General features: G+C 37.9%; 6 protein-coding genes, 1 long non-coding RNA gene and 1 pseudogene across 70 annotated transcripts in view; 2 read left to right on the top strand and 6 right to left on the bottom strand.

Annotated features, from left to right (window-relative positions):
* The first annotated feature begins 3,933 nt into the window (after nt 1-3,933).
* On the top strand, nt 3,934-6,747 carry INSL5 (insulin like 5). The gene is given in 2 exon segments (XM_025983264.2): nt 3,934-4,110; nt 6,565-6,747. Coding segments are annotated over 2 exon segments (360 nt in total).
* Nucleotides 6,748-16,290: 9,543 nt separating this feature from the next.
* On the bottom strand, nt 16,291-42,652 carry DYNLT5 (dynein light chain Tctex-type family member 5). 4 transcript variants are annotated; one of them, XM_072730619.1, is made up of 5 exons: nt 42,309-42,652; nt 40,163-40,284; nt 29,329-29,420; nt 22,911-23,035; nt 16,291-22,071 (listed from the first exon to the last, which is right to left on the bottom strand). In XM_072730619.1, exons 2-5 carry the CDS (start codon nt 40,276-40,278, stop codon nt 21,868-21,870), a joined length of 537 nt encoding a protein of 178 aa, XP_072586720.1. In that variant the 5' UTR covers nt 40,279-40,284; nt 42,309-42,652; the 3' UTR covers nt 16,291-21,867. The 4 variants fall into 4 exon arrangements, with proteins under 4 accessions (XP_072586720.1, XP_072586719.1, XP_072586718.1 ...); XM_072730618.1 differs by having other exon boundaries at nt 40,163-40,320; nt 42,309-42,594; XM_072730617.1 differs by having other exon boundaries at nt 40,163-40,294; nt 42,309-42,592.
* A 6,974-nt stretch (nt 42,653-49,626) lies between these two features.
* SGIP1 (SH3GL interacting endocytic adaptor 1) lies at nt 49,627-247,095 on the bottom strand. Of its 34 annotated transcripts, XM_072730620.1 has the most exons (27): nt 246,601-247,095; nt 246,170-246,295; nt 163,172-163,235; nt 158,487-158,511; nt 157,405-157,488; nt 155,451-155,522; nt 151,778-151,834; nt 147,394-147,448; nt 146,489-146,664; nt 123,726-123,737; nt 120,578-120,602; nt 119,513-119,564; nt 118,112-118,197; nt 114,319-114,411; nt 111,487-111,561; nt 108,849-109,349; nt 103,024-103,151; nt 101,840-101,966; nt 96,729-96,794; nt 95,749-95,808; nt 70,525-70,636; nt 63,184-63,339; nt 57,787-57,919; nt 54,838-55,040; nt 53,604-53,668; nt 52,858-53,022; nt 49,627-51,654 (listed from the first exon to the last, which is right to left on the bottom strand). In XM_072730620.1, the coding sequence occupies exons 2-27, from the start codon at nt 246,177-246,179 to the stop codon at nt 51,632-51,634; spliced, it is 2,625 nt and encodes an 874-aa protein (XP_072586721.1). In that variant the 5' UTR covers nt 246,180-246,295; nt 246,601-247,095; the 3' UTR covers nt 49,627-51,631. The 34 variants fall into 34 exon arrangements, with proteins under 34 accessions (XP_072586721.1, XP_072586727.1, XP_072586734.1 ...); XM_072730626.1 differs by lacking the exon at nt 157,405-157,488; XM_072730633.1 differs by lacking the exons at nt 155,451-155,522; nt 157,405-157,488.
* A 122,011-nt stretch (nt 247,096-369,106) lies between these two features.
* On the bottom strand, nt 369,107-899,504 carry PDE4B (phosphodiesterase 4B). Of its 11 annotated transcripts, none has more exons than XM_072730657.1 (17): nt 899,309-899,504; nt 800,373-800,484; nt 792,514-792,752; nt 491,865-492,059; nt 482,109-482,145; nt 481,917-481,987; nt 472,327-472,379; nt 409,122-409,234; nt 387,440-387,533; nt 381,332-381,510; nt 379,983-380,081; nt 379,677-379,841; nt 377,511-377,610; nt 375,442-375,596; nt 375,208-375,330; nt 374,326-374,508; nt 369,107-371,420 (listed from the first exon to the last, which is right to left on the bottom strand). In XM_072730657.1, the coding sequence occupies exons 2-17, from the start codon at nt 800,412-800,414 to the stop codon at nt 371,055-371,057; spliced, it is 2,214 nt and encodes a 737-aa protein (XP_072586758.1). In that variant the 5' UTR covers nt 800,415-800,484; nt 899,309-899,504; the 3' UTR covers nt 369,107-371,054. The 11 variants fall into 11 exon arrangements, with proteins under 11 accessions (XP_072586758.1, XP_072586759.1, XP_072586757.1 ...); XM_072730658.1 differs by lacking the exon at nt 899,309-899,504 and adding an exon at nt 898,783-899,090; XM_072730656.1 differs by lacking the exon at nt 899,309-899,504 and adding an exon at nt 898,233-898,388.
* Nucleotides 417,331-424,849, top strand: LOC112907880 (uncharacterized). Its single transcript, XR_003232830.2, has 3 exons — nt 417,331-417,468; nt 418,718-418,821; nt 424,708-424,849. It is a non-coding gene; the product is annotated as an uncharacterized lncRNA (long non-coding RNA).
* LOC112907879 (ADP/ATP translocase 2 pseudogene) lies at nt 613,033-614,532 on the bottom strand (annotated as a pseudogene).
* A 74,384-nt stretch (nt 899,505-973,888) lies between the features above and the next one.
* Nucleotides 973,889-1,113,639, bottom strand: LEPR (leptin receptor). Of its 15 annotated transcripts, XM_072730670.1 has the most exons (22): nt 1,113,582-1,113,639; nt 1,111,306-1,111,381; nt 1,086,850-1,087,033; nt 1,066,499-1,066,586; nt 1,040,678-1,040,737; nt 1,036,756-1,037,085; nt 1,034,407-1,034,530; nt 1,020,274-1,020,482; nt 1,015,562-1,015,707; nt 1,013,020-1,013,164; nt 1,007,521-1,007,811; nt 1,007,246-1,007,363; nt 1,004,825-1,005,024; nt 1,002,285-1,002,433; nt 1,001,094-1,001,253; nt 1,000,894-1,000,976; nt 999,476-999,692; nt 998,717-998,899; nt 996,744-996,839; nt 994,756-994,861; nt 993,530-993,605; nt 973,889-980,380 (listed from the first exon to the last, which is right to left on the bottom strand). In XM_072730670.1, the coding sequence occupies exons 5-22, from the start codon at nt 1,040,715-1,040,717 to the stop codon at nt 979,553-979,555; spliced, it is 3,501 nt and encodes a 1,166-aa protein (XP_072586771.1). In that variant the 5' UTR covers nt 1,040,718-1,040,737; nt 1,066,499-1,066,586; nt 1,086,850-1,087,033; nt 1,111,306-1,111,381; nt 1,113,582-1,113,639; the 3' UTR covers nt 973,889-979,552. The 15 variants fall into 15 exon arrangements, with proteins under 15 accessions (XP_072586771.1, XP_072586768.1, XP_072586769.1 ...); XM_072730667.1 differs by lacking the exons at nt 1,066,499-1,066,586; nt 1,086,850-1,087,033; nt 1,111,306-1,111,381; nt 1,113,582-1,113,639 and adding exons at nt 1,063,024-1,063,091; nt 1,063,345-1,063,389; nt 1,063,699-1,063,823; XM_072730668.1 differs by lacking the exons at nt 1,066,499-1,066,586; nt 1,086,850-1,087,033; nt 1,111,306-1,111,381; nt 1,113,582-1,113,639 and adding exons at nt 1,063,024-1,063,205; nt 1,063,345-1,063,389; nt 1,063,699-1,063,823.
* Nucleotides 1,113,640-1,140,050: 26,411 nt separating this feature from the next.
* The window catches only part of LEPROT (leptin receptor overlapping transcript), a 16,849-nt gene continuing 3,466 nt past the window's right edge, over nt 1,140,051-1,153,433 (bottom strand). For all 4 annotated transcript variants that reach the window (XM_025983203.2, XM_072730682.1, XM_025983201.2 and 1 more), the window contains 3 exons: nt 1,151,800-1,151,875; nt 1,145,943-1,146,129; nt 1,140,051-1,143,864 (listed from right to left, as the gene is read on the bottom strand). In XM_025983203.2, the coding sequence (XP_025838988.1) occupies nt 1,143,748-1,143,864; nt 1,145,943-1,146,129; nt 1,151,800-1,151,875 (380 nt within the window). In that variant the 3' untranslated portion in view covers nt 1,140,051-1,143,747. The remainder of the gene's footprint in view (nt 1,143,865-1,145,942; nt 1,146,130-1,151,799; nt 1,151,876-1,153,433) is intronic.

Here is a 1,153,433-nt window from a genome sequence, read left to right on the forward strand (position 1 = left end):
GTCCGTTAATTTGGAACATATAAAACATGGTTATGAATCTTATCAAAATAAGCACTGCTTTTTCTAAGTTGATGACACATTTGTGTAGCATCTAGAACAACTCATGAAAAATGTGCTTTCACCATGTCTGTATTTCTTTGAATAACTATTAAAAGATTTGGTGCTATTCAACTAGGAAGAAAAAAGTATCCCAGGATATTTTTAGGGATCTTACACATCATAAATCACTGATAATACTTTTATTGAATTTTTAAATTATTGTATATTTCAATTACTTATTGAGCTTTTTCAATTTATTTATTAAAAACTTTTAAATTTCTAAAAAACCCAAAATAATGACAAGAACATAAAAAGAAAGTAGCTTCCTTGTCCATACAAAATTAAACTCTAAATATAAAATATTATTTTTTAATATTATTAAAAACATTTTTAGCTGTTCACTTAAATTCTTACTGATAGAACAGTTTAAAAAAATTACTGAAGTGTGAACTAAGAAAGTTTTATTCATAAAGTTATGCAGAAAGTTGTCTAAATAAGTGATATTTCAATACCCATTCTACAGGTATTTATGGAGTAGAAGTTAACTAGTTTTAAAGAGGGTAGGAAAAGAGGTTTCAGGTGAAGAAAACAGCAGGGGCAAAAGCCTGCTGAGAGAGAGAGAGAGAGAGAAACACAAAGTTTCCACAATGGTGAGTTTCATAGAGCTAGACCACTGAGAGTTTGAGGGTCTGTACAAGTAGACACAGGCATATCATGAAAGGTCTTGTAGGCCATGATAAGGAAATTTGGACTTTTTCTTGAGGAAAATGGAAAGCCACTGAAGAGTTTTCAAAGTGGGCAATAAAAAATATAAGCGTATGTTTAGAAAGATCATTTCAGCAGCAGTGTGGACAATGGCTTGATGGAGGAGATAGAGCCAGTTGAGAGACTGTTGCAGTCTCTAAATGAGAGTTGAAGATCATGGCAGAGAGGATAAAGAAGAATGAATAAGTGGATCACAGAGAAAGTTAGAGGTAGACTTGGTGGTTTAATGGATGTGTGTGCAAGAAGGAGGTTTTAGTCAGGGAAGAGAGAGGGAGAACGAGGAGTTGTCAATGATTCCCAGAAATAGCTAGATGAATAGGGGTGCCCTATGATGAAAACACCCTCTAGAAGCAATCAGTATGAATACATATAAGTTTGGGCAGCCCGGGTGGCTCAGGAGTTTAGAGCTGCCTGCAGCCTAAGGCCTGATCCTGGAGACCCGGGATCGAGTCCCGCGTCAGACTCCCTGCATGGAACCTGCTTCTCCCTCTGCCTGTGTCTCTGCCTCTCTCTCTGTGTGTCTCTCATGAATAAATAAATAAAATCTTAAAAAAAAATAAGTTTGATAACAAATTTATGGAGTGATCTTATAATCATCCTTATCATAAAATAACTATATGTGGTATATTTTATTTTATTTTTTAAATAAATTTATTTTTTATTGGTGTTCAATTTGCCAACATATAGAATATCACCCAGTGCTTATCCCGTCAAGTGCCCACCTCAGTGCCCGTCACCCAGTCACCCCCACCCCCCACCCTATGTGGTATATTTTAAAATTTATCTGTGCTATAATTAACATCGCTTCATTTGATCCTGTGATATTTCTCCAGATTACAAATTAGAAAATCAAATTACAGTTTAAATGGCTCTCTCAAGCTCTCCTAGCTGGAAACTGTAGGACTAGTATTAAAACTCTAGCATTCTAACACCAAGGCCACTGTGACACAATGTAATATTTGGTAGAATTATAATCCTTACTATTACCATGAATGATCAATCTATTGAAAGCTTCCTTTGTGCTAGAGACTCTGATAGTACTCTGCATAATTTAATCCTGATGACCACCCTAAAGAAATCAGTATCATCATCTCTATTTTACGAATGAAGAAACTGAGATTCAGAGACACCAAGTATTTCCTAAGGACACATAGATATTTAATGGTAAAATGGAGATCTGATTTCCCAAATCTGAGTGTGACAGATGTACTTATAACTCATGCCATCGTGCTCTAACACCATGTATTAAATATTCTTGTGGCCACAGTTCCTTGATAACAATTTATAGATGAAATACACGTTTACTCCATCCATTGTTCAGTTGTTAATTTGAAATTTTGATTCCTATTAATTGTGGATCTTCATATTATCAATCATATTGAGCACATTGCAATTGATTCCAACTGTTAAGTTCAAATAACTGATCTTACTTTGATCTAAAAACTTGGATCATTGTAAACATTGTCTACATCTATAAGATGTAAATAACTTTAAGATAATCATACTAGTCTGGATAAGTCCAATTATGTTGCCACAACCAATAATCACCAAATCTTAGTGGTTTTAAATGCTAAGAATTTACTTCTCATTTACATTATATATTCATTACAGGTGAGCAGGTGGCCGTCCCCTATATTGTTCTGACTCAGAGACCAGATTCTATCAAGAATGCTATTGGTCATTGAGGTGAGAGAGAGGGAGAATCGGGGAATCAGGCACCAATTTTTAAATGCCAGGTACAAGTGACAGATGTTATTTCCAGTCATCTTTTATTTGCTAAAATGTGTCACATGACCACATCCAGCTTTAAAGAACAGGAGAATAGAATCCTACCATGTGCCTGAAAAGAAGAAAACTGAAAATACATCTTCTTTAGAAATTCATGACTTCGCCAGATATTAGTCAATTTCATAGTGAAAGATTTTCTTGGGTCAAATAAGTTTGGGAAACTTTGAATTAAACATATATTTTTTAAGATTTTATTCATTCATGAGAGACACAGAGAGAGAGAGGCAGAAACACAGGCAGAGGGAGAAGCAGGCTCCATGCAGGGAGCCCGACATGGGACTCGATGTGGGACTCGATCCTGGGTCTCCAGGACCATGCCCTGGGCCAAAGGCAGGCGCCAAACCACCTAGCCACCTGGGCTGCCCTGAATTAAACATATTAAAGAAGATTCCTAATTATAAGTCTTCTCTGAGCCGTTAAATAAAATATGCATTATTAATCCCCCAAGAAAGGGACTATTACCATAGGATTTTTTTTTCAAAGACCATCTTCAAAGACTCATGTCCTAGAGAAAACAGTTTCAGAAATAGTACTCAATGGTTCTGCCTTTTAGAACTTATTTGTGGAAGGAGGAAAGGAACAAAGAAAGGAAAGGAAAGGAAAGAATGAAGGAAGGAAAGAAAAAGATCAGGGCAGTGCAAATTTATGGATAGTTATGAGATCAAGAGTTATACATAAAAGCCTTCCATAGTAGCTATTTGCAACCAAAAATCACATTTATCATCCCTTGAGTATCACATTGTCAATTTACTCAGTGTTTATTAAACATCTTATATGATGCTATGTGTTTTACTTATGTTAACTCCTGTCTTCACAACAACATAAGTGCAAATTATTTCCTCACAAATGAGGAAACTAGACTCAGAGAAGACAGTTACATGTTCCAAGCCACACGGATAGTAAAATGAGTTGCAGACTAGATGAGAAGGAAAAGTTATGTCAATCTCCAAATAAAGAGGATTAAGTGCTCTAGTTACAGATACAATCAACAAACTTTTGCTGGCCAAATGTGGAAAGATTTATTGAGAGTCATACGTGGCTACTTTCAAAGCCTGTATTTTTCTAGATGTTTCTAAGAGAGCGTTCTGTTTATTGTTTCATGGATGCAGTTAATGGTAAGTGATGGTGTTCAGAAGTGACTGAATAACTAGCAATAATCATAAAGGCACATTATCAAAACTTCACGATGTAACCTTTGTGCTTTGTAAATATTGTTAAAATGAGGCTCTGACCAATAAAATGTTGGGAAAGATAGTATAAATTGGACAAGAGTGTGACAGTAACTTCAAAACTTAATTTGGCAATGTTCACCACATCAGATTCTTATTCAATCCTTGCAAAATGAAGGGCACCTTTTTGGCTTTATTTCTATTCTCTGTCCTACTTGCCATCTCAGAAGCGAGGAGTGAGGAGTCTATGAAGCTCCTCTGGGGGCTAGAGTACATAAAAGCAGTTGTTTATTTCTGTGCTAGCTCCAGGTGGCGAAGGCACCCAAAGGGATCCCTCAAAGTCAGCAAGGTAACATGAACTCATGTGACTCCTTCATTTATTATTTGTTTTTCCAGGCTTGTTTTAGAACTTGTTTCTCTAGACTTCTAAGCCACTTCTGTATCAGTTTAAGGGGTTAATTATTAAAATAAATTGAATTTGGCTTGGGAAAGAAGTGAGCTTGGTACCTTTCAGAAAATAAGGACCTCCAGCTTGAGGTCATTTGATTGCATAACTACTTTGATGAGCTCAATGTCTATGGCGGGTGCTATGGGGACTAGAGAGAAACCCATGATTTGAAGGGACATGTCGAAGTGGCAGGGATGATTTCACATGTGGATAATTGTAGAATATAATAAGGTGGAATTTAGGCAGATGCTAAATGAGGATGGAAGGAAGGAAAATGTTATTGAGCACTTATTAAGTGCCAGGTGGTTTCATGTGCAATATCTCATTCAGTTTGCTGATAAGCATCCTGTGAAGTAAGCAATATTACCTCCATTTACCATTTTACTGGGGACAAAATTGTTCACCCAGCTGCTATGTAGCATGGCTAGGAAGCAAACTAAGTCCATTTGGCTTCAAGAGCTGAGGTCTTTGTTTGTTCTATACTGGATCTCAGGTGGGAAAGAGAAGATGGTGAACTGCTGTCATAAATGATAGCATCGGAGAGGCAGGGGTATTTGAGAGCAGGAGTATTTGTTAGAGGGCCTAAAGGACATGTTGGATTTGGGGAGTTACAAAGAGTGAGGTGAAGTGGAATTCTGATGGGAATTCTAGTAGGGATTGTTCGATCAAGATGTAGAAGGTAGGAATAAGTCTAATGTGTTTCAGAAATACCGAGGGGACTGACTTCACTGCATTTCTTCACTTTTCAATTCAAGAAGTTTGACTGGAATTTTTGGCTAATCCTATGTTAAAGTGTGAAATAGAATTTGTTTAAGATTCTATGTTCATCATTGAGAGTTATAGTTTTATAATAAAAAGTTAAAAAAGGAAAATGTGACTACATAATGTTGCAAGCACATATATAATTGTAAAGCTTTCAATGTGCGTTCAAACAACTTTGGTAGGGCAGCCCTGGTGGCCCAGTGGTTTAGCGCTGCCTTCAGGCCAGGGCATGATCCTGGAGACCGGGGATCGAGTCCCATATCAGGCTCCTGCATGGAGCCTGCTTCTCCCTCTGTGTGTGTGTGTCTGTCATGAATAAATAAATAAAATCTTAAAAAAAAAACAAATGACTTTGGTAAACAAAAATATTTTTAGAAAATGACCCACAGTTTTCATATTTTGGTGGGCTAATTTCTTGAAAAATTATGAACTTACTACTCCCACATTGAGAGGTTCATAGTTACTAGATGTTAACAGATATAATAAGAGTTTTTTAAATCTCAAGACAGTAAGCATAATTTAGTAGGCTTATCATTATTTATCCACCTCTGGATTAGCAAGCCAAAATGCAGTAGAAAGAATATATTTGGGAGCAGCCCGGTGGCTCGGTGGTTTAGTGCCGCCTTCAGCCCAGAGTGTGATCTTGGAGACCCAGGATCGAGTCCCACATCAAGCTCCCTGTATGGAGCCTGCTTCTCCCTCTGCCTGTGTCTCTGCCTTTCTCTCTCTCTCTCTCTCTCTCTCTCTCTGTGTGTGTGTGTGTGTCTCATGAGTAAATAAATAAAATCTTAAAAACAAAAGAAAGATAGAAAGAATATATTTGAAATAACCATGAAACACATAGGGCAGTGGAATGGATGTCCATGCAAGGCTTTCTTTTTAACACCAACTGACATCATAATAGTTTATCTTTCACAGAGTATTTTCTCATGTATTATCTATTCCACCCATTAGTGGTTGCCTAATCGGCATTCATTCATGTAGGTTTTCTTGGTACTTGCCAGTATGCTAAGGTACTGATAAATGAGTTTGAACAAGATTAAATTGAGGGAGCACTTTGGGAACAACACTCTGGTTATAGTGGGAACTACTTTTTGTTTTCAGACATAGAGGTTTATATCTCCACTTCCTGACTTACTGATGAGCTTACATGGCATACTCAGGGTTATTTTTTGTTGGTGTGTGTGTGTGTGTGTGTGTGTGTGTGTGTGTTAATAGCATGTGACTAATATCATGGAGGCTGCTGGTCAACAAGCAGAGGTAACCAGTACAACAGAAGGCCAACCCTGACTTGGCTATTCACTGGCCTCAACACTGGCTGTGTCATTTCTCCTCTGTAAAATGAGGTGGGTGGAGATGACCGAGTTCTTCCCAGAATGTCTAATCTTTCTGAAGCCAGACATTTAAAGAAAATAATGGGAAGGATTCAATTTCCTTTAAAAATCCAATGCATTTTCCCAAGCGTAGAACTTGGCTGCTACCTTCCTTCTTTGTCAGGTCCCTCTGAGGAAGTATTCTTTTTTTCTCTTCCATACCACTGAGTGAGGAAACCACCTCCAGCTCCCAAATTATGTTTATGATTATGTTTCTGAGGAAAGCACAGCGCAAAACCCCCGAAGGTGGGTTCCTCAGGGGGGGGAAAGTCTTCAGGATGGACAGCTGCCTACTGGAGGGTTTGGGGTCTCAGAGAAGCACTGGGTGATGTTAAAACAAGACTTATGAAGTGTGTGTTGCACTGCCTGCTGTTCCATAACTGATTTGCTTGCTTTTTGTTAAGACAAGAGCCAATACTCAAAGATGGTAGAGCTTTAGCACATGTTAACATGTTTTACTGCTCAGTACAATGCTTATATTGTGTTATTAAAATAATGGCTTTTGACTAGACAATCTTTCTTTCCTCAAAGTTGTGGGTGAGTGGTTAAAACCACAGTGAAGTCTATTTCCTCCTTTTGCCAAGGTGAGTGCACTGTTCTTTTAAAATTTTAACTTATCCTTTGAAATTTTAAATGCTGTGCAAAATTGCAGTAAAAATGCCATAAACCAAACTCACTGTGATTTTCTCCTTTTAAAAAAAATTAAAATAACTTTAACACAGTAAATAGATTATGCTGATGGTAAGAAAATGTAAAACAAAACCAAAAACAAACAAACATAAAAAGAAAATAAAAATCAACTTTTACCTCATCATCCAGAAATAACTATCCACTCTTAAATTTTGGGTTGCTGTATACTATTACTGAGAATTTAAACATTGATTCATGGTCAACGTATAAGAATCTAAACAAAGTGCTTTTCTCAAAACATCTTAAAGTGCTTGATAAGTGTTCCCTAATATGCAGCCCTTGTACTTTTTTTATAATAAATTTATTTTTTATTGGTGTTCATTTTATCAACATACAGAATAACACCCAGTGCTCATCCTGTCAAGTGCCCCCCTCAGTGCCCGTCACCCATTCACCCCCACCCCCCTTCTTCCTCCCCTTCCACCACCCCTAGTTCGTTTCCCAGAGTTAGGAGTCTTTATGTTCTGTCTCCCTTTCTGATGTTTCCCACACATTTCTTCTCCCTTCCCTTATATTCCCTTTCACTATTATTTATATTCCCCAAATGATTGAGAACTTCACTGTTTGTCCTTCTCCAATTGACTTATTTCACTCAGCATAATACTCTCCAGTTCCATCCACGTTGAAGCAAATGGTGGGTATTTGTCGTTTCTAATTGCTGAGTAATATTCCATTGTATACATAAACCACATCTTCTTTATCCATTCATCTTTCAATGGACACTGAGGCTCCTTCCACAGTTTGGCTATTGTGGACATTGCTGCTCGAAACATCGGGGTGCAGGTGTCCCGGCGTTTCATTGCATCTGAATCTTTGGGGTGAATCCCCAACAGTGCAATTGCTGGGTCATAGGGCAGCCCTTGTACTTGAAGATAACTGGAGGCATATGTGTGTTGGTTAGGTCCCCAAACAGCTAAAACCCAGAAAGTGTTAGAATAATAAGCTCTTTCCTATAGTCTGGGCTGCTTTGGGTTTTACTTTCTCAAAGGTAGAAGGACATTGTGTTCTCATTCTAGAAGTTAAAAAAACTGACAACCCAGATAGTTGAGTCTTGTGACACAATTGGAGGTCTTCACAGATAGAAAGACAAAGTAAGGAAATCACAAAACTATGTTTTCATTTCTAAATCTGACAGTCAACTCTCCAGTAGGTTATAACAATAGATTTCTTGTTATCTGAGGTGCTGCTTTTATTAACACTGCAGTCTGTAGTTGAAATCCATTTACTACATATTGGGCTCTTAAACTATGTCATGGCGTTGGGCATGGCATTTAAACATTTTATTTCATTCATTTGTTGCAAAAAAATCTATGAGAGTGGATAGTACTTTATCACTGTTTTGCAGATAGAGGAACTAAAGCTCAGTAGAATCAGGTAAATATGCCCTAGTCACACACAGCTAAGGAGGTGGTGTTACTGGATTCAAATTTAGGCTGCTTAGCATGAATCAAGGCTGTCACATCAAACTACAATGACAGTCAATGCATTTTTCATCACCCATAACTCCCTGGTTTTTGTTTTTGTTTTTGTTTTGTTTTGTTTTGGCTTTTTGTCTGTTGTTTGTTTTATTTGGTGTCATTGAAAGAATGTCCATTGATGAGGCGGTAAAAATTAATTATATTAAATCTCAGTCCTTGAGTACATGCCTTGTCAAAATGGTGGGTGGTGAAATGGGAAGGCTGCATGAAGAGCTTTTGGAACATACTGGGATATGATGGTTGTCTCATGGTAATAATGTACTTACATGATTGAGTTGTGAGCTTAAAACTAGCTGCTTTTTCCAGGAAGTACTTTTCTTTTCTTTTCTTTTCTTTTCTTTTTTTTAATGAAAGACTGAAAAACTGTAGTTATTCAGACTCAGGTATTTGAACTTAAATGAAAAAAAAAAATGAAGATGAACAAAGACTGTCACTTCAAGGAAAACAGTTGACACTATTGTTGCTGATGATAAAATTCAAGCTTATAAGCAATTTTGGAAAACTTTTATCCATCACCATCACCATATCATCAGTGATGATATTCATGAATTTTATTTTTTGATAATTCATTGCATAATGAAGTGTGTCAATACTTGGGAGATCAGCATAGCTCAGTGAACCAATATTTTCCAGATGATCAATGCATGATATTAAAAATCATGAATAAGAGATCTATTCAAAGTGCAAAATAAAGATTTTAATCTAACAGTACAAAAGTTCATTGATATGGTTTCAGATTCTACATTGCAACTAACCTTTAATAAACAGCCACTTGTGGAGTTTTGGTATAATATTTAAAAAGTATCAAGAGTATGTGAAAAGAGACAGAGAAAGCACAAGCAGGGGGAGCAGTAGCCAGAGGAGAGGGAGAAGCAGGCTCCCCACAGAGCAAGGAACCTGACACGGGTCTCAATCCCAGGATTTTGGGATCATGACCTGAGCCAAAGGCAGATGCTTAACTGACAGAGCTACCCATGTGCCTGAAAACAATGCCATTCTTTTACTGTGTGTTTTGTTTTGTGAAAATAGACATTTTTCATAAAATATGTCATTGCATTAACATATGGTACATTTATTATTTTTATTTTTTTAATTTTTTTAGTTCTTTTTTTAAATAATAAATATTTTTTATTGGTGTTCAATTTGCCAACATACAGAATAACACCCAGTGCTCATCCCCTCAAGTGCCCACCTCAGTACCCGCCACCCAGTCACCCCCACCCCCGCCTTCCTCCCCTTCCACCACCCCTAGTTCGTTTCCCAGAGTTAGGAGTCTTCCATGTTCTGTCTCCCTTTCTGATATTTCCCACTGATTTTTTTCTCCTTTCCTCTTTATTCCCTTTCACTACTATTTATATTCCCCAAATGAATGAGACCATATAATGTTTGTCCTTCTCCGATTGACTTATTTCACTCAGCATAATACCCTCAAGTTCCATCCACGTCGAAGCAAATGGTGGGTTTATTATTTTTAAATGAGATTATAAATATTTTAAAATTTCTGTTATGATAAATATGGATAAATTTAATTCATATAGAACTCTCTTTGGAGTTCTTAATAACTTTTTAAGAGTGTAAAGAGTACTGAAACCAAAAAGTTTGAGAGCTACAATTCTATAATTTGTACTTTTTGAAATTTCATCAATAGGTATTCAAATTGTTTGCAGTATTTGCCATTACAAATAAAGATGCACTAAATAGCCTTGTTTTTGTATCCTTATATTGACACTTTCATTTCAGTGGGCTAGCTTATCAAGTTGCTAGGAGAAAAGGTATGTTTATTTTTTCAGTATATTTGTTTTAGTACTATTTATTTGACATATACTTATTAGCCACTTAAAATGTATCTATATATTTTAAGTACACAGAGAAAAGAGAAACAAAGAGGAAGAATGGGATGTACTGTTGTCACTTGAATAAATCCTATAGCTACTTTTTTGGAGGGTGGGAAATATATGTATCGAGTTAAGAAAGGCAAACAGTCCAGAGAAATATAAAATAAAACAAAAGCTTCCTCCTCTTCCATTTGGTTCTAAGTTATAATATAACCCTTATGGAGAGTTTCTTATCATTTCTGCCAGGAATAAAAATCACATTTATACTGAATTTATGTAGTATAACTAAAAATACAGGTAGATAGCTTCCTCCATATCTATGTGTCTATCTACCTACCTATCTCCCTATTCATTATCTATAGCGGGGACTTTGGGCTGTCCATCAAAATTTCTCCTCTTCCTCTTGGGCACACACAGCTAGATGACATTTCTGTTTCCTTTGTGGTCAAGTGACTAATTGTGGCCAGTTGGAATTGTCCAAGACTAGCCCTTAATATCTTTTATACTATCCCACAACTTAGTAACAATAACCTTTGAGTTGTTTTATGTTTGGTTTTATAGTTTGTAGTAGTTGACCTACTCTAATACAATACCTACTGAGTCCATCATACTAGTTTACAGAAAAAGGGATTATACACACTATCTTACATCTTGTTGTGGTTGTATGTAGTATATCTTGGAGATATTTCAGTAATATCCTGGTATGTGTAGTTTAAATTTAAAAACACACACAAAAAATAAATAAATTAAAAAACACATACTGAGATATTACCATCTAAAAAGTTTATATTAATTCACATTCTCACTAGAAATTTGTGAAAGTACCCATTTCTCTATGTCCTCACTTGTCCATACTGTTATTATGCTTGCAGAAATTTGCAATTCTTAAAGGTGAAATATTGAATACCATTTTGGTTTTATTGGCATTATCATGACTATGATCGCCTTTCGTATTTATTAGAAATTTGTATTTTCTTTTCTGTAAATTTGTCTATTTGCCCATTTTTTAACGTATTTATACTTGTCTTAGCAATTTTCAAAGCTTTTTTTATATTAAAGATACTAACTTTTTTGATTGTCGTCTGAATAAAATATTTCCCTCCATGCTTTGGTATATCTTGACTTCAGTTAGGATGTCTTTTGCTAATGTCTGTCTTTTTCTTTATAGTTTCTGTATTTTCTGTTTTGCTTAGGAACATCTCCCTCAGTGCAAGGTTGTGCAAGAATTCTACTAAATACTTTTTTAAAGATTTATTTATTTATTCATGAGAGACAGAGAGAGACAGAGGCAGAGACACAGACAGAAGGAGAAGCAGGCTCCATACAAGGATCCCGATGTGGGACTTGATCCCGGGACTCTGGGATCAAGTCCTGAGCCAAAGGCAGACGCTCAATCACTGAGCCACCCAGGCACCCCAATTCTACTAAATTTTATTCTGATAATTTTGTTTTATATGCTTTGCATTTAAATGTAATCCGTATTACATTTATTTTTGTTTAATGTGAGATGTTTAATTTTCATCTTCTTCCAAATGGACAGAAAATGTTTCCTGCATTATTTATTAAATGAACCATCTTTTGCCCAAGGAAATTTCATGTCATTTTAGTCATACGTTGTTTTCATTATATTTGGAACTTTTGGCCTTTATTCTGTTCACTGTTTTATTTATTCTGAATTAGCCACATACTATTTCAATTGCAGTAACTTTATGATAAATTGTAATATCTTTTAAGGAAGGCTGTCCATCATTATAGATTAGATTTGGGGGGATTTTTTATGGCTCTTATGAGTCATTGATTCTTCCATATGGATTTCATAATTGTGTTATTTTGTTCCCCCAAATTTCATTGAAATTATAATTTGAATTGCATTATATTTGCACTAGTACAAGAAACACCATATTCTATGATATTCAGAATTCCTATCCAAATATGTTACTATAATAACATAATATTTTATTCCTTTTAGTAACTTTTTGTAATGCTAATTATGTAGGTCTTGTACTTAAAATATATATATATTTTTTTAATTTAAACTCAATTTAGTTAACATATAGTGTATTATTAGTTTCAGGGGTAGAATTTAGTGATTCATCAGTTACATACAACACCCAGTGCTCATAACACCAAGTGCCCCTCATTCGCCTTTCCTCCAGCAACCCTCAGTTTGTTCCCTATAGTTGAGAGTCTCTTATCGTTTGCCTCTCTCACTGCTTTTATCTTATTATTTTTTTTCCCTTCCCGTGTTCATCTATTTTGTTTCTTAAATTCCACATATGAGTGAAATCATATGGTATTTGTCTTTCTCTGACTGACTTATTTTGCTTAGCATAATACCCTCTAGTTCCACCCATGTTGTTGCAAATGGCAAGATTTCATTCTTTTTGATGCCTGAGTAATATTCCATTGTATATTTGTACCACATCTTCTTTATCCATTCACCTGTTGAAGGACATCTGGGCTTTTCCCATAGTTTGGTTATTGTGGACATTGCCGCATAAACATTGGTGTGCATGTGCCCCTTTGAATCACTATTTTTGTATCCTTTGGATAAATGCCTAAGTAGTCTATTAGGACTAGGTCAATTGCTGAGTCACAGGATAGTTCTATTTTTAACTTTTTGAGGAAGCACTATACAGGTTTCCAGAGTGGCTGCACCAGCTTTCATTCTAACAACAGTGTAATAGGGTTCCCCTTTTTCCACATCCTTGCCAATATCCGTTGTCTCCTGAGTTGTAAATTTTAGCCATTCTGACTGGTGTGAGGGGGTATCTTACCGTGGTTTTGGTTTGTATTTCCCTGATGTTGAGTGATGTTGAGCATTTTTTTATCTGTGTGTTGGCCACATGGTCTTCTTTGGAGAAATGTCTGTTTGTGTCTTCTGTCCATCTCCTGATTGGATTTTTTTGTGTTTTGTGTTTGGAATTTGAGAAGTTCTTTATAGATCATGGGTGCTAGCCCTTTATTTGATGTACCATTTGCAAATATCTTCTCCCATTCTGTAAGTAGCCTTTTAGTTTTGTTATTTCCTTAGCTGTGCAGAAGGAAATCTTGATGAAGCCCCAATAGTTCATTTTTGCTTTTGTTTCCTTTGCCTCTGGAGATGTGTCTAGCAAGAAGCTGCTGCAGGTGAGGTCAAAAAGGTTGCTGCCTGTGTTGTACTCTAGGATTTTGATGGATTCCTGTCCCACATTTAGGTCTTTCATCCTTTTTGAGTCTATTTTTGTCTATAGTGTGAAGAAATGGTCCAGTTTCATTCTTCTGCATGTGGCTGTCCAGTTCTCCCAACACCATTTGTTGAAGAGACTTTTTTCCATTGGATATTCTTTTCTATTTTGTCAAAGATCAGTTGACCATGGAGTTGAGGGTCCACTTCTGGGTTCTCTATTCTGTTCCATTGATCTATATGTCTGTTTTTGTGCTTGTACCATACTGTCTTAATGATTACAGCTTTGTAATAAAGCTTGAAGTCTGGAATTGTGATGCCTCCAGCTTTGGCTTTCTTTTTCAATATTACTTTGGTTATTCAGGGTCTTTTCTGGTTCCATATAAATTTTAGAATTGTTTGTTCTAGCTCTGTGAAAAATGTTGGTGGTATTTTGATAAGGAGTCTTGTGTACCTTTTTATTTACCACCTTTATTTGCCACTGTGAATGAGAAATTTCTCCCATGTTTATTTCTAAATGCTTGTTATAGTACAAAGAAAAATCTTGCTCTTGTATATTCATCTTATCTCCAGCAACCTTGTCCAGTTATTTTATTAAATTTAATGGCTGCTTTACTAGTCTATCTTGGGTTTTCTAGGTATACACTATTGCTATCTACTAATAAAAAGGCAATTTTGTTTCTTCCAGAATTTAAGTTGATTGCTTCACATTCTTATAACATGACTTATAATGCAACGATTAGTTATTGAGATTAACGCCAGGCATTGTGGATGCTAAGGGTACAACTGTGAATGAAACAGATGAATAAAATGTATATTATAATGGAAGGCAAACATAAACATGTGAAATATTAAATAATGACTGAGGAGAAAAGAAAGTATGGAAGGGGGATAGGAAGGCTTGGTGGGGGACTGGATTTTAGACAGCATGGCTAGGGAAGTCCTCACTGGGAATGTAACCAGAAGAATTCTTAATAATGGTAATGACTGTAGGCATTTCTTTCATGTTCCTAATTTTAATGGAAGCAGTTTTAACATTTCAGTAGTCAGTATGATGTTTGCTGGTTCAAGTATTTGAAAAAATAAATAGTAAATTAATAAAGTGGTCTTTACATTATATTTGTGTATATAATACTGGTCATCTTAAGAGTGTTATATTTTGCTTAAGAACTTATTTTGTTTCTAAATAGCTTTTCAATTTTATCAAATACCTATTAGACTTCATCATATATTTTTCTGATTTTTTAAGATGAAGAATTACTTTGATAGCCTTCCTTATGTTGAAATTTCTCTGCATTTTCAGAATAAATCCACTAAAGTATAATATTCTTTAATTTGATGTTTTGTATATCAGAAGAACTGAATGTGTTTTTTATTTATGGCTTTTCTTAATTCAATCTGATAGGAAAATGAAGCAAATTCATATTTAATGAGTGACATGACATACTTGATTATATTCTATATAATCTAGTATTTAATTTTTTTGTTTGCAAGGCTAACCCCCCTTTCTCACTTATTAATTTAGAGATGCTATTGTCATTTTCTATGTCATTGCTGCTTACTTTCCACTTTAAGCTAGAAATATTAAAATTTCAACTTCTTTATTATGTTTCCAATTTTTCCTCCTCTAAGATGAACTCTTTAGAAGCCAGGTAGCCAAACTGTGGCCCATGGGCCAGATATGCCCTAACCATTTGATTTTGTATGGCTCACATTCTAAAAGGGTTTTTACTTTTTAAGTAGTTGAATAAAGTCAGAAGAAGAATAACTTCAGGAGTGCCTGAGTGGCTCAGTTGGTCAAGTACCTGCCTTCAGCTCAGGTCATGATTCCAGGGTCCCCAGGGATCAAGCCCTCCATTGGGCTCCCTGCCCAGTGGGGCACCTGCTTCTCCCTCTCCCTCTGCTGCTCCCCCCATTCATGCTCTCTCTCTCTCTCTCTCTCTCTCTCTCTCTCTCTGCTTCTCTTTCTCAAATAAATAAAATATTAAGAAAAGAACTTCATGATACATGAAGAATATGTAAAATTAATCTTTCAGTTACACAAAGATAGTTGTATTGAAATCCAGAGACACTTACTTGGTTACTTATTAACCATGGCTGCTATTGTGCTTTAACAGGCAGAGTTAAATAGTTATGCTGAAGGCCACATAGTCTACAAAGCTGAAAATATTTACTGTCTGGCCCCTTACCCTTTGCTGGCCTATGCTTAAGGGCATTTCCTAATTGTATAATTTTTGTCACATTGACCCAGATCTCTAGAATGGGTACTTAGAAGGTCCTTACTTGTGCTTATGAACTGGGGTGGAAATAAGCAACTTAGCTGTGGTTTTAATTTTTTAGCTCTCCTACCAAAGTAAAGTTCTTGATATAGAATAAATTTCTTAAAGAAAAATACAATGTATTTTTATAATTAACTAACAACATGTAATTTATTTTTCCTTACTCTCTCCAAGCTTACTATTTCTCATACAAATTTTTTAAATGATTTCCCAGCACCTCCCACACAAATCAGGCTGTGTATTCTGTCCTTTTGGTAGTTAGATGATCCATCCTCCTTGTTGTCTGTGGGAAACAACAATTTTCCTTTTTTGATTACAGATGGAAAGTGAAGCTTAATGCTTCCCATACTGGTTATACTGGTTTCATCCTTGCAAAGTAGGGAAATAACCTAGTGGGTGGGTGGAGAACCACAAGTTTCAAGTTTTGTCTTGTATGGAGGGTAGGGGAGGGTGGGAGTTGTGTACCATAGTTAAACTAGTGATGAAAGAAACTGAGGAGAAATTACAGGAAACTTTAATCAGATACTTAACATATTTAAGCTTCAATAAACCTTAAAGTACTATTCTAGTATGTGCTCATGCATGTGAAGAAGGGATGAGAACATATAAGTTCAAATAGACTCTAAGGAAAAAATAAGTAGCAATAAGTAAAAACATTAAACGAAAGTAAGAAAGTAGAAGTATATCTGACTGAAAGCATAAAAACAGGCAGAGATTAGCAAAAAGAAGCTAAATTTGGGGAAAAATAGGATTTTATAATAAATGTGGACTTGAGAAGTTATCTGACACTTAAAGATGGCAGTGGCAGATGATTAAGACTTTGAACAGAAAGGAACCAAGCAATCTAGGGTATTACATTATGGTGGGAGCAGAAATTGCTAAAACATATACTCAATTCTTTAGGAAAACAGGATTTGCAGGAAGAAATTGGATGCCCAGAGTGAAGGTCTATGATAGGCCAGACATTTTACATGTATACTGTCTTCAGCGGAAGAACATGAATGGTGGTCATTGATGACTGATCAATAACAAGTAGTGATCATCATTATAATCATTTTTACCTTTGAAAAAACTGAGGCTCAGGACATTGGCTACTTTACCCAAAGTTGCACAGCTACTAAAAGTTGAAAGCTAAAATGAGTATTTGTCTTCAAATCTGTGCTTAAAACAAAACAGGGACGCCTGGCTGGCTCAGTCAGTTAAGTGTGTGCCTTCAGCTCTGGTCATGACCCCAGGGTCCTGAGATTGAGCCCCACATCAGGCTCCCTGCTCAGCAAGCCAACGCTTCTCTCTCTCTGCTGCTCCCTCTGCTTGTGCTCTGTCAAAGAAATAAATAAAATCTTTAAAACAAAACAAAAAAGAAAAAAAAACTTCAAACAAAAAACAACGACATCACATTGCTGCTCAAAAGAAATGAATTCAGAAGAGAGCTGAGGTGGAATGGGACTGAAGAAATATGTGGCAGATTTGGCCTGGACCACCACTTCCACTGTTTGTGAAAGCATCATTGGTGGGGGATGTGAACAGATTGCAGGAGGGTAAGGTGGGAGTAGCAGAGGTGGTGAGTGCAGGCCACTACCTTAAGAATTCCGAGAATACAAAAGCATAGTAAATTATCAGTAACTATCTAATACTGACTTTTCTTGATGCATTTTTTAATAATATCTAGAAAGACAGGTCAAGTAATGGTCCCAACAAGGCAAGGGTTCATTCTGTAAAATGCTAGATTTAAAAGTCCTCATTTCTCAACTGTTGTTTTTTAAATCACTCCCTAGGCTGGATAATTCTCAACAGTTTTAAAAAAATCAATGAGTTGAAGTAGCGCTTAATTTCCCAGCACATAATCCATTGGAATCCTATTACATTTTCTTTAAAGTTGTTCTATTAACAATGACAACAGACAACAACATTGTTACTTCCACTCAAGATGCTAATGTATTTTTGAGAGGATCTTTTCTTTCTTATGACGTCTGGCAACAGAAATGGTCATACAGAAATTTTTAACAGCAAAAATATAAAGAAATAAAAGCATCATTTAATTTGGGTTTTGAGGGAAATTTTTTGTATTGATTCTGGGGAAGGGTTTCCTGCTGACATTTCCCAACTTAACTGAATTTTCAGTAATTTGCTATTAGTACTCACTATACTTGCTGCTGCTGCTGCCGCTAATGAATATTTTATACAGCAGGAGGAAGATGTTAGGTTTCAATTTGGATGACTGCCAAGTCGAAATCTCTCACCTTGATGTAGCTCAGCTCCAGCCCCACTTTTTCAGCTGCCTCGGGCTATTTCCATTTAAACGTCCCATTATTAATTTAAATTCAACAAGTGAAAAAGTGAGTTTAGTATTTTCATCCTCAAATTATTCCTTGCTGACTTCTTTATTTTTGCTACCAGGACCATTGATCTAGTTGTCCAGACTCAAACTTTCAACTATAATCAGGGGAACTACTATTGATTGAGGGTTTCCCATCTGTTAAATGCTTAGCAAACATGTATTTTTTTTTTTTTTTTTGTCTTTTAGCAAGCAAGGCTGCACCTCCAAGCCCCTCCTGGGCCTCCCTTAGAGTCAGCATTGGGCTCCAGCCTGCCACCGTCTGCCAATCTAAAACTCTGTGATACCAGCATTATCACTACTCTGCTTTAAGATGAGGAAGCTTCAGCCCAAGTGAGTTTTGTCATTTATTTAAGATCACTTAACTAACTAGTGACTAGGACAGCAGGACTTAGACCTGAGACTGCAAACATCCCCAGAGCCACTTTGTCCTATTGCCTGAGTCACCTCCAACTCCTCCTTCCCCTCTGCCTGGTCATGAAGGCTATCCCTAAAATGTTCCATACAACTGTCCTCTCCTTTCCATCACTCAGTTCAGCCTCTCATTACCTCTCCCTTCTCCTGGGGTCTTCCCATTCTTTATTGACAGATTCATTTTCTTAAATAGTTATTTCACAATGAACTGAATGAAAAGCCTTCAATGATTATGCATGATCTGAATGTGGCTTTCTTGCCATCAATGCTTTCTGGGGAAGAAAGCATTCAGTTTACCATCCATGGACCCTTCCAGTCTTAGTTCTAACTACTGATCTTCATGAACACAGTCTAGACTTCTTCCTGTACTCTGAACTCCTCTGTCTGTTGAAATCCTACTTTGCAACTTCATAGTCTAGGTAAATGCTACTTCCTTCATGAAGCCTTCTCTGATTCCCTTAAGCACATTAAGATATTCTGGACTTTTCTTATGAAAACATATTCTAGCCTGTACTGTGGTTACTTGTGTACTTATCATCCCTATAGGATCCCAGTTCCTCTAGAGTTAAACTGTGTGTTACTATTATCTCTGTTGTTGGAGGTTAGATAGCAGAGTGCAATCGATGCATGTGATTTTGCTTGAAAAGTTAAAATGTGTTCAATTTTATTGTTAGGTACTATCAGGATATGTGGTCCACAGACTCAAGGTGTTTTGAGTCTAGTAGGGAAAACAAAATTGTCATTCACAAATTACCTAGAGAACAAACAGGAGACTGACTGATTAGAGATTAAAGTAAAGAGATAACAGGAGGGAAGAAATGGACGGAGAAGGATTTAGGGAAAAGGCAAGACCAGAGTTTAATGCTGAAAAGTGAAGAAAGTCACTAAAAGTGGAAGGGAGTTTATGTAGGGAAAAGCATGACTGAGGGGTCCGTGGTGAGGGCTGGCATGGCAAGTCTGGCAAGAAGGAGGTCACTTTAGGAACACCTATTGGGAAGGCAAAATACTAGGTAAGTTCAGGGTGTCTCAAAGTAAAACAATTCCCTCAAATTTACTGAGTCATTTCTTTTTTTAAAAAAAAATTATTTTTAAAACTGAGGTATAATTGATATAACATCCTGTAAGTTTAAGGTATACAATGTGTCGACCTGCTACATTTGTATTTTATGTTATGATTACTTCCATGGTGTTAGCTAATGCATCCATCAAAATTACCTATCATAAGGCTTTTTGTGATAACCAGCATCCTTCCAAGTTAGCTGCAATTAGTGAGACTTTACTGTATGGTCTTATGCTGCTCTTTAATTGCTGGAATTCATCATTGACTGTCTGAATTACAGTACATGGCAATATGCTGTTTAACTGCTTCCTTTTTTTGCTTTTTAACTACCATCATTTTTTAAGGTTTTGATTCCTAACACAGCCTAGGACAGATGGTAAGAAATTATCTCATGGATGAGACTTTAAGACTAAAAAAATAAAGCCATTTTTATAATGGACTTTCCACGTACTAAGGAATTTTCTCCATTCTGATTTACTTGTGCAAAATTGCAATACGATTTCTCTTGCTATTGCTCCAAGAGGGGTGATGTTTGCAAATGTGTAATGAAAATATGCAGCTCATTTACTTACTGTACTTATGACCTAATCCAGATTCAGAACTGGCCTATGGAGATTGACAAATACTGGTTGCGATGAATTATTACACAGACACATTCCCACGAAAGCACTAATAGAAAACATAATGAAAATTCACTAATTCATGTTGAAAAACTACCTTAAGGGCCACAACAAACAGAAGGCAAGGGATTTTAAAAGTATACATTTTTCAATTTTTTTTTAGTATAAGTTTTGGGGTAAAATAAGACATCAATACATTTTAAAACTATAGAGCATTGACTGCTTTCTCATTTGCAAAATTCTTTTTTGATATGAATTACACATAATTTTTTTCCTTAGGACTATAGCATTGCTAATTTTCTCCACATGTGTACAATTTGTCTTTGACCTTTAACAAATGTCCTCTGGGCAGTTCACTTACCAGCCAGAAACAACACCTCAGCATCATTTTATATGCACACAAAGGGTTGAAAGCTCCGTAAAAATAAATGATCCATGGTACAAGCTACATTAACCAGCAGAATAATAAGCAATTTCAGCCCTGTAAATTTCAGTGCCATCCATTCAAAACTGCACTGGGTCACTTTAGCATTCAATTCATAGGAACAGAATAATAAATACACATGTTTTATTTGTTAAGATGCCAGCTATATATTTTGTGTAAAAGTTTGTTAGCCAAGGAAAGCCTATTTAAAGGCACATCAGGCAGTGTATATTTAAAAGCAGTGTCTCTCTCCAATACATGATATTAAGCGTTACAGATACATTTACTATTAAACATCATGTATATTTAATACGACAATGTCTACTGCAGTGCCCTAAAAGCCTTTGTTCACTTTATAGTTTCCATTACTGGAGAGCCAACATTCAGTTCTCCCACAATTTTGTAAAGTGCAGGCAACCCACAAGAGCTGCTAGTTTTAGCTAGCAGCCCTGTGGGACTACAATAATTGTTATGAAATCATTAATTCTACCTCAGCAGTTTCAACTGTCAGGTACATGTAACAATAATTGCAGTTAATGAATGCTGCTCAATTTATTAAGTACAAAATGAAAACCAGTATTCTTTTATATGCAGCACTGAGACACATTAACATTTATCATTTGTGTATACCGTGTTGAATATTCTTCTGTCCTTTATTGGCCAGGGTACATAGTCACTTTTTTTTAAAACTTTTCTTCATTAAAAAAAAAAACCCACACACACCGGAAATTTTCACTCTCTATATAAAGAGTAATTAAAATAATTAGTACCAACAGTAATATTAAATTAGAACTCATGTCTTTGAAAAACAATCCAGCAGAACCAATACTTAGTTCTTCCTTTGGATAAACAAGAGTCTTTCTTGTGCCACCTTTCCCTCCCTCAGTTCTTTGAAGAGCATTAAAAAGTTCAAAAATTCCAGTTGTTTGAAATATTAATGTTGTTTTCTTCTCTCTCTCTCTCTCTTTTTTAAAGATCTGTTTATTCATGATAGACATAGAGAGAGAGGCAGAGACACAGGCAGAGGGAGAAGCAGGCTCCATGGTGGGAGCCCGACACGGGACTTGACCCTGGGAATCCAGGATCACGCCCTGGGCCAAAGGCAGGCACCAAACCGCTAAACCACCCAGGGATCCCCTGTTGTTTCCTTCTCAAACTTTTGGGCAGTAAAGCTTTTGTGTACATAGATACAGCCTATTTCTTGATTTAAGAAAGCAAGAACTCACTCAAAGTAAACTGCATAGACACTTGCAAGAGCAAAGAGAGAAGAATTTCTGAAAACATAAGATGAAAAGGTATCACTTTTAGGATCCCAGAGGCATCTGCTTCCAATAAGAATGCTCTGACTATTCAGTTGTCCAATGTGAACAATCACAATTAGCTTATACCGTGGAATCATCAGGTCCTTCACCTGGGTTTTAATAACCTAGAAATGAAAAGAAAAAACAACAAAAAGGTCCTCACTTAGCCACATGGAAACTTAGGAGTCTATCTTTGTCATTAATATGGTGGATTTAAGAAAATCACATGATGTGTTGTAGATATTTTCAGTAATTATAGAAACTTAACTATGATTTCCTTTAAGCACTGTTCTCATGAGATAGGATATTTAAGGAGAAAATTATAGCACCAGCAATAAATCTACATTTCCTAAGACACATGGAAAAAGTATAATCCAGAGAACAGGACTTAAAGGATTTATCACATTCTTTGAAAATCTATGTTAAGATGGCTTCCCTTCAAAGAATGTTGGCATGAGAGTTATGCCACGTTGTTTATGTCTAATTAAGGGATCACACGTCTGGTCTCCTGTAATATGACTAATCATGAATGTTTATTAAAGAATTTGTTATAGAGAATTAAGTAAAGAAAAGCTAATGGAGTGTCAGCACTTTAGTTGATAAAAATAGAAATGTATTTAAAGGCCACAATATCTATATTTGATGCACTCCAAGAAATTACCTTGAAGAAGAGAAAATGATCATTAAAATATATCTTTGACAGTAAGTTTTTAATAAATGGAGCAGTTATAAACATTTTTTAAACAAAATGCCTGCAAAATGATACACATAATGGTTGTTTTAGACAAAGGCTTTTTATACACACACACATACACAGAATATGACCTAATAAATATTTTCATAAAATATAAATTAACATTTTTTCTACTACTGAAAATTAATTGCCTTCATCAAAAAAGTAGGGGGTTGTCCTTTTAGCAATATTCTAGTTTTAGTGAACACTTCAGTCAAATCATGCATATACCTCAGAAATCGTTTTAGTCATCTGTCTGCAGACCTCTGGTTCATATTGTTCTTCTTGTAGATAGTTAGTTAAGACATCTTTCAGGATATGATTGACAATGACCACAGGAAAATGTTTGGTAGGACCTGAAAATACAGATGAAATTTCTAAGTAATTTCAAATGACATCACCCACCCATAGGCTAATCAAAGGAGAACTGAATCATGAAGAGACATTTAATCTTCTGGGTGGTCCTATTTAAGGGAAAAAAATAGTCCTAATTAGGTTTCCAGTCAGGTTCTCTGGCAGAGGACCAGAAGACAACATGCTCATCCATTTACTAGGCTACCTAAAGAGTGTATTCAGTACCATTGAGGTTTGATATTGAAAGTATTAATGACTTACTGTAAAATGTTAACATTTTTCTAACTGACTCCCAGCTCTTTATCTCCCCCTTCAATCTTATGTATATCACACTACAACTGGAAGGGTCCCTCTAAAACCCAGATCTGGCCATGATATTTCCCTTAGCAAAGTCTAAGGTTCAGTACCTCTAGCCCTTTCGCCGCCTACCATAGCTCTCCATGTAGATGCTGCTCCATCTACATAGAGAGTTGTCTTTTAAGGGATGTTCGTGTCCATCTGAGAAATATCCACTCATGTTTCACGGCCAGCTCTAATATCTTCTTCTCCAGGAAGCCTTTCTCCTCTCTTCAGGTTAAAAAAAAATCATTCCTTTCTTTTTGTTACTCCCAGTACCCTGGGTCCCCATTGTTCCCAATCTCCCAGATCATAGTCAAAGCATTTCTGCTTTTCTCCCTAGTGAAATGGTAAGCTAGGTCATATTTTATCTATCTCAGAGTCTAATATACAATGCTAAAAGCATAGGAAATATTTAATGTATGATTTTTAAATTTCAAATAGAAGTAAACATTTTAGAGTTAATGATCATAGTACAGATAACAACTACTTTTACTGAGCTTTTTCTACATGTCATGTACTGTGATCATTATATATTTATTACCTTACAGAATCTTCCAATAAATCTTTGGGGTGAATTTTACTATTCTCTCCATTTCATACATGGGAAAGCAGAGGTTTAAATACATTCAGTGACTTGCTCAGAATCACACAGTGGCACAGTGGGATGTACTTCTTGTTTTATCTGACTTGAGAGCTTATATCCTTAACCACATTTAGTGTTCAGGACATAAAGTTTCAGATGGATCTTCCTTATCCAACATCCCAGGAATCTTCCCTGTACTTCCAGGGAATATTAACCTCATCATCATTCTGTCATTGTACAGCATGTACATGTACCCAGAGCCTGGCATATAGCGACTCAATCATTTGCTGAGTTGATATGGATAAAGGAATGAGATCAAGAATTACATCCGATTCTATTTTAACAGTCATCAGTATCTTGTAAGTGTTTATTTTTAATCACTGTATCAGAGTCTAAAGAAATACATGGCACACTAAAAGCAGGGCAATTCCAGGAGGATTTAATAAAGAGACTCCTTAGGAAGTTTTGAGCAGGATGTAGGACCAAAGGATGGTGCAGTATCCCTTGGCTAGTGAATTGAGGGTGTTACCTCCCACTCCAGGCTTGATGGACCTGAAAAGGGAACTCTTACTAGATCCAGAAGAAGCACGTGGAAAGGGCTCCTTTGAAAGAAGCTACACCCTGTAGGTGAGTTAGGTCAGCCTCCTGGGGCTCAATAAATAGTATTTGTATTCTGATGATTATATAAGAATTGTTCAATTAAATCAGCCTGGGGAATGAATCTGGATAGGTAAGGGAGAGACACCTGATCTGATGGGTATGATGATTAACCCCAATATTTAGTTAGCAAGAAATCTACATTCTATAGGACAGACAAGCAGTTATAAAAATAGTAGGGCTGTAGGTTTATAACTCCAGCTTGGTCCTGATGGCTTCTCTTTCATGGGGTCAATGTATGTACCTACAAGCTTCTGTGGCTCTTTTACATTTCCATTTGCGTAAGGCTAAATTTGAGGGTGATTTCCCCTTTCTATTCAAGAAATTTAAAGATGATACAATTGACTTGAACTAAATTAAGTAGATTACATATGTTCTAACTATATTTTTCTGGTTTTCACTCCTTCCTGCCAAGCAAGCATATTGCATATACCTTGGCCTACATCACTCACATGGAACTTAATTTGGCCACATAGCTTGTATGCATTGTTCCCTTCAGCAAATAGTGAATTCCCTCAATATTTATCTGTTTAGTACTCCTCTCTGTCATTTGCGAACAGCAACTTGCCTCCTAAGAAGATGAGTTTTCCATCTCTAACCAGATGGTCCTTTAGGATCTACCATCACCTCCTTGAGCCCAAGTCCAGGTTATTGTAGATTGGCCCAGGAGTGGCACTTGCCCACAAGCCAGTCCACTTAGAATCCTTTCTCAGAATTTTGATTTTAAACCGAAACTAGGAATAAAAAGTCAACCTCTTTATGTTGATAAAAGTTATGACATGTGATGCTGAGGAACTGCAGAAGGCCATGATTCTCACCATGGAGAGGACGCCAGGCCACAATGAGAGAAGGAGGCCCACACCCAGTTTAGTGCTGGAAACACAGAATCTTGGTTGCACTTGAGTCTCTGTTTCCAGTAGCCCCTACTATTTAGCTGTACCAATGTCCTTTCTGCACTTGACTGTGTATATGTTTTTTAAAATTTCATTTACCAGATCCTATTTTGAAGATATTTTGAAATATCATCATGGACTTTTTTTTTTTTCATTTGTTTTGTGACTTCTCCTCTGTGCAGCCAGAATCATCCCTTGCCTTGCTCATGCTGGGATGCTGAGATGCAAAGACAGAGAAAGAATGAATGTTCAGCTTTTGACTTCCCAAATGAGATCCCTAATCTACTATCAAAGTCAACTAATGGGAATGGCAGAACTTTTTTCTATTTCTTTTTTTTTTCTTTTTGAGTGGATTTTTTTTCTTTAGGAGGAAAAGACATTTTTAGAAATCAAAAAGCAAAGATCTGAAGAAATGTTGGGATAAAAAAAGAAAGGAGAGGAAAAGAAAAATAGGAAAAAGAAAGGAAAGAAAAAAAAGACTTGTCACAAAAATAGATTTAAGGTACAATAAATAAATATTTGGTTATTTAATTTGTCTGTGTGTCAGCTTCCTCAAATTGGGGTAATAATAAGAATTATCGCATATTGTTTTTTGTTAGGATTAAATGAGGCAAAATATTCAAAATGTTTAGAATAGTGCTGCCATGCACAACTTCCCCGCCCCTCAAGACACACACTCATTAGGTATTTATTATTATTAGTGTTGTTGTTATGGTTGGCCACCTCATTTTGAGGGAGGAGATGGGCATTGTTCTTGCTGAGAAGGCAGCAAGGTTGGGTGAGGGTATAAGTAGGAAGACAGTTAGACCTCCGCAGTCAGGAAGGACCTCAGGGGGTGGAGTGAGGTCAGGGTGGAGAGCTTGGCAGTTTCTGTCCTTAAGAGCATCTGATGAGGGGATCTCTGGGTGGCGCAGCGGTTTGGCGCCTGCCTTTGGCCCAGGGTGCGATCCTGGAGACCGGGGATCAAATCCCACGTCAGGCTCCCGGTGCATGGATCCTGCTTCTCCCTCTGTCTGTGTCTCTGCCTCTCTCTCTCTCTCTCTGTGACTATCATAAAAAATAAATTAAAAAAAAATTAAAAAAAAAAGAGCATCTGATGACAGTGCCTAATCATCCTATGGAAGCTGAGCTCAAATGATGTCTCTCTCTCTTTCTTCTCTCCAATTTCCAGTTCTACTTTTGTTATGTTGTCTACATTCTCAGACAGGCTGTCTCACTGTGGCAGCAAAAATAGCCACCAATATAGGTCTTATCTGACTTCCTGCTAACTGTCAGTGTTTTTAAAGAATCAGATACTTCTTTAACCATTGCTCCAGAAAAAGTCCTGTGGAGAACTCATTCCGTAATTCATAGGAAATTATACTGGATGTCACAAAAGGCCTTTTTTTCTTAGTGATTTAAAGTGAAATCCTAGATTCAGTCACATTGAGAAACTACCATAATGAATGAGGAAGTAATTTAAATGCATTCCTTCATTTAGTTCTCACAAAATCCCTATGATGTATGGACTATTATCCATTCTTACAGATAAAGAAACTGAGAGTCAAGGGTGCTGATACCTTGCTCAAACATTATTTACTTAGGAATTGGCAAGACTAGTACTCAAATTCAGACATCCTGGATCTTACATCTTGTATTTTTCTCTATACTCATGTTTTAATAATTAATTAATGAGAAAATATAAATGGTGTTTTATTATAAGAAATATACTTTGATTTTTCCATTCCCTGTTCTTTTTTATTAATTATACTCATGTTTCATCTCATTCTGGCTATAATTACCCAGATACAGGGAGGACAAACATACTAAACATTTAAAATGCTTTTATATGATGCAAATATTATTGGATAGAATTGGAAAAAATAAACACAATAATGCTGATTGACAGGTTGCCCCCACAGTCGTTTGGGAAGTACTGCATTGTGTAGATGTGAGAAAATCTTTACCAAAGGTCTACAGAGTACCTTTCAGATGCAAAATAATCTCAGAAACAAGTAGAAGTGGAAATACATTTTTGTTTGAGTATCAAAAGATGGCTAGTTGAATGCTTAAGAAATGGATTGTCAAGCATAAAAGACTTTAATCATAAAGGAATAATTCACATGACTTTTTGTAAGAAAATATGGGAAATACTTTATACTAAGCTATTTCTAACATTGCTTTTCTAACTTGGTTCAACACTCAGTACTTCTTAAATTGATAAGATGATTTAGTTTATTTAAGGAAATAAGTTATGAAAGTACATGCTTATGAAGAAGAAACACAGGACTTCATATTTCAACTCCTTTATCTTGTCAAAATCTGTTTCAAACCCTTTCAGCATGCAGAGCCCAATGTCATAGGTATTAAATGGTTAAAATCTTTTAGTTCTAAGTGGAGGAAAACCTGACCCAAACCTACCTTGTCTAATGAAAAGTCTAAGAGCAGATAGCTGAATTTAGGATTCAAATAATTACATTAGGATTTGGTTCTCTCTTGGTCTCAAGCTTCATATACTGGAGCAAGATGGCAAAGGGTGCTATACCGCTACTTCTTTCAGGTTTCAGAGACTAATAAGCTTCTTCAACAGCTCAAACAACATTTTCTAAGTTGAATCTCAAACGTTTTGATTAGCTTGATGTATCAAACAGTCATATGCTATCCCAGAATTGATCACTGTTATATCTCTGAAACTAGTGTCAGCTTTAGCAGGATATTAATGGATCAAAAGTGGTAATGATGGCAGTAGCAGGCTTCCCCAAAGAAAACTGGGTAAGGTTACCAGAAGGAGTAGAAGATTACACTGGAGGGCAGGAATATTAGTTGTCTACCCCAGCCACTGTGAAAATACCAGTAGACTGACTAATTATGGAGCCTTGAAATCCATGTAGTCTTGGGAATTACTGTAGAAAACTGGCTACAAGGCCTAATGGGATGCACTGATGGTTGTAATTTTCTTAAATTTTACTGGCTACAGATGGAACCACTCTGGCCCATAGAGTCCTTCCTTTGGTCATTGGTAAGTCTCTGTGGGATTTCTATGTAGCAATAATTATATATAGTGGGCAGATAATAGTGGGCAGGTACACATTTAGAGAAAACAAGTCATTCTATGAAAAGACAGGAATGGGAAAAGGTATTCACTGTGGACTCCATCTGGGAGCATAGGGACAGGTGCAAAGATCTTTGTTTTCAAAGACCCAAAGCCTCAGCGGAAAGGGATAAACACTCTGTCAACAAGGGACCAGAAATCATTTGCTTTTGCTTTGAAGGCTTTTTTCTCCACCTATCAACAACATTAGTTGGGTTTGCAGTATAAAACTTAAATGCATATCTCTTCATTTAATTGAACATAGATAAAATTACTCTACAGGATGACCCAGAAATATCCAGAAATAAACTTCTTAGTTCAGTAATACACAATACACATCAGTGCTGCCAATGAATTGCTTGATATTTAGGAAATGCTGATAAAGAAAAGTAAGCAATTTGGTCCCATCTTGCAGAGGAAGAAATTAAAACCACATCAAATCACTTAATTAAGATCTATTATATTGTGCTAATATTGAAGATAATGCCATGTTATCAGATATTATTTTAAGTTAATAATGAGATCAGAAGTTTAAAATAAGGGGCTATCTGGGTGGCTCAGTTGGTTGAGTGGCCAACTAATGATCATGCTCAGGTCATGAGACTGAGCCCCACGGTGAGCTTCATGTGCTCAGTTTGGAGTCTGCTTGAGATCCTCTCTCCCGCTTCCTCTGCCCCTCCCCCACACTCTAAATAAATAAATAAAACCTTTAAAAAAAAGTTTAAAATAGAAATGAGTGATAAAATAACACACCCAACTGATAGGTGTTTTCCATCTGAACTGTAAGGCAAGAGGCATCATCCCGCTGGCTAGGTTCATCCGTATAAGAGACAGTACTGGTGGAGCTAAAAGGAAGGAAGAAAACAAATTTCAATAGTTATAATAAAAATAACAAAATATTGCTGCTTTCAGCAAAAATGTTACAAAGGCAAAGTTTCTCTAATATTTCAAGCAAATTTCAGGTAAATAGGCCAGTGTCCTAAGTCTAAAACATTTTAGAGATGCAACCATCAGGATACCTGGGTGGCTCAGCAGTTGAGTGTCTGCCTTCGGCTCTAGGCATGATCCCGGGGTCTGGGATTGAGTCTTGTATTGGACTCCTTGCCTGCTTCTCCCTCTGCCTCTGTCTCTGCCTCTCTCTATCTCTCATGAATAAATAGATAAAAATCTTTAAAAAAAAAAAAAAAGAGAGAACAATGGAACCATCAGGGCCTAGAGAAATTACATGGAGTAGGTCTCAATATAGTGGTTGAAGCCCAGGAAGTCCAAGGCATCTGATGATTCAGAAAGTGTCCATGGGCTGGTCTGTCTTTGTGGTAACAGAATACATGCTTCAAAGGCCATTGCCAATGGCATGTCTACCACAATGCAAAGGTTCTCTCCTCAAAACCAACAAAAGGGACTAGGGAATATAGGAGGAAGCTTAACATGTTGGGAAATATATATATATATATACACATACATATATGTATATGTATATATATATGGCATATTATGCTTTATAAAAGTTCACTCTTATACATACCACACAAAATCCCCTTAACAGAAAAAAGAAAAACAAGAAACTCAACTACATGGTGAGAGAAACCACAATTCACCCAAATTATCATAAATCACTCGTATCCATCACCCTTTTCAATACTAAGAAAGGGTTTTGGCTTGGTTACCAAGGCAATATAAGCTTATCCAGGTGCTGAACCAGAGACCCAAACAAGGAGGAACCCCCAGTGTACCTCCAGCACCACTTAATTCAGCTTAGTTCAGAGGAAATTCAACTGTCACTAATGAGTCTCAGCTCTAACCCCACCTGTGAAAATGGAAGTTAAGACAGATGTCATTTCAAAGGAGATACTACAATAGTGTGTGTGTTTGTGTGTGTGTGTGTGTGTGTGTGTGTGTGGTTATGCGTGTTTCTGAGTGACCACTTTTCTAAGCAGGCTATGTTTTTGCTTTCATTAAATGACAGATATGTTCTTAATCTTTGGCATTTTTTTTTCTCTGCAAGATTAAAATACTTAGTTTTCAGCTGTTTGGGATTAGTAAACTTTTTGCAAATGATATTTTAAGAAAATCACAGATAATCTGTTTTAAAAATCCTTTTTTTTTTTTTTTTTAAAAAAAATCCTTAATACAACTTGTATAATAAATTAAGGTTTACCCACCCATCCCAAGAAATTGATGCAAGTAATTATGGCTGCATTTTCACGATAGATTTCTGGATTAGTGATTTAGTTTGCATTCTTGTAACACCTGCTTTTCTCAGTTTTCTGCTGCCCTTTGAAGTAGCAACCAACCTGTTGGGCTACATTGGCTGCAGGTGTTGTGGGCAGCACCCACAGAAGATGATTGCTTCTGCTCAGAAAACTCCATGTTGCAAAAGCCCCCTGATTTGAAGATAAACCAATCTTTCCTGATTTTATATGGGCTACTTTTCACTTTGCAAAAACGCTTTTCATCAAATATCTCATTTTACCTTCACAAGACTCTCTTAAGTACACAAGTTATTATTCTACCCATTTCAGAGATAAAAAGGAACGAAGCAAAGGGCTTAATGCCGTACGTGTAGGAAAGGCACACTTGGATTTCAAATATCCTATTTACTTTCCAGTAACAAAGTCTCACATACAGTCATTTCTGACAGAACAAAAACAGGGATGATGACTATTTGAAATAATTAATGACTGCATTTGAAACTCACAGCAAGTGTTAATAAAAACCCAATTTCTTTCTTACTGAACACCATATTAAAAACTCAGAGAAGTAGTATTTGTACAAAACTCAACATAGCATAAGTTGGAGGTCTCAGACAAAAAAGCAAATGAGGCTTTTTTACAAATAGTCCTCACTATTGCTTTGTTCCATGTTACTGAGAAATTGATCATCAGTGCAGTACTGTTTATCAGTATGAAACTGGAAAGTGTGATAAGGGCAGTTTTAAAAACCCACTGGTTAAAGATAGGTTTGCAAACAGAAGGTGCTGCAAACTAATTTTTAAGGGCAGCCTGGGTGGCTCAGCGGTTTAGTCCCCACCTTCAGTCCAGGGCCTGATCCTGGAGACCCGGGATCAAGTCCCACGTCGGGCTCCCTACATGGAGCCTGCTTCTCCCTCTGCCTGTGTCTCTGCCTCTCTCTCTCTCTCTCTCTGTCTATCATGAGTAAATAAATAAGATCTTTAAAAAAATAAAAACTTACTGAAGGCAATTTCATTCAGTGCTTTTTCTTTTCCACAGTAATCGTGTAAACAGTACATGTTCATTGTAAAAAGTTTGAAACATAAAAAAGTATAAAGACTAAAGTAAAACTACACAAAAAAATTACTAACCCCAGTGGTTACCTAACCACTGGTAACATTACAAAAATCTAAAAATCTTTTTAGACAGGATTTTGCACATGGGAGCGTAAGATAGATTGTGGCTCTTTTTTTTCTTTACTCAAGAAAGTATCATGGATGACTTCCTATGTTGTTAAATAGTAATCTACATTAATATTTTAAATATCAAGACAGTATTTAATATATTAACATATTATGTTTTATTTACAGACTTGTTCTCCTGGTCATTCTAGGCTGTTTCCAAAATGCTACTGTTGTGGAGAAAGCTGTAATAAACATCATGGCAGGAAGTACCTGTCATTCTCTCCATCTTCCTTGGTAACAGAACTCTAAATTTGTGGGGATATTTCTCTCTACACTAAAGACAAATTCTTGGATTTCTTTGGTGCTATTGTGGCCATGTGGCTTGTAAGCCAATGAGACGTTAAGTGGAAATTTTGGTTGAGATACCGAGAGAGTTTCCTCAAAAGAATGAATTAATCAAAAGGATCCTGTTTATATCCTTGAGGACTGGAATGTGGATATGATGGCAAAGGTTCAGCAGCTATCTTGGGTTTTGAGATGACCTTATACATTATACATCAGGAAGAGAGAAGAAGGCTAGGTCTCTGAATTGCTTCCCTCCAAACTTCTTCTACATAAGAGAAAAATACATTTCTATTTTGTTTAAGTCACTACTTAAAAAATATTATTATAAGAAGCATTATATAATACTGATACAAATTCTAACGGATACAGAGTTTGCTACTTGGAAGTGGGATGTTGCAAGTACTGGAGAACAAAACGTGGAGTTAGTTTTGGGGAGAAGATAGGGCTTTGGAGAGTGATATTTCAGATATTTTGCTGTAACCTGGCCTCCTTTCTCATGCAGAAGGAAAATATTCGGTTTGCCTATTGCCTTCTGTACCATGTATCTACTAAAACTATAACTTTGTGAAAAATTACAGAAAATTTTTACTTGTTAGTTTAAAAAAGATTCTGTTTATGGTATTTTTTTGAAACTAAGATTTATTTGCTCCCACATTAAAGGAGAAAGTTTGGAAAAAGGAAGAGAGAAAAGACTGGGCTGAACAGAAAAAATAAAATATTTTTTTCCTTGAAAAAAACATGGAAGGAAGAGATAAAATATTAAAAATGCTTGCAATCTGGGTAGCTAACATTAAACCAGAATATGGGTTTGTAAATTTTTAGAAATAGGAGAAATTCTATATTTGAAAATGGGGAATGACCAACGGCAGTTCAGAATACTTTTGGAAAATAAGTAGAACATATTTTCTATTGATAAATAGCTTTACTCAAGCCTTTTGAAACATTTTTGGATAAAAAAAGCAATTTTATAATTTTAGTTATCAGTGCTGTACACAGCAGAAAACATTTATTAGGTATATGTCACAACATTACAAGTGGCTACATTTCAGTAGAATTATGACCAGATTTTCCAGTTTATAATAATCCTTCTAGAGAGATACACGATCTCATCACAAAGGGAATGTTGTAGTTGATCTTATTTCTTATTTACTGATTTTATTGATCTTATTTCTTAAAGGTGAAAAATGCTCTTTGTATTTTGTCTATGTGTTTCATCAGTTATCGGAAGCTAGAAAGGAAAAAGATTCAATTAGCAAAATGTATCCAAGAGAGTTGTCAAGTTTTAGGAAGGAATGGAGATGAAAAGTGAACACAGGAAAGCCGAAGGTCTGGCAGAAATTATTGATGAAAACAAGGAACAAATCAACCAATGCTATCCTGGGAGAAGAGTAACTATTTGTCACCCAATGCAAGTTTCAGTAATACTTGCAATCATGTGTACTGCTGTGGAGGACACACATGGCATTAACCTGGATGCAGAAATAGCTGAACGACAGTGGTCCACAAAAACAAAAGGAACCCTTCTATATTGTACCTGATTGACATTGGAAGCATCCATGCCAACCCAACAGTCTGTGCTCTGATCATGCAGGAAAGAGGAAAAAGAAAATTAGCGATGGAGTTGGAATACGTTTACTCTTCCATGATATTCAGTTCTCCTGAAAACCTCTTACAAAGGTACTTGCTGGTCATCCCTTTAATTACACAGAATAAACAAAGGATTGTCTTATTTTTATGACTGTTAGAGACAGTCGTAATTTCAATTAAGTCTCACCAGCCTCAATACCATGTAGTTATTATTGAGAATTTATTTTCAGTCATTTTCACAGACATTATTACTGAGATGTTTTGAAGCTGCAGTAAGAAATAATATTTGAATGCATAACTGCCTTTGAACCATTAATTTAGTAGATTAAGAAAGTCAAAATATCATCTCTTTCTTCTATTTATAACCATGAAATACCTGGAACTACCATATTTTGAATGGTATCATTTAAGCAGTTTTCACTCCTAAATCTACTAAAGTTATATGCTGCCTCCCAGTGGAGATATTTCAAGGCACACAGTGTAAAAAGATTGTATAGATCAGGGTGTATAGGTTTGGACTTTTGTTCTTTTGTTTTTCCCTCATTCTTTCAACAAATAATTATTGCTCACAATGGGCAAGCTGGTGATATGAAGAAAAATTAGATTCCTTTGCTCAAGAAACAAGGTATTGAAAACAACATGAAATACGCATAAAGGCTCACTTATTTGAGAACTTTCTGCCTCAAAACATCCAAAGGATATTTTTATGAATGTTATGTTTAAGAGCAAAACCATACTAACTTTTCCCCTGTCAGCAGAAGGTGGCAGTTGCCTAGTAAGGTAATTTAGTTTTGTGGCCATCTAGTTTATAGTATTTTTTCTGGATTTTTATGTAGCTTTGAGATATTTTATTCACATCATTGGCCCCATTGTACCAGTAAGAGAAAGGTTATAATAGAAAGAAAGGTCAACATACATCCTCATAAATGAAAGAGAGAAAAATGACATGGCATGTGTTCTTCTAGGATATATTTTTCAAGAGCATGAATGATTCTGAAAGACAAAGGATAAATCCTACAACCTGTAAAAATCTAGTTCTGATGTGATTGAAGATAAGCCATGGAAGGTGACTGATAAAATAGAATAATTTTGAGTATGTGGATAGAAAATCAGAGCATCTGAAGCCACTGAACTAATGTTCACTCAAGAGAAGGTGAGGTCAAAGCCAAAGGCAGCTGATGAAAATTCTGTTGCAGCTCCTGGATGAATGGAAAGATTCATATATGATGTTTCCATGTATTCGTGGGTCTATTTCTGAAGTTCCTATGTGTTCCATTGGTCTGTTTCTCTATTCATGCACCTATGTGTTCCTGCATTTATTATCATTTTTACTTACTACAACTTTGTAGTATATCTTAATACTTGATTGCATTCCCAAGACAGTTTTTACAAAGATGCCAATGAAGGACTATGTATGAAAATGTTCCACATGGCATGTGAAAGCCAATCTCGATGTTCATCCCTAGGGGAATGGATACAAACATATGTGATGATATATATTAAGAACTACTATGCCACAGCAAGAAGCAAAGAGCTAATCCATAGTTACACAAGTAAATTAAAAAAATAAAAACGCTGAACAAGATATATGAAATTGAGAAAATAAAATGAGATTTATAGCACAACACCATTTGTGTAAGTCAAAATCCTTGGTAAGTACTTGTTCCGTATTCTTTTATTAGATGGTCAGTCAGTTGTGGCACAAAAGGACACAGAGGAGAAAAAATAAAATAAAATAAAAAATAAAAAAAGAATTTAAAAAAAGGACACAGAGGAGGAGCCCAGGAAAACACAGCTGACTGTACTCACAGATCCTAGAGATAAGATACATGCCATGCCATGCAAGGCTACGTGGAAAGACACCAGAGTGTTATGACACAGAGGACAGCAGCCAGGGAGAGATAAGGCTAGAGCCTTTATTGGGGTTTCTGAGGAAAAGGCACAACTGGGCACGAGAAGCCATTCAAGACTAGCTAGTCTGAGTAATTTCAGTGGGCCTGGTACTTGGCTCTGGGCCAGTTAAGGCAGAGGAATATTGCATGCTGGTGTGTTGGGGGGCACATAGAGGGAAGCTGGCTCTGAGTTGGATAGTTTGCATGTATATCTAAGGCATGTTTCCTGATGAGACATTGGCTAGCTTCAAGAATTGGCTAGACCTGGGAGGGGCATCTCTCCCCAGCCAGAAAGTTTTTTTTAAATGTCAAAACAGCATAATACACAGAAAATTACAGTACTTAAATATGTGTATTCTTGTAGCAAGTGTAATGCTGTGTATATGAGAGTGGGTGCCTTTTGAGAGTTGGGAGTGAAGTGTGGAAGGGGAAGAAAAGGAACAATCAGGTGGACACCAGGGGCCTCACCCACATTGGTGATGACACTGTGCTATGAAATGAGGAAAATTTTTAACTCTGTTCCCGAGAGAAATAAGATAATAAATGAGATAACTGAAGATCATAAAAGTATCTTCTCTACTTAACCCACAGGATTTTTATGAGAATCATATGGGTATTGTATGTGAAACAGTCTCATAACCTATCAAATACAACATAATATGAGTTTTTACTGTGGTTTAATTTCAGACGATGGTAATTTCAGTTTTCTCAAGTTTCTCTCTCTTTGAAGGGGGGAAGCTGTATCTCATCTAGGTCTTTCAGGGGCTTTACTTTTATTTAGATGGCAAAGGAACTTATCAAAATCAGGAAACAGATCAGGAAACATCATTTTGCGGTTCACCCCCCAGCATAATGCCTGGAATATACTCATTGGTCAATAAATATTTATCTCAAATGAAGTCATGAATTCAGGATTTTCCTTTTTGCAGAAAAAAAAAATTACCAGGTGGCTTTCAGTTTACTTGAAAAATGACCTTCTACAGAGTAAAACTCTACAGTTAGTTACCTTTACATGCCTAACATGTGACACAACAATTGGCACAAAGTAGTTCAGTAAACCTTGAATAAATGAGTAAGTGAAAGAATATAGTATGGCCTAATGAGTGTGTTAGATACCACCAGTGTGGTTTAAATAGAGAGCTGTGGGATCCGTACTCTAAGTTCTTGTTATACAACATTGCTGTAATTTTGGTTTGAGACAAAAGAGAGACTCTTTATTCTCCAACCTTAGGCTTGACCTACTAGTTGAATTACTGTTATTTTCTACTTACAGAGAAAATAAACCTGGCTAGCATGTCACATTATCCTGGGAAAGTAACTTAACCTCAGGCTTCTGTTTCCATTTTAAGAACATGAGAGAAGCACATCTGTTCAAATACTGTTTGAAGGCTGCCAAAGGCTGAGCTTCCAAAAGAAAGATGTCACTGTCAATACCTGCTCTTACTCACAGATGGGAAACAAAAGGTTCAGGTGAATGAATAGAAGAGCTTCATTAACATAGGTTACACATAGATAGCCAATTTTCAAAGAATGAGAATACCTGTCTATACACAAAAGCCCATTTTGCCACTTGCTAATTCTGTGGCTTTGGAACATCAACCTTTCTAGGCTTCTGTTTCTTCATTTGTAAAATGGGGACGACAACAGCATCTATTTTAGAGAGCAGGATCAGCCAACATTTCTGTAAAATGCTAGAGCAAATATTTTGGCTTAGTGGGTCCTATGGTTTCTATTGCAACCCTTCTACTCTATAGTGAAGCAGCCAGAGACAATACACACATGAATAGGTGTGGCTGTGTTCCAATAAAAGTTAATTGACGGATACTGAGATTTGCATTTTTATTAATACTCACATGACAAAAGTATTATTAAATTTTTTTCAACCATGTAAAAACCATACTTAGCTAGGGGACCATACAAAAATAGGGGGTAGTTTGGACCTGGCCCTTGATCCATAGTTTGTCACCCACTACTACAGAGCTTCTGTGAGACTTAAATAAGGTCATGGTGAGGGCTCAATAAATATGAGCTACTTTCAGCCTTATTTTTATCAATTATTTAAGTGAAAAAGCAAATAAAATTCAAACTTGTAGACTAAGTATGATGACAACTAGAAAGGTATGAAAAGAAATATGCTGACATGCTAACAGTTATGATCCTGGGAGAGTAAGATCCAGCTTAAGACATTTCATCTTTTAAACATAAAACATAAAAATTATATTATAATGAAAACATAATTTAAATAAAAAAGATCCAGCCTTAAAAACAGTTAATAGTAATTATACCGACTATAAATTCAATCTTCCATTCATAATTCAGATGTCATTTTAGATATCCATTATGCCCAGGGATCAATCTTAAGAATTAGTTACTACTGTAAAGCAATGTAGACATAGAAACCAAGACTGGAGGGCTAAATCTATGCCAATGAGAAGTGCTCATCTCATCGATGAGAAGCCCCAGAAGTGACTTTCCAAGTATGTCTATCTCCTAGTCTTCTTTGCCTTCCTTATCAGTGTGTTTACTGCTGTAAAGGCAAATAAGTTCACAATCTAACAAGAAAAGACAGATAAGAAAACAACCTAGTATAGTAGTATGTAGAAGAGAAGAGCAGCAGGAACAGAAAAGAACATCTAACCTTGCCCAGAAGTGGAAGTGGTTGTAGTTGAGTAGTTTAGAGAGAGCTTCCTAGAAAGGTGGAGCTGGACCTAATCCTGGAGGAGGAGAAGGAGGAGAAGGAAGCCAAAGTATAAGAAGAACATTCCAGAAAAGGGTACCCCATGGGAAAGAAACATGGCAGCTTGGCTGGAGACAAGGCAAAGCACTGAGGATTATAAATCTGCAAGCGGAGTATGGCCAGAGAGTAGGATGGAAGTAGGCTAATGGAGAACACAGCGCTGGAGAAGTAGGCAGATATCCCTGGGCCCTATATGCTTTACTCATGATTTAGGACCATCCTAGTCACTAAATTATTCCTTGACCTCTAAGCCTCAGTTATTTCATGGTAAAATGGTGAGGATGTGGTCTTCCTAGTAGGATTAATGCCGGGGATATTAAATGACAGAATGTATTTGGTCCTCAGTAAATTTCAGGATAGGTTTTATAAAAGTGACACTGATCTACTAAAAAAAAAAAAAAAGAAAGAAACTGATCTACTAAAAAAATATTTTAAATACTTTTCAAGAGAAAGGTATATGCTTTCCCATAAAACTCTGAAATTTCAAAACAATGCCACTGATTGATAACCACTGAGCTTTCAGAATTATTCTGCTAGCTCATTTCATGAAGGAGAACCATTTGCACAGTCCAGTCCCAGACAGTGCTAAAGACCTTGAAAGTAAGTAGGAGCTAGCTTGAGGAGAGAGCCTCCTAAATGGCCTCTGTACTGAAGGGTACTTGGAAGCCGGTCGTTTGCTTTCTAAGAAAAAAAAATTCAGGTAGATGATCCATTCTGAATGTTTTGATAGTCCGAATTTCTAACTGTGAAATACATCAATGAAATTATCACTTAAATGTATCTGTTAGTGAAAAATCTATCCTCATGTGTTGGCGATACAATTTCTGTATTTTTGTTACTTTTAATTTGTATTTATTATATTTCAACAATTAAAAAAGAAAGCTAATTATTCAAATTTAGCTGTGGTGTTCTGATTCTATATGACTTTCTCATGCTTTAGAAGGGAAGATGTAAAATGAAAATGAGGCAAATAAGAATGACAGTTTAGTCTTCAGATGAGAGCAGGTTTTTTTTTTTATATAACCACAGGAACATGATTTATGTCAGACTATTGTTATAAATATTTTCTTGGAAAAAGTTGAATTTAAGCTAATAATTATTATTGAATAATTTAAAAAGGAACTTTATCTTTTTTTTGTTTGTTTGTTTTGAACTTTACCTTTAAATACTGGAAATAGTAGCCAAAATGGCTTAGGGTCAGAAGTAAAAGTTGCAGAGGTTAATTTTTCTCCCAGTTTTACTTCTGACATTAGCTGGGATTGCTACTCCTTTACATTTTCTATCTGTAAAAGAGAGAGATTGTATTTATAATCCACAAATGATCAGATTATGAAACAAAATCTATGTATTTATATGATCCTGAGGAGAAGCATTTATATGATACTAAGGAGACACAAAAGAAGTAGGTAGTCTGCACTCCCCATGGCATTTCTTTGGGGTAGATGATTTTTGGGGGATGCTATTTGAAATAGTAAAAAATGTTGCTGGAATCAATATACCACTTAGATTTTCTCACTCTCCTTTTTTTTTTTTCATTTTTAAAATATAGCCCCAAAAGATGACTCAAAATATTCCACTTGCCCATTTTCTCCCTTTTTATATTCCAAAGGAACACTATGCACTGGTTCATTCAATAGCTGAATTTAGGTTATTAGATATTCAGTTACTCACTTTTTGGTATAACCATGAAGTTCCTTCTGCCGGAATTCACGACCACTCAGAGAAGACACACTCCTCCTTTTCCTTACTGAATGAGCCATCCTGTCTTTAGCAATGTCTGACATCATCCTCACCTATGGAAAACTTTTGTAAAACAGCAGACAAAAGATCTGAAAGCATTTTAGTTAACGTTAACACCAAGACTCATTCTAGATTAAAAAACATAATTCTTCTATCATTTTTGAATGGGAAAGTGCAGTTTCCTTAATAGTGATTTTTAGTGTATGTTGTCATTCTGGACAGTATAATTGGAAACACGAAAGCTGATAACTTTTGTCTGTGCAATAGTATATTAGTATAGTATAATTCACATAATCAGATATTAAGCTGCAGCAAAAATGCTTAATAGCAGAAGAGGTTTAGTCACTGAAAAAAGCTTTGTGTAGAAGAAAGATGTTACTTCACACCCGAAAGCAGTATTTTCTATTGCCCTTCCCTCCAAATTAATCTTGATAAAAGTTTGCTAATTAATATTTGTTGTTGATGCTTTATTTTAAAAATTAAAATCGTCTTCCCCAAAGGGTAGTTTTTTCAAGCAACAGTGATTTTCTTTGTAGAAAGCACACAAAATTTAACCTGTAACAACGTATTTTATTAGAAAGACCACTTCCTTCTAGCCAACGTTTGTCAAAAAGGTGGTAGTAGGAACGGACTTCCCAGAATCTAGACTGTAGGTCTACTGCCCTATTGCCTATATACAAATTTAGACATTCATTTAAATTATTTTATAATCTGTAAATCTGAGAGCCCTAACAAGGAAACACTGTGCTAGACAGTAACACAGAACTAAGACAGAGTCCCTGCCTTCAAGGAGCGGGAGTGGAGTTGGCAGGGCACACAAGGACACGATCTAAAGTGTGGGGATCCCTGGGTGGCTCAGCAGTTTAGCGCCCCCTTCAGCCCAGGGCCTGATCCTGGAGACCAGGGATCTAGTCCCACCTCAGGCTCCCTGCATGGAGCCTGCTTCTCCCTCTGCCTGTGTCTCTCCCTCTCTCTCCCTCTCTGTGTGTATCTCATGAATAAATAAATTAAAAATCTTAAAAAAATAAAAATAAAACCTCTGTGTGATAAGTGTCAGGTAGAGAAGAGCAAAGGGCACATGGAGGGCACATGGAATGGCAGAGGTACCGTGTGTTGGAACGGAGGCACTGAGGGTGTGTGTGTGATTCTGTGCCTGTGTGTGATTGTGGCTCTCTGTGTGTGTGTGTTTGTGTGTCTGTGGGTGAATGCCTGGGTAGGCACAAGTGTGTCCCCATGAGTGTGTGGGGCTGCATGTTTGAGCGTCTGTGTGCATGGATGTGTGTGCCCGGGGAACCTGTGTGGGCACCTGTGTGTATATGAATGATTATCTGTGCACCTAAATGGGTGTGTGCCTGTGTGTGTGTGTGTGTGTGTGTCTGTGCATGAGCCTTTGTGTGCCATGGGTCTGTGTACTGAATGTATGTGTGCACTTCGGTGTGTGTGCTTGGAGTATATTAGAGTCTATGAATGTGAGTGTCTGTGTATCTGTGAATGCGTGTGTGTATGTGTATGTACAACGAGTGTGAGTGTCTATGTGAGTGTGTCTGTGTGTAGCAGGCACACTGTGCCTGATTAAGTGGGTCATCCAGGTTCTGATCCAAAGGAACCTAGGTAGACCTCAGTCTGCTCCCGGGTTCCCACAGGCCAGAGCTGGAACCTAGGGGTCCCGGGGGTGTGGCCGCCAGGGCAGTCGGGCCTCAGGGACACTGCTGCTCCCCCAGCACACCGGCTGGCCAGCTCTGCACAGGCCCTCACCCTAAAGCTCAGACACGCAGGAAGTCGGTGGTGGGGTGATGGGGGTGGCGTGTGGGGAGGGGGTGTGGGGGCTTGGGGGTGTGCGGTGGGGCGGGGCTGGCTGGGGGTGCAGTGAGCGGGCCGGGCACCAAAGGACAGGATTCACTTGCAGTTCCCAAATTTGGGGCCACTGTTTCTTATTTGTTGCGGGGGGGGGGGGGGGTTGGAGCGGGGTTGGGAGAGGTCGAGGCCCAGTAGACGCGCCATTCCTTACCCCAGGGCCGTCCCCCCTCGAACCCGCTGTGTCTCCCAGCCCGCGGCGCCGCGGGGAGCGCGCACTTACCTGCAGCTGCGCGGGGCGGGCGGCGGGGCCTCGGGGGCCTCGGGGGTCTCGGGGGTCTCGGGGCCGCGGCTCGCCCGCTGCAGGAGCCCGCGGCGCTGGCGAGGCCCCCTCCCGCGTCTCCTCCGCCCGCGGCCGCCGCGCCCTCCGCGGGGCCGTGCGCCCGGTCTCCAGGGCGACCTCCCCGAGCGCTGCCCCCCCCCCCCCCCGGGCCTCCGCCGGGGCCGCGCGGTGCTCGGAGCTGCCCGAGGGTCGTGAGGGTCTCGCTGTCCCTGCCCGGAGGCCGCCGTCCCGAGCCCGCCGGTGCCCGGGGGCGGGGGGTGGGGTGGGGGGCTGGTTTATCCTGCGGCCAGGAGGTCATCTGGGACTCAGGGTGCAGCAGCCTGAACCCTCGTCCAGGTTTTCCCCTAAGTGCCGGGGCGGGGGGGCCAGTTGTGGGAAGTAGTGGGGTCTCCTGGGACAGGAAATCCGAGGCGCAAAGAGAAAGGAGAACTCCCTTTCCCTTTCCCAGACCTCGGACACCACTTCCCACCACCCTGTTTCAAGGTCCAGAAGCTTGATCACAGGGATCCTTTATTGAGAGCTCACATCTGCCAGCTACTGGCAGTTGGCTTTAGATTAGGTTGTCCCAACAACTGTTAAGGAAAGGTGGTTCTCCCTTTACAGACACAGAACACTGAGATTCTGAATCCTTAAATAATAGGATAGGGGCACTGAGCCGCGTACAGGCTTATCTCCTGAGTTGCCAAGGAGGCTCCTTCACTTTTCCTAAATAGGTTTCTTCCCAGCCTCTTAAAGTTTAAGAAGCTTTGAAATGGAGGCTGTTTGGCCTTGAGGACCTATCTGGCCTCTCTAAAAGGCCCTTCCCTCCTTAATAATTAACCAAGAGACCCCTCCCCCAACCCAAAGCAAACAAATCCAAACCTTTGAAAGGACCCTTCTGTAGTGGGCAATCACTGGAGTTAGAAATAAAACAATACCTCTAAGCTTTGGCACCTGTCCTCTTATGAGTGGTCAGTGCAGTTAGCAGAAGCTGACAAAAGCAATGCACCGGGATGACAGTAGAGCCCTAAGAGTTAGGACAGCGCGGGGGGAGAGCGTTAGAGTGTTCTGGGCCCATCCCAATCGCTATTCACAGAAGAGGGAAGGGGTTGTTTATTGAATATCCACAACGTAGTAGGTAGGAACTATTAGGGGACTGGTAAAGATTATCTCTTTTAATCTGTTCATTGACCCTATGATAAGGGGAGAGTAGCTCCATTTTCTTAAAGATAGGGATGAAGAATCGAGTAATGTGCTCCAGTCTATCATTAAATCACGGGACTGGGATGTGTCCTACTCTAAAGCCCTTGCACTGTGTCAAAACGTTTTGTCCGCTTTGCCACCCCAAACACGCAGTGAAATTTTCCAGAAATGCGGGTAAAATTTTAAGAGGCTGGTGATAAAAGAGGTTCACAACTGAATTTAGTTTTACATTTTTTCATTTATTTTCCAGAAAAAAATTACATTTAAATAACAATTTACTTTAGATATTTCATCTTGATCTCATGTATAATTAAAGTTTGTTCGGAAATGGGAACCCTAGTTGCAGTGATGTGTCATGATAAATAATTGCATATTTAGGATTTTGTGAAATGGGTGATTGGTATGAAGGAAAAAACATTTGTAAAAATCATTATTTACAAAAAAAAAATGATGTCCACACCTTTTCTAACTTATAAGGCAAGTAATGTTAAAATGTTCTCATGATTATCTTCAATAAATCAATACTACACATTCATATCACCTTTGCTCACCAGCGAGCTTTGCTACAGTGAACTCTTGCTTCTTTTGCTGGTTTTTTTCTTGAGCACAGTACAGAAGCAGTAAAGCTTTCATCATAGACAAAGCAGTAACGGCCATGAGAATAAAAGTACTCTCGGTTGAATTACACATGTAGGAAAAAGAGCCAGGCATTAATATTTTAATTGGATTTAAAAAATATACTTGAGTATTTTAACCCACAATTTCTTTTATAAATATTTTATGCTCAAGGAATTCTGTGAAATTAAATACTTCATACTAGGTCATAAAGAAATTCAGTTTACCGTTGCTATAAAGATCACGGGGAGTTCCAAAGAAAGGCTACCACCAACTCAAAGTACACACTAACAGCATTTTTCTTAAGAAAGACAATTGACTGAATTTTATTACCTTTGGAAACACAGCAAAATTTCTCTGAGATTCTTTTCCTAGTTTCTCTTATTATCAAAGAAAAAAAAAAGAATGCCACTTAGTAGGTGTGAAAATTAAAATTTGATCCTTTATAGATTTTTTTCCTACATGAAGTGAAAAATTAAAAGTATTTGTATATTGAACCCAGTAATATTCAAACAGTTAAAAAAGCCAGCTCTGTAAATGACTGCTTGGCCTGTAGTGAAGCTCTGCTCATATATAAGATTAGCATATCATCATACATATCCCAACACTTGGCTTTTTCAAGAAAAAATATTCAGGAGCAATTTTCCAATTCTCTTAGATTGAGAGAGAAACAGAGAGATTAGACAGGGGCCAGTCTCTTTCATGCACATCCATTTAAAAAACAAGAATTCAATACTGACCTGCAAAATTAACACAGCTCGTAAGAATTTTCATCCTATCATCTCACAAGGAAAAGAAAACTATCTGACTTTGGACCCTGGGATAGTGATCCCAGTGGTAGACATTTGGTGTATTATTTAAAATAGTTTAAAGTAATGATGCATGTATGAATAACACTAGGCATCTGCTTGGCCAGAGAGAAGAGGGAGAGAAAATCTCAGTGAAGTAATATACAGCTGAACAAATGAGATGGAATTAACATTTGCGTGACATATTCAATGGTATATTTAAAAATGATAAATGGCTTATCGTCTATCAAGCTGATTCACAAACTCTGAGTGAATTAAAAATTGAGCTATATTTAGAGAAATGTAAAGTGATTCAGCTTTATTCTGAATCAGTTCATCCAAGAATTTTTTAAAAAGGAATTTTGCTGCTTTTGTGTATGAACGATTGATTTGAAAAATAAAGCATTGCAAAAAAGAACTGTGAAATGCTCATCAGTAGAGTGTAGGGTTCTGCAAAATCTTTGCTAAGTAATGTATCCCTCTAATTTTAAAGTGTTTTTTGTATAGTTTCTAACGAGACTATGTAAAACTGTGTTCAGCGTTCATCTATCATGATCCAATTTCTTAAAGCCACTCAATACGATATTACCAAAGATTGTTCGCTAGCATTAATTCTACTCTGTAAAGAATTTGTTTTCAACAGTTGGTACTCTGATGTGCTTGGTCATAGGTGCAGACCTGAAAAATAATACTTAAAAAATTAAAGTATTACATGAATATTTTAGGTGATAAAGTTAAATTCACTAAGATATACTAAGGAAAATTTAAAATAGATACTAGCTCATTTGAAGTGGCAAGAATTTTTCTTCAAGTTAAACAAAAACCCAGAAGCATTCTTTCAAAACATTCCTGGTTGTATTATTTGTGATTCTTGAAGGATATGTAAGCTGGTGTTAAAGGAAAACTTTTCTAATGTTTCTTCAAGGTGTGTTTAGGGGAAAAAAAAGTGTTTTGTGATTTAATAACTTTCTTAAGCTTCATTAAAACACTAACCTTTATTATCAGTGTCCAAGGAGTGGGGAATATGGTATAGGATCATATATTCTCAGGCCACAATGAATATTTCCCAGAACCAGTCGGCCTGGACACAATTTGGAAAATACTGGAATATAGGTGAATGCTGAAGTATCCTTTACTTATTTTCTTTTAGGCATTAAGAGACACATAAAAATATATATTTGCTTCTCATTGAAACATCTTTTCTTATAAGGTTAAAGGTGTATTTAGAATAAGCAACGTACTACCTTAGGGATAGAAGAAGACAATCAAAAATACTATAAGTCAAAGGAAAAATAACTTGAGAAGTTATACCTAGAAAATAATTATACTTATAGTGGATGTCAATAAGGAGGTGCTTTTCTCTCACAAGAATACTCATTTAGGATAGAAATCAAGTGTTAAACATGAGGGAGAATCAAGAGATCTGATAGTCAACTCAATAGACTCTAAAATTTGACTTTCCTCCAAGAAGAATATTTCAATTTGAATTAGATATTAAAATTACAACTCTAGCCTACAGAAGATGATAGAACGTCAAAGCAATGACACAGAAATGCTAGTGGGTTTTCTTTTTTTTAATATTTGGAAATTTAAATATTTGACTTCTATCTCCTTTTCCTCCATACATTCCATGTACAAAAAATAATGTAATGGTAGACGTGTTTAATTCACAAGTGAGGGAATGGCATTTAGATGCTATTTGCCAAATGAAACAAACAAACAAACAAACAAACACAAAAGAAGCAGGAAAATCCAATAAAGTTTCATGACAGAAGTGCACACAGTAAAAGATGGTGTGGCAGGTCATCAGAACACCTTCTTTAATCAGTTAACGTAGATTGATTTGTTCATTCATATCAGCAACTTAATTTGATTTATTTAAAGGAAACATCATTTTTACTTATATTAACTAATTTTTAAAATGATATTTAGAGATCATCCTTCTTTTAATATCATAAAAAAATTTCCTTCCATTAAATAAATTGCTGGTCAGAAAACCATGCAGCAGAAAGTACGTTTAGCCTGAATGGGATCTTGCTGAAATGAATAATCTGTAAGGAAAAAGAAAGCTTAAAAAAAAAGGCAAAACTCAACAAACTCATCTTCTTAGTAGATATCTAAATATTTTACTATGCCATTCAAATTTAATTGACAACTGTGATTATTCTGAAAAAAAAAAGGAAAAATAAAATTATTGAGTTAACTCCTTTAGAATGACACTGGTCCATGGTTATAAATCATCCAATTCAAAGGCCTACAAAATAAATAGGGTCAGCTCAAAAGTTACACATCCATCTGAGTGTCTCTTGCAAGGAGGGAGACATTTATCAGGACTTTTTTTGTGCAGTGAGTGATAGCTTGCAATCTGCCTACAGCTTCTCTTAGTCTTTTGAGCCATTGATGGAAAAGGAGAAATATGAAAACGAGAAAATACATTTCAGGCCACTTTGAGACTATATAGCGAGAACTCTAAGGAAAAGATAAGGATTTTCCCAGAAAAGCCTTGAGTCTTTTTTTTTTTTTTTCCATTTTTCTTTAACTGGAGAAAGTTAAATGGACTGAGTGAAAAAATAAACTCACCAGAAAAATGATATTCATTCAACTTACAATTTAATGTTTAAAATTTGATAGAATGTCATAACTAAGAAGGACCTCAGAGATGTATTAGGGCAGTGATTCTCAGGTTTTGGGTGCTTGTCAAAATACATATTCCTAAACTGCATCCCTAGATATTTATTCTTTTAATTTAAACTTGTTGATGCTATCTGCTAGGCTCTGGGACTGAGCCAAAATCATCACCCTTTTAAATGAATGTTAATACAAGTGGTCCACAGTCATTCTTTGAGAAACATACTCTTCCAACAATTTTGCTATTGGAATTATCCTTATTTTGATACTAATTTTTCACGGCACCTTTAACCTTGGGATTCAAATGATATGTATATAGGAAAATAAAACAAGAGTTTATTTCCCAGAATGAGTAAGCAAAACTGGTCAGAGAGGCTCCCTCTGCAGTCAAGATAACTGGGTTACTTCCAGCTGCTGTGTCACTTCGGGCAAATTAATTAATCTAAGCCTGGATGTCATCATTTGTAAAATAGGAATTAAGAAGAGTACTTACAACTTCTGGATTGCTACAAGTATTAAACAAGCTAGTATCTATCGTGACTGGTATATGGTAAGCACTCAAGTAAATATAATTTTTTATTACACGTCAGTCAATTACTGTGATTGTCCAAGTTTTCTTATGAAGCCCCCACAGGAAATCTATCTGATCTAGTAGAACCATGGAACTTCAGAGGTGGGAGAAATTTTATAGATCATTGACATGTTATGATAGTGTTTAAATAGTGCTGGGGTCAGGGTGGGAGTGGGGGTAGGGGCGCCCAAATCTAAACTGCTTGAAGGAACTTCGTCATTGCTTTGAGCTGTTTTGCATAACAGGATTTCATATGCAATTTTGGTAGCAGAAAATGCTGCTGTTAAGAAAAACTTGAAAACCACTGGCAATCCCAATCCCAATCCTAATCCCTCATACTAAAGAGAACAAACCGAGAAAGGCAGTGATTGTCCAATGTCACACAGCAGTAGTTAGTGGTAGAGTTAGTGTAGTTACCTCTGAAAAGAAGATTTTGAAATGAAAATATGTGTCATTATTGCATCAAACACTTTGCAGATGGAAATGGATAAAAATACATAAAAACAAAAATAAAAAACATCTCTATTCACTCAAAACCATTTGAAATGTGGACCTTCTTTCTTTATAGGTGAAATATATTCCCAAATACCATACAATGAATTTTCATTTTGTCTGTAGATGTAGAGAAGAGAGCTTTAAAAATAATTAAAAATTTAACTCTTAGGAATTATAAATTCCAACTATGGTAAAATTCAGACTAATTCTTAACAAGAATTTATTTTTAAAAATATCAAGAAAATATGAAATTTATTTAGAAAAAAACATACTTTCCATGTTGTCAAAATAAAGCAATATCATTTATACTTTCTATCTTGTTAAAACAGAAACTTTTAAAATCATAAATCTCAAGAAATAGTGTTCTGGTTAATGAGAACTCTTTCTTTTTATTTTAACCCCTAGTATTGAAAATATTAATATGTACTTGCCTGTTTTCTTCTGTTTTAGGAATTGATAATGGACCTGACTTAATGTTTGTTTGTTAGTTTTTATAGCAGAGACTCTTGCATTGTCTAGGATCTTTTTTCCTAATATGAATTCTTATTGTACAGTACAGTGGATACAGGTTTAACAGGAGATTGTAAACTATAAAATTAGAAAAAAAAACCCACTACCAAAATCTAAAGCCCTGATATGAGTTTATTGTGTTATTATTTGACCTATTTTTCTGAAAGGAGAAGGGATATCTTCTCTATCGAGATTCTGGTTATTGAAAGTTTAATAATTATCAAGCCAATAACCTCCATTCTGTTTCACAAAGACCAATTAAGGGATCACAAGAGATCTTTATAGTTTCAAATTTAGTTCCTGGAAACGTTTGAATAACATTAAAGATTTTTGTAATCTATGTTTTAAATTATATTTTTACAATATCAACAAAATTATTCCTTGAAAAAAACCCTTGTGTTTAATTACTAAGTCACTCTAGAACTATATAAAATAAAATAAAATATAAAGAGCAAGACATAAGAACCAGTAATATTTACACATTTTTAATATGCTTTGTGTTAATATTCAATACGTTTTCCTTATGAATTGATTACTTAAAAATGCATCTTTAAATTCATATGCTGTATAATTCTCAATTTTCTGCTCCTTACTCTCCATTGGTTTCAGTGTTTGATGTTTTGCAGGATTAAAAGTTTGCATTTTCTATTTTGGTTTCAAAATCAAATTGAATATCTTTACTTAAAATGAGTACATTAATAATTTGTCCAAAAAAACTTCAACTCCAGACTGTCTGGGGAGCCAACTGAGAGTATTTGAATAATAGAAATTCTTCTGAGGTAAAACAGATCATTTTGAACATTTTCTTTGTAGTAAGCACTGACGCAGCAGTACAAATGGTAATTTAAAAAGTTCCACTATAAACAATTGCCAATCACAATCTCATTTTAAAAGTAAGACTTACAAAATTTAATTTGATTCTAAAATCTAAAGAGACTAATGATTCTTTGTCAAGTATCAGTGAACGTAAAAAAATTTAGCAACTAATGATAAATACAACGGCTTACTAATTCCAGGTATGTAATAGTATAACTTAGGATAAGAATTGGTTCATGTTTAAAATAAGTTCTATGACTTAAAGGAAATTTCATGTTTGCAGATAGTGGAGGAGGAAGATTTGACAACTGGGACTAACCCTGAAGAAGTGCTTCTCCATTCTGAATCCTCCTCACATTGTGAGGCCAGACTGAGTAATTACAGTTTTAATCGTACCTTGCAATGATGAAATCATGACATTAATTTTTGATAACTCTCTTTCTGATTCCCCGAGAATGGCAAAGATTTATAGTCACATATGATGAATCTTATCCAAAATGAAATTTATTGCACAATAATGTGGATTGAATTTCATTTATAAAGCTTTTTTTTTTTCTCCTTCCCCAATGATATAAATGATAATGATTAAAATTTGCCTTCTGGACTTAAAAGGGGTGGGAGGGACTGATTTTTTTTTTTTTTTCGAGTTTTAGCCTTAATGGTCTGATTCCTGCAGGTAAAGAGAAAGATACATGGTACCATTCTCAATGCTATACGGGAGAGACTCTGTTCAGACTAATTAAGCAAAAGTTGTTAACCAGTCCAACTATGGAAAGTCTTGAAATTTTAAAGTCACAATTTTGGCTTTAGTCTGATATTATTCAGCAATCTCCACATTTGCTAAACTGTAGAGTGAGGGGGAAATAGTTAAGACTTCAACATCTTCTTTACTCTTGATTATAACTTCATCTACTTAAACTTTAAATATGAATTGCTTTCCCTTTTTACACAAGTTATAAAAATAAGAGGCCCTGTTTACACAGTTTGCATTTTTATGAAATTTGCAGTTTGAAAAAAAAGCTTTTTAAAAAGTGGTAATTAATGCTCTTCTTGAATATGCTGTAACTTTAGAATTTTTTTTCTGAAATAGTTTCTGAATTTAACCCACTAAATATTTGAAGATAGAATTTTTATTTAGCACTAGAGTAAAACATACTAAGGATTGAAGAAAATGAAGGTTTTTTTTTTCCTCTGGTTCCACTTAATTTTCTTTGTATGTGGCACCCCCTTTATGACAGCTATCAATATTATATTTAAATTTTATATATTGACAAAATGCAATCTACCTCTGTAAGCATTGTGCCATTCAACAGTACTACTATTAAATTTACATACCACAGTTTAAATTACATCCATTTCAGGAATGGTAAAATGCTAAAACTCAGGTGTCTAATCGCCTTACTGGAATGAGTACAATTTACAAATACAATAATTACATTTTAAAACCATTAACAATATTACACCTAGAAGTAAATACTGCGAGACTGGTCATCATGGTATTGTGTGAGGGAAATCATTGCTGAAAGTCACAGACATTTCCAGCAGATATATCCCAAGTGCAGATTTTGGTTTGTTTCCATCAAACCAAAATTAAAACCTGTTTCTCATACAACAGTTCTCCATTATATGAATCATCCAAATCCTTGCATAAGATTTTATTAGTTATCTGCCAAATATTTTCCTGCAAAACAAAACAACATATCAACAGGTTATCTGCTAGTTCCATAATGTGATTATGATACGGGCAACATTTTTATCCTTCCTGCCTACCCCGAGGAGCCTAATACTGCATTTTGAGAGGTGTGGTATTAGTATAAAATACATACAATTTTTTAAGTTTTCAATTTCCCAGACCAGGTAGTTGCCTTTTCACATGTCCGTGTATGAACACTTTGCAGAGGTTTAGGTTTTAGGATGGGCTGGGAGATTTGTTTCTGTATGTGGGAATCCAACTTGTTTTGGGAAGAGTAATCATGTAACCTGGGTCATTTTTGAGAGTGGAAGGGTTAAAACTAGTAATTACATGAGACCAGCAGGCATAAAAACCAGGAGTTATCCTGACAAGTCATTGATAAGTATAATCACCCTAGTATTGGGGACTTCTTCACCAAAAAACTATCATGTGTGCCAAAAACATGTCTTATGGCCATATTCAGCTCATGGGCAACCGTTTCTGATACCTGGCTTAGATTCTTGAAGGTTGCTTATACTGAAGTGAAAGATGGATCCTCTCAGATTTCAGCTATGCCTGACAAGTCTAAAATCTATGAAGTCTTGTTGGAGAAAAAATGTCTTTAGGTAAGAGGTAAATTCAGAGGCAAATAGCATTTACTTTGTTTATCAATATAAAAACAGTAGGATTGGGCAGCCCAGGTGGCCTGGCGGTTTAGCGCCGCCTTCGGCCTGGGGCGTGATCCTGGAGTCCTGGGATCCAGTCCCATGTCGGGCTCCCTGCATGGAGCCTGCTTCTCCCTCTGCCTGTGTCTCTGCCTCTCTCTCTCTCTCTCTTTCTCTCTCTCCCTCTCTCCATGTCTCTCATGAATAAATAAATAAAATCTTAAAAAAAACAGTAGGATTTATTCCACTGGCCTTAGTGTATACCTGTGTATATAATGTATATAATAGGAATGACTGGTGATCCCCACATAAGAAACAGAGCCAGAGCCATGATCGGTAGGCAAGGCCTTCCTGATTCTGATTTCTAGTTTATTATCCAATTTTTCATTCTACAATCTGTTTGCTTTCTAACTGGGATGAGAAATGGGGATTGGGAATGGGGAAGAGGAAAAGAAAGAAGATGAGCAAATCAGACACTTTTCCTTCTCAAGAGAGTAGCCAAGGCAACACTATTTTTGCAAAGGGAGCTCACAGGATGCCCACTTACCTGCAGCAAACCTTTTCTTAATGAGTGAAAACCGATACCCTGCTCCAACAAGTTCAATATCACAACCAGAAAGGGTGCTTCCTTCACTTGTGAACTGCACAACCAATGGGGAAGGTTTGCTTGGGCCTTCGGATAGCTGAAATCTCGCCAATAAAGAACCCACCCCTATAAAAAAATTTAAAAAAGAGTATCATTGCACAACACACTGGATATAGTTTTGCAAATTATATTCAAAAGTTAACACACAAAATCTAACTTAATATAAATATACAAAATAAAACATACAAAATAATGTATGTTTCAGTGACAAAATGGTGATGAATAAATTTTTTCATGAAATATTATGAGGAACTTTTCTTGTACACTAATGAAAGTGTAATTCAACCACATGATATTTCAAAATTTGGGAGCATGTTACTTGGAAGGCAATGTATTTTCCCAGTCAGAGGAAAGTGAAAAATATGTAAACTATCAGGAAGTGGAGATTTGACATAAAATGAAAACATGTCTCATTAAAACTCTTCTCTGGTTGAAGTATGGTCTGTCTGATGTGGGGTTGGGCAGAAAAGGGGAAGTAGAGGATCCACTGAGAAATTATTTGCTTTTATTGGTTGAGATAAGTATACACCAAAGTAAAGTGAAATATTCTGCTTGCTTCTAATGCTAAGTGTATTTTGATTGATAGTTTTCTAATACCTGAAAGTTATTTCGGCTTTATGTATTAAATAAGCCTATAATTACAGTACCTCCATTTTCTGACTTCTGAGAAATATCAGGAATCTTCCACAATATTCTTTGTTGTTCAGCATTCCTAAAAATAAATAAAATAGGTAAAAGGCTTTTGTGTATGTAAAGGTTTTTGTTTAATGGATGCCATATTTTTTCTAGATAGTGTTCATTTTAAAAAATGAATCTCGACAATGTCAATTATGATTTACCCATTATCTACCTATCTATCTATCTATCTATCTATCTATCTATCTATCTATCTATCTATCTATCTATCATCTATCCAACCATCCATACATCCGTCTACACATAAATGTTCTTTTTTCTGTTCCTTATTATAACCAGCTACAACTCTGTCAGATAGGAAAACATATAGAGGACAATGCAGTTAATTTTTTCTGACACCTCTAATGAATAATGAATTCAGGTAACTTAAGTTGGAGCTGTCATATGGCTGACTTTTTTTTTAATGTTCTATTTTTTGCTTCTGACAATCACATGGAAAAACTAGAATATTTTCTCTAAGAGAACAAGTCCTTTTTAACTTGGTTTCTCTTCAGCGTCTGTTCCTGTACCTTCTCCAGTGGTGATTTTTTATGGTCCAGAGGCTATAGAACAAAACCCTACATTTCTTAGATGCCCCTGCAGTTAGGGTCTTAGATACGGCTTAGGGTCCACATGACGTGCACTGCTTGAGATTTGGAGGACAGAAGGGAGCAGAGGCCATTTTCCTGCTGTGTTCGTAGCTCTTTTCTGTTGGCCAGCAGTCTAACTGAGATGTGGGGGTCTTCCCACAAAGTGCTGTATACAGTCCAGTCTCCCAGTTCCAGGAGTGGTGAGAAGCAGTTAAGGCAGTGTCGGTAGGAACTTTCTTATCCTTGGATCAACATGGCTCTGGTGAGTTCTTGAAATTAGTGGCTCCACGGGCAGCTTTCTCATTTTTCTGCTTCTTGGTTGTAGTAGAGCTAGCAGCTTCCCTGGTAAGCCAGTTCTGCAGTGTCCTGGGGAAACATTCTTGGAGATCCAGTCTAAAGCTTAGTCCTCTAGCACTTCTACTATTGTGTGAGCATCTAAATCCCTCTGCTAAATCTTTTCTTCTTAGAATAATAGGACAGTGTTTCCTGCCCTGCACCCTGACATACAGGCCTGCTGTATGGCCTCCTGTAGGAAATGCAAATGCTAAGAAGTTTATGATCCCTTTGCCCAGAAACAGCCGTTTGGTAAAGAGGAAGGGAACTAGTGGCTCCTTACCAGACTGCTGGTGGGAGCACAGCCTGGAGCTTGGTTACTCCTCCATCTATGGGGACCAGGAACTGCACATTGTTGAGGGCCACAGCAGTTGTCATTGCATCGGTGTTGTATTTGTAATCGATGCGCAGGTCAGTGCTTGCTGGCTCACACCGCCAGTTCACTGCCAGGTTCAGAGGTGTGGATTGAAGGCCCTGGGCAGACACCTTGCCAAATGACAGAAAAGAGAATGTTTAAGGCTCAACTGTTAGTCTGAAACAAAGCCAGAAGCTATGGTTATCTCCCATGGAATATTCTTAGATATAAAATGTCATCATGTTGTTGGTGCTGCTTACAAATGAGCTTGCAGTAAATATCATTGGGAACAGTGCCCTGTGAAAGGGAGCTGCGTGCTACAGGTAAACTGTTACAGATGAAAAGTAAAATCAGCTACTAAAATCTCTACAACACTTTAGAGTTTATAACGCACTTGTGTCACTTAGGGAGGTAGTAGCACGCTGCTTAGGAGCTGAGGACAAGGAGTTAGTCTTGGATGTGAGTTCTGACTGTCACAAGCTGAGTAATCTTGAGTCAGTCACTAGTCCTCTCTGAGTCTCAGTTATTTCTTCATCTGCCAAATGAGAATTATAACAATAATATCTACCCTTAGAGCTGTCGGGGAGATGGAAGATAGTTTATGTGAAATAGTCAGCATAGTGCCTAGCACTTAGTAAAGCATTAATGTTTTCATACATTAATACTCTTAAAAAATTTTTTTAAATTTATTCATGAGAGACACACAGAGAGAGGCAGAGACATAGGCAGAGGGAGAAGCAGAGGGAGAAGCAGACTCCCTGTGGGGAGCCTGATGTGGGACTTGATCCTGGGACTCCAGGATCACGTCCTGAGCCAAAGGCAGACACTCAACCACTGAGCCACCCAGGCGTCCCCATACATTAATACTCTTATCATACTTTCTCTTCACAACACACCAGTGAGTTAAATGAAACAGGTTATCATTACTCCTTTGAATTTGCCAAAGTGAGTACTTGAACCCAAGTCCTCTAACTGGAAGGGGTACATTCTACTGTCTCCCGTCAATTCTAGTTAGAATCAACTGTGAGTTTGACCAAGGAAAAGCCATGTTTGCAGAATTAACGATATTATCTTAATCTAAAGACAATAATACCAACTTGATTTCTGGATCTACAACGAAAAAATTTTAACGTTATTATTTCTTGATTGTTCACTGTGATGATGAAGAGCTCTAAGAGATTCTTCTTTTACCAGCACACATACACTACAGGGGCCATGTGGGTGATGTCTACACCCTTTTGGTTTTATTCATGGAGTATGAGTTTTGCTGATTTTAAAGACTATAAGTAGCTCTATTGGCCTAGCAATGCCTCCACAGACAGATACCATGGGGAAGGGGCCTGAGGGCAAGTTGAGCTCCTAAGGCAGCAGGAGTTGCTATAGAAACAAGCCCAGATATGAATTCTTTTATAAAATGCCATAGCTTTTGATGGCAATTTTTGTTAGATAACAATTACAGGTTTTTAAAAATTTAAATATTTTTAGCAGCACAGTTCTCTGCAAATGAACTTTGCTTTGGAAATGTGTTATTTAAGGTAAATCAAAAGAAGAGCAGACTGACCCCTCCGGGCTGGATTCTGTGCTTTGTCTCAGTGGTGGTTCTTGACTCCCCAGTGGCTCCTCTACCTAGGGACAGTGCGTTTTGGATTTGTGCGGGTGTGTTTTTGATCGACCCAGTTACTGGAGGATGCTATGCTCATAGCGGCCAAAAACTAAACATGCTGAGATTTGAGGGCAATCCCAAAGAATGCTTATTGTGCCTCCCACCCAATTCCTTGCATGTTGGAAAACACCACCACTGCAACTAAACAACAGCAGAAGGGATTCCTCAGAGCTCACTTTAAAACAAACCAGCAGCCCTAAGGCTACTTATATTTAACAAATACTTTGAAATATATTAGGTCATTAGCTCCTTACAACAGCCTGTAACATATCTAGGTAGGAATCACAATGATCCTTATTTGCAGATGAGGAAACAGAGCTTCAGGAAGATTCAGTGCCTAAAGTCAGAGGCCAGTAGGAAGCTGATTTAATTCCAGAATAAGTTTCTTGCCTCCAATGTAATACTTTACAATAGCCTCATGTTGCAATAGGTGAATTCTCTCTTCTTCCTAGATTCCCTGAATGACACTGTGGAGACTTAAAAAAAAAAAATCTGACAGCATTTAAGAATTTAGAAAAATGTTTTTAATCTGAAGTGACAATGTAGAGGTGGTGTTTGTAATGAATGGTTGTGAAAGAAAACAAGTGAAGTTTTATATTTCCCCCTTTGGGCATAAGAACCATGCATGTGCTTCTAAATTTAACTTCTCATTCAGGGAAATATTTCATTGGAGTTTGCTTTTCTTGCTCCTTTTCCTTTCTCTCAGAAGCTTAAAGCAGTCACTAAATGTGTTTTAAACGTTTGGGGGGAAGAAAGTTAAATAAAAATGTATTTTAAATCATATCTTAATTATACAAGTGATGAATTTCTGTGGCATCATGTTTGTTCAGTATTATTGATAACATCCAAAGCTTAGGTGGTATTATTTTTACAGGACAAACAATACAATCATTTGCATTTTTGTAAAATGTACCATCATATAGATACTTTACTTTTAGTGGTTTCCTTACAACAATGTAAATAAGTGTTTTCCAAACTGTAGGGTATATTACCACCACAATAACTAGTTTACCAATATTTATAATCTCAATTATTGAAAGTTTCTGCAACTTCATTTTTGTAGTCTTCAAGAAGCCTTTTATTTTCTTAAAAATGATAGGTTTTAAGTTATATTAAAAGAAATGCTATTTTGTTTACTTTTACTTAATGTTAGACATGTTAGAATATACATTTATAATGTGAAAGGGACACCTTGATCAAATGAATAGGCTTACCTGATATTTGAGCATGTCCACATTATAATATGTAGCCTGGGGTTTTTGTTCTGACACTTTCTTTAGGTGCATCATCAAATTTGGCATATTTACCCAGAATTCCTTGGTATTGGCATCATTTTGAGTATTATCACTATTCAGTTGGGAAGAAAAAATTATTGAGTAATATCTTGTGACAAATATCCACACAAAAAAGCATCTTAGCCACTTGTCATCTGATTTTTATATCCATCTTTGACAATTTGTAGAGATCATGTTATTAGCAGTAGTATATTTTATTTTACTTAATTTTTTTAGCAGTAGCATATTTTAGTAGTTACAGTTCTGAATGGCATTATTATGTTAATAGATTAATGCCCATAGAGCCATGATTGTGTCACGATGAATCTCAGTGAGTACCCAGTAATATTAACCAATCCTGATGATGATTGGTTGCTTTAAAGAGTGAATTAACTTTTAAACCCAAACTTAATAGCCTTCTTTCTACATCACCAGTTTCTTCTGAATTAGTCAGCTAATGTAATCAAAGAGCTGAGTACATTGATTTTGTTTGTTTTAATTGACTTGAACAGTTTTCTCAGAAATTACGGAGTTAAATATTTGGCCAAATGTAAACACAGTCTTTATTTCCAACTGAGGGGAACAGTGCAATACTAAAACCACCTTCATTAAAGAGCGTCTAAATCATAAAACAGTGACTGGGCTTACAAGATGATCCTGGAATTTGAATAATAATCATGGTGGTTACAATAGAGAAGTGAAGTTTTAATGAATTCAGGAGTTAGTATTCTTAGGGATTTGTTAGTTTTGCTCAGATGTCTGTCCACACATCATTCACCCGATGTATCTTGACAATGCTTGTCTCGGTGACAAAAGGAATCAGGCAATAGTGTGAAAAGCCTCTGTTCACTTCCCACATAATGAAGAAATTGAGGGCCCAAGTAATTCAGTAATCTGACATACAAATTACTAACTGAATGAAAGATAGAGGTCAAGAAGACTGAAGGATGATAATAATAATGATGATGGCAGGGGTGCCTGAGTAGCTCAGTTCGGTAATCTACCGACTCTTGATTTTGGCTCAGGTCATAATCTCAGGGTTGTAAGATTGAGACCCACACTGGGCTGTGTGCTGAATGTGGAGCCTGCTTAAGGTTCTCTCTTGGGGCGCCTGGGTGGCTCAGTTGGTTAAGCCTCCAAATTTTCATTTTGGCTCAAGTCATACTATCCCAGGGTTGTGGAATCGAGCCCTGTGTCTGCTCTGTGCTCAGTGGGGAGTCTGCTTGAGATTTTCTCCATCTTCCTCTGACCCTCCCCCACTTACGCTTGCTTTCTTTAATACAAAAAAAAATCCATTTTTTTAAAAAAAGATTCTGGGCAGCCTGGGTAGCTCAGCAGTTTAGCGCCTGCCTTCAGCCCAGGGCCTGATCCTGGAGTCCCACATCGGGCTCCCTGCATGGAGCCTGCTTCTCCTTCTGCCTGTGTCTCTGCCTCTCTCTCTCTCTCTCTCTCTCTCTGTGTGTGTCTCATGAATAAATAAATGAAATCTTAAAAAAAAAAAAGAAAAAAGAAAAAAAGATTCTCTCTCTCCCTCTCTTTCTGGCCTCCCTCCCATAAATTGATGAGGATAGGTCAAAGGTAAGTTGCCATAATTCAGTCTCCAAAGGTCAAACAAATTAAGAGAGTGAGTCCAAAAACATCAGGGCTTTCTTTAAAACTCTATTGATCTGTTGGGAGGGGCTAGGTTTGTGGCCCAAGTCTCAGCATGACCATGTTTCTGCTGTGCCCTGGTATATAGGTTGTTGAGAACAAAGCAAAGATCTATAACTCCCAGAATATAGGAAGTGGATGGAAAAGACTACTGGCCCCTGAGATCTTGTTCCTGGTCAAGCTAAGTTAAGGATGCTGATGAGGACTATTTAAACTTTTATTACCTAAAAGCATCCAAGTTACCCAGAGGCAGGAGTTAAGAGTGATAGAAAGTCAGTGATATTAAGTAATTTGCTTAGAGGTAACAGCAAATAAGTAACAGTCAGGATTTCAGCCCAGGTCAGTATACCACAGGTCATACTTCCCCACTGTACCAAAAAGAGGTGCAGAATTAATATCCAGCAATGCATCATTAATTTGTACTAAGTAGATCTGAATAGCTGGGAAAATTTCAACGACACTACTTTTTAAGGAAATGTATTTTCTAAATTTAATAACAAATTAAGCTAAATCATATATCTATACAATAATTCCTCAGAGAACTTGCTTTAATAAATATTCAAGAAAGCTTCACCAGTCAGAGTTGCCAATAAGATAGAGATGCAATTCTTGAATGCTCAGGAAGTCTGGAAAATTCTTGAGTCTTATGATTGGTTTAACAATTGTTCCTGAATTCTTTACAAGCAAACTCCTTTTGTTTGGAAGAAGTAGAAGTAAACTTCAATTTGGCTTCTTTTGAGGGATTGTAAAGGCAAATGTCTTCTCAGGTGCCAAGCTCTTGACCCAAATGAAGCCTTTCAGAACACATGACCGAGATAATTGGCTGGGTCTAAGGTGATAAATGTAAAAGGTTTGTACTACAATTGAGAATAATAGTTGATTATGTTGCCTTTTAAAAACTGGTGACGGGAGCAGTGATGGTGAAACAATCCTTCATGACAAACCCACATAGGCTACATGACTGTGAGTTACCAGTCACAGCCCTGACATTAATCAAATAAGTTTATAAGGTCCAAATTAGTGACGATTTTTTTGTTTTAGCAAATAATAATGTAATGTCTATATAAGGTTTTGTCAGACAAAAACATATTCAGAGTGTTATTTAATTCAATTCATAAGACTGATTTATTAATATAAGTATAAAACTCTTCCAAAGATGCCTAAAATCTTGGCCACATAACTACCTAAAAATGCAACAAAACCCATAACATTAGGTTTATTAACAAACAAACCACTGGTTTGTTTGTTAATAAACCAGTGAGATAGTGGCACATATTCCCTAATTTCAGGTGGAGTAACTTTAAAAAATAAATTCAACTGGCTCAACTGTATGTAAGTGATGAATTACTAAATTCTACACCTGAAGTTAATATTACACTATATGTTAACTAACTGGAATTTAAATAAAAACTTGAAAAAAATTAACGGGCTCTATGTGCACATCAAAAGCAGGGAGAGAAACTGAATAAGAAGTTGTTGATTTCTTTTTTTTTAAGATTTTATTTATTTATTCATGAGAGACAGAGAGAGAGAGAGAGAGAGGCAGAGGGAGGAGGCTCCCTGCAAGGAGGCCGATGCAGGACTCACCGAAGGCAGATACTCAACAGCTGAGCCACCCAGGCATCCTAGAAGTTGTTGATTTCTAATTTTGATTGTTTTACATTTATCTTTCATTTAATGGGTGACCATTTCTTTCCATACTTTTAAACCTTGAGTCATGTTTGCTAGTTAAACCATGGCAAGGGCCAAAGAGGGGGAGATGATCTTGGTAATCACTTGAAAGACCTGTGACTGTTTTGCCACCACTGGAATGAAAATGTCTCACTCAGTGAGGTAAGTGAAGTAAGTGACTACATTGTTCCTTAAATTCTAAATGCCAACAACCTTTAGTCATTTTTTTTTCTTTTCCTTTTTTTTTTTTTCCTTTGCAGGGGGAGCGGCACTTGTGAGCTTGGGGGAGGCATTCAGGGGGAGGAGAGGCAGAGGGAGAGAGAGAATCTTAAGCAGGCTCCACGCCCAGTGCAGAGCCCTCTACCACAGGGCTCCATTTCACAACCCTGGTATCATGACCTGACTCGAAACCAAGAGTCAGTGTCTTAACCATCTGAGCCACCCAGGTCCCCCAACCTTTAGTTTTTCCTACATAAATATCCAGCTTGACTAAATTCTTTAAATTATAGTTGAGTTCATTCATTCAACAAATGTTAGTTTAGTTTTTACTGGACACAGGGACAGTGGAAGATACTGAAGGTGTGATGGTGAACTAGGACATGTGTTCCATTCCCTCATGGATTTTCCAGTCTAGTGGGGGAGATGGATGTATGAAGAAACAGAAATAGATATACAATTAATAATTCTAGTAAGTGCAACAAAGCGCAAGAATAGAGTACCTTGAGAAAGAACAACAAACAAGCGGACATATTTAGTTTGAGGATGGGGGTTGGGGTAGAGAGGGGAGTGGAGTGGTCAGGGAAGGCCAAGCAGGGCTGAAATCTGAAGGGTGAGTCAGGGTCAGGTGCAGAGGGGCAGGAATGGTAGTGGAGGCAGACGAAGCAAGCACACAAATCCCTGATGTGGGAAAGGGCTCCGCCTGTTTTTAAGACCAGTAGGTCTCGCTGGAGCTCCAAGGATTCTGAGGCAGATGACGGGAGCTGATAACAGAGAAGCAGGTGAGGGTAGATGAGTCAGGGCTTCAAAGGCAATGGGAACAAATTCACATTCCGTACAGACGCAATGTGAAGCCACCTGAGAATTAAGCATGGTGATGACCTGATTTACCTCAGGAAAAGTCATTCAACTGTTATGTAAAAAATGTAGGAATGGGGCAAGATTGAGAGCAGGAAGGGAAAGAGAAAAGCAATTTCAGTGGTCTGAGAAAATGACAGTGGTCACTTGGACAGGAAGATCCTAGGAAAGAGAAAAAATGGCCACTTTAGAGAGAGATCTTTAAGTAAAATATCAGGACTTGATGGAGAGGCAGCTGTCAAGAATGACATCTTTGGTCTCTTTCATTGCCAATAACTAACCTGTATTATACGCTGATCAATTTTAATAGCCTTATACATGTGTATGTTTGTGTGAATCTGTGGGTGTGATAAAGACATCGTGTTCAGATTTAATAGCTAAAAAATGTGAAAAAGTGCATTTATACAAAGAAATTTACACAAGCTTCTTTGAATATAGTAAATATAGTAAATATTGTTTTGATAGTAAAGTTCCATCAAAACAATCACCATTACTGTGAAATTATATATTTCACAAAAAAGTCTTTCAAGCTCATGCGAAGAATAATAGCTCACAGTTCAAATATCATTTGACCTTAAAAGATGCTAATACAACAAGTGGATTTTCTTGCTTTTATTAGGCTGATTTCCCACCATCCTCATCCATTGTCACCAATGGTAAGTAAAATAGGCACTGGATAAACTGTCACTAATACAGATTTTATTGCTCTAAATATCTCTTTAGCCACTTGAGACAGTTGGCCATTAGAATTCATATAAGCTTGCACACAGGAGCATCCACTAAACACTCTGACAGATGGCAAAAGTTCTGTGTTGAATCTACAAACATATCTGAATAACAGTTATTGCTCTACCATGCTATATTCTTGCTAAGGTATATCGTTCATGTAAGTATTCACTGCTAAGCTACACACGTCTAAAAATTTGTGCAAAATATATTTACCAGCAGAGAAGTTGGGGATTTGGCAGGACATGTTCTAACCTGCTGAAATTTATCACCCGAAAAGTCAGAGCAGCAGGTGACGGGTTGTTGGCAAAATGTCTGGTGATGCCGGCAGGGAAGGACAGCACCATTTCTCCAGTAATCTTCACGATACATCTGGCATATCAAAACACAAGAGAGGAAAGAGAGGAAACCCAGGTCAATATGCTGTGAATCAAAAGAGTTGTGAAAAAGAAATGACTTATGCAACAATATTACAAAGCAGAAGAGACAAAAGGTAAGCTCTTATAATTCCACTATCAACAACTAAATCATTTCCTTAGAGTGGAAGAGACCAGACAAAAAAAAAAAAAAAAAAAAGATTCACATACTTTATGATTCTGTTTACATGAATGTGCAAATTAACATGTAGTGTCAGAAAGCATATTAGCAATTGCTAATTTTTTTTGTTTGGCCTCTTCCACTCTGTAATTATTTTGAGATTCATCCATGTAGCACGTGTATCTATAGTTCATGACTTTATTGCTGTGTAGCATATGGTTATACCACAGTCATTTTTCTTTTTAATCCATTCATTTGTTGAAGAACATTTGGATTTTTCAAGTTTTTGAGTATTCAAATAAAGCTGTGATGAATATGTTTCTACAAGTCTTTGTATGGACATATGCTCTCATTTTTCTTGGTAAATTAAATAGGAGTGGAATCACTGAATCACACTGAAATCAAGTAGTGATAATCCACAAACTTTGTTCTTTTTCAAAATTGTTTTGGCTATTGTAAGTCCTTTGCACTTCCATATCAAATAATCACTGCATCAGTTTCTACATAAAATCAATGTAGTTCCAATTCACCCTTTATTGCCTGCACATAGCAAATTATTATTGGGCCCTTTATATATACTTTTTCTTCGCCAACAGGCACTATGTTAAATTTTCAATAGAGGGCGCTGAAAAGACATCGCAGGAAGAGGCGATTTTTCCTTCCTCATTCCAGAGTGCTTGCTAGGCAGGCTCCGGTGGTTCTTAGGGCATCTAGTGCCAGGCTTTTGTAGTGCAGGAGGCCTCTGTGTGACCTCCGCAGTGCAGGTAGCATCCCCAGGGTGTGGGTATTGCAGCCTATGTGGCTTTGTTGGTGCCCAGTGGCAGAGGCAGCTTCCCTAGCATCTGATTCTTGTAGGGCATGTGTCTGGGCTGTCCCAAGGCCCAGATCCTGCAATGCAAGTGGATTCTCCAGCCCCAGGCTCCTGGCATGTGGACACCTTCTCCACAACCAGCTTCTGTGGTGCATGGTGGCCTGAAGTACCCACCGTGTGGCCATTAGCTTTCTCTGTCAACCCCCTCAGCTGGTTTTGTAGTGGAGTGTGCCTCAGGGAGACACCTCTTTGTGAACAGCTGGGAGTCCTCCAGGCTTCCCCTATGTCATGCCAAAAACTCTTAAGGAAGTAAGCTGGGGCCATCACAATGCACACCTCACCTCTCAGGGATCACTGTCTTTTCGCCTCAGGTCCAGTGTCTTGTAAATCATTGTTTCATATGTTTTGTCCATTTTTGGGGTGTTTTCAGGTAGAAAGATAAATTGATCTCTACACCTTGGTCAGAAGCAGAAATCTCAAAGGATTATTCTTCTTTGGGAAACAGTAAATATTTCAAATGAGTGAACTTCTTTATGACTTCCTTCTACATTTGGATAATTTACTCTCATACCAATTCTACGACTTTAAGTTCAGGAGTGTACGTTCTAGGGGAATTGGGGCTACAAGATGGAAACTTTGCTCCCATTTGAGTATAAGGAACTCCATTTGCCCCATAGTCACCTTGTATGGCTGTGTGCCTGTGATTAACGGGACACATGGGGCTCAGGGGAAATGGCCCTTGGTACATTTAAAATAGCTTATGTGAAGAAGTGCTACAGCCTTGTATGTGTAAGGCTGCCTTTGAGGTAGAGGTGGAGGGCAGGGGAACTTTCTAAAGTTGCCATGTCCCCTTCTGAGCCCTCATTCAGATGTTATCATCCATAACTCTGCACTAATCTGGATGAAAATTCTGGCTTCTGGAAGTTTGCACTTCCATCTCTTGTGGAGAATACTACTCTTCTCCCAGTTTGCCTGCCAACTCTGCTGTCTTCCTTCTCTTTTAGATACATAAACCTCACTTTATTTACTGGTGCTGAGCTCAGAATTCCCCTGCAGCTGAGTCTACTCTTGATGTTTTTCAATACATGGGCATGCAGAATATGATTTCACAACTCTAGAAGACAACAATTAGAGCATTTGTTAAAATAGACTTCGGCATCTACCCTCACTCAGTATGTTGTTGTCAGCAGCATGACTCAAATGTTTTTAATGGGTAGGGAATCAGCTTAGTTGCTTTACTAGGTTGCTCAAAATGAGATCTAAATGGTCTCTTGGTGGGGGATAAAGTTTCTCTTTTGAAAACTAGTCAGTGAAGGCAGGGAGTAGCATTTTTTAAGTCAATAAAAATTTATTGACTCTTAATTCTGTAATTTTTGTTATTTATTTTGAATGGGGAGGTCATTTAAAAATGAGCAAAACAGCTCCCATCTTCAAAGGGCTTATGGTGCTGGGTGGCTGATAAAAGAAGTAGTCAATATAAACTAATATAAGAAGCACTGAGTTTCTTCATTTTTATTACTTTTTGGGATTGTGTCTCCACTGTCACAGGTGGAACTTTGCTGATTTATTAATTCATCCAGTATCTATTTATAGATCTGAAATTTCCTATACAAAAGTATTTTCAATCCACACTCACTAAAGGAAAATATTTAACTCTCATGATTGTTCCTAACAGTACACAATGTGGCTACATTTCATGTGAGTTTGAATTACAGAAATCTGAATTACAGAGATATGGAAATATTAACAAACTCAAGTTATGAATAAAATTTGAAATCATGTGAATCCCAACAAATGAAACACTTATCAAGAATGGCAGAATTTCAAAGTCATCTGGCTATAAACTGGGCTCTCCCCATTGCCACAGGCAGCACCACATTAGCCAATCAACAGAAATGCTGGCCAATTTTGGTCGGAAACGTGTGAATTTGATATATGTGAGGTCATCAGAAATACATGTCTGACATAAATGTGACTTCTGTATACTGTTTGATAACTAAGCCCACGGTCTTCTTTTCAAGTATACATACTGCTGTGCATATACTTATAATTCCCTTTCATTGGCTTAGGTACTAGGCAAACTCCTTTTTAGGTTTCAAGGCTTAGTTCAAAGGCAGGCCTTTCCGAAACCTTCCTTACTATTCTCTTTATTCAGCCCTCCTTACTTTTTCCTCTCTCCAGGTTCCTTGGACAGATGTACAGATTAAAAAAAAAAACTATTTCATAGCTTCTTGCACGTATCTTACCCATTCTTCTGAAGACAAGTGCTGTGTCTTGGGTTCTAGAAAGGCAAACATGCATTACACAGAACCTAGTGCAGACTAGGAACTCGATAAAGTGTTAAAATAAATTCATACATTTAATAATTATATGTAGAGTGACTATACAACGTACCAGGTATTATGTGATGCCCTAGAAAGGACAGTGACAAACAGGACAAATGTGGTCTTTGCCCAAACTTCTGATTTAATTGGGGAGACAGACACTTGAATAAAAAATTTGAGAAATGATGAGAAGAGAAGGATAGAATATAGGTGAGAAACATAATTTTTCCAGAGAAGTAAAGAATTAATCCCTAGCACCAGGGTTGTTCAAATAGGAGTGAATAATGGTAGATATGTTTCTCCAGCCAGCTTCAAAAGTTAAGTAGTTCTCTGCCAATGCGCAATCCAGAAAGACTCACGTGTCAAAATGCCTACTACAGGTGTTCTCAATACTCAAAGAATCTATTATTAAAAAAAAAACAAATAAAAAAACAAAAACAGGTATCCCTGGGTGGCTCAGCGGTTTAGCGTCTGCCTTCAGCCTGGGGCCTGATCCTGGAGACCCAGGATCGAGTCCCACGTCAGGCTCCCTGCATGGAGTCTGCTTCTCCCTCTGCCTGTGTCTCTGCCTCTGTGTCTCTCATGAATAAATAAATAAAATATTAAAAAAAAAAACAAAAAGAAAACAAAGAAAGGGTATAACTATACTCGAATGGATTGTATATCACAGTATATAATAATTAAAGTAGTAGATTGTTTCCAATGTATGGTCTGAAAGCAAATGTGGAAGGCTTTGGGTGCAGGATGAGAAGAAACCACAGGCAAAAGCAAGTCAACATGGCTTTTCTATATCATTTCTCTATGTGGCACTGTGTTTGACTTTATCCTCCTCCTCTGCTCACCCTATGATAGAATTTTTGAACTTGAGATGTTTCCTTAAAAGTGAATAACAAAGGAACAGCAATTAAAATGATTCACTGCCTGGAGCTGAAATTAAATTTAGAAGACTGTCACCTCATGATCTGTTCATAAATTTCAGATCCCATAATTCCAATGAAATTTACTGAATCTCCCATCTACCAGTATGCAATATGTACTGCAACTACTTATGGCAATATATTTGAAAACAAACTCAGTATATGCAGTCATCTCAAGTCAAAGACTCAGTTCATTTAGAAGGGCATAAGAAAACACTAATATTAATTTGGCTCAAATGCCACATGGCTGGAATGCCAAGATCAGGGTTCTTCTAGTTGGGGAAGAGACAGACAGTGGACACTGAAAACATGCAACATGCTAATTAGAGAGAAGGGCAATGGGGAGGGAGAAAGTGATGACAGAGGGTGGGGAGGAGTGTTGCTATTTGCATGGGATGGACAGAGAAGGTCTCTGATACATCTGCTGAAGAATCCTGAAAGAGGTAAGGGGGCAAGTCACTCAGATAGCTGGAGAAGATTTCACCCAGGCTGAAAGAGCAACAAATTCTAAGGCCCTGAGATGCAGATAGGGTCTACATAGCAGAGGAACAGCCTAATGACAGAGGAATAGCCATGAAGCCAGTGTGACCAGGGTGGAACAAACAAGGACACCACCAGTGATGGAGACAAGATCAGAGAGGTGGGAGCTGAAATGGGAGAAAAGTCTCAACAGTCTCTAGAGCCTCATGGACTATTGCAAAGCATTGGATTTTACTTTGAACAAGAAAGGAGGATACTGAGAAGAGTGATATATTGAAAATAGATTTTAGGGGCAGAAGTGGAAGCACTCCTACTACCTATTATGTCTCTCTGAATAAATGAATGAATGACAACCAATTAATAAGCAGACATGAAAAGGACTAATTCTTGTGTGATTCCCAGTGCTTTTCAAGCTGGTATAGACATCTTTCCACACTCCTGACCACTCTTATTCTTATTTTCTTTTTTTGAGAGAGAGAGACTGAGACTGAGAGAGAGAGAGAGAGAGAGAGAGTTTGTGGGGAGGGGCAGAGGAAGAGGGAAAGAGAATCTTTTTTTTTTTTTTTTTTTAGGGAGAGAGAATCTTAAGCAGGCTCCATGCTCAGCACAGAACCCAACAGAGGGTTCAATCTCAAGACCATGAGATCATGACCTGAGCCAAAATCAAGAGTCAGATGCTTAGCCAACTCAACCACCCAGGTGCCCGCTGACTACTCTTATTCTTTTATTTTTTTAAAAGATTTTATTTATTTATTCATGATAGACATAGAGAGAGAGAAAGACAGAGACACAGGCAGAGGGAGAAGCAGGCTCCATGCAGGCAGCCCAACGCGGGGCTTGATCCCGGGACTCCAGGATCACACCCTGGGCCAAAAGCAGGCGCTAAATCGCAGAGCCACCCAGGGATCCCCTACTCTTATTCTTCTAAAGTTGTGTTTCTACCTGCCTTTCTCAATTCTGGTCAGCCTGAGCTTTCTAAAGTATAGGCAGGTCCGTTGATAATAAGTAATCCTTAGAACTGGTATTATAAAAAGTTATGTAAATTCTTCGTTTAAAGAAGAGTTTACAGAACCAACATGTATATGTGTATATGAAGTATATATACAACTTAAGCACATGGCACTTACGCTAACAGTTCAAATGCATACTCTTTGTGAAGTAGCTTTTAATTCCTATTGATATGTGCATGTGACAAATTACCTTCCTGGTTTGAAGATTGAAAAGAAAAGATATGGGAGAAACCAGAGTGAATGTTTGTGTCCTTCCAAAACATGTATGCTGAAATCTAATTTCCAATACGATAGTGTTTGAAGGGGGGTTGTTGAGAGGTGATGAGGTCATGAGGGTAGTACCCTCATAAAGGAGATCAGCACCTTTATAAAAGTGACCTTAAAGAACTCCCTAGGACCCTCCCTCCTCCCATTTACGGTTACTGTGACCCAGGACGCTGGCTCTGGTCTGATACTAAATCTGCCAGAGCCTTGATCTTGGACTATTCAACCTCAAAAACCATGAGAAATAAATTTCTGTGGTTTAGAAGCCACTCAGTCTACACTATTCTGTTATAGTATCCCAAATAGACTAAAACATCAGAGTCCATAGTGTTGGTTTCTCTACAATAGTCTGGGCACAGAATAAAATCTAAATGTTATTAAAAAGGACATGACATTTAGGGAGGTTGATAGACTCTATGTCTGGAGTTACTAATCATGTTTCCCAGCATAATATTGTTAGATTTAGGCTTACAAAAACTAGTGTTCCTGAAGTGTAAAGAGGATTCACAGTTAGTCATATAAATTCCCACTTAAAATATATGTGGAGATCCAAATCCTAATTATACTTAATTATCACTCTTTAAAAAGTTTTCATAAAATAGTTCAGTGTTCAATGTGAATGTTTTCTTTTTCTAATTCTTATTTCCATGGATACTAAGGTCTTTTCAGCCCTAGCCCTTGTAAGTGAAAAATAAAGAGCAATTCTTTCCTCATTTAGGTTTGCCCTTTGTTTATCCATCACATTCAACCCTGGAATTGTATTAATGACACACTTGAAAGCCAGTTTGACTTCGGAGTTTTGTTTTTAGTGTAGACTAATAATCACTTTTAATTTTTGTTTTTTTGGATCATAAACCTTTTTGTGAAATTGATGGATGCTGTAGACCCTCTCAATGACAAATGCACATATGTACACACACATAAGATATGCAGTATAATTTCAAGGAATCCATAACTTCCTGAACTCTATCCGTGGAATAAGACACTAGATTATTGGTCCTTTGGCATATTTTTTTTTAAAAAGCAGTGAATTAATATATCTAATTAAATTTTCTCCTCCATTCAAGGTATGCCACCTGTTATTATTAATCAAATTTTTGTTTGTTTTAGTTTTAAGATAAGGAATGAAATAGTTATGTTTAGGGTGTCCCCCCCACCCATCCACTGGATAGGATAGAGTTTGAAAAACATGGTGGACCAAGTCCCAGGCTTACTTGCTGGGATCTGCTCCTTTGAAGTAGGCATTGACCGTTTCTGTAAATGCTGCTGCAACAGGGAGGGTGTCCTGGGCTCCCATGGTTAGGGGGCTGGGGCCCCTGGAAGAACCTGCACGAAATGAAAAACTTTCATTTATTATGGACATAGGAGACATGTTAGTATATGTGGAACTAAAAGCCCATTAAAAAAGGATTAAAGGATGAAATCTATTATTGAAAAAAAGTAATGTGCTAAGAACCATGTGTGTATATTCAACATAGAGCTCAAGTATTTAAAAAGAAATATTTGGCTGATTTACAAACAAACACACTTGAAATTAATTCAATAACTAATTTTTCTACAGAAAAAAAATCCAAGCAGACGAATAAAGTCATCAGGGGGTTTCAATTTCAATGTTTTACATAAAGCATAAGGCAGTATTTGAATGACAGTTTGTACAGCAGGTAGTTAATAAAGACAATTATTAGCTTCCTATTTGAGCATTCAACCTACACTCAAAACTTTTTGTTTCTTTATTTCAAAGACACAAATGGCCATGGGGTACCATGTTATGCATTGTTCCTTTTTGGATTATTTGTTTCGAAAAGCCCAATTACCTTCAGATCAAATAAGCTCAAGTTTACATGTCCAAAAACATGTACATACATAATGTACATACATGACTTAACACAGACACACAAGTACATCAATTCATACTATAAACAATAACAGTAGCTCTCATGTTTATTGAACACCTGCTACTTGCCAGGCTGTACACCACATATCTTACAAGAATTACCTCATTCATACCCCACATCAGCCCTTTAGGATAACCATTATAGTTTCCATGCTACAGAAGAGAAAACTAAAGCTCAAAGAGATAAGGGACTCAACCCAAGATAACAGGTAAGTGCAAAACTGAAATTCAAAGCTAGATTTGCTGCTCTATAAAGCTTGTATTCTCCCTATTATACCATACAGTTTGTCTAAATGAAACATTTTCTTTTATGGTTTTGATATAACCTGAGGTTTCTGAAAGAAGCAAAACTTAGGATTGTTGTCTTTGCTCTTCATCTCTAGGTATGGTTCTAGACAGCAAAGTTTTAGTAATGACAAGGTATTTAATCATGTTGTTGCTCACTGCTTTTCCTTCCTATCAAACAAAGCACATTTACTCTTCCCAACCCTGGAGCAGACTACGTATTATCCTTTTTTTTCTTTTACTTTTGGTAACTTCTGTACTCTTCCTTTGCTATTAAAAAAGAAAAATCTACCCTTTGAGTATCTCACTTCTCAATAAAGTTTTCTTTGGTAATTCTCACTCATGCTGGTCTCTCCATTTACTGTTTTCCACTGGCTTTCAATATCTTGGACTTGGGGTAATTGATCATTAACAAACACACGCTTACTATCTATTATGTATAAGGCACTATGGTAAGGTTCTGGGGATTCAAAGTTGAAACATAATCCCTGTCCTCAAGGACTTACAGTTCGGTGTGCTCATATCATCATCTTCAATATTCATGAGCATTACCTCCATCACCACTATTTGTTGCATACTTAGTATGTGTTTTACATTTATTATCTATGTAATGTATGAAGTAAGTGGAGAGATCGGGGAAGATTTCATCGAGAAAGTACTGTTGGAACTGAGGTTTGAAAATGAATACAGTCTCACAAGAGGGAGAAGGAAGAAGGCTCAGCATGTACTTATGTGTGGAACTGAGCAAACATGGTATTTTGAGAAACCACAGGAAGTTTGGCACTATTTGCAAATGTGTGCAAATGTGGTGGTTATTGAAAGATGAGACATGGAAGTAGATGAGGTTGGGGGCCACTAGAAATTAGGTCTTGAAAAGTTTTGTATAAATAACTTAGTAAAAATTGTTTATTTTATAGGTGACTTATTGGCATTAAGATCATAGTTACTTTTTTGATAATCTAATACAAATCTATGGATGCTTTTCAAAGTGGAGTGCACATGTAGACAGCATTCATGTAATTTGAAATAGGGCTTGGAGGTCCTAAAACTGAGGTTAAGAACACCATCTCTAGAAGATGAGAGGCCTCTGAAATATCTGAAATAGGGGAGTTATGATGGGCCTGAGTTTAGATTGCTCTAGTGATAGTGGGGCAGATAATTTAGGGGCCTAGAGACTATTTTCGAACATCTGGAAGAACATTACCAGACAGTGACACAAGGGACCATGGCCATGAATCTGCAAATTAATAGCTTTGTGACCTTGGGCAAGTCAATTTACTTTTGGCTTTCTCAATCATAAAATAGAGGCAATAAATAGATCATATAATCTCTGTTTTAGGATTCTATGATTTTTAAGTTGTTGATACACATTTAGCTTTTTCTGAACTGTAGAAATAATGTTCTAACACAGAATCAGGCTGCTTTGAAAACAGTTTCTCTTCAATGAGGATTTGAGTGGATCTGTCAAACATTTACTGAGCCTCTACTATGTGCAAGATAGTGGTGGGAACATCAATATGTAAACTTCCAGAAAATAAGACATAAACGTATGGAAACATCTAATAGCAGTAACATATGCAAGCCAGAGTTTAATAGTTCAGGGTTCCTGGGTGGCTCAGTTGGTTAAGCATCTGCATTTGGCTTGGGCCATGATCCCAGAATTCTGGGATTGAGCCCCACATCATCAGGCTCCCTGCTCACTGGGGAGCCTGTTTCTCTACCACTTGTGCTCTCTTTCTCTCTCTTGCTATCTCTGTTTCTCTCTCTCTCAAATAAATAAATAAAACCTTTAGAAAAAAAGAGCTTAATAGTTCAAGTGATAGTGCTACAAGATTATTTCACTGCAAATTAATTGCCAAATGAATAGTATAGGGTGGGCTGTTCTGTGATTTAACAAAAAGAAATTTCAGCTCTTGAGTCATACAGACTTGGATGTATGGTTTTTTGCAGATCACATAGGTGGCCATTGTATCTGTTAAAGTTGCTTGATATAATGCTTGGACCCGTAGGACATAAAAATTGGCTGAATATGTACTTTCTTTGGATTCATTTAAATATGAATTCCTGTAATAATTAAGCATTGTGCTAAGTGCTGACTGATATGCCAACCCCCCTTCATGGAGCTTATGGTCTGGAAGGGGACTACAATATTAGACACAAATGAAAGATAAAACACTATATGAAGTTAGAAAATAGCTTAATATTATAATTATTACATTACTGTTAATGATATTTTTAAAGAATTCAAAGTAGAAACAGTATTTATTATGTGTATCCTTTAACATAATAAAATATCAAACACTAAGATGGCTTTATGTTCACATACATTGAAAGGATGAACAGGTTCAGTATGATTATCTCTATTTTACTTGCCAAAGGTCACTCTGCTAGAAAGCAGTACAGCTAAAATTCAGTTCCAGGTCCTGACTAACAAAAACAGTAGTAGCAACAACAAAAACATCTACTTCTTATTGCATACCCAGAACTATTCAAGGAGCTTTCCTGATGTTAGCTTTAAATCCAGCTATGATTCCAATAAGGCAACCACCATTATTGTTCTTCTTTTAGGGATGGGAAAACAGATCCTGAGCCTTGCCCACAGTCACCCATACTAACGTAAGCAGTATGAACAGAATTGGGATGCATTGCCTGACTCTGGATCCCACACTCTTACCTATTCTGCTCTAATAGCACAGAAGTCAGAACAAATTATGTTAGGCATATGATGGCGCATTTGCAGTACCCCTAGAAGGACAGGTTGCGCCACTAGCTTGTGGAGTCTGACAAAATAGCAATTCCAAGCAAACTCAGGTACAGAAATTGAGTAAGAGTACAAGAAGGTTAACTCTGCAAATAAATAAATAAATGTTTGCATGTCAGGTTAACAGAGCCCCTGGCCTCACACCACTGCTGGTTGGGCATTGGCGTGGAGGTGAAGCATGTCACGAAGGTGTGCACGAAGGTGTGCCCGAAGCAAACCTGTGGCAAGGTCTCACCTCCCCTTTATGTATCCTCTTCTTCATTTTGTGTATAATTTTTTCCACTTCGCAGTACTGGACGTTAGAACTGTTTTCACATCAAGACCAGCTCATGGAAAGGACTTATTTTTTAGTTGTTTTAAATTTAATATGAATTTATGTCAAAATCATGCCTCCCTCCAGGGTGTTTGTACCATTTGTTTCTATCTGTTCTAAATGGTAATAACTATTGTTCACTTTTCCCCAACTTTGTGCCAAACTCTTGTAATGCTTCTCTTATACCAACTCCTTTGATTCACACAACCGGTTCACTGAGTAGGTGTTATTGTTAACATCCCTTTCTTACAGATGATGAAGTGTTGAGAGCTTAAGTAACTAGCTCATATTCAGAGAGCAAGCAACCTACACTTGTAGTTACTAAGCTTTGCTTCTATAGTAAAGAGTCTAGGGCTGTGTCAGAGGCTGTGAACTTCACTCTTCACTGTGCTGCTTAGTTCACATCTGACCTTGAGCAGGTCAGTTATTCCAGCCACGTGCCCATGAAATTGGGACACTGATACAGTGCTAGCAACCTTATCTAATTAGAGAGGAGAGGGTGTGCACTTGTAAAAGCCCAGATGCCATAAGAGCAACAAGCTTTACCTTCTGTTCATCTGGGGTTGGAAACAGTCCCTTTGAAAGCCCGACTGGAAGCATGAGCAACAGGAGAGGCAGTTTACCAACCCTGGTAACTGCCCACTCCATCAGGCTTGCTGGAGGTGGGAGACAAATGACCCTATGTCCAGGAGTAAGAGTGCTGGAGATGGAACCAATAGATGGAAGCAACAGAAAGTCTCCGTATGCATAGAGGAAGAGAGAAGAAACTCTAAGAGTTGTATGAAGTAGTGGACAGTGGGAATTGGGTTAGCTTTTTCCAGAAAAAGTGGATTGTATTAGTTAGAATTAATAAAAAGATAATTATATTCAATTCTATATGATACTTTATAGATGATATTCTGTACAATGCAGTGAGAGAGACAAAAAATGTTGGAATCAAATTGAATTACATTTGCATCCTGACTTTATCACTTACTGTGTGGCCTTGAGCAGATTACTTAACCTCTCTGAGGCCCAGCATCATCCTTTCATGAAACGGAGATGGTACCTTCTACAGGTGTTACGAGAATTACATATGATAACATAGGATGCCCTTGTTATCTGAGGACAGTCAGTATCAGAAAAAAATCACTTCAAAATGAATATATTTAAATTTCATAGTATGTAGTGGTAAAAGGCTTGATTGGGACTCAAAACTGTCATATATTCAATTTGTGAAAAAATATTTTAACACACTACGATTAAATAATCAGTGAGTTCTTAGGGTGAGGGAAAATGACTTGTGTTGATATTTTGAGAAAAGGTTCACTTTTCTGACAAAATTGTATTATAGCTTTACACATTAATCTAGATTCAGATTTGGCTTCGATTCATGATCATAAAGTGAACCATTACTGCAGAGTTAATTGAGAGTTTTATAAATTTCCTAAAGGCCTCCCAATTTCTTGATTTTCTTTTGAAGTGTGTATAGTGTAAGCTTCCTTTCCTTCTCTAGTTATTAATAATTTTTTTTGTTGCTAAACCCTCAGCTGACAAGGGCTATGAGTGTAACCTAAAGATCTTTACACCATTGCTTTCACTGACTTTATAGAATCCTGTATCCATTTTATGATTGGCAGTTTCACTTTTCAACAAATGTGCACTGTATTTGCATTGTATGTCCATTGTTCTTTTTTTAAATTTATTTATTTATTTATGATAGTCACACACACACACACACACACACACACACAGAGGCAGAGACACAGGCAGAGGGAGAAGCAGGCTCCATGCACCAGGAGCCCGACGTGGGATTTGATCCCGGGTCTCCAGGATGGCGCCCTGGGCCAAAGGCAGGCGCTAAACCGCTGCGCCACCCAGGGATCCCTGTCCATTGTTCTTAAGATCGGACATTTACAGAGAAGCTGACTGACTGCATTTATGCAATCAGTAAGGATACATACTATAGACACTAGTGTTAATTTGGGACTAATGTTATAAGTAAATGCTTTCATTTCATGTTGGTCTTTACCTACAAAATCTAATAACTGCAAAGATGCCAGTAATGACACTTGGATAGAGTTTCACTGGGTACCTTCCTGCACATAGTAAATGCTAATAAATGATAGCCATCACCATGCACAACAAAGAAAAATCTGCCTGGCAGTCCCAATATGTAACGTATTGCTTCAGGCCCCCTCAACACCTGATGCATTTAGCACACCAGAGAAGATGCAATGAAGATTAGAACTTTTTACATTAGAAAGAATTATATCGGGGATCCCTGGGTGGCGCAGCAGTTTGGCGCCTGCCTTTGGCCCAGGGCGCGATCCTGGAGACCCGGGATCGAATCCCACATCGGGCTCCCGGTGCATGGAGCCTGCTTCTCCCTCTGCCTGTGTCTCTGCCTCTCTCTCTCTCTCTCTCTGTGTGTGACTATCATAAATAAATAAAAATTAAAAAAAAAAAAAAAAAAAAGAAAGAATTATATCCAGAGAGCTTACTTGAGAAGGTGAGTTGTGCTCTTGAGACCTTGTGAATCTTAGCTGAAGTGATGATTAGTAAAGCTATGGCATGTTTTAAGAATAACAGCTGCTTCATTAAAAAAAAAAATTTAGGATACATTTTTAAGAAGAGGAGTTAAGAGACAGTTACTACATAAAAATCTTCTGGTTTTTTCTTTTTCTCTACATCTTTGAATGTTATGATTTTACATAAGCTAGCTGGTTTAAATTATATGAAATACATATGTATATGTTGCATATATATGTGTGTTTATGTGTATGCTGCATATGAAGCTCTATCCACAAATTATTTTGTCTATTTTTAGTATATTTGTATATTTTTGTCTATTTAAGAATTTCTGGTAGCCTAATAAATGCTATAGCATAATCTAATAATGCTATGATGAGAGCTAAATTAAGCATATACTTTTTGTATTCTAGGGGCTTTGCTACATGTTTCATATGCATTACCTTATTGAATCCTCACATTTTAAGAAAAAAACATATTATTATCACTGTTTTGTAGATGACCAAACCAGAAGCATATAAAAGTTAAGAAGTACCCCCAATTGCTACTTTGACTTCTCACATCATAAGTAGCATCAACTAACATGCTAAGTATCGATAAAAAGGAAAAAGGGCAAACCTCATAAAAGAAGGCATCAGTATTACTGAGAACCTGTTATGAGTTAAACACTGTCTTTTATGCTTCACACATAGTACATAATTATCACCATAATCCTGTGCCCAATAGACATGACTACATATTACAGATCAAGAAAGCAAGTCTGAAAGAGTCATTTGCCTACATTTTCACAGACAGTAGGTGGTGGAGTCAGGATGTAAGTGTAGGTCCACTTAACTTTCTGCTCTTTCTATAGAAGGAGCCCGATAGGTCTTATCTTAACTCAGTAGCACTGTGCAAATTATATGTTACATGCTTTTCAGTGTGCAAGGCATTTGCCTCTATGAAAAACGAGGAAGGCACACTTAAAAAAATCAGTTTGCACAAAATAGAATTAAGGATACTGAATTTCTGGGTAAGCAAATGGGATTAGAGTTATTTTCAGTTTTCTTCTTCATAAATCCCTGCGTACTTGCATATGGTACATATATAGTATATATTTGATAAGCATATATTTTTGCTTTTCAAATATCACTCAATCCAGAAACATGATTAGCTAACATTTTTGTCATGTTTTATAGAGAATTTTCTTCAAACTAGGTCTTTGCTTACAGTTCCCAAACCATCATCCAACATTAATGCCATATTTAATTAACTTCCTAAAAATATTTTTTAAAGATTCTTTAAAATTTATTTACTCATGAGGGACAGAGAGAGACACACACACACAGAGAGAGAGAGAGAGAGAGAGAGAGAGGCAGAGACACAAGCAGAAGGAGAAGCAGGCTCCATGCAGGGAGCCCAATGTGGGACTCAATCCCTGGTCTCCAGAATCAAGTCCTGGGCTGAAGGCAGCGCTAAACTTCTGAGCCACCTGGGCTGCCCCCTAAAAAATATTTTTGACTAGGAAAAAAATTATACTTGTTTTCATCATCAAAATCTTTGGGATATAGTAAAAGCAGTCCTGAGGGGGAAATACATCGCAATACAAGCAACAATCCAAAAACTGGAAAGAACTCAAATACAAAAGCTTACCTTACACCTAAAGGGGCTAGAGAAAAAACAGCAAATAGATCCTACACCCAGCAGAAGAAGAGAGTTAATAAAGATTCGAGTGGAACTCAACGAAATCGAGACCAGAAGAACTGTGGAACAGATCAACAAAACCAGGAGTTGGTTCTTTGAAAGAATTAATAAGATAGATAAACCATTAGCCAGCCTTATTAAAAAGAGGAGAGAGAAGACTCAAATTAATAAAATCATGAATGAGAAAGGAGAGATCACTACCAACACCAAGGAAATACAAACGATTTTAAAAACATATTATGAACAGCTATACGCCAATAAATTAGGCAATCTAGAAGAAATGGATGCATTTCTGGAAAGCCACAAATTACCAAAACTGGAACAGGAAGAAATAGAAAACCTGAACAGGCCAATAACTAGGGAGGAAATTGAAGCAGTCATCAAAAACCTCCCAAGACACAAAAGTCATCATCAAAATCACATCAAATATATTCAACACAAGGACTCTTGTTAAAAATAGACACAAGGTGGGAGACAAAGCCATAATGAAAATGTTCTCATTATGAGAACTCACTTGACCAAATCCTAGATAATTTTGTATAGACAGTACTAACTGTTTGATCCAGAATCTAAGGCTGAGCCAGCAGTAGCATGGTATACAAAGAATATGAATAATGATATCAAGAGCTAATTTACGTAGAGCACTGATGTGTGATGGTCACTGTGTTGGATACTTTATGTGCATTTTGTCTTATACTGTCAAAACATCTTTCTGAGGTACATTCCATTAATATGTACAGTTTACCATTGAAGGAATTGAATCTTTATAAAATTACATAATTTGCTCAGGTGCTGGGACTGAAAAGCGGATCAAAATTTAATGGCATTCTTAAACCCTACCCTATATTAGCAATGTTTGCTCATTCATATTAGTGAGCTTTGCTCTGAGATTTGCCTGGGTGCACAGTGTGTATCCTCTGTAGGGTAATATCACCCCAAAGGGTGTGGAAATTGGTTCTTGGGGGAACATGAAAGAAATCTTAATTTTTTATGTATAAAGCACACAGATATACAGCACACAACCAGATGTATAGTACATTTGTGATATTAAAATTCTAGTAGGGAGTGATTAGGAGAAAACAAAGGTCTAAAAAGACTCCCTAGGTAAGAAGGGGGATAATGAAAAAAAGTTTGAGTTGTACTGGTTTCTAGTTTTAAAAGAGCTATGAACATGGATGTCCTTGGATACCTCAGCAGCTCTTTTGGGAAAAACTTCAAGCAACTGGTTTTGCTAGAGGATAATAGTTTCTTTAAACTTACACTGAGGGGGGAATCCCTGGGTGGCTTAGCGCTTTAACACCTGCCTTCAGCCCAGGGCATGATCCTGGAGACCCGGGATCAAGTCCCACATCAGGCTCCCTGCATAGAGCCTGCTTCTTCCTCTGCCTATGTCTCTGCCTCTGTCTCTCTCCTCTGTGTCCTTCATGAATAAATAAATAAAATCTTAAAAAAAACCAAATTACACTGAGTGAGTAATATCTGTCGTGCCATAATTATGGGTGATCTAATCGAGATTCTTGGAAAAATATCTAATAAGGACCATACAAAGGAACAGAGCACAGGAAAGAAAGGCTGGAGAGCTTGGTCACATCAGGAAAGGTGTTTTCCCATGAGTAATCCCTGAGCTGAGGCAGGGAGGAAGTGAAAATAGTCGGGGGATTTTATTTAATCAGAGAAACTAGAGAGAGCCTGGGTCAGGTTCCAAACCAACCGGGAGCAATGACACAGGTCCAAGAATACCAAAAGAACAAGCAAGGAGGGGATCCCTGGGTGGCTTAGCAGTTCATCGCCTGCCTGTGTGTGTTACATTTACTTGATTCCAAAAGGCTGTTCATTAGGATATGCTCCACTGGCTTAATGACAATTTTTGGGTGCAAAGGAAACTTCATTAAATGTAGAAAGCATTTTTTCTAACAGTAATAGACCAAATGCAAGTGACCATCTTCAGTATAACAGAAATTTAGACTAAACCTATTTCATATTAGGAATAAAGATGGTTCTATCTCAATTCTGGCCATCAGCAGTTAGGTTTTTATGCTGCATGTTCAGAACCATGACCTCTTTCTTCTCTTTGACATTGATAGTTTAAGTGGGGGGCACATCAAAAATTCCAGGCTTTTATCTGTCCTGAGTTTTTTTATAAATTGCCAAAGGTAAATAGTTTTTCTCAAAGTCATCTAGAAGTTTTTGAGAGATAGTTTTATTATATATTCTATTATGATGCATAATTCAGTCATAACCTACTTGTCCCATCTTTCAGAACTCTGTGGTTTAGTTTACAAAGGATGTGGCAGTTTCTCCTGCCTGCAGGTGCATAGCCTGGTATGTGACAGTTTATCTCTTTTTCACTTTATTACTGCATCAGATGGAATCTCTTTTTAAAAAGCATTTTAAGGGCAGCCCCGGTGGCTCAGAGGTTTAGTGCCACCTTCAGCCCAGGGTTTTATCCTGAAGACCCGGGATTGAGTCCCACGTCGGGCTCCCTGCATGGAGCCTGCTTCTCCCTCTGTCTGTGTCTCTGCCTCTCTCTCTCTCTGTGTCTCTCATGAATAAATAAATAAAATCTTTAAAAAATGCATTAAGGAAAAAATAAGGGTCCAAATGCAAGTTAAAATGTAGTGGTGAGAGGCTACCAATTCAAGTAACTCAGCTCAACTGAGGAGACCGTAAGGTGAACTGATAACTTCTACTTGTGGCTATGTCTGGCAAGTACAAAGACAATGGTGGAACATGCTCTATTAGGAGCTGTTTCTTTTGACATTGGTTCCAAGATACATCTCAACTTTGGATCTTAACAGACTCCTTGTTTGTTAAAATTGTTTTCAAAAGTATATTTCTTAAGATCAAGGAAATATATTACAAATAATTTTATACAAATAGAATATATAATCTACCCTGTAATCTTCAGTCAGCAGTAGGCATTTTTTTAAGATATATTTATTTTTTGAGAGAGAGAGAGAGAATGCACATGTGAGATGGGAGAAGGGCAAAGAGAGAGGGAGAATCTCCAGCAGATCCTGTGCTGATGCAGGGCTTGATCTCACAACCCTGACATCAGGACCCTGAGATTAGGACCTGAGTGGAAACCAAGAGTCGGACACTCAAAGGACTGAGCTACCCAAGCATCCCAATAGTAGTCATTTCAACTTACCATATGCAGTGTGTGTGTCTGTGTATACATGTATGTGTATATATACTCATTCATCTGATAACCATGTTAATGGTTCCATAGTATTATATGGATGTATCTATCTTCTATTAGGGGATATTTAGGTTTTTACCCTTTTTATTGCTATTATGTAAAATGGTGCAATGAGCAGTCTTAAATCTATATCTTAATGTATTTGTCTTAATTTGTCTAAAAATAAGTCACTAAAAATGGAGTTGCTATATTAAAGGGTATGCACATTTTAGACATTACACTACATTACTGTCAAACGTCTCTCCAAAAAGTTCATACCAACATTATGATTAACAATTTTTCCATGCCCACATCAACAGTTATATCAATATTGTTCACTTTTCCCAATCTAATTGAGAAAATGTAATATGTAATTGCTTTTAGCTCTATTTTTAATTACTGAAAACTTTTTAACATCTGCCTAGCATTTCACTGTCATGAATCATGATTTATTTCACATCAATTATTAGGCATTTAAATTGCTTCAAGTTTTCCTACATGCAGTGAACATCTTTGCATATAATCCTTTGGCCTGAAGATATTTTCTTAGAATAGATTTTTAAAATTGGAATTATGGGCTAAAACTGTGAAGCTTTTAAAAGTTCATGATACACATTGCCCAACAATTTTCCAGAAAGATTATACCAATTTTTACTTCCATTAATATTTTCTTATAGTGCCTATTTCATGAAGTTTTTTTTTTTTTTAGACCTTTTCTAATCTGAAAGGTAAAAATTTCTCTCATCTTGTTGCATTGCTTTGGTAACTAGTTAAGGCTGAACTTTTCATAGTATTTTAGCCATTTATGGCTTTTCAGTGAATACCTTGTTCCTTTTTAAAAAGTCTTCATGTTGCCCACTTGTATTGCCCACTGGGCTATGTTACATATAGAGAGAGGCTTTTCTTTAATATTTTTCACCAAAGGTTAAAAATGTCATCTTGACTAGTCTCTCAATAGTATGATCAGGGTTGTATTTATTTATTTATTTATTTGTAGTTTAGGGTCTTTTTTCCCCTTCAGCTTTATTGAAGTATAATTGAGAAAGAAAATTGTATGACATTTAAAGTGCACATCATAATGATTTGATATGAGTATACATTGTGAAAGGATTCCTCTTACCTAGTTAATTAACACATTCATCACCATATATATGTATATATTTTTGTATATATGCATATATTTTTTGGTGAGAACATTTAAGTTCTACTCTCTTAACAAATTCCGATTGCACAATACAGTACCATCAACTATAGTCACCATCTTATACAGTAGACCCCAAACCTTATTCATTGTATAATTGACACTTTGTACCCTTTTATCAACTTCTCCCTGTTTCTCCTACCTGCCAGCCCCTGGCAACCACTTTTCTATTCTTTGTCTCTATAAGTTTGACTTGATTTTGTTTTTGTTTTAGATTCCACATATAAGTGATGTCATGCAGTATTTGTCTTTCTCTGTCTGGCTTATTTAGCAAATGTCCCCCAGATCCATTCATGTGGCTGCAAATAGGATTTCTTTCTTTCTCCATATTTACTTTCATATATACTTTCCATATTGTTTGAATTTTTAAAAATATGCTTAAATCAATGTCATGATCAGAGTGAAGCAAACTATGAGCTATTTTAAAATACATTTGAATGGTATGGTGGACATTATATGTTAAAATAAAAGGATGCATAATTATAAGAATATACACTACACATGCATACACACACACAGTGATATCACATGAAAAATGTTAGAAATGAAATAGACCAGTGATAGCAGTCCTTATTAATGGTTATTAGACTATAGGTTATTTCATTTTTTTTATATTTTTCTGTTTTTCTAAATTTTCTATAATGAGCACACATTGCTTTGATATTGTGGCAAAAAATATAAATAGAAATTGGGATTTAGATCTTAAATAACACTGAGATTTCTACATTTCTCCCTTATTTTTTCAATGTTCTTCTTATAGCAAAAAAGTAAATGCTGGTGATTTTGATCACTACTAAAAGTTATTCCCCTAGGGAGCTAATATTTATGAATGGAGAAGCATGAAGAATGCTATTGTAGTCTGACTGTCTGAAAGCCTGGGATTTGAGCTGCCAGTTTCCTGAGGAATTTTTGCCCAAAAAAGGCAAAATCTAAGGAAAGGAGTGATCAATATTAAATAACTCATGCTTCCCCTTCCTGGCCTCATGCTTAACAATGACGACTGCAACTCTGAAGAGTCACCAAAACATCCTTGAAAAATTAACATCACCCTTGTTCCTTTGTGACGCTTCTCCAGAATGACCTTTCGTGCTTTCTCAGAGGCATATTTCAAGGATCTAAATCAGATCTTAGAAGGAGGCATGCTGTAATTATTCTGAATATAAGATCAAGAAACACAATGGTAAATAACACATACTGTCTGTATGGAGGTGTGCCAGCAGGAAAGAATTCCAAGGCCATATTTACTCATGTCCTGGTGACTTAATACAAAATAGCCAGCAGAAGTGGAACAAGTCCAGGAAGACTCCTGCCTGCTAAAAGTCCATGCTCTAGCAGAAATTATTGCCACATGCATGTTGCAAAATAGCTGAAGATACAAAAGGGTAAAAATCTTAAGGGCAATGGCTTCTTTTAATGCTTCGTCTTAAATTCCGTATCTTAATGAGCCCAAATCAATCTCTGACTTAATAAATGAAGCAATGAATGCAAATTCTTAGCACATGTTAAATATTCATTAATGGCAATTATTATTTGAGGAAACGATTACATGCATATAGTACTGTATAGTTTACAAAGGCCTTTCACAAATAACTGAATAAAATATCTTAAAGGTATTTATGGTGTTGATTAAATATATTCATTCCACATACATGAAATGCTTAGAAATGGGAGATTCTCTTGAGTCTTGACACTACCTCTTTGAATCACTTCTTCATTCATTATGTCAGCTTTCGTCTCTGAAGGGGCCAGAGGGAGGGTCTTCTCTGTCTGGGGTGCCAGAGTCCAGAGTACAATGGATGGGCAGCCTTAATTTATAGATAGCTCTCCTTAGAGGACACATAATAATAATGAAAAAAAAAAAAGCTATTGCATGATGAAGGCTTGCAACTCTGCAAAGGTAAAGCGGTATCCCCCCTGGTGATTCTCAGCTTCTCCTTTCTTTTTCTCAGGAAGTTTGAAATTACTTGTCAAATCTGCTGAAATGCCATGATTTACAAACCCTCTAATAAGAGAGATGGTAACAGATTTTCTTCTAGCATCTCCCATCAGCATTAACACAGCACCCTAAGGAGTGTATCACCAGCCAGATCATTAGTCTCAACAAGTCAGCTTTAAAGATAGGCTCTGGTGGAGGCAGGGGGTGTACAGCAGGGAAGATGCATCCTGCTTCCAAATCATTCTCTTCCTCCATAAGCAGTGGGGAAAAGACTTCTCCTTGTCCCTGCTGACAAGGGGGGAGGCCATGTAGCAACTCACGGCTGATCAAGTTACCACGTTTTATGTGGAAGAAGGTTACAGTGCTACAACCCAACCTTCTCCAAAGCAGGCAAAAACTCCGCAAAACACAGCCATGTTACAAGCAAGGGAAGTGTGAAGTTGGAAAATAGTGCTAATAGGTAATGGCTATCGTGTGCTTTGCATGCACTGACCTCAGTACTTGACCATTTTTTAAAAAGATTTTATTATTTATTTATTATTTATTTATTCATTTATTCATGAGAGACACACAGAGAGAGAGAGAGAGAGCTAGAGAAACGCAGGCAGAGGGAGAAGCAGGCTCCATGCAGGGGGCCTGAAGTGGGACTCTATCCTAGATCTCCAGGATCACACCCTGGGCTGAAGGCGGCAGTAAACCACTGGGCCACTGGGGCTGCCCAGTACTTGACCATTTAATCGTGACTTTACCCTATGCACTAGGTGCCATTGCTATTCCAATTTCCATAAGAGGAAATCAAGACTTAGAAAGGTTAGATAACTTACTTAAAGTCGCTCAGGTGCTGAGGTTATATTTCAGACCTGGAAGGCTAATTCCAGAGCCAATGTGAGGACACACACATGTGCACACACTTTTTCTCTCTTTCCACATAAACAGGAATGTACATTCTCTCTATATATAACATATATTTTTCTGTGTGTATGTGTGCGCATGTGTATGTGCTGAAAATAAACTGATATAAATTAATTGAAGACTCTTTTTCTATTTTTAATACCTAGGATAATACCCAATATATCTGTAGGTTAACATTTTTATATTACATAAGATTTTATATCAGAACTCTAACTCAGGGACATTTTATATTTCTTCAAAGCAGAAGCTGTGTACACTTAAATATCACTCCCATCTTTTCCTTTGGAAGCTCTCTCTAACCGGGGAGGCCAGGTGAGGTCTCCCTGCTGGTTGCCTCCAAAATACTTATTTCTTGAATATAGCAATCTCTGCACATTATTGTAACTACTTGTTTAATGTCTGACTTCTCTGCTCCATAAAAAGAGAAGCATGTCTTCCTTGTTCACTACTGTAAACCTAATGCATGAAATACCTTTCACCATGCACATAGTAGGGACTCAAAAAAACACTGATTGAATGAATACAGCCATAACACTATCTGTCCCTATAGCGATATTATCAAGGCCTTATTCCACAGTTTGTTATTGTTTTCCCTATCAGATACTTAATGACTGCAGAATTAGTAAATATAGAAAACTATTCATTTTGTTATGCACCCATCATAATCAATTTCATATATATATATATATATATATATATATATATATATATATATATAAACATATGAAGACAGCCTTGATTCCAGCTGAAGCATAGTGACTATGAGCACATCGAGGCATATACATATTGGAGTTGCCCATGAGGAATATTTCAAGTCAAACTGTATAATATAATAGACAACAGGGGATCCCTGGGTGGCGCAGCGGTTTGGCGCCTGCCTTTGGCCCAGGGCGCGATCCTGGAGACCTGGGATCGAATCCCACGTCGGGCTCCCGGTGCATGGAGCCTGCTTCTCCCTCTGCCTGTGTCTCTGCCTCTCTCTCTCTCTCTGTGACTATCATAAATAAATATATATAAAAAAATCGTTTATAATAGACAACAAATTCCTTCTTTTGAACATGACAGATATGGCTATAAGTTTATCATGGGGATAGGTAGGGAACATTACAGTATTTTGCAGAGCTCTTGCTTCATGGAAAAAGAAAAATGAAGAATCCTATAAAAAAGAATTTTCTTTCTATTCATGAACAAAGAAATACAAAATTTATTATCCAATTATTTTTAAGGTTTTACAAGTCATTACATTTTTATTTGATGTACACAACAAATACTAAAACTATCCTTAGTCTCATATTATGTTCAATTTTGAGTGTTCATATCTGTGTGTCAGAAGGAAGAAAAAGGAAGTAGAGATAGAAGATTATAAGGCACTTGAGAAAGACATACACACAAAGAGGACAAAGGCTTTGATGGGGAAGCAGTTTGGGAAAGGAGGCAGTGCATCATTTCTAAGTTGACTTGCATTTGCAATAACAGCCATATAAAAGCTGGTATTTTCTTTCTAGGCTTGATGTCTGCAATCTTCCTATCTGGTACTTAGATTAACAGTCATAATGAGTGCAACTGGGTCAGCCAGTTAGGCATTCCCTAGAACAAGAATAACTGAGAGACAAAAGATCAGCAAAAGAACTAGGCATGGAATACATTTCACAAAAGCATATCCACTGAAATTATGCATTAAAAATTAATCACTAATATTTGTGTGACTATTTAAAGCAAGAATACTATGGAGAAAGTTCCAAGTTACAATGCATTCTTTTTCCAACCTGGGTCCTGAATGTAGGCATGCCCCAAGATTAAACCCTTATCTCCATGGATTCAGTCCTTATCTCTAAGCAAATGACTCCCAAATTTGCATCGTCTGTTTACTCCGGGACTCATCTACGGATCTTAAAGTTGAGAGGTCTTAAAAGTAACTCATTTTTTCCCTAACCAAATCTAGCACTCTTGGAGACCTCTTTCTCTTGGTTTGACATCAGCACCCTTCTCCCTGTGTCTCAGGATGGAAGCTTTCACTCCCTTCTACATCCTAGTAGATTTTAAATGATTCTACCTCAATAGTGCTTCTCAAATCTCCAGAAGAAAACAATACTGTCTGTGCCTGACTACTTCTCTTGAACTGCTTCAGTAAATCCCCAAATTTCATCAGCTAGCTCAGGTCTCTGGGCCTCCACAAGTTATTCTAGATTCCTCTCAGTTAAAGTCTATCCATTAGTCATACATTTCCAGCACTTTGTTACATTCTATTATGACTTTTGGTATAGTATGTCTTTTGTAGGAAGTGCCTATCTTCTCCATTTCTTGTGAATTCCTAGAAAGCAAAAGCATTGTTTTACCTCCATCACTCCTGCACAGGGGTTTAGAGCTCTGAAAACATCATGGAATGCCTGTTAACCATTGAATGAAGGAACTAGTTCTCTTTTTAGTAACTCCAGTCAGATGGGAAATACCATTATACAATCTACTTCTGTACCCAAGCATGTGTAATTCAAACTCAGGGTTTATCTCCTTTGCTAGGGAGTAAAAGTCTTCAATCTTGAGCAAAGCAAGGCTATATATATATATATATATATATATATATATATATATATATACACACACACACACACACTAAGATTGAGAGAGAGAGAGAAAGAGAGAGAGGAGTGTGGGAAGGGCAGAGGGAGAGAGGATCTTAATCAGGTTCCATGCCCCACATGGCACCCAACAGGGAGCTCGATCTCAGAACCCTAAGATTGTGCTCTGAACTGAAATCAAGAGTTGGACACTTAACCCATCCAGTTGCCCCTAACATTTATATATTTTAAAGTTATTGAATTACTCATTTTCTATTGAGTGAGGGACACATTCAGAAACAATTGTATATTTAAGACTGTTATGGCCATAAGGGAGTCTGATGGAGATACAAGAGAAAACTCTCCAGCTTAGTCACTACCAGAGACTCAAGAGATGACTTTGGAAACCAGGAAAATAGCAGACATAAGAAACAAACTCATCTTGGGTAGAGAACCTTTGTGGGCTCTTCCTTTAATTCTCCTTATTCAGTTTGAATGAAAGTTCAAAGTATGAATAATAAAATCCTTTCAGAGCTATTGAGCCATAAAAACATATAGAGGAACTTAAATACATCCTACTACATGAAAGAAGCCTATCTGAAAAAGCTACATATCATACGATTCCAAATATATAATACTCTGGAAAAGGAAAAACTATAGAACCAGTAAAAGATCAGTGGTTGCCAGGGGTTGAGGGCCAGAAGAGGGATGAACAAAGGATTTTTAGGGTAGTGAAAATATTCTTTATTGTGCTATAATGGTAGATACACATCATACATTTGTCCAAATCCACAAGATATAAAATACCAAGAGTGAACCCTAATGTAAACTATAGTCTTGAGTGATTATGATATATGAATGTAGGTTCATCAATTGTAATAAATATGTCATTCTGGTGGGGGATGTTGTGCATGTATGGGGCCAGGGTATATGTGGAAAATTTCTATACTTCCTCTCAATTTTACTGTGAACCTAAAACTGCTCTAAAAACATAAAGTCCCAATAAAAACAAAATAAAACCAAAAAAATCTTTCATGTTACATTACATGTACATTAATAAAAAAAAATCTATCTTATTTGACTTTCCCAATTGTCTTGCAAAGTACTTATGACATTATAAAACAGAGGCTCAGAGATATTCTCAAGGTTACATGGTTATTGACTGGCACAGTCAAGATTTGAATATTATAGTAGTTAGGAACATTGGTTTTATAACTCCATACTTAACTCCTCCAGAACCAATTCACTCGCTGACTAGCTGTGTTATCTTAGGAAAGTGACCTAAAATCTCAGAGTCTCTGTTTAGTCATCTATAAAATGTAAATAACAATAGTGCCCACCTGGGACACCTGGGTGGTTCAGTGGTTGAGTGTCTGACTTTGGCTCGGGTTGTGATCCCAGGCTCTTGGGGTCAAGTCTTACATCAGACTCCCCGCAGGGAGCTTGCTTCTCCCTCTGCCTGTGTCTCTGCCTCTCTCTGTGTGTGTCTCCCATGAATAATAAATAAAATATTAAAAAAAAAACCCAAAACAAAGCAATACTGCCCACCTCATACAGTTGCTTTGTGGATTTACATGAATTTGTGGATATGGAGTAATTAGCACAAAATGTGGCCCATGGTCAATTTCCAGCACACCAGCCATATAGTAGACATGAGTGAAACAGGGCAACTGCCTCAAAGGGCAAGAACCCAAGTGAAATATCAGCATATTAGTCAATCCTAGAGATTTTCAGAACTGGGTAACTACTTCTTTTATGAAGCAGCGACATGAATTTGGAAATCCTCAGCAACTCTGCCGGGTAGAACATTTTGCAGGTTCAGCATCACTTGGATCTTAACACGTTTAGGCTATTTACAAAAGCTCTCTGTGACTTTCAGTTATTAATAGAAAGGATTTTACATTTTATATATACCATATAATTTACATATAGACATTCAGAAGAGTTAGGGAGTATGATTTTAATGTTTTCACTGTCTTGTGTCACTGCTTTTTATGTTTCTATATATTTTTTCTTAGCCTAGTTGTACTTAATGCAACTTTACCAGGTTGTTGACTGTAAAGGGCCTACCTACAGTAGGGTGGGGACAATTAGTGGACACTTCTCACTTAAAGAATATTGTGAATTTAGCAAAACACTTGCTTTCTAGAAAACTGGTCATACCTTCCAATTTTCCTTTTCCTAATGACTCTCAGATGAATTAATTAATGTCCTCTGGCCCCATGTGAAAAATCTAACCTGTTTGCTTCTTACAGGATGTTATTACTATGTCAGGGTAAGGAAAGTTGACTGGTCCATGGCTATGCTTCTACCTTACCGACTACCCAGTAAGGATATTTAAAACCTTGCTGAAGGAGGTCAGAAGTTCAAAATGTCACGAGTTAATTCTTTTCACATAGACAATGTAATTCCAAGAAGGAAAATGTAGCTGCTGTTGTAAGAAATAATTAAAGTCATTATCATTACAGAAACATATTTTTCCTCTAGGGGAAAGAACTCCCTAGAAAAGAACTTGAATGTAGGTTAGTGCTAGGGCAGCGAGAATAGGATGGACCTGAGACCAGAGGTCTCAGTGAGGTCAGAGACAAGGTATAGTTAGGGCAATGGAGAGCTGAAAGGTCAGGAAGGAGATTGGGGGAAAACCCACCAGAAACCCTGACCTGAACAGGTATTGCAAAGACTGAATGAGGTCATGTATGTAAAGCATCATTGATAGGCCACCTGGGTTTAAATTCCTACTGTGCCCTCTCTTGGCTGAGTGATCTTTTGAAAGTTACTTACATTCTCTGAATCTTAATTTCCTCATTGGTGAGTGGTTCAGATGAAATGACATAATAGTGGAATGTACTTTGCACATAGATAAGCACTCAGATAATATTTATTATTATCCATTACTTTTATTACTCCTGGCTCCCCTATTTAAAATTGCAATCTCCAATATGCTCCATTGGGAGTGTATTTCTCTATTTTATTTTTCTCTGTAGAACTTACTAACATCTCCATGACTTATTTATCTTCTTATTTTTGATTCTTCACATTAGAATGTAAGCTCCATGGTGACAGGGATATTTTTTCTTTTTTGCTTCCTACTGGGGAGTGCTTACACAGTACTAGCACAAAGTTCTCCTCAATACATATTTGTTAAATGAAAAAAATCACTGCCTAATGCAGTCCTTGGTGTACAGAAAGGATGACAAAATTCTTGGTTATGAAATAGCAAAATGACACTTGCCAGTGGGGACCATTTCCAAGATGTGGTCAGAGGTGTGGATGACTGAGTAGTGTAGAGAGAAAGTGTGTTGGAGCTGAAGAAGTCAAAGAGGCCCTAAAACCAGGGTGTTGGATGGGTGATCCACATCAATCTCCATCACAGGATAAGCTAGGAAGCAAGGTGAAGAAGAGGGTCAAAGGGGCTCCCAGAATCTCTAAGCCTGAAGTTAAATGCAGAGGAATGCTCTGTAGGTCAGTAATGTACAGCAATCAGGAGTGACAGGAGGTGGAATTATCAGGTGACAGCACAAAGGCTCACCAGGACGTGGTCTGGAAGCAGCAACAGGCAATTGGGGGAATTCAAACAGTGCCTTGTAGTCCCATGACATATGGCCCACAGAAGACTGAAGAACTTTTCAGGCTGAGTGCTATAGAAGTGATGGTCCCTGAAGAGAGCTGGGATTCAGTTAAAGAAACAGGTGGGCGAGGTTGGCAGAGAGCCTGAGAATGTAGAGGAGGTGTTGCTAAAGATGTGACATTTCCGAAGGCGTGATAGGAGTAAAAGCAATAGCAAGAGCACAGAACAGTCTAGAAATAAGTGTGCAAGAGGCTGTATGCACAGAGGATGGAGACGATATTCAGACACAAGGACACTTAAGAATGGTTGTAGGGCTTTTTGTTTGTTCATTTTTCATTACCAAATACAAGATGATTTTGTAGTTGAATAAGCTAATCAAAGAGAGGGACAGTAGTGGACATTTCTGGAAACATGTTCATGTTAAATGAACATATGTCAAATGTCTAATGGTCTCATCTTCTACTTGTCATGGAAATATCTTTCCTTTCCTTCCATCTCAGAAGAATACTTGATAGCTTCAATAGGATACTCTTGGATGAATTAATTTATTACATTTCGCAACCTTTACTTTGTAAAAAAAAAAAACAACTTAAATAGGTTAAGATATTACTGAAATTATTTAAATTATTTACCAAAGTGAAACACTAAGAAGAGCTTTGGACTCTTGTGGGCTAGAACCATTGTTTAACACTTTTCTATCTTTCTTGCTAAATCAAATTTGAAAGTATGAAGCTTATCACATTTATCTCCAAATAAATTCATAAGCCAATGTTCATTAGTTAGTTGTTGGTTGTTCAGTGGCTCAAACACTTACTGAATAACTATAATGCCTAGAATGCTGTAAGAACAAAGCAAGAATAAGACCCACTAGGTTTTGAACACTATAACACTATTTAGATGTTAATAAATAATAACTTAAAAGCTGGTTAGAACAGGTGAACAATTTGACTGGGAATCTTTTTCTCTATTCCCTGAATGAAGAATTGAAGAAAATGATAATATGAATGGTTTTACCCACATTTGGGTAAAACTGGAGTGCCGTAGAAGAATATACTAGAAGGGCTATTTGATAGAACATGTTGAATGATGGTCCTTTTGGAGTTTAAAATTTGGATAGAAAAAAAAATTTGGATAGGGGCACATTCTCAAGACAATTTCCATGTCATTTATCATTACAGCAGAAACAAAAAAAAATCCTTCCAGCTTGCACTAGCTAAAAATACCTGAGGCTAATGTACAAGGAGCAATGGGGGAGAGAGCATGGAGCCAATGCAGGGGTGGATCTCATAACCCTAAGATCATGACCTGAGCTGAAACCAAGAGTCAGCTGCTTAACCAGGTAGCCCAATGTGGGACTTGATCTTATGACCCTGAGATCATGACCTAAGCCAAAACCAGAGTTGGGCACTTAATCAATTGAGTTATCCAGGAACCCCACCCTTCTCTAAAAACAGCCATTCATGCTCAGATGGCAACGTGTCATGTTTAATTTCTTCTAAACAAAAGTTCTAAAGTCCTAAAGTTCATCCTAATGTACTTTTACCTACACAAGCATTTCTTAATGAGACAACTAGGGGCATATATTTATGATATGGCTGCTCCCACAGTCCCTCAGGAAGCCCTTTCTATACTTCCTTGATTTGAGCTAAGTCCAAGATGAAGGTAAAACAGTACTAGAGATTCTGATTTATTTCTATTAAAGCACTTTCTTGCATGACTTTCTTGTTCCAAATCAAGATGCTTATGAAATTCAGATCTTACTAATTAGAATGGCTGTGTTATCAACTTTAAATACCTCATATTATGTTGTATATTATATATTATAATTGTATTTTTCTAAAATGAAAAAACTGTAGTTTACAGTATGTTATTCCACACAGTTATTAAAACTTATATTTGATTGATAATATATATTTTAAAAACAAACAAATCAACAATCTAAAATTGTCTTGAGACAGGTATCTTTTTAAAAAGTCTCTCTCTCTAATTTAAAGAAACCCAAGCTCAAACACAAGCAAAGGAGCCAATAGCTACTCTAAAACCGAAACAAAAGGAAACAACAAAAACCATCCAAGTTGCTTTTTTATGAAGTCCCAATTACTTGAGGATTAGCAGTAGCATATTGTTCAATTTCCTGATGGAAACAAGGTAAACTATTCTGCTGTGGTCAGACTGAACCAGAGATAGAGCCTTTACATATGCAGGTATTGGCTGTACTTGGGGATTACCAACCTATTCAACCATAGCTTCTCCTTTTGAGATGTGCTGATCAGTAAAAAGACACCTGGGCACTTTTTAATTCCATCTGATTCAAAGAAAACGTTTAGAAGATCATGTTTGTGGACTTTGCTTCTTGGTTATTACAAAAGTAATGACCTGAGGTGATGAAGGCTTCTGACATCATGTGGGAAACATGCATTCTTGCCTGAAGACTACCTATTCAGCTGTCCTCCACCTGAGCCAGGACTGGGCATCAGGTATTTGGAAAACCTTGAATCAGGTCATTCTTTTCTGCTGCTATCCAAGCTACTCCAAGCTAAGGACTTCCAGCTCCAGGACCATCTTGCAGGGAAAATTCATCCCAGAGAGAAAAAAGCCACCACCTCACAAGCTACTTAAAAATATGTATCAGTCATTCTGATTTTTAGAATTGCTATAAAACACACACTCAAGTTAGGAAAGTTCTTTTTGTTGTCATGGAACAGAAAGACAAGATGAATGTTCAGATTTGACTCTAGAGCAGAACATATTTTGGACAACTTTTGATCGTAGGAGAAATTTAGCTATTTAAAATGGTAGAAAGTGGGGGCTTAAGTGATAAATACTTATGGGTAAGAGGGCCCACAGTTAAATTACTTAAATTTTCCTCACAATTAGCCTACATTAAACTTTTAATCAAATGCCTGATCTGTTAAAATGGCTAAGAATTTAAATATAAAACAGATAAATGTTAATCCTTAATTCAGAATATAACAAACTATCCAACATTGAGGTTAAATATCTGACATTATATCTATGTATATTCTCCTTAGTTTTCTAAAATAGCAAGTCCAGTAATAGTTGTCCATTTTACTATAGCCATGTCAGTTGCAATTTCAGTAGATAGAATTTACTAAAATACTCCTTTTCACTGTTTTCCTCATTTTTAAATTTCCTATGCAGCATTCCTTGTCATAAGAGTATGTGTACATATTTATGTTTTACAATGATGGATGTCGTATTTGCAATATTAATTATCCAAAACAAAATTGAATGCCAATTCCAACTAAAAACATCCTTACATTTGTTGTATTGCATTTGCAAAAGAGTCAAGAAAGAGCCCTGGTTGACAGAGTTAAGTTCCTTGGCCAAAAAAGGTGTTTTTTTGTTTTTTGTTTTTCCCAATTTAACACAGTTAATTAAGTAACCAATATTGACTGCAAATTGGCTTGATTTTTTTAATATGAAAAATTGAAAATGCATACAAACCAAATTCATGTCATATTTTCTTTAGTATTTAATATTTTCTAAGTAGCCATAGCATTTGTACATAGAAGGTGAGACCAGGTCTTTTGAAGAGAACTGGGATTTGGAAATGCGGAGGGGAAAAAAAGGATGCGGGGTATAAATTAGAATCTGGTATGCTATGTACTACTTACCTTCAAAAGTCAAATAAAACTTTCCTCTGTCAAACCAAACGAGGGAAGGCTGTTCATTCTCTGTATGGCCAGGAGTTGAAGCGGGATGGGAAAGGTTAAGGAGAGGGAGAGAGAAGGACACAGTATGAGTTACAGGTCATTAATCTCACTATGGGGGAGGGCGGAGGCACTGCATGCCATTAGCGTGCAGGAAAAAGGGAAGGCTGGCAATCTATGATTTAGTTTTTGTTTTTAGTTCGGGAAACAGAAAGCAAAAGCAAAGCTATGGAGGCCTAAAGGGATGGGCACATGTTGTTGGTAGCTTGATACTCGGTGCTTGCGCGCATGGAGCGGAAGTCTTCCTGGCCATGCAGGGGCGTCAGCATATTTTAACTGCACTAGTTAGGGCAAACGGTCATTCAGCAATTGCTGTATCCATTTCATCTTCAATGTCATCCCCTTCTATAGTTTCAAAAAGATAAACTCGGAGTTATGGATTATATCAAACTTAGCTTAGGTTTTAAATGACAACAGCATTGCATATCAATTTAAAGTTCATGGAAGATGTCACATATCTTCCGTCCCCTCCCCTGGAATCACCTTAGGCATCCAGACACAAAACACCCTTTACCTATGTACCAAAGAGAAAACAAGATTACTGACGGTGTTCTATTATATTTTAAATTAAAAAGCAGTCACTGGACATGTAATTCTGAGCAGTTAAATTATTCCTTCCTTTGTAAATTCACAAAGCAATAGCATCTCACCTTTTTCAAACCTTTTGAGAAACTGTCATGCAACCTGCTGCTTTTTAATATGTTCACTTAAAAAATTGGTGATATGAGTTCCACGATGAATAATAAATAGACAGGGTGCATCTGAGAGGCATCAGACACTCATGAGGTGACTAGCATGTCCATTAAGTTTACAGCATTCAGATGGCATAATGGCTTGGATTTTTAAAGTCTGGATATCTAGAGATCACTCGGCTAGCACCATACCTGCCAGCGTTTCACAGCGCCTTTCAAACGAGGGCAGTTTGTCATAAAAAACATCATCTTCTGACACTACGAACCAAAGAAATATAAAGGAATGGAAAACAAAAACACAAATACAAATCCCAAATGAAATCAAGCAGTACACTTCATAAATTGAAACACAGGAATGATATTAATGGAAAAAGGAAACAAAACCTAACACACCAGGATCATGATGATAGGGTATAAAAAAAAGGGGATGTGCTTATTTTATGATGGTTCTATGAGGAAAAAAATTAAAGATTTTTAAATGTCAGGTTTTAGCATCTGTGAATTTGGTTGAAGTCAGTGCCATGGAAGAAATCACACCTCCACCTTTTCAGGGAATTGTTAAACGCACTCCCATTAGTAATTGACTTGTGTAAGTGCATTCTACTCAGACATAGTTCTCAGGTGGCCAGACATATGTCCATCAATAGAACCTCTTGGTACACAGGATCACTCAGAATACACCTTCCCCCTGCCCCAGTGGGAAAGAGTAAGCTTTCAACAGACCATAAAAAAGCAACAGTATAAATCTGAGGTAGCTGAATGAAGTATCCCCTTTCAAACTCATCAGTATCCAAATTCAGTTTGCCTTGCATGCATCTTTAGTAGTTGTGGCTTGTTAATTTTGGGCAATATGACTGTAATTCCATCTTTGGCTATGGTATCCAACTATGGACAAATATCTTTGTAAATTGATCACAACAGTTGTTCTGGACCCCAACTGTTCCAGATCTTTGCACGTGGTCTCCTTTCTCACCTATTAAAAAATACAGGTAGTTGGAGTTCTATTCTATATGATCAACTAAAGACGTGCTCAGTTCCACAGGTCTAAAGAATATTATTACAACTTAAATTAAAAACTGAATCAAATCTGTACAAAGACCCATAAGGGAGAATCCCCCCCACAATATAGAGAAGATAAGGAAATGGATGAGGGTAGTAAAATTATTCTATAACCAATGTTTCTTGGAAAAAATATTCTACTGCCTTGCCTTCTAGATTTAAGTAAAGCAGGAAAACTGCTTCTTAACAATTTTTCAGGTTCTAGGATAGCACCTGTCAATCAGGTTTTATTATACAAGTGGCTTCCTTGGTGCCTGGAACAAGTTGATGCAATGCCTGCAATATCAGTAGGAGAGGACAAGACAAATGGAACTGGCAACAAGAAGGACACTCCATAATCTGTCCAGAAAATAGGAAGCCAAACAGTTACTGGCAGTATCTGAATGTTACAATACCCTTTCATACCAGTTAATGGAGAATGATGGAGGATATTTCTTTCCTTTGAAGACCTAACTTCATATTTACAATTTCCTTAAAATGAGGAGCCTCCATCATGATAGGCACTGAGTAATATATAGAATTGTTGGATCACTATTGTGTACACCTGAAACTAATATAACACTGTATGTTAACTATACTAGGATTAAAATTTTTTAAAAAAATTGAAAAATAAAGAGAAGGCAAGAATTCACATACAAAAAAAAAAAAAAAAAAAGGAGCCTCCAATACTGCCATTTGTTTTTTGAGTTGAAGTTCCAAAAGAATAGTTCATAGGGCTGAATAACATGCTGACAATTTTTTTTTTGTGGTGGTTGTGGATTTGAGGGCTTAGAATACAGCATCATAACTAAATTGGGAAACAAAAGATGAATTTTTGGATAGCTCTGTGCTTGCTTTAAGTAAGGGCAACACTCAAATTAAGTACAGAAGAAAAAATTTCCTTAGGAACTAACCGTGGAAATTGCCTCAAACTGATCTGAGATGGGGAAGCCAATAATAGAGACAGGTTTAAAAAAAATAGTAGAAAAAAAGACTAAAATTAAATGTGGGAATTTTACATTGAGATTGGGAATATCCATCTCCAAAGATCTTTCTGTGTAAAGTAATTGGCATTAATACAAGTATTTTTAAAAGAATGTTTATCCAATTCAGAATTGCCACCCAACCTGGAGAGACAAAGACTTGGAGAAAATATTGTAAGATTTAGATGCTATGGCTAATATTCCAGTACTGAATATAAATCACTTTTGCTTAGAGTTCTACACCAAAGGAAACATCAAAATCTACCTACTTCTTCCTCTGGTGTCCATAAGTGGTTACTTTTCATTAATTCAGATTTCTGAGAGGATGTTAAAGATGCAGTTGTAAATGCATAATTAACAGGGAAGGAATATAATTAACAATATATTTTATAATATAATATATAAATATATATATTATAATATATATTTATTTTCATTTAACAATGAAAAAGTTGTCTTTATGGTATTCTTATTGCATTGGGGTACCAAAGATTTTGCAAACATCTAAAAAAACCCCATTACTATTATCCATAGAAATAAGAAAAAAAAAGTAAGAAAAATGGATATTTAAATTAGAAGCAACTCTGTTTATCTCTAAATGGCTAAGAGTTTGTTTCTTAGAATAATTTTAAACATTTTCTCTATCCCCATAATATTAATAGGATTTCCCCCCCAAATCAGTGAAGATCCTTTAAGTTTTTCTCATGGAAAAGGAGTGTATTGTATTTTATTAATTCTGATATGTGCACTTTTTTACATTTTTGACATCTTTGAAATTGGGATGGGCCTTAAAATTAATGTGATAAGAAAGTATTGTATCTTAGCTCCCTTGGCAGCTTTCCCCTTCCTTTCTTAGTCATATATAAAATAATAGTGTATTTTCTGATGGGAGGTGTCTTAAATTCAGTGATATACAGTTGCAGAGGGGTTCTTCATTATTTGAGTGTGGCAATGCAGAGAAAGTCCTATTTTTAGGTGTGGCTTCAGATTTATTACTTTATATCAGAGCTTTCATGGAAGATTTTATGTCCCAAGTCTTCAGGGGGCATAGTCTTACTTAAAAAGTTTGTCCTTGAATTACAGTAAACTTTGCAATAAGCAAGTGCAAATAAATATGTACGAAGTTTCCACCACATTTGCCCCAGTTTTGGCTCAGATGTCATAGGAAATGTCGAAAAAATTTTGTGTGGTAGGAGGAAAGTTTCCTGCTAAAATTCTCCATCCTCTGCAAGCCATTTGACTACATAAAGTTGACATTCCACGTCAGTCATGAATAGTCGACCCCTTGGTGCTGAACTGCTAAAGCACATCTTCTCCAGAAAGAGATAAACAGCAATACACAGGAGCTGCTGGGCAGCCATTTAACAAGGCAGTTACTTCGGAGAGAAGTGGCTGTTGGGTGACTCACAGACGCAGGAAGTAAAGGACAAGAGCGTGAGGAAGAGGAAAACTAAAACAAAACAAAAAACCAGAACCAAACAAATTAAGTCGGAATGCTCCTCAGCAATGAAGCAGTGTGAGTATCTTCTCAGGTGGCTTTATTGTTTTTCAACCCCTCTGTCATTCATTTTGAAAGAATGCGTACTGGTTGTGCTAAGAATCAAAATCACTGGCCAGGATTTGAGATTTCTGAGGCAGGGAGTATAAAAACCCATTGTATAAAACATGGACACAGTTCAAATTCTCTGTGTGTGTCATTTTCTCTACGAATCTCAATGAGTTTAAAGAATATGTTAGTCGGTCATCTGAGGTCAGTCGAGGTCTGCTTTGTGAGAGTTTATGCTTCTTATTTTCCTCTTTGACCAACCAGGAAAATCACACAGAGTGGGTGGAACAAATAATCTTGAGAAAAAAATAAAACAAAACAACCCTCCCCCCCAAAACAAAAACAAACAAACAAAAAAACAGAGCAAGAGTGAGAGAAATGGCAGTTGCAATCAGAAGTATTAAAGTGTCCAAAAAAAAAAAAATGTTGGGACATTACAGAAAAAAATGAACAACAACAACAAAAAAACCCAGACAGAACTGACCTCATAGGCATCTTAAAACAGGAAGCCCCAAATTATCTCCATGGATGATGCAGAGAAAGAATAGTCTTATCTATATAAATAATGTCAAATATCTGTCTGTTAATGAATCCTACAAAATTGGATAGCTGGCTATATTTTCACCCAATTTGAAGGATTGTTTTGGGTTTGTCTGATTAAAACTATAGAACACATGATATAGTTGAAATTCTCTTTAGGGCCCCTATGAGGCACACCTTCATTTATATCCCTGGGAAAATAAGTAGTTTTCCAGAAGAGCTTCAGGCTTTGATCAAACTATTTCTCCCATGGGCAACTCTGTAGCATGCTCTTCTTTGGTAAATAATAGCAGGGATTTATTTAGCTTTGGGTTAATGATTCTCCCAAGCAATGCAGGATGGGCCAGCTGTTTACAATATGGGAGACTTGGAAGAGAGTTCAGACAATGAAGGAAGACAATGGGAAAAAATGTAAGGGCAGAGCCCCAGGTCAGAGATACCATGCAAACATGAGAGAGGCAGCAGCTTGTGGAAGATGGGTAAAGAGGTATGTAGAGAGATCAGCCTTGGGAAGAGGAAAAATGCTCCAGGCAAAATGAGGCATTTAAACCTGGGAAAACCTGAGCAGCCATTCTCAACTCTTGACTTTCATCATACCATATGGAAAGAGGCACAAAGGCATTTGCTGAAAATGCCAGCAATGACTTATTTCTCAGGGAAAATTGACCACACATCATTGCAAAGCACTAGAAAAGAATGTGAAAAAGTTTGCCCAAGTCCCACTTACACCAACACTTATACCATCTGTCAACATAAGAACAACCAAAAGGAATGAAGAAATGAAAGCTTGAAGAAAACAAAAGATTTAAATTTTGTGATTTCTGATGTGGTACACGATTGGAACTTAAACATTCTTCTTCAAAGGAGACTAGTTTTATTATAAGAAATAATATGTAAATAACAGGACCTTTTTGATGATTTCTTCTTTACTTTTATGAGTAGCTCTGTATGGAATAGCATAAGAGAATTCCTGCAAAATACAGGTGTTAATGTTCTTTTATTTGTTTATTTGCTTAGTCAAAGCATTTTGCCTCCTTTGCTGAGAAGCTGCTTTTAAAAAAGAAGAGTCAGCTGATAGTAGCAGAACAGAGAGCAAAACAATTTCAACCAGAAATACAGGGCCTTGAGGTATTCAGATCATAAAAAATAGCCAGTCAAAACAACAAACAGATTAAAAGAGAGGAGATAATTTTTACCAACTGTGGGAGTGGTGGCTGCACTCAAGGAATTGGTGGACGATATTGAAGAAGTACTCTCAGCTCGTGCAAGGGGTGCTATTGGAGGAGGGCTGGAAGAGTGTATGGGAGGGCTAAAAGGTCTGGGCTGCAGGCAGAAGAAAAGAGATAAAAAATTAGATATGCAGGTTGTAGTATTTTTGTTCCATATTTTTGACATCTTCCAGCCCTGGATATGACAACTCAGGTTCTTAAAAGAGTATAGGTGACACCATTTTTATCTTGAAATTGCTTATATCTATACAAGGAGCTTGTGGATGGAGCTAGAGGAATTACAAACCATGGTATGCTACACTTAGCAGGTACATCAGGCTTAGAGAAACTGAGATCTGTGATGTTTCAAGACTGTGAACCTACCTGCCCCCAGGGACTAAGCAAATAACTTCAGGTGTGAGCTTATACCCATTTAAAGATATTTAAATAGGGACATCTGGGTGGCTTAGAGGTTAAGCAGTTAAGCATCTGCCTTTGGCTCAGTGGCTCAGGGCGTGATCCCGGGGTCTCGGGATTGAGTCCCACATCAGGCTCCCTACATGGAGCCTGTTTCTACCTCTGCCTGCGTCTTTGCCTCTTCTCATGAATTAATAAAAATCTTTTTTTAAAAAAAGATATTTAAATACAGTATACTAAACTGTGCTTGCTAAACCAGATGGTATGGGCATCACAAAGTTTGTGACTCCTGTGTGTTGATATCAAAGTGCGTTGATATCAAAGAAACTGACCTCTTTCAGAGGTCTCTTAGTCACACAGAATGTTTTCCACCTTTTCAGCCCAAACATGATGCAAGAAACTTCTGGAACAAATTTAGCAGGCTACCACCCTCCTATAAATCCACACGGTGTGCCAGTAAGATCTCTTAGTCTGAGGATGGAGACCAAGACTTACCTTCTCTTGGAGTCTTCCCAAACCAGATACATAGGGTGAAAGGAAATACCTCTCTTTCTAAAGAACTCCCTATTTTAGACCTCGACTTGAAAGATACATAAATCAGTATCATCTTTCAAATGTGATATTTAAGATGACATCTGTTGGGCCATTTGAGCCAGCGATCTGAGGCCATTGAGGTGGCCCGTGTTACGGCATTTTGGCTTGTTTGTCATTCTCACCATGAGTCTCTGAGCAAGGCAGGGCAGAAGGGAACATACCACATCTCCAACTCCAGGTTTTCCCGGAGGTAGCTTTGGCCGAGATGGAGGCCGGGGAGGAGGTGGTGGAGGGGTGGTGCTGCTGCAGGGAACCAAGGGAGTGGCTGGTCGAGCAGGGGATGATGCACCTGAAAAACAAGCTGGTGTTAACAATGGCTGGAACCACATGTGGCCAAGAGCTGTCATCAAGGAATCCTCCTTCCCCACCCCCACAGTACAGTGCCAGTCCCAGGTACTTTTCTTCACGGAGCAGTTAGTACACTCAACACTCTAGCATCTAGTGTGTATGTGTTTTTTTTTTTTTAATAAAGAAAAAAAATCACTCAGTTGAACTATAGTTGATGGCAGAAGCTGAAGCTTATTGCCTTTTGTTGTCATGTGACACCCAGTGAAAGGTAAATCCTTTTATTATTCTCTGTGATGGAAAATACGCTTTAAGACCCTTTTAGCCTGGTAGTGAGGACCTTTCATTTGACCAAACACACACCAAACTTATAATAAATTATCTTGTTTTGCATATTCAGAATTTATGTCCAAGATGAAAATGAAAGTTAGACCTTGAAGGAAGGTGAATGATTTTTCCACATTATTTATTTATACATATATATATATATATATATATATATATATATATATATATAAAATCATGTATAAGGGATTTATCTTTTTTAATGTGCTTCAAAATATGAGTGCTAACTTTAATAAATGTAAGTAAGCACTTGATAGTAAGCAAAGGACAGAATATAAGACAGTAAATTAGATGTTGCACGAATAGTTTGCATTTAGCATCTTAATAACAGAATCACATTGAATTTAGAGGACTGTATTTTTTGAAGGAGGCTGCTTAGGAATCTATGTCGAGTTGGCCCATGATGATTTTTGTGGTGATTTTGAAAAGAGTCTTGGATTTACTTTTCTGGCTGTCAATGACAAACATGGTACACACAGAAGACACACAGAGGCCGGCATGCACACTAATCAGCACACCAGTAGGGTCTCGAGACTCAAAGGTCTGCCTATCTTTAGCCAGATGTCTGGGGTACATGGATCAACTACTTGACTCCAAACCTGAAGAAATTCAGATCACTTTTCCAGAACGTGCGTGTTCAGAAAAGTTCCAACTACTCCAGAGGTTTTGTCACTTTGGTTAGAAGCACAGGTATCGGATCATTCCAAGAAAATTCTAAGAAATCCTGCCTCAGGAAAATAACCGCCCACTCCTATCTTCCCATCCAACATGCCACAAAACCGTGCTTTCTGGAGAATCCTAGATTGGCAAGATGCTGGTCCCCATCTCCAGATCTTCAGATTCCCAAAGAGCTTTGAAGTTGAACAGCAAAATCCATCATCTTGGAATCTGCTCTCATCTTAAGAGAGTCTGGGTGTAAACCTTGCTCCTCTTATCTAAATGCAACCTGAAAAATTGAGTGTGTTGTGTTTCTCTGTGCTGTTTATTCTAAGTGTAATTTCATTAGTGTGAAACTACTAAAATTACCGCCACATCCATCCCTATCTCTATTACCTCTACACCTCTACCACTTTTCTAACTGTATTCGTATTTTTTATTGTATTGGGCCAAGATTGATGCTAGACACTTTACATACACTATCTTATTTTATCACCACACTAAATTTTGCAGGAAAGTACTGTGGTTATCTCAATTGGAGCTAAAGCTCAGAGATATTGAGTAACTTGTTCAAGATCACAGAGCTCAGATGGTTGATTTAATTCCAAGGCCCAAGATCTTAAATGCAGTGTCTTGTAGCTTTAGGTGGACTGTGAAGTCCCATATTTTGCATTAAGTCTGCTCTGAGTTTTGCAGCAGCAGCTTGCACACATCTCTCTCTACGTAAATATTTTTAGTCTTTGGCAAATCTTTTCTTGAATAAAAAAATAAGATATGTTTTGACAGGTCCCACTACAAAGTTTTCTTTTGACTTAATAGATTGACACCCAGGATGTTTCCAGGAAACAGAAGTGACAGCTGAGAGACGGAGAATAACCCTTTAAACAACAGAGTCTTTGTCAGGAAGTTTCATGAGGCTTTTTCTAGGTTCTGTTTCACTGGAAAACCATGCCATAGGAATGGTTCAAAATATCTATCCAAGAAATAGTCTTTTGAATCAAGCTCAGGAGAAGGTCATGCTGCTTATCCTCATTCTACATGTTCTAAAAGGGAAAGTTTTGAAAACCACTGTCAATAATGCTTGGGATAGTTAATATGGGGGTTGTTATCAAAGCAGTGTGAAATAATGAAAAAAAAAAAAAAAGAAAATTAATGAAAAGGCAGATGATCTGACTCCTGGCCCGGCCTGCCACTTATCAGCTGGGGGATCTTAACCTCTCCGAATTTCAGCTTCCTATTTTAAAAAAATGAGACATTTCTAACATACAAGGTAGTTGTAACAATCGAAATGGAAATGCTTATAAAGTGTTTAGTAAACTACAAAATGCCACACAAATAAAAGGGAATAGATGTTGACGATGATAGTAAAGACTGTCTTTTCATACAGACACAACTGAAAGCAAAGAAAAAAGTGGCTAGTTAACTGTTTCCCTTGCTCTTTCACTTTTTCCTAACTGAATTGACTTAATTGATTTGTTGCGCAGTTAGAAAGACACTGAGCGTCTTTAAGAAGCAAAAGAAGTGTTTAGGAAGCAAAACAATCTTGATAGAACCCTGAGGTTCAGCAGAGAATAGTCAGGGCCTGAGGCTTATTTTATAACTGAACTGAGGCTTCCCATGCTTTTGTGAGATCGCACAATTGTTTCGTATGCTAAGAGTGTAGAAGACTGTACATCTCTATCCTCATTCTTTGATCTGGAATTATGCTTTCATTTCTTCTCCAAGCAGTGTTTACTCCCATGAGCAGTTCTGGAAAAATTAACTGGACATCGCTGAGTAAGGTTTAACTTTAAAAATCACATGTATGTTATTTGAGTTTTGTGAGTTCAAAAAAGTTGACAACCATTGACATACTTTCAGTTCATTTGCTGCTTCAACTTGAAATTCTAGCATAGTTTCTTTGGTAGCCCCTTGAAAACCACACAATTATTGCTTCAACTTTCATTTCTCTTTGTTGAAGAGTGCCTTCCCCATTTGGACTCTGCCACTCTAAAAAGACTTGTAGTTAGGAAATATATGTGTCTAGTTCAACCCCAGTTAGCTCATTTTCATTTGTTTATAAATGTGTGTGTATGTGTATAATATCTTTTATATTGGCTTAGTCTCTCAAGTTGGAAAGTGTTGCACATCCTATCTTTACTAACCTCTTTTTCTCTGGTCTCTATAGGCCAATAAAACTCTTTCCCCCTCCCATTCTCTGGCACACCACCCACAAGGAAGAAGAAATGGCCTTTGCAAAGAGAATTATTGTCTGCATTCCAATAAAGCAAAGTTTTGGCCAAACTAGGTATTTATAACTTTTCCATAAGGAAATCAAAATTCTTGGAGCAAATTCTTAACTTCCAACTGTTTTTCAACATCAGGTAACTCAACTAATTCACAAGGCTGTGAATACTGTCTAAATTTGGTCAGTGACCAAGTGAATGAAATTTTAAAAGTGAGTAATGGTATCCAGTTAAATACAGTTTGAGATGTATAGGAAAAGTTAGTCTCATCAGGCTAAGTTTTATAAAAAGGAGGTCTTGAGAAGCATTGCTAATCTTTAAAACATGAGGCCATCTCTCATTGTTTTAATCGTAAATGTACATTTCTGCTAGTCTGTGTATATTATATCAATAAAACATTAAATGGAAAATAAACTGGGGCTTAATTAAGGACATAATTGTGCAGTTTTATTTATTCATGAGCTTCATTGACTCAGTTCAATCTTCCGCTTAGAAATTCAATCTTTTACCAGCAAAGTAGAGGGTTTTTTCCAACTCAGTTATTAAGAATCAATAGCCTTTACTGGTAACACCTAAAAATAATTTCAAACATTTATGCTAAACAAAGATGACAACAAAATTCTCAAAGATTTCAGAAAGAAGGCAAAGACCCCATTCTTCACTCATTAGATCTGTGGTCAATTCAATTAAACTTCTTCCAGAGTCTTGTGGTAGGTGATGGAAGAAACAGATGAGCAACAAATCTGCCCTGTCCTCCTTCTCCCCAACTAAACATGTTCATTTTGAGGAAAGTAAAGTGGCCTGCCACTGGAACAAAGGGGTTATTCCTCTATGTCTTTCAGAAGAGCCTGGAAAGAAAGGATACCCTGGAGATATTCCCCACTTTGACAATAGACAGCCAGCTTCTTTGGGTTTGAAGTCTGAACCAAAGGCTTCACCTACGGTCCTTTTATTACTTTGACAGATAAGTAAAGAGGCTTATATTCCCAAAATGATCTAAAAAAGCAACCGAGGATGAAGGTGGGTGCTCTAATCCTCTAAACTTAGGGAGAGAAGCACAGAGAAGTGGATTTTGAGAGAAAACTGTTGATCTTGTTGGGCAGTATAAGTGGGTGTCAGTGGTCAAAAAGTTTGGGCTATTTTGTAACTAAACCTTAAAAGAGTGCTTAGAGAGGGGTGAAGAACACAGCCTGAAAATTAGACCTGAGTATGACTGAGTATCCCAAGTATATCACCTGTAGCTGTGTAAACTTTGGAAAGTTACTTGACATCTCTGAGCCTCTGTTTCCCCAAGTTTACACAGCTGTAAAATAGGAGCAATAAGAGAGCATTTATCACATGGGGTTGTTGTAAGGATGAAATGGTGTGCACAAAGCATTAATAATACCCAGGAGAAGAAACTGTAGCCATATTATTGACAAAGGCTCTCAGAGGTCCTATGGTAAAGAAACCTGCCGATTTTAACACAATGTTCCCCAAATTTGATAATTGAGTAGCTCTTCTTTTTTGGTAGAAGAAGGCACATGGGACATGTGTAGTGATATAAAGGTGAATCTCCAGCCCTCTCCTTGATCAGATTGGATGCTTGAAGCACAGGAATTTTCAAACACATGCACTCTGTGCACTGTTTGCCTATTGAAAGAGGCAACAGTGATAAATGACTGTTACAAAAGAGACAAATGCCTTTCCTTCCTATCTCTTACTAGATCTAAATTATCATAAACTTGGTTGCTTCTTCCAAAGCAACAAACAAACAAACAAACAAACAAAAAAAACACATGGCACTCAGAAGGTGCCTAAATCGAACCCACGGGCATAAGAGGGAAGGCACTGTAGGGTCTTGCCAGGTAAGTCTGAGCACCAGTAGAATAAAAAATTATTGAAGAAGATACCTTAAAAATTTTTTTATCTTTCTTAGGTTTGTGTGGCAGATATTGCCATCCTTTTATAGGATGGGAACACAATATGAAGCTCCAAGGAAGGAAAACCAAAACATCAGATTCAATATCAACATTTGCATAGAGAGGCCCAAATTCCATTTCTGATTGACTTTTCCATCTCCTGTCACCATACTTAGAGTTGACTTCATGTGCTGACAGGGAAATTAGACACTGAACATGAAATTCACTGGCTAGGAAATCTGTCTTTCTAGAACTTTCCTAAATTCCAAACAGTGACAAAGCAGCTTCCTTTAAAAAACTATGCACTTCCTAACAGCAGGGTGGAAGGCAGAGCACTCCCAAGGAGTGCTAGGAGTGCTAGGAGTGCGGGGAAGAACACATCCACAGACTTGCACTATGACAGTTAGCATTCGATGCACTAGGACATGCCATGGGGCCACAGAACACCCAGACCAAAGGAGGAACGGCGGAAGCTCTAAAGCCAACTGCCAGGCAGGAGGAGGGTGTTGTTCACACTGCAGCAGCCACGGCCATTCCCGGTCACACGAAGCACACTCAAACAGTAAGACGTACCACTGGTGGTCCCCGTACCACTGCCCGAGCCAGGTCCAGGGGATGAAACCACAGTCCTGTAGGTGGGTGGTGGTGGGGGAGGTGGGGTTGCTCTCTGTCCCAACCCAAAATCTTTGGGAGATGAGATTGTTTCTAAGTAATCATCTTTAATGAAGGTCTGCTCAGCGATTTTCTTCTGGACTTCTTCTAAATTGAGCGGCGATGGTACATTGCGCGGAGGGCCAGGGGGTCCTGGGGGCCCTGGGGGGCCTGTAGGTCCCGGGGGGCCCGGAGGTGGGGAGTCAGATGGGTTGTCTGATGCAGCTGGTGGGGACACCACCTTTTCCCTTGGAGTCAACTCTGGCGTAACATGTTCCGGGGATGTATCAGAAAAATGGACCCACTTTTCTTCAGCATTAGCAGCAACAGACTTGGGGGATGACACTGGACCAAAAATGCTGTCCAAGTCATTGATGGATGGTAGCTTTTCAATTTTGACCTCTGTGGCTGACTGGTCACTTCCTGTGGTTAAAGTAGTTGATTTTTAACTTTAATTGACTTTGTGAATATTATTTTCATGGGGCGGGAGTGGGAGGGGGTGAGGCAAAGAATAGTAAACAGATTGCCTCCTGAGGTGTAAAAATAACTGGATCAGAACTGAAGGGGAGGAGAGACAGTTCCCTGCCTCCAGAATGTGAGCATCACCTTTTTATGTTGTTATTTTACCCTTTCTATTGAGTGACCCCAGGTAGCTGTTTTTACCACCATTGAAAGCGCTGAGTGTGCTACTACTCTCAAAGGCTGCTCACAAGAGTGCAGAGGGTGATCACTCTGAAAACGTTGCACTTTGAAAACGTTCACAGAATACAGGCTCTGGAACTGCACTTCCAAAAGGGAGGTCCCTTCTGAAAGTCTGGCCTACCAAATTACAGACAACACAGTAGAAAGATAATTGATAGCTGAAAATCACCCTCATATTTGATAAATACTGTCTGTTCTAGCACATTAAAATGTTTGGTGAAACTAATAATTATCTGTTAGTTTAAAAAAGTTATTGTATCATAACAAGCTGTACATCCTCCACCTTAAATACACCAGAAACACAGTACAGAGATTATTTAGAGGAATATCCCCCACATATATTCACAAACACACACATATACACCCCACATACAACACACACAGGTTATTGAGAAGACATTTACTACTTATTAGAACTGTTATGAATATACTTGCTTAAGAGGGAGGAAAACTCAAAATATTTTTGTAATTTCTTTTCTCATCAAGTCTAACCTGTTAGCATCGTAGATGGAACTGTGCTATACATCGATCTGGAGTCATGAAACACAAAAGTCTCTATTTTGCTTAATCATTAGCAGCAGCTCTTCTTTTTAATTTAACTTATCAGTAATACGAGAGAAAATTAAAACTATCTTCTACAGCTTGGCAGGAAATGCTTGATAACAAGTGCAATGTGAGGAGTGCACTTTTTATTTAAACACTACAGTTATTGAAATTCGAAACTGTCCCTGAATAATTGCAAGGCATGAGCAGAAGCAACTTTACCTTTAAATAACCCATTGACTCTAAGAACTGGCTCAGCACTTCCATATTTCACATTAGAAAAGAATTAACCTTCAAGACTCCAAGGCCACAGATAAACAGGGTAGCAGATTGCATGTCCCACAATATTTATAATTCTGTCACTAGTAGATTTATTTCTATCTAACATATTTATGAGAATACAAGGATCCAAAATGATTTGAACTTGCAGATACCTTTACCTTTGATGCTCTGGATGACTCTTCGTTGGGTTTTAATCAATATAAATTTCAAAAATGACTATGGCTTGCACTTGGTCTTGTTGATAAATACCTACTCTGCAGCTATCAAACTCACCAGGCTACATAAATAGCAAAGGACAAAGCAGCAATAGAATTCCAAAGGTGATAAAGAACCATATTCTAAGGGCCCAGACACATAACATAGCAATTACTGCTTTTGACTTGCTAGCCCAATAGAACAGGGTAGATTATAAATTGCATGAATATGTAGTATTGATTTCAATAGAAGGTAAAGATGTGCCTTAGAAATTATCTGTCTAAAGGCATGTGGCACTTCCTTGACATATGCCATGATCCTCACACATCTCTTTGCCACTGGATAATAGGGATTCCTGGGGAAAAAATTCCCCATCTCCCAAGCTTACCCACAGGCTGCACATCCTGGGAACCATTCTATGTCTTTGTAGACTAGGCAGTTTTAATTCTAGAAAAAATAATGATCGGTTCTTGGGAAAATATGAATTGTGCCTTGAGATTTTTAATTTGTAAATCATTAAAATGAGTTCCAAAGAAGTAAAATGCCAATTAAACAGGGACTTTCGATGTCGACATTTTTTTTTCTTTCATTTCCTAGTAAATGTGGCCCTCATTCAATAAGATGGTACACAGGAAAAATTAATTGAGAAAGAATATTTTGTGAAACCTGAGAGTGATACTCTAAAATAAATCTGTAGAGTAAGTTGTAATGGAAGGAAAACCAAACGCAAACGTTTTCATGCTAAGTCTCTACAGCTTCAGACACATCGGGGCGTGTTGGGGTCCAGGGCCATTGCTGATTGCTGTATCATCCCAGCACAGAAAAAACTGAAGCTTACCTGGTGCAACTGTTAGTGGGGAGCCTGTTCGGGGTGGGGTGGCTGGTACATTTTTGGGAGGCAGTGGTGGAGGTGCTGAAAAGACATGAGAAACCAAGCTTTATTGATTACTTTCTCCTTAACTGACACAATATTTTGTAGATAAGCAGGATTTAGGCTTTCATCCATATTGCTGCTATTGGTAATGTCATAACCATTAATAGTCTAAATTTTTTTAAGTTCAGAGCTAAGAAAGTGAAGCAGGACTCATTCAGATTCTTCCACTTTATGATAATAAGAATTTGTCAAAAGAATGTCAGATGATGTGGGACACCTGGGTGGCTCAGCAGTTGGGTGCCACCTTCGGCTCAGGTCGTGATCCCGGGATCTGGGATTGAGTTCTGTATTGGGCTCCCTTCCAGGAGCCTGCTTCTCCCTCTGCCTATGTCTCTGCCTCTCTATCTCTCTGTCTCTCTGTGTCTCTCATGAATAAATAAATAAACCTTAAAAAAAGAATGTCAGGTGATAATTATAATGTCATCTTTTTATTCATGCATCCCTTTATTTGACAAACTTCAAGCACTAGCAAAGTTTTACAGCATACTAGGAACTAGGGACTTGGGTTGAATAAAAGAATCTTCTGTCCTCAGGGAGTTATGGTTGAATGAATGAATATCACATTAACAGATGATTATAATCTAGGGTGTGGTGAAGGAAATGAAAATATCTTGGGGTAGACTCAGGTGAAGGGTTTTTAATATAGTCAGGATTGTATTGCTTAGAGTGAATCTGGAAAGATGTCTCAAAGTTATATATTTTAACTTTTAGTATTTTTTTAAAGTCTGAAGCAATATAATTGGGGGCAAGGAAAAATATCCCGATTCCCCTGGTAAAAATTACAGCAAAGCAAAACCCCTGAGATAGAAAAAGTATTGTATTATGGCCTGAACCCAGAGATTCAGCCCCCTGAACTAGACTTGTCATTTTGCAGGCAAGGTTAGGGATCACTGTTTCAACACGTACATCTTTTTTCTTCTTTTTTCCTTACATGTATGTTTTCCTGTCACTGGCTCCATTTGGTAGACTCAAGGAGTTCACACTAATTTCATAAACCAGATTCCAGTTCATTTGTGAATCTCAAATGTTGTTCAATCTTTCAGGACCTAAAAGCAGAGTGGGTCAGCTGGTTGGAGAGTGCTTGGCAGCACGAGAAAGAGTACCTTTCTGTCACTCCAACTCCACCTGACTTCATTTAATTTTAGAGAGCATCCTGTCTTTCTACACAACAGGCATGACTAATAGTTATCATCCTAAAGCCCAGTGCTTCCTAGTCTTTGTTGTGAGCTTCTGAAAACTACACCTCAATTGGATCATGTTTTTCCATAGAAGTTAAAAGTCAATCAGGGGCTCTGTTTCTGATGAAGGTTCACTGCAAAACTTGAGGTCATAATCAACAAAAACACATAAAATACAGCAAAAGCATAATAATTTAAAATAGCTGATTTATGCTGCAATCACAAAATGAGCAAAATTATACCATACACACCAATTATACAACAACCTCTGCCATGCTAAGTGCAGTTGCTGCACATGAAACTCAGAAAACTCTAAAATGCCAATAATTGGCCTTAAAATCAATACATTACCTACATAAACATTTCATTTATGTAGTTTCTTGGCATCTAGGAAAGGTTTTCTAGGAAGAATCTGGATGGCTCAGGTTTCTAAAGAAAGCTTTTCAAGGAAGTTAGAGCTTTTGCACTGGCTTTGTTTCCCAGTAGCACAGAGACACATTCAAAATCACATCACTGGGGTTCAAATTTTCTCAAAGCACATCTCTAAAAGTTTAGGTGTTAAAATAGTTATTGGTGATGCTGTTTTTCCTCTCCTGTTTTATGAAGGAAATATCTTTGAAAAGACTGGATTGCATGGTTTTATAGCAATATCTCTTGGAAACAAACTCTTGGGCCTTTGATTAGGTATCCCTCTGGTTAATTCTGATGATTATTTTTAGGCCCCATAAAGCAGAACCCCGGGAATACTGAACTGGAAAAGTATTGATTAGTGTGTATGTAAGCCTCACAAAGTGAAGATACCCATTGCATCTCACTACTGCCCCAAATGCCTCTCCCTGAGACTCAGTCTTCCTTCCAAAGGCATTTTAAGGAGTGCTTTCCACAAGTGTGGATGCTCGGAGAAGTCTACTGAAATGAGAACTCAAGAGATCCATCAAGGAGGTGGCTTGACCAAATAAGTAATCCACTCAGGCCAAATAGTCCAACCCCCTATTACCTGACTCTCAGCATCTTCAGGAGGAAGGGGGGTGAGTGCTGGAATAGTAGTTCTCACAGCCCCTGGTTTGAGACAAGTTTGCCCAGGCCTCCTGTCTCAGCTTCCTACCAAATAGCATCATTTCTCTTGCTTTCCAATTATCCCTCTTTCATCTCAATGTGTCCTTTCTGTACCTTGCATCTTCCTTGTCTTGTAGGACTAGCAGAGACTATCTGACTCCACTTCTGTGTTGAGTGGTAGCCCAGTATCTGGAGCAGGGTAGGTTTCTTTAGCTTATTTGCTTCTTCCTCTTATATATGCATATTCAATTAATGAAGGAACAGGCATATAGGATGTCAGAAGAGGCTATGATTCAAAGTTAATAACTTTATTGTATTACTTTTGCCTTGACAAACTGCCCTAGGCCCCTAAAACTCTAAAGCCCTACTAGAGTAACCTCTTCTAATATTATACAGTCAAAATGTTGCTTACGTACTTTCTACAAGTTGCTTAATTTCACTATGCAGACAGACAGTAAAATGAGTCACTTATTTTTCCAGACAGAATAAACACATAACTTACTTCCAGTGGGAAAAGGCCTTGTTAACTTTGGCGACTCGATGCTTGGATTAATTGGTTGGCCTGAACCCCATATCTCAGGCTGATCTAAAAGAACTGGAACCATAAAAAGAAAATTTCCCAAAGTGAGTTCAAAAAAGAAATACTCCTGGATTTCAGCACCTAAAATTTCAATTCAAAATTCAGCTTCACAAAATTATCTCTCTCTTGCCTCAGTTCTGGCAAAGTAATTTAGAAGTGTGCTGCTCCTCATTCTTTTCAAGCACAGAATGCAAATGACAGTGGTGTGTGTGTGTGTGTGTGTGTGTGTGTGTGGTGTGTGTGTGGTGATGGTAGGGGTGTGTGTGTGTGTGTGTACACATAGCTAAATAAAAACTTTTGAAATACAGCATCTGTATTTTCTTCCTGGTTGGTCATTTAAGGACATTCTGAATGTCAGTATATGTACTAGCTCTATTTCTGGCACCCATTTGAAGATCTAGGCATTAATCTCATGGACAGTCATTTCAAGTTGGCTTATTTAAAGTTTGGTATGAATATGGTTCAAAAATGAAAATGTCTGGGTTTTACAGTGACTTGTATCTTTAAAGGATCATATAGGGTCTTTAAGTAAACTTTTTACAGTATCATAAAGAGAAATGAAATTATTCTAAAGATATTTGGTAAATATCTTAAGAGAATGAGAAAAATAAATAAGGGCTTCGACACTTAAAGGAAATCAGAGAAATTAAGTATTAGGTCTAATGACACTGAATATAACATTGTTTCTATTTCTTCCGTCTCTGTGTTTTGATTTTTTTATTGCTATGATAATAATGTAAACAATTAGGTCTTTTCTGCACATATCATGTACCAGAGTCTATGCAAGTACTGCTTTTAATTCATTATGTTGTAAAACACAATCTGGGAAGTTAATGGGATATGAATTTAAATCCAGCCTCTAGGGACACCTGGGTGGCTCAGTGGTTGAGCATCTGCCTTCGGCTCAGGACCGGATCCCAGGATCTGGGACTCCCTGCGAGGAGCCTGCTTCTCCCTCTGCCTGTGTCTCTGCCTCTCTCTCTCTGTGTCTCTCATGAATAAATAAGTAAATCTTTAATGTAAATAAATAAATAAATCCAGCCTCTAAACTTAGACTGTAGGACCTTGGGCCAGTCATTTCACCTCTAAGTTTCCTTTCCTTCAGAGTAGAGGTAATAAAGAGCAATCTGAGAATTATTAAAAAGATCAAGGATCATGGGAGATAATGCATATAAATACAATGTTTACAAACTGCATATAACACACTTATCACAAGGCCAGTAGCTATTATTAGATATTATAGTCCTCACAACATCACCTGGTGGTTGATATTAGTACAATTTTAAGTAGAGGAAGCAAAGATTAAAGTGATTAAATAACATGCCTAAGAGCTACCTGATGAAGTAGAGAAGCTAAGATTTGATCCCAGGCATGCATACCTGACTCCAAAATACATATTTTCCCTCCAGGCATTTTAATTTAGTGATGGAAGAATCAGTGAAAAGAAGTGAGAGTGAGTAGATCTGAAAGGTAAGTGCGGGTACTGTAAGACCTAGTGTGCTTGGTGCAAATGTTGAAATTGAATAGAATCTTGGGGGATGAAACCATCTCAAGAGAAAGCAAACTAGGCTCATGGGCAAGTTCAGGTGTGTATTTCCTCTCCATCATAAACCCAAAGATGGTTTTAGTTCTGTTTTGTTTTAACATGAAAGCAAACATTCTCCAAAGCTGTGAAGCAGTGTTTTTTGTTTTTGTTTTTGTTTTTGTTTTTTGTTTTTTTTTTCATGGATTTGATGTGGGACACCTCCTTGATTTTTTAAGAACTATTTTCTATTTTGTAAATCAAGTTTCTATACAGTTATGGGATTCTTTTAATAGGTAGATGGAGAAGTAACAAATAAAGTTCTACCATTAGTCACTACACAATAATGTCATTAAAAGCAAAATTGAGGGGTATCTGGGTGGCTCAGTCAAATAAGTGTCTGCTTTCAGCTCAGGTAATGATCCCAGAGTCCTGGGATTGAGCTTCATGTCAGGCTCCATGCTCAGCGGGGAGTTTGCTTCTTCCCCTCCCACGGCTCCTCTTCCTGTTCATGCTCTCTCTCACTCTGTCTCTCTCTCAAATAAATACATAAAATCTTTTAAAAATTTAAAAGCAAAATTGATCATAGTTAACAAGACAACTGGTAGTAGCCTCATTACAAGGCCACGTCTACTTGGATTCTGAGTTGTAGACATTTAAATCTCTGAAGGAGTATTTAGGGGTGTTCCTTATATATTTCCTAACCAAATCATTGAAAAACATTTTGATGTGGTTGACTCCTAGCTCTCCTCCAGTATCCATTTTCCATTTCTTTTACAATTAAAAAGTTCTAGCTGGCCCTATGGCACTAAATTCTCTCTGATTGGCTCTGGTTAAGGTGATGTATGTGTCTTCCAGATTTTGCTCTCACGGGAATTGGCAGTGAGTACACTGGTCCTCCCTTTGCTCCCACCCCCTCCCCACATTATTCTGTTTGGGAAGTGATGAGAGCTGGACCAGCTCCTTTGGACCCAGAGACGAAGGCCACATGTTGAGAATAGCAGAACCACCCTACCAGTCCTATATTGTTTACTTTGAGATTGTAAACACAAGACAAAGATAAAATTCTGTATTGTTTAAGTCCCTATACTTTAGAATGTCTTTGTTACTATAACTTAGTCTACTAATTATGTTTTCAAGTTCTATTGTCCTTAATAGTTCAATTTGATTTCTTTGCTCAACAGTATAAAAAAATAACATAATATTATATGTATACCATAGTGTGTGTGTGTTTGTTTGTTTATTTATTTATAAAGATTTTATTTATTTATTCATGAAAGACAGAGAAAGAGGGAGAGACAGAGACATAGGCAGAGGGAGAAGCAGGCTCCATGCAGGAAGCCCAATGTGGGACTCGACCCCGGAACTCCAGGATCACACCCTGAGCCAAAGGCAGATGCTTAACCACTGAGCCACCCAGGTGTCCCTACCATAGTGTTTTTAGATCAAATGACTTTTTAAAAATAAAAACATTCCATATTACCCAGCACATCTACCAGAGATACATGCACTAGACCTAAATACATTTCAAGAAGAGTTTGGATGCCTTTTATAGAGTTTTATTTATGTTAGCAAGGTATATACTATTTATAGCCACAAAAATGGTTAATTTTAAAAACTTAAATATTTAATTATAGGAATAAATATTTAATAGGTAAACTCAATAATAATGGCTGCATTGATATTTTTCCCACAACATTTTATTTTTAAGTTGGTCAATGATTCAAGGTCATTCTTGGGTCTTGAGCCCACAAACAAGTCTGTTGTGAGCAACCCACTGACATCTCCACTGAAGAGGTGGAGAAGAGAGTAAATGTAGTCAGAGAGGCTAGATCACAGGGACAGTGACTATGCCAGGAAGTCTGAAGTTCTATCTCCACAATGATGACTTACTTGGCTCACAGAGCACTATTCCCTGACTTATTCCCTGTAATTTGTATATATTTGCAGTAATTTTTACCCACCACTTTTGAGGAATGAACTTGTTTTTGATGTTTCCAGAAGTAAAGTTTCAAATCCTAAAATACTAGAGGTTTGCAAATGAAATTCTTGTTCCAACAGCATACCTAGATTGGAACTTTGCTTTCACATGAGGATCTGATGGTGCATGGCTAAAAACATATACCTTTATTCTAGGTAAGTTATACTTTAATGAAAAGAAAAAAGATCTATAGAGATACATGTTTCTCCTACCTTCTGTCTTCTGTTCATCAAAAGCTGATTCTAATGGTGGGCCAAAGAGGGGAGCCAGGGCCATAGTGTCATCTGTAGGCTTTTTGCTAAATCACACAGATTAAAACAAAACATAAAAGAAAAGGAATATTAATGCTAAAAAGATATACAAGCTTTCAAATTTTTTCATGGTAAGGCACATATATGTGTAATTGTATACATACGTGTACATGTATACAAACTCCCATGGAACTGGAAAGTATATGTATGAATGTCAATGTGTCATAGACAAGAGAATCAGTAGGAGATAAGATCCCTGGTTTTCACTGGGAGACCAAGGTGATGGTTCAATAGAAATAAGTTGGAAAAGAGGAACTCTTTCAAATCATCATGATTCTTTATACCTAGAAGAGATGATACTAGAGATAACAGTTTATTGCAAAGCACCTTCATCTCTTCAGATCTCAAAAACCATTTATATTTCTCTTCATCATCTTTCTATATTGTAGTTAATATGGTGATTAGTAAGAGTCAGGTAGAGAGAAGTTAAGTGACAAGCCACCCAGGAAGTTTGTGTTTGAGTAAGAAACTAGGTCTACTAGTTTCTCATTTCCATCCTGTCTCCCCAATCAATACACACAATAGACTAGTTATAACCTCTGAACACCTTAAATACAGCACATCTCAGAAAAAGAACATGAAGAAATCAAGGGGAAAGGATGGAATAAGTTAAAATCATACCCTTTCTCCTAATTATTACTTAAAGGCTATTAACAATAGGCTGCATAATCTTCATTTCTTCCCTTCATTGATACTGATGAATTCTGTGTCTATATGTGTGTGGTGGGAGTAAGGGGTGAAGGGGGAGGGGAGCTGGAGAAGGAAGGAAAATGAAAAGGATCCAGCTTTTAAATAGAAATAGTAGCCCTTTTGGAAAACAATGTCCATTTGTACAATACTTAACCTAAAAAATACACAGTGCAAAATACGATGTTTTGCCAAAGTGAAAAAAAAATAGTAAATTCTTTTTTGGTGTATGACATGTGGAATGTATCACGAAACTGAATCCAACTGAACAGGTTATTCTTCATAGGACAATATAATTATATATCAGATCCAACACCAAGAGACATCTTCCAAACACCAAAAGACATCTTCATACAGTCTTTAACCCTTCCATTAGTGTGGGGCCTGCATATTCTGATAGACAGTACTTTAGATGACCATACAGTACTTCCCCCTAAGGATCTCTCTCAGGCTACACTTCTGAGAAATGATAGCATGCTTGAACCATGCTATGGACTTACATGCAAACAGGACCTTTATTAATAGAAGTTGAAGTTCAGGCTAAAGGAGATTTGCTGAATTGTTAACAATATGTGATGCCGTCTGTAAAACTCAACTAATGTCTTCCATGCTCACCTTATAAGTTCTGGAGTTGGTGTGGAACGCCTGGGTCTCACCACTTCCTCACCTGATGTACAGGACAAAGAAACCTTTTAGGCATACTTTTACTATTCCTTTCTTATATGTCTTATGAGCTATGTTTGGAAACACTTAGAGATTTAAGTCCCATCCATAAGCAACTCAATATGAAAATTTTGTAAAACAAACCCTCTACCCCGGCAATGCAACAGCCACATATCAGACATATGTAGTAGCATCTTATCTGGCATTTGTAAAACCTAATTAACCAAGGAATTACCATGATAAGCTGTCAAACAGAAGAGTTGTATATTGCAGTTTAGTGGAGTAGTCTGCCATTCTTCGAATGTCTGCCGCCTTGAGCAGTTCTACTTTCCAATTACCATAAGAGAATACTAAGCCAGGCCATATGTACATAGTACAGGAATCCAGCATTCTTTGCCTGTTCTTTTCTTGAAATGCCAAGAAAATGTTATATCTTTAACTAGCATCCATGAATTTAGAATTTGCTATATGTAGCAGAGGAAAATTGTGCCCTACATAAATTATAACCTGTATCATATCACTGTGGTTGACTAAAATTTTTATATCAGATGACATTATGAATGGGTTAGTTGCATCTCCCTTCAGTTCTTTCCGCCTTTCTCTTCTCCCGACCCCCATCAACAAACACTTCATTAGATTCATTTCTAAAGTCAAATGATACAGCAAGAGTTCACAAATATAAGAAGAAAATAGCAATGTTTTTCCAAAAACATATTCATTTTCATAATTTGAATATTACTCATTCAGAACCCACGAGGCCCCTTTGTCATTATAAGATTTCTTTGCTATAAAACATTCATGAGCCTTAAAAATCAAGCCCAAGAATGTATAATGCAAATGTATATATATATAATATATATATACTTATATATACTTATATAATGTATATATATAATATATATACTTATATATATTATATATACTTATATATATTATATATATATAATTCTCGAAGATCCAAGGAACTGTTTCTTCTTTTAAATTTTACTCTATTTCTGGTAGCTAGGATATACTTACTGGATAAGTTCCTTTTAATTGCACCCTAGAATTAGAAATAGACACTATAAGGTTTAAGACCACATATATGTTATGTACAATATGTATATTTCTGTCATTTCAATTCAACTGAACTCAGAAATGCAGATGGGGAAAAATGAAATTTTTCTCAGAATTGTTTTCAAGTTGGAAATTGTAGACACACACATATAAATCAGTTTTTCATTTAACTCAAGGATTATAGGGAGAAAAGGAGGGTAAATCATAAGTCTTCTGAACCAGAGAAATCCCTACCTGGGCAGATTTGGTAAATTAAGCAAATATTGAATAGCCTATTAAACAACAACAACCACCACCTTGAAGTCTATCAGACAAATAAAACCAAGCTTAACAAATGTTTTATATTTGAAAATTATAGAATGTATTAGGAGTATGGTCTGCTTTTATCAGGGTAGGGGCAGTCCATGAATTGTTAGTAAAAACAGTCATTATTTTACTAATGTAATTTGTAAAGATACAAGCAGCAAATGTTAAAGGGAAGGAAAACTTGGAGGCATTAATCCTGGATGGGTATTGTAACCAGGGGGCCAGGGAATTTCATTCTCCTCAGCTGCCCTCCCCACCCCAGTTTCTTCCATTTGCCTACACAGGCCCACCTATTTGCCAATTGAAAGTCATTCCTTTTGTTCAAGGCATTGTGATAGTACAGGAATGCAAACAGCCATGGCAGGAAATATTCGAAGTCATGCATAGTTTTTATAATACCCTAGCAGAAATTTACTTCCATAACAGAAAGGCTGATTAGATAAAAAGTTCTGATTCAAAACTACTATGAAAGGGTCTTAGCATGGGATGCTATCAGGAAAGCAGAGCACTGGAAGGGTGGCATCACGGAGTGGGAGGTAGCCTGGAAGGGCCTGCCTTAGGAGAACAGTAGGGCCATAGCTGGGTCAGGGGAGGGTACAATTATAAGTATTCCAGAGGGTATGACCATGTGCTTGGTGGGGTGTGGTGTCACAGGTATGTTTTCTTCTCTCATATGATAACATTAACAGCTCAGGATAAGATGTAGTGCCTCTATAATAGACCTAGAAGTAACTTCTCACCTTCTTTCCTAGGATTTATCAGAATTTTCTCTCATTTTGAACTCATTTACAATAGAGCAGTAGTTTCAATCTAAGCAAGAATTCACTAGGTGTTTTCTAGTGAATGGCTCAATCTTTCAAACTCTATTCTCTGGCTTGTCTTGCCTAATAATACAATCTGTGTGTATGTGCCATTATAGAGAATTATTCTATTACTAGTAAAGATTTTTAAAATAGATTATTTTATTTACTTTAATGAATAAACATTTTAAATTAATATATTAGACTAAGTTAATATGTTTATTTAGATTAATAAACATTTAAATTCAATATGGTCATTTAAATCAGCTATAGTCATTATGAGAGTTTGGATACAGGTTGGCTTTTGGATAATAAGGCTCCACAGAAAAAAATAAGAGAACAAATTGTCAAAATGGAATTAAAATGTTTTTTCTAGGTTTGGAAGCCTCAGATGGTCAGATTCTTAGGGGTGTGATGGAAAGATACCAGGGTTCTAACTTCCAAGTAGTCAATCACAAGGTTGGCAATGAGGGAACAGGACCCACCTAGAATTGTGAGAGCTGAAACCCAAGAGATAGGAGACCCCAGAGGCTGTATTGAAGATCTTTTGGCTCTCTATCTTATCCCTTTTATTAAAAATGTAATACTTATGAAACCAAGAAGCTACAATAGATGTTTATTGTTGAAAGGCACTGTTTAGTGCCAAGAAGCCCCTGTACATTCTTATTAAATATGCCTCATAAATGAACAATCACCAGTTAAGTGCAATCAAGGTATGGCAGAAATAGGCAAGAAAACTCTGTGGTTTAGAATTTAGGAAAAATAAAATAATATCAATTTAGAAAGGAACAGTTAACTTGGATGATCAGCAAGTCAGCAGCAACAGAAAAGAAAGTCGCCATTGTCAGCTGGATCCAGCACACAGCTCTGATGGCCTGGAGTTGCAGCATGGCAAATCTAGAACGAGGTTAAGTTTTTGTTGACACAAACCACATTCAGCCCACTGAATCAAAAAATCTTCTTCTTTCCAAAGGACCACATTTTTCTCTTTTCAATGATTGTCCTTACATGTATATTGTGAATAAACTACCTTCATTTTGAATTAGTTAATTCCCCTTTTCCTTTAAAATAAAAAAAGTACTTGTCATAATCTGAAATGTCGCCTAACTGGTGGGTAGGAATCATCCACACCTGAATAGCAGTCCCTGGAGGTGTTGTCTTTGATCATTGGCTGTATAGTACAAACAGCTTGTCAACTGGGGGCAGAGTAGTGGCCTCAAATAATGATTAATCAAATGGCATATGCCCCTGGAGGGCATTTCAGAGAGCATTGTTTTCAGTTCCATTTCCTCTTTCAAGGCAGATGGGGGTCATTTCAAACAGAGCAAAGACCCTTCTTTTTGTTGCTTGAATTCATCATACTCTTCAACCTGAGAAAAATGACTGAGATTTCACTTTGAGCAATGCAAATTAATACTTATTGATCTTCAGTGGTGAAATAATGGAATAATGTGACAGCCTAGAGGTATTGCCTGAAAATATGTCTCTTTCTCCTAATACATAAATTATGATTATATTATTATGTATCAGTATATACTGATCAATGTAAATTATGGTCCAGGAATTTATATTAAATTCAGGCTTAAAAACAATGTGGCTTAAAAATCGTTTCCTTACAATTCTTATTCTTTATCATCATTTTGCTCTAAACTTCTATGGTGCTTTCTGGTCAATCTCCAGGGCTTGCATACACACACACACACACACACACACCCCTCCCCCGCCCAACACACACACACACACACACACACACATATTTTTCAAATTTAGCACTAGGTTTGGAATACCTATCTATTAATTTAGTTTGTTATAGAAAACTGCTCTGATAATCCTAAAATACGCTCTTGATGCTTATAGAACCAAAGGCTTCCAACCAGTAAACCTAATTTATCTGCTTCATTCATACTGGGCTTTAAGTTTAATGGGAAGCCAAAAGTGGCTACCTTGCCTTGGCAATTATTTTCTCTATAGATGTTTAAGGTAAAAATGTTGAGAGTTCTTACCGGGCTGCGCCTCTGTGATCAGCAAAAAGGAAGAGAGAACAGATACCTAGTCAGAGAATGATGGATCAGTCAACAGGCTTGGGTAATAGAGGACTTCATCAACAGCCAACCAAACATACACTCCAAGTAACTAGGCCAAAGGAAGACAGGCAGTCATCACGCCTTCAGCTTCTTTAAAAACCATAAGGAAGTTTTGGGAGAACCTAAAAAGAAGCTATCTGTGGTAAAATATAGCTTTGCTAATTGGGTGTACTATCTCAGTGACATGTATTCAAGAACAAGACAAACATACAGGAGAACATGACTGATGGCTTTTAATGTTTTGTTATAAGAAGTTTCTCTCCAGATTATTTGGGGAGGAGGTTCTAGAGACTAGATACTATGGAGAAAAGTGTTTTCCACACACAACAGGTGTTAGCAAATGCCACAGACACCATAATTTGGACTAAATTAGATTCTTCCCAAATCAGAGAGCAGGATTTGAAAGATCTCTTCTTTGCCTGGCTCTTCTTTTTGGTGTACTATTGCATGAATGCTGATGAGAACTTTTTTCTTAAGTATCTGTTCTTGGGCTGGTGATTTGGGCAGCCTCTAGCAATGAGTAGGAATGTAATGGGGAAGACGAGGAGCCCCTGACAAGCATAGATGGCAATAATGCAAACTGTCCAACATCAGTAGAACAACGGTGGACCAGATGATGTCTGGAATAATACAATGAGCAGACATGATTCCTCTCTTTCACTTCTCAAACCTGGATTATAGCTGCTATCAATTTATTCCAACAATCTCTGATTACTCTCCCTCTTCTCCCCCTTCAGGATTTTTCTGTAGTAACAAGAATGACTATCATGTGAGTGGGGAGAGAGATGTTGCTTAGAGTTTTGCTTTCAAAATATGGGCTACCTCAAGAAGTCACTAGAGGCTACCTGGGAACCAGTATTACTTAAATCCCCAAATCCAGGCCAGGGGCACAAACACCTAAGTATCTTGAATGTTGCTCAAAGGAAAAGGATCGTTCTTCTCTAGAACAGACAGGAAATGAGCCTCTAGTGTTTTATCCCTGGGAGGCCTCTATGGGTATCTGGTCCAATGGCCTATATGATAAAGAGGGGGAAAATGAGTCTCTGAGACCAACAGCTAGTGAATGGGTAGAACCAGACACAGACTTTAGAGCTCTGGTCACATTCTTACATTACATTGTGGGAGGACTCCTAAAGCAGAGAACCATGAATGGTTATTTCTTGATTTGAATGTTTTGTAACAAAACTCATCATTTTAGACATATTTACTCTAATCAATTCTACTTATAATATTTTAGACTTTCTCATTTGCCTTATTTTCCAGATTCTGCTCTATATTGTTCCCACCTTTTTTGTACATTTGTTGATATGCATGGATGTAATTTATGTAAAATCAGAAAAAAGCCCAGAAAATACGTATTTCTGGGCTTGGATCATTTTACTGACTAATTCATACTGTGTTTTGAGAGGAATTCACTATTTTATATGAAAATTTAGGCTTTATAATTCTTTTAATGACCAGACTAAAGTTCTTCTCTAAGAAGAAAATGTAGGGGCTTATAATTTTAGCTTCAATTTCGTGGCTGACCATTCACTTTTAAAAGTTGCATAAACTACAGCAAAGGGGATTAAAAGCAACACAAATCTCTCTAAAATGAAATTATGAAAAGTAATGCATCTAAAATGTGGATTGCACCCATACAGAGGCAGAACCTTAAATTCAAAGAAACCATATTAATTTAAGATTATAGAGAACACTTTTCAAAATAATTAGGTATATTAATATATCCAATTTAAGCCATATTTTAATTCCAATGAGTTAAAAACCTATATTTTTTAATCAACCGTTCCTGTTTGTATTGTTTTTCTAGTGAAAGATAATAACATAAAATAACATTTTGGCTTGTTGTTGGGAGGTAGGTGAGGGGGATGGGCTAAATGTGTCATGGACATTAAGGAGGGCGCTTGTGGGATAACACTGGGTGTCATATGTAAGTGATGAATCACTAAATTTTACTCTTGAAACCAATACTACACTATATGTTAACTAACTTGAATTAAAAAAGAAAAAAAGCATTCTGGAAACTCCACTTGCAAAATGCCTTCATCTGGGGCAAAACTGTTCAAATTCATGCAGTCACAAGCTTATTATCCAGAATCCAGAAGGCCCAGCTAGCAGCTGTGGGGAGGTCAGACCCAGAAAACCTCAAAGTCCATAATTAAGAGCTATTTGAGAGGTGCCTAGGTGGTTCAGTTGGTTAAGCATCTGCCTTCAGCTCAGGTCATGATCCCATGGTCCTGGGATCGGGCCCTGTGTCTGGCTCCCTGCTCAGGGGAGAGTCTGCTTCTTCCTCTGCTTCTGTCCCTACTCATGCTCTCTTGGTCTCTCTGTCAAATAAATCTTTTTTTAAAAAAAGAGCTATTTGAAACCTTCAAAAGAAAAAGAATTCTACACCTCAGAACGAAGGACTTCATATATGTTATTTATCACCATTAAAGTGTATAAAGCAGCTGTAGGCTCTGCTGAACAACAATTTTGACAGCAAAGTCTGTATGAGCCAGGAGAGGAGTGTCTTTGCTAATTAAAAGTTTTATTTTACTCCTTCTCCTCTCATTTCCCAAGAACTTTGAAAGCTTTAGTGTTCTATCTTTGCTCTAGCAATATATAGAATTTGCTTCAAAAATGGAAGGAAAGTCATTTGTATCCGGTCTTGGTATATTTTAGTTTAGATTCTTTTTTTTTTTTTTTTTAAGAGCGAAAGTATGAGAGCATGAACTAGGGGAGTAGGGAGGGCAGAGGGAGAGAGAGAATCTCAAGCAGGCTCTACACCCAGGATGGAGCCTGAAGTACTGATCCATCTCATAACTCTGAGCTCACGACCTGAGCCGAAATCAAGAGTCAGACGCTTAACTGTCTGAGCCACCCAGGCGGCCCTGGTCTTGATATATTATATAAGCTGAACACTATGCATTGAGTGACTAACTTAGATGCGTACAGGGCAAGGAGAGGGGTGCTGTTGGTAAGGGCATGTTCAGAAAGCTTTGGTGAATTCACCACTACTCGGGTGCATCTGTGCCTGCCCTGCAAATATTTGGGCCTAGGGTTGCAAGATCTTCACAGTTGTCAAGAGAAGAAGCACATCCTGTTGTTTTTTGTTGATTTTTTTTTTTTTTAATTTCAAACATTCTGGCTTTTAAATGCGGGCTAAAGCCGTTTTTAATGGCATAAGCAAACAAAACACTTACTCAGTTGTTTAGACTGCAGGTGGCCAATTTGTCTCTGATTGCAAGCATCTGTACTACATATAATAAGCTCTCAGTAAATTTTATCTACTGTTCTTATTACTTCACCTGATTACTCAAACAGGGACTTTGCTACTAGTCTATTCCTTTTCTGAACAAACGTCCTGTGTTCCTATTTAAATATTAATCCCTCAATTCCTAGGTTTCTCTCAATCTTCTGATACATTCTGAAAAAGGTTTTGGAAAGATTTTATTATTCCCTCTATTTTTATTTTGGTGTTCAAAGAAGAGATAACTCTTTCTTTGTATCTCAAGGCTATTTTCTAAGTGTGTGTACAATAATTTATGAAGATCTTTGTTTAGAACATGTTGTATTTCTAGAAGGTATATCATTTGCAATATGAATATGCCTCCCTAAAATAATATTTCAGCCTATGTCCTCACAGTCTCCACAGTGTCCTTATTCCATACCAGATTTGCTTTATTATTTTTTGCACAAAAGGATTAATTTAAATCCAGCCTACTAGGATACCTTAGTTTTAGCCATTGCGGGTAAGTGTTTTAAGATATTTATAAAAAGAAGTAACCAAACACAATCTGTCTTGCTCATCAAAATCACTAAATCAGCCTCAAGTTTTGAAGCTTTACAACATCCTCATTTGCTAAATTTAGTATGGGGAATCAGGGGGAAATGCATAAAAAGCTACAAAGCACTACAAAGCACCAAACAAATATTTTTATACAGGCTAGTCATAGCAAATTCAGTGATTCATGTTACAGAATTTTCTAGGAATGAATTAGAATATGTGACCATTATGCTTATCATTTTGATTCCAGCCCATTTTCTGACTTGCTTTTAAATGCTGATGGGGAAGGCCAACTATCTGACAAGAACTTATCTCACACCCTTGCCCCTTGCAGATATTTGTCTAAAGTTTTTTTTAAAGATTTTTCTTTATTTATTCATGAGACAGAGAGAGAGGCAGAGACACAAGCAAAGGGACAAACATGCTCCCCGCGGGGAACCTGACGTGGGACTCGATTGCAGGATCGACCTGGGATCACGACCTGAGCTGAAGGCAGACGCTCAACTACTGAGCCACCCAGGTGTCCCCGTTTGTCTAAATTTGTTCCTGTATCCATTACAAGTCAGACTACAGTAAATACCTATCATGTCCATCCAATGGGACTTGGTTGAGATGATCTCCTGAAACTCCATTTGGGAAGAGAAACAAAGAGCCTGCTATTAACCAAGATACCTTAAAACTCAACCAGATTGAGCAATCAGCAAGATGGACATTTCCAAAGGAAAATGAAGTCAGGGAGTAGGAAGAGGACTCATCCTTAAAAACACACAGCTTAAAATGACAAGGACTACTTGTAGTTAAAATTGCTATGAGGACAACAGGAGGAAACCAATGAGGAATGGAGCCTTCTTGAGGCACTGCAGATAAACTTCAGGTCTTGCAGTTGAGTCAATTTTTGAAGTAGCCAAATTTGGAAAATTTGGAGAAAGATTCAGAGTCAAGAATAAGTGCAGTTGGAAAAATATAAGAAAAGCTACTAAGGCACATCAGCAAAATTGAATGCCACACAATATAGGATAGGTAGCTGACTCTCAATTACTCAGAAGTGGGCCATTCAGTTTAGTAGTAGCTATAGTGATAATAGTAATGTGTTTATTTTTTGAAACCAAAAGACTTTGGATTTATATGTTGATGAATTGTAGTATTTTGTTCCCATTTTTGTTCTTCTCATTATTCCACTTTTCCTATCATGTGAACTTCCTGCAAATGTGATATCCTGCAGGTTGTATGGAGACTGCCAGGCTGGGGGCAATGGATGGGATGACATGTTATAGCACTTATTATAGCATCCACTTTGGTGAGTTAAGTACAACCAATCACTAGTCATTTCTTGGTGCTCATTAAGGTGGAAACACCATTTTTCCATATCTTCCAGTGGAGAGGTTACCTGTATCAGCCATGCACTGGCATCCTAGGAACATTTTCCCAATATACCAGGCAATTGAGAAGAGAACATTGAATTTTTTCTTTTCTTACTTTCTTTTTTTTTTTCCAGTGGACCTATTTCATTGTTGTCCTAAAATAAAAAAAGATGTAGGTACATCATAGCAGATTTGTGCTGCCACTGAAAATCACCCACTGGTGCTAAAAAGGACTGTGGAAGAGTTGCATTGCACTTTATAAAGATCCTCTTTTTCTGTATCTTTGACAATTCCAGAAGGGGATATTTTTCTGATTAGCTGAAAAATAAAATAAAAAAGACAACTTCCCTCTTCTAGGCCAGCTTCACAAGCCTTCCTTCATGGATGCCATCCTATTGTGCATTAAACAAAAAGTTAACTTAAAAGAACGCTTGCCTACCTCAAGGTATGTATACATAGCTTGACTAATCCACGTGGAAGCTGCAATAAATAAAACTTAATACCTAAAATATTTAATCATATGACTGTGATTGAGGCAGAGGTGAATCTTCACAAAATTACACTGTGGCCCTTCTTAACAGACTTGTAAAATCACTTAGCAACTTTCTTCCTTTTTTCCCCATGGGGTATAATTAGACCTTGTCCTGGTTCAGGAAGGTTTGTTTTTAAAATTCTTGTTTAGGTGTGAAACACAGTCGATGATTATGATGATGAAAATGAACATAAGTCATGTTTGGCCAAAATGTGGAAAGGACTTATTTCTTACCGGACTTTTCCTCTAGAAAGCGTAGGCATGAGGAAGAAAAAGAAAGAGAAAATGAGAGAGGTGAAATGTATTTTCAGAGAAACAGCTCAAGCCTCAGGATAACAACTTTCCTTAAAGCAGCTCTCTAGGCATTGCTCTTCTAATGGCTTTCTCCGGGCCACTGACATTGTCATTCCCAGGCCACCAGCTTTAGCTTGAAGGGTGACAGAGTAGTCCCAAAATATGCTATTTTGCTATATTGATTGTTTTGAACTGCAAGCATTTGAAAACAGCCAAGGCAAGGAGACACTTTCTCTGAACAATCCTCACCTGCCTAAAGATAAATCCTCCAAAAGAATTGTCATAAATCCCCTTCCCAGGAGTGTTATCGATCAGGGAGGAAGGACTATTAGCACAGGGCAGGAGACCAGAAGTTGATACTGCCCTGACAAGCCTGGTCATGCACTGTTCTTCCTATTTATTCTTCCTAAAGATCAGATGTTCTGCTTCAGAGGTCTACATCCTCTCCCCTTTACCTACTCAGTGATATTTAAACTCAGGATTTTACAGCCACCTCTTTGAGTTACTTATTTTCCTAGGTGTCCCCCACTTATACATGAAATGTACCTGTTAATATACTTCAGACAGATGAATTGCCCTCTGTTTTCTCTTGTTAACCTGACTTTTTGTTAGAGTCCCAGCTGAACACCCAAGTGGGTAGAGATCAAGTTTTGCCTCCCCTTTAAGTTCAAGCTATAGAGGGCATTGGTGGGGCCCCTTGGAGCAGATGCTAAGCTCTCTTTTGAATGGTTTGCTTTTATCAAATAGATTTGTGCCTTGAAAATAGAAAAGTATGGTTTGTAATATTGAAAGGATTTGGAAGATGTCATAAATGCAATCCAGTTGAGCATGGTCATAAAACTAAACCATGAGCTTTTCCAGTACTGGTTTTGTCAGGGAACTGGGTAACTGTCAGCTTCTTACAAGATACCCCGGCTACAATCACCAATTCTTTCATCCCATCTTTCATTTCTCCCTACTCCCCCACAAACAATAGCAAATCATTGTCCTGGTGAGTGGTTGCTGGCCCCCTTGGACAACTCTTTTATTTACTGGGCAACTGTCTTGATGAGGGCCTCATCCCTGGATGATAGTAGTGCTCCATGAACCTTCTGCACCCACACTTCCGAGCTGATGGTCCTACTTCCAGTTTTCACCCCCTAAAGTCATCCTCTGCACTACCTCCAGAATTATTTTTCACAATAGTGACATGAATATATTACTCTTCTCTTCAAAAACCTCCCAATTATTCAGAAAATAGAACACATGCTCCATTCTACATCCGTTCTGCCTCCACGATTGGTCCCCAGTCACTCTCATGCCTTCACCTTCGGCTGCTGCCTGTATGAAGCCCAGGGTTAACTGCAGAGGATCCTGGCCCACAGGCTGAATGTTCCATTCCCTCAACCACTTCTCTGCCTTCTATTCAGGCTGCTTCAGTAGCCCTCAGTTACAATTTTACCCATTCTTTGAGACCAGGACCATGTCTTCCATGAGGACTGCCCCAAGCTTCCCCATCAGAATAAGTTGTTTCCCTTCTTTTGTTTGATCACAGTACATTCCTTTTGTTCAAAATAACAACCTCATATTGAAGGTCTTTCTGTTTGCCTGGCATTTATTAGCCTCAGGGAAAGTAAAGGTCCACATTGCAAGCATATTTTTTGCAGTTTTTATTTTGTCTTGTATTATTTAGGTGTCTCCACCCGATTATTGGTTCACAGTAGTGGTCACGGGTGGACTCTCTCTGGTCCCAAACATAGTGCTAGGCACACAGGAGGCATTCAAAGCATGTTTAGGAATTCCCTTTTTGGGGGACACTAAAACACTGTAAGATGTTCGAAGCACAATGTATTTTAAAATACAGACAGATGAATTACCGTCTAAAATAAAGCTGAATTGTATATACCCAAGGGATGTGGCCCCAGTGGTAATGTTCCTTCACCAGCTCCTATAAATATTTCACTTAGCTCCCACTTAACTGTTGATCTCTCTGCCATTAGTGACCCCAGGGGCGAATATATGTTACAAAGGCTCCATGGAAGTAGCACAGCTTTGTATAAACATTAGTATGGGGCTACATGATCAGATCTCCAGGGTAGAATGTTCTCTTATAGCAAAAAACTAATGCTTCAGAGTAACTGAGGGTCAAAGTAGGGGTTGACAATCCTAGTGCTGCTCTCAGCCCCAGACCCTTGGTAAGTAGCACAGAGAAGTGAAAATTATTAAGGCCCATGTTCTCAACCTACAGAGAAAAATAAAAAATCAAATAGCTTCATCAGAGGAGTTGTCCCAGAAGGAGGAGCGGGAGCTTTTCTATATTTAAATTAGTCTCATACCTTATTTTCTGGATGCCTTTGAGTTGTCCTGTGCCTAGATTCGATAATTTCCAAGGCAGGGATGTAGATTTATTGTGGAATTATAGAATTGTTGTAGGAATGTTGTGAAGATTAAAAGGAGTGGGTGATATTGATAGCTAATGTTTACAGAGAACTGACTTACTGTTTTTGTTTTACTTTATGCAGTTGGTGTCCCTGTTATTTCTAATTTACCAGTGAGGAAAAGGAGGTTCAGATGAATTCCAAGGCCATGCTGTTACAAAGGAGCAGAGTTGGGACTGGTTCCCAGCTTATCTACCTCCCCAGAGCCTGGTCAGGGTGGGCCTATAGCACAGACCAAGTCTTCGAAAGTGATTAACCCACTTTCAGGGCCTTAATTAGCATCGGGATCTAGAAACAACACAGATAAAAGCTCACAGACCGCACACCTGGAAAATAACCTTGGATCTTCCAAAGGAAAGAGTTAAATACATCACATCTATCTATCATAGCAGGTCTCAGGGAATGAGCTTTTCAGAATGTGAGCTTGTGTTTCTAGGCATGGTTGGACCTTGGAACTAAACTCTAATTAGGAGGTAAATTTCTCAGCCTTCTCTTAGAATTAAATGCATTAAGTTGAATTAGAATCAGAAGAAAAAACACGAGCACACAAATGCTAAGGGCCCTCTCTCCTCCCCACATCTTCTTTCCATTCCAGGCTTCATGATAATTAAACCATTTTTATTCAATATATTGTTTTGCTTTCATTGTTAGCAGCTGTTGACACCAAGGCTATGGCCTCTTGGCTTAGGATTTCTTCAGAATATTAAACAAATAAATAAAGAAAAAAATCTATAAGACAGTTTTCCTTTGGGGAAAAACAAAGATATTTCTTGATTTAAACTGAATTCATAGCATCAGAGTTGATTTTTAATTATGGAAAAGATACTAAGAAAATTGGAAAAGAGATTTATACCCCCAAGTGCACTTGTACAGATAAACAGAGTGAGTGAATTTTGGGGCTAGACAAAACATATACCTAAAATATAATCAATGAATCATTTCTAGTGCAAGGATTTTCCTGTGCGATAGCCTGAGAAAGTGTAATTCTTTAGGTTGCAAGCTTTGCTGAAAGGCAGCTCATCCTTATCCTAAATCACTTTCTAGTGCCAGGAGTCATTCAAGTCAGGTCTTGTCCAAGCCTACATTTCTGCATAAGGGGCTCAAAAGCAGCAACATTTACAGTAGAATTTAGTTTAAGGTCCAGAGCCAAAGCTAAGAGAGGTGAATGAAGAAAGTATACACCAGAGTTTAGTGATCCTTACACAGAGGTTTTATGCTCTAGATACATCCCTGCATTCTTAACAAGGAACCAGCTGCCATGGGATTTTTTTGGTATCAAGCTTCTAAGAGTGGAACCAAGACACACACAAAAAAGCAAGTCTCATATAAAGCTTCTTAAAAGTTTGCAACTGTTTAACCTTAAAAATAAGATGGCTATATTTTGGAATTTAATATTTAATGAGTGAGATTTTATCATAAATATAACCACTTCTTTCAGTTATGTATGACAAAAGAAGCAAAAGGAAAATTTATTCATTTATTAAACCATTAACAACTATGTGCTGGGTACCTAATAAAGACCAGACATGACTCTAGAGATATTGGTGAACAAAACAACAAGAACAATAGGCTCCTATGCGCTTAATTTGGGGGCCAGAGGAAGGAGATAGATAATAAGTAAGAAACATAATAAATAAAACAAAGTATTTTGTATTTTAGAAGATGATAAATGCCATTTTTAAAAGCAGAGCAAATAAAGAGGTTTGAGAATGCCAGGGTAGAGAGCTCTCTGATTTTCAATGAGGTGGTCAGAGTAAGCCAGTGAGAACATGACTTGAACAAGTACCTGAGGTAGAGAGGGGGAAGGGGGCACAGCCAGGGAGCCAGGGAAGAGTGGCGAGTGCTAGCCTGCAGGCTGGGAGCGTCCCCACCATGAAGGTCTTGGAGGCCACTGCAAAGACTCTGGCTTTGCAGACTCTGTTCCAATACAGCTTATGGCTATCACTTCTCAGGAGTTCTCCAGTGTGGGGGTTTAGTCACTGCTGGCTGCTGAGAAGAGGCATAGAGGAAGCAATCTCAGAGAATGCCTGGATGCCCCAGATCCTGTCATATTTCATCACTCTTTGGAAGCTGACTTTGATTCCACAAGAATCAAGTTAAAACATAAGATAGAGATGGGTTTCACATAGGTTAGAAAGTGGAAAGGGAGTTTCTACTCTGCAAAACAGAGTGAGGCCAGTCTCTCCTGTCTTCCCTGTCTGCTGGCCACTTTAGGACAAGTGGTTCAGACAGGCTCTCCAGCCCTGAACCCATGCTGTGCTGGTAGCCAATTGAACTCATGCGTCCTAAGGTCCATAGGCAGTTAGTGGCTGTGTTTTAGACAGAAAGAAATCTCACTTCATTCTGTTCATTCTGAAAATGTCCCCAGTCTCCAAAGAGATATTTTCCGACATAATGGAATGTGAGTGATTCACACTCTAAGAGCTCTTTTTCTTCCTAAAACAATAACAAAATACATCCATTGCTTTAGATTATTTCTGGCCCTAAAAATTTTTTTTTCTTTCAAAGGACAAAAGGATAGATACATTTTTCTTATGCTATTATACTTATTTATAATTTATACTATTACTCATATACTTATCAAAACTCCTTGGTACAAAAATAAATACAATAGTATATAAAAGATAATACAGTATGTACCACTAAAGGACAGAACCCTGGGGCTTTAGATAGGAGAAGAGACATCTCCCTGGATATGCGGGATCAGGGGAAGAGGATTATGACAAAATACTAGTACTCCCAGAAAATAAGAGTGCATTAATAAACTTAAAAAAAGAACTTTGCAAACAGTAAGAGAAGAAACAGTTATTGTTCGTATTATTCATCCACCCAATAATGCAGAAAAATGAGTGAATTGAAAGGGGAAAAGACCAAAGAATGGAGAGCTATAAACCTACTCTCTAAAACGTGAGGTATGTAAGTGGCATTTTGTCACAGTGAAACACCAAGCTCCATATAAATTCCCACAGTGAAGTGCATCCATCCAACCAACCAACATGTATTTTCTAAGTACCTACTATGTGTCATTCAGTTGTAGGCTCTCAAGGCCCCATTCAGTAGGTAAGAATCTGCAGCATCTGGGTGCAGGATGACTTGTCAGAAACCCAACATTTCCTGAATTGTTCACAAATGTGCTTCTGTTACAAATTTATTTTCCAAATTGATTACTTCATTATAGAGCCCATTCCACCTTGATTATGGCCATTAAGTAATAAAAATGGTTTTAAATTCTAAACTCTACATCAGTAGGACCAACACAAAGCAAGGCAGAAGAATTTAACAATATAAAATTAGCTTTTTTGATGATGATTAGCATTGTAATTAAAAGCGTGTAATCCAAGAATTTCCTGTCTCTGGTCAAGGACACCTTAACATTTTCATGTGTCAAAACTGTGGGTATATTGTCTCAATTAGATATTAAGTTGGTAACAGAAATTGGGGGTTTTAGGTCTCTATACCTGGTGGTCATGTTTCTGACCCTCCTCCCAACCACATCAGATCAAGTTGTCTGAGACAGTAAGACAAGATAGAAGAATAAGGAGTGGGGATTCCTGGGTGGCTCAGTGGTTTAGCACCTGCTTTTGGCCCAGGGTGTGATCCTGGAATCCTGGGATCAAGTCCCACATCAGGCTCCCTGCGTGGAGCCTGCTTCTCCCTCTGCCTCTCTCTCTCTGTGTCTTTCATGAGTAAATAAATAAAATCTTAAAAAAAAAAGAATATGGAGTTATGCAAGGAAATTCTAATTCTAAAACAAAAGACCATGTGCTCAAAAGGTACAACCAACATTAAATGGAGAAATAATGACAAAGGCAATCCAGAGAGAATTCATATTCTGCCCATTTTCAAGAAGATCAAACCACACAACACAGAGTTTTCTTCTGACCAGCACAGGATGGGCATGAAAGGTATGGAATAACGATATTTTTATTTTAAAGGTCAGGAAATGGAAGCAACAGAGAATTCTTTAGGAAAAAAATAATTGGTAATGAGGAAAAGAACAAACACATCTCAGGTATGAAACTAATTCTTCTGCAGAGAGCCCATGGCTTATTAGAATGTAAGAAAGAGAACAATATATTTTGAAAAAGGAAGGTCCTACCCGTTTCTCCATCTATCCTTCTCAGTAAGGCCTGAAAAAAAAAAAAGCTACCTCTTATGTGCCAACTGGATGATTCTGGTCAGGCTGCTTGCAGCTCTGTCTGGAGGGGGCTTCTCAGACTACATCAGGGATATGGAATCTGGTCATTGTGTTTGCAGAGTTTTTGGAAGGAGGGAACAGCATCTCAGATGCCCCATGTTTAATATCCCTGGTCTAGACCCAACCCAGACCACGTTTGCCCTGCGAAGATCTCCTTGAAGAGTAGAACCCAAGCTGAGCCTCTTGCCCCCAACTAGCTGCACTTGAGCACTGGGCTGAGCACTTAGCATCAGAATGCACACAATCATTAGCCTCCCGTTGCACCATGCAGTAATCCTACCCAGAGCGAATGTAGGAAGGAGACAGAGCTTTCCTCCCCCACAGATGACTCTTTGTTTTTACTGAACTCAATGGGGTGCTGAACCTTCTGCCAAAGTGAGGACAAGAAAGGGGGTGGTGTTACCAAGCAGCAGCAAATTCATGGATTTTACTCACTGGCAGGCTAATTTGGGGGTGGCAGGGTGGGTGGGCCACCTAGAACAGGCAAACAGCACCAGACTGTCTCCAGTTCAGAGCTATCTCCCTCTTCCCATATTTTTTGATTAAATAACTCCATTCTGGATTGCAAATCACCAGGAACAAGCTTAAACTAATGGCTCCTTCAGAATAGCACTGAATTTCACAGGGGACGGGGAGGAGGCACCAGCATACATGCCAGGATAGGTCAACACCTACTCCCATATTTCTTCCTTTTTTTTTTTTAAAGTAGGCTCAGCACCCAGCATAGAGTCTTTTTTTTTTTTTTCCAGCATGGAGTCTAATGCAGGCTTGAACTCATGATCGTGAGATCAAGATGTGAGCCAAGATCAAGAGTTGGACACTTAACCAACTGAACCACCCAGACACCGCTCCCACATCCTTTCTATCAGCCTTCTTCTCCTTGATTTTGCTCAAGTCCTCCTTTACTATTTTTATTTTCTTTCCCACTCCCACAAGTCTCCAAACTTACAGAGAAGCAGAGATGAAAGGGAACTAATACTTTAGAGCCCCTCCAGGGAGACAGGCATCTAACTGGGCATTTTTTTAAAAATTAAAAAAAAAATTTTTAACTGGGCATTCTGCAACATAATCTCATGTCCTCTTTACATTAGTCCCGAGAGGATGGATATTCCTGTTTCCATCTTCCAAACTTAGGATCTGAAGCTCCATATTCAGGAACTTGCCCATGGACACAGATAATAAGATACAGACTCAAAAGTCTGTGTTCTTCCAACTGAACCAATGTGCTTCAAGAAAATGTTCTTTCTTGGTCCCCTTACTATATTCCCAACCTACCACTAAAACAGCTTCCCACAAAGGCTCTTGAGTCAGAATACACAGCATAGTATTCACATTGAGAGGGATTTAAAGATGATAGAATCACAGACCCTTACTCTGTAGATGAAAAAAAACCTACTGTGTTTTCAACTTGGTAGAAAGGAGGCAGATGTTGGAGTTCAAGTCCTGGTCCTCAAACCTTCAGCAGCCATTCAATCTTTCTGGGTTGATTGCTTCTGTAAAATGGAGTGATCACCACCTCTCTGCCTGCTTAGTAGAGTGGCTGTTCATTCCATCTTTCTGATTATAACAGCACATATAAAATATAAACCCTTATTATAATGAAACTTCAACATAAAAAATACTTGCTTGATTGTTTAGGGGAACTGAAATATGAGTCATATAAAAATGAGACATCATTCCTTAACATTTAAAACAAAGTGTATGAGGTCTTAATATAAAATGAGAAACTTCTGGGCGGCCTGGGTGGCTCAGTGGTTTAGCGCCTACCTTTGGCCCAGGGCGTGATCCCGAAGACCCAGGATCGAGTCCCACGTCAGGCTCCCTGCATGGAGCCTGCTTCTCCCTCTGTCTGTGTCTCTGCCTCTCTCTGTCTCTGTCTCTCTGTCTCTCATGAATAAATAAATAAAATCTTTAAAAAAAATGAGAAACTTTTAATAAAGTAGAAATCACACATGACATGGCAGCACTTAAGGCTGACTGACTTTTCAGCTCAGCCTTCCTCTCTTGTCACATAGAATGGCATAGGAGGTATCATAGAAGGTATGTCTGTAGATTGAAGGGGGAAGAAAGCCTGGGTGGTGGGCTTCTGAGCTGGGACCAAGAGCCCCTTAGGGACCATCAAAGTGACAGCCTTCAAAGGGTTTATGAGTACTCAGAAGTTGTATGTAAAATGTTTTAGAAGAGCTAACGAACTTTTAATTTTTCCCCTGGAAAGAGAACCAATAGTTTCTATCAGAAGTAGGATAATGTAATGGGTATTAGTTCTGAATTAGAAATTAAACCTTCTGGCTTTAAATCCCAGGAACGTAGCTTATTAGCTATGACATCTTGGGTGAGTTTAATTAATCTTACCATGCCTCAAATTTCTCACCTGTAAAATGAGGTAATAATAGTAACTTTCTCATAGAGTTGCTATGTGTGAAGCATCTGACATACGGTCACACTCAAATTTTCATAGCTGCTACCACCTATACCATCATTATCACCATTGTGATTTCTCAAAGGGTCCATAACCTTAAAGGATGTTGACAAGTATTCACCATGAATACTTTATTATTATGATTAGTAATAGCCATCATTTACTAAGCATCTCCATTGGACCTTATATACATAAATATACTTACAAAGTACTAAGCACTTTACATGTATCACTTCCTTAATCCTTACACAGACCCTATGAGGTGAGCAGTAGTATTAACCTCATTTTACACTCGATTAAGCCTTGACTGAGGCTTAAAGGTTTAAGTAACTTGTCCAGGGCACATGAGTAATGAGCACAGAGCCAGGATGCAAACTTTGTTCTGACTTCCTCCAGAGCAAAAATTCTTAGTGAGTACAGAACTAAACACTTGTAGTTCAAGACAACTTCTCCAGGTAAGCCTGCAGTGATTTGTGGCTTACCAAAACACATAAATAAAGGCATCAGGGGGTAGCACATGAGAAAAAAAAAAGATGCTGGTGCAGCAAAAATTAAACCATAGCGTTTGTCTTCTCATTTTCATGAAAGCTGCGAGAGCCACAAGTTTCAAAGGATCTAGTGAGTGAAACACACAGCTGAAGATTTGTCAGAGATAGTGCTCCTTGTGGGTTCTGGGAGAAGAGGAGGTGTCCATATCTGAGACCCAGGAAGCAGTGAGGAAACCAGGAGACTCTGCAGTAGAGGCCAGAGGGGAAGTTGAAAGACTCTAACTTCAGTCAGGAAACTGTAGTGAATGCGGGCAGGGGTTTGGACCACGAGAGGAAGATCAGCTTCTGTGTGCTGCTAGTGACATAGGTTAGACATTGTTTTTAGATAGATTTGTATGTAGGCAGATGGTTAGCTAGGTGGTTGGATAAAGTTTGCCCATTATTTGTGATATTAGCTCTCAGTGCCCAATACATGGAAGGTGCTTACCAAATATTTGGTGAACTGATTTGAAGGGGAAGTGGTAAATGATGTCAATTCTCCATGAAATAATTTAGTGGGGAATAGACAGTACAGGATCCCATTGTGAACATTAGCCTTCAACACAGTCTTCTGAAGAAGCACCATACTTGTTCAGGTGATTTTGATGTTATTCAAAACAATTTAGGAATGCTTCAGGAATTTTCTCCAAAGCCAGTTGATAGGCATGACACACACAAAAAAAAGTTATTTTATTAATTTTCCCAGTGTTATGCACAGGGTTATTACTGGTCTTGGCTCTAAATGACTTTTGATCATTTGGGTTTCCTAACTTATCACTATTAATGATGTTCCTTAAACTGTGCTCCAGGCTTTGCAGATCATCCTGACAATGAGGGAATAATCTCTACATGTAGTATGTGTAATGATACTTTATATGTATTAACTCATTCACCCTTCACGATACCTTATGAAGTTGGTTCATGAATTAACTTCATTCATAGATGAAGAATCCAAGACATAGGTTTTAAAACTTGCTCAGGGCAACTCATTTAAGAGGTAGAGACCAGGTATTTGAATCACTGTGACATTACTGAAATAAGTGTCCATTTCCATTTCCCTCAAATGATCTAAAATGGAATTGTATTCAGTTGGATGTTGAATTCTCATTTTGTTGCTTTATAAAGGCATATTTTCTTATGGTTCAATCTTGTACCCATTATTTTCTTTAGCCACTTTCAGGAGATAATTTTACAAAGCCACTGAAAGATGTAATGAAGGTGTGCTTCTATTCTGAATGTAGGGGGTGTGGTACAAAGGTACACAAATAGCAGAAACACTCACCTCATGTCCCTGTTTCTATCTCCTTCATTAGGATCTGTGTGTTGTACTAATAGAAACGGATGGTCATCCCCAAAACCACCTTGTAAGGTAGGTGTATGTTATTCTTATTTTAGACATGAAGAAACTGAAATGGGAATAGTTTTAAGAAACCTGCCTAAGCAGTTCTGTTAACCAGGGGTTCAGATCTTTCAGATTTCAATGTCTGTCCCACTATATACTTATATGTCTTGATCCTTCGGGGTTTCCATTTTTGTGTAATGAAATATCAATCACAAATGTCCAGTATGAAAAAACCTGTCTTAAAAGTAGTTCCTTTAAAAGGTGGATCAGGTTTGGTTCAGAATTAAAGTCTAAGATATGCAAGACGTCCTCAAACCCCTTTAACTGAATTGAAGCCTTGAGATACAGATATATTATAATCCAAAACATGTAAACACAGAATTTTTTAGGGCAGGAGACTGATAATGGAAAAGCAAAGCCATGACTGTCAATTAAAGGAGAAAAATATTTTTAAAAAAATTCATATATGTTCACATAGGCTAGTGTGGTGATTAATTTTATGTGTCGACTTGCCTGGTCATAGGATGCCCAGAATAAATATTATTCCCGGGTATGTCTGTAAGGTTGTTTCTGGATGAGATTAGCATTTGAATTTATGGATTCAGTAAAATAAGCCCCCTCCTCTATGTGGGTGGGCATTAAGCAATCTATTGAGTACCTGAATAGAACAAAAGGCAGAGGAAGAAGGAATTCACCCTCTTTTTCTGCCTGACACCTATATGAGCTGGAACATCTCATCTCATCTTCTTCTGCCCTGGGATCTGGACTGACACATTACTTCCTGTTCTCAGGCCCTTGGACTTAGAGTGAATTACACCACCAGCTTTCCTGGGTCTCCACTTGGCATATGACATATAGTGATACTCCTTACCCTCCATAATCATGTGAACCAATTTCTCATAACAAATTTCTTCACATACACACACACACACACACACACACACACACACACCTGTTGGTTATGCTCCTCTGGAGAACCCTGACTAATACAGCTAATATTAAAGAGCCAAGAATTGCAACATACTAATTATGCATCAGGTACTGTGACTAGGATCTTCTGCATGCTTTGCTTTGTTCATAAGTCATTTACTAAATAACTATCTGAGTGCCTAATGTGGGCCATGCTCTGTGCTAAGCACAAGGTACAAAAAGTCAAAGAAGATTGACCTGCCAGAGACCTACAATAATCTGCACAAAAAGTCTATTAAGGACTATTATTAACCTCACTTTCCAGAAGAGGAAATAGAGGCTCAGAACAATGATGGAGCTTATCTAAGGTCACACAAGTAGAACACTGTAGACCACACAGCTGCCTCCTACAAACCCAAAATTCTAGAAAAAATTATGTAAATGGGCAGACACAAAGCACTGGGAAAAGAAGGTGATAACCTTAGGTGCCAGCACGAAGAAATACTTATGGCAAATTAAACCCACCATTATCTCCAATAGTTTTTCTGCTCTGGCAGATTTAGGCAAAGCTGCAGACATCCTGGGTTTCTCAAATTCATTGTGTTCAATGAGCTTCTATCACCGGTTTGAATGAAATGGAAATACGTGACCAGGATGAGAGCACAGTTAGGTAAACTTTGGGGTAGACCCCAAAGGTACCATGCAGATTTCTCTTCCAAAGATTTCTTGTACCAGCTGCGAGGTGTGCTATTCACACAGCACCTCAGGATCTGCTTCCGCTGCCCAGAGCCACTTGCTCTAAGGCCAATCCTCTTCTTAGCTTGCCCATATCAGAGCAGTGACTGATGTGGCAGGAAAAAGGTTATTCATCTCCGTCAAACTCAGGACAATTCTGAAGGGGCATCCTAGCTCTAGAGTTCCCTGTATGGTCAGCTCAGGCTGTTGCTGAGCATGAGAACTGCTTAACTTCTCCTTCTGCCCACCCTACCCCACACGAGGTAAGCCCAAGGTCACTCCTTAATAAATATCCTGTACTATAAACCTGGAGGTAGAAACGGAGGCGTTTTGTTCTTTGTTAATCTTCTAAACAGCACAGCTACAATCAAGGACAAAAGTTGCACAGAGATAGCATTTGGTTTTAATAATTTCTTTCAACAATGAAACAGCCTGCCTCAAAAAGCAGGGCACTTTGCAAGACAGAGGAAGCACTGTTACTATTGGAAGGGTCAGTATCATCCAAACAGGTTGTATTTTAATGAAATTTGTTTCTGTTCATCTGCTGCTGGCTAGTATATTTAGAATTTAGTGATTAGAAATTTTTAAAAGGAAACCTCCTGGGTTCAATAGGTTCTGCGAATAGTTTGCAGGTAAATGGGGGAAAAAAACATTTCCTAAGGAACTTCCAGAAGGAATCTGAGATTAGCTAAGACCCAGTGGCGGAAACTGTCAATGCCCACCACTATTCATTCACTCCTTTGTCTTTTTATAACAGAACTGAATTTTAGCTGGTTACATGTCAATCCAGCCAAATGTAAACAGCCAATGCCTATTTACATTTTCCCAGACTCCCTTTTAGCTAATGTGTCCATGACTCAATTATGGCTCATGGTAGTGATGTTTGCAAACTCCTAGTGAAATTTTTAAAGAAAACCACTTGCCTTTTATTTTCTCTTTCCTCCATCCTAAGGCTGGAACACGGAGGTTATTGATGGTGGTAAGAGAGGCACAGTCTCAGAAAGGTAGAGCAATAATAGAGAAAGTTTCTGGGTTCTTGAATAAAGCCTAGAGTAAGGCTCTATTACCCATCTGGAGTGCTTGCCAGTCTTGACTTTTACATGGGAGAAAAGAAAACCCCACTTGTTTTGTTAAAGTCATCACTATTTTGGTCTCTGTTAAAGCAGCTCTTCCAATGTTCTAATTTGTACAGATACCAAATCAACAACTCAAACCTGAGTGCTATTCATTTCTTGCCCAATCAGCACAGTATCTTTTCAGGAGACTACAACATGAAAAGAATAGAAATTAACATCCTTTCCTGTGAGTTAACCCTTGCATTATCCCCTCTTCTTTTGTAGTCCTCTATCTTGTTCCAGCCCATATTATACTTCTGTAAAAAATCAAGGGCCAAGGCAAGTTCTGGACTGAAATTACATTCATTTGTCTATACAGTAGGACTTTTGCCAACTATCAAAACCCTAATTTTCTTTGCTGCTTATGTTTTGTTTCTGAGAGGAGTAATTTTCAGATAGGTTTATATTATATATACACATAGCTATCTCTATATGATACAGCATGCATGCATGCATCCATCCATTCACTCATTTCATTCATTATTGGGTAATTTGGCCATGTAGTGTGTATAGGGAGCCATTCAAATAAAATAAGAACCTGTTTATGATAAGAGATATAAAATGGGTTATAATTCATTGATACATATTCACAGATGGATGAACAGAACAAGTGAAACACAACCTAATCTTTAAATTCCTTAAAAGAAATAGAGATTAGAAATCCAGCATAAGCCATTGTTATGAATAGTTTACCATTTGAAGTTTCCTCTATTTCTATTAGTACGATGATTGACGCTTTTGTAGCATAAGAATCATAGCCTACATGAAATATACTGATATATTATTAGCTAGTATAGACTCTATTTCTCTTTTTTGCACCGGAACTCAGTGTAGACATATAAATGTCTGATTGTCTGACTGGAAACATCTAAAGTTGCACAAAGGATTTGCCATTTTTATCATGACACTAACTGGATTTCAGTGTTTTTTTTCTACTTATCTGGTTCTGGAGATAACATACTATTCATGTCATTTGTGAAATGTAGGTACACATGGGTTATCTAGAAGAGAGTAAGGATCCTAAAACCAAGAATATGTTCTCCATTACAATCTCTCTTTTTACTTATGTATATCCAGAAACACTACCTTTCCCTAAAGTAGCAATAACAGCCCATTCCCCTATACTAAATATCAAACATCATAAATGTTTGGGAATCATACTAATGGCAGAGCCAGGTTCTCACATTAGAGGGAGCAGGCAGGGGATGCAGGGGTGGTGGTGGTAAGTGGATCCGAGGGTCCCTTGGTTTGTGGTGTTGTTGGTGTGAAGAAATAGCCTAACTCTGTAGCTGATTTCCCTGGGTGTCCCCACTACTCCTCACATTGCTTTCCCTAAATCTTTTCATCAGTCTTAACCACATCATATCAAGATATTACCTTGAAAATAGGCGTTGAGAAGAGTTCAGAGTAAACCACCACTCTTCTTGCTGCACCTTCAGCAACATATCTGGTTGGAGGAATATCTGCCGGGTGACTTGGGCATACATATTGTTTGTGATACAGGGGATTTCTTCCTTCCTAGATGCAACTAGCTCTCAGTAAATATATACTGTGTATCTGAAACTGTTCCAGTAAATTTTCTTTCACGTAAATTTGTTCATTTAATCCCATGATCTTATCTTCTGACACATACTCCCAGGTAGCTTCCAAATGCCCACTAAGTGTATTAGACCCTACAGAAAAGTGAATATAAATGGATTTCAGGCATTTAGATAAAATTTTATAATCAATTTTAAAAACAAATTCAGCGAGTGAAAAATGATTTGAAAGATGTCAACTTGAAAAGTGAAAATGTATGCATTGAAAATGCCCCTCTTACTTGAAATAACTAGTATTACAGACCAACGTATGAGTTTAAAATTTGTACTTCCAAAAAAAAATAAATAAAATAAAATTTGTACTTCTATTGCAGAATGGACAGAAAATGAATAGATTTCATGTCTCTTTTCTCAGGGAGACATCTTGAAATACCAAGTGAGTTAAAAATTACCTGAAATATCATTTCTGGTGGTTGATTACTATTAACAATCATTTTATTCATCACTAAGTAGTGATAAAGGCCATTATAAGCACTAAGTTCCAAAGAAAGCATCAGTATAGATTTTATTCATCCCAGGTAGGTAAATATTTATTCTCAAAGGATAGATGATTGTAACTTCTTTAGAAAGTTTAGTTGAGATATTTTTAAAAAGCATCTCAAAAATGGTTCAGCATTTATTAACCACCTCTTTCAGGGGCTGCTGTAGGAAGATCACATCTTTCTGAAGAATATGCCAAGAACATATTAGCTGCTAGTTTGAGAACCTTCATCTACTCTTTACAGCTATCTTTAGAAGACAGTTGTAGCATTTATCAACCACCACCAAGAAAATAGCGTATGTGTTGGAACTTAGAAATCAGCAACTACAGAAATCTGGCAGATGGGAATGGGGTGGGGATGAAGAGCAAATTGTAGAGAAATACCAATTTGAATAATATAAATAAGGCTACCTAAACCTTAGGTGCCTAAAAAATGAGAGCACTTAAAACAATTTGCTAATAAAATGTGAGGATTATGAGTTAATATCTTTTTAGACTATGATCTATATTAGGTTAATATTTCTTTTGGGAGCATAGCAATGAAAAGGTTGGTTTCTTGTTTGTTTGTTTGTTTTTAAGAAAATAATTTCTTTGTTTCTAGGTGTTACGTCATAAAAAAGGACACTATGTTTTTAAATTATCATCTTTAGGAAACATGTAAACTTCATATTGGTTTTAATTGTCCCAGAAGTAACTCTGGATAATCTTTTTGTTATTTTTTCCTTCTTTTTCAAATGCTTGCAGGAGAGTAAGTCAAAAAGAAATGTGGTCCCATACATTTTTACCATTTTGAAAAGTACAAGTATTACAGTATAAAATGAGGATAGCTTTCTAAAATAGAACGAGCTGTTTAAGGTTGACAAAGTTCACAAAACGGTGACCATATGCAGCCTCCAGCTTAAGGAGTTTCCGATCTATTTAACATGTATGGGCAGAACACAGCTGTCTGTCCAGACTCATCAAAGATCTACATAAAACCACTCACCACCGGTGATGGGGAAAGTGCAATGTTGCCTATGGACGCCTTCAGCTCGTCTACGGTTGCAGCATTCTTAAGAATGTCTTTAGATTGCAATGGCTTAATCTTGATGTTAAATTTCTTGTGTGATTCTTCTTCCTCTTCCGATTCGCTTGAAGAATAAAAGTGCTTTCCTTTGGTAGGTAGAACACAGTTAAAGATACATAACTTAAAGATACTCTTTTCCTTAATGGGAAGCAATGAGTATAACACAAGAGTGATTGCAAATAGAGGCAGCAAAAGTACCCTTAGATGGCAGAAAATCAAAGCAAAATACACAGATGACTAAAGAGCAAATCAGGAAAGGGTTTGAATTTATTCACCTTTTCTTGGAACACGATTAAGGATAGTGAATTTTCAGGAGCAATAGTTCAATGTCCTACATTTTTGCTTCGAGTGACCATTTGTGATGTCCCAGTAGCACAAACACTGACAGGCCCACATGAGCTTCCCTGTCTACCAAAAGAGGAAAGCCACTCTCTGGATGATTCGTGAGGAGTTTTCCATCCTTCAGAGATGCTTGCCCAAGGATGGTTTGTGGAGAGGGCACAGGTGAGAGCTCTTTTCCAGTCACGAAAAGTGACATGGTCATGTCAGGTATTAACAGACAACCCCAGTACCCGCAATTTACACAATTGTTTCTCAGTACATTTTTCTCTTTCTCCTCTCTCTCTCTTTTTTTAATGAATAGATCAAGGCAAAATGCCTGCTTGTTAGTGATGAGGCTGTTCCCTGCTGTTTATTCATTTCTAGTATTAGGAACAACGGGACTTGGGAAGCTTGGGTTATTTCAACATCTTTTCAAAATCTGAGTTTATCATTCAGTTTCTTAGAGAAAATAAAGATTAAAATAAAAAAAAAAAAAAGGATATAGCCGGGTTCCTCAGGTCTGATGCTGTAGCCTTCTTCATCTAGCTCAGGGGAGTTCTACAAAATATAAGAGTAGATTAAGCATTTATTATTCTGACAATAATCAAGGAATTGTTCATTTTTTCCTAGAGACTTCTATTTCAAGATACAGATATGACTCTTATTTTAGAAGGTGAGGATTTTAACCTTTGGAAGTGAATGCTGAGCAATATATGTGTAGATATTTACTGAAGGATACTTGGAGAGTCTTCCTATCAGAAAAATAATCTAGGAATCCACTGTCAATGAAAGAAAACATTCAAAGAGCATTTATAAAGGTTTTATTGTAAGCCAAGGACTATACTAAGCAACATAGAGGAAGACAAAAGGCAAATTATTTTTCCTCTGGAAAATGGCAAAGTATTTTGATAGGCAAAACAGGTTAAGAAGTAAAATATAGGGCTACTTGGGTGGCTCAGTGATTGAGCATCTGCCTTTGGCTCAAGTCATGATCCCGGGGTCCTGGGATTGAGTCCTGCATCAGGCTCCCCACGGGAAGCCTGCTTCTATTTCTGCATATGTCTCTGCTTCTCTTTCTGTGTCCCTCATGAATAGATAAATAAAATCTTTTTTTAAAAAAAGAAGTGAAATATAAAACACCAATCATCAGTGATAGGAGTTTGAAGGAAGAGGAAATTAGTGAAACTTGAAAGAATCCAAGGGGTCTGCATGTGCCTTTCAGGACAGATGGAGAGGGCAGAGGGGAGTTGGTAGTAAGGAAGAGACTGTAAGAATGGACAGCATGGTTCAGATGGGGAAGGGAGAGGCAACAAAGAAGACAACTGGCTAGAAAGGAAGCCGCAAAGGGGGAGAACATTGGAATTGAGACCACAGATGGCCAACATGCTGGAGGAAGAATTCAAACCTAATGTAGCTACTGCTGCTTCTCAGGGTAGAAAGCAGCTTCCAAAGGTGTTTTGGAAGTATGCTTCAGGACAGACTGTGGGCAGAAGAAACTGGAGAAAGGAAATCTCATTCAAAATACTTGTATCAATTCAAAGAAGATGTGCTAAGAATATGAACCATGTTGGTGGTGGTGGGAAGTGATGAAAATCAAAGAATTTCATAAGGATAAGTGCTTAGTGTTTTGTAACATCTGTCATAGGAAAAAAAGGAGAGGGAAGGGTCAAAAAAGACTCCAAGATTTCTACTCTCAGTTTGTGGGACACTGCTGGTATTCCCTAATGAGCTAATTATAACAGCACACAACTAACATTTTTAAAAGGAGGAAAGATACAGGAGAGTTTGCATAATTGGAATTAGTATTATCATCTTTAAGTTCCTATTATATGGTAAGTACTATAACCTACGCTTTATTGCATGGAACCTTCATGACAATCCCACGTGGAAAGAATTATTTGCTAGGGAGAAAAATAAGAAAAATGAGATGCCATTTCCCAAGGACACACACACAGCAAATGGTAGACCTGTGTGCTGTGACTCCAGACATTTGAGACTTATACCCTGTGCCCTAGAAGGGATGCAGGTGAATCCATTCAAAGGTGGCCCTTTCAAAGGGGAGATTATAGGCCTTGGAAGTGAGAAAGGACAGAACCGGAGAGAGAGATTTTGGAGTCCCCAAAGTGATAAAAGTGCTATGACTATGGAGAGAAAGAAGGCCTGAATGCTATGGAAAAGCCATCATTTCCTAAGCATTTATTGTCTACCTCTTGTTCTTTAGTATTCAAGTTTACTTTTTTAAAAATACAAGTGTATTGAGGTCACTTCCCTGCTAAAAACTTGTCCCTGGCCTCTTACTGCACTTCTAATGAAAGCCCAGGAATGCCTGGGTAGCTCATTGGTTGAGTGTCTGCCTTTGGCTCAGGTCGTGATCCTGGGGTCCTGGGATTGAGTCTCATATCAGGCTCCCTCTGCCTCTGTCTCTCTCTCTGCGTCTCTCATGAATAAATAATTAAAATCTCAAAAAAAAAAAAAAAAAAAAAGGAAAAAGAAAGGAAGTCCAATGCCTCTGTGCAGCCCAGGGCCCTCGTGACCTGGCTCAGGTCTGAGCTTCCCTTCCCTGAAGCCTCTCAGCTACACGGCCTTCTTTCCATTGTTGACTTATACTGTCTGAATACACAAGCTCTTTCCCATTTCAGCGTCCTTATAAATGCCATTCTCTCTGCCTGGAATTGTCTCCCCTCAAATGTTCAGCCAGTTAATCCCTACTATACTTAAGGGCTCTGCTTAAGGTCACATCTTCTCTGGGGTCTCCTGTACTCTCACCTCTCCCTGCCAAAAGCAAGATGACATAATCTTTTAAGAATAAAACCTTTCTTATGACTTAAAGAAGGTAGTGTCTAGTGTAGAATTGCAACAGCAATTCCTACATGATCTAATTAGTTTTCAAGACTAAATAAATATGAGGAAAATTATACTTCATTTAAGCATTCACTTGTTGACCAAGGATAGCACTAGAGTGTAGGGTTTAGATGGAGTAGTATGTGATTTGATAAGTGATTTGGTATTTTTACTGTCATACTTCTTGTTTGCTTAGAGTATGCCATTTTTTTGTGTGTATTAAAGAATCTTACAAAATACAAAAGTCCTTACAAAGTCCTTCTAGGTAATGAAGGACTAACTAACTCTGGGAAAACAAATCACACTTTCTTAATATTTAGTAGTTCCCCTTACTTGTGAACAATTTGGATTTAGGGTAATGTATTTGTGAAAAATTTGGATTTAGTGTAACATAGGGGTTGGGATAGATTTTAGGGAGCTGAACTGCTAAAAATACCTAAAAGATCCCGATCCTGGGAAACAGATAGAGAGGACCAGGTGATGAGGTTGGCAGACTGACCTGTTTTAGACTGAAGGAATGGGAAGCATCAAGAATTTAACCTCGCTGAGGTTCAGTTTTCTTTTATGTGAAATGCAAATAATGTGTTTGCTTTTTAGGGTGGTAAGGACCCATAGCATTTGATATTATGACTGACAGAGTCAATAAATGGTGGTATTATTTATTGTAAAAATAAAATATTGGGGCTCCTGAGTGGCTCAGTTGGTTAAGTGGCTGCCTTTGCCTCAGGTCATGATTCCAAGGTTTTGGGATCAAGCCCTTCCTCAGGCTCCCTGCTCAGCAGAGAGTCTGCTTCTCCCTCTACTCTTCCTGCTTGTGCACTGTCTCTTCTGTCAAATAAGTAAATAAAATAAAGTAAAAATAAAATTATTGTTAAGAAATATGGAAAAGCTTTAATATCAAGATTAACTTTTATAATAGGGGAGGCTGGGTCAAGATATTCATCTAATGGATATACATGCAAAAGCTTTTTGTAGGGATTGTGAATTTGGGCACCTGCTATACAATAGAAATGATCTTTGATATGAATATGATCTACATGTTTTACATGATTGGAAATCCAAGAATGATTGTGGCTATCCTATTGTGGTTGGCAAAGTAGGTGTTGATGATGTGAATCCATTTCCAGGGGAATCCGGTGGAGAATTTAGGTCTCAGCTGAGAGTATGCTCACTCCTTGAAAACAACGAATGATTGTCACTTGACCTGGGAATAGTCTATACCATGAAGTTCTAATAATTGTTTTGTGCTATGGTTTGGATGTTTGTGTTCCTGCCAAATTCATATGTTGAAACCTTAACCCCAAAGTGATGGTGTTAGGAAGTAGGGCCTTTGGGAGGTAGGGCATAAGAGAGGAGCCATCATAGTTGGGCTGAGTGCCCTTACAAAAACTTCCCAGTGAGGTTGCAGCTAGAAGGTGCATCCACAAACCAGAATGTGGGCCCACAACCAGTCACACCAAACACCAAATCTGCTGGCACCATAACAACAGACTTCTCAGCCTACACAACTGTTAGAAATAAATTTTTGTTATTTATAAGCCACTAAGTTATGGTATTTTTGTTATAGCAGAAAGAATGGACTAAGACACTATGAAACCAAGCCCCAGAGGTTAACTGACTTGACTTGATTCTCAAAGATGCTTAGAAAAAGACCAGGACTGTAAAATCTGGAGCTAATATTTTAAAAAGCATATTTCTGGAACACATATGACAGGCTAGGCAGGTACTGATATAATCTGCAAATCATTAGCTCATTGAACCCTCTCAGTGTTATAAAGTAACTACTGACTTCATTTCTGCTGGTTAGCAAACAACTATCCCAAAGCCAGACACAGCTGATATATGGAAGGGCTGGGTCTTGAATCCAGTGTTAGAGACTCTAGTGCCCTTAACCTCTATATCACCCTAAGCATGCCAGGCACTGCCTAATGGAATGGAATGGAGAATGGTCACTTATTTCTTTGCCTTTTATAAACATAAGGATGCCTCGACTCATTTTCAAACTGTGAAACACTTAATAAAGAAAAACAATCTTCTGATACTCACGTATCTTTCCCAATCAATTTCCGCATAAAATCCATTTGGTGCCCCATTGCTTTTCTTCTGCAATAAATTTGAAAATAAATTTAGAATAGAAACATTTGAATTAAAAAAAAGGAACAAAGAACACTTAACTCTTATCTCTATTTAGCAAGAGCTATCAAAATCCAGCACTGGAAAGACAAATTAGAGCAGCCTATTAAGCAACCACAATGGTGTAACTGAACGGTAAATTGAGCTGCTGTGACACTGCATAAAAGAGCTTACATACTTATTTCACAAAAGACTGTAGGATACCTAAGCATAGGTATGGTAACAGCTAGCTGTTCAAAGTTTATTCAGTTACTGAAAAATTAGAAGTATCTACATTATAATTTAATCCTCCATACCTTAAGGGGATATAATCATTGACTTTCATGTTGCTCTTATATACAATTAGTTCCAACATGTCTAAAGAGTATTCATGTCATTAACTAACCTTCCTTTAGCTTTTCTAACACTGACTCAACTTTTCCCTAACCACCTCCTTGATAGAATGTAAAGGAAATCAATCTGAATTAATTCAGCTCCTAGGTATTAAAAATAGTGTTGGTATTCTTTTCAAGTATAGGATTCAAGGATTGACTGTGGATTTCTGTCATCTGTGTGTTCTATGACTCCATGAGCATACATCATTGAAAGATGACTAGATATCAGCGTTACTCTCTCTGGATTCTATTCAAGTTCTATTTTAACAACTAGAACAATCACGATAATGGCCACAAGCACTTGAGCAAGGATGTGGCAACACACAAATAGAGATTTCTAGGATTTCCTACTTTTTTGTGAGCAAAGGACAAAAACACAAATCAGGTTGGTAATGGAGAGTCCATTTAACAACATTCCTATATTTAGCACATACAGCAATGGTATGTCACCAAGCACTAGCAGATCTCAGAACAGCACATATCAAAAATGGTGAAGCATGAAGGGTGAGGACAGGACTTAAAATTTTACAATCACAGGTAAAGTCCACTGGAACTACAATGTGAACAGCCAACACCAAATTAGGTATTAGACAAATAGGTAGGAGAAGTAAGCTTTTCATGTATGTGTAGCACTAGAAAAGCAAATTAGAGGCAACCTAGTAATGGTCATTGGCTAAGACTTATTGGATGTTGGCCTAGGCATTCTAAGAACTAGCAGTTCAGTTAGGGTGAAGAGTGGGGGAGGCATGGATATTGCGTCCACGTCCTCTCTCTCCTTATCCACCAGCACTGCGCTAGTGTACAAATACAAGAACTCAGACATGCCTCCAGCATCCAGCAACATAGGCTCTGTAACCCTCTTCTATTTTGTTTCGCTCCTGACAAAGATCATATACTTTGTCAGACTACAACATTTTAACCTTCTCACAGAATTGCCTTTATTGAATTAGTGTTTTGATGATATTCTCCCTAATTTGAACAAAGGGCATTTTTAAAACCTGCCAAGTCAACCTTGTACCTCTAAAAGCTACAGAGTTAAGGACATGGTCCATTACATAATGGGCTATCCAATAATAAAAAATCTCTCCCATGGAGAATGGGCATGGTTCCTATCTTCTTTTTGTCATATTTGCTCTCTTGCTTTCTTTTTTAATTCCTACTTTACCAATTGGTTACCATATGACTTCTTTGCAAAGTTCTTCAAAGCTTTCTTAACAAGTATATTTATAAATTCAATATACAAATTTAATTTATGATAATGGGAAATCAAACTAACAAAGTTGATTCCAAAGAACTAAACTCACAAATTTTGTGATCACTATAGTACTACTATTAATATACTAAACATTTTTTCAATACAAAGGATAGTTATCTAAAAACCAAACAGATTAGGTAAATTACTGAGATCAAAACTCTAGTTTGCTTCCATAATAGTCTCATCTCCATAACCAAAGCCCTTTACAACCAAGATAGTTTATATGTTCAGCTAAATAAATAAATAAACGTGTGTGTGTGTGTGTGTGTGTGTGTGTGTGTGTATCGTTCCTGAGAATACATATTCAACATTATGAATAAAAGTTACTGAATTTTCTAGATCTGGGCTGAGTGAAAAATTCCCAGTTTCCATGGAAACTAATATAGAAGATTGAGATGAAGAGAAAGCAAAATCTAAAAAAAGAAATTTCCTTTTAAACTAGAAACATTTTTAACAGAAATACCAGACACAAACAACAAATCATAAACAATACATTTTTGGGCAGATAGTCAGCATACAAGCACACCACACAAATACACACACACATATACGGCTTTACCAGAGGAACTGACAATTTGGCCTCATTTGTGCTAGCAGATAATATAGATATATTTCGTTTCACAAGTGGAAATTGTCAAGTTAAAGCTTGGCTAGAGCCTGGCTGAAATTCTTCTAGTTAAACCCCAAGAAAAAAAGCAATTCTCCTGGTTAAACCACTGATGCAAGGTATAGCTCATAGCAATAATAGGCAAGGTGATGGCTCTTTCAATTTTCAATTGGAAACATTGAGGAAGCAAGAAGCAATATGAATAGGAAAATATCAATTAAAGACTAGGCTTCATTGTAAAAACAATATTGGATATTCACTAATACATGAACACTGATTTTTTTCTCTTGGAGTTGAAGTTACATATTCTTTTTTTCTTTTCTGTATTTTCTAAAATTCTACGTTAGCATAAGTAACTTTTCTAATTTGACTATATGACTTATTTAAAGATAATTGAGGCTCGATCAACGTTAGTCATGCTAAAATAGGTATTTTACTTTGGTCAGGCTTATGATCTGATTTCAGATAATGTGATGGGCTAAATCAATATATGTAGTAACAACAGTGTTCAATTATACATTCATCAAAGTTCTCAATTTCCACTGTGAATGCTCCTCTTTTCCAAGGTCAGCTCATGGCCACATAGTGTTCCTTGGACATGAAATATTAAAGATACATGATATACTACATAAATATTATCTTTTTGCCACTGAGGCAAGACTTGACTCACTTTGTAAATAATCCTATGGAACAGCACTGTTCAATAGAACTGTCTGTGAATGTGAACATATTCTGTATGTGCACTTTCCAATATGATAGACACCAGCCACAAGTAGCTTCATATGAAGTACTTGAAATGCAGCAGGTGCAACTGAGGAACTGAATTTTAAATAGGCATATGTGGTTACCACATTGGAAAACACAGCCATAGTTGCTGATAATCTGGGCCTGGGTCAGCATCCTTGACTCACCAACCTTTGGTCAATACATTGGTTCCCACAAGCCAAGGTCCTGTCAAATTCTTGATGTTACTGAGATAGTGCTTATCCTCATAAATGACTACTCATTTTGTATGGTGATGTTTATATTATAGCCAAAGCTTTCTCATAGATAACAGATTATTTTAAAAATCTGGATCTCTGTCCTTTGTCTAAGACAAAGGAAACACATATCTTTTTATACCAGATCACTCGTTGGTAGTATTTTCAAATGTCAATAAGGTCTATATGGCTGATTTAAAAATTGGTCCTGGATATTCAAGAGTAAAATTTGGAAATACCTAAGAAAACCTTCTCAAATTGATTAAATAAATGCTACTGTTTTTTTTTTTTTTTCCAAATTTCAAATTGGGATTTTACTCACTGTTTCTACCACCCCTTGCAAATTTTAAACTAAAATCTGTTTCCTTACCGAAACTTTTTTTCCTCCTTCACGAGCACACTCTGCTTTGTTATTGTAGGGTGGTTCATGTGGGCTGGGCTGCTGGAATTGATTGTTTTCATGTAGAAAAAAGTTGTTAAAGGATCTGTTTGTTCTTCAAGACACATATAAAGAATCACATGGAGTCAGCAAACATACCATAGAAGAAACAATTTCTAGACCAAATCGGAGGGCCTACCAATCTTGGCAGGGTTCCTTAAGCAAAGATGGACTTTGGGGCCCATAATGAGGCTCTATTCAGCAGGCCAGTTTGGCTAGGCCAGGAGAAGAAGGAAGAAGAAGGAAGATGCATCCCAGGCACTAGATTTTATGTGGAATTAGTCCTTATTCAGCCAGCACTCAGTTTACAGGTAGAGAACAGACACCAGGACACAGCTAAGAGACTAAATAAAAATGCTTACACTTCCAATAGAAGTCTGAAAAATCTAGCTCTACCATATTTTCCTTTTATCAAAGCCTTCCTGGGGGTTGGCAAATACATACAGCATGAACAGCTGACAGCTCCAAATCTGGGCCTTTTTCCTGTGCACGTGTTCAGGAGGAGCAGAGATCTCTCACAGCAATGGCTGGGACTCCCTGAGCCCCACAGGCTGTGTGGATGGAAATCTGAAAACATGTGAGTGTATCCTGTGCAAATTAGAGTTTGTCTCTGAGTTAGAATGCATTGTCACACGCAGCTGCCTGAAGTCTCAGATGTCATGACAGAGAGCTCTGCTGGGGAAACATTCACCAGTGGGGATCAAGACAAGCCCACCTTTGTACATGCAGCCCTGCCATGAAGCCTCTGTAGACTAACCTTCAAAAGCATTGTCACCAGAGATAGGCTTCCTTAAGTTTTGAGGAACAAATTAAATAAGCATCAGGAGATCAAACTTATTGCACAGCCATTTATAAGCATTAAGTGTGTGCACCACCACCTGTAGTTTGCAAATCACATTAGTGAAACCATACATTTCAACCTCAGATACTTTTCAAAAGACAATGATTTGGAAGCTAAATCAGCCAGGTAAAAAGAGGTAAAAGAAAGTCTGTCTGGATTCACAGAGGATATTAAAGAAATCAGTCTGAGTTTGAAAGAAAATCAGATTGAGATCTCTGAGGACTGAATGCAAACAGGAACTTGCTCTCCTGGGCTGGAGCGCTATCATATCATAGCAGTGATACGATAAGGGAGTTCTCAAAATTTGGTGACCTAGGAGTATTTGGGGGAGTTTTTCCAAATGGTAAAACTAACAGCTGGTTAATAATTTCCAGTTACCTAGGAATCTGTTCACCCTGCTTCTGAGAACATTGCATTTATTTTGAATGTAGCCTTTTTTTTTTTCCAAACAGGTCTGCTTTATTTCCTGAGAAATCAAAATTGAATGATTCCTCTTTCCTAAAATCGTGACCAGTGGTATTTACGGCATTTCCAATTAGGGAACGAGAAGGGTACAATGGTTGATAGATAACTTTATATGACTTGGAATGGTGGCAGAGAAAGAGAACTCAGGGAACTCGGGTAGGAAGCCCCGACTTCAGGTGCACAAGTCCCCAGAATCCCGGCCGCGTACTCATAACCGCCCGCTGCCTGCCAGGGCTGGACCTACATGCCAGAGCTGCGTGTTCCACCAGGGAATTAAACTGATGGCCCTAGAAGAGCAGAGAACACTGAGGTAGCAATGGGGCCTCAGAGACAATGGAGGGCTAGGGGATGAGGAGGTGTGTGGGGGGGGCACAAGGGGGAAGGGGTTCAGAGAAAAATAGGACAAGGGTGAGGGTGGCAGAGCGAGAGAAGCAGGAGATAGCGGCCCAGCCTGGGAGCAGCAGGGACAGAAGCAGAGAAGAGCTAACAGAGCCTTGCCGAGGTCAGAATGAGGGGGACAAGAGAACCCAGGGAGGGGCCAGGACAGAAGCAGAGAGAAGACACAGAAGCAGAGAGTACCTGAGACAGAGTTAACGAGAGGGCTCTGAGCCAGAAGCAAGAGGTGAGGAGAAGCTGAGTCTTCTGGGTCTTTTTTTTCCCCTGCTGAATAGAGCCTTGATTATAGCGTTACCCAATGTCTGATCAATTTCAGTCTACTTTCTTAACATTTCATGGCGAGAACTACATGAATGCAAAGGGACCCCACAGCTAAGAACCTTGAGTCAAGTGTGGAAGAAAAACTTCAGCTATGGCTGCAATTAACACCTCAGTTTGGGTATAATATTATAAAGGGTGATTTTTAAAAAATATATATATTTTTAACCACCAGATTTATTTTAGTTCCCACTCCAGCCCAATGAGCCTAATGTGAGTCGCTCTTCTTATTCAGTAACAGCTGTTCTTTTGAACCTTCTGAATAGGCATCTGATTTAGATTCGGAGGAAGTCATTTTACAAGTTGGTACAGACTCCCATAAGCTCAACTCAGATAAATCCAAGGCCATGTGCCACAGACTTCTTAAAGAAGCAAGAAATCTGGTGGCCAGCAAGGAGTCAGAGTCACCGTTAAGCCTAAACCCTGCGGACACATTTTCCTCCTTCAGGCTCTAAATTCAGGCATAAGTGGTTTCAAGACCATTCCCTACTTAGGAATTTAATATAGAAAATGTATCTACAACTCAACTAAAGGGGAAAAGCTTCTTTCAATTTTATTGGATCTCAGCTCCATTATGACTTTGTGGCCTCTGTTGGAGAAAAACATTCTCACTTAATGAGCTTTTATATCATTAAATTGGAAATGAAATAACAGTTAATGGTAGCAGCCCCTGCAGGAACTGTCTGGCTTTTGACCCACAATATTGATGAGGTTTGCTTGCCTACTCTGGGGCAGGATTTTAGGTGAATGCAATAAATAAGTTTAACTTGACCAAGACTGCATTTGTATGTCCCATGCAATTACTACAGAAAATTATAGCAGTGAGAGGTCTGAAAAGTCATTTAGGCTATTTTTTCCCTACAAGAAAAAAAATGGGGCTTTAAGAAATTTAAACATAGTGTATATTGAAGTGCAAACCTACTGAAAATGGTCATTTAAATACTTACAATTCCATCTCTATCTGGTGAACCTCTGTAACAAAAAGAAATTGGTAGCTATTAGGAAAGGAATCATTCTTGCTACATAGACTAACGCACAACGATTAAGATTCACAAACCACATCTCTCCCCCTTTCCTGCATTCCCACCCCAGTGAACCTGGCTAATGCAAACTCAATCAAAATGAATTGGTTGAATGATATTTGACTGTGGGATGTGTGTCTGTCTGTCAGGGGTGGGGGAGTGAGGGTGGGTGGGAAGGCAGATTCTCATTAAAAGCTGGTGTCCAAAAGGCACAGGTTGCTAGTGCAGTGCCTTGGTCCACTTTTGAGAGGGGAGTTTATTAAGAGTCTATCTTACTCAGCGGGCTCCATTAAACTATCACAAGGAATGTGAACTGACTTGTCCTCTCTCATCTTCTCCCCTGTGAGTGGTCTTGAATTTTCCCCTCTAGAAAGGAGTGCCTATGGTGTTTTTCTATTTACTTTGAGAATCTGTATTTTCTTCCCTATTTCTATACTTACTGTACCTTTGATTAGAGGAGAGCAGGAAATGGAGGACAATGTTTGCTAAATGGCTCGCTCTGCTGATTGAAGTCTAGGATAATTAATTCCTGGTGACACTGTGCTGTAGTGCCAAAAAGTAAGGGTTCTAGTGTAGGATAAATCTGGGTGTTCAGCCTCCACCACTTATTAGTTCTGTGACCTTGAATGCAGTACTTAATCTCTCTGAGATTGTTTAAATAAGAGAAGGTATAAAGAATTTACAATTAGTTCCTGACACATAGTATTTTAGAATGTTCATTTGTTATCATTTTTTCCCCCTCGTTCATTATGTCTCCTCACTAAGAACACAAAACTGACCACTTGCAGTCGTTTTAGACTTCACAGCAAGTAATATCACTGTTTCTCTGGAAAACTGAAATGAAGGAGCTAGAGTAAGGGAGAAGCGAGAGGCTAGTCACTGTAACTTTAGAACTTCCGATTTTAGTTCACTCTGTAAGGAGCTAGAAAAAATGTCATTCTATTAACGTGGGGACCAGAATTATGCTTAGATGAAGACTTGCATTGTTTAGAAGAAAAACTTAATAGGTGCTTGGACTATGAAGTTTTGTGGAGTTTGCTGTGGTTGGAACTGTTCTTTAGAAGGTGGGACCATTCTTTAGAAGAATGTAACATTTCTTACTGATTCATAGAGTGGGGCAGAGGAGAGAGAGGGAGAAAAAGGGGAAGAGAGAGATGCAGAGAGTTGGTGGCACATCTTCTGGGCTCCAAGATGTGACTCCCCTTTCCCACTAACATGCCTTTCAAATTTAGCAAGATATTCCATTTGGATTACAAAATGCTTGGTAGGAGTACATCATTTTTCACAACCAGTTCTGTGTCCATGTAGATGGATGCAGAGGTGAATCAGTGATACATGGGCTAGAAGCAGATAGGACCCAGATATTAAAAGACCCATAGGAGTTGACAGAAATCTTAGGGTCTTTGAACCTGGCTATGGGAATGAGCTGGTTCAAAGAAATTTCACCTAAAATAGAAGGGTAGGAACATAAAAGTTGATAAAAGTTAGAATTCATTGAACAAACATTGAGTGCTTCTGATGGGCCAGATACTAGGCTAGAATCAGGGGATAGAAGTAATGAAGATATGCTCCTCATAAAAAGAATGAGACAGGCAAGTAAATCCAGTGGGTCATTATGGCCATAATAAGCCCAGATTGGACAGAAAGTACAGAGAAAAGGCATTGATCCACACTCATCAAAAACAACTTGCCCTTTTCAGATCTCTACACCACACACAAAACAAGGAGCATTTCTTACTAGGATAGTAAACTTGTTTGAAAGAAATTGAGAGAGGTCATTGTATCAACTTTGGGGTAGGATATATTCAAAGGCACTTATCCTTGTGGATATGTCTTTGCGGGCAGCAAGTCATAGATGTAGAAAAGACAGGCTCTGGAGAAAGGCCTGGCTGTGGTGTTGCCCACTATTGGTCCAAGTACAAGAGTATATCAATAGGGGATCTAAATGAGAGGCTACTTGACTTTATGCATTTTTCAGCTATAGGGATGGCATTTCAAAATTTTAATCAGAAGCACTGTAATTATACACCACAGCATTGCGTTTTATTCTGCCTTTGTCTTAACCATTGATGGAATGAGGCTGGTGCTTCCTAGTATGGCAGCAGTAAGCATGGCAGTGAAGATCACCAGCTGTAGTACCAGACTGCCTGGATTCAATCAACCTGGATTCCTAACTGCATCACCTTGGGCGAGTTGTTTTGCCCCAGTGTCTCAGTTTCCTCATTTACTCATTTACTTCCTTAGTCATGAAATTGGCATATACCCCATAGGTCTATTAAAGGATTCAATGAATTAATAGAAGAATATAGTAAATATTCATGAAATGTAATCTAGAATAAAATCATTATACAGTCTGATCTAGGACGGGGAGTAGAATGATATTAACAGTCTCAGACTCTTGAATGTATCTTCAATTCATTTCCTAACCCCCTCTTATGAAGTTTTATATATTTTTAAAAATAAATCTTTTTTTTTTCTTTTTAACAGCAGACCATCATATTTACTGACCTCTCTTAAAGCTAGTCATCTACCATGGACACTTTGTCTATTTTAAGAAGTGTCAGTAACCTATTGCAACCACTGCCCCTTCCTTCCTCTGATTATGGTCTTGATTATAATTTTGCCCATCTAGTCTTTTTCTTCTGGATGATAAAGAATGGGCATTTGATTCTGGACTACAATCCTGGCTCTAAGTCTTATTTTCCAGATAGCCTTCAGCGAGTTACTTAATCCCTTTTGGCACTGATTTCTCATCTCTAAAATTGAGATATTATTTCTGACCTTATTGAATCACCATGAGGATTAAAAAGGATATCAGTACATAGAAAATACCCTGTCCAGGGCCTGCCACTTAGCACCAGCTCTCTCTTTTCCTCTATCGGCCACTGGAATGATGATCAAATCAGGAAGCTCTGGTCCTAAGCCCCCTCTCTATTTAAGGAGGTACAATCAGTTATAGTTGGAGCTGGCTGGCTAACTGTAGCAGGTTGCCTGGCAACCCTCACAGATTTGCGACAGTCCTGAAAACAGTTTGCATCAACAAACTTTCAGTGATTGCAGCCGAACAGAAGCATTACCTAAAGCTGAAGGGACAGCAAATTGCTGGAACATCTTCCCAGCCTTTTGCAAGAATGATGTATGACCCGATTAGAGAGCAAGGGTTCATGAAAAGCCAAGGTTTACAATAAACAGCCTGTTCTTTGACCGTCATTGCTAGTAGAACTAGTCAATGGCTAATTTGCTAACATGTACTTAATCTGGGGTGCTCAAATGATAAGAAGTTAAGAAGCGATGGTTAAGACACTACAGTAGTGTCCCACACAAGATGTGGCATGCTGTAGGTGACAACAGATGTCACTGACAGATGAACTGGTACAGTGTGTGGCCCTTTACAGGAATCAGATTCCATCTAGTATAAACTGAGGCCCAGGAAAGTAAAATTTATTCCGAAGGCCGAGGAGCTATTGGCTGTGCTGGAACAAAGTCCCAGTCTTCTGACTCTGGTGAATGAATGTACCATCACCTATTCTGGCTGGTTCATTTTTAGACAATGGCAATTTCTTAAGAACTAATGGAGATTACATAAATCTCAGAAATGCATTCTTAATTCAATCATTTTGAAAAATTTGCAAGACTAGAGTAAATGTGATTTCCATGAAATAATGATCTACCAAAAGAAAAGTATAAAGAAAAGATAAGAACAGATTTTTAACATGTGAGATCCAGACAAAAAATAGCTTCTTCCCCTTGCAAAACTCCTTACCCTGTCTGGTTTAAAAGCCTTCAAGGCTTCAAGATTGCCCAGTGCCTTAGAAAAGAAGACCAGACACCTCAACCTGGCCCTTAAAGCCTTTCTATCTGGCCCTAATGTCCTTTCTAGCTTTGCCCACCATTACCACCTTTACCTGTAGCCATCAGGTAGACAAACTGCCCTAGTTATCTTGTCCTGAATACCTACTTGACTTTTCTACCTCTCTGCTTTGGCTTTGTTGGTCCTTTTGCATGAGATGCATGTCTTCATTTTCTCCAAGTCCAAACTCAAGGCTCCTCCCTCTCTGAGATTTCACTGATCATCTGCCCAAACATGAGTTTAACCATCCTCAATTTTCCATAAAATTTCATTTTTAATTGCTTATAAGGAACTCACCACATATTAATTTGTCTTAGTAATAAGACTAGCATCCACTTGCCATTTACTGAGCATTTACTAAGTAGAAGGTACCATACAAGGCATTTCAACTGTTATCTCATTTTGTTATATGAAGGATATTTCTTTGGTATGGTAGATATTTTATCCCATGATTTATAAGTTCTTGGAGGACAAGGACACAGAGCAGTGTTTGGGTCTTGTACAAAAATTTGTGCATGATAAAAGGGTACAGAATGAAAAGTTAAAGGTGAGAAATAAAGGTAGCTCTCTGATTTCACCTGTGTCCACAGAACTGTGAATTTTCCCATTTTCTAACTTTCTTTCAGGGATTCTAGCCAAATAGAGTTTAATAGGCTCTTTATTCTGAAGTGCAGCTGACCACACCAGATCTGCATTTCCACATGGCCACATGTGGTCCCTCCGCTGCAGCTGAGCAGTTGGGCCCTCCCAAAGTACGTACGTCGAATCAGTGTCCTTTTCTTTCTTCCGTATTCCAAAGGCCTTCCTTGTACGTTTTTTCAATCCTGTGGGAAAACAACAAAGGGTCAAGGAAATCTATTTTCTATTTGAATATCCCTAGCAACATTCAAAGGAATGATATTTTTAGTTGCAAAACACCAGTTAAATTTGAACATTCAAAAAGCAATGAAAATTTCTTCATTTGTATGTATGTGTCTGTGTGTGCACGTGCATATGACTTATTAGTATTTTCGACAGATGTTTATCAAAGACTCAGCACTGTAAGTTCTTAGCACTCTGTGCCACCTAAGAATATAAAGAATGGAAAGGAGATCAGGGCCAGATATAGAAGAGATCACAATCTTGTCTTAGATTATTGTTATTCATCACCAAATTGGTCCTTTGCCAAGAAACCAAATCACAGGTGTACATGAATAGCACTTTTTTGGGTGAGATATATTCCTGACAGGACTAGGACAATTCCAAGACACGGGTCATGTATACCATAACAAGACAGCTACATTGATCGGGCATATCTCTGTGTCCCATATTCCCAACTCATCTTTTTCTACTTCCTCAATTCTGTGACGAGACTGATCATTAGCCATTCTCTGAACATTCCTCAACATCTATACTCCCGTATCTCTTTCTTCCATATGTGGTTCTTACCTTTGATTGGAGTGCTTTTCCTATTTGGATATTTAGGACTTTAATTCATCCTCCAAGGCCCAGCCAAATGCCACTTCCTCTATGAGGGCCTTGTAGTCCTAGTAGTGCAAGAAACTCAGTGTTTTGTGCTCACCCTCTAAAATATTGCTCTCAGATGTATCATAATGTATCAAACTATTCCAGTAGTTCTTATGTCAGTTTCCCCTCTGTGAGCTATTTTAGGATAGAGGCCAGGATCCCTTCTATATGTTTCCTACACCTACCTTGGGTATCAGATAATATTTGTGGATTTAAAATGCCTTCCAGGAAGCATCATTTAATAGCATTGGAGTGAAAAGGCTCCTTTCTTCTATCTTGGACAAACCAAGCTCAGTCTTGATTCTTCCATTCCTATTCTGTGAAGGCTCAGTCTGGGATTCCTATCTCCTCCATGTTCCATAGTTACATACATGGCTAGTGTTTCTTAGTATTATTCAGATATACTAAATGCTTCTATATTTCAAGACCTTAGACTTGTTGGAGCACGTGGGTGGCTCAATTGGGTAAGTGTCCAACTCTAGATTTAGGCTCAGGTCATGATCTCAGGATTGTGAGACTGAGCCCTGCATTGAGCCCTGCATTGGGCTCCATGCTCACCAGAGAGTCTGCTTGAGATTCTCTCTCTTCCTCTGCCCCTTCCCTGCTTGTGCAATCTCTCTCTCAAATAAATAAATAAGTCTTAAAACAAAACAAAACCTTAGACTTGTTATTGGTAGTTTGGAAAGTCTTTCTGGCAAACTGAAGCTGAAAAAGTCCCTGAATTTCAGGATTTGTTTGGCACTAACAGGTGGAACAAAGGGAAAAACATGACAATATCAGGGATTTGATGACACCTTCTTCCAAAACATGTGAGTCAGCCCAAACCACTCAGGTTGCGTGAGTCATTCATTATCTAACACTTAGGATGCTACTCATATATAATCCCCAAAATGCCTCCGTTCAGTCTAATTTTGCATTTTAATGGTCATTCCATTTAAGATGCCTAGGTCCTTATAATGTCAATGTTTGTTTTTAAAAAACATTTCTTCCCACATTAAGCTCTTCTTCATTATTCTTTACATTTCCTTATAGGTAAATTAATTGACATTTACAACAACCCACTCATAATATCTAGGAACACCTTACCCCTATTCATTTTCAATTTTAATTGTTAAAAACTTTCTTCCTTCTTCCTTCTTCCTTCTAATTGCCTTAATCCCTTATAGGGACAAAATATCATAGTGACAATCATTTTCTTCTTATAATGTTCTTTGAGTTCAGGTCTCTTAATTGGCTTCTCCGTGCTTTTAATTCAGGTTTGAGGTCACAAGGAATGCTGTATTTCACCAATCGCTACTGATTCTTATAAGACTATAAAATAAATGCTATTATTATCTTAAGTTTCCAAATAATTTCATTTTCTGTAATTTGACTATGAGATAATAGATTGTATGCTTTACCTAATAGATCAGAAAATACACATAAATTCCAGTAATTCTTGTATTAAATTAGTAACAGAACAGGCAATAGTAGTTTTCCATAAGCTCTGTCCTGTATTTGATCAACAGCTAATATGAACTGGCTCAAGAACATCATGAATTGTCCATTTCTAGTATCATTTGTAAAAAAGATTTTATTTATTTGTTTTAGATACAGAAAGAGAAAGAACAAGAGAGGGAGAGAGAGCACATGGGAGTGTGGGACGAAGGCCTGAGGGAGAGGGACAAGCAGACTCCACACTCTATGGAGGGCTTGATCTCACTTGAGATCATTACCTGAGCTGAAATCAAGAGTCAGACGCTTAATCTACTGCACCACCCAGGTTACCCCCAGCAACATTTTTAAGTATGTAGCTTAATACAAGTTATATCTCTTTGTGCTTCAATCTCTCAGTCTATAACAAACCAGTCAATAATAAGTGATGAAAAAAATGCTATGCCAATCTGTAATTTTAGTTTCACAGAAAGTTATATTTCCTGTACCTAGAATACATTCCTATATATGGAATATATATATATAGTAATATACCAAGGATGTGACATTCCAGAAAAACAGAACTAATCAAATTGTGGAATAAAATAAAATATTGGAAACATTTTCCCCCCTTGAAATGTCAAAAGATATCAGAAATTTAAGAAGTTATGAAGATAACTTTGAAAGACTAAAGCAAAGTTATGAAATGTAGATTTTTTTTTCTTTTTTCCAGTCTCTTCAATAAATGGTGCTGGGAAAATTGGACATCCACAAACAGAAGAATGAAACTAGACCACTCTCTTGCACCATACACAAAGATAAACTCAAAATGGATGAAAGATCTTAATGTGAGACAAGATTCCATCAAAATCCTAGAAGAGAACACAGGCAACACCCTTTTGGAACTTGGCCACAATAACTTCTTGCAAGATTCATCCATGAAGGCAAGTGAAACAAAAGCAAAAATGAACCATTGGGACTTCATCAAGATAAGAAGATTTGCAAAGCAAAAGATACCGTCAACAAAACTCAAAGACAACCTACAGAATGGGAGAAGATATTTGCAAATGACGTATCAGATAAAAGGCTAGTTTCCAAGACCTATAAAGAACTTCTTAAATTCAACAGCAAAGAAACAAACAATCCAATCATGAAATGGGCAAAAGACATGAACAGAAATCTCACAGAGGAAGACATAGACATGGCTAACAAGCACATGAGGAAATTCTCTGCATCACTTGCCATCAGGGAAATACAAATCAAAACCACAATGAGATACCACCTCACACCAGTGAGAATGGGGAAAATTAACAAAGCAGGAAACCACAAATGTTGGAGAAGATGTGGAGAAAGGGGAACCCTCTTGCACTGTTGGTGGGAATGTGAACTGGTGCAGCCACTCTGGAAAACTATGTGGAGGTTCCTCAAAGAGTTAAAAATAGATCTGCCCTACGACTCAGCAACTGCACTGCTGGGGATTTACCCCAAAGATTCAGATGCAATGAAACGCCGGGACACTGCACCCCGATGTTTCTAGCAGCAATGTCCACAATAGCCAAACTGTGGAAGGAGCCTCGGTGTCCATCGACAGATGAATGGATAAAGAAGCTGTGGTCTATGTATACAATGGAATATTACTCAGCCATTAGAAACGACAAATACCCACCATTTGCTTTGTCGTGGATGGAACCGGAGGGTATTATGCTGAGTGAAATAAGTCAATCGGAGAAGGACAAACATTATATGGTCTCATTCATTTGGGGAATATAAAAAATAGTGAAAGGGAATAAAGGGGAAAGGAGAAAAAATGAGTGGGAAATACCAGAAAGGGAGATCGAACATGAAAGACTCCTAACTCTGGGACACGAACTAGAGGTGGTGGAAGGGGAGGTGGGCAGGGGGTGGAAGTGACTGGGTGACGGGCACTGTGGTGGGCACTTGACGGGATGAGCACTGGGTGTTATGCTATATGTAGGCAAATTGAACACCAATAAAAAATAAATTTATAAAAAAAAAGAAATGTAGATGTTATTCATATCTTAACAGATCCTTCCGAAGATCCAGGAAGAAACAGTCTTACCAACTGTGTTAAAAGTGAATGTACAGGTGTGGTCATGACTTCTGAGAGTTCATTAAAAAATATTTGAAGAAATTTTTTTAAAGAGTAATAATAGTCAAAGATCATATAGGAATAACAAGTTAAAGACAGTATGTCTGGTAATCTAACAAGCTTTAAAAACACTATAGCCAATGATTTTTCACTTCTGACTCCAGAACTTCATAAGAATTTTATTTTTTATTTTTTATTTTTTTTTAAGATTTTATTTATTTATTCATGATAGTCACACAGAGAGAGAGAGAGAGAGGCAGAGACACAGGCAGAGGGAGAAGTAGGCTCCATGCACCGGGAGCCCGACGTGGGATTCGATCCCGGGTCTCCAGGATCGCGCCCTGGGCCAAAGGCAGGCGCTAAACCACTGCGCCACCCAGGGATCCCCAGAACTTCATAAGAATTTTAAAGTTAATCGCTATAGTATAGTTTTTAAGCTGGATCCTGAATATCTGTCAACTATTCTTTACCCAAAAATGAGAGGGAAAAGAAATCACTTATTTTTGAGAAATGAAGTAACTATTCTTTTGTCAATATCAAAAACATAGAGATATTAAAGGAAAGAATTTTGTTGTCTTGATGATCTTGGGCTAGAAAGGTTCTCTTCCAAGTTCTGGAAGTGAGGACATCCTCCCGTACGCATCCAGAACTACAGCCTTGGGTCAGCCACACAAGAAGTCTGGCTTGTACTTCTAGCATCTTTCCACCTAATTCAGATTTCTTTTAGTTTCCTTTGGTATTATGAGAATATCTAGTCAAGTCTGGGAACAACAACAACAAAAAAATAAAAATAGACTGATATTTTAAGAGAGTGGGAAAGATCATTTATTTCAAAATAGGCAGTCCTGGATATGATATTACAAGATAATAAAATAAAGCAATGGGCACAGAAATTGACAATGGTGATACCACACACACAAAATGTAGAATAAGAAGTTTCATCATTGCAATATTATTAGTTACTATTACTGAGATCCTACATATAGACCAAGCACCTGTTGCTTTGCATCTGTTGTCTCATTTATGTGAAAAAGTAGGAGGTGTTTTTTTCTCAAATTATTTTGAGCCTGAGGTTTGCCTAGGTTAGGTGCTATTATCACCACCATCAGGGAGGAAATTGGAGGCTCCTTTACCTCTCTATTGCTCCCCAAATGTTGAAATTCTCCAGGACTTTATTCTAGGTTCCTCTGCATCCTCTCCCTGGGGCAATTTCATGTACTCACATGGTTTCACTTGCCATGTGTATGTAGATGAACCCTGAATCTATAGGTCAGGCCGAGTACCATCTCATGAGCTTCTGAATATATAGCACTTCTTCTCACACTCAGACTTCTATGAATAAATGTCAGATTTCTTCAAAAGTCTTTAGGCTCCACTTATTATACATATGCAATTAAACCTATAAAAGTATGCCCGATCACTTAGTTTACAATCATTTCTGAATAAAATTCCCCTTAAAATGAAATAGTTCTCATGGTGACAGATGGTAACTACACTTACTGTGGTAAACACTGCATAATATATGGAGTTGTCAAATCACTAAGTTGCACACCTAAAACTAACATAAAATTGTATGTTAACTGTACTTCAAAAATTAAAAATAAATTAATGAAATCATTCTCCAGGAAGAGATAAATGGATAAATAAAATGTATACCCATAAGTAAAATATATTTCTTTAAAAAAGTTTTCATTTGTAAAATATATCTCTTATGACAGGTCCAGAAAGTTTGAGTCTTTTTTTTTAAACTTAAAAAAATCTTTTAAATTTAAAACATAAATTGTGTTTACTAGTGTTTTTCTCTGAAATTTTCCCAAGATAACCCAAAAAAAAAAATCAAGATACCTTAGAACTTCCTGGCTTTAAGAGTATACAATTCTGCAGATAAAGAAGAAACAGTACAGCTGAAAAAATTATCATTATCAATTTTATTTTCTCCTGAGTAAAACTGTTCTACAGGAATTCAATTAACAAATACTAAATTCTGAATTTGAGCCTTTAAGTGTTACACTGAAAGCAGAATTGTTCAGAGGGGTCTTCTAAAAAGAAAAATTTGGACTCTATATTATATTAGGTCAACATCAAAATCTGATACTCAAAAGAACCTGCAGGGTTTTTTTTTGCTTGGTTGGTTTTATGTATTCTGTTTTATTTTTTTAAAATCCTACTTGAAATATTTTTCTCCCAAAAATGAAGACTGATTCTATGGATGAACAAGTTGAGGTAACAGTCCTTGAACTGAGTTTAGAAAAGGAGAAATCAAGATATGAAAATCCTCTAGACAGGAGCTAAGGACCAGCCACACAGGAGACACTGTTGGTCTTAACCACAGATGTTGCCCTGCCACGTAGGAGTATAAGAGGAGAGTCTTGCCAATGATCCTCTTTTCTGTCCTTGTCCAGAATTCCTGCCACTCCACTGCTAGCTGGTAGTACAACAAAGAGAGACCAAACATAGAATGGTCATTGTCCTTTGACATGTTGACAGCTACTGGTTTTCCACCTGAGCTAATGTAAAGGGCTGAGCTGGGGAGACATCTGGGCTGGGTACAATAGAGAGGAGCCAAGGACAAAGCCAGGTTCCAACACTGGGGGATAGTGCACCTGCCAGGGTGAGGGAGGCATGTTCTGTGTATTTGATTGTTAATCTGTGAATCTGAAGGCATGACTTTTTGATTACGTTCTTTACTCATTTCCCAATCTTGCTTACTTTCCATTCATGGATAGCTTTTCATTGTGTTCAAATCCTCATATAAACACAACACCTACGAAATTGTTGAAAAGGCACTACTTTTGGAGATCATCTTCCTAGGAGATACTTGATTCTTCTACTTCCCACCTCTCCTGAAACAATACTTTTGAGCAGAGCTTGGACATGGCAAGGCCTGGGCACAAAGCTGGCTGTAGGTTGACCTAGTGGTCTGGAAGAAAAAGGAGCATGAGGAGAAGTGGCAGTGACAGCTGTTTTGAGTTAGTATGTAAAACACAGGTCATAGAGGAACACAAATCATTCCTTCAGGTATCTCCCCAGAAGCCTGAAGACACTGCCTCCCAGAAACACAAGGGAAACATAGTGGAAAGGATCAGAATGCATGGAATTTGGAATCCATAGATTTGGGATCAAACCCTAATTTGATCTGTTAGTGGCTGTCACTTGCAGCAAAACTTAGGGAATCTAAAAGGTGCTGTGTTATTTTTAATGTAAGATTTATGTCCTCACAGGGCATGAGATTTGGAGGGATAATCCCAGTTTCCCCCCTCTGTAATCACTAAGAGTGAGGGGAAAGTCACTCTGGTTCACTGAGTACCTTGTATGTACCAACACTATGCTTAGCACTTGACACAGACTAACCCTTTCAACAAACCTCAAAGGCGTTACCAACCCCCTATTTTATGGATTAAGAAACAGACTCAAGGTGCTTAAATTCCTCTTCTAGCATCACTAAACAAACAAGTGATATAAGATGAATATTTGAGCCAGGTGTGTTTGACTCCAAAGCCAAGCAACTTCTAAAAGGGTGGTCATGAGGATTCTTGTACTACCTAGAGCAATGCCTGGGATTTGGTGAACACACCATCAATATTTGTTTAACAATTTTTTTAAAGGCCACTCAAAATTTGAATAATAATTAAAACAGAAACTAATGACTTTTTTCTGATGTTTGCAATATATATTCCATTGATACTTAGTTTTCTGGTATTCATTTGCATATATAGACATGTTAAGGAAGCTCCAAACTGCACAGGATGGACTTACCTGAATGCATAGTCATTAGGCCAGGGAATAGAGACTTGGGGTGAAGGGCGTATTGCGAATTCACCACATTTTTAGGTGAAGAATGAATATAATGGCACATCAAAAGGCTCAATTTAGCCCAAAATGCATATCATAAATAAAAATGAATAGATGTAATTTATTAAGTACTTACAATGGTTTAGGAAATATGTCAGGAAGTTCTTTATCCTAGCCCAGTACAACCTTATAAGGTGAGAGCTATGACTGTATTGATTCTATACCATGGGGCATGAGGAGAAACTGGTGCCAGAGCACATAGGTAGTACCTGTCAGACCACATTTCAGAGTTCCTTCTGCCCTGACTCCAGGATCCATGCTCTTCATGTCTTTGGAATAACTTGTTGCCAGTCATCACAATTCATTTTATTTTCTTATAAAAAAACAAACAGACAAAAAGCAACTGTATATTTTTTTAAATTGAAAGACATTTTTAGGAAAATTAAGAGGTACATTTCTTCAACATGAAGACTGTATTTTGCATGTTTAAATCTTCATATGCTGAACATAAGGAGACCCAATAGATGTTGCTAAATGGATTATTTCTGTAATAAGTGTAAATTTTCAGTTTGAGCCTTCATCAGCATGGTGGGTTACTCAAAGGTGAATCACATGTAATGAAATTATTTATTTTCTGCAGGAACCCAGGCCAAGCATTTGGTCTCAGTAATACAAAACAGGCAAATTTAATTGCCCTGGGCATAATGCCCCATATTGACAGCAACTCTAGACTGGCAATATCTATTCATTATGATGGTCACTGTATTTCTGTCAGGAAAGATTAAGATGCTTTGCACATCAGTTCTTCCTCTAAGTTTTAAATATAGGTACTCTAATCTAATTCAGAGTCTTTGTCATAGGGTCTTACAGCACAATGTGAGACCAGTTAAAATGGAGGTCAGCTCTTTCCATGATTTTTTATGATGCTTATGATTTTCAGTACCTAGACTACTGCCTAAGATATGGGAACTGCTTTATAAAAACGAGTACCAGGAAATATAAAAAGCCGAGTTCAGTGTATTGCAGTACTTGGCACATGATAGTCACTCAGCAAATGTTTGCTGGTTGCTCTACATATTTGCAATTTTAACCAAAATTGTTCCAATTTGATGGGCATGTGCCTTTGGTCTGAATGCTCTACCTTCATTTTTATTTGAGTCAAAGGAAATCCCGGTGTTCTTTGTACTTAGTAAGCACAAAGATGGTACCCCACCATTCTGAGCTGAGGCTACGGGGAGAAATGCACATCCTGATAATATACTTCATTTGCATTGGATTGCAAAAGGGCCTGAGATGGATGGCACCTTGAAATTCAGATGTGATATGTGAGAGTTCATGTTAATGCACTAAAATGGAGATTGCTAGAAGGCAATTAAGAACTTAAAGGAGCTAAAAACAGTGATGACTTTTTTTAAAAAAGAAATGTTTGACCTTTTGGTGACATGGATGAAAATGTTAAAGAGAAGATGGCCATGGAACAGATTTGCCATAAAAAGATTTAGTGTTTGCTATGCTATTACTAATGGAATAAAGGAGCTGAGTAGAATTAGGAAGAATTTTAAGCATGTGAACAACTTCTGTTAAGATTTAAGTAGCAAGATCCATGGGTAGCATATGTTGTTATAGTGAAAATGAGGAGGTTTGAGCTCTAAGAGACTTGAATTCAAGTAACTTCTCTACCTCCTAGGGCAAGTATCTTTGAGTTTCACTCTTCTCAGCTATTTACCATAAAAGCTTTTTGTAAAGTTTAAAATGGGAGTAAAAGTCCTGCATAACACCTAACATATATTGTGCACCACTTTATGCAGATTCTTCTTGCCTTTCTTAGTTTTGATAGTTACAAAGCAATTGGAAATCAGCCATTTTAACTGATTACATAAGGACAACTAAATGCCTGATTTGTAGATCTATTCCTTTAGAAATAAAAAATACATAGAAATAAAAAATAATCAAATTTTCAAAATATGGAGCTTTCTTTGGTTACTTAAAAAGATTTATTTATTTATTTATTTACTGATAGCTCATGCGCACCAGTAATGATAGGGGCAGAGGAAGAGGGAAAGAATCCTCAAGCAGGCTCCCCAATAAGCGTGCGAAGCCCAACTTTGCAGGGCTTAATCCCAGGATCCTGAAATGATGGCCTGAGTGGAAATCAAGGGTCAGATGCCCTTAACCAATTGAGCCACCCAGGCACCCCTGGTTACATTTTTAATAAAAAACTGAACTTGGTCTCAAAAAATGTAAATTTACTAATATCTATCACAAAAAGTAAGTGGAGATTAAGAGATTCAGCCTTTTAAAGAAGCACAATCATCTCCTATAGCAGAAAAATACAGCATTGATGAAGACTTTGCTAAATGCAAGTCTATTACAAACTTAATCAGCTGGTCTTCTCAGTGTGATTTGAAAAGAAGCCAATGTTACTTCTACTTGGATCAGTGGTATATCGAATTTGAAGTTTCTTGCCCCCACCCTGAGGAGGAGAAACACACATTCTACTGGAAAAATAACACTGCAAACACTAGTGAAATTAATTTGACCTGTTCCTTAAGAACCTTGTTCTGTAAAATGGTTCCCCTCTTATTCACTATTCCTCTCCTTCCTCACATTCACGGATTCTCTTCTCTCCCCTCTGTCTCCAATCCCTCCCCTGCCTGACATTGCCATGTAGACTAAATTGAAGTTAATGATCCTGTTTAGATGGACTCTGGTTTTCAGGCATAAACAGAAAAATTCAATTGAGTCATAATGCACCAAATATCATTTCCCAAACAAACTTCTATTTTAAACAAGAAAATAATTTTAAGAAAAGAAAACTGGACAATAACAGAAATCCTTTTCATGTCCTTTTTTTCTTTTTATATTTCATCCAGAGAGGAAGGAACAAGTACTTTCGTAAAACCTTTAAGTTGTTACTACATAACAACTAAATGTACCATTTAGTGCTCTGAATTAAATTCTTAAATTCTTCAAAGGTGAATTAAAAAAGAAAACTGGAACACAGCCTACTAGAATTCTTGTGGTTTAATTCTAACCTACAAGGTGGAGGCAAAGAGATGGGCAAGGAGAAAGGAGATTTATATGGCACAGCCGAATTCAACACATCATAGGCTCTTAGCCAACTTTACTTAGTAAGAATCCATGAAGTCTACTTCCAAAATGGAATAGTAATAGTTTAAAAAGTTAAAATATGTAAATATAGAGATATTGTCAAAAAAAGATCAGTTATTGAATAAACAAGTACAAAAAAAGGTACAAAAGGGAGCTAAATACAGAATTTAGCTCTAAGTTTTTTTGAGAGCTCTTAGAGGCCTGCATCTAAGATGCATGTGGATTGACCCCATTTACTAAATTTATAAGGATAACGACTATCCATGTATTTATTCACCTGTCCTCCATCCATCCATCCTTTCATCCTCACACACATCCATTCTTTGGCTATAAATCTCAATAGATTACAAAGTTCATTGTCATGAAATTATTCCTGTGGGATAACACGAATCTATTAAGTTGCAATGAAAACCTGGTTCCCTTTTGCCTATTCTCATTAAGAGGCAGAAAATATCAAGTTAACCCTCTTGAGAAATTAATCCCTGGTAGGCTTTCAGATTTATCAAGCAATCCCCTCAGCATAGCTAAATGGCCATATTATTATTCCCTTCCTTTATATACAAGTCTTATACTCCAAACGTTTATATTGATACTTGTTACTCTAACGAGTCTCTGGCTCTAGGTCTTCATACTTACCTAGCAAGCTCAGAATGGCTTCCATATTTTCCATATTGGTCAGTATTCTCTTCACTAATACCCCAGTATTGACCAAGGATATAACTTTAGTCTTTTATTCAGTGCCTAGCATCATGCAAGCTCCAGAGTATTTGTGATCACTGTCAGAAGATCTCCTCATCTTCTCATTCAGTGGTTGACAGAATAGGAACCTGTCAAACATCTATCACGTGCCAGGGACTCTTCTAGGCTAGGGATACAGTATCTAATAGAACCCTTGAATTATGTAAGATCACAGATCAGTTATTAAAACCCTAAAACACCCACCTTTAGTTAAGTAGCTGTTACCCATTTTAGCTCTTTCTTATCTGTTCATTAGTGTGACATATATGCATAATTGTGTGGTATTTGAGGTGAAGAGTGACATAAGATGAGGAAGTCAGGGGCCAGATCATGCAAGTTCTTGAAAGTTAAGGATTTTAGATTTTAAGGGCAAGGGGCACTCATGAAAAGCCTTTGAGCAGAAAAGAACATCATCTATTATCTAGTCCCAGAATGTTCCATCATCTATTATCTAATTTAATGTCACTATGACATGCTAAATAAATGAAATGACTGTTTTCTAGATCATCAAAATTACTCAATTACATTGAGTATTCTTTGGTGTTAAAAGTATTATGCTATAGTGGTTATTGAAAACTAATATATTTTTAAAAGATGTTATTTATTTATTTATTTATTTGACAGAGAGAGAGAGAGAAAGCAAGCCCACGAGGGAGAGGGAGAAGCAGGGTCCCAGCTGAGCAAAGAGCTCAATGGAGGGCTCGACTCCAGGAGTCTGGGTTCATGAACTGAGCCACCCAGGTGCCCTGAAAACTAATATTTGAGTATGGTTTTTTTTTTTTTTAATTAATTTTTATTGGTGTTCAATTTACCAACATACAGAAAAACACCCAGTGCTCATCCCGTCAAGTGTCCACCTCAGTGCCCGTCACCCATTCCCCTCCAACACCCGCCCTCCTCCCCTTCCACCACCCCCAGTTCGTTTCCCCGAGTTAGGAGTCTTTATGTTCTGTCTCCCTTCCTGATATTTCCCAACATTTCTTTTCCCTTCCTTTATATTCCCTTTCACTATTATTCATATTCCCCAAATGAATGAGAACATACACTGTTTGTCCTTCTCCGATTGACTTATTTCACTCAGCATAACACCCTCCAGTTCCATCCACGTTGAAGCAAATGGTGGGTATTTGTCGTTTCTAATTGCTGAGTAATATTCCATTGTATACATAAACCACATCTTCTTTATCCATTCATCTTTCGATGGACACCGAGGCTCCTTCCACAGTTTGGCTATTGTGGCCATTGCTGATAGAAACATTGGGGTGCAAGTGTCCCGACGTTTCATTGCATCTGAATCTTTGGGGTAAATCCCCAACAGTGCAATTGCTGGGTCGTAGGGCAGGTCTATTTTTAACTCTTTGAGGAACCTCCACACAGTTTTCCAGAGTGGCTACACCAGTTCACATTCCCACCAACAGTGTAAGAGGGTTCCCTTTTCTCCACATCCTCTCCAACATTTGTTGTTTCCTGCCTTGTTAATTTTCCCCATTCTCACTGGTGTGAGGTGGTATCTCATTGTGGTTTTGATTTAGAAATTCAAACCAAAGTAATTTGCCAGAACAGCTGAAATCTTACACTTTTTACCTCTTAAGAGTTTACCATTTGTGACAGTATGAAAATATATCACTTTTGATAATCCTAATTGAGATTCAAACTAATTAAGAGCCTTCTGTTTAGATCTCCATAACTCCTGAATTCAAACCCCTCACAGTTTTGTCACATTTGCAATCAGCTTCAAAATCAAATTTTAGATTTACCACTAACCAGCTGTGTTTCCTGAATTGTAAAATACCTGTTTCCCATGATGTTGTAATAAATGAGAAAATAATTCAAATACGTAAATTAAATGCTACCTAAGCAGAAAGTAATATCATTACTTATTAGTGTGATTATTATTATCATTTTAATTGAGAGTTGAAAGACAGTAAACTGTGGTAGTGTATACCATCTAAAAGTAAAGTATTCAATCCAGTGAAAATAGTAAGCTCTCTCTCTTTCCTTGTTAACACAGAAGGGGAAGGAAAATCCATTTCTCCTCACAAACCATTTGGTATATTTTCTGGCTTCTGTTGGATATGTTAACTTGAAGATTCTATAAAATCTTGTCTACTTCTCAGCAATCTAACAAGATAATGACACATGTTCACATGAAGCATGAAGAATTGAAAGCAGAACTTCCTCCCAAGCCAGTTCCTCCCTTCTCTCCAATGGTACCATCATTCCCCAAGATGTTTCATCTAGAAATCCAAGAGGCATCTTTGACTCCTCCCTACCTTTCCTTTCTACAGCCAATCCATCAGGGAATGCTGTTAGCTCTCTTTCTTTTCTATTTCTTTTTTTTTTAAAGACTTTATTTATTTATTCATGAGAGACACACACAGAGAGAGGCAGAGACATAGGCAGAGGGAGAGGTAGGCTTCCTGTGGAAACCTGATGGGGAACTCGATCCTGGGACTACAGGACAATGACCTAAGCCAAAGGCAAAAGCTCAACCACTGAGCTACCCAGGTACACCAGCTCTAGTTCTTATATAGATCCAACCCATTTCCCCTAGGCTCCTTCCTTCTCATAAGGTTCTCACCTTTAAGACATGGCTTCTAAAATTGCCTTGGAAGAGGAAGAAAGCATAAGAAAGGCAATCCAGAAATGGTTACCACCTCGGCCCGGAAAGAGTTCTCTACCATTAAGTAAAGAGTATGGCTTATATAGCCAATGGTCTCACCTAGATGTAAAAGATGCTGAAAAACAAAATTCCTGCCTGCCAAGCCAGTCCCTAGCAACACTTTGCACTGTGGTAAGGGAACTCAGCTCTTTGGAAGTCAGCTGGCTGTCTCTTTCAATCCCTGCTTGGATGGAAGACACTATCACTTCTCTGTAGCCATGAGCTCTAGTTCCACATAGTTAACTGGTTCTGCCACTTGCTACTTGTGTTAATTTGAATAAATATATACCTCTCTTAGCCTCAGTATTCTCATCTAAAGGATTGCTATGAAAACTAAATAAATCACGCATATAATGTGCTTAACAAAATCAATGGCTTGATCCCAGGATAATTTATCCTGATCCCAGGATAAATTCTTAAAATGTTTGGGTTAATAAAAAATCTATGCTATGGTTTATTGAATTACCTTTATCCCCCTAAGGGTAATGTTGAAGAAGGCTTTGAGGTTTTTAACCATCCCCTCAACCATAATTTAAGGCAAAAGATTTTGTTCTTGGAAGGGGGTTTTAATCAGCTTCTGTTAAAGGACAAGAAAGAGGAAATAACACAGCACACCTGACAGGTAATTGAGTCACAGAATAGCAGGGTGGAGGTCAACATCTGGTTTGGTACTAGACTGGCAAAACTAAAGCCCTGAGAAATTAAAGCAGTAGGCCCACAGCCACATAGATAATTCCAGAGGGTGCTGGATTACAACCTTCATGCTTTACTTCAGTCCAGCATACTTTACCTGTTGATCTGCTCAATATGGGTGAGCATATACATGCGTGTGTATGATAAATATGTATTAATATAAAATATAAATATGTATATGTGTTTGTATGTGTGTGTATATCTATCTATCATCTATCTATCTATAGAGAGCACATAAGCTACATACCTATCTTCTCTAGTACTCTAAAACACCATGTAGTTTCAGGTTTGAGTATACTTTTACTTTCTCCTTCTATGTTAAATATATCTCATTACTTTCTAAATGTCGAGAGTAGTGTTGTAAACACCTATTTGGCTGAATCTCATTGCCCTGGCAATCTGAATCACATTTCCAGTGGCACTAATACCTTTTTAGCTGGAATTTGGCTTAGCATTTTGATTAAGGTTTCTGTTAAGTACTCTAAAAAGACTTTTCCATTCATGAGACTATAACCTCAAAGACAGTAGGGGAGTAAAAGGTTGACTTTAATAATAGAAAACAAAACAAAACAGAAAAAAAGTCATTAAGGACAGTGTCTGTAGAAACGCCAAGATCCAAATGCTGAATATGAATTAAGCTAATTATGTGGTACTCTCCACAAGTGTGTTTTTTCTTCCTGGAATAGTCACATTTACAAGAGAAATTGTATTCTTGATTCAAAAATTTGCCAGCATGCTAGTTGAGCTGCCCCAGATATTTCTCCTTTGAATCTCCCTTGAAAACCGAGGCTAGCTCTAGTTTTGTTTTGTTTTGTTTTGTTTCATGGCCACCTAAACCCATGTACATGCCTTCTTCATCTCTGCCACTAGGTTTAAGTGCACCCTACCTCAGTGATTTCAGTGGGATTCAATTTGCTCTGAAGTTACCAGAAGGTAGAACTCCTTACTTAGTGTGGCATTTACGACCTGTTCTGTTTTATCTACACCATTACTCTTTGAACACCCTGCTCTGCAACCAAAGGAAAATTCTCCTCATTCCCTAAACAAGCACATTCATGACCTATCTGTTAGCTTCTGTTTGGAGGACTATCTCTTTGAACAACCTTCTCTTCAAACTAGAAACTCACCCACCCTCAGGAATGCCTGACTATATCTGTAGGAAGTGTTCCTTTAGAAGTGTTTTTCTTTTCTGCTTGGGTTCTTCCAAACTTCACTTAAGATTTCCTTATAGAATTTAATAGCTTTTTCTGCCTCATTTTTTGCCTGCTCCAGTTTATGTTATCTTTGTTCTTTTAGATATTAAGCTGCTTTATTTTTATTTTATTTTATTTTTTTTAATTTAATTTAATTTAATTTAATTTAATTTAATTTTATTTTATTTTTTAAACTGCTTTAGAATAGGACCCACACATGTCATTCATTTTGTGCCCCAATCGGTGAACCTAATTCAGTGCCCTGTACACAGCAGATGGTCACTGAACATTCACTAATTGAGAAAAAGCTTTCAAGCCAAGCAGAGACTCAAGTGGTAAAAAATCACTTTCTCCATTATTATTTGATATAAGCCACCAAACAAGGAGTTTTTTAGTTAAGACTTTTTTCCATCACTGGGAAAAGAAACTCCACTAAATGCTTGGAAAGTTTTACTTATCTAAGAGCATGTATCATAAATACAGCCAAAATCCAAAAAAAAAAAAAAAAAAAAAGAAAAAAAAGACCAACACCCCCTCCCTAGAAAAACAAAAAAACACAGCAAAGTATATGAATATGTAGAAGGAAAGGTAAAAGAAGTTGTCACACTTGGGTATGTAAGTATGTAAACATGAATGAGCTTACACGTATGTAAGTATGTAACACTTGTGTACGCAACACAGAAAGGACTCTCAGATTCTTCCTTAGTACCTACTCCCTCTTGTTTTAAGGACAAAAATAACAACATTAGTGATCTCCTTTTCCAGACCAGATGGGCAGCAGCTAAATGGAATGAGTCAAAGCGGCAAAGTTAAACATTGGTCATTATGGCAGCTGCCAGAGAGAAGGATCCATCATACTCTTTAGATAATGAAAGAGCTTTTATCTTGGGGTTACCAGCCCAATACATAACAACAGTGCCTGTTGCTTTCTTATTGGTTGAATTAGAGCATAGGGCATTCTAAACAATGATACATATAAAAAACATTTTTATTTTTTTATGGTTTTATTTATTTATTTGACAGAGAGAGAGAACACAAGCAGGGGGAGTGGCAGGCAGAGGGAAAAGCAGGCTCCCCACTGAGCAGGGAGTCTGACCCCATGTTCTATCCCAGGACCCTGGGATCATGACCTGAGCTGATCCCTAAGCCAAAGGCAGATGCTTAACCAACTGAGCCACCCAGGTGCCCCTAAAAAGCACTTTTAAAGTTGTCTTAAGTAGTTAGGAAAATGTTACTTTCACCATCAAAAAATAGATTAAATTACGTTTGATGATCTTTGCATAGGAAACATAAGCAATATGAGCATAATATATTTAAGAATGTATATCACATATATATTAAAGACATGAAATCTACACTAATATATATCCATAATATGTATTAACATAATACATCAAAACCTAATTTTTTATATTTCTAAACTGTAATATATATTATATTTACATATATTATATGTAAAAATATTATATTCTTTTTTTTTAGAAAATTTAATTCTGTGGAATAAAACTAGCTAGCATTTATTAAATGCCATCATGTAATTTTTATGCATTATCTCATTAAAACTCACAGCTACACACTGTGATGTGGCTATAGTCATCCTTGCTTTGCAGATGAGGAACACTTCTCAGAGAAGTGCCACAAGTTTCTAACATAGCACAGATAATAAACGATGGGTCAAGGGTCACATTCAGGCTTGTCAAAACCCAAGGCCCATGTCCCTAACCCCCTACCCATTTATGCATGTCTGCTGGGTGGCTGAGCAGAGAGTGAGCAGTGCACACAGGGCCCTGACCATGCACTTGCTAAACTAGCTCACAAGTGAGATCCAGTGATCTCCTCAAGCACCCCTAGTCTCCTCTCACAGCACTCCTGGGAATATCTGCTCTTTATGGTCTGCTCCATTCTGTTGCTATCATTATTATAGAAAAATGTTTGTCATCAAGAAGGCTTTTTGAAATGGCCTGACCTCTGAAGAAACTGAAGAGATTGATTAGGCATCTTTGTGACAGGGTGTCCCCTGGTGGAGGTAGGGAGATGGGGGAGGGTGGGAACTTCACTCAAAGCCTTTCAGGACGCCCCACTGATAGAATAGGGTCATTCACACAATTAGAAGGCCGGAGGAAAGAATGTACCATTTCTATCTCTGAATTACTAATTTTTATTTTAGCCCTGGAGATAGTGACTTCAGCTTCTTTGCTTCAAATACCCTTAGTCATCAATCACCAGCTAACTCTTCTCCCCAACACTACTATGGTGCATCCTCTGTCACTCAGCTATGTCCAATGGTAGGCCATGCCCAAAACAGCTCTCTGCTTCACATCTGCCTCTGGGTGCTCTCGAGTAGAGAGCAGGTTTTATTTATAAGTCATGCATTGAGGTTGCTGGGCTAGCTGGCCATTGTGTGTAATAGAACTCCAAGCCTTGGAAGGAACTCGTTTGAGATGACCAGTTGATATTTTGTTTTTTTGAAATATGAGGGGATGATGAGGAAAGTTCATGGTTAGGAGAAGAGTGTTAGAAACCCAGTCATGTTTCATCAGCAATTAAAATGGACCTGGGAATGTGTTTGAATTCTGTTGAGAAATCAAAGTAGTAAAAACCACATTACAAGATAGTCTAGTTCACAAAAACAATACACAACTCCAATCTTGCTTTCGTCAGGCCGAATGTTGTAGGATTCCAGGAAAAACATAATTGTGAAAATGGTCTCTCTGTAACAAATAATGTCTGTTAGTATGTAGTAGCTGTTCTTAACTTCTTTTTGGTCACAGACTTCATTGAGAATCTAATAAAAGCTATGGATTCTCTCCCCATAAAATATTGTCATGCACATATATCTACCAACCTGTGTGTACTATTCTTGGGAATTTATAGACTTCCTAAATGTATCACAGGCCGAGTTAATTTAAGTCCCTTTCTCTGTAGGAACTCAATTATTTTTTGCATTAATGTGTAACAATGGTATATAATAAATGATATTGGCTGAGACAACCCAGTTATGCCAAGCATTGTAGTGAAGCTTGGTCAGATATTAAATGAGTTATTCAACACTTTAGAAAGAATCAGAGTCTGAGTCAGGCTTAGAATTCAGTGTTTGTCCTTGGACCCAGAATGATGGATGTCCTAAATTACAGTCAATCAGCCGAGTCCTCTGTTATGTCTCTGTGATGAAGCCTCTCTATTTTTCCTCTGGCTCTTCTAGTCATCCATCTGTTTCTGTTACAAACAGCTACAGTGCTCTTGCTAGGCCCACGGCTTTTAAAAATGAGGAGAGGGGGGACAAAAGCACATATATTTTAGAAGTAGAAATAGAAACTAAAGAGCTTGATCATTAGCAATGATAATAAAAGAAAAAACAGAGTTCCTACTGGCTGCTAATTATAATGGTAGGCCCTCTCATGCATCTTATCTCACAGAAGCCATAAATCCATCCTGCTGAGTAGGTATCATCCATTCACTATTTTATGTATGGGTGGCCAGAAGCTCTAAGAGATTATGTGACTTGTGTAAGACCCCCTGGTTAATAAACTGCACTCCTACATATATTTGTGTCTGACTCCAAGTCTAGTATTTTTTCCCATTATATATGCTTTTAAAGACTTATTTTATTTTTTAAAGATTTTATTTATTTATTCATGAGAGACAGAGACCGAGAGGCAGAGACACAGGCAGAGGGAGAAGCAGGGTCCATGCAGGGAGCCGGATGTGGGACATGATCCCAAGACTACAGGATCACACCCTGGGCCAAAGGCAGGCGCTAAACCGCTGAGCATCCCATAAAGTACTTATTTTAAAAATGAAATCTAGGGACACCTGAATGGCTCAGTGGTTGAGCGTTTGCCTTTGACTCAGGTCATGATCCTGGGGTTCTGGGATCGAGCTCCACATCAAGCTCCTCGCAGGGTGCCTGTTTCTCTCTCTGCCTATGTCTTTGCCTCTCTCTCTATGTGTCTCTCTTAAATAAAATCTTTGAAAAAAAAAGTTAAAAAAAATGAGATCTAGTTCCACACTTCCAGTATCTTAACATTCCCTATGTCTGAGAGATTTTAAAACTTCCCCAGATGAAAAGATATGCATGGAGGAGAAAAGGTGACCTACACCTAGAATACTCAGGTGGATTCCAACACTAAGGTTACATGGTCTTGGCTAAGCCACAGAGCAATTGAAACCTTACTTGGAGAACTGGGCTTCCATCCATGAGCATTCAGATTCATGCTGCCTTTTCTTCCAAGATGTGGCTAATTGAACTACAGAGACAATCAGTGGTATCAGGCAGTAATGAGGAAACTTCATATCCTGTTTCCATTCACCCTCAGACACCAAACTAACTTTCACCCATATTTCCTCCTAGATGGAAATTGAAAGCCCTTATGAACTGTCATGGCAAGAATATCAGCTTGTGTTGGCCTGTAAAGGGGTCGTGAGTCATTGTGTGGCTGTATTTGTTATGACCTCTGAGACTCACCAGGTAACAAAATAGTCTTATGTTAACTAAAATCATGGCCTCCCTGCCACATCCCATTACAACATGGTCCATTATAATGACCTGGTGCCAGTCTCCTTAGATTAATTTTAAGTGTCCAGGTTGAAAACAAAGCCACGTTACAGTGCTGTGGGGGAAATGTTTTAGCAGTGCCACATCTCAGTCTTCTCAGACTTCGATTTTGCTTCTTGGACTTCCCAGCTTCCAATTCCTGTGCCTTCTTTCATTTCTCTACCTCTTGGCAAGGTAACTGGGATGAGGTAAGCAGCCAGTCTGTGGACTTGTGTATCCAGAGAACCCTGCCCTGGGGAGGGGGCTCCACCTGGAAAGTTGCAGCCATACGGCAATTGTCTGATCAGGTAAGAAAGCCTTTAATGCCTGCCCACATAATGCCTTCCAAAGTCATGCTCAGAACTGACCCTGATTTCTCCCTTGGTAACTGCCTCCAGCAACATACCTAAAAATGTTTGGCAAATGCTTATTGATCATTTGCTATATGCTGGAAATTATTCTATGTATTGGGGTACAGAATTAATAAGATAGAGCTTCTGCCTTTGAGGAGCACTGCTAAATTGGTGAGAGAGATTCATAAAAATATGATTTCAGCATGATATTAGGGTACATTTGTGTGCAGTCATTAGAGCCCATGACAACACAGAGGAAAAGCACCCACCCCAACCTAGGGACTCAGAGAAGAGTCCCATCTGACATGCATAATCTGAGTCCTGAAAGATGAGGAAGAGTCTGGTGGGAACAAAAAAGTGAGATGAACATTCCAGATCAAACATGGTGACAGAAGGATGACGTGGATAATCTATATAGGAGAAATAGAAGCAATTTGCTATTTGTTAGTAACACTAAGTAAGAAAGAGACAGTGATAGGAGATGGGGCTAAAAATGTAGGTCAGGATAGGTCATAGGGTGCCTTGCATGCCACACTAAGTGACATGGACTTTGTCCTATAAGTTATCAGGAAGCAAATGTAGGTTTTTGGCAAAGCATTACATGGTTAGATTTGTATGTAGTGGGGAAGATGGATTAAATGGTAAAGACTAGAAGCAAGAGACCAGTTTGGAGGCCATCATAACAATTTAGCAAAGAGATATAATGGAGGCCTAAAATTGATAATGGAGACAAAGAATGGATTAAAAAATATTTAGAACATAGAGCAGGGAAAACTTAGTGAATGATAGATGTTGGAATGAGGATGGAAAGAACCCAAGATGACTCACAGTTAGAAGTAAGGGGCTACAGGTTGACCAGGGAAGACTTGACTGTCGCAGATTATACAAACCAGATAACCCTTTGCTAATCCAATGTGATAACCCACATTTATAGTTACAGTTATGAGTTAGGTCTTCATCACAATACTTATTTTGCCAACTGTCCTATGAGGAAAATATTTTGTCACAGTTGAGGAGATGGGTTCAGGGAAAGTTAAATGGACTTGGGCAAGGTGACATAAAAAACCAGTGGTAGAGGGAGGCCTCAGGCTCAGGTTTACACCAAAAATCTAGAAAGTGATCTTTCTTTTTAAGTTATACTGTGTAAAATTGTCCATCTTTTACAATTTTGGCTATTTTGGAAATTTCACATGGTTCTGCAGTAGAGGAATCTCATTGCCCGAGACCCCCATGGAAGAAATGCAGGCTGCTTCTTCATTCATCATGTCAGAATCTTTATATTTCTGTATTCTAGTGGTTTTCTTACACAGACCAGTATGCTGTATTATGAGACAAAATCCAGATCCCAATAGTAAATTCAAGGGGTAAGTTTTATAGTCTCAGAAACTTTGATGTATGGGAAACTAACTTCCTTTTATCTAGGACTTTTTCTTTTCAGACATTTCATCGTACTTAGCTCACCTAAGAGATATTTTTATGAGGGAGAGATGCTATTTCTCTAGGTTCCTGTGAAGGTCAAATAAGATAATACACGCAAAGGGGACTCATAAACTTTAGAGCATTGTCCAACACATATTAATGTGTTGTTATTTTCTGGTCAGTAATGCAATACAAGGGAGGTGGTGGAAAACTTTAATTTCCTTCAGACTCCTTTCTGACTCAGTATATTCCCCGCATCAGCACATTCCAAGGTTCATCTGCAGTTGAAGGAGCTAGGTGTTGATTATATCTAGCTACAGAAAAAATGTAAAAAATACTCCAGAACCACTTTTTAGGTAGTAAGGGATAGTTGGGAAGCAATTGCTCAGATATAGGTCTATTGGTGATAATCTCAGCCATCCTTCATATTGTTCTCTATTTCTATTTCATTTTCCCTTCCTTCCTAGATCATACCTTAAATGTTTTGCCTAAAAAAAGATTAGGTTTTCCTATCCAAAAAATTTATATCAAGCTTTTTAAAAAGGGTCTCTCAGTGTTTTACAGCTCCAGTGGTGTGGTCTGTGTGATTGGTTCTTCTTATTTTTTCAAGCATAGCTTTATACTTTAGATGCCCTATCAGAAGCTATAAAAGCAAATATTTTAATTCCAGTTCTTTAGTTTCAGTTCCAAAATTTTCATTATTTTTTCTTAAACCACTGAGAAAGCCTTATGGCTTTCATTATTATATCTTAAACCACTGAGAAAGCCTTTATCGTTCATTTTTAAAATGGAAATTAAACTCTTCTGGGCTTCTAACCAAGACAGTCTCTGAATTCACTCAACCACAAAATATGGTATTTATTTATTTTTTTATTTTTTAAAATATGGTATTTAATACATAAATCCTATTGTATATTCTATATTGGTAAATAAAAAGCTATACTTGAGAAATGCCATGAAAGAATTGAAATAAAGTTGTTTTGTTTTAAAAGATTTTATTTTTTTATCCATGAGAGACACAGAAAGAGAGGCAGAGACATAGGCAGAGGGAGAAGCAGGCTCCTCTCAGGATGCCTAATGCGGAACTCGATTCCAGGATCCCGGGATCACACCCTGAGCCAAAGGCAGACACTCAACCACTGAGTCACTCGGTGTCCCTAAAGTGTTTTTTTTTTTTAATCTTTAATATCTTCTCAGAGATTGAACACTTCTAGTCCCTTCTCTTTTCCCAAGTCTAACCATTGTCAAATAGCATTAGCTTGACATTTATCACGTACTTTAGGATTGACTCCTTTAGACTTCACCTTACTTATAAAATATAAGGTGAAATTTTTCATATCTTCTGATGGCATTTGTAAAAGGAGAGGAAACAAGTACACACACAAAGAAATCTTATCATATTCCACATATGATAACTATAGCTCATCATGTCATTTTGTTTGGGAAAGGCCAGTTTCAAGGACTTAATTTTGTAACATTCTTAAAAATTTATGTGAAACTTTTTTTGGAAGTTCTAGGAAATGTCTAGTGTTCTCACACAAGCAAAATATTTAACTTACTTCAAAAAAAGAATCTCTCTTCTTTACCCTCAGTGATTATGAGTTATTTTCAAGGTAAGCAAAGACAGAGCATGCACATTAGGATATCACCTACTTTCTATTCTACACTTGGCAATTTGAGTATATCCATTATTCCCAGCCTACATTGCAACTGATTCTGGAACTTCAAAGTTTAGAAAAACATTGTTCATTTGCCCAGATTGGTAGAAGGCCTTCATCTTGTCGCCTTGCACCTGTAAGGCTTTGACTTTTCTGAGGGCTTTTACACACACTATTTCATTTGTTCCCCATAGCAACCATTGCAGAAAGGCAGACCACGTGACTGTTCTCTGGAAGAAGAACCCGGGTTTGCATAAAGCCCAAATCAGAGGTTTCCTGTCATGGTCACACATGCAGATCATGCAAGGAGCTTTTAAAATGTTCACATTCCCAGACCTCACTCATTGCAATGCTCATAACTCTGGCATTGAGGCCCAGGAATTGTACTTTAAAATGTTTCCCACATGATCCTGATGCAGCCAGTCTATGATTCAGTCACTGAGAAGCTCAGGTCACATGAACAAATCTGGGGACACTCAAATCTGATGGCAAGTTTCTTTCTACTACCCCAGTTTTTTTTAAATCACTACCCACCACTACCCCAATTTTAAACCCTTCTGATCTATTTGGACTTATAAATCTCTCTAGTAGAATATCCATGCCATTTGGGATGCTGAAAGTCTGGCTTATCCAGACCATGAGTTCTTAGTTCAATTGTCTCCTCTCTGTTGCCCTGACACCAGGAGTTCCTTTGTGCGTAAAGCAACTACACAGAGGCACTTAGGACATTGTCTCAGAAAAGTGGGGTCTACAGAGAAAGGGTCCGTGCATTGATTAGATATACTGCTTTATTATCTGACTACTATAAAGAAAGGATTTCTACTTCAGAATGGAAGTTGAACTAGATCAGGAATTTTCAAACTGCATGCAATTACTCATTAGGGGGTCAGGAAAACAGTTTACTAAGTTTTGACAAGCATTTTAAAAATGAAATGGAGGCATGCCTGGGTGGCTTAGCCTTTGAGCATCTGCCTTCGGCTCAGGGCGTGATCCTGGAGTCCCGGGATCGAGTCCCACATTGGGCTCCTTGCATGGAGCCTACTTCTCCCTCTACCTGTGTTTCTGCTTCTCTCTGTGTGTCTCTCATGAATAAATAAATAAATAAAATCTTTTAGAAAAATTTAAAAAATAAAAATGAAATGGAATAGAAAATAAAGTGCTGCTCCTATAGGAAGAATAGGTTATTATTTTTCTTTTGCAAAATACTTTACTTTCAATCTGCATATGTATGTGTCTATGTCTGGGTCCAATGTAACATTTTTTATTATTATGGAGGTCAGCATAAACATTTTTTGGAAAATACTGGGTTGGATCATTTAGTTTCTTTCCAGGTACAGATTTTAGAATTCTATTTTCATACATGCATACATGATTATACATGATCAAAAAATATCCCCCCAAAAGAAAACTCTGACAAAAGCAAGGGAAAGGAAAATATGTTTGAGTTTTATTAAAGAAGTATAAAGTTGCTCTTAGCAGAATCTTTTTGCTTCTTTTGAGCAGCAACATTTGTATTCTTGAAAGTCAAGCATTCCCTTTGTGTTCATACTGAGGAGATATCTATTCAAATCAAAGAAAGATTAAATCTTAGACACAAGTTTTTGTCTAATTGTGAGTCATAATCTTTAGATGATGACTCTTTTTAAACAATTAAATTTCTATAGGTTTATTGAAATGAATCCAAGGGTACAAAGACTGTCTAACATGCTGTTCCTAAGGCTGCCTGTTAAATGCCACTGAACAAAAGCAAAGCAAAAGCTCACCAACATTCTGGAAAGCTGTGTTTTAAAATACCCATTACAATAGAGGCCAACATGTGAAATCTTATAAAGGTTCTATCAGCATTCATTGGACCTTGGGTTTTAGTATTGCTGCCCCTCTGGATTCACGAGATAGTATCAGGGATTGTTTCTGTGAGGGCTGATGGGAAAAATCCAGACTCTCTTCAGTGTTAAATTAGAGCTCACTGGGTTGAAAATAGATCCCAAGTGTCCAATTTCCTGAAACACAGGATCAGCCATTTAGCTACAGGAAACGTGAGAAGAGGACAATGTTCCCTGAAAGGACTCAAGGTCTCCCTGGTTACAGCAACTGAAAATAGTGTTTTAGCATTTATTCATACCAAACAAAAATCCTCACGCCATAATATCTTATACATTTTCCTCACCTGCTCAAAAAGTAAGAGGAGCAGCAGTTAAATCAGTACCAATCTTACTGTAGTTAAGGAGGATACTTAGAATGGAAGCCCATCTCTTTATATTGTAAATTCAAACTTGGAAGGAAGTAGACAAGTGAGGATTTGCAGAGATAAAGCATGGCTTTGTAAAAAGTGTCCCAGGAGGAGAATCAGGACACCAGGATTTTGTTTCAGGGTCCTGCCTCTGATTTGCTATGAATTTTCAGGCAGGTTGTTGAGACCCTGCACCCTCGATTACTTACCAGCAGCTTAGATTTGGACACGTCACCAAAACTGGATGTTCTCAATTTCTTTTGGCATAAAATTTGATTATACCTACCTTATGGGATTTTTCATGAGGAATAAATGAAGTAACATGGATGGAACATGGTCCTCAGTGCCCTGAAGCAGAGGTTCCCAAACTCACTTGGTGTCTAAGTCATATTTTCCCAGAATAGAAATACCTAATAGCTCCATTCATTGGGTAGTTAGGTGCAAATAGCTTAATGAGTATTTTTGTCCTTAAGAATTTAGTAATTTTATGAACAAAATACATAAATTGAAAGAAAAAAATAACAATTTTATTCTGTTCGGGAATAAACACAATTACTCACTAATGAGATGCATATGTGTGTCAGGGCCTGCACCAGACACTGCCTCCTTCATTTCCTGTTCCACACTGATTTTCATGCTCTACTTGCTTATTATCATGGTTACTGTCTAACACACAGGTTTGCAAAGATAATCATCTAAGGAATATAGCATGGTTTAAGGTTGAAGGTGTGAGGTACACTAAGCTCCTTCAACATCTGACATATATTACTATCTTTCCTTTGAAAATCTAGTGTCTCTGCTTCACTAGGGTATCTTGGCACACAGTGTGGAAACTATGGCTCTAGCACATAGTAGGTCCTCAGGAGGGATGTGAACTACATAAATGATCTCTCTTTCAGGTAAATTGTTCTATAATTTGTTAGGTTTTTTTGTGACTTTTCTTATATTAGTCTGGACATAATGTATAGGAAATAGATTTAAATCACCTGTTTTCTCCTTTCTTCTGGATTAAAAGCACCTTTATTGTCAAAAGTCACTGGTGTCAGCATCTAGACACTGATAATCTCTGACACTGAAGGTTGCCAGTATGTATTAATTATTGCAAAAAAAGGGGCAATCATCTTTAAAAATATGCACATGCCCAAGAGAACTTACTTTCCCCTACACTGGCCAGTTGTGATTTTTCTCTGCTTGAACTATAAAGGAATTAAAATCTGTTCAAAATTTACCAGCTGCATATGGCACTACTTTTTAAGGAATGTTGTATTTCATACAAAAACACTCAATTTAGGGAATTTTTATTTATGAAAGATAAAAGGCATTTCAGCAAAGTATCTGAAACACATTTAGAGCAGGGTAAGCTGGGGGAAGGAAAGAAAATGTTAATGCATATTTTTTTCCCCTAATTTGGCATGGACAGGGAATAGAGTATGCTAGAAAAAAAAATCCCATATTCTGGGAAGAATTTGGACATAAATGCTGACTCTGGGGCTCCATCTTGTGTCAATGGCAACTTACTGTTAGTGGCTCTCTGTGTTATGTTGAGAAGTGTTATGTTATGTTAAGAAGATTATGTTTGTTAAGTGTTATGTTAAGACGGATTCTGAGGAAAAATCCAAACTCTTTGAAAAATCAAGTGCCATGATCCACTAGTGATGTCTGTCATAGACTTAGGATCAAAGGCTGCCAGCATCCATGTTGCATGCTGACTAAAATACATACAACATCAGAACACTTTCCCTCTCCCATTTTTAAGGGAAAAAAGCCAGATCACATTTTTGCTTATTTACTGTTTTATACTAAAAATAGAAAATAAAAGAAACAAATATAAACTAATATCCTCTCAAGTTCTAATAAAGTTCTCAGGCTAATAGAATGTTAAATCAGCAACTTTCTGCTACAGTATCAATGACTCAGGTCAAATAAGGGAGCAAACACGTCTTTGACAACAGTCCTGAAAGTAGCAATATTAGGAAATAGTGTGAACACAGCCACTTAGGTGGTTGAAACACCTGAGCACTATTCTCTCCTATTCTAAAGAAACAATTCTCTTTATTTGATACTTAATTCTTACAAGATTCCCTAAATCTCATTGCAGATTTCTAAAAAATCTTTTGAGATAAGTTTAGATTCACATGTAGTTGTAAGAAATAATAAAGAACCATGTACCCTTCCTCCCATTTCCCATTCCAATGGCAAATCTTGTAGGACTGTAGTACAATTTCACAACCAGGAAACTGACGTTGATTCAATTCATCCAACTATTCAGATTTCACCAGACTTACAGGCGTCTGTGCGTGTGTGCATGTGTGTGTGCTGTGTGTACGTATTTTTTAATACAGTTATACAACATATGTACCTTCTTGTGACTGCCACACCAATTAAATTACAGAACAATTTTGTTACAAGAACTCCTTGTACTACTTTTCTTTTTTTTTTGGCTTAAACAACAGAAATGTATTTTCTCACAGTTCTGGAAGCTAGAAGTCTAAGATTAAGGCGTAGGCAGGTTTGGTTTCTTCTGAAACCTCTCTCCTTGTATCCCTCTAGCAGACACAGCTACCTCTCTCTCTTCCCTCTTCCTAACCTCTGGTAACCACTGATGTCTCTTCCATCTCTATAACTTTGTCACTTCAAGAATGTTATATAAATGTAATCATACAGTGTATAACCTTTTGAGATTGCCTTTTTCAATATGACTTAATTACCCTGAGGCCAGTCCAGTTTGTTGTGTGTATGTTACTAGTTCATTCTTTTTTTTTAAACTAGTTCATTCTTTGAGTCATATTGTATAATATGGATTCCATGGGATGGTTTAACCATTCATCCTTATTGTAAATATCATGAATAGGTTAAGAAATCCAGTGACTAGAAATGCCAAAGTACGAACTTTTACATGCATAATACCTGACAGTGGAACTCAGTAGTTCACCAATATAACTTTAATCTTTATCCTGCCATATTTTGTGACGTTATGGAAAGTAACTGGGGGGTGCCTTACAATGCCTTACCAAGGTGAAAATCTGATTAATGGAAACAGCACACAATGATGTGAGATAATGTGTTTTAAGCTAAAAGTACAGACAAGTGACTTCACTGTGGCCTATTCCCAAGATGGAAAATACATTTCACTTTCAGTAAAAATGATGAGCTATTGGAAGTGGCTGTCTGGAGGTCCGTGAACGAGAATTCAGAGGGCAAGTCTGGGCTTGGCAGGAGCAGAACCCAGCTGGTTCCTGATGTCTGCCCTAGGCATTGGGGGAGATACTGCCACAACTGTTCCAGTTGTTTGTCAGCAGTGGTGTCCGAGCTTAAAGAACGTTTCCATCAACAGAAAGGTCAATAACCCAGATAGGTATATAAAAACAGTATTTAGAAAACCAAACCTGATAAGTATGTCTGTCATTGTTCAGGGAAAGAGCTCTCAGCCAGGAGGGCATCACTGGAAAATATATCTCTATAGTAGGAAAGGATGGCTCAGGCCAGGAATGCCCTTCATTACAATCTACTGACTCCTTTTTATTTCAACTCTATGCAGATCAATAAAACAGTTCATTCTGATAGAGAAAACAGTGGCCAAAGTAGCTGAAATGTTTTCCGTTTCCCTACTCTTGAGTGTTTAGTAAGTGACAAGTAGGGTGCTAATACATTTTATATACATTATCTCATTAATTCTCACACAATCTCGTGGAGTTGGGTCCTATTATTATCCCCATTCACAGATAAGAACTGAGGCTTAAAGTTTGGTAATTCACTCAGGCTGGAAAAGGAAGCCCTTGGTATCTGCCTCCACTGCCTTTCCTTCACCTCAGACTTTCTCATTATAAGTTAACAAATTGGAGTTATGCCTAACATACAAATCTCTGAGTCTGGGCTGCATGATCATTTCCACCTTCCTGGAGCCTGCTCATTTGAGGGCACTGGCAAAATCAAGTGCCTGAATCCCCAAAGGTTAAAGACCTGACCCAGGAAGTGGAGACTCACATGTTTTATGAAGCCACTTTGCTTAGTCTTGAGCCAGCCTTCCTAAGCCACACCCTTCCTTATCACACTAACAAATCACAACACAGATCTCATCATAAATGATTGAACTTCTGAAAAAAAAATTGCTATGATTATATTTTAACACTTACAGGGTGAGAAACTATGCTAGCAGGTCTAATAGATTGAAATGAATTTCCCAAAGAGATCTACAAGGAAGTAGAAAGAAATTATTTTGAGAACTAAATATGTATTAGGAATTCAGTGGGTAAAAAACCTTTACATTCAAATAAACAAAGTTTCTATTTTTTTCTTCCACATATGTTGTTTATTCCCATTAGATCATCCCACGAATATGCTTCATTCTCACTTCTACATTTGGTAGATATAGTAGTATTTTTAAATTCCTAAATTTAAACTCGCATTGCACTTTACAATGTTGCGAAGAAGAAAAACACATTTTTGTTATTAGGTAATCATGGATAAATTCTTTTATGTTACCTCTCATGACATTATTCATTAAGAAATTCATAAAGCTTAATCAAAATATTTGTTCTAGTCTCTGATTTAAGATTATAATAAAAAAATTATAATTACATAAATATTCTTTAAAATATGTGGGTATCAGGGCACCTAGGTGGTTTGGTCAGTTAGGCAGTCAACTCTTGGTTTCAGCTCAGGGCATGATCTCCAGGGTCATGGGATCAAGCTCTGCATCGGGTTCCATGCTCAGCACAGAGTCTGCTTGAGATACTCCCTCCTCTCCTTCGGCCCCTCCTGCTTGTGTTCTCTCTAAAATAAATAAATAAATCTTAAAAAAATAAAATAGAATATGTGTATATCTCTTAACTTTATTTAGAAGAAGAGGAAGCCAAAGCATATAAAAATTGGCAGATTGTAGGGCAAATGAGGAGCAGAACCAGGTCTTAGCTGGGTCTGTGAATTCATTGTGCCTTATAGCTCACACCAGTATTCTGTTTTCCTAAATGACTAGAAGACACTCTTATAAGGGAACCATAGACCTAATCAGCCACATAGAGTAGTAAGTGCTATGAGCCAAGTGACTCCTCCAGCCCCTGTGAAAAAATGATCAGAACTGTGGAATAAGAGCAACTCTCAGTCAGTGCTGGTAGCAATGCAAAAAGGTATAGCCAGTTCAGCAATTTCCTACAAACATACTCTTACCTAGCAATTCAGCTCCTTGGTACTTGCCCAAAGGAGTTGGAAACTTATGTCCCCACAAAAACCTGTACATAGATGTCTATAGCCGCTTTATTCATGATTGCCAAAACCAGGAAGCAACCAGACATCTTCAGTAGGTGAGAAGATGAGTAAACCAGAGTGCTTCCAGGAAATAGAATATTATTCATTGCTAAAAAGAAATGAGCAACCCAGCTGTGAAGACATGGAGGAAACTTAAATACATAGTACTAAGTGAAAGAGGTCAAAAGGCAACATACTGTATGATGCTAAATATACAACATTTTGGAAAGGGCGAAACTATGGAGACAGTAAAAAGATTGCCAGAGTTTAGTGGGGAGGGAGGGATAAATAGGTGGAAGCAAAAGATTTTTAGGGCAATGGAACTATTCTGTATGATACCATGATGGTAGATACATGTCATTATATAATTGTCCAAATCCATAGAACGCAAAACACAAAAATGAATTATAGTGTAAACATTTGGAATTCAGCTGATAATGCTGTGTCAATGTAGGTTCATCAATTGCAACTGATATACTATGATAATGGGGGATGTTGATAGTGGGGGACACTGTGTGTGGAGGAAGAGAGGTTACAAAATTCTCTGTGCTTTCCACTCAATTTTGAGGCAAACCTAAACTTCTCTAAAACATGGCCTATTAAAGGAAAATAAAAAGTGAACAGAACTGGCAAAAGATCAAAATAGGGGTCAAACAGAATGTGTCCATCACCTAGACATGATTATTCTCACAGGCTTATGTTGAGCTTAAGAATCATATTCTTGGCCTAAATGAGGTACAATTATCTGAGGAAATTGTATTGTTTAGCAATTGAATGAAGATTCCTGGTAAGGAGGAATCTGGCACTGTTTGGAAATGGTTTGGTAAGATGCATCAAGACTTTGGTACCAAATCCAGAATGTAGAGAGAGACTGTAGGATAGATAGAAATGTCAGAAACCTCTTTCCCCTACCCCGTAGGTGGTACAATCAATGCTCAACTTATGGAGAAAAATCAATGAACACAGAAGATTTCAAGTTAATTGTGAGTACATGATATTAAAATATCTCCATCACCCCTAAAAAATGTTTAGCAAATTTTACATCACTCATTAATACGGAAGCATTGACAAGAGTGGACTTTTTGTTAGGGCAGATCAAAAAGGAGGACAAATGGGCCACTGAAAGAAACAGAATGTCTTTCTTATTTTAAAAAAAATCAGATATACAGAAAACATACTTAAAACCAATAATTCAGATAAAAATTATTTTCTAATGTGTCTTCCAATTTTATAGAGATTTATTATAGGGCTCTCTTAATCAAACTAACAGATGTTGACAAAATCCAATTATTCCCTGGAACACACAAAGAGGATAATACTTGTTTTTATCTTCAGACAGATCAGGATTACTAAAAGAACATCTATGGATTTGCTTAGGAGACCAAAATGAGGGGAAAAAAAAAAAAACCTTAAAGAATGACACTTCCCAAAACAAGCATAGAAATTTTTGAAATTTGCTAGAGTTTCTTATCCTTATTTAACTTAATAATGTCATTTTTATGTTGAATTAGATGTGGTGGTGGAGGGCGATGCCAAAATCTTTTAGTACCTAGGGTCTCTTGATGTCTTAATCTAATTTCTGTCCTCAAGAAATTAAATAATTTGAAGGGGAGGTAAAAACACAGAGATAATAAGAGAGAATACACAGCATTGTATCATCATGTGGCAAACTGTGTGCTTTTGTCTATAAACACAGTCCAAAATCTATGAGACGTAAGACAATAATTTTATAGAAGAGACAAGACTTCAGTGAGGCTAGTAGTACTGGGTGGGAACTTGATATTCATTCAAAAGGAGGTATGAAGTTTAATAGCCATGGAAAGTTTAAACAGCTAACCATTTCCATGATTTCTGAAGGTAATTCCTTTAAAAAGTCTTTACTTAAAGATAATGTTTTAGGAACATGTTATCAAACACCTCACTGGTTGAGGCTTCAGAGCTTAGGGTCATTAGAAACACAGGAAAGGAGCATCAGGAAAGTGTTTTGGGTTTTCACTGGTACTTTTTGGAAGCTAGATGGTGGGGAGGCTCAAGGTCCCATTACAAGCTCTGAGGTCCTGGGAAAACCGTCCTTGTGGAATTCATGGACTAGAAAGGCCTACAGTTTGAATTTGCTTTAAGGACTCTTGACCTTCTAGTCCAGTGTTTAGGAAATTTGTTTTGTTTTGTTTTAAAAAAAGAAGAGAAATTGGCGTTGATGACAGAGGAAAGTTTTGTGCTCAGAAGATTTAGGGAAACAAACCCCAAAATAGGCAGGTCTTAGCCTCTTCAGCAAACATTAAATTAATGCATTCTATTTCCTTCCACTCATGAGAAATCCCTGAGCCCTTCCTCTTCTTTTTACTCTCACTCCCATCCAAAAAAAAAAAAAAAAGAAAGAAAGAAAAAGAAAAAGAAAAAAAAGTAACTATGTACTTATTAGGAATTTAAGTGAAGAAAATTAATGATGACATCTTTTTAGCTTATCTTAGGCACTGATAACTCTATTGCCTCCTATGTCTTTGGCTAGAAAGAGTTAACTGCTTTTCCACCAACATATGTTCCAACAGAACATACATGTGATTTCATAAAGCAGGCCTATGTTTGTGTTTTTTTAAGATTTTATTTATTTATTCATGAGAGACACAGAGAGAGAGGCAGAAAGATAGGCAGAGGGAGAAACAGGCTCCTTCTGGGGAGAAGCAGGCTCCCTCTGGGGAGCCTGATGCAGGACTCATTCCAAGACCCAGGGATCACGACCTGAGACAAAGGCAGATGCTCAACCACTGAGCCACTCAGGTCCCCTAAAGCAGGTCTATGTTTAATTGTTGAGGGAAAAATTAAGAAGGTAAAGGTACTGCTACTGGTTCTTCTGTTACAAGGATTTTTCTTTTCTTATCAAATTCCTAACAAATTTTACTCTTTTAAGTGCCCAGAACCAAGTAAGTAGTATATTCCTTTTATTTTAAAAACTCAAAGTACAGTTAATAATAATGGTGTTTTGGTTACTTCTAAGAATATATTCAACTGAGAATCTATTGCTAATAGTCTACAAAGACTAAAACAAAAATTAAATGTGAAATCAAAAGGGAGATAAGAATAAAGAATAAGAATAGGACTTTGTGAATGCTAACTGCACTGTTAACTCCAGAGCTTTCTGGAATGCAAATGAAATGCAAAATGCAGGAAGGAAGATCTGTTAGAAACAGTGAAAAGTTAACCATCCTCAATGAGTTCTTATTTCTTTTCTTTATTGTAAAAACCAAATTACCATGTATTATTAGACCAAGTATATCTCTGCCTTGCATCACTTGCCTCAGATATTGAAAAATCCTGCATATTAATAAATCTGTGCTTCACAGTACATTGAAACACCATCACCCTACTTCCTCTTCAACAGATTGGTTGGTGAAGCAGGGAAGGTTCTAATATTTTCATATTTTGCAGTTGAAGACATTGAAGGAGAGGGAGGGCAGGTACCTTCTAAGAGATTGACAGTCAGGGCAACTTGGAGTATAAGCGACAATCCTTGCCTATTATTTTAATATTGCTCTCTAATGCTTCAAGGGGACAAATATATAAATATATATGCAGTGATATAAGACACCACTAATCTCTGCTTGATGGGAAATAAAAGGCCTTAGCCAAGGGTGTAAAAACAAAACGCAGCTGAGTCATACAAGGGTGCTCCAGATAAACGGGTATTTGGGCTCAGAGAATTATGCTTGTATGTATTTAATCACAACTGAGGAACTTGGATTTTATTCATTAAAATAAAAGGTAACATCATCAATTTTTAAAGATTTTTAAAAGATTTTTTATTTATTCAATTGAGAGAGAGAGAGCACAGGTAGGGAGGAGGTCCAGAGGGAAAGGGAGAACCAGACTCTCCAATGAGCAGGGAGTGTGAGCCTGGTGATCCCAGGACCCAGGGACCATGACCTGAGCTGAAGGCAGATGCTTGACTGACTGAGCCACGCAGGCTCCCCTAGCATCATCAATTTTTGCAAAGGTGAAACTCAGGATCTAGGCGAACAGTCTTTTTTTTTTTTTTTTTAAGATTTTTTATTTATTCATGAGAGACACAGAGAAAGAGAGAGAGACAGAGACACAGGCAGAGAGAGAAACAGGCTCCATGCAGGAGGCCTGACGAGGGACTCAATCCGGGGTCCCTAGATCACATCCTGGGCCGAAGGCAGCGCTAAACTGCTGAGCCATCTGGGCTGCCGTAACAGTCAGGCTTAAGGGTTGACAAACTTTAGGATGCATTAGAGCAAACTAAGGAACTCATTCAGTACAGTTACTGGGGCCCACTCCCTGACATGTAGCAGAATGGGGCTAATTGGAATTTATAACATGCACTTCAGGGGATTCCAGTGCAAGTAATTCAAGGACCAAACTTTGATAATACTCCCAACTCTCCTACTATTTTCTGGAGCTGATGGCTCATTTCCGGTACAAATCCAGCTTCATCAGAACCACTTAGATTTTTCTGGCATACCATTATAGCTGGATGTCTTATTTGAGAAATCATATATAATTTGAGGCATATCTCACTGTCAATCTCTTAGAAGGTACCTGCCCTCCCTCTCCTTCAATGTCTTCAACTGCAATGCCTAGAGGCCTATCTGTGTCATCTTCTTGATACATAATTTTTAGGCAAGATGTTTTTACATCTTTACAGCCATGTGTAATTCAGATATTTATGAATCAATTGATGTGAAACATACAAGAGACTTGGTGTATTAAAGAATTTTATACATATTTATAAGATAAAAATCATTCCCTAATGTATCTTTTTTCACAAATCTGAATTTAAATTTCATTTGTCTTAAAGTAACATGTACCCATAGGTTAATACTCTTTTTTTCTAGCATAGAACAACGGATTGTCACTCTGTTAAAGTAAACTCTTGAGGATTTAAGAGTTAGATGTGGGGGTTAGCCTATTTTGACACAATCTTGAATTGTTCAAGGTGGGTCATCTTTTTAGCTTATCTTCCTATGTCTTTGGCTAGAAAGAGTTAACTGCTTTTCCACCAACATAAATTGGCGAAGTCTTTTCTAAAAAAAAAAAAATATGTTCAGTCTGTGAAGTGTGTTTTCCCCTCATTTAATCAAAAACAGAGGTAAATGCCCTTCCCCAGATCTCCCAGAGAACAATGACTCTCCATTCATATTTGTAGTCATGGGACCTGACCCGTTTTCATACAGAGTATCCCTGGAAGGGATGTTGAACAGTAAAGTCCTTCTATCTTCACTTGCCAGTTCATTTGGCCACTTCCCCTGAGAAAAAATACCTCAGAGCAAAGCCATTCATTTTCAAAGGCAACATCACACAATAAGTGATGTTTTATTTTATCCATCCTGTTACTATTCTAGTCCATTTATTCTCATTCAGAATTTATGAGCCCTTTTAAAATCAAAATGACTTTCCCCCATATTTCTAGATGCCCCACAACCTCTTTTATGAGCTCCGTTGAGCAGGAAGTAGAAGGAGCACTGAGCAGATGTGGAGAGACACAGATTCCAGTCCTGTCACCACTACAACAAGGCAGGCTGTCTCCTTTCTGGGAGGTGAGTCAGAAGTCATGATTTTCCTCCTCTCTGAGCTATAATTCAATGTTTCTCTTTTTTATTTTGTGTAATTCTGATGCTAAAGTAGTTGGCAACCTAGCCTTGTTTTCAAGTAAGATACCCATCAGTGGAAATTAGTGGAGATGCTGTCTCTCCAAGGTACACATAGGTCATCCGGTCCCACGTCATCAGTTGCGAGCATGCCACACACAGAATGTGTGCTCATTTGTCATGAGTGCATGTGGCCCCTCAGGTGGTGTGTGGGCAGCTGATACTCTGGGAGGCAAATTAGATTATAATACAGAATGATTAACCAAATTATAAATATTAAAACCGAATTTTTAACAGTAAATTATTAAAGTTATTTTTTAGAGTAAATTATTAAAACCATAATTTTTTAATTATGTCAGGACCATACTTACATTTGATGACATGTATTACTAAAACAATGGTTCTTTAGTTTTCAGCAAGGAGCATGAAACACCACTAATTTGGAGTTTTCTAGTGAAGAATGTATAATGACTTGGTTTAGGCAGAGGTGAAGATATACCAGGCAAAGCATTTTAAACAGAAAAGAATGCATGGACCCTACTACATGCATTGCTTTTATATCAATGGATGTTAATTACAGTTTTTATCTATTGAGTCAAGAATGGCAGGGCCTACTAGAAAATATCTTGTTGAAAGTTATTATGTGCAAAAAAGTAATACAAACTAAATTTTATAATAATAACAATGGCTAAGATTAAGCTCTTACTATTTGCAAGGCACTATTTTAAGGATTTCAGGATATATATATGGTTAGATCCTCTTGTTGACATGAGGAGGTAATATATTATCATCCTCATTTATATCCAAGAAACAGAGATGTTAAGAACTTTTCCAAGGACACACAACTAGTAACTATTCAAACTAGAACTGGAAAATACACAGCCTGACTCTAGAGCCCTGATCACTATACTACACTGCCTTAAGAGGACAAATTAAGCATTTAAACAGAATGGGCTTTATTAGTCTAAAGTAGTGAGATTTCATCATTTGCTCTCATATCTCAGAGTATTTCAGTACAATATGAGAAGGAGTCAAGTTTTGTCACTGGTAAAACAAGTAACTGTAGCAAGAAAAAATGTACAGAAAAAAATTCCTCCATTTTTTCATACATTTTTTTAAGCTTTTGGTATCTATGACAGCTTTTCTATACGTCAGACCTGACACATCACAAAAAATGTACCAAGCACTATACTGAACATTGAGGACACGGTAACAAAATTCGTGCTGAGTATGGAGAGATAGATGATGACCAAATAAATAATACATCTTGTGTCTAGTGGAGAGAAGTACATGGATAGGAAAAAGCAGATTCAGGTGGTAGGTATTTGAGGTAGTGTTTACTATTTTATGGGGTATGCTCAAGGGAAGCCTCTCTGGTTACGTGCTTTCTGAGCAGAGACCTAAAGGAAGTAAGGGAATATATCATGGGGCTATCAGGGAAAGGGTTCCAGACAGGAGGAAGAGCATGTGCAAAGCTCTGAGGGCAGCAAAAGGCTTGAGGGTGTGGGAAACAGTAAGGATCCTATTGGGGTAGAGAAGGGCAGAAGAGGAAGTCGGAGAGACAGTGGGCTCTAGGTTACTGGTAGGGGCTCCGGAGTCTGGTTCTTTTGTTGAGTGAGATGGAAAGCCATTCAAGTATACTAAAGAACCGTGACAAGACCTGCTTTACATTTTAAAGGCATTGCCCTCACTGTCATGTAGAGAATAGATAGAAAATGGGGGTAAGATGAAAACAGAGAAGATAATTAGGAAGCTATTAAAATAAGCCATCTGAAAGTAGACTGGGGCTTACACCAGGGTGAAAGCTTTGAAGATGCTGAGAAGGGATTGTATTGGGGATATACTCTGACAGGAGAAATAAGAGAATAGTTGGTTGATTGAATATGGTTTATGAGAAAGAGAGAAGAACCAGGATGACTCAAAATTTTTGGTCAGTAACAACTGCAGTAACAAGGTTGGCACTTATTCACTAAGATGAGGAAGAGGAGAGAGTGGTGGGTTGTATTTTGGTGAGGCTGTTGCCAAAAAAAAAAAAAAAAAACCTACAGGAAAATATAACACTTGAGCAGAGTCTCGAATAGATATCAAGTTAGGGAAGATCCTCCAGGGTGCATGAACAAGGATGACTCTTATTTTCATCAGAATAGATAGCATGAGCCAAGACAAAGGCAGACAAGAAAGTAAGAATGTTGTGAGAATCACAAGTGGTCTGTTTGGACTGAAACAGAGAGCATAAGATTGGCCCAAATAATGAAGAACCTTCCACATGTGCACTTTATTCTGCAGGTACTTTGCCACACGTGCAGAATCAGGAACCACAGTCTTAAGCATATAGCCTTAAAGTTCTTCTCATGTGAAGTCAGCCTTCTTCCATAACCCCATATAGAACTCATTTTCTAATCCTATAGAGCTGCCCTAATCCCATATAGGTCTCCTTCTCTGTGCTATAAAATGTCTCTGTCTGTCCCTACCATTTTGTAAAATCTTACAGAAACTTCTGATATCGGGCATCCCTGTGTCCACCATTTTATACCTATTATCTTATGCCTCCTGGGTGTCCTCAGAGACACTAACATAAAGGGCCAGGCTAGTGAAGAGTGTGGATAAAGCTGAACACAACTTGCCTTGAGATATAGCATGTTGGGTACTGGTGAGAAGACAGGGCAGAAATGGCTTCTCCTCACTGTAGCTTCTTGAAAGAGAATAAAAACAAATGACAAAAAAAAAATGACAACAATGAAACATGGTTAATCCTGATGGTAAACATGTACATGACTTAAAAAACCCCAAGATGGACAAAAGCAAAAGCACACTTAACCATATATATATATATATATATATCCACGAAATCCTTAAAATAGTGCCTTGCAAATAGTAAGAGCTTAATCTTAACCATTGTTAGTATTATAAAATTTAGTTTGTATTACTTTTTTGCACATAATAACTTTCAAAAAGATATTTTCTAGTAGGCCCTGCCATTCTTAAGCATACTTAAACATGAAGAGAAAAAATTCTGCTCTTTTTCTTTCAGCAGGTTTTCATCCAGACAACCTGGAGAATACATGGTTACAGACATGTCTTTGGATCATCAGTGTCATTTTACCTATAGATGGCCTTCAGGTTCTCCCTGCTTGCTGTCCTAGATATTTGTTTCACCATGACCAAAGTCCTTGGACCACTGAGTAAGTTTGTTGAGTAAAGAGCATGAGGTATTTGAATCTGGGCCTGGTCAGGATTTCAGGTTTCTAGACAATTCAATTAATGCCTTTGTCTTAATACTCATTAAAAAATTGAATAAAAATAATTGCTTTACCTACTTCATAGAAAGAATGAGGAGTATAAGCACTTTATAAAATGCTTTACCAGAACATGTAAGTTATATGTTTCATAACACAGAGTTTGTGAGTTATTTTTCTTATGTCTAATCTTTCTAAGCAGCTTATAAACTCATAATGAGTAGGACCCAATCTTTTCACTCCAGTGGTTCCCATGTCAGTTGCTCATTAGTCCTGTTTGGGAAGCTTTTGAAAGATATACATTCTTAGCACCAGACCCATCCCAGATATCCTGACTCTGGGATATGGGCTCATGCATAAGAGGTACCATCTGATTTGGGCAAGGCCAGATTGGGGAACCATTTGTACATAGTAATGGAAATTCTCCACCTCCAGCAATGCCCAGTATCAGGACACAGTAGGAACTTCTATTTGATAATGGACAAAGATTAAAATAAAATGTCTCTGCAAGAGGTAAGGTTTTGAAAATGTCACACTCATTTATAAATAACAATGTGATATGTTGATTAGAACAGGTGTTAATAGAAGAATGAGTCTAAGAGGCCAATTTTGAAGCTAAAACTGATCATCTGGTCTTGAATCCTGACTTCACTAAGAAGGAAAAATCCAAAAGAAATAAAGAATATCGAAATGTAACCTCAGATTGAGCCTGCCATCATGGTGTTCTTCCCATTCCTCTGTTTCTCTCTAGGTATACAACACACACACACACACACACACACAGGACTGGATTAGTACCACTTTTCTAGATTGCCAAGGAAATTAGCTCATCAGATTCAAATGATTAATCATTTGAGCAGTTGCTATGTTTGAAGGCTCATTTTACGTAGATAAACAAGTCTCTGGAATCTTGCTCTTGGAAGACAGAAATAAGACAAATACAGCTATCACTGTAATACAAATAAATGAAGGTAACACCACTAGTTAAGATAGGCCTATGACTTGTCTCTGTGTGTGTCACTTGTGACCATCCTCTCATGTGGTCGGAATCAGAAGCCAGAGGGGTTAAGCTAATTAGTCAATTTAAGCATCAGAGTTAAAATGGATTAAAGTAGATGGGCAGCCTGGGTGGCTCAGCGGCTTAGCGCTGCCTTCGGCCCAGGGTGTGATCCTGGAGACCCGGGATCGAGTCCCATGTCAGGCTCCCTACATGGAGCCTGCTTCTCCCTCTGCCTGTCTCTGCCTCTCCCCCGCCCTCTGTCTCATGAATGAATAAATAAAATCTTAAAAAAAAAAGTAGAGCATGGTTTTCAAACCAAAATACAAGTATATCAAAAGAAATTGTTCAGGATCAGTCTATGAATGACAAATGTTCTCCAAGGGGTTCCTTATTTTTTATGATTTTATTTATTTATTCATGAGAGAGAAACACACACACAGAGAGAGAGAGAGAGAGAAAGAGAGAAGCAGAGACATAGGCAGAGAGAGAAGCAGGCTCCATGCAGGGAGCCCAATGTGGGACTTGATCCTGGAACCCCAGGATCATGACCTGAGCCAAAGGTATATGCTCAACCACTGAGGCAGTCAGGTGCCCCCAGGGGTTCCTTTGCATGAAGAGGCCCTTCGGGACTTCACCAGATTAACCAAGGAGACTAACAGGTATGAGCGTGTGCTATAAGCATATGCAATGAACTGAGAGGAGAAAAAAGTCCAGCAGAGAGACCTAAAAAGGCCTTCATGGAGGAATTCATATTTGGAACACACTTCAAAAAATGGGGAAAACATTTCACAAGCAGAGATGGGAGGAGGGCGGTAGTGGTGGTGGTGCCAGTGGCAGCTTGAGCTTTACGTGGGAGAAAACCCACCCTGCCGGAGTACAGCAGTCCGGGAGTTACTCAATACCCTCGAGTGTGACCCCCCAACTGGCAGTTCGTGGCCCTTCCCAAGAACTAAAATGGAGCCTTCTCTGCTCTGACTGCAGCTGACTCCGAGCACCAGGTACGACCCTCCTGATGCTGCTGCCTGAGCCGGCAGTAGCTCTGCCCTGGGAGGAGGTGGCAATTACTCTTTCTGTCAAGTTTGGAATCTCTGAAGAATAGTTCCCAGATCCGGAACTTCAGATGACACATGGCTAAGGCGAAGGCATATTGTTTCAAGAAGAGTTTGGCATATGGCCAGTACCCATTTCTACCTACTCTGAGAAGAGGATGGGAAGAAAGGAAAGGTCAGAAAGAGAAGAAAAGAGGACCACACATAGTTTCAAAAGTTTTACATAGATGGATTTTGCGAGCAAAACTGGTGGAGATAGGAGAGGCTGGCCTTAGGATGTGTATTAAAGTTTGGCGTAGTAATAAAAATATCGATTAATTACTTGAGTGCTTCCCATGTGCACTGGATTCACTCTCTCTTTAAAAACTTACCACGACCTATACTCTCATCTCCACCTCGTACACGAGGACACAGACTTGTGAAAGTACCTAACTTGCATGGGTTCATAAAGCTTGTAAATGGCTGAACCTAAAAGGATGGAACCTCAGTTATGGAGAGAGAGAGATGATGAGCTACAGATATCCAGGCTCCAGGCTCCTAACCCCACACTGTAATGGGATTAACCACCCAGGTTCAGCAATGGGAAGCTACTTGGTCACAGTTATTTCAATTTGCCTCACGTAGACAGGTTTTCTCATTCTTCCTCATCGTTAATAATTCCAAAGTGATACATACTTCATTAGCACCTCCTTTTCAAGAAGAAAACCGCTAATGCTTATCCAGCGTCTCTTTCCTTTTAACCACAAGTTAAAAATGTGTTTATCTTTATGACTCCAGAAGGACTCAGTCCCAGGGCCTATCTCCATCTTGTTACTACCAAGTCTCCTATTATTTATTTATTTCCCATATCATTGATGTGCAGTGTTATATTAGTTGCAAGAAGACTGTCAGTTCTCATTTTTCAACCTCTTGCTGCAGTATATAAATAAATATTGGTCCACTTTGCATCTCTGCACCTTCATTTCTGGCTCCATTGCCCATATGTTCCTAGGAAGAAAAGTCCTAGAAACAAAATAAGTTGCACACTGCTCCTGGTGTGATGCTAAAACTGTCACTGGCAGGGGAAGCCGGGATCTGTTTGGAGCATGAGTAACTGGTAATAAAGGCAAACTCTGTCTCTAGCTGTCTTTCCAAGATGCCCAGATGATGGGTGGTTTCTATTTAAGCTTTAAATATACAACACCTATTTTATTTACTTTGAAGTTGATCTGAATCTAACCATGGATAGAAAGTAAAGCCCTTGATGTGATTTTACCATGGAGTACATATACACTGGACATGAATAATTCCATTTATACAGTGTTAGAAACAAAGAGACACTGGCCCTCTCTTCTATTTTTAATTGTTGACAACTGAGGCCCAAAGGGCTGGCATGATGTGCATAATGACCCACACTGAGCCATGTGCAAGATGTTAACACACATGGGTTTGATAGAATGAACATTTACTAAATTTGTGCTATGGCTATGTGGAACCAGTTTTAAGGCTTTTGACTATTATTTTTAAGTGGCTCTATTCTAAAACAACAGCAAGTAGAAAAAAATTGGGGTGTGTCTACAAATAAGTGTAAAGCCAACTCAAATATAAGAATGAGAAAGTTGGCCAAATGAAATAGGATGTTTTATTTTTTTTATTGTTTTTAAAATAGGCTTTATGTTATGTTATTTTATTCTTTTAAGTAGGCTCCATGCCCGATGTGGGGCTTGAACTCATGACCCTGAGATCAAGAGCCATTATTCTCTACCAAATGAGCCAGCCAGGCACCTGATATAGGACATTTTAAATGCACATTTTGGGCTTGAAGGGGTTTAGAATATGCCACACCAAAATATTCTCTTTGGTGTATTGATTATTTTGAGCTGAAGGCATCTGAGAAACAGTAGATGCAGAAAGGAGTCTCTGAACTCTCCCTTTCTGCCTAAAGGCTAGTCACAAAATTTCACATGAGAGAGGCACCTGGGTGGCTCAGCGGTTGAGCCTCTTGCCTTTGGCTCAGGTCATGATCCTGGGGTCCTGGGATCGAGGCTCACATCCCCTCTGGGGAGCCTGATTCTCCCTCTGCCTCTGTCTTTGCCTCTCTCTGTATCTCTCATGAATAAATTAGTAAAGTCTTTTTAAAAAAAAATTCCCATGAGAAAGGTGCCCTCCCTGTACTAGGAAGAAAAGAATGTTCTTATCACCAGGGAATGAAAGTCAATGCCGAAATGGACCTGTGCAAACAAACCTACTCAGATGACCCTGATCTTCCATTAGTTTCCCCCATATGTTTCCTAATCACTGCCCCATAATTTACTGCCCCAGCACAAGCTGCTTTGTCTTGTCACATGCCCACAATTTATTCAGCTTTTTGTGTAAAAAGACATATAAGATTTTGGGCCTAACAGCTTCTTCAGGTCTTCATTTTCCCTCTGAAGACTTCTTGTGTACATGTAAAAAAATATTAAATAAATTTGCTTGCTGTTTTCTGATTAATATGTCTGATGTCAGTTTAGTTCTTAGGCCTGCCACAGAATCTAGGGGGTAGAAGCTCTCCTGAGAGCTTTTCCTGTATAATATAACTCTATCTCTCTACACACCCTCCTTTGTCCGTGAGATTCATTCTTCTACTCCCTGAGACAAGAACCTAACTGTCTCACTTCAACACCAATTTATATTAGGTGATGGGTAAAAAGTGGCAAACAAGTGGAGACAAGCACAAATAAATTGAGGAGGAAGGAAAAAGGAGATAGGATGCATAGGACTGGGAAGGGTGGGGAAACCACAGCAGAGACTGGATAGCCATTTACCAAACCAGTTTCCTCTTCTTCCTGGACATATAACTATGGTACATTTCCAAGAGTCCCTTGCAATTAGGTGTGCCATTTGACACAATGGAACTTGAGTGGGTGATACTGGGCACTCACAAGCTGGCAGAGCAAAAAAAATCAATGTAGTTTTTTCCACTCACTTTCCCCATTGCCAGCTGAATGAAGAGGACTGGGAGGCCTACCAACGAGCAGAGACAGAAGATGGAAAGAACCTGGATCTCTGAGGGAATGCATGGGAGGTTCCTTACCTGTTAGGAATACCTGCCATGGACTGTTATATTATGTAAATGAGAAAACAAACAAATTCACTGGTGTGAAACCACTATAATGCTTGAGTTTGCTTATTATATCAGCCACGGGTTGTTACCCTAAATATACGGCATCCAACTCATGCCTAAACTTTAAAGAAAAATAATAGCTTTATTGAGATACAATTTATAGACCCTACATTTACAATTTAATGTTTAGTATGTTCACTGAATTGCAACCATCACTGGCATTGAGTTCTGGAACATTTTAGAAATGTTTCACACTAAGAAACCCACCCCTAGCCATAGACAACCACTAATCCCTTTTTCGGTCTTTATAGATTTGCCTATTCTGGATCTTTCCTATAAATGGAATAATATAATATATGGTCTTCTGTGACTAGCTTCTTTCACTTGGCACATTTTCAAGGTTCATTCATATGGCCTGTACTTCATTCCTTTTTATTGCTGAATACCAATCCATTATATGGATATGCCATATTGTATTTGTCAATGACTCATGCCCAATCTTTTATTGTCTCTGCTGTAGACTTTGTAAAATACTCTATCACCGTAATAATGAGGAGATTTATATATCTACTGAATACGCAAACACATTCAAAATCTTGTAGGTAGATTAACAACTATCCATAACTATCCATATTTTATCCCCCCCAAAATGGTTATTTGATTTATTTATTTTTTAAAGATTTTATTTATTTATCAATGAGAGAGAGAGAGAGAGAGAGAGAGAGAGAGGCAGACACACAGGCAGAGGGAAAAGCAGGCTCCATGCAGGGAGCCCGACGTGGGACTCGATCCTGGGTCTCCTGGGCTGAAGGCGGCGCTAAACCGCTGAGCCACCCAGGCTGCCCATGGTTATTTGATTTAAAATCACTCAGAAATTTTGAAACTCCTTTCAGAGTAATAATATACAAAGATGCCAAGAGTGGAAAAACAAACAAACAAACAAGAGGAAGAAAGCATGGTTTCATACCACTGAACTCAAGAATATTAAGGAAAAAATAATGCATTGTAACCAAATAGTCTGACAGCAGCCTCCCTAAGGATGTATCTTGAGGAGGAACCTAAGGAACTAAACCTAATGTCAACACAAAGTAATTAAATAGAAATTAGGTATTGCTGGGTCAGGGAAAAAAGTTCATTAAAAGAATCAAGTCTCAGTGTTTTTCTAAAGATAAATCCCAACTAGTCAAAAAATCATTAAATCTTAATGACAGAATCAATTTGTTGGTGGTGTTTACAAATGAAATATTAACATATTTCTGTAGCCTGGAAATTTAGAACTGTGATTGCCTTTTCATATTAGAGAAGTTAAATTTCTGAGAAGATTTACAAGACAAGAGTAGAACACTGTAAGAAAGGAAAAGTGCTCTTTCTTTATTTGCCCTCTTTAGGTCATCAGAAAGGACTGACTCTGCACACATTGGACTTGTTTGATAGACACTTATCAAGCACCCCTTATTTCCTGGACACAGTAGTGGAGCCAAGAATATAAATATATAGAGACATTGGTTTGGTTATATAGTAAGACCTGTAAGAAAGTCATGGGCAAAAGGGAAGCTTGGAGAAAATGCTTAATTCTTTTTTTTTTTAAGATTTTATTTATTTATTCATGAGAGACACACACACAGAGAGAAAGAGAGGCAGAGACACAGGCAGAGGGAGAAGCAGGCTCCACGCAGGGAGCCGGACGTGGGACTCGATCCAGGACCCCAGGATCACGCCCTGGGCCGAAGGCAGGCGTTCAACTGCTGAGCCACCCAGGGATCCCAAAAATGCCTACTTCTAACTGAGCTCCTTGTCTTAATGGAAAATATATTGTGTTGAGTCTTTAAGGATGAGTACATTTGCTCATGTACATGTGAAAAGGAAAGCAAGGAAATTCTGGACAGTGATAATGGGATGCACAAAGCTTTGGAAGGGCATGAAAGGGCATGGTAGGTTTAGGAAAAAGGAAGTTATGCAAGAAGGAATTATGGAGAATGGAAAAGTAGGTTGAAAACTAGTTTGGGATCTATAAAGAGACGTGTGTGGTAAGCTCATGTGTTTAGATTTTGTTCTTTAGCCAGCAGAGAATTAGCAGATTTTTTTAAGGAGAAAGAGGTACATGGTTGGACTATTTAAAAAATTTTGCTGTAAAAACAAAAGAAAAAAATAAAAATTACCACATCTATATCACCCACTCAGCAATTACCAAAATTTTACACTTTTTCTCATTTTATTTAAAAGAAGAATTTTATTTTTTATTTTTATTTTTTAAAAGATTTTATTTATTTTTTGAGAGAGACAGAGAGAGTGAGAGAGAGCACAAGCAGGAGGAAAGGCAGAGGGTGAGAGTGAAGCAGACTCCCCACTAAGTGGGGAGCCCAATGTGGGCTCAGTCCCAGGATCATGGGATCATGACCTGAGCCAAAGGCAGACACTTAACTGAGCCACTCAGACACTCCTAAATGAAAAATTTTAAGGCAAACCTCTCACCTGATTTCTTTTCACCCAACTGTACATATGGATATGTTTCTGTTTTAAAGATTTTATTTATTTATTTATTTATTTATTTATTTATTTATTTATTTATTTGAGAGAGAGAGAGAGCGCGCACACAAGAATGAGGAGCAGCTGCACCAAAGGAAGAAGCAGGCTCCCTACTGAAGAGGGAGCCTAAGGTGGGCCTCGATCCCAGGATCCCTGGGATCTTTCAGAACCTTCTTTCTAGACCTGAGCCATAGGCAGATGCTTAACCAACTGAGCTACCTAGGTGCCCCTATGAATATGTTCTTATCTAAGCATGATACATTTTCACATCTAACTAAATTAATAGTATTGCGTTGACCTCAATTAACCACTTGCGGACTGAAATGTCCTCAATTATCTCATAAATAACTTTTTCACAATAGGTTTGCTCAAATGAGGATTCAACTAACTTCCCATGTTTCATTAAGTGGTAATGATTCTTAAAAATCTTAACTTAGAGTTCTTCCTATTCATTGCTCCCTCTTTTATCCCATACTATTGACTTCCTAAACAAACTTGGTATGATATCCTGGCATCTAGATATCCCACCTATAGCATTTATTGTTAGCTTCTTTGTTGATATAATTCAACTTTTCTTATATTTTTCCTGTTTCCTACAAATGATAATTTACTCTAAAAGGCCTAAAGTTTCAACTTCAATTTTTTAAGACAATAATGCTTCATAGGATGATAATAGATAAAGAGAGAGAATGTCACATTCAAGAAAAAATTCTAGAGTGGAATTATTGGAATATTGGAAATATACTACAAGTTTAAATGGGAAATAAGAGTTGGAGCAGGTGAGCAAGTGGTAAGGACAAAAGAAGATAAGCTCCATGACAGCAGATAACTGCTTAATGCTTAGCACCATGTTTGACATACAGTAGTACTCAATAAATATTTGTTAAATGCATGTATGAATTGATGGGTGGATAGATGGGTGGAAAGGTGGTATATAAGCCTAACTAGAAGACTAATTACATGTTCACATTTTTCCTAATAGCTGGAGAAAGAATTTGAAACATCCATCAAATTTGACTTTCCTTCAGAATATTTCTGTATTGACCATTAGTACCTCAAGAAAATGCTTAATATTGTTTAAGTATACTTCAAATTACTAACCCAGGGATGTAAAAGAAATATCTAAATAAATCTAAATGTATTCCTTGGAATATATATCTGGATTATAGGAACGTAGGGATGAACTTTTGATTTTTGTTTTAGCCTCAACAAGTTTCAGAAATTTCCTAGGAGAGTGATAACATGAGAATTCAGGCATATTCACTGAGTAACATTTCATATGGTAAAATCAAGAGCATTAAAACTAGTTACAAATCTTCAAAGCCACAAAAATAAGCCTTTAGCCAGGCTAAGAAAAAAGGAGAGAGAATACAAAATTACAAATATAAAAAAAGAGGGATCCCTGGGAGGCGCAGCGGTTTAGCGCCTGCCTTTGGCCCAGGGCGTGATCCTGGAGACCCGGGATCGAATCCCACGTCGGGCTCCCGGTGCATGGAGCCTGCTTCTCCCTCTGCCTATGTCTCTGCCTCTCTCTCTCTCCCTCTCTCTGTGGGACTACCATAAATAAATAAAAATTAAAGAAAAAACAAATATAAAAAAAGAAAGAAGAGCATTGCCACAGATCCCATCAATATTAAAGGATACTAAAGAAATATTGGGCCCACAAATTTGATAGTCTATATGAATTTGCCAATTTTTTGAAAGGCATAATCTATCAAAATTGCACAAAAATATATAGAAAATCTGAAAAGGCCTGTAACTATTAAAGAACTTGAATACATGATTAATAGTCTTTCAAAACAGCACTGAGCTTAGATGTGTTTGCTGGTGAATTCTCCTAAACGTTAAAGGAAGAAATTATACCAATTCTGTACAGTTTCTTTCAGAAGAAAGAAGTAAGGGGAATACTTCCTAACTCAGTCTACAAAGCCAGCATTACCCTACTGCCCAAACCAAACAAAGAAATTACATAAAAAGAAAACTAAAGACCAATCTCTGTCATGAACACAGATGCAACAATCCTTAACAATATATTAACAAGTTGAATCCCACAATATATACAAAGAATTAAACACCACAACTAAATGGGATTTATCTCAGGCACACAAGGTTGGTTCAGCATTAAAAAAATCAATTAATGTAATCACAGTAACAGGGAAAGAAGAAAAATCACATGATCATGTAAGTAGATGAAGAGAAATATTTGACAGAAGCCAACAGCCATTGATGATAAAACTCTCAGCAAACTAAAACTAGGAAAGGGGAAATTCCTCAACTTGATGAAGAAAACCTACACAAAAATCCTAGAGCTAACATCAGACTTACTGACGAGAAACTCAAAACTTTCGCACTAAGATCAGGAACAAGACAAGCATGTCCTCTGTCATTACTGGTTTTTCATTCTGATTCTGTTGGGATAATTTGCCTCTCCCTGATCCAATCACTGTACTTATTTTATTTTTTGATTGGCTAGTTCTATGCCATATGCACTCTGCCACATAGAGGAATGGCTAGATCCCAAAGGAAATTTTGGATATTGCTACTATAAAAAGAATGAATGCATTCTAGGAAGGTAAAAACGAAACAATCTCTGGTTTGTACTTGAGCCTTCGCAGTTATCCTGTTGTCATTACCATTGCAGTGGTGTGCTTAGGACGAAAACTCAGTTCTCCCCTTTCTCAGCCTGGTGTTATTCCACTGGACTACATTGCTCTGCATACTAGGAAGTCCATTATTCCAAAAACGAATAAAAGAACTCTCTCCCAGAAAAGGTGTATTTTGTTGCTGTTGTTGGCTCAAATAAAATATTTTGGAGTAAAATATAAAAGTTCCTCTTTCCAAATTATCAGTTGTTATTCCAAATGTTTCTGAGTTGAACCTAACTGAAACCATAACAACCTAGAATAATTTACTTGAATAAAATTTTCTTTTTAATAAAATGGGCTGGCAAATGGGAAGGAGATGAATATTTAAAATTCAGACTAGACTATTCTATTTTGGTACCTCTTGCTCTTTGCTCCCTCTTAGAAGCACAGCATAATAGAATTAATAAAGTTTTACTTGACAAACTAGATTTTAAATTCCACAGGAGCAAAGACCATTCCTATTGTACTCACTGCCTGGCATCCACACAGAGACTAGCATAGAGGAAGTAAATAAAGAGTGTTGAATAAATGAGTAATGATTTATGTAACTTTCTTAGAGGGATGAGAGTCTTCCAGCTTCTGGATTCCACCGTGACACTCTGTTTTCTAGAACTCTAAGCCCAAATTTCGGAAAGTCCTTCCTACTATAACCTCAATTTTAGAAATCTCTCCCTCTCTTCAGAACTGTCTTGTATTTTCTGCTCATACCCTCTCACTTGGAATTTATGTACTGCTTGTAATTTTCAAGTATATATTTTATTTACCTCAATTAAAATGCAAGTTTCTTAATGTTAGAAGGTTTATCCTCACTATACCCCTCCCTACAGCCTAATTCAGTCCTCAAATTCTTTTTTTTTAACATTTTATTTATTCATTCATGAAAGACACACAGAGAGAAAAGCAGAGACACAGGCATAGGGAGAAGGAGGCTCTGTGCAGGAAGTCTGATGTGGGACTTGATCCGGGACCCCAGGATCCCTCCCTGAGCGGAAGGCAGATGCTCAACCACTGAGCCACCCAGGCATCCCTGAGCCTTCAAATTCTTAAGTTTGAATTTCCACTTGTTTCTGATAACCTAGACAGTTTTTGGAAAGATACACTCAAAGGAAATATACTATAATGTTTAAACACAAAATAAATAAAAACCAGCCCACAGAAAGTAAGAGTAATGGAAGAATACTTGGGCAAAAATTTGGTTCCAAGTTATCTAGAACAAAGAGAAAAAGGGAGACACCCTAATTACATGTCAATGGCTATGCAATGGCAGAAATCCCCCCCCCCCCCCCCCCCCCCCGCCCAAAATTAAGCCCGGATAGAAATTTATCAGAGGCCATTGCAGAAGAAAACAAATAGAGTCAGGTCATCCTGGTTTCATATCTCATTTTCTTCCCTTTCCTAATTGTGTGACTTGGGGCAAGGCATTTAACTTCTCCGGATCTCAGGTTCTTCATTTTTGAAAATGAGGACTTTGGTAACTACAAACCCCACGGAATTATTTTAAGGAGTGTTACTGTTAAACCAGTTTCTTCTCCTCCTCCTCCCCTGACTTCTCCTTCTTCTCCTTCCTGTTCTCCTCCTTCCTCCTTTTCTTCCTCTCCTTCCTCTCTTCCTCCTCCTTCTTCTTCTTCTTCTTCATCAGAATTGTGGTAGCAGTAGTAGTAGTAGTCAATACTATTACATGCTTACTCTACAAGGCCTTAGGTCAAGGGCTCCATGTGTTATATCTCATTTCCTCCCCTCATCCTCTCCCTCTGAAAGAGGTGCCTAAAGTAGTGGGATCAAGTAACTGGCCTAAGGTCCCACAACTAGCAGACTGTGTGACTCTCCACGGGCACTCAATCAAAGTTAATTCCTTTTTCTTTGCATGGTCTGGTGAATATCGCCCACTACCACATTTTTACAAAAACAATAACCAGTGGCCTGATTTCCTATGTGGGTCATTTCCTCAGGACTAAAGCGCATCTTTGGACCACATTTGGACCAAAGTAAAGAGCAAATGGCAGATGACACAGAAATTTCAAACCTCTCAAGAATTCTACTAAATAATCTTCTGTGTGCCTTCTTTGCATGTTTGTATGCATTAGTTTACACCTGTCAAGTCAAACCACAACTTCCTCTGACTCTGCCTCACTTTATTTTCCCCAGTTGCTGGACACAGTGACATATTGCCCATCCAGCCTCATCCCTTCACTCTCTGACAGAAGTTAAGAGCGTTTACCATGTAAGTGAGATACAGGAAGTCAAAGAACTGAGATTGAAGAAGCCTGATTTCAAGTTCAGACATGCCACACATTAGCCACAGAACCTTGGGAAGGTCATTCTGAAACCTGACTGTCACTATTGATAGAGTGAATAAACAGGACAAGCTTAGTTGTTGTCTAATTGCTTCTTTAGGGACCTGTCTGAGGGACTGAGACTCCAGGGGAAGGAGGAGATTAAGATGTTCTCAGCCTCTAACTTAAATCTAGGTGGCTCCAGTTTTAGTGATTTTTATTTACTGGATGTTGGCTTTAATTTTATTTTTTTTAAATAGAGCTCTGACCCATTGGAGTAGATGATTTTCGTCTTGAAGTAGATGATTGTTAATGGTCCTGGTTTAACAATCTCTGAATGCACATCCATCCCAGGATGTACTGACTGCTTTACGTGGGAGGTTGGTGTTACAATTTACTACTAGCCATAGGCTAGTTAAGAGGTTATGGGAGAGACTTTCTTCCTTCTCTTGGCTATCTTCTGAAAGGAAGTCAAATATTTCAAACGGTATTCCTTCTCTGAAACAAGCAAATAGATGGCCACAGGAAGGCGGTTGAAGTGAGACCAGATGAACTGGGAAATTATTTACTGTTTCCAGCAAATTAGCTGGAGGAAAAAAAGAACCCTTTCTCCCCTTTAGCACTGTGGGGAGGAAGTAAACAAAACATTCCATCCGATGTGATTCAGAATTTCCCAGATGCTAAGCCAGTCGGCCCACTGGAGAGCTCTAAATCACTAGGACTTTCCCAAAGCATCCTCACAGCACAGAATCATCTTGTGTGAAAGAGACAGGACAGAGTGAACTGCCCTCTGGGCTTGCAGTCAGAGGATCTGGTTGTGGTCTTTTCTATGCCTCTCCTTGTTTGGAATTGAGGAAGTCACTTTCCTCGCTGGTCTTGGTTTCCAAATCTCTTAAAGGAAGATCCTGGACTAGATAATGTATTATTAAAGCCCCTTCTTGTTACTACATGTATCCTCCAAATAACCTAGGAGTCAGCCAAATGAACAGCCCTGAGTCCTCTAACCTGTGTAACACCTCTCAGGATTAAAGAGAAATGCTTCAAACCCCAACCCTGTCGGCCGTGATACACCCACTGACCCTCCCCACGTAACTCCAAGGTTTACTGGGAGGGTTACATCCTTAGGCATAGCTTGTTCAGATGGTCTATTTACACGGAATTCTTGATGCTGTGTTTTTCATTTCTTGGCTGATTTTTATATTTCTGTGTACTTTATGCTGATGTTTCAGGACAATGCCCTCCCCCCCCTCTTTTTCATGAAAATTGCCCCTAAATATCACATATTAAAGAAGACTGGGTAATAGAGTTCAATAACAATGAATAGGAGGTTCAAAGAAAGGGTTATATTACAGAAAAGTAGGTCACTTAAAACTGAATTTTAAGTGTTTCTATTCTTAAAAGTCACATGTCATGATTGTCACAAAGAACCTTCCACCTGCCAAATCTCTTTATCTCCATCAGCCCTTCACTCCTGGCTCGCTCCTGTCCTTTCCAGGTCCCGCCCCCCGCCCCGGGAGATTCGTAGATACTTTATATTTGTCTAAGTTCATTTTGTAGAGCAATTCAGCTCTCTCTCTTTCTAATGATGCTCCTTTGCCATGTCCTGGGGCTAAGTGTTCCACATCTAAAAAAGATCAACATATTCTTTTCTAATTGATCTCTGTGCTTCAGTTTCCTCATCTGGAAAATGAGAAAATCTTACCTCTGTGGGTTATTGTCAGGCTTCAATGAGATGATGACTACTTGGTACCCCAAATAGTGCCTGGTACATGGTAGGTCCTCAATTAATGTTAGCTATTATTAGACATTGGTATTTCCAATACGACATAATCTTGTTTTGAAGTTTAGAGGCAAAGTGTGTAATACAGGGCTTGTCTCATGGAAGGCATATAAAAACATGTAAATGTGTTAATACTTACAGAAAGCTTACTCTATGCCAAACACACTTCTATTTATATGCACATTTAATATTCATGACAACCAAGAGAGAGAACTGCTTTTCTTATCCTCATTTCCCAAAAGAGGAATCTGAAGCATAAAGAGGTTAAGTAACTTGCCTCGGGTCACACAGCTACTTTAGTGATGTAACTAAGGCTTAAACTCAAGCAATTGGGTTTCGGAAGCTATGTTTTTACCCACCATGTTGCTCTGCCTTTTTTTCTTATTAATAGCATTCATTAATAAATGAGGACAAAAGGTTCACTCAATGCATTTTCTAACTATAGCAATTTATATCAAGAAACAAATTCTCCTGGGACACCCGGGTGGCTCAGTGGTTGAGCCTTCAGCTCAGGAAATGATCCAGTCCCGGGATCGAGTCATGCATCAGGGTCCCTGCAGGGAGCCTGTTTCTCCCTCTGTCTGTGTCTCTGCCTCTGTCTCTGTGTCTCTCATGAATAAATAAATAAAATTAAAAAAAAAAAAAGAAACAAATTCTCCTGACATACTTTTAAAAAAATTCTTATTTAAATTCCAGTTAGTTAACATACAGTATAATATTGGTTTCAGGAGGAGAATTCAGTGATTCATCACTTACATACAACATCCGGTGCTAACCATCACAAGTGCCCTTCTTAATGCCCATCACCCATCTAATCCATCCCCCACCTATGCCCCTCCTCTCTATCAACCCTCAGTTTGTTCTCTATCACTAAGTCTCTTATGGCTTGTTTCCCTCTCTCCTTTCTTCCTTTTTTCCCCTTTTCTTATGTTCATGTTTTCTGTCTTAAATTCTACATAAGAATGAGATCATATAGTATTTGTCTTTCTCTGACTTATTTCACTTAGCCTCATACACTCTAGCTCCAACGATGTCATTGCAAATGGCAAGATCTCATTTTTTTGATGGCTGAGTAATATTCATTGTACATATATACTACCTCTTCTTTATTACTCATCCCTCAATGGACATTTGGGCTTTCTCCATAATTTGGCTATTGTATATAATGCTGCTATAAACATCAGGGTGCACATACCCCTTCAAATCTGTATTTTTGTATCCTTTGGAAAAATACCTAGTGAAATTACTGAATTGTAGAGTAGTTCTATTTTTAACTTTTTGAGGAACCTCCAAACTGTTCTCCAGAGTGGATGCACCAGTTTGCATTCCCACCAACAGTGCACCAGGGTTCCCCTTTATCTGCAAACATGTCAATACCTGTTGTTTATTTTGTCGTTAATTATAACCATTCAGACAGTCCTAAGATAACTTTTTAAGTAGTTTTTGATAGTTCACTAGGTCTTCCAGGAATGTTTTCAAGAAGTGTGGTTGCAGAGTGCCTGGGTGGCTCAGTCAGTTAAGTGTCTGCCTTTGGCTCAGGTCATGATCCCAGAGTCCCAGGATTGACCCCCACATTGGGCTCCCTGCTCAGCAGGAAGTCTGCTTCTCCCTCGCCCTCTGCTCCCCTGCCCCTCGTTTGTGCTTTTTCTCTCTCTCAAATAAATAAAGAAAATATTTTTTAAAAAGTGTAGTTGTTTTTTAATTGATTTTTGTAAAATTCATCTAATGTCTAAACAGAGAAGCTATGCTGGAAAGTGCTGTTAAAACCATGAGATCTCAACACCTATATCAAGAAAGTATCGAACTTCAGAGTTTCCTCTATTTGTTTAGATGTATGAGACAGAGATGACCTTATTAATGGAACTAGTGAAACTCATGAATATGAGGGTGGACCTGAAAAATGTTTAGTATTTCAACCAAGTACAGTCAACAACAAAACCAATCTGGTACTTCTTTCTAGTCACACAATTGTTCCTGTTCTGCACTATAATTAAGCACTGGGGGTCAGCTACCCACTAAAATGCTGCAGTTAAAATTACTTTTCTAAAATAAAACCAAACTTTTTATGTGTCAGTTTTGAGGACAAGGACTCCAGTTAAGGAAAAGAGAGAGTTTGAGGCTCCAGATGGGGGGGGGTGCAGATCTGTCTATTGGGTGAGATTGTCTATTGCCCTTTTTAAAATGAAAGTCTTTTATTGGGGTGTGTAAGAGAGTAGACTAGATTGATTGTGAACCCAACCTTCCCTCTCTCCCTAATTACAATGCATTTCTACTTCCTAGAATAACCTAGACTTTTTGCAGATATCGACTTCTCCATATATCCATGTGATTCAAAGGACACTAACCCCTTCCTCCCTGGCTCCAGCAAGTGGACCCTGATTATCCTGATTAAGTTAAGCCAATCATTCCTTTGGCTAAATCACTGAACCCAAAATAGACTCATATAGGTACAGACCCGTGATACAAAATATGAGACATTTGCTTGGAGCTTCTGCGAAATGTATCCAGGTTCTAAAATGAAACACCTCAGAGACAGCCCTTTTCTGCCTCTGGACATTATCTTATCTGAAGGTAATGCCTGTAATAGATAGAGCCATTTTGTATGCTGTGGATGGCATAAAAGGGAGAAGAAAGCCTGGATCTTTGATGATACTCTAAAGTCATGGACTCTACTGCTCGTAGTACCTGTTTTTGGTTCCCTCTGCTTTTCTAATTGTGTGAGATAATACATCTCCTCATTGAGTTAGGTTTTCTCTTGTTTGAAGCTCTATGCACTCTAAGTCATAACATACATGCATGCACTTGTGCAGCCTGTGCCACTACATGTATAGGGAATATAGGGTAAGCCAGATTATTTTTACGGAAAGATGGTAGCTCCCCTAAGGTAAGACAAAACAGAAATTCAGGGTTTTCCCAACACCTGAAAAATGCAAACCTGTCAGCTTGCTACCCAGCATGGACCAGCGGCATCAGCCTTACCTATGAGGTTATTTGAAATACAGAATCTGAAGCCCCAGCCCTGACTACTTCATCAGAACATGCATTTTAACAAGATTGGTAGGTGTTTCCTATACACATTCAAGTTAGAAAAGCATTATCCTAGGATACTTGAGTCCTGGAAGAGAAGTAGGAGGAAAGGGCCCAGAAACATGGTTCCCCAGGTATTTCTTGAAGAACTTTTCAAGGCTTCCAGTCTTCCTTCTTTCTCTTGTTTCTAGCTGGAGGGAAGGGCCTGAAAGTCATTCACAAATGCCAGCCTTTCTCCTGGTCCCCTTCTCTAAAGATTTTTCTCTTTGACTCTTTGAAACCAAAATCACAATGCCTACATGGAGGATTCTGGGACTATTCGTCTGAAGCCTAGGTAACATGGGATGTTTCTCACTGATATTGATGCCTTCTGTAGAGGTCTTTTTAGTAAACAACTGGAGCCACACTTCACAAGCACAGCCATTACTTGTGAATTCAACTTGGGGCAAGAAAAGCTGAATTGGGAGGATAGCCAGCCCACAGCTGCCAGTATAGCACACTGTGTATTAGGTACTTAGGCAGAATCTGGTACGTAATTTGTGGGGTTTGGTGAAAAATGAAAATGCAGAGTCCCTAATTCAAGGATTATTAAGGATTTTAAGAAAGTAATAGTAGAGCACTACACCAAGGGCAGGGCTCTTCTAAGCTTTATGCAACTATTCACATGAAGCCAGCCCTGCCCTCAGGATAAAAAATGAGTGAAGAGAAATGGATGCAGTTGTCCCTACTTTCAGAAAACTTTTTACAATGAAGAAAAATTGTCATTGGAACGGGTCCAAGATTGGTTCAGGGGGAATAAGATTGTGAGAAAACCATTCATACTAAATATCATTTATTCATTTCTTAATTCAAACCTACCACAATGCAAGGTACACTGCTAGTTTCTTGGATACAAATTTTAAAAAGAAAAGACATTTCCCTTCCTAATGGAGTTCACACTTTGGTGGGCAAACTAAAATGACAATAGGCCTATGATCTGAGGCAACAAATCATTATAATAGAATAATCCAAAAAAGTATTAAGTATCTGAAACTGAATCACAAACCCAGAAAATCTAAGTGTCTTCTATAATAGGGTTAGTAAAGTTCCTCTCTTAACAAAAGCGTGTGATAAGCTTTTTAAAAAAGGCCAAGAAGCATGTTGTTCTAGGTTACCATAAGTTGAGTTTCTGGTTGAAGGATGAGGCAAATCACTTTACCTACATGGAAATTTTGTCAATAATATACCTACCTATTTTCCTCATGCAAGGCCCTATTCCTTTTTTTTTTTTTTTTTACTATATCCTCCCAAAACATTTATTCCAATTCCATTGCCAGAGGTGGGCAGATCAAATGAAATGACCCATTTTCCTGATGTGTTTGAAGAATACTTGGCAGTGTCTAACAGACCCAAACTTGTGTAGCAGAGAATGGAGAAATCTGTATTTAAAGTCAGGCTCAAATTAAAAAGAGAAAAAAAGAGGCAACTTATTTTAGACCTTTCAAATCCCAGTAAGTGAGCAATTTTCACATCTTTGAATACCATATCCAATTAACCTTTTGTAGAGGATTTTGATACAGACTGCATTTGGCCAGGGCAGTTGATTGACTAGCAATGTTGGCCATGAGTCTGGAGTGAGAAAATTCCAAAAGCCTTATGTCACAATCATTTTTACAAAAATCTAAAGCTATATCACTGATTCAGATGTCGAGTTTACTCTTGACACTTGGAAGAGAAGCCCCAAATTATAATCCCTACCCAAAAGAATAACAAAGCACACTGAGTTGCAGATGTTGGACCCACAACTAGGTCTACTCTCTAACTGACCCCCACCTAAATCCCTGCATCCCTTAGTGGGTGATTCATATTCACACCTTAGGAAACCTATAATTTACTCCTTATTGTCAACCTAAAATGCTATATATGAATAATGGAAATAAATAATGAACATTAAACTTGTAAATATCAAGATACTCCTATAATATTTTGTTAAGCATGGACTCAGAAAACATAATTTAACCAGGTTGACATCTCTTAAATAATTGGAATTCACATGCTCAAGATGAGGCTTTTCTGAGAAAAAGCTTTCAAGTACCACGAGAATATTAAGCTTGAAAAACCAATGGGGAACAGTTTGAGACATCTTGTGTTACATATCATCTTATCCATGATGGATGCACTCATCCTTTAAAAACACTTTCTGATCTGCACGCTTATTTGAACAGGGTCCAGTTGGCATGAGAAGTAGGGCATCTTGTACAAATCATCCCATGACTTCTGGGTGGGAGCAAGGGAGTTCTGGAGCCTTGGTTTTAAAGGGTACCATTGACATATCCAAAGTTATGCTTTGCAAGGAAGCCAGAAACACAGCCTGCCTACCTCCATCTCCATTGCAAGCCTGGAAGCAAGCCTGTCTATGCTTTTGTGAATCTGAACCTCCATCAGGTTGAGCCAACTCAATCAATGGGGAAATACAAATGCCCACTTCATTTTTATTCAGCTGATTAGAGCCTTGCAGGGCAGAGCTTCCTAGGATAGCATGCCAGAGAAGCTCCAGGAAGTAGAGCTTCCTTAAAAGAAGGCACATCCTGTCATTAGCCACGTGGCATTTCAGAGGGCCAGAGAAGACCCTTCAAAGGAAAAAGAGAAGCTCCAGCTAGGGCAACTTTGTTATCATTTAATGTCAAAACGCAAGAGTATATCTGTTTATAAACATTGAGGAAAGCATCTGACTAGGGATTCTGAATAAGTGAGAGGGTAATTTATCTAAATAAATTTATTTATTAGATAACTATAAATATAAAGGGCTATCCACTCCTAGTAAGATGATATTGTGTTCCACTGACTATAAAGTCTGACTTAAGAGGTTTTGTTTTGTTTTTCATTCTTGGGGTTAGTCTCATAATATAGTCAATATTTTCCTATGATATGCAATGGTGTGAGAAGTAGCATGGTATAATGCTGACAATTGTGTACTCTGTAGCCAGAATCCCTGAATTTGAATCCTGATTTAACCATATTCTAGCTTTATCTTGGGGAAGTTAACTTCTCTGGACCTCAGTTTTCCCATCAGTAAAATGGAGATAATGTAGCACCTACCTTACAATGTCATTGTAATGGTTCAATAAGTAAAACATTGATAGAACACTCAGAACAGGGTCTGACACATAGGAAGAATTTCCTCTCCTCCAATCTTTAAGAGAAATGGCTAGGGCCAGAAGTTGGCCAATTCAAAATCTTCTTAGATTTCATTCATTTTGTTCTTCCTTTAGTATGAAAACAAAGCAACTCTCTGACACTATTAGACTATGGAGATGCTAAATTGGTATCATTCACTGTGTTTTAAAAAAATCCTGCCATAAATGTAGGATGAAAGGAGTCATACTCTCATTCAACAAATATCTACTAATGCTCATTATGCACCTGGCATCACACTTATGTTCAAAATAGTCTATTTGTTTTTAAGATTAATTAATTTATTTGAGAGAGAGAGAGCACTCACAAGGGCTGGTGGGAGGAGCAGAGGGAGAGAATCTCAAGCAGATTCCCCACTGAGTGTGAAGCCCCAAGTGGGACTCAACCCCAGGACCCTGAGTTCATGACATGAGTCGAAATCAGAAGTCTGATGCTTAACTGACTGAGGCACTCAGGTGCCCCTCAGAATATATTCTTCATGAATAAGAGGGAGGGGGCTCTTTTTTGTACTCAGGCTGGACCCTGAAGGCCTTGGAAGAATTCAATGAAGAGAGTTACAGGAAACAGCCTTGGCAAAGGTTCAGAGCTAAATAAATATGGTGGACATGGAAGAAGAGAAAGTTGATTTGGGGCAGGTTCTGCTTATGAAAGCCTGAAGAACTTGATATTACAAGCAATAGATAAGGACCAATTGAGGTTTTGAATAAGAGTAAGAAGTGAGCAAACATGTATACATAAGGAGGGCAGACATGAAGGACTGGGAGGGAAATTGAGTAGAGAGCTTGGGAATATGGGCAGCTTGAAATCTATTCAGGATTCCAAGAGTGAAATGAGGTCCAGATTTACCACAGTGGGTATATAAAGAGGAAAGAGGAATACAAAGAGTCATTTTAAAATCAGAACTGAGGGCACCTGGATGGCTCAAAGGTTGAGCACCTGCCTTTGGCTCACATCATGATCCTGGAGTCCTGGGATCAAGTCCTGCAATGGGCTCCCTGCAGGAAGCCTGCTTCTCCCTCTGCCTATGTCTCTGCCTCTCTCTGTCTCTCATGAATAAATAAATAAAATCTTTAAAATAAAATAAAATAAATCAGAACTGATAGTACTTGGTGACTGACCCTAGGAGATAAAGCACAAAAAAGAATAAAAGGTGATCCTATGTCCTCCAAGCAGCTGAGATGACTAAAGCATTAACATGGCTCAAGGTATAGAGTCCCTAAGAGTTAAAGACAGTTTAAAGACAATCAATTTTATAGACTGATTTGATCAATGAAGGGCATCTTTTTTTTTTAATAAATTAATTTTTTATTGGTGTTCAATTTACCAACATACAGAATAACACCCAGTGTTCATCCCGTCAAGTGTCCCCCTCAGTGCCCGTCACCCATTCACCCCCACCCCCCGCCCTCCTCCCCTTCCACCACCCCTAGTTCGTTTCCCAGAGTTAGGAGTCTTTATGTTCTGTCTAATGAAGGGCATCTTAATCAAAACAGCACATTAAATATTAGTAGCAAAATGGAATGAAATGTCTAATCTAATGCTTCTTTCTACTATACACCAAGGGAAAGGTCACAGTATCATATAAAAAATACAGGCAGACCCAACTTTGAATTTGTTGTACAAGCTATAAGGTCTTATCCTGTCTGAGCCCTGGAGAAAGTATCAAATCTCACAAGATGGTATAAAGCAAAGCAAAAGATATTCAACTTAGTGGAGCTCATAGCTGTTGGGCTCCCTGTCTTCTACACTCAACTCCAACCTGTCTTGATTCTGCAGAGCATCTTCTGAAATTGTATAAACATGTGGACCATGTTTATACAACACATATTCAACAACTATTGGGAGAGAATTTTTGTTGTTGTTGTTTAAAGATTTTATTTATTTATTCATGAGAGACACAGAGAGAGGCAGAGACAGGGGAAGCAGGCTTCATGCAAGGAGCCCGATATGGGACTCGATCCCGGGACTCTGGGATCACGCCCTGAGCCGAAGGCAGATGCCCAACCACTGAGCCACCCAGGCTTCCCTCGGGAGAGAATTCTTGAAGCTCTATTGGATTCTGTAGAGGATTTGCTCAGGAGCAATGGAACAAAGCGTGTTTGGTACAAGAGACACGGTAATGGGAGCTGGAATGTGATTAAGAGATAGGGTTACAGACAGTTGCAGCCTAAACCAAGCAGCAGTGAGCAAATGAGGCCAGTTCATACACATCTGGTCAGATGCTAAGAGAGTGACCACTGGTGACAGTGGTTGATCCAGAGTACCAGAATGTCAGAACTGGAAGGGAACTCCAAAGCATTGTGCCAAATCCTATCATTTTTTTTTAAGATTTTATTTATTTACTCATGAGAGACAGAGACAGAGACAGAGACAGAGAGAGAGAGAGAGAGAGAGAGACAGAGACAGAGACACAGGCAGAGGGAGAAGCAGGCTCCATGCAGGAAGCCCGACGCGGGACTCGATTCTGGGTCTCCAGGATCACACCCCGGGCTGAAGGGAGTGCTAAACTGCCAAGCAACTGGGGCTGCCCAAATCCTATCATTTTACAGATGAGGACACCAACAGAAAAGAAGGTGTAGTGCAAAGTGATGGGAGTAGGACGGTGAGTAGTGGAGACCTCATACGCTGGAATCAGGTAGATCTCAGTTAAATTACCTAACTTCTCTTGGCCTGAGTGTTGTTGACCTTATTTTTAAAATGTCAAAAAAAAATATATCATATGTAGGAGGAGATGGAATTATCAAATGAAATGCCTTATGAAAACTACTAGGCACAGCTGGCTCTGAAGGTCATTCTAGATTCATCTTTACATGCACTCCTCCCCACCCACATTCAAAGTCATCACGTGTACTCTGGTGCATATCTGTTGTGGGGCAAGTGATCAGAAAGCCATGATTCTCCCAGCTTTCTGCCCAGCCCCTAAGTCCACAAGGCCCAGGTCAACAGCCACCCAAATGTGGAGCTACTGCCAACACACTCCCACATTGTAGATACAGGTAGCAGGGAGCTGGAGAGACAGGACTTGCAAGAGTTAAGAGTAAAACAAAACTTGGCTGATGTTTTTGGTCTCTGAGGCCCCAGTGGCAGTCAGCCAACTTGTGTTGTGGCCAAAGGGATCTTGACAACGAAGGAATGGGAAGTGTCTTAAAGGGAGAACTCACTTTGTTTTCTTCCTGGGGGAAGGGTTTTCCTTGTATGATTGAAGTCATTTCTATCTCCAACAAATGATAGGATTTCCTGACATTAAATACCTGCCATCATTAAATGTAAAAACAAAACAAACATGGTTAGATGAGCAATTATTATGGGCCAGGCACTAGACTAACTGCTCTATATGTGTCATATAGCTCATTCATCCCTCGTCATAACTCTGAGATGAGTATTAGTATTTTAATATCGATTTTTAAAACTGAGAAAACAGAAAACAGAAGCACAGAGAAGTAAATGAGCTAAGACTGCATAGCTAATAAGAGTTGGGGGGGTGGGGGGTGGAATCAGGATTTGAGCCAAGTTGCCTAGCTCAAAAGACTGCCTGCTGCCTCGTTGATGCTGTTCTACTGCTACCCAATCGGATTGAGTGGGGGGAGCATGAAGAGCAAAGACCACAGAATGGGAACACAGAAAGCAGCAAACCACACAAGGAGAAATGAGAAAAGAAGAGAGAAGAGGGAGCAGGGTAACAGTGCAAAATCACCCACTCTGCAGAAAAGGACACAGCAGAGGAACCCAGAGCAGCCTGGCCCCGGAAGCTTTGTGGGTAAATGAGTTCTCCAAAGTCAGTAAAGGCTCTTAACAATACATAGCCAATATAAAAGACACACTCGAGAGCACAGGCAGGATGATGAGTGGTGATGAAGAGGTCTCATGTGAAGTCTTTGGCTGCTCTTGACAATGGACAAAAGCCTCACCAACCTAGCTGCCCCAGACTGGAACAGGATAATGGGTGGCAGTCACTAAACAGTGGCTCAGAGATGACAGGATCAGGGACTCGGTGGTTCCATCCTACTATGCCATGTCCTAGTTGTGCACATAGCATTGAGCCTCATTTTCCTCATTTATCAAATGGGAAGAAGAATGACCTTCCTAGGGTTACAGTGAGAGAGAGGTGATATGCTGTTTATATGGCCTCTCACTCAGAGCCCAGCACACTTGTGCATTATGCACAGTAAGAATAATGACTGTCATTACTATCCCCTCAGGTGACTGGTCCACTTTCCTATGAGCCAACTTTGCCCTTGGAGAATCTAGACTCTTGGACTTTGCACACTTTGGATATATGTGCCTTAGACATGGGGTTCATCTCTGCTGTTGCTTTTCCTGCTTTGACTGAAGAACTTGTGAGGAGACCAAGAAAGAGAGTTCAGGTAAAACGGTGATACAAAGAGCTGTGCTTGTATTTATGCTGCAAAACAGCATAAATCCTCTGTTTCAAATTCATAAATGAACTTGGAGAGGATTTGCATATTTTTACACGTTCCTAAAATATGCATTTTGTTATAGTTATTGAGAACTGAGCATCTGTTAGAAATATTATAATCAAAGGCAGGGTTAAGCCTTAACTACAATGGAGCTATTACTATGGAATTGGGAACTATAACCTTTTCCAAACCACACTGTAAAATGACTTTATTTCTCATATTAAACAAAGGTCAACTGTTGATTGAATTGCCTCTGAAATTCTATAAAATAAAATTTAAAAATCTATGGTAACAGAAACTAGATGCGCTCAATAGATTGTTAAGCAAGAAGAGAAAACAGATTTCTCACCCGAGAACGGGAGAAGTGCATTAAGCACCGAAGAAAGCTTTGGAAATTTCTCTGAAACATCCAATGTAGTTTATCAAAGTTTGCTTTAACATACAGCACCAAAGAAGCCTATAAAGTAAAATGTGAGAAACTATAAGCCAATTGGATTAAAAATAATCAGAACAAAGATATTCTGAATAATAGTTTTGTTACTTCTGTAATTATCTCCTCATTTTTTATTAGCCAGAAATTTATATGAGAGCTATTACAGATATTTAGTATGATGGGAACTGGACAAGAATTTCCTCAAATTTAATTTTTGTATGGTGAGAAGAAAGAGGTAAGCATGCTATTACTTATTGTAAACCTCTCTCTCTCTCTCTCTCACTGTCTCTCTTTTTTAAAGATTTCATTTATTTATTCATGAGACACAGGGAGAGAGGCAGAGACACAGGCAGAGGGAGAAGCAGGCTCTCTGCGAGAAGCCCGATGCAGAACTTGATCCCAGGACCCCAGGATCACGACTTGAGCCAAAGGCAGTCACTTAACCGCTGAGCCACCCAGGTGCCCCTATTGTAAGAAGATAATTCTTTATTTTTTTAAATTTTTTAAAAAGATTTTATTTATTTATTCATGAGAGACAGAGAGAGAGAGGAGCAGAGACACAGGCAGAGGGAGAAGAAGGCTCCATGCAGGGAGCCCAACGTAGGACTGGATCCCGGGACTCCAGGATCAAGCCCTGGGCGCTAAACCGCTGAGCCACCCAGGGATTCCCCTGGTGCCCCTATTGTAAACTTCCAATTGTTCTGATGTTACTGTTTTGCCCTTACTTGGGAATACATTAAATATAATTTCTCAAAGGTAAAATTTGAAAAATGATATTATTCAGTGGTTCATAACATAAGTTTGGGAATCAGAAACATCAGTGTACAAGTTCTAAATATTTGGGCAACTCATAAACTCCCTGATTCTCAGTTTTGTCATTTATGTAATGGAGATAATTATTATAACAGTAATCCCACAGAGATTAGATAGAGACAAATGCCTATAGAAAATTTAGGAACAGAGACACCTGGGAGACTCAGTGGTTGAATATTTGCCTTTGGCTCAGGTTGTGATCTTGGGATCCTGGGATCGAGTCCTGCATCAGGTTCCCCTTGGGAAGTCTGTTTCTCCCTCTGCCTCTCTCTCTGTGTCTCTCATGAATATGTAAATAAAGTATTTAAAAAAACATTTAAGAACAGTTTCTGGCACATGGCAGGAGCTCAAGAAATGATAGCTATTTTTATATTAATAAATCTGAGCTCTACTTAAATATTTCCTACTCCTGGGGAAGGCAGTAGTTATAGCTGTACCTACTTGTTACAAGAAATTACAGAGCATTTCCGAGAAAATATTATTCTTATTATTTTCTACTATGCAATATTCATAGATCAAAGGTTGCTCCGAGCAGCCATCTTTTGGTAAGTTATAGGGCAGCTACCTATTAGCAGACCTTACTACTCAAGTAGACCTTGAGAACAGAAAGAAAAAGAAGAACTTAAATCAGGGATGAGCAACTGCAGTAAAGAGGTGATTTGGAGATAATGACCATAAAGAGCTATTCCACTCACTAATCGCTGGGAAAATCAAGAGTTGACCACATACAGACATATGTATCACATATGCACTGACAATATCAAAATTTAAAAAACATATTTTCATAGGCTTTGGTATGGAGGAATGGAAAACTCTGACTCTAGGTCAGAGGTGAATAAAAAACAAAGGACTGTCTGATAAGCTAACAAGACGAAATACATAATTAAATACATAAGGTTCGTAATTCAGCTAGAACAAGTGCTCATATTGCAGAGTGGGTGTAGCAATGGGCTCTTTAAAGGGCTTCAAGAGAGAGGGAGACGCTCTCTTTTCTTTCAGGAAATTTTCTAAAAGCTTCACTTGTTCAGAAGTCTAGCATAGCACAGCAACACAGCAGTTGTCATGTTGGGATTTGGTTGACATTCATTTAGGAGATCGAACAGTAAGATCAAGAGCTTTCTAAGGGATCTGGGAGAGCCAAGGTATGGATGGCACCCAAAATATGAGTGGCTAGCCCCAGAAACTACTCAGATACCAGGTCAGAAATGAAGTACCCTGTGCAGGAGTCAGGGAGCACAGATGCAAAGCAGTTCTAGGCAAGTAACCAAGAACATAGTCAATCGACATTTTTGGAGCAACCACATAACAAGTTCTGGGAAAGCTCACTGAATCCCATATATACAGGTGCAGGGTGAGTATAATATTAACAGTGACAACAGTAATGATAATAATAACAATAACAATAACTATGATTGATTGAAGGCAAAGGTCATACAGTAGTCCCCTCTTCTCCATTGGGGATACCTTCCTAAATCCCCAGTGGATGCCTGAAACTACAGATAGTACCAAACCCTATAAATACTGTTTTTTTTTATATATACATGCATACATATGATAAACTTTAATTTATAAAATAGGTACAATAAGAAATTAGCAACAGTAATAGTACAATAGAACAATTATAAGAATACACTGTAATAAAAGCTATGTGAATGCAGTCTCTCTCTCTCTCACAATATCTTATTGTAAAATACTCTTCTTGTGATGATGTGAGATGATAAAATGCCTACATGATGAGATGAAGTGAGATGAATGACATAGGCAGTGGGACTTCGTGTTAGGCTACTATTGACCTTCTGAAGTCAGACGGAGGATCATCTATTGACTGGTTGACCATGGGTAACTGAAACTGCCAAAAGTGAACCCACAGATAAAGGGGGACTACTATATGATAAAAGCAACGCTTTTGTGATGCTTCTAACAACTCTGACTCACCCTCATCATACCAGGTTAGGTCACACATTTAAAAAGCTCTTTGAGAATTCAGTATTTCCCTTATAGCACTTTGCTCATTTATAATCACTTAGTTACCCTTATTAATTTAATGTCTTTGTCACTATATTGTAAGCTTCACAAGGTGTGTGTTCATGTTACTTATCATATGTACCTAGGACATAGAATGATGTTTGGAGCTTTAATAAATACTTGCTGAAAACCTTGTAAATTGTGATAGATTAAAAAGCAAAGAAAGAAAGAAAGAAAAAGAAAAGGAGGGAGGGAGGGAGGGACGGAGGAAGGAAGGACGGAAGGAAGGAAGGAAGGAAGGAAGGAAGGAAGGAAGGGAGATGACTTGCAGCTCAGGCTTGCCCAAAAGCACACAGCCAGTAAATTGCAGAGGCAGGATTTGAACCCAGGTTTGTTTTGACTTCTAGGTCTATGTACTTACCTGCTATATCATATAAATCATTAGAAAAGGAAAACAAAGCTCTTAGTATAAAGAAGATTGGAACAGGAACAAGCCCCACCTACAGGAAGCTTCCTGTGTTTTCCTCTGGGTTACAGATACATTTCAGAGCACAGTTTCAGCCCCCGAAGGAGGAGAGGAGCTAGAGTCAGAGGCGTGCACAAGTGAGTCTAGTTAAGGGAGACAGTAAGGATCTACATCAATGAAATTGAGCGAGGACACAAGAGGTTTTAATGGAAATGTGTGGAGAAAAATGGAACACGGAGAGGTCAACCTCTGTTAACAAAAAGATCTCTTAAGTACTTCTATTTTTCTGATCTGGCTTAGAGGGGAAAGAGCTTCAGTGATGAAAGCCAGCCTAATAAACTATCTGATTCAGTATCAAAATGACTATCAAATAATTGAAGTGCTTCAAAGCCATTAAAAACAAGTACATGAAAAAAAAAAACATGATATACTAAGATCTTCATCTTTTTTACCTGTCAACATGACTCTGAAAAAAATCTACTATCAGAACCATTTGGGTTATAAAAAGAGTTTTTCCAATAGCTGAATTAAACCATCACCTGAGCCCTGAGGCCTCAGCAGTGACAGTGCTGAATGGCATTGGGGAAGGGCACCACAGTCCCTTCCAATCTCTCTTAGCTTTCCTGAAAATAAACATAACATTTAAATAAAGTCAGAGTATTTATTACTCAAACACAGACTCAAGACGATCTCCTCTCAAAACAATAACAACAACAACAGAAAAAAAAAAAAGAACAAACCCAGAGGGCCATCTGTAGCTACTTCAGTCCATCCAACATCCAAAATAATTGCTTAAAGATGCAAATGGAAATGTGACCTTCTCCTAAAACCCCTTCAGTGGCTTTCCACTGCCTCCCAATCAATTCCAGATCCATCTCCATTGCTCACATAGCCCTGCCTGATTTGAATCTTGCCTTCCTTCTCTGCTGTTTCCTTTCCCTGCTTTCACTAGTCTCCAGCCACACTGGCTTTTCTTTTGTTCTTTGAGCTTAAACAAGATCCAGGCAGTCATTTGCCCCTGCAGTTCTCATTCCCTGAAATACTCTACTCTCAGATCTTTACATGTCACAGTGTGATGAAGTCTCAGCTTAAATGCTTCCTTTACCACCTAAAGCAGCTTTGACCACCACTTTCCACTCTTTTCCAAATGATTCTTCGTTTTTCACTGATTTTATCACCATCTGAAATTCTCTTGTTTATTCATTTGGTTTGTGAGTCTTGTCTCCTCATAGTTGAATGCAAGTTCCAGCAGAGCAAGGACTCTATGTGTTTTGCTTACTTGTATCCCACACTTAGAACCATGGCTAGCTCACAGAATTCCACTGCCACTAAAAAAAACCTTCCTCCGTATCTTAGTCAAAATTCATCAGGGGAGCAAAACTCTATGCCTCAATCTGCCGGTGTAAGGTGGGTTGCCACAAAGATAGAAGATGGTGGAAAACTCAAAAGAAGAAATCCAGATTAAATAATTTGATCTAATAATAAGATTGCATGGATTAGATCTCGCTGAGATTACATACAGAACAATATTTGGTTCTGTAACTAGGCCAAGGTAGATGTTATTTGAGCACACTTTGAAATGCGTTTTAATCGTTCCACTACGTGTTCATTATTAGAAACAATATTTTTACTCAGTTTCGCAAAATTACATGTAGCATTTTCTTTTTTTTCATGTAACATTTTCTATTCAAATAAATATTTCATCAAATGAGGGAAGGTGTTCTTCTCCTAGTATCCAGGAATGAAGAAAATCATTTGTATATGTGAAAGGTGGAAAGTATGAGGAGAGGAGTTAACTGTAATAGGGATACAACCTGAAACCCTTGTCATAGAGGATAGAATTTTAAAACTAGTTAGTACCTTCAAAATTATTTAACCTAACCTTTACTTGAAAATAGTTTCCAAGATACTAAATATAACAACAACCCTAGTACTACGTTATATTTATATATTAATTTACTGCTTTTAGAAATATTTTCACATATATTTTGTGCTTTGGTATTCACAACCAAGTGAGAAAGGCAGGAGAGCTCATTTCCTACTCCACAGATGGGAAAATGGAAGAGATGGTGACTTGCTCAAAATAAACAGCCAGGATCTTTAAAGAGGATACAAGAAAATCAATTCTTACCCACCTGGCAAATTTTTGACCTCATCCTCATTGCTAACAAAGAATGGTGCCAGGAGATATGAGAATTTTTTGAATTAAAATCAATTATTCTTTCTACTGCTTTGCTTTCTCTTCCCAATGTTAAATAGTTTGTCCAAAGTCACTCAGCTGGCAGGGAGCGATGTCAGAACTAGAACCTAACACAGAACTCCTTCCGCCTCACCAAGCTACCTTATTAAATGAAAATGAAGAATTCATGACACATCATGTCACTCATTAATATGAGCCATTCTAGCTCAATATACAAATCAAGCTCCAGCTAACAGTCTAAATGTCTGACAACAGGGGAATAGGTACATAAATGACAATGCAATGGAATATTCTATAACCAGTATAAATAACGTTTGTGGAGACTGTTTCATAAGGATGATAATGATGGCTAACACCTCTTGACTGAGTGTTTACTGTGTACCAAATACTGTTTTTATGTATATTATATGTCTCATGTATGTAATTATATATTATAAAAATAATACTAATCATATATAACATGTTCTATCATTTAATCCTTATAATAGCCTTTTCTGATATGGATTATGCCATACAAAGAAGAAACTGAAGCACAAAAGGGTTAAATAATTTGCCTAAATGTTATATAGTTGGCAAGTGTAGAGGGGACAAGGTTTGCATCTGGGAAGTTTGTCCCAGATCCTATACTCTTAACTAATATACACACTGCGTAGGACAGTGGTTAACATCTAATGTCAAGCGAAAAATTTGTGTGTGTCTGAGTGAGTATATACACACATGTATGTATACATATAGATAGATCAAATTGAGTTCTTTGACATAAATATTTATTTTGCCTATAAAGCCATTAAGAGCTGGCATTCATTGAGTGCTTACTTAACATCTCAGGTTAAGTGCTAACTGAAATCCATACATTATCTTAATTAATTCCCCCACAATCTTATGTGGAAGGTGTCATTTCACTCTCTTTACTGGTAATATTGCTGAGACTTAAAGAGCTTCAGATTGTCCCCGAAGTCCATGTTCTACACTCAACAAATTGTAGTAGTGGTTAGTTATTTCATAATAACGAGATAATTGGTGATTTCAATTTCTCCTTTGTATCTTCCTATTTTCTGAGTTTTCTACAATGAAACCTGATCTCTCTTAAAATGAGAGCAAAACAATTAAAGTAGTCAAGCAGACTGTGTGAAATACTAGGTTAACTGCATGCTTCTGAACCAAAGTGTGGCTCTCAGCCAGACTGATCCTACGCAGCAGATGGGAGCTCTGGGGAGAAGAGAGGGCTTATGATCCTGGGTACTGCCTGGCATCCAGGAGCCATACTGGAGCCTTCAATGTTCCCAGCAGAGTAACATTTAATATACCTTTGCTATGGACCAAATACTTTTCTCAATATTTTACATATGTTAACTTATATAAGCCTCATGATAACCGTACACTGGGTGGCTTGCATATTTCCCAAAAAGTTGTGATCCCTCAACAGCATTCATTCATTCACTGAATTTTTGTTGAGTACTTACCCGTGCCACACATTGGGAATAAAAAATTGAGTGAGACATGGTCTCTGCTTTGGCAGAGTCCTTGGTTCTTGGTGGAAGAGCAAACAAAGTAGGTATATAAACAGAAAATAGCAGCTAAATAGTATTGAGAGCTTAACACTTTACCTCAAGACTGTAGCCTCAATCCCTACCCACCAGCCTGCTCTATGGCTTCTAGACTTGCCATCCCAACAATCAAGTGAACCAGTTCCTTAAAAATATCTCTTTCTCTCCCTCTCTTTCCCTTTCCCTCACCCTCTTTCTTCCCCTCTCCCTGACCCTCAACCTCTCCCTCTCTCTTTCTCTCTCTCTCTGTCTCCTTCATAACTTATTGGTTCTGTAATCTCTGGAGAACACACTGCTACAAGTGCACTTTCTGATTTAATCCTTACAACAGCACATGATTAAATTAACAATGAGAAAGTTACTGTTATTATCATTTCCATCTTCTAGATGAGGAAGCAGGTTCACTAGCTTCCCAAGGTCACGTACATGACATTAAATCTAGACCAGCCTGACTCCAAAGCCAGTGCTCTTAAACCTTCTGATATGTGGCCTTAGGAGGGCAAGAACTGATTGTCAAGTGAGCTCAGGGAGCACCTCACTTTCAACCTGGGGAATGTGGAGAGGCTTCATTGAAGAGGGGCACTTCTGTTCAACCTTGAATGATCAGAACAGACTGTGACTGTGTGGATAAGGGTAGGAATAGCACATACAAAGGAAAGAGGACATGGAGCTCCTGGCTGGCTGGCATAGTGGGATATGAGCAGATAAAGAGCCTGTGTGTGAAAGTGTTACACAGCAACTAAAGCATTTGTACTTCATCTTAGAAGCATGGGAACAATCAAAGGCAGATGGGGAAAGTGATGCCTTTGATGGCTGTGAGAAGCATGGATTGGAAGCAGCAAAATCTGATCAGGTGTGGTAGCAGAAGATGAAAGGGAGAGGACAAAGCCAAGATCTTTTAGGAAGGATAATCTATAACTCTAAAGAACCTACCGCTATGAGGCAAGCAGGAAGGAGAAATGAAAAATGAATCCAATCACTGACTGTGGCTTGGCTATCTGGTAGACACAGGTCTTTGAATTGGAGGCACAAGGAGGCTAAGGAAAACTTGGTGGTTAAAGTCTATAGTACAGCGGTAGGGTCCTACCTGTTGTGAGGCTTGCATTTCCTACTACTGCTACCATACCTAGTGCTGTGAGCAATTTTTCACATGCCATCTTTCGGTGATACACTAAGGGCATTTGTAAAGGTTGGATGTACAGTGAGACCACCTACATCCCAGGTTTACTCATTGTTTTTCAACTTTGGGAAGCTGCCTATGGTAGGGAAAGCAACATGATATCATCTCATGTGCCAGTCCCAAACAACTAGCAGAAGTGGCCTGGAATATGATGTTAAGATAGATGCTGAGGCCAGAGAGAAAGACAGTTAAGATTGATTAGTGATGCCTTCCAAGGTCAAGAAATGGATAGTGTAACCCATGGACATTGGGAATCAAGGATGGTGGAACATGCTAGTAATTAACAGTACGGCGAGGAGAAAAGAAATCTGTAGATCTATCTGCAGAAGAGGTCCAGCAATAATCTACTTGACCAGTCAAATAGTGAGCTGTAATGCTTAGCCACTGAATGCTAAGGAACCCACATATAACAATAGGACTAAGAAAGAGAGTGATCTGAGAAAATAACTGGCATTTGCACCACTCTTTTTCAGATGTTCTCATATTTATTATCTCATTCTACCTTCCCTATGATTCTGTGAGATAGAGAGCCAGCATTATTCCTACCTTATAAATGGGGATGCTGAGGCCAAAGCAGTGCCAGAACTCATTCAAGGTCATAGAGCTAGTCAGGAGATCCAGCCCCTTCAAGTCACACTCAACTCTAACTCTAGGATTGGAACCACGAACTAAGGTAAGAGCATGATATTTATCTATTTACTTAAATACATGGAAAGATGAGTCCAAGAGGCACCACAGAACCAGTATCAAAATGCCAGGCTTTTGAATGCCCACCTGTCACTAGACACATGGATAACATAGGCTCATGCCAACTGACCAACACAAAAGGAAGCTGGCTTTCCTATCTCTGAAGATTCACAGATGTGTGCTTATGTGTTACCTTGGAGTCCCTCTCTTGAACATCCCCCTGTGCTTTTGTCCAGAAGCACTGACGTCCTTGCTGTTCTGCCCATGTTCTGAGCATTTGTACATGCTCTTTCTCCCACTTCTTTGGACTCATCCCCTGAATAATTACATGGCTGCTCACCCTCTCCACTCCTTCAAGTCTTTGCTCATATGTCTTCTCAGTGAGGCTACCCATTACCACCTTATTTACAATTGCAATCCCATCTACCCTACTCCTTCCTCTCTCCCACAATTTCCTCTATCTCCTTTCTCCACTTGATTCTTCTCCAAAGTTCTTATCCCCATCAAATGTACTCTGTGTTTCATTTTATTTTCCCATCTCTCTTGCATCAAACAGGAAGGTCCATGTAGGCAGGAATTTGTATTTGGACCTCCAGCACAGAGTCGAACACCTAGTATGCATTCATACAATTCATGCAATTTCTGATGAATAACACAGACAGTTCTATGCTAGGGACTAGAGATAAGGGTTGTGTAACTGCACCTTTCTCTTCCAATACTGAAAAGGGGCAAAATTAACCAATGGCATCCATACAAAAGAACAGCAGAGGAGGAGTAGCCAATGAAAGGCAGATAGTAATACATTTGGACTATTCTTGTATTAAGACAAGCATATTTTGAGATGGGAGGAAAAAGACTCAATAATTCAATTTAAACCTTGGAGGGAGTAAGTATGGGGAATCCAAACCATTCAGTGAATGCCAGAGACTCTTAAAACTAGAAGTTCTAGAGATAGGCAGATCAATTCTCTCATTTTGTTTGCAATGAAACAGAACCCCAGGAAGGTAAAGTAACCTTCTCAAGGCACACAGCCAAGCAGTCACAACATTTAGACTCAAACCTAAGTCTGCCTCTGGGTCCATGCTCTTTCTACCAAAAACATCCAAACTACACAAATTCAGTAAACAAACTGAGCTTCTAAGACTAATGAATTCTCTGATCAGGAATAATTTGGCTTTTGAAAAACCTCATTTACCATCATCACACTGCCACAAATACATTGTACAACATTATGCTCATCTGTATTCATTTACTTACTTAAAAATACTTGCCAGATTCCAAGTCAAACTCCAGCTCTAGAAGCCAGTGTTTCCAGATCTGGTCATAAACCAGAGAAAAGGAAAGATAGTCCAGGGAGAGAAAGATGAGGTAGAAGGATGAGGGAAGTAGATATAGGGAGGGCAGAAATAAAGGAAAGCAGAAGGGAGAGAAAAAATGAAAAATATGTATAGGCACATTGACAGCACTGCTCCTGGGATTTTCTCGGGATTTGTTTGAATGGCTGTGCTATCACTTGTCTTTCCCACTATAAAATAATTTCTTCAGAGCTAATCATCAAAATGATTCAAACTCAAGCACATATTTTCAAATGGACCATTTCTTTTTCTTTTGCTTCCCAAAATATATTATCTGTATCTCACAATATCCCATTCCATAATACTTCATTCTTTTTCTTAATCACTTCATGTTTATTCTCCAGCGAGAACACAAATTTGAGCATTTATTTTTTCCTACATCAACTATAATGCCCCAAATAATACCTTACAGTGTTACCACATGAAGCCATCAGGGTCATTTATATCTGGTTTTCCTCACTTCTCCAATGGATAAACACACTAAGCATCCACTGTGTATCAAGATCTAAGAATGAGGAGGTGAACCTGATAGACCAGAGTCCTGTCCTTGTGGAGCTTAGCTCTGAGTGAGAAATTCAGCCCATACACCGTTAAACGACCATGAATCATAAATACATCTCTGAGGAGAGAGAGTGGACTGGAAGGTACTCAGGGGCCCAGGCCTGTGTGTTTGAGAGCTTGGGATGACTAGAGGATAGGGAAGTCCTCCAAGGAGGTGGTAGTTTTGCTGGGACCACAAGAAAACAGTCTGGGAATTGGCAAAATCATGCTCTAGGTAGAGCAAAAGCCCTGAGGCAGAAAAGTTGTTTGTTCCAAACACTCTGACACTGGCAGTAAGGCATTCCACGAGCTTGGACAGGCCTGGCAGGTCTGAGTATGCAGCCTTCCATCTGCAATGGATTTTAACAGAAATGAGAAGATACAGAAGCTTTTTAAACAAGCGACATGACATAAGATATTTAAATAGAGATTCTAAATATCTCCCTGAAATTCTGTGGATGTAGTTAGAGGGCAAACATGTGCCAAGAATGCAGACTGACCCCTCCTCAGTGGACACTGACCTCCACCCACCGTAGCTCTCTCCCTGGTAAGCAAACCATCCAGTGCTCACAGAAATATTTGGTAGTCAACATAGGAACCAGTTAGGCCCAACACTCCTGCCACACACACCCCTTTGTCCTGGAGGATATCTTGCCCTTCTCAGGCCCCTCAGTCCCCTTCCATCTCTGATCTTCTCCTTACTCAGTTCATTACTCCTCAGAGATTTTTTTTAGACAGGAGCCCAAAACCATCATGATCCCTTAAGCATTTTCTTCTTCCAACCCCTGTACCATCATCTCAGTAAATTCTCTCTCCCTTTATTAATTCCATTCTCAAGTTTACATAACGAAAGTAATGACAGTTTAACAGTAGTATATATGATAAAATTGAACTGAGAAAAGTAAACCGTGAGTATGGAAGTAAAATTGAACATAATTGAAAATTTAGTGTCATAAGTCTCTACAACTTCTGAAAATATACCTTAAAACTCCCTTCATATTTTTTCTCCATATCCTTGTTGTCCTCTAATGAAACCTTCCTTTTCACAAATAGCATCATTTACAATTGAAAACATATTTAATTCCATTGTTCCTTTCTGGCTACTTACTGTGGTAACCATACTGTTCTTCACACATTTCGTTGCAAATATTTAGTATTTCAACTAGATAATGGGTTAATAGCCTTTGAACGAGTGTGAGAATCTAATCAACATATATGTCATTATTCCTATGGGAATACTTGTTTCAAATGAGCAATTCATAAACAAACTTTCAGGAACATAAGAACTGTGAGTTGGTGACTTCCTGCAATTTGTTTATTTGAAACATGGATAATGTATGTGGCAAGTCCAACAGAAAGAATTATCCAGAGTCTTCTAGAATGGTTTGTCTAAGATAATTTTTTGAAGACTGCATATTCTTCTTAGAAATTTAAAATTTTGACCTCTGGAATTGTTTGGGAACTTATATATATAAGAAGGCTCCTTCTGACACAGAGCCTTGGGGAAGAAGAGAAATGACATACATGATGACCCATATATTAGAATCTCATATGCATGCTTAAGATTTTCCAAAATAACTTCACTCTTTCTGGGAAGTATTTATTCTCTTTAAAATTTCTTTGCTAACTAGAAAATGAACAGGTCCAGCTCCAAAATGCTTTGTTTCTTTTTGATCAGATCAAAGAATTTTCCAAATAAATAAAACTCTATTTCTAGATAGGAAAAAACAATCTTTACTATTATGAGGTTCATTGCAACAACAAAAGCTCAGTTAATCTAGAATCGTTCAAAATTGTCTAAGAAGTTTGAGATAAAGAGCATTAACGAGGAGTTGAGGGTATGGTTCTGTGCGTATTCATATTTAAAAGAGAGACAGAATGTGTCCACCCAAGAAACCAAGTTCTAGTTTTCAATTAGGTTAAGATGCCCATCTTGATACAAATTTTAAAAAGGTTCCTATTATAAAATATTATGATGGGCCAAATGTATGAGCTTTGTTGCTAAGTGAACTTGAGTCCAGAAAATTCTCATCTCCATTTATCAGAATTCAAGAAAACCATGTAATTAGGTCTTCTGAGGTAAATACGTTAATGTAAAACATCCAGGTGACTATGATGGTTCATTGTTTTTCCTCTAAAATTGAAGGAAGCAATAAATATATGACGTTATAAAGGACTCCAGTTTATACTATTTATAAGAACTTGAATTGACCAAACAAACAAACCATGAACTTGGGTTCACATTCCATTTTGCCATTTTTCTGCCTCAAAATATTATTTTTTATTTTTGCAAGTTTGAAAAAGTATTGCATGCAGAATACACTTACAGATCATCGTGAATGGTAAATATAATAAAATGTATTAAATCATCCTATACATTGTAATTATATACAATAAACCCTTAATAATGTGCTTATTAATTTAAAAAAGTTGTTATATAGGATGAAACCACTGGCACCCAAAACCTTACCCTTCTAGGACAGCACCTAAGAGCCTGACTATGGAACTAAAAGCACAATAACTTGCAGTGCAGTTCTGCAAGATGAGGGAAAACTTCCTAGGCTGCCCTACAAATAAACAGATGTCCTAAGAAACCCTGACTTTGTTCCATTTATCTTTGAAGGGATATCCAAAATGGCATTTTCAAACTTTAACGATAGTATGCGATAACAACAGAATCCTTCAAGAGTTGCCCTAATCACACAGACTGCATAGAAAGCTTAACCAGTACACGTGCCTGTTAGCAAATGACTACCTTTGCTCACCCTCTTTCCCTTCACAGTCACACCACACAGGGCTCCCTATCATGTGGCATTCCTTAGGAAAAACACAACTCGATACCAACCACTGCCAAATAATAAAGACTGCAGTAATCGGTGAGTCAAATATCAAATTAAAATATATGTTTTTAAATCAAAAGATTTGAAAGGAATCATGGAGGGACAAACTACTGGTAAGATGTTTGAGGTCGGGCAGCCCAGGTGGCTCAGCGGTTTGATGCTGCCTTTGGCCCAGGGGTGATCCTGGGGACCCGGGATCAAGTCCCAGGTCGGGATCGCTACGTGGAGCCTCCTTCTCCCTCTGCCTGTGTCTCTGCCTCTCTCTGTGTGTCTCTCATGAATATATAAATAAATAAAATCTTAAAAAAAAAAGATGTTTGAGGTCCCTGCAGTATTATTTCACTACCTTCTATGAAGTTAGCATCACTGGGGAGGTAGTAACCTTCCTCATCTATGACCAAGATTTCCAATAGGCATTGAATGAATGGAGCCCATATCTTGTTCCATCAAAACAAGAACACAAAACTAAACTATGAGCCATTCTGAAGAATCTTTGTTTACTCCTGTTTTACACAAAGTAGAGAAGTAGCTTTGAAAAGTTGCCATGGCCATGCTTTTTCTGAACAGCAGACTAAAACACTTTGGTGAATATAGAAATATATACAGTGTAAATGTGGGCTCTCTCCCTTCCTTAATAATATATATATGCGTCGACTACTACATGTGTGTGTAACTGTGTGTGTGTGTGTGTGTGTGCGTGTGTGTATGTGTATGCACGCACCGATGCATATATGAAATGTACTGTTGAGGAGAGACATCATTTAACCATCTTAATGTCGGGTGACACATTCTCAGAGCCCACTAATGTTTCAGCAGAGGGCTTCCATGACAGGATTTTAGGGTGACTTTTTAGGGGGTTCCTTATCTTTCCAAGGTTATTGTGATGGATGGAACGAACAGCCTAGTTGCCTCTAGGGATGAGTTAAGTGAAAAATAATAACTGCTCTGTCACATATTTGGAATAAGAGCAATTCAGAGGTGAATTCTGGGATGCAATATCAGAAACATATATATATTGCCAAAAAGACTAGCAACTAAGTTAAAAGGTTTTTGATAGGCAAATTGATTTCTAGTTAAGGTTCCTACCTGCCTTAAAAGGTCACTGAACCATTAAGATAATAAGTCTTGAAAAGCATTTAAGTATGAACTATGAGTAGATAAAAATGATTAGTTTCATATAAATTTCGAAGCCAATGGGAACAGCTGTCCATTTTCTTTTTCAGGGATTTGACGGAAGGCAACTGCATCCATAGTGTCACCTCTAATTCAAAACAGTACTAGCATAGCATCCTTCATTAGATGAATTTGGCAGACTCAGAGCAATGGTGCTAATTCAGCTCCAACACACGTCTTTGTTACAGTTCTCCTTTCAGTTTAGGCAGCTCAGATAGGCTTATCATAGGGCTTTGAACTGCCTGACATTCTCGGATGGCACAATAGACAATATTCCCAGGAAAGTCATTAATGAGCGTCAATAAATATTACTTCCTTCAAAAAAGACACTTTAACTCCATAGTTTGCAAGGCAAGAAGTAAAAATGAAAGATCTTCTACTTGCCTGTGTAAGATTCAAACCTAATTAGGATGTATGCAGATTTCTCATTAGGAAATGCTACAAATGAAATTTAGCTGGAGAAACATAGTAAGTTCCTCTATAGACAAAATTATTTTTCTTTCTTTCTTCCTTTCTTTCTTTTCTTTCTTTCTTCTTTCTTTTTTTTCTGAAGAGAGTAATCTACATGAGTTTAAATTGAAAAGTGTTACAGTAATACTCTTTCTGTTTGTCTTGCCTTGTTATTCAAAGATTAAATTCATTTTCTATTGATGAAAATGATTACATCTTAGGCCGTTAGTAATCTCAGTTTATTTAGACCTGTATTTTAAAGAACTAGCTTGAGAGCCCTTTGCAGACAAGACCCAGGCTCCATGACAAAATGATACCCAATTTCTCTTTTAAGGCTATTTTCTAAAATCTGTGGGCCATGACTGTAGAATTCTTCACTCCCTCAAATTACATTAACAATGTTTGACATCATGACAGAGAGAGCAAAAAGAATTCATTTCTCCCGAAATAAGTGGGCTATACCACTGCTTTTTGAAACCATCCTTCTCTGATTCCATTTTGGTAAATTTCTAATGAATGTTTAAAATCTGTAGGACAGACCTTGGCTTAAGAGGTGGCCTCTCTGCCATTTTCATGGCTGATTTGAGACCCATTATGCACTCGATTCTGCATTGTGAAATCCAGGCTAGGGACAAATTTCTGCCTGTCATCTCAGGAAAGGCCAGGAGTTTTGCACCATCCTTCAGTGTGAAAACAAAATCAAAGCCAGGGTAAGGCTGCCTGCTTCTTTCTTAATCAGCTTGATGCTTTTTTGAGGCAATCCCGGCTGTCAGTATCTCAGGCTTGGAAGGGTAATTCAGTAGAATAAAATATAGTTTAAACAACATCTCCCCAGGGAAAGTTCCTTCTTACACTTAATATTGAATGCAAAAAGGTAATCAGTAAATAATCATTTGGTGCTTGGTTAGGAATCATTGCACAGGAATGCATTTAAGAAGAACAAAATTCTTTTTTTAACCCGGTAAGACCCTGAATCCGGGGCTAAGAGGCCCAGATATTTTCCTCATATTGCTCATTCCGTTGCAATGGCATCCTCCTATAACTATATCTTATGGGCCAAATTTGCTGCACCTGTCACCCCAACAATAAGAAGTAAATTGCAGAGATAAAAATAAAAGAATTTTTTTAAAAATGTTAAGCAGTTCACTGAAAATGACAGCACGGATAACTCTGTCAATGACCTCTCCTCGCTAATGTCAATTTCAGAAAACAAGTTTCCATTGTAAATGTTTAATCAGTGTAGTCCCAGGAACCCAGAGCAGAAAACCTTATCTTCTCTCCCAACTTATTTGCTCTGCAAGCTCTTTCTTAGCTCTATCTCTGCTCCCTGGAAGCACTTTATGGTTTTGTGGTTTGTTGTTGTTCTCTCTCTCTCTCTCTCTCTCTCTCTCTCCTCTCTCTCTCTCTCTCAAGAGCTGGGAGCTCTGTAGGTTCTGAGCTAAACAGAAGCCTTGTGGTTTGATTCCATTAGTCTGAGCCCTGGTCCGCGGCAAGCAAACTGCAGCATTGCTGCTTGCAAATCCTGGCAACCAGGTTCTAGACCAGAGCCACAAACCCTGGCTGCACACATTCTTCAAGGCCGTTCTGCCCAAACCTTGCCTGAAGCCAGTCAACCACAGCAGAAAGCATCCTACCTTCCATCATGGTGGCGGAATTGCATTCCTTAATTTCCCAAGGAGTCTGAAAAAATACAGGAGGATAGGATTCCAGGTCCCAGCTAGGTCCTCGCAACGCTGCCGCCGAGGGGTCTGCTCTGTCCACTGCCGAAGCCAAACGAGACGAGTGTTAACCCCCAAGACAGGCCATGGATGCTGCTGGTGCCGCTTCACCTACGGGCTCCCGGGAAGATGCTGCGAGAGAAAGGGAGAGGAGCGGCAGCCCGGCCGAGCTGCACCGCCTGCGCCGCCCCGGCCAATCCCTTCGGCGCTGGACCGCGTCACATGGCAGCCAGCCTGCGTCTCCTGACACAATACCCCGGGAGAGCGCACAGAACCTATTTTCCGTCCCTATTCCCCTCCGCTCCCACCCCTCCCGCTGGTCACCAAATGCACGGCCCCTTCCCCACCTGGTGACGTACTTCCCCGCCCCTCCTCGTCGTCTTCTGGAGCCCCCTTGCAGCGGCTGGGTCCCCGCGGTTGATGTCAGAGCTGCCAGCTGGACGGGGGGCTCGGGCACGCGAGGAGCACCTACGTGGCTCGCTGCGGAGGGCATCGGTTTGTTTTGCTTTGTTTTAAGAAAAACTGGCCAGTAATTGCATGCACTCTGAAGTCTTAGCCGCACACTTCTAAGCTCCCATTCCCGTCGTCTTTGGCCCTGAAGGAACTCCAGACGTTAAGGTCTGTGGCCTCCGCACACGCGTGAGTCAGTCTCTCTCTCCCTCTCTCTCCCATCTCTCTCTCCCTCCCTCTTTCTTTCTCCCTCCCTCCCTCTCTCTTTCAAGAGAGAAAGAAAAAAAAAAATATCAATCCGGCTGACGTCACATCAGAAGCAATTATCCCCAAAAGGATGATGCAGAAGAAATTTCATCCCAGCTGCCTTCAACAGAGCCAGGGAATTAATCGCGCGTGACATGCCCGAGGGCTGGGAAGTGTCATTAAAACAAAGAAACAAAAGAACCCACCCGAGTGGGGGCTCTGGAATCAACCTGGCAACGCTCGAGGTCATTCCTGGGGCGGGAGGCGGGAGGCGGGAGGCGGGGGCGAGGACCGCAGGCCGGGCGCCCGGAGCACCTGGACGCGCCCCGCTCCCCGCTCCCCGCTCCCCGCTCCCCGCTCCCCGCTCCCCGCTCCCCGCTCCGGGCCCCGCACGCGGCAGCCGCCGCCGGCCCCGGGTGCAGGGGCTGCGCCGCCAACCGCAGGCCCTGGAGGAAACCAACTCTCCTCCAGAGCACACGATTTTTTCGCAGCGCGCCGTCGGCATCTGTGCGGGTCGCGCAGCCCATTCGTTCACCCCAGCGGAAATCCGGAGGGAGGCGTTGGTGCGGGGTTCTGGCCCGGGGGCGGGGGTGGAGCTCAGGGGTCTGCAGCTTGCAGGGAGGGGATGTGGGTGCCGGGCTGCTGCCTCCGCGGGAAGGGTGGTGGCACCCGGGCTGCTGGGGCCGAGAATCTGCCCCCTGACCGGTCCCCAGAAGCCCCGGGAGCCTTCCGAGGGGCCTCAGGCCCCGGGGGCCCGCGAGCTGCGGTTCCTCGCTGGCAGGCTCCTGCAGCTAAGGAAGAAGCAGGCAGCGGCCTGTGCGAGGGAGGGGAGGGGGAAGGGGAGGGAGATCCGAAGAAAGGGAAGGTCCTCTGGAGAACTCCGGGGACGGGCGCAGAAGTGGGCATTTCTCCCTCTGCAGTCCAGCGGCAGCACTGGGAGAAAAAGCCACAACAGCCCAGACCAACTGTGAGCATCAAATGAAAAGAAGTTAAGATGCATTGCGTGGTCAGTGTTGAGTCTCTAAGGCCATTATGAATCTTTTATGTTATAAATATATCCGCAAACTTTTAATGTTGCTTAGTCCTTGACATCGTGTAGTTCTCTCTACCAGAGCAAATATGAGCTATTGCCGGCTAAGGACTAGGAAAGAAAATAGAACTCAAAAAGCTGACCGAAGAGCAAACTAATAGTTAAACAAACAAACAAACAAAACACCAAAAACTCAGTTCCTTAGCAACTTAGACTTTTTTTTTTTTTTTAAACTCCTTATTCTCCCTAAGGATACATATTTCAGTAGCCTCAAAATTTCCCAATGACACTCTCCAGGGAGGTACAAATGCTTGTGCCTTTTTCCTTATATCTATGAGGCAGTTGAATTTTAAAAGAGAAAGGAATTTCAGAGCAAAAGCTATGTTGAGTACAACTCATACTGGTCTGAAAACCACAGGAACAAGATTCATGCGTGTGTGTGTGTGTGTGTGTGTGTGTGTGTGCGCGCGCGCGCATTTAGCCAAATTTTCAGTAGTGGTTAAGAAAATGGATAAATACTGGCATCAAACAGACTGGGATCAATTCTGTCCTTGCCACTTAATGAGGTCTGTGACCCTGTACAAGTTATGTAATTCTCTGTGCCTCACAGTTTCCTTATCTGTGAAGTGAAGATAAAAATAGTTCCACATTCATAGGGCTATAAATAGTAGCAATAACAAACCTTTATTAATGACTTATTATGTGCCAAGCAGTGTTCTAAATACTTTGCCAGTAAATTACTTAGCATTGTGTCTGCAGCATAATACACCCCCCGAACCCCCGACCGTTAGCTTTTTAATATCAGTGTTATCCCCAAGGGGCTGCCAAAGGCATCAGAGAAATTTGTAGCTGAGAATTATACCACATACACAAAGAACAGCTCAGTGAAAGACCAAGGGATGCATCGAGAAGTGGAAGAAATTGGAGCCTTCTGAGGTTCCAGGGCGCAGGTGAGTAGAAGAGAGATTTGAAACAAAGGAAGTTCAGGAAGGTCCACTTTCAGAGATGGAATTTTAAAGTCCAAGGGAGAAAAAAATGGAATGGGCTTGGAGTGGCAGTTCTAAATCAAATAAGGAATCCAAAATAAGGAAAATGGCTCAGAAAAAATCCTGAGGCAAGTGCAAGCACCAAGGTGTGGGGATAAAAATTGTCAGAGATATAACGGAGCAAAAGAACCAGAGAAAGCCAGGCTGCCTGCCTTCCCTCACCCATTATACATTCTACAGAGTATTAGGGCTAACTTCTCAGATAGATTTAGTATGGACACACATCAGTTTTGTCTTAGACATGCAGCAAGGCAGCTAGTTAGAAACAAAGACAATTCAAAGATTCTTTTCATTAGTGGGGTGTTTATAGGAAAAAGAAGTATCTGGATATGATTGTCAGAGAAGGACCAAGAAAGGGATGTGGAGTTAAAGGTGGTAAGGCTAGTCTGGAGACTGGTTAAACTTTGTGCAACTTTCTTACCAATTATAATTACCAATTGCTAATTATCCACTGTGAGAACACCTGATGAACAAAGTTCTGCTTCAAGTAAAAAAATTGCTCAAGTATGTTATGGAACAGTTAATTTTGTCTTCTCATAGGTTTTGGGGGGAAAATGTTTTTCTCAAGAACAAGGATAACACATTATATTGTGGCTCAAATTTCATTATTTCTTAGTACAGTTTTTGCTTACCAACAAGTACAAAGGAGAATTTTTAGCTGCTGAAATAATGGAATATTTTTTGCAAATTTTAAATGGAAGTCAAAGGATCTGTGAAAAAGATTGGTTAAATTACTAACTTGCATCAAAGTGCCAGGACTGCCTTAAGGGATTTAGTCCAGGATGGTGAGTGTGCACCCAGATCATACTAGGCTCTCAGGTCCTACAACTAGTCCAAGACTAAAAACCTAATTGCTGAAGTTACTAGACATTGAATTTTTTTTTCTGAAATAATATTTGTATGGTGGTGATGCCCTGTTACACATGTCTTTTGGAATCAAATCCTACTGTATTCTTACCATAAAAGTTGAATTTCTTCACAATTTCCCAATTTTAGTGTTTGGGGAAAAATCTGTTCATAGTTCACAAAGAGAAAGAAAATCATGAGAACCGAGTCACAAAAGAAGGAGGAAAGAAAATTAACATGGGGTGACATTTAATAAATGGATATATATAGAGATACATATCTATTTAGAGAGAGAGATACATATATATCTCCAAGATTATAATGTTAGCATGACATTTGATTCTGTCCCACTTTCAGTCCCTGCTAAGGAAATTCACAGAATGTAGAAGAGAAAATATTGTCCAAGTCCTGGAAATCAGCAAGGTCCCACCGGAAGAGTTAGACTTCTGTGGGATGAAATAGGTGAAATATATATTTTTAAATATGAGAGAGATTTGTATACTTATATATATTTATAAGAGACAGATTTATATATAAATATATGTATATATATTATATATATGTATATAAAGCCCAAGCTCACTATATTATGGTTAGAATGAAGAATGCCAATTAGAATTGACATGGCCAAAGGGGACTTTATTTATGTAGCTCACAGAGTTATATGAAGGACTGAATAGCTGAGAGAAAGCAAGAATTAGGATGCTCCAGGAGACTTTGTTACCAGAACCAAGTACTCGTGACTCTGTTTCTCTCAGCATGTCAGCTGGTTTTCTCTTACTAATTTTTTTCCCTGGGGTCTGATAGCTGGCCATTTAAATTCTTTAAGCTCACATCTTCAGAGCTTGACCATTCAAGATCTACTTCAAAAACCTTCTGGAGAAGGGCTCTGATCGAACTGGCTTGGCTCATTGTTCACCCTTTGGACCAGACAATGGGACCAGGTTGATGTGGTATCATACTGGACTTATTATTATTATTATTTTTTTACTGGACTTATTTAAACCAAAACTTACATAGAACTTGGTCACATGCTTACCACTGTGACTAAACATGGAGAGGAGATAGGCAAATTTTGGTGACAAACAACCCTCAATAGTATGAACCCCCTATATATTTGGAGGGGTAGAAAAGGCATTGTTAAAGAAAGAAGGAGCACTATTCCTGGAATAAGAGAGAAACTATGAAACAAAAGCTGTCTGCCATAGACATTACTCAGTTCACCTAAGATAAAACTGATAAAAGGATTCATGATCCAGAAGGACTGAGACTCTTACCCTAACCCCATCCAGCATACTTGAGAAGTTATTCATATTTTCGCACTCGCTACATCCTGAGAAAAACTGCAGACCCCATCCTCCTCTTCACTGTGGGGAAGCAGACCACACTTCTTGTTTCCCTTATCCCAAATACAAGATATGCCCTGGTATGCTCTCCACCCACTGCTCTGTCCCTGCCCAGACCTACCTGAGTACTGAAGGAATGTATATCAGCTGGGAGTACTGCTTAATCTAGAGGTACATGGATAAAGCTAAGCAATAAAGACTGAGCACATCAGGAGAGTCAGCAGCTTCAAAAGAGGAAGGAAACAAACAATTACACTTCACCAAAGCATAGGAAACACTCTCACTGAAAACAGAGGAAATGAAGAAAACTGGAAAGGCATTGAAAAAAATCTTTTTTTTTACTTTTGATAAAATTTTAAGGATATGACAACAACAGATAAGATCAGAGTGCTATGACAAAAGAGTAGGGGGCAGCTGTGTGGCTCCATCAGTTAAGGGTCTGACTCTTGATTTAGGCTCAGGTCATGATCTCAGGATCATGAGATCGAGCCCCATGTGGGGCTCCATGCTGAGCATGGAGCCTGCTTTAGATTCTGTCTTTCTGGGAACCCTGGGTGGCACAGCGGTTTAGCGCCTTCCTTTGGCCCAGGGCACGATCCTGGAGACCTGGAATTGAATTCCACGTCGGGCTCCCGGTGCATGGAGCCTGCTTCTCCCTCTGCCTGTGTCTCTGCCTCTCTCTCTCTCTCTCTCTGTGACTATCATAAATAAATAAAAATTAGAAAAAAAAAGATTCTGTCTTTCTCCCTCTGTCTCTCCCCACCTTCCCCTACCCATCTCCCTTCCAGCCCCCCTTCCCCCACCCCCACTCAGGCACCTGCTCTCTCTCTCTTTCTCAAAAAAAAAAAAAAAAAAAAGCAGACTGAAGGCCAGGAAGAGTGCATGATAATAGTAAAAATATTCTCATTAGAAATGTTTAAATGTTAGGGGCATCTAGGTGGCTCAGTCAGTTAAGTATCAGATTCTTGGTTTCAGCTCAGATCATGATCTTCTCATGGGTGGTGGGATTAAGCCCTGCAATGGGCTCTGCACTCAATAGGGAGTCTACTTGAAAGATTCTCACCCTCTGCCCATTCCCCCCTAAAATAAATAAATCTTTAAAAACTGTTTGCATGTTATAGCTGTAATCAATGATATAGAGAATACTGCCAATAGGAAACATTGAAAGGCCTAGTGCAATATGCCGGAAGCACAGACCCACAGCAACAATGACTGGCCCAAGCATAGTGGAATTCTTTTTCTCTGAGGAATCAGTTAACACAGATGCAGCTTTAACAGTTCAAGAAACTAGAGAAACAGAAAAACTTCCAAAATTAATTATGAATTACAAAACCTGGTAAAAAATAATTTTTAAAAAGAGACTATAGTTCAGTCTTATTCTTGAATATCATACAAAATTTTTAAATAAAATAACAGCAAGCAAAATCCAGCTTTTCAAAAATATTATACATGTATATACATATACATATCATAAGTAGACTATTCTAGGAGTAAGAAAAATAGTTCAACATTTAAAAAAATCTATGAGCATAATTCACAACATTAAGCTACTAAAAAGAAAATTATATTGTCTCCACCATTGCTGAAAAGATATCTGATAAATTCCAACTTATATCACTCATTAAACAAAACCCTTATTCACAAAAAAAGAGATAAAAACTTCCTTAGGATGATAAAATACACAAATCTCTTCCCCAAATCTATCCTCTTGTTAAATGGAGACACAATGAAAAAAAGCCTTTATTAAAATTAGGAATAAGACTTAAATGCTTTTTGTCATCATTGTCATATAGTATTTAATACTTTTCTATGGATGCTGGCCAAAAAACTGGGAAAGAAAAAAAAAGATATGAAATTGTGTTGGAAACAGTTATAATGTGTTTCTCACACCATTTTCTCTATCTGAATACCCAGGAAGACTGTATTTGTTGGCCTTTCTTGCATCTGGGTGAAGTTATATGACTAAATTAAGGCACTGGAATTTTCCAACACTGGCCTTTGCAAACATCCTACACATACTCCTTGCCTCTTTATCCCTCCCAAATGGTAGAGAGCTACTTGATCTACATTAGACTTGAAATGCACGAGAAATAAAACTTCATTGTGTTAATCTCTATACAATTTATATGTAGTGTGTATATAGTGTGTAATGTTTACATATGTTTCCACGTTAGATGTGTATATAGTCTTTTATGGATGATATAATAAAAATATATATTTTTTAGAAGAGTTAGAGGAAGAGAAATATAAACAGAAGAAAATGTAGAGACCATCAAAAGGGAAAGAACTAGGTATGTTCTAGAATCACAATATCTAGTCACTAGCTACAAGCGTCTATTTAGCACTTACAATATGTTTGTTCTAAACTGAGATGATATAAGTGTTGAAATGCACACCGGACTTCAACAAGAGTACAGAACAAAGAGAATCTAAAATATCCTGTTAATTGTTTCTAGATTGATTATATGTTGAAATGATATTATTCTATACATTTGATTAAATAAAATGTGTACTTGAAAAGTTCAAATTATACCTGTGGTTCATAATTGTGGTCACATTGTATTTCTGTTGGATAGTGCTGTTCTAGAGACTGACAGAACCCCAACCCAATAAACACTGTGGACGAGGGGGATGAGTTACATGTGAGGGTTATGTGTTAATGGTCCATATCACCACCACTCCACATACATTCATTTTTTTCATATGACAAAAATATGTTAAGAATTGTCAATGCTCCGGAACTTTCAGGGTTTGGGATACTGAGATGAAAAAGTCATAAACCTTTCAAGAGGCATATTGCACTGCAGAGGAGGCAGATGAGCAAACTGATAATTAAACACAGTTTTATAAATGTTCTTAGCTAAGGCAACACAAAGGCGGAGCAGCTAGGGCAGAGAGGAGGCCTAGGAAAGTTGCATATATCCACTGTACTGGAGGCCATCTCCCTTTCCCCATCCCACCCTCATCCCCTACTCACTAGGTGAAGAGCAGTGATTGGCATTTTCTTATTTCTCTATTTCAGCCTCTGTGTCAATCATTTGCTGCCATTACCAAAATATCTTTTAGGATCCATCCCTCTTACTCTCCCCCATTTTAGTTGTTTGTTTGTTTGTTTGTTTGTTTGTTTGTTTCTTTCTTTCTTTCTTTCTTTCTTTCTTTCTTTCTTTCTTTCTTTTTTTTTTTACCAACCCCAGACCAACTCCTGGTTAAACTTTTCTCTATGACTTTAGCAACTGTATCATAATCCTCTTTATCTCACCACCTGTCCTCATTATTCATGACTTCAGCATCCCTTCCATGATCAGCCATACCTATTTCACAGTTGCTTGACTTTCTCAATCCCAATGGCCTTCATTTCCCTTGAGTCTTAGACACTAAAAGTATATTCACCTTTTGGACCTCATCTTTGTTTCCTCCACTATTTCCCACTGTAGATTTCCCTGTACTCTGAACTATTTATCTGCCCTTCATCACCCTCCACATATCATACATATATGCCTTAACACATCCGGAATCTACATTTGCTTCTTACTGTGATTCCTAGGGCTGCTGACCTTCCTTATTCACTTCTCATAGCCTTGGGAGTGAAAGCTGTGTTTATGTATGGTAAAGTGGGAGGAAGGATCTTTGAGAGCAATCTCTCCTTCAAAACACAACACTACTTGCTCCATTTTGCTCTGGCCATTCTCTCCTTGTACTCACCTAATCTGAAATGCCTACTTTTATCTCTATAAATGCCATGCTTTTTTTTCAAGGTCAAACTCAAATCCTCTCGGAAACTGAGATCCAACTGAAAAGGATCTTTCACTCTCTTAACTCCTACTGCATGTACCACATCTGCTTCTGATAATATAGCTTGTCATCTCCTAATTATTTTGTGTCTATTAGTTGTTACCTCAATAGAAGTCTAGAAAAAAGGGACCATACCTTCTATTTCTTTGACATTTCCTACTAGAGATAACACAATGCTGGATGCATATCTGGAGTCCAAAATTATTATTCTTTAAAAGATTTTTATTTATTTATTCATGAGAGACACAGGGAGAGAGAGAGAGAGAGAGGCAGAGACACAGGCAGAGGGAGTAGCAGGCTCCATGCAGGGAGCCGGACACAGGACTCTATCCCTGGTCTCCAGGATCACACCCTGGGCTGAAGGTGGTGCTAAACCACTAAGCCACCTGGGCTGCCACAAAAATTATTTGATAAATATATTATTTTTTTATTAGAGAGGTCTGGGAAGATCATAGTAGGAATATAAACCCAGAAAATTACCTCTCAGATTGGATCCAAAAGCCAAACCTGTTTAGTGAGGTTGTTATTAGAGCAACCAGAAATAAAAAAAACATAGGGCATCGAGATAATAGCTGAGTTTTTTAGGCATTTCATAGCATCTTACATTTTATTAAGCATTCTATAGGCAGTCCTGCTAAGTAATTTGTGAGCATTACTACAAGTAATTCCCCCAAACCTATGATATAAGTATTCTAGTCCCATTTTACAAATGAGAAAATAGAGGCTCAGAAGTAGAAAATAATTTGTCCAAGAAAACATAGTATTAGAGCTGAGATTTGAACTCACATTTGTCTGACTCTAAAGCCCATGATTTAACCTTGAAATTACAGGATTGTAAGTCTGTCTTGAGAATATTAATTATTATTTTGGGATTCAATATTTCTCCTTTGCTCTGTTAACACCATTCCCCTTTTTGGGGGGAGAAGTTCCCTTTTTCTTCCCACTACATTCCATCATGAAGAAGAAATGGTTTCTGTCACCTCCCAACATGGCTATACCTCTTTATCCCCAGTGTTGGGTCAAGGGAGAGATACCTGGCCCAAGATGAACCAATAATACCTTATTCCCCATGTTGTAGGTCAAGCCAGCCCAATTAGAAATCTTCCCTGAGGTTTAAGAAACTAAACCTGTGAGTGAGGAGCCTTTTCCTGTTAGGTACTCGAGCTGTATGAATGTAAACCTGGAGCCACAGCAGCAGCCACAGCAGCCATGTCCTTCCCCTGGACAAAGCCTGTGTGTAGGGAATGCAACTGAGAAGGAGAAAGAGGGAGACAGAGCCAGTCCTACTGGCTTGTAAGCACCTCTACCTTTTTTGTTTTTTAACTCCTGTTGCTTCTGATCTTCCTACAGTTAGAAGAATGAATAACATCCCCATTTTGCTCAGACAAGTTCAGGTTGGCTATTTGTCCCTTGCAAAGGAGTTCTAAATGAAGCTCTTTTCTTTTCAAAGATTATTAGTCAAAATAAGAATCAGTAGGTCAACTTAGTTCAAAGACATGGATGGAGTAAGACCAATAAATCTTTTAAGAATCAAGCCTAGATGAAATCATCTCCATCTTAAAATGGTTTTTTTTCCACCGGTATTCACCACCTCTTTTTTAATGACCACTACAAACTAAATAAATCATGTGCTAGACCAAAGGAAAGAGTCAAAAGGAAATAAAGACATTTGAATATGTAACATGTCATATTAGCCAAGGAATTAAAGTGATACAGAATTGATTCACAGAAGAAAAAGAGCCTTGGTTCTTGGTAGACTTAATTTCACCAGGATGATGTTTTGATGTTTAGATTAGGCCACAATCAATCTTTGGCAGTAAATGACTCTCTAAATGGAGTCATACTCACCACTAATTATTTGACTATAAAAAGGAAGCTTTCTCACTCTGTATTTTCCCTTTTGAAAATATAATTGCACAAGCTTAATTGCCTAACTGGGTTTAACTGGGAATCCGAGTCAAGCAGCAAGCTCTAAAATGTAAACGATTCATTAGTTCACATTGTGATTTCCATAGCCATGAAGGACTTTAGCTCCCTGACCTCTGGGAGACAGGGTTGAAGGCTTGGACTGAAGCTTTATTTAGCAAATCCTTTTCACTCAAAACCCATAAGCTCCTTGTCCCTGTCAGCAGGTGTCTAGAAGGTGCCTTGTCAACAGACCGCAAAGGAGGGGAGCATGGCTGCAAGCTGACAGAAGTGGGAGGAGCCTTGGGAGCTTCTGCTGCAATTAGGCCTGTCTCTCGAAGTAAATTGAAAGTTGCTCTGATTTACCAGCTGAAAGTAAATAAGATGTGTATGGCTTGCTTTCTGTTTCGTGATGTGCATGTGTAGATGTATAATATATGAGGTGTGTACATGTGCATGCACACATGCAAGTGTATTTATCAATTGAAATTGGGCAGTGTTTCCACAAAGTCCATAGTTCAATAAAAAGTGTTGCATCTCCAGGTGCTTCTTGTGGGTTCTGTGATTATGGTCCAATCCAACTCATTGCAGAATCTACCATCAGTACAATCAAGGAGTATGACCAAAAATGTCTGAAGGCTGCTAATTTACATGGATCTGTGCCCAAGCTGTAATATTAACCATTCAGTTTTCTCTGAAAGATTTAAAGTTTGGGAGTGGCTTAGGAGTTACATAGAAAAAAACCCAGAATTGCTTATGCAAATTTCTTTTTTCCTTTGAGAAAACAATTGTTCTCTTCTTTTAGTCACATCACTGGAAATAGGCCATGATGTAATGTTTCTACCATGAGAAAGACAAATTAACTAAGTTCTCTAAATTGTATCACTTTTACAGGTGACAATTTAACCAAATTATTATGCCCATAAAATAGAATAAGAGAAGGGCCTTGCCGAATAAATCATTTCAATTTTGGAGTTGCTTGATAAATAGTAATAGGAATGTAAATTCTATTAAATGAGAAACTCTGCACTATAAATTAGATAAATGGGTGGACCTGAGAAATGGATTTGAGATGAGAAATATATTTGCTTTGTGAAAAACAAGTAATGTAGTGGTTGTTAATTTCATTAAGGTATTATCTGGTTTATAATTCAGCATGTTAATTTAATATTGTGGATGATAAACTTTGCCCTAGTTTTAGTATCTATAATAATCCTATGTATATATTTTTCCCCATTTCAGACCATGCCTGTTTTAGTCCTTTTGAAATAGCATCATTGATACCTTTCATCTGTGGCTTGAACTGCACTTCTTGTGAATCTTCTCTGACAAAAGCTGGAAAAAATATTAGTAATTGCACTCATTCCTACCAGTAGGTGAAACTTATAATTATTTATGTTTTCAAGTGTGTTATCAGGGTGCTTTGGGTGAACTCTGGATGCCTGAATGCTCTCTTATACCATTTTATACTGGTCCATATACATCATTTTCCCTTAGTTTTCCAGCTTGTTTCCCCATAGAACCTGCTTATCAGAGACTCTGACATTTTTCCAGTTTTATCAACAGAATTGGTATCCATTTTCCACTTGCAGTTTTACATCACTGAACATCACTGTTGCAGAGGCCACAAGCTGAATATAAAATAGTAATAGATGATCACTTCCAGCATCAATCTGAGTTTGTACAAGATAGTTGAGATACTACAAGGATTAATGGTTATCATTGAGTTTAATAATGAAGACAGGGCTTACACAAATGTGGAAAGAGCCAAGGAAATATCAGTATTGATGGTCAGGGCTGGAGAATCAAGAAACAGTCACAAATGTCAGACCAAAGTAAAGGAGCAGAAAGGGTAGTTTTCAAACCTCTGTGATTGCTAGCTGAGGAAGACATCTGGAAATCCACCATGTGGAATTGTGATGACTTTCCAAAAATTCATTTGCTTCATGTCTATCTTCTAAATTTCAATTAAGTTATTCTCATTGGAAAATTCTGTCCAGAACCATATAGGAAGGAGATTTGGGGACACATATTTTCCAAGTTCAAAAGGTGGGACTATCAAGATGCTACTAAATTGACAACAATCTAGTGGCCTCAATTCCTTTGTAAATTTCTTTTTACCACATTTAAACCCCAAATACAGAATTAAACAACCTCATTCTTTTTAAATATTTTAAAAAGATTTTTATTTATTTACTCAAGAGAGACACAGAGAGAGGCAAAAGCATAGACAGAGGGAGAAGCAGGCTCCCAGCCAGCAGCCTAATGCAGGACTTGATCCCAGGACTCTGGGATCATGTCCTGAACCAAAGGCAGACATAACCACTGAGCCACCCAGGCATCCCAACATCATGCTTTTATTTTATAATCATGCTTTTAATAAAATAAAAGCAAAATTATTTTATTATTTTTTCATGCTTTTAATTAGCACAATTCAACCATCTTTTAACAACCGAAGACCAACAAGCAATATTCCCAAAGAGGAGCCTTAAGTCCCATATGTCATATTGACTATCCCTAGGTTATGTCTAACCCTCTTAAGCTGAGTTACATTTACCCATTTGAAATCATGTAATTTAATATTGAAATAGATAACCATTATTAAAATAACTAATATTAGTTAATATGACAAGAAAAAAGGAAAAAGAAATAATTCATTAATTTATATAAATATAAATAAATAAGGCATTAAAGAAAAATTAGTATAATTACAATTATTGTTTCTATAAGTAATAATTTGGCCATGGTTGGTATTTACATGTTTCTTATTCTACTAAACTTCTCTTAGTCTCCTTGTCTTTTGGAAATGGCTCAGTTGTTTGTGGTTCTCTGCCCAGTAGAGTTACCTAAATTCTCCTAGAAGATGTCTGTCATTAAAAGTCCTGTCTGTATCAGATTTCTATAGATTCCTGTTATCTTTTGCCACAGAACATAAGAGTACTAAGAAATACCCTGCAGTACATTCTGGGTTCTAGTCATACCCAATTTACTTCCATTTTGTAGTAGCAACCTACTTTCTTCTTTATAAATGGAATGAATTACCCCAACCATCATAGCAACACCCTACTTTGTTGTTGGTTCAGTGGCATGAGGTGTCCATAATGGCCAGATGGTAGTTACAGTTTCTAGTTCATAAAAATTATTGTATGTCTCCTGATTCTAGGAATTCAGATCTTAAAAGCAGCAAGCCCAAGTGGTAATAATGGAAATGGTTAATTATGCTTGTGCATCATTAGAGGTATAATGAAAGGAGCCAGTTCCTTTGTGTGGTTCCTAAATCCATGCATTCCGGCTATGGGTGAAATAACATACACTAGTTGCTCTTTCAGAGCATAAAGTATCCTGAGGACATTTTCCCAGCCTTGCAGAGTTTGGCAAGCACTTACAGACCTATATCTTAGAATATCTATATTCAGAATAAATGTTTGTTTCAGTAAGAACAAATCACTGCCACTAGGCAGCTGGCTGGCCCTCCTAGGGAATGGCAACATATAGAGGGATTCAGTATTTTTAAAAAAGATTTATTTAGTTATTTATTTATGATAGACAGAGAGACAGAGAGAGAGAGAGAGAGAGAGAGAGAGGCAGAGACACAGGAAGAGGGACAAGCAGGCTCCATGCCGGGAGCCTGATGTGGGACTCGATCCCGGGACTCCAGGATCGTGCCCTGGGCCAAAGGCAGGCGCTAAACCGCTGAGCCACCCAGGGATCCCCGAGGGAATCAGTATTGATCTTTGCTTTGGCAGATTGGTCACTCAGTGGAGGCTATAGTCAACAGCGTTGATGAGTGTGCAGTCTTCGCCCCATTTTGATCATAAGCACATTGGGTAAGAAAAGATGCGGCTGGAGAGAGACTGATGAAGATCCAGACATGGGATTATATCGTCCCTCCAGTTATTGAAAGTCCCCTCTCCTGTGGTAGCCCTTTGGTGAGCATTTACATGGGACACAAGTATCTTATATACTATGCCAATTTGGAGAATCCCATCCACTTATCTCTTCTCCAGACTTCCTTGTAAATAATTTTGCAATTCTGTGTCTTTCAATTCTATGACTGTCTAACTAAACTGTTAGCCACTGCCCGGAATACAGTAAAGATGCAAATCTCTGCCCACAGTTCTGTCCAAGAAAAATGAATAATAAGTATATTGCTCAACATTCTTTGTACTGGGAAGATTTCCCTTCACCAGCATTCTTTAGGGTCGCTCCTGAGTGATGCTGCAGTGTTGCAGCTGCCTGCTTATAGCCACTAGGATATAATGTAGATCATCTGTGAACAGGCTTTGTTTTTGTCAATGAGCTCACCATGAAACTAGAGGTGCTGACTGAAGGGAAGTCTGTCAATAAGAGTAAGAACCATAGGAGTCTTAGTAATTTCCTATGCAAATTGCTTGTGCTTCTAGTACCAGCTTAAGCCCTATCTTGTATATACTCCTTCTACTTGATGATGAAGCAATGTTGAACTCACCCAAGTTTATAACTTGGTGAACCAGACAATACACATTTTGTGAGAAAAGCTTCTCCCAAGGTGTATTTTCTTCGATGGCACATCTCTTCCCCAACTCCCCTAACTGGATGAAATGTACAAATATCTGAATTAAGCAGAAGGATGTATCTTATTAAGGAAGGACCTGGGATCCCTGGGTGGCTCAGCGGTTTGGCACCTGCCTTCGGCTCAGGGCATGATCCTGGAGTCCCAGGATCGGTCCCACATCAGGCTCCCTGCGTGGAGCCTATTTCTCCCTCTGCCTGTGTCTCTGCCTCTCTCTCTGTCTCTCATGAATGGGTGGGTAAAATCTTTAAAAAAAAAAAAAGAAAAGAAAGAAAGAAAGGACCTGCAATTGTCCAATACATAGATGCTGCTGATCATTGCGTTGTGTGAGTTCCCCACCTGGCCTGCCCCTGCTGACCTGGCACAGGTCCTTCTAGAGGAGGCAAGTAGGAGTGCCAGACACATGTCCCTCCTTCAGCAATATCCCCAGGGCCTCGTCCTACCTTCAGACTTCTCAGACAGCCACTCCTGAAAGGTGGGGCTCTATAGGGATGGGGATCTGCAGACTCTGAATCCAGAGCCAGTGGATCCAGTCTAGTTTTCCAGGGGGAAAAAAAAGTCTCTTCCAGGACCTGGGAGCAAGCCAAAAGCTGTTTTTCAAAAGGAAAATAGTGATTTCAGAAGACAACATAGTTGACGACCTCTTGCGTCCTTACTTTAACTATGGGGCCACAGTGGCATATGGGTCTACAGGTATGAGCATCATTTCAGAGTTAGTTTCTACTAATCCCTGGAAAGTGTGGCTATTTCCATTTCTTCAGTATGGTAAGGACACAAGTCCCTTTGGGAAAGGTTCAGAGGCAGACTTACAGACAATTTTCATAAGTATAGCAGATTCTTTACTTAAAATGACTTAGTGTATTGACTTAAAATAACCCATGTCTGTCATAATAAATTACCAAAATTCAAAAGGTATGCACTGTTATTTATCTATAACGACCTCCCAAAGACTCTATATATCATTCATATCTGTGGCTGATGCTTCACCACCATTGAATATGCATGGTTATATGGCTCAAGTGGCGGGGCAGTTTGAACAGGAAGTACCATGGACCTGTCACATAGCACTTGCTCCGTGTCCTACTGAAAACTGTAGTAATAACACATTAATACTCAGTAATGGATAGATCAAAGCAGAATTCCTAAATGACTTTTTGAGGATTGCCTCAAAATCCAAGGAAGTATCCTACATGTTATACCTTTTTCTTAGTGGTTGGAACCACTCATGATTCACTGTGCAGGTATTATTGCAATATATCCTACACAATAGAATTCCTAGAAATTTCACTGAGTGCAATCTCTGAATTTTATGGGCCTATCACCTGACATGTGTAGGTTTTATTAAGGTATTCAAGGATATTAGCTACTTCCTGCTTAGCAGTTCCAGTGAGCCTGACATCATCAAAGCAGTAGACAAGAAAAATGTTCTGTGGAATTGCTAAACCATCAAGGTCCTTGAGGACTGAAGTATTACAGATGTGTGAGGTTAAGGTAACCTAGTGAAGGTGTACTGCAACTCCCTCTACATGAAAGAAAACTTCTTCTGTTGTGTTTACTAACAAGTGTAGAAAAAAAATTCATTAGATCAATAGCTGTCTACCAGATTATCACGAGCTGCATCAATTTGCTTCAGTAAAAATCCACATGTGATCAATAGTTTCAACTAAACTCACCATGTGATAAGTTTATGGTAATCCACTGTAATTTCCAAGATTTATCTTTCCTCTGCACCAGTCAAGTAGATAGGTCACATGAGTGAAGTGGTAAGAACCAATATCCCTCCATATTTCAAATTTTTGATGCAGCATTACTTTTGGTTTACTATTTAGAAGAGAGAGGACTTTCTTACCACAATTTGTCACTCCACAGATCAAGAAACTAATATGAGAAGTCTGAATATGTCTATTTGAGCTATGCATTCAGAACTAGGTAAACAGTGAGAGTGCTGGAGACCTAATGGTGTTATAGGCAGGCATGAGCCGATACTTCATTAACTAACCACCTGACGACCTCTTGCGTCCTTACTTTAACTATTGGGCCACAGTGGCATATGGGTCTACAGGTATGAGCATCATTTTAGAGTTAGTTTCTACTAACTCCAGTAGTTTCTACTGGAAAGTGTGGCTATTTCCATTTCTTCAGTATGGTAAGGACACAAGTCCCTTTGGGAAAGGTTCAGAGGCAGACTTACAGACAATTTTCATAAGTATAGCAGATTCTTTACTTAAAATGACTTAGTGTATTGACTTAAAATAACCCATGTCTGTCATAATAAATTACCAAAAATGTAATGGCTCAAAACAATACAAATACAAACTTATTAACTCGAAGTTTTGGAGGTTAGAAATCCAAAAGTGGGTCTCATTGGCCTGAAGTTAGTTATTTTTTTTTGGAGGGCTATATTCCTTTCTAGAGGCTGTAGGGAACAATCTACCTTCTTGGCTGTTCCAAAGGCTACTTGCATTGGCTCAATACCCATCCTATATTCAATACCAGCAGTGATTGGTAGACTTTCACCCAATGCCATCTCTTCAGTTCTGACTCTTCTGCTTCCATCTGCCATCTTTTAAGGACCTTGTGATTACACTGGGTTCCCTCAGATAATCCAGGATAATCTCTTTATTTTAAAGTCAGCTGAGTAGAAACCTTAATTCTATATGCAACTTTGGTTTCTCCTTTGCTGTGTAATATGACATATCCACAGGTTCTGGAGTTTAGTATGTGGACATCCTTGGGGAGACCTTACTCCCCTGACCATACCTAAACCCTCCTTTTTTTAAAAAAAAATTGTTTTAAGATTTTATTTATTTTATTCATGAGAGACACAGAGAGAGAGAGACAGAGACATGGACAGAGGGAGAAGCAGGCTCCCTGTGAGCAGCCTTATTCAGGACTCAATTCCAGGACCCCGGGATCACACCCCAAGCCAAAGACAGACACTCAGTCAATGAGCCACTCAGGCATCCCTAATCCATCCCTTTTAAAAGGGGCTGTAGGTCTGTGATTTGGCTCAAGTCCAGGAACTTGTTGAAGAAATGTGTCCAGCTATTGTATTGATCTATATTAGGTCTCTGTCATCCAATCAAGTTTTGTTTTTGTTTCTTTTGCTTTTATGAATGAAGTGGGTTGTTTATTGTGGTCCCAGGGTCCGCATGATAAATTAGCCACGACCAAAGATTTCTGTAGGCCAAATCATTCTGATTACTTCTTGGATCCTATAACTCAGGGATTTCATCATTCATTGAATTCAGAGCCTATGTCTATGGCAGCATCTCTTACTTTATTTGCAAGCAACTGCCACTACAGAGTCTTTCAAGAATACTGATAGTGTCTTAACTGATTTATTTCTCAAAGCCTTGTGGAAGGTACTCATTTCCCCAGGTGGCATAAGTAGCAGATGGGTAAGCAGGCCATTCCTAATAAATAAACTCCAGCATTCATATCTCTATAAGCCTTTGGATACCTTTCTTTATAGCAATGGTTCTCAACTGGAGCCAATTTTGCTCCCTCAGGGTACATTTGACAATATCTAGAGACATTTTTGATTGACTTAAACTAAAGGAGATGCTACTGGGGCCTAATTGGTAATAGCTAGGGATACGGCTAAGCATTCTACATTCTGTCCCCAAACTCTAACAAAGAATGATTTAACTCCAAATATCAATAGTGCCCAAATTGAAAAATCCTGCTCAATAGTATACTAAGGAGGTTTTGATATCTTAAGTTCATTAATTATGGACCACTAAATTTCAGTCAACCCATCTAGAAAGTCTTACAGTCATTCTCAGCCGGTTGAGCTAGTACCTTGAATTCAGAATCTCTTGTTGATGCATCCATTTTAATAAATTCAGGCTGATTCAGGCTATTATATTTCTCCCACCCTGGTCTAATGTCCTTAAAATCCCTTCTTTAAACAATAATTGTTGTATTCTTTTACCAACTTCTTCCAATTTCCTCCACATCCTAGTCCCTAGAAACCATTTTATATTCTGAGTTTCTATGGGTTTGACTTAAAAATAATTAGATTCCACATTTAAGTGATACAGTTTGGTTATTTGTCTTTTTCTGCCTGGCTTAATTCACTTAGCATAATTACCTCAAGATCTATCCACACTGTAGCAAATGGGATGATTTTTAATTTTCTCGTGGCTTAATAATATTCCATTTTATATGTACACCAACTTTCTTTATCCATTCATCTCTTGGTGGACACTTACGTTATACTCATTTCTTGGCTATTGTGAATAATGTTGTGATAAGATGAATGTACATATATATTTTTGATATCCTATTTTCATTTCCTTTGGATATATATCTAGAAGTGGGAATCCTGGATTGTATGATAATTTTATTTTTAATTTTTTGAGGAAACTCCATACTGTTTTCCATAGTTGCTGCACCAGTTTACCTTCCCACCAATAGTACACAAGGGCTTTCTTTTTTTCACATCCCCAACAACACTTGCTATTTCTTGTCTTTTTGATAATAGCTATTCTAACAGGTGTGAGATGATATCTCATTTTGACTATGCACTTCCCTGATGATTAGTGATATTGAGCACTTTTTCACATACCTGTTGGCCATCATTTTTATGTCTTTTTTTTTAAATGTCCATTGACTTCCTTTGCTTATTTTTAAATTGGATTGTTTTTGTTTTTGTTTTCTGCCCTTAAGTTGTATGAGTTCTTTATATTTCTGGATATTAACCTTTTATCAGGTATATGGTTTGGAAATATTTTCTCCCTTTCCATAGCTTGCATTTTCATTTTGTTGGTAATTTCATTTGCTGTGTAAAAACTTTTTAGTTTGATGTGGTCCCACTTGTTTATTTTTGCTTTTGTTGCCTTTCTTAAGATCTCTTCTCATCCATATTTCTCAAATTTCTGCTGGTATAATTGGTAAGACCTTATATTCAATGCCTGTTCATCTGGATTATCCTGGGTATTGAGTCGTATTAAAGGTGCAGCATCGATAGTGGTGATGGGGATTAGTCTTAAGGATCAGCATTTACCTAAAAGGAAACTGTCTCTGGAATGGTCATTACTGGTTCTGCAGGCAAGAAGAGTCTAACCCTTTTACACAGGGAAAGAAAGGCTATTTCCACTGGCAAGAGAGGCTCAGGGGAATTTGAAATTCCAGGTCCTCAGCTTAATTAAAATCTGTCAGATATTCTTACCCCAATTTTTAAGGTCTTGCTCTTTCCCAATCAGTGCCCTAAATTTAACATGAGAGAAAAAATAACTTTGGATTTGGTTGTCAGAAACTTCAACCCTGAGGCTCTAGGAGATAGGGGTTCTTTCAGGGCAGTCATAGAAGTTTTCTGATTATTTATCTAGCCTTAAGCAGGAACTTCAGAGTCCTAAGTATACCTCCCCATCCTAAATTCTCCATTACATATAGAAGCAACCAACCTATCCAACAGTTACTATGCGCTTATTTCCATTACACTGTTCTATTACAGAAGCTTCCAGCCTCGATTTCTATAAGGGTACTTGACTCCAGGTAACTACAGTGATAATATAAGTAACTTGTTTTCCTACTGTCTGCCATATACTACCATTGACTCACTACCACTAAAAATGAAGGTTATTAATACTTTAAAATCTAATCAGGTCAGAGAACCAATGCAACACTCCCATCCACAAGTTTCTGTACCCCTAAGACTACTTTTAACCCAAAGGTTTTATTAGTTTTGGTTTGGTCAGGGAAACGGGGTGATGACAAGTACAATGGAAATAATTACTTTAATTTAGAAATTAGAGCTTACAAATTAGAAGGATCTGAGGGATCTGGGATATCTGCTATTCCAAGGCTGGATGATGGGAGAAAGTTTCGTGGTATCAACAAAAGCCATGGAACAGAGAACGAAAACTGCCACTTTTGGAGAAATCTGCAACTACGGCAACTTAAAAGTAGAAACTTTGGAAGAAGTTTTGAAGCCTGCCACGTATGACTGCCATGATATTGCAAACATAATAGCTTTTTTAAAAAAATTTATTTATTAATGAGAGACAGAGAGAGAGAGAGAGAAGCAGGCTCCATGCAGGGAACCCGACGTGGGACTTGATCCCAGGTCTCCAGGATCACACCCCAGGTGAAAGCAACGCTAAACCGCTGAGCCACCGGGGCTGCCCACAAACATAATAGCTTCTGCTTCATTTCTGCCTTTCAAATATCATGCAAGTTCTTCCATTGGCAAATTTGAACTCAGAAACTTACAGATGAGGAATTCTGGGTAATGTAGTTTGTAGCCTCAAAAGGGACTGGTGGTGATACTATCAAGTCAACCACAAAATGCAGCATTCTTGCCAATTTTACAACTACTGATGAATTTCCATTGTCCAACTTTGCCACCTATATTAACCTTGGTGTTTCAATTCTTGTTTGTTAGACCTCAATCTGCTTTTGAATGCCCTCCCTAGCATTAATGAATAAGCTTCCAAAAGTAAATGCTCAGTGTTTTGATTCAAAGATTTTAACTTTTTTTTTTTTTCAGAACTTTCTACTGGCTTGAGGAAACCATGTTTCTGGACTGAACCAGATGGTTCATGTGTTTGAACTTGATTTTAGTTTTATTAATCCTTTGGGCTTTTGGAAACCAAGTCTCCATAGCAGCTCTAGGTAGAAGCCATTCTGAGTTTCTAAGGTCTGTGATCCTATCACTCTAATTTTAGTTCAAACATTACATCCTTAGAGAAATTTAGACTGACTTCCATATCTAACCTACCCCGTCAGATCAGTTGACTACATTCTCATAGTAGCACTTTGCACTTTTTAATAGCTCTTATCACAGTGTGCTTACACATTTGTACAATTATTTAATAAATAATTCTGCCTCCCCCTGCACTGTAATTCCCAGGAGGACAGAGACTATGACTGTTTCATTTACCACTACATCCTTTTGTTTATCTTTATATCACAGTGCCTGATACATAATAGGTGCTCAATAAATATTTGATGAATGTGTCATTTGATAGCACCATGCCATCCCTTGCAAAGGCAACAACACGATATAAAGAAAGAAGTGCTAATAGACCATCAAGAGAGCTCTGTTCTAGTTCCTCCTCACTTGCTACCTTGTCAGATGACCTTGGGCAGGTGACTTAAACTTCTTGAGTTTCAGTTTATTATCCAAGAAGTGAAGCAGTTGAACTGGAGGGAAGGTCCATTTCAGTTCTGAGTCTACAAATTATTTGTACCTTGTGCATAGAATCCTATTCAAATTGGGTGTACTATCAAATACCTACATTGAATATAGGGGATATGGAAAATGGAGGATACTGAAATGACTCCCAAATTTTTAACTTGGGTGATTGGTATTATTTATATAAACAATAGAAATCATAGTCCATAGCAGGGATCTTTCTTTGCATTCAGGATTAACAGTATTTCCCTTATTTTTACTCATTTTCATTAATTTTGGTCATCCTTTTTTTATCACATTATTCCATCAGTTCACAATCAATTATACTAGTTGAATCAACATTCCTAAATTATAATTCATTTCAAATCATGTTCTATGTATAATTTTTGTTTTATAAGAGTAAAAATGAATAGCCCCAAAGTTGCTTTAAAGATTATAGATTCAACCTTCTTAATTCATAAAAAGAGAATGGAAGCAGAGGGAGTTAAAATAACATGTTCAAGGTTTTATGAAACCATATCACATGACATAACTGGAATTTAAATTATTATTGTCTTAACTCCCCAAAACTCAATTTAAAGATTATCATTTTTTTTGGTTTGGGTACTTTGGAAATACTTTTAAAGTAAAATATGGCAAATACAGAAGCTTACAGAGTTTAATATATTAGTATATGTGTACTTATTACCCAGATAAATTGAAATTTAACTGTCTTTATATTTGGCAATGAAATATAGAGTTATAGCTCTTCCCCAACATTCTCCAAAATTTTCGTCACTTCCCTCCTTCCTCAGAGATAACCGTTATGACAAACTTGGTCTTTTTCATTTAGGACTTCCTTCAAACGTAATTACATTTATCGAGTGTTTTTATTCTTATTAAGTTGTGTGAACCTACAATGCTAAAAGGAGAATGCAAATAGAGTTGCTTTATACACCAAAATCACCCTATGAAGGGAAACAGAGCTCTCCCAAGTACATCTCTCACGGGAGTCCCAAATTGAAACTCAAGGTCATACATAAGAAATTCTTTGGTTTCAATAACAAGAAACAAATCTTCTTTCTCCAAGAATAAAAACCCAGAGAGATGCTTCTAGGCAGGACCAGCTTCATGGACAGGCGGCCTGTGCAATCACGCAGAGCCCCCATTGCTTAAAGGGTCTCAGACTTGATTTAATGCTATACTATTGTTGTCTTGAAATTCAGCAAGAATTGGTTAATTTTAAACAAGGGGCCCCACTTTTTCATTCTGCACTAAGCCCTGCCAATTAAGTAGCTGGTTCTAGTCCCAAGGGAATAGGCCTCTGAACTGAACTTTCCATCCCCAGCTCTACCATTGAGAATGAAGTTAGTTGGCTTCAAAGGACTGGAGCTGACCAGGACTGTCAAATTCACTTCGAGCTCAGGAGGGCGCTGTTCCACCTTTAATACTCAGCCCTAGTCTTAAATGTTGACTTCTTGCCTTCTTTCCCCAAAGCACACCTAAATATAAAGCCTGGAATGTTCAAGTAGGATTTTAAAGGATGGGCTACCTCAGAAGAGGTATGGACATGGAAATACAAAGATAAGAATTACAGCCATTTGTTGAGCTTACCTTGTGCCAAATGCTATGCTAAGCACAGGAAATGCAGTTTTTCTTTTATCTGTACGCTATGATATAGATGCTATTATCTCCACTTCACAGGTAACAAAACTGAAGACCAAAGAGTTTAAATGCCTTCCCAAGGGCAAATAGCTAGTAAGAAGAAGAATTAGAATCTGAACCCCATTCAGTCTGCCTCCAGAGACCATGAATGGAAGGCTCTTGCTTGTTTTAATCGAGGAGTAAAAATTCCAGAAACAGACAAACAAACCCCAAGTAACAGTTGTTTTTAAAGGATTTTTTTAAAGGGGTCTCAATGCTTTAAATCATCCCATTCTAATAACACAGGAATGATTGCCATAGTGCATGATGTACTTTCTGACCTCATCCTACTAATCAGATGCAAAGCTCTGTATTATTGTCTGGATCCAATAATTAAGCATTTCAAATTTTACAGAATGCTATCCTCTGAACGTTTGTGTCTCCTCTCATTCATATGTTAAAATATAACCCACAAATTGATTGTATTAGGCGATGGGATCTTTGAGAAGCTCCACCCTCATGAATGAGATTAGCAAGTACCCTCATAAAGGTGTGCTGGAAAGCTCGCTTGCATCTTTTGTAATGGGAGGACACTGTGAGAAGATGGCCTCAGTGAGGAAGCCGGCTCTCATCACACATGGAAGCATACTAGTACTCTGATCTTGGATGTCCCAGCCTCCAGAACTGTGAGAGAGAAGTTTGCTGTTTATAAGGCTTCCAGTTTCAGGTATTTTTGTTAGAGAAGTCTGAAAGGCATAAGATGAAGAAGAGTCCGGATTTCAAATATGTTGTCCCATTTTCTTCTGAAGTTTTTTTGTGTCCAAGGCAATAAGTTTTGATTTGGGGCTCTGGAAACATAGTCATGAAATTGAGACATAACCATAAGCTGCTACCTTTTAACCAAAACCATTATCAACTTTATAAACATAGCTTTGGGGTACATCAAGCCATATATTTCTCTAGGCTATAAATTACCTGTAGGGTGGGAAAGTTAACTATTTAGGATAATTTTTAAAATGTAGCTCAATACGCCTAACACCTTTACAGAAGACATATACATTTCCTAGTAGGGGTTTATATTTTTAATAATTTAAGCTGGCCCTTATAAAATGCCACATTAAAAAGATATTTTCTCATAAAATAGAGAGATAATGTATATCAGATGAAGGAAATTTCCTTTGTTTCCTTGTTTTCTAATAATTATTATTATGAATGGGTGTCGAATTTTATTGAATGTACTTTCCATGTCTATTGAGATTTTCATACCTTTTTTCTTTCTTTTATAAAGAACATAATGTGTCCATTTATATTCATTGGTTTTCTAACATTTTAAACTGAATAGCTGGGCTAAATTCAACATAGGCATTGCATATTCATTTGGTTATTTATTACTAGATGTGGTTTGGTGAATCTCTCCATTGTATCCCTGTTATTTATTTAATGTTTCTGCTGTTATTTTATAAGCTCTTTCATTCTACTTTCTCTGGGCTTATTCTCCCCAGTTAATTCTGATTTCTTAGGTTCAAGGCTTGGCTGGCATATTTTAAGGCTTCCTTTTTCTTTTTCTTTTCTTTTCACTTTCTTTTCTTTTCTTTTTTCTTTTCTTTTTTTTAGAGAGAGAGCACATGAGCATACAAGTGGTTGGTGAGGATGCAGAAGAAGAGGGAGAGAGAGAGAGAATCAGAAGCAGGCTCCATGCCCAGTGCCTGAGCCCAATGCAGGGCTCCATCTCACAACCCTGAGATCATGACCTGAGCAGAAATCAAGAGTCTGATTCTTAACTGACTGAGCCACCCAGGTGCCCCTTTATTTTCTAATATTACCATTTATGGAATAAAATTTCTTCAAGTACTGCTTTAGTTGAATGTTGCAATTTTTGATATGTTTTATTATTTATATTCATTTTTAAATATTTTCCATTTTCCATGATAAGTTTTCTTTTGATTCTTGAGTCATTTACAAGTGAATGTTCAAAAATCAATAACAAAAAATGGCTAAAAATGAAATAATATTCTGTAATGCAATCTATGAAATTTTATTAGCTCCTAAGTCTCTAACTATCTTTAGCTCTGTCTTAATCTTCTATTCAACCTATCCATTGAGTTTTCATTTCAGTTATTATGTTTTTCACTTCTAAAAGTTTTGTTTTCTTTTCCACATCTTCCTGGTCATACTTTGATACTCTTACTGGTTCTTTAAGCATATTAAACATGCTTTTAAAATATCTATTTGTTAACTTTTATATATAAAAATACTTACTGGATCTAATTCTACTGGTTGTTTCTGTTGCATTTTGCTTCACACATTGTTGTTATCTGACTGTGAGCTCACATGACTGAAAACTTAATCCATATCTTTTCTTGTTTCAAGACTGAATTTAATGTGATTTCCCCTAAAAAAGGATCTACTTATGCTCTGTCGGGCACCTGTCAGACACTACCAATATAGGATTATTTTCAACTCAATTATTTTTATTTCAAGTTCTTAGACCACAAATAAGCGTGAATTCTTGCCTGGGGTTATGTGACTCTGGGATTCTGTTGAGATTTCTCAGGGAAGATTTTCTTTTCTTTCTTTCTTTTTATTTTTTTTTTTTTAACCTTTTCACTCACAGTCAATGCTAAGAATGCAAGTATTACCACAGTTTTCCTCTACAGGGTATTCCATCCTCCTCACCTAAACATCCCTGGAGGACATCATCTTCCAGGTTCTTGCTTGAAAAAGGGGTTCAGGACCACCTTCCCATTTATTCAGGTGCCAGGAATGGTCTTTGGTGCCCCACTTGAATGCCCAAACTCTTGGCCACTAGAATCAGAATCACTTTCAAGACACTACCACTCCTGAGCTACCTGCCCTTGCTGGTTTCCCTCTTCCTTATCTTTTCTGGCCTGCATTTTTAAAGCCTGTTTTGCTCTACCTCAATGGTACATCTATCAAGCACTTTTTTTGGTGTTATAAATCATAAAATTTTCTCCAGACCGCTTAACAACTTGTCAGAAATGGAAATCCAGGAATCAGCTTTAATAAAGAGGAAACTATGACATAGACACAAACTACTTCATTCAGGTACTTTTGTGTGTTAATAAAGAAACCTCAGTTTAGGGATGCCTGGGTGGCTCAGCAGTTAAGTTCTGCCTTTGGTTCAGGGAATGATCCTGGAGTCCCGTGTTCAAGTCCCACTTCGGGATCCCTGCATGGAGCCTGCTTCTACCTCTGCCTGTGTCTCTACTTCTCTCTCTCTCTCTCATAAATAAATAAAATCTTTAAAAAAAAAGAAACCTCAGTTTAATAGCTGATAAAAGAAACAAAGAGCAGTGGCCAGTAAAATGATCAACTGGGGATAGATCATCTGTGACAGTCTTCTTTATTCTTCATGTTATAGGTTTATTATTTCTCCATTTATTTTAATTTAATATTTATCCATGTCACTGTCAAAAGTGTCCCATTTGGATGATGAATTGTGGTCATCCTTACTAAGGAAAAGTTTCCTTTGGTCTCTCATGTGAGAGATTTATCTATTGTATTTTCTTGTCATTCAGTTTAAAGAGATAAGGACACTTGTTAGGTCAAATTTTTCTACAACAGTCAACCTTTACCTATTTGAAATGTAAGCACTATATTTTTATGATAGTCATCCTTTGAGACAGAATAAAAGTGATATGGGAAATGATAAAGTATAGCGAGAGGAGATAATTATTGTCAATAAAGTTATTAATAATTTGTAACAGAACTTACAATGAAATTACTGTTTTTACTTAATGTATTATAAAGTATTTAAGATATATAGATAGTATAAACTTAAGATATATAGAAGGTGTAAATCTAGTATGAAAAGCTTGATTTTATGTCATTATTATTTATTAATACCCCAAGTGATGGTACTTCTGTGTTATCTCTCCCCCAAGCCATACCACCCCACTCAGAAATACTGTTCCAAATCTCACCTGATAATTCTGATTTCTTTTTTCAAAATACATTTTTTACTTCACATGTATGTTCCCATTACCAATAGTTTTCATTTTAATTTAATTTTAGTGACATCTCATCATATATATTTTTTTTGCAATCTAATTTTTAAATCTAATTATCACAGTTGTGAGAAGTATCATGTTTATTTGTGATGCTCTTAAACATTTATTTTAATTGGCAAATAGACTCCACTGTGTTCATGTAACCATATTTCTGGAGGTGGATATTTAGGCTTCATGCATTTATCTATTATTACAAAAAGTGCTTCTCTGAGCATTCTTCTACATGTGTCTGTGTGCTCATTAAAATGTACTCAATATATACATGTCAAAGAGTTGGAATACTGGATTATAGGGTATGCTTATTTTCAATTTTACTCTAATAACCTCAATTTTAATTTAGTTACTTCTTTAAAAGCCCTATCTCCAAACATAGTCACAATCTGAGGTACTGGGGGTTAGGGCTTCTATATACGAATTCTGGGGAGACATGAGCCCATATCACCAAATTACATGGAAAACATTTTAGGATTTTATATTTATTTCTTTAAATGTATACAATTCAGGGGAGAACTGGACTCTTATAAGTGTCCCAATTCATGAGCATTTATTTCAGTCTTTAGAGTCTTTCAATAAAATTTTATAAGTCTCCCCATGAAAATTTTACACATATCTGTTAGATTCACTTCTAGTGTTCTCATATTTTTAGTAGCTATTTCTAGATATACCTTTTAAAAATGTATATTTCCTGTGTTTAATGGTCTTAAAATTGTGTGTGTGTGTGTGTGTGTGTATGTTTAAATTCTTTCCCCATCTAGATTTAAACTCCCTTCTTCTGTGAAATTATAAAAATCTCAGTGACTTCTTTTTTTTAAGACTTTATTTATTCATGAGAGACACAGAGAGAGAGCTCGAGAGAGGCAAAGATACAGGCAGAGGGAGAAGCAGGCTCCCTGTGGGGAGCCTGATGTGGAATTCTATCCAGGATCCCAGGATCACACCCTGAGCCAAAGGCAGATGCTCAACCATTGAGACACCCAGGTGCCCCTCAGTGACTTCTGGTATTTGGAAGAGCAGCTCAACTGGTCATCTCCCCTCTGCAGTGGTTTGTTTAAATGTAAAGTGCCTCTGCCAATTTGTTGAACCAAAGGTACGACTTTCTGGACTCAGTGTACTGGGCACACTTTTCTATGCCATATATCCCTGAACAAAACACTTCCTGTTTGTACTTCAAAAATATCTGAAGTGAAAACAACATCAGATTATGAGGCACATGATATGTGAGGTAGCCTCACTCAATCAACAGCATTCTAAGCTTAGCGAATCGTTTCTCCAGCTTTCACTCAAAGGAACGCTCTGGTATAATTTCTCAGTTCCCCACATAAGAGGCCTTGAGGCTGCTCACAAATGATCTAAGTCGTGAGTAATTTGTGAGTGCTAAGGCACTATTTTGATGGTAAATGCTGACATTTGATGAATGTTTAATATACTCTAGATATTGTTTTATGTATTTGAATGAAGTCTTTTTTAAAGATTTATTTATTTTAGAGAGAGCAAGAGAAAGAGAGCATAAGTGGGAGAGCATAGGGGGAAGGAGAGAATCCCAATCAGACTCCATGCTGAGTATAGAGCTGACGTGGGGCTCCATCTTATGATCCTGACATGATGGAAGACCTGAGTGGAAACCAAAAGTTGGAGGCTTAACCAACTTCACCACCCAGCTGCCCTTGCACACATGATTTCTAATCCCCATAAACAGTCCTATGCAAGAGCTACAAATACTATTATCCCCACTTTGCAGATGAAGAAACTAAAGCCTACCTATTCTCCTGAAACCTGGGGAATAATTATTCCATTTGTGTGAAACTCTATTCTTATACAGAATAAACTTAACTCTATTCTTCTTACGTAGTTCTGTTCAGAATTTTATCTCAATGACTTTTATTCATAAAAACATTTCACTGATCATTTCACATTTCCCTAAAAGAAAAATAATTTAACACTTATAAAATGTTCTGGAACATTTTATAACACTTATAAAATGTTCTGTTACATTTTTTTTCTTGATTGAATTAGTATTATAATTATTAGCATAAGAACAATACCTTAGGAGCACCCAAGTGGCTCAGTGGTTAAACATCTGCCTTTGGCTCAGGTGGTGACCCCAGAGTCCTGGGATTGAGTCCTACATCAGGCTCCCTCTGGGGAGCCTGCTTCTCCCTCTGTCTATGACTCTACCTTTCTCTGTGTGTCTCTCATGAATAAATAAATAAAATGTTTTTTTTTAAGGAACAATACCTTAATCCCTTACCCCAAATCCTGAAATTCAAAAATTAATCTGAAACTTTAAAAATTGAAAACATTTTTTTTAAATTAGCAACAAATATATCTGGCTAGTAAAACTGTCCAAAATTGATATAGTACATGTATAGTCTCTCAAACATCAAACATATATTATACATTTTTATACATATTAAGAAAACATTAGACCTTCATTGGCACTGAATTTCTTAGTAAAAAAGGATAGTAACTTCTTAAAAAGTCAGTTTAAAAATCCATGAATAAATATTATTCTTTGCTAGAATGGGTCAAGGGTAAGCATCAGCTCTATTGCTTTTGTTGTTGCTTTTAAACATTTAGGTTCTGAGAAGTCTTTATATAAGTAAGTAGATGAAAGTGGAAGAAGTTTTGTCATAGAAATGTTACCAAGTTCTTGGTATTTTTATGTGCCTAAAGATTATATAATGATTCATTATCAAACTATGTTTAATCCTCAGCTTACAATTTATGTCTTTTTCAATTTCTTCTTCTAAAAAATTTTTTTTTCTTCTTCTATCTTTGCAAACAAAGAATATGGAACCCATCAAATTTACAATAGAGTTTTTATACCACTTGTGAGTGATATTCACATTCTCCATAGCTATACTAATATTTCAAATTTTTCCCTTTGTGGTACCTTAAAGTTGTTTATAAGCTAGGGATTTTGTGGTACCTTAAAGTTGTTTATAACCTAAGAAATTTCCCAAAGCAATCTAGTATAAGTTTGAAGTTTGGCCATTTTTTTGTTTGTTGGGTTTTTTTTGGAAAGTAGAGAAAGGGATTCTCTAGCCATAGGTGTCTTTGCAGGCACATCAACTTTAGCAAAGAGTATGAATGGAAATTAGGTATCTGGAAATCAATTCCTTAAAAACTATACTTGACATGTTTTGATTATCCACAGGAGTATATAAACCCTGCAGAACTTTGCTACAACCAATGAAAAACCACTGATGACACTAATCAAGATAGTGTTAGGTTCATATTTGAGTTTTAGAAAGATCTATCTGGCTTTGGAGAGGAGAGATCAATAAGTAGATGATGAAATGCAGAGATTGGCACCACTGGCCAAAGGAGTAAAACTGAGGCCACTCAGATCATGTTGGCCAAAAGGAACTGGAAGTTAGGGAAGGTGTTCAAAAATTCTGCAAGTAGTGGCTCAAAACTACCTAATGGTACTATTAACTCATGATTTCCTTGATCTGTTATATTTATTTACACCATGGGAACTATGTAGGAAGAACCCCAGGGAACAATGGAATGAATTTCATGAATATATGAAATTATCTTGAGAATTTGGTTTTTATCAAGTACAGTTTTCAGTATTCTCAATTCAAAAATGATGATTCAAAAATGATGAATAATTTCCTAGAATATGTTTTAGAAACTAGTAAACTAAATCAGCTTCTGCTCCCATAAAGAATTTATTTTGGGTAAACTGGACTGGGCAGTATAATGTGAACTCATCCTACCTAAATACTATGCATTCATTAAAGACCATCTCATATCTGATTTCTAAAAATTTCTCAAATGGAGCCAAAGATTGGCTAAAGTCAATGATTACTTTAGGAATCTCAATTTTGTACTAAATTGTTTACAATTAATTTCTATTACCCTATATTCATCCATTTTTTCCCATATTGCCTTGAGACTTCTCTTTGGGGGTTATAATAGATTGTTGTTAATTATAGACACTTAGCATTCCATTTTACTAAGTTTGTATCTTGTATGAGCCATGAGATTTTAAGTTAGAAGTATCCTGATCTTCTGGAGTTGGGACCTGAGTCTAAAGCTTCTCTGAGGCTTGCAGTGTCCAGTGTCACGTCACGCAGAGCAGATTCAATAAATATTTGTCAACTGATGAAATTAAACCTCCTAGATACTATCCTTGTCTTTGTGAGACTAGAGAGGGTATCCTCTTTTTCCAAGTTTTAAAAAAATCATTGGTTTCCATGTTTCAATAAAAATAGTTGAGTGATCAAGTAAACAAGAATAGAAATGAGGGTGACAGCCAGGTCTTCTTTATTATAAGGCTCACTTTTTAGGCACTTCTCTTCCATACCATTAAAAACAGAGTTTCTTCACCACCCCAAACTTTACTCTTTGGTTGTAAGACTAATCTAGAACTTAAATATTCAGGGATGGAAAGAGATACAGGAAGCAAACATGTATTGAACTCCTACAGTGCAAGAGATGACTCGGGTGTGCTATCTTACCACATCAGCAATTTCTTGGGGAAGGTCAGAGTGGTAAAGTGCTAAGGATTAAGTATCTGCTCTCAGCAATCCTTGAAGGTTCTTCCTAATCCAAATTTCAAATTCCAGATATCTTTAAGAGACCCCGACCCTGGACAGTCATCCGAGCTTTCATATGAAGATGTTTTATAAAAACCTCCAGAATTAGATCAAGGTAGTGAACAACTTGCCCCACTTTAGGTCACTTAAACTACCAAATTCTTTGCAGTAGCAGACAGAAGGAAACAACAAGAACAGGAACTCTGAAAACAGCTGGCTGATGTCTTCAGTGTAGTCGAGATCTCAGGCCTGCTTCATAGAACAAAACTACAGTAGCTTTCCAGTCTCTGGGGCCACGGAAAATGGCTTCCCAAAAAGGTAGACTCCAATAATGAATTGCAAAGTAAGTGGGCCTGTAGCTAGAGAAAGGTTGTATGAGGCTGAAGCAACCTAACTTTGGGAACTGATGATCTCTGTGTGCCAACTTGAGTCTTGGCTTCTTAAAATCTAGCTGAGGGTAGTCTTACACCAAGATCTATATTGGTAGAGAAGCATGGGAAGCATGGGCAGTGGGAAAGAATACTGCTAAACAGTTTTAGGAAGGTTGAATTCGATTCTTGATTTTGTGACATTGACATTGAGTTAGGCCCTTAAGCTCTCTGAACCTAAACATCCTTTTATGTAAAAAAAAAAAAAAAAAAAAAAGTAATAATGATACCTACCTTGCCTATACCACAGTACCATCATGAAGATCATTCCAACAATTTTAAGCAAAATATTTATCACATACTTTCTATGTGTCAGGCACTGTGCTACATGCTGGGGATAAACTGGTGAGCACAGATGTGTTTCTTGGTCTTATGTAGCTTTAATCCACACAGAGTTCCTCAACCTCAACACTATTGATCTTTTGTTTTGACTAACGCTTTGTCTTTGTCGTGGGAGGCTATCCTGTGCATATCCTGTAACAACATCTCTACCCACTAGATGCTAATAATGTCTCTGCCTCCTGTCATGGCAACAAAAATGTCTCCAGACATTTCCAAATTTCCCTGGGGAGGCATAATTATCTTCAGTTGAGAACCACTGGACTGATGGAAAGCAGGTGGCTTCCAAGAAAGGGAAAGCAGTTCTTTTTTTCTCTCTTTCTCTTACTAATATTAATTGGGAAGCATCTCCTGGTGGCAGCCATCTTATGACCGAAAAGAAGTTATAGGTGGCAGAATGGAAAGATGGAAATAACTTGGCACCCTGTTAACACAGTAGAAACTTAATTCTCGCCCTCTGGATTAGCTGTTCAGTAAGATAGTGCATTTTCATATCATTTAAGCAAGAGTTCCCATTGCTTGGAGTTAAAAGATTCCTATCTCATATGACCTAACTTCAGTTCTTGTTTCTCATCTATACAATGAGTATCACAATACATTCTTTCTTTTGTAATAAGGATAAAATGTTTGTAGAACATCTTGCCCATTGTTGGGCATACTGAGTGTGTTTAATCAAGTAAGCATTACTATAATTCCCATTACTGGCCTTTTAAAACACTCACCATCATTTGTGTATATTTCTGTTTCATGCTGATCCTTAATATGTGCTTCAGACACTAATTTTGATCAGAGATTTCCTTGGAGAATGTTCCTTAAAACATAGTTTGCAACTTGCTAATCACTATTATTTGTTAACCCAATAACCATACATCTGTATATTAAACCTATAGCACTCTTGGTGACCTCACTGTTCTCACCTCTCTCCATGTCTCACTTTTCTTCAGATTGCTTATCTTCCTTATAGTGAAAAGGTGAATTATTACACTCCTCTTCCTTTGATGCAAATTGTCACTTCCTAAGAGAGGCATGAGATTAATTCTGGATCTTCAGTTAGGAAGGAACAAGAACATTATTACCCTCCCAGTGATGCAACATTAGATGTCCTTCTTATCTATGCTGTCAGGAGGTTTGAGGTCTCTACACAAACTAACTGGTGCTAACCTTACCCAGCTTTCCTTTCCTTCCTCAGCCCAAAGGAAAAATGCCCTGGGTCCTTACCTTCAGATAGAGCCATGTGACCAATTTTCAACAATAGTCTGAACAAAAGTGACACGGGTTAACCCTGCAGAGCAACATTTGAGAGTGGGCATGAGCTCTGCAGGTTCTTTCTTTTGTAACTTAGAAAGCTGTTTTTTATCCAGATGATGTAGCCACAAAATGGAAAGAGTCTGGATCCCTGCTTGGAAGAGAACAGCCTTAGAGAGCTGTCTGACCTAAGCAGATTTTGTGAGTGAGAAATAAACTGGTGTGGGTAAGACCACTAAGGTTTCTGGGCTGATTTGTTACCCAAACATAGCAAATCATATCCAGATAAGGGGTATTCCTAATTGTCTGTTTCATGTCACATATCCTGTGGCTATACTTAGTCATTTTTTATTCAGATAAAAATCCTTTTTATCTGGAATCATCTGGGAAGGAGATGTTCCACATTACTGAATTTTCCAAATACCCAAGTGGAACCAGCATGTTGAACAAACACTACTTGTGATCATCTCTCCCCCATGCCTGATTGAAAATTGGGCAGGTCTCATAAATTTTCTGTTCAATCTTAGAGAAAAAAAACAGTCTTAGGGTTATTTTAAGTTGTAAACACAGTTTCAATTCAGTATTTGGAATGCTCTATGTAAGATTTTAATCAAAACTCTGAAACCACATTTTGTTCCTTCCCCAAGTTGGGTCTGCTTTGGACTGGAGGTCACAGCAGGAAGGGGACATTTGGGTTTCTCCTTCTCCTGTCCCTGCTCATCTGGTCTTCATATGCCACCTTTGCATATGGCAAAGTGTGGGGAGGTGCAATAAGGAGATGGGAAATTTTTACTTGGCTGTGTATCTTTATGTCCTATAGCCCTGGAAGATGATTAAATTGGCAGCTCTGGATGGGCCCAGAAGATAATTAAGTTTGACTTCCTCTTGATATGCTTTTGTGAGCTCTATAAAAGTGCTATGCTAATTCTACTCTCTTCCATTTCTCTTGACTTAGGCAGATGCATCTCTATTCTCAATGGCAAGACATATGATTACTTTCTCAGCTCCCAGATATCTTCTTCTCCTCTGGGTCACCCTATTAAGTAAGAACCAAGAAGACTCCATATTAATACGGTCTGTGTGGCCCACAGACAGTCCACAGGAAACATGCCTATATTGCCTTGTCAGACTCCAGAATTAAAGGCAAATCTCACCATGACAGCAACCCTGGCTCTGAGTCCCTAAACTAATCAATCTTTCTCTTCCTCACTCTCTATGTAATCCACAGTCTCCTTGTGCTTTCTTAAACACCAGTTTTCACCTTGGTACCTCCCAACTGCAGTGGCCACATAGAATCTCTCCAAGTGGTCCTCTTGAAGATCACTTCACTAGGATTTAGAAGATAGTAATTCCACTTTTCCAAAACAGCCAAGTAGAGACTTACAGCCAGGTAAACTCATTCCTCTTTGAATGCATCTCCTTTCCACATTTTTTTTAATCTGGCCCCATTTTTATTTTTGATCTGACTGAGGAGTTTAAGAGCCTTGGACTATTTTCTCAGGATCATTTTCTTTATAAATCTGCATTTGGAAGAATAGGGGTAAATGGAGAAGTTGTATCTCAGGCTCATTTGGGGATCCTGATATGTATAGAATGCCTTATTTGATACTAAGATAGGGCAAACAAGTCCCACTGTAATATCTCGTTACATGAAACTTAACTTTTCAAAAAGTAGAGTCCTTTTTATTTTAATAATTTTCAGTGACATTTGGACTGTGTTACATACTTTGCCTGTAAGCTTAAATAATTAGTAGATAGTTGAGGAGATTTATTTACACATTAGTTATTATTTTCATGCCTAAAAATTTAATGCCTTTGGGGTATACTGATGTATGTAAATGTGCTTATTTCTATATAAAATGGCCCTCAAATGATGTTACTGTTAATGTCAAATGAAGAAATTAAAGAAATTGGAGGTATTTAGATTGAAGACAATAAAACATATGAGAGACATAAAATCATTCTGTAGATATTTGAAGGGTTATCTTATGGAAGAGGGATTAGAATAATTTTATACTGTCTTGGGGCAGAATTAGAACCAATCTATGAAAAAAAAAAAGAACCAATCTATGTGGAATTTTGGCTCAACATTAGAACGAAATTTCTGATGGATAAAACTGTAGCATTGAGTGGCTAGTCATTTAGGAAAACCTGTTTCTCCTTGTCCTGGGCACAAAATTAGACTTATTTCCCAGCCTTGTTTGCAGTTAGGTATGTCCATGTGATCCAGTTCTGACCAATGGAATGTGACATTTGCTGCTTTCAGGCCTGCTCTAGAAATAACTCCTTTGCACAATCCTCCATGCTCTTTCTCCTTCCACTAGCCGCATGTGGATGATACTGGAAGCCTTAGAAGCTACATGCCAGAAATGAAAGGAGACTGTGCTCTGACTCAGTACCTGGGGTGAAGCCTGCTATCCATTAGGTAACCTATTTTGGACTTGACTAGATTTATTTGACTAGATTACTTGTTACAGATATGAGCCCTGTCCTAACTAGCATACAAACCATTCTGGAAATGGAAAGGGCTTCATTGGGAAGTACTACATTCTTTGTCACTAAGATATTCATTCCACAATGATGCCGTAGAAGTAATTAAACATTTGCACAATAGTTGAATTGCATGATCTCTGAGTTCCTCTCTAATCCTGAGCTTTTTAATATTTTATTCACTCAAAGACTTTTCTTTTTTTTTTTTTTTTTTCAAAGACTTTTCTAATTTACTACACTCCCAGACACTCATTCAAGAGTTGACAGCATATTTTCCTTTAACGGTCCCTAAGTCTCTCTTATAATTTGCTGCTTCTAATACTCTGTGAATATTTTAGACAACCAAACTTGTTAGCTCTGGGCTTAAAATAATGATCAGTATGAAAAAGGCAGGGTATGAATTATATAGAGAGAATGATTTTCATTTTTCAATCTATTTATATTCATATGCAAAGAAAAACAAGATTAGAATGAAATACACAAATAGTAAAACGGTTATTTTTGTGCACTGGCATTACTGTGAATGTTTAATTTTTTTTTCTTTAAACTTGTATTTTTTTTAACCAAAAAAATAGAAAAAAAAAAGAAAGAAAAAGAATTTTCCCTTGAATAATAAAAAAAAAAAATTAAGGGGTTACTTAATTTATTAAATTATTATTAAGTTTACCTTAAAAATTAAAAATAAATGCATCTTAAACTAAGACCTCTGAGGTTATGTATAACATAAAACTGTGACTTTGATTTGTATATTTTGTCATATTCATTATCTCCAGACAATCAGACTTTACCATCAACATCTCAGGTGACCAACCACATGCCCTCCAGCTAAGTGATGCTACTTCACTGTGCACATGTTGAATTTTATTTATATCTGTCACTCAGCCTCCATTTCTCATTGCTGTATACAAAGGAAAGGCAAGAGAGAAGCTGCATTTATAGTTAATATTAGAGGTGTTTATCTCATTCTTTATGACTCATTTCATTAACTGATTGCTTGTATAGTTTATATACCACCATTGTTACTCTATGGAAATCTTTGATTGGAATAATTATTCACAACTGCAGCCTTAAATGAATGCCTTTTGTAATAGAGAACTTGATGGGGTATTATTTCATATTCTCCACAGAATTATAATTGGATAACTCTCATTATAGCTGTCCTTTGTTTTATTACCCCTTGAGTCCCAGTTTACCTTTCAATTACTTTTGGATTTGTTTTCCCCCTAAAATCTGAGCTATCATCTCACATAGTTGTAAGAGAAACAGGTTTCCCTGGTAAATTTTATTTCTGTCAAAAAAAAAATTTATTTCTGTCCTTAAAATGGCTCACCAGCTACCTTGTTTTGTTGTAACTGGAATTGACTGCTGTGAGATAATAGAAAACAGATATATATTGGTCTCTGCCCCCAGTTCCTGCACAGGATTCCTAAAACCCATTCATAAGTGGTAAGAGCACCAGGAGCATCTTTTGTTCTAATGAGGCAGCTCTGGGTGGACTTCTGGATGGGAACTGATCACCAAAAGGACCAATCCAGGATTAGAAGCTTAGAATTTCCAGCCTCATCTCTCATCCTCCAGAGAGGCGCGAGGGGCTGGGAATGGAAATAATAATTGATCATGCCTTTGTAATGAAACCTCGATGAAATCAACATAGTATGGGGTTCTGAGAGCTTCTAGGCTGGTGGACATATCCACATTCTTCAGACTTTCATTTCAGACACTATATTAGCCATTTTTATTTACCTCTTATCAGAAGTTACTTTTATTTACCTCTTATCAGAAGCTACTTATCTTCGCCTCCTTTAATTTGTTTATTGTTTTCTGTCTTCCTACTCTACCCTCTGAGTAAATAACTTTAAAAAAACTTACTTGTGGTCAGCCCGGGTGGCTCAGTGGTTTAGCGCTGCCTTCAGCCCAGGGTGTGATCCTGGAGACCCAGGATCGAGTCCCACGTCAGGCTCCCTGCATGGAGCCTGCTTCTCCCTCTGCCTGTGTCTCTGCCTCTCTCTGTGTCTGTGTCTCTCATGAATAAATAAATAAAAAAAATTTTAAAAACTTACTTATTTCCACTTTAAAATAATTTTACATAGCATTTCTCTTATTCATATTTTTAAAAATTATAAATGCTTCCTTATTTGGTCGTCATATTTTCTCCAAATGTAATTATTCTCATCAAATGAGAGGACTGACAGAGAATTTGAGTAACTTGATTATGGTCACAAAGTTAATAAGTGGCAGACTAGGGTGATGACAAGGTCTGAGGGATCCCAGAACCTGCTCTCCATTCTACTACTGCTTTAATTGAAAGGGGGATCCAAGAAGAAACAGGGTTCAGGGAAAAATATTCATGCAAGAAAGATACTGTTTTCTCATTCTTTCCAAAAATTTTATAAATGCCAAATTTGGGGTGGAGAGAGACAGGGAGATGAAATGTAATCATGAATCAGCCCTAGCTTCTGCCTTCAAGGGACTATTCATAGCCTAGTTGAAAGACCATCTATTTTAATAGTTGTGTTTTATAAGGAAGGAGAATGTAATAATGCCCATCTTCTCCGAGGAAGTGATATCTGATCTGTGTCATGAAAAACAAGTAGAAGTGGTAATGGGACAGTTGGGGAGAGGGAGCCATCAGCCCCAAAGGCAGAGTCCTGGGAAGGCTAGATCCAATAGAAAAAGAGCCATCCAAGGAGAGAATGGGGTTGTGAAGGCAGTGAATCAGAGCCAGTTTATGAAGGGTCCTGGATAGAAGGGGCAGGGAGTTTGGGTTTTACCCCAGAGACAATCAGAAGTCCTTGGAAGTTTTAAAGCTGTTGCCTTTGAGTGACTAGCTGAGCTCTGCATATCTGGGAAAAGTCGCAGCCGGACTGGAATTAACACACTCTGCTAAGAAACAATTATGATTGGTGTGTTTTTACTTGCACATGTTTTTTGGTTATTCTCTTCTGGTTAGTCAGCTTGTTCATGTAGTTATCAATCCTGGCAGGTGCTTGCTTTTTTTTTTTTAATAAAGATTTTATTTATTCATTTGTGAGGGATGGGGGTTGGGCAGAGGCACAGGCAGAAGGAGAAGCAGGCTCCCTGTAGGGGACCCGATGTGGGACTCAAGCCCAGGACCCTGGGATCACATCCCAGGCCAAAGGCAGACGCTCAACTGCTGAGCCACCTAGGTGTCCCCTGGCAGGTGCTTCAAGTTGATTCATCCATCTTATAGCTGCTGTTGCCCCCAGAGTAGCTCTAACTTTTCTGAGTTCTGGATCCTTCTCAGATTTTGGCCACTTAGAAATTTGGGCATCCTCATCTCTGACCTTGAGCCCTTCTGAGTCAGCTGGCTTCTAACCATGGCAGGGGAATTGGAGAAAGAAGCTGAACAACAATGTCTGCAAATGTCACCTGAACTAAAGTAGGCCAGTGAGTGAATCCTGGCCTCAGCTCCATTCATGTGGTTGTGAGGGTATCCATGTTTGGAAATCGCAAAGAATTTAAGAAGTGATTTTTTTATTACAAATATTACCTCATTTAGTCTTCATATTAATGTGTTTTTTTTTTTGGAATGTTGGTTAAGTCCAGAGCCAATGGTCAAGGAAAAATTCTTGAGATGTCTTTGGTGCAAAAAAGTGGTTTTATTAAAGCAGGACAGGACCTGTGGGCAGAAAGAGCTGCTGCACTGGGGTTGTAAGGCTGATTATATACTTGGGGGTTGAGGGAGGTAAAGCAAAAGGAAGGTGTCCATAAGGACTTTGATATGCAAAGAAGACTTGCTATTTTCAAGCTAAGATTGTTTTTACCTCTAGTAAAGCATTAACATTAAGACAGTTGAGAGTGCGCACCTGGATGGTTCAGTGATTGAGCATCTGCCTTCAGCTCAGGTTGTGATCCCAGGGTCCTGGAATTGAGTCCTACTTTGGGCTCCCTCTGGGGAGGCTTCCTTTCCCTCTGCCTATGTCTCTGCTCTCTCTCCGTGTGTCTCATGAATAAATAAATAAAATCTTAAAAAAAAAAGGACAGTTGGGAGTTTCCTGGAGGAATGATATACTCTTCTATTATAAGTCCTTGTCAAGAGTCTGCAGCTCATAAAGAAATTTAACTTTGTTTACATTCCCTTCAGCCTCTGTTTCCCGCATTGTGGAGGGAACTCATACATGGCAAACTAGGCTCTCTTAGCTTGTTTTTTTTGTGCCTGCTCCAAAGTCCTGAGAATCCCAAAGAACAAACATAATGTGAATTACATTTCACTGATTTGGTCTTTCTCTTCCCTTTCTCATAATAGTGTAGTAGTTAATGGGATTCTCGCCAAAAGGTAGTGGGAGGAAAGGAAGGAATTAAAATGGGATCCAATGCCTATGCATTAACTATAGTATCCTGAGAGCAGAACAGAGGGTGTATCAAAAATCTTAGACAAGTTTGATTCTTGTGGGAATTTTGATATCACCAAAAATATTACTGATCCATCACTGAAATATTACAAAAGAGAACAGAAATACCCCTTGCGACTACCAAGTTTGAGATACACTCATCTTGACTTGCCCATGGTCAAGTATTTCATAAGCATGATCTTAGTCAAACAGCACAATTTTATTCACTCCACCTTGAAGAGGGAAAAAAAAACCCTGAAACTCCAAATGGCTGAAATTTGGGTCAAGTTCATATTAGAGCAAGATTAAGGTGGAGCAGACATAACTTAGTTAAATTTCAGGTCACCTGGGCCAAAGCCAAAGGGCTTAGGCTTCCCGTGTTCTGCTTCATCTTCCCACCCATCCTTCCTAACTCCCTGCAGCATAAAACTCTGTAAACCTCTATGTCTAGGAATAAATAACATGCAGTTTAGCCAGGTATTCCATGTTGTGCCCCTAATTTAGCTTTTCAACTCTTCTGGAATCCTCACTTTTATTCCACCAGTCAAACTGTTTACTTTCTAAGCCTTGAGCAGCAGGTGCATTTTGAGGACTCCATATCTTCTTAAATAATCCTCCTTCCCCCTTGAAGCTTTTTCCAGGTTTCTCCAGTTTCCACAGGTCCTTTGCTTCACAACTCATCTCAATGAACTCATCTGAAAAGCTTTCCCAATCTCCACTTCTCCCACCTTATAGCTTTCTTTTTTTCTGTTTTAGGTCCCTTGCCACCATTGTGGGGGCTACTACCTTTTGTTTTGTCTGTCCAGGATCCCTATCCTGAGATATAGCTGCACCCACTTCTTGGTTCCTTCTCCAGCACCTACTCTATTTTCTTCGGTGGCGATTCCTACGTTCCTGGTCATGGTAGGATGGTTTAGATGAAGCTCCTGTTTCCAGTGGGAAGTTTAGCTGGAGTCTTTCCTAAGATTTTTATAAGTAGACCTGAAAAAAAGGAGGACAAAGCTCCCTCTCCAAGAAGCCAAAGTTATCAGGCATCAGTGTTGGTGGTGTATGGCATATGTTCATGAAGAATGGGACTGCCTGAGTTGATGTGCAGTGACAAGCACAAGTTAGAGAAGAGGAAATCCAGGCAGCATCCAGGTCCTATTTCCTGTGGTTTCTGAGTTAAAGCTGCCTTGCATTCTGCGAGCCAATTTGCCAATTATTTACCTGTTGTCTCTCAGCTGCCTCCTCCTGCCTTTTTATGTTCTGCAAACTGCATTTTCTAGAACCCTCTGCTAGCTGGCTTCTTGTTTACTTACAGGATGCCCAAGAGGGAGAGAAGGAGGCCCAAAGAGAAGAGCCGGGACTCCTTTTCTGTTTTCTGGCTGCTACCATCAGTGTCTGCCCAGCAGTGCCAGTTGGCTCTCAGTTGCTGACTCATCACAGCCCCTTGGAGAAACCAACAGTAGCCAGGTGGCAAGCCACCCCTTCCTCAAAAAATCTGAGAATTAGGTCCACAGAGATATTTATCTGAGATCCATGGTTCTGGAAGCTTACCCTTCTGTTTTGTGCTCCAGCTGGTGGAGGTAGCTTCTTTCTGCACCTATCATCCCTGTGGTAGCTTAGGATTCCCTTTTCATCCTCTCAGCCTCCAACATGCATGAAACTATTTCCTATATGTGATCCTCTTTGATAACCAATTATGATCTCTGATACATAAAAAACTCCCCTTTTGTTTGAGGTAGTTTAAAGTGGGGTTCTGTTTCTTGCTATCAGATTACTCCTGACCAATGCAGGCATGCTTTATGGTTATCAATTAGAAGTAGCAACACAGTGCGTTGCATATATCTCACTGTCTTATCTCCTTCAGAATATGACCAAAACATGATTTCATTTCTTTTCTACTCTTCACTGCTGCCCTCAATTTATTGGGCAGTGCCTTGCCAATAACCAGAGACTCTAAGAATGAATATTGAATATCTTTATAAAAACACAAACAAACAAACCCCACCATCTGTAAACTTCATCTTCTTTCTATTTGTTCCAAGGGCTTTGAGGAAGGCCAAAGAATCTGCTGGGCAGTCCCATCTTTGAGACTTCCAGCCCACCACATTCAAAACAGTCCTTCTTTTTTTCTGTTTATTTATTTTTTTTAAATCTTTTTTTTTTTATTTTTATTTATTTATGATAGTCACAGAGAGAGAGAGAGAGACGCAGAGACACAGGCAGAGGGAGAAGCAGGCTCCATGCACCGGGAGCCTGATGTGGGATTCGATCCCGGGTCTCCAGGATTGTGCCCTGGGCCAAAGGCAGGCGCCAAACCGCTGCGCCACCCAGGGATCCCTTTTTCTGTTTAATACTACATAATCTATTTTACATAAGATCAAATCTGAGAAAAGGGTTTCTGCTGTCAAAGCAACTTTGAAAAATTCCTGATACCGAATACTTTTCAAACTACCCAAACTAGTTCTTTCATATGTTTTTATCTCCTTTTACCCAGCCTCATAAGAAACAGTACCTAAACAGTACCTTTAGTACCTAAAAAGCTGAGCTGCTAAATCCATGATGGTAGGCCATTAGTATTAAAATACTGATGGCAGTGGAAAGTGATGAAAACTGGTGGCAACAAAGGTGGTATAGTACATGGCAGATATTTGTGTTCTTGCTGCATATCTTTAGAGGAAATAGGAGTCATGTCCTCAAGTCTCAGTGGCATTGCTGTCAAGGAAGAAGCCTCTGTGATTGGTGGCACAAGGGTTGATGGAATTTCACAGAGGACGCTGTGGGACCTGGCTTCTACTAGATTCACTTCCTCATTTCATTCACTAGGCCCCTCCATAGAGAGCCCGCCCCTGACCTGCTGTCTCTACAAGTGTCTTCTCCCATCCATCTGCCAGCCCTTATTCTGTTACATTTTTCCCGAATTCCTTTTATCTCTACCTGAATTGTAGTATATGTGTGTGTTCATTTCTGTATTTATTGTCTGTCTCCCTGCACTAGAACGTAAGCTCCATGAGGGCAGACACTTCATCTTTTGTACTCACTTCAATCTTCCCAGTGCTATAGGCAATTCAATGCCTTTGTTGAATAGATGGATAAATAAATTCCATATCTTGGATTTCTCTTGGGTAGAGTTAAAGGTCTACAACTCTATGCATATTAGAAAGGAATTGGGACAGACCTCTGACCTATGGGTTTTTTCTTTCTTACTAAATTAAGCTAATAATGACTTTTCTTCCCAGGATTATTATGTTTACACTGTATTTCCATGTCCACAACTGATGGGGAGATAGGAGTTGTTAGTAACTGTGAAGTTCACTTTAACTTACATTTGTAAATATCTTCAGGAAATCCTGTGATATTCTCAGACACAGTAAAGTCTCATTTATTCAAATCCCACAGATTTGTGATGATATGGGCAGACATTGGACTGAAGTGTATTTTCTCCATTATCTGAAGTAAGGTTTTGCTATGTCCATTGATAGTCCGAACAAGGTCATAGGGCAACTGCGTAACTACTTAACAAAATAAATTCTTATCCAAGTGTTTTTTAGAATATTCTGCAGTACAAATAGACTAATATATTCCAATGGTTTAAATGACTTATCTATATGGATTAAGGCATATGCAGTAGAGCCTTGAATTGAAATGTTAACTTTGAACTTTGGTTCTTTTTTTTTTTTTTAAGATTTTATTTACTTATTCATGAGAGACAGAGAGAGAGAGGCAGAGACACAGGCAGAGGGAGAAGCAGATAGCAGGGAGCCTGACGTGGGACTCGATCCTGGGACTCCAGCATCCAGCAGATGCAGGGAGCCTGACGTGGGACTCGATCCTGGGACTCCAGGGTCAGGCCCTGGGCTGAAGGCTGGTGCTAAACCACTGAGCCACCCGAGCTGACTTTTGTTTGGTTCTTAAAACAATAAAACTTCACAGAGACTAGGACATGAAATCTCTGTACTCTATTTTTGGCTACAAAATTTAAAAAAGAATTAACTAAATAGATTCCATCAAAGGTGGCCACCATGACGGTTGAGACCCAGTGTGTACCTCTAAATTCCTGTTTCCTTGGCTTGCTTATATAGATCTCATGCCACCACTGTTAGGCAAGTTCACCTAGTTCCTGTTAGTCCTGATCAGGACCATGGGCATATTAGCAATTTTTGCTCTCATCAGTGAAAAATAATTAAAATAATATATTGACCATTTGCTGAACACTGACTACATTGCCATGTACTAAACTATGAACTAAAATAGTATTTCCTTTAATTTTCTTGATAAGGCCCTTTAGTTAGGCATTATCTCATTGCATAAATGGAGAAAGTGAGGTTCAAATAGGTTAATTAATTTATGCCCCAGGTCCCTGTAGCTGGTAAGCTGCAAAGCCAGGATTTAGAATCAATGCTTTTAATCTCCAAATCACTCTCTTATCTAGTGCACCAGAGGTAAATGGCCTTTGGTGCCACAAACTAAGCCTTGGTGCACTGAATAAACCCTGAATTCTCTGGTACCTCCCAAGTATTTCCCTTCAACACTCCAGTCTGTAGAACCGCACAGTGCTTTGCCTTGGTTTTCTGCCTAGCTGTCTAGTTATGTCCATAACAGCCTACTGGCTAGGTCTAATATATAACTCAGATTTGACGTGTTCCTCTTTCTTATGATAACTCCCAGGACATACTCTACCCCACTGATAAGAACTCTTTGATCCTCATGCTTGTCAAAATCACATTCAAACTTGTTCAGTCCTTTAACATTGCACGCTATAGCCTTCTCCAGCCTCTGTAGATGACTTAATTTTCCCTCATCCTGTCCTAATGACCATGCCTGCCCTCTTTTCTATGAAGGTTTCATCGTGTTATGTAGTCTAATCCCCTTGAGAAATGATAACATCTTTCCATAGTTTAGCCCAAAGGATGCTTTGGCAGAAATTTTCTGCACGCATCATTATTTTCATTTCTCTCTTCTAGTGTTATGATTGAACGTGCTCATTAGCAGTTGTTCATCCAAGAACTTAGCAAAGCAGTCATTGCAGATTACAGTGCACCTGGAGATAGAGCCTGATGATATGATACCCAATTCTTTATCTCTATCTCTTCTGCCCATTCTCCTTGCTCCTCCCAGGCAAATTTACTCAACATCCCTTTTGTGTCATCACTTTAATCCATCCTTGAATGCCTCTTCCATCACACCCTTGGCCCAGAACAATTCAGTCTATTCATTTCTTATGTAACCATCTCCTGAACGTGATTGTCTCGTGAATTATCCAAAAATTCCATTTGACAAATTGAAAGAGAGGTTGCAATGATCTCTGAACTCTTAATCTTTTTCTAAACAAGCAACTACCCTTTCTTCTCCTGTCTTACTACCTTACAAACAATTCATCAGTTAACAGCAGCTATCAAGATTTCTTTAATGCATTGGGTTACATCTCCAGTTACAAAATAATAAGTTAAAAAGGAAAAGTGTATTTTAAATAAAAGTATCACAAGTAGAATTAATTTGATTTATAATCTATTTTAGATTTCCATGATTAGGGCCCATGGAAACCTTAAGAGACAGGCAATTGGTGATTAGCATTAAGCTGGGTGGCCAAAGAACTGGATTGGATATCAAGAGGACTGAATTTCAGTTCTATCTCTTCCACTATACTGTGTGATGGTGGACAATTCTTTTCATATTTTTGGATTCCCTGAAAATATAGAAAATTGGACCACATGGTATACTAGGTTCTGGAATATTTCATAGCGATAGCACTTACAAGCCCAATTTAATGTTTTATTAAGAAACAAAAGTTAACTTATTTAGGTTTCTTTTATCTCATTATAATCTACCAGATAGGGCAGCACAGGTGGCTCAGCGGTTTAGCGCCGCCTGCAGCCCAGGGCGTGATCCTGGAGACCCAGGATTGAGTCCTATGTCGGACTCGCTGCATGGAGCCTACTTCTCCCTCTGCCTGTGTCTTTGCCCCTCTCTCTCTTTCTCTCTCTCTGTGACTCTCATGAATAAATAAATGAAATCTTTTTTTAAAAATCTACCAGATAATTTATTTCTACACCACTCAAAATTTCAAAAAAACAAAACAAAACAAAACAAAACTCTTTAAACTGGACTTTTGAAGCCCCTGCAACTCTGTGTTTTTTTTTTCTATTATCTATGAGTTTGTAATAAAATTTTATTTGGATGTTCTAGTTTTGCCTCATCTGGAACAAGAAATATTAAGAGAGAGGTCCAGTGTCCCTGCTTGGACAAGAGTATAAAGAGGATGTAGACTAGCATGGAGATGTCAGGGACAATGAGTGACAGACTCGGAAGGGAGAGATGAATCACTGGGACAGACATGGGCTGATTCACGAACCACCCCTCACCCCTGAAAGGTTCTTCTCCTGGTTCCAACCTAGAGACCCTATGGGTTTTATTTTTACTGAGAAAGAAAGCTTTTCCTTTTCATTTATGTATTTAATAGAGAAATTACTACATGCTAGTCATCAGGCTAGGAACAGAGATGCAAGAGGGAGCAGAGGAGCTCAGTGTGTAGAAACAAGCATTAGCCAAATAGTCAAATAATAAATACAATTACACAAAGTAAGTGCTATCATAGCTCTGGTGAAACAGGTTCCCTCACCCATCCTTTCTCCCTGGTGATGTTCCTTACTCTGCTATATGGTAGAGGGTGTGTGTATGTGTGTGTGTGTGTGGGGGGGGGGTGCGTGTAATCTACACTTGAGAACAAGGTCCCAGTTTTTTATCTTAGCTAATGTCTTTGCCTGGATATCAAAGGATTTTCTTAGCCCAGGTTTTGATATCTTACAAATGGAAAGATAGGAGTTCTCATTCTGTGAGCAAGAAAGATTGTGCATTCTCTGTTTTCAAATGACTCTCTATATCAACAAGATCTGATTGCATCACAAATTACCTAAGAGCAAGCACTCTTTGCCAAAATAAATATTATTTTCTTCTAAGATAACTTATATCCCTTATGAATTATGAAGATAACACATTTGTCCTATTGACATAACTTTTTACTTTACTCCTTGCAAAATAATAATCCTGTCAGGATACTGTTAAAAACATCTGACCTCTTCCTAAACCCATTCATAAGATAAGGCCTATTCTATTAGCTTGGGAAATCTGTGTCTGGATCAGATGGACCTGTTATAAAATATTCTTTTTGATCATATCATTTCTCCCAAGATAGAAGAATAAAACCATCTGTGTGGAGAAGTTCAGTTCACTCATTCCTCCAACTAAATCATGAAAGAACATAAAACTAAGGAATCTGATTTTGTCTAGGGACACTGGTTATGGGTCTTAGTAATGAACAATGACATCAAAAATCTGAAGGCCATCTCACTGAAAGAGGATCTAAAGACCCCACCAAAGAAATACTCAAACCTAATAATTCAAGTCAGTGTCAACCATTTGTAGGTTTGATTCTATTGGTTCATTCAGTTACTCATGCAAATGTACACAGCATTATCTGCCATGTGTGCAATATGATGCTAAAGACAGAAATGCTCTTGCTGGTTACAATCTAGCTGAGCCTTTTATCTATTGCAAACATACAAAGATTATTTATTAGCTGTGACATCTAAAAGATACATTTTTCTTCTTATATCACATTGCTTCTGCACTAACACTGTAAAAGATGTGTGTTATTCAGTGTTGATTGAAAATTTATTTGATTATCCATTTCCTTTCTTACTGAGGAAAAAGAAAAATGATTTTCTAGGTTGTTACTGATTCTCTCTTGTCTTGGAAAGAAGGGTGCATCAGGTGACCTTGCAGCTCGTTAAAGTAAAAAGCATTCTTGAAATGTGCAGTCAAGGAATAAACTAAATTTCTTTCTTCTCTTTAGTCTGGAATTTGTGGTTCTATTATTTCTATGACCTAGTTTCAATAACCAGAGTGTTCATGGAAATGGCATCAGATGAAGGCCAATGCACATCTCAGCACAGATGCTGGCAAAAGTTCTACCAAGTATAACTCAGCTCTATGACTAATTGAACAAAAGTAACATAAGGCTGAGTAGCTTGTAATTTCCTGTAAAAGTCTTTAATGTTGGGACTTGAGATCCAATTCAGCTGTATTTGACTGCATGTTAATAGTGTTTCCTTTTAATGGGAAAAATCTTAAGTGCTGTTGGCTTAGCTTTTGAGAGTTTCTTGAGTGTTCTCAAGCCTTGTAGAAGGGTGCTCGGAAAATCTGTCCTTAGTGTGCTGGGATCCTGATGAAGAGCTAATAAACTTTGACTGCATTCATTGAAACTTAATACCCTCTATAACAAGTTGGAAACAGACAAGTGGGAAATTGCGTCCTGTTCTGGGTTCGGCACTTCAACAATGACACTGGCAATTATAAAATATAAGGTGTAATAAATGCCACCTGGGAAGTAGCTCACTAGGAAAGTTCTACAGAAAATAGTTAAAAGAACTCAGGATATTTTCTCTGAAGAAATGAAGATTCAGGAGTGGAGAAAATAACAGGAGTTGGGGAAAAGCAGAGTTACAAAGAATTAGCTTCTTTAGATTTATTCCAAAAAGCTGCATAAAGACTCAGTGGAAGTTTCTGGTAGGCAAATTTTGGGGTCAGAAATTAGAGAATACCTTAGAGCTATTTAAATATAGAAAGAGCTGCCTCTCAAAACAGAATCCATTCCAGACTATGTTGTTCCAGATGAAGATGGGGCCCCTACTCCCTGTGATCTGTGAAAAAGAATGCTGTAATTGGAGGAAGTAAATCTGATTTAGGTACAAAAGGTTAAGGTCTTGGATCTGAGCACACCTGTGTTTGTAGATTAGCTCTATAACTTTTTGGCTTTAAATTTGAGTGAAGAATGTACCTTATCCGAATCCAAGTTCTGCCATCTTACAAACAGAGGTTAACACTTTCCTCAACATTTTTTTTGTTTTGTTTTGTAATGAATAAATAAGACTTTGTATGTCAATGGTCTGTTGAAATGCTTGACACATAGGAAGCACTTCTCTGAGTAACTTGTAGGGTCTCTTCCAGTCTTAAGAATCCCAAATTCTAAGAATGGTACAGGGAGTATGTAACCCCATTTCTTCTGACACATATTGTGATCCTGCCTTTTTTGGGTTGAGTACCCTGTGCACAAACCTGTGATCAGAGGTTCTGAAATCAATATGCAACTCAGTAATTTTGTCATAGAATCATGAGTGAGTTCATTTAAGATAGTATGTTTGGGTTTGCCTTTAGTACTGGGGGAGGTTGGAAAAACCCTCCACACCTTCCTGTCTATTGGGATATCAGGGGTTTTGTTCTGGCTTTTCTATAAAGTAGCTCTATAAATTTGGAGAAGTAATTGCACCTCTAAATACCTCAGATTCCTAATCATCGAAACAAGGATGTTGACTAGATAATCTTTAAAGAACCTTCCTATCTATAAAAGTAACAGGATTTCACCTTAGAGGCAGCTCTTTCAATATTTTCCTAGAATGGAAGGTGTGGATAACACCTCAGAGAATGCAATTTGAATTCCAAATAACTTTATTATGGCAGAGAAGTAGGAAGAAAGCAGTGGGAAAATGTTCATTGTAAACTAATACAGAGGAAAGTAAATGGTACTATGTCAAGGTAAGAAAAACACCAGATTTAGATCACACAAGAAGCCTCAAGTACACGAGTCAGGGAGTAAATAAAGATTAATGAAAAGAGGTACACAAGGTACGCTGAAAGACCCAAATCTTGTAAGAGGCAGTCAAGATAGCCTTCAAGATCTCTTCTTAATAGAAGAGAGGGAATTTGCCAGAAAGACCAGGAGAGAAGGCACTAGGTCTCAAGCCCAAGTGAGTGTGAGAGGACATGTGGTAACTTCAGGGATAGCAAATGGGTCCAGTATACCAAGAGTTCCAAGTGTGTATAAAGGAGTAGCAAAACCTGAAATGAAAGAGGTAGGAAGGGGGTCAGAACATGAAAATGAGTGTTTCTGAGCTATAGTGTTATGAAGAAGTGTAATAGGAGCTTGAGCATACCACTTTTATCACCCTCATTTTCCTCAAAAAAAAAAAAGATGTGTGTGGGTGTGTGATTATATAGGGGGTATAGTACCACACAAAGAGAACTAACCCACTCACTTTTTTCTTTCTTATCTGACTTCCATAAACATTTACTGTGCATCTCCATTAGGGCAGCCCCATGTGACATGCAGCCGACATTTAAGTCCTCACTCTAGACTGCAGAACGTCTCTTGTCTACACAACTCCATGTTTTAGGAAACCTGGCCTTTGTGCCACTTACCCATTCCACCAGGCCTCCCAAAAGGTACTCCATCCTGCTCCAGCTCCCAGATTCAGCACGCAGCCCAGGTTAGGCCAATAGCCTTTCTTGGTGACATCCACGGGGGATTTCAGGTATCTGCAAGGCACGATGCTTCACTCTGGTCCCTTTCTCAGTCCAGCTATGTTCCAGTTCTCTATTCCTCTGTTCATGGTGATAAAGAGGTTAATAAATTGCCAGCCATGCAGATTTCTAACTGGGGAATAAATTCAGGTCTCCTCTCATTGCGGGAACCCCAAATCTTTAAGAACTAGTCAACCAGTCTAACAGAGACCCTGAGCTCTGAAGCAACTGGCTACCCCTCCTCCACAAGTGATGGCGAGGAAGGAAACCTCCACTCTGCAAACTCTACTTTCCAGAAGGTTCACTACCTTTTTCCCTTCTTGGTTCTTCTTGTAATGACTAGGGTTTGGGCAGTTTGGGTGCTTCCCACTGAGTCCTTCAGGTAAACTTCTGAAGACTCATTCTTCTTAAAATGTGTCATACTTTGTAGTATCTTTTGTAGTAAATTTTGGGCCTTACCCGCCCTCTTGACTTCTTATATTTTTAAAAAATAACATCATGGGATGCCTGGGTAGCTCAGCAGTTGAGCATCTGCCTTCAGCTCAGGACTTGATCCTTGAGTCCTGGAATAAAATCCCACATCGGGCTCCCTGCATGGAGTCTGCTTCTTCCTCTGCCAATGCCTCTGCCTCTCTTTCTGTGTCTCTCATGAATAAATAAATAAATAAAATCTTAAAAAAAATGACATGGTGCTCAGAACTGCAGTTTACCTTTTAGACATCGAAGTTTAAAAAATTAATACAATTTAGAGGATTTCTATCTAAACCTTTGATTGTTCAATGGGAGAGCTAAGTCCCAAAATTGTGAGGGGGCTTGTCCAAGGTCACATATTTGCTTCTAATACTAAAACTGTATGAATTAAGATGCTCCTGTTTAGGGGCACCTGGGTGGTTTAGTTAGTTAAGTGTCCAACTTTTGATTTTGGTTCAGGTCATGATCTCACAGTTGTAAGACAGAGACCTGTGTCAGGCTTACACACTGGGCATGGAGCCTGCTTAAGATTCTTTTTCACTCTGACCCCCGTTCCCTCTCCTTCTCAAAAAAAAAAAAAAAAAAAAAGACATTCCTGGTTATAAGAAACTCTGATTCTAAACTGTGTTAAATAACATGATACATTATATAAATAAATAAATAAATAAATAAATAAATAAATAAATAAATGCATTACATTATATAATAAAAAGTCCAGAAGTGGGACAATCTGCAAGCAAGGCATAATCAAGCACTCTGACTCTATGACTATACTCTTCTCTCTGCTGTGCCTTTCTCCCAGGTGGCAGCTTTGGGTTGAGCTTGCATCCCATGTGCTCTCAACCTGTTTGCTCACTGTAATTGTGGCAAAAAATTCTTTGATTCTTGTCCAACCAGTAAAAGAGATTCTTTCCGCCAAACATGGAATGGAAATTCTTCTTTGTAACCTGACTGAGCCAAACTGATCATATGCTCAATCCTGTACCAATACAGTCACAGGAAAATGCCTGTGCACTGATTCCTTTAAACCTGGGTCCCTGAATAAATCACTCACTACAGGGTAGAATTATTATACTTGGTTTAGTTACTAGGATCTATCTCTGGGCTGCAGATAAGTTATGCTATTCTAAAGTCACAAATAGGACTTTCAGGGAGTGGTGAGGGGTGGTTACCTAAACAAAATTAGGAAGGAAGAAGAAAGGAATGGATGCTGTGTCAGCAACAAAGAGTATTAACTGCAGAAACCCAGGGACCCCCTAATGTTCCAGTCCTGCTTTAATTGACTGACATGAGGAAGAAAGATGAAGGACTCTAAAACAATCTAATACTTAAAAGAATACCACATTCAAAATAGACATTGTGTGATCCTTCCTATGAATAGTGATGCTGAGACAGTCCAAACAAAAACAAAATTGCTATGGAGAGAGCAACCATTTCGTTCTGCTGCCAAGGCAAGGCCATCTGCTGTGACATCACAGGTAGACACAGGAGCACATTTTATCTTGTGAAGTTACCAAGGCAACATAGTCTGGTCTGCCCGGACAGCAGGTTAAGGTGGCAGCACAGAAACTGATGTTTTTCTTTAAGATTTATTTTTTTATTGTGAAAAATAATTTAGATGAAAACACAACCTATTGTTACAGAATATTTTAGATTCTCAGAGGTAGGTTAGCCAGAGGAAAGGTAATTAATTACTGTAGATCAATATACTTTGGAAGTTCTTTGATGATTTAAAATGGTCAATAAGTCCCTGTGGTTGGAGTCTTAGAAGGTTCATAAATGATGAGTCTCAGTTGCTTTGTTTAACTTTTTCTTTGTCTAATTCTTTTTGAATTTTTAAATTTCTTATCAATTAGGCATATGTCTGTAAAGATCTGGCTTTTATTTTTTTCCTCTTGATTTATTTATCAACTTGTCCAATTCTGTTGTAGCTATTTGATGAAGCTCTTTCCAATATTCTTTTGCACTGCACTCCAGAATGCCTATCATAAAGCTAGCCAAATAGAAGCTATTTAATTATACTTTTTGGTGAAATACTCTTTCCTCATGCTTCCTTTAAATTTTCATTCCATCACTAATTTTCTAAGTTAATTTCCCTTATTTGCTTCTTTTTTATTTGAATTTGTCCAAAACAAATAATGGAAGGAAATAAAGTTTACAAAGCAGCATGAATCTCAATTAAAGAAACACAACTACACTATCTGTTTACCAGCCTGATATATAATTTTAATTTTATCTCTACAGTTGATGACTGAAACTCTCATATACCCTTATAAGCAGCAGAAAGTCCAGTGTCTCCTTGAGGCTTTAAAACTGTGCAAGAAACATGGGACTTTCTCAGTCATTAATGTATTCATAAAACAATTATGAGTGACCATTATATGGCAGTCAGTGTTCCAGGGGCTAGCGCTACAACAGGGGAAGAGTTCTACTTTCAGATACATTCAGACAGAGAGAATTAGGGAATTTATGTCAACAAGCACTGATGCTTTGATCATTTCCATATGGTTCACTATTAACACTCAGTTTGTACCATTAGATTGAAACCTGCCCACCATAAGGTGATACTTTTTTGAATTCCAGATTCTTACCCAGTGTTGCCTTAGCACCTTACCCTGAGGTCCAGAGTTACTATACCTTAGTTCAAATTTATAGCCATTTTCTCCAAAGCTTATAATTGAGCCAAGAAAAATAAATCTTGATGGAGCTGTATTTGTGTGAAATTATTTCTAATTAACCTAGTTTTTTTTTAGTGACTGAAGCTTTTTATAGTGATTGTGTGTTAAATTTGTAAGCAAACAAACAAAAGAAGAATTAAAAAATTGTATATCTGGAGACTTACTAGTTTCCATCTGGGATGTAGATAAGCTGAAGAAAATGTTGCTTTTATCCTACAATAGAAGACTCCAGAAAAATCCAACAAAACCCTAACTTTTTTTGAGAGCCTAGACAGGGGAGAAGGTACTGCCATGGAAAAAGCCCCAAATCCTGTCCAGGCCCTTCTCTAAGGAACAAATATTTAAGCTGTCAGTGGAAGGGCAGCAAACCCTCTTGCTCCTAGGCTGTAGGTGAAGATCCATTTCAGCGGGGGTTCGGGGAGGGGAAAAAGAAAAACTATGACTAGAGGAGAGTTAGAAAGCTGTACAGGGCCTATTTGAGATCATCTACTTTGAGGGAAGGGCAAGATCACCAAGAAAGCTCCAACTCTAAGACCCTCAAATATAGGGCCTGCCTAAGAATGAGGCAGAAGCAGGGCAACAGAGTATCCCTCATGCTCCATTACCAATACCATGCCAGCAACCACCAAGTAACAAGCAAGAACAGTCTATTGCTGCTGAGTGAAAGGCAAGTCTATTGGAGAGACAACTTCTCTGCTATATAGGTACACAAGGAAGGCCTAAAGAGGAGGATAGGGCAGCAACATTGATAAAACCAGCTGGCAACCCAGCCTCCACCTTAAGTATAAGGTAAGAAGGATTAAACTGGTTAGGCTAAGAAGCAAGAACAAAATTGGAACCAGCTGAGTTTCTGACCATATTGACTCAAACACCAGCAGAAGCTGACGTATTCCTATTTGCAGGCATAAATAACATTGGCCTTACTCTCTACTGTTCTACATACCACATCCTGGGTGCAAAAAGATAGATCCACTGTCAAGAGAAAAAGCAATTAATAGAACCAGATCCAGAAGGTAGTTAATAGAATCAAACCAGAGATTCCCCAGGTATTGAAATGATCATGTTTCAATTTAAATTAACAATGATTAATGTATGAAAGACTCTAGGAGAAAAGATGGACAACATACATGAACAGATGGGGAATATCATCAACCCAGAGAATTGAAACTGAAAGAGGGTGCCATATAGAAATTCTTGAAAAACAGTAGTTGCAGAGATGAAAAACAATTTTAATGGACCCATTGAGAGAATCAATACAACTGAGGAAAGAATTAGTAGGAAACAAAAGTCAAGAGAATTCTTTTTAGCAGACTCGAACTTTAAGAAATCCTAAAGGCAACTCTTTAGGCAAAAGGAAGATGCTATCAGAGAGAAACTTTGATGTACACAAGAATGAAGATCTCTGGGAATGGTGAAAATAAAAATAGAAAGTTTTCTTTTTATTTATAATCACTTTAAAAAATAATTGACTATCCAAAGTAAAATCAATAGTGATGCATCATGGCACATGTCAAAGAAAAATGTATGATAGCAACAGTATCAAATATGGGAGGGAGGAATTGGGAGCAAGTGCTATAAGGTTCTTAAATAATACTTGAAGTAGTATGATATTATTTTAAGGAAACATGCTTTGTTAATGATAAATATTGTAAATCTTGGAACAATCACTAAAAATAAAATTGTTTAAAAAGATTTGTGAATAATAGACCAAAAGTGGAGGTAATATTGAAACTTAAACATACTCAATCCAAAACAAGGGGAAAAACAGGAGCAAAGAAAGGCACCTGACTGGCTCAGTGGTTGAGCATCTGCCTTTGGCTTAGATAATGATCCTGGGGTCCTGGGATCCAGTCTTACCCTCAGGCTCCCTGCAGGAGAGGGGAGCCTATGTCTCTGCCTCTCTCTGTGTCTCTCATGAATACATAAATAAAATTTTCCAAAAAAAAGAAAAAAAAGGAGCAAAGAATGCATAGAACAAGTAGAAAGCAACAAAGAAAATGGTAGGTTTTACCTAAACATGTATCAGTAGTTACCTTAAACATAAATATTCTAAACATATCAACATATCAAAAAGAGTTTATCAGATTGGGTAAGTGAGCAACTCAACTATATGCTATCTATAAAAACTAATTTTAAACGCAGGCTAAAAGTAAAAAAGAAATGAAAAATAGATTTACTATGAAGCACTAATCCAAAGAAAGCTGGAGAAGATAAATATTAGACAAAGTAGACTTGAGAACAAGAAATATTACCAGGGATAATGACAGACATTATTACATAATGATAAGTCAATTTATCAAGAAGACATAACAATGCTAAATGTAGATGAACCTAACAATGGGACTTTTAAAATTCCTGAAGCAAAAATTGACAAAATAAAGAAGAAATTGATGAAACCACAATTACAGCTGGTAACTTCAATACTTCCATCTCAGAAATTGATAAAACAAATAGATTTAAAATACCAATAAGGATAGAGAAGATACAAACAGCATGACACTATCAACAAACCTGAACTAATTGACATTAACAGGACACTCCTTTCAAGAAGAATAGAGTAGACATATGTTCACGTGCAGGTGGAAATACATCCTAATAGACCATTTTCTTAAAGTTGTCTATTCATAAAGCAAACTCGAATTTTATTTTTTCTAAAGATTTTACTTATTTATTTGAGAGAGAGAGTGAGCGAGAGAGAGCACAAGCATGAGCAGGGAGGAGGGGCAGAGGGAGAGGGAGAAGCAGACTCTCCACTGAACAGGGAACCCTGACCTAATGGGGGTGGGAGGGCAGCCTCTGGAATCATGATGTGAGCCAAAGGCAACTGCTTAACCAACTGAGTCACCAAGGCACTGCACAAACTTGAATTTTAATGAATTTAAGAATACTTGAAATCACACAAAACATGTTATCATTCAGAAATTGAACTAGTGGGGGATCCCTGGGTGGCGCAGCAGTTTGGCGCCTGCCTTTGGCCCAGGGCGCGATCCTGGAGACCCGGGATCGAATCCCACATCAGGCTCCTGGTGCATGGAGCCTGCTTCTCCCTCTGCCTGTGTCTCTGCCTCTCTCTCTCTCTGTCTCTCATGAATGAATAAATAAAATCTTAAAAAAAAAGAAAAGAAAAGAAATTGAACTAGTAACAAACAGAAAAATACCTAGAAGATCATGAAAAAGTTGGCAATTGAGTAACATAGTTCTAAGTAAACCATGCCTCAAAAGGCAAGACTCAGTAGAAATTAGAAAATATTTTTAAATGAATGAAAATAAAACACAATGTCTAAACTGTATGTAACATAGCTAAAACAGTCCTTGAAATTGCTAGAAATAAATGTTTAGTAGACAAGATGAAGAATCTCTAATCAACAAGCTAAGCTTCTCCTTGAAGAAATTAGAAAAAGAACATATTAAACCAAAAAGGGAAGAAGGAAATAATCAAGATCTGTACAGAAATCAATGAAATATAAAATAGGATAACAGGAGAGAAAATCAATAAAATCAAATGCTGATTGCTTGAAATTAGTAAAACAGTAAATCTGATCAGAAACAGGAAGTCACAAGTTACCAGTAATGGGAATGAGAACAGTGACATCACTATACATTCTACAGATATTAAAAGATATTAAGGGAATATATGAATAATTTTATGTCAATAAAGTAATTGCCGTGGGCTGAGTGTTTTGGGGGAGAGTATGTTTGACTGTGTCAAGGACCTGACCATGCAAGTGGCAGGATAAAGAAATTCTTGTGGCTGATGGAACTGTTCTACACCTCGGTTGCTATGGTTGCACAACTGGATGTGTTTGTCAAAACTCACAGGACTGTGCATTACAAGAGGTGAATTTTACTCAGTGTAGAACCATCAGTTTCTTTAGGCTACTTCATCATCATTTTTTTCTCAATCATTCTCAACATATGTAACAGCCAGATCTAATTTCTGGGCTTTTTATCCTCTTGTTTTTAATTTACATAGGTTAGGAAACTTAGAAGATTAAAAATTCAGGGTTGCCTGGTTGGCTCAGTCAGTCAAGGGTCTGCCTTCAGCTGATGTCATGATCACGGTGTCCTGGGACCCAGCCGTGATTCCAGCTCCAGCTCCTGCTCAGGGAGGAGTCTGCTTCTCCTTTCCCCTCTGCCTCTGCCCTCTGCTCATGTTTGTGAGCACGCTCTCTCTCTCTCCCTCCCTCCTTCCCTCCCTCTCTCTTACTCAAATAAACAAAATCTTTAGAAATTTTTTCAGTTAATAAAAGTTCTTGTCATGGAGACTGGAGAGGACTACCGAGATGAATGTAATGATCCTGAATTGGATCCGGAACAGAAAAGGACATTACTTGGGAAAACTGGTAAACACTAGAAAATAGAAAAATAGTCTCACACATAGGACTTTTAACTTAAATATGTTTCTTAAACTAACAAATGTATGTGATCCAAATGAGAACAAGATTAGAAATTAAAAAAAAATAAATAAAAGGCTTCTTTTTGTTGGTGCAGCTAAAGAAAGTTCCAGCAACACCCACCATTGGCCATCCCCCAAGTGAACTTGTTTACGGAAGCAAAGAACCTAAGGCAAGAACGATGTGCTGCTCATGAATATTTGCAGCTGCCCTTGTCACTCCTAGCCCTTGATTCTGGGACATGTGAAATTCATCCGATAAGAGGGGAAGCTCAGAACCTCTCCAGGCAAGGACAGAAGATGAGAGGCCCACACCTCACCTAAGCCTTGTTATAGACACCTTAATGAAGCCTGTGTGTGCCAATCACAAAGAATCCAAAATTAAGAAATCCACAATGTATAACATTTTTTCTTTTAAGTTTTGCTTATGACAACTCTTTATTGTGAATGACACGTTTTTCATGACCTAACCATCCGTGACTTCTTGGGCAGGTCCAGACTTGCTCATGAATTTCAAGGATTAACTCCCACCTCCATTTGCAATCCTCTTGTGTTCTTCACACAACTTGGCATTCAACTCCCTTTTTCCCAACAACATTTGAGCCTTTTCTTTCTGCAGATTATCCCACAAAGTTTTCTCAAATCTATTTATCTCTGTGTCCTTGGTGTTCCTCAATCTTCTGCTAGAATTTCTATATATTTGGGAGGAGTTCATCCTTTTTTTTTTTATTTAAGGGAAACAAGCTTTCCCTAAATATTTTTTTAGTATGTCAATAAATCCATGGTAGAAAAAAGTGGCTGATATCCCCCAACGTCCCAATAAACACAATAAAAAGTATGTGCATCACTGAATTACAAAAATTTAATCTAGAATTCTACCTTTGGATGTAAGGCGAACATTCCAAAGAACCTAATATTGTTCTTTTATGATTTTGAGAAACGCTTTGTCTGTATTCCTCTAAGAAAGTGACTACAAAATAAGGGAAATTCCTTCGTAGTTGAACAAAAATGTCTTCCCATTATGAGTTTAAAGGACACTATTCCCCACTTATAATTTCTCCAAATTAATGGTTTTTCTAAGTATATATGTATCAGCAGTTAAGAATTTCCAAGCTGGGGCATCTGGGTGGCTCAGTTAAGTGTCTGCCTTTGACTCCCATTGTGATCCTGGGGTCCTGGGATCGAGCCCCACATCAGGCTCCCTGCTTAGTGAGGAGTCTGCTTCTCCCTCTGCCCCTTCCCTCTGCATGTGTTCTCTCTCTTTCTCTCTCAAATACATACATAAATAAAAATCTTTAAGAAAAAAAAATTTCCAAGCCATATCCTTAGAACTACATATGGTTTTTTCCTTAAGCCCCTATTCCAGCAAAAACAAGACACAATGTTGCCAATTTAGAGTAAGTGTTGACATCTTAGGGGTTTTTTTTAGGGGAAGTGTTATCCCTTGACACTTTCTCCTCAGGCTTTTTCTCTCTGTGGCACCTACATCCTGGGGGTCCTCAGAGCCCGCTGATCATACAGAATGGGGCAATTGCCCTGGGTCCCAGGCATCCTTAGCTCCTCTGTCTTTTAGTGTCATGTCCACAGTCCTCTCGGCTCTCAGAAACATTCTGTCATTCTCAGTGCTCCATTGGTGAGCGAAGGAGCTGAGTTCACCTCTGGCCCATCAGCCGGTGTACCTCACCCAGCATCTCCACTCTACTCCTATGACCATGATGCCATAAGAACTCCGCAGCTGCTCGCCACCTCCCAAGGCAGATGAGAAACAGAGCACCGGCCTCCACTAGCCCAAACCTTCCAGTTTCTCTGAGTGCACTATCATACCCTCTATCCACCACCTCCTTGAAGTTGAAGAGAAGAAGGGTATCATTGCCACTTTTCAAATCTCCTTACCACTTTCATGAATTCCTTGGAATACTCTCTTCTCTATCTGCTCGGAGCCTGTGCTTATTTACATATTTTGTGTGTGTGATGGGTGATGGGTAACACAATAAGGCAGAAAAAAATGACTAGATGAATATTCTTAGAAATCTGTAGTTTATTCCAGATTTTTAAAAAACAAGTTTTATTTTTTAGAACAATTTTAGATTCAGAGCAAAATTAAGCAGAAAGGACACAGATTATCCATACACAACTTGGGTAAGCCTTCCCATGATCAACATCCTCCACCGAAAGCTACATGTATTATGATTGATGAACCTGCATTGACTATAACTATTCAAATAAATTGAACCTTACATTAGGGTTCACTCTTGGTGTACTTACTGTGGGCTTGTACCCAGCATTCTAGTGCCATACAGAGTTTCACTGCCCTAAGAGTCCTCTGTGCTTCACCTATCCATCCCTTTTTCCCAACCCCTGGCAACCAATGATCTTTTTAATGTCTCCATTGTCTCATCTTTTCCCTAATGCTATGTAGTGGGAATCATACAGTATATAGCCTTTTATGACTAGCTTCTTTTACTTAGTAGTAGGCACTATTCTAAAAGATATACCTACATTTCACTGATGCTAGGGTGCATTGTTTATCAAATACATTATTATATTACGAGCCACTATGAAAAAATATGCTAATTAAATATGAACAACTTTCTTGCACTTTGAATTTTCATTTTATGTTTATCAAAGATGGCATTTATTTTAATGTATTTTTTTAAAAAATCAGAGATCGCAAGTGTTTACACCTAAAAAGGAAAATATAAGTGAAATAAGTTATTTAGTGCATTTCTAAAACATATTTACATTTGGAGACTGTCTATTCTTAGTAAGTATGAGAGTGCTTCACTTGAGGATTCCAGTTCCAAGCCACTGATACCCACTGTTAAGTTTTGATACTGAAGTTTCTGGGAATCTTACTATAGGGTGTCACATAGCATGTTTTCCAACAATTGGGATTCAGTTTGCATTCTACAGTAGTCCTTAATGGCTTGTGGCCTGAAACAGGAGCAATTGCAAGTATCTGGTCGTATCACTGGAATAGCAACAGTCTTAACTGATGATCTTATCAGGTCTTATCAGGACATCAGCAGGGGTAAGCCCCATCCATTGTAAGAACATCTTGATTCTGAGAGATCAGAACAGGAAAGACAAACAAGATCTTAGAATTAAGACCATTTCATCCTTACAACACACTGAGGCAACTACTGTTAGTATCTCTGGTTCACAGATAAAGGAAACTGTCTCAGTCAGTTCAGGATACTATGACAAATTAGCAAAAACTGGGTAGCTTCTGAAGAAGAAATCGATTTCTTACAGTTCTGGAGGCTGGAAATCTGACGTTGGGGGCCAGCATGGTCAGGTTCTGGTGAGAGCCTTCCTCCAACTTGCAGGCTGTCGACATTTTCTTGTGTCAGTCACATCTTTGGAAAGAAAGCTGGAAAGCTGCCTGTGGTCTCCTTTATAGGAATGTTAATCCATGAACAATGCCTTCATCCTCATGACCTAATTACCTCTCAAAGGTCTCACCTCATGATACCACCACATTGGGGATAAGGATTCCAACTTGTAAATTTTGGATGGATACAAACATTCAGTCCATAAGAGAATTGAAGATACAGAAAATTCTGGAAACTTTCCCAACGCCACACAGAACCAAGTAGTCTGGCTCTGGAGCTCCTCACTACATAGTTTCTTCTCTCACTTCCTCATGTCTGTGCTCATGGGTGTCCTCCTCAGAGTTCTTTCCTGATCATCTGAACTAAAGTAGCCTTCCTCATCACCATGTGTTCTCACACTCTACTTTCTCCACAGCACATACCATGTTACCAGTTTGTTTACTGTTGACCTTCCTCTCTAGATTATAAATTTTATATGAGCAGGAAACCTCATTGTTGTATCCCAAGTATTTATAACAGTACCTGACACATAGAAAACATTCAGTAATTACGTGTTGAATAAAAAAAATTATGTGTTGAATAAATTGAAAAAAAAATAGATTCAGAAATCTCAATGACACATCTTTCTTTTCTACAAGATACAGTGGGTTTTTTAAATGTTGGAATATGTGTCATGGTAAACAGAAATATGTTTGGTGCTAAGTGGTGTCCCCTCTGATGACTGACCACATAGAGATAGTATCATGTAGTGATGAAGACCAAGGATTGTAACAGTCTGCTGGACTTGAATCCTGGCTCTAATACTTACGAGCTATGTGATCCTGGGCAAGTTACTGAATGTCTCTATCCTTCAATTTCATAGCCTTTGAATTGTCGATAATAATAGTATTTACCTCATAAGGTTGTATAAGGATTAATTGAGTTAACAGTTTTAAAGTGCTTTTAACAAAAAAATTTTTTTAAAAATTTAAAAACAAAATAAAACACGTTCAACAGTATCTAGTATATTTTAAGTGTGATATAGATGTCACTTATTATTACTATCACCACTTTCTTGGGCCCCGCTGTGCTCTTATAAGAGAATATTACACTAGGTTTTTAGAGTTATTCTAAAATATTTTAATGTTGGGGGCAGCTGGGTGGCTCAGTCAGTTCAGTGTCTGCCTTGAGCTCAGGTCATGATCCCAGGGTTGAGTTCCACATTGGGCTTCCAGCTCAGTGGGGAGCCTACTTCTCTCGCTATTCCCCAATCCCCCCACCCCATGGCCCCTCCCCTTCGTGGTGCTCTCTGTCTCTGAAATAAATAAAAATAAAATCTTAAAAAATATATTTTAATGTTGGTAATTATTTTATTTTAATATACTTACTTGTGAGCAATGTGTCCCCTGGGAGCCATAGTACTCTTTTGTCTATTTCTATAGATCTTAAAGGAAGGGCAGGACCGGTAACAGTGCATATATGAACTCAGGTGACATCACACAGGGATTTACTGTCATTTGTTGTGATCATTATGCTAATGATTCAGTTTGCAAAACAAAAAGAAAAATAAGAAAGCTGTTCTAGGGAATCAGGCTGTTCAAAATGCACTTAATCATACAATGGATTTGGAAAGGGTTTCGTGGGTATGACGCCATAAGCACAGGCAAAAAAAGAAAAAAAAAAGGTAAATTGCACATCATCAAAATGAAAAATTATTGTGTGTCAAGAGATATTATTAATAGTGAAAGCAACATACAGAATGTGAGGAAACACTTCTAAGTCATATAGTTGATTAAAAGTTAGCATTTAGAGTATATAAGGAACTCCTACTACTTAACAACAACAAAAAAAAGCCCAATTCAAAAATGGCAAAAGACTTGAATAGACATTTCTCCAAAGAAGATCTGCAAAAAGTCAATAGACACATAAAAAGATGCTCAACATCCTTAATCACTGGGGAAACAAATTGTAACTGCAATGGGATATCACTTCATACCCACTAGGATGGCTATTATGAAAACAAAAGACAAAAATAGAAAATAACCAAGGTTAGAAAGAATGTGGAGAAATTTAATTGAAACCCTCATACATTGCTGGTGGGGATTTAAAATGGTACAGCTGCTGCAGAAGACAGTATGGTGGTTCCTCAAAAAGTTAAACCTAGGATCATAATATGATCCAGCAATTCCACTTCTAGGTATATATTCAAAAGAACCAAAAGCAGGTACTCAAGTAGATACTTGTACAACAATGTTCAGAGAAGCATTATTCACAATAGCAAAAGGTAGAAATAACCTTTACTTTCAAAACTTCTGATACCAGATGGTGGCGGTGATATTGGGGGGGGGGGGGAGGGGGCACAGATTTTCCCACATCAGGGACTTTTCCAATACTCAGAAGACAACAACTGGGTGTCCTACAAATGAAACTTAGTTCTGACACTATCTACCTGAAGACAGCATCAAATCCCACAATTAAGTCTACCCCTCCTTCAGACATTAATCACAAGCCTAGGTTGTCATCTGGGTGTCTGACTTACCAGCTCTATATTGAGATTCCACAACCCCCTCCTTGGGTTCAATAATTTGGTAGAATGCAGAACTTCGGGAAACATTTATTTAAGTTTACTGACTTTTTATAAAGGCATACATCGCAGGAACAGCCAGATGGAAGAGATGCATAAGACAAGTACAGAGGGAGGCCCTCTCTGAGCTCACTGCTCCCACACACCCAGTGCCTTGATGTGTTCACTAACCTAGCAATTCTTCAAATCTCAGTGTTCAAGAGTTTGTATGTATATATGTATGTATGTATGTATGTATGTATGTATGTATGTATGTATTTATTTATTGAGATTGAAAGAGAGCGCACACACAGCAGGGAAAGGGCAGAGAAAGAGGGAGAAGCAGGCTCTCCATCAAGCAGGGAGCCTGACTCCAGGCTCCATCCCTGGACCCTGGGATCATGACCAGAGCTGAAGGCAGATGCTTAACCAACTGCACCACCCAGGTTGCCCAGTATTAGGAGTTTTTATAGTTTTAACCTCCATATCCCTTTACCGGTGGTGGATGGGTGGGGTTGAAAATTTCAAACTTCTCATCATCTGTTTTTCTGGTCACCAGGCCCATCCTGATGTTAATCTAGAGTTCCCATCTGAAATCATTTTATTAGCATAAATTTAGGTATACCCAACAGAGGCTCTTTATGAATAACAAAAGACAGCCCTATCACTCAGGACATCCCAAGGGATTTAGAAGCCCTGTGCCAGGAATACCACAAACCCAAACGTCCATTGATGGATGAATGGATAAGTAAAATTTTATACACATATACAATAGAATATTACTCCACCTTATAAAGGAATGAAATTCTGATATATACTACAAATTGATGAACCTTAAAAAGTTATGTTAAGGGGGATGCCTGGGTGGCTCAGCAGTTAAGCATCTGCCTTCGGCCCAGGGAGTGATCCTGGAGTCCCGGGATGGAGTCCCATGTCGGAGTCCCATGTCGGGGTCCCTGCAGGGAGCCTGCTTCTCCCTCTGCAGGTGTCTCTGCCTCTCTCTCTCTCTCTCTGTGTGTGTCTCTCATGAATAAATAAATAAAATCTTTTTTAAAAAAGTTATGTTAGGTAAGCCAGGCACAAAAGGACAAATTTAATATGATTCCACTTATTTGACACACCCAGAATCCAACTAAATTTATAGAGACAAATAGTAGAACAGTGATTATGGGTGCTGGAAGTGGGGAGGGAGGAATGGAGAAGTATTGTTTAATGATTATAAAGTTTCAGTTTGGGCTAACGAAAAATTTCTGGAGATGGATGGTGGTGATGGTGTACAACAGTGTTAATGTACTTAATGCCACTGAATTATACATTCAAAAATGATTAAAATGATAAATTTTATGTTATCCCAATTTTAAAAAAGCATATACATGTATGCACACACACACACACACACACACACAGTGACATGCAAATGTACTCATATCTACTTCTCTCTAACGGTTGATCATCTCCTTAAATGTAAGGACCTGTAGTTCTTTTCTGAGTGGCTCGTGTGTCCCTTCTGACAAGAACAAAGTAGATGTTTGGATAAGCTTCATCTTGTGGTCAGGCCCAAACGGTTTTACCCAGCTAAGTTATTCATTTTAGATTTACTGTGTAATCTACTGTGGGCTGAACTGTATCCAACCAAAATTCATATATTGAAGTCCTAACTTCTGGTATCTGAATGTGATTGTATTTGGAAATAGTGTGTTTAAAGAGCTAATTAAGGTAAAATGAGATCACTAGGGTGGGTCCTAAATCAATATGTCTGGTATACCTATAAGAGGAAGTTGAGACACATACTACACCAGAGGGATGGCCAGGTGCAGGCAGAAAACCAGTCATCTACAAGTATCTGAGGCCATGGGGAGAGGTCTCCTAAGTACAGGTCTCCTATACTTCAAGTTCCAGAATTATAAGAAAATAAATTTCTGTTGTTGAAGTCACTCTGTGGTATTTGTTACAACATCCCTAAGAACTTACTATACAATCTTTGAAGGAAACCTCTATTTGCTAACAGATTGAAGCAAAGAACTTCTTGGATAGGGATGCCTGGGTGGCTCAATGGTTGAGCACCTGCCTCAGCTCAGGGTATGATCCCGGAGTTCTAGGATCAAGTCCTGCATCGGGTTCCCTGCATGGGGCCTGTTTCTCTCTCTGCCTGTGTCTCTACCCCTCTCTCGAATAAATAAATAATATATATATTTTTAAAAGAACTTCTTGGATGAAAACTGTTATTTGACTAAGCATTTCGCCCCAAAGATTAAGCTAGCTCTTACCCATATAATTTGTCTTCCAGATAAAAACATAACACATTGTATGCTATATTTTTTATTTTTATTTTAATAAGAGTAAAAGACTATGTGAGCTCCTATTCATGGAGATCTATTTTGTCTCTTAGACTATAGCAGATGCTGCCATTTTTTATGCACTGCTATAATGCTATAACTTTCATTACTAAATGTCAGTTTGTTATTTTTATACTTTTATATTTTGTTTTATTTGTTATAGATTCAGCAGGAAATGATTAGCTTGATCTTGGTCATGAGTTCAAAAGGGAGCCCTCCAGTCATTGTAACCAACTATTCCAAAAGAAAGCTTATAACGAGGTTCTGAAGAACAAATAAAAGTTACCACATATTCGCATCTTTAGCTGAAAAAAAGTGAATAACCGGGCAGGATTTTTTAAAACATTTTTGTGTAGGGGACACCTGTGTGGTTCAGTGGTTGAGCGTCTGCCTTCAGTTCAGGGCATGATCCCAGAGTCCTGGGATCAAGTCCCACATCGGGCTCTCTGCAGGGAGCCTGCTTCTCCCTCTGCCTATGTCTTTGCCTGTCTTTCTGTGTGTGTCTCTCATGAATAAATAAATTAAATCTTAAAAAAAAATCTTGTGTAGAGCAATATTCTAGGTATCATACATATAATAATTAATTTAAGGCTCACAACACTCTAAGTGCTTTTCTTATCCCTACCTACAGTCATGAAGAGCTTACCTTACTTGCTCTACATCATGAAGCTAGGGAAGGGCAGAAATGGATTATGGGTTCAGGTAGTGAGGTCCAGGGCCCACCCTCTTTATCAATACCCTTCAAGGCCTCCATCCACTCATGCACCAATATTTACTTCTGTACTCCAGTTAGTTGTGTTAGAATTTGCTTTCCCCGATCTGTGTCTCTTGATCTTCTATTTGTGTTATCGTCTCTTTCTCTCCGGACCTCATTACAAGTAATTCCTTCAAATTACATTTCCCAACTCATTGTCTCTTCAGGTCTGTTCCACTCAACCATGGGAATCTATCTGTGTGTGTACTTGAAATCTACAAGGTTTTTAATTTGTTTTTTAAAGATTTTACTTATTTATTCATGAGAGACACACAGAGAGAGGCAGAAATATAGGCAGAGAGAGATGCAGGCTCCCCACTGGGAGCCCTATGTGGAACTCAGTCCTGGGACTCTGGGATCATGCCTTGAGCCGAAGGCAGATGCTCAACTGCTGAGCCACCCAGGCGTCCCGAAATCTATAAGTTTTATTTAGTTCTTTCTATAACCTGCCTTATCATTATAGATAGATAGATAGATAGATAGATAGATAGATAGATAGATATATCTCCTAGGTTTCCTTTCCTGTTTTTATTTCTCTTTTTAGTTCCTTGACCCTTTCACATGGATTATTGTACATTTTCTTCAGCTCATGCCAATATCTGAAGTCTTTGGGGAAGAGATCTAAGTCTTTCATTTATTGTTTCTGTTGTCTCTCACCTATTCCTTGTGCCTTTCATGGACTTTTTAAAATTGTGAACTATATTTCATTGAATGAAATCTGGGAGAATCCCAAGAGCCTAAGACAGACATGTTGACTGCAACAATGTGAACATTTACTTCCAGGCAATATGATCTTATAGCTCCTTCTTCTGTTTACTTATGTCCTACTCCCTGCTCAGGCTTTAGTTCACTGCTACTGTTACGTTTGTTTAATTCTTAGATCCTCAGAAAATTCTCTTCACTCTAGTAAGTGCTAAAGGCATTAAAATTGTTGTGTTTACTGTGTTTGCCTAATCCACTGTCTAATTAAATATTATATGGAAGGCCATTTAAAAGCAGCTAGTTGGCTATATTGGCAGGAATTGAAATCCAAGTCTTCCTTTGTTAAATTTTCAGGTCAAATGGAGAGTTTGGGTTGTTGGAAGCTCTAAAGTATTTTTCATACGTTCTCCAGGAAGATAACAAACCCACTTATCCATGTCCAATTATTCCAGACTTTATTTTTCTAATGAAAGAAATGAAGGTCAGAGGGAGCAAATGACTTGTCCAAGCTACTTCTGCAACTGAAAAACAAAACAAAACACAAAAGGATCAATACTGATCAGAACCAAAGGTCTTTTCAGGTTTATCCAATGGTCTGTGGATTAGATTCATAAAAAAAATGAAAAAAAAATGACAAAGTAAGATCTCAGCTAGCCACAGACTGCTTGGCCTATATAAGTCATCCTTGATGTCCAGCAAAGACACCTCCACTCACTGGGCAAACCATAGTTCTTTCCAACTTGAGTCTGATCAGCACTCACAAGGTGAAGTCATGAGAAACTGGAAGGAAGAAAAATTTGCCAGTTGACCAGATACTTTTTGAGTTCTGGACACATTATAGGTTGCCTCTTTTCAAAATTCCATGGGAATAACCCAAATCTACATACCTTACTCTCTAAGACTCAAGAAAGTATATACATCTGCATTCCCAGACTAATAACAACTGGGTAGTAGTACTCTAAGAGAGATTTTGCAAAAGTCTTGCTTCCCTAGAAATGCCCACACCAGGAGCTTGAGGTTTAAAATATCTATATTTTCTAGGCCCTAAAAAGACTGACATCACTTTGGGCCATAGATTAAAGAGTGAGGAAGCTCTGTCTTAGACACCTGCCTGAGAGGTCTGGCTCATCTTTTAGCAGTGAAGATAACAAATTAGTGATGCCTATAAGAACAACTTGTACAGATCTTTCTGAAACCAGTGTATATAGATTTTTGTAAACAACACTTGCTATGTTCCCAGTGTCTAGTGTAAAGCTCGACATATCAGAGGCTTTCAAATTAAAACTTGTTGATTGATTTTTTTTTTAATGACTGAACCCTGTTTTTGAACTTTAGTGACAGTTTTGTTTTGTGCCACTGGGTGGTGCTATTAAACCACTCTCACATGCACACACTCAAAGCAGATTTTGATACTTTCCAGCCTTCCAAGCATAAGCTATCTCTCACTTCTTAGCTTTTCAAATCATCTCAATCTAGACATCATGCAGCCCCTTTATTTTCCCTGAAAAAAGCTGAAAACATTTCCGATTCATTCTTTTTTTTAAGACTTTATTTTTTAGAGCAATTTTAGCTTTACAGCAAAATTAAGATACAGATTTCCCATATAATCTCTACCCCCTCATATACTTACCCCCACCCCATTATCACCATCACCCATCAGAGTAGTACGTTTGTTATAATGTTATCTGCATGTCATCATTTCCCAATGTCCATAGTTTACACTGTATACAGACATATCTGTGGAACATTTTGTTGTTGTGTTTTTTTTTTTTTTTTTGTCAGGAGTGGCAGTATCAAGTAGTTAATGGAAAGAAAGGAAACCAAGAATTTGAGCACCCATTGTACTCTTACTCCTCAGTGACCTACAGATTCTTCAGAATCTGCTTCCAATTGTGAAGGGTGTGTGTATGTGCACATTTGGTTGCTGCAGTATGTGCAAAGGAGGAATGAGAGCAGGACTGTCTCTTCCAACATTATTAACCAGAATAGCTCCATTTTGGGGATGGGGGTAGGAGATATATGCTTCTGTTTTATTTTTTGTTTTGTTTTGTTTTTAAGAATATTACCCTCTATTAAGAGAAAATATGAACAAACCACAAGGCTCAATTATCTCATTGGTTCTTCTGGTCCTAACATGCTGTGTTCTAAGTTCTTCAGTTTTTTTGGTTGAATAGTTCACTTTGGTCTGCCTGCATGAAGACCAAGAGGATGTGAGGCTCTGGATTAGCCTGAAACAGTGGCATGCAGGTCTGAACTCATTCCCAGAGGCCTCCTGTGACTGCTGTCTCCCTACTGTCACCCTGGCTGCCTGGCTCAACAAGTCACCACTCAGAAGGAGATATCTGGGAAAGGTTTGGAGAGACACAGTGTTAATCAACTTCTTATAGTGGGCTGAGGAAGTACATTGGTAGAAACTGAATGCCAAGGTTCTCAAACAAGAATGCATCAACCCAAAGCAGACTGTTCAAGAGGTGGAAACAAAGTATGCTGGGAGTAGAGGGTCACAGGGATGGGCAGGTGAGAAGACAGTGTAAACCAGTTCAACAAGTGTGTTTTGAGCTTCTACACTGTGCTGGGCTCTAAGGATACAGAAATGAATGTAAGGAGATGTCAGAAGATTGGAGGTGAATACATAAGTGTAGAGCTATCAAGCCATATTTAAGTGTTTGGGGAGTGGTTGGAACAGAGCACTAAGGCAATTCAGAGAAAGTCACCAAACCTAGAGGAGGTGATGCCCAAACTGATTCTCCATTGCTCCAAACACTCATCATTACAATTATTCTTGACTAAAAGGTTTATTGAAAGTTTTTTTTTTAAATAGGACTTCTGTATATCTTTGATGGTTGCTTTCATAGAACTATATAGTATTAATAGCTACTCTTCATTAAGTTCAAAACATAGGGCTGAGCACTTCACATATAATTTCACATTTAATCCTCACAACAATCCTGTGAGATAGTCAGGCATTAAGATCCTTACGCTGGGAAATTTTTGTGGAAAATTTCAAGCCCATAGAAAGTTTTGTTCTGAAGTACAATTAGCTCCATTGTAGCCATCATCCTGTATGAACAGTTATCACTTGTGGCCAGAGGTGTTTCATCTATACCCCACACATTTTCTGATGTCAGGAGTACACTGAGGCAAATTTCAGGTATCATGTCATTTCTGAACATAGCTCAGTATGTTAATCTAAAAGATAAGGATATTTCAAAAAAAAAGGTAACCACAAGTTTGCTTTTAGCTAAGATGAGGTAACAGACTAGATTTACCCACCTGCCTGGCTTAACAGAAAGGAAGAAAGAAAGAAAGAAAGAAAGAAAGAAAGAAAGAAAGAAAGAAAAATAAAGAAAGAAGAAAGTAAGAAAGAAAGAAAAAGAAGTAAGAAGTGGGGAAAGGATGGAAAAGGGAAGAAGGAGGGAGGGAGGAGGAAGAAAAAAAAGGATAGAGAGAGAGGAAGAAAAAGACAAAATGTGTGAAAGTATGTTTTTCAAGACACTGAACATCAGGCAGTGAAGGACAGTGACACCTTAGATGGGAAAATCAGATGAGTTGCCCCCTTCTCTCACCCTAGATTATTGCCTTGAGAGGTGCAGCACAGGGAAGCCAGATGGACAACCTGAGCAGGCTCTATGTAGATGTGATAATTTGACTGTGAAGTTCAAATGGAAATGCAAATGATTTAGAACAGCCAAAACAACTCTGAAAAAGAAGAACTAGGATGAAGGAGTAATACCATGTGATTTTTATACTTATGACAAAGTTACAGTAATGAAAACAGTATCATTGGAATTAAAATAGGCAAATAGATCATTGATCAGAATTCAGCGTCCAGAAAGAGACCATATATATATGACAACAGATTTTTGTAAAAAAGAAATCAGTAGAGGACAGTCTTTTCAAAAATTGCATTGGAACAATTAAATATCTCTGAAAAAAAAAATGAAGTTTGATATCTACCTTGTACAATATATAAAAAACAACTCTAAAATATAGGGAACTTCTGTAACCTTGAATTAGGCAAAATTTTATTAGATATGATGTCAAAAACAAAATCCACAAAATTAAAAATTGACAATTTGGACTTGATCAAATTTTGAAACATGTACTCTTAAAATTTCTGTTAAGAGAGTGAAAACATAGGCTATAGCTTAACAGAATATGCTTGCAGATCATGTATCTGGTGAAGAACATGATTTTCTTTATATATCATGATTGACTGATTTTATATGAATATACATATATATCCAAGACACTTGATTTTATGTATGTGTATATACATACAGAAAGTAAGAACCATGAGGGAAATGCAAATTAAAGCCACAATGTGAAGGCTTTTCTAATCTATTATACTGGCTAAAACCAGAAAGGCTGGACAACACCAGCTGTTGGTGAGGATATAGAGCCTTAACTAGTATGGAACCGGGAGGCAGTTCTCTAAACACATTTCCAATTGCCTTGCTTTGCCAACACTATCTGAGCATTTTGCCTAAACACCCACATACCTAATTAGGGAAACAAAATCTGGGGTGAATGTAGTAAAATGAGGCCTAAAAATGTGGTCATCTGCCTTCCAAGTGGGGGACATTGAACACTTAGAGACTCTAAAAGATTTGAGAGCCTTGGGAGTTGTGACACACACTGAAGTCCAGTGGACTCCAAACTTGAACCAGAAATCAGGGGTTTACTAATTAAACTGCCTAGAGGCTTGTGAAGGATGGTAGAAAGCCTGGCCGTTAAACTGTAATGTGCATTAGCAGGACACACTTACTTTGCTGGACTGTCAGTGTCCTCAGTTCAAATACCCATCATGAACTGAAGTTTGATGTTGCAACTCAGCTATCTGCTAAGAATAGGGGAAAAACTAAAGCAAGGGTGGTGATTATCACATTGTGGTGAAATACATTGTCCATCTGGTGAGTGTGACCTAGTGGTGTGAGGATAAAGCTCAAGTAGTTTTTCTAAACAAGCAGGATGGTAAGTGAAGTCTTACCAAAATAAATAAATAAGTAAATAAATAAATAAATAAATAAATAACATTAACTTATGCTCCTGCTTCTGATCAATAACATGCCACAACACATTAGGGCAGTAGATAATGAGTATTCAACCTAAGCGGTTGCACTTTAGGTCAGAGAAGCAAACATTCAGGATTCAAATTATGGAACTGAGAATGGGGACTTTTTAATCATTTTGGATGTAACCCCTGTGCCCTGCTGCCCTTCCCCTTCCTCCTTGTTCAAAACTGTGGGGTTGTCTTGAACCGTCTCTTTAGCCATCGGGTCCCTAATTTTCTCATCTGCAAAATAGAGAAAAATATTATTGTACTCAAAGAGAATAATAGGGGCCTAATATATATTCCTTAAGAGAATTAAAAGATTAGTTTCTTCAACACTTAATTGCTATCACGGGTAACATCAGTGACCATAGTTTTCCAAGGACTCTAAGCCTTACAGAGGATGTAAACTATTTCCTGACTCCAACTGTAAAAACCAACTTCCTCATTTCAGTAGAAATGACACGATGAGCAATGAGTCAATACCATAAAGTGTGTGTGTCCTAATACTGATACATTTTTCCAAATTTCAGTGCTTTTTCTTTTTTTTTAAGTTGGAAGGAATCTGAGCAACCTTCTAGCTGCTATAGATCTTTTACATAGGAGCCAAGTGAAGCTCCCAATAACTGAATGTCTTGCTTGTATTTCCCTAGCAAAGACCCTTGGCCTATTGATCTTTCTTCCATCCAAGAAACAAGTCTTACTAGAATTGCCTACCTTCAGTTAAATCCCAGGATTAATAGGAGAATCTAATGCTCCATTAAACCTGCTCTTGGTACTAGGTTGCAGATGTGAATAGGTCATACAAATTGACTTGAAGGGGTAGTAGGAGCCATACTGGTCAAGGAGTATCACTCTCCTGATAGGTTCAATCCTTCATCATTTGAATCATCCTAAAGTAATGGAAACTCCATGGGGAGGGTGCCTCAAAGAGGGAGGATATGGAAGTTTGGTTTAGTCCTGGAGGCAGGGCATTAATACCAAGACACAGGATGGCTTCAACTTCCAAAGATATTGCAAGTGGGAGCAGAAGGGATCGGGGTGGCTTGAAAAACTGGTCAGTGCAAGTCTCTGCCTATCAGAGACCCATCTCAGCCAAGCTAGTGAAGCCTGAAGTATGGAGGGCAGAGTTGCTGACAAATAAGATAGTTCATAGTCCGATGGACTAATTCCAGAAATATGGAACTTGAAAACAAGTAAAGGGGCAGGAAAGGAAGATGCTCACCTAGGGGTGCTGAGGCTGTGTGTCCACAGAAGTTACACACCAACCACTTGGAAATGTATAGCATCTCAGGAACATATCCATAGTTTGATTTCCAGCAAGTGTACAGGAAGCCCTGTGCTGTGTTTTACCTGCTTACAGGGCCTACTCTTGTAAATGCACTGGGGAGGTTAGAGCTGGCCATTCCTAGCCAAATCCATTACTACCAATTATACTATCTGCTGAATAACAAGAAAAATCATAACTCAGAATTATAGAACTTTAGAGTGAGAGGGACCCTAGAACAGTGTGTTTATCTATTGACATTTGACATTTTGGGTCCAATAACTCTGATTAAGGGTGACCATCCTATGCACTGCTGGATGTTTAGCAGCATCACTGGCATTTCACTAGATGCCAGTAAGCAGCTCCATAGCAGTGACAACCAAAAATGTCTCCAAACATTGTCAGATGTCCTCTGGGTGGAAAAATCACCCTCAGTTGAAAACTACTACCCTAGACAACTGTATCCAATCTTTTTCACAGCTCACACCCTTAAAAAATAAAAATATTTGAATAGGATGAGGAGTAAGTGAGATGGGATCTGGAAATAGCTATATAAAGCTTGGTGAAAAAAAATTATTGTGCTTTATATATTTATAGCAAAAATAAGATACAAAATATTTAGGAAAATATTACATATTAAACTTATATACAAATTCTAAATAAAATTATTTCAAAAATTTAAATGAGAAATTTGAACTTACTTTCACTGGCATATCTTTTACCAACAGATTATGTTCAACATGAAACTCTGATCAAAACTTTTGAATGAGCATCACTTCAAATCCTTAGCGATCTCTATCAATAAAAAACTTCATTTGTATGAGTAGATGATAAAGATTTTAAAACCATTATTTACAGACACTTGAAGATTGGCAACTTTTGAAATTAAAAAAAAACAATAAAAAAAGAAATTAAAAAAAGTTACTAGTTTATTCTTTTCTTATATTGACAAACCAGTATTTAAGTTCCTTATGAAAAAACAAAAATATTTCAAATTCAAATTTTACATATCTTGTATTTTAAAATAATAATGGAAGGCTAATTAAATACATTGCATATGCATTAGTTTTTTTTTTTTTTTTTGCATATGCATTGTAAAAACAGTCATCCTGAAGCTTAGTTTGGAAAACCCTAACTGGGTTTCTTGTCCCTCAGCTGTAGATGGATAGGAGAATCTGACACATATAAAGACAAGAGATTCTGGGCTACTGTTTATTGCTGGGTAGACCAGAAAATCCCACCATTTTCCCCCACTGGTTCATCCCCAAGTGGCTGCATCTTGGGCTGAGCTCCTGCGCACTTGGCAACAATCTCCCTACTACTGATCCAGAGTCTTTGTCTAGGATGGTTGGTATGCTCTGAAGCTGGCTGCTGAGATTTCCAGGCCATCAAGCACCTGAATGGGTGCACTCAGGGCATTAGAGTAGAAGAATGCATGGTAAACATGGCTCATTGTGTCTTTTCAGGGAACTATGAGGATGGCCCTTGGACTCCTCAGATCATTACCCCAAAGAACCTGTGATGAGACTTCTTTTGTTTAGAAACACTCAGCCCCAGAGCCTTGGCCACTCCAAATCCCACAGGGTCTTCTGAGTGTTGACAGCCTCAGTCATTCAGAGCATATTTAGAATCCATTTGTGGCACACTCTTGTGATACAGCACATAGATTGGGAGGCTGTGCCTTGGAGAATTCTTTCTGGTCCTGGTTGAGTACCCTGTGGCCCAGAAAAGAGGTGTGACTCACCCCAGGTCCCATACTAAGTTAATGACAGAGCAAGGACCAGAACTTCATCCTACTGGCTCCTAGCACCACAATCATGCAGATCCTTCATTTCTTGTCCTTATTTTTTCTCCCCTTCTCTTCCTTCCTCCCACTGACTCATTCACCACAAATTCCTCATGTGCTTAGCCTACTAGTCATAAACATTGGCTTGTACCGCAGGGATGGCAGTGTTTCTTAATCTTTGATGTGCTTAAGAATAAAATGTTAAGAATAAGTGTGTTTTACTTTTATATCTTTGTGAAAAAAGTTGAAGCAAGAAGAATGAAGATTCACAGTAGGAAGGTACAAGGTAGCATTTCCATTATACTCTACCTAAGTTCTTTTTTTTAAGATTATTTATTTATTCATGAGAGAGAGAGAGAGAGAGAGAGAGAGAGAGAGGCAGAGACACAAGCAGTGGGAGAAGCAGACTCCATGCAGGGAGCCAGACACGGGACTTGATCCCGGGTCTCCAGGATCAGGCCCTGGGCTGAAGGTGGCACTAAACCACTGAGCCACCCGGACTGCCCTCCACCTAAGTTCTTTGGTTGAGTCTTAAGCTAAACACTAGATCTTGGTGACCTCTGAGGAGACATAGTGACCCAAAGTCTACAAATATGTAAGAGTTAAAAATAACAGATTTGTTTCTTTCATGAAAGTCCAAATTATCTGCTAAGGCTTCCCTTGTCTTGGACAACCTGATTAGACACACTTGGGCTACACTTCTACTCTCTATCCCCAGAAAAGGTGAGGTGGATAGATATAATGTGCTAGTGGCTGCCTTTCTTAAAGTAGGGTGTGGAAGGCTTGGAGTACCTCTCACCAGTTAGGGCTGAACTGTTGCCCTAGGAAACCACATGATAGAGTCCATAATGTTAGCCCAGAAATGGGCTCATAAACACATTTCCACTCTAAGTTAACTAACCCTTCATCCTTTTCTTGTCTAAACTCTTTTATATAAGTCTTATGTGTGTATTTGTGTGTCATATTATATTGTTACACGTTTTATGTGTGTGTGTGAATCATTGCTACCATTTTATCAATGTGAGAAGAAAAAATTAAGAGTCCCTGGTATCCACATCAAATACTGTGATGTATTTATATATATACATATATATTTGAGAAAATATACATATATATTTTCTTGTTTGATCCTCACAAAAGCTTTATGAGGAAGGTAGAGTTGAATTCTTAAAAAAATATTTATTTATTTATTTATTTATTTATTTATTTATTTATTTATTTATTATTTGAGTATAGTTGAGACACAACATTACATTAGTTTTAGTTGTACAACTTAGTGATTTAACAAGTTTATACATTATGCTATTTTCATCACAAGTGTAGCTACCAGCTACGTTGATATATCACTATTACTTGATACATCACAAAAATACACATCAATATCATTGACTATATTCCTATGCTGTGCCTTTTATTCCCATGGCTTCTTCATTCCATAACTGGAAGTCTGTATCTCCCACTCCCCTTCACTTTTGCCCATCCCCTTATCCCACATCCCCTCTGGAAGCCATTGGTTTGTTCTCTGTATTTATAGGTCCAATCCTACTTTTTGTTTATTTATTCATTTTTTATCCACTTATGAATGAAATCAAATGGTATTTGTCTTTTTCAGTCTTACTTATTTCACATAGCATAATATTCTTTAGTTCATCCATGTTGTCTCAAATGGCAGGAGTTCATCTTTTTATGACTGCTTAATATTCCATTGTGTGTGTGTGTGTGTGTATGCACATACACATCATCCTTATCCATTCATTTATTGATGGACATTTTGAGGAAATGCAGATTTAGAGAGTGAATATGTTGTGTAACTTTGAATAAGTTATTTTTCTCTTCTGAGTTTCTGGTTTTGTTTTGTTTTTTAACCTATAAAAGAGGGGGATTGGCATAGTCAATCTCACGGTAACAATATATCATAACCAGCCCAAATTACACAGCTAGAAAAGGACTTTAACTCAAATCTTCTTTCTCTAAATTCAGTATAAGTCTTCTAAGTAACATAGCTTATCAAAGAGGATGATACTCAGAGGAGTTAATCGAAGTCCTACAAATCTTGTTCTATCTAGGGTAATAATAAGTCAAGAAATACTCCTACACTGCTGACACTGTGAGAGCTAGGATTGACTGTGTGGGCCCATTTCCCCTCCATTAGGTTTTAGTTCCAGTTTTTCTGCCTCACTACTTTGAAAGTGAGCCTTCCTTGCCACGCCCAACTGTCAGATATCAATCTTGCATGGCACAGCAGAACAAGTCAAGTGGGTTAGAAGTCCTCGACCTAGTTCAAGATAGCTGTGTGACCTTGGGAAAGTTATGTGACCTCTTTGAACCTGGGTTTCCCATCTTGAAAACAAATACAATTGGTCAAATAATCTCTAAGGCCTTCTTAGAGAAAAAGAAATTCTCAAAGTTGTAAGAGGCCTTAAGAACCACTTGAGGATTGACTTACTTCACTCAGCATATTGCCCTCCAGTTCCCTCCACTTCGAAGCAAATGGTGGGTATTTGTCATTTCTAATGGCTGAGTAATATTCCATTGTATACACAGACCACATCTCCTTTATCCATTCGTCTTTCAATGGATACTGAGGCTCCTTCCACAGTTTGGCTATTGTGGACATTGCTGCTATAAACATCGGGGTGCAGGTGTCCTGCCATTTCGCACTGCATCAGTATATTTGGGGTAAATCCTCAGCAGTGCAATTGCAGGGTCGTAGGGTAGTTCTTTTTTTTTTTTTTTTAACTCTTTGAGGAACGTCCACACAGTTTTCCAGAGTTGCTGTACCAGTTCACATTCCCACCAATAGTGCAAGAGGGTTCCCCTTTCTCCACATCCTCTCCAGCTCCTCTAAAAAAAAAATATATATATATATATATGTGTGTGTGTGTGTATATATATATATATATATATATATATATATATAAGCAAACAAACAAACAAAAAAGAATCACTTGGGGAGCTTATTAAAATGCATACCTATAGGGCTCCTGGTCCCAGTGATTCTTATTTAGTAGGCAGAAATAGGACACAGTAATCGGAATTTTTAACAAGTACCTTAAGTGCTTCTGCTAGAGGTAGTCTGTCGAAACACTTTCAGAAATACTGCAGGGCTGAGGGCCCCTCTAGCTCTTTCTGTGTGGATTATTCATCTCCCATCATAATCAGCTAATCAGTAAGTGCTGGTGATTATTCAGGAAAAATATCTGCTTCATTTGCCCCTTCCTTTCAGTCCCACAGCAAAGCCAATTTTACATCAGGATGCTGACAATGACTTCTGATTTGAATTCCTGCCTCTGTTATTCTACCCTTCATGTTCTTCCATTACAGTCTGCTTATATTCCTAAAATCTTCTCATCAAAAACATGCAGTGGCTGTTAGTTGTCTGTAGGATGAAGTCCAAATTCCTTGATCTGGCAATTGTCTCTAAATCCTTATCTTCTTTACCCCTATCATAAGAACTTTCTGCATGCAGAGTTTGACTGTTTGAGGTCTCCCTAATGAGCATGTATCCTTACCACCATGCCCTTTGTTGGTAGCTTGTCTGCTTTCCCATACTCTTCCCTTGACCCTCCTATACCCACTGTCAAAGTTCTATTCATTTTTTGAAACCCAGCTTTAAGTTTCCCTCCTTTATGATGTCTTCTCAGCCCAGCCCTCTTGACTGTGAGCTCTTCCTGTAACTCTAGCCCAATACCACAAAATGATCACTCTAAGTTTTCTGCCTACACTGTGTGTTTGTTTATCTCAGTAGCTTCACCTCGAGCACAGTGGTGTGTCAGTGGTTACCCATTTCTGTTTTCTGAAAGCCTCTGCACAGAAGAGGTATCCAATCGGATTTCTTGCAGTCTTCTCTCACAGAAAGCCTTGACTAGTTAAGCAACAAAATGAATACACACCTGAGTGAGTTAATTCACTTTTGACATTTTTCTCTGTTTGCAAAACGGAAGAACCAAAGCAGGATACTCCTCATCCCAGGATGTTATAATAAACCATTTTAAAAAATGAGAAATTGTTGACTAAGAAACAGAATGAATGGGTGCACCTGCCTGCTCAGATTAAGAATGCTTCCTTTCAGTAATAAGCCTTTTTCCCTCCGTGAAGGATTTCCTGACATCCAAGCATATCTGAACATGCTTGTTATTGTTTATAATAATGGAGTATATTGAGCATTTCAAAGAATCAGACACTCTTTACTACTTCATATATGTGATTTTATGTAATGTTCACAACCACCCTATTAGTAATTATTAACTTTATTTTATAGGTAAGGAAATGGAAGTGTAAGAGATGAAATAATTTAGCAAAAATCACCAGCTAGTGTCAGAACGGGAACTTGCACCTAAGTCAGTCTGATCCCAAAACTTAGGCATGTAGTCATTACATTATCCTGCTAACCTAACATCCTGCTGACCTAATATCACAGAGCCTCTCAGTTGTTGCTTGCAGGCTAGTCATCTGGAGAGACTGTAAACTCTTTGGAAGTGAGCTGTGCCTTTAATGTCTGACACATAATAGGTGCCCAGGTAAGCTGAATGAATGCAGACTGGAAGGGAAGATAAGAATGAGACATAGAAAAAAAAAAGAATGAGACATAGCCTACAATATGTCCCAGGCCAGGTGATCATGACAAGTGTTCATAAGCAGCATCAAAACGTGCGAGGCAGAGGAGGGAGGGAGCGCCTCCAGCTGCTACCAGGAAAGGCTATGTGGAGAGGTTGCCGTTGAGATAGTAATGATCCCTTATCCTAGGGTCCCCTCCTTGATACCTTTGACCTAAAGAAGCCCTTGATCAATAATCAATATGGTATGCACAGCACAAAGTCCGAAACCACTTAATAATTCAGATGATCTGTATGTCACTTGGGTTCTTAGATGCAGATTAGCTCCCCCTAACTAATTTAAGCAGATGAGGAATTTATTAAGGATCTTGGGGAACTCACAGAATCTCCAAGAAGAGCCAGAGAATCAGGAATTAGGGGCTATTCAACTTGAAACAACAGCCCAAGCCCCACGTTGAGGATGCCAGGCTGAGAATGTCTGAATCTCAGCTGATGCTATACCTCAAAGCTGGGGACTCCAGCCACCCATTTTATTCAAAGATGGGGATAATTGGGTGCCTGCATCAACACATTGCTCTATACCTAATCAAAAAGCATGAAGTTGCTGGGGGAAGCACAGCTTTAGGTACTGACATCTGGGCTTCACAAAAGGCTAAGAAAGAGACATCTGGGCTTCTAACTCAGCAGAGCCAAATTCAAAATGTAAACTATTCTCCTAAATGTAGGAAGATAGTTCAAAAGATGTTGAGGGGTTCCATGAAGCAGAACAGACGTTAATATAACAGCAAGAGTAGCTGAAACTTACTGAGCATTTACTACGTGCCAGGCTTTGTACATATATCCCCTTTCTTCCTTGCAAAAGCTACACAACTAATAACGCTAAAACTGAGAATACCTTGGCACACAGGTGGATACTAGGCCCTAGAGAGGTTAGCTTTTAAGGCCATACATTGAAGGTGTTAAATTCTATACCAAATCATATTAGAGGTCTCTGCTACTTCCCTAACCTTTCTCTATCATATTACTCTTCTAATTTTATTCTTCTTAAATACTTAATGACTGCCTTTTTGGCTAAGTGCCATGAGCATACAGACCTGCCTGTCTTGTGTCTCCAGCACCTGTTATATTTATTCATTCAGTTAACACACAGTCAAGGTCCACTATGTGTCTGGCACATTCAAGCATTCTCTCAAGAACAATGCTTTGAATTTGTTTAAGGTGCCAAGCACGGTCATTAGGTGCTGAGGGTACCATGGGAACAAAGCAGGTGAGACAGCCTCAGGGAATTTACATTCTGCCTGAGGGAGACAATCAACAAATAAACAAGTGTATAAAGTAACTCAACCCAATAAGTGCTATGAGGAAAAAGCAAGCAAAGGAGGCAATAGGGAGTAATGGAGTGGGGTGATGAGAAAGGCCTCTTTGAAGAGATGACATTTGAAACACCCAAATGAAGGAGAGGGTGACACTTATGAGGAGTTGGGGAACCATGCTCAAGTGGTGGGAATAGCAAGTGCAAAGCCCCTAGGTGGGAATGAATTTGGCCTATTCTGGGAACAATGAGGCTGGTAAGGCTAGAGCACAATGAATGAAGGGGAAAGTGCTTAATGATGAATTCAGAGTCAGGGTCAGGTCATATACAGCCTTGAAGTCACTCCCTGGTAGGAAATTTAGGTTTTATTTAAGACAAGGGCAGTGTTGGAGGGTATTGAGCAAGGAAGTGCCATGATATGGTTTAGTTTTAACTAGACTGTGTGGAGATCAGCCTGGGAGGGAGGTTAGATTCAAAACAGGGAGATTGTGTAGGTTATTTCAGCAGTAGAATAAGAAAGAGAGAACTTGCACTGGGCTGATGGTATAGGGGATGGAAAGAAGTGGCTGGGTGTGGGGGTTTCTTTCCAAGCTAGAACAGAAAGGTTTCCTAATGTGTTCAATTAGGGCAGGGAAAGAAAACTCTTTTGAGTTGCTGGGTAAATGGAGGTCCATTTCCTGTGATGCAGTAGATTTGGACAGAAGAGGCTTTGGAAGAAAAACCTAGACTTCATGGTATTTTGGACATGGACACTTTGAGAGGCTTATCAGACATTTGAATGGGGATAGATATTCAGAGGCATTGGATATACAAGTTGGGATTCCAGGGGAGATCTCGGTCAGGACCAGATGTGTGAACTTGGGAGGTTTGAGTATACAGGTGATGTTTCAAGTTTTGAGACTAGATGGGATCACCTAAGTTAGAGCTCAAGAAACACTTGCTAAGTATTGAATGGATGTTTAGGGATAGAGACCACACTGAAACAAAGGTCTGGTTCAAAGCCCTTGGACAATGCTTTTTCTGAGCTTCAGGATAAGTAGAGGAAACAACTTTATTGAAGGAGAGAAAGAGAAGTTGACAGAGGTATAGAGCCACTGAGAAAAAAAAAGAGTAGAAAGAGGAGTGCCAGATAGAGCAAAACACAGACAAGAAGAGAGGCCACCAGGGGAGTCGGGGAAAAGAGAGTAAGAGCCTACAGGTCTGACGGGGACACCTTTCATCTTCCATTTCTGTACTTTTAAATTAATCACCCTCTGCCATTGAATGCTTTCTTTGGTTTTGTGGACTGCATTTTCTAAAATTATTCATGGAACTAACTTTATACATCCTCTTGGGAGCAATTTATTTTTATTTGGTATCAAAAATAGCTATCTTTTCTTTAGAAATTTAAAGCAAATCCTGAGAAATCTAGGAATCCCATACTAATCGGGCTTCTTTTTATGCGTCAATACTGGGAAACTTAGAACCTCGTGAGTGGTATTTTTGTATGACCCTAATTCCAACTCTATTTTATGACTCAGTCATGTTTGTCTTTTTTATTTATATGTGCTTCTTGTTTAAGTTTCTTTGCTCCCTTTACATATCCCTGACAGTTATATTAACTGCTATATGGAACAAGGCAGGAAATGACCAAGAAATTCAGCATCTTAAAGAAACTTCATTTCAAATCATCTGTTCCATTTCTCTTATAAACTCACTTGTCAGATATATGTCTCAACTTCTGGTAAAGAAATTACGCCACTCAGATCCATTAAGGGACTGTGCCCCAAGTTTCTGCTTTTTCTTCCTTTTCCCAGAGGAGGGAGAAATGAGTTCAGTTCTCCTCCCTCTAGGCACCTGATGAATGAAGAGTAGGATTAGCTTAACTATACCTGAAATAAAAGAAAACCAAATGTTGTCGGCACATTTATCATTATCTCTTACGTAAAATCGAGGCTAATTCTATTTTATTTGGGGAAAAAAAGCCAATGCAGTTGCTTGCTTTAGCTTTGTAGCAGGAATCTCAGCTTGATAGTTTAAAGTTGTACTTGTCCTAGGACATAGTTCCAAACGCATAAGGAGAACAGGTGGATTGGGCCTCAAAATGGCATGTCCACATGAAGGAATACTACCTGAGCCAGAGTGAGCTCACATGTGGAATGGAGAGGTCATTATGCTCCAGAAGAAAGGCATGTCATGGAGTCTTTGGCATTGGCCATGACAGAAGACATCACTGCTACTAGGCTTAAAGAGAAAAAAAAATGACCAAAGCCAAGACGGCTACCGAAGATGGCCACTTTTGGGGACTTCCAGAATGAACAAGGGAGGAGTTTGAGGTGGCCAGAATTACTGCAATAGCAGGTGGGAGAAGAGCCCAAGAAATGCTGTTTTGATACGGAGTTGTTGAGACGTGAGTTGATTTAGCCTGGAGAAATTATAGTCATAGGCTATTTTTAGAATGGTTTGAACTATTAATGGTTCAGAGAATGTTTATCTAAACCTACTTCTGTTAGCTTCCAGGAACACTCGGGTAAATTTCCTTATAATGCAAAGAAGCCCTTATGAACTCACTGTTGGGAATGATTAGGTGTATACAGGAGAAGGGAGATGCTATTTCCAGTCATTGATCAGCCATTTGTAAACATTTATTAAGAACTGATTACAAGCTTCCACTGTGCTTGGGGCAGATCTACTTATAGAGAAAAAGGCAGTTGTCATGGAAATTGCAGGTGGTTACTAACAGTCCCCTTTGGCCCGAATGAAGAGTTAAAGCCCTCTGACCAAATTATTGTCCCTAGCCAAAAAGCCTAGAGGCTTCAGGACTATTCTAATACTAGACTTCTGGTTTTGTGCATGACTCTCCTACTCTAGTTCTGAAGTGTGCTGTGAAATCAGGCTCTTCTGGTAAAGAGGAAGATAATGACTCAGCATGTGACACGCTCTTCAAAGTCTGTACTGCCTTTTTTGGAGCAATGTAAATCCACTCTTGCCTTTGCATTTACCTTAACCTGGGATCTATAACAGAGAGAGCAAAAGTAGAAGGGTAGAGGGTACCTGATACATCAGATGGACTAGGGTGAGCTGATTGTCTAATACCTCTCTGTCTGGTTTGCACTAGTAATTTAAGCAGGTCCAGGATCTCAAAGATGTGTGGCACAGACTAAGGACAATGGACTTCCTTGCCTTTCCCTTAAAGTTCCTGTCCTTTCAAATTCCAGCACCACTACTTGGTGTTTCTTTGACGTTAGGCAAATCCCTCAAGCCTTTAGAACCTCAGATACCTCCTATGTTCAATGGGGATATTTGTTATTAGATGACAGAGTTATTTGAAGTACAAATGGGAAATTGCATGTGAAAACCTTTTGGTTTTTTTTTTTCTTTCAAATACTATGAATTAATGGCACCTTTATTTAGTTTCATGGAAAGAGGTTAGTATCCAGTTCAAGACTGTGTTGCATTTGTAGAGATACCTATGCTCAGATTCTGGCATAGCGCCTGGTTTACTGTAGGGGCTTAGTAAATATTTGTTGTTGAAGAAATGAAAAAAGATGGCAATTACTTTGCCTAGAATCTCTTTGATATTTGATTCCAGGATTTGGAAGGAAAAGCTTGAGGTCATCTGGTCCAATGCCTCTTCAGTTTGATATAGAATGAAAGTTGTTCCAAGGATATAGGTGTCTGTGTGCCTTACAGCTGCTTATAGCAAAGCTTGGGGTAGAAGCTCCACTAGGACACAAAAAAGAGCAGATATTGCCCACCTGTAGAGAAAGCAGACTGTCTTAGACTATGCAGGCACCATAATGTCCATCTCCTCTAAAATAATTCCACTATCCTTATCTTAATTTTGGGTTTGGAGCAATATCTCTAGGAGCAAATACAAGTATGTTTTCAAAGAATGATAGCTTACAAGGTCATCGACAAATTCCTAAACCAGCAGATAGTAGGGACTACTGAACAGTAGGCTTTCATGGGTGGGAGGGAGAGGGATTGAGGGTAGAGTAGATTTGAGGTTATTTCTCTAGGAGCATGAATAAGCTAACATGCTCTGGTGAGTCCCAGACAAACTGGAGACAACACAAAAGCACTGAGGAGAGGAGGACTCAGAAAGTGTGGGATGGGGCATGAGCAAAATAAAGGGGATTAAAAGATCCAAATTTCTGGTTATAAAATTAGTAAGTCATGGAGATGAAAAGTATAGCATAAGAAATATAGTCAATAATATTGGAATAATGCTGTATGGTAACAGATGTTGACTACACTTATCACGGTGAGCACCAAATAATATGTAGAATTGTTGAGTCAATATGTTGTAAACCTGAAATTAATGTCATATTATATATTAATTATACTTCAATTAAAAAAAGAGAATCAAAGAATGTGTGTGATGGGCATCTAAGGCATAGGGGGAAAATATTGCCATTTGACTGATTTTTAAGGTTATTAAAGGTTTCAAAGCACAGCTACCTTAATTTTCTCATGTAGCTCTCATGACAACTGAGGTTATCAGAGAGGATTATGGTGATCACATCATTTTCAAGAGAGGAAAATGAGGCCCGGAGCAGTCAACTGATCTCTTGAACATCACTCAGATCTTATGCACCAAGAGTGATGCTAGAATTTAATTCTTTTGACTCCTAATTGGGTACTCCATTCATTAGATTCTGCTGGCTCTCAGACTAGGACAACATGCCAAATAACAATGACAATAAACTAAAGATCATGCTGGCAGTCTTCTTTAATGATGCCCTCCCTGTGCAGTAAGAGCACTGTTACTAAGGAACACAGTGGCATTATGCTAAATAACAGAAACTTTTGCCCTTTAGTATCAATTGTATCTTGTAAATTTGAGAAAGAGGTGGTGGAGGTGGAGGGGCTAAGTAGTGGGCCCACACTCCTGCAGAGACGGAAGGAACATGGACTCCAGTCCTGATCCATCTGCTGTCAGTCTGGGCATGCTTGGAACTCTTGCACTAAAGATTCTCTGGGTTGGAAGAATCATAAAGGTAGTTTGGTATAACCATACATTTAATCCTTCTCTCATGTCCCCCCAAATGGCTCTCTATGTGTTTGACTTACAAAAAGAAATCAATGTCCCCATTTCCACAGGCAACCTGCTTCATTTTAGGGCAGTTCTCATGGTTATATCACCAAAGGGAGAGATTTTTATTCTTTCAGTGGCAGATATAAGAAACATTTGAACAGGAAAACACTTTGAGAGCCTGACTTGAGGCTGATCTAACCCTTTCAAGTTCTGGGAGTTGGCTGGTGCCACTTTAGCGAGAAGGACCAGGGAATTACATAAGAGGGGATGAGTTATTACTCTCCGCCAGGAGAGAGTATTAAAAAGGAGGGAAAGGAAAGAGGGAGGATGAGTAAAATCGTGGTATGCTGTGTGCTTCTTCACATATCTCCTCTTTATCTACCTCTCCCTCTCCCCAGTTTTGCAAAGTATCTAAAACCCTAAAACATGTGTTTGGATTTTTATGGAAATCTTGGAAAAGGTTGGCCTGGGCATACTTCCAAAGAAATAGAGACAGTTCTTGTACTCAAAGGAGCTGTCCATATGAGTGTAATGCCCAGAAAACTGACAAATGACTCTAGCAATGAGGTCCTCCTAGATGATCGAATGGGAGGTTGTGCAAGCTCTAGCTAGATCTCAAAATCCAGGGAGACATCAGCTGATGCCTGTGTCACAGTTAGAAGACTTCAGATCATGGCGCTCATGATTTTTCTTTCAGCTGGTTTGTTCCAAGTAAAGAAGAGGCAGGTTAGTTCAGTGGATGCCTGACAGGCAAAGGAGATACTTTCTGAGACTTTCTCAAGTCCTCGTCTTCAGGAATATTATCATAGCTCATGACTTCTTATATAATGATCTGGAAGGTGAACATAATATCTACCCAACAGGGCTCTTTGCGAGGATTATGTGAAACCATGTATTAAGTGGAGATGAAACTCCATAGAGAATCTGATAACTTGCTTTTCATAGTGTTATCCAAATTTGTGCCTCGGCAAAATTTTAAAATGATGGCATAATACAGTCTTTGGAAGGTAGCATGGCAATAATTGAAACGTCACATGAACATTTCCAGTGCCAAGATTCACCTATGTCAAGCAACTTATTCCAGGTATCTTCCATATTCCCCGGGGTTTAAACCCTCAGGTCTTGGCATGTCAGCCATAAGTTCCACACTAAAAATGACGAATGACCCAGAATAATGGTGCCATTTTTTTTCTTGCCAGCTTTTTCTTCCAGCGAGTAATGACCTCATCTCTGGAGTTGAAATCCCCTCCTAATAACCATGATTACGTCCCCACTCCTTGCTTTTGTTGTCTCTGCAGAGTTAGAAAGGGATGTCTAAGTGTAGCAGCAATCTTGTTGGGGACCAAGGGGGAAGCCTGGGATAAGAGATCAAAGCTTGGCTGGATGCCAGGTTTATGAACAAAGATCATCTTGTTTTTGTCTCCTGGGAGATTTGTGAGAGGTAAGAACTTCTCTTGTCTGATCAGAGAACATGAGTATTAACAGTAGAGAGAATGAGTGAGATTGGCATCACAAATAATTTGGGGGACTGACAGGGTGGTCACAACCACATTGTAATCATCTGTGGGTTAGCCAGAACTCCGGGTCTGCAAGTTTATACCATCTACATGAGCCCCTGACCTTCCAGCATGGGATGATTGACTCTCCTTGGAAAGTGACCAGCTCAGGTTCCCTAGCCCTCTGAAGATAAGACAGGGGAAGTGATGACAAGAGGGGAAAGGCTGAGAAATTGCATTCCCAGGATGACCAGAGAGGTTTAGCTGAATGGGAATGTTATTTCTTGCAGGAAAGACGTGGCATTATCCCTGAACCATCTGGTAGCAGCGGGAACAAGAAGGGGGAAGGAGGCTCTGAGCAGTCGTCACGTAGCCATGTCTTACTGTTTGCAGATGCCCAGGATCAAGCTATTTCCTGACAGAAGTGGGTCAGCTAATAGCATCGGCTCAGGAAAGAATAGAGCTTTAAGCAATAAGAGAGTGGCTCTGCAGAGGCTGTAGGGTTCCTCTAGCAAGAAAGCTTAGAGACACTACCTGAAGCTTCCTATAGCGTGGGCTAGGTCTCCAGACCTAAGGACAGTGTAGGGTGCCCTTGACCTTGCAGGGTGAGATTGATTCGACTCAGGTGGGCTGATTCCCTGGGAACCTAAGTGTAAGATGGCATTTGTGGTTTCAATCTGGTCTGCTTTTGTCTTTTGTTTGACCCACAGTAATCACCACTGAATAGTTGGATTAGTTCCCAATATTCAAATATCAAGGCATTTCATATAAGATGCAGATTTCTAGCTGCTCTTGGAGAACAGGAAATCTGGCAGCCGTGGGCCCATGTTTTCACATGGCAACATTTGGCTAGAGTTGTGTAGCCACTGGCCACAGAAGCCAGGGAGTAACCCTCCACTCCCACATATTCCCCCTCATTCGCTTCACTTCAAGCCCCTGTAGGAGTTTGTATTTGTGACTTCCGCTCTAGAATGCAACATCAGTGAAGGCAAGGAATGAGAGTATTTGTCTCTAGTAAGGCTTTGTCCCCAGCACACATCCGCACAGTGCTGGGCAATGCACAGGAATTTTGTACGTATTTATTTAATAACAGACAGTGAATGATACAACCCTGTTGAAACAAAGCAGATTTGCATTTAAATCCAGGCTGTGTGGTCTTAGGTGAGTGATTGAACTTTCTGAGCCTCTGTTTTCCTCATTTATAAATTAGGGATAAAAACACTGACCACATTGGGCAGTCCGACAGAAAATGTGAAATGCTTAGCATGATGCCAGCTCATGGTAAGCACTCACTAAATATTTGCTAAATGGCTGAAATAACATTTAGTCACAAGGTTTGATCCATGGGCCTCTTTTGTTGGATAAAGTAGAAATTCATTTCATTAAGCATGCATGGGAATTGCAAAGGGCAAAAATCTCAAATAATGACCAAAATAGCAGTTCCCATGGGGTGAGGGGTTGCTGTGCAGGAAAGATAATTTGTTCCTCAATTTCACTGTTGACGGTCAGAGAAGCAAAGTGATTTGCAGTCATAGGGAGGAAGGTGCTGGGTGAATTATAGGGATGGAGGTGGGGGTTGTTAAGTATAGGCTTTGGAAACCAACAGGTGTGTCTGATGTGCCAGGCGCTTGGCTAAGCTACTACATGTGTTTGAGACCTTGGTTTACTCCATTAGAAAATGAAGGTAAAAATACACACTCTATGGGGTTTGATCTGGTTAGTGTAAGACTCCATATAACAGGCTTAACACATTGGCTGGCACACAGGAGATGCTCATCAAATGATATATTTATTGGTATGAAAGGGAGAACCCTTTGAGACTTATAGTCCCGAGCGCTGTATTTATTCCATCGCTTTATTGTGCAACCCAGGGATCTAACTTTCCTTCCCTGGGGCTCTCTTTCCTGTGATGTGAGAGAGTTAGCTTGTGTAGTAGATACTGTGGGGTACCACACGAAGCTCCCTTCAGAAGAGAGGCTCTCAGTTACCTCCAGTGGCTGGGAGTGCTGGCCTTGGAGAGCTCATGACTGACTTTCTCTTGGAGAATGGCTCTCAGCCAAAGGTAACTGCATCATCTGAGCTTACACCCTCCTTCCCAGGGGTGGGGGGCAGAGCCATGCAGAGGTACAAACTACAGAGAGGCTAATGTAGGACCTCTCTGAAAGACCAGCCCGGCTTCTCACGCAGGATCAGTGGAAATCCTCTGGTTCACTGTAATTCTGCTTCTGGCTCTGCTCAGTTCCATTTCCCTCATTCCCTTGTAGATGTTGTTCCAAAAGCGCTCTCCAACAGATCTGTCTCACAGAGGCTGCTTCTAGGTGACCTGACCAATGGCAGTTTGGGTGATGATCTCAGTTTTTCTGAGCTCAACATTTTTTGGCTTACTGCATTTGGGTTAGATGACAAGAAACTGGGATCTATTACAGAAGAAGATCAGAATTACCTTCCTATGAAATCTTTAATCCAGAATCTAGAGAATTCTCTATGAGGATCTTAATTCTATATCAGGATCCTAAAAATAATGTGGTAGCAAGGCAAATATTTTCTAGAAGGATGTGAGGATTCAGGTAAGTGGCCGACTTCATCTCAGTGCAGCTGATGTGGGATTTCGGAACTTGAGGCACACATAGTACAGATATGTCTCTGTCAGATATGCCTCTCATAGGTCTCTGTAGAAACGTGGAAGAAAATTCCTGCCTTAAGCCTAGAGGAGGTTTCTTCCCCCAAATGCTATGTGTAGGCTCTGCTAAGACTGTACCATCTTGCCAGCTGTCAGTATAGGCTCTGGCAGGTGCTGCCTCCATTCCAGAGAGAGGAGATTGGGAAACTCACGTGGGATGGGGGAGCCAGGGCGGTCCAGCAGCACTACTACTTACTGTCGGTTTTCTCCCAAACATCAGGCATTTCCACGCCAGGAATGGTGAGGGGAGCCTGTTTTTTGTTGTTGTTTTGTTTTGTTTTGTTTTTTTGCAGAGGAGTAGGCATCTTGATCAATGCAGGATAACCTCCAGATGTCATTTCAGTACCCAAAGGTGGGGGGAGTTCGCTCAGCCCCTCCAAGAACAGTGTGTGCAAAAGGAGCCACAGCTGCATCTGGTATTTGCACATACTGTCCCTAGGGACCCAGAGCTCAGAGTCCTATGAGTTGTCTGTGTGCTTCAGAGGCAAAGGTGTGAAGCCAGGAAAATAAATTCGTCCTTCACAAAGACTCTCAGGAGAAGGAAAACACCCTGACTCATGTCCTGGGAGGCCAGGGGATGGGGTTGGTTTTAGGGTCAGAGCAAATGAGCAGAGGAGGAGCCCTTCCTGCAGTATCTGCCAGAGATTCTTGGGGGGGTTGAAAGGAGTTAAGGACATGTCTTGGAATCAGAAAACTGTCTTTTCCTTGGGCATGCTCTTTAACTCCTTTGAATTGCTTATTTCCCTTTCTGTAAAATAGGGATGATAAGAGTTTGGACTTCACAGGTTGCTGTGCAGCCTAAGTGATATCACCTATCTAGAGGATTTAGCTCAGGCTCTGAGTCTCAGCATGCACCCTCTAAGCAACTGCAGTCTTTACCCCCATTCTCCAAGGTGGCTGGAGCTGAGAGGTCAGGTGGAGAAGTCTGGGCTCTTGGTGTTTTTAGGTCAAGTGTCCACCAGGACTCAGCTAAGGAGCCCTGTAACATGCAGAGACTCAGGCCTGGGATTGCTATCACATCCCGATTGGGTCATCCCCCTGCATTTAATGTCTAAATTAGCATCATCAATAGAAAAGGACTATCTTTCCCTTTCAATATTCCAAACTAGCTCCTACAGGTCTCTCTTGATTCCTGTGGGTGTCTGGGTTAAGTCGGCAGAAGGAACCAGACTTACTTTTCTCCAATGTTGATGCTATTATTACAACAAACTCTGATTTGCCGAGTGCCTACTATGTATCATCTCATTTATTGTGTCTTTTTTTTTAAGAGCTCATTGTGGGGCTTGAACTCAGGACCCCAAGATCAAGAGTCACATGCTCTACTGACTGAGCCAGCCAGGTGCCCCTCACCTCATTTTTTAAATACAATCTTGATATATTCCTAAAATGTTATTACAGATACTAAGTTATCACAAAGCACTCATTTTATGGGTAAGAAGTAAAGGGGGGAGAAAAGAAGCAACACTACCAACTCTTAACCCATTACCGTGTGTCAGGCATTGTATCATCTCATTTCATCACCACACTTACTTCCTTTCTCATGTGGAATGAAAGTCCCATGGAAAGGGGATGCTGGAACAGAAGAAGCAAGTTGGGACACAAGCAATGTGGTGGCAAATAAAACTTGTTCATGAGTACATGTGGGATTCCCAATTACTGGAGCACATTCTCCAGGACTTAGAGGTCCTTCATGAGCAAGTGGAGGCAAGAGCCAGCCATGGTCTATATTGGAGGGTCCTTCTGAACTATCTCCTTGTCAAAGATTTCGTGTTTTCTTACAAAACACCTTTGATGGCCTTCTCCATATCGTCCAGCTAGGATTTTCCCATGCCAATGAAAACAAATTCCAACTCCTGCCACTTGACATTCTCCTTGATGTGGAAGCTCACCTCTATAACTAAACCTTTCGATCCAGGTCCAGGGCTGTGAAGAGAAGGAAATCTGCCCCTTAAGGTGGTCTCAGGATGACCACGAAAAATCTAGCTTTGCCTGTGGGAATCCAGAAGGACCTCTTTGTGAGCCTTTCTTAGGCAAGTCCTTGGGGGTTTCCAGAGCCAGAACTCCCTAATAATGCATTCATTTCTGTGGGATAAGCCAGGATCTTCTCATATTTCTCTTGCTCTGGAGACAACTCTAAATAACTGAAATTACCTGCCTGTCTTCCTTCCTTCACTTACTTCATTACTTTTTTTTTTCTTTCTCTTTCCTCCCCCTCCTTCTTTGTTTCTTCTTCTTCAAACACACTTACCTCCAAGTCCTGGCTTTACCACTTTCTATGTGCCCTCGGGCAAGATAACTTCTCTGAATCTCCGTTTCCCTCTCTAAAATGTTTAAGCCCTAAAATCAAATTTAACACTATTGAGAGCTTGGGCGTGACAGTTAGTAGGACTGGATTTGAATCTCATTTGCCATTGACTTCATGACCCTGGGCTGGAAAGGTGCGCTTCCCTTGGGCCTCAGTTTTTCCAACATGGAGGTAGTATCGACCACATAGTACAAGAGGATTGGAGGTGATAGCTGCCCCGAGCACAAGGACCATGTGCCCCATTCTGCTGTAAGCTCTGTACATATGTTAACTCATTGGATTCCCATAGTATCATTTTATTTTCTTACTGTCTTTTACTCATTTTTCTAACTTACTGAAGATTTTTATTTGCTTATTTTAAACTTAATTATATCATTTATTTTTGACTTATCAACAGCTACAACACAGGTGGCCTCTCTGTCTTCATTCAAAACATTCCTTAGAAATATATTGTAAAAGCTATGTATGGCCAAAAATAGAACACTAATAGTGCTAAATCTTTGTATATTAGAACACGAGGGAATCTTTGAAATATACAAATGACTGATGTTCACTGAGGACAAATGAAATCTGAATCTCTGAGAGTAGATCCAAATACTGGTGTGTTTTAAAAGTTCCCCTGTTTATTCTAACAGTTGGCCAGGCCTGGGAGCCACACAACCCTACGTCGTGAGTCTAGGGATACTTGTCTAGACTAATAAGCCCTGAATGACAGTGAGTAATAAGGTGGTTTTGTCATCCCTCCATGATACGATGCTTACTGTTGTAATAACCACATCCTAAACAGAATTTTTACAGCATCTATAAAAAAATCTTAATTTTTAAAACTAAATCCCTCTCCATTCTCTTAGAACAAAGACAGATTCTATGTACTCACCAGTGTTTTATATACTCTCATTCCTTCCTATCTTTACAACTTCAACATGAATCTCCTTCTCCCTCATTTTCTGTCCTCTATCAGAGTGGGGACCTTTTAATTCCTTAAATAGTCGATCTCCCTTCATCCTCAGGGCCTTTGCACGTACTGTTTGTTCACTCGGTGATATTTATCCCCTCCTTCCTTATCTGGCTAACTTCTCTTCTTCCTTTTGAGCCCCAGTTAGATCAGGTCAGACCTTCATCTATCCCTTTTAGCATTATAGAACTTTCTTTCATGGAGCTTATCATGGTTTGTGAATGTACATTCACTGTGTCAATATTTAGTCAATTCTATCACCTCTCCATTTACTTCCAGAGCCCCAGGGTGTGGCACGAAGTGGGTAGACAAAAAAAAAAAAAAAAAAAAAAAAAAAACCAACCAAGTAAATACAGATCAATGTCTTGACGTTTCAAATCAGTACAGGAGCCCTGTGAATTACCAGCTTCCTTTGTCCTTTGTGTATTTAAAGTATTAACCATAATAAATGTGCAGAGGACCTGTCACGAAACAATGCGTTTGTGAAATGAGGCAACTCTAGTCAGATGGCAATTCCCCCTTCCCTGGCTTGACCCATGTCACATGCATGTACACCCATGTACTCTTGCTGGGCTGCTCTATTGCCACCCGAAGGCAGTGGGCAGAGAGATAAAGGGGAGAGTAGAAGTGCTGAAGCAGGCAGAGGTTTGAATCTCAGCTCCAATATTCTATAGCTATGCTAAGTGTGTTATGTGGCTTCACTTCTCTGTTCCTCAATGTTCTCATCTGTAAAATCCCTCACTCATAGCATCATCGTGGAGATATAGTAGGATGAGTGAATCTGAAGCACCCACCTGCAGATACTGACTTGTTCAGTAATTCTTCGTATCCCCAGAGGACAAGACATACTTGGTAAAACAACAGTGCATTTCTTCAATCAAGTTATATGATTAAAGTAGTTGACATTATGTTATGGCACATAGTTCTAAACATTCCCCCCATACAAACCCAGGTAAACTCCCAAGAGCACTGTAAAGCAAGTGCTAGTACTGTCAGCCTCATTTTACATATGAGGAAACAGAGTTTCAGGGAGATCAAGTAACTTTCCCAAAGTCACACAGCTAATCATTACTGGGCCAGGATTTAAGCCTAAACTGTTGCTTTATGCTCTTAGACCATACTCAATACTGTCTCTTGGCCAGAGAATTAGCAAGAAATCTTAGGCAGTGAGAAGACCTTTGGCTTTGAAAAGAAAAAAAAAAAAATCTCCCGGTTTCTCTATGTGCTGGGTGACCTTGGCCAACTCAGTTCTTTCTTGTCTGAAATGGGGATAACACCTCCTACCTCTAGAGTGAGAGCCAAGACAGATAACGAATGTAAAATTCCTGCACACACTGAACGTAAGAATGTTGTCTCTTTCCTCTCATGACAATCGGGCTGGGCAATTTCTCTTTCTTTTATAAAAGTGAAACCTTTGAGTTTTCTCCTCAACCACCTGGGCACAGTAAAGAGAACTTTGGCATTTGAGCTCTCAAGATTCTCGGACAAAATTTGTTGTCATTGAAACTCCACAAAGCTGGAAACTCCCAGAGGGATAACGGGACAAGCTCTGACCCGGCACAGATTGCCCCTGAATTCTACAGAGTTTCAACACAGCTGACGCTCTTCGAGAGCAAAGCTCAGAGATTCCGGAAATGCAGAGCCCAGCACAGGGGAGGGGAGCTCTTTTTCCTTTGAATGGGAGGGAGATTTGGTGATTGAGTTTAGCGAGTAGGGCTCCAGCCATGCTGCCCCTGTCCTTCAGAACCATCATGAAGGATGCCTGGGTGGCTCAGTGGTTGAGCATCTGCCTTCTGCTCAGGTCATGACCCCTGTAGGGAGCCTGCTTCTCCCTCTGTCTGTGTCTCTGCCTCTCTCTGGTCTCATGAATAAATAAATAAAATCTTACAAAAAAACACAAACAACGAACCCATCATGAATGTCTCTTTAGGAACTTCCTCCATACAGACAGCATCATCCTGAGTGGTGGTTTTCAAAAGAAAAAAAAATTTTTCTAACATTCACTCTTTGGCCATCAGAATTGCCTTGCTCCGTAAAGGAGAAGGATCTGCCAAGGCGGCCTCAGAACATAGACCGAGCACTCTGAGCCCTAACAGGAGAGGTCGGAGTCTGCAGAGTGCCTCCCTCTCATCCATGAGAGAAAGGAAAGCATGGCTCCCATCTCCTGTGGTTGTGCGGAGGACGTGGTGGGATAGTAACTACCAGGAGCTTGCGACAGGGCCTGGGCCTTTGTAAGCACTTCGGCAGTGTGAGTGGTAGCTGTGTTATTCCAGCAGGTAAGCTTTGGGCCCTAGATCACTCAGCAGCATAAGTAAATAAACCGGAATTGAAACTAAAATCTCAGAGCATCGCAAGCCCAGCTCTTTCTGTCCCATCTGGCAAGTGTGAGCCTCGGTTTCCTACTCTGTAAAAAAGTTGAGCCCTGTCAGAGCGTTGTAGGATGCGTAGTGTAAAAAAGCCTCCGCATCGCACTACTCCCTCTGCCTCGTGTAATCTGACCTCATTACAATCAGTTCCCAGCCCCTCATCCCTCTGGGTTCTTTGTACCCTGACAGGCTTCCTCCAGCCTCAGAAAATCCCTGTGGGATAGACGCCCACACAGATTTTTCTAATCAGCGTTTTCTCCTAAGTTCCCATATTTTGCCGGGCAGTGGGCTCTGGGCAGTGGGCTCCGGGCATGGCATCTGAAGAAGGTACCCGTGACCCATAGCAGTTCTGAGCCCAGGGGTGCTACGTCTGGCTGTGTCCTGCCCTGGCTCGGCATGGCCAGTTAGACAAGGGCCATGTTCCAGGTCTGTGGGAAGGAGGGGTGAGGAGCTCCGTTCCCACAGCAGCATGTGTGTAGGGGCGGGAGGCACTAAGCTTGTGGAGATTGGGACTGGAGAAGGCAGCACAGGCTGGTGGGACAGGCAGGAATCTTGGAGGCAAACAGAATTCTTTTTCTCCCTCAAGTGAGTTCAGCATCTGACACAAGTGACTTCACTTCTCTGATTCCAACTTGCATGCACGCGAGAGATCTTCATGCCCTCCTTGGGGCTGTGGGGACAACCGAGAAGGTAGTGTGTGTAAAGCAGGAAGCAGAGACTCAGTAAAGTAGCTGTTTACTCCTCATTCTTTTAATATAAATGCAAATAATGGATCTGGGTCCCAGGTGGACGGAAAGAGAAGGAAAAGTTAATGACAATTCAGTGGTATTTATCCTCTGTGCAATACATCCTGCTATCCTCTCTGTAGCCCCGTGAGGTAGGGACGGCTATCAGCCCCATCTTACATGTGAGATAACAGTCCTGGCGAGGGAAGGAGCTTGCCCGTGTCCTCTGGGAGGTGGTGGAGTGGGACATGAACATAGGCTTGGTCTCCTAAGCTCTCCACCCCCGAGCAGGTCTGTCATCCATGAACTGAACTGGCAGCTCTGAGTCCAGCAGCTGCGCATGAGGCCTCCTTTCAGCATTTCTGGAAGACATTTCTCACAGCTGAAGTCTCCTTTCAGCAAAGTTCTGCTACTTCCTCTCTAGGGGTAGCTTCAGCTCAGCCTCAGCCTCACCCCTTTTTCTTTTGAAACCACAGATCTCCTGTTAGCTGTTCACTCTCAGTCACATGAGAAGAAATGTACAGCCGGGGAGGGAATGTGGTCCCAGTGATCCAGACACTCCCAATGGGGATGTCCGGGCTGGCCTGGGCATCTGAGGAATCTGGCTGTGGTGCCCTCCAGGGCATGCTCCTCATTCTCAGTTGGCCCCACTGTTGGTTGGTCATTGCTCACCCTCTGTTAGGGCCTGGGCCTTGCTCTGCTGAGGTCCTACTCTTTCCGTCCCATTGCCCACTCTGTTCAGTCTTCCCACAGCCCTCCTCTGCATGGTCTTCAAGTCTTTTGCAGTCCAGCCACACTGGGTGCCATCCCCTCCTGCCCCCAGGCATCCCACGCTGTTGAACTTTTCAACGTGCACATCAAAACTTTGGGCCTTCCCACACCACTTCGGTTTTTTGGGCCTTCCCATTTTTGCCCTCTCTAAATGGCACACTCCACGTCCATCAAGACCATGGCCACCACATGGCAGGACTCTGCTATTCCCATTGTAGTCTAAGGAAACGACACCACCACCTCTACCCACAATATGTACTTTTGGGTAAAAGGGACCTGGGTATCAGGGCAGGAGTGGAGAGCCATGGTATATTTGGTTGTGAGATGGGAAACCGGGTTCCCTCAGTTTCTCCAATTCTCAGATATGTATGGAAACTTCCAGGTTCTGGGCAGAGAAATTCAGAATCTGCTTCAGGATCAGGGCAGGTGAAGGTTGCTGTCTCAGGCACCATAGCCTCCACTCTCTCTGGTCTTAAGTGGATATGGCCAGATCTTCAGATGAGTGGAAGAATTGCCATTGGCCTTCCATGTCCTCAAGAGTACCACAGGCTGGTGGCTCCTCCTTTTGCATGACTGCAAAGGGATCCTCTGAGATAGTCTGGGGTCTCAGACACATCTAGTGGGCTTGCAAGTAACACTTTTCCAATCAGCTAGCTTTCTGGGCTTTTGGTTTCCTGCTAGTGATGCTTTGAGTGTGGACATCCTATGAGCTGGGGATCAAGTCTCTTAAGCATATTTTTTATTCTTTTTTTTCTTTCCTGATTATTAAATGATGTATTCTAATAGTAGAATATGTGGGAAAGTGTAAAACAGAAGCCAGTCAAAAACTTAGGCCTCAGAAAAACCCAATAATTATGTATTGATGTTAATTATTCTTTTTCTTGTGCATTTGTGTGTTTATGTGCTTGCTTGTTTTATATATTTATTACATGGCTTTCAATAAATATAAATGAAAATATATTAGCATATATAATTAAATATTACTCAAAAATTATTTTAATTGCATCATAAAATCCCATCATTTGTCTTTACATTGTTGGACATTGAGTCTGTTTTAAGTATTTATGCCAATGTAAATAATAACATAATGAATATCTTATTTATAAACCTACATTTATACTTAAATAATTTCCTTCCTCAATTTCACTTAAAAATAGAATTATTGGGGTGCCTGGGTGGCTCAGTTGGTTAAATGTCTGCCTTCAGCTCCAGTCATGATTCCAGGTCCTGGGATCTAGCCACCCTCCCTTATCAGGCTCCTTGCTTTGTGGGGAACCTACTTCTCCCTCTCCCTCCCCCCATGGTCTCTCTCTCTCTGCACTCTCTCTCTTAAATAAATAAATAAGATACTTTTAAAAATGGAATTATTAAATTAAAGAATTAGAATTTTTTTTGGCCTTTTGCTGAATAGTACCCAAATCCCTTTCCGAAGAGTTGTATTATTGATACATCTCTCAGAAGTGAGCATGTAAAAATATGAATGTGAATTTTATTGGAGTATTAGGTTTGATCTTTTAAAAAAATTTGCCCACTTGAAAAATAGTATTTCATTATTATTTTAACTTGCATTTCTTTTTTCTCCTTGTAAAGCTAATATTTTCCACATAATAATTGGTGATTTTAATTTCTTTTTGAAATGAAATCTCTATTTGTGAGTTCACTTAGTTTTGTTTTGTTTTTCTTTTTTAAAGACTTTATTTATTTATTCACGAGAGACGGAGAGAGAGGGAGACAGAGAGAGACAGACGCAGAGACATAGGCAGAGGGAGAAGCAGGCTCCATGCAGGGAGCCTGATATGGGACTTGATCCTGGGTCTCCAGGATCTGGCCTTGGGCTGAAGGCGGCGCTGAACTGCTGAGTCACCCAGGATGCCCTAGTTTTCTTTCTGAGTACCCATCTCTTCTTTTTCTTATTGGTTTTGAGAGCCCTTTATTGATTTTGAAAATCAAACTTAACCTTTTTGATCTTTGGGAAGTCTATGCTTTTCATATATGTGGCTTTATTCTCCAACTTAGAGCTTCCTTTAGGTTGGTTTATGATGAGTTCTAACACACATATTTTAATGTTGATGGAGAAAAATTGATCAATGTTTTCTTTGAAGTTTCTTTTGTGTGTGTGTGTGTGCTTAGAAAACCTATCTTTACCTAGAGATAAGGTAGTCTCCCATAATTTCTTATAATTTATTTCTCCCTTTAGCTCTATAACCAACTTATTTTTTTAAACGATTTTATTTATTCATGAGACACACACACACACACACAGAGGCAGAGACACAAGCAGAGGGAGAAGCAGGCTCTACGCAGGGAGCCTGATGTGGGACTCGATCCCGGGACTTCAGGATCACACCCTGGGCCGAAGGCAGGCGCTAAACTGCTGAGCCACCCAGGGATCCCCTCTATAACCAACTTAAATTTAATTAATATTTAATATAAAATGAGATTCTATTTTTTTCTAATAATAAATAATTCTAGGTTTGATAATACTAATCAATTCTTTTTTTTAAAGATTTATTTATTTATTCATGAGAGACACAGAGACAGGCAGAGACATAGGCAGAGGGAGAAGCAGGCTCCATGCAAGGAGCCCAACGTGGGACTGGATCCCGGGACCCCAGGATCACGCCCTGAGCTGAAAGCAGATGCTTAACCGCTGAGCCACTCAGGTGTCCCAATCAAGTCTTCTTTTAAAAAATGATTTGATATGAAATACATGATACTACATATTAAATAGCCATATATAGGAAGTTCAGTTTCTAGGCTTTCTATTACTTCTATCTTCTTACCCTGTAACACTGTCCCGTGCCTTATTTATTATAGTTTTACAATAATTTTAATTATCTGGAAGTTTACATTACCTATAATTTGTTCTTTCAAAAGATCTTCAGCTGTTCTCACTGCTTTGATATTCTATCTATCATCTATCTATCTATCTATCTATCTATCTATCTATCTATCATCTATCTATCTATCAATCAAGATTTTATTTATGTATTTGAGAGAGAGAGAGAATTGAGGTGAGGAGCAGGGAGAGAGGGATAAGCAGACTCTGCATTGAGTGTGGAGTCCGACATGGGGCTTCATCTTAGGATCCCAAGATCATGACCTGAGGGGAAACTGAGAGTTCGTCACTCAACCAACAGAGCCACTCTGATGCCCCTGCTTTGATCTTTTATATGAATTTTAAAATCAGTTTGTTAAACTACCCCCCAAACTATCATCAATTCTCTTTTGAAATTACATTGTTCATATGCAAATTTGAGGTTAATTTATATTATTATGATATTGAGTCTTTCCATCCAGGAATATAGTGTGCATTGCCACTTGGAAAAGTCTATCTTTATGCCTTTACATCTCTGTTTTTCTTACAGTTCCTGCCTGTTTTCTCTTGTTTGTTTCTATGTTTTTAATTTTTTTTGCTATGAATTTTAAAATATTTTGCAAGTTATTACACTTTCTCACTGGTTATTATTTCATATGGATTACTTAGCATTAAATAATCAATCAATAGTATTGATCTAGCATTTGGTGATAGCATACAAATCAAGTATATACAGCATTTTTTCTTAGTGGAGGAAGAAATATACTTGTATTCATTTCCTAAACTCCATCCACTCACCATGCAACACCTATTCATTTTTACCACTTACTGAGTGCCTCCCTTTGCTTCATACTGTGCTTGGCAGTGGGGCTCAGAAACTTTCACTTCACACTCACCTTTCAGAGTTTGTCCTTTAGAGTCCTCTGCCCCCCTTCCACCACAGTGAGAGGTTGGGTGTGTGTATTAAAAACACTTTCTGGCAGCCTCATGATGCTTATTTGGAGGCTTCCCAGAATTGGCAGCATAGGCTTCCATTTTAATTAGCTTCTCAGGAGGTGTTTGCACAATTCCTAAGGCAAATAAGCCTGCTTTGGAAGCGGGAAGCCCAGTGCATAGTGGGCAGATCTCCTCAGTAGAGCTCCCCAGCGCAATGTTTCTGGGAAGGGTGATTGAAATTGAAATTGTGACAGGGGAAATGGTGGATTTGGCTCAGCTTATCCTTCCTGCAGATCAGAGACTTGGGCTATTGCTGGAAAGGAGTGACACGCTAAGCTATGGAGACCTAGAAGGAAAAAGTCAATAATACGGATCTTGTTTTTATTTAAAATTTCATATTTTTAAAGCATTCACTTTCTTTAAAAAAAAAAAAAAGATTTTAGGGATGCCTGGTGGCTCAGCGGTTGAGCATCTGCCTTTGGCTCAGGGCATGATCCCGGAGTCCCAGGATCGAGTCCCACATCAGGCTCCCTGCATGGAGCCTGCTTCTCCCTCTACCTATGTCTCTGCCTCTCTCTGTGTGTGTTTCTTATGAATAAATGAATAAAATCTTTTAAAAAATAAAAAGGATTTTATTTGGGATGCCTGGGTGGCTCAGCGGTTGAGTGTCTGCCTTCAGCTCAGGGAGTGATCGTGGGGTCCTAGAATCAAGTCCTGCATCAGGCTCCCCACAGGGAGGCTGCTTCTCTCTCTGCCTATGTTTCTGCCTCTCTCTCTCTGTGTCTCATGAATAAATAAATAAAATCTTTTTTAAAAAAAGATTCTATTATTTGATAGAGAGCAAGCAGGAGCAGTGGGGAAAGGCAGAAGAAGAAGGAGAAACAGACTCCCCCACTGAGCAGGGAGCCTGATGCGGGGCTTGATCCCAGAACCCTAGGATCATGACCTGAGCTGAAGGCAGATGTTCAATTAACTGAGCCACCCAGGCCCCCTAAAGCATTCACATTCTCCATTAATTTTGACTTTTTGAAATATGTTATTCAAACATTTATGCTTATTATTTATTTAGTCTTACTAATTTCTTATTTATTTATATTACTGTGGATTTTTTGACACTCTCTTAAGCTTTGCACTTCAGTCAAGTGCCTCACTTTCCTCACCCTAGTCCTGACCCTGCTGGAAATGACTCTGTCATGAATTGAATTGTGGCCCCCTAAAGATATGCCTAACCTTCTGGGACTCATAATCTGTAGGTGTGGCCTTACTTAGAAGAAGAGTCTTTACAGATATCACTAAGGATCTCGAGATGAGGGTCTGTTGGATGGGCCTTAAATCTACTGACAGATATCCTCAGAAGACAGCCCAGATGCACAGAAGAGACAGCCTTGTGAAGACAGAGGCAGAGACTGAGTTATGCAATCACAAGCCATGTGATGACCAGAAGCTGGAAGAAGCAAGGAGAATCCTTCCTTAGAGCCTCTGGAAGGAACACAGCCCTACCAACCACTTGACCTTATAGTTCTGGCATCCAGACTGTGAAAGAATGAGTTTCTGTTGTTGTAAGCCACCAAGTTTGTGGTCACTTATTCTGGCAGCCCTTGGACACTGTTACAGCCCTAAAGGCACATGTGTTGGTGGAAAGTTTGTAAGCCAGACTGAGGGGAAACCTCCATCCTTGGGTCCCAGCTGGAGAAGCTACAGGTGTTCCAAAGTGTGTAAAGAGAAATATAGGTACAAATAAATGGTTAAGGACAGTTCCTGGTGGGTTGTGTGTAAAATTTTGTTGATTTATCAAATATTTGGGTACTTTCTATTTGCCAACCCCTTGTGTTAAGCAGCGTGGGGCCTGCACACACATGGGCCTATGCTTCCAAGCACAGACGTGATGATTAAATCAAATATTAAAAAGACAGAACTAAACTGTGAAGCAACTGCAGAATTCTAATCAGCTTTTCCCAGAATTCTTGCCATATTTCTCCCAGCTCTCAAAGAAACCTAGCAAAAGCTCTCTGTGATTTCATAATACCCTCTGTTTTCTGCTGGCATGGTACTTTCCCCACTGGATGGTAATGACACATTATTTTTTTTTAAAGATTCATTTATTTATTTTAGAGAGAGAAAGAGCATGGGGCAGGGTCAGGGGAGAGGGGCAGAAGGAAAGGGCGAGAGACCGAAGCAGACTCTGAGTTAAGCTTGGAGCCCAACACAGGCCTCAATCTCCCAACCCTGAGATCACAACCTAAGCCGAAACCAAGAACTGAGTGCTTAAACAACTACACCACCCAGTTCCCCAGTCATTATGTTTTTACCTGCCTCCTCCCCCCATTAACCATGGGATCCAGAGAGTCAAAGATTGTCTTTTCAAATCTCTATTTCTCCAGGACTTTCTCTCACTTTTTCACTCTCTCTCTCTTTTTCCTTCTCCCTCCCTCTCCTCCTCTCTCTATCATCTCTATCTTTATCTCTATCCCTATGTCTATCTCTATCTCCATCTCTATCTCTATCTATCTATATCTATGTCTATGTCTATGTCTACCTCTATCTCTATCTCTATTTCTATCTATCTCTATCACTGTTTTTAAAAATAGACCTCAAATGATTTTTTTTGAGGTGGGGGGAATAATCAAGACACTCATTCTTGCATATGCCCAGTGAGGCCACAAACATTTTAACTCAGAAGATTTTAACAAGCAGAAATTCTCAAAAAACAATGATAAAACCAAGTAAACAAAAAAGAGAGGGCAATGTGTAGTGGCTAAGCTCGTAGACTCTCAATATTCTTTTGTGAAAAGGATTGAAATCTGGGTTTGTGTCCTATCTCTATTCTGTAATAGCTTACCCCTTGTTCATTCTTCTACAAAATCAGGCTTATAGAAGACCTGCCTCAAAGGGCTATGGTAGGGCTTAGATGGGTTATTATATGTAAAGCTTCAATACATTTTAGTTATTATTGTTATTCATTGAATATAAAACTTTGAGCAATGTAGTATCCTTATGCATTCTGCAAAATACATTGGTAACAAAATATATTTCTGGACAAAAGTTAAAATGCTATAAAAAGTTGTTAGCTTTAAGCTGGATAAATGTTGAAGGTTTGCTGCCCAAAATGATGACATTGGTTTTATACTAATTGATCTGAAGATGTTCTTTTTTATACACACATATAACAAAAAGCCTGATAATAACACTCTTCAATTTCTTCACTTTCAACATTTGTACTCTAGCTGTCATTCATTTTACTTTTATATACCTTATAAGCTCCATGCTACGTTATTTTCAATTTTGCTGAATCAGTTATCTTATAAAAAGATTTTTTTTAATAAAAAAAAAATATGTATTTGATGGTATAGTTACCATTTCTTGGGCTCTTCTTTTCTCACTATAGATCCAAGTTTCCACCTGGTTTCCTTTCTCTTTTGCTGGAGGGCTTCCTTTTGTTTTTTGTTTTTGTTTTTTTGTTTTGTTTTGTTTTGTTTTTTGTTTTTTTTCGGAGGGCTTCCTTTAACATTTCCTGTAGTGAGAGTCCATTGGCCATGCATTCTGTCACCTTTTGTATGTCTGAAAAAGCTCTGGTTTCTCCTTCATTTTTGAAAGGTATTTTCACTGGGTATAGAAATCTTGATAAACAGTTTTTTTCTTTGAGTACTTTAACCATGTGGTTCCATTGCTTTCTTGCTTCCATTACTTCTGACAAGAAATCTGTTGCCATGTTTAATCTTTGTTCCTCTGAATATAACATGATTCCCTGCCCCGTCCATCACTCCCACCACAGCTGCTTTTAAGATTCCCACCCCGTCCCCCCACTGGCTTTAAGCAATTTGATTGTGATGTGTTTTGATGCAGTTTTCATCAAGTTTCTTATTCTTGGGCTTCATTGAGTTTTTTACATTTCAGAAGGGTTTCTTTGTGGGTTTACAGTTTTCATCAAATTTGGAAATTTTCCAGCATTTATTTTTTAAAAGATTTTAATAAACCCCTCCCTCTCCCTCAGGGACTCCAACTACACATTATCAGATCCCTTGAGTTTGTCCCAAAGGACAATGATGACTGATTCATTTCTCCTTTTTTTTTTTTTATTCTTCCTTCTTTGTGTTTCATTTTGAACACTTTCCATCACAATAAATTTAAGTCCACTAATCTTTTATTTCACAAAGTCTACTCTGTTATTAATCCTGCTAACTGTATTTTTATATCTTTCTAATTTCTCCTTATAGTTCAAACATTTCTAATATGGCTCTAATGGTATTCCTACCTCCTAATTCTAACATTTCTGTCAGTTCAGAGTCAATTTTATTTGACTGATTTCTCTCCTTAGGGGCCATATGTTCTTACTTATTTCCATGTCTGGCAAATTAGATGCCATACATTTTGAATTTTACCTTGTTTGGTGCTGGATAATTTGTATTTCTAGAAATGTAACCAAGCTTTATTCTATGATGCAGTTAAGTTAGTTGGAAAAAGTTTGATCCTTTTGATCTTGTTTTTAAGACTTATTAGATGAGACTATGGCAGTGCTCAGTCTGGGCTAATTATTCTTTACCTGTGGCATTATTTCCTGAGTACTCTAATATCTCATTAATCTTAAGGTTTTCTAGTCCAGATGATAGGTAGATAGGTAGAGACACTCTTTCTAGCTCTATGTGAGCACAAGGCACTGTCATCTCATCCATTCTAGGACTTATTACCCTTGCCCTGGGTCATTTTCTCATAGGTATGTGCTGGTCAGTACTTTGCCATATACTTGAGGTGGGCTTTCTGCAGGCTTCTGGGGTTTTCTGTCTGCACCCTCCTTTCTGGTGTTTTATCCTGAGACCTCTAGTTACCTTGTTCTCTTCTGATTCTTGGCTCTTTCTCTTCAACTCAGGAAGTCAGCTGGGCTTTGCTAGGGTTACTGTTCTCTGTTTTCCACAGCTTGCAAATTCTCCCAGGGAAGATTGTTGGGCTTACCTCATTTGTTTCCTGTTTCTCAGAAATCACTTTCCTTTGTTGACTAATATCTAGTGTCTTGAAAACCATTGTATCCTATTTTGTAAGGTTTTATTATTTTTTTCTATTGGTTGTTTTAGGCAGGATGGTAAACCCAGTTCCTATTTTTTCACGTTAACTGGAAGTCTGAGGCTGCCTTTTTGATTTTCATATGTCCCATCCCCTGCTAAAATCTGATTCAGAATCTGTATTTTGGGAGAGCAAGCTATTCTGATGGATGCTCCTAGTTATAAACCAGAGGACTAGATTTTTGCTCTTCAAAGTGTAGTCCCATGTATTAGCAGCATCAACACCATCTGTAAGCTTGCTAAAACTGTAGAATCTCAGATCTCATTCAAGACCTACTAATTCAGAAGCTACATTTTAATAAGATCCCCCATTGATTTGTATGTATATTAAAGTTTAAAAAGTGCCAGACAGGGCTAATTTTAGAGTTCTCTTCTTACTCTAAAGTTCTATGTGCCTGTGAAATGCATTAGGTGGTTTCTAAGAGAGCAAGATGCATTGTGGAAAAGGTTAAAGGCATAAGTTTATGGGATAGGTTTGTCATATTAACTACAAGAAATATAACGAAGGGCAACAAAGGAGAAACAAATACTCAACTTACATTTATTTTTGCAATTATTTGGTTAATGTCTCTCTATTTGGTTTATATATTTCTTTTTTACCAATCTATACTAAAAGCCTAGATGGTGGTTGGCATATGTCAAGCACTCTGTAGTTTTTGATTGAGTGACCAACAAACAGACTGAAAGTTTAGATGCCCTGTCAAAGTGGGTATTTATATGCCTCTGAGGACAATTTAGGCACAGAGAGCTCAAAAGGGGAAGAATAATTTGACTCAGATGAAACGCTCAGACTACCCAATAAACCTTAGAATTCATAAGAATTTGGAAAAGGTGGGTCTCAGAAAGTTCAGTCAATAATTCATAAACATTTTTTATAATTGAGGAACTGACTAAGGGAACTACAATTCCAAGTAATTACAACCAAAGAGGAAGAGCATGTTGAGGAAATAACAGGTAATTTTGGAGAAAGTGATTATGCCTCAAAATTTATAATAGCTGAGGAAACAAGTCCTGGAGTAGCAGCTTTACATATAAGAAAGCCTCAATGTTAGGACTGTGCAGATCTCAGTTTGAGTCTCTGCTTTTGGGCTGTGCAGTGGAATGATCTGAGGCACTTCCTAGTCTTCTCTGGACCTCTATCTTTACATCAAAGTTGGAGATGACCATGATGGTGATTATGGGAAGTAGTGTTGCTATTAGAGCTGGTGGCACAGAACTTGCATCTTTAGGTGACATTGTGGGGTAATCAAATGCAGTAATAACTACATATGGGTGCTATAACATCTACTAGGTTCTATGCATATGACCATTACTCCTGGATCTTGGGAAGGAAATGAGAAAAACTCATGTGGCTGCACAAGGGTGTGCTCTGAAAAGTTCAGGTAGTAAAATAACGAGTATAAAAATGATAGGAAGAAGAATGACTTCCAAAAATGGATACAAAAGTATAGAACCATAAAAAAAGAGGCACGAAGTCCACTTGATGAATATGAGTGTAAGCTTAGTAAGAAAACAATAAAAATAAACTAGGCGAAAAACTGCTGAGGACAAGAGAGGGAGTATTCAAAGCTCTGATGGAAATCAAGTCAAACAACACACACACACACAAACACACACACACACACAGACATGCACACACACAAGCAAAAAAGAGAAAACATCAAGGAAGTACAGGAAAGTCTTATAGACAGTAGTATGGAGCCAATAGTGTAGAACTAACAAGTCGAAGAAAAACTCTGCCTCTAATTCTTACTTCCTATCAACTCTTCTTCCCTATCTTTCCATCTTTCTATCTTCTCAAGGAGAATACACTTCAAGATGAAGAAAGAGAGAACAAATGGCCTCAAGCTGTAAAGGGGAGAAAACCAGTCAAATAGAATTCCCAAAATCCAGCCTCCCATCTCATGCTTAAATTTCCCCTTTTGCATCAGCCCCAACAAGTACAAGTTTTAAACAACTGACTCTAGTATCTGAGGATTCACCACATGTTTAATCAAAACATTTCATCTTTGCACAAGAACAGTTAGAAAATCTAGTTTGTCTAAATGCTGAGTCCAAACTAATCTCCCCAAATCTCCCTGCCATGAGCCTGAGTTCCACCCTTACTGAAATAAAGAACAAACAAAATTTTTTTAGGTAAAAATTACTTACATATTCAACTATCATCTCCCTTCTCCAAGTAGAGCTATCACTTCTTCAGGCTTAGCATTCTTATTTGGCTATAATAGTTGAATTTCTTTAGCATCCTCTCAAAGTGTTTTTACTTGATTTCAACCAGATGTCCTTCCTGGTTAAAAAAAGTGTGAGTGAGAAAGGGCCGATATTCTTTTGTTAAAAGAAAATCAAAGATGGGATGCCTGGGTGGCTTAGTCAGTTATGCATCTGGCTTGAGCTTGGATCATGATCTCGGGGTCCTGGGATTAAGCCCCACATCGGGATCCCTGCTCAGCTCCTGGCATCTGCTTCTCCCTTTCCCTCTGCCCCTCCCTCCCACTCATTCTCTCTCTCTCTCTCTCTCTCTCTCTCTCATAAATAAAATCTTTTTTTTTTTTTAAAGAAAGAAAATCAAAGATATCAGAAGGAATTCTTTGAATTTCCCTTTGTTGAATCCACTTAAATCCATTCCCCTCCTTTTCTGGTATATTGGAGGAAGTGACCTTTCTTCTAGGACAATTCCTCTACCAGTGTTTTGGACCACACCATCTCTGCCTTCCCAGGCAGACACAATCAATGATCCCTGAGTCTCTCCCAATCTTCCTCGTCGTAACTGAGCTTCTCCTCTCTTCTTACTACATCTATTTTTCACCTCCCCTTATTCTTTCTTCACTGAAAACTGGCCATCAAGCCATCATTTTACTGGAAATGATATGAGATCTCCAGTAATATCCATATTTCTTTTTTATTATTATTATTATTTATGATAGTCACAGAGAGAGAGAGAGAGGCAGAGACACAGGCAGAGGGAGAAGCAGGCTCCATGCACCGGGAGCCTGACGTGGGATTCGATCCCGGGTCTCCAGGATCACGCCCTGGGCCAAAGGCAGGCGCCAAACCGCTGTGCCACCCGGGGATCCCAATATCCGTATTTCTAACTAAAGTAAGTATTTTTTCCTTTTTGATTTTACTTCTTCTCTCAGCAGGGTTCAATATTATAGAGCATCTCTTTCTTAAAATATTTTCTTCCTTCAGCCTTCTTTTTTTTAAAGAAAAATATTTTATTTATTTATTTATTTATTTATTTATTTATTTATTTAAGACACACAGAGAGAGGCAGAGACATAAGCAGAGGGAGAAGCACGCTCCCCGGGAGGACCCTGATGCAGGACTCCATCCCAGGACCCCAGGATCACAGCCTGAGCCAAAGGCAGACACTCAGCCACTGAGCCACCCTTTAGTTCCCCTTTAGCCTTCTTAGACACCAGATTCTCTTGGTATACTCCTAGTTCCTTTACTTTGTCTTCCTCCTTCTCCTTTATAGGCCCAACCTTTTTATATCGTCTCATCAAATAACAGAGATCCTCAAAAGTTAGTGCTATCCCCAACTCTCTTTTCTCACTACATAGTGAGACATCCCATGGCTTTAAGTACCAGGTGTATGATCTATGGGTACCTCCCAGCCCAGGCTTCTTTGCATTCCAGACTATCATATTTTGATGTCTCCTTCACATCTGCTGAGATGTCACAAAGACAACTAAATGTCAACATACCCCAAACTGGAATCCTGTTCCCTCCCCGTTTGCCAACTACTAGTTCCCTGGTGATCCTTTTTTTCAGAAATTGACTTCACAACTTTCCACTTGTGTGAGCCAAAAACTTGGAATCTATTCTTTGTCTTTTTTCCTTTTTTTCTTCTTTAAATCATTCATCACCAAGAGCTATAAATGTGACACCTAAATAATTCCGCATGCATGCATTTCTCTCCACCTCCACCGTCCTACCTTAGTTCATATCATTTTTGCTGGACTATTGAAATTACCTGCTACCTTGTCTTCCAATTTTTATCATCCTCTCAGGATTTGCCTTCCATATCATAATTAGTATGATCTTTCTAAAATCCAAGTCTGATTATTTCACTTCCCTACTTTAACTGCTTAGCGCATTCTCATTGTGTAAGTTAAGAGCAACGTCCTTAAAATTCCTTGTGAGATATGGCCTGTGCCTGCCTCACCAGGCTCATGTTTTACTACTCCACAATCTCTAGTCAAACTGGCTTTCTTTCTGTCCCTCTTAGGCTCTCTGCTCCTTCCTGCTACAGGACTTTGGCAAATATTATTTTTATAGTCAGTCATAAAACATTTCCTTTTCTTTTTCCTCATAAATTGTCTGAGGTGATTTCTTCTAATTATTCTCATGTAACTATATTTCCATCCTTTGGAGAACTTCTATCAGTTCCTTATAACACATTCACTTTTTAAAATTTTAATTAATGTCTGTCTCTAACTTCATTCAATGAGAGTAGGGCTTTTCTCTGTTTGTAGGTATCTGTATCCTCAACATCTAGGAGAGTACCTGGCCCACAGTATGTATTCAATAAGTATTTGTGTAATATATGAATATATGGATGGGCTTCAACAATACTCTTTCATAGCTCTATATGTTCTTTTCTCTTTTTTTTTAAGATTTTTATTTATTTATTTATTCCTGAGAAACACACAGAGAGAGAGAGGCAGAGACATAGGCAGAGGGAGAAGCAGGCTCCCTGTGGGGAGCTCAATGTGGGACTCAATCCCATGACCCTGGGATCACAACCTGAGCCAAAGGCAGACATTCAACCACTAAGCCACCCAGGCGCCCCTCTATGTGTTCTTTCATGTGTCCTTCCTACCCCTCCTCTCCTGATCTTTTTGGTCTGTTGGCTGCCCCATATCCTTGAAGACTCAACCTTGCCTTTCATAGAAAAACACTCCTATTATTCCCCTCCAAAAAGAATGAGCTCCCACGTTTGTGTTCTTTATACATATATCTACTTGAGCACTTCTTATACTGCTTGAATATTTTATTTGAACCTTTGTTTTCCTATATCCTCCAGCACATGAAAAGCAAGAACAATGTCTTAGAACACTGTCTGAGAAATATGAGGGACTCAGTACATGTTTCCTGAATTAAAAAGTAGTAGGTGCTAAAGAACCCTTATTCCGAACAGTAGATAGGTTCCCCTAACCTCTTTCACTGCTCTTTTGACATCCTTTCTGAAATTGTATGTTTGGTGGAAGATGGCAGTTTTCTTCAGGTAGAAGGAGAGAAGCCCTTAACCAAGAGGATATGAGTGCCATGATTTTCTGCTAGACTTGCTCAATAAAGCAAAGAGGTGTTAGGACAGCATCTCCTAAGTGATTTCATTTTTCTAAGTGCATTATTTTCCAGTGTATTGAAAGGACTTACCAAATGTGTTTTTGATTCATAATAGGTGATCTTGGAGAAATGAGAAAGAATACAAAATATGTCACAAATTTGGGGGTGTGTGAGAGACAAATATTATCCCATCTCTAGAAAGAAAGATAGAATCTATCAGTACAGATTGTCAAGCATGACATCAATTGTATGAGAAATTTTAAAACAGATTATTAAGATATGAGTTGTAGGTCATTTAGCAGAGGAGTTTCCTCAGATCGAGTCATGCTATAGTAGTTTCTTTTCTCAGTTAGGGTTAGTAGATTGTACCAAGGAGACAAGTGCTTTAGACACGCCATGTCTCAATTTCAGGAAAGCTTTTGATCACAATTTTCCTGATACATTTGTGTACACAGGTGAATTTATAGCTGGTACACACAGCCGAATTTATAGTCAACTCACTACCATTACCTATGGAACACTGACTAATGGATTGATGCTGATCTGGAAGACAGCTGGTGACTTCATACATTTCCATTCCATTCCTGGTTAACATTTTACTAACAATGGAAATGAAAATATAGAATACATGATAATCAAAGACTTGATCACAAATCCTAAGGAGAGGGTCAAAGCTAATGAATTATTGGAATAATAATTTACAATTATTTTTAGGCTAAAACAATGTTTATTTTAGAATTAAAATGAAAAATATAAAGATTTTTCCCCATACATATATTTTCAGTTAATCATCACGTATAGTATGGCACCGATATTACTCTTTTATTGAATGCCTGAACATGCCAGACTCTTTACTTAAGTTATGTCACTTAGTCTTTCTAAATAATCATTGACATGGATATCATTTCTCTATTTTTCAGAAAAGAAAATCAAACAAGTGCCCTCTCTGAGGTCTCAAAAATAGTGCTGTAGCTGGGATTCACACAGAAGTCAGTCTGACACCCCAGCTGAAAATGTTCTTCCCTATACTCCCCTAGTTTTTCAGATGAAATGTTATCAGTAAAGTGTCAATGTGGCATTTGGTTGAAGAAACCCAATGCTGTAAGCACAGAATGGAGGAGATGTGGTTTCACAGTGGTTCCCGCGAAAAGGTGTGAAGGGTTTGTTTGCCTGTAAGCACCTTATGAATCATCACAGTGAGTCACTGACTTCTCCCCAAATGAATACAATCTTGGGCCCTGGAACAGTGCTCAGAACAAAGAAGGGCAAGAGTCATACCGGGCTTTACCATGACCAAAATATGGTGCTTGCTTCTGGAACATTCATCCTAAGAAAGCACAATTAATGTGAGCAAGCCCAGGATAATTTGACCAGAACGATAAATTTAAGTCAGATGAAATATGGTTGAAGGAACTACAATGTAGAGAGCGTGCTGTCTCTAGCTGTCTATAGTTAACATCTGTTAATGTGTACTGTGGGCTAGATACTAATCTGAAAGTTTTCAGCCATAATTCATTTAATCCTCACAATAATTTTTAAGCTTTTGTTCTTATCACTTCTGTTTTACAAATAAGGAAACTGAGGCACAGAGTGATTATATTATCCTTCCCAGGTTCATATAGTCACAAACTCTGAAAGTTTGGCACCTATCTTCAATTGGAACAAGAAATTAGAAAAGGAATTATATATATTATTTGGCTATAGAATAACAAAGTAAACCAGAGAGAATGCTCCAGAAGAGCACAATTGGATTCCATCTTAAAAACCTAATAATTAAAAAAAAAAACTAATAATTTACAACATCTCAAAAAAATATTACTGAGTTCCCTATTAACAGAAAGCTTTCAGTCAGGCAGACATATTTTGAGGGATTTGCTTCATTGGAGCACCACAGGCTAATATGATCTACATGTTTCCTTCTGTTTCCTTGAGCTTGTCAGTGTCAGAATGGCCCCATATTGGTGGAGTGGAATGTGAGCATTTATCCCTCTGGAGTATTGAGGTGTGTGTAGAAAAATCTAGACTAACTGGAGCTTAATTTAGAGAACACTAAATTAATCAAAAGATATTGCTGCATTATGCTTCTCAGAGACAGAGGTGATTTTTTTAAAGTATTTTAATATTCATTAGTCCTTTCATCCATAAGAACATACGTCCAAACAGTAGAGTATTTACTATATGGAACACTATCTGATCCCATCTTTAGCTGTCTATTACTTATTCCATTTAATTATGAGAAAACTTAGGCTCAGAAAATTTAAGTGGTGCCCAAGTTCCCACAACTAGGAAAGGGCAGAACAAGGCCTGTCACATGGATTCATCAAATCTTGTTTTCCCAGCATACTCTATTTCTTCCCCAAGAAAATCAAGTATATGGATATAGTTCACAAATTATTTCAATAACAAGGTTTTTTTTTTGTTTCTTCAGCCATTTCCTCAAGAAACATCACTGGTCACTCTTTTCACTTAAGGCCAGAATAATGCTGTTGATGGTGAGGAATACAAAGATTAAAAAAGAAATAAAATGAAAAACATCCTAGCTTGGAGGGGCTCAGCGTTGAGTAGGGAGACAGATCTGGAAACAGATCATTGCAATCCAGTGAGAGAAATAAGAGCCAACTTGCCTGGAATGTGTATCTTTCTCATCTACCTATTAACTGAGGTCTTCTTGTAGTCACCATCCAGGTTTATTCAGCAAATGTTTGATCATCAACTCTCTGTGCCAGGCGTGGGGCTAGGCATTGTGGAAACAGAGAACAAAGCCCCAGACCTGGTCCTTGCCCTCACAAAGTTTACAGTTGCTTGGTTTCGAGCACTCCAGCTGGGCTCTTCTCAAGATTTCCATGTGGGAACCTAGAAAACGTGGAGTCACATCTTACTTGAAAGTTAGGTTAGAAGTCAATGAAAAAGACAAAAATAAAAACGAAATTACTATTGAAAATAGCTATACTGAACATGACATACTGTACCTTAAAGCATCCAGAATGGCCACTTTTGTTCTTCCCCCTGTGTTGTAACAAACCACTTTTTATTTGTTTTTATTTGTGGGTCTCCCCTCTGCTCACACCAGAGCCTGCACTCAGGTCACTGAGCTATATAGAGAAATGCGAGAGCTGCTTAGGGTAAAACAGGAGATGCAAAGAGCACTCTTAAGCAACAAAAGGGCTTGGAAGAATTGTTCTATCAAAGACACGGAGAAGAGTTCATGCCCTTGAAGTGACGGAGTAAAATTTGAGAGGAAGGAAGAAAGAACAGGAGATAAGATCGCTACCCAAGAGCCCAAGTCCTAACCACTGAGCAGAGCCTGAGGACACTGCTCAAGCATCGGTGCAAATCTGGCAAAGGTCATGAGCAGGGTTTGACCATGAGGTAGGGAAGGCTTGGGAGCCATAAGGAGACACTTGATCATTGCCTTCTCCTCACTTACCTCTTAGAAAGTTTGTGAGACCTTCCATTTTTATTGAGGGAAGAGATAATCAGAAAGGTTCTTATATTTGAATTCCTCTTAGGAGAGCAATGTATATAATTGCACAAAGAACATATTGAGAAGCTCTTTGGTTTTGAAAGGAGATTTCCCTAAATCATGCTCCATGAACAAAATATGAATGCTAAATGTAGTGCAAAAGGCAGGAAAAATAACTCGTTTGCTCTTGAGAGGGTGGTTCAGTGGGTTCAAGGACAGAGGGTACAGAGAAGAGGTAATGAGGCAGCTATGCAGTCCAGAGAGCAGCATGTCGTAGAAAGTGACCTTCCCAGACCCAACTGTTGCTTCTATAAAATTCTATTAAACCACAAAAGTGCTTGGTTTGGGCAGATCTCTTGAGGAACCTCCTTAAGGGGCCACATTTTGTGTCAGGGATGCCTTGGGGTAAAATAGATTTAGTCCACATGGACAAGTAGATAGGGAGCCTACTCATTGATAAGTTTAGGACTTTGATGACAACTGCCCTGAACTTCAGATTCATATACCAATTGCCTCCACAATATCTCCATTTGGATGACAAAAAGCACCTCCAACCCACCAAAATCTGTTCTCCTCCAATTGCTCCCCATCGTGGTAAATATTCCTACCATTCAACGGGTTGCCCAGACCACACTCTTGGAATCTTTCTCACTCCTTGTCCTATGCTTCCCTTTTCAAATCCATCAGCAAGACCTGTTGGCTCTTCCTCGAATATGTATCCCAGGTCTTCCAAATCTGAACCACCTTTACCACCACTAATCTTGTCAAGTTTCTGTCACTTCAGAGGATGATAGGAGCAGCAACTGGTCTCTCTGAGTCTGTATTCGCCTCACTATCATTTATTCTCCTTACAGAGTAATCTTTTAGAAATGCACGTCTGATCATGTTAATCATGTGCTCAGAATCATCCAATAACTTTGTGAAGTCCTTGCAAAAGCCTAACAATTCTCTGTGACCTGGCTGCCAGCTTCATTTCCTGTTCCTCTCCTTTACCTGGTGTTCCTGCTCTTTGTTGAAGTTGACAGGCACACTTTGTATTTGCTACACCCCAATTTATACAATTAGCAAAGAGTGAGGCTGGGATTCCAACCTGAGTTGAGGAACTCCAGAGCCATTGCTCTTACACCACTGTCCCTTGCCAAACCCAAAGCACACATCACACTCTCAGATACTGTAGTAATTATCTTCTCGTTTCTTTGGGGTCTTTCTCCCCCACTAGAAAATATAAACTTCATAAAGGCAGGGATTTTGTGTGTTTTGCTCATCACACAGTGCCTAGCACATAATTGGCACTCTATAAATATTTGTGGAAAGAATGAAGCCTTAGCTGATACCCATGTATAATGGCTCATGCTGAGGCACTTTTTATGAATTGTTCACTAGTCTTTACAGAAATCTCATTAAGAGTTACTATTATTTTCCTCATTTTAACAAAGAGGGAACATGGCTTGAAGAGGTTAAATGTTTGCCTCAGGTTATACAGCTAGGAAGTGGATTTGAACGAGGATCTGTTCACTTTCAAGGCCTAAGCTTTTAATCTCTGGGCTATGTATTTCCTCGTACCCTAAGGTTCTGCTTTTTCTTCTCCGTGTGGCATTTAGGAAAGGAAACATTTAATAATTAAATAATTAATATATTTGAAGAACTCAGAAAGACCTTAAGAAAACAAAATGCCTTGGTATAAAGTGTTGAACTTTTTATAACGGGGTAGTACCTCTTCAGGAATACAGTCTCTTCCTCTGATTTCAGAGAGAAGTTTGAGGTACAGGAAAGTTGAATGGGTGTCTACAGCTCCCAACATCCATGATGCTGACAAAAAAAACACCTGAGTATTTTGAGAATTGAGAACACACCTGAGAAAACACCTGAGAATTGAGAACTCTTCTGGTGAGTAACTATGTATTATCGGTTGAATTATATCCTTCCTCACATTTATATCTTGACATTCTAACCTCCAGTACCTCAGAATGTGACTTTATTTGGAAATAGATGTAATTAGTTAATTAGATGGAATTAGTTAAAGTGAGGTCCGACTGGAGAAGGGTGAGTCCTTAACCCAATATGACTGATGTCCTTATAAAAAGGGGAAATTTGGATGCAGGTATACAAACACAGAGAACACCATGTAAACATGAAGGCAGCGATTAGGGTGCTGCATCTACAAGCCAAGAATGTCAAAGATTGTCCCAAATTATCTGAAGTGATGGGAGAGGCATGAACAGATTCTCATAGCCCTCTCAGAAGGAGCTGACCCTGACACCATCATAATCTTGGACTTCTAGCTTCCAGAACTGTGAGACAATAAATTTCCATTGTTTAAGCACCCCCAGTTTACAGTACTTGTTTATGGCAGCTCTACAACACTACTATACTGTGTTACACTACTATACTGTGTGATTTCAGGTGAATCACTGGCCATCTCTGATCCTCAGTTCCTTTATTTATAAAAGTAATGGGGTAGACCAGATGATCTTTGGGAAATCTTTGGCTCTAAAATTATATGGCTTACTCATTCCAGTACTCAGAGACTAACACTTTTTATTTTTTTAAGATAGATTTATTTATTTATTTGAGAGAGAGAGAGAGAGAGAGAGAGAGAGAGAGAGATGTCCAGAAGGAGAGAGAGAATCTCTCTTTTAAAAAATATTTTATTTATTTATTCATGAGAAACACAGAGAGAGAGCCAGAGACATAGGCAGAGGGAGAAGCAGGCTCTCTGAGGGGAGCCCAATGCAGACCTGATCCCAGGACTCTGGGATCACAACCTGAGCCAAAGGCAGATGCTCAACCACTGAGCCACCCAGGTGCCCCGGGAGAGACAGAATCTCAAGCAGACCCCCAACTGAGCATGGAGCCTCACACATGGCTCTATCTCATGATCCTGAGATCTTGACCTGAGCCAAAATTCAAGAGTCAGACGACTGGGGGCACCTGGATGGCTCAGTGGTTGAGCGTCTTTCTTTGGCGCAGGTCATGATCCCCGGGTCCTGGGATCGTGTCCTACATCAGGCTCCCTGCATGGAGCCTACTTCTCCCTCTGCGTATGTCTCTGCCTCTCTCTCTCTGTCTCTCATAAATAAATAAATAAAATCTTAAAAAAAAAAGAGACAACTGACTAAGCCACCCAGGCGCCCCTCCCCACATCCTTTTTTGGTTTGAAAAGCTTTAGGCTTGAGATTGTGTTTTACCCTTGCACAAAACCACTTGATTAATTTAGTCTGACAAATATATATTTGTATCAGATATTGGATTGGGCATTAGAAGTTCAATAGGAAATAAGATCCAGCTTCTGACTTCAATGTTTTTTGGAAAAGATGGAAACCAAACTTCACTGTATAGCAGTAGATATTAATAATTATAATATTTCCCAGAACTTTATGTATATCAACTCATGTAATTCTTGCATAACCTGCTATAATCTAGGCATTAATATAATTATCTTTATTTTACAGATGATAAAGCTGAGGCACAAGAGAGTTAAGTGACTTGCCCAAGGTTACACAGCTAATTACACAGGTAAAGCACAGGCTGTTCTGGGAGCTCTAGTAAGAGTCCTTATCCCAACCTTGGGGATCAGGGAAGCTTCCTGTAGGAGGATATCTGATCTGAATCTTGAGGAATGTGAGAGATTACCAGCTTGGAGAATTCTTCATAAGGGGTACAGGATGCATAAGGTGTGGGTTTATAAAGGGAATTTGCCAGTTTTCCTGCCTCACCTGGGTCTCATAGGTTTTAAAGCTCATGATCATGGATTTGATCAATCACTAAGACATGGGCTCAGATAAGTAGCAATGGAATGTTGGAAAAATCCTGGGAATATTACCTCCACCTGACAAATTAATAATCCCCATTTTACTGTAGCCGAGAGAGTAGGTGACTTATCTCAGGCCATGTGGTTAGTAAATGGAGGAGACAGGATTTAAACCCAGGCCAGTTGGCTCCAGAATCCATGTAATAAACCATGTTTCTTTACTTGAACTCCAGTAGGCTTTGTTCAGTGGACTGAACAAAGAGAATTTGAGACTTTCCATGACTTCCAACTCATGTCAAAATAAGCCTGTGAAAGTCTGATAGTGCCTGACTCTATAAGTCAGCCTTAGGCTCCTACACATTTTTTAAAGTATCCTCAGCCCTGGCAAAGATACCATAGTAATTTCTGCTTCCACAGTAGCTCCTTGCCATTAGGAACACTGATGTGTCATCATAGATAAGAGAACGGTTATACTTATAGCCTATGTTCTAGAACCAGATGATTAACTTTCTTTTAGACTTATCTTCATTGTGGTTTTCCTGAGAACATAATTATGATTTTGTGGTCTGCAAAGCAGATGGTGAGCAACACAAGCAGCTTGCAAACTACTGGAGTATAGAGCTCTGAGTTACCTCATCTCTGATGCCTGGCCTCATCTCTGTACCTGAACCAGCACCTGGCCATGGTGGGTGCACGATACCTGAAGACAATTGCAGTGAAAGAAAGTTGCTATGGCCTGAATGTGTCCTCTCCCAAATTCATCTGTTGAAATCCTAACTCCCTAAGATGACAGTATTAGGAAGTGAGGCCTTAGGGAGATGCTTAAGTCATGAGGGTTGGGTCTTAATGAATGGTATTAGTGCCTTAAAATAAAAAGGTCCAGAGAGATCTTTAGTCCTTTCCACCAAGTGAAGACAGAGCAAAAAAGTACCAGCTAAGACCCAGGAGGTGGACCTTCACCAGAATGTGACTATGCTGGTTCCTTAATCTTGGACTGATCTCAGCCTCTGGAACTGTGAGAAATAAACTCCTGTTGTTTTTAAGCTGCCCAGTCTTTTGTCAAGACTAAAGGAATGACAAAAGCCTTAGTCCCAAGCATGGCTCTTTCTTCAAGAGCAAATAGCTCTCCACTCAGATTGCACATGGAATTACCTGTGGAGAACTTTAAATTTGGTGCCCAGGGCTCTACCCAACACCAAGTCAAATAGAATCTAGGAGTGTGGGTATGACCCAAACATTAATATTTTTTAAGAAAATATTTATTCTCCAGGTGATTCTCATTTGCAATAAGGACTAAAAACTATTTCTCTGTAGAAAACATACCTGCACATATTCACAAATATTTATAGCTGTAGACATTATGAAAGTCACACCTGTGACTCTGCTAACCAATTCACTTTTGTCACTTAATCTGTAAGAGCTCAGGAATCCAAAAATCCAAGAAGCACTTCTCTATCAGAGAAGGTAGCTAAGTGCTGTAAACATTAGCTCTGCAACCAGCAGGCTAACTGGTTCTGCAATGTTGGCTCATCCTGTCTTTGTAAAGAATTAGGTAATTTCAGTTTATTGAGTGGAATTCTAAAGCAGACCCACTTACTAGTTTACAAACAGTTCCCCATGGTTAAATATCCACTGGTTCTTATTTATGGCTTTCCTCACCACACATACACACACACACACACACACACACACACACAGTTCTTAGGAAAACATTTTTTAAAGCTGATTTTAAAATTTAAAATTTCAACAAAACATTTTCATATTCTGCCTATGATATTTATATAGTTCCTTCCAGATCAAACCAGATGATCAATAAGGGGCTCCACAAATCATCAAAAAGACCATGAGAGTCAATCAGTGCTCTATCAATGGTGCTTGAAGATGACTCTTTGGACCTCAGATCCTTTGTGTGTAAAATGAATCAGTAGAACCGACACCATGAAGCTAATGTTCTGGAATTCTATGATTCATTTTTTCTGGAGGACTCAGCCAAGTTGGAGATTCCCTTGATTTATAGTGGATTAAACTTTTCAGACTCTTAAACTGGTTTTGTTTGTTTTCCTTTACCACCTCCCGCATCATTGAGCCGTGTGGATATTTGCTAAGAACATGTGAAACGTTCCAAGCTAGGGGACTTTTGGGACACAGATTCTGAAACTTCAGTTGAGAGGTTGGCCAGGCAAAGTAATTGGTTTCCTTTGTGCGGTATGGTAGGAGAGAAGAGAAAAAAAGATCTGCTTTTCATAGGTCAGAACTAACCACAAAATAATTGGGCCTACAGTCTAATCTAATCATGCTTCTGTTTATTCACTTCATATAAAAGTCTCTTACGAATGCATTTGAGCACAATATATAATAATACTATAACATACATTGTGAGAAACTTTTGAAAACAATAAAATGTTCACCTGAAATAATGCAGTGTTCATAGACATACAAACCCATTGGTCATGCACATTTGTGCCATTTCTTTAGTGAGTTACAATGCTGAACTGAAAGCGTGGAATATATTTTACAAATGGAGACTGAAGCCAATTACAGGTCTAACAAGTGTTATCAGAAGCTTCACATTTGCATAATTTACTACATCAGTTCACATTTTATTATAAAATTCACATTGCTTTATTGTGTGTTTTTTTTTTTTTTGTAATTAGTTAGAACATGACTTTCCTGCTTAATGACAGGCAGGAGGCTTTTGCTTCAAAGTCAGTAGTTTGGGAACACTCAGAAGAGCCATCTGTGAGCAAATGTAGTGTTGCTGTTTAAACCAAAGCCACAATTATAGTAGAACCCAGTCATAACCCAACTCCTGCGTACACAGATTTGGATAGAACATGGGTAAAAACTACATCCCCTTGCCCCCTACCCCTATCAAACTCTACAAAAGTAAAAGCTCAGTATAAACCATTTAATATCGAATGTGATAATCCTGTTTCCAAAACTGGTTCACAAAGGAGTTGTGCAGAATTAGCAACTCAGACAGGGAAGGGGGCAGACCGTCTGAATAAAAGCCCACGAATGTCCTCCTGGGAGGGGGTCGTATGTCTTTCTTAAGCGATGTCCAGGTTATATAATACACAATACAAAACGTTACAAGAAAAGTCGCAACTCTTAGGCAGAGTTTTCTACACAAATGTAACACCACCATTGGCAGGCAATGTTAGATATATAAATTAATAACTTACAAAACATTACATTATATACATTAAGTAATAAATAGACTGTTATAATAAACAGAAACGGAGGTGTTAGCGCAGAAGGCAGTGCAAGAGAAAGACGGCAGCATCAAATTGAAACCGGTGTGTCACTGGGTAGAGAACGCTGGGGGGTGGGGGGTGGATGGGGGGCCGTGCAGCGCCCAGTGGCTCAGGGCTTCAGGACTCAACATGGCGCACTGCCTAATCAAGCTACATTTTACAGACTGTTGTTGGGAACGACACAACTACCCCTTCCCACCTCTTAGCTTGTTCGCTTTTATTCTGTTAGTAGCACAAAAGTGAAGTCCTAAGAGGAGAAGAAAAACTGCTGTAAGCAGGCAGACAGAGATTTGTTAGACGGGCAACTGTGAAGCTGGATGGGACAACAGGGGAAGGAAGTAGAATGTAGTTAGAAGCATATCCTTTCTATTTGCAAAATAACTGTAGTAAAGTGAAAGATATTGCCCATGAAAGAAGGAAGACCATTTTCTTTCCTTTTTCCCCACCCCCAGAAAGAGTCAAAAAAGTTTATGTCAACTTTGAATGCTTATCTGTGTAGAAGTTGATACTAAACTCTAGGCATTCAACAGGTGTTTTAAAGACGTGAAAATGTTCTACAAAAAAGGCACACAGGTTGGCAGACAAGGGGACAGGTGAGCGGATTTATAAGTGAAGTTATTAGTCAGTTCAGTCACGAGAGGGGGCAGATTCCCAAAACTTAGTGCAGAGAAATCTCTCAGTTTTGTGTCTTCCATTTTCAAGCCATTTACTCAGGATCTGATCTTGGCCTCCAGTACCAGATAAAGCTTCAGCTCTCCATCCACTAAGCTTGCAAGCAAGGCAAGTCAACCGTGGGATTTTCTGAACTGCTGTCTGCTTCACGGTCTTGCATTCTGGCTCCAAACTCGAGTTAACTGGAAAGGCCACATGGCCCTTGTCCCGCGCAGGCCTACATCCCCATGATGGGCTGGCCCTACCATACAGCTGGCATGCTTGTCAAAGGTGGAATGTTCATCTCCCCACAGAGAAGGCGATTATGTGTCGATCGGGGTCTTGTTCTCCGCCCCAGTGTCTCCATCAGTCTCTCCTAGGGAATCCCTATGTTCGGGGTCGATCACACAAAGTGTCTTTGTGCTGCTGAAATAATTGTGACCCTCTCCCTCTTTGTCAGGGCCTTCGGAATCCTCCTCTTCAAGGGTTAGTTCAAACTGAAACTTCTCCATCAGACCCTGACAGTCTCTGTTCTGCTCATCCAGCGGTGGGGAGGGACTCTGGGGTATCATGCTCTGATACCAGTTCCTGTTATCTTCTAATGTATCCAGAATGTCCTGGGCATCAGGCTGTACCAGATCTGCCCAGGTCTCCCACAGTGGGTGCACAATGTAGTCAATGAAACCGACCTGGAAAAAAATAAGGTTACACGTCGATTATTATGATGGGCTCTTAAAAAACCAAACAAGCAGTCCTGGTTTCTAGACAAAGAAAGAGCCACGACAATCCAAGAGAGATCAGTAATGATGGATTTGAGCATATGCTCTGTGGTACACCCTGCACTGGATGTAATATATACGTTATTACTCTTAAGTCCCCAAAGGAGGTATTGTTATCCACACTCTACACAGGAGGAAACTAAGATTCATTGAGACAAAATATCTTGTCAGAGATCACAGAGCTGGTAAGTGGTCTGATTCCAAAGCCTGTGTTTGTCTCACTAGAACATACTACTTTTCCTTTTCCGTGTGCCAGATAAGAAGTCTAGATGTAACCCTGGCTGGGAATGACTTTGCCTCTACTTGGATTCCGTGAGTCATTCTCCAAAGAAGGAAGCTCCAGGTCTAATGAGTTCTGACTCAAGATTCCTTCCCTGATTAATTTAAAATATGCCACCATTCCAAAATGAAGAGGAGACGGCCCCTGATGACTCTGAAATTTCTCAAGTTCCACGGAATGCTTTTGTTTGTAGAGGACTTTGGTAAAACATCTGAAGATACTTCAAGCACCTAAACAAACAAATATTCCCTCTGTGGACATGTCTGCAATTGTCTTAGATCCACAGGGTTATAATCACTTCCATCAGGAGAAAGGAGGGAAAATAAAAACAATTAAGCAGTTCCTTTGCTAATGTTCCTGTGAATAAATACGAGGCTTATGGCTCTGTTATGGTTTACACAGGGGCTATGCATCCTGCATGAGCTGGCTCTGTGGCCTTATGCTGACCTCTCCATTGTCGGACAAACAGGAAACACTGGGGGTGGGGGCAGGTTGTGAAAAAGAATAGGCACTAGTTGAATGAGGGAATGGAATTCCCCTGTCCTGGTCTGGGGGACTGGAGAGATACTGGGTCTGGATTCAGGGGCAAATGAGCAAGAGCAGCGTATATGTGTCTGTGGGACATGAAATAGCTATCTTTCCATACGACTGGAAACCTGCCCTTAAACAGCTATTCTGGGTTTTGGCAAATCATTTAATACATCAAAGTTCATAAGTGACTCTTTTATATCTATATCTATATCTATATATCTATATCTATATCTATATCTATCTATATCTATATCTATATCCATATCTCTATCTATCTATCTATCTATCTATCTATCTATCTATCTATCATTATCTATCAACCTACCTATCATCTGTCTTCTCATCCCTGGTGCTTCCCTAATCTTAACACAACTCTTACCAAAGTCAGGGACCTCTGTGATCTGCATTGGTCACGTAAACTTGACTGCAAATGATTCAGATATTTCTCTTGCATCTGCCCACTCCCTCCGTTCTCTTTTTTCCTTCTTTATGTGTATTTAATGGATTTTAGAGACTATTCTCAAAGTGTTTTTCAGGGACCTGAAAAAATTAACTCAAGGCAATGGAGAAAATGGGATCAGCTGAACAAAGTGCTGTCATTTCCATTATTCATTTGTTTTGCTTCTGTTAAATGCTCGGCACTTTTTTGAAAGGGAGCCTCTAGTTGCTTATTTGTGAGGCCCAGGGATGAGAGAGCTCTACAAATCCGAAGAGCACCGAGTCAAGGACTTTATTGCCAGACAACTCAGACAATGCTTGCCAAAGCCCATCTGCGGGAAACACCTGAGTGGACCATGACGTCATGACAACAGAGAGACCTGCCCACAGTGATGGAGAGTGAAGAGCTCTGGGCGGAGGGTAGCTGGGTCATCCAGGAGCTGGTGAATGAACCAAGAGGAGAGCTTCTCCACCTAATGCACTGGGAAACAACTGCTGTGTCTATTTCACAAAGCTCTTTGGGGTTCAAATAGGACAAGGTATGGGAAAATGTATGGAAAACCACATAGAACACCATATAAAAATAAAATATCACTGTTGATAATCAATGGACATTATTCTACTTAACTAACTAATTGTTCAAATTTAGGCTTTAGGGGATTTGAATTGGCCCTGACAACTCAACTGAATGTCAGCATGCATTTTTATAGCATATTAGACTTTTAGAGCACTTTCACAGATTTTAAACTCATTTGACTGGGTTTCTTTAAAAAACAACAAAATGATAACTGCAAAGGAACTTTGCATTGATATTATAACATGTGTAAGTTTGGGGGTAGCAGGTAGCGGGGAAAGAGGATGAACACGAATTAAAAAAGCACTCCTCAACCTGGACCCATTATCGATCATGACCACCTGGCTCAGGCCATTTGTTGCCCTGAAAAAATAACATTTCAGCATGCCCTGAGGCCTTTGTAGGGATATTGATACCTCTAGTGGGACATACTCTGCAACTAGAAGTGTCTGAGGCATTTCTGTATCCCCCTGCCTCCAGCATAGCATCCCCAGTTCTCAGACACAACCCAAGATGTCAGTGTGTTCTCAGAGGTGGAGAAGCAACCTTGGAAGGGGACATAGGATGGGGCGTTGACTGTGAGGTAGAAGAGGTATGAGGAATGAGATTCACATTTGGCCATGCACTTGATAATGGAAAGACAACAGACACAGGGCGGAGGAAGCAAGGATGAAGAGTAGAGCTCTTGGATGAGGACAGGGAGAAAAGAAATCTGGAGAGACAGTGAGGAGGCAGCCACTCTAAGTTTAGTCAGCTAGATTTGCTAAGGCCATAGACAACTTTCTAAACTGCTTGAGAAGACACAGATCAAACTGCGATGAGTTTCTGAGGCCTACTTTGTCTCCACCCTGTGAAATTGAGTGTAATGGAGAAGGCGAATGAGTCACAAAGAATGGGTAGTTGCTTCCTTATAACTTCAGGAATTAGATAGAACCCTCTAGTTCTACAATCAGCAGAGCTCACAAAAACTTTGAAAATGGCATAGTAGATACCTGGGATTTTTCCACAGAAGCTGTGTGCTTATCACACATTGGGCTAATCTCCATTCCTCTCTCCCGCTCTTTGTCTCCCTGCTGGAAAAACTCTTCCATGATGCGGTCTGTCCATTGCCGATACAATTCCAACGACTTGGTGGGGTTGCTCAGGTCTGCACAGTGTACCATGTTGCGAAGGACCTGGAATCACCAAGTTTTAGAAATCCCATAAAATATAGTGTAAATACTACCAGAACATCTCATATCTCTTGTACTAGTACACTTGGTACCAAACCCTAGAACATTTTAGTTGCATTATAATTGCGGTGTGTGCACAAAAAAATGTGCTGGCTAGACATGGTTATTTACCATTATCGAGTCCTGAAAGGGAAAATGTGTGTCTTCTCAGATTGACAGTCATTGAATGTAAAAATTGGAATGAACATTAGAGGTCAAATGCTGCCATCATTTCCCTTCCCCAGTTTGGAAAAAATGCAAAGAATTACTCAAAGTAGATGTCTTCATATTTTCCACTTGTGGAAAGAGACCAGCTGATGGCAGTTAGTATAATCAAAACAGACCTAACAATCTTCAAGTCGATGGGATTTATATCCAAACGCGAGCTTTTGGGACCAGCAGTCACGTATCCCCTATTACAAATGAATTTTGCCATTTATTTTTAGCACTAAGCAATTCAATAAATAGGGTTATGTTTTTTCTTCATAAATTAGAGGATAAACTTGAATGTCCATTTTCCTTAGCTTGTTCTTAAAATAAGCCCAAGTTGTAATAATAATCAGATATGTGGCTAACTGAACTGATTCTTGTTTTCATTGTTGACTTGTTGTTCGGTTTAGTTTGATTTGGCTTTGTGTTAAATCAAAGGCATTCTTCAAATACCTGTATACGATCCGTGTAGTTGTCCAGGAGAAGAACACCTGAACTTGTAACTTTCTTTGTTTCTACCATTGTCTTCAGGTCTGCCAGCAGGCTCATATGTTTGGACATATCAGTTGCTAACACCTAGGGTAAAAAGAAAATGAAACTCTCAGGAAATTCAGTTTATCATAGAGAATGGGATTTCTCCTTCTGGGAAGGGAACAGTAAGTGAAGGATGTAGAAAGGAAGTCTTACCATGTCAATAACCATTTTCCTGAGTGTCTGGCGCTGCTTCTTGGTGAGATTCTGGAAGATGTCACAGTGTTCTTCTTGCAGCAGCTTGAAACCCACAGCAAGGTGATGGTTTTCCAACACAGATTCATCATTATACATCAAAGCGAGTTCTGAATCTAATAAACACGGAAAATGATGACTTAATAAGAAAGGGATATAATTCCAATGTTGGCATTACTTCAGTATGAAATCAGATCTAGTTCTCTCCACATGATGTCAGGAACCAAGACCCACATGTCATTTCTCATCAGAGAAACCATTTCCCTCTTCAAGAGGAAGTAGTCCATTCCTAAGCAAAACATGCTTGTCATAGATACTGGTGCATAAACTCTCTTTGACTAAAATTCACAATATTTTAAAATTCTTTTTCTCCTTCTTCATTTCAGATGAAAAATCGACCATTAGGTAAGCTCATTCCCAAGCAACTGAATCCTACTTTTATCTCAGTTTGTAATTTCCTTTATGTCTTCACGCATTTTGTGCTGTGGAAAGGAAAATGCCACTAAACTTTATCATATGTATGAGGATTTTCAAACTGATTCACTTTTGTTATAAGTTCCCCCTGTTCTGTCAATTGCGACTTTCCGATTTTCAAAGATGATAATAGTGTGGGTGTGAAATTTTGTTTTATCTAAATAATTCAGCTCTCTGGAGCTTTCTAAAAAATGGTAATGAAACATCAGTAATTTTTTAGAACAATCTTGATGTCAGATTTTCTGTCCTCTGGCCCTATATGTCATAAATAGCAACATCTGGATACCTGAACAACAGCTTCCAGCCTGCCTTGGATCACACAGAAGAACCACAGACATGTTTTGTTAAAGCCCTGGTCTGCATTGGAGAAGATGGTCAATACATTCTAGAAGGACCATTTTCTCTTAATAAAGAATAATAGCCAAGGGATGGTGATAGGTTACTAGTTGTGGATGCTGTCCCTTATATACCATTGCTTTAACTGTGTGCTTCATGTTCCATCCTTAGAATACATGGTGGGGTATATGAAGTTATTTCAGCCCTTCCTGCCTGTTGACCCTGTGATTAATCCCAGATCTTCAAACTGGGTTTATATGTTCTAGTGTTGTCGGTGGCTGTAGCAGAAACACCATTTTTCTGCGTGAAGCTAACTGGCTGGTATGTGGATTGATTTGTGACACACACTATACCAGCTGTTACAATCCAATAGCCACGTAGTTGCCTGAAGCTTATGTTCTTTCAGTAGAAGAGCAAGGTTAAAAAAGAATCCACCCCATACCTAGATCATTCAGATATTCTGATAATAAACTAGGACAGGAACTCTTTTATAGCAAGTGGCTCAAAACATTTCCATAAAACCATCAGCACTTGATGTCAATTATGACCACAACTGTATAATCAATATTCTCAGAAGAAAATGTACTGAGATTTTTAGCACTTAGAAATAGTGCACTGAGAAAATTCCACGGATTCTCATTAGCATGGATACTAATCATTTTCAGCATGACAAAAGCATTGAGTATAGTTTGGGATCCTAAGGCTGGAGCAGCGATAAATGTCACTGGGTCATCTTCCCTACTACAGACCAAGCATTCTGGTGCTTTCTTTGGAGTCTTATTTTTTTTTGGAGGTTCCCATGCTCAGGTCCAACATTTGGGACAGCTTCCTCAGTAGAGAGGGACACTAGTGGGTCACCATGTTCTATGGGAGAGTCCTGCATAACACTGAAAATCATTATCACGTTATCCCCAAGTCCTATCCCCTTGTCCTTACTGGATAATTCCACATCTGTTACTCTTTCCTCATGTATTGTATTTTCCAAATGTTGAGTACTTTTTATGGCTCCCCTCTGACCCTTTCCAAGTTCTCCACGCTAGCTCAAAAATTATGTTGCCAGACTGGACACAGTATCCAGGAAAGGTCTGACCAGCTTGAGTGGAATGGAAGGATTACCTCATTATTACCCTTATTATCATCCATAATGAAAACATTAGGGGGGAAAATGAAGCAATGAATCACACAATTATCTCGAATGACTATTCTGGTAGTGAACTCACTTGTGTTGATGAGAAACTGGTTGGAGACTCCAGGGTGATCCACGTCATGGATAGCAGCTGCAAAAATGGTGGCCAGAATTTCCAAATCAGTGAAGACAGCCTGTAGAGCAAAACGAGCACATTTAACTCCAGGTCCCATTGGCCTAATCCTGCTTATTCACTTTCATACTGAAGTATCCCATTCCATTCTTGGTGGGAGAAGGACTGTTTGCTGATGTATATGATGTCTCAATACACTAATTCAGTGTACACTCTATCCATCATCATAAGGTCTCACATGAAAGGGATGATGGCAAAAGCCCATGCTCACATCAAGCTTATAGGAAGGCATTAGCACCATGCTCCAAGACGAGTAATCAGGTGGGGTCCTGTTTATTTATTGGATAAGTAGTATAGAAGCATGGTGCTTATATAACATGAGTGCATACAAGTCAAAAAAGCAAGTCGGACTGGCTCTGCTCTGAGATATAACAACATTCATGGTTTCACGTGGTTTCAGGCTGAGTAACTCAGAGAAGAAAGGTTAAATCCCAAACTCAGAAGACTGGCAATAAATTATTTCTCAAAGCTAAATTTGTAGTGTGCCCAGAAGCTTTCATATATTCATTCATTCATTCAAGCATTCCTTCAGTTCCTATCCACTAAATGTTTACTATGGGCCAGATCTGAGAAGATTTCTTAGAAGTGAAACCTAATGCCCCTCTGCTCCCCTTCATGCCATGTTGTGAAGCCTCCTCCGCCCCTACTTGTATAGGATAATTTAAACCTAATATTTGTGTAGATATATATTCCTTCTGACTAAAAGGTCTTTCACTGGCTGAAATGTCTTTCCTCATCCTCTGTGATTACTTAAATCTTCTGATCCTTCAACTGCCAGCTCAGTTTCCACCTGTCTTATGAAGACTAGTTGCTCAAGGACACGTTGAGCGGTCTCCTGTCTCAGCATGTATAGCCCCTGTGGCCAATTTCTGGACACACAATAGGCATCCTATCAATAGCAGTGGGTAGTTGATAAACAGTGTTGGCCCACTCTATAATCCTTATACAGAACATACAAATAATACTGTTTCTCTCCTTCAGGGGATAAAACAGCCTCAGCTCCATTTCACTTTCCCATTGTCTTGGATCTCTTTTCTCAGGAAATATGGAACACAAACAATAGAATAGTGGTCAGTCTAATCTTTCTTCACCTTCCAAACTGAACCTGTGAATCTGGTGGGGGTTGGCAAGTCTCCTTCTGCAGTGAGCCTACACATTTTGGAAGTACCTACCATTGCCATATGTCAAGGAAGAATATGGCCTGCTGGGCACATTGCTGCTAACACTGGTGCATGGAAATGCATTAATCTACTAAGGAAGGAGTCACAGCTGCCTTCTAGCAAGATGTCTAGCAAAATGGAATGCTGTTCATTAATTCCTCAGTTTTAGATATTCAGTTACTTTTTCTTCAACTTGTAGAATCAGTTTTATGAATTCTTAGGAGAATAAGCTAACAAATGCTTATTCCCCACAGGAACTATGTAGGACATTTTATATTATACTTCTGTGCTATCACTTACAGCATTTGGGTTGGTATGGGCAATTCAGATCAGTATATGCATATTGAGGATAAACTACATACTAGATGCTGAACTGGATACTTAACTACATACTGGAGATGCAATGAAAAATAAAGCACCCTGGGGGCACCTGATAGCTCATTTGGTTAAGTGTCTGATTCCTGATTTCGAAGTGTCTGACCTGATGATTTTCATCATCAGGTCATGATGTCAAGGTCGTGAGATCAAGCCCCACGAGGGCTACATGCTCAGTGAGGAGTCTCCTTGAGACTGGCTCTCTCCCTATGCCCCTCCCCCCCATGCATGAGCATGTGCTCTCTCTCTAAAATAAATATATCTTTAAAAAAAATAAAACACCCTGTTAAATGCTTGATAATGAAATAACTTTTCAATTTTAAGAGATATAAAGAGATGGTTACTCTGATATTTGAAAGCAGAGTAAGTAGGAATGCCATTCATTTTTATTAGTAAACCAACGGATAGATGCTACACAAAATAAAGAACCCGTTTGAGCATGTGCAATTATTTCTGTAACTATGTTACATGTTGTATAGCACTTTTCTAAAGAGGATGGGTGGGTAATGCAAAACAGATCATAACTACTCACATCTAATGCTGGCGTAGAAAGAAGAACATGGGTTGACTGGGCTACATCAGCAGCGTGTAGGCTGTTATGATATGCCACATCAGAATGGTAATGGTCTTCTAAAGTCATCATGTAGGTTACAAATGTATCAGATGAGATTTTGAATGTCTTTAGGAGGTCTCTTTCCTATGTAGTAAAATGGAGTAGAAAATAAATAAGTGGATGTTCAAAAATGAAGAAAAAGTTAAATCAGGAAAGTAAACTGGGATGGAAAAAAATCATAAAGAGCCATCTAATTAAATAAGCAATACTCTCCTTTTAACTTACCTGGAAAATGGCATACATGATGCATGTGAGGGGCCTATTGTGTGAATATCCAGCCACATTGAAGATGTTAAGGCCCCATTTGTTCAGGTCTTCCAGCTCCTGTAATTGAAATGAGAGGAATTTAGGAATAAGACCAGTTTTGTTAGCATGCCTCATTATTTTCATTTAGTTTTTGGACAATGGCTGGCTAAGACTGTGGAGTGTCTCTTTAGAGTGTTTGGGTCTAGTTGCATAAAAATTTGAAAATAGAATGGCCTACAAGATTGGACATCCTCTTCATATTAGTTATGTTTCTGTATATTCTTCAGAAAAGGGAAAGTGTGTGTCTAATATATAGATTGAGTTGTTGACCTTATTTGCACATCAGTCCTCAACCAAGTTGTATTCAGAGGTAGCTGTCAGTGGCTTAGAGATCCCTCTAGTTCCATTTCCCTGTCTCTTCTCTTCACTGAGCACTGGCTCATTAGTAATAGCTGAAAAACCATCTCAGGGGAACTCCCTTGCCCTTTGGCTATCATTGCAAAGGGCCCAGTTGGGGAGACTCAGTTGCTAGAATGTGTGGAAGTCAACCCTAATTTAGTAAAAGGTCACGAAGAATGCCAACCATGGATTATTCCATCTTAGAGTTCTTGGGCCACGGACAGGCCTCAGAGAAACAATTCAGTCCCCCACTGTGTGATTATTCCAAGATTATCTGATTAAAGGAGTAATTTATTCTATCCTGAATTCTTGCCCAGAATAAGGGATCTAGGCTCTCCCCAGAGGCTTGCCCCAATGTAAGATCAATCTTGCTCCAATGCCATCCGTCAGAAGTCTCACTGAATGTCTGCTTGCCCATGGCAAGCTCCTTTCTTATTGTCACAAGGCTGTAGGAACCTCCGTGGTCACCTTATGCGGCCCTCTAGGGGATGTGTGTCTTCCTTCACTCACGAGGTTTGGGGTCTGAGTCAGTGCTGTCAACCTCTCTCATTTCTTCTTTAGCTCTGCCAATCAGTGCTGATTTTCCAACTAATCCTTGGCATATAGTCCTAGATCTGTCCCCTGGGACAATTCAATCCTGTCTCCTGGCCACCCTGTGGATTCTCCCAGTGTGCCTTCCTTAGGATTCTCATTCATGAGGAATTTCCATTTACAAATCCAACTCAGAATAAAAAAATAAAGGTCCTTTGTTGTTGGAAAAGGGTCTCGAATTAGGTGTCCAGCAATGGACAAAGAGGCCACACCAGCCTTCTTATCATACAATTTAATAATAAAGCAAAATGATTACTACTATTTTCTAGTAGATAGTTTTGGGCAGCCACCTGCTATAGAGAGAGAGCTGCATGCACATGCCCCTAGCTCAGACATACCTTGGCCAGATGATCTTCGTTTTCTGTGTTGACTCCAAAGCGTGAAATGCTTGTATTGTTCAAGCTTGAGCTATGCATTAGTTTTTTCACTCCACTTATCTGTGTCATGAGTTGTTGCTTTTTCTTTTTCTCTCGGTCTTTCTGGGTGGGAGATGGAATCTCCACATCATTCTGCTTATCTGCAAGAAGGGGAAACATTTTTCAGCCCCTGTGTGCCAATGAGAACCCACTGCAATATCCAAAACAATTTCTAATGTCCTACAATTATACAGTCTTATAAAGGACTATCTCCACATTATCTCACTTGACCTCCAGGACAATCTTGTGAGGTTGATGGGGAAAATAGGAGAATTTTTTTGGCTTCATTTTATTGCTCAACCAACTGAGGCCAGAGGAGCTAAATAAGTTGTCCAAGCAGTGGCAGAGGTAGGACTCAATCCTCCATCTTCTATCTGTAGTGTAATTTAGAATTACACTTCTATATTTTCAAGGTAGGGCATTAATATTTATATGTAGGGGTTTTTTAAAGTAAATAACTTCTATGAAAAAAATAACTTCTATGTTTGTATAATAGAAAAGGTTCATGTAGCCAGACCCAGATTAATAAAAACAGGCTTTATGTTCTGCTCATTTTATCAGATTTGTATTAATTTTTTAAATTTAAATTCAATTAGCCAACATATAGTACATCACTAGTTTCACATATGTATTAATTTTTTTAATTTAAAAAATACATACAACTTTAAATAAGTACATCATTTCAATTTAGATGAGCAGTATGCAAGTTAGAGAAATACATGGTTTATGATCTTTATATAATTATGTTAAGCCTTGGCTTATTACCATCTTTTGAGGTTCAGAGGAAAAGTATATCAGCTTTACTTCATGCTTTATTTTTATTCATTCTACTAATTAATAATAAACAATGCCTCTCACTTGTAACAGGCATTAAATTTATTAAAATATTTATGCTGATTAAATATTTATGCTGATCTCATTTAATCGCTTAAAAAATTCCACTACAACAAGGTAATAGCAGAGCTACAATTCGTGACAAAAACATCTACCTTCTCATGGAGGTTCTTCCTTCTATATCACGCTATTAAAAGCATCAGCCACCAAATATCCCATTTTACTTCACAGGGGGCTTTATCCTGAGTCCTTCTGCAAAATGCATTGACTCTTTCAGGCCACAGGGCTGCTTGTGAGTGTGCACAGAGGCAATCATTTAGTGAATTGCATGAACAGCTACTTCATTGAACTAAATGACACCCTGTGGCTGAAAGAGTTAATGCAGCTCTCAGAAATTCCTACCTGTATCTCTGCTTGTTACAGTAGAAATTAGGACAAAGACAACTTCCCCATTTGAAAATGACATGTTTCCAGATGGCATGCTGGCGCCTAGAATATTTGCTTTCAACTCTTGCAAGGTGATGGCACAGTCACATGCTTTCCCCAGAGACCTCCGTCTGCTCTTAGGGCCCTGTGGCCAACTCCTCAATGCAAAGCAAGCTCAGGGAGACAGAAGAAGCGCCCAGTATGTCTCAACACCTGGAGCAAGGGTATTCTCCATCCCTAGCATCCCTGTGCTATCTTTAGGGACCTATAAGCTCCTCGCCTCATCAGTCTATGACTTTTGCCTAGGGAGGAATTTTAGTGGTCATTTCAATTAGTTCAGGGGTTTCTAAGCTGCTTCAACATCAGAAACACCCAGGGAACTTGAGAAAAACACAGATTGATGAGCCCCATCCGGTCCTCCTGAATCAGTATTTTTCAAAAAAAAAAAAAAAAAGAGCTTCCTAAATGACACTGATGATCAGAGCCAGGTTTGGGAACCAATAATAATCCCACACTTTTGCTTTTCAGATGAAGTCAGCGATTTGTCCAAGCTCAAAGGGCAATTTATTCCACAGATATGTATTTTACCATTACTCAGTTCCAGACACAGTGACTTAATAGCATAAAACCCAGGCCCTGAGGTTCCCGTTAAGAATTTCTTTCTGGTCTCACGATCAATGGCAAAAAATAATGCATATTATATTATTTCTGACATTAACTTTTCTGTCGCCTCACTCCTAATAAGCATAACTCTTTGCTAAAAGGAAAGGCCACAGTAGCCTCTGTCTTTCCTGACCACCGTTCTTCATCATTCCTCACGTCTGGTTATCTAAGAGACTGTCAGTTTCCCCTATGCTACTGCACATAGGAAAACCTCTAGTGCGACTAGCAGCCTTTCCCTGTGTTAACTAAAGATTCCTTGCAACAGCCAATAATTGAACCCTACTGTGTCTGGAACATTACAATAAAGAAGAAAGCCATTATTCACAGACAGGAGCAATTTGACATTAATGGGCGTTTCCCTATACAGGCAGGCAGTAGAACAACTGAGAGGTTTCCCTAGTCTGAATCTCCTCTGTTTAGAAGCTGAGCCCTTACACTGCAGAAATATCCTGAAACACAGACTCACAGAATTGCCATAAATGCTTGGTGAATTTACATTTATTTGCAAAATGGTCAGAATACAGTGGGGACATAGTGGACGAGCATAAAACAAATCAACAACAACAAAAATGCAAAAAACGGTCACGTCAATACTCTGTTCATGGCATAATTTGAAGGAGTTTTATTAGAGCATGGCATATAATCACGCAAAATGTCTAAATTCTTTTCCTTGCATCTTTGAAATTCTATGTTCTCTGGCTTTTGAGTCGTAGTAGGGGATTTGCAGGAATAAGTTTTCTCTGTAAAAAGATTTACTAAATTATAATATATCTACTTATCTTGCTTTACCTATGCTCCCTTCCTACAGGTCCTGCTTTATCTCCTCTTGGGCCAGCAACCTGGAGCTCATTAGCATATCAGAGCATCAGTAAATGCCTGCTGTGGTAAATGGACTCTTGCTTGCCTTTGACTTGCCCATCTCAACACCATCCTCTTGAATGGAAACAGTACAAACTTCACAGATCCTTGGAGTAAGGGATTCCCTCCTTCCTGGATGACACATTTTAGCAATCAATGGCTCTTACTGCAATAATGCTCTTTAATTTTAACTTAAAGCACTCAGGTCTTCTCATTTTCTGCTCACTGACACGGTTGCTGGACTCTGGACAAGATACTTTTATGTTACTGGGAAATGTTAAAAACACATTTTACTTTTAGGTCCAACAATCACGATCCTTAAAGACTTTTCTCCAAAAGAATATACCCATTATTTAAGTGTCCTTTAAGGCAATTTTCTTTTTTTTTCTTTTTAAGATTTTATGTATTTATTCATGAGAGACACAGAGAGAGGCAGAGACACACACACACACACACACACACAGAAGCAGGTGTCCCAGTGCAATCTTCTTCTATAGGGTCTGAGTCCCTGACAGCCTTCTTTCCTAGTTAAAGTGACAGGGTACTTTAGTCTGGGAGTCAAGAAAGCAAAGCCTTCATTCTGGCTCAGGGACACAGTAGCCAATTAATCTTGATTAGGTTACTTTGTCCTTCTGGGCCTATTCTCTCTCCCATAAAATGACAGAATTGGAGTGCAAGGCCATTAAGGTCCCTTGCGGATCTGACCGTTGATAAAGAAGGCTTATTCATGCTTCTCCAGGAATATTCACCCCCCACAAGACAGGATTAAGAATTCCATGTCCTAGGGACACCTGGGTGGCTCAGTGGTTGAATGTCTGCCTTTGGCTTAGGGCAAAGTGATTCTGGGGTCCTGGTATCAAGTCTTGCATCGGGCTCCCTACAGGGAGCCCACTTCTCCCTCTGCCTGTGTCTCTGCCTCTCTCTGTGTCTCTCATGAATAAATAAATAAAATCTTAAAAAAAAAAAAAAAAAAGAATCCCATGTCCTACATTTGCAGTTTGGAAGCAAGTTGTGTTTGTTTGTTTGCTTTTTAGGATTATCAGATTGCAAGTCTACAGTCCATTATGGAGAATCCAGACTGCCAGGTATGTCTTAGCAAAACTAATCAACTCAGTTCATATCAGAGTCATAAAATGTTAGAGTTTGAAGAACTCTGTCACCTATGCCAAGTGCTCCCACTGTACAGATGAGGCAACTGACATATCTTTTGTTTATATGAGGGATGTTTTCTCTCCTATATTTTTCCAAGAATATTTAAAATTTTAATTTGTCTAGTCTGTTTGATCAGGACTACTTTGTGCACACACCCCATCCTCCTAATGCTGAGTCTCTAAGAATTAAGATTCTATTACCTTCCCCAACAACCTGTATTTGATCATTTAATTTTTGGAACAATGAGAAGCCAAATATTGGTTTCCTCAAGAGATGTGCCAACAGCAAATGAAATATTCGAGATTTGACATTTATTTGTTTTTGAGATACAGTGTTGACCCTGAGAGGTCATTTTTATTATCTTATCAGCTTTCTCACTTAATAGCTTATGATGATTAAAAATAAAAAAGATCGATATGCTAAACTATTCTAGCTGTCCTTGGCAAGCTGCTGGTGAGAGCTAGTAAGTGTACAGAGCTGCCTCTGTGCAGTCTTGGATGACAAAGGGCTCATGCAGCTTTACTCTGGTTGTGAGAGTCTCTCCCAAGATGACAGACAAGCCCCGGCATTTTAAAATGCAATGCTTTTGAGAACAAAAAGGAGTTCTTGCACTAATCGACTTTCTTCTTCTCTCCCACAATCATTAGCCTTGGAAAAGTGTAAGATTCCCAGTTTGTGAAAAATACTTGAGTGTTGCACAGAGCAGAGTACATTTGAAAGGAACAGCGAAAGATGTCTACCTTCAAAGGGATGAAAGGGGGATGATGGAGAAGAAAAGATCAGTATATAACACTTTCTGTTCAATTAGATCCTAGCTGCCTCTCAGAGCTAGGACATATGAAAATTCTTCTCCTTTGTTCCCAAAGGTGTTTGTAACTGCCGCCGGAGAAAACCAGGTGTGGAAGGTACCCACAGAGGAAACAGTTGGCAAGGCACGTGTTAATTGTGCCACTGCCCATCTGCTGCAGGGTAATGCCATGGGCTCTGCACTAGGCAGATCAAAGATTGATCGGCTGACAGCAGAAACTGCTTTGGTATTGGAGAAATAGGATTGATTTTTTAAAAAATAAAACCAGAAGAGGTGTGTGTTTCTATAAGGCCCCAAGGCAGATGTTCATGGATTAAATGATGTGTTGCTATGTCAAAAATGTAGGGAGGTGTGATGTTCAGTTGTAAGAATGGGTTGTTCCCCTACATAATGGAGTTCTGTAAACAGGCATAATCCAGCAGTATTTGAAAGTCAACAGAGTCAGAATCGAAATGCTACCTATTTGCTTTAAAGTAGATTTGCATATTCTGCAAGCCCTATTAAAGAAAAATATAATCCAAATAGGTTCACTATACAGTAGAATGGCTTTAAACATGAGATCAGAAATCCCTAGTAATCAAACAGGACATCTGACAGTAGTTGAGGATCTTTGATGCAAACCTTTACTGTCAGTGTCATGTGTTAAATACCATCAATGTGATAACACAGCACAATAGATAAAAGCATCAGATTGGGAAAATAATGATGCAGCTTGCAGAAAGCCAAATCTTTCAGAGATGTGAAGATTCTTTTCTTCCCGTTGATCTTTAAGAAATAACTTAGCAAAGCAATAGTCAAATTACTTCCTAAGCTTATTCCCATGGGCCAAATCGGCACACAATTATTCTCCAACCGTATCTCATACAAACCAACTAAGAGGAAATCTTTTGCTCCAAGTCAAGTTATTGGAAGAATTTAAAGAATACCATGTCAAAAGAGCCAATAGACTGGTCCCTCAGGTTTGGATGACTGGACACCCTCCCCCCGCCGCCCCGCCCTATTCGGAGGTCTTGGCCAAGATATAAGTGGGTGGGTGGATAAGGGGTGACCTGAGCTATACAGAAATACAATTAGCCTATAAAAACCTTCTGTCTTTGATTCTTTTTTTTTTTTAATCTTTCTGCTTTTTTTTTTTTTTACCTTAAATGTTGTCTTTAGTTCTTATTTGAAATGGCTTTTTCTGTGACTTAACCCCACTCCAAACTCACATAGGGATGTCGCTGACAGATTGCAGAGATTAATACTGAAAAATCTCAATTATGGGACAGGTTTCCCAGTTAATGTCTTACCTAAGAAAGTATTTGAAATGTATTCAGAAACCTGGTTTCCTGATCGGCTCATCTCTGAGAGGTGTGTTAGTTCCCGGTTCAGCATTCTTTTGAACTGTTTATGAGAAGAAAAATGTATTAATCACCTTAAAACTAGCAAATGATCACTTCAGATGTTTTCGACTTTACTAAGAACCAAGAGATTGGAAATGGAGCAGATCCCACTAAATAGATGATACTTCTTCTACAAAATACCTCTCTTAATGCGAAATCATTCCAATGCCACCTTAGGGGAAAAGAAGTTTTCTTAAGATTTCTTAGAATTAACATCTTATCTTATTTCTCTTGAAGATGCAAACATAGGAAAAGGAATTTTAATAGAGGTCAAGATAATTTCACTGAAAATGTAACGACTTTTAAAACACATTTATTGGCAATTAACTCAAATATTATTTGAGAAGAGATCATATGTGAAAAATTGAAGAGAAAACTAAGGGAAAAAAAAGAAGCATCCTTTAAAAATCGAGCTGCATAAGAAGAATAGGATTAAAATACAGCACAGTCTACTTAAATACGATGTAATACCACATGCTCTTATTTTACAATAAACAGCCTCAGTGGGCTAAGGGACAACACAAATTAAATCATTACAGATGTTTTTCAACTGCACAGAAAGCATACAGATGTAAATGTTGCACATTCTATCAAAGACACATAACAGAATCAAATTAACCCACCTTGATGTAACCCCAAGATACAGTTAACAAATAGTTTGCCTCAGGCATTTTGGAAAGCTCTCCTTGCCACAATCCACAAATCCCTTTGCAACAATTCACTGTTCTGAGAGAGCACTCCCGAAAAGGACCCGGGAAAGCCGAGCAGATTCAGTGGTAAAATAATCAAAACTTAGAAAAGACAAAGTCTCTTAGGGCATTTCCTAATCCAAACAAAGCCCATCTTCACACTCCATTCTTACAAGAAGCCTGGGCTCCCTGCTTCTTTCCTGGCAGAGAGAGTAATGGAATCAGGAATTGCACGAAGGAGCAAGAGCTGTCTAAATGTATTCAGCTGGCTGGTTTACAGCACTTATGAATTATGAATAGTCCTGGTGGCCGAAGGGGTTTCCATCCTAGATTAGTCCTGCTCAGCTGAACTCTGCAAGGAAGGAACGATTCTTCTTTCCTGAGGGCTTGCCAGACTGGGAAACACAGCCATCTTTTAAAAAGGAGAAGATTAAAATGGAGGAAGCCCCATGAATATTTAAGTAAATCTGAAGTCGGTACCCTCCCCCATTTCAACTAGGTGTTCTTAACCCTCTCTCCCCTGTGCAGACCTTCCTCCACACAGACGCAGGCACGCTAAAGGTTTCAAGGGGATGGTGCATTTAAGTCATTTACTTTCCAAACATTTTTTTTTTTTTTAAAAACTGAGAACAGGTTAGAACTGTGGCTGCCTCCAGACTACGCTTTCAGAATACCAAGGCTTTGTTAGAGCTAGCTTTTTGGAGGATTCTTTGCACACCGACAGTGCGTGCCAGTGTGCTCAGCCCTCCTTCACAAGGAAACAAGTGGGAAAAGAATGAACTTATTTCATTTAAAAAGTACTTCATCTGCCGAATGCAGTTTTCTCCACTCCATCAGCTCATTAATATGCATATTAGATTGCATTCGACAGATGAATTCAACACGTTTGATCTTTCGATCGATCTAGGATCATGAAAGGGTGAATTATTTGGGTTATGAAGGACCACGCTGTTTTGGAATTTTAGTGTTAAACGTCTTCTATTTCATGTTAGGTATATTTAGGAGTTAAACTGATTTTTATTTCATTTTAGCAATCTAGGGCATGTTGAGAAAGTCATTCCCTTCCTGTAGACTCTCAATCTCTCTGCCTCCCCTCATCCTCCCTCCCCCGCCCCCTTTCCTTGTCAGCCTTAGATAGCACAGGAAAGAGGAACCTTATGGAAGACTAGAGTCCTATTGCAGTGAGCTCTCCAGGCCCATCCCACTCCCCTCCTCCTTCCTCCTCTCTGTTACCCCACCCTTGGACTCCCAGAAGTTCAAACACAGCATGTTAAAGCAGGAGCAAAGCACCATGGCAACAGCCCCCACATGCAATTGGCTCTCTTTCCTGTGAGGCTTTCTCCTTTCAAATGAGCATCTTGCACCAAATATGGCTTTACTTCAAGCATCCAAGCCCCCATGATGCCACCGCCTGTGCCCAGGAGACTGGGCCTTTCCAGCTGAAGACAGTGCAACTTAGTACAGTTGCCTGCTGGCTCACGGCACTATGCATTGTCTTCGAAGAGGTTCTGGGGGAACCCTGTTTGCGTATGTGTGTTTTCCCATAACACAATATGTTAGTAACAGTAACCAGGGATGTTTGGATCAATTGTCTCAGCTCGTGTGTTTTACTTATTGAACCTCAATGCAATTTTGAACTCCAAGTGAATCACTTTAAGTTACCAATTATGTATTTTTGAAGACATACCTGCTTGGTCATAATGGCCTCTCAATTTTACTTTTCAAAAGCCAGGCACATACACTAAATAAAGACTTAGAAGCTGGAAAAGACAGGTCTCTGCACTCTCATTGATCAGCTAAATTTTGGCAAAGAAGGAAACTGTACTTGGAGCACTGCAAATATATCTTGAAAAAAAGGCAGAGACAGATGATGTCTTTACACTATGCACAAGACTTAGCCAAATGTAACATGCAAACACTCCATCTTGGTTCCTTTGGTCAGTAAAATATTTAGGAAGATTTTGGAGTCAATCGGGTTTGTGCCAGTTTAAATAAAACCAGTTTACTATGTATTTGATAAATACTTTTTGGACATCTAAAATGTGCCAGGCAAAGCATTAAAGATGGAGCAATAAAAACAAAGAAACAAACAAACAAAAAACAAACCAAAACAAAAAACCCACCCTCTTAATCAGCTTTCATCCTAGTGGAAATAGATACATTAGGGCATGTTCGTTGACAACAGTTAATAGAGAGTGAGGCCAGTCTTTATTAGTCACGTTGGCTCCTCAGGGCTAGATAATTTGTGAGAGATGAATGCCACCTCCTTCCTTCTCATGCCTATATTGCTCTCTATGAGTCTTTTGCTATGAGCATGGCAAGCCTACCAAAAAGCAAAGTCATCCTAAGGTATGAATGGATGAAACACATGACATGAGGAAGTGTGCACATGGAGGTCATTCAGGGTCAGAAGTGACCCAGTCCTAACGGGCTGCTTAGCAACAATCCTCAGTTTTCCTCCTCCATAAGGGAGGACCCAACCACACTGACTAAGGCCATCACTGCTCTCATCAAAAAGCATTTACGAATGGCCCACTTATGTCAGGCTCTGTTTAAACCAAGAAAGGCAGATGTGGCCTGCAAGGAGCAGACAAGAGCATCTTTGACATTCAGTAATGTAGAGGACAATTAGTATGATCAGTGCTGGCCTGTGTGATGAAATACACCAAGGAGTGGATCAGATATGAACTGTGTTTGAGGCTAAGGCTGAGGAGACAGCCAGAAAATTGGGCTTAGTTGAGTTTTCAGTGTCAGACTCCTATCTGAGAGCTGTTTCTGTTGAGCCAGAGATAGCCACACTTCACCTCTCATATAGAAGATGAAAATAAGGGGATCCCTGGGTGGCGCAGTGGTTTGATGCTTGCCTTTGGCCCAGGGCGCGATCCTGGAGACCCGGGATCGAATCCCACATCAGGCTCCCGCTGCATGGAGCCTGTTTCTCCCTCTGCCTGTGTCTCTGCCTCTCTCTCTGTCTCTCTGTGACTATCATAAATAAATTTAAAAAAAAAATTTAAAAAAAGAAGATGAAAATAACGCATGGTTTTTGGCTCTCGGCCTTTCGATCTGAACCTGTCATGATTCTACAACAAGTTCTGAGGCAGTCTCCTACAGATTGGACACAATACTTACTAGCAACTGATATTTCCCAGAAAACAAAACTCTCAATACTACTGAGAAAAACAACTCAAATTGGACATGCTTCAGTCTGTAAGAATAAGTCACCAACAATGGAAAAGAAGTATTTATAATGCCTCCACAGTTTGGTATTCTAAGACTCTTGGAATCTTCCCTATTTGTCACATTGAGTGTTCAGTCTAGATAGGAAGGTAAAATAGCTCCTGAGTGAAACTGTGTCCCAAGCAGTTACAGGATTGAAAGGGAATGAACATTATTTATTTTGTCAAATGCAGCAGAGAAATCCACAAACAGGAGCATACTATTTCAAAGATAAATGTGTCTTTAACCACCTAATGTACACAGATTCTATTTTTCTGTTAAGAATCTGTCTTACAAGAAAACCCTGTTAGAGCTTACCTAGAAATAATGTCCCCAGAGGAAATGGCCAAAGCCCCTTTTGAGTACAGACAAGCAAAGTTTGTGAATGGACCCTTAGTAACACAAATTCCTCCAATGCTCCCTCAAGCTTATTCCTGACACTGGTTTGCGAACACTGCTAGAAATTGCAGTTTTTTTTTTTGAAAATGAAAAAAGATACCATTCTCTATCGATGATTTAATCTTACTTGCCTAGAATATATCATCCCTATAAAATCATATGTGAATGTTTTTGAATAGGCTACCTTTAATAGTGGAAAGCTAGCTATTTAAAATATATAGTAGCTGAATCTGAAATTCAATTACACTTGCTAGGAACATTTTGTTTTATGGTTTCAATTTTTCTTCAGCTGCAGTGCTTACATACAGAGATTATTTTCTTCTGAGCCAGGTTTTTCTGAAACGATGGAACACTTAATCATTTTTCTAGATTTCTCAGGAGAGGACTGGTTTGAGATTTGTGCAAAGATCCACAAGCAACTTAGGAGCACTCTTGGTAACGAGGTTTTTGCTATGCTAATCACGCAGGAGGCAGGGAGTAGAAGGATCTCAGAGATTCATCCCAGTTCTAAAACTTGGTGGTTTTATGTTTCTAAGAATAAAACACATTAGAAGAGTAATGATAAGAGGGGCTAGCATCAAGCACATAGAAGAGCTAATCTCAGGGGATGCCTGGGTGGCTCGGTGGTTGAGCATCTGCCTTTGGCTCAGGTCCTGATCTTGGAGTCCCAGGATCCAGTCCCACATCAGGCTCCCTGCAGAAAGCATGCTTCTCCCTCTGCCTGTGTCTGCCTCTCTCTGTGTGTTTCTCATGAATAAATAAATAAAATCTTAAAAAAAAAAAAAAAAGACTAATCTGGGCTTGGGAGGGGATGATTTGCATGTCACGGGAGGAGTGAATCTTTAGTGAACTAGTATATCTTCAGCCTATCAGACTAGATAAACAGGCACCTTCCTCTCATTGATAACCTCACGCTGAAGTCAGTAGGTGAAAACTATGTGGATTTAAAAAAAAAAAAAAAAAATGGAGCCAGAGAGGAAGACCGCTCCAGCAGTTACCCTTGTGGGTGGCCATCTACGCAGGAGCCCATCTGTGAGACAGGCGCCTTATTGTGTGGGACCTTCCTGTTTTTGCAGTATGAAACAACTGCCCAAGTCATTAAAGTCACAATGACTTTATTAGGGACTAAATTTTGACTCATATTTTACACTTTGTTAGTCACAACTTAATCAGAATTCCTGGGCATCAGGAAAGCAAAGGGGCTGAAAATTCTTCCTTAGAATGCTACGGGCAGTTGAGGAAGTCACAATGGCTCAGAGAAGGTGTGCAGCTCAGGGAAACATGCTAGTCTCTGGTTCAGTTCTGGCACTAACTCCATGTGTGATCTTGGGTCAGATAAGTTGACTTTTGTTTTGTTTGGGCAGAGTTTCTTTAGTTATAAAATGGCTAATTTCTAAGGTTCTTTCTGATTCCAAAACATTGCTTCTTTCATACTCTTATTTTGACAGGGAAAGAAGACCCAAAGAAGTGAAGAATTCTAACTGCTAAGCCGCTACACTTTGCTTTGCAAAATCTGATGTAAACAAAACACAGGGATTTACTGTACTTACTCTAGAACCCTTTATCAAACTCAAGATTTCCACAATTCTTAACATTTCAGATCATCTGACAGTGAGCATCCCATCTCTTGTCTCTTTTTTATCTTTCCTTATCTATCATCTGTTTGAAACTTGATGTCACAGTCCCTTTAATGACCTGTTTGTCTTATTGGAGAGGGAAATGAAATTGAATTGAGTGACTAGTAACAGGATTCAGGCTGGAAGAACATACCATTCACTGACCATCAACATCTACTACCCTAGAAACTATAGTTCCAAGATGGGCCATCCCAGAAAACAAGCTCTGCTGTGTTAATATCTGGAGGATATTGCTGGTATACCAGAGAATAAAGTTAGGTCATTCTAACTGTCCATGTGCCATACAGAATGAAATTCATCTAAACAACCAGAATTGAGTGATTCCCTTCTTAACTACCCAGTGATGTAATAATCCACAACAAATATGTCATGAAAAACAAGCATGAACAAACATCTCTGGCATTACTTTGCAGCAAAACATTGGCATTTATGATGAAGCTAACTGAATAAACTCCCTTTGCTGCTTAAAGGACAAGTATCTGCTCCAGTGACATTTTAAAAGTCAAAAGAGGGATAAACCATTAGTGCTTTCATACACAGAACTGAAAAAACGAAAACTCAAAAGAATTTAAATACAACATTCTACAACTTGACAGTAGGTCTGAAATAACCCTCAAAATTATTGGGTGTTTCTTCCTACCTATTTATCCTCTTTGCTGCTGTCCATTTTTCTTGGGATTTCTGAAACTGTTCAAGAGGAGATATGGCACACATTATTGGCACTAAAAAATTGACCTCTCCTACACCCAAAGTAATTCCCATAAGAATGTTAGGGAAATTTAACATTCCCTTAATTCCAAAAGTTTCTGCAGTGACACAATTAAATAGACAAAAGACACTATATTTATACCCAAGGACACTCAAAGATACATTTAAATTTTAGATAAACATTTTTTTTTTTTAGTATAAGTGTATTCTAGATACTACATGTTTCAAATATCCCATAAAGAGACTAGATTACATGGGACCCCTGGGTGGCTCAGGGGTTAAGTGTGTCTGCCTTTGGCCCAGGGCATGATCCTGGAGTTCTGGGATCGAGTCCCACATCGGGCTCAATGCATGGAGCCTGCTTCTCCCTCTGCCTCTGTCTCTGCCTCTCTGTGTGTGTCTCATGAATAAATACATAAAATCTTTAAAAAAAAAGAGAGAGACTAGATTACAAAATCATATACTCATGTCAGGTTTAGAGGTATTGTATATTTTTAATAATTTAAAATGCTCAAACTTGTTCTTTTTGACAGAGGTCTTCTCTTCTGGTGAGAAACACAGCAACACTGCATCTGTTATTGGAGTTTCACAGTCTTATTTTAAGTATTTGATCCTTCTCTTTTAATCTGGCTGTTAAGAGAAATAGACTTAAAAAAAAAAAAAAAAGAGGAATGTTGCCAAGTCTGGGGTGCTGGCCTGACGATTAAAGATAGCAAAGGCCTTTCTTCAGCAGATGACATAAATTATTGCAGCAACTGAGAAAAATCAAGGAATCAAGGTACACTGTTCAGTTACCCTTTTGTTTTTCATTTAAACTATCTACAATTTTTTCTGTGCATAATGGCTAATATTTAACCTCAAGCTTCTAAAGCCAGTTCCAAAGCCATGGGGTGCTAATGTGATTCCAAAGCAGATGACTAAGGTTTCTGCTGAACCATTTCATGGCCAGAAGTTCTAAAACTTATTATATTTTTAAAATTAGAAATCTTACCATAGATCAGACCCAGAGACCATGCAGTCTAGTGTCCTCTACTGACTAGCAGAAAACAAGGCCTATGCCTCAAGACCTTCATATCTGCCTTGAAAGCCATTGAAACAAAACAGGAATGCTTTAGTTATAAAATGCATGCTTTCTTTTCATAACCCTATAAGTATTGGTCATGATTCTCTTTAAGAACTGATTTCCAATTTTATTCTATAACATCTCCTGAGGTGTTAAAAATTATGCACTAAGTATTATCTTACTAGAATTTTCAATATTTTTGTAGACACAAAAATCTACCACAGCTTGGTTTTGAGATTACTACTCTACCCCTTTAAATAAATCATGTAACATGTATTGTGTTTAATATTAATTATATTGATTTCTACTAATACTGTTTGAGATAAAAGACAATGTGATGCTTCAAAGACTCCTGTGGAAATCAGTACTTCTGGATTAACAGTTTCCCAGGGCTGAAAATTTATAAGATCAACTCTAGGAACCATCTGATAAATAAAGGAAACCCATGGGCTACACAGACATATCATTTTATTCCCTGAAAGCATACATGTTATCTGTTTTGGCATTTTGGTAATCTCCACACTAGGCTATGCACTTACAAATTGAGAAGAATCTGCCACATGTTGAAGTCTAGAATGTATTTTTAAACTATAAAGGATGAAAACAGTGGTCTTATCTAATGTAATTCTATAAAAATGTACATTTTCTTATTATTCTTATTAGTTCTTAGTGTATTTCATTTTCTTATTATTAGCTACCACAATTTAAAATAGATGGATGAGTACTTTGCACAATAATGCACCCCAAGATGTATAGTTTGTTGGTTTCATGATTAGAAATATTTTATGTAAAGGGATTGGCAAAGTGTCTCTAGCACTTGGACTTTCTTCCACAGGATTTATACTTGAAGTTGATGTTTTATTTCTCAGTTTTGTTCCATAATTTAATTTAATTTATTTAATTTTAGAGAGGGGGGGAGGGGCAGAGGGAGGGAGAGAATCTCAAGGAGGCTTCATGCCCAATGCGGAGCCTCTCAGGGCTCCATCTCACAATTCTGAGATCATGATCTGAGTTGAAATCAAGAGTAGGATGCTCAACCGATTGAGCTACTCAGGTGCCCCAGTTTTATCTCTGAATTTTAAAAGAATCTGAGCTTATGGTATGGTCTTCAGTTGGGTTTGCATTTGGGTGGAGCTTGCAACTGGCTCTTTGGCATCTGAAGTCTTTTTTTGTTGTTGTTGATAGTAGCTGGTATAATTAACTACAGAATTCCCACAATATGTTATTGCAGGTGTGACGCAGGGCTATGTCATATTGATTACATGACACATGAGTTACTCATAGAAGTTCTGGCTCTCTGGTTGACATTTAGATTATTCACCAGTCTAAGGAGTGTAAACCAGAATTGCCAGAAAGATAGATGAAGCCGGTCAAATGAAACAATAACTCGAAAGAAAGAAAGAAAGAAAGAAAGAAAGAAAGAAAGAAAGAAAGAAAGAAAAAGAAAGAAGGAAAGAAAGAAGAAAGAAAGAAAGAAAGAAAGAAAGAGAAAGAAAGAAAGAAAGAAAGAAAGAAAGAAAGAAAGAAAGAAAGAAAGAAACCATAACTCAAAAGGGCCTTGTGTTAAAACTGTATCATTAAAAAAAAAAAAAGCCTATTCTGAGATGTCTCACTATTGCTAACTCTATCCATTCATGATTCCATGACTTAGCCAATTTTCTCAAAGTAAGAGACTTTGGAACTCTTCAGGTATTAACAAAGCTGGAATGGCCACAAGGTGCCTGACATAAGGAAAATTACACCAAGTATTCATTTTGCTCAGATTGCTACAGTTGAGGTCAATCCAGAAACACATCTAGAATTAATTGAATATGTGGCTGGGAGAGTAGTGAGAGAAGTATCAGCAGTATGTCATGAACAAAAAACATCACCAGACAATGACAGAATGACTAAACTGCTACACTCCAGACACAACAGATATGTAGAGTGGCTGAATTTCAGACACAACACATGTTCATAAATATATTTCCAGCTGAGTGTGTGCTGCCAGTCTCCGAAGGGCTAAGATCCTTGGCCACAGGATGCAGACTTTTCAAGAGAAAGCTAAATTAAATACCCCAATACCGAACCAAATGACAACCACGATGTGCTTCACATTTCTGTTTACAAGGAAAGAACATTTGATCCTGATGAATTTGTTCTTTGTATCTGACTATGAACTTGGGAGAAGGCTCAAGAGCAAGCTTTTGCTGCTTCTGGGGGTGCTTTGAAGAGTCACTGTAAACCAGAGAAGAGTTTCTCATTCAACTGAACAATTAGAAAAATGAGTTGGGCACAGCAAGCAAATGTACATAGTGTGGTACAGTGCAGCAGAAAACAGGATTCCTGGGTTCTAATGGATTTGCTGCTAACAACATAGTTGGTTCTGGACAAATTAGATTAAATTTCTGAGCCTCATGCGAAGGATATTTATTTGAATGCCTACCATGTGCCTAGAGCTGTTTTAAATGCTGGGACTACTATAGCGAACAAGGGAGACCTAATTCATGTCCCTAATAACCTTACCATCTGAGGGAGGAGATGAGTAAATACCAAGTTCCACAACAGAAAATAAAAATTATAAATTGTGATAGCAAATTGTAAAACCAACAAGTATATTGGGTTAGGATAATTAGAGAAGTTCTCTCCAAAGAGATAACATCTAAACTGAGGTCTGATAAATAAGAAGGGAACTTGATTGAGCCTTAGCTTTCAAAATCTATGATTACATGTTTTGTAACCAAGTCATATTAGAAGATAATAAATTACCCTGTGGATTGCTCTTTAATTTTAATTTTTAAATTATTTGACTTTGGAGCAAAAAGAATGAGATTTGATCTTAGGCAGCAGCAGTGAATAGCTGAAGGGCTGGGACAAATCAGTGATCTCTCCTGCATCTTGATTTTACACTGAAAATGGGGATATAGTAATACTTTCCTCCTGGTGAACATCAGAATGAGATCACATAAGGAGAGCTCTGTGTAAGCAGGAAAGCCCTCTTCAGATATGTTTCCTTACCTTGCTACCTTGGACCTGGCAACACAAAATTAAGAAACAGCTATATACTTAGAGAAAGTGGTCCTTTATTTAATGCTCTATCCCAGGACCATAGGGAACTTTGAGAGCAAATAAGCTTTAAGGTGAAGAAATGAGCCTTAAAAATCCCCACATTGCTCCATAACTAATGTTCCCTCCAGCAAAATCGGAGTTCTCTGGGAAATGCAGTCCTGGATCACAGGGCTAGATTTGAAAATTAAAACAGAAAAATCTTTCCTGAGTTGTTCCTCACTAATATCTCCTTCTCCTTTATTACCTTTATGAGAAAGTGCTCATATTTTACTCATTTCAATCCAATATATTATCTTACTTTAAAGAAAAAGAACCCATTCCTACCCAGGGGGTCATGTTTTTATTTATTTTTGGCCAGGGTCTCTTATTTTAGGATTTACTAAGGGCACTGAAGGGTCTTTCTTGAAAAGCAGTATATGGCCTTTCTTAGTTTGAAAATTTTTCTATGCCCCATCTACAATGCAGCATTAGACAATGAGTTTATCTTAATACCATGAACATATAGGAGAGTATTAACAAAAGAGTATTTAAAATTATTGTATCAAAACTAGATAAATTCTTTGAAATTAAATTATACTGATTTAAAAATATTTTAAAAGTCATACTGGTAAATCTTGATGAGATATTATCAGGGAAGCTTCCATACTATGGGTAAGAAAGATGCAAATAAATTTTGTGCAACTAGATCCTGAGTGTGTTAAAATATGGCAGGGAAAAATTCAGTGGCAGCCCACCCTGCCACAAATATTATGTACTGGACATGGCCAGGTAAATGCAGATATATTTAAACCATCCTGACTTAGTTACAGAATTGAGCTGGCAATAGCAATCAAATGAATAGGGGCTGAGGCAGGGAGGGCACTGTGCCTTTCAGTTGGGTAGATGGGTAGCATCTGGCTGGCTAAACTGACCCGTCTGGGCTATGAGTGGGACATCTAAGCAGGAGCCGGAGATCATTAATGAATGATCTATCAGAGTCCTTAGCTTCTCACAATCAAATGGGCATGCAAAAGTATACAATAAATTCATATTACCACTGGATAGTCTGAGCATGTTCCATCAATTTAAATTTTTTGAAAATTCTAAACAATATTTCCATCTTGAATATCATGCGGTACCCGTTAGTGAAGTCATTACCTGTCCTAATATCCATCAAAAGTCCTCACGTCAACAAATTTCTTAAATGACCAAATCAAGAAGAATTTCCGAGAGCTTCTTAAAATATGATAAACCCCAAATCAACTCCCATCAATTGACAAAAGCCTTCATTTGCTTTTTATTTTTCTCCTGACCATTAAACAGAAAGTTATGTCTCTTTGATACTTTTTAGTCCTACTACTATAAGCATCCATGGAGTCTCAAAAAATTCAAGACATAATCATGCAGGCATCAAGAGCTTGCAATCTGGAGTAGACATGAAACCTCAGAGAACTAAAGTATTAGCTATGATATTAACCAATAAGCTAGGTAATAGGATGATTTATGAAAATCTGATCAAAGAGTACCTATATCAAGGTTTCAAAAAAAGAAAGCCAAGAAGCATGGCACACCAGGGGTAGGTTCATAGTATAGAACTGATGATGTATTCAAGCCAAAGGGAAGTCTTCAAGGCAATGGAATGCCAAGGGAGGCATAAAGGCCTGTATTTCTTCATTTTCAAGTTATCATAAAACTCTTATATTCTTAAACCAGGTTTTCAATTGATCTTCTCACATCAAGAGCAGAGAGGAAGTTGGAAGTCTACTGTTTTGATCAATAGGAGCTACTAAAACTTGAGTATCATTTTGATTACGTGAGGATAAAAATGTTAATCCTGGCTGCCTTTGTAAAATGAGATTTTTTTTCCTGCTGGTGTACATATATATTTTTTGATGATATATATGTATTTTTTAATTCATAAATTAAAACAGCAAAAAGCGGAAAAAAACAGCAACGGCAAAGGCATTTAAAGTAACTCATTTCAACTATTTCCTGCTGGATTTTGAGCACACAATTTTCAGGACTACTACATTAGTTCTCTTTACTTGAAGTGATTAAGACACGTATAACTTTTACTCAAGAAAGGCAATGAGAAGAACAATAACAAATTTAAAAACCAATGCAACTGATAAAGGGAAGTCCCATGTCTTTCTTAAGTGTAATCAGCCTTTTGCTGAAGATGAATAGCAAACCAGATTTGTAATCAGACCTGTATTTTACTATCTTAATCTTCTGCTAATTAACCTTGGAGAAGTCATGTCATAATGAAATTATATTTCATTTAGATTGTGTTTTATATTTTACAAAGATCTCTGGAGTAAATTAGATTTTTAATCCTCAGTTTTTATCACTCTCATCTATAAAACAAGGTCTTCAAAGCAATGATATCTATGGTTCCCTTTTGGGTTTAAAGTTTTAGGATCTGTTTAATGCAACCATGTAAGCCTATAACCAGAAAGGATATATTTCCATCTTTTTCTGGCTTGATTTATCAACTTTCCCCATGCATTCTGACCAAAGACGTTACACAGACACCAAATAACCACTTCACTTTGTCCTGTCAGATCAGCTTTATCACACAGCCTATGTGGTTGAATTGGAAAGGTATTTTTATTTAATGACACCTTCTCTTCTTGTTGTTTTCTTTTCCTAAATAACTAATTAAAAATTTACTCTTTCAGATAGCAAATGACCAAAAATTCTTGTCCTAAGTCTACATTTTTTAATTGGTTTGATCATGTTTATGACCAATACCTGTGCTTGAGTTTCATTTTTACAATTGATGAAGGTTATAATATGCTATGCTGTTAGCAAGGAGTGAAAGGAACTTGGCCATTTAAACATTTTAAGGAGCATTTTGAAGTGCCATATTTTGAATGGCTAAAAAAATATAAAGAAGTGAAATTGAGCCACGAAGATGAAATTTTATTTTCAATAAATTCACTGAACTTCACTTTCTGAAGGCTTTAGGTTCCAAAAGTGGTACATTTTTAAACCACAAGTAATTAGGAGAAAACACAGTACTGATGAGCAGAAATGCATGATTTATAGCCTTTAAATGCTGCTCCATAAAAAGAAAAAACTATCAGGTACTTCTTAAAGAGAAAAAGATTATCAGGCACTTCCCAAAACAGAAACAAAAGAAACAGAAGTTTTACTGTCTTCTTCATTTCTAAATAACTTAACAGTCCTTTCTTTGTGGAAACACTTGGCCACTTTAAAGTAAATCAAACAAAGGAAGTTACAGTAAAATATCCAGGAGACTAAACAGTTTGGCACCAGTTGAGGGAAACATCACGTACAAATGGGCAAGACAGAGAGGGGCTGGCAGGTCCCTGAAAAAATGCTAAAGTGGAGGGATGTGCTGGGACGCACATCCACTGTTGGCATAGTGCCTTCAAGAGTGTGAAATCTTTTGACTGTGGCACAAGGCTTCCCTAGGATCTTTGGTTTGGTGAGTCCTGGCTTCCAGAAAGCTGGTGTATCTCTACTTGCTGAACACATTTTTACTCAGAAGTAAAATTTTGGGAAGACTAGCATAAGACTAAGCTCCACCCTTGGCTTTTCCTTCATAGGTAGCAATGGCACCAATTTTGGAAGCTTTTTAGATTAGGACACATTCTCAAAGAAAAATGAAAGATGAGAACGAAGTATAAAAAATGTGAAATAGACATTTATCCCATTAAAATATTATAATTCTATTTTTTTAAAACTAGTGTCTTGGATTTATATTTGATACTTCAAATACTGTTGTCTGATTTTTTTTAATATGGAGATAAAAACTCCCCTTAAATTGGCTTATTTATTAGATTTTGATAATATATTCTTTTCTTACCAGCTAGCCGGGGGTGTAACAATCAAAGGTAATATGCCCTGACTTCATTCCTATTTTATTTTTAGAGATTTGATCACTTGGGGACTTTCAAGTGAATTAGCAGAAAGACCAGGGTGTAAATGAATGAGAATTCAATGAAGGAAGTGGTTTGGTCTACATCAAGGAAGAAATATTTAAACTAAGCAAAATAGATTAAAATTCAAACCTATTACAAAGCACTAAACTTTCAAAACCTTTGATTTGTTAAGTTTTCAAAGAGTAGAACTTAGAACACTCGTCAATAATACAACTTATTTTGTCATAGAAATGGTAACTGAAACAATACCAGATAAACAAACAGCTTAATCTTCTCTTTCTTCTCTTCTTTCTTGTTTGTTAGAAGACAAAGTCTAATGCAGACCGGCTATATATTACCTCTAGAAAATTTCCCTATATTATTGCTACTGGAGCACTGATCCTGTTTCATGGTCCTGGGGCATGTATTAGAAAGGATATAATGAAATTGCCTCAATTTTTGGATGATAATTTTTTTTAAAAAAAGAAGAACCTCTCTCCGTTTTCTTTTTATGTTGGAAGAGGGGTGGTAAAAGGGGAATTTTCGGGTTGGTTGTCTTTTAAACAAAACTTCACTGTTTTCTCTTACGCCATGTTAGAGAATTTGGAATAAACAGATCCTGAATTTGGCAAACTGGTCCGCAAGAGGCAACAGATTAGTCTAATACTGTTATTTACATTTCAATGAGTGCTTTACAACCATTTTCTTTTATTTATTTTATTAAAAAATTTTTTTAAAGATTTTATTTATTTATTCGTGAGAGACACAGAAAGAAGCAGAGACACAGGTAGAGGGAGGAGAAGCAGGTTCCATGCAAGGAGCCCAATGTGGGACTCGATCCCGGGAATCTGGGATCATGCATGCCCTGAGCCAAAGGCAGATGCTCAACCACTGAGCCACCTAGGCGTCCCTACAACCATTTTCTATAACTACAGTTTTTCTCCTCCCTTTTCTCTGTTAACAGACACTGCTTTCCAGTCAGGAAGACTGAGTTTCAGGTTATTAATGGCTGGTCTGGAGGTCCAGAATATGGTAATTGCAGATTAGGATTCTGAACCAAATAAGCAATGATGGCCAGAGTTAGGAGAATAAGACCTCCCAGAAATGACAAAATTCCCATGTAAGAGTTATTAAATACACCTATATTTCTATGTTTAGCTGTCCCGTTAGGATCATTGACAGTGAGTCAGATAGTCCTGGGTGTGAATCCTGCTCTCTTCTTTGCCTTAGGCAATGTAATTCAACTCTTTAAATCTCACTTTACTATAAAATGGAGATGATAATAATAGTATGTATTTCAAAGGGTTGCTGAGAGTATTAATGATGGAATGTAGGTAAGTGGCTTAGCATCATGTTTGCACAGATAGTATATACTCGTAGAAGTAGTTTGGCTATTGGCTATTACTGTCCCAATAATAAATGTAAGAGCTGCAGGAGACCACGAAAATACTCTTCTCCCAACTATTTTGTTTTGTAGATAAAGAAAGGCAAAGATTCAAAATGAACTAACTGTTTAAGATAATTTTCCTAAATGGAGGCAGAGCTAGACCTCAAACTCATGACTTCAAGCTAGGCTCTTTTACCTTTGGTGCCTCCAGTTCTATAGAAATCTGAGAGTAAAGAGAGAAAAGTTGGATTGAAAATGTTCAAGTGTCCCACCTAGCTGTCAAAACTGATTTTCCTTCTAGTTTGTCCTCTAATCCAGGCCACCTCTAACATTTGTGGGGCCACATACCTAAATCTGAATAAAGTTATAAATGAAGCTACCTCCAGTACTCCTACCTCAACAGACATCCCTTCCCAGCAGCTTGGAAGGCCAGCATGAAATGTGAATTCTTGAATTCCTTGGGTATGTCAGTGAAGGGAGACCTAGCTCTGGACCACACCCTGTCCCATTTCTTCCCCAAGGAACTCACATGCAGGAATGAGTACACCCTCAGCCACCACCCGCATGTCAAAACTCCTCCTCCACACTTCTTCCAAACCCAACTGCTGCCTTTTAGGCTACTCTTTGGGCCTAAGGGTGTGAATTCCTGCAGCACATCCAGGAAAGAGGTCTGTACGGGCCCTGGAACAGGGTTCAGAACTATTGGGCAGAGAATGTAGGGGGTCTAGTAGATGCATTGTGGTCTGGAGCAGCCACCACAGCTACCCCTTGGCCCCATCGACTCCTCACCTCCTGGAGCAGAGCACAGGTGGAGGAAGACAAGGCTAGAGTTCTCTTAAAGCAAAAAGTTCAGGTAAAGGACCTCTCTTGCCCTAAGGGTGGGAATGCTCTAGTCATATCATTTAACTTTGAGCAAAAGTAGAAGCAGTCTCCTTCAATAACTGGTCACCTGCCTATCATTTTCCTGACAGAGCTATCAGATGAATCTGTTGACCAACAGATTTATTTCCTTTTTGGTTCTGCTGGATCCAACATTTCCCATACTTACTGATTATTCAGTTGGATAGAAAAAGGACTCAGCCAAGTGCAGGGCAATCAGCCTACCCAGATCACATGCAGCTTGGGTCCCAAGTGGCTCCAGGTTGGTAGAATTATATGAGTTTATTCCTTCCCACCCAAGAGCACAGACAATTATTTGCCTTTATGTTCAATACTCGAGTACAGACACACCTGAAGAACCGGAAAAATAAACCTGTATAGCCAGAAGGACTCACTTCCTCTGTGATGGTATCTGCAGCTGACTTCATGATCCCTTCAAAGAAGAAGGACCTTCTATCTCCCATTCCTATCTTGTAGATTTCCTTAGCAAACGGACTGAAGTGCTAGGTCCTGAGGCTTCATTCTAAAGAGACTACTGCCAGTATGCACGACTGCTCTTTTCAACAATGAAACATCCATTTTCACTGATTGGGCCCAAACTTCTGTCCCAACACATAAAACGGCCCCGGGCAAAGCTAGTCAAGAAAGAACAGGAGAATGGAGAGTGTGGGGGAGTTAGGAGAGTGACTAGTTGCTTGAACATAGCTCCTTGGTGCTGCATCCCACAGCATGCTCATCTTTTGAAAAGCATTCGACATGCTGGGTACAAGTGACCCCCTGGACGCGTTCACCTGAGAAGTTTGGGGGAGAGACTCTCGGGAACAGCTCCCTGTCCTCCTCAGTCACAACTACGCCTCACTGGGATTGTTTTGTGTCGGTCCTTCCTCAGCCACTGTTGCTGCAACTCTGTACTTTTCTGACTGAGTCTGTCAGGAAGGAGACAGGAAATTCTAGTCACCCGCACAGCAGCTGCGCCATTCCTCCTATCCTCCTCCAATGACGTCGGTTGGCTTTGGTGACACGAGGTCAGGAACTGAGCCACAGTGAAGGTCAGGAAGATAGGTCAGTGTTTATGCCGTTGTTGGGCTGGGGATCCTGCTGAGGCTATTTGCTTTCTTCCTTGCTATACTGTTTCTCTTTCCGTTCCTCTTTTTTATAATGTGGAGCCAAAGCATCCTGTTTTGAAAACATCTGACTGTTTTGCCACCGAGGAACTCATGCTCTGATGCACTTCGCTGAAGTGTAAGACAATTCTTCTAATTCGGGAGGCGATAAAAGTTGAAGCAAAAATTAATGAACAAGTCTCAGAAGCCAATCTGTCGTTATAGAAAACAGTTCTAACACGTCTAACTGAACTTGGGCTGCTGGCAGGAAGGTTCACTTGACATCCTTTTCATCTTGAAAAACAATGTCACTGCCTCATAACACTGCTTCATTTATTTCATCTTGTAATTCGGGGCGGGGGGGGGGGGGCAGAAATAACCTACACTACTAACCCACCTAGCTGCATCGTTCTCTATAATTTTGGAATTCCATTTGGCCTATGGCCAGCATTCAAGGGATAGGGGAAATCGGGCCCAAGGAGGAGACCACGTTTCTATAGGTCACAGAAACAGTTCCTTATCTAACTAACTCTCAGGCTCTAAAGCACACTTGGGAAAGTTGGTTATAATCTTTGAATCACAATTTTCTTTAAAATATAAGAGGGTTAGGAAAAACACTAAACACACAACCCTCCCAAGATGTGCTACATATGAAAGACTGCTTCCTTTTCCTCGGCTAGGCACAGTCACCTCTCTACCATTTGCAGGTTCCCAAACACACCCTACGCCAAGCACTGGCTTTCCCATCACCACTGTTGAGTAAGTGAAAACTCAGTAAATCACTTAGTTGATCAAACTAAGGACATACACTTTTTGCAAAGATGTAGCAGATGCTATTTATTGAATTTTTACATTTATTGAATCTTTACAACCCAGCAGGTGCCTTGCTGAGTATTTTAGATGCATTATCTCATTTAATCTTCACAGTGACCCAGTAAGGTAGGTACCACTTTTATCCCTATTTTCCAGATAAGAAAATAGTCTTAGAAGAGTTAAGTAAGTTAGCCAAGGTCAAGTAGGTAGTAAATGATAGAGATAGGATGTGATCTTTTGACTCTAAAGACCATGCTTTTCACATACTTCCTGTACAGAACATCTTCAGACTCACTTCCAAATCTGTAACTCAGATCTGCCATGGCTCTTTTGTTCAGTGAGGAGAAGAAAAAGATGATTAGATACAACTACCTAGTAGTGACAATGGTGATGGTGCTGATGACGATGATTATATTTTTTAAACACTGACTTGGGTGGAACGTTCAAATAATTTCAACAAGATTTATGATTAAATGTGGGACTTTATTTTTTACCATAAACAATTAAGTTCCCCCAAAACTGACAGTGATCAATTTCTTTTTGGTGGCCACAAAAATATTTTCATGGCCATGGGTTAAGTTTTACCTGAGACAATTATCTGGATAATCAAGATTTGGGGGTAACATGATTGCTAAGTAAAAAGAGAAAGAGATCTTTTTGACTTTAGCTGTCAGCTGAGCATTATTTATCCACTGGATAATTGCTTTGCCCTACAACCTTTCCACCGCAGATGTAGAAAATAGGTACATGCCTTCTACGTAAGCTAACTATGCCAGCATTAAGGTTTAGCCCTTTCCTTAGGGTTAGCTCTATTCGACTTTCATTGCTTCCTGCACAGGACACCATAAAGGAGGAGCGGAAGCCCGAAGTGATTGGCATTCTCACCAGGTCCTACACAGTCCTTGGTCTCAGAGCCTTAATGACCCTTACACGGAATATGAAACATTTTTTAAAATAAATTTGCAAAACAGACAATATGTCATTTCAGCAGTCCAAATCCAAACCTTGTTAGAATCTATGAGGCATCAACAATCAAAATGAAAAATAATGACAATTTGCAGTTTCTCAATGAGTATTATTTTTCTCCCCTGGAGTTAGTTGGCTTTCTCTTAGCAACTCAAGAAGAAAGTTCAGCATGTCTTTTATGGTGAAACCTGCTGAAAAACTACCCTTAGATATTGGATCTATAACTCGTATGGGTATCAATGTTCACAGCACACAGTAAATAGAGGATCTGTTAATGCTCCAAAGTAGGCTAAAGCATGTGCGCAAATCTTTCTACTTGGAATCCAGTGTGGATTGGAGAAGTTACGCAGTTAAACCCTCCTCATAGGGAAGCAGTTGGTTGAGATTTGCAACAGCCTGGAAAATCCCAGATTTTGGCTTTCATTTGAGAACTTCAGAAAAACGTCAGTCAATAGTTAAGTCTCAAAAGTTTTCTTTTTTCCAACTTGAATCTAAACTAAAATTTGGGAAAGAGACTTACTTCATTTTTTGCCCTTTCATTAACCAATAAACAAGAGTAAAAAGAGTCTATTCTCCCCCCACCCCAGCCCCCTTCAAAACCTCTAAGGGCTCAATGCTCAGACCCTTTGAACAGGAGCCAGTAAGCCTTGATAGGAAGGTGATACTTTTAACCCTAGTAAAGAGGGAGTAGGGACACACATTCCCTAGCGAACCTCAGGGCTGGAAAGGGCATGTTGGCAGGTGTGGAGCAAAGCTCTTCCGGGACCCAGAACCTTAAGACAGTAATACAATACCTAAGGCTAGGATGGTTGGGGATTCTTAAAATGCGTACTTATAAGGGTCCAGCGTTAAGGTTTTCCATTAAAAACAATAGCAGTAAGTATATACATATATACACACACACATCATATATATTTATAAAGTTAGCATTCTCCAAGTTGGGGGGGGGGTGGGAGACAAACAAAAAGCAGCAACTCTCACTACATAGATTAGCACTCTAAATCCAGGTGTTAATTAAACAAATGATATAATGATAGATAATTAAAACCCTTCCACATTAAGTTTTGTCTGGGAATTGTAAACAAAACTATTGTTTTGAAGTATGGTGGAACTTTTTTCAAGTAATTCTTCGAAAAGCAGCAAACTTTTAAAAAACATAACCTTCTTTTGTTGGAGATAAAGTATATATTGTTTCCTTTACAAAAAAAAAAAAAAAAAAATCTTGGGTCACACCAGCATCACAAAAGAAATATTCGAAAATCCCAGAATGTCCTTCCGAGAAAAATTTCAGAATTTCTAAAGCTTCAGGGCTAACCATTCTCTCCACTGATATACTGAGGTCACGTTATCGTTCAAATAATAATAATAATAATAATAATAATAGGTCTAACACCTGATTGCAATGCAACGTGTTGTCCATTTCACCCTATGAATTCATTCAGTCTATCTACCTGACAATTGTCTTTAAAAAAAAAAAAAAAAGGGACCTTTCAATTTTGCACAGTGATTCGTGAGCTTTAGAAGCACCTCTCCCCTTAGACATATTCTGAACTACATCAATTAACAACACAAGTTTGGTTTCTGGGAACGAAGGGGGGTTTTTAGCTTTTGCCCTAGCATCGAGGCGCAAGCAGAGTGTGGCAGCCGGGGCGGAATCCTCGGAGGCAGCGGTGCAAACCCGCGTCGCCCGCGGCGTCCTCGGATGCTCCCGCGCTGCAGGCCGCGGCCGGGGCGCCCGGGGGAGCGCGGGGGCCGCGGGGGCCGCGGGGGGCGCGGGGGGCGCGGGCAGCCAGGCGCCCGCGGGCCTCTTACCTTGTTAGAAGCCATCTCACTGACGGAGCGGTAGGTCTGGATGGTCTCGAGCTGGTCTAGGCACCAGTCCAATTCCTCCAGCGTTTCCATTGCTAATTTTTGATAAGACTCTTCTGCAAACAAACACACAGGCATGTAGTTAGGCTGGAGCGGCTGCAGGCTGTCCATCGCCGCGGCCCCGCTGCCGCCGCACACCCCGGAGCTACTGAAGGTGGCCCCGAGCTCCTTCATGCTTCGCGCGCCGACTCCTGCCTTCCAGCTCCCTGCACCAGGAGAGCAAATCACCGCGGCGCTCCGCCTGGGATGGCTGGTGCCAAGGCTTCGCCGCCGCCCCCCCCCCCCCAGCACCCCCCCCCCCCCCCCCGCGGGGATGAGGTGTCCGCGATCTACCAAGAAACTTCCTCCGAGGAAGAAGGCGGGGAACCATCTCCCAGAGGCTCATCTGCATACATGTGTCCCAAAACTAAGGGCAGAAGCAGTGAGTTTTCTCAGGCTCTCTCTGCCTTAGTCATCCCGGGGCTCTTTAGGGTGCGTGATGTCATTTCTGAGCGTTCGCAGGCTAGAGGAGAAATGAGAAAAGCCTTTTCTCATTTTTGCTTTTCTTCTAAATGAAACGCAGGGGGGGAGATTGGGAGGGTGGCGCGGGGTGGGGGCGCTGACAGTCAGCGTCGGGAGGCGAGGCGAGGCGAGGCGGCCGGTCACTCATTCCTGGGAATGTGCACACAGTGCAGTGACTTCTAACTCAGCTAACACCGACCCCCAGGAGCTGGAGGTGGTGGCTCTTCCTCCGCTCTTCTGACTCTCTCCCTTAAGGAAAGGCAAAGTGAAGTTTCCCTGGTAAGACTTGGGTCTGAGAGAAACTGGAGTTTTTTACACGTTTATGGGCCACAGTAGGTAGGCAGCTCTTGTTATACTAAACAAAGCTAAAACTTCTCTTCTCCAACTGTCAGGATCACTGGGAAATTCTGAACCGGACTTTCAGGTGGAGCCAGATGGGGACACTGCAGAATTTCACTTTGATTAAAGTGGGGTGCTCTGGTTTGTGTTTACAGAACTCTATAGACTTTCTAGAAATGTTTCTTAATGGTCCATTCAAAAAATATTATTTTTAAGATCTTTTTTTTTTTTTTTTTTTTTTTTTTGCTGGGTGATAATAAAGTTCTTTCTGAATGGTCACAATATATCAATTCCATACTCAAACACTGAGGAGTCTGGTCTAATACTCAGAAATATTGACTTAAGATCTCTATGCTAGTAAACTCTGAATTAACTTAATAGATAGATGCTGGATGAATTAACGATGCTACAGATGGTTATAAAAAGTCAGACTCTCCTGCAACCAGGACTGATTTTGAAAGGAACAACATTCATTAATTCTACCAATCTTTCTGGAATGCAAGCACATAATAGGCACTAATAAAATCAAAAGTCTTGTTTGGAATTCTCCTAGAGAGATTACATACATCCCTGTCAAATTTAGAATACATTTTTCCTATATTCATACAGAAGTCTGAAGGAGACCACATACCCTTTCATCATTATTTGAAATTTTGTGTGTGTGGCACTCATACTTGAACTGGAAGAAAGAGAATAAGCACAACAGACTCTAAGAGACTGAGATCACTTGACCACAGACGCACATTTCAAAGAATAGATGTTTTATGTATTCCTCGAATATGCATACACCTCAGGATAGCTTGGGGTTAACATTCAATATCCTGTATGTCATACTTAAAAAGCCCCAAAACCACTGGAGGTGTCTTCCTCTATTTTTTTCACACTCCTCAACAATGTGCAGACAAGAACTGAGGTATTTAGAGTAAAACTCATTTCAAGTCAGACTTACACATACCTTCTCCTTTCCTCCCCAATTTTGCTCAGCTGCCTCAACTTGAAGAATCTCCTCACCCCCTAGTGTGTCCAAAACACTCCCTTATTCCCTCTAGTTCCCTCCAGAGGAGCACTTCTTCCAAGGAAGCTTTTCCTGAAGTGCCCGAACCTCTTCTATCCCATTCCCAGCCTCTCATTCAAGGAAAAGTCCAACTACTTCCCAACTACTTGGACTTTACCACCTTGCTGTCCATATCACCCCGTGGTTCTCTGGTACCTGGGATGCTCAGGGCTTTTGAATTGGCTGATATGCAAAATGACTGTAAGATCATCTATCACTGTTCTCCTTCTTGGAGAGGGAAAAAAAAAGGGATCCAATTTCCACTCAGGGTTGACAAAAGAACTACAATAATTATAGCAGCAGAAGCACTAGAAGGAGGGAGGACTTTTCAAAAATCCACAATTAAGGGTTACCTGCCCAGCTCATTCCCGGTCTGTGACCCAGAACAAGGACACGTGAGCTCCTAGAATTAGTATAGTAGTGATTTGCCAGTGACCAGCCGGTGAATGTGACAGGCCCTTCCTCTCCACTGTCCTTTCTTATTCTGGTCAGCTACAATATTCTTTAATTCAAAGTTTTTTGAAGTTAATGTGGAAGTTAATGACGATTTGTTCCTTTTCAGATTCTTGATCTATAGTCAAGACTTTGTGTCTCATTTTAGACCCTTCTTATCACAGAGACTAAAGTGGGAGGCACAGATGTCAGAGTGGGCTGAGTATATGGACATCAAACCCCTGCTACTTCTGGGTAGTACAGCCAAAAGAAAGGACGGATGCTGCTCACGAACTTCCTGGCTCCAGCACCAGCGCCAGATCTGGTACCTACCAGATACTCAGTAAATACGCAGAGGAATGGAGACCAAAGTGCCTGCCCAAGTAGCCTGCAAATACTTGGATATCTAGAGGCTGAATGGTGCATCTGTCGTAGTGTGGCTAGCGCACCAGTTCTGGAGTGAGACTCCAAGCATTTTGAGTTTCTCTTCTACTGCTTACTGAGTGATGTCGGACCTCAACTTCCTACATCTTAAAATAAGGATAAGAATACTTATATCATAAAGTTATAAAGGGATTAGACGAGAAAGCATTAAAGCTTCTGGTATGGTAGCCAGTTCTTAGTAGATGATCAATCCAGAGAAGCATAACTCTTAATAGTAATCAAAGTAACCCAGGGCCTGGCATTTGGGAGTAGTGAGGGATAGGAAGGGAGATAGAGGACTTGTGTAGTCCACAAAGGGTGGATGGAGCTACATAATTCATGGGGTCCAGTGCAAAATGAAAATGCAGGGCCTCTTATTCAAACAGCAGGAAAAGTGCTGTTGAAAGTAGTAAAGTATGAAACTCTTTTTTTTTTTTTCTTCTTCTGGAATCTCTCTCTCTCTGTCTCTCTTTCTCTCTCTCTCTCAATCTGTCATACTGGTATTTTTTGGGTTTTGTCTAAGCTTTTTATTTTAGGATAGCTCTAGATTTACAGAAAAGCTGAAAACCTAATATAGAGAATTCCTAGATAACCCATGTTTAGGTTTCCCTACTGCTGACATCTTACATTATTATGGCACATTTATCACAATTCATCAATGGCATGGTGTTTTATTTACTCTCTAATACTGTGTTCCCTCAGGCATAAGGATGCCACAAGGAGAGTGCAGACCCTCACAGGACCCCAGCCCCTGCATCCGGTAACTGAGGGCAATACACAGTTCACAAGTTACAGGGCTACCCTTATCTGCCAGCTGCCAAACTCATCTCCTGTGCCCCAGCCAGGGCCAGGCTCTGGGGAAGTCAGACATTTCCCTTCCTCACCGTACCGATGCACCACACCACAGCAGATAGGTGGCCCCTAAGTATGCCACAAGTTTGGCATGGGGCATACTAGACACCCAGATCAGAGGTGGACAAGACGCTCACTCCCACCAAGACATGTCCTGGCCTACCATGGTACTGCCATGCCAGCCCAGGCCAGGGATGGCTGCGACCATGCCCCATCTGAAACTTTGCAAGGCACACATGCCCAACTCAGACCCTTTCTGCACCTGCACCCTGAGGCCCCTCTGGGAATGGATGGCAAGGATGAGGGATGCTGGATGAGTTCTAGGGTGCCAGGGATCAAGGAAATGGGTGGCTGATAACATGTCCAGGGGAGGCAGGCAAGTGGCAGGAAAAAGGTGGGACAGCCTAAGAACCAAGGCTCCAAGCCACTGGAGTAAGTATATTCTATTTTACCCTCAGATTTCACTTACAAAACATAAGATCAAAGATAAAATTATTATAAGTTTCAAGATATCAACTATGGGGCCCTGCTGGATACGGGGCACTATGCATCTTGCACAGGTTGCATGACCGTGAAGCTGGTCATTTCCTGTCTTACAAAAAAAAAAAAAAGGCTCTGAGAATGAACAATGCTTAATATCACAGAAGCAAGGCTCAAGGGGATGGGAGCAAGTGATGGGACCATGTATGGTCATGGGATTGACCCTATTTATCACAAATTTCCAGAGGGACAGGGAAAACCAAACTCCCATGTGTTCTTCCCTCTACCAAGAGTGGCAAAGAGAGATTTACTTCCTCTTGTAGGTCTGGTAGGAATTGCATTTGGACCTGATAAACAGGAAGAAAGAATGGATAAATAATTATAGTTAATATTAATCTGATAATAATATGTGGCATTCATAAATCCCTCTCCTCAAAGGAGCTCCAAGGACACTACTCATTTATCCTTGCAACATCTCTGTGGTAGCCACAGGTATGAAGAAGAGGTATGATTATCTCTAATTTACCTTAAGGCACAAGCCAAGAAGTCAGAGGTTAAATTACTGGAGCAGGATTCCTGGCAAGACCATATCTTGGTCTCTTAACTAAAGGATTCAGCTCCACACTGAAAATGCACGAATCCCTGAAAATGCTGATTTAGGGTGGCATCTTCCCCTTGGGTATTTTCTGTTTAAAATTGTGTAATTGCTTTCTTAAATGTTGTCACCTTCTTGAGTCTCCTCTTCCCTTTTCTGATGTATCTAACGCAGTCAGTAGCGCAAGGAGACTGTGTGGTATTTACTCAGAAGACTTGGTGTGGTTCTGGTCCTTCATCTTGCTTCAGCTGGCTGACCTAATGCAAGTTACCTAAGTGTGCTGAGACTAAGTTTCTTTATCTGGAAAGTGAGGGTTAAGAAGAAAACTTACCCTATTCTCAGTGGGAAGGAAAATAGGAGAATGTCCACAAAACCAGACTGTCAACCTTTAAGTATTGTGCACATTTTGTAAATATCACATTTATTATTACAGATGGGATATAGATACATTAGAGAAAATTACAGAGAGGCAAACATTTGAAATGATAAAAATGGCATGTTTTTACTAAGATCATTATTAATCCTTTTGTGCATATCTGTTCATGTATGTGTGTGGAGATCATACTATACAAACTGTTGAGTTACACTTGTTTTAATGGTTTTCCAATTCAACTAATACTTAGCCCACATTCCAATTTCCCCAGGTTTTTTTCTACACAAATCCAGTAGAAATGTGTGTGTGTGTGTGTGTGTGTGTGTAGAGAGAGAGAGAAAGAGAGAGAGAGAGAGAGGTGTTGGAAAGGACAGACTCAGAGATGGGAAGGGAAAGGGTAATGAGAAATCTCAGCCTGGCCACAAAGAGCTAACTCCTCATAGCTGGAAAACATGGAAATAGATTTTAGCAGTAAGGAAGTCAGTGACCCAGCTGGTAACACACCTCAGGTATCCTAAGAGTTGGCCTCACACTCAGTGCAGGGAAGTGTTATAATGCAACTGATCTCTGGGTAAAGTGGAGACAGAGGCCATTTACACACCTATATCATTTAAATTTTGAAGCCCTGAGTATCATAACTTTTTTTTAATTTTTATTTATTTATGATAGTCACACAGAGAGAGAGAGAGAGAGAGGCAGAGACACAGGCAGAGGGAGAAGCAGGCTCCATGCACCGGGAGCCTGACGTGGGATTCGATCCCGGGTCTCCAGGATTGCGCCCCGGGCCAAAGGCAGGTGCCAAACCGCTGCGCCACCCAGGGATCCCTCATAACTCTTAATACAGATGAGAATTTAGCAAATGAGAGCATCACATTATAGCCCAAATATAAATTTTCTACAAATAATATCTCAATCCAATTTTTTATTGAGGTATGACTGACATACAAAAGAGCTGTGCATATTTAATATGTACATCCTGATGAATTTGACGATAAGCATACACTTGTGAAACTGTCACCATAAACGACGTCATAAACTTAACCATCACCTCTAAAAGTTTTCTTCCTCCCTCTGTGGGTATGGGTGTGTGCATGTGTGTTATGAGAATATTTAACATAAGATCTACCCTCTTAACCAATTTTTAAGTAAATGATATATTATTGTTAACTATATGCACTATGCTATACAGTAGTCTTTAGGACTTACTCACTTTGCATATCTGAAACTATGTGCCTTTTTACCAACACCTTCTCAATGCCCATTCCCCCAGCCCTTGGCAACTACCACTCTACTCTCAGCTTTTATGTATTTTACAATTTTAGATTCCTGATATAAGGGATCATTCTAAATACAACTTTAAGATAGCTCCATATGTATCAGAAACATATCCATCAAGTCATTTCACTTTCTGCCCAAAGACAGCACATAGAAAGAATATAAATAACCTTTTGTTTAGCTTTCTCATATAATTGGCCTCTTCCCAGTAGAAAAGGTGGTAGTTATTTTCAAGGTTATGCAATAGTTAAATCAATCAGAACAACTGTCTCATGCAACAACAGGGATGAATCTAATAAATGTAAATGTCAAGCAAAAGAAACCAGATATTGCAAAGCACATACAAATGGGATTCAATTTATATAAAGTTCAAAAGAGGCAAAGATGAATCTAGGTTATCAAAAGTCAAGATACTAGTTACTGTGGAGAGCTAGTGACTGGAAGGGACTTAAGGGGGGGCTTCTACAGATGCTGGTAATGATCCATCTCTTGCTCTGACTACTGGTTACATGACTTTAAAAAGCAAAGAATAGGATTTCTAAAAAAACACACATTTCCTTTCCTTTTGTTGAACTATAGAATGAGTCGCAACAGAATTTGAATAAATCTAACACAGCTGAAAAACAGCACCCCCCCAATATGCTAATTTACATTGCATAGACCAGAATGCTCCTACTAACTCAATAGTCAGTGGAACACATTGGAGTCTGATCCAGACATTTATAAATCCTGATGGTGCCGTTCATTTCCTAGCAGTGTAATCTTAGACAAGCTGAGTAGCCTATCTATGCCTCTGTTTCTTTACCTGTGAAACAGGAAGACAGCATAAACTAGCTGTGAGAATTAAGGGAAGCAACCCATGCCAAGTGTCTGGTACAGCGCCTTACACATGTCAGGAACTTTTTTATTGCCTGCCCCCATCCCCAACCTTATCCCTATTCCTGGTCACTTTCCTGAAGGTAGATTGCCACATATTTCATAGCTGAGCTGGGTGGAGTTTTGGTCTGGAGAAGAGTACATGTAAGTGACCATGAAATCCTAAATTGTCCCTCCCATGGTGTGACCTCAGATAGGAACTGCTTCTTGGTTAGGTTAGAGTTTATTGATGTTCACTTCTAAAATATAGACCTGGCCTGATATATCATTCTGCTTTCACCAAATCCTGACTGACACACCAGATCAGTGGACCTTCAGAAATAGAGAACTTATACAAGAGAGCTGTTTGTTCATTTATTCATTCCACAAAAATACATCGAGTATTTAGTATAAGCCAAGCCTGATGCTCAGGGCTGGGTGTTACAGTAATGAACAAGACATAGTCCCCCCCCATATAAGAAACACCTTTCCCATTCTCCAGAATTACCCCTCTTTGAAACGGGGTGACTTAGCAGCTTCATCCCCTTCCCTGCCCCCTGTCCCAAATTTATACATTATCTTTGTGAAAATTAGAAAAATGTGCCTTCTCTTGGCAGACATTGCCCTTGGGCAGAAAGGTTGGGAAGTGACGCATGGGCTGAAATTCAGCTCTTCTCATCACCTGGCTGAGTACCTTTGATCAGTACCCAAACTACACAATGACCTTATGCAATGGCCCAGTGGCACAAACTAGCAGGAAGCTTTCTCCCACATGACTGGGAGTGCTCTGTGAAAGCAGAGCACAGAACACAGAGTCACAGCAAAATCCACACTTTAACCTCAAAATAAAGCAAACCCTTGACATTGAAAGGAAAGTATCCCAAGACCTTTCCTAGCTCTTAATTTGTGAATACCATAATAACTGAAATAGCATTAAATAGGCCTCTATAAAATAGCTTAAAAATTTAATTTAATAGACTAATTATTACCTTTAAATACAGTTTTTGTTTCTGTAGACAAAGCTTCTAAAGCAAGCGCCCTGCAGGGGGAAAAAGTATTAAAGAAGTCCTTCATCAGGAAAACTAAGAAACCACTCTTCTGATCCTTGGAGGTGAGAAGTGTATTAATTGGATTCTCTGTATTCGGCCTATGACTCTAGCTTTATCCACAAGCTTCTAACCCTGTAGATGTCCGCTCTAGGTTCTTCGCACCGCACCTCGAAGTTAGCAGGCTTATTTCATTCCTCCGTTGCTCCTCACAACGCAATAAGTATTTGTTAGAATGCAAAATAGTTGCATACATATGGAAATCAGCCTCTCTTTATTTCAAGGTGTTAAGTTGTGGCTATTGGTCTATTTATTTAGCGGTCTTGGTTATGATTTTTTCCCCTTATATTAGCAATACTTTTCTTTTAATTGAAAGTTCTTATGTCCAAAGGTATTTATTTTCTTTCGATGAATATCTGGTAAATGAAATGTACCTGTGTTAGAGTGCAACATTTCAAGAAGGCATGTTGCTTTAACCTCGAGTAAAACATTCTTAGAACAAATCACAGAAACTGGAAGACATTTATACATTCTGTAACATAGTTCTTTCAAAGGCAGTTTGTAAGCCCTACGTGGCCTTTCTCTAGGCAGGACTTTGTCAATGTGTCTCTATAAATATGGAACTTTGCAATTGCATATGACAGGGATTTCGCTGTGGGTGGATTCACAGAAGAGGTTCACTGCCCTCAAGAGAAATAACAGTGAAAGTAGGTCATTTTGATGTCGATTTCTTTAGCAAACTCCTCTAAGACTAGAGCTTAAAAAACCTTCAATCCAACTAGTTTTTGTAGTTAGTAGTTAGTTTAGTAACTTGACAGTTTACCAAGTACTTTCATTTGCAAATCTTAGTTTTTCCTTGAAATATAAATCCCATGAGATAGAAATTATTATTACATTTATTATTAAACACTTTCTATTATGCATGTGAGGAAATTGAGGCTTGTTGGTGTTTAATGATTTGCTCAAAGTTATTCAATGAGAGAGAGATAAGATGAGAGATTGGGAGGAAGGAGGGAGGTAGTGGGAAGGGGGACAGCCAGCAGGGAGGGAGAGAACCTAATTTCTCTGATTCTAAATTCCATGGTAATTTTTACTAAGCTATGGGCCCTATTATAAACAAATGGTCCACCTTCTTCTTTCACCCAGGTGGGCTTAGACAGAGCAAAACTATGTTTTTGATGAGCCAGCCTCAAGCTCTATTCCCTTCTACCCTACTTCCCCCTCTTCCAATGGCCTTCCCCTTACAGAAACCTGCTCTTCAGAAGGACTCTGACTTTAGCATTTACTTCCTAATGGGAATCTGTACTTATCTAGGCAATAGCTCGCACCATCAATGTGAAAGAGTACTCAAGGAACTTCATTGTCCACCTGTGTTAGTGTTAAAGAGCGGTGACACAAGAAAGTGATCAGAGGTGGAGGTAAGTTGCTATCCAAATATTTTTTTAATACATTAAATATATGCAAGAAATATTTATGAAGAAGATACAATGATGGTTAAATCTTAGTCTCTGGAACCCGATTGTCTGGGCTCATATTCCAGTATCACTACTTACTGTTACCTAACATTGTATTATAATTTCTCTATGCCTCAGTTTCCTTGCCCATGTAATGAGAAAAATAATGGTAACTATATAGTAGATTGTAGTATTTAATTAGTAAGTAATGTAAAGGGTTTAGGACAGTACCTGGTGTGTTATAAGTACCAGATAAATATTGGCTATTGTTTGTTGAATATGATACAATAAATGTTTGACGAGTTGATTTTTAAAAAATGTTTTGAGTATAATTGACACACAATGTTACATTAGTTTCAGGTGCACTACATAGTGATTCAACTTCTCTATACATTATGCTATCTATGTTCACCGTGCTATGTTTACCGTAAGTATAGCTACCATCTGTCACCATACAGTGCTGTTACAATATCATCCCTATATTCCCTATGCTATGCTTTTTATTCCTGCAACTTACTCATTCCAGAACCAGAAGCTTGCTATCTCCTACCTTCTTCACTCATTTTGCCCCTCCTCCTTGCCATCTCCTGAAACCATGATTTTATTCTCTGTATTTACAGGTCTGATTCTGGTTTCTGTTTGCTTGTTTATTCATTTGTTCTTTTAGATCCCATACATAGTGAAATCATATGGTATTTGTCTTTCCTTGTCTGACATATTTCAGTTAGCATCATACCCTCTAGGTTCATCCATGTTGTTGCCAACAGCATGATTTCATCCTTTTTTATGGCAGTGTAATACACATACACACACATACATCTATGTATATATACACGTACTACACACATATATACACACATATACACTATATGTACATTATTATATAGGTATATCTATACACAAATATATATATATATATATATATATATATATATATACACACACACACACACACAGACCAACATATATACACACCATATTAATGGATAGTTTTAGTGCCTATTTTTTAGTGCCTATTATGTCTTAGGCTCAGCATGAATCTCTGAGGATATAGTGGTAAATTTTATAGACATTGTTTTTGTTTATTTGAAGCCCATATTCTAGCAGAAATAGACAATTACACAAGAACTTATTTAATTAAAATTGGAAAAGGAGCTAGCAAGAAATGTAGATTGTCCTAAGAACTTGCCACAGGATACAGGGAACTCAAAAGTCTGAGGAAGAGCAGGGATATGACAGAGCTCAGGGCAGGGATACCTTGGAGGGTTATGAGATTCAAAGGAATAAGAATTTCTTACAGGGGTACCTGGGTGGTTCAGTCGGTTGAATACCCAACTCTTGGTTTTGGCTCAGGTTGTGATCTCAGGGGTATGGGGTTGAGCCCTGCAAAGGCAAGGAGTCTGCTTGAGATTCTCTCCCTCTCCCCACCCCCAACCCCACCTTGGGCTTGCTCTCTCTCAAATAAATAAATAAAGTCTTAAAAAAAAGTAATTAGGTACAAAGAAGAAAGAGAGTGTTCTAGGCAGTAATTACAGCAGCTCTCATGGAACTGAGAGCAGTACCTGCAGCAGGAACACAGAGGAAAAGAGAAGTTTAGGTCAGGTCCTACAGAGCCAAGGAAGGTCAGGGAGAGGACTTTGAACTTTGTTCTGGAAGCAATGGGAAATCTTTTGGGAGCCTTATCAAAGGTGTGGCCTAGCCAAATTTGCATTTTAAGAAAGATCAATCTCCCTGCAATTTGGAGAATAAGTTTGAAGGCTGGAAGGAGGCAGCTAACTTGTATTTAAAAGCCCAGAGTCTGAGGGTAGACTAATAGTTTGATTTCTGACTCTGCCATTTAATTTATTAGCAGTGTGAACCTGGACTAGTTACTTCATTTCTGTAAGTCATGATTTCCTCATCTCTCCCACAGCACTGTACATCTTTCCCACCAGGTTTTATGAAAGGTAAATGAAGTAGCCACATCAAACCCCTTAGCTTGGTACCCAGCACCTAGTAAAGTATTCATGCCAGTTGCTGGTAGCATTACTATTGATTTTATTGCAGTTCCCTATGCAGGAGCTGGTTGGTGGTGGCTAGAATTAATAGCAGTGGAGATGGAGACAGGTAAGTGGGTTTGAGATGCTTGGGTATTGAAATCAGGTGGCCTCTAGGAAAGTGGTCTTAGGCTAGTGCCTAGAAGTCCTAGTCACTTTGGCTTCTCAGGTCCAGAAGGTGATTTTTGTCAGCGTGGTTTGATTTCATTCTGCTTATATGAGTCCAACTCACAAGAACACGTTGAAAAGAGACCAATCAATTTACAGAGTAATAATTTATGGTGACTTTTTCTGGTCATTCTACATTCCTTGACACGGGAGACCAATTTCTAATCCTAAATTTGTTCGGTCAGCATGAAATCAGAGCAGAGGAGTTAGCTGGATGGTCAGGCTGCTTTCTTCAAGATAGACTTAACTCCACTACTGAGATAGACTATAGTGGTTTTTGCCCTATTTGAAGTGCCCATCCTGGCTTTATTCACCTGGCCAATTTTTACTTCTCTTTTAGGATTCAGTCTAGAGTTATCTCTTTGCAAAGCTTTCTAAATATTTTAAGATTGGATTAAGCTCCCTACCCTTTATTTCCAACTGACCATATTTCATTTCAAGTATTTCTCTTGATTTATCATACCCATTAGATAACCTTCCTGAGAGTGGGCACCTGGGTGGCTCAGTGGTTGAGCGTCTGCCTTTGGCTCAGGTTGTGATCCTGGGGTCCTGGGATTGAGCCCTGCATCAGGCTCCTTCCAAAGAGCTTGCTTCTCCCTCTGCCTATGTCTCTGCCTTTCTCTCTCTCTCTGTGTGTCTCTCATGAATGAATAAATAAAATCTTAAAAAAAAAAAAGATAACCTTCCTGAGAGAAGGGAACATATCTTTTTTTTGCTTGATCTTTTATGCAGCACAGCATCTATTATCTGGTAGAAGCTCAAAATATATTGTTTGCACTGCTGACCTATCCCATCAATGGGATATTGATGAACCAAAAGGAATGGGGCCTTTGCTACTTAACAGTATTGGAAAAACAATGTCAGGAATTCCTGTTCTCGGTTCTCTTTTTATTCATCATCAAACAAACCACTTTCTTTTTTTTGTTGATGTATATTCAATGTTACCACAATTAATGGGCTCTCCGTTTCTTTTTTCTTCATATCTTGATTAGATTCCTAGGTTGGCTAAATTTTTTTCTTTCGACTAGGCTCCAAGCCCAACATGGTGCTTGAACTCATGACCCTGAGATCAAGAGTTGCATGCTCTTCCAATTGAACTGGCCAGGTGGCCCCTAGGCTGGCTTTTAATATGAGGGACATTGTGTCTGTCTAGGTGACTTCTGCAAAATCACATGCAGAATTTGTTATTTGACTCTCCCTGAAGAGCTGTATTTTAGGCACCTTACTGGAGATCTCTGTGCACCAGGTGATACTAGAATCCCAGATATTTTCACAGTTGTCATAAGAAAGAGACAAGTAAGTTCAGAAGCAACACAGATAGATCTTAAAGACATGGGGGGGGGGGGGAAGAGATCAAGAGAGATTTGGAGACCAGGTAAAAAAGAATGAGTGGAATTTTGAGAGATGAAAAAAAATAGGTAAGGCAATGAACAGCATGAATAAAAGTATAAAATTAGAAACAAGCCACACCATTTAATTCTGTTTGGGGAGATCAACCTTAACAGTTCTATTTGTCAAGAACACTGGGTTTTAGTAATGGGGTAGAGTAGAATAAATTTGCAAATTAGGGTGGTCAGAGCAATCTTAGAGAATTTTTTTTATGCTAGACTAAGGTATTTGACTTGACTTGTCAGGCAATGAAGCGGTATTGAAAATTGTTCAACAGAAGAATGGTACACCCAAATTGGTTTATAAATATCTAATACTGTTTTATAGTTGTGCAATGCTTTGCAGTTATAGATCTCTTTCATACATATATTCTCAATCTTCACCATACCTTATGAGAGGTATATTATTGTCTCTCTTTTATGGAGGAAGAGACTGATGTCCAGGGACTTTTAGTGTCTCATTCCAAATCCCGTAAGTGGTAAATGCAGAACCTAGAGACTTGAATCTAGGCTTTCTGACTTGAAGTGTAGTGTTCTTGCCATTACAATGATGCCTATATGAGATGAATTATTGATTTGATAGCAGTAAATTGTAAGGATTATAGGAGGGAGTAAAGAATAAGCACTTGATAAATTATTAATATTAGGGATCATTACTTGCAGGAAAAATTAGGACTTAAGAAGAAATGGGATCCCAAACTAGGGTGTTATCAGAGGGAGTAGAAGGATTATTTATACCTTACCTTTATTTTTACCTATAATATGAAAGTTGTCAAAGGAATTTCAAGGATAGAGAGTGGAAGAGTAGAGGCAAAGGTTTTTGTCATTAGGAGTAAACATGGTAGGTGGTGAACAGAAAAGAGCTAGAAATTTTCCTTCCTCTCCAAATATTATTAGCCAAATCTCTTTCAGCTACCTGTAGGAAAGCCCCATTCACCTGGTGCTCTCCTGGGTGATGTCTCAGATCACCTTCATCACAGGATTTTGGGGACTTCACCATGTGAGAATGGCAATGCATTTGACAGTCAAATGTTGCAAAGAGCAGAAAGCCTGCTACAAACAGCGGTTTCTAGTTGACAAAGCACTTTCAAGTTTGCTCATTTTCTTTTTCAAACAAAGCCATAAAAGTTATCGCCATATTTACAAATGAGGCTTTACCTTGAGGCTCATCAAGGTAAAGGGATTTGCTTTAGAATCTGGAATTTCTGCATTGTTCAGTATGGTAGTTTCTAGTCATGTGTGGCTACTGAGCACTACACTGTACCTAGTCTGTGTGCATGGGGAACATACACACTGGATTTCACAGACTTTGGGTGGAAAAAAAGTGATGCAAAATATCTCAATAAATTTTCATATTGGGTTACATGTTGAAGTTATAATACTTTAGATATTAAGTAAAGTACATTATTAAAGCTAATTGCATCTGTACGTAGAAAATTTAAAATTATCTATAGAGCTTGCATTATATTCCTGGACATCACTGTTATAGATCATAGCCTAGAGCCAAGACTTGAACATCACAACATTCACAAACCCACAGATGCTTGTCTTAAAAGAGATAGTAATGATAATGATCGTAGTTAATATTCATCAAGTACCAGTTACACCTTCTAAGCACTTTACATTCATGAAGTAGTTTTTCATCATCAAAAATTTCATGACCTGAGTATTATTTAATATATAATGGATTGTTTTATTTTCCAGATGAGAAACACAGAAATTCAGTAACTTTCCCAAGGTCACAGATTTAGTAGAGCCAGAATTCAAACTTAGTCAGTCCACCTACAGTGCCATTAGGAATGCCTCAGGGCTGCCTCTATTTGCGGAGTCCCAGGGAAACATTTGTATGGGCTGCATTTTATTTTAACCTACCAGGAGTCAGGCAGTACATAAGAGACTTTGTGTATTATGTCCTTTAATTTTTGCAACAACCTCATTAAATAGTTACTACTCCTATTTTATAGATGAGCAAACTGAGGTTCAAGAGGTCATGCAGTTTGCCCAAAGTTATACTAGACACGTGCTGGAACTCAGTCTCGAACCCAGCCCGGATCTGAAGTTGATGCTTGATCATTACGCTCGACTCCTGGGGGTAATTCCCAGACTAAACCTTGAAGTACTGACAGTCTCTCTCCAGGGTGGGCTCGGGCAATTTGTTCTTTTTAGAATTGGTCCAGACGACCCCCATTCTCAGCCAGGTTTGGTGATCACCAACCTATTGGAGTCTTCATTTTTGATGTGTTTTTTTTCTCTTAAAGTTCTGTCGCCTCAAACTCGCCTGGGATCTGATGAAAAACACTTTTTAAAAAAGGAAGGAAGGAAGGAAGGAAGGAAGGAAGGAAGGAAGGAAGGAAGGAAGGAAGGAGGAAGGAAGGAAGAAAAATGGAAGGAAGAGGAAGGAAGAGGAAGAAGAAAAAGAAAAGAAAGAAAGAAGAAAGAAAGAAAGAAAGAAAGAAAGAAAGAAAGAAAGAAAAGAAAAGAAAAAAGAAAGAAGAAAGAAAGAAAGAAAGAAAGAAAGAAAGAAAGAAAGAAAGAAAGAGGGATTCCTGGGTGGCGCAGCGGTTTAGCGCCTGCCTTTGGCCCAGGGCGCGATCCTGGAGACCCAGGATCGAATCCCACGTCAGGCTCCCTGCATGGAGCCTGCTTCTCCCTCTGCCTATGTCTCTGCCTCTCTCTCTCTCTCTCTCTCTCTCTCTCTCTGTGATGACTATCATAAATAAATAAAATTTAAAAAAAGAAAGAAGAAAGAAAGAAAGAAAGAAAAAGAAAGAAAGAAAGAAAGGCCAAACAAAACCAAACAAAACCACATGAAGCCAAACCAAATGAAACAAATAAAAACAGTATTCCCCTCAGGCAGTCTTGGGTAGGGCTGACCATTTACTTCAGCAGGGTCCCTGCTTCTTTTAAATCTGATCATCATCTACCCCCAAATGCAGGCTGCAATGATTTAATTAAACAGAGATAATCATAGACTTCAGAAATACAACAGCTGGTCCTCCTGGAGACATTCTTAGAAACATCTGAACAGCCCAGGGCTGGCTGTGTCTGAAACGAGAGGGGTGGGAATATGGGGAGTGCAGAGGTGGTGGGGTGAGAGGAAGGGACACGGAGATTTACAGGCTCTCCAGGTGATCTATGGAGTTCTGGATGGGAATGAAGGCACAGAATGAATAATGTCAAACAACTCTCTCGTGGGCGGGGTTTGTGCATGTGTGGTAAGAGGGCTTAACAGTATGATTTTTGCAGCCTTGTTTGCAGGTAGACATGCTGTTGTTTTATGTGACAGATTCAGAACTTCCAACTAGCATGTACTGAAATATAAAATTAGGTCCCAGGTTTCATGGTAACCTCATTTGACACAGTAGCAAACAAAAATTGCTTGGGAAGATAGAAGTCAACCCTGTGTGGCACAGCTAGCTTGGCTCCCTTCGGCCATTTTCTCCTGATCTAGCAGGACCTTGCTCTTGCCCTAATTTCCCCTGGTTTGTAAACGATGTTACTTAATTGAACTCAACTCCAGACTTTAGAAAAATAAAATTTTGTATTTCAGCAATGGTTTTCTTGGCATTTCTACCTCTGAAGAATTTCACTTAATTCTAACTTTTCCTTTCTATCTTTGAAAGTTGGTAGCTATAAGCTGTGCTTACTCTTTCTCTGCTTCTCCCTTTCTAATGCAGTGTCTGATGCAGTATAATGCAGTGTCTGTTTAACCGTGATTAAAGATTTCAGTGTTTGGTTTAAACCAATATTTACCAGTGAAATCCCGCCAACATAAATGTGCAGGCGAGGTAAAAAATATTGGCTTAAATCAATCTCCCCCTGAACACACACATACAGACAAGGACTGTAAATGTTTTGTGTGTTACTTCTGACATCCTGGCCTCTTTTCGTCAGCTTCACACATATATCAATTTAACACAGATTCAGAGCAGTCTTAAAACCGGAGTAATCTAGATCATAGGTTCCAAGAGTGATTTTTAAAGAAATTGTTTCTCTAGTCAATGTTTTTCTCGTTTAATTTGTTTTGTTGTTTTTGTATGGTGGTTCTTCTGGCACTTAACACACATTGCCCTGTCATCTAGCTTAAAAAGTTTCCTTGAGTTTTGAGAATTTGTGTTATTCAAAATAGTAGTAAACAAGGGAATAATGATCTTTTAAAAAATAGATTATACTACAAAGCTTATTGTGGAATCATACAATAGGCGTTTTGAGATTAAGTCAGTCTTGGTGAGCTATTGCTTTTATTTAGTAAAAATTTACTGAACTGAATTTATGCAGTGATTGAATTTATTGAATGAATGAATTACTGCTACACTTTGAATGAATTTCAAATAGTTGTAGTTTGGATTAGAAATTATTTTTCTGAAACTGAATAACCCAGGCAGCCAGCAGACAGAAGGCCCCAGCTGGCACCTGGCAGCCTCAGGAGACCTGGAGAGGGTGGAGAGCAAGTGAGTTTTACATGGCCAAGGCTCAGGACCAAGCCCTCAGTGAAAACTTTGAATTGCAGTTCCCATACCGCACTTCCTCTTAGGGAGGGAGGGCTGGGTCTGAGATGAGGAAGGCAGAATGACTCATCTACAAAAAAGGCCACTGAAATTTGCTAATGGCAAGCCCTGAACAGTACCTGGCAAACAGCAGGCACGTAATAAGTACTTGCCTTATATACAGGCAAAATAAAATGCAATAAACTCCATAATATGTGGGGTTGAGTGGGGAATGTTCCAAACAGGATTTCAGGGCAAGAGCAATTCCATGTCTAGTAGTGATAAAATCTCTTTTGTTACTTTCTCCAACTCCAAATGCTCAAGAGCCTGTGCACCAAAAACTGAAGCACTATGGAAAGGATGGATAAGTCAGATATTATATTAATCACAGCAATAATTAATTGAGAGTCTGCCTGAATGAAGTATCTTTGATCTTCAAAAGAACCTTGTGAGTTAGATTGCATTGTCACTGATATATAGAGGACACAACAGGTGGGAAATGAATGGAGAGATGGGAGATGAAGCTGGAAAGGTGGCCTGGGCATCTGGACTCAATGGTGGAACTCTGTGGGGAATACACAGAAGTAAAAGACATAGTCATGGCCATCCTCAAGAAATGTGCAGTCCAGGAGGAGAGCGGGGATACACAAACATAGAATGAAAACAGCAAGGGCACACCGTGGGCTGTGCGTTGGATCATTGGAGAAAAACTGCGAGCAGCAAAGGTTTGCTGTCCTATGAACGGAACAGGTGCTTACTAAATGTTTGTGGAAGTGCACTGAACTTAATTAAGAGCCAGGGAAAGGTAATCATAGAAGGAAAGATGTGGAATCCATAATGAGATGCAAAGCAGCAGGAAGATGAGTTTTACTGAGCAAAGAATGTTGAAGAAAAATGGTAGAGGGTCAGAGTGGGTCCAATTATGAAGTGAAGTAGAGGAGTCTGGACTGCTGGAGACTCTTGAACAGGAGAGGCTTGAGGGAGGTTGGGATTTAAGACAATTAGGCCAGCAGGAATATGTCAGATGGTTCTCAATGGGAAGTAGCTAGAGTTAGGGACCCCAGGAAGACCCTAGGGCAGGGATTTTTTTTAAAGATTTTATTAATTCATGAGAGACACACAGAGAGAGGCAGAGACATAGGCAGAGGGAGAAGCAGGCTCCCGGTGGGGAGCTCGATGCAGGACTCAATTCCAGACCCCAGATCACTGAGCCAAAGGCAGACACTCAACCACTGAGCACAATAGGGTAAGGATTTAAGTTGAAAACAATGCAGGCTAGAATAGATGGTGACAATAGAATGGAAGAAAAGAGTTAAATTCTAAGTAATGCCCAGAAGAAAAAAAAGATGTTATCTTCATAAGAGATGGTATACAGAAGACTAGGAAGAAGAAAGTGTCCAAAATTGTCACCAAGGTTCCTAGCCCTAAAGAAGGACATAAGAATAGAACCACAAACAGACATGAGGGATTTGGAGGAGGGAGAGGGAGAAAAATAGACCAAATTGAGTTCGGTGTGATTCGCATATGGTTACAAGAATTTGAGGTGGGTCTCCAGTAAATAGTCAGAGCTCCAGGCATGGATTGCTACAAGTATTGTAGGCTAGGGATTGTGAGGACATACTACTTGGACGTGGCTCTCGAGGGCATGTGTCTATCTTCTAATTGGTTCCTGGAAGAAGGTCAATAACAAATTCATAATTCCCCAGATTATCTCACCAACTCCTTATCTTCCTGTACTCTCTCCTTCCCTATTTCCTCAGCCCCCAGTTGCCACACAAAGCCAAGCCATGAATGATAAATGTCTTGGATGATTTCCAGCTCTGCAGGGCACAAACCTAATGCAGGAGATCTCTTTCAGCACTGGCAAGGAACTAGGTCAAATTTTCCATAGTGGAGAGAACCATTAGAGTTGGTGTGGTCTTAAAGACCTAACTCCTTGGTTCATAGGCAATGAGACCAAGGCCAGGAGAAGAGACTTTATATCTCCAAGACCATACAGCCTCCATGTATCAGCAGAGACCAATTCTGAATTTTCATAGAACCTGTTGTTATTGACACTATATTGTGCCTCAACTCTGACTGATAATATTTAAAGTACTCTTCAATTAGACTAATATTTATTAGATACATAATACATCAGCCCCTATGCTAGGCACAGGGGATACGAAGAAGGATAAATACGGCAGTCATTGCCACCGAGGCACTTATAGTCCTGAAAGATTGCTTTGAGAATAGGTGTAATTGCTTATCCCTGGGTAGAGGTGTTGGGGAAGGTTTCCTGGAGGAAGTTACGCCTTGGGAGGGTTTTAAAGGATGAATAGGAGTTTGCCTGGCAGGAGACAGAAAAAGAAGCTAAATGTATTCTAAGCAAAGAGACCAGCATGTATCAAAATAAAGAAACAACACAGTACAATGCTTAGAGTTACTATAAGGGTTCAGTAGTTTTATGGCATTTAGGGTAGAAGGAGGAAGGGAAAGAGAGGCAGGCGCAGCACTGCTATGAATTTAAAAAGTATGGGTGTGGGGAGCAGGGGAGTGGGAAACATGAAGAAGGTATCCAGAAGTTCCCCCAGTGATTTTCTGTAGAAGTATAGTCACAATCAGAGATAGATGGGGTGCTATAGTGAAAAGTCAGGAAGCTTTTTAGAAAAGCCAGACTGTAATCCTTTTAGGTTTGTGGGCCATACAGTCTTTGTGGCGAATATTCAACTCTGCCATTTAGGCATGAAAGCAGCCACAGAGAATACATAAACCAATGCATGTGGCCGGGTTCCAATAAAGCTTTATTTGCAAAAACATGTGGCTGGCCATGAACCATATTTGCCAAACATTGCTCTAGAAACATCCCGAGATTCTGATGTCATTCTCAATACTCGTGGTAGACAGAACAGTGGTCTCTCAAAGATATGTCCATGCTAATCCTTGCAACCTGTGCATATATTATCTCACATGGTAAAGGAGAATTAAGGTAGCAGATGAGAATAAGGTTGTTTGTGAGCTAACCTTAAAATAAGGAGATCGCTTTGGATTATCTCCGTAGACCCAGTGTATAAAGGTCTTTGTGAAGGACTGAAGAAGAGGTGTCAGTGTCAGGGTGATGGAATGTGAAAAAGATTCAACCAGCCATTGCTGGCTTTGAATATGGAATAGGACCAAGAGCCAAGGAATACAGGCAGCCTCTAGAAGCTGGACGAGGCAAGAAAATGGACTTTTCTTAAGACACTCTAGAAAAGAATGGCTTGCCAAAACCTCGATTCGTGTTGTTTGAAGCCACAAAGTTTGTGCAATTTGTTACAACAGCAATAGAAAACTAATACAATACCCACATGAGCTAAACCTTTTAAAGACTGTGGAGAAAGCCGAGCCTCCAGAGTTAAGAATGCAGGTTGAACATCCAATTAAACGCCTCATTTAGATGAAAAGGGCAGGACTCTGGGAAACAAACAAAAGGGTCCCAGAAGGGGTTGTGGGTGGGGGTATGGGGTAACTGGGTGACAGGCAGTAAGGAGGGCATGTGATGTGATGAGCACTGGGTTTTATACTCTATGTTGGCAAATTGAATTTTAAAAAATAAAATAAAAAGGCCAGGAAAGAAAAAATCTGCATTTGAACGTGGGGAAATTAGGCAATGCTTTCAGGGAGTGTCTATAACAAGGAGCTGCTTTTACACCAAAAAGGCTTCATGGCTCCCTGATGGAGTATAAGAGGCACTGAAACAAAATTTCTCTTTATTTGTGTTTTTTCCAGGGGCTTTCAGACCTACACACTTGGGGATTTATACCTAAGGCAAGAGAAAGTCTTGGTGTGGGGGTGAAGATCAAAGTCCCCAGAACAGGTCCCCATAAGCAGTGCTCATAGTAGGGAAGTGGGCTGCCAGAAATCAGCCCCTGACTTTCTATTCCGCTGGCACCGAGCCACCCTCTGCCCTGCTGCTGTGCCACTGTACCATTTACGTCATGGGGAATACAGCTTGCTGCTTTAAAATGTGTGTTATGAGGGAAATGAGAACATGACGCTGGTGACATTTCACAAAGGAGGCAACATTCCAAAGATGAACTTGGGCAAGCCTGGCATGCATGTACTGTTAGGGGTCACTTCAGAGACCACAGCCTCTGGGCACTCACTAAGGTAGGTCAGTCGAGGTCAAGGGTCCCTGCCCAAAAGATCTCTCCAACTACCTGTCATGGAGGGGGGCAGAAGCCATGAGTCCTAACCTCCCTTCCATGCTATAAACATCTTGAAGGCAGCTGACACAGTGCCTTCTAGTCCACAGACAGGCATCACTGCACAGTGGCTAACTAATTATTAAGTAAAATCAAGAAGACAGAGAAGGAGGATCTTGTCATGAGGATGACTCTCCTAACAAATTCAGAAAGTCCATTTTAAGTTACAAAACATTCTCACATCCATTGTCTCAAATTATCCTCCTAAGGGTGCTGTGAAATGAGTATTAGGAAACTCGTTTTGCTGATAAAGAGAACGAGTCTCACACACATCCAGTGACTAGTTGAACACTTTGCAGCTAGCAAATGGGAAGCGGTGCCTGAAGTCAGGTCTTTGGTTTCTTCGTTTGGAGCTCAGCCGCATCCCACAAAGGCTCCTCCCTCCCTCCTTCTTTCCTTTTTCTTTCTCCCTCCCCTCTGGAAATGTTGAGTATCTATTACGTACCAGACAACACCATCCAAGGCCCCACAGAAGCAAAACTAACCAAGAGAAGGTTCTGTACCTGTTGAAGATCATCAGTTAGTGTGGGAGGCAGACACTTCAATGTGCAAATAGAGATACAGTGTAAGACACTGACTGAGTGCTATGTGCCAGGCACTGTGGTAAGGATTTCACGCGCTATTAATGTTTAACACCTTAGGAGGGAGGTATCATCTTCCCCATTTTACAGGTAAGGAAGTACAGGTTTAGAGTCACTGAGTCTCTTTTAAGTTGCAACCAGGATCTTCATTCTGCTGATTCCAGATCTCACTCTTAGCCACTAATCTATGCTATGGCAACAGAAGCATTGGCACAGAGCTCCACACTGGGTCAGTGAGAGAGAGAAAGAGAGCCCGGGAAAGATGGACTGGCTGCCCAGAAGAATTAGAGAAGGAAGCTTTCAGCAGGAAGTGTGCATTCTCATATACTGCAGCATAGAGAAATGAACCAGGTCATTTAAAGATGATCTCTACGCCGATCTCCAGTTCCCCAAACTGAATGAGAATTAAGTATCCCAGAAATTTGATTCCATTTAAAAATATTTTTCAGGGTAACTATTTTTCAGATAACAAAGCATCGTTCAGGGGATTCCATGTAGAATCAGATTCAAGCCCAGCTCTCAAGGAGGAAATATTTCCTGGAGGAAATACCAGGATTTTTCGAAATCCTGCATTTGCACTGAGACAGGGAGGTGAAATCAACTCCCAAGGGCAAGTGTTCTGAACAGAGTGGAAGATTTGGGTTTTCGTTCCAGGTTTATCACCAGTTCACCCTAGACAGGCCCCTCAGCCTCTCTGAGCTCCATTTCGTCAGCTGTGAAAAGCAAGTGTTGGAAGAGGTGATGTCTAGGAGTCTCTTTTAGCTCTGATGTTCTATTATTCTGAGACTCATCAAGGAAGTTCAGGGAAAGTGCTTACCTGGGAGAGTAGGGTGGGAGGGAAGAGAATAGTACATCTCATCAGAAGCCCTTTCACCTGAGAAGCCTTTGGCACCTGAATCTTCCAAGTGCCCAGCAGCCATTTGATTCAAGCTGCCAGGGCCCTAAGCTTGCTCTCTGTTCTCAGCCTGACAAAGGTTCCCCTAAACAATGAAACCATAAAATAAGTAACCCAGGAGGTCTGTGTTTGTCAGATGCCTTGCAGGCCAACAGCGCTAAGTGGCTGCTTGAGGCTTTGATACTATTACTATTGTTGTTGTTACAGAATTACAGTAACAAACACCATTCATTGGGAGTCTTCTGTGCATAAGGTGCCATGAGGAGTGCTTCCTTACAATTATCTATTTCTCTTGGGAAACTACAGAGTGTTCTTATCTCTACCTTACAGATGAATCTGTGGCCCAAGAAGGTTAAATAACTTGCCTGAAGCCATAGAGCCCTAGTCTGTTATTCTCTCACTGTCTAGCTTTAAAGGTACAGCTCTTCATCCTCCTGCTACACTTTGGACACCAGTGATGCTTCCAATCTGGGTAGTCTTCCTTCTTTTCACCTGCAATGAGCAACTGAAAGGGACACACACTCATTGAGCATCATATCATACCTACCTTACAAATTTGCAAAGTGCTTTCTTGTATGTCCCATCATCTGATTCTCAAAGGCGCTAGAGAGCTAGAAGGAGCATTAGCTCTATTTTACAGAAGAAGAAACTGAGTCTCAAGGGAGGTTGAGTGACTCGGAGCTTTCTTAAATCCACTTGCCATACCAATCACATACTTGTCTAAATTTCTGACCACTCTGGTACATTGTTTTTCAGAATATATGTCTTGTGTCTTAAAGTGTATCCAGTTATTTGTATTTGCATCGCAGATTGGTTAACAGAGGGCCTTCTCAGAGAGATAGTACCAAGCAGCTGTTAGGATTTCCTCAAATCTTCTTCCAGGACTACCGCGGACATCATTTCCAAATAACTAAGACTAGTTCACTGAATCCTAAAGTTTCAAACCCTCACAATGATACAATTTTCTTCTTTCGAAATGCCAGTACATTCACTGAAACTTACCCTCTTTACTGAGTTGACAAGGTATATGTAAGCTACATAGAACATTTTGAAAACCTCTTTTCTACACATGAGGTGAATGCACTGCTATGAGTAGATCATGAAGAACTTCCTTAGCAAATCATCTACCAACTCTATCCAAATGCAATTTTAACAGAGAAATGTATCTATCGAGTCTCCTCCACTTTCTACCTAAGGAAAGCACATAGAAAAGAAATGTAAATAACTTTTTGTTTATCTGCCTCACATAATCAGACTCTCTTTCCACTAGAGAAGGGGGTGGCTATGTATTTGCAAAGTTGTGTGGTGGCTAACTCAACCAAAACACTTACCATAGGCGTCAACAGGGATGAATCTCATAAATGTAAATGTGACTTTTGCCCTTAATTCTTCCCAACATTGCCCGGTCTCTTTATCCAACATGAATCTCATCAACAGCGATACATAAAACAGTGACACTCACCACTGTCTGGGAATTCCAGGGAAACCCCCACTGGCCATGTTTCCTCTTCTACTGCCATAATTGAAAGTTTCAAGGCTAAATTCATTACATCCACCCCGCACGCATGACTCTAACCCCAAGTGCAGTTTTATTGTCTTGATACTGATTCCCCACAGGCGTTACACCAAACCATTCCCAATTCTGTCTTCTTACTTGTACCCTACATGCAATGTCCTACCTCACTAACAACACAGAGGCCAAGTCGAACTCCATCACTCTACCCCTTCATGCCTCTGGAAACCTCTTTCTGTCAGCCTCTTTCTGTCCGTTTACTCATCCATTTTTCTCTCCCTCCTCATTGTATGCTCCTCCATCCTCTAGTACTCTGATTTTGGAAACTGGCTCTTCTACTTAACATGTTGAGTGATCATAGGCAAGTCATTTACTCTCACCAAATATTCTTCTACATGAAGCAAACGGATTGGGCATAATCATGACTTTTATAGCTGTGAAATTCCATAATGCTGTGTTTAAAAAGATAAAGCAATTATCTTCTTCTGACCTGCAATTCACCCTTTTCCCAGATCTCCATATTTTTGTGAATGGTACCACCATTCCCCTAGTCATCTAAACTTGAGATCTTAGCTTCTCTTCATGCCTCTATTTTTTCTCAATTTCTACAACCCACCAGTTGGCAGGCTCAGTGGGTTCTACCTCAAAACTATCCATTGCATCCAGTTCTTCTTTTTCTCATTATACATTAAAGTCCAGCCCTCACTTAACTAGCTAGGGCATTAACAGTCACTATCTCATGGGTTTTCATGTTTTGCACCACCAGAAGACCAAGTTTCTTCACATATGCCTCTTACATTGAGTGCCAACACAAAAATTTCCTTAATGACTCCTATGACTTATCAAATGCGTCTGAATATCAAATACGTCTGAATATCAAATGCGTGATTCAGTGTTCACGATTATATATAACCAAGGTCTAACATCACATACTCTTCCCCTCTACTTCTTCTCTGCTGCAACCACAGAGATGGATTCGCTCCCCACACAAGTCCTGTTATTTTCACCACCCGCTCCTAGCGTGTGCTGTTTTCTCTGCCTAGATGATGATCTCTCTCCCCTTTATTGAAATCCTTACCATCTATCAAAACCCAAGTCGGATGTTAGCTTCCACTTAAAAGCTTCCTTGATTCTCACACTGGAGGCCATCTCTCCCTGCTAGAAATACCAGTGCCACCTCATTCCACTGCAGTGACCCCTTTGTCATGTTCTAAGCTGACTTAAAATGACTTATAGATGCTCATTTTTCCTATTATTGAATGGCAGAGGCCATATCACCTTTGTATCCAGGATACTACTTCTATTGCAGGCTTGCAATAGTAAGGGGATACAAGAATGAATTAAATATTAATGTACTTATTCTATGACATAATAAATAAATTTCACAGAGAACACATCCTTGAGTTGTTGAGGAGACAAATTACTTCCCAGTAAGACAATTAGAAAGCAATATAAGATTTTCTATAATATCAACACCAAATTGAATTGCTTCTGTTTTAGATTCAGATTTTATTCTAGCTCAGCTCCAAGTAGCTGGATGATATTGAACACAAATTGCCCAGGGTCACTTTTTCCCATGAGTAAAATGTAGAGTTGTCAGATTTAGCGAAAACACTCCAAAAAACAAAAAACAAAACAAAACAAAAACCAAAGAATCCAGTTAAATTTAAATTTCAGATAAACAATATTTTTTTAGTTCTTATACTATAATTCGTTCTTGTACTAGAAAAAATTGTTATTTCTCTGCAATTCAAATTTAAATGAGCATCTCATATTTTCTCTGGCAATCCTAAATGAGGAAACTGTTCTTAATCATCTCCTAGGTTTTTCTACTACAACATGCATGTCCAATGGCACTTTCAGAAAAAAGAAAGATAAATATGCTATTCCCTTGGCTCATAATTATTTTCCCCTGGATTGCTGCACTCAGATTTTAGCCCAATGATAGTTTCCCTAAACCCTTCTTGATTCTCCTAAATAAAGTTGTGCCTTTTTATCCTTCCATCTGTCATCTCCAGTTACTCCTTATCTCATTAGTTTGTTTTCTTTATCTGAAATGATCTTCTTCACTTTCCTGGGCATGGGTTTATTGTTTGTCTCTCTCATCACTAGAATGTAATTTGCAAAGGGAGGGACCTTTACTGTCCTATTCATTGTTGTACCTCCAGCACTTAAAGCAATGCTGGGCACAAAAATCACTTAAATAACCAAAACATACTATAGGTGCTAAAAATTAATTTTTTGACCAACGAGGGCTAAGGGTGCCCAAAGAAAAAGAGCTGAGTGTGGGACGGCTTCTTGGAGGAAGTGGGATTTTAGTAGTGCCATAAAGCAGTAGTTTAGAAGGAGAGTAGGAGTTGCCCAAATAAGCTTAGCAACATTTTTAAACTATACCTGTCCTTATCCCCACCTCCCACCACTCCCATTATCAGAATTTAGGGTGGGTGGGAGATAAGCACTGTTAATGCCAAAGGCTTCCCAGGTGACTCTGACTTGACTTTTCTATCTGCATTTGGGAATATTTACCAAAAAGAATGGGTAGGATTTGGTTAAGCAGAAAGCATTAGGAATCTTGTCATTGGTACAGAGCAATGTGAGTTGAGCTCAGAGAAGAAAAAGTAGCAGGGGGTATGAAAGCACTGCTCAGATCAGAACAGAATAGAATTGAGGAGTTTGTGTAGGCAATAGAGAACCAAGGAGGGATTTTTCAGAAGGAAATAAAATCGTAAAAATGAGAATGAGTAGCTATAATTTACACTTGGGTCAGAAAACTATGGTATACCAAGCACAACCCACTGCCTATTTTTGTAAATAATATTTTATTGGAACGCAGCCATGCCCATCTGCTTACTATTGCCTGTGACTGTTTTGCTAAAAGTTCAGTACAATGCCTGTGATGCTCAACCCTGTCAAGACTTGGATGCCCTTTAAGACTCTGTCGTTGAAGAAATGGCCTCACTGCCAAGGTTCGACTAATTCATTTTTTATGATGATTATATTCATACAGTCATTAATTCCTAAACACTTCAAAAGGTTTTGTATATATATAGGTACTAGGATAAGTGCTGGGTTTCACAGTTAGAGGAGTTGTGAGTCCTAAGCCTTGTTCTTCATCTACCATATTTATCATATTTTATCTGTATGTGGTTCCAATAACATACATCAGTGATATTGCAGGGTCTTCTAACCTGCAATACACAACTGGGAAAATATAGCTATAAATAACCGAATAGCAAGTTTAATTCTCTTTCTGGAAACTGGTATCTGACAGAGGATTGGTGTGAAGCTTGGTTCCTAGCAATAGTACCAGACACATGAGCAGGCTGGGTGTCATGGCTAAGTTTTCCAGTAACTCCAAAAATATCTGCTCTTACCTCTTTCCCCATATAGCTACACAAACACTAACCTCCATCCTTATCACATTTTTTTTGTCTTTTTTCAACTTTAAGTCTTCTGGGAATAACCTAAAATTTTAGGCGAATGGCTAGACTTTCATTTCCTAAGAACTTCCTTCTGGAAACAGTACTGCCCTAGATGGTTTTAAAAGAGCTTGCAATCTCCTCTGACTAGTGTTGATGGTAATGGAAGTAAAATTCCCTTTTGGCTACAGTAGATCATACAGCATTTACTCATGCTAGGTGTTGAGGTTACAACAGTGAAGAAAAATCCACCAATGAGTGACTTGTGAATAACCAGTCTTAGTTCAGAGTTATATTTCAATACAGGCAATTTAATTACATTGGTAAGGTTAGTGGTGATAATCACTGGGAGTCAAGAGAACCTATAGGATGGTCACCTAACAAAGTCTTGGAGACTTCTTGAAGGATGTGGTATCTGAGTGATAAAATGAAGGAGTTACTAGATAAAGAGAAGGCTGGGGGATGGGAGATGAAGGCAGAGAAGTTCTAAAGGCCCAGAAGGAGAATAATATTGGAGTCCTGTGTTAACAGTATACTATAATCAGTTGCTGATTAGCTGAGTACGGCTAAAACACTTTATGGTAGATTCTAATCACTCTCTGGTGTGTTACAAAAGGAAGCAAGGACTTGGCTTTTATTCTACTTTTTATATTACCACTAGCAATTTTTTGTGAAGTGGCCAGTGTTTCGGGCCATCACTTCACCTTTTAGCATATCAATTTTCAGATTTGTCAAATGGGACTAAAAATGCCATGAGTCCTTGTAGGACTTTGCAGGGATCCAGTGACACTATGTGTGGGAAAGTGCTCTGAAATCTCTAAAATGCAAGGGATTATTATTCTAATTCCTGCCTCCACCCAGGCCACTCCCTGTTTCCACCTTCCACTGCCCATCCAGATTTGCTCAGCAAATGCAAGCTCATTTTAATGTCATCTGCTGACAATAAATCAAATAAGGTGATCAAGAGCCAAAAAAACAGTTTGTTGATTCTCCCCCACTGCACAACATGATAGCCCATGTCGTGGTCACAGACAACAGTAGGATGACCATCAGGGAAACTTATCAAACTGACCAATCCGTAATTCTTTTTATTTTTCTTGCTCATTTGACAAATGTGGAAACTGGTGCAGGGGAAGGTTTTATGAATGTCACCCAGCTAGGGAGTGGTGCTAAACAGGGTCTGGTTCGTTTCTATTACCTCTTTTCTCCAAAGCCACTGGGTTCCTTCTTTTCTGGTTCTTCTCAAATCCTCCAGAAACTAGTATAGAAACAGTGCGGTGCAATCTGCAAGCAGGATAGTTTTCCCATTTTCACTTGGTGAGGCTGTGTTCTAATCCCTTTCTGCTTCTAGGCTCACTGTAAATGACTAGGGCAAGCCTCTGAGGTTTAGGAGGCTAATGGCCACTTTCCAGCAAAGTTGATCAGCTGGATGAGCAGCAAACTCTCAGCTTCAGAAGGAGCTTTCTCTTTGGTGTAAAAGTCTAGTGAACATGTTACTTGTATTTCTCCCATCAAAAAGTCATTCCTTAGGAGAAGTTCAGCAGCAATCCCTGCAAGAAAAAGGTCCTTATAACTCACATGGTTAGGAAAACCAAACCTGTCATTTGGGAAAGGAACTCAATTATGCCCAGGGGAAGGAAGAATTATAGAATATATTTGTGATCTAGTTTCAGGTAGTATTTAAAATGAACTTTAACATTTTTATTTCATAGTTTTATTGTATCATGAGGTCACACATAAGTTTGGAAAAATTACTCTCATCTCTGCTTTATATTTTAAAAATAAGGGCAGGCAATCTGGTATAGATAAAAACAACACAAAACAAAACAAAAACCAAAGAAAAAGACTGTCCTAGTGGCAAGAAGAATGGGGATCCAGTCCCAGTTTTCTTAGTCACTCATGTTGAGGATCTTGGCACGTCACTAAACCTCTCTGGGACTCAGCTTCCTTCTCTGTGACATAGAGATAACATTACAAGTTCTTTTACCTCAGGATCAACTGGAGCAAAGAATGACAGCCCCAAGAAGAATGTCAAAGCAGCTTGAGGATCATGATCTCTGACTCAGTCTCCCGTAGCCCAAAGGTCTTATGGGGCTGGGAACACAGCAGGCCCTCGAGGAATACTTGCCAGTCAAATGGAGAAGCTCAATGATGGGTTCTTAAAATAATGGGAAAATAGTGTTCTTAAATTATTAAAAATTATCAATGGACAAAAATCTGCTTATTCAATATTGGTAGACTGATGAGTGTTGCAGCCATGTGAGGCCAAGAATATATTAGTAGTTTCTACCATGGGTCTATTCATGAGCAAACAAACACTTTTCTTCTGTTTCAGAGAACTACACCCCATGAACACATATGCATATATTTACATGCAAGCACATGTGTCTGTATGGACTCTTTTACTAGGGAGAAAATGGAGCCCATTGGTAGTATTACTTGCTTGATCTTTGGACTTCACCCATTTAAATACTATTTATCAATAATGCCATGTTTGGTTGAGGCACTCCTGTCAGAAAGTTGAAGACCAAGGATAAGCCATTTATGAAGACTGTATCTAAATACTAGAAATGGAAATGTACATGACCAACTGTGACTTTTAAATCCATGTAGGGTAAAGAGATTGCTGTGGCATTGAGTCGCTTTCCTAACAGAACTCAGACCCTTTGGGAAATCAAAAACGTGAAGCAGGGTAAAGGCCTTGAGTGCAGGGTCTGGGTCATAATTCACCTTTGTAGTCACAGCTACTCATGCTGTAAGCATCCAATAAATGTTTGATGAATGTATATAAGTGAGTGACTGGGGAATGGAAGGAGTCCTGGACTCAAATCAGGGAATGTGGATTCCACCCCACGCTCCATCATCAGCACTCTGAACATAAGGAAGTCATTCTAAGTCTACCCCTCATCTGTGAAATGAAAGGCTGGGATAAAGTGCAGTGAATTAGCTGATCTCTTAGCTGGGAGATGGTGCTACAGTTTTCTCTTCAGCATATTATATAGTTTTCAGGCTCCTTGGTAGGCAAAGAGAAGTGAGTCCAGCTAGAAGTGATGTCCCGGCTGCAGCCAGAAGTGCAATCTGAGTGCTGACCGGCTCCCAGAGCTAAATTGATAATATTTTCTTCATGGTCAGTATCTCAGGAAGTCTCACGACAAAGGAAACTAAAATCACCAGAAAATAAATTTATTCAAGAAAAATATTGGCTTCCTTCCACCAGCTACTCTGCTAATTGCAGGACAGGACCCTTGAAAGTCTTCTCACGTGGAGATAGAAGCAAGAACCCTAGAGAGAAATGTCCCTCTGGATGCCTGGGTTTGTGCAATACAGCAAATGGCCCCAAGATGCATTTAGTTAGATTTTAATATTCATGACATTATGAGTTTCTATCATAGCATGTTATTTTCCTTATAATATTTTCATTCTGCAATCACATTTATTATTATTAAAAAGTACTATAGGAATGGCTACCATGCACACGGTCCTTTCTGCTTCACTAAATGTTTTAAGATCCATATGAAACACATTTCAGGCTATGGAGATGCTCTCAGAGGAATCATTCATGGTAGAAGATGGAGAAGATGCTATCTCAATTCAATTCCACTGTGTGGAACCTCTCCTCAATTTGTCTGGGAATGCTTGTAAGGAAATCTAGATGATGTCAAGTGCAATTCATCCAAATGGCCACACAGAAGTTTAACTGGAGTATTCTGGGGCTGTGTGGTCAATGAAGGGAGCATGAGTTTTAAAGGCATGGGTTTAAATCTGAACTCTGTCTCCTAGAGTTGAGTGACTTTGGACTGGTGACCAAAAAAAAAAAAAAAAAGGGATCCCTGGATGGCGCAGCAGTTTAGCACCTGCCTTTGGCCCAGGGCACGATCCTGGAGACCCGGGATCGAATCCCACGTCGGGCTCCCGGTGCATGGAGCCTGCTTCTCCCTCTGCCTGTGTCTCTGCCCTGCCCCCCTGTGACTATCATAAATTAATTAATTAATTAATTTTAAAAAATTAAAAAAAATTGTTATGGGCAGTAGTTTACTTTAAAACATATGCAATAATCTTCCCCATAGTTTCAGCATTAGGATGTAAAAGACTGGGAAGCACCTAGTACATAGCAGGTGTTCTAAAAATGTTAACCCTCTTTGTTTCTCCCAAAGCTCTTCTGTGGTCTCCTCTGACCCTCATCACTGAATCAACTAAGTAAGACCTACTGGTTAGTCAGGCAAGCTCCTCCTTCTTTTAACTCCAATTACCAAAATGTATTCTCTTTCTCCCAAAATATACTCATCTTTCTATTTCCAAAATTTTAATGAAGAGCCCCACCAGCCTGATATGACCATAGTGACTTAGGGGTAATCATAAGTTTGAGAACAGAAGTTAATGTGAGAACAAAAGTGTTTTAATATATCATTCTGTTGATGAATTTAGTAAGATACTAAACTAGTATGGTATCACAGGATATATGTTCTTTTTAATATGTGCTCTCTTAGTATATATGATAAGGAATATGCTTTGAAATAGCACCTTAATTCACTCCCAAATGAGTAAAACAGCTTTGGCAGACTTTTACATACAATAGAGTAGGTAATGATAGGACAACCCTGTTCTTGTCATGTGAAATATAAGGCAAACAGCCCTAATGGCTAATAATCTAGATCATGTAACACTACTATTTAAAAGATTCTGTGGCAAATATTATAATAAAGTGGATTCTGAATAAGTGCATGAGAAAGTGAAGGCTAGGTAAGTACATCCTTATGAGAATTCTTTTAGTTCAGATGCATTATAAAAATGAAGCAATGCCATCGTTTTATTTGCCCTGGTTTGTGGAAGAGTTTGAGAATTGTTTTTTAATATTTGTTTCTTTGTTTTGCATCCTGGTAGAAGTGAGAGAGGTCTATAAGCTGATGACATGCAGAAAACCTTAAAACAATACCTTTTATTATGTGGCACAAGAAGTTACTTATAAAAGTACTGAAAATGGGAAAGGCCTAAGATGAAACCTTGGAATACAAACATCCATTCATGAAATGGAAAAGAGTGAAGGACATTAGGTAATAATGGATTTTCCATCTTTAGGGATCTCACACAGAATCTTTGTAGAGGAAGGGAAGGAAACAAATCTAGGAACACTGAGCAATGCCGTCATTTTCCCCTAAGACCCTAAATCAGAATCTGCATAAGTCTATCAAACATGCAGTGAATGATGATGTGGCTCATGGATGTATAACAAGAAGAGAAGGGCAAGGGAAGAAGCAAGAATCAAACACCCATATGTGGCAACTTAAAAACAGAACCGAGGAACCTCCATAAAATTAACCTTGAAATGGTTAAACTTAAATGTAGCTTAATGGCCTGAAATACAACATTCTTCAGGAAGACCAATGTTTCTACATGCATCTGGAGTTATTGAATGTCAGGGTCTTGGAATTATTACCTCACTGTAGGAGCCTAACTTCTGATTAAAGAAGTTACAAGGAATTATGTACATCATGTGTAGTCTAAGGAAATCCTGTACAAAACTGGATGAGAAATCCACATGAGTAGGAGCTGCTATAAAGTATTGAGGACTTATTACGAGCAAAATATTCATTGATACAATGAATATGTGCCAGGCACTCCTCTAAATCCATGACAATGAACCAAAGTGACAAATATTCCTACCTTCATGGAGCTTACATTCCATTATTTAACATCTACACAATCTTAACAACACTCATAGATGTTATTATTCTTATTTTGCAGATGAGGAAACTGAGATTTTAAAAAGTTAAGTAACTTACTTACAGAGCTAGTAACTCATGTGCCAGAGTTCAAATCCAGCTCTGCACAGCTTCAAAGCCTAAACCTTTACCTACTCTGCTACACTATCTTCTATAAGCAACAGAAAATGGGTTCTAATGAGCATCAACACATCTACTGCAACTCAGATGAGTATTCACAATAAAAAAAATACTTCCTTGTTTGCAGTAAACAGACCACAGCTTACCAAGGAGGTAGATACTCAGTACCCAGTGGCTACCAAAGGCAGGCTCTCACTCAACCAAAATTTATTAATTAGGTTCAGTGTCAAACTTAGACCACTTCTTAGGGATGTAAGTAAGACACGTCTAGTGGGGAAGAAGAACATATGAATGGGTCATCATAACACAGCATGATAAGGCTGAGATTAAGATAAGCCCCGGATGCTCAGGAGAGTACAGTAAACAGGTTGACATAGATCGAAAGGGAAGGAATGTTGACCTCTGCATTGAGTCTTAGCCAGCAGGAATGAGCTTGATGAAGAAAGGGGAGGTGGAGTGAGAGAATTGTAAAGTGCTTGGAGTGGAGAGGGAGAATGACATGTGCAGGGGTGAAAGGCAGTATGCTATCCAAGAAAATGCAAGCATTTCAGCATGATGGTGAAGTGTGAGAGATGCTCCTGCAAACTGGCTGTAGCAATGTGTGTGTTTAGGGAAGGTTGCAGACAGGATAGAAATTGGGGAGCACACCTAGATCTGTATGGAATCTGTTTCATGGATCTTGGCCAGTATTTACTTAAAACAACAAAACAATAGTATAGTATAGAATAGAATAGAATAGAATAGAATAGAATAGAATAGAATAGAATAGAATAGAATAGAAAATATCATGTATTACATATGTAGTAAGGTATTGTCTCATAAAACTTTATGCCCATATGTTGGGACTGGGTCTTGATGTTTAATGTATGCCTTATTATGAGTCATCATCCAAAAAGTTTGAAAAGCCCTGATCTAGTCTGTACCTTTCAATAGGCAGACTGTCCCCTTTGGATTTACTCAACAGGGTTCCCTTGGGGGACCTACTATCTATCTATTCATGTCAGGAGAAAAGAGAGGTCACTTGGAACAAACCTGCCCCAGTTTCTTAAATACTTTCCATATTCCAAAGTCCATGATCTAATTCTAAATCTCAAGTGGCTATACAGATAAACTCCAATGACCAGGGCTATTTCTGAAAAGCAATTAATATTTCCATTTTGCAGGAGTGAGACAAAATATGCACACAAAATGAAGCTTCAAATGATTCCAAGAAAGTTCAGGGCCAGTAAAAAGTTCTCTGTCCCAGCTATGTTTTCCACCAAATGAATCATTCAGGTACAGAGCCAACGCATGTGAGTCATGAAACACACCCTATGTTGTATCTCTCTCTTCTTTTCCTCTACACAGGGATTTTCCCTAAAAATTCTTTTTGGATTTTATTCCTCAATTTTTTTTTCCTAAGTCAGTTCATTTCTTGCCAGTTTCTCTGCTCTTTGATCTCTTCCTTTATGGTGTTTAATCTTGTTTCTCTTTTCTTTTGCCTGATCATTCTGAATTTGTAAAACAGTTCGTATACAAAGAAAATCCATATAAAACATGGCTTTAAAAGAAAAGAACTTAGGATAGTACTGTTTCGTTTAAATCTATTACTTAACTGATTGCAAAGCATAAGAGCCAAAGAGAAAGTTAACAGAAGTAGTTTAATAAAATACCTCTTAACTAAATTATCTGGGTAATTTAGGCCATTAAAATAGAGAAGTTGATAAAAACAAGTAAAAAATTGACCTTGGGCCTAAGTTAATTAGGCTATTGGTCAATATCAGCAGAATTAATCACACATTTGTCTACAAATCAACAATCAGAAGGCAACATTGGAAATGATTGATCACCTCGCAAGCCCTAATGATTTAAACTTCTCTAAGAATACATCTCTCTTCTCTGAGCTATAAAAATACCAATTCTTACAGGGAGGAGCTTTTGTAGAATCACAGACTTCTTGAAAACAACCTTAGAGATTATCTGATCCAGAGTTTCTCAATTAGCTTTATGAGGTTGAGAACATAAAAATATCACATGCCTGGTCCTCATGCAGATTCAAATGGCCCTTTGGTTGGGAGTCTATGCTTTTTATATCTCTACTGGCTAAGAAGTGTTTGTCAAGCACTATTTTCTGTGGTTCCTGAAAATATTTTTCTTATATTTTTTAAGTAAAAAATATAATGTCGAAATTGTGTTATTAAACTATGTATAAAACTTGGGATGTACTGATGTAGTCCAACTCTCCCTTTTACAGACCAGGAAAATGAATCTCAAAGATGGCAAATAATTTTACCCTGGGTTCAGTTCTCCAGAGACCTGGTACAGTATATACAAAGCACGTAGCAAGGCCTGATAAATACCTTATTTAACCATTTTTGAAATGGCCATGCAGGGAAAGAGTGAGCAAGGAAGTGAATGACAAGAAATAATTCACTGAGTTACAATCTTGTGGCTTACATTTCCTGAGGAGTGTGATTTTTCCAGACTTCAGAATTTGTCCTTAATTTCTGTCACATTTTAGTTACTCTGCCAAAAGCCCCAAAGCAAATAGCTTCTGCACATGAGGGGACACTTGTCTAAGCAAGTGATGTGAAAACAAATGCTGCTTTGTTTAAAGCAACTCGGTGTCTTCCTTCCCTCCCTGCAGAACCTCAAGGACCTTGAAAAAGGTCATTTAATGAAGTTCTGGTGTGTATATGAGTAAACTTGAATCATCATATGTCATAATTGGAACCACTAAGCCAAATGCCATGAACCAGATTACCATGTCATCCCCAAATAGGTTATTATGGCAGAGCTGCTAGGTCACCAGGATACTTTGGCTATGCTTGTTTTTTAATCATACTCCCAGAGAGCTCTGGACCATTGCAAACATCCATAGCTAAAGTCATAGGAAAATATCTTGAATTCATTAGAAAGGACAAAAGAACAGAAATACTTATTTCACTTTTTAAATTATGTAGAATTAAAGCATCTGACAGAGTCTCACCTCTAAGAAAGCAGAAGGAAGTGGAGGCATCGAGTCGATTAGCTGAGTAATTTAGGCACTTAATAAGGAGAAAAGATTGTATTTTATATAAGGCAGATATTTGAATTATAAATGTTTGCTGAGGGATCCCTGGGTGGCGCAGTGGTTTGGCGCCTGCCTGGAGACCCGGGATCGAGTCCCGCGTCGGGCTCCCGGTGCGTGGAGCCTGCTTCTCCCTCTGCCTGTGTCTCTGCCTCTCTCTCTCTGTGACTATCATAAATAAAAAAATAAATAAAAATAAATGTTTGCTGATTACGGTGATCAAAATGATGGGATACTTGTTAAGTTTCCGGCTTATTCCATTTACTAACAGAGCTACCATTTAGTGAGTATCCAATACCCGGTAGGCATGTACTTAGTGTTGTATGTGCATTTTTTCTATCATCCTTGCAATAACCATGCAAGACCATTCACTTCGTCTTTCAAACTGGTAAGTAGTAAAGCTACGATTCGTATCCACGGCTATCTGTCTCCAGAAGAGGACTTGGCTTTCAAAGGCTCTAGAATCACTCTAAATCCTCATTTTGCCTGTTAGTAGCTATGTGACTTTGGGCTAGTTACTTAATCTCTTTCCATCTCATTTTCTTGATCTTCAAAATAGGGTTAATGATAGTCTCTCCCTAAGAATTCGTTATATGTGAAATAGGCACATGAGGCCCTTCGTTGGTACAGAGTAAGCAGTTAATCAGCTTCTGGCTTTTGTCATTATTGTAATGATAACTTATTATCAGTTGATCCACAAATAACCTGAACAGTTGAGATGCCCAGATACTGAGACTAAACTTTTCTTACTGACCTCAATTATCTGGGAATTTGCGGTAAAGATCAAATCTCAATTCATAATTACATGGTGGGAAGATCAGGTCATCGCCAGTGCTCAGGGTCCAAGGAACTCAGCTTATGCTGTGTCACATGTGTCAACACGTTTGACTTTGGGGAAAACTGTCTTAACATAGGTCAACAGGCTTGCAAAAACCAACAACCATAAACTCCTCTCTTTTAACAGGGCTGGTGGCTCTGAAAAGAGGAAACATGAGTAAAATTCATAAGTTCTGTAGTCACTCCCAGTTGAATTTGTCCTTTATTTTGAGAACATGGGGGAGTAGAAACATGTCTCAATCTAATTGAAAATAAAACTTGTGTATTTTCTGAGTAAAACTGATAGAATGGTAGCAACATACAATAACATGCTGATATGCACAATAGTTTGATCTGGCATGGATGCTCACCGATCTGTTATTATAATGTACTTGTTAAAAGAGCCTGGATCCTGGAGTTAAGACTTCTGGAATCAACTCTTGGCCTTTCCAATTGTTAACTTCCTAATCTTAGAAAAATTACTCAATCTCCTTAAAGTTCAGTTTTCTTATGTGTAATATAAACCTTATAAAAATATTTACCTTACTCTGTTGTTTTAAGGATTACGGGAGATACTACATAAAAAAGGCACTTAGCCCAGAGTCTGATCAAAGAATAAGTGCTTAATAAAATGTTAGCTATTGGTACATGCTGTCCATCTAAACCTTCCTGTGTCAAGTAAAGGTTTTGCACCCCTTGTCCATTCATGAGATCTTGGCAATGGGAAGAGCTAATGGTGATTTCTTAGACAGAGGAGACACCTTTGACAGAAACCTGGCAAGCTGCGAGGTATAGCAGGACAGAGATTTAAGCTTGGACTTCTGATACCCATAAGCTCAAACATGGCTAGTCAGTTTCTATTATCATCCCGATGAGCTACTGATGGTTTCCACCTCTGAGCTAGGGGATAAGCGGTAGCAGGGGAGGAGGAGGACTTCTTGTGGCCATGTGTCCAAAAAAGCTTCAGAAACATTTATCAAGAGCTAGGATGCTAGTAGGGGATACTAGTGGATTTTATTACTCCTGGCATTGGAGATTACTCCTGCTTGCAAATTAAGTATCAAATCAGGCTCCTAGAGTATGCTTGCTGAATGCTGTAGAAAACCCATTTAGATTTTGTGTTACACTTGCTTTTTATTCATGATTTCAAATCTCAGATAAAGTCTCAATACTGCCCAGAAGTCTCACTAGGAACCTTGTGTGACACTATGCTCTATCTTCTCCCTTTTCAAATATCCCATCTGCCTCCCCCTCCACAATTTAAACCATCAGGTGAGAAGGAACTCTCTCAGTTTTGAGTATGTGTACAAACCTATCACATAATATTGTTATAAGGATTAAATGAGTTAGTAAATGAAAATTACTTAGAGCATTACATGGCACATAGTGAACTCTCAGTAAATGTTAGCTATAATCATGATTATTAATACCTGTGCCTAAATCCATTTTCTCCTGCTTCCCTCTTTCACCTGCTCCTGCCAGATGCCAAGCCCTCAATCTGCTTTCTGGACCCTACTGTCCTTTATTTTCTCTAGGATTGCTCCTTTGATTGTTCCCTCTTTCTCTTCATCAGTAACTTCTCCTTCTCTCTGGATTTTTTTTTTTCATCAATGTAAAAATCTGCTTTACTATCCTCAAATGTTCAACCCACTCCAATTCTGCCTCCTATCCTTATAAGTCCTATAAATCTGGTCTTCTCAAGATCATCAGTGAATTCTGTTGTCAAAACTGGTAGTCAGTCACTTTCTATCCTCAACTTACTTCAACACAGCTGATGGCCATTCTTCTCAACACAGCGCCCTCAGGTTCCACACTGTAGGGTTTCCTCTTAGCTCTCTAATCATTCCATCTCAATCTTTTCCCCAATCCTGTCCTTCTCTACTGAGTATCTAAATGCTGTCACTTTCCATGGACATGGGTCTAGACTTATATTCTCCCTCTACATTCTCATTCATGCCCAGGGATTTATTCAAAATGTATGTGCTCAAAACTCCAAGTTTAGATCTTTAGCCTAACCTGTTTTATGCCTACATCATATTTCCTCTAGGATTCAAAATAACACTCAAAATGAATAGCTCAAACCAAATCAAGAACTTCTTTCCCACCCCAGCTGCCAAAATTTCCTCTTCTAATCTTATCCATCTTAGTCAGGGGCACCCAGATCCATGCTGTGAGTGGCTTAAGCCAGAAGCCTGGATTTCATTCTTGATTCTTCTTTCTCTGAATGTTTCTACCTTCACCCCTTCCTATTTAATCGATTAGCAAGTTTCATCTCTTCCATAACCCAAATACATATCTGATGTCTGCTTCTCTCCATTGCTGCTTCTCTACCATTGTCAACTAAACAAGCATCATCTCTTACCTGATCTGTTTCAATGTTCCCCTCACTTCCACTTTTCTAATCCACTTTATTATCCATATTAATGTCTTGGTGAGCCTTAAAAAGTTATATAACATTTTCACCATTTCTTGAGGGCTTCCTAATTTGCTTTAATATTGTCTTAACTCCTTACTAGAGCATACCAGGGCCTACAGGATCTGGCCCTTACCCCTCTCTGACCCTATTTTGTACTGTTCTCCCCCAATTCACTTCACTTTAGCCACACTGGCCTTCCTCAAACACACCAAGTTCAATACATTCTGTTTTAAACATTCTGCTTCTCTGCCTGGAATAGCCCCCCCCGCCCCCCCCCCCCCCCCCCCCCCGCCTTCATTCTCAGCTTTCTGGTTTCAGGTGAAATGTCACCTCCCTGGAGAGACATTTTCTTATTTTCCCATCTCAACAACTTCCTTTCTTCCCCATTATTTTCTATAGCTGTGTCCTCTAAATATCCTTCAAAGCACTTATCCAAACTTGTTTATTTTCTTGTGTATAGTTGGTATCTCCCTCCTGATCCAAAAGAGAAACGGTCCATTTCTATTTTACTCACCAGTACCTAACAAAATGTCTGATATACAGTGGAGTCTACATAATACTCACTCAATAAATGAGTGAATAAATAAGCAGTCATTCACATATTAATCTAAGCAGTTGAAAGCATAGAAGTGAAACAGAGCTTTGGACAACTCACTTAAAGAGCTGGCCCATGACAAATTATTCCCCCAGAGAGTGGTGCCAAGTCCTGTTGATAATGGAGCATCTTATGACTATGACTGGATCTTTCCTTCTTCCAGTTTATGCAAATTATATGCCTTCTCTGTGAACTCCTTACCCCTATTTAATTCCTAGCTAAGATCCAACTTAACTCTTTGTCCTTGATGAAACCCCTCCCCATAATTCTAGCCCAAAGGTCTTCATGATCCTCAGAAAAACCTACAGTACTCACTTAATATTTATATTCCATTTTGTGCATTTTTTATGAGCTAAGCACTGCCTCAGGAAATGAGGATCAAATATAAAGATCTTTGAACTAACATTTATTCAGCATCTTTTGTACATTAAGTATTTTATATCAGCACTCATATTATAATTACATAATTATAATATTAGCACTCACTCGTTCTCACTACAAACCCAATTTCCATTTATTTTTATTTAGCAAATATTTTCATAGCACAGACTGCATACCAGGCCATAGTTTAAGGACTATACAAATATTAATTCATTTAATCCACATAACAAACCTAAAGGATAGGTAGTATTATGATACTTTGGGACCCCGAGGCAAAGACAAGATATTTGCCTAAAACCATAGAACTAATAAATGGTAGGCCAGAATTTGGGCCCAGGCATGAAGCTCCAGAGTCTTCATTCTCAACCATCATTCTAAGCCACCTCTCAATTCCTATCAGGTAGGTATGATTACTTCTCTTTCCAGAAAGAACTCGGGACTCTCAGGTTAACCTTGCTAGGAATACATAGTTAATTCACGTATTCAACATCAAATGTTTATAGAGTACCTTCTAAGTGTTAGGCACTATGTAAAAGTTCTGAGATACACAATGTTTGAATAGACTTGTGCTCAGGGAGTTTACAATTCAGCGGACAAGTGGAACAGTGTGGGATTTAGATTTAAGGGCTTTTTAACTGTTAAATCCAGGACGTGTGACCTTTCCAGAATTCTATTCTCATAAAATTCAATCAAATTGTTTGGGTTTCAAGATGATCCCTCAAGGAACAGGTGGTGGAGTTGGGACATCTCCAAAAGGCTTCCCTGAGGAGGAAGGCACCACTCATCACTTATTGTTACTTAAATGGTGAAATGTTTCACATTTAAATATCATTCTTCAACTGCTCACTGCAATCTCCTTGAGGACTGGGACTCTAACTTAACATTGCTCATAGTGTTTGGGACGGTGTGCTACACACATAGGGTCCAATAAAGAGATCTCGAATTGTGACTGGTTGAGTTCTTAAAACTGTGAACAAAGCTGGCAGTCTTAGTTTTGCTACGTGTAAGATTTCTTCAGACTTGAACACTTACTTACCATGGCAGACATACACTAGCTTTTCCTGGCTCTCTGGGGACTGTGACTCAAAGAGTGAATGCCATAAAACCAGGAGGTGTTCTGAATTCTCACCTTACCACATGGCCTAGGTCATTTGCACTTCCAGATTCAATATTGTCTTCCCTAAGGAACCTCACAGCCCCATCCGCTGCCACCAAGCCCTCTGGAACGGGGAGTCCTGCCTTTATGACCACAAATTGTCCTGTGTTTATGTTGCCAAAATAGGCAAACTGGATTCCCACATTTTTTTTCACTGGTGCAATGGGAAGCACCAGGGCCTTGGTCCTAGGAAATGATGAAAACCCAACCCAGATGTATACAGAGCAAACACTGCTATTTGCCACACTGTCTTGTTTGTTTTGGAGGAAAGTGGATTTATTAATAATAAAGTTTCACCATGTGGCAGGCACATCTGTGTTACAAAGTATCAGTCATAGAACGTAACTCAGGAAAAACCCCATTAAGTCACCTAGTCCTGCATATGCCAAGGCTGTAGTCTATGTTTCTGTCTTTTGAGATTTACCAGCATTTCAGAATAAAAGATGAGATGTTAAGAGCAATGTCTCACCTATGATTCCAAACTACCATTAACGATGGTGCTCATGGTGGGAAAATGGAAAAGAAAACACACACAAAAATCTCAAATCCTCAAAGTTTCAGTTCATAACCCTGAGTGGGGTGTTGCCCCAAACTGATACAGAGAATAAACTGAGGAGAAGACTTCAATTCACAAAAGCACATGGTGTCTTCTGTGGAGACTCATGGCCAAAAGAGGAGAAAACCCTACATTTATTTATTTAACACTTATTTATTTAACCTTCTTGCTGGGTTGGGTTGTTGGATTTGGTTTTACATCCTGAATTACAAAATTTATGATGGGAACATGTGTCAGCTGTTTGCTGAAGGAAAGAAAGACTTCTGTTCTTTGTCTTTTCTCATAATAGAGCCAAGCATCCCACACCGTTTAGAGAAGTTAAAATATGTGAAGAGTAAGAGCATAACCCTTGCTTGGCTTCCTTTTCTACATCTTCTGTTCTTTCTTCCTGATGGTACCCGCCTGGGCACGATCCTGGTGCCTCCTGCCTGGACTGCTGTATAGCATTTACTCAGACTTTCAAACCCTCTGGCCAGCAGCTGCCAAAATCAGCATCAGCTAAGATTTTCTGAGACTCAATCACACCCACCTGCTCTTTGCATACTGTGATCGAATATGTATCCTTTGCTTAATTTATTTGTCACAATGGGGCACAGTATAGATAGTAGCCAAGGGCATGGGCTCAAAATGAAGCAGAAAGAGTTTTTAATCCTAGCTCTACTACTTCCCCACCCAGCTTTATTGAGATATAATTGACATATAACATAGTGTAAGTTTAAGGTAAATGACGTGATGATTTGATACAGGTATTATTGTAAAATGATTACCATAATAAGGTTAGTTAACATATACATCACTCTTTTTTTTTTTTGAGAGAAAGAGTATGCATGGGGGTGAAGAGGCAGATGGAGAGGGAGAGAGAGAGAATCCCAATCCACACCCAGTGTGGAGCCTGACATGGGGCTTGATCTCACAACCCTGATATCCTGACCTGAGCTGAAATCAAGAGTTAGACTCTTAACCAACTGAGCCACCTCCACTGCTACTTTTTAATGGAGGCTTTGGAAAGTCAGTATCTTTATCTGTAAAGGGTAATAAGAACAGAGCCTACTTCATAGTGTTTTTGTTTTTAAAATAACTTTATTTAGGCATATTTTGCATAAATATATTTCACATTTTCAAGTGTAAAAATTCAATAATTTTTCATAGATTTACTAAGTTGTGCAACCATCACCATGAATTAGCTTAAAAATATTTTTATCACCCCTCATGTCCCTTTACTATTAATCCTGTCTTCTGCCCCTACCCCACTTTCCCTGTCTTCATATCTTTGCTTTTCCTGGGTATTTCATGTAAATAAAATACAATTAATGGTATCATATTATATATGGTATCTCATGTCTGGCTTCTTTCACTGAGAAGGATAGTTTGAGGTACATCCCTATCATATGTAGCATGTCTTCTTAGTTTGTTCCTTTTCACTGCTAAATAGTTTTTCATTGTATGGATAGAGCATCTTTTGTCTATCCATTCAGGCGATGGGCAGTTAGGTAATTTCCACTTCTTGGTTACTATAAATAATGTTTCTAAGAAGACTTGCATTCAAGACTTTGTGTAGATATATGTCTTCAGTTTACTTGTGTAGACACCTAAGAGTGGAAGTGATGGGCCATATGGTACACTATGTTTAGCATCTTAAGTCACAGAGTTGTCTGAGGCTTAGATATTACATAGAAGGCCTCACTCAAAGCCCCTGGGAATAATGATCCATGAAAATTGCTGTTGTGGTTGTTGCTGCTATTCTTTGGAGAAGTTTCTACTTGTTTACTGTGTAGACGAGGAGGCTAAAATAAAGCTCAGAAAGGGTTACCAACTCACTCAAGACCACGCACAGTGGGATGCCTGGGTGGCTCAGTGGTTGAACGCCTGCCTTCAGCTCAGGGCATGATCCTGGGGTCCTGGATCAAGTCCCACATCAGGCTCCCTTCATGGAGCCTGCTTCTCCCTCTGCCCATGTCTCTGCCTCTGCCTCTTTGTGTCTCTCATGAATAAATAAATAAAATCTTAAAAAAAAAAAAAAGACCACACACAGCTAATCGATGGGTGAACTAGAATTCTTCTCTTATGTTTTCTGACTCTAAACCTGGCATCATTTACTGCCATCATAGCCAATAACCACACAAAGTATCCTGGGGAGCATAGTCCCCTGTGTAACAAATACTCCTGGCTCCTCAATGCACATGAAATAAAATCTTGATTTGTGTTCTAGGTATACAAAGCCTCCTATTATTTTCCCACCGATCTTTCCTGCCTAATATCCCTCCACACACCTCCACTCTATCCTCCCTTCAGGAATCTGCCAAGATGACTTTCATTCCAAAAACTAAGCCCACACTCTTTGGCCCACTATACCTTTGATGGCACATGATCTGGGTTCTTGAATAGTATTTCTCACTTTTCCCTTATGAACTCTTACCCATCCTTCAACGCAGAGTTCAAGTCATACCTCCTATACATTCCTACTTCCTCAGCCTAGTGACCTGTTTGAAATTAATCTGTATTTTCTTAACGCACTTAGTTATAATAGGTAGTCAATGAACACACTGACTTGAGCTGAAATGACTGGAAAAAAAAGAAAACAAACAAACAAACCCTCAGCTGTGTAATGAATGACCTAGCTATGAGAGGTACTAATTTTTAAAAATTCAATAAAAATAATTTGTAAAATGTCCAGGTATAGCAACACAGTGTTATTTGTTACAGATTACCTGGAGTAGAATCTTGTTCCTCACCACTTGGCTTCCTCTGTGCATCAAGAGCACTTTACTGTGTTTTGGGCAACTTCTTATCACACTGGATTGCATATCCATTTGTGTTTGCCAGCCCCAAAAGACTGAGCGCCTCCAGAGAAGAAACTGTCTTATTCATTTCTGTATACCCATTCCCCACCACAATGCTCGATTCATGTATTGGTGAGTACTCACTCAATGCTGAATGAATGAGAGGGTTAGTGAATGAGAGAATGAGCTGCTCTTTCTGTCTGACACAGATAATCCATTAAAAATTGGTAGTACTCTCTTGCCTGACATTTGAGTTCTAAAAGAGGGTTCTCCTTTAAAAAAGATTCTAATCTTCCCTTTGACCTACTGTTAATTCCACTTCCTCCAAATGGCTCATCTGAATAAGTCAATAAGCATATACGTAGACTATTTTCTTCCCAGTTCCTTCCTTTAACTCTTTCTAAACAAAAGCCACAAGAAAGATTAATAGTTAAAGAGAAAAATTCTGCAAATTATATAAGCTCTAAAACACGGTGACTTTTCCTAAGTTGTCAGATTCTAACAAGGATCCAGCAGAGGCCTTCCACATAGTACATGCATTGTAAAGAGTTGTGGAATAATTAGATCCAAAAAGATTTATTAAGTGCCAATGAACAAGACCCTGTTGCAACCTTCTAAGATTCCTGGCATGAGGGAGCTAACAAACATATAGTGGTAACAATAACAACAACTATGTATTCCTTCAGTCATTACTCTATGACTGGCTCTATTTCAAGTGTTTTATATGAAATAACTCATTTAATTTTCATAATAACTCTAAGAGGAAACTATTATAGATGAGAAAATGAGGATGAAGAATCTGAAGTTTACCAGTTTCAGAAGTAATTAGTGTAATAAGTAGTAGAACTGGAACCCAAGAAATCTGGCTCCAGAAACTTCCCATAAGAATACTTCTAAGCTTAGGTGAGGGGCCTTGTGCCCTCCCTTCCTGTTTCCCCAGCACTCATAACCACTCAATGACCATTTGCTGTTAAACTGTGCCAACTGCAAGGCTGACAGGGATTAGGAAAAGAATAAAGATACACTGTGTTATCCAACAATAATATGGCCTAATATCAGGGTAGGAAGGGGTGGAAGAAGCCCAGGTTTGGGAGCCAGACCAGAGACCTGAGTTTGAACTCCAGATTCACCAATAACTAGCTCAGGGGCTATTTTTTCTCTGACAAAAAATTATCTACCCCAACACCCACACACTACCATTTCTGGGCCAAAAGCCATTTTGGAAATCCAAAGACTCTGTAAGGTTGGACTCTAGACTCAAAGACTCAAACTAATTCAAAATAAAGATGACTAAGTCTGAGGTTAAATGATTTACCTCAGGTCACACACCTGGTCGGTACTGGTACTAAAATTCAGTTTCCTGAGTTCCAGCTCAGTGCTCTTTCGTTTAAGTCACAGAGTTTCATTTGAGGTAAAGACGTTGAACAAAACGCCATCAGAAGCAAATTATTCAAAATGGGACTTTCCAGAGCCAGCCTGGAATTGGACAGCTGCCTCCTTGTGTTCAAGAGAGGCACACCCCGGTTTCACTATAGATCTGAAATCTAACTCTCTCCTTGTGATGCCAGAGCTGGGGATATCTTTTAAGCAGTGAGTAATGCTCTGGAGATAAGTCTCCCACTGCTCTCCTATGTCCTAAAAATTCTCCCTTGCCTTGTTTCCTTGTGGGGATGTCCTACTCAATACCAAAAATACTTTTCAGTGAAGGGGACTTATTCCTGGAAGAGAGAAAGACACTATCACCTTCCTGTTGGCTCAGTTCTTTCCTTGAAGTGCTTGAAGCACATTTTCTTTTAAATTCTCTATAGTTTAGAATCTGGAGAAAAGAGTAGATTAAACGTAGCACAGGAAAAGGAGGGCATTGTTTGGAGAACGCTGAGTATGACTGGAGCAGCAGGAGTAAGCATCATCTTAAGGGCTTGTATCCCTTGAAAACAGGTACCTGTGTGGGCATCACCTACAAGACTTTATGTACCTGATAGCACAGAGGACTAGTGCCAAGTATCTTTGGAGCCGAACAAGCCAGAGTTCAAATCTTAGCTCTTTCACTTACTAGCTGAGTGTTTTTATATTAATAGCTACCTTCGCCAGGGCATGGTTTCAGTAGTTTAGAAAAGTGAGATAATAATGACTTCATAAAGGGTTATGGATGAGGAAAAGATTGTAGTTCCTAACAGCAAATCTTATATTTAGCAGGGATTTAATATTACGTTAACCCTTCTTCCTCCTGTTTTGTAGTTGAAACAAACGTTTCAGAGTGAATTCTTTGAAAACAAAGAAAACACTTTGGGTATAGTATAGCATTAAAAGTGATTTGTCAAACCACTGTTCAATTATATATGCTCATAATGTGGGGAAAATCTCAGAATTGGCTGAGTCTGCCCTTCTTCTGAATAAGAGAATCTCATGTTAAACTTTCTACATCTATCTAGGCATGCTCTTCTGGCAAGGCGCACAGAATGAACCACCTCCCAGGAAACACATTCCATTTTCTGCCAAATCTTTACTGGGCTAAATGGTTCACTGAGGCAAAACTTGTCTCTGCTATAAATTCTACCCAGTATAACCTGCCTTTGGTCTTTGCTCTGGCAACACAGAATGGTGAAAAGGGAATGTTTCCCCAGTGCTGTTCCTTGCTAAAAATCAGAGTGACTCTCCTCCATAGAAACCCAAGGAGTAGAGGGTAATAAGTAATCCCACCAACAAAATCAGAAAATGAAATTGAAGGAGCATATTCTATCGCTGCAGAAAAAGAGGACACAAAGAGAAGTGTTTCTACAACTTGAGTATACCTGTGACTCCAGACCAGGAGAAAAAGCAAGATTTGGGGGAAAAGAACCAGCTGAGATGTCAATTCCTTGGATGCTAGAAAGTATCCATAGTTGATTCAGTTTAGTTACTTGCTGAGAGCAATTCCTTATCTAAAGGTAAATGATCACAAGTCTGAGATGTTCTGGACAGAGGTGGTTATGGGAACCACCTGGCTCACAGTTAGAGTACCCAGGGAATCCCCCTGAGGTGCAGAACTGCAGTGGTGAGAGCAGAGGCTGGGAGCTGTGGCCAACACAAGGCTATGTGCTCGGCAAAGGGGCTGGAGGCCTCATCTCTGATGTGTATGTTCTCAGTGGCAGGAACGCAAGATGCAGAGAAAGCATGGACATGAGGAGGTGTTACAGTCCATGTCTGAGAAAGAAAGGGTCTCATGGATAACCTAGCGAATGGGGCTGACATCAAATTTCCTCAAGAGGAGATGAATGTTCCAGACCCCCTTCTGTGGAAACAAATACTATACATAAAGAGGATGCTCACTCCACTCCAACATATTTCTGGCCAAATTAACCTGTTTTTGAAATATTTCTCCCAACTGAGTTTACAGTAATAGTTTATAGTCTCCAGACACAGGGCACAGAATGACTGGCATTCTTGTAGAGCCGAAGCCCAAGATTCTCTTTTCTCTCACTGCTGCTCAGCAGAGAGAATGGTGAGAATGTGGGGCATCTGTGGTGTCACCAACATTTAGTAGGTGTGTCACCACTGCCGGGGACTGTCAGGGTGTTCAAAATACAAACACATTGCCCTTGTGGTCTTTCAAACCATCATACTGTTTTCAAAACAATTCTGTGAGTTGGGAGGAATGGTTATTTACCATGTTTTGAAGTAAAGTCTCAATTAGTCAGAAGGAATATAAAGATTTTTTATTCTCCTGGATCTTATATTTTGTGTGTGTGTGTAGAACTGGGCATAATTCTGGTCTGAAATCCAGGGCAGGCTTGTTTATTTATTGGTTGGTCCTTTTGATGATTTATGTGTCAACTTGTCTAGGCAATAGTACCTGGATATTTAACCAGTATAGATCTAGGTGTTGTGAAGATATTTTGTAGATGTGATTAACATCTACAGTCAGTGGATCTTAAGTAAAAGAGATTACCTTCAATATTGGTGGGCCTTACCCCATCAGTTGAAGTCCTAAGAGCAAAAACAGGTTTCTTGGAAAGGAACAGATTCTGCCTCAAGAACACAGCATTAACTCCTGCCTGAGTTTCCAGAAATTTAAACTTGCTAGCCCCTACAATAACACAAGCCAAATCTTTAAAATAAATCATAAATATGTGTATATATATTCTCACACTGCTTCTGCTTCTTTGGAGTATCCTGACTGATATGATCTATATCTTCCGGTAGTTTTTTTTTCTCTACACTTTTATTCCCAGATGGTGCAAACTCAAGATCAGATTCTGAGTCTTATTCAACTTAGCACTTCCCTTCCCCTTTACTTGGTAGGAGGCCACAATAAAAATTTTTAGCCTACAGAACACACAGAAACTCAAACAGATGAAGGAACATATGCCAATGGCATAAAGAAAAATTATGTTTTTAAAAACCAATGCAGGACATGGATACCCCAATACAATATATGAAGAGTAGACAGGGCAACCCGGGTGGCTCAGCAGTTTAGCACCACCTTCAGCCCAGGGCCTGATCCTGGAGACCCGGGATCGAGTCCCACGTCAGGCTCCCTGCATGGAGCCTGCTTCTCCCTCTGCCTGTGTCTCTGCCTCTCTCTTGCTCGCTCTCACTCTCTTTCTCTCTGTCTCTCATGAATAAGTAAATAATATATATTTTTAAAAAAGAGTAGACAATTATTACAATAAACAAGACTAATTGTAGGAGGCTTTCCATAGGTATGTTTGAGTCTGATTAAGAGTCCTATAGAGAAGGTGGTTTGGAGGTATGAGGGGCATGAAGAAAACAGCAAACCAGAGGGAAGCCTAGACACGATCTGCAGGTGAAGAGAGACAGACTGGTGAAATTTGCAATGCAAGAGGAAGAAATAATAGAAAACCAGGTCAGTGAGGACAGAGGCCCATTGTATTGACTAAAAAGGCATTTAAAGAACCCCTACTTTCCCCTAGGATTAAAAAAAAAACAAACATAACAAACCAGCATGCATGCACATGCCCACACATGGCATAGGGCTGGCACAAGAGAGATTTGAAGGATTCCCTGTTGGGACAGGTACTCTGCACCAAGACGTAGAGCAGCTGTTGCCACTGAATGCCTCAGACTTCCCAGCTGTGCAAAGCCATGAAAAGCCTCTCCCAAAGCCTATGCATCACATTTAAGGTATGGGTTTGCTTCGTAGAACTGAGCCTCTGTCAGCAATGTAGGGGTGAAAAGGAAGTCCACTGGCCACAGGGTTACACTCTGGGCCAGTGGGACTGTCCTCCAAAGCCAGCAAATGGAGAACTCTGGAGGTTTCACCTGTGCCTTCCAGACAGCTAGTCGTGTAGTTTGAGGGAATGCAGCAGCTCTTTTAGGAGCCCACTTTTCTTTTTGTGCAGATGGCAATCCAGATTGGCAGCAGAGATCCTGAAGCATATTTTTGTCTCATGGACATTGTTTCAAGTTCCCCAAAGCTGGAGCAGCTGGGCAGTTGCAAAGTCATTCAGTTTCACCTTCCCCATAAGCTAATTTCGCCTTATCAGAATCTACTACTAGAAATCTACTCAAGAAAGTCCATTTTTTGGGATCTTTGGGTGGCTCAGCAGTATAGCGCCTGCCTTCGGCCCAGGGCGAGATCCTGGAGTCCCGGGATCAAGTCCCACATCAGGCTCTGTGCATGGAGCCTGCTTCTCCCTCTGCCTGTGTCTCTGCCTCTCTCTCTGTGTCTCCATGAATAAATAAAATCTTTTAAAAAAATTCCATTTTTTCCCATGAGCAAGTCAGCAATCTTTCTCTTCTTTTGCTTACAATTCATTGCACTACCTCTCTTTCACTGTCCTTTTCAATGATGTTTTCCAACAATTTTTTTTGAGCATCTGCCCTGTGCCAGGCACTGAGCACACAGTCTAGAGGTATAAGTAATCAAGAAAACAGGTCATTATAATACATTAAAAACATTAACATTTATTTACTGCTGTGTGTGGCATTGTGCTGAACCCTTTACATACATTAATCTAGCTCTCACGATGATTCTTTGCTGAAGATCTGATTGTTATCCTGATTGTACCTATGAGGAAATGAAGGCCCAGAGAGTGGAATTACTCACCTATAGTCATACAGAAAGATAGGAATAGAACCGGAGCTAAACTCAGCCAATCAGGATCCAGAGCTCACCTGCTTAGTCATGAAGGTGGACGGAAGGGGCAGGTGCCCAGTATTGTGCCAGAGAAAGTGCATGTCCTGGGGAGCCCAGAGGAGGTGCCAACAGCCCAGACTTTTGGCTCAGGGAGCCGTGCTGTATTTGAAATTCAAATCAGATCATGCATGTCAATCTTCTTCTCAAAATTCCTTAATGGCTTCCCTCATAATTTAGAATAAAATTCACAGGCTTCACACATGGCCTACAAATGCTCTGCTCACTGGCCTTTCTCACTGCCACCCTATGGATCCAGACCTTAGACTGCAGCACCTGTAAGTTGTCACTTACTGTCTCTACCCACCCAGCTCCTACTCAGTGTTTAGGTCTCAAATTCAGAGTCATTCACAAAGGCCTTCCCTGTCTCCTAATCTGCATTAATCCCAATAATAACTAATGATAATAATAATTAGACCCAACACTAAATAATACTAGATCGTGGGCAGTATTCTAAATGCTTTACGTATAATAGTTTACTTAAATATTACAACAAGCCTAATGGTAAGTATTACTATTATTCCCATTTTTACAGGTGAGGCGATATTATAGTATTCTGTACTTTTCTTCATTATAATGATCAAATGTGTAATCGTGTATTTATTTGCTTAATATTTCCAGGGCTATCAGGTCGACAAGGAGAGGCTGTAAATGCTTTCTCTTCCCCATTGTATCTCCAGTGTCTAACACAGTGTCTCATCTATAGTAAGCATCTAATAAACATTATTGAATGAATTAATAAATGGATAACTACCATGTAGGAGATACTTCTTTTAAGATTTACACATTTTTTATGACTTAAATTGGATAGGCAACAAAAGAATTGGAGGAGATTATTATATAGTAGCTATTACAGCTGTAGATGATTCAGTTTGTTTGCTCTCCTGTTGTAAAATTCTCACCACCCCCCTTTTCATCAGTTATAACTTCTGAGGTTTACAATGGGGTGGGGCCAGGACAGCATGGTCTAGACGACAGGAAAGAACATGTGTTTTCAAGAAATACAGATCTGGGTTTCGGTTCTGACTTTGTCACTAACTGTGTGGTCTTGAGTAGACCCCATGTGTTCCCTGGGCCTCTTTTTCTAAATCTGTGAAATCAGGACAACCATCTACAAAACCATTCAGTTTTGAGAATTAGGTAAGATAATGTATGTAGAGGGCCAAGCCCCGTGCCTGACACATAACGGGAGTTGAATAACTGGTAGCTCCTTTCCTCTCCTGCAATCAGAGGCAAGCAGGTGGGCTTTAGAAACTATATAGTTTGCCAGGTGGGCAGTATTAGCCAGATCAGACCCTAGAAATTTGAAGTCAAAGCACTACTGAGGATGGAGTGGCAAAGACTGCATTATCTGAACGGGCTGGATCATGGATCAAATGGCCTGGGTAATTGTCATGGCCCCAGCTCACGCCATGGACACAGCCAAAGAGGAGGTAGGAAAAGTGTACAAAACTCTGAGGAGTGACGTTTGCTACTTGTCATCAGCTCTGGCTGGGAGTAAGACAATAAACTAAGAAAAAGATCCAGTGAGTTCTGTTGCCTATTCTCTGTTTCAAGGGGACAGTCCCTGCTTTGTTTCTCTTCTCTTGGTGAAAGACTGTTCCCTGAAATGCTCCTGGCTTCCGAGAATAGCTCTAAAGTCAACTCCATAAAGTGCTGGCCAAGGGTTGATCAGAAACAAGCAAGCAGAATTCACCCTGCCCCCAAGATCATGTGGTCTTGGGGATGCAGGAGGGAGAAAACAGGGAACTTAAAAGGTCCCCTTCCTTCCTCATTCATTTCCCAACATCCATGTTCATTCTTCTCTAGGCCAACCCTGACCTTCTTTCCTCCTTCCCTCCCAATAAAGGGAAAACAAAGGGGTAGGTGTGTAAGAGGAGGCCTTCACATTCTCAGAAGATCGAAGGCAGAAGGGTCTTTCCAAAAGGAGTCAAAGCCATGCCCTGGGCTAGACTCTGCTAGCAGGTTTTATCTTTTCTCCAAAGGGAAGCTCTGCACCAGCTCCCATTGTTTTTTTTTGTTGTTGTTGTTTTTTATTTTTTTTTATTTACTTAGGATAGTCACAGAGAGAGAGAGAGGCAGAGAGAGAAGCAGGCTCCATGCACCGGAAGCCTGATGTGGGATTCGATCCAGGGTCTCCAGGATCACGCCCTGGGCCAAAGGCAGGTGCCAAACCGCTGCGCCACCCAGGGATCCCTCCAGCTCCAATTGTTAATCTCTGCTGAGCTCCCCAAGTTGAAAAACCTGTGTCCATGCAGGTGTGCACTAAGCCCTAAACATTGTATTTAAATACAATTCTGTATTTAACATTGTATTCAAATACAGCTGTAATGGGTTGTAGTGCTGCAATTATTGTAAAAGAGAAGTCCGGTTAGGTTTATGCAAGAGAAAGCTCTCAGTCAACTAAGATCCTTTATCAGAGTCCTAATCCAGCATTCTCTGCAATCTGTTTTTCAGAGAAAGAGCAATCCTTGTATGGTGTCCTACCTTCAGCTCCAAATCTATTTCAGATTTTTATGGTTTCAGGGAAAACGAATCTTAAACTTCGAGAAAGCTTGCCTTCTAGATTGTATTACTATAGAAGGGAAGTAGATCAGAACCATTTAGAAAGAACTGAGCAAGGCTTTCTGTTTTGGTTCTCTGCTTATGCCAGCAGGCCTGGGCCTCTAACTATCACACACTGACCACCTGCTATGGGAAACACATTGCATAACATGATTAATAAAATGCTACTAATAGTGACACTTTCTAAGTGTCACAAGCAATTCTAAGTGCTTTTTGTATGTTTACACATTGAATCCTTACAACCAATATATGAGATATGTAAAGTTTCCATCCCAGTTTTGGAGGTGAGGCAATTGCGACTTGGAGAGGTTAAGTAATTTGTCCCAAGGTCAACTAATGGAGTTGGGATTTGAGAGGGGCAGTCTGGCTCCAGAGTCTTTACTCTTAAGCACTACACATATAGCTTTTCTCATTTAACCTTCACAGCAATCTTACAAGATGGAATATTAAAATGCCTACTTTCTAGACAAAACAAAAACAAAAACAAAACACAAAGAAAACAACTGAGTCTTAGAGAAGTACTAAGGTTTTGGCCCAGGTATTCCCAGCCCAGTTCAATTCAATATACTAAATGAGTACCTACTTTGTGCCAGCACTATGGTAGGCATTAAGAGCACAGTATGAAGTAATAAGCTAGTTATAGTCTTTTTTAAAAATTGTATTTCTCTTAGCACTGCCACTTCCCCCTGAAGTAATGGATGATAAAGAGCTTACTTCAAGTGAAAAGAAGTTACCTGTAGTCAAGATTAGCCAGGAATGTCAGCATTGTATCCATGCCTCAGAGCTAGAAAATATTTAGACAAGCCAAATATGAATTCTCTAATCCTTCCTGATTCAGGTATGGGCATATACTCATTTGTATTTTTTCATTCCATAAACATTTATTGAGCATCTACTATATTCCAGGTCATATTCTATAAAATGGGGATATTGAAAAAAATTAGCACTTGAACTTGGGACAGTCTTAGTTGAAAAGGGAATAAAATTAAATAAATACAGCATAATATGACAAGCCAATTATTGAGTTTGAGATAATAACTAAGATAATAATTGAGAATAATTTTGGATGTGTGGCAGGGAGCACCTACAGAAGATGGCAGATATGCTGAGTGTTGAAGGGTAAGGAATGTACTTTTCAGATGGGAATGAGTAAAAGAATTAGTGTTTACTAAGCATGTGTTATATATATCAGGCTCTGGATTGAGATTATGTATTTAGTTGAATCCTGACTCCAGAATCCAAGATTCAGTGAGTCGAAAGAACTTATTCACTTGACAATGTAAGAATATCGCCGAGCTGAATACGTGAGTGATATTTTTGCAAAAAGGCAGCTCGGACAGAGGGAACTGTATGTACAAAGGCCTAAAGGCAAGAAGAACCTGACATATTTGAGGGACAGTATGTTCAGGGCACCTCAGCCATCAGTTGTTCATGGGGGTTAAAGTGCAAGATGAGAACAAAGAAGGAATTAGGAGCAAAATTCTGCAGGAATTGGTAAGAAGAAGGGATCTTGTGTTGAAGGCAAAGGAGAGCCAACTAAGGAAATAACTATCATTGGGTTTAGAAGATTAACTCTAGTACCTGAATGGAAGGTGGATTGCAGCAGGGAAGGATTAAGGACAACAAACTGAGGGGGAGGTCCACCATAAAGGTTTAAGTGTGGGAGGATGAAGCACTGAATTAAGAAAGAAGGGATGGAGGGGAAAAGAAGGGGGGATGATTCGAGGAAAGGCTATAAAAATTTGCTGTTGGTTGGGCTCCTGGGTGGCTCGGTCGTTGAGCGTCTGCCTTCAGCTCAGGTCATGATTTCAGGGTCCCTCCTCAGCAGGGGGTCTGCTTCTCCCTCTGCCTCTCCCTGCCCCCATGCACTCTCTTTCTCTTTCTGTCTGAAATAAATAGATACAATCGTAAAAAAAAAAAAAGGCCGGGGGGGGGGGAGAATTGGCTGCCGGAGGTAAAGAGAGAGATCAAGGATGGACTGTGAAGCCATTACTCAAAGCTAGGAATATAGGAGAAGGAGCAATGGTGGAGGCGGAATGGATCCAGGTCTCTAGATGCACCAAAAGGGGTGACCAATGGTGGTCAGATGTCTGGCATTTATATACACACTAAAAAAGAAAACCAAACATAGATATCAATATATGTGTCTACACACACACACACACACACACACACACACACACACACTCTAACTGATAAGCAAGTGGGGCGGTGTGGGAGTAGGAGAGCACAGGTTGGGAAGGGAGATGAGAGCTGAAACCAACGTGGTGGATTCAGGTGACCAGATCTGAAGCAAGCTGTCTGCTCAGGATGGCTCCTTAACCCTGAGGTGGAGGAGTCCAGGTATGAGGTGAATCTTTGGCTCTGACTCCTGGGGCTGTCCAGGTAAATGGAGCTGTCAAAAATACCCAGAAGGAGACAGATGTTTCCTGAAGGGCTCTCTCTCACACACCTGGGAGCTGCATGACCAGACTTGAGGTAGGCAGCAGCTGCGGCTCTGGAGGCCCCGGGCACGTGGGCAGCCTCTTGCCTGCTGCGGCAGCTCTGCAGATGAGGCCGCTGAGAGAAGTGAACCTTTCCCCCTCCTCCTCCTCCACCCCTTGCTTCAGAGCCCCCAGTGCCCCAGCACAGTGCAGGCTGCTTTAAGGTCGATTCGTGGATGGAGGGCTGTGGCTACAAGCCATGCAGAAGTGGCACAGAGGACAAAGTTGTGCGCGCGTGTGGATGTGTGTGTGTTCAGAAAACACTGTTTACTCAGGGAGCCCTGTATCAAACACAGCCTTGCTGGCAGACAATAGCGGTTTGCCCAGACAATTTATGCCACCAAATAAACATCAAGATGGGCTGTGGAGAGCTGAAGGTGAGACACGTTTTCAGAAGTGGGGGGCCACCCCTCACGGTCTCAATTACAGGAGATGCTTTTGAACACAAAACACTGAGGCAACAATATGTGGGCATCGCCTGAGCCCACTGTAACCAAAGAGAAAGAAAGGCCGGAACTAAAACGCAAAAGAAAAAAATAAACTGTGTTTGGAGATAGGTCTGCTACAGTATAAACTTTTCCCTTTCTCTGGCTTACTGCTATAGCAAAAGCTGATGGTTGTCTTTGTAAAAAACGTGTCTGTATCTAGGTCCCTGGCAGTGATTTGCCTCTGGGAGGGCCAGCAATCTATTTAATGACTCCATTGACGTCAATAGCATAACTGAAATACTTACTAACATGCATGATTCCAACTTTCTGGGGGGGGTGGGTGGATGGTGTTTCTCGGCAGCACAGAAACATGAAGTGGAGTCAACCCGGAATGGACTCAAGTTTTGAGGCAGCAAGTGAGAGATTAGATGCGGCAGGTTTCGCTGGTGCCACTGAATACGAAGAAGCGTTCACACTAAATTTAGAAATTAATTTTGAACTGGGGAAATAGCCGTTAATGAGCAGGGCTTTATTTCTGGCAATGTTTGCTCAAGGGTAACATTTTAACTATTCACACTTCAGTCGACTTGTCAAAGTTTTTGCAACTACCCACCCACACTTAATATTAGACATACATGAAATGATTGCAGATCAATATAAATAGCCTGATATTGATGCTCTGGGGTAAATGTTCAGAAGAGGGCTATTTTAGACAAAAGCAGTTCTTATAAAACAACCATTTGGGGAATTATTCCCAGAATTCCTGGGGCTTTTCTAGCGCATTTGCCCTAACATTTGTGTGCAGGCTGCTTAAACACTCGAGGTGAGTCATTAAGGCAATTATTCCAATAATTCAGGCCACAGGACAATCAGAACACTAATGAAAAAATTCTCTGATATTTCTAATTTTTTCTCCCACTCCTTCTTCTCCCTCCCCCGCCCCCACCCTCTTTCTCTGGTTATTTCCCCAGGTCTCTCCTTTGTTGTACATGGCCACAGCCTTTGGTAACACAATTGATTTTATTCGTATTTGTCCGTAAGTGTTGTAATCCTGCCTCAGAGTTCTTGCTTAATGTAGAAACCAAGCAAATGTCGTGCTTATGCCAGGCTTCATTTCCAGTCATCTGACACAGGCCAGCTCTCAGGCCACTGCTGTGGTTCTCAGAGAGCCCTTTACTTGTGTGCCCACAGTCCATTTCTCATCCTAGGACCTGGTAGCTCTGGCCAGGAACGAGAACTCAGTCAATGTCATGACTTTCTGAAATTTCTTAGAATCCAAGATAACTCTCTGAGCCCCTTGTCCACTCCTTGAGCAGATCCTGCGTCTGGCACACCCCCATGAATCTTCGGGGGGATATTCATAATAAAGTAAAGATGTGGGAAGAACTCATACTGAGAAGTAGGCTTCTTAGCAGAAAGCCCCTTCTTCTGTTTTAGCAACCAGTAAAGAGTCATTTCCTCACCCAGAATGGCCTGGACACAGAATAGAAGAAGGAGATTCCCATGAGTACTGAAAAAAATTAATTAAGTCTATTTCTCACTTAGGCAAACCTATTTCAGACATACAGGAAAGTCCTATGTTATCGCATCTTATTTCTCCATGTACAGGCTTTTCTTGAAAGCTGTCTAATTGACTGGTGTTGAAAACCACCATAAACCAAGGCTTTGGAGACCCAGGCTGGGAGAGACTCTTGGTCTGCACCAGTCTGGCCTGAAGTCTTCAGGCAATTTTCTGGTCATCTTCGTGGCCTGGTTTGCTGTCATTACTGATGACTCATGGACCTGGGGACTCACTGTCATTCAATCTATTATATTGGTGATGCTCTTGCTCAATATGTTTATTGTTAAATTTTAGAACAGGAAGATTAATATAGAGTATCCCACCTTACAGGTGGATTTGACTGCTGAAATGTTGTTTTTACAATATACATTATAAATCAAGTCACATCATATGAATCAGAGGTTCTGGCCATCAAGAGGAATCCTTCTCTAATTCTTTTGCAAAGCAAAGAGTCATTTTGTAAAGGCAGTGAATGCTGGATGATTTACTCTTTCATGAAATTCTTACTTCCCATGACATATCTGTACTCACTTTTGAAATGCATGCAAAGGCAAAGGATAGGATGGATGGAAAAAGTGAGACAATTATCCTACACACACACACACACACACACACACACACACACACACACACACACTGGTTTTCCTCATCTATCTGATTTTTTCTGTTGAAAATAGTTTGAGGCCTGAAATCCTAAAAATTACTTCCAATTTCCATGTTGAATGTATACAGATGATAGAAGCCTGCCTTGTTTTGGAGAGTTTTTTCTTCTATGTTTTTCCTCCTTTCTGTTCCAATCCTAACTCACTACAGGGAAAAGGTCTGGAATTCCTGCTTGTGCAAAGGCAAAATGTGATACAAATTGAGATGCTCACTACACTCCACAGTATTAGCATTTTCAACACTTCCAGAAGGATGTAGTGCATCTTTTTCCTGAAACCAGGAGTGTATCAATTCCACGCTGCTATACTTTCTGCGTTTTAAATTTTCAATTACTTTCCTCTGGCTTTGCAACTCAAAGTGCAAAACGCCAACTTTTTGTATTTAACTCTTTCTGTCTAAAACCCATATGACCACACAAATACATATATACATACATATGCTGTTATATAATGTGTTTTAAACCTCTTTTCATTTCAATGCAATAACTGATTTTTTTCATAGTAAAAAAAACACAGTTGAATATTTTACATATCCATAGAGATAAAAAATATTGACTCATTGTTGAAATTTAAATTATGAATGTTTTTCTTAAGATAAACTCCACAAATATTATGCAGATCTGGTCAAATCAAGATTTACTGTCTTCCTACTATGTGAAAATAGCTAAGCTAATGAATTTTGAATGATAAGGAGATGAATAAGGTGCAGCTCCTGCCACCAAGGTGCTCCAATGCAGGAGACACATAAGCCATGAATTGCAATGTAACCTAGAATGGGATTGTTGCCATAGCACACAAAAGGAGCAATTACACTGATTTTTTTTTTAAAAGAATATTGGGATAGCTTAACAGAGGAGGAAAATTCATGTTGTATCTGAGAACTGAGAAGAGAAACCTTGATTCATTAGAGAGAATAAAGGTACTGAAGACTAAGCAATTTGCTTCTATTTCCCCCATGAATTATTTCAGTTAATGATCAATTTGTAAGAGCAAATGTACCAGCTTAACCATGGGTTCTGACAATTAGCTTTTACAATGAATTGCATCCCCTTCATTTAGATACATGAAAAAAACTCCTTTTAAAAATATTTAACTTTTTTCTTTCTCTCTTTGTCTCTCTCTTACACTTGCTTTTTTTTTTTTTTTTAATCTAAGAACAGTTACCTAGGTCAGTCAGGCTTTCTTAACAAACTGGATTGTTGCTAAATCTATTTAAGTGATCATGGGTTTCTTGTATCTTTTATCTTAGATTTCATTGAAACAATGAGTTCCACATTAGTGATAATAAATGAAAACCTGATCTTATTATCATGAAAAATCATCTTTTAAAGCAGCACTCCAGCTTTTTAATTCTGTTTGCTCTGAGCTACTTATTTTTCATTCCCCTTTAGAGTTTCTATTTAAACACACCTCTTTGTCACATGCTGATAAATATTAAAATACCAGGAAAAATCTGCCTGACTTATTTAAGCTGATAATAAGAACAAAACACAGGATGTGTGTGTCCTCCTTCCTTTTCTGGCTGTGGTTAAGCATTAAGGAGATTTTGAAACCTATAATTACGTAATAATTGGTATCGCTACATTCTCTTCCCGATGAAAAGCCAGAATTTTTGTAGTTTGCCACAAAGACAGACAAAAACAAATTGCCTAAGTGGTATTGTCATTTCTTTGCTTCATTGTTTTAAAAGAATTTAGCAAAAGAATCCCTAGGTGCCAAGCTGTAGTTACTGTGCCAATAATCACAAAATGATCTTTTCAACAACATCTCTGGCTAATGAGCTAATTTATAGAGCCATAAATATCACATATTCTCCTAATGTTTGTTAGTATTTATTACAAGAAAAAGAAAACAGTTTAAATATTCAAATTGATGTCAAAAGCTTCTTATTGCATTTGGCTAACAGAAATGTGAGCAATGGTGTCTCACTGTTAAGCTAAAATGATGAAATGATAGGAGTTTCAAAACCACCTCCTTTAGTCTCCAACTACATAACACCAGTTATATGTTAAAACACTCTATTTAGGTTTCCTTTTATCAAACTTCTAAAGGAAATAGTACATCAGCACACCAGGTCTTTGAAGCCCCTGGACAGAGTACTATTTTCTTCTCTCTGTTTCATATCATGGGTTTCTCGAGGCAAACTTACTTTTTTTTTTTTTTTAAACTTACTTTTATTTAATTTCTTCCTTTCACCTTTATTCTTATTCTCAATCTTTTTCTAATAAAAGTATTTTTTTAAAGCATGTACCATAAATACTTCGGAAACTAGCGAGCCAATGGAACCTATATTTTTGTTCCTTTGTTTTAGAAGTTGGGCTTTTGCATGATTTCCATCATCCTCATGGCTGTGATACCAGCGAGAGAATGCAACATGCAAGGAAGGAAGATCGCTAAGTATAAAACCAGTGGGAATACCATAGCTGGACAGAGAAGTGTTCAAGGCAGTGCTGTTTGGTGTGAGGCAATCTCAACAGAGCTCTATTTCTTGTTTCTCCTGCAGTTTTGCTCAGGTCCACTACCACTCTAGCAGAGAATGGTTGGGAGGGTGGATTGTGGGGGTGGAGGGACTCCATTTTGGACTTTTAAAAACCTCATATAACTGGTTGCATCTTATGTCAAGTAGGTTTTATGTTCAATACATCTCCAGAGTGTTGCTTCAGAGTAGCCCTGCCCCTCCATAACTTTCAACTCTGCACGGAGAGTATATGCACAGCCCTGTAAGATGAGACATTAGGTTTCTTTAAAAAAAAAAAAAAAACCCACAAGAAAAACACAACTCCATCCCCCCACGCCTACCCCCCACACACATACATCTGAGGAACAAAGTTGGATGACCTCCAAGGGAAATGATTTGTGAGCTGGAAAAGGCTTTGGTTTCACACCTGGAAAGGATGTAGATTCAAGTGGGACCTCTAGTTGACGCTAGGAGGAAAACCACTAACATACCCTGTGGGGCGCTCAGGCCAACCTGGGGGCCCCTCGGGGCCTTTGAACTTAGCTGTCCTGGCATTCACTGGGGCCTGCAAGCCTAGGTGAAGTTGCAGTATCAATAGAGCTCCTGCCTCCCTTCTGGGGAGCCCCATTACCACCCATCCATCACATGATGGGAAAGCCCAGGCAATGCACATGATGGGAAAACTGTTTCATACTGCATTTCATTCAGTTTTACATGGAATGAAGTAAAGCTCCACTATGCCTTTGAAAAAAGTCACCAAGAGACTTCAGAGGGCCATGATATGCAAACAAATGCTATCATCCGAAAAAAAGTTTCTGCACAAGTGACATATTTATTACTTTGAAACAGGGAGATTAGGCTTCACGATGCAGCTTACCTTGCAGGTTGACTCTGGAGACAGGTGGCTGACTAGTAGCAGCTGGGGACCTCCTGTGGAAACAGAGGAAAGAAGGCCCGAGTCTGTGTATGAACATCACCTCCACATCTCTTGCTCCCCTCTCCACCCCCCACCTCCATGATCACTGAGGAGTTTTCCAGGTCATAATGAGCTATCAAATGACATAATGCTCTCTCCAGAAGGCGGTCTCCCATAACACTGGTAGATGACTGCAATCCTCTCATATCCAGATGGCCTGGAATTTCCCTATGCACAGCCTCCTGGATGCTCTGGCTCTCCAGGAAGGAAGTCGTTTACTCCAGGTCCCTAACCAGCCCCTCTGTTTCAGGTGTCACTGCTACAGGAGGTCCTCAGACAATACGCTTGCTCAGGAATAACACCAAATGTCAGAGTGGATCTCCATTCCTTTGGCAGCGCTGCTTGAATGTTGTGCCAGAAGAGCCCTTAGAGACCAATCAGTCCAGGTCTCCCTTTTGCACTTCCGGAAACTGAGACCCAGAGAGATGAAGTCAGTTGCCAAAAGTCACACGGGAATAGCATTCCAGCTTCCTTAACCTCTGGAGTGGTCTTTTTGCAGAGGAATTGGGCATTATTCTACATTGTAACAAGCCTGCTGATGTCAAGAGTCTAATGACACAAGCAAACAAACCCAGGCTTCACAAATACTGGGCTCCTCCTTTTGTTTTTTGTTTTTCTTTTTTCTCTTCTCTATCCCCCAAACTCGCTCCCACCCCCCAATTTTGCTGGTCTCACTAACCTTTTCATGTTTTGTGGAACTTCTCTGCCCATCACATGACAGGAGAGCTTCCCCCAAATAGTATAGAGCAGTGGCCCGCAAATTTTAGCGTCATCAGAATCACCTAGAATGCTTTACTAAGATTTACTGCTAGACTAGTCAATCCCCAGGGTGTTTGACTGAACTGGCCTGGGGTGAGCCTGAGACTCTGCATGTCTAGAAGTGCCTTGGTGGTACTGATACTGCTGATCTGGGGAGCCCATTTTCAGAACCACTAGAATAGAGGACTTTCTGCCCCACTAAAGAGCAATAGGATATTAGCAACAAGCACAAGAGAGTGGGACTTTAGGCCAGTCAGTGGTTCTCAAGCATGGATGAGTGTCCTACTCACTTGCAGAGCTATTAAAAGTATGATTCCCTTCTCTATCCCTGGAGAGACTATTTCAGTGTATCTTGGATGGGGCCTGGGAATCTGTATCCTTAACATAAATCTGTGAATTCTGATCCACAACCAAGTTTGGGAAGGAAGCCAGATTCTAAATGACCGAGAATGGCCTGCAAGGATCTTAAGAAAGGGTCTCCCTACTGGTATGGTCACCAGTTCCTAGGTTTGTAAGTGCACCAAATCCATCTGTGATCCATTAGGGGTATCTAGTTTCTAGGTAACATGCCTGACAGCTGCAGGGTCTGATGGACAGGGTTCATGTTTACCAAACATGTACCAGCTAGGTCATCTAAACACAGTACTTTTAAAAAATATATATTTATTCATGATAGACAGAGAGAGAGAGAGAGAGAGAGAGGCAGAGACACAGGCAGAGAGAGAAGCAGGCTCCATGCAGGGAGCCCGACGCGGGACTCGATCCCGGGACTCCAGGATCGCGCCCTGGGCCCAAGGCAGGTGCCAAACCGCTGAGCCATCCAGGGATCCCCTAAACACAGTACTTTTAAACCGTCTATGGCATGACATTTTCTTGTCATCCAAAAATTACTTTTTTCCTGCTAAACATCATGCTAGGTACTTCTTAGCTTCCCCTGGGAATATAATCATCTCATTTCAAGCAGAAGGAGACTGAAGCAGAGGTTAAGAGCTTAAGAAATATGCTGAAGCACACATGGTTTATAACTGGCATGGTTGAGATTCAAAGCTAAGACCTTCTGAATCCAAAGTGCATTCTCTTTCCACTATTCCATCTGCTGATAACACCTGCAGTCATACTGAGGGCTGTTTTTCAGGAAAAGTAAGAGATTAAATTCCAAACTCCTTAGTTTAGCATTCAAAGTCCTCTGCTCTTTGGCCTCAACATGCTTTTCCCAGCTTATCTAGTAGAATTCCTGACATTTCATCTCAAACCACTGGCTGGCTGTTTGATCTCCTGTACCTCATACTTCTCCTTAGTAGCACTTTGAAACTGTGATTAAAATAGGCACTAATGAGTGTTCAATACGGAACTCCTTAGTTTAAATATAAAATGTATGCAGGCCCGGAACAACTTGTTGACTACTGGATCCCTGGAACCCAGGATGGTCCTTCATATGCCGTGCACTCAGTGAAGGGTTAATGAATAAAAAAAAGAAGGAAGGACGAAGGATCGCTTATTCTTCCTTGAACATGCGCTATCCCTTTCCTGACATTGCTCAGGCTATTCCTCTGAAAGGGAAGCTCTCCACACGTGTAAATATCACCTTCCCTTCCGTGGTGTTGTGATTTATAATAAGAAATATATATTTGATCTTTGTCTTCATTCCTACCACAGAGTTCCCAAAACTCTTGGAATTTGCTATAAAAAGTGCTATAAGATATAAGTGTTAAAAGAGCTATAAAAAGAGTCTTTTGTTATGTTAATGAGATTTATGGAAAGCTTCTGAGTGACCTAAGGATGGGGGCTGATCACAGGGGGAATCAACCACCTGATTAGAGGGTTGGCACTTTCAGCCCCTCCTCTGGGGAGATGAGAGGAGCTGGAGATTGAGTTCAGTAACCACCGGTGGCCAGTGATTTAATTCATCATGACTATGTAACAAAGCCCTCTAAAAACCCTGAAGGACTGGGCTTGGTGTGTTTCCAGGATGGTGAATGCAAGGAGATTGCACCTCTTCCATTTGGCCATTACTGAATCATATCCTTTTATAATAAACCAGTATTCTTGAACTAAAATATTTCTCTGAGTACTGTGAGCCACTCTAGCAAATTAACAAAACCCAAGAAGGGGGGCCATGGGAACTTCTGATCTATAGTCGGTGGATCAGAAGCACAGGCAGATAGAACATCAGAACTGAGTTGAGTTGTAGGGCATTCAGCTGGCGTTAAGGGAAAACTGCTTGGATGTGTAGGGGAAAAATCCACACATTGGCATTGGTGTCAGAATCCCACCTTCAAAGGTCAAATGCCATCTTCTGCCAAGGATGTCATCATGTTAGCTAAAATTGACCCCTCTTCTAATATCCCTTGCTGCTTTGTACCTTTAGGGTTATTTCCTCCTATTACAACTCATATGTGCACATATTATCCCCACCTAATCCATGATCCCATTGGTGGGGGGATCCAGTGTTGACTCCTTTCCGTATATCTTCTGTAGATAGATACCAAACTGCCTCACAAAGAGTGGGCACTCCATAAATGTTGGTGAACTGTTTATTGAATGAACTGTTGATGTGACAATCCTTTGAGAAGCCCAATACTACATGAATGTTTTATCTGGTTTCCTTTTCCTCTACAGTCTTGGTTCTGCATACTTCTCACTATTCCCACAAACACAGCATGTACTCATATTACTGGGCTTTTGCAAATGTTTTGCTCTGCTTGCTCTTTTCCTCCTTTGTAAGTGGCAGACTCCTTCCCCTGCACATGGAATCCCTTCAGCCATCACTTCCTTAGCCTTCCCCACTGTGAGTAGTCACTGGCTTTGCCACTTGTGGTTTACTGCCTTTGCACCATCCTCGCACTGCTCAGACTGTCTTGCAGTTCCTATTTTCTTGTCTGTCTCCTCAACTCACCTGCGAGAAATTTAAGCAAAGACTGGGTCTCATTCATCTTTGTAAACTTGGAACCGGCAAAACATTTGCTACAATAGAGGCATTCAATATATATTCATGAGATTAATAACACATTGTTAATAATTTTATTTTACCTCTCTTGCTGAGTTCCAAGAAAAAAGCTCTTGTGCAAGGAGACACTGAGCTAGGGGACCCTAAATGTTTGGGAATCTCTGCTTTCTTAACAGTTTGGCTACTTGCAGCAACCAATTCTCCCAATGACTTCTTGAAAATGACACAAACTACATAAATTCCTTTGTCCTCGCAGTGAATTCTGAAAATAAGGCTCTTATTTAGAGTTGTTAATTCAGATAAGCATCTATGTGTGTAAGCTTTGCAAAAGCAAGAACCATATTTACTTGGTTTCCCAAGATGTAGTGCAAAGAAGAGGCTCAACACATATTAAATGAATAAATGACTTCTGAAAGCTGTATTATTGCTTGCAGGGCATGAGAGTGCCAATTAGAACCTGTCATGAGTGCCAGAAGAAAATGTCATTGGTTGCCCAGTTTCCAGTGGTCCCTAACTTATAGAAGAATCATAAGAAGTTATATGCCTGGATTAAAGATGTGGTATTAATAGAGAAGATAATTTGGCCACAGCAGTTAATATTTTACAGCCCTGAATAGCACAGTAGAGAAAGAATTGGACCATGAATAAGAAGACAGGAATCCTAATCTTGGCTCTGGCACCTTCCAACTGTATAGCCCTCGGCAACTCACTGAACCTCTCGGTTTCTTCCTCACTTGGGGAAAGCAGGCGGCAACTAACATTTACTGCTAATTTACAATGTGCCATCTCCTGTGTGAGGACTTTTATGTATATTTCCTCACTTACTCTGAGGAAATTTGGCTGGGTTCTTTCCCCTCTGAATGCTAGAGATTTTATTATTCTCCGCTAATTTAAATCCCATGCCAAAGGACATAAAGCAATGAAAGATATACATTGAAAACAAAGTTAAGTGGTTATTAATTCTTTCTTAAAGAGTACATACATGTTGATTAAATCATGCCCTGGAAGAATGTTGATACAGAGATGTCACATGATTTCCTGATAGCCACTAGTGATTTCTGCAATGCCAGATGCACAGTTGAAGGATGGAGGACACCTCTTTGTTCCCAGCTGCTCTACTCCCTGGTTATCAGACTGAAGAATGGTTTCTCACTCGTAAGTGATTTCTCCATCAGTTGAAGCCAGTAAATGCTTTAGGGATGTTTATCTGAATTAACAGCTCTAAATGAAGGCCATATTTTCAAAATTAACTTCTGGGACTAAAGAAATAATAGGTTTTAATTTGAAGCCAAGAAATACAGGCCCAATCAAGCATCTCTCAATGAAACATTTCATGGAAGAGCAAGGAAATCACCTCAACAGAAACTGAGATTTTCACCCCTTGGGTGGTAAAGCTCAGGCAGACAATGAACTATTTTTATGCAGAGCAAAGAGCCAAAAGATAAAGGAAATCTTGACTTATGAGAAGTAGAGTTCTATGTGGGAGTTCCTTTTCATATAGTAAACCACACTATCCAGATGTCTCAAGAAAACCATTCCAAGGACAGAATTATTGCTTAAATGTTACATTTAAAGCAAGAAGTGTCACCCTGGAACCCAAGTCAAATATCCCAGAAAGCAACTTGTGAGTTCCATGAATCTTACAGTTTCAGTTATGACAAATGAATATGTGGGGGAAATGGTCTCCGTATAGTGGACCCATTTCTGGCAGGTATTCTTGTCCTCAGTTTTCTTTATTTCTTTGAGGATATTGACTATCTAGGAATAGGATGGGATGCATTAAATTAACCCTCAGTTTTCCAATCTGCTCCTACTATGCTGCTTCACTTGTAGCTAAAGCCCATCATTCAGTTCTCAGCCCAAGCTAGATAGGCAATCTCCACTCCAGGTGAAGTTCTAGTGGTACGTGTGCCCTGCTTTGAACTTTTGTTAGGTGGTCTTGGTTTCAAGAAAATACTTGGAATCAATAAGAGGATTAGCTCTATACAAACATGGGGCTGGATTTGAGACAGATCATCAGATACAACTATCCTACTGCTGGAGATCTATTCTGTTTGATGAGTGTGGTTTGGTTTGGACCAAAGGTGATGCAAAGGGCCATAATTTGGAGAGTGGTCCTCAGTCACATTGTGAGAATGGGCTCTGGGGTCAGCTCTGTATGTGACATTCGTGGTCTTAGGGTACTCTAGTTCTTGAAGGTTTATGTGTCTCAAAACCCTGAAGGCTGTGGAGAGACCTGATTCTCAAGAAAGCAGCTTCAGCTGGCATAGCCCATTAACCAGCACAGTTAGGCTGAATGCCCTCATAGTTACAGAAAAAGAATATTCAAGTTGCTGGTTAACACTCAATAACTAAAAACATCCCTTATAACCCTTTGCCCTGGAGCAGTGTGGTAAACTTGGGTCCTGCTAAGCTAAAGAAGCCTTTGAAATGTATCCTTATTAATCTTTCCTCCCGAGTTCTGACCTCCATCATCTCTCGGACCAGGGCTTTACTCCTAATATTTTAACATTAAAAAAATTTTTTTTTACTTATTTGAGAGAGAGTGGGGGGGGGGGGGGGGCAGAAGGAGAAAGAGAGAATCTCAAGCAGGCTCTGCCCTCAGGGAAGAGCCCAGTGCAGAACTCTATCTCAAGGCCTTGAGATCATGACCTGAGCCAAAATCAAGAGTCAGATGCTTAACTGACTGAGCCACCCAGGTGCCCCACTCACTCCTAATATTTTAATTCCTGAAAACACTCTCTTAGTTCATGTCTCTGCCTTTTGGCTCTCTGACCTTCATCTATTCCATAAGTTCTTTCTAAATGACTCTCTTTTAAAAATCCCTGGGAGGTTTCTCCCCCAAGCCCAAAAAGACTTAATGAGTGTAGTGAAAGCAAAGATGTGAGGTGATAGAAATAGAATATATTGGTCTCTGCCCTCAATTCCTGGCACAGAGTTTCTAAAATTCTTGTAACTTCCTAAGTGATAAGAACACTAGGAGCATCTTTTGTTCTAATGAGGCAATTCTGGGTAGGCTCCTTGGAGGGGCTGGACACCAGAAGGACCAAGCAACAATTAAGGGTTTGGAATTTTCAACCCCACCTTTCATCCTCCAGAGAGGGAAGAGGGGCTAAAAACAGAGTTAATAATTGATCATGTCTATGTGATGAAGTATCCATAAAATCCCAATAGCATGCAGTTCAGAGACCTCCCAGGCAGGTGAATATTTCCACCCTGGGAGGGTGATGCCCCCCAAGTCCATGCAGACTGATGCTCCTGTGTTCAGGACCCTCCCAGACCTCACTCTAGGTAGCTTCTTCATCTGGAAGTGCATGTGTGCCTTTGTCATGTCCTTTAGTCAACTGGTAAAGGTAAGTAGGTGTTTCCCTTAGTTCTACAAGCTACTCTGGCAAATTAGTTGAACCTGAGGAAGGGCCCGTGGGAAACTGCACTCTGTAGACAGTAGGTGAGAAGCACAGGTGCCAGCCTGAGCAGTGACTGACATCCAAGTGAGAGGCAGTCCTGTGGGACTGATCCTGTAAGCTAGGACCTGATGGGGTCTCCAGGTAGATAGTGTCTGAACTGAGTTAAATTGTACGATGCACAGCTGGTGTCCAAGACTTGCTTCTTATTGCAGGGTGGGGGACTTCCACACGTTTGGTGACCAGAGAGTCAGAAATGAAGTGTTTTCTGTTCATCAAGGAGACTCACAGGGAAGAAAAACACAGAAAGAACTCTGTTTTCCCCTACATGGGAAGAGAACAACTCTTATTCCTTACAAAGTACACTGCCATGAGAGTCAGGTTATTATGCTTGAGGTCTGACTCTGCTCTTCATCAGAAGTGCTGCGTTCTTGTGCAAGTCATTTAATCTCCCCAGGCTTTGTCTCCTTGTCCACACAGTGGGGGCAACAACACCTGTCATAACTAGCATTTATGGGGCTTATAACTGAGATAATGAATGTGAAAATTCCAAAGTGTTACACTGTCTGGATTCAGCAAGAGAAATGTTAACTATCAGTTATAATATCTCACATTTATGGAGCACCTACAATGTGCTAGATGTTGTTATAAATGCTCTATAAATATCAATTCATTTCATCCCCAGAGCAACCCTATTTTATAGATTGGGAAGTAGAGAAGTTGTACCCACATCACATAGTCGTCAAGTGGTAGGACTGGGTTATAAAACCAACAGTATGGCCCCAGTGGCCCTAGTCTGTAAAAAAAAAAAAAAAAAGAAAAAAAAGAAAAAGATGGGGAAAGGGAAGGAATCTCTTCTGACATAACAATTGTCCAAATAATTGGTGGTCTTTCTCTAACGATTACTTATTCAAAAATTTATATGTGTGGTGAATATTTACAGATTGTATACTATGTGTCAGGCATTTTGCTACATCTTGGAAATTCAAGGAAAAGTAAATGTAATTCTAAAGGGACCTGAAAGGACACTGAGGCTACTGATGGGCAGAGACCCCTAAATGGTGTGAGAAGTTTGGATGAGTGCTTGGGGGCCATGGAGGGGCAGTCAGCCAAGCTTGGTGGGATCAGGCAAAGCATTCTGGTGAAGGTGATACTAAAGATGAGCTATAAAAGCAAGTAGGATTTAGCCAGACAATCACTGGCAGGTGGAAAGAGACATTTTAGGAAGAGAGAACAGTAAGTTCATAATTAGGATGGAAAATAGAACATGCAGGGAACAACCAGACCACAGTTGTTAGAATGTGATCCCATGTGGCTAGAGACCTGGTCTGATTATTCACCACCATATGCTCTGGCACTTCCTATTTGAATGCAAGACTTGAAAGGGCAGAAAACTTGTCTGTTTTGGGGCACTATTGTATTACCAGTTCCTGGTGAAAGGTGGTGCTCAATAAATATTTTTCAAAAACATACATATATGCATGGATAAATAGTATGTACTAAATAAATACTTCCAGGTGAATCATTTAATAAATGAACAAACAGGGATTATCACTACAAAAGAGGCCGGGCAAGTTTTTAGCTTTCATGTATACTGCATCAAATATAAACCCAGTCAACTATCAATCAAACTAATTTGAACTGGATCATGAAGTGCCTTGGGTGCCATTCCACAATCATTGATTCTTGGACCTTCTGAGCCCTGTGATGATCTTTTAAAATGCTGGATAGTGAATACATAGCACTTAGACTCACAGATTGAAATGATTTTGGAGGAGAAAGTTATGCGGGAACTTGGAGTTCAAACCTTACATTATAAAGATGAGGAGACCAAGGTTCGGCAACGTTAGCTGAAATGACCAGGGTTATATAGTTATTTGGGGCAGAGCAGAAGATAATCCCGCTTTTATTCATCAAATTGCATGAGCCTGTTTATGTAGTATCCAAAAAAGGCAACTTAGACTTGAACTTTTTGCTACCTTCAATCTTGCATTTGAATCTCTGAATTCATTAATAGCTATTCCCAAAGAATTTTAGTAGAATTTATGGCTGTTACTGATAAGTATTCACACTTTGTAAAGTAGTACAAGCAAATGTCAACAAAAATCCTCATCTTGAGCTTCCGTTTGTTGAACTCTTATTGTCTACTAAGTGTCAAGGGTGCAAAGATTAATAAGATACAGACTAATTTCTAACATCTTACCAGTTCTAAAATACTACGGTGCTCCATCCTATTTTCACATTCAGTGTGTCCTAACTTAGTTTGGAGGGCAAATTTCCATGCAATAGTTTTTTTTTTTTTTTCTTCTTCTTTTTAATGTTGCTCAATGTTTTTGTCTTTATGGAAGGGATTCATAACTCCACAAAAAGTTCATGCTTACTTGTTGGATGCTCCATGAAGGTTTGTCAGTACAGTAAAGTTGTTTCTCACACTTCGCAAGCTGGCAAGGACCTAGAAGGACAATTATCAGGATGGTTAGGAACTAAGGGAGACCAGTGGGCAAGTTCAGAGGCCACAGAGAAACTGCACCTGGGGCAGAGGGAGAGCAAGCCAGGGCCAGCATGATACATACCTGGGCAAAAGGTGTGACAATCAAGTCATCGCCATGTCTGGTGAAGAGAGAGAAACAAACATTTAGAAACCAATTTGAATTATAACTATGACATAAAAGTTGTAATATTAAACTTTATCAGTGTTAGCAACACAAATGTTACACAAGTCTTTCTACCTGGATATATGGCAGCACTGATCTAGGCATAAATGGAAACCCTAAGAACTCAAAAGAGAAAAATACCAGGTTCATGGCTCATGGGCTTACAGTGACACAGAACAGCACTTGCAAGTAAGCGTATATCCTCAGGGTACATTCCCATTAAATAGCAGACCCAGAGTACTGTAATTCAAAGCGACTTGGTTGCCAGAGCCAGGAAATTCAAAGGGAAGGCTGCTCACAGGCACACACAGAGTTGGAAAAAATGGCATAACAGTCTGGATAAAGGTTAACTTTGGATTTCCTGGCTTTTGTTGATTTGAACCACAGCCTTAATGCCATTTAAACACAGATTTCTGTCTGGGAATCCCATTACTTTTTTTTGTTTTTAATATAACTTTTTTTCTTAAAGTACCCAAGGAGAAGCTTTTAAGATGGGAGTGTATAGACTGAGCCTACTATTAACCATATCACTGTTGCTCATTTTGTCCCAAAGATCTGATGAAGATATACCTAGTGTTACGTAAATCTGTACTTAGGAAGAGTCAAAAGCATGTTTTCAGAAATGCACTCTCTCTCTGGCACATGCTTTGATAAATCTACTTAAGCCCATATTTGGCAAGCTCTTCATAAAGTCATTAGAAGACACATTGTTGTTCGTTGCAGACACAAAATCAGGCCAATTTATTATTTGTGAATCGAAACAGCTGCACAGAAGTTGACTGACAACGACCTTCTTTTACTGGCTGATCTTCTCTGTCCTCATTGCCATATAAATATGACACCTTATAATGTGAGAACAACCAATGATTATGCAGCACCTGCCTCAGTATCAGGCATTACATGTGATGTTGAGATGCAGAGCTCATGTGGGCCTCTTCTCTAATATGGACGCACCTCTCTGGGGTCTTATTTAATATAATACTTTGCTTTCTATCTTCATCTTTAGCTAGACGTCCCCCTTCAATTCATTCCAGTCAAGTTCTTGTGCATCTACTGTGTACAATGACTACAAAAAGAATACTGACAAGAGCATTCTTTGCATGATTACCATACGCCAGACCCTGCGCTAAGCACTTTATGTGCAATATCTCATTTAACTCTTGTAAGAAGGCTTAAGGCAGGTTACTCGTAATATTCCCATTTAAAGATGGTATCAAGGCTTAGAGAAGGTAAGCTACTGCTTAACCAGCACATCATAAGTGGAAGAGCTAAGACTGTTTTGTAGCCAAAATCTGTGTTTTTAGCCATTATATTACCTATGTTATGATGACCCTACATAGTTGGCATATTAAATTATACAGAGTCCATGATACCACCCTCCCCTCGCTCCTGTCCTACTCGCCGTTAAAACACAGTAAGGGATACAGAAAAGACTGCAATAGATATAGAATGAGAAATACAAACACCTAATGGGAAAACTTAATGGGTTGTATAGGAGAGGTAATAATTACAAATTAGAGGAAGTAGCGCAGGTTTGATTGAATGAGTGGTTTTGAGATGAACTTTGAAGGGCAGGCTTTAAAAAGCATGCCACCAATGAGAAATGGCAAGAACAAAGGCATGACATGGAAAAGTACTGAGCATGCTCACTGAGATGCCTGGTGGCTATTTGGGTAGATTTGAACACACTACCTAGAGACATTTTTAGAGGATATGATTAGAGAGTCCTTCACACCCATCTTACGGGTGGTATAGACCATGTCATATAGGTGGTGCATAACTCAGAAGGGAGAAGGGAGTCAGTGAAGGTTCTTTGTGAGGTAGACAAATGGAAAAGTGCTTTAGAAAGGAAAATGCTGCAGACACCAAGAGACAGATCAGAGAGAGGACAGAGTCAGGAAGAATGGTTAGGGGGATAATGCAGTCATTCAGACAAGAAGAAATTGGTGAAGCAGAGGAAGAAAGAGGAAAAGACAGTTTGAAGAGACCCTAAGTCTTGCCAAGGACTCAGCATTTAATTGGCTAAGGGGTCATAAAGAAATACTAGTCCAGTTTAAAAGATGGGTGAGAGGGAAAATAGTGAAGTCATAAGCAGAAATAAGAAAGTAAGGAGAAATTGGGCAGGAGACATGTCACTTTCCCACAAGCTGAATTTTAAGATCCTCATTGATATCCCAGTGGAGACATCAAGCAGGAAGACGGAAATATGGGAACTGGAGCTACACATTTCAGAGTGGGGAAAGTTAAAGCAATGGCAGGGACTGGCTTCTGGAGGTGGGGAAATATTAGAGAAAGAGAGAAGCCTCAGGGTTCTTGGAGAAAAGCCAAAGGAGACAGAAGAAGGTGCTGAGAGAAGCAGTTGTGATAAAGGCAGGGTGGTGAACTATACCAAGAACTGCCCTTTACCAAGCCATTTTCTTGAGATGAACTTTACATGGGTGAAATATCTTGCTATTTGTTCTGATTTCTGCTAGGAAGTTCACACTGTTCATAAGGGCCTCAGGATGAGTTGGGGATCTAAGGTAATGAAGCTAAGAGTTAAGTAGATTATCTAAGGCTCCTAGATTTTGGGAGTCTAAATACCCAATAAAAGCTAACCATGTAAGCCAATCTCATACACAGGTAACACCTAAAGCTGATGAATTGTTGCATGAACGAGGAGTTACCAAAAGGTACAAAGCAATGATTTAAGGGAAGAAAACACTAAGGGGGCACCATGTCAGCATGACTTTATCATCATGGAACTTTTGAAGTTTAGGAAAGCAGAAAATTCAGGGACACCTGGGTAGCTCAGTGGTTAAGCTTCTGCCTTTGGCTTAGTACATGATCCTGGGTCCTGGAATCGAGCGAGTCCCACATCATGCTCCCTGCAAGGAGTCTGTTTCTCCTGTCTATGTCTCTGCCTCTCTCTCTGTGTGAACAAATAAATATATATATATATTTTTTAAAGGAAAGCAGAAAATTCAGAAACAAGAGATGGTCTTGCAGGTCCCCAGTGCTGGTTCCTTTAAAGGATTTGAAAGGCAAAAGCTCATGCTGTACATCATATAATAGCTGCTAAGGGAATGGATCAGACAATTTGCACGTAATTTATAGCAAGCATAGGAAAAAAACAAAACAAAATTCCTATCTGAGCACAGCCAGATTATTTATTAAACTATTCTAAAACATTTAATCATAATTTGATATATTAATAATTACAATAAAAGGCACGGAAATAATAAAATTAATTATGATTAATTATGAAAACTGATGTACTTCTTAGTTTCCCAAACGGCTAGGGAGGGCAATGCCAGATGTTCAGAACCATGGCATGAGCAACATCTAGTGACAAAAGCAGCACATTACAACTTTGTAGAATAATTGGTGACGACAACTATAGGTCTTCAAACGAGTGCAGGTCTGCACTAAAGAGTGAAAAGTTTTTCTAGAAAGTAAAAATGCTACTTCCTTTGGTATGCCCTGTGGATTCCATTAATTTTGTTTTTCTCTGTTTCATACCTACACATAGAACTCTACTTGTAACGCTATTTTACTCTGTCCTACAGATAGACATATACTACGGTGGTCAAGAACACAGATTTTGGAGACAGACAGAACTGGTTTGTTTCTGGATTACACAATTACTAGCTATTAGACATCAGGCAACCTCTCTAGGCCTCAATTTCTTTATCTGTAATGTGGTGTGTTGTAAGTATTAAGTTAGTTATTGTACATGTACAACTCTTACAACAATGCTTGGCACATAAAAGCATTTATTCATTTAGTCATAGTTATTCTTGTTAGTAGTAGGTATCATTATTATTATAATTTTAAAATTGCATGTCTATCTCCCCTACTGGTGAGAACTCTGTTGGGAGGGTCATATCCTCCCCTCTTGCAGTCAAAAGAACTAATATTGTACTTTACAGTTTATAAAGCATTTTCACATACATTACTTCATGTGACAAGAGAATGTTCTTGACCTTAAAATATGGCGCAACCACCTATCTTGTTGGTCAAGCCTGAAACCTCCCCCCATACAACCACCAACCCCTGCTTATGCTAACTTGCAAATATTTATTAATTGCCCACTGGATCTCCTCTAATGTAGATCCCTACCCTCTATTATGTGGATTACCAAAGCAGTCCTCCATTTGGCTCTTGGACACTAGTCTTTAGGCTTGTCCACCATCCAAACCACTCTTGAATGTAATCAGAGCTATCTTTCAAAAATATTCATTGGATTATGTATTTTCCTGCTTAAAAGCCTTTAGTAGCATGGCGCCTGGGTGGCTCAGTCAGTTAAGCATCTGCCTTTGGCTCAGGTCATGATCCCGGGATTCAGGGATGGAGTGCTACGTCGGGCTCCTTGCTCAGTGGGAAACCTGCTTCTCCCTCTCCCTCTGCTGCTGCCCATGCTTATGCATGCTCTCTTTCTCTGATAAATAAGTAAGTAAGTAAGTAAGTAAGTAAGTAAGTAAATAAATAAATAAATAAATAAATAAATAAATAAATAAATAAAATCTTAAAAAAAATAAAAGCCTTTAGTAGCTCCCCACTAATTCCTTTCAGTACAGAGACCAACTCCTTAGGACAGGCACCTGGTGATGAGGTTCCTGTTTACTTTTCCAGCCTTGCTTCTCACCACTTCCTCATCCACTCACATTCTCTGCCTCAGTTGCACTGAGTTGTGCTTCTTCATAATGCTCCTGACAACTAGAGAGTAGTTAGCACATGGCCCTTCTTCCTGCATAACCCTCCACCTGGCTAACTCTTATATCTTAGCCCTAACTATTCAAAGTGGGTTACTCACCTGCCTGGCCAGACCTTTCAAAGTCCCCCGAATACCTTTCTATAATTCCCCTAATTCGAAGATATTAAAACTCCCTATAGACTTATCAAACTTTCAACTCTCATGAAGACACAGAAAATGTTTTCTTTGTTTGCAGAGTACCTAAAATTAAAAGTTTTTGTTATAAAAAAAAAAGAATGAATATGATCCCCATAACAGCTGGGAAAGTAGGCAGAGCAGAGATTAATATCAATATTTTTATATTTCATCCTCATTTTGAGTCTGTATATATACTAAATATCCATATGATTTAGAGTGAAGCCCTGGTTCCCCATTTATTAGGCATGTTACTTAATAACTTCCTTCAGCATTAATGTCTTCATCTTTAATGCAAGAAAATTATAGTACCCACTCAAGTAAAGTAATGGGAATTAAATGAGTTAACATATGTAAAGTACTTTAAATAGTACCTAGCACATAGGAAATGCACTTTTATTTTATGTGCACTTTTATTTACAGGTAATTTAGCACTGTAAAAGAGATTCAATGCCAATGTCAGGATGCTAGTAAGTGTGATGGCTCTAGGTCTAACTGAAGTCTTAAACACCACAGGGTACTTTTTTGGTAGTCCATCAATAAACTGGTCTTACATTTAAGTGAGCAGTTATTAATGCTTTTTTCCCTTGAATGCTCTCTCTAGAGACCATTTAGCTCTCACACAAATGACTTTAAAATGCTCTTTGCCTACATTAGGCTTTGCAAATGGGGTGACCAAATGAAGGAAACGCGGATTTTCCTTCCCTGTGGATTTGTGGACTGTCAAAACTCCATCCTGTTCAGGGTGGTTCCTGCCACAGTTTTGAACAACGTAACTGGTCTCACCAGTTTCCAGTACTTGATGTTCCCATTGGGAAATCTGTACCTCGGTGTACATAGGCATTACGTTAGAGATGACTATAACAGAGGAACAAAAGAGAAATCAGCAGAGTATTGCCACATCTAGGAAAGCATCTGAAATTTCCTCATGGGACCCAGTGATGATCTTGTTTTCTTTACTAGAAAGCCTTATTTCAATCTTTCTTTGGTTGCTAAAAGTTAAAGCCACTTTTAATTTTCCATTCCCATTTTTAATCTTAATATTTTCTCACTCACTCTCCCTGCTTATGTTTCCCTTTACTCGTCTGAAAGTGTTCAGATGAGAAATGTGGAAAAGCTAGTGTTGTCCCTACTACTGGGTTATTTATTTATTTATTTTTATTTATGATAGTCACACACACAGAGAGAGAGAGAGAGGCAGAGACATAGGCAGAGGGAGAAGCAGGCTCCATGCACCGGGACCCTGATGTGGGATTCGATCCCGGGTCCCCAGGATCGCGCCCTGGGCCAAAGGCAGGCGCTAAACCACTGTGCCACCCAGGGATCCCTACTACTGGGTTTTTAAAAATATTTTATTTAAATTCAATTTGCCAACATATAGTATAACATCCAGTGCTCATCTCATCATGTGCCCTCCTTAATACCCATCTCCCATTTACCCCATCTCCCCACCCCCCTCCCTTTCAACAATCCTTTGTTTCCCAGAGTTAGGAGTCTCTCATGGTTTGTCTTCCTCTTTAATTTTTTACCATTCAGTTTCCGTCCTTTCACTATTTCTTATATTCCGTATATAAATGAAACCATATGATAATTATCTTTCTCTGATTGACTTACTTCACTCAGCATAATACCCTCCAGTTCCATCCATGTTAAAGTAAATGGTAGCTATTCATCCTTTCTGATGGCTGAGTAATTTTCCATTGTATATATAGACCACATCTTTATCCTTCATCTGTTGAAGAACATCATGGCTCCTTTCACAGTTTGGCTATTGTGGACATTGCTGCTATGAACATCGGGGTGCAGGTGTCCCGTCATTTCACTACATCTGTCATTGGGGTAAATACCTGGTAACCTCTAGGGTTTAATACAGAGGTATTATGCAAGTTTTCCACCTTCTACATAAATCCATGATGGTACCATGCTGAATACGAGGAGCTTCTGAGCTGGGAGCATCCCATAACCCACACCCAATGACCTTTCCATCAAGACTCTAGATCTATCCTTCTTTTCCTTGGCTCCCATGGGAAGAAGACAGGAAAAGCACGGAGAGGATTGTGGGTTGCTCTTCTTCTATTCACTTCAATTCACTCTGAAGAGTAATAATCAGGTGAAATATCTTTGAGAGCATTACTTCAGTTTATCTCAAGCTACTGATGTGAAACTGGATTTTCCAACACAGTCCTGATAAAAGGAAATACCAGAAAAATCTGGATATCATTCAAGCTCCTCTTCTTTTTGTATTGAGAAATAGAAATTCCTAAACTGACAAATATATAAAAGTTTACCTCTAACGTTGAAACATTTGCAAAGTAAAAAAATAAGCCATTTTTATTCATTCAAAGATTTTAATAGATTCTATTATCAATATCTTTGAAAGGGTGATCTTATATTGCCCACTGTGTTTTTTCAGGAAAGGCTGTTCTTTATTATGAAAGTGTGTCCTTTCTACATTTTTTTCTCTTAATTTTAAGAAGTCCTTTTCTTGAAAAACAAAAACAAAACAGTGAGAATGATACTAGATAACTTACACATACAATTATAACTTGCCTAAATTTACAGTTGACCACACTATGTAGGTTCTAAGTTAGGGGGAAATTTTTGCTGGTTGACAAAATTGAAGAGGGTAAACCATGAATATTAGAGACACCACATGCAGAGTCACTTAGAATTAGGGCTCTTTTTTTTTTTTTTTACAGCTGTAGACTGAGTTGGACTGTAATCTTTAAGGTCTCCTTGAGTTCAAAATTCTCATAACCTTTGGTTCTTAAAAAATTATCAGAATTTAATCTGAAATTTGGTCAGAACCTTCTGGGAAGCCTCGGAATGACCCTGAGACTCATCACGCTATTTGGCAAGAGTGTGGGGAACTGTGAGCTGCCTTCCAAAGCTAATCTTTTACCTGTCAGACACTATGTGAATGGAACTATAATTACTTTCAGCTCACCCGGTTTCCTCTGCTTTCTACCTACGATGTCTAGAGAGGTGTTTCTCTTGGTAAAAGAGGAAATTCCAGGTATACTCAGCCAAGCCCCCGTGCAAACCTTGGTCAGAAACATTCTTGGCTCGGCATAATCTGCAGCAAAGGGATTACCTCTCCTCCTGCCTCAGGCACCTTGACTCTGCACTCATCTGTCTTCTATCTGGTGGTAGAGATTCTACTCTGCAGTTTAAAGAATACAGGCAAATAGAATAAAAAAATTTGAATGTGGTCAGTCTTAGCTACATTGTGGGATACAGCATGGCATACAGTCATAGAGTCACGGGATGAGGGCAGTTTTCTCCAGTCTCTCAAAGGCTTGCTTTCATTATCTATACAGTGAAGATAATAGTGGTACCTACCTGACAGGACTGTCATGAAGATTAAAAGAAATAAGCCATATTGGTACCACTGGCCTTGAGATAAGCACTCATTAAATATTTCCTTCCACTCCGTAGTAGAGTTATGTGGGTGTTCTTTTTATCTTTCTTATTAACTGTAACCTCCCTGAGAGCATGCAACCTTTCTGAGAATATCTGTTTTTAACTCATCTGTGATTTTTCCACTGTTTTGTTAATCTTTTATCCCCAGAGCCTAACATACTGCATGGCACATTGGAGAGATTTGGGATGTATCTGCCAAATGAATGAATAAATGAATTTTGGCCTACCCAACAATTGAGACATTTTAGGCCAAGGGTGCTTCTATTGGAATTTGTTGGCAGAAATGCCCTGAGAATCCTTTCTTACTGGTAGCTTTAAAATGTCCCCTGCCCCTTTCATAAGAAGGTGACCCTTTTTTGCTTCTTTTCCAACAGCAGAAGAGAGCCCAGTGAAAATTTCTAGGCCAGAGATTTTAGGGAGCTACCAATATCTTTATAACATATGATGTTAAAAACAATTGTACATGTGCCCAGAAACCTCTTAAGGCATGAATTCCAGCATCCAGCTTTATTTAGTTTCAGAAATTTAATAAACGAATAATACAATCTCGTCACGTTCTTTAAAAATTAGAGATCTAGGGATCCCTGGGTGGCTCAGCGGTTTGGCGCTTGCCTTTGGCCCAGGGCGCGATCCTGGAGACCCAGGATCGAATCCCACGTCAGGCTCCTGGTGCATGGAGCCTGCTTCTCCCTCTGCCTATGTCTCTGCCTCTCTCTCTCTCTCTCTCTCTCTCTCTGTGACTATCATAAATAAATAAAAATTAAAAAAAACATTAAAAAAATTAGAGATCTACAATTAATAGCAGCAAAACAAAAACATCAGCTGTGTTTAATAGGGTGGTGGAGTGTTGTGTCTCACCAAGGAACCCAGCAGCAAGTGGGCATTGGGTTAAGGTTCCAGAGAAGGGATGCAGACCTGTGGCTGGATGATGGCTATTAAATGTCACCAAAGACCACTGAGAAAAGAGGCATGTCCCCAACTGCTGTTTTTCTTTTTCACCATAGCCTCATGCAAACTGCATATACTGTGGAAAATTCAAGTATTATTTGCGAAAAGTGTTACGGTTCTCAACCCATAAATGATTCAACAGTTCAGGAAATGAAGCCGAATGACAGTTGTTTTTTTTTTTTTTTAAGTATCAATAACAGAGGAAAACTGTACACTGTGCCTGAGATTTTGAATACCCTTGGAGACCTCAGCTACATATTTCTCATGCTAGTGAGTACTAATGTTTTAAAGATCATCATTGTCACCTCTGCCCATGTTCATTTTTCTCCTCTCTCCTTCCCACGGGTTAAGGAGGGAACAGTTGTTGTTGCTGCTGTGACAGGTTAAAGATGAGATAAGTGTGAGACTGGAAGCCACACAGGGCTTGTACTTACTGCTCGCTTGGAAGTGAAGAGTTTCTTGACATTGCCTTTGGTGACAGGTCATAGTCGCTGTCTGATCTGTAGAGAAAGGACTCTCTACGCTGGCTGTGCCCAGGAAAGGTGGCATGGAGCACCAACCCAGAGGAAGAGCTGGCCTGGGGGTCCAGCGGGCTCCGACCTGGAGAAGGGCCATTTTCCACATCAAAGCTTAAGAGAAAGCAAAAAATTCTGGTCACATAATCATGGAGGAGGACATTCGATGTACATTCATAGAGAACCAAAGTGTGTCAGGCATTTTACATAAAACGTCTGCACTTTATGCAAAATTTTAATCTTCTAAACAACTTTGAGTTGCAATCACTATTACTCTCATTTTGTATGAAGGAACAGTCCCGCAGAAGTCCAGTCATCATTAGTAAATAGTGGAGGCAGGACTTGAACCCTGCAGCAAAGCCCCATGACCTTTCAGCGGCAAGAACATTTGACAAATTCAGAATAAGAGCCAACCATAAAATAATTTGGTGATAATAAGCAACTCCAGAGACTGCATCTAACACAGCTCTAGGTGTCAGACACTAAACTATCACTTAAATGAGTCTTCAGAGCTGGGAGACTTCTTCCTGCCATAAATAAACATCACGGTCTCATTAAAGATACAATATGCATATTTCTCAATGTTTCAGGAACAGAGAGCTATCCTGAAAACATTCACTGTCTGATTAGATGGGAGGCCCAGTCTGAGACTTAATATTCATACGCAAGTTTAATTGCAGAAAATGGTTTAATTAATCTGGTAATGCCAAATTACCCTCCAGGGCTGCAGAGCTTTATCTTAGGGTTCTAGCCACTGGCTCCAGCATAGGAGAGACTTTAGGATTTCTAGTTAGTCTGCTCACCCTAGGAAGATACCCTCAAGCCCAGATTAGTCGAACAAGGTTTGATCTATGAACACACTGATGGGAGCAGTGGAGATTTAGTCTCTTGTCCTCTCTCCCTATCCTGGTAGTATGTTAGGCACTGTGTCCTTCCCCTGCTCTCCATCATCCTCTATACATTTGCCCGTGTGCACTACCTCCCTTTGCTTTAAACTGCCAGTAACCCTCTTGCCTACCATTTGTCTAGACCACTCACTGGTCTCCAGCTAAAGCTCTGCAGAAAGGTACTGAAGAAAGTATGAACCAGGGAATGTTCTCTCTTCTAAGCTAGGACCACAATAGTGGGCTTCCTTCATACCCATCCAGCTGCCATCACTTATTTCTACACTCATGGTCATTTCTTTCACTAGTTCTTACAACTTGCTCTCTTGGGGTGAATTTTGCTTATATTTCTTTAGTTTACAAATTGCTTTCTAATCTGTTATTCCACCTACCTTAAAACAACCTGATGAAGTATACAGTATGTCCACACTCTACATTTGAGGAAAATGAAGGCTTAGAGAGATTTTAAATACTTGCTCAAGGGTACCTTGAGGTACCTTGTAGGGTGAGTACTGAAAGACGCCAAGTCCTCCAATTCATTTCTCTACAATCCCAGCCTTCTCTAATCACAGCCTATCAGCATGACTTGCCGGCTAGTTGAGGGCAATTTTTGTTTTGAATTCAAACAAAACTTGCGTTAGGTATGTAGAGAGTCAGTAAGATTACGTGCGGCCTTGACTGTTATCTTGAATGAAGACAGAAGCAGCAAATTACCCTGAAGCTGTAGGTTTCTTTGAAACAGGAAATAAGAAATAACACAATGCAGGGTTATCATGCTTCCCCAGAGACTATTCTGAGAAGCTGCTTTTAGCCAACCTACAAACACCAGGTGTCTGATAAGAAGCAGCGGGTGAGAATCTCTGGTTAAAAGGACAAGAAAGAGCCATAACAATCCAATATGTATTTGGACTTTCTAGGCACCAGTGCATGGATTTTCACAGCAGGCTAATGGTCTGGGATGGGGCTGCCTTTCAAAGACTACAAGCAAGCAGGCAGGTGGGCAATCACTCACATATACCGGCTTGTTTCTTTGCCTGCCTAGAGGTAGAGCTATGTTGTAAGCCAACTACATTGCAGAGAGTGAAAATATAATGAAAGCTGATTTGCAAACTTTCCTTGGGTGAGATCTATACTAGTTGTTGAGCAAAATAAAGAGCTCCTTTGTGGATAAGGACTCCTTTGTGTCACCCAGACCCTGTAGAACTGGTAGGTCCTGACACTGGTTCTGAACTCTTCTTCAGGACAAAGAGGGAAGTTCTCAAAAGGTGAACATGACACTACATATAGCTTAAGAGTGGGCATGGGCTTTGAAGTTTCATGTGTACTCCTGTTATTCTTTTAGGATGTATCTGTTCAGCCCTGATGGATATTAAAACACTGAAATACTTTGGTAACAGTTGGTAGCCAGCCGCTGCCCCAGGCCCTCCAGAATTTGCTGGTCTCCCCGGTGACCCAGTAACTACAGGGTTGGTGTCTGGAACAGCAGGGGTCTCTAGCTTCAGCACTACCACCTGTGTCCATTTAATTGGTCAGTGCCCATGTGGTGGCAGTCATTAAACATTATGAATGCGTGTGCCTGTGCTAAAATATTAGACACCCATCAAGTGGGTATGCCTACTAAAGTCTTAGAACTTATTCCACCAGGGAGGGTTTCCACCAGGCCTCATTCTGCCCTATTTTCTGCTTGAGGTATTCCTAGGGGGCGAAACTTTAAGTTCACCAGGCATTACCCTTAACACGGATGTCAAAGGCTTTCTGCCCCAGGGTTAATATATAAGAAGTTTGGTCCTGACAGGTAAGCAGGGACTAGACCCAGACACCAAATCTCTTTCCATGCTGTTCTCGTTTGTTTTTGTTTGGTTTGGTTTGGTTTCTTTACCCTTTACTGTGCCTAAATTCTAAACTCATAGAGGAGCTTGCTGGAATTCAGAAGAATCCAGGGAAGAATTCTGGTGCAAAGAAGCAGTCTTGGTGAAACAAAGGGCCTTTCATATCCCCTGGGGCACTGTTTCAAAGCAACCAACACAGATGTACAACTCAGAAACAAACATGAATCACCAACCAGACACCAGCCCCAGTCACAGCAACATTCACGGGCAGACATCACAATACATCCCGCAGACCCAGGGTGGGAGGAGGGCTGTGGGCTAGGGGAAGACTGGGGACAGACCTAACGAGCAAAATGAATAGACCACACAAACTGAAACACAATTAGGGAGAAAAGGGAATCTGAAATATCAGAAACAGACACACAAATAAGGATAATTTATTTAGAAGGAATTATGTAGGGTAATTTTTTGCGCCTGCCTTCAGGACACACATTTCACCTTTAGATTTCTTTGTAATAATAATAAAAAAAATCATTATAACAGTCATCAGTGTAACAGTTTTATATATCATCTAAAGCACAAACAGAGAAAAAAATACCACTTTTATTAGCAATTTAGTATGTTTCCCTCTGAATAAGTTTTCCTGGAGGCTCATATCATGATTTTTTGTACCAGTATTTTCATGTACTGCAGTTTCTGGAATTATCATTTTCCATGCCCTGGCACTTAATGGTTCACCCAGAAGCTGTATCATACTTTCTTAAGCACTTTCCTTACTGTTGGCATCGCATTTACGGTCTTAAATAATATCATAGTTGATATCTTTGAGCTTATAGCTACTGTAATATTTGGATGAGGTCACTCATAACTTTCAGATAGATTAAGGCGGGATGTCACTCATGATTTTCTGAATATTTCACTGTACTTCCCTGGAAGGGCTCGTGCACATCCAGCACATGGAGGGAAACAGTAATGTTTTTTTTCTAGGTTCAGAGAAAGTCCCAGAACTGCTCTTTCCTGTCCTGGATTCTGCATGCTGCCCCCCCCCCCCCCCCCCCCCATGATGCTGCCTCCTGCTCCCTGCCTTGGCCCATCACCCTGGGCTGAATCAATTGCTCGTTGTTGTCAAAGACAGAATATTTTAACGACTCTCTCCTGCTTTGTAACTAGGATTCTCGGCCTCTCTGAGGCAGTGGTGGTAGCGGGTAATCTGTGGGTAAGAAGTGGTGCTCCCCGAAATGGCAATTCCTTTTTCACCACTGTCTCTGCTCCTTTACTGAAGCACTTGATCACAGCCCTTTGTACCTCTCCACTCTGTTCTCTGATTTAGCTGATTTCCCACTAGATTCCTGTTTCCCAGAGAGAAGGGACCTGATATTACTCACTTCTGTATCCTGGGCATCTGGGCCAGAGCCTTCTAAATGACAGATCCTCAAAAAATGGCAGCTGTGCCAATTAAAGAATCCTGCGATTTACTGCGAAATGCTTCTCCCCTCCCCTCTTCCTGACTCCTTACTCTCATCTCAGTTCCCACTGAAATGGGTTTCTGCCGTCTCTTACGGATAAGTCCATAGAGAGGTGGCAGTGACTTATGTGAGAAGCCTTAGAAGGTGACGATCTAAGAATAAAAGTAAAATCAAAGGAAACAGAACAAATGGAAAGAAACTAAGACACACTGCTGTGTCTTCCCTGAACAAAACAATCTTGTGCAGAAAAATCGCTGCCGTGGATATCTGAGATGGTGCCATCGTTCCACAAGCACCATAATGGGAAAAGCCCTCCTAGGCCAGGCTCAGTTTGCCATCTTCTTATCTCCTTTTTCATGAAAGCCACAGCCTTCTCAGCCCCACGCTTTCTCCGCTGGCAGTTCCCATTCCCTAAGATCTTGCAAAGCCAGGCCCGAACCGGTGCAAAGAGGGAGCCAGCAGATGGCAGAAGACAGCTGAGGCTCCCACCCTCGGCACCTCCCCGCCTCCCCTCGGAGAAGGTGGGGCTGCTCGCCGGCTCCAGGGAGAAAAGTGACTGAGGCCTTATTCATAAAGCCCAGGAGGGAAAATCAGGGATAAAGAACAGAACCACAAGGTATACATGAAACCCTTTATTAAACTAAGAGAAGCTCTGCTTCCGAGAATTCAAGCTAAGCCAGGTGATTGCCAATTGTTCCCAGGGCAGTTGTTTCCTGACCCCCAATTGCACGTGCATTCCCCAATTTCAGTAACAAAAACTCACAAAACAACCTCCGAGGAGGAATTCCTTTCTGAAGCAGAGGAGACTTTTCTTTTTCAACTTGGCCTGGCGCTTCTGGAGGCTTAGACCCACAGGGCATGGCTCATGGCCATTTGGGGGAAAGTGCCCTACTGTCTCCGTTTTGCTTTTCTTTCTTAAAAACGTATTCATTGAGTATCTCATATATCACTAAATTTTATACAGCTTAGGAAGGCTAATTCTCTTCCTCCCATCTCAAAGAGGAGAAAACAGAGCCTGCAACCACGACGTCTTCTTGATCCCAGAACCTACCACGCTGGATTGTATTCCTCTGTTTACTCCTCTTTTTCACTCCACTGGTCTGTGACCTTGAAGCCAGGACTAAGCCTAATCCATTCTGTATTCCTGGGGCCTAGAGCTAAATCTCACACCAGAAGGCACAGATAACTAGCGTTTGTGAAATGAATGTGAGGAGCACACAGTTTGTATTTCTCATCTGACAAAAAGCTTTTTCTATTTGGATTAAAACCTCTGGGGAAAAAAACAAAACAAAACAAAACAAAACCTCTGGCAGGTGAAGACTTCTGAGAAGTCCCTCGGTGGAATCCATAGGTTCCTCTTACCCCATTCTTTCTCACCTCCCTGAGGTATCCCAGGAACTCCATCCCGGGGAGTTTTGGCTTTTGAAAACTTTTGTGTCTCTGTTCGTGTATAGAAAGTGTGTGCGTGGATGGTGGTGGTATATCTGTGAGAAAATGCCACGTTTCATTAAAGTTCTGTTGGAAAATATTTCCCTCAATTGTACTCAGAAACTAACAGCTTCAAATGCTTGCTTATAGTCTTGATAAAAATAAACATACTTTTGTTGGCCATGACCTCAGTGCGCTATCTGGTCCCTGGGGATGGGGAGGCTGCACAGGGACATGCATTTTTACCCACAATGACAGTGACCCACCCTTATATAATTAATGGTGGCAGGCTGCTGCTGGGCCTCATTTTTAATGAGGGGCTTAATGGTGCAAAATCACAGCCAGCGTGATGTAGAGCCCATGTCCTCGCTGCAGGTAGGCCGAACTCCTCTGGCCATAGTTACAGCAGAGAATCCAGTTCCACAGTCTGTAACTTCCCTCCCATCTGAATTCTAGAAGCGGCTTCCCACTGTTTTCTTTTCTTCCTAGGGGCTTTGAAAATTACACTCATGGCAATAATCTAAAATTGCTTTGCCCGCAGAGAGGTTTAACCAGAGGTAGCAGAGTAATGCTGAAGAGCTCTGGGATTCTGGAGATCTGGCTTCCAGTTCCTGCTCTGTGAGGAAATAACTGGAACGAAACAGAGACTCCACATTCCCTGACCCTCACACCTCAGTCTTTCACTCCTGAAATGAACGAAGAAAAGAATGAACAGAATATCTCTGAGGCACCTCTGAGATTAGACATCTCATACACATTTTGGAGATGGAAGAAAGATTCGTTCTCAAGAGTGGCTTGATGTGATTTTATATTGTTAATGATCATTCATTCAACTCATTCATTAGGTGCCCACTATAAAACAAGGCACTGTTCTAGGCTTGAGAATACCACACTGTGCAGGACAGATGAGATCCTCGTGGGGAGGAATGGACAAGAAATAAATCAAATAAGGTAATATCAGATAGTGATAACTGCCTTGAAGAAAATAAAACATAACATTGTGGGAGAAACAGGTATGGAGAAGAGTGTTTCTTTAGTTTGGGCGTCAGCGGGCCCACCCTATAAACTACAAAGGTGGTTTCCTGCTCTACACCAGCACATACTCCTCTCCCCACCACCCCTCATCATTCCCAGATGGTGGCACTTGAGTTGAGATTTTTTTTTTTTTTTTTTTTTGAGATTTGATAGAGGTAGTGGGAAAGTCTGCCCTTGGATTCTTCCCAATCTCCATTTCTATTCCCTTTTTACCAAACAATTTGGTCAGATGATATTGTGTTTGAATTTGGTGCCATTTAGTTTTTAATTTTTTAAAAAAAGATTTTACTTATTTATTTGACAGAGAGAGAGAGAGCACAAGCAGGGGGAGCAGAGGAGGGAGAGGGAGAAGCAGGCTCTCCACTGAGCAGGGAACCTAATGAGGGACTTGATCCCAGGACCCTGAGATCATGACCTGAGCTGAAGGCAGATGCTTAACCCACTGAGCCACCCAGGTGCCCCAACTTGGTGCCATTTATTAAACCAGAGATTTAATTTTCCTCATCCCTGTTCCCTTTCTGAGCTGAGTTAGTTGTTCCATTGTCTCATATAGCCATACCTGTATTGACATCTGTGTATCTCTACCATAGCACTTGTCCAGCATAATTGTTATTATTCTAGTCTGTTCGTCAAGAGCACAGAACATCTTTTTCATATTTTTTACCCCATTGCTAATAGTCATGTTTGTCAGAGTATGGGTACTTAATAAATGTCTGATGGATATGCCAATGAAGGAATGAATGACTTGGGACCAAGAAACTTTTATCAGCTCCCCTTGATACACTCATCATAGCACAGATGAACTTCTCCAAAAAGAAGAAACATTAGTGGTGTGGTGGACACCCCTCTTCTCTAACTGACCTCTAAAAGCTAGCTCCATAAAGAAGAACCCGGGGCCTGCTATCAAATATCACCCTCAGAGAGGGCTGGAATACCTTCCATAGGGTACTGAGCTCAAGGAGAAGGCAGTGGTCCTACTTGGCAGCAGTCATCCTCATCCCTTGGTATTGGTGGTATCCAAAATAGAAGTGCCAAGAATATTCCTTGATGTTTCTTTGGTAGAAAGCTTTAATTTTTCTGAGGAATTTATGTTGCAACTTCTTTCTTTTACTTGTTGTTTAGATCCCTTCTTGGGTTGTAAACATTTCACGAAAGAAATGCATCAACAAAGATGTAATACCAATACTTCATTTTTCTAATGAGATTATAAGACAAGGGTCATTTCTTTTAAAAGCTTTCCTTTTGAAATGCTCAGGAGATTATTTTAATGTGATCCTTTAATCACTTCACATTGTGTTGTTCCCGTGCTATAGGATTTGATGTACAAGGAAAGCAGAACCAAATATAAACAATCCTACCTCATAATTATAAGAACATTATTTCTAACAAGTTTACAGAGTGCTCTGTCAATCTATTTCCAGGTAAAAAATGATTTTCAGAAATATGAATGTTATAAAGTAAGTATATTTTTCTTTACATGTTCTAATTATGGCTAAAATTTCACATATCTACTCTCAGACTTTGATTCACTTAAAAGTACTAAGGTTTAGAGTGACTCTTAACTAAAAGTCACCTTCCATAGAACAGTGATTCCCAGGAAAGGTAGGGGTCCCTCCAGATGAGAATAGTTTTGTGTGGGAATGTATTTCGTATGTGGACTTTATAAAGCATGGGGGAGGGAGGGGAACCAAAATTGAGAAGTTACTACTCTGTGTTGCTGCTCTACATTGCACTTTGGGTATACAAATTTTTTACTAGCTCCATATTTTCCAATCTACATTTTCCATCTTTTCTAAAAGATTGTCATAGAAGATATTCAAATGATGTCTTAACAGGATATAAATACTCCCATTTATATGTTTGTAGCCCTGCCAAAAAGAAAATCTATTAATCAAATATAATATTTATTTAAAAATATCATGTCAGTTTCCAGGAGCTCAAAGGCACGTGAAATTCCCTTCAAGAGAAATGATCTGGGAAAACCAGTTCTTGTTCAACCAGTGATGGCTTCCAGGAATTGTTGCTTTCTTTAATAAGTTCTCAGATACCATTTGGAAATCAGTTCTAGAATTCTGCTTGATGTATAGCTAAAATACTGTAGACAGACGGTCACTTAGCTTGTTGGTATATTCTCCAGTGATGGGGGGCACATTAATCCCATGAGATAGCAAATTTCACTTTTGGATTGATTTCATTGTTTATGACTTAGGCCGCAAACTTGAATTAATTTTAATCTTTAGCCCAAACCTCCCCCACCTTCATCCACTTATTCAACCAGCCCCCCTCACTGTGGTAAATGGACCTGCCATCTATTCAGTTGAATCATCCATGATTTACCTCCTTCCTCAAAGTATCTTCCTCCTTTTTCAGTTGGACAAGATGTTTTATTCATCCTACATCAAAACTACACACTTTAGGGATGCCTGGGTGGCTCAGCGGTTGTCTGCCTTCCACTCAGGTAGTGATCCTGGAGTGCCAGGATCCAGTTCCACATGAGGCTCCTTGCAGAGAGCCTGTTTCTCCCTCTGCTTATGTCTCTGCCTCTGTCTCTGTGTCTCTCACGAATAAATAAATAAAATCTCAAAAACAAAACCTTATACATTTTATTTTTGCTGCCACTACAGTTTCAGTGCATTAAAATCTCACTTGAACTATAATAGCCACCCTATGAATCTCTCTGCTTTCCATTCTACCCCCAGCTTCCAAAATCTTCCCCATATAACAATAAAAGCAATCTCTTAACATAAAAATCAAATCATGTCATTGCATTTAGAATAAAATTCTACCTCTTTACCATGGATTACAAGTCCCTGTATAATCCAGTTCCTGCCACTACCCCTCCAACCTCATTTCATACCACACTCTCCTCTGTTCAATGTGATTCAGCCTCAGGGGCTTCCTTTCTGTTCCAGGAACATGCCAAATACTTTCCAACCTTAGCTAGTTTTGCGTGTGTTTGTTTTGTTCACTAGTATATTTTATTTGCTTTGGACACTCACAGAAACTACTGAATAAATATTTGTTAAATTAATAAATACATGCTGGTCTCTCTGCTTGTTCTCTCCTCCACTCTAGGCATGGCTGCCTTCTTCTCATTCTTTAAGCCTTGGATTAATTTAGCTACTGAAAAAAAAAAAAGAATTCTTTCCCTAACCCATTATTTGTAGAGGGTCCCTTATCTTCATAGCACCTATATAAACTTTTTACTATACCTATTTGTATGTTCATTATTTTTTACTTGTCTTCCTCACTCATAAAACTCTAAGCTCCATGAAGGTCATCTGTTTTATTTACCAATGTATTAGCTAGTGCCTGGCCCTGGGCCTGGGACATACTGCTAGTCCTGAACTAATCTGTTCAACAGATTAATGAATAAATAACTGAGTGTGTAAGGGTATTAAACACTAACAATCAGCTCAGTAATTCATAGCGGACTCATTGCTATTTAAAAAAGTATATTTCTTTATTAGGAGAAGAGCTCATTTATTGACTTCCTGTCCTTGGGGCAGTTCCCATACTAATCCTAAAGAAGCTCAAATTTAAGATATCAATTGATGTAAAAACTTGCTACAGCATGTTTTGTGATTATTACTCTGGGTCTATTTCAGAAAATGAGACTAGTTTTCAGACCAAGTTTCACAAGTCACTGACCTTTCAGAGAGAGCTGCAAGGATGTAGTGAGGTCTACGAGGAGGCAGCATCCATCCACAGTTCTAGGTGTGTGAAATGCCATTACTTAATATTTCCAGAAATTCATATTTGTAAAAATAATTTATATTCTCTTGAGATTGAAGAGGCTACATGTCTTTTTGGTGGAGGTAGGGGGCTGGGAGGAGTGGCAGACTAGTTTACTGCAAACTCAAATAATAATCATAAAATTGGAAATCATTGCCTCAGCCTCCGGTCTACTGAGCACTTAATAGTGTTTACATCAGTTAACATCTGGCCTCCAAATGTTATCAGTCTTAAACACTGCACCTGCAGACAACCTGGCATTTGAGTCTTAAATGTATTCTTTTGGGAAGGAAGGAGGGGTCAGAGAAGGGGGATAAGAGAAAGTACAGGTGGAAAAATGAGATCCTAGAATCTTTTCTCCTTGACTCAGGCAGTAAAGCGAAGAAACATTACACATTTTTTCCTCCCAGATACTGAGCACTTATAATGTGCCCTGCCATGTACTCCGTGTTTGGTATATATTAACTCATTTCATTGCTATAGTCATTCTGTGTGGCAGTTGTTCATTTGACTCTATGGATGTGAACACTGAAGTTCAAAGGGTTTAAATAGCTCAGCTATTAAGTGGTGGATCTTTGATTCAAATCCGGAAACCCAGTTTGATTGCATCCATTAACAGATCAATCAATTCACCCCCATCAGGGGCACCTGAGTGGCTCAGGTGGTTACATGTCTGCCTTCAGCTCAGGTCATGATCTCAGAGTCCTGGGATCAAGCCCTGCATTGGGCTCCCTGCTCAACAGCAAGTCTGCTTCTCCCTCTGCCTCTGTAGCCTCTCGTGCTCTATCTCTCTCAAATAAATAAAATCTTTAAAAAAAAATTCACCCACATCAGTAAACATCTGCTCAGTCTTTCCTTTTGTGACCATAGATAAGTTTTCATGATTGTATCTGAAGCCAAACCTTCTGTTCTGAATCCTGCCCTTTCTCCTCTACTCAGAGATTGAGCTACTATATCATCATTTTCCATTTTGCACATCAGCAAACAATCAAACTGTAAAAATTTATATCTAAAACAAACCAATCCACAAACAAAAAATAACAACCAAAAAGATTTCTATCAGACATATGAAAGTTGAAAGAATTCCTCACCAGTAGACCTATAGTCTAAGAAATGTTAAAGGAAATCCTTTAGGCAAAAGGAAAATGATACCAGATAGAAATCAGTATCTACACAAAGGAATTGGGGTTTTTTTTTTTTTTTTGCTTCTTTTAAAAATCTACTCAAAATACAATTGACTGAAAAGAATAAGAAATGAGAACCATGTATTGTAAGGTTTATAATGTACATAGAAGCAAATCAAATGTTAATAAGAGCACAACAGCAAAGAAGGGAGAAATGGAAGCATATTGTGGGAAGGTTCTTACACTATATTTGAAGATATATGATATTGCTTGAAGGTAGGCTGGGATAAACTAGAGATTTATACTAGAAACACTAAAGTAACCATTAAAATAAAAAAGTGAAGAGCTTTACCTAAGGAAATAAAAAAGGACGTATAAAACTATTAATTACCCAAAACACCAGAAAGAGGAAGTGTATAATGGACAGATAGGGCAAATAGAACACAAATGGCAACATGGTAAATATAAACCTAACCATGTTAATAATCTCTTTAAATGTAAGCAGTCTAAAAACCACAATTAAAAAGCAAACATTTTCAAGATGGATAAAAGAGCATGATTCAACATTATGCAGCCTATAACAAGCCATTTTAAATATAAAAACCCAAGTTAAAGAAAAAGGAGTGGAAATACATATACCATAATAACACTAATCAAAGGAAATCCATAATGACATTATTAATATAAGAACAAGTAGATTCTAGAATAAAGAATATTATTAGGAATATTAAGTCATTTCATAATGATAAAGGAGACAATTTGTAAAGAGGATATAGACAATTCTAACAATTACGCACCAATAAATGAAATAGAGTTTCAAAATACACGAAAAAGTAACAAAAAGAAAAGCAAAGAAGGACAAATAGAACAATCAAAAAGTATGGTATCAATAATTGATAGAACTAATAGAAACCCAGTAAGGATAGAAAACTTAAACAACACTATCAATTTAACCTAACTAACGATGATAGAACACTACACCTAACAACAGCTGATGACACATTCTTTTCAAGTGTACATGGAACAATCACAAAAATAGACAATATTCTAGGCCATAAAATAGGTCTCAAGTTTTTATTATTTTTATCTTTTTTAAATTTTTATTTGCATTTATTCTATGCAGAATTTACTCCCGGGCCATAAGTGTTTGTTTCTTCGGTTTCTTCTGGGATATCTTTTTCTTCTGTGCAACCTCCTCTTCTGGTTTAGGAACAATCTGCTCTTTTTCAGTAAGAATCATCTCGATGTGCAGGGAGAGCTCATGTATGAGTTAATCTGGCCATGAGTCCTGTAAGTTCTACGTTGCATCTTGGGGGCTTTGTTCACCTGGATGTGCTCAATGACCAGAGAACCTACATCTAAACCCTTAAGTTCAGCATCACTCTGCATTTTTCAGCATGTGCAGTAAAAATTCAGCACTCTTCTTGGGCCACCAACCCTGTGTCCAGCTCCACTGTTGGGCCTGCGCACACCTACCAACTCCACCAGGCCACTCGGGGGAAGAGTCAATAAGTTTTTAAAAATTCAAGCCATACAAAATGTCTCTGATCAGAGTGGAATTAAATTAGGAATCAATCACAAAGATATCTCTAGTGAAGCTCCAAGAATTTGAAACTAAACATTCTAAATAACTCATGAGCCAAAGATAAAATCAAAAAAGTAATTAGAAAGCATTTTGAGGGCAGCCTGGGTGGCTCAGCGGTTTAGCGCCGCCTTCAGCCCAGGGCATGATCCTGGAGACCCAGGATCGAGTCCCACGTTGGGCTCCCTGCGTGGGGCCTGCTTCTCCCTCTGCCTGTGTCTCTGCCTCTCTCTCTCTCCGCGTCTCTCATGAATAAATAAATAAAATTTTTTTAAAAAAAGCATTTTGACTGACTGAAAATGAAAACATTACATATCAAAATCTGTGGCATATAGCTAAAGCAGTACTTATAGGTAAATCTATGGCATTAAATACCTTTATTAGAAAAGGATAAACATAAAAGACCTTAGTTTTTAGCTTAAATGAGAGAAATAACAGAAAAGAAAGAAAGAAGAAAGGGGATAAAGGATAAGAATGAAAATAAAATGGGGGGGGGAGGGAATCAATGTAGACAAAATGGGTTATTTGTGTAAACACCAAAACTAACAAACTTCTAGCCAGATTTACCAGGAAAAAAAAGAGAAGCTACAGATTAGGTATATCAGGAATGGAAGAGTAGACATCAGTACAGATTGTAAAGATATAATAAAGACAACAAGGAATGACTATGAACAACTCTATGCCAACGAATTCTACAACTTAGATGAAATGGATAAATTCTTTGAAAAACACAAACTACCAGACCTCACTAAAGAGAGATAACACCCGTTATAGAAGTTGAATTTTTTAAAAGTTTAAATCATTCTCACAAAGAAAACTGCAAACCCAGAGGCTTTCCTGGTGAAACTGCCAAAAATTGAAAGAAGAAATAATACTGATTCTACATACACCTTCAGAAAGTTGAAAAGGAGGGACTACTTCCCAACTAATTGTTTAAAGTCAGCATTTCTCTGAAAAGAAAATCTACAGATCATTTCCCCCATAAACACACATGAAAAAATACTTAATCAAATTATAGTAAATCTAGTCCAATAACATATAAAAAGGTTGACATATTTTGAACAAGTGGAGTTTATCCAACAAATATAAGGTTGTTATAACCTATAAACAATCAATGTAATTCACCCTATTAATATTTTTTTAAAAACTATGATCATCTTGAGTAGACGCAGAGAAAAACATTCGACAAAATTCAATATTTTGAATTTCTGGTAAAACAACAACAACAACAACAACAAAAGCTTCTGGAAAACTAGCAATAAAAGGGAAATTTCTCAGCCAGGAAAAGAGCATCTGTGAAAAAGCTACATCTAACATCACACTAACTTAACACGAGTTTTTTGCCCCTTGAAATTAGGAAAAAAGTAAGAATGTCTGTTCTCACCATTTCTACTGAATATTTTACTGAAGTAGTAATCAGTGTAGTAAGGAGGAAAAAAAGATATAAAATCACCTACACTGGAAAAGGAAAAGTAAAATTGTCTCTATTCATAGGTGATATGGTTGTCTATGTAGAATATTCATTGCAGCTTTGTTATAGTAAAAAACTGAAAACAACTCAAATATAACAGGTGAATAGGTAAACAAATCATAATGCTCTCATACAATAGAATACCACTTAGCAGTAAAAGGAAACAAACTATCAATACCTGCAACAATATGGACTAACCTCAAACTAATTATTCTTGGTAAAAGAAGGTAGATCAAAAGCATATTGTTCATTTTCATTTATCTAAAAGACTAGAAAATAGAACTGTAGTGACAGCACATTAGTGATTTTGGGGGGGTTGGAGGCACAGTAACAGGGAGGATTGGGAGAAATTGCAGAGGAAAACTTTTGGGTTTGATGAATATGAATGATCTTGGATATAGCAATAGTTTCATGAGTGTATATGTGTCGAAATTGTACACTTTTAAAAGTAAACTTTTTGCATGTCATTTGTACCTAAATAAGAATTAAAAAAAAAAAAAGACTTGTGATTACTCCATGTTGTCCTTCAACTATTGCCTCATTTCTTTTTTTCTTTATTTGCACCCCTTTAAAAGCAAAATTCTTCGAGAAGTTGTCTTTACTTGCTGTCTCCACTCCACAACATCTCTGTTTTTGTCAGCACACTATAATCAGGATTTGGTCCACAGCACTTCATAGGAAATCCATCTTGCCTAGATCATCAGGGACCTACATCTTGCCCAAACTAATAGCTAATTCTCAGTCACCTTCTTTCTCAAAGTGTTGAGAACGCTTGACACTTTTATCCTTCTCTTATTTTAATTTTTGAGATATTACCTTCTTCTGGTTTTCTCCCTATTTCATTGGCCTTCCTAGTCTCTCATCTCTCTCCAGATTCTACACGCTGGAGAATCATGGGACTCAGCTTTCAGCCTTGTTTTCTTTATCTATACTCATTTCCTAGGTGATCTTATCATGGCATTTATCATGGTATAAAATATTATCTGTTCACCAATGACTCCCTAATATGTTTAAAACAATGACAACCACAGGAAGAATATGATGAATGGTCAAGAGACTCATAAACTAATTAGACAGAGCTGGAAATCTCAAGAACAGCCGAGGCAGTTTAAAGGGTAAAGGCCTGATAATGTGGATGGATGCCAGGTGCTGTCAGATAGGCTCCCAGACTGTGCTTTCCAGTGCATTCAAAACACTGTCTGCACTGCCTTTGTGCATCACTGTCCTCAGCTCTGGTGGTGATTTTATGTAAAATGCACCCAATTTCTATAAAACTACTTAGCATTGATTTTGCATCTGAAGAATTTCAGAAACGTCAACATTCCAAAAATAAATGGCATCATGATTCTATTAGAGCTCAAGCAAAGTCTCCAGGCTTCACTGTTCTTTGCCATTATTTTTAGAAATCAAATCTTCCTGTAATCTAAGTCAAATGTCTCTGAGCAGATCACAGCTTGCCCTTCATCAGAATAGACAGCCCTCCTTTTCATGCCCGAGACATGGGACCAGTTAATCTTGGGGGATGGCCTCACCATTACAGTATCTTTGGGGAACTATTAGGATCCTTTACTTCACATTTGGCCCGCACATGGAGAATGAAAACCCCAAATCACTAGGGCAAGTTTCAGCTTTTCTTTCCACAGCAGTCTTCTGTTTTGTTTTGTTTTTAGATTTATTTATTTATTTATTTATTTATTTATTTATTTATTTGAGAGAGAAAGAGAGGGAGCACAAGCAGGCAGAGGGGCAGAGGGAAGGGGAGAAATAGACCCACTGCTGAGCAGGGAGCCTGATATGAGGCTCGATCCCAAGACTGTGGGCTTATGACCAGAGTTGAAGGCAGATGCTTAATGACTGAGCCACCCAGGTGCCCCATCCAGAGCAATCTTTTCAGAAGAGGTGTATATAATAGCATCAGTGTTTTGAAATGAACTGAGAAGCTTTTATAACTAATGTGAATTCATTTTCTTCTTCTGATATCAATTCCTATTCATGACTTGTTATTTTGGAAAGAGCATTGTTCCTTTACAAATCCATCTTTTCAATAACAGAAACAATGATCATCTCCAAATAGAAGTAGTTGAGGAAACCCATTTGCAAAGTATTCACTTCCTTTCAATTGCTTTTCCTACTATCCTGTCTTTTGACTGACTCACAGTTAAACAAGACACTTGAAGGGCTGATTTATTTGCTAGAGATGTCCCCTGAAAATTTTGTCTCAGCTCTGTCACTAATCCTATTTCCTCATTTTATCTTTTCACAACAAATTCTCTCGACATGGATTTCCTCTTTAATACTCAATTATGTTAACTTACTGGTAAATTACCCAGTCTAACCAAAACATCAGTTTCAGTAATCAAAAGGGCAGAGGGCTCCTCACACAGTGTTTCTGACTCACATATTTCTGACTCATGGTTGGATGTACTATGTTCTGTGCCACCTCAATAATGTGGCATTACTTGGACAAATTAAAAAAAAATACCATCTTATGCAGGCTAGCTGTTTCTTGCATGTTTTCTTCTCAATTTTATAAATAAGTCACTTAACTTTTTCAGTATTCCTCAAAAAATTTTTAAATTCTATTCTGAAATGTGACCGTTTTACTCTAAACAAGGAAGCTATAAAACTCATTCCATTTTCCACGCAGGTTTTATAATTTTATAATTTTTCAAATTTGCAATCTCCATGTAGGTTTCACTATTTTAATATAGAATTAAGAGATGCTTAAGGTCATTCCTTATTGAATATAAATAGCAGGAACTTTTATTCTATTGGGAAAATTGAGTTTGGGAATAGTTGATTTCTTCTATTGTTTATTTATAAACTAACATTTCTGATGTATAAACTACAAATCTCTTTGCTATTTTGAAAAAAATATGACCGAAAAGAATGCAAAACTTTCAAATGTCTGTTAACAATTCTTGCAGTAGGATTATCATGTGTGCTTGGTACTTGAAGCAGTTTTCAAACTCCTCTTTTTAAAAAATTTGCAGCATAAAATGCAAAGCGTAATTAAATTCTCTTGTGGCAAAACCTCTAATACATCACTACCACAGACAGAAAAAAGTTCATACTCCTCTGTCTGATAGTCAAGGTCCTAATGGTGTGATTCGAACTTGACCTTCTAAGCATATGTGTTAGGATCTCTAATCTCTAATCAAGCTAAAATATACACTTTCCCAGAGTTATACTTACTTCACTTTTGTTCATGCTTGTCCTATTTCCTATACTGTCTTTCCACATAGAATATCCTTTTTGGACATTTCTGCAAATCTAAATCCATGTGTGAGCAAGGGACAAGGTGGGAGATGGAAAGCACAAGAATTAGAGAACTCAGTAATTGTAATTGGGAGAGTGACTGCCTAGACACTGTTAAGCTGCCCTGAGTGGACAACCCCATTAAGAAATACTTAGAGTGACTCAAGAGCTCCTATATATAGAGGGAAATGATTGCCCTGGGAAAGATCTGCTTAAAAGCAGTTTAATGTAATGCATCAGGTCAGGCAGAGGCTTGGGAATGAGGCAGACGTGGGTCTGAACCGAAGCTCTCGCCAGTTGCCAACTAAAGGGCCTTGGATTTAACTTCCATAAGCCTTTAGTGCATGTGTAAAAACAGTGATAGAAGAGAAAGCTAAAGGCTTGCTATGAGGATGATGTTAAATAATATGTGTAAAGATTTAGATGTTCAGCTCTACAATTCGCTAATCATGCCAGTGCAGGACAAGTGCAATAGAACAGAAATGGCAGTATGGTTTGCTTAGACAAAGGGCCAGAGATTTTACCTATCCCCATTCTCAAAATGGAATTCCCCAAGATCTATAGATATCACATAGCAGACCAAAAAGTTCTTGTGTGGCCTGGGAAGCTGCTGAAGTGTGGAGTAGACATTTCCCTGGGTCTGTGCAGGAGTGCTGGCCACCACCTTGTAATGGAGGCTCTAAGGAAGAAGCCCAAAGCCAGGAGGCTGAATTGAGTCTGGGAAGATAAGCACTTCAAGGAGAGACAAATTGTGTATGGCAGACACTGAACTGGTTGCCCCAGAGGCTCCCACAATCTTTGTCTCCTACTCTGTTTTGAAGATAAGAGTATCCAACTGACATAATTTTGGCTGATGACATGTAGGCAGAAGTCTCTGGAAAATGTGTTCCTTCCCAAATCTCAGGTCAGACACCTGAAATTTACATTTTTGTGTTAAAAATAGTTGAAAGTTAGATATTTTGATCCACAGAAGACAGGCCTTACTCCCTAAGAAAACTCTGTATTTTGCTCCTTTACCTTTCTTCTTTATTTTTCCTCCCTGAGCAGGGGACTCAATACACAATCACTCTTAGTCTTAGGGCTTTGAGGATATGTACCATGGTGGCAGAAAAAAAGATAAAAGGATCCTGAATCTCAGGACATCAGTGAGTGACATGAAGCCCTGGATTACTTACCCCTGAAATTCTTGTTGTACAAACAAACACAGCCCTAATTGTTTAGCCACTGTGGTAGGGTATCTCATATGCAGCTGGAAACAATGCTAATTGATGCCATGGCACTGAGTTAGCAAGCAGAGGGTGGGGGGACCTACTGAATGGAAGAACTGACTCCAGAGAAACTGGCTTCAGGGAGTAGAGCTTCTCTGGGAATGACTAGCACCTCTGGAGCAGAAACAAACTTTAGGTTACCTTGGAGGGAACATGGTGCAAAGCCTTTCCTGGAAAAGGCAAGAAGGGAAAATAAAGGAAGAGGAGGATAGGGAAGAGAGGGGAAGTTAAAGGGGAAAAGTAACATAGTACTAGGGAAGCTGTAGTTTTAAACAGATGGTCAGGTTAGCAAAGCATATATCTCAGGGTATATCTGGGATATTTGAGTGTCAAGCTAAGGAAACAGGAAACTAACAGGTCCTAAGGTAAGAACATGCTTGTGTATCTAAATATTAGCAAATAAGTTAGTGTGGCTGGAGCTAAGTGAGTGAGGGAGAGAGGAGGAGGAGATGAGGCCAGGGAGCCATTTCTTAGAAGGCTTCCATAAAGCATGTGTGAGAAAGTCAGGAACCAATGAGGACTGGGAGGCTTTATACTTGAGCAATTAGGATGCCTGATATGCCATCCTCTGAGATGAGGAAGCCAATAGAAAGATCAGATTCTAGGTTTGGGGGTGAAGATTAAATCATGTTGAGTTGGAAATGACAGGCTTCAAAGAAGAGATGTCATATAGCAGCTGGATATAAGAATCTGGATTTCAAGGGAGAGAGACACATTTTAAGTTAATATGAATGTTTCCTAGATTGATAAGTGGTGATGTGCACATTTTTCAAAAAGTGAAAAATAAATTTGTGTCTTCATCCATCTCTTCTCAGTCTCCTTCCTGTATATTGATATTTAGCCAGAATGGTTGATGTGAGTCATCTGGGGAAGATTCGGTGAAATAAAGTATACAAAGGACATACTCAGTATAGGTATTCAATTAATAATACCTAATATATGTTGTGTACTTATATTTTTCCAAAGATTTTGTTAAGCACTATGTATGAATCAACTTATTTAATCTTTACAATCAACTGATAAAGTATGTAATATTTTAAACTCATGTTATAAATGATGATACTATGGTTCAGACAGCTTTAAGAATCTTGCTTGAGGTCACAGAGCTGGTAAGCAGAAAAATGTGGATTCATACAAAGATCTTTTTTACTCCTGAACCAATGTTCTTAGTCTACATACTAGAGCAGAGTTAGACTCAGAAGCCCCTCAGGGGTAATGTAAATTTATGCAGTGACTCCTATATCCAATGCCTTCTCATAATTTACACATAGGTGTCTAATAAGCATCTTAGACTCCACATGACTGAAACAAAATCCTTTATTTTTCCAACTAAATGTGTTCCTCCTCCAGCCCTTCAGTTTCCCATCTCAATTAATGGCACTGTTTATTTGCCTTGTTGCTTAAAGCAAAAACCCAGGAATTGTCCTTGATCTCTCTCTCTTTCCCTCATCTGATGCATCCAACTCATCAGCAAGGCCTGATGGCTCTATTTCCAATATTTGTCCCATATTTGTATATTCTATTCACATTCATAGTTCCAACCGTCATTCCAAACTACCACTATCTGTTATCTGGATTTTTTTCAGTAGTCACTGATCTTCTTGTTTCCAGTCTTGGCTCCTATAACCTATTTTACCCACAGTAACCAGAATGAACTTTTAAAAAATAAACCACACCATGCTTTAAAATCTTCTATAGCTCTTCATCACATTTAGATAAAATCCAACATCCTTATTATAGTCTATAAGATTCCTCCTAACCTGCTCTCTGCTGCCTCATTTTGAACTAGTCTCCTTCTTACTCATTATACATTTTTAAAGACTTTTTTCATTTATTTATTTGATGGCAGTTGGGAGAGGCAGAGAGAGAGAATCTCAAGCAGACTCCATACTGAATGAGGAGACCGAGGCAGGGCTTGATCTCAAAATCATGAGATCATCTCATGTGCAGCTGGAAACAATGCTAATTGATGCCATGGTGCTGACTTAGCAAGCAGAGGATGGGTGGACCGTTACTGAGTGGAAGAATTGACTCCAGAGATACTGGCTTCCTGAGCTAAAATCAAGAGTCAGACGCTTACCCAACTGACTCACCTGGATGTCCCTCATTATATTTTGGTGCACTGACCTTCCTTCTCCTTCAACAAAGCAAACTCTTCCTGCCACAACCACTTGCACTTGCCAGTTGACTCTGCTCACCATGTTCTGCCCCTGGTTCTTCATATCATTGAGGTCTCAGAGCAAACATAATCTCAGGAAGGCCTTCCTTGTCTGCTCAATCTATATTGTCACCTCCTCCCACAGACACTACACACCACACCATCTTATTCTATTTGCTTCATTATTTACTTATCGTTATTTGGAATTTTTTTATTAATTTATTTATTTGCTCATTTTTATCAGTCTTTCTCCACTAGAATGCAACCCTCATGAGATCTAAGATCTTGCTATAACTTGTTCCCAGCTATATCTCTAGGGCCCAGTACAGTGCCTGATATATAGAAGGCCATCAACAAAGATTTGTTAAATAAAACTGGTTGAATATAAGATAATGGAGAGTAATTATTGAGGTCTTAGTGAACTGGATGCATCCTCAGCTCAAAGCAATTTAAATATAAATTTCTTTAGAATACTTTGTTGGCCAAATCAAAAGGTCTGTTAGAATTTATAATCTCTGCACTCCACCACTTCATCTCCTGACCCAACCTCACTAATTCCATAGGGTCAAGGACCTGAAAACTCACAAACAGAATGATACTGAATTTTAGTATGCAGATGAGCAACTCCTTTTGAGCAAAATATATTTCTCCTAGATCGGTAGTGATTTCCCCAACAGAAGAAATCATTCAGCCCCCTAGTTTTCCTTTAAATATGACACATACAGTGAATGGATTACTTCCCCTTAGTGGGAAATTGATTGATGGAAAATTTATTGACGGAAATTTATAAATCTATGAAAATTTTTTTTAAAAATTTTTATTTATTTATTCATGAGACATACAGGGAAAGGCATAAACATAGGCAGAAGGAGAAGCAGGCTCCTCACAGGGATCCTAATGTGGGATTTGATCCTTAAACTGGGACCATGCCCTGAGCCAAAGGCAACCACTGAGCAACCCAGCTGTCCCTAAAAAAACAGTATGAGTTTATATAAGTTATACAGAGGGTAATTTTTAAGAGATTTAATTTCTAGGTTAAGCATCAAATAGCCCTTTAATGGTTGCCAGGCCCAATATTCAGGTTATAGTTTTTAAAACCCTAGTCTAGATGAATCCTGGCTGGAGATGTACATGTCTTGCTCAAAATCCTCAGGAGTAATGCCATGGGAGCTGATATATCTGTACCTAAGGAGGGATAGGCCTTCTTCACTTAATTCAGTTCAAATCCTCTTTATGAATGTAAAAGAATTTATTTCACTCATGGTCTCCCATTATAAAATGTGAAGGTGGAAAACTATTTAAGCTAATATTAAAAATGCAGTAGTTCTTAGAAATATTATATACTGGGACACCTGGGTGGCTCAGTGGTTGAGATTCTTTCTTTGGCTCGGGTCATGATCCTAGGGTCCTGGGATTGAGTCCCGCATCAGACTTCCCGCAGGAAGCCTGCTTTTCCCTCTGCCTATGTCTCCGCCTCTCTTGCTGTGTTTCTCATGTATACATAAATAAAATCTAAGAAAAAAAGAGAGAGGGAAATATTATGTACTGAGTAGAATAAGATGAGGATTGATAATGCACCAGAGGTTTGGGAAAAGGGAGAATATAGGTGATGTGGTTTCTATTTGAGAGGAGTTTGCTAAAGACTGATTGAAGTGGGGTGAGGTGAGAATGGGAGTTAAGAAATCAAAGACAACTTTTTAAAGAGTTCTGCTGTGAAGGGGAGGGCAGATGTGAAACAGTAATCAGTAGGGACCCATGGAGTCCATTGGCTTCTTTACTGTCATACTTGAGTGCTTGAGAAAGGGAGAAAATGATAATCAAGGTGAGGGAAGAGAAATACAGGTGCAAAGTCCTGGAGGAGGCCAAACAGGATGGGTCCAGGATAGAGTGGAGGGGCTAGAACTTGGGAGGTTACAAGAATTAACTCTCCTGTGATTTCTTCTATTTTCTCGGTAAGAATGAGATAGATGAACTTGGTTTTGTAGGTTTTAGGAGAAATGACCTGGCACAAAATAGTTGTTTTAAGAGAACAGGAGAGGGAGCTGACCTGAAACATGCAGTAAAATTGCTGAGTGATACTGATAACTCATCTGATATTTGCAGTCATTAATTTAGAATGAGCTCCAGAAGCATGGTTGAGTGTTTTTCTCTAGTCACGTCCAGCTGCTCTTGTGCTGAGGCTGAGTAGTTGGAGTCAGTCTAACAGGGTCTAAAATGTTGCTGGTGAGTAAGGCAGGCACCTAAGTGTATTTATAAGGGAGTAGTTTCAATGTAGCCCTTAAATCTAAGCTGGGTAAGGAAATAAATGGGGGATATGTAGGACAAGAGTTGAGGGGAGTAAGGGACAGTAAAAAGGTGGTAGTGTCAATGAATTGGAGGGCATCACAGGGTACAGATCTAAGCAGTGAGAAACAGAAAGAAGCGCCGGAAAGACGGGTTGTAAGAATTAGACAGTAGGATATTTAAGATTTCAGATATGGTTCACTTATTGTTAACTAAAAGATCTAGGATAAATATGGGAAAGACGCTTAGTTGGTGTGGAACAAGAGATTATTCAAAGTGATAGCAAATAGCCGTAAGACAAGAGTATTGAATAGATTGTCGACATATATGTGGAAGTGATCCTAAATGATGACACAGTTTCCTAGTGGAGAGAAAGAGTGAGTCAGATGCTGCAGGATTCAGTGAATTAGACAAAGTGACCCCGAGATGGATGAATGACCACACCCAGGAGGGATAGTGGGTGGTAGAGTCTGATGGCATGTACTTCAAAGGAGCCAGGTTTTTGCAAAAGAAAGGTAATAAAATGGTCCCTAAGCAGCAATGAAAAGTAAGGACAGCACCTCCTCTACCTTTAGGTCCTACAGTATATGAATATGGGAGAAAAGAAGGGTAGCTATCTCTTAAGAACAATGCAAGGGTAGCCCAGTGGCCGAAGGGAAGTCAAGTATCGGTTATAGCAAAGCAAGGGAACAATCAGCTGAGAGACAGAGAATGCAGGAAATCTTGATGATTCCTAGACCAGGAGTTCCAGCAGTACGGTGTAAAGGTTAGGGGAGATTAGTTTATATTAGGGGATGTGTCAGGCCATTTGGAGCTAAATGCCAGGGTGGTTATGGGAGGCTTCGATTTCTGATGGTAACTGAGGGAACTATGAATGTAAGAAAGATGAGAGAAATGGTGACAGAGGGCAGGAGGGTCAGAAGGAGGGAAGGAGACAAGATTCTGGACCTTAAGTTCTTCAAGAATCTTATCTATTTGACTATCAAATCACAGAATAAGAGAGATAAGGAGGAAAGAATATAACATATATAATTAGGAGACATATGACTCTGTCACTTAATTGCTACATTACTTGAGAGAATTTATATAATACATTGAATCCTAAATTATTTAATCTATAAAGCAGTTACACTGCATATCTCAGGGTGTTGAGGCAAAAATTAATTGGATAATGTGTTTTACATTTTTTTTTATAAAAAAATACAATGGATTTTTTTTTGTTTGCCAAATAAGCATTTCCTATTTTTAGCAATATCTCATTTTGCCCCTAAGCAATTTTGTCTTCCCCATCAGAAAAAGTCAGCTGACATAACAAGCAACCAGAGACCCTACCTAAACCAAACAAGCATCCAGAGGCTGAGCTAAACAAGATGCTCCATCCTTAGAATTTAAATTCCCCCTAGAGGGATGAAGAAGTTAAAAATGGCTAGAGTTCCTTTCCTTTCTAGTGGGGTGGTCTTTATCAAATGGTTCTGGTTGGGAGGCCATTCTGGAGCATCCTGCTCCTTTTCTCCAGAGTTATCTTCATCCTTGACTATTTATAGGACTGGTTCTCCAGGCTCCCAACAATTTTAGAAGCTCCTGATATCTTTTCAATAAATTCCCATTTGTTTAAGTTAGTCAAAATCAGCATCTGTTGTAAGAAACCAAAGACCCCTCACTGATATATTAATGCATATTATATAAATAGTTATTGCTACTGTTACTGCTAATAGCAGCGAAAATGATATGCCTGTTTATCACTTTAGACAGAAACAGCCAAGCCTTAACTAGAAAAATAAATGAAGATACCAACTTCATGTCATTCCCTGGAGCTCTGGCAACATTTTCAACCTATTCTCCTTCAAGGGACTATCAATTCTGATTGATGTTATTACCCATCTCCAGAAAGCTCACAGAAACAATTTTAAGACACCTTCCTAAAGCTCTAAATTTGCCAAACGAGGCACAGTAAATCCAAGTCTGTGCCATTAAATAATTGTAGCACAGGGAAAGACAGTTTAAGATTGTGAGTGGGGAAGGATAAATCATGGATAAAAAAAGAAATTAGCTACGTGAGAGAGCAATGACTCAAGAAAGGAGCATGCATTCTAATTTATAATGCAAAAGGCTCTGCTGTCATCATCCATCTCAGCCTGCATGCAGCATATGGGGCTACTTTGCAATTTCAATAATCAGTTTTTATAAGGAATATCCACATTAAAAGCCCCTCAACTTCATACTGCATTAAGAGGATGCTAATGTATCAGGCTCCCGAATGTCACTCACTCTATCCTCTGGAATTCATGAAGAGACAATTTGGAAACTAAATGTTTTTTCTCTCTAATGGAAGGAAGACGGGGCCAAGAGAAAAGTACCTGAACAAAGAAGTACTGAATATTAATCCAGGGCAATAATGCTTTGAAGTAGAAGGTGATCAGAGAACATTCTTGATATCACCTCCTCTGCTATTTTTCCCTATGGTAAGTAAAATATCCAATCTTGTGAGCTTCTTAGCTGCTTAGCCTCAGACCACCTCCAAGGCTCCAGACATTTCCTGACCTCTCCACTTCCTTCCTTTTACTTAGTTTGCCTGGTGGTCATAAATTTTTGCCATCCCTTGGGACTTTCCTCTTGAATCTGGCTTGGTGTTTGTAGCTTTCTCAGCTCTAGCTCCTCAGCCCCATGACACTTTGGAAGATAAGTAGGAAGGCCTTTCTAGTTTTAAGAGTTTTGATGCCAATCACCATAGAAAAACTGTCAAAGAATCACACACACACACACACACACACACACACACACAAAACAACTAAAGAAATGATAAAGGTTTCCAAAATTGTACAAAGTCTGTAGTCTCTGGGCTTTTGTTTCTAATTACCTAGCAGACATGGTGACTAGAAGTTCTATTGTGTTCCTGCTCTCTGATTTTGTTATTAAGGATGGGGCTCATTTCTATCCCCATCCTTTGCCTGATCTTGTCTCTCTGCAAGGTTATGTAGAGTCCTTCTGCAACATCAGTCTTCTTGTCAGTGCTTGACCTACAGACCATAATTTTTGAGAGCATATATTTTGGCTAATGGAAATGAGATCATTGAAGAGTTTGATTTGGATAATTTGATCTCTATACTGTAATGCCAGATAAAGTAACACCTCTTCAAATGTCATTGCCCAACCCAGAAATCATTAGAACACCTTTCATCATGAAAACGGGGCATAGAATCCAAAGGTAAACCAAGGACAAAGGAAGGGCAAATAATGTGCTTTGTGAGTGTCTCTGCATTTCAATTTTCCCCAAGACTTGGTCTTCACCATCACAGGAGGAATAGAAACAGCACATTTTGTGCCCACAACTGAAACCACAACTTAGGAAAATGCTATTACGTGTGAAATGATTTGTGTCAACTATAAAATCTCTATGGTGGTTTACTAATCAGTTTCAACCTCTGTGAAACTTGTTTGGCACTAAGCAAGAGCAATGGATTCTTAGTAGCAGCCAAGAGAGCTGGGTGAGAAACATGTCACTTACATTATGATTTATTACTTGTCTGTCAGTACCAGCTACTAATGGCCGCCATTATGCTGCAATTGCCCCTGGGCCATATTCCAAGGGAAACAATATTAAAGGAAGAATCTTCTAGTGACTTCTCTTTCCTGAGCCCATATTTAAGAGAGATCTGACATAACTAACTTCTGCACTTGTGAAGAAGTCATACATACTGGCATCCCCTGACTGAGAGGTAATTTGATTTTATTTACTCAATCTGAGGAGACAGGGGTACTGATGCTATTTAATGCCATTGGCAGAAATGATGAGCATTAGTAAATGCAATGACAGTATCACTTTTCTATAAGAAAAGCATAATTGAACACCATAGTTAAAACCCAACAAAACAGATTTCTTTTGGATGACTGTTGATAGTCATAATTCCAGGTTATTAATCAACCAAAATTTCTCCAATTCTATCAAATGCTAGGCTTTATGGTAGGTGTTAAGAGTGCTAAGATGAATAAATAGCGACCCTGTTTGCAAGAATATTATAGTCTAGTGGTTGGATAACATATACACAAGCATTGACAGAAGATTTCCTCCAGATCACAACATTTCTGGAGGATAGGGAAGAGGTCCCACAGAAGTCACAGAAATATTAAAATTTGGTGCGCTGGAGGTTGGGGGTAAGCACTGACATTAGAAAGGACTGATTGTCTAGGAGGATCATAGCTTTTTGGCAAATGGAAATATGACCATTAAGGAGAAGAAACAACAGTAATCATTCAGCAAGAATTGTGGCTAATGAGTTTATCTCTGTGTCTCCCTCCTTTGCAATTTCCAGACAATCGAGAAAGAGAGAGACTTTGAGGCTTGTTCCACAACAGAAGCCCTGGGACCACTCCCAAATTTCACTGATGGAAACCAATTAATTCTTCTCTTAATGCCTATGTTGTTGGACTTGTGAGGAAACTTTCTTTCTCATTGCATTTAAGATCTCTGCTGACCCTGACTGGGAGTTTCCTGGTTTCCTCCTTGTCCTCCATCTGGTGGCTACGAGCTGCTGCTTTGGATGCACACTTACCTTTCCCATGCACTGGATAGTATATCCCTATCTAGTTGCACCCAATAGCCTTACAGAGTGTTTGGCAGGTTGTTTCTAAGCTATTGCACTTTCCTCAGTGTTCTCCTTACCTTTAATTACTCTTCCATCAATCCATCTGATAAAATGTTGTCAGCTTAATCTTTCCATAATCCATTCCTAACTAAGTCACTCCCTTCCTCAACATCCTTCACATGTCTTCCCATTGCCTATCAAAATCCTCACCAGGCAATGAAAGTTCTTAATGATCTAACTTCAAACTACTTTTCCAGCCATACTTTTTTGTGTTTTTCTTCTTGAACCTCAACCAGCAACGACACAGAACTTCTCCAATCCCATGTGTACAATTCAGTTACTTGCCCCTGGATTGTACCTGTGATTCCATTCCTTGGAAATAACTTTTTCTCTCTCATTGTTCGATCCCAGCCATTATAGAAGGTTTTCTTCAAATACTGTCTCCAGAAAGTTTTTTTTTTCAAGATTTTATTTATTTAGTCATGAGAGACATGGAGAGAGAGGCAGAGAAATAGGCAGAGGGAGAAGCAGGCTCCCTGGGAAGAGCCTGATGCAGGACTCGATCCCAGGACCTCAGGATCACAACCTGAGCCAAAGGCAGAGGCTCAACCACTGAGCCACCCAGGTGTCCCCTGGAAAGTTTTCTTATAATACCTCAAATATATTCTATGATTTATGTGTATAGTAGCCTCTGAATTCGTCTAAGGATATTCAATAAACAACTACTAATGTACATGGTACTATTAATAACACTTAGGATTTAGACAATTACCATTAGGAAACCCCCTGTATAATCAGAAGAGGGGATATAAAGGGTCAGCAATCTAATTTTACTCAGCAAATATGATTGTTGTTCCTACTTGATTTCAGACACACACAAAGCTGTATTTTTCAAAAGATCAAATGCAATTTCCCTCTTAAAATTTTTTTTCTTATCTGGGTCACAGTAAAAGCAATATAATCCATTTTCTGTCTGGAGTTGGAAACACAGTTTCAATTTTATAGCCTCATCATTGGTTACCTTTTGGAAAAAAATGTACCACTAAAGTTTGAGGATGAAGGTATAATTTGGAAATAGAAGAGAAATGAAACAGAATCATAGAGAATCATAAATTTAGGTTTGAGAAAGTCCAGTGATTTCACAAATTAAGTGATACTTGGTAACCTGAGAAGTTATAAACATCATCTTGTTCCTTATCTCCTAGAAATTATACCTAATATGTTGCCATTATTTGCTATTGAAAACATGGCCAGAATCTCTCACCCTGCTCTTGTGTTTACATTGTGTGGGGAAACCAGTTGCAGACCCACATATTTTTAGAGAGCTGGACTAGATCTTAGAAATCAGGAGTGACCAGGGGTTGTCTACCTGCACTCCTTGGGGACCTCTGAGGGTGAGCTAGGTGGGGTTAGGATCCAGGAATATACTTAACAGGACTCCAGGGGTCTTCTCTCCAGGCTTCATCCAGATAATTGCAACTTCACTAACTTAGAATCTTATTTTTTTGAGGTTAATATGGTTAAAACAATAAGTTTGGAACCACTAAACTAACCCATTTCTTTTACTGTTCAATGAAAGAACTGAAGCTCAGATATTAAATGGGTCTTGCTCAAGGTCACACAAAGAATGAGTCAGAAAAGTACTCAACAACTTATCTATTCTCTCATTTCAAAAGACTAAAGAGGTCTACAGAAACAATCAAGGGATGGATAGGTGGTTGGATGCATGGATATACAGATGGATGGATAAATGATTGAGTGAATGTGTAAATGTGTGCATGTTATGATCATTTGATCCCGATGTGTGCAGGCTGAACTACATCTGTGGTGCCTGTAAGGAAACAGATTGGTCATCAGAGGTCTTAGGTGCAAATCTCAGCTCTGCCATTTATTAGTTATGAGAACTTGAGAAAATTTACAAAAGGGAGTTAAAATGTATTTCTATTATGGTTATGGTAAGGAGTCAATGATACACTGTTCAGAAGATCCCAGTGTAGTCTGGGTACCAGAAATGTGAGTAGATAATAAATAACAATTGCTTGACAAAACCCAGGCCTTGGCAAAAAAACACAATTTTTAACTAAATAGAATTTTAATAAGGATTGCAAAAATAAAAAAACACAGTAAACCAAGCCAGATAAACATCCCAAATAGCAAATAGATTATTCCCCATTTCCTTCCTCCAGTCCATTCTCCACCCTTCTCTGTGTACTATGGGGCTGACCCCTAGATTCCTTTGCCTTCTAACTTTGGTTGAATTTAGCCAATAGGATACACTAAAAGGGGACAGACAGGCAGGAGGACAAAGATGTCAGGGCATTTCTTTTCTTGTTCCTTCCTGCTTAGTACTGGAGTTCTGGTGGTGGCTGCATATTATACTTTAGCAACCCTGCTTCCTCCTCTTATTCCTTTAGGGGACTTAGATTACTAGCACTAGCAACCACTTCCTACTTTTGGCAGTCCTTGGGAACCTCCATATCTCTTATGTTGGTTCCCTTAACTCTGCCTATATATCTGTAAATAAACCTTTATCAAATTTCATTCAGAGTCCCAGCTGGATATGCCTTATATTCCCTGACAAGAGCATGACTGCTACACTGTTGGGGTAAACACTCAATGATAAAATTAAATAGCCTCACAAGGCCTTCAAAAATGAATAAGGTTGAACTGATCCAGTGGATTAAATGCAGGTACCAGTGACATACATGGGCAAGAGCCTGGAGAGGGTAAACTGAGACCTTTGCAGACCATTGCATTCCTCCTCCTCTACTTAATGACCTGTCTTATTTTTCATATTGAAAAAATAAACTTGGGGTGCCTGGGTGGCTCAGTTGGTTGAGTGTCTGTCTTTGGCTTAGGTCATGATCCCAGGGCCCTGGGCTTGAGCCCCACATGGGGCTCCCTGCTCATTTGGGATCCTTCTTCCTCTGTCTGTGCCCCTCTGCCTTGCTAATGCTCACTTTCTCTCTCTCTCAAATAAATAAATAAAATCTTTTTTAAAGAATAAACTTGAAGCAAATGAAGCAAGTGGGATGATATTAAGAAAAATAATTTGAGTTCAAAGCTTTATTCAATTTCACAGCAAAGGAATTTATAGCTGAGGCTGGATCTAAGGCCATGACTTGTCCTCAATTCATCCTCATGCAGAAGTAATGAGGCTGAGGTTAAGAACATGTTGTCCAGAGAGTCATAGTCAAATCCAGAAAGAACTGGGCACATTAATGACTGTGCTACCTCCAAGACTAACTTCTCCAAACAGCCTCCTCTTTGTTTCAATTATCCCTTTTCCTTTCCTCTTGAACATCATAAACTAACCAGTTAGGAAATGACCTTGTCACATTCTGTCCCTAGTTAAGAGTTGACTGTTCTCTGAGACATTTCCATGGATGTCTTAAGAAAGCAGGCTCATAGTCAAATTGCATTGACTTCTTTAATAATCTAGAACATGCTCTTGTTAAAAGTGACATATTGCATTCAAAGAGTAATTTGCTAGATATACTAGAACTAAAACCATGAAATAATGCTTGAGATTCAGCCCTTTGCAGACGAATACCATGGTACCATTTATAGCACTAGTGTAACCAGTTTATTGCAAAATGTCAACTCTATTTGGGATAAACTAAGAATTTTTTTCTAATTAATTTCTTCAATTATACTTTTTTGAATTTCCCTTTATTTTGATACTTTAATAACATTCTATATAAACCTAATCACTCTGCAGTTTTAGAAGTTGGTACTTGCATACCAGTTTAAAACCCCACTCTCATTTCAAATGTCATGTTTTCTACTTGCTAATCACTGACTTAGGCATTTGGCTTCTGCTCTTTCACCCTTCCTCCCAGCCCAGACATTATGGGATGGGGTACAGAGTCTGATTCTATGTCAACTTTTCACCTCTCTTTTCAAGACCTAGTTCTTCTGGGGTCAGGAGAGATGTTAGAAAGGAGAGGCAGAGAGATTCTTAGGTAACTGATCACTTAATTGGTTCAGGGGGCCCTCCCTGGTCTCTTTTGGCTCCTGCCACTGAGCTGGCCCACATGTGGATGGGCTATGTTTTTCCTGGGACATGTTCAGCTTCAGTCCAATCCCCGGTCTCTGAACACTCCTGATGAGAAAAGCCATTATATTGTTCTCTGGCCCCGAAAGGAACCTTTGCCGTCGTGCAGCCTTAGGTAGAATATTCTGTCATTTGACCAGCAGCAACCCAGCCAGTTTACTGCTCCTACCACTCTTTTAGCTCCTTCTTCATGTGGCATCATAGAGCTCCTGGGGGTGCTCTTCTTCCTCTTTCTAGTAGAGCTGGGGTAGAAACTAGGAGTTCTAGCACTCAGCCCAGGGTTGTTTGCAGCATGCCATTGCTAGCTCTCTCATCTCCTTGGCATCTCCCAGCCCCAAGATTTTGTCCCATGCACCATCCTAGAAAAATCATATTCTTCAATGACTGTCAAAACTATTGCCTCTAGAGTGAACACACTTGCTGGTACTTGCTCAAACTATAACCTTTCCATACACATGGTTCTTATGACCTGAAATCTATTGAGAGAGCTCTCTGAGGCCTTTTGTCTGCATCATTATAGACTGCCTGGACTGAGCTTTCTAACTCCTGGGCTCCGTTTACCTATCAAAACATCCCATCATCTCTTACTAAACTTCACTCACCTGCCACAGCAGGTTTCTGTTGCCTGTCACTCTAGTCTAGACTTCCTGCTTTCATCCTTATCTACTATAGCTCACATTTTCAGCTCTACCCCATGACGGTACCTGTTCTATTCTAGGAGTTGTGCCTATTTCCTCCTTCTGATGTTCCCATTTATTCCTTCAAGTCTAGCCATATTATGAGAGAGGATCACTTTCAATTTCATTTAGTTTGTACTGAACTGCCCTCAACAGCTGACTAGGGTCCTGAATTTGTCATAATGAGTCATAGGTGTTTATCATAATTTGAAGTAATACCTTCTAATTTGTTAATGGTTTTTGGAACTATGCCAGACCTGAGCTAGAATCCTGGTTCTACTTGTGACTTGGAGTGGATAACCTCTCTAATTAGAGAGGCTGGATCTTCAAAACTTAATAAAGATGATGCTCAGATTAAACAAGGCATATCTCACTGGATTTAAGACACTGCCAATTTTAAGACATGTTTTTGGAATATTAAAATTTAAGGAAAATGCCCAAATTAGACCTGATGCAGTAACATATGTTCAATGCCTCAGCTCAATACCTGCACAAGAGTAAGTACCCAAGAGATAGGTGTTCACTTCGCCTCCCTTGTCTTTGTGACCTCCCTTCACACTACTCTTTCCTCTTCAAAAATCAATCAAAGTTACAAAACAACACCAGAAAGGAAAGTAGGGGATGAATAAAAATATTTTTTTGCCTAAACAGAAGCTTTTTGTCACTTAAAGTCTAAACATAGTAGTGATCCCAGAAATATAGTTTTCTGGAGAAAATGGTTGTTCTGCTTTTAGAGCTAGGGAACATTTCATGGACCAAGAATAAAGAAAGTTTTTTAGTTAAGAAAAAAAAGATGTTGCTTAATTTTCATCATATTATGCCCAAGATCGCAGTATGTCTCTTGCCATGGATATGCTTAGAGGGACATTTGAGGTTTTGATAGAGAAATATTTTTGCATAGTAGGCATCCATATGGCTGGCAGAAAGGTCTATAAAGATAATCAGGACTAGATTACAGGGAAACTTTTAATCATGATAATGAATTCAAACTTCCTCTTGAAAGTGATGAGGTGGCATGGAATGATTTTACGTAGAGATGAATGAGATAATATGATAATCATACTTGCATTTCCAAAGAAATCATTCAGGGCAATGTGATGAAGAAGATGAATGAAAATAGAGCTACTCTAAATCTACACTGGAGCCAAAATCACAAAGGGTCTTGGATTTCCAAGTCATAGTAAGTGCATCATGGAGGAACAATGGAGCAAAAGCAAATTAACACAGGGAAGTCCAGCATGCATGTGTTCCCCCATCAAGCAGGAAGAAGAAAAAAATTGACTCTGTTATACATAGTTGTTTATTGCTTACAAATTCGGGTTTCAAAAAGACCCTAAAAGGACAAAAAATATTATGTTAGGTCAGATTGAGATACTCAATGAAACGTATGATTTTGCAATAATAATGTTTATAGTGCTTAGTTAAAATTGCTATAAAAACAGAAATTCCACAGGTACATGTAGCAAGGATCTAGAAATTAAAATAACCCATGGAACACCTGGATATCAGGTCCAGTTACCAAGCAGTTACCAAGAGTCTTTTTTGTAGACTTGATGGTGTCTTGGGGGGAAATCTCATAAGCAGCTTTAGAACTAATGATTTCTAGCTAGAAGAAAAGAAGGGAAGGTGTTCCCTGGGAGGGAACTCTCTGAATCACTCCAAATAAGAAGAAAGTCAGGGTACCTTGCCCTCTCTTGGGTCACTTATTTATGTTTGGTGGACAAGATTGTGCCACTGAATATCATCTAGTTCAGTCTCAAGGAGCTTTCTATGGCTTCCTTAGAAAGATTTCCTTTAGAGAGTTAGTGATATATGCTGAAAGAGTGTCCACGGAGTAGAGGCTAATTAATTATAGTCTCCAGGGCTAAAATAAAGGGCAAAGCAAATTAAGAACATTTCAGATTTAATTTGAAAAAAATTCAATGTCTGGAAACCAAAGCTTGATTGATGTATTTCCAAGGCTCTCCATAGACTTTGAAAGCAATATAAACCATATTATTGTGTTTGGTCTAGACTCATTGTCCAGGTGACTTGAAAGCTTCTAGTTTTAAGTAGACTCCAGAGCAACAGTAGGCCTTTCTGCTGTGCTGTGCCACAGTACATACAGCTCTGTCAGTTGCTCCTTATTGAGCTTATCCAATGATGCTCTTAAGTGTTGGTGTAGGCTAGGAAGCTATATGGAATCTACAGCATGTCTCAGAAAGCAAATCATGATGGACATCTCCAGGGTTTGGGTCAGCTCAATAAATATTGGGAACCTAGTATGAGCCAGTTTTCTAGGTGCTTGCAATATGTCAATGAACATAAAAGAAATGATATCAATGAGTTTACATTCCAGTAGGGAGAGAAAATAATAAAAAATAAAAATAATAAATAAGTAAATTTTATGGTTTATTAGAAAGTGTAAGTGCTATAGAGAAGACTAAATAAAGTAGAGCAAGATGGTGAGGATTAGGAGATGGGGTGGAGGGGCTGAGAATGTGAGGTTGAAGCAAAGGCTTGAGGGAGGTGAGGCAGTTAGCTATGTGGATATGGAGTTGGGGAGATTTCAGACAAAGGCAGCAGCCAGAAGAGGTTTTGAGGCAGGAGTGTTACAGATATGGTGTGTCTGAAGAATGGCACAAAAATATATTTGGCTGAGAGAAAAGAGTGAGAAGGAAAGTAAAAATTAGAGGAGTAGAGTTCAGAGAAGTAATAGAGGGCCAGATCAAATAGAGCTTTTACTGGGATTATGAGAGAAAAGATTCAGTGGCTCCATATAAAGAGATTATATGGCTCCATATAAAGGCTTAGGACCAACTTCAAGCAGATTCTGTGACATGAATATTGAGGGAATCCAAGGAATTTTCTAGAGTATGCTCTGCTGCCCATGCAAAGTGGTAGGTGGCAAGAGAAGTTTCTGTCCTATTCAGGACCTCAAGGATTAGATCCATCAAGAATAAAGGTTTGAGTTCCTCCTTTGGGTACAAATATCAACTATCTAAGATACAGGCTGAAGGACTATCAGGTAACTTGGTACAACCGGTGGAACCGTAGAACTATCTCCTGCCATGCACTAAGGAACGTCACGAAATTGTGATAACATTGCTGTCTTAAAGTTAAGCAAACCTGGTCTGCTGCTATGTACGAGTTGTGGAACCTTGGACAAGTTACCTAGCTCCCCTAAGCTGCAGTCTCTTTCTTTATAAATCAGGGCTAATTAAACAACCTACTTGAAAAGGTTCCTGAGAGTATTAAATGAGATAAAGCATGGCGTAAGACTTAGTAGGGTCTTATTTTACTATTAATAAACCAATATCATTTACTCCAAGGTACAGCATTACTATTGCATTGGCCTCAGATAGAAGCATGGATAATTCATCTATAGGTGGGAAGGTAGAGTATTTGAGGGCAGAGGCTAGTAACAGGGAGTCTGTGGAAGGCTTTTCTTATTGCTTCACTTCACTCAATTGATAGGATCATCAGCTGAGAGTGAGTATGGGTGAAGCTGACAGTGGGGAGGGTTTGAGGAGAGTCACTGAATGTGTGAAATACTCGTCTACAACTTTAGGAGAGTGAATGGACTTAGATTGTATAGTGTGATTGCCTGGAGAAAAGTCATGCCTTTTATACAAGTAAGAAGTTGCATCTGACTAGTGTCTGAATCTGAGAGGAAACTAAACCTGTAGGCCATGTGATATCATATTTACACCACGTGGGATTCAGGTGACTATGTGGCCCCGGGATGTCTAATGGTGTATTTAATCTTCCTAGTCTTAAAATCCGGCATACCCTGCCCTGCTATACTCTGTTATGAGGATAAAGTGCTCAAACAAATCTTGATGTCTCAATTAGAAGGCAGAAGCTTCTGGACCACACCTCTAGGATGTCTGCTCCTGCTTTCTACTCTTCCTCCACAACCCATATCAAGGGCCTCACTGAAAGTTTCTTAGGAGCAGCCTTCTGAAGGCAATGAGGAAATGGAATATGTAATTATGGTTTTATATCAGGAGTGGAAATGGAGAGTCTAGTGTTAGCAGCTGGGGCAGTGGTGTTACCAACGGACAGGTTTTGTGTGTGATCTTGGTTGTGGCCCTGACAACTGTCTAGCTTTTCTTGGTCTGCCTGTTTGCCGAAACTTGTTTTTGTAGGTTCCTGGTGATTGCACGAACAGCCTCATATCCTTTCCATATATTCACCTACTTTTTAAGGGAGTTTAGAACTAAGAAGCCTGATGAATAGATACTGTGTGAAGTAATGATGAATGCTACTTGTGTGAAGTAAAGAGATCACTGACCCTAAAAGCAACACAACCAATCAGACATATTGCAATGCATATTGTAAATGCATCATCAAATACCTCAGAGAAAAATGCTTACACTAAGCATGGATTTCAGAAATTGGCTGGAGTACATGTTATGTTCCATGAGATCAGGCTTGTATGAACAATTAGAGCATCCTTCAAGGCAAATGCTGAGTTCAAAAAATGTTTTGGGATAATGATGTCCATGAGCCAATAAAACTGGGCTATGAATGTTCTTAGTAGCTTGATTCATAATAACCCCAAACTAGAAACAATAATATATCCATCAGCAGACAAATGGAAAAACAAACACAGTATAACAGTATAATAGAATACGATTCAGTAATACAGAAGAATGAAGTACTGATATTGGCAACCATATGTATGAATCCCAGAAAACATTATATCAATTGAAAAAGGCAGACTCAAAAGAATATATAGTGCATACAATTCCTTTTATATGAAGTTCTAGAATTGGCAAAACTAATCGGTACTTATAGCAATCACATCCATGGTAGCTTGAAGCAAAGGTGGTAGGGAAGGACTGAAAAAGGGCACAGAGCAATTTACTAGATGTAAACGTATAGCTTGAGACTAGTGGTAGTCGCTTCAAATACCATAAAAAACATTACACTTAAGGGGCACCTGGGTGGCTCAGTGGGTTAAGTGTGTGACTCTTGATTTTGGCTCAGGTCATGATCTCAGGGTTGTGAGATTGAGCCCTGTGTTGGGCTCCATACTGGACATGGAGGATGCTTAAGATTCTCTCTCTCCCTCTATACAAGCTCCCCAGCTCTGCACTTTCTCTCTCTCTCTCTTCCTCAAAAAAAAACAAAAAAAAAAAAAAGAAAAGAAAAAAAGAAAAAAGAAAAAAAATCACACTTAAAAATGTGCATTTCATTGTATGTAAAGTATACCTCAACAAAGTTGATTTTTAAAAATTTCATATGGCTAGATATAAACATATGGTAACGTGAGCTCTGACTTAATCAGCATAATTTGGTGTACACTTTGCAATCAACAGCAGAGTCTGAATCCAAGACCTTCCATTCATTTATTACCTATGTAACCTTGAATAAATTACTACAGATTTTAGAAAACTGGTATTCTTCTGTATTTTTACAGAGAGTATTAAAGGAGAAACTGCCTAACATATAGTAGAAACTCAAGAAATAATGGTCTCAATAAGCAACTGAATTGGATTCATGGTGCTTTGAGTAACCCTACATACAAAGTCCTGAACATAACAGATGTTAGCAACCTTTTCATATAGATTGCTATGGGACAAGAAATCATCATTAGACTGAATTTCCACTACCTATAAAACACACATGAAAAGGTGTCTAAAGCTTATAAGGGGGCAAACATGAGACTTAGGATTCATATGTGACATACCAATTAAACATAAAATAATTCTGATGAAAGATTCCAAAGTTGTGCAGGGTTGAAGCATTTCCTATGGAATCAGGACAGTCCTGGCCTGCTGCTATTTACTGGTTAAGGACTTTGGGCATGTGGGTTCCTTTCCTAAGCTTCAGCTTTTCATCCATAAATGAGAGTGTATAAAATAAATACCTCGGGGATCTCTGGGTGGCTCAGCGGTTTAGCGCCTGCCTTTGGCCCAGGACAGGATCTTGGAGTCCCAGGATCGAGTCCCACATCGGGCTCCCTGCAGGGAAGCCTGTGTCTCCGCCTCTCTCTGTGTGTCTCCGCCTCTCTCTCTGTGTCTCTCATGAATAAATAAATAAAATCTTTAAAAATAAATAAATAAATAAATAAATAAATAAATACCTCAAAGCATTGCTATGAGAATTAAATAAAATAATACAAAGTATTTGCACAATTTTATTTTGTAATTACTAGATCAATATATTTTCTACATTTATTTAACTGACTTATCCATTATGGTACACTTATTATTTGTAATAGCTTTCCTTTAAACAACATATTGAGTAAGTCTTGCTTTGTAATATTTTAATTATTTTAAAGGAGGAAGATAGTATGTTGTAGGAAATTAACAGGTTTTTTTTTTTGTATGGCTCCAGTTATAATAATAAGTTTACCGTGTTAGAGAATATTTTAGGCTCACTATACCTACAACTACAAAGAAATGCAAGTCTTCTGAAGAGGAAGATTATCAGAGCTTCTCCTGACAATTATCTTAGGAATCATACCAGAAGAATCTCCAAGCAGTTAAGCACTTATTAACATGGCTTGCATGGCTACCTCTATCTCTGGAACTGGCAGGTGCTGACTAGAAAAGCTTGCCAGAAGAAGATGCTCCCTAGACCATAAATTCTTTTAGGATTGATTCATCTTTTTATCCCTAGCCGCACACAGTGTGTACTCAAGAGCTGTTAGTTAGGTGGGATGGGGTGGGGAGAGTAAAAGCAAATAGTACCAACAATGGCTTATATAAGAGAACTTGTGCTGATCCTCAAGGCTTCTTTCAGAGACAATTATGGGAGTGATTAGCAACCATTTACGAACAATGGCCCAAAAAGACAGGAAATATTGAAAAGAGCACACCTAGAAAGCATGGAACATTAGCAACAAATGCTACTTAAATTATACAGGAAGCAGTTATAATTAGTGGGAAAATACACGGTGTGATTGTGAAAATAAGAGTCTTCCCCTAGGATTTACTTAAAATGAGTCTAGGTAATTGAACCAGGCGAAAGGTAAAGAAGAGGTGTTAAACATTTTAACACCTAAGAAGCTGCGCTATTAGTTGGTAAAATTGAATATGAAGAGGATAAATAAACTGAGACCCTAGCGTTCTTAATGCAATTCTGAAGACTTAATTTCAGAATACGAAAGTACTCAAAGAGTATTTTGTAATTACAAACCAATAAGAAAATCCATCCAAGAGGAATAATTATATAATTTCTGCATGGCTTCATTGTGTGAAGCCTAGAGAATGGGAATAAATAGATTCCTCTATCATTATGCCTGCTGTAGGCAGTGACTCACCATTACAAGTGGGACCACATCCTAGAATAGTTTCTTGTCCCTTTGTGTGTCATATAAGAAATTAAGCAGACTATGTTTCCCAGTTACTTAAAAAAATTTTAGAAACCCCAAAACCTAATTCAGTTTTGGAGATTTTTGCCAGTAACAAGATCAGCAACAGAGTTAAGCTATTATTAAAAATACAAGAATTCTCTGTTTTGAAAATTTTTTTTTGTCTGCCTTAAATTGTTGGTCTTTACTGGTGGGAAATTAATTTATATCTTCAGTGACCTGTAGTTTCATAAATATTTATAGTAGCAAAATGCCATCTGTGTAAATAATTGGGGTTTAGTTTCTAAATTCTTGAGACTAACACTATAAATCACATTAAGAAGCATTTCACTTGCTCTAATCCTGCTGAGTTTTAATCAATGAATATTATAACAACCTCGTTATAATCTGCATAGTATTAACAATAAATGATGGCACTGAGAGACTACAAATTTAATAGATAACAAAGAAGCAAGATGATTATAAACAAGTTACTCTAAAAACAAAAATAAGGAAAACTTTAATCTTTTAACCCTCAGTCTACCTCCATATGAATTGAGAATCTATAAATTTTTGCATGATAAGTTATGTTTATTTACTCAGTTCCATTACTCTTTCCTGCAAAGCTTGTAGCTGGAGAGAAAAAAAATGTAGGGTTTCCTTTTAGTACAAGCCTTGGTGATCTTTCACCAAAGAGCAGGCTCAGCCTTAAATGTTTTGCCTGAGAAAGACAAATATGAAGACAGTAAAGGACAGCAGTGAAGGCCTAAGTGCCCATATAATCAGACCATTTTATTAAGCCATGCCGCAATGCAGAATCTTGCTCATGTTTACCCTACAACCCTCCTTCTGTGTAACTTACATGTTCTAAATTCACATGCTAGGAATTCAAAGAAAAATGGAAACAGGCCTTGAGTTGGAGGACCACACAGTCTCTGAAATTCCACACACGATTATATGAGGTCCAGACTCTGCCATAAGGGACAAAGGTTGACTCCAGAAGACTCCAGCTATACTTGGACTACCCGGTCAGATTCCGGTTCTGCTACTTCACCAGGCTTTTAGCCTGTGACAGATTTCCCAACAAGCATATTCATGAACCAAGCCAGCTCCTGGCGAAATTAATGAAGGTCATTAAAATAAATGATCCGCATTTCATTGTTATCAGTTATTCCTATCCCACCTACAGGATTGTTGTTAATATGAAAGATTATAGAATGCTTGGTATACCTAGGATGCCCAACTTCTACTTTTTGCTGCTTCCTCCAGCTTCCTTTACAGGGTTACCAGAACACCTCCAATCTTGCCTTCCTGAGCTACGTCTGACATGAGAGGCTGGGATGAGAGAGCTGGGTTGCAATCGTCCCTTAGAGGTTCTGATTGTGCTCCAGGCCAAGCCGCCTCCTGATGTGGACCATTCAGAGACCCAGAAACATAAGTCCTCGGAGAGACCACTGGAACCTGCCCCATAGTAGGATTTCACTCCTAGAGGGTATGTTACAAGTTTCCCTGAAGGAAGGAGAAACAAAAAGAGGCTCCTGACATAAAATATCCATGTGTGAGGACGCCTAGCAGTGCAAGCCATGGTGAGGAGCAGCAGAGATTCTAGGGGAAAAACCATTGTGCCTGACCACTTGGAAGCCATATCTGCCTGCCCTCAACCCCACCAGGGTTCTGGACAAGTTTACGACCTCCCGGCTCCTGGCATGTTGCTGCCACTCTCTTCCTCACCTTTTTCCTTTCTCCCTATAATTACTACAAGTGTCTAGAGGGGCCCCAGCAGGAGGACAGATAGTATTGTGCCAAGGACTGCTTTGAAGAACAACTGAAAAGAATCAGTCTATCTGAATGCAGAAAAAGACCAGCAGAGGCAGTGGGGAATAGACTCCAGGGAATACAATTTGACATCTGACAAGAAAGGACCATTTACTAGTGGTATGACTTTTCCAGTTCTTTTTTTTTCATATGTAAAATAGGGAAATTAATTATAATACCATGTTTCACAGCAGCAGTGATGATCAAATAGAATATCTATGAAAGTATATTATAACCAGCTGCACACTGCAAACATGGTAATACATATTATTCTACAGTGAGAGTAAGATTGAATCAAGATCTTAACAATCATAGAGCAGTTGATATACGCTACCTACTGTGGTTGTTATTTTGTGGTTATTATTGATAATCACAAACCATGAGTGAGTAGTAATGATGAACTATTAATTGGAAAAACCAAGATTAAGACAGAGGGGCACCAGGGTAGGTCAGTGGTTGAGCATCTGCCTTAGGCTCATCGCATGATCCCGGGGTCCTGGGATCGAGTCCCACATCAGGCTCCCTTCATGGAGCCTGCTTCTCCCTCTCCCTGTGTCTCTGCCTCTCCTCTGTCTCTCATGAATAAAAAAATAAAAATCTTTAAAAAATTAAAAAAAAATCTAATAGAACGATCCTAACATTTAAACAGTACATAAGCTTCCTGGGAGGCCAGAAGAAAAGACATCAAAATGTTATCAGTAATTATCTCTAGGTGGAGGAATTGTAGGCTTAAAAGGGAGATTTATTGGAATATTTGCTGAGTATCCTTTTTTGAGGAAATCTGTCCCCACTCCATGATCCATTTAGGTGCAGGGGAAGCAACTATGTTCTGTCTTATGTGACCTCATTTCAGCTTGGACTGTATGTGATTGGGCCAAGGATGGGCTATGAGTCTCTTTCTAAAGAGTCTAGGTATGGAATGGAGAGGGAGCATGGTAAGTAAGCTTACCTCCGTTCTATAGAACGGAGGCGTAAATTCTAAAACCTGGGAGCTCTGTGCCTGTGCTTTTTGTCACGTGGGCTGGAAGAGACTGGATTACCAAAGACTGCTAAGAACACAGCAGGAGTGCAGAGAGGAGCAGAGAGAGGCCATGGAAAGTCCTAATGGTCTTTGAAAGTTTGGAAACACCTGCATTTCTGTCAGTGTCTCCAAGCTACCTCATCATCTCTACAAAACATGTCCTTTTTTGGCTTTACCTAGCTTGACTGTGGTTTTGAGTATTTTCTCAAAAACAAAGAGATTTTAAAAATACTTTTTGTCATTTTTTTTATAATTCCCCCTTGGTGGGCATAAACTTCTTTTATAACCAGAAAAACCATTTAAAAAATAGCTCTGTACATGAGGAATGCATGTAAAGATAAGATGTAGAACTTTAATACCAGCTATTTTGCAATTGCTCAGGAGAATGGATTTTTAAATCAGGCTTAATAAATGACTTCCACATCCAGGACTCAATAGGAAGGGGACCTGGGGCTCACTGGAGAGTGTTAGTCACTTGGTTTGTCCCTAAGTTTCCAGATCCAAATTAACATGAATAACATTAACAGTGTATTAATACAAAGCCTCAGCCTACTTGATCTCCACTTACATTCTTGTTGCAACTGAGTACTTGCGGCGGTCATGAACTTAGTCCAAAAAAGCTCTTTGCGAAGAAAGTACCAAAAGCAGTGTGATTTCTTTGGCCTGCTCTCTTTATTACATTCAAGCATACTAACTTGCCAACTCAACAGAAATCTGTTCCTTCCTATTGCAGTGAAAGAGCAGTAAATTTTGAACAGAAATATACAGCAGTAGGGTCTTCCTTTTCTTTCTCAAATTATATATGAATGCACTTTAAATGCGCTCAGAATAAATCCCAAGTTGTTAGGGACTCTAAATTTTACCATGTAGTTCTTGTTTGCCTTATCCTTGCGTTTTTAAATTAGTTTATTTTTTATTTTGATCTTTTGAGAGAAAAAATAAATTTATACAAAATATGGATTCCAAGTCTCAAGTAGGGGATTTTGAAGAAATCAGTGCTCTTTGGGTTTTACATTCTTCCTTATCAGCACAAAGCAAAACAGCAAAGGAGGTTCTTTATTGTCGTTTCAATAGCATATCTATAGACTACCTCAATTCAGTTTTAACCGTGAGAAATGCCATTCCTGAATATTCTACTTAATAAAGCAATACATAAGATGTGTGTCTCTGGGTGATTTTTTTTTTTTTTTTTTACTCTCTCTCATAATAGGAAAGGCTGCTGCTAGCTATGAGATATTAGCATCTATAAGTCATTTTGTTCTTTTAGTTGGGAGAAATGAGTTGATTTATCATCTGTTATGGCCAGGATTATGGCTCTAGGCCAAGCATACAATTAGACATAGCCCATTTCTAAATGCCGAAAACATGGAGATAAAAAAATAAAAATACAATTTCTTCAAATATATTCTTTTATTCTAAATAAAAAGATCTAATTTCGGCCATAATTGGGAGAATCACAAATATCTAAACATTCCAGCTCCAAGATAATTAGATTACAAAGAGTGATACTAAGAATTTGGTAAATTCAGCAGACACTGCAGTGCCACAAACAGATCCAGATGCAAATCTCTGAAATCTGATTTAGCTAAGTAAATCACTTGTATGATTTCTGATTTCTATGGTTTTTATTCCCTTTTTTGTTGTTTTCTGTATCTTGAACTCCTGCTTAGTGTTCTTATGCTGTTGTCCTTTCTACTTTTCTATTTAGTGACAAACTTTCTCCAATCAGGACAGCAATGATCTTCATCTAAAAAAGGAATGTGAGGGGGCAAAGTACCTCTGGAATCTTCTTATGTTCATAATGAGGCAGTTGAGATTTTCCCTACAGAGATATGCTGGCCTAAGGTCCATATCATGGTGCAGAAGTCCTTCATGCCTGAAGTTTGGATGGCAAAAAAAGATGGAGCCTCACCCCTTTGGGACTCCAAGCAGTATCTCTTTGAGGGAGCAGCAATGTCTGAATATCAGTGCTATAGACTGTTGATGCAGGAAGACTCTGGATATCATTCTCTCATTTTAAAGATGAAACAGTTAAGGTCCAGAAAGAAAAGTAACTCACCTGAATTTATCTAATTTGTAAAAGAGCTAGCTCCAAACCTAGGGCTCCTGATTCCTAATCCAGACTTTTTTTCCCCATGCTATACAGTCAACCTTGGCAGACTGTTGTCAATTTTCACTTTTAAAAATATAATTTTTAAAACTTAGTTCTTCAAAAAGAAACACATTATCAGAGGTTTATAGGTTTGTGTTATTACTAAGTGATCAATATACTCTTGGAAAGAAATGCAACAAAGTGTTTTATCAAAAACCCTCAGTCACTTCTTGCAGGGGTCTCTTAGGTCCATTGCACATACTAGTTTTGCAAATCATATTAATAGCCATTTCTTACTAAAGAGATGGGCAAAGGAGAAGGAGAACTGAATGTGGAGGAGACAATAAACTTACCAAGATCCCAATAGTGCCAGGAATCTTAGGAGATGGGTAATTTATTTCCCATTTTACAGAAAAGAAAACTAAGGTCAGAGGAGCTGAGTAACTTTCCCAAGGATCTACTTGTATGACAGACCTAGGATCTACAAAATCACTTTGATTCCAAAGCTCATGTTCCTTGAGTTAAATATTTGTAAATCAAGTACAAAGACAGGGAAGGGTGCTCTTTAGAAAGATCAACATATTAGTTACAGACACTCCTTTTTATATCCCTGACATAAAAATTTTTCCTATATTACTCCTCTGGCCCTTTGGCAATGTTCCCCATGGAAGAAGGTCAAGTACTTTAAAAGACTCCTTTTAGTTATGTTGTTAATAAATAAAGCAATGTTATTTAAACCTTTGGGTGCTTTTGTCAGTCAAAGAGATCACTGATTTTTCTCTCCCACATAGGGAAATATACACAAGGTCATGGAAGCCCTGGAAAAATAGAAGTTTTTCAGAGTAGCTCGCTTCTCCTGGTGCCAGGGTAATTTCTAATGGGCTCTGGGAGGTCACCTTAGTCACATTTGAGTTCATTTGTCATTTCAGATTGTTCATCAGAAAAGACGGCATTAAACTCCAAGAAGTTAAGCTTTGTACCACTGATTATTTAATTTACGAACCCAAAATTTTCTTTTAAAAAAATATATTTACTTATTTGTTTGAGAGAGAGAGAGAGAGAGTAAAAGTGGGGGTGGGGTGGGACAGAGGTAGAGGGAAAAGCTGACTGCCTGATGAGCAGGGAGCTCAACATGGGACTTGATCCCAGGATCCTGGGATCATGGCCTGAGCCAAAGGCAGACACTTAACTGACTGAGCCACCCATGTGCCCTAGGAACCTAAAACTTTCAGAAATTTTTTTCCAAGATAAACAATAAATGGATAACAGAAATATTCTGGGGGAGATTAGGCAAATCAAAATTTGGTTTAATTTTTTAAAATCCAGTATTAATACTGACTCTTTAAAAATTAATAGTAGTGGCTCAGTGTTACATAGAGTTCAATAGTTTACCAAGTTTTTTCATATATGTACTCTCATTCAATTCTTACAAGCAACCCTTCAGTAAAATTCAAACACTAAGTGAGTGTTAATCTATGTTATGAGTTGAACTAGGCTCTGGAGGTACCAAAATAAATAAGAATGGTTTGTTCTTATCCTCAAGGAATTTGTCATTTTTATCATTATCATTTTATGTAACATAAATATAAGCTCATAAATTAGAAGGCAGTTATGCACTGAGTCCAGTTACATCCAGGACTGAAACTGAAATTGTTTTGATACTCAAATTTATTCTTGTCTCACTACATCAAGCTTCTGCTTAGGATGAGAGCAGAAATTTAGAGGAAAGTGACCAGAGTTGGTTTTTTTTTAATCATCTCCCTTAATTTATTAGTGTTTATTTATGATTTTTCTAAATTCGGGATTTTTAAGGCAATGTGCGCCCTTATAATCACTCATGCTGTTAATACAATGCTTCCCAATTATACTGTTAAAAAGAAAAGTTTTCCCCATATGTTTGCTTAAAGAGAAACAGAGTCCAAGTTGTCATGTTCATGTAAAATACTCAACTATGCAATTCACTGGGTACAATTGCTAACCAACTACATATGCTATATTTATTATCCTGGAACTCACAGCTGAGAAAATGAAGACTTGAGAAGAGTTCACATGTGCAAAAGGAAGATGATTAAAGAGTTGGCAAAAAGAAATTATGAAGAAAGAGTTAAAGAATTTGGCTTTAGGATGTGAGTTGAATAATATCTTGATAGCAGGGATGCCTAGGTGGCTCAGTGGTTGAGTGGCTGCCTTTGGCTCGGGGTGTGATCCTGAGATCAGGGATCGAGTCCCACCTCAGGCTCCTCGCATGGAGCCTGCTTCTCCCTCTGCCTGTGTCTCTGCCTCTCTCTCTCCCCCCCACCGTGTGTGTGTCTCATGAATAAATAAATAAAATCTTAAAAAAAAAAACCTTGATAACAATCTTCACGTACATGAGAAATTATTGTACCAGCTATTTTTGTTTGTTTGTTTTTGGTTTTGTTTGCTTGTTTGTTTTTTACCTCTGAGGATAGAAGAAAATGAATTCAAACTGCAGCCTTAGGGGTTTAGAGTAGGTTTGAAAAATGCAGTGCTGACAGGTGAGATTGCCAGTTACAGGAATAAGATACCAGGGGAAGTTGTGGAATCTCCCTTAAAAAAACAAAAAATATTTCTAATCTCTATAGTTCAAATGTAACATGGCTCAAGGCAGAAAGGTAGAGTGGTTAACTTCCCAAGGTTCCCTTCAGTTCAAGGACTCTATCACTCTAATGATCTAGCGACCAAAATTATCTTGCCATGGTGAAAGCCAGTTTGATGCTAAAATTCATAGTACCTTTCTACTTTGCTGATAGTTCCATGTAATCATTTAGAAATAATAACCTTAGTTTATGGTTTTCCTACAAATGTCAGCTAGAATCAACTTAAAGTTGACTTGATCAATGTTCATAAAGATTAAAAGGCCAAGTGTAGGACATTGTTAATATTTCAAAACTGTTGCCCCTCTCAGGGAGGCTGGGTGTCTCAGTGGTTGAATATCTGCTTTTGGCTCAGGTTGTGATCCCAGGATCCTGGGATCAACTCTCGCATCGGACTCCCTGCAGGGAGCCTGCTTCTCCCTCTGCCTATGTCTCTGCCTGTCTCTCTGTGACTCTCATGAATAAAGAAATAAAATCTTAAAAAAAAACCAACAACAATAACATTGCCCCTCTCATTAAGTCTCATTTTAATCCCAAACCATGTAAAACCCAGTAAATAAGATCATTATGAAGCTCTGAGATTATAATATCCCCCTACAAGTAACCCCCTAAACTTTCTCTCACCAAATTATGTTGATTTAGAACTTCAGAGGTTGCTCAGAAGCAAATCAAACATAGCAGAGGGATAGGATATCATTCTATCTAGCTTATTTACTTGACAACTAAGAAATAGATTCATGATACTTATGGAATCATGCCAGATCATACAGATTAGTAAAATACAAAGTTGGGAACAAAATTCAAGTCTTTTGGTTCCTTATATAGTAGTAGTTATTTTATAAAACACATTTTTCATGTCAAAGAACCAAACTAAAGGCAACTTAAAAAAATCATGTTTCAAAATATATCCAGATGCTTAAAAGACTGGACAAAGAACTTGAAATTCCTTTTTTTGTGAAACATCTGACCATTCTCTCCACACTATAATGAAATCAAGTATCTTCCTGCACTAACAGGTATATATAAGAGTCATTCCATTAATATGTGGCTACCGTATTCTAGTACCGTACATAAATAAAATGTATATCTTCTCTAATGGATTTGTTATATACTATCAACTTCCCATAACTGTAAAAAGTAGGCTTTAGAGGCAGAAAAATGAGTTAACTTGATTTTACCAACTCTTAATATCTATATGACTTTGAGAAAGTTACATAACCTTTTTATTTCCCCATCTGCAAAATGAAGGTAATATTATTTGCCTAGATTGACTAAGATATTACAATATGTAAAATACTTAGCACAAGCCTAGGAAACACAAGTCCTCAGTAAACTATAAGTGCTGTTATTATTATTATTATTATTATTATTATTCCTATAAAATTATCTTAATTGATGATGAAGGCTAAAGCCTTTCTATTAGGCATAAAGAATAAAAAACCTCTTTCTTAGGAAAATTATACTTACCTTCCAAAGCCGTATTTCCATTATCAAAAGAAAGTTCAGTTGAACTGACACTTCTTGCATTTTCTGAGGACCTAATTTGTGCCAGAAGCTCTACTAAGTGTTGTGGGTACAAAGATGAAGCAAAGAGTCACAGCTTCAAGGGTCTCATGGCCCAGGGTTGAAAGAAACATATAAACAAATAAATACAATATGACATGACACAGAAAGCAGTAAAGAAAGTACAGTGAAAGGATGGAGGAGAATGAGGAGGGGTAGCAGGTGGAATTTAGAATTGCTTATCAGAAAATCCAATCAAGTAAACGGGAAGGGGGTTCAAGACAATGGTAGGATGACTATAAGCTCACCTCCTTCCATGAACACAACAATTTGGGAACATATGGGACAATTTTCCTCTGAAAGGTTGCTGAGAACTAGATGAATAGTACAACAAAAGACAAAAGAGATGCATTGAGAAGGGTTAGGAGAGGCAGAGATGTAGCCTTGGCTGAACCCCACCCCAGATACAGTGATTCCACAATTGGGAGAAATCTCTCAAATATGGAACTCTCCCTGAAGGTACTGTGCCCCACATCTGGTACTCCAACCCTGGGGGCTGGCACTGGAAAGATGAGCCACCCAGTGTCTTGTTTTGAAAATCAATAAGTCTTAAGAGAAGAATACTCATAGAACCACAAGGAAAGGAAACTGTACTTTTAAAAAACTCATATGCAAACCCACTCACCACAAGATCCAATGTGGAAGGAAGGGATTGAAAGCATCTAGACCTTAAGTGAGGGAGACACACTAATTTTAAAGCAGCTACCAGAGACACAGGAACCTGCAGGGACTTTATCTGAAAACAGAAGGGCTGGCAGACACCATCTTCACAATCTCATTCTAACTTACTGATGGATGCTACTTTTGGTGCCTTCCCTCTATCCTGCTAATACCAAAGTTTGCTCTTCCTACTCTCCCTGCTGACCACCCCCTGAGACTGGGCCAGGAAAGTGCCCCACACTCTGCCCACTCCATATAGCATCCAAGTTGCAATGGGGCCAGATGAGTGCCCTGAGCCTTGCTTAACCTGTGCAAGGACTGAACTGCAGTGGGACACACAAGTGCCTTGAACCCCACCCAGAGCACTCAGAGATAAAGCTGCAACTGGGAGGCACAAGCCATTTGAACCCTGCTCCACCTGTACAGTGGCCCAGCTGCTATCAGCCAGGGGAGTGACCCAAACTCCACTTCTCCAGCAGCAGGCTCAGGCCTATCATGTCCTGCAGGTACACGCAACCCACACAGGAGATGCCCATAGTGTGCCTGGCTCTGGTGGCCAGAGGAGAATGTCTTCTGGGCCACACCAAACAATTCCTACACGAAACCACTCTTTCAAGACTGAGGGAGGTATCTGTTTTATGTATTACAATAAATAAACACAGAGAGACAGGCAAAATGAGAAGATAGAGGAATCTGTTTTAACCAAGGCAAATCCCCAGGAAAAAAACAACACCTTAATGAAATGGAGCTAAGCAACATATCTGATAAAGAGTTACAAATAATGGTCATAAAGATGCTCACCAATCTTGGGAAAAGAAGGGATGAACATAGCAAGAATTTCAACAAAGAGAAAATATAAGAATGTACCAAAAAGAAGTTATAACTGAAGTGAAAAATACACTAGAGGAATTCAACAACAGAATGGATGAAATAGAAGTACAAATAAGTGAGATGGAAGACAAAGCAATGGAAAACACCCAGACATAACAGCAAAATGAAAAAAAAATTACAAGAAGTGAGGATACCTTAAGTGACCTCTGGGACAACATCAAGTGGAATAATCTTTTCATTATAGGAGTCCCATAAAGATGAGAGAGAGAAAAAGTCCAGAAAAATGACTTGAAGAAATAATGGTTGACAACTTCCCTAATCTGGAAAAGGAAACAGGTATCCAGGCCCAGAAACATAAAGTTCTAATAAGGTAAACCCAAAGAGAAACACATTATAATTAAAAGGTTAAATGTTAAGGATACAGAAATAATCTTAGAAGTAACATGAGAAGAGCAGCATATTATGTATCAGGGAAAACTCATGAGGCAATCAGATTTTTTAGCAGACAGACCAGAAGGGAGTGGCATGACATATATAATATGCTAAGGGGAAAAATTGCCAACCAAGAATTCTCTACCCAGCAAGATTATCATTCAGAATTGAAGGGCAGATTAAGGATTTTCCAAATAAACAAAATTTATCACTACTAAACCACTATTAAAAGAAATATTAAAGGACATCTCTAAGCTAAAAAAGGTCACTAATTAATAATAATAAAACATACATATGTAAAAATTTATCATCTTATTTTTATTAACACACTCCTCAAAGATAATTTTGAGGTGCTGTTTTCCATTCTTCATTTCAGCTTTCACATTAATTCTCATTCTTAACTTGATAAAAGGCAGACACATTAAAGAGGTCATTATCAATATCCTCGGGTTTCTATGGACTGGGTAATAATTTAATTGTGTGGCTCACATTTGTTTGGATGTGTCATGAGATTCTTAATATCTGCTAGTTTTTAAATATATCTTGTAACTTATCTATAATGCTAATCAGCTAAATATTTTAAATATACATTGTAACTTATTTATAACACCAATCATTTATAATTAGCATTATGAATAAGTTCTGAGACTTGTGGATACATAGGAAAACCCACCTATACTCTATGTAATAAATCACATTTAAGTAACCTCAAGGAAGATGGTTAGATGCTTAAGATGACATAGCTCCCAAAACATATCAATACGCAAGCCTGAACTGAACCCTTCCCCATGAGGAACTAGCACCCTGCATATTAATTTTAGTTGCTCCCTACACTCAGTCATAGAAAAGGACACACAGTCATAAAAAAGCTCCCTATACAATACCTAATATCATTATTCGTAATGTATACTACATTAGAACATAAGCAGAAATCATAGAAACAAGATTTAAAGATTATATGGCAAGGTAACTTCCGAAAAACATACCTTTGAAATAACTTTTCTGAGATTCTTTGAAAACACATAATGAATATAAGCATATTTGACTCTGGTTTAAAATGATAAGTAAAATGGGGAAAAAAAACCAATTTCCCAGATTAAATACTCTGAAATATTCATACTGTGTTAGAATAAAAATACACTAAAAAGGCATTCACAACCACAAACGATAATATATATATGTAGTGCGTGATGCTTTGCCAAACATGTTTCCATAAGTCCTCATACCTGAGCTAGATGGTATCCAAGTGAAATGTTATAGTAATAGAAGAAGGGTAACTGTAGAGTAAATGCACTTTTAGCTAACAGGCTATGGGGTATGTTGCGTCAAGCAGAGAATTTCCAAGTCAGCATGGGCTCTTCTTCCATTCAGCAGGACCTATTACTAGATGCTCTTACTTCTAGCTCCACAGTACTTGAATTTGTCTCCTTTTTTCCATTTCCTCCTTTAGAGACTGAAAGAACAATGAGGTGAGGAGTTTATCAGTCTGCTACTGGCATATTCTCATACCCAGAATAGTGCCTGACAGGTAGAAAGTGCTCAGCAAATCCTTTTAAACAAATGAATGAATTCCCATAGTCCCACATTATCCTATTTCCTCAAACCTCATCCCCACCCTCGATTTCTATGGAACCTTCTAGTTGGTGTCATGAACCAGATTTTCTGTTCTCTCGTGCACCTTACATATGGCTGCTTCACTGATTACACTAAAGTACAGGTTTAATGATTTTACTTCTGAGATTAAAGCCCTTATATTTCTTTTTATTATTACAAACTCCTCCTCCTCCTGGTACTTAAAAGTCTTCCATAATGACCCTAACTGACCTTCCCCAGATCCCAGCCTTCAGTTTCAAAATATGATCCTTTGTATCATTCTTGTCACCTCTCAGACCATCTTGCTTATTTGGCTGTGTTCCGCAGGTTCTTTAACCCACAGTAGCTGCAGTGATCACATTTACCTACAGAAATACCAACAGTCCTTCAGTATTTATGTGAAATGCTACTTCATTCAAGATTTACTAATCAGATGCCATCGCTTTGTCTTATGCAACTCTCCTACTCTGTCTTATAATAGTTACATATAGATCCATGTCTTCTCCTCAGTATTCTAGACTCCTGAAGGCCGATAACTATGTCTTACGTAACTTTGACTTTAAAGTGTTATAAAGATTGTTTTGTGTTGTTGTTGTAGTTGTTTTCAAATTGTATGCCATGGAGCTTGTTGGCTGAATAAGAAACGAAAGCTGTTTGGTAACGGTGAGTCTTTTCCTGCCATACCTGGTGGAGAGTGAGGAAGGGGTAAGCCTAAGGAAGAGAGAAGGAGAGCATTCCTCCTTCTGCTGGTAGCCCAACTGCCCAGCATGAGCAAAATTAGCTTTTGAACATCTCTGAACGTTAATACTCAGCCTAGTCACTCAATTGCTATGTGGCAGCATTTAGAAAAAAGAAAAAAAACTCTCTATGATAAATTATTTTGAAGTTCACAGTTTATCATACATTTAATGTAATAAGCTGACAAAGCAGCTTTTAAAACATTGTGAAGGTTTTGTTTTCCTCCTCTGCTTCCTCCTGTGTATTTTCTCTTTGTTAAATTCATTAAGAAAAAGAAAAATACTTCCTTGGAAAATACTGTACTCTGTGATCATACCATTGTCTATGGATGCCCCTGATCTGAAACTCAAAACAAAAGGCTGTATCTGAAGAAAGAAGAGGAGGAAATGGTGCAGAGAACTAGCCTGGTTGGTTAGAGTAGTCCTGCCCCCAACCCCCAGGGAAAGCTGTTCCCCAGGCCACTTTCTGCTTTAGACAGCCCTGATCTTAGAGATAAGCGGGATGCAGGTTATGCTATCTGAGAACCCTGGACAAATGTGGCTCATTGTGATGTAATCTGATTTTAGAAGGGCTTACGCAATTCACATTCCTTGTCAGAGGCTTTCCCACATTTCTGGATTGCTGATTCCATTTTAATAATTTTTTTTAAGTGCAGGGAAGGAGAAAACATCTGCTCATTATCTGAGAAAATATAATAGCTACCTCTTTGGATGGAGGGTTGGGTTATGAATCAGTGTTTTTCTGTTTCTTCATTTCATTTATGTGCAGGTTTACTACACACTCTGGACTGGTTTGAAACCTCCCAATGACGTCAATGGAGCAGAGAAATTGGAGCAGCGGAGACAGCTGCAATGCACCAAGTCTACTGAGGTTTTATTCTTTTCTCCCAGAGTGACATCTGAGACAGATATTATCAATCAAGCCCTCCTGGCTCAGCATCAAATCAAAGGCACTTTATCATTCAAAGCAGTAGAAGCTGCAATTAGATGAAATGCTCAGTTTTTTCCCTAGGAATATCTTGTTTGTGACAATTAATAATGCAATTAAAACTTAAATAAAAGAATGATTAATAAAATATTTAATTTAAATATGGGCATGATTTCCTTTACTGTTTAATTATCAATTATTAAAGATCACTCTCTACATTATTTTGTATAAAAAATTCAAAACAATCAATCAAATTACTGCCTCTTTTGAAACACTAATAAAAACCAAATGACCAACTTCAACTGGTTTCCAAGAGATGTCTAAATGTCCAGGAAGAAAAATATATATAGCATGGTTTTACCATCATTTAGAAAACAACAAAAAACAACAACAGAAATCCCACGATATCTGACAGGCAGGGATCCAGAGCTCCGTGAGTTAACATTTCTTCTAATAACACTCAAAGCTAAAAAGAAGAAAGGAGAGCTTATTGCTTTTTTGTTTGTTAAGCACAACATATTATTTACTGACTTTTCAAGCATCTCTTCCTAGGAATAGTCTTACTTGCCTGAGTATATAATAGCATATTAAAATAAAAAATAAAAAACCCACAGCACTTAATCTAATTATACAGTTTTAAAGAAATGTCTCTCTTCTCTTCTTCTCTTCTTCTCTTCTTCTCTTCTCTCTTCTCTCTTCTCTTCTCTTCTCTTCTCTTCTCTTCTCTTCTCTTCTCTTCTCTCTTTCTCTTCTCTCTCTCTCTCTCTCTCTTTTTTAAAGGGAGACTTTAAACTTCTAAAAATCCTGAGGGCTAATCATAACCAGTCTAACTAATAAATATCCTTTAAATGGGTTTTTGTTTTTAAAGTTACCCAGGAGACATAAGCATAGAACAATATTACCAGAGTAAAGAAAATGAAGAATACTTTCTCACTTCTCCCTGCCTTCTAGAGTATTTGTTGGCAAACAATGCTGGTGATAAAATAAACATAAAGTGGACTACAGAGAAATCTGGGATAAAAATAAAGGAGAAAATACCAACATCAATCTCAAGGTTATGTGGCCAAACTGAGTAAGATCCAAAGCCATTTAGTCCAGAAAATCAGACTGGCCGAGAACAAGAAATAGAGAAAACCATACTCTTCATCAATTGTCTATTATCCACAAAGCATCATCATCCACTCTATGTTATTCCATCAGGTAATATTATATATGATGTATATTGTTGTAACTCAATAACAGATTCCAAAAATACGAAAAGCTATGATGCAGGAGACTTACTTTTTCAGTGAGAAATAAATGAGAGAACTAAAAGTTTAGGTTAGCTAGACTAACAAATGTCTTGCTAATCAGCCATGCTTACCCAACATAGGGTATTAAACATGCTCTTTATTATTTGGATTTAAACAGTAAGTTTCTTTTTCCTACCCTCTTTCATTCATTTAGCTGTGAAGCAGACAATAAATCATAGCTAAAGCTACCAAATATCTTGTACATTACTTACAAAGCTGAACTTCCCAACTGATCCAACCCTAAAGTCTCTCCAACCACTGAATCCATCTTCCCTTTTCCATTCCCCTTGTTCCACATAATGGTAGCATGTTCTTGTATTCCAGCTCCCAGAAAAAACAAGTACATGTCCTTGCATGACTAAGTCTGCCAAATGATAATACAATGAAATGACACATGAACAGATGCTCTGTGATAGATATTATTTTAGATGTTTGCTTAAAAATGTGTATCATTGTGCTTTGGTGCCAGGTACTATGCTACACAGTGGGAATGAACACAAACACACACACACCCAAGTAAATCATACAAAATCCACGGAGTAAACCAAACCAGCAAATTGAGAATCATCATTCTTCCCTCCCACATCTAATCATCAGTATCAGTACCCAAAAAAGCAAAGTCCCATTCACAGCTGTGGGAAATCTGTCTTATGTTGATAAGTGGTCTGCCAAACCTTGTCATAAGTGTCATAAACAAGCAAGTAATAGCTCAGGTAGTTACGCATCCCAGAAGATTCTACCTCTTTTACCTTTCTTGGATTGGTTTCCTCTTCATCTGGCCAGAGATGACCTAGTTAATGTCATCTTTGTCTCTTTCGTAGATTACCCCGACAGCCTCCTAACCAGTTCCCTTCCTTGGAGCTTTACCTTAAGATCATACTTTTATTTATTTATTTTTTCAAAGATTTATTTATTTATTTCAGAGAGAGAGAGGACATGAGAAGGGGCAGGGGCAGAGGGAGAGAGATGGAGAAGCAGACTCCCCACTGAACAGGGAGCCCTACAAGGGGCCAGATCTCAGGACCCTGAGATCATGACCTGAGCCAAAACCAACAGTTGGATGCTTAACCAAGTGAGCCACCCAGGAGCCCCAAGATCATATTTTTAAATGATAAATCTGGCCTTGCCATTCCCTACTTAAAAGCCTTCATGATTTCTCAAAGCTTTAATGAAAAAAAGTCTCTTCCTTAGCATGTCACAACAGATCCTATATGATAGGTGCTTTGACTACCTCTCCAGCTCTATCTTCTTGATGTGTCTATAAGTATCCACTCACATTGCTCAGTTTCCCAAACTCACTGTACTATTCCACATTTTTGTATATTTTCTGCCCTTTAGCTCCACCTTTACATCACAATTCCCATTAACACATACTTTTATTATGATAGACACATAATTGTAGCATATGTATCATACATAGGTCTGCTGCCTCCCTACCTGAGTGTGAGCTCCTAAAGAGTTATGACTGTATATAGTTCACTTCTATTTCCCTCAGCTAGGCCCAGAATGGCATTCTGTTTCTGAAAAAATGCCAAAGGAATAAATAAATTTTAGTATCTATGATTTCAGTTGATCTACCTTACAAAAAAAGGCATTAGAATCCTTTCTGTGGGAAAAGGATGAATCTTAGAGGGTGGCCTGGGCAATTAGGCCCCATTTCCTTCTCCTCTAGACTTGTTTCAATTGGGAATGGGCCCTGCATCCTGGAGCCATGAGAAAAGATACCAGAAGTTCCAGAATCAGGTTTAGATAGAAGCATTTAAAATCCACACATTATGAGGGTTTCCAGTTCTTCTAAGGAGTGCATAGCTGACCATTTCCAACCAAAAATTGTAGTGAAGCTAGAGGTAGCAGTCTACATCAATCAATCCCTGTAGGATGGCAATTAATCATTTATTGACAACTACACTTGTCCAAATGACCTGAGCATCCTGGCTTGTTTACTGCTTAATTCAACAAATATTGATTGACAACTGTGTCATCCTAGACATTGCAAATTTAATGGTAAACAAACAGGTTAGCTTGTACTTAGCTTTTTTTTTTTTTTCTCTTCTAATACATTTTTGGTATATGAGCAGCACATGAAGAAGGGCCCTTTTTGTCAAAAGGTAGATCTCATTCTCCATGTCATACTACTGGATCTTCTCCAAGTAATTCCTGTCTCTGTGTGCAGTCTCTACCATCAATTCTATTCCATGTTCCAACCTGCCTCGTGCAGTTCCACTGTCCATTGCAAGACAGAGGGGAAAAGAATCACTGCTCTCGAAGCATGCACAGGCATCTAGATAGTCTAGCATTGGGCATCCACAATTTGATGGTGTTTTGATGTTAATAGAGAAATATCTGAGTGAGCTCCCCTGGTTGACAAACACTAATGAATTAGTGGCTCTGAATTAATCAAAGTAGTAAAACGTGAAGGTGGATTTTTTAACAGATGAATGATATGCAGAGACTAGATATTAAGCATATATGCTTCATTATCCAAATTTAATTTTAGGGTCCTTGGGATCTTTCCCTTATTTACATCAGTTTCAGTACACAGTGTAACATATATTTGCCCATGGCATGGGTGCCATAAAAATTTGTGGATTGTTGTTTTTGTAAGCAATCAAAATATTTTTTTTTTGTCAAGAGCACCAGATATATCTAAGTAAGCTAGAAAATAAATATGATTTTTCTGTTCATAAGGCCCCCCAAATTTAAATATAGTCATTAAATAAAATTTAAATATTTTAAAACTTTGTAAATAATAACAAACATTTAAAACCTTGTCATCAGCAGTCAAGAAATCAGTAGTTACACAATCAGCTTTATCATGTGGTACAAAGAGCAAGACTTTTAGAATCATACAGACCCAAGTTTGTGTTCTGAATCTGTTCAAATATTCATTCCTTAAAAATAGTTAAAATGATACCATCTAAGGCTCAGTTTATAATCCATAATATAGGGAGCATAGTACTTATTTATTAGATTATTATGAAGAATAAGTATGTATAAAATACCTTAAACTGGAATAGAGTATATAGTTAATATTTTTAAAAGATACATTTTCATCTATTTTGAGTTTTTTGGAGAGAAGGGGAAAATTTTACATGTAATTTCAGAACATCATTAATCATGAGCTTTTTCAAGAAATATATAAGGGAATAAAAGGTGCATATATAATCTCCTACTGTCTTCTTCAAAAAGCAATGGTAGACTCTGTGATGACACTTTATAGTATTTTTAAGTGTGAACTAAAATTCTAATTCCAGGACTTGTCCTTTATATCTTAGAAAGTGATTTTTGACTGTGTGACTGAAATTTTTGTATTTCATAGCAACATATTATCTACCAAATCTTCCAAATCTTTGTTTACTGAGCCATTAAGGCACTTTACCTTTAAAAATGGGTTTTCTTGTTGCTTACTTGAAATCAACACTGAGGGTCTATACTAAATATCTTTGAATGGGATTTCCTAAAATGTCACAGCTTAAATATTTATTATCTGGTTTCAACATGCAATGGACACAAGCCATTTTAACTTATTTCCACCTGCAGCTTATGACACTTATGCCAGTTCTGATGGCAAAAAATTGTTGAAGGCTTTGAAACTTTGCTGATGTAAGAATAAAAGCTACACAGTGACTCTTAGTTTTAAAATAAAATTCTGCTTTAGGTCAGGTATTCTCAAGGGGGTAAGAGGACCAAAGACCAATGATTTCCTAATGTCATTTCTCCAAAATCACTTGCATTTGTGGAGACACCTAAGTGCCAAGTCACACAACACATGCACACAGGCGAGTATGCATGTGCATGCATGCACACACACACACACACACACACAATGCCTTATTTTAACAAGTACTTAGTGGGCTTATTATGTGCCAGACAGTCTTCTATGTATTTAGAATATATCCATTAATGAAACAGAAAAAATATCCTGCCCTCATGGAATTCACATTCCAGTTTGGGGCAGGGAATGACATAGGAGGAGTAGGTTCTGAAAATAAAATATATAAAACCATAGTATAGAATTTATCTTTCCCTGGACAGGCACAGCCACTTCTGCTTCCATTCCTTTGCATTTGCTTTCATCTTTATCTTGAATGCCTCCTTATTGTCCTGATAGACCAAGTTTAAATATCAACTTTCTGTGAAGCTAGGCTAGCTCTTCTTGGGGACTTAAGGAGCTTCTTGCATGGCTCCTTTATGGCATTTCTCAAATTGTCTTCCAATTGACATGTTTGTCTCTGTCACCGGAGGACAAGCTCCTCGTAGGCAGGAACATAGCAAGGACTAATATTTAGTAAGTATTGTATCACCAGGGCCATCAAATACAATCAATAAATATTCAGTTAAAAAATGAATACAGTTTTTGCCTTTCTCAGTCTGACTCCTTTCACTTAGCTTCTAGATCCATCCATGTAGTCTCAAATCACACAATCTCATTGTTTTTATGTCTAGATAATATTCTATTGTATATATGTGCCACATCTTCTTTATATATTCATCCACTGAAAGACACCAGTTGCTTTTATATCTTGTTATTGTAAATAATGCTGCAATAAACATAGGGGTGTATGTATCTTTTCATATTAGTATTTTTGTTTTCTTCGGGCAAATACCCAACAGTGGAATTATTGGATCATATAGTATTTCTACTTTTAATTTGTTTTGAGGAATCTCTATATTGTTTTCCACAGTGGATGCACAAATTTATTTTCCCACCAATAGTGAATGAGGGTTCCTTTTTCTCCATATTCCCACCAACACTTGTAGTTTCTTGTTCTTTTGATTTTAGACATTCTAACAGGTGTACAGTGATACCTTATTGTGGTTCTTTAAAAAAAAGATTTATTTAATTATTTTAGAGAGAGAGAAGCATGGGATGTGGGGGAACAGAGGGAAAGGGAGACTGTAGCAGACTGCCTGAGCATGGAGCCTGACACTGGGTTCCACCTCAGGATCCTGAGATCATGACCTAAGCCGAAATCAAGAGTTGGATGCTTAAATGACTGAGCCACCCAGGCATCCCTCTCATTGTGGTTTTGATTTGCATTTCCTTGATGCTGAGTGATGTTGAGTATCTTTTCAAGTGTCTGTTAGCCGTCTGTATGTCTTCTTTGGAAAAATGTCTATTCAGGTGTCAACTATACTCAAAAAAAAAAAAAAAAGAATGAATGTAGTTTTATTTTGTCACAAAAAAAGAAAGATTAATTGTGAGGTTAGCTATGAATACAATGTTTCTTTGCACACCATCCATACACAAGTTTGGATAATACATAAATTCAAGAAAAATTTTGCTAGAAATAGAAATATTTTATGTGAAATACAATAGCATTGTTTTACTAAAAGCTGATTCAGTAGGCCTGGTAACTCAAAAGCTAGCTTTTAATTAGTTGATATAAATAATCTTGATAGAAATATTAATTCTATGACTTGATTATCCTTTAAAATGCTTAATTTCATCTGTGGTATAATCATTTGGATAATTTGAGGAGTATAGTTATTTATTTTCTTCGGTCTTCTAATTAACAGAAGAAAATTAAATTACTGTGCTATAAGAAGGAAGTCTTAGCCATCAGCCTAACTTACTGTGATTGGCACAATAGAGCTTACTATGGGGAGCTGCAATTGAATGAGGTTCTTGTAGCTTTTAAACAGTGCCTATACCCCACTGCAGGATCACACCTGTGGTTCTGTGTGTGGAGCCCTGTCAAGTCATTATCCACCAGATTAGCTGTTTGTCAGTGACCTCTAATCTTCAAATTTTTCTTCTGTCTTCGGTTTGGAAAACCTTGCCTTTGTTTCATTTGACTATGTAATGATAGAAGAAGCTGCCTTGTTACAGAGAGGAAAATCTTGGGAGCAAGATAACATCCCTTCCTGCATCAACTCTCAGGGTAATTTTAGGTCTTCTACTGATCTGATAGCCTGTATTATCTGTGTTTAACAAGCTTGTATTACTAGGTACTATGCATAGCTTCTAATATTGAATAAGAATATGTGTCCCTCTTTGGTCTTCTTTCCTGAAAACAATCAATCAAACAAACAGACAAATGAACAAACACACTTCGACTGAATTTTCAAGGAATAATTTCATGAGAAAGGTTTTATTCTTCTGCTCTAAATCTGGGGCAAGTGCATTCACACTTTTCTTGCATACCTCTGACACCTAGCTTCATGCTGAGCACAGCAAATATGTGATGATTGATAGATTACTCTGACTTAGAAGTATGTGCTATGCTTGAGCAGACTGTATGCAGTTCCTTTAAATAGCATAGGAAGGAAGAAGTAATATAATTCTTCAAATATTACATACAATTTTCTTCATCAAAGTAGGCTCATAGGCATTCACTCATACTGCTTGTTCTATGGCTAAAGTCTCAAGAGAAGGATAATGATACAGCACAGAAAAAACAGAAATGTACTTTTGAAAGTTTGAGAGTTTATATTCCAGCTAAATAAAAGAGTCATTGATTGAACTGAGTTCTTTTTTTTTGCTGTCTATACCTCAGTAATAATCAGTAGAAGATTTTTCGAATTTTTGTGATATTCAAATTTTACTTGTTTTTACCTTCATCACAGGGACCTTATCTCAGGCATATTTTTTTCTCATGTTGGCTTTGGTAATTTTAGTATACATGTTGCTGAAGCGAGCACTGATGGCTTTGGTATTTAATGCAAAGGCCTTCTTTGAGCTAAAAAAAAGTATCCTTTGCAACAGAATCACACATAGGATTGGAACTTAATGGTTGTTAAAATTAGCTCTTGAACTAATTTTAGTTTAATTTAGCTTCTATGTTTAACAGTGACAAATACACTCTATCAGGGTCTATAAAATTTTTAACTATTATTTAAAAAAACAAGTATTTGCTGATTTCTGGAAAGGTTTACAAGTCTATAATTTAGTTTCTAATATGATTCCCATGGAAGACAGCGTGGTTTTAGATTAAGCCCATAATCCTAACTACTAAACATGATAAATGTAGGTATGCCCTGCTCTAGGGAATCATGTGGCATACATATATATATATAAAACAAATAAATTGTGAAGTAATTTTACTATAATTCTTCTCATGGCTAAAAAGATTTCCCCCAGAGTTCCTTAAAAGTTTAGTTTCACTGGTGCATTTAGGTGATTGTTTACATAAAATTAATTGACATCAGTGTAATTGAAAATGTAGAGTGCAATTTTATTTTCTCACTTGAGTTTATTCTTAGCAGTTGAACTACAGTTCAATAAGAAAAAATATGTGTAGATAAAGTAACTTAAAAAATTATGTAAGTCAAGTGAGGTCAATTGGAAAAAAGACAAATTTGCACTTAACTCTTAAGGAGTTACATAAAAAAAGAGAAGTCTTTATCACATAGAGGGCTTACAAGGATATTCTAGACGAGTTTCCAAGCTTTTAGCTGTTGAACCTTGAAAATATTTTACCACTTAAAATTCAACAGTCTTAATTGTGAAGTTCCATTTTAATCATTACAAATTCTCATCTAAGAGTTGACTGAGCCATTGGGTCAGCTCAAAGATTATAGATAAACACAAATAGACTCTTCTAGGTTTAGTAGCCCTTGCCTGAATTTTCTCCTCCAAAAACAGAATACAATCTTTGTGGAAGTCCAGTCTCTGCCACCAGGCTGGCCCTACACAATGGCTTATATCTTTCTTGTCTCAAGATTCTTTTTCTTTTTTTAAGATTTTATTTATTTATTCATGAGAGACAAAGAGAGAGAGGCAGAGACACAGGCAGAGGGAGAAGCAGGCTCTTTGCAGGGAGCCTGATGTGGGACTCGTTCCTAGGTCTCCAGGGTCACACCCTGCTGAAGGCGGTGCTAAACCACTAAGCCACCTGGGCTGCCCCTGCCTTAAGATCCTTAATGGTTTCTCACAGCTTTCAGGATAAACTTATAGCTACTTGAGGGCTTATCCAGTTCTGTTTGTCTTCAATATCTGTCTCAAGCAATCATTTCCCTTCTTGAGATTTGAAACACCTACAGTTTTTCCCAAAATGAGTCATGCTAAGCTATGTTATGCCTGGAAGGTCTTTTTTCTTATTCTCTGTCTTGTTGTGGCCTACTAATCCATCAGAATTGTAGTTAGAGGTCTCCTCCTTTATTCTCTGATTTGATATAGATGTATCCAAAGCAGGCTGTGTATACATACATTATTGTTTTCACACATTGATTTATAATCCTTGACCTACTTGTGTGTTTACTCTGATGGTTACACAATTTTGGATCCCAGAAGCCTAGCACAGTACCTACCATATACTAAGTGCTGAATAAATATATGTTCAGTTTCAATAGATAAGTGAAATTTTTCAAAAAGTTGATTTCAACAGCATATCATTACTAAAAGAATCTAGATTTTCAATGAAATGCTAACCAACTTACAAATAACTGTAAGGTGATGAGATGAGGAGTTAAAGAGGCTAATTTTGTTGAGTTAATTCTTTGGACTAGGCATTGTGCTAAGTACTTTTACATCTCATTTAAATATCACCATTAGACACATAACATCTATATTACTTTTATATTTTGTGTTTAAAACGAACTTAGTCTTATTGAGTGATTCATATGTGCCAGTAACGTTGTTGGGTGATTCACATCATATCACTTAAATTTCACGACCTCTCAAGGGAAGCATTATAACTTCATTTACAAACAAGAAAATTAGTACTCAGACCTGACAAGGTCAGACAGTTGTTAAACAATGAAGTTGGGATTTTCACCCACAGTAATCTGGTTATGTAGGCAGTGTTTGCTTCATGGAAACATCACATCACCCAAACTGTTTTCCAGAGGTCCATGAAGATAATAGGTATTTCACTCCCCCAAAAGTTTTATGGTTACATAGGTGTAAATTAGTTTTTCCCTTTTAAAACATATCCTCTTTTTAGAAATGCACAATGACATTAGCTGTACATCACAGCTCCAAAGCCATCAGGAAACCTTCTTAACTGTCTAACCAAGTGTTTTCCAGTTTTAAGAAACCATTTCCTTTTATTCCTTCAGAAACCACTGAAGTTCAACCCCAAGACTGCCTTCAATTAAAGTTATATCAAAATGTGATAAAGGGGTTCTTTTTTGACCTAGTTCTCTCTTGAATTCCATTTTTGATGGAAAGAGTAAAAAATTCTAAGTTCCTTTTCTTTTCATGTCTCCCATATTTTCATGTAATCAGGAAAAACTGTGGATAGGTTCTTAAGAACTAATTATGCTCAAAATTAAGAGTAGGAGTACTTTGCTTTTCTGATACACTCATCAATATCCAAAGTATTTGTTGAATGAACTGTCAGAAGACTGTGTTATGAACTGTGCAAAAACAAATTATGCCAGCCATAATTTCTGCCCTTTCAAAGCACTGGCATTCAGAGCAATTAGAAAGTGAAATAATCCTCAAACAAGCAATACCTGTTTAAATGTATGCTCATAGTCCTGTTTTGATGCATATGTAAATCTGTGACTATGAGGTGACATAAGGGTAAACTGGTGTAAAACCACACAAATCATTGTTTGGTTCCATTTTGTGTCACCCATAGTCTCCCACCTACCCATAATTCCATGTTCATCACCATCTTAACTCAAAATGAAGACACAGTTCACAGACAATAGAAATATTTAAACAATGCAAAGTATTTACATCTCTCACATAGCTCTAAAAACAAGATTAAAAAATACTCAACTATTCACTAAGCACATAAAAATATATATTCAAGAATGGTTAAAAATCTTTATAATTTATAATAACTGCTCATTAGCTTATATTTCTTTTTTGTAAGAGTTTAATACAGAAAAGCTTTTTAAAAATAGTCTTATGCAAGTTGAGGAAAACTTCAAGTCAAGAAAAATAAATATAATTCACGAGTTTTACTCCGGCCTGAGGAATCAACTTATTCTTAAAGAAAACTTCACTTAATTCATAATCTACTTCTATAATTTAAAAAAAACCTAAAGAACTTTTAAAATATGAATATATTCAAGTATTTTTCCTAAAAATCATACAATTTTACAAAGCATAACATAGTCCCCTAGTCTTTTTACATATTTTTAATTTCTTATTATTTAGTGATTTAAAATATGAAACCATGTCCCAGCCCTACCCCTGAACTGTCAGGTCAAGTTTGTTTTTCATAGCATTAACAGCACCTACCATATCCACGAATGTCGCCGGGGAAGCAGCAAATCACTAACATGCAACATCCTGAAGAGCTGGTGCTCTATTAGTATCCCACTATTTGGGACCTTAGTTTATTTTCATTAATTTCCCTGTGTTCTCACTGCCACATAGTTATTGCTTAGCTCTTTGTCCTTTTATTTTTCTTTCCGAAGGCATGCCACTTCCCACTGCAGAGTAGATATCATTTTCAGTACGAATACAAATGACTTAGCAATCAACATGTAAGCATTCAACTGGAACATCATCAGTAGTTTCCTTTAGATATCAAATGAGAAAATCGATTTGCAGTCACATCTGAATGATAGCTCCCATGGTGTATGTAGCATTTCTTGCAATTTACCTCAGAAAAGGAAAGAATTTGAGTTTCCAAAATGGTTGAAAAATCTCCCTTTTAAAAGTATCCTCTGTCTTCTCTTTCATTTTGCATTTTCTCCTCCATGCCTGGTGATATGACAACATGTTTTCGGGTTTTCTTTTAACTGAAATAGTGATCAGATTGATCAAGTAAAATTCTCTCTCCTTCTACTCTTTGCATTGTGTTTGGAGCTATCAAACCTCTTGTCTGACTCGTTCTGCATCGTTTAGTCCATTCGGAGCACGATGAAAGAACACCTAACTCACAGGGTTAGATTTCCTGAATGACTTATGTTAGACCACAACAAAGGAGAAAACCCTGGAGAGATTATAAGTCCTTTTCATCACAGGAGATTACAGAGTACAGAAAATGTCTATGTTACACAAAGAAATAACAGTGTGACTGGAATAATGAATTCAACTTTGCCCAGGTTTAGGATCATACCCCTGACTGCTCTAAGCATTCTGGTGTGTGTTTTAACTTCCATCTCTGGCTGAGAAAGACTGGCCTCTAAGTAGAGACAATAGCCCCTGAAGGCCACTGGGATCATCATTAACACAGCACAGCAGTAACATGTTCAAAGATCCTTAGATCCCTGAAGAACTAAAGGCATCTCCCAGTGGACAAATTACACCCTGAAGACATTCAGCAGACAGGATAAGGGCCTCAGCATTCTGGATCTCTGAGTAGAATGTGGCCATTGCATGGCTCTCGCTGACAAACACCCATTTGTGACAAATGAGAAGACATATCCAAATGGCTTCCCCTTTGTCTCCTGTTTTAGGATTTAGTTTTATTTGTCACCTTTCTGGATCCTGATAATCGTGTATTTTAATAGGATCTGCCCTCCTAGAAGGGATACCTGGTTTCTTTCTATTATTTCTATATTTCTTATTTCTTATTTCTATATTTCAGATTTCTATATTTCTATTATTTCTATATTTCTTATTTCTATATTTCAGATTTACCTTCACATTTCAAGCTCCAAAACCTCACAATGTCTCAGAGAAGCCAACTCATTTTATGCAATGAGAGCAACAGGCATAAAAAAAATGTAGATACACAGACAATGAAAACTTAGATGTGAAAACCAGTTTTTTAATTGGACTTCCTCTGGAGTCCTTGCCCTGCTATAGTCTTTTCAAAAGAGCTGCCAGGGTAATTCTTTAAAAACCTGACTCAGGTCACATCATTCATTGGCTGAACATTTAGTTGGTCTCCATTACATTCACAGCAAAAGCCAAAGTCTATGAGGCCCTAAATGTAATCTCCATCATCTCCCTGACCTGCTCATTAGGCACCCCCTCCTCACTCTATTTAAGTTGCAGCGGCCCTTTCCTGTTTCTAGAACATGCTGGTCATGCTTGTGCCTCTGGAATATTTCAGTGGGTATTCTCTCAGCTTCAAATGTTCTTCACCACTTTGCTCCAGGGCTTTTTTCCACCCTTAAGTGATCCCTCAAATGTCATTGTTGTTAAGGCCTGCCTCCATCACCCCTACTGTACCCCAACACTCTTTTTTCTTGCTTTGTTATGTTTGTGCACAGCATTTAACACCTAAAACATGCGTAATTTATTGTGTATATGAAATATATCCTCCCACTAGCATATGACTCCAAGAGAAAAAAGATTCCTGTATTTTTTCTGCTACTGTACTGTCAGTGCCTAATTTAATGCTAAGCGTAAAGTAGGTATCCAATAAATATTCATTGAAAATTAATCAATCAATTAATTAATAAAAGCAAATGCCAGTCCATATGCTTACAGCTAACAAGAAAGAAGATAGCTGGCCTAGTTTTTAATTCAATAAGAGTACTTTTCATAAGAATAATATTTTGGGTTAGGGCGAATGTGTAAGTAACGCTCCCATAGGAAAAGGCTTTATTTTCCCTTGTGGTTGAGAAAGCAATATAATTGTTAGAAGCACTAAACAGAGAAGAGGGGGGCATTAGTGAATGTGGTTCATTTAATCCAAGCAGGCAACATGATGGCTTTCAGGAAAGCTAATAAAGGACTGTTTTCAGATTATGAAGGAAATATAAAATTAGCAAAGGCTATCTGGGAAGACTCGATAAGGGGAGTTTTTTAAAAAGGCATGTGGCTAACTTGCCACCATAAAACCCGAGCAAGAAACTATGCTTTTACTCTTGGAAACGGAAAAGGAAGAACATTATGTTATTTTTCAATTCCATAGGATTATCAAAAAGTTTAAGCTTCTTCTTTTTTAATAACAGCTTTATTGAGCTATAATTCATATCCTATAAAATTCAACTTTGTAAGGTATGCAATTCAATATTTTTTACTATACTCGCACATGTGCAACCATCACTGCTACTCAATTTTTAAACATTTTCATCACTCCCAAAAGAAACCCCATCTTCATTTACCCCTCCTCTAGCCAATGGAAACCACTGACCTACCTGCTGTTTCTACAGATTTGCCCATTCTGAACATTTCATAGAAATAGAACCATATGATTTGTGGTTTCTTTCACCTGATGTCAAGTTTTCAAGGTTCATCCATGTTGCAGTATGGATCAATATTTCATTCCTTTCTATTGCAAAGTAACATTCCATTTTATGGATCTATCACATTTTGTCTATGTTGATTGCCATTTGAGTTGTTTCTACTTTTTGGCTATTGTATATGAACAATGTTTCTATGCAAGTTTTTGTGCATATATGTTTTCATTTTTCCTGGATATATGGGTAGGAGTGAAATTTCTGGGTTATATGGTAGTCCCAACTTTTACATTTTGACATTACAGTTTGTCAAACTGTCTCAAAGTGGCTACACCATTTTATAACATCATCAGCAATATATGAGGGTTCCAATTTCTCTACATCTTATCCAACATTTGTTACTATCTGCCTTTTACATTACAGTCATCTTAGTGGGTATGAAGTGGTATTTCATTGTGATTTTGATTCACATTGTCCAAATGGCTACTGATGTTGAGCATATTTTCATGTGGTTATTGGCCATTTGTATGTTTTCTCTGGAGAAATGTCTATTCAAATTCTTTGCTCATTTTTAAATTAGATTATTTGGTTTTTATTGCTGAATTGTAAGAGTTCTTTATATATTCTGAAAAAAAATCCCTTACAAATATTTTCTCTCATTCTGATGTTTGTCTTTTCACTTTTTACTGGTGTCCATGGATGCACAAAGTTTTTTATCTTAGTGAAACCCAGGAACACAGTCAACAGGATATCCATGGCAGTGCATGGATTCAAATATAACTTAAAGAAACTAAGCCTGGGAGACACAGCTTCCTTGAGGTCGTTCATCTAAAGATCCCAGAATCAAAGCCCAAACCTAAGTTCTCTGACTCTATTATTTAATGTGCAGTGTGTCCTACTGCCTATAACAGATATTGTTGGTCTTTTCATAAGAACTGAACTACTGTTAGTAGAAATTCCTCCAGATGGGGAAAAAAGATTATACATATGGCATATATTACTCTAGGATTATGTCTATAAAATGGTTCTCTTTTGGGTTTCTCTTATAGCATGTGTGGCTAATGGAGTAAATCCTGGTTTTCAGATGAGAAGGCTAGGCAATATCAGGAAATAAATGGAAGGAAAACAGTGGCAGAGACTTACATACTTATAGACAAACACATCTCAAGATTTGTGCCTAAAGCTCATGAAGTGGAAAAGCAACAGGGAATAATTGTTATCTGAGAGCACAAAGACACATAGGCCATCTATCAACAGCTAACAGCATGGAAGACATCAAACAACTTTGCCTGAGCAATCTGTTTCATTTAGTAGTAAGTCACGCACCAGTGCGGAGTAGAGACTTTCCGGAGGCTGGCACTGAGAATCTGAAGTGTAATGGGCAACTTGATAACGTTTAAGTACTCAGCCCTTATTTTACTTCACTAATTTTTTACCTCACTAGTGTTAAATGACATTTAAAATGTTATTTTGCTCAAAACATTAATTAAAAAATATACATGCACCCTTATGTTAATTGCAGCATATTTACAATTGCTGAATTATGAAAGCAGCCCAAGTGTCCATGAACAGAGGAATGGATATATATTCATATATATATATGAAAATATATATATATATATTCCATAATGGAATATTATTCAGCCATAGAAAAGAATGTAATCTTGCCATTTGCAACAACATAGAGAGAGCTAGAGAGTATAATGCTAAGCAGAGTAACTCAGAAGAAGACAAATACTGTATGATTTCACTCATATGTGGAATTTAAGAAACAAAACAAATAAGCAAAGGGGAAAAAAAGAAAGAGATATGCCAAGAAATAGACTTTTAACTATAGAGAACAAACTGATTACCAGAGCGGAGGGGAGTGGGGGGATGGGTGACATAGGTGATGGGGATTAAACAGTATACTTATGTTGAACATTGAGTAATGTATATAGTTGTTGAAACACTATATTGTACACTTGAAACTAATATAACACTATATGTTAACTATACTGGAATTAAAATAAGAAATAATACAAAAAAGAAGGTAAAAATTATTTTGCTCAGGAACAATGTTACATGCTAAAATGTGAAATGTAAGTGGTTAAAGTACTTTATAATAAATGTGTCTCTGAATAAAATCTTATGGGCTGGGGGCAACCCGGGTGGGTCACCGCTTTAGTATCACCTTCAGCCCAGGGCCTGATCCTGGAGACCTGGGAGCAAGTCCCACGTTGGGCTCCCTGCATGGAATGGAGCCTGCTTCTCCCTCTGCCTGTGTCTCTGCCTCTCTCTTTCTCTGTGCCTCTCATGAATAAATAAATAAAATCTTTAAAAAAAAATCTTAAAAAAAAATCTTATGGGCTGAAGAATTTGAAAAGTTATTTCTAAGCCATCTTTTTTCATAAGTATTTCTTAGATATAAAAAATCAGAATCTATACTTTCTGACTTAGAAATAATAAAAGCAGTAATAATGATTAACAGTAGTAAAAAAAGCATTACTTTACATATTATTACTACTACTAATAGTAAGAGTAGTATTAGTAAAATAATAGTGATAAGAAATTAAAAATAGTACTAATAATTACTTTTATATAATATTTTGGAATTTCCTTTTTTTTTTTTTTTTGGTTTTGTTTTTGCAGCAAAAAGGAAATGAATGGCTTAATTTCTATTTATTAACCTGAGCCGAGCACACAGGCCAAGCCAACAGTGTTAATTTGGGTTGAGCAGCAACACACACTGCATGGGGTTTCTAAGAATGATCTGATCCTCTGGGGAAGGAAGAGCTGGTCACCCAGCTCTGATGGAAGGGGAAGGAGGGAAGAGTTTCTGCTTCCATGACTTTTGGGGGATGGATGAAGTCAGGTGGGGTAACTTTCTCCTGTGATGGTCCTCCATCTTCTAGGGGTGGCGAGAAGAGTCAGCTCAGGCTGCTGACTATTTTGGGATTTCCAAAGTGCTTTCACATATTTCACATATTGCATTTAAATCCTATCACAATCTTCTGGGAAAAGTATCCTTATCTCTATTTTATAGATAAAGAAATCCAAGTCCAGATCCAGTCTCAACAATCATCATTGTATTAGACACTATGCCAGATATTGCTACTCATGCAGGATTATCTACCACTCACAACATTTTTGAGGAAGGCCTTGTTAATTCCATGCTGCAGATGAATCTCTGGGAGAATACAAATTGCCCAATCCTACAGCTAGTAGAAAGCAGTGAGAAGTTTGAACATAGCTCTTTGCAGTCTAAGATTGTACTCTTCTAGTAAGAAACCATAGTTCTTGAGATAATGTTTATATATGAAACTGTGTTTTACAAAAAGTTTTCATGGTGGTTATATGGATGGGAAGTTGTATTTTGCTTCTGAGACTCAATAAGAAAAATAACAATGACAAGAGAAATAGTTTACATTCACTGAATACTTACTATATCTCAAACATTGAGTGAAGTAAGCACTTTGAATTTACCATCATTTAATCCTTATGGACAACCCTATCTCAATTTAGGATACTGAAAACTAAAACTAAGAAAAGTTCAGCAAGCTATCTATGGCCATAGTATGGCTGATGGGTTCCAATCACACTGAATTTGGTCTTCTGTTTTTTACAGAGAGGAACACAATAGATAATCCATCAATCTATTATCCTAATGACTGATAATCCTTAACTCATGTTTCAGTTTACCTAAGGTCTGACACTACCTCATCCATTCACTGTAAATAGGAATCAGCATAGACTAGGCAACACGCTGAGTCTGTTGTCATGGAACAGAGAGAAACTAGCTGGTTTACCCAAGATCTGATGCATACTTTAACAAAATTTACCAGCTCCTTTAGATACTAGTTCCAGATAATGCATCAGCAGACTAAGAAACAGATTTTCTCCCTTTCCTGGAAGCCACAGACTTCTATGTGTGAAGGGAGTAGGGAGGAGGTTAAAGTGTTATGAGACTGGCAGAGCAAAGTAGGCAAGCTCATGAACCTTCTGAGGAACCAAAGAACCACCAAAGAAACTTGTGAAAGCTTAGCTTATCCTGTACACTAGTTTTCAGTTAGGGAGAAACTGAGAGGGCAGAAAATTCCTGGAGGCTCAAAGCACCTCAGCACTGACCACTTTATACTACAAAAGTTTGGAACTTCTAAAGACCCTCATACATAAACACTGAATAGAGCCCTCCTCCCTTTTTCTTCAACAGTCAAAAGCTTTTGGGTTAAAACTAGAGCCCCTAGAGCCATGCACCACAGCCATGCCATAGCCAGCTAGTTGAACATTCCACTTGCCTCCCTATCCTGTGCTGTAGCAGCAGCCTTGCCACAGCTGACAGGCACATGCAGCCCACACGTGGGACTCCCCTTAAAAGCCTAAACCTGGTGGCCAGGGGAAATTACACTTTTGGGCTCCATGAGTCATTTATACACAGGGCCATTCCTTCAAGACTGAAAGAGATAGTAGTTTCACTGATTACATAAAAACAAACATAGAGAATCAGGAAAAATGAGGAGAAGAGGAATATGTTCTAAACAAAAGAACAAGATAAAACCTTAGGAAAAAACCTTAATGAAACAGGTGGTCTACTTGATAAAGAGTTCAAACTAATGGTCATAGAGATGCTTACCAAACTTAGGAGAAGAATGGATAAATACAGTAAGAACTTCAACAAAGAGACAGAGAATATAAAAAAGTACCAAACCGAAGTCATAGAGCTAAAGAATACATTAAGTAAACCGAAAAATCCACTAAAGGGCTTCAACAATGGAATGGATGAAGCAAAAGAATGAATCAGTAAGCTGGAAGACAAAGCAATGGAACTCACCTAGCTAAAGTAACAAAAAGAAAAAAAAATTTAAAGTGAATATACCTTAAGGGACATATAGGACAAAATCAAATGAAATAACATCTTCATTATAGGAGTCCCAGGAGAAGAGAGAGAGAAATTTATTTGAAGAAATAATGGCTAACAAATTCCTCAACCTGATAAAGAAAATTGACATCCAAGTCCAAGAAGCCCAGAAAGTTCTAAAATAGATGAATCCAAAGAGGTCCACACCAAGAAACATAATTAAAATGTCAAAAGTTAAAGATAAAGAGAGAATTTTAAAGCAGCAAGAGAAAAGCAGTATGTTGTGTACAATGGAAATGCTAGAAGGCCATCAAATTTTAAAGCAGAAACTTTGCGGGCCAGAAGAAAGGGGCATAACATATTCAAAGTCACATTGACAGGCAAAAAATTCCAGTGAAGAATGCTGCACCTGGCCATGTTATCAATCAGATTGATTGATAAGAAAGAAAGAATTCTCCAGGTAAGCAAAAGCTAAAGGAGTTCATCACTACTAAACCAGTCTTATAACAAATAGTAAAGGGGATTCTTTAAGCTGAAAAGAAATGGCAGTAATTAAAAGAAACAAAACATATGAAAGTTAAAAACTCACTGGAAAAGATAATATACAGTAAAGGTAGTGGATTAATCCCTTACAAAGCTAACAAAGACTAATAGACAAAGGTAGTAGACTTAATTAAAATATAATAATTATTTCAGGAATACATAAAATAAAAAATGTAGAATAAGCCATCAAAGCATAAAACATAGCAGGGAGATAAAAACTTACAGAGTTTGGGAATAGGTTCCAACTAAAGTTATTACCAACTTAAAATAGCCTGCTATATACATAGGATAATATATATGAGCAGCACAGTAATCACAGGGCAGCTTATAGCAAATACACAGAAGAAAATGAGAAAAAAATCTAAACGTAACACTAAAGGAAATCATTAAATCAGTAGGAAAGAGGGAGAAAGAAGAAGAAACAGAATAACCATAAAACAGCCAGAAAACAATAAGAAAATGGCAAAATATACATACTATCAATAATTACTTTAAATGTAAATGGCTAAATCTCCAATCAAAAGACATATAATGGCTGAAAGGATTTAAAAACAACAACAACAAGACTCATCTATATGCTGCCTACAAAAGACTCACTTCAGAAGTAAGGGAACAATGACCGAAAGTGAATGGATTGAAAAAATATCCCATGCAAATGGGAACCAAAAGAAAGCTGGTGTAGCTATACTCCTATCAGACAAAATAGACCTTCAAACAAGGACTGTAATAAAAGACAAAGGTGGGCATTACACAATGATAAAAGGATCAAGTCAGTAAAAAGATGTAACATTTATAAATATATATGCACCTAACATAGAAGTATCAAAATATTTAAAGCAAATACTAACAGACCTAAAGAGAGAAATTGACAGCAATACAACAGGAGACTTTATTACCTCACTTACTTCAATGGATAGATCATCCAGATAGAAAATCAATAAGGGAAACTTGGCCTTAAATGACACATTGCATCAAATGGATTTAATAGATATATATAGATATATATACAGATGCATTCCATCCCAAAGCAGCAGAATATACATTCTTCTCAGGTGCACATAAAACATTCTCCAGGATAAATTACACATTAGGCCATAAAATAAATCATCCCATAAAATGGTATGAAACTAGAAATCAATTATAAGAAAACTGGAAAAAACTACCAAAATGTGGAGATTAATCAACATGCTACTAAACAATCATGATCATCAAATAAATTAAATGAGAAATCAAAAAAATACCTAGAGACAAATGAAAACAGAAATATGACATACCAAAATCTATGAGGTGCAGCAAAAGCAGTTTTAAGAGTCAAGTTTATAGCGATATACACCTACCTCAAGAAACAAGAAAAATCTCAAATAAACAGTCTAACATTATATCTGGAGGAACTAGAAAAAGAACAAGCAAAAGTCAAAGTTAGTAGAAGGAAGAAAATAAAAAAAAAGATCAGAGCAGAAAAAATTAAATAGAAACTAAAAACAATAAAAAAGATCACTGAAACTAAAAGCTGGTTCCTTGAAAACAAACAAAAATTACGAATCTTTAGATAGACTTGTCAAGAAGAGAGGACTCAAGTAAATCAAATCGGGAACAAAAGAGAAGTTGCAACTGATACCATAGAAATATAAAGGATCATAAGAGACTGCTATGAACAATATACATGAAAAAATTAGATAACCTAAAGTAAATGGATAAATTCCAAGAAACATACAATCTTCCAAGACAGAATTATGAAGAAATAGAAAACCTGAATAGATCGATTACTACCAAGGAGATTAAATCAGTAATCAAATACCTCCCAACAAACAATATTCCAGGACCAGACAGATTCACTGGTGAATTCTATCAAACATTCAAAGATTTAATAACGATCCTTTTCAAACTCTTGCAAAAAAATTGAAGAAGAAGGAATGCTTCAAAATAAGTTTACAACACCAGCATTACCCTGATACAAAACCAGACAATGACACCACACACACAAAAAGTTAAAAAATTAAAACTACAGCCATTTGATGAATACCTACTTGACATTCATAAGTACCCACACTGGAAGTGATGAGTGTCAAGGGGTTTATATGGCTTCTTATTTAATACTCCTAAGAAACTTGTAATTTTGAAACCCTTAACTCTGTTGTAAAGATAATGGAACTAAAGATCCAAGAGATTAAGTTACCTGCTCAAGGTCACAAAACTAGTGGGTGAACTTGGATTCCAGCCCAGATATGCTTGGCACTGAAGCCCTGCTCTTTGCACTATTCAAAGCCTGAGTGGAATATCAGTTCTACCACTAAATTAGTCGTGCATCCCAAGACAAATCATTTATACCACACCAAGCCTCAGCATCTTTATCTTTAAATGCAAATTATAATAGAGCTGCTATAACGATGGAAGATAAATAGGTAAAATATAAACAATAATACTACTGGCGGCATAGGTTGGTTTGCTAGGTAACTTACATAGGTCATTTGCATAAAAACACCTGGTAAACAATAAAACACTACTTGAATATGAATTTAGAAATAATTGAAGCTTCTGTAGAAAGGAGATTCCAAAAAGATGAATTGAAAGAAAAGAAATATAAAGAGTTGATTATCTTATTCAAAGAATTGAGTGTTAAAACAAAAATGCATTCAGATTAAGATTATCCTGGTCCTTTAGACTTGGGCAAGTATCAAAAGGCTTCCACAGGGGACAATTTCCCAGCACCCAATCTAAGAACGCATTCCAAAGAAAACAAATGCCAGTCTGTGTGGTGTGTGTATGTGTTTCTGTTCAGGTTTGCATGCCTGTGCCTGTTTGTGCCATGTCGGTGCTGAAACGAGCTTCAGTGTACTGATTTATCTCTCAGTGTGATCATCTATAGAGCTCCAGATGTTCTGTAGGAGTTGCTGAGCACCTAATTTGAATGCCAAAAGAAAGGTGCTTATAGCATATTTCCAAAATAATGTGTTTCCAAGATTTAGGAGTGTATACTATAATTTTCAAGGAAAAAAAAATAAAAACTCTCTTTTCATCTTTCAGAAGATGGTTGTTTCTGGAAATTTTTAAATTCCTTCCTGACAGTGCACACATGTCCTTCAGGATAGAACTCTGATCTGTAAATAACATATTGATGTTCTGACAGTGCCACTCGAGTTATTGCTGCAGGGCTGGAAGCCAACTTGGCTCCTAATCATGAAATCTGACAGAGGCAGCTCCTCTTGATGGCTTTTTGTTTTTGTATTTTAATAAATCTTAGAGGCACAGTCATATAATTAGATCATCAGAGGCACTAAGAATCAATTTGACTTTGGAAAACTTTCCATGAAAAAAAAAATATCTTGGAGGTCATTGAGTCCAACTTGGTCAATTCACAAATAAGATACTTAAGCAAACGCTTGTGTGGGGTCTCTTGGAGAGCTAGATTTTCTTTTTCTATAACTACATTAGATACTTGTTGCCATTAAAACACAAACGAATACAACAAGAACAGCAAAAAAAAAAAAAAAAAAAAAAAAAAGCCCAAGTAGATTGTGTCATTTTTAACTGCTTGCTGAGTGCTAACTTTTTTTGGGGGGTGGAAAAGAGTGATAGAGCAGGGTGGTAGTTAGAAGCCCACAGACCTGATTTCAAGTTTCATCTGGCCACTTAACAGGTAACAAGTAATTTAACTTCTCTGTACCTTGGAGTTTATACCTATAAAATGGAGATAATATACTGTACTATTTAAGGCTCCTGTAATTGCAAGTCCCAAGTATCCAATTAAAAGAGACATAAAGGATTGGCTCATATAATGAAGCCATTGGAACAACTGAAAGAATAGAAATAGTGCCAACCTCAAGGAAGACTAAATAGAAAGACTCCAATACCTCTGTCCCTGGTGTGACTCTATTCTTTATATGCCAAGTAAATTCTCTAAATCTAGCTCCTCCTAGTGGTACATGGCCATAGGCCGCAACATATAGCCTTAGCATTAGAAGGAAAACCCCTTTTCTTCTTTAGTACTCACTGTAAAACTCCTGTGTAAGAACTTTAATTGGGTCTTCCTTGGCCACATGATAACATCTCTGGCCAGCAGGTGGGGAGCTTTATGCAAAGATGTTATTAAAGCATTCACGACAGCCCGGGTGGCTCAGCGGTTTAGCGCTGCCTTCAGCCCAGGGCATGATCCTGGGGACCCAGGATCCAGTCCCACATTGGGCTCCCTGCGTAGAGCCTGCTTCTGTCTCTGCCTCTCTCTCTCTCTCTCTCTGTGTCTCTCATAAATAAATAAATAAATAAATAAATAAATAAATAAATAAAATCTTTTTTTAAAAAAATAAAGCATCCAGTGTTTGATAAGAAGAGGTATTTTCAGAAGAAGGAGACTGTTCTGGATAGACGGAATTATAAATGTCTGCTAAAAATGCCTACCTCAGGAATGTGAAGATCACACAAGCTAACAGACTTAAAATGTTGGACACATAGTAAGTTCATAACAAATGGCAACTGTTCTATCCTTCTATAAATATTCTTGAATCAATTTTATATGTCTTCCAGGCAAGGATGGGGGAAACAATAAACTCCTGGGTAACAAGGACAGGGAAACTTAACATTTTAAAAGTAATCTCTACATAAAAAAAGAGAACACAATCCTAGTCTGCCAGGGCCTGGGACAATCAGACAGAAGCTTCAAGATCACTTAAATCTATGTCCAAGATCCCATTACCCATGTCACCTTATATAGAGGCTATCTGAAATGGTTTTATTTGTTTTTCTTCTGCTCATTTAGTTTCACTAGGTCAAAATTTAAAAAATCTGTTAGTTCCTATTTTTTTAGGATGGTGCTACTTTGCTACTCTTGACTCTGTAACTAAATCTGCACAATGGAGCATTAATGTTAGATGACTCTGAGCCAATGGAATGTTGTCCATGTCCCTATCCCTGCAATTACCCAACCCAACTGCAATTACCTAATTGCTCTAATATGATACATATCCATTTATCTAGAAGAATCTGACATTGAATTTCTCAAAATGTTTCTTCAGAATATTCTGGAGATATCAAAAATATGGAAAGATGATCACTTTTTACTTTGCCTTTGAATCGTGGAAAAGACCATTCAGCTTTTAGTTAAAAGGCTTATATTCACAACTTCTTCTCTCATTCAGCAAATATTTGTTGGGCAATAATAATATAACACTCTTGAACTTATATTCTATTGAGGAAAAGAGAGACCATAAAGAATGAAGCAAACAGATAATATATTGACAGGTAAGTAAATAAAAAAAATAAAGTGGGTTAAGGTACAAAAGGATATAGGATGGTGAGAGAGATTTCCTGTTTGAGTAAAATCAGAGGGAATTGAGGGAGTGAATCATGGGAAAATGTAATAGAAGAATACAGGAGACAGGGTCAGTAAATGCAAATACCCTAAAGGTAGAAATAAACTTGGACAGAAAGGTGAAATCTAGATCATGTAGATCTTATAGGCTCTAGAAAAGACTTTAAGTTTTAATTAGAACAAGAAAAGAATCCCACTGAATAGTTTTACATTTAAAAGAACTACGTTGGTTGCTCCAAAATGTCTTCCACAACTACACAAGGGGAAAGGAAGCAGAGCCCAGATATAAAAGGATTCCAGAAGTTGGTGATAAGGGTGGCTTTGCCTAGATTGGTCAAGGTAAAGGTAGTTAGATTCCAGGTATATTTGGAATGTAGAATCAACAGGACTTACTGATTGATGAAACGCTGAGCCTGAAGAAAAAGAGGCATTAAGATGACAGGCAGGTTTTTGGTGCAGGCATCTGGTTGAAGCTAGCACAATTTCACAGAAAGGATTAAGGCAGGATTTTCCAGAGTTCTGCTTTAGGAATTGTAAGCCTAAAATGCGTATCTAGAGAGTTAAGAAAACTCTTGTATATACAAGTTTGGAGCTGTAGGAAAAGAACTGGGTTGAAGCTACAAATGTAAGAATTATCAATTTGCAGATAATTTTGAAAAGCAGAGTCTGGCACCTTGGGAGTGAGTGGACAAAGACAAGATGAGACATAAGAACTGACCAGTGGGACACTTAAGAGTCTGAAAGAGGAGGAGACAGACTGGAATAAGGTAGTTGAGAAATTAGTGGAATATACCATGTCTGAAGCCAACTCAAGAGAAATGGTTCAAGAAGGAGGTTCCTAATTACCTCGATAAAAGAAATTTCAGTGGAGTTGTGGGGATGAAAACCAAACCTGAGTTAAGTCAGGAAAGAATGTCAGATGAAAAAGTAGAGACAGTGAACACAGCTTTTGAGCTTTGCTGTAGAAGAGAAGACACATAGGTTTGTTCCTGATGAGGAACTTGATGTCTGCAGAGGGAATCTTAAGGATGGAGAATTATAGAATGTTTGCTTACTGAATGAAGATAATGGTCCAGTGGAGATTGAGAATTAAAGTTTAAATAGGATAATGAATGTGAGTGTGTTTGATGAATTTGAAAATGCTATACAAGTTTCAGGTGTTTAGTAATTTGATCTAAATGAACATTCACAATCTAATCTTTCATAACCCACATCTCGCAAAACATTGCACCATGTCCATTTTATAAATATTTATGATGACATCATAAACACTCTTCTGACTATTTCTTGTTTGTGTCCAACTCATAAGACTTGCTTTGTTAGTCACAATAATAGCTATTGAGTTTGAAAAAGGATGAAATTGTTCATTTACCAATGAACTCACCCTTTTAGTTTCCTTTCACTCACTCATTTCTACTGGATCTGAAACCAGATAAAAACACAAATGCCATGTTTTAATCCACTCTAACAAGAACATACTGAATGCTTACTACATACAGGGTAATCATAGGTTTTGTGAGATTTTCACATTAGTAGATTTATATCATTTAGACATTAAATCTTATTGACCTGTTAAATTCATCTTCACTTCATCCCATACTTCTGCATTTCTACAGATTCTGTCATGCGTAAAGGCAAGGGTATGGAATAGCATAATGTATTTCATGAATGACATTGGTTTTGTAGAAACATAAGGTACAAGAAATTAAGTAGGGTTAGGTAAAAACTAAAGTAGTGATAAATATCCTCATACTAATTTGGAAGATAAATACTATTAATATTTTTAAGCAGGAAATATCATGGCTGACTTGTGTTTCAGAAAGATTATTTTTTTGATGGTGGATTGGAAGAGGGTGAGTAAGAAGTAAAGATGTCAGGAGTTTCATTTAGCCATTCATTCAATATTTTGAGGACCTATAGGATGCCAGCTTCTATAGAATGTGCTAGATTCTAGGGGAGATATAAATAATTCTACCCTAGTGGTACCAACTATATTACATATACATTATAATGTAAGTGTATAAATCTGTTATGATATTTGTTATATTAGAACCAATCTGTGGATCAGGGTGCTAAAAATTAATTTGAAAAATACATTTGTAGAAAAATTAAGATTAGCATGAACCAGAAGGTATATATTTGGAGGCATATATTTTTGAATCTGAACATTTATGAGGTAGTTGGGGGTCTGGAGCAACCATGATAGGTCATGTGAAGTTGTGAGAGAGCAGAAATTATAGGTAAGCAGAAGACATGAGAAAAGAAAAGAGGCCTACAGGGCAGGAGAAGCAAGAAGAAAATGGAGCAACTCTACAGAAAGAGGAAACATTGTCAGAAAGAGAGAGCTAATGAGAAAGAAACAGGTAGTAGTGGACTCAGAAAGCATCTTGATTTCAGAGCTGATTTCAGCTCCATCTAGATACATCTTGAAAACTCTAACCCTATAACTTGAGAAAATTTGTCTCCGTCTCTATTTCTGCTGCCACAGGACTTGGGAAAAACACTCTGTGGGCTGTCTCTACTTATCCTTTGAGCAAAGGCAAAGGATAGTGGATGAGAGAGACGCGGGAAGAGGTTTGTGTTCTCAGTTCATGCAGAAATAAAAGATAGTGTGAACACATTTTTGCTTTTATAAATGAAGGACGTGTAGCCACCTTTATACCACAAATGCTTCCAGAAAAACTCCTGCTATCTGACAGTGCTTCAGATTATGTATTGCAGAACAAAAGAAAAGAGTGTGTTTAATTCCCAAGGTATTTTATCCATGAGTGAAACCAAAAAGTGGACTAAAGCAAAGAGCAAGATCAAGGATGGATCCAGGGACAAATTGGTTTCCCTAAGGTCCTTTTTCTTCCATACCTAAATAGGAAAGCAGTCAACATTTGGGAAGGCAAATGGCATTTGCATGGGGTCTAAGGGAGAAGACAAGGAATCTAACGGCTGAGAAAAGGAAGGAGGGAGACTCTGGAGTGGAAATAGTGGAACTAGCAAAGGCACCAAAAGGCAGGGATGTGCAGAGCTCTTCCAGATGGCAGTCTAGTGCGGGGCATGGCACTACGTGACAAGTTAGCATGTTGAGATGACATGTCGGTATGGTAAGTTGAGAAGTTGTAGAGAGGGGAAGCTACTTACTGTAAGCGACAAAGGACCTTATGATTATATTTTATGTGTTAAGTTGGTTAGGTATTTAGTATCTAACCAAATGCTAATCTTTGTGTCTCTGGGAAGGCGTTCTGTTGACTGAAGTAAAAAATCAGTTGACTTAAGTAAAGATTACCTCAATAATATGAGTGGGGCCTCATCCATTTAATTGAAGGCCTTAAAAAACAGGTTTCCCAGAGAAGATGAAATTCTGCCTCAAGATTAACACCTGCTTGAGTTTCACCATGCTCTTTTAGACTCAAGGCTGCAACATCAACTCCAGCCTGAGTTTCTAGCCTGTCAGCCTGACCTACAAATTTTAGACTTGCTAGCCCCCACAATCCTGTGAGCAATTCCTTAAAATACATCTTCTATGTGTGTTTGTGTTTGTGTGTGTGTGTGTTTGTTGTTGTCATTTCTCTGGAGAACTCTGACTGATAGAGACCTTGAATGTCAACATTAAAAAGCACAGACCTTGCTTGGGTGGTGGTTGATGTACTGCTATTACAGACAATGCTGCCACTCCACATGTTCACCTTTGCCTTGTGACAGGACAATATAAAAAACTCAAAATGTGCTCCTCCATTTGAGGATCCCACAATGCTACTGACTTTCCCATATTCCAAGGCATTTAAGTAAATGGCTCTGGGGATTGTTTCCAGATACAGAAAACAAAGCTTGTCATTGAAAAGCTTCTAAAATGGGTTCCCCTCCCTAGTATCAAGCAGTGCTGTTATGATCACCAGAATCCCCAAACACAGCTCTGTTACTCAGAAATCTTCAAGTGTAATTATGTTTCAAAACACAACAGAATTGTTTTGTATCTTCAAAAAGAAATGTCATCCAAATAGATTTTTACCATTTCTATTTTTTACAGCTGCTTTGAGGCTTTTATGGTGCCTTTTTTACTGTAGGGTTAAAAATGTGCTGCTGATATTATAATATTAATTTGTCATTCAGCTGAGTTAACTTCAATGAACATTTATCAGTGTCACACTAGATGCTGTTAGAAGCACAGAGAACTATAATAACATCTTGACAATATGAAATGCTGAGGGAAACTCAGGATAGCTGGGGCTATCTATTAATTCAACAAATATTTATTGAATGTCTACTATGTGACAGGCACTTTGCTAGATTTGGGATAAAGAGCTGAATAAAAATGGTTTCTACAATCAAAGGATTTATAGTACACAAGAGAAGCAAATTAAGAAAAAATACCCATATTTCTTAAATGTTCTTCACTGATACTTTATTTAGGGACATAAAAATGTTTTCATTGTGAAGGTGAAACTTGAAGTAAATTATTAATAATGAGTAGATATTTGTCAATTGCACAAAACTGAGGCAAGGAGGGAGCAGGGATGAATAAAGGCGTAGTTTATTCTGGCGAATGGTAGTTTCATGAACAAAGTGATAAAATGAGACAGGCTTTATTTCTGGAAACTGAACATAATGGTTAATTGAGATTACCATAGGGCCTGAAAAAGAATAAATATTATTATCATTTCTTTATCATAGAAGATTGCATATAGTGTGACAGAAGTTATAGCAAGAGATGAATGAAGCTGGATACGTTAATCAAGTTCCATGTTAGGAGGAGTCACAAACTAAACTAAGACTGATTGATTGATTACATATTTGAATATAGTTGACACACAATATTACATTAGTTTCAGGTGTACAACATAGTGATTAGACAAGTTTATCCATTATGCTATCTATATTCAACACAGGTGTAGCTACCATCTGTCCCCATACATCGCTATTATAATATCGTTGATTATATTCACTATGCTACCTTTTATTCCATTGACTTATTCTGTTCATTCTATAACTGGAAGTCTCAATCTCCCACTCCCCTTCACCCACTTTGCCCATTCCCTTAAACACCTCACCTCTGGCCACCATCGGTTTATACTCTATATTTATGGATCTGATTCTGCTCTTTGTATGTTTGTTCATTTTTTGTTCTTAAGATTTCACATATGAGTAAAAGTATATGGTATTTGTCTTTCTCAGTCTGATCTATTTCATTTAGCATACTACCCTCTAAGTCCATCCATGTTATCTCAAACGGCACAATCTCATCCTTTTAATGGCTATGTAATATTCCATTGTGCATGCACACTCACATGTGTGTATCACATCTTCCTTGTCCATTCACCTACTGATGGATACTTAGGTTGCTTCCATATTTTGGCTATTGTCAATAATGCTGCAATAAACATAGGGAGGGGTGCATATATCTTCTTGAATTAGTGTTATTGTTTTCTTTGGGTAAATACCCAATTGTGGAATTATATCAAATGATAACTTCATACTATTTTCTACAGTGGCTGTACTAATTACATTCCTACCAACAGTGTATTAGGATTCCTTTTTCTCCACATCTTCACCAGTACATGTTATTTCTTATCATTTTGATTTTAGACATATTAACAAGCATAAGGTGATATCTCATTGTAGTTTTGATTTGCATTTGATGAATGATGCTGAGCATCTTTTCATGTGTCTGTTGTCCATCTGTATATCTTCTTTGGAAAAATGTCTATTTAGGTCCTCTGCCAATTTTTAAATTGGATTGTTTGTGGGCATTTTGGTGTTAAGTTCTTTATATATTTTGGATATTAGCCCTTTATCAGATATATCATTTATGAATATCTTCTTCCATTCAGTAGGTTGCCCTTTTTTGTCTATGTTTTCGTTTGCTTTGCAAAAGCTTTTTATTTTGATGTAGTCCCAAAAGTTAATTTTTGCTTTTGTTTACCTTGCCTTAGATGTATGTAGAAAAATGTTGCTATGGCCTATGTCAGTGAAATTACTGCCTGTGTTCTCTTTTAGGATTTTTATGGTTTTAGGTTTCATATTTAAGTATTTATTCCATTTTGAGTTTATTTTTATGTGTGGTGTTAACAAGTGGTCCAGTTTCATTCTTTTTATTTTTATTTTTATTTATTTATGATAGTCACACACAGAGAGAGAGAGAGGCAGAGACATAGGCAGAGGGAGAAGCAGGCTCCATGCACCGGGAGCCCGACATGGGACTCGATCCCAGGTCTCCAGGATCGCACCCTGGGCCAAAGGCAGGCGCTAAACCGCTGCGCCACCCAGGGATCCCCAGTTTCATTCTTATACATTCAGTCATCCAGTTTTTCTAGCACTATTTATTTGAGATTAATTTTAACATTCAGGCAATAGGGAGTCATTTCAGTTCCTGCTAGCTTGACTTTATCTTTTTAAAAAACCAGTCAAATCCTATTGCATCTTACTGTTTTCTCTGCCTATAAATCCCTTGATCCACAAAATGTCCAACAAAGAAAAGTCCAGGACCTGTTGGCTTCATTGGTAAATTCCACCAGACATTTAAAGAATTAACACAAATCGTTATCAAATCCTTCTAGAGGAAGAAACAGAAGGAAGACGAGAAGGAGGAGGAAGAAAATGAAGTGAAAACCGTTTCCAACTCATTCTGTGAAGGCAGATTCTAAAACCAATCAGAGACATCACAAGAAAAGAAAAAAATAAAGGCTACTATGCCTTATAGATACAGATGTAAAAATCCTCAAGAAAATATTAAAAAGTTGAATCCAACAATGTATAAAAAGCACTAAACATCATTAGTGGTCTAACATCATTAGACCAAGTGAAATTTAACCCAGGTATCTAAGGTAGATTTAACATACAAAAATCAACTAATATAATATGATACTCATAAAATGAAAGCGAAAAACCCAAATGATCCCCTCAATAGGGACAGTAAAAGCATATGACAAATTCTAACACCCTTACAAAATACACAAACTCAACAAACTAGGAATAGAATGAATCTTCCTCAGTCTTTGAAAAATCCACAGCTATATCATACTCAACAGTGAAAGACCAAATGCTTTCCCCTTTATGATCAGGAAAAGACAAGATGTCTGCTTTAACCACTTCTGTCTAACATTATACTGGAGGTTCCAGTCAGTACACTTACGAAAGAAAAAGAAATAACAGGCATTATGATTGGAAAGGAAGAATGATATCTTTTTTTAAATTAGAGAAGCTTTTTATTTTTAATTAAAGTATAGCTGACATACAAAGAAGAAAGATGTCTATCTAGGGATGACATGAACTTGCAAATAGAAAGTCTTAAGGAATCTACTAGAAAACTACTAGAGCTAACATATGAGTTCAGCAAGGTTGCATGATACAAGACCAATATACAATAATCAACTGTATTTCTATGCCCTAGCAATGAACAACTTGAAAATGAATTCAAGAATACAATGTCATTTACAATGGCAACACAAAGAATAAAATATTTAGGAATAAATTTGACCAGGCACTATGGTCTGAATGTTTGTGTCCTCCCCAAATTCCTGTGTTGAAATTCTAACCCCTAAAGGTAATGCCTTTTAGTAAATAAGCCTTTTGGGGGGTACTTAAGTCATGAGACTAGAGTCCCCATGAATGAATTTCATTAGTGCCTTATGAAAGAAGTTGCAGAGACCTATAGATTCTCCACTGTGTGAGGACACAGTGAGAAGGTATATATGCTATGAACTAGGAAATGAGCCTTCACCAGGTGATCATGCTGGTGCCTTGAATTTGGACTTCTAAGCCACCAGAACTGTAAGGAACAAATTCCTTTTTATAAACTACCCAGTTGGTGGGATTTTGTTATAGCAATCTAAAATCCAAATCCTGATCCCTTGTTATAGCAATCCAAAATCCAAATCCTGATCTCTTGTTTACTGATTGGAAGAGTTAATATTGTTAAGATGATAATACTCCTTAAAGTACTCTACAGATTCAATGCAATCTCTATCAAAACACCAATGCCTTCCTCCCCCCTCTTTTTTTTTTTTAAGATTTTATTCATGAAAAACACACAGAGAGGCAGAGGGAGAAGCAGGCTCCCTGTGGGGAGCTTAATGCAGGAATCAATCCCAGTTCCCCTGGTCACAACCTGAGCCAAGGGCCAACACTCAACCACTGAGCCACCCAGGTGCCCCTTCTCCTCCCTCTTTAAACAGAAATAGAAAAGCTGCTAAAATTCATACAGGATTACAAGGGATTCCATGGGTAAGGTGGTACAAATTCTTACATGTGTGAATGTATACATTTAATGATACAGGTATGATAGCTACCCTCAAAAGATAAGAAAATATGTTTATCCTCCTTTCTATTGTCTTTCTGCAAGACTTGGTATGGTTATTTTGATATAATGCAAATAATTATTGCCTCAAGTGATAGAGTAATACCAAGCCATTAGACACTTGTTAGGACAGAGCTCCTGCTACAAATCAGGCTTTCTTATTCAGTTTCTCTTCCTAAGTGATGTAAAGCATTTCCACATAGAACTCCAAGAAATAGAATAAAATGGGTAAGAAATGCCCTCCTGGAAGCACTCTTTTACTGCCATCTATAATTTGCTCATTCATGCTAAAATCTGAGTTGAATCCAAGCTGGCAGGAAGATTTACCAGATTTAGAAAATAGCTTTTATTCTGAACAAGGCATTTGAACCAGAAAAGGCAATGTGATATGTGTGGACTGGTTTTCCTCTTCCTTGAAACTGGTTATTGAGAAGAAAGTGTCAATGTGGGCATGTAGAAGGTATCTCATGTCATGGATGGTGCGTAAGTTCCCTCTCCAAATTCCATCATGAGCTAACAGTATTATCTTGGGCAAGTCAATACTCAACTTCAGTTCCATCCTCTGCAAAATGGCAGTATTTCTCAACTTACAGGGTTGTGGGGAGGGCCAAATATGATACATATGGTTGATTAACAAGAAATATTTATTGAGGATCTATTTGGGGCTATGACATGGGAACATAAAGAAGTTAAAGATGGTGTTTGACTCAAAGAGGCTCACAATCTGAGTGTGCTTTCTAAAAGACGATATATTGATCAAATATAGACATTATTTTTATTTCCTTTCTACATGAATTGTTCCTTCCCACACAAATCGGCTCACTTGTGCTTCTTAAGCTGTCCACCTATTTTGTGGCCGTTGGCCAGCTTATTAATGTAGCCATACACAGACTCTAAAAAGTGTGGACTCACAAATCAAAACAGGCTGAATTTCCAGGTCCTAAAGTTGCATATGGCTCCTCATCAGAGAAGTCGCGTTTGTATTTACCCATCTATTTTAGTGTACAGTAGGTATAAGAAAGTACAGGATTTTAAAACATTGTGAATTTTTTGGAAGTTTTAATTTTCTGTTGTTGCAAGCAGTTTATTTTACTTTTTTTGGTATAAAATCATTCATTTTAAAAGTGCTGATCCAATAAATAAGCTGAATTGACATGGTTGTAAGCAATTTAAAACATAATTTCCATCTTAGACTTCTGTTAGAATTGAGGAAAAATTTACTTGAAATTTTAAAATATAACCTTGACTTTCTAGGGACAACAAGCAGCCTCTCAAAGTGTGTAATGATAAGATGGGCACATTTCAAGTATCTTAGCTCAGAGCTGTGACTTTTGTGAGGACTCTGCACGTGTGCGTGCATATGTTATTTATTGCACAATGTCAAGGTCACCATTCACGTAGACTTTGAATTGAAAAGTGTCCTGGGAGTCATACACAGTGGTAATTCTGTTTAGCTGCTTATCCAGGGAAAAAGTCTTGGTATACTAAGTCCATAAAAATCCTGCTGCCCAGGATATGGCCTTCTCCTAAAGTCTTTTTCAGGACAAGTAATTTGGGGTTTTGTTTTGTTTTTGTTTTTGTTTTGTGTGTGTGAGGCCTAACATGTGACCTATCCTAAAGACTATTCCAGACCTCCTTGGGAATAATGTGTATTCTGCTAACTTTGGATAGAATGTTCTATATATATCTCTTAGGTCCATCTGGTCTAATATGTCACTGAAAGACATTGTTGATTTTCTGTCCGGATGATCTTTCCATTAATTTAAGTGCAGTCTTAACTTCCCCTACTATTGTGTATTCTCAATTTCTCCCTTTATGTCTGCTAATATTTGCATTGTGTATTTAGGTGTGTCTGTGTTAGGTTCATAGATATCTACAACTGTTATAATCTCTTGTTGGACTGAGCCTTTTATCATTATGTAATGTCCTTTCTCTCTTGTTATGGTCTTTGTCTTAACATCTACTTTGTCTGATATAAGTATTGTTACTCTAGGGTTGTTTTTTGTTTTGGTTTTTTTTGTTGTTTTTTGGGGTTTTTTGTTTGTTTGTTTGTTTGTTTTTTGGCTTCCTGGCTTCCATTTCCATGAATATCTCCTTCCATTCTTTCACTTTCAGTCTGTATGTGATGTGTCTTTAGGTCTGAAGTGAGTCTCTATAGGTAGCATGTAGATGGGTCTTATTTACTTATTTTTTTAGCCATTTAGTCACTCCTATGTCTTTTGATTTGAAAGGTTGGTTCATAAACACTTTTTAAATTTTTTAATTTTTAATTTGGGTATAGTTGACACACCCTGTTTTACTAGTTTCATGTGTACAACATAGTGATTCAACAACTGATACATTATGTTATGCTCACTACAAGCATAGCTATCATCTGTCACCATACAATGTTATTACAATATCATTGACTATATTCCTTTTTTTCTTCAAATTTTAATTTAATTCTAGTTAAACATATAGTGCACTATTAAGAGTAGAATATCAAGAGTGGAATTCAGTGATTCATCACTTACATACAACACCTAGTGCTCAACATGACAAGTGCCCTCTGTAATACCTACCACCCATCTAGCCCATCCACCACCCACCTCCCTCTATCAACACTCAGATTGGATCATAGGATAGTTCTATTTTTAATTTTTTGAGGAATGTCTATACTGTTTTCCAGAGTGGCTGCACCAGTTTGCATTCCCACCAACAGTGCGAGAGGGTTCACCTTTCTCCACATCACTGACACCTGTTGCTTCTTGTGTTGTTAATTTTAGCCATTCTGAAAGGTGTGGGGGTGGTATCTCATTGTGGTTTTGTTTTGTATTTCCCTGGTAATGAGTGATGTTGAGCACCTTTATATGTGTCTGTAGCCATCTGGATATCTTCTTTGGAAAAGTGTCTATTTATGTCTTCTGTTTCTTAACTGGACTATTTGTTTTTAAGGTGTTGAGTTTGATAAGTTCTTTATAGACTTTGGATACTAACCCTTCATCATATATGTCATTTGCAAATATCTTCCCCCATTCCATAGACTGCCTTTTACTTCTGTTGATTGTTTCTTTCACTATGTGGAAGCTTTTATCTTGATGAAGTCCTAATAGTTCATTTGTTTTTGTTTCCTTTGCCTCTAGTGACATGTCTAGTAAGAAGTTGCTACAGCCAATGTCAAAAAGGTTGCTGCCTGTGTTCTCCTTTAGGATTCTGATAGCTTCCTGTCTCACATTTGGGTCTTTCGTCCATTTTTTAATTTGCTTTTGTGTGTGGCTTAAGAAAGTGGCCCAGTTTCATTCTTCTGCATGTTGTTATCTAGTTTCCCAACACCATTTGTTGAAGAGTCTGCCTTTTGTCCATTGGGTATTCTTTCCTGTTTTGTCAAAGATTAGTTGACCGTATAGTTGTGGGCCCATTTCTAGGTTTTCTATTCTGTTCCATTGATCTATGTGTCTGTTTTTGTGCCAGTATCATACTGTAAGACTACAGATTTGTAATACAGCTTGAAGTCTGGAATTGTGATACCTCCAGCCTTGCTTTTCCTTTTCAGGAGTGCTTTGGCTATTTGGGGTCTTTTGTGGTTCCATACAAATTTTAGGATTGTTTGTTCTAGTTCTGTGAAACATATTGGTAGTATTTTGATAGGGACTGCATTAAATGTATACATTGTTTTGGGTAGTATAGGCATTTTCACAGTTCTTCCAATACATGGTATGTTTTTCCATTTCTTTGGTTCCTCTTTAATTTCCAGATCATTTACCTCTTTGATTAGGTTTCTTCCTAAGTATCTAATGGTTCTTAATGCAGTTGTAAATGGGATCTATTCCTTGATTTCTCTTTCTGCAGCTTCATTATTGTTGTATAGAAATTTCAACAAATTTCTGTACATTGATTTATATCTTGTGACTTTGTTGAATTCATATATCAGTTCCATCAATCTTTTGGTTGAATCTTTTGGGTTTTCTACATAGAGTATAATATTGTTTGCAAAGAGTGAAAGTTTGACTTCTTTTTTGCTGATTTGGATGTCTTTTATTTCTTTTCGTTGTCTGATTACTGAGGTGAGGACTTCTGGTACTGTGTTAAGTAGTAATGGTGAGAGTGGACATCCTTGTCTTATTCCTGACTGTAAGGGAAAGGCTCTGTTTTTCCCCACTGAGGATGATATTAGCTGTGGGTCTTTCATACATGGTCTTTACAGTGTTGAGGTATTTCCATCTCTTCCTACTTGTGAGGGTTTTTATCAAGAAATGATGCTGTATTGTGTCAAATGCTTTTTCTGCATCTATTAAGAGATCATACGATTCCTATCCTCTCTTTCCTTTATTAATGTAGTGTATCACATTGATCGATTTCTGAATACTGGACTACCCCTAAAGCCCAGGAATAAATCTCACTTGATTGTGGTGAACAATTCTTTTAATGTTCTGTTGAATTTGATTTGCTAGTATCTTGTTGAGAATTTTTGCATCCATGTTCATCAGGGATACTTACTTGTAATTCTCCTTTTTAGTGGGGTCTTTCTCTGGTTTTGGAATCAAGGTAATGTTGACCTCATAGAAGGAGTTTGGAAGTTTTCCTTCTGTTTCTATTTTTTGGAACAGTTTTAGAAGAGTACATATTAACTTCTTTTTTTTAATGTCTGGTAGAATTCCTCTGGGAAGCAATCTGGCCCATTTTGTTTTTTGGGAGATTTTTGATTACTTCAATTTATTTGCTGGTTATGGGTCTGTTCACATTTTCTATTTCTATTTTATTTTTCTATTTCTTCTTGTTTCAGTTTTGGTAGTTTGTATGTTTCTCAGAATTTGTCCATTTCTTCTAGATTGCCCTGTTTGTTGGCATATAATTTTTCATAATATTCTCTTGGGATTATTTGTAATTCTGTGGTGTTGCTTGTGACCTCTTTCATTCATGATTTGATTTATTTGGGACCCTTTTCTTTTTGATAAGTCTGGATAGGAGTTTTTGTTTCTATATTGCTTATTTCTTCTCTAATCTTTATTCTTTCTCTTCTTCTGCTGCATATAGGCTTTATTTACTATTCTTTTTCTACCTCCTCAGGGTAGGCCTAAATTGCAAAATACTTTCTCTTAGGACTACCTTTGCTGCATCACAAAGTTTTTGGACTATCATGTTTTTATTCTCATTTACTTCCATATACTTTTTTAGTTCTTCTTTAATTTCTGGTTCACTCATTCATTCATTAGTAGGGTGTTCTTTAATCTCCATGTATTTGTGGTCTTTCCAAATTTTTTCTTGTAATTAACTTCAAGTTTCATAGCATTGTGGTATGGAAATATGCATGGTATGATCTCAATCATTTTGTACTTGTTGAAGGCTGATTTGTGACCCAGTATATGATGTATTCTGGATAATGTTCTGTGTGCACTTGAAAAGAATGTGTATTCTGCTGCTTTAGAATTCTGACTATGATATTATATTATATTCTGAATATATCTGTTAAGTCCATCTGGTCTAGTGTGTCATTCAAAGTCATTTCTTTGTTGATTTTCTGCTTAGATGATCTGTCCACTACTATAAGTGGGGTGTTAAATAAAGTACCCTACTATAATTGTACTATTATCTATGAGTTTCTTTATTTTATCATTAATTGATTTATACATTTGGGTGCTCCCAAGTTGGGGGCATAAATATTTACAATTGTTAGATTTTCTTGATGGAAAACCCCTTAATTATGATATAATGCCCTTCTTCATCTCTTGTTACAGTCTTTGTTTTAAAATGTGGTTTGTCTGGGCAGCCCTGGTGGCTCAGCGGTTTAGCGCCACCTTCAGCCCAGGGTGTGATCGTGGAGACCCGGGATCGAGTCCCACATCGGGCTCCCTGCATGGAGCCTGCTTCTCCCTCTGCCTATGTCTCTGCCTCTCTCTCTCTGTGTGTGTGTCTCATGAATAAATAAATAAAATCTTTTAAAAAAAGGTGGTTTGTCTGATATAAGCGTGGCTACTCTGGCTTTCTTTTGATGTCCATTAGCATGATATATGGTTCTCCATCCCCTCATTTTCACTCTGCATGTGTCTTTATGCCTAAAATGAGTTTCTTATAGGCAGCATATAGATAGGTCTTGTATTTTTTTTATCCATTCTAATACACTGTGTCTTTTGATTGGAGTATTTATATTCAGAGTGATTACTGAAAGATATGAATTTAGTGCCATTGTGTTACTTGTAGAATTGGTGTTACTGTGATGTTCTCTGTTCCTTTCTAGATTTTGTCGCTTTTGGGTTTCTTCCTCTCACTCAAAGAGTCCCCCTTACTTTCTTATAGGGCTGGTTCAGTGGTTATGCGGTCCTTTACTTTTTGTTTGTCTGAGAAACTCTATTTCTCCTTCTTTTCTGAATGACAGCCTTATTAGATAAAGTATTCTTGGCTGCATATTTTCCCCATTCAACACATTGAATTTATTCTGCCCTTCTCTTCTGGCCTGCTAAATTTCTGTGGACAGCTTTGCTGTGAACTGATCTGTCTTTCCTTGTAAGTAAAGGACTTTTTTTTTCCCCTTGCTGCTTTTAGGATTCTTTACTTGTTTGTGTATTTTGTGAATTTGACTATGATATTCTTGGCCAGCTTTTGCTGAACTTAATGGGAGTTCTCTGTGTTCTTGGATTTTGGAGTCTGTGTCCTTCCCAAGATTAGGAAAGTTTTCAGTTATAATTTGCTCAAATAAATCTTCTCTTTCTTCTCTCTTTTCGTTTTCTGGTACTCCTATGATATGAATGTAGTAACATTTTAATAAGTCACTGAGTCCCCTAAGTCTACCTTTGTGATCCATACCTTTTCCTCTTTTCAGCTTCATTATTTTCCATAATTTTATCTTCTATATCACTGATTCATTCCTCTGTTTCATCCATCCTTTGTTACAGCATCCATTTGGATTTGGATCTCAGTTATAGCATTTTAAACTTTGGCCTGACTAGATGTTAGTTCTTTTATCTTTGCAATAAGGGATTCTCTAGTGTCTTCTATGATTTGTTCAAGCCCTGCTAGAACCCTTATAATTGTTGTTTTAAATTCTAGTTCAAATATCTTACTTATATCTGTATTGATTAAAGGCCTGGCTATTAATTTTACTTCCTGTTCTTTCTTTTGGGGTGAATTGCTCTGTCTTGTCATTTGTCAAAAAAACCAAAATGAAACAAACAAACAAAAAACAACAAAAAAACAAAACTAGGTGCTGGGTGTGTTTTAGTGTGCTTGTTAAAAAAAAAAAGCTAGATCCAAAAATTTTAAAAATAAAATAAAAATACAAAATACATAAAATTTTTTTAAAATGATAAAAAATTTTAAACTTTTAAGGAATTTAAAAATAAAAATAGAAAGGAATCTAGGTCCTCTTTCCCCTAGAGGTGAAGCTTTGCAGCACTCTATGATCAGTAGACTTGGTGCATGTGAGGTGTTTATGCTGGTCTTCTCGGGGGAGGGGCCTACTGTGCTGATTCTCAGGTAGACTTGCCCTATTGGAGATGCATCTGTAGGGTGAGGGGGGCGGGGCTTGGTGTAAGCAGCTCTGACCTCCACTAGGTGGCACTGCTTTTGCTCCCTGAAGACTTTCAGCATTGATAGGGTGAAAATGGCATCACACAGTTCTCCAGCCCCAGAAGTGAGAATTAGTGCCCTCCAATCCTCAGGAAGCCCTGTGAAAAGAGCAAACAATCACCCCTCTTGTGTCCCCAACTTCCATGGGATCCCTGCCTTTACCCTGCCTGTGTCTGAGCTGTTTTACCTCAGGTGCCCACCCAGGTTTCAAAACTTCAAATTTTAGAGACTCCTATGGCACAGATCTGTGCTGATCCTTAGGGGGAGAGTCTTGTTGTGCCTTTTGTGTGTGCCTTGTGTGTCTTTTGCTGGCCAGTGCCAGAAAAACAGTGGCACAACCTCACAGCAGTTCAGAGTTTATGGTAGAAAGAGAGAGAGCTGGCACCCAGGCTCTCTGCCCTCAGCTGGAGTCCCCACTCCTATGCCTGGAAACAATGCCACCCATTCTCCTTGTGACCCAAGGGATCCTCAGACCACAGTATCTACTCTTGGGTCTCTGCCTCACTTCCCCACCTGAGCACCTTTAGCCAGGCACAACCCTGTAGTGATGGACTTCTAAAACTTCTGATTTTTGTGCTCTGCTGCATATAATACCTTGTGGTAGTCTCTGTAAGCAGGGCTCCCTCCTCTCTGTAGCACCCATAGTTCTTATCTCCCCCAAATCTCTGCACCTCCTATTTTCCAGAGGGTGATCACTTTTCTACTTGTAGACTTGCAGTTTTGTTCTCTCTTTTCTCAGATTGACTTCTTGGTTGTTCAGAATTTGATAATTATCTACCTGTGTTTGAGAGACAAGGCAAACATAGGGTTCTCCTACTCTTCCATCATCTTAACTCCTCCCTGGTCAAGTCTTACTGACTATATTCTTTATGCCATGCCTCTTACTTTCATGATGTATTCATTCTATAAGTAGAAGCCTGTATCTCCCAATCCCCTTCACTCATTTTGCCCATACCCCTACTTTCCCTCTAGCAACCATTAGTTTGTTCTTTGTATTTATAGGTCTAGTTCTGCTTTTTGTTTTTTTATTTGTTTTCTGTTTTTTAAATGCCACATATGAACAAAAGCATACGGTACTTGTCTTTCTCCATCTGACTTATTTCCCTTAGCATAATACCCTCTAGGTCCACCCATGTTTTTGCAAATGGAAAAATATCATTCAGAATGAGTAGTTTTAGTATACTTGTGTTATTTTGCTGTGAGTAAAAAAGAAGAATAAGAAATCTTATAATAATAAGAGCAGGTGTTAGAAGTTACTTGCATAAATGGGTTGGGGGATGGACTGGCTGACCTATCAAATGTTTTTCTATCCTTGGTGACTTTTGTGAAACAAAACAAATATTGCAGTCATCCAGCAGTCCCATGAATTTTCAAAACACACATCCACACAAAATCTTAATAGCAGGGATCATTACTCAACATCACAGAACTGATACTATCACTTTGTGGAAATAATTAGGAGAAAAACAACTTTCTGTGTCTGTCTAGAAAAGCATAACAATCCACTGTGGGAAGCAAAGTAGCAATGAAATGGCTGGAAAGGCACCATCTACATTTTATCTCATCCCACATTTCTTAAAGAGCAAGCAATAATAAGGCATAAAAGCTTTTGTGGAAATCAATTGCTATCATCTGAACACCAGAGGACTACTACTTAAATAAAAGACTTGGAAACAACTTCCAAAGGTCCCTGAGACTAAAGACCTCAAAAGACACTGCATTCATCATACAAAGATGGTGATGAAGTGCCTTTCTTCCCATGAAAGGCCCAACTTTTAACTTTGCAGTATATGAGAGCTAACAGCACCTCAGGGTATGGTTATACACCTGGGCTCTCTCATCCTATTTGTAGTAACGTCCAAATATTAAAATAGAGAAATAATAGCTTTACTCATTGTACTGCTTGACTTATACTATCTACGAGATTCTTTTGTATTCTGATACCATTGAAACTGTTTGTCTTTCTACTGATGAACCCTCCATGCACTTTCTGCAGCTATCTTACGTGTCTGCTCTGGAAACTGCTACCTCCCTGTTTGCTTTTGTAGGCACAGGCTCCCGGGAGCTTGAGAGCAAATAACATGCTACTCTATTTTGTTTTCTCATGACCTGTGGTTTCTGGCACACAGTAGGTGATTGAAAATGCTGAATATCTGGAAAGGAATGCATCAATGCTCAAATTAATTTTTATTTTAGGATCTAGCAGTCAAGTTTGTAGATCGCGTTTTGTAGCCACCAGAACATTATCAGGGTATAAGGCGGTTATATTTCAGATATCAGTCAATTCTACTACCTTCAAAGTTAAATATTTGTTAGTGTGGAGTAGAGATGGGAGCCTCTGGAAATTTACCAAAGCAGAGTAGCCTTCCATAACTATCCTACTGGTTGCATTTATATGTCTGGTGGCATTTATATGTCTGGTGGCATTTATATATAACTGGTGGCATTTATATGTCTCCCAAGATGGCCTATCTTCAGCTACTTAATTTATTTTCCTTTAGAAAAACATTGATTGTATGTTAACTTAACTCAAAATCACCAGTGACAAAGTACCGTGGCCCCTTTTCTTCTGTGTCACTAAATATATCAGCCAATTCAAACTCCAAATTGTTGGTGCAGCTGAAAAACAATAATTTAGTCTATATTTGAATTTCAGAAGTTTTTTTAAATCACATTTTTGAAATTCAGCCTATTTATAACCAACTTTGATACCCTCATTTTCATTATATCGTGTGCTTCCTAAGAGGCCACATCATATATTTTTTGTATCCCTGGAACCAACACAATGCCTGACACATAGCAAATGCACAATAAATACTTATTTGATTGATGTATGGATGGATGTTCTAAAAAACATGTTAGAATGTTAGATGTTAGAAAAAAAGGAAAAGAAAGAGGGGGTGAAGGGAGAGGGAGAGACCCAGAACCCTTTGCAAAGTACTGACTCAAAAAGATCAGGGAAGTTTCCTTTTCTCTATCACCATGATTCTTAAGACTTTTAACTCACAGTCAGAATCACTCATGCTTATTTGGTTAACTATTTTTGTTTTTACTCACAAGCCATCTTTACCAATTAGGACTGAATTTAGCTGCATTAGTAGAAGCCTAGCCATAGTGGTCTAAACAAGTAAGTTTATTTTTTTCTCCTATAACAAAGAGCCTAGTGTAGGCAGCCCAGAGCTATTGCTTGAAAACCAGGCTTTTCTTCCTGCTCTAACTTCAGTGCAAGACTTTTGTCATCCTGGCAATGAGATGGTTTTGCATCAATGTGAATTGAGTAGAAAGATGGCACATGGCGATATGAAAAAGACATATTTCAGTTATGTCTGCCCCCTTTTGAAGAGCCTTCTACAATACCATCTGAGCCCCTTCTGCTTATATCTGAAGGGCCCAAACTAAGTTACATTGTTATTCCTGGCTACAAAGGAGTTCTGAGAAGGGTTGTGGTTTTATGTAGGTATTTTTTAAATTTCATTTAAGTTCAATTTGTCAACATATAGTATAAAACCCAGTGTTCATCTAACCATGTGCTCTCCCTAATGCCTGCCACCCACTTACCTGGTTACCCCCACTGACCCACAATTCTATAACCCTGTTTCCCACAGTTAGGAGTCTCTAGTGGTTTGTCTTCCTCTCTAATTTTTCCCCACTCAGTTTCCCTCCTTTCACTATTCCTTATATTTCACATATGAGTGAAACCATATGATAATTATCTTTCTCCAAGTGACTTATTTCACTCAGCATAATACCCTCCAGTTCCATCCACGTCGAAGCAAATGGTGGGTATTTGTCCTTTCTGATGGCTGAGTAATATTCCATTGTATACATAGACCGCATTATCTTTATTCATTCAACTGTTGAAGAACATAATGGCTCCTTCCACAGTTTGGCTATTGTGGACATTGCTGCTATGAACATTGGGGTTCAGGTGTCCTGCCGTTTCACTACATCAGTATCTTTGGGGTAAATCCCCAGTAGTGCAATTGCTGGATCATAGGGTAGCTGTGTAAAAAAATTAACAGTAACTTCAATTATTTCTTATTTGTTTGTAGAGTTTTACACACACACATACAAAAATTAGTCCAGAAATTGTTTCCCTATTACAGTAGGGTTATTTTAAAGCGGGTGTTCTTGTAAATGAACTCTATTGTATTTGCATTCTAATGATGTTTCCTGTTTTTTTTTTTTTTATCAGTACACATACAGACACACACACACACACACACACACACACACACTGCCAGTGTATTGGCATACTGCAACAAAATCCAAGTTCCTACTATGGTTTTCTTTATTAGAAAATATTTGCATGCCAAACTCCTGGCAAAAGACTGTAGTTTTTTCAGTTTTGGAGAGAGCCCAGTGAAGCAACATGTAAACTGGCATGCCACTCTTTACTGACTTTCTTAGAAGATACTTAAAATTTTTTCTACTCCCCTCCTGTTTTCATGACACCTTAGGTACCTAATACCTTGTGCTGCTTTCCTAGTTCAAGCAACAGCTGACCTGGGAGGGAAGTCCACTGGCCACATGTAGCATCACCCAAGATGGGCTCGGGAAATATTGCCTTAAACACAATAGCTCGGGCAGCTTGTGTGGCTCAGCGGTTTAGTGCCACCTTCAGCCCAGAGCCTAATCCCGGAGACCTGGGATTGAGTCCCATGTTGGGCTCTCTGCATGGAGCCTGCTTCTTCCTCTGCCTGTGTCTTTGCCTCTCTCTGTCTCTGTCTCTCATGAATAAATAAATAGATAAATGAATAAATAAATAGATAAATAAATAAATAAATAAATAAATAAATAAATAAAATATTTAAAGAAAAAGAAAAAGACACTAAAAACAAAACAAACAAACAAACAAAACAAACAATGGCTCTAAGAGCCCTTCAAGCCCTGCCTCTCACAGGCCAGAAAGGATTATATATCCTATTTTGACTTCCGTCAGATGTAGGGAGATGATCCCTACTCCCTGCTCTAAGAGATCCAGAGCGGAAAACAGAAACCAATAATGACATTTATATCCCAAGGCAAATCACAGACACATTCTGAGATCCCTCCTCAATCTCTGTCTTTTTTTTCTCTCTCTCCTTTCCTTTATATCCCATCCTCCACCAAACTGGGGAATTCATCTGAAAAGATACCAAAAAAATACCAGAAACCTAAATAAACAAATTACTTCTAAAGACTTGTTCACTAAAATAAAGTCCTCTCCAGGAATCCTCACTCAATTCTTTCTGCCCTAGTTTAGAGTAGGTTTCTTTTCTATATTCCCAAAGATCTTCACACGCACGGCTGGCTGCTAGCACAGCATTTACCACAATATACTATTTGAAGCTTCTCTCAACCAGAATTCTGAGAGCTCCTGAGACCAGATCATGTGTCTTAATAACACTAGCATTCTCAGTGTTCAGGTCACTATAGGAAACACAGTAGGAGCTCATTAAACATTTAATAAATAAATGAAGGTAAATTTCCTAAGCTCTAGCTTATGCATACACACATAAATTTACACATATATACCTATAATTGTATATGTATATACATACTTACCTACCTACATACATATATATTTAGCTCTGATTCGATTGATATATTTGACAACCAAACACTAGTAAAATTCTGCATCTGCCAAAGCACACCATATGTGAAACCACTGTATCCAGACAGAGACCTAAAACGTTAATATGATGTTTTTAAATATATCTCACAAGCTTCAAAACAGAGCTCTAAAATGTAAGTGGGTGGCAAAAGTGGGGAAACCAACTGCCACAGAGCTAATTTTCAAGAGAGCAAAATGTATGTGAAATTATATTCCAAGTAGTAGAGCAAGAACAATCTGCAATACACCTACTCCTCCCAATGAACATGCATCCTTCGTATATATAAGACTTAACTACAACTTTAACAAGCACACAGATCACATTTAAGCACTGTCATAAGTCAAATAATACTCTCTTGTACTCAAATATATCCACAGTCCCCAAAAGTCATGAGAACTTTTAAAGATGAATATTTTTAAAGTTGAACAAAATAAACATAAGGATTCCTATAAACACTATAAAAAACATGATTGATTCCTGCATTTCTGCATTATTAAACAATGCCATTTTCCTTTTTTGTATAGCACAAATTGAGATGTTTAAAAAATTTGCAATTATCATATGGTGTCACTCATATGGGGAATATAAGAAATAGTGAAAGGGATTATAAGGGAAAGGAGGGAAACTGAGAGAAAAATTAGAGAGGGAGACAAACCATGAGAGACTCCTAACTCTAGGAAACAAATAACTGGTAGTGGAAGGAGAGGCAGGTGGAGGTTTGGGGTGACTGAGTGACGGGCATTGAGGAGGGTACTTGAGGAGATAAACACTGAGTTTTATACTATATGTTGGCAAATCGAACTTCAATAAAAACAAAATAAAACAAATTTGCAGTTTTTTCCTTACATGATTAAAGAATCTTCAGCTCTTTTGACATTTAAATTATATTTTATGCTGCTTATGTAATGATGTGTCATTCTTTGCATTTAATTTGTAGTTGTAAAAGTTGCATTGAGGGCTTTGTTTCTTAGTTCTCTATTTTTAAATCTGAGAATCTTTGCTGACCTTTTTGCCAGTCCCTGGCCCTCTCTGAGACCATTTCATCAAGTAGCTGGCCTTTCTACAATGCATAGGGGGCCGTGCCAGTTGGGGCAAATTGCATATTAACAAACTGCTTTTCACCTTTCACATCATTTTTATCTGATTGAGGGCAGTTTAAAATGAATATTTAGAACAGCCAACAAAAGGAAAAAGAAGTACCTCTTTTCAAGGTGTTTGCCACTCTGTCCGTTCAATATATTTATCTATATACCTGTCATTTTTCCTAGACAGAAGCTATGTTTTATTTTCTTTGAATCTGCTTCAGTTATTAGCATAGTGTCCTATGTCAAATTTAGTAAGATCACTGTTGTGATCATTATCACCACAGCTGTATTTTACTAAGCACCTCACACAGGCAAAAACTGATCCTATGCCTAGTATATATACAATGGGATACCTGATGAAATTTTTTTCCACAGATCATGTCTACCTCTTCTCTAACTGGAACTGGAGAGACAACAGGTAGGTATTTGGCCCTGGAGCAGATGTGTATTCTTACAGAAAGAGTCACTTTGTTGGCCCTAGCCCCATTGTCCTAGGAGGGAGAAAATAGGAGGTGTAACAACGTCCCAAGATGTCCACATCCCAATCCTCCAAGATTTCAGGCCTTAGGATTAGAAGACAATCTTGAATTTTCCTGGTGGGCCCAATCTGATCCTGAGTCCTTAAAAGTAGAGAACATTTCTTCTATTGGAGGCAGAAGAGAGATGAAGCATAAGGGGAAGTTGAGAAAGTCTGCAGTATGCAGATGAGCCTTTGTTGGTTTAAGGATGGAGGAGGCAATGTGACAAGCATTCAGGCAACCTTAAGAGGCTGAGAAGGGCTGGCTTTCAGAAGAAAACAAAAAAACAAGGACTATGATTCTACAGCCACAGAAACGGAATTCTGTCAAGAATTTGAATGAACTTGGAAGAAATTTAATCCTCAGAGCCTTCAGGAAAGAAGGCATCCATGCTGACACACTGACTTTGATTTGTGAAACTCAGTGCAACAGGCCCACTTGCGCCATGCTGCCCTCAGACTTCTGATTTATTGAACACTGAGATAATAAATAGGTGCTGTTCTAAGCCACTTAATTTGCAGTAATTTGTTATGCCAGCAATAAAAAACTAATACAAAGGCTGTACCCAGACATTTGAATTCCAATACAAGCTCTCCCTCCCAATACACCTTTGATATGTGGATACATTGGTGATAAAGCCAGTAATTTTTAATGGGTGCTAAAGAGCTTCCTTAGAAGTGAAAAGAATCAAGGCCCTTATCCACTTACTCTTTTGCAGTTCAGTGTTAGTAAAATTTATCACAATGGGTTCAGAAGGTTCTAACTTAGGTTTGTTAAGAATAAAGGAATTTACCTGAAAGAAGGAAGTCTAGCCTGGTAATTTAGGTTTTAATAACAGAGTCTAAGGGTTTATGTATATGTACATTATAAAAAATGTCTACTTGGATTATTCCTCTTTGATCAATTAAATTCAACAAATACCTATTAGTCCTAAATATTAGTAAAACGTGTACCAGTATAGTACAGAGGTGAGCAAGTTATGGCTGCAGCCCAAGAATTCTGACAACTCCAGTATCGAATATATTGAGCAAAGATGCAATGAATATTTGCTGGATGGATGGGTGGATGGTAGATGGACAGATGGATGTGAATCATCTGCTTTGTCTAAAAGCTAGCTCTTGCTTTCTTCATTTTTTAAAAATGAAATGTAGAATGGATATGATTATGATGGAACCTCAAAGAGTTGCCTATTCTCAACCTCTGTCTATTCTTACTTCTCTCAGATTTGTGAGTCAAACTATTCTAATCCTACCGGCCAGGCAAATGAGTCCACACTGAGCTCTTTGATTTCTAATTATCTAGACCAGTCATTTTGCAATTCATCATGCCCTGTATTATTGCTTTTCTTGTATTGTTACATCTTCCTGCCATTGAATGCTTTATATATTAAAGCCAACATTGTTTTCCTTTTGCTTCCTCCCCATCCCCCCCAAAATAAGCCCCTCAAGAGCAGGAACTATGTACATTGTAATGGATAAAACTGGGTGCTGTAGCCAGACTAGCCTGCCTTTGTCATTTAATATCCGTGTGATCCAATGTATGTTAGTTAACCTTACTAGATTTTTGTTTCATCAGCCATAATATGGAAATAATAAGAGTTCTCCACTTTCATTGGATTGTTGTGAGGACTAGAGTCATTTATATGTGCAAAGTACTTGGAATAGTTACTGGAATATAGTAAGTACTCTTAAATATTAGCTGCATATTTGGTTTCCCAGCATAGCACCTATCACAAGGTATAACAGGAGATTTAAGATACTCAGTAAATAATTGTTAAAGTTTAGCTATAAAAAGGAGAGAGGAATGGTGATAAGAGATATTTTTAAATTTTTTTTATTTTTACCCTTTTTACCTTGGTAAATATAAAACATACAAATCTCTTAAGACTCTCTAACAATCTGGAGACTCCTGATGCAGTCCAGACTCTGACATTAGCCTCCGGGTGACCTCAAGACAAGTCACTGAAGTATTCTGAATCACTGTTTTGACATCTCTATGTTGGGCATAATAATACCCTCCACTCAGCTGAATCTTTCTAATTTCCAAATGACTAGATTAGGATGAGTGACTCAGATCCTGATTCATCACCTTCAGCAAAATAGCCATACCCCCTACCATCAGTGAGAAAACTAAAGCCATCATATGTGTTCCCCTTCAACTTTCTACCTCCATGAACAAACAACATCCAAATGTATGCTTATGTAATTCCCCTGCTTTTTTCAGAGAATGAGATAGCCCTCCTTCTAATTAGCCCTAACCTCTTTGCAATGCTCTTAAGAAAAAAAAAAAAAGATTTTATTTATTTATTCATAAGAGACACGGAGAGAGAGAGAGAGAGGCAGAGATACAGGCAGGGGGAGAAGCAGGCTCCATGCAGGGAGTCTGACATGGGACTGGATCCTGCGACTCCAGGATCACGCCCTGGGCCGAAGGCAGGCGCTCAACTGCTGAGCCACCCAGGCCTCCCTTAACTATGCTCTTGAGCTCCTTCTTTCCTATACCCCATGAGGTCATGAAAATACCTATAAGAGAAATAATCAGCTTTAAACATCTGCCATCAGTTATCCTCTTTCTTTCCCATATCCTCAAATCATTCCTCACTAATGCCTGCTTTCCCTCAGCCTGTGAACATGTAGCTGTTTTCCCATTCCTAAATCTCTACCTTGACCTTACATCTAACATCCATACTCTCCTCTCTCATCCAAACTTCTCTAAAGCCTTCATTGTGTCCCTCTCTTTAAGTGGATTTGCTTGAGGTAATGACTTACCTCCTAATTGCTAAATCTGATATTCTTATGCTAGTCCTTATCTAATTACATGTATTTAATATGGTGATTATGCCCTCCTTATAACTCCCTACTCTGTAATTTCTGTGACTCCTTCTCTTATAGTCCTCCTTTGACTTCAATTCCATCCGTGTTGTCTCTCTCCTTCTCTGCTTCTCTTCACTTTCTGAATGACGTTTTCTCTCAGAAATCTGTCCCTATTCCACTTATTTTCCCTTGTGAGCATTCTTGCTTGAGCGGAGGGGTCTCATCATTTCCATTAAAATTTCTAATGAAATGATTCATACATCTTTGAAAAATGAGGCTCATTCTATCTTGGTTTTAGTTAAGGCTCCAAGATAACAGATATCAAGTAGTCCATTGTTCAGAATAAAGAGCTACAGCACCTGAGCAGAACTGGAAATTCAGAGCATAGTTATACTAATGCATTTTCACAAAGAGGTACTATAGAGGTGAGGGTGGGGAAAGGTTAGAAGAAATCAGCCAAAGCAGACACACTACTGACATGGAGGGATCTATAGTCAGAGAGCTCAGTACATAATTCTTCAATGAGCCCAAAAAAGGGTCCATGGGAGAAAGAATCATCTTGAAACACTTGAAACAACCAGAAAACTCAATACTGTATTATATTGGTACAGTCAAGAGAGATCTTTCCTGACACTTGTTATATGCCCAAAGTATGGGAGGACAGGAGCTTTAACTTAAAATGGCAATTTGAAATTTCAGCTACTACATGAGATCAATTTTTTTGAGATCTAATATTTTAATTACTAAAATGAGACTGGGGAACTAAAAGTGACTAAAAGGCTCTATGATCACTGCCTCTCAAGTTGCATTTGTTAAGCATAATGAATACATCTATGTGACTGGCACAGATTCTTCTCTGAGCTTCATGTACATGATCCTAACATCCAACTGTACATCTTCATCTGGATGCCTTAAATTTTATCTGTTCCAAACAAAACTCATCATTGTTCTAAACTTGTTTCTATCTCTATATTTTTTCTTAATCATTGGCATCAACTATCATTCATTCCCATATTTAAGTCAATATCCTCAACAGCTAAATCAATCTCCAAGTATTGCTCTTTTCTTTGCCCTTGTCATTGCTTCCCCTGGACTACTGATCTAACTTGTCACTCCAACTGTGGTTTTGATATCTCAAATCTACTACTGACCCAGTGAAAAACCTTTGTTGGCATTATTTAAAATTAAAATCTGATGGCAAGAGATCCTTTAATGATCTCTCATTCCCCAAAGTATTAAGTCTGAACCCCTTATCAGAATAATCTGGCCTTTAACTACCTCCTCATTTTCATCTCCAACTACATGTTGCTTTAAATTGTATTAATAAGGGCACCTGGGTGGCTCAGTCTGTTAAGTGTCTGCCTTGGGCTCAGGCTGGGATCCTGGGATCCTGGGATCAAGCCCCACTTTGGGCTCCCTGCTCAGCAGGAAGCTTGCTTCTTGCTCCGCTGCTCCCCCTGCTTGTGCTCTCTCTCTCTCTCTCTTAAATAAATAAATAAATAAATAAATAAATAAATAAATACTTCAAAAATAAATAAATAAGTTGTATTAATCATTGTAATGGTGTTAATACTGCCCCAGCAGTATTAATATGTACAGATCCTCTGTTTCCACCAACACATACTAACACCTGGATGTTTGCTACTTCACTGTCTTTTTTTTTTTTTTAAGATTTTATTTATTTATTCATTAGAGACACACACACAGAGAGAGAGAGAGGCAGAGACACAGACAGAGGGAGAAGCAAGCTCCATGCAGGGAGCCTGACGTGGGACTCGATCACAGGTCTCCAGGATCAGGCCCTGGACTGAAGGCGGTGCTAAACCGCTGGCCCACCCGGGGAGCCCTTCACTGTCTTTTACAATTCTATTATTGATCCCTTTGAATGTCTTTCTCACCTGTTCTTCTCATATCACCAAATTCTTCTTCATCCTATGACTTAACTTAGACATCAACTCATTCAGAAAGCCAATTCTAGCACTACCTTCAAAAAATGGACTGTGTAGTTAGCTCTTTTATGCATGTATTTGTATCTTTACAGGTAATGCTTTACACTGTGCTTTTCTATTTATCTACCTTCTTGACTAGATTATACTGCTGGAGGAAATGGTCATATTTTATTTATCTATATAGCTCCAAAGCAAAGTTTTTGGCACATGGCAAACATGTAACAAACATTTTTGGAAAAAAGGATAGGATTATATAAAAGCTAGTATTTTACAAACCTCCTTCCATCATAGTATTTCATTTGAACCTCAGAAGAAAATTATGAAGTAGCTATTTTGATTTCTATTTTACAAATAAGGAAACTGAGCCTTAGGTAACATAAGCAACCTGCTAACAATCAGCAAGTGAATTAACTGCAGCAAGAGATAATGCATCTATATCTGTTAGGTCCAGGATCCATGTTTAGCTAACTGAAACACACTGGGATGTGTGTGAATGCTGATCCTAAATGTATGTGTGAAATAAGACATGAGGTGTCTGATAACATTAACAGGAGCTTCATCTAAAAGCCCTGAAACACCAAAAAGAGAAGAATCAAACTACACTAAAAATAAAACAAAGGGTCAAAGCTGTTTGAGTGTGGGGAGAAGAAGTAAAGGGTCATGTACCTTTGAAAGCTACGCTGTTTTATATATCACTTTCATCTCAGTGCATTGTATTATTAAATAGAGAAGTTTTCTAAAATACTGCATGATTGCATTGCTCATCTGCAGTGCCAAGTCTGTAACTATCTGCCTAAGACATAATGTTTCTCAGGCTGAATCAGATTATATTTACTCAGGAAGCCAGCATAGTTCTGGCATGACAAGAAAACTGTTCTTTTGGTTTCAACATATTCATTTGGATCTCTATCTCAACTTCGAAAAGATTTCCATCGTTAGTGGCAGATTTAGGAGTCTTTCTGCCCGCCCCCCCAGTTTTGTCTATATGATATTTAAGATTACCTACGCTTTTCTCTCCCTGCCTTTTCCCTGTTCCCTTATCTCCCATTAAAGTAAAAGGTAGGCTTTGAGTTCATTGCCCCAGTGGAGGAATCAAGAAAAGCAGAAAGCTTTTAGTATGGTAGATAATGGGAACAGAGAGAGGACTCAAAATCATCTACCAACTCTCTTCAACACTCTCTCTCCCTGAGTTAGGTTCCTGATAATAGAGAGGTCCTGGTCTCTGCTCACTGATAATACCATGAAGAAGGTGGCAAGGCTTGAGAAAAGAGAAGGCTTCTTAGGGCTTCTAGGCGGATAGGATCAGAGGAAGCTTAGGTTAGGATTCCTGAGTCCCAAACATGGCAAGGAAGTAATAGAGGCTGCTATAAGAATAGGGACAGCAGGCTTCTTCTCATGGTCAAGTCAGCCTACAGGTCCAATGACCAGAGACAAGGCTGTCCTACAGTCATACTTGACAGTGAGACCAGGAGTTATGAGTCATCCTTGAGGGTGAGAACCCCAGAAAGACCTGAGCTTGAGTTTTCAACCAGGTTAACTAGAGTAGGTCTCAGAGACAGAAGTTAAGATGTGTTTGCGGAAGTGAAGGAAGTGGTATATTTATTGCATTTCCAAGCTCACATACTGGGATTCATAAAGCAAGCAATAATAATAATATACAGTGGATTTCTTCAGATACCTAAGAGTGATATTCAAAGCTGCCTCTACTGTATAGGAAGTTGGTAGGATCACTTGGGCTTATAATGCTGTGGGGCATTATATTGTGAAGAAAAAGTGAATTGCACCACAGGAGAACAGAGGGAACCTCCCCACTTCTGTATGTGAGTCCTTATCACCCAGCTTCCTCCTGCTCCTACCAAGTTCTTCCTATTCACTTTATTTATTTTTTTTATTTTTTATTTTTTTAAATTTTTATTTATTTATGATAGTCACACAGAGAGAGAGAGAGAGAGAGAGGCAGAGACACAGGCAGAGGGAGAAGCAGGCTCCATGCACCAGGAGCCCGATGTGGGATTCGGTCCCGGGTCTCCAGGATCATGCCCTGGGCCAAAGGCAGGCGCCAAATCGCTGCGCCACCCAGGGATCCCTTCCTATTCACTTTAAACTAAATCACAAGACTACAATATCTCAGAAGAGATTGCTGGGACCCCTTGCCTTTAATACCTATGCTCTAAGCAAGTAACTTAGAAGCTAGTTGTATCAACTCTTGTATCCAGCAGTTGCCTCAGGGAATAGATTTTCCAAGCATAATATTTTCCAGGACATGCTACTGTTGCCTCTGAGCTGTACCTGAATCTCCCTAGTCCTAAAAAGCCTGTTAAACCAGTTGGATAACCTTAGTCTTCTCTGGTGGTGCTTTATTTTTGAATCACTGCTACGGCAAAGAGCATGAAATACAAATGCACACACTCCATAAATGTACCATATCATCGTAGGCTGCTATCTAAGGTTGCCTAATGTGATCTGGAGACAACACAAACAGTCTGCCTGTGGTATAGGATTTCAAGGCAATGAAAAAAATAGGGGAAAATATGAAAGAAACATTCCTGTCTTACAGACTCAGCAGCTTTTCACTTCTGACTCCCTTTGAAGCTAAATGACCCCGAAAGGATTCTTTCTCTCTTTAAGAAAGGTCAGAGTTTATTTGTAGCCTTTCTAGCACCAACACAAGTAAGAACAGAGAAAAGCCAGCATATTTGCATCACTATTCATTCAGTCCTATACTCTTCATTTGTCTCTATCACAAATACAGAGCTCCCACCCCATGTCAGGCACTGCATGTGAGCCATCCAATCCTAAAGTCCTGCAAACTAAGTCTTACTCCCTTTTACAAACAGGGTGACTGTGACTCAGAGGATAACCTCTAGATAGAAAGAAACAACTGGAATATGAACTGAGATATGTCTGAAATGTGGTCTCTTTAGCACCTGATACTAAGTAATGCTGGAGTGGCTCCTGAATATACCATTTTCCAGGGCCACTCCCAGTTAGAACAATCTTATTAAAAATACACGTAAGGTCATGTTATTTCATTGCTTAAAACACACTAATGAGTTCTTATCATACTCAAAATAAAATGGAAATTCTTTCATGACCTACAACGATCTGGCCCTTGGCTAACTTTAAAGCTACTTTTATACTCTCCCCATCACTTCCTCCACTCCAGCCATCCTATCTTTTTTTCTTCTTTTTCAAAGTTCCTTTCCTTCTTCTTGTAGGGTTCTATGTTCATCTGTTGCCTGAAGGTTCTTTCCACAAGTTCTAAATTGGCTGCCTCACTGTTCAGCTGTCAGCTCACCAAGTGGTGTTATTCACATATTTGGTTATTTACTTGTTGACTATCTGTGTACTTCCAGATACTTCTAGCCCCACTGCTTAGAACAATGTCTGGTAAACATAGGAGTTGCCAAATAGATATTTACTAATGGATTTAAATTTATTACTACTAGAAAAATTAGCAATATTAAATCACCATCCTTTACTGGTTATTAATATATATTTGGCATTCACAAAACATTGAAGGTTTAAAAAACATTGAAGGTTAACATTGCCATGAAGTCTGATTTTTACCATTTTCATAGGCAACATAAAATAGTGTTTAATATGAATGCTAACTTTCTCTGATATCCACAGTTCTTCTAGATTCAGAATCTGTTTTCTGTTACCAATAGCTGTTTTAAGATGATTTCTCATAAATATTTTAGGTTATTTATAGCTGTTTATTTTGATTGTTCAGTATTTTGTTACATAATACAGGAAAACAATACGGGATCCCTGGGTGGCTCAGTGGTTTAACACCCGCCTTCAGCCCAGGTCGTGATCCTGGAGTCCTGGGATCGAGTCCCACATCGGGCTCCGTGCATGGAGCCTGCTTCTCCCCTGCCTGTGTCTCTGCCTCTCTCTCTCTCTCTCTCTCTCTCTCGAATAAATAAATAATATCTTTAAAAAAGAGAAAACAATAAGGTTAAATAAGTGTCTGCTAAGTGGATCTGACTTCCTAAGTTCCCAGTAAGACAAATGGTGTAAATGTGTGTTTCCATTTGGTAACACTTTGATCAAGTTTCATCCATTCACTAGCTCCTACTTGCTTCTTCTTAATGGTGACATTTTGACATGTCTATCCTGCCCTTAGAATCAGCTATGTGCAACCCTTTTGACCAATTCTGAGAAGATCAGATCACCATTCTGGATGTTCAGAAAAGAGTCTCTGAGCCTACAAGATTTGTGTGCAGGAGGTTTGTAAGCCAGTGCTTTTGCAAACATCACATGTCTGAGGAGTGAAGGATAAGGTTTGGACAGAGCAGGGGATCTGTGATGCTGCTCCAACAGAGGCCTCAGCCAAACCTACTGATGGCTCTGGAGATGTGGTGGCCCTTCAGTGATGTTCCCAATAGAGATGAGCTATTGAGCCTTCTAAACCCATGTCTATCAGTCACTGAATCCAAGAGAATGTGGGATCCTGGGCAACTCAACTGTCTTTGGTTGAGAGCAGTTCTTGATAGGGAGTCATGAAAAAGCCTTCCACTGCCAACATCTGAGGGCAGATGAAGAGTGAATGCTTAGTCTTTAAGAGGAGTCTGGGTGGTGCCCCTCAGCATCCATTACATGAAGATGATCATATTTCTTTGCCAAATGTCGCAGGTTATCAAATGAGATCATGTGTGTTGAAAGCATCAAGCCTAGTCTCTGACATTTAGGGAGCACTCTATAAAAATTTTCCTCACAAGAATGAATGAAAGAAAAATGAGCAAATGTTTTACTGATGCCACATCTTGTTGTCAGTATCTGCTTTTCCTGTGTGCCACTGTCTGTCATGTAAGTTTCTCACAAAAAAACGTGACTGTACAGACTAAATCTTTTAGAGAGACTCTATTTGGTCCACTGGGTCTCCAGTTCATAAACAGATCCATTTTCCCACCTTCTTTGATTGAGTTATGGAAAAGAAGTGTGTTGCCTTAGAAGCCACATTTTGGACCTTTGAAGATAAAATGTGGGGGATTTGTAGTATTAGGATTAGGCTGGCTGGAGTCTGATCTTTCACGGAATTTTTTAAAAAATCACTTCTATTTTTTAGACTCTAGGGCTACCATAGCAAGGTGATATTTTCTAATTATTTCACATTAGCTGGAACATATAAGAGATTTGCAGTAGAAACAAAGCAAATGTAGTATGTAAATCAGGAAAAAGACATATTAGGTGGTTACTGCTTTTACAGAAGAATTCACACTCCTGTTTATGGAATAGTTCCATATTTTAAAGAAATTCTTTCACTAAATATCCTTTTTATACATATTAATTAACAACCATATGAGATAAAAAGACTTCTTTCCCCACTTATAGGAAGGTTTAAGTGACCTGCTTAGTCGCAGAATTTGTAAGGGACAGAGCCATGGCTTCTAATTTTGACTATTATGCCATCTCTCTTTAGCCCCCATAATACCACAATGATTTTGTTTTCCGCTTCAAAATTTTGTCATATTACTATAGAAGTACTTCATTCCATTATCAAAGATTTTGTACTTATTACATCCCAAATCCACACTGCAAGATGAATACCACAGTGTCCCTAAATGCGAGCACGCACATGGGTAAGAGATACAACTATTACAAGAGATATATCAGACTATTACAACTATTACAAGAGATGTATCAGACCGAACAAAGCCTCAGACTTATGTGAGCTGAATCTACTTCCTGCAGTTTCCTTATTTGTTATTCAGTTATTCAATCACTAGAATATGTAAAGCCAGGCTATTTATATGGTTTTCAAATTTCTTAAAAAGAAGCAGTCATTTCCAACTTCAAATAAATGCCAATAAAGAGTGAAGTTCTTTTTCAGCCCTCAGGGTGACAAATACCATCCTTAGAACAGGCTGTTTTTTCTCAAGTGAACATCCTGAATACATGCTATTTAGACTCCAATATAAACATAACTTAATGGTCAGAGGAAAATCACGTTCTCCTGGAATTGTACATTTTATGACCCTAATAAGGTGATGACAATGGATCTCTTGTTAATTTTTTTGAAATCCAATACAATCACAATTACACTAATGCAGGATGATTTTAGAGGGAACAAAAATAAAATAAAGTGTTCCTTTGGAAAAATCTCCAATGAGAGCTATCTTATGACACGGTATCTCCCTGGAGACTGGTTATGGAATTTTCTTGCCGAAAACATTTTATGTGATGAAAATGGAATGCATTTGTTTCCTTGGAAACAAACCCTTTCACCTTTGTTGCACAGAATTTTGAGCAAAGAAAATTTAGTAATTAGACCTAGAATCTACCTATTTTAAACTAGTGGAATTTTCAAACACATGATATTATTAGAAATAATGTGCGATAAAACCCACTTAGCTCACTTATGATCAAACAAATAAACCTTTACATGACTTAGAAGTATGGACATCAGGCATTCTAAACATGGAAATAGAATTACCTATGAACTTTTACACTTGAATACCTTAGAAAATCCCTCAGTTAAAATCATCAGCTGACTAAAATAATCTATTATAATAAAAGCAAATAAAAGCATAAATTGAGTAATAAAAATATTAGAAAGTTTCAAAATGAAAGTCAATATGTGACTATTGGCCAGTAGTTTCAAGCCAATAATGTCTTCAGGGATAGAAAATATTTTCTATAAGGAAACAGATTCTGTTTTCTTTGCTTATGGAGTGTCTTACTGTCCTATGCTTTTTTACATCCCAAGAATTAACCTCTTGAATACACATAAGAAGTTATGTTTTATTCTTTTCTTTATGCACTGCAGCCCCCTTATCCCCGGTTTCTCTTTCCAAACACAGCTTCACCTACTCAAGGTCAACTGTCCTCCAGAAGTGATGCCAGACGATCAACAGTAGCCTTGAATGCTACATCACCATGCCTATCTCATCACCTCATATCACCTCGTCATCTCACATCACCACAAAGAAAGGGTCAGTACAGGACAAGATATTCTGAGAAGGAAGACTATGAAGGAATAGCTTTTATTATAGTATATTGTTATAATTGTCCTATTTGATCATTACTTATTCTTGTTAATCTCTTACTGTCCCTAATTTATATATTAGACTTTATCATCACACATGTATATGTAGGGGAAAAAACAGTATATATAGGGTTTGGTATTATGTGTGATTTTAGGCATCCACTGGGGATCTTGGCACTATCTTCTGTGGATAAGGTGGAGACTGCTGTACTCTATGCTATAAATATAGCAAAATATTGGTGGGGCAGGTTAAGACAGGTTAAGACTAGGGATCCCTGGGTGGCGCAGCGGTTTGGCGCCTGCCTTTGGCCCAGGGCGCGATCCTGGAGACCCGGGATCGAATCCCACGTCGGGCTCCTGGTGCATGGAGCCTGCTTCTCCCTCTGCCTGTGTCTCTGCCTCTCTCTCTCACTGTGTTCCTATCATAAATAAATAAAAAAAATTAAAAAAAAAGACTATTTCTGACATTTCTCAGGCTCAAAGTTACTTTCGTAAAAGAAATCATATAGTTCAATTAAACTCTGTACTTTAACTTGTATACTTCATTTAAACCCTAGAATAAAAATATTACAAAATGCATCCATGTTTTTTTCTGTATCAACATCTTTAATGAATAATTTGGAAAAGCTTTGATCATATTACCCTGTCTTTGAAGTTCAAATCACTTCAAAGAATCCCTAATGTGTCAAGAGAATTATGTTTTTAATTTTTTTTACTTTGAAATAATTTGAAACTTACAGGAAAGTAGCAGAAATAGAAGAGTATTGCTGTGTATCCTTCACTCTTTGCTCAGTTTCCCTAAAGTTAATCTATTGTATAACCATAGTGCACATACCTCAACTAAGAGATTAATATGGTCTAATACTCTTAACTGTAGTCTTCATTCATATTTTACCAGTTTTTGCACTACTACTCATTTTTCTGTTCCATGATCCAATCCAGTATCTCACATTACATTTAGCTTTTAAATTTCTCTATGCATCTTCAATTTATGATGGTTGCTTACTCTTTATCTTCCATGACCTTGATACATTGAAAGAGTAACAGTCAGTAATGTTGTAAAATATCTCTCAGAAGTGATGCACTCTTTGAGTATATCCTGTAAGAGAGTACCTGTTTTCAATATATCTATTATCAATCATATTAAACTTGATCATTGGTTGATGTTGAATTTGCTGGGTTTCTCAAACACTATAAAATTATCTTTATCTCTGTAATAAGGATGTTGGTGGTAGATACTTTGAGACTACAGAAATACCTATTCTTTTTCAAACCCAGTAGTTTTAGTGTTCATTGGTGGATCTTGCCTGCAACTCTTACTGCTATGTTCTAAAGGTGACTTTCTGTTTCTCTCATTCCTTCTACATTTATTTTTTTAAATGTTTTATCTATTGGGACACCTGGGTGGCTCAGTGGTTGAGCATCTGCCTTCAGCTCAGGGTATGATCCCAGGATCCTGGGATCAAGTCCTGCATCGGGCTCCCTGCAGGGAGTCTGCTTCTCCTTCTGCCTATGTCTTTGCCTCTCTGTGTGTCTCTCATGAATAAACTAATAAAATCTTTTTTAAAAAAAAGATTGATTTATTTATTTGAGAGAGATGTGTGAACAGTGGAAGGGACAGAGGGAGAGGGAGAGAATCTCAAGCCAACTCTCCGCTGAGAGCAGAGCCCAACATGGGGCTCCATATCATGACCCTGAGATCATGACCTGAGCCGAAATCAAGAGTCGATGCTGTACTGATTGAGCCACTCAGGTGCCTCTCCTTCTACATTTATTAACTGGAATTATTCTGTAAGGAGGAGTTGTAAGGCAGTCTTTTTTGCTTTTGTTTTTTTCAGTTTGAAAATAATGATCATTTTATCGCTTTGTCTTATGTCTTCTAAAACATTTGTAAGAAAAATAAATAAATAAATAAAAATAAAACATTTGTAAGTTTTAGAAGATCAAAGTTATTATATTAATTAGGTAAGATAGGGATAAAGAAATGTCCTCATGGGCCAAGAAAGTTAAAGTTTAAAAAAGAAAGAAAGGAGGTTCCATAAAGCAAATACTGTAGGGAAAACTACCAGTAATTTATTTGTATTTGATATTAGTAAAAACAGAGTCATATTAGAAAGTTACCAAGTCTTGATTATTCAGTTATGTATTCAATGAATTGCTGACATTTTGCTAGGTGAGGAAGTGACCTTTATTCATGAGCCAACTCAAACATCTCTTGTCAAAACACTTTTCTGACTTACTCTGCAGTGCAATTATTCATTCCTTTTTATTGTCTGTTAGTGGGTATCTCTGATATTTGCTACATTTTTTACTTAAATTATAGATACCCTCTCTTTCTCCCTCTCATCTTTCCCCTCCCCTCTAAGACTGTAAGCTCCATGAAATCAGCCATCTCATCCCAATCACTCTTGTATCTCCATCACTTAACAGAGTATTCATACATATGAGCCTTTAAATTAATGTTTAATAAATCTTGACAGATGTATATATAGATGGATGGGTAAGTCAAAGGGTCTGCCTTCAGGAAACACAATCTAGTGAGGATTTGAACTATTGTAGTCAAAATATGGGGGTAATATATAGAAAGAACCTGGCTCAACTACTGAAAGTGGTCATAACAAAATTATTTTGCCTTTCTGGGTTTTTAGTTTCACCATCAAATCAACAAACTAGATGATTCCTGAAGTCACTTTCAACGGTAATATATTCCATCATTCTAACATATACTTGGATATTGCCAAAATATGAGCACTCCTTTCAACGTGTCCAATTGAATAAAATTTATAAGCAAGTACATGTGTTCTAACACCAGAATTTTATGTTTTATCTAAATTGCACCAGTGTAAAATTAGATCCTTTTTTCATATTACTGTCAATCTGTTAGCTCTTCAGGACTAACCAAAGAGAATGATCATTTTCCATTTCAAGCTATGGCAAAGCAAGCACATTTTTTGGTGCCTTCCCAGCTCCTCTGGAACTACATTTATGCATTATGCTAGTCCTGCTTCACATATGCTGATGTTGTTAAGTACATCACCTCTCATGGGGTGAATCCATAATTTGAAAAATAAAATTAAATGCACCACAAAGACTTTTTTCCTTATAGAACAGTTTTCTTTAAACTTGCTAATGAAAACAATACCTTATATTTGCTTTGCATTTTATATTTCAAAGGGCTTTCACATTCCTCACCTTGCATAAGGGAAAATTTTTAAAACTTTCTTTCATGAGCTGAATAGAAGTTCTATGTTACTATCATAATTGTGGATATCATTATCATTATTTGCAATGTATTAATGAATGAATATGCTCAAGAACCCTATCAGATGAGGTAGACAGGAAGGGCAAGAATCATTAACCAGGTGTACAAGTTAAATAACAAAGCCACAGACAGAACAAAGGATCTCCCATGATTGATCGTAAGTACCGTGACTTCTGGGTCCTTTAACAGGTATTTTGCTTTTGGCCTAAAGGCAGGCAAAATTTAATAGACTGTATATAAAGACAACTAATTTGTTTTTATTTGATAAATTAACAGTGAGAGGAGGGCACAAGTGTCTGTGATGATTATTTAATTGCACATTCACCAGTTTAAAAGAATCAGCATGACTTTAAAGCCTTTGAAAAAAAGAAGAAAGAGAAAGGATAAGGGAAAAGGAAAGAAGGAGTGGGAGGGATGAGAGGAGTGAGAGGGGGTCCCCTCCCATTCATATCTCACCTCTTCCCTTGAAAACTCAAGTTGAGAAATTATAATACAAATATCTGAAAATGCTGATGAACACAATTGTTTAAGCAAGTTACCCAGATACACAAAGGCACTATGGAGGAAGAGCTTTCAAAATGGTGTCAAGAATGTTATATTTGTACAGTTTTTTGTCAAACCTATTAGGATCTCAGTTATCATACCTGTTAGAATTATGGTTATCGAAGACTCTTAAATTGTGCTATTTCCTCTTGTTAGAGTCACTATCCTAACAAAAAAGTACCAGGAATTCATTGTTTGACCTATTTTAAGGAGAATATGCTTACTTGTATATGGAAACATATTAAGCTTTTCAAATGTCAAGGTATGATATGCTGGATATTCCCAAGAAAAGAAAAAAAGATAAATGGTCAAAGCATGGAAAAATCCCTTGATTTCAAAAAATCCTAAAAAAACAAACAAACAAACAAAAAACCACCCAAGACCCCTTCAGCTCTTACATATAAAATATGCCATATCCCAGGTAAGTTTCTTATTTCAATAAGAGAATATAAGACAGTATCTTTAATATGGATAGATTTTCTAAAAGCGATTTAAGGATTATATATGTAAAATTAATCAGCTTGTCAGTCAATCTGCAATAAGTCAGTGTCTTCATTATGTGGAGCTTCATTATGTGGAGTTCTACATGTTATTTCATAATAACATTTGTTTACAATATCAAAATATATCTCTTGGGCCTAAAATGAAACATGAAACAGTATGACTTATTTATCTCCATATTTTTTTTAAAAAGCCCATCTTCAGGGAGGACAATAACAATAGCAATAATAGCTAATATTAACTGAGTACTTAACATGTGCAAGGCACTGTTCTAAGTTTTCTCCATGTGTTAATGTATGAATACTCTAAAAAGAACCCTATCAAGTGAGTATTATTATCATCACATTTTGTAGATGAGAACACTGAGGATCAAAGAAACTAGATAGCTATGTCAGCATTTCACAACCAGTCAGTAATAGCATCAAGATTATAATGCAGGTCGTCTGACTCCAAAGGACTGACTCTTCACTTCTACTTTAGCTCACACAAGTAAGAAGGGAACAGGAAGGGAGAAAGGAAGAAGAGAGGATGGAAAGAGGGAAAAGAGGAAGTTGGGGCAGGAAAGGGAAATAGGAAAGGAATATAGAATAGAAATAGAAAAGGCGATAATTATTTAGCTCACATTCAAAATGGCAGACGAGCTCTCTCGATGGTCAGTTGTGACACTCAACTTACAGGACATTGAGTATACTTTTGTGAAAGTAAAGAACACTAACACACTGACATTAGACAGTTGGGGGAGGGGGAGTTGCAACAGAAATAAGAATGCTGTATTGTTTCTTTAGAATTGCCTACCAAGAACTGGCTTGAATCATTCTCCATGAAAACTGCTGCTAGTTAGGGAACGTAAATGGGAATTTTCAACCATGAAACTTAATAGATGCAAACATTAAGTGGCCATATTTTCCCCTTTTAAGCAACAGAAGTTAAAGCACAGCCTTCTTGTCTAATTCTTAGCTATAGCCAAAGAATAAAGGTAGCTTTTTAAAGAGACTGGTATCTCACTGCTGCTTAATCTCTTTAGGCCTGATGTTCAGGTTCATGTCACATTAGATGGTTCCAAATTATCCTCTTTAGTGTATTCCCCATAACCTCCTTTAGTTTCATCAAACTGAACTACTTGTTATTTCTCAAATGACCAGATGTTTGTCCACCCAAAAGCCCAGTTTTCTTCATGTTGATCACATTCTACATTCTTCCAAGTCCCCACTAAAATGCCTCCCCCAGTACAAAATTTCCCCTGGTGGTCCAAGTCAGAAATGCTCTCTTCTTCCTCTGAATTCTTATCTAACTTTACATTTGTCTTTACACTTTTCATTTTATTCTTGAATCTCTTACATGTATGATTCAGTATCTTACTTCCAGCATAGACTGTAGCTCCCCTGAGGCAGCACCACTATCTGGTCTATCTTTATTGACCTCATGGTACTTAATAGATTGATTTTTAGATAATGGACAAAGAGAATTTTTTAAAAGAAATACTTATTTTAGTGCAGCCTGGGTGGCTCAGCAGTTTAGTGCCACCTTCAGCCCAGGCATGATGCTGGAGACCCAGGATCGAGTCCTGCATCTGGCTCCCTGCATGGAGCCTACTTCTCCCTCTGCCTGTGTCTCTGCCTCTCTGTCTGTCTCTCTGTCTCTCATGAATAAATAAATAAAATCTTTAAAAAAACACTTATTTTAGAGAGAGAGCATGAGTAGGGGCAGGAGGAGCGGAGCAGGGGTGGGAGGTTATAATCTCAAACAGACTGCAGTGAGTATGGAGCTCGATGCAGGGCTCCATCTCACAACCCCAAGACCACGACCTGAGGCCAAACCAGGAGTTGGATGCTCAACGGACTGAGCCACCAAAGCACCCCTGGACAAAGAATTTTAAATGAATATTTGTTTAATTTCTGCAATATACATAGCACTATTGGGCATTGCCCTGTAAATCATTACAGGGCATATACACAGGTATATTTAACATATAGGCATCTACAATGACAAACTAAATTCCGTACTTCTAGAAAAAATAACAAGAAAATAAAGAGTTCTTGTACTAATGTCCATGGAGGCCTAAAATTCAAATGCCTATAGGGATCATGGAGGTAGCATTCATGAGAGCCAGAACAGGGTGTAGGAATCATAAGGAAGATGGAGAAAGTGACAAATGAAAAATGCATACCCCTTCCATTTCATTGGAAGTGAGATGGAATTAGCTTACTACTGTGTGGGAATGCCAGAGTACTGTGCCAGAAATTCAGATTTCTGATGTGAAATCTTATAATTTTTATATCCTTGTAACAAATCATTATGATTATTTTGTGTTTTAAATTTTTTTCAAAGATTTTTATTTATTTATTTATGTTAGAAAGAGAAAGTGCAAAAGGGCCTGGAGGGCCTGAGGGACAGGGAAAGAGAGAATTTCAAGCAGGCTCTTGCTGTCTGCTGTGCTGTGCACAGTTTCCGATGCCAGGCTTGATCTCACAACTCTGAAATCATGATCTCAGCAGAAATCAAGAGTCAGACACTTAACTGACTGAGCCCTGCAATTGCCCCTTTGTATTTTTAATCCTTTTTTTTTTTTTTATTTCAGACATTTTTTTTCTTCAAATTTATTTATCAGGAGTAACTGAAATAAAAAAGTGTAATTGAGTCCCATCATCATGGAAATGGCTTTAAGAGAAAACTGGTCAGATGAATATTATTGCTTCCCATTTTCAACTAGTATGTAGTGGCCATTGATAAATAGACAGCCAGCAGTCTGTCAAGAATGCTCAAGATATGTTATATAATACAACATGCCTGTTCACAGGGGGAGAACTAGGAAATAACTTATGTGAACTTCTTGATTTCATCATACAAGACAAGCACAAAAGCACTACCCATGCCTCTGAGAACACTGGACCATGCCCCCTTGAAAAAGCTTTGGCTCCTTCATCACGGGCAATCTTCCTCCAGCAGTTGAGTATGCCTGTGTACATGATATCAGTTCCTTTGCACCCTGACTACATTATCATTCGACGGTGAACAGTGTCAAATGGGTAGGAAGTCAACCCAGCCACCACTGTGATGGATTGTGCAATCATCCAGCTGATGAATATGTGAGTATTCTTGGGATCTGGAAACATTCCCTTTGCAGTGTCATAGATACCAAAGTAGGCAGCTCGGTAGATGATAATACCCTGCCCAGACACATTAAAGCCTTGGTACAGGCCCTTAATCCCATCAGACTTCATCTTCTTTATCCATTCATCTTTCGATGCCATTTAGAAACGACAAATACCCACCATTTGCTTCAACGTGGATGGAACTGGAGGGTATTATGCTGAGTGAAATAAGTCAATTGGAGAAGGACAAACATTATATGGTCTCACTAATTTGGGGAATATAAAAAATAGTGAAAGGGAATAAAGGGGAAAGGAGAAAAAATGAGTGAGAAATATCAGAAAGGGAGACAGAACATGAGAGACTCCTAACTCTGGTAAACGAACTAGGGGGGGTGGAAGGGGAGGTGGGCGGGGGGTGGGGGTGACTGGGTGACAGGCACTGAGGGGGGCACTTGATGGGATGAGCACTGGGTGTTATTCTATATGTTAGCAAATTGAACACCAATAAAAAATAAATTTATATAAAAAAAATCCCATCAGACTTGTAGATCTTAACCAGGCAGTCACCAAGCCCTCTGAATTCTCTTTCAGCTCCAGCTTTGCCCACATCAGCTGCTAGACAGGTTTGGGCAAAATCCAGAGGATACATACAACACAAGGATGTGGCCCCAGCAGTGCCACCTGATGCCAGGTTCTCTGCAAAGTAGCGCCAAAACTGGATTCTCTTGTCCACACCACCCAGAAAGATCTGCTTGTATTTATCTTTAAAGGCGAAGTTGAGAGCCTAGGTGGGAAAGTATCTGATGACTTTGGCCAGGTTACCACGCCAGGACAGGACTCCCTGCTCCTTGGGAATCCGAACCACGCAGTCTATAATGCCCTTGTATTGCTTATCTGCAGTGATTTGCTTGCTGGCATGCTGCACCTGCAGCAGCAGCTTGACCTGCTTGATGGGCGCCACCACCGTCTTAGAGATGGCAGCAGCCACTCCACCCGCCAGGAAGTCCTTGGTGAAGGGCACAGTGGCATCTGTCATATTGAAAGGAACTAGACGGGTGCCTGCGGGACTGCGATAGGAACTGGCTGGGACTCCAGGACCCTGGGGCTATATTTTTAATCTTAATAAAACGTTGTACAGGCAATAAAACCCATTTGTGTGCTGAATCCAGGCTGGAATCACCAGCTTAAGTTTCAGACCTGAAATTTTCAGGCAGATGTGAAAGAAAGAACAGGGACCAGAGATTTATGACTTTTATGTGAGACACACTTTTCTCTAATTCTTGCCATCACTACTAGGGTTAGGGGAAGATGTATTTGAAGTTAATTTCCCCAGGAGACTGAAGAAGGATGAGATGTCCCCAGTCAGGGCATTCTGGGTGGCTGAAACACAGAAATTTATTGTTTCAGTTGTGGAAACTAGAAACCCCAAATCAAGGTGTTAGTAAGGGGCTTCATTCTGAGGGCTGTGTAGGAGAATCTGTTCTATGCCTCCCTCCTAGCTTCTGATGGCCTCAGATGTTCCTTGGCTTATAAAAGGCATTTTCACTTGCATCTGTGCCCAAATTTCATCCATTCTAATGACCTCATCTTAATCATCTCCAAAGACCCTATTTCCAAATTCAAAAGGTACTAGGAATTAAAACTTCAACACCTTCTGGTAGAACACAGTTCAATCCGTAACAATGATGTTTTTTTTTTTAAGTGACTATTAAGGTTAAAGTCTTTTTTTTTTTTTCTTGAGATTTTATTTATTTACTCATGAGACACAGAGAGAGAGGCAGAGACACAGGCAGAGGGAGAAGCAGGCTCCATGCAGGGAGCCCAATGTGGGAATCGATCCCTGGACTCCAGGATCATGCCCTGGGCTGAAGGCAGGCACTAAACCGCTGCGCCTCCCGGCTGCCCTGTAACAGTGTTATTGTTAACAACCCAGTGCTTCTTGCAGAGTTCTCTCTGCTTCCCGGAAATCCCAGCAGAAAACTATGTTCGGAAGACATAAGGAGGAATTGTGACAGTAATCAGTTAAAGGGCAGCAAACTGGAACACAGAACTGCTTTTCTACTTTGTTGAAGAATGCCAGAGACAGTATTATTTCTCCTGAGAAATAAGCAAATATATTTCCTTCCTCCCCATAGTCTGGGGATACAGGTGGCTAAATTTACATGTTGCTAAATGCACAAGCAGCTGTTCTTTTTGTCCCACTCTAGACTAATGGCCTTAAAGGGTCAGATCCTACTTGATTTTACAGGACTAAATGTAACAATTCCCTCTGCATAGAGTGGCACATTAGCTAAAATCACAGTGGAGAACACACTACTGAGCTTTTGCAAATACATGAACTATATGGTAAAGAGGTCAAAGCATCTCCTACAATGAACTCCTGATCCTTCTATTTCCCGATTTTCTCCTCAAACACCTGTGGAATTCAACCACAATAGTAATTATCCAGAATTCAGCTAGGCCACCTAATTGAACACACAGAGATGATGTGTGTCTTGAATTAGACCACTCTGTTTCTCTGAGACCTTTAATGATGTAAAATATTAAAAACCCCAATTCATCTCTCTGGATTAACTGTGCTACTTTTAAAATGAAAAAGCTGAAGAAGGTGGCATATATAAAGATGAAGACGGTGATGTGTATCACATAGAGGAAATGACATTCACTGTTACCATGAGAATTCAGGAAGGCTTTATCGAAACGGTGACATTTGAACAGGTTTTGAAAAAATTGGTGAGGAATTCACCAAGAAACAGAGGGAATGGACCTCCCAGGCAAAGGAAGATAAACGTGTGCAAAAGTAGAGGAGAGGAAAAGTATGGCACATGAGAAACAGGCAAGGAATGGACTGAACTGACTGAACCACCCAGGTGCCTCTGTATCTACTCAATTCTTAAATGCCACCAACTCTAAGAAAATCCACCAATGTAAAAGATGTAATAATAGTTTTGTTGTATTTTCATTAGAAAGAGTACTAACACACTATCTGTACATACCAATTTTCATACACATCCTCTTTTCAGCAATGATTGTATATGAAGAAGAAAAATGTCCCAGAATCAAGGAAAAACTAGATGGTCTGAAAATTCCTTCCAGCTCTCATATTTTATAAACTGGTGGGCTACCGGGGTCCCAGAAACTAACTCAGTGCATCAATTGAAAATTGAGCACATACTCCCAATGGATAAAGCTATATGCTGAGTGTTATTGGGGAATACAGAAATAATTTAGAAATAGTGGCTGCCTTGGAAATCTTGAAGAAAATTAGTAAATTCCATGTGTTACTATCATATCTCTTCCAATATGTATACTTAATCTGCTAATTTTTCTGCATTCAAGTACAATCTTACCTCTACCAGTACTAAATGTTACCTTGACAGATACATCATAATTATAGCTTGTGAAGATCTGCACTCCTGAGTTTTCTAAAGAAATGGTTTTAAATCAGTGTTCCAACAGAGTAGTTATTCATAAACACTTGTAAAGAGGGTCAGAAGGAATTTCTCATTAATACTCAAGTACTGGGATCCATGAATTTGTTTTAAGAAGTTAAGAAAATCTCTATACTATTATCAGTTTTTGTTTGTTTTTAATTAATAAAAGCTTTCTTGAGAAGACAAAGAGATGAAATGCAGCTATGTACATAATCTACAACTACTTATCAATGTGGCAACCTGCATTCAACAATTTTTCTGAATGTCTGCTTTAATTTATCCATAAGTGACTGTCTTCTTTTCCTCTTTATATGTATATAAAATAATAATAATAAAAATTTAAAAATTCTGATAGTACACAAAGATGAAGATAAGGGGGAGGGGTCTGTCATTGGCACTTCAGAAGAACAAAGCTGGATTGAAGAGGGGTAAATGATGAGGCAGGGCAGAGACAGAGAGACTCAGGCTAATGACATCCTGGAGGCTTCAGCTGAAAAGGGAGTCAGAATGAGGCCTCATCTGGAAAACTGGAAAAACAGTCTAAAGTCTCTACATAGACTTCCAGATATTTATACTTCCATCCCAGTCCTCAGGTAAAAAATTGGAAGAGCCCCTCTAAAGAATTTACTAAACCAGGGCACTTGGGTGATTGAGTGGTTTAGTGTCTGCCTTTGGCTCAGGTCATGATCCTGGGGTCCCTGGAGGAGTCCCACATCAGGCTCCCTGCATGGAGCCTTCTTCTCCCTCTGCCTATGTCTCTGCCTCTCTCTGTGTGTCTCTCATGAATAAGTAAATAAAATCTTAAAAAAAAAAAAAAGAATTTACTAAACCATATGGTGAAACTTCCAAGACATGAGTGGTTGAGGAGTACTACACAATATGCCCAGTTTGATGTCTTGTCCATTCATGCTTGAGTACCCTGAAGCTGGACCTATCCATGCAAACAAAGCTCCAAACCAACTTTTTCATCGATTTATCCCTGAATCTGAATGGACAATCAGGAATCATCAGACATTTGAGGAAAGCCTACAATAAGAAAAAAAGACCCAGATAAAGAAACAGAAAATAGAGATAATTTGACAAAGTTTTCAAAATCTGGGTATGTCCATGCAAGTGAGCATCAACTTTGATGAAGGTCTCACTGGAAAAGTGTAAAAAGCAACTGCTCTTCTAATGTTGGTTCTATCTCTCCAAATTTCCTATCTTCTACACATTGATGAGCATCCTACAGGCTATGCTTCAGGGGCCCTAAAACCCTTGACTAATGCAACCAAGAAAATATTGCAGAAACAGAATGTTGTCAATGCTAAAAACTATTAGATAAGATATTATATCTAAAGAAAGGAGAGTTGAGCACAAAATCATAGAAGTACAGGAGTCAGGGAAGTAGATTTGGCAACCTTAAATTAGGGTATCCAGGGGACATTTTCAAAAAGTGTTAAAATATAACCCTGAATCCGTAGGACACCACAATTTGAACAAAAGAGTTTTGTCATTAGTTGTCAAGGCTGGAACATTTTATCAGTGTTTCCTACACCTTAAGCAAAATATGCCAACACTTAACTTCCCTCAGGTCAACCTTCCATAGCAATGATTTGATGACTATGTCTGCCCAGCTAATCAAAAAGGAAGAAGAGATTTTTCAGATAGTGGATGTGCCCAATGGAGATTCCCCATAGTTCCAGGATTCTATGTTCAATACAAGAAACTTTTATGTTTGACTAACATGTTACCAATTTCCTAGGGTCTGATGAACTCCTAGGCGGGGTTAGAATCAAATTTTGGACCTTAACTCTTGATGAATTCATAAAATCATTGCCATTCTGGATTATCTGGCTAGGTAGCTAGGTTGCTCCTTGCCTGGCAAGAACCCTCTATATTTAATATTTATTTTCTTACCAACTTTGACTTCACATTAGGATTATCTGGGGAGCTGTTAAAAAATTGTGATGTCTGGCCCAACTCCAGATGTTTAGATTCATTTGGTCTGTGAAGGGACCTGCGCATTTATATTTTTTAAGGATTCTCCAGGTGATCCAAAAGTAGACAAGAGAAGGGAACCATTGTTTTGAGGTGAATCATTGCAGATCAGGAGTTCAAAATAATACTGGGCACCAACAAGTCTGTATGAATTGCATCATCCATTTTAAGTATCAATATTATCTTACTAAAGTTTGCTATATCCATTTCTGCTCCATGATCGGACAATTTCAACAGGGGGAAATTATGGGAGACAGACTGTTAATTAACAAATAAAATCTTTCTTGAGGGCAGCTCCCGTGGCCCAGCAGTTTAGCGCCGGCTTCGGCCCAGGGCGTGATCCTGGAGACCCGGGATCGAGTCCCATGTCAGGCTCCCTGCATGGAGCTTGCTTCTCCCTCTGCCTGTGTCTCTCCCTTTCTCCTTCTCTCTCTCCCTCTCTCTCTCTCTCTTTGTGTCTGTCATGAATAAATAAATAAAAGCTTAAAAAAAATACTTTCTTGATGCCTGAAAGTTCTCAAGAATAAATTAAACCACAAACTCCCTAACCTTGAAAGGCTTTGAGATTAAACAGGTATTTTAACAGATATTTTCTGTCGGCTATTATACTCAAGGACATTAAAAAATGAGTTAGACATTGTCTTTGTTTGCAGGGAGTTTTTAATCTAAGTTTCTTTCTCAATCTAAGCTTGTATAATTTTACACATCAATTATTTTATTCTTATTAGACTAATAATAGAACTCAGAACCAGGTATTATTAGTTCTGCCTTTTCCTGGTTTTCACTTTCATTTAAAAATCTTATTTTATGCTGTATCTACATTTTACTGGCTTTAAAACCTCAGGCAACGTAAATACTATAAACCTTAGAAAGGGTTCCTAAAAGTGAAAGTACTTACCCTCAAAAGATTCTTGCAAGAATTAAATAAATTTGGCATAAAATGTACTTAGCCCAGTGCCTAACACAAAGTGCTTAATAAATGTTTATTACTATCTATCAACTCTCAAAACAATATATTCAGTGCATAAGTTACTCTTTTCTTCCCCCTATTATTAGAGTTTAAAGAAACTGAGATAATTTTTAAGAATTCTTCTAATGCACTGATAAGAATTCGATTGATAGTGCATGTAGTGAATACATTTTTTTTGTATTTTTTTAAAGAAATATGAAGGGGAAGAAACACTTAACAAATGGGATTAGGCTCATTGTTAACTTAGTTACAAGTGATGTCTAGACAGACATCCAATGTTTCATTTTCTTCATGTTTGGGCTCTTCATTCTCTTAGAGCAGCTCTATAATCCAAAGATTAGAATTATTTTATTATGGACTAGCACAGTGAATGTAAAACACATATATGAAAATAACAGGATTTTATATTAGGAAATAATTACAACATAGAGCAGGAATAACAATTTTGTATTCACTTGTCCTGATGAAACCTATTTTTGTTTTAGAAACCATTAGAAATTTTCCAACTCTGCAAAATAATGTAAGTAGATGTTTTCCCCCACAAAACGCTAAAGTAAAATTTTAATGGCAATTATAATTGTAAATTGATCACAAGCTTTCAAATATCAAATGCAAATAAAGCAGCTCAAAGCATAGGACATCTGGAGCAACACAGCAATGCAACCTCAAGGTTTTTTTTCTTCAGTGCAAAATGTTCTGGTTGGGTAAACAGATTAACCTTTTTGCATGCTATTCACACATCTGACTCAAATCCACGGGGAAAAGCACCTTTGAGTGCTTGAGAATTCAAAATGAGAATCCCAATTTCGGTTCAAAAACTTAACACCAAGGGAGAAGAGGAACAAAAAAGAAATTTGGCCACTTCAGATGCTGTCACCAATTACTTGAGACAAAGCACAAGACAATTTGATTGCTTGGGGGCGGCACTAGATTTGGAAGACCTAGTTTTCAGCTTCTTTCTGCTATGCACTTTCTGTCTTATGTCGGGAAAGTCACCACATTTCTATGAGTCCCTGTTTCCTCCTTTGTAAAGTGGGGAGAACACCACCTCCCTCATAGAGGTACAATGGAAATTTGCTGATTAATGGGGATGAAGCTCTTGGTAAACTGAAAAACACTTCAAAATGATTGCATACCATAAAGTGTGGATGCATTAATGCTAGAAGGATAGGAGGAAAACACACACAACAGCAGAGACAAAGAGAAATTGCATAATAACAGCCAGCATACATGACAGAGGCAGGGCACATGGAGGTGCTGTCCTCTCCATCTTGTTTATGACTGTCATCTTGGCTGTGGTGACTAGGAGACAGGTATGACAGCGTACGTAAGCCATCTGGCTCACGGTAGACATCCAGTCAGTCTTTGCTTATCCACTTGCAAGCACTAATGCATTACTTACTTTTGCTATCTATGTTTATATGGTTATTTAATTAGTGCAATAGTCACCAATGCCCCATTTGGGGGTAAAAAGATACAATTCTGCCCTCATTAAGGTTTCTAGTGAGACAGACATTCAATAAACAATTTCTCCAAACAGATCATTATTAATTGTAATAAATGCTCTGAATAAAAAGTACTAAAAGGAAGCCACACAAGAACATCCAACTTGGAAGAGTTTGGGATGATTTCTACCTCTCTATTACTACTTGGAGTTTTCAAGTATGTTTCCCTTTCTCTCAAATAAATTTAGCCTCCTATGTGTATGTATATATGACTTCCATACATATATAAGTATATGTATATGAGTGCATGCACACATACTAAGTATGGATCTTAATGAACACATGACTTATTGATCCACTATTGGTGAGAAAGCTGAAATCAAGTAGGGAACAGTACCCTTCATCCCTAAGCCTCATTCTATAAACAATCATACCTACAAACATTTCTGTGACATAAACGACGGCCCAGACAATAATGAGTGTGGCTAATCAACATCTGTCAGACAGCGACAATTATACTCACTTGGGACTGAAAAGGCAAAGAAATATGATTTAAGATCATGTTTTGAAACACCTTAGTGGCAATAGAAAAAAATCAGCTATAATTTAAAAAAAAGAAAAGAACAAAGCAACTCACTATGATAGATGTTCCAGCAACTGCTTCTTATGTTTGCCAGTTCCAATGTGCTGGATAGCCTCTGCTTTCTCCCTGTACATGCATTCCCCACCTTCTCCCCTCCCCTTACCTTCCCCTTCGTGCTACAAAGGCTCCCCTGATGAATGAAGTCACTTGGCTCTCTTGCCCCAGCTTCTGTTTGTGGTTCAGCCAATGGAGAGTAGAAGCAGGTTGGGAGAGGCATTGATTCTAAGAGGTCACCATGGACCAAATGGCAGGACTATATCATCTCTTTGGATACCTCACATGTAACAGGCTCCCTCCCCTCTCTCTTGAGGCTTAGGGACAGTAAAAGCCCCACTGTTTCTAACCTGGGCAACTGAACTGCCCTTGGTGGCTTCCTTTATATACCCTTGTAAATAAATCTTTCTATAAATCCTCTCAAATTATCTTAATTCAGGAATGCAATTTCTTTCCTACATTTCTATATTCCTATGAATAGATAAATATCCATGGAATTTGAGATTAGAGAATAATTCACATATATTAGTAAACCACTTCAGTTTTTAGGTGAAGAGGGAAAGTTGCTTACTCAGAGTGAAAAAATTAGTGGCAAAACCAGTACCTGAGGGTCTTTATCAACTAAGACAAAGCTATATGGCAGTGGTTCTCAGAGTGTACACCCTAGGCCAACAGCTACAGCAGGCAATGAATGGGAAAGCAAATTCTCAGGCCCTACTCTAAACCTACTGAATCAGAAACTCTGGGGTAGGACCCAGCAATTTGCATTTAATAATCCCTCTAGGTAAGTGATGCTGATCCATATTAAAGTTTGATAATCACTGTTTTAAGATACCATTCTAATAGCCAACATATGAGACAAGAGAAAGTTCACTAACTCAGACTACTATGGGAGAAAGTTCATTTTAATGCAAAGCCTAAGCTAAACAATAGTCTTAAACACAGATACACCAGTGTACATAATAGCAGCATAACTTATAATAGCCAAAAGGTAGAAACAAATCAAATGTCCGCCAACAGGTGGATAGATAAACAATATATCATATACACATATAACAAAATAATATCATGCCTCAAAAGGGAATAAAATTCTGACACATACTACCATGTAGATGAAACTTGAAGACATTATGCTAAGTGAATTAAAGCAGACACAAAAGGATAAATATTGCATGATTCCACTTGTAAGATATACTTAGAGTAATCAAATTCATAGAGACAGAAAGTAGAATGGTGGTTGCCAGGAGATGAAGGGAGCGGGGGAATGGGTGCAGAATTTCTCAGTTTGTGAGGATGAAAATGTTTTAGAGAATGATAGTGATGTTTGCACAAGAGTATAGATGTACTGAATGCCGCTGAACTATCCACTTAAAAATGGTCAGACTGGTAGCCTTTATGTTATGTATATTTTGCAACAATAAAAAAAACAGGTATCAATAAGGATTCTCTTCACCAGCACTGATCTATATTTATGAACACTTTTCAAACTTTTTGCCTAACAGTTTCTTATGTGATCTAAACTCAGCAGTAGTGCCTGAAATTTATAGTAAGACTAGCTTTTCAATTGAAAACTGTTGACAGTGAGTGACTTGATCTTTCTGCAATCAGACAAATCAGAAAACCTTGTCTAGGAGTACTGCATAGAAATCAACTAAGTCACCCATACATTCTTTTAAAAGGAGTCGCACAGATTTGATCCTTGATATACTAATAAAAATACCTATTGCAAAAATCTTAGCAATATTAATATGGCCATCTAACTTCACCTACAGAACTACTGTTATGCCTCAAGAATTATCCCATCATCACCAATTACTTGTGTATTCTCATGCATAATTTGCAAAGAAACTATTAAACAAAAAGAATTTCAAGAAGTTTCCCGAGACATCTGTCGGTCTATTTTAGATCTATCTCCACCAGGATTGCCTAAAATAGAATTTCACAAACTCTATGCTCTAATAACAATGCTTTAATTACTTTACCCCTTAATGACCAGGTACAGTGACTAGCAAGAGATATTAAAATATCTCTTATAAAATATTAATATTAAAATAACTTGATTATTTTAGTCAATACAAATTTCATTTCTCCATCCACCATCTGCACCACAGACAAAACACTGGGCAGCAAAAAAGTTTGATGAGAAGATTAATGGGATGGAATCAATGGTGTGGGAATGGTGTGTGGAATAGTAATAAAGAACCATAAAGATCCTTCCTTTTATATAAAGTCACTATAGAGACTTTCTATATAACCAATGGTTTGGCTCAAATTTGGTCAAAATCAGACAAGCTGGAAGATTCATTGGAAGATAATATGAAATCATTTGTTTGACTAGATTTGTTATTTGAATCAAATAGTATAAAACAACTCTGTGAGTATAATTGAAGTTGGACTAAGCACAATAAATAGAAACATATTAACATCCTAGTATCATTAATAAAGGATATTAAAATGAATGTATATCTTTTTTTAAAAATTCAAATGAAATGTTTGAACTCTAGTTTCACCATAAGTGTCAAGATTTGTTGCTCCTATTGTTGTTTTATTGACATTTATTTCATAGCAACAAGAGCTGCAAATAGCTTTTACTGTCTTGAGTTGATGCTTTTACAACTAAGATTGATTGTATTCACCTGGAAGCTTGGAATGGTTTTTGAATTCTACAGTATCCAATTTGTCTTCAGAAAGATTTGCTTTACCTATCTCATTAAATCTTAGAATCATGAAAGCTCCTAAAGGGAAAAACACTAGCAGGTAACTTGGTGTTCTTCCTGGAAATGAATACATCTGCATAATAGCATACTATCCTCTGAGACAAAAACTCTAACAAATAAAAAGTCTTTTGGTGTAATGCTGGACTTCCCATGAAAAGCCTCATGGGAAGACAGGTATTTTTTGCTGTTTTCTGAATAATCCAAAGGTTGAAAACTTTTTTTAAGTGCAAAAAGAAAAATAGTTTTTAAGATTACTATAAACCATAATCTCAAAAAAATAGAAGGAAATGGACATTAATAACCCAAGCTCATTAGTGATGTTCTCATTTCAACCACACACTGAAAATAATGAATGATGGCTATCGATCTTACTTTAATTTGTACGTAGTGTGTTGGTATGTTTTTATGCGTTCGCAATGGAATATGACTTCCCATTTCCTGGAAAGTAATGGAGCATATGCTTTGGTATAAACAGGTTTTGTAATGAAAAGTAAATTTCACTCAGAGGCCACATGGAAGCCTAAAATGTTCTCACAGATTGCACAGGGGGAAAAATATCTATATAGCTGATTCATTGTGCTTAATGGCTATCATACCAACTCAATGTTATGGAATTATATTGTCTATTTATGTGTATTTATAGGCTTGTTTTTCTCTGTGGTGGTAAGACCATACTGAAAACTACAAGTATAGAGTAAAATCTTAACTAGATTTACCATGAACTTCACTAGAAAAGCCAAGGCTCCTTCTAGAGCTTAATTTGCCTAAATGGATATCTAGACTCAATCTCTATCAACATGTTTGGAAAAATACTTCACTGAAAGAGGAACTCTAAGGACATTTTCCAAGAGAGACATGCTGGCCTCATTTCAGAAGTTTAAGACACAAAATAGGAAGCAGAGTAAGACCAGGAAATCTGATGAATGAAAAAAATCTTTTAAAGTTTCAGCCTTTTGGAGACATACACTCAGCATTAGCTGTTTCAGGTCCTCAAGTATCCTGAAGCTCTCAAGAAGGAGGAAATGACACCAAGGAGTTTACACAGGCAGGATTTCTCTTACTCCATGATTTTCAGTGGTATCAACAACTCACTTCAACCTTACCATGAAGAGTCATGGTGATTCTTCAGGAGAAGATGCCAATTTGTAACAAAACCAACGATTTACAGATATGTTTACAATGCACTCCTACAACTAAACTAAATAATCTGAGGAAGGCAAAGTGATTTTACCCTGTTGCTAATAACAAACCTTCTTGTATCAGTTTTAGAATATATTATTTTAATAAAGAACCATAAAGATCCTTCCTTTTATATAATTTCCTGAAGGGTAGACTGTGGTTTATTCTCTGGCATGGGAACCTTTATGAGCAACATGTTACAACTGAAACAATATTTAAGGCATGAGGTCCAAAAAATTTGGAGCCAAAGAAGTTTGGTGTGTTAGTAAACTGGACAGGAGGTTTTTGATTCTCCAGTCCTGGCTCCTGCTAACTCTGTGTCTTACAGAAAGCCATTTTATGACTCAGGAGAGTAAACTGAAGAAGTGGATCTAAATGTTCTTACAGATTCCTTCTGTTTTTGTTTTGGTTTCTGATTATAAAAGATATTTATTTGCTTTATTTTATTGAACCATATTAAACAAATATGTAAGACTGAATTATATTAAACCAATATGTAAGACAAATCTAAATATAGAAAAGACATGTACTTTGCAGGAATTTTAGCAGAAGTACTCTATAAGGATATGACAATAACCCCAGATATTTTTCTCATGAGTTGAAAATGTATGATTAAAAGGCCATAATGGTAAGCTTCTAAAATATCAAAGGCTCTTAGTACAATAATACTGCTCACTTCACCAGCAATACTCACAGCAAAATTAATCCCATTATTTCACATGTGCTGCTAGAAAGATAATTTCTAATATACAGAATTTAGTCTCTCTGGGACTAGCTACATTTTCATAAAATTCAAAACAAATAACAGTTAGACCATTTATTCTCCCTGGAAGTATGATACAATTTCATATTTGAAACAGAATAATAGCACAATGCAGAAAACTTTCTTAAAAACAAACTAAAGACCTTAAAAGATCTTAGTATGTAGCACTACTGGGGTCTATTTGAATTAACTATTAGAATCAAAGTATTAAAATCTCAAAAGGAGGGTACCTGGGTGGCTCAGTCAGTTAAGCATCAGCTTCAGGTCATGGTCAGGTCATGATCTCTGGGTCCTGGGATCAAGCCCAGCGTTGGGCTCTCTGTTCGGTGGGGAGTCTGTTTCTCCCTTTACCTCTGTCCCACCGCCCCCCCATCCCAACCTGGCTTGTGCTCTCTTGAGCTCTCTTTCAAATAAAAAAATAAAATCTTTTAAGTAAGTAGATAAACATATAAAATCTCAAAAGCTTAGATTTTTAGCTATAGATAGGCGATAGCAAAGGTTTTCGGCATCTTGTTTCTGCAATAATGCCTGTTGGGATGTACAATTCAACTCTATGATACCCTTTATACAAACAACAGGAAGTTTAGAAACTGTATTCTCAATGAGTTCTAATACAGCTGACCAGCAGTGGAAATTCTAGCTACAAATAGCTCGGGGTAAATTTAAAATAGCTATAATCAGATTAATAGAGAATTCATTTTGGGGGGCACCTGGGTGGCTCAGTAGTTGAGTGTCTGCCTTTGGCTCAGGTCCTGATTCCGGGGTCTTGGGATTGAGTCCTTCATCAGGCTCCCTGCAGGGAGCCTGCTTCTCCCTCTGCCTATGTCTCTGTCTCTTTCTGTGTCTCTCATGAATAAATAAATAAAATCTTTTTTAAAAAGAACTTATTTTTAGTCCATTTTTGGCTGATTAAGCAAATATTTATTAACATTTACTTGTACTAGGGCCATTTTAGGACATGAACACCATGCTAAACACACCAAAGTTCTTCTTCTCATCGAACTTATTTGAAGTAAGGAACAGAGGAGGTAACAAGAAGAATGAAGAATCATAAAGCAGTGTAAGAAAATAGAGTGTAAAGAGGGAATTCCATTTTACAAAATATGACCAGTAAAGACATCTCTGATGAAGTGATATTTAAGCAAGGACTTTAATGAAACAAAGAGCAAAATGGGAGATTATCTGGGTGAAGTGTGTTGCAAGGAAAAGGAACATTCTAAGCAGAGAAAGCATTCTGTTCTGATAACATCAATACAGAATAGAATTCTGGAGTGATTGCTCCATAAAAATAGAGACTGCATCCCTCAATTTATTTCCTAGCATCCATCACATTTTGTGCATCATTGTAGGTGCCAGTATGTGCTTGGCACTGAGATAAATTGACTTTAATAAATCCCTGCCTGCTCACTTAACTATGCAAGAAAGGAAGAAAAAATATGTTCACTAGCTTTAGCCTACCAGCAGTGGACTTCTGTTTTCTCAGGGTTTACTGAATCTGAACTGCGTCCAGCATTGTAAAGATAGAAAAATATTTTATTCTTACATTATTTAAGAGTGTATATTCTGCTTTTAAAAATCATAATAACATAAAGGGACAAGGTTGAAATGAGTTAAAACTACAAAAGTACATTAAATGACATCTATTAATTTATTCATCAATATTGTTCAAGATTTTCACCAAGTCAAAAACAAAAGACCTGAAAATTAGATTTAGTTCAGAGCTTTTTGGCAACCAAGGGGGTAAAAAAAAGTACTGGAAAGTGTATTATGGCAATTTAAGTTTCACTGTGTGTGTGTTTCAACTGAAGGTACAATATGCTTTTATATCACCTTAATGAAAGTTATACACAAAATATCAAAATATAGCTGAGTGAAGCATTTATAGGAGAGTTCAAGGAAAGTGCTCCACTTAAAATGTTTTTTAATATTCTAACGATATAAAAATGGAGTCTTAAAATTTAGAAACAGCCATGTTTATTATAATCTGTAGCCTGCGTTTCTTGAATGTTAATATGTTAATATACTTAGCTTTGTTTTTCTTGGAACATAGGGAGCAAAAATTGAACTAACCTCTTGAAGAATCACCAGGATGGTGCTGACATTTTGAACCGGTGATGGAAGGAAGCACTCAGGCTACATATGCAACTTCTGAAGGCTTAAAAGTTATTTGATTTCAAACGTAAAGTATTTGGACTTCTGCTTCTAGCCATGAAAGAATAATGAATGAACACTTCCACCTCAAACAACTAGAAAATTGAACAAAATATGAAACAATGAACTGTGATTCCTTAGAGAAGGTAAAATAAATGGAGTAAGTGCAATGAATGTGCAGGGTACAGCCTGAGGGGAGCTGTCAGACTGCAGTTCACAGAGGGGAATCCAGATGGAGACCAGGATTCCCAATGAGTTGAGAAGAAAGAGAGCAAAGTTTAGGGAGGGCAAGGTGAGTAGAAAAATGCAAGATAGAGTACCAGAGATGAGAGAGCTCCACAGAGACAGTTCTCTTGGGTTCTACTGAGTGGTTCCCTTGAGTCTGGCTGAATACCAATATGCAATTGTATGAGAAGAAACTACCCAAGCCTAGAAAACAAAACAAAATAAAAATGCGATCTGAACAACTCTCAGAGCTCATAAAGAGCTAACCACAGTGCATGTTTCCACCAGTTGGTGTGATTACATGGAATATCAATAAGAAGCATCATACAGTTATCACCACAGCAGTGAAGGTGTATTAACCCGAGACTAAACACTACTCTGAACTCCTCTGACAAAATTGAAAAGCAAGCTTCAAAAGAGCAAGCCAATTTCATGTAGCCTTGCCAAAATAAACTGTATCACTATTTAAATGTACATAAAAATCCAGTAATAAACAATATAAAATCCAAAGTGTCCAGCATCAATTAAAAAACAGGAAAATAAAGTTAATAAATGGAGGGGGGAATTAATCAATGAAAACAGATCCAGAAATAATAGGGTTAATGGCATTTGTAGGGAAGAATACTTTTTTAAAAATATATTTCTTTATAAAAATGCTCCATTGGTTAAAGAATATAAGGAAAACATGAATGTAAAGAAGAAAATATGTAAGTTATAACAAAGAGCTGATTAGAAATTTAAAGAAGAAAACTATAGTATCTGAAATGAAATAAATATAATGTATTATATCATCAGCAGATTAAACACTGCAAAAGAAAAATATAACTGAACCTGAAGACATAAAAATAGGAACTACCATATTCAATATATTTAAAGGACTCTATCCTTTCAACCCAGCTAGAAGACAAAAAAATTCAAAAAATGGGCAAGACACTCAAATGATACATTGCATCAAAGAAGAAATATGAATGGTCAATAGGCACTTGAAAAGATCCTCAACATCATTAGTCCTAAGGAAAATACAAATTAAAGCCACAATGAGATACCATAGACATTCACTAAAATTTGAAGAGTGACAATATCAAGCTGATGAAAATGAGCATCTGGGTCTATCACACACTAGCAGGAATGTAAAGCGTTTACAACCACTTTGGAAAACAGCTTAGCAGTTTCTTCTAGAGTCCAATATATGCTTATCATACACTATACAGTAATCCCATCCTAATATTTTTACTAATAGCAACAAAACATCTGTATACGTAAAGACTTGTACATATATGTTCATAGCAGCTTTATCACAATAGATAAAAACATGGAAACAACCCAAATGTCCATCAGCTGAGGAGTAGATAAAACTGTAGAATAGCTATTCATGAATACCACTCAATAATTAAGGAACAAACCACTGATTCATAACAACATAGATAAATCTCAAAAGCATTGGTAAATGAAAGAAACCAGATATGAAAGACTATACACTGTGTGATTTTATTTATCTGATTTTCTAGAAAAGGCAAAACTGCAGTGACAGAAAGAATATCAGTGATTGCCAAGGGCTGAGATAGAGGAAGAAGGCTAACTACAAAGTGGCAAGAGGGAAGATTTTAGGGGTGATGGCAATGTTCTATATAAGCATTGTCCAAAAGAAGTATAGTGCCAGGTACATGTGCAATTTAAATATTTTACTAGCCAAATTCAAAAAGTAAAAGGAAATGGGTAAAGTTAATCTTAATAATATGTCCTATTTAATACAATATATCTAAATGTTTCTCAATATATAGTTAATATAAATTATTAATGAGATATTCAAATTTTTTTCATACTAAACCTTTGAAGTCCGGTGTGTATTTTATACTTAAGCCCCAATTTAGTTAGGACTACTCACATTTCAAGTGATCAAGCACCACAGGTGGCTAGTGGCTACCATTTTGGACAGAGCAATTCCATATCATAATTGTGGTGGTGGTTACACAACTCTATACACGTGTCAGAACTCATTGAATTATATATTTAAAGTTGGTATAATTTATTGTGTGTAAAGTAGACCTCAACAAAGCTGATTTAAAAAAAACAGTTAAAGTAGTTGATTTGTGAGTTTCCTTATATCAAAGACCTTTCTTCTGTACTGGAAGGTTAAGTACAAAAAGAGAGAAATACAAAAACACATAACCGAGAAACAGATCCCTCCTCCATTATGATTTTATCATCTAATTGGGAGAGGAAAAGTATTATGTTACACAGAATTCTTTGACATTATACATAATGTAGAAGCAGCATGGTTCAAACTTGAAGTTCGGTAAATTAGCTTGAGGAAGTAACACCACATATTCTGAACTAGAATAACAGATATACCAGTAAACTGGCAGGTCACTTTTTATGAATCTTGTCACTAAGTCTTTTGTGTGGTTCAGTGCTAGAAATATATTGATCAAGAAACCTAATGTATATCCTGGATACTCCACTACTAGCTTGTGATGTAATTTCTCTGGCCTTAGTTGCCTCTTTGGAAAATAATAATTGCTCCATTTTTAATTACTTCATATATACTTGATACTGTGTCCAGCACTTTACATCATTCCTTTCTCTGTACAACATAATTTAGCAAGTATGATTGTCCACATTTTATAGATAAGCAAACTAAGACTTAGAGAAGTTAATTAACTTTCTCAAGATCACAAGCTAGCAAGTACAAAACTAGATTTAAATAAAGATTCTTCTACCTAAAAATGCCCACGTGCATTCTCCTAGACAGAGTTCTCTCCCAGTGTGGAGTTTGAATGGAGATATAGTCATGAGATATTCCTCAAGGATGGATGATGCTCTGTAGAAGAATAATGATGAAGACTCAAATTCTAGGCTCATACACAATAAGGCTGAAATTCTACCTGTGTAGGTGTGATCTTGAAAACTTACTAAATCATCAGTCTCCATTTCTTTTTTTAAATTATTTCTTTAAAGATTTATTTAGGGCAGCCTGGGTGGCTCAGCGGTTTACCATCTGCCTTCGGCCAGGTGACCCTGGAGACCCGGGATCGAGTCCCATGTTGGGCTCCCTGCATGGAGCCTGCTTCTCCTTCTGCCTGTGTCTCTTCCTCTCTGTCTCATGAATAAATAAATAAAAACTTTTAAAAAATAAAGATTTTATTTATTTATTCATGAAAGACACACACACAGAGAGGCAGAGACATAGGCAGAGGGAGAAGTAGGCTCCCTGCAGGGAACCCGATGTGGGACTAGATCCCAGGAACACGCCCTGAACCGAAGACAGATGCTCAACCAGGTGGCCCATCAGTCTCCATTTCTTCATATTGTCTAATATGTAATGATTAAATTCAGATTCTGGAGTCAGACCTCCCAGGTTGAATGCTTATTAGTTGTGTAATCTTGGTGAAACTCCTGAACCCCTGTGTTCCTTCATTTCCCCCATCTTAAAACAGAGATGATGATAATAATAATAACTTTGGCAAAGGTTCTGAGGACAAAATATATTCACATGATTTCAGCATTCAGAAGTGTGACTGGTTCTATAATAATAATAATAATTAATATGATAGTAATCAATATGCTTCTATATGACTTTGGACATCACTGTTCAATCTTAAAATTATAGAGTTTTCACAATTTATAAAATATTGTGCACCAATAGAACTATTTTCACTGAGTCCATTTGTGTCCTTGCCTTAATAATTCTAAAGTGATTCTCAAAGTTTGTAATCTGAGAGTGATTTTTAGTGTTTAGGAAATTAAATCCTAATGCTGAAAAGAAATCACTTTCAATAGAATTGCCAAAACTAAAAGAAGCCAGATTTGAATTTAGATGGTTTCTAGGCAGAGACTCAGTAGCCATAAGGTAAATGATAGATCTTTGAGAGTCTCTTCTATTACACAAGGACTACAAACTCAGCTTATGAGATTAGATAGTCATTAACCATTAGATTTTTATAAAATATATATATATATATATATATATATATATATATATATTTTATTCATGAGAGAGACACACACACACACAGAGGCAGAGACATAGGCAGAGGCAGAGGGAGAAGCAGCCTCCATGCAGGAAGCTCCATGCAGGAAGCCTAATGCAGGACTCGATCCCCAATCTCCAGGATCACGTCCTAGGTTGAAGGCAGATGCCCAATCGTTGAGCCACCCAGGCATCCCTAGATTTTTATAAAATCTTAAGTGCAGCCCTTCTTCCAACCAGCCAAGAACATTATTTCTTTCAGTGTCTTTGTGCTTTCTGTTCCCTTTGCCTTGAATTCTCTTCTTCTATATGGCACTCCTTAGCTTCTCTTAGGTTTCTTTGTATTACTATTATTTAAATTCAATTAGCCAATATATAGTACACCATTAGTTTCAGATAATAGAGTTCAATAAAATTGCATATAATACCTAGTGCTCAATACATCACATACCTCTTTAATGCCCATCACCCAATCACCCTATCCTATAGTTAAGAGTCTTTCATGGTTTATATCCTTTCTCTGATTACTACCCATTCAGTTTTCCCTTTCCTTACCCTATGATCTTCTATGTGTTTCTTTCTTTACTCCACATAGGAGTAAAACCATATGATAATTGTTATTATCTGATTGACTTTTTTCGCTCAGCCCAATACCCTCCCATTCCATTCATGTCAATGTAAATAGTAAGTATTCATCTGTTATGACTGAGTATTATTCCACTGTGTATATATATAATACACACCACATCTTCTTTATCCATTCATCTGGCAATAGACATCTCGGCTCTTTCCATAGTTTGGCTATTGTGGACATTGCTTCTACAAACATTAGGGTTCATGTGTCCCTTTAGATCATTGCAATTGTATCTTTGGGGTAAATATACAGTAGAGTAATTGCAGGGTCATAGAGTAGCTCTATTTTTAACTTTTTGAGGCACCTCCTTTGTGTTTTTCAGAGTGGCGGCACCAGCTTGCATTCCCACCAACAGTGTAAGAAGGTTCCCCCTTTACTGCACCCTTTCCCTTCATTGTATCCTGATTTGTTATTTTAGCCATTCTGACAGGTGTGAGGTAGTATCTCACTGTGGTTTTGATTTGTTTTTCCCTGATGCTGAATGATGTTGAACACTTTTTTTCATGTGTCTCTTGGCCATGTGTACGTCTCCTTTGAAAAAATGTCTCTATCAGAGGTCACTTCCTTCAGATAGTTCTTCCTTGACCAACTTTTACTGCTGCCATCTGTTTGCTTTACTTTGTATCATTTCCTACTCCCTGGCAATGAATTATAATTCAATAGATTGTGTTTCCTATAATGTCAGAGACTTGGTTCAATGGAGTATTCACAATACCTAGAAAACAGTACGTAGCATACAGTAGAAATTCAATTTAAAAAAACATTGAATGTATGAGTGAACTTCACGGGCTCAAATGACCTTTGTCCCTTCTAGTTCTTTTTGTTGTTGTTGTTTTAAAGATTTTATTTATTTATTTATGAGAGACTCAGAGAGAGAGGCAGAAACATAGGCGGAGGGAGAAGCAGTCTCCTTTCCCTGCAGGGAGTCTGATGCGGCACTCAATCCCAGGACTCTGGGATCAGGACCTGGGCCAAAGGCAGACGCTCAACCCCTGAGCTATCCAGGTGCCCTGTCCCTTCTAGTTCTAAATGTTTGACTCTATAATATGAGGGTCATAAATCACTTGGTTACTCTTCCTCTTGATACCAAACTAAATACAAGAAATTGCAAATACATCAATTTCAAAATGATTGCTAAAGCATGCAGTTTAAGGATAATTCAATTAAGTTTCTTGAAAAATAAATACAAAAACAAATGGTTGTATTAAAAAATACTAAAGAAGAAATTTAGTCTTCCTAAATTGGGCTTAGTGTTGCCTATTTTCTAGAAGCCTCAGTTAAGCAAGATTAAAATATGTCTTTGCCTCCCTCATTGCTATAAGACACTATATAAAGGGCATCTTGATATCCAGACTCTGTGACCCAAACTACAGCATAGAAGACAGGAAAAATGAATTTTTATACTGGAAAAAACCCCACATCTTTTAGAATCTAAAAAAGTTCTAGATTCTAATCCCAGCCACACTGCTATCATGTTACCCACGGTATATTATTTATAGTCCCTATTCCTTGATCTCTTGATAATATAAAAAAGAGGGAAAATAATACTCACTTTGCTATGCAGTTGTTAGAAATAAATGAAATTATGTGTATAGAGCACCTGCCATAAAACTCAGCTTCAACAAATTCTACTTTCTACCTCCTCCTCTATTGCTATGTTCTTGACTGGTTCTGCTCCTCTGGCTTTCAGCCTTTCTGCATGGACTATGTAAGCTGCTGTCCGACTTTCAATTTTCTCTAAAATTGAAAGGGGGCATCACAATTTTCTCTAAATTAGACCACTAGTCCATTAGCACAGTCTGTTCCAATGCCACCTTCAGACCACCAGCCATATTGTGTAGCTACTCAATTCTCTCACAACCTCAAAATTCAGTTTTCACCTTTAAGTCAAGGTCTTAAGTAATTTTTAAAATACACTTACTACTATAAGTGGTAAAATGCAACTATGTGCAGTATTTCCAAACTTCTACGTTGTTGCTCCTAAATGCTGAACATGGCCTATAAGGCCAGTTGAGGGGCCCTTCTGAACCCTCTGACTTCCTCTCATTCTGTGATCACTTCCACTTTCTGAAATTCAGTCTCACTGGACTCCTTGGGCTCCTGTTAAGTTTCACAGGTTTTTTGCACATGTTCCTCTGTCTATACTATTCCCCACTTACACTTATCTTTTTCTTTTGTCATGCCTACTCCACCTTTCATCTCTCAGCTTAAATGTTACTTCTTCTGAGAAATTGTCCCTGACTAGCCCACCCTCAAATCAGAACAAGTTTCCTTGTTAAATTCATGGCATTATGCAGCTTGTCTTTAAAATATTTATTAAAGTTGTGATTTTACTTTTGTTTGGACTATCATTTAATAATTTATAATTCCCAATAATTTTACTTTCCTAGTTCTTTGAGGCAGAAACATGTTTATTTTTATTCACCATTGATGCAAGGTTGGTTCAATACTCATAAAACAATCAATGTGGTAGATCATATCAACAAGAGAAAAAACAAGAACCATATGACCCTCTCAAAAGATGCAGAGAAAGCATTTGACAAAATACAGTATCCATTCCTGATCAAAACTCTTCAGAATGTAGGGATAGAGGGAACATTCCTCAGCATCTTAAAAGCCATCTACAAAAAGCCCATAACAAATAATCACTCTCAATGGGGAAAAACTGAAAGCCTTTCCCCTAAGATCAGGAACACGAGAGGGATGTCCACCACTCTATTCAACACTAGAATAGTGCTATTCTATTCAACACTGCTATTCAACATACTAGAAGTCTTAGCCTCAGCAATCAGGCAACAAAAATAAATAAAAGGCATTCAAATTGGCAAAGAAGTCAAACTCTCCCTCTTCGCCGATGACATGATACTGTACATAGAAAATCCAAAAGACTCCACCCCAAGATTGCTAGAACTCATACAGCAATTTGGCAGTGTGGCAAAGTACAAAATCAATGCCCAGAAATCAGTGGCATTTCTATACTAACAATGAGACTGAAGAAAGAGAAATTAAGGAGTCAATCCCATTTACAATTGCACCCAAAAGCATAAGATACCTAGGAATAAACCTAACCACAGAGGTAAAACTACAGAACACTTCTGAAAGAAATTAAGACACAAACAGATGCTCATGGATTGGAAGAATTAATATTGTGAAAATGTCCACACTACCCAGGGCAATTTACACATTCAGTGGGATCCCTATAAAAATACCATGGACTTTCTTCAGAGAGTTGGAACAAATCATCTTAAGATTTGTGTGTAATCAGAAAAGACCCCGAATAGCCAGGGGAATATTGAAAAAGAAAACCAGAGCCGGGAGCATCACAATGCCAGATTTCAAATTGTACTACAAATCTGTGATCATCAAGACAGTGTGGTACTGGCACAAAAATAGACACAGAGATCAATGGAACAGAATAGGGAACCCAGAAATGGGTCCTCAACTCTCTGGTCAACTAATATTCGACAAAGCAGGAAAGACTATCCACTGGAAAAAGGACAGTCTCTTCAATAAATGCTGCTGGGAAAATTGGACATCCACATGCAGAAGAATGAAACTAGACCATTCTCTTACACCAGACACAAAGATAACCTCAAAATGGATGAAAGATCTAAATGTGAGACAAGAATCCATCAAAATCCTAGAAAACACAGGCAACACCCTTTTTGATTGGCCATAGCAACTTCTTGGAAGATTCATCTATGACGGCAAGGGAACCAAAAGCAAAAATTAACTCTTGGTACTTAATCAGGATAAAAAGCTTCTGCACAGCACAGGAAACAGTCAACAAAACTAAAAGACAACCTACAGAATGGGAGAAGATTATTTGCAAATGACATATCAGATAAACGGCTAGTATCCAAAATCTATAAAGAACTTATTAAACTCAACAGCAAAGAAACAAGCAATCCAATCCTGAAATGGGCAGAAGACATAAACAGAAATTTCACCAAAGAAGACATACACATGGCCAACAAGCACATGAGAAAATGCTCCTCATCACTTGCCATCAGGGAAATACAAATCAAAACCACAATGAAATACCACCTCACACCAGTGACAATGGTGAAAATGAACAAGACAGGAAACAACAATTGTTGGAGAAGATGTGGAGAAAGGGGAACCCTCTTGCACTGTTGGTGGGAATGGGAACTGGTACAGCCACTCTGGAAAACTGTGTGGAGGTTCCTCCAAAAGTTAAAAATAGAGCTACTCTACAATCCAGCAATTGCACTGCTGGGGATTTACCCCAAAGATACAGATGCAGTGAAACTACAGGACACTTGCCCCCCAATGTTTGTAGCAGCAATGTCCACAATAGTCAAACTGTGGAAGGAGCCTCGGTGTCCATCAAAGATGAATGGATAAAGAAGATGTGGTCTATATATACAACGGAATATTACTCAGCCGTTAGAAACGGCAAATACCCACCATTTGCTTCAATGTGGATGGAACTGGAGGGTATTATGCTGAGTGAAGTAAGTCAATCGGAGAAGGACAAATATTATATGGTTTCGCTCATACTGGGAATACAAAAAGTAATGAAAGGGATTATAGGGGAAAGTAGAGAAAATGAGTGGGGAAAAATCAGTGAGGGTGACAGAACATGAGAGACTCCTAATTCTGGGAAACAAACGAGGGGTAGTTGAAGGGGAGGTGGGTGGGGGATGGGGTGAATGGATGACAGGCACTGAGGGGGGCACTGGACAGGATGAGCACTGTGTGTTATACTATATGTTTGGCAAATAGAACTCAATAAAAAAATACACAAAAATTAAAAATAAATAAATAAATAAATAAATAAATAAATAAATAAATAAATTTTATTCGCCGTTTTACTCTGAGCATTGAGCACACATCCTGGGATTTCATAGGCCCATAATAAATATTGGAAGGTATAAATGAATAGCATGAAAGTAATACATTTTGACTCACAGTTTAAAATTCTTGTGCACAGAATTCATTATATTTCTCTCCTTCTCCATTGTTATTTTAGCCTGTTGATCCACACACGAAATCTTGATTTCTACCAGAAAAACTAAATGAGCTATTGACCATGGTCATTCATTAATTCAAACTTTCATGTTTGCCACAAGCTATATTCTAGGATAGGCACTGAAGTTGCAAAGATGAATAGTCTAAGTGGCACAAATTCTACTTCTAAATATGTATGCTTCTATTTTTTCTTCTGTTGACATATCATGTATTTTAGATATATCCCCAGAGAATAGAGCTACTCAGTATAGTTCTTCAGAAGTAATTATAAAAGGAAAAAAAAAAAAAACAATTCAGTAGGTAGAAGTAGTTAACGTTAGTCACACTGCACTGGAAATTACTGGTCAGTGTAAGTTTACAGTTATTTAATGGATTCCCACCAGCCATCTATCTAAGCTTCTAATACACATTCAATCATTAAAAACAAGATGGTATTATTGGATTCTACAGCTGAGCAATTACTTTGCTGTCTTCCTAAATGACCCCTCATACAATTATAAAAAGGTGACAAAATTTGATCTGCTAGGCTATCTATGGACAATAGTCAATCAGAAGAGATAGGAAAAATATCCTAATTTCAAGGAAAAAGTTAGGATCAGGCATATTACAAAAGCAACAAAAAAGAATACATAACCTAATGTGATTTTACTTTGCAATCTCCACAAGTTATTTATTACAGTTATTAATGCCTGTGGAGATACAGTTCTTCATTATAAACAGAGACACTCAGCAAGCAGTAACCTGAATTTTTTGGAACCTCATTCTTTAGAAGGAGGGTTTTCTTCTGTGCTTTTGAAGTTGCCCACAAGAGTTATGTCGTTGCTTATAACCAAGGAAACCACAGGAAACTTGGTTGCTAGGAAACCACTGAATTGTCTCCATGAAGATCACCGCAGTAGGCTTGGCTTGAATAGAACAGATGCTAGGAAAATAAAATTAGGAAGTTACAGTTACTTTTTTTTTAAGCCTAGGATGCCTCCTTAATTGCCAGTTAAATCTTTCCACCTAAGAGAAACTATTTGTCATTTCTGAAAGGCCATTACACAGGTGGAATGGCAGGCCACGACAGGGTGCTGCCTGGGGCAGCAGGAAAGGGGCACTGTAGAGTGTGTTAAGTCTGAGCTCCAATGCACACATTCTTCTTTTTCCCAATTAACTTAGCTACCTAGGGAAGGGATATGATGACAGCTACTGAGGATAGATTATTTTTAAAAACACACACTTGTAATTAAGTATTTTCAAGCCTGTGACTTCCAACATTTTCTAGTATGCTTTATGCAGAATAGAAGTCTGTGCCTCCTTCCTGAATTTTAAAATTTTAAAGAAATAATTTCATAATTTTAGTACTACACACACACAAATATATATGGAAATGATTTTGTCATCAGGGGCAATGGTGAACTTGTGGCAATTTGTTCCTTTGAGTAGTTGAGCTATGATAATACCTAGCATAAGAACAAAGAAATGGCTAAACTTGGTCTGGCTCCTGAATCATCTAGCATAAGTTCCTCTTATAAAATAGGGTGATCAAAGTTCCCTTCAAATACCATACTCGTTCTCTCATGACCTCTCCTGCCCTCTATGGTATAATTCATATTTATAAATCTATCTAAACCCGTTTAGATTCTAAGTATATTTCCAGCCTACACCATTCTTCGAAGAAAGACGATTCATAGTCTGACCATACCATCACAGGAAGTGGTATTTCCTTTTATAGGTCTCAAACCTAATTCTGAAGGTAATTCTTCTATTATTCCAGAACTACATTTACCTTACTTACTTCTTGTCTTTCTCTAGTTTTTCTTTTTTTCTCTAGTCTTTATATGTCCATTTGTCAAAGTCACTTTGTCCGTAAGTTCCCATCTCTTCCATAATACCTACTTTTGTTTTTCAAAATGAAGTTATGGGATGTAATTCCTATCATCCCTTCTTCTATTTTCTAAGAGCTAAATTTATCAGCCACCTAAGTCAAGGGTGTATTAAATGCTTCTCCACACATAGGTTTAAGTTTTCCAATTGATACTCAAATGGATAAAATCTTCCATAAACTTTATCATGTGAGCAATAGTCTTTTGGGACCAATGGAGAGTTTTAAATAAAGGGTATGGCATAAGCTGATAATGGATTATGACAGATAGCTCTATGACGGCAGAATGATGTAAATTTTGGTATAGGATTATGTTGAAAGTAAATAGAATAGTTAAGAACCTATTTGTGTATTTCAGAATGCACACAACAAGAGGCTTGTCTGGGAGGGGAGATGGAATCCAGAATATTACTAAACAAATAGTTTACAAATATTCAAGAAACCCAAGTGATTATTTCAGATGCAGTCTCAGCAAGGCGACTGGTTTAGTGCAACCCCTTTTATATGGCACTTCCGAGAAGAGCTTTATATCTTCATGGACAAGATGAAAAATTTGGAGCTATTTCAAGGTGAACTATTGGTACAACACTATCCAAAAACAGTTCAGGGATGTCTGGGTGGCTCAGTCAGTTCAATGCCTGCCTTCAGCTTGGGTCATGATCCCAGGGTCCTGGGATCAAGCCTAAGCAGAGAGCCTGCTTCTCCCTCTCCCTCTGTACCTCCCCATGTGTGCTCTCTCTCTCTGTTTGTCTCTTTCTCTCTCTCTCTCTTTCAAATAAATAAATAAAATCTTAAAAAATAAAGACAGTCCATTAATAAATGGCATATCTATAAGAAGATCTATGTTGGCATGAACACCCAGTTATGTCCTTGGCCTTATCAGATAAATGTATAGATAACATGCTCAAGAAACCTGAGTATATCACAAATCTGAAAGTGTGTTACAAAATCAATATACTAAAACTGAGTAACCATCCATAAATATAATAATATAATCCGTCCAAAAAATAATAATATAATCCGTCCATAATTATAATAATATCTGCAAATTCATGAATGGCTATTACGTAGAAGATACTCAGTACCCCTGTATCTAATCCTCACAGAGATCTGGCTAACTCGGTATCATTATTCCCATTCTAAAAATGAAGAAACTGGTGCTCAGCAAAGTTGTGCAACTTGCTCAGAATTAGTTAATTCGTGACAGAGACCAAGCTGGAGCCCACGTCTGGTTAGCTCTTTGCCAGTCAGACTGGCTGGTTTATGCTCTGAGAATAACAAGCTCAGTGGTTTCCTGCAGGAAATTTTATTACTCACTCACACTCCCTAAGTGGGTCATATGGGGGACTCTCTTATTACAGTCACTCAAGAACCTTGGCTGATGAGGGCTCCTGTCTCAAGTCTGCAGAGACAGCGGGGGGGCGGGGAGGGGGGATGGTGATTCGCAAACTCGTTCTTAAAGCTTCTGTATAGGAATGACATGGTTTGTCTACTCACATTTTAAGAGCTAAAAACTACTGACATAGCTAAATCTCCAGGAGCCCAAGGGACATAATCCTACTGTTCCAGGCAGAAGAGGGGGCCTGGAGCATCTGTGAAAAAATCCAAGTGATTATCAGGCTCCCTCAGTCCAATTCCTCCCCAGTTCACCTTATTGAATATTCAATAGGATGATATTGAAAAAAAGACAAATAGGTAGGTCTCTACTCCATTTGGGGTGAAAGAATATCAGAAATACAATATAGAGTAGATCTCATAGAGCAAGAGAAGATGTAAAAAAGACTCAATTAGAGTAACCTCTAAAGAAGCCATCTATGTAATGAAGCTACAGGCATAACATTATTAATAGCATTAAAAGTTATGATTCTGGTACACCAATAATAAGTCCCCACACTTTCAGAACCATTTTTCCTGTCAAAACTTCTTTTCTGGGCTTCAGGCCTCTTCATCTAACTAAATACTCGACATTGCCACTTGGATATCCAGAGGTGCTCAGAACCTCTGATTCCAAAACTGAACTTCTTCTCTTTAAAACTTCTTCCTATAGCTAACAAACCTCCTCATGCATCTGCATTGACCAACATAGCACCAGCCAACACCTCAATCAAGTTAGAAACTCGGACTTGTGTTTTCTCCCTCCCCTCTCTCTACTTCAAACAGCTGTCTACCAAGCTCATTTGATCTTTGCTCAGCAAAGTCTCTCCATCCCAAGGGCCCAAGCCCAAGTTGTAGTTCCCTTCAGATATATTCAGAACTTTTGCCACAGCCTCTTAACTGGTCTCCCTGCTTCCAGGCTAGCCCACTCCAAACCCTTCTGTCTCCTTTGGCCAGAGAAATCTTTCTTTTTTTTAATTTTTTTTTTTTTTTTATGATAGTCACAGAGAGAGAGAGAGAGGCAGAGACACAGGCAGAGGGAGAAGCAGGCTCCATGCACCGGGAGCCCGACGTGGGATTCGATCCCGGGTCTCCAGGATCGCGCCGTGGGCCAAAGGCAGGCGCCAAACCGCTGCGCCACCCAGGGATCCCCAGAAAAATCTTTCTAAGATGCTGCTTTAAATACACTCTCCCCACTGAAAAGCCATTGACTGCCCTTCCAGTTCTAGTAGGGTAAACCTCAAGCTCAACTGTATAGAACGTAACCTTTTGCAATTTGGATTCTACATGCTTTGGATTCTTCTGGCTTTATCTTCTGCCCTCCAACTCCCACTTCATGGACACAAAATGACCAACTGCTCTCTGAATATACCAAACATTCTGCTCTTTCACGACTCTATGTGCTTGGAGGTGCATGTCTCCCTCCCTGGCATGAGCACCTTTCTCTTCACAGTCTGGTGAATTTCCATTCAATTTTTATGATCCAATTCAAGCATCACTTTTCTCCATTATATCTTTCTCTTCAAACACCTCTACTATTATCCTTATCACACTGTGCTGAATTTATTTTGTTTTTACAAGTCTATCTCCTCTATAGAGATTAATACCTACTGTGGTGGGAATTAATTGTCCTAGAACTTATCATGGACCCTAAAGTTTTGGAAGAATTAGGATGAAGATAAGCTGGAGAATAAAATTCTACTTGGATGGAACTAAAGGTAAGTTTGCAAACAGCAAAGTTGGGTTAAAATGTGCAGAAACAAAGTAAATCATGAAAATTCACTGACAAAATTTTTAAAAAATGAAGTGTGATTAATGGCAGTATTCATAAGTAAATGTTTTAGGCCTGTTCACTCATTAGAATTTCCTAATAATTAATGACATAAGAAAATAAACGAGAGTATAAAATGTCAGGACAAAAATGGTTCTGAAAGCTGATCACAGTGAAAAGCTGGCTTTGGTTAGGTGACTCTAAAATTTTACACATCCCTTTACTATATTGCACCTACCAACTCTTTTATGAAAAGTTCAGGTAGCAAAGATACAAAATATTAACATCACACCAGGCTGGTGCTCTTTGAAGAATTTTAAATTAGCACAAAGGAAAGTGTTTCCCCTGAGAGCTACTTTGGCATTTTTACCTACTCACTGCAACTGGTATATGAGGCCAAAGCAACATGCTTTTAATAAAACACTCCATAAATGCAGGAGGGGTGTGTTTCATTACCCTGGTATAATTCTGCTCCCTCCCCCCCTTATCACAGAAGAGAGACATCAAACCCCACTGAGCTGATAAAATAAGCTCAATGAATCCCTATAGTGAGAACAGCATTAGCTATGGGATTGCATAGATTTCCTATCGCCCAAGCCTGGGTAGCATTTCATTATTGAAGTTGCCTAATTGCTTTGGTTCAAGGATTTTCCCCAATTCCTTTCTTTCTCTATTTAAAATCACTACAACAAACAAATGAAACAATAACACAACAAGCAGTAGTGTGGGTTGAGTGCCTCATTACCAAGGACAGCTGCACAAAATTGTAGTCAAACACCTATTTTTTATGCTTACACAAACAAAGCTTGTCAAGATACCCCATAACCTGTCAAGACCAAGGGGAAAATGTGCTGCCTACCCTGGATCTCTGTGTTTGTGCCATCCAGAATCCAGCAGAAACTTCTAGAATCAGAGTGCCCAGCCATTCTGCTAATTATGGCAACCTATGGTTCTGTTTTCAGCTGCTGCCAAGTTATTATTTCCCTAGCTGCATGTAGAGCCACTCTAGATTTCCCTTCTCCCAAAATAAAACTTCTTAGATGCTCTTAGAGCTGCTTCATAGGAAGGTAAATGGCAGGATGTGCTGCTAGTTCATATTAAAATTTGCCCATTCATTAAATTTGTACCTTCTCCTATTATTAAGAGGGCTTCTAAATTTCCCTGTCTGTACTTCTCTCATAAAATCCCTTTTTAAATTCAGTGACTTGCTCCAAACCACTTAATCATTCTATATTTCATAAAAAATTTATTGGTATCTAATCCTCTAAGTCCTACTAAAATTGTTCTGTCTAATATCAGCTCCAAATCAGCCTAAGAGCAGATACTCATCCCTGAAACTCACAGGTTCTGACCCACTGTGCCCCTAATTCAATGGCCCCCAAATTTTAGACTGCATGACAATCACTCGGGAGTTTATAAAACATGCATCTGTCCAAAACATGGATCTGCCAAAAAAATAACTCAGTAGGTCTTGGATGGATCTGGATGGTTCACAGGAGTGTGAATACTGACAAGCACCTCCACTTGATCCTATTCCATACACGGAGAACCGACGACAAGGCCATGAGGACAAATCCCTGGCATAGATATACTGTCAGCCTCATCCTCACATTTGTTGTGTCCTACCTAAACAAATCAGCACACCCTTAAATCTATCAAAATAATCCCATATCTCCCACCATTCCTGCCCTAGCTCTATGCACATGGTTGTGTTAGCATTGGTTTCTTGATGTGTACATCTGTTTCCAGCCAAAACAAAAACCATCTCTGGAATCTCAGCTGAATTTGCTGCTTGCTTGACACTCCAACCAGTGCCCATCAGTGAGAATCCCCTCCACTCAAGTCAAAATCACAGCCTGAGTTTTTACCAAAATCCAGACAAAGCCCCTAGAAGAAAAAAGAGACTGTCACCTATACTTTAAAAAAAAAAATACTAAAAACAGATGAAATCTACCATCTCGGATCCCCCTGTTTGCATGTTATCCCCCACTTCTATATATGGGCCTCTAGACATCCGAAGTACTCATCTGAGAGATTATGAAATAATATTGAGTGCCTGCCCTTGAGGTACCCACAAGGTAGCTGGGGAAAGAAGACTGGCATGTATAAAAAAATAAAACACACTACAAGGGTAAAGGCTAAAAACAAGGTGATATAGATTGTTAATATTGCAGGCATTCAAAGATGAAGGAAATCAATAAAAGCAAGAAGAATTTGATGTTTTCCAAAAGAGATTAAGACTTGAACTGGCACTTGGATCGTGGAGAGATTTAAGGTTTTAGATTGACAGAATGAGAAGAAAGATACTCTGGACCAAATACTATATAGAATAGGGTGTACAGCATGTATAGTATAGTATAGTACGAAGTACAGCATTGTGTAGAGGTGCAGTGAAAAGAGAAGAAAGTTGAAGTGAGACAGGTCTGAGTTTGAATTCTGACATGACATAGGCAAATTCCTTGAGGGGATGCCTTAACCTCTCAGAATCCTTTCCTTCATTTGTAAATCAGGAAAATGATGTCCATGGAGTCTCATTTGCATAAACATTAGAGATAAGCTCTGTAAAACAGCTATACAATACTAAGCACATCTTCAACACTTAAAAGTTAGCCATGCCTATGACAATAGTGACAAGTCTGGAGGCAAGGTTTAGTGTCTCCAGCATACAGAGTCTATCGTCCTACAGCAGCTGCTACACCCTGACAAGTGGAGACATGATTACAGAGAGTTGGGGACAAATGGTGGGTGGTCCTGTAAGTTAGTAGATAACTTTGGACTTGATAGGGGAGGAACGGATGAGCTATTTAGAGTTACTGAACAGGGTAGTGACATGATGAAAGCAGTGTTTAAAGAAGATTAATGTGGTCATGGAGGAAGAGAAGGAATGAGAAAATCCTACAGGCGTGGACACTAACTAGAAGGCTGTTGTGGTGATGGGCACAAAGCGACAAAGTACAGAATGCAGAAGACTGCGAAAGGGAGGCTTGGAAACACTTTAAAGAAAATGTTTTGTTCCTTTCTTTGGAGAGGATTTTGTGATTGACTATGGGAGGGGGGGAAATGAATGAGTCAAAGGTCAAGTCTAATCACAGTAATTTTCTTACTAATTGCCTGCTGTTTATCTTTATCTCCCACTAGATTTTGAATTCCAGAAGGTAAAATAACATTTCTATCTCACTCACGAGTGCCTAGCATTGTACTTCAAGCATAGAAGATATTCAAAACATTTTAAAATGTTTTTATTAATGAATAAGGAGTTCATGAGTGAATTTTATTTGTGGAAAATAAATGGAATGAAGAAATAAATAACATTCATGACTGCCCCCAATAAAAATTGTGAAGATTCACTGAGCACTTTCTACTGAGCATTTTGTAAGGCTTTACGTGAACTATCTTATTTCAATCCTAACAAAATTCCTATACAGCAGACACTGCTGTTATCTTCATTTAAAATGAGGCACAGCACGTTTAGGCAATCTGCCTAAGGTCACTCAATGAGAAAATGACAGAGCCAGGATTCAGATTTACGCCTTCTGAGGCCAAAGACTATGCACTTTCTCAAGACTATGCACTTTCTCAAGAAAGTGGGAATGAGGGACGATGCCTGGGTGGCTCAACATTGAGCGTCTGCCTTCGGCTCAGGTCGTGATCCCGGGATCCAGGATGGAGTCCCACATCGGGCTCCCTGCGAGAAGCCTGCTTCACCTTCTGCCTGTGTCTCTGCCTCTCTCAATTTGTGTCTCTCGTGAAATAAATAAAATCTTCAAAAAAAAAAAAAAGTGGGAATGAGCATCGGAAAAACAGAAAGTCTTGTCAAAAGAAAAAACAGAAGGAATGGGAGCCAGTTGACTTTTATATATCTTACACTTCATAGACATCTACTCTTCATATCAATTCCACTGGTAGGTAGGTATTCGCTTAGGTTTAAATTGACCACCTACTGTGAATAAGCAAGGTCTCTAAAGAGGAAAAAGAAAACAGGCTTTGTTCTCAAGGGTAGGAATATTGAGCAGGGGAGAGTCAATTGACAAGTAAAATAAACCAAAAGATAACAGTAAAAGACACACTACAAAGCTGCCCTATTAAATGTGCAAGGGAGATGCGCATGAATAAATGTTAGGACTTGGGAGCAGGAGTGAATGCTGTCGTGCTCCAGTGCTTCTCTCATTTTATTTTCTCACTTCTTTCACATGTATGTTTCCATTCTGACTTCTCCGTTATGAGGCTACACAAAATACATTAACCCATTTCAAGAGTTTTTTTACCCCCTCCCCCCCCCCCCCCCCGACATCTGATGACACTTTCAAAGAAGTGACTTATGAAGTGAGCACATGGCATTTTAGCAGGCAAATCCAGAGGATCTGCAGCTACACACACACACTGCCTGATTCACTTCTATGGACAATGTTTTTGTAGTAAACAGCTTCAACTGAATTAAGAATTTCTCAGTTACTACATTAGAACTAGTTCTATGAAGTATTTTAGGTATCTCTACACTGTAAGAAGAGCCATCGTAGACCAAATGTACACAGAGGAAACAAGTATAGGGAATCTAAGGCAATGAACATTATCCGGTTTCTCAGAAAGCTAAAAGAAAGCCCTCATCCCTCAAAGAAAGACATTTACAATGGGAATATTTAAAAATATGTACTATCTGGTCTCCTGTCACCTTAATGAGAGTATGCTAGATATGTAATTTATCTTTAGATTAGAGATTTAGTTGCACCTTAGAATCAACTGGAGAGATTTAAAAATACCAATTCCCTGGGCCCCACCCCACATGAATTAAATTAGAATCTCTGAAGGTTGGGCCAAGAACATCAGACTCTTTGTTAAATGACTCAGATGATTATAATGTAAAACCAGGACTGAGAACCACTACTTTAGATTATGACTCAGAGACATCTTTATGAATATCAGTTATTTCTGCATTTACTAGCCATAGCTGCAGGAACTGATGGAGAAGAAGAATTGATGGCAGTTGAGACTGATGATTTACTTGCCCAAACTCTTGCACTCTGACAGTGCCTAGGCCTTCTTCCCAGTACTACTGTGTGCTGACTATGTGACAGGTACACTTCCCCAGTGTATACTTCTTCATACATAGTACTTGGTTTCTGTTGAAAAGAATGAGCTTTTTATCTATCACCAAGCACTGAAGGCAAACTTTTGTAACACCAACTGACCAGTGGTAGTATATCCAACCCTCAGGTGATCTGTTCACCATCTCTGTGGGTATTCTGGTTATTCAGGAGCTGGCTCCTCATCATTAAAGTATGGAAAGTTATGGCTCACAATGTTTCCAGGGCCTGACTGACCCAATCTTGAAATAGGAAAGCTCCAGAAGCTGGTCGATGCATGATACAAGAGACTACCATTTCTTGAATGTTTTTAAAGGCCAGGTATTAGATTAAGTGCTTTTCACAACATTATCTCATTTGATACTCACAGGAACCCTGGGGGTGAGTATTTTGTTCAGGGTCCTGTCATTAAAACCTAAACCAACCTAGATATTTCAAACCAAGGGGGTTTACTTACAGGGAATTTGTTATGCAGATATTAGATGATTAAAAGAGAAATAAGGATGCTGAGGTAAGACAAGTCTTAGTAACTGCCAAGAAGTAGCTAATTGTCCTCAGGCTGGAAGGAAAAGGAAGAGGCAAGGATTAACAGAATTTATAAATTCAGAGGAAGAGCCCTAGAGTTGGTACTCAGGGAGCTGGCTCTTGTGGAAGGGAAAGACCATGGAGAAAGCTCTGCATGACATTCAAAAGCAAGGAGTTAAGCAGACCTTTGTTGGAATAAAAAGGATTGCTCAAATTAGACACTAATAAACACCAAAGAAGAAAAAGGGAAGGAAAATTCAGAAGGTCTGCACTAAGACCAAAGGTAATATGGAAGGCCACTTATTAAACATCTACAACATTCTGATAGGGAGTAAGAAAGCCAAAAAGAACATGCCTGTAATACACACGGTGACTGCCTTGGTGCTACCTGTAGGATAGGGCTTCTCTGTTAGCACCTAGGGACACTTTTGTGAAGACATTACTCCTCCTCCCTCCACACACATACACTTTGTTTTACATATTTCCCATCATAGGTTACACTTCTTATAATTTTTATTACGAATTCAGGCTATCTCAACAATAACATCCATACACCAAAACCTTTGTCCATGTATTCAATGATGATACAGTTTCTCCACTACCTCAAACTAGAACATTCTTATGAAACCTTTCATAAGCTGGAATGGCATGAAATGAAGAAGCAATTACCATTAATTTATATGGAAAGGATTTTTAGCATCCCCAGCCTCATAAAATAAGTTCTCTTAGGCTTTTCTGATACCTTGGGACATATCTTGCTAATGGACACACAAGATAAATTGAGATAAAGCGCAGATGCAAATCTATGGTGGCCTGAGGCTGAGCTGTTTAGGGTAGTTCCAGGGAAGAGACTTGGCAGGGCTACTCTGGCTGCTCCGGGTGTACACTGCCTTGATAACAGCTTGCTGCAAAGCATGCACTGAATTTAAGAAACAAAACAGAAGAACATAGGGGAAGGGGGGAAAAAGAGAGAGGGGGGAAGCAAATGCCAAGTGACTCTTAACTATAGAGAACAAACTGAGGGTTGATGGAGGGAAAGTGGGTGGGGGATGGGCATTAAGGAGGACACTTGTGAGCACTGCAGTGCACATGTAAGTGATGCATTACTAAATTCTACCCCTGGAACTGATTTTACCATAGATATTAACTAACTAGAATTTTTTAAAAAATTGAAATAATAAAAACAACGAAATCAATTTTAAAAAGCTAAATGCAAAAAAAAAAAAAACGGAACAAAACACACACACATACACTGAATGCTATGATTTTGGGAGCTGGGTTAATAACATTTTGACATGGTCTTCCTGTGTGGGCTGGAAACTTTCTCACGTGGGGAAAGGAAAACACAGTGGCACAAGAACATGCAAATGTCACAGGCTGGGCAACAGCTCCCATTCCTCTCAGAGGTGTGCCAATGAAAAAAAAATTCTAAAGAGCAATTTGTTTAATACTGCTACTCTGGGCCTCTCAGAGAGTTACAGACCTAGGATTTTGCAGCACTATGTGTTGTAGGAACATCTGAGGATGGTATGGGCCTTTGTTGGAATAAAAAGGATTGCTCAAATTAGACACTAATAAACACCAAAAATTAGCAGATTATTTAAACTGTTCAACAGGTATTCAAATTGTTTTCTTTAAAAACTCCTTAGTCCGTGTTTATGCTTATTCTTATTTCTTCAAGAAAGCCTTCTACCTTATAACTGGAAAGACTACTTCATTATATTATACATTTTATTTTTAATAGTATTCATACGTACTTCACTTAATATCCTCATTCTCAATTCTGTCTCTCTGCTCTTAACAGCTCTTCATTATATTATACAAAATATTGTTTCCTCCTCATCATTTAGCATCTTCAAATAATATCAAAGAACCATTAACTCTCCCCTTTAGTTTCTGCTCACTCAAGCTGTGTGTAATTAGCTCCTTTAATCTTTTCTCTAAATAACCCTCTCTACTCTCTTAAACAGTCTGTGGCACATTCTCTGAAGTTTCTTGAATCGGCTGCATTTGATGAGCTGCATTACATTTGGCTTTACAGGTATACTACATAAACTATGTGCAATACACTTCATTACCCACCCTGAAGAATATCACAGGGAATTGAGAGGAGTGCAGGTCTATCCGACATACCGCATGTAACCTGCAGGCTACCACGTAAATAAGGCGACAGAGATAAAAGGTCAGAATCCCCAAGCTCCCTCAAATCACCAGCAAGGGCACCTGTGCTACAGTGACTCAATCAGTAGGAGTTGTATTGGTTTTTTTTTTTTAAGATTTTATTTATTTATTCATGAGAGATACACACACACACACACACAGAGAGAGAGAGAGAGAGAGAGAGAGAGAGAGAAGCAGAGACACAGGCCAAGGGAGAAGCAGGCTCCATGCAGGGAGCCCGATGTGGGACTTGATCCCGGGACTCCAGGATCACGCCCTGGGCTGAAGGCAGATGCTCAACTGCTGAGCCACCCAGGCATTCCCCTAGTAGAGGTTCTAAAACAAAACATTTCTGGAACGAATAGGTGAATTAATGGATGGGTAGTTAGAGTGATTTTTTTTTCCTTCTGTTCCTGCCTACATCCTTCCCCAAAGTTATAAATGATCTGCACTTTGAAACAATAAAAATGGTTTTTGATCAAAGTTACAAAATGGTTCTAAACCAGATAGAACCCCCCCATGCACTATGTGGTTTTCATCAAAGCTCCTGTGCTAGACCATGGTGCAGAAAATAAGAGCTGCAATCTATGACAAAATCGAAAGTACACTTTAGCATAAGGGTGGGAGAGGGAGGGATTTCACAGTTTTGTACAAAATGAATTGCCCAATAAAGAACAAAGTAGCTTGGAGAAGGAAGAAGGAACTGATTTTGACTGTATTCTAGGGACTAAGTAGAGGTTGCCGCCATGGAAAGAGGGGTAAGAGGAAGGAATATACAGGGGGATGGGCAGTACAGCACAGTGGTTAAGGAAAAAAGTCTTAAGCCAAACAGGCAGTAGTCTGAATCCCGATTCTGCAGTTCACTAGCCATGTAACCTTGGACTATTCACTAATCTACTACTCAACTTCCTCTTTGCAAAAATGGGCATAATAGTAATAGTCAACTATGCTGATTGCTCACTGTGTGCCAAGCAGAATATCAATGCTTTACATGAATTAACTCATTTAATTCTCACAAAATCCAGGAGCTCGATATCACTAAGAGAGATAATTCATATAAGTTGCTTACAATAGTCCAGAGCCAGTGGTCAACATTGGAACAGGCCAGTCATGGTTACCATTACATCACTACTACCATTTTGAAGATAATTAAAATTAGGTACACAGAGGTATGTTACTTGACCATGATCACACAAAGTTTAACAGGCAAAGGAAGGATTTGAAGCAGAAAGTCTATTTCTAGCAGCAAGCAACTGGCTTCTTCGTAGTGTGAAGGAGTGTGGACTTTATTAATAAAATAATAGCTATGTGCCTGATTCTGCCCCAACCACATGAAGCCTTCAGTGTTAGTGATTATTCTTACTATTGCAGAGTAGACAAGAATTATAGTCTGGGACAGATACAATTCATTCATTCACTTAACCGAAATTTAGAGTATATCTACAGATAGAGTGTATCTACATATACTTGGCACCGGACTTAGTCAAGGGGTCATAAATATAAACAAAACATGGTGCCTGCCCATAAGTTGCTTCACATATAAAGGAAGTCAAATTCGTAAATAAATTACTGAAGTACTCTGAGAAGTGCACCTACCTCATTAAACTATCAGGAAAATTAAGCTGACATATGTCAAATCCTTCGATTAGTTCTGAAACATAGCACTTAGTATAAGTGCACTGGCTGTTGTTGACTTTACTGCTTTTACAGTGTTCTGAGTGGTGGTAGATTCATAAAGAAAAAAAGAGCAGAAGTAGTAAATTGATGGCCTGTTAGCCAAATTCAACTCCCAGTCTTGTTTTGCTTGGTGTTGTATTTTTGTTGTTTTTTGTTGCTTTTTCTTTAATGGGAATGAATTGGCAACATTTACAACTCAGAAAATCATATAAAAATCCAGACTTCCAGTGTCTTTTGAGAAATCAAAATCTGGAAGCATATTTCTGCCTGGCAAACATTAGCAAAAGCCAGGGTTTTGTTTTTGTTTTTGTTTTTAAAGATTTTTATTTATTTATTCATGAGAGACACAGAAGGAGAGAGGCAGAGACATAGGTGGAGGGAGAAGCAGGCTCCCTTGGACTCGATACCAGGACTCCAGGATCATACCCTGGGCTGAAGGCAGATGCTTAACCACTGAGCCATCCAGGCATCCTCAAAAGCTAGGGTTTAACAAGCGCAAGAGGCCTGGAAGACATCATCCCATTGCATGGTGTAGAGACCAACCTGCGAGCAGGAGGTACAGGGTCCCAGTTGCATAACATCTTATGAAAAAGAAATGATATGGCCTGCTGGCCCGAAAACATGCAGCAATTCTTCTCTAGACCTGTATCTTTCCTAATAATTTGTTTCCAGGATTTCGGTCGCCATTATGAATTGATTTTTTTTTCTCATTTTTATATCTAAGTGGATATTGCTAAATCTCTAGAGATGGGGATAAAGACACTGACAACTTTTCTAAATTCATAAGCTCTAGGCACACCAGGTAATATAAGACCTGAAGTCTCACTTAAAAAGAAAAATAAGGTTCCCAAGTAAGTTAAAGAATTAGCATATGACCCAGAAATTCCACTTCTAGATATGTACACAAACAACTGAAAACAAAAACTTTTGCAAAAGCATTCATAGCATAACCATTCACAATAACCAAAGGAGGACACAACTCAAATGTCCATCACCTGATAGACAAAATGTGGTATATCTAGATAATGCAATATTCATTTACAAAAAGAAATAAAGTATTGGTACATACTACAACACAGATGAGCCTTCAAACAATTATGCTGAGTAAAAGAAGCCAGTCATTAAAGGCTACTTATTGTGATTCCATTTATATGAAAAACCCTGAATAGGCAAATTCATGGGGACAGAAGCAGAAAGCAGGTTAGTGGTAGTCAGGGGATGGAGGAGGGGGACATGAGAAATGACTATTTTAATGGATACAGAGTTCCCTCTTAGGTAACGAAAAGGTTCTGGAACTAGATGACCTGATAGTTGTAAAACACTGTAAATATATTGAATGCCATTGCATTTTAATAAAGTGGTTAAAATGATACATATTGCATTTATTTCACCACAATTTTTTTAAAAGGCACTGTTTATATGACTTAGGTTCTCAAAGTACAGGGGATTAATTCTCTTTTGTCAACGTATCTTTGTTCAGTAAGCTTCTCTTAAATAAGTGGTTGGCTTAATTAGCACTATATGAATAAATATCAAATAATGATCAAGTGAAAGAAAGCATGCCTTAATTGCTCCTCTCTAAAGGCAAGTAGGTGTCACTGATACTAACAATATTTTCTGACCCAGAAAACATTTGGATATGTGTACCATTATAAGTGTACAAATTAGTTCATTAAACCAAAGGACTTCCAAGTCCTCTTCAGAGAGCATAAAAATGAACAATCACACCTCTAGAACCTTTTGACACAAACAATGAGTCAAATGGGCAGTTGTGTCTGCCTAAACAGCAGGTATTATTGATCTATGCTCTACCTACAGGGCCCACCAAATAAAAGCAATGTCTGAGGGACTCCGTTCCCAGCCTTGACTTTCCCAAAGAGCACTCCGCCCACAGAAGCCTTCTTATATTTAAAGGTAGCTCTCCTATACCCTATTTCTACTTTTTTCCATACTAAGTATCTCTATGCTTTTAAATTCTTTCCTTCTTTCCTGTAGCTTCCATACCATTAAGCAACCTACACTCCCTTCCCGGGATGCTCTCTAGTTTGCTAATGTCCTTAAGGACAGCATCCAAAACAGGGCTCAATGTTCCAAATGTGGTCCACACATATTAGAATAGGATTTCCTCCAGAGTTCTAGAACTTATACATTTACTGATACAATTTAAATGAATATTTAGGGGGCACCTGGGTTTCTCAGTCAGTTAGGCATGTGCCTTCAGCTCAGGTCATGATCTCAGGATCCTGGGATTGATCCCCACAACAGGCTCCCTACCCAGCAAGGAGTCTGCTTCTCCCTCTCTCTCTGCTCTTTCCCCCTGCTTGTGCTCTCTCTCTCTCTCTAAAATAAATAAAATCTTTAAAATTAGTTAATATTTAATTTGGAAGATACATGTTATTTGGTCTCCTATTGAGTTTGTTGCCAACTAAAACTTGAAAGTGGCTATATTTTTCTTTCAAACAGTGTAAGAGGAAGACATGGCCACATCATTATATCATATACCAAAGAAAGAACAGAAAGTAAGAATGGGGAGAATGGGTCTGGATAGGCTGGAAAAGGAAAGCGTTATGAACTGCTTATATGGAGCAGGGTTCCTAAGACTCCTACCACTGAGCTTTCCATTTATTCAATCATAATTCATGTTATCATAAAGCATCGGATCTAGTATTGAGGCTTTATTGTCCAGGCACTGTTCTAAAACCTTAGCCAACACTGCCTCATTGAATTCTCACTATAACGCCGTGAAATAGGTTTGGAGAAATAAAGTTACTGCCCAAGATGGTGCAGTTTGTGGCAAAGCCCTTGTTCACATACAGATCTTCCTGACCCTACAGGTTTTGCTCTATTAGGTAATATTGTAAAGAAAGAGGTGCTGTAGATGAGCTCAATGTGCTGGCCACAGAATCTTCCTGCCATATGTGACACAGCAGGGTACAGTGGTATCCCAGAGAGTCACAAGATCTGGAGCACCCACCCATCAAACCAGAGCAGGGTCATCCTCAAGTTATTACATAGCAGCAAATATTTTCTGCTAAGGAAATGGCTATGTTGTCTGAAAAAGACTACGCAGTAAGAATAACTTATGTCAGAGAAGTAGGGTTTTATTTGTTTGACAATTCATTTTATTGCACCTTCACTTCCATCAAACCCACCCTGATTCTACAAATGCACATTAGATGTCCTTACTCTGTGCTACCATTTCTATTATATCAATTTATTAGATTCCACTTGTTTGTCTTTCTCCTCCACTAAACTGTAGAACTTCAAGTGCAGAAACCATATACGATTTGCTTTGGTTTTCCTAGAACCTATCAGGGTACTTAGAAAACAGGTATTCAGGAGATACATATCCTGTGTGGTTCATCAATTGCACTTCAGCCTGTTCTTTTCTTTCAGAATGGAAGAACAAAACACTCTAGTGAGGTGGCCATTTGGGGGCCATTTTTCAAGGTGACTCTATATAGGCATTGTATCCTCAGAACTGCCATGTTCACTCTCTGAAAGGGAAAGCTTCGCAATCTCATCACTTCATAAACTGGAGAGCTACCTGGATGTTCTCTCCAAAGAAATGTTAAATTTACAAACTAAAATTTAAAACCATTTCGGTAGTAAATGTTTTATTAACAAAATCCCCCCCGCCAAAAAAAAATGTCCATGCAATGTTTAAAAGTGTTAGCACTGAGAAGAGACAAAAAGTCTTAATACAGTAAGTATAGAAGAATCCAGGTCTGTCTCTTTCACTTGGTAGTGGTTTGGATGTAGAACCTTTTGGAGGAAGGTCCATCCTATTTAGATAGATGCACACCATTCTTAAACGTCACTGCATTCTCATTATTTCTTAAGCATTCCCTACAATATTCATCAACCTCCAGAATTTTTATTACAGGGAAAGCACCTGGTGAAGGATTTGTCTTGAAGCTTCATTTACATGAGCAGCCTCTTTGTGTATATTTATTTGTGGTGGCTTGGGGTAGGTTAATAGAGATGAGGGCATAGAGTGTAGACAAAGGTAAACCCAAGCTAGGCCTTGGGAATGTACTGGTGCTGCAGAGGGAATGCTGACTGACATACAGGAGACAGCCTTAAATGCATCATCTTATTTTCTTTGTCCCCCAGTGTTTTCCCCTTAAGAATGAAAGAGATGGATAAGTCCACCTCTAAATCTCTCCTACCTATAAAGTTGTATGATCTCAGTAAAGGAGAAGGCTTTCTGGCTGCCCACAGTGTCTGAAAAACCAACATGCTATCTTCTCCTAAGTTTATAGATAACACATAGACTTAGAGCATCTAAAGATGCTTTTCATATGTTTTTTGAAATATAAAAGATCAGTGATGATAAGGAACCCATAAGAGGTACCTACTCTCTTTTCAGAAAACTAAACTATGAATTCCAAAGATGATAAGAGGTGACAATCAGGAAAAAGCAATTCTCAAAAAGCCAATTCAGTCCACGCGTGACATTGAAGGGGTATCAGTACCTGTTAGGAAATCATGTACTCTCTCTAAGTTCTTTACATTTCAGTTTTACAGGACTGAAACGCAAGGAATCACTTCAGAATATATTATCTGAAGTACTTAGCAAAGGGAACCTTAAAATTGAATCCTACAACTGTACAGGTAACAGTAAAGTTTGATATCCTGTTTTATCAAACCAAATCTCTGCATCTGGCACTGTTACAAACATGTACATTTTTCAATCATCTAATTTTTTCTACCACAAATATATTGTCCATGAAAGAAATTTCCTCATGTTTCTATAGTAAGATGAGAGTCGAAATAACCAAAATAAACTTCTAAACCTAAAAAGGATCTCAAAATTCAAGCTGTAAAAACTTGTTTAGAGAAAAAGTAAGCCTGTTTTAGATGTATCGTGATACTTGAAGCAGTCTTCTCTTAATATTTGCAGAGTTTTTTATGTGCTACTCAATGCAAATTAAAAGCAATAATTTAAATTTCCATAAATAAATTCTCATGATTAACATCTTTTTTTTTTAAGACTTTATTTATTTATTTATTCATGAGAGACACACACACAGAGAGGTAGAGACACAAGCAGAGGGAGAAGCAGGCTCCATGCAGGGAACCCAATGCAGGACTCGATCCCAGGATGCCTGGATCACGCCCTGAGCAGAAGGCAGACACTCAAAGGCTGAGCCACCCAGGCATCCCATTAACATCACTTTATACTCTAAAGAAAATAATAAATTAAAAAGATGCATGTTCATAAAATGCTCCTATAGGTTAAATAGTAAATATGTCATATTTTTAAAGGATTTTATATTCATTAAAGACATTGTCTTATGGAATTGAAAGAATACTCCCTAAATTTCTGTAAATATAACTGACCATGGCAGAAAAAAATGTTCTTAAACCTTAAGGAATATAAAAAATAAATTATAAACCAAGATGTAGCAATTTGGGGTTAATCAGATATTTAGCTGAAAGAAATAAAGTGCATTTCTCTGAATGTCTATGTATCCATGGCAACTATCTCTTTCCTTCCCTGCTTCCTAATATCCTCATCAATCAGTATTTTTTGATAATTGTTCCCATGGAAATTTGAACTTGTCTAGTTTTGCCCTCCCCTAAATAGCCACATTCCCAAAAGGTGAGCCAAAAATATGTAATTTTTCAGTAAAGATAAATCTAGAATAGCCAGTACTTTGGGGACAAATTATTTTTAAATGGCTTATTGTCATTTTATGTTTCTCTTTGCCACCTTTCACTGCCCCCAGCTTCCCACTCCATCTACATCTCTCTTTGCCACCTTCCCATATACTGACACATTCTTTTTTTCCAGCTTGCAAATCTGTCCCTTCCACCCTCAACGCCTTTCCTCCCTGAAATTACAGACTATTTATAGTAACAAGAACACTCATATATTCCAACTACAAACTACAACAGACCTGTTCCTCCTAAAAAATGTATATAGACATATTAATCAATCTAGTTTAACACATTTATTGAGTGCTTGCCCTGTTATGTTACAAGCATTGAACAGCTCAATGCACTTGTCCCAAAAGAGTTCACAATCTTGTAAAGTGTATGGACATGAAATAGATACCTTCAGAGTAGCAATTGCACAAAAACAGTGTATACCCTAATCAAGATTTCACAGTCTGGCTAGATAAACACACAAATACATAACACACACACACACACACTACATACACAAGCATAAAGGGGGATGGAATAAATATTATAACAAAGATTCAAACAAAGAATTAAAAATAAAGTAAATCTAATTTTAATAATTATAAATATACAAACAGAATTAATAAAGAGACTATTTACAAAGTTAATATTTAGCTTGCTTTTGGAAGTTTTTGCTGGTCTACACCTGCACTCTCCCCTAAAATGAATATTAACTTAGGTGTTACTCTTTATAACCCATGACACTTTGTTATATATCTATGATGGTGTTTATCATATTCAGTGTTAGAAAGTTTTCTTATGTGTCTTTACTAGACTTGTGATCTGGGAGAGCAGGGGGTATGGCCATTTCAACTCCATGTCACTAGTATCCAAAGGAAGGTGTTCAATAAATGTGTTTCCTCTACTGAAAAGACAGAATCATAAATTATTAGGGATATAATTTCTGCATATTAGTATAATGCAAAGCTAATTGTAGCAAAAGCTGAAAGCAAAATACAAAAATGTGCTATCAGAGCTGAGAGGAGGAATTAATCCTATAATAATCAAGAAAATTGTCTTAGTGAATGAGGACAATTTGAAGTTTGGTTAGGATTTCATCATACAGAGATAAGCAAGGAGGGTGTTTCAGGATGGAGGAAATGTAGTAAATGGCAGCATGGAAGCAGGAAAGAAATAGAGCATGCTCAGAGAAAGATATGCTTTGACTAGATGTCAAAGATTCAATAATAGGAATCAGGTTGGAAAAGTCCATTGGAACTATGCGTCAGAGCTTCACTGCTGATGAACGTCAATGCCCAAATTGAAATAGACGAAAGGCAACCATGTAAGGACAGAGCAGGAAGTTAACATGGCCACCAAACCTTATCTAGAAATCATTCTTAGAAGGCCTCCATCCACTCTTTGTCAAACAATTCTTACTTCATTTGTCAGTTAGATATCCATTTGGTCCTGGCAACTATCTATACAATTAACGTTTTATTAAATAACTATGTCTCATCAAAGAATGGAATTCTTTTAATTCAGGACTTTATAAAGATAACATAAAATTTAATTCAAAGGGATTTAGTCACACTGTGAGGTAAAATCTATCCATAGTTAACCAAACAGCGCATTGGACATACACCTACCTACTACAAACTATAAGTAATGTTCTTGTAATTCTGGTATTAAAAAATTGGTCAGGGGCACCTGGTGAGTTCAGTTGGTTCAGCATCTGACTTTTGATTTTGGCTCAGCTCATGATCTCAGGGTCATGAGATCAAGCCCTGCATCGGGCTCTGTGCAGAGCAAAGAGCCTGTTTAGGATTCTTTATCCCTCTCCCTCTTCTCCTCCCTTACTCTCCCTGTCCTAAAAAAAATTTTTTTTGAAGATCAAAAATGGGAAATATCTATATCCTGATGCCTTCTGGGTTTTCCTTTTCTATGACTCTGTATTGGTCTTCTTGAGAGTCTGTCCCCTTATATTCTGCATCCCATTTTAGTTTATATTATGATTTTATATGAAAGAACAGGTTATATTGGGGATTATGTTTAAATAAGAGAAATTTTTCTGTATTTCCCTCTGCAATTTTTCAGCATATTAATTAAAGAGCAAAGCACATATTATTACTTCTATCCAGAGGTTTGAGTTATTATAAGACACAGAATTAATTTAATAGTCTCCCATGCCCAGGGGGCTGGCTGAGGGTGGAGGTAGGGAAAGGACATTAACTTCAAATGTAAGATCAATTCCAAATTCAAAATGGTAAAATATAAATTTTGAAAGTCTGCATTGAGTGTGCTATGAATTTTAAAAATAGTAAAAGTCATTACTTTCAAAATCTTATCTTCACCAACTCTGCTTTCATAGTTCTAGCAGTTAGTTAATTCTAATAGCTGCTACACAAATCTTCAGAGGTCTCTTCTCTTTAAATGCTTGCTCTGCAAGATGCTTGCTGATTCTTACCCTGTTTCCCTGGGAATAGCTTCCCTGGTTTTGAGTTGTATTTCTGCTCTACGCTATTCTTTCAGTGAGAGTTCTCTAAGCTGTGTTATACTCCTGGCTTTTTAGAGGGACAAGAACAATTATAGCTCCCTCAAGGCACTAACTTTTGATTGTTGAATCTTATATGTTCCCTAGCTTTAGCAATTTTCTTGTATAAATATTACAAAATAAAAACAGCAGCTAAAATGTACCAAACATTATACACAGAACTATTCATTTTCTTATAATAATATAATAATATAATAATATTATATTCTGTAAGAGAACTGAGTCTTAGATCAAGTAGGATGTCTAAAATCATACATTTAATTTAGAGTCTAAGCCAAAATTCATATTTAAGCCTTTGGAACTCCAAAATCAACACTCTTAAATACTGACTGGGCTTCAAATGCTGTGCCTTCAGATTAGTTGGCCAGGAGTGTGAATAAGAGATATAAGATAGAAGGCATTAAAAAGCAGAAATGGACATGAAGCTGTAACTTTGTAGTCAGAATGAAGGAAGCCAAATGGTATTTATGTACATAATTATATTCTGCAGCTTTTAAGGAATATATATATGTATCCACCTGGAGCTTTCAAATTTTATATACATTTTTCTGAATGTTGACACATTACATCCACATTAACATTTCAACAAAGCTAGTGCCAAAATGTGATAGTTAAATTCCAAGGCAAAATCAGTTTTGTTTACCCAACAGAAATACTACCTACCAATCATTTCCTACTTAATCTGGAAATAATTTATCTTTGAACACTTGAGAATTTTGTATAAAAAATACTACTCACTAATTTGCAAGGCTTCAAGGCAAACTTTTTCTTTTCATGTAATCGATATAAAAATAAACATAGATGATATATGTTGAAAACAATAGACTAAAAGCATACTACAGCCAAATAGCTATGACAAAAGTTAATTCAATGTGTTCAGTACCTGTCATTCAAATTTCCACTGTATGTACATGATTCCAAAATGGATAGTTAACTTAGGAAATTAGGGAGGGATAATCTCATTACTAAGTACAACAAAATTAATTAAGAATATGGGAACAACCATCACAGAAATTGAAAACTAAGTATTTGATAAGGATTAGATGAATAAATAAATGATCAAATTACTTATGCATATTTTATTTTTTATACATACAAATTACTTACACATGTTTATTTATTTTCTTCTCATTTTTGTTGCTAGAAGGAAGAACAAGGGCACTCAAAAGAAGACAAGATGAGCCATTCAGTATAACAATAACTAGATGAAATTTTCCTAAGGTAAAAGCTATTATTAACATACATACACACACACCTTAACGTGACACAAAGATATCACTAAACTTTTTTGTACTAAGCCTAAATGACAGTAACACTCTAATACCCAAGAAGAGTATTAGTATTGGGGTTAGTTCTCATTAACCTTCAAAAACTAATAATGAACCTGATAAACACATAACATGTGTTATCATTCACTGAGTATGTACCTCTTAAAAACTATGTTGTATAACAGACAAAACCCTGGACCAGGAATCTGAGAATTGGATTTTATTTATTTATTTATTTATTTATTTATTTATTTATTTATGAATTGGATTTTAATCTCCTCTCTGCTACTGACTGGCTGAGTGAACAGGGAAAGTTCATACTTCTGATTTCCTCTTCTGTATAGGAGGAGGTTGGACTAGATCACTCAATGACCTCAAAAGCCTTTTCCATCACTAACATTTTGTGTTTGATTGTATAATCACACCACAGAAAAGGTCAAAGAAATATAACACAGCTCCTACACTCAAAGCACAAAATAGACTTACTGAAAAAAGAAGATCCACATACAAAAATGACACCCAGTACCCAGATAATGTTTTTTGTTCTACTTTATTTTACTTTCTTTTGATTATAAATCCTAGATCATAAACTATTTCCCAACCGAAGTTACTCTAAATTAAAATATAGCCATCATGTATAATTTCATCAATTCTAAAGCACACATTTTTTTCACATGTTAATATTTCTGAAATGTTAAGGTGTTACTTAAAACTGACGATGGCAAAAAAAAAAAAAAAAAAAAAAACTGATGATGGCTGGGGCAGCCCCAGTGGCTCAGTGGTTTAGTGGCACCTTCAGCCCAGGGTCTGATCCTGGAGACCCGGGATCGAGTCCTGCATTGGGCTCCCTGCATGGGGCCTGCTTCTCCCTCTGTGTCTCTCATGAATAAATAAATAAAATCTTAAAAAAAAAACAATTGATGACAGCTTATATTCAATGACATATGTTAACAGTCACTCAGTAAATATTTTGCTCCATGAATGAATGAATGAATGAATGAAATAATAAAAGATTCATGTAACTAAGAACAAGTTGATTTTAGTCTTTAATTTCAAGAAATCATTAAGACATAAGGCAACTATAGATTTTCATACAGGTAGCAGGAAAAAATAGACTTCAGAGTATAAAAACATAAACAACAACAACAAAAAACACAATAGACCATGAGAACAAAAATCAGTGAGATCACTAGGTAAGTGGGCTAAAGAGGAAGCTCGACTGGACTTCCATTTGGATTTAACCGATGGTAAACACCCGTGGGAAACTGGAGACTAAAAGAGAGACAGGCTATCATATTTCTTCTGGGTAGCCTTCTAGCATTAGGCTGCTCTCTTCTCTTCTTTTTTTCATCTTTTGTTCTCTCTCTCTCTTTCTGACTTTCTTTCTCTCTTTCTCTGTTTTCATGACCTTCCATTCCCACAGCTCCACTCAGTGGCCATTCCCTCAGCTTCAGCTCATGGCCCCATTAAACACTATTTTATTTCTTGCCCCCTCAGACCTAGCCTTCCCACTGTAGTTAATCTCTTGGTGTCTCATCACCCCTTGCTTGGTCCCCTACTTTGATCACACTCTATGAGTAGCTTCTTCACTAACATCTCATTATGACAACTGTGACAAAGTCTGTTTTGCTGGGTCTCTGACTGACAAAGGCTAAAAGAAACCTAAGTAAAATCTAAAATATGAATAACCTTGAGGAGTTGAAAATCTAATCTTGTTCAACTATACCTCAGTTTTTTTTTCACAGGTTACTTCATCACTCTCAGGAGAAAAGCACTGACAACTTTGAGTGACTCTATGTTAACTATTGTTAATCCTGACCTTTCCGAAACCTCACAATGATGTTTGGCATTCAGAGTTCTTACTAAATAGGGAAGCACCTGCTTATTCCAAAGGACCCAGAGTAGTTGACATATAGAATATTCAAGAACATCTATAAAACTGTCTGCTTCTAATTTGGGCTTTGATACTTCATTTATTTTAAAACATTGAGAAATTTTCTACTTTGAAGTTTAAGAAATGAACATATCAAAGGAGGTAAGCACTTCTTTACTCAGGGTTATTATTTTTTTAAATAATTGCCCTATTTTGGATGTCAGCCAGCTTTTATAGGATTTGAAAGAATACCAATTAAATACCAATTAACTCATTTATCCATTAGAGTATATTAGAGAGATAGAGCTGTCCCTAAGAGCTTCCGAGACCTCAAGGGCAGCATATCTGGCAGACTGGTGATAGTGAGGGGAAAGGAAGTGGGGAGAGAAAAGCAAAAAAAAAGGATAGAAGTCACATGAGAACTACCTGAGAAGTGACCAGATGTACTAAAGAGCACCTAGGTGACAATCCCCCAACCTCCTTATGTTGTAGGATCTATTACACCAAGGTAGTGAATTTTTCTTAGGACTCAAGGTTTTCAGAGCTGGGAAAATGAGCACAAGAATAAGGAGCATAAAGAGAGCCTGGTTCCTCAGAGAGGGCAAAGTCATAGCCAGCATATAGGGAACAAGCTCCAGATACTCCTAGACTCGTACGCTAGGAAACTAGCCAGATGGTTGTAACTCAGTTGCTCTTGGCTCCCAGATTTTTATAACTCAATATACATCACTGGGACACCTAACAAAATAAGGTCTTTTTTTCTTAGTCATCAAAATGCCATCCTTGCATAACTGCTAGAAAGCAGAGCTGGCATCATCAGTTCCTGAAGGTCTGCCACTTTGCTTTCTTGTGGTTGTTGTTACCAGGGCCTAAGATATTGGATATTTGTATTGCACATCAAAGCAAGATTCTTGTGACTTTCTTTGCATACTTAACATGTACACTTTGAAGGCAGAAACCAATGGTCTTAACATGTGTTTAATTTGTTGCAACTTCTGTGGGAGAGCAAGTCTTTCCATCTTCGTTCACACTCATTCAGGCAACTATCCAATTGTTTCTTTTACTTTAATAAACATTTCTCAAGTGCATAATACACACCAAAATTATACTAAAAGGCACACCAGTAGATTAGGCCCAAGTCGGGTCCCTAGCTTTAAGGAATTTGGGTCTTTGCATCAAGGTATATAAATTGTACAACTGAGAATATGTCTTATAGGAGAGAGAGATATGAACTGGGTATGCAGATGATGGGAATGGTTAATACCTCTTAGAGGATATTAAGGAAGACTTCAAGAAGTTCAGTTAAATTTAAGACACGAATAGGATTTCTTTGGTGTAAAGCAGAGAAGAACATGTCAGTCTGCTGGCACAGCAGGTGCCAAGGCTTGAAGGCAGATAAGAACCTCTTTTTCTTGTATCATCAGTCTCTAACTTCTTATGTCAAGACAACACTCATCACCTCTGAGAAGTGTGTTAGTTCAGAGAGATGGGTGGCAGTGCTTTCTAGGGAAGACTAAAATAAAATCTGCCTTTTTCCACTAAAAAGACACAACCAAAGATCTTTCTCTATACAAATGAATACCAGCTCAATGGCCCAATTGTTAGAATAAGGAATCTCTCCTCATTATTTCTAAGATTATTGAATTTAATTTTAAAAAATAAAATAGTTCATTAACTTCTAAAGCAGTGTTGAAATGGATAAATAGTGAGCTATGATCAGCTATGAAATGAAATCAAATATAGTAAGGTACAGAAGTTTGAAACATTTAATTCGAGCTTCAAGGATACCTCTATAATATTCTTCTCACTTATATGCATTCTTAAATTCCTTCATAACTAGAAGAAACAGAAGTGGACATAAAACTATTGGATTGAGAACATGTACCCAGAGAACTGTCATCCATTATGTTGTCTCAGTAGAAAAGCCTAAAATTGCTGATTCATCTATTATTCTCTGCCCTTCATTAAAGTTACTGGAGAACTTTGGCGTATTGTCTAAGGACATTTTAGCAAGTCTATATTCAATAATTCTAAGCACATTGGGAGAAACTGATCTATTTTCTATTGGGAGAAACTGATCTCTTCTATTTTGATCTCTTCTATTTGAGAATTTAGAAAGGAATAATAGAACATGCAAGAGACCTAAGAAAATAAAATGTGTATTTTAAAAATCATCTTAAGCACTATACTTTATAACTCAATAGAATGTCAAGCTGGCTTTTTTTTTCAACTGTCCCTATCGAAAATGATAAAAGCCATTTATATAAATGCAGCTATTAATGAATTTATCATCCTGATTCTAAGACCATTTATAAAAACATTATCCTTAACCATTTGTGCAGCTTCAAGGGCTTAACAATATCAATAACCAAATTTCACTGAACTGATCATTTCCAAGTTTCTTAAGAGGTTACTTCAACTCATTATATTTGTTAGATTACAAATTAAAATTCTTTCCACACAAATTGTTTGTAGGTATTCTGCTGAATTTATATTGATCTGCTGATCAATATATAAAATTATATTTTGTTACAATTGCATAGCAAATTTTTATAGTAAAATGTTTAATATCTTCCATCAGGAATGATTTTCCCTCTCACTCGTTGCTTGATTAAATCTAACTTATCCACCTCATGACCAGGGAAACCTTGCCCAGACTTCCCTGATTGGATCAGCTCCCCAGTTTACATGTTTTCACAGGGCTGTACATCTTCTTGGTACTTGTCATTGACACAATTTTACATTAGCTTAAAATTATTATTTGATTCATGTCTGTAAGCTTCAGGAAGACATAGACTTTTTTCTCACCTCATCTCCAGTGATGAATGAGTACATAAAACGTCTGCTAGATGAAACATTGAGCAGGGCAGTTCATGGACTTGGATATCAGGGAGGATGCAGGTTTTTGCAATTAGGATTAGTAAGAAGCTGGTAACAAAGAAAAATCACAAATTTGGAAAACCTACCAGAATGTTGACTGTGCAAATGTTAGAGAGCACAGTCAGGACAGTAGAGGGTTGTTTACAAAGTTGATCAGGACACCATAACTGGGAGTGTTTTTGTAGACACTGTGAGCCATCATCCTACCATGACGCTCAGTGGTTGAAAGTGGTTTTCAATCTTCTGGTATCCCAACAGCCCAAACTTACAGCTTTTGAGAGTATGCCACAAATATTTTTTTGAAAGATTTTATTTATTTTGAGACAATGTAAGAGTGTGTGCAGGGGAGGGGCAGGAGAGAGAGAACCCCCAGCAGACTCCATGCTGAGCACAGATCCCGATACAGGGCTGGATGGATCTCACAAGCCCGAGATCATGGCCTGAGCTGAAATCTAGAATTAGATGGTAACCCACTAAGCCACCCAGGCACTCCTGCTATAAACATTTTTTAAAAGACTGGAGAACTACTTTTCTAAGTCCTAATATCTCCACTAAGAAAAATGAATAAGTTAGAAACGACTAGTGCTTCCCAAACTTGTCTACACATTGGAATTATGTAGGGAATTGTCAAAAAATAACCAAAGCCCAACCAATAACCAATTTCAGTTTAATTTTAAAAATCCCTGAATATGGGAACCAGATCCTTATTCTTTTTAAATCTCCAGCAATTCCAAAGGATAACCATGTTTGAGAATGACTAAAATATGTAATTTTCACCTTCTATTGCTTTAACATTTTGTCATTCCAACTTAGTAAGAAACTAGACAAAAGGCACATTTCTATCTTCACAGTTTTGTGAGGGTTTTAAGCTGGTGTCTTTCAGAGCCTCACTGTGCAAAACCACGAGGGCACAAAATGAATGCTATCTACAATGAGGCAGCTGTGTACAAATATGCTTCATGAGGTCTTAGCTGATCAATGTTTTAATAAGGTCAGGGTATAGACTAGCTGTGCATACAAAACTACCATCCACCAGGCTATGCTATATGTGGGACAGCTTCTTCGTCCTTCACCTCTTATCAAAAGGGCTCTTACCTGGAATATGAAAATCCATACTAATAAACATATTATTCATTGCACTGAAGTAGGTAATAAAAACAGTCAACAGCTTTAAGTACATTAGTGAATTTCATTTGGATTTGCAATGACTAATGCAGTCCAGGTACTGAATGCTTTCTTTTTACAAATCTGTTAACACAAGCCAATCATTGTTTTTCATAGAATCTTAACATTGAAAGGTCTTTGAAGGTTAGCTTGTCTAATATCCTACCTAATTTCTAGCTAAAATTGAAATCTCATTCTAGCATACCTCGAAGACAGTTTCCTATCCTCTTCCTAATCACATTGTCATGGGTGAACCTGACCTGTAAGTGCCACCAATTTTACTATTATCTCTATTTGTTAGGAGGACCTTTGGTAAACTTAAAAGAAATCTCCTTCATCTTTAACATCATCTGTTCTTCCTAATTCACACGAAGTCACACAAAACAAGTCTAATTTCCTATAGTAACTGAAAACATTTTAAATTCTTGGAAGAGAGCTATACATAATGTCTAATTTGTTTCCCCCAGCGTGTCTCTCAAAGATGTCTTCTCTAAACTCTCCATGATACTGATATATGGGATGCCATCATTAAGTGCTATAGTTACAACAGTTCCCATGATTAGCACCCAACAGTTTATCTGTAGAGTAGAAAACTGCATTTTGTAAAGAAACCCAGAGCATCTCCTGCTTTTTATTTTTATTATTTTTTAATATTTGAGATATTATAGTGTTTAGGTTTTCTTGCCTGAACAAAATTATCCCCTATGCATGGATCAGAAAATAGAACATTAGCAATTTTTCAATGCTAAAATGGTTAAAGTATTCAACACTTTGCAACCTGTATGAATAAGCAGCCCCTCCCCACCCCTACCACCACCTCTTGTAAAGAAAAGCAAAGACACATTTGGAGAACCAAGCACGATCACTTCCAAATCGCTTCTGTATAAACATCACTACTATGTTTCTAATAGACCAAGGATCTAAAAAAAGAAAGAAATTGCACCCAAATATCAATTTAAAGTGGAAAATTCTACTTTATTCCCATTTCTTACTGCCTTCAAACGATCAGCCTTAAACACACTATATTACAGAAGATTGAGAAAAATACCACTCAGTAGTAGAGATAAAATATCATCTACATAACTGATTATAAGATATATCCAAATAATAAACTTGTATCCATTCTGGACAAAATATAGTTAAAAACACTTTTACCCTTTTTAGGGTAACCTATAGGAAGCACACCCAGAAAAAGATACATATATTTGTTTACAAAAAGCAGTATCTGATTATAAGATGTATCCAAATAATAGACTTGCATCCATTCTGGAAAAAACATAATTAAAATCACTTTTGCCCTTATTAGGGTACCCTAGAGGAAGTTTAGCCCAAAAAAGCCAAAAACATATATCTGTTTACAAAAAGCAGTAGCTACCCCTGTGTAAGTATAAATGAAACTATGTTGAACAATGAAACATTTTGGATTTTTTGTGAACAAAAATATTTTTGTGTGAACAAAATATTCAACCACAAACTCCCTGTGGACCTCACTGTCAATAATCTAACATTTAAATGAAATTTTTTTTAAAGTTTGCTGTAACAATTTCATTATAACAAAGTTTCATTGACTGTCCATGGTTCAGATTTCTAACATATCATTTTCTGTAAAAAAGAAAACAAAACTATGCTTTAAAAAGTAAAAGTATCTGGTTTTCTCAAACATTTGCTACTGAGGCATGGGGGAGAGTACTACATATACCCCAGTCTGACAAAAAAAAAAAAAAGGCGTATCAATAGAGGGAAACAATGTGATGTGCTTAAAAATAGTTTCTTATTACTGACCTAGAGTACCAACCGCAGCCATTCATTCTACGTGTTTACTCACCAGACTATTAGAAGCATAAAGTTGTTTTTAACATGCCTTTATCCATAAGCAGAATGATAATTCTTTAACTAAAACTTATAGCAGCTACTATGTGCCAGGTACCAAACTGGCTATATTATTAATAAATATTTCATGTATTTTTATCTTCACAACAACTCTGTGATAGATATTGCTAGTCCAAGGACAACTGAGGTCCAGAGAAGGTAAACACTAGCCCAAAGTTACTCTTTCGTCTAAGCGTTTACACGTGTGCTCTTTGCAATGCTACACCAAACTCCAATATAATTAATCACTGTGAGCCTCCAGGCATTTATGAAACACTACCTTCAAACACAGAGATTATAAAAATTGGTTAATTAAGATAGTTAGTGGTTAAGTTACTTATGGTTGAGGCCATGCAATTTCAAAAAAAAATAATTTAATATTCCTTAGTTTCTAGACAGTAACCCTCCTTCAAAATCAAAATCATTCTAATCAAAATAAAAAATCACATCCATCTAAATCTTCTGCATTCCTCAAAACTCAGCTCAATTAATATCTTTTCTACAAAGGTGTCCATGACAACACTAGTTTGAATCGATTTCTCTCTTCTTTCAAATCCTAAGGCAATTTTATCAGTACTATGTTATAGACAGAAGCCATGAAACTAAGGTAGAGGGGTGGAAGAGGGGGAATAGGGAAATAATAACACTTAGGGAAGGAGGAACCTAAGGGGGAAGCATGACAGGAGAGAAAGCTGAGTGGCACCTGTGGGTGTTTGAATGTATTCATTATACATTCCAGAACCATGTGGGAAAATGGAGTAGACGTAGGGTATATATGAGAAAGGTGTCATTTCAGGAGGGATCCATGAGGGGAAAATAAGGCATAATTTTATATTATGAGTCTTGGTGACTTACAGGAAATAAGGAATAGGCTTGGGAGAAACCCAAGTATAAAAAAAGTAAATGGCCCACTTCTAAATGACATGAAGCCAAATTAAGAATCAGAGTATGAAATCTACCCTCTTACCAACTTTTTTTTATTGTATAATACAATACTGTTAACTATAGATACTATGTTGCAAGCAGATCTCTAGTGCTTATTTAAAAATGAAGACACAAGAAAACTTTTGGAGGTGATGGATGTGCTTACTACTTAATCTGTATTGATGGTATCATGAGTATATGCATATGTCCAAACTCATCAAAATACATACATTAAATATGTGCTGGGGTTTTTTGTGTATCAATTATACCTCAATAAAGCTGTTAAAATAAAAAAAAGTGTGAGGTGTTGGCATATGATTACTTACCCAAACACATTACAACTTAGCAAAGCATGATCACTTTTGTGGTATATTTTGTACCATAACACAAACCATGGATATATGACGGAAACATAAAAGGCAGACCTTATCGTCACACAGAGGAGGGTTCAAAAGCTGAGACAACTTGGATCTATTGGGACCAACTGTTGCAGTTTTCCTGGAACTCTTGTAGTTTTAGCACTCAAAGTCTCATATCCTTGGAAACCCTTCAGTCCTCGGCAAACCAAGGTGGTTACTAACTCTAACTAGGCTGACTCCGACTCCCACCATTTATCCACCAAAGGATACTGTTCAGGTTACCTCATATCTCCATATCTTACCTTTCTCATACATAAAATGCAGGTGATAACAATGGGGCTTACTTCAATGGAGCTTACTTCAATGGAGTCATTCTAACAAATAAGTAATTAATATATGTAAAGCTCTTAGAGCATGTCTGAGATGTAATAAATAGCCAGGTCAAGTGCAAGTAGTTATCTAAATTAAACTTGATGAACCTTAGATTTCTTATCCAAAAATAAAAATGATATCTACTTCACAGTGTTACTGTGAAGTTTAAATTCAGTGAGAGTATTATATAGTTCCCTTTTCTAATGTCTGAATATAGTAATAGGCAGAGTATTACTTATTTGACAACATCTACCTATATAAATGGAAGTATTCTATACAATGCTGAATAGTTGTGAAAATATTAAAGCACTAGAGGAAAGATAAATAGATCACAACTACTTAAGAGATAAATAGATATAAATACAGAATAAAGCCAGGTCATACCCTCTGGAACATACTTAGCAGTAAATGCATTGTATTTCCATATTTCAAAGGCTAAAACGGTCTCTAAAATAACACATTTTTTCTTAGATTGCAATACTTCTAATGGCATTTTGTTGAATCTAATTCCTAAGAAATACTGAATGCAATTCTCATGCCCATGGGAGGAAGGTACAAGTGCGTAGCCCTGCATGTGAAATGAAGAAGCTGTCCATCAGCCTGCCTCCTGCATTCTCAGGAAGAAGGGACTGGCTAATAATCACCTCATCTTGGAGAACTGCTTAGTTCCATGGGGTTCAGAAAGCACCCACCAATTTGATCAATTTTAAGCACTTTCACCAGCTGATAGAATTACAAGAGCTATATGTGCCCTTTCTATACCTCCCTACATACAGCACACTCCTAATAATTTCTCTAAAAGGATTTTACTGTCCTGGGAAACAGCTGGGGCTTAGGGATATGAATAAAGAAACTGGGTGGAAGGAACGAAGAGAAAAGAAAGATGAAAAAATTGTCTCTGAACACAAGACGCTAAGGAATTAGGAAACCTATCTTGGGTACTAACTTCTACTATGGCGGCATGACCTTAAGTGAGTCCTTTTACCCTGGGGTGCCAGCTTCTCATCTGTATGAATGGATTTAATAAGATCTATAGGTCTCCTCAAATCCTGTAAATATAATAAGGCATTTCCTCAAAATTCTTAGAGCAAACTGAAATATTGCAAGCATTTCTTTCTTATAAATTCTTAAAGAATATAGAGTAGATAATTTGATGGCATGTATACATTTTTAATTTTATGCACATAAATTTATTCACGTGAGAATTTGCATGCAACAGAAAGATGTTCACAATGCTGGTTCAGTTCTCCAGAAATCAGACTCTGTAACGGAGCTCAGGATGTACAATGTTTAATTAAGAAGTGCTTTGGGGCTCAATACCTGTGGAGGGAGGAGAAAGGAGGAGGATTGGCAGGAGAATCTGAGCTACAGTGCAGAGCATCCCTACTGCCTTGGTCAACTCCACAGGACATCAGAGTTATTCCATATTGGGCCCAAATAGCTGGACCTTTATACCTCCAGCTTCCACCAGCCATGAAGGCAGGCTGCTCTGGGAATGGCATAATCCTGGATGAGGAGGCAAGAGCCAAGCCAAGTCTTTCTTTGGAAGGGTATCTGGATGGCATATCACCACATCCACCAGAGTACATGAATGATATTAATCTACAGGTAAACATTTCTAAAAAACATATCAACTTTTATAAATATATCAACTTTGTATTCTATTCTGGCATGAAAAGATGATTAAAATAAAATTGTGCTTTGACAATCTATCCAAATTAGCAAATGAATGAAACTATTAAACCTATTAAGATCTTTTTGAAGGTCAAAAGTAACATTTAGTAGCACTTTATTCATTTCCTTTGCAAATTATCATCCAGTTATATATTTTACAAGTGTATAATAAATGTTTTCTACCTCTATCCAGAGACTTCAAACATGAACAAGTCACTGTCTTTTGTAAAGAGAGGCATGAAGGATAAAAAGATCTTTTTGTCTTCATTCTCAAATTTTCAAATGAATGATTTATATCCCAAGTTGAATTTTTAATCTTCTCCATAATTAAAGATGTTCAGTCCACGGACTGGAGTTTGAATTTGGTTCTTTCATGTACTAATGCAGTGATTATGAGGTTGGTATTATTTTAAACCCTGTCCGAAGGTAAGATCAAGTGACTTGTCCCAAATTCCTATACTTCTCAAAAAAGTACTCCATGCATAGTTTCTTCCATTCTCATTGGATGGCACCTCTTCTTCCAATTGCTTTCTACTCCTCAATGTTCCATCTGTCCTCTGTGTGTCCATGAAAGGAGGAACTTTTGTTACTGTAGTAACAATGGTGCTCCCCTCACAGATCTCCCAACACCACAGACTAACATAGCCTTGAAGGATACTCTTCATTATTTTTAGTTACCGAGGTCCAGAAAAGGAAAAGTGACAGGATCGTTTTTCACAAAGGTATACCTCAGAAGAGAACCAATGTTGTATGTTTTCTTGGCCCTATCAAGTTAAGAGTATGGCTTTTCAAATAGCAAGGCTTTCCAATACATGAACAATATTATTCTCAGAGTCTACAGAATGTTGTGACTCTCATGCATTAGTAGGAAAATTTAAATGAAACATTTTGTTATATATCTATATATCTATATCTATATATACACACACATAAAATTGCTACATATATGTAGAGAAATCAACATTGCTTATTACATTCTCTTAGTTTTCATTAGGTTCACACAGTCAAGCAAAGAAGCCACTGCTTTGTTTCCTAAACAGTCCAAATTCTATTTTCACTAAATGATGTCACTAATGTCATGGTTACAATACTGCACAGAGCCTCATTCCTGCCACTGGCCACTGATAAGATAGATTATTTGAGCAGCTGAGTCATTAGTAGCAAACAATAGATTTTCCAATGATCTTGAATTAAATGTATATTTCCAATTAAGCATACAATTTATGGAAACAAATTTTGAAGTTGCTCAATGTTCTATTGAATGACAATGAATATCCTGTGTTCTTTAATTTGTTGAAGACACATCTATTTCCACAAGACTGTATGATGAAGCAATGAAGGAAAAAAAAACATAGGTATGTGTCTTTTGTTGTCCATTCTTCAAAACTACTTCCTTAAATTCTACTTTTATGAGCATTGTAAAATATATTTTTATTTATGTGTATTTTTCACATTGCTTTTTCTTAATTCTCAGCATCAGAATGGAAAGGCTTAAAAATGTTTTTCCATCCCTAAGGCAGAAAGTAACTCAGGGTTCAATTTGTATTTCTGCAAAAGAAAAGTGACAGGCATTTTGAAGAGATACAGCACGGTAAAATACAAAGGGCCAAGAAATGCTAAAATCAAGCTCTTTGGCATCACTGGTATCCAGATCCATCCCCAATGCCTTCCTTATTTATACTTGTAAGAAAGACCCACACCACATTGCAAATGACCATGAGTCAAGTCTTATAACTCTAATTTCCTACTCTATTCTCTTGGAGGGTTATTTAGAAAATCCATGGTTATGTGATCCACTTTTAAGATACATGCAAACACATTAATGTTAATACAAATCAGTTACATTTTAATTACATGCATTTTTATTTTAATATGAAATGAAGGCTTGATTGGAAAAAAAAAAAACCTCTCAAAATATCTCCGTGTCTTACTCGGAAATTCTCTTCAGCATCTTCTCATTACTTAGTGAGAAACCCCGAGATGGTCTTTTTGCTACTCAAACATACTACTTCTATTTTAAAGCCTGTCAGCTGACAATACAAACACAGATGCCAAACTCCCACCCTTGTCCCTCTTCCAACAACCAGGCACTGGAAATGTATGAAACGCATGAGGGTAACTAACATGACAGTTGTAAATTCAGGGACTTGTAGCTTTTCCCATTCATACTAACTGAAAGGGATTTGAGATGTCCTTTAGAGTAATGTTCCAATTTTATATGTAAGGAAACTAAGACAAAGAGTGGTTTAAGTGACTTACTCATGATCAGGCTTCATGTTCATGGCAAAATTTGGAACAGAACCTAATCTCATCCTAAGCTTATGCTCTTTCCTCTCTCAAAATAACAAGTAATTAATTTAAAAAAATTAATTTGAACAAGAGATAAAGAATCTAGAGAAAGCTCCACAGTTCAGATGGCAAATGAATTACTGTGGCAACTGTGGCAGACAGATTCCAGAAAGACCTAGAGTTAATTAGTTGGGACTCCCCCCAAACACATAACTTAAAAATGAAGGCGTCTATTCCATCACTGACTTGCTGATAGGTTAAAAGTGGACTTCCTGGGTGCTTTCTCACATATCAAGTGAAAAGGAAGCTACCTCAAGGAGCCTCCCAGCCAAAAATGTTCAGACATTTTCAAATATGCTATCAGGTATGAGATGTTTGATAATGAAGAGCACTGGGCTGTGAACCAGAAAACTACCTCCATGTTACTGCAGTTTCTTGACTCCTTGTGTTTTTGAGCAAGTTGACTCGACTTGGCTTCCCCTTCCACAACTACAGAAAAAAGGAGCCAAGCCAGACAATAATATTGTTTCTTCTATCACTAAACATCCATGGATTCCATAATTTATTTCTTCTTGACTATTTTCTTTGTAGCACAAGTCATATTGACCATGATAGATACACGTTCCAGATAATGATAATGATTGAAAAATATATTGTATACCATATTTATATTGTTCTACTCCCCCAAATCAGGTAATATCTGGTCAAGATTCTTCCCCATCACCCCCAAGTCATTAAGAGGGTACACTCATGGGAACCTGTATTACTGACTGCAGAAAAGATTGTTCATTGTTATGTGGATGGTGGAGCTTATTGCTCCTAAGCTGTCAGGAAACAGTTCATCTAGAAAGACGCCTTGGAGTATGGGGGCAGCTCAAAAGGAAAAGTTTACTCATAAATACAAGTGATATCTGGAGGAATTTTAGTCATCAAAAGCCAAGAAAAATGATAATGGTAGTCATCTAGGCTTTGTGTCCAGAAAATGGTACAAGAGGAACAGCAATGAGGGAACCACGAGCTTCCTGCCTGGGTGAAGGGACAACTGGCTGGGATGTAAAGAATAAAAGAGGAAACCAGAAGCAAGTCTTAAAATGGCAATGGTCCTCCAAGGACATCTCCTGTCATGATCCAAAGAACAGAATTGATGTGCAGACCTTATGGAAATGACTCATCTGCCACTCAGCTCCTTAGCCCTATTCACACTCACAGGTGGCCATCACCAGTATTAACAAGATCACAAACGCTAAGTAAACAAGCAACACTTCCCTTGGCAGGACATGACAACTAATGTTGGAATTTATTTAATTGGCATTTGCAGCCTGCCTCTTCAAAGGACCTAAACTTGCACCACCCAAAATAGGTGAGGCCAAAGTCTTAGCATAGTAGATCGCAGTCCTATTCAATGAAAGCCCACAGTAATAGCAGCATTTCCCTGATCTCAAACAGAAAAGTTATTGTTTGGGGTGCCTGGGTGGCTTAGTTGGTTAAGCGTCTGCCTTTGGCTCAGGTCATGATCCCAAGGTCCTGGAATCGAGCCCCACGTCAGGCTCTCTGCTCAGCAGGGAGTTTTGTTTTCCTTCTCCCTCTCTCCGAGCTTGTGCTCTTACTTGCTCTCTCTGTCTCTCTCTCTCTCTCTCAAACAAATAAAATCTTTAAAAGAATTTTTTTAAAAAGTTACTGTTCAATCATCTTCAGATTCCCTCCCTGGACCACAAGGATCTATGGGTGTAGGACATGAAAAGCTGCTTGGAAATTTCTGCCACCTCTAAAATATTTCATTTAATTCGGCTCACCATCTATTGGGCACCACAAATTAATTATCTCAAAACACCCACATGAAACAGTTTGGGAAAATGCGGGGCTGGATTTCAGCCTACCTGGCACAGTGGCTAGAAATAAAGTTTGGAAACCAAACTACTCAGTTGTACAGGGACTTCTAGGCCATTCTAAGAAAAACTATGGCTTCCTCTCTTTGGAAAACAAATTAACAAATACCTATATAATGCCTCTTTATTGTGTACCAGGAGTTGCTTCTGAGATCTTTCCATCTATTAACACCTATAATCCACTCAACAGTAAAGTAGGTATTGTTATCTGCTTTTAACAGATCATGAAACCAAGACATAAAGGGGTTGAGTAAAACCAGTAAGCAGTGAAGCTGGGAATTCAACTCATTCAGTCCAGCTCCAGGATCCTTATATTTAATCCAAGTGCTGTATTGTCTCTCAAAGTAGAGACAGAAAGCTTCATAAATTCTGTATTGTACCAAATCTTGCCACATTTCTTACTGGAATGACCAACTGTCTAACAAGTATAAAAAAAACCACAGGAATTAAAACTGTAAGGCTAAAAAGCTGCTATCCTCTAAATAAAGCAAATGACGAAATCCTCTTTATTCTTACTTTTGCTATCTTGTTTCTGCTTACAGATCTGAAATTGGCAAAAAAAAAAAAAAAATCTAAAGTTCAGATGAGTTTACCTGCATTGGCTCATTATATGCTTCAAGCTTTTTGGTTCTTAAAGACCACAGCAGAGGCCACTACATGTGAATATTGTAGGTAGCTTTATTCAGCAAGGTACAAAATGAATGAACACTGGAGGAAGATTGTATTCCCTTTTGTATTCCCTTGCAAAGTAATGTTACAAAATGTTTTCTTAATGTATATTCTTCCTCATTCTTCCTCACTCCTCACTATTAACAACTATAATCATTATTATATTCTTTTTTAAGATTTTATTTATTTGTTTATTTATTTAGAGAGAATGAAAAGGGCAGATTGGGGGGAGAATCTCAAGCAGACTCCAAGCTGAGTGGGGATCCCAAACTGGGGCTTGATCTCACAACCCCAAGATGATGATCTGAGTAGAAATCAGGAATCAGACAATCAACTGAGCCACCCCAATCATTATTATATTCTTAAAGCCAAAACATATAATTCAGAATCTTGATTTTAAAACTGGAAATATTTTGTCCAGATAAGAAAAAAAAAAAAAAAAGGAATGGTTTATATCTATGTTGATTGCTCACCAGTCACAATGATGGCTCAGTTTTCCACCAAGAACAAAAGGTTCTGGGATGTATCCTACCTCTATTGATTCTCTTAACACAATGGTTTCACCTGTCATATTTCTTTGTGTGCGGAGATATTTAAAATGGATACTGGCAGTTTTGGGACATGGCTAAAGGGAAGTTGAGAGAATAATACATTTAGTTTGTACTTAACGAGATATACTTCTCTGTGCATTTGGTGAGATTTATGGGTTTTGTCGTTTTCTTAAAATGTGTAACTACATGCTTGCTTTACTAAGTAAATATTTACTTTCATACCTCATTTTACATTCATAATTTTGCATATGAATTTTCAAAAATTGTGCAAGTTTCAGGCCCCACAAAACCCAGATTTTTAAAAAGAAATTTTAATAAAGATTTTTATTTATTTATTCATAAGAAACACAGAGAGAAAGAGAGGCAGAGACACAGGCAGAGGGAGAAGCAGGCTCCATGCAGGGAGCCCAATGTGGGACTCGATCCCTGGTCTCCAGGATCACACCCTGGGTTGAAGGCAGGCGCTAAACCGCTGAGCCACCTAGGCTACCCCAAAACCCAGATTTGTTCTTGCTGCTCCACATAAACATTGAGAACTGATCAGACTTGATCAAATATTTCTCTAACTTATCTCCTTCCCCACTGCTATCACCATAGACTTAGTCTGTCTTCATCTTACCAAGCTTTGATTATTTGTTGTCACTTCTTAATCCATTCCCCTACCTCCAGTTTTGCCCATTTTAAGTATCTCTTCACATTGCTGCTAGAGAATAAGTTAACTAAAATTAAAACATGCTGGAAACATCCCTCATCATGTACAAAATGAAGTCTGGTTCCCGAACATGGCTCCCAGCTCCAACTGTAACCTGTTCGCACTCTACACCTGCCCTCCTTCCACTCACCATCTCCCTCACCTCTATGATAATTGCACTACACAGAGTACCTTCAGCACAGCATTAATCTCCATGTCTCTTGTCCCACTGCCTGTCATGTTCATTCTCATTTTCTTAGATTCCCATCCATTCACTTTTCAAGACTCATTTTGCAAGAACACCTTTTCTTTGATTGAATCTTATATCTCCTTACAACAGTCCATACATGCTACATCTTTATGCCTCTGTCTCTACCTTAACATGAACATCTTGAGTGCTGAGCATGTATCTTAGCCTCCTTTGTGTGTGCTGCACCTAAGAGAGTACCTCCCATATCATAGGACCTTTATCATGCTTAATTAACTTCCAGTTACATACTTGAATATAATCAGGAGGCACACATTGGGAAAATATTTTCAAAGGAGAAATTTATGATAGGAATCATTTCAATAAAACACGCTAAGAGGATTTATTTCAGGGATTCTAGAGATTTGGTCATATCTCTGAGTTAATGCCTTCTTTTTGGGAATCAGCATTGTCTCTGGGAAACTAAGAGTTAGATTAGGCTTCAAAACAGAAGAAACAAAAATTTGGCAACCAGGTGCTATTTTGAAATACTAAATGAAAGGAATAAATTAAAGGAGATTACAGATTGGTCTGGAAAGAGTCTGACGGCCTTAGTTAAAAGTCTATCTCCAGACAAATATACTAAGCAGGAGATTCACCTATACCATGTGGTTGGAAATTAGAATGCAGGTGGGTCAAATACACATATTGGTTGGTTATTCCCATTGTAGGGGACTTAAAAACACATCATTATTACCCAGAAATGAGTAACTTAGCGTTTTTGTTTTTTTGAAGTGAAGATCAGGAGTTACCTCAGTTTATGTTTCATTAAAGTTATATCAATAGTGGCAGTTAACAAAATAATTTAATATATATATATATATATATATATATATATATATATATATATATATCATGTATATAATGATGACTAAGAGTCGAGGAAAGGTAAAATTTTATTCAGATCATAATAAGGCATGCTAATATAGAACTTTTTGTATAGAGATCTTTATTCAAAAGTCTAAAAATAGGGGTACCTGAGTGACCCAGTTGGTTAAGCAGCTGACTTAGGCTCAGGTTCTGATTTCAGGGTCCTTGGATTAAGTCTCGCCTCTGCTCAGCAGGGAGTCTGCTTTTCCCTCTCCCTCTGCTCCTCCCTGCCCCCCCACTTGTTCTCTCTTTCTTTCTCTCCCTTTCACTCTCTCAAATAAATAAAATCTTTTAAAATATTCTAAAAATAATGTCTTTCTCTAGGAGTTAAATTCAATTTCAGTTATGTGGGATATTTGATTAACATTCACAAAAAAAAAGAAATGTAATGCAGTTTTGCTGAACATAAGTTCTAACTTCAACATACTATAAATTATAAAATATAATCAAATATAATTGATATAATATGCCAATTTTTTCAGATTCTTTTGCTCACTGTGAGTCCAGATACTTTATCTAATTAAAGGTATAGCTAATATTTCAAACATTTACTTTTAAAACATGGAATTTATAATCTCTCTGCTTAGGCAATCCAAACATGCTATAGGTTCCTAAAGCAAAAGAAAGAAACACTGCTGAGTCATCACATAGGTCATTATTTATTATTTTCTTTCAAAACAAGTCTTTTCATTTCACAACAGATATTCATCTATGTATAAACTTGCTCAAGGGAGTAATCAAAGTCTTTAGTCATGCAAAGGATTTTAAACAATTTTTTAAAAATTTATTGTCAATATTTTCAGGAAGGGTCAACCTATTTTAACCACTTTTAAATCCATCAAACAAGACATAAATGATAAGCGTCGCAAAATGTAGTATGGCATGTTGGAAAGAGGCTGAAACACACCTGACAATCAATCTGGATCCCTCCCTTCTCAGCTGTGTGACCCTTCAAAAGACATCTACATCTGTCAATTTCTTCAGGAACTAAAATGAGGTTAAAACAATTCCTATCCCCACAAAGTTGGTGACAAAATCAGATGAGAAAATACATGTAAGAAGCTTAACATAATGCTTAGCTGACTCTCAATGATTCTCAATATCATCCTAGAACCAAGTGAAATTTTTTTTTCAATTTTAAGACTACATGCATATTTCTTGCCAATCATAATCCCTAACTGCCTGTGATTTACAATGCTCAACCAAATTTTCCCATTTGCCTCTAGACTATTGCAAAAGAAAGCTAAAATTATTGCATGATCCATGTTTTACTATAGAACACAATTTTGTTGCCTGTTTGGTTTTGGTTCTGTTTGGCTCCTTTGCTCATTTTTTGGTGAACCAGTTCCAAGGGCTCCTGAACTCTGAAAAGATGGTTAAACTGGATTTTCTCCTTTAACTGCCATTAGAAATCAGTTTTCTTAAGTTTGATTGGTCCTGTTGGTCTTTAGGAAAGAAATCCAGTTACTCGGGGGAAAAAAATCTTTAGGGTCCTAGGCCAGTTGAACAGAGACCCCTGAAATAGGAGCTGCTGTCAGGTAGTACAATCAGACAGTTTAGCTTCTATGGTTCCCTTAAGTTTCCATATGGAAGTTATAGAAGTTGAAACCACTAAGCCAGCTCAATGAAACCCAAACTGCTGAGTTCTGCACTGCTTTAAAAGAGGACTTCTGTTTCTTAACCAGCATGAGCTTGGGAAATTTTCCATGTACTTGGAGGGCTGTCATGTAAGCCGTTCAACCAGTTTTGCTCATAGATCAACACAGACCGACTGAAATAGTGGAACAGATCCAATTAGTTGACTTCTCCATTTCACTTTATTTTATAACTGCTTTCTCTGGTCAGAATTCAAAGGAGTTTTCTTTAGTTTCTTTTCTTATTCTAGCAGTTCTAAAGAACTATTGTTAAAGGCCATGGGCTCAGAATTATTTTTATTCTACAAGTACTAACACATGCAGATACTCAATAGCCATTAAAACACACAGTAGGCACACTGATCCATCTGCCCTCTTTCTTCCTTTATAAGGTCTCTTAAAGCTCAATACATAGCTCCAAACTCAAAAGAACATCAGCCATTTTATAATTCCATGTTCATGAAAAGAACACATGAATTTCACACAGTAAGAAAATAGTTCATCTAAAAGATTACACTATAAAGAACCACACCATTGGTAGAATACGGTTTCAATTTAATCCACTATTTACTGGGCTCATACTACTGATTCTGGTTGGAAGTTTCATTGGCATTGAATAGTCAAATATTTTTAAGTAATATATCCAATTAATTTTTTCCAGCTTTATTGAGATATAGTTGACATATAACATTGTATAAGTTTAAGGTGCTCAATGTGTTGCTTTTATACACTTATATATCACAGAATGATTGTCACCATACTGTTGTTAACACTTCCATCACCTCGCATAATTACCTTTATTTTTTTTGGTGAGAACATTTAAGATCAACTCTCTTATCAACTTCCAAGTATATAAGATAGTGTTATATTAGATTCAGGTGTACAATATAGTGATTCAACAGTTCCATATATTACTCAATGGTCATCAAGATAAGTGTACTCTTAATCTCTATACCCAGTAGGACTGGATCTTAGGGTAGTTCTATTTTTAATATTTTGAGGAACCCTCATACTGCCTTCCACAGTGGCTGTACCAGTTTGCATTCCCACCAACATTACACCACAGTTCCTTTTTATCCACATCCTTGCCAACACTTATTTCTTGAGTTTTTTAATTTCAGTCATTCTGACAGGTGTGAAGTGATACTCATTGTAGTTTTGATTTGCATTTCCCTGACAATGAGTGATGCTGAACATCTTTTCATGTGTCTGTTGGCCATCTGGATGTCTTCTTTGGAGAAATGTTTGCCTATGTCTTCTGCCCATTTTTTAAATTGGATTATTTATTTGTAAGACACTATTATTAACTATAATCACCATCCAATCTACTTTTATAGTAACAATTATATCTATTTTTGATAATACAAGATAATCACTCTTTTTAATAAAAATTTTCTTCCTTTAACAGATCAAAAACTTTTCATACCAGTGAAGTATTTTATTAAATACATAGTGGCCCCCAAACCACTGCAACACAGTGCCTGAACAATACTGAGGAAATGAAGAAAAGAGAAATGATATCTTACTGAGTACTTGCTGTATGCTGGGAACTGGGCTGATTGCTTTCCTTACATTACTTCTTTCAAATCTATCAACATTTTGGACTACATATTACCAACCTGTTCAGACAAGGAAAGGGGGGCTCAGGAAGATTAAGTAACTTATCATGTTCTCAGGGCTACTAAGTGAAGGACTTAGAACTTGAATTCAAGTTTGTTGTATTATAAAATTTTGTTTTTTTTCCAGCTCCAGTCATGCCCTGTACTTTATTCTAACCTATTTTCATCCTCAAATTCAGTAAATCTCTGATTCAACAATGTATTTCAGACACATGAGAAGAATTGCTGCCATTATGTATGTAGTAATGAAACAGCACAGTAAGCTATACTCAACATAAACATTCCTCAGATAAACAAACTTTATTTTTTACCTATTAATATTAAAACATATTACAAATTAAATAGCTGTAGTCTTCCTTTCCTTGGAAAACATGAAGAAAACTCACCTTATGCTATCTTTGGTCTGAAAATGTTAACAAAAAAACACTTTCATTTTTAGCTATTTCAATTTAGAGTTATATGAATCACTCCAATATCTATACAAATAATTATAATATCTACTTGAGTTGAAGGTGTTCAGGGGGAAAAATCACCAGAAGTTGGTTGAAAAGGAATTAGTATATGATTAGTGACCATCATATATGACATCCTTTGAAAACAGCTACTAATCAAACCTTGTACATCTTTCTAAACTTTTGTGCTAAAAATAAAATTGATGAGTTTGTTTTCTTCAAGGAAAGTAACTCCTTTAAAACATTATTTAACATTTACAGATCATATATACATTATATAAAGCATTTGAAATTCATATATTCATTTATTCTTTCAACCAACTGGTTACCTACTGAGTCAGACACTATGTTGAATCATATGTTAGGTGCTATATATATGCAAAAACATGATCTCTCTCCTCAAGTTATTCATGACCCAGGAAGAGGAGGGCAGGAAAAAGATGTTCAATTGTTGTGATAAATGCTATTATAAAGTACAGAAGTCCAGCTGAAGCAGACAAGATAGACAGCTAATTGACTTCACCTTTTCAACCAGCCTTGCTTTCTATAGGGCATTGAGCCCTGTCTTGAGGATTTAGTAGGATAAGGCAAGTGGAGAAGTGAAAATGTTCAAAACACTGGGTAGAGATGAGCAAAGTCAAAACATTGTAGAAGCTGCTAATAGTTGTATATAGCTGCATTTTAAGTTTGGAGAAAAAGGAAGAAGGAAAGAAAGATTGGTAAGGTTTAAAGACAAAAATGCACCCCTGTATTTATTGCAGCATTATTTACAATAGCCAAGATATATAAGCAACCTAAGTTGCTTCATCAATAGATGAATAGATAAGGAAAATATTTGTATACACAATGGAATATTACATAGCCATAAAAAGGATGAGATAATGTCATTTAAGGCAACATGGATGGACCTAGAGGGGATTATGCTAAGTGAAATAAGTCACATTGAGAAAGATAAGTACCATACGACTACACTCATAAGTGAAATCTTAAAAAAATAAATACACAAACAAAAAGCAGAATCAGCACTATAAATACAGAGAACAAATTGATGGTTGCCAGAGAAAGGGGAATAGAAGTTGGACAAAATGAGTGAATGGAAGAGAGAGAGAGAGAGAGAGAGAGAGAGAGAGACAGGCCTCCAGTTATGGAATGAGTAAGTCACAGGAATAAGAAGCAGAGCATAAAGAGTGCAAAGATACTGTAATAAAGATGTGATGGAACAGGTGGTAGCTACACTTGTGAAAATAGCATAATGCACAAACTCTTCAAATCACTAAGCTGTACACCTGAAACTAATGTAACATTGAATGTCAACTACACTCAAAAAAAAGAAAAAAAGACAAAAAGCTTCAGAGGCTGTACAATTGTTGGTTTTGCATGATAATGTGGAACAAACCAATATCAAAGGGGTATTATCACTGCAAAGAGTGTCCATTTGGTTACTAAGAACAGGCCAGAACATTTTTGTACCTCTGTAAGGACGGGGAGGTAAACAAATTGGAGAAGCCAACTACTAAAATTGAATCGTTTTAAACAATATTCACTAAATCAGAGGTAAACCTCTGATTTTTACTCAGAGGTAAAAAGCAGGTTATCTTTGGGACATCATGCTTTCTATGTTACTTTGCTTAGCATGTTTGCCCAAGAAATAAGTAGCTACTACCACCCCCAGTCCTTATGGTTACAACATAAGGTTAATATGGGTCAGTTTTAGAGAAGGAATAATTCAACAAGAAATCATTTGGGGGTCAGTTCTCACCCATTCCAATCTTACCAATTCCAGAAAAGACAGGCTGAAAGGTTACAAAGATGGAACTATTACACCAAGAAGATCAGGTACATTAGTTTTTAAACAAAACTATCCAGTAAATAGGATGGTTTTGCCCTTCACTTCCTTCCAGTCTTCTTCTCCCTCCTCTTTGCCAATGCTTTCAGCTGACAATTGACTCTCAAGTGACTCCTACACGACAATGCCTGAGATACTCCCTAAAAATGAGCCCAAAGCGCCAATCCCTTCTTTACCTTTATTTTGTCTCATCAAAAACTTTGCTTCCTGAATAAAAGTACTTCTTTAAAACTGCATCCCAAAAGGTCTCAGACATTACAGGATTACATTTTTGTGTTCTACTAGAAAATGCGCCTGCAATTATTCACAGGTCTTCATTAAAACCCTTACATGCTTTTATCTTCCAACACCCAGTACCTGAGCATATTCTTCTTATTAAAAAGACAAAACAAAACAAAAAAACTTTTTCCCTCTAGGTGCCTAGCTTATCAAGAGAAGTGTCACCTGTCATTTTAATCTCCTAATGCAGCAAAAAATTGTAACATCCAGCCTACTCTCTCTACATAGTCTTTCTCTTTGGGAGTGGGAAGAAACATGCCTTTGTGCCTCCAGCCCCCTTCATCCTCCTGCCTAAGGAAGAGGAGAGAACTAGGCATCACTGTAAAAGACTGAAATTTCTCTACAGAGAAGAGGCTTCTTGTTTCTCCATTCAATGACAGGAGGGCCTGGGTGTTTTGAATGATCTCTGCTAAAAGGTTTATGTGTTAGGAGTTAGGCAGAAACAAAACCAATGCCAAGAAGTACTCTTCCTGTCAATACAAAAAATCATCCTCATTGAAAAGGCTGAAAGATGGACATAGAATTGGGAACGCCAGTGTTCAGATGGTGCAACTATCTTCCCTAACAGGAGGATCCATCCTATCCTACAACCTGACAGAGGCAAGGGAATACAGGATCCCAGCTTCATCCTCCCAACCCCCTTTCTTAAAGGGGTAGCATCTAATATCAGTCTTTCCTCTCCCATGCTCATCAGAATTGACCAGAAAACGTGAATTAAGTCGCTTACAAAAAGCAATAGCTATTTATGCCTATACAAAACTGCAGAATAATATCATTAAAATGTATCAAAATAATAACCACTATGCGTTACATGCCAATTATGAAATGCTTCATAGATATTAGTTCTAATTCTGCCATCAACCCCACAAGAAAAATTGTTCACCATCTTCAGATTCAAGACTGAGGTTCAGTAACTAAATGGCTTTTTGAGGTTTCAGCTAAGTGAAGCCAACAAGATTAAAACCCATGTTTAGGGCAGCCTGGGTGGCTCAGGGGTTCAGCGCCGCCTTCAGCCCAGGGCGTGATCCTGGAGTCCCAGGGTCCAGTCCCACGTCGGGCTCCCTGCATGGAGCCTGCTTCTCCCTCTGCCTGTGTCTCTGCCTCTCTCTCTGTCTCTCTCTCTGTCTCTCATGAATCAATAAATAAAATCTTAAAAAAAAGTTTATATGCAACTGATGAATCACTAAATTTTACCCCTGAAATTAATAATACAGTATATATGTTAACTAAATTGAATTTAAAAAGAATTAAAAATAAAACATGCTTATCTGGTTCCAGAGTATGTTTTGTGATGATAGATAGATAGATAGATAGATAGATAGATAGATAGATAGATGATAGATAGATAGATAGATAGATAGATAGATAGATGATAGATAGATGGAGGAGAAGGGGGAAAGGCAGGAGAGGGAAGGGGAGCTAGATACCAAGAAACTGAGAGGGATAGAGAGAAAAGGGCGAAGAGTGTCTTGGGGATTTCTGAGACCAGCCACTAAAAATGGAAAAGCAAAGCATGTTTTATTGTTTGATCATGTCATACTAAAAACTAAATAAATATGCTGTTAGATATATCAATTACTATTCACCTTCTGTGAGTTGAAAAGTAACAAATCTTTCTGCTCTGGACATGAAACTAATTTCAACAAGGAAATACTGTCTTTTTACTTAAAGACATATTCAGAAATGAGGCAGTAAGATAGGCTACATGTGGAAAATAGAGAAAATGCACAGGTGGACTTTATTCATTTAGCCATTCAGTTAATAACAAAATCCACGGTGTGGAATTTTTTGGGGGAGGGGAATTGAATGTCTCTATTAAAGAAATGAGTAGAGGACAGCACAAATTAGTGGCAAGAATTTTGGAAGGAATGGGGGGAATAAGGTGTAGGGTCATAATGTGATTATTTCATGGTCTCAAGGTAGCTGAAGAACTGTGCCTGAGGCCAATTTATCAGTATCATGCAATTGCAGGTGCAGGGCAAGACTAGAATACTAAAGACCAAACCCTAGGCCTTTTAGCAACAGAATCAAAACCTTACCAATGATCATAGTATTCAGAAAGATTGCATTTTAAGAATTGAACTTGGAGGCATTTTCCTCAGCTAGAGTTTTCAGTTAGGAGCAAAGTTACAAAGTGAGTAGGCTTGGAAAAGGAACACCCTTTGAGAATGTACTTATTTCTGAAATGATTCAATGCTGTCCCCATTTTAATTTTCCATGATGTATTATTTCCTCTTGTTTTTTAGTTTTAACTACCCCCAATTTCTCTGCGAGAAAGTGTACTCCAGGGAGCAGGATCAAATAGCAAGAGACGCATCACCATAACCTTTTAGAAATCCTAACATTTTATAGTATATAATCTCACATGAAAACTTCTAAGGTTTTCATCAACCCTGGAAGAACTCTGCCATACTTGCCCATGTAAAATAAGTAACAACTCTCCCAGCCATGGGAAGTTAACAGTTTTATTCAGGGAACAAGAACATAAATAATTAATTGTTTCATAGAGTGTATGCTAACAGAGATAGAAATAGAATTCTGTGGGATTCTGGGGGAGTAGCTATAACTCTTCCTGAGGGAAGAGGGGGAGATTTCACTGAACATATGATTTTGGAGATACACACTCTCAACCTCATTTAAAAAAAAAAGGAGTGGAAAATAAATTAAAAAATTAAAAATTGAAAAAATAGGAGTGAAAAGATGTCAGAAAACTGGAAACACATACAGGATTTTTTCACATGGATATTGAGCTATCTAGATTCATGACCTTATTACTCCATGCAGCTATCTTCCATTTGACCTTAGACCTTAGTTATAGTCTTTTCCTACTCCAATCATTCAACAATCCATCACCACCAGTTTGTTAAAGCAATGCCTTCACCAGTTTACACCCTGCTCAAGTTTGCTAAACAATCTCACCACCAAAATATGAGCCCTCACTTAAAATTCTACTTCATTTCCTATTTTCAATTCCTTTGACCACCTCAGATGTCATGCAGACATCTATCTTCCTTTCTTCCATATTTTCAACCACTTTCTATGTACAGAGTTTGCCAATCTTAAAGCAAAACAGATTTTTTTCACTTCTGCTTTAGATTTTAGGGTCAATGTCACTTCATCATGGAAATCTCTGGTCCTACTCTATATATCAATACCCTCAGCTATATACTTTCACAACTTTAAGTTCTTTCTGTAGAAACACATATGATGTGGCTTATTACTAAGTTCTTGTGTAATTGTTCAATTAATGCATATGTATTCTTACATGTTATGTTGTATGTTTCTATTTCCCACTGAAACTCTGAAGCTTTGTACAGTAACTGGCACAGATAAGAGCAACTAGATAATTTTTTTAATATACCACTGACTAAATGAATCCTGCCCACTGTACACATCTTGCTTTAGCTGCGTACCATACTAACATGTACCAATTTTTTCCATCATTTAATGTCCCCTCACTCCTGCAATTCTGAGCTCCTGGAAGACACTCCCATTTTTCTCTAACCAAACTGTAAATCTTTGAAAGTTCTGGAAAAGTTACTTCATTAATCTCTTCTTTCTGATTCACCATACAATTCGCACTAAAATTGAATAATGGTAAAAGAGGAGCTTTCTGTATGTTTTGTTTTTGTTCAATAACATTTTTCTGATTATACTTTTACCCAGTGATGAAAATATCCTCCATAAACAATTTTTACTGCACTCAAAATTCAAAAATATTTTTATTGTTGAGAAATCTTTAATTAAACTAAAATTTCAGTTTTGGCTTAGCATATTTTTGCAACTGACACGAGGAAATGATCCAAACTACATATAATGAGAGTATAATGCATGGAAGTATTCAAAGACTTAGGGGACCCTAAAGGACTCTGATAGACTGATAAGCTCCTCTCTAGCAGAGCTAAGATACCAGAGAAGAAGAGGGAGATAGAATGGTGACCTGAAAGTAGAAAAGTTTAAGTAATCTCCCCTCCTTGATTCTGTCAAGTGGAGAGAGAATGGGTGCTATAGGAGATGGAAATGACACTGCTGGTCCACTAGAAGGGCTTCATGGGAGACAGAGAATGTAACATCAAAACTTTAGGACCAGAGAGGAAAAGCTAGGGGAGCTGATGCTGAACAGAGGTAGAAATAAAATGGAAATATGACCACTTCCAAGATTCAGAACTTTAAGCATGAATTACTAGAAAGGCTAAAGATCTAGAGAGAAAAGCATAAAAGGAAAAAGAACAAAGGTTTTGAGTTCAGTGCATTTACAGGCTGAGGTCTGTACATAATTGTTCAGTTGTCCAATTGTCCAAACACAGAATTGTTCAGTATATGTTTTAGAGAATAGTTTCTACAGTTAAGCCAATTCATAAAATTTTGTACCTAAAACTAGAGGAAGAGGCAGCTCAGCAATAACCCATAACACCATGTATAAACTAAATTCCTTGTCTAGTAGCATTAAAAGAACATCTTAAATTAGAATGATGATTCTTTTTTCTGCTGAAAAAAAAATTGACCTAGAATTCAAAGGGGGAATTGATTACACATTAAAAAACAACATCAACAACCTCTTTTTCTCTCATTTGACACATGGAATTTAAAGTTTTCAACTCACTTGCTATTTAAGGAAAAACTAGAGGCTGTAAATCTTTATGAAGTAACAAATTTTAAACTTACAATTAACATCTATGACATGTACAGAGTTAAAGTTATGCAAAATACTTTGAGAAAGAAAAGAGAGAAAAAGTTAATTCATAAAGGAAAAGAAAGAAACACGGAAAGAGAGGGAAAGACTGAAAACACAGGATTCAGTAGAACAGATGAAAGAGGGATCCCTGGGTGGCTCAGTGGTTGAGTGTCTGCCTTCTGCCCAGGGTATGATTCTGGAGTCTCAGGATTGAGTCCCCCATCAGGCTCCCTGCACGGAGCGTGCTTCTGCCTCTGCCTATGTCTCTGCCTGTGTCTCTGTGTCTCTCATGAATAAATAAATAAAATCTTTAAAAAAAACAGGCAAAAGAAACTCATAAAACGGTATGACAGAAGCACAGAAAGATCAAAATTAGGGGAGAGAATTCTGGAATGTAAGGACAGGGCGGGGGTGGCACTGGGACCTGTGTCACTGGGTTAGTCAAGCTGACATTCATTGGATTGGGTGATTCACAGAATCACACTCATTGTCTCTAACTCTTTGAAATGTTAATGAGGCAAAAGACTAATACGAATAGCTAGTGCAAAAAAGCACAAGATGATTTGAATGGAAAGCTTAAGGCAAAATTACAAAAAAAAAAAAAGAAGAAGAAGAAGAAAGAAGGAAAAAGAAAGAATATGCTCAGCCTCCTTTCTTGCTCCTCTTATTTTTTAGCCTGGGTACTTTTGTCTTCTCTTGTTTGGCAGGTCCACCTGCTCTCTGGCATCTTTCCTGAGGTAGGCTTCCTTTCAGCTGGCTACTAACATATTCCAGATAAGGTTCTAACTAAAAATCAAAGTATACTCTCAAATATACTACTTTCCAGAGGTATGTATATTTTTAAGAAGGGACCTCTACTACATTCAGTAAATTGAAGAATAGTTTGCAGGAGGCCTGGGAGTTGGTGGTGAAGAGGCACTACCCTTCTGAAGCTCAGTGCAACTCTCAATGAAGCCAGAGAGTAGCATGGCAAGATGAACAAGGAGAGCCTGGGTCAAGTACCACATGTGAGGGACTGGGGAAAGCAAGATGTTTTGGAGAATGCAGAAAGAACAAGAGTAAGGTGTTCGCTGCTCCACACTGTCCATATTGCCTTATAGGTTGCCTTCTAGACAGTTTTCACCTGATGCTTCTGCTGAAAAGTTCAGTTGCATAGTAGTCAGATTAAAGTGACATCTAGGGATAGACGCCATAGTACCTTGAGGACAGCCACCACCTCTTCAGTTGTGACACCCATCTGTTTTTTTATTTCATAGGAAAAAGTGTTTGGCACAGAGCACAAGCAAGGGAAGGGGAGAAGGAAGGGATGGAGGGAAGGCAGGAAAATGGATTGCTTATTCAAAATTGAGTAAATGATACCATGGCATATAAACCTCTACTCTAGAGACTCTATCCCAAATGAAATAGTCCATTTGCACAGGGGAAGATTAAGTATGCCATCTTGACCTCATGAAATTATATTAACTTTGTATAGACCACCAAAGAAAATTAGACAGTACCTTAAGAATTTTTACCAGTACAGTATGTTAAAGGATACTTTATAATTTATTATTCCAGGTAAGATAGATGTCTTTACACAAATCTTAGAGTTGAAAAAAAAAGCATAAACTATAGTTTCTCAGGATTATAATTTGAAGCATTCAGGCCTCTCATCAAGAAAGCTGTAATTACTGTGAGTAGCATTTTCTCTACCACTTCATTATATTGCCAACACAGTATCACTGTCTTAGAAGAGATTATTAAATATTGACACCAGTAAGACATGTCTAACACTTTGCAGGTATTGTTTCAATTTTCAGAACAGGTTTATGACATAGGCACCATTTTATGCTCATTGTTACTAAGGAGGAAATGTTGTTTAGAGAAATTGTATTACTTACTCAAGGTCACAAGGCTAGTTGGAAATATGGTCATGGCTTAAACCCAGAACTGGTTTGTCAGCCCTGGGCCAGAAGCTACATTCTAGCTGAATGTTTTATCATCTATGCCAATATATTTCAAATTCTGTTAAATGAAAGTCCCAGGCTTTTAAGGAGCTACCTCTGGAGTCGACACACAGGGATGAAAAGTTGAAGGGGATCATGATGTAATAGTCCTTCTTATATGCAAACCAAGCAGCTCTGCTTAAATGTATTTTTAAATACATGTATTTAAATGTATTTACATGTATTTAAAATAATGTATTTTAAATGTAACTTGAAGAAATAGTGCTACTGCTAATAGGAAGGAAAAAAAACAACTTTGAGAACCACTGATCTAGATTTTCAAAACTTGACTTTTTTCCATGAAACACTTGAATTATTGAAGAGCTGTGAGCACCATAACCATATGGGGTTCATCAAGAACTAAAGAGGAAGGAAAAACACCATTCCACCTCCGCATTAATAGAAAATGAACCTTACAGGCAGCTGATCAATAATTAAAAATGAAAACAAATGCTCTCTAACTTACTTACTGACGACAGCCCAATTCTGAAATAACACACACACACACACACACACACACACACACACACACATACATGGGTCACTGACATGTTTTGTGTTTATTTTATGTTATCAATCTCAAAAATTTGTCAATTTAAAAAATATCAATTTGATTTTATATTTTGGGTGAATGCCACCAAATTTTCACCAATGGAAAAGAGCTTTCCTACTGGCTAAAACATGTGTATCGACTATGAATCAATTTCTGTCCTTAACCATGTCTCCTTGCCCCTCTGCTTTCATTGCCCTTTTTTTGTAAAGGAATGTCAAAAAAGAGTAAAGAAGAAGGGATATTGATTCCTATTTCTTAATCCCTGGTGAGAAAGTACTATACTCTCACCTACAATTCTCTAATCAACTATGTTAGTCTATTCATTCTCAATACCTGCAAATGCAGTATTTGGCATTGAGAGCCCAGATTTAATTACCAATTTTGTCACTACTTGACTCTGTCACTTAATCCTTCCAAGTCCTCTGAAATTAGGGTTAATACTTTCTAGTGAGCAACAATAGGGATATCGGTTGAAAGGACTTTTGTATATCAAGCAAATATCATTTATCATTATGATCACAGATGAGAAATTAGATACTGGTTATTTCAAAGTTACAGCTATAAAAGCAAACTATCCTAAATTAATGCTTAAGGTTTTTCATGATTTTTTGTCTAGGTGTTAAGGAACTGATTTCATTACGCTATGATGATTACAAGAAAGATATTTTGTCTGTAGTGATGATTATAGTAACACATGATTTATAATTAATATTATAAAAACCAATAGTATCATTCATAAATATTGAACATTAATCAATACTGGTGTTGTCTCAGCTTAAGAACAAAGAGTCAATAGATTCATCTTTTATCTTCTACTCTAAAACATTTTTAACAATGGTAAATTGGAAAAACGTTTGCTCTAAAATACTTGTAATATAAATAATATTTATTTCAAAATGTTTCAATTTAAACTTTATTATATTAAATGCATTATACAAGCCTAGAGCAATCCTCCTACCTAATCATGTATTTTTTAATTTTACTGGGTTATAATATGAAAAAGGAAAGCGCATCAAGCTAACAGGTAAAATAAGGGCCACAAATCTGATTACACATTTTCACGGCACCACTGGGGCACAGAATTGATAATATAACTCAAGGGAAATCTTGATTTGCAGCTGGGAAAAATGAAAAAGCAAGTTTACTCAACCATGTATTATATAATAGTCCTTTACTAGCATATGTTATGATATTGCAAGGTGAAGTGTGTACCCATCTTCAGGAGGCCATTTTCCCGCCCACTTTGTTGTGTTCTCTGTTGAAGAATGCAGACTTGCGTTAAGAGGATCTACTCTCATCTGTTTTTCTTTTGGCCAAAGTCTGAAATACTGTTTATGGAAATTGGAATGGAGTTTCTGGCAATAAGAATAATAGTTAATACTTGACTGAGTATATACTATATGCTGCCAGGCACTATGCTGAATGCTTTATAAAGATATCAATAATAGCAAACAAATAATAGTTATTAAGTGCTGGTCAGGGTCCTAAGCACTTTTTATATGTTAACACATGAAATTCTCACAACAACTTTTTGAATTAAGTGCTGTTAGTAACCCCATTTTACAGATCAAAAAACAAAACCTTATCCCTGGTATCATAGCTAGTGGAACCAGGATGTATACTTAAATGTCTGACTCCCAAAGCCTGAGAACTTAATCTCAAAAGGCTACACTTCCATCCTATGGACTGCTCCTAAGTAGGGCTACATGGGGATAAGAGAGACATGAGACACAATGTTAGCTAGACCTAAAAAGGAATCATCAATGGTATCAAGTCCAAGCTCTCTTCTGAGTAAGACTGATACTTACCCAAGGTCCAAAGTCAGTTTGGGTCAAGGAAAAAGGTATAGCCATAGCCATGAGTCCTAATCATATTCATGGTCCCTTCTACTGTGTATGTTAAGCTCTTGAGAAAAAACTGTCATTGATATGTCAAGGACATTTCCTAGGTTTATTAGAAAACCAAAATTGTCTTTACATTTTCATCTCTAAAGCAACACTGACAGCATGTCATTGATATTTAAAATTCTTTTTTCTGAGTTGTAACCCTAAGAACAGTGAAAACAAAACATTTCATTGAACAGAAAAAAATGTATAGTATTAAATGTTTGTATTCTGAAACATATATATTCAGCAAGATTCTTCAAAATTGAAGCTAAAAATAAAATTACTAAAATCCATTTGCCATCTTAAGCTTAACTTTTAATACTATAGAATTTTCCAGAGCTCACAGAGAAACTAAAAGCATAAAACCTCTATCGTTAGTGGAAGACCTAAGTAGATTGTACCTAAGTAGATATGATAATTTGTTTGGTAGATATTACAAACAGAGAATCAAAAGAGTATGGTAGCCAACTAATTGTGAAATTGGGAAGAGGGGTCAAGTTTACAGTTTGCATCCTGGGAGACATAGGATACGGATACAATGAACAGAATTAGGAAATTCATGGAAGTGTCGCTCTAGAGAGAAACAAGTAGTTTCAAGCCTGTTACATTTGTATCATGGTAATCTAAGTTCACATAGCAGAGAGTAGAAAAAAAGAATAACAAAATATTATTTTCTTTTTCTTCATTCTACTTCTTAAATTTGTCTCTGTACTACTATGTTCTTTGAAAATATCTATCTTTAATAAAATCCCAGATTTCTACTATTTGTGGTACTCCAAATGGGTTTTTAGTTTCCCAAAGATATCCAGATTTTAGCTTATATGGCAGTCAAACATCTATTCCTTTTTATGCATGGCTATTGTGTTTTTTCCCCCCGGTTCTTTATATGTAAAGAACATCTAAGTTATTTGTCCTTCAGATATTACTTCTATCATAATCTTTCTTGAAATACCCTCTTAATATTATCTCAAAGTCTATTTTTCTAATTTAGTTCTAACATGTTCTTTAGCCAAATCCTAAATGTTACCATATTGCAATCACTTGAGTCCAATTAGAAAAAATAAAGACATATTAGACAATCAAAATGCTGGTTTTCTCAAGAGACTGTATATTTGAAGGCAAAAACCTATAAATCCTTTACACTATATCACATAGTCTTCAAAGTGGGTGTATAACACACTTTTTTGAGATATAAGGATAAATCATACATACATACATGATATACATACATAATATTTAGTTCAATATTTCATATTTATAATTTTAATATGCACTTAAAATAAATACATACATGCTACTTTATACATACACATAAGATTTGCCTGAATGTTTTATACTGATAAGGTATACAATAAAAAATTAATCACTACTCTAGAGGATATTAGGACATCAATATGCCCCATCTGACATTTTTCTCTTGTAAAATTACTTACAAAGTTAACACTTGTACAACATAGGTTTGGACTGTGCCAGTCCTCTTATACAGTACAGTACTGTACATGTATTTTCTTTTCCTTATGATTTTCTTAATTAATATTTTCTTTTTTCTATATGTACTCTATTGTACAAATGTAGTATATAATGCATATAACATGCAAAATATTTGTCAATCCACTGTTTACGTTATCAGTATTCCTTTCAATGGTAGCCTATTAATAATTGAGTTTTGGGGGAGTCAAAAGTTATATGTGGATTTTCAACTACATGAAGTGTTAGCACCCCTAAACCCCACATTGTTCAAGGATCAACTATATATCGAGTTTATCTATTATTCAGTAGTGAAAAAGAGAAAACATAAGAATTTATTCATCTGTCCATTCATTTATTGATACAGATGCTTGGTTGGCTAAGCATCCAACTCTTAATTTCTGTTCAGTTCATGAGCCCAGAGTTGAAAGATGAAGCCCTGAGTCTGGCTCCATGATCAATGGGGAGTCTGCTTGAGATTCTTTCTACCTCTTTGCTCTGCCCCTATTTGCACACTCTCTCTCCTCTCTTAATAAATAGTAAAATTTTTAAAAATCTGTCTTCTTACTAAGGGAAAGCATAATATCCTTATTCATAACTTTATCACTTGTAGGTCAAAAAAATTCCTTGCACTTATTATGTCCCCAGTTAATTTTGTTGCATAAATGTATGAATTGACTTCATTGGTATAGCTTCCCTAGAAAGAAATTGGAACAAAAAATCTAAAGCCACATAATCAGATGCTAGCTTAATGCAAAACCTTTTTAAATGTTAAGATTGGCCAACAGTGGAATTGAATGAAAAACCACCTTGGGTAGGGAGCCTCTCATCTTTGAAACTGTTCACACAGAGCCTGATGACCAGCTGCCAGAGATGTGATGCAGCGGAAGTGACTACCTGATTGGGTAAGGAGTAAAGGAGGCAACCTCTGAAGCATTTCCAACTTCAAGATATTGTGACACTGGATTTATTTTTTTGGAGACATTCTGAAAATGCCCTGGTGAAAGACCTGACTGAATACTATTAATAATGACCCTATTATCTGTACCCATTATTATTTTTCTATCTCCTAAAACTCTGCAAATACAAGCAACCCTACTCCACATTAATGGAGAATACTTGTATGGAGAGTCTCTCAGAGTAGAGAATCTAAAAGTCAAGAGGCTGGCAGAAGGATGAGCGGTAGTGAGTAGGCAACACAAAGGCAACAAAATAAAAAATAATAATAAAAAAAACCTCAGGCTGAAATAACCTACTGAAGTCATGACCAAAATGTATATAACTGAGATATTCTTGCATACAGAATTTTTTCTTTTACTTTATGGGTATTTCTTCCTGAGGTCAATGCTCCAGTTAAGAAAACACAAAATACACTTAAGAAGCACTAACATAAGAAATAGAAAATAGTAACTCAGATCAGAAGACAAATCTCTACAATATTGTCCTAATTAGCCCTATCCAACACTGATCCTTCATTCCTAAGACTTTATCTCCAAAACATCATTATTAAGTTTATACTCTACCTCTTTGTTCTTTTACTACATAACTGGTAATTATTCTAATGTTGGTTCATGCTTACATGTTTCTTTTCTCCCTCAGGTGGATTATAGGCTATTTAAAGAGAAAGATTTTGTCTTGTAATTAACTTCCCCCAAAAATCAATGGAATGTGAAAATGGTTAACATTTTCTCCACCTGAAATTCCCCTCTCCCGTCTCCCAGATTGTCTGAACCCTTTCATTACTACAAGGCTGGCTATTGTGTGGAGTCTTTCATAGGTTCTACAGCCCTTACTCATAACTTTTTTCTCCAAATTCTTATAGTGTTTATTCTCTATACCACTAATTGGAGCTAAACACATGCTACCTGGTTCTTGGCAACACTTCTCTTGTCTGAACCAAAAAATGGTCCCTCTCACTGGAAAGAAAGCAGGAAAACAGTGTAACCCCTGAGAAGCTTATCTGTCTTCCTCAATACATATGTAACTTTGAGGAATCAGTAAGTATTGTCCATGATCTAACATGAGGGCCAAAATGTTTTAGTAGGATGAAGATGACACCCTGGCACTACCATTCAGTCTAATCATACCAAATTAGAGTAAAGCTGTATTATCTGTTTAGTTCTACCACAATGATAGAACTAATCAAGTAGGCCTCAGGGCTAGGAAGACAAAAAGCCTCAGTAAAATCTTAGAAAAAATCAAAGATAGAGGTTATTGAGAGCTCTCCAAGGTACCAAAGGACTATAACCACTTGGTATACCCACTCAATGGCAAGAATCCTATTTCTCAGTGTTTTTCAAGAGACACAATTTATTTATTTATTTGTGACTTCCATAATTATCAGACATGTGCTTTAATCTGAATTCAACTGTACCTAGCAAACTGCCACAGTGCACCTATTATCCTGACCTAATTATGACTTGTTCTTGTAACTCACCTAGCTAGCTATACTGTTGAACAGCAACAAACTTTCCAGGCCAACTTTCAAATAGGTATTTTAAAAAGGTTGAATCTCCTCAACATTAATGAAGACACTTGAAAGAGAAATTGTGCCATTGAGTATCAATAAATGCCTATTGACAATGACTAATTAATTTTTCTGTGACTTCTATGTACACAACTTAGTGCAGGTCTTGTCATGAGTGACCATTCAGTGAAGTCCTGTTGGCTGACTCACCTAAATTGAAGATTATAAACCCAAGGCTTGAATGACACCTGCAAATGAACCAAAGCAGCACACTTAGTTCCTGTTTCTCTCTAAGTATATTGTCTATTGAACTAGCCTTCCAAACCAGATCTAGACAGACTTCTAGCTTAGATTTAGGTAAGTGCTATACAGTAGAAGAATAAAATAAAAAAGAGTATGGTTACATGTGTAAATGTTTAATTGTCTTTCTGAAGGTGAAAGAACTCCCATATAAAACTGGTTTGCAAAGGACTGCACAAAGGATATGATATATTGAAAACAATTTTTTAAAAAGTATTTTCTAGGGACACTTGGGTGGCTCAGTGGTTGTGCATCTGCCTTTGGATCAGGTCCTGATCCTGGGGTCCTGGGAATGCGAATCCTGAATCAGGCTCCCCACAGGGAGCCCACTTCTCCCTCTGCCTATGTCTCTGCGTCTCTCATGAATAAATAAATAAAATCTTTAAAAAAATACATAAGAAATAAAGTATTTGCTGGACCATCCCATAAATTTGCAAGAGACATTTAAATAATTCTATGTGAATAGTAAATTTATTCTAAAAATTTCTTTTTAAAGAAATTAGGTATCAGTTCCTTAATTACTGATTTCTAGGCTAGGAAAAGCACTAATACATTTAGTTGTCATTCCAATAGTATCAAAATAAAATATGCGGCAGACTACTAGCCCCAGGCAATGCCACTGAAAGTTTTCATCAGTATTAACCAGGTCATCAAAACTATATTTCATCATATCAGGATGCATTTGAATGTGAAAATAGTAAGAACTCTTACCATTAATTTAAGAATGAAATTACTCTAAAAAGAAACAAAAAATTTAAAAATGGTGTTTTCAATCTTATAGATATTTTCAACATTATAAAATATAAAATAATCTAATTATATCCTTTAGCATTTTATTTTTAATCATCTGTTTTTATTTATAGATCACAGTCTATATAACAAAACCTCTTAATTATTATTATATACATTTGTATCTTCCTTAGCACACAGTAGGCCCTCAACTGATACTGGAAATATAGATAGATGATAGATAGATAGATAGATAGATAGATAGATAGATAAATAGATAGATAGATAGATAGATAATAGATATATAGCATTCTCCACTAATTTAAAATTATGTTCCATTGACACTTTTACAATACAGTATCATTTGAATATGATAATGCTACTAATTTCTAAATCATACCCTTAAGTTGAATTATTTGGAAGATCATATAGGATGTTGATTATTACTGTAAAACAGGTTCTAGGTGCTCAAATATTTTCAGTAAGGGATATTAGAATATGAACCTCATCTGGGAACTGTCTTGTGAGATTTCTGCTTGTGTCTGCACAAGTAAAGTAAAGCACAAAACTGAAGTACCAAATCAAAAAACTTCTTTGGTCAGAACCTACTGTTGTTATAAAAGTCAAAACCACATACTCTTTAGGCAAAAGTCTTTGTCTTACCTTCACTATAACAGCTAAAGAGGTCATGTCACAAGAGTAAGAGCCAACTTTCACCTCGAAGAGTCTATGATCTATGGAGAGCTATATAAAACTAGCCAGCAACCCAGGTGCCAATGTGGAAGTGGTTTTAAAATACAACTGAAATAAATCAGGTAACTCTGATTTCCACATGCAAGTTTACATATAATTGGTAAAGTGTAAATGGCTCTTAGAAAGAACTCTTGGATAGAAACTTTCTTAAACCTGGGAAGCCTGGGTGGCTCAGCAGTTTAGCGCCTGCCTTCAGCCCAGGACATGATCCCAGAGTCCTGGGATCAAGTCCCATGTCAGGCTCCCTGCATGGAGCCTGCTTCTCCCTCTGCCTGTGTCTCTGCCTCTCTCTGTCTCTGTCTCTGTCTCTCTCTCTCTCTCTGTGTCTCTCATGAATAAATAAAATATCTAAAAAAAAGAAAAAGAAATTTTCTTTAACCTTACTAATAGTAGATTATCTCCATTAAGCATTTCTGCACTTCACAATAGTAAGAGGGAATAATCAGTAGTTGTTCTCTTGGGACACTTGGGTGGCTCAGCAGTTAAGCGGCTGCCTTCAGCCCAGGAGGTGATCCTGGAGTCCCAGGATTGAGTCCCACATCAGGCTCCCCACACGGAGCCTGCTTCTCTCTGTGCCTGTGTCTCTGCCTCTCTCTCTCTTTGTCTTTCATGAATAAATAAATAAATACAATCTTAAAAAAAAAAAAAGTTGCTCTCATCTGAGCTTCTAAACCCAAGAAATGGATTGTGTAGAGATTTTTACCAGGAAAGAATGACTTCTTTTATAATTTCCTAAAGAGTTCTCTAGTTCTGTCATAAATGAAGTTTTAAAAACCAGAAAATCTACAGAAATACTGGAGACATTTTACTATTTTCACATTACTGACTATGCTTAAATAGAGTAAATTGAATTAGCAAGACAATATGACTCCACATGCAATTTTTTGGCCACAGAAAATCAGTTGTTTACTTGAATATGTTGAGTACATTGTAGAATACATGTAGAATTGAATACATGTAGAATAAATTCAAACATTATTAGTTTATAGAAGTGCTAAATCACTATCCTGACTATGGTAACCACATATTACCTGTTAACCTTTTATTAGGTAGTTTTTATTTTTAGACACATCAGTATTAAACAAATTGCAGGCTAAGTCCAGTGGATAGGATCCCTTTTTCCAGACTTATTTTAATACATAAATAAATAAATAAATTTAGTATATATATATATACATATATATGTATATATATATATAGACACACATACATATATCATATATATATATATATATATATATATATATATCACATAATGAAAGATGTTGGTTATCCAAGGACAATACATTTCCTGCTCTCAAATCTTTGCTCCCATATTCAACAGTCTGACGGAAGATACCAAGTCTGTAAATCTCAAAAAGGCAAAGAAGTATTTGTATGGGCACAATCTAAATTCCTGAGAATCATCCTCCAGCCTTCTTGCTTGAAGCCAATGCTCACTATGCTAGCTAGTCCTGCTCCCCATCCCACTCCCACCCCATTTGCATTTTTTCTCTGCAAGAACATCCAACAGAGCCTACACGTCTCTCTTTCAATAGCTGTTCTATGTGTTCCGCCTCTTGGAATATTTCAACATCTCCTTACACTCAAGTCTGACTTGGGGTTGAAAGCAAGCTGCACTGCTGTGGTCCTTATCTATTCAATTCTGACACCAAATCAATCAGTGGAGTCCTTGTGGTTTTAAGTGTTTTACCACCAGAAAACTGGAAGAACACAAAAATATGAAATACGGGAAGCTTAGGGAATCTACAAAGTTATTATTTCATTATCTCTTTTGATATCCTATATTTCTTATTTCTCTCACACAGTATCTCTTGGCCATTACATTTCATCCTGTTTGCCTTTTAGACACTCTTTGCCTTTTTCCTCTGACTGGATTGCACTTGATATTGTCTATTCACAACTGTGCCTAAAAAATTATTTATATCTCTAATATCTGCACTCTTCCCTCTACTAAAGGCAGTTACAGTGGAGAAGCATTACAATGTGAATGCACTCAACACCACTGAACCGTAACTTAGAAATACTTAAGACGGTAAATTTCAATTATGGGTGTTTTACCACTATTAAATTTTTTAAATTGTCAATAAAGAGCAATGAGTGAAATCAAGAGAATTCTTCCAGATTTGAAAATTCAAAATCCAAAGCATCATCTTAGGAATAGCAGGGTCTTATATTTGGGTTATCCCTAAATCTAGGACCCACTGGCATTTCTAAATGAAGAGAAGCCTCTCCACTGGCCCCATTGTGATTTGCCTTTGGTTTTACCCATTTCAAGTATGTCAAACACAGTCATTATTACTTAAACACTTAGGAAAGCAAAGATTCATTGAGTGTCAACTGTAAGTCAAGCATAGTGCTGGGGGAGTTACACAGAGTATGTAGTTCATTTTTGGGAAAGTAAAATATATTTTTGGAAACTGGCAGCTGAACACAATCAATCGTAACATAGTTTGATGTTTAAGAACATAGACCTGGGCCAGACTACTAACTTTGAATTCTGGTTCTGCCACTTGCTAGCTGTGATCTTTTTGCATCTTTGTCTAACTTTTCTTGTCCTTAAGATGGGGATATTAACAGTACTTCACTTTATTCATAATGTTGCCATGCAGATTAAATAATTTAATATGTATGAAGATATTAGAGCATTACCTAGCATATAGTGGGGTTACATAAGTACCTACTAAAGAAATTCACAGAATGGAAAAGACCCTGCTAGAAGTTATGAACATTTGTTTGAACTGTGCCCTAGAACCTACTATTTAACATGCTTTGTTTTGTTATTTCAAGAAAATATTCAAGTCCTTGAAAATATCCCCTCCATCTGTGATGACTGAGAACAGATTGTTTAATGAAGAGAAAGAATGATGACTGCTAAGTTTCTTGTACCAGACTCACAGTGTGGTAACTTCTACTCTAGCAGCTTCAAACTGTCCAGAAGTGAGGAGTGAGCTTGTTGTCATGGTATACACACTGTGATTGTTTTCAGAGAGAAATGCACCATTAAAATCAAGTGTTATTCTTAGGATTAAAAGAAGGGGGAAAAAGCAAAAAACAAAATCCAAAGTTAATAAAGTATCTACTCTATCAAACTAGAGTCATGGATGGAATTATAATGATGCTCTCTGAGCAGGAACCTGAGCTGCATTACAAATGTGAAATTTTTTATGAGGGCCAGATGGAAACATTAAATGTCTAAAGAATTTGAGAACATGTTAAAAATGAAAATCCCAATCCAAACACAATAACTGTATCTGATGTGTGCTACTGCAAAACCAGAAAATATTTAGGACATAAACTCCTTAAAAGATTGTCTTTCATTGAAAGCTAAACAACCCTTAAGAGGTCCCAACTGGTAAAAACTTGGATAAAAAATCTGGCATGGAAGTTCAAAAAAACAAGACTTGGATCACAGCAAAAAGTGATGATATTACTGCTGATACTTGTCATTATTACAATATGAAAAAGGAAACAATTATAAATTCTAGATCTCAACTAACAATGAGTTCCTTAGCTGAGTCCCTAGAAGGAACAGGTTGTAATTATTATAACCTAGAAAACCATATATAAGTTCTGTGTTTATACCAAAAACCAAAAATGTTGGATTATCTTTCCTTTTGCTAATTTCTATTGTACGTCTGTTCACACTTTAGAAATATCCTAATTGTTTGACAAATGGTATGTGTGCAGGTTTTTTTATACACTACAATTTCAGATGCTGTATCACCCTCTGTCTATATCCCAATGGTAAAGAGGAACAAAAATAAGTTTGTCACATGTGCAGTAAAAATATAGACACCTCAGGGGAAAAAATTAAGAAATTCAAGGTTTCTGGCCCGAGTAATTAGAAAAATGGAATTGCAATTTAGTGAGATAGAAAATAGATCACAACAAAGGGGGAAGAGGGTTGAGAATCATGATGTCAGTTTTAGATGTGCGAAGATTTAGCTGTCAAGATGGCTGTTGGATAGATATATCAGTCTGAACTTCAGAGAAGTCTGGCTAGAGATATAAATTTGGAAGTCATTGGCATACAGATATGAATAGAACTATGGCTTGTTTGCACACTGATAGATATACTCTAATAGGGTAGAAAATTGACGATGCAGGACAGAGCAGAGGCACTGCAAAAGCAAAGCCTTACAGGGTGAGGGTGCAATGTACTGCACCATGTAAGGGTTGGCTTCAACCACAAACACAGAAAATAGATCCATAGAAACAGGAAGGAAGGCAGGAAACATGGGCACAGAACACGTGGGCAGTAAACGTGGTAAATGAATGAAAGATTTGCAAATACAATTCCATGCCTGGGACATTCAGCTTGTCATCTAGGTCTCATGCCTTGAAAGAAATGAAAATGCCCTTTTGTTCCCCCAAATACTTCCCTTTGACTCTGCTCTCCAATGTGCAAAATTCTACAAGCAGAAATTAATTCTTCTGGTTTAATGTTTATTTCCATAAAATGGAATAACACATGAAACCCCGTGAGTCAATTATGCTTAAGTGCGAATGAATTTGTCAGTTCATCACTGTGAGAAAGCTTTTAATAAGGAGACATGAGAGAATGGGAACCCTGAGCCTTTTCCCATAGGTGTTTAGAGTTGGAGGCAGAGAAGGAAATGGAGTGGAGGAGTGCCACTGAATCTAGGGAACTTGTCCATATAAACACTGTATAAATCAGAACACATTGGCTACTTCTTGGCTTACCCTCTCATAGCTGGCTTACAGCTGATCAATCAGTTGATCTTTCTGAATCTCAGTTTCCTCATCGGTAAATGGAGATAAGGATTAGATGATATAATATGTATGTAATATTATTCTTTATGCAAAAAATTCTTAATTATTGCTATCTTATTTCTCTCTTAGAGCATACTTCCATCTTGTTCATACCAGTAAACTACTTGCTGGTACACCAGTTCCCAAGTATAGCTCACTAGTGATTAATAGCTCAAAAATAAATAAATAAATAAGTCATCTTAATAGGGGCAAAGTCAAGGTTCACAGACATTTGGAAAGAGGAACAGCATCATTGCTCTGTAAGCCTTCAGTTTCATAATCAGATTGGCACCACTTGTTAGCAGTGAGAGTACTATATTTTATACCTGTATCCTTTTAACACATATCTATCCAAAAAAAGTTATTGCACATGCCAAGTGATTATATACTCTCCTTGGCTAGATTAAAGCTCCTTAATGGCAAACTGTTATCATATTTGCCTTATCCAATAATAAACATTTGTTGATTGGAATCGATACAAAAATAAAAATGCAAGGCATACATCAGAATTAATTCAGTAAGTGATGTCTATCTAGCCATTGAAAAATGTCTAGCCATTGAAAAAGTACTGACATACACAAATACGACAATGCTTTAAGAAGCTCTAAACATAAACATCTAAACTATCCGAGTACCAAGTACTTGGCAAAACCATTTTTAGTGTTCACATAATATATAAAATTCATTAATGCATCTTAAAGCTGAGTCACATTTTAAAAAATCTTTTATGCCTAGATCTTTTAGAAGCCTTTTTATTCTTCTCAATGTCTCTGCCACGTTACTTTGCAGAAAACCAAAGCACTCTATAGCCACTTGAATTCAATATTCATACCATAATGCACGAGATATGGATGGTAGAGCAGGTAATTATTAATTCCACTTGACAAAAAAAGCTACCAGCAGCAAATATACAATGTATGTGCTCACAGGTCATTTGGGATGCAGCTCGCATTAAAACTCAAATCCTTTGAATCCCAAGCAAGTACTGTGTTTATAAAATAGTTCTTTCATATTAGACTCTGCAAATCTTTATTTTGATGAAGCAGTTGCTTAATTTAGTCTACAATTGCCAGAGACGGTCCTAAAAATCTTATTTTATTAATTTAGACAGAACCAAAACCTTGGCACGATCCCTGTGAAGCCCCAAATCATTTAACTTTATTTTGCATTGTTGCAAAGCTGTGAGTTTATTGGGGTAGCTGATTTTTCAATGATGTACGAATTCGTTTTAATAGAAATACCTGCCTTACAGATATAACCTTTTACTGCCTTTCAATTGCTAGGAGACAGACTTGACCTGATCAATGATAATGTGAGAAGGAAGTCTGTGTCAAAAGAAAAGCAATAACCTTTATTTCTGTTTTCATCCCTACATATTCTTGGAAATGATGAAGAAATAAAGAGCAATTTTATCTAAGTGCTGTAAAGTCATCTGGCTAAATATTAAACACAACTTTCACTGTACTGAATATTGGTTATATGAGCTTTCTATTGTATTTCTGCAGGAAGCACCTAAAATGATGTAAGGACCCACAGGGACAGTTAAGATCCAAAGTTACCATTTAGCCTAGCCCGTCTCCATCACAGTCTCTCACATAAGTGGTCCCACTGAACAGAAACTCCTCTCCTTTGTATGAAATAAAGCGTTCTCAGGACAATGTTTGTGGTGTTTAATAATGTTTACTAACAGGATGCTTTTTTACATACAACCCAAATACACCTGCAACATGTAAGCCAGTGACTTTGCTTTGTAATCTGTAGCAACAGTTTAGCATGACTTTCTGTCCTATAATCTTATCTTTGTTCTTCTTCCAGCAAAGAACTTCCAACTCTTTGTGTTTTTCAACAATTCTAATCAATTTTGTAAATTAATTCACATGTGAATAGAGAAAGAATTGTTTTATTTCTACTTTTACTGATGAGGAACTTAAGGTTTCAAAAGGTTAAAGGCCTTGCTCTGCCCCACTCAGAAATAAAACAAAACAAGAAAAATTTGTAAGTAGTGGCGCCAGGATGCATGTCTAGATTCTTTGACTCTAGATCCTAAGCTCTTTTCCCATTGCTTCTCATGAATAAACTCTCTTCCATAAACAAATAACTAGGAAGTTAGATTCTACTGGCTAGGGAAAACAACTTCACGGACATTCTGGTCCTTGAAAAAGAACCATTTTTTTTAATTTAGTAGAAATATATTTAAGTTAACTTAGTTTTTCACTGGCAACTAGTTTCACTAAGGGAGGCAAGTACTGAATTCAAGAAGGTTACTGAAATCTTAAAGAATACAGATCATTGTGTGGAAAAGTCGTTTGCAGTTGTCTTTGTGAGGAATGAAAGTGATTAAGCCCCGTAAGCATGGTGATTTCTCTTTCATTTAAAATTTTATCTTACTGGGGAAAGACTAGTTAACATGGGTTTTAAGATAAAGTACAATCCTAGGAAACTAAGTATCCGATGAAATCAAATAGTCTAAAAAGAACGAATATGCACAAGTTGCTTAATAAAGACTTATTTAATTAAACCATGTCAATAAAATATTTAATTAATTTATATTATGATATATGTTATAGATTTTTATATGGAATCCTAAGCTATGGATACACTAATGAATTAATGTCTGCTGATTACCTGTTATTGGCCAAGGATTGTGCTAAGCACTGTATACACATTCATTTAATCTCCATAGTGGCCTAATGAGATACAAGTAGTATTTTTTTTAATTTAATTTTATTTAAATTCAATTAACATATAGTGCATTATTAGTTTCAGATGTAGAAGTCAGTGATTCATCAGTTATATATAACACCCAGGGCTCATTACATCACATGCCCTCCTAATGCCCATCACCCATTACCCCATCTTCTGCCCACTTCCGCTCCAGCAACCCTCAGTTTCTTTCCCATAGTTAGAGTCTCTCATGGTTTGTCTCCCTCTCTGATTTTTGCTCATTTTATTTTTCCCTCCCTTCCCCTATGATCCTGTTTTATTTCTTAAATTCCACATATGAGTGAGATCAGACAATATTCTTTCTCTGATTGACTTATTTCACTTAGCATAATACCCTCTAGTTCTATCCACATTGTTACAAATGGTAAGATTTCATTTTTTTTGATGGATGAATAGTATTTCACTGTATATAGATATATATACCACATCTTCTTTATCCATTCATCTGGCGATGGACATCTCAGCTCTTTTCATAGTTTGGCTATGGTGAACAATACTACTAAACATTGGGATGCAGGTGCCCCTTTGGATCACTACATTTGTAACCTCTGGGTAAATACCTAGTAGTGCAATTGCTGGGTCACAGGATAGCTCTATGTTTAACTTTTGAGGAACCTCCGTAGTATTTTCCAGAATGGCTATACCAGCTTGTATTCCCACCAACAGTGTAAGAGTGTTCCCCTTTCTCCACATCCTTGCCAACATTTGTTGTTTCCTGATTTGTGAATTTTAGCCATTTTGACTGGTATGAGGTGGTATCTCAGTGGTTTTGATCCATATTTCCCTGACACCGAGTGATGCTGAGCCTTTTCTCATGTGTCTGTCGGCCACTTGAGATATAAGAAGCATTTTTCTAATTTTGCAGATGCAGAAAGAGGAACCAAGCTAAGTTAAATGGTTTGTCTAAAACCTAGTGTCTGGAAAAAAATTTTAATTAATTAATTAATTAATTAATTAATTAAAACAAAATGAAATCAGAGAGGGAGACAAACCCAAAGAGACTCTTAATCATAGGAAACAAATTGAGAGTTGCTGGAGGGGAAGGGATGGGGGATGGAGTAACTAGGTGATGAACATTAAGGTGGACACCTGAGTAATGAACACTGAGTATTATATAAGACTGATGAATCACTGACCTCTACCTCTGAAACCAATAATATATTATATGTTAATTAATTGAATTTAAATAAAAATTTAAAATAAAATAAATAAATAAAACCTAGTGTCTGATAACAGGTGGAGTTGGGATTAAAATGCTATGATCTGCACCAGATCACCCAGCTTCCTACAGTCCCTGTGTTATTTTGGTAAACATGAGCATGTTAGAGGCACAACTCTGGTTCCTGAGTGAGCACAGATCTGGCAGAGAAAGCTGATAGGTGAAGAGAAAGGGCATAATTATCCCCATAAAGTTAAAATTTGCATCTGGATTTCAATGGAAAATCTCAGAGGGAAGTCATGGGCAGCTCTAAGGTACCAGCAAGAGAGAGCTGGATGACCTTTCGTGAGGAGACAAATAGTTCTGATGATGAGAGAGGTTTCCTATATAAACTGCTGAGGTAATTGTGGCCCAAATAAGCCACAGAAGTACTCTCAGACCTTCCATACTGTAACAAACAGTCTGAACTTATTAATTTGTGGAGGAACAGAGAGAGTAGCAAGGAGACATTTTGAAATAAGTGAGTTTTTGATGACACTGGAATTTTTCCAAGGCATTTATTCACTGAATCCATATTGGCTTTTTATAAGTGGGATCTTGAAATAAACAAGGCATCTTCTTATGGGTTTTTTGGGTTTGGTGTTTTGTTTTGTTTTTTGGCCTTTGCTTTCAAGCTGATTGGTCACATGGATGGAATTACTTCAGTGTGGTTCTCTTCCTATCTCTTTCACACAGTGGACAATGACAAATTACTTTTCAAAATATATTGGAAATAGCAGCGAAACAAGGCCATAAAGTTTCTTAGTGGACGTAAGCTATTCGCACGGGGTCTTCTCATGCGCATATCAGCATAATTACGCACGGTTCATTAGAATGTGATTATCACATGATAATAAATGATATTTTGTTTCTTTTGTATATAAAATGGTCACACTGTGGATACTATAAAATTACTTCTTTGCAAATTCACATGCATTTTGACTCTCAATCAGCACAGTCCATACCCATGTTTTTCAAATAATGAAAAATAATTCCTGCTTTACCAAAGCTGACAATAATGTTAATGTCTGAGTATGTTTAGGGATTTGGAAAGTTAGATAATTAAACAGTAGCATCTATTATGTGATTTATGATGCATGAAATACTGTGTTAAGTACTTTAATACACTTAGAAGATGGATAGCAAGCCAGATAGACAGATATGTTTTTTAAATTAACATTTGAAAGTATTTAAACATAAGGCTATTTTCTTCTTTTTGCAAATGAAGGAACTCAGGCCCAGTACAATTAATAGATAAAATTTCAACAGTAAGTCAAGAGAAAATACTGAAACCAACTAGCTTTCTTGACTCGGGACAATGTAACATAAAATGAAGATTAATAGTAAAATAATTCAAGATAACATCAAAATTATACAGTGATAGAACCTCATGTGTAGTATATAAAGACATTATATAATGTTCCATTCTAGTGATACAAGTTTTAAAGTTTTAGAAAAAGAAATATCTCTTCTTGGGGAAAGAAAATTTAAATACCAGACATCCATCCTCCTAGAAATTGTTTCAAGCACCTAAAAACAAACAATTTATCACTAGGAAAAATCACAAACTATTATAGATCCCTCTTACCCTCCACTGTAACTGTTCCAATGGTTGACTTTAAAAAGGAGAACACAACTTATTTATAACTTGTCAGTATGCTAGTACACTATTAAGAATTAAACTCAAATTGTGATATGAGAACATGCTGATGGAGTGGAAATATAATTCCATATTTTGAAAATAAATGAGTCTCCTTTGATCCCCAAACTACTGTTCCCCATCTAAATGTGCTCTCTTCAAACTAAAGAAAACGCACACATTGTTTTAGATATGGAGAGAGAAACAGAGATAGAGTAAACGTAGGAAAACATTACTAATTAGTAAACCTAGGTAAAGAGTATTCATTGTGTTACTCCTTCACCTTTTTGAAGTTGGAAATATTCACTCCCAGGGTAGCCTGGATGGCTCAGTTAAGTGTCTTCTTCTCTTGATTTCAGCTCAGGTCATGATCCCACGGTACTGGGACCAAACCTTGGCATCAAGCCCCATGTCAGGCTCAATGCTCAGTAGGGAGTCTGCTTGGGATTCTTTCCCTATTCCTTTCCCTCCCCTTCTGCTTCTCCCCTGCTCGCTCTCTCTCAAATAAATAAATAAAATATTTTTTTAAAAAATCTTCATTCCCAGTGACCTCTCCTTGACCTAGACACTTTCACCTTCCCCATCTATCCTGCTGCCACTCCTGGATATTTTAAATTCATATACTTTTAATTTTATAAATTGTCTGCACATTTCTATGACTTTACCAAACACAGGCACACAGAAATTTTTTTCTCTCTCTCAATTCATTAATCTCTTAAACTGGTGGTTTTCAAGTACTTGGATATTATGGAATCTATGTGAGACTCCTCCAAAGTTCTCCAAGGCTCCAGTTATCCACATTGTTTTGTCCACCTGGGACCAGGAAAAAGATCATCAGCACCCTATTTTTCAAGGAATACCCAAAATAGTTCCTAGCAGACTGATGTGTTTAAAAATGCAGTTTGAAAGCAGTTTTCTTGGGATGCCTGAGTGGCTTAGTGCTTGAGCATCTGCCTTCGGCTCAGGGCATGATTCCGGGATCTGGGATCAAGTCCCACATCGGGCTATCCTTGCAGGGAGCCTGCTTCTCCCTCTGTCTATGTCTCTGCCCCTCTCTGTCTCTCATAAATAAATAAATAAAATCTTTTAAAAAAACAGTTTTGTTGAAGCCATACTATATCTCCCCCTTTATTTCCAATCTGTGTAATTCACAGTAAGCCTGAATTGTGAGGGGTATAGGACAAGTGGGTCTGGGGAGCATGCCACGTGATTTGTATTCTTTTCCACAAAAGGTCTAGAGAAGCAATCATTCTTATTCTCTCTCACAGAGAAAATGCCTTAGTTCTAGCAAGAAGTAATCTGAGATGGTCAACAAATTACTTTTCTTTTTTTAACTTAAAGTACACGATGAGATTGAAACATATCTGTGTCAGACAAATTACTGGGAGCAACAGAGGTCTCACCCTCAAAGTACAAAAAAAATGAGACAGTGCCAAGTGAAAATTTTCACTCCTGCTGATGTCTTTTCTAAAGAACAAGGGTTATTAATTCACAATTTCCTCACTCTGCAAGTCATGGACTCTTACTTCCAAATTCCCTGTGGGGAAATCCCACAAAAAAACTCAAATTGCCATAGCTCTTGCTACATTAATATTTTAGGTGTTGCATCAGTGGAAAAACAGTGATAATCAAACATTTTACTGTATAATATGCAAACATTTTAAAGGCCAAATAACAAATAGATTCCTCTGTACAACACTTCCACCCAGACAGTTAATAAGAGATATGTAGAGCTTTCCTGAGCTGAAGCACCAACTGTGCTATTTGGTGCATGAAGAACAACCAAATAAATAATTGTACAGTGCTCTGGACAAATATTTACCTTACAGCACTACAGGCTAGGTGGTATGATTTGTACAAAGTGGCTTAATTAAATAGGCTACCATGTAAAATATTTAGCCTCTAGTGAGATGTTGTAATTAAACCTGTATCTGCAACATCATAGAGTACAAAACAGTTAGCAAGGTGGAGTAGCCCTACTGGCAGAAAGAGAACACAACTTTAAGAGATGGATGGAATGTTTGCCCAATGAGTATTAGCTAAGCTTCCTTTTCTCTTCTATCAGGCCAAAGGAAATATCCTCTAAGAATAAAGAGCAAGACACAGGGATCAGAGACATTTTCTTTGATTTTTCCAACAAATATTTATGAAGTACCAGCCTTGCTTGTAGGTGCCTAGGATGTAGTAAAGACAAAATTCCTGTCCTCCTGTAATTTAGAAGGGTTGACAGATAAGAGGAAAAAAAAAACCAATATGACAAACAAGCATGTCTTTTCTGGTGAATATTCTCTGGTAACGGCAAGTGCCAAGAAGAAAAATAAAGCAGAGTAATGGACAAGGAAGTAAAGTATGTATGTATGTATGTATGTATGTATGTAAGTATTATGTGGAGGGGTCAGAGAAGCCTTCTTGAGCAGGTGAGACTTTAAAAGAAACCTAAACAGAAGCAAGAGAATGGGCAATATTAACATCTAAGGCTCACCCCTTCCAGGCAGAAGAACACCAAGTGTTCTTGGTTCTGCCCAGGAGTAGAAACATGCATGCTAGGTTTGGTGAAGAACAGAAAGGAGGCTAACCTGGCAGGAGAATAGCAGATGAGGTCACAGGTAGCCTGGAGCCAGATAATCTTGGGCCTTGTAAACCATGGTAAACATTTTGGATTATTTCTTGAGAATCATTTAAATGCATTAAGCATAATGTTGCTGGTATCTTAACAGTGATGTTAGAGAAGAAAGCATCTATAAACATTCAAGGAGAAAAACTGGGAGACCACAAAAGAGGGGAAAATGGGAAAAGAAAACAAATGGGATTTCACAAACGGGGGATAAACTTTAGCAGTTGGACAGCAGGCACACTTGCCAGACCACCTTCCAGCATGTGTCTTGGGAGTTTTCATCGTTACTTTGCGAAGCCTTTTTTACAGTAAGTATTTTTAAAATTGAATATATTGAAGACTTATGGACAAAGGCTAGGAAAACACCATTTATAGACTTGCATTACTGAGAAAATGCTTGCTCTAATTAAAGCAAATATGAGGCACAGATTTCTACCAGCTTCAGTTCAGTCCATACACTAAGATAATTTCTGTAAAAAACAAAAACAACAACAAAAAGAAAAGTCTCTAGGATACACATAAAATGTAACATAAGCATGTCTAGTAAATTAAGACTGAGCACTAGCTTTTTTCCAGATGCACCATCCCCCCAAGCACCTTTGCTATGATTCTTTGATACATTTGGGGATAGTGCACATCAGCTAATACTATGCATAACATCATAATGTAGATGATAAATGTGAGAGGATACCACATTTACATACTTTCCTCCCATTTTCCATAAACAGTAATTTGTTAAGTCCTAAAGAATGTCATAAGCACAGTTTTCAATGTTATGGGATATACACAATAATTAGAAGTCATTACCCTCAAATGCACATTCTCCTTTTTTCCCTTTACTTCTAATCTCATCCACCAACCCATTCTTCACAATACCTGACCAGTCTCTTACCAGAGTAAAGGCTATTTATGGCAATCCCTTTCTCACTATCTTGCAGTGGGTCCCACGGATGATGGAATAAAGCCCCAAGTCTTGTTTATGATAGTGAAATCTCTAAAGTATGGCTCCACTCTACAGGCACAGTTTTACTTCCTATCTTTGCTACATTGCATCTTATGCTGTGAATTCAGTAAACTTTGCTCACTTTCCCCCATATTCTGAATCAAATCCCAGCTCAGCCCCTTATTTGCTGTGTAACCCTGAGAAAATTACTTATCCTCCCTATGCATCACTTCTTTCTCATTTAAATGGAATTAGTAATATTGTGTACCTCATAACTTATGGGTTTTTCATGGGACTAAATAAGTATAGAAATTTAGAATAATGTAACATACATTGCAAGTGCTAAATAAATGTGAGCTATTATTACTGTTATGGGTTAATGGAATTTCCTATTATTATTATTCTCTGACCAAAAAAAAAAAAAAAAAAAAGGCCTTCCTGCCTACTCTACTCCCAGAAAAATGCCTTCTCATTTTTCAAGGCTCCACATAAATATCACCTCTTCTCTAAACCTTTTCCAACACATTGACTCACTTTTTTATTTCTCCTGTGCTTTTATGACAAATTTGAGCATCATTCTTCAACAGCATTATTTACACACCATTGATTATTAATATATAAGTTTGTTTGCCAGGCAGTATATGGGTTCTTTGAAGGCAAGGGCTCTATCTTTCTCAGTTTTTATCTTCTAAACCCAGAGTAGGGCCTGGAGCACAGTAGTCTCTCAATTAATGTTTTGTTCAATCAACTGTTCAATCAGTAAATATGGAAAGACATTGATATTTCTCAAAACTTTTCCAATGTTGCCAGGAAATATTTCAAGTAAATTGAAGAATACAAGGCACAGATTTTGTAGGCTTCACTAAGAAACTAGCGCTAAATCACCTAAGTTTATGCCTACACTGTGCCTAAAATTTAGAGAAAAGTCAAGCATATACTATATTCATTGGTCTATTTTTACTCTTCCCCTAGTCATTCCAGTTTTGTATTGTCTGCTATAAGTTCCTGTAGACTATGAACTACATCTTTTAATACATTTGCATTCAATTATTAGGCACAAAAGTACATATTTCATGAACCTTCATGAAAATGGGAAAGATTCCCAAGACATAGGTAGAACTAAATGGGGAAAAGGGAGAAAAAAACAAGTCTTTTTTTCTAATACTAACTCCAATCGAAAGAATATCATTCCTTGGGCAGGCATATTCCCACGGGTGAGCATGAATAGATGGACAGAGTGTGGTGTTCACCAATACATTTGCTCTTCAAGAGGAGAGTATAGGGAGAGGTGTGTGGGGAGCCCCGGATACAGTGAAGGCCGTCACCAGTAACTCTTCACAGAGCACTCTGCTGATTGTAGAGGAGAACCACTGACTGCAGTTAGAAAATTAGCAATGGAAGAAACTTGAAGAAGTTGGACACTGTGGCAGGAGCCAGTCAGGAAAAAGCAGGCCACAGAGCCAGGTAGAAGAAATTACACCTCTGAAGTTGTCACCCTTTGGGGTTAGGGATAAATAATATGTTGACCTAAGGACTCCAGCATTAATTTTCCAACTCCCTAAACATTTCATTGACACTTTGCAATGTAAGATGTGTTTTTTAATCTGTATTTTTTCATATCATCTAACAATGAGTATGGTGTCTACTACTGGGTTTCAGAACTCCAGGGAAAATATGGAAATTTAAGATGGTGATTCAGAATCAAATTAATGGTTAACAGAGTAGAAATGCATGGAAGAAGCTAAAGCAATTCAGAACATTTTTTTTTATATCTGCAACATGTAATCTTGAAGAGAACATGAATTTAGAGTACTCTTATATTCTAAATGAAACTTAAATGAGATAATACATGTGAACATTCTAGAAAATAACTTAAAATATGGTAGGTGTTGGAATCCACACAGGTTGAATCAGAATTTCTTCTTGTTCACAGCAGTGATCAATTCTATATGTTGAGGGTATTAAAAAAAAAAGTTTTTATAGGACCAGTTAATAACCTTTGATTTAGGCAAGTTCTTATAAGCCTTTTCTTGGTGTTCACTGAGGACCAAAAGCCAGATTATAAATATTATATGTTATATATAGATTAATCATCCAGAAGAATTTTCCAGTCCCTGGGCTATCAAGTATTGAGATTGTATACCAAATGGGGTTGGAGAACTATTTTCTCCAGAGTCATAAAAAATAGGGCAGATTTCCATATGTCAAAGATGGAGTAATTGTGGTCTGCCCAAGGGTAAAAGGAAGCAATGAGATAATCACTCAAATTCCTTCCAGATTTAGGATTGTTTAAATATTCTGATTAGTGACAATACACCAAATATCTACTTTTGTTTTCAGATATTTTAAAAATAAGCCCAGAGTCAATATTTCACAAGTGCTTCTTAAATTTTCTGCCATTAGCTCACACTTCATAACTTGGGCTTTCAAAACCAGAACTACACATTCATCTGACCAAAATATGAAATCTACAAATAACTAAAGATAAAAAAAAATTGTTCAGTGGGTTTGGACATAAACTGCATCTTCTGCATTGTTTAGCCTCATCATGAAAATTACTTTAATTTCAATGCTGGAATCAAAACAATCCAGTCTTCTTAAAAGAAGCTTACTGTCTACTGTAAAGTAATAACATGTTTTTAGAGACTTCTAAGTGCATATCTTGGAATTTCTAACTTAAATGCATGGTTTGGAAAATACCAATCGTTGATCGTGAAAGGATGGTTACATTTCATCATGACAGAGGCAAAAATAAAGTACTTATGCTCTTATTTACTCATGTAACTATTAGATATGATGCTAAAAAAACATAACTTTTAAGATAAGTGAAAAAGTCATTCAAATACATAAGGTGTATATTTTCTAAAAAGAAATTTTCATGGAATGTTTCATGAAAATAAGTTTGAAAAATACTAAACATACACCAAAATAAAACAATAGAAATAAATGTAAATATGGACTTAATCAAGACCTGAAAACAAACTGATAGAGCATTACTAAGAATGATAAGAAGTGAAGTATGTGAGTTAGGAGGGAGAAAAAGGGTGGAAATGAATCATGGTCATAACTAAAGTCATTTTATAAGTTTGGTGACTAATGGATTCTTTAAACCTATATTATGGTATATTATAACTAAGTCATATGTTTTGTGGGCTTCTTTTTTTTTGACAATTTGTAGAAATTTTTGTTTTAACCCATCTAGAAGATCACTCCAATAGCATAAGTTACCTTAGACATCATTTAATTGTTTTTCTTTGTAACTTGCTGTAAGAAAATCTGTATAATGCATGAGTGAAACTGGGTCTTTAATCACTTTAAAATTTGGGATCTTTTGAAGAGAAAAAAAATCCAGCATTTATAGCCTATATTCCTAACACATCAAAAATCTATTCCCAGTAAAAGAAAGGTCACATTATTATATTCAGAAACTCTACAATAAGGAAAATATTACCAAAGTTTTAGGAAGATTTACCATTATCTGAAAACTAGCTTACTAAGATTAAATGTCCTTCTGGTCAAAACAATGGTTCGATATTAACACAAGTATTAAAACATATAAGTCTATTAGTTAATTGTACATTTTCCATCTTAGTTCTTTTTAAAAGAATTAATTATACCACATCCCTTCTCCTTCAATTATATACTACTTAGCAAACTATATGAAAATACACACTAATAATAGGACAGGAGTAAACCACCAGAAAAAGGAGTTCTTCAGTTCATACTTATCATAAATTTCTTCATATCTATGCTGCATTGGTAGTTTTTAAAAAACTAATCATGCACATTCCACATATGAGACTATAATTAAGATTTAATTCATCAAAAAGATGACCTAAAAAAAACTCCAATAAAACAATTATAAGAACTACAATCTATTTTCAGAAAACACAAATAACCATATCATTTTTAGCTAGGTAAAGTATGTTTTAGCTAAACATATGGTACCCAGCAAAAGCAAGCTACATATTTCTAGGAGTAAGTTGAATTTACCAATGTACTGTACAGTGGATGAGACAAACATTTCAGATGAGTGGAAAACAGAATTTAAGTAAATATTAATGTGCAAACTCAGATATCCTCTGTTTATGATGTTGGTTGGCAACCTAACATGCAGTCACAAAATCAGTGTTAGACTTGCCTATAAGAAGTACTAGCTCCCTTTATTGCTATGGTCCTTATGAAATAAAAACTATACAGATACCCAGTTTTGAAGAGTATCTTAATCTGAAAGAAAATACATCCTTCAGAGAAATCTGAAACGCCCTAGCATAGATAATAAAAGTTCATCTACTTTCTACTGTGCTTTTTTCTTACATTTCATGATCATACTGATTTAAGGAAGCTACCCTATTGCATATAACATATATGTTAAAGGTGGCAGACTCAGTGCAATTTTTACAGAAAGTTCTTGAATTTATTTACTTGGTATTCCTAAATAAATTGGAATTTATCACTGCCTATAAATTTGAGTTACTTTTTTTTTTTTTTTTTACAAGAGGCTCTTAAAGACGACAGCAATTTGAATCCAAATAAGTCTAATTAACCATGCCATTTCAGAAGTGGGAACTTTGTTCTCCCTTACCCTAAGTAAAGTCAATAAATCAAAACCCCACTAGTTTCTACACTACCAACATGGCAATGCAATAATGAAGTTTAACTTGATGCATTGTCTTAAGACATAAATTAGAACTAAGATTAAAATCATAATTCTTGTACCAAAAAATCTACTACTAAAAAAAAATCATCAACAACATCCACAAAGCACCCCCCAAAATAGTCAGCTATCACCCCAGCATAGATTAAACAAAAAACTGAATGTGTACAACTCCTTCGGGATTTAATTTACCTAGAATCGGCTAGGTATTCTTTCTAAGCAGTAATTTTAAAGGCCCCCTACAGTTAAAGGCTTATTTTATCTGGAAACAGCTTGGCAGCACAATGATAATTTAATACACGGTGCGCTATGTATTCTTCGGCGGACCCGCTCTCCATTCATTTCACACTCGTGTTATGCATTATGAACAAAATTCAAATGTTCTGTTTTCTACATTTCTGAATCACGGCCGCTAATGAAAAGCACTATAGACACCTCCAAGTCCCGTCTTACCATGTATGAGCCACAGTGAAGCGCCGACGTTGCCGGATGCTTTTATTCACCAGCAACTTTCTGAAAAAGCATGGTGAGTTCCTTGGTGAACTGCGTGGAGAAATTTTAGGTGATGTAGGTCTGTTTCCCGGTAGTCTTGGAAGCTCGAGTTCTAAATGCATTTGCTCCTTGAAAGTCTTTATGCAAACCTCAGATTCGGAAGCAGTAAGTTCTTTTGAAGACTCTTTGGCTGTCATGTCTTATATGGAGCGCCGGCTTTCACCAACCAAAACAAAAACCTCAAACATAGCAGAGACACAGCTGCAGGTTAGGAGGCTATGAGTCTGCAAACTGTTTTCCAGTTTAATTTCAGAAGCTGCGGCTCCAGTGTATGAGCTGCTTAGAGCAAGAGCAGCATACTCGAAGAATGGCAAGTCAGGCTGTCACAAGGAGCTTTATCAGCCTGGCTTTGCCTCTGAAAATGCGCCAAAGTGCTTCCTATGTCAGTAGCCTCCTTGTGGATGAGGTTTGTCTGCAAGCTACACACTGACACTCACTGAATTCATTCAGCTGAATATATCAACTCATGAAATATTCATAAGGGCTTCTGATAAATCCTTTACATGTATTTTTTTTTAAATCTTATCAAACAAGCTGCATTCACTAATGGATAGTCGGCAAAACGTAGTCACCTAGTCTCTTGTTTTGTTTGCACAAAAAGCAGAACTAGAGCCCGTCCAGCATGTGTGATATTTAAAGTCTTCATTCAGAATTATCTTGCCCTGTAATGCACACAACAGTAACTCCACCTACCAAATGCTTATTGGCCTACGATTATTTAAATAATTGCACTCTGTTTCCCTCTCAACAACACCCTCCATCGCTCAGATTTTCACAAGATTTATAAAGCTCCTGCTCTCAACACAGTGAAAACATTAAATCAGGGATTGTCAAAAAGCCTAGCTAAAACAGCCCCCCGAATTCCATTTCTGAATGAAAAAGCTGATTTGCTGAAGTTTCTTTTTTTTCTCCCTTCTCCAGAAGATCCAAAACAGCATCAATATAAAAAAATGTCAGCTAACAGGAAAACATTGGATTTGGTTCATTCCCCTGAGGAATTTAAAGGCTAATCTTTATTCCAATAAACATTACCCTCATTCTTCTGTTTAAGCTCATTGTTCAAGGGTTGCCCACAGCAGCCAGTCTGTTAGTTAGATGCAAAGTCACTTCTGAAAGCCAAAGCTCTGCAGAACAGAAATGGAGGTAACAACACGGAAAAATGCTGCCCAGTAAAGTACAGAGTCCAAAGTCAAGCATTGCACGTGGGGGCAAGGAGGAGGTGTAAATGCACATGCACGTGTGCACTCAGGTGTACAAGACAGTTTATGTCTGAGTGTGTGTGTCTGTGTGTGTGTGTACTTTGTTCCTAAGGGCATGCAAATGAGATGTACAGGCAAGGGAATCCAAAAAATGTCTCAAGTTCTAAGGCAGATCATTGTTACCTAAAATTCCATTTAGAAATAGACTGACATGCAGCTTCTATACTTCAAAAGGCACGTGGAAGTGAAAAGAATATGGTGTTGTTTGAAGTGTACGGATGTTGTGAAAAGTCTGCACCAGCAATGACTGCCGCCAGGGCCAGCCTGATCTCACAAAAAAATTGACAAAGCAGAACTAGGGCTAGGCAGTGAGAGTGGCAGTTAAGGAATGATTCACAGGAAGACTTCAGTGAATAAGGGAGACATTAATTTTCCTCTAAGGTGTGAGGACTTCCACCTTTATAAAATCATTCACATATGTCACATACTCTGGCTGAACATCTGAAGGACTGAATAAGAGCAGACGATGACCTAGGAAAAGATGAACCCCATGCCCGCCTTAGAGGGAAGTCGGTCAACCATAATAGAAAGGATTCAAACTCCTAGTTTACAGGTACTATCTTGGAAAGTTCTCAATATTGCAATAACACCCTAAAAATATTTCAGGAACAAAAGCAAAGTTAGGGAATTTCAGAGTTGGAATAAATCCCAGTCATCACCTTGTTCAGCTCCTCATTTCAAAGACAAGGCAACAGTCCTACTAAAGAACTTCAGTAACTTGTCCCAAGTTATATTTGCAGTTGACAGTAGACCTAAAGATAAAGTCCAGGCTTTCTGATTCCCAATAGAGCATTCTTTTATTATATGGAACCGAGAACTCAAAACAGTCAGTTTGTCCCACTAGGCCCCGGCACATATTCTTTATATATCAACTGCCCTATTTGAGAATGGCTTGTTAGTAATATCATGGGAGAAAATATTGCTAGTACCTATTTACTTCATTATGAAAAAGCTAGGACTTTCCTTCAATGATAATGTGATTTAAAGCTGAGACAAGAGAATATATGATCCTACCAATATTCAGAGTGACTCATCTGCAAGAAAAAAAAGGCAATTTGAAGTTACGAAGCTCTCTCTCCTATTCACTTTTTAAGGTTGCCAAAATAAAGTAAGCATTTCAGGGATTCTTTCTCTCCCCAATGATGGCAAATTTCATAACCTAGATTTAGCTGTATGTAAACCGGGGTTCAAGTAGGGAAATGTTGATAGACACTTACCTAAAACAGCATAATGAGACAACTGTAATTACTTCGCAATTCTTATTGGTAATTTTTTTTTCTTATTGGTAATTTTTAAAAAGATTTTATTTATTTATTCATGTGAGACACACAATGAGAGGCAGAGACATAGGTAGAGGGAGAAACAGGCTCCATGCAGGGAGCCTGATGTGAGACTTGATCCCAGGACTCCGGGATCACATCCTGAGCTGAAGGCAGGCACTCAACCACTAAGCCACCTGGGTCCCCTCTTATTAGCAATTTATGTGACATTATGTGACATTACACATTATTCTTTTCACTGTCTACTATGACAAGCCAATATCCCAGTTAAAGAAATTTTGGGAGTCATCCTAAGACAGAAAATTCTCAAAAATAAAGTCTGTTCACTCCACTAACTCTAGATAATATTAAGGAACACCAAAGACAGTTAATTGAGATATAAAACTTAAAAGATTATCAGACTATTTTAAGTCTAAATGAGTTACTCAGAGGAAAGGAAATGCATGTCTACAGGTAAATGCAGTAATGTTTGTTTCTAGAGTCAAAATGCCAAAGAAAAAACTCTATACCGTGTTAACTATTGAAATCAAAGATGAATCTAGGAAGTAGGAAATGGGAGGTGGTATCTAAGAAAAAGTACACAAAAGCACAGTGAAAGCAGATAATACCCTGCTATACTTCAGCAAAGAATATACTGTTCTGAGAGAGACAGGAGAACTGGAAAAAGAGCCAAGAAGAAAGCAAACAGTTTATGTGCCCTTCTGAGAGCCCAGGAAGGAGCCAAAGTAAAAACCTTCCTATCTACATGCCATGCTTAGCCCCTGGCATCTCAAAAAGAGAGATGAGTAATTCTGAGTCAATTTATTAGTGCGCAGGGCACCTGGGTGGCTCAGTGGTCAAGTGTTTGCCTTTGGCTCAGGTCATGATCCGGATCCGGGGATCGAGTCCTGCATCGGGCTCCCCCTGGGGAGCTTGCTTCTCCCTCTGCCTATGTCTCTGCCTCTCTCTCTGTGTCTCTCTTGAATAAAATAAAATCTTTAAAAAAAATTATTAGTGCGCAGATAGTTGCCCTTGGGAATTACCTGAGAATTCCAATTATAGCTATGTCTCAATTTTAAATTAAATTCCTGGTATCTACATCCTGTGAAAGCAATAAGAATCAAGAATTTATCATAACAAAACATCATTAAGGATCTGGATAGAGTTATATGGTCAAAAACAATCAATAATGTGTTATTTATAAATATTACAGACAACTTGAAAACATTTTGACTTTCCATTAAATTGAAATGGAAAGCAAATTAATTATAACCAAAACAAAATGATAAACTTTTAGTGCAAGTATTATGATGTTGTTAAATGTATTTTAAAGGTTATGGCTCTGTAAGCAAATTATTTTAAGTAAAAACAATTACATTCTTCCCATATTCAATATCTTTCAGATTTTAAAAGTTTACCTGGAATTAACTTTCTCTGAACTGAGGGACCAATTTTTAACTAACTGCTATTATAAAACTAAAGTATTTAAAGGCACAAAACCACTGATTCTATGCAATAATATTACATATAACAATGTTGAACAAAAAATAACATGGCACACATTTACTCTAAATACAAAGCTGGATATTGGAGAAGAGAGAATTAATCCAGAAGTTTCTTTTTGAAGAGGAGTAGATTTGGGATGCCTGGGTAGCTCAGTGGTTGAGTGTCTGGCTTCAGCTCAGGGTGTGGCCCCAGGGTTCTGGGATCGAGTCCCACATCGGCTCCTTATAGGAAGCCTGCTTCTCCCTCTGCCTATGTCTCTGCCTCTCTGTGTGTGTCTCTCATGAATAAATAAATAAAATCTTAAAAAAAAGAAGAGGAATAGATTTAAGAGTATCAATATTAAAATAGTTAAAAGATTGTGGATGATATCTTTTTTTTAAATTAATTTTTATTGGTGTTCAATTTACCAACATACAGAAAAACACCCAGTGCTCATCCCGTCAAGTGTCCACCTCAGTGCCCGTCACCCATTCCCCTCCAACACCCGCCCTCCTCCCCGCTTCCACCACCCCTAGTTCGTTTCCCCGAGTTAGGAGTCTTTATGTTCTGTCTCCCTTCCTGATATTTCCCAACATTTCTTCTCCCTTCCTTTATATTCCCTTTCACTATTATTTATATTCCCCAAATGAATGAGAACATACACTGTTTGTCCTTCTCCGACTGACTTATTTCACTCAGCGGATGATATCTTTTAAGTCACTATCCAGTGTTCTTTTTCTAAAACATACCACCTGAGCACAGCCATTAGGCTCTATTTTGCCTAAATACAAACGAGCTCTTCTTTCAGACAAGGTAAGATGTGAATAAAGAACACCAAGAAACACTGGTAGCCTCTTTCAACGGAATGCCCCACTCACCACAGATGGCAACTTCTCCCAATGTCTCTATTTCAGAAATATCTCTATTTGAAGAAATAGAGCTAGAGTTATTCTAACGTGACTGAGGAAAATATCACATTCAGCTGAATGGAAATAGTTGTCTAGCCATCTTGGAGCAGAACAATTAACTGACCATTCTTTAAGAATTAAGGGATTACGGAAAAGTAGCATACATTTCTTGCATGCCTACTGGGTGCCAGACATTGTTGTAAATATTTCAACAAGTCATTTCAGCTTTTACTCATTATAAACTATCAGACAAGTGGTATTGAAATCTTTGTTGGACTTCCCAGTAGTATTAACCTCAGATGTCCTTGAGGGCTGGGCTTAGTCTTGTTCGTTTCTAGAATATGGAACAGAGTCTGGCACAGTTGATACTCAATAAATATTTGTAGACTGAATGCACATTATTTTGCTCATTTTCAGATGAGATCATCAAGACACAAAATTGCATATCTTTAAGGAGTTGATCCTGCAACATACTTTTTATAACAGAGGAATCTAATGAGACAAAAGAGGGAATACATGCTCCCAAGGTGGTCTGGTCATGTCACCCTTAAAAGTGTATTTTCACAAGTACTAAATGTCCTTGAGTCTGAAGTCATTTAGCATGTTATCTTTATAAGATTATATGAATGCTTCACTTTTATCCATTTAATTACTCACCATTATGAAACTAGTGCTCCAGAAGGATCAGTTTTAATCTGTACCACCTCCAATGTCACCTGAATCCTACAGAGGGAAGTTATATTGCTTATACTTCTTCCTAGAATTTATGTTTCATGAGAATAAGAACTTTGTTTTGTTCACTGGTATAATCCTCAAACCTAGAACAGTACTGACTACATAGTAGGTATTTAAATAAATATTTGTTGGATGAATAAATGAATGATCTCCTGAGTGCAGATTAAAATAAGGGAGGGAGGTAGTAAGCCAAAATTGGATAAAACACCTTACTCAAAGGAGAGCAAGAGCTACAATGGCATTAAGCCATAACCCTTCCACAATTTTGCATTTTATTTTATGTAGTTTTCACTGCCTAAACGTGTTACTTCTCTACTTTCTTTGCCAAGAATACCGTCTCATCCACTGAGGCTAAATTCAAATGAAAACTCTTCACTGAAACCTTTCTCAGCTTCCATAGGCAGAGTCAGCTGTTTCACCCCATCTGCATGCCACCAGCACTGGATTCATCTTCAGAATTTTTCAGAGGATATAGTACTACATATTTTTGTTTGTCTCCTAAAGTAACCTATGAACTCTCCAAGGACATAAATTATTTTATTCATCTCTTTATCTCCACAGCCTGACATTGCTCTGATTGTTTAGTTTATGTTGATTGAAAATATGAATAGAAAATGAATATAGTGCCCCAAATCATGCCTCCTGTCAGCCAGAGATTGTTCTTATTGTCTTGACAGCTAGTCTAGCCAACCCCCAACTTCTTGTACTTGGGCTTACAAATATTTCCAAAATGAGCTTCTTAAATCCTCGCAGTTTGGTTATGTTTGCCATTTTAACCAGCATTTCTTCATTCTTTTAAAAAAATTAGTATTATTACTATTATTATCATTCACATTCTTACTGCAAAGCAAAAGCGGAATATCCATGTGTCATGATCTCTGTTGATTAGATGATGTACATATAGGATAGATTTGCTAGGCCCTCTCCTCACGGTGCTTTCTGGTTTTGGCAGAGTAATTAGGTGCTTATGTCACAAAGCACATCCTGTGAAGGCAGAGTACACAGACAAAAGTACTAAGGAAGATCCTCTCTTTGTTTCCTGGGTCATTGTTAACATCAAGATATATTAGCAAAGATGAGTCAGATACCTAAATGCAAGGAGAGAAACTGTTCCCATGGTAGGTGTTTTAAAATCTGCATTAAAATAAGGTATTCCAGTTCCCAATGATAATACTAACCTGTCAGCAAATTACCTAGAAGGGTGATTTCAAATGAATAGGAAATTAGGAACATATATGTTAAAAACAAAGGCACATTGGGAAAACCTCTTTCTCTAAATGAGCTTGTATCTTTTTATTATTTCTACTCTGTCAGAAGTCTTCTGTGAAATATGTAAAAAGAAAAAAGTATGGTATTAATCTACAGTTAAAATTTTTAAATGTAAATAATGATCAGTGTGGGGCCAATTAACTATGATACTACAGAGATCATAGAAAGAATATAGCACACATGAAAACTAAGTCAAATTCATTCCATTGCTCTTAAAAAGAGATTAATATTAAGGGATCCATTTCATTTTTAAGTATTTATATTTGCAAGTATTTTACAGAAATAATATTTTCCTAAATTAGTGGATAACAGTGTGAGTCCAAAAAGGATACAGAACACATATCAACATGGAAAATGCTTCCAAAATAGTGGATTAGATCACAATTGTCTCACTTAATTTCAACACTGGCTTATTTACAACATATTCTGTTAATTTAAAGTCTGTTCACATCAGAAATTTTTAAAAATTCAGTGACATTAATGATGATCGTTTTTTGATTTATAATGAAAAAAACAATCTTACTTAAGACTGTGTGAAATTCTAGTATTAGGAAGTAACTCAAATTTAATTTCATATAAATATTTCATACCACTGAAACAGTGCAATATTAGCATATGTAAAATCCAAGAGTGGGGACATTTTATATGTAAGCATGCCAAACTTTGTAGCGAAGATTTTTAAATAGAATGTATATTTTTATAAAGCTCCCTTGGTTACTTTTCATCTCTCTTGTTTTATTTTTAAATTTATCATACAATAAGATTGACCATTTTTGGTACAGTGTTCTATGAAATCTAACACATCTGGAGCCATGTAACCTGTATCATAATTAGGATACAGAACAGTTCTGTTAACCCCAAAACTTTCCCAATGATGTCTTCCCACTGGTTCTAGTTCTATGACTTGGAAATACAATGATAGACTTTCAAAGATCTATCCTCCAGTACTTTATTTTATATCTTAAATAACTACAGCTCTTTGAATTATTCCTTATCAAACACAGATAAGACAGTTATTTGTAACACTTAGGCTGACCCTCTAACATTCATAATAGTAATGAGAGGGGGTGCGTTAGTTTTCTGGGTCTGCCATTCCAAATATCACTGATCAGGTGGATTAAACAACAGGTATTTATGATCTCAAAGTACTGGAAATTAGAAGTCCAAAAGCAAGCTGTCAGCAGGGTTGGCTCCTTCTGAAGGGTTGTGGAGGAAGGATCTGTTCTGTGCCATTTTTCTTGGCTTGTAGATGGATGGGTTCTCTCTATATCTCATCACATTGTCTTCCTTCTCCTCATGACTCTGTCTGTCCACATTTCCCCTTTTATAAGAACACCAGTCCTATGGATTAGGGTCCACTTTGATGACCTCATTTTGACTTGATTACTTATATAAGGATTCCGTATCCAAATAAGGTCATATTCTAAGGTAATGGGAGTTAGGACTTCAACATACTAATAATATGGGAGAGACACAATTCAACCCATAACTTTCCACATTCTGACTCTTCAAAATTCATGTCCTTCTCACATGCAAAATATATTGATCCCATTTTAATCTTCCCCCAAATTTTTAACTTTGCGGCATCAACTCGCTCATTTAAATAATCCAAATCAGTTATGGGTAAAATTTGGGGCAAGATTCATTGTGGGACAAAATTCCTCCCAATCTGTGAACCTAGGAAACCAGACAACAACAGAGATAGGATTAGGAACAGGATAGATATTTCCATTCCAAAAGGGATAAATTGGAAGGAAGAAAAGGTCATGGGTCCCAAGCATGTCTAAAACCTACTAGGACAAATTCCATTAGAATTTGAAACTTGAAAGTAATCTTTTTTGGTTCACTGCTTGGTCCTCTGAGCCCTCAGCCCTGAGGTGGAGTGCCCTCCAGAACCAAGGAAGTGGTTCACCCTCTGAAACTGAGGAAGAGGCTCCCTTCTGGAATGAAGGAGGACATTGCCCCACCCTCCTGGACTTATGCCCTCTGGGCATGTAGTGTCCGTAGTAGCCACTGGCCTCTGAATTGCCTTCAAGGTCATTCTTTACTTTTCTTAAAGGATTATACATGTCTACAACTGGATAGATTTATCAGCCTGTCTCCTACCTGTGGAATCTCAGAAGTCTGATAGCCTTCCTTCATTTCATTCTCTGTCTCCCTTCAATCCAAACTGGCAGTGTTTCTGCTGATAAAAATTTTTTTCAAAAGCCTGGGGGAGTCTTCCATGCAATCCATAGGGGTCCAAGCCATCAGACAAGGGAGTCCACCATAGATCTTTCCTGGATAACCACCTCTGTCTTCCTTACTTTTGCTGAGATGATTGATTGGATCCACGAGTTACATGGTTGTCCAGCTATACCCTTGATGTTCTCTCTAGAACACATTTTCTCTTTTGCAATAGGAAAAGGTTGAGAATTTTCCAATCTTCAAGTCCTGGTTTCTTTATACTTACCAACTTCTTCAATTTATCTCTCTCTTCTTGTATTTTACTATAAGCAGAAAGGAGAAACCAAGTCATGCCTTCAACATTCAGCCTGGAAATATTCTCGGCTGACAATCCAATTTTGTCACCTACAGTTTCTACTTCCCAACAACAACAACAACAACAACAAAAAGAACATAATTCAGCCAAGTTCTTTGCCATTTTATAACAAGGATCACCTTTTCTCCAGTGTCCAATTCATGTTCTTCACTTCCACCTGAGACCTCAACAGAAGCACCTGTAACAATTATATTTCTACCAAATCTCCTCAAGGCAATCTCGTTCCTTCTAGTCCCTCCCTCCCCACAGTTCCAAAGCCACTTCCACATTTTTAAGTATTGTTACAGCAATCCCCCACTTCTGGTACCAAAATCTGTATTAATTTGATAGAGCTGCTTTAAGGAAGTACCATAAACTGGGTGATCAAACTACATAAATTTTCTGCCTCACAGTGTTGGAATTTAGAAGAACAAAATCAAGGTGAGGGCAGACTTGGTTCCTTCCGAGGGTTCTGAGAGAAGGGTATTTTCCAGGCTTCTCTTGAGGAAGTGAAGGGCAGAAGGAGAAAGAGAGAACAAGTTGGGGGATAAGATATAGTAACTAGTATTATTGAGAGCTTACCTATGTACTAGGTGCTTTTGCACACATTATCCTCACATACCTCATAATAGCTCTTTGAAGTATAATCTACCCTTTACAGATGAACAAACTGAATTACAGGAAGGTAATTACCCAACATCATCCAGTTAGTAAGGATTTGAACCCAAAATCACTGAACTTCAAAACTCAAGCTCTTATCTGCTATACTACATTGCAAAAGAAAAACAAGAAGGAAACATACGGATATGCCCGAAATATAAAGAAAATTCCACTGTATAAAAACTTATTAACTTTTTTTAAAAAGACTTTATTTATTTATTCATGAGAGACAGAGAGAGAGGCAGAGACATAGGCAGAGAGAGAAGCAGGCTCCATGCAGAGAGCCTGATGTGGGACTCAATCCTGGATCTCCAGAATCATGCCCTGGGCTGAAGGTGGTGCTGAACTGCTGAGCCACCCCGGCTGCCCCCTATTAACTTTAATTATGTTATATCCTGAAACTAGAATTACTTCTTTATAAATGCCATATTTCAGGACAATAGAAAGTAATTTGAAGATGCAATAAAAATTATTAGTTTCACCTGGGCAGCAAGTAACTTCACTAATGAGTTATTTTTTAAATAATTTTGTCTGAATGTGACCTTATTAGTTTTTTTTTTATTTCTTTTTTTTTAAGATTTTATTTATTCGTTCACAGAGACAGAGAGAGAGAGGGAGAGAGAGGCAGAGACACAGAGGCAGACGCAGAAGCAGGCTCCATGTAAGGAGCCTGAATGGGGACTTGATTCCTGGGACTCCAGGATCACACCCCGGGGCCAAAGGCAGGCGCCAAACCGCTGAGCCACCCCTGGATCTCCCCTTATTAGCTTTAAGTCAGTTTTGGAAGGGGGAAATAATTGGCTCAATGGGCCTTAGCATGTTCATTCATTTGCAACTCAACATTAGAATTTATTTGACCTTTATGTGTTGTTAAAAAGTAGGAATTTTTCTTATAAATCTCCTTTTTGTTTCTGTTCTTAAATATTAAAAATAGAAATATCCTCCTATGAATCTCTTCCTAGCATGTTTTAGCTTCTAAACAGAAACTCTTGAAACTTAACATTTTGGGACTCCCAGGTTAAAAACCTCATCCTCTTGGTTATCATTACTGTGAAAAGCATTTTTCTATGAAATCCATACTCATTTTCAAGTTCTGGGAACAGATTTTAAACTGTTTCATTTGTGCTACATTAGCTATAACCAATATTTTTATTTTATTTTTGGTAATTTAATCATTATAGAAGTGAGACTAAATTTTTAAAGATACCACTTTTGTGTAATCTCTTTAAATTTTTCTCTCCTTTGGAATCCAGGTCATTCTTAGCAGATACTCTAAGGTGCCACTTCACACCAACCCCCTACTCCAGAGTCAATTACAGACTCTTTAATTCCATTTCCCAATCTGTGCCTAGCACCAGTTCTTAGTTCAGTTTTCTGGATTTTCAGACACATTTTGAGACGCAATTTGGGTTACAGTAGCCACTAAAATTCATGGGCACTGCTTGTCATTTACAGAAGCCAAAGAAAATTTCATCTTCAGAAAAATATAAATTCAAAGTGAAACATATTGAGAACATAAATGAGACTCAAACAAAAAAGAAAAGGAACACCCCTCCCCCTTTGTAGCAGGTGACTTATACCCTAAAATCGCAGCCTATGATTATGGCTGTAGATTCCATCAGATTATTTTTTACCACTAAGGAAATGTGCCTCTTAAGGCAGAGATCCAAATTTCTGAATCGTGACAGTAACAGCTGAAGACTAAAGATAGACAGTCAAAATAGCATTTTCTGTACATTTTCAGCTGTTAAAAAAGCAGTTACAGTACATTATGTATGAAGTATATTGTTTTAATCCTGTGATGGTTCCACCAGGGGGAAAGACTTATGACAGAAAATATTATTTCCTGCTTTCACTGTATACACATCTTTAAAATGGTGATGACTCCTTTTCCTAATAGAATCTTTTCAAATGTATTTCATATAAAATAAGTTTTATGAACAAAACATTTCCTATTTTAAATAAATGTTGAATTTACAATTTGGCCCATCACATGGCCAAGCACACTCACCAAAGGGGCTATTTGCTTTTACCTCTGCCTGGACAGCTCCTAGATCTTTCTATGGTTCCTTCCTTATTTCCTCAGATATATGTTCATACATCTTCTCCTCAGGGAGGCTCTACCTACTTATTCTGTGTAACACAGTGCCCCTAGCCTCCCTCTCACTTTACTCAGATTTGTTCCAACAGCATCTATCACTCCCTGATATTGCTTGTTGTCTGTCACTCCCACTAGAACCAAAGTCCCATGAGGACAGAGACCTTCAGTTTTCTTTACTACATTGACTCCAACACCTGAAACAATGTCTAATATACAGTAGGTATTTAATAAATATCCGCTTAACAAAGGAAGGCCACATGGTTAAATTATAAGAACACTTATCCGCACTCTCATTAAGCACTCATCCCCTTGTCCATCACCTCAACCAAGTCTTAAAGAAAATTCATTCCTACAGCCCTGAAAAGAGATGCTGAGAGACATGTGCAGAATGACAGATCAAAGGCAAGGAGAAGTGGTCTTGAATTCTCTACTCCTCATGACCTTTTAGCCACCACTGCTGGGGGACCATTGAAAAGTTGAACCTTCCGTATGCAGAGAAATATCCCAATTATCTATTGCTTAGCCCAAACACTTCTTGCTAGACAGAAGGCAAAGCAGATATGAACTTGTGACCTTCCCGATGGAGTAACTGCACCACCATCCAGCAGGATTCGCTCTTCCAGCTAGCACAATAGTAACACTGTGTACAGAGCATGATTCACAGGGGACACAGGAGCTCCGCCAAAGGCAGGAAGGCAATCTGTACAGAATACTATATGCTGAGAAGGCTTTCTTTTCATTTCAAAATGAGAAGCAAGCAATTTGGGGGATGGTAATGGTCCAGGTAGCATTATACGTCCCTTCGGTGGGAAGACCCAAGATATGTGAATCATTTCTTCTTTTGTGGGGCATGGGGTGCCAATAAAGAATTTCATTTTGGTAAAGTAATGGAAATGTTTTCTGAACTTGATATTCAGTTTTTCATAGCTCAATAAAACAGGAAGGTGATGAAGATGATGATGATGATGATAAAAAATAGCAAAATATTTCACATACACCTGAGTTAGATGGCTAAAAATATTTATTAAAAGGATAATGGCTAATGGGATTTTGAAGAATATATATTAAAAATCCAGATATATATAAATGAATGAGATGCCGAGACACTCGTGAATCTGTATAAAATTTTAAATGATCCAGTATTCAAAACATTGAGCTTTTTTCAAGGAGATTTGTGGCAAGCATAGTAATTCTCCTTTCAATTCTAAGCTATCATTTATATTGTCCAGAACCACTGCATTATAATTAAGAACTATTTTGCCATAGATAACATTAAATTTCCTAAACAGTACTCTTGGTGCTTTTTATTAAGATTACTAAGCACAAAAATACAGCAATCTATAAAAATCTGTATGTGAAAATACTTATGTGGAAACAAATTAAGCTGCTGATAAATTGAAGAGCAATCAAGGCGAATGACCTAAGAAAATGAATTATTTATCATGACTCCGTGCCTTGAGATTTAACATAATCCAGCTTCTTCATCATCATAGGGCAATTCATTCAAGCTTTCTGTTTCTCAGGTCCTTGCCTGTAAAATGCAAATGTTCATACCTAGTATTTTGCAGGGTAATTCATGTAAATTAACAAACTCCAATTTAAAATTTAAACAGCATTGCATTGCAATGCAATCTGGTAGGCACATACATTTGGATAGTAATATTCCCTAGTAGGATCTAAAAAGTGTAATAGACATTATCATATTCATTTTTAGGCATTCCCTGTAAAGAGGGAAATTCCAGACTCAGTGTGGCTTCTTAGCTTTTGTGTACAGTTCCCTTTTGTCCACTTTCCCAAATTTAAATAAAGAAAAGCTTTCTCCTCAAGACCTAAGACAAGATTTTCAAAGCAAAGAGCAAATAGAGTAAGAATACCATGGAGTTAGTTTCTGATAATTAGTATATGTAACATTTCTTGGAAGAAAGAACAATACATCTCCATTTCCCTATAGGAACCAGAATAATGCTAGATCTGGTTGGATGTTTGTGTCTTATTCCATTACAAAATACACAAAAATTCACAAAGGGAATAAACATTTGTTAAGGGATTACTTGTATTAAATGCTTGAAGTATTATCTCCTGTAATGCTTAAGATAATTTCATGATGCAGGTCTTCTTATAGAGAAAATTTCATATAGAAAAATTTCAGTCCCAGATAGTTTATTTTTTTAAAAGACTTTATTTATTTATTCATGAGAGACAGAGAGAAAGGGAGAAGCACAGACACAGGCAGAGGGAGAAGCAGGCTCCATGCAGGGAGCCCAACGTGGGACTCGATTCCGGGTCTCCAGGATCACACCCTGGGCTGAAAGCAGCACTAAACTGCTGAGCCACCTGGGCTTCCCAGTCCCAGATAGTTTAATTTACTCAAAATCAAAGCGCTAATAAGGATGCCTGAGAAACTTTTCTATTATTCTTTGTTCTTGATTCAATCAGTGATTTTCCAAGTGTATGGTTCCATAACTGGCACTATCAGCATCACTTTGGGTTATATCTCCCAAAGCATATTCTGGACCTGTTTTCAAAGACTGCTACCTACTGAATCAGAAACCCTGAGGGTGGGACCCAGCAATGTGCTTTAACTAATTTTCAGTTGATTGTGATGTACAGCAAAGTTTGTAAACTGTGGCATTCCACCGTGTTTTCAGAGTTGATCCCATGTAATTCTAGCATATAATGAGACCAAAAGAAAAAAGAGAAGAATTAAATAGTAAGTCAAGTTTCCCAAATATAGATTTACTGGGTTAGATAAATTTGCCTTCAGTTAAGATAACGAACATAGAATTCTCAAATTCAGAAATGCTTAGGTCAGAATGACAAACAGGTGTTATATCAGGTGTCAAGTCAAATCAATTTGGTTGTGATTGCTTGAAACACCAGGATGAAATAAGAAGGTTTGTGAGGCTGCATTCAGTGGGAAAGAATGCCATGCTCAATTACTAAAGTCTGGCCAGGGGTCAGGGAGAAGGGAGTGGCCGCACTCAAGCAGTGTAGGGTGATCAACTGTAAGCACCTCTAATTATGCCAATGCCTAAAAACAGTACTTCCTGTAAAAGGAGTTAACTTAAAGATATAATTTTAGAGACTGAAGGCCTCCTGGAAATAATGGTGAGAATTTAATACAGAATTGAATTGAAACAATTCCAGATAATTACAAGCACAGTCTTATTTATTGTAGTTGGACACATCGGTCACCAATAATGGTTCTCAAGAACACCTTTGAGCTTATTAAAAGTATTCTATTGGAACCTTAAATATATATTACTGAATGGAAGAAGCCAATCTGAAAAGCCTACTTACTGTATGATTCCAACTATAAAATATTCTAGAAAAGGCAAAACTGTGGAGAAAACTACAAGATCAGTGGGGGAGAGATGAATAGGCATATGACAGAAGATATTTAGGGCAGTGAAAATACTTCAATATTATAATGATGGATATATATCATAACACCTTTGTCCAAATCCATAGACTGTACCAAGAGTGAATCTTGAGGTCAACTGTAGACTTCTGGAGAGTAATTATGATATACCAATGCAAGATTCATCCTTGGTAAAAATGTACCTCTCTGGTAAGTGATGTTAATGATGGGGAAGGCTTTGCATATGTGAGGGCAGGGGATATATGGGAAATCTCTCTACTTCCCTCTCAATTGTGTTGTAAACCTAAAAATTACTCCTAAAAAATTAAGTCTTCAAACAACAAGAAAGTATTATTTTACATCAAGATTTCTAAGTAGAGATTGGGAGGGAGGGCAATGATGATAGAGAATTCCCACCTTCATGACATAAAAATTATTCCAGCACTACATTTCAACCCCATACAGGTTTTGCATTGTTTTGTGTGTTTTTTGGATTGTTTCAGACTTGTCTGATGTGTGAATGTGTCTGTCTCCCCATCTAAACTCAGGCAAGCTACTTCAGACAGATCTTATTTGGTTTCTTTGTGTCTCTCCCACATTATCTTCCTGCAGTCTTTTGCTCATAATAGAACTTCATTACAAAATAAGCCAACAATAAAAAGAAAATAGCTAATTCCTAAGTGTCTACTGTGTTCTAGTAGCTTTGCAGATATTACAGTGATTTTACAATATGTATTTTTATCTCCTGTTATATACCAAAAGAAACTCATGTTCTGAGAGGTAAGGTACTCATAGCTGAAAACTAAGATTCCTAAAGGCTTTATTCAGACCCAGCTCTCTCTTCAAAGTTCTTTCTTCCATTGGAATGTCTGCTTCACTAAAATTCAATTACTCTATAAAACAGACTATATATTTGTTATTTTACATGTAAAAATACATATATAAATATAAGAATAGACACTGTATTTGAATATTGACTTAGGAAATATATTATTCATAATTATCTATGAATTAAAGCATTTCTCTGGCACCCATCCACTTAGAGTTTAGTTCTATGAAAATGGGCTATTTTTTTAAAGATTTATTTATTTATTTATGATAGACGTAGAGAGAGAGAGAGAGAGAGAGAGGCAGAGACACAGGAGGAGGGAGAAGCAGGCTCCATGCCGGGAGCCTGACGTGGGGCTTGATCCCAGGACTCCAGGATCGCACCCTGGGCCAAAGGCAGGCGCTAAACCGCTGAGCCACCCAGGGATTCCCCGAAAATGGGCTATATTAAAGAATAATTCCATGTGGCTTTCCAATTAATGAGAAAAAGGGCTTCATTTTTGTCATTATTTTGTCGATATTGTCATTAGCTAATGCTCAAAGCTAGTTAACCCTGGGTTTTCCTGACAGAAACAGGAGGGGCAGATTTTTCAGCCAGAGGAACACTTTGTTCCTAGAACTTTGCCTAAATGCAACCAGAAGAATGTACAAGACAAAATATTCGCTAGACTAGAAATTCTCTACGGCAAAAATTTGTCATATTCAACTTTATGCATGGTGCAATGTGGGCATTCAATAAATGTTTGGTCCTGAAGAAGTTAAAAACAATAGAGTGTGTTATTTTCTCCTCTTTTACTGAAAAGGTAAGAAGACTAGTAAGTTATAGCATAATTCACATAAATAAAGGAAAAAAAATGAAAATACTGTCCAGAAATAGCCATGTAGAAATACTCAGTAAATTGGAATATATCAGATAGGATGTGATCCTTATACCTTTTCTTTTGTATCCACTACTTTTGGTAAATAAATGACCTTCCAGTGACTCTGCCTCCTCCAATTCCACAGAAACCAGTTGAAGAACATCAACATTCTTTGGCTGAAGCTAGTTTCAATTCCAGATAGACTGATCTAGAAAATGACAAATTGTCCCTTCTGCAAGGAAATACTTAGGTTTATCACACCTCTTCTCAAATAATCCTAAATCTATAAAACATTGCAGAAAAAAAAATAACCTTAAGGCTCAAAAGGTAAACATACATGGATTTTCTGAGAACTCAAGATCTGTAATAAATGCACAATCACAATGACCAAAAAACAAAGCAAAACCTTCTGCATAATGTAGCAAGGTATGGTATTAAAAGAACTATGCAAACACACACAGCAGGTCATTTGAAGGAATAATCTCTGGCCTCTTAGGAGACTGACCATCTAAATCGCAAAATGATTTGGAAGACAATTGGAATCTTACTTAAAATGTACTGTGTCAAAACAGACCTGTATTCCAACATGCAAGTGAGTTAAGTGCTTAGAAACCTAAAAATCATGGGCACTTGGGTGGCTAAGTGGTTGAGCATCTGCCTTTGGCTCAGGACGTGATTCCGGGGTCCTGGGATCAAGTCCTGCATCGGGCTCCCCATGGGGAGCCTGCTTCTCCCTCTACCTATGTCTCTGTCCCTCTGTGTGTGTCTCTAATGAATAAATAAATAAAATCTTTAAAAAAAAACCTTAAAGATCAAATAAATCACCTTAAGAGAAACAGAAAATCCAACAAGTGTACACTGATAACATTTTAACCAAGTTTTGTTCTGTTTTTTGTACCAAAGTTTACCTAGGCTGGCTAGAAAGAAAAGTGTGATTTCCTAACAGAGAGGCAACAAGGGTGGATAGTTCTTGATAATACAGATAATGGCTTTATATTCACAAGATACAAAACAAGGCATTTAATGGTCCAAAGAAAGAAGGGATTATGACTTACTTTGTTGCATTATTGATCGTGATGCTCATTTCCAAAATCTCTCAAATTATGTATTGTTAAAGCTCCAGGAATTTAGCAAAACACCTGCTCAGGCATTTCTAGAGATGATTACTTAGAGTTAGTCAATTTGGGCACTAATCATTCTCCTTCATTTTTCTCTTGGTTTGTCAAAAACAGCTGCTCACAGTATCCTCCCTGAACATTGCCAGGGCCTATCATATTCTATTTCTAAAATAATTGGAATAAATGTCACTGCCAGCACTTTCATATCACTTCAACTATATATCATTCTTCCAACTCTGCCGATAGCTACATGTGTGCCATCAACTCTTGCCTTTGTTTACTGATGTGTTCTTGCATGTAAGTCACTTAAGGCTCTGCATGAAATGATACCCTTAGAAATCTCCCCAGGACACCTACTGCTATCTATTAATAGAAATGCCTACATAAGTATCCAGAACCACATAGATTTTCATAGCTGAGGAAGGCAATGGTGCTATTAACATGTCTGCTGCTTTCTAACAAATGCATTGGTACTTGAAAGAAAATTTAATGGAGATGTTTTATGTAGAAAAAGCAATCAAATTATTAAAGGACCAGCTGCCATTTCCTATGCACATAGTCATAATATTATAAATTAGAGTACAAGAATTAGTCACCTATCTCAATTGCCAAGAATCTAGTCACTAGGGAATTAAGCAGATGAAGCCAAGATTTAAGTTCTGTGTGCCTCCAGGTCTCACTATTTCTAGTTTCTCCCCCTTCGTTTCCCACTACAATATCTTATCTTCTTAAATAGATCAACCTGGCTATGTCACTCTTTTGCTTTATCAGTTTCAAGATCCCAAGCACACGTGGGATAAATTCCAATCCCTTTAGCTAATGCCTCTCCTTTCTGATCCTAAAAAATAATATATTCTTCTGTAGCAAACCCAAGCCAAGACCGTGTTCTGTCTGGCCCTGGGCTTTCTTTCAGCCTCATCTCCTGCCAACGCTCCCCAAACACTCCTTGTACCCATGTACTCAGCCCTCCAGCTGCACGTTTTCACACTTCCATGCATTTAATCACTCATGCTGCTTGTTATGCTTGCAGTGTTCTTCTCCCTCCTCTCCCAAAAGAAAATTCCACTCAGAACCCCAGTAAATGTCACTTGATTACCTAGCTCTTGGAAGATTTCGTGGATACCTCCAGGTTGGTTTTCCACAATGTCCATTGTCTTCGGTAGGCACCTTTACCATAAAATTTATTACATTATATACTTGTTAATTATATATTAACATGTCTATTTTTCCCAGTTGGCTGTGAATTCCATGAGAATGTGTCTGTGTCTTAATGATCTTTATATTCTAAATTCCTACAAAGTCTAAGGCCCACATTTGACAGATAGTGACTTTTGGCTGGTATGGATCCCAGAATATTTAACAGCAACATACCATACCATCACTCCAGTTAATAATCCTCCAAATGTATATATCACTCTTCTGCAAAGCCTCACAGGAAAGAACATAGTCTAGCCCCTGCCACTGGACATATTCCAAAGCATATGTTCTATTGTTAGGTTTGTATTGCCAGCTTCATTTGATTGAATAGAACCTTTATGACCCTTAAAGGATGGCTAACTTCTTTACAAAGCTATTTGTAACTCCTCGTACATTTTTAGTAATATCCTTATAATTAGATTACTTTCCATACCTGCTTACAGTTAAGAGTACAGTAAAGATTTGTTGAATAAGTAAATGAATAAAATTATTAATGCATATAAAAATGATGGTGGCTTAGTCAGTTAAACGTCTGACTCTTGATTTGGGCTAGCTCATGATCTCAGATTCCTTAGCTCAAGCCTCAGGTCCAGGCTCTCAGCTCAGTGAGAAGTCTGATTCTCTTCCTCTCTCTCTGCCCCTCCCCCTGCTCACATGTGTGTGCACTCTTTCTCTCTCTCTCTAAAATAAGTGAATAAATCTTAAATAAATAAATAAATAAATAAATAAATAAATAAACAAACAGTAGTAAAAATGATGCTTCAGTTTGAAAATTTGAAGTAAAAGGCACTCATTGTTTATCACTTACCTAAGAAACTTAAATAATGAAATGAACCTTTGGAATTGATATTTAAAAGTCTTGTGAGTATTAAATGGTTTTCTGACAAAGTCCTATCTGGACTTTTTAGGACCTATTTAGGACAAAGTCCTAAATCAAAGTACATTTAGTACAGAAGTGCATTAGAATGAAAAACTAGTATGCACTAGTAGAGTATTGTCATAGGATAACACTGAAATAGCAATTCAAAGCAAAACTATGAAAGGGTCTAATGAAAAGTGGAAAAGAAGAGTTAAAAAAAAACACCTCTACTATAACTTAAACTTACTTCTTTTTTTATTGCTGAGAATCATAGTAATAAAGTGATTAATACCCCTGGGCAAAAGTGTAGAAATACACATCACTGCAAATGTTGTCATAAACCTAAATTTTGAGGATATTGATAAAATTTCAGCAAAATATAGCATAATGCAATAGATCTTTTCAAGAAAGAAAATTTTGATATTTTTTTAAAAGTGGTTTCTCAACTAAACAAGTGGCTAGGATAACCAACAGCTAATTGATTCCCTAGTAAATTAAGAGAGCTAATGCCTGAAAACAAGCCTTTCAGGCTGTGTATGGTAGCAATTAGTGTTAGTCATCAAGTATCCCAGGTGTCTTCCTCTTAGGCAGATGGCAGGATAGCAATTCCTGGCCCCCTTGTGAGAATGTGTAACACGTGCCTAATTCTGACCAATGGATGTGTAACAGGATATAACTAAACAATTCATTGCCAGAGTGAGACCTTCCAGAGCTCCGTCCTCTTGCACCTCTCATGAAGATGTTTGAGATGGTGGCTGCTCTCAGACCGAGTCTCAGAAGGTTTATAATCTAATTACGTCTAGCTCATTGATATCCAAGATGAATGTGTAGTATGAGCAAGGAAAAAAAATGTATAGTGTCTTAGCCTCTGAGAGTTTGGAGGGTTTTTTTTTTCTTTATAACAGCCTAACCAGGCTATCCTGACTTACCCTGAGAAAGTGAGGGATTTCCTTGGTAAAACTAGGTGGAATATTTTAGTACATCCACAATTAGGTCAAGGTAATAAAAAGATCTACACTGTGCCAAAATGTGACTATGATTATTTTAGTATAATTGCTCCCATTTTATTCAAGTACAGAGATGATCTGCATTAAGAAAAATTTTATAGTAAAAGAAAAATGTAGGTTGGGTCATAATGACATGACAATATGCCTTCATTGTGAGTCACTGAAACATTACTTCTTATCACTGAAAATATGACCATTGGTAAAATACAATTTATAACCTGCATTTTAAACATATGTCTACATTGTAATGTGAAGTATACCCTTATGTCATAAAAAGCTAGAAACACTGAATTTGTCATTGTTCTGGTCTGTTCAAAACACTTAACAAGGAAAGAAAAATTGCAAATTTAATCTTTCTGAATTCCTATTTCCATCAAAGAGAGCCGTCTGATGACAATTTTCCAAGAAGAATAGCTTCCCATTACTAGAAGATCATGTTTTAAACAATGAGTAAATATTTTTAAAATGTAGTTAGTCAAGTAGGAGGGGACAAAACTCTCTGACTGAAAGAAGGGACCCCAAGACCAGGGACTGTTTGTGCCTTGTTTGCAGGCCTATTCTGTATGACATAGCACAATGCCTGACACACAGAGAAGACATTCAATAAGCATCTGTGGAAAACATTAATAAATACATGAGCTTTGGCAATGGGGAGAGGAATTAAAAAACAACAACAACAACAAACCCTGAGGGATCCTATTGAAGAGTAGGTACTCAAATATGAAAGAAACTCCCATTCAAGTTAATCTAGTCCAATCCCCTTTTTAACAAACAGGTAAATAGAGCTACAAAGAGAAGTCACATTGAGATAATAAAAATGCTGAGACTAGAACCCAAGTCACAGGTCTCTGACCCTTTATGCTTTCTTCCACACCATTCTATTCAACAGCAAGCACAAATTGGAAACTTCAGGTAAGCACATTTTCAAGCTCTATCAAGTATGCATACTTTTGGTGAGTGTCTATTATGTATCAGGCCGTATGCCAAGAACTCAAGTAAGATAACATGTCTGCTTTATAGAAATTTATGCATGGGTTACCTTGATCCATTCATTGGAAACCATCATGGTTGACAATGTTTATATTCCAATTTGATTTTTGCCTATCCGATAAACTGTTAAAAAATGTTGTCTTGGATTTGTGGAAAAATAAATACATTCACTTTTAAATAAAAAAAAAAGCCATCAAGATTCCTGGAAATGATCAGCACTGTTTAACATTTAAACCTATAAAACTGTCTAATGTGGTTTGCTCTATATCAAGTATATTTAATTTTTAATATATTAAATCAAGGATCCCATCTTTCCGTGCTGGATTTACTTTGACAACAATATGTGCTTTGTAACCCTTTGAGAATAGGATCCTGCACCAATTTCACTGAAGTTTGTAACCACAGACTATGCAAAGCTGAATTCTAATTAATAGTACAGTAAAAGCTTTGTTCTCCTTGCTCTGTGGGGTAATGAGATGCCTTAACTCTTTAAGCAGACATCAATTCATGTTACCCAAGGTGTTCTCATTCTTCTAGGTTACTTTTGCTCACTATTCTAAAACCCATCCCTAAATAGAAGGGCAGAAATTTAGTGATTACTCTGATGTCTCTGCTCCATAAATTTAGCATACACATATGCCTCATTTTACAGTTAATTGTGCATGACTGTCTACATAAAAATCCAGAAAGCTCACTGAGAATAACTTTTCTTTAAAATAGTCAAGTATGCTCAAGGCAGTAAAACAGAACACAGTGAACAATGTAAATAGGAAATGAAGCAATTGGACTTGAATCATTCAACCCAGGTACAATCACTGCCAACAGATCATGTCGGTATATATATTTTTCTAGTCTCTCACACACACATTCACACACACACACCACACAAAAGACACACATATATGTAAAAAAATTATAAAGTTCTGTAGCTAGTTTTCACTACTTAGCAATATATTCTGAATATCTTTCTGCAGCAGCAAATATTTTCTACAACATGGTTTCAAATGGTTTGATACCAATGCATTATCTGTCTGAAACTAACTCAAGCTCATTTATTAGATATGTAGAATTTTTACTCTTTTTCAGAATTTTAAGCAATTCTTTCATAAACATCTTTATATATACTATGCTATGAAAGCTATTTAGACTCATGTCATCTTACACTAGCAAGGACATTAATGGACACATTGTAAGCACAAAAAATTTTGTGGTGAATTGATTGTCACACTATGGTTTATAAAAGTTAATTTCTCTTGTCACAGCCAAAAGTACCAAGAGTCATGAATCTTGATCTTGATTCTAATGCATGTCTACTGAAAGCTGACACTCTGTAGTTACAAGTGTGAATGTGTACCTTTATTTTTACAGTACTTTGGGATGCTTGCCCTTGGAAAAATTTTTGTTATTTAACCATTTTATTGGTCAGCACATAAACTGGGAAGACTTTTGTAAATAAACAGCTATTTAAGCAATTCACTTCAAAAAGACAGTGGTCATACAAGGTAGTAACAAGGCATTTTGCTTGATTCACTTCAGCTGTGAAGTGCTGGGAAAGACTGTGTTTTCATGACCACACATGTGTCTGACTTGGGATAAATTTTGTCCCAGTAAAGGTGCAATATCAATTACTTAACAATAATTCATTTAGCATTTTCAGAAGAAATGTCTTCTAGCCATACCTCTTCTCAAAAACAGGGATATGTGCTTTTAGAAAACTTAGAAACTGAATTCTGATATTTCACCCATCTCCAAGAATCTATAAAGATTTTACATACAAGCAAATATAGGACTAAAAAGGCGGATGGGAAAGAAAAGAAAAATCTAGATTTGCAGGCAAGAATGTATTTTGCACAATCTAGTCTTAACTAATGAGCTCAGGTAATCAGTTTGTTTCTACAACAGGTTGGAAGAGTCCAGTTTCTGGAAGATAAAGATTGTGTTATTTGAAGAATGAAGAACAAAGAACCAGTTTGGCAACACTTGCCTCAGGGCATTGTGAGCAGGCTAAGGTGAAGCATTGGTCGGATAGTACCCATGTGGCTAAAGGGTAAGACCAATCCATAACTGAATTAATAAACTCCATTTTCTGCTTGTGGTAGGCTATCATTTGACAGGGATTAGTGTGTTCACAACAATCAGATCACTGTGAGAATGTCAGAGCCCCAGGCTCAAAATCCCCTGAGAAGCTGTGCTTGCTGTCACAAAAGTACCTTCCCATTGCTGGCAGACAAACTATAAAGCACAACTGGGTAACCTTTTTGCAGGGGAGCCAATGAGTGACACCTGAAGCATGAATTGAGCGGTTGTTTACCGACTAGTGTATATTCCTCACTGTGCTGGGCACATGGGAAAATAGAAAGGAAGCTTCAGACAAGGACCTGGAATGGAGCGTTGTAGGAAGACTTCCCAATGTCTATCGTGCCAAGTCCAAATGCACTACTGTTCTTCTCATCAGCACTTTGGGAGTTGCAAGGATCCAATATGCTCAAAACCCTAAGCACAAATTCAAGGGAGGGGGCCTGGGGAAGAGAGTATTTTAGGTAGGGCAGTAGGCATCCAGGGTGAGCTGGAGCTGGCTTGTCACAGCTTGAGAAAGTTGACTGTTGAATTTTCAATATTTTTTTCAAAACAGTCGATACCACATTGGGAATTTGGAATCAACCATGGTGGGAGTATTTATACCACGGAAAGGGGGAAGCCTTACAAATCAAATTTTGGTCTTTTGCTGTTGTCATTGTTATTTCCTGGAGAGCAAGCTGTTAAACATGTCCCATCTCAATTGTATGCATCCTAATTATGCCTGCTATTATTTATAGTATCCACGTTTACTCTCAAAAGTGTGCCATTCTGGATCATAAATTCTATGATCTCCCCTAATTTTAGGATACAGAGATCTCTGGGATCCAGGACAGGAAACAGACCTTCCTCAGGAGGCCTAAAGAGCTGAGAACAGCAGGTGCAGCAGAAATGAGGGGTCATGGTCTCCACTCCAGGTTCTTCTTCTCAGAGACCTCATGATGCTCCATCTTCACTCATCTCTGCACTTGCTTTGTTGTTCTTCTAAAGACAACTTCCTAAGCAGTTTTGACAGGGCCTCAAATAACTTCCTGAACACCGCAATTTGGATAACCTCCCTTTTCCAGGGCCATATGTGGAGTAGCAATAGTCTTGGTATCCTTGCTTCAAAGTCTTAAAGAATCAGTCAGCCAACTCAATCTGTTTGAGCCAAGCCACACAACCCGTATGTCCCTAGTAAGACAGATTTCTGCTGCATTTGAATTGGGGCTCCATCTCTTCCTAACCAGCCGTGGCTGGAAAGTGCCCTGTGTCACAGGAACAGACCCTCGGCACTGTGGGCACAAGAACGTATCTATCACACTTAGTGTTACAGATTCTTCAGCCACATATAACTGTTTTTTGCTATTTCCTGCAGAAACCATGCTCTTCCAAGCCTCCAACCCTTTCTTTCTGCCAGGAGGTTCTCCACTCCCACCACTATCTCCTACTCTCTGAAGGAACTCATCCTCATCTTCCATCGCACAAGTCACACGTCATCCCCTCTTGGTAGCTTTCCATAACCCCCTCACATCATTATGTACGTTTCGCTCATTCGTCTTCCCATTGAATTACCCTGCAGCCTGTACTTTCAAACAAGACCAAGTGCTGTCTCACCAACTTACTAGATGTGTTATCTTAGAAAGGCTATTTAGATTCTCTGAATAACAGGAGATAATTATGTTTCTTTGGTAGGGTTTTAAGGACTATCCTGGCACACAGCAAACAGTAAGAATTAATTATTGCCATCATTCTTATCATGGACACCTTTAAGAAAGGAGCTATCGAGTCATAATATCGAGTCATAACAGATATTACCTCCTAGAAACAAGGAGTTATGTAGGAAACCCATCGGATTGCATAGTCCTCCCAGTCACCTGGCTGTTTCTCAAACATAATAAGCACACTGTCATCTTTCAAGGCATTTACTTTCTGTTCCCACTGTTAAGAACTCACTTTCCCGGATGGATACGTGGCTCAGTCCTTTATCTCAGATTTTTGCTCAGTTTTCACCCTCTCAAGGAAGCCTTCCAGCCAATCCCTTCTAAAATAACCACCACCATCATTCTCTAACATTTTACCAAGTTTTATTTTTCTTCTTCTCTTCTCTATTGTTATTAGCAAACTTTCTACATGTGAGTGTCTTTACTATCAACCTTACAAATACAAACTCCGGAGTGCAAAGGATTAGCTCGCTTTGTTCACTGCTGAATATCCATGGCCTAGAACAGTGCTCATTTCAAAATGAACGCGTGTTTTCCCTAGTATATATTTGGTGCTCAAGAAATGTTTATTGATTTGAACTAATTAGATAAGTACAAAAGTATAGGCATGTATCAAGTGGAAGCTGAGTTCAGAGGTTAGCCATTATTATCCTGTTTTTACAAGGCTCATAGTTTATACATACCGCATGTTGCAAGTTCTCAAGGATCTTTTTTCTTAAATTCAAGCTTTCTAGAGACACCTAGTGGCCTCAACGGGCACTGCTGAGAATTACAGATGGCCTGAGTCAGAGGCTGGTCCCCTTGCCACAAAGTAGAGTAAATTTTAAAAATATATCCATTATTTATTGAATGGGTATGTATGTGCAAAAGGAGGAGGAGAAGGAGAAGAAGACGAAGGAAGAAGAAATAAAGATTTCCAATTGTGTAATCTCAGTCTGAGTCCAAAGGCCTGATTACCATAATCCATGTCCAAAACCCATGATCATGGATATCCAAATGCAGGAGGAGATGTCACAGCTTAGAGAGGTAGTTTACCCTTCTTCAGCCTTTTGTTTTATTCAGGCCTTCAAAAGATTGAATGCCACCTACACTGATGTGAGTGATCTTTACTCAATCTACTGATTGAAATGCTAATCTCTCCCAGAAACACCCTAACAGACTCCCCCAAAATAATGTTTTACCAACTATCTGAAGGTTCCTTAGCCCATTAAAACTACCACATAAAATCAATCATCAGAGTAGACTAGATTAAACTATACATATGAACTGGATAGGGTAGGGAATGAAGAAGTCTTAATATCAAATCAGATTTAGGGGGAGTCAAATTACTGAATTCAGTCTCTTTCACTGTTGGTGGAGAGGCAAAAGTGAAGAAGTGGGAAAAGCAGTCAGGGCTGCCACTTATGAGTTTCATGAACAGAGGGGTGAATCACTTAACTCAGTAAGTTTCTACTTCCTCGTTATAAAAATGAGAGTAAATATACCTACTTTACAAGAGTATTAAGAATAATAAGTTAAGCAAATAAAGGATCTAAGATACAGCAAGCAACCAAAAAAAAGGTATTTTTTCCTATTATTACTATTACTACCACTACTATTATTATTGCCCTCCTACTCCCCATCCCCAAGGGCACTCACGTGTTCAGACTTGCCAGAAAACTTGGCACCAATTCTACTCTCTCTTGCAGACATGTTGAATCACATCTGACAGGAAGTTCACCTGCTTTGTGGGTCAAACAGACCTATCTCCTGATACTCTATCTACTTTTCAGAAATATGATTGAAAATTCCATACAAGTGGATTCAGATTTCTAGAAAATTATCACATGTAAACACCACAAAACATAGTATTACCTATTCTTCTTTTTAGAAGTGATTGTTACAGAATCAGAAACAAGGAAGCAAATATAAAATGTATAAGATTTGTGTGAATGCTCATCAAAGGGCACTGGTTTCAAAACCAGCACTAAAACGAATTTTATGTGGCTCATAAGTATCCTGGATCTACCTTTGTGCAATGCTCAAATGATTCTTTATTTGAAAGAGGTGCTCTATATAATTAAACCTACAGAAAGTATAGCCTAGCCGAGTTAGGCCTTTGGGAAATGAACGGTGCGGCAATGCTGCCCCCTTGTGTTGAAAAATAAAACAAATGAATATTTATTTCTGCTTGTGAAAATGGCCTCAAATTTTAAATGATGATTTAAATATACTCCATAATCCTTTTCTCATACAGTAATAAAATTAAATATTTCAGTAAAAAATTTTAGAAGAACATGTTTGCAATTGTGGGTGAGAGTTCATAAATAAAAAGCATCTGGAATATAAATTGCCACTTAGGTCTACTGTCCTTTCTAGTTTATACACCTCCCTCTACACCTGAGAGGGTGGTCTACACATTGTGGCCTTTTATCAGTCACACACTTGGCAAGAAATAGACTGAAATCACCTCCCATATACCATCAAATATATATATACATTTTGTTTGTTGGGGTCAGTTGGGTTTAGTTAATAAGGGAAAGAATGTGTGGGGTCTGGGGTACATAGCATCGTGGTATGAGTTCTATATCCACTGCAACACCTTTCTCCAGGTCATCTTTTATTCCACAAAACTAAATGTCTAGAGGATTTAATAGGTCCTCAAGCCTGTGTATCTTACTCCTTTGAAAGCAATTCTACTGATGACAATCTCCAGAAAAGAGGCTAAAAACAAGAATAAAAAGCTGCTTGAATGAGAGAAGGCAAGTGTACTAGTTTCCTAGGGCTTCCATAGCAAAGTACCACAAACCAGGTAACTTAAAACAGGAATATGTTATCCACAGTTCTGGAAGCTGTAAGTCTGAAATTAAGATGTCAGCAGGGCCAGGCTCCCTCTGAGATTCTAGGTGAAACATGTCTTTGCCTCTCTCTGGCTTTTGATGGTGGCCATAGATGCTCAGGATTCCTTGGCTTATACCTGCAGCATTCCCATACCTGCCTGTCATCACAAGGCATTCATTCCTCCACTTGCCTGTGTCTTCACGTGGCATTTTCCTCTTCATTTATAAGGACACAAGTAACATTGGATTAGGTGTCACATTGGATTAGGGCAGCATCTTGACTACAACCACAAAGCCCCTATTTCTGATATAGTCACACTGATGGATACAGGGATTTAGGATTCGATCTATGTTTTGGGACACACAATTCAACCCACAACAGAAAGGAAATACTTTCTTGACACTCTTATAGGGGAAGATCCATTCAATTTTTTCCTGAATCTTTCTAGTAATTAATCAATTAGTGCTCAGAGAACATCAATCCAAATGAGAATATGAAATAAAAATACATGATGGAAGAAAATTGTCAAAAGGAATCATCTTAGGGGTCCCTGGGTGGCTCAGTGGGTGTCCTGGGATCAAGTCTTGCTCCCCCTAGGGAACCTGCTTCTCTCTCTGCTTATGCCTCCTGCCTCTCTCTGTGTTTCACATGAATAAATACGTAAATCTTAAAAAAAAAAAAAAACTGGTTGGGGGATAATCTTATCTCAGGCTGCTATAACAAAATACCACAGACTATGTAGTTTAACTACAATTTTTTTTCTCTCTCACAGTACTTAAGGCTGGAAGCCCATGAGATGAGAATGCCAGCACAGTAGGGTTCTGGTGGGGGCTCTCTTCTTAGCTTACAGAAGATCACCTTCCTCAGTTAGCTCAGTATGGGCATGTGCAGACAAAAATATCTCTCTTCCTCTTCTTTTAAGGCCACTAAGCCCATCACGAGGGCTCCATACTTATGATCTAATTTAACTCTAATTACCTCCTAAAGGCCCTCTCTCCAAATACCACCACAGTGGGCATTAGGGTTTCAGCATACAGATTTTAGGGGAATATTGCTCAGTCCACAGCAGGGATAGAGTAATTTAGAGGAAGGACAAGTCTGCCTTAAAACAAAACCAAAGATTCTTATTCTCCTTTTGTTTGGTTATTCACTGTATTATAACTTGGGACCATCCTGAAAAATTTTGCAAGGGCTTGGACATCCCTCTCAGAGCTTATCCTGACCTCTGATTCACTTTGGGATGACTAATGAGGTAAATTATAACTGAAGGAGTCTTGTTCCTCTAATGAGGTGTGGAGAATATAAAACTGAAGACAGGGATGCCTGAGTGGCTCAGCAGTTGAGCGTCTGCCTTCGGCTCAAGGAGTGATCCCAGGATCTGAGATCAAGTCCCAAATAGGGCTCCTTGCAGGGAGCCTGCTTCTCCTTCTGCCTATGTCTCTGCCTCTCTCTCTCTCTCTCTCTCTCTCTCTCTGTCTCTCATGAATAAATAAATAAAATCTTTAAAAAAAAACTGAAGACAATGAGCTTGCAAGCATCATGGGGAAGCTGTGCTCACAGGTTTTCTATTACAAAGGTAACACTATGTAAAACAGTACACCAGAATTAACTCTCCAGGACATATTGATAAGAGATCATCCCTTCTTCTCAAGGACACACTGATTGGTCCAGAGGTGAATGCTAAGCAGAATTTACATGGACAAGGCCACACAGTTTAGTCTGTGGTTTATAGCTTTCTGTCCTTCCCTACGATGTTATTCACATGTGTTCTCAGCCTTTTTTCTCCAAAAAATCCTTTTGATTATTTTATTCCATAGCATGAATGTTTTAAAAGAGTTGGAGTATCTTTCTTAAAAACAGTTAACAGTTAACATTTGAATGAATACTATATACCAAGTATCATGCTGAGAAGCTACAATTCACTCATTTAGCATTGATGGAGGACTCCTATGATTTTCAGATAGTACACAAAGAATGCTTAAGGAACTTGTCCAAGGCATCCCCATTGGTACATTGCAGAGCTCAAATACCAACCCAGCAAATCTGATTCCAGAATTCACTAGCTTAACCTCACTAATTCTATTTTTTCACATGGTAGTAAGTGTAGTGATATTTATTAATTACTTTTTATTTTTTAAAAAAGATTTTATTTATTTATTCATGAGAGGCACAGAGAGAAAAGAAAGAGAGGCAGAGACACAGGCAGAGGGAGAAGCACGATCCATGCAGGGAGCCTGATGTGGAATTCGATCCTGGGCCAAAGGCAGGTGCTAAACTGCTGAGCCACCCAGAGATCCCTATTAATCACTTTTTAAAGCAAATTTCCAATATGCATAAGCCCTGTCATCAATATATACTCAATAAGAAAAGAGGTCCAGAGGGTTTAAGAATCCTGTCTAAGGCCATACAACATAGGGAACAAAGGCTGGATTCCATTCTACATCTTACAGGTTTCTAAGGGCTATGCTCCTCCTTTTTTTTTTTTTTTAAGATTTTCTTTATTTATTTGACAGAGAGGGAGGGAGAGAGCACAAGCACAAGCAGAGGGAGGGGCAGAAGAAGAGGGAGAAGCAGACTCCCCACTGAACAGGGAGCCCTACACGGGCCTCAATCCCAGGACCCCGGGATCATGACATGAGCCAAAGGCAGAACTGACTGAGCCACCCGGGCACCCATGTTCCTTTTATTATACCAAATTGTGTACCCAGGACCAGCTACATTATTTGTGAGGCAAATTGAAAATGTGGGGCTCCTTGTTCAAAAATGATTATGAATTTCAAGACAGGAGCAAAGCACTAAAGCAAGAGCTGGGCCCTCTCAAATATGGGACTCTGATTTATCACAGGCTCATGAAGCTGGCCCTGCATCTACCTCCATGTCCACTGCGTGTAAGGATGTTACTGAAAGCAAACAAGCAGATTATATTAAATTTCTTTGTTATTATGCCTTGGCTATCTTCTCCGTACTCTTTATTTTATAGTCACAGCTCTGAACCAGCTGAAGAAACTTCTGGAAGTACTCAAAGAAAGAACAGATACAGCAAAGAGGCATAGAGGGAGCAAAGCACTAAAGGCTGGTAAGTGCCTTGGTCTTAAAGGTAAAGGAACCACAGACTGCTTGAATAACAGAACTTACAGACACATTCAAGGTCACAGTTTAGGGCAGCCCGGATGGCCCAGTGGTTTAGGGCTGCCTTCAGCCCAGATCCTGGAGATCCAGGATCCAGTCTCATGTCTGGCTCCCTGCAGGGAGCCTGCTTCTCCCTCTGCCTGTGTCTCTGCCTCTCTCTCTCTCTCTGTGTTTCTCATGAATAAATAAATAAATAAATAAATAAATAAATAAATAAATCTTTAAAAAATTAAATTAAATTAAATTAAATTAAATTAAATTAAATTAAAATTTTAAAAAAAAAAGGTTACAGTTCAATTCCCTTCAGCTGGAGGTGAGAAGAGACTAAAGTTGAGTTGGACCTCTGCTGAGTTATTTCAACTCTAGGATCTTGATTTTTCATTGAATGAAATAATGATGTAAAGATGATGTAAGAATGATTAAAGTTCGAGGATTTCTACATGGCTCCCAGGAAAAATTTATGACATGTGTAAATATTTTAAATATGTACTCTTTGGAGGGGAGAGGAGCCATGTTAGTTCTAAACACTTTTATAAACAAGACTGTTTTGGATCAGGTTCCCCCCAAGAAAGCATGTGACAAATGATGCTGATAAAACTGAAGATATATATATAAAAAGTGAATCTTAGACTTTCACAAAAATTAACTCAAAATAGACCTGGATATAAAATGAAAAATTATAAAATTCCTAAAGGATAACACAGGAGAAAATGTAGATGACTCTGAGTGTGGTGATAACTTTTTAGATAGAACACTGAAGACAAAAATGCATGAAAAAAAAAATGGATGAGCTGGACTTCATTAAAATTAAAATTTCCTGCTCTGCCAAAGACAATGTCAAAAGAACTAGATGAAAAGCCAGAGACTGATAGAAAATATTTGCAACAGATACCTGATAAAAGGCTATTACCCAAAAATATACAAAGAACCCTTAATACTCAGTAAGAAAATAACCCAATTTAAAAATGGGCCAAAGGGGTGCCTTGGTGGCTCAGTGGATTAAGTGTCTGACTCTTGATTTCCTCTCAGGTTATGATCTTCGGTTCCTGGGATCAAACCCGGCCTCAGGCTCAGGCTCAGATTCTTTCTCCCTTCCCCTCTGCCTCTCCCTGTTCATGCTCATGCACAAATGCTCTGTCTTTCTGTCTCTGTCTCAGATAAATTAAATCTTTTTTAAAAACTTAAAAATAAAAATGAGCCAAAGACCATAATAGCCACCTCACCAAGGAAAATATGAAGATGGAAAATAAGCATATGAGGAGATATGTATCATCAGGAAAATGCAAATTAAAACAACAATAAAAAGCCATTGCAGGCCTATGAGAATGGCCAAAATCCAGAACACTGACAACATCAAATGCTTGTAAGAATGTAGAGTAACAGGAATTCTCATTCATTACCACTGGGAAGGCACAATGGTATAGTCACTTTGGAAGACATTTTGGCAATTTCTTACAAAACTAAACATGTTCTTGTATAATCCAGCAATCATGTTCCTTGGTATCTACCCAAAGGATATGCAAACTTATGTTCACTCAAAAACCTACACATAATGTTTACAGCAGCTTTATTCATAATTGTCAAAACTTGGAAGCAACTATGATGCCCTTAAGCAGATAAATGAATAAATAAACTGAGGATATCCAGACAATGGAATATTAATCAGTGCTAAAAAGAAATGAGCTATCAGGCTATCAAAAAAACCATGAAAGAACTTTAAATGTATATATATAAATGAAAGAAGATAATCCAAAAGGCTATATAATATATGATTCCAACTATATGACCTTCTAGAAAATGCAAAACTATGGCAACAGTAAAGAGATGGCTTTGGCTACAGGGCTCTTGGATACATAGGCAGAGCATAGAGAATTTTAGGGCAAATAATCTATATGGCATCATGATAATGGATACATGTCATTAAACATTTGTCCAAACCCACAGATGTACTTACCAAAAGTAAACCCTAAGGGAAATTATGGACTTTGAATAATTATGATGTGTCAATGTAGGTTCATCCTTGGTTTAAGAAAAGGTGCCATTCTGATGAGTGATGTTGATAATGAGGCAGGCTCTGCATATGGAGGGAGACAGAGGATATAAGAGAAATCTCTATACCTCTATCTCAATTCTGTTGCAAACCTAATACTGCTGTAAAAATAGTCTTTTAAAATGGTAAATTTCAAAAATTTTGAAAAACTGTTCAACTTCATTAGTAATTATGTAAACAAATTAAACCTACAATGTGATACCATTACATATCAACTAGATTGGCAAAGATTAAGAAGTCTGACACTATCAAGGGCCAGATAGTGTATCGATAAATAGGAGTTTGTATACACTGCTGGCAGGATCTTTCACACACTTTGAAAAATTATTTAGTGTTTTCTAGTGAAGTTTGCTGTGTCCATACCCTGGAAGCCAATGCATATCTCTTGGAGAAAATCTTGCACGAGTGCACCAGGGAGACATGTATCAATAACATTCACAATAAAAACAAAAGTAGCATGTTTATGTCAAGCTCCACCTCACTTTATCTCACTTATTATCCAGATATTTCACAAACATTTACTAAAAGTCTCTACATCAGTGTTAAGTCATTAGAGAATCACATAGGACGAAATCTTCAGAAACTGAAGGAACTATTATCTATATCTCCTTCTACAATCTGCATCTAAAATAGCATTTATATGTAATGTGATATCTGTGTGTATATGTGTGTGCCTGCAGACGTACACGTCTGTGTTTTAAATGAAAAGGCTTTGAGAACATGGAGGAAGGAAAGAGTGAACAATTCTGCTTGAAGAGGAGAATGGTTGGTGGAAAATGTTTAGAGAGGAAAAGGAAGGTGCTAGTTATCACTGCTAGTTAAACCTACACCTTTTGTTTCCTGAATTAAAGCAGGACCATTTGCCCAAAAACTAAAAATACTGCCCTTTAAAAATGTGCTGAGTTTAATATTCTCAAATCTTAAAATATACCCCAGGAGTCAGAATGAAATTTTAGCAATTACAGCCTCTCTTTCAGAGTTGCTGCACATCGTTTAGAAGTACTGCTTCAGGTTAAATATCAGGAAGAAATTGCTGACAGGATGGAATAGCCCGTATCTGAATAACTGAAGAAAACTGTGGAATTGTCTCAGGATTCCTCTTAAAATATCCCAGCAGCTAATCAGTCTGGAACCCAAAGACATTTGAGTGATTTCTGAATGTCATGCCCATAACTTATGATTCTGTATTTGCTGAATTCCAGCGGTGGTAGATTTCTTTTTTAAAATCAGTAACTTTCTTATTGTTCCATTTAACTTAAAAATTGTTTGTTCAGCTCCTAATGTATTCCACACACTCTGTTAGGTCTCAGATATGCAGAAATGAGTAAGATCCTCCTTGTCCTCAAAGATCAGTAGGGGGCTAGTATATAACCCACAGGATGACTAAATCGTGTGCTAACATCAGAATTATGTTTATAAAATCCAAAGGAGATCAAGAGGCCTTCCCCAAAGGAGCAAAAAATGAACTGGTTTTGAGTGACAAAATATGAACTGGTATAGCTAAGTTGCTGGACAATTAAATGAGAGAAAGAGAAAAAAAAAATGAGAGAAAGAAGTATAAATACTGCTCTTAAAGAAACAGGCTGGAGTACCAGAACAAGCTTTGTGTGAAGCCAAACCTGGGCTTGAATCCTGAGTCTCACAGTTACTAACACAAGCTTGAGCAACTTACTCAAATTCTTCACTCTGTGTGTGTGTGCGTGCGTGTGTGTGTGTGTGTGTGTGTGTGTGTTAGCCTGCACAGAAGTGCCATGTGGCTCATTATGTTGTTCTGCAGTCAATGGATTATGCCTTTGTTGCCATCACCAATTTTTGCAGGCAATAGGGGGATGACACATTTCTGTGGGTAGAGAACAGAATACCCCTTAAAAAGGTGGATGGATGTTCCCCCACTGAATACCACGCTTAACTCTAGAGGGTAGTTCATAAACTCCATGCCCGAAAGAGAAGATAAAACCTCCTTGTGTCTTCATACTTAAGACTGAAAAATTATTTAATGTTTTCTAGTAAAGTTTGATGTGTCCATACCCTGGAAGCCAATGCATACCTCTTGGAGGAAATCTTGCACAAGTGCGCCAGGGAGACATGTATCAATAACATGTATCAATAACAATCTGTGACTGACGTTGAGACAGACATAGTTTCAGAATATGGAGAAGGATTTAAGTAAAAGAAAAGTCAAATTACTTAAAAATATCCTCTCATACAGAAAGAATGCAGTCTCATATCATTTTCCAGCCACACCAAGTGTCCATTTTCCTACTTCTCTCTGTGTCCCTGCTCATTGTTCTCAAGGTACTTACAAACTGGGGTGGTATTTTCAACAGCTGCACGTGGAAACTATGGAGAATTATGCAATATTAAGCAATCCATATTAACAATAAATTGGTATATATGGAAACCTAGATGTAAAATGCATGAAGTGTAATGCAGATTTTTTTAAATTGGCAACCAGATAAACATTGTGCTCTAGAATTTTTAATAGTTTTTGTTTCACAACATGTTTAATAAAATTAATAAAATTCTCAAAGATATCAAATATATTTCCAGTTTATTTAAATAATTTGAAATATTATTGAGGATAGGTCTTTGCTATTCATGCTAAATAGCTGGCAAGAGAAAAGCGTTCAACACATAATTGTGGCATTCTTTGGGCCATGTACAGCTAGTGCATAGTATGAACCTATTACTGGAAGACGCAGTCACAACTGGGCTGTTAACAATGACTATCTATGAGCAATTCAAATAGTATATACAATACTGTACAGGTCTACCCAAAATAAAGCATCTTAATAAGATACATATCAAATTTATCCTTAAAACCACTCTTGGCACACAATGGGAATGCCAATGAAATTCTATCAAAAATTTTATTTAAACATGATAAAGGATGCCAAAGAAGAAATAAGCAAAATGACAGTGTATCCTCAAGTAGGAATAAATCAAGATGCTTGGTGAAAATGTGATTAATTTTAAATTTGGAATAATCCATCATCATTTAACATGAATTGTTGCTTGCTGTCGCTGATTCAGCAAAAGCTTTACTAGAACACAAACACAGATATGGGTTTGGCTACTTCATTTTTAAAAGAATAAAAATAATTCTTAAATTTCTTGAAAATTTTTTTCCAAATTAAAATAAACTGCATGTGAAATATGCCACTAAGCGACAGTCCAATAAAATACTTAAAAATCAGAAAAAGAAGATAAAAATATTTGTATAACAATGAAGAAGATTTGTGTACAAATAATCTTGAGACTATATTCTGCCACTCCAGGTCATCCTATAGCTGCACTTGAAATCAAAGTTTTGAACAAAGTAAGCATCATTCTTCTCTATTTTTTACATTTTCTTTTAATATCCCAGGATTGAAAAAAATTAGAAAAAAAAAAGAATTTAAATAAAGCTCCTTGCATCTAGAAATTGCTTTATAAATGTCAGAAAACACATCTATTTGCTTAAATTAAATATTTTGGTTTTTTTCCCTGATATCATAATAGTTTATCATCTGTTATCCCCTTAAAATGTGTAAATATGACATATAAATTAATAGTTTATTTCTAAATCTAGATTCTTTAAGAGTATTAATGACAATTCTATTGCTACTGCCTAGCAGAGCCAAATTTCTCTAAATCATAAGATAACTTACAATAACTAAAGAAAAGTGGTCTAATTTACCAATCCTGTCTATTAAAAACAAATTCTCTGAACAACATAATGCATAATTATGCTGAAATAAAGGCAAGAAAAATAAATGAAATGGAATAAAAATAATTGAGGAATTATATCTTCTTTTTAGTATTCACTTAAGTATCACTGGGTCATTCACACACCATTCACTACACAAAATAATCATTAAACTCAATCATCATTGATATTTTGCCAATTTGCAGTCTTATAAAAGCATACGTACACACTTCTTTTTATTTCATTGTTACGAAAGCAGAAGGATTATGGATTCCTTAATACTATTATAAAAATTATCACAAACTTAGTGGCTTAGAACAACACAAATGTATTACCCGAACAATTCTGAAGCTCAAAGGTCCAAAATAGGTCAGCAGGGCTGCATTCTACCTGAAGGTTCCAGAAGAGAATCTATTTCTTTGCTTTTTCTCTCATCTACTGGCTGCCTGCACTTCTCATGCATGGCATCGTACCACTCTAACTTTTTTGCTTGTTGTCGCATTTCCTCGGACTCTACTGCCTCCCTCTTACAAAGACCCTGGGACCCTTGTGATTACATTTTGACCAGATTATCCAGGATAATCTCCCCATCTCAAGGTCTTTGACTTAATCACATCCGCAAACTCCCTTTACCATGTAAGGTAACATAGTCACAGGTTCCAGGGCTTGTGGGGGCTGTTATCCTGCCTATACAGAGGATAAAACATTTTTTAGCTTGCTCTGTAAATTATGACTATAAATATATGTTGTGTGGGCCTTTAATTTGTACTCTCGCTCCAAGCCCTCCCTGTAAATGGTGGGGATGGGCCTGATGTTTCCCAAAAACAATAGCCTGGGTAAGAGGAGGGTATTGAGACTGTGAACTGCAATTTGTACTATAAGAGTCAGACAAGGGAGAGAGAATCCCTGCATTTCTTTTGGCCTAGACTCCAAGGACCCTAAGACATGCTTAGGGCTCCTTCTGAACTCTAAGAGTAAAAATGTTCCGTGCCCTGTGGAGGTGGCCTAAGAACTCATCGCTGAGATCCACTGCAAATAGGAGCTATGTACTGATGACGACTGAGCAAAATACAATTGTTACTATTTATTGAACACCTTGCATAAGTCAGGAGCTTTGTTAATTGCTTTACCTTCTTTACCTCACTTAATTTTTACAACTCTAAAAGGCAGGCATTACTATTGCCATCATTTAACAGATGCAGACCCTTAATATGATTAAGTAATAAGCTGGTTTCAAAGGCTATAGTTTGTCTGACTTTAAAACTGGTGCTTTTAACCACTATAACACATTTCTATATTTTATGAATCATCGGGTCTAATTATACTTTACTCTAGAAATTCATTTTCCTTTTATTATGGACAAACCATTAGGAAAGTTAGTTTAAATGTTCCAACTGTGCCATGGCAATTAAGGGTTTATTTGGCTTGAGTGCTCAATAAGGGAGCACTCCCATGGCCAGAAAAAAATGGTATCAAAGGTGATCAATAAGAGAGTCCCTCAGAGAGTGATTCTCCAACTTTAGCAAGTCTCAGAATTACCTGGAATGGGGCAGCCCCGGTGGCTCAGCGGTTTAGCGCCGCCTTCAGCCCGGGGTGTGATCCTGGAGACCAAGGATCGAGTCCCACATCGGGTTCCCTGCATGGAGCCTGCTTCTCCCTCTGCCTGTGTCTCTGCTTCTCTCTCTCCTCTCTGTGTATTCTCATGAATAAATAAATAAAATATTAAAAAAAAAAAGAATTACCTGGAATGTTTTTAAAACACAGACGGTGGGCCCCATATCCAGAGTTTCTAATCTAATAGGACTAGGTTAGAACCAATAACTTTCATTTTAACAAGTTCATTACTGATGCTAATACTCTGACTTGGCAAACACACTTTGAGGATATCATCCTAAGGAAAGGAGATACCATGTGGAAAGAGAATCTCAGTAGACAAGAGTGAAGCCCACAGGTTTTCATCATGGTTTTCCCCACAGTGAGATGCACCCTCTGTTGTCAAATCTTGGAGTATCAGAATTTGTTTCCTACAGCAGCAATTCAAACCAGAATTATGGGCAAAATTTTGATACCTCAGAAGGTGAAAATAAAAAGGGGATTGCAGCAAGTGGGAGGAAGAATCTCAGGCTGGAAAAAGGGATTTACATATGGGGTGAAGTTATGATACAATGTGAATTTTTTTTTAATTTTATTTATTTATTCATGGGAGACACAGATAGAGGCTGAGACATAGGCAGAGGGAGAAGCAGGCTCCCTGAGGGTAGCCTGATGTGAGACTCAATCCGGGGACCCCGGGATCATGACCTGAGGCAGACGCTCAGCCACTGAGCCTCCCAGGCATCTCTTAATACCTTTTTTTATGTAAATTTGCAGTTTTCAAAGCACATTAGCATGCACCACCATTTTTCTGGTGTTTTTGGAGCATAGGCTACTTATTCCACAGTGTTCTCAGAGCTTTGGAGAATAAAGAACAGGATGGTTCTAATCATATACTATTTTTTGGCAACTGAGGAGACAATGATTATTTATAAACCCTTTAAAAACACTGAAGCCCTGAGCTGAATTTACACTTTATTTTTTTCTGGCAAAAAAACCCACAAATTCTGAAACTCAGATTAAAAAATATAGGAAATAAAAATCTCATTCTCAACCATTAGTACCTTACTTTTTGGATCATCCCCTTCAGCTTTTCTTTTTGACTTTCTGTTCCCTTTTCAGAAATAATATATCCTAGTATGGAGACATTTTCACTCGCACATGGAAAGCAAAAAGGCCATTCCAAATGGGACAACGTATCTGAAAAAACTGGTTCTCCTAATCTCTCACTCCAATCAGTATATAGTAAAAACAGAGATAAAAAGGGGAGAGAATGGGTGCCTGGGTGGCCCAGTTGGTTAGGCATCTGCCTGCTCAGCAGGGAGTCTGCTTCTCCCTCTGCCTTTCGCCCCTGCTCTTGATCAATCTCTCTTTTATTCTCTCTCTCTCTCAAATAAATAAATAAAATATTTTTTTAAAGTAGGGGGAGAGGAAGAGAAAAAATTATGAAATAAACCAAGGTCACAGTGGGAAATAACATTCTCAATTTGGGGACTCTACAAGTTGACAGCAGACTAGGAGGGGAGATCTCATTTGCATGAGGATCTTTAGTCAAAGATGGTGATTTGGAAATTTGGGTTTTATAATCAGCGGGATTGAGAGTGTAATTCCACTGAAAAGAGGGGTAGATAAATACAACCTTCCTACTGACGCCTAGAGTAGATTTCTAAACAGTTTAAAGAAATACATTTTTTTTACCTTAGACACAGAATAACTCCAAAAATTTGCTGATCATTGCAGTTCATAATAGCTCTACATTGTTGTGGTGGATGCTGTGGATCCATGTCTGCCCCATCCCCTCCTCTGGCTGGTGTACCACTGTCCCATTTGCTGTGATTGTTGGAGATAAAAATATAGAGGAATGTCCTGGACCGAATGGGAGCACCTTGTTGGAGAAGCTATGCTTCTCCCCACTCCCAACCAGAATTGACTTGGCCAATGACCCACTGGCATGGAATACAAAAGTCAGCCCACTTGCTCCAGTGTGAGAGCACTGGCTTTGTCATCCCACTTGTACTCTGGAGTATCTTTGGGATCAGACTGAAACCAATCTCTCCTGAGACCACATTCGTGCTTGTTATTTTTCCTGCCCTGCTCTGTTTCCCTCACCTCTCTTTTCCTAAAAGCATATTCCCAATAAGCACTTAAACAAGAATTCTTATCTCAGGTTTGTTCTAAGAACCCAGTCTAAAACAGTTAATACCAGAAATGTTCCTAGGAAGCAGACTCTAAGTATAGGAATCTTAGGATTGGACCATTTTCTGGCTGGGACAGCAATGAGAATCCCATCACCAGGAATATGCAAAACATGGATAGTCCTTGGAATGCTAGGACATTTGTCTGGCTTCCACCTAAGACAATCAGTGATAGGATAAAAGTGGAAGGGGCCACAACAGCTGGAACAATATCCTGGGTGTTTTAGAGGTATGAAAAAGTAATAACTGTAAGAACCGTGGAACTGGTTATTTGTTGCTAGGTACCACTGATTAAAAAGAGAAAATGGTAGGCTCGGGTGTATAATGAACAATTTAAATCAAAGTGTGACAGTAAGAGGGACTCCATAGCAGCATTTAAAGTGCATTTCTGCTCCTGTAGTGGGATAGCAGTCACAGCAGAATAAGAACAGGACTTAATGGTTAGCAGAGCCTCAGGAAAGGTGGAATCCCAGACCTGACAAATCTCTTATACAAACTCAGAGCCTTTAAAAGGAAGAAGTGGGAACCTGACACTTGGAAGGGGTTATCCGTGTAGACACGATTAGTAATCTCAAATCCTGGGGCACCTGGGTGGCTCAGGGGATTAAGCATCTAACTCGATTTCAGCTCAGGTCATGATCTCACAGCTGTGATATCAAGACCAGTATCTGGCTCCATGTGGGGTACGGAGCCTACTTCAGATTCTCTCTCCCTCTCCCTCTGCCACTCCCTGTTAATTCCTGCTCAGTGTCTCTCTCTCTCTCTCTCAAAGAAAGAAAGAAAGAAAGAAAGAAAAGAAAAAAGAAACAAAAGAATCTCAAATTCTGAATCCTACAGACCTAAAGAAATGGCCAGCATGTTACTCCTTATCAGAAGATAGAGCTAAACACACACACACACACACACACACACACACACACGTGCTTGAAATTCTACAAAGGCCTCAAATGAGGCAAGTGCCTTAGAAGATATTTCTTGCCCATTACATGATTTGCCTCACCTTCTCTCTTGGCTCATAATTAAAGTCAAATCTCAGTATAACCTGATTTAGGAAATGCTGAGCCAGCTAAAGCAAAAGGAAGTATATGCCTAAAATGATCCCAATCTGGATATCCCACTATCAGGAAATAGGAATGGTTCCTGGTGGGGGCTAGGTCAAGAGGAAACAGGAAATAAAGCTGAATTAGGGAGAGTTGTCAATATCGTGGTACTTTCCAGTGATACAAGATTCAATACCCCAGAAAAGGTGCTGATGCCAGTTGTAATAGGCTGTTGGAATCACCCTTGAACATTTGAAAAAAGCAAAGGCCTATATTAAACAAAATAGAGATGCCACAACTGCTATATCAAAGTATGGAGAAAAGTTTAAAAGCTCAGAGAAGCATGCATAAGGTCCACTCTATCAGATAAAAAATCCTGTGGCTGACCATGGTCCTTAGGAAGTCAAAGGAGACATTCCCTATATCAAAGCAGAGGGGCTAGAAAGACATCACATCATTCAATGTGGAATAATGGAAATAATGACAGGCTGGGAATAATGACAGGAGATCTTATTTAGTACAGCATTCCCTAATAGCAATGGGGATGATAGAATCCAAGAATAGCGGAGGTCAGTGGCAGCATATACCCCTTAGAAGGAAAGCAGAAAAAATTACTATAAACTGCAACAAGTTCAGAATGAGTCAGCGAGGCCTGACTCATAGAAATTTATGAAAATGGCTTATAAAACATTTCATCCCTAAGACCAAGATAGATACACAGTCAATAAAAGGTACATGTGTATATGTACATGTATACACGTGTGTATACACACATACATGCAATGGCGATCAAGAACACATGAGCTGGGACGCCTGGGTGGCTCAGCGGTTGAGCGGCTGCCTTTGACTCAGGGCGTGATACTGGGTCCAGGGATCAAGTCCCACATCGGGCTCCCTGCATGGAGCCTGCTTCTCTCTTTGCCTGTGTCTCTGCCTCCCTCTGTGTGTGTGTCTCTCATGAATAAATAAATAAAATCTTTAAAAAAAAAAAGAACACATGAGCAAAAGTTTGAAGTCAGCCACCTTCAATGAAGATCTGTGTTCACACACCCAGTTCTCTGACCCAGAACACATCAACTAAAGAAAAGGAAAGATCTGGCAATACCACAGCTAGTTCTATAGACTGCTCAGATCTTTGAAAACTCTTTAATACAAATTGAACTGAGAGCCAAAGATCCTAAATACTATCATGACCTTTGATTAAAAGTAGAGGTATACGGAAGTCAGTTAAGAAACTGAGACCCAACGACATTTGTCTTACAGTGAATACTGATGATCATTTCCCTGGTTTCCAAACACATAATTGGAATGAATACACTTAGCAATTAGCAGAATTCTAACCTTGTTCTCTGAATTGGAAAGTCAGAGCTGTTGTTGTAGGAAAGCCATGTGAAAGATCCTGAAAGTACTCCTACCATCCCTCCAGGAGGATAATCATTCTTAAAAAATATTTGTGTCACATCTGCTATAACAAAGTACCAAAAACCGGGTGCATTTAAACAAGAGAAATTCTCTCATAGTTCCAATGGCTAGAAGTCTGAAACCACGAAGTCAGCAGAGCCATCATCCAAAGCCTGTAAAGCAGGATCCCTTCTTGCCTCTTCCAGCTCTGGCAGCCCCCAGGCATTCCTTGGCTTGTAGTAGCATAACTCGAGTCTCTGCCTCAGTCTCTTTCCCCTTTACCTATCTTCCCTGAATGTCTGTATCTGTGTCAAAATTTCCATTAGAAACGACACCCACCATTTGCTTCGACGTGGATGGAACTGGAGGGTATTATGCTGAGTGAAATAAGTCAATTGGAGAAGGACAAACATTATATGGTCTCATTCATTTGGGGAATATAAAAAATAGTGAAAGGGAATAAAGGGGAAAGGAGAAAAAATGAGTGGGAAATATCAGAAAGGGAGACAGTACATGAAAGACTCCTAACTCTGGGAAATGAACTAGGGGTGGTGGAAGGGGAGGTGGGCGGGGGGTGGGGGTGAGTTGGTGATGGGCACTGAGGTGGGCACTTGGGATAGGCAGTGGGTGTTATTCTATATGTTGGCAAATTGAACACCAATAAAAAATAAATTTAAATAAATAAATAAATAAATAAATAAATAAATCTCCATCTTCTTATAAGGACATCTCTCCTATTAAGGGCCCACCCTTCTCCAGTATGATCTCATCTTAACTAGTTACACCTGGAATAACCTTATTTCAAAATATAATCACATTCATAGATACAAGGGGTTAGGACTTCAAAACAACTCTTGGGGGATACAATTCAACCCACAATAGCATCTCAAAAGATGGCAAGAATCAGTGCCACCCTCAAAATCTTAAAGGATATAGCAGTGGTGGTCCCAAGTAGGGCCCTATTAATGTACTAGTCTTGTCCCTTTTGAAACTAAAGAGTCTACAGGAAGAAGACTATAACTGACCACCACAAGTTAAGCAAGCATTCATCTCAATTACAGCTGCTTTACCAGATGTGGTATCTTTACCAGATCAGCTTAATAGTGTTGGCTACTTGGTATGGCACCACTGAACTGGCAAATGTTTTCTTTCTCATTTTTATCAAGGAAAAAGAATCAGAAGAAGCTCACATTCACATGGACTGATAACAGAGCACGCTTACAGTCTTGTCGCTGGGCTATGTCCATTCTCTTTCTCTCTGTCACAATATGGTCAGGAGAGCCTTTGGTCATCTGAACATTATACAAATAATCACATGGGCCCACTATCTTGATGATGTCATGTTAGTCTACCTGATAAGCAGGAAGTAGCAAGACATGCTACTTAGAAAGTAGACATGCATGTTCCAGAAGGAGACAAAACCCAGAATTAGAATCCTGCTACATAGGTATAGTTCCTAGGGGCCCAGTGTTCTGGGCTTCTTGGTATATTCAAAAATAAAGCATAAGTTATTACTTTGCAACTCCTAGGACTAAAACGAACCAAAATGCTTGACAGGCTTCCTTAAGACAGCCTAGAGGCAGCATTTAACATGTCTGAAAATACTACTATGACCCATTCGTCAGATGATGTAGAAAGTTATTAGTTTTGAGTGGAACCCAAGGTAAGGAAAGGTACTGCATAAGGTCTAGGATTCTTGATTGGTCCACATCACTCACAGTACTAGAATTGTTTATGGTAGCAAAATATGTTATATACAGTACACATTCCCAGGGTTCTAGAGAAAAGCTATGACATCTGTGGCAGAAAAGTATCAACTATTGACATACCACTCCTACCATGACATTGAGCATCAAACCACAGGACCCCAAGTGACATCAAGTGGCCAAAACCTCTATAACCAGTGAGATACAGTGATGTGCTAGAGAGAGTTTATACCAGCACATCTCCGTGACACCATTTTGGCAGCTTGAAATCAGCAGTGGGTGGGAATATTTACAATACAAAATTCAGCAAAAGCCACAAACTAAGGTGTTTTTTTTTTTTCAGAGATGATAATTAAACATTTACTGGCACACTGGTGATACTAACAGACCCAACAAATGATAAGGTCAGGTGGCCCTAGCAGCAATCCACCATAATAGGGATGTGACACACCTGGGATCAAATTTGAATAGGTCCAGAGATCACAAGAGAACCGCACAAATCTGTACTCCTAATTCCCATGTCATCTGTCACTGCTACAGCAATGTCTCTCCCCTATTTCACACCTATGTACTCATGGAGGGTTTTGTACAACTTGTTGATGAAGAATGGAAAACTCCAACATTGATACATGAATAGAGTCCAGTATGTGGGTGTAAGCTGAAAATAAATTGCTGTTACACTACAGAGTAGCCCTGAAAAATAAGTTAAGGAAAGAAAAAGTGGCCTGGCATTAGGATATATGGTCTAATGAACTTGGCTGTCTGACTGATCAGGACCCTTGGAACAAGCAATATTTTAAGACTAGGTATAAGAAGGTCTGGGTAAAAGGCATGTGGATGGGCCCATGGGAATGGATACCAAGTGTGGAATTGTCCTATGGCATGTTTCTATGCCAACCAGAGAGAATCCACTGCAAAAGAAACCTTAAAAACATCAAGCTGATTTAGCCAGTAAATGTCAGCCAGACTCTGTGGCCATCTTGTAGATGCATCATCTTGTAGATGCATCAACAGTCTTATAAATAGAGTGGCCAGAGTGGTAGAGATGGAGAATATGAATGGATCTAATTGCATAATGGACTCCTCCTCTTGAAAGCTTATCTAGTAATTACTGCTGCTTTATTTTGGACCTGGCAGCAACACAGAACATTGCAAAAATCATCCCTCAAGGAGACTAACCTACCACTTGGTGGCAAATTGACTATATAGGACACTTTCCACTCAGGAAAAATCTGTATTTAATCTAGTCAGGACAAACATACAGTCTTGGTCTGGGTTTGCCTTACCCACAATACTCAAGAATTTGAATATTGATGACCAGATTGGAATCCCACATAATATCAACCTGGACCAAGGAATCACTTTACAGCAGAGGAGAAATGGTGGAAAATAAATAACTGAGGGGTACACTGCTCCTACGACTACCACACTGTCTAGAAGTTCCATTAGAAAGGAATGGACTCTAGGTTGCCACTGAGGTGCCAGTAGGGAGATGACACCATTGTAGGATGGGGCATTACCCTTTAGGATGAGGTATACACTTTAAATCAAACACCGCTACGTGGTTATATAGCCTCAGGTAGGAAAATACATGTGTCAGGGAGCCAAGGTATAGAAGTAGAAGTGGCTTTGCTCACCATTCATTCCTCTGTGACCTGTTTAGGGTATTTATGCTTCCTAACCCATTAGTTAGCAGTAGTCTTAAATTCTCTTAATGATTAAAGTCCATTAACCTTTTCAATATGGCAACATCTTTTTTGCTTACTGGTCTACTGACAAAAGGAAAACAAAGTGACCAGATAGCAGCTATAGCTTTAAGTTTAACTGCTCCATCTTTTCTAACTCAGGTCTTCTTCCTGTATTATCAGGGCTGCTCAAGCTCCATTGTCTTTGCTTGTTCTTTGTCTTCCTCCTCCTTTCAAATGCTGTCCTTTTCTCATTCTAGAAACTCCTTTGGGGATTCCATTTTCCTATCTATAGAAAACTCAACTATCATTTTCTCTCTCAAGACTACAAATCAGCATCTCTACAGCTAATCTTGCTCCTGAGTTAGACTAATATTTTCTATTGCTTGACAATGCCCCAAGGACATAATTTTTTTCCCACATAAATATGTTCCTCCAATACTCTCAATCTTGGAAAGTAATATGGCAATGGATATTTGAGAAATGAGTGATCCACTAAACAACTGGCATTAATGATGCCAGGAATGATCCTGGGAACAGTAATTCTTAACATTTCAAAATTCTGACAGTGTATTGGACCTCCACCCAAAGATGCACATACTCAAAATATATTTGGATATTACTAGTACCTATATGGGGAACTCAACATTTTTGGTTCCAAAATATATATTCAACCTGTAGTTAAGCAATACACATTCTATGATAATAACATATTTGTTCAAGGAACTAGTACTGGTCAAAATGCTCTAAATGAATATTGAGAAAGTTGACATAGATCTGGAAGTTATAAGACAAGCCACATTTGACCCTAATACAATGAGTCATACTAGGGATAAAGATTTATTGGCCTATACTTGCTGCTTAAAAGGAATGCTATTTCGGGAATAAGGAAAAGAACAGCAAGTGGCCTGGAGAGAACACAGCTTTATAAAAATGGATAATAATTAAACAGATAGTTAACCTACTAGAGTACAAATGTGGAAAGCAGCCTGCATACTGATCAAAGAGGGACTGTTAAGTATGTTCCTTCAGATGGAAACAGAAGTATCTAAAGGGCTATGATCCAGGGCCTTGGTAGCAAAAGTACAAGGAATAAAATTCTTAAATGGAGAACATAGTTTGTTTTAGCTAATTAATTGCCAAGTCCCTATGCATAACAAAAATCAAACATATCCAAATAGTGCAGTTAGTTAGAACTGGAAACACAGAACAGTTAGCTAGAATTTTACAGATTAGGGGAAGATAGGTATCACTTAAAACATATGGTCCTTTGGGAAATTGTATCAGTGCAATCTTGTAGTATGAAATGGGGGACATATGGTTATGCCAATAAGAGACTTGAAATCAGAACTTATGAGATCTGGCCCTTAAATTTATGATCCAATCCATGATAATTTGTTACATAGGCAAGGACTACTCTTGTCGAGAAATTAATTTTAACTGACATTTTGTAATGATCTTAGCCTAATTCATAATGTAACTACTCTTTGGTATAATAATGAAGTTATTAGTAAAAATAATTTGATTTTTAAAAAAACTATCATAACACGGACGTCAATGATCAAGTATATCAGGAAATTAAACTAAAACCCCCATATGGAATGTGAAATGGTGCAGCCACTCTGGAAAACTGTGTGGAGGTTCCTCAAAGAGTTAAAAATAGACCTGCCCTACGACCCAGCAATTGCACTGCTGGGGATTTACCCCAAAGATTCAGATGCAATGAAACGCCAGGACACCTGCACCCTGATGTTTATAGCAGCAATGTCCACAATAGCCAAACTGTGGAAGGAGCTCGGTGTCCATCGAAAGATGAATGGATAAAGAAGATGTGGTTTATGTATACAATGGAATATTACTCAGCCATTAGAAACGACAAATACCCACCATTTGCTTCAACGTGGATGGAACTGGAAGGTATTATGCTGAGTGAAGTAAGTCAATCAGAGAAGGACAAACATTGTATGTTCTCATTCATTTGGGGAATATAAATAATAGTGAAAGGGAATATAAGGGAAGGGAGAAGAAATGTGTGGGAAATATCAGAAAGGGAGACAGAACATAAAGACTCCTAATTCTGGGAAACGAACTAGGGGTGATGGAAGGGGAGGAGGGCGGGGGGTGAGGGTGAATGGGTGACGGGCACTGAGGGGGGCACTTGATGGGATGAGCCCTGGGTGTTATTCTGTATGTTGGTAAATTGAACACCAATAAAAAATTTATTATTAAAACAAAAAACAAAACAAAACAAAACAAAAACCCCTATGTTGTTCTTCCAATGGAAGTTGATTGGCCAGAGAAGGATATTTACTTGACAATCAATTCTTCTTTATATTAAATCAACCTATTGACACCATACATGAAATTCACATTCTGGTGATGAAAGGAAGTAAAAGAGTTGATAAATATATGCATATGTGCATGATTACAAACATATCTGTGCTGGATATTTGGAAAACTGAAATATTTCTTTAAAACAATCCCTATACTCTATTGCATGAACCAAATAACTTATATTTTACCATTTGTATTTTTGCTTTTTTGTCGTTGTTGTTCCATAAATGGTGCAAAAGATTCAGGAAAAAGACTGATAATGAGCAAAGTATAATTAAGAAGCCCTGACCAAAAGTCAGGTGGGTGGAATGTGTAACATAGAGTTATATTACAGCTGACCCAGAAGAGTTCCTTGCTCATCTTCAGGGACAATTGGAAGTCAGGTACTGATTCTTGGCCAAGATAACAATGAGTATACTAATTATGTATAATGTGCTGTTAGAGTTTAACACTTCCCTGATGGCACCCAGGACCAGCTTCTTTGACATCTCACAACTGCTATAACCAATTAAAGAGCCTGGCTTGGCTATGGGACCAATGGAGCATAAAATATCCCTTAGAAGCTTTTGATTCTCCTAATATAAAATAGGTTTTTTGGTTTACACACCGCCCCTCACCCCACAATCATTCCCCAGGTGTTTCCAATTTCAACAAATGGCACCACTTAACCCAGCTGCTCACGCAAAAAGCACAGCATTGAGTCTTGACTCCTCCCTTTCCCAGACCTCTTCATGCATTCTGCAGCAAGCCCTATCAGGCTCCTTCTAAACAACATACCCATATCCAAAACACTACTTTTTGAAAGTCAGATCATGTCACATTTTTGTTTAAAACATTGTAATGGGGACACCTGGGTGGCTCAGCGGTTGGGTACTTGCCTTCGGCTCAAGTCATGATCCCGGGATCCAGGATCAAGTCCCGCATCAGGCTCCCTGCAAGGAGCCTGCTTCTCTCTTTGCCTATTGTCTCTGCCTCTCCCTCTCTTAGTCTGTGTCTCTCATGAATAAATAAATAAATCTTAAAAAAAAAAAAGTATTTCTCTGTCCTTTTTCACCATTATACTCCACCTCCTAGAACAATACCTGGTACATTTGCCTTCCTCTAACCGTTTTCCTTGCTCTTGTCTTGACTCAGCCATCTTCACTGATGTAGTTTTTGAATGTAGGTGAGGTCTGGTGGGGTGAGGCCTGGAGCCAAAGACCAAGAAAGAACTCTTGAGACTTCTTTGGTGCAAAATGGTGGTTTTATTAAAGCATGAGGACAGGACCTGTGGGCAGAAAGAACTGCTGCACCAGGGTTGTAACGGGTGGGGTGGACCTGGAAAGATAAGGGAAGTTCCAAAAGGATTTTTATATGCTAAAGAAGACTCACAGGATACCAGAGGCCTTGCTATTGTCAAACTAAGGTTGCTTTTCCCTCTAGGAAGACAGTAACATTAAGACAACTGGAGCTTCCTGGAGGAACATTATACTCTGCTTGCCTCAAATATCTGTCAATGAGCTGCAACCTATAAGGACATTTAATTTTATTTACATTTTCCTCTGGAAGTTAGGTTATTGATAAGAATGCTCTTTTCTTGTAAATCACTAAGACATTTGTAACTGAGGGAGACTTGTGTCTTGCAGGACTGTGATCTCTATAAGTTAACCACTTATATTTTTCCTTCCCTTAGCTTTAGGGCAGCCAGAAAGGGCTCAGGAATGTTACACAGATCCCCCCTTGGATGGGGGGTGAAGTGGAGCGGTGTTTGCAGGTTGCCAGTTTGTTCTTTTTGTCCTCAGCTTGCCTTCTGCTCCTTCATCAATCACCACTTATTGGACAGAGACAGTGTCTGTCTAAATTAGTTTTCTATCTCCAACCTGTCTTCCAAACTGCCATCAAAGCTGTTTAAAATAGAAGCAGTCTTCTTTTATTTCTTTTCTTTCTTTTTTAAAGCCCTTCAATAGCTCACCAATATCCTCAGGATAATTTACCAGCAGAGCCTTCAAGGGCCTTGCCAACTGCATCTCACTGCACGCACCCTGTTCTCCAGCCAAATAAAGCTGAATAGAATTCTTTCAGCATTCCATTCTCTTTCAGGCTTTTCTGTCTCTACACACATACTGTCCAAACCAGGAAGAAGAGCCTTCACTCTCCTGCATTCCCTGTACAGTATTTTGTACATACTCCCGATGACATTATTTTTTGATTTTTTAAAAAGACTTTATTAAGCATGAGAGACACAGAGAAAGGCAGAGACATAGGCAGAGGGAATGAAGCAGGCTCCATGCAGGCAGCCCGATGTGGAACTTGATCCCGGGACTCCAGGATCACGCCCTGGGCTGAAGGCAGACACTCAAGTGCCGAGCCACCCAGGCATCCCTGTGATTTTTTTTTTTTTAAACATCTTCCTTTTCTATGGGCTATTACTACTGAAGGGAAGAACAGAAACCATGTCTTGTTCATCTTTCAGTTCTTAGCCATGAGTTAAGCACAATACTTTTGGTTGCTGTCTGCAATGACCACATGCTTGAAGGAATAAAGCATCACCTTTCCTAAAACTAAGATATCTGGGCACCTAACATCCCCTGCTAGATGCTGGGCTGCTCCAGCCCAGGAATTTATTATGGATGACAGAATGAATGACACATAAGAATAACAGTTACAAAATAAAGTTTACTATTCACATAGTAAAGAGCAAAATGATTTCCCAAGAGAAGAGCTCAGGTTCTCTCTAGAGTGAAAAAAAGTTGAGAGAAAGGTGAAAAGCAGCTTAGTGATTTATTATGATTAAAGGGGGAGTGCATTTTTTTTTATCTTTCCTAGATGTGAGGCAAAGGGGTGAGGTGGGGAATCAAAAGGTGTCAGCCATCAAACATCAAAAATAAATTCTTTCTGTATTATGAAACCCTTTTTTCCAATGATTATATTTTATTTGAAGTCATTTTTTATTTTTGTTTAACCTTTAGAAATAATGCCCACTTCACAGAGTCACTGTGGAATTAAATTTAAATACAATAGGAAATAGAAAAGGACATTATATACTATAACATATTAGAGTGAGAATATTATCTATGCCATAAAGTATTAACACCAATTATCATAATCATAAAGGGTAGGTCCTATCCTAAGTACTTTCTACACAAAACCTGCACCTCCCATATTCCAATATAATTTTGATCTGATAATAGAATATATAAACAATGATGGGTGGAGAGGATGATGTTTGATTTTAAATAACATTGTCCACTATCTCACATACTTGAGATGGGGACCCTGGGGCGGCCAGTACTTGGTGACTTGCTGACCTGTAGATAGCAGTGCTCAAAGCACAAGTCACAGATACAGTTTCTGTAGCCAAAATTTCAGTGGGTGGTAAAGCCAGAGGGTGGGAGCTAAACAGATATATGTGTCATCAATTTCCTATCCTCGCACCAGCTTTTGTTGAATCTATGGCATTTGCACACAGCATCTGTGGGTATTCAGATCTCTAAAACAGGGCTTTAGGAGCTATAGTTGAGAGGCAGCTCAAAAGTGTAAAATATTTTTATTGAAAACCTCATCAGACTGTAAACTTGTGACACACTGGAGGAGCAATAAAGCACATCCCGTGTTTCTGAGTCACCACCACAGCAGACTGACCACTTTCCCCCTTCTGTGAAAATGAGAACAATCGAAAAATGCTTCTAGCCCTCCACACAGCACCACTCTCCCCAGTGGAGGTAAAAGTTGGGATGGTGAACATTGAGGACATCGCATCTCATTTAAAGATGCACAAATAGAATCATCCTGTTTACAACTGAAACATTTAGAGAAGTAAAGCGCAGCTCTCAGGCAAATGGAGATGGGAGACAAGCAAACTGATATTTATAATCTTCTTTGAGGGAATATCAAAGAAGTCAGATTGTTTTTTTTTTAAGATTTTATTTATTTCTTCACGAGAAACACAGAGAAAGAGGTAGAGACACAGGCAGAGGGAGAAGCAGGCTCCCTGCAGGGAGCCCGATGTGGGACTTGATGCCAGGACAGCGGGATCACAACCTGAGCCAAAGACAGACGCTCAACCACTGAGTCACCCAGGCGTTCCCAGATTGTTTCTTAAGAAAAAGTGTACCACGAGGAAACCCTAAAATAAGATTCCCTGCCTTTTTTTTTTAAATCTCTGAGCTTCTTCCTATCCAACTGAAAATGCACCTGAAAATATTTCTATTGCATTATTAAGATATAAGCATTCATAAAGGAGTACTGTTTTCTAATACCTGGGAGTTCAATTCCAATACAGGTCAGTTGGTTTGGCATAGAAAAAAGAAATACCCCCAGATAAAGACTCATGCTTGGTGATCTGGAACAATGTATGCCTTTGGCTAAAAGGAAAGTTGAATATCTTTTCAAATGCTTGTTTGCCATCTGTGTATTCTCTTTGCTTAGTTGCCCCTTCAGATCAGAGGCCTATTTTCTAATTGGATTACTTGTTTTCTTATTGTTGAATTTTTTAAGTTTCTTGTATATTTTGGATACAAGTTCATTATCAGTTACGTGTTTTGCAAATATTTTCCTCCAGTTTGTGGCTTGTCTTTTCATTCTCCTAATTCTGTCTTTCACAGAGCAGAAGTTCTTAATTTTAATGAAGTCCGGTTTACCAGTTTTTTCTTTCACAGATTACACTTTTGTATTGTTTCCAAAAACTGGTGGCCAAATCCAATGTCACCTAGGTTTTCTGCTTTTATCTTCTAGGAGTTGTATAGTTTTGCATTTCACATTTAGGTCTCTGACCCATTTTGAGTTAAATTATGTGAAAAGTGCAAGCTTTCTGTCTAAAATTAACTTTTTTTTTTTTTTTACATATAGATAGATAATTATTCCAGCAAAATTTGTTCAAGATACTATCCTCTGTTGACTGAATTGCTTTTACTTCTCCACCAAAGATCAGTTGATTATATTTTATAGGTCTATTTCAGGGTTCTCCATTCTGCTCCACTGATCTAAGCATCTATTCCTTTACCAGTATAATCCTATCCTGATTACTGCAGCTTATATTAAGTCTTGAAATCAGATAGAATGAATCTTCCAATTTCTTCAGGGTTGTGTTGGCTAGTCTAAATCTTTTGACCTGTATATAAAGTTTAAAATCAGTTTGTCAATACCTATAACATAGCTGGGATTTTTTATTGGAACTGCATTCAATCTATAGATCAAGTTGGGAAGAATTGTGTCTTACCAATTTCGAATGTTTTAATTTACAAGCAAAGTATATCTACTTACTTAGAGCTTCTTTGATTTTTTTCCATCAGAATGTCATAGTTTTCTGCATGTATGTCTCATACATATTTCTAAATATATCTAAATATTTCTTTTTGTTTTCACGCTCTTGTAAATATTATCTATTATCTATTTCAAATTTAATTATTCATTTCCAGTGTATAGGAAAGCAATCAATTTTATTTATTTATTTATTTATTTATTTATTTATTTATTTTTATTTATTTATGATAGTCACAGAGAGAGAGAGAGAGAGAGGCAGAGACACAGGCGGAGGGAGAAGCAGGCTCCATGCACCGGGAGCCTGACGTGGGACTCGATCCCGGGTCTCCAGGATCGCGCCCTGGGACAAAGGCAGGCGCCAAACCGCTGCGCCACCCAGGGATCCCCAGCAATCAATTTTATATATGAAACTTGTAATCTGCAATTTTGCTCTACTTCATTTATTAGTTCCTGAAACTGGGTTGAATTTTTGCTGTTGAGAGGTGAGGCAGAATGGCAGAGGAGTAGGGTCCTCACCTCACCTGGTCCCACCAACTTACCTAGATAATTTTCAAATCATCCTGTAAACCTACGAATTCAACCTGAGATTTAAAGAGACTACAGCTGGAACACTACAGAGAGAAGGGTTTTTGCTTCTAACAAGGTAGGAAGGTGGAAAAAAGTAAAATAAAAAAGAATCAAACTGGGAAGGGGCCCCCACGAGGAGCCGGGCTAAGGCTGGGCGGGGAGAGCTTCAGGGACAGGAAAGCCCAGCCCCGGAGAAGCAAGAACTTTAAAAACCTGCATGGAATTTTCCCTGGATGGAAAGCGCTCGCAGGGAACTTGGGCAGGCTTGCAGGAGGGACAGTGGAGCCTCCAGATTCCCAGAGTCACTAATAGAGGAAGTGCCCCCCGGGGGATAGTGCCCCACACACTGGCTGGGGCTGATCTTGGTAAAGGGCTGGAGCTCGCAGCTGGTGGGACCTCAGGGAGAAGATGGTCGGTCAGGCGGGGGCTCCGGGCGGAGGGGGCTGCACCCTGCTGCCTTCGGGAGCGGTGGCCTCGGGAGCGTGACTCCAGCAGCACAAGGCCCAGATCCCAGAGCGCTGAGGGGACACAGCGATCCTGTGGTACCCCTGGAACAGGTGAGGGCAGGGAGGGCACAGAAGAGCGAGGACTCTCCTGCTGCCAGGCGCCCCCGAGCTGTGCAGGTCAGCGCCCCCCAGCCCTGGGAGCATCCAGGCCAGTGCGGACTGGGAGCTGCGGTAGTTACTGCCGGGAGCTGACTCTAGGGCTGGAGTGCTGGCGGGGGCCAGTGTTGTCATTCCTCCTTGTGCCTAGGATGGATCGGGGCGCCAGAGAACAGGGGCCTCACGGGGTAAACAGCTCCACTGAGCCTGGCACCTGGCGGGGGCGTGGGGCAGCCCTCCCAGGTGTACACACCTAAGAATCTGCACAGCAGGCCCCTCCCCCAGAAGATAAGGAAAGAGCAAGTTCTTGACCAAGCAGGGCTGGAAAGCTCCAGGGGAAGTCGAGGGATTTACAGTATATAGAGCTAGAAGGTCTCCCCCCTTTTTTGACCTTTTTCTAGTACAACTCGTTTTTATAACAGACTAAAAATTTCCGATTTTTTTCTCTTTTCCCACCTTAACTACAATATTTTACCACCTCTTCATTTTTAAGTTTCTTCCTTTTTGACTTTCAAATTTCTACAATTACATGTCTTAGATATATCTTCCACTTCTAGATTCCCTTCAACATACTCAATTTAATTTTGGGAGATACAAAGATATGTTTTTTCTTTTGTGTTTTTGGTTTCTCTGCCTCATTTTGTTCTACAATGGTGGAAGTTAATACCCTCTAAAACATGACCAGTATGCACCCAGGAGCAAGTGGTATACCATGCTGGTTCATTCTGTGAGATTATATTCTCTCTTCATTCCCATTCTGCCACCCTCTTTTATCTCATTTATGTTTTGGTGGTCAACATTGGGGCCCTCTACAAGTATTTCAGGTTTATATAAATTTAGGACTGAGCATCTTCTAACATACAGAACTTAACACACTCAGAACCAAGAGGATCATCCTCTAGGACCCCTCAGGTAGACTACATTCTCCCTTCACTACAACTTTGTCACCACCACCATCTCCCAGTCCCCCCTTTTTTCTTCTCTTTTTTTTTTTTTCTCTTTACTTTTGCTCTTTTCTCTTCTTTCTTTTCTTCTTCTTTGGGATTCTTGAACTTTTATTTTTTAATACTTTGTTTTACAATTTGTTTTTCATTTTAGTGGTCCTTTTATTTTATTCTGATGTTTATTTTCATTTTCTGGTCTCTGACCTCGTCAGAATCATCTAGGGTGACATTTACTTAGCTCATGGTTGATATTTCTGACTCAGCCCACTCATACAGCCACCCTGCACTGAACAAAATGACTAGAAAAAAGAACTCACCACCAAAGAAAGAATCAGAAATAGTACTCTCTGCCACAGAGTTACGGAATATGGATTACAATTCAATGTCAGAAGCCAATTCAGAAGCACAATCATAAAGCAACTAGTGGCTCTGAAAAAAAGCAAAAAGGACTCTAGACACTTCATTACTGCAGAATTTAGATACAATCAGGCTGAAATTAAAAATCAATTAAATGAAAAAAAAATCAATTAAATGAGATGCAATCCAAACTGGATGTCCTCACAACTAGGGTTAATGACATAAAAGAGTGAGCGACATAGAAGAAAAGTTGATGGCAAGGAAGGAAGCTGGGGAAAAAAAGAGAAGACCAATTAAGAGACCATGAGGAAAGGCTAATGGAAATAAATGATAGCCTCAGAAGGAAGAATCTATGTGTAATTGGGGTTCCAGAAAACACAGACAGGAACAGAGGGCCATAAAGCAATTTTGAACCAATCATAGCTGAGAACTTCCTTAATTTGGGGAGGGAAACAGGCATTAAGACCCAGGAGATAGAGAGGCCTGCCCCACCAAAATTAATAAAAAATGTTCAACACCTCGACATTTAATAGTGAAACTTGCAAATTCCAAAGATAAAGAGAAAATCCTTAAAGCAGCAAGAGACAAGAGATTCCTAATTCATATGGGGAGAAATATCAGATTAACAGCAGACCTCTCCACAGACACAAAGCAGGCCAGAAAAGGCTGACAGGATATATTCAGGGTACTAAATGAGAAGAACATGCAGCCAAGAATACTTTATCCAGCAAGGCTCTCATTCAGAATAGAAGGAGAGATAAAGAGCTTCCAAGATAGGCAGAAACTGAAAGAATATGTGACTACCAAACGAGCTCTGCAAGAAATTTTAAGGGACCCTGTAAAAGAAAGAGGAAGTCCAAAGAAATAATCCACAAAAACAGGACTGATTATGTATTACGATGACACTAAGTTCATATATTTCAATAGTTACTCTTAATGTGAATGGGCTAAATGATCCCATCAGCAGACACAGGGTTTCAGACTGGATAAAAAAGCAAGACCCATCTATTTGCTGTCTACAAGAGACTCATTTTAGACCTAAGGACACCTCCTGAAAATGAGGTGTCCTTAGGTTTCATTTTCACTGGCCTGAAAATGAAAGTTTGGAGAACCATTTACCATTCAAATGGTCCTCAAAAGAAAGCTGGGGTAGCAATTCTCATAACAGATAAATTAAAGCTTATCCCAAAGACTGTAGTAAGAGATGAAGAGGGACACTATATCATACTTAAAGGACCTATCCAACAAGAGGACCTAACAATCATGAATATTTATGCCCCTAATGTGGGAGCTGCCAATATATCAATCAATTTATAACCAAAGTAAAGACATACTTAGACAATAATACACTAATAGTAGGAGACTTCAACACGGCACTTTTTGCAAATGACAAATCCTCTAAGCACAACATCTCCAAAGAAACAAGAGCTTTAAATGAAACACTGGACCAGATGGATTTCACAGATATTTACAGAACTTTACATCCAAACGCAACTGAATACACATTCTTCTCAAGTGCACATGGAACTTTCTCCAGAATAGACCACATACTGGGTCACAAATCAGGTCTCAACCGATACCAAAAGATTGGGATTTTCCCCTCCATATTTTCAGACCATAATGCTTTGAAACTTGAACTCAATCACAAGAAGAAATCTGGAAGAAACTCAAACATGTGGAGGTTAAAGACCATCCTACTAAAAGATGAAAGGGTCAACCAGGAAATTAGAGAAGAATTAAAAAGATTCATGGAAACTAATGAGAAAGAAGATACAACCATTCAAAATCTTTGAAATACAGCAAAAGCAGTCCTAAGAGGGAAATACATCTCAATACAAGCATCCCTCAAAAAATTGGAAAGAACCCCAATACACAAGCTAACCTTGCACCTAAAGGAACTGGAGAAAGAACAGCAAATAAAACCTATACCAAGAAGAAGAAGAGAGTTAATAAAGATTCGAGCAGAACTCAATGAAATAGAGACCAGAAGAACTGTAGAACAACAAAACCAGGAGTTGGTTCTTTGAAGGAATTAATAAGACAGATAAACCATTAGTTAGCCTTATTAAAAACAAAAGAGAAAAGACTAAAATTAATAAAATCATGAATGAAAAAGGAGAGATCAGACCAATCCCAAGGAAATACAAACAATTTAAAAAACATATTATGAGCAGCTATACACCAATAAATTAGGCAATCTAGAAGAAATGGATGCATTTCTGGAAAACCACAAACTACCAAAACTGGAACTGGAAGAAACAGAAAACCTGAACAGGCCAATAACCAGGGAGGAAATTGAAGTAGTTATCAAAAACCTCCCAAGACACAAAAGTACAGGGCCAGATGGCATCCCAGGGGAATTCTATCAAATGTTTAAAGAAGAAACCATACCTATTCCACTAAAGCTGTTCAGAAAGATAGAAAGAGATGGAATACTTCCAAACTCGTTCTATGAGGCCAACATCACCTTAATTCCAAAACCAGACAAAGACCCCACCAAAAAGGAGAATTATAGACCAATATCCCTGATGAACACAGATGCAAAAATTCTCAACAAGATATTAGCCAATAGGATCCAACAGTACAGTAAGAAGATCATTCACCATGACCAAGTGGGATTTATCCCCCGGATGCAAGGCTGGTTCAGCACTCATAAAGCAATCAATGTGATAGATCATATCAACAAGAGAAAAAACAAGAACCATATGATCCTCTCATGCCCAGAAATCAGTAGCATTTCTATACACTAACAATGAGACTGAAGAAAGAGAAGTTACAGAGTCAATCCCATTTACAATTGCACCCAAAAGCATAAGATACCTAGGAATAAACCTAACCAAAGAGGTAAAGGATCTATACCCTAAAAACTACAGAACACTTCTGAAAGAAATTGAGGAAGACACAAAGAGATGAAAAAAATTCCATGCTCATGGATTGAAAGAATTAATATTGTGAAAATATCAATGCTACCCAGGGCAATTTACACATTCAGTGGAATCCCTATAAAAATACCATGGACTTTCTTCAGAGAGTTGGAACAAATCATCTTAAGATTTGCGTGGAATCAGAAAAGACCCTGAACAGCCAGGGGAATACTGAAAAAGAAAACCAGAGACAGGGGCATCACAATGCTGGATTTCAGGTTGTACTACAAAGCTGTGGTCATCAAGACAGTGTGGTACTGGCACAAAAACAAACACAGAGATCAATGGAAAAGAACAGAGAACCCAGAAATGGGCCCTCAACTCTATGTTAACTAATATTCGACAAAGCAGGAAGGACTATCCACTGGGAAAAGGACAGTCTCTTCAATAAATGGTGCTGGGAAAATTGGACAGCCACGTGCAGAAGAATGAAACTAGACCATTGTGTTACACCATACACAAAAATAAACTCAAAATGGATGAAAGATCTAAATGTGAGACAGGCATCCATCAAAATCCTAAAGAACACAGGCAACACCCTTTTTGAACTTGGCCACAGCAACTTCTTACAAAATACATCTATGAAGGTAAGGGAAACAAAAGCAAACAATGAATTATTGGGACTTAATCAAGTTAAAAAGCTTCTGCACAGCACAGGAAACAGTCAACAAAACTCAAAGAAAGACAACCTACAGAATGGGAGAAGATATTTGCAAATGACCTATCAGATAAAGGGCTAGTATCCAAGATCTATAAAGAACTTATTAAACTCAACAGCAAAGAAACAAACAATCCAATCATGAAATGGGCAAAAGACATGAACAGAAATCTCACAGAGGAAGACATAGACATGGCCAACAAGCACATGAGAAAATGCTCCGCATCACTGGCCATCAAGGAAATAGAAATCAAAACCACAATGAGATACCACCTCACACCAGTAAGAAAGGGGAAAATTAACAAAACAGGAAACAACAAATGTTGGAGAGGATGTGGAGAAAGGGGAACTCTCTTGCACTGTTGGTGGGAGTGGAAACTGGTACAGCCACTCTGGAAAACTGTGTGGAGGTTCCTCAAAGAGTTAAAAATAGATCTGCCCTATGATGCAGCCATTGCACTGCTGGGGATTTACCCCAAAGATACAGATGCAGTCAAAAGCCAATACATCTGCACCCCAATGTTTCTAGCAGCAATGTCCACAATAACCAAACCTTGCAGGGAGCCTCGGTGTCCATCAAAAGATGAATGGATAAAGAAGCTGTATCTATATATACAGTGGAATATTACTCAGCCATTAGAAACGATGAATACCCACCATTTGCTTTGCGTGAATGGAGCTGGAGAGTATTACGCTGAGTGAAGTAAGTCAATAGGAGAAGGACAAACATTATATGGTTTCACTCATATGGGGAATATAAAAAATAGTGAAACAATCAAGTCCCACTCCCCAAGTCGGGCTCCCTGCATGGAGCCTGCTTCTCCCTCTGCCTGTGTCTCTGCCTCTCTCTCTCTCTCTCTCTCTCTCTGTGTGTGTGTGTGTGTGTGTCTCATGAATAAATAAATAAAATCTTTTTAAAAAATAGTGAAAGGGATTATAGGGAAGGGAGAGAAAATGAGTGGGAAAAATCAGAGAGGGTGACAGAACATGAGAGACTCCTAACTCTGGGAAACGAACGAAGGGTAGTGGAAGGGAGGTGGGTGGGGGGACAGGGTGACTGGGTGATGAGCACTGAGGTGGGCACTTGGCAGGATGAGCACAGGGTGTTATACTATATGTTGGCAAATCGAACTCCAATAAAAAAATATACATATAAAAAAAAGAATTTTTGATGTTGTTTTGTTTTGTTTTGTTTTCATAGATTTCTTGGGATTTTCTGCATAGACAATCATGTCATCTGAAAATAAAATTGTTTTATTTCTTCCTTTCCAAACTGTTTACCTTCATTCCTTTTTTGTTGTTGTTTTGTATTGTTTTTTTGTCTTATCGTACTCGCTAGGATTTCTAGTACAGTTTTGAATAAGACTGGTCAGATAGGACATTCTTATTTGGTCCTGACCTTAGACAGAAAGCATCTAGCTTCTTACTATAAAATATGTTAGCAATAGGCTGAAATCTTCGAGATGAGGATGTTTCCCTTTATTTCCAGTTTACTACACGTTTTTACCATGAATGAGTATTAGATATTGCCAAATGCTTTTCCTGCATCAAATGAGAAGAATGCATGATTGTTCTTCTCTGTTGGTGTGATAGCTTGCACTGATTTATTTTCAAATGGTAAACCAGTGTTGCATATCTGGAATAAATCCCAATTTACTTATTTCTTAGTATATGTTGCACAATTTTATTTGCTAATTTTTTTTGAGGATTTCTGTATCTCTGTTCAAAGGAGATACTAGTCTGTAATTTTACATTCTTTTTTTTTTAAGATTTTTTATTTATTTACTCATGAGAGACACAGAGAGAAAGGCAAAGACACAGGCAGAGGGAGATGTAGGCTCCCTAAAGGGAACCTGATGCAGGACTCTATCCTGGGACCCCGGGACTCCAGGGTCATCCCTTGAGCTGAAGGCAGAAGCTCAACTACTGAGCCTCCCAGGCATCCCTATAATTTTGCATTCTTATAATGTTTTTGGTTTAGTTATTAGGGAAATTCTGGCCTCATCGAATGAGTTCATTTTCTGGAATAGATTGTAGAGATTTGGTATCATTTCTTCCTTCAATGTCTGGCAAAATTCATCAATAAAACCATTTAAGCCTGGAGCTCTCTTTTTTAGTAGGTTATGAATGTTCTAATCAATGTTTTAATGAACATAGGCCTATTCATGTTATTTATTTTCCCTCAGTGCATTTTAGTACTTTGTGACTTTCAAGGAATTAGTCCATTTTATCTAAATTTTCAATATGTAGGAATAGAGTTATTCATGGTATTTATTATTCTTTCAATCTCCATGGGATTAATAGTGATGACCTCTCATTTCTAAAAGTGGTTATTTGTGTGTTTTCTTGCTGAAGAGAGGTTTATCAATGCATTTATTGATCTTTTCAAAGAACCATTTTTCTTTTTTTGTCCTTCTGATGTCCTCTATTGTTTTCCGGTTTTCAGTTGCAATGATTTCTGCCCTATTTTTTTTTTAAATTTTTTTTTCTGCCCTAATTTTTATTATTGATTTTCTTCTGCTTGCTTTAGTCTAAAATTGTTCCTTTTCTTTCTAGTTTCCTGTGACTGATTTTATCTCTTTATTCTTGTCAAATATATACAAATGCTATAAATTTCCCTCTAAACACTGCTTTTACTACATCCCACAAACTATGATAAATTATGTTTTTATTTTCACTTATTCAAAATATTTTTAATTTTCTCTTGAAATTTCTCTTTGATCTGTCTGATATTTAGAATTGTGTTATCTAATCTCCAAATTTTGGGGTTTTTTTTCCAGCTATCTACCTGTTACTGCTTTCTTGTTTAATTCCATTATGGTCTGAAAACATTCTTTGTATGACTTTTATTCTTTTAAATTTGTTAAAGTGTATGTTATAGCTCAGAGTCAATGCATGTTGATGAACATTCAACACAGCTTATGAAGAATGAGAATTCTGTTGTTGGATGGAATATTCTACAAAATTTTAATTAAATCAAGCTAATTGGTAGTACTGCTTAAGTCAAATATATCCGTAATGATTTTTCTGCTTGTTTGTTTTGTCATTTGCTGAAATGGTGATATTAATATTTATTGCCTTTTTTCTATTCATGGCTTTTATTATTTGTTCTCCTCCCCTTTTTCTGCCTTCTCTGGTTTTAAATGAGCATTTTCTATGATTCTATGTTTCTCCTCTCTCTGCATATCAATTGTAATTATTTTTAATGTAGTAATTTCTATAGAGTTTTCAATATACATTTCAAAATAATCCAAATCTGCCTCACTGTGTAGGGCAGGTACTTTAAAACAAAATAGCCCCAATTACTCCCTCCTGTCCATTATGACATTTCTGTCATTTATTTCACTTATCCATATATAATCATCCCCCGACACATTCTTATTCCTCTCATGTTTTATATAGTTAAGATTGGTATAATAAAAAAAAGATTAGTATAAAACAATTAATGTTGGGGTACTTGGTTAGCTCAGTTGGTCAAGCCTCTGACTTCAGCTCAGGTCACGATCTTGGGGTCCTGGGATCAAGCCCTGCATCTGGCGACATGCTCAGCAGGGAGTCTGCTTCTCCCTCTCCCTCATCCCTCTCCCTGCTTATGCTCACACATGCTCTCTCTCTCTCCCACTCCCTCTCTCAAAATAAATAAATAAAATATTTTTAAAATTAATGTTATTTTATCTTCATTTATTTCTTCTCTTACACTCTTCCTTGTTTTATAGAGATCCAAGTTTATGCCCTATATTTTTCCCTCTCACCAAAGAACTATTATCATTTCTTTTGGGGCAGGAAGGTTGACAATAAATTCCCTTAGGCTTTGTTTGTATGAAAAAAATCCTAATTTCTTCTTCACTTCTGAAGGATAATTTTGCTGGTTATAGAATTCTAGGTTAGTGAAGGCTTTCTTTCAAAGTCTTAGACAATTTACTCCACTCTCTTCTTCTTTTCATAATTTTGTAACAAAGTTTGCTTCTTGCTTATCTTTGTTTCTCTATATACATTTTTTTCATTCTTTGGCTTCTTTCAAGATTTCATCTTTGTTTTGGGTTTTCAGTAGTTTGAATATGATATTGCCCAGGTATAGATTTTTGAGTATTTATCCTTCTTGACATTCTCTAACCTTCTTAAATCTATTATTGAGTATCTGTCATCAATTTTGGAAAATTCTCATTACTTACATATTTAAATCTCTTCCATTATCTCTCCACTTCTCATATTCCACTTCTCATATACTTATGTGACACCTCTGAAAATTCTCTCAGATTTTTGGATGTTCTGTTGTTTGTATGGTTTTGGTAGAGCTGTTTTATTGTTTTTATTTTTCTCTTTACATTTCAGTTTGCAAACTTTTTGTTTTCAAGCTCAGTAATTCTTACATCAGCCTTATCCACTCTACTAATTGGCTCATTTAAGGCATTCTCCATTTCTGTTATAGAGATTTTTATTTCCAGCATTTCTTTTTGATTTGTCTTAAAGTTTCCATTTCTCTGCTTTATACTATTGACCTCTTGATTGTTGTTTACTTTTTCCACTACAGCCCTTAATATACCCAACAGTCACATTTATTTATTTGTTTGTTTGTTTAGTTTTTAGAGAGGGGGATAGAGAAAGAGAAGGGCAGAGGGGCAGAGAGAGAGGAGAAAGAGAGAATCTTAAGAAGGTTCTATGCCCAGCACAGAGCCTGACACAGGGTTTGATCTCACTACCCTAAGATCGTGACCCAAGCTGAAATCAAGAGTTGGACATATAACCAACTGAGCCACCCAGGCACCCCTCTAACAGTCACTTTAAATCCCCTTTCTGATAATTCTAATATATGTGTCATATCTGAGTCTCATTCTGATTCTTGCATTGTGCCTTCAAATTGTTTTTTCATGCTTTTAGCATATTTTGTAATTTTGTTCTTGTCATTAAAAGCCAAGCATGACATATCAGTTAATAGAAATTGACAAGCAGGCCTTTAATGTGAAGTTTGGTCTTGATCTGGTTAGGGTTTGGGCTGTGTTCCATGTTTGCTGTAACCATTAGTGCTAGAGACTTCCAATTCCTCTAGTGTCTTTCTTTTGGTTCCTTTATCTTCTATGAGCTTCCCTACAAACTCTTCCTTAGGTAAAGTCTTTTTAAGCTGTAATTCACTTTTATTATCTTGAAGGAATGTTGCTGTGGTGGAAAGGGATTGGAGAGAAGAAGAATTACTCCATAATTGTTTGATTCTACACACATCACTCTTTTAGTGGAACTATGTCACAAGTGCTTCTTAGCTTTCTCCTCCCATACTTAAAACAGGCAGGCTAACGGGTCTGGGGTTGGAGAAAGTCCTCCCCCTAGGTGGGATGTGGTTCCAGTAAAGTAATTTCCCTTGAAGAATAGGATGTTTTGGAGAACAGTGTAGGCATATTTCACAGTGGTTACTTTTCCTCTCCCTGTGCCAGAGCCAAAAAGGGGCCTTTCAAAGTTCTTTACCATGAGAAACAGTTGGGGTTACAGGAAGTAAAGCTCCCTAACAATGCAACCCCCATGAATTTCTCATTCTCTTAACAGTCCACAGCCTTCATACAAGGATTCCCTTGTAACTACCATTTAAGTTTCCACACTAATGTATGACTCTAGCAGGTTCTGCTCCAAGGAGGCAGATCTCAGCTGTGACTCTCTGGATTCTCTAACCCCCATTCAAAAAAATATATGAAACTAAGACTTGAGAGAAAAGCAAAGGAAATAACAAATCCAGAACTCAATGGCTTAAGAGTATATTAAATAACAAAGAGATCAACTAATAAAGAGAAAATTTAAAAAAATAATCCCAATATATACATACTAAAGGAAAGAAGATACTAAAATATCAGATTTGTAATCTGAGTATTACAAACTCAGATGGTCTTTCATGAAAGGGACATGAAACAATAGCAGCATTAATGTCTCTTACAGAAAATAAGAAATATTATTACTCAAAGTCAAGAATATTCAGATTCTAAGACATGATGGTTATTATTATGTGTCCATTTGACTGGACTAAGGGATGCTGAGAAAGCTGGTAAAGCATATTTCTGGATGTGCCTATGAGGCTTTTTCTGGAAATGATTATCATTTGAATTGGGAGACTGAATAAAGGTCACTCTCACCAATGCAGGTGGCATTGTCCACACATTTGAGGGACTGAATAAAACAAAAAGGTAAAGGAAGGGCAAATTTGTTCCTTGCTTGGAACATCCATTTCCTTCTGCCCTTGGACATCAGTGCTTTTGGTTCTTAGGCGTTTAGATTGAAACTGGAACTTACACCATCACACCTCTTCCCCCCATTCTTGAACCTTTAAATTTCTACTGGAACTTATAACATCAATTCTCCTTTCCTCAGACCTTTGGACTTAGGCTGAATTATACTACTGGCTTTCCTTGTTCTCCAGCTTGTAGATGACATATTATGGGACTTTTTGGTCTCCATAATTGCCTGAGCCAATTCCTATAATAAATCTCATATATATCCTTTGGATATCCTTTTGCTTGTGTTTCTCTGGAGAATCCTAACCTAAGCAAAGACTGTCTTCGGAGCCTAAATCAAAGAAACGGGGCCACATTAGCTCTCTTGGAGCATAACCTTCAGTAATATGAAAAAAATCTTCTATTAAAAAATGCACTGAAGGAAATTTCACAGATGAAACAAATGTGGGATGAAGGAGTCTAAGAAATCCATTACATATAGCTATGAAGTGTTTCTGCTAATAGTGAACTAGATTATTTCAACTAACCCTTTGCTTTAAAAAGGTTAAGTATCTCTTTACCTCCTTAATATCACCAAAGTGACCAGTTAGTAAGGAAATGACAAGCCAAAATCTAAAGAGAAGTGTCTCACCAGAGCTATATGATAAACACCAATGCTGATTTGCCCTGAGGACATTTGTCACAGTGAATAAATGTGAACATTAGTTTGATGGCCTTGTGAGTCAAGAGGAACTGCAATCAAAGCTCAGACATGCCGTGGTGGGAAGTCCAAAAGGAAAGTCCTCCCAAATTAAACTAGGACTTCATAGGGGTATTTGCTCAGAGTCGATGTAAAAGAGAAAGGAAAAACAAAACAAAACAAAACAGAAGAGCAGAGGGGGGAATGTCCTTAATAGGTTGTGACCATCAGCCTGGATGTTTGAAAAAACAAAAAAACAAAACTCAAATCACTCTAGAAATGTCCCAGTGACTCTATAAACCTGATAGAATCAAAGACAAATTCTCTGTAACTAAGCACACCTTCTTCTTTAAACTTTAGGCTTTAAACTTGCCTACATGACGAGATGACCACAGGTGTTATACTATATGTTGGCAAACTGAATTTAAATAAAATAAGCAAATAAATAAAAAAATAAATTTGCCTACAAATAATGTTTCAATGACAATGAGCAGCACACAATAAAAAAACAAATTAAGCACACTTCATGAATCTAACGCTGAGGGAAAGAAAGCCAGACCCAAATAAGTATATATTGTGCCGTGTCATTTATATGAAGACAAAACATTACTGATCATTGTTGTTAGAAGTTAGTGACTAGAAAAAAGCTGACTTGTGGGGTGCTAGTAAAATTCAGTGTCTTGATTTGGGTGCTAATTATGTGGTTGTGTTGAGTTTTATCAAGGTGTACCCTTATGTATATCATTTCTGTATGTGGGTATACTTTAATAAAAAGGTTTTTTTTTTAAGTATGAAAAAGAACCATCAGAAAATAGCAATACCAGAAAAAAGATCTATGGAAATTTCACATACCTAAATGAGCAAAGAGGCAAAATAATTATTTTTACTATATTCCAATAAATTTTTAAATGTTTGAAAATATCTGCAATATGGTAAGCAGCCTTTAAATTGATCTTTTTTTTTTTCTTTAAATTGATCTTCAGTGATGCCCACCCACTTGTGTTCCTGCCCTTGTACAATCCCTCCCCTGGTGTATGGACTAGACCTATTGAATATAATATGTAAAAGTGATGAGATGCCATGATTAAGCTGTAAAAATATTTTGACTTCTATCTAACCCTCTATTGGTCTGTCACTCTCTCTCAAAGTGCTTGCTCTAGAAAAAGTAAATTGCCATGTCATGAGTAACCCTAGGGAGAGGTGCACGTGGCAAGAAACTGATCTTTCTATATACTGGGCACCACCCTTCATTTGCACTCACTCAAAGTTCTTCATTTGCTTTAAAAAGACAGCCCTATACCTATGGCACATTTACCACACCAACCAGAAGCTCAAGATCAGTTTCACCCAGTTGTAACTGGGTGTTATAGCCTAGAGATCTTTTTCAGTCTAGATCAGGAGTCACCAAACTGACTGGCGGGCCAAATCTAGCCCACTACCTGTACGTGTAAATAAAATGTTACTGGGACGTGGCTACTTTTATTCATTATGCATTATCTATGGCAATTTTCACACTACCACAGCAGGGTTGAATCATTGTGACAGAGACTCAAAGCCCACAAAGCCAAACATATTTATTATCTGGCCTTTCACAGAAAGTTTGCTCACTATTAGTTTAGACGAGATTGATTCCATATTCTCAGTGCTCTAAGTGGTCAGTATAATTCTTTCTCTCATATGGTCATAGGCTGTATCTCTTACATTCGTGAACTTGTATCAAGTTGATGGCAATAATGATAGGTGGAACTCTACTTCCTCACTTCTAATCAAATGTCTTTCAATCAGATTCCTCAGCCAGCAATTTTATCAGTCTGCAACTACCAATATTCCAGTGACAGCATTTTTAAGGAATATATATAAATGCTTTCAGTTATTTATATTTAAAACTAAATTTAGAGTCAATGACTGATATTTTCTCATATACTAAAAAGTATCCAGGTAATTGAAATGAAAGACATGTTATGACTGAACTACTAATATGTAGTATTACCGATTACACAACATAAACTCTCTGGATAATAGCTAAATCCTCCATTTCAATCTAAACTACAGGACACCCAGCATGAGGCCACTAATAGTTGAGACATGGTTTACTAGTTTTCAAAAGCCTTCGCTGGATAATGTTCAAGAGGAGAGAAACTAACATTTGTTGGTAACCTAATGTGCTTTTTACTAAGATAGGTACCTTATAGAGATTACCATATTTAATCATCACAATAGCCTATGAGGTATTATTACTGTCTCTGTACAGATTAATATACTCAATAGAGAGAGAGAGAAACATGTCCCAAATGTCAGTTGGGATTTGCGACTTCTTTGTGAAGGACAATTCAACAACTCTCAAGGTGTACCTGAAATAAATAAACTCAAAATTTGCAAGATACATTTTATCCAGATTGTTATTCTAAAAAGTACATCATCAACACCTGCCAAAACCAGACCCCGCTGTGCTGGTCATCACCTCTTTAGCTGCTGGTTTGTGAGGAATTTACTTCTGGGAAAAGAGTCTGGGATGATGGAAAGGGCAATCAGAGAACTCAGGAAAGCATACATTTACCAACTGGTATGAAAGCATTTCAATATTGTAACAACTGGTACAACTGTACCAGAGCCAATTTGCTGAAAAATAAATCTGTGGAATTCTTTACAACTCCAAATCTGCAATTCTGCAGAAGCATAACCAAGATGAATTACATACAGAAGCTATGCAATTGAGTAAGCAATCTGGGAGTGATATGCCCATTTTAGTTCTCAATGATTGGCTATGACTATTCGAATGTTAATTCAGTTCAACAGAAGATGGTAAATCAGTGCTTCTCAAATTTTTAACCCATTCTCCCGACAATGTGTTATCACGCTTCTCTATCACATACACACTGTCTGATGAACCATTTCATGCCAATAACTGGGATAGCTGTAGTCTCAGTGATCTAATTCTGAGTGTATTTGATAAGCAACAACTAAAAAATGCCCTGCATTATTCAATGGATATATATTGAGCTACTCATCAGCACTGCAGAGTTCAGCATGTGGAAAGGGTACCATAAAAATCAGATTTTAATGACTGAATATGTTTAGTCCTTCTACTTAATAAATGATTTAAACAAAAGGTGCACCATAATTTTACAATCTAAAACTACACAAAATATAAAGGAAATATCTTTCATTTTAATGATAAAACTTCATGTTATGTAAGCAGGCTATTCTTGGAAAATATTTGAGAATTGCATAGAGAAAAAAATAAAATGCTAATTATTAAATATATGATAAAACACACATTTGAAGCAGCATCAGGGCACAGTTTTAACCACAATTATAAGATTATGTGTACTTGATTAACTTCTCAACTCTAGATTAAAAAAGCCTCTTTTTACAAATACAGATTTTGCAAAAACAATCCAAGCATCTCTCATGATATAATTTTCATTCCTTTTTTTATTTATAACGAAAAATTTATTTCATACATAATCACAAACTGAGATTAGTAAAGTGGTATTATAACAAAAAGAAGCTATGAATAATTATATGTCGAGCAGAGCAATAAGAATATCTCCTGTCATATATACATACATAATTCCTTTAGGTACTCTGACACAATTGTGCTTTTCTAAATGGAAACATATTGATGCACACCAAATAGTTTTAAAAACAGCAGATCATAGGCAGTAATTTTGTTTTCCCTTGACATTAATAAAAATGCATTTCATTCGTCCCTCAATAGGCTCCTTCCAATCTTAACAAGTTGAAAATATTTCCACTGTTGAAAAGGCCTCATGTTACTACCCCAAAGAAAACAAATTCTCAAAATGTCAATAGCCTTAGTTATTCCATAAACAACTAACATTTTAGTAACAGGAAATTATGTTGGAATAATCAGAAAATAAAATTTAGACTTGAATTTAATTGCAAGACTACTCACCACTCCTGGCTTACAGTTGTAATAGCGATGCTTGGAAGTGTCATCAAAGGCAGCGTAGTGGGTCTGGAAATGCCATCTCCCTCAGGAGTCCTTGCTCTCTCACTCTGTCTTTGGGCCAGTGGTGGTAGCTGTAAGTTTCCTGAGCAACACCTTCTCCCTCTCCAGAGGTCAATCCCAAGTGTGTTACTAGAAGAACTATAGGATTTACTCAAGCTACATTCCAAATAATCTTTAACATTCTGGAGGGACCACAGAGAAAGAAAAAAGAAAAAAAAAGAAAATGAAATTCAAATGTTTAAAATGATGTACAGTGGAGTGAAATAAGAATCCAAATGATCAAGTCATCAGTCATAAAGTCCTGATCTCACAATCAGAATCTAACACTGACAAAACCTTGAGAGAAAACAAGAAGTGGGCAGGGTGGCTAAGTCTCAACTTTTGGATTAAACATATCAGTTGCATATTCTTGGTTAGTTTTAGGATCCCAGTTATAGGCTACTAATGATAGCATGTGAGTTAGAGAATTTTCTATCTTCTTTCTCTTTCTTTCTTCTCTTCCTTTCTTTTTTAACTTGCTAAAATGAAAGCTTATAATTGAACATATATTTTGGAAATCATTGTTACCATTCTGCAACATGGGGAAAAACTGTATTAGCTAAGGCATATACTCTCTTGTTCAGTGTTTTAAAACAAAAATATTTTCTATCTTAGGACAGAAAGATGTTGATAATTATGGATAACTGACTACCTGTTCCCATAAAAGACCTCCTCAGAGTTGAAGGGTTGAAGTTTCTTTCCCTCTCTCTCTCTCTCTTTTTGTTGTTGGTAAAATTCTATAAGAGCTCAGAAAAATAAGAGCACACTTTATCCAACCCTGAACTGAACTGCATGTGTTCAGTACATACCCTAATGCTGACATGAATGAACTACTTGTTAGAAGATAAAGACATTGTTTTATGACCACTGATAAGAGTTATTCATTCTTCCTGTATCTCTTAGTGACTGTGGTTCCTGGAACTGCTGGGAGAGGGAGCCCCAAATGAGCCACTGCCTATGTACCATTCATACCAGTTCAAAGACAGAAAATGTCATAGCATGGCAAATACCCATGGATAGCAACTTGGAGCTAAAAAAATTTAACTGTCACCCTCTACTCTCATCCTAATATGGAATAATAGAAGTCCTGTCACCAGACCAAGGTGCTTCACCTGAAAGTCATTCTGTGGCCCTAAAAAGACAGGGCCTTCCTGCTAGCCTTTCAGAATAGATTTAGAAGAACCTGGGAATAGACCTCCAAAGGTTTAAACAACAGAAGTTCTCTATCGCCCACTCCACGCATTCCTATCCTAGTTTATACAAGAACAATTCAAGTTTCAAGGTCTACCTGGGTTCATGCAACAAATATTTGTTGCCCATCTATTATAGTTTTGCACTGTGCTATTTAAGAAGGATACAACAACAAAAGAAAGCATAGTATTTATGCTCAAAGAAACCTCTACTCTAGTGATTATGCTTCTCTGATCCACACAAGACATTTTGATGAAGGAAATTTGGGTATGAATAGGCCTGACAATTTTCAGGGGCCCCACTCTTTTTACATGAAATGGGATACCATCACATTAATAAAACAGAATACACAAAGTCTTGCTGAAGAGATTCAAAAACAATTAAGAGCCAGAATTCATGACTATAAGTCAGACTGTTCTAAATATTCATATAAAGAAAGTACTGGTTATCTGGAAAGCAAGTCATGAGTATATACTTTACCTATGCAAGAGACTTTGTGCCAGAGAACAGAAATAAGGATATCATTTAGCTAAACCACCAACCAGTATAGACTCTTTAATAAAGTTATTGGATATTTTTCTCTTTTAGAAAAATGAAGTATTATCAACTAGGTTTAATTGTCATAAATGAACTAAATGGGTACTTATTTGACATTTGCTGTTTGAAAAGTAACAAAGTCCCACCTACCACAAAATATCTCCCACACTGATTTGTCAACAGGCTTAAATTACAAATCCGAAGTCATTCTTTGAGTTAAAAGAACGTGTTTTAAAGATCCCAGTAGGGACGCCTGGGTGGCTAAGCCATTTGGTGCCTTCCTTCGGCCCAGGGCGTGATCCTGGAGTCCCAGGATCCAGTTCCAGAATAGAGTCCCACACTCCCTGCATGGAGCCTGCTTCTCCCTCTGCCTGTATCTCTGTCTCTCTCTCTGTGTCTCTCATGAATAAATAAATTTTAAAAAAGATCCCAGTTAATGTAAAAGTGCATTGTCACAAAAGAACACAATAGGGTGGCTTTTTAGAAATTAACTTAAATACTGGAAACATTAATATTATATTACAAATACTCATTAACCCATGTGGAGCTTTTCATAATTATCTCAAACTCTCTCATACTCATATCTGTACAGCATTCCCCCCAAATCACTAGCATCCTCAAGGGAACAACCTAATTCAGTCAATTCTCAATTACTGAATTTGAGATCTTAGACTTATAGTCCAATTTCAACTAGCCTGATTCTGGCTGACTACCCACTCATCAGATTAAAGATCTGGGGAAAATGAACATTAATTTGAATGTTACTTCTAGAAATCGCAAATTTTAAAATGTATTATACTGCCCCAAATTCACCCAATATCTCTATAACCCCAAGGGAAATAACCCAGTTTGGGATTATCCTCATGCTCCTGGATAGCTATTTAAAAAATCAATATTTTTGCCAATATAACTCCAAAAGGTTATCACAAAAGAGAAGCTAGTGTGAAACCCTGCACCTAAGTGGGAAAACTCTGCAGGGAGGAAGGGAAGGGGACAGGGGTACTCTGTCCTAGCTCCAAATTAAAACTAATCCAAGTAGGACCACTTAAATGCACAGTTGAGGCATAGCAGTGCCTAAGTAGTTATGACTTTGTTGCCACTGCTGTTGTTTTATGTTACCTTGGTTAAGTATATCCCAGCCCTTTTTCGAGCTTGCTCCAACTATTGAATTCTGACTAAACTCCTGGTAAGGAAATGTGTTTGGATATTTCCAAGGACATCTAGTGTGCTTGGGTACAATTCAATCTGGACCATAAGACAGAGCTTTTCAAACCTTATAAAACTGGAAATGGAAATTATGGAAAGCATCAAGTGACACTAGGGTTCCTAGGAAGACTAAATATGTCATGAGGTTCGATGAGACAATAATAAAAGTAATTTTGCCTTTGAAAAACATAGTTTTATCATAGGCAATCGACATCTATTATGAGTAGTTTGCCCAGAGGTAAGTAATATATTTTACATATAAAATCGGTCCCTCTGTGTGTGTGTGTGTGTGTCTCCCATACACATATTTCCTGGTTCTTCTTTCTGACTCTCTTTAGCCATTTTCCCCTTTTCAACTCCTCCCCAAACCAGCAAGTCCCACCTCTTTAAGTTATCCTGTAATCCCTAGAGTTATGGGACACCTGGGTGGCTCAGTGGATGAGCATCTGCCTTTGGTTCAGGGTGTGATCCTGGAGTTCTGGGATGGAGTCCCACATCAGGCTCCCTGCATGGAGCCTGCTTCTCCCTCTGCCTATGTCTCTGCCTCTCTCTTTTTGTGTCTCTCATGAATGGATAAATAAAATTTTTAATAAACAAATAAATAATAAATCCCTAGAGTTATAATTAATTGCTGTGTTCAGTACCTGAATAGTACTAATTTACTACTGACTTCAGGGACTTAGCTCCCAGATGCAAAACTTAATACATACTGTTCCAATGTCATTCATCATATTAATTCTCCCATTAAAGGTATTTGTGTACAACAAATAACTGTATATAAACACAGTAGTCACAGTTATTCATAAGTCACAGCTTATTCTGACAGAGCTGAACACAGTGTCTTACATGCAGTAAAAGTCTTTGCAGAAGTCCTTCCCCTACCAGAAATATTTTTCTAGAAAGAAAGAAAGAAAGAGAGAAAGAAAGAAAGAAAGAAAGAAAGAAAGAAAGAAAGAAAGAAAGAAAAAAAGAAAGAAAGAAAGACTCTTCCCCCTGATTTTTAGAGGGCTCACTTCCTCACTGCCCATATGTCCTGTCTATATGTCATTTCCTCACATTATCCCTCCATAAACACTCTATATTCTTACCATTCAAGCATTCTTTGTCCACTGACCAACTTCATTTTTCTGTATATATTTCATCATAGTTGTGGTTATTTTATAATTTTCTATTGATTTTTCCACCTCTTCTCTGGAATATAAGCTTCAAAGGGACATGAACACTGTGCTATTGAATTTCTAGAACCTAACCAGCATTTGGAATAACACAGGTGCTAAATTAATACTAAGTGAATATTTAAATCACTTAGTAAATGCTGAATTAAACTAAAGGGATATATGATCAAATCTTCCTGACATAAGGGTGAAATATTACTTCAAGAGGGTAGCATATAAAATGTAAAATCTGCTAAATTGCTCTTGTTGTGAGGAAAGAGGTATTGTGTGTAACAATAAGTATGAGCTTTCACACTGTACTCAAAGAGTGGAGGTGCACTGTGAAAAGTTCCAGGTCGCCACTGTCCACTAGAAATAAAGTGCAAGCCACAAATGGAAGCCAAATGTATTAAATTAAATTTTAAATTTTCTAGTAGCCTCATTAAAAAAGTAAAAAAGAAATAGGTGAAATCACTTTTTTTTTTAGTATAGTTGATGTGTTACATTATTTTAGGCATAGGGTAAAATTACTTTTAATAGTATATTGTAAACTCAACACCAAAGAAACAAACAATCCAATCATGAAATGGGCAAAAGACATGAAGAGAAATCTCACAGAGGAAGACATGGACATGGCCAACAAGCACATGAGAAAATGCTCTGCATCACTTGCCATCAGGGAAATACAAATCAAAACCACAATGAGATACCACCTCACACCAGTGAGAATGGGGAAAATTAACAAGGCAGGAAACAACAAATGTTGGAGAGGATGCGGAGAAAAGGGAACCCTCTTACACTGTTGGTGGGAATGTGAACTGGTGCAGCCACTCTGGAAAACTGTGTGGAGGTTCCTCAAAGAGTTAAAAATAGACCTGCCCTACGACCCAGCAATTGCACTGTTGGGGATTTACCCCAAAGATTCAGATGCAATGAAACGTCGGGACACCTGCACCCCGATGTTTCTATCAGCAATGGCCACAATAGCCAAACTGTGGAAGGAGCCTCGGTGTCCATCGAAAGATGAATGGATAAAGAAGATGTGGTTTATGTATACAATGGAATATTACTCAGCAATTAGAAACGACAAATACCCACCATTTGCTTCAACGTGGATGGAACTGGAGGGTATTATGCTGAGTGAAATAAGTCAATCGGAGAAGGACAAACAGTGTATGTTCTCATTCATTTGGGGAATATGAATAATAGTGAAAGGGAATATAAAGGAAGGGAAAAGAAATGTTGGGAAATATCAGGAAGGGAGACAGAACATAAAGACTCCTAACTCAGGGAAACGAACTAGGGGTGGTGGAAGGGGAGGAGGGCGGGTGTTGGAGGGGAATGGGTGACGGGCACTGAGGTGGACACTTGATGGGATGAGCACTGGGTGTTTTTCTGTATGTTGGTAAATTGAACACCAATAAAAATTAATTAAAAAAAATAAAATAAAATAAACTAGCACATCCAAAATATTGTCATTTCACAATGTAATCTATATCAAAAACTATTAATGGCACACTTTACATTCTTTTCTATTTGTACTATTATATAGTCACAATCCAAGATCTATTTTTACATATCTCCATTCACACTGGTGCTTAAGAGTCACATGAAGCTAGTACTACCATGTTGAACAGTGCAAATCTAGGTAACGATCACCCACTCTGATCGGCTTAATATTCTTTGAATGTGCTCTTCTTTCTTGGATTTTCTTTCTTGTATGCAAAACCCCCATCTTTTGTATTTTGACTGTGGCAACCAATTGCCTCAAGGGAGGATTCAGATTATTACGGTAAGGATGCAATGAAAAAGACAGAATGGTTGTCCATCTTTTATAGACAGAATGCATTGCTTAGTTTTATTCTCCCCCCCCAAAAAAATTTGGAGCATGCACTCTACAGATAGTATTAAGAGACAATCCCAAGCTTCTTTTATCTTAAGAAAAATTATTTATAAATTCCAGAAGTTTTCCTTTAGATGTCTGGAGCACAGCATGGAAATCTGAACATCGCTTTTTATCGTGTGTACTAAAACTTAGAATATGAGTTAAGGGAATTTCCCTTGTGGTCAGGGAACAGAGAAGGGGGAAATAAAGAAAGGAAATATTGTCATAGGTGATGATACTAGAACACTAATCTAGAGTAGAAATGACAAAGGGGTGCATTTTGCAGGGCAAGAGCCTCATAGCATAGCTAAAGCTTGTTCTGGACTTGTGGCTTCAAGATCTCACAAGCACTTACAGTAAGTGCTGAGGGATACAGTAAGAAGCTGAGAATTAGCCTCAGCTTGTTTGCTAAGAGATTTGCTTCAGCATGAGGCAAAGTGAACAGAAGTCTGTGGGGTGAGCAGACTGAGGGTAAGGGCTAGGGAGAAAGCAAAGCTTTTAAACAACCAGAGCCCCCCTGAGAGGTTAGTTGGAGTCCATGCAGTGGAGAAGAAGGTCAAACTCACAGTATACTAAGAAGGTATGCTGCTCACGGTGAGAGCAATCATTACCTGGTGCTCCTGTCACATGCCTAAGCAACACGACCAAGGACAGAGACTTGACAACCAAAGACCTGGGGGAATGAGCTGTTCCTCAACTCAGTAACAGGAGATGTGCATGGAAAAGAAGCAATACAGGATAAGGACAACACCACACATCTGTTACCACAATGTTAATAATTAGTGTTAAATCCCTTTGTCCAATGCCATGCAATTCAAGGGGAGAAGTTAGAACTGGGAAGAATCCCAAAAGATGCAGCATTTATTTACCCAAAAGACAGAATTTTATATAAACTGCCAAGTTCAAGTTCCTCCCAGCCCCTCCCCCATCTGTTGAACTAGGAGTTTAACAAGATGAGTTATTACAGAAATGAAAATTACTTCTTTTTCCGACCTCCCTCCCTTCCTTCTGCACATCAGATTAGTGGCATATGATTTTTGGCTCAATTACAAACAGAAACAGTAAAAACTGGACAATTAAAGACACACTAATAGGGGACGGGTCAATTGAAAACAAAGGAGAGAATTAATCTCAGTTGCTCAAGATGCAAAGTTATGAGATGAGGAGTTTACAGACCTTCAGATGACCTGGCACAGGGTTTCTAAAAGAATACATATATCTAAACACCTGGGGATCTTGCTAAAATATAGTCTGATTTGTTGGTCTAAGACATAGCTTAAGATTCTGTGTTTCTAATAAACACTTAGGGAATGCTGCTGCTCTGAGGATCACACTTGAGTAACCAAGACCTACAGGATGTGTACATCACAAGCTTCTTAGGAGCAGTCGTCAAAGACCCCACCATAAGACGTGACTCTCAAGGATTAGCTGTCCCTAGGTAAAGACAGGGAAGGGAGTCATCAGGGAACTAATAAGGCAAGTAATGCAGAAAGAGGAGCTTCTAAGAGCCAGAATGTAGACATCCATCAGAGATTGGAGGTTTTGTGAATGAAACCATAACACTCAACCTGAGACCATCTCCAAGCTGCAGAGAGGGCAGTGTTCCTGCTGTCTAAATTCCAGAATTCTGGATCCAGGTGTTGGTGATGCCTGGGTCACAGGAACAACTAGTGACAAAGTGATGGTGTTCAACAACCTTGCCTGCCCTTTGGATAAAATTATGGAGCAACTTCTTCACTGAGGAGACGAAACATGGGTGGAATCGAGCAACTCTGACTTTTGGAACTTACATCATCAGCTGTCACTGCCATCACACTCCTGCTTTTCTTCATTATAGAGGTGAAAGTATCCCCCTCTTAGGATGTCTGTTGTTCAGCACGTTTTGCTGACAATTTTTAAGACCTATGGGGGAGAAAAAAGAGACACACACACAAAAAAGAGTTCAGTTTCCTTAGTTGAATACAAACACATGGTTTATTTGTATTCTTCAGACTAATATTTGAATGGATACAATGTACATGTATAAGTAAATATGACAATTTCCCACACCAATTTTTCCATCTTATATGTGAGAAAAGAGGTTCACAAAATACAAAAATCCCAAGAAATCAGTGCAAAGCTTCTCAGGGGGAGAGAACAGAATAGAGGGCGACACTTAGGCTCCCAAGTAACGAATGATCATTAAGAATATTGAAATTATACATATTTGTGAAGAGCTTTATACTTTCTCATTCAATATTTCATTTAATCCCCATAACAGTCTGTGAGATTATTTCCATTTTTTTCCTAATGAGGAAATAAATGATCAGAAAAATAACTGGACCAAGATAACACAGTTAAAATATGGCAGATTTAGAATCTTTTTCTTTTTGGTGGATTTAGAATTTAAGGAACTCATAGCTTTGATATTATGGTCAAAAAAGAAAAAGAAGGAAAAACAAACCAATACAGAAAATATATATGGCCACAAAAACCTTAATTTCAAGTTGCCATCAGTTTAAATCTCCTATACATATGTGCATATATATATGTACATATATATATGCACATATGAAATATTTATCACAGAAAATTTTAGTTAGAGAGAGCTAGAATTACCTGGTCTAAATCATAAACCTGGCCATTTTGAAAAAGAAGTGCTGCAATTCATGAAATTTGTTTTGTGTAGATAATTGGAAGCCACTGCAGAAATAAAGAACCTCAATAATGTTAATAACCTGGTTGTGCAACTCCAGAGAAAAACTAATCTCTTGTTTTTAAAACCCAGGGGTCCAAATTTAAAGTTTAGGCATTCAATAGTCTACAAGAGAATATAAAGAATTCTGTTTGCAGAATTGAACTGGAAAAGATATATTACCGAAATCACCGAATCCAAGAAGCATTAGTCCATATGGTGGTTTCTCACAATCTTGGTAAAAAAGGGGTCCTGCATCATGGCTGAGCTCAAGAAGCTTCTATGTTTCCTCACCCTGTACATTTAAACTCTCAATACATGCCTGATTTGAAATGTCTGCTTCTCGAACATGAAGATATATATAGATTAAGAGTGTGATGGAATTGTAGCTATGTGACTAGGAATACTAAGTAGTGGCATTGTACCATCACCCAGGAAACCAGGGTTGAATTTCGAACACATAATTTGACTATATTATGCAAAAGTTGGCAGCAGAACTGACAGGGTGGATAAGAGAGTGGGGTAGGGAGAAACTTTGCCTTTGTAAATGTTCTAGGGAAAGAATCCATCCCATAGGCTTTTCAGGGAGTTGATTTAATATACCAAGGAAAAGAATTTTTTCAGTATACACCAAGGAATGATTGAACTTTACTAAGGCTGACCAAACCGGAGTAGCCAGAATTTTAGAGCTTTTATTCAAAAGTTTCTTGACATCTAACAAAAGTAGGCAAATAACATTTTCTCACAAAGTGATCTCCAACCTTGAGTGCTTCCATAAGGTAGACTGAAAAAAAAAAGTTTATGCTCCTAAATTAAAAAAAAAAAAGATTCAAAATTTAAGTTTTACATTCAAGATAAAGGATTATATATTTCCAGTGATTATAATTTTGTAAAAATAAAAGTATGGAAAAATATGAAAGAAGCTGTGTAAAATGGTAACAGTGAACATCATGTAAACGTTCTATGAGAGGTTTTTCTTTTTCTCTATGTTTCCTAAATTTTTTGTGATGTATTATTTAATGAACCAAAAGCTAATCTTATATATATTTTATTATATATTATAATTATTGTATATATGTTAATATGTTTGAGTATACATTATTTTATACTATATTATGTAAATATATTAATGTGTATATATACATACAATAAGGACCCACAAAATGCATAAGAATATTAACTTATTTTAAAGTTTTTTTATTTCTACAAAACTTAGTCTGCCATATATTTGGGGGACTATCTTTTTGTGAAGTAAATGATACCTACTTATCTTGGATGAAGAAACTAAGAACAGCGACAGGGTAGGATTTAAATCTTAGGCCACAGCTAGATGATAAATTATACGGTCTCTTAAATAACTATTAGGAAAGTTCCAAATGAATTTGAACAGTTAATAAAATATATGCAGCATTATGTCATACAATGGTGCAAACACATGTAAGTGGTAAGTTTGGCATCAGTACTATCAAGATGCGGGGTGCCTGGTTGACTCAATCGGTAAAGCATCCAACTATTGATTTTGACTCAGATCATGGTCTCAGCATCGTGAGATTGAGCCCCTCATCAGGCTCCATGCTTAGCATGAGATTCTCTCTTCCCCCTCCCTCAGTCCTCGCCACCCCCCTCTTTCTCAAATAAATAAATAAATAAAGGATTATCAAGATGCAAATGTTATGTGCAGTCAATTAAAAAAAACAATAATTAGTAGAGTGTGGGTCTGGAAAGAAAATAAGAACACCAAAGTGATCTCTAACAAATGGCTTCATATACTAAATTAGTGGGAAAAATCTATGAGGCAAAAGTTTACTTTTTATCTTACATTCATTTTGCTTGGTAAGAACTATACTTAAAAATAGGATAAAACACTGCAACTAGAGTAGAAATTTCTAAGCTATCTTCAGCAAGGAGGGACAATGATAAAGTTTTCCCAGCAGAAATAAAGACTTTAACAATACCTTCTCAGGCTTACACAAAGTATGATGGGATTCAGATGAAGCTCAATGTATACTTAGGTTGCTTTCATATCTTGGCTATTACACATAATGCTGCAATAAATATGGGGTCCACTCAAAGACAAATGGATAAGGAAGATGTGGTATGCATAGACAATAGAAAAAGGGTGAGATCTTGCCACTTGTGACAACATGGGTAGACTTGGCGGGTATTACGCTAAGTGAGATAAGTCAGACCGAGAAAGACAAATGCCATATGATTTCACTCATATGTGGAATCTAAAAAACAAGACAAATGAATAAGAAAACAAGCGAAAAGAAGATTCAGATTTATAAACACTGAGAACAAACCAATGGTTGCCAGAGGGAAGGAGGGTACAAGAATGGACAACACGGGTGAAGGGGAATGGGAGATATAAGATTTCAGTTATGGAATGAATAAGTTATGGGAATAAAAGGCACAGCATAGAGAAAATAGTCAATGATATTATAAAAGCATTATATGGTGACAGATGGTAGCTATACTTGTGATGAGACAGCATACATATACAGAAGCTGAATCACTACTGTACACCTGAAAATAATATCATATTGTGTGTCAACTACATTCAAATACAAAAAAGTATTTTAAAAAAATGCTCAAAGCAAATCTGGCCCCCAAGAACTTTAGGTCTAGTTTGGAAGGAAAAACTTACACATATTAAATATTTACTTGGTAGATCGTAGCTGCTCAAAAATATTTGTAAAATTAGTATATCAAAGAAAATAATTAAATACTGAAATCCTATGTGTAGATTCAACACTTCTTTGAAATGAAGTTGTTGGTGCTAGGTTTCAGGGAAGGCTTTGAGAAGGAAATGAGGTTTCTTTTTTAGCCTTAAATAATAAGTAGGATTTGTTTAGTGGAGATTATGAAGAATAACATGGTGTGCAAAAATATGGAATGGAATTTGATATACTAAGAGTATGATACATGCAGAAGGATGCTATGCTAAGGAAATTTATGACAGGCAGAAAGACAAAATGTTCCAGGATAACATCAGTAGATCTTCTGGCAAGCAAGAGTACTTTTAAGAGGTCTAAGCCATGGAAATAAACTTATATTTTATGACATTTTGAGTGTGAGAGCTTACTGGATAAATTTATGTGCCTTTAACTGAGAGCATGTCCTGGCTAGGAAAAGCGGGATCTCAAGTTATAAGACAGATTTCCGAATGTTATATATTAAAAATATTTTTACTTTTATACTCAGAAATAAAACACAACATCTGTTATATAAAAGACAAAAAAGGGATAGGAGAGATATTTTCTGTATAGTCCTCATTTTCCAATAGAGATCCTCCCCTCCATCTTTTCCATCCTGGACACAGTCCACGGGCTTTCTAGCCCTCTGGCTCCTGTTCAATCAAGGAGTAACAGAGGCAGTAGACGAGAGGGCAAGAGGATAGAGAGGTCCCTCTCTGCCGGCCATGGTGTAGCAATGGTTAAAGTCTTCTACTCTAGGTCACAGTCAGGCACCAGTCTTTGAAGGTCCCTAGGTTCCATTAACTAATGTCTTCACTTGACAATTCAGATGTAGGCTGTGCTGTTTCATCGTACCTTTCTGCTTATCTTCAACCTTGCCCACATCTTTTGTAAATAGTGCCTCATTAAATGGTACCTTTCTGTCACCCCTTTGAGAGCACAAACTATTTCCTGCTGGGATCCTGACTTACAACAGATTTGCTCCAAAAACTTTACAAAGCCAGATGGCAATTTTGAAATATCCCTGCTCAGTGCCTAGTACAGTGACAGACACAAAGCAAGCTCTCAACAAATAATTGCTCAAAGAATGAATGAATAAATGCAGTTGGGAGTTTTAAAATGGTTTCATGACTTTTAGAAAAGAAGGTCAGGCATTATCTCAAGTTGCTATTGTAAGGCAGAAACAGTTTTATGTCTTCACTCTTTGATGGCAATAGTGATTCTATTTGGAAATTCTGAGAAAGGTTATAATGTGCTAATATATTACTTTACAATATTATATATAATATATGATATAATTGAATATATTATATTATGATATATAATATGTCATATATATAACTATATATATACTGGACTATATATATGTGTGTGTATATATATATATGAGAATAGGAGTTTACAAATCATTTTATTGTTGTTAGTGTCAGTTGTCTTTCATTTAGGCTAACAGAGATTGACAAGTTATGCCAGTTTAAGCACCATACATTTATGATTTGAAATATGCTTCATAAGAGCAGCCAACCAAAGGAGGTAGGCACATAATAGCGACAGGTGAGGAAATCACGTCTTGGAATAGCAATGAAATATGCTTAAAGTCACACCCTCTGCTGGTTCAGATCAGAATGTTCTGGTTCTAAAGCAAAGCCTCTTAACCTATCCCTATGCAGCTGATTGGGTCTTATTCACATCTTTTCAGGGTAGTAGTAAATGAAGTGATTTGTACTTCATTTTCTGATGTTGGAAATACAAGTTAAGTTAATCAGCTTTCTGGAACCATGCTCCCTAATCTTTTTACCTTTTAAAAAATACTGAAGTCTTTAAGTGATTCAAATTTAAGGCAAATATAGGCAAGAGAAGAGATCAAGTTCTCTTCATTTGAGATTTTTCTTCCATTAGCAAAATTTGCTTCTCAATACATAGAACACCATATGCTTCATTAAAACAAAATATTTCTAAGAATTTCTAAGGTGATGAGTAAGTATGATGACTACAAATTCCATTTCTGGCATATTTTAATAGTTTTCCTATGGTTTTACATTTCACCATCTAAAAGATGCTTTTAAACTTATGTTACTCATTCATAACATTCTCTTATGTTCGAAGACTACAGTATTCTTTAATAATTTCACCTATCCTTCTTCCTCCTCTCGCCACAGAGATTTAAAAGCTAAAATGAGGGAAAGAATCCTGCCTGCTGTAGCACTAAGTATGAATTTCTCTTTTGACAGGTTATAGCTTTCAATACTAGTAATCCTTGGTTGATAAAAATTTCAATGACTAATGATAATCATTTTAAAATTCCACACCATGGACACATGCTATATCAAACCATGAAGAAATGAGAAAAATAAGGTAATATTTTTGAGTTTTTAAGAAAACTTTTTCCAATTTAAAGATTACCCTTTATTCTGAGATGATGTCCAAAAGTTTAATTTTTATTTGTGTAATTGATTTACTAAACAATCTGAACTCAGTAGGGCACAGATATGTACTAGCTTTAATTATTCTCCAGTAACTGCTTTCCATCTGCAATGTCAAATCCATTTTCTCTTCTTTAACAACAGTTCAGACTGATTCCATTACTGCAGCTTATACGTGCTTTAAATCACATCTCTCTTTTCCAGCTCAATGGCCAGCCTCTGTTGGACCACTCAGTGGCAGTGTTTAGGACTTGAGTGGACAGAGGGAATGGTCTACTCTTTTATTTTAGGTTCTAGTTCTTTCCACATTGCAGCAGAGAGGAAGAATTAATGAAAAGGAGCAAAAGTCTTTTTACTTAACTGGGCATTTAATTGCAGCTCTATTGAGTGCTGCTATTTTTCCAACAAAAAATCCCTCTCTATAGGGTGTCCAAATGCTCACTCTCTTCTTAGGGGTAAGTAGGAGTTTTCCTATTGGGAAAATAAACATTCTAGTCTCATCAGCTCCCAAACTTATTGATACACATTGAAACTCTTGCTGGTAGGACTCCCTTGTGCAAAAGTCTACTATCTTGATTGAAGTACTGACAAGACGGCTCAGGCCACAATGCCTTTTTTTTTTTTAAGATTTTATTTATTCGTGAAAGAAAATTCTTTCACACAGAGAGGCAGAGACATAGGCAGAGGGAGAAGCAGGCTCGTTGCAAGGAGCCTGATGTGGAACTTGATCCAGAATCCCAGGATCATGCCCTGAGCCAAAGGCAGACACTTAACCACTGAGCCACCCAGGCATTTCTGCCACAATGCTCTTGATCCCAAATAAGCTCCAGCATCCTTGTCACATCAAGTGATGAGAGTATAGGACGCTTTGCTACTATCTCTTCCCTCTGCCCTGCTCTTTCTCTCCATTTCTCTTTCTCCATTGCTCAAGAAGTCATAAAGAGATTAGAAAGTATTCTGCATAAGTGATCAATGGAGAAATGAGATACTATGTCAGTTATTTATAAATATCTTGCAGCCCCAAGCCAATCATTCTAAATCCTGTTCTGTGATGCTGAGGCAGAGACTTTGCAAACTACATTTACAGATTCTTTTGCTAGCTGGCCTCCTTTAAGTGATGACTATGGGAATCAGTAGTAGGAAGCTGTAAGAGAGCTGGGGAAAAGGTACTTTCTTCCTCCTTCCAAGAGTAGAAATAACTTTGCCACTCCATTTTTTCAGATTCAGAACCATCCACACAATATCCCCATCAAATGTCTGCTCACTAGTTTCAGAGTGACCCCTTGGTGGTACCAGCTTTTATGGTAGTGAATCCTCTTTTACATGCCTAGATCTCATAAAACCATTTCGCCCACTTCCCTAGGAATGGAAGTCTCTTCATTATTCTTTGGGTTACCTGGCAGACCTCTTTTCATTTTCATCATTCAATACTTGCATAATAAATCTCTTGTATTAAATCCCTAACTAGAATCTAAGGGATACAGAAGCTAACCTTCCTTTTGCGGAAGATACCCCTGATCTCTACAAATAGTTTTTCATCATAGGCCAATAACTCGCTTCTCCAAAACCTCTCCACAGCCATGCTCTCCCCACCCAGAGTGGTTATATGGGCATTGGGAGGTTGCTGGAGTAACCCAACTGCTACTTCTCACAAGGAGTTGCCTAACCACTTTTGTATACAGCTCTCTGTAGAGAATATCAGATATTTTGATGGTTTTAGTCCTCTCTTCTGGATTATAGTTGCTATTTGTAGCTTAACAGGAAAACTCCTACTCATCATTCTTTCAGATGTTAAAATTTCCTTCCATGAAATGATAATAATGTATGGGGCATGAGCATTTTTTTCCTTTTGTTTCTCAGCCTCAACTGAGAATTTTTTTTTAAAGATTTTATTTATTCATTCATGATAGACACACAGAGAGAGAGAGGCAGAGACACAGGCAGAGGGAGAAGCAGGCTCTATGCCAGGAGCCCAACGCGGGACTCCAGGATCGCGCTCTGGGCCAAAGGCAGGCGCCAAACTGCTGAGCCACCCAGGGATCCCCTCAACTGAGAATATTAAACATTGGCAACTCTATCAGTCCTCTGATCCTTTGAAAATTTTACTGACTCATAAAGTACAAATACCTAAGATCCTTTGTACCAGATCAGTTAATGTATTAACTTATTAAAATAAGTAGCATAAAGTCTAGCTCAAGAAAAAGAGGGTTTTCTGGTTTGGGCTAGCATCTTATATAGTATGCATTTGGGGATGAAATGCTAGACAAAGAGGAGTCTAAATTTCTGTCTCTTTTCAGAGGCACATTACCACCTCACTATAGTTATCCACTGTGAAAATTAACAAAGGTGATATAGGAACGACTTAGGGGCAGATGGGGCTAGGCAGGGAAAGATAAGGGAATGGCCCAAAGTCAGGCTCCCAGGAACCTGTGGGCACCCATAAACCCCAAGGACACTGAGAGGTCCCAGAGTCAGGATCCTACTCATCACAAGAAAACAGAGATAAGACAGTTAAAACAGAATGAATAAATAAGTAAATAAATAAACCTGGCTCCCTAGCTCCAAAATGTTAGGGAATGTCTCCCTTTGATGGCTACTAATAAATCACAGAAACTCAGCAGACCACAAAGAAATAAGTCATCAAGTTCCTGCTCAAACCAAGACTGCACAAGAATCTCAAGCCTGTGGGCTCCCTGGCTAGGTTCTCAATAAAAGACTACCATGAAAAGCCCTCAGTGGCAATCCTATCTGGATTCCTCTCACTTCTCAGAGCTTTCTCTGTATCTCTGCTTAATAAACTTCTATTGCTTTGCTCACGCTCCATTGTCCATGAGATTCATTCTTTGACTACATGAGACAAGAACTTAGCTCTCCTGTATCAAAGGGAAACCTCACTAAAATGGAGTTGGGAGGCCAGATAGGGGAGCATAGAAAGGGGAAATAAGAAGACCATCAATTACACTCAAATGTCAGATAAGAAGACCATCAATTACAGACTCCAACTGAAGAATTATCATCAGGAGAAAATCATTAATTACAGTTCTCAATAGGGAAAGATGTACATTACATCTCCTATAAAAAATTGACTACCCCTGCAATTCTGTCAGTAAGAAACTGTCATCAGCCTAAACTCTTGCTTTTTTCCAATGGACTTCTATTCAAAACAACCCCCTCCAACTTCCTCTTTCCCTATAAAATAATATTCCTTTCCTTTGCTTGTTTGACTTGACTCTGGTTTTGCCATAGCTTGCGTGTCCTGAATTGCAATTCTCTGCTACTCCCAAATTTTTGATGATAGAATAACTTTTAATTTTTAGGTTAACACCACCTAACTCTGGACATTTGTAGGGGAAAAAATGTGTATGTAATACTTTTTCTGTGTAAAACTTCTTAAGACTCTAAGCACCCAACACTTAGATATAAGCATTTCTGGAGAGAAAATCAGTTTGTTTAATTAGGCAATAAGCATCAATGACTTTTGAGATAAAAATTGAAGAGTATTAAGAATTAATATGAACTTAAACCATGAGCTTAAGCCTGAGAGAATAATAAGTAACAAAGAGATAATGGAATTCTTTTAATAGTCATCAGACTGCAAAGTAGCTAGGCTAAATGCTGCTCTGAGTAAAATGTGTCCCCTGAACAACCATTTAAAATCAATTTCTACTATAAAATCTGTTCTCTGTAAATTACTAATAGGATACAAACTTGAAATCAGTACACATGTTGACAGAAAAGAAAAAATTCTTAGTATACAATTTGTTTGGATGAATGTTAATTTCCCACAATAACAGAACATGCAGAAAGTAACTAACAAACTATTCCCAGGTTTCTACTTGTATAAGTAATGCCTTACTGGTCGTCCACAAGATGGAGGCATAAGAAGATCCTGAACTCCTCCTCCCACAGACACATCAAACCAACAGCTACATATTGATGATCATTTGCTTCCAAAAAATATCTAAAAACTAGATGAACTGGGGGATCCCTGGGTGGCTCAGCGGTTTAGCACCTGCCTTTGAGCCAGGGCGTAATGCTGGAGTCCCGGGATTGAGTCCCACATCGGGCTCCCTGCATGGAGCCTGCTTCTCTCTCAGCCCACACCGCCCCCCATCTCCCATGAATAAATAAATAAAATCTTAAAAAAAAAACTAGGTGAACTGTTCCTCCATAGCAAGGGATAAAAAGACCATCCCCACTGCCTAAAGGTCTAACTTCCAATCAGCCCAAAATTAGGTGCTAAATGACTTCCTTGAATTTATTTTTTTAATTTATTTTATTTAAACTCAATTAATTAAAATATAGTGTATTATTAGTTTCAGAGGTAAATTCTGGTGATTCATCAGTTGCTAATAACTCCCAGTGCTCATTACATTACCTGTCGTCCTTAATGGCCATACCCAGTTACCCTATTCTCGCCACCTCCCTCCCCTCCAGCCAACCTCAATTTGTTTCCTATAGTTAAGAGTTTCTTATAAAAGTGCCTTTGACTTTAATGTGCCCACAGTCTTGTTTTCAGAGCAATGAATAAATGATTATTCATTCAACAATACCTAATGTGTCCTTGGCATGTGTCAGTATCACAGCACAGTGTCAAAAGTGCTATGACAGGAATAGAGGTTGGGTTCATTAGGTGAACAAATGAGTGAAGGTCATCTCTACAAGCAAAAATTATAAAGAAAGCTTCATAGAGGAGGTTATAGTTCTTTTACAGGTACTGTAGCTAAGGAACAAAGAAAGGATCCCTTCTACTCTCCTTCTATCTATTCTCCAAAGTGGCTTTTTTTTTTAAAGATTTTATTTATTTATGCATGAGAGACACACAGAGAGAGGCAGAGACATAGGCAGAGGGAGAAGCAGGCTCCTTTCAGGGAGCCCAATGTGAGACTCAATCCACGGACGCAGGATCACGCTTTGAGCTGAAAGCAGACACTCAACCACCGAGCTACCCAGGTGTCCCTCCAAAGTGATTTTAAGTGCAGAATTCCTTATATTATTTCCCTGCATTACATTCTTCATGGCTTCCTGTTACATTTAGGATAATCCAAACGCTAATATGTCATACAAGTCCCTGCAGATATGGTCTCCCCTTGCCTTTGCAGTCTCACCATCTTATGTTGGCTTCCACCTGCTTCCTCAACCTAATCTCACATCACTGTTCCCTTTATCTCATTTATCTTTAGCCAAATTGCATTTGGGGTTTACCCAACATGCCTTCCTTGCCTCAGGACTTTTCCTACACTGTAATACTTCCTCGATTTTGCCTGGCTCACTCATTCCTCAGCTTTCAGCTTAAATATCTTTCCTTCAGAAAAATCTTTACTGAATTACTCTGCTTGTCACAAGGTTTTACCACACTATTACTTTTTTCTTATTCACAGTATTTATCATAATTTTGTATTTATTTGTAAGAATGCATAGTTTTGTACCTTTCAGAAGCTCATAGTGAATATTGCTAGTCACTATATTCCTTGCCCCAAGCAAGAAATATTTACTCTAAAAAATTTTTGAATGAATAAAATACATATGTTTTATGCCTCTCCCTGAAACACTAAAAGTGTGATAATCCAAGAGCAGCAGATAGGAGGGGGCAGGAGACTGAACCAGAATGCCTGATAAACTACAAATATCACCTCACAAATAACCAATATTGACAGAATATATGTTCTTACTCCTGTGATGGGAATACTAATAGCTGTGTGGTAAGCACTATCTGATAGCCTCTAAATATATTACTTCATATAATTCTCATAACTACTCTTGTCTCCATTGCACATGTAAGAATTCTGAAGCACTGGAAGGATAAATGACTTGTCTAAGCAAACTCATCTAGCAAAGTACAGAGACAGGATTCACACTGAGGCACTATGCCTCCAGAGTTCACACAATTAAGCTTTATCCCCCACTGCCTCTTGGAAGAGGCAAACAAGCATTATTATCAGAGAGCAAGAGCAAATGAAGATGGGTTAGGGCCATGATACAGAGGATACTTGGGAATAAAAGTGGAATTTCAGGACAAGAAAGGAACCAGATAATTCTTAAAATAATGAAACAAAAAAAGAGATTCTATTGTTTTCACAACATACAGAGCCTATGAAAAGCTACTCTTTTATGTAATCTTATACAGATTTACATTAAGTTGGAAAACTTAGACTATGTGTATAAAACATAACTAAAAAGGCCTCTATTTTCTCTCATGCTTGAGCAAGAATTCACAAGTATTTTCTTTTTCTATCTTTGCTTCAATATCTAAAATTATTTTAGGTTAATACAGAAGACCCTTGATATTCATTCACAAGTGCTACATCCCCAGGCTTTTAAAAATTGTCCACAAGTATAATGCTTTTCAAACATGCTTCATGGGACATGTGGGAGATAGAAAGGCTTTTGATCAAGGTCTTTCTTTTAGGCCGAAAGACCCCAGACACTGATCATAAATTAATTCTTTTTCTTTCCTTAAGAAGACTGAAATCACAAAGTGCAGCAATTCATTATTGTCTTGAGCAAGTAAGCATACAAAACCCCCATGTGCTCCCTTCTCGGAAATATAAATACTATATCATAGACTTCCTATGAGGGAAATCCAAAAACTGTGAGGAATCTTCCCAGGACCTCAAATGAATTAATGGTATGGCACTTGATGATTTAACTGAATTAACTGGGTATGTTTATTGCTTATTTAGAAGCAGACACTCAATTTAGGGCAAGTTGTCCCAGACCTCCTAAAAGATCAGGGATCCAAATACAGGTGGATATATAAAAGAAAAAAAACCTCACAAACAGAAGGCTGCAACTAAATTTGGTGACACCAGGATGCTATATTACATTGTTTTGATATGGCATAAAAGAACATAAGTAAACATTTGCTATTGGTGTTTAAGTATCTTTATATTCAGAAACTATGATTTCCTTATTTTTAAAGATGCAAAATTAGGCCTCACCCTAAGAATGGACTCACTCATGAATTTAGCAAACATTTGATACATCTGATACATAAGAGGTGAGAACAGAAGGAGCAGGTATTAGAGAATAAAGAGGCTTGACAACCACAAAATCTCAATTTTTATATATTTCACATTCTGAGTCTCTTTGTAAGATTTTATTTGACAAGAGGTTCTGCGCCTTAAAAAGAAAAATTTAAAAACCACTACAGTACTCCCTATAACATCACCATAAATACCCTTTAATACTATAATATTCCTATAATACCCCCCCTATAAAATGCCTTCGAACAGTGTTTGCAAACTTTATTCAAGTACCATTTTTGTAACATTTGCCATATATAATTCCCTCATCTTACAGATGAAACACAGAGCCCTTAAAAAGCTGATTTGGCATTCACCCAGTGAGTGGCATAAGTCGAACTAAAATTCCAGTAATCTGGATCTAGTCCATTGTTTCTTCTTCCACTACAGTGCCTTCATGCGTTGCCTCTAAATTAAAGGCTTTTGTTTTATTTTGTGTTGTTTTTGGCAAAGGCTTATTCATATATTAGAGAGCACGCTAACTCACATACACAAGGCTTCAGCACCAAGCAATTTACTTATGAATTCATATATTCACGTACTCAGGCATCCATGAATGCGTTCATTTATACAACAACCATTCACTAAGCACTACTGAGAGCCATGTACGGTGTAGACACTGAGAAGACAAAGAGGAAAAGGCATGACTCCGATCCTCAAGGACTGCAGAGCCTCAGTAGAGTAGAGTGGGAATAGAGAGTTCATACCACTAATTATATGACAGAGATACTTTCAAGGTGCTGCAGCAGCACACAGGAAGGTTCCAGAAGTCTGCCTAGGAAGACCAGAAAAGACTTCACAGAGAAGGTAAATCTAAATCATGCTCTGGTAAGATACGTATGATTTTATTAGAAAGGTGAAGGAAAGTATAATTCCAAATGAAACGAGATGTCCTCTCACTGATCTTTAGCCACCCACAAGAGCCGCATTAGTGACTATGGGATCTTTAATAAGTCATTTGATCCCTCTAATCTTGTGCTTCTATTGATGAAAAATGATTATTTGCTGTATATATTCCTGACATTGCTATAATCATAAATGACCAATATTTTAAAATATTAAAATACTTTTGAATGATGGAAGCAACATATTTCTGGTATCTGTGACAGGAATTTGCAGATTCTCTAGTATAAGCTGTATCCAGTGCAACCCAGTTGTTGTATAAAGGAAAGCTCTCTGAAAGTAAATTCAAAAAACTCTAGGTGGAGATTCCAACTCTGTGGTACATATAGCAATTTACTTGACCTCCCTGAGACTGTGTTCTTATTTATAAAAAGAGGCACAATGTCTCCCACTTCAAAGGGCTATTGTAAGGACTAAATGAAATAGTGAGTGGTGCCTGGAAGGGTCTTGTACCTAAGGTCCTCATTAAATTATTTGCTAAATCACAATCTCATCAAAATACTTCCTTTAAGTCTTATCTCTTCATCTTACCACAAAGATGCCCAGTTTTAACCTCCCTCCTTTTAGAAAGCATAACTGAAATAACAAGACCTTATATAACTCTGCTTTAGAGCTATTTATGTCTGAATTTTCTTATTACCAAGAGAACATAACAACTGCTTCACTGAGGAAGAAGTCTCCAGGGCTCTGAGCATGAGGGTCAAAATGAATCTTACAAGATAACATTACAATCATCACAAAAGGATGATCTTAAGATGAGAAAATAATACAATGTCTGAAATGACATTAATCCCAAATCCACTAGAGTCTATTTATGTATAAGAAATAACAAATACTGATAAGTTACTCTCTAGCCATGACTATAATATAGAACATTTCCCCTCAGTAATTAATGAAAACCAAGCAAAATCTCTTTTTCTCTTTTATTATAAAGCTATGTAACAACATCTGCATCACAAAAAAGTCTTTTGGCCTTACTTTATAGATTGTCACTGTAAACAGATCATTGTCCTAACAATAGCCAGTCCAGATTAAAAAGTTCAATAGTTGTTCTACCAGCTGTGTTGTAGAAATAATACATTTATACTATATGCTCATATACACATATAATGAGAATGTAGATCAGATTTTTGTAGAAATGTGAACAGATTTCAAACACAAAATGCAAAGTTTACACAGGTCTTCCATTCACTTCTTAGGGAAATATTATTGATGATTTGAGGTAGTATTGCTATTTTTTTAATCTTTGCTTAGATGGCAATAAAACAACAATTATAATTTGTTAAGCATGTATTAAATCTAAAACTATACTAAGACTGAACATAGAGAAAACTATGTCTTGATCCATAACTTGTATCTATGAGTTCTCCTGTTCCATTATCTATCTGGTCATGTTTTTAAGTGCCTGACAGGAAATGAGGTGATGGTCTCAAGCCTAAATCTTATGAGATAATCATTCTTTCTTTTTTTTAAAAGAAAAATTGTTAAGGAGAGGTATAGATCTAGTATTTGACAGGCACTGTTAACAAAGGACACCAGTTTGGCTGCCAAAGAGATCACGTTCTAAGATGCTGCAGTGTTGAGTGGGCAGTAATGAGTGTTTTGTATTATGTACAGAAGAAACACCTGGAAAGGGTTATTAATTAGCACAAATAAGAGGATCTTAGATTTATACAAGCTCATAGTTTTGAAGACTGAATAGATTTCCTCAAAGAAAAATAATTGGAAAATTAATCCAGATAGGAGAAACATCACAGAGACATTTGGCATTTTGGTATGTTTGGTGAATTATATCTAGTCTGTGTGGCTCCAAAGAATAGAATCTGTAGGATGAAGAGCAGTGGAAAACAAAATTGGGAAGATGTGTAAGAGACAGAACATGTTGATATTTTAATATAATGCTAAATGGTATGGACTTTATCCCATTAAGCATGGGAGTAGGAAATGTTTTTGAAGAATTGTGGGTGGAGGGTTAAAATATTCAACTCTGCACTCTAGAAAATATATTCTTGTGGCAATAAGAAAGTAATTTCAAGTAGGATCTTTTTTTTTTTTTCAAGTAGGATCAGTAACAAGACCAAAAGGATTTCTCAAAAATATTAGGAAAAAAATAAGGAAATAATAGAGACAGAAACCAAGGTTGTCCGAAGTTTTAAAGATGAGGCACAGGGATGCCTGGGTAGCTCAGCAGTTGAGTGTCTCCCTTCGGCCCAGGGTGTGATCCTGGAGTCCCAGAATCAAGTCCCACATCAGGCTCCCTGCATGAAGCCTGCTTCTCTCTCTGCCTGTGTCTCTGCCTCTCTCTGTGCCTCTCATGAATAAATAAATAAAATATTAAAAAAAAAGATGAGGCACAAAATAGCCATGGTCTTCTGACACAGAAAGATCAGGCAAGATAAGGACTGAGCAGTGATTATTAAACAGAGAAATCAAGTAGTCATTACCTCTGAAAAGAAATGTCTCCAAAAAGTTATAGAAGTACAAGCTTGGTTTGAGGAGACTGCAAGATGAAATTAATATCTGTAGAATCCCTAAGTACTGAAAAGATTAGAGTATATTTCCGTGTACAATTCAAAATAAAAACAACAGGTGGACTGTGGGCCACCAGGGTCAGTGCAGGATCTTAAGATGGCTGGGTGAAAACTTGCTCTAAAAGCAATTGACTGGGTAGCTTTTGGGGAGATCATACCCCAAAACCAGAAGGCCATTGCCAACCCCTGAAATCCTGGAATGAGAAGTTTACCCTATGGTTAGCTATTCTCCCTAAGAAACCACCCACTATCAGCTGCACTTACTACAAGGCCAATGTGGCAAAGGCTGGCTTGGTAGATGCCTTTGAAAAGAAGTTTAATGCCCTGAAGGTTCCTGTGCCAGAGGATAAATATACTGTCCAGGTGGATGCTGAGGAAAAAGGTGTGAAAATTGTGCTGCATCTTTGTCTCTTTCAAAGGCCAGGATTGAGGAATATGAAAAAGAGCTGGAGAAGATGAAGAACATAATTCCATTTGATCAGGTAACAATGGAAGACCTGAATAAAGTCTTCCCGGAAACCAAATTAGACAATAAGTATCCCTATTGGTCTCACAAGCCAATTGAAAATTTATAAACATGGGCAGCCTGGGTGGCTCAGCGGTTTAGCGCCGCCTTGGGTCCAGGGCCTGATCCTGGAGACCTGGGATCGAGTTCCACATCAGGCTCCCTGCACGGAGTCTGCTTCTCCCTCTGCCTGTGTCTGTGCCTTCTCTCTCTCTCTCTCTCTCTCTCTCTCTCTCTCTCTCTCGTCTCATGAATGAATAAATAAATAAAATCTTTTTAAAAAAAGAAGAAAATTTATAAACATGAGTTGGGGAGAAAGCTCTGGCCTCATATTATAAATGTTGGACATTAAAAATAATGATATGGAAAAAAACAAAAAACAAAATTAAAACAACATTGCAGAGTCAATCTAGGTTAGCTGAATAAGTCAAGAAATAAAGAAATAAAGTCTAAATCATTCACATATCCAACCTCATGACAAAAAGAGAATTTCTATTATTTCTAAAACAAAATCCTGACTCTACCCTCATTCAAACCTCCAATAAGTAACTCACCAAGAAGAACTCACTTCACTCAAAGATGAATGTGAATCAAAAGAGGAGGATCCCTGAGTGGCTCAGTGGTTTAGCGCCTCCCTTTGGCCCAGGGCATGATCCTGGAGACCCGGAATGGAGTCCCACATTGGGCTCCCTGCATGGGGCCTGCTTCTCCCTCTGCCTGTGTCTCTGCCTCTCTCTCTCTGTCTCTCTGTCTCTCTGTCTCTCTCTCTCTGTCTCTCCCACCCCGGTGTCTCTCATGAATAAATAAATAAAATCTTAAAAAAAAAAAAAAATCTATGCAAATAAGGAAGGGAAGAAGGAAAGGGGGAGGGAACAAGGGGCAGCCGGAAAGAAGGAAGTCAGTTCAAATAACACCACTAGAAAAATACTATCATAAAAATTTTAATCAACCACATTGCTATTAAATTGTTCGTGTGTGTATGTGTGTATATATATATATAGATACAGATATAGATATATATTTAGAGAAAATGTGAGAGTGAAAGAGGATTTCTATAAAATAATGTCACATAGAAAACACATAGTTGAGGGGTACCTGGGGGCTCAGTTGGTTAAGCATCTGCCTACATTAGGCTTTCCACTCAGCAGGAAGCCTGCTTCTTCTGTCTGCCACTCCCCCTGCTTGTGTGCTCTCCCTGTCTCACTTTCTCTATCTCTGTCAAATAAATAAATAAAATCTTAAAAAAAAAGACATAGTTGAGAGAATAGTACTTAACACATGGTAGTAAAGACTCAATAAATAACTGTCAAATGAATAATTATTCTAAAACAAAAGAAGATAAAGCATGGATGTGTGAGTTGACAGAGCTTAGTAAAGAAATGGAAGCACACAGTAAAATCAACAGAGAAAGTAAAATCAACAGAGAAAGGCCAAATTGCAAGCAGCAAAAGGGAGAACTGATGAGGCTAGAAACATATTAGGGTACAGACTTACATAAAAGCAAGTGCTCGGAAATGAGCAGAGTTTAAAGGGATTAGAAAAATAATGATAAATAAGGAAAACAGGCGATACATAATTAGTACCTTTGAAAAAGAAATGAAGAATGGAAAAGCAATAATATAAGAGGCAAATATCTAAAGGTATAATTTAAGATAATTTTCCAGAAGTAAAAGAACATTGAAGAAGAGTGGAAAGCCATAGTGCGGTCCAGGAAAAAGTGACCCATGATGATCATACCTTAGTGAAGTCAACAGATTCAAAAATGAAAAAAAGAATCTATTCAGATTCCAATAAAGAAATTAAGCCACTAATAAAATTTTTAAAGAATTTCTGCCACAACGGGCACTTGGGTGGCTTAATTGGTTTAGCATCTGCCTTGGGCTCAGGTCATGGTCCCAGGGTCCTGGGATTGAGCCCCACGTTGGGCTCCCTGCTCAGCCAGAAGTCTACTTCTCCCTATTCCTCTACACAGCCCCCTAACTCACTCTCTCTCTCTCTCTCTCAAATAAATAAATAAAATCTTTTTTAAAAAGAATTTTTACCACAATATGTATTTATGAACTTCATCTATGTGCAACTATATAGTATGTTCTCTTGTGCCTAGTTTCTTTTGTTCAGCTTAACATCACTGAGCTCCATCTGTTTCATCACATCTATCAGCAGTTTATTTTTTCTTTTTATTGCTAAAATGTATTTCATTTATAAATATATCAAAATATGTTTAGCCTTTCTCTGACTGATAGACAACTGAGTTCTTAACATTTCTGATAGACAACTGAGTTGCTAACATTTGGGGGCATTATAAATATCATTGCTAGAAGTATTTTGTACAAGTTTTTGTGTGTTCATATATGTTTATTGCTCTTAGAAATTACTTAAGAGCGAAATTTCTGAATATAATCACAGAGTATATTTAAATTTAGAATAAACTGCTAAACAGTTTTCCACAGTGATTTTACTATTTTATATGCCAACCAACAATATACGAGAATTCCAGTGGTTGCAAATTCTCACCAGCATTTGGTATTGTCAGTTTCAGGGTTTTTGTTTTTTTTTTAACTTGTAACATCTTACAAGGTATGAAATGGTATCAAATTGTGGTTTCAAAGTACATTTCCCTGATAATAGTAATGTTGAAATTTTATCATGTGTTATTTTGCCTTTGGTATATCATTTTTTATTAAGTGTCTGATCAAGTATATTGGACATTTTTAATCAAGTTGTTTGTATTTTCATTATTAATTTTTGTAGGCATTCCTGAATATTGATACAGGTTCTTTGCTAGATATAGTTCCTCCAGTTTATTATTTGCTTATTTGGTTTATTAAAAGTGGGTTTTTTGTGAGAAGTTTTTAAGATTGGTGAAAGTCAATTTATCAGTTTTTTTCATTTACATTGATTTTATAGTCTAAGATCTTTGTCTACCTAAAAAGCACAAAGAGCATTTCCTAGTCTATTGTCCTATTTTCCTGTTCTTCTAGAAGTTTTATAATCTTATCCTTTATGTTACTTACTCTGTCTATATGAAATTAATGTTTGTGTTCAAGTGCCATTGTAAAAATCAGCATACTTGAAGTAAAAATAGCATCTTAAAAGTAACAAACTTTAAGTTGACTAGTGCACAGTACTATACCACCACAATCAAGATATAGGATATTTCCATCACCCCAAAGAGTTCTCTCCTGCCCATTTGCAATAAATCTGTTCTCCCACAATTAGTTCCTAGCCACCACTGATCTACTTCTTGTCACTATAATTTTGCCTTTTCTAAAATTTAATATAAATAAAATAGTATATATAGCATGCAGACTTTCACATATGGAATCTTTCATTTACCATAATACTTTTGAGATTAATTCATGTTACCGTGTGTTTGAACAGTATTATTGTTATTTCTGAGTGGTATTCCATGGAATGAACATACCACAATTTATCCATTAACCAGTTAATAAACATTTGGGTTGTTCAGGAGTTTAGTGATTATGATAAAAACTGAAGTGAACAACCAAGTATAAAAAAATATTTGTAAGAGCACATGTTTTCATTTATCTTGGGTAAATACCTAGGACTGGGACAGCTGAGTCATTTGTTAAGTGTATAACTTCAGAAGAACTTACCAAGTTGTTTACCAAAATGGCTAAACTATTTTGCATTCTCTATAGCAGTGTAGTTCCAGATGCTCTGCATCCTTGCCAAAACTTGCTATTGTCGGGATTTTGGTTTTTGTTTTCTTATTTTAGCCATTCTAGGGGGAGTGTAGTGGTGTCTTATTATGGCTTTGATTTACATTTCCCTAATAACTCATAATGCTGAGCATCTTTTCATGTGTTTATTCTCCATTCAGATAACTTTTTTGTGATTTGTTCAAATCTTATATCTGTAACTTTATCTGGTTGTTTTCTCCTTACTGATTTGTAGGAGTTATTTGTATATTCTAAATACGAATTCTATACACAATATATGCTTTGCAAATATTTCCTCCAAAGCTGAGCGATGTGGTCTTATTTTTCTGAATTTTAAAGATCAAATTAAGAAAGGAACTAGTATATTCTATGTCTTGTCATAATGATATTAAGTAGCTTATTTATGAGATGGATCCCCTGTAAGAGTCTACTTTAAACCCTATTTAATTATGTGTGATACTTAACTCCTAGTCTCTGTTACTAATTTGATTTATTTATTGCGGGAGTTATTTTTATTCATTGTTATTTATTACAGGAAATAGTTAACTTTTCAACACTATATTAGGTACAATTTCACTCCTTAGTACTGACTGAGGGGTACATTTGAACTACTGAAATGGAGGTAGTATCTGTAGGCAATGTCTTCATGAACTTTATATGGAAAAAGAGGCAAGAGTCTATCTACAGAAGAAAAAGCAACAGATGGAGAATAAAAGATTTCTATTGTTTTGGGTAGGAGTGGATTGAATAAGCTTGTTTGTGAAGAGGAAAGAGCTGATACAAAGGGAGAGGTTGAAGGCAAAAGGATGATGATGAAGTAGAAGGGGACTGAGATCTACAGCACAGAAAGACAGTTAGCCACAGACAGAAGTGTGGGCCAGGATTAGGATGGGTACAGATGCAGACACTTTCTGTACTGGTGACATAGGTTAAGTGAAGAGGGTCTTATATCTAATATTGACAATTTTCTTTTAAAAATTACTGCCTGATATCAGGAAGTAAGAGTCATCATGACTTGCCAGACTTAGTAATTGAATCAAAGGCATAAAGAGGCTTTGAGGCATGTTCTGCTTGCAGTAAAACAAGATCCTGACCTACTTAAATAAGGTCATTCAACATAAAATAGTTACCCGTTTGTGGTGGCTCAAGATGTTTAAGTCATGATGTTTAAGTCAAGATGTTTAAGTCATGTACTCTAAAATTACATGTATACTGGGTGGCTCAGTGGTTGAGTGGCTGCCTTTGGCTCAGGTCACGATCCTGGGCTTCTGGGGTCGAGTCCTGCATCGGGCTTCCTGCAGGGAGCCTGCTTCTTCCTCTGCCTATGTCTCTGCTTCTCTCTCTCTGTCTGTGTCTCTCATGAATAAATAAAATCTTTAAAAAAATTACATGCATACTATCAACATATGAGCATCTCTGATTTGCAGAAAGTTGAAACAGAAGACCTGAGTTCCAGTCTGTTCTAATTACCATGGACTTAACAAGTAAGACACTTTCACAGGCCTTGGTTTCCTCACAATCAAAATAAAGGGATTATGGGAGACAATTGCTACCCTTCCACATCTAGAATTCTATGATTCTCTGGCTTTGCTAGGTTTAAAAAAGGGGAATATATATATCTGGCTTTGCTAGGTTTAAAAAAGGGGAATATCCTTTATATCAAAGCACAACTAAATGAATGGATATTAAATATAAGACACCTGCAGACAAGATTTAACTATGCACCTTTACTTCTGCAAAGGAGAGTTATAAAGAAGATAATCTGATCTCAGAGGCCATCATGGGCCACCTGAGGCTGCATTCAATCTCTTAATGACTCCTAGAACAACTATTTGACCTCCACAATATACTTATTTCATTTTCTATAGTGAGAAGTAAAAATAATATGTTCTTTTTAATATTTATCACGCAGTCCCTCAAAACAATTTGCACAGATGCCAACTATTAGTCCATTCCACCCTGGAAGGTCTTTGTGCCATGACCTTCACTAAATGAAAAAGCATTTCAGTCTTAAATCCATGAAAACACTGAAATATCAAACAAATGAAATAAGTAAGATTAATTGCAGTGATGTAAAATCTATTCCACATTTCTTATGTAATTCAGACTTCTGTTACTGAAACAAGAAAGGCATGTTTTGTAACAATGAGCTCACCCATATGCTTGGCCAGTTCCTGTATGGGACACTCAGAAGATGATACACCAAGGAGTGTAATTATACTCTATCCTTATAAAAGCTATAATAAGTATAACTACCAAAGAAGGAGAAGCGACTAATCCTTACAACAGGATATATTTCCATCACCTGATAATTATTTACTTTAATAAATGAATGAATGAAGGCATGATAAAGGTTCTGGTCTCAGCCTTTGGCAGTACATTAACAGTACAAACTTATGAATATCTTCCACAAAAAACATTTACTGAGGTCTTACTGCATGCTAGATACTATTCTAAGTACTTGATCTCCTTCAATTTACTTCCAAAACAGGTGCAAATATTCCTTGCTATGTCCCCTCAAGCGTATTTCTTTCTTTTGCTTATTCATTCTCTTCCATATATCCAAATTCTCTAAAATCAGTTTAAACTCTATCTCTCTCATAGGACTCTATGCCTTTCCCAACCTGAGTATAGCAGATTTCAATTATCCCTTAATTGGTCAATACTACTTTGTCTCCCATGCCTAGAGTGAAAAAGTACATGGAGACTGAAAATATTTTATTTCGATCTGTCACAATGTCTAGTTTGCTAACTGATTAAGTCAGTTCGGATGCTTAGGTGACCACAGGAAGAAAAGTAATACTGAGAGAAGCAGGCTCCATGCAGGGAGCATGATGTGGGACTCGATCCCCGGATTCCAGGATCACGCCCTGGGCATAAGGGAGGCACTCAACCCCTGAGCCACCCAGGCGTCCCTGGTTTTTAACTGTATTAAATGTGATCTTCATATATGAACAGACATACAAATGGTCTTTCCATGCATATGCAAAGCAACATAAGGCAAATGAATTATCTTTATGTTTTTTAGTTTCATGTAAATAGGGAAATTGATCCTAAATTTGAAAAATAAACAAAAATGATATTGAATTTTCCCAGTCTGGGGAAAACAAATTCAGGAAGATTTAAATTACAGAATTCCCCCAAGTCATTTTAAGATGTACAGTTCTGGCAATTCCAAAATCCTCATATTCTTTATAGTACAAATAGGATTTTTTTAAAATTTATGGATTAGCTGTTTAAAGTTGGAGAAAGCTGAACTTTAAAACTGTGGAGTCTGCCAAATTAATTGGCATTCAACCTTGGTATGATTCCAGTTTGGGAATAAGTTTGAATTTTGATAGGTTTATAAATCCAGTGGAAGCTCTGGGATAGGAAGGAATAGGCACTATTGTTCACTGCAATAGTTACATACTCTGTGGCACAAAATTGTAACTTTTCATGAAGGTGTCTACTAAACACAATGACTCCAAATGAAATGGAACTTCTGAGTAAAGGCACATTGCAGCCCATATGCTAATGCAATGTGTCTGTTCCCAAGTGCCCCCACTAAATCAGCAGCTACACAATAGGAGGCTGCTGGAGTGTTCTAGGAAGACTGTCCCTGTCCTTTTCCCAGCCAACTCAGTCTGATGCTGAGTTATCTGCCACATTAAGAGGACAAATATTCTCCAGCAGCAGCATGTGCCTTCCTTGGCTTCAGTTATAAACATTCTTGATGCTATGGAGCACTTTCTTTTTCAAAAAAAATTATTATTTTATTTCATTTCATATTTTTAGCACTTGGCTTTGAGTAACCCACAGTATAGATACTGAATGTGAAAAGCAGGGAATTAATACCAGAGTCTGCCTAACACTTTACAGTTTAAAAGGCACTTTCACAAAGGAGTCTCAGCTAATTATCTAACCCCGTAAAGTAGATAATCTCTAGGCCCATTTTATAGATGAGCAGATGAAGCTCAGAAAGGGCAAATAGTTTGTCCAGGGTCAGAAAACCAATAAAGTGATACAAATTAAGGACTCTAATTAAGATCTTAATTCCAAGTTCAATGTTCTTTCCACTCTTAAGGTCTAAATTAGTTCATTTGTATCTTAGAGGCATTTTGATCCTCAATATTCTCTTTTAAAATTCAAACACTCCTATAATCTATTGCATTATTAGATTAACTTTCTTGTACAGTCTTTTTGAAAAACATTGCATATATGTGCGTATATACCATATGAGCCTATATAAACATTAAAAGTGTCATCATTCATCCATGAGCCGATCCTTTCACCTATATATCATTTTTTTTCAGTTACTAATCAACAACACAAAAAAAGCAATTTAAAATCCCTCATCTAAAAATAAATGAATAAATAAATACAGGTACCAATCAACAACACAAAAAAAGCAATTTAAAATCCCTCATCTAAGAATAAATGAATAAATAAATAAATAAATAAATAAATAAAATCCCTCTTCTAGTCTTATGTTATAAACCTTTCATTATGTGGCTATTCAAAATTAATAGTGGTTATTGATAGCATAACATTCCATTATATCTTCAACAACATTTACATATTATTAGGCATTGAGATTATATCCAGATGTCTTAAAGATTACTGAGAGAAAAAAAATTCCTACACTTCTAGGGAAAGACTGATTATTCAGTAGCCATGGTGATAAGCCATTACCCAGCCAAGTTTATACTTATTTAATTGGTCAATGACAACTCACTTCAATAACCAAGTTTCTGAAAGTTAGCCAATTAAAGGCACCTCAGGATTCTGAAAGTCAGCCAAATGGAAGCAGCTTCACTTCAGTGATCACGCTTTTGAAAGTCAGCCCATCAGCTGACTGACTGGTAACCACACTTCTACAACCAAGGGTCAACCATCATTAAACAGTCCCATGTTGTTTTAGGCACTCAAATCTTAAACTTCATGCTTCCCCAAATCTTATAAAATCAGATTCATGCCTTGCTCAGAAAGGCCTAAAAAGCAAGACTCTCCCGTGTTTAAAAAAGTAAGAAATTCAGTATTTTGTTTCAGATAGAGTGATAGATAGTCTCTTCTGTCAACAAAGAAGATATTTGTGCATATAGCTTTGTTCTTCCATTTAATTGTGTAAGAATACATTCCCAGGAAAATGATTGTTAGGCCAAGCAGCATAATGCTGTATAATGTAATGCTATTTTTCTGAAGAGTTATTTTTATTAACAATGCCGTCAGCAGTGTATAAATATATCTGTGCCAAAACAACTTCAACAATGCTGGATGATATTATATTTTTAAATGTTTGCTGACTTAGGTAGGCATAAATTGGTAGCTTAGGTAGCTTTAATTAGTATTTTTAGATCTTTTTTTTTTCAAGAATACACATTAACCTAAGAGCATGAGAATATCATAACAGGACTAATAAAATGAACTGGAAAGGTACAAAAACAAAGCTATGTCCGTTGTGGGTCCCATTGGCAACTACAGGCAAGGGAAGTCAATTAATCTTTAACAAGAATTGGCAGCACACATTCTCTTTAAGAACAACTGTTGTAAATTGGGCTCTCTGTGACATGGATGCTGAAGGTGAGATCAGCCTTCCAGATAACTATTATGGAGCACTCTCAGCATCCATATTTGTGCAAGTGAGAACAAAGAAATGGGTCTGGCAGGGGGAGAAGCTGAGCTTCAGTGCAGTCCCAGAAGAGGTCTCAAACAATTCTGTGGCTGTCCCCTGCTGGGTCCAAAGGAGAAAACCCTTCATTTCCCACACATGGATCAGTCACTGGATGCACGCTGCCCCAGGAAGGAGACAGGACCTTGGTGAGGGCGACTGACTGAGGGTGATTCCTAAGAAAGCAGAAAGCCATTCATCACTCCTGAAGGAGGGATGTGCGGGGTGTAGCCCAGCAACCAGAGCACAGATGGAGAACACACTCCATGGATTTAATTTAAGAGCATTAAAGGAAGGGGCATTTTACAGAGCTATAGACAGGGTTAAGAAAACTGATAAGGGGGCACCTGGGTGACTCAGTGGTTGAATGTCTGCCTTCTGCTCAGGTAGTGACCCCAGGATCCTGGGATCGAGTCCCATATTGGGTTCCCTGCAGGGAGCCTGCTTCTCCTTCTTCCTATGTCTCTGCCGCTCTCCGTGTCTCTCATGAATAAATAAATTAAATCTTTTTTAAAAAAAGAAAGAAAGAAAAACTGGTAAGGAATGGTGAAGCACCCAAGGACGAGAAACAGTGGGCGTCATTATACCTCTAGGCATGGGAAGGGTACAGTGCTATTGAAACCTAAAAAGAGCTGGAGTCAAGGCTGAGTCAAAGGAATATAATTTCTGCCAGACTGTGGTCTGAAAGGAAGAGGGGTAACAAATACCTCAACTCCAACCACTTTTCTTCAAATTCCCTCTCCTCTTTTACTACTGCCTCTCACAGACCAAAATCAATGGGAATCCAAACAGCAAGGAAGCACCACTAATGGAGTCTTCAAGGGCAGCCTTTGAGAACACAGAGAAAAGCAGAGAATAAATCTGGAGAAGCAGAGAAGAACCAAAAGAGGCAAAGAAATTGTTTGCTCCTCAAAAGATTTACATTGTATTGATGGCCATCGAGTCAGGCCTGACCTGATTGACTTTGGTCTAAAATTCTGAGTCCTCACTAGTCACAAGTTAGCAGAGGTATTCACAGCAGCTGACATCACTGGAGACTCCTGTCCAGGAATTAAAGGAAAGCTGAAGCAGCATAGCTTGAATGATCATCCAAATTATTTATTCCCTGGCCACACCTAAAATCTAGCTAGCAAAGGTACAAAGAGTAAAGAGTCATACATGTCTGAATCACCTTCTCCTGTCTTGTAGTGATCATGACACATATGAATATCTGGAGAAGCAGCAAATATGAATGTTTTGGGAGAGCAAACCAACTGCATTTTTCCTTCTGTAATTCCATTTCAAAGTCCTTATATCGGGGAAGGGAGACACTCAGACTAGGAAAAGCAGTAACCCTTTGCTGTTGTGTATAAGCAATGAGAAGGGGAAGAAGATGGATACAACTCATCTTCAATAACCTAGAGAGTAAACAGTCCTTAATTCTGGTTAAAGTTGATATTCCTCAAATACATAAGTGACCTTGGGCTAAAGGGCAACTAACCATTCCTCTTGCATTTTCTGTCATATCCCTTGTACCCTAGCTATAAGGCCTAGTCACTGTACCTGATAAACAACTCCCCTTAAATCTTGCAGTGCTTTTATTCATGCTTTCCCTGTTTCTGAATGCCTGAGTACCACACAATCTCCTTCTTTTGAAACCCAGCTCAAATCACATTCTTTATAGCTTTTCACACTTCTGCTTCCTCTAGTCCCAATTAAATCTTTTCTCATCTGTTCTTCTGTAACACTCTTTATACATACTTACTTTCTATTATTTATGTTTTGCATATGTTATTTATTTGTGAATTTGTCTCTTCCTTTACTAAGCTTTTGATTTTATATATCTTTGAATTGCATTTATCTAGCAGATACTTAACATTTGTTAAGCCAATGAATGACCAAGTAAAACTTCATATGATACTCTGGAAATGTCAGAAGGGAAAAAGCAGGATACAGCTGTGCCTGCTACACAGAATTACATATTAGTTCTGGCCCTGTTTGTCATGGGATCTACTCCTTGCCCTTCTCCTGGTTTGATCTGTGTTCCGGGGGTATGGATGACATTAATTATATAAAGAAATGTTTATGTTTAAAGTGGTTTTTGGTTATTTATTCATGAGAGACACACAGAGAGAGAGAGGCAGAAACATACGCAGAGGGAGAAGCAGGCTCCCTGCAGGGAGCCCAATGTGGTACTCCATCCTAGGACTCTGGGATCACGACCTGAGCCAAAAGCAGATGCTCAACCACTGGGCCACCAAGGTGCCCCCAAGAAATGGTTACGTTTTTAAAAAACCGTGCTGTGTATATACTGGTTAATGGTGGATAAATCTGAAAAAAAAAAAACCAATAATGAAATAATTATTATGCGATTTAAGTTAAAGGTGGAGGTTTAGGGTATATAACAAAAATTTTATCTGCATTGTTCTTTAAAACCTAAGACATTCATCTTGCCTGTGCCCTTTATATCAATTTTTGAACCACTTTGACTATATATGAAAATAAACTGCAATAGGATGAAGATCAAAAATATAAAGAAAAAATAATTTATGTAGAATATCCTTGAATAAAATACAGAGAAGAAAGAGAATCAGAATTTGACAAAAAATCTCTATCTCTATTTATGGAGTATCATGCCATGCCCCAGGACACATATACAGAACTCAATACTTATATAAAATACAGATCTTGAACATTAGTCTGAAAAAAAACCTGATAACAAAAGATATTTATCCATTTTCATATATTCAATTAAAAGAGTTCTTTTATAAGAACTCTTTTTATTAAATTCCTAATTGATTCCCAAAATATTTTTAATGTCTTTTGTATTTTTCCAAAGAACAATTTAGGAAAGTTTTGTGATGACCTTTATACTAATGGCTTCATATAACATGGCTAATTTTAGAAATTTTTACTATTTTTTAATTTATATTTAATTAATTAACATAGTGTATTATTAGTTTCAGACATAGATTTCAGTGATCCATCAGTCTTATATAATACCCAGGGCTCATTATATCACTTGTCCTCCTTAATGTTCATCACCCAGTTACCCTGTCCTCCCCCCCACCCACCCCTCCAGCAACCCTCAGTTTGTTTCCTATGATTAAGAGTCTTATGATTTGTCTTCCTCTCTGATTTCATCTTGTTTAACTTTCTCCTCTCTTCCTCTATGATCTTCTGTTTTGTTTCTTAAATTCCACATATGAGTGAGATCATATGATAATTATCTTTGATTGGGTTATTTCGCTTAGCACAATATCCTCTAGTTCCATCCATGTCATTGCAAATGGCAAGATTTCTCTTTTTTTTTTTTTTTTGATGGTTGAGGAAGATATATATATACATCACATCTTCTTTATCTAGTCATCTGTCGATGGACATCTGAGCTCTTTCCATAGTTTAGCTATGGTGGACATTGCTGCTATAAACATTGGGGTGCAGGTCCCCCTTCCAATCACTAAATTTATATCTTTGAGATAAATACCTAGTAGTGCAATTGCTGTGTCATAGGGTACGTCTATTTTCAACTTTTTGAGGAGCCTCCATACAGTTTTCCAGAGTGGCTATACCAGCTTGCATTCCCACCAATGGTGTATGAGGGTTCCCAGAAACTTTTAGAAGAGATGTTTTAAATTGATCATTAAGAAACTGGTTTCTCATCTCTCATCTCTCATCTCACATCTTATAATACACATATCACACTCTACCACACTAATTTTTTTTCATCCTAATGCTTAACAACCCTCAATGATCCCTCACCTCATAAAGCTTAAACCTTGTGTCTGGCTATCTGGACGTAATTCCCAACCTTTCCAGTCATCTGATCTATCAGCTTCTAGCTGGGTGATCTGCCCATCTTATAAACCCTGGGTTCTATCCTGATGCCCCTGCTATTTCCCCTTCCCTTTGAAGGGGAGCACACTGCACACACACACCCCACCTCCCCTCCCACAGACAACTTCAAAACCCAGCAGAAACTTTCCGTGCATTTTCACTTGCATCTGCACCATCTATCCAGAGCCCAGTATTTTCTACTTGGAATTATTTTTCCTTTTCCCCTTACAAAATGTGAGTTCCAGGAAAGCACGGGCTTTTTATCATAGCACCAATACTTAGCACCTAGTAGGCCCTCAATAAATATTTTTGAGTGAAAGTATATTTGTACATGAAGATGTGAATCCAGATGCCAGGTCTGCAGATGATTGAGCAAAACTTTTAATTTCAAAAAACCTCAAGATGTCTTATCTTTAAGCAGTAACAACATCTGTTACTGCTTCTTTACAGGGATGGTGTCAAGATCAGATGAGCTGTTACATGTGAAAGATTTTCTTTACTTGAAATATAATACAAATGCTTATATTGTGCTTTCTTATATCCCTCCACAATGCTTAATATACAGGACTTTGCCCTGCCCACAGTGCTTTGTATACAGCAAGTATTCAATGAAGCAATGAACACTGATAGAAGGTGGGAAAAAAAATCCATGTCCATTAACAATGCCATTCTGTCCTTCCTCCTTTGAAAATTCTGATAGCTAAATAGCTGCTTTTTCCCCTTCTCTAGACACTAAGTGAACTGAGATTTACCTTGGCAATCTATTCATGGAGTGCAGAGGATTACAAAGCTGCTATGGTTCAGAATTGTTAATAACTCTTTGATCTAAGTACTAAATAAGGTACCATTAAACCACCACTGTTCTTTGTTTACTTCCCATTCTTACAGTGAACCCAGCCTCAGCTGAGACACTGAACTTACTGAGAGGTATCTGCTCACGACTGCATTTTCAGGACTGTACATTATTTGAGGCCAGGATCTCTTTACTGTGTTTCATTATTTGTCATTAATTATTAACAATTATTCAATAAATTACACATGCAATTTCATTACTCATAAATGTAACCAATCATTACATAACCATTTTTCTGAAAATAATTTCAGACAAAGTCCTAAATAATTTGGTGTGTTGGCAGCAATTTTTAAAAATTTACACTTACTGAAATATGGCTAAATTTGGAACTTATAAATTTGAAAAAAAAATGAGTTTGATAAACAATAAGGAAGGAACTGGATAAAAACTTACAAATTATATATATAGGTTTTTTCCCATAAAATTAATTATGAAGCCAAAACCATTAAGAGAACAATTTTTATTTCATGTATTCTTTTTTAAAAAGCATATTTGCATCTTATTCTTAGTACAATTCTCAAGTTTGCACAAAAAAATTATATCCACAGGGGTGCCTGGATGGCTCAGTCCATTAAGCCACCATCTCTTGATTTCAGCTCAAGTCATGATCTCAAGGTTGTGAGATCAAGCTTGGGGCCTGGCTCCACACTGAGCATAAAGCCTGTTTAAGATTCTCTCTCTGCCCCTCTCCTCCTCAACTTGTATACACGCCTACTAACTCAAAAAAAAAAAAAAGAAAAAAAGAAAAAGAATTATATCCACAAAATACCTTTCCATATTAAATTGTATTCAAGAATGGAAAGTCATATTCAGAGTTTAGGCAAAATTAACATATTAAACAGATCTATAGGGCAGCCTGGGTGGCCCAGCGGTTTAGCCCCGCTTTCAGCCCAGGGCTGATCCTGGAGACCCGGGATCGAGTCCCACATTGGGCTCCCTCCATGGAGCCTGCTTCTCCCTCTGCCTGTGTCCCTGCCTCTCTCTCTCTCTCTCTGTCTCTCATGAATAAATAAATAAAATATTTTTTAGAAAAAGAAATAAACAGATCTATAGAGATAAGATTTCCGATGTTCTATTTCTTGGTAAGTATTATTACAGGGTTTTTATTGATATTTATTATGAAACTGTCACACAGTTCAGCCAGGTAGAGAGGCACAATGAAAAAGGCAAAAGGGTAGCCAACCTGTCTGGTCAGATGACAGAAGACTGTCAACTGGTGCCTGAGCGTCAACCTTTCAGCCCAACTTAAAGTCCTCTTTTTATACCTGGTACCTAGTTAGAATTAAAAATAAAGTGCAAATACTGTTGAGCTATGTGCCAGGAATTATGCCTACTACATTACATCAATCCTAATGAGGCTCTGAGATAATTTTCTTATTTTCATTTTATAGGTTAAATAACCAGATGTGGATCTCACAGCTAGTAAAGGAATCTAATACTATAACTGCTGTTTAATCACTATGTTATACATTAGTTAGCAGTTAACTAACAGACCAGTTCATATGAAAGCAAAGAGGAACTGTGTTTCACCAAGGGATGAATCATCAATGAGAAAGCTTTATATCTTAACTCTTACCTGCAGGCTATAGTCCAGGCCATCCAGAATGAGGCCAAGTCTAATGATAGTTATGGGGAGATTCAAAGCATACTCAAAAGAGATTATAATAGCATGTTATGTGAAGGATACTGACTCTCCATCTAACCTAATTGCCAAGCTTCTATTTTCTCCTTCACAGTAAATCTTGACCTTGAGCCCCAATTGTGGTAGCTGGGTTCCCTGCTATTGCCCCCTATTCCTGGGTTGAAATATTCTACCCAGGATCTCAACATTGAGCACATTCCAGGACTTCAGTGCTGTGTTTGCACATTAGGCTCATAGTATGGTCCTTCCTCTGATATGGGATCTCCTGACCCACATATTCTCTTTCTTACCTATCTAGCTTTTAGAGCACTAAAACTGTCTATGTGGGGACCCACTTAGCTCATAACATATCGCTACCTATCACTATACTCTCTGATAATCTTTCATGCCTCGAAATTAATGAAATATAAGCTTAGCATGCTTATACAGTGACAATAAGATACTCATCATACTACTGATAATTTGCTTAAATAGTCTGATCTACATGGGAAAAATGAAAATATAGTCCCTCTCCTCACTAAAGACTAATCAATAAATTATTGATGATTTGATAGATGAATTATTAGTAGTGTGTTATTAGTAATATTTTTTACTGATTTACTTTTTTTAGTCTCAAAGATTTTTACAAAGGGATGCCATCAATGCACCCAGATGAAAATTTATTGATTCTTTCCAAATTAAATCCTGGATGAGTTTGCTGTGTTCTAAGTAGAAAGTAATTTTTTTCACCCGTCTGTTCTTTTAATGGTAAGGGAGGCAAAGGGCTTAGTAGAGGACTATTGAGAAATTATATCCTTCAATAAAATAACTCTGTGCTCAATAAACAGTAGAATGTGCTTTATGAGCATTCCAGGACATGATTTGAAGAAAAAAACATCTAAGGACATGAACATTTTCGTTCTGGAGATGTGGCTAGGATATGTAAACCGTATCTCTGGGTCTACCTCTGAAATTTATTCAGCTTGGAGAAGAATATTAATGAATAATGAATCAATCCTCTTGGGAAATAATTCTATCTCTGTGGTCAAAAATTTTTTGGATATTTTAAATCTTAGCATAATACTCTGTAAAAGGAGAAAGTGAGCACTGAATAAAAAAATATCTAGTCTAAAATTAATCTTATGACATATGTGAGCTGTCTTAGTTCTCAAATTCTTCCCACAACCATATTCACATTTTTACCATCTCTAATAAAAGCAGTCAAATTTATGGAGATAAGGCCTAAAGGTTCTAAATGCCTTTATGGGAGCATTTCCCCAAAATGATGTAAAAATCACTAATTACAAGCAAGTTAAAGTAAACTGGAATTCTGTCTTTCATACTAAGAGATGCAGAAAAATACATTTTTAAAAATGCAATAAAGGCGGGTAATTGGTGGAGCTCTGTTCCAGCATTCTAGTACTAAAACTTAAAACAAATAAATACAAATATCATCTCATAAATTATTAGGAGTAAATTTCAGTCAGCTATTGACAAGCGTGCAGATACCATGCAGACTCCCTCTCAGAAAAAAAGAGTGGAGTTCCAACATTCTTGGATGTACATCCTGTTGTTGGAAACCGACAACTGATTCTTCATGATAATGACTTGTTACTACCAGTGGTTCATGAATTAATTCTATGACATTCTGTAAGCTCTTAAACTGTTTGTACTTACAATGCATGCACACACATGTGTACACACACTCACACACACATACATACAACCTTGTTTCATTTTTTCAGAAATACTGCCAACTAACATTAATTCAAAATCCCAAACTTTAAACAGTTACATTTATTGAGCACCCTCCCTGTGACAAAAGTTCTTAAGTTACATAAGTTCTATTTACTACTCCCAAGAATCTATAGGTTGGTTACCTTTATCTTCATTTTACAAATATGAAAACAAAGACACAGAAAGGATAGCTTTGCACAAATAATACATTTGGGATGAGAACACATGTAGATGGTGCATATTGTACCTAAAATGTAAAGTGATTTAACTGCATTATCTACCTATACCTCCAAAACCATTTAATTATCCCCCTACCCCAAATTCATGAGGACAGGGCATCTGCCAAGAATCAGACTGGGTTTCCCATTCCCCCATTTGGACTTGATCCACTCTTCATCTCTGATCCAGATTATCTGTATTCACCATGTTGTCTCTGTTGGACTGATACCTGTTCACCTGCTGAACCCCTGACACATAATATGTGCTTAATAAATATCTGCTCAATGATTGAATAAATAAATGAGTGTGCTATTGCTAACCCCAGTTACCTGCAGAAGGGAGAGTCACTGAAAGAAAAATGGTAACTCAACACCGTATGCCATCCTTTGAAACTCAGCCTAATTTTCACATTCTGTGAAGACCTCTCTTGCAGTATTGTCCAAAACTCCCTCTGTTCCTTGTGCAGTCTTGTCCTAACACAGTGTTTATCCATCTCCCACTGGACAGCAAGATTCCCAGAACCTGAAACAAAGCAGGATGCTCAACTATTGGTAAATTAATGCAGGATAATAATGTTAAAAATGCCTATGTTTCATCACAGGCATCAGCAATTGGTGAATTATATGAGAGATGGAATAAGCTGGGGCTAGAGGGAGTCTAAGGAGCCATCTGGAACCTTAATAATTATGAAGTTTCCATAAAGCAGAGGTCATAGATGTCAAATTTAGTGCTGAGGGCAAACAGACTGAATACTAAGAAAAGAACAGGGGAGTAAGAACCATGTTTCACATATTTGCTTCTGTACCTCCAGGACCCACTCCTGAGTCAGACATTGGTTAGCCACTCATTAAATGTTTATTAAACGACCACTGAGTGAGTTCACTGGTGACTTTTGTAATACCAGTGTCAGTGGAACTTGCAATTTAAGAGTCAGTGGAGAAATAAAGCAATTTTTTTATTTTTATAAAGAACAGATGGTGAGGCAAAGTATGTATTCTCCTACACTTCTATGCCTAGGAAATCAATAAGTATGTGTTGGTTGACAGACTGGCATCTGCTCCTTTCTGAAATGTGTAATCCTGTTTGAAAACAACAACAACAACAAAAAAACACCACTGACCACTCTGAACTGTGCTGTAAGACCCCAGGAAACAGTTTGCAAGTAGAATAAGAAGTCAGATTTGTGGTTTAGTTTAGTGCTTTCCAAGAATCTTTAGGGTATGACACATGTAGGAAATTATAATACCTGTGTAATATATTAAGACAAAAAGATAAGGCTGCTTACAACTAAAGCTCAAAGTCCTAGTTCATGAGATTAAATGGCCCAGCCACTACAAAAGCTTAAGCAAACCTGTAATCCATTCTCACCTCCCATGCTGGGAAGCTCCAGTTTGGTAAGATGTCAAGGGAGTTGCCAATCTGTCAGACAGACTTTTTAAGTTTAAGACACAAATATAGGGATCCCTGCGTGGCGCAGCAGTTGGGCACCTGCCTTTGGCCCACGGCGCAATCCTGGAGACCCGGGATCAAATCCCACGTCAGGCTCCCTGCATGGAGCCTGCTTCTCCCTCTGCCTATGTCTCTGCCTCTCTCTCTCTCTCTCTCTCTCTCTGTGATGACTATCATAAATAAATAAAATTTTTTAAAAGACACAAATATATTACAAAGTTAAAAAGAAAGGACTTTGAATTACCTGCTATTGGCAAGTGCTAGGGAGTTATAATATTAAAACAGAACTAGAATGATTTTGACTAGATACCCAAGATTTTATTTTATTTTAATTTTTTAGTGCTTGCTTTGGCAGCACATATAATTAATTTTTTATTTTATTTTTTAGATTTTATTTATTTGAGAGAGAGAGAGAGAGAAAGAGAGAGTGAAAGAGGACATGAGCAGGGGAGAAGGGGGAGAGGGAAAAGCAGACTCCCTGACAAGCAGGGAGCCCGATGCAGAACTTGGTCCCATCATCCTGGGATCACTACCTGAGCCCAAGGCAGATGCTTAACCTACTGAGCCAAGATATCCAAGATTTTAAAACCTGTTTTGGCCTTCCTTCACTTTGTACTATAAAAAAACACTTTCTCTAGAGTTTATAGCCCATCCTCTGGTCCTTATAGGCTCATTTCAACATATTTTTGTTCTCTCAGTGGATTTTTTTAAAAAAATGTTTATTACAGGAAATTTCAGTATTCCACAGCAGAGAGGGAATGCTATAATGCTATAATAACCTCAATCATCCAGCTTCAAATATTATTAACTCATGACCAATCTTGTTCTATCTTTACCTCATTTTATTTCCTCACCCCAGACATCATATTATCAGCAAATATTCCATTGTGCATCTCCAAAAGTTATGAATTCTTTTAAAAATGGCCACAATACACTTATTACATCTAAAAATGTGTAATTAATAATTCCCTAATATAACCAAATACTCAGTTATGTTCACATTCCTAAATTTTCTTTTAATTTTTATAGTTTGTTTGTTTGAATGAAGATCCTAATATAATCTATATATTATAACCAGCTAAAATGTTAACATGTCTCTGATGTGTCTTTAATCTATTCTTTTTTATTTTTATTTCTATTTTTTTTAAAGATTCTATTTGTTTATTCATGAGAGACAGAGAGAGAGAGAGTCAGAGACATAGGCAGAGGGAGAAGCAGGCTCCCTGTGGGGATCCCGAGGCAGGGCTCAAACCCAGGACCCTGGGATCACAGACTGAGTCACAGGCAGATGCTCAAACACTGGCCACCCAGATGCCACATAATCTATTCTTTTTTATTCTGTTATTTGTTAAAGGTATCATTTCTTCAGTAGTATTTCTCCCCACAGTCCAGAATATGCTGATTATATTCCTGTAGTGGGGTTTAACATGTCCCTGTGTCATACATTTAGAGGTTGTTATGATGTGGGTCTTATTGCTATTGGTGGGTTTTACCTGACTTGACCATATTTGGTGATTCATACTTGTCAGCTAATTTTGTTACAGATAATGTCTATAGGTTTGAGATCTGCTATCCCCATTGCTTTTTTTTTTTTTATGGTGAATTCAGGAAAATTTTTAAACTGTCATCACTATCATATTCTAAAACTACTTCATCAAATTGACTTTACATTTTAGTTAAAATTTCAAGAGAAATTGCTTTAGTCTTTTTTTATTTTCGAGTTTGAGTATGCTAGTGATGATTCTCTTATCTCAGATCTTCTGTAACTTACATGATATATGAATGCACAGTATTGGAAGAGCATGCTCAAGGATTCTTGGTATCGGCTTAACTTATTTTCATTGTAATTTTACTTTTATTTATGTAACATTAAAAAGGAATGAAATCCTTTGCATATTACTCCCATAAAACCATAAAAATGAAGCAAATTTACAAATTAAATTAATTTAAAAAAACCTGTTGGGGTTTGGCTCAAAATGACTGATTCCTCTCCCTCCCAAGATGGGAACTAATCAAGAAAAAAGATAGATGGAGATCAAAATATCATCTTTCATACTGATGAGGCTATTAAAGAACTTGGAATAGTATTAGGATAAGCATTCCCTGCCCTGACCCTTCAAGTCCAATACTTGTCCAGTCTTTCCAACTGATACATAGAAAGTCTGGCTCTACAGAACAGCCACAATTTACAATGGATCAATGGTTATCATTGTCCAACCAGGTAATTCCCTTTTCCTCCATGGGCAAGATTGAGGGTTGCAGCAAGATATCAGGAGTGTTTCTCTAATGGATATCTATCTACACAGAAATAAGAAGAGTAGAGAAATTTCCTCTAACCAAAATTACAAAATAATTATCAATTTAACTACATTAATTTCATGATGTGATATATAATGTTTTTCCAAAACTGAGTTGCCAACATTGAGTAAACTAATGGAAAGCTGTATCTATCTACAGTATTTATATGTTTTATGTCAATTACTACTCGCTTGATAATTATTGTTGTGAGCATATTTTGACCACTGACTAATAGCAAACTCATATTTAACAACCAGTTGGTCATTTTATGCAACAAACATATTAGTATATCAAAATGCAATACGAACGTTGCTAAAATATTGCTTCTGAACATAACTTCATTGAAATGCAAAACGAAAAGAAATAAGCACTGCAATTTGTACAAAGATAGAATCTACCCAATCACCCAGTACATTCATATGCAAGATAAACATAGTATGTTACATATTCTTTGTATTTGAGATCCCTATACCAGCAACCTCTGATGATTAAACCCTTCCAACTCTTCTCTCAATTCAGACTATAGCAAAACTTTTGCATTAATTATCATGATGTCAATTGACTCACTTTGTTCCCATGTAAATGTAAACTCAACAGGAAACGGGCATGGGGTACCTGGATGGCTCAGTGGTGAAGTGTCAGACCATTGGTTTCGGCTCAGGTCATGATCTCAGGGTCCTGGGGTCAAGCCCCTCTGCACCCAGTACCAAGTGGGCTTGTCCCTCTCCCTCCTTGTCTGCTCCTCCCCCCCACACGTGTGTACGTACACTCTCCCCTCCCTTACTCTCTCTCAAATAAATAAATAAAATCTTAAAAGATAAAAAGGAAGAATATGGGCATCCAGATAATCTAGCACTTTTTATGTCAATTACCTTATATCACCGAATGGAAAATCTAAACCTTCTCCTTTTACTTATGGATAGCCAAAAATACATTTTCAAAGATGTAGGTATTTATACATGCCAGTTTGAGAAACATGGGACAGAGAAGGGCAATAGACAAATATTTGAGGTAGAATACATGAATGCCAAAATGTGGCCATATAATAAATTATAAAATTCCAACAGCTTCACAGAAAACTAAGAATTCACACTACCAAAGACAAATATCTCTAAAATAGGAGCAAAATCTTCCCTCTTCCTATCTCTTGATAATTGTCAACTACAGAATGTGGATTGTTGAATTATGGGAGGAAGGTTGAAGAGAATAAAGACAGGCACATCATGCACAAATCCTTTGTAAAATTCCTGAATCCCCCTTGGAATATTACATGTCTAATAGCATATTGTTCATAACCATCATGAGATCTAGAAGTCTATTTACTTTTCTAGACGATGAACTGGTCTCTTTTTCCTAGAGGTCACTCTGTGACTCTACAGGACTATAATTACAACATGATAATAAGAACGTAGATCATCTTTGCAAATGTTCCAGACCAGAATTTAAAGCTTACCTGCATCTCTTATCTTTCATTCACCATGAGGTTGCCCGGCAAACAAAATCAGGGCCACAAGAATAGCCTTTTATCATTCTGTGATAAATTCTCTGTCCTTCCATTAACCAAACTGCTAAGCTTTTAAATTTTAAAATAGCCAATGCTACTATCTGATTTGCTAACCAGGTGACTTAGGCTCAAAAGAAGAGAATGCTGTATATGAGCTGGAGAAAAAAAGCAAAGGCAAAAAACTATGAAATAAAGCCTGTCATAACTTAATGCTTTTAAAATCCTAATTTCTGTATACAACATTCAATCAACACTGTCACATTTTACCCAATATAATGAAATATTTTTAAGTAATATAATCCCCAACATGTCATCAAGTTATATTTCAAAAATGTTTGCAAATCAATTACTTGGGACTTTCAGCCAGATAGCCTCACAGCTGCTTTGAACTTGAATACATTTTCTCGTACGAAAAAGTTTATAAATCATGTAGGTACAATGATATTATTAGAATTACTGTTCAGCTTCATGTGAATAAAATAGGCTTCTGTGGGTTAGCCAGTACACCTAACCAACATTTATTACAAGGAGGTGGCAAGGAATAAACACTGATTATATGAATTCAAATGCTCACAGCTGAACTGAACTCATTCTTAGCACGTTTAAAAAGGTTATCAGTGACTACAATGAGTTGCCCTGGAACTTAAATTAATGTTGCCAGCTGAGATTGAAACCTTTGGAAAGAAATCACAACAAAATTAGTTCTCAATAAAAGCAACCCGGTGCAAAAGATATATACCTCAATCTATCTGGGGACCTCTAAGTCCAAGGAAAATAAACAAGTGCAAAACCAGGAAAATATGTTTCAATACAAAAGAAAGCTCTATGCTAGTCATAGGTTATTATGTAACCTGCCTGCAAAAAAAGAGAATATGGTAACAGGGTGGTCTGTGTGAAGTCTAAAAAAAAAAAAAAGGTGTGGGAGAGGTTCATAGATCAAGAACCTGCCAGTTTTTGTACAGCACCGTCAAGAGCAAAGAAATGCTGACTCTGGAAGGCACAAGTATCTGGTCACTAAGATAACTGACTTCAAATATTCATTTATTTCACAAATATCTCTTGAGTGTTTAATGTTATCAATGATATTTAGGCAACAGAGATATTCTAGTGTTTAAAACAGACAAAAACAAGATTCTAGGTGAGACAGAAAAAAAATAAACAAAATAAATTGATAAAATATATACCTATGTTGTATGATAACCAATCATAACCAAAAAAATAAAAATAAAAACAAAGAGAATAATGAGGAGGGAAAGGTGTATAATTTTAAATAGATTGACCAGAGAAGACCTAATAGAGAAGGTAGTTGCTGGTGGCAAGAGAAGCAATGTAAATAGTTGATGAAAAAAAAACAAAAAACAAAACAACAACAACAACAACAACAAAAAAAAAAAAAAACAAAGAGAACAGAAATGATAGGCCCTGAGATGGAAACGTGTGTGGTGTGTTTAAGAAATAGCACCACTATGTCTGGAATATGTTGCAGGATGGGAAAAGATAAGCAAGTGAGGCTAGTCTATGTAGGGCCTTGCAGAATATTCTAAGGAAATTGGCTTTTACTCTGGATAAGACGGGAAATCATTACATTAGGTACTATGACAACATTAAAACATTAAACTGCAGGAAGGGGTGTGTACAGGTTTCATGGACCAAGTAAAGAAAACAAGCAGGGAACTCCAAAATTCCAGGCACAAAATAATGGTGACAAGCATCCTTTGATGACAAGCATGGCAGCAGTGAAATGGTGACAAACTATTTTTAAGCCATTTTGATAGTAGGGCTGAAAGAATTTCCTGAAAGACTGGGTGGTATGTAAAAAAGGATGAGATGTACAGAATGACATCCATCACAAGGCAGGGTTGCATTTAATGAGGTAGGACAACATAGGGGAAGTACATCTGTGTTACTGACAGTGTTTTCAAAACTTTTCTGTAGCTGAAGCAAACAAACCTTTAAGAAACCTCCATGTGCCCCAGGAGAGCTCTCAATCATTAATACAACCTACTCAACAGTTTTAGGGAAAGATTACCCAGGATAACAAATAGGAATATTTTAGTCATAAGAGGGTTTATCTTCTATCACTTAAAAATCTTGTTTTTCTCTGGCGCTTTAAGTATTTATCCCCATCACTAGCCTTTGGCAATTTAATTATGATACACGTGATTATTCCTGTGTTTACCCTTGGGTATATCCTTTGACTAAATTGAATTCACTATTAATATCTTAACGAAAATTCCAAACCCAGATGGCATCATTGAGGAATTTCATCAAATATTTAAGTAAAATACTACACTAACACTACCTAAACTCCTTTAGATATTTGAAGATGAAGAAACTCTTCCCTTATAGGTCTTCCCTGACCTATAACGTCAGCATAACCCTCATACCTTAGCCAAAGTATAAACAAGAAAACTACAGATCAATATCCTTCATGACTATAGATAAAAAAAAAAAAAACTCACGAAATTTTTGGAAGCAGAGTCCAGCATTATACAAAAAGGGGTACTAAACCATAACAAAGCAGATTTATCTTGGGAATATAAGGTTGGTTTCACATTCAAAAATCCATCAATGTGATTCATGACAATAACATAATAAAATACATATTGTCTTCTCAATAGATTCCAAAAAAGATTTCCTAATTTAAAAAGGTCTAAAACTCTCAGAAATCTAGCAATAGAGGACATGTCTATCAAAAACACTTTCTAATATTGTAATGATGAAAGAATGAATATGTTCCCCTAATGGGTAAAAAAGGTGAGGATTCCAATCTCACCAGTTATATTCAAGACTATAGTAGCCATTGAAGCAAGGCAAGAAAAGGAAATTAAAGGAAGAAAGAAGAAGGAAAGAGAGAAAGAAAGAAAGAAAGAAAGAAAGAAAGAAAGAAAGAAAGAAAGAAAGAAAGAAAGAAAACAAGCTTCCTAAATAATTTAGAAAAACAACTTCTAGAATAAGTAAGTTACTTTAACAAGGTACTAATGCCAATACAAAAAATCAAGTTTATTTCTATACACTAAAAAAAATACTTCCTGGAAAATAAATTTTTAAATACCATTTAAACTAACATCTAAAACCATGAAACATGTATGAATAAATTTAACAATTTGTGTATAGACTTGTACAATGAAAACTACAAAGCATTGTAGAAATAAAGACCTAAATTCTGAAGGAAAACACTATTTTAATCGTATTTGTTCAGATAGAAGTTCTTTCCAAATTGGTCTATAGATTCAACCCAATCCCAACTGAAATCTCATTAAATTCTTTTGTAGACTCTGACAACATAATTGTTTTAATAATAAATTTATTTTTTATTGGTGTTCAATTTGCCAACATACAGAATAACACCCAGTGCTCACCCCGTCAAGTGCCCCCCTCAGTGCCTGTCACCCCTTCACCCCCAACCCCCGCCCTCCTCCCCTTCCACCACCCCTAGTTCATTTCCCAGAGTTAGGGGTCTTTATGTTCTGTCTCCCTTTCTGATATTTCCTACCCATTTCTTCTCCCTTCCCTTCTATTCCTTTTCACTATTATTTATATTCCCCAAATGTATGAGAACATATAATGTTTGTCCTCCGATTGACTTACTTCACTCAGCATAAGACCCTCCAGTTCCATCCACGTCAAAGCAAATGGTGGGTATTCATCGTTTCTAATGGCTGAGTAATATTCCATTGTATACATAGACCACATCTTTATCCATTCATCTTTCGATGGACACCGAGGCTCCTTCCACAGTTTGGCTACTGTGGACCTTGCTGCTATAAACATCGGGGTGCAGGTGTCCCGGCGTTTCATTGCATCTGTATCTTTGGGGTAAATCCCCAACAGTGCAATTGCTGGGTCGTAGGGCAGGTCTATTTTTAACTCTTTGAGGAACCTCCACACAGTTTTCCAGAGTGGCTGCACCAGTTCACATTCCCACCAACAGTGCAAGAGGGTTGCCTTTTCTCCACATCCTCTCCAACATTCATGGTTTCCTGCCTTGTTAATTTTCCCCATTCTCACTGGTGTGAGGTGGTATCTCATTGCGGTTTTGATTTGTATTTCCCTGATGGCAAGTGATGCAGAGCATTTTCTCATGTGCTTGTTGGCCATGTCTATGTCTTCCTCTGTGAGATTTCTCTTCATGTCTTTTGCCCATTTCATGATTGGATTGTTTGTTTCTTTGGTGTTGAGTTTAATAAGTTCTTTATAGATCTTGGAAACTAGCCCTTTATCTGATACGTCATTTGCGAATATCTTCTCCCATTCTGTAAGTTGTCTTTTAGTTTTGTTGACTGTATCCTTTTGTGCAAAAGCTTCTTATCTTGATGAAGTCCCAATAGTTCATTCTTGCTTTTGTTTCTTTTGCCTTTGTGGATGTATCTTGCAAGAAGTTACTGTGGCTGAGTTCAAAAAGGGTGTTGCCTGTGTTCTCCTCTAGGATTTTGATGGAATCTTGTCTCACATTTAGATCTTTCATCCATTTTGAGTTTATCTTTGTGTATGGTGAAAGAGAGTGGTCTAGTTTCATTCTTCTGCATGTGGATGTCCACTTTTCCCAGCACCATTTATTGAAGAGACTGTCTTTCTTCCAGTAGATAGTCTTTCCTCCTTTATCAAATATTAGTTGATCATAAAGTTGAGGGTCCACTTCTGGGTTCTCTATTCTGTTCCATTGATCTATGTGTCTGTTTTTGTGCCAGTACCACACTGTCTTGATGACCACAGCTTTGTAGTACAACCTGAAATCTGGCATTGTGATGCCCCCAGATATGGTTTTCTTTTTTAAAATTCCCCTGGCTATTCGGGGTCTTTTCTGATTCCACACAAATCTTAAAATAATTTGTTCTAACTCTCTGAAGAAAGTCCATGGTATTTTGATAGGTATTGCATTAAACGTGTAAATTGCCCTGGTAACATTGACATTTTCACAATATTAATTCTGCCAATCCATGAGCATGGAATATTTTTCCATCTCTTTGTGTCTTCCTGAATTTCTTTCAGAAGTATTCTGTAGTTTTTAGGGTATAGATCCTTTACCTCTTTGGTTAGGTTTATTCCTAGGTATCTTATGCTTTTGGGTGCAATTATAAATGGGATTGACTCCTTAATTTCTCTTTCTTCACTCTCATTGTTAGTGTATAGAAATGCCACTGACTTCTGGGCATTGATTTTGTATCCTGCCACGCTACCAAATTGCTGTATGAGTCCTAGCAATCTTGGGGTGGAGGCTTTTAGGTTTTCTATGTAGAGTATCATGTCATCGGCGAAGAGGGAGAGTTTGACTTCTTCTTTGCCAATTTGAATGCCTTTAATATCTTTTTGTTGACAACATAATTTTAAAACAAGTATAAGAATGCAAAAAAAAAAGGAAAAAAGCTATAATAGAAAAAACAATTTAAAAAAAACTTGTGGAAGGCTTATATTGTTGGATTACAAATTTTAACATAAAGCTACTATAATCAAGACCCAAAGAAAAAAACACATATCAATGGAACAGATCAGACAATCTAGAAAAAACAGACCAGCATATGTGATCTATTGATTTTTGACAAAGTGCCCAAGGTATTTCAATGGAAGAAAGTCTTTTCAACTAATGGTGCTAGAACAATGGAGTATTCATACGAGGATTCATATTCATATCCATATAAACTTATCCCATACAGAAAATTTAATGTGAAATGGATCATATAATTAAATGTAAAAACTAACTCTCTAAAACTTATAGAATAAAACAAAGGAGAAAATATTTGCTACTTAGAGAAAGATTTAGTAAATAGGACAGAAAATTACTAACTGCTAAAGAAAAATTGTTAAATTAGACTTCACCAAATTTTAAAAGTTCTGCTCTTTGAAACATATCATTATCAAAATGCCAAGGCAAAACACATACTGGGATAAAATATTCATAACATATATATCTGATAATGGATAATCCAGAATATATGTATTTTCATACATACACATTTTTATACCCTGTGTGTGTGTATGTGTATATACAGAGAGACATAAACACATGTTTAGAACTTGGTTATAAAAAGACAGTCTAATTTTTTTAATGAACAATATATTTTAACAGATGCTTATCAAAAAAAGATATTCAAATAGCCAGTAAGAAAATAAAAAAATTATCAACATCAATCATAAAAGTGTTAATTAAAACCAAAAAATATGCCATACCAAATTCAGGATACTAGCTAAAGAAAAAGACTAATAATACCAAGTGTTAGTGATGGTGTGTGACAACTGAAAAACTCTTAGATTACTGACAGTGGGAATGTAAATGGTACAACCATTCTGGAAAAGAGTTAGCAGTTAAACATACAGTAGTAACATATGATTCCATATGTCTACACATACATATTTACCAAGTGTGCTAGTTTTCGGGTTTTTAATGCCTAGTTCTATATCCACCTTTCATTGCCTGCTGTGTGATAATAGAGATGAATGCTATAAATATCTCTCCTTTGCCAAATGGTATAATGGCAAACTTTACAGTAGAGGGTTCTGGAAACAAGGAAGAAAGAAAGGGTTTCTCTTTCTGGTTCTGGTGTACTTCTTATATCAGGGTAGACAGTTTTTTCTTGCATGGCCAAAGCATATGGCACCGTCCCATGGGCAGCTTTCACTTAGCATTCCATCTGGAGGCTTTGTAATAGAATGCCACTGTCAGGGCACCTCACTGTGAATAGCTTCCCCCAGGACCAATAGCAACTTTCCCACCAGTGCCACCTACTAGGCACCTTCTCTTGAACTGCTTTCCCTGACACCCACAGAGAAGCATCACTGGCAAAACAACTCCACTTGACTAGCTTTTCTCAGCACTCCCTTAAGATCCTTCCCTATTGAGTGCCACTGTGTGCCCCCTTTGGGTAAACAAGGTCTTCCCTTGGTACACCAGACAGTAATTTTCCAGTGAGTGTGGCCAACTAAGCACCAGTCCTTGGACAACTTCCTGGTCCCACTCCATGTATCTTTGCAGTGAGTTCCAGAGTATAGTGCCTCCCTGTGGACACTTCTCTCCCTTTCCAGCACTCTTGAAGGCAGATATCCAGTGAGTTCTGTTGGTTCAGGACCTCATGGAAATTCTCCACCATCCACTGAGTCATGGCATACCCTTTCAACTGAGCCCTGGACCTCAGCTCAGGACTCCTCCTTCTCCTTGGGTATTCTATCTCAGTTCTAGGGGCAGTGGCTGCTCCATATTCTTTTTTTTTTTTTTTTGGCTGCTCCATATTCTGCTAATCTTGTATTCTTTATGAATTCTCTCTACCTCTTAATAGCCAATTCCCCATTACTCCATTAATTCTCTAATAATACTCTCCTATTAACAATTATGTGCTATTTATTTTATTAAATTTTTCCATTACACTTACTCTGTTCAAATTACTATGTGGTTTCTCTCTCTCGACTGAGCCCTGACTAATATACTAAGAGAAATGAAGATTTATATCCATAAAAAGACTTGTACATAAATATTCAGAGTAACTTCATTCATACCAACTAAAAGCTGGAATCAAATATTCATCAACAGGTAAGTGGCTGAATGATTTGTAGTATATCAATAAAATCTTGTCAACAATAAAAGTGAATGAACTCCTGATATGTGAAATATATAAAGGCATCTCAGAAACATTTTGTTGAACAAGAGAAGCCATCTACAAAAGAGTATATATTATGATTCCTTTTATATGAAACTTTGAAAGAAAATGTAGCCAATTGTAAGATAAAGCATATCAGTGGTAGCCTGAGGCTGACAGTAAGGCATGAGAAGTGACTACAACTTGGCATAAAGGACCTTTTGGGAGAATAAAAAGCTTTACATGTGGCTGATGTTTGACACTTGTATTCATTTTTCAAAATTCATCACATTGTACATTTCAAATGAGTCCCTTTTACTGCTTAAAAGCTAGATCTCATAGTTGATTTAAAAATTAATGAATTCACAAAATTGATCAATACATTAGTCCCTGCTCATTAAATTCTGGTGAAGTTGTCCCCCTGAACTTACTCAACTCTCATTATACTGACAAAATTGATTTTCCAGGTGTTCAAAGCCAAGGACCTGATACTGAATGATGATATCATACCAAAGAGATTCCACCTTTTAGATTTTCCATTGATAGTACCTCTTTCTGAGTTCTCAGTGTGCTCTAATTACATGAAGATGGGAATGATACAGAAGGGGCAGTGAATGCAGTTGTGTCACACACAGACTACTGAAAACTGCAGAAGAGCATGGCAACTCACCACATCCCCACACTTTCATAATGCCCATTCTACTATAGTCAGACAGAGAGATTCAGGAAGAAAGGAAGCTAAGAGAAGGACCCATGGTTGACCAAATACAGTATTTTAGACAAAATCATAAGTTTATTCCTCTCCTGGTTAAAAACATTCAGTAGCATCATAACTCTTCTGTAATTAATAAAACTCTTCTCTATAATTAATAAAATAATTAACTTGGATCTCTTCAACCTAGTATTCAAGACTCTCCACAAATGTCCCAAATGTTTCCCCTTTCTGCAACTTGGTCATTACCTCCCCATGCCACAACCAAACTGGACTATTTCTTTGTGTCAAACATGTCCTTTTCACCTCTATGTTCATTTCAACCTTCTAAAATCCCACAATCTTTCCCTCTGTCTGTTGAAATGTAATTTGTCAAATATTTACGTGTTCAATCAAGTCTACTAAAGCCTGCCACCTGTTCCTACAAGCTTCAGGGAGTACAGAGTTCATGGAAAGAATCCAGTCCCTCCTCTTCCTGTGCTTTTCTCTTGCTAGAACTACATGAGAGAGGCTCCAGGAGACGCATTCATAGAGATTGGGAAGTCCTGACATCCACTGTGGCTGGACGCTTCCCAGGGAGAAAGAACCTGCAGGCCTGCCCTAGTCCTGTTGTGGAGATGAGCAAGATGAGGAGAATATACTCCCTAAAGTTACAGGCATATGTGACCACAAAGCCTGAGGTCCTTTCCTGGAAAAGAGATTCTTGAAGATGGAAAGCCTACCAAAGTGGCCAAACCAGCAAGGTTTAAAGAGTCTGTGGTATAGGGCACATTGAAGAACAAAGTGCTTATTGTTCTTTCTTATTCCCTAAGCCCCTCAAAAGGGACTGAACAGGACTGGTCTTTGTGGTTCCTGCAATGAGACACCCATCCAAAGGAGGGAAATACAGAACTCAAGAAAGACTGTACTTCCCCAGTCTGACATGGTCCTTGGGGATAAAGGGAGCAGAAGTAAACGGGACCACAATGCCCCCAAAACATGCATAGTACCTATGTGGATATTCCTTCACAGTGACTAACGGAGGCCACCAAGATCAGCCTGGGCCAGGATGGACTACAATAACAGCAGGGGCACTTTCCCACGTCGCCAATACAAAACCAGTTACACTACAAAATTTCTGTTTCCTTATTCCTTCATTGTGCCATACCTTCCCCCCACACCCAAAGAGCCTAACCTCAAAGAATACAGTGGAAATGGTATCTCTGAGGCAGTCCATGTCTTACCCCTGTAATAAAGTCAGGGCTACAACTCTAACCCATACTACACACAGAGGAAGTTTCGATTCACCAATGAGAATGAAGTTTTAAAAACTAAACCAAATCTAGTTTTAATAACTGAAAATGACTAGAAAGCTACAGAATCTATCCAAGGGATAGATTAGTATCCTAAGGGATACTAACAGAGGAGTCATATGGTAAGGTTAAAAATTTGGACTTGAAAAAAATAAAAGTATTTCATATCTATACTGCAATGAATGTATATTCCTCAACAAACCATTCCAGCAAGCTTTCTTTACAATGTGGAAGTAACTGTCATATTAGCTAACTTCCAAAAACTGCCAAAGATGTTTTGTTGAATGTTATGTCAGATGCTGGTATATTATCCAGAGGAGAAATTAAAATTAAATACCAATTAAAAACAATTTGTCACATCATAGAAACCCAGAACACAGAAATGCTAGGTAGAGAGGCCCGTAAGACAGATGGGGGTGGGCCGACTCTTCACTGCAGCTTCTAACACAACAGCTGGGGACTATCTAGGCTGATCGTTATCATTTCATGTGTCAAACTACAGCCCACTGAAGTGATCCAACCTTCAATAAAAATACTCCTAATCAGAGCTGTTTTACAAGTCACTTTCGCTTCAGAATTCCTTAATAATTCTGTAATAATAACAACTGGTCCATTCATCTGCTTATGTTTTCTGGAAAGCTGTCCAACTGGTCATAGTATCTTACTCTTGAACCAAAAAGCAGAATAGAATTCCTGAGTCTTCTCCCTGCTTCTCTTCACCTCCTACTTCTAGTTGCAATTCTTTCAACTAATGTGGTTGGAGGGGGAAAAAACTATAAATTAAACTATGAATTGTTTTGTTTTGGGTCACTAAACAATCTTGGGACAAGACTTTTGTCATAAAAGAGATTACAAGAGACTCAAATTAGTTTTTGTTTTCTTTTGTCTCAATTTTTTTTTTGAATTTCAAATCCAACATAAAATAAGTTCCTAAACCATTTTAGGCTGCCACATTAATAGTAATGAGAAAACTAGTTTAACTGGAAACTTTCCATTTGTTGAAGAGGACACAATAGTATCTAAGATTCCAGCTCTGAGGACAATATTTCTTCTGTAATATCAAACCTATCATCAAGGCAATGCCAAACACTCCCATGTGTACTACCTTTATTCATCTTCAAAAATGTATTTATATTTGGACCACTTGGCTAAATTGTAGGCTACCTGAAAGCAGAGAAAATATTTTCTTTCTCAATTTTGTTATCTCCTACAGCACCCCCACACAGCACCAGCACCATCATTAGTATGCAATAAATACTCTTATACTATTGACTGCTTTTGATGCTTTGCCCACAGGCCTAAGTCCACATATATAAAGCAAATTATGTATGCCAGATGTCAGGCACTGCAGATGAACCAAGTATTATGATTATACATCAAAGATGTGGATAAGAATAAATGCAATGAGATGGTACTTTGTTTCCCTCAAGATAAAACAGAAAATATAAAGCATGAAAAAATGAATTCAACTACCTAAAACTTAAAAAGATAATCTAACTAAGCTATCCACTCATGTAAGCCTTATATGGCAACTTTGTTACCAGAATTATCTATAATTGTCTTATTCCCACTTATGTCACATTCTAGAAACAGGCAAGTCATATTCAATTTCACCAAGCAAACATATGTAGAGATATGCCATTTTTAGAATAATTATATTTAACTGAAGGAAAATTTTATGTTATATCTTCAAAAAATATATCTTTATCTTTAAAAAAATTGCAAGAATGATATGTTTGGGTACAAGAGTACTTATTTGCAAATGTAAGAAGAAAAAAAAAGCAGACTTTGAAAAAATATATCCTGTCTTTCAACATCTACGGATTTAAAAATAATCTGCCAAAGTGATTAAATGCATGGATTTTCTTATGAAATTTTACCTTTATTTTCAGATGAAGAAACTCAGGTTTAGACATACAAATGAACAAGCCCCAAATCTGATAACTAGGAACTGGAAAAGCTGAAAGTCCAAAATATAGCTCACGTTTCGTAAGGGTTAATATGGAGTACCTCTCATGGCCACAAATGGCTTTAATAGTGGGAAATTTTCACGGGCTCTCTTAATAGCTGTACTTTGGGGAAGGAAAGAGCAAAGTTTCCCATATAGGAATTAGAGTAACTAGCCTCCAAAGGGTAAAGTCAAATGATGGGGGAAGAAGTGAGCACATGAATATTTTAAAATCTTCCTTAGGGATCTATCTTCTTGAGATCTTCCCAAGGGGTCTCAGTATGTTTCTATTGTGTAGGAAGCTAGCACAGCTAGGACTTCTCAGCCTCATTCCTGCTGGTGATTATGCCTAAAATCTAACTCTGATGTCACCTCTTCTCTTCATAATCCCTCAGTATATCCCAGGCACTCCAGAATAAGTTCATAGCCCCAATGCATGACAGATAAGGTTCTTTAAGAAATGGCTTCCACCTAAAACTCCAGTCTCATCTTCCCTTCTCCCTCACCCATATACATTCTAGGGATCTAATATTTTCCCCAAAAATCATGCACTTTCAAATATCCATGCCTATGCATATATAATGTCCTCTGTCTGGAACCCTTCCTCCATTTCCTTATCTGTCTGGCACAAGCTGCCATATATTATGATAGGATATAATATTATATATTACATAATATATAATATTATATGTTAAATATAATATATGTGAGTTCTTTGGGGGCACATATTTATTCTTCTCTGCTTCTATTCTCAGTATTTTTCACAACACTTGGCATGGAGTGGGTATTCATTTATTTATTCAGCAAATATTTATTGAGCACCTGTTAAGTGCTAGGCACCATGCTAAATTTAGAACGAGAAGTCAGATAAACTTGACCCCTGACTTTATGGAATTTACAATCCAGTAAAATTCAATATTTGCTGAATTAAATCATATTTTTCATTATGGTTTGCTTAAAGGGTACCACTTATAAGCCACCATGAATGGTGGTCCTTGTACCTGGTACGTTGAACCCCTTCCTCCACATTTACCTAAATTTAGTTTGTCCTTCAAAATCTGTCCCATATTCCATGCTCTCAAACTTTACATGACTGGTCCCATCCACACTGACCTCAATAAGAATTAAACTCACTCTACCATCTTTTCTTCCTCAACAATTCATCCTTCTGAGTTTCTTACCTCTGCCAACAGCAACAGCCACCTCCCAATGATCCAGGTGCAAAAATGCTGACTCATTTCTGCCTTCACTCATTCCCACACTTCCTCAGCTATCAAATCCTGCTGCTTCTGCCTCTGCAATGCCACAGGAATCTGTTCCCTCCCTTTTGTTCCCAATGTTCTCTGTCTAGCCTCCCATTACTACTCACCAGTTCATTGTTACAGCAAGGGTCTTTCTTTGGCCTCTCCACTTTCAAATTCATCCTAGTTAACCTTCAGACAGTATAGTTCTATATATTTTCCCCTTGTTCATCAATCCATAATACTTCTCACTCCCTCAAGGATAAGGTTCAGACTCCCCCCTTGACCCTGGTTTACATTTCCAACCTTGGTTCCTGCTGCTGCTTTACATATACCCTGTGCTCCAAGTAAACTCGAAGATGCACTGTGTTATAAATATGCCCTTAGCCAATGTCTTTGCTCCTGCCACTCCCTCTCTGCTCATCTCCTCTGTATTAACCCCACCACAATCAAGTTTCCATAAAGCCTTTTTTCTATCGTTCCCCTATACTCCATTCCTTATGACAACATAGAACTCTCCTTCCTCAGATGCTTCCTTCATAGCAAATTATGATACGATATATTTCATCCTATGTTTTAGCTACTTGTATATTTATTGTTTCACTCAATTAGACTTAAGACCACTGACAGTGACCTTATGGGTCAGCTTAGCATGATTCTTCTGTTTTCCCATGCACCTTTTTCATAACTGAATTAAGATACCAGATCACAACACTGTAACTATTTGTTTCTATGTCTATTTCCTACACTATAATAGTTCTTAATGATGAAAGACTGTATATTATTTATTAGTGTATTTTTTTGCAGACTTAGTGCTCAGTAAATGTGTCTAGCATAAATGGATTAACTTAGAACCTTGGAAATATCTCCTTATCAGTTAGAATTAATAGTCTATTTTACTTATAGCCAAGATTGTCTTAAATATAGCTTCCCCCTAATTTTCCATGGTGCAAGATTCATCTCCATGACTACACTGAAATGAAAGATTAGATTGATTTAGTCTTCCTAATTAGATAATGGGTTCTTTGAGGAAAAATATTGGTATACCCTTCACTATTCCCCTTTGTTACAACAGTTCACAATATATAATGGTTATCTATAAATATTCATTAGCTGCTTGATGGGTTAATGACTTGGTGAGGAGAGGAACCAGAGAACAACCCCAAATGGGATTTCTCTTGTATAATAACAAGCTGAAAAGTTTATTTCCTAACTTCAGTCTAATGAATAAAATTTTTACATGTTACACTAGGCACTGTTTTTAAAAGTAAAGCAAATAGTAGAGCTAATTTAGACCAGAAATGAAACTCAGGAGGTAAAGGGAATCCAGATTGCTGAGAATCCATTGAAGTTTGGATCTTCTCTAAGTAAATATATGTATTCTCAAACATCTACATATCATTTTACATGCCATTCAGAGTCATTCAAGGGTTCCCTTAAGGTCATTTGTGACTTCAGGTTACAAATCTTTCTTTGGTCTTCATGTTAAAGATGAAAAATCTCAGGTTCAAAGATGGTAGGGTACTTTGCCCAAGATCACACAGCTACCCTACCTGTAGATTCTTGTTCTTTGCACTATACGAAGTATTAAAAAAAAGCACAAATGTTTTACACCATAAACTCGAAGTGCAAAATTATTATTTGAATACCGTTAAATAATTTACATCCTAGCGATTTCAAGAGATCCTACACCTGTGTTTTCTTCCATTAACAAAATTTTGAGAAGCCCAAACATAAGTCAACTTAGTGATTCCAAGATTTTTACTTTTTCACTCTTGCCACAAATATTCAATTCAATGCAACAAGCAGATGTTGACTGCTTTTTATGTGTGGAGCTCTGTGCTAAGTGCTAAAAGAACACAGATGAATAATACTCATACAAGGAACAAAGCCAGCCACTTCATCTGTCCTTGGAGACAGGAAGTGTATCTAATTCTTCCAGTGCCCAGCACTGAATTGGTAACTAATGAGTACTCTCAAGATACTTGCATAAAACAATATAAGAGGTAGTGCATACCCTTAAATGGCTCATATTTCCTGGAAATCATTTTTTACTATTTCTATTTACCAGACTGACTCATCAATCTATTGCTTTGTTTAGTTTCTTTTTAACATTGCTAATGCTTATAATATTGAAATATGCTAAACACAAAACAACTAAACTTTTAAGAGGTTATAATAAAAGTATAACTATTCACTAAAAAGTAAGGATAGGGATCCCTGGGTGGCGCAACGGTTTGGCGCCTGCCTTTGGCCCAGGGCGCGATCCCGGAGACCCGGGATGGAATCCCACGTCGGGCTCCTGGTGCGTGGAGCCTGCTTCTCCCTCTGCCTGTGTCTCTGCCTCTCTCTCTCTCTGTGACTATCGTAAATAAATAAAAAATAAATAAAAAATAAAAAATAAAAAAGTAAGGATAATGTTTTAATATCCTAAGAAAATCATTATTTTTAAATCCAAGGAATTATTTTTGCATCATGTTTAAAAAGCATAACTATATGTTGTTTCTTTTAAACTTTTATTCTTTTAAACCAATTATTTTAAAGTGTGCTATATTAAATATAGGTCCTGGTATATACATGTATATAAATACATATATATATACACATACATATATTACGTATGTATACATACATATATACCATATATTCTGGTATATAAATACATATTTATATATATATACATATATATGTATGTATATATATATATATAAATACCAGAATCCTTACCATATTTACTGAGGAACAATATAACCAATAGAATTCTTTTTTACTGTAAATGGGGTTGTTTTCATTTCCAGATAATTCATTGTTAGTATATAGAAACTCTACTGTTAAATTTTGTATCCTGCAATTTCACTGTATTTGTTGACTAGATCTAGCCAGTTTTTTGGTAGAGTCTTTAGGACTTCTATATATGAAATCATGTCAGCTACAAATAGAGACAATTTTAGCTCTTTCTTTTCAATTCTCATGCCTTTTATTTCTTTTTCTTTCCTGATTGTTAGACTATTTATTAATTGAGTTTTAAGGACATGGATAGATTTCACAATTTAGCTATTAACTTTAATAATAATCTTTCTTCATGGATTGTAATGTACACAAACACTTCCTTCATTTTGCTTGTTTTATTTTTATATATAAAACCACAGAGAAAAAAAAAAGGCATCTAACAAAGGAAGTCAAGACCTAATCTTGGAACAGTGAAGGTAAAAAGTATAGGGATTTTAGTGTAGGGATTTTAACTATAGCTGTTATAGTTATTTCCAAATCCTAGAGGATAGAGCAAAATTCCATATCTTACATATACCTACTGCACAAGCCACTAGTTACAACTAATTTTCAGAAATAAATCATTGTCCTTAGCACAATCTTTTCAAGTTCTTCATCCAACACAATGAAATTATACAAAGCATTTATTAGCTTCAAGGTCTTTTTGGGTTCCACAAAAATGTTTGCTTGCACTTGTCATTTTTAAGCAACAGAAAACCAAGAGCTTGTAAATCAGTAAGAATGATTAACATTAGAGGAGCTTTTCCAACATGCAAGAAAAATAGGAATTCTTTTTCTGCCTTCCTTATTAAAGGAAAAGGAAGGGAAAGAAAAACAATTAGAGTAACCTCTTTGTATTGTCAAGTATTGTCAAGTCATCTCCCAGGGTAGATCAATCACTAGCACACTCTGTTCCTACAACAAAGAAACAGAAAAGAAAAAAAAAATTGCAATCATCTAGAGGAAGAAGAAAGAATCAGTGGGACCAAAATGTAAATTGTACAAGCAAAATTAATTCTAAATTAGACACCTTATTAAATCTTGGAAGTGTGTGTTTCTGCTATAGCTTTTACTTCCACATACTCTCCAATGTGATCCTCCACAACCAGGAGGCAATACAATTTATTGTCATTATGCACATTTTTTATGATCTAGAACACAAAATGCAAAAATATCGGTGAAATACCTTACCTGTTCCAAAAAACGATGTCAGTTCTTAGGCACTGTAAATTCAAATTACATACAGAGGCTTCACTGGCTAGGTACAAATCTATTTCGAACAGAAAAATCAAGAGGGGAAAAACTCAACTAACTTATGCATATCTCATGTAGCTATAAAAGAAAGGTATCTTATTTTTATGATAGTATTTTACATCCAAAGGGGAAAAAGGCCACCACAAAAACACAATACATTAGATGTGCTTAAAACAAAATCATACGCCAACAAGACTGCCCATCAACTTTTACCTTACACTCTGGTCCTCCGGCTACTGCAGCAGCTGGCACATCAGATATAGCATCTTTAACCTTGTGAACTACATTTGAGAACTACTACTTAAGAAGCTGCCCATTTGGATGTGATAAGCACTTCGTCCTTTATGCAAATAAGAATTTTATTTAGTCTACAAAGAAAGATGCTAATTGTTTAGTTCTTTATGTCTAGGATACCTACCACTATGGTAGCTTAATGACAAAGATCTGGTGCAGGCTGATATATTCATCTTAGAAAAGTATACAATGAACATTTGACCTCTTGAATAGCATGGTAGTGAGCTAGAGTGTATGATCCATCTAAAGAAGTCAGGACTACTTAACTGAAGGGGATTTTTGCCTTATGGTAATATAGGTCTGGTGTTACTGGACATACTGAATTTTCAAAAGAAGTCAGAATTCCAGATTTTTAGTGGAAATCCCTTGATATTGTTGGAAACTATTTCAAGTTTTTTACCTAACATACCTGCAGTCCAGATACGCCTGCAATTGTTAGCTCATGAACCCTGGTCTAGAGCCATTCGGATGCTCTCAAAAACCACTTTTTCTTTTTTTTAAAATGTGGTCAAACTGGTCAAAAAGTGGTGCTTTTAGTGACTTCATTAGGATAACCAGTAGATTTCAGCCTAGGGAACTTTTCACTGATACCTCTTTATTGGGGGCACCTGGGTGGCTCAGTGGTGGAGTGGCTGCCTTCTGCTCATGTCCTGATCCAGGGGTCCTGGGATTGAGTCCCACTTCCATCTGCCCCCAGACAGCCTGATTGTCCCTCTGCCTGTGTCTCTCATGCATAAATTTAAAAAAAAAAAAAAAAAAAAAAAAAACGATGGCTGGTGTAATTTGCCTTCATTTTCTCTTGCTCAGCCTTCCCGGAGGGCTACCTAATTGGGCAGGCTTCTCTGGACTGCCAGACAATCCACTTCACAGTCTTATTTTCATTGAGTTTGTTGAGATTGAGTTTGGGGAATTAAGGTTTTTCTGAGTTACGATCTTATGATCTTATCTCTTTGCCGGGTAACTCAGCATTCCTGTCTGCACTTGCCTTAAACGTATCAAGGGAAGAAAAGGTGTCAAATTTTCTTCAGGAACTTGTGAATGGTGCAGGGATGGCTTTGGGGAAACTCTCTTTGAAGAAGAGGGAGAAATAATTTGTTGGCAAATTGAATGCTGTTAAATGCTATCTCCTATGTACTGCCAGTATAAAATAGCCAAGGCAGTTACAGGGAAAAAAACAAACCACAGAAAGCAATTTCAACCTCATTTAAAGGTGGTCCTCGGTTTCTCTAATGTTGTTTCTTTTAAAATCCCTGTTGGCCCTAATATTAGTCAGTCATTAATTAATTCAATAAATAAATATTAATTGAGAACTGACGAGAATGAGCATAACAATGTATGTATCCTCATGGAGCTTAAATTCTAGAGGCAGGGAGAGAGATAGTTACACACAATGGTGTGCTGGTAAAAGCTTAACAAGAAGCTCTCTGGAGGAAAGAGTCTGGTTTACAGTGTTTGATGATTTCTGTGGTATAATCATGGATAATTTCAAGCTTCCAACTCCCATCATGGATAATTTCAAGCTTCCAACATGACATCACTGAATATAAAGCTGAGTGAGATGGTCATTAGCACATCATTGTATGTTTCCACCATATATATGATAGATATAAATAACCTCAAGAGCATAAATAATAGAAAAATGTAGCAAAGTAATTAAGAAAAGGTAGATTTTTAATATTATTTCCTTGTCTTTTAATGTAACTTATTTCATTGTAAGTCTACATAATTTAAGGTTTTTTTCTTCGTATAATTTAAGTTTTAATGTCTGTTTAACCACTGTCTCCAAAAATTCTTGAAAATTTAAAGTTTGGTTCTCTTCATCTAGTACAAGCTGATTTAAGCACATTACTCAACACAGATAGAAGAATAGATAAATTTTTAATATAATGTAAACAAGTGATAAACTAAAGAAAAATAAGGGAGAGAAAGAGATAAAGAATAACATAGGAGGTTATCCACTGGAAAAAGCCTAAGAATCAAAAACCTGGAAGCTAGAAATGGCCAGCTAGTAACAGAATGCCTTCTATCACATACCTGCTCAGTATAATCAATGTTTTAACACTTATTATGAAGGGAGCTCTCTATTTTAGCATCCCATTCTACTTTTAGATATGTCTGATTGAGAGAAAGTACTTCCTTATGGAGCAAAAATCTATCTTCCTATAGTTGTGGTTTTTAAATTGAGTTTTGTTAAGATTTAGGAGTTCTATAAATGGCCCCAAGGATCCCAAAAGCCTCACAGTCTGATGAAAGATGGAAGAGAAACTGGCTAATGAGGGCTATTCCAGCTTCTGCTTCTAACAAGGTAGTTGTGCAATTTATCTCTTTGTCTACTGGGAATGTCTGTGTGTTTGTATTTGAGAAAATATTTTTTATAGGTAAAACCTGGTTGAAACCCATTTTTATATATATAGATACTTATTTACATGTTACTTATTATACATACTTATATATTAGACACCTCCACTAATTTATGAATTGTTTTTAAAGATTTTTTTTATTTATTCATGAGAGACACAGAGAGAGAGGCAGAGACACAGGCAGAGGGAGAGGCAGGCTCCACACAGGGAGCACGATATGGGTTTCAATCCCAGGACCCTGGGATCACACCCTGAGCCAAAGGCAGATGACCAACCACTGAGCCACCCAGGTGTCCTTGAATTTTCACGATAACATATATCTTGGTATCAGTAAGGACAGGCTAGATCATGCAACAGCAATAAGTAATCCCCAAAGTCCAAGCAGTTTGATATGACAAAATTTTATTTCTTATTTATGCATACTCCAAGTCTAGACAATTGTTCATTTTTGCTCACTTCTATTCATCATGGAAAGTCACAAAGTTACATGTAGCTTCAAGGAAGAGTCCGAAAGGAGTATATCTCCTGCACTCAGAAGTAGCAGAACTGAAAATATTACTGAGTAGCACTAATGTCTACTATAATTTTCTATTCATTTGACTATGTATTATTTATAATCACCCAATAACTTCAACCAAGAATATACACAACTAGATCTTTAAAAGTGTCATATGAAATACTGATATTTATCACTACCTTCACTTTTTATTCCTTATTGAAAACCACTAATTGAAGAGGAAGATACACGTTTCCACCACTTCTAATTTTGACTTTTAACTTTTAACTTCCAAAGAGGTTATTAGCAACTACAATGAGAAGTTAATGTTGCCATCTGAAAATGAAACTTTCAGAAAGAAAACCACAAATGGCAAAATTAGTTCTCAGAAGAAATAACCCACTCCAAAATATATATACCTGAGTCTATTTGGGGACTTCCAAGTCCAGGCAAAATAACTGGTGTGCAAAGCCAAGAAAACATGTCTGAACACATAAGAAAGAAAAAAACATTAATGTGCGGCTTTTCAGCTTTATTCCTGTTGTAAAGGTGAAAGTGATATACTCTTTCCAGGTCTCTACATTTCGGAGCTGAAACCAAAAGTTACCCTCACACTACAAACAGACAAATGCTTAGAATGCTAGAATATTGTTTTCTCCTTTTCTCTCTCTTCTCCTTGACATTTATGTTAAGTACTCTCAGCTGTTTACCTCTATTTTTGGGGTGGTGGAAGCTTCTTAACCTTATGTTCCAGAATAACCTCTAGAACAAAGGTTGGTAAACTATAATCCATGGACAGAATCCAACCTACAATTTGTTTTTATATGACCCATGAGCTAAGAATGGCATTTACACTTTAAAGGGGTTATGAAAACAAAAACAAAGAAAATTATGCAACAGTGACCACATGCGGCCTGTGAAACATCAATTATTTACTATTGGGACCTCTACAGAAAAAGCCTAGCCTCTCCTGCTCTAGAATTAAAAGCCTCGTATTTATTGGATATCTATGATCAAAGTTCAATGATTCCATTAAACTCCATCAGAAAGTTAGGAAGCATCAACAACAACAACAACAAACTTATACTATTGAGGTTATTTTGCAAAGAAGCATCACAACAATTTATGGTAAACCTAACTCCAACAGGGCAATTTTTCCCAAGTAAGAATTCTCATGAATTTCTAGGGTGTATGCACTTTGAGAAGAAAAGTTGTCCTGAAAGTGAAGAATTTGTTAAAACTCCCTAAAGGGGCAAAGTTAGCAATTCCTCTGTAAACCGGGCATTCCTCCACATAGATGAGAATAGAATATTTTATGGTAGTTCAAATGTAAAATATGATGAAATTTTAGTATGAGTCAGATTTCCATGAAGATAATAATATCATCACCATAAAAGTATTCACAATCAGTGCCAGAAGGATGTAATATATAAAGAGAATGAGTAAGAAGTTGTTATCTCAGGAAAAGAAAATTAAGGGAGAGTCTCTCAAAGCTCATTTCAGGACAGACACCAGAAAACTCACCAATAGGCTGTTGAAATTATAAGCAGAAATATGTGTGTGTGTGTGTGTGTGTGAGAGAGAGAGAGAGAGAGAGAGAGAGAGAGAGAGAGAAAGAGAGAGAGAGAGAGATGCTTTCAAGAAGATTATAGAGAGAATTACACATGGATGACCTTTTCAACATGTGACTCTATCAGTTAGGATATAATCAGCTTCAAATTATAGAAAATCCAATAAATTGTTTGCTTATACCTATGTATGGAGGTAGTATTTCAAGAATTTATTCCATTGATCAACGGGATCATGAACCAGCAGCTTCTTTCCATCCTTCTGCTCCCGTATCTTGGTGTGTTAAGTTATTGTCCTTGTGGTCACTGACAATTACTACAGTTTCATATATATGGGATCATCTCAACAGGACCCAAGAAAGAAGGAAAGGAATGGCAAGATGCCAATAACTTCTCTTCATATGCACATCCTTTTCATTCAGAAGCAAATTATTTTTCTCCGAAGGTCCTCAACAGTCATTCTCTTTACTTTCTTTGGCCAGAACAGAGTTACAAGCAAGTATCTGGCTTTTCAACTTCTAACATAAGCAGACAAGAGATAAAAGGAGAAAGGGTTAAGAAATCCTTTTCAATAACCAGCCAATCCGGTCTGCTACTGATTTAAATAATTTTAGGGGATTTCATTTAAAAAAAAATAGCCACATTCTTCTACTGTCACTATGAGAAACAGGCTGGGTTTAATGGATCCTTGGTATGATATGGGGTATAACTAAAGAATCTGATTTAACTGAGCTTCTAAAAGCTAATCCTCCTGATTGCCTGCATACCAGCCCAACCCAGAGACCTGAGGAAGAAGCAACAAAGTCAACATTCAGGATCAACAGCATGAAAATCTACCAAGAATGGTTTACTATAAGATTAGATTATAAAATGACAAAAATAGGGAGTGCCTGGGTGCCTCAGTTGTGGAGCATGTGCCTTAATCTTGGCGTTGTAAGTTCAAGCCCCATGGTAGGTATAGAGATTACTTTAAAAATATTTTTTTTTAAATTTTGTAAATGACAAGAATAGTTTTAACAAGAGAACTTACTGGTATATGAAATGAATATATATGCAATATTTTTATTGGAGATATATATATTTCAGTGATGATATCATCTCTAAAAATATTTTTGAAACATTCATGAGGAAATAACTTCAGGGACAATTTGTAAGTCACATAAGAAATTCAGTCTTGGGCAGCCCAGTGGCTCAGGGATTTAGCACCGCCTTCAGCCCGGCGCCTGATCCTGGAGACCCAGGAGCCTGCTTCTCTTTCTGCCTGTGTCTCTGCCTCTCTCTCTCTCTCTCTCTCTGTGTCTCTCATGAATATAAATAAAATCTTTTTTTAAAAAAAGAAGTTCAGTCTTATTTTTTTATAGTTCTACATAATTAACCCTTTAATAACTTGCATACAGAGCCCTGACAGTATCTTTTACAAGTAATACTGCCCAGTTACTTTAAAAAGTTTAATCACCAGACTTAATTCCTAATAAAATTTAACTGCTTTCTTTAAGTAAATTCACATTAAAGTATTTCCTATTTCTCATCACTAAGAACTTTTGCCAACATATCTTTGGTCTTATAGGTATAGTTTATTGTGCAACTTTAAGTATGTCTACTTAGACAATATCAACAATTAAGCCCATGGTCTTCTTTTATCTTCACGCCAAGCATGTGAAAGATACTCTAGTTAAGAATAGTTGCACACATGAATCAGAAGACAGTTTATGGCCATAAGGAGTTGATTTATTTAACAGAGAATAGAAGTATAAATTCTGAGACTTGGGTTCTATTTCCACTCCATGGTTTCATCCATTCACAATATTTACTGTCACCTCATATATTAAAGACACTGAGGTGGAGGTGTAAAAATAAAGGATTGTACTTCACAGTTTCACTACCTGGCAAAGACAACTATAACACCAGGGAGGAAGGGGTAAGTAGAATAAGGGAAATATAAACAGTTACCAGAAATTACAATGTTAGAGTGCATGGGTCATGGAGCATGAAGGGAAGGAAACTGTGGTGCTCATGTTGAGATTAACAAGGTATTAGGGCAGACAGAAGTAAAAGATATATGATAAAACTAGAGGGGCTCAACATTAGAGATGTAGGAAGGTATTAATCAAAATGGTACAAGAAGTTCAGACTTTATTAGCAGGCAATGGGAAGTCAGCCACATTTTTTTCCAAAGGAGTTAGATTATCAGTCAGAAATGGGTTCCAGGAACAGAACCTGGTCAAATGAATGGACCATGGGGAGACCAGAGGCTCAGAAATCAGTAAAAAGAGTACTGCAAATACGTGAGATGTGCCAAAGTGATGGGAACCTGACCAAGTACAGACACAGTAGGAACAATGAGGAAGTCAGAAGGGTGAGACATGAAGGCAGTTACCCTCACCCCTGGCTGCTTTCAGAATTACCTGTGGAATTTTTTAAGTTCCAGTAAAAGAGGAACAAATTCGGCAGAAGAGAAAGCAAGAATGGTAAATACACGCAAGAAACAATACTTAGCCTCATTAGTTAGCAGAAAAACACAAACTAAAATCACTGTGCGACACCATTTTCAGTATAAAAATATTTACATAAAACTCAAACAAAATTTGAACATTTATTGTTTAGAAAGGCACATATCTGTAATAAAACTATAAGGAAATCTGAGGGAAAGATAAATATAATATTCAGGATAGAAACTACTCTTGAAATAAGGGAGAAGGAAATGAAAGACCAGGAGGACACAAGAGACCTCAGCTCCATTGGTAATTTTTTTTTAAACTGGGTGGTAGCTAACAAAAGTCATTTTATTATATCCATACCTTGTTTTTACATTTTATATATATTCTTCAAAATCTATGAAACTTACACAGTACAAAATATGGATACTGGTAGCCCAACATACCCATGTGGTTTTGAGGAGTGTTACTTTTAAAAGGTCCACAGGTGACTCCTATGTATGCTAGGAATGAGAACCACTGTATCAGGATGACAAAGTTGGCAGGAGATCAACAATTTTAGGTTGTGAGATAGGACTATAAAATGACACTCAATTTTGAGCTTCTGTTCCTAGAAAGAGAAAAAGGAACCATTAACTAAAATAGAGACTTCAGAAGGAGAGCTGGATTAGGGAGAAGAACTGTGGACAAGATACGTGTAGTTGCAAGTTGCAAGAAGAACCAAGACCTCTTGTTGAAGGTAACTGGATAAAGCAGTTAATGTTTCAGTTAATTTTCATTAAATGGAGAACTTTTTCTTTTTTTAAAGATTTGATTTATTCATTCATGAAAGACCCAGAGAGAGAGGCAGAAACACAGGCAGAGGGAGAAGCAGGCTCCATCCAAAGAGCTCAGTGCGGGACTCGATCCAGGGATTCCAGAATCATGCCCTGAGTCTAAGGCAGTGCTAAGCCACTGAGCCACCCGGGTATCCCTAAATGGAGAACTTTTATCTGTTCTGGAGAAAGTAGATCTCTTGAGGAGGTAGCTTCCAGCCCCAAGAACTATTATATAGAATCTATGCTACTTTACAGGAAAACGTGGCAAAAGAACTTGCTAAATTGCTTTAAGATTAAGGAATTTGTGGGACCCCTAGGTGGCTCAGTGGTTTAGTGCCACCTTCAGCCCAGGGTGTGATCCTGGAGTCCCGGATCGAGTTCCACATGGGGCTCCTTGGATGGAGCCTGCTTCTCCCTCTGCCTGTATCACCTCTCTCTCTCTCTCTCATGAATAAATAAAATATTTTTTAAAAAAGATTAAGGAATTTGTTAATAAATTATAACAGGATTAAAACCTCCCACACCTCCAATCTTCTACCAAGGGGTATCTTTGTGCTTATCTGGATTGGAAGAGATAGCTGTTGCTATGGCAATTATTCTCCTGCTTCCTTAAGAATTAAAAAAAAAAAAAAAAAGCTGCTGTTTATAAATGATGCATTACTTTACCCTTCCCAAGGGCAGAATGAGCCAGGTTCCCTGTGCCTAGCCAACCTGTAGTCAAGTTGGAGTCATCATTAGAGACAGAGAGCCCTGTCTCTGCTTTACACTCATCTCTCAATAGATTCACACAAGATGTAGGATTTGCCAATTATGGTCAGGGTATCTGAAATTCTCTATTCAGCTTCCAAGTTAGCTAAATGGATTGTGAGTCTGTGGAGCAAGAACTTTCTCCTACTGGGGACCTCCATGTGTCACTGTTAATCCTGACTTATATTAGGAAATTTCCAAAAGTAAATCAGTGCTGATCAAATTGTCTTTTTAACCTCACTTATATCTTGCTCTTCCCTAAGAGCTAAAAATGGTTAACTGAATAATTATCACTAATTATCTTAATTAGTACATCATTGGAGTTACAACTGATTGCCAATATTGTACACTTATTATTATTATTTATTATAATAAAATGTCAAGGCAAATATTTTTATTCCTACTTTATAGGTGAAGGAGGTAGAAATCAAAGAAATTAATTTCCCCATGATTTCACTGCTATTAAGTAGAAATTAAATTAAAATCTAAATCCAAGGAGTTAAATAAGTTTTTTAAACCACCTAGATTTCTTTTACTTAAAACCTATGCTTTTCCTCTGCATCAAGATCTCTTGAGGGAACTCTCATTGCCCACGTGGGATGCCTTATTCTAATACACATTTCTGGGACCACACACAATCTAATCTCATAAATGAGAAAGCAATGATTCAATGAACTTTTATGATTTCATATTTTACTGCAACCATAAAATAATATTACTAAAATTTCAAAAAGTGCCTAACTAACTCACAACATTTGACATTCTACTTTTTTGGTATTGGATTATTGAAATTGGTTTTAAGCATTCAAGAAGATCAACATGGTCATTCAGGACTAGAATCCATTCTTCATTTTTAAAGATATGTGTATCTGATAAATGCATAACCAGGCCACCTGAATGTACCAAAGAGAGAAAAACTCTGTACCTCAAATATGGGATCTTGACAGTACTGAACCCCAGGAATTGGTCTCAGAATGCCCTGAAAGATAAATATTGTCACTGTCGCTTCTGCCTTTGAAGGTCTAAACAAATCTGAAAATATTCATTTATTTTCTCCTTTGGCTCCACTGAAGTATCTGACAGCAAAAATCTTTTCTAATCAAAGCTTAGACTTTTTTCCTCATCAGTCTCTTGCTGTTTGATGCTGCTCTCTTTTCCTTCTGAATTTTTTTCATTTGTTTTTAAAGATTTTATTTATTCATTCATGAGAGATACACAGAGAGTGGCAGAGATACAGGAAGAGGGAGAAGCAGGCTCCTTGCAGGGAGCCCAATGTGGGACTCGATCCCCAGATCAGGATCACGCCCTGAGCCAAGCAAAAGCTCAACGGCTGAGCCACGCAGGCACCCCTGAATTTTTTTTTCTTAATCTGATTTCTCAGAAACAATATTCCCAGCCTCATTCTATGTCTGGGGTCATTCTCTCTCTAACCTCTTTAACTGTCATTGCAAATATGCTATTTAGAAAATGATGAAAAACAAAGCAAATACAAGACAGAGTGAGCAGAGATAGAATAGGGGTATTAAGTACCTGAGACTAAGTAATGCAAATAAGGAAGTCATTCAGAGTGGGCTCCAAAGTTAGACTAACCAGATCACAGCTCTGGCTTACCTACTAGTTTTGTGACATTCAATCATTCAATCACCTCACATACTGAGCTCTGTAATGGACCAGGCACAATAATGGGTGCTGAGTGTGCATCATAAAACATTTAGGTTCCCTGTGGTAGGTTATGTTAACATCTGCCAAATATTTCATTTTTCCTCTCTAAGAACCATCTTTATAGAAGGATTATGTATACCCATCCTGTTGCTTAGGAGTGCTCACATGATTTGCTAAGGCCAATGAAACATGGTTCCCTGTCCCTGTTTTTCCAGGTGTAACAATGGGCAACGTTCCAGAGAAAGGCTTGTTTCGTCAGCAAATAGCAATACAATAAATATTCCTCTCTAAGCCTCAGTTTCTTTATCTATGTAATAACATCCACCTCATACGTGTGCTACAGGGAATTTAAAAAGACAATGTATGTAAAGTTTCTAGCTTTACACATGGAAATATTAAACATATATTATAAAACAAGCCCTCAGCTAGCTGAGGAAAACATTATTCTAGCCTTTGAGTATTTCCCAATATTTATAGGGAAGACACTCAAATAGCCAAAAAATTGCAATTCTGCACATGTGGTGCTGGGAACACAGAAAAAAACAGATTCCTCTGCCAGGTAAAACTGAGCTCATTAAAGGAAAAATAGAGGTTCTCTCCAAAGAAAGGGACAGTAGCAAGAATGAAGGAGAGAAGAGGAAAAAGCATGAGAAACAAAAGCATGAAAAAATGATCACAGCACCCCAGGAAAATGACAAGTAATTTAATAAAGCTAAAGAATAGGATGTAAATAAGGAAAGAAGCAAGACCCCAGGCAGAGTCCTGAGGGGGAAGGGCCTGGTGAGCCAGGCCTGGAGTTTGGTTTTACGACACAGGAAGCTACCGAAGAATTTTAAACAGGGAAATAATTACAGCCAGATCTGCATTCCAGAAACATCCTTCAGAAGGCAATGTTGAGGGTGGAAGAGGCTAGAACAGAGAATAGTTAGTAGGCTGCCAAGGCATTCTACACGAAATATGACAAGAGCATAATCAACGGCAGTGACAGTTAAGCAATGAATTTAGCTTTGACTTCTGGTAAATAAAGCAGAAGAGGCCCTATATTTTTATTTAACAAAAGTAATCTTGCAAGTTTATCTGTAGAAACATTTTCCTAAAGTGTCAATCTTTAAGAACGACAGTGATATGTGGATCCTTATAAAATGTAAATCAATTAACACAATGAACATCATTTTCAGTTATGATTTTGCAAAAGCCCTATTTTTATAATATATATTATGAGAGATTATAAATTATACCTCTTGAAAATACAGGGAAAACTAAATATGTCACTAGCATGCATCAATAATCCCACTATCAAAAAATAACCATCATCAATTTTTAGTGTATATTCTTCTAGCCCTTTTTGCTCATTAAGATATGTACAAACTATAAACACAATTCTATTTTTTTAAAAAAAATTTATATACAATCTGGCCATCATGTCAGTAAGAATTGCAATTATGAAGTGAGGGAAGGGGGGCCAGTTTAACATATCACAAGTGGAAAACAATAAAATCAATCCACATGTATACTCCAATAAGTTAATAAATCTCAATAAACCAAACACCCATTGATGTATACACATAAACTTTCAATTATCAGAACAGTCTCACCTTGATATCTAAATTCAGTCTTTTCATTTTAAAATTTCAACCTTAAGCTGAATTCAAAGTTCTCCTATTTCCCTGCCACCAGTGAAAGCCAGACTTGTGTTGCTGACTCTTAAAAATTGTGATAATAAAGTGAGGCATCCTGATTACCACCCCCTTCTTCTAAAGGCTAACTCTTCTGAATGAAGGGAAGAGAACAGGGGTAAATCTCTCCTTATTTAACTGGGAGAGATTGGTATCAGCCCCCCAATAGTGCAAATACTGCACTCCCCAATCCCCCAAAAGACAACTGTCTCTGTGGGGTGCATAGTAACTTTTGTTCTTGGCCTTGGACCTCAGCTGCAAGTCCAGAAAACAAGAATGATCTCAGCTGACACTGTTTTGTTTGTTTTTTAAGATTTTATTTATTTATTCATGAGAGACATAGAGAGAGAGAAAGAGAGAGAGACAGAGACATAGGCAGAGGGAGAAGCAGGCTCCATGCAGGGAGCCTGAGGTGGGACTCGATCCCGGGTCTCCAGGATCACAACCTGGGCTGAAGGCGGTGCTAAACCGCTGAGCCACCTGGGCTGCCCCTGATACTCTGTTTAATAGATATGTTTGTGAATATGTTTGTCTTTGTTTTGTTACAAAATTATTTTTTCAAATTATAATTTATAAATATCTTATACAAAACTTCATAAAGAAAAGCTGCTTACAAAATCAGGATCATACATCTGGTGTTGTATCTTGCTTTAATCTAATTTACACTATATCATATGCATTTTTAAACTCACTACTCTTCAAAAGATGCTTTGTATAGCTTTACTCATAAGTAGTGCAATATTTTCATATTACATAGTTATGTTATTTCTCATTTTTGCCCCTTATAATGCTGTGATTAACATTCTTGCTTATAGGGGATCCCTGGGTGGCTCAGCGGTTTGGCACCTGCCTTTGGCCCAGGGCGTGGTCCTGGAGTCCTAGGATCGAGTCCCACGTCAGGCTCCCTGCATGGAGCCTGCTTCTCCCTCTGCCTGTGTCTCTGCCTCTCTCGCTCTCTGTGTCTCTCATGAATAAAAAATAATAATAAAAAAAACATTCTTGCTTATAAATAATTGTGAAAATCTTTACTACTACTTTAGATTTTATCCTAACTATGAAATTGATGAATAATTTATGGCTATTGACACAACTTGATGATTTTGGAAAATTGTACCAATTTATATCACTGCCCACAGTTTAAAAAATCCTTACACTACAAATTTTTCAATACTTGCTATCTTTCCTTCTGAAGCCTTTTCTGAATTATCAATTTAATAACAGAAAACATGGTACCCTCTTGTTTAAGTTGCATTGGTTTGAATACTATGGAGAATTAATAGATTTCCAAGTGTTTTTTAACTGTCTAGGTTTTTGATAACTAATTACACTCTCTACCTCTCCCCAAAAACACACACTCACACACCACAACACCTTCTTTGTGTCTTTCATAAATACACAGTGTATTAATAACGTATTAATATAATTAATTGATTATATGTTAACTATTATAATTAATATAATTATATATTCACTAAAAATTGAAGCACAAATAGTAACCAAAAAATAACCTTCTTAATGTTTAGGCTAATTCAGATATGAATACTTAATTTTTGGTAACAATTTGGTGTCCCAAAATTCTTTTAAACTGAAACAAGCAGCAAAGGTGCATCTGTAGAAAACAGAAGACAAAGAAAAAGCTAAGCCATGCACGTGTGATATTTTTCTCCCAAATTCTTAAAATCAGATAGTTCAATCCTCCCTCACATAGGACAGAGTGAGAAATGGGGAAATTAGCCAATGTGATTCTCTAGTTGAAGTCCTCCTACGTGGAAACATGCAGCAGCAGAATAGAGTCTCTTCTTTACACAAGCCACATGTACAAATTATTTTATTGATTGCCTTTATGTTCTTGACTCATTTCTCTTTCGAGGGATTAGGTTTTTTGTTATTGACTAACAAATACATTTCATTAAGGATATGTCTTTGTCATATGTTTTTCTCACTTTTAATGTAATTTTTAGCTTATAATTTTATTAAGCAGAAACGGTATATACATTTGGTATCTCAGTGAACCTTTATAAAAATAAAACTTTTTATTTTCACATGGTTTAGATTCGCAGAAAATCTGCAAAGATTATATGGAGTTCCCATATACACTGCATTCATTTTCCCACTAATGTCCTTTTACTGTTCCAGGATCCAATCCAGGATACCATATGGTATTTAATGTCAGTTTGACTTTTAATTTTGGTAGTACTTCTTTTTTATTCAATTTATAGAGCCAAGATTGTTCAATTTCTTCTCCCAAAGTGACCAATCATTTGATCAATAATTATTGTGTTCTCCAGTGACTTGAAACATCAACATGATCTTATAAATGACTTCCAAACTGATACTTCTCAAATTAAATTCCTACGAAAGCAGAGATACAATATTTAATTTTGGCTTTCAAAGCATAAAATGTGTTTGCTCAAGAATGTGTGTTGAATGAAGAATGAATGAATACATATATTCTGGGAAATGCGACAATTTTAGCATAGCCATACACTTTCTGATGATGTAGAACAGCCAACCTATTCCGTAACTAGGGATTTACCCATGACAAATGAAAAACATATGTTCACATAAAAACTTATTTAAAAATGTTTATAGCTGGTGTATTTGTAATAGCCCATAGCTAGGAATAACCTAAATGCCAACCAATAGATAAATGGATAAATTGTGGTATATCCATAATTAATTAAAAAGAAAACATATTAAGTTGAGCAAGCATAAAAAAAAGAAACAAAAGAGTACATATGGCATGATTCCATTTATATAAAATTCTAAACCTACAAACTAAGCTATAGTGAAAGAAAGGAGATGTATAGTTGCCATAAGCTGGGGTGGACGGAGGAATGACCTGAAAAAGCAGCAAGAGGAAACTTTTGAGGATAATAAAAATATCTTGATTGTTGTGGTGGTTTCATAAGTGAATACATTTGTCAAAATCACCAAACTGCAGACTTTAAATTAATATAACTTATTGCACACAAGCAATATCTCAATAAAGTTGTTTTAAAAATTTATAAGGTCCAAAAAAAAAAATTTATAAGGTCCACAAAATAATCTGCCAGTTATAGGGATACATATTACAACTCATCTTCTGTCAATTTATTGCATCTCCATAAATTTGTTTTCATGCATTCTGTATACCATACACACATATACATATGTATTTACACACACACAAACATACATACATAAGATATAACAGTGTGCTTTAAATAAATTTTGTTGTAGAGATAAGGGAGATCTAAAGACTACCAATCTAGGAAACTAGGGGAAAAAAGTGATTTGTTTCTTGAGCCGTTTCTGTCAACCAGCAGCTGTCTCAGGCAAGGCTTTGGCAAGCAATGTGCTTTAGCTGATTCACAGCTGAATTTTCAGTTAAGTGCCCAGAGTACCCTAGTCCTTCTGTTCACCTGGCTCTCTACTCTAGGTATTGCCCAAAGCTCACAACTTGGCCTTCTGCATTGTTCTGTCTTTATTCTAAACCTTTGCTTAGAGCTCAAATACACCCAGGCTTGTCATATCACTGGGATGCTGAAGACCAACAAATCTATATTCTGATCTCTCTTCTGTTTCCCTTTACCACAATCCCTGCCACCTGATGGACACACTATTTTCCAAAGTTTTATCCCAACTCAAATTAAATATTTCTAATCATATATTTTCCCAAACTGATCCCCATTCATGGTCTTTTTTTTTAACTGCCAAGTTAAAAAAAAATACTGTAAAGTTATCTTTAATTCATTTTCCCCTTTTACTTTAAAATAACCATTCTTGCCAATTTGCCTTTCAAGCCTTCATTTACTATCTGTGGCAGTGATTCCTTGTAACTATGGAGGACCCCCTCCTCAAAAAAACCATCTTGGTACACAACATTCTTCATAGAGTTTTGCATATGATTTCCAGGGATCACCCACACCTCCACCAACGAAATATGTATGGATCTTGACATTGTTCACTTCTAAAATCTGGTTTCTCTGATGAGGCTGTTCCTTGATAGTTCTAGAACCACTTTCCAAGTACTTTCCAGATAGTTATTATTTTGTGTTACACAAATATCTCAAACTCTGGATGTTCAAAACCCAATGTGCCATCTCCCCACCAGAAACGACAACTTTTTCTCACTCCTTTTGTTAATGACTGGCAACACCATCCCCCACTTATTAAAACAGTAATTCAAATATATTGACCTCTTTCTCCCCAAACCCCACACATCTACATGGTAATTATGGTGACCTGACATAATTGGCTAAGGGTGTAAACATAACTTCATTTGCCAAGGTGGTAAATGTACTGCTAACAGCTGGCCCACTGATATACACTCAGGTCACTTCTGTATGGATATAAAACAAGTGACTCTTTCCTTTTCAGTTGGGTAGCCAATGCTCCAAATTATCAATGCCTCACTGTTGGTTTCACCTCCTTCCCAGTCTCTTTCCAGTTCCAACAGCTCCCACAATATCTTAAAATGGAATTAACTCTTCCCTCCCCAGTCCCCTAGAGAAACTTCTGTGGCCTTTATCATCATTTAGTCTTTCTACTCCTGGGGCAGCTTTTCCAGGGTCAGCTGGGCCTTTAGAAAGCATGTGATATGCAAATAGAAAAGGAAAAGGCTGGAGTACTGTTAAAGATTTTACACTCCTCCACCCCACCTCTAGTGCTGTTATTATGCGCTTCTCAGCCTGTGTGCCACTATGCATAATTTGTAAAGAGGCTGAGTGACTTATCCCCTCTGTCCCTCCACCATAGCCCATGCAGGTCCTGGAACCAAGAACAGCATTATCTATGTATCTCAGTGTTCCCTAAAATACTACTATTCCCAAAGTACACCGAAAAATGAAGAAAACATTTGAAAGGCAATGCAAACACAAAAAGGCCCTTTAGACTCTAAAACCAATGAATTTGCATCATGACATTTTACTGTCTGGGGAATTCCATGCCACCAACCTATAGTTAAAACCTAAATGATTACAACCAATTACTTTTGGAAGGAAAAGTTGGCATAGGGCCAGAGGAGCAGCAGGAGGTGAGAAATGCTACCTCTGAGCAGCCAAAGGGCAGGGCATGTCGCCACCTCAGGAAGGAATCCAATGGGGAAACTGAATCAAGTCAGTAACTAAGCGGAAAGAAGACTCCAGGCCCCTAGGAAAGGAAACCTCTGAGCAGCAGCAGCGAGGATCAGAACCCAAAAATGAGTCAGAGGAAATGCGGCAAAAGGTCAGACCTTAGGGAAGGAAGCAGGAGATGCCAAACCAGCAGAAGGCTGAGGGCTGAGATCCAGGGATGAGTCAATTCAGCTGCTGTTGTGGCCAAAAGAAGGCTCTCTCTCCTTCAAGCAACCAGGAGGGTTAATAATTCTTTACTGAAATGAAATGTGCTAAACTTAATTCTCCACTGAAACCTAAATAATTCAGTATTTTATTCTGTTCAATAGTTTTGTTTTTTATTTGCTTAGCCTCACACTCCTCTCCACTGCTTTCCTCATTTCTCTTTTGAATGTTCTTTTTATTTTATGTAATTTTTAAATTTAATGTTAACGCAACAGCAGTTTTCAAGTTGTTCCAGATAGACAAAACATTTTTTTCTAACTTAATTGAAATGTAAGTACACATAATGATCTCATATTACAAAGGGAAAATCAAAACCACTTTATTATCGTAAATATTATGATTATTTGTATTACTTGTAGTTACCATTTACTGAATTGTTTTTAACATTATGTCATGTCCTTGGATCGATGACAGTTACTCCTCACAATATCCACAGGAGGAATTATTAGTTCTGAACAATGAGGAAACCAAAGCTAAAAGAGGTCAAAAATTTTCCCAGGATCTTGGAACTAATAAATGGCAAGGAGGGGATTTAAACCTGTGATGTGTCTGATTCCAAACTCTGTGGTCTTAATTACTGCACTAAGCTAAATTTTATTTAAAAGATTCTTATTTAAATAGGACTCACATAAAATGGGTCATTTATTTAATGAACATCTGTCAAAGCACTGTGATATTAAGTACTCTTCTAGGCGCCCCTGGGGCAAAAGAAAAAGAACAACATTCAGAGCCCAAGCCTTCCAGAAATCTGAAGTTGGGCCTGAGGACACAGTCCATGAACTGAAAACTACAAGTAGTCCAAAAATGTATGTAAACCTTGAGTTTGAGTCCTCGAGATGTCATTGCACAGCAATGTGGCTCTGAGCAAATTACTCTTCCTGCATGCAATGGGGGTCATAGGAATGTGAGCCTTACACAGGGCACTGACGAGGAGATAACAGACCAGCGTTTCTCAAACTTAGGTGATTTCCTCCCCCACCCCAAAGAATATTTGGCAATGTCTAGAGGCATTTTTGGTGGTCCCAACGTCGGAGAGGAAGAAGAATGCCATTGCAAGAGGCCAGGATGCTGCTAATCAACCTATAATGCACAGGACAAGCCTCCTCCCCAACAACAAGGAATTGTCTGGTTCAAAATGTCAATAGTATTGAGGTTGAGAAATCTTAATGTAGTAACAACATGTAATAGGCTCTTATTACGTTTACATGAAAAGGTAGTACTAAACGTACTGAAGTTGCAAAAATGATAATTAAAAAATCATTGCAAAAAAATAAGAAGAATTTGGAAACATAACCTTTAAAGATGAAGGCTTACAAGGTCATCCACTAGGTAAGAAAATAGGCTTTTGGTCTAGTTTGAATCCCAGCTTTATGTGATGTTGAGCAAATTACTCAGACTATGAATCTCTCAGTTTCCTCACCTTTAAAATAAAATGTACCTACTTATCTTTTTAATTTTTGATGAAGATTAAATGAGATAATTTATGTACCTGGAATATAATAAAACTCTCAATAAATATTTTTAAAATTTTGGCATACTGAGTCTCATTATGCAGGGCCTAGAAAAAAAGTATAGACTTTGGACTGGTAAAAAGAAAACGAAAATCACCTCTTGTCATACAAACTTAAGTAAATTACTTAATCTGGCTGACACATTGTTTTCATCTTCAAAATAAGTTTAATAATGCCTCTATCACAAGGTTATAGTAAGAATTCAATGAAAGAGCATTTTAAATCATTGAGTAAGGTGACTGACACATGGGAGTACTCAATAAATATTAGTTATCTTCTCTCACCAAGATAAAAAACAAGGTTTTGGGGTGTCCTGAGTGGCTCAGTGGGTTAACCATCTGCCTTCAGCTCAGGTCATGATCCTGGGGTCCTGGGATTGAGCCCTGCTTGTCGCTCTCCCTCTGCCCCCCCAACTCATGCTCTTTCTGTCTCTCTCAAATAAATAAATAAAATCTTTTAAAAAAAAAAAAAAAGAAAAAACAAGGTTCTTATAAAGGTACTGAGGTTGAAATAAATAGTAAAAATTTTCTTAGCTGCAGCAGAAAATCTAGACTGAGGAGGATGGGAATACTCCACCATTTATAAACACTCCACCTTGGAGGAGCCCTCTAACTGTATCTGAAAGGAAAGCTATATATGCATCTCTCTCACCACCCACTCGCTTTCAACAAGCATCCTTCTTTGTGCTCAGGAATGTCACTATGACTTATTGAGGCTGAGAGAGAGTACAGCTCTTGGCTGTAGTTACTGGAGGAATAAAAACTGTATTCTTCAACTACAAATTTAACTGCATTTTATGAGCACCAAAAAGATCCACAGCAGTAACTATTCATAAATGAGCTAGGTGCAAGCATGATGTATTAGAAGATATTTGCCATGCTGCTTCTAAGAAATGGTCATTGATGAGGTCTATGACCATCTCTGAAAATCACTGTCCGTCAGACAGTAATACCTGAGATGAAATTACTTACTCATCTATTGACTACCAAGCCAAAGCAGACTATCTAAAAGAATATTAAGTGCTATTTCAGAAAATACAGTTTAAATTTTAATGAAAATAAGAAAATTTTGTAAACTACCCAACTCCAGGGTATTAATGATAAGGGCCATTTTAAATATCCTGTACTTTGTGCTTAAGATAATTTCCCAAACAAATGAAGGTAGTGTTTGGATATCATTTACTCTGATATTTCAAGTGTGAATGATGTGTCCATATATAAATGAAACTCAAGAATAACATATATAACTTTGCTAGTCTAAATGGCTTAATGTGTGCATTTTCCATTTGAAATGACACATTAGCTGCCATTTGGCAAGGTTGATTATCGTATGGCAAGTGTATAGGGTGTCTGATGCAGTTTCTGAATTCATTTTCCAGTTTTATATGCCAAATATCTACCCACATACCACACGACAAATTAAAAAACAATTGTTACTTTGTTATAACCCATACATATTCTAAAGGTCTGACCTATCAAAAAATGAGCTACTTTCTCCTTCCCTTTCTGGGAAAAAGAGAATAACAACAGGATACTGGAAGCATTCACCTGGTTCTGTATCCCTCTGAACATAAATAAGCCATAACTAAAAAGATTCTAGCTTATATCAACTACAGGACACAGGAAGAAACCAGAAATGCAACCATTTGTATTTTGCCTGAATACATTTCCAATGTTATTAAATGCTACACACTCTCCTAAAATATGACATTTGTCAGGTCTCACCATACTAGTACTCCGAAAATGCCAGAGGTCTTCCACTGCCCTTAAGATAAAGAACATTATCCTTAAACTCACATTCAAGACACATTCAGAGTTTACAGTGTGTCCTCAACATACCTTGCAAACATATTGTCCCCCTCCCTCTCCACTATATGGACAATTGTCTCAAGCATTGCCTCACTTTACCTTATGCTGTTTACCTTCAAACTTTTGTGTTCTTCCACCTGCTTGGTGAATCCCCTCCCTTTGCTCTCCACTGATTCAAAGCTCCCACTTATATCTCCCCTATTTAATGCCCCAAGGCCACCCAGTCTATAGGACTAGATGAGGATCATACAGCCTTGAGGGCTATATTCCCACAGGCACCATAATCAAAGCACCAAAACTGTGCTACCTGGAAAGCATCCAGCCACTTAAGGAAGGCACTGAATAGGATCTCTATGAAGGTGAAAGACTTTAAGATGGAGTTCCCTAGACCAGAGAGCAGTAACTACTCATTCCCTGCCAGATACCTTCTACTAACATCAATCAAAATCTGCTCCAGCTGCCCTACTTGGGCAGTCTGTCTCTCTCACAGGAAACTGTATCACATTAAGTTATTCAGGCTCCCTAGTCATCAAAGAAAACAAATTGAAAACAACAAAGAAATCATCTTCCTCCTCACATTCACAGAAGACCAACAAAACCCAGAACCAGATGGATATGAGGAAATGATCACTCTAATGTATAGCTGACAGAAGTCTAAGTTGGGTATAACCTTTCTGAAAGGCAATTTGGTGGCAAAAAGCCTTTAAAATGTGTATATTCCCTTACTCAACAAATTACAGACATTTATATTAAGATGTTTATTAAATCATTGTTTAGACGCAAAAACTAAAAATGAAAGCAATGTAATGTTCATCACTAGAGAAAGGATTTATTAATACTAGACAGCCATTCATAAACATGCTAGAAAGCTGTATTTTTCACTCAATTTTGGCCAAACATATCCAGTTATAGAATAGCATTTACACTATGAATGTGAATCCATACAAAGAAACAGATGGAAAAATATTTTTCACTGCTTTTAGGCATGGCTTCCTGATGCACCTGCAAAAGACTGCCTGAACATAAACATGGTACTTCTTAGGTTTTGATCACCTCCAAGTTTAGGTGAGTGTTCTGGCACTGTTAGAGGCAAAGAATCCTCAGGGATTCTTACCATTTCATCTTGAGAAAATTCAAGTTCTTCCTCACTTTTATAAATAGGTTCACAGTAGAAGAGTAAGACTGTATTTCCCTATACTGATAGAAATTGCAGAACAATACATAAGATGTAAAAACTGGATTTAAAAAGATGAGAAATTTTTACAGGATTCATCTGTATGGCTCAACATGTAAATATCATGCACGTTTTCCACAGTATTATAGCTGAAATCAGATACATCTATATACATAATATATATCTGAAATCAGATACATCTTACAATTTATAGTATCCTACCATTGTTCTCAGTGAGGCAGTGGTTGTCATGACCTGCACATTCATGAAAACCTGCAGAATGAGTTTCGTTGGAAGAAAACCCAAGAAATGAAAATAGGACACTCTTAACATCTAGAAATCATATGCTTGTGAGGAAGAGATAGGAGCAGTGGAGAATCAAGCATTTTTAACATTTGCTATAGCAGTAATCACAAGCCAGTCCTACTTTACGTGACCAAGGTCTCTTTTCAGGGCCAGCAGTATTGCTGGCACAGGAAGTGATGACGCATGCACGGATGAATACACATGGTAATGACTTGGAGTTCAAAAGGGAGTCACAAGATGGGGCACCTGGGTGGCTCAGTCACTTAAGTGTCCGGTGGCTCTTGGTTTCGGCTCAGGTCATGATTTCATGAGATCATGAGATCAAGGCCCACGTTTAGTTTCATAATCAGTGAGAAGTCTACATGAAGATTCTCACCCCTTGCCCCTCCTGCCACTAATGCACGTTTTCTCTCTCTAAAATAAAAATTAAATTTTTAAAAATAGATTCAGAAGAGATAAATTCTGAATATGAGTAAGTTTTCAGAAAACTTATCCAATTTATTTTAGTCGGTAATCTTTTTTATGCATTCACAGAAATACATGATATAGTTTAATTAAGTCTAAACATATTCTTTCAATCAGAATAAAATTAATATTCTAAGTGATAATAAAACATTTTTCATAGTTTTATTGCAAGTATATTTCTCTCAGTGGTACATAAAATGATATATTTTACAATAGAAAGCATATTATGATTAGATGAAATAAAGTAACTGAAGTTCTAGAAAGAGAAAACCAAGAAAACCAAATGAAAAGATTTACAATATTTCATTTAAAACTCTTTGATCCTGGCACTATATTTTTACTCATATAAGGGAGTATCAACAGAATAGTTTTTACATAACCATGTCATGACTGTCACCAAGTCAATGGCTATTATAAGATTATATTAATTTAATATGCATCCTGATTTTCTGATTTGAAATGTTAAATTGTAGGGGAAATTGACTTTTTAAAAAATGTTTATTCAAATACAATTAACATTGTTATATCAGTTTCAAGTGTACAATATAATGATTTACAATTCTATACATTACTCAGTGCTCAAGATTAGTATACTTTTAATACCATTCACCGATTTCACCCATTCCCCCCACCCCACCCACCTCTTCTCTGGTAACCATAAGTTTGTTCTCTGTAGTTAAAAGTCTATTTTTTTGGCTTGTCTTTTTTTTTCTTTGTTTATTTGTTTTTTCTTAAATTCCCCATATGAGTGAAATCATATGATATTCATCATTCTCTGGCTGATTTATCTTATTTAGCATTATACTCTCTAGATCCATCCATGTTGTTGCAAATGGCAAGACCCCATTCATTTTTAAGGCTGAATAATATTCCATTGTAGAAGATGTATACCACATCTTTATCCATTCACCTATGGATGGACATGTGGGCTGCTTCCATATCTTGGCTATTATAAATAATGCTGCATAAACATAGGAATGTATATATCTTTTTTAATTAGTGTTTTTTCATATTCTTTAGGTAAATACCCAGTATTAGAATTCCTAGATCTTATGGTAATTCTATTTTTAATTTTTGAGGAAACTCTATACTGTTTTCCATAGAGGTTGCACCAATTTGCATTCCCACCAATAGTGCACAAGGATTCCTTTTTCTCCACTTTCTCACCAACACTTGTTATTCCTTGTCATTTTGATTTTAGCCATTCTGACAAGTATAAAGTTTTGATTTTAATGTGTATTTCCTCACCAACACTTGTTATTCCTTGTCATTTTGATTTTAGCCATTCTGACAAGTATAAAGTTTTTGTTTTAATGTGTATTTCCTCATTTTGATTTTAATGTGTATTTCCCTGATGATTAGCAGTGTTGACTATCTTTTCATGTGTCTGTTGGCCATCTGTGTGCCTTTGGAAAAATATGTATTCAGGTCCTTTGCTCATTTTTAATTGGGTTATTTCAGGGGGTTTGATATTGAGTTGTATAAGTTCTTTATAAACTTTTGACAGTAACCCCTTATCAGATATATCATTAGCAAATATTTTATCCCATTCCATCGGTTGACTTTTTGTTTCATTGATGGTTTTCTTTGCTGTGCAAAAGCTTTTTATTTTGGCACAGTTCCAATAGCTTAATTGGAAATTGACACTGAAATTGATGAAATTAATAATACAAAAATAATTCCTAGAACTGAAGGACAAGTTTCCAAAAAGAAAAGACCCACTGAGTTCCCACACATAATTAATTAGAAATAACCAGCACCACAGCACATCATCTTGAAATTTCAAAATTCCCAGGGTAATAAGATGATGCTAAAAGCTTCAAATTAGAAAATAAAAACTTCACATTTGAAGGATCAGAATAGCAGCAGACTTCTCAATAGCTAAAACTACAGCAGGACAATGAAATATGCCACTAAAATGCTGAGGACTAATGACTTCCAACAAGAATTCTGCATCCAGAAAAACTATCTACCAGGTGTAAAACTGAATAAAAACACCTTCAGATATAAAACATCTCAAAATGTTTAGCTTCAACACACTCTTTCTTAGGAAGATGTTGGAGGACATGCTCCACCCATCAAAACAAGAGAGTAAATCAAGAAAAACCTAGAGCTATAGAAATCGGGAAACAAGGGATCCAACATAGAAAAGAGGGGGGGGGGAAATCTGCAGAATAATTGTACTGAAGATTTGATTAGCTGTCCACCAAAGCCCATTTCTCTTCTCTGGGCACATAGCAAAGACATTATTTCAGCTTCTCCTGCAACTAGGTTTGGCCACAAGAGTGTGTTCTCAACAAAGACTTATAAGTGGGAAGGATGTAAGCCATGCCCAGCACTACTTCCATGCTCTGATTGAATGCAGCGATCCATGATGACTTTGGGACTCATGTACTGAAAACAGTGCCTCCTTTAAGCAGGGCCCACGAGTGACTTCTGGAAGCAAAGCAGTACTACATCCCACTCACCAGAACTAGCAGGTCACCCCTCCCAGCTTACCTGAAACAGTTCAGTAGTGTGACATAAAGGAGAAATATATTTCTGTTGTTTTTGAAATATTATAGGTTTGAGGGCTACTTGTTACCTCAGCCCACGTGGAGTCATCCTGATTTACATGGGGAAAAAAAAAATTCCAAAATCACAACAGTGAGCAAACGTACACACAGCTTGAGGATGCATGTGGCTAGCAGAAGGATGAAATGCATAGACTGTCTAACGAAACTAAATATATTAAAAAGATATTTACAATTTAGATGCAGTGTTTGTGGATGAAATGGTGAGAGGCACTTCAAAAACTCTGAAAAAATAAAATAAAACAGTTATGAAATAGGAAAAAAATAAAAACATGCATAAAGAAATGTAATCCTAGTACGCCAAAGGATTCAGCTGTGAACGATAGTTACAGTCTCAGCAATTTGAAAATTAAATTGAGGAAGCAAAGTAGGTGAGTGTGTGTGTCCAAATCCATAGCAGGAAACAATTGCATAAAGAATAAAACTAAAAAGCAAGAAATAGCAGAATAAGCGTCTTGTTTGCGCAAAATGGAGGGAAACATGAGGAAACAGTAGACTCTGAAAGTAATGCCTCTAGAAAGTAGGAATCAGAGATGAGGAAAAATACAACAGAGGACTGCTGCACTTAGACGACATATCAAACTGTAAATTTGCAGTCGGATAAATTTGCAAACATTTATTGCTTTCTTGAGTGAACAAGAATATCAAACTTGTTCGCTTTTGGCTGAATTGTGACTTCTCAGAACGGTAACACTAGTTATCTCACATTTAGTTGGAAGCTTTAATTGGCTGCCTTATATGCTTCTGGTTATTTAAAAAGACATAATTATAGAAATAGTTTGGCGGACAAAAAACTTTCAAAATAAAGGAGTCAGAGGAAAGAAAATAAAAGTGGCTGTGAAACTACGACTTGGTTCAATCCCTTCATTTTCCAGATGAGGAAACTGCAAGCCTCCTGGGAACCTGCCACCTTCTTCAACAAAAGTAAACATCAAGCTTTTAAGATGTGCAGTGGAGGAAGAGTCTCCATTTTGAGAATGGCAGCTGGACCTCTAGCAGCGTTTGGCAGCCACAGCTCCTCAATCCCCACCATAATCTCTGTAATGTCTCTCAGGAATTTCCTACTCTCTAGTGGTGGCTCCTACTGCTACTAGCACACTGGTTTGGGCTAGAGGGAGGGAAGTCGTCCCCCTACAGCTCTTCCTGAAATTTGACCTTCCTTTCTGTTTCCAAAAGACAGATAAGACAATTAAACAAGACTTTCCAAAGACTTGAGGAAAGAGAGAGAAATATGGATAATCAGATCTACAAAGTATGACACACTGTCCTTCACTGCCCAATTTTGTTCCATAAAATTTTAGCTACTATCCCCTTAGCATCAACCACCAATGAGCTCACACCTAAGCATCATCTTCAACAAATTACCCATGAGAATAAGGCACAGAGAGAAGCAAAGTTTCCCACCTTGTGCTCACTTCCAGCTTTCATGTGCCAGTTTCATGGCTGAATACCCATCATGGTAAGACTGACTCAGAGAGGCAGTACTCTTCCCACAGAGACCCTATGACTTCAACTAGTCAACTTAATTAAGCACCTTAAGTCTTGAATGCACGAAGAGGAGAGAGATGGCTTCAGGGATGTTGCTTTGCACAAAGCAACTAAATAACTTTCCCAGTTACCCAGATAAATTAGTGGCAAACCTGAGACGTGAACCTCGTCCCCTGGCTAAAAGTCAAAGGTTCTTATCACCATATAAGGTGATCCGCGTTTACCAGCATACAGAAAGCATGGCAGTGAAGTTAGAAATAAGAAATAGCTTCCTGTCCCAAATTATCTTTCATGGAATAAAAACCTGTGGCCAAGAACATAACAAAAACCTTTATCTGTGGCCAAGATATTACAAAAATCTTTTTTGAGGATTTTTATGAGTCGAGCAGAACCTCATTATTTTCAAGATATAGCCATTAGAAGTTCAACTCTTAAGTTGTAATCAGAATTCACATTTTAATCAGAGCTTTCCCATTTCCCTAACCACTTAAGAGACCCAAAGGACTTTCTATATTTGCATAAAATCTATTATTATATTGCATTACTCAATAAATCACCTCTCTTTGAAGCTCTTTCTATACATTCTCTTCCCCTCACATTGAGGTTTACCTTTAATATTTTGATGCAAGAACATAAGAATGTGTTGCTATATTGTTCTCCTTGGAAAAAACTGACATTGAGGATCATACTAAAAATGCTTAGTTATGATACTCACTTTTGGAAATGCTCACCCATCATCTTATTTACACATTAATGATACTATTTGTAGAATTTATATAACACCTTCTTTCAAAGCAAAAAAAAAAATTTGCACTTCACATCCATTATTTCATTTATCTTTGTGCTGTCCCTCTGAAGTGTGGTGAGAACAGTTGCCTCACCCTATTTTAATGGAAAAAATTTAACAAAAAAATCCATTATCCTTCTTGATGTGGATAAACAGCTTCTAAGTAGAGTGCCTACATCAATTGGAGAATAAACCTTCAATTATAGGATATTTCTGCCAATATCCTGAATGAGAACAGCTAAGCAGAAATGCTGGAATTAAGCCAATTTTATTCTTTTTAAAATAAATATCTGCTCTTGGGTATAATTCATATATGTCATTAAAATTTTTAGGACAAAAAATAGCCCAAAATATATAAATGCAAATTTAAACAAAAATTAAACCATAGTATTTCATGAATGACTGTACTAGGATGTAATATTGTCACTGTCTGATCTCTTAGAATTTCACAGTTATCTATGTCATTATTCATTATAGAAAAAAATTATGACTTTTTGCCCACAGTTAGCTTAATACCAATGACCATCAAGATATACTTTGAGTTGTATAGGTCAGTCAGCTATCTTGACACAAAGCAGCAACTGAAACAAAATTTTAAATGACTAACTTATAGGTATTTAAGGCAATAATAACTAATAACTGTTTTTATACTGTTATAATTTAAGAAATCTCCAGGGTATGCATTTATGATATAACACTACAAAGAGAATTTTTAAAGCTGAGAAATATTCTTCATACAATGACAATGATAGTTGGCTACCCAGTATCCATTCTTCCCTTCTTCCTTATATAACAGAAACCTGACTTTGGGGAGGTACAAGTTTTCCCTTATTTTTTTTAACAGGATTGAATATGCATTTATTCTCAACATATGGAACACATAAAGATTTTATACTGAATAAATGATTCCTTAAGCCAGAGGAAAAGGAGGAATTTATATCAAGTTTTTTTCTTTTTTCTAAAACTATATTATCTTGAAAAATATATGGATTTTCGACACTGAAAAATCTTTGAACTTGTGTTTCTTCTTTTTAGTTATATCTTTTTCCTTTTTGTCTGCACTGGTAACTATTTTCTAAATCAATCCGTATACAACCATTTCCCCACCCTGATTCATGAAACAAGTTGTAATCTCCTAATATAGAGCATGACTGTATACAGACAGAAATGTGTACATCATCCCCTTTTTTGGTTTGTTTGGTTTTTTTGTTTTTATTTTTTGTATTTTTTCTGTTTCTATGAAAAAACAAAAAAACAAAACCTCTATTTCTTAGATTTCCCCATTGTCTGGCAAGACCACTGACATAATTCTGGTTAGTAAGATATTAGCTAAAGTCACCAGAGTCATCTTCCTGGGAGCTCTCACTTTCCTTATAAAAAAGGACTGATGGCTGGTATGGGCCTTGCCTTTTGTCTGGCCCCTTCTTCCTGCCTGTGGTCCAGATGCCATTCCCATATGTTCACTAACTGTCTTTCCACCAAGAAAATGAAACCCATACAATAATGACAGTAGAGCCAAAAGCAAGAAGAAGCCTAAATCTTTGACAACCCTGTTGTGCAGTTGTCCCAGCCTTAGACGGTCTTCTTCCAGATGTCTTATTGCATGTAAAACAAACAAACAAAAAGAAACTCCTTACTTGTAGTATTGCATGCCAAATTTTCAGTGACTCTCAAATGAATGCAATTCTAACTGAGAAAAAATGTAAAAAACACACATATATCCTAATTGAATTCTTTTTCTCTCATTATTTGGCTTATATGCAAAAATTAATTCCCTGCACTTAAACCAAATAGAGGGGGTGCAAATGCTATGTCACACACACACAAAAAAAACCTCTCCCATCTTCTATATCCACATATTGCAAATGGTCATCCTTCTTTCAATCTTTAAAGTCCTTCTTTTAAAGTCTTTTTCAGCCATCCAAAAGTGTGAGGTCAGAAGGAATATGCTGGAAACAAACTTAGACTAAACAGTAAATCAGGCAACCCACTCAACTATACATTTTTGACTATAAATTAAATGAGGAAAACATTTTTTCAAGGTTCATTGGCATTCTTCTGCTATATCCCCATTTCACCAAAGATTACAGCAAAGTGGGAGTTGTGACTCACAGAAATAGTTTTCCTCATATAAATTTCACCCATTGAATAAAATTTGAAATATTCTCTAAGCAATAGAAAACAGTCTTATGCTATTCTTCATGCTATGAAGAATAAAATAAAAATTTTACAAATTATCCAAAATTTTCACACCCAAGCTTCCTCACAATGAAGATATTTGTACAAACTAGTCCAAATTTTGCAGCCCTACATTAGTAATTACAAAGATCTATAAACACTAATTTTATCCTTCAAAAATGCAAAGTCATAATAGTTACTTTACATATTCAGTTGGGAATGTGTTTGGCTCGGAGTAACAGAAAACCTAATAAATACTGGAAGAAACAGAAGTTTAATTTTTTCTCATGGAATAATAAGACTGGAGGTAGGCAGTGCAGAGCTGATAGATCTACTCTAACATATTATCAAGGATCCGGGTTACATCTGTTTTTCTGCTTCCTCATCCTAATCATCTGGTTTTATTCCTCATGCTTGCAAGATGATGCTCACCTCAAAGCAGGGCGTCCATGCTCTACTGAGAAAGAAGGAATAAGGGTCAAGGGCAAGAACCTTCTCCTTAAGAAGCTTTCCCTTTTGCTAAAGAAGGAAAGCATTCTCCAGAAATCTCCATCTAATATTTGTAATATGGGCCATTCTTAGCTTCAAAGGAGGCTGAAAAGTTGAATGATTGGCCTTCCAATTCGAATAGCACAGGAGGATAAAAGAGAAAAGACGTAAATGATGCTGAATGAGCAACCTACAGTATCACTGCACCTCCAGACCAATGAAATCCAGTGCCGTCCACATTGGCATCATCATGACTGCCACTGTCACAACAGCATTAAGATGCTTATTCTCCAAATTGTGCTGTATTGTACCTGTATACTTAGGTAGTCCTAACCCAACCATGACCTCTCTGACTAATGCAAATTTCTGACCCATCAAGGTATTATAATAATTTCAAATTTAAAAATTAGTTCCCTGGAGAGCTTTCTTATGACTAATACTTAATTACACAGGCATATCAAAAACTCCCCTAATGTGTCAAATAACAACTGCTAAAATTTCACTAAGTCATAATGCTGAAAAGACTCTTGGAGATTACCATAATTCAACATCTTCATTTATACCTTAAGGCTTACACAGGGGTTGTCACTTACCCACTTAGTGGCACAACAGAAATGGCACTTAGGATTTGTGATTCTCAGCCCTCAATTATACAATTACTAAAGAGTAACCCTGAAAACAAAATTCCTTTCAATATTTTAAAATATATAAAAGCACTAAGAAATAAAAATAGTCATTGTATTATTTATTTTTATACTACCTCTCTGTTTTTCTGCATTGAAGTTTTTCACTCTAGTATACAGCATGGCACATCAAATCATTTCAGAGTCTTATTTTTCATCCAGGACACTGTACTAGTCACCAAGAAAATATAGGAGCTTCCTTTAAGTATATACATAAACAGATTCCTTAAAAGCAATTTAAGCTTAACTTAACAAATGCTGGCCTCACTCACTGAATGCAGAAACATTTATTATCCTATGTTCTTAAATTATTTTGACCCATTCTGTAAGAAAAATATGGACATGGTTTTCTTCTCCTCCTTGAAAAGTACACAGTAAATACATCAAATGACACTAAACAGTTTGTTCTTTCAACCCCTAACATTTGATGTGGGTGAAATTTGGTTTAAATGACTAACAGAACAGCCTTACTAGAGCAAAAGAGAATTGTCTCCAAAGGGCAATGTTTCTCCATACAGTAAGAGGGTGACAGCAGATGGGAGCAGAAGAAGGATCTTTCTAAGGAATCTTGAGGTGTGTGTGTATGTGTGTGTAGGAGGAGAAAGCAAGTATTATGGGCTGAGTTGCCTGTTTGTATTTCCCACAGTCTGTTTTAACACCTGCTGGTCCCTTTATATTCTTCTCACCTACTGGCTCTCTAGAACCTGCAGGAAAACAAATTCCTCAGTAAACCAATGCATTGTGCCCAGGACAACTGCCAGGATCCACAAGCTCTGAAGGGTGAGTCTGAATATAAAATGAGGAATTATCCCTATGTAATTTTCCCCAGCAAAGACCATCCATAGATATCACATGGTACAAACAAGACAAGAAGCATAGTGGTCTTCCCTAGGAGTGGTCTTCCCTCAGAGTTCACAAACCCTTAATACTGCATGCAAATTATTGAGTTTGTGTTTATTTTTCTGGATAGTCGGTCCATAAATTCATCATATTTTCAAATATGCCTATTTTTTTAAAAGTACCATCATGCCATCCCAACTTATTTAGTATTTCTTCTCCTTAGAAAAGGGAATGGGAATCATGCTACAATATATAATTTTAATTTTCTTCTTCTAAAGTCTTCTAAAAAGAAAGTGATTGTGATTTCTTAAAGAAAACAAAATTAGGAAATACTATGAATTCAGAATAAATAAGCCCTGCCATTATGGAACTAAAGGAACTTAGGTTCCCTTATTTTCAAGGTATCAGTTTCCTTAAATATAAAACAACACGGTTGAAATAGGCTAACTCTAAGTTCATTTTCAGTTCTGAAAATGCCAGTATTCCATGAGTCAGCACTATGTTATAAACCAGGACAGCCAAAGACAGAATTCTGGTATCTTTTCCTCAGTCCACTCTAAATATCACCAAGTTGCTTGTGCAAATAATGTCATTTATTTTCTCTATGGTTCAAAGTATCCATCTGGTAAAGGATTTTTTTTTAGTATTTTCCAGTGATGGGAAAAGAAAAAAAGGTACTAGTATTTTTCAAATGCAATAGAACAACTTGGAGAAAAATGTTTGATAGAGAAAATATCACATACGTAGATCTTTGTCTTAGATCCCACTGACAGCATTGACTTAACATTTAATTATCCAATTACAGTAATATTAATTAACCTAATTTGAATTTAAATTAATTTAAGTAAATTTAAGAGGCTTAGTCTATGTCTCTCTCACAAACACATATTACAGAAAAACACAGTCAAATGAGTATCTTTAACTATTTTAATGGATAATGTGGCTAATTAGTCAACCTGGTATTTTTTTTTCAACCTGGTATTTTTAAAAGACATATACTTCTGGTCCACACAGATGGCAGCTACTTACCTCTCCCAGCCTCTTCCCACTTAGCACAATTCTAAACACTAGAAATAACATAAGAGGACTCCAAACACTGAAAAGAGGAGGTGGGCTGATTAATCAGGCCAGACCAGAGGAACAACAGGGTAGTAGGATGCCTAAGTACTCCTGATCCCACTGCAGGTTACCTGGGTCTAGAGTCTCCCAACCCCAATTTGGCAGTGGATGATATAGGTGGGCTCATTCTTCCCCTGCATCTAACTGGGGTCCAGCCAACAACACCAGATGGCCTCACAGCACTGGCAGGGGGAATCCCGCCACAACAAGCTCTGGGCTGGGGAGTCCTTTTTATCCCTACAGGCCAAAAAATCCCTTCCCTCATCTAGAGGTACAGCAGGTCTGGCCTGGGGAGGCTTCTTCCACCACCCTCCAGTAGTATCAACAGGGTTCAATGAGAGCCCAGAAGCACCTAACAAAATAAACAGATTAAAACAGCTAGCAAAGCCCCTGGAAATAATATTGTCATTGAAACCACAACCCAGAAAAGTAATCCAGGACCTGTGTGCTAACCTAAACAGAGTGACCGCTAAACTCATAAGATGTAAACAAGACCTGAGCCTCCCAACTTGGTAGCCAACATGTCCAGGATATAATCACAACTTGAATGAGAAAAGTCAATCAACTGATATGAACACTAAAGTGAATCAGTTATCATAGGTATCTGATAAGAATTTTAAAGCATCCATTATAAGAATACCTCTGCAAGCAAATTCAGATTCTCTGGAAATAAGTGAAAAAGTATGGAAAATCTGAACAAAGATGTATAAGTTTTGGTTTTCATTGTATAAGTCTTTAAAAAAACAAAATGGCAATGGCGATTATAGAACAAAAAAATAAAACAACAAAAATAAAATACTCAGTGGTTCTACAGTAGAGGTGATAGAGGACAGAATCAGTGAACTTGAGAATAGCTCCATAGAATTTAGCAAATCTGAAAAACAGAGAGAAAGTAAACAAAACAAAACAAAACAAAACAAAAAGATAAACAGAACCTCAGAGACCTCTGGTACAATAAAAAAAAGATCCAACATTTCTATCATTAGAGGACCAGAAGGAAATGAGAAAGACAGTAGAGCTGAAAGAGTATTGGGGGGAAAAAAAAACTTCCCAAATTTGGTGAAAGACAAAAGCACATCAATTTAAGAAGCTAATCAAAACCCAAAGAGAATAAACCCAAAGAAATCTTTGCCAAGACACATCATAACCAAGCTTTTTTAAAAAGATTTTTAAAATATTTTATTTATTTATTCATGAGAGACAGAGAGAGGGGGGGGGCGGGCAGAGGTCTCCCTCATGCAGGCAGCCTGACGTGGGACTCAATCCCAAGTCTCCAGGATCAGGCCCTGGGCTGAAGGCAGAGCTAAACCGCTGAGCCACCCGAGCTGCCCATAACCAAGCTTTTAAAAACTAATGATAAAGAAAGTATCATAAAACCAACTAGAGAGAAAGAGCTCATTGCCTTTAGTGGGGCATCAACTCAAATAACAATGATTTTCTCATCAGGAACCGTAGGACCTGAAGGAGCAGCACATTTTTTAAGTGCTGAAAGAAAAGAACTGTCAACCACAAATTCCTTCCCAGTATGAATTGTCTACATCATTTCCTATTCAGTGATTGAAACAAACAAACAAAATGACAGTGTCTTATATTCAAGAAACAGCATTTAAAATGAAGCAAGTGTAAAGAAACATAAATACATATAGTAAGAGCCAACAGGACGACTGAGAAAACTATACAAATATGCTTGAAAAACTATAAATAAATCAAAACAGAATCCTATAAAACATTTCAACTAACTCACAGGAAGGCAACTAAAGAGAAATAAAGGAAGAAGAAACAAACAGAAAACAAAGTAAAATGGAGACAAACTCTAACAATGCAGAAAACAGGATCATCAGACATTGCTGGTAGGAATATAAAATGGTACACCCATTCTGGAAAATGATTTGGCAATTTCTTTTTTTAAAATATTTTATTTATTTATTCATGAGAGACACAGAGAGAGAGAGAGAGAGGCAGAGACACAGGCAGAGAGAGAAGCAGACTCCATGCAGGGAGCCCAATGCGGGACTTGATCCTGAGTCTCCAAGATCATGCCCTGAGCTGAAGGCAGATGCTCAACCGCTGAGCCACCAAGGGATCCCCCAATTTGGCAATTTCTTATCCAATTAAACGTGCAATTATCATAGGACTCAACCATCACACCCTTGGGCATTTATCCCAGAGAAATGAAAACTTACATTCACACAAAACCCATACACAAATGTGCATAGGAAACTTAGTCATAATAGCCCCAAACTGGAAATAGTGCAAATGTCCTTCCACGGATGAATGGAATATGGCTCAGCAATAAAAAGAAACAATGACTGATAACACAACAACTTGGATGAATCTCTAGGGAATTACAGTGAGAAAAGAAATAATCTTTAAGATCATATTATCTATGATTCCATATATGTACCATTTTTGAAATGACAAAATGAGATGGAGATCAGATTAGTGGTTGTTAGGGGTTAGAAATGGTGCCAGGAAGTGAGAGGGAGGCAGGGGTAGTTAATTCTAAAAAGGAGCAGCATAAAGGTTCCTTGCGGTAATTGGAAAGTTCTATATCTTGACTGTGGTGGTGGATACATAAACCTATACATGTGATAAAACTGCATAGACTTAAACATACACACTCAAATGAGTGTAAAACTGGTGAAATCTGAGTAAGATTTGTAGATTCAATTAATGTCAATTTCCTGAATGTATTACTGTATCATGGTTTTTCAAAATGTTACTGTTCAAAAGAAAGTGAAGAGTATACAGGATCTCTGTATATGTCCTTCAACTGCATGTCAATCTATAACTATCTCAAAATTTTAAAATTAATTTTCAAAAATGGGGTAAAAGTTGTGGGGAAGCAGGTTTTTCACGTAGTCTGAAGGTAAGAGAAACAAAACGGGAGAACTTTGGCAGGTATCACCTTTCAAGTGGTGTAACCAGTAATGGGATAAACAGACATTTCTGCTGTGATGTAACAGGAAGTCCACATCACCCACATAGGAATGTTCTTGCCCAAAATGGTTAACCTGAATCTAATCAAGTGAATAAATCACTAGAGAAATCCAAACTTTGAGACACTCTGTAAGACATCTTTCTTGGACTCAACACGAAAGAAAGAAAGAAAGAAAGAAAGAAAGAAAGAAAGAAAGAAAGAAAGAAAGAAGAAAAAGGAAAAAAGAAGGAAGGAAAGAAGGAAGGAGGGAGGAAGGGAGGGAGATAGAGAACGAAAGGCTAGTATAATTAAGTTTTTAAAAATAATGCGAAACAATGAATATAAAATAAAAATAGTGTAACTAAAAAAAAGAGAGAGAGAGAGAGAGAGAAAGTGATTGAAAAGAGTCAATTCTCAAAGTGGATCCAGTCACTGATGGTTGTCTTATTCCACTAGGATAGCCAACTGAATGAATGAGGACCAAACTCCCTTCTGCTACAAACACATAGATAATAAGTCTTTTAAAAGACCAGGATAATTGAATAGGTTAAATAAACTTGAAGAGGGAAAAAAAAGGTCATCTAAAGATATTAAAACAGAAAGGAAACAAATATCAGAATAGCAAGCATGTACACTGGCCCTATAGCAACCCTAAGTGATCCAGACCTTAGACACAGGCATTAATGCCGAGAGGCTGGAGATTTCATATGTGTGTAGGGACAAGCAACTTGGTTTGGGACCCATAAAAGTAAGGTAACTGGAGCCAAGACCTTTGTATAAAGGAAAACTCTCAAGAAGTTGACTGCATAGTTCAAGGACTAGAAGTCCAGCCTCGGAAGTAGCAAGAAAACCTGTCTCTTTCTGGGGCTCCAGATAGAAGGAAAAAAGTATTCCTTGGATTAAATTCCTAAGCAGCCCCTCCACACACACACACACACACATCACCTGCATGGTTCAAGAATCTCAAGCCAGGAAATTAATGTAAAAGTTGATCCTTAGGATGTTAACTAGACTTAATGTGGTGATAATTTTGCAATATATACGAGCATTGAATCATGTTGTACACTGAAAATATAATGTAATATGTCAATTATACTTCAATAGTTTTTGTTTTCAAGCTGACCCCAGACCAGCAAAACTCCTGAGGTATTCTATGAAGACAAGCACAATTATACTCTACAGGGAAACTTTCAAAAACTGGGAAAAACAAAACTACTATGAAAGAAACAAAAGTAAAAACTTGACTGAAGATGAGTCATAATCCCAGTCACAAACCACATGAGGAAAAGATCTGTTTATAGTGGATGGGTAGTTTTGGAAGAACCAGCAGAAGAATTTCAAGTAAGAGAATAATCTGAGACTATAAAATAGGACAAGTGTGACTATTAAAGAGATAAAATAAGGACAAAATTCATAATAAAATGATAGAAAACCTAGGGGGAAAGACAGGTAGATATGAAAACGTATCAATTAGCACTTCTAGAAAAGAAACACTAATTAATAGCTCAATAATAGCTATTGAATATATTATATATATATATTGAGCTATGTAGCTCAACTTTTTCTAAGCTACAACTTAAAAGATAGGCATAAATAAAGAAGAATTGATTAGCTGGAATAAGTCCTGAAGAATTACACCAATGCCTCTTAAAAATATTTCTAACAGAAAAAATATATATATACACAGAGGTAATAGACATGAGGAATAAAACAAGAAGGTCAAACATATACCTACTAAGAATTACAGAGGAAAGTTTAGAGAGAATAGAGGCAAGATAATATATGATGGGACATGCCACAAATTTGTAATAATTCAAGAAATATAAGAATCACCTGATTAGATCATAAGAAAACCCAAGGAGAAAAAGTATAAACAAATCCACATCCGGGCATACCATAATAAAACTGCAGAACACCAAAGACAAAGAGGAATCCTAAAAGCAACCAAGAAACAATCTCTGATTTTTAACAACAGAGGCTAAAAGACAGTATCTTCAGAGTGGTAAGAAAAATAAATGTCAACTTAGAATTTTGCTCCCAGGTAATCTATTATTCAAGTGTTTGGATAAAATACAGTTCCAAACAAACAAACAAAATAGATGAAAAGATATTTATCATGTGCATATGCTTATCAAAGAATTACTTCCATCCAAAGGAATCTGAATCCAGAAGGAAGGAAAAGGATGCAAGAAACTACAATGAGGACAGAAAATGTGGATAAGCCTAAATAAACACTGACTATGAAAAAAAACCAACAACAACAAAAAACTAATTATATAAAATGCCACAATCCATGTGAAAAATGTAGTGGAACTATTATGCCACAAAATATTATGAAATACAGAGTATGATCAGAATTATAACTTAATAAGGCCCTTATATTATTCAAGAAGAGAGTAGATATTTTTATTCATCTGTTAAGACAAAATCTGAATATTAAAAACAAACATGCCTACTAAAGGAATAGAAATGAGAGATATAGCATTGAAATCATTAGATGGAAAAGAGATTAAAGACACCGCAAATCCAACAAAAGGAAAGAATGAGAAAACGCGGAGGAACAAACAGAAGGGCAGCAGAGATACAGAAATGCCTTCCAATGAGAAATGGCACTACATTTTAAAAGACAAAAGATCAAAACTGGCAAAATGAATGTGCATGGAGGAGACGTTGTCATAGGCTGGCTTCCCCAAGGAAGCCACCTCGGAGATGAAGCTGAGCATGCAATTTTATTAAGGACCACCTTGCTATCAACATCTGAGAATGCGGAAGGAAACAGAAATGGGAAATGTCAAGCTGCAATGCAAGTCCTGTAGGGAGTTTCAGAGCTAGAGTGGTCCTTCAGAGTTGTGTGGAGTTGAACTGAGATGACCAGCCCTTCATATCCCGCACATGGATCAGCCACTTCGTGTGAGCTACCCTGGAAAGAGACATGACCTTGGACAAAGATGCTTCCTACAACTCAGGCAATCCCCTTCAAGGACCCTTGAAGGCTATGTGTTAACAGCACTCTCAGAAGCTGGGGCAAAAAGCTCTTCTTGAAGGGGGATTTGGCACCTCAGTGCCTGCCATATTACCATAAGGTGACTCCAACAACCAGTGCTCAAAGAAACCCCATTTGTCATATAATCAACAACAACCTCACATCTTCTACAAACTCCACTCCTCAGATTTTTCTTGGAAAGAGTAATGAATTTTTATGCCATAATAACGAAAGATAAATCCAAATCACTAACCCCTAAATCTTTCTAAGACCACATCATGTACCTCTCGCTCCCTAAAGAAAGTCAGCCAGATAAGATACTAAAAGCAACATGGGACTCTTTATTCCTTAATAATTTTAAATCTTCAGTTTACAACCATTTACAAACCAAAATGAAAATGTCATTTCCGTGTCTAATATTTCTATGAAACATGAATCCCTACTTGTGCATACATATTATTATTAAATACCTACCTCCAGATAGGTGAAGGACACCAAGATCAGAAAACCATATATGATTGATTTCTTATTCCTCAAACCATAATCAATTCTATTCAAAAGAAATTAGTAGGCCCAACTAGATAACCTCTAGAGAAATTTAAGATAATTCATCTTTGCAAAAATATGTCAAATCAGAAATTAAAGCAGACTGGCTGAGAAAAAAGACTACGAGTAGACACAATGCAAAATTGTTCAGCTCACAAGCATCATAAGGAATATAGAGAGATGATACACATATAGTTAGCCTCAAGGTGTCAATGTGTCAATCATACCATCTCAACAACTTCAATCTATTTACTTATTCACTTATTTTTTATAATTGGCATTCTGTTGTTTAAAAAGAAAAAGAACAGAAACAGCCAGCAAATATGTTACTAGCCAAGTTCTGCAAGTATTGATTTGAAGAGTTGATCAAACCACAGTGATGCCAAAGACACAAAGACACAGGCTGACAGTAAGGGGGTTCCTCTGTGGGAATATCAGAAGTTAAATGAGGTGCCCTCAGAAGGAAGTGCAGCTGAATTTTTTTTACCTGAAGTGAAATCATTTGCCTTATCTACCTTCTTGTCAATTCATGTACAGATATACGCCAGACGTCTGCCTACACCTCAGGCCTAGGTAAAAACACTTTGAAGTCCTCAAATTGTTTTTCTTTTTATGAAAATTACTGGCATAACAACCAGCTTTTAGTAAAAGGAAAGAGGGGTATGTGGCTGATCCACTAAAAAAATCCAGCATCCATACTTTTTCTCTTAATTTCTTAGCCTTTTATTCTTACAGCCTTATTCTAAGGCTTTCAATTAACTGGAAATCTCTGAATTTAAAAGATGGATGTGATTCGAAGAACAGTATAGATCTGTATAGCCCATACAGGTCTAAGACACAGGATGCATAGATTTACCATTGCTGTTTAATAGCACCATATACACATGATGTAAACATAATGCAAATGTAATATAATTTTAGGTGACAGTCTCAAAATGTTTCTTAAAAATTACCCTAGGCCTGTGCGTATATTATATCATATATGTGTATCACACCATATATAATACGTTATATGTTATTTATATACAGTATTTTCATCTTTAAAATTAACCACGATGCAATTAAGAACTATTCCTCTGTGCTCTCTCTCTTCTTTATACTTGTTTTATTTTTTTTTTTAAGATTTTATTGATTTATTCATGAGAGACACACACAGAGAGGCAGAGACACAGGCAGAGAGAGAAGCAGGTTCCCTGCAGGGAGCCCCATGTGGACTCGATCCTGGGACTCCAGGATCAGGCCCTGAGCCCAAAGCAGAGCTTAACCGCGGAGCAAGGCGTCCCTCTACTTGCTTTAAAGCTATTGACTACGGTCGGTTTGTATTTTGCTTGAAGTTAAGGCACATGGGAGGGGGTGGTCTGTGAAAGGGGGAAGGAAGAGATTCCTGGAAGAGGAGGGATAGCAGGGAGGAAAGGGAGAAGAACCCTACACACACACACACACACACACACGCGCGCGCACACACACGCACGCACGCACACACACTTGTAGCTCAGGAAGGGCCAGGCCCTGAACACATCCCAGCACCCCTCCCCACACCTGAGACAGGGCTTCCCAAAAGTTGCCGGCCGAGCCCCCCTTCTGCCGCGGCTCCGCGGCGCCGCACTGGGTGCCCCCGCGCCCGGGTGCCCGGGACCGTCCTGGGGCCGCAGCCGCGGCAAACTCCCGGGACTTGGGCTCCCTCCCTCGCGCGCCGCCCGCGGTCCCTCCCGCCCGGCCCCGCGAGCGCCTCGGCCTCCTGCAGCTCCCCGAGCTCTCCCCCGCCCAGGGGTTCGCCCCGAGGTTCACGGGCGGAGGCAGAAGCAGGCAAGGAGGGAGCGGGGCGCGAAGGCCGGTCGGCGGGGTCGGCGGGGTCGGCGGGGTTCCCACGGGAGGTCCCAACGGCCGCCCTGGCGCGGCCCCACGCCCTCGCGGCCCCCGCCCCCCGCCCCCCGCCAGCCCACAGCGCCCCACACTCCCCATCCCGGCCTCGCGGTGTGATGAAGTAAGAGAAGGAGGAAAATGAAGCCGCAGCCTCCCGGGCAGCCCTTACCGCGGAAGCCGCCCTCCTCCTGCCCGAGGCGCCGCTGGTGCAGCGCGGCGGCTCCGCCCGGCTCGGCTCGTCGGTGCAGCGCTCCGCGGGCGCGGGCGCGGGAGCCGGCGGGAGACGCTCGCGTGCAGCCGGGCGGGCGACGAGGAGCCCGCAGCCGCCGAGGCGGGGCCGGGAGCCCCGGAAAGGGGCGCACGAGCCGGGGGCGGCTGCGGGGCGCGCGCGCGGACCGGAGGGCAGCCCGGCGGTGCAGACGGCCGCCAAGCGCCCCAGCTCCGGTGTCCTCCGCTGCCCCCCTCCACCCCCCCTTCTCTGTCCCCCCACTCCCCCCTCCCCGGGAGGCAGCTCGCCCGTGGCACTTGCTCTGCCGCGCTGCGCTCTTCCGCCCGGTGCGGGGAATCAACAATGTGATCGTTTTTGCAGGGACGAGATGCTAGGTACTAGGTTGTAACTGCTGAGGCCACCACCTGTCAATTCTGGGAGCGAGGCACACCGTCCCCGGGGGCTGGCCTCTCCCAGATTCCCTTCCCGTGCCTTTCCCTCCTCCACCTACCTCGCCGACCGCCCGCAGTACTCTGCTGCACGACACTAAGGGAGTTTTGCAAAATAACCCTCGCCTCCCCCAGGAGCTCACGGCATCTCCCTTCCCACCAGAGCTGAAGGATTACGCACAACCCTGCGTGCCTATCCGAAGCCCGCTGCCGAAGATCCCGGTTTGAACCCCGCACTCGCCGCCCCCCCGCCCCCATTCATAATCCCAGCGGCCGTCTGCCACTACACACCCTCCCCCTGCCACCCGCGCTCGCTGCGATTCGCAGTCCCTGGAACGTGTCAGTCACTCTCTCTTCATCTGCCATGAATACAGTACTAGAAGCTCCGCAGCCACGGGTTGCACAAAAGGGGATGGGGAGGGGAGCACTCAGCGCTAGTGGCGGGGGGGATGGGGAGAGCGGTAGGAAAGGGAGCAAGCGGAGCAAATTACGCTGAAGGAGCCGGTACGAGGGTGAGACCCCGCTGCTCTCCTGTCGCACGAAGATGCTCCAGAGTGGATAAGCACGGTGCCCACTGGGTCCGCTCACATCCAAGGAGGCGCTCCGCCAAGATACCCTAGGAGCGGGTCCTAGCAACACGCACCCCGTAACCTGAAGGCCCCCAGCTTGAAGAGCACAGCTGGGTGGGAGCCTGCCACTTGAGGCGGAGGGAGCAGGAGGTAGGGGGAGCCAGATGGGGGAAGACACAGGTCTCCTTTTCCCCAGTTGTCCAGCTCTTCCAGTCAGAGGAAGAGAGAAGAGAGCTGGCAAGGAAAAGCGAGATGCAGTAACTTTGCATATGAAACTATTACAACTAGCAAGAAACCGCAAAGACTTTAATGGATAAAATTGGCTTATTTTTCAATTTATTCCAATAAACATTATGGCACACATTATGGTTACGCGCTGAGCACAATACACTGTGTCAGATGCTGACATACAGACATGATCAGGGGTACCGACCCTGCACCCAGGAAGCTCTCTGCCTCGTGGGAGAAGCTATTATGGAAGCCCAAAACGGACAAGTATCACATATGACACACAGAAGCACATACTAATTATACTAGTGGAAGCATTTTTCTCTAGTTGGAAGGGGAAATGGGTCAGCGAATTTGAGCAAATAGGACCTTGTCAAAGAAGTGACAGTAACCTTCTGTTGCTCACTCATTAACCCAATCACCTTCACATACCCACACAATGAAAGTCATACCTGAAAGCTTTTCAGTGTAGGGACTTAATGGACTCCTGCCCAGTACTCTTTCCCCTTGGTGGTTTTGGAGGAAACATTTTCAAATACTAGCGCTTGGAGTGTAGAGCACCCAGTTCTCCACAGCTGAAATGCTGCCTTCTTGGGCCTTTTGCTTTATGTTCTATGCCATCTACTTATCTATTAGCTTGAAATTGAGCCCAAAGCCAAAATTAATAATAGTGAGGCAATGAGCATGTGGAGGAAAGCCAATAAATCCTGCAATACAGTCATGATTCTGTCACAGTCTTTGTCTCAAAAATGATGACAAAACAACCACTTTTTCCTGAACTACAGTGAGGATTAATTAGTCAGACTTATTAAATAGAAACAGCCCATTGCCCAAATAGAATGTGAGATAGGAACCTAAATTGTGATTCAACCTGGGAAAAGAAGAATCAGTTTGAGTGACATGCTCCCCCTGTGAATATTAGAACTTTTAAAGGTATTAGTGATTACTAAAGCACTCAAGGTTACTACATCATCTTCAGAAAAATGTGTCCAAAGGGTTCTGGTTGCAAACAAGGATTAAATGGACTCCTGTATGAAGATGATGTCATCTATTTAAACATTCTTCCCACTTCTCCATAGGAAATATCTAAACTAACAAAGACAATGGGAAAAAATGTTAAATGCCATTTTAAGCAAAAATTTTACTGACAAATTCCAAACTACTAGTAAAAGTTGCCTAAAAGCAGCTGCATTTGGGCAGAAGTGATACAGAAAAGGTCCAGGAAGAGTCAAAGAGAACCAGCAGTAAGGACTTCAGAAAGTACCAGCAAAAATGCATTTCCTGAAAGTAAAGGGCTTACCTTAAATTGCAAAAGCAGCTGTGTCTCTCCAAAAAAATGGAGCAAGAGTCGAACAGGTGAGGCAGAAGAGGCATACAGAAATGGGGAGAAGAGGCACAGAGAGTTTCCAGGGAACCCACTAGCATCAGGCAGCAAAACTATAATCCTTGAGAATAAGGTAATCACTATGAGATGTAGAAGACCTATTCCTTGTCTTTAAGAACTGGGGAACATAGATCTGTTGGCAGACGATCTCTTGAACTAAATTTACTTCAGAGACTTAGAGGGAGTGAGTCTACAGAAAAGCCATAATTACTGGAAGCAGACTGTTTCTGCAGCAGCAATAAAAGTGAATCTGTAATCTATTGCTGCATGACAAACCACCAAAAACAATGGTTTAGGAGCTACCAATTATTTGCCTACAGTTGAATGAAGTGATAAATTGGGATGGGCTCAACTAGGGCGGCTTATTTCTGCTTCACCTGGTGTATCACTCAGTAGGTCTCACTTGCGTATTTGGGCCTCGGAAGGGAGGCCTGGGGCTAGCTCAGGCTTTTTCATGTGGAGTTGGAATAGTTCCCAGCAGCAAGAGAGAGGGCAGGCTCCAATATTCGTGCTCCTTTGAAGTTTCTGCCTGCACCATGTTTCCAAATGCCCCATTGGCTAAAGTAAGTCATATAGCTAAGTCTAGAGTCAATGTAAGGGGTGGGGGCCACATAAGGGCATGGGTAGGCGGAGGTGTCCAATGTTGTGGGTCATTAGTATATAACAATCTGCCACAGAAAGTAAGCTTTTTGATTGAGAGAATAGGAAAGCTATCTTGAAGCCTCCAATTCAGGAGTTTTCTACAAAAGACCATTTAGGAGTGAGTGGTGATAAAGAAGAAACTGGCACAAAAAGGATACAAAGATACTATTAGAAAGATTCTGAAAAGGAGCCTCAAAATTACCAAAAGATATGGAAAAAAAAAGTTACCACAGAGCCAATGAAAATTGTGACTATATGTAGTGTTTCTTCAATGTCTGTGCTCTTCTTCATTAAGCTATATTGACTCCCTAAATGAAATATATTTCCCATTATGTTAATGAAGCAATATAATTTATTATGCAATGTGACAACACACAAATGAAGAAACTCAAGAAAGAGGTGAGGTTGAAATGAGCTGAAACAAATCAGATACGAAGAAGAAAAAAGGACCAAACCATCACAGAAATAAAGACGATATTGGAAGAAACACGGAGGGGAATAAGCACTGTGGATGAGTTAAGAGACGGCAAAGATGTATATAAGAAGAATAGTCAAAATTAAATGAAAATAAAGAGAAATATATTTTTAAGCATTGTATGAAAATGCAAACAATAGATGAAATATGATGCAGAGCCAACATACCTATAATTGGAGTCTCTGAAGAAGAAAACGTTAGCAGTGGGATAGAACAAATTCTTTCAAACAAAATTATAAAAGAACTTTCCTGAAATTAATACAGAAGTCTTGAATCTCCATATTGAAAGTAAACACCATGTGCTAAAGAAAATTGATTCATAATGATTAAGCAAAGACATTTGCTAACAAGTTATTAAAATTTAAATATAAAGAAAGAATCTTTGAAGAAGAAAAGCAAAAAGATCAAATCTTGTATCAGGAAAAATGAGTCAACCTCACTTCAGTCTCCTCCAAAGCAACATTAATGGGGAAAAACATGAGATTTTCAAGGAAAGAAAGTATGATCTAAGTATTTTATATCCAGCCAAGTTCTTCATCAAGTATGAAGACCATATGTTTAAAACATTAAAAATCAAAGACTTTTCTTTCTGAGCAATCTTAAATGTGAGGAAGCTCTCTTAAAAAGACTCATGGTGAACAATGAATACACTTGTATTCTAAAGTTTAGACTATTAAAAAATGTATTTATATTATAGACTTTGAAACCATATAGACACAAATATTCAGAAGGAAAAGGAAAAAGATAGTATTAATTGGAGCAAGCTCACTGACTCATCTATAACTGCTGAGGTTGAAAATGTCATTTAAAGCTGACATATAAGTTGTACACTAAAAGTGCATAACAGCACAAAGATAAACACTAGAAATTTGAATTAATTAATTAATTAATTAATTTAAAGATTTTTATTTATTTATTCACAAGAGACACACAGAGAAAAGGAGAGACACAGGCAGAGGGAGAAACAGGCTCCATGAAGAGAGCCCGATGCGAGACTCAATCCCCGGTCTCCAAGTTCACACCCTGGGCTGAAGGCAGATGCTTAACCGCTGAGCCATACAGTCATCCTTAGAAAATTTAATTTTTTTTAAACATTTTTTTAAATTTTTTTTTTATTTATTTATGATAGTCACAGAGAGAGAGAGAGAGAGGCAGAGACACAGGCAGAGGGAGAAGCAGGCTCCATGCACCGAGAGCCCGATGTGGGATTCGATCCCGGGTCTCCAGGATCGCGCCCTGGGCCAAAGGCAGGCGCCAAACCGCTGCGCCACCCAGGGATCCCCAGAAAATTTAATTTTTTAAACAAAGTTTGATAATGCAGAGTCGGAAAGAGAAGGAGATGCATGCAAATTTATCACTGCTTGTAACTAATAATATCTGAAATAATAGAGGATTATGAACATAAAATGAAGACTTAATTATAAAGGTAGCCACTAGAAAGCAAATATATACCTTAATGCACACCTTCCTAAATAGAAGAACTATAAACACATATACACATACACTCACACGCACAAATGTATCCAAGAATTGACAGAGATACTTCTAAATCAATACATATGTCCAGTTATTTTTTAAAAGGATCTTCAAATTGCATTAAAGTCAAACTTTATACTGTAGACAGATATGTTAGAAAAAAAGATTTAGAGTGGTTGATAACAAAAGGAAAAAGTCAAAGTTTTACCTGAATAATTAATGCCCCATCCACACACACACAAATATAAAGAAATAATAATAAAAAAGCAATAGTTTGACCTTAATTTCAGACAAGTTGGATTCAGGACAAATAAATATTGTATAAGATGAGAATGATACTTTATAACACAAAAAGTAAAATTCACAATGAAGATGTGAAAGTTATGAATATCTATGATCCAAATGCACTGTAGCAATTACGTATATTACAATGCAATAATATATATATTTTATATAATATATATTATATTACAATTTTACAATATAAGAGATAGACATATAGAAAGGAAATAAAAAATAGAAGAATTTTACTCATCTCCCTGGTCTAAATGTGGATATATCAGATGCTGTACTTTAAAAGGAGTTTTTAAAGTTTTTAATATGTTTTTAAAGGATTAATAGCATATTCATGAAATATGAGCATATATATTAAGCCACAAAGAAAACTTTAATAATATCTGAAAATAAGGAATCACAGATGACATTCTATAATCACAATATAATAAGCTAGAAATTAAGAGAAAAATCAGAAAAACAAAAATCTCCATACCTGGATATACACAACAACAACAAAATGCTCTCTTAAGTACTCTTACAACAAAAATTGTAGAGGTTCTAGAAAATAATGATAAATGAAAACACTACTCATCAGAATTCTGTGACACAGCATTAGCTGAATTAATTAAATAAGTACCAACTCAAAAAGATAGAAAAACACTTTAAAAAAAACAGAAGGAAGGGGCACCTGGGTGGCTCAGTGGTTGAGCATCTGCCTTCCACTCAGGGCATGATCCCAGGGGCCTGGGATTGAGTCCCACATCAAGCTCCCCCCCGGAGAGGGAGCCTGATTCTCCCTTTGCCTATGTTTCTGCCTTTATGTCTGTGATTAAAAAGCATAAGAAATGAATATTTCTAATTAAATTCTATAAGACAACATTGAAATTAAAATCTAACAGTTTGGACATAAAAGAAATCTATAGATCAATCTTACTTATAAATTCAGAAACCAAGAATGTAAGAATCATACAACATTAGTAAATTTATTCAGATAATCATGAAAGATCTAAAAAACAAAAAACATAGGGTTATTTCTAGAAACATTGAAAAGATATTTGAAAAAGTCAATAGCCATTCTTGATTTTTTTTAAATACTCTTCTTTATCCAGGAATATATGAATACTTCCTTAATACATCTGTCTCAATCTGAAAGCCATGTTTAAAAATTAGACATTAAAGGAATTTCTAATAAAGTAAGGAAAAGGACCATGATGAATTAAAACTATTTTTAAACGTTATTCTGGGGTTATAAGTCAGTGCAAAGAGAAATAAAGATATAAACATTGGATTTAAATAAAAAATTTTTAAAAAGATAAAACCTTGGGATGCAGAAAAAAAAATAAAGATATAAAAACTGTAATTAAGGCTGTAAAATCATCCCTATTTGTAGAAAATCTGAGAGTATATCTGGAAATAAGATACAAATTTATTTGTTGCTATATTATCTGGAATAATAAAAGATTGGAAACAACACAATTGTTTTTTAACAACTCAAATGTTTCTTACAGTCTTCCAATGGGATACTACTATGCAGATACAAAAAATAAAAGAATATACACTATGAAAACTTTACAAGACATGTTACTAAGTTAAAAAAAAAAAAAAAAGTTTATGCAGACGTCTGGGTGGCTCAATGGTTGAGCGTCTGCCTTTGGCTCAGGGCAGGATCCCGGGGACCCGGGATCAAGTCCCACGTCAGGCTCCCTGTATAGAGCCTGCTTCTCCCTCTGCCTGTGTCTCTGCCTCTCTCTGTGTGTCTCTCATGAATAAACAAATACAATTTTTTAAAAAGAGGTTATGTTTAAATAACAAAGGAACAAAATTAAGAATATATATTTAAAGGGCACCTGGATGGCTCAGTTGCTTAAGCCTCTGCCTTCAGCTCATGTCATGATCCCAGTGTCCTGGGATGGAGCCCTATGAGGCTCTTTGCTCAGTGGGGAGCCTCCTTCTCCCTCTCCCCCTGCTCCCCACTCATGCTCTCTACCTCAAATAAACAAATAAAAAATTTTTTTTAAAAAAAAGAGTATATATTTACGTTACAAAGGGATAAAAGTAAGAATATATATTTGTCTTAGTTGAACATTCATTTTAAAAATGTCTGAAAGGATACCCAACAAACAAATAAAAGTGGTTACCTCTGGGAGCGGGACAGGATCTGGGGCATGGGTAACCAGCTTTTCAGTGAATTTTTATACTATTTGATTTGAAAATCATGAGAATTATTAGCTATCTAAGTATTAAATAAAATAAATTTAAAAGTCATTAGGCATAGTGTGAATTATATGCTTTTATCCACCAGCCTCTCTTTAACATTGGGAAAAAAATGTGCCATGTCACAGAACAATAATAGTACTACACGTACTTTCTTTTTGTAAAAAGGTCAAACTAAATTCCACCTGCAAGGTATAATCATCTTAGCAGGTGTGATTCATCTGGTTATTTCAGGTACATAATCTTCCTTTTTTATTAATTAATCATACATTTGAGTGTCAAAAGGAATGACAACTTCTAAGGAAATGATGTATTTACCTATAGCCCTTTTTAAGTGCTCTTTTATTAGACTTTAGGCCAAGATGGGTTGACTTTGAAAGCATGAAGCTAAGCCTAGCCCCTAGCCAATGAAGGGGCAGCATCTAGAAGTTCAACACTGCTGTTCTCAAACCTCAGTCCTTAAGTGGAAACCGAGAGTCACCCACTTATCATGTCAGCCTCAAGAAGACATCTAACTCATCCCACAGAAAGCCACCTAGCAAAAATCTAAAGTAGGGTTATAGTTGATACTGGATGAACAAGGTCATGTGTGGTCTAAGAAATTGCAGATTTGCTCTGGTTTCACATCTGTGACACATTCTTTGGAAAAGTGAATTTAAACAGACTATGACCTATTTTGAAGTAAAAACATAGCTTGAAGGCAATTCAAATCTTCATGTCTCTTTGTCTTCTTGTAGACAACTACCTCGTAAATAAATTTCAATTCTTCTCAATATTCTAAGCACTATATAGATTGTGATGCAGAAAGTTTGAAAGTCCACTAATTTCATCTACAAGACCCAGAACAGTAGTGGCGTTACTCAAGTTGACAGTCTTCACTATATTGGGATATACAGTAGTCTCCTGGCAGTAGAAGTTGCTAGGATTTTATATAGTCTTGAATATGTGGTTATTCATGATATGTACAATAATATGTACTCAAGAGAACTGTTGGAAGATTGAGAGAGAAAATACGCCACATAAAGCACTTGGCATAAATTGGATTCATTCACTTATTTCCAGACTAGTGAACAGAATCAATTTGGTTGGCCATAATGAAACCAACCCAATCTTCCTATCTTTTACATAGTAATTAAGTCATTATTTAAGAACTTGGAGAATTCTTTTTTTTTTAATATATTTTTTTAATTTTTATTTATTTATGATAGTCACAGAGAGAGAGAGAGAGAGGCAGAGACACAGGCAGAGGGAGAAGCAGGCTCCATGCACCGAGAGCCCGATGTGGGATTCGATCCCGGGTCTCCAGGATCGCGCCCTGGGCCAAAGGCAGGCGCCAAACCGCTGCGCCACCCAGGGATCCCAAGAACTTGGAGAATTCTTAACTTGACTTTAAACCTCAGTCCTATAATGACTTAAAACTTGCATTTCTTAACATTTCCATGAGAATTCATAGTAATGAATTTTCACCAAATGATTTTGGGTAGTAACTTCTAGTCTGGACACAAGCACTATTAACCCTACAAATGACAAACAGTAGTGTGACAAATATCAATTTGAATGTAGCATATTTAGCTCCAATGAGCTCATTCACACATCATCAGATGAACTGTAGACAGGGAAGGGCAGAAAATATCCTCATTTCTAATGGTAGCATTAAAAAGTAAACTTTAAAAAAAAAAGAAAAAAGAAAAGTTTATTTAATGATCAATATTATAAAAGAAGACTTTGCTCCGTGTTCATTCATTCATTTAATCAACATTCATCAAACATAAAACATATTGAACATTCTCATGTCCCATGAACAATGCTGAGTACCTAGAATATAGTGTTGAACAGGATGAGCGCCAAGACTGCCAATGACTATCAAGTGTCACACTGAGGTTCTGACTAGTCCAAAAAGAATCTGCCAAGGGACTTTCAGCTGAGCATCTGGTTTTTGCTAGCTTTTCTATAGAAAGCACAGCTATAATCTGGCTGTAGTGGCTTAGAGTTAAGGTGCAGATGTTCAAGTTCAATTGTGAATTAAGGCATGGCAAAAACTAGTCCATCTTTCTGGTTATTGGGCCCTGGTCTTCTGCAGCTACATAGTAATTGTCTTAGCTTGAGCTTCCATAACAAAATGGTATAGATTAAGTGACTTAGCTAGCAGTTTACTTCTCATAGTTCTGGACTTGAAAGTCCAAAATTAAGGTGTCAGCAGGGTTGGTGCCTGGTGGGAGCTCTCTCCTTGGGTTGCAGGTAGCCCCTTTCTCATTATATCCTCACATGACCTTTCCTCAGTCATGACAGGACTGAAGAGGAGGGATGGGGAGAGTAATGCAAGCTCTCTAGCCTCTTATCAGGGCATTAATCTCATCATGAGGGCTTTCCCCTCACGATCCTATCTAGACCTAATTAGTTCTCAAAGCCCTCATCTCAAATACCATTACACTGTGGGGGAGGGCCAAGGCTTCAACACATGTATTTGGGGTGGAGGATGTCACATTTCAATCCATAGCAGCAGTGACCAAGGGACTCACTCAGTCCCGGGACTCTCGGATCACACCCTGAGCTGAAGGCAGATGCTCAACCACTGAGCTACCCAGGCGTCCCTATGTAGTAAATTTAGATAGCAAAGAGAGTATGCTTTAGAGTACACCAATGCTTAAAATCCAAGGAGATAACCAGAATAGAGCTGGAGATCAGTGTCAAAAGAGCTAGAAAGAGAACCAAGAAAGGAAGTGACAGTATTAGGAGCATGTGAGTAAACAGTTCAAAGAAGGAAAGAACTCCCAGTCATGTCAAATGCTAGTTTTGTTCAAATAATATAAGGATGGAAAATTGAACAGTTTTTGTCCACGTGGCAATCGCTGATGGCTTTGACAATATTCAGAGTTCGGGAAGGAAACTTGAAGAGGGTGGATTCAAAAAAGAATGAAAGGGGGCAGATAAGTGGATACAATGATTTTAGGCAGGTCTTCTGAGGACATTTCTATATACAGGACTGAGGCAGTAGCTGAAGAGGCAATTTTATTAGAACATTTTTGTGTGATCTCTGATCATAATCCAGCAGCCTGGAAAAACTGATGAAGCAATAAGGGGACAGTTGCAGGAACAACATCATGGAAGAGTAAAGAAGGAATGAGATATTTTGCATCAAGGCAGGGAGGCTTAGCTGGGGGCTAGGACAATCTATCCATTCAACTGGGAGTGAATTTGTAGTCTATGGATAGAGTTATAAGTAGCTAAGAAGATGTATGGTGGTATTATGTGGAAGTATTATATATGCCTGTCTTCTCAATAAAAATGAGGGATGCAGAGTCATCCACACAGGATGAAGAGGCCTAAGGTATTAAATGTTTGGGACAAGAGAAGGAAAGAAAAATAGCGATCTATAAGACTGGAGAGTGAATTAACAGGAAAATATGGATTTGTCTCCACAAGGACTGCCTTGACATTAATGGTCATAAATGTAATGTGAGAACAGTCAACATCATTGCGCATTTTTCTTCAGGCACATTCAGCTGCCCAGATGCAGACACAGGGGAGATGATGCTGGATTAAATCAAAATTCAGTTTTACCAAGTCAATACAAAAAGTTGATAGTGTAAATCAGGGAGTAAGCCTAACAATTAACAATGGTATCCAAGCTGGCAAAGAGGGAATGAATGACATAAAAAATAAAAAGGATAGTAAATGGGTGTGATTTTTTTAAAAATGTATTGGAGCTGAAACAGTTCAGCAGAGGAGAAACTGAATCCTCGAAAGGAAACTTTATTTGCCAAAATCAACCTGAATTAAAAATTAGGCATAATATACAATTGACCCTTGAACAACATGGATTTGAACTGTGCAAATCCACTTATATGTGGATTTTTTCAAAAAGTATTGCTGACATTTTTGTACATTTAAAAATTTTTTTCTTTTAGTTTGGTGAGCACCTTGAAGACAGGAACTGTTTATTGGAGGCTGTTTCGCCTAGTAGGAGACAATTGAGGCAGAAAATACTAGATTTATTTATTTATTTATTTATTTATTTATTTATTTATTTATTTTAAATACTAGTTTTAAAGTCAGACGGATTTGGGATTAAGACTGTTTTGCCACTTACTCGCTGTGAATTTGGAGACTCAATTTCCTTATCTGTTAAAGGAGGAAAATAATTCCCACATAGACTGTGGTGAGAATAATAGGTAATATAAGCAAAGTCTCTAGACTACTAAGTAGCACACAATTGTTATTCTTTAACAATTGTTACTATTATTGCTATTCTTGATAGCTGTGTCCTTAAAACAATTAGCCAAGTACTTTAAGGGGACCACAGTAAGGGCCCATTTCACTTAGCAGTATAACATATTCCTATTCCATAATGATATATTGCTATACCAAATATCTATGCATAACTTCTTTTTTTTAAAAGATTTTATTTATTTATTCATGAGAGAGAGAGAGAGAGAGGCAGAGACACAGGCAGAGGGAGAAGCAGGCTCTATGCAGGGAGCCTGATGTGGGACTCGATTCCAGATCTCCAGGATCACACCCTGGGCTAAAGGCAGTGCTAAATCGCTGAGCCACCTGGGCTGCCCTATGCATAACTTCTATTATTGTCTCCAGTACTATATTTTTCAAAAGTTTAGAAAATTTGTATTCTTATACAAATATAAAGTAAGCATGTTTAAATATTTTATTTAATTCAATTAATAAGGGAACTAGTGAAAAATCCACAAAGTAATCTCAGTTCCTACCAAACTGTAAAATAGTATGGTCAAAAGAAGGTCAAGCCCAACACTATACTGAAAGTACACTAAGTAATCTCTCTTGCCTATTCCCAAGTTTGGGGTAATTCTTCTAATAGTCTCCCCTTTGGGGATTATAAATAATCTCCAAATAACATTCATGAGCACAAAATAGCTGGGCTCATTAACTTTGGTCTGATTGTTTACATAGGTGCAAAAAAGAATGTCAATAGCCACATGGCCTCCTTGAGTTTACTCTGCCAACCTAAAGGTGCACAGTTTTGAGCAACTAAATATGAGATAACTGACTTCTGTCTGGAGATTTTTGTAAGGAATCTTGGATTGAATTCTTTAAAGTCTCTTATTTTCCTTTTTACCCTGAGACTAGGAAGCCAAGATTGAGATAACCTCCCTCTCTCCAGATTTTATCGGCAGTACCTATAAATTTGGGAGAATATATATATTTTTGAAGGTTTTCAAAAATTGCTAAGGAGTGGCCTGACACGGAGTATCCTTTTTTTTAATCACCTCTGAGATTGGAATCCTCTAGTCCAGATACCAATCCAGTTTTCTTAGGAGGCCTATGAACACATTGGATTCTCATATAAGATTGATCCTTGGTCCTTATTAGTGAGTTTATTGTACTTGATAAAATGAGATTTGTCAAGTACAGCATGCAGGCATGGCCTTGGTTGCATAACTGATTTGTTCAATCATATGCTGATAGAAAAGAACAAAGGTTATTATTGAATATATAAACAATACATATTGCCATTGAAAAGTCAGAAGATGGGGGCACCTGAGTGGCTCAGTTGGTTAAGTGTCCAATACTTGGTTTCAGCTCAAGTCATGAGCTCAGAATCGTGAGATCGAGCCCCGAGTCAGGCTCCACACTGGGCATGGAGCCTGCTTAAGATTCTCTTTCCCTTTGCCCCTCCCCCTGTCTAAATAAATAAATAAATTTTTAAAAAGAGGGGAAAAAAAGAAAAGTAAGAAGACTAGTAAAAGATTTTTTTCTGAATTCTGAGGGGTTAGTATCAAATACTATTCAAAACATTTCATTTCAGTTTATAAAAGCATAGTTTCCCAAATGGGTTAGAAATAAGCTTAAAAGGAGAGAAAAGGGACTTCTTCATATATACATTTAAAAAGAGAATGTTAAAGGTACTATCAGCAATAATCCAAACAAACACCGATTCAGTTTCCTTCTTCAGGCCTATGGTGTTGATCTGGATGTTTTGTCAGCAGTCAGCTTTCAGATGTACATCGACTTCCAGACTGGAAAAAGTCTTAAAGATATTGACTCAGTCTGAAAATTATCTAACTGAAATAAGCTTGGAGGCCTGTACACAACAGTTTATTTTTTTACACACCAATTATTCAGACTATTTGATACAGTCCTTTCTGCAAGGCTCTGAGTCTGTCCATATATGTTGAAGACACATATTGTAGCCTGTAGCTTATATAGTAGGATCTTTAAGCAAGTATCTAAAGAAAGCAAAAACCTATTTGAGAATGAAACTGAGTGATTGTAGTTATTTTAATCCAATGACCAATAATATTAGAATGGAGGAGAGTAATAATTTTCTATTACGTGCAGTACATTGTTATCTTCTAAGAAGCTGATCAATGAATGTTTCCCTTAAGGTTAGGAACACATTATGGATCACTAAAGCATTGAAAAATCTCAAGGGCCTTCCCATAGAAGTACACAAGGTGTGAAATATCTTTAAGGATATCATGTTTCCTATACAAACTTAACCTAAGAAAGACTAAGCATATTTTCTGATTTGACAATTCTTCCCAGGCAACTCTTAACTAGTATTCAACTAATTGAGAAATGTGGAACATACCAGACAACCCTAATTATTTTTAGCATTCTTATTTTTATAAGCACAATAAGAAACTTTTGAAAATTTCCAAGGGCTTTATGAGAAAATCCAAAACCAATTTGAGGTACAAAAAAAAAAATCTCAATTTTTTTTTGTTAATTTAGAACCAATCTTGAGAAAGAAAAAGCAAAAAACAAAACAAACAAAAAACTGTAAAAAGAGGGGCACCTGGGTGGCTCAGTGATTGAGCATCTGCCTTTGGCTCAGGGCAAGATCCAGGGGTCCTGGGATGAAGTTCCGCATTAGGCTCCCTGCAGGGTGCCTGCTTCTCCCTCTGTCTTTGTCTCTTCCTGTCTCTGTGTCTCTCATAAATGAATAAATAAAATCTTAAAAAAAAAAAAAAAGAAAGAAAACTGGGACACCTGGGTGGCTCAGCGTTGAGCATCTGCCCTCGGCTCAGGGCATGATCCTGCTGTCCCGGGATCGAGTCCCACATTGGGCTCCCTGCATGGAGCCTGCTTCTCCCTCTGCCTGTGTCTCTGCCTCTCTCTTTCTCTGTCTCTCATGAATAAATAAATAAATAAATAAATAAATAAATAAATAAATAAATATTTTTTTAAAACTGTAAAAAGATATGGTTGATTAAGATTGAATCATGGGTGGCCGAAATGAGTGAGGGTGGCTAAAGCTTCTAGTTATAAAATAACTCCTCAGGTTTTGTATTTTACTAAGCTTTCTCACATTCTAAAATGGAATGAGTGTTTATTTTAGGACAAAAGTACTCTCATTATTCCTTAAAAAACAAAATCATATACTCAGTTGTATTTCTCCTAAGATAGCCTCAGCCACCCATATTAAGTATAACTTTTAATTAAAGTAGAAACTTCTGTATTGCAGAGAAAACCAAAAGGTAGGAATTGGTAACAGTCTATCATTTACAAGTCTCTTAGCTAACAAGCAAATCTCATGAATACACATAGTTCAATAAACTGCAGACACACACCTCTTTTTTTATCCCTTTCATGTTTTCTTAAAGAAGCTAAAATGGCCATTTTCATTAATATAACCCAAATATATATCCACCCTGTAGAGTATATAAATATAAGAAGCAAAAGTTTATAAATTATGCTTAAAGTTATGCTTAGTAATCAATGTTTCAGAATTCCACATTAATTATAAATTCTCCAACTACTCAAAGGTAATTAAAAAATAATTCAGTTTGGGGGATCCCTGGGTGGCTCAGCGGTTTGGCGCCTGCCTTTGGCCCAGGGCACGATCCTGGAGTCCCAGGATCGAGTTCCACGCCGGCGTCCCTGCATGGAGCCTGCTTCTCACTCCTCCTGTGTCTCTGCCCCCCCCCCCTCTCTCTCTATGTCTATGTCTATCATAAATAAATAAATCTTTTTAAAAATTTAAATAAATAAATAAATAAATAAATAAATAAATAAATAAATCTTAAAAAAAATAATTCCGTTTGACATAAATACAAGTATTTAAGTTACCTAAAAATCTTGGAACCTGTAAGTTGACACACTATAAACCATGATTATTGTTAGAAAAATGTTTGTTGAAGGGCAGCCCTGGTGGCGCAGCGGCTTAGTGCTGCCTTCAGCCTGGGGTGTAGATCCTGGAGACCCAGGATTGAGTCCCACATCAGGCTCCCTGCATGGAGCCTGCTTCTCCCTCTGCCTGTGTTTCTGCCTCTCTTTTGCTCTTTCTAAATAAATAAATATTTTTTTAAAAAAGAAAAATGTTTGTTGGAATTATGATTCAATTCAGCCAAACAAAAACTTTCATTATTCACAATATTAAACAATATATAGGACTAATGTTAACTTATTTGATCAAAAAATCAATACATGAAGTTTTGAAAATTTAGCTTAACTAGTCTTTTCATTAGGAAACATTGCCTCAAAAAAAAAAAAAAAGGAAACATTGCCTCAAACCTTTTTTTTAAGCTATGCTTACTTCAAACTCCATAATGATTCATTCAAGAAAAAGACAAAGATTATTACTTTTTTAAACAAAAATCACTAAACCAGTCTAATTTGTCCAAATATTAATCATAATTATGTAAACGAAAGTTCTTATCCAAAAATTTTTCTAAGCTAGCAGCTTATGTAAAAAGGATTTTATTTTTCCTTAAGGGTCTAGCACATTTACAATAATTATAAGTTTGGGGTTTTCATATTTCTGAATTTGATAACTGTTCTATATTTTTTTTGGTAACTGTTCTATTTTATAAGCACTTATTTATTTCATCAAATGAACAGAACAAAGTTCCTGTGATTGAAGAGACAATATTCTATTAACACTTTCCACAGTTAGCAAAATACTTTTCTGTTCTGCACACAGAAACGTGGAGTTTTAGTTTATTTTATGACTCTGTCACAGGTCAGATGTAAACATAAAAAATACAAAAATTCACTCATCTAGCTCTCATACAGCTATTTTTCTCCCTAAAGGGCATGAAATTCTTACTCAATTTGAGCTCACAAAAAGACACAAACAAAAAAGACTAACTAGATTCTGGTTTCTCTTACCCAGCAGAGAATAGATCTGCCATCAGCCTCTTGCAGCAATCACTAAAGCCAAACATATAAAAAATCATATCATAAAGCCAAACACACAATTTTAAGCAATACCCACAGGGAGTAATTTACCAACCAGGACAGAACTGGGGTACAGGGTGGGAGGGGAATGGGAAATGAAACTAGATGAAAAAAACTAGAGAATCAGAAAATTTTAAGTTGTCTTATCGCTTGGAATTCACTCAGGGAGCCAAGGGAAAAATGTTTCTGGGCTTAATAGCCCATGAAATAGGTGGGTAGGTAGGTAGGTAGGTAGATAGACAGACAGACAGACAGACAGACAGACAGACAGACAGACATCTGGCAATACAGTTTACTTCTTTATTGGACACCTTGGTAGATGAACTGTCAAATTTTTAATGTCTAATTCTCAAAAGATTAAAAATCATAACGCGATACAAATATAAAACAAACATGTATCAAAGATTTTATTTAATTCATTAAATAATGAGAAGGATATTGAAGATATTAAAACAGGCCCAAGAATATTTTAGGAGCAAGATGCATACAGGGAATTTAATCAAAGAATGTCAGGGAAAGGGGAACCTGGGTAGTTCAAGTGGTTATGCATCTGCCTTTGGTTCAAGTCATGATCTCTGGGTTCTGGGATCCAGCCCGACTTTGAACTCCCTGCTCAGCGGGATGTCTGGTTCTTCCTCCCCTTCTCCCTCTGCCTCTCTCCTTCCCTTGTGCTCTTTCTCAAATGAACAAATAAAATCTTTAAAAAAAAAAAAAAAGAATGTCAGGAGAAGAGAGCTGGCTTACATACAAAAGTGCTTAATGTCTTACAGGGCAATAGATAGTAAGCTTTGCTGTATCCATTTTACCCGACAAAAATCTATAACTTAACTTCTGCTCCCACTGAGTTGTACAGTACCCTAGCCCATTAAAAAAAACTCAATCAGTATGACCCTGACAGAGCTCGCCATAATCTTTTTGCCTATTTCCAAGTTTTAGATAATTTAGAATCCATTTTCTATTATGATAGCTACCCCTTTTCCTTTGCATCAAATTAGTAAGTGTAACAAGTCTTTTCTCCATCCAGACTCCCTCTTTGAGTTTTATGATTTTCCACCTTGACTCTTTCTCCAGTAACTGGGTTCCCATCACCAAATCCCCAACTCATCCCTTCATCTGAGGTTGGAGCCAGGCTGTGGAGGAGACCTTTTCATCTTATCTTGTCCTCCTGGCCTTAGCTCTCGCTGGGGGACAAGCGATGGTAGTGAATTGGAAACAATAAGCAGCTAGAAGGAGCTAGAAGTGGGGCAGGTCTAGTGTCTAATATATACACTAATCATACCTCAAGAAGAGAATCAACTCCCTGTGAGAGGAATATCACAGAGAGGGGCAAGACTTCTCAGTTATTTACAATTTCAGGACTTAGAAACAGGAAACCCCATGAGAAAAGTCAGAGTTATCTATCATGAAGCACAGGATCCTCCTGCTTCCTCCTCATTATTCTCACATACCCAGAACCTGTCTCCTTAACTTTTCCTCTGGTCCACACACCAACTTACAGCCTTTCTTCTGGGAAACATCTAAGCTGTCTCTAACATACTAATGCTTATTATTTTTTTTTACCCAGTTAAGTTTTAGGTATAGTGATTGACTAAGCTCAATTCTCCAGGTGGGGGTATTCAGAGCTTAGTGACAAACACCCTGGAGTATGTTGGGTAGGCATTTGCCCATCTTTTCGTTATTCTGCAAAGAAATGATGTCTTGGAGGAATGAACAGGAAGAACTCTGTTAGATTAAAATCTTATTATAATAAGCCATTGGGAGCATGAATGTACAGAGGTAATACATTTTCAGATTCCTTTTAACTATTGTCAGAAACAGTTTAGAGATTATTAACATGGGAAGAATATTAAAAATATAATTTGTTTCTCATATTTTATTGCCTTAGTTTATATTCTGTTGTTTTGCTAAGCTTGGGTGCTTTGTGATGTTTGTCTGCAGTCAGTAAAATCCTTTGCTCTCTTGGGAACTACACAGCCAAAAAAGCTTAGGAGAAAATTATCTTATGCATGTTTCCATGAATTTGTTCCAAGGACCTTTATAAGGAGTGATTTCAGAAACAGCCTTTAAGGGTAGGGTCAGAACATGATAGAGAAGATAAAAAGAAAAGAGAGGTGTATTTTGAAAGATTGCCTAGGTGATTCCAATATTCTTATATAGTTTCCTGTTGAGAACTGCCACTGGTTTGAAATGATGGGTTCAGAATAGATAAATTAGGTTTGGAATTTAAGGAGTAGACCTACAAAAACCAATTTAAAAGAAGCAACTCTGGAAGCACAGATAGCCAACAGGCCAAAAAAAAAGAGTTAAAGAGATGATTGGTGAGTTCAGAAATCAAGACTTGTAGTCTTCCCTCTGCTCTCAAGAGAAGATATTGGTAAGGTTTTTTCCTTTTATGATACATTGGGTTTTTCAGTGGGAAAAGCAAGATAATTAAGTGATGCCTTTCAGAATTTATTTGTAAGAATTCCCATTTTAAACAGAAGTCAAAGTTTCTGACTCCCTCGAACTTGGGTCTTCCAATGAAATACACTGCTTATTGATGCTTTTATAACAGACCAATTCACACAGTAAGATCCCGGTCTTCTGAAAATACACCACTGCTCAGATTCCTTTTAATTTTTCATCACCTCTTTATGGAACATTCTTGGTTCTTTGAAAGCAATTAATTCCTGTTGAATGCCTAGATGATTTATATGTATGCTTTTCAGATTTTCTAAATAGTAATATATTAACGTCTCTATTTTTTTAAAAGGGGCGAGCTTTCCCAGCAGGATGGCAAGATAATTTTGAGCATGCAGTACTGAATGCTATTGTATGAAATAGAAAAGAGAGACAGAATGTGGCTCATACCATGGGTATAGCACAGCGGCGGGTCACAACCTCTGAGCATAAAGAATGAGCAAATCAGAAGGGAAAACACTTCTCAAATCCATAGAGCCGTCTTCATATTTTTTGAGGTTGTATAGCATCTATTTTCCTCTATAACAATCGATCCTTTTCTGTAAGATGGCTTCTTGATTCTGGCATTCAGAGTTGGTTTTCCACATAGGGGACAAAAGAAAGCCAGGCGGATTCCCAGGTGGTGGTGTTTGAGAGGCAGTGTGGTGTAGTGGAGAGAGGTCAGGAGAGAAAGACCAAGACATAGGTACTGTCTCCACTGAGTATCTTTGGCCCAAATATGTAATCTCTTTACATATTTGGCCCAAATGGCCGAAATATGTAATGTACAAGCTTAGTTTCCTTTTCTGAGGAATAAAATACTTTCTTATCTACTTCACATCATTTTCAATGCTCAAGGGAGAAAACCCATGTGATAACACAAGTAAACTGTAAAGCACCACATTTTAATTTGCTATATAAATACAAAGAATATAAGGAATTTCAAGTATGAAGGGATCAAAAGATTCCCTGATCAAAACATATCTCTCAAAAGAGCCCAGTTATAACTTTTCAGCATTATTTTCTTTCCTGAATTGCTTTGAAACCTGGAACATAACCTATTAGCTTCCCAGATCATCAGTAGTTCTTTCAGTGGTTTATTAAGCATGTCTGTTGGTTATCTATTTTGAAACCACGCTCAACTAAAGATTTGTGTTGATTCCTTTGTGGCAGTCTCTGCTCTAAGGGGCTGGATCACATCTGAGTCAAGTGTCTCTTGCCAGCCTACATGGACAGATCCAGCCACTGAAGAGCCACTAGGTCATGTTCTGGGTATATTAACAACTTTTCGCAGTGTTTCCAATTGGTCAATGAAACAAGATAGTCTTTTTTTTTAACATTTTATTTATTTATTTATTCATGAGAGACACAGAGAGGGAAAGAGAGAGAGAGAGAGGCAGAGACACAGGCAGAGGGAGAAGCAGGCTCCATGCAGGGAGCCTGATGTGGGACTAGATCCCGGGTCTCCAGGACCAGGCCCCAGGCCAAAGGTGGTGCTAAACTGTTGAGCCACTGGGGCTGCCCAATAGTTTTCTTTGTTTTTTTGTTTTTTGTTTTTGCTTTTGTTTTGCCAAAATTAAACTGCTCCTTTTAAAATGGCCACAGTGAAAATAAAATAAGATAAAATGGCTATAGTGATTCACTCATGTCTTGTTATGCATTGGCTTTACGATCTGCCCTGTTCAATCCACAGCCTCATCAAACTGTGTCACCATGTTTACCTTTGTCTACAAAATGGGGGTAATCATTAGGTCACCTTAAGAAGACTCAACTGAAGAAAGAAGAGCAGGTAGGATCAATGTTATGTATAGGCAAGGCTCAGGAGTAACACACATTGATTGCTTCTACCAAGACTGTGGCTACTGCCTTCTGCACCAAGCCATGATCTGGGCCATGTGGGGCTCGTGGCCTTGCCCATTCAATGCCCTGAGGACATAAACAACTTACTTAACCTCACTGAGCCTCTATTTCCCCATTCATCAAATCATCATAATGGTGTCCACCTCATCAGATTATAGTGAGGATTAAATGCTTTATCACATGTAAAAGGCTTACTATGTTAATAACACATAATCAATGATCATTATGGATTTCCCATCTCTACCCTTGATTTACTTTCAGTATGATATTGAGACACGATTCATTGTGTAAATACTACTGCTGACTGTGTTGTCTGAATACTGTTCTTGGGGTTGAATCCTTCCCCTAGAGACTTCCTTCTTCAAGCCCCAGGTTATCATCCATAAAAATGATGTGATAATAAAATAATGATTCCAATTTCAAAGGGTTGTTCTGACAATTTAAATGAATTAACATGAGAAATATCTTTATTCCTCTGTTACTGATGAAGCTATAATCACATGCCAGGAAAATATGTTTTCTTTAGCTTTAGAATATGAGACTGATGAAGACTTTACTTTTGTCCCCATTTTCAACAAAAGAAGTTAAAACATTGGCAGTGAAAACATTCTAATATGGAATACTATGCCTTTTAAACTTTTCTAAAGTGAACTTGATTCCATTTTGATCGAATGATCACGTGTTCTTTTACTATAAAGGATTTTAAGATTCATATCACTTTACCACAAAGAAAATGGTTTTGTATTATTATCTAGGAGTAGCTTTTGTAAGACAGTACAGCTACAGATAGCAATTCTCAAACTGAAAATTAATTTTTATTTTTTGGTCTCTGTTTTCTAAAGTTCTATTGAACAGACTCCCCTACTCATTTAACACATACACACATTTTATAAAGTTTTGTTCTAAAGGATATAAGGACCTAGGATTATGCAGACTCCAAAATACTGGGATTTAAAAGAAAAAAAATGGGATAGAACTCATTATTTTTAGAATTCTGGTATATATATATAAGGAAACAAAAGTAAAAGAAGACCATCATCCCATATCAAACAATTCATTTCGTTTCATTCATTAAATTAATGACTACTGAGTGCTTACTATGTGTCAGGCATTATGTGAGACTCTGAATTTGTCCCAGTTCTAATGGAGGTTACCCTCTCACCAGAGACAAACTTTAAACAAATAATTATTTGCCCTTATGTTAACTGTGAGAAAAGAGAAGTACCATTGTGCAAATATGTATAATAGGGAGATCCTAACCAGTCGTGGGGGTCAAATAAATACTGAAGGTATTAGCTGAGTCTTGGGGGTCCAAGGAAGTTGGTTAAGCATTTTAAAAATTGTTTGGGCTATTTTATTCATTTTTAGACTGTCCAATCATTTTCTTTGCACACTTTTAATTGAAATTGCATCACTTTTAAAAGAGAAGTATTAATTTTAGATGGTGTTTTTCTCTGGCAAGTCTTAGAACACTAGTGAAATGCCGTCTTTCACTAAAGTAAGTGGTTACTTTTACATAGCATTGTCCCCTTTTCCTCGATTTCTCACTTCATATTCTGGTAATAGACTCTCCTTTCCTGGCCCCAGGTGTGGGCATATGACCATTAGTGGGCTGATATTGTACCCAACCACCTGGTCCAAACTTAGGCACATCCTTTGACCAGGTAGGTTCCCTGCAATTAACAGAAGCTGTTTGGGAAAAGTTTGCTTTCTACTCCAGAGATAAATCTGTAAGGACAAGAGATCCCCACAGCTATAGTTGTATGCTTGTGGGCACAAAATTAATGTGCAGGACGAAATAGAGATTTTTGCACAGAAATGGAGAAAGGGGTGCAAGAGTGAGGCCTAGGGAGGGACAAGGGAGATAGCAATTAAGTCCTTGCTGCAGTTACCCCTGAGGCCCGCCAAAGGTCCAGCCAGCCCACCCTATTGTTTAGGTGAGCCAAGGGGATCCCCATAAACCAATCTTAGGAGGTTTTGAACACCCATTAGCAAAAGGGTGGAGTGCATTGTTAAATATATTAATAATATTTTCTTATTTTAGTACCTGACACATAGTAAGAACCTACTATTTATTGAATGAATGATTAAAGGAACAAAATCATTAAAATAGTATACAGCAAACACAGAATTTTGTTGTTGATGCTGTGTTTTGGTTTGGTTTGGTTTTTGCAACCCTGAAAAATCCAAAACTGGTGTCTGGATAGCTTCAGAAAAGCTAGACAAGAACTGGCTCAGAAATAGCAAGTGCATCAAAGCTGTGTTTTAATTTGATTTCCAGAGAGGAGATATGTTTGAACTTACATTTATTTAATAAATGTCCTATCATAATGTTTCTTCTGGAAGCCTTCTTCCTGGTGGGTTCTTTTATTTATTTTTTCCATCCCATGTATTGATGTATTAGTAAACTCCATTTCCCTTCTTCCTGTTGGGTGAGCCAGCTACTAAGGGGCACCATGAGGGAGTGAAAATGAGGAACAAGAAGAACCACCATTTCCCTCTTTCTGAGAGTGTATTTTTGCTGCTCTCTGTGATCAGTTATCATTTTAAATGAGAGTAGTCATATGAATGTAAAAGAGGAGGAAGACGAATAACAGTATGTCCTCTACTACATGGTTAAAAATGGGCATATAAGGAGTAAATGGGGCCAGTAGAAATGTGCGAGCAGAAATAAAATTTTCTTTACCACCTTTAAATAAGGAAGGAGTTATCTTTCACCTGTATTTCTTATTAGTATTTCTCCCTCACCCAAATTCTAGTAAGACATAAAACACTATAAGACAGAGAGGAAAAAGTATACTTTTTTACACTGCTAGAAGAACTTGCACTTGGCTTTCATTTAATATTAAAAATAGTAGTAATAAACTGGAGGGAAAAAACCATGAAGTTACTTCTATAATGCCACCACAAGACTGATAGTGCTTAGGCGGTTTCCTTTGAGAAACACTTTCCTATCTATTAACTTACTTTACTCAACCAAGTAGAGTGATGGGAAAATCATAATACCTTGAATCAGAAGGTATGTGCATTTGGACAAGTCACTTAATTGCAAGTGATTCTTCTATAAAATGAAGGGAGTAATGCCTGCCTACTGGCCGTGTTAAGGAAATGGACAGTGAGACTAAGTGACTTGACCAAAGTAATACCAAATGACTAGCAGAAGCAGAAGCTGGAACTCGGTTCTTTTGTCTTTTATAGGATTCCTGGAAGGATATTGTAAAACATTGCTACTGTCCGGGGTACCTGGTTGGCTCAGCTGGTTAAACGTCTGCTTAAGTGTCTGCCTTTGGCTCAGGTCATGATCTCAGGGTCCTGGGATCGAGCCCTGTGACAGGCTCCCTGCTTAGCAGAGAGCCTGCCTTTCTCTCTCTCCCTTTGCTCCTCCCCTTTGTTCCTGCTCTCTCTCTCTCAAGTAAATAAATTAAATTAAAAAAAAAACATTGCTACTGTTATATAGAGAGAGATATAAAAACAATTTTGGGGGATACCTGGGTGGCTCAGTGGTTGAGCGTCTGCCTTCAACTCGGCATGATCCCAGAGTCCCAGGATCGAGTCCCACATTGGGCTCTCTGCATGGAGCCTGCTTCTCCCTCTGTCTATGTCTCTGTTTCTCACTCTCTCTGTGTCTCTCATGAATAAATAAATAAAATCTTTTTAAAAATTTTGGGAAGTTATTTATTCTGTAGAAATTTTTAAAGAAGAATGAATTAATTTTGTAATGCATGATACAAGCTCATTATAAATAATACAGGCATTTTTAAAAGATTTTTAATTAATTAATTAACTTTTAATTAATTAATTAATCTTTAAATTAAGAATTATTTATTTATTTATTTGAGAGAGAGGCAGAGGGGGAGGAGCTAGACAAGGGGCTCCATCTCATGAGGACGCTGAGGTCATGACCTAAGCTGAAACCAATAGTCAGTCACTTAACCCACTGAGTCGCCCAGGTGCCCCAATACAGGTAATTTTTTAAAGTGCATAATAAAATATCCAGGCTACATTGACCTACCCACTTACAAGAACATAATAGCCGACATCTCTGGTGCATATGTACAGGAACAGTTTAAAGAGCAGAACTTTTGTTTCCGTCTATCAGCATTGCCACCAAAAGCCCAAAGCTGAAAACAATCATTGGTGAGTGCTCCTATATTCTGTAGAAGAGTGGAAACACTGCCAGAAACTCCTTCTGAGGGTTTGTAGCTTCAACAATGTGGAGGGATCTTTTAAAATAGTCAGTGTCATTCATTCTATATTGATTTCCTTCATTGATTAATCTTCAGATGTAGTTCCCCAACTTCAGAATTTTTTCCTATTAACCTTGCACATCTTTCCTGCTTCTTGGAATTTCTACTTCAGAAACACCAAGTATAGTTATGCTTTATCATCTTGTTTTTCAACCTTTAAACTAAACATCTTGTTTTTCAACCTATATCTAAAATTGCTTTATACTCATCATCATTTTTCTCTTCATTCAGTGTGATCATTTCAACCCTTTCCTCCATGTCAGGAATTTGTCTATGAGTCATGGATATTCTCGTTTTGGTGTTTCCCATTCGTCCATTACATGATGATGTCATTTTGGTGGCACATTTTAATCTCATCCCTGCAATTTCCTGTGTCATCTTATTCTTTGACTTATCAGAACTCCCATTTTACCAAATTTGTGCTTGTATTAATCCTTCTACAGCAGACATGATCACAAGAATTTGCCTTCTGACCCTTGAGTGATATTTTTTGCATTGCCCATTGTCCATTTGTCTTTTCCACAATATGTTTCATTTTCATGCTTTAATAGATTGTTTGCATAGTTGTCATGCAATTTTTTCATATATATCCAATGATAATGTGGCCTGCTCTGAATACCTATTTTATTTCCTCTGATATCCTGTTGAGAAATTTCCTAAAATTCCCTTCCCACCTTATTTTAGGCTGTAGTTTGAGAATGGGTAATGGGTTTGGAGGAATACCAACTTGGGAGTAGTGCAGTTTTTGTAAAAAGGCCTTAGCTATGTTTTGTGTTATAACATTTTAATTATTATTATTATTTATTTAATTATTATTATTATCAAGTAAAACATTATTTACTTGATCCTTTTCCCATTAATTTATCTCCTCAAAACTGCTTATATTTCATTTAAAAAAGAAAGAAAGAAAAAAAGAAAGATAGGAAAAGACCAGAATTGGATTGATCCATTTTCTTTCCCTACAGCTGATGTAGAGTTGAGGCCAGATCAGTACCCAACAAAACAAGGCTCACATCTTCTTTCTTTCCACAACTACATATAGTTTAAAATTTTGTCATAAAGTATTGTTCCTTTTCCTTGTTATGTTTCTTATGATTATTTTTGCTTATTTTTATTTTACTACTTTTTTTCCTGATTCAGTTGGGTACCAGAGAGGGAAATTATATGATTCATCCTCACTTCATCATTTTTACCCAGATGTTATTCATGAAAAATAAAACTTTCCTACCTCATCATGTTTTTATATTTCACTCATTCAATATTCAATATCTATTTACGCAACAGCTACATTGTGCTGAGCATTACAGCAATCCTTACACAAGCCAGAGGAAAGAAAGGCATCAGGTTTCCATGATGCAAAAGTTGCTTGATCTCTTTCTCCAGCCTCTCTAAGCTGTTTTAACTGGTACTTTTGATTTTATCACTTTGGTGACTCATAAATTTTTGAAGCTCCCTAGTTAATTACACCTACCCCAACCTTGCCTATGCCACTAGCCATGAATACTGCGTTCTATCTCTCTCCCTCGCATCTCCTCCAAAAGCTCTGACAAAGGGGGAAAGATCTCTGTACCAGAAAGCAAGACTGTTGCTACTCAAAGAACTATATGAAACCATAAGTAAAAATAAAAATAATTGCTATAGGCCTCAGAGATACAGACTGATAACCCATGTATGGGTTCTAAGAAAACAAGAGAAACAAGGAAATTCTACTTTACTAACTTAGCAGGTGTAGGGGAGAAAAATTTGTCACTCCAAAATGTGTCTTTTGGCATGTGGATTATTTTAAGCTGATTATTTTTAAGAAACAGAAGGCTCAGGAAGAACTTTTGACCTTCTCCCTAATTGCCTAAAAGAACTTGGATGGAGGACATGCTCTAGAAAGGGAGCTATCACCAAAGATGACTGCAGTATAATATGCACTAGGTATGGTAGACAGGGAGGAACTTAGCAAGGTCTGTTTTTTAAAATTCTTCTCTATGTCCTATTGTTTCCTTATGGGCCAGCAAACATTTGTTTACCATTTACTTTTTTCCATCTTCCTGTGAATTGTCTTCCTTCCCTGTGAAGTCCCAGACCCCTAACTCCTTATTAGTTCTAGATGGCATATAAGCCTCAACTGCCTCTCTGTTAGCCTCATATTAGTGCCTGTACATACATAAATTTTATTTTCTTTTGTTTATCTGTATCATGTCAATTTAATTCTTAGATCAACCAAAAGACTCTTGAAGAGTAGAGGAAAATTTCTCTTCCCTAACACAGGTATCTGAATTGTATTTATCCCCAGGATCTTCAGCTTTCAGAGCAGTCCCTTTAGCTTCTGCAAACATCCAGGGATAGAAACTGGGAATGACTAAGGTCACGGATCTTGTTATTTCCTAAAGCCTAGACTATCCTGAGTACTTAGTGGGGAAGGGATAATAAGACCATTAGTTCTGTTTCTTGCTTCTGCAAAAGGGCTTGTCAAGATTGAGTGTGATTGGCAATCTCTTCAATTCTTACTGAGCAGATCTGGGGATGTTGTCAGAAATACAAATTTCTGCACAATAATACACCACTATTAGTAAAGTATTCCCTTGCAGTAAGTACAGCCTATTATAATCTGATACCTAAATCACATGTTGCAATGAGCCCCACACCCCACTTCCAAAGATTGCTTTATAAGTCAAACTTTAGATTGTTTTATATGTGTGTGTGTTACAGTTTAAATGTATGGTAACCTCTTGCTTTGACTTTTGATTGTGTCTTACATATTATGGGATTATAATAAGCAACTTGCTTCCAACTAAGAAAGTATGGAAATTGATGTATGTTTGTATCTTATTAATGAGCTAGGGCAGAGACTTTCCTAGATGCTGTAATCTAGGAATAAATTAATATTAATTTATCTCAAAGAACGTGACATGATTTTTCACTTTTCAAATGTAAGTCAGTCAACTATAATATCTTTCTTAGATATATAATTAAAATAACCATGAGGAAAGGTGAGGTTTTGAAGATGGATTGTATAAAGGATCTAGGGTTTCTTAGACTCCATGACCTGAAGTTTAGTTCAAGATTCAAAAACTTAATTACAGGATGGAAATATAAACACTTTGGGCTGATGACACATTAAATTACTAAAACTTTTATATATATGATTGTGGTAATTATCTATTGTTGCCCAGCATCCATGCTTTCTTCTCCTGGTAATTTTGATTTTCCAAAAGAAAAAAAAATCTCTCCCCTGCTTTCTGCCAAAGCTCATGGGTGAAGCATATAGCTGATTTCTAATTTAAATACATCCTAAATGCAATCAGCATAATACATCAGCTGGACACATTCAGTGCTTGGTTCTTGAAAGGCAAAGAGATTTTCCCAATTGGAACATTTAACTAGTTATCTGATCCTTCTTCTACAAGGTCTAGAGCTAGAGCCAGCACAGTCAAGGCTGTTACAGGAAGTTTCTTTTATGAAAACCCATGGGAGCTTGAAGTAGAGGAAAACTAGACCAAGATATTAAACCAATGTGTAGAATCTGAAGAAATTACAAAACATGGAACCTCTACTAGGTTATAGAAGTTGAAATATATATGTGAGAAACAAAGAGCCAAAAAATAAAAATAGATTAAGCAAGTATCAGAAAGAGGGCTGTTTTCTAAAGTTAGCTTTTCCATCTTTTTGCAGCATTATGTTTAGACATGTCATCCACATTTTTTTTTAAGATTTTATTTATTCATTCATGACAGACACAGAGAGAGAGAGAGAGAGAGAGAGAGGCAAAGACACAGGCAGAGGGAGAAGCAGGCTCCATACGGGGAGCCTGACGGGACTCAATCCCGAGTCACCAGATCACACCCCGGGCTGAAGGCAGAGCTAAACCTCTGAGCCACCTGGGCTGCCCCACATTTAAAAGCAAACACTGGGTATCTACAGTTATACAATGATACCTAGATTATAGGTATAATCTGTTGTTGTTCTGAAATGTGAATCACAGATCATTATATATCCAATCATAATGCTGTCAGGTACTATAATCTTAAACTTTATATACAAAATAACAGGAATCACAGGAAGATGAAAGTCTGGAAATTTGAGGGTTCCTGGAAAGCATCTGTGCAATGATATTCCCAGAAAGCATTCCAGAGGAACACTGCAGTGGTTTATGTCTTAGTAATATAGACATTCTGGGAAAAGTTTGGGAGAAACTAAAACAGTTAATTGTAAAAAATAAAATAAAATAAAAATAAAACAGTTAATTGTAATGTTGAGCTCCTGTCCCCTGTGCAGAGCATACTCGAAAACTACAGCTTAAACTCAGCCAGGGCCAGAACAGAAGAATGGGCAACTTCCCTCTCTGCAACCAAGGCAATAGTCTCAGAATCACAGCTCTGCTGAATTCCCTTGTTATTAAGTTGTATTTTTAATGACCAGAAGCACAAAGGCTGTCAGCTACTTAAGAGCCACTCCTCTTCAGAACCCAGCTGCCAGGGACAGTAATTGCCAGCAGCACCTGAACAGGTATCCCAGCAACAGCACTTCCCCCTGCCTAATTACAGGCCAGTAGGGTTTCTCATTCTTTTTTTCCTTCCTTCTTCTCATCTGTCACTTTATTTCTTCTTTCTCTTTAGATACTCTTCCAATTGGGCCCTCATTATGTCTCTAAATCTTGAATTTCTGTGTCTTGATTCTTCTTCAGAGGGCCTTCTCACATCCTTTTATATCAGGGTTCACACTTTCTTGTACTTCTGTTATACTGATTGTTGTACAATGAGTTGCATTCTTGTTCTGCCTTTTGGAAGAATCCACTGTTTCTCTTATTCTTTTATCTTTTTTATTGGGGTTTTTTCAGGTTTATTGAAAAATAATTGACATATATCACAGTATAAATTTTTAAAGGATAGCATAATGGTTTGATTTATATATATATTTATATATCATTTATATATTATATATATATACATAGAAATGATTACCACAATAAGTTCAGCTAACATCCATCTTTTCTTATAGATGCAATAAAAAGAAAGGAGAAAAGAAAAACTAAAAAAAAAAAAATTCTCCTTGTGATAAGAACTCTTAGAATTAACTCTTTAACAATGTTCCTATATATTATACAACATATTAGCTATAGTCATCATGTTGTATATTACATGCCTAGTTCTTAATTATAACTGGAATTTATACTTTTTGATTACCTTCCTCCAATTTCCCCTCCCTCCCACCCTCTATCTCTGTTACCCACAAGCCTGATCTCTTTCTAGGAGTTTAGTGCGGGATAGGTCAGGTTATTTTTAGGTTCCATATATAAATGAGATCATATGATATTTGTCCTTCTGTCTGACTTATTTCACTTAGCAAAATGCCTTCAAATTCCATCTATGCTTTCTTATAGCTGAATAACATTCCACAGTATATATATACGTACCGCAATGTGTTTATCTATTCATCCATCAACAGACACTTAGATTGTTTCCATGTCTTGGTTATTGTAAGTAATGCTGCTATGAGCATGGGGGTGCAGGTATTTATCAAGTTAGTTTTTTCATTTACTTTGGATATATTCCCAGAAAAAGAATTGCTGGATCATATGGTAGTTCCATTTTTAATTTTTTGAGGATTCTCCAAACTGTTTTCCATAGTAGCTGTACCAATTCACAATCCAACAGTGCACAAGGGTTCTCGTTTCTCCACAATCACACCAGCATTTGCTATCTCTTGTCTTTTTGGTGATGGCCACTCTAATAAGCATGAGGTGATATCTCATTTTGTTTTTAATTTGTATTTCCCTAATGACTAGTGATATTAAGCATCTTTTCATGTACCTGTTGGTTTTTCATATATTTTCTTTAGAAAAAAAGTTCTTTTATTTTTTATTCAGGTCCTTTGCCCATTTTTTAATTGGATTGTTTTTAGGCCATTAAGTTTATGAGTTTTTAAAATATATTTTGGATATTAACCTTTGATCAGATATATCATTAAAGAATTGTCTCCCTCTTAAACTCCAAGCTTAAGGAAATGATCCTCAAAGTGAAAAAATTCCATGCTCCTGGATTTTTAGATGAATTTTTCTAATTTAGACAACCATTTCTTTGGGAAGGGATTGTAGTTTCTCACACATTATATCTTCTTATAATGTTTTATTAGTCAGATTTCTCCCAAGAAATAGAACCAATAAAATATTATGACTTATTATAAGGGGATTGCATGATTATATGGAGGCAGAAGGGCTCCACGATCTGCCATCTGCAAGATTGACATAGGAAAATCGGTAGTATGGTTTGAGCCAATGGAGTAGATTCAGGTCTGAGGTCTGAGAACCAGGAGCACCAAGGGTAAAAAGCGTCAATGTGCCAGTGCAACAGGCAGAGAGAGACAATTTAAACTTCCTCCGCCTTTTTCTTCTATTCAGACCTTCAGTGGATGGGAGAATGCCTATCCACGTTGGGGAAGGCAATCTGTTTTACTCATTCCATCAATTTAAATACTAATTTCTTTCAGAAAACCCTTCATAGGTAGGGGCAGCCCGTGTGGCTCAGTGGTTTAGTGCCACCTTCCACCCAGGGCGTGATCCTGGAGACCCGGGATGGAGTCCCATGTCAGGCTCTCTGCATGGAGCCTGGTTCTCCCTCTGCCTGTGTCTTTGCCTCTCTCTCTCTCTCTCTGTGTATGTGTGTGTGTGTGTGTGTGTGTGTGTGTGTGTGTGTGTATCTCATGAATAAATAAATAAAATCTTTAAAAATAAAAAAAAAGAAAACCCCTCTTAGGTACACCCAGAAATAATGTTCAGCCAACTAGTTGGGCCTCCCAAGGTCCAGTCAAGTTGACACTCAAAATTAACCATCACGAACCATTTGCAGTGGTATGGTAAGTGTCCCCTATTTTGCCTTCCATGACCTACCACTGGCTTTCCTGGAAACAAGTTTTAGGCCCTGTGTCAGCTGTGGTGGGATGCAATTAGTTATGCATGCCTTCAAAAAGGGCCTCCCATGGGATGTAGGATGTACCTTGGGGCCTCTCTCAGGTATAATAAGATACATACATCTGTAAGTCATTAAATACCAGAAAACAGTTCTTAAAACTTCTATTTTATAAAATGCAAGTGTGTTGGACAAAATGCTTAGATTTTTAACACACACATTTTTAGTCTCAAAATTTTCTGATGATCTGCTCCAAAAACAATAATTTACATCCCTCATTAGCAATTGACAATCTCATTATTTTTAATGAGAAAAAAATCCATAAAATACAAATAGCTTAAAAATATTTTGAGAAATAATATACCAGCTTTAACTACTAATTGAAAGTACTAGTACTCAGTTAAGTGTCATAAACTTCATATTTTTACATTAATGCTTCAGATCCCAAACTAAAATACTGAATATATATATATATATATGCAAGAAGAAAAATGCATGGCTTTTGAAATTGTTGTGATGTCATTCTTGATTGCAAGTCATTATGTATACTGTATCATGCTCTATAAACATTGATTTAAAAACTAAATAGCAATAGAATTTTTAGCTCGATGGTTCAAAGAAAACATGTGCAGTAAGAAAATAAATCTATATATTCTACAAATCCTTTACTAAAATACTTGAGAATACTATTTTAAGAAAGTTTTAACAAAATTAATCTTCAAAAGGAGAATGTAGTCATTTAAAATGGTTTCAGACATAATATAGTACGTAATAATTATTACCCAGTACACATCTTGCATACCCAGAAGACTGGATATATGTCCTGGTCCTGCCACTTCATTTCGTGTGAGCTTAGAAAGTTATTTAAATTCTCAAATCCTCTTTTTAAAGAAATGATACTATCCAAACTTCTTCATAGCGCTGTTGTAAGGACCCAATGAGATAATTTATAATACTCTTGGTAAACTTAACAAAATGTTAGTTGTTCTAATTATTATATGAATAATTTATTCTTATCTTTTTCATATATCTAAGATACAGATTTTCATTATTCTTTTTGTTCCTCCACATGAGATTTAATGTTGAGCAAAGCCATCCCATTCTTCTAGATTGGTATTCAAACTGGAATGTGCATCTCTCAGAGAGCACAGAGACACTCCAAAGGAGCACGGTTATTGACAGTTGCAAAGGAATCAATTTCCAGGTCCTCTATTTCTACACGTACCCTATCCTAGCAACATATAGATTCTTATTTCCTACTTCCCTTTTCACAGTAGCCTTTCTCTTACTTCAAAAAACAAAAATTAAGTCAATATCTCTCATCTGTCCAGAGTCTTACCATGATAGACTGCATCAGAGTGTAAAAACTTGAGGGAATTAAAAAAGGGAATATTTGAAAGTATCACTTTAGGGGAAGATTTCTTTAATGCTTAATCAAGACATCAGAGGTTTATAAGATGAGATGACATATGTAAATTCTCTAGCATTAAATTTGGCTCTTTCAATGTTAATTCTTTATTCCTTAATTCATGTTTCAGAACTCTCCTCACTTAATGGAAATATTGAATAAATGTTTTAGAGGAATGGGAATTCAATGGATGACCATACTTCACCATTTGAAAATAAATACCTATTACTTATAATAAAGTTACCACTTGTTGAGAGCTCACCGATTTTTATAAATGATCTTTCATCCTCCACAGTTCTGCAAGGTATGTACTATAATCACTTGAATTTTAGAAGATACGAGTTATTACAAATAACAAAAACAGAATATTAACCCAGTTCTTTCTTGCCCATGGTCCATCCATTAATTTTAATTAGATTTTTTTTAGAGTGGGGGGAAAGAGTTGGGGGAGGAGCAGAGGAAGAGGGAAAGAGAGAATCGCAAGCAGGTTCCACACTCAGCATGGAGCCGATCTCAGGGCCCTGAGATCACGACCCAAGGTCAAATGGAGTCGGTCATCTAGAGCACTGAAACACCCAAATACTCCTCTAATTAGAATTTTTTTCTTTCTTACATTTAAGAACTCTTTTAAACATGAACATAATTTTGAACTAATTTGTATTCTATGAAAAGAAAGGTTTTATAAATATAATTACAAATTTGAGTCATTGATTTGCTACATCTACTAATTATATTTTAATGACATTTTTCTTAATTATCTTAGTCATACATAATACCGAAAACTTGGAAAATCAGAAGCAAAAAGGAAACAATAGATCTTGTAACCCAAAAGTAAATACTGTCAATATTTTGATACTGTTATACCAATATTTCTTTTACTCAACTTTATAAGATTCATAATTCATTACAAAGTTGATATATTGCATACACTATTCTGTAGCACATTTTAAAAATTTATCACTGTATAGTGAACTATTTCTCATGCCACTAATACTCTTCCACATGATTTTTAATATCTTTGTATCATATACAAATATATTTTTCTTAATTATCCTACATAGTTGGACATATGTTTATTCTAATTTTTGCTATCATAAATAGTACTCTCTGCTACACATTCATATACACATATTTTGTCTATTCCTTTGATTGCTTTTATAGCATGAGTCCTTAGAGAAGTGTACCAGAAAAGGACAAAGCCTTTGTAGCATGTTGTGAAAGTGCTCTCCAGGAAGATGATTATCTTTATACTGTCCCTAGTGGTATATGTGAGTTCTCCTCTCCCTTTACCTTTGCTCCTGGGATTTTGGAGAGATGCAAGAATCAGACAAATGAAGATGAAAACATAGTTTTATTACTGATAAAAAATGAATTTGAAGACAATGCTTTAGATTTGCAGTCAAACTGTTTTGTTAATATCTGACCTCTAAGCCTACAGACTTATGGGCTCCATCTCCTGCCCAGGAGGAGTCCACAGGCTACCCTCTGGGACCCTGCCCAGTAAACAGATCACATGGAAAATTACAGGAAAGCAGATTTTGGCAGGCATACCTTCTCAGAATAAGAATTGAGAAAGAATTTAGACAAATATATTTAGTTTCTTCTCCAAAGATCACCAGGTCACTCCCATAAAAAACAATGGAGGCTGAGAGAGAGGGCTGAGAAGAGAGAAGCCAGAGGTATTAATCTAGCTGCACTCCTTCCATGTATAAACATGAATCAAAACAAATGGAGATTCTGCCCAAATGTTTGCCAATACTCTGCATTGAATGTTCCGCCTTAAAAAATGATTTTCTACTTTGATAGGGAAAGAGAAGAGTCTCATTTTAATGCATAACTTTTGGTGACTAGAAGGCTGAATTAGTTTATTCTTTTGTGAATTGCCCCTTCATGATTTTTGACTATGTCTATATAGGAGTCATCATGTGACATTGATTTATAATACGTGATATAGAAGAATAATAGTAATTTGCTCTATCCATTATCAAAAAATCCAATTTGCCCTTTGCCTCTTATTTCTTCTTAAGGAGGCTTTTATTCCTTTATATATGTAAAGGAATAAAATAAAGGAACACTATATATACATAAGTATAGACATACATACCATTTTTTCAATTAGAAAATAACTAAAAGTATAAGAAAAAAGTAGGAAATTTCTGGTAACTTTCCAACTTGGAGATAACAACTGGTAAGATTTTGTTCTATATCCTTCCAGACTTGATAGATGGATAGATAGATAACTGCATAGAAATGTATATATAGAAACAACCACAAACATTTTGTTTCATAGAAGATGGACCACATTTGCCGTTTTGGAGCCTGCAACATGTGCATTACTATTCTTCCAAATTCATCTTTACACGTGTGTCCAGTTTTTTCCTTAGGGCATATTTACAGAGTGTTTATCTTTTTGATGTAAAGAAGTGAACTTGTATTTATTACCATTGAAAAATATATACTGTTAATTACATGCATAATTTAAATAAGGTGAAGTTTAGAGATATTTTCTAAAGACATTAAATTTACAAAAGTATAGACAGCAATAACTGTGGTGCAACTTATTCTGTTTGATGACAAGTTTATTTTGATATCTATCTTGGTATTCACTTTAACTTTAGGACCTTAAAAATGTGAGAAAATATGTATTTTTGGAAACAAGGAACTTTGGATATTAAAGCTCTTTATTGTGAATTAAAATTGGAAATGCATCTGTTCTCTTATTTTTCATTACAGTATATTCTTACTTGTTCCTGCCTTTCTGTCCTTTTAGATCAGTGACTGGAGATCATCTTCTGTACTTAGTGAATACTTTAGGATTTACAGACCAAAAGGTTTCTGTCACACTACTCAACTCTGCCACTACAGAGTTTTATAAATAAAATTTTATTTATAAAAACAAGAATAGGCTAAATTTGGCCCATGGGCCTCTGCTTGCAGACCCCTGTTCTAAATGAACATTGAAACCATTTTGTTTTGGGGAAATTTTATTGGAATTCCATCAAGTGTTAAACTAATCTAGGGTTAACATTTTTATAGTAATGCCACTTCTCATCTTGAAGCAAAATATGTCACTAAGTTGATTTAAATTTCTTTTATGTTTCTTAGCAAATTTGTTAATATATTTTTAAAACTGCAAATTGTTTCTCAAATACTTGATTATAGTGCACACATCAGGGATCATGCTCTCCATTCTTTAATCTCAGAATACACCTACAGTTTACTTAGCTGTTCACCTATTGAAGGACATCTTGGTTGCTTCCAAGTTTTAGCAATTATGAATAAAGCAGCTATAAATATCCTTGTGCAGATTTTTGTGTGGACATAGCTTTTAACCCTTTGGGTAAATACCAAGAAGCATGATTGCTGTATTTTATGGTAAGAGTATGTTTAATTTTGTAAAGAAATGCCAAGCTGTCTTCCAAAGTGGCTATACCATTTTGCATTTTCACCAGCACGGCATGAGAGTTCCTCTTGCTCCACATCTTCCCCCAGCATTTGGTGTTATCAGTATTCCAGATTTTGACCAATCTAATAGATATGTAGTGGTATCTATTGTTTCAATTTGCATTTTTCCAATGACATCTGATATGGAGCATCTTTCCAGATACTTAGTTGCTATCTGTATACCTTCCTTGGTGAGGTGTCTATTAAAGTCTTTGGCCAATTTCTTAATCTAGTTGTTTTCTCATTGTTGAGTTTAGGAGTTCTTTGTATACTTTGGATAACAGTCTTTGTATACTTTGGATAACAGTCCTTTACCAAATATGTTGCTGGCCAATATTTTCTGCCAGTCTGTGCCCTAGTACATTCTAATTCTCTTGACATTGTTTTTTCAGAACAGAAATTTTTAATTTTTTTTAATTTTTTTTATTTATTTATGATAGTCACAGAGAGAGAGAGAGGCAGAGACACAGGCAGAGGGAGAAGCAGGCTCCATGCACCGGGAGCCCGATGTGGGATTCAATCCCGGGTCTCCAGGATTGTGCCCTGGGCCAAAGGCAGGTGCTCAACTGCTGCGCCACCCAGGGATCCCGAAATTTTTAATTTTAATGAAGTTTGTCTCATCAGTGATTTGTTTCATGGATTGTGTCTGTGGTATTGTATATAAAAAGGCCTCACTATATCCAAGGTCATCTAGGTTTTCTACTATGTTATCTTTTAGGAGTTTTATAATTTTGTGTTTTACATTTAGGTATGTGATCCATTTTGAGTCAATTTTTGTGAAAAATGTAAAGTCTGTGTCTAGATTCATTTTTTTTTTGCATGTGGATGTCCAGTTATTCCAGCACCATTTGTTGAAGAGACTGTCTTTGCTCCATTGTATTACCTTTACTCCTTTGTCAAAGATCACTTGACTATTATTTATGGGGATCCTTTTCTGGGCTCTTAAATGTGTTCCATTGATCTATTTGTCTCTTCTTTTGCCAGTACTGCATTGTTTTGATTATTCTAGCTTTATAGTAAGTCTTGAAGGAGGGTACTGCCAGTTTTCCTACTTTGTACTTCTGCTTAAGTATTATGTTGGTTATTCTGGGTTAGTTCAAACATTTTACATACAGAATTTAGTTACTAATAACTGCCTTCTCTGTAGGTTGAGAGTTCAGATCAACTGGATAAAGAAAGCGAAGAGAGTGAGAGCGTTGAGGGAGGAGGGTGACAGATTTGCTAAACATATTCTGAGAAGCCAGTTTGGCTTTAGTGCATTAGCTCTCTCCTTGCCCTCTTGATGGAGACTTGCTAATGATTTTCCATTTATTCCCACAAACACTTTCTCCCTTTCATGGTTTATAGCTAAGATATAATGTGAGCATATTTCTCTCTTTGGCATGCAGAACATAGTTAGGGCATCCCTTTTTATTACTGGTCTCCATCCTGAACAGCTATGACTGATGCATTTCATTGAGCCTGAGACAATCACATTAGTTATTAACATTGTGTCATTTTCTCTTTTAGATATAAGATGATATGTTTGGAGCTTTTCCATTTCCATAAAGTTTCCTTGGAAACATGTGCCTTGCAGAAGACATTTGCATTGCAGATGAAAGAGTTTGGTAGAAGGGTCATTCTGGAGGGTTTGGCTGAACTCAAATAAATGAAACTACCATGCACTCATGTTAATCACAAATAACCAATATTTTCTATTGTAGGGGGGAAATATGCAAAAATAAAAGACCAACTTTCCATAGTTCAATTAAAAGAAAGTAGGATAGAATTCAAAATCTGTTAACATAGTAGATGAATACTGGGGACATTTATTCACAATCCAGGAAATTTAATTGACTGTTTCACTAAAAATATATACTCTACTATGTCCTTTTACCTAACCCTCTTGCCTTAGGTATGTTAGGGAGTCTCTGCTGCACACACAGAACCATACAATTAACAGGTGATCAATATTCATTGAAAAGAAGATTCCAGTTTTCTTTTTCCATTAGCACTAAGCTATATTTTTCTCTTATACCCATCTGTATTCAATATTGGGTAGATATATTTTCTTCTTCTTTTGATATATTTCTTGCTTCTGAATCATATAAATCCTGTTCTAATGACTGTCTTCTTTATAAATATTCATACTTGTTCTGGAAAAATTAGAAAATACATGTAAGAATAAGGGAATCATTCAAAATTATACTGCTCAGGAAAACCACTGTTAAAATGGTGGTTCTTCCTGACTTATATATCTTATACATAAATACATGAAATGTAAAACAAACATGGGTTTTGCTTCTACATATTGCTCTCAATCTACTTTTCTTTGAATATTTTCTGTATTGATAAAAAAAAAACTTGTATCCTAATTTTAAAGGATTCCATAAAATTCCATCATATATATATATGATAATTTAGTAAAGCTTTATTGTTAAACATTAAGATTATTCCACTTACAAAAACGTCTTTGAAAAAATATTCTGGCATGTTTTTTCTTTCCTTAGGATAAAGTCTAGAAAAAAAATTAGTGGATTCAGGAGTATGTAATTTTTAGCACTGTTAATGCATTTTGTCAAATTTTTCTTCTAAAGGTTGTAACAATTACATTTCCACCTGAATTATGTTAGTTAATGCACCTATTTTACCACACCTCATCAATACCAAGCAAGTATTTACACACTTTTGCAAATTTCCTTTTAAAGGGCATCTTTTTATTTTTGAGTGGTTGACATGGGTTAGGAAAAAGACTAAGGAAAGATCAATATCACTTTTGAGAATCCTGAAAGGATTATTGGTTGTTCCCTACTTACTAAACCATCATGGAGCCCAACTCAAATCTATACCTCTTATTAATATAAACACATGTTCCTAATTATTCTTGTTAAATGTATTACAAATGTATAGCTTATTTTCTGCAAAGCCGCTATTAAACTTCAGAATGCTATTTATTTCAAATCTTGCAGCTATCAATTGAAAAAGCTTTTACACAAGTCCCTAAGGCTGAATATTGGCATCCTTTCCCAGTGGCTTAATAAAATACGCAACAGAGAAAATAGGCTTAAATTGAGCTGCTAGTTTAAGATTTGGGACTTCTGCCATCTTCTGACTGAGATTTGACCCAGCTACTTTTTTTTTTTTCACTTCTAATTGCTTCTATCTATCAAGATGATTCTTCAAAATGAAAAGATTGCTGGACATTTTTCTTCAGCTGAATCTCCAGCTCCTTGATATGGTAAAAGAAAGAAAGGAATAAAATTCTCTGGACTTCTTAAAGTTCCCAATTGTGACTAAAAATAATAATAACAATAGCATGTTAAAATGAGATCCTTTTCATCTATTTTGACTGATGTGGTATATAGCAGATATTAAACTGCAGGTACAGCCTATAACAGGATTGGGAGAGGGGACAGAGAGATGGAATGATTTGTAAAGAAATTTCTTTGGAAATGGCTTTGTTGTGATACCCTAATCAATTTTCCCAAAAGGAGAGGATTTACCTCAGTAACCTTTAGCTTATGGAGGGGGCATGCACTGGCTTCTCTAAGAGCTTTAAATTGTTCTCTAAAGCTGACAACACTAAGGAATGTTGCCTTGACCCTCATGAGAGGGTCAAGAGATAAATTGTCTGCAGATAAAGGTTAAAAGTTGCTGCATTGCAATGTGCCAGCATTTCCAGATTATCAGAGCAAAGGATGAGTTACTGTTCCCTGTGGTCTCAATAGGAGCCAATCAGGAAAGAAGGCCATCCTGGAGCCATGTTAATCCTGTCTAGAGGAGTATCTAGAAAGGTGAAGAACTCCAGTAAGGAGAATCTGCTAGAGAGATAGCTGGAAAACTAGGGGCTAGGGTGGCATGATAGGGTTGGGAGATGAGTCAAAGGCAAGCATGGCCTTCAACAAGGTTGCTGCCCTGAGAGGCCACAGAAGCCCCCCAAAAAGTGAGTCCACTTGAAATACCAAGCTCTTGAAGCCATCTGGTCAAAGTCAAAAATAGCAGCTAACTCACTGGGGAGGAAATGAACAGAGAGCAGCTTTTCTGGGGGCTGGTGGCTCACCAACAAAGGGAAGGCCAATAGTTCAATTAATATATAAGAGGAAATTGATATTTTGGAATAGACTTTTCTTTTAAGATTTTATTTATTTATTCATGAGAGACACAGAGAGAAAGAGAGAGGCAGAGACACAGGCAGAGGGAGAAGAAGGATCCCTGCAAGGAGCCCAATGTGGGACTTGATCCCAGATCCTGGGATCACACCCTGAGCCGAAGGCAGATGCTCAACCGTTGAGCCACTCCGGTGTCCCTGGACTAGACATTTTTAAATTTATGAATCCAGATTGATTTGAAACACAGAGACAGAATTGTCTATTGTGGCCTGACAAAGACAGTTTTATCCAGGCAAAGAAGAATATTTTCTCTCTGAAAGAAATATTTAAGGGAACAACAGCAGACAATGATAGCTAGCTAACACATATACAGGCCTTCCTACAATGCCAGCCATTCTTCTAAACACTTTACCACTATTCACTCTTGTGATCCTCACCATGATCCCAGGAATCACGCATTATCTTCTTCCTTATTTTACATGTAAGGAGTCTGAAGTATGAAGAGCTTAATTTGACAAAAGTCACATGACTAGTAAGTAGCAGAGCCAGGACCAGATATTTAACTATCTAATTCCAGAGTCCATCAAGCTCCAAAGTTGGAGGTATCCATTAAAAATTATACAGCACAAATATCTGAAACTCTTCATGGATGGATGTGGTAGGAAAAAAAAAACCTCTAGGGAAGCTTGAAGAATAATGGCCAGTCTATCCGTCATTCTAGCACATAGGATGACAGTATTACCAATTGCCTGGCAGCTCTTACTTCCTAGTGATAATTTGGGTAGCAAAGATCATCTTTCCCAAATGAAACTGAAGTTTTTTAAGGATAGAGAAAATGTCATGATCTTTTTTTTTTCATAAATATTACATATGTTGGACCATAATAAGCATCTGTGAATAATGACACATGAATTTAAGGGAAAAAAGCAATCTTTATTTAAATTATTTTGGATATATACCAAGCATGGATTTGCTGGATCACATGGTAGTTCTGTTTTTAATTTTTTGAGGAACCCCCGTACCATTTTTCACAGCAACAGCACCATTTTACATTCCCACCAATAGTGTACAAAGATTTCAATTCTTTACCTTCTACCTCCTTGCCAACACTTACCTTAAAAAAAAAAAAAGAAAGAAAGAAAAGCCATCCTAAGGTATAAGAGGATACCTCATTGTGGCTTTGATTTGCATTTCTCTGATGATTAGTGATAGTGAGTACCTTTTCATATGCTTATTGGCCATCTGTATGTTTTCTTTGATATCTGCACTCCCACATTCACTGCATTATTCACAATAGTCAAGACATGGAAAAAAATAAATGTCCATCAATGGATTAATGGATAAAGAAAATGTTGTGTATATATATATATATATAGATATATGGAGATCTTATCCATACATCCAAAGATATGGATGAGGATAATTTTTAATTTATATTATTTATCTATAATTATAAATAATTTATATTATTCAGCCTTAAAAAAAGGAAATCCTGTCATATGGATGAACCTGAAGGACATTATGCTAAGTAAAATAAGCCAGTCAGTCACAGAAAAGCAAATACTGCATGATTCCACTTACATCAGGTATCTCCTATAGTTAACAGGCATCTCCTAATGCCTATAGTTAACAATACTGTATTGTGCATTCAAAAATTTTATTAAAAAGGTAGATCTTACATGTTAAGTGATTTATCACAAAAAAGAGGGCAGGGGAAGACTGCAGTAGGAATGGTTTGATAGAGATGGGTATGTTTATTACCTTGACTGTGGTGATGGTTACACAGTTATATGCATATGTCCAAACTATCCAGTTGTATACATTAAATGTCTTTTGTATATAAAATAGACCTCAAGAAAGCTCTTAAAAATAATAAAAATTAAGAATTAAGAAAAACAAAAATTTTCATGAGAAAGATAATTGAGAGGCAATTGTCATTACCTCCATTTGGCAGCTTTTAATAATAGCTAGCATTTGTTGAGCACCCCCCCTATGCTAGGAAGTATTTTAATTTCTAAATTAATTCGGTGATTCCTGCAAAAACTTTATTAATTATTATTTATCCCATTTTACAGATGGGAAAACTGAAACACTAAGAAGTTTAAAAAAAAGCTTCCCCCCCCCCCAAATTTTGCCACTAAGTTATGGCAGAGTAAATATTTTAACCCAGGCAGTCTGTAGCAAAACCATTCAAGTATTTAGCCACTCTACATCCTCAGAGCGAAATGCACTGGGAGTTTGGATACAATGGACTGAATGTTTATATCTCCCCCATTCATATGTTGAAACCCCAATGTCCAAAGTGATGTGTTTGGTGGAGGGGCTTCTGGGAGGTGCTTAGGTCATGAGAGTGGAGCCCTCATGAATGACATTAGTGCTTACAAAAGAAACGCCACAGAGCTTCTCAGCCCCTTCATGTGAGGACACAGCAAAAAGATAGTCATCTTGGAAGCAGGTTTCCACCAGACACTAAACCTGCTGGCACCTTGATCTTGGACTTCTTAGCCTCCAGAACTGTGAGAAATAAACTTCTGTTCTTTATAAGCCACCCAATTTATGAGGTTTTGTTTAACAGCCCTAATAGACTAAGACACTGAGGGACATATCTAAAAATCAAAGGACAAAGGACAAAGACTAGATTCAAAATCTAGTCCCTTGGACTTGCATGCTTTTCTGAATACTCTCCCTTCCTTATCTAAAGGAGTTACCGTACTCTCCCTCCCCCAAAAGAACATATGGCTTTACCCCTATGTGTACCCTTTGGGACTTCTATTTCAGTATCTTCGGTATTGCAAGAATTCATCTGGTTATCTTTTCCCTGTACATATGTGAGTCACAGATACTACTAGAACTCAATTTTAAAAATCTCTACTGTTCTTAGTTTTAAATACAAGAGAGAGCTTGTTAGTGTTCTGGCAAAGGATATGCAGGAGCAAAATTTCACTTCTAGTTTTCATCGGCATCTGCCTAGCAGACATTTAGAGCTTGAAATTTGACCCCTTCTGCTGATTAGCAGTTATTTCTCTGATTGCCATTTTAGATTGGCTTAGTTGTTGGGCACATAGTGTTTCCAGTCTCTCTTTATTGTGTTATTGGCCCAACTTTTCTTTCAAGGCTCAGTTCAAGGCCTGCCTCCCTTGTGAGCAGTCTCAATGATTTTCTCCTTCTCTGAACTTCTATATGGATTTCCTATACCTCTTAGCTGGTGTCTTGTGTATAAGCTACCTTGAATCAAATCTATTGTTTTATACTTGAGGCTTGCCTTAAAGGTATCCTCTTCATCCTCCATGTACCCTTAGCTCTGGGACTAGTCCAGAAGGAATGGATTCTAATACTGGGTAGAGTGGCTACATAACAGGTTCCCAGAGATAGACAAGACTCTTCCTCACAATGCCCAAAGAGAAGAGCTGATATTAAAAATATTTATTAGTGAGAATAGACTCCCAATCAAGAAGAATGGTAACCAGCTGCTAAAACGTATCAGTGTATAAGGACTGAATATTCTCCTTGCCTACAGAGAAATTAGGATAGCATAGTACTTAGGGATATGAGCTCCCAAATTAGATGAACTGAATTGAATCATGCTGCTGTTTAATTTTAGGAAAACTTTTCTTTGCCTATTTGTACTCCATCTCCCTATCTTTTAAAAAAGAGTGTAACAGTACTTTCTTCATAGGGTTGTTATGAAAATTACATATACTAGAATAGGCAATATATTTAGAATTATGCCAAGCACATAAAAGCTCAGTAAGTATTGATTATTATTGTGAATTTCTCTCAGGCATAGGATCTATGTAGTCTGTGTAGAAGGCAGCAGATACAGATGAAACTCTCAGCAGACTTTCTGTCCATCACTATCTATTGGTTGACCATTGTTGAAGAAAACCTCTACTGGCCAATAAAAGAGGAGCATGCTCCCAGGCAGATGAATGAAGCTGGCAATCTAAGCATAAAAGCATCTCATTCTGAGGTTTCATCCAAATACAACAGATGCTGGGGTTACAGCAACAAGATTTATTCCAGAACCCACCCACTGGTGAGGATGAGACATGTGGCAAAGACTTGCAACACAAGCTCAGGAACTGGGTAGGGTGTTGCTCTGCAGCCTGACAGTCACTGGTGTCAATAGTTAAGCAAGCAGAGGAAACAAGGACCTCACTGAATTCCCTACAAAATTGGGGTGCTCAAGAGGGTAATATTAATAATGATGTTGAAAAAATCATGTAGTCACTTATCCCATTGAAACATTCTTTGAGGACTTAATAAAACTGAGGCACTGTGCTTTACAATGGGAATTCAATAGCAAACAAGACAGACATGGGGGATGCCTGGGTAGCTCAGCGGTTGGGCAGCTGCCTTTGGGCTCCCCACAGGGAGCCTGCTTCTCCCTCTGCCTATGTCTCTGCCTCTCTCTCTCTCTCTGTGTCTCTCTTGAATAAATAAATAAAATCTTAAAAAAAAAAAAAGAAAGAAAGAAAGACATGGTCTAGCAGATGAATTCCCAGTGAATTCTATTCTATGTTCCAACTTTATCAACCTTAAAAACTTCGTATTGACAACCCAGAACGGTAAATGTCCTTTACCTTTTTTTTTAAGATTTTATTTATTTATTCATGAGAGGCACAGAGAGAGGGGGGGGGGGGGCAGAGACACAGGAAGAGGGAGAAGCAGGCTCCATGCAGGGAGCCTGATGTGGGACTCTATCCCAGGGCTCCAGGATCATGTCTGGGGCCAAAGGCAGATGCTTAACCACTGAGCCACCCAAGCATCCCATGTTTTTTACTTTGATAGGGAGTTTCTAGCTTCCACAGATTTGTTTGGCTGATATCCTAGAAATCAGGGTGAGAAACATTTCAATCATAAACTTCACAGTCTGACCCCAAATCCTTCAATCCAAGGCAGTACCTAATATTCTAACACTTCTAAATTCAAATCATAAGAGAGGCTTTTAAAAAAAATAAAAATGAAAAAAACTCTCGTTCCTTGAGAATGCTAGTAATGTAGGGCAGATATGATGTGCAAAGTTTGAATAGAAATACCCATCCTAGCACATTTCATTTTTTCTCTTAGAAAGATAACTACATACTGAATACTTTCTTTTCTCTGGGGTGAATGCTTAGAAAATCAACATGCTATGCCCCTGGAGAGAAAAGCTTCGTCCTTTTCTTTGGCTTTTCTCTGTTCTTTTTGGTGAAAAATAATGCTTTTTAATAATGTGGTGGAGACGTAAGCATATAATCTGCCTCTCTAGGTTCTAGTTTTATAAATGGAGCCAGAGGGCTCAGAGACAAAGCAGATAAAGAACCCCAGAGCTTCAGGCCAGCAGTCATTTCAAGAGCCAGCACGGCACCTACCATTTCAATTTCACGAAATTGAATTTGCTCACAGTGATAGATGCTTTGGAAACAGAGAACCCCAGATCCACACTGCTCGACACACATGTGCACACACACATGTGCTTTTGCTCTTAATCCCTTGACTGGTCAGTGGGTGGAAGACTCACACCCAATTGAAAAAAATTTTTCCTCCTCTAGGCTCCTATCAAGTTGATCATCTTTCTCACTCGAAGGAGTAAATGTCATCATTTTCATAGCATTGGGTAGAAAACGGCTTCCCAGCAGGTGCATGGTAGCTCAGCTTAAAACACAGCTGGTATTACATTCAAGAAGATGAAATGGAGAAAAAGAGTTCCATCTCCAGCTTTAATCACCGGCTCTCTGCAGCACCCAGGTCAGCAGGCAGCTTACGTTCTGAACTTGCCTTCTCTCCCACTTAAAGGAAAATGGAAGGTGGTAATGAGAAGAGGAGGGCAGCCTGTGGGTGATCAGTGACCCAGCCATTCCTGGACCAACTTTTCCCTTTATTACCTGCCCAACACACATGTGCTTTGCTTTTTCTAACTCTGTGAACTTCCCTAGGTTAAGCCCTAGCCACAGATGTCCTGAAGGTTTAAAAATCCATTCTAAACAGCCAAGTGGGGACATCTGGGTGGCTCAGTGGTTGAGCATCTGCCTTTGGCTCAAGTCATGATCCCAGAGTCCTGGGATCGAGTCCCTCATCAGGCTGGCTGCATGGAGCCTGCTTCTCCCTCTGCCTATGTCTCTGCCTCCTTCTCTGTGTGTCTCTCATGAATAAATAAATAAAATCTTTAAAAATAAATAAATAAACAGCCAAGTGCCCTGAGCAAAATAGTTGCTCTAGAAACATTAGATGATGATGATAAGGAGAGAAAATGAGAAAACCCAAGCTCACAATATCCCAACTGTATTTATATTTGAATATTAAACATCTATTGAGCAATTAGTATAGGACAGGCACTGAATGTCTTCACAAAAGTGAGTGAAAATGGTCAGAGCCTCTGCCCCATGGAGCTTACATTTGAAATGGGAGAGGCAGAAAATAGATAAATGTAATCTTGCAGTAGTGACTAGTGTTAATAAGAAGTTCAAGGTACGATCAAAGGGAACTTGGGAAGAATTTGATCTAGACTGAGAAGCTGGGGGATCATTTCTAAGTAAGGACAGTTGACCTGAGATCTAAGGGGTAGAGAGGAATTACTGGGGGTGAAGGATGGAGGAAAGAAAGATGTGCATTTCCAACAGAAGAAACAGCATGAGCAGATTCCGGAGGAGAGAAGCAGCAGGTGAGAGCTTAAGGAACCAGCACAGCCAGAGTAGAGTGGCTGGACTGCTGGGGGCCATGGAGGACATGTGGGAGGTGACACTGGAAGGGCTTTTGTATCCTGTGTGAAATATTTGGGCTTCCATCTGAGAAGCAACAGAAAAAGATTGAAAATTGTTTTATGAGGATGAAGGGGGAAACATTTTGCATTTCAGAATACTCTCTCTGGTTGCTGTAGTGAAACAGATCAGAAAGGGCCAAGTTTTTGAAGGAGGCCAAGCAAAATGGATAGTGGCTTGAGCAAGTGCTGGCAGTAGAGTTGGAGAAAACTAAATAGTGCTTACACATATTTAAGAAGTAATTAGTGTATTATTTTGGTTATTCACAATTCAAATCATCATTTTTACTCATTCAATAAACAAATATGTCTTAAATGCCTGCATGCACTAGACTGTGGAAGTATAATAAATAAAGCTACAGTTATAATTGGAAAACATGGCAAGGGTTGATTTAGCAGAGCAGTCAAGAGGCTGGGCTTTGGGGTCCAATGGACTGGTTTGAATTCTCACCATGCTTCTAAGCAAGTGGTGAGAAAGACTCTGAGCCATATTTTTTCTGAGCCACTTTTATAATTGAACATAAATGGCGCCTACCTTATAGGATCATCTTGAGAATAAAATGAGATGATGCATGTCAAACTAATAAGATAATTGCATTTAGAAATTTTTTATAAGTGGCAGCTATTTTCCTGGTTCATCAAACAACTGAAATATCAAAGATACATCAAAGTTGGCTTATTTGCAAATGCAACTCTGATTTAAAGGATACATGGTTATCAGGTGGGTACTTGGAGAATCCTTTCTACTTAGAGACATGAATTCACCACAAGGTAGTGGCCTGTCATAGAAGTTGTACTCTACTTAACACATTCTGTCCTGGATGTGGAAACTGGTATAGAAGATATTTGCAACACAACCTATGTTACATAAATATCTCCTTTCAATCCTCTATAAACAGTATCCTCAAGACCATGCCATGTCTGTTATGACTGAAATAATATTATGATTGTTCCACTCAAAAGATAGCTATAGGCTAATACACAAGCTAAAGTCAGTACATGAATTTGACCTGAAAAACCTTGCTCTTATAATCTTCCTTATCATAAGTAAAAACCTCATAGTCATAATCAGCATTTTTAGGTATGATTACTGAGCAACTCTATTATGGATCCTGATGTAGCAAAAAATAGAATAACATTAATGACCAGCTGGCTGAAGTCAGATTTGCTCTGTGTTTTGAGGAAGAAATCACTGAAGAAAATAAAGCTACTTGGAAATTTACCCCCCACCAACTTTTCTTCCATTCAGATGTTTTCGAAGCACGCGTGAATATTAAATTATTAAACTTCAGGATAAATAATACTAATTTTAAAAGCAGTTTGAAATCCTTGGAGCAGTGCAACTGCCTACATTTGTTGTGAGAATAGTTATCAAAGAAGGCCTTTGAAGTTTAAAAAATAACTCTTTAGTCAGAAACAAAAGCAAAAATAAACTATTGGGACTACACCAAAAGAAAAAGCTTTTGCACAGCAAAGAAAAACACCATCAAGCAAGAAAGGCAACCTAACTGATGGGAGAAAATATTTGCAAATGATATATCTGATAAGGGATTAATATCCAAAATATGTAAGGAATTTCTACAACTCAACACCAAAATTATAATAATAATAATAATAATAATAATAATAATCTGATTTAAAAATGGGCAAAAACCCTGAATAGACATTTTTCCAAAGAAGTCATCCAAAGGGCCAACAGATGCATTAAAAAATCTCAACATCATTCATCATGAGGGAAATGCAAATCAAAACCACAACATCACCTCACACCTGTCAGAATGGCTAAAATCAAACACATAAAAAATATAAAGGATTGATAAAAATATGGAGAAACGGAACCCTTGTGCACTATTGATGGGAATGTAAATTGGTGCAGAAACTGTGGAAAACAGTATGGAGTTTCCTCAAAAAGTAAAAAAGAGAATTACCGTATGATCCAGTAATTCCACTAATGGGTATCACCCTAAGAAAACAAAAACACTAATTTAAAAAGGTAGGTGCACCCTTATGTCTACTGCAGAATTATTTATAATAGCCAAGATATGGAAACAACCTAAGTGCCCATCCATGGATAAGTGGATAAAGAAGATGTGGTATATATATCTACAATGGAATATTACTCAGCCATAAAAATGAATGAGATCTTGCCATTTGCAACAACATGGATGAATCTAGAGGGTATACTGCTAAGTGAAATAAGTCAGAGAAAGACAAATATCATATGATTTCACTCATATGTGGAATTTAAGAAATAAAAGAACAAAGAAAAAAAGAAACAAACAAAAAGACAGACTCTTAAATGTCAAACTAGAGGTTCCCAGAAGGGCGGACTGGAAATGGGTGAAATTGATAAAGCCAATGAAGAGTACACTTTTACCACGATAGCACTGAGTAGTGTACAGAATCACTATATCGTTATTTGAAACAAAACAAACCAAAACATCTTCAGCCAATAAAATCCACGTAGGAAAAAGTCTCCCAAAGGGAACATTTATTATGTAAATTCCATATTATGTAACAGTTTCCTCTTCTTTTCACTTATTTTAATGACTTATTTTGGAGTTAATATGGTATGAAATGGTATCTCAGAAACAGATTGCAAATGTTAACATTGATCCTATAGGAGATAAGGGCTCTACTCACAAAGGCACACTTGTGACCACCATCCAGGAATGAATTAAGTCAGTGGCTTTCAAACTGTTCTCAGATCCTAACATTTCTCCAGAGGTGTCTCAGGGCTGTAGCAGGGCTAGAGGAGGCCAGGAGTTCCCCAGATGATTACAGTAAGCTCTGCTTCCATGCCCAGCTGCATCTATTTTACATGTTAGCCTTCGGTACAAAATTTCACTTGTTTTTAAAAAAAAAAAAAAAAAAAAGGCTTGCTGCGTTTTAAAAAAAGAAATTGAAATCCCTGAACTAGCATTTCTGCCAAACAGAGGAGAGTGGGGTGTAATTTGCATGGCCCCAGGGCCTTGACATAACATTTTTTTCCTCTTGACAACCATTCCTTGTTCTTCCCATTATTCCTCTTTGTTTCTTCACCTTCTTTTTCCTTTCTCCGTCTTTCTCTCCCCTTCCTCCCACTGTTTCTCTATCAGAATAAACATTTGCTTCAGTATTTAATACCACTGGTAAGCCTCATTGGTGAATTTATATATTCCATAAGTATTTACTTCTGAAGATGTTTGGTGCTGGAGACGGACTTAGCTGCTGGGGTCCTCAAGAGGCTCATGGTGCAGGAGAGCATGGAGTTCCAGAAGCAACCCAAGAGTGCTATAGGTTGTGGTAAGTGACACACGCAAGCAGGTGGCAGGTTAGCAGAGAAGTTTACAGCATGGGTTCTAGAATTGGACTGCTTAGGCTCATAACGTTCTTACTGAACTATTGGCTAGCTGTGTAATCTTGGCAAGTTGTTTGATCTCTGAGCTTCAGTTTAGGAAGGAAGGAGGAACAGGCCTCAAATGGCGTCACTTGTACTAAGCCCATATCACCAAACTGAGGCTTTATACTTAAATTACACTCTCACCCTTTCCCAGGAGTGGAATCTTATATCAGTCAATTTTGAATTCCTTGGTCTGTATGAGATGAGGTCATCTGTCTGATAGACCCCTGCTGTGCTCCAAAGGAAGGTGACCTACCTGGAACACTTTGCTGGTAACTCTGTCCCACCTTCTTCTACCTATAAAGGTCTGTCATTTTGTAGGGCTCTTCAAAGCTCCTTTATATATGCTACATGGATCACTGAATAAAGCCAATAAGATCTTTAAAATTTACTCAGCTGAATTTTGTTTTTTTCACAATTGCATTATCCAAAAAGTAGAGATAGTGTCTTCTACTTCATTTGGCTGTGGTGAAAATTAAGCGAGTCAATACACACAAAAAGTTTTAAAAAGTGCTTGTTAGCCTGTGGTAAGTGCTAAATGTGTATTCTTGTGTTTTAAGGCCAAGACATTTTAAATGTGGAAGGACTTGGGCAGAGCAAAGAATTTGGGGATCAGTGATATTTAAGCTAAGTTTCAAATAATTACAAAATATTGCAAAATGAAGCAGCAAGCCTAGCTAAGAGAGTCCCTTTTACAAAAGGGCTGGGAAGCCATTAAGGCAGGAGCAATTTCTGAACTTTTTGCCAACTGCAACCCCTCAGCCTGGACTTAACTGCCTTGTTGCCATGACACCTGGCACTCCCTTTCTTCACTTTAAACAGAGCCAAAACACAAATGGAGGCTACACTTGCAATGACATAGCATAATATATAGGCTTCCTAGTCACTATGTTGCACACCTGAAACTCATGCAACATTGTGTGCCAACTATACTTTTGATTTTTTTTTAATGGAGCCAACTCTACTTGACAAGTTTTAAACCCTCATTTGCTTCTTAACCCAGCAAATCCCAGTTAATCTTGCCTCAATCCCTGTTTTGCATGGAGGACCCAAGTGTGAACCACTCTCATGGCCTTGCACTTTCATACCTCAGCTCCCTCTTTTGTCTTCCTAGGAAGACAATTCAGGTTTCTACCCAAATGTGTGTCTCCCAAATTGCAAATTGAATTGCCCAAATAAATGACTGTTTGCTTGAATTTTCAGTAAATTCCTTCTTGGTCAATGTAATGAACAGAAAATTCTCTTCAATAGACAAAGAGAAGGAAAGTGATATTCTGAGAAGTATGACCAGCATTCCGAGTCTCTAAAGGGAAAGAAAGCATCATTCATTTTGTGCTGGTAGTGACAGTAATAGCTCATCCTGAAACTTATAAAACACAGACAAGTACAAAGAAATAAAACTAAAATTTTTCTTTAATTCCATCATCCAGAAACAATCACTAAATAAGTTGCCTGTTTCCTTCTAGACTCTATAAAGCTCAGTCCATAACAAATCAAAGTGCCTTACTGGTCTTCCTGATTAGAAATTCACTATAAACATTTCTCCATATCATTATTCTTCTATAATACATTAATAATGTATTATTATTACATTAATTCTATAATTAATTAATAATGACTACATAACATTCCATTTCAAATTACAAATAGCATGCTTGTTCATCTATCTTTAGCACATTTTAATTATTTCCTTTGAAAAATTTCCCAGAATTGGAATCACGAGTTAAGAAGTATGCCCATTGTAAGGTCTTTGGTATGTATGTATGGTCAAGATACCCTTGGGAAAGATTAAGTTATAAATAGGAAACTTGCCAAGTGTCCCTTTTGGTTATGATAACACAGGCACTTGCTGGAGGATACGCATCTATCCAAGAGTAAGGATATTTTATGGGTGAGGTCTGAATGCATACCTAACTGGGGACACAGCAATGAATCCCATGTCCAGAAGAAAACAAGATAAAAGCCAGGAGGCAAAGCAAATGACACAAATGTGGCATTTCTGCACATAGATTTTTTTATAAAAAGATATTCCTTCTATTTAGTAAATTAATTTCCCTTCCTCCAGCCTATTCCTATTAATAAGTGCATAATAGTGTCTACCTCATTTCTATCCATTTCTCACTTCTGTGGGGACTGTACATACAAGACTGCATTTCCACCGTTGCTGTCAGGTGGGTCTTGGAAATACATCAGTTTAGCTTTTTCAATAAAGAACACTGTGGTAGCACAAGGTGAATATTCAGTGAAGACCACACTGAACATTGGAGAAAAAGGAAGATCTAATTTTGTTAAGAACCTACTATGGGCCTGCGATTTGCCTATATAAATCAGTTAGTCCCTCAGTTACTATCTAGATCATTATCATGGTTTTATAAAAAAGATTAAGTGATTTATGTGTTCTTGCTGCAAATGACAGAGCAGACTTCCTCCCACACTCTGCTGGACTCCAAGGCCCATCCAGTTTCCCTTGCTTCCAAGACATGGAGATACCCCAAATGTGGATGCCACATAAGCTTCTTCTAGCACATTCTTCAGGGAAATGCAGTCTTTTTCCATTGTTCCTTAGGATAATTAGGCAGCCTGAATTGATGGGCTGAACACTTGGATTAAAAAACAAAGTGCTGAGGAGGGGGGGGCGGGTGGTGTCTTGGGAAATCCAGAGGGCAACAGCAATAAGAAGCCTGGCACAGACTAGAGGTTTGCTTACTATTTATTTGTTAAATGAGACATTAAAAAGTAAGGCTGGGGGCACCTGGGTGGCTCCATGGGTTAAGCAATCCCACTCTTCATCTTGGTTCAGGTCATGATCTCAAAGCTGTGAGATTAGAGCCTGAGGTCTGGCTCCTTGCTTAGCAGGGAAGTCTGCTTGAGATTCTCTCTGTCTCTCTCCCTGGAACCCTCTCTCCCCACTCGCCTGCACTCTCTCTCTCTCTTAAATAAATAAATCTTTTTCTTCTTTCTTTCTTTCTTTTCTTTCTTTCTTTTTCTTTCTTTCTTTCTTTCTTTCTTTCTTTCTTTCTTCTTTCTTTCTTTCCTTTTTTTTTTTTAGTACAGACTGTTTCAGATGCTGCTTTACTCCTTTCTTTCTCCATGCTACCACCAAGTAGGCACTCACTGGAGTGACAAATGATATCACTTTGGGATGGAATTCAGGCTCTGGTTTCAAGGCTCCTTTGCTGGAGTCCTGAAATGAATTTCAGATCAGCCTTAGCTGATACAACTCATTTGCATTAGAAACCCAGAGCTGCTTGGGACGCCTGGGTGGCTCAGCGGTTGAGCATCTGCCTTCTGCTCAGGGTGTGATCCTGGGATCCAGAATCGAGTCCCACATTGGGAGAAGCCTGCTTCTCCCTCTGCCTATGTCTCTGCCTCTGTGTGTGTGTGTCTCTCATATATGAATAAATAAAATCTTAAATAAAAAAAAAACCCAGGGCTGAATGGACTTCTTTGAGGGGGTGGTGGAGAGTGAGGTGGATGACAAAAATAGGAGGTGTGAGGAGATTTGCTTCCTAGCTCTACTCCTGGGAAGGGGAAGAGCCTACCACACCAGGCTGCCTTCAGTGGCTGTGGGGCTGCACTGAACACAGTTTATACATATATATGTATATGTATATATATTTTTTACTCTTGATGGGTGTGCATTGTGAAGCCACACACACAAGTTGTGTCTCATCTCACTGGCAGCTTTATTCAATCATAAAGCAAGGTTAAGATAATTGTAAAGCACTTTTAGGATTCCAAATTCAATGATATCTCACATATATACGTTCAGCTTGGCTTCTTACACGTCACACAAAGCAAAGCACCAGGCAAAGTCACACAACAGACAAGATTCAACAAGAAATTAATGAACCAAACCTGAAGTCAGTTACTATGTTTAAGCAGTGGAGGATTTCTGTGATGTTCAGGGATCCATCGAGCAGAGTTGGCTTTTTGATGCTGTCAGATGTGAAAGGGTGATTGTCTGGGGAGTTTGACAGTTTGCTGCAAAAAATCCTCTCTTTTTAAAGGAGTTTAATCGATCTTGGGCCTTTGCATCCTCCTTTGGTTCTGCTGATTATCAGTTTGGGTGTCATCAACCTGTGCTGGTTTCAGAGATAGCCAGTCTTAGCGGCACTGCCCCTGGCTGCTTCCATCACTGCTTGACATGAGTGACTCCAACTTGCTCTCTACGGTTCTTCAGGCCTTGGACATTTTCATAAGCTCTGGTCAAGCTGGTTCTAGAGCTTTTGACTTTGGGCTGTCCTAAAACATTTGGTATCTTTTTATAAATTGGACAAAGGTACCCTCTTTTAGACAAATAAATTTATTTTATTATTATTTTATTTTTAAGTAGACAAATTTCAAAAATGTTCACCCTTTCTGTGTTAAATTTAGGACCTTTGTTCTTCCAACCAGGAGTAAGCAGGTGGTAGGAGGCAGATGGAGGCACTTTAGAGCTAAGGAGCTGCCTTCTTAAGGCCAAGAAAAGCTGTACTTGCATCTGAGGCCTTGAGTGGGCTGAAGTTGAAGGTGAAGGTGGGATTTCTGTGGTTCTCCTCAGCAGAATTGCCTCTCTCATCCAATAGGCAGTCCCTCAGGGGGCTAATCTCCTCAGCCCAAGCCCTACTTCCTGGTTAATAATTTTCATTCATTGCCTTTTCTGGCTTTCAAAAATGGTTGGGGTTAGAATTTCTAAGGCTAAACTTTCCACACACTTATATACTTGAAAAAACCCATGGGCTTGAGGTCAAAGGCAAGTCATTTATTATCTGCATCATGATGCGGGAGAGCTAGGTTCTTGTCTCACATAGTCAAAGAATGAATCTTGTGGACAAAGGAGAGTGAGTAGAGTAATAGAGTTTTATTTAGTATGGATACAGAAAAAGCTCTCAGGAATAAGAGGGGTCCCAACAGGGTTGCCACTGGGGCCTGTTGGGTTGGTTTTTTTATTGAAAGCCAACCAGGGAACCTAAACCCTTGTAACATCTTTATTGATAGCACTACTGAGTAAGGACTGGTAATAACATCTTTAATGGCTTACTTCCTTTTTAGGGTCCGGTAATTCTTTGCTGGTCACAAGTAGCCGTTATAACAAGACCCTACCTCTGACACCTAGGACAGGATGGCCTGTTTTGTTTCTGTCTCTCTGATTTCCTTTCACCTCCACATTTCTGGAATTTTTGTGAGCCCGATCCCATAGCCCCTACCTATCTCTCCCTACCTAGCCCCACCTGTCCCTCACTCAATCATATGTATCAGAAGCTTAGGAGGCAGTAAAATTCACTAAAAAGATGGGAGAGGAGAGGGAAAAATGAAGACTTTCCCTCATCTAAAAATGACATATTTGAAAAAGAGACAGAACTTGAGAGTGCATGCAAACTAGGCAGTGACAGGTAGTTCCTAGGTGTCAAAGGTAGGGGTAGTGTCCCAGGGGATTCTAAGCTCAAATGCTTTAAGGAATCAGGCCAATAAGGTTAATACTGGGAGCAGCCATCAGATGTGTGTCATGTGTGGCACATGGAGTATATATGTTTGATGTTTAAATGGAAAAAAGAAAATGAATCAACATTTCCCCTCTAAATTTTTCACTGAGAGAATCAGGCAAAAGGATGCTGTCTCTTATGTACTCTTGTACTTATTCAGCAGACATGTTTTAGCTTTGTGAAAAGATTAGAGAATGCCTGGTGGAAAATACAACTTAGTAGAATAAGAAATTTACCCAAAAGTGCAGGTCAGAAACAGAACTACCACCGAGAATACTGAGAAAGTTGTGTGCTGATAAAACTGAGCATCCAACATGTTTTTCATCTGGTGGGTACCCAAATAATAAATGAGTTGGCATGGCAATAGTGTCAATATTTTCATTCAATTAAAATTATTTTTTGCTATTGTTTAATGTCTTTCTTATGGCATGTTTCAAACATTCACAAAAGCAAAGAGAACAATACAATGAAACCGCATGTATATAACAGTTTCAACTAATGTCAACATACTATTGTTAGTGTCTTATCAATACCCACCCCCACAAAACACACAGACACACACACAATATTTTCTTTTGCTCATGAAAGTAAATCCTAGATGTTGCATCATTTCCTTCTAAATACTACACTATATGTGGCTGACAGATGAGGCATTTTTCTTTACTCCAACCACAACACCTTTATCATATTCAATACATTTTTTAGGGGATCTCTGGGTGGCTCAGTGGCTTAGCGCCTGCCTTCGGCCTCGGACATGGTCCTGGAGTCCCGGGATTGAGTCCCACATCAGGCGGGAGCCTGCTTCTCCCTCTGCCTGTGTCTCTGCCTCTCTCTGTGTCTCTCACGAATAAATAAATAAATAAATAAATAAATAAATAAATAAATAATCTTTTTAAAAAAACTACATTTTAAAAAAATCCTTAACATCATATGACTCCCAACCTATGTTTGATTTTCCCAGATGATCTAAAATAAATTTTTTTGAAGACTTATTGATTTATCTTAGAGAGACAGAGCATGAGCAGGGGGAGGTGCAGAGAGAGAAGGAGAATAGCAAGCCGCCTGTGCACTGAGTGCTGAGCCCAATGCAAGACCAGATCTCACAACCCCAAGATCATGATATGAGCGAAACCAAGAGGTGGATGCTCAACCAAATGAGCCACCCAGGCACCCCATGAATTTATTAATATATTTCTTTTTTCTTTTAAGATTCATTTGTTTATTTGAGAGGGATCATTTATTTATTAGAGAGAGAGAGAACACGAACAGGGTGAGGAGCAGAGGAAGAAGCAGGCTCCCCACCGAGCAGGGAGCCCAATATGAGGCTCGATCCGAGGACCCCAGGATCATGACCTGAGCCAGAAGGCAGATGCTTAACCAACTGAACCACCCAGGCTCCTATTGTTTAAATTTCTTAATATATAGTCATTCTTCATCTTTCTTTGTTTTGATATCCATTTATCTGTTGAAGAAAATAAGTCATTTGTTTTACAGAACTTCTCACATTCTGGATTTGGATGATTGCATCTTCATGATATCATTTGACATCTTGCTCTATGCTCTATAACTCTTGGTTACTTCAAAAGGTTAAAAGTTAAATCTAGAGAAATCAGCAAAATGTAGCCTTTGGCCTGGCTGCCTGTTTTTTTAAATAACCTTTTTTTGGAATACAGCCATGGTCATTCATTTATGTATTATCTATGACTGCTACAACAGCAGAGTTGAGTAGTTATGACAAAGACCATATTGCCTGTAAAGCTGAAAATATTGACTATCTGGCCCTTCAAGAAAAAAATTTATCAACTCCTGATCTAAAGCTAGAACAAATTCGATGAATTCTCTGAGTTCCAAATGTACTCCTTCACGTTGCCTGTTGTGTAGCCACTTCACAGAAATCAGGGTCCAATATATCAAATAAATAACTCCTTTATTGCTGGATAGGTTATATGTATGAAGAGCCCAAAGTGGCCAGGTGGCAGCTTCTAATTCAGAAAACTATGCAGAGGCATGTCCTGGAAGAGGCATTCCCACTCCATTGGGAATTAGGACCCCTAACATAGCAGAACTTTAGGTTATAAGGACAGAAAGTATAAATACCCCACCTAAGTCACTGGAAGTGATGAGGTCACATCTACTTCTATTGCTTTCTGGATTCACCTATTCTGGCTATTGAGGACACAGCACCATATTGGCCATTGATTTGTTTAGCACATTCTGAGTGACAGAGATTTAATCTACAAGACTTATTTGTCTATGAGACATGAAGGAGAAACAGGGACAAGGATAGAAATAGACACCCAGGTATTTGACTAGGATAACTGAGTAAACTCAAGTTAGCCACTCACACTAGGAACATGGTTGGGGGTGGGGGGCAGGGGCTGGTAGGAGAAACAGATAATGATCAATTCAGTTGGGATGCTTGGATTTGGGTGAAGTAGAAGGGCTTTCTAGCCATGCTCTGGATTGAAACCAGGACCCCTCCATCAGTATACAAACCATCTACCACTAACTGAAGGAACACCCAAGTACACATTCCAGAAGGCAGTTGAATAAATGGGTCTGGAACCCAATAATAATGTCTGTGCTGAAAACATGAATCTATAAGTTAACAGAAGACAGATCTTAACTGAGGCTATGGGAAATGGATCAGCTATTCCAGGGAAAATGGGTAGATTGAACAAATAAAATGGCTACTGTCAGGGCCCTAAGGAGCACCAGGATAAAGGAAAAAGAGTCTTCATTAAAAACTGAGAAAAAATGGCTAGAAAGATAGGAGGTATCAATGGGAGTGTGACATTACAGAAGACAAGATGGTCTAATGTGTAATGGAAGAAGTGGTCAACAGTCAAATGTTACCAAAAAATGAAATAAAGTCACATCTGCAGCAAGTAGTCCATTTCCTACTGAAATGCCTTAGAAGATTCACCTTTCCCAACAGAGGAATATTGATAAGCATATCACTGTCGGTAACTGTTCTGAACAGCGGATGCATTGTGTTTCAAAGAGAGGGCATTTAATGCTAGAGATTGGTTATTTAAGTGCTGGAAGCCTGCAAGGGCAGAAAGGGAACACCGCCACCTCTAGAGAGTAAGAACTGCAGAGAGAAAACCTCACTCCTAGGAAGGAGGAACCTCAAGGAAAAAGATGGTGTTTCCAGAACTAAAGAGCTGGGCATTCAGACTTCTTGGAGGAAGCTCTAGAAAGCTGGCACTCAGATCACTGTGGGAGAAGAATCCAACAAAGCTTTGGATTATCAAGGGATTTTTCAGGCCCATCTGGTGAAGGATCATGGGGCAGCTGGTTCCCTGCTTGCCAAAGGAGTTGTCACCCAGCTGCTGCTGACAACCAAGGGGCACACAACCAGAGAGGAGCCAACCAGAGAAACAGGGACACGCATAGGGTAACAGGGAGGAAATAGCTTTCTCCTGCTCTCAACTCTCCGGTCTCTTTCTAGTGCCTCCCGATGGCAAAACCTCATAGAAAAACAGCTGGCAAAGTAGTCGGGAAATGCAATTTGCAGTCCCTGGCCCAGCTCCACACAGATCACGGATAAAAGGCTAGATTTGTTGCTGAGAGATATAGATTTAAAAACAACAACAACAACACACCCAGCCCTTGTATAAGGGCATAAGACCCTGTATAATCCACATCCACAGAATGATGTTGCTTGAGCTGGAAAATGCAGGTTTGCCACTGACGGGCTACGCAAAACAAGAGCAAGTTACATGCATCCAAGGTCCCATTTCCTCTTCTATGCAGTGGGAATTCAACGGTTCATGTCTCCTATTGCACTACATATATGATCCTGAAAAATCTCCTGTTCTACAAAAATCACATACTAAAGATAAAAGGACTGAAGGGAAACATAAAATTGGGCAGGTCTCTCCAACGCTGTGAAGCATTGCAACCAGAGCACAAGGAAAACAACAGTTGGAATCTCAGGAGGTAAAGCAGAGACTCCAGGCAGGTTATTGAGTACATGTAAGGCTGCTTTGGGGGATATTTTTAAAACATAAAATTATAGAGTGGAGATGCTATCCTGTGGCAGCGAAGCCCATGGAGACAGAAGCAGAGCTCTGAGCTGGGGGAGCTGCAGTGAGTGCAGAAAGAGAGGGAGCCAGGAGCCAGGAGTCAGGAGCTTGGGCTCTCTGGAGAGGGAGCCCCGGGGCAGGCTCTCATTTTTTATTTTCTTAAAATAGAGCAGTAGAGGCCCTAGCCTAAGCCATAGTTGAGCTGAAGGCTTTCTTATTTCCGGCTGAAAGTTCTAATTATACTCCTGCTCTTCCAATTCCACTTCCTCCTGGGGGTGGGGGGGGATTTGCCTTTCAACCAACCCAACTTCATTATACTGAAATCATTCTCCCATTTTTCCAATCACATGAGAGTTCATTGGTGCTATCGTAACACATATTTTAGCAAAAAAAAAAAAACAAAAAACAAAAAAACTATACCAATATCCAGGGTCTTGTGAAAAGTAAATAGGAAAGCCTCTGAAAAGTGCTGAGCAGAAGACAGGGCCCCTAGGATGATGTTAACATTAGTGCTGTTGCTCTACTGCCCCCAGCATCCTCTCCAACTGCTTTCTCTCAGGCAACCTAAGCTCCAGCCAACCTGGACTACTTGTAGTAGCACCTGCCCTGTGCTCTTGCAGTTCCACACATCTGCTTGCCTGTTGCCCCTGCCTAAACCATCCACCAACCCACCAACACCCATCCCCACCCCAAGCGGTAAGGCTAACTGCCATCCCGCGAGGCTCTCGGCCTGCACTCCTAGACAGCTTTGGACCTTGATCTCTTTAGCACTGACTACACTGCTGGCTGCCTCTCCAAGAAGATTTAGAGACCGGAGGGCAAGAGGCTGTGAGAGTGTGTCTCACATTCTCTGTAGCCTCAGGGAAATAATAGGCAAATTTGGCTGCTCACTGGGTTACCAGGAGGGGAGGAACAGACAATAATCCTGGGATGAAATTGTGGAGGGCTTTGCATAGCCACCTCTGGACTTCAGATTTTATTTGGTAATGCTGGATTCCTTGGGAATGTTTTTGGCAGGAACAGTCAAAACTGGCCCTCAGATGGATGAAAGCAGCATCTCTGTCCCATTCAGATGGGTGGAAAGATGAGGAAGCCTGGGAGATGGAGATGGCTTGGGAGGCTAGTGCTGGGGGGTGGGGACAGTGAGGAGAGGCAGCCGGATGGAGCAGGGAAGCTGCAGGGGGAAGGAGAGATGACAGTGAGGCCCAGAAACAGAATCTTCAGGATTGGATGCTTGTTCAGATGGGGTAAAGAGTCAAAAAAGTAACTCCCAAATTTTATGCTTAGGTTTCTAGAAGGATAATGGCCCTGTTTTCAGAAAGGGAGACCGTAAAGAGTTTATTGGGATTGGGGAGAAGCTGAATTTGATTTCACTCATGTGGTGTTTATTTTGCTAATGGGGAGAGCCTAGATTTTAGCTCCTCTCAGCTCAAGTTAAACTATACATGTTAATAAGTCTTAAATGTTGACATCCACAAGCGTCTCCAGTGGCAAAAAAAAAAAAAAAAAAAAAAAAAAAAAGTCCTTGTGGCCCCCTCCCTCTCTCCCTTGAATTTATTCTGAATGGACACAGGTTTCCCCCACTATCCAAAACTTGAGGGTTCCTATGAAAACCTTTCTAAATGGAAACATCATAAAGCAAAGAAGCAATTACCGTGAATTTTTATGAAAGCATTTTTTAACTTTCCCAGACCCCTCAAATAACTTCCTTTAGGCTTTTCTGATCCACAAGGACACATCTTGCCAACAGATGCCCAGAATAAATGGAGATAAAGCACAGATGCTGACAGAAACAGCTCCAAGCTATGGCCCCTTGATGTTGAGATTTCTGAGTGTAGTTCCAAGGGAAGGCACTTGGTGGCTCAGGGTGCCTACTGCCTCTGTTTAACCCCTCGGCAAAATACACCCTGAATGGGATTATTTTTTTTTAAGTGAAAATCCCCTTCTTATGTCCTTTGGTTTTCAAAAACAGATACTAACACTGGTCTTTCATAAAAATGAAGCAGCATAACTTAGACTTTTGAAAAATGGGGGGGGGGGTACCTGTGATGTCTGTTTCTAGCCACTTGTTTGTGATCATTTCTCATGGCAATGAGAAAAGAGGTTGGAGTGAGAGTGGGACAATTGCCCTGAGAGAGGAGGGCTAGGGACAGAAGTAGTGGCAGGGGATCATGGGTGAGGCAGGAATGAGAAGAGGTAGGGACACGAGGACAGTGCCAGGTCTCTAGACTCCGTAATAGCCAGCATCCTGCCATCCCCGCCAAGCGAGTGAGGCCAAAGAGCTCTGCCACAGTCTTCAAACTGCTGGCGTCAGTGAGCTGCAACCACGAAGCAGAGCTGCTCCTTTTTGCCTTTCCCTCTCCTGCCTGGGAGACCCATGTCCACCCGACCCAGAGCAAAAAAAAAAAAAAAAAGTCCCAGGAATATGGTCTCCGCTTAAGAAGCATTTTTTTAAGTTAAAAAAATCATACTAGTAATAAATGTTCACAGTAGAAAAATCTCTTCATCACCCCCAGATAAATGCTGTTTGATATTTGGTCTTTTATCAGAAATTTTTTATTCTTTGTGTATGTGTGACTATATGTATTCCCCAGATTGCAGGTGGAAAAATAATGGGCGGCCTTCTGAAGTCATCAATGGAGGGTTTCCATTCACCATTTCCACAACTGTTTCATGAACAATCTGGAGTCTGAGTCTGGGAAGCCTGCTCACTTTGACAGCCCACCTAGCCGAGGCCCTGGCATAACCAGGTCAGCAGCTTGCAGACTGTCTAGTGGTGCACACATCCCAAATGAGGGTGCTTCCTCTTAAGTAAGCCTGTGGGCAGAGTTGTAGCCAGTGAGCAGAGTCCTAAATGCCAGCAAGAAGGCCCCAAGTCCATGGGACTCTTTCAGGCTCTAAGTGTGCTCCAAATAGGTGGACTGCGGGGACCAGCATTTCTCAGGGAGCTGGGGGTGGGCAAAGGGTGGCGGGCTGGGGAGGTCTGGTGAAGGGAGGAGAAGGGAAAAAAGGAAAAAACTCTCATTTGAAAAACTCCCACTGGGTGCCAGTGAGGCACTTCTGGGCCCTCCATCTGAACCATCCATCCCCCTTATATCAGTGGTTCAGAGGACCCAGGGGAGCGGCTTCTGCCTGCATCCGGTTGGTAGGCTGGAACTTGAGACTTTGAGGCGTGGGTCCTTCGCTCAGAACTTTCCGCGCACACCTGCACCAATAGAGCCGAGCCAAAGCTGTAAAAACAAACTCCTCCAGAAGAACTGCAGGTGGCGCTGTAGTCACGGCCGGCCCTACCCCGCGGAGGGCGAGCACGGACTGCGGGTGAAGCTTCTATCTGCCTTCCCACGGATGACCAGCAGGTGGCAGCAGAGCACAACGCAAGTCGGGACCATCTTGGGCCTGTTTCCTAACCCCTTGGGGCTTTGGGGTCCAGGGATCCTCTGCCCTCAGCCACTGCCACTCCAGATCTCGCACCCCAGTTAGGAGCGCTTTCCAGTGAGAAGCACACTATTTGATGAGCTGCTTCCCATATTTCCTGTGCTTTGAGGCCCCACTCCTTTCCTTAACTCAGCCACTTACTAGTTCTAACTTGCTGGGAAATTCACTAAACTCCCCGGCTCCTGCTGGGGTTATTAACCATTATCAGGATTAAAACAAGAAAATGAAGTTAAATCACCAGCATGTTGGCCACATGGAAAGTCCTCAGTAAACGCCAGTGATCTTGCCCCAACCAAGACAACGTAAAGTGGGGTGAATAAAGAAATCATGTATTATAGGGAGGGCTGTCATTTCAAAAGTTTAAAAGAGATAGAGGAAATGATCCTCAAGCCAAAATCTTCTTTGTTAATTAATTTTTAACTTTCCTCTGCAATGTGAGCAATGTCAACACTTCCTTGTCCTAAACGTCTCCCTCAAAATTTGATTTTGAATGTTCAGTGACACAAGTAAAAATTTACCAAAGATCTACTAGGCCCCAGGCACTCGCATAGATAGATACAAAGGGGTACCCGTGTAAGGACAACATCTGATTTCCCAATGTTTTCTTGAAGATTCTGCGTCTATATTTGTGTCTGTTGTTTTCTTTTTTATATCTTTGTCTGGTTTGAGTATTGGGGCATGTTTAACTTCTTAAGATGAATTAGGAAGTATTTTCTCCTTTTTAAAAAAAAAATTCTGGAAGTGATTGTACAGAACTGATTATCTCTTCCTTTAAAGCTTTCTAGAACTCACCAATTAAAATGTCTGGACCTAGAGTTTGTGTTGTGGGGGATGATTTTTAAGGACAAATTCGATGTCTTTAATAGATACAGACCTAGTCAGGCTATTTCTTTCTGATTAAGCTTTAGTGGTTTGTGTCTTTCAAGGAATTGGTCAAACTGATGTAAGTCTCTGAATTTTCATTGTGTTGTGCCGCTCTGAGCTACTGAACACAGGGCACAGTGGGCAGAAAATAACACCCAGATAGTAAAAAAGGCTATCTTTGAGAAGCACTTGGCTAAAGATGTTGCAAGGAGAACTATGATTCTGAGAGTAGGCTTCTGGGAATTCAATAATGTATTTATTTGGGGAAAAAATGATAGGTTTACTTTGTTTCAAGCAGAGCCCTAGGCATTAAGGATATAGAGTTGAAAAAACAATACCATGCCCTCCGGAAGCATATAAGCTTATATGGTAGCAAAATGTTCAAACAAAAATGTAAGCAAAATAAATATTAATACAATTCTACTAAGAGAATGGTTTAAAAAAAGGAAAAATCACAGCTTTCAATAGTCTGGTCTTGGATGGTCTCTCTGGGTTTCCTCTGGGTGAGAAAATCAGAGCAGAGGTCCACCTGAGATGAGTCAGTGAGCCATGCACACACAGGGGAGCAGAGCATTTGCAGCAAACAGGTACCAAGTGAGAACCAGAGTCTCCTGTTCTCAAGTCTGGCTTTACTATGTTCTTGTCCAGGTGAATGTATTTGACCTCTTGACAAAGATTCTGGTTTGTCCTTCTTTGTACAGGAGGTGGGAGGAGGTCTTTAGCTCCCTTCTCTTTTGGGGGGAAGCAAGAAAATCCAAGTGCCACTCATTTTTACATCTATACATATCTGCCATGTTGGAAGAAATGTAGCTTTTTTTTTTTTAAGGTTTTCTTTATTTATTCTTGAGAGACAGAGAGAAAGAGCCAGAGATACAGGCAGAGGGAGAAGCACGCTCCCCTCGGGGAGCCCAATGTGGGACTCAATCCCAGGATGCCAGGATCATGATCTGGGCCAAAGGCAGATCTCAACCACTGAGCCACCCAGGCATCCCAGCTTTTTTTTTTTTTTTTTTTCTACAAAGACACCAAACTTACTTCACTCAGCATAATACCCTCCAGTTCCATCCACATAGAAGCAAATGGTGGGTGTTCATCTCTTCTGATGCCTGAGTAATATCCTAACTCTGGAAAATAAACAAAAGGTTGCAGAAGGGAGGTGGGCAGGGGGTTGGGGTGACTGGGTGACGGGCACTGAGGAGGGCACTTGATGGGATGAGCACTGGGTGTTATACTATATGTTAGCAAATTGAATTTAAATTTTAAAAATATTTTTTAAAAAAGATACCAAACTTACTTATGAATCTCCACTTCTTTTCTGCTGAGAGGAAACTAAAAACTCTCTGCCTTTTGCTATCTGCTCTTTCCCTCTTTCCATACTTCTCTTAGCCTCAGAAAGCTAATCATGTATGGCCTGTATCAACAGGGCTCCATTTGGCTCCTTCCTCTGGCTGGGTTTGATGAGTTGAACCTCTGAAAACAAACAAGGGAGGTGAGGAGAGTGATGCTGAGGTAGTGATTCCTTTGGCTCTCTCCCTATCTAGAGCCAGAAGGCCTTCAGATTTGTGTCCCTCATCTGAAGCCCACTCCTCCTCTCACAGTGGCTCTTTCATTTACTATGTTCTCTGGTGGAAACTCAGTCCACTCATCTTTCTGTGCCTAGGGGTGGTAACAGTTTGGCTGTGACTTTCTTGACATCCTAATGAAAAAAAGAATCCAAAGTTTTAGAGAAATAGGTAAGTTGGAATGGATCTATTATGTGCAACCTACTCAACCATCTTTGTCATACCCTCCTCAGGGGACCAGAGGATACTCCCTTCATCAGTTAAAAAATGTCTTTATGGGGATCCCTGGGTGGCACAGCGGTTTGGCGCCTGCCTTTGGCCCGGGGCGCGGTCCTGGAGACCCGGGATCGAATCCCACGTTGGGCTCCCGGTGCATGGAGCCTGCTTCTCCCTCTGCCTGTGTCTCTGCCTCTCTCTCTCTCTGACTATCATAAAAAAAAAAAATGTCTTTATGGGGATCCCTGGGTGGCGCAGTGGTTTAGCGCCTGCCTTTGGCCCAGGGCGCGATCCTGGAGACCCAGGATCGAATCCCACGTTGGGCTCCTGGTGCATGGAGCCTGCTTCTCCCTCTGCCTGTGTCTCTGCTTCTCTCTTTCTCTCTGTGCGACTATCATAAATTAAAAAAAAAATTTTTTTTAAATGTCTTCATGAAGAGGCACCTGCATCCTTGAATGCTGATGTGGTGACTGTCTTCTGAGGCTGTGACTATGCAGGATGATGCAATGGAATTGGGTTCCTGAGCTTAATGGGGAAAATAGGATACTGGCATGGGAGGGCCCAGGGGTGGCACTTAAGAATCGGTGATAAAGTGGCACAAATACCTAAGGAAGGAAGGAAGGAAAGAGAGGAAGTTAATCAGAATGCTTAAAAGTAGCCTTAACCATAAGAGACTCTTAACCATGGAAACAAACTGAGGGTTGCTGGAAGGGTGGGGGAGGGGGTAACTGGGTAATGAGCATTAAGGAAAGCATGTGATGTAATGAGCACTGGCTGTTATATACAACTGATGAATCACTGACCTCTACCTCTGAAACTAATAATATACTATCTGTTAATTAATCGAATTTAAACAAAATTAAATTTTAAAAAAGAATAAGAGTCTAATTTTAGTGTACAGATCAAGATTCCCCAGTAAAGCATCTTCTGACACACACATCCACAGAAAGTAGTCTTAAAGTAGCAAAAGAAAGAAGATAACTAGGAAAATAATGAAAAAAGAATGAAGATGAAAGCATGACCATCTTTATCTTTTTTTCTTTGAATTTGAGGAGAAAGCTGTCTACATTTCACGCAGTCATCTACTTGGGTGGAAGGTCTTGGGTGGGAGCTGTCACCTACTGGGAGATAATCAGTTTTTTAGACAATAAGAACCCTCAGTTTGAGATCTGGTAGGAGCACCCATGGCAGCTCCTAGGTCTTTAATGGTGGCATTTATTTCTGCATTTGTCCCTAGGGTTGAAACAGTTCTAAGGGCTTCCACTTGGCCTTTCCCACAACAATGGCTCCCACTCCTGGGTCAGAAACATGGTGATTCTTACAGTTACAAAGAAAGTCTATTCCCACTACATAATCTGGGACTGGGAAAAGAAACACAAGGCAAATCTGAGACTCAGGCCAAGATTCCATCTCTCACTCATCTCCATAAAACCTAACCTGTGGAACATAGGGGGTGTTTCTCACCTCTGGGAATGGGTTTAAATCCAGAGCCAGCATATAATAATCCCTGAAAGACCTGAGTATTTCCCTATCCCCAGTGCACCATTAATTTGGTAAATGGCTCCAGTTACTCTCAGCTGAGGGCCTTTTGTTCTGCAAACTTAGTTCTAGGAACTTGGTAAGAAGTTATGAATCTCTACAATGGGTCCTCATGTCTCTCAGCAAAATCCCAATTTTTCTTCCTATATATGTCAAGCAACACCTCACAAGGCTCTCCATCTATTTCTAGAGACCCTGTAACCAATTAGCCACCACTAGATAACCCTGTGGTTAGAATAACCTGGCAATTCTGTATTCCCTATCAAGTTTGCAGGTATGATGGCACAGAGGAGGAAAGAATATTTTTGGTTAAAGATCTTAGGATGAGCCCAGTCTTAGGCTGGAACATGAGAAATCCCTGAGGATTATTAGAGGCCCCCACCATTTGGGTTTGTTAATTTCAAGGGAGAGGTTGCGAATTTGTGGTAAGGATTAGGGTTTACATGGTAGTGTCTATATCAATGAAAAATTTGCAAAGTTATCGGTTAGAAGAGAAATTTCTCCTTGTGAGTTAAGTCAACATTTTGATTATGGCTTGAGACAGTCAATTTGCTCATATCTTACTAATTTATTTGCAGAAGAATATGAATTGTATCTCATTCTGTCCTGGGTTCCATTTCTTACTTATCAGTATCATATCCTCCTATGCATGGGAAACTCTAAGTACACTGTTATTTCCTGCCATGGCATTAATTCACAATTTGGGCCTGTGATTCCTGGATCTTAAAATTCATGATTTTCGTTCCCCAGCATGATGCATGAGCACCTGTCTTTGCTAACTCCTAGGGAAGCCATGCTGTGGAATGGGTGAGTTTGTCTAGAGAGCTGATGCATACCTTAGCTATCATAAAGCAGATGACACAAACTTATATAAACACTATCTTAGCCTGATTCAAATCAAATCATCCAAAGCTAAATTTTAGCCTCTGCTAATATCTTGCCATTACTGCAAAGCCAATGGCTACATTTTTCAATTTTACATTCTTTGGCATAAGCCTACCAAAGATGCTACTCCTTGAGTGCATAACATTTCAAAAGTAATGATCATAATTTGTTAGCTATTTTAAGTAGGATTAACATTACATATCTGCAAGGGATTTTTATTTTAGAAAACTAATCATCCCATGTGTAATATTTTAGAATCATGTTTTCCTGGCTTTAGGTATATATATTTCTGATGAAGTTGAGTGATATAGGTGACCTGCATCTCTTACACCCCCAGGTACTCTGTGGCATGAATCTCTTCCTTCTAGGCCTGGTTTTTCTCTCTAAAAACTTTTTCTCTTCTACTATGCTAACACTCCCCACAGCCATTGCACCTTAATTAATTTTATATTCTGTTGGCCTACACATCTGGCTGAGCTATGGAATCCAGCTGTAAATCTCAACTGGGAGCAGTTTCTATGCCTAGTCCTTATAACCAGAGTCTGTAGCACAGACTGTCTTGCAGCAAACAACGCTGGGCACATATTGCTGAAGCTGCTGCAAGGAAAATCTAGGGAATTGGAAGTAGTTGATTTGCCTCAAGAACTTTAATGGATCAGTTACTCTGAAGAAAATAATTAACACTTCTCACTTCAAGTGCCCTCTACTGCATATCAAACACATCGCAGCTTAGAAGGAATAGCCACCTCCTGTGCACCACGCATCCACTTTACCAAGATTTCATGTCTTTTACAGCATTTTTTTTACTTAAAGGGCCTCACTTCTTAGATACAAATCATCCTTTCCTCTGATGTCTGGACAACACTGTGTAGCTTAAAAGACACACTAATGCAGTACATCAGGGGCTTCAGAGCACACAGCACCCAACATGACCTTCTACCTTAAGTTCCCTCCCACCTCCAGTACAGGGAAGAGGCAATGGCTAATTCTTTCCATAGTGATAGACAGTGACAAGAGTGACAGGCATTCAGACTTAAAGGACTGTACATTAGTAGTGCTGGGAATTACCAAAACTATCTTCTTTTTTCTAGACTGGGGAATTCAGAGAAGACCTTGGAAGTACACATATCTAGGACTAAAGATTCCACAAGAAGCAGGCTGAGTGGGGGGAGTGGGGGCCAAAAATAATGAACTTAGCATCCCCCAGAACCGCCTCAGGCTCTGAGAGACACCAAATTCCGGTTCCAGCTCCAGTCTAGATCAGAAGTAGATAGCCAGACAGGTAGGTGCTCATGGATCATCGCTAGAAAATGAAGAGGGGCAGACATGGAGCCCAGGACATTAGTCCTAAGGCAATTAAGTATATAATTTTTGAAAGTAAATAAATCTAGAAGTATACTCATTCATTCTGTGAAATAACATCAGTTTTGCAGATACCATACTCAGATGGAATCAACAAAACATAGTAAGTAGGAAAGATTTTAGAAAATAAAAGTTTCTTAAGTTTGGGAGGTTTGTATTAGTGTTCAAATAGTAAGGTTGATAAAGTGACTCTTACAACTTCATTATTCCCAGATTACTGGGAAACATACCACAGAAGATCTAGCTGGCTAAGGTTATTTTCTGGAAATATTTATTTCCTTAAATTGACATAAATATTCTTTGAAATCAAAAGAGTTATCTCACTTAGAAATATGCAACATCTTTAAGTATACGATGGAGTCTAAGCTTGAATAAAGTACAACCCAAAGATATCTATATGCCTAAGCAGAGAATGGATAGATTTGATGTTCTCAGACAGACAGACATCCCACTGGAAAACATCTACCACTCGATAAAAAGTTAATGAAATCTTCAAGGCCAAAAATCTTGAACAGGGTGTTAAAGCCAGAAAAATTTTAGAACCAAATTCAGATAATAAATTCAGAAGATAAAACCACAGAACACCCAGTTAAATTTGAGTTACAAGTGAAAAAATAGACATTGCATGGGACATACTTGTACTAAAAAAATTATTCATTGTTTATCTGAAAGTCAAATATAACTAGGTGGTCTGTATTTTATCTGACAGTCCTATCCCAGAGCCAAATGATTAATGCTTATATGGTACTGGGAAATGAGGCTTTATCATTGCAAAGAGTGGGAGATAAACCTGAGAGCTTCAGGCCAAAACTAGGACCCTTGGGATGCCTGGGTGGCTCAGTGGTTGAGTGTCTGCCTTTGGCTCAGGTCATCATCCCAAGGTCCTTGGATGGAGCCCCATGCACAGATCCCTGCTTAGCAGAGAATTTGCTTCTCCCTCTGCCCCTCCCTCTTCCCCTGCTTGTGCTCACTCTCGCTCTCTCTCTCTCTCAAATAAATAAAAATTTAAAAAAAGAAATAGATGTTGACATTTCAAAAAATAAACATTGAACAAGATATAATGAAAATGACCAGCAGATTTGAAAAATAATTCCTCGAATTAAAAGATAATGTCATTGGAATTTAAAATTCAAGAACTATTTTGGTAAGGCTAGGCTGCTGTAACAAAAATAGCCAAAGAAAATTCAGTGTCTTAAAGGATACAAGTTTATTTTCTTCTAATAGTCTGGGGTAAAATTCAAGGACACATTGAACTCTACTTCATTTGACCATTCAGATATAAAATGTGCTGCTCCGTTATCCTCTAGGTCCTTATTTTTGTCTACATTTTGAGGAGTGGGTTATCATTGGTTCCAGCTAGTCAGAAGGGAGAAGAAAGAAGAGAGGAAGAATGGGTAGGCCTTACATTTCCATCCTGGAAGTGGTATACATCTTTTCTGCTTTATATAGGAAGAATTTAGACTGAAGTGTGCCCCTTGGCAATCCCTCCTCTAACCCCTCTGGACCCCAGGCAAACAGTGACCTACTGGGGCGCCTGAGTGGCTCAGTTGTTGAGCATCTGCCATCAGCTTAGATCCTGATCCCAGGGTTCTGGGATGGAGCCCCGCATCAGGCTCCGTGCTTGGCAGGGAATATGGGTTTTCAATTTTTTGAAGAACCTTCATGTTTTCAACAGTGACTGCACTAATTTGCATTTCTTCCCATGGAGCATAGGGGTTCCCTTTTCTCCACATCCTTGCCAGCACTTATTTTTTGTCTTTTTGATTTTAGTCTTCTGACAGGTGCAAAGTGATATCTCATTGTGGTTTTAATTTGCATTTCTCTGAAAATTTGTAATGTTGAGCATCTTCTGGTATGTCTGTTGGAAATCTGTATGTCTTCCTTAGAAAAATGTTTATTTGGGTCCTTTGCTGATTTTTAGTTGGATTATTTGTTTCTTTGGCGTTGAGCTGTATAAGTTTTTTTATATATATTTTGGATATTAACCCCTTATTGGATGTATCATTTGCAAGTATCTTCTCCCATTTAGTAGATTGCTTTTTTGTTTGGTCAGTATTTAGAAAATACTGTCTATATTTTCCTCTAGGAATTTTATTGTTTCAAGGTCTCACATTTAGGTGTTTAATTCATTTTTAGTTTATTTTTGTGTATGGCATTTCACAGGGAGCCTGCATCTCCCTCTGCCTTTCTCTCTATATATTGCATGAGTAAATAAATAAAATCTTTAAAAAAAAAAACAGTGACCTAATTTCTATAATAGATTACTTTGAATTTCCTAGAATTTTATTTTATTTTATTTCAAATTTTATTTATTCACTCATGAGAGACACACACACAGAGAGGCAGAGACATAGGCAGAGGGCCAAGCCTGATGCAGGACTCCATCCCAGAACCCCAAGATCACGACCTGAGCCGAAGGCAGATGCTCAACCACTGAGCCACCTAGGTGGCCCATCTAGAATTTTAAACAAATAAAGTCATTTGGTATGTACTCTTTTTCTTTTTTTGTTCTAGTTTTCACTCAGTATAATTTTGCTGAGATTCATCCACATTATTGTGTATATTACAGACTAAGTACCTTGACTGCATTTCATAAATTTTGATATGCAGCTCAAAACTGTCTTTAAGGACCAAACTTTTCCATTTTCCTCTTCCTCCTTCCTCAGCATATTGGCTTGATTTTCCAGTCTCTGTAGTTCTGATACCATCATTTGTTGTTCCCGCTGATTCTCACTAGTGGGATCTGTGTCCTTGTGGAAGTGACTTTGTCAATAACCATATGTTCCTTGGAACTTTGAGGTCTTCTGGGTCTAGGCTGAAGGTGGTTTACCCAAATTTCATTTGTATTTGCTTCTGTGATGGACCTTAAAGGTTCAACCAATCTTGAGCTCCTGAAGATAAATATTCTATTTGTGTTTTTCTGGACCACACAAGTATAATTTGGGCCCCAAATCCATGTGAATGAAAATCTGAGGTTAGAAATCTGAGTGGATGCAGACCTGAGGGTTGGTAGCTCTTTTTTTTTCCTTTTATTTTTTCAACTTGGTCCAGCACAGTGGCTGAGATAAGAACATAAGCCCCAGCAAGATTTTATCTTGTTCACTTCTGAGGTCCTCTATGAAAGGTCTCTCCATTCTTTTTCTTTTGACATGTTTCCCTCTCAAAACTAGGCTATAGGTCATGGAGATCAGTTGACTCCAAAGTTAGACTCCTCTGGTATTTTCTTCTTTATCCTTCAACAAAGCCTACATTAAAATGATTTTTTAACCTACCTTTTTTTTTTTAGATATGCTATATTGGGAGACATTTCTCAGAACACCTAGTGTACCATATTGCTGGATAAAGAAAGCTTTTATGCTACTTTTGAGAAACAGACACATGTGTACAAAAAACTATTTGCTACTAGATAGTTGTTTTCAGGTGTTACAGTGGGAGATTTAAAGCAGTATCTTCATGTTCTTTAAAGTGCACTATGATTTCCAGATGTTCCATACCTGAACAAATTTAGTAACTACTGGTACATTAAAGAGATAAAAGCAACAGTAACAATTACTGTCAGAGAGCTAATCCTTTATATGATAACCATGTATTTTGTCAAAACTGGACATTTATAGGAGTGACAGGGATCATTATATATACCTAAAGGAAGACTTGAACAAGCACAGTGGGATTGATAATCACCCTACTTATAACTGCATATCTAAAGCATGAAGTTTACAGCACCTGCCACATTTCTAATCCTTAGTATCAAAGGTAGATTCCGGAAGTAATTTAATATTGCAGATATGATATGAATGATTTGTCTCATTATTTAGCAAGATACAAGGCACAGTTCTCTCCAAATTTTTATTTTTATTTATTTTTTTAAAGATTTTATTTATTTATTCATGAGAGACATAGAGAGAGAGGCAGAGACAGAAACAGAGGGAGAAGCAGGCTGCCTGTGGGGAGCCGGATGCAGGATTGGATCCCAGGACCCTGAAACCATGACCTGAGCCAAAGGCAGACGCCAACCACTGAGCAACTCAGGTGTCCAAAGTTTTAAATTTATAGGCAATGTAGGGCAACTAAATACTGATAACATTTTTTATACTTTATCTTAACTACAATACTTTTATCTTACCTACAACTGAAATAACAACAGAATTATTTTTTATAAAACTTAATGATGGGGGATCCCTGATCCCCTAGTAGCTCAGCAGCTTAGTGCCTGCCTTTGGCCCAGGGCATGATTCTGGAGTCCCGGGATTGAGTCTCACATCGGGCCCCCTGCATGGGGCCTGCTTCTCCCTCTGCCTGTGTCTCTGCCTCTCTCTCTCTCTCTGTCTCTCATGAATAAATAAATAAAATCTTTAAAAAAAAAACTTAATGATACTAAAATTGCTCTGAAAGAATATCAATGAAGCATAAAGAGCAGGCTGGATGAGGAATCCAGCCCTCCGGATATTAAAACATATTGAGTAGCTGGTGGTAATCAAAAGACTTAATAATCAGATGAAAACAGATTACACAATCAATGAAAAAGAATAGAGAGCCCAGAAATAATCACAAATATACTTGAGAATTAATAAATGATAAATGTGACATTTCATGTGAGTGGGCAAAAAGATTGTTCCAGAATCAAATTGGGACAGTGTTGGGACAGCTGATTAGACCTTTGGAAAAAATAAAAGCTAGATCATTATTCCACTCCTTATAACAAAATTAATTCCAAATAGATTAAAGATATTCATTCCAAAATAATAGCACAAAATACCGGAAAAAATAGTTATTAAGGAAGTCACAGTTGATCCACAGGACAAGCAAGTTCTTTAGGATGAAGGGAAACTATCCCAGATGGAAGCAGAGACACGCAAGAAGGAATAGACTACACTACAAAGGGCAAATTTTAAAAAGACTATTTACTGCTCAAAGCAACAATATAACAACACTTTAAATGTTTATGAAATACATAGAAATAAGATATACAACAAAACAGCAAAAATGTCGAAAGGGATTGTTACTCAAAATCATATATTACAGAAGTGTAAACCCAAACCACGAGAAACAATTGCACAACCATCAGAATGGCTAAAAGGGCTGACAATATTAGTGTTGAAGCAGAACTCTTCTGCATTACCGATGGCAGTGTAAATTAGTTAAATCATTATTTGGCAGTATCTATTAAAGCTAAATTAGAACCTATTCTGCATTCAGCAATTTTACTCCTGGGTAAATACTCAGGGGGAAATGTGTAAAAGTTCATTAAGCTATACACTGAAGGCTTGTGTACCTTACAACATATAAGCTATATCTCAATTAAGAAAAAGATCACATATGTAAAAAAGAATTATAAGAAATCAATAAAATTATAATAACCCAATAGAAAACTAAGCAAAGAATATGAAAGTAGAGGAAAGCAAATAGCTTATAAACATGAAAATATGGTCAACTTCACTCAACAAGATGAAACTGAAATATCAAAAAGATACTTTAGACAATTTGAGTTGATTTCTTACACTTTAGCCAAGACTCCTGACAAGTAGATTTGCCAAAAGTATGCCACGACAATTAGGTACAAGAATGCTCACTTGTATTGCCCATAATAGTAAATGAGTGGAACCTAAATGTTCACCAATTGTAAACTGTAAACATAAATCATTGTACTTTGATACAATGGAACACCATAAAACCTTTACAAATAATGAAGCAGATATATATGGGTTTATATGGAAATATAACCAAGACCTATTAAAAGGGTAACTTTACGGCAGACAGAATATAATCCCAGCTATATAAATTTTTCGAAAGATATGTAATAATAATAAGCTATCTGGGGAATTGGAACTGAAGGGTACGAGGGAAGAGACACTTAGACTTTTTAGCTTATATTTCTCTGTACTGTTTTTTCCTGTGTGTATTTGTTCTATAAATAACATTTTAAAATTAGAAACCAAGAAAGAGAATGCGTCTGAATACTAGACCAAATAATGGTTAAAAACTCAAATTGCTAGAAACCTAAATGACAAAACAAATGTTCACAGATCACTAAATCAAGACTTCTTAATGAAATAAAGAATCAAACTAAAGAGCTTTTGATATTTAAAATGAGTACTTTTTCATCCTAAACAGCTATCATGCCAGAAAAATTTGGTGTGGGTGATGTATGGAGTAGATACCTGAGACAATAACAATGAACGGAGATATTTGCATCTAAAATGTTTTCAAACCCCTTTCAAAGGCCAGGCATTATGTAAGTATTTTGAAGATATAAAGGCTAACAACATATAAAAATTTTGTTAAAAGGATTAACATAAAAGATGACTTCTTTGTATTTTCAAATCTTTGCTGAAAGTAATCATATAATAGATAAAATAATTCTAAATAACCTAAATTCATAATAACTCTATTTGGACATTCAATTTCTCAAAATTCTGACAATGCTCATGATTTATGATGATAAAAATATTCACAGTCATAATTTATTTTCCTTCTTTATGATTTTAGGAACATAAAGAAGAACTGAAATAAATTTTACATTTTATAAAACAATTGGTGATCATATCATAGCACTTGTTTATAACATTTATTAATGTACCAATTGTGACTAAAGAGAAAGTGTTCACTGCATGCCAAATACTTAATGACAAGTTTTAAAAGCACAACGTCTGTAATCTAGGTATTTCAGTACAAAATTAGATAGTTTCCAAATCCTTTCTTGGTTCTAGAGTTTTTGAACGAACATTATTTAAAATATCCTGTCAAAGATCCTCACAAAATTGAATTTAATGCCAAACATCCAAAGTGTAATCAATTTTGAAAAATAGACATCTCCAGCAGCTTGCCAAAATAAATACTGAGTGATAAACTTTGTATAAAAATAATTTGTTCAGTATAAGAACCCATGAAAACCATTTCTCAATGCTCAAATGCATGTAATAACATCTCAGTTCCCATACAGACCTTTGTATTCTAAATTACTCCCTCTACACTGTGATTATGTGCAGGAGTGCCTGTTTTCAATTAGTTGTTCAAGAAAAAGTAAAAGTAGTAACTTATCTAGTTTCCTGTTGTAAATGTTTCTTCACATGGGGGTGGGTGGGTAACTGTTTACATTTTCCTTTTCTCAAATGCAGCTTTTCATATAGTAGAGTGGACAATTTTAATTTTGTGTTTTAAATCTGAGGATGTGTTTTCTCAATAATAAATAGTTTAGAAAATTCCATAACTATCAAGATGACCCTTAAAAAATGAAAAGGGGAACAAATTTCTTTTAAAAACTACAGGAAAGAATTGGGGAAGAGGTCTTTTTCCATCCATGTCTATGGGACATATGGTTGCTGCATGTCCTGATCTATTTAGCATGTTGTCCAACTCCACAGGAGCCTGCAGGCACAGCTCTTATGGCCTAGCCTGAATCCTGTGCCAACCAAAGTAGCATTGGAATCTGGTATCAGTTTGTGGAGGAAGTTTATCTTCTCTCAGCTTTTGGGTAGTCGGGATGAATATTCCTAAGGGAATGTGACCATATGTTTGGTATTTGGAAAAAGGGAGTTGGCTTTATTGGAAAGGGATGAGAGAAGGTAGCAGTTCATGCTCAGCAGCATCAAACCTGATTCTAGGTCCAGGATTACCCGCTGGTTTGCAAATTTCATCCAAGTCTTCTTACTACTTGAGACTAGGTTTAAAAATAAAAGATCTGTTCCTACTCCTCTTGTTCATATGTAGCTCATCTCCAAATGGGAACAAACAGCTCCCACAGGAGGCCCCTGCTGTTACTGATAAGCATACCTTGATTTGTTTTCTTTGTCTTTGTTCCTGGGAGTCTAACCTAAGAAACATATAATCTCATTAACACTGACAAATGATTTGTCTTCAGGCAGTCTGGTGAAACTTGAGGTCATAGCTCAAATTGGTAACTTCTGAGTTTCTTTTCATTAAGTTCAGATTTAGAGAGGCTGACTAGTAACTTGCATTACAATTCAAGGCCTTATATGAAATACTCAAAATTCCATATTTATCCTAAGTGTAAAAGTCCAAACCCATGTTTCAGCTCTTCTCTCCCCCTCCCCTTTTTTTAAAGGAATCTTTGGGAAGAAATGGAGGATACCTGACCATCCTGAAATATATAAATTCTATAGTAATCTAAACAGTGAATCAAACTTTCAAAAGTGAAAATCAGAGCCCTAACATACTGGCCATAGATAAGAACTAAATCTACATATGCCAGTGGGCCAAACTGTACCACTTGAGCCCTCTCTATGAAAGAAATTTTCTTGGCATATCAATAATTGTGATGTTTTCACTTGTTTTTAGGGACCGAAGTTGCACCAGGATGATATTAATGATCTCAAGTTAATGTGCTGTTACTAAATTCCTTTAACACAGATCTATAGCACTACAGTGGTCCTGAGACTTCTGAATTCACTACAGCATACATGTACCATGGTGACTGGAACATCTAGCAGTTTATCTTCCCTACAGTTATGAATCCCAAACTGCAGGAGAATGCTATGTCTCAGTGGACATGCTTAGTGTTTAATCTCTAAATATGTGCAGTGTGGAGCAAGATGTAATTTTTCTGTCTCTCCTATACCCTACTCTACTCTCAATTAAATGTATTCTCTGAGCAGCATTAAAAATAATGGTCCATTTTACCAGAACTTCAATACATGCAATAATTTCTTTCTGTTTCTGGATCTGTAAACCACTTAATACATCAGTGGGGAAAAAAAATATTCTCTTGATTTATCTTTGTATAGAAGTAAGGCTTTCATACCACACCAATTATTCAGTGAATTGATGTAAGCCCTCTACCTTTCTCTGGTGAGAGTCATCAGCTGAGTATGTGAGATCCTGAGATAGCTCAACAATGCTTACGATATCAAACAGTTTTATTGATTTCTAATCGGCAAATGATCATGAGGTGTGCAAAAATACCTAGTGGTTGGGGCCTGAGATCTTTGTCATTGTCTAGAACTGAGCATTTCATGTGGCTACAACTAGAATAGAAATGGAGTGCAGGATTTTATTTAGGGTAACAGTAAAATCAGTAGGATCCTCTCAGTCTAAGTATGAAACTGTTGATGTTTAGCAACCCAACAGGCATATTTTTGAGGACTGAAGTATTTGTTTTGATCATACTGTTCTTGAAATTCTTAATTATTGCCATTAAACATCTCTGTCAGTTTCTTAATTTAGTTTGTTACTCAATAAGCTGCCTTTGAGTTTTCTTGCCATACCAGAAACTGAAACTGAAAATAAATATTCTAGTCTTTAAGGACAAAAACAACATCTGTGTAATTCTCACTTAATTTTCATCCAGCATTATATTTCCACTTAATAAATCTTATTTGATTACAAATCATTTATTTTTAATGAATGGCAATGTAAAGGAATAGGCTTCAAACATAATCACTAGCATTAAAAGATCTGGGTTTAAATCTGAATTCTGGTTCCATCACCCGCTAACTCTGTGACCTTGGGAAAATGACTTAATCTTCTAATCTTTAAAAGGGATGTTACAGGAATACATGTCTCATACAATTATTTTAATAATTGAGTTAAAGTATGGAAAGATTTAATACAGTGGTTGGTTATATGAGAGAGAATGCTCAGTAAGTGAGGGAAAAAATAATGTATAAGCAAGTAGGAATCAGGGAAGACAATGATTCCAGACTGATATACAGTAACATTTGGCAATCTAACTGTATCAGAAAGTGACCATTGCAACATCTTTTACAGAGAAAAGTTAAGACAGATATTATGTCTTCAAAAGTACTTTTGTTGTCATCAAAATATTGGTTGTGGGTATTGCCATTCCAATAGGTAGTTTCACTCAGTGATACATATCTTAGCTTTGATACATAAAGATTGGCTTACTTGTCAGCTTCAGAAGTCTATCCCCCTAGGCCAGACAGAGCTAAATCTTCTACTTATCTGCAACTGTCGTGGAGTGCCTACCACAGAGTAAGTGCTCAAGACAAGTTTGTTAAATTGCAAAATCTTAAAACCATACAGTCAAGTAGCACAAAATACAAATACATCACATACTTTAAAAATGTATGAGGATGCCTCTTAGGTATAAACCTGTGTGTGTGTGTGTGTGTGTGTGTGCACGTGCAAATCACTGGAGAACAAAGACAACTCAAGGTAAAACAACCACACCCTTGAAGCAAGTTCCATCTCACAAGTATCAGTTTGAAGTCTTTCAAACTTAGGTACATCTGAAAAGATCAGCTCTTTCTATATAGGTCTCATGTTCACAAAAGAGGATATCTGTTGGGCTTATTTCTAGCTAGAAACAAGCCATTGGAGACCTTCCCACTGTAGCTTGTTAATGGAATCATTAGAAGAGTCAGTCTATATTGCCAGGATCTTGAAGGCTTTCTCACATTCTTTTGTCTATCTTACCAAGCGAGGACAGAGATCATTGATTTGGGGACAGTCATTTTCAGTTTTGACTGATAGTTTTCTTTCTCTCTCTCCCATATCCACAACCATAGTGAAATATATTACACTTCATCTGATTCATTGTAACAGAAATCTGAGATGCTTCTTGAATGGAATTAGACAGTTAGGTCACACATTTTGGTTTCCATTATCTTCTGAGTCTGAGTGGAACAAATCTGAAATTGAGGCATATAAGGTACAAAAGTCTTCTGACCAGAAGTTCCTAAATTGAAGTTATTTTCTACAAGGTGTGAGCAACTATCCTGGAGGATTCTGATGTCAGTGAATAAACAGTGGGCTGGGAACGGACACAACACTTGGGACTCGTCAGTCAAAAACACACCACTCTCTCTTTTTTTGATTGAGGTGACCCCTAAATAATAGACAGACCTTTCACCATTATTTTCTTCAGGAAAATTTCCCTCAAGTTTCAAAAGGTCATCCAATCCTTCTGAGAATGGAAGGTGTGGCAAAATTATATTGGGATGCTGATCTGATAATATAAAAAATGCCTGAGTTTCTATCTCCCATGAGCTGTTAGAAAAAGAACCCTTTGGTAGAGAATTTTTGCTAGAGAAGCATTTGCTGACTGAGCTGTTTATAAGCCCTTGCTCTTCCTCAATTTCACTTGATTTAGAGCTGGTGAGGAGGGTGGCATATCTAACAGAGGGCTGCCTCCTGCTTTCATCCTCACGGGTTACCACGGTGCTCTCCAGCTCAGAGAAGTTAGCACTGTTGTGCTGATCACGGATACAAATAGAACCCTTTTCAAGATCCGGAGTTGTCAAAAGCAGAGAGACCATAGTTGTTGGCACCATCTCATCTTTATTCTTCCATGATGTGTCAACACTGATATCTTCTGAAATGGTTTCAGGTTCCAAAAGAAGAGGACCAAATATCACTGATTCTGTATGCTTGATAAAAAGATGCTCAAATGTTTCTGGCTAAAAGAAAAGACACATTTTAATGCTCAATTGTATTATTATTATTTCTTTTTTGCTTCACTATGACATCAATGCAGAAGCGAAAGTGTGAAAGGTTACTACTAAAGGACATAAGTCAACCACAAATTAACTGGGTTTTTTGGACTGAAAACGGATATGTCAAAAATCATAGGTGAGAGGCAGTGGAAGATAGTGTTAAAAGTGGGATGAGGGACCCCTGGGTGGCCCAGCGCTTTAGTTAAAGCCTGCCTTCAGCCCAGGGCATGATCCTGGAGTCCCAGGATCGAGTCCCACCGTCAGGCTCCCTGCATGGAGCCTGCTTCCCCTTCTGCCTGTGTCTTTGCCTCTCTCTCTCTCTCTCTCTCACTGTCTCTCTCATGAATAAATAAAATCTTTAAAAAAAATAAAGAAATAAAAAAAATAAAAGTGGGATGAGACAGACTTTGGTTTGAGTCCTTCTATGACCCTGGACAAGTACATTAACCTCTTTGCCTTTTTGTCTCTTCATCTGTTAAAATGTGTTCAATATTTACTTCCTGGCATTGTGGTGAGGAATAAATTAGAGAAGGTCTGAAAGTGCTTAGCTCTCAATAGAGATTGGTGATTGTAATTAAAAAGGGCTGTTTTCTGAAGAATTCCTAATATTTTACAGTGAATTAGATTCCCAAAAACTGAAAATTTAAACCTCAAATTTTAAAAAAGGAACCAAAATAAAATGAAATAAGCAAACCAACTAGTCTGATGACAGTGAAAATAACTGCCCCATGACATATGATATAAGGGTAGACTATTTGTGACTGTTAAGACTTACCTGCCTTACACCATACTGAAAAATCTGTTTAAGACTATCAGAAAATAAGAACTAATACCAATTTGTTGAAAACAAGGCTGGTATGAGACACGATCACAGACTGTTAAATTACTATTCCTTTTAAATAACTTCATATAAAAACACATACTATGGAACATGTGGAATGAAGACAAAGACGCAAGACAAATGCACATCGTATCTTTTATAAGAATGCTGGTTACATCACAACAAAAAGCCCTGCCATGCAGCTACAAATCAAGGACCTATGTGCAAAAAGCTCAACTCATACAATGTAACATATTGAAAAGATAAATGCAAAATAAAAAATACCAGGCACATCACACTGAAAATTTAACACAACTAAATGAAGTACTACTGAAAATGTGTTCAATTCATAAAACATACATATGATTGAACTTCTGAATAGTACAATTTTTAAACTACTAGAATGAATTCAAATTTATTGCCTGAAATAACAATGTACCCAACTATTCTTCATAATGACAAATATATTCCATATAAAAACATACTTCGTTAGCAGTTTTAAACTCTCAAATGAAACACATTGGTGATTATAACTATAGAAGAATAAATATATCAAACACTAAATATAATAAAAATTGAACAGACTTATATGGATATTAAAATACTGGATAATGACAAATATCATGTTAACAGAACCTTTTCTGTTATTCTGTGAACATAATATATGAAAATTTTCTATGCCTTTTTTTTCCTAACAGAAATCTATCACTAGATTTATGATTTCCTTCAAATATTTACTTGCTTATTTTGCCTTTTCTTAAACTTGCTACTATATGTCTTGAATTTCTTAAAATTTAAATGAACTTAGAAATTAAGATCACCAAATAAAGGAATTACATGCTATCAATATGAAAACAAAAAATACTCACAAATAGCCAATAGCACACAGTCAAACTCACATATGCTCTTCAGATGATATCTTTGGCATCTTTCGTGCTCTAAAGCTTTACAACTAATTATTGATACTGAGTAATTTACATGTCTTCAAATGCATTCAGATGGAAGATTTCACTAATAATTAACAAAAAATTACATACCCATATATTATTGAAGTATATTTTATCAGTGGGTCAGAAACCTTTGTTAAAAATATGTTTATTTTTTAAAAATCACTTTAATCATTATATGCATCTACTTTTTCAAGATTTTAGAACAGCCTGGGAACATATTAAGCACATATTCAGCTGGTAGGAATTAAAGAATAACCTTTCATAATCTCACACTTAGATTTTATATTCCAATGATATCTATTAAAAGTCAATGAAGGGGAAAAAAGGACACATTCTTCCTCATTTTTAGTGTTGTTTTTATAGACAAAACTATGAGTGAAATCTGAAAGCAAGTGATCTATATATAGCCTAAATTTGAATATTCTTTAGGTTCACTAAACAGATGCTTTGGTTTATTATGAATGTGAGCAACATAACACACTTAGTATGTTAATATTATAGAGATAGCAAGGGTCCTTTTTCAGGAAGAAATATCCTGTGCTTGCCACGAACTATTTATAAAAAGCTCCCATCCTGCATCGCTGTGTACTTCTCTGCCTGCCAGAAGCTTTGGGTGGTTCAGTGTAAAGAAATTAAATTTAGGCAAGAATTTCACAAAGAGGCTGAATTGGAGATTGATGCATTTTCTGATCTGGTCAATATGACCTGGATATGTCAGGTCATCGTGATATGAACTGTAACTTCCACTGGCCTGTGACCAGCACAAACCCTAACTTCTGGCTTTCCTTGAACTGAAATAGAAGCTGGTGCCTAAGCCATTTGCAAGACTACTGAAGATAGGAATTCCTGGATTGACCAAAGGTAGACAGACATAAAAACTACAAGACAGTAAAAAAACAAGACAAAACAAAAGAAAAAAAAATACCCAAATGGGTCCGTTTATAAGCACAGGTGTCTATAAAAGAATATAAAATGAGAAATTTTGTACATAAAAATATAAACTAAATAGTTTCACTGTATCTTGTGATCAGATTCATTGTGTTGGCAAAGTTATGTGTCAGAACTACAGTTTTAGGTACAGCATTGTCCACTACATACCTGATGATATGGAATAGATAGATATATGGTAAGAACAATAGGCATAGTTTTTACTGTGGCATGACCACACAAATGATAAATCAAAAGCCAGACACCATGAATATTACTTTTTAAACTTTAGGAAACCTGAAAAGTAATCATACATTCAAACTGACTTGGACTCAGACCTATCTCTTGACCCCACATTTTTTACCCTTTTAAATTCTAAATCAACATCATCCACCATATTTTAGTTCTCAGTAGTTCAAATGTTTTTTAGATTTGTCTCCCCTTCTTCAAAGTGTAAAAATCTTCTAATACTCTACAGAATGTTGGGAAGTTGGTACATTGGATTCATCTGTAGTAATCATGATTAGACTTCAAAGAATGTCCATTCTCTGTTTAGATAAAATAAAACAAAATAAGAAAGCAAAATAAAAAATCACTCTAAAAGCAAAAGATAAAAGATTTCAAAAACATTTTCTGTCAGGCATGGTTTCTGGACTATAAATTCTTCTGTTACATGACAGTAATACATCTATTTAGGAAAGAGTAAAATTTTGAACTGAGGTTGCCTCTTCTATTTTCATAACGCATGCCTTAACATTACACTCTAGGAACAGTCTTGGTGACCCTAGACAAGGAAAGACTACAGAATAAGGAGGGGGAAAAAAAAGCAGGAAAAATAAAAAGGAGGAAGTGGGGGAGCAACAGTAGTAATAGAGAGCTTGGAACAAGAAAGAGTAAAAGGGTAGAGCAGTAAAAACAAAAATTTTTAAATGAAGAAAAAGAAGAGCTGAAATAGTGAAGAGAATGTCAGATCACTATCATGATTTTTCTAATCTAGAAAAATCTAAGAAGCCATCTGTTCCATGTGCCTCCTTTTTTTACAACAAAGCAGCTAGGGCTTAAGGTTACAGGGCTAATTAGACCAGAGTGAGGACCCTGACTTAGTTCTTTAATTTTTCCTAGTCCAACAATCTTTCTATAAAACAATGGAAGGATTAAAAGATATCCTAAATGCAAACTGGCAGGAAAACATGTTCTTTGTTGTGCTTTTTCTACTTGCTGTGATAGTTTTCAGTTAACTAATACATACTCTCTTCCAGTTATTTCTAACCCGTGGGAATATCATAAATATTAAGAACATGAAAATAAACAAAACTGAAGTTATATTTTAGGGGAATGAGATATACTCTTTTAAGCCCAATAATGCACACTTCTAAATAGAGCTTCCAACTCAAAACTGCACCAGCTTTACCCACTTCTATGAGACCATTCAAGCAATTTCAGGGATATTCTGCCTCAGATCTGTGAGACTAGGGTTCTGAGAACCTGCAGGTTGTTGAGCTTCTTTGGAGGCATAGAGCAGACTAAGGAATCTTAGACAGTCTTTGAATCACAAGTCAAAAATCCATTTGGTTTTAGCTTTCAAACTCCTAAGGTACATTATTAACTGGAGTACATTCTTGTGAAAACGGACATCGATGCAGACAACAAAAGGGAGGGGTAGACATCCAAAAAAAAAAAAATACAGATGACTTAGATTTAGAGGCAGAAAATAACAGATGAGGCAAAAATGCTAAATAAAAAAGTAAAAAAAAAAAAAAAGCAAATTGGGTACACTGTTATAAACACTGTGAAATTTGACTTAAAAGAAAAGCAAGTCTATTGCATCACTACAATACGTTTTCCTAAAACAAGAATTCAGCCTTTATTTAAGATTCTGATTTCTATCTTTATTTTTATTTTTTTTACAATTCTGATTTTTAAATTATCAAGATAAATGGTGTACAGGGGTATTCTGGTTCAAGATGGCAGGTTGAACACGTTGCTCTCTCATCTTTGTAGATACTCTATTAGAATTAAAGTACACAAATAACAAATACACACCCACAACACAGAAGATAATCTGAAAAAGCAAGAGGGAATAAGATTTTGAACTCATTTCTAAGAGACAGAAAACAACTGGAAGAGTGTAGACCAAAGCGGATTAGCAAAGGAAGCTATAGACCAAAGTATCTCCAGAGTGGGCTGTGGCTGAAGAGAAAGTCTGTTTGCCCAGTTTAATACAGTAGAGATGGTGAGTGAAGAAACAGTAGGTAAAAACAGAGGGAGATATGAGACCTAAGGCTGAAAACCATGAACTATGTGGGATGGGGCTCTTCTAGTTCTCTCCTGTACATGGAAAAGCCTTCACATTAGAACTACCTTTCACACCCAAACTAAGGTTTTGTTTTCAAAATCAACTAAGGAGCTATCCATGGGGTTACTAAGCAGCTATGGGGTGTTAGTGCCTGTGAATACATCTTCCCTCATCTAGCCAGAGCCCTATCTAACCACCCAAGCAATAATCCCTACCTATATGCATTGGGCTCCCAAGCTCACCTATTCACCTATTCAGCTCGCCTATTATTTCATTCTAAACATTAAAGGAAAACAAAGAATTACTAGATATTTGGGGGAAAGTCTGAGATTAAAAAAAGAAAAACAAGGATAAACAAGAAGAAAACATGATCCTAGAAGAAAGGAAATTCAGAGAATAGGGAAAAAAGAGGATTTTTTTTAAAACAATGATCCTTTAATTAGTATTTCTATAAGATTTAAGAAAATATTGTATGCATAAAATCAGAATAAAATACCCTGAAAAAAACTTGCAAATTTACAAACATAATAGTAAATAAAAGCTCAACAGAAGCACTAAAAGAATAGGATACAGCAAGGTCTCAAATGTAAAACAAAAGCCAAAACAGAACATATTAAAGAGATAAGAAAAATAGATCTATGCTGAGGGTTCAACATCTAACAGATTCTAAAAAGAGAGAACAAAAGAAACAGGAAGAGAAGAAATTAGTAAAGAAATAACAAAATTTCTTAGATATGACCAGAATCATGGAATCAAAAGTGTCTTCAAATGGTGACCAAGTTAAATGAAAAAGAACATCCTAGACCCATCCTTGAAATTTTATAATATCAAAAATGGAGAGACTACTTTAAATGCAAGAAAACTGCAATTAACCAGTGAGGAGTAAAAATCAGAATGGCATCTGACTTCTTGGAAGCAATACTGGGTGCTAGATGATAAGGCAAGGAATCATTTCAAAGTTCAATTGGAAAAGACTTGTCCAACCTAGAAATTGACACTCCACCAAACTATCAATCAATGAAGGCACAATAAAGAGAATCTCGGGCATGAAGAGACTCTGACCTGACACATAACATTTCTTAGGAGGTTACTTAAGGATGTAGTTCATCAAGAAAGAGAAAGAGAAGGAATTTAGGAAGCAGCAGTCACTCGAAATCTGTTCAGGAAAAATAGTGACTGATGGCTTGTAGCAATTTTAGAAAAGTATCCAGTGAAGAAACTTATATAATAGTAGCACACAGAAATTCAAAAAATCTTAAAAAAAAAAAAAAAAGAAATCCTAGAAAAACTAGCAACAACAACCCACAGAAACTAAAAATGAAGCCAACCTAAAATTTGGCACAATTTTGACCAACAGGTGAAATATTTCTAATATCTTTAAAAAATATATTCTCCTGTGACATTAGTATTCCCAATAGTGTCATCAAATATATTACTTGCTCTACAAACAACAGTATTTATATATTCATAGCAGTGTAAATGCAGCTTATTGACTTTCTATTTTTTAAATGATTATAACACAAAGCATACTATCGATCCTGTCTTAAAGCGTAGAATTATACTTACAGAGATTGGGAAGTGGAGGGAGAAATGGATTTTATTTTAAGAAAGGGGGAGAAAGGAGAGCTCCAAGAAGTATTCTCTATTTGATGGAAATAACTGGAATATAAGAAGATTTTTCTGAGGTTGCAGAGTAATTACTGAAAAAATTGATAAAAGTGACAAAACAATATGTGGTAGGGGCATGGGGGAATGAGAAGGGCAGGAAAAGTATATATATATATATATGATATATATATCATATATATATATATGATTAAACCTTCATTATAGCCAGAAATTAATACATAATAACTATATTTCATAGTAGTAGAAGCATAATATTTTTTAAGATTTTATTTATTTATTCATGACAGAATGAAAGGCAGAGGGAGAAGCAGGCTCCGTGCAGGGAGCCCAATGTGGGACTCGATCCCTGGTCTCCAGGATGACACCCCGGGCTGAAGGTGGTACTAAACCGCTGGGCCACCGGGGCTGCCCATAGCATATTATTGTTAGAAATACAAAGGTGATCTGCCAGAAAAATTAAAAGAAAACCAGTTTAAAGTAACAGCATTTGGAGAGCAAGACTAAGGGTAGGTAGGAGGAGAGAAGGACACTGTATTTTGCATAAATATTCTTCTATACTATTTCACCAGTAAACCATGCACATTGTTCATATGGTAATACGAAAAATTTTTTAAAAATAATATCCCCAGACAACAGACATAAACAATCATGTTTCCTACAGCATTATTTATAATAAACAGAAAAAAGCTTTTAAACAGCTTAAATATCCATCAGTAGGGGAATAGACATATTAATTGTGATATATTTATAGGATGGAATATCATGGGCTAGTACACATAGGAAAACTATGTTAACTGTATCAACATGGAAAGATCTCAAAAAACAATGCTGAGAACAAAAATAACTTTTGAATGATATGGATGTCATGAACAGTAATAATAACCCAAAGTGTTATTGTCCATTGGTCATAGTTGCATCTATGCAGGTGTGGGAAAGTATAAAAGCACAACCTAGACAAATACATACTATATTCTTGGAAGTGGGTGCCCCTATGAAGGGAAGGAGGCACTGAAACTACTGAGAGTAACAAGCAGGACAAACTTTATAATTTTTATTTAAAAAAATATGAGGCAAATATGGATTTAAATTAATTATAAGCCAAAGGGAATGAAAATTGCAAGCTAAGTGGAAAAGATTAATTTTAGGGACCATTTTAGATATGAAGTTGGATGTCTAAGGAATTTTAAGTATAGGTTAGTTTCATGAAAACTAATGCTCAGGGGTGCCTGTGGGTGGTTCGGTTGGTTAAGCATCTACCTTCAGCTCAAGTCATGATCCCAGGGTCCTGGGATTGAGCCCTGCATCGGGCTCTCTGTTCAGCAGGGAGTCTGCTTCTCCCTCTCCTTCTGTGCTCTTTCTCTCAAATAAATACAATATTTTTTTAAAAACCCCAATGTTTAAAAATAATCTGAATTTGGAGAACAAATTAAAGAAATCATGTAAAAAATTATCTCCTCTGAAAATACTATAAATGTTTTTAAGAGCAATGGCTGTCACAGTCCACTTGCTTTGCAATATGCAGTAGGTTTTTTTGTATTTGTTGTTTCCTTTTGTTTTAAAATTGGATTTATCACCTTTTGCTTATCCACTCATAATTCGGTAGTCATTTGGCTTGTTTCCACATTTTGGGTATTATGAACAATGCTGCTATGAACATTCATGTATAAATGTCTGCATGATTTCATTTCTGTTGGATATATACCTAGCAATGGAATTGTTGGGTCATACAGTAATTCTGTTTAACTACTAAAGAATAATTAAAGACCATTTTCCCAAAAGGCTGCATCGTTTTACATTTGCACGGGAAGAGTACGAGTTGTGATTTCTCCATTTCACCAATACTTACTGTCTTTTTTATTATAGCCATCCTAGCTAGTGTAAAGTGGTATCTTGTGGTTTTGGCTTGTATTCCCCTAAGAGCTAATAATGTTGAGCATATATTCATTAGTGCTTTTCGGCCATTTATATATCTTCCTTGCAGAAATGTCTATTCCGATTTTTACTCATTTGTTAAATTTTTCAAAAACATACATAACATAAAATTTAGCATTTCAACTGCTTTTAAGTGTACAGTTTAGTGGCATTAGTTACGTTACACAATACACTGTTAATATGGAACTGATGGGCAGCAGTTTGAGTCTGATGCAGTTGGGTTTAACCCAGGTTTTTACAACTAGAGACTAGATGATCAAGAGAAGCTACTGAACCACTCTGAGACTCAGTTTGGTCATCAGAACATATAAGACTATTAGGCCACGAGAGAGTTAAATAAAATAAATGAATATGAAAGCAAAGAGCCAATAGTAAATTTGCCTTAACCTCATTAGAAATACAGCAAGAGTTACACTATATTATTTTTCCTTAAAAAAGTATATTTTTAGTTATTTAGAAGATTAAAGTAGAAGAGATTTTTTTTGTTATTGAATTTTAAAAGGTCAGATTTTTATCATTAATAAAAATCTTGGAAATCATATTCCCGTTCACTTTTCAAATATTCATATTATATTCCAAAACTGAATTATGCCTATGTTATCTGTGTACCTGTTAAGCCCTAGAAATACACTAAGCATCTTGAAGACTAGTTATGCTCAAATAATATCTTGTCAGATTATAAAGTCAAATATTTTCAGAGGGAAATAAATCAATCTTACAAATAAGGATATATTCACACCCACAGTATCTCAAAAATTCTTCGCGTTTCTTCAGTTTACTAGAACATGGAAAAATTGAGTGATATTTCATTCTCCTTGTGAATAATATCTGTCAGATGATCTGCTGCAACATTGTGCTCATCTTCAGAGTGCGTGTGTGAGACAGCAGGGTAGCACATAGTCTACAAACGTTCACTGACTCAACCTCTATCCACCAAGGGGTTCCTTTGCGCCGGTCATCTTCCAGAAAGGGGTAAGATCACTTGGTGCAGGTTCAAACTTCATATGCTGAGGTGAGCCTGATTGTTTCCCTGCCCTGGTAAACATTTAGAAACTATTTTCATGGTGGTACATAGGGGAGATTTCAGAGCTTCACTGAAGAGACAGAATTTGAGCTTCTCTTAAAGGGACAGTAAGATGGTTATTCCCTGCATTCAGATATACTCGTATAGTGACATTTAAAATTTTTTATTAAAAAAATAAATAAATAAAAAATAAAAAAATTTAAAAAAAATTTTTATTGACAGGGGTACCTGGGTGGCTCAGTCAGTTAAGTGTCTGCCTTTGGCTCACGTCATGACCCCAGGGTCATGGGAACAAGCTTCAATTGTGCTCCCTGCTCAGTGGGAAGTCTGCTTCTCCCTCTCCTTCAGCCTGCCACTCCCCCTGCTTGTGTTTTCTCTCTCTCTCCCTCTTTCTCTCTTGTTCTCTCAGATAAATAAATAAAATCTTTAAAAATATAAAAATAAAATTTTTATTTACATATATAGTTTTTTACCAAAAAAATTGCTCATATTAAAAGAAAGAACTATTCATATTTAAGACAAATAGTCTCCTCCTTTAATTTCCCTATTTTCAGTTTGTGAATGTGCTACAATCCTTCCTACCTCAGGGCTTTGTATTTGAAGGTGGCTTTGTCTGGGCTCTACCTCTCCACCACAAAAACTAGTCAATGACTACTCATCTTTCAGAGCCTAGCTTTCCTATCTTTACCTCTCATCCCCATCCATCCCACACAATAAGCTCAGCACACTGGATCCTTTTCTTTTCACAATATGTAATATATAAGTATTAGTATGTTATATATATCATATATACATTATTATTTCCATTATCATTGATTAATGCTTATTTCCACACTAGACTGTCCACTCCAGGAGTTTCAGTTTTCCTAATCAGTAAAACCTGAAGGTATAATATAGTGATTAGGAGAGGATAGGTATTCAATAAATAGCCTGTGAATGAATGAGTGAAATGAACTAATGAATTAATTTTAAAATGAATAAACTATTCTGGAGATGGTAAAGAATACAAGTTCTTCTATTGTGCTTTCCACTCAACCACTCCTCTATAACCTTACCATCTTATTTCCCAGATAGTAAGGAGAATCTCTGAAAAATTTGTTTCCCAAGATCCTAGCAACATCCTAGACTTACATAAAAATACTATGTGCTTATTGAATGAATGAATACATATGGCTTAAATATCACTATAGCTACATTAAATGTTACTGTGTGAATCCATAATGGAAGAGACAGGGAAGGAACAAATATTTTACTAATTGAAAAAAATCATGAGTTCTGTTTAATGAAAGGAAGATTCCACGGCTTAAAGTGCATAAGGGCATAGCTGAGAGGTTTACAGTATGGGACTGAGTGGCCTCAAAACAAACTCAAGTTTCTATAAAGAGAATGATCATCTTGTGCTGCCTGGTCTAAGGATAAGACCTTATCATTTCTGCTGAAAGATTACAATTGTTTGTACTATTATATCTACAATATCACAAATTTGCTTATTTGTTTATTGATAAGCTATAGAGCAGTGTTTTTCTCACTGCAAGTCATAGGCCAGTAGTATATGACATCAGTAGTTGCAACCAGTATTTTTTTAAAAGAAAACAGAATTTTGAAAACAGACCACTGCATATAACAAAATCATTTCAGTTTGGCATACTGATATCTATGCATGGACTAGACTGCAAGGTAAAATGTATTTCTTACTGTAGGTCATGGTCAAATTTAAAAAAAAAAATTGAAAGTCACTGCTCTGGAGAAGAATGACTAGTGAAACAGGCCCCATAGTCACACAAATGGGCAAGCCAAGCCTGGTTCTAAAACAAGATACCTAACCACTATAAGCTTCAATTTTTTCTTCTATAAAATGGAAATAATGATCTTTATCCCACCATGTAACTGAAAGAATAATAATTTTAAAAATCTAAATATGTAAAATTGTCTTTTTTTTTTTTTTTAATTTACTTATGACAGTCACAGAGAGAGAGAGAGAGGCAGAGACACAGGCAGAGGGAGAAGCAGGCTCCATGCACCGGGAGCCCGACGTGGGATTCGATCCCGGGTCTCCAGAATCGCGCCCTGGGCCAAAGGCAGGCGCCAAACCGCTGCGCCACCCAGGGATCCCGAAAAAAATCTAAATATGTAAAATAATGATAACTATAGTTACTGAGACTTTACCATGCTACAAGTATCATCTTCTTTAATCTTCAAAACAACCTTATGAAGTAAGTTCCATTAAACCTCATTTTACAGGAAAGGAAGCTAAGATACTGGGGATTGAAGCAAAAATCTTAATGCATATAAGAGTATACTGTATCTCAGTGAATTGCACATATATGAATGGGCACTCTTAATTACCAGCAATGCTTTAATGAATCTCTACTTTAATACTTCCCATGTAGCAAGAGTTCAACATATATTTGTAAGGGGTAAAACATACCCTAGGAACTCAGAGCGCTTTCACAATAAATTAAACAGTAAAATGCTCTGGAAATTAGAAGGGGAGAAATTCTTCTGAACTACTTTTGTTAAAGGAAGGTTTGGGGAAAAAGAGGTTTTCACCAATGTGGAGGAGGGGCGGTCTGTGGAGGTAAAGGGGACACAAAGGCATGACCAAGGCCCAGGCACAGAAGATATAGAATATGTAGGTTGGTAACAGATTGTAGAGAGAAGTCACTGAGTACTAGCTTAAAGGGACTGTACTTTAACTTGTAGCTAAAAGGAAGCCACTAAAGACTTTTAACAGTAACTAAGGATAAAGATGTAATCATTGAGACTGTTCAATAACCTCCATATGCTTACTATTTAAGACATTGTAGATATATTTTTACATGAAAACTGAATTCTATTTTCTCAATTTTATGGGTGGAAACCCAACCTTGCTTCAGGGGAAATTATGAGAATTAATAAAACATTGGTTAAACTCTAGAGTTTTCTGAGAAATTCTAAGATGTTTGGACAAGTAATTTTATTATAGCTGCCTAATTTATAAAGTACTTAAGCTTGAAAAAAACTATGTGCTTAAATGTAAGCTTTTATAGGATAATTGCATTTTTTCAGGTTGTAGTGTTTGAGGACAGTATTATTTATATAGTTTTTCATTGACTTAAATAATTATGAAACTAATTAGAGGGATTAAAAATATTGATTCCAGCCTTTACCTAAAGACAATTGATTTACACCAAAAAAGTATATCTAAATATCTGTTTGCCATCAGATTGAACCCTTAATATTCTAATATTTATTATACACTATGACACAGAAGATGTCTATATGTGTGTGTGTATATACATATATTTATATTTAATTTTCATATGGAAAACTACCTACTGAATTTTGTTTCATTCTAATTTCAAATCCCTGTATTCTGCTATTTTTGAAAATACGTAATGAACAGAACTCATATTTAAATGAATTGAATAATACAAGATTCAAACCTTATTCTTAAAATATTTTAAACCTTAAAAATGTTTGATGCTAACATAAGGCATAGAGCATCTAAATTGCAATCTTATATATTTGGGGTTAAAAAAATTGAAAATGGGACCTTCTGAAAATTAAGTCCTTGTGCCCAGGAGCAGTTCTTGGGGTTTGGAACATCTTCCCAAAACAGCTTTTTCATTCTACGAAGGATAAACAAAAAACATTCATATTGAGAATATTCACAGTTAATGCATAAACTAGAAATTAATCTCTAGATCAGCTATTTCTCAGTAGAATATGATTCATTTTCTCATGCTATCCCATGAAGATTTCTACCAACATTATATCTAGATCAAAGTTAATAATCTCTATAATAATAAAATAACCAATATTTATTGAAAGCTCTGTGCCAGGCACAATGCTAAAGGCTTTGTGTGGATTTCTTCTGGAGAAATAATATATTAAAAGTGGCCATCAGGGCACTTGGATGGCTCAGCTGGTTAAGCATCTGACTCCTGATTTCAGCTCAGGTCATGACCTCAGAGTAGTGAAATTGAGCCCTGCCTCAGGCTCCATGTGGAGCAGGCCCAGTGAGGAGCCTGCTTAAGATTCTCCTCCTTTCCTTCCACTGCTTTCCCCTCTGCATTCTGTCTCTCTCTCTCTCTCTCTCTCTCTCAAAAAAAAGGGGGGGGGGGCATCAAGAGTTTCAGAAACAATTCTACTTGATATAGCCCCATCAGTGCACTTGACTAAAAGGTATATTCAGATTCTAAAATCTCCCATCCTTCTTTTTTTTTTTTTGCTATTAGACAAAAGTTTCTGCAGAGATTTAACACGTGTGAAATAATTTCATAGGTCTAAGTCTTTCGGCACGTGGTGATATGGCACCCTGCAACCAGAAGAAACTCAAGGCCATTTGCCAAACCAGACAGGCTGGGGAACCACACACTGCTGATTTTTAAAAACTGGAGTGCTTCCTAATCATAAGTGAACTGACCACTTGAGCTAATCTTCACTCCTCAAAGTCCTTAACCCAAATAGTACAGCTCTAAAGCCATTTTTGCCATATCTGAGAACATACTCCCTAGGATTTCCTGTTATAAGCTTACTATTTCCTGAACGTATTTACATTTAAAAAATGAATTTCTTCCATGACATTTGTGTTGTGCCAGCAAAACAGAATGTGTTTCCTGAAAACAGGTCTTTTCTTTTTAGGCCATCTTAATTGTATACTGAATAACTCATAAATGTATTTAGGATACTTTAATGTTTCTGATTTGGGTTTTAAATCAAGGTTTAAATATGCTCAACAGCTTTTGTCATAAAGATTCATTACACCAAGTACAATACCTTTGGTGTGATATTAACAACATTCCAAGCAGTAAGATTGAAGAGGAAATAATTATCAGCAAAATTACATATAGACCTGCATCATTCTGGTGTTTTTCAATATCATCTGAAAAAGAAATACAATTAACATGATTCAGAAGCTTGAGGGAATAATAACATCTTTTTGTATCAAAAATTACAGCAGACTTTTTCTGATTTCACCATAAGTCTGTATTACCTTTAAAGATATAAAAATAAGAAAAGATAAAAGTATAGTTATGATCACATTAATAAAATCATTATTTTATGCAGAATTATGCTTACTCTAAGTTAGCAAAACATTTTTTAAAATTATTTTTTGCTAAAAAATAATAAATAAATAAATATTTTTTTGCTAATCCCATGTGATCAGTTTAGGTTATATGAGTCAAAGTGCCAATTAAAGTTGTTCTGATGACTCTCTGTCTCAGGATCTGCTTCTAGAGAAGCGAACCTTCAACACCTGCCAATCTCTACCTTGTTTGCTCCACACACATTGATCTTGCTTTTCTTGAGCCACCTGCAATGCTCACTCTTCAGAACCTTTGTACTTGCTATATCCCTTTGCCTAAAATGTTATTCTCTTTTGGTACCTGCATGGCTTGACTTAAATGTCACCTGCACAGAGAAAAAGACCAATTCTGGCCATCCTAAGTAAAGCATCACATTTTATCATTATTTTAAAAATATTTTATTCATTTATTCATGAGAGACACACAGACAGAGGCAGAGACATAGGCTGAGGGAAAAACCTTCAGGGAGCCTGATGTGGGACTTGATCCCAGGACACCTGGATCATGACCTGAGTCAAAGGCAGATGCTCAACCACTGAGCTACCCTAAAGAATCACATTTTAACTCTATCCTTTCATCTTACCTTTATTTTACTTCACGGCACTTATTTTTTATTATCATTATCAAGTGCCCCTAAGAATCACATTTTAACTCTATCCTTTCATCTTACCTTTATTTTACTTCACGGCACTTATTTTTTATTATCATTAAATTAGTCCTTTTATTAATTATTACCAATTGCCACTCTTATGTTATTTATTTTTCATTGATTTTGGGGTTTTTTTGAGCCCAAGTAATTTTTTAAAGTTTTTATTTAAATTCTAGTTAGTTACCATGTAGTGTAATGTTGGTTTGAGGAATAGAATTTAGTGATTCATCACATAACATACAACACCCAGTGCTCATCACAAGCATGGCACTTCTTCCACTCTGCATTATATTATACATGATTTATTTACTCTCACTCACATTCGGGCACTGGGTGTTAAGTTCCGTAAGGACAAAGACTGATATTTACTATTCAAGTCCCAGTTGTGCCCAGCCTGTATGTGTCAAATAATAAATGAATGAATGTTTATAATTTTTTTTAATGTTTATAATTATTTGAATTCTAAAACCAGGCAAAATATTTCTCTCTTGAAACTTCATTATTAGTTTGCTTGGATTTGAAGATAATTTATGCAATAATTGCAAAATCAAAATGTTGATATTCTATTAAGATGAATCAGGAATTTAAGGGGCACAGTGAATTTACTTCTATAACTATTTTTCCAGTTTTATTTTTAGAGGAAAAATGTTTCCTTTAAAAGACTGATTAAAATGTAAAGGCTCCTAAGTATGTACCCCAAAACATATTGTTTGGAGTAGATGCATTTATATCAACAGAAAATTACTATTTTTCTAATTAGTCTTTCATGATATGTTTTATTATACTACTGTACATTTTCCCTTATTTTGTTTCCATTAATTTTTTACCCAATTTGAGACTGAAAATTTTAATTTTCAGTACTACCACCAAGGAACCTCATACCCTTACTGTCACTCCTTAGCACATCTATGTAAGACTCTGGACTCATCCATGACTCCATTGAAAAGAAAATAAGATGGTAATATAACTGCTAATTGAGTGAGAAACTACACATCTGTGTAAAAAGAAACCAAAAGGAAAATTCTTACCTTGGGTAAAACTATTAATTGTCTTCGGTTTCCCTACTCCTTCCATAAATACTGGGTAAAGACTGAATTGATACTTCTCAATGGGGATAAAATGATCTGAGGAGAAAAATATATTAAAGGGTCATTCCTATTGAATTAATATTAACATGTGAAACCTATATAAAAAAAATTTTAGGTGACTCTCCTATCTTTCCAAACATAGAAATAAGTTATTTATGGATTGAAACTGATGATGAAGAGTTTCAAAAACAACCTAAGCAATCCAAATTCTCCAACTAATAACAATAATTTTCAAATAATTTTTGAAAATATTACCCAGAGACAGGATATTCCAATTATCAAAGGCATGATCCAATGATACCCAGTTTGATCAAGCTCACAGTGTATGTTACATCCATTTTCCCTTTCCAGGACAATATGCCCTACCTTCCTTCCCATATCCCCAAAGCTAGCAATATTCTCCTTTCATAAGCATTTAGCTTACTTATTTTCCCCCATTCAAGGCAGCTAAGAGACTGAGTCTTATGAAATACAAAGAAGTGGAGGTGGGGGCCAGGAGTCCCCTTGCTTATCCAGGGGTCCCCCTGTCAGGGGGACAACCATCTGTATAGCAAAGTTCAAAACGAATCAATCAGTGATGTATCATTTTTACAAATGTTAATAATATATAAATATTCTACGAGGGATAAATCTCTTTGAAGCCTAAATTATTTATTTCCATGGTTTAAAGAAAAGCACAGAGACTAACCGTCTGGAAAACAGTAGTAATGAATTGAATCTAGTTCTCTAACAATCATTTCTATTTGCTCTGATGCTAAATTCTAGGGTCTTTGGAATGAAATAGAAGTAAAAGTCTCTGGAGTGATATTGTATAATAGGGTCATAGCAATCGTTAGGTGCCCTACTAAAATGTAACTCAGACTTGGAGATACTGTATTGTGCACATTTACTTCATATTTTAATCACTTCCTGGGGCAACCAGTCTACTTTGGGGAGTTTATGCTGCCTACATCACTAAGTCCTACATTTGTATACCTTTAGCCTGGCATTCCCACTCACTGTTATTGGCATTATAAGTTGGTACACAGATTTGGGAAAACAATTTAGTGGTAGATAAAAAAAAAAAAGCCATTAAAAAATAGCCTAGAAAAAAAAAAGTAAAGCTGGAAGCAACAAAAATGTTCTCAAATAAAAGGTTTAAATAGACTTAGGAATAAAATGCTGTATGATCATTAAAAATAATGGTTAAAAGGATTGGGGAGAAAATAGAAATATGTTTGTGGTATATCAAATGAACAAATTAGAAGAAAAGTGATAGATGATATGATTACAACTGTGTAAAATATTTTAAAAGGATCAAATGAGGGCAGCCCGGGTGGCTTAGTGGTTTAGCACAGCCTTCAGCTCAGGGCATGATCCTGGAGACCTGGGATCAAGTTCCACGTCGGGCTCCCTGCATGGAGCCTCCCTGCCTCTCTCTCTCTCTCTCTCTCTCTCTCTCTCTCTCTCTCTCTCTGTGTGTGTGTGTGTGTGTGTGTGTCTCATGAATAAATAAATATAATTTTTTTAAAAAAAGGATCGAATGAAACAGAATTGAATGTTTATTATAAAGTGATAGAGGCAGCCCCGGTGGCGCAGCAGTTTAGCACCGCCTGCAGCCCAGGGTGTGATCCTGGAGACCCGGGATCGAGTCCCACATCAGGCTCCCTGCATGGAGCCTGCTTCTCTCTCTGCCTGTGTCTTTGCCTCTGTGTGTGTGTGTGTGTGTGTGTGTGTGTGTGTTTCTCAAAAATAAATAAATAAATCTTTTTAAAAAAAAGTGATAGAATTATATGTGGTAAGATGGTACCACATCTACATTTTATACCAGATCTATATTTTTGAAGTTTTCGTTAACTGGCTATCTTATTTAAATTAATAAATACTCTCATGCCAATCCATAAGAGAAACTTATTAAAGCACAGCAAACTTACCGTGGATATAATACTTTTTCACAGATGGAGGGATCCTAAGCCATTTGCTTTCACTGTCTTCATTAAGAATTTTCCACTCAGTAATAAAATACGTCAGATAGTAGTCACTGGGTGTTAGCGTCCAGGAAAGAAGCACACAAGTGCTGTTTAAAGGATATGCACTGAGTGACTGCACGGTATTTACTGAGGGGAAAAGAAGGAAATTTGTTTTTAAATTCAAAATTAATTTTAAAAAATCTAATACATTTGAGGCGCATATAACCTATTGGAGAAATAGTTAATCAAATATAACAAAATTAATGAAAGAAGGTTCACCACTCGTATTAAATGAAGTACAGGTTAATTTTCAAGTCTGAGCAATTACTTATATCCATATAATATATAATACTATTATATATATCTAATAAATATAACCCACACAGGTACATGTACTTATTTATACATATATATACACACAGAAAGAGACAAGGAAAGAGATTGATTTACATACATTTTCCATTGATCTAAAAGGTTTAAGTATCAGATTTGCTAGAATATTCTCATTTATCATAATACTATTTCAACATGGTTCTATCACATGAAGATTCAAGGACCATATTACATCATCAGGGTACAATCTGCATTGCTATTTTTCAGAAAAGAAGAGTCTCTCAGATTCAGAGAATTGCAGGTTTTTTGGAGATCATTTAGAATGGGAGGATTATGTAAAGATTAAATACTAAAAGGGGCATAGGTTTACTACCCTGCATCCTTTCTTACCTTTGCTCATAGGCCATGAGAACGTTAAATTAAAATTCACAGAAGAAGCACCAATTGAATTGACAGCCAGAACTGTAACAGAATGTGCTTGCTCTGTCCACAGGAAAGTGAATTTAGTGTGATTTCCCACATCTTCTGACCATGTTCCATTGCGGGAAGTATGATGTTTTACCACATATTTTCTCACACTGCACAATGAGTCATTTTTCATCAGAGGCTGTAGTAAACATAAAAATTGATTAGTTTAAGGGCTCCAGTGCTTTTTATACCAACCAAGCTCATGAACTCTTCTTATACATTCCCCACTGGGAGGCAGGGTCAGACCAGGACAAGCCCTGTCTAGTTCAAGGCTGAGGGATGGGATGGTGAGGTAGGATAGGATCCCTCTCTGACCACTGATGCAATAAAGGCATCTGGGTGGGTATGGAACACAGGAGATTTATTTTCTTCCTTTTAATTTTTTCCCTTAAGTCTCAGAGAACAAATCATTTAAAGATAATTAAGTATGGATACAATTAGGACACTTTCATGGCAAGAAGTTTCACACTAATTTTAGAGAAAAGAGAGAACAGCAAGGAGTCAAGAGTTTCCTCATCAAAAAAGCAAACAAGGAATAACACTCTAGTTCTGTAAACAAGAAAGAGCTGAAAAGATGTTCATCATCATTTATGTTAATCCCAGTAAGATTTATCATTTATTTTCTTCTAATCTGTTGCTAATTCAAGTAGCAGAAGCTATCAGAATCGTGTATATTGGTCGCACCCCAGAATTTCTGTCCCATAGTTTAAAAAAATCATACCAGATCACTGATGATTCCAGTTTAAAATATATGCCTAGTCCAATTCTGCTCTTCCAATCTACAGAGTATTAACAATATGCCCCACTTGCCACATTACCATCACCTGTTTCAAATAAGATTAAAGGGCTTTCAGTCCCTTATAAACCTACAGAAAATGACTCTCTACAATAAACTGGAACAGTTCCTCTCAATATATTTTTTTGTCACCAAGATTCTTCTAAGTCAAAAATAATAACAAAAAAAAAAACATACAAACACATATACGTGTATCCCTACAGGGTGTGGAACACCTATCCCTGGGTAGGTGAGGAGTAAGATTTGAGTAAGCATAATCCAGTCCAGCCCTACATTTATACAGATCAGGAAACTGAGGCTGAAGAGTCTAAGTGACTTTTACAAAATAATGCTGACCGAGCTCTAATATGTTCAGCTGAGAACAGAATGAAGTTTCCTCCCTCTGTGCCTGGGCCCCCTCCTCTTAGCTCTCTGCAACCATATCTCACAACGAAAACAAAATATGGGGCTGCAGAGCCTAAAAATGACAGGATTACGAACAACAAAGTAAATCTTTCATGAGTATAAAAATTAAATTTAAGAATAATATAAAAAGTAGGAATACCTTCCAAAGTAAAGTAACATTTCTCTCTTTTCGGGAGGTATCTTCATCAATTATTCTCCAAAATTCAGGTCCTCTGGTAGGAACTGCAAAACGACAAGCAGCCTAGGTTGTATACATGTTTTCAGAAGGAATTTTTTTTAGTCATATTTGAAACACACCCTTGTGCATTTTTAAGACACATTTACAGAATCTCTACAGACCTTTTATATCCATGACAACTGTGTAGGCTGGACTACTCCAATTACTCCAATATCCCAGCCCATCCAGCCTCTTACAGCGCACCTGAACAGCATAGACTGCACACAGCTCTGGCACCGGGACACTGGCAGATTTCGATTTTGCATCATACACTTCATACATCTGTAAAGTAAGGCCAAACATTAGACTAATCATTACTATCACCTACGTAGCTAACAGGTCCTGAACTGCATTCTACGTACAACCTTAATACTATGCCAAAACTCAGAGAGAACTGATTTTGTGTTTTCTGGCTTGAGAAATATTTGTAGTAGGCTTGGAATTATGAGTTTCTTCAAGTTAAGGATTGTCTTAGTCATCTTGTTCCCTTCTCAGGACAAGATCTGGACTGGCCTACAGGCAGCCTCACTCTCCAGTCACTCTTAACTCTGCTACTAATCTCTGTCCACTAATCCTCTAGCCACAAAAACTCACAGTAATTTTAACCTAGTGGTTACATAGTGGTATCTCTGATATTTAGTCTCCTCAATAAGCTGGTAAGCTGTCACATTCCTTTCAGCTAAAATCTTTATTACCTAATGACTTAGTTAGGGTTCCTGATATTTCTGGATCTTCGCAGACTGCCATCTAAAAACTGATGTGGCCAGTCATCATAGCACGCTTACCACTATGGACGTGATTTGGGTTGTTTGATTAAAGCAGCTTCTTCCAAAAAAGTATCTCATTGAACATGCATGTACTAAAGAATATTATTAGATGTTAAAGGAAAAAGGGTTCCTTAGTAAAATGAAGTTGTGAAACACAGGATGAAACAAAAGTCACAAATAAATTCACAAATGCTTCTTTAATGCAGGACCTCTCTGAATCTTTAATATGTAACATAATGTGATTCTGTACTAGGAACACTTAGGGATGCCAGGTTTCTTAAGTTGATTCAGCCATGCAATCTTTTGTCAAGGAATACTTTATGGGATCAATGTCACACTCGCTTTGGGAAATGATGGATTGCAGGAAATGTCATTCCTTAGAAGAGTTAGACCCTAAAGCAATCTATTTAACAAAAATGATTACAGAATACAGGAAGATGTACTTTTATGTCAATAAAATAAATCCTGTGCAATACAGTTATTAAAATAGTTGTAAGAAATAACATTTAGTGAGGCAAGCTAAAGACATTTCTAGGTAAAAGGTACCTTCCACTGTACTTCTTTTCCATTTAAGCCGTAGCGAATCTGGAACTTAAGATTATTCTCTGGAAAGACTGGCTTTTCCCAAGATATTTTCAATAATCCAATTTTTACAGTAATTTCTGCTTTCACACTGGATGGAGGCAGTGGTTTCACTAGAAATTTTAAAAATAGTATAATGTAACAGAAATTTAAACAGTGACAATATCTTTAAAATGTCACTATGATGTTAGAACTTTGATACTCAATATTTATTTATTTACTTACTTATTTTTTAAAAGATTTTATTTTATTTATTTGACAGAGAGAGTGTGGGCACACAAGCAGGGGGAGTGGCAGGTAGAGAGAGAGGGAGAAGCAGGACCCTGGGATCACAACCTGAGCTGAAGGCAGATGCTTAACCAACTGAGCCACTCAGGTACCCTTATACTCAGTATTTGTAAAGCAATATCTCCTTCTCAAAGCTTTCTCATTCATTATCTCACTTGATCTCCTATAATTTTATGTGACACATAAAAAAAGGATTATCTCTATTTTGCAAATAGATTGATAAAAAAAATCAATACATTGACCATGTCACTCTGCAAGTAACAGAAACTGAGCCGTTAGTTCTGCATGCAAAAGATTCCATACTGAACATATAAGTATCGATAGCATACTCTGTTCTACATAGAGCTTTAATAAAAGGAAAAATATAACACACATTGCATTCATTTCCACATGTGTGAATTTCAAACAGTTCTACTATTATTAAGTATTTCTAGGCCACGGTCGAGATAGTCTTATAGAGTAAAGCCCTGCTTCTCTATCAGCTAAGGAAAACAGGCTTTTGAAGGACAGAAATAGAGGCAAAGTTGATCAGAAGGTCAAGAGCTTTCAAAAAAAATTAAAAAGTAAAAGACAATAAGCAAACTCAACGTATTTGGGAACTAAATGTCCCAAAGTCCCAGAGTACACCAGTGTGAACTCTGAAGCTCTGGACTTCATTAATAATACCTTAGACTGTTGATAACCAAAATCCCTAAACTTTCTCATTATTATACGAGTTCTCATACTTATTCAATTCTTCACATATGAAGAAGACATTCTTCACCAACCAGTAAGATGACATGCATTTTGTCTCCTCAAAAGATAATTCCTCCTCAGAAAAAGTATGTATGTTTGAGAGACACTAAGATTGTACTCAACTGAATCATACAGATGTCATATGGATATAATCCATGAATATCTAGTTTACGGAAAGGATGCTTAAAGTACAAGAGTTTGCATGATCCCCACAACACACACACTGGGAAGGTAGGAGGAGCTTTTCACATTTTATGGGTGATAAAATAGTCACAGAGCACTTGCATACATGTCTAGCCCCTGTTCACAAAGTAGTAACAGATTGAGCTGGCATTTGAATCTCCACATTGTTTTCTAGTACTAAGTAGTTAATAGAATTGAACTCCTTATTGTAGTACTGAAATTGAAGAATAACATTGAAGGTTTGGATAGCAGATAGAACTGAATCCATGTTGCATTTGTCACATCTTACATGTGAGATTATATCTGTGCATATTTGTGGAGTAGAGAGTGGTAGGAGGGTTTTCTGCTGTCCCAAGATGTTCAGTTCCACAGAAGTATTGCTTACAGTAAAATCACTTTAAATGTAATCAAACTAAATAGGATGGGGGGGGGGGCAATGTGGAGAATCAATTAATTGATTAATTGATTAATCAATATAATAATAATCAATTAATTGATTAATCACTATAGTGATTTTTAAAACCGTAACAATTATGATTTTAGGCTATATTTAACAAAATATAAATTTTAATTCAGATGTATACTATTTGAAAATACAATGAATCAAATATTGATTTCTGCCTTAATTTCTCAATGAAATAGTATATAGCACCAAAAGATATTCTTTTACCTCTGTTGTATAATCATAAATGGGTCATTTCTCAAAGATTTCTCAGCAATATTGGAGGAATATATTATTTATTTCAAGAGCTCTTAACTTTGAAATTAACATATCTTTTTAAAAGAGTAAAGTATCATGATGGATATCATTATACTTGATCTATTTTCTCTTCTTCAGACTTTAGTTATTTTGAATCCTTCTGCATCCTACATAGCCTCACAAATTAAACCCTTGGGTTTACTACTCAGATTACAAAATCCATCACAATACCCAAATTAAATTTTTAAATTGAAAACACCAAATGTTTTCACAAGTATATTAGGAGAAAAACAAAGCACTGCATCACTTAGAATAATATTACTGCTAAATTTTATTCCTAATGACCAATATAACTCATCAGATTATATGCTGAAAATATTCCTATGGCAATAATATTGTGCTATATGTAACTTAAAACAAAATAAAAATGACATAACTTTGTAAGATTGCTTGTCTTCTCAATTCCACTGTAAACATGAAAAAAAATAGTTTAAATATTGTGTGATCAAAAAAATGGTAAAACACAACAGTTTCCATGAGTTAACTTGAATCCAAATCTGCTAGTAAAAATGAAGACACACAACACAGTTTGACATACCCACGGAATCAGGAACCACACACGTTGGTGAAGAGTCAAGTGAACCCAAAGAGTGATTGATTTTAATCCACATTGTATAGCCGGATAATAGAAAGATTGGCTGAAATATGCATTCATAAAAACCATCCCTCTGCAAATGGCAATCTTTGGGTTCAGATATGGGATGAATAGATGGAACATCAGAACAGTAAAGGCTGCTCCTTAAAAGATATGAGAACAGTCAGTTAATATACAACATTGATGAAAGCAGTAAGATATTTGAGAATACCATAGTGTCTGTTCCATCTAAAATAAATGTTCTTATTGGAAAGGCATTTTTGGATTCCCAGCTATATCACAATTTTATATCTGTCCCTAAAAATAGACAATAAACCTTTAAATATTTTATTGTACTAAGTGGAAATGCAAATAAAATAAATGGCATTGCTCTAACAAGGAGATAAGGATCCAATTAGAGGTAGATCCTACAACACTTTGAAAGTTAAGCTAACATTATGCATAAGTGATGCCATTTTAAATGTATAGATCACAGGTATTACTGGGGAACATTACCAATTGGTGTCCCCTTTGTTGGGAAAAAAGATAAATCCCTTACTCTTTAAATAGGAATTAAATTCCACCACAAATTGAAGACATAATTGATAGTAAAATATAGATTAATTGATAATGTCCTAATATTTTCTAGTTCAAAGCAATATGATGAAAATAATACCAATTCTTGATTCATATCTGAATCATATGGTTAGATATATAACACATTTTCTCAGAGAAGAAAATTAAGAAAGTAATTTTTATAACTGTCCTGATCCACACTCCACCCCAGAACATACAAAGCATTTCTCTTTTTCTTTGAAGTAGCCCTGCTGCCAATATTTGCTCTGAATATGGCATTTAAATGGTTAAAGTTGCAGTTACTGTTTCCATAAATGCTGTAAGGTTACAAGAAAATGAAAAATGTATATTCTTCTGTTTCTCGTTTTCCATTTTTTGTGACATTTTTCCTGCTCACCTCCTCAAAATTACAATCATTGGGGTGTGTGCATGAATGAGTGCTGGGGGGTGGGGGGAAGAGAAGAGAATAAGGCTTGAAGAGTCCTCTGAGGGTAAGAAGAATCGTGACCATGTACCGAAGCACAGTTAATACTCCACTTGGAATGCAAAGGTTAGTGTCTTTGTCATCATGACAGCAACAGCCATTTATTGAACATTTACCCGCAGAAATTCTATCAATTATAATTAAATGAAATATATCATTAATTCTTGCAGAAATCCTGTAAGTTCTATTATTCTCTCCAGGTTACAGACAAGGAAATCTAAGCTTAAAGAGGTTAAAACACCCGCCCGAGTACATGCAGGGGCCTCTGTAGTTCTTCTATAAATGTTAGCAAGATAAATGATGCACAGAGCTTATGTGATGGTCATCCACAAACACCTTTTTTAATGTGAAAAATGTCATGGAAAGAAAGTAAAGACAGATTATAAAAGTAAAATGGCATCCCATGAATATTCTATTGATTTTAAAATACTCATATCAGGTAGGATGAAGTTAGCTATTACTCCCATGTAAGAAATGTAGAAATGGCCCCAGTTTTTCTAATGCTACATAAGAAAAGACTGGTCACTTTAGGAATAGAATTCAGATTGCAGTATTTGAGGAAGGGGATTTGTTTTTCAAGTAGAAAACTTAGATTTTAAGAATAAATGAGGACAAGTGATACAAACTGGAAGACCCCCAATACAAACACAAATTAAGACAGGGTGTTTGAGAACAGTACACATAACTGAAAACCACTATGAGATATTATAAAAATAAAAACGTATCTACTGTCTCCTAATCAAGAGTGCTATTATTTCAGATGATACTATAGGAAGATGATGCCTTGAATTCTTTTCTTAACAGAGAAGGGTAAAAATAAACAAGCACAAATTACTTTTTATTACAACACTTTACTCCTTAATGTTTCTTTCTTAATCTTTTTTACTTCTAAAAGTATTGATATTATCTCTCACAATCTTTGCACTACTACCTCTGGCTTTTTTCCAAAATATTAATCTTTAGCAAATGACATTGGACTTCTATAATCATTGCTATTCTCCTCTGGTCAACTCTCTAAGTCAAATTAAAATGTACAGAAGCCAGTTTTTCCTGGATTTCATTCTGTAGTTAAAATGCAATTATGGGACATTAATCAATTATCAGAAAAAAACATTTGAGGTAAAAAAACTACATTTTTTACCTCAATGTGGATTTTTTCAAAAACCACCAATTTATTTAATCCCTCAAATGTTTTCCAATCAAGTAGATTCCATCTTTCTCTTTCAGGAAGAACATCTACTAGAGGACTGTTATGATGATATTTCTACAGAAAGTCTTATCTCACCATAGCCACAGAAAAAGAAAACAGCAAAAACAATACATACCTATGATACCTCAACTGCAAAGTACTTCCCTCGAGTGATTGGATTGCATTGGTTGACCATCTGCAAGTCATTTTAGTTAAGTACCCATCAGTTTCACATGATATATTGATATTGACATCTATTTAAAACACATTAAAATATTAATACAAAGCAAAAACATCAAACAATTTTTAATGAAAATCACATTTCCTTACATTATCAATGGGACTCTAATATAGGGCCCATCATAACAATTTGCTTGTGGAAGAAAATGAAGAGAAGTTCAGTATTCTTACCAATCACGTATAACTCAGCATAGCGATGGTGGCATTCCTGCTCCTTGCAGCAGTACACTGCATCATAGGTGAACTTCCCTCGAGGCTTGGTCGCATTCAGATTTGGAAAAGTAACTTTGCTAACACGGTCACCCACCATGTTATACTGGCTTTGAGGAATTTTCTCAGCTAAATTCAGCCACCAAACAATCTTTTTTGAGGAAACAATCTTGTTTTCACTTTTATAAATGCAGTGAAAAGAAACATTAGATCCGACACTTGTCAGAATTTTAGGTGGAAAGTATATGACATCTGCAGTAAGAGAAGAAAGGGAAAATATCAGAGGAAGACCAAAAACATCCCATCATCCCATAAGGAATTTACACTATGTGAAAAGATTCATAATGCATTCAAGATCACACTGCCAAAAATAAAATGAGTGTACCAAGAGACTGTAATTGCCTGGTTATGGAATTGCAGGCACTCCTATTCCCAAAGGACTTGAACATCAAAAATATCTTCAGTATTTTCTAAACATACAGACTTATTATAAAATATCTTTTAATGCATAACTGTCACTTGCTAATTGATAGGCAGAAAATTCATTCAAATAAATATAATTTAATTCCACTATGACACATTTTCCATCATACTCTGCATTAAGAATCAGTGAAATTTAGGGCAAGTTCTTGAATCAAATCACTATAAGGCAAAATCCTGAAGAATAAATGGTGGTTGATATTGTTTCATTTGGATATATGAAAATTTCAAATAAACAGGTAGAGTAGAGAACTAGCCTTAAATAAGAAAACTCGTTAGGGATATGTAAAATCAATGCTGCACCAATGCACCAAAACAGGAAATACTGTAAATACTGATCTGTAATATTTTAAGTTAGTTAACACCAATATGCTGTGGTTAAGGACAAAGGGAACCAATATTTTTCTAAAATATTATTTTTAAGGCCTCTATACTATTCCATACTACTTTTTCCAGCCCCCTATTGTTGGAAACATAGCTTGCCTATAGTTTTAGTTAGAAACAGAATAAAAGGTAATGACTGTTTACACAGAAGAAATTATTTCTGCTACAATGCATTATAAAAGCAGTATATTTCAGTTGTACAATTTAAGGTAGGCCATTTTCTGATGAAAGAATATGAGTATCTGTTTTCATTTATATCGTCTGGATTGCCCCCAAAACAAAAACAAAAAATTTCATTGGTTTTTATTATTTAAGTTTTTTTTTATAATAACAGTCTTTATATTTACAACCTATACAAAACATTTGTACTTTGAATGTCTATAGTCAAGCATAAACAGGAAAAATTTTAGTAGCATGAAGTCACTGGCAGAAGCCAGTCCATTAGATTTTTAATCCTAGCCTAGGGTGGCACTCAGGCTTCACTGGGACAATGCTTACTACACACATACCTAGCACAGATCTGAAAGATCATTAACCTACCTTCAATATGCTACACATCTCACTACTGAACTGCTTCAAAAGTCTAAGAGTAATTTTTATCTATTTTTTTTTAATTTTTTAAAGAGTTTATTTATCTCAAAGAGAGAGAGAGCAGGTACATGAGTCGGGGGTTGGGGGGTGGTAGCAGAGGGAAAGGGAGGAGCAGGCTCCTTGCCAAGCAGGGAGTCTAACACGGGGCTTGATCCCAGGACTCAGCGATCATGACCTGAGCTGAAGGCAGACGCTCAACTGACTGAGCCATTCAACCATCCCTAATTTATTTTTTTTAAGAGTATAAATAAGATTTCAAAAGTTAAGCTGAATCTTTTAAAGATACTAAAAAAGGCATTTCACTTCAAAATTGAATGCCTAAGTAAGGCTTAATTGAGAAATACAGTTAAAGTCATAGTATATGGCATGATTAAATAAATACTAAAATATTAGCTTAAAAAGAAGAAAAACAAGTTATTAAAAACTTGATTTTGTAAAATCTACATTGAATATATAGAAATTGGTAGGAAGTAAATGTTAAATATTTGATTTTCAAAACAGTATAAATGTATATTTTATTCTCATGTGAGATACTATACAATATTTAATTTATAAAATAAGAATTTTCTTCTCATGACTAAGAAATACTTTTGCAGAATCTACACTAAGAATTTCATTAAAAGAAATTCTATTGATATTAGTGAGTTACTTACATGAACATAAATCATGTGTCAAAACATTTTAAAGTTATTTTAAAATGTGTTTATTGGGACGCTTGGGTAGCTCAGTGGCTGAGCATCTGCATGATCCTTGGGTCCTGGGATGGAGTCCTGCATCAGGCTCCCCGTAGGGAGCCTGCTTCTCCCTCTGCCTGTGTCTGTGCCTCTCTCTGTGTGTCTCTCATGAATAAATAAATAAAATCTTTAAAATGTGTTTATTATAGTGCCAGAAAATAGATTTTTAAATTTTCAAAGCAGTTTTCCTATTTTTCTTCAAGGGGAAAATATTTTCCCTAATGCACTACAAGCAATGTCTAGAACGAAATGTAGAAATTGTTTCTCCTCTCCTTTGGCAGCACAAGAATACCATTAAGAAACGTATTACAAGAAGTCAGCACTTCTAAACTTATTTTCAGCATGCAGCATAACTAAAGTGCAATATTCTTGGACTTCTTAAGTTCTGGTAAGGTCCTGGATTTTCTTCAGAGTCCAAGATCTCCCAACAGCTAAACAAAGAATCTACCCAATTCATTTTCAAAAAATCCATAGGATTGCCTTGATTAAAAACTGTCAATGCTTCATTAATTGTGCACTTGGTAGAGAAAGCTTTGATAAATCAATGAATAAAAAGTAGTAGCTATAAAGGTACTGATAATTAGCATCTGTTTGCTCTGACAGCGATACACCAGACAACCTCTATTCAAAACAAAAAGCAAAAAAAAAAAAAAAAATCAGTAACATCCAAATGTTTGGAAATGAATAAAGTAGGTATGCTAATTCATTCTAAATAAGTTAGTGCCTCAACCTTAGAATGTTTCTGTTAGGTGGATGCCATTGTAGGACCCATCCATCGATAACAGAGGATAATCCAACAATATTAAATACCTAGATTTAAGAGAGAAGGATCCAAAAAGAAGTCCAAAAGAATAGGAAGCTCCCAAGTTTGGAGAAAGATACTTCACTGGTGCACACCATCCAAGAACAAGCCTCCAGTGCAGTGAGCACTGGGAGTATCGGAACTGCTCTAAAGGCAACTCAGCAAACCTAAGACCTGAAAAACCCAAGCAACACTGAAACCTCATTTATCAGGAATCATGAAGGAAATGAGGTGTTCCACTGAAATGCTCTATGTAATTAAGCTTACTGCTTATTAGTTCCCAGGATCAATTTTTAGTGACACCGGAAAATGCGCCTACATATACATCATGTACCTCATCACTGTATTAGTGCGTACAAACATGAACGCTGGAATGAGACTGCCAGCTCTAGACTTTTACAATTTACTTAACCTCTCTAAATCTTGATTTCTTTGTTTATAAAAAGGAAATATTAGTACCTATCTCACAGGGGATAGAAAGGATAAAATGTTAATATATGTAAAGTACTTAGAGCAGTGCTTGAAGCACAGGAAGCACCCCATAACTATCTTTATTGTTATTATTAGTATTATTATTCAGTAGGGAAGTATGAATCTAGTTATACCTTTTACCTGTGATTCAGTACCCACGTATTACATCATTAGATTCTTTTAGAATTTCCCTCTTCTTCAGTCAGGGTAGGTTTTCTAATCTAATTAAGAAGTAAAATTAAAAAAAAGAAAGTAAAATAGAGAAGAAAGCCATCTTCTTGTGAAAGAGAAATATTTCACCAGATGGTACGTAAAGGCAGAAAGCCACAGGCCACTCAGAGTGAGAGTCAGGGTTACTTCCCTCCTCTGCCATCCACTTTACCCCATCCCACTATAAAAAGCCTCCATTGGACATTCTTTAAAAGTTGATGTTGCAATTCATTCCTCTTTACATAATTCACAGCTGCTCATTAAGACCTATTAATCAACAATAAATCACTGAAGGTAGAAAAGGTGACCTTCCTTAGAAAAATTCCAGAAGTTGAGGTGTCGGCGCACACATTGTGATGTTCAATAATTATCTGAGGAATCGTGATGAGAAATCCATGTCTTCTAAATCCACGGACACAAGGTTCTTGACTTCCCTGGTGAGAACCAATCCTTCTTATTGCCTAGTACTTTGTTAACTCTTCTGACAACCTTGCTCATGTATCATGTCAACCTCTCACATTCATTAGACACTGAGATTTTGAGTATTGAGATTATGGATTTATAAACTATGATTGCAGATACTATTTATTGAGTGATTACGAAGGATTAGGCACTGCAGTGAGCACAGTAGGTACAAGGATCCATTCTATCCCTATAAGAATGTTCCTATTTTGCAATTGGGAAAATTGAGGCAAGGCATAGAAAGGTTAAGAAACTTTTCAAATAAGTGGTGGGGCCTGAAGTTCTATAATATTTTGTCAGACTCCAAGTCAGTGCTCTTAAACCACTAATGCTACTGATTCTTTGACTAATCAATTTTTTTTAAAGATCTTATATATTCATTTGACAGAGAGATAGAGGTAGAGAGCACAACTGAGAGGAATGGCAAAGGGAGAGGTAGAAGCAGGCTCCCCACTGACCAAGAAGCCAGATGTGGGTCTCGATCCCAAAATCCTGGGATCATGACCTGAACTGAAGGCAGATGCTTAACTGACTGAGCCACCCAGGCAGCCCTGATCAGTGCTTTTTAAATAGTAAGTAAACAATAAACAAATTTATTTCATTAAATATGTTGACTACCTGCTTAGTGATTTACAGGGTACTTGCTGTCTCTACATACCCATAATCAACCTGCATGAATTTCAGTAGGAATAATTTTGCTCTTTTGACAGATCAGACAAGTAGGCAAAGGACCATGAAGTGTCTTCCTAGGGTAACAAGTTAGCATATGACAGGGCTGGACTATTCTTAGGCGCCTGGGCCTCTTTGTAAAACACCACCTCAACTTCATGAGGAAGTTTTGAATAAACCAGTTTCTCTGATGTTAAAGACAACTTGAAAAATATGAAAATTGGAAGTGAAAAGTCTCAAAAGCAAGCATCTGTAGTGAAAAGAATTATTTCATTATGTTATTACTTATTATGTTACATAAATGTAATAATTAAATGAAATTTGAATGTTTGAAATTTATGTCAAATAAATAGATCTGATTTAAAATGTAAATAAAGGAAACATTGAGACCAGTAATGTTCTGAATTTGTAAATTTGGAACCTTTCTATTAACCCTATATTTTGAATAGGTAAGAGTAATTCAGCAAGATACACAAACATGGGAACTCTTATACAAGTTTTTAATTCACAAATTAACCTGCCAACATTTAAATAAAATATTAATATTGTGTCCCTCCTTTTGGTTTACTGCCACAAAATTTAAGATGCTTATAATAGGCCAAAGGAAATCAGGAAGCATATTCTCCTCTCAATAGGAGCTACTCTTACAAAACCTACCTTGTGTGATAAAGATAAGAGGGGTGCTCCAGTCACCCCAGATTCCTGGACCATCCAGTTTCTTGCCTCTCACTTGAACTTCGTATGAAGACCCAGGAAGCACACTGTCTATTAGCAGAGATGTAGCTGAGACAATTTCATTAGCCTGTTAAACATGAAAAATGAAAACATCAGAGCATCAAGCTGACATAGTACTTTTATCAAAATGGAGAACAAGCAGTCCTAAGAAATTTCAAAGAATTAAAGGCTTTAGAATAGTTAGCTGGCCACAGTGGGATTTAACCAAAATCAGTAACCAATAACAAATGTTGGGACACCTGGGGGGCTTAGTGGTTGAGCGTCTGCCTTGGTCTCAGGTCATGATCCCGGGGTCCTGGGATTGAGTCCCGCATCAGGTTCCCCACAGGGAGCCTGCTTCTTCCTCTGCCTATGTCTTTACTGTCTCTCTCTCCGTTTCATGAATAAAAAAATAAAATCTTAAAAAAAAAAACAAATGTTTGCACCTTTGTCAATAAAATTTCAAGTAGCCCATGAGTGCAAGAAGAAAATCATAATGACAATCAGCAGATATTTTTAACTGAATGATAACGAATATTGACCTTGCAAAATTTGACAGGTTGGCTAAAGTCAATGGGGAGTTTTAAGCCACGGCTAACATCTATATTACACATGTGGTAGAAAATGATGAGCAGGAATGGACTGAGAATTATAAACATTCCTAGAGGAAACTGTCACAGAGGAGGGCATGAATAATTTTAAGAATCTGAACCCAAAGATAAGCTATAATAAATCAAAATACAGATTGAAAACTAGAGGGAAAATATTTAAGAGACCTAATTCTGCATAAAACAACCACTACTAAGAATTGCTTAGCAAATAAATTCTGTTTTCCAACCTTGTCCTCTGTTTTCTTTTTCCCCACATGACACTAAGGATTCCTTTTCTGCTCTGTATGAAAATAAAGTCTTAAAAAAAATAGGCCCAGAGCTTAAAAGACAGGTGTTTACTTCCAAATTATATAACAAATGCTATAGTCCATGACCTTCTCCTTTTCCTCTCCTATTCCTTTTTGACTCATCCACTGCTACTCTTGCCCTCACTCACTCTCCCGGCCTCTCGCTTCTCATCCAGCTTAAGGGTCTCTGACTTGCTGTTGTCTCGATTTGGAAACTAATTCCCCCAGATATCTACATCACCAACCTCCTTCAAGTCCTCACTCAAATGTCACCTTCTCGGGATCCCTGGGTGGCGCAGCGGTTTGGCGCCTGTCTTTGGCCCAGGGCGCGATCCTGGAGACCCGGGATCGAATCCCACGTCAGGCTCCCGGTGCATGGAGCCTGCTTCTCCCTCTGCCTATGTCTCTGCCTCTCTCTCTCTCTCTCTGTGACTATCATAAATAAATAAAAATTAAAAAAAAAAAACAAATGTCACCTTCTCAATGAGGTCTTCCTCATCTCCACTTAATATTACAACCTATAGCACCAGTACCCTCAAACTCCTTTGTCCAGTTAGCTCTACCATCCAGTATATCCTGGTGCAAATAGAACAGTTCCTAGCACCTAGTGGGTACTCAATAAATACTGAAATAATGAGAAAAGAATTTCACACACTTTTCATTACAAGTGAAAGCACTGCCTGTATATAAATACACTGAACAATAAAAAAAAAAGTTTGAGGGACACCTGGGTGGCTCAGTTGGTTAAGTGTCTGACTCGTGCTTTCAGCTCAGGTCATGATCTCAGGGTCGTGACATCCAGCCCTGCGTCATAGGACAACTCCACACTCAGTGGGGAGTCTGCTTGGATTCTCTTTCTTCCCCTTCCCCTCCCCCCACCCACTTGCTCTCTCTCTCAAATAAATAAATCTTTTTTTAAAAAGTTTGAATTATAAAATAAAAAACCAGAGCTCTGTAAGTAAAAAAAAATAACTATTAACTCAAGTTTCTATAACTGGACTTCTGTAGTTATTTAGCTGTGTGTGTAAGGAAGAGGGAACTAGAGGGAGAGGGAGAGACAGAGAGATACTAATCTACATAAACTTCTTTTTGGAAGAGGAACCTTCTCTGGCAATAAATTCTGGGAGGAATTTGCCACAGTCCTCAACATATAACATGCATCCATAGGTAAGAGAGATTGTGCAACATCAAACAATTTTTCTAAAAGGATTGCAGACATGCTGTTCAGGTGTTCATTTCCTATGCTGATCTTAAATAAAAGCCAATGATATAATATTAAATTACAGTTGATTCTGCTCTAGAAGGACCATGTATATTTGGCATGCAAAGGGCATTTTCTTTTTTTTTTAAGATTTTATTTATTTATTCATAAGAGACACACAGAGGGAGGCAAAGACATACACAGAGGGAGAAGCAGGCTACATGCAGAGCCTGCACAACCCCAAGATCACGACCTGAGCTGAAGGCAGATGCTCAACCACTGAGCCACCCAGGTACCCTGCAAAGGGCATTTTCTATGGGACTTAGAAAGCATCTCATCTTTACTTGCTTCTCAACTTTTCATTTTATTTTCTAAAATATACTTACTTTTCTCACATTTGTTGAAGAATTCTCTGAATATCTCACTTGATATTGAAGTTGAAATGGTACTAATGTTGGGCTGGACCAAGAAATCTTTAAATTGCCAGTATCTGTGATCTCCATATGCAAACCTAATGGTGGATCAGGCTTCACTTAAGGAAAAAAAGAACATTTTTAAGTCAAGCAATTTTCATGATAATCATAAAATAGAGTCAAAATGAATTTTTAGCATTTCCCATTCTTTCAACTACTTAAAAGGTGACCTATTCAAAGGCTAATTATACAAGCAAAATATTAGGTCTCCTTGTACCTTTCCATAGCAACCCATGTATACCCATTTCCTCTCCCAAGTGGTAATAAGTGTAAATCAGTAATGAGGTTGTTTTGATAAGCATAAATTACTGCTGTAAAAAATGTCTGCTAACCTTATTTAACCTAGCATTCCCAAAACTTCCAGAATTCCCCCACCATACTCACACACTGATTTAGTGGGTGACAAGAAAGAACAGCATTTTGCAGGACAGTACTTGGAAAATGTATAGTTTGCATGCAAAAATGCATGCAAATATGCATGCAAAATTCAGCAAGTCTATTAACTTTGAAATATAATCTAGACACATCTACTCAAAAAATCCACAGTATGTGTATTTTACATGCAATAAACATAGCATTTGCAGGCCCTGGCTTGTCACCAGAAATGTGGATAGAGTTTCTTAGCCTAACAATGTGTTTAACTTGGTAAATGATTTGAGTTCATGTGTATATGCATGTGTTCATATATGAATATGCATTTGTATATAGGTTATACGTGTGTATATAGTTTTAAACACACATAACCTTTACATTATTTGCAGAAACAATGTAAACCTCTTACAATAAAGGATTAAATAAATACTGGTTTATCCCTATTGGGGAAATCTACGCAACCTTTAAAAATCATATTGGAGAAGAATACTGAAAATGTTTAAGATTTTTAGTTTTAAAAGTTTATTAAACATCATTTATACTTTTAGTTCCTGATTTGTTAAAATTAACAAATAAAAGTATATTTACAAATATATATAAAATAGAAACAAAATGCCAAAATGATAGAAAATAGATGATGCATTTCTCTTTTCTGTGCATCTCTGTTTTTTCAAGATTCTATTTATTTTTAAGATTTTATTTATTTATTCATAGAGATGCAGAAACACAGGCAGAGGGAGAAGCAGGCACCATGCATATGGGAGCAGGCACATGCAGCAGGGAGAAGTCAGTCCCACTGACTGTGGGACTCAATCCAGGGTCTCCAGGATCATGCCCTGGGCTGCAGGCGGCGCTAAACCGCTGTGCCACCAGGGCTGCCCTGTTTTTTTCAAGATTTTAAATAGCAGGACTTAACATATGTAGAAATAATCATTACACTGAAATGCTGGCTGATTTAAATTTTATTTATCAAGAACTAAAGTGGCATATTATTATTAACATACTATCTCTTCGAAAATTTAGACATAGTTTTTCTCTTGAGTCAAAATTTATAAAGCTTTTACTTTATGTGACATATTACAAATTTTAGTTACTTTAAAGCACAAACACTAAAGTCTAGAAATAATAGGTGAAATTAGTTGAGTTCTCATGATCAAAAATAAATCAAAACAAAAACTCAAACAGAAATCATGAAATTAGGGGTGCCTAGGTGGCTCAGTTGGTTAAGTGGCTGCCTTTGGCTCAGGTCATGATCCCAGGGTCCTGGGATTGAGCCCTATTTGATCAAGCTCCCTCCTCAGTGGTGAGTCTGTTTCTCCCTCTCCCTCTGCCTCTTCCCCTCAGCTTGTGCTCTCTCTCTCTCTCTCAAATAAAAAATAAAATAAAATAAATATTAGAAATCATGAAATTATAAACTATCGTATATTTCCTGCCTGCATACATATGTGCCTTAATATTAGAAATCTAAAAACAAATCATTCACTGGACTACCCATGTCCCCAGTCTTAGATATACTGCCATCTACCTGCTTCTTTCAGAGTATTATTCCTTGAAAAAGTTGGCACTACTCACTCTCCCCACTTTGTGTTCCATTTTCCTAATCAACCTACTGTGATCAGGTCTTCCTTCTCAGCAATCCACCAAAACTTCTCTGTCAAAGTCATCATCCTTTGCCAAATACAATGCCAGTTGTCCGATGCATTTTACTCCACTTGTCAGTGGCATTCCACAGCTGCTCACTCTGTTTCCACATGGCTTCCAGGCCACCAACCTCTTTTACTCCTCTTTTCTCTCTGATTGCCTCAGTCTTTCTCTCACTGAACTCTAAGTGGATGATCTCAGGCAGTCCCATAAACATCTATATGCCAGATACTCCCATATAGATTTTTCCTGAACTCTAGGATCATATGTCTAACTGTCTACTCAGCATCTCTTGGATATCTATAAGCATCTCAAAAATAATGTGTCACATACCTGATCCTCCCTAAATTTCCTCATCTTAGTATCTGGTACCACTATTCACTGGCATGCTCAAGGCCAAGTCTGAATGTTATACTTGGTTCTTCTCTGCCCATACTCTACACCCAATCCACTAGAAATTTCAGTCAGCCCCATCTCCCAAATGAATCCCAACTATGATCATTTCTCTACTTCTCTACTGCTACATTCCTAAACCAGCTAGATCATTCCAGTTAGCCTCCTGTCTGAGCCTTCTGATTTCAGTCTTGTAACTATTATTCTTCTTTTCCCCATTGATTTCCTTCTTCACATGTCAAGTAAATTTTAAATATACACACAGACGGAACACACACAGACACACACACCTGACAATACCACTCTATTGGTTCAAAACTTCCCCTGTAATTAGAATAAAATCTAAACTCTATAGCCTGGCCTACCATATGACCTGAATCCAATACTGACCATATCTTCCAAACATTCCCCTGCCTTATTCACTCTAAGCACAAACGTTTTCTCTTTGGTTCCTCCAACTTCCAAGTTCAGTCCATTTCAGAGGTTTTATGGGTGCTATTTTTCCTGCTTGAGGCACCTTTTGCTCTGGATTTTTGCATGGCTATCTCAGCCCAAATGCTATCTCTTTAACAGGTCTTCTTTGATCTCCATAGCTGAAATGACAGGCCCTTTTTCTCAAAAGATTATCCCTGGGCAGCCCCTGTGGCACAGCAGTTTAGTGCCGCCTTCAGCCCAGGCGTGATCCTGGGATCGAGTCCCATGTCGGGCTCCCTACATGGAGCCTGCTTCTCCCTCTGCCTGTGTCTCTGCCTCTCTCTCTGTGTCTGTCGTGAATAAATAAATAAAAAATCTTTAAAAAAATATTATTCCTGAGGAAAAGACAAAATTTAAGTTTCTTACAAACTCTATTATGATAGTTTGTGCACCTTATCTTAACTATTTTTTTAAATATTTAATTAAATTTTGGCTCTAAATGTTTCTAAAAATCACCTGACAGAATTAGTTTTTAAAAGAGAACATAACAATATTTTATAAATTTCATATATATTTTTCCTGTGGTATAACTTCATGACAGAATTGCTTAGATGACATTTTAATTATGTTGTAGAGACCACAAATATAACCCTAGAGAACAAATTATTTGAAAATCCTAATGTTAAAATATGATGTCATGCAGATTCAAAAAGTGGCATATCCCCAGTAACTTAGAAGGAAATGACAGTGAAGTTGTGTAGAAAACTTTGTGTGAGATACTTGGAAAAGTGGCTCTAGTGTCACTAGACATCTACTGATGCTAAGATGCATGCAAAGAGTTTATATATAATGGTCTCAGGAAATAGGGAAAATAGTAATGCTGTTAAGTTATATGTTATATATAAAATACATACCTATATAAAAGTAAGTTAATAAATATTTTAAGTGAACATGGCCTATATTATTCACATTTGTAATCATATGTTCAAGCTGATCAAAAGAAACTGAGAATCTTTGCACTAAAAATATGTGATGGCACTACCTATTTGGATTTTTCTTATAATCAGATTTGTATAGCAAATTATTTAGTTATTTACTTTTTTATTGTTTCTCTCTGCTCACTATTGTTTGTCTCTGGTTTTTGAGGCAGGAACTTTGTCTCATTCACCATTGTTTCCCCAACTCCTAGATCAGTGGCTGACATACAAGAGCTTCTAAGAAATATTTATTGAAGGAATAAAAGAAGTATAAAATAAATATAAAAAAATAAACTTCTAATTACTTTTAGAAATTGTTATCTGACAAGTGAAAAAGTAACAACCAAATAATACATATCATTTAGATCCAAGACTGAAAGAAAAACTGTTCTTAAGAAAGAATTTAAGGGGGGGCCTCAATGACTCAGTCAGTTAAGTAAGTGTCCAATTCTTGGTTTCTGCTTAGGTCATGATCTCAGAGTCATGAGATCAAGACCTTCATCAGACTGCATGCTCAGTGAAGAATCTGCTTAAAAAGTCTCTCTCTGCCTCTCCCCTCACTCGCACTTGCACACACTCTCTCTCCCTCTCTAAAATAAATAGGTAAATCTTTAAAAAAGAAAGAAAGAACTGAAGTTATAATTGCAGAGATATCTATACTACTGTGAAAACATTCTAGAAGCCGCTTTTAATATTCCCAGTTCTACATTTGCTGTCCTTACCACATTGGTCAAAGTAAGATAAGCTATTGAAAAATTTTGTACACAATATCTAACCTGTTTATATGACTGATGTTTAGATCTATTACCTTTCTAATGCACAACTTACCAACATTTATGGGCTGAACTGACATTAGAGGTGACTGAAAATTTATTCCACCCAACGTGATTTTCAAATACATAAGAAGAGTGTGGTTGAGTTTGGCTGTTGGCACAGGCACATGGCATTCACAGCTGTCATGAACACTGCAGTTGCATGGAACAATCTGAAAACTTCCCTTCTGGGGGACTGGAGGTGACTCTTCTAACACTTCAGGCCTATGTGAAAAAGGAAGAGCTAAATATCAGCACAGATGTGACAGGACTGGATTTATTTAAACTATATGACAAAAATCCAAACTGAGGTGAACTATTCTGGACATCCAGCTTAAATGGCATCTAGAAAAAACAAGGTACATTATATCAGAAACACAAAGAAAAGGGTTAAAGCAGGTTAGCCATTAGAAATAATAGCAGGAAGAAAATAGTGAAGCAACAGTGAAGTACTGAAAGGAAAGAAAAATTGCGATCTTAAAACTTTATACCCAAAATATCTTTCAAAATAAACATGAAATAAAGGCTTTTTTCAGGCATACCAAAATTGAAAATATTTGTCACTATCAGGTCTGCATTATAAAAAAATGCAAAAAGGAATCATACAAAAAGGAAATGGTAGCAGATGGAAGTCTGATTCTATACAAAGAACTGAAAATAGCTTTAAAAGGGTAAATAGTTACTGACTGCTTAAAGCAAAAATAATACCATGTAGTGTAGAGTTGATAACACAGGTAGAAGTAAAATGTATGACACTGGCTCCCAGTTTGGGGGGAAGAGACATAATGTAAGCATGCAGTTTTAATGTTCTCATACTATACATTAATTGATATAATATTACTTAAAGGTACATCAGTTAGATTATAAGTTAAAAACCTATATCATAAATCCTAAAGCAATTGTTAAAATAATAAAACAAGGGTTATAGCTAAAGAACCACAATGATCAAGCTAACAGAATATTGGTATAAAGACAGAAAAACAGATTAATGGAACAGAATAGAGACCAACACTTATATGGGCAACCAGCTTTCTACAGGGATACAGAGCTTTCTCTCTGTGAAGAAATGGTAATCTTCTCATTAAGTTGTGCTGAACAATGGGATATCTATATGCAAAACAAAACAAATTTCAATCCATACTCACACCAGATTCAAAAATTAATTCAAAATAGATCATCAGTTCAAACAGGAAACCTAAAGCCATAAAACTTCAAGAACATAGGGACGAAAATGTGTGACCTTGAGTAAGGTAACAACATTTCCTTAGATGCAACACCAAAACCATGATACATAAAAGAACAAATTGATAAACTGGACTCTTACCAAGATCGAAAACTCTATTTTTTGAAAGAAAGACACTATGGAACAACAAAAAGACAAGCCATATACTGAAAGAATATATTCCCCAATTATTTATCTGATAAAGGACTTGTCTCCAGAAGATATAAAGAATTCTCAAAACTCAATAAAATACAATTAAAAAACAGGCGAAGATTTCACCATGCACTCAGCCATAGAAGATAAACACATGAAAATAAGCATGTGAAAAGAAGCCCAAGATCATTAGTCATTTAGGAAATGCAAATTAAGACCACAATGATACCACTATCCACCTTTTAGAATGGCTAAAATTTCAGAAGTTAATTAATGGAAGTGAAGAAATTAGAACTCTAATGCACTGCCAGTGGGAATGTAAAATGGTACCACTTTGTAAAAACAGTTTAGTAATTTCTTAAGTTGTTAAAATTACACCTATCATAGGATTTACACATTCTATCTCAGGTATTCATCCAAGAGAAATGAAAGCCTATGTCCTTTCAGAGACGCATACACAAACGAACACAGAGACTTACAGCAGCTTTATTTGTAACAGCCAAAAATGGTAAGTGACTCAAATGTCTATCAACAGGTGAATGGATAAAAAAATTGTGGCATATCCATATAATGGAATGCTACTTCACAATGGAAAGGAATGAACTGAAACAGTCAACAAAACTAAAAGACAACCTACAGAATGGGAGAAGATATTTGCAAATGACATATCAGATAAACGGCTAGTATCCAAGATCGATAAAGAACTTATTCAAGTCAACAGCAAAGAAACAATCCAATAATGACATGGGAAAAAGACATGAACAGAAATTTCACCAAAGAAGACATAGACATGGCCAACAAGCACGTGAGAAAATGCTCCACATCACTGGCCATCAGGAAAATACAAATCAAAACCACAATGAGATACCACCTCACACCAGTGAGAATAATAAAAATTAACAAGACAGGAAACAACAAATGTTGGAGAGGATGTGGAGAAAGGGGAACCCTCTTGCATTGTTGGTGGGAATGGGAACTGGTGCAGCCACTCTGGAAAACTGTGTGGAGGTTCCTCAAAGAGTTAAAAATAGAACTACCCTACGACCCAGCAATTGCACTGCTGGGGATTTACCCCAAAGATTCAGATGCAATGAAACACAGGGACACCTGCACCCCGATGTTTATAGCAGCAATGTCCACAATAGCCAAACTGTGGAGCCTCGGTGTCCATCAAAAGATGAATGGATAAAGGAGATGTGGTCTATGTATACACTGGAATATTACTCAGCCAGTCGACACGACAAATACCCACCATTTGCTTCGATGTGGAGGGACCTGGAGGGTATTATGCTGAGTGAAGTAAGTCAATCAGAGAAGGACAAACATTATATGGTCTCATTCATTTGGGGAAGATAAAAAATAGTGAAAGGGAATAAAGGGGAAAAGAGAGAAAATGAGCGGGAAATATCAGAGAGGGTGACAAAACATGAGAGACACCTACCTATGGGAAACGAACAAGGGGTAGTGGAAAGGGAGGTGGGCGGTGGGATGAGGTGACTGGGTGACAGGCACTGAGGGGGGCACTTGACGGGATGGGCACTGGGTGTTATGCTATATGTTGGCAAATCGAACTCCAATAAAAAAATATATCCAAAAAAGAAAGGAATGAACTACTAGTGGATGCACACAATATTAATGAATCTGAAAATAATCGTGCTGTATGAAAGCATGACAAAACTGTTGTATGATCACATTTATATAAAATTCTATAAAATACCAAGTAACCTGTGTAACAATGCAGATCATTCATTGCTTGGGGACAATGGAGGGGGAGGAGGGTGGTAGGATGCCACAGATACAGGCGGTGGATGGTGTTACAAAGGGGCAGTAAGCAATTCTGTGATTGGTAGTATATCCATTTTCTTTATTAGGGTTAATGATTTTATGAGTGATTTCACATACCAAAACTTACCAAGTTTAAACCTTAAATATATAATAAAACTGTGTAAATATATACAGTTTATTGTCTATTAATTTTATGTCAATACAGTTGTTTACTCAAAAAAAGAAAATTTAAGAAAAAAATTTTAAGCAATACTTTGCCTATCACTGTAAACCTACAAATGAGTGAACTAACCTTAAAAAGTAATTGCAGGGGTGGCTGGATGGCTCAGTTGGTTAAAAGTCTACCTTCACCTCAGGACATTATCCTGGGGTCCTTGGGATCCAGCCCCGCTTCATGCTCCTTGCTTAGTCGGGAGCCTACTTCTCCCCTCTCTGCAACAACCACCCCCTGCCCCGCTTGTGTGATTATCTCTATCTCTCTCTCTCTCAAATATCTTTTTTTAAGGTAACTGTACAGTTTTTCCTAGACTTATGATGGGTTACCTCCTGATAAACTCATTGTAAACTGGAAATATCCCAAGTTGAAATGCATTTAATACACCTAACCTACCAAATGTCATAGCTTAGCCCAGCCTACCTTAAACATACCCAGAACATTTACACTAGCCTACAGTTGGGCAAAATCACCTAACACAAAACCTATCTTGTAATAAAATGTTGAACATCTCATGTAATTTACTGAATAGCATACAAGAGTTAAGGAAGGAGAGATTGAGAGAGAGAGAGAGAGAGAATGGTTTTAAGTGTATCAGTTGTTTACCCTCATGGTCATGTGGCTGACTAGGAACTGCACTGCCCAACATCAAGAGGGGCTACATATCACCAGCCTGGGAAAAGATCAAAATTCAAAACTCTACTGAATGAGTATTGCTTTCATATCATTGTCATAAATCAAACCATTGTAAGTGGGTGACTGTAACTAGCTGGGTTGAGTTACCTATCTCAAGGCAGAAAGAATGGCATGCAACAAAGACACAGAGTTGTTATTTCTGATTTATTAGTGTTAGTTTTTTTAATCAGCCTGGTTGCCTGGAGAATCTAAATCTAGGTGTAAATAAAAAAGACTTTAAGGTGGGAGCCCTTGGGTGGCTCAGCTGGTTAAGCTGCCAACTCTTGGTCTCAGCTCAGGTCATGATCTTGTGATCTTGGGATCAAGTCCCATATCGGGCTCTGTGCAGAATCTGCTTCAGATTCTCTTTTGCTCTCCCTCCAGCTTGTTCTCTCTCTAATAAATAAATAAAATCTTAACAAAACAAAACAAACAAACAAACAAACAAAAAAAACCTCTAAGGTGGAAGTTGGGGGTGGGGGATGGTGGACAGGGGTAATTAATATTTCCCTGTCTTGCTTAAGCTATCCCATTCTGTCCAAAAACACCTGCTGCTTTCTATCTAAACCACTCCATCTTTTTTAAAGAATGTGGGGATGCGAAGAGAGTATTAATACTTAGATATGATCACTGCCTTCAGAAATCTTACAGTCCTTTTGTAGGGAAAAAACTGTAAGTGCTAAATATACTAATTAAAAATTACTGTGGAGAAAGCACTGCTTTAGAAACTCTGCTAAATAGCATATATCTGAGAATTGAGATATCCAATCCAAGATTTGGAAATGGATCCAAATCTTTCATACATACACCACTAGTATTAAATGTGAGTTAAGATAGATTTTCAAGTTTCCTGAGATAGACTTCAGTATTACCTTAGTCCTAAAAGAAAACAATCAAGAAATAACATTTATAGGCCTTTTAACGTGTAAAGCAGTCTACTGGTCACTGTATAGGGAATAAGATTATTGTAGGAAGCACAGTAAATTAACACCAACACTTAAAATCAAGTCCTTCTGTTTATTTATGATCTAATGGTCATAAGACCATTAGACAGGTAAGTTCTTTTTTGTGAGTCATGATTTCCCCAATCAACAAAGCAGAGAAAAATTCCTGCATCATCTTTATAAGGCTGTTATAAATATCAAAGACAATTACATAAAAGTATTTTTGAAAACTTTAAAGTGCTATAGATCCATAAAATACCATTTGGAATTAGAGTTGGAATGACTTAGCACTTTCAATTTTATTTAAATATTTAAACAAAGCCAATGAAATGTTATTTTTTTAAAAATCACACTAAGCCTTTTAGGTGTTTTTCAAATATTAAAGGCTTTTATCAAAAGATGATGGAACAAATTGAAAAAATTGTGGTATTTTATGTCAGAAATATGCTTGTATGGTGTTATACTTTGAACAACTCCCAAATTTTACAGTAAAAATAGAACTAAATAGAAAATAAGCATATCATTCTTGACTAACACTTTTTAAAGGACAGAAAATTTAGTGATATTTTTCTTTTTTAAAAAGAAAGGTTAGGGACATCTGGGTGGCTCAGCGGTTGAGCGTCTACCTTCGGCCCAAGGCATGATTCTGGAGTACCAGGATTGAATCCCACATCAGGCTCCCTGCATGGAGCCTGCTTCTCCCTCTTGCCTGTGTCTCTGCCTCTCTCTCTCTCTCTTTCTCTCTCTCTCATGAATAAATAAATTAATTTTTTTAAAAAAAGAAAGGTTAGAATTGCACTGTCTTACTATAGATGGTCTTGCCAATTCCATTTTTTTAAAAGATTTTATTTATTTATTCATGAGAGACACAGAGAGAGACAGAAAAGCAGAGACACAGCCAGAGGGAGAAGCAGGCTCCATGCAGTGAGCCCGATGTGGGACTCGATCCCTGGCCCCCAGGATCACACCCCGGGCTGAAGGCAGACACTAAACCGCTGAGCCACCCAAAGATCCCCTCATTTTTTCTAAATAGACTGGATAATTGTAGAATTGGGCTGATTACCAATTAGATTAACTACCTCGTTTCTCTATTACTTCACTGTTGTGTGCTCTGTTTAATCAATCTCCTTGTTAACTTCTTTATAATTTCAACATATACAAAGAAAATATATAGTATATATTCATAATCATGATTATATGTAATTTATATGTTTATTTTAGTAATTCATTATTTGGGTTTTTGTTTTAAAGCATATCCATTTAGAAATTTCCCAAGGCACCCCAACAGATAATCCCATTATGAAACACTAAGAATCAATCTAAAACTAATATTCAAATATCCTTCACAGGGGTAAGGAAACTACAGTCCACAGGCCAAATATACCTGTTTTTGTACAGCCTGTGAGCTAAGAATGGTTTCTTACATTACCAATGGTTTTTTAAAAAAGGAAGAATGTCTCATGATACATGATAATTATATAATATTCAAATTTCAGTGTCCATAAACATAGTTATGCTTATTCATTTACATATTAACTATGACTACAAGGTTGTACGAAAGAGAGTTTGGCCTGAAAAGTCTAAAATATTTGCTATCTGACCCTTAAAGAAAAAATTTTCAATCCCAGCTATTGGCCAGAAACATTTTGTACTCCCTACTGGTGGGAACTTGATGGGCAAAAATACAGAATCCATATTAAATATATCATCATATTTCATTCTATAGCATATTTACAATTTACACAAACACCCTGAGAATCACTAATTTAATTTTTCAAACTACCTTATGAGGGAACTAATATCACCTACTTTCTAAGTGAGAAAGTGAGGCTCAGAGACAATGTAGTCCTTAAACTTGTCTGATGTCTTGTGCTTCCATGTTCATTGCTCATTTCATTATACCCAAGGTGTCTTATTATCACAAGACACTGTTACTGTTGCCATTTTATTATTTTATGTAGGGGATTAATTCCTTAGTGGCCACAACTAAAAAACAACGATAATCTGAAGCACCTTAACATTTCTATAAATCAGAACTTAAAAGAATTAAAGGATTATTTCAAATTACTTTTTCCTTGAAGAAAATATTAGATATTTCTCATATTTATGAGAGCATAAACTTTTCAAAATTTGTGTGGAAACTGGAATACACAAGCCTCATTACTTGTCAAAGTCAGCCTAAGAACTACTTTCATCTTCTAAAAGAAGTTTGAAGTAAACATCAAACAACTACTCTAAATTTTGATAATTTAAAGCATAAGGATTAAAATGGTAATCAAATTTTTAAAATAAGGAGAGACATTGACTTAAACCAAACTTAAGAATTTCTGAAATCGGGACACCTGGGTGGCTCACTGGTTGAGCTTCTGCCTTTGGTTCAGGTTGTGATTCTGGAGCCCCGGGATCGAGTCTCACGTCAAGCTCCTCATGGGGAGCTTGCTTCTCCCTCTGCCTATGTCTCCGCCTCTGTGTGTGTGTCTCTCATGAATGAATGAATGAATGAATGAATGAATGAATAAATAAATAAATAAATCAACTGATTATAGCCCATAAAATAAAGAATCCACAAGTCCATCTGGTCAGGAAAGAAGGAAGGAGGAGAAGGAGGGAAGGAGGCTGACAAGAGGAAGGAAGAAAATAAAGGAAGGAAAGAATGGAAAATGTACTTCTCACAGAGACAGCACTGTGGCCTCTACACACTAATGATACTAGCCCTAAAATGTCCTAGTTTATACTGGGTACTTTTGTTTACTTTACAAATAATGTATTTTTCTTTTCTAAAATTACAGTCAGTTATTTTCTATATTACCAATTTCTCTTCTCATTTTATTCATGTCTTCCTTTATATCCCTGAGCATGTGGAACATTGTAATAGCCACCCTTGCCTGCTAATTTTATTATCCCTCTCATTTCTGGACCTATTTCTATGGATTGATGTTTCTTTTCCTCCTGGCTAGGGGCTGTATTTTCCTGTTCTTTCATGTGTGTCGCCATTTTTTACTAGATGTCAGACATTATGAATATGAGATTTTTGAGTGTTGGACTGTATTGTTTTACTTTAAAGAATGATGGATATTGTTCTGGCAGTCGGGTAAGTTACCGGGGCACCAGTTTGAACCTTTCAAGCTTCTTAGAAGTTCTTTTGGAGATACAGTAGCCTTAAGGCTACTAAGGCTAATTTGGCCTCACTTTTAAAATGTGGCTATAATGAAGTTTCTACTGACTGTCATTTGATATTCAACAAATATCTCCAATCTGCTTGGTGGAAACTTTAATTATTCCTGGTCCTATGTAACTTTTGAGAATTGTTTAGCTTACAGTTCCTGGTGATCATTCTCTTCCTAGTGGTTCTTACTCAACTCAGTGTTTCTTACTCAACATCATGGGACAGATTAGTAATCAGTCAAAGAGTGAAGGGGACCCCAGTACTAATTCTGCATACTCCCTGCTTCAAGTCCTCTGTCTGCCTCACAAACTCAAGCCTCCTTAGGCTCTCTGAATTTCTACTTCTGTCTCCTTGATCCAGCATTAACATTGGGTTCTACTAGAGTTTCCCAGCCCTGTGCCAGGTTCTGGATATTGCCTTTAGTCCAGCAAATCTGAGTAATTCAGGATTCACTTTGTTTCCTTAGGTATCACAGTTCTCTTCTGCTTTTTTCCTGTAGCTTGAAACAGATGTTTCCCACATTTTATCACGTTCTCTGATTATTTATGACAGAAGAGTCAGAAGAGTAATCCCAGACTGTATTATTCCCTCATAACCAGAAACCACTTTTGACTTTATATATTAGCTTCTGAAAATCTAATATATTCAAACAGTTCAAAACTTGGTTTTCTTTAAAGGAAGCAGTGGAATGGGGTGGTTACTTGATGGAATGTGTGATCTATGTCTTAAATAGGAGTTACTGCAGCATGTTTATCAGCTGAGAGGAAAACTTGATGATACAAGAAAGAGAGATCATTGCAAAAGCAAAGTCCTTGAGTAAGCTACAGGGGATGGGACTCAAAACACATGAAAAAGGATTCACTTTAGATTGGAACCCAGAGAACTCATCCATGATTAAAGAAGAGAAAGAAACTGCATGGGCACTGATGTGAGCAGGCGTAGATGTCGGTGAGAAAAGCAATTATAAGAGAAGCTAACCTCCCCCTAATTTCCTGCTGCAAATCAAAAGCAAGGTCATTGGGGAGCATCTTCAGCTCCCTCTCAGGGAAGCCAGCTGCCATGTTGTAAGCTATTCTATGGAGAAATCCACAGACAAGGAACTGAAGGAGACCTCCAGTCCCAGCCTGGGAAGAACTTTGTGAAAGACCTTAAGGCAAGTGGCCCCAGCTAATCTGCTCCTAGATTCCTGACCCACAGGGCCTGTGAGATGATGAATGATTGTTGTTAGAAGCCACTGAACTTGGGGTAGCTTATTATATAGCACAGAGAACCAAGACAGGTATTGGTACCTGGACATGGGGGTAGCTTATTATATAGCACAAAGAACCAAGACAGGTATTGGTACCTGGAAATGGGATGCTGCCATAAAAATACACCTGCAGAGACAACTGGGTGGCTCAGCGGTTGAGCTTGAGCGTCTGCCTTTGGCTCAGAGCATGATCCCGGGGTTCCAGGATCAAGTCCCACATCAAGCTCCCTGCATGGAGCCTGCTCCTCCCTCTGCCTGTGTCTCTGCCTCTCTGTCTCTCTGTGTCTCTCATGAATAAGTAAGTAAAATCTTAAAAAAAAAATACACCTGCAAATGTGGAAGTGGCCTTAGAGTCTGGTGACAACAGAAGCTGGAACAATTGGAGAAGTATGATAAAGAAAGCCTCAACTGCCTTGAATAGACTGTGAGTGGAAATGTGGAGTTTGAGGACACTACCAGTGAGGGCACACAAGCAAGTGAGGAACACAGACTGGATCTTGGAGGAAAGAGAGTCTTACATATTGGCAGAAAGCTAAGTCACACATCTACAGTTCCCTGGGCAGCAGGAAGTATATCTCCCGAACTGGTGGATCTGCTGCAGCAGACTGCCAAGCAGGTGGTGAAGGTGCCCCTTGTTTTCTTCTTGCCACAAGAAGAGATAGACCACTGAGCAAAGGACTGTCAAACAAAAGAAAACACGTCTTGAGAGTGGTGAGATGCCCGGCCTCTCCAGATGGCAAAGATGGCCCTCGAGGAAATGGCTCCCAAGCAAAGATCAAAGAAAAGGCAAAGAAGGGCTTATCTCTAAAAGATCTGTGGGCTTTTATCTAAAGGGTTAAACCCCCATGAGATTCACAGGAGGCTGTGTTGTCTTGTGAGAGAACGTGGCTAGCTCAGACTGAACGGGTACAGAATGAATCAAAGCCACTGGACTCCCAAAATTGTGCTGATGGAAGCATGCTGAGAACTCCTGCTCCTCCCCCTCACCCTGCTGCAGCAGAGATACCTCTGTCTTTCATGAAAAAGAAACTGAGGAGACAGAACCGAGAAACATGGAGAATTATTTCTGAGGGTGAGGTAATAGAGGGAATAAGCCTAAAGTGAGGAAGAGGGGGAGATGGTCAAAGAGTGGGATCCCTGAAACTGAAATTACAGACAGCATTCTTACCAGTAGTGACAAGGTCTAGAGGAGGGCCATGAAAATGGGTGAACTAGGCAGAGTGAAGAAACAAGAACAAGGAAAGTAAAGCCTTCAAGAAATTGAAGATCATCCATATGGATATGGAAATCACCAAGAATGCGGAGGGGGTAATAGTAAAGAGACAAAGTAAACTAGATGTTAGCAGTTACAAGAGTGCAAACTCCTTGGATGACTCTTAGTTCATTCATCCACCTTGATTTCTCACGATTCCCCAGCTTTATAACCCAAGCATACTTAACTTTTTATATCCTCAAATGTCCAGATATGACTGTGGGACTTTGCAAATACTCCTCACTCAACCTGGCTCATTCCCTGTCCCCTTGTAATCCAGGCAGATACTTCTAATACGCTGTATATGCTTTCACAAGTCTCTGTGTTTATTACATCACAGCATTTTCAAACTTTGTTATATTCTTTGTCTTTACTGTTAGCTCCAGGAGGACAAGGGCTGTGTCTGAGTGGTTCAACATGGTTCCCCACACTCAGCTCAGGGGCTGGTACACACAGGAGACATCTCACGAAGAAAAGGATTTCTCTTCCAGGTCAAAGATAAAATGCCCTAAAGCAGTTCCAAAGTAGCACATTTCTATGGTATCTCTCCTTTGGATTCTCTGACAAACATTAATATCTGAGCTCAAACAATGCTTTCCCTTAAGGGACATATGTATAGGGCATTAAATCCCTTATAAACATTAGGTGTTAGTTCCTTTAAAAAATACTTATTTACACATAGAAGCATTTAAAAGATTGCCTCAAGAATTCTCTAATGTCTAGAGAAGGGGATTTTGATTAAAAACTCTTCTTACAGTAACTACCTTTATGCATTTTCCCTCTCATGGAAAGGAGGGAATTGTTCATTACACTGACCATCTCTTCTTCCTGATCTGAAGAGTCTTATTTAAAGTATTTGGAGATACAGTGCCCAAAGATGTACACAACAGAATTCAAGACAGAAACAGTATGTAACAATTGGTAAAAATGGACAATTTAACCAAATCATACAAAGAAGAGAACAATTAATGTGGTAAAAAATTCTTAAAAAGGAAAAGGAAAAAAAAACCACAAACTTTCTCAAATTGTATGCAATTATGATAAGTTTTCCTGTACTGATATATTTTTAGAAACCTGAGTTCAAAATAAAAGCAGGTTGGGGTACCTGGGTGGCTCAGTCAGCTAAGTTCCTAACTCTTGATTTTGGTGCAAGTCATGATCTCAGAGTAGTGGGATGGAGCCCTGAGTCAGGCTCCCCACTGGGCATGGAGCCTGCTTAAGATTCTCTCTCTCCCTCTGTCCCTACCCCACGCCCATCCTTTTCTAAAAAAAAAAAAGAAGAAGAAAGAAAGAAAGAAAGAAAGAAAGAAAGAAAGAAAGAAAGAAAGAAAGAAAGAAAACAATAAAAACAAAAAGCAGGTCAAAAGAATCTGCTAAATTCATCATATGAGAAAGTTGAAAAATCTAGTTAATTTATCATAATTTTCTCATTTTTCTGGGTCTGACCATTTAGATGAACAGACCAATGGCTACTTGTGTAGTCAAGTGAAGTGAAGTGAAAATTCTCAGCTCTAGCTAAGTTACTATGTAATTTTGTAGTGTTCTGATATGTTCATGCGTATCTTTTCTGAAAATGCAGACCTCAAGACATAACTGTAATCTATACATCATAAAATTTAAATCCTTATACATAGTCACAGAGCTTTAACACCAAGCACATTGCCCTAGCTTGCCGATAACGTTTGAAATTTTCTTGAATAGGCACCCAGCAAGTTTCTGATCACCATCCAAAATATTTAGGTCATCATAGGAATGTGCTACATTGCAAATGAATTCTTTTCTCTGAGCTAAAATCTATTTTTCTCAATAAAGCAGGAAACGTCCTGCTCCAAACTTCAAATATATCTCCACCCAAAAGAGTATTTCCTTTCTTTCCTCATCAGTCAAAGTCAAAGTGAGCCTCCTTCATTTTAAGACCAACCTTCCAACTGTGCTCTTTTCCTGGAACTTGCTTTTTTAAATATTCACTCTGTCATAGACCTTCAAAGAGTCCTCTTCTACCTATCTTCAGACTTTCTCTCTCTGTTGGGTCATTATCTATAGACTAGAAACAAGCTTATTCTTTTCCTATCCTTTAAATGTCCACCCTTGGCTATACATTACTAATTACTAGTCTAATCTTTCCCACTTTACAACCTCAGCTACTTTGTGAGCCTCTAGAGATACACTGCTCAGTCATTTCTGTTGTGAACATGTATCTAGGTTTCCTGCTGCCCAGAATTTGTCTGGAAAATCTAATATTTCATACAGCACAAATACTGGCAGCTAGGGGCACATTCTCACCAATCAAATAGTTCCATTTAGGACTCTGACCATAATGAGAATTGTACAAAGGAGGAGCTAGCAGGGGCTTCCAGAGTCATCTAGAATTCAGCTGCACCAGACATCCCCACCTAAGGCTTCCCAATAACCTTGTGCTCCCATGGCTTCATGTACCTACCTAACATACAATAGTAACCACTAAAACTGAAGCTATGTGCATATCTGCCCCCATCACTAACTAGCCTGTGATGCCTTCAAGGCAGAGATCATAACTATTCTTTTTTAATATATTTGCTTCCTTTAAATATTATTTTAATTTAAAATATATTTAAATATATAATTAATTTAATTATTTTATTTAAAATACCCATAACATAAAATTTACCATTTTGAGTGTACAGCTCAGTGACAGTAGTACTTTCATGTTGTTGGGTAATCATCACCACCATCTAACTTCAGAACACTTCTCACCTTCCCAAACTAAAACTCTATACATATTTAAACAAGAACTCCCCATTACTCCTACCCCTAGTCCCTGGTAACCACCATTCTACCTTCTATCTTGACTCATGTTTATATGGGCAGTTTCTAGCACATCACTCCTGAATGGTATGATCTCAATAACTACAGAACTGAAGGAAATGAGTCTCTTTCTCCTTAAGCATCACATAAAAGAAGAAATTAGAAAAAATTTTAAAGAGCTAAAATTCACATGGAAATATATGTATTATCACTGGAGTTATTAGAAAACTTGAATGATGTATTAGCTGGAATTGTGAGTGTATGGCTATGAAAACTACCATCTTGGCTCTCTAGCTAGCGCAAATATCAAGCACTTATATTTTTAAGCTAATAAAATCATCAAACATGAAAAAATTCCATGAAAAAGAAATGCATAACAAGCCTTCTCCTCCACTCAAATACCTAATACCCCTGAGTTGAGTTCATATTTCTTTCAGAATATATGCCCATCCATAACTGCGGTGTCTTGCTACCTTAATCAACAAAACAATAAAAATAATCAACAGGAGGAGCAAAGAGGAAACCTAATAGAGATGAATATTGCATGAAAAACTATATAAAACTGCCTTCTAGAAATGTACATATATACAAAATGAAATGTAGGGATAGGAGAGTTTTCATAATCCACTTCTATATATGGAAGGTCTTGCATTTAAAAAAAAATGGGGTTGTAGAAATATCCAAATTAATTTATTTGGTACTTACAAAACATATAAAAGATGGACCTTAAGGTCATAGGTCTTGAAAGGATTCTTAAATAATGACTCCATATAACAGATGAATAATTTCAAGTCCTCTTTCATCCAGCACTGTATGTTCCAGTTTGCACCTGAATTAAAAATAAACTATATTAAATCTGAAAAACATTCTGAACAACTCAGTGAAAGAGGAGAACTAAATTAAATTTACTAGTGTTCAGACACAACTTCCACTGCCTATTTCGAGAGAAAAAGAGCCAGCTCTAACCAGTGGTATGTATCTGCCCAAGTCACCTAGGCCCTTAGGCCCCTAGTTGCTTTTTGGTAAAGTAAAAGAAGTCTCACACTTTTTTTTTAAATCTTGAACTACTTAAGGAGGACAAAGGCCTCAAACGTCACATGCTTGCTTTTCAACAGAAAAGAACATATTCAATATCAAGGTACAAGTAAATGTGGAGTGATTTTTATGTATCTGCTTTAGCAATAAAGGCACAGTGATTCAGATGTGAACTATATGATTCATATCTTAAATTCTTGCTATTGTATTATTATTGGCCCCAAATATAACTGATGCAAGTTTACTTCACTGTGCATGGAAAAACACACCTGATAATAAATTACTGGTGATTTGTAATTTAAAAGGCAAGAATAGCAACAACTACAAATAATGACTAACTTAAGACACTACCTTAATCAACAAAGGTTAACACTAACATATTTCCCCAAACCTGAGGATTTGTAGCTGGTAGGGATTTTACAAAACTGTTGAGTCTTTTTTGTTTTTTTTTTGTTGTTGTTATTTTGTTTTTGTATTTTTTTTTTATTGGAGTTCAATTTGCCAACATATAGCATAACACCCAATGCTCATTCCATCAAGTGCCCCCCTCTTATGAAGTAAACAGCATGCTTGGTAGAATAATCAGCTGAAATCTTCAGTAACTATCACATAATCTGTCACTTTTAGTTACAAAAACTTAAAATCATTAAGAAGTGGCTAGTTATGTAAGTTTTATGTGTAAAATTTAAATCTATAGCATCATAATCATTCCTCTTGAAAACTGAACAAAGTACTAACATTTTTGATCATTTCAAAGCTCATCACGAAGACCCTGCCTTAAGTTCACTCTTGGTATATTTAATAATTGCTGAAGGCTAAGTTAAGTTCCGCTACAAATTAAAAAAAAAGACTCACTTAAAATTAAATGAATTTTATTGATTAATGGCCATAGACTCAGTTGGAGACACTAGAAGTTACTACTACTAACTTGTTTTAAAACTCTAATTATGTATTTATGCTTTATTCTTATCCCCAAGCTGATTTCAATAAATTGGAGTATTTCTTCCATCTAATTAGTAATGCTCAACCAAGGGCAGTTTGACCCTCAGGAGCATCTGGTAATGTTTGGAGATAACGTTTTGGGTAAGGAGCTACTGGCATCTAGTAGGTAGAAGCCAGAGATATTGCTAAACATCCTACAATGCACAGAACAACCCCCCATAATCAAGAATTGTCTGGGCCAAAATGTTAATAATGTTGAGATTGAGAAATTCTGATTAACCCTTTATAGGAGTGCTATATCTATGTGTGCCTTTATTTTCATACTGTAGGTCTCTTTGTATTATTGAATCAATTGACTGTTCCATTAGCTTTTCCAGAAGGCTTGGGAATGATTTCGTGGTTTTGATTTCCAGATACAGAATTATTAATGGCACTAGCTACATTCAGTATGCATTATACTTAAACAGCAAAATCCCCTTGATTTAAAGTACATAATTGGCTACAGAGAGATTTCTTGCTTGAACAAATATTATTTATAAGTACTTTAAAATTTAATTAATTCAACAGTTGAATTTTTTAAGATTTTATTTATTGAGAGAGGGAAAGGGAGAGAGAGAGAACACTAGCCAGGGATGAGGGAGGGGTAAGGGGAGAGAGAGAAGCAGACACCCTACTGATCCCGGCTCAATCTCAGGACCCTGGGATCATGACCCAAGGTGAAGGCAGATGCTTAACCGAGAGCTACCCAGGCACCTCCAATATTCATGTGTTGAATATTTTATCTATCCAACAAAATAAGGTGTGCTTTTTCTATTTTAAAGCAAATTCAGAAGATTACAAGAAATGGATTTATGGGTAAAAGAGTTCCCTCATTGCATTTTTATAAGATGTAAAATAATTCAGGGCTCATTGGTTTTGTCACATGATAAATAATAACTTTATTACTAACATAAAATCATGATATGTGTTAAGAATCCCATCCATATGACTTCTATTTCATACAGGATTCAGAGAATGAAAACATTTTGTTTAAAATAGTTAAATAATAGCTAATGCTTGGAACATTAAAATACTTACCTATTTGTTGAAAAACTAAAGAATTCACTGTTGAAACAAATGCCTTCCCTTCCATGTTGTCTGCATGGACAGAACAGTTTTTATCTTCCTTGCTCCAAAAGCAACAGTGGAAAGTTGTTTTGGAAGATAAATTAGAAATGTAGGTACTACTTGAATTTAATTTAGCTTCAACAACTGCCTCATAATGTTCATTCAAATTGGAAGTGTTCCTTGAGATTCCAGTAGGCAAAAGGAAGTCATAGGTTGTATTTGGTGGCATGCAAGACAACTTAAATCTCCAGGGAGTAATTGGATATGCCAAGTTAAATGCAGTTGTCAAATAAATGAATTCTGTTGGGATATTAAAAAGATACATAGAAAAACAATCATTTTGGCTCAGACGTAAATAGGAAGTAGCTAAGATTAAGCCATGTGTACTCACAGTAATTATTTACCTTTCTAAGTGCTCAATCTGTGCATAATGCAGAGCTTCTATTACACAATGTGTTATACTTGAAAGGATCCATTAATTTATGGAGAAAAACCTTACTCTTTAACACTTCTTTTTGAAAATTCATGCTTCATTTTCCTCATTAATCTAGCATTCTATGTTTATATTTTAAATAAAAATATAGCAATTACTTTTTCTAAAAAAGATTATTCTAATAAACTTTCAGTAAAAGTAGAAATATCTAGATGTGCAATTTTATAAACAAATATTAAAGTATTGTTTTAATATTTCTTAAAGAGATAATACCAATATTTTAGCACGATGAGAGCTTTTAGAAAGGGTTTTTCTTCAACATCAATACAGTTGGATGATCTCTTGAATCTGCCCATGATCCTTAGATATATGACACTGTATAAGACATGTGCTTAATGCACTCTCCAAGAATCAATATACAATGACAGGAAAGTTCTATTGCTTATTACAGACAATTCTCACTTTTTAGACATGTAAAAATTAAGAATAATTATATAATCTCGTACCCCAAAAAATTCTCAAAAGTAGTAGTTGGTTTTTAATAATTGTTTGAAAATAATAATTTTCAAATAATAACAATAATAAAATAATAATTAATTCTCAAATAATAATTTTCAAATAATAATAAAATAATAATTAATTATCAATAATTCTTTTACAAGCTACTCATACTATTCAACAGCTGTTGCCTCATATACAAACCAACGTAGAATGAGAATTCTGAGAATTTAGCATGTATTTGCATGGAATGAGAATTTTGAAGAATTAGAGTAAATTTAAGAAAATAGCAATTAAAAAATAATTCACAAAAAAAGTTTTAAATTATAAAAGTAATATATGTAAAAATATCTAAATATGTAAGTAATGACTGTTAAAGTTTGATTTCTAAACTTTTCCATAAAAATAAACTAACGTAAAAATGTACCAGATGCAAAAATTAAATCAAACGTGACTAACACAACTAATATTATTTTGCCCACACTGATAACAATTAGGTATCATAATATCACTAAAAGTGACTCTTCATTACAATTGTGTTCCTTTGGACTTCATCTTTCTAACATATGCTTCTGAAATTATAACATCTCAATAAAAATAGGTTATTTCTTGGGTTTTGCAAAACTATGAATATTTGTTGGTATTATTAAAAGCACATTTTCTAGGTGCACATGGAAGATTCAGTCCTCTGAACTGAAATGAGCCTAAAACCCTCAAAGTATTTGAAATTTTAAATGTAACAACAAATGTCACAGACATAGATATAGATGCCTACAAGAAGAAAGAACAGTATGCAGAACAAGGAAGACTTGTAGAGAAGTTCCTAAGAGTACTTTCAAATTGGATTAGCCAAGGAGATGCTTAGAACTAGGTGACCCAGAGGCGGACAGCTGCATTATCTCCCAATATGATTGCCAGATAAAATGGGTTTTGTTAAAAATAAATCGGTTTTGTTAAAAATATTTTTGTTAAAAATAGCCTGTTTTAATTTTAAAAACTTGAAACATAACCTAAATTAGATGATTTGAGGGTTTTTAAAATCAGAGTATCTTTAGAATGCAGTAAGAAACAAGTGAGAATAGTATGCTCAAAAGTCATTGGCACTGGGTGACTAATTTCAAACAGAAGCATGCTATGGTTCACAGTATTTAAAATAATGACATTTTAAAAAACCTCTGTAAGCTTTCTCTTGAGGATATATTCCTGCAATGGTAGGAAGAAGTCTAGTACACACTTAATTCTTCTTCTAGTGGTATTCAAGATGGAAATTTTCAATGTAAACACCATTCCTTGATAATATCCCCTTATAGCATTATACTTGTCATTGTGTACCAGAGTTATAATGTGGAATAGCACTTAAAACGGCATCTCCCTTCCATGTGAGAATAAATCCATTATTTTGTATCATAGCCATATGTTTTAAATATTATCACCAAGTAAACTGCTTCTTGATATAGAAATTTAAAGCTTTACTACCAATCTGATATCTATATATATATACATTTGTAATTTAATGCTGCTACATTTACTAAATTAAAATTAAAACATTTAAGTGTCACTGTATCTTATTTCTACACATGTGTAAGGGTGTTGGTGTGCATACATAAATGTTCTGTACTGTAAAAGAAAACAAAGTTAAATAACAGACAATGGGCAGGAAGAAAAAATTTGCAAAACATAATAAATTGTTAAGGGCTTATGATGATCAAGGTTATGTGTCAACTTGTCTAAGTCCATGGAACGTTCGCTCATTTGGTCAAACATTAGTTTGTGTGTATCTGTGAGGACATTGTGGATGACCTTAACATTAATATCAGTCTTTTCTTTCCTTTGGACTTTCCTTTCCTTTCCTTTCCTTTTCTTCAGATTCAAACTAAAACATCAGGTCTCCTGGGTATCCAGCCTACCAACCGCACATCATGGGACTTTTTCACCTCCACAATCTTGTGAGCGACGTCCTTATAATAAATCTCTCTCTCTCTCCCTCTCTCTGTCTCTCTCTGTCTCTCTGTCTCTCTCTCTCCCTGTCTCTAAATCCTACTGATTCTGTTTCCTGGAGAATCCGGACCAATACAGAACTAAATATCAGGTACATTTTAGAAATTTCTAAAACTCACTATGATAAAATACAACAACAAAATGATCAAAATATATGATTTAGAAAATCTCATAAGAAATATAAATGGTCAATAAACAGTGCTCAACCTCACAAATAATCAAATAAATAAAACTGAAATGAGATGTCATGTTTGCCTTATCTGATAGGGCAAAGAGGTAAAAGAATGATAATATACATCTTTGACAGAAATGCAATCGGATAGCATTCATATATTTGTGTTAGTACTGCAAATAGTACCAAGCTTTGTGGAGAAGATTTCACAGTACCTATCAAATTTTTAAATGTGCATACTATTTAACATAGAACTTCCTCCTTAATAATTAATCAACAGGACTATTCTCCCAAATATATAAAGATATATGTATATGGATTTCAATTATTTGTTACAGAAAAAGAAATGTCTATCAATGGGGAGTTGGTCAAATAGATTAATAAATTAAGGCATATTCATACAGTTCATTGTTATGCGACCATTAAATGAATAAGTGTATCAGTAAGTACTCAGTAAAAAAAAAAAAGCCATCATGATAAATTGAAAAACTATTAAGCAGAAAAACCAGAACAATGTGTATAGACCAATTCTATTTTTGCAACCATAGATACGAATTGCGTGTGTTTCTGTGTGTTATAGTTCTGGAAAGCTACACATCAGGTTGTTCCCAGGAGATTGGGAAGGGTTTTCATTTTCACACTTAACACTTTTGTTTGATTTGTGTTTTTAATCATGAGCATGAGAATTCCTAACTGTAGACAAGGAAAATTCTGCTAACCAATAAAAGAAACAGCACATCTCTAAGGGCAAAATCTCTTATACATGGACATTTACAAAGCAAATTACTTACCCCAATGTAACAAAGCCACACAGAATTTTTGACAAGTCATCTTACTTCAGAGAAGTAGACCTGAAAAATAGTACATCCAAAACAAATACACACACACGCACACACAAAAAAAACAACTGACATCTATACAAGCTGTCTGGGAAAATATAAAATGAAAAGGATTATGAATAAGTCTTTAAATTTTAAACCTCTATAATACTCTGCATCAATATGAGAGAAGTATCTCATGTTAAAGTACAACTATACATTATAGGTTTAGTCCTGTGTACATGCTATCTTACACAGTTAAGATATAAACCACATATTCACATATGGCATATTCAAAAAAGTTTTTTTTAAGATTTTATTTATTTATTCATGAGAGACAGAGAGAGACAGAGAGAGGGAGGCAGAGACACAGGCAGAGGGAGAAGCAGGCTCCATGCAGGCAGCCTGATGGGACTCAATCCCGGGTCTCCAGGATCATGCCCTGAGCTGAAGGCGGCGCTAAACCACTGAGCCACCTGGGCTGCACTCAAAAAAGTTTTAATGTTCCTTCATGCGATTACAAACCGGGACAGGCATCATAAGATAAGACCGAATTTTTAACTCAACAAAGCATTTATAATGTTGATTAAATATGTACAATCTAAGATTAATTTTTTTCATATTCAGGGTTTTTTAATTTTTTTAAGATTTTAATTATTTATTCATGAAACACACAGAGAGAGAGGCAGAGACACAGGCAGAGGGAGAAGCAGGCCCCATGCAGGGAGCCCGATGTGGCATTCGATTGCGGGTCTCCAGGATCACGCCCTGGGCCAAAGGCAGGCACTAAACTGCTGAGCCACCCAGGGATCCTCATATTCAGTTCTTAAATTTCTCTTTATTTTCTAAAGCCTTTATCTTTACTGTGATATTACAAAGCCAAACAGTTATAGTATAGGTAATGATTGTATATTTATTTCTAAGGAAGAGGAGGAAACTTTCCCATATGCTTTTGGAAACCCCCACTGTTTATTTGCAGACGCAGTAATATTCACATTGGAGAGTTATCAGAGTAATATAAGGAAAGGCTGATGGCTTAATATATCCAAATGATAGGGAGCTCTAAGAGACCAGCATTCCCATGAAGTCGACTCAATTTAAAATTCATCATGAATAAGATTATTTGTACTAGTACACCATGAATTAGAATGGTAGCATAATTTTAATATATTGGGCTCCAATCTGTAATGAAATCCTAAAGGCTTTTGTTGTTCCAATGTTTTTGTTATCTCAGATTGGGGATTCAGGTCACTACGCAAAAGTTAATCTGAGGTAAAAAAAAAAAAAACTCTGAATTAGGTGTCAGAAGTCTTGAGTGTCAATCTAGACTCTTCAATTAATCAGCTATAGGACTTGGGATTTGAACGCTCTAGACCTCAGGTTCCTCACATACAAATCCCCCTGGCAGATGAGCTCTACAATCCCTTTCAGAGCTTCCTATGATTCTGAGCGATTTTATTTTAAAACAGAAGTCACAGCTTTACCACAAAGAATATTATATAATATTAAGTGAGAAATATGTACTATAAGTCATGTCTGAGAACTGGTACCATGTGATAAGTAAACAGAAAAACATGTTTGTTTAGTTCACAACTTAACACTCAGGAAGAAAATGTATGAGTATAAACATTTTGTAGTCTGGCAAATTTGTTCTTCAGCCTCTCGGTTTCTCATCAGAAGTTTGGTTCTTTATATACTGGTATCACAATGTTTCTTTAGGATTTCTAAAAAATCAGTTCGGTCTTTGAAATCTTCATTATTTAATGATATGAATTTTTTTATATCTGTTTCTGACACAAAATTCTTTATGCTATCTAGTTCCTGATACAAAATTTTCTCATAAGGGGAGTTCAGTGGGGGGGATGGGTAAAATAAGTGATGGGGATTAAGAGGTGCACTGGTTGTATGAGCACTGGTTGTTGTATGGAAGTGTTGAATCACTCCATTCTACATTTGAAACTAATATTACACTGTATGTTAAGTAACTAGAATTTAAATAAAAACTCTTTTAAAAGTCTTATAAAATAAACCTAAGTGTAAGTTTCATAATCAGGATGTGTCATAGATAAAATATTTCATTAGACTAAGTGTTTTTGAATGAATCAACTGGTGACAAGTAATTCAGTCCAACAATTGGTCTCAGTTTTAACTCAACTAATCTGCTGAGTCAAATGACCAAATAGATCAGTTGTTTTTGCTTATATAAGACAAGTATTCTTTTATTTAATGTTCCATGCAAACACCAACTATTCTTATGGTTTGAATTCTTGCAGGCAGGTTTCACTCTTACATAGCAGAGAAACAATCACAAAAATGAAAAGGGCATAGACGCAACCTTGAAGAGAGTGTGAAATGTGGTCCTACATAGACTCAATGAGACAAATATTTATATGACCCTCCATTGTAGCAGAAAGGAATACATAAGGGGGTTTATGGAAAATATAAATACTATCAAAAAGAAAGGGAGAGAAATTTTTAAGCTGTGAGGGAAAAAATTAAGCAAAGTAAAAACTAATGGTAAGACGACCAAAACATGTGTAATATACAAAATGCCATTAATTTGAATTCACTTTGTAAAGATGGACTATTAATTTCCTTTTTACTTCCTTATGTCAAATTGTTCAATTATAAATTCAGAGTACTTTTAAAATAAAATGAAACCAAAAGGTTGGGGAAATATTAAAATAATCCTGACACTAAAAACAGAAAAGAAATTTTGTCTCAGTAACTTCAAAACAGGTAATATCCTCATGAATATCCTAACAGTACCAGAGTTTCATGGGAACATCAAAGCTCAAAAGTTTCTCAACCCCTCCACTACCAATATCCTATTCTAAGTCACCATTATCTCTTCCCTAGACAGTCAGAAGAGCCTCCTAACTTATCTCCCTGCTCCAGCCCTTACTCTCCAGTTCATTCTATTCAGTGCAGCAGCCAGAGTGGGCTGGATCACGTCTGTCTTGCCCAAAACACTGCAGTACTCTCCTTTTCATTCTAAGTAAAAGCCTGAGTCCTGCACAGAACTACAAGGTCCTGGATCTCTATTGCCCCTCTGAACTCATCAACCATTGTTCTTGCATTTGTTCAAGCCCCTTTCTCAGAGCCTTTCCTGACTAGCCCATCTAAAATTTCAACACCTTCCCTACCCTGACATGTCATATCTGATGTTTTGCTGAATTTTCTCCTTATTACTTCATACTATCTAATGTGAATATGACTTCTTGTTTTGTTTTGTTTTTGTTTTTTTGTTTTGTTTTGCTTATTGTCTAACTCTCCCCACTAGAATGTAAATGCCACTAGACCAAGGGATTTTTTTTTTTTACTATTTCCTTTTCATCATTATATCCTTCATACATAGAAGCCTGCCTCTCACATACTAGGTGCTCTCTATACATTAACTGAATGAGTGAATAAATGAATGGCATAATATGACTCTTTCCTGAAATATTCTTCAAAATAGGCCAGTGGCATCATACCAAGAAAGTAACAATAATCTTCAGAAGATGCATTCTATGGATAACAGAAATGTCACACACACACACACACACACACACACACACACACACTGAGGAATATTATGCAGCCATAAAAAAGATATCTTGCCATTTGTGACAACATGGATGGACAACTGTGAAAGACAAATATCATGTGATTTCACTCATATGTGGAATCTAAAAAAACCAAAATGAATAAACAGAAAGCAGAATCACACCTATAAATAGAGAGAACAAAGGGATGGTTGCTAGGGTGGAGGTGAGAGAGAGGGGCAAAATGGGTGAAGGAAAGGAGGAGATACAGGCATGGGAATAAAAGTCATAGCATAAGGAAAATAGACAATGATATTGCAATGTGTTGTATGGTGACAGATGGTAGGTACACTAGTGGCAAACATACCATAATGTATAAACTTGTCAAATCACTATGTTGTACACACGAAACTAATGTAATATTGTATGTCAACTATACTCAAATTTAAAAATTGTTTTAAAGGAGTCATTCTAATATAACCAATCATAGAGAATCATATTTAATTCCAGAGAGAATTTCAGAATGGCGATTCATAACCACTTTTTTAAATGATTCATTTATTTAAAAAGAGAACTCACATGCATACAAGGGGGAGGAGCAGTGGGAGAGGGCAAGAAAATCTCCAATTCTTAATCTTTTTTTTTTTAAGATTTATTTATTCATTTGAGAGAGAGAGAGAGAGCAGAGGAGGGGCAGAGGGAAAGAGAAAATCCTGAAGCAGACTCCCCACTAAGCAGGCAGCCTTGACACAGGGCTCAATCTCACAGCCCTGAGATCAAGCCCTGAACCTAAGCTAAATCAAGTCAGCCACCCAGTTGCCCCTTTAACCATTTTTAAAGATGGATCTTGTTGGGGTGCCTGAGTGGTTCAGTTGGCTAAGCATCAGTCTCTTGATTTCTGCCCAGGTCATGACCTCAGGGTCATGAGATCCAGCTCCACACTCAGCACAGAGTCTGCTTAGGATTCTCTCTTTCTCTCTCCTGCTGCCCCGCCCCCATTCACATCTGTTCCCTCTCCCTCCCTCTCTCTCAAATAAATAAGTAAAATCTTTTTTAAAAATAAAAAATAAATAAATATGGTTATTGTTGAGAATTTGTTAAGAGCAAGGGACCAACTGCCAAAAGGAGATGCATATACCCAAAATTAGGGCTATAATTTCAGGAGGTTAACAAACTCTCTGAAATTTATCCAAAGTTCCCAGATTAAAAGATCCTGATATACATAAATAAATGGAGTTCACATTGCTCAGGCAATTCCTCCTGAGGAACCCAGTAAGTAGAGCTCCTATGAATTGATCCATTGATAGACACCAAGCCATGAGGAGTTCGAGATAATATTGCCTAACATTCCTCCTGGAATGTAGTCATTCTATGTTGATAGTTACAATGAATAATGTATTTTATTTGAAATATTCGTAACGTATACAAAGATTTATCCATAGACTAATCTAAATGATCCATCCATAACACTTTGATGTGCAGCCAATAATTCGATTTTCATAACATGCCAGAGTAGGCATATTAAACACATTACTGACTCTTCAGTTATTTCTATAAACTTTAAACAAAAAGAAAAATCGAAATCTATATTCTACTAAATTGTTATATTATGGGTTTTCAGAAGAAAATCAGATTTTAACTTCTATCATAGAAAATTCTTTGTGTAACTTTATGTATCAAATTCTACTTAAATAAAGCAGAATAGTCTCAATTAGTGTTTGAATGAGTGATTGGGAAGAAGGAAATTATTTACAACTTCTTCCAATGATCTCACAAAGTCTCTAGGTTTGTAGAAAGGTTTATGAGTAAGAAAAACAATTCTGACAATTCTGTTGCTTTGATGAGTAAACTTAATGAGCTCCATCTGCCACTAATTCTTGCTTTTACTTTCTGCTGGAGAAGCACCCATCCTTCACTTAGACAACACCATTTAAGTATTTTGTTTAAATATAAATAAAAAACCCTATTTCTTCAAGTGTCAAAATAAACATATCCTGGTCTATCTCTACTAACCTTGTCATTTTAAATATGTTTAATTTTATTTCTTCACATTGGACAGAAACTGGTCATGTTATTCTTTCCATCAAGTAGCTGTTAAAGACTTAAATTGTTTAAAAATTTTAAAAACTTCCATCATCTTGGCAGAAGCATCTCACACTTTTGATCTAAGATCTGGCATGAATGCCTTTCAGTGATAGAGCCTAGTTCACAGTCTATGTGTAGGCAGTTAAGAAACTTGGGAAATAAAGATGTATAAAGTGGGAAAATCCCTAAACATAGACAAAATATTCAAAAACGTCAAATAGCCAAAGATAATTAAATTAAATTCCCATAAACGAACTAGGGGTGGTGGAAGGGGAGGTGGGTGGAGGGTGGGGGTGACTGGGTGACGGGCACTGAGGTAGGCACTTGTCGGGATGAGCACTGGGTGTTATTCTATATGTTGGCAAATTGAATACCAATAAAAAATAAATGTATAAAAAAAACTGTCCCATATACTCCTATACGTTAAAGGAGTCTAGAAGTACAAGTTATTTGAGAACTTGGCCATTTAATATAGACTTGACACCAACATGGTAAAGAACTTACATGTTCTTTTTCTTTTTTTAACAGGATTTTTTAAAGATTTTTTTAATTTATTTATGATAGAGAAAGAAAGGCAGAGACACAGGCAGAGGGATAAGCAGGCTCCATGCCGGGAGCCCGACGTGGGACTTGATCCTGTGACTCCAGGATCGCGCCCTGGGCCAAAGGCAGGCGCTAAACCACTAAGCTACCCAGGGAGTCCCCAAGAACTTACATGTTCTGATATTTAGCGGGACAAGCCTTCTGCCTAAAAGGCAAATCCCTGCTCAAGTGCCTAGAATAAAGACTACTAGTTGACAAACACTACCTATTTGCATAGAATTCACTTTCTTTCTATTTCTTCCCTAACAGCCATGTTGAATGAAGACATGAACTAAGATATGAAGACTTCAGCTTGATGAAAAAATTTTGTAAAAAGAAAGAAAGAATGAATGAACCTACCACAGGGAACATAGATAAATCATAAATATAAATAAATCAGAGTAGAAAAAATAGCTTTAACAAATGTTCATGAATATCTTCAAAGACATTTCAGAAGACTACATCCATAAATTCAAAGATTGCTCTGACAAAGGAATCATCATCAGAAGAAAGAGCTTTGGAAAATTACATGCATAGTTCCAAGAACATTTTTCAATAGAAATGTTAGAAAACACCTTTGTACACTTAATTCCTCCTCAAAAAAAGAGAAAAAATGCTTTAAAAAAGGGTCAAATGATCCATATCTAACCAGTAGTATTTCCAGAAAAAGAGAATGAAGAGAAAATGATCAATTAGATATTATGAAAAACTTTTCCAGAGCTGATGATGAGAGACACAAGTTTTCAAACTGAAGGGAAAAAAAAAGTGTACCAAATCCAAGGAGGAAGAATGAAAAAATATCTATTGCTAAACATATCACTAAGAAGTTAGAAAAGAGCAAAGAAGAGAAGACAGGACACAGTTCCAGAGAAGAAAAAAATCTCTAAAGGAATGAGGCACAGAATGGAAGCAAATGTTTTATGCCAAAACAATGAATACTAGAGATAATCCAGTGATGCTTGACGGAAAATTATTAGAGTGGAAAATTCTATTAGCCAGTCAAGCAAGCATCAGAGAAAAGTAACTATATTTTCAATAACACAATGACTTAGAAAACTTATATCCTATGAATCTCTTCTCAAAAGTAATTTTATGAAGTATTCCAGCAAAATGAGGAGTAAACCAAAAAAGAGGGATTCAGGAATTCAGGATTCAGCAAAGCAAACTAGTTGATGTCTCCACAGACTTGAGAATCACCAGTCCAGGTAGCTGATGACCCCTAAAGGAAATGGCCAGAAGGAAGGCAGGGATGGAGGTAACTCAATATGGACTATGATTCTGAAGTTGCAAAAATGTGACCAAAAAAAAACAATCAAACAAAACACAGAGGGACGCCTGGGTGACTCAGCAGTTGAATGTCTCCCTTTGGCTCAGGTCCTGATTCCGGGTCTGAGGACTGAGTCCCACATCAGGCCCTGCGAGGAGCCCACTTCTCCCTCTGCCTGTGTCTCTGCTTCTCTCTCTGTGTCTCTCATGAATAAATAAATACAACCTTTAAAAAAAAAACAGAATAGCACAAGTGAAAAAAGGAAGCCATATTTCAAAATTGAAGTCATTAGGCCAAATAAGAGTATGAGTTCATGGTCTTCAAAAAGAAGAATGAAATGGATTCCAAAAAAATAAAGAGAATGATGGAACTTTCTCCAGAATAGACCATATACTGGGTCACGAATCAGGTCTTAACCGATACCAAAAGATTGGGATCATCCCCTGCATATTTTCAGACCATAATGCTTTGAAATTAGAACTAAATCACAAGAAGAAGTTTGGAAGGATTTCAAACACGTGGAGATTAAGGACCACCCTGCTAAAAGATGAAAGGGTCAACCAAGAAATTAGGGAAGAATTTAAAAGATTCATGGAAACTAATGAGAATGAAGATACAACCGTTCAAAATCTTTGGGATACAGCAAAAGCAGTCCTGAGGGGGAAATATATCACAATACAAGCATACATCCAAAAACTGGAAAGAACTCAAATACAAATGTAACCTTTCACTTAAAGGAGCTGGAGAAAACACAGCAAATAGATCCTATGCCCAGCAGAAGAAGAGAGTTAAAGATTTGAGCAGAACTCAATGAAATAGAGACCAGAAGAACTGTGGAACAGATGAACAAAACCAGGAGTTGGTTCTTTGAAAGAATTAATAAGATAGATAAACCATTAACCAGCCTTATTAAAAAGAAGAGAGAAAAGACTCAAATTAATAAAATCATGAATGAGAAAGGAGAGATCACCACGAACACCAAGGAAATACAAATTATCTTAAAAACTTATTCTGAGCAGCTATATGCCAATAAATTAGGCAATCTTGGAGAAATGGACACATTTCTGGAAAACCACAAACTACCAAAACTGGAACAGGAAGAAATAGAAAACCTGAACAGGCCAATAACCAGGGAGGAAACTGAAGCAGTCATCAAAAACCTCCCAAGACACAAAAGTCCAGGGCCAAATGGCTTCCCAGGGGAATTCTATCAAACGTTTAAAGAAGAAACCATACCTATTCCACTAAAGCTGTTCAGAAAGATAGAAAGAGATAGAGTACTTCCAAACTCATTCTATAAGGCCAGCATCACCTTAATTCCAAAACCAAACAAAGACCCTACCAAAAAGGAGAATTATAGACCAATATCCCTGATGAACATGGATGCAAAAATTCTCAACAAGATACTAGCCAATAGTATCCAACAATACATTAAGAAGATTATTCACCATGACCAAGTGGGATTTATCCCTGGGATGCAAGGGTGGTTCAACACTCGTAAAGCAATCAATGTGATTGATCATATCAGCAAGAAAAAAAAAACAAGAACCATATGATCCTCTCAATAGATGCAGAGAAAGCATTTGACAAAATACAGCAGCCATTCCTGATCAAAACTCTTCAGAGTGTAGGGATAGAGGGAACATTCTTCGGCATCTTAAAAGCCATCCACGAAAAGCCCACAGCAAATATCATTCTCAATGGGGAAACACTGGGAGCCTTTCCCCTAAGATCAGGAACAAGACAGGGATGTCCGCTTTCACCACTGCTATTCAACATAGTACTAGAAGTCCTAGCCTCAGCAATCAGGCAACAAAAAGAAATATAAGGCATTCAAATTGGCAAAGAAGAAGTCAAACTCTCCCTCTTCACCGATGACATGATACTCTACATAGAAAACCCAAAAGACTCCACCCCAAGATTGCTAGGACTCATACAGCAATTTGGCAGTGTGGCAGGATACAAAATCAATGCCCAGAATTCAGTGGCATTTCTATACACTAACAATGAGACTGAAAAAAAGAGAAATTAAGGAGTCAATCCCATTTACAATTGCACCCAAAAGCATAAGATACCTAGGAATAAACCTAACCAAAGAGGTAAAGGATCTATACCCTAAAAACTACAGAAAACTTCTGAAAGAAATTGAGGAAGACACAAAGAGATAGAAAAATATTCCATGCTCATGGATTGGAAGCATTAATATTGTGAAAATATCAATGCTACCCAGGGCAATTTACACATTCAGTAGAATACCTATAAAAATACCATGGACTTTCTTCAGAGAGTTGGAACAAATCATCTTAAGATTTGTGTGGAATCAGAAAAGACCTCGAATAGCCAGGGGAATATTAAAAAAGAAAACCAGAGCCAGGGTCATCACAATGCCAGATTTCAGGTTGTACTACAAAGCTGTGGTCATCAGGACAGTGTGGTACTGGCACAAAAACAGACACAGAGATCAATGGAACAGAATAGAGAATCCATAAGTGGGCCCTCAACTCTCTGGTCAACTAATATTCGACAAGGCAGAAAAGACTATCCACTGAAAAAAGTCTCTTCAATAAATGGTGCTGGGAAAATTGGACAACCACATGCAGAAGAATGAAACTAGACCACTCTCTTACACTAGACACAAAGATAAACTCAAAATGGATGAAAGATCTAAATGTGAGACAAGAATCCATCAAAATCCTACAGGAGAACACAGGCAACACCCTTTTTGAACTTGGCCACAGAAACTTTTTGCAAGATACATCCATGAAGGCAAGAGAAACAAAAGCAAAAATTAACTACTGGGACTTCATCAAGATAAGAAGCTTTTGCACAGCAAAAGAAACAGTCAACAAAACTAAAAGACAACCTACAGAATGGGAGAAGATATTTGCAAATGACATATCAGATAAACGGCTAGTTTCCAAGATCTATAAAGAACTTACTAAACTCAACAGCAAAGAAACAAACAATCCAATCATGAAATGGGCAAAAGACATGAACAGAAATTTCACAGAGGAAGACATGGACATGGCCAACAAGCACATGAGAAAATGCTCTGCATCACTGGCCATCAGGGAAATACAAATCAAAACCGCAATGAGATACCACCTCACACCAGTGAGGATGGGGAAAATTAACATGGCAGGAAACCACAAATGTTGGAGAGGCTGTGGAGAAAGGGGAACCCTCTTGCACTGTTGGTGGGAATGTGAACTGGTGCAGCCACTCTGGAAAACTGTGTGGAGGTTCCTCAAAGAGTTAAAAAATAGACTGCCCTACGACCCAGCAATTGCACTGCTGGGGATTTACCCCAAAGCTGCAGTGAAACACTGGGACACCTGCACCCCGATGTTTATAGCAGCAATGTCCACAATAGCCAAACCATGCAAGGAGCCTTGGTGTCCATCGAAAGATGAATGAATAAAGAAGATGTGGTCTATGTATACAATGGAATATTACTCAGCCATTAGAAATAACAAATACCCACCATTTGCTTCGATGTGGAGGGACCTGGCAGGTATTATGCTGAGTGAAATAAGTCAATCAGAGAAGGACAAACATTCTTTGGTCTCATTCATTTGGGGAAGATAAAAAATAGTGAAAGGGAATAAAGGGGAAAGGAGAGAAAATGAGTGGGAAATATCAGAGAGGGAGGCAGAACATGAGAGACTCCTAACTCTGGGAAAAGAACAAGGGGTGGTGGAAAGGGAGGTGGGCGGGGGGTGGGGGTGACTCGGTGTTGGGCACTGAGGGGGGCACTAGATGGAATGAGCACTGGATGTTATGCTGTATGTTGGCAAATTGAACTCCAATTTAAAAAATAATAATAATAATAAAAATAAAAAATAAAGAGAATGAATTAAAAAACTAAAAAATTAAGGATATAATGAAGAAGGCCCACCTACCCTCTCCTAACAAGAAAAAATAAAGTTAATTAAGAAAAGCTTTATAGAAAGTCCTATTCTAAATATGAACCAAAGTAAAATACGGCATACTTTTTTTAAAGTAAGCTCTACACCCAACGTGAAGCTTGAAGTCATGACCCCAAGATCAAGAGCTGCATGCACTATGGACTGATCCAGGCAGGTACCCCATATTTAGCATAATTTTGACCAAATACTAGAGTTAAAGAATCCATCTGAAAGAAGTAAGCATCCCCTTAACCTTGATTCTAGGAATATTCTTTGGTTGGCTAAGGAGTCACATTAAATGAAATATAATCCTGGAACACTTCTTGATTCTGCAGTGAATGATATTTACCAAGTCATAATAACATTAATACTATTTATTGATTTTTCAACTTTTTGGTTCAACCAATAGACCAAAATGAAAGATTCAATTAATTACAATACTAATATGAAATATTAACAATATTCTCACAAATACGAAATATTAACAATATTTTCACTATACAAAGTTCTCAAAACTCAGATAGTATGATCATATAAGGAAAAACAGGGGGAAGGCAAAAGGGTAAAATATACCAACCTGATCATGTAGGAAGTCAAGAGGAACTGTCTGTACTGAATGGAACAGAAATAGTGGAAGGAATTACAAATGTAACCAATTAAAAAGCTCAGAAAATTAATATAATTATATGTAGGAACAGAGAAAGAAGGAAGGCAAACTAGTAAGCTAAACTCTCTTCTACTATGGTATCTGTTTAAGGTTGATAAATGAAAAGAAAAGAAGTCAGTATATTACTCAGCACTTACAGAGATAACCACAGGTCTAAGAACCAAAACCAGAAATGGTTCAAGGTAATTGTTCCTGAAGTCAACATTGGCATAGAGAATGCAGCGAAGCTGGGAACTAGAGGTTTTGTTTTGTTTTGTTTTGTTTTTATTGCAGTTGGTTTTTGTAACCATGCGTGTGGATTACTTTCATGTAAAATTATTATTTAGTCCTTTTAACTAAATAGAGGGCTATGAGATTTCAGAGGAAATACCAGTAACAAAGTCCTAGGGGCCGACAAAAGGTTCACAGAAGTGAAATTTTAGCTGAACTCTAAGGAATACAAAAGAAGAGAGTAGTTTTGTATTTCTTCTACTTTAAGGTTCACAATATGTTAACACCTCTGCCATCAAGATATTTGTTAAAATTGATGTCATCTCACAATTACCAATAGCCTAGTAGCGGCTATGATTGAGTTGTCATTGATTGCATACAGACAAACTGGGGTGCTTACCTCATGACAGCCTGGACAATTTTAACCCATCAATATTTTGGTCAACAAACTATTTAAAGACCATTTGAAGAAATAGGAGCCCTGAGCGTTGTCTGAAAACCTTGTGTTGACATCTTATGGGAAGATCATATACAGAACCAGCATAAAGTCTGCAAAACGGACCACACTGGTAGAAAATCTAAGAAACAACAGTGAAGCATTCTTTTATGTAGTGCTATATCACAACTATTCTTGATAATCCAAAAAATGCTAGTGTTTGGAAAAATACTGATATCAACAGCACTGAGTTGAAAACTAATTTTAAAAAAAAAACCCAGATTCTGAATATGAAAAAGAATTCTTTAACCAATTTCTTTGATTTATATTTTCCTTATGAGAATGACACAATTTAAACAAAAAATCTTTTATTTAAATAATTCTAAAAGAACTATTCCAGTAGGTACAAAAGAAAAATTCTCAAGGATGAGAAAGCACTGTAAAATAGGCAGAGGTTTTTCTTTCCTGGAGGTACAAAAATGATAGTATATCTTTAAAATTCATGATGTCTACATTTACAGAATTACAAGAAAAAAAGAGGGTAATTAGGAGAAAAAAAGGGTAGAAAGAGGGTAATTAGGAGAAATCAGAGAAATTACTTCTAGTTTGGGGAAATCGTAACAGAAGAAAGAGGGTAATTAGGAGAAATCAGAGAAATTACTTCTAGTTTGGGGAAATCGTAACAGATACCAGAGAGGAGTAATGAGTTAACTGCCCCCTTGAAGAATGGGAAGGCATATGAAGCATAATTTCAGGGTTATAAGAGAGATTCTCATAGAATCTATGGTCAGAAAAAACAAAGATCAGCCAAAGAATATCATAAAAGACAATAGGAAATCCTGTGTGAGAACTGATTTGCACATTTAGAATCAAAAGACCCTTCAAGAAGCCACTTGTCCAGATGAATGCTTTTTATAGAAAGAACATTTTTTTACATCCTGTATGTTCTGTACAAAAATCTTCTCTCCCTCAAAACATACCTGTGACTAGCAGTGTTGTTTCAAGACACCCAGTTCACTAGAGAAACAGTCAGCTACCTCCTGGGTAGGTCTAATATAGTAAGTATGTCGTAATTCTAAGGGATAACATCTTAATAACATAGCAGCAACTATAGTTACTGGGTGCTTATTATGTACGTGTCATTATCTTTTCTCTCTGTTTATATAGCGTCTATGTCTGCTTATAATTTATTTTCTTCTTTATCTCCTAAATGCTATCTATGTCTGCTTATAATTTGTTTTCTTCTTTATCTCCTAAATGCTAACCAGTTTAGTTCAAAAATTTTGTTAGTACATACAGAAATCTAATTGTTTAATTATCTCATGTTCATAGTTTCTCAATTTTCATAGGTTTAGACAACCAAATAACAGCTGCTGGATAAAGTAAAATGAGAAAATATGATTCTCAGAAAAACTAAGTTGTCCTATGCCTTCATAAAACAAATATTTAGAAGCAGCTATCCTTAAACATGAGTTTACACGTTTAAAGCCTATTATAATACCATTATAGAAGCTCCTGAGAATCCGTTTCAAATCTTTAGCTACTTTCTAGTACCAACAGATAAAACATATATATGTTCCCATAAACCTTATAGAAACTATTAACCCAGTAGTAAAGCCTCTCTCTGCCCCCAACTCCTTCTTTTTCTCTCTCATTCACTATTATACCCATATGTATACACATTTGTAAGTCTATATTGTTTCCAGGGTTTTTTTCCCCACTAATTGCCAAAGACTTTAAAATTAGTATCACAATGCTCCTTAAGAGAGTCTCCTCTCCTTAAGAGGTCATTTTCTTTTGCCAGTCCATAGTGCTCTACTGTGATTCAAACACATGACTCTCTTCTTCAAGATCATCCACCCATCCACCAAGCAGTGGCTCCTCCACAGCTCTGCTCTCCTCGGCAAGTCTCTATGCTGTTCTAGGCAGGGCCACACCTCTCACCCAGCTGGGCAGATCACTGAGAGATTCCACTGGCCAGGCAAACACTCTCCCATATTACCTGAAAGTAGACTGTATTCACTTGCATTGGGGAGACTTCATTTGGTACCATAAAATTGTATAAGTGGGAAGAACCTAGCCTACTAACTTTATAGAAGAATACGTGACTTGCTTTCATTCAGTGAGAATCAATATCCACAAAAAATTCTCATAGTCTACCTTAAACTTATTAATTGTTCACAATTCTGAAAAAGATGTTTTTTTTAATTTTATCTATACTTCACCTTTTTTTTTTAAGATTTTATTTATTTATTCATGAGAGACACAGAGAGAGAGAGGCAGAGACACAGACAGAGGGAGAAGCAGGTCCCATGCAAGGAGCCTGATGTGAGACTCGATCCCGGGACCCCAGGATCACGCCCCATCACGCCCCAGGCCGAAGGCAGGAGCCAAACTGCTGAGCCACCCAGGGATCCCCATGAAAAAGATTTTAAACTCCCAAGTATGTGGCACTTAAATTTGACAGTAATTTTCACTGCGTATCCGGCATTGCTGTGCCTAATATTTCTTATACTTATAAAAGTATTTATAAGTATTTAAATAAAATTTATTTGAAAATGTTATAATGGCATTAATCACATCTTTTTAAGCTTGGCATGTTGGCAATGCAGATTTAAGCGTCACATTGCTGGTGGAATTGTAAAATAAAAGCTGCTCTGGAATGTGGCTTGGCAGATCTTTAAGTGTTAAACATAGTGTGGCCATGTGACTCAGAAATTCCATTCATAGTTATATACCCAAAAAAGATAAAAACATACATCCACATAAAAACTTGTACATAAACGTTAGTAGCAGCGTTATTCATAATAGCCGAGAAGTGGAAACTTACCCAAATGTCCATCAACTGATGAATGAATAAATAAAAAGTAGTATTCCATATAATGGAATATTATTTGGCTATTAGAAAAAAGAATGAAGTACTGATCCATGTTTTAGCATAGATGAACCTTGAAAACATGCTAAGTGGAAGAATTTGGTCACTAAAGGCCCCATGATTTTATTTATATGAAATATCCAGAATAGGCAAATCCATAAACACAGAGGGCAAATCAGTGGTTTTAAGGGACAGGAGAAGGATTGGGGGATGAATGCTAATGGATAAAGAGTTTAAGGAGTAATAAAAATGTTCTCAAATTACACAGTGGTGATGGCTGCATAAATTTGCATAAGTCTGTTAAGGTACTAAAAACTAGTAAGTTGTATACCATAAAAAGATGAACGTTATGATATGTGACTTACAGTCCAATGAAGCTATTAATTTGAAAATATGTTTAAATGTCAAGTGTATTTCTATATGGCATCAACAATGAATTTTTCTAAAGATATTATTTTAAATAAATTTTAAAATACGCAGTTCTTTTGATAAATCTAACATGAATTTGTTCAAGAATTCCTAAGGAAAATATTAAACAACATTTACACTTCTTATATCAGAGAAGACCTAATATACTGGGAGTCACGGATTCTAGGACCAAATATTTAAAAGATATCAATTTCCTTTTAATTATAGACTTAACACAATCTCAACATAATCTCCATAAAATTCCTAACAAATTTTATAGAACCTGAAATGCTGATCCAAAAGCATGTATATGGAAAGGCAAAAGGCCAAGGAATGCTATTGCACTCTTGAAAAAATTGCACAGGGTGGGAAGATTTGCTACTACACTTACCAGATAGCAAAATTTAATTTAAATCTGCAGTAATTACAACAATGGGATATGGGCAAAAATACAGAAAGAGATCAAAAGCACAAATACAGTGCCCAGAAACACACCTATGAATATATTAACACTTGATATTTGAAATTATAAATATGTGTTGTCTTAAGCCATTAAATTTTGGGGTAATCTGTTATACAGCAACAGGTAACTAATAAATTGTTACTCACCAGTATTTATTTATTTATTTATTTATTTATTTATTTATTTATTTATTTTCCTTTTAGCACCAAAGATTAACCTTCCCCACCTCCTTGAATTTCAGCATACCACATGACTTCTTTTGCTTCTAAAATGTGAGTGGCAACAATTCATGTCACTTCCAGATAAAGGTAGTTAAAACTGGCTCATGATTATCCATGCTTTTCTTCTCATACCATACCAACTGGGAAAGACTTGTGTTGCAGATTGTACAGCTACAGAATGATGGACATTCCCTGAATTTAGACCTCTGAGTTACAAAGGACAATTGCCCTGGAGGGTTGCCTCAATCCATAACCTTGAGTGGATGAGAAATAAAGCTTTATTCATTAAGTCAACAAGATTTGGAGATCATTTGTGACTATAGCATAATTTACAGATACCAGGCTCAATCCTACTAGTAATTAAAAAAAAAAAACAATAATGAGACAACAATACATACCCATCAGATGGGCAAAAATTAAATGTTTTGATAATACTAAGTTTCAGCAAAGATGTAGAGCAATGAAAGCAAGAATGTAAACTGGTAGACCCATCAGGGGAAAATGTGGCATTATTTAACAAAGCTACTATCTGTAATCCCTGTGATCTAGTAATTTGACTAGTAGTTTTATACTCTTAAGAAACTCCTGCATCTGTGCACCATGACACTTGTAGAAGAAGAATCATAGTTGTTTTGTTTATGGTGGAGAAAGAAAAAAAGAAGGAAGGAAGGAAAGGAATGAAGAAAGGAGAGAGGCAGAGAGAAAGGGAAGAGAAGAGAAGGAGAAAGAAGGGAACAGAGGAGGGAAGGAAAGGAGGGAGGGAGAAAGAAAAGGAAAGAAGGAAGAAAGAAAGAAACAGAAAGAAAGGGAGAAGGAGGATGGAAGTAGGTAGGAAGGAAAGAAGAGAAGGAGGAAGGTAGGGAGAAATGAAAATGATCCAATTATTCAGAATCAGTAAACAAAAAGATATTATATTCATAATATATCCAGCAATGTAAAACAACTGCCACTATCAGTTCTATATGGCATCAATCAACAAAAAAATTACTGAGCAGCTGTTGTGTGCCAGGCCTTATTTCAGGTACTGGGGATACAATAGTGAGCAAAATAGAAAAAAAAAAAAATCCATTCTCATAGAGTTCATATTTGAATAGAAATAAAACAGGAAAAAAATAGTAAATGAGAAGTCATATAGTATTTTATTATATTTTTAAAATTTTATTTATTTATTCATGAGAGACACGCAGAGAGAGAGAGGCAGAGACACAGAGGGAGAAGCAGGCTCCTTGCAGGGAGCCTGATGTGGGACTCGATCCCCAGACCCAGGATCAAACCCTGAGCCAAAGGCAGATGGTCAACTGCTAAGCCACCCAGGGGTCCCAGCCATAGTATTTTAAAAGGTGATAAGTACTATGGGGAAAAGCAAAGGAAAGGGGAGAAAGTGTATTGCAAGTAAGAGGATGTATAGTTTTAAATGTGATATTCAGTCGTAGCCAGGTTTGGAACTGTTTACATGAGAGACAAGTGTGCTTTTTAGACTTTCATTCACTCCAAATGCAAGGAAATGTGATAGTGTTAGAAGTTCACAAATAGCTTACCATTTTCCAAACCCATCAGAGGGAAACTGTTGGAAATGATGAGTGGAGGCCACTAATGGAAACCCACCCAAAGCCAACCTCACGCTTGCTCCAACGCATCCAAGATTATCAAAATGCTCATTCTGAAAAGCAGAAGGTTAATATGAGCAATTCCCCAGGACAGTGAAACAGGCATATTTTCTTGTCCTACTTTTTTTTTCTTATCTAGAGCCCTTTCCTTCTCTTGGAGTTTGGATCTGACCTGTGTCTGTGCCTTGTAGGCCATTTTGGTAGCTAACATATTCTGTGAGGAACAAGAAGGGGGAAATTATGGCAGATTAACAGTCAGGAGTGGTCAATTGCCTCCTTTAAATTTCTCCATAGAAAATCAGAAAACACCAAAAAAAAGGAACTATTAGAACAAGTGGGGGAAAAATGTGATATTCAGAGTAGGCTTCATTGAAAAGTATTTGAACATTTAAAGTGTATTCTAGGCAGAGGAAACTGAAGAACAAAGGTGGCCTCTGATATAGTCAAGGAATATCAAGACCAGTGAGAAAAACAGTAGGAAAATGAGATCAGATAGGTAAAGGGGAGAGAAGTATCAGGTAGGGGTCTTGCAGGTGATCCTAAGAAATTTGGTTTTTACTCTGTATGAACTAGAAAGTCACTGGAGCTTTTGAAGCAGAAAGGTGACATCTTTTGATATACACAGTAAAAGGAGAACTCTGATTGCAATTTTGAGAATAGATCATAGACGGCAAAGGATAAAGGCAGGGAGACCGGTTAGGAGGTCCTTGCAGTAATTCTTATGGGATATAATGACAGCTGCGACCACGGTGGCAGCCAGGGAGGTGATAAGAAGTAATTATATTCTGGATTGATTCTGAAGATAGGGCAGAATTCCTAACAGATTACATCTCAGGTATGAGGGAATGGGAGAAAACTAAGATGACTGTGGGGCCAGAACAACTGAAAGGGTGGTTGGAAGTGAAAAAGACTACAGATGGAGTAGAGTTGGGCAAGACGAAGATTCTGTTTGGAGAATGTAGAACTGGAGATGTCTACTACACATCCAAATGGAAATGTTGCCTAGGCAGCTGATAGAGAGGTGAGAGGTCAAGGCTTGAGCTATCATTTTGGAGTCACCAGCACACAATTGTAGCAATTAAAGAAAAAAAAATAAAGAGATTGCATGAAATCATCAGCGTGTCGAGGGGAAAGAGCTCCTGAGGACTAAACATTAAGGCATTCCAAGAGTAAAACCTCAGAGAAGCTCTTGACCAGCAAAGGAGACAGGACCAGCCAATGAAGAAGGAGGGAAACCAAGTGTGTTTGGTGACCTGAAAGTTAATAGTGAAGGATTACAATGAGCAGACAGTGATAACACTGATAACTGACTATCAGATTTAGGAAAGGTGATGTCATTGGTAACCATGACAGGGGTAGTTTTGGTAGAGTACTGAAAACAAAAGATTAACAGGAATGGGTTTAAGAGATAATACGAAGAGATGCAGGGAGCCTGGGTGGCTCAGGTCACAATCTGAGGGTCCTGGGATCAAGTCTGCATCGGGATCCCCACAGGGAGCCGACTTCTCCCTCTGCCTATGTCTCTGCCTCTCTATCTCTCATGAATAAATAAATAAGATCCTTTTTAAAAAATATGTAGAGATGCATTGCAGAAGGGAACAAAGACAACTCTCTTAAAAATGTTTTGTTTGGGGGGTATCTGGGTGGCTCAGTTGGTTAAGCATCTGCCTTCGGCTTAGGTCATGATCCCGAGTTCCATGTCAGGGTCTCTGCTTGTGAGGAGCCTACTTCTCCCTCCCCTCCTCACTTGTGCTCTCTCTCGCTCTCAGATAAATAAATAAAATCTTTTTAAAAAAATGTTCTTGCTTTAAAAGGGAGTAAAGAAATGGCTTAATCTCACAAACATGTAATGCAAGACCATCTATGAAAGAATGCCTCTTAAGTTCATATAATTTTTTTTAAAGGTGAAACTAAACTTGTGATCAAGAAGGAACAAGCAAGAAGTTTCTAGATAGTGGCATGTCCTCTTACTGATGTGGCAAATAACAGGGTATCTGTCTTATAATTGTCTGTTATAATGATTTGCTATTATTATTTGTCAACCAACCATTACATTTGTTTTGTGTAACTCTTCTGTATATATATGTCATATATATATGTTCAAAGGGTTAAAAAATTAAAGATTAATAAGATCATGTGCATGAAAAGACATCAGAAAATATCACTATTGCATCACAAAAGTTTTAATTAAAAGTATGTGAGAAAGAATATTTGAAATTATAAGCAGACCAAATTTGAATTGAAACTTCAAAAGGTTACATGTACTGGATCTGGCCAGTAGGTGAATATTTGTGCCTTTCTGTTTTAATTAAAAGTGGAATTTGTAAATCACATAAAATCTTAAGAATTAGAGGAGTCTGTAAGCCCTTTTCTTCATTTTTAACTCCACAGGATACTTTTTTTTTTTTTTTAGTATATGTGCTTGGTTCTCGGTATGAAAGAAATAGTACAGTAACTGCCAAGACAATTTTTTTCTCTGTATATTTTAAGTTTTATTTCCAAGGCCCCCAGAGATATTGCACTTCACAAACAAAAACCATTGGATTATATAATAATGATCTAAGTGTGAAGACATGACCCTTTTTTCCTTGGTAAATTCATTACAAAAGAGGAACAGAGCTCCTGCCAACCATGGTGACACTCCCAAGCCATGAATGAATTGGGGGTAGACTTCAAGTGGTCAGATCCATCTATTGTTTTCCAATAAGCACCTACAAAGCAGGGTATTTGGGTTTTCCTGCTTTCTGCTCATTCAACAAACAATTTACTTAACTCCTTGAGCATCTGTTTCAAAGGAGATGATCACCTACTTCACCAGAGAACATGAGGCAAGACAAATGCCTGAGTGATTAAGGATACTTCCAACCCAAAGAGGAAGAGGTCATGGAAATAAGGAAATGTGTTCATAAAAGAGTATTATACTTCAAATCCCTTCCACTCTCCCAAACTACAAAAAATGCATATACTGGGTGGGAATATATTATTTTATTTTATATCAAAGCCACCAAAAAGAGCCAGAAACACTTCTAAAACCTATCCTATCTACTGATGAACATATCTCAAATAATTTTAAATTACAAGTAACAACAAAAGCCATTCTAACATCCTCTGTCTGCTGAAACAAGCCAACAGTTGTTTGTTGTTTATTTTTTATCAAAAATAAAACAAAAGGTTCACTGACACTTTGGGGCACACGCTTCTTGTACAACTTTGTGTGTGTGTCAATTCCTAATTTCTGGTTTACCTGTTTAGTTAACCTCTGCTATTTTCTGGGCTTCATTCCAAGACAACAAAAATGCATTACCAAAATTGGCATCTCTGCTTTTGAGCTTAATTTCAGAGAGGCTCTGAAATGGTCTGAAGCCACTTTTTTAATATTCTGCACACAATCTTATGCTAAAAAGTAACAGATGTTTCGAGATCAGTAATTGACAGGAAAGGTACAATTTTTGTTTTCCTCAAACACGATTTTTATTTCCTCCAAAAATACGAGACCAGAAAAGAAGTGCTGTGCTAAAGCCACACGTTTTTGTTGCTGTACTGCAAATATTGGCTTAAAGTTGAACAGAATTCCCTAAGGTAGAGTCAGAGATAATCTAAATATTTACTATACATTTCCGAAGTCTTTTAATAAGTGTTTTTCTCTTTAATTTTTGGTTGGAAAACCCTAAAGACACAAGTCGTAAACGCATGCAAACAAAATGCCAAGATCAAAATAAGAGTTATGAAGTTTCATGAAATTACGAGCCTCGCAATGTTTGCAGCATGTCAGAGAATTACAGAATCATACATGTTTAAGTCGGGAAACATCTTAAATATTATTAAAAGGCCTCCAGAATCGGAACCCTCTAATTTGACAGATGAGGAAAGTGAGGCTCAGAGAGGTTAAGCTAACCACAGCTGTCACAGATAGTAAATGGCCAATTATGCAAAATCCAGATATTCTGACTCCAAATCCAGAGCTCTGGTAGAGTATGTGTCTCAATACACTAATGGAACAAGAGGCACTCCGGGCAGGCCCTCAACAGAAGGATCTCTTACACACCTAAAGGAGCCAGCTCACCTGTTTGCAAACACAAGTCCTAGAAATAGCACTGGCAACAACCGGCTTCTGAGCTTGCCTCGCCAGACCTGGGGTTTCCAATGATTGCTCAGTTAGGTCTATTTTTCTCACCTCTGTGAGTCCTTTTAGGTAAGTGCTTTTAGCTGGATCGGGTTGGCCATTTTATTTTGTTTTTCACATTTCTTGGGGAGGGGGTGCGGGAGGGTTAGAATCGGAGAGGGTTGAAAAGAGAAGCTCCGATGTTAAACCGCCCCTTGCAGCACAAAGTTTGTTCTTTTGTCAGCCAAACCAACAAATCCTTCCCCGAGCCCCAGGGCTTACTGGTTTGTGTCGCGGTCCCTTCAGTTCCCAAAGTAGGAGGGAGACCTGGAAAAGAAGTTGGCTGGGCGGCTCGTGCTCCGGAGGGGCCCGGCAGGTGCGCGCCCGGGCGGGCAGGTGCGCGCCCGGGGGGGGGGGGGGGGGGGGGCAGGTGCGCGCCCCTTTCCTCCTCGCCCCTCGAGCCTCCCGCTCCCCCGCCCGGGGGCCCACGGTCCCCGCCGCCCCCCGCCCCCGCCCCCCAGCGCTGGCGCCGCCCGGTCCTCCCGGACTCCCGGGTCCCAGGGGGCCCGCGGGCTCCGCGCCCCAGCGCCCCGCTCCTCCGGCCCCGGGGGCGCAGGGGAGAGAAGCGGGTCCCACCTGGTTGCCGGGGTCCAACCACGCGGAAGGCGGAGATGGCGGTGGCGCCGGGGCTCGGGCACCTGCGTCGCACGCGCGCGGCGGGCCGCGGACTCCTCGGCCGAGGTGCACGGGCGGGAGAGCCGGGCAGCGGCGGGGGCGGGGGGAGGAGCGGCGGGGCGGGGGCGGGGGCCCCGGCGAGCCCAGCGGGCAGGCGGCGCGCGGCTGGAGCAGCGGTGGGCTAGCGCGCGCCCCGCCGGGGGCCTCCAGACCCGGCCTAGGCGCCCCGCTTCCCCTGCGCCCCCCGCTCCTCCCGCGCCCAGACCTCGGGGCCTCCGCTGCAGCGCGCGTGCAAAGCGCTGTGATGAAGAGTGCAATATCGGGCAGGCGTGGGGAAGGAAAGCAGACTGGCAAAGGCCAGAGGGAGTGCGTTCCCTGTCACCAAGGATGTCTCAGCCAGGCATGCTGTTGGTCGCGTGTGTCGGGAGGGCTGAAGAGGGCCCTCGTGCACCTCTGCGGGGCTGGACTAAATGACCACTTACTTCTCCTTCAGGCCTGAAAGTCTATGGCGTTTGATGTAGCAAACAAACAAACAAAAACCAACCAAAGAAATCTGTTCTTGAACAGATGACACCCTCTAAGAGACATTTTCTTACCCCCCCCCCAAAATGTTCATTCACTATTTATCATTATTAATAATAACACTATTATTGAGGACCTACTATGTGCCAAACAATATGTTAGGTATGATTCTTACGTTCCTTGAACTTGGAGTTATGACGGACAAGCAGGTGTTCACAAAATTACAATTATGATGGGTGACACCCAGGAAACCAACCGGGAAAAGAAAGAATAAAGGGGAGTGGACATACTCTGGATTGGATATGGGAAGGAAATGGTTAATTTTTCAAAGGTCTCTCTCCAAAAAGGGAACTTGCCTAAAACCCTCATAGGAAGATGCACCGGAGGTAAAGAAAGTAGCCCAGAGTTGGGTAGGGCCAGAAGCAATATGTCTTGGCTCTCTGACCCAGCCACTTTGTCAACTTGTAGAGCTTTGTAAATAGAACTTTGCATCCATAGGAGTATCGGCTCAGAACCAGTGGCACTTATATGAAGTGAAGCATTGAGATCTCCAGACCACTTGTTGAGGCCACTTCACTCAGAAATTTCATATTTGTGCATTAAATGGGCTTTCTGGGGCACCTGTGGTTAGAAGCACTAAACTTTGGGTTTCATCAAACCTCAAAAAGACAGACAAATGTCTCCATTGGACAGAGACAAGAATTGGAGTAGAGATACTGACTTTCCCAAATTATTATAAACAACACAACAGAACCCTTAGTTAGATAATCTGTGTGAACCAGCTAATTAGTTTCCTAAGGCTACGTTAACAAATGACCAGACTTTATGCTTAAAACAAAAGAAATCTATTCTGTCCCTGTTCTGAATGTCAGAAGTCCAAAATCAAGTGTCATCAGGCCTGCACTCCTTCCCAAAGACCTAGAAGGGAACCCTCCTTTGCCTAGTCCATCTTCTGGTGGCTCCAGGATTTCTTTGGCTTGTGACAGCTTTGCTCCAGTCTCTGCCTCCATCTTCTATAGCCCTCTCCTCTATGTTTTCTGCCTCCTACAAGGATTCTTGTCATCAGATTCAGGGACCATCCAAATAATCCAGGGTGATCTCAGCTCAAGATCCTTACTTAATTACATCTCAAAGACCCTTTTTCCAAATCAGGTCACATTCGTAGGCTCTGGGGTTTAGAGTGTGGACATGTTTTTTGGGGGAAGCCACGATTCAACCCACTAAAGCTAGTAAACCAATTGGGACCACAATCATTGTCTACTGTGGTATCAGGGTGTCATTTCCGCACCATATGCAAAATCATATTGATGCTAAGTAGAATTTATCATTTGATTGTAAGATACTAAACAAAGGTATCATTAAACCTGAGCATTATGAGGAATAACTGCAACGAGGAAAAAAGTGCGGAGGCCGGAGCCTGAAATTCATGTTTGAGTCACAGGTGATACTTGAAGGCCAAGCAAGGCTCCTCAGCAGCTACCATTGCTAAATTAATACAGAAATACACCCCATATCCGTTGGTATGGATTTCTGATAATGTGATCCAACATTGAATGTCTGCTAAGCACCAGGCTCTGAGTCAGGGGCTCCTATGGAGCTTTTATTGTAGGTTAGGAAACAACTTTGAATCTCATTCCCTCTGCACAATGTCTGCTGCATGTCTGAAGCCTGATAAACAGCTGTTGAATGAATAGATGGGTATAAATAAATCACTACCAATCAGCTAGGCAATTATTACTGCATTGGAAAACATCAATATAATAAGAAGATATTACTAGATTTACTAGAGCAAAACAGATTAACATGCTGACTCATTCAGTATTGCCTTGAGTGAAGGAAAAGTCCTTAAAAGAAAAACTTTGATTTGAAAAAGAAAATAATGAGATATCTACCTTTTTCTACCTTTTTTAAAAATCAATAATATGCCTATTTACACAGATACAGGTCCTGCTGAGAACAATCAATGATGACTGAAGTTATAGCTACTTGGTGAGTAAAATATTTTGTCCAAGTATTTGCTTGACAAATATTTTCAAAAACATAAATACTATTCAGCTGGTAATTTCATGATACACATACATCACTTCTTGAAACTCCTGCAATGATTTCAATGACTTCAGTCTCTCCTGGTTCACCTCTTCCCTCTTTGACTTTCCTTCTCACTTTTCCACTCTTACGATTTTAGACAATCAACCAATATATTAATAACTACCCAATGGATTCTCATTCTTGGGCTTACCTGAGTCATAGGCTCATCCCTGAACCAGTCATGGCAGCTAGTGAGTTGGAATATGATGACCATTCTGGTGTGAACCACCTGTGCACTCCTGGAAAATAGGGAATGGGAAAAGAGTTGATCTCACCTTAACCAAATAACTTAGAGTGGGGGAAAGTGGTATCCAAAAATAAACTAGAGAAAGTGGGCAAAAAAGCATACATATCCACTGCAATAGATATTTTAAAAAGTTTTTTGTTAACTGAATGTAGTTTTAATTAAAACAGCACTTCACCCTTTCTATGGTGTTCTAAAAGTTTTCCATAGTCTTCAAAAAATGAATTGATAATTGTCACTATTGATTACATGTCTAATTGCCACACAAATCTTTAGAATTTACACTTATAAAAGACTGTGAAAAAATGTTTTTATATGTATGTAAAGCCATATAGCAAGCACATAAACTCTGAAATCTGATTGCCTTGGTTTTTTTTAAAATGCACATTAATTGTGAGACTATGTTCTCTATCCTTTTTCTATCTCGGTTTCCTTTTTTGTAAAATAGAGTGGATAATAGTTGCCCCTCTGAAATGTCATGCAATGTAATGAGATAATAACTATGCCTTCATAATAGGACTTGTCACCTAGAACTCTATTATGTTTGGTTATTATTAATATAAATTAGCTTTCACAGCATCCCTGGAAACTATTTTGGGGAGTTATACTCTGATCATTTATATTTCTCTTAATAAATAATCAATATCTATTATGTATCAGGCACAATTACCAAGATAAACAACATGGGTTCTTTTTACCCTGGAGGAGGCAAGTTAGGATTCCCATAGTTCAACCAGGTTGTTGTAGGGCAATCCATGCAGGGGAACAGAGAATGGAAGGAACACAGAGGAAAGAAGGCATAGTAGCTTAGGAGAGTGCCAGTAGTGTAGCCCTGGGTATGTTCAGTAAGGTGTACCTAGAAAAGTACATGGTAATAGGAAGAACTGTGAAGGTCATGTGGATTTTGAAGGCCATTTGGACTTTAACTTCTATGAATGAAGAAATGTTGAAAACTTTTAGACTCAAGAATTATTTTCAAATTTGTAGGAAGGAAAGCACACTGGGTGTGGAAAGAGATAAATGTAGAGCCAGGAATAACAGTTAAAACAGTTAAGAAAGTAGGCAAACTTTAATGTGCAACTGAATCAAATGAGGGTTATTTAAAACATAAATTCTGATTCAGGAGTGCTGGGGTGGGGCCCTGGAGTCTGCATGGCTAATAAGCTCCCAGGTAATGTCAAAGCTGCTGGTCCTCAGCAAGGCAACAGACTATTTACTGGCAATGTTGCTTCCAACAAAAAGAATCTGTATCTAATATACTTCAAACTTTTAAGTCCCCATGGAGAAATAATTTGCAGCTCGTTAAGCGGTAACAACTAATTGAAGAACTATTGTGTATAAGGCAACAAGATAGAAATATTTTATCGTAATTCTTAAGATGTCTCTGAGGATAAATCCCTTCAAAGCCTGAACATCCAAATGGAGGAGGTTGTGGTGAATAGAAGTATAATATAGGGTACCATGATGGTCTTTTTGATGTTGTCAACTTGACTTAGCTACAGTTCCTAGTTACACAATCAAACACAAATTTAAGTGTTGCTATGAAGATATTTTCTAGATTTGACTAAAGTTCATAGTCACTTGACGTTAAGTAAGAAAAATTATCCTAAATAATCAGGGAGGGCCTGGTTCAGGCAGGTGAAGGCTGTAAAAGTAGATCTGGGTCTTCCCTGAAGAAGAAGTAATTCCACTTATGGACAGAAGCCTCAGCCCATGACCAAGTGCTCCAGCTTTGCCTTTCCTGACCATCCGTCTTATGGATTTTAGACTTGTCTAGCCAGTCCCTACAATCGCATATCCCTTCCAATAAATATCTTACTTTATATCCCCTACTGGTTCTGCTTCTCTGGTTGGACCCAAAAAGATTTTGGTAACTGAAACCAGGGAGCTGCTATAACAAACACCCAAGAATGTGGTAATGGTGTTAGAATTGGGCAGCGGGCAGAAACTAGAAGAATTTTGAGAAGCATAATGGAAAGAGCCTAACCTGTCTTAAATAGACTACTAGTAGAAATATGGTTGTTAACAACTCTGCTAAGTGAGGACTCAGGAGGAAGTGAGGAGCATGTTATTGGAAATTTGAGAAAGGGAGATGCTTGTTATGAAGTGGAGGAAAGCTTGACAGAACTCTGTCCTGCAGTTATATAGAAAGCATAACTTGTATATAGTTAAAGTGGACATAGAGCTGAGGAGATTTCCAAGCAAAGTGTTGAAAATGTGTTCTGGCTTCTCCCTGCTGCCTACAATAAAATGTAAGAAGAAAAAATAGATTGAAGAAAGAATTCTCAAATAAAAAGTAACCAGGACTTGATGATTGGGAAATTCTTGGCTTATCCAATTCTTATCCAATCCAATTTCTGAAGGGTACAAAGATTGACAGATTTACTACCAGGAAAGCGTGCTGTAGAGAAAAAGCCAAGGATATGACTAGTCAACCTTTTGCTAATACTTTAGAAAGATTTTTTAAAAATCAGAATATTCAGTCACACGACGGCTCGCCTCAGATCTCCCAAATAGAAATGGGATTATTTAGGGAAGATCTATGGATAAGCCTCTTTTCTTCTGGAGTGAATTCCTTTTAACATACCCAGGACACCTTTAAGGTTCTCAAAAATTTTATACCAGTGGAAATACTGCCACCTTGGATTTCAAGGGATAGAGTAAGGAACAAAGAAAGCTGTTGGACTCTGAATTCTACATGCAGAAAATAGGCTAACAAAACTACACAGCTTGTACTATAAAACAGACAAAAATCCTAGGGTCCATCAAAGATGTAATGAGTAAAAGCCTCTGAAGAAGAAGGAAACAGAACTCTGTGTTTTAATAGGCAGGCCAAGTGAAATTGGATGTAATTAGCTTTTGGAGAAAGGCAAGAATGATAGTTTACTTCAAACACTGGAAAGATGATCATGAAGATGTGGTAGGTTTTCTATATAGACCCTGTAAGCCAAAGTAAAATCAGTGAATGCAAAGCACAGGTAGCCAGATTTAAACCAAATCAAAGGAATCCCTTTCTAGCTGTCATAATCGTTAGATGTACAATGGGCTACCAGGCGAGACAATGAACTCTTCACTAGTAGATATTTTTAAATAGAGAATAAAGGACTGGCTATCAGAAATACTGGAGGATGACACTGGGTGGGAAAGATCAGAATGATGGTAATTAGGCCTGCACCATACTAAAGAATCTATGATTTGGAGCTGCAACTTCAGAGTATTTCCAGGAAGAGGATTTGGGCTGTAAATGAAAAGTTACATAGTAAAAACATTACCTACTACATCCACAGAGAGTTAATTCATTCACAGGGCATGAACAATCCTTTCCCTCCAAAAGTGAATACTGCTTTACTTTGCCCGCATCTGTTTTCTATTGCAATAAATAAATAAGTAAATAGAATGTGTGTGTCTGTGGGTCTTATATCCAAGACTGTTGGGGTGAACCAGTAAATCTGAAACAGGAAAATTAATTGATACAGATTGTTATTTAGACATACATACACAGGTTTAACTTTATTTAATTAGTTCAGTTAAGCAGCCAAATAACTTGACAGCTTGTAATGTATATGCTCTGCTGTGACTTTCAGATTAATTATACATGAATACTTTAAATCTGGGACCCCAGTACTCTGCAGAAATCATTAGTGTCTATGGGCATAGGGGTATTTAGCAAAGTTGTCTTGATGTTGACCAGCTTTATATTCCACACTCCCTTAGTAATGTCAAAGAGGTAGAGAATATGGTGAGAGGTGAAAGGGCATTATTTTGATCATCTAAAAACTATGGGAGATTACCCAAGTGTTAAAATTTCATGAGAGTAATTTGAGACTATTTGGTTATCATGGTCCTAAAAAACACCACTTGTCTTAGTTAGCTTTTATTTTGTGATTTCTGTGTTGCTACAATTGCTCTGAGTTTCATGCCTTTGGAAGGGAAAAGAATGAAAGTAGCAAATATGGAATCTCAGAATATGTGATGAGGCTTCGTGAAATGGATACAAAGGCATTTGGATCTACCAATAAGAGAGCTGTATTCACAAACTTAAAAGGTGCTATAGTAAAAAATAATTCATCAATACAATCATCAATATTTAACTGTAACATTGCATTAGTTATATAAACAACTATATATATTATATATTTATATATATTAAACAACTATATATTATATATATTATATATTAAGCACAATATAACTGCTTAATTAAATAATGGTTTCTGAGACTGAAGTTAACTTTAGAAAAAAAGACCTTTTACACAAGGATGTTTAAATTTGGGGGTCTCTTGACATGCCATTTGCAGATAATTAGTAGGCCAACTTATTTGGGTAAATGGTAGCCAGTACCCCTACCTACACCAGAAATATATTAAACAATGGTAAGTCTAGAGCAGAAAATGTAAAAGCGGATTTAATGGAAGCCTAAATTGAATTTTCTACATTAAACACAAATACTACCCCTAAAATACATTTTTCAAAAGGTTTCAGCAATTCAAAGTTAAATGAAATAGTAAAAAGCAATGAAAGGAAAACACTTTAAAAATGTAGAAAGGAGGGGTGCCTGGGTGGCTTTGTCTTTAAGTGTCTGACTCCTGATTTGGGCTCAGGTCATCTCAGTGTGGTGAGATTGAGCCCTGCATCCACATCACACTCAGGGAGGAGTCTGCTTGAGATCCTCTCCCTCTACCCTTCCCAACCTCCCCTTACTCACACTCTCTCATTCTCTCTCTCTCTCCCTCTCTTAAAAAAAAAAAAAATCTAGGAAGGAAACTGAAGAATAAAGAAAACCTGTGGTTCCAAATATTTAATAAAAAGGATAATTGGTATCAATTTATGAAGTTTGGCTATCATAAATGCTAGTAATTTTATCCTTATGTGAAAAATATTCAAAATTCCTCTTACTATAATGCTATCTCCAGGCCCAAATTAGCCAGAAGACATAGTTTCTATAATACTCATTATATAATACAATATTCTACTAATAAAGTTGCCCCATAAATGCTTTTTGAGTGCATAAAGCATTTTATGAAAGATAAAGGGAAAAATATATACAGAACAAATGAACATTATGTTGTCAAATTGTAAATGATAAAAAAAATACTAATAAGGAAGTTTAGGCATTAAAATACTTCAGGAAATTTGTATGCTCTTCCCAGAAGTTCTAAAAAGGTATTCTTGGGGTGCAGAGAGAAAAACAAAAACATATCTATGATTTATATTTTTCAAAAAGGAAACCTAGAAAGCAATTACATGAACACCTACCCATACACATTTGGCCATATATCATTCCTTGTAGGAATTTTAGGTTTTTTATAATCCTCTTAATATACAGTCTTCATCATTTCATGTGCTGCTCAGAAGAATCTGTGGTTCTCCACTGCCTATGGATTAAAGTTTAAACTCACTCTGGCATTCAAATTCATTCTCAATGTACTGAGATTTAATTGTCCAATGTTTTCTCCCACCATGAAGGACAACACTTGGTTATCTAAACACAATTTTTTTTTTTTTTTTTACCATTTCTTGCCCTGTTTATGCTGTTCCATCCTGAATGTTCTTTTTTTTTTTTAAGGTTTTATTTATTTATTCCTGAGAGACACAGAGAGAGAGGCAGAGACATAGGCAGAGGAAGAAGCAGGCTCCCTGCGAGGAGCCTGATGCAGGAATCAATCCCAGGACACAGGGATCATGACCTGAGCTGAAGGCAGACGTTCAACCGCTGAGTCACCCAGGTTTCCTCCATCCTGAATGTTCTTCCTCCATTCCACAACACTTCTACCTAAACCATCACCCATCACCATCCTCTATCTGCTGGTCAACATCTTAGCTAATCTGTCAACATCCAACTAAATTGACTCTTCTTTGTAAGCTCCTCAATTGGAGCTATGCTACCTATGGACTACGATCATTTAAAAATTTATTTTGTGTCCATTTTATCATGACGTAGATCTACACAAATATCCTGAGGACAAATATGTTATTAGTGTTTGGTTTCCTATCCCCTAAAAGTATATCACAGTATCTTGGATTGCTCAATTAATATGCATTGGACTAAAATAGAAAAGGCAAATTGTATAGTTTTCCATCTGTATTATTTAAAAAAAAAAGCAAAGACTGTCTTATTTTATGAATAATTATGATTATTTACCTACAGTACTATTTAAAATTATATACAAAAAGATTTTTATTCTGAATTTCTGTAGAATTTTTTCCATAGGAATTATATATGTAGTATAAATTCAATGAATTTTTAAATATACAGACAGAAAAAAAAATGAGGAGAACTGTATTGAAATGTTAACAGTAGGGATCTTTGGATTGAAGAATAGATGAGTTTGTTTAATACTTTTTGCCTTTCCAAATTATCTAGAATAATCATATGTTACTTTATAGTCAGGGAAAAAAATTTAAAAAGCTATTTGAAAGTATCTGTGTAAGATCATGTGTTCTTTGGAAATGACTCCTGGGAACTAGAGCCATTAAGATACACCTTAAGGCCTGGGGCAGCCCCATTACTGTTGGCTGTTGTTCACTGGCCAGTGCCCCAATTTGTAACTCATTTAGGCTCTTAATCTGTCCAAAACTGTTTCTTGCCCTTAGGATGCTACTGGTGTGCATGTGGATGAAATGTATTATCCTGCCTGCCTCAAAAGCTACAGAACAGCAATGAAATTCATAGTAGCTAAATCATCTAGGATGAAAAAAACTATTTAGAGTTGAAAGGCAAGGTAATTGGATTATTTGCTTACAATTTAGTACCAAGTATAAACATGATTTTAACTTGAAGGTTAAAATTAGTATCAGAACTTGGACTAAAATAGGATTTTCTTTCAAGGAATTTCTTTTCTATATTTTGTCAGTACTTCTTGCTCTATCCTTGTATTTATGATCCACTTCCCTTTTTATCAGAAATGGGTACTAGGGTGTAAAAGAGATTACAAAATTCTCCAGATTAAGCCAAAGTAATTATCATTTCTTTGTACTTGAAAGAATATATAATAAAAAGTAAAGAAAATAAATGTAGAGAAATTACTCCTAGCCTGTTCCCTGAGAAGGTTGCTATGAATAAATAGTGGGCTAGAATCATTTCAGAATTATGAGGCCAAATGAAGTTTTCATCGAAATGCATTTCAGATTTAAGTCCCTATGGACCTTAAAGGAGAGTGGCCAGTATTTCAGTATTTCTGATAATCTTGATGATTAGTATACACATACTGTAAACTAATTTTCACGTAGAACAAAGCACTTTGTTCTCTGCAGGCATATAATGAGATTTGAGAGCAAAAAGCACCAGGCCTATTCATGGCCTATTAGCCAAATCTCATAGTTGAGCTGCTACAGAGTTTACGCATTCACAATGAAAAGGCTAAGTGTTCTTGTTGTCATTGGTGGTTTGTTTTTTGTTTCTAATATTTTATTTATTTATTCATGCGAGACATGGAGAGAGAGACAGAGACATAGACAGAGGGAGAAGCAGGCTCCCTCCAGGGAGCCTGATGTAAGACTCGATCCCAGGACTCCAGGATCGTGATCTGAGCCAAAGGCAGACGCTCAACCACTGAGCCACACAGGTGCCATTGTTTCATTTTGTTTTGTTTTTTGTTTTGTTTTGTTTTGTTTCAGAGCCCAGTTTCTAGTCCCGAAGGTCTAAAAGGTCATAAAAGACACAGTATCTTGTTAATTATCTTACTTAGCTTCAGCATTTCAGTGTGACATTAGAATACCATTATTAGTGTGGTCCTACTAGATAGCTACCCAATACAAACAGACTTACTATTTTACCAGCCAGCTCCCCCCTTCTTCTTCCTCTGGTCAGAGGATTTCCTTTGGCAGTGGAACTACTGGTCCATTGACTCTAAGCACATGGATCTGTTACAGCCTCCTGACTTCAGGGGCAACATAGCACATGGTCCAAGCTCGGCTTTATGGTAATATCTCACAGTTCTGGCTCTATAATTGGTCAATGGGGTGGGAACATGAATAGAAGTGTAGCAAAGATTGATCTCTGAGGCTTCTCAAATGGAAGCTGGGATGGGAGGACCAAGGAGGGGACATTAAACAGGTCAAGAGCTTTTTTCCCTCAGATGGTGAACATGTGTGATTGTTAACTGCAGCTGCCAGCAGCCTGGTTCTCTGCCACATGGAAGAACACAGCCTGGAGGAGAAGACAGAATTTAAATTCCAGGCCACACAAGCAGGTGTTCAGAAAGTATGACAATTTTTTTATGCAATTCAACTTAATTTCTTCAGTGATATTTTCTTTCACACAGATAGAAACTAATCCTCAATGAAATCAGGTTCCTCTTTCGTTTCCCTAACTTTTCTTCTAACTTCTAAGCAGTAGGCAGTGGGACAGAAAGGTAGGTTGGACCCAATATAAGCAAAAGTTCTGATCCTTGGTCATCTGTTGAATTTCACATCTGACTCCTCAGCGTGTCTGTTTTTCAGATGTTGAGCTACATGGGTCCATGCCAAAGGTCACTTCAGGATCAATGACTCTCCCTGCTTGCCCCTGGTGCCTTCCTGAAGTGAACCGAGTATTCTCCAAACACTGCCCTGGACCATAGCCACCTTGACAAGGCTTTCCAATCCACAACCACATCTGTGCCATTCTCAAGAATTTTGCTCAGTGAGTCAAGTTGGAACTCTGCAAAGCTACTTCAGTTTTGACTGCCTTCACCACACAGACCTTCTTATGTGCTGCCCCATGCTTTCCTATGTTGCTGAGCCCCTAGAGTCTTTTCTCCATCCCTAGCTCTATCTAGGATAGAGGCAATGCCTCTTTCTACTCTGATTCTCTATGGTCTTAGATTTCCCCCAAACTCAATGGGAATGTCTGTTGCTGCTCCTGCATCAAGTTCAGTCCTCAGATATAAACTTCATAAGGTACTTTAAAAAAATGTTTTCAACTATAGATTGGCTGTAATTGATATTATGAAACACATTGTTTAAAATGCCAGTAAACATAGATGTCCACAGTGTGTTGCTTAGCGATGGAATCGTCCATCTATGGGGTACAGGGCTTCTTTTTCAATGGTGCACCAATGTAGCTCTCTTTATTTCCCTTTTGACTTTCTTCTTTCCCTCTAATTTAGGATACCTCTATTAGTCTTCAGAGCCTGAATTGAGTCTAAATTTGGGACTCAAAACACAGTCTGTTATCATGTCTCCTGTGGCAATGGACACAAAAATGCCCATGAATGGAGTTGTTACAGTATAAATAAATGAAAAGTACTCGGGGAAAACACAGTAAGTAATATATCAAAATATTCCTCCAGGAGGACATGATGCCCAGGCAGAGAAGAGGCAGTGGTCACATAAGGAAAAAGTGAGTCCTGATGGTACCTACTTCTTGGCCCATGGCTCTGAGTTTCTCCCAGAGAGCTTGCTCCTGCCTTCATGAAGCTGTATTAGTCAACTCTCCTGGTTGCTTCACGATCTTTCCTTGATTCCTTCCTTTTACTTAAGCTAGCTCAAGCTATGTATGGCTGACCGACCCAATATAGTAACTTAGACAAAAATGGAAATTTTTATTTCATGGAATCAGGAAGATTTGAGCAACCAAACAACAGGAAGAGCAGACATGTAGCCGGTCTTCAGGAACCCTAAAACCACCAATAACCTTCTCCATCTCTTTTTTAAAAAATATTTTATTTATTTATTCCTGGGAGATACAGAGAGAGAGGCAGAGACATAGGCAAAGGGAGAAGCAGGCTCCCTGAGGGGAGCCTGATGCAAGACTCGATCCCAGCACCCTGGGATCATGGCCTGTGTCAAAGGCAGACACTCAACCACTGAGCCACTCAGGTACCCCAACCTTCTCCATCTCTTATCTCTGCTTCTCAATACGAGTGGGGTTTGTTCCTTTTTACTACATCTCTCCACAAGGTGGGAAACATGGCTACTGACCATTCCCAGGTTTTTCAACTGTGGGTTCCACCATCAGATAAAGAAAGCAATAAGTCAGGGTTTAACATTTCTATTATTTTGTTTAAGTAGTAAAAATGTAAAGAGAAAGAAAATTGTTGAGTTCATCAGTTCATCTTTCATGAAATATGGACAATAGCTTCTGTTTGGATTATAACAGTGTAAAAAAAAAAAATTCCTCCCTGTGACTAAGCCATTTGACCCTACTAAATTCCTTTTTTAAAGTGTATAAAGGAAAGAATTAATTTTAAAAGATTGCTTTGTGTCTTTTCTCAAGCCACACACAGAAAATGAGAATATAAAAAACAAGGAATATATTTTTAAATGGATGAAAGCTAAAAAACAATCATGCATTAATGTCTTTGCACTCAACATTAAAGGTGATACCACACAACAAAGGAGAATATTATATTGCTAACATAGAAGAATTTTAAAGTCAAGGAGACTGAACCTGGTAAATCATACCCTATGTTCTACCCTGCCCAAGCACAGGGTACTTCAGAAATTTGTTTCAATTATAAATTGACTATACTTGACATTATGAAACACAGCGATGGACACAGTTATAGTCATCTATAAATGAACTTCTGCAATTATTTATAATAAAAAGAACTTGGATCAGTGCAAATACAAACATTTCTGGATCTGAGAACACGAAAATTCTTAGTCACTCTCACTCAAACTACATGGAAGAGTCCTGTAAACTTTTTGCCTACACATCCAGACGCACTCTTAACCTCTTCCCCTCTTTCTTCCCCCATGAGATCTGCAGCGAAATACAATAGTGAAAGATGCAGAAAATAACCATTTGCATTTTTATAGTTCCTTCTATTTGCTCCAATACTATTTCCCTCTTTACCAGGAGTGAGATCCTGTTATATAAACAACTAAACCCAGGAACTTGAATGCCTGCCATGACAGTGTCCACATTGGCTGCTTTCCCCAGATTTGTAAGATTCTTGTGGTAAGAAGAATTACTGCTGAATTCCCTTAATGTTTCAAAGTCAAATACTCATTTAGATCAATGGTTCCCAGACTCTGGATTTCAAAAATGAAATTTCAAAAATGTGTGGTGAGCCAGCATAGCTTTGCCAACCATTTCTTTTGCCAAGAAAGGATTTTGGGAAAATAATGCTCTCTACTATGAAGCATCATTTTACAAAACATAGAACATTTTTAAGGCCAAAGAAGTAAGCAGTACATTATATCAAGTTAAAAAAAAGTGGGGAAGGGGGGCGGTCTTCATTCCCAAGAAGAAATGGTAGACAACTACACACTGATTGTATGAGGCACTCTCAAAGGAGTTAAATTAAAAATATTTCAGTGAAGTGACTACAGAGGTGTGGGCAATTTTTTTTTTAACTCCAGTAGGGGATATGAGTAACCCAGAAATAGCCACAGCAGGAAGCCATTACTTCTCTGGGGCCTGAAGGCGTGAGGAAAGAGCCAAGCGAGGACAGGAGACAATAAGACCTGGATCAGGGATGAAGGCAGCCACTGCCCGCCATGATGAGGAATGGAGAGAGTGGAGCTCAAAAGGCCGCATCTATCTCCTCCATCCTGCCTGAACTCAACTAGAAATCAGAGCTCAGCGGGTCTGGGTGTGGCAGTCCACAAACAGCCTCCAGGGGCCACAGAGTAGATCAAAAACAGTAAAAGATGGATCGGACCATGGGTCCACTAGAGCATATTGACATACTCTGGTGAGGGGGCCAGGGACCAGAGAGAGGAGAGGATGTACATGTGAACATCATTTTTCATTTCAATTGCAGGAAAATTACAAGAGAAATTTTATTTTAAGATACGATATTGTATGCTTGATACCTTGGTCATTTAGTGGCTCAGTCTCTAATTATGTACCATCAAGTGGTGTTCAAATGGGCAACTTGTTCCAGGACTTTATTTTTATCACACTCATTATTAAAAATTCAACTTCACATAGGTATAAAATGGAAGCAACACTCAACATTTTTATTTAGTTCGGAACATTCTGAGTGAATTAATGCCAAAATATAACAGCCTCCAGGTTCAGAGATTTCTCCTATCCCAGAAGTTCCTAAACTTTTGCTGTATATTGATATTATCTGGGATCTCTAGAAACAAATAATGATGCCTGGCTTATAGCCCAGAAATACTGATTTCATTGGCAGAGGTGGAACTTGGCAAAGGAATTTTTAAACAACTTTTTATTTTAGGAGATTTTAGATTTAAAGATAGTAGAGTTCCCATATATCTTATACTCGGTCTCCTCTATTATTTACATCTTACTTTAGTATGGTGCATTGGTCAGTCAGTGAACCAATCTTAAAATACTGAGACATAATTCTAAACTAAAGTCTATACTTTATTCAGATTTCATTAGTCTTTACCTTATATTCTTTTTCTGTTCCTGGATCCCATCTAGGATATCACGTTATGTTTTAGTCAGCAAGTTTTCTTGGGCTCCTCTTGGCTGTGATAATTTCTCAGAATTTTCAGAGTACTTGTACAACATCCCTCCATTTAGATCTGTCTAATGTTTTTCTAATGATGAAACTATGATTCCATGTTACATGGGAAAGAAGACCACAGAGGGAAAGTGCTACTCTCAATCACATTGTATCAAGAGTACATACTATCAATAAGATTTATCACTGTTACAATGTTGACCTTGATCACGTGGGAGACACAGTGTTCACCAGGTTTCTCCACTGTAAAGTTACTCTTTTTTTTACCTTTCCACTCTGTACTCTGGGAAGAAGTCATGAGCAGTCTATACTTAAGAAGTGGGAGTTGTGTTCTTCTTCCTTGAGGACAGAGGATCTACATAGATTATTTGGAGTTCTGCATCAGAAATATGTCTATGTCTCCCACAATTATTTACTGGTTCAATCATTTATTTATATCAATATAGATAAACAGATATTTATTTTATATTCTGGATTATAGGGCAGCCCGGGTTGTTCGGTGGTTTAGCACCACCTTTGGCCCAGGTCGTGGTCCTGGAGACCTGGGATGAAGTCCCACGTCGGGCATCCTGCATGGAGCCTGCTTCTCCCTCTGCCTGCGTCTCTACTTCTCTCTGTGTGTGTGTCTCTCATGAATAAATAAATGAAATTTTTAAAAATGCTTACATTCTGGGTTATAATCCAATGCTACTTTATTTATTTTGTGGCTCACATTGTGCCATCTTTGGCCATTAGGAACACCTTCCATTGGCTCTTGTCTCCCTTTGATATGTTCCATCATTGTGAGGTGTTTTTTGTTTTTGGCACTTCCATACTTTCTGGCACTATAAGATGCTCCAGGCTCATCTTGCCTATTTCCTCTATAGTCAGCCATTTTTCTAAGGATTCCTGGTTCTTTTTAGTGGACAATAGTATTAGAAACAAGTATATGGTGTGTGTGTGTGTGTGTGTGTGTGTGTGTGTGTGACCTTGTTTCTTGGCCCTTTCAGCTGACTGAGCAAAAAAATGTGTATGTATATAGCTAATCCCCATATAGATACATATCTATATATATATTTCTATATGTAAACATCTAGAGCATAGTGTTCATACTGTTTCTCTTGTCCATAACCACAAGGATCATTTCTGCCTCTGCCCTTGCTTACCTGTAGGCTCCTACTATCCACTTACTGAATTGTTTAATTCTGGTATACATGTATACTGTTTTCAGAACCTATGCCCCCATGGGAAACTTTTTCAATTAGAATAGAGTGCTTATGCACAATCCTTTTTCCTTTGGTCTTCTAGTCACCACTCATTTCTAAAGTTATTTGGTCAGCCTTTTCCCCTAGTCCCAGCAGCGAGGTTTTTTCCATACATTTGTAACAGAGTTAGACTGTTTTCTCATATTCTATATTCCATCTTAGGATCCCTTGGCATTCTAAATGATTTTTTAATTTGCATACATTAAGGCTTACTCTTTGTGCTATAGAGTTCCATGAGTTTTGACATAGTGTCAGATACCCAACATTACAGCATCATACAGAAAGTTTTTACCACCATTATGCTCATGGGTACTTTACCTATTTAACTTTGTCCCCTCCCTAAACTTCAATAATGACAAATCTATTTATTGTCTTTATAGTTTTGCCTTTCAAGAATGTCCTATAAAATCATACAGTATGTAGCCTTTTCAGACTGGCTACTTTCACCTAGAAATATGCATTTATCATTCATCTGTATTTGTGTGACATGATAGCTCATTGTTTTTTAATGCTAAGTAATATTTCACTATATGTATGTACCACAATTTGTTTATTCATTCACCCATTGGAGAAAATATGGTCATTTCTAGATCTTGTTGATTATGAGTAAAGCTGCTTATTATAAATTTTCACATGGAGGTTTTTGTGTGGGCATACGTTTTCAAATCAACTGGGTAAATATCTAGGGATTTCTGGATCATACAATAGTACATATTTAGCTTTATATGAAACTGCCAAACTGTCTTGCCAAGTGGATGCATGACTTAGAGATTTTTAAGGGCTTCCCAGATGATTCCAATGTGCAATAAAATTTAGGGGCTGATGCTCTACTCTCAAAGGTTTAAGAAAAGATTCAGGGATAGGAGGAGTGTCTATCTATGAGGGCTACAAAAAGAGAGTTTTAGGGCATTCTCCTCCTCAAGACTACTCATTTCTTTTTTAAAAATGCATCTCAAATGTGGTTTGAGAGGAAAAGTTAAGGGAAAGTAGCTACATTCTAGGAAAATATATCTGAAAACTGTATCTTGTGCATCCCACTTGTGTTTTGTGAGTCACCATATTTAGTACTACCAACTTCTCTAATTTTGGTCATTATTTAAATGACTGTTGAGAGAAGAAAACTCAGGAAATCAGTCTGAAGAGTCCTATTATTTTAAAAAAGCAAGAAAAGATAGGAGCCCCATTGTTATGGGTCAAATTTTTTACCCCAGAAAGCTATGTCCTAGCACCTGATACCTGTGACCTTATTTGGAAATAGGGTATTTGCAGATATAATCAAATTAATATGTGGTCATTCTCAATTAGGATGGGCCTTAATCCAATGTGACTGGGGTCCTTATAAGATAAGAAAGTAGAGACACCAGAAAGAGAATATTACAGACAAAGATGGCCATGTGAAGATTGAGGGCAAGAATGGAGTTATGTTGCCACAATCCAAGGAATGCCTGGGGCTACCAGAAGGTGGAAGAGTCAGGAAAGGATCCTCCACCAGAGGTTTCAGATGGAACATGGACGTGTTAACACCTTGATTTTGACTTCTAGCTTCCAGAATTGGAAAATAACAAATTTAAGTTGTTCTAAGCCATCCAGTTTCTGGTATATTTCCAAGGCAACCCTAGAAAACTAAGACAACCTCTGAGAAGACTCAGAAGGGGAAAAAAATCCAGCTTTTAGAAATCAAAGAAAACAATGGATGGAGAGTTGTTTGTATTGTGAACTACTCTAGATAGGTTAGATAATATCCAAATTGTAGGTATCCATTGAGTTTAGCATTATACAGGCTCATAGGCATTTGTTGTTAATATCATAAGGAATCATTAAGCAGTGTCAGTAGAGATCACTTCTGTCTAAAGGATTAAGGAAAATTTCATGGAGGGAGGGCATAGCATTCAAGATGGAATTTAAAGCATAAATAGGGTTTCAAATTACAGAAATAGAAGGTATTGCAGTGAGAGGGGGAGAAATTAGTGAAATTATGTGGAGAAAGAGATTCAGGACACAAAGAGGAAATGACCACGAGAACACAAGGTCTTTATAAAGGAGATATTATTTGGAGTCACATCATAGATGTCCTTAAATGCTATGATAAGGAGTTTGAACTTTTCTCTAGAAAGCGAGATATGGTACAATATTAAGTTTAAGTTAAGAGGATTGTGTGAAAAATGTTATAAAAATACCTGAGAAGAAACAAAATGGACAAAAGGGAAGACTATGGACAAGGAAAACTGGAAGCAACTAGAATGCCCAGAGGAGATATTCTGAGGATCTGAATTAAAGCAACAATAAGAATGGAAATAAAGTTCCTAGTTTTGAAGCCCTATCACGTACCAGGTCCTCTGCTGGCTGTGTTATATATGTTGATTGCACTAAACCTGACAATTCCTCTCTCTGGTAGAACTTACTGTCCTAATTGTACACTTGTGGGAACTATGACTCAGAGACGTTAGGTATACAAAGCTAAAAAAAATAGTGGGGCTGATATTTGTACCCAGAAATTTGGTATATTTTTAGGCTCATTGCCTCATCAGCTTACCTATCCTACAGCTCATGTTGCAAATTCTAGACATTATTTGGAAGATGCATTGAATGAGACTGCACACTTTTCAATTTTGCACCACCTCCTCCAAAAGGGGAAGAATACTGTGAAAACAGCAATTCTCTTTGGGAAATCCACTGTGTGGATTGCAGTTCATTTGCCAACTATTTTTCCTTCTTTCCTAGCTCCTAAAACACACTGTTTGACAATCATAAGCATTTAATAGCTTTCCTTTTCCCACTGGTACCTGAGGACATCAGGTGCATTTTGACATAGGAAAGAAAAGTACCTTTTTGAACTATCTTTGAAGCACTGCTACTCAGTGTACATTGATTTTCCTTTTAAACCAGAATCACTTAGTGTTCCTCTGTCAGACACTCACTGACGACCACTTTGCCTTGAGACACATATGAATGAATCAGACAATTTTCTAATGATACTGAATTGGAAAGAAAACAGTACCTGATTCCTGTTTGTAAGTTTATTGTATCAAAATAAAGATACAAACTTTTAAAGAGAGCATTCTTTTATGCTTGATGAAATAGAACACAAGCTATCCTTTGATGAGCTTTTATAGAAATCCTTGATTTATTTATTTTTAATAGTAAAATATTGGGAAATCAAGTGTATTCCTGCACATCTCAGGCACTTAAAGAAATGATCAATGCCATTGCAAGCTGCCATCTTTTGAGAATCTAAACTAAAAACAGGAGAACTGGAGGATTAGGAAAGAAAAGCACTGGGACCAAATAATTGCCTTTCTTTCTTCTGTTTATATAATAAATGCACTCATTGTTGCCATGGCAAAGGGGCCAGTCTGTTTTTCTGATTCCTCTGTTTCTACCCGTTATTATTATAACCAACACCAGAAAATGTCATACTTCACTATCATCTTTCTTGGATCATTATGTTTCTCCATCTATTCTGCATTTACTACTCTAGTCACAGTCTTTTTCATAGTGATACTTAGACAAAGAGTGATTTCAGGTGAGGGAAGTGGCTTCAGATGCAGTTAGAGACATCAGGAAGCAAAGAATGATGGAAGGAGAGGGAAAGACCACAGCTCTCTAGCCAGAAGGGCCAACCTAACCTTGGAAAGCCCCTCATATCCAAAAGGAAAAAAACTCTAAAAAATGTCACTTAAAGCAAATTACACCTTATTGATAAACTGAATTGACTTTGTAGACATCTATTTTGACTTTCTAAACCCCTAAATGACCATCATGATGGGGGTCATAGTCTCTTTGGTCCTGATCAGGGGAATTAATACTACCTCCACTCCAAAACAGTCATACAACGTGTGGACTAGTCTGCCCAAGCCATGATGTCACATTTTGTTACAGATAGTGACATCCTAATGTATTTTCTTTTTTTTTTTTTTTTTTAAGATTTTATGTTTTTATTTGACAGAGAGAACACACAAGGAGAGGGAATGGCAGGGAGAGAAGAAGCAGACTCCCCACTAAGCAGGGAGGCTGATGTGGGGCTTAATCCCAGGACCCTGGGATCATGACCTGAGCTGAAGACAGACTCTCAACTGACTGAGCCACCCAGGTGCCCCAACCTAACGTATTTTCAAAAGATGACAACTAAGGTCTTGGGAGCACTTTCCCCCATTCATTAATTCATTTGTGTACTCAAAAATTACTTATTAAAAGCATATTATGTAAAATAAAATAAAATAAAAGCATATTATGTACTAAGCACTGATTTAACCTGAAATTCAAAACAAAAAACATTGAGTAAGACTTCATCCCCTCCTCTCAAAAACTTTACATTCCAATCTAGCCATGCAAGAGACTGTTGAATGAACAGGGTAATTTTTAGTTTAGAAAACAGAAGACCGAGTTGGAACAACTGTCCCTGAGAAGATGGCAAATTTAGGAAAATACCACAATCTGTAGGAAACAATCAATATGAGGGAGATAAGTGGTTGCATCCTGTTTATATGCCCTAAGGCCAGAGTTTATAAACAATCAGCTCAAATGTTCTTTCTTGTTCATTTCCATTCCGCAGGCAAAAGGATGAGGCAGCCTGCATTTCCCTTCATGATCCCTCAGTTGCAGACTATGATATTCTTGTTAAAACAATCCTACCAAGGGACACCTGGGTGGTGCAGTGGGTTAAGCGCCCAACTCTTGGTTTTGGCTCAGGGTCCTGATCTCAGGGTCGTGAGATTGAGCCCCATGCCCAGCTCCGCACTCAGCATGGAGTCTGCTTCAGTTTCTTTCTCTCTCTCCCTCCTCTGCCCCTCCCACTCGTGCCCTCTCTAAAATAAATAAATCTTAAAAAAAAAAAAAAAAGAATCCTACAGAACAAAGTGACCATGGGAAAGCTCAGGACAGGAAAGTTTCCAGCCTTGGAGAATTAGAAAGAGCCCAGACAACAAACAACCTGGATTCTACCTTCAAAGATCTGAATGGTTCTCATGTGGAATAAGTAAGACTCTAGACTTATATAAAATTGAAAGAAACTAAATTGAGACTAATGAGTGGATACTATAAAAATAAGCTTTCAGATCACTACTAAAAATAAAAAAATTTTAAAAAGCTCTAGAGCAATACTTCTTAAATTGTAATATGCAGATGAATTGGTAGGAGAGCCTGTTAAATGTAGATTGAGATTCAATTCAGGTCTGTCATGGGGGCTGGGATTTTTCATTCCTTTTTTTTTTTTTTTTTTTAAGATTTTATTCATCTATTCATGAGAGAGAGAGAGGCAGAGACATATGCAGAGGGAGAAGCAGGCTCCATGCAGGGAGCCCGACATGGGACTCGATCCCGGGACTCCAGATGCTTAACCACTGAGCCACCCAGGCATCCCAAGGATTTTTCATTTCTAACATCATCAGGCTGATGCCACCAGTCCTAGGATTAAAATTCACATATTACTGCTCTGTAGTCTTCTGACATTCACTAGGCTCACCAAGATATTGTCAGCACTAAAACCATAAGCAGAAGCTGAGTAGCTATTTGTCAGGCATGCAACAGAAAGGAAAGCTATACTGCATGAGAGAGTACACTAGATGTTCCCTTTCAAATCTAAGTCATTTGATTCAGGGATTTTTATAAAGGAATTAGTTTTACACATGATGGCTTACTTTAAGTATTAAAACATTTGCATAGAGATAATGAAGAAGGTAAAGTGAGACTTTTCTTACCACTTCAATAGATTCAAAAACAAATGATCTTAGACATTAATTATTTTGCTCAAAATTCGCTTTGTCATACAATGAATTTATGGAGCACCTACTCTTAGCCAAGATCTAGCACATGGCTAGACAACCACCAATGAACAAGGTAGACGTGGTCTCTGCCCTCCAAAGATCACACTCAGCTGAATAGCACATAACACATCCATGTGATAAATCTCATTTGCTATTAGCACCCTGAATTGTCAAAGACTCTCAGATCAAGAAAAACTGATTACTATGACAATGAGACCTCAGGGAAGAGAAGCCATCGTTAGAAGTGTCATCGTTTAAGTGACAGAGAAGGAAGGACTCTGCTGAATTTTCCAGCAGTTTAGGCTCTATTAGGATGGACAGCATGACTCTGGCACTTTGACAAGGCCAATTTTTCACTAAACCTCAAGAAAGTGTGACATTAGCCAGGGTTAAGTCATCTTAACTTCTACAAACAAAACAAAAACTGAAGATCCCATCTACTCACTTTTCCACAAGCTGACTTACCTCCCCACACCCACCTTTGTAGGATGGGCCTGAAATCCTCCCATTAAAACTGTCTAGAATCTTTCACACTGCAAAAACAGGCAGACTCACAGGAAATAAAAACCCACCCAGACATTGCAGGCTGATTAGCACTAGTGCCTTCAATTTTAGCGTAAAGTTAACCTAGGAATTTCTTATTTCAATAAGCTGGTGCACAGAGCACTTCACTATTACCCTCTTCCAATCCCCTCTTGAATTTCCTGGGTGACCTCCCTCATTCTTTATTTCTTCCTAAGGCTCAGAGACTGCTTGGCCCATTATGGATTATGTCCTCTGACTTCTGTTTTACAAGGGTCCAATCCTCTCATCTTTCCCCTATGCCATCTTTATTTTCTTTCCTTCACCCTGCCATTCCTCCCATTTAAGATTTAAGCTCATACGTGAGAGAGAAGATGGAGATAAACCGAAGTATTTTTACATATTCTCAGGTATCTTCATTGTGTGTCAAAGGCTGGGTTTCCCAGGAAACAGACTTCCAGATGGAGATTTGCATGCAGGTGGCTCATTGGGCAGTGCTCCACAGAACATCATCTCCAAGGGAGTGAAAGAAGCAGAACTGGACAGCTGGAAAGGAAGAAAAGCAAGACAGCTGCCACAGATGCCTAATCAATTTCACAAAGAACTCTGAAGCTGGGATGACCCTTCTGAGATATCCCTAAGTGAGGCAAGGGGAGAGGGCTTTGTTTCACCTACATTTATTAGTCATGGGATGTGAGTTGCTCCCGTGATAGAGGCATAATCAGGTGAGTTGGTTTTCTTTCTCCAATACCTGGTCCCAGGGTTGGACTCAGATGGGAGACATCGGTGCTCTGGGCAGCTGGAGAAATGTGAGTATCAGGTCTCAAGATACAGTCTAAACAGCAAAACACAGCATCCACTACAATCCACCTCTCCCACTGCTTGAATTCATTTGCTTCATATAATACATTTACCTTACCTGGGAAGAACTCTTCCAGAATTCTAGCTGGTCTTTCCCCTTGGAAAAACTTACAAGATAAAGAAGGTTGGTGGGACACACTATAGCTTGTCACTGCAGCTGGTCCCTGAAACATAGTAGATTCCTATCACCTTTCTCTACTTCCTAGTTATTTACTTATTTATTTTTTATTTTTTATTCCAGTGCAATTAACATAGTGGTTTTTTTAAAAAATTATTTTAAAAATTATTTATTTATTCATGAGAGACACACGGGGGGGGGGGGGGGGTGTGGAGGGAGCAGGGGGCAGAGACACAGGCAGAAGGAGAAGCAGGCTCCATGCAGGGCCTGATGTGGGACTCGATCCCGGGACTCCATCCGGGGACTCCATCCAAGGACTCAATCCAGGGACTCCAGAATCATGCCCTGGGCTGAAGGCAGGTGCTAAACCACTGAGCAACCCAGGGATCCCCTAACATAGTGCTATATTAGTTTTAGGAATATAATATAGTGATTCAACAATTCTACACATGACTTGGTGCTCATCAAGATAAGTGTACTCTTCATCCGTTCCCCAACCCACCTCCCCTCTTATAACCATCTGTTTGTTCTCTATAATTAAGAGTCTAGGGACACCTGGGTGGCTCAGCGGTTGAGTGTCTGCCTTCGGCCCAGGGTGTGATCCCGGATCCCAGGATCCCAAGTCCCACATCGGGCTCCCTGCATGGAGCCTGCTTCTCCCTCTGCCTGTGTCTTTGCCTCTCTCATGAATAAATAAATAAAATCTATTTTTTAAGGGTCTGTTGTTTGGTTAGTTCCTGTTTTTTTTTCTTTTTTTCATTTGTTTTGTTCCTTAAATTCCACATATGAGTGAAATCAGTATGTCTTTGTCTAACTTATTTTGCTTAGCATTACACTTTATAGGTCGATCCATGCTATTGTAAATGGAAAGATCTCATTTTTTTGATGGCTTTTTTTATGGCTGTGTAATATTCTGTTTTAAATTTTATATATATTTTAATACTGTATATTAAATATTTAATATTATATAACAAATCTAATATTATGTATATACATATATAACAAATCTAATATTATATATGTATATATAAAACAAATCTTTGTTATCCATTCATCTATTGGTGGAAACTTGAGCTACTTCCATATCTTGGCTATTGTAAATAATGCTGTTATAAATACAGGGGTAATATATCCTTTGGATTACTGTTTTCATATTCTTTCAGTAAATACTCAGTAGTGGAATTAATAGATTATATGGTAATTCTATTTTTACTTTTTGAGAAATCTCTGTACTGTTTTCCCACAGTGGCTGCACCAGTTTGAGCTACCAATAGTACGAGGCTTCTTTTTTCTCCACATCCTTGCCAACATCTGTTGTTTCTTGTGATTTTGATTTTAGCTATTCTGACAGGTGTGAGGTGATTATTTTATTGTGGTTTTGATTTGCAGTTCCCTAATGGTTAGCGATGATGAACATCTTTTCATGTGTCTATTGGTCATCTGTATGTCTTCTTTGGAGAAATATCTGATCATGTCTTCTGCCCATTTTTAAATTGGATTATTTGTATTTTGAGTCAAGTTGAGACTTGTAAGCTCTTCAAATACAAACCCTTTATCAGATATGTCATTTGCCAATATCTTCCCCCATTCAGTAAGTTGTCTTTCCATTTTGTTGTTTGTTTCCTTTGCTGTGAAGAAGCTTTTTATTTTTATATAGTCCCAATAGTTCATTTTCCTTTTTTTAAGATATTATTTATTTATTCAGGAGAGACACAGAGGAGAGGGAGAGAGAGGCAGAGACACAGGCAGAGGGAGAAGCAGGCTCCATGCAGGGAGCCCGACGTGGGACTCGATCCTGGGTCTCCAGGATCACACCCCAGGCTGAGGGCAGCGCTAAACCACTGAGCCGCCAGGGCTGCTCCAATAGTTCATTTTCACTTTAGTTTCCCTTGCCTCAGGAGATGTATCTAGAAAAATGTTGCATGGTCAATATCAGAGAAATTACTGCTTGTGCTCACTTCTAGGATTTTTGTTTTTTTCTAAGTCTCACATTTAGGTACTTAATCCATTTTGATTTATCTTTCTGTATGGTGTTAAAAGGTGGTCCAGTTTCATTCTTTTTCATGTAGTTTTCAAATTTTCCCAACACCATTTGGTGAAGAGACTGTCTTTTTCCAATTGCATAGTCTCACCTCCTCTGTCAAAGATTGATTGACCATGTAATCATGGGTTTACTTCTGGGCTCTTTATTCTGTTCCATTGATCTATGTCCTTACTTTTTTTGTCAATGTCATACTGTTTTGATTACTACACCTTTGTGGTACAACTTGAAATCTGGAATTGTGATACCTGCTTCCTTTTTTTTTTTTTTTCCCTTGGTTGCTTTAGCTATTTGGGGTCTTTTGTGGTTCCATATAAATTTTAGGATGGTTTGTTCTAGTTCTGTGAAAAATTCTACTTCCTATTCTTAATCTCCTTTACTCAGCTAGCATCTCTACTGGTCTGGGTAGCTTAACTGGTAGGTGACCCAGAATCACATTCTTAAAATGTATGCGCCCCTTATTACCATGTTGTTCTTCTCAGTCCATGGCTACTTCACTTGCACTAGTAATAAGTAAGGATCAAGGTCAACATTGACATTGATAAGCTGTGTTAATAAAAATCATACTTGACTTCTGTGTTCTTCCTCCAAGAAACACGTAACTCTAGTCTAATGATGAGAAAAACATCAGACAAATCTCAGCTGAGGGACATTCTACAAAACACTTAACCAGAACTCCTTAAAATTGTCAAAGTCATCAAAAACAAAGAAAGTCTTAGAAACATCACAGCTATGAAGACTCCAAGGAAACATGACATTAAATGTAGTGTAGTATCCTGAATGGCATCCTGGCATTTTTTAAAAAGGACATTAGGAAAATATTAAGGAAATCTGAATAAAGTATAGAATTGAATTAATAATCATGTAGGGCAGGTAGGGCAGCCCGGAGGGGGGCAGGTGGGTTAGCGGTTTAGCGCCGCCTTCAGCCCAGGGCCTGATCCTGGAGACCCGAGATCGAGTCCCATGTCAGGCTCCCTGCATGGAGCCTGCTTCTCTCTCTGCCTATGTCTCTGCCTCTCTTTCTGTGTCTCTCATGAATAAGTAGGTAAAATCTTTAAAAAAAAAAAAATCATGTATCAATATTGGTTCATTGTGACAAAAGAACTATTGGTGTAAGACGTTAATAATAAGGAAAATTCGATGCAGGGTACATAGAAACTGTACTATTTTTGCAACGTTCCTTTAGATCTAAAACTGTTCTAAAATAAAAGTTTAAAAAAAACTAAATTACTTTTAAGGAGATAACTACCTTTTAGTAAAAACAAACAAAAAAATGTTTGTCATTATAATTATGGAATGATAGTCCCAGGGCATGATAGAAATTTGGGCAAGATAAGCAATGAACTAAATTTGGATGGATTGTGGTATTCTAAGAACTGACTAGAAGAAGATTGGGCCCCAGAGATGAGCCATCAAGGAAATGGGATGAAATCAGTGATACAGCAAGAGACCAAGGATACTGAAGAATGAAATCAGGCCCCCAAATATTTCCAGAGGTAGGAATGGCCAATGAAGTTGAAGCATAGTGTTCCTCATATCTAATTTAAATTTTTCTGCACCATTAAGTAACCTCCACTTTCCTTCATGTTACCTCCTCTTTCCCCACTTACATATTTCTTCTGGACAACACAGGCTACGGTATTTTTGAGAAATTGAGGAAGATGGGATCCTTTGGGGCACTTGGGTAGAAGATAGTAAACAGCCACAAGAAGCAGAAGCAGAAAAACCAGGAGAGGTGACTCCGGGAGACATGAGCCCTCTGCGAGCCTTCAGGGGTATGAATAGGAGCAGGGAGACAGACACTGGGTCTCCCCTCAGGCTGGAGACAGGAATAACAGAAACAGTAGAATTCTGTGAGCCAATTACATAACAAAACACATTCCTAGCAGGGTGCAGATTGATAGGCCTTGTTTAAAAAATAGGAACCATGAAAGTATTTGCCACTTGGCAATTCCCCCCCCCCCCCCCCAGTGTAAAATGTTAGACTCCAGTTCACACCCATCACTTCAAACAAAAGGAAGTTGCAATTTATTTGTTACCATGTTAGTTAGAATAATAATATGCCAGCACAGAAACTTCCTTTCAATTATGTGTTCCTGGCTTTCTGCCTTCTTAAAATAAATAAAACAGCTTTATCCTACCTCTCAGAACAAAAACACCACCACCATGTAGCAGTTAAAGCAAAACCTCCAAAGCAGATCAACCCCTCAAGCCGAATTCTAATTCTATGGACGCTCACCTCCTTTGCTTATCTAAGTGGAAATGTTTTCAAAACTACTCTTGGTTTCATGGAAAGAAGGATCCAGGTCTGTGAGCAGAGTAGGGTTCCTGAGGAAAGCAGGTTAGATGAACACATGGGGGAAATGGGGGCAATTCAACCTCATGAAGTAATTACCTTACTAATTGATTATACTGGGCAGTTTGATAAGGGATACAAAAATCAGTAACACAGCCTTGTCCTCAAGAAACTTCCAGTCTAATAGGCAAGTTAAATAGAGCAAGCAAATAAATGGCTGTTTGAAAAATAAAGATTGCAAGATGAGAAGAGTTCTGGAGATCGGTTGCATAACAATGTGAATATATTTAGTGCTACATAACTATATACTCAAAAATGGTTAAGATGGTAAATTTTGTATTATGTGTATGTGTTCCCACAATTGAAATTTGTTTTAATTTTTAAAAAGGAAAAAAAGTGTAAATAAAGATAGTTGATTGACCACCTCCCCCTGGTTTGGCACCAGGCAAGATTGGATTCTGCCCAAGAAAATCCACTTTAGGAAAACACACACACACAATTCAGTTCAAAATCCATGATGGAGAAGCAATCATCAAACGCTAGGAAAACAAGTAGAAATAATAAAGAACCAGAATTGGGGTGGAATATGCCCAGAAAAGAGGACAGAGATGGACAAAGAACTCGCAGGCTCTAGAACTGGAGGGCCAGAGTGTACCAGAAAAAAAGAGAAAAGGCTGGTGCAGCCGCTGATGGCTGCTGTGGGCATCTCTGGTGCCCTTTCTAAGTTATTAGGCAAACAATTGGGAATGTGTAGGGGCTGAGTCTGGATAGTTAGATAGCAAGGACTAATGAATGCTGGAGAACAAGTTCCAAGGATCTGCCAAAGAAGAAGGAGGAGGGAGATCAGGAAAAGAAATTGACCATTAGAGTAAGCTTTACAAGATGGACTGATTTTATCATATGGGATGATAGGAGAAAAAAGCATTTCCTTATGAAGAGAACAACAAAACCACTGAAACTGGGAAAAGCCAGAGACTGTGGTCACGTATCTAATAGATAAGTGTATCTAAAAATGTAGAGAGCTAAGAAAATTAAGAGAGGGTGTAGGTGCCTGTTTGCCTCAGTCAGTAGAGTACATGACTCTTGATCTCGGGGTTGTGAGTTCAAGCCACCCATTGGAAGTAGAATTTACTTTAAAAAAAAAAAAGAAAGAAAGAAAATTAAGAGACTAATGTGAGATAACCTTGGAAAAAAAGTCTAAGGCCACGCTATTAGGGTCTTGCAAACCAGAATGAAGCATTAAACAAAATTAAACTGGCAATCGTGTTTTTAATATAATGCAGGGAGAGAGACTATATAACAGATCTTTTTAAGGCTTTGGCAGTGAGTTAGATCACTCACACATGCACTCTCTCTCTTTCTCCAAATAAAGAAATAAAATCTTTAATTAAAAAAAAAAAAACATTTAAAGGATGAAATCAGAAGGCCTGAACTAAGATAATGACAATGGCAATGGGAAATGGCGGGGGGGGGGGGGGGGGGGGATTTTAAGATAAAATCCATAAGATTTAATATTAGATTAGAAGAGGGAAAAGCATATGTGATCTTGAAGTGTGGAGCTTGTGTGCTCTGGGAGAGGAGGAAGAAGATAATGAGTGTACCCCCACTTGTACATAGAAAAGATATTCTAATGTAAATCTTTCTAATTAGAAGTATAAACTATGGTTGACCTTGGTAAACACAGAATAGAAAGGAGCACAAAAAGTAGATTACAATTGACATGAAATTGAATTTACAAATTATCTAGCTATACTTTTGGAAACAGCCATAAGCGGTGTTCTTAGCTAAGCTATTCAGGATTCTAAGCAAACTATATGCTTCAACGAATGAATAGCTTATGTCGTCCTCCTCCTCCGTATTTCTCAACAGAAAATACAAAAAGAAAGAAAAGCTAATTAAATAGAAATGCTGCCCTATAGCTCATCTCACAATTTTAGAAGCAATCCATTTACCTTAACTACTCCTACAGATAACTTCTAAAAGGCAACGATACAGGTTAAACGAAACTCAATGTTCCCAGCTCATAATGTTTCCATCTCTGCCCAGATGGATAGTAAAATAAGCAAGATAGATGATCTGCATACTTCCTACCATAATATCCAGCTTTTTGCTAAAAAGGATGTTTGCTTTTTACATCGGAGATCTCCTGAGGTCCCCCGGGCAGTGGATCACAGGAGAAAGTGGCTCTCTCCTAGCAGAGACAACGTTAGAGAGCGAATCACACTGATAAACCTGACCACATTTCTCTCTGAAATCTTAACTAAAGCATAGGTAAAGGTAATGTTTGGCTACTTAATAGTAACTTAGTGGGATATTCACTAAGAATTTTCATTTCTTGCTTCAAAGTAATATGAGCTTTTGAGATTCTTCTGAAGTTTTACAAACGAATAACAATAGACCAAACCTGTTAGCTGGAAAAGGAGCTTCTTAAGATTTTCTGGACCCAGCTGACATAATCTGAATATTGAGGGAAATAACTGCCTCTACCATAAGGAGAATTTTTTTTTTAAGATTTTATTCATTTATTCATGAGACAGAGAGAGAGAGAGAGGTAGAGACACAGGCAGAGGGAGAAGCAGGTTCCATGCAGGGAGCCCAACGTGGGACTCCATCCCCATCCCTGGGCTCTATCGGGGCTTCCAGGACCACGCCCTGGGCTGAAGGCGGCGCTAAACTGCTGAGCCATCTGGGTTGCCCCCATAAGGAGAATTTAAGTACATCACAAACATCAACCACTTCACATCTGACAAGCAGCAGCAAATTTTCAAGGCCAGGCTGATCTCTGTGCCAGCAACAAGCACTTATTTTAGGTAAGAATATGGAAGCACATTATACAACCATATGTATGATGGTATGTTGCTCAGCCAACAGTTTTTATCTTAGAGTCATAACTTTGTGGTCACTTGGCCTATTTAACCACCTGCTTTCCAAATAGCGTTCTTCCTATTATTAAAAATGGAAGGGCACCTGACTCCTCAGGCTCCCCTGCAAGTTTGACCCAGTGTTCCATGAATTTGATGGATTATTTACACCTCTGGGATTAACTCTCTGCTCAAAGTCCTCATTTCTACTTCTCCGTTTAAGTCTCAGAAACTCAGGAAAGAGGTTGGAAGATAGTTCCACCAGTCATCCAAGGGGGCAGAGATCAAAACACAAACATTTCAGCCAGTAAGGGCATGGCTGTCGGCTAGTCAGAACTTTCTCTTAGGTTCAAGTATTAAACATACACAGGATAGGCCATTTCCCACAAAATGTCTAAGAAGGGATGAAAAACTATTCTGGGGTCTAAAAACAGTGTTCATTGTGAAGAACTGCCATTTCTCATATCTCTTTCCTCGAAATACCATTCTTGCCACAGCCCAGATTGAAATTCCTAGGACTGAAAGGGGGAAAGTTGAGAAAACCCATGGTACATTAGGGAAAACAGAAATTCTCGACCAAGAAAACAGAAATTTAAGAAGCACAAGGGAGTTGGTTCTCACAGAAGAACAAATCTGGGATAGTGCTCATAAGAATATTCACATTATCCCCAGGGCAGGTCTGTAAATAAGTTGTGTTACCACTGACAAATGTTGAAGATTTTTCAAACTAACATCGGAATTCCCAGAAAACGTATTATGCTCTTAGGAAATGTTTCTCTCAGTTCTCTGTCTTGCACGTTGTTTTCTATATCTCTGTCTGGGGTCACGGACAACAGAGTCTCACAGAAATACAAAGAACAATAAAAGCTACCAGTTATTGAATACTCACCATGTACCAGGCACTACACCACGTATTCCATAGACATGCGAGTATTTTAACCTTCACCGCAATTCCTAAAATTTGGTAGTATTCATTTTATTTTAGATATAAACAAACTGAGGTATGAAGAAATTAAGAGAACAGAGGAAAAGTTGTATGGCTAAGAGATAGAGGCAGGATTCAAATGCCTTAGTTGATCACCATTCTGCTTTTATTGCTAAAGAAAATGGAAGATGGGGGTGCCTGGGTGGCTCAGTTAGTTAAACATCTGCCTTTGGCTCAGGTCATGATCCCAGGGTCCTGGGATCCAGCCCTGTGTCAGACTCCCTGCTCAATGAGGAGTCTGCTTCTCCCTCTCCTTCTGCCCCTTCCCATGAACTTGTTCTCTGTCTCTCTCTCTCTTTCACTCAAATAAATAAAATCTTAAAAGAAAAGAAAAGGAAAGAAAAGAAAAGAAAAAAAGAAAAGAAAAGAAAAGAAAGAAAAGAAAAGAAAAGAAAAGAAAAGAAAAGAAAAGAAAGAAAAGAAAAGAAAAGAAAAAAAGAAAAGAAAAGAAAAGAAAAGAAAAGAAAAGAAAAGAAAAAAAGAAAGAAAAAGGAGGACAGACCAAGTAATAAACTTGGCTACTACACTGGCATTTTGACTATAATAATTAGAGAGAAAAAGTCCCCAAGTACATCTGCTGGTCTATAAATGTAACCAATTTCATTTATTTAAATATCATCGACTCTTCCTCACTGTTGGATTCTGGTAGAAACCTTATTCAGTTTTTCCCTAGCTATGTATATATATTTAGATAGAAGCTTATGTGAAATATGTATGTATTGAACACACATAACACCCCAGTTACACAATATTTATTTACTACATCTTCAACAACCCAGAATCTAAGAGGAAAACAGAAAATAAGCAAAATGTTCTCTTTGGAGGCAGCATAGATACAGTAAACATCATGTGCTTCCATCCCTGCACATGCCCACGCTAAGAGCTTAAGGACTTTTATTTTGCTGTTACTGCTCACAGCTCAGTATTTGGTAACCTGTTTGTTTTTCATTCCACTGCTGATAAGAGGTAGATAGAAAGGGAGGATTATGAGAGGCAGCAGTCCTTGTCAGCAGCAAAAAGTGACAACTGACATGCAAATAACTAAACAATAGAAAGCATATTCACATATAGTAGTTGCTTAATGTACTGTTGTAGCATGAATGGGTGCATGAACAGATGTTCCCCAAAACCTAAATTACACAATCAGTTTGACAGCAGTTCATGGGAAAAGACCCGGGCATTCTAGTTATCTGAATGCAAAATGTGAGTCAAGAATTAATCTTATAGGGGCACCTGGTGTCTCAGTCAGTTAGGCTTCTGCCTTTGGCTCAGGTTATGATCCCTGGGTCCTGGGATCAAGTCCTACATCGGGCTCTCTGCTCAGCTGGGAGCCTGTTTCTCCCTCTCCCTCTGCTTGCCACTCCCCCTGTTCGTGCTCTCACTCTCTCTCTCTCAAATAAAGAAATAAAATATATTTTAAAAAAAAGAATTAGTGTTATACTAGGTTGAATAAACTGTTCTATGCAATGTGAGTATGCATTTGTGTGCGTGTGTCCGTGTATTAGAATGGGACAAGAATTATCATAAAGATTCAGAGATCGCCACAAAAAAAAAAAAAAAAGATCCAGAGATCTCACAAAATGAAGGCAGCTGCCCCCAGAGTAAATTGGAGCCAGGTGCTGGGAAGCCATGTGGTTCACTTGCAGCCATGGGGTGTGTCTCTCTCTGTGGATCTGCACTATTTCTCTTACTTCCACTCCATAAGGCTATGACTAGTCACATCTCCACATTCAGCCTCAATTCTGGGCCTTTCAGCTTCTCTCCCTTCTCTCAGACAGGGCTTCCACACTCCAGGAGAGGTATCTAATTGGCCCAGTTAAAGTCATATATTCACCTTTATTCCAACCAGTTGTGGCCAACCATGGTACAGTCAAACATAATACTGTAATCACCTAAAGAAGTCCTTAAGCATTTATTCATTCAACCACTCATTTATGTATTTATACATGATATGTAGGTCCCCAACCACATGGAGCTCACATTCGAGAAGAGTTAATGGTCACATTTCTGGTTTTCCATTCAAAGAAACACAATGTTGCAGTCACTTTATGAAAGATGTTAAGGAACTAGACCATGTTCATGAATGGATCACTAAGTCAATGAGAAATCTGGAAGCCCTGTCTCATGAAGAATTGTTCAAGACTCTGAAGTTGCTAGCATAGAAAAGAGAAAACTCATTAAGTCATTCATCAAGACATTTCATGAATACCTTATTTATTTCCCACAGTGTTCTAGATGCTGTGATTGTAATGCAGCACTAAATGAGACCCAATTTTCTCACATAGGAAACCTGCCTTACAAAGGAAACCTGATTACTGTCTTCAAATTTTAACAATTTGTCATGTATAAAATATACACTTATTCTATGCTGCTCTAAAAGGCAGAATTCATCAGAGAATGAAAGTTAAAGACCTGAAGATAGAAGAATGTGCTATTTAACCACTGGTGGGGTCCAGAAATAAAAACTCCCAGGAAAATACGTCTCCCTGCCCAACTACAGCAAGTGGGCTAACTATCAGGAATATTGCCAGTGATTCTGACAGAGAAGAAAAGGTGGAACAAGGTATTTGCTAAAGCCCTTTATAAGTCTAAGACTCCAAAATGGGGTTTCAGAGAACAGAGTTCAGAAACATAATATCATATCTGAACCTCCAGTTTAGCCCAGAAAGAGGGTTTCCCAATAGGCTTCATTATGTTATTCTCTACCCTCATTCTTCTCAGATGCACTCTCTGTACAAATGGCATTGCAGAAATGTTCAGAGACCCACAGCAGCTCCAAAAGAACATTTTTATCAGTAATGTTGTAGGCCAACTGTACAAATTGGTAATAGAGGCACTACAGGATCTATTGTTACTAAACTGTTTTTAGAACAATACTGAAAAATAACACAACTTCTAACCAGAAAGGGAAATAAATAGGTTAGCCTCCATGTGTGTCTGCATGTGATGGCAATAAAGGATTTATGTGACCTTGAAGATCATCTGTATCTACCCTAAGATAGGCTTTCTGTGGTAACAGTGGGAGACAATGCAGCTGAATTCTGCATGCAGACTTCAGAGCCCACGAGATGTGGGTTTGAGTCCCAGCTCCCTTGTCTCTACCTATGCCTGTTTCCTCATTTGTAAAATGAATATAATCACAACACATATGATTAAAAGAGATAATCGTACTCAAGAGGCACTTAGCCCAATGCAGTGAGCACTCAACATACACTAGCTATAATATTTACATAACAATGAACCTGCACTGATTATCCTTTTATGTGCCAGGCAACCTGCTGAGGACTTCACATGTGTTTTCTTATTACTCTGCCTGTTGTATAGATAAGGAAATTAAGACTTAGGGAAGTTAAGCAAATCATTTATAGTCAATAGTTAGTGAGTGATAGGACTGGAAAAACTCTTGATTAAAACTACAAGAGGTTAAGCGTCTGCCTTCAGCTCAGGTCATGATCCTGGGGTCCTGGGATCGAGTCCTCCATTGGACTCCCTGCGAAGAACCTACTTCTCCCTCTGCCTATATCTCTGCCCTTCTCTGTGGGTCTCTCGTGAATGAATAAATAAATAAAGTCTTTTGAAAATAAATAAATAAATAAATAAATAAATAAATAAATAAATAAATAAAAATAATAAAATTACAAGAGTTTAAACCCAAGTAGTTTTAAATCGAATCTTAAACCAAGTAGTTCTACCTACTGAATATAACTCTACTTCAACTATGTTCTCTCTGCTGCATCTTAAGTGTCAGGCTTCTGTCTGAAATGGTTATCTCATTATGTTTTTAATTTGCATTTCCAAAATTGTTAATGAATGTGAGTGTATTTTCATGGTTTTGGCCTTCTCTTATTGATTTGTACAAATACTGTATATTCTGAATACCAAGTATGTAATCATTTGCCAGATACACACAGTATCTATATATCTATTTATCTATCTATCATCTATCTAACTTTCTCCAAGTCTTTTCCTTTCTGCTGTCTCTATGGTGTCTCCTGATGAACGAAAGCTCTTAATTAATGCAATTACATTCATCAATCGTGGTGGTTTATGCTCTTTAGATCTTGTCCAAATAACATTTTCCTACTCCAAGTCACAGATATTTCCTCATACTTTCTCCTAAAAGTTTTATTTGGCTTTGCCTTCCACATTTACATTTTCACTCAATATGGAATGGATATTTATGTTCACTGTGAAGTACAGACACAATTCCATTTTTTTCAATAATTTCAACAAATTTGTTGACCATTCCATTTTTCCATGAGTTTCTGGTATATATCTAATTTGTTATGTTCCATTGGTCTCTTGGTCTCATAGTTCTTGCACCAATAACCCATTTCTTATTTAATACAACATTATAATAAGATTTGCGTCTTCTTTTTCAGAACTATTTTGGTCATTCTTGGGCCCTCAATCATACATATAAATTTTAAAACCAGCTTTCAAGCTTTGTTGTGTCAAGCTCTCAAGGATAACACAAATCATTTTTAGATTTTTATTTTAATACCATTGAATATATTGTTCCATTTGAGTAGACATCCAAGATAGTTTACTTATTATCTGCTATTAATTCTGGTATTTGTAACCTCTATTAATAAATTTTATAATTTTCTCCATAAAGATTTTTTAATGTTATATTTCAGTAGTGTGTTTGTGCATGTATGTGTGTGTTATGCGTTTAAAATTTCTACTGAAAATAGAATTGTACCTTTTTATTTCAACTATTTTCTTTTTTTAAATATTTATTTGTTTGTTTGTTTGCTTGCTTATTTATTTGAGAGAAAGAAAGCACGAACAGAAGAGGAGGCACAGAGGGGAAGGGACAAGCAGACTGCACACTGAGTACGCTGAGCCTAATGTGGGGCTCAATCTCAGGACCCTGAGATCATGACCTGAGCCAAAACCAAGAGTCAGATGCTTAACCAACTGAGCCATCCAGAAGCTTCTATTTCAACTATTTTCTAAGTTTTTGTTGCTGTTCCATAGAAATACAATGGATTTTGTATATTAAATTTTATGCAACAACGTATCTAAACTTTTTCATCAATTTTAGTAACGTATGTCTAGATTGTGTAGGTATTCTACATAAATAATCATATAAATTCCTTATAACTATAATTTTCTCTCTGTAATTTTGACACTATTTTTTCTCTTGTTAGTTTTAACACCTGAAAGATCATGTGTTAAAGTTATACCATTAAGTATAGCTTACTGTAAGTTTTGGGGAGATATCTTTTCTGGTTTTTTGGGGTTTTTTTGTTTGTTTGTTTTTAATTTTGGTTAAGTCTCTTAGAACAGAGGACTGAGGAGTATTCTGGCTGAGTGTTTCTGGAGTTCTTGTTCTTACTTTTTTTTTTTAAGATTTTATTTATTTATTCATGAGAGAGAGAGAGAGAGGCAGAGACACAGGCAGAGGGAGAAGCAGGCTCCATGCAGGGAGCCCGATGTGGGACTCCATCCCAGGTCTCCAGGATCACACCCTGGGCTGAAGGTGGTGCTAAACCGCTGAAATTCACTTTATCCCTAGTTTTATATAAGGTTTTCTCCTCAATCATGAACAGACATTGAGGGGGCACCTGGCTGGCTCAGTATGCAACTCTTGACCTCAGTCAGGATCATGAGTTCAAGTCCCATGTTGGGCACAGAGATTACTTTAAAAAATAAAAACAGCGTATGAATAGATATTGAATTTTATCAAATTCTTACATACATTGAGATGATAAATCTTTTATCTTTTCTAATCTGTTGCCAATTTTATTAACAGACTTTTCCAAAGTTAAAAGTATGTTTATATTCTGAAATATATTGAACTTGATCAAGATGTATTAGGGTCTTATTTACACTGCTGGGTTTTTTTTTGAAGTGTGCTGTTTGGCATTTTTGTACCTATGTTTTAAACATGAAGCCTATCATTTCTTTACACTTATTCTACCTACTTTCTGAATGAAATAAGTTGGTCAATTGTTTCTTAGCTTTTTCTTTCCAGAAAGGGATTTTCTGTTTCTTGGAAAATGTGTTTGAGCTCACCTGTAAAACCAACAGGGTTTTAATTCATTGATGGGTGGGAAAGTAAAAGAAGAAGGTTGACAACCATACTGTTATTGATGTATTTAATTTTCTATTTTACCTTAGGCCAGTAGTACACCACCCCGCCAACACCCCACCGCAATCCACTTTTCTAGGCTATTATGGGCTTAACTGTGTTCCCAGAAAATTCTTATGCTGATTCTCTAACACCCAGTACCTCAGAATGTGACTCTATTGGGAGAAAGAGCCTTCAAAGAGGTGATTAAATTAAAATGAGGCCGTAGGGTAGGCCCTAATCCAATCTGACTGGTGTCCCTATATAAAGAAGTTTGGACTCACAGAGAAATTTAACAGCAAGCATCCCCTCACACAGAGAAAACACGATGTGAGGACACAGGGAGAAGGCAGGCATCTGTAAGCCAAAGACAGAAGTCAGGAAAAACCAAACTGGTGAACTTTGATGTTAGATTTCAATCATCCACAATCGTGAGGAAATGAATTTCTGTCCTTTTAGTCACCCAATCAGTGGTATTTTGTTATAGCAGCCCTAGCAAACGAGTATGCAGATTTACACATTTATCAAAATATAAGCTGGTTGTTCAAAATATTTTTTTCTCTCTCCCTTTTTATTGTGTATTTTGTCTACTCATCTCTTTGATTTTCTTCTTATCAGACTTGATAGAGGTTCTGTCTTCTGAAGGGTAAACCAGACCCCCTGGTTCAGATCGTGGCTCCGCAATAACTAGTTGTATAACTGTTGACAGGCTATAACTTCTCTCCGCTTCATTTTCCTCTTTTGTAAAATGGAGATAATTACACTACCCTCGTTGTAGGGTTGTTACGGAGATTAGATGAGTGAACATAAATAAATCATTTAAAGCAGTGCTAGTCAGTGCTAAATATTAGCTCTTTTGTTAATATTGTTATGTTGTTATTAGTCAAAGCATCATATTTGGGTATTGCCAATTTTCTCTATCGTTTTTCTGTTTTGTATTATTTTTACATGATATTCTTTCCTGTTTTTTGTTGGTTGGTGGCTTTTTTTTTTCTTCTGTTAGCTCACTCTTCTTTTTCCAGGTGAAGTTAAGATGTTTGCTAATTTATTTCTCAGTATTGCTATTTTCTATTCAGAAAACCTACTCAAATTAATAAATTTCCTCTGCTTTGGCTACTTCCCGCAAAGTTTGATAAAAAATGCTTTCAGTATCTTTTTTAAAAAATTTATTTAATTTATTCATGAGAGACACAGAGAGAGAGGCAGAGACATAGACAAAGGGAGAGGGAGAGGCAGGCTCCTCACAGGGAGCCTGATGTGGAACTCGATCCCGGGACTGGGATCATGCACCCTGAGCCGAAGGCAGACGCTCAACCGCTGAGCCACCCAGGGATCCCAAATGTTTTCATCATCATTCACTTGTAGGTATTTTGTCATTTCCTTTTAAACTGCCATTTGTTATAAGGCTAACTTGGCACCAATATTCTTTTTTAAGTTTGTTACCAGAAGTGTGGGGTCTTTTATCCTACTTCCATTATATTTTGGCTTTATTGCAGCCTCTCTTTAACACATCTGTCTCCATCCAGTTCAGTGTGCTGAGGGCCTTCTGCCCCTCGGGCACAGATGCCATATCTTCTTGTCCTTTTCTGAGGATGAAACTCTTTCTTAAATATCCTTTTGGATCCCAGAGCTGCTTGTTTTGAAATGTGTACTCTTCCCAAGTCTGCTCCATATTGCTTCTTTTCTTTGTTGCACAGTATTTTTTCCACCCAAGGGACCATTTCAATTTACTTTTTCTTCTTTATTTCTTCTTGAACAAGGCAAAACCCAGTCAAGCTCCAGGTTCCAAAAGGTAGGGTACATGGATTTCCCCTTGGTCCTACCTGTTGTCCACTGCTGTGGATGTTAACTACTTTTCTCACATCTGTGACTGATGGGCAGACTCACTGGCACTGCTCTCATTCTAAAATCTAGCTTCTAGTCAACTTCCTTCTGTCTGGCCTGCCTCCACTCTACATGGTTAACATATTCCACTCACACAACTCCACAATTCTGCTCACCTGAGAGTTTTGTCTCACTTTGCTTTGTTTTGAGTCATCTGAACTGATTAAGTACCCACTAAGACCAAGTTTCTTCCTTTCAACTCAAACCTTCAGAGCAGTATTCCTGGGAATGCAGTGAATACTGCTAATTCTTATTTCTCCCCAGTTGTTTCAGGGGATTTGTAGTTTAGTGCCAATTTGGCATGAGAAGATGATGCTTGAGTTTGCTGGTGGATACAGGGAAGATCGAGAAACATGTCTTAAAACCCATTTTCTGTTTGAGTGAATGAGGGCATTCAGTATTGCCCTACTTCTGGAACAAGAACTGGTATATGCCAGATGTGGCTTTGAAAATTACTTTGATGTGTCCTGTCTCTGTCACTTCTTTGCAGGTAACCCTGGGGGCAAGTTTATTAGCTCTTCTGTGCTCCAATGTCCTCCTATAGACAGAGGATATCTACCTCATTGGATCATTATGACACATAAAAGAAACAATCCACATAAGGTACTTAGAACCATGCATGGCTGTAATAAGTGCTTCACCAGTGGTAGGTGTTATCATTATCACTATTATTATTTAATAACATAGTTGTTCTTGTGAAATGTGTCCTGTTCTGAGAGCTGTGAGATGTAGGTACATTTCTATCTCTTCTGGCTGAATAATTTTGAGCTTTCCTTTCCTCTCTGTGCCTTAACTTTCTCATTTGTAAAATTGTAGTGTTCGGATACATAATCTTCAAAATCCTTCCTGCTCTGACATACTGAGATTCTGTGGAACCTACAGCAATGCAGCTTCCTGCATCTCCTGGGAGCAGAGCTCTTTTATCCAAAGTTGTTTATATTAAACAAACATAGATCTTTAAATCCCACAAAGTAGAACTGGGCCTGGGACAAGAACCTAATACAAAGTTCTATTTGTCCTCAGGCAGCTCAGATCAAATATGTTTTTGCAGTGCATTCTTTTTTTCCCTCTTTCTTGCTTCCTCCCTGAGTTTCTTCCCCTCTGTCTTAACTTGTGGTGCTAAAACAAAATACAACAGCCTGAGCGGCTTACGAACAACAGGTACTTATTTTTCACAGTTCTGGAGGCTGGAAGTACATACAAGATCAGGTGCTAGCACAGTTGAGTTCCCATGAGGGCCCCCTTCTAGATTACAAATTGCCCACTGCTTATTTCCTCACATGGTGGAGAGCAGAGAGAGAACACAGGCTCTCTTGTAAGGGCACAATCCCACTCATCAGAGTCCCACCCTGGTGACTGCACCTAATCCTCATTACTTCTGAAAGACCCTACCTCACAGTACCTTCACATTGGGGGCAATGCGGGGGTGGGGGGCAGCCATATAAACATTCAGGCCCTAACACCCTTCTTTCAAATCACTAGGGCTCTTTCTTACCAACACACTATTCTTCTCCATACATTAATAATTTCTTCTACCAGGAGGAGGCTTTATCTTTTTTTTTAATTTAAATTCAATTAGCCAACATATAGTACATACTTAGTTTGAGAGGCTTTATCTTCTATATTTCCTAAGTCAGGACCATGATGGTAGAATTTTTTTTTTAAACCAGGTTTGTGGGATCCCTGGGTGGCGCAGCGGTTTGGCGCCTGCCTTTGGCCCAGGGCGCGATCCTGGAGACCCGGGATCGAATCCCACGTCGGGCTCCTGGTGCATGGAGCCTGCTTCTCCCTCTGCCTGTGTCTCTGCCTCTCTCTCTATCTCTCTGTGACTATCATAAATAAATAAAAATTTAAAAAAAAAAAAAAAACCAGGTTTGTGCAGAAACTCATCATGAGAACTCTCAGTCAGACTACCAGACACTTTAAGTTGTTCTAGAGCCAAGAGTCAAAGAAAGGTCTGAATGGTCTAGAGCGAGTACATTTGACAATTGATCAATTGCACACTTGAGAAAAGCATTTACCAAAATGTATTGAGTGAAAATCCAGTTTCATGGAGTATAAAAGGGTTTTGTAAAGTATAGGTAAAAATTACTATGGTCACATAAATTTGGTTATCACTATGCTAAGCAAAACCAGACAACTTTATTTACAATAGGAGTTCTTACAACCTTTAATATGTCATTATATACTGGGAACATCTAAGAAATTTCTAAGCTCTTTAAAGCATGTTCCTATTTTTTTAAAGATGTCTGAGAAAGTTTGGATTAGTGTTTAGCAAATATTCACCTCTTCTGCCTCCGCTGTCAATGAAGTATCCTTCCCAACGTCATTGACATTGGGGTTGGACATGTGACTTGCTCTGGTCAATGGAACATTAGAGGCCTTGGATGTTCTGGTGCAGATCGGTTTCTCTCTCTCACTTCTGCATCTTCTGGGAGAACCTGTCTTGGTTAGCCACTTGTACTAGACTGATGACAGATACATAGAGAAGATCTGAACCCAACCAGTAGCTTGGAAACAAGCCATGGTGACCAGAACTTTGATGCTGAGTATGCAGTGAACCCTAGCCTAGACCAGCTGAACTGTGATTGAACTGAAGACATTGAGCATGATAATAAATGTATATGGGGGATAAGCCACTGAGATATTGAGGCTAGCCATCATCAAAAGCTGACTAAACATGTCACTGATGTAATATGCCATGCAAAACAATTTGGGAAAATAAGCTCCAGAGTCTTTCAGAATCCCTCTTTCTACCAACCTACCATCATTCTCCAGCATTTAAGAAAATTAATGCAGCTTTTTCAATTGAATAAACATTACAATTTTCATTGTGATTCACATATCTATAGTTCCACATAACAAAGCTTGGGAATTAGGATGAGCAGGCCCATTTCCCAACTAAGTAGGGGACTAGCAGGCTAGTCTCTGATGGGCAGATCAGATCTGGGGTCATGGCCCTGGTGCTCTCCCCCTACACTTTGTTGCCCCTCTTACTTCTTATAAAAAGCCCTTCATGTTCAGGGTGCCTGGGTGGCTCAGTCGGTTAAGCATCTGCCTTCAGCTCAGGTCATGATCTCAGGGTCTTGGGATGGAGCCCTGCAATGGGTTCCCCATTCAGCAGGGAGTCTGCTTGTCCCTCTCCCACTCCCTCTGTCCCCTGCTTGTGCTGTCTCTCTCTCTCTCTCTCTCAGATAAATAAATAAAATCTTAAAAACAAACAAACAAACAAAAAAAAAGTCCTTCATGCTCTTGGATGTACTTAGTTCCAGCTTTCTATTTTCAGATATACTTTCTGATTTGGAAATTCTATAATTAAAAAATGACCTCAAAACAATCTCCAGTTGAATAATATGAGTGTAGGTTGCATATTTTGAACATTAATAATACCAAGAAACCTTCCATTTATGTAGTTGCACAAAATTGTCATCCAATGTCTTCTACCCAAAATGGCCCAAGTAACTTTAAAAGCTACTCTAAAGTATAGAGAGCCATGGGAAATGACTAAACAGCACTGAAAGCAGTACTCTGCTCATAAAAAGTTCAAAAATTAGGCAATCTGGATGGTAGAAATATGCGAACCAAAGGAACCAGAACATTGTCCTGAACAAGTCTCAAAATTTGTAGTGTATACAAGTTAGGTGCTCAAGGCCTGAAACCAATAGCTGCACAGGTACATGTTTTGAAAAATCTTCCTGTTGAACCTGTTTTAGGGCAGGTGGTACCTTCAGCATAGCATCTCCCTTTGTGTATGGCATGTGCTATTGGCCTAGCAGTCCCAGGAACCACACTTTGTTCTTGTGTTGTAAGGCTCCTGACTCTCAGCACCATCTACAGAGAGCCTTGGAAGCATTCGATTGGTGCCTCAAAGTCCTACCCACCAAAAATATTTCTCTGACACAGTCAACATTTCTGTAGGAGTGGAAACAGTATGGCATTTCTGGAGGGCATTTTGCCAATTTCATTCATTCATTTTCCACATCCTCTCTGTGCCAGGCACTCTTCTAGGGCTGTAGATACTGTAGTAAAAAAAAAGCAGATAAGACTTTCTGCTCTTTTGGAGCTGACATTCTAGGGGGTGTGAGGCAAAGGAAGATAGGTTACTCTGGGGGAGAAAAATAAATGAATTAAAATATCAATAAGTAGAAGGTCAGAAATTCTACAGAGAAAAGTTAAGCACAATAGGGAAGGAAATGGACCTAAGTTATAGTTTTAAATAAGGTGGTCAGGGAAGTTCTCAATGATAAGGCCATGTTTAACTCCATATAATGTTTACAATTTTAGAGCTACAAAATAGACCAAATGGAAATACACAAAGTGCTATTTGTGATTATCTTAAGAAGGTAGGATTTTGGGGTCATTATTTGTGCTGTGTTCCAAATGTGCGTGCTTGTGTATTTTTAATTAACTGGAATTTTTGAGAAGGATGTACTTAGGCATCTCTATTTAAAAAAAAAAAAATTCCCCCAGGCAATTCTGATGCATAACAGGTATAAAATTGTTTCCTTCCCACTTTATATTTTAGATCCCAATAATCTGAACATACCAAATTCAGTATTTCAAGTGATAAATCTTCCAAAAATCCCATCAGTTAGATTACTAAGGCTTCATACATAAATACTTCAGAGGGCATTATGAGAAATACATAATGTAGTCCAAGTAAAGAAGTTAGAGTCCTGCACAGTAAATGTTTAGTTACCATCACTGTTATTATTGTGAGAGGCTTAGTGGAGATCAAGGTATCTGATCTGGATCTTGAAAAATGAATGGGATATGTGGGGAAAAGATAGGTAAAGGATGTGGTTAAAGGTCAGATATTAGATTTTCTAGGCAGGAGAAATACAAGGCCAGAGTCATGGGCAATGAGCATATTTCAAGCAAAGGCTCCTTTCATTCCGTACACATTCACTGGGCTATTTGACCATTAGCTCCACCTTGCTCACTGCTTTATCCCAGAACACAGCTGCAGATATTTGCTGAATGTTCACAGTATTTGGACCACGACTGAAGGTTTTCCATTTTAAATGTAACCTTGGGCCATTTTTATGACATCAGTCATCATTTTAACAAGGAGCTAACCAGAGCCATGTGGAGACAGACTTAAGCAAGATATACTCAAGCTTAACTAGAATGCAATCACTCTTGGGTGTGTACACAATCACAACTCATTTATCTGGTGTGGTTTGGAAATTCGAAAATTCTTTAGAATGAAAATGGCCATTTAATGCTAAGGTTTTAAAATTTCTTTTAACAGAGTTGGATGGAAATATTTTAAATGTTTTCTACAAATATCTGTGGCTTTTTAACTGCATATGGAACAAAATTGAGCCTTTTCTTTAATGAATCCGTGTTGGTTCTGGATCACAAACTGTGAGCAGCCTAAAAATGCTTTTGGCTAACTTAAGCTAAGTGATTTTTTTTTTGTTTTGTATTTTTTGTTTTTGAGAGAGAGAGAGAGAGAGAGATTGAGAGAGAGAGCCTGAGCATGTGTTCGGTCAACCAGGGGAGCAGGGTTGGGGAGGGGCAGAGTGAGGGAGAGAGAGAATCTTAAGCAGGCCCCACTCCCAGCACAGAGTCTGGCTCGAGGGTTGATCTCATGACCCTGAGATCATGACCTGAGCTAAAAATCAAGAGTCAGATGCTTAATTGACTGAGCTACCCAGATGCCCCTAAGCTAAATATTTTACTGCAGTGTTTCAGAGTATTCCTCAAATTAAAGGAAAATTGGATAACCAATCTTGAGAAGGTCAGGGATCACGCAGTTCCAAGGGTCTGTGTGGAAGGGAAGAATAAAGTTTGGGACCCCAGGATCAAGCAGCCCCAACAAGTGTGAGTCACCTGGCTCAACATCCAAACTCCTGCCCAATAAGCAACTGATCTGCTCAGATCAGATGCTCAAACTTGTGCAGCAGCAGAGAGGGCACCTTGAGCGACGGCTCCTCTGAAACAGAGTACAACCCGGGAAAGGTAGTTTTCCAAAGGACAGTCACAGTGCTGCTTCCAAAAAAGAGCAGAAAGAAGGCTGCACACACCTGAAAACATAGAGATCCAACAGAGAAATCAATGATCATTTTGAACATCAGTGGTGGTACTAGATTATAATCCAGTGATGTTCTTGGAATCTCCTCAGCTGTTTAAGGCTGTTTTCCCCTGTCCTTAATGGTCTCAGATCTGTGTACTTCTCAAGTCTCTAATCTATAGTTCTGTTGTCTCTCTCTCTGTCTCTCTCTCTGTCTCTCTTAAGATTTTATCTATTTATTTGAGAGAGAAAGAGAGAGAGCACAAGCTGGGGGAGAGGCAGCAGCAGAGGGAGAGAGAGAGGGAGAAATAGAAGCAGGCTCCCAGCTGAGCAGGGAGCCAGATGCAGGGCTCATCCTGGGATCAAGACCTGAGCCCAAAGCAGATGCTTAAACAACTGAGCCACCCAGGCACCCCTCTCTTTTTCTTTTAAAATGATTATCTGTTTCTTGCTACCTTCAATTTGCCTACTTTGGTGCTTTCAATTTACCCACCTCACTATCCTCAATTTACCTACCTCTACTTGCCTATGGACTAGGAAATGAAGGAGCTGAGCCTGTCAGAGGTATGTGTGTCATGAAGCTTTAAATGAGTCTGGGTCTTTGAGCAAAATGCAGATGACAAACACACAGGCTTGGCGTCATCTATGCTGCCTTGCTGCTCTTGCCAACAGTTAGTTGTTTAGCTATTTTGGTAGTGACTAGATGAGGAATTTATCTGTAAATGGTATGCTGCCATTTTTTTGAAGAACACAATGTTCTTTTATAATTATTTATTTCATCTTCTCCATGGCACTGGAAGGAAGGAAAGGGCAAATATTTGCTCAGGTTTATAAGTATAAAAACAGAGCCACAGAGAGCTTAAAGTGCACGGATGGAAAGGCTAGTGTGAACCCCAGGTGTCTGGTTTCTACTCTAGAAATCGGTTAATAGATTCTGCTATGTCAATATCAGGAGATCTACAGAATCATAGGTCAGAGGCAGCTTAAAACCCAAGGGATCACAGGGAATATAACAAGTGTATGATACAAAAGCGTGGGGAAAATCGCAGTGGAAGCAAGTAAATGGGAACCAACAGAACAGTAAGTTAACTACATGGGAACATAAACTTCACTATGTAATCACTTCAAGCAACAACTTGGATGAAATGCTGAAAATATGTTTACCAATTTTCAGGCAACACAAAACTAGAAGGCATTACTAAATCATCAAACGACAGAAACAAGATTCAAGCTGGAACTATTGGTTGAATCCATCCATGATAAAATTCAATATAGATTTTTTTAATGTTTTAAATTTATATCTAAGATTCAAATTTATAAGCATGGTACAGGTGAAGCCTAACTTCATCCCCCAGAATGTGGGTTTACTGCAAATCAAGAAATAATAATATTTACTGTTCATTGAGCATAGCACTGAGCATCATGCTAAGTTTTTTACATGTATTAGATCAATTCTCATAACAATTCTAAAAAGTAGGCATCATCATCACCCCCTTGTTATAGGTGAGAAAACTAGTAATTCAGGAAGTAAAATGCCCAGAGTCTGACAGCTTGTCAGTGTTAAAGCCAGGAGTTAAATTTACCTAAACATATGTCTTAATTAATATGCTACTGTTACTGTTTAAGAATAAATGTTATTAATAAAAGACTCAAGGAAGTCTCTGCAATACTCACATCTCAACCGGAGTACTCTGTGCAGTTTTATATTCATCGATCTATAGCTTTCATAAAGATGCAGTCACAGTGTGTCCTGAGAGCAACGGAAAGCAGCATATGAAAAATCAATGAGGAAACTGAGCAGAATTTAAGAGATGCCTTCAAATACACAAACTTGAAACAAGAATTATGCATGATGTCGAGGAAGGGGCCTCGGCGTGGAATTCAGCCTAGACTGGATCCACCTCTCACCTGTGTGACCTTTTCTCCCCATCTGTAAAATGCTCACGGTGATCCTTCCTGCCACTAGTGCTGGGAGCACTAGAAACAAGGCATGGGAAGCCCCTTGGCACAGCACTGGTACAGAGACATGCTCAAGAGATAGTATTATTACTTCTCCTCATGGAAGTTAAGGAAAATGGACTTTACCCTGACATTAGGAAGAAACTTTTAAAATGGCCACAGTCAGAAAGAGAATTAACTGCCTCGGGGAAACAGTGAACTGAAGGCACATAGTAAATTTATATGTGTACTTTATGGAAATATTGCACTACATTAGATGTGTTTTTAGATTAAATGTTCTCTGAGGTCCCTTTAAAAGTGGAGATTCTGAATAAAAACATACGTGCTTTTTTCCAGCTACAAAATGTGCCAGCCAACCAACCAGCTGTAGGGCCCATGCATTGACTTTTGGCAGGGTGTGAGAGTGTGTGGAGACATCTTCCTCATTCCCCGGTGGGCTCAAGGACACACCCCTTCCCAAAGTCTATCAAAGTAAAGGACTAATGGTAATCCCAGATTGGCAGGCACCCTTATATTGTTTTACATATATATAATGTATAGTCATAGCTAAATGATCCAGAAGAATAGAGTTAGTTGAACAGGATACAACAGAAAAGGAAAGAGTGCATGACTGCATGCTAACTTCTTTGGCCACAGCACCCTTCTCTCCTTCTCCCAATGACAGCCCCGTTAATGAATTACAGTAGCTGGTCTGAGTTGCTTCCTTTTACTACCTCATACTACCATGCCATTGGTGAATTGATTTTCTTCTTTTTTTTTTAATGAATGTTTGGTAGCACCTCAAATTTACATGGTATTTTGAAGACCTGAGTTGCCCTTTGTTTTACCTTTTGAACCAGATTTCACTGTAGCATATTTATTTACAAAGGCTGAAAAAAAGTTTTACTATGTTACTAAAGTCTGGAAGTTTATCTGAGATGATGAAAAAGTAATTATAAGCTGACCTCAAGCATTGGGAAAGTGTTTTGGGCATTCTGTTTACAAGCCAGAAAAATAAAATCCACCTCTTTGAAGTTTCCTTCCTCACACATTTCTGGCCGGTCTAAAGTAAAGTGATGAGATTTTCTAATATCATGGGATATTGAATTTCTATTTTGAACTTTAGAAATTTTTCACAAAATGAAATTTATTGAAGTCACAATATACTCTGTTTCACATGGGGAGCTCCTTCTGCTTGGAAATATCTTCTCTTCATTCTTGATGAGATAATTTTCTACTTATCCAAGGTCTCTGCTTAAAGGTATCACTTTCTCAGAGAGCCTTCCCTGTCTATCCTGCATTAAGTCTCTGTGTTCTCTTCCATTTTTCTTCTGCACCTCCTCAAAATTTGTAGTTATGTATTAAACCATAGATACCAGTTCTATCTTGCTTTCTATTGTGTCTCAACATTTAGGACAGTGTTTGGCATGTGGTGGGGGCTCAGTAAATATTTGTGCAATGAATGAGTATCTTCTAATTTTTTATGACATTGAATCAAAGAAAAATAACTCAGTGTCAAATCCTTACTATGGTGAGGCTTTAAAAGTTAAAAGTTGAACTCAGTCCCTCACTACTGTTTCTTTTTTTTTTTTTTTTTCAACTTTGGCTCATGTTTCTTATGTAAAAATTATGCCACCATAGAATTTTGCTTGTAGGTAGATCCTTTTGGAAAACATGATCTTCTGTTTGTTCATCAAAGACTTGGTCAAAGGTCTTTTGGAAAAACAGGTCAACCCGATCATTTTTTGACTGGCCACGTGGGCAAAAACATTCATGCGCAAAGGTCACAAGCAATGTAAACATTATAAAGACACCAGACTTGCCACAGTTTCATGACTGTGATCCCTAATACTCCCTAGGACTATAATGTTGTCAAGATGATGTTTTGGAGGAAAGGTAAAAATTGAACTTAAAATGTGGGCATATGTAACTAATAGCGGTGGTTTCCAACTGGCTTGCCTCAAAGATGTGTTTTTTTGTTCTCCATTCCCTATCTTAAACCCCATTCTTACCATAGATCCATGAGAGCAGGGACCAAAACCACAGTGTTGTTCTTCCTACCCTTGGTGCCTGGTGTAAAAAAGGTGCTTAGTTAGCAATCATGGAGTAAATAATTGGATCTTACATTAAGTCTGAAGATATGAAGATATGTATGTAATATTTCTCTTTACACAGAGGTAAATTAAGGGTGATCGAAACAATAAATAAATGGAAACATTTATATGAGCAAAACAAGTTTGATTATTAAATAACTCTTTGATCCAGCATTACTTGATTAACAGTCATTATGAGTATTATCTTTCTTTATTGCTGCTTACAAGCACACCTTTGGAGTTCCCCTGGGTGAATTGATCTTAAAAAGATTTTTGCACCTCTTTAATGAAGGTCCCTACTATTACTTGTGCCCTGTTTACCACCTTCCAATAAAGGATTATCAGGTGTCTCAAACATTCACTTTATTCACCGTGCTTGACTTCAAATAGTGCTTTAAAAATGTTGAAAATTACATAAAAGTAATTTTAGTACTTTAGTACTTTATTATTATAAAAAGATTTTGGACAAATTTGAATTGGGGTAGAACCTTTCCCCATGCTATTACTTGGATAGAAAATAACACCCATTTGGATATCATGAATTTTCATTATTTAAGTTTCACATAAAGTTTCATTCTTATCATATAGACATCAAAAGAAGTTTTCATTATAAATCTTACTGGCAAATCATAAGCAACTTTTCCTTTGTTTGAGGGAAGAGGAATTTCCCTCTGTTTGCTTTGTTGGGAAGGGAGGAGAAATCAGACAGGATCCCACTAGGGACTTACACTATTTAACAACTTTTTCAGGGTTGCTAATAGTTTTTGTCATTAATAAATTCTCTTCCATACAATGGGAATGAGATTAGAACTGATTTGTCTCATTGGACAGACTAGAACCAATGGATGGAAGTAACAAGAACACCAACTTTAATTCATTGTTAGAAAGGACCCGCCAACCATTAGCAATAACCTACTTAAAATATGTAACTGCCAGTTTCTTGGCCTCTCGTTCCTACTTTCACCACAAGGAGCTTATAATAAATCCTAGAAATGATATTTGATCTTCTCGGTAATGGTGGTGAGGTGGGGGTAGCTATTTCAGCCTCTTGTGGGCTATTAAAATACCAGGATTCAAACAATAAGAATATGAAATATAATGCTTTTGTTGAGGTTGGAATGTGCTCATCTAGTGGCTTAGTGGAATTTGACGAGTTTCAAACAGAAATTATGGACTAGATTTTTTTGGGGAAAAGGATGTCTAAAGGAGACTGAGAAAGGAGGATAAGAAAGGACAGACAGGCAGAGAGGGAAACTTCCCCCCAGATAAACCTTTTTCATTTTGTTGGCTGTATGCCATACCTAATAAGGCTTCCTAGCTGACTCTGACCTAATCTTACATCAAATATCACTGCTGTGTGCATGTGCACAGGTTTCTTTCTCCATTTCAACAGCCCTGGATCAGTGTAATCATCCCTGGGGGGTCAAGAGGCACTAAGAGAGGAAAGAGAATGAGGATGAATCTAATCTTCCTTATTGATATAAAGCTGGGGTGCCTGTGGGAACTGTTCTGATGGGCCCAGACAGGCCAGTCTAGCTCAGTTACAAAGGTTATTTATGTATCAAATAATCACACAAGGGCATATGCATAAATACTCTTTGGCTGGTTGTTATTAATGGTTTCTCTCACTTAAATTCAACTTTTCTAACTACATTCAGTATATTTATATTACTCTTGCCTTGCTCTTTATGGCTGGGAAATCTAGGTGTTAATGTCCAATTTCTCATTATAGCTCTTGATTTCTGCCCTGTGCTCCTTCAAGAGAAGCTGGAGATCAGTCATGTGCTGCCAAGCATAAAGTCTAAATGCCCAGGACCACCATAATCTAGCTCTAATCCAACTTTCTAGCCCAATAACTTCCTGTCTTCATGAATCTTCAGTCCCCTAAACACACCCTGTGATGTTGTAACCCTCAGCTTTTGCTCATACTACTTGCCAGGGATGCCATATAGCTATTCTCTGCATTATCCAAAACTTTCAAGGATGAAGTCAGACATTTACTCCCCTAGATTGACCTTAAGAGTCACAGACTTTACACAGACAAAGCTCTGGCTCCCCTAGACTGGTCCACCTTGCTCATCAGAGCTCAGGTTTATAGAGAGTAGTTGCAAACGGCAGTGTGAAGACCATGTCCACAGAAATATTTCCTCCAGCATAGTTTGGGTATGCATGATATTTAACAAAAACTTTCTAAAATAGTTGCCAATGTTTTAAAAAGAAGACCATTTGGGAAAAAAAGTAGACTATTTCACATAATTTTTTTAAAATCTGGATTTCCAACTTCTTTCAAAATATCAAAAAATAAGGCATCTGAGCTAACCTTCCTGCACGGCAAAAATCAGCCAGCACTGAGTAGCAGCTGCTCTTTCATGTAAAGCTTGTCTCTCCTATTTGCTACAGTTCCCAGCCGTCCCACAGTTCTTACACTCTGCTTGCTCAGTCATTTAGACGACCACCTAACTGGGTGTTATGGGCATTTGAGTTTGCACACCACCACCTCCTGCACCACTGAATTGTCAAATCTCACGATCTAGTACACGTCTCTGTGGAGCTTTTGCTCTTCCCAGGAAGAGCACGAGACAGCAAAGTAGAAACAAGTTGGACACCTCAATTTGTCTCAGCCCTTCTCCTAATCAAATGTCATTTCCTTTCTCCCACATGAAAAAGAAATATAGGTCCTAGTCCTCTGTGAATTTTCTCCAACTCTCTTTTTCCCTAGGTTGCAAGACAAAACTGTTACTCGTCCTATGCCATCCACTATTTTGGTAAGCTTTTTATTTCAGAATAGTTCTAGGTTCACAGAAAGGTTGCTAAGATAAGAGAGACTGTTCCCATACACCCCAAATCAAATTTTCTGTTATTAAAATTTTATACTGGGATGCCTGGGTGGGTCAGCGGTTGAGCATTTGCCTCTGGAATTCCGGGATCAAGTCCTGCATCAGGCTTCTGCATGGAAGCCTGCTTCTCCTCCCTCTGCCTATGTCTTTGCTTCTCTCTGTCTCTCATGAATAAATAAATAAAATATTTAAAATAAAAATAAAAAATAAAATCTTATACTAGTATGGCTCATTTGTGACAACTGTAAGCCAATATTAACATATGGTTATTAACCAAAGTCTATGCTTTATTCATATTTCTTTATTTTTTATTTAATGCCCTTTTTCTTTTCTCAAGACTGTATCCAGAATACCATGTTAAATTTAGTCATCATGTCTTATTAACCTCTTCTTGGCTATAAGATCAAAGATCTAGGGAGCTCAGAGAATACCAAGCATGATAAATACTAAAAAATCTACACATAGTCATATCATATCCAAACTGCAGAAAGTCAAAGACAAAGAGAAAATCTTGGAAGAAGACAGAAGGGGGGAAATAATACCTCTAGAAGAACAAGGATAAGAATTACATCGACGTACCTTCAAAAACCACATAAACAAGATGAGAGTGGAAAAACCACAAACCCAGAATTCTGTGTCAAGCAAATCAGATACACTTTTATCCTTGAAAAGTGAAGGAGACATAAAGACTTTATCTGATCAGCTTTGAAAGAAATGTTACATTCTTCAGAGAGAAGTAAAATGATAGTGTAGGCCAGAAACTTGGATCTACATAAAGAAAGGAAGATCATTCAAGAAGGAATAAATGAAGGTACAGTTGACCCTTGAACAACATAGTTTTGAACTACATAGGTCCATTTATACATGGATTATCTTTGATAAATACAGTACACTACTGTAAATGTATTTTCTCTTCCTTATGATTTTCTCAATAACATTTTTCTTTCTCTAGCTTACTGTGAAAAAGCAAACTACAGGTCCAAATTGATGCCACTTAAGACTTCAAGTAAGTAAAAAAAAAAAAAAAAAAAAAAAAAAGACTTCAAGTAAGTAAACTAAGACTAACCTGGTCCCAACCCTAACTGCAGTTTCAGCTCCTCAGAAATGTAACTTTTAACCAGTCAACATGGGAATTTCCTTTTCAGCACTAGGAAATTTACTGATATTCCATTCCTCCAAGGCAACCTTGCCAAAAAACAATGGATTTGCTGCTAATAATTTCTTTTTCCACTCTTCTATCTTTAAAAACTTCTTTTCTATAGCCCTTTGGAGTCCCCCTCTATTTGCTAGATGGGATGATAGCCAATTCATGAATTGATTAATAAAGCCAACTAGATGTTTTTAATTTATTCAATTGAGTTTTTGTTACTTAGTATTGCCTTATTGTAAGAATACAGTGTATATTATATATAACAAAAAATATGTGTTCATTGATCTTTTGTTATCAATAAGGCTTCTGGTCAACAGTGGGCTGCTTAACTACTAAGTAGTTTTGGGGGAGTCAAAAGTTATAAGCAGATTTCCAACTGTGTGGTGGTTGATGTGTCTAACCCCTGCAGTCTTTAAGGGTTAACTCTACTTCTATGGTGACTCCAGGATGTGAGAGAGCTAAGGCAGCCTCCAAGAGCTCACATAGACTTTCCCTCCAATATTACCCCAGTTTATCCCTCAGTGAAAATTAAGTCCTTAAATTTTTTTCATCTAAATTTGAGATTTGGGCTTTATGTATAGTTGTCAAGACTGTTCTCAGCACTGTGCCTGCTTAGATGAAAGAATGCTATTCATACCACAGCTTTGATCTCATGGATCAGAGAGATCACCATGGAAACGTTTGGAGTTATATCTGGTCATCTGCAAGTAAACAGTATCACACTGCTATCACATTTCAATTTATTTGCCATACAAGTTTTATAAGCCCAAACTCTACAGGCATTCATATATCATAGGCTAACCCAATGTTGCATCAGTTCTAACCTGTTGATGGGATGCTCCAGGCTAGGAATACTTGAGGCATTTGCCTGGGCCCATAGTGCTCCTAGTGAGCCCCACAGACATTTCCCCCATTGGGGCCAATGCTGTGGCTGGATGAATCTTTGTGGTTCTTGTGATCTCAAGACACACATCAGCAAAAACCTTCAGGGATCTTTGAGGAACAAGATTTAGTACCCACAAGTCCTGGAGGGTACACAGAATACTTGAAGGCCAAACAGGAAGATCATGGGTAAAGAAAGGGAGCATGGATCTAAGGCTTTGCCTTTAGAGCTGGAAGGTAGAATGTCTAGTGTGTCATGGGTTCACTGGCTAATTTAAAGCATAAGAGCAGGAATTAGGATGCTGGACAGGAGACTCACATAGTAATCTAGGTTAGCCAGGGCGTTCTGGAAGAGAGAACTTCCTTGTCTGGTTGTTTTGCTGGTAGCTTTGTCAAACAGCTGACAGTATGTTTATTCAAGATGGGTGTCTTTTGAAATGGATGTCTCAGCAAACAAAAGCTTAAAGGCAGGCACTTACGCTACACCCAAGCTTGTCCCAGGCACACAGAAGGTAACAGGCTACTAGCCTTTGAGATCTCAAAACTCAAACTATTTAGAATCATTCAGACTGGGTACAAATGTATCATCAACTCTAGTTTTGAGACTACATAGTTCTTTATCTGTAGATTTAGTCCTGTTCTGCTATTCAATACTGCAAAGAAAAACTGATATCTCAAATAGACAAAGATAAAATTATATGGAAGCAAAAGAAAACCCCTATTAAATGATTTCATGGCAAAAAAAAAATGATAAACTTTAGACTGACCAAGAAGAAAGGGAAAAAGAGAGAGAGAGAGAGAGAGAGAGAGAGAGTGTGTGTGTGTGTGTGTCACATACCGTATGGGCACTAAGCAAATAATAAGGAAATCCAACAAAAAATTCTGGGCTCATACATTTTATAATTTATTTATTTTTTTTAATTTTTTTTAATTTTTAAAAAAAATTTTTTTTTAATTTTTATTTATTTATGATAGTCACAGAGAGAGAGAGAGAGAGGCAGAGACATAGGCAGAGGGAGAAGCAGGCTCCATGCACCGGGAGCCTGATGTGGGATTCGATCCCGGGTCTCCAGGATCGCGCCCTGGGCCAAAGGCAAGCGCCAAACCACTGCGCCACCCAGGGATCCCCATTTTATAATTTAGATGAAATGAAAAAAATTCCTTGAAGGATACAAACTGACAAAGTTCATTCAAGTTGAAGATTTTACCAGAAGAGTCCTCCACCTATTAAAGAAATTAAATTTATAACTTTAGAAGTACAAAAATAAAAGAAAACAGATAATTTGGACTTCACCAAAATTAAAAACTTTTGTGCTTTCAAGGGTACCATCAAGAAAGTAAAAAGACAACACCAGCACACAAAACAGGGGAAAATATTTGTAAATCATTTATCTGAGAGGAGACTTGTATCTAATGTATTAAAAAATTCTTACAACTCAATGTTAAAAAGATAAATAACCCAATTAAAATGGACAAAGGATCTAAATAGCTGTTTCTCCAAAGAAAATATAAAAATGTCCAGTAAGCGTACGAAAAGATACTCAACATCATTAGCTAGTCAAGGATTAACTTTACCAAAAAAAAAAAAAAAAAAAAGGATTAACTTTGCCCAAAGAAAGTTTCAGCTCTTGGCCTCTGACTTCTGGGACATAACCTCTAAATCTTTGGAATGTTCTGCATGACAGAAGTGTCTGATTACCTGGGGCTTTGTATCAAGCCAGATAGTCTAGGCTAATTCTATGACCTAGAGTGAGGGCCATCTGCCACACCACGTGGTCTGGGCTAACAATGTGATTTATGATGAGGTCTTGAGCTACATGGAATCAGCCTCACCACTGGAAGGGCTTGGAGGCTGACATTAGCCCCCAGGTAATAAGCTGTGTCCACCTGGCCAATCCTCAGTAGAAACTCTGGATGCCCAGGTTTGGGTGAGCTTCTCTGACTGGCAATACTCTGTATATTGTAACACTCCATGGCTGGAAAAAAATAAATACTGTGCATAACTCCACTGGGAAAGGACAACTTGAAGCTCTGCATGTCATCTCTCCTGATCCCTACCCTATGGACCTTTTTCCACTGCTAAATTTAATCTATATTCTTTTGCTGTAATAAACCATAACTGTGACAATATTGCTGAATTCTATGAGTCCTTCTAGTGAATTTTTTTTTTCCTTCTAGTGAATTATTAAATCTGAGTGTGGTCTCAGGTACATCCCAAACTCATAAAAGTCAGATTTTTAAAAAAATCCTATTTCTATATACTAGCAGTGAACAATTAGAAACGGAAATTTTAAAAAATTAAAAGCACAAAAAAAAAATCACAAAATACTTAGGGATAAATATAAATAGTTTTATATGCTGAAAACAAAATACCAGTGAAAGAGATCAAAGGGGACCTAAGCAAATGGAAAGACAAACCATGTTCATAGATCAAAAGGCTCAATACTATTAAGATGTCAATTGTATCCAAATTGATCTACAGGTTTAGTACAATTCCAGTCAAAATCCTAGCATGATTTTTTTTTTTTTTTTTTTTAGGGAAACCTAACATATTCTCTGATTTTCAGGCTTATTATATACGTAGAATTACATTAGTCAAGACAGTCTGGTATTGGAGAAATGGTAGTTATAAAAAAATCAATGGAACAGACTGTAGAATCCAGAAATAGATTCACACATATGTTGATTTATTTTTTATAAATACACAAAGGCAATTCAAGGAGAAACACAGCCTGTCAACAGATGGTACTAGAACAATCAGATACCTATATGCAAAAAAGAAAAAAAATCTTGATTCATAACTCCTTTCCTATACAAAAAATTAATTCATATGAACCATAGACCCAAATCTAAAACTTAAAAGTATAAAACTTCTAGAAGAAAACATAGGAGAAAATCTAGGTTTAGGCAAAGACTTCTAAGATAATAACAAAAATGTGATCCATTAAAAAATGATTAAAGTTCATCAAAATTTTAAATTTCTGTTCTTCCAAAGATGCTCTTCAGAAAGTGAAAAGATGGGGCACCTGGTGGCTCACTCATTTGAGTATCTGCCTTCAGCTCACGTCATGATCTCAGCGTCCTGAGATCAATCCTATCGGGCTCCCTGCTTCACCTTCTGCCTCTGCCTCTCTCCTCCACTTATGGTCTCTCTCTCAAATAAATAAATACAATCTTTAAAAAAACAAAATAAAAAAACAGAAAGTAAAAAGACAAGCCCAGAACAAAATAAGTTTCAAATTCAATATTAATAAGTCAAACAACCCCACAAAGAAATGAACCAAAGATTTGTATGGATACTTACTTAAAGATACAGATATGATAAGTATGATACAGATAAAAATATTCTCATTATTCATTAAGGTAAATACATATTAAAATCACAATGAGAAATCTCTACATACCTATTAGGCTAAATTTAAAAACAATTTCTTATACTACTGAGTGAGCTGAACTGGGACTGTCATACATTGCTTGTGAGAATACACAATGGTATAGCCACTTTGGAAAACAAAATGGCAGTTTATTTGACAGTTAAATGCACATTTACAATTCAACCAGAAAATCTGCTTCTAAGTATTTAACCAAGTAAAAATACTCATTGGTGCCCCAGACAAGAATACAGTCAGCACCTCTGCTAATGTCTCTGGTCATTCATTATGCAGTCTCATTTGGCTAAGTAGTATCTCCCCAAATGACTTGAGATGACAAAATGTTTTCTTCGTTGGAAAACAACTTTGTCCTCAGAAAGATCTAAAATTAAATATAGAAGTGCTGAAGAGAATCAACCACATAATATTAATGTTTTGGGAAGATTCTGGTGGCCTCGGTCTGTCTGTCAAGCATCTGCCTTTGGCTAGGTCATGATCCCAGAGTTCTGGGGTTCAAGCCCCAAGTCGGGCTCCCTGCTCAGCAAGGGTCTGCTTGACCTTCTCCCTCTGTGCCTCCGCATCTCCCACCTGATGCTGTCTCTCTCACACCTACTCTCTCTCTCAAATAAATAGATAAAATCTTTAAACAAATATATTAATGTTTTTGTATTAAATCTGCATATTAAAAATAAATAAATAAATCTGCATATTTGACGCTTTATGTACTTATAGTGTTAAGAGAATTTTCACTTGTTAGAGAGTTAGCAGGTTAATTTAAAACATGTAATTAAGAAATTGACTTAGCCTTCTATTTTAAGTTGAGATTTTCTTGTTAATTTGCAGAAATGGAACATGTTTTTAAAAAAAAACTAAGCTCAACATCTTTACAAATTAGTGACCTCTAACTTAAAATTGCTAATACTGTATATTGAAAGATTTGCAGTTAAAGAAAACCTCTATTCAGTTAATATAATCACTGAAAGCTTCACAGGAAAACAAGTATTGACTGTTCCTAGTAATGAGTTTACTCACAGATCTACTCATTATGTTCATATTATAAAAGACTTCAAGAAAGAAGATAAAATTACAGTCAGCTCCCAATGTTACCTTACTCACACTGTGTTGGACACTTGAACAAGAAATGCCATTTGGGGTTAGAAGGACAAAAAGAAGAATGACACTTAACTTTGCCCCACATGCAGGTAGCGTATTAACCCTCCAAGCAGGGGACCTTCCTCCTAAAAAAGCAAACTTCAATTCTTAGTTGCTCTTTATTAAGTTACTGATTATTGACTTTGATCAAAAACTCAAACATCACCAGGGGCGGTGTTTACAATCGCCATAGCTTGGTAAAGGTCTTTTGACATGTGCTGCCCTTGAGGAGGATTAACTTACACTCCGTTTTCTTCCACAGTTAGAGTGACTGTATCTCAGATGTGCCTGGATCATCCCAATTTATACCTGTTGTGCCAGCATAACGAATGGTACCTACTTCCACTCTCAAAAATGTCCCAGTTAAGATGGCAATTCATAGCCCACACATCTAGCTTATTGTCCATCGAGGCTGGCATTTGTAGAGTACTAAGTCATTCCTCTTGAAGTCAGAAACCTTGGATCTGAGAAACAGCGAGGTTATTTCTGATCTAAGGCTTGGAGAACATCCAGATTTCCCAGTGATGATGCTGGGGTTTTTTTTTCACAGCGCTATATGGACTACATTAAAATGTGAAATGAAACAGCCTTGAAAAGTACAGAAGACTGTACAAATACACTATCACCATGAAGCAAGTGGATGTTAGCAAGCAACAATTGTAATAGAATACAAAGAATTCAAAATGTTTAAAAAAAATTTAAGATTTTTAAAAAAGATTTTATTTATTCATGAGAGACACAGAGAGGGAGAGGCAGAGACATAGGCAGAGGGAGAAGCAGGCTGCCTATGGGGAGTCTGATGCTGGACTCCATCCCAGGACCCCAGGATCACACCCTGAGCCAAAGGCAGATGCTCAACTGCTGAGCCACCCAGGTGTCCCTAAAGATTTTAAGTATTTATTTGAGAGAGTTATTCACCCTTTCCTCCTCTTCCCTCCTTCCTTTGTTTTCTACTTTTCAATATCTGAGTCCCTACTATGTACCAGGTACTACTCTGGTGCTATGTAAGGAAAAGGTACCAAAACAAAGGACCAAGGTATGGCCCTTTCCAGCATTACTTAACTCAATCACATATCAATATTTATTAAGTGCTTACTATTTAATCCCTTAATACTTAAACATAGTATATCTTTTTATTCATTTAATGCTTATAATGTCCTGCAATAAAATTTTGAAATTTTTCTCTAAGGAGGCATTGCACATTTTTAAATAAGCCTTATTTTCCTAGGTACTATATATGAAAGTGTATTTCTGGGGCGCCTGGGTGGCTCAGTCAATTAAGCATCCCACTTTTGATTTCAGTTCAGATCATGACCTGAGGCTCATGAGATGGGGCCATATTGGGCTCTGTGCCCAGCAGGGAATCTGCTGGAGATTCTCTCCCCCTCTCCCTCTGCACCCCCACATGCTCGTGTGCACTCCATCTCTCTCTTCTTTTCTCTCTCTCTCTAAAATGAATAAATCAATCTTTAAACAAAGAAAATCAAACTGTATTTCTAATTAATTGTTACTGGCATATAGGAAAGCAATTGCTTTTTATATTGATCTATATCTACTAGGCTTGATAAATATTTTTCTAATCTATAGATTCTCTTGGATTTTCTAAGTAAATAATAATACTGCATCCAAATAATGACTTGTTCATTCCTTTCCAGTCTTTCTAGCACTTACATTTGTAGTAAAATGTTGAACAAGTGGTAGAAGTTAGTATAGTGAACCATGTTGCCAGAATTGGACTACTGCTAATAATGTTAGCATGTCGATCTCCGTCTTAGAGTATGAGGGCCTCAGACTGATGCTGATGCTTCCTGCCTGTGAGTCAGTGATTCAGAGTCCCCGTACATCCGTGTCTCACAGTCTCCACTACATGGTCTCCGATGCGTGATAATACCTCAATAATGTGTGTTGAATTGAGTGGAATGCCCCTTCCATGAAGTTTTTCTTTTTTAAAAATATTTATTTATTTATTCATGAGAGACACAGAGAGAGAGGCAGAGACACAGGCAGAGGGAGAAGCAGGCTCCCTGCAGGGAGCCCAATGCGGGACTCGATCCCGGAACTCCAGGGTCATGCCATGGGCTGAAGGCAGATGCTCAACCACTGAGCCACCTAGGCATGCATCCCCATGAAGTTTTTCTCAGCTTCCTCTGGCATCCTTACTTGATCTTTGCATTCCCAAGGTGTGTGTTTGTTATTTGTTTAGTTTTTACTGCAGTATAACATTCTGTGAGATAAAAGGAAAAAACACATGCATTGGTCTCTGTCCCTGGTTCCTGGCACAGAGATCCTAAAACCCTTGTGATTTCTTAAGTGGTAGGAGCACCAGGAACATCTGTTCTAACGTTTGGTCTCTGACCCTGCCTCCTGACAGGAGCTCCCAAATCCCTTGGAATTTCCTGAGTGAGAACAGTGTCTTCTGTCCTAATGAGGTGACTTTTGGTGGGCTCCTGGATGGTTCCTAGGAACCAGATGATTCCTGGGCGGGTCACCAGAAAGACCCAGCTATGAGTAGAAGCTTGACATTTTCAGTCTCACCCTTGCATTCTCCAGAGGGGAGGGGCTAGAAGGGGAGTTAATGATCCATCATGCCTATGTGGTGAAGCCTCCATAAAAATTCCCAAAGTATGGGGTTTAGAGAGTTTCTGGTTAGTGAACACATGGCAGTGCTGGGACAGTGGCCTCTCTGAAGAGAAGCTCCAAGCTTCTTTTCCAAGCCCCTTTCCACACACCTTGCCCTACACATCTCTTCCATCTGGATGTCCATCTGTATCCTTTATCATATCCTTTTATAATAAGTTTATAGTAAATTGTTTTCCCGAATTCTGTAACCTACTCTAGCAAATTAATTGAACCCAGAGAAGGAGTCATGGAAACCTCTGATTTTTAGGCAATCTGTCAGAAGCAAGGTCACAACCAGGACTTGAGATTGACAGTTGAAAGGGGGCAGGGCAGTCTACCGGACTGAGCCCTTAACTGTGATCTGATGTTATCTGGGGTCGACAGTGTCTGAATTGACTTAAATTGGAGAACATCCAGGTGGTGTCACAGAACTGGTTGGTGTGGGAAGTGCTGAGAGTGTGATAGTCCTATGGGAGGAAAGGAGAAACAGAAGAAATGAAGTTTCCTTACACTTACACATAGAGAAGTGTACATATTGTAAGTGTACAACTTAGTAAACTTTCAAACTTAAAACTGCTCTGTATCCACCACTAAGTCAGGAAACTGAACATTCCAGCATTCCCAGAGGGCCCCCCCCCATACCCCCGCCAGTCTCCTGCTCTTACCACAGCCCCCAGGGTGGACAGCAAGGTTTAGTTTGCCTGTTTTTGTACTGTCTATAAATGAAATCATTCGATACATACCCATTTGGATCTGGTTTTTCACTCAACCTTGTTTGTGAGATTCATTCAAAGCTTTCCACGTGGCTGTAGATCGTTCACTCTTATTGCTGTGTAGCATTCTATCACATAAACATGCCACAATTTATTCATCTACAGCTGATGGTCATTTGGATTGTTTCCAGGTGTGAGCTCTTATACATAGCGCTTCTAAGAATTTCATTACATTTTTAAGCTATATTTTTCAAATAACAATTCTTTCAAATCAGAGTCCCAAAGCCTTGCAGGTAGCAAAATGTTAGCTATTAATACATCCATATGACCAAAAGATCACCACTTCAGTGTCCCAAAGTCTACCAACATTTGGGGAATTATCTTTCCATGCTATAATTTTAAAAACAAGACAAAACTGGCTTGATTCTCAACCCACAAATAGGAGGGTCTTCCCCCTAACAAACATTTCTGAGGTATTTGGGGTGGCTTACATTTCTCTCACTCACATCTTTGTCATTTTGTTCTGAATTCCTCATTTTTACCCTGTGACTCACACAGCCGCTGGCTGTCCTTCTGTCTTAGCTCACATTAGCCACAAGAAGCAATCATTCCCCTTTTCTCAAATCTTCCCTTTTTCCTATAGACCAGAACACCATGGTCAACAACAATGTGCATCACAGGTTAAGAGTCTGGGCAAAGGAGGGTGTGGCAGTGGGGAAGTCCTGAGGGTGTCACTCCCACCCGACAAAACCCAGAAAGGTTATTATTGAGACTTTGTTCTCAAAAGTCCTTGGGCTCATTCTCAAAGGAACATCTCCTGGGCACTGTTTCAGCCTCAGGTCCCAGCCTCCCTTGCCAGGATTTCTCAGTCCTTCCCCATAGACTCGTGCTCTGGAGTATTTCCTCCCTCCCTCCCTCTCTCCCCAGGGTCACGAGCACTTCCTCATACTGATGCCAAGCCCAAATTCCTCCTTTATTATTCAAAATATTTCAACCCTTTTCCCCATCCTGGGTCTCAGCTCTGGACACTCAAATAAATGGCTCTTCTGAGTTGAAACAAAAAACGACCTTCTCCTCGGAAGAATTGTGCTGCCAGCCAATAAAATGGCAACTTTCCCCTTGCTCATTTAATTAATTAAATGAATGCAATCCAAGGGCTAATGCTTAGAAATCACTTTCCTTTTCTTGATAGTTAACTTAAACAGATGTGGGTCCTGACAGCAAATGACTAAATTACACCAAAGTCAACTCCCGGAGTTGCCACGAGAGGGCGGCAGCACCGAAGCGTCGGTGTGTGTCAAGGCTCCTCCAGCCCTGTCCCACCGCACCCCACCCCCCCAAATCCTGCTACATCAAAGGTTAGCATCCGCAATCTTCGTGCCCCAGGGACTGACACGCAGGTGGGCCCCGCTGGGGATGTGGCTCACTCAACGCAACACAATTTCGACATAGTTTGGGTTATTTTGGCTTTACCCAGCATTCTTTGCCAACTTCATTGGAAATATGTTTTCATGGGAACTCATCTCATTCCACCTACTACCAGCTAAATCTGTCTCCACAGAGTTTAACAACGTGGGATGATTAATTAGGGATGAAACCATTTCCTGAGTACTTTGGACATAATTGATTCTATGAGTCTGTGATTCACTGTCATTGGTTTAGCAGTCTGTCCCTGAACCCAATGCATTTGTTTGTTTTCTGTGGCTTGTTGTCTCTCTTTTCCTTGTTTCAAAGACAAACACATTTAATTTGTAAAAGTAAATTGTTTTCTCTGCTTCTTTATAAAATAGTTTTAATTGAAAGCTAAGTTCTATCATGCTACTCCTGCTCAAAGCCTTCTATTAGCTTCTCATCTCTAAGCAAGTCAAAGACCTTACAGTGACCTGTAGGATATATCTAATCTTTATGCACCCTCCACTCTTCCACTCTTCCCCTGAATGCTACTTGCTGGCCAATAGGAATGCTCCACCACAGGACCTTTGCACTTGTTCCTCTTCTTGGGTCATCTTCCCACCCCATGACCATATATCTTTTTCAGTTCCTTCAAATGTCATCTTCTGAGTAAGCCTTTCATGACCACTGTATCTAAAATGAGTATCGCTGAGCCACCCCCACGAGCACACTCACATACATCATCTAGATCCCTTCCTTTATATTTTTGCTCTAGCATTTAACAGACATTTTATTTATTTGTATAGATTATTCTTTGCTTCCGTACAAAAAAGTAAGCTGCATGGAGGTGGAGGTTTTGCCTGATTTATTCACTACTATATCCTCAGCACCTAGAAAAATATCTGTAACATAGGTGCTTAGCAAAAAATTATTAAAAGAATGAGTGAACAAAACCAAAATTGTACCCTAAGAATAGGTCATATCACATTTATTCCTTCTTATTATTCACATCTCTGCTCAAGAAACCTCTCTATCAGGCAACCTGGGTGGCTCAGCGGTTTAGCACTGCCTTTGGCCCACGGCGTGATCCTGGAGTCCTGAGATCGAGTCCCATGTCGGGCTCCCTGCCTGGAGCCTGCTTCTCTCTCTGCCTGTGTCTTTGCCTCCCTCTCTTCTCTCTCTATCATGAATAAATAAATAAAATATTTTAAAAAAAGAAACCTCTCTATCCACCCAGTTTAAGTAGCCCATCCTGCAAGTCCTTCTCTATGCCTTTATCCTGATTTATTTCTTCATAGCATTCACCATTATTAAATGTTATTACTCAAAATTTGTTAACTTTAAAAATTTAGTTATTTGTCTTGCCCATTTGAAGGTAAGCTCAATGGGGGCAAAGAATTTGTCCTGTTCACTGCTGTGTCTCCTCAGCTTAGAATTTTTTTAGTCAAAAATCATTTTGATCATATATGTGTGGGTCTATTTCTATTTGAATCTTTGATGCTATTCCATTGACCTATATGAAAGTCCTTTCTCCAATATCACATTGTCTTAGCTAACTGTATAATAAGTCTGGCAATCAGGATGTATATTAATTTCTCCTAAAAATCTTGCTGGGATTTTGATTAAGATTGTATGAAATCTACAGATCAGTTGGGGAGAACTGAAATCTTAACAATAGTGAAGTCAATCCCTTAAGCAACCAGGACTCAGGCCCTAATCCCTGACATGAGTCCTGTGATGGTGGAAAGACCAGAAAGGGAAAGGAGCTTTCTGGTAAAGTCTCATTAGAGATGCCCTTGCATCAATGGCAGCCCCAAAGGTGCAGAAACTCCTCATTCTAAAGAGTTGTGTAATAAGAGGCAATGAGTATCTCCACAATGACTCATGATGGATAAGGATCAATGACTATAAAGGTAGAAAACTTGCCCCTTGCCTTAAGATGTGGGTTCTCTATGCCGCCTAAGTTTCAATTTCAAAAAAAATTGGAGTTGAATTTCCCATCAGTCTAACGAGATGGGATGCACAAAATTCAAGTTGATACAAAAAGTAAGAAAATTAAATTGATCTAGGCTTTCCAGAGAACAGGACTGGGGCCCCTGGGTGGCTCAGTGGTTGAGTGTCTGCCTTCAGCTTAGGGTGTGATCCTGGAGTCCCGGGATCAAGTCCCACATCGGGGTCCCTGCATGGAGCCTGATTCTCCCTCTGATTCTGTCTCTGCCTCTCTCTCTCTGTCTCTCATGAATAAATAAATAAAATCTTAAAAAAAAAAGAGAGAGAGAGAGAGAGAACAGAACCAACAGGAGACCTATATATCTACCTATCTATGTATCAATCCATCCATCTATCCATCCATCCATATATTGAGAGTGGGGTGGGATTATAAAAGGGGTGATTTATGATAAGGAATTGGCTCATATGAATACGGAGACTGAGAAGTCCCAAAATTTGTGGTCAATAAACTAGAGATGCAGTAGAGATGAAATTCGAAGAACCAAGAGAGTTGATGGTGTAAGTTCTAGCCCAAGTCCAAGTTCCAAGACAGGAGAAAATTAGTGTCCTCACTTGAAGACAGAGAGTGAATTTTCTTTCACTCAGCCTTTTTTTGTTCTACTCATTTGTCTGCCTGATAGGATAAGGCCCACCCACACTGGGGAGGGCAATACTGATTCTAATGTTAATTTCATCCAGATACACCCTTAATGAAAAAAACAAACAGAAAAACCAAATAGCTGAGAACTCTGGCCTGTCAAGTTGACACATAAAACTAACCATCACAGGAGATAATTGTTGCACCCAAATTTCTGGACTAAGATTCATACTCGTGACACCAGAATCATTGTTCAGGAAGACATAGATCCACAGGCTAATGTGAAGAGAAAAGTAGAGAGGACAAAAAAGAAATTATAGGAGAAGCTTTTCACAATCCATCAGGAATGAACCCCAGCATTCTGTTTTTAAAACAGTGCTGAAGGTAAGGAAGCATGTATTTTTAAATATCACCAAGATAGCACAAGAAATCATATCTCTGTTTTACACCACTCACAAAAAACTTAAACGTAAGACCTAAAGTTATAAAACTCCTCGAGAAAACATACAGAAGATCTTTGACATGGGCCTTGGCAATGGCTTCTTGGCTAAGACACCAAAAGCCCAGGCAACAAACACTAAGATAAAAAAAGTGAAACTACATTAAACAGTTTCTGCACAGCAAAGGAAGCAATAAACTGGAAAGGCAACCTAACAAAATGGGAGAAAATGTTTGCAAACCACATGTCTGATAAGGGATTAATATCTAAAATATATCAAGAATCATACAGTACACTAGCAAAAAGTAAATAATCCAATTTAAAAATGGGCAAAGGACCTGAAGAAGCATTTTGCCAAAGAAGACATAAAATGGCCAATAGGCCTATGAAAAGATGCTCAGCATCATTCATTATCAGGGAAAATCAAATCAAAACCACAAGGGGATATCACCTTATACTTATTAGGATGGTAACTATCAAAAAGACAAAAGATAACAAATGTTGGTGAGATTATGCAGAAAAGAGAACCTTTATAATGCTGTCGGTTGGTTTGTAAAACATTACAGAAGACAGTATGGAATTTCCTCAAAAAAATTAAAAATTGAACTACTGTAAGATCCAACAATCCCACTCCTGGGTATATAGCAAATGAATTGAATTCAGTATCTCCAAGGGATATTTGCATATCATGTTCATTGCAGCATTTTTCAGAATAGCCAAAATATGGAAACAACCTAAATATCCTAAATATATGGATGACTGGATAAAGAAGACAGAATAGATAGATACACAGGGAATATTACTCAGCCATGAGAAAGAAAGAAATCCTGCTATTTGCAACAACATGGCAGGAGCCTGAAAGATATTATGTAAGTGAAATAAGCTAGACAGAGGAAGACATTGTATTGTATGGTTATCACTTACACGTGTAATCTAAAAAAAATTTTTTTTTGAAGTCAGACTCATTGGAACCTTGAGTAGAATGGTGGTTACCAGGGGCTAGGAGTGGCGGGGTACAAGACGTCTATTACAAGATGAGTAAGTTCAGGAGACCTAATGTATGGCTTGGTGATTATAGTTAACAATAATGTACTATATACCTGAAATTTGCAAACGGAATAAATCCCAAGTGTTCTCACCACATGCACACAAAAACTGAAACTATGGGAGATGGTGGATGTGTTAATTAATTTGATTGTGGTAATCATTTCACAATGTATATGTATAGCAAAACATTGTGTTGTTCACCTTAAATATTTGACAATTATTTGTCCAAAATAAATGAATTACATAAATCATTTGTCAACTTCTTTGACAATTTTTGTCAAAAATGAATGAAAATATTTTAGGAAAGAAAATGCCAACTATATTTTAATAATAGAACAGAATGAAAAGAAAGAAAATTGCTAAGTGTTAGCAGCCAGTCACAAAAGGCTATATATTATATTTCATTTCATTTATATGAAATATCCAGAATAGGCAAATCCATAGAGACACAAAGTGGCAGAGTAGTGGTTTTTTTGGGCTGAGACAGTTGGGGGAGAAGGGAATGAGTGACTGTTGTCGGTTACAGATTTCATCTGGGATGATGAGAATGTTCTAAAATTGATAGTACTGTCAGTCGCACAACTCTGCATACTAAAAACTGTTGCGCTACACACTTCAAATGGGTAAATTGTGTGTGTGGTATGTGAATTATGTGAGTTAATTTAATTCAGTTATCAGCTCAGACTTTATTCCCATGTTTTTAAGAGTCATGTCAAACCCAAACAAACTGTAGAGGAAGCACTTGGGAACTTCCCACTGGGTTGAAAGAAGCAGACTTAAAAATTAACAAAAGACACCTTTAATAAGACACCACATAGTCCTCAATTGCTGAGGACTGAAAACCAGAGGCTAAAATATAGGTCATAATCTAATCTCTTAAACTAAACCTATTTTTAGCTAAGGCTACTTAATCTTACTACCCCTTCTCTAAGAAACTCATCAATTAAATTGCCATTTCATGTTCAGAGTTCCTACAATGTGCCCACTGTATTTGTTTTGATTAAAATAGTTCACGATCCAAATAAATACCAAAATCAATTTCCATCTGATAAAACATGTAAATTTAAGGTCCTCTAATACTAATGCTGCTCAGAAATACAGAAGATTCGGCAGGTCCCTAAAAGTTGTTGAGCACCTGAAGAATGACCTGGGTTACATCAGCTACAAGGGGATTTGTAATCGGACTGACTTGGAGTAGAAAAAAAAACCTTAAGAATTCACTGTTTTCAGTAGTTTTCAACCTGCGTCAGGATAATTTCCAATAACAACAACAACAACAAAAATGTAAAAAAAAATGTATTAAGAGCAGAAAAATGAAGAGAGAACACATAACAGTCTTCCTGACGTTGCCTTCATTTGTCTTCAAAATTGATGGGCACCAGAATTCAGGAACCAGTTGCTACTTGTTCCGCCATCTATAAGGGACACTTTACTTAGTCTCTTCTTTATCAATGACCAAGACCTGACAGAGTGTCAACTAACACATAGCTTCACTTCCTAGAACAAGAGCTATTTTATTTATACTTTCTATGTCTCAAGCTATAAATGCCAATAGTACTTAGAATTTTGTGTTAATGAAAAGAAGAAAAATCACTGCAAACTTAGTCTACCAAATTTAAAAGCATATTATAAAGCTATACAATTTGTTAAAAATATGGTACTAGTTCAGTTCGGGAATACATATTAAGTCAAAAAAGAACAGAAGAGAAAAATCTAGAAATAAACTAGGTGAATTTACAGTTTTACTATATGTTAAAGGTGATATTTGAAATTAAATGAATATTTAGACAACTTATGAAGCAGCTAAGATACCGGGTGAAGATATCCACACAGATATTATTGTACCCTATCATTTACCAAAGTAAATGCTAGATGAATTAAAGATAAATGTATTCTTAATAAACCCATAAATGCTTTAGGGGAATATTTTTTTTTCTCTTGAAACAGAGAACTTTCTAAGAATACATACAAATTCAGATTTTTTAGGAAAAAAAATTAATATATTTGGCTACATAAGAAGTTCTGTAGGTAGGAAAATGATATCAAGTTTAAAATCACAGGACTAAAAAAATAAAACAAAATAAAATAAATTCACAGGACTACCTTTTGCTAGGTGATCGTGTGCAAATATATTTGCAGAAGAAAAATACTTTGATTCTTAATATGTATAAAACTCTTGTGTATCAATTTAAAAAGAGAAATGTAAGTAATTCACAAAAGAGAGAGGGGGAAAATATGAAAAAGAATTCCATATCACCAGTTCTTAAATAGTTTCACTTAAAATAACACTGAGGTCGTTTTTTTTGTTTTGTTTTGTTTTCTGAGTAAATTAGTAATTCTTTTAAAACACGAAAACACATATTTTGGTTGCGGGGGGGAACAGTATTCTCAAGAACTGTTAAGCAAAGGGACGCCTGGGTGGCTCAGCGGTTGAGCGTCTGCCTTCAGCTCAGGGTGTGTGTGATCCTGGAGTCCTTGGATCCAGTCCCTGGATCGAGTCCCACATTAGGCTCCTTGCAGAGAGCCTGCTTTTCCCTCTGCCTGTGTCTCTGCTCTCTCTGTGTCTCTCATGAATAAATAAATAAAATCTTAAAGAAAAAAAAAACTGTTAAGCAAGATGATTTAGTACCACACACAAAAAAAAGTGTATACTCTTCAATCCCACTTTGATCTTCTGAAAAAGCATCTTAAAGAATAATTAAGGATGTGTTCAAAGATTGACTTGTCCTCTGAAATCTACATTGCTCTCTTTCTCACCTCTTTTGGAACTGAACTCAAATGTCTTCTTCACAGTGAAGCCTATATGACATGTCACCCTATCTAAAGTCCAAAGCCTCATATAGCATTTACCCCCTTCCCTGATGTATTTTCCCCACCATGGCACCTGTAGGTTCATGACCATCTCAGATTTCCTGGTGCAATCTGAAACCAGCCCCACTATACAAAGGGCAGGGAGAGACCAAAGGAAGCAGCAGACCACTCCAGATTGGTAGGTGGCAATTTTAATAATGACAAAGGGAGGGACGCCTGGCTGGCTCAGCGTTTGGGCACCTGCCTTCAGCTCAGGCCGTGATCCCGGGATCTGGATCCCTTAGGAGGAGCCTGCTTCTCCCTCTGGCTGTGTCTCTGCCTCTGTCAGTCTGTGTCTCTCATAAATAAATAAATAAAATCTTAAAAAAAAAAAAAAAAAAGGGAACTTACACACACTTGTCTTAGGCAGCAGCCAGAGAAATGGATCTCTGCACCTGCCCTCCAAATCTTAAAAGGCTTCTAAAGAGGCCCTAACCGGGCTCAGTCACATACACCATGCGGGTATGTTCAACATCACATTGCCATCTCAAGGCTGTGTCCTTAGAACAGCCTCTGGAAGCAGGGAAGGCAAGTGGAATCCACATCCTCAGGACAGGGGAGGGTGTAAGGAGCCTCTGAGTACCCAGGTCCAGAGGATGGGTCAATTGCAGTCACATCTTTTTTGATCAAGTTCCCCCAAAGCACTTATCAGATATTTTATTTATCTAGTTTTTTTTAATTTTCTTCTTCCACTAAAATATACGTTCTGTATGACAAGTAATTTTTCTCTGTTTTGATCACTCTTATGACCAGGCACAGTCCTAAGATTTGTGGGGTCTGACATTTATACAATTTGGGGTCCTCCTTAAAAAAGTATTTCTAAAGTAAATTTTATTTTTTTAAAGACATTATTTATTTATTCATAGAGATGCAGAGAGAGAGAGAGAGAGAGAGAGAGAAAGCAGAGGGAGAAGCAGGCTCCATGCAGAGAGCCTGATGTGGGACTTGATCCAAGGTCTCCAGGATCACGCCCTGGGCTACAGGCAGCACTAAACCGCTGTGCCACTGGGGCTGCCCTTTAAAGTAAATTTTAAAATTTCAAACTGGGGCAGCCCAGGTGGCTCAGCGGTTTAGCACCACCTTCAGCCCAGGGCCTGATCCTGGAGACCTGGGAACGAGTCCCATGTCGGGCTCCATGCCTGAAGCCTGCTTCTCCCTCTGCCTGTGTCTCTGCTTCTCTCTCTCTCTGTGTCTCTGATGAATGAATAAATAAAATCTTTTAAAAAATTAAAAAATAAAAAAATAAAATTTCAAACTTAAAAAACCCGAGGACAAATCTACAAAATCTAGGGGCCCCTGGGTGGCTCAGTTAAGCATCTGACTCTTGATTTGGATGCAGCTCATGATCTCAGGGTCCTGAGACGGAGTTCTGCATAGGCTCTAAGCTCAGCAAGGAGCCTGCATGGGATTCTCTCTCCCCTCCTCTTTCTGTCCCTCCCCAACTTGTGCTATCTTTCTCTAAAATGAATATCAAATCTTTTTTTAAAAAAATCTATAAAATCTAGAAAAATGACACCACACATTTAAATTAAAACCCTTCATAAGTTGAATTATTTTGGCATTGGCTGGATTCTTAAATATATTTCCCACACAAAGCCAAGGAATAACTGATACTTTTTTTTTTTTGGTAAATCAGAGTTCATTCATTCATTATATTTTGCAAATGTATTGCGATATAATTCACATACCATAAATCCACCCATTTAAAGTATACAATTGGTCTTTAGTACAGTTATGCAAACATCACCACACTCAAATTAGAACCACTTTATCACCCATGCCAAGTTCATACCATACTTATCATCAACATTTAGGGTGTTGCTACTTTTTTTTGTTTTTGTTTTTTATGACTTTTTATTGAGATGAAATTAACATACTATTCAATTCACCTTTTTAAAGTATATAGTCTGATGGCTTTCAGTATAGTCAAAGAGCTGTGCAACCATCACCACTAATTCCAGGACATTGTCATGACCCACAAAACATTCTGTGCCCATTAGAGTCATTCCTCATTTCCCGTTCCCTCAGCCACTGACAACCACATACCCACATTTTATTTCTACGGATTTGTTCATTCTGGACATTTCAAATAAATGGAATTATATAGTATGTGGGCTTTTGTGCCTGGCTTTTTTTCCCACTTAACAAAATGTTTTCAAGGTTCATCCATCCGCGTATCAGTATTTCACCTCTTTTTATGGCTGAAAAATATTTCATTGTATGGATATACCACTCCTCAGTTGATGGATATTTAGATTACTTCCACTTTTTGGCTATTATTAATAACACTGCTATGGACATTTGTGTATAATTTTTTGTATGATGTATGTTTTCATGTCTCTTGGCTATATACCTAGGAAAATGGAACTGCTGCCATATGGCAACTCAAAATTTAACATTTTGAAGAACTGCCAAAATCTTCCGTACTTACACAATTTCACATTCTCACCAGCAATTTACATGGGTTCCAATTTTTCCATATCTTTGTCAATATTTGTTATTGTCTGCCTTTTTTATTTTAGCCTTCCTAGGGAAATGTGATATCTCAAAGTGATTTTGATTTGCATTTCCTAATGTCTCCGGATTTCAGATTTTGAGCATTTTTTTCATGTATCCATTAGCCACTTCATATCTTTGGAGAAATGCCTATTCAGATCCTTTGTTCACTTTTTAAAACTGGATTGTGTCTTTTTATTATTAAAGTGAGACGGGAAGCCACTGGGGCAGAGGAGTGACACCATCTGATTTACATTTTACAGGCTCAAGTTGACTGCTGTGTTCAGACTAGTCTGAAGGAGAAAATAGGCAAAAAGCAGGGAAACTAGCAGTGAGGAGGTTAGCGCAGTAACACAAGCAAAATAGGATAGTGTCCTCAAACCACAGTGGTAGCAGTGGTGGTCTGAGAAATGTTTTGATTCTGGATACATTTTGGAGCTAGAAGTGACAAGATTTCCTGATGGATTGCATGGGGGATGTGCAATGATAAGTTCTGAAACACTTCCAAGTCCTTTGTTCTGAGGAACAGAACCAGAGAGTCAGTAGTTTGATTTTGGACATGCTGAGTTTGAGATGCCTATTAGGCATCCAAGTGGAGAGATTATGTTGGCAGTTGGATATATAACTCGGGGGTTTAGAGAAGTCTGGGCTGGAGATAAAATGTGTATCAGTTGCCTACAAAAGGTTATTTAAAGCCACAAGACAGCATGAGATCACCAAGTAGGTGAGTATAGATACAGAGGATAGGTTTTTGTTGAATAAATGAAGTTTATTCCTTAATGCATTATGTATATATAATATATATATATTTCTATTAATTAAATTTCCAACTAAATTTGTGGAAAGTGTATTAATCCTGCAGTTTCTCATGCTATTCATTTGTCCTCAAAAATGTTTTATGTGACATTCAATCTCTCACTAATGTGTTTTAGGGCGCTAACTTCAAACAGCCTGTGTATCTGCCCCCAACCTTCAACTTCCCCTTACTGATAAGCTATAGAAAAAGAAGAGATAGGGGCACCTGGGTGGCTCAGTCAGTTAAGCATCTGCCTTTGGCTCAGGTCATGATCCCAGGGTCCTGGGATTGAGCCCCCCACATCAGGCTATCTGCTCAGCAGGGAGTATGCTTTCTCCTCTGCCCCTCTCACTCAGCTCGTGCTCTCTCAAATAAATAAATAAACTCTTAAAAAAGGAAGAGATAAATGCTAATATAGAATGTAGTGATAAAATGTGTTTCTCAACTGCAGAAACATAAGTGCATTTATGCTTTAAATTATTAAGTAAAATAATTATCCACCTAAGATTGAATTGATGGTTTAGAGTTATACTGAGGATAAGAAAATGAAGGCACACTTTTGATTTAATAATCTCTAATAATTAATTTGAAAGTGTGTAAAACAACTGTAATTAACCAGTTTTGATTATGAGATCATCAGCAATAGAGATACTATGCAGATTTCAAGTGTGGTCTTTTCCATATGTGTGATCTCAAGATTAGGACCACTTCATCTAAGTGCCCAATACTGAACATGGTCATTTATTAATTTTGCACTATGCCTGGTGACTACAAGGTATTAAATGTTAGAACTGGAATTCACTTTCTACAAAGTTACACTTCGTAAAAAAATGTGAGGGAAGTTCTGAAATTTAAATTCTCCAGCAACTTTGGTTCTCTTTTTTCTTTTCTTAAGATTTTATCTATTCATGAGAGACATAGAGAGGCAGAGACATAGGCAGAGGGAGAAGTAGGCTCCCTGCAGGGATCATGCTGCAGAACTCGATCCCAGGATCCCAGGACCACACCTGAGCCAAAGGCAGACACACTCAACTGCTGAGCCACCCAGGCACCCCCAACTTTAGTTCTTTAAAACAAACAAACAAACAAACAACCCAGACATTTGTTTTCTATTTCTTTCTACAAAAACTGATACCCTCAGTGGAAATCTGTAAAGAGCCACCGTAGGAAGCAGAAAGGAGAAAATAACTTTCCAATTATAATGACTGGACGAGACATTTTTTATTCACATTTAACTGACAAAAAACAAAGAGGGAAGTTTGTTGTTTTAAATCTCAAAACAGGAGATGCTGTTTAAATACCAGGTGCATGATTTCTCAGACACATCCATTCTTAGCCTCAGAGGAGGAACCTTGATGCACCCAGTGTACTTTCTTTTTTTTTTTTTTATTTTTTTTTAATTAATTTTTATTGGTGTTCAATTTCCCAGTGTACTTTCTAAATGAAAATGCATATGTAAAAACCCTTGGAACAGAGAAGTTTCCTTGGGAACTATTCTTTCTTACGGGCATTTTATGGTTATGTTGATATTATTAAATTTCTACTAAAACTTTACACTTACTCAGACAACACAAAGAAATGACTAGCTCAGGCTCTTTGTAATCTAGCAACCTAAATCCGCTTGAAAGACATCAGATCTTCCCCAAATGTTTCATGCATAAGGAGAACATATTATTCCTTAAGTAGGATTTTACAGCAGCTCATTCTTTTCTATAGTGCACAAAAACTCTTTAGAGTATGTACAGCAATTTTAAAGAGTTGACTTTTCTCTCTTTTCCAATTCCACAGGAATTTCTCTCTTTTCCAATTCCACAGGAATTACTGATTATTAACCAGGTCCAGCCACCCACCCCCACCCACAGGAGTGTTAGCCTCAGCAAAGCTCTAATTAGCAACTGGATCCCTTCCAGAATGCACATATCCCTGTCCTGCTTCTCTTTTATCACAGTAAGTGTTGGCTCAAAACTAGTCACGTTCACATTAAGATTATCCAAACAAAAAGACTAGGAAAATTAATCTGCCCAAATTAAACACTTTAATAACATACAAGAAGAGTGTTTGTTAAAGTATAAATGACAAGTTTTATTGAAAAAGTAATCATCCTTATCATACATATATAATTCATTCTAAAGCACTCTTAGAGATCCTTCACATCATGTTTGGGGTACCACTGATTGTTCCGGTAGCATGGCCACTTACAAAACAGATTATAATTCATGAGCTATTATGCACTGGGATTTTTGCAAATAAGGGACTTCATGAGGCAGATTAGGGAAAAAAAATTAAAACACACAACCTATATCCACTTACAAAAATAACAGTTCCCCATTGTGGACTAATTACTCTGCTTGGAAAATGCTAGTATCCTCATAAAAATCTGGTTAAATTATGGTGCAAAATTGGACTTTTCTGCAAAAGGGGCTCATTTCTGTGACATCTAAGCATTTCCCTGGGAGTATAAGAAATGTTATTAACTTAATAAAACATTTCAGCCTCTTGAGTCTTCGTCAGGGGAATAGCTCAGAGGTAAAAATTTTTTGAGGACTGTAAGGAGAATCTGTGGGTCTGTAAGTGGAGGAAAAGAAACCACCATGAAAAAGTGCAACCAGCTGAGAACTCACCCGGAGGAAGGGATCAGAGATGAGACGGTTGCCCCTAACCCAAATATTATTATTCTTCTATAAACTGCCGGAATGCTTTTTCCATTTCACTTTGAAACACTGGCATTTTCTGTGAATAAGCCACTGGGTTCCCAGGCACTACCTTGTGAAAATGCAGTTGCAGCTCAGCTTGGGAACTGCTCGATGTTGTGGGCACTGGTAAGAGTTCCAGGGGAGGGACACCTGGGTGGCTCAGCAGTTGGGCGGCTGCCTTTGGCTCAGGGAGTGATCCTGGAGTCCCCGGATTGAGTCCCACATTGGGCTCCCCATAGGGAGCCTGCTTCTCCCTCTGCCTATGTCTCTGCCTCTCTCTGTCTCTCATTAATAAATTTAAAAAAAAAAAAAAAAAAAGAGTTCCAGGGAGGTCGGGAGATGATCACAAGTCAGCCTTTCTTTCTGGGGAGGAGTCTGATCAGCAATGCACCGTATCAGCGACACTAAGAAAACTGACTGGGTAGGAGCAGGGAGGTGGGTAATCTGGGCATAAGAGGAACCCAGGAAGTGAGGCAGGCTGGAAGGAAGGTCCCACATCAGGAGAGGAGACCAAAAAAACTCAGGAATGTACCTGGACCCCAAGGGCGTTAGGGGATGGGAAGTGCTGCGAAAATTGAATAAAGATCTTTGTTCTTAGGAAAAGAGGTAGAGATTTACTTTCCTTTCTCCACCTTGTTCGTGCTACCGTGTTTCTAAAACTGGAAACTCAGGCAGGTTTCCTGAGCATTGTAAGTCCACTACATCTCAGAAGGCTTGGCCTGGGATCACCAATCTCCCATTTTCTGTGGCGAAGTGTTTCAAAGCCCACCTATAAGTCAGTTGTTTGGAGTATGATAGAGAATCCCTGCATAAGATGACTGACTTACTCATAAGAGCAATTCATTATGTGTATTCTCAGTTTTAGAATGTAATCAATGTGCTCTGCATCTCCAAAATATTTTCTAAGGTATACAGGGGGGAAAAATGAACCTTTTATAAAGGAAAAAACAAATTCCAATACTTGTGTCATCAAAAGGAAACTTTTGTACGTTCATACACAGCATTGCTTCCTGCTGACACTTATTACTCAGTTGACAGTTAACCACTAAGAATAAATGTTCGTTTTCAGACAAAGAGCAAATTCAACAATATATCACTTCAACCAACCCTTCTATTATTAGGGAATAGTTACAAATATTCTCTATGCAAGTACTTTATATCATTCTGGAAATACAATCAGAGGCAATGCTTTAAGGCTACATATTAAGGCTACCTGGTTTTCTGAAATATGTATAAGTAACAAAGATACTTTTGCAAAAGAGGAGTATAAATTAAACACTATTTCCATGTTAGGAAAAGAAATACTATTACAAGCCAACTAGACATTCACACGGTATCTTAAAATTTATTGCTATTACTATATAAGGCCGGATAGATTATTGCTCAAACTGCCCATTTTGAATGCCAAGAAATTCTCACTTTTTATCTTTTATGCAAGGCTACATCAGAATAAAGACTTTTGAAATTAAACTTTCTTTTGTGTTAAAAGAGAAATTTATTACAATAAAATAAGTGCAAGTGTTATTAAAAATGCTGGTTAAAATTATAAAGTGTCTATATAATTTTTCTAGTATAAATATCAGAAACAAAATCAATAATTCTGTATGTACACAGATCTTTGAAAACATAAAATCATGCACAAGGACAAAATATAACTGCACGTTGTCCTTTTAGTTATCACTGTTCTCTTCTCCTGGTCCCGGATCATTCCAGAATATGAAAATATATGCCAGTTCCTCAGATTCCAAACTTCACAATTTCAGTGTTTTGATGTCATTACAGGTCTCACCAAGTGGTTCTAGTTCCCATATTTCCCTTTCTCAATAGATCTTGAACAAGAAGTTGAGCTAGAAAAATTGATTACAGGACCCAGCATGACACGTGTTCCCAATGGTTCATTTAAAAGTGGCTTAAGGTGTTTTATATATACATAGAAAAAGACCTACAAGGCATGAAGGACAGTAAGTACATCAACATGTGGATAAAGTTAAGCAGCTAGCCCTCTGCCTCCTACCTTGGAAAAGCCAGAGCCGTAAGGAAGTAAGGGCAACACAGAACTGCGAGGAGTGTGTGTATTTGGTGGGGTGGAGATGGAGAGCATCACAGAGAAGAAGCTGGGGAGAAGTGTTTGATTATAAAGGGAAATTAAGCAGTTATTATTTATCCTCTCTTGCCCACCATGCTAGAGCAGGGGCTGCTTCCAGCCTGGCCTCCCTCTGTGCACCCCAGGGGGGCTCTGGGGTGATTCTGTTCCCCCAGCACTATGCACACAGCCGCTGCCTCTCAGACAGTATGAAGACACAGTGCCTCCCTACTGAGAACAATTCCACAATGTGAGGAACAAGATTATAGATTTGGGCATTTCGCAAACACCAAAGGGCCTCTGAACTAGGCATCAACACAAAGGCAGGTGAATCCATTTTTACAAATGAGCAGCTCATGCCCAGAGAGGTTAAGTGGGTGAGCCAAAGGGAAGACAGGGACGCTAGATGTGATGCTCATTCCTCTATGACAGCACTTATCAAACTTTAATGTGCATATAATTATTCACTTGGGGTCTCATCCAAAATGCACTAGGTCCATGGTGGGGCCTCTGAGTCTGTACCTACTGGCCGGTGAGGTGGGTGCTGTGCAGACCACACTTTGCGCGCCAAGGATCTACAACACAAAGAGGGAGCCACATCTGTCTCTCTGGGCAACAAGTACACCTTGGAAGTCCTGGGCAGAATGGACACTTGCTCCGGTGTTATCTGCCTACCCAAGTGCATCCCCCGGCAAAAGGTACACGGCATAAGTGAGCAGCTGTCTACAAGACCATGTTAGTATCTGAGAGCACCATGACCCTATGAACAGCCAACAAATAACATAATTCAGCTTGAGGAAATGGAGAGGTCTATTTGCTGGAAATAAAACTTTTTCTCATGCAGTCCTTACAGTGAACATGATAAAGGTATAAAAAAAAAAACAGCGTATGATATTTCATAGTAAAAGGCCACATGCACACACAAGTACATATAGTATGACTTCTAAGAAATAAAATGCATTTTATCAGAATAAAGTGCTACCACTGCTCCCAGCTAAAATCATCTCCTCTTCCAAATACAAGGAAAAAACCTTGAATTGTAAGGAAAATGACTGCATTGCCTGCCAGCACAAGGCCACAGGCTCCCCATTTGATCTGAAACACAAAAAAAAGAATTAAATCTTTACTTTCTTCATATTGTACTCTTTGAAAATCTCGTTATTTTCTGCATTAGAGTCATGCAATGAAATCTTACATAAAACTGCTAAAAGGCTTAATAATATAACAGGCAGGAGACAGTGAATTATTCAGTAATTAGCCTAATTACTTCGTGATGCTAGATAATTAAGTCTGTATCATCCTTATCATTTTCCCCATTAGACGTATTTCTCAACTTGTTTTCAGTAGATGATGATTGCCTTAAGTAAAATACAAGCAGCCAGAATATAAAGGGTCCAATTATAATATTGGGTACTAAAAGTTCTATACACATTGCCTTCTTTCAGGAGAATAGGAATTGAAGAGTTATGGATTGGTCTGTTTCTTTTTAAAGCTTTAAATAATAATCTGCATACAAATGAAAACGGCTTTCCAGCTTGGCAGATCCTTCTACAGGGGCAGAGTAGGGGATGAGAGTACCCTCTAGCGGGCATTTTTTGTTTTAACTTAACCAGTAGAAAGAGAACATCAATGAAAGTTTCTTCATGAGGGACGCCTGGGTGGCTCAGGGGCTGGGCATCTGCCTTTGGCTCAGGGGGTCATCCCGGGGTCTGGGACTGATTCCTACATTGGGCTTCCTGCGGGGAGCCTGCTTCTCCCTCTGCCTATGTCTCTGACTCTCTCTGTGTGTCTCTCATGAAAAAATAAAATCTTTTTTTTTTTTTAATTTTTTTTTTATTTATGATAGGCACACAGTGAGAGAGAGAGGCAGAGACACAGGCAGAGGGAGAAGCAGGCTCCATGCACCGGGAGCCCGACGTGGGACTCGATCCCGGGTCTCCAGGATCGCGCCCTGGGCCAAAGGCAGGCGCTAAACCGCTGCGCCACCCAGGGATCCCGAAAAAATAAAATCTTTAAAAAAAAAAGTTTCTTCATGAAACATGATGCATAAAACAAAAATCCTTACAGTCAAACATAAGAAGTACTAGTGTAAGGCACAAGAAGAATAAGGTCATGATGATTTTGCATTCAAAAACCTTCAAATGCTTCTCAAATTATCTAGACAGAGTTCAAGCTGGCATGGCATTCAAGAGCCTGCCCAACTGGACTTCATCAACCTTTCTAGCCTCCATCTCAACCACATCCTTTTGGCTCCACACACTGAAATACCACATACTGCATTTTCACACTTGGGTGCCATTCCATATAACAGTCTTCCCTACTTTAATCAAAACCTTATTTATCCTTAGGGGCCTACATCAAATGCCAGTTGGAATGTCTTTCTTCCTGGTGCTCCTATGGTGTTGTAATCATGTTTCAATTATCACACATAATACATTTATAGTGTACTTACCCATCAGGCTAGTTTCTGTGCTCTCTGGAACAGAGACAGTATCTGGCTCTTATTCCTGGTATCTTACAAATAGCAGATGTTCCAAAGATTCAATGCCACAAGTAAGATATCCAATGCCCCAAATAAGAGTTTCATGAAACTGAAACAGTATGTAGTTAGGGGGAATAAAAGCAAGTAGTATGAAAGACAGTGAACGTCAAAGAAGTGAATAAACTATACCCATGATATGTGTTTTGGAAACAAAAGGAAAAATTTTATAATAGATGTGAAGATGGCATCTTATTCATTGTATTTCTATTGGCCAGGTAGTTGTTCCTCAAAATACGACCACTGTATTGGGTTGAAAATTGTGTCCATGATCCTATTTGCAGGAGAATAATCTGATGTGATGTTTACTTTGGAACCAAAAGAGCATTACTACCATAATCTCCATGGATTGCTCTAGGAGGCAAGGATTTAAGCACAATTCCAGAAAACAGCTTAAAGTTGAAAAAGCAAGAAATCACATGGTCTGGCTAAAAGTTATAGAGAGACAAAGAAAGCATTCTGAAAACATGGCCAAGACACCGATAGGGAGATCTAAAATGGAAAAGAGAAACTAAAAACACACTTGGATTTGAGTATCAAGCCTAAGCAATGGAAATGAAATTGATGTTCTGGACACAGGCCTTTGAAGAACACTCAGCAACAACGAGGCAAAACAATAGAAAACAAAACTTACCACAGACACACGGGCAAGAATAACAGGAAATCCAAAGGCAGAAACAACAATTCCAGTAGTGAAAAAATATGCCAGCTCCCGACAGGCACTACTTGTTGCGTCAGAGTCATATGTTGCTCTTTTGGCAATGAAATGGGGAATGGGAGAGATGGCGTGAAATATCAGGACAAACAGAGGCCAGTAAACGCTGTCAGGTGGACCCAGAAGAAACCCAAAAAGAAAAGTTATGGTTACATTTTAAAGACACACTGCATTTCAAAGTCAGAATTATCTTTGATGTCTAGGTCAAAGTCATTAATTTAATTGTCAATATTCATACATGAGATGATTTATATCAGGAACCAATAAGATGTAATGATTATAAGCTACTAGTCCATTAATATGTAGATAGTTTACATCGTGTTACAAAAAACAACTACAAGATGTGTAATCTAGAATCTTTACTGTTTTCTGTTATTACTGAGCTGTAATTTCTTAAAGACAAGCTTAGTCATCTTTGTTTTCCTTACAGAACACCGTACAGTGTTCTTGCACACGTTAATTCAATAGAGATCTTTTGAGTGTATGCATGTTGGAAACCCTTTGATGGCTCAGAAAAACCCAGATTCTTTGCTCTGGCCTACAAAGCCTTATATGATCTGTCAGCGTCTTCCATTCATTTTGTGCCATCTTCTCTTCATTCACTCAGTCAGTAGCCATACCAGCCTTTTTTCTATTCTTTAAACACTCCCGAGCTCATCCCTGTCTTAAGGCCTCTGCACTAACCATGCCCTCTGCTTGGAATGCACCATTCCCCCTCTTCTCATTGACTGGCTCTTTCTTATGTAATCTAAACTGAGAGGTCTCCTTCTACAAGTGGCTTTCCCTGACCATTCAATTTCATTTATTTATTTACGTTTTAACTGAAATATAGTTCACACATAACATTACATTAGTTTTCAGGTGTACAACACAGTGATTCAACAACTCTTTACAAAATGCTATGTTCAAAAGTGTAGCTACCATATATGTCCAAATACATTGCGATTATGATGCCATTGACTTCATTCCCTGTGCTGTGTGTTTCAACCCCGTGACTTACTCATTCCATACCTGGAAGCCTGCATCTCTCACTGCCCTTCACCCATTTTGCACATCCCTCCATCTCCCAACCCAGCCATCAATTTGGCCTCTTCAAAAAATGGTAACTGAATAGTTACATGCAAATGAATGAAACTGGACCACTTTCTTACATCATGTATAAAAATAAACTCAAAATGGATTACAGACCTAAAAGGGAGACCTGAAACCATAAAACTCCTAGAAGAAAACACAGGCAATATCTGACATCAGCCTTAGGAACATTTTCCTAGATATGTCTCCTCAGGCAAGGGAAACAAAAGCAAAATTAAACTACTGGGATGACAGTAAGATAAAAAGCTTTTGCACAGTGAAGGAAACCATTAATAAAATGAAAAGGCAACCTACTGAATGGGAGAAGGTATTTTCAAGTAGTATATCCAGTAAGATATTAATATCCCAAATATACAAGGAACTTCTACAACTCAACACCAAGAAACCCCCCCAAATAACCCAATTTTGAAAAGGCAGAGGGGGACACCTGGGTGGCTTAGTGGTTAAACATCTACCTTCGGCTCAGGTCATGATCCTGGAGTCCCAGGATCGAGTCCCACATGGAGCTCCCTGCATGGAGCCTGCTTCTCCCTCTGCCTATGTCTCTGCCTCTCTCTCTCTCTTTCTGTGTCTCGCATGAATAAATAAATAAAATCTTTAAAAAAATAAAAATAAAAAAGGCTGAGGACCTGAACAGATATTTTTCCAAAGAAGAAATACAGATGGCCAACAGACACATGAAAAGATGCTCAACAACACTCAACATCAGGGAAACACAAACCAAAACCACAATGAGATATTATCTCACACCTGTCAGAATGGCTAGTATCAAAAAGGCACGATACAACAAGTGTTGGCTAGGATGTGGAGAAAAGGGAACCCCTGTACACTGTTGGTGTGAATGCAAATTGGTGTAACCACTGTGGAAAATGGTATAGACATTCCTCAAAAAAATTAGAGTTATCATATGATCCAGTAATTCCACTACTGGGTATTTACCTAAAGAAAACAAAAAACCCCACTAATTTGAAAAAGATATATGCATGCCTATGTTCACTGCAGCATTATTTATAATAGCCAGGATATGGAATATGGAAATAACTCGAGTCCATCAACAGATGGAGGGACAAAGAATATATGTGTATATATATGTGTGTGTGTGTGTGTATACATATATATATATATACACATTAGTGTATATATATATATATATACATACACATTAGAATATTACTCAGCCATAAAAAAGAATGAGATCTTGCATTTGTGACAACATGGATGGACATAGAGGCTATCACACTAAGTGAAATACAACTGACCACTCATTTTATTTTATTTTATTTTATTTTATTTTGACCACCCATTTTAAATACTTCAAGTTATCCTTAAGCACATCATTCTCTTAGCTTTTTTTACACAACACTTATCCCTATTTGATATTTCCTTGTTATGAGAACAAGAATCTTATCTGTCTTAATCAATTACCATTTATCTCCATGGCCTAGAATGAGGTATTCCACTGATACTTACTGAATTAACGGAATGAATTTTACGAAGTCATAAAAATAAAGATGCTTACTAGCAAAAATTTTAGATAACCTTTATTATAAGAGGTAACAATACTGTAATGCAAATTTTAATGTTTTACATTTATTAAAAATTGCCATCTGCTTTTCAATTACATTTTCTCTATAACTACTTCAAAAATATTTATCTTTATCAGGTAGTTATTATGCTTCATTTCTTGAGGGAGGAAAAAAGCATAGTCTCTACTCATTTTTATATATCCACATCACAGTAATATATGTCACCACAACACAGATCCACCCTGATAGCTAGCACCATTAAGCAGAAGTTGTGGCAAAGCTATAATGTGATGAAAGTTTATTTCAGCCACAGATCTAGGAGTGCAGGATGGTAATAACCAAAAAGCAAGAACAGAAAAGGCCCTTCATCAAGAGGACTCAGGATGTAAACACTGAATTCTAACTCCTAATTTCAAACTATAGGGATTGTTGTGTGTTTCAAAAATCACCCAATCCATGGGATCCCTGGGTGGCGCAGCGGTTTGGCGCCTGCCTTTGGCCCAGGGCGTGATCCTGGAGACCCGGGATCGAATCCCACGTCGGGCTCCCGGTGCATGGAGCCTGCTTCTCCCTCTGCCTGTGTCTCTGCATCTCTCTCTCTCTCTCTCTCTGTGTGACTATCATAAATAAATAAAAATTAAAAAAAAAAAAATCACCCAATCCTGGTGAAGGGACTTTTAGAGATTCTCTAGTTTGAAGTCTTTATTTTACCACTGAGGAAACAGAGATACAGAGAGGGGAAGAGGTCTGGAATAGATCCAGCTATGACCAACATGCCCACAGCCAGGAGCTCTAAATTCTTCCTAAAATACAGTGAGAGTTGTCTGTAAAGCAATCTAGGAGGGGCATCTGGGTGGCCCAGCAGTTGAGGGTCTGCCTCGGTTCAGGTCATGAGCAGGGTTCTGGGATCAAGTCCAGCATTGGGCTCCGCACAGGGAGCCTGCTTCTCCCTCTGCCTATGTCTCTGCCTCTGTGTGTCTCTCATGAATAAATAAAATCTTTAAAAAGCAAAAACAAAAAATCTAGGAGACTACATTTCCATTCACAATAAGCCACCAATATTCAAGAACTGCTAATAGAGAAGCAACCCTGCTTATACACAAAATTTAAATATTAAATATATACTATTTGGAAAACATGTAGGCCAGAGATTGGCAAGCTTTTTCTGCAAAGACCAAATAGTAAATACTTAAGACCTTGCAAGCCACAAGTTCTCTGTCTCAACTACTCTGTCCCAGTAGTATAAAAGTAGCCGAAGATAGTACCTAAATGAGCATGGCTGTGTTCCTATAAAGCATTAACTACAAAAACATGCATCAGGGTATGTTTGGCCCGTGTGCCAGTATGCTGACTCCTAATGAGGATGATAATCATCGATCACCATTGTTATGACATAAAACTAATATCTTTGTTGTAGTAGTAATGGATCATTTTCTGGGTTTTTTTTTTGGGGGGGGGGGTTGTTCTTTTTAACCTTATAGAGACCACAGAGAATTATAACACCTGGATTCAGAGTTGGTTACAGAAAAATGGTCGAGATTCAGAACAAGTCCAATTTAAACATGAATCACTTAAAGCTGTGTGATTTGGGTTAAGTCTTTAACCTCTCTGGGCTCTGGGTCCCCAGCTAGAAATGAGGATAGCTTATACCCTTAATGCTAGACTCCCGTACAGCTGCAAAAGCTCCGGACAAATATGAGTATTGCTTATAACTGCAGGGCTCCCTCTTGTGTTTAGACAATTTCTGTGATAGCTGGCTGGGACTGGGATGAGGACTTAAACTCATCAATGTCTTAATGACTGGCTCCAGTTGGTCTAAGTTAGTTCCATCATCTTCCATGCAGTAAGTTGCTCTAGCCAATCACCCGGAAGCATCCCAGAACCTTTTCCCCTTGCTGAACCCTGACGTCAGTTAACAAAACCTATTAGTTCTGCCACCAGGATTTCTCTCCTTCCTTTCTACTGCTCTTGCCACAGCCCTACATTTTGCTTGATTTATGATGGTAGTGCCCTACTACTCACCCTGACTATACTCTCAGTACCTTGCTATCCACACTAACATTCTGGCCAGACTGACCTGAAAACCTAAACCCCCTCATCCTCTAAACATATTTTCAAGCTATTTCTCCAGCTCCTATTGCCTGAAGTATAAAATCTCATCTCCTTTACAAGGCATACAGTGCCCTAAGGATGAACTCTACATCCTTGACCAACCCTTCTTCTGCCCATCCCAGCTACCCTCTATGCCCCACCATAACGAACCCTGAGTGGTTTCCTGAACAGTCCATATACTTTCATGTATGTGAGCCTCAGCATATGACCTTCCTACTGCCCGAAGTCATCTTTCCCCAGTTAATTATATGTCCTGCTTCTTTTTCTTCTTTACGTTTCTGCTCACATGTCACCCTCTCAGAAAGGCCTGCCCTGATCACCCTCTCCCGGACCTCTGGGCCCTTTATCTTTCATAACATTTCTACCACTGATAGAATGGATGGTTTTTTTTTTATATTTGTTTATTGTCTGTGCTCCCCACGCTGAAATACACACTCTAAGAGAGCAGGACCTGGTTCTCAGATTCCTTAATTCTCATAATGGTGGCTGGCATGCGGTAGGCACTCAACCAACAGCTGCCAAATAAATCTTTTTGAAGGTTCCTACTGCCTGGAATGTCCTTCCCTAACTCATCAGCCCCACAAACCCTAATACAGGCACCACGTCTCAGCTTAAAGAGCACTGCTTCTCTGCAGCCCTTCCTGACTCTTCCAGAGAGACTCAAACCTGCCTTCTCAAAGCTCTCGGTGTACTGTACACTTGACTCCACTGCAGCTCTCATCCTCCAGACTGGACCGTCACCTGCCTACCTCTCAGGTACAACTAGAACCCTAGAACCATAAGCTCCTTGAGGACAGGACTGTGTCTTCATTATTGTATCCCCAGTGGGTCCAGAGTAGGTGCTCAGTAGATGCTTATTAAACGAATACATCAAGTTTACAAAAAGCTTTTCTCTGCACAAATCCAACTGACCTGTGAGGGCATCTGGACTTCACTAACTCATTGGTGAAAGCTCAGTGCTACACTGAACAAACTTGCTAACACCCAAACTAATGGTGACAAAGGCACAAAAAACGAGAATAGTTGTTTTTGAGATGATAACTTACCCATAATCCTCTAAGGCACATCCCAGCATGAGGAAAGTCAGCCCAATAGCCCCACTGAAGGATAATGCCACAAGAGCTGTGAAAAACAAAAACCCAGAATTAAAGGTCCCAGATCAATGGTGGCCTGAGACTTGGAGGAGGAGAGGAGGAATGGGGAGTTCCTCCTAATGGGTATGGAGTTTTTCTCCTTCAGGTGATAAAATGTTCTGGCATTAACTAGTAGTGACAGTTGCACAACCTTGTGAATATACTAAAAACCACAGATTTTTGCACTTTAAAAGGGCTAGTTTGGGGACCCCTGGGTGGCTCAGTGGTTGAGTGTCTGTCTGCCTTTGGCTCAGGTCGTGATCTCGGGGTCCTGAGATCAAGTCCCGCACAGGGAGCCTGCTTCTCCTTCTGCCTGTGTCTCTCATGAATAAATAAAATCTTAAAAAAAATAAATAAATAAAAGGGTTAGTTTTATGGTACATGATTTTTTTTAAAAAGATTCTATTTATTTAATTGACAGCGAGAGAGCAAGTGAGCACACAAGCAGGGGAAAGGGGCATAGGGAGAGGGAGAAGCAGGTTCCTTACTGAGCATGGAGCTCAGATGATGCAGACATTCGATCCCAGGACCCTGAGATCATGACCTGAGCCAAAGGCAGACACTTAACCGCTTAACCGACTGAGCCACCCAGGCACCCCTGGCATGTGATTTGTATCTCAATAAAAACATTCAGTTAAAGAAAAGATCCCCAATTTAAGCAAATATAGTGATTTACTTATTAGCTGATGTCACATTTGACGGGCAAATGACTAGCTATGTCCACCACTTTAAAACCATTAGGTGAGAACAGTCTCAAGCATTCCCCAACCCCTAATATAGGAGTTCCATCTATTCATCACAAGACACCAGCCAGCCTGTCCGCACAACTCCAGTGGAGAGAATTCACTACTGCCTGAGGCAGATCGTTTTCTTCTGACAGTATCCAAATGCTGGAAATCCTCTTTAAATTATATCCCAAACTGCCTCACTGTAATATATATACCTTTTGATCATTTTGCCTCCCCCAACCACAATACTTCAAGTATTTGAAGACTGCTTTCATGTCTTCATAGAAAATGATTCCCAACTACTATCCACTGAATAAAATATTTATTCCCTGCCTCTGTTCAACACTAATCTCTGAAGGGGTAGGAATGCATTTGTTCTTGTAATGCTGCTGAGTGGGAGACAAAGATTCAGGGCTGTTAAAAAAGCTCTGAGTCACCAACAGGGGTTCAAATCTTTTTTTTTTTTTAAGATTTTATTTATTCATGAGAGACACAGAGAGGGGCAGAGACATAGAGGAAGAAGCAGGCTCCTCGCACGGAGCCGATATGGGACTTGAATCCAGGACGGGGATCATGCCCTGAGCCAAAGGCAGATGCTCAACTGCTGAGCCACCCAGGCGTCCCCAGGGGTTCAAATCTTAACACTGCCACCAAGTGGTTGTGTGACCTTGGAGAGAAATTGAACCTCTTTCAATCTGATTTCTCACTGTGAAATGGGAATAACAGTGCCACCTTCTCATGAAGCTTCTGGGAAGTAAAGGAGATAATCTATGCGAAGTGTTTGGCAAAAGGAGGTGCTCCATACATAAATCTTGCCTG

Source organism: Vulpes vulpes, chromosome 12 (genome assembly GCF_048418805.1).
Source record: "Vulpes vulpes isolate BD-2025 chromosome 12, VulVul3, whole genome shotgun sequence".
Classification (NCBI taxonomy): Eukaryota; Metazoa; Chordata; class Mammalia; order Carnivora; family Canidae; genus Vulpes; species Vulpes vulpes.

What these genes read in the sequence shown, in the direction of transcription:
- DYNLT5 (XM_072730616.1), bottom strand. Translation starts at nt 29,725, where the DNA reads ATGAGAGATAGAGAGAGGCAGAGACAGAGGCAGAGGGAGAAGCAGGCA. An exon ending in TCAACTGCTGAGCCACCCAG is followed by an intron (nt 29,421 to 29,594) that starts GTATCCTGATGG and finishes CCTTCCTTTTAG; the next exon opens with CTCCACCAGTACTGTCTCTT. An exon ending in GGAAAACACCTATCAGTTGG is followed by an intron (nt 23,036 to 29,328) that starts GTGTGTTATTTT and finishes CTGTATTTTCAG; the next exon opens with GTCCTACCAAACATTTTCCT.
- SGIP1 (XM_072730620.1), bottom strand. An exon ending in TGATGAACAGAAGACAGAAG is followed by an intron (nt 114,412 to 118,111) that starts GTAGGAGAAACA and finishes TTATGGTTCCAG; the next exon opens with TTCTTTTAGATCAGCCTGAG. An exon ending in GTTTTATTTGACTTTTGAAG is followed by an intron (nt 70,637 to 95,748) that starts GTAAGTAGTACA and finishes CATTTCGTGCAG; the next exon opens with GTTCTTCCAGGGGCCCCAGC.
- PDE4B (XM_072730657.1), bottom strand. Translation starts at nt 800,414, where the DNA reads ATGAAGAAAAGCAGGAGTGTGATGGCAGTGACAGCTGATGAT. An exon ending in CTTCATGGAGCATCCAACAA is followed by an intron (nt 472,380 to 481,916) that starts GTAAGCATGAAC and finishes CTGTTTCCACAG; the next exon opens with GAGGTCCCCAGCTGCTACTA. An exon ending in GGAAAATGGTTATTGACATG is followed by an intron (nt 375,331 to 375,441) that starts GTAAGACTTCCT and finishes TTTTTACCCTAG; the next exon opens with GTGTTAGCAACTGATATGTC.
- LEPR (XM_072730670.1), bottom strand. Translation starts at nt 1,040,717, where the DNA reads ATGACTTGTCAAAAATTCTGTGTGGCTTTGTTACATTGGG. An exon ending in CTCATGGCCTATGAGCAAAG is followed by an intron (nt 998,900 to 999,475) that starts GTAAGAAAGGAT and finishes TTTTCCCCTCAG; the next exon opens with TAAATACCGTGCAGTCACTC. An exon ending in AAGGACTTAATTTTCAGAAG is followed by an intron (nt 980,381 to 993,529) that starts GTCCCATTTTCA and finishes CTTTTCTTTTAG; the next exon opens with CCAGAAACATTTGAGCATCT.